We start from the raw sequence: 1123548 nt of genomic DNA, 5'->3' as shown, positions 1-1123548 counted from the left end.
ATATTACAATAAACATAACGAGTTTAATTTACAATAAGACTTAAGTAATGATAAAATCAATATTATTATATTTAATTGTAATGTTTTATTAATTATTGTTAATCAGGAGTGCATCGTAATTATATCGTTCGTTAAATTTAATTTTAAATGTTTATCCATTAGTAAAATGAAAAGTAAATTTTCACACTATTAATGGATTTGTTATCTTATCATTATAATCATTTACATGATCAAGACTAAAGATAAGGATCGTAGACATTTCTAACCAAACATAAAACATTGTCAAACCTTTAATATCTACATCGTATGAAACAAAGTCGCTTCCCGTTGTATGTACTATTCAACCTTTTAAACTACGCAACGGATTTTAATTTAAGAGCCGAGACGGCCCAGTGGTTAGAACGCGTGCATCTTAACCGATGATTTCGGGTTCAAACCCAGGCAAGCACCACTGAATTTGTATGTGCTTAAATTGTGTTTATAATTCATTTCGTGCTCGGCGCTGAAGGAAAACATCGTGAGGAAACCTGCATGTGTCTAATTTCAACGAAATTCTGCCACATGTCTATTCCACCAACCCGCATTGGAGCAGCGTGGTGAAATCTGCTCCAAGCCTTCCACTTTTTTTTAATATTGGACAACATCACATACATTACTCTGATCCCAATGTAAGTAGCTAAAGCACTTGTGTTATGGAAAATCAGAAGTAACGACGGTACCACTAACACCCAGACAACATAGAAAACTAATGAACTTCTTCTACGTCGTCTCGTCGAATCGAACCCGGGACCTCGGAGTGGAGTACCCATGAAAACCGGTGTGCAAACTACTCGATCACGGAAATCGTCGACCACTTAATAGAAGAGATGGCCTTAGCCCAGCCGGATTTACAGGCTGCGTAGTTTTACTTTACCATTTTATTTCTTAACAAAAAATTCAACAGCTTTTGAACCCTCAGGATCTGCAACCATATAACAAATCTACTGGACTAGCGAGACGATTTAATCCAAACGAATCGTAAATGATATTAGTGTTATAATAATTAAAACATTGTTTTCTCATATTCGTTATCAGTTTAGAATTCGTAATCAATAATCTTCTAATCAATGATTAAATTTTATCTGCGACATAATTACCTAACTTGCTATTAATTCATTAATATCGATCAATTAAATTAAATCGAATCGAGTAGACTAAAATAAACAAATAAACGTATTCATAAAATAAAACAAAGCGGTCAAGTAAGAGTCGGACTCGCCCATGAAGGGTTCCGTAGCAGCAAGTAACAAGGTTTATGTTTACGAAATTCTATTTTTTATTTTTAAATTTGAGTTCATTGAATGAAATGACGTATTAAAAAAAACTGCTTACTAGATTTCGTTCAATCCCATTTTTGGTGGAAGTTTGCATGGTAATGTACATCATATTGAACCTATCCATAGATACCCCACACGTATGGGTTTTATGAAAAAACAACTTTTGAGTTTCAGTTCTAAGTATAGGGAACCCCCAAAATTTATTGTTGTTTTTTTTCTATTTTTGTGTGAAAATCTTAATGCGGTTCACGTAATACATCTACTTAGAAAGTTTCAACAGTAAAGTTCTTATAGTTTCGGAAAAAAGTGGTTGTTACATACGGACGGACAGAGAGACAGACACATGACGAATCTACATGGGTTCCGTTGACATTTGGCTACGGAACCCTAAAAAGGTGTGTTGGAGGACACCCGGTTGGAACGAAGTTACATTTACTATATTTGACAATGTAATAAATTAAAAACGTGTGAAAAAAATATACAAGAAAAAAAATACTTAAATATATATTTATTTTAAATAAAATGTCATTATCATATCAAGTTTATTACAACGAGTTTCTTAACTCACACATAAACACACACACACGCAAACATATACCCACACACGCAGGCATATTAATCTCATGTTTGCTCTAACTTATTTCTATTGTTTTAAAAGATTGTCATTATTTTTTTTTGTAATAGAAGAACGGGCCATCCTGTAATAAATGTAAAAAAATAAACATATTTTTTTAAATATAAAACCGCTTATAAATTTTAAGAAATAAAAAAAAAAAGATAGAAAGGTCACTTTAGCTTTCGTGACGATTTCTGCTAGTTGACTCTACCGTGAGCCGCTTAAAAGAATACATACATTCCCCATATACACGTCGCAGTGGGTAACTGTTATTATTAAAAAAGAATAAACCAAAAACTTTATTTCAATTTACTTATCATACAATCATTCTTAACCGAATAAACATAAATAATAAATTCCTTGTCAGGTCTTTGTTCAAGCCCGCACGTAAGGTACCTACGCATTTTTTGCACCTATATCTGTCAACTAATCAACTAATTATGCATTCTCAAAGTAATTATTATTATGCAAAGATCATACAATATTAATTATACTTAACACAAATACACTCAAAACCTATACTAGCAACAAAACGGCTTTATCTTCCCTTTTCGGTGAAATATTTCAAGATATCTAAAATATAAAAATAAAAAAATATATTTCTTTAATCAATTTAAAACTGATTCTAAAACTAGGACTCCAGTTAATAAGGTTATTTAATTATCTTCATAATACCATAAAGTATAGAATACCAAAAAAATTGAATAAAACTTTACGTATATATTTTTTTGCAAATCGTACAGGACAACATACTTATCGCACGTAAACAACTAACATATCTTATAATAGCAAGATCTATCAGAAAAACGTGATAGCCCGTCTATCGTCTAATAATAAATATCTACAGAATGTGAAGTGTCCACGATTCGAGATGGATTTTATTAAAATAATTTAATCAAATATTCCTCTTGTTCGAAATTATGTCCTTGTTTTATTTTTAGTTGAAATTAGACTTAGACCTTTGCAAAAACCTTTATTAAAAGTATAATATGGTATCTGTTGTTGCCTCCACTGGTGACAGGTGGACTAATTAATTTTGACAGATTTTTTTTTAAAATATTTATTTATAAATAATGCCATTATGGATTTTTTTTTAGCAATTTGCATAAATTGGTGTATTTTTAAAATGGCTATTGCACTTTATAATCATACACAATGCTGTTTTAATTAAAGACTTAATGAAAAGTAATCATCAACAGACATCAAGCTAAGTCAGCTAAGTCCACATTCACACAGTGGTACGTTTACAGGTTCGTTTTAACGTATAAGTGTACATTCACACGGACCGTATTTACCGGATCGTTTTTTGACCTGACCGACGGACTTGTTAAACTAACAGATGTACATTTTAAACCCGGCTACCACAAACGGATCACGCTTTCTGAACGCACCCGTAAACGTCAAACATGGCCGCCCAGTGAACTGTCATTTCATTGAATTTTATGGATTTAATATCGAAATATCTCGATTATACGAATTTTGCGGATATATCTTGTGGACTGAAAAAAACACTATGTGTAATGTTCACATGTAAAGTCGATCTACCAATTAAATAAAATAAATATTATATTTAAATATCAGCTCGCTGTGCACACACACCGTCTTCACCGCGCGCCCATTTTTATATATCCTCTTTTCCCGCGCTTTTGCGATGTGTGTCACTCGAGATGACAGATGCATAAATACACAGATAATATATATTTATATAAAATATAAATCTAATGCTAATTAATATGTTACTATAGATCTGTGTACACTACACTATGTTTTTAACGATCTATAATTGTAGATAGGTTTCGATCGGATCTATCGTAGTCCTGCACGAAATTATTAACACGATAAGCTTAATCACAATTTGTGATAATGTATCCTATTTGAAACTACAAATACATAATGCGTACAAAATGCGAATGAAAAAACCGATCATATGTCATTTTGAACACATAATCTACGTTTGCGGGTAGATGTTCAACATCTACCCGCAAACATCAGTCTCATGAACAAGACATTCGTGGATAATGCCGAAATATCGAGCTTCAACAAATAAAAATAAAAAACATGGTAAATATCTCGTATTAAATACGTGTTGTAATAAAAATAACCATGTTAATTTTAAATCTTATATATATGTTATGTTTTTACATTAATAATTTAAACTAATTTATTCCGACACTGAATAAATTAATATAAAACAGATACACACATTTTAATAAATAAGATTATTGCGCGCCGCGGCGCTAGCAACAACTCTCTGCTTGTATATCTGTTCTCCCCACTTACGTGACGCTAATATTATAATCTTCGTTGCTTTATATAAAAATATATTTATTTATTAACGATATTCTATTATTATTAATTAGTTATTTTTTTTAATTATAAAATGTTTCAAATGACATCATATGTTCACTTCTAGTGTATCCCATCCAACATTTGTTTATAAAAAATTACGATAGAGTTATAATTGTAGTATTAATTTGTTTATTAGTTAACGTTGTTACTTCCGAAATTTGTATAAATTCCAGCCTTCAAGGTTATCGGAGACATCTGATATATTTTATCTATTAGCTTATCAGTTCGTTGGCTAGCATTATATTATGACTAGTCAGCGAAACGTTTATTTAAGTTATTTATACATTTATTTTAATGGCAATACCAAATATTTTTGAACGAAAAAATAATGAAGCCGTACTTTGTAACTTTAATTCGTTTTATATACACATATATTTACTGGGTGGTAGGGCTTTGTACAAGCTAACAGATATTCTATCGCCAAATAGCAATGCTCAGTATTGTTGTGTTTGAAAGATGAGTGGTCAGTGTAACTACAGACGTAGGGGTCATCTTAATTCCTAAGGTTGGTCACGAATTGGTGACACGAGGAACGATTAATATTGCTAACAGTAACAATGTATATCGACAGTGGTTACTTACCATCAGGTGGCACATTTACCAATCGGTCAACCTATTTCATATTATATTATTATTCTATTTTATATTATGATTTATATTTACTATTTTTTGAAATTTGAAGAGTTACCTAGGTTTTTCCAGGATAGCGCTACGCGCACCTTCTCCCCCCGCCTCAATAAGAGTCGCAGGGACTAGGGGGGTCTCAGTACCCCGAGAACCCCCTCTAGGTGTTGGAGGCCCGCATAGGCGGGCCGACCGTGAGGGCGTCACGGTAGCATGCGCAAGCGATCCCGTGGCGCCCGCCGAAAGACGGAGAGGGTACCGCTGGTTTTTTAGTTGGTAAACCCGGCGTACCTGGGCGCACTCGGCGTCCAGGGCTCCGGGGAGTCCCACACACCCCCACCTTCCATCGCGTGGGGGAAGCACGTAACGCGTTTTTCCAGCGAGAAAAAAAAGAAAAAGGTTTTTCCAGGATACCATCATCAGAACCTGGGAAGTATACCCAGGCGTCTTCGAGTTATCGGGGGAACATTAGAAAAGATTCCGATGAATTGTGAACCTCCTCCCTTTTTCAAGTCAATTAAAATTACCACTAACACGCCAGCTTGATTTCATGTTACGCGTCATACTATGTAATATGTGAGTGATATATGTACATATGTATATGTAAATAATGATATGTACATAAGATAGTTATGCGACATTATAATTATTACACCATTTATGCTTGTTAAGTTTCTATTATTATTAATTTAAGACTGTATTACTTTTTATTGTAATTCAATAGTGCTGTAAATACCTGTAGTGGTGTATCACACTGCATCGGTCCGTGTTATTTTGATTTAATTTTTTTTTTGTAAATATGCCGATGGTGTTTCGAATAAATAAATTAATTAAAGGACACCATACAAAATAGCGAGCAACGTAAGTCGCTTTTCATTTCACGAGTGAATTACGAAGTGAGGTCTTCCAGAATAGCAATACTGTGTGCCTCGTACGAATTCCCCAAAATTGTACGAATGACAGCCGAGATGGCCCAGTGGTTAGAACGCGTGCATCTTAACCGATGATTTCGGGTTCAAACCCAGGCAGGCACCACTGAATTTTCATGTGCTTAATTTGTGTTTATAATTCATCTCGTGCTCGGCGGTGAAGGAAAACATTGTGAGGAAACCTGCATGTGTCTAATTTCAACGAAATTCAGCCACATGTGTATTCCGCAACCCGCATTGGAGCAGCGTGGTGGAATATGCTCCAAACCTTCTCCTCAAAGGGAGAGGAGGCCTTTAGCCCAGCAGTGGGAAATTTACAGGCTGCTAATTCTAAAAAAAAAAAACTGTCCGTTAATCGAATTAACGTCAAACACATCAAACATGAAAAGACCGCGCGTTTGAGTTACAATCGATAACCATTCGAATCTCGTTTACTCAGCGTGAATAGTGTTTATTTCTTAAATCGGTATCACGTGTGTGTCTTGAGATAAACCGACTAGATTAAGAATATATGTCTCCTAGAAGCAAGTGCCTATCAAGATTGAGCTGAGTCATTGTAATATCGTTTCTTATGTTTCGACTTTTTAAATTTGATTGATAATTTTGTTGGTTGTTCGTGTTTTTATTACAAAATATTGAATTAAATAAATACAATGAAGACAGGATAATTATATTTTTCGTTTTATAATTTGTTACACATAAAACTCGGCCATTTTTGTGCTATATACTTTGCTAATTCAACTGGCCTTTGATAGTCTCCAGTTGTAAAAAGGATAAAGCTAAGAGCACCTCAAAATAAAAAGGAATTTAAAACAACTGTTGTTTTCATTAAAGGTTACTTGGTGGTAGGGCTCTGTGCAAGCCCGCCTGGGTAGGTACCACACAGTCATCATATATTCTATCCCAAAGCATCAATACTTAGCATTGTTGTGTTCCAGTTTGAAGAGTAAGTCAGTGTAACTCCAGGTACATAACAACGTAGTTTCCAAAATTTAAATATTTAATATTTCTAACAGTACCAATGTCTACGGGCTGTGGTGACCACTTAACATCAGGTGGCCCATTTCCCAGTCCGCCTACCTACATGAAATAAAAACAAGGAAAATAACTTCGAGGAACTTGAAAAATATTTTAGGTCCATATCAATGATTTGTCTATTGTCTGAACTCTTTGTAAAAGAACTCAGACAATTGACGACTTTCTTGGTTAAGCGATATCCATCATTCAAATGGCTCTCCGTGAGGTGTAAAATTCAATTGAAAAATGTGCGTGCTCTTTCATCAACACGGGTATTGTATCTTTGCCGCAAATATCCAGCCGTAATTTGACATGGTTTTTAAAACGAATAAATGAAAATGATTCTATAAACGCTCGCTCGCTCGCTCTACTTCCCCTGCTTAAATCTACGAAATAACTTTTCAATCACGATTGCAATACGATTACGAAGTGTAGTTCGTTCTTAGTTTTCTCGATCTGCCGAAATTTCCAAGTCGCACTCATAAAATGCTTGAAGTAACATATGAAGTGCATTTACGTTGTCAGTTTCGAATGCCAATCGATGTTGGATCCTCGTTACTGATGTCTTACGTAAGAAACTCAAATGAATAAAAAACTCATCAGGCACATCTTCATTGGCTTATCTTCATTTGCTGTTGCGGATGGCTTGTGACGTCACTTATAATCACTAGCTGCGCCCGCGACTTTTCCCCTCGTGAAGTTTTTATAGCATTACAACATTTACAACACAAACCAAATGGAGATGAAATCCTATTTTACAAGTCCGGGACTCAAACTATCCACGTAACAAATTTAATCTATTTAAATAGATTCAGCGTTTTAGGTGAGAAGAGGTAACACAGAGACAGACAGAGTTACTTTCGCATTTATAATATCCATAGGGATGTAACGGATCCAGCGAATGATATAAAGATTTTCTCCTACTATTTATTTTTAATTAGGTATTTTACCGTATATTTAATTGATTAGTAACCGTATTTTATATATAAAATAATCATTATTCTAGATATTTCATGATAAACCACCAAATCACGGCACCAATTATATTATTTGGTCAGATAGCCAAAATGACTAAATTAAACAAACCATTTCCGTGACTATGGCTCTCCTTAAAAATCGTATACAAAGATCACAAAAAAAATAAGTAAAAAGATAAGTTATCAGCTTATCTTTGAGATTGGTTCTCGAACAGTGAAATTTTATGAATTTCGAAATGAAATAAAATTATTGAAAATAAATATGTAACGAATATATTTCAGATTTTGAAATTGAAAGAGCTTATGTCTACAATATGTTATTCGAGATCCTTGTTAATGTCGAATATTAAAAATAAAATGCCTTAACATGAAACTATTAGACTCGAAATAGTAGTAAGGTACGCTTAACTCATGGAGAAAAATGTGTTTGTGTACATTTGTAATAATTAATTCAAATGAAAAGACAATAACATAACATTATATATATGGTTATTATTCATATTTCGAGGTATTCTTTGTTTTATATCGACGCGATTAGCGAATAGCTCGGCCCGTGATAGATCTATTGATAACATTCTATTATAAAAATGATAAATATTTTGATATACCGCCATTTCGTCGAGTTACCTAAAGTGCAGTGCTTGATAAATAATATAATGATAATTTGATCTCTATAATGTTTTTATTAGTGCTAAGTTTCATAGGCTGTTTAGGATTAAGTAGTGCACAGATATTGCAGAATGGACAATGTGACCCGCAAATACCACTTGTGCAAAATTTCAGTTTGGAAAATGTAAGGATTCGTTTAATATATATTATTATTATTGTTAATTTAATCTGTGATCGAACTTCTCAAGTTTTTTTTTAATTTCGATTTTTAAGGCAAAGGTATAATTCATACCTCTTATAATAATTATTTATTACATTTAAATAAAGAATCGTCTAAGGTGATCTCATTTCAATAATTATATATTATTTAAGGGACATGCTGAAATTTGGTTGTATAGTTTATATGTCACTTATTATAATTTTAATTAATAATTATATTAATATTAACTACGTCATAACCTTAAAAAATACCGTATAAGTGTGGTTTGTAATTGCTGTATAACATATTATATGTAACTGATTTTTATACTAGACATTACTCTTTAGGATTTAATTTAAACTTTAAGCCTCCTTTCTACAATCCTTTGATTTTTTGCATAATGAAAAAATTTAAACATAACATCATATTAAATTATTTCATCCGGATATTAACATATTTTAATTATTATGTTCAATAACTTTAAGACGCATATCTTTCAGATTATACACAGATTATAAAATGACATAAAATTATATGATAGCAAAAACTAAACATATTTTTATGGTATTAAATAGATTTTAAGAATAACGCCGAATAGAAATTACTTCTGAACTAAAGAGCCCGAGATAGCCAATTGGTTAGAATGCGTACATCTTAATGATTGCGGGTTCGAACCCAGGCAGACACCGCTGAACTTTCATGTGCCTAATTTGAGTTTCTAATTCATCACGTGCTCGGCGGTGAAGGAAAACATCGTAACGAAACCTGAATCTAATTTAATTTAGAGCAGAGTGGTGGAATAAAAAGGAACCTTAACCCAGCAGTGGGGCATTTACAGGCTGTTACTAAAAGTAACAATTATATGTTTATACTTATGTCCCATAATAGATAAATTAATACTTATTTAGTTTCCATCGAAACAATTAACACACACCATTGTAAATTGCTGATTTCTGTTCAAAAACAATATTTAATCAATTGAAATATTATTATTAGTTACGATAAAGTATATCGACTAAATCAAAGATTATTTTTTTAATTATCAGCGTACGTGTTCCGTACGAATTAATTAACCTAAACACAAGTACACCTTTCATCTAGTCCATCTTTTTCTCTTTTGCACATTTTTCGTTTTTGTTTTGTTTTTTTTTTCACTTCTGCTGTTGAAGCAAGCCATAGTTATTAATAGTTCAATTGGCATGTTTGCTTTTAAATGATTTTATATAATCTATGGATGTATATTGTATTATATTGAGCCGAGATAGCCCAGTGAGAAGAGATGGCCCAGTGGTTAGAACGCGTGCATCTTAACCGATGATTTCGGGTTCAAGCCGAGGCAGGAACCATTGAATTTTCATGTGCTTAATTTGTGTTTATAATTCATCTCGTGCTCAGTGGTGAAGGAAAACATCGTGAGGAAACCTGCATGTGTCTAGTTTCAACGAAATTCTGCCATATGTGTATTCCACTAACCCGCATTGGAGCAGCGTGGTGGAATATGCTCCAAACCTTCTCCTCAAAGGGAGAGGAGGCCTTAGCACAGCAGTGGGAAATTTACAGGCTGCTAATTTTAGATTTATATATTTTTATAAAAGTTAAAATGATCAATATTTTCGCTATTTTAGAAAACCGACTTCTAAAATAATAGAAAATTTACCAAACAGTTAAAAATAAATTTATTGGGTTCTTATATTGCCAAGTAAAATATCGCCAAAATATAACACCAAAATTTATAGTACATATTAAACCTTTTTTTAAGCAAACCTATTATTAAAAATTGTAAAAAGAATGTCATTTTTAATTGCATTCTTTGAACCCATTCACTTGGATTCACTAACAAGTTAATACGTAGCATAGAGATACTTTATTTACTAAAGGCGAATAAATATTCATAATAAATACACATACAATCACAAGACATGCAGAGACATTAAAAAATATAATTAAAAAAATAATGTCAGGTAAACCTCAAATCATCACGGAGTTAATTGATAATATTTCGTTGAATATTTCAATTTATTATTGTAATTTTTAAAATGAGATTGGTATTTTGCAATTTCGTAATAATGATTTTTTAATGTTCGTTATAAATAATCATAATATACAGATTGTAATCAGGCTTGGTCATAATATTTAAAAAAAGTAATATCACGTAAAGGAGGTTGTTTGTTTGTAACAAACATAATATTATTAATAATAGTTACTTTTCCATTTCATTTTTTTTATGTAAAGGTTTGACTGGTAATTGGGCCACCTGATGGTGAGTGGTCACCGCTGGCCTTATACAGTGACACTGTAAGAAAAATTAATTGCGCCCACAACCTTGAGAACCAAAGTGTAATGTCCCTTGTGCCTGTAGTTACACTGGCTCACTAGTAAAATTAATGATGAGTTGGTGAACCTTCCACCAAGTAAATTCCATATTTTGAAATACTTTGAATGCTTAAAAAACTTTGGTGTTTTGCTTGTTATTATTTTAATGAAGATTTAAATGAACTCATATAATGTTTGATTTATTTATTTAAATATTGAGACGCCTTTGGTTGTATGAATATTATTGAACAATTTAGACGTTTTTGTATTTGTGATAAAGTTAACTGTTCCGTTATAATTTAGTAGTGACCAGCCCTTGCTTCTAACTGGTGCAGTTTATTAATAAAGATAATATACAAATATTTTATACCCTATAGAACGCAGGAATAATGTAGAATTTTATCCCATGATAGAATTTTAAAATTGGAAATCTTGGAAATTACCTTCAATGTTACTTCTTTATAATATTAGTAAAGATATGGTGCTGACTTGTCGTGTATATTTACACGTGTATACGCGTGCGTACTCCTTTCTTAAAGGCCGGCAACGCACCTGCAAGCCCCCCGGTGTTGCAGATGTCCATGGGCGGTGGTAGACACTTTCCATCAGAGGAGCCTCTTGCTTGCCACCTATCACATAAAAAAACGTAATATATGAGAAGGGGTTCTATTCAAAGGAATAGGACAGCGAAAAACTGTCTGTCTGTTTTATACTAATTTTCGCAATTGATTTCAACTGACATCCATTGAACAAGAAATGATACTTAAAACTAAAACTAAAAATAAAATTTACTAAAATGTTGCGTGGCCCAGGAAACTAAAAAGCGCGCAGTAGTATTTATTTATAACGTTTCAAAGTGTGGTATTATAACAATATATCAAAGTGCATGATATAGAAATGGTCACCTTAAACGTAGCGTAAAAATACCAAAACGCATCTTTATTTTTTGCTTAAGTACTAAGTTTAAAAATGTATACTTAATTGTAACTTTTTTTGTATTTAAATGTTACATACATTGGATTGAAGAATTTGATTAATATATATTAATCTAAATAATACTCTGATACGTAAGCACTTTAATTTTCTAAGAAAATATGTGTCACGGAACAAAAAAACAATTGTTTTAATTTAAATAATTAGTATGATTCACTTGTTTTATAAAATCCTTTCCAAAGATAAAAAACGTTAGCAGAACTCGTAAAATGTTATAAACACAACTAATCTCCTTAGATAATGATTGAATTACCAAAGTATAATCTCACTTAAACAGAGTCAACAGGTGCGGCTATTTAAATAACAAGACAGACTACATACATTCATATTTTCAGATAGAGCAAATTCGTTTGGAGACAAACCATTTTTTATGATATACTAAATGTCGCCCGCGGCTTCGCTCGCATTTTAGTGTTTGGTTGTCATGTGTTAGGTACAAAAGTTCCCTATGTCCTTCCTTGGAGTTCAAGTTTCCTTCGTACCAAATTTCATCAAATTCGGTTCATTGCTTTGGTAGTGAAAGAGCGACAGACAGACAGATAGACAGACAGAGTTATTTTTACATTTATAATATTAGTATAGATTTTGGACAATGGCACTGCAAGAAATATTGACCATTCCCTACATCGCCAATGTGCCACTTGGGACTTGGGAACAACAAAACAACCTTGGGAACTAAGATGTAATGTCTCATGTGCCTGTAGTTACACTGGCTCACTTACCCTTCAGACCGGAACATAATAATTACATACATTACATTAGCAGCCTGTAAATTTCCCACTGAGCATATCCCACCACGCTGCTCCAATGCGGGCTGGTGGAATGATCAGAACATAATAATACTGAGTACTAATGTTTAGCGGTAGAATATCTGATGAGTGGGTGTTACCAGACGGGCTTGCACAAAGTCCTACCACCAAGAATACCATTTGTTTAACGATTGATAAATAGGGAATACCGAAAAACAATAAAACAATTTAATCTCACAACGCCGAGGCCAGTAAGGATAAAAATAACCTTACTGATCATAGCCAATCCGGGAATTACTTCTCTTGAATTTTTTTTTTTTAATTGAATGTCAATTTTCATTCTAATCAGTCAAACGGCGTTGAAGTCTTTATCTCAATTAGATATCCGAACCTCCATAAATATATATTCGATTATCAGTTTTACGCTGATGTAATATAGTAACAATATGTTCATTTAGGCAAGTATTCGTATTTTTTTTTTTAATATTCGGTTAGCAAAAATTAGCCCATTGAGGCCTAATAGCCCATTATGACATGACATGGTGATCAATTAAATTAATTTACTGCTTACTAGAACTCAGAAGCGGCTCAATTTAACTGCTTAAAAATACATTTTGAAACTAACCAAAACTTAAGTTTATTTATATGTCTTATAAATTAAAGGCGCGACACTCGTAAGATTAATACACGATTTATCATTTAGACAAGTCAGATACGTAACACGTGTTTTTAAGTATGATATACTTTTAAACGACTTCTAAAAAGAAAGAAATACCTATCAATTGTATTTATTAAGATGTTTGTTAACTCATAACTCCGTCATATTTTATAAACCGTAGGTATAATTTCCCTAATTGGGAATTTGAAGTCGGTCAGTTAATTTCATATTACTTTTAAGCATTAAAAAATCCTATAAAGATTATTTCTTTGAATAACAGAACTCTGGATATCGATTTCCGTTTTTCTTCGTATCGCCTAAATAAAACACGCTCGTCTATTATTCTACGATATATTGCACTACATAGCTTAGCATTATTTTACCGTTAAAAACAAAAGATAATTATCATAAGTTTAGTTAGCGATTACTTTAACGATTATAAAATAGATTCCATCCGTAAACATTTAAATGTTATAATCTTTTTATGAACGAGTCCTTAAAATTAATTGTATTTTTACCAAACAACTTATATTTCTTTATTAGACCTGATGTCCTAATGTAATAGATTCAAAAATCGAACCAGGCGAAAGATAAATTATCAAAGACTGAGGCGATCAGAAAGTTAGCAATGTTTAAATTCCCGTGACGAGGAAAGTGCGTAAAGCCTGCGCCTGAACTCAAAATGTCCGATGCGACATCGGAGAATCGGATATATCAAGGGCACATTATTTTATTCTCAATATAGAAGACAAATAAATAAAATCGTATACCTCAAAAGAATATAATCTGACTATTAACATAATTTCTTGATAGAAATTGTTCGAAAAAAATCGACCATAACCTCGACGATAAGAATTCGTTAGTATATAACGCTACACGAAAAAGAGGTTTATCAGCGTACGATAAGATATAGGCAGTTATGTACCGTTAAATACTTATACAAAATATATAACTGTATATAATGATAAAGCTGCCTAAATAGCAATAAAACGGCGTTATAAATTCACGTTATTTACTTATCGGTGTCATGAAACTGTAAAAGTATATAAATGTGACGCAAGCGTTTCGCTGGCGTGATGGTACTCTGACAAACTCTTGCTCGTGAAATATTGAAATTCAACTTATGGTGCGCTGTTGTGATGCAATGTATTTTAATGCTTTAATAGGTTTTATCGCATATCATCTTATGGCATACCTTAATACAGTTTTATTGTCAGTTTTGAGTTTGTACAGAATAGATCTAAAGTACCTTCATTGTAAATAAAGAAATCATCCTACAGTTAAAACTAATTGTTGCCTATACAATGTTGCGACAAAATATATTATAGTAGGTATAAATTGTCATGTATAAAATGTATATAATCAAGCTAAAACTGAAATTATTATTATTTCTAAAAAAATATTCAATTATACATACACCGAATATAGATGATAAAAAAGTTCATACAAATTTAATTGTATGTTTATTAGATATAGAATAGAATAGTCATAAGCTGTAAATTTCCGTGCACGACATGAATTATAAACACAAATTAAGCACATGAAAATTCAGTGGCACGTGCCTGGGTTTGAACACACAATCGTCAGTTGAGATGTACACTGGGCCATATCAGCTCATTCAATTCAATTGTATGTATATAGTTCAGTATTATTTGATTTGAATAAGAGATATGCCTTTCTGCCGGTTCTTCTCGGTAGAATTTAACTTCCGAACCGTAGTAGCTTTACAATATAGGAGTCTGCGTAGTACCTAAACCGTCAGTTACTATGACTGTGTTAGGAACATGTTAGACGAAAAAATATTCTTTGTATTAACAATTTGAGACTAGATCGTTCCGTTACCGACCATCACCGTCGCGTTAAACACGTAGCGTATCAGCACCGACAAAATATTCCCGCTAACAATCATTACATTTCTACTTCTAAATACAAATTTAGAATATTTTTTACAGTTGTTAGAACGATAGGATATTACACAGGGATGATACGTCTATGCGTATCACTAAAACCGTTACACGATACGTAAGTTATATTTTGTGCTCGTTTCGTATCGTCATTGATACGTTCATAGAACGATCATAGCATGAGAATGTGTAGTAAACAGACTTCTTATTTTAAATATGACGGCTCTAAATATTATATAATCTTATTTAAAAAAAGAACATTTGTTTTTTTTTTAAATACGATAATTTATTAGATGCAAGTATAAAAACAAACAGCATTTTATTTCGATAGTTTTCCCAAATTTTAGATAGGTCAACTCCGAATAGGTACTTGACCTTCGTTATTGAAATTAATTATTGTGAAATATGTCTTAGGATATATTATCAAAATATTTCCTATTGATAAGATAATAAGAACATACGTGCCTAATTATAATACTACATTAATCAGAACTAATAGTTTTGATAAGACTTAAAATGGTTGTATGTTAAAAGATAATATAGTGAAAATAACACTTTAATTTAAGGAACCCAATAACATAATTGTACACGTACCGAACGATACAAAATTAGTAAGACTTTAACCTCTAATCTAAAAATGAAATAAATAACGAAAGTTAGAAAATATCATCTAAATTTACAGCGGAGTCGGAAACTTGGCCTTATAAGCTTATCCTTATTTTTCGTATAATGTAATGACTTTTGGCAATAGTAAAAATAAATTTGTACACAAAGTAATATGATATAATACTGTGAAAATCTGTTAGTTATCTAACTTATATAACTATGTATACTGCAAAGATGACTCTTCCTGTTAGGGACGGTCAATAAGGATTAAAACACTGTAGTATCGATTACAAAAATGTCATTAAATTTAATGCTATGTTATAATATTGCTTTCTAACATGGCATGGTAAATACTACAATTTATTCAATCAAAATCATTTTTGTTTACCGATCAATCGTGTATCTACTAACATAGTCATCATTAGTTTTTCTGTCAACTTTGAAAATTAATGATGCATTGCTAGAAAACAATATAGTATCAAAAATACCTTTAACATAGGAAGATCATTTATATGTTGTATTAATAGAAAAGGATCTAAAATTGACCCTTTTGGGACTCTTTTTATACAACACAGATCAAGAAGACTTTGACTTAAGTATGGAGGAATGAGATTAAGATTTACTCCCAAAACCCGCTAAGTTTTGTGATTTTTTTTATGATATCGGTTAGGTGGATGAGCCATTGGGCCACCTGATGTTAAGTGGTCATCACCGCCCACAGATAATGGCACTGTAAGAAATATTAAACATTTCTTACATTACCAATGCGTAAGCCGTAAGCGTAGCCTTGGGAACTAAGATGTTATGACCCATGTGCCTGTAGTTTCACTGGTTTATTCGCCCTTCAAATCGGAACACAACAATACTGATTACTGCTGTCTAACGGTAGAATATTCTATGGTACCTACCCAGACGGCACTTACACAAAGCCCTACCATAATGTTAATACTTCCCAATTAGCAGATCACTCATGTGTCAGCTTGCCTGCCTACTTTAAATTAAAAAATGTCCATAGATATTTTAATTTTTATTTCTGTTACAGTTCGAAGGACAATGGTTCGTTCTCAGAAGAGCTGCAAATCAAATATTCAAAGGTGATTGCGCGTCTTTAGAAATTACGCAAAACAATACCGCCATAAATTTGTACAACAGAGTTGTTAACGAGAACTTTTTAGAAGAAGTGAGAGGCACAGCCACCGTAGAAAGTGGAACTGCAAAATTTACTATCACAGCTGATTCTGAGAGTGAGTATTTTATTAGTAAATTAATTTCAAATGTATGTGTAATTTAATATATGTATGTAATTGGTATGAGCATGTTACTCGTATAGTTGAATGTCAAATTACTAAAGATGTTTATATATTAAATAAATAAGAATTTGGTCCAGTGCTTGAACCCGGTCCATCCGATCAACTTGATAAAATTATAACTGTTCTAGTGCTACAATAAACGACGTTGTGTAAATTAACTTAAAAAAATTTATCTAACAATGCTTTTCACAGCACTCGACTTTTGGATCCTGAGGACAGATTATGAAAACTTCGCACTTGCTTACTCCTGTGTGAATCAAGGACTAAATCAAAGGAATGGTACGTATTCAATAAGTCTGTATAAACAATATTCAAATTAATTATTTATTTAATAGCAATTTTCTATTTACAAAAAGACTAAAATAAATTAGCGGCCAATTCTACTAATAAATTGTCGTTGCCGTTCAGCTGTTTTCCTATTCCAATAATACAACTATCCAGCTGCGGTTCGATCGAAGTTGGATCGGCATATCAGCGGGGTCGTATCGTAACCGATATATGTACATAAATAGGTAGAATTCGCCCTCAGTTAAGCTGAGTTTAATTCTTGTGAGGAATGGTCAAGGTTGAATCGGGAAAGTATCATTACCGTTATATATTAGTAGAATGGCCCCCTGTACAGTACCTTTTTCGAATCATTTTTTTTTGAACTACTGGCAAACTTCAGTGTTGTCAATAAAAAAAGGGAAAAATTGTTGAAATATGCTTATTCATATTGATGCTTAAATTTGTAATTATATTCTAATGGTTTCATATTAAACTATCGATATTTTATTAGTATATTTCCCCCGAATTTCAACCAGTAACACAAACGAACATGAACACTTGAAAGAGGAGGCCATTCATAAAAAAAAAAATAACACAAAAATATTTTTCGACAGACGTATAAACTTGTACTTAATAATGAATTACTATTGTCAATAATCAAATGATATATATATTTTTTCCATTTTAGTATACATATGGCAGCTTGGAAAACAAAACGTCTTTCCAAATGACATGATGGAGGGACTAATGAACCAAACTCTAATCACAGTCGTGGATATCGTCCTAGAAGACTTGATTCCAGTTGACCATTCAGCGACCGCATGCACAACACTATCCGAAATACCTCCAGGGCAACCTATCGTTTTTCCAGGACAATGTAACGCGAATATGGCTGTGGTCGAGCAATTTGATGTTGCACGGGTAAGACAATTACTGTATTAATATTTTTTATCATATAAAATCTTGTTACGTTGTTTTACACGGCTTCTCGTAAGGAAAAAGCATTATGCTGGAGCTGGAGGGAACCAGACAACCTACTTCTTATTTTTTTATTTTCGTTTTTCTGTCACAAAGGTTGCCTGTGTAAATCGTTGTAACGATAAGGTGTATACTGTAACCCCCTGTATATCCTGATGATATTATATTGTGTTTGTTTTCAATAATGTTTACAAATTAATTTAAAAAAAAACAGGATGTAATGCTACGTAGGACGCTTTTTCCTAAAGTAATAATTTCTGCCAGTTCACTCTACTGCAAGCCACGCAAAAGAACTTCATTCCAATCATGCAAAGTAACAGCTACTACATACGCCATAGCTGGGCAAAGATCTCCTCACTTTTCGTCAGAAGGTTTGGATAAGCTCAATCACGCTGTTCCAAAACGAATAAAAATATTAAGTTGTCTACCGTATCTTGCTATTAATCACTTAAGCAGCGAGTAATAATTACAATATTGTTGCAGTTTATGGGAGTATGGCATGAGGTTTCAAGTTACTACTCTGCTAACGCACTTGGCACTTGCAATAGAGCAGAATATACACTGTCTGGTGGCCTTGTTAATGTTGTAAACAGTCAAGTCGTTAACCAGAGATTAGATACTATAAGTGGAACTGCACGACTGAACAGCACGGACAACAGCGCGAGGCTTTTGGTCACATTAGAAGTAACGCCTGGAGGTACGAAGAGACATATTTTCAGATACTGAAACCAATTAGAAAGAATTTAATTTTAAACGTCTTCACTAAATAGCTGAATCATTTTCAAACACAATAACAATAATTTTCACTTTGAACTTAAATAACTCGGCAAAGAAACAAATAAATTACACGAAATTGCTTCGATTGATTCATATAAAAATTGGGATAGTATTTAACTTGGATTCATATGTATTTGTTGATTTATAAAATCGAAGATTTAATTATATTCGAATGAGATGCTAAATCAGTTTAGTTCTTCCATATGTAAATATTTTATCGTGTCTTTCTTTAAACTACAACACGTAATCTATACAAATTCGTCTAAAGATAATTCAAGAATCCCTCGGCAACGTAATCTTAATGGAATTGATTGAAATGGTCACAGAGAAACTGCCCAACTTGACCGGGCTTGAAGTTTAAACTCATCGTTATTGAGTAATTCAGCGGCCTTTTTTACTCAACTATATAACTTTCATGCTCAACTGCATCTATATATATATTATATCTATATATTCAGTATATCTATCTATATATTCAGAAACAAAACGAGTTCAGAGGTAGAAATAGGGCAACGTTTAAATTTACTTAGTGAGAGGGTTTTTGCAAGCCCACCTGGGTAGGCACCACCATCTCATCATATATTCTACCGCCAAGCAGCCATACTTAGTTAAACCGACACCGGCGTAAAGGGTGAGTGAGCCACTACAGGCACAAGGATCATAACATCTTAGCTCCCAAGGTTGGTGGTGCTTTGGCGATGTAAGGAATGGCTAATATTTCTTACAGCGCCAATATCTATGGGCGATGGTGATCACTTCTCATCAGGTGCCTCCTTTGTCCTACATCATAAAACAAATTTCAATTATCCCAATGACGTCACATAAAATCCATTAAACGTTATTATTTAATGATGAGTCATAATAAACAAATGTATAATTCGGTTGATAAGACAATGGTAGTTGCGTGGGATTTGCGTGATAGAAACCAAGATGCGATAATGGCGATTACTGATTAAATATTTAAGAGTACTCGGTTATGTGTTGAGTCTGACGATCAGCTACCAAATCGAACACGGTTTGAACAGACTCTCAATAAACTAGCGATATAAATAGTACTATCTTTCAAATTTTGACAACTATAATCGAACTATAAAAAACCGTTCCAGTAATCTCAATCGATTTTTTAATACCAGCCATAGACAAATATTTTATTTTCCCATGAAATATACAAATTAACAACCACGTTGATAAGATAAGACTGGCACTCGTGCTACTAAATTAACATCCTTAAGTGGGAGTCAATATGTTCTATTGAAATTTGCCAAGAAATTCTTAGAGTTTGGAATGTTCTACACTCACCCTCTTTGTTTTAAGTGTCAAGATACACGGCCACTTTCCAAAAACATAATTAATTAACCTCTACTACACATCGAGATAGTACTTAACAAATTAAATACAATAATAATAATTTTATTTACTGTTAATGATATTTGTTGTACCCAATAAAATAATCTCACCGAGTGTTTTTATTTAAATTATATAATAAATAAATTCTAACTTGTTTTTCTAACGTTATCAAATCGGCATTGCAACTCAGTGACTCTTATCGCCGTTGACAACAGGCGAAATATGGCAATTTTAATATAATATACTCGACGCGGTATTGTGTATTGATAGCTCTACCTTATCTGCTTTTATAATACTAACTTTTCAATGTTTTCGAGTGTAAAATACTGATATAAAAGAATGATATTTTTTTTTTTTTATTTCCAACTAACCCGTTCTGACTTCGTACGGTAAAATAAGGAATTCCGGTATACTTTTCCAACGATAAACATCTATTACATATGAAACATCCTTCAACTTATGTTCGGTCATACATTATATATAATATTTCCACGAATGCTCGTTCGAATGTCAAGTGTAAAAAATAATATCTATCTATATAAATTTTTTAAAATATCGATTAATACTTTGTAAGAAATTAAGCTAAAATTAACGTAATTTTTAAACATAAAATATCTAGACTGTTATCGATAAAAGATAATCTCTATATACAATAAATCTCTCATACAAAGTTTTTTTTTATCTGTTATAGTTTATATATTAAAAACCACGTAGATCAAAAATTTTTGGAGAAAAATTTTGGTCGTTACTACGTTTTTTTGTTCATTTGTTGGGTAAATGGAGTGGCAAATGAGCCTGATGGTAAGTGGTCCCACCAACTCCCATAAACATTAGTGCTGTATTTTTTTTTTAATTTACCTTGCATCGCTAATGCGGCATCCTTGGAAACTAAGATGTAATGTCTAAAACATACCACAGTACTAAGTATTGCTGTTTGACGGTAGAATAGGTATCTGACGTAGTATGCGTGGGTGGTACCCAGACGGGTTTGCACAATGCCCTGCCACCAAGTAAACGTACTTCAACATATTAAGTTATATCTCAAAAAATATTAAATCTATTAACATATTAAATTGACATACATAGGCAATATAATATGTTATTGTACCTTATAATCTAAACTAAAATAATATTAAAGTTTCATAAAAATCGGTTCAGTAGATTTTGTGTTAGATTGAAAAACAAAAAAAAAATTAATCACGGGACACTGAATTAATAACAATAATTCAAATAATATATATTATTAGTTATATTTAGTTTAATTTTAGGCTCTCTTTTAAAGTAGACATAGATTAATTATCGTACACGTATAAAGATACCATATTAATACGTGATTCTCTAAAATTTTCGTGCAAATTTTGCTATCTACACAAAGTAAAGCTAATATCTAGGTTACCTAATGCAAAAATATTTTTTTAATAAGACAGGTTTTTCCTTCGATTAGTAAATCAAATCTCAGATTATAAAACAAAAGACAGATGGACTACAAATTCGCAGTAGTGCGAAACGACGTATTTTTTGTTATGTTTCTGTTAAATCAAATCAAATCAAAACATACTTTATTCAAGTAGGCTTTCACAAGCACTTTTGAATAGTCATTTAACAAACTATTTAAAGTAAAGCTAACAACCGGTTCGGAATGTAGATTCTACCGAGAAGAACCGGCAAGAAACTCAGTGGTTACTCTTTTTCAATATCTAAAAATACAGTCATGTTAGTTAAATATAATTATATATGTATGTTATGTCTCCTGCCTGGAAGCCAACAAGTATTAACTCCACGCTTTTTTATCATCAATATAATTTTGTATCGAATAATATGCCTTCTTTACCGATGTATTTTTTACAAATGACTTGAATCTATGAAACGGCATAGTTAAAAATGTCTGCGGAATTTTATTACAGAAGCGGATACGTTGCCCCAAGAATGATTTATTGACTTTGCAGAGTCGGAAACTTGGCGTTCTAAGCTTATCCTTACTTCTTGTGCACATACAATGATTATCACTGATTTTATTAAAGTGATCAATGCTACTGTGAATATGCATAATATTTTTGTAAATATATTGTGACGCAACAGTGAGTATTCCTACTTTGCTAAAAACATCCCGAAGAGAGTCTTTAGCTCCAAGATTATAAATAGAACGTTATGTAGGCTTTTGATTCGGTTATCGCTTTTTTCGCTCCACTGTAGTTGTCCGCGCTCTATCTGCCTTTTTATGATCTGAAGTTCAAACAGTCAAACACTCTAATGTCATAATATTAGCTTAAGTTCTATTAATACTTCAAATAGTCGTCGCATTAAAGCAAACGCTTAGAACCAAACACATACACCAAACACAATTAGGTATTTAATTATTCCAGCACTATCAACTAATATTTAATGTAATGTTTCAGTTTTACACAAAATTTATTTTATCAATAAAAAAAATGAGGTCTAAGCATAAACAAAACATGATATTGTTACTTCTTGTAACAAAAGTGCACAGGTTATCTCAAAACTTGTTAAGCGCTTTTGAGATAAAATTAACGAAAAATTCCACTTTAAATCGTAAACAAATTTGAGGTGTAAGTTATACTAATATTAAGGAAACTTCTAATGTTAGAAAGAAATTTTACTAGTTTTAACGTTACAATACTTTTTTAATATTTAGGTAGATTGGCAAATGGGCTACCTGTTAGTGCCACTGCCCATAGACATCGATGCCGTAAGAGATTTAAACCATTCCTTACACCGCCAATACGCCAACCTTGGGCATTGAGACGTCTCTTGTGCTTGTAGTTACACCGGCTCATTCAGCCTTCGAACCGGAACTCAACAATACAACGTATTGCTGCTTGGCGGTTAAATATCTGATGAGTGGGTAATGGCTACCCAGACGGTGTTGCGAAAAGCCGTACCACCAAATTAAGAAATCTCTCCAAATCCCCACTCGTTTCATAGTCTCCTATTACCTGGTGGTAATAAATAGTAAAAAAAAATGGATAATCTAAAAATGGACAACTAATAACTCTCTAAAAACCGTACAAAAATCAATTCAAAATCAATTTAAAACGAAAAAATATATAATATTATACAAGTCAACTTAACTAATTATAACCAAACGAAATTGTGTATAATAGTTCGTTATATACAATAAACCCACATGCAGATACAAATTATGAAAAAATGACTCAATTACGGTTTTTTTTTCGCAATTTACAACGTTTTCGGTGAGAGAATCGATGTAAGTTTTAGGATCGTTTTATTGTTTTTACGTTTCTATCACAACAAAGCAATTTAAAAAAAAATACAAATTTCATATCCATTAAATTATCTTGATAATGGTTTGTAAGCAATCGGAAGTATGACAATAAATATGGTTGCCGTAATGAGGCGAAAAAATATTTTGATCATAATGTTGATCACTCTCCGACGCTTCCCATTGAGTCGTGCAATACTTCATACAAATCGATTTTTTTAAATCTGCATTCGACATGATTAAATGAAATGTGAAGAGGAAGGGAGGAGCAGAACCGACAAGAAATACATTAGTCACTTCCCAAATCATACATATGTAATAATGTTTTTATTTTAATAATTTTCCATTTATTCATTTTGCAGTATTCGTGGATAGCCCGTTATGGATACTAGCGACCGATTACACGAGCTACGCGATTTCCTATACCTGTATCGACCTTCCAAACAATCAAAGAAGAGGTAGGTCATATAATATGATATTTTTTTGGAACGAAGTTCTGTCACGCGCCTTCCAGTAGATCTGACAAGAAACGTCTAAGAAAAAAGCGTTATGCCTTCTCCACGCCACCTTTCTCTTTCTATGTGTCGCTCTCCTTCTCCCCTTGTATTGTATACGGTTTTACATAATATAATTAAAACTTAAAATCTTTTGTTATTGTATGTAATTTTATTTTTTATTTAATAGTGAATGCATGGACGGTGAGTCGCTCCAGAGAGCTGACCCCGGCTGCTGAACTCGCTGTAAACCGAGTAATAAGATCGGAACTGGATCTGAACAATCGTTACTTCATCAAAGCTGATCAAAGCAACGCTGGTTGCTTCTTCTTCCCCGAACCGGACGCGAACAGGCCAGTGACATTCCGTGGCCAGTGCGATGACAGCATTCCGGCTATGCCCGCGTTTGATCCCGTTAGGGTGAGTTAACCTACTACTTCAAAATTGATTTATCCTTCGCGGTTTTTTTTTCGGTCAATTTATAATTAGAGAACTTTCATTAAATTGTGTACGTCAATCAAATGTCCTAATTTTAACAATAACGCTACAAGGTCACACGTGAATCCGTGCTTATTTTAATAATTTATTTGTGTACTATTTTGTTCGTTAATAGTCGTACTCAAAGAGTATTAAGCCGTTGGAAATTTCCGGATTCCCATCCCTATGAATTATGAGAGTGAACAAATAAAGAGTACACTTGTAATTGCGCACATACTTGTGCGTCATATTATGCCCAGCACAGTTGACTAGTCCCTCGCGTGCACGTAATTTAGTCCAATCCAGGAAATCAATTTAAATATTACAATAATGGAAAGAATAACTTGGATACCTTGGTTAGCGACGCTTTAATGGAATAGAAAGTGTGTTATTTAAGTATGTCTTACAATGAAAAACGGTCGGCGGACTGCACCCCCAATATTAACAATTCCTAATATCGCCAATCACTTAGCACTTCTTATCTTGAGAACTAAAATGTTATGTCCCTTGTAACTGTAGTTACACCCTTTAAGCCGGAACACAACACTCAGGTACTTCTTTGGTGGTAGAATATATATATAAATAAAACAATTGTTACAGTACATGGGTCTCTGGCACAACATCCAGTCGTACCCGTCAGTATTTCAACCCGGCACTTGCAATAACGCACTATACACTTTAAACGATGGCATTGTCGACGTCTTCAACACTCAAGTGATCAACCAAAGGCTGGACACAATCAATGGTGTCGCAAGACTCGCCTCGACTGACGGAACCGCTAAGCTGATCGTTAGCTTCCCTGTTGCTGGTACCAACTGTAAGTACTTTTTTATGATATAGGTAGGCTTACGAGCAAACGGTCCCCTGATTTTAAATAGTCGCCATCAACCATACCGTTCCTTAAAAATTCGGGAACTAAGAAGTTATGTCCCTTGTGCCTTTAAAACGGAACACAACAATCCTGAGTAGTGATATTTGGATGTAATATCTACATCACTTGTAATACTTTACAAATGAATACCACAGTTTTTTTAAACTGAAAACTAATCTTCAAATAAAATAGATAACTTAAATAGCATTTACGATTGCGAATAAATTCCCAAACTTATTCTCAAAATATAAATGAGATCTTAGTCCAAAATAAGCCGCTATAATATTAGTACAGACGGAATAAATATTTTTATACTCGACGTACTGTTATTATGCAATTACATTGAAGGCTTACTTATGCGTTTGTTAAATTTCCCACAGTGAACACTTCGACCGACTACTGGGTACTAGATACTGATTACACATCGTATGCCTTAGTATACACCTGCTTCAACATAAATAATGACGAAAAACAAGGTAAGATATATATATAATATATAATATTTATCTTTAGTGAAGGGAAGCATTCCTTTTATATTTAGAAGTATTTTGTAAACTATCGTCATTTTTTATTTAACGTAAAATAATATGTTAAATAAACGTAAATCCTTTTTCTATTGGTTAGTTGCAGATCTGGAGATCGTAGGCTTGAATCGAGTCTTAAGTTGTTTTTTTTTTTAATAAATTTTCAATGGTCACCTTATATAGCTTTTTTAACGTATTTAACAATCAATAACTCATTGAAATGTTAAATATACATATATAATAATTAAGTATATAACATTATGTTACTTTTTTAGTTATGAGTTGGAAATTAAGCAGAACGAAGCAATTATCAAGCGCTGCTGTCACAACAATAAATAATATTATATCCACAATACCTGTGTTAGACCAACGGTATTATGTTGAAAATGACCAGAGTACATCTGGCTGCTTCTACTACCCCGAACCCCAGCCAGGAGTTCCTGTAATGTTCCCTGGACAATGCGAGAATACTATTCAAGCTACTAGTAGCTTCAATTTAACACGGGTAAGGCGACTAAATTTTTAACACTGTACTTTTATATGAAATCATTTGAATATAAGAACTTCTAAAACGAACATCGTTGTAAATCTGTTTATTTGGAAAGAGCAACTATGTGAGTTTCCTGCCGTCGATAGAGACTGATTTCTCACGGTGATAGATTTGAAATATTGACGATTCAAAGTCGCTTTATTGTAAAGTTTACTCGAATAAAATTGATTTGATTTGATGTCAACTAATTATATTATGAAACTATAGGAAACAAAGATTATTTTCTCGATTTATATAGAATACACAGTGTGCACAGTGATGTGAAAATTGCAATTCAATCTTGACCCGTTAGGCGTTCGGCCAATCTCGTTTCCACAAACAAGCTAAACTTAAACGCAGTTGCAGAAAATAATTGGTATATTGGGCATTCCTTGCAACCGGCCATCACTTATTATTATGAATACTTAATAATATAAATGCGAAAGTAACTTTGTCCGTCTATCTGTTGCTCTTTCACGGCCAAATCACTAAATTGAATTCGATGAAATTTGCTATGAAGCATGTTTGAACTTCAAGGAAGGACTTAGGCTTTTTGTGACTAACACCTGACGACCACCCTTAAAACGCGACTGAAGCCACTAGTCTTTAATAAAACTGTATAGCGTAGTAAAATTACTCTTTTTATAGTATTGAAACTTATGTATATATATATAAGGAATACGACGAGTGCAAAAATTATCTATCTATTCCCATGATGAACAATTATTTTATCGTATGATATTATTATTTTTTAGTTCCAAGGAACGTGGTACGAAGTCCAAGCCTACCCCAAGGAACAGCAGCCGGGGCAGTGCATTTACCATACCTTCACTACCTCCAGTAATAATGGCTTCAGCCTCATGACATCCAGTGTCAACGATCAATTCTTAGAAATCAGCAACAGCAACGTGCTTCTCGCTAGTAATGATGGTAGCGCCAGAATGACAATTACAATCAGAGTAAATAATCAAGGTAAGCATGTATTGAAGAAGCATCTAAAATTTCCACATTTATTATGGAGCAAGATATGCTCATTCAAACTCATAATTGCCAGCACAGCCTTAAATTAAAGTCCACGATCTCACCAATAGGAGTATTGATTGTAGATATTAGAACAATACGTTGTCTACTATGATTTCAAATGCAATGGCGCTTTGATAGAAAGATTCACTGATTCACTATAGTAGTAGGCTAGATAGTCTTTTTTTATATAAGATAGGTAGATGGATGACCAAATGGACCACGTGCTGGTAAGTGGTCACCATTTCCCACAGACTTTGGCATAGCGCACCACAAACCTGGACTCCGAGATGTTATGGCTCCTGTGCCTGTAATTATACTGACTCGCAAACCTTTCAAATCGCAATACAACATTACAGAGAATTTATTGTTTAGCGGTAGAATATATTATAATGGTCTTCGGTACCACACCAAACCAGTCAAGCTTGCACAAAGCCTTACTACCGAGTCAAATTAAATTCTTACTTTGAATTTGATGACATTAACATTTTACACGTTTTTGCAGATATAGTCATCCCGTACTGGATCTTGGACACTGACTACGAAAATTACGCTTTGGCTTACAGCTGCGTTAATGTTAATCAAGATTTTAGAGCAGGTAGATTTTAATTAATTCTTGTAAAAACAAAAACAGAAGTGATTGAGGAAACCAATAAGACCACTTGTTCACTCATTGTACTAAACCCTAAAAAACGGAATTATGTAATATTTTTAAAAATAGAACTCATGTGTAATAAAAATATGTGTATTATTCCAGTTTACAGTTGGAAACTCAGTAGAACGAAACAACTATCGCAAGAATCAAACGTTGCGATAAGCAATACTATTTCGAGAGTAACCGTTCTGGAGGAGAGATATTACGAAGATGTTGACCAATCGAGCACTGCCTGCTTCTATTTACCAGAATTGCCTCCTGGCGAACCCGTCATATTAAACGGCCAATGCGACCAAAACATTCCAGTCGTGCAAACATTTAACGCATCTGCCGTAAGTATTTTGAAACAATACGGTATTTTCATATGTCTGTTTTTTAACAAAGATTCAAGTCGAAGTTTTTATCAAATCGAAGCATTACCTGTTTTTTATTTATAGTGGTTCAGAAAGAAATATCATAGAACTAAGAACGGAGATTCTATTTTTTTTTAATTTATTTAATTATATTTCTAAGTTGTAAAACTAAACTAAGAGGCATGTACAATAATCTCCTCTATTTATTGTTGTATGTTTAGTGGTTATTTATATTAATATTTCCTATAAATCGTGGTAGGCTTTGTGCAAACCCTGAACGATTGACTAGGATCAGCCACTCATCATATTATATTTTATCGCGAAGCAGATATACTTAGTATTGTTATGTTCCGGTTTGAAGGGTGAGTGAGATAGTGTAACTACAGGCACACAGGATATAATATCTTAGTTCCCAAGGTTGGTCGTGCATCGGTGATATAAGAAATGTTTAATATATCTTAATACCAACGTCTACCGACAGTGGTGACCACTTACCCTTCATCGGCTGGCATTCATGCGTTAACGTGTGTTTCAAATATATACTAATATTATAATTGCGAAAGTAAATCTGTCTGGATGTCTGTCTGTTTGTTGCTCTTTCATGGTTAAACCACTAAACCGAATTGGATAAAATTTTATTTGAAACAAGCTTGAACTCCAAGTAAGGACAACGCGAGTGAAGTCGCGCGCTACAGATAGTATATATACATAACCAATATTTTAACATTTAGTATCTTGGACGTTGGCGCCTCATTGAAAGCTACGCGAGCGACTTCCAAAATGGATCATGCAATGACGCAACATACACCTTATCTACGGACAATACTGTGCTGGTTTACAACACGCAAGTTTTAAATCAGGAGTTATATACAATCAATGGTACAGCAGTCCTGGCTTCCAATGACAACACTGGAAAACTCCTCGTCACCTTCCCTAATGGTAAAAAAAAATTAATGAAATAAAAATTACATCCATTTAGTTTAAATTTCTTTCGAATTTTCGTCGTAGATTTCGATGACAAATCTATATGTACAAAAGAATATTTTAATAATCGTGTCTTTGAAAATATTAATTATTAGATTTTAATTGTTAACCTTCTGTATTACAGCGCCTGGACCGAGCGAATATTGGATCCTTGATACTGACTACACATCGTACTCTTTAGTTTATAGCTGCCAAAATATCGACAATCAACAAAGAAGAGGTATTATTTATTCATTATATGTCATTTATAATATATGATGTCTGTCTATAATTACAAAAAAAAACAATCACAAATTCATTTTTCATGTCCCATAAAGACTATATAATCAACTTTCCGTATAATAAATTAAAATATCACATTAACACCAAAAAATGAACGAAAACAACACCAATACCGTAATAAACATATTAATATCTCTATCTCTTTTCAGTGTGGAGCTGGAAGTTAAGTCGTACGAGGGAATTAACTCCAACAGCAATTCAGAATATGAATCGCATTATAAATACCGTCGAAGTTCTGAACAACCGATACTACACAGCAATAAGTCATGCCGATAACGACTGTTTCTATTATCCCATCACTAGTCCCAACACACCAGTCATTTTCCGCGGCCAATGTGATACCAATATCAATGTCATTTCCAATTTCGACGCCGTAAGAGTAAGTACTCAAGATTCATTTGAATACACTAAGTCTTCTAGAAATTTCACTTTCATTTTTGGTGTGGTTTACCATATAAAATGTAGCTTTGTTTATAATTTAAATCCTCTCTCCGTATTTATCGTCAATGATAGTCTGTAGATTTGATAAATTGTTTTAATCTTTTAGTATGTGGGCTTATGGCACGATACTGCATCTTATCCAACGAGATTCCAAGAAGGCACTTGCAACAACGCCTTTTATACATTGGTGGACGGTGCCGTGGATGTGTTCAATACACAAGTCATTAATCAAAGGCTTGACACTATGCGAGGATCTGCCAGACTAGCAACAACTGATGGAACTGCTAAGCTCATAGTTAGCTTCCCTATTGCTGGAACGGACAGTGAGAATGCTTCTTTTTTATCAATATCGACCTATTTACTTGGCAACAGTGGTAGTACCACCACTCAGCATATATTTTAACGCCAAACTGCAAAACTTAGTTTTGATTTGTTCTGGCTTGAAGGGTGAGTAAGCCAGTGTCACTACAGGCACAAGGGACATAACATCTTAGCTCCCATTTATGATGGCGGATAGGTGTGATGTAAGGAATGGTTAATATTACATATACTGGTGACCACTTATCATCAGATACAGGCTCATTTGAAAGCCCGCCTAAGTACTTCGTAATAAGAAAAATAAGTGAGCTGAGTGAGGCTCGTGTAATTACAATCACGTGGGACATAAAATCTACTAAAATGTTGTGGGGAATTATCCCAAGGTTAGTTGCGGTGTAATAGATGGTTAATAATTCTACCTATGCATCAGGTGTTCACATACCAACCTGCATCCATTTTTCCAATAAAAAATATATTTATACAAAACTGAAAAGTCCATTCGTGTACATTAACTTGACATTTACAATTAATTGTTAATTTCAAAAATGGTTGAAATAATATTTTTGTTTTATGTATTTTTAGTGCAAACAGAAACTCCGTATTGGGTTCTTACTACGGATTACATATCGTATGCTCTTGTATACACCTGCGTCAATTTAAACGATGAATACCGTCAAGGTAAGACTCACTCAATATACACCCTTCATGTATAGATATATGTATTTTAAAATGATAAATAATCCTGTAAATTATTATCAATATACATATATTTTAATACCTTACTGTGTACGAATTAAACATCTATTTAACGTGTCCTATCATTGGTACTTACCGTCATTTTTACAAAACAGAACTCAAATAAAAAGTTTGGGTAGGTACCATCCACTCTTCAAATATTCTACCGCCGAACAGCAGTACTTAGTATTGTTGTGTACCGGTTTGAAATGTGAGTAAGCCAGTGTAACTGCAGGCACAAAGGACATAACGTCTTTGTAAGTTTGGTGACGCATATGTGATGTAGGGAATGGTTAATTTTTCTTCTAGTGTCTATGAGCAGTATAGGATCATTGTACGTCCGCCTAACCATTACATAACAAAGGCATTTTCCATGCTATTCCTTTGCTGCTCTCTTGTTGAGGACAATGGTAGACGCAATAAATGCAATGTCATAAATAAATTTTAACACATAAATTTGTCTTCGTTTCAGTTTGGTCTTGGAAGCTAAGTAGAACAAAGTCTTTGACACCAAATGCAGTGACTGCTATCAATAATGTCGTCAACACCATCCCAGTGCTCGACAACCGTTATTATGAATCGAAAGACCAAAGCAGAGAAGGTTGCTTCTACTATCCGGAACCTCAGCCGGACGTGCCAGTCGTATTCCCTGGCCAGTGCGATTTAACTATACCAGCTATAGCTAACTTTAATATGACGGCGGTGAGTTTTCCTATAATATTAAATCGTTATTATTATTACAGTTTTCCAGCAGAAATTAATTATCAAATCATTTTAGTTCCAAGGCAATTGGTACGAAATTGAAGCGTATCCAAAGGATCAGCAAACTGGACAATGCATCAACCACCAGTACTCCTCGCCCTCTAACAATATCATGGATCTGGTCTCATCTAGCATCTTGAACCAAATTCTTGGCGTTACCAATAGTAGAGTGACGTTCACATCAGCTCAAGACTCCAGCGGAAGATTGACTATCACACTAACATCTGGTGGATCAGGTAATGCTTACCTTACTCGATATGCTCACCTTAAGCGATATTTACAAGATCTGTACAAGATTGCATAATTAGACTAACTTATAATATTATTATTTTTTCAGTCATTACTATACCATTCTGGATCCTCAGTACGGATTACGTCAGCTATGCCTTGGCGTACAGCTGTGTTAATCGAAACGACGATTTCACTGGAGGTAAGCCAAATTAAACTTACTTAAATTAATGATTATGATGATTATTTGAAATAACATTGTAAACATATTATTACAGTGTACAGCTGGAAACTCAGCAGAACTAAACAGCTAACTGCTGCAGCTAATAACGCAATCAACAGTGCTATCGATAATGTAGTCGTGCTGGACAATAGATACTATGAAAGAATTGACCAATCAGATGAAGCTTGCTTCTATCTTCCTGATGCAGTACCCAATCAGCCAGTAGAGTTTGAAGGTCAATGTGACGAGAACATTAGTGTAGTACAAGCGTTTAACGCTTCTAGAGTGAGTAATCAGATAGCTATTAGAAAACCTTCATCTTTTATTGAATCTAAACTATGCGTATATTTTAAATTTATTGAATGCCGCGCACTTGACAAATTGTGAGACTCATTTGTAATATTTTCGTAAATTCTAGTACCTAGGAAGATGGCGTCTAATCGAAAGCTATCCAGAACCATCTCAAGTGGGTGAATGTAACGACGCCACGTACAGTCTCAGTGCAGATGGCTCCACCGTGGACGTCTACAACACGCAAGTTAGGAACCAACAGCTCGATACTATCAACGGCACTGCTGTTGTAGCTTCAAATGATGGTAGCGCTAAGCTATTGGTATATTTCCCTGGAAGTAAGTTTTATATTTATTTATATAGCTTGTATATTATATAATATAGATTGCAATAATCATTTTATTGTTACAACTCCAACTCCTGTTGTCGCTGTAAAATAATGCTATCTGGGATAAGTTCAAAAATAGAGTATCTAGTTTTATTTCATTATTGTACTGAAATGTACGCAAAGTAACATTTGCGTTACTCGGTAATTATGAAAACATTTCATTTATTGTTAAACTAAAATCAAACCTTTATGTTATTTTTTGTTTGATATCTACATTCTATGTAATAGATAAATAAATTTCCATCCACATAACAAAATCTAAGTAACAGTTAATGATGACTTCGTTCCGATCGACTGACAAGTTAAAAACGTACAATATTATAATTATTATTGAATGACTCTCATTAAAACGACCGATTGTTTTAATCAGCTTTTATATTTTTATGCAATAATTTAATACTTTGTTTTAGCGGCAACTCCAGCTCCCTACTGGGTTTTAGATACGGATTACGACTCCTTCGCACTAGTTTACAGCTGCAGAAACTTAGACAACAACAGACGCAGAGGTAAAACACAAAATATGTTTAAATCACAACATATCCTATTCGATTAGGCCTTTATAAATGCCTTGGAACCGTCACTTGACTTAACCGTCTTTCGTGTAAAATATGTCTGATAATGAGTTTGAAGTTTCTTGGTATCAAAAGTGTCGACGTTATCTGCGTCGTACCTAGTCCCTAAAACAAAGTTAATATTGAACATAATCTTAAATGTTAAACTCATATACAAAGATCTTTTCACTAGAATTAAATCGCTCATGCTTTTTCCACTACAGATTGAAGACTTAAATTGGTCATCAATTCCTTGAAATCGTGAGACTTTGAGTCCTTTAGGTTATAAACAATTAGAGCATTATGGTCAGTTTTTATACGAAAGCAAATATTTCAGGGTGTTTTAGGTCCTTAAATAATTGGCTAATACGACTGCATTCAGTTTTTAACTTGATTGTTGGTATTTTTCAGTAACAAGCTGGAAACTCAGTCGAACATCCCAACTAACAGCTAACGCAGTGGAGAGGATTAACCAAGTCGTCAACAGAATCAATGTCCTGAACAGTCGTTACTACGCGCGTGTGGACCAGTCCGACGCCGCTTGCTTCTACTATCCCTCTCCTAGTGTTGGACCTGTCATCTTCCGGGGACAGTGTGACGAAACTATTCCGGTGGTTACTAACTTCAATGCTGTGGCAGTAAGTTTTCAAATTACTCGTCACATAATCGTCATAAGTTGACCTATATTTTGGTAATTTATTGGTGATATATTTCGGTATGTTTCGAAGCGTCAATAGCACAAGGGCTTAAGGGACGCCTAGCGATGTAAAAACGTCGCAGGATCGATCCCATTGGGCAATTGTCGTCCCTACTCCTAAAACAAGCTTTAAGGGTAACTGGAAAAGTTAATAAAAAGGCAGATTAGTAATTCCTTATAACGGAGCATAGCTACTATTCTTACAAAAAAAAAACATTATCCAAAACAATTATCTCGCCCATATATTCAGTTTGTTAGCGAGCCGTATGTATTGATCATTCCTTACATGACAATGTAAGACATAAACAAAACATAAACAAAACATACGACAGCACATGAAACAAGTTCAATCACTATTCCCTTAGTGTACACAATACAGCCTCTAAAATATCGCTCATTTCTTCGATACTGAAGACGGAAATATATTGATGCTTTCGTCATTCGATTGTTAAATTCTCTTTTATAATTTCCAGTATAGCGGCTTGTGGCATGACACCGCTTCTTATCCAACCCAGTTCCAAGAGGGCACGTGCAACAACGCCCTGTACACACTAGTTGATGGTACGGTGGACGTGTTCAACACTCAGGTCATAAACCAAAGGTTGGACACTATGCGCGGAGTTGCCAGACTGGCGACAACCGATGGAACCGCGAAACTTATAGTTAGCTTCCCCATTGCTGGTACCACTCGTAAGTCGTGAAAATAATATTATTCAATTATTTATAAAGATCCTTCATGATTTATACAATCTTGATATTTTTATTAAGCAACTATCTAGAGCAACTATCAAGAGTATTCATGGATATTTCACATATTAACATTAAGAAATATAGTTTGATTTTCTTCAGAGAACCTCTTTAACAAAACTATACTTTGATCTAAAGGATACTTTTTTTAAAAAACAACAAGTACTGAAATTGTTGGCTATGATCGCATTGACAAAATCTAAACTATAACTTACTTATGTCGTTTTTTTATAGAAACCACCGAAACACCCTATTGGGTACTCGCTACGGACTATCAGTCGTACTCCCTCGTGTACACGTGTGTCAATATTAACTCCGAACAACGACAAGGTATGTATAAATAAGTATAGTAATTAAAATATATTGCCAAAATTTTACATCCAACTATTATGTAGCTATTCTTACATATTTTTTTACCCTAAAATTTTAACATAATGGTTAACATTACGGTGGCAAAATGTTACCATGATATTAGGAGAATATCCTAAAAAAAATATAAAATATTCGTACATTTTTTTCTGTCTAAGTACCACTTACTTCAACACCAGATTATATTCAGAACGCACAGCCCCCTAATACATGAATATGAATTAGTTAAATCTGAATACTTCAAGCCTTACATTTATCTCCGTTTCAGTTTGGTCTTGGAAGCTAAGTAGAACAAAGACTTTGGCACCAAATGCAGTGACTGCTATCAATAATGTCGTCAACACCATCCCAGTGCTCGACAACCGTTATTATGAATCGAAAGACCAAAGCAGAGAAGGTTGCTTCTACTATCCGGAACCTCAGCCGGACGTGCCAGTCGTATTCCCTGGCCAGTGCGATTTAACTATACCAGCTATAGCTAACTTTAATATGACGGCGGTGAGTTTTCCTATAATATTAAATCGTTATTATTATTACAGTTTTCCAGCAGAAATTAATTATCAAATCATTTTAGTTCCAAGGCAATTGGTACGAAATTGAAGCGTATCCAAAGGATCAGCAAACTGGACAATGCATCAACCACCAGTACTCCTCGCCCTCTAACAATATCATGGATCTGGTCTCATCTAGCATCTTGAACCAAATTCTTGGCGTTACCAACAGTAGAGTGACGTTCACATCAGCTCTAGACTCCAGCGGAAGATTGACTATCACACTAACATCTGGTGGATCAGGTAATGCTTACCTTACTCGATATGCTCACCTTAAGCGATATTCACAAGATCTGTACAAGATTGGATAATTAGACTAACTTATAATATTATTATTTTTTCAGTCATTACTATACCATTCTGGATCCTCAGTACGGATTACGTCAGCTATGCCTTGGCGTACAGCTGTGTTAATCGAAACGACGATTTCACTGGAGGTAAGCCAAATTAAACTTACTTAAATTAATGATTATGATGACTTTTTTAATAACATTGTAAACATTTTATTACAGTGTACAGCTGGAAACTCAGCAGAACTAAACAGCTAACTGCTGCAGCTAATAACGCAATCAACAGTGTTATTGAAAATGTAGTCGTGCTGGACAATAGATACTATGAAAGAATTGACCAATCAGATGAAGCTTGCTTCTATCTTCCTGATGCAGTACCCAATCAGCCAGTAGAGTTTGAAGGTCAATGTGACGAGAACATCAGTGTAGTACAAGCGTTTAACGCTTCTAGAGTGAGTAATCAGATAGCTATTAGAAAACCTTCATCTTTTATTGAATCTAAACTATGCGTATATTTTAAATTTATTGAATGCCGCGCACTTGACAAATTGCGAGACTCATTTGTAATATTTTTGTAAATTCTAGTACCTAGGAAGATGGCGTCTAATCGAAAGCTATCCAGAACCATCTCAAGTGGGTGAATGTAACGACGCCACGTACAGTCTCAGTGCAGATGGCTCCACCGTGGACGTCTACAACACGCAAGTTAGGAACCAACAGCTCGATACTATCAACGGCACTGCTGTTGTAGCTTCAAATGATGGTAGCGCTAAGCTATTGGTATATTTCCCTGGAAGTAAGTTTTATATTTATTTATATAGCTTGTATATTATATAATATAGATTGCAATAATCATTTTATTGTTACAACTCCAACTCCTGTTGTCGCTGTAAAATAATGCTGTCTGGGATAAGTTCTAAAATAGAGTATCTAATTTTTTTTCATTATTGTACTGAAATGTACGCAAAGTAACATTTGCGTTACTCGGTAATTATGAAAACATTTCATTTATCGTTAAACTAAAATCAAACCTTTATGTTATTTTTTGTTTGATATCTACATTCTATGTAATAGATAAATAAATTTCCATCCACATAACAAAATCTAAGTAACAGTTAATGATGACTTCGTTCCGATCGACTGACAAGTTAAAAACGTACAATATTATAATTATTATTCAATGACTCTCATTAAAACGACCGATTGTTTTAACCAGATTTTATATTTTTATATTTTATGCAATAATTTAATTCTTCGTTTTAGCGGCAACTCCAGCTCCCTACTGGGTTTTAGATACGGATTACGACTCCTTCGCACTAGTTTACAGCTGCAGAAACATAGACAACAACAGACGCAGAGGTAAAACACAAAATATTTTTAAATCACAACATATCCTATTCGATTAGGCCTTTATGAATGCTTTGGAACCGTCACTTGACTTAACCGTCTTTCGTGTAAAATATGTCTGATAATGAGTTTGGAGTTTCTTGGTATCAAAAGTGTCGACGTTATCTGCGTCGTACCTAGTCCCTAAAACAAAGTTAATATTGAACATAATCTTAAATGTTAAACTCATATACAAAGATCTGTTCACTAGAATTAATTCGCTCACGCTTTTTCCACTACGGATTGAAGACTTAAATTGGTCATAAATTCCTTGAAATCATGAGACTTTGAGTCCTTTAGGTTATAAACAATTAGAGCATTATGGTCAGTTTTTGTACGAAAGCAAATATTTCAGGGTGTTTTAGATCCTTAAATAATTGGCTAATACGACTGCATTCAGTTTTTAACTTGATTGTTGGTATTTTTCAGTAACAAGCTGGAAACTCAGTCGAACATCCCAACTAACAGCTAACGCAGTGGAGAGGATTAACCAAGTCGTCAACAGAATCAATGTCCTGAACAGTCGTTACTACGCGCGTGTGGACCAGTCCGACGCCGCTTGCTTCTACTATCCTACTCCTGGTCTTAGTACACCTGTCTTCCGGGGACAGTGTGACGATAATATTCCAGTTGTTACCAATTTCAATGCTGCTTCAGTAAGTTGCAACATTTTATTTTGTTCATAATTTAATACATGATTATTACTTGGTGTCAGTGTCAAAATGTCATCGAAATGAGACACATGCAGGAAACCTGCATCTCATCTTACGATGTTTTACTTCCCTGAGCACGAGGTAAATGAAAATTAAACACATCAAAATTCAGTGGTGTTTGCCTAGAACCAACGGGATGCACGCGTTCTAATGTGTGATCTTTGGATGGGATGGTAAATGGTTCTTAAAATGTATATGACCGATGGTGACCACTTACCACTAAGTAACAAAATATAGGTAAATAAAAAAACTGCATTTTTTTGGGCTAACCACTTTTTTTCATTTTAATTTTTCAGTACTTGGGCTTGTGGCATAACATCCAATCCTATCCAAGTCAATTCCAAGGCGGCTCATGTAACAATGCGTATTACTCCCTTGGTGATGGAGTGGTTGACGTTTTCAACACCCAAGTCGTCAACCAGTCCCTTGACACTATGACTGGAGTTGCAGTCTTCGCAACCGCACCAAACATTGGCAAACTAATTGTCAGCTTCCCTATAGCCGGAACCAATTGTAAGTTTGTGTACTATCCTTATTACCTATATTTTTTATATTCAATTGCGTAACTTTACAGTTACAGGACAGTGTCTCTTTCGTACTTATAATACAATTGCAGATTAAATTATTTTAGCTGCTCTTCATATGTTTAAAAATTAAATATTCTGCTTTGTCTTTTATTAAGACTAACAAAGATAAAATAACGTTTCGTGTATTTTTCTAATGTAATTGTGACGTATCTATCTTTTATAGTTACAACAGAAACACCATACTGGGTCCTCGCCACCGACTATCTCAGTTACTCACTCGTATACACTTGTGTCAACATTGATGAAGATTATCGAATGGGTAATGTATCCTTAATATCATATTTTTAAATGTTGAAAAAGATTACTGAGTTTCTTGCCGGTTCTTCTCGGTAGAATCTGCATTCCGAACCGGTGGTAGCTTCACTTAATACAGTTTGTTAAATGACGATTCAAAAGCGCTTGTAAAAGCCTACTTGAAAAAAAGTATATTTTGATTTTGATTGTATCTACATTCAAGTTTTATAAAGCTAAATTAAAACGCATGATCAAATTCTAAACGAATTCAGTACATATTCCTTTGTATTTGGAAATATATTTTATGGTTTATTTTTGGAATTCAAGAATGGTTACAATTTATTATTAATTCTTCCAGTTTGGTCCTGGAAGCTAAGCAGGACAAAACAATTAACGGCGGCCGCAGCAACAGCAATCAATGCAGTAACAAATACCATACCAGTTCTGGACGAGAGATACTATAATCCCAACGATCAAACTGATCAGGGCTGTTTCTACTATCCAGAACCTCAACCAGGGAAACCAGTAGTATTCCCTGGACAATGTGACCAAAATATACAAGCTATACCCAACTTTAACATGACTGCAGTAAGTTACATCAAATTTCTACCAATTATTTCAATTATTTGCCAAATTTATGGTAAGATAGAAAGTTACTTTAGATAACTACCTATCATCATCATCAACATCAACAGCCTGTAAATTTCCCACTGCTGGGCTAAGGCCTCCTCTCCCTTTGAGGAGAAGATTTTGTAGCATATTCCACCACGCTGCTCCAATGCGGGTTGGTGGAATACACATGTGGCAGAATTTAGTTGAAATTAGACACATGCAGGTTTCCTCACGATGCTTTCCTTCACCGCCGCGCACGAGATGATTTATAAACACAAATTAAGCACATGAAAATTCAGTGGTGCTTGCCTGGGTTTGAACCCGAAATCATCGGTTAAGATGCACGCGTTCTAACCACTGGACCATCTCAGCTCGGATAACCACCTAAATTGATAGTATATAGTTTAAATACACAACGAGTTATTGATTTTGATAAGTATGTAATTGTTTTGTCTTTACTTTTAGCCTGTAAATATAATCTAAATGATGTTTTAATTTGATTTGCACTGTTGCTTTCACTAATGCATTTGATAATATTATTTTTCATATTTTAGCGACGTTATTAATTACTGTATTATGATATTTAATATTTTATTTAACATTACCTTTTCAGTTCCAAGGCGCTTGGTATGAAATATCGGCGTATCCAAAGGAGCAACAAAGTGGACAATGTATCAATCACGTCTATTCCCTGGACTCTTCAAACAGCTTGAATCTTGTGTCTTCCAATGTCATAGACCAAATCTTTGGAGTCACCAACAGCAGAGTGACCTTCGCCTCAGCTCAAGACTCGAGCGGACGATTGACTATCACCCTTACATCTGGCGGATCTAGTGAGGCCTTTATATAATTGTCTTGTTACATATATTTTACTTTTTCTTTAAATCTTTTTGATTTTATTAATGGGGATAAGATAACAGAGCTGTACTGGTTACTTAGGCTATGGTGGCAAGACAAATTGTTTTGATAGTTCCAATTGTATTAATTGAAAATAAAATAAAATCATTGATTCCTCTTATAAAACTGCAGAACTAATTAATTTAATATCTATCACCAAATGATAAAAGTTTATTTCTTAAGTAAATAATTTCTATCCATTACTCTTTCAGATATCGTAATACCATTCTGGATTTTGGACACTGATTATACTGACTACGCACTGGCTTATAGCTGTGTCAACAACGTCGAGTCTAACTCCAGAGCAGGTAAATTTATTAATAGACACCTATATTTTTCAAATAAAAAAACTTTAAGTAGATGACAATAATAACTAAAAAATCATTTCAGTTTACAGTTGGAAATTAAGTAAATCAAAAACCTTATCGGCTGCTGGAAATACCGCAATCGATGACAAAATAGCCCAAATCGATGTTCTCGATGAGAGGTACTATGAAAGCATCGACCAATCAGATAGAGCGTGCTTCTTTTTACCGGATGTGAGGCCTGGCGAACCCGTATTGTTTAATGGACAGTGTGATCCAAATATTCCTGTTGTCCAAAACTTCAGACCGGATGCGGTTAGTTGGACATAATATTTTTATATATTTAAATATACATTCGAATTCATTTCATAAATTAATTCTACAATTTATAGTACACTGGCCTTTGGCGTATGATTGAAACTTACACATCGGACTTCCAAAGCGTCCAAGGTTCCTGTATTGACGCCACCTACACCCTCACCCCCGCTGGCACAGTAGACGTCTATAACACACAAGTTATTAATCAGGCACTTGACACTATCACCGGTAACGCGACTTTGGCTACAACAGACGGCAGTGCAAAATTGCTGGTTAATTTCCCTACCAGTAAGTACATTTTTTTTAATATACCTTTACAACTCTATGTATTAGTGTATGGGTAGGTGTATGGTGTATGGGTACTTTATACACAGTGACCCATAATTACGTTAAGGCCTCCTTTTCTTGAGGTTTGGAGTTTTCACCTCGCTGCTCCAATGCAATTGTGAACTGCTATCGTGAAGTTAATTAATTAATAACTATAATTTACACCGATACACTTACTTGGTGGTAGGGCTTTGTGCAACCCCGTCTGGGTAGGTACCACCCACTCATCAGATATTCTGCCACCAAGCGTTACATGACATATCAGGCAATTTCTGCCCTTCCATTCTACTAGCAAGTGAATTAACAAATGGTAAAATGCAATATTATACATAGCTTTATCAAATACTATACGCTGTGTAAAAATTGATTCAAGTTTATGAGCAACAATTTTAACAGTATTGTTATTGTCAATAAAATATAACCATTTACATATTCGTATGGAAATGTCCAAGAAATTTAATTGTTGTCAAGAAAATATATCGCGTATTATCTTAAAACTAATGGGCACAACTTCGCGTTTATTCAAAAGATTTTAAGCCACTCGACTACATTTCGCGCCAAAATTGTGAAGCCTTTTCTAAATGAAATTTTTAATGTCAAATAGTATACATTAGTTCAATTAGAATTGGAGCTTGTCGATAACAATTTACTTTAATTTTGTTTAATTTTTTTCATATATTTTCTTATACAACCGTAGTACCGCTCTCTAACCGGCCAGTAACTTATTTCCACTCTATAAAATTAATTATTTGTTAAATCGTAACAATTTAGTAAGTTAAATTTAAGCTTTCTAAATAGTTAGATTCTAGTTAAATTTTAATTTTCTAAGTTTTAAGCAATCAAGTATCCTCTTTAATTTTCTGCACATAAACGGCTGGAGCTCTTCAAAATTAGACCATAACCGGTTCTTTATGTGCAGCTATCGTCCCATAATCACTGGGACTAAAATCGGCTTACGCTTTTAATATATGTATAAGATGTTAAGTAATTATACACATATTTTTTATTTTATTCGGCCAAACTAAAATAATAATTGTGTAAAATTATATTTAAACATAAAAAGAAGGATTATATTAACTGATAATCGCTTTTTTTTAAGTCAGATAGACAAGACGTGTAAGATGCTTCAATTTTATTCAGTTCAAAAGTTATCTGAATTAAAATATGTAATTCTTAGGATTTTCTTATCCGAAAATATTGCCATGAATAATTTTTTATTTATAAGTTAATTTTAATTATTATTTCAGCTACGCAATCGTCTGATTATTGGATCCTCGACACTGACTACACCTCATTCGCTTTGGTCTACAGCTGCCGCAACATCAATCCACAGCAACGTAGAGGTAATACAAATTTTTTAAGTCTCAACATTATTGTTAATATCAGTAAAATGTTACCTAAAAAAACTTTCGAACATTAATTAAACTGTTCCACTAAAATTACCAAAAAAATATTAAAAAAAAAAAAAGTATAAAGGTTAATCAATTTTCTTTATATTTCTTTGATTTAGTTTTAGCTAATATTATATAGAAACAATATAATGATTAAAACAAAATTCTTAAAACAAAGGGTTAACTTAGTCTTACCTAATAGTTTACTCAGTGAATTATTAGCTAAATACAATATTTTATTAAATATATAAGAAAATTTAGATATAAGATATTTTCATATCTCTTGGTTCTAAATCGGTTTATAATGACGAAAAAATTTCTTTGTCTTCGTGGAAATAAAACATACAAACAAAAAAATAAAAATAACCTAATTACCAACTAAAAGATATGATCGAGTCATATTACATACCTTAATTAATGAATTAATAAATGTAAACTCTTTATTTTTAGTCTGGAGTTGGAAACTAAGTCGCACAAGAGAGTTATCGGCCACCGCCACACAACGGATCAACCAAGTGATGAGCACAATCGACGTATTGAATGAACGCTATTACAATAGGATCGATCATTCTGATACTGGCTGTTTCTACTTCCCCACGCCCGATGGAAACCCGGTGGTTTTCAGAGGACAGTGTGATGAAAACATTCCAGTTGTCACCAACTTTAACGCCGCTTCGGTAAGTAATTTCATTAAAATCTAAAACGCAATTTCTAGCATCGAACTGATAAAGATACGACAAAGTCAACGTTTATCTATCTCTTTCTACATAATATTAATATAATAATATTTTTCTTCTAGTATATGAACACGTGGTATGACATAGAGAGCTACCCTGTCCGGTTCCAAGATGGCACATGTCCGACAGCCACATACACGTTGAATTCAACCGGGGTCGAGGTCTTCAACACACAGGTCGTTGGACAGCAACTCGACACGATCGAAGGATTTGCAGTACCCGCTACAACTGATAATTCGGCCAAATTAATTGTCTCTTTCCCCATCGCTGGCACCGATCGTAAGTCTTTTAATTGTTAGATATTAATATATTGTTTAAAGCATCCTCATATAACGCCTGTTAATTGGATTGAAAAACGGATAGAAGAGAAAATTAAATGTAAAAATTATAATTACCTCATTAATTGTAAATTACTTTGTTTTCGAGGATTCCAATAATTATTAAATCATTGAAAAAGTATTTTAATTGTATTTACAGTTACAACAAATTCACCATACTGGGTTTTAGCTACCGACTACACTAACTATGCTTTTGTATACTCTTGCGTCAACATTAATGAGGAGTATCGTAGAGGTAAGACTCGATGAACTATCAATTTTTTTTATTAACCATTACATATATTCTATGTTAGAGAACTAATTAGTTCTAATACTGGCAAGAGTTGGAACTAAAGCTCGCTGCAGCGCTAAATCTTCTGAGTGCCATCTAATCAAGCTATTAAAACATACAGCGCTAAATTGTTTTATATTATCACTTGAATAACAAGTAATTTTTCTTACTTGAATACTTTATTATTTTTAAGTCTACTTTTATTAGGATATTCGAATTATTAGCACCATTCTGTACGCGCCCACACCGAATGAATGGCGGAGCCAATCTAAAGTCAGGTGTACGGACTGCAGCTCAGTTCAGTTGAACAGCGTGAATGTTCAGATCGCGAAATCTAGTCCGTAGTACATAAATTAATCATAGAAAAAATTGTGCAACTGTGAATTTAAAGAAACCAACGTGTCAAAATAAAAAGTTCTCAAACATTTCCTAAACGTTACTCGTATATTTTTAGTGGGCAGCTGGAAATTAAGTAGATCAAAATCCCTAACTCCGGCGTCGAATACCGCAATCAACAATGTCATCAACACAATACCGGTTCTCAGACAAGATTATTACCTCACGAGAGGTCACACGGACGAAAATTGTTTCTACTATCCTGACAATAACGGTGGTCCGGTGGTTCAGGACGGACAGTGTGATTTCAGCAATTTGAATATCGTAACTACCTTCAATTCTAACGCAGTAAGTTTATTTTATAATCATGACTGTAACGATAAATAGTCACCATGGCCCACAGCCATTGGCACCGTATCTGAAAACGATGAGTGGGACACCGATCATGAAAATCATTTATTATGCCATAGTTGTTTACTACATATCTGTTAAAACTAAAACACTGAAATATATATCGACGTACAACTTAAGCGCAATAACTAACATTATTGATCAAAATTTTAAATTTATGGACCTATCCATTTTGATTATTGCAAAAACATACTTTATATAGGTAATAAGCGATATCTACAAAATAATTACTTATTATTCTACCCTATAATATACAAATTCATATTTGCAAACCTTTTTTATCTTTATCGAAGACAACGTGTATCGTCTCTGTGCCATCATCACAAAATTTTCATGAACCTAATTTGTGCTCGGTGCGTCTAAGAAAACCGCCATAACAATTGAAAATCTGCTATATCCATACAAAACAACCCGCATTTAAACAGCAAGGTGGAATAAGCTCCTTCTTCTTCTTCTTCTCTAAAAATGAGACGGTCTTAATCCTGCAGTAGGTTATTTGCAAGCTGTTTCTTGGTTACTATATTTATACTCTCTTACTTCTCCAGCAAATAAAACTTTAATATTTCTCCAGTTCTCAGGACCTTGGTACGAAATATCTAGGTATCCCTCAGAACTACAGGAAGGTGAATGCGTCAGCAACGAATTCAATACAATCAACCAGGAATTCCGTTTAACTCAAAGAATTGTAAATAATGAGCGAGAAAGCATTTACTCCGGACCCGTAACACTATCGAATGACGGACGAGGAGTTCTTACTGTGAATCTTACAAACGATGAAGGAGGTTTGTGACAATTTTTTTCAGATAATGTTCAGTCTTGGAATTATTGAATTCCCTCGTTTAGAACATCTCTAGTTAACCATATAACAAGCCCTACAATTATGCTAAAATCCAGTTAAATGAAAAAGAGGGTAATGAAAATCAAGAGATTTAACCAATTTTCTTTTTCAGATACCTTCGAAACGACGCTATACGTATTGGACGTAGACTACACTGATTATGCTTTATTATACGGTTGTAGAAACATCAACAATACAAATAAACAAGGTAAGATATTGGCATTGTATTTGGTCAAATATTTGTTAAAACAAAAGTTGTTTAAAAATCAACAGGACATAGTATTACACTAATAGAAGCACTTAAATGCCATGTCACTGTCGAAATACCTCTTTTTATATACCTTAGTGCTATTTCGTTAACTGCGTTTTTTAAGGGTGAGTGGATCAGTGTCAATTTACATTAGAAACATCACTTACGTAAAGGTTGACAATTTACACAGTGATAAAGGTGATCCAGGCTTCCTACAAAAACAATTGCAATATTTGCCCTTCTGAAGTACCTTTAATGCCTTTAATGATATATACCCTTTTCGTTACAGTCTACAGTTGGAAGCTCAGCAGAGCTCAGAGCGGACTCTCAACAAATGCTAACAACAGAATAAACCAAATAGTGTCAACAACACGTGAACTTTTCGAAAATTACTACGATGAAACCGACCAGGAGCTCTCGGGTTGTTTCTACTACCCTGTGTTCACTGAACAGCCGGCAAATATCGAATTGCTGGGACCATGTGACCAAACAATCAGAGCCAAAGCCAACTTCAATGTTACAGCTGTAAGTTTATTATTTTTAAATCATATGTTTTTGTATTTAGCTGGAAAACAAACCGTGCAGTTTAGTTCACAAGAGAATTATGCACTGACCGGTAAAATACTCATATTTTAAAGAAACCAGGGCCGGATCTACCATATGGCTTTTTGGGCTTCAGTCCAGGGCCCCGTGGATTCAAGGGGGCCCCAGCTAAGTCAAGTCAAAGTTAGACGATGATGCGGAAGAATCCATAACTTTATTAAACTAAACAGATCGTATAGTTTGAAGCCCTGCGAGTCCTGTAATTAATGAAACCCATTCAATTAATTTATTTCAAGTATACGTTCAGATATGTCTTAGGTGGGCCCCTAGGTAGTGTTAGCCCAGGGCCCCCTAAACTCAGGGTCCGGCCCTGAAAAAGACGTTAATTAACAGACACATAAAATTTAAATCACAAAATTAGAAGTTGGTTTAATAGCCCCACTAAGCAATTTAAGCATTTAATGTGATCAATATAAAATATAAATAATAACATTAAAATTGATGAAATTGGAATATAGTTCAATAAAATACACTAGAACACAATAATATATCTGCAATCAAATAGAAATAATTGATTTAAGATATTAAAAAAAATATATAAAAATACACATTGTTCTATTTTTAAAATATTCCAAAAAATATTATTAAAGCATTTTTCACTAAAGAAACGAAATGATAAAATTTCTGAATCGGTTTCATTATTGAACTGCTACATACGGAAAGATGCAGTTTGATGGTCAACGTATATATACATCAAAATCATACATAGGTACATACATCAAAATCAAATTTTAGTGGTGGCGGTAAGGATTACTAAGTCAGCCTTAGGGCCGATTGCCGTCTCCTTCACATGTGACTAATTAAAAAGTGGTAGCATGTGATGCATCAGAGAGTGGTTTACGATCGAAAAAAATATATTTGCATTTATAAATATAAAATCTATTGGAGATCAATTCTGTAGTTTTCACAATTATTGATTAAAAAAAACACACAAAAAACGTATAATCATCATATTTTAATCATCTATATAATATTCATTTAACAGTATCTCGGCAAATGGTACGAAATAACCAGCTACCCTCAACCCTTCCAAAGTGGGGAATGCGCGCGCGCACGATATAGCACCGGCACTGGAGCAACCGTAAACGTCTTCAATACTCAAGTCATTAATCGTAAACTTGATGTACAAACTGCTACAGCTGTTGTAGCATCTACAGACGGAAGTGGACTATTGGATGTCACATTCGTCTTGGATAATGGAGGTTAGTCGATTCAATAAGATGAAAAACCTATTTAATTTATTTTGTCACAGCTGGTCCCCATAACTCCATCCGTGTCATATTAATTTGTAGTGTATCTTATGTTATCGTCAATTTCACATATTTTCTGTCTATTCACGATCGTGTGTAGCAGTGAGTTATGATCTTGGTCTTCCACAGCTCTATAACTATACTGTGTTCTCGAAATTGTTCCAAATTACTCCCTAAATAAAATAAAATTTTATAATATTTAATAATGTAAATATTATAAACACTCTCGATTCACTTTATATGAAATAAACGTAATTTGAACTTGGAAAGTAACGTTGAATTGTATTTGTATAAAAAAATATTGTTTTTTTCAGTGACGAACGTAGTCAACTATTATGTACTCGAAACTGACTATACCAGCTTCGCCCTCGTGTACAGCTGCCGTAACTTACCAACTGGTAGACGACAAGGTAAAGTATCAAATCTACTTAATTCCACTCTTATATCTTTACCATTTAGTACGCATACCGACGCAACGTAACAGATTACACTTTTCTGTTTTATTTTATGCTACTAGTGGCAGCTCAGTTAATGCTCACACTTATGATGGAACATTATCCGATACGAGGAGGTTTTTTTTTCGACGTTTTCCATCGCCGACTAGTAGATAGATTATGAAGACAAATTAATAACAAGATCCATGTGTGACGGCTTTAATATTTCTATTGCAGTCACCAGCTGGAAGTTATCTCGTAGTACAACTCTGCCAAGTCAAGCTGAACCCATCATCAACAACATCATCGATAACACTCAAGGTCTCAGGAACGAATACGACGTAGCTACCGATCAGTCTGAAGAAGCCTGCTTCTACATCCCGGATGTTAACAAGAATGAAGCACCATTGTTCAGAGGACAGTGTGGTGACATACAAGGTGTACAAAACTTTGACGTTCAAAAGGTAATTTATAATCCAATAAACCCGAGAATGACTGCAAATATATTTTTTACGAGAATTAGTGTGTTTCTTTGTTTTATGGTAGCAACTTATTGTTTCAATGGCCTAACACTTTTAAGTAAAGTATTAGTTTAATATCAAGTAGTAAATGTTTTTTTGAATTAAAATTCTTCACAGCGTTATAATTAAATACTTGAAAAATTCCCTTTCTGTTAACGACATCCTGCAGTGTTTAAATTAACTTTTATAATTTCAGTACCTTGGTTGGTGGCATGAAATCGAAAGCTACACAACTGACAATAACAGAGGAACCTGCGTCAGCTCACGATTTGAACAAATCGGAAACGAATACCAGATTATCGATACCAATGTTTTCGATTTAAATGCCCAAGTCAATACCAGCACAGTTACAGTAAGCACTAATGGAAGAATAAGAAAAAGTTACAGCAACGGTGAAATTATTGGTGAGTAATTTTCTAAGTAGCCTTGTAATGAAGTTATTTTTTTATTTTTAAATAGGGTCTATCGTAAAGGTAAGTAACTTACGAATGTTCTACTGTTGAACGAGGACTTTTCTACTAGGGAAATGTTTGCAATTCATTACATTATATGGCTGATGGGGCTACCTCATTCTTGCAGTACGTCCATTGGGCATGTTCGAGGATAATGTGCTGACAAAAGAAAATTGACAGTAGGATTTGAATATAAATAGATTTTTTTTACTAGCATTTGTTTGTCTTACGTACAAATCATGTCGATGGGTATTTTTAAATATATTCCACCACACCATACCACTGATTTGTACCCGCCAATGAAAGGTGACCAGACACGCAGAACATCTGATGAACTCAAAACAAACATATCGAACGAATAAAGTCATTGATGCTCCCCGTTAAGCTCGTATTAGGAGCTGATCTGGTCCAGTGTATAAAAGTAACTAAAGTTTTATATTATTTTCAGATATGTGGGTGTTGGCAACTGATTACGAAACATATTCGCTCCTTTACTCTTGTGAAAACGTGGACAGTCAATATAGACGCGGTATTTATTTTTTTAATTTCATTAATTATTATCGATAAAATTCCATCGTAGTGGAGGAATATAACATTAAAAATAATTAATTAATTTCAGTATGGAGTGCGAAACACAGCAAAACTCGGACACTCTCTGAAAATGCCCAAAACGCTATGAACTCTGTTATCGAGGCTACTGAAACCCTCGAGGCCCAATTCTACCAGCCAGTTGATCAGTCCGATACAGCTTGCTTCCATTATCCTACTCCGAATGGAATCCAAGTCATCTTGCCTGGACAATGTGACCTTGGAATACCCGTTCTGCAGGACTTCAAACCAGCTGAGGTAATATTTTTACTTCTCAAGTTGAGTAATGTGTAACTATGTTATTTGGTTTTAATTGATGCATACTTCTACATGGTTTTAAAAAATATATGCTTTAATATAATTATATATAAAACTTCTTAGTAAATTAATTAATGAAAGTAATTTAATTAAAAGTAAAGTATATTTGAATTACTCATGATTGAGTTCAACACGAAAAACTCTGAGCCTATGAACAATATATTTTAGCGAGATAATAAAATATACGTCTGTTAATTGGTTAATACTCACTTTTACCACTAACCAAATAAAATTACATAATTAACAGTACTCTGGCACGTGGTACCAAATCGAACGCTACCCTCAACTGTACGAGAACGGCACATGTGTGGGCGCACGATACACACTCGATGAGAACACTGGCGTTGTCACTGTCCTCAACTGGCAAGTCATCGATGGAGTCCTAGATACGATCGAAGGAACTGCTACTGTGAACTCCACCGACGGCAGCGCTAAGTTGATTGTCAATTTGCCGTCTCGTGATGAAGATGGTAATTGTTTTTTTTTTTTAATATCGTATGCATTTATTACAATAGTTTTTCTAAATTGCAAATATGAAAAGATTGTGATAAAGAATCGGTCTATGTGGTTGTATACACTTATTAAAGCAGCATATTTAGTATAAGAACGGCTACATAAATTAAAAATAATTTAGCAAGTTTTGTAGATATGAAAAAAGTTATCATGTTTTATAAAAAATAATACAATCTTATTAATCTAAATACAACGATTACAATTTTAGTTACCGACACGTGCAAATATAACCTCATTATTTCCGTGTTCCCTGATTTAAAATATGTTTAAAAAAAAATGTAAATTATAAAAAAATAAAGTTATAATAAGTATTTAAGTGTACTCTATTTCCTTTCAGCCGAGGATACACCGATGAAATCGATGGAACTATATGTTTTGACGACGGATTACATATCCTATTCATTGGCATACAGTTGTATTAATGTCGGACCATACGAACGAGCTGGTAAGTTCGAAATTGTTTTTATATCAAACATATTCGGCTTTAATTGGTGAAATTCTGAGCAAATCTCTATTTGTGTTTTTATATGTAAGATAGATTTCCTCACAATTTTATTCTTCGTCAGGTAATAGGCAAACTAAGACGAATAGTCTTATTTATGACAAAGCCAATACTCATTTATCTCTACCGTATTATGATTTCAATTCGCAACATAAAATTGAGAGTTTAATCACCACAGTTTCGAACAGAAGTGTATTTCCGTGTTCTAAAATCTTCTTTTAAAATCACGTAGACATCAAACACGGGCGTAATCCTATATATTTTGGATACACGATTATAAAATGATAAGCTGTTATCTACTTGGTGTATTAATTTTACCTTACGACCATTATGTCAACATTGATATCAGATTTTATTTTTCGGCGTTGAGATATAGAAAATTAACAATTATTAAAATAACATTATATATTTATATATATATGGTGTATATATGGTGTATATTTTAATCGTTAACGTAATATTCAACAGTTGGTGTTTGGAAGCTTAGTCGTACACGAACAATGACAGCCGACGGTGACGCCAAAATAAACGCACACTTGGAAACGCGACAGGAGCTGCACCAGCCGTACTTCGTCCGCGTCGAACAGCAAGATGACTGCGCCGAACCGAGTTCAGCTAATTTATTCAAAAGCAGTATTATTATTATATTAATATGTAGCATTATGCAGCGCCTGTTATAATTATTTTAAAAATTAAGTACTTAATTAAAATGTGATTGTTTTTCTCCCATTTGTATATACAACTATACATGTAAAACATCAAATATCAGGTAAATATTGTTAAACTTGTTTTTGATTCAATAACAGATTCAAAAAAATCGAATAACACAAACTTGTAAAGGTTAAAATTATTATTATAATTATTATTTATTAGAAACAGCCATTTTATATTAGATAAGTAAAATATTAAATATGTATGACGTAATTTATGTAAAATAAATACCTAATTATTTTAAATATATAGTATTTATTATTTTTATCCTTTTATTATAATTATTACAAACAATAAATTGTCGATTACCTTTAAAACATTATTCAAAGAAACCTAAAAATGTATTCTTTTGAAATAAAAGCGATTCTAAATAAAACGATAAGCCTAGTTTTAAAAGGATTGGTATATGGTGCACCTGCTGACACATAGTGCTGTTCAACACCGATCGATACTAACTCACACTTCTATGTACGAGTATGTTTCCACAGTGGGTCGGGCGACAGAGACGTGAACAAATTCACAATGCTTTTAGCTTTGAAGGCAAATTCCTAAATTGCCATTTAATTGTGACTGTGTTATGAGCAGAGTTAAATTATATTTAAAGTCACCTAGACTTTATATGAGCAGTTTAAACATCTAATAACTATTTGGTGTAACACCAGCGCTGTACTGTTCTGACCTAAATTTCACCAAGCCAACTATTCAAATCAAATGAAATGTAAGTTTTTTAAATAAATCTTACGATAAAACATTTTTGGAAAGCACCATGTTGGTAAGCAGTCTCCGGCGAGAAGAAACGGCAAGAAACTCGTGTAGGTGCTATTTTAAATAAAATGATTTACAATGATGTGATTTATAATGCCAAGTATCCGACTCTGCAAAGTCAATAAATCATTATTGGGGCAAGGTGTCCGTTTCTATAATAAAATTCGGTAGAAATTTTTAACTTTGCCGTTTCATAGATTCAAGTTATTCGTAAAAAATACATTGGTTAAGAAGACATATTATTCGATACAAGATTATATAGATGATAAAAAAGCGTGAAGTTAATGCTTGTTGACTTCCAGGCAGGAGATATAACATACATAAGTATATAATTGTATTTAACTGACATGACTGTATTTTTAGATGTTGAAAAAGAATAACTACTGAGATTCTTGCCGGATTTTTTCTTTTCCTGTGGCAACACTAGCTAAATGTCATAAAAAACTCAATAAATTAAATTATTTTTTTTTATAAAAAATAATTGTAATTAGTTTTGATTATATATTTATATCAAGTTATTAATGTACTATATAAAAAATATAATAATATACTGAGTGTCGTACGTTAATGTGCAGTGTTTCCTTGTGTTGTGTTTGTCAGCTGACATTACGCAGGTAACGAACTCAATTTTAAAAAGTTTTCTTGTTCAACTTCTTGTTATCCCTCTAACTCACTATAGAAACCCTATTTAACAATTTATAAGTCAAATATTACAGTAACTGTTTGAACACACCGTCGCCGTCTATATTATTTTATTAAACAACTTTTATTTTTATTAAACATGATGACTCGTAGTACCAAGGCGGGACATGCGAAGGAACAACTCCAGGAACTAAAAGCATCTAGGACACAGTGTGATCTACTGTTAAAAGAAAGGGATGATAATGAACAAGAATTCTTGCATATTCTTAATAAAAACAATACATTAAAAACTGAGCTTTCCCAGTTACATTTACGATATGTAGAAATGAAAGAACAAAAATTATGTGCAACAAATAGTCAGTGGGTTTGATAATTGCAGAGATGTGTATGAGCAAGCTCCCATGCTCATCAATGAGTTAAAAGTTAAATTACATAAGGCCCAACAATATATATCAGAATTAGAAAACAATAACCTCAATGTGAAGGCCTCTCAAACCCAGTGTCTATATGATGAACTGGTTGGATATACAGCCACATTAGTGTCCCCGCTCACCAGTAACAATGACATTTCGACAATTGACTGGTGATGACATGGGTTCTTCTAGTCTAGTATTAAGTAAAAATAAATTCAAGAAATATATTAAAATTAATAGATATATTAAGAAAACACGAAAATTAATAAAATCTAGAAATAATTGCCTTAATTATGAAAAAATCTGTAAGGAAAGAAATACACTCAGATTAAAAATTATTGAGTATAATAAGAATGTGAAAGATATGAGACAAGGTTATGAGGCTGATGTGAATGCTCTTCAGGCTGAGATATCATATTTAAAAAGCTCATTAGACACCATATCACAAAAATATGTAATGTCCCAAAAGGAAATTTCTGGTCATATTGCTGCCATGATCTACAAGACTTAAGTAAATATAATTTGGAGCGCTTTGACTCTCTCATAAAACACTTTGCCTGTGATTGTCAGAGCACTTCTGACTCTGGGGATCGTTTGGGGCTGTGTACTGGTATGTCCATCTCAGTCAACAGCTCATGTCAGCGCCATACCAAGCAAAACACATCATGTTCCTACCAAAAAATGTACAAAAATTTATAGTGATGGAATGGGAAGAGATATGGGTGTTTTGCTCAATGACATGTGTAAGGGACAATTAGTAACAAATTATTGTATGCCAGGTGCAAGTTATTCACATATAATGAATAGTATTTTGAATTGTACTCATTGTCCTTCTACTACACTAATTATATTAGTTGGGAGAAGGGGAAATGTGAACAAAAAAAATCTTGATAATTACTACACTAAATTATTAAATTTAAATGTAGAAAGAATATTAATGTTCACATTTCCTTATATTAAAGAAATGCCACAGGAAAATGCAATTAGGTTTAAATTAAATAATATGTTACATATAATGACAAATAGTAATTATGTATCAAAAAATGACATCAATAATAAAATGGAATTAATTGATATTAATAATATAATTAATAATAATCCATGTTTATTGACATGTGATAGGTGTCACCTATCAAATTTTTATAAGAGACAGATAGCAAGCACGCTATCATATTTTATTGTTACAAAATCAACCAACTGTTTGGTTGACCAGACAACTGCTTCTATTGAGCAGTATAATAATACAAGACCATATATTCTGGAACATGTTCCAAGTAATTTAAATTAAATTCTAAGACAATAGAGGTAGTCTCTGGCACCAATAGTATAGTTACCATAGAAGGCAATAAAAAGAAAAAGAAAATAGCTAATAATAATATTGTAAACTTGGTGCACCAAAATATTCAAGGAATGTTAGGAAAGGACCTAGAAATTGAATTATTTTTGTCCTGTAATGATATTGATATTATGTGTTTAACTGAACATTGGCTTCTGAATTATCAAGTCATGTTTAATTTTAGTGGGCGCCAGATGGCTAGTTTGTTCAGTAGGAATAAAGCTATATGCGGTGGCTCTTTAATACTTATGAGTAAAAATTTTAAATTTAAGGACCATAAAGATATTGTGAGCCTTTCTATTGAGCAAACTATAGAAATAGCCTGTGCAGAGCTTTATTATTGTATGCGTATACAGGCACCCAGTGGATTATATGAATTGTTTGAAAATGTATTGGAAAATGTTTTATCGAAATTATCTGAATCTAATAAAGAAATTATTGTTTGTGGAGATTTTAATATAAATTTACTGCATAATACAACCACAAGTATTAGATTCAGATCATTGTTAAGTTCATATAATCTGGTAAATCTGTTCTTAGAACCAACTAGAATAACAGATTCCACAGCAACTTGAATAGATAACATATTTGCTACCCATATTCCACAAAATAAAATTATTATTAATAAACTAAATTCAGATCATTATGGACAACAAGCTTTATTTAATTTCCCTGTTAAAAAAATAAGCAATTCCGAAAAAATAATGTTTGTTCCTTTGACCACAAGTCGTATTGAGAAGTTTAGAAGTAATATTATGGCCAATCTCCCACACCTATCTTTTAGAAACAAGTTTAATGCAATATTCAGTACTAAAACAGTTAATACAAAAAACTTTAAAATTCAATGATTGGGCTACTATAGGAATTCATAAAAGTAGGCAACGATTGTACGAGCTTTATAATGAAAGGACGTACAATCACAGTGCCACTTTTGCCAACAATGTAAGTAACTATTCCAAAATATTTAGAAAAGTGTGCTTTTTGGTCTTTAACTATAAAAATAGAATTAAGAATGTACATGACAAAATAAAAATGACTTGGAAAATTATTAATTGTGAAACTGGTAGAGATGGCAGTCGCAGCTCCGAATTTAACTTAAATTATAATAATAAAGTCATAAATAGTGAATGGGAAGTTGCTTCAGTTTTTGAACAATTTTTTGCTGACATACCAGTTTCTACGACTAAGTTACTTATTTCTTCTCTAGCAGTTGCCGAATCATTGATGAAAATGTACGAGAATACAAATCAATATTTAATTTTACCCCTGTAAACACCAATGACATAATTTGTACATTTAAGTCATTAGACATTAAGAAAACTGCTGATCTATGGGGTATTTCTGTAAAGGTGATTAATTCAATTATTGATGTAATTGCACCTTATCTTGCAATTTCCTGACCTGATGAAACATAGTAAAGTAATTCCAATATTTAAATCTGGTAGCTCTTCAGATCCTAACAACTATAGGCCACCAATACTACCAACCCTCAGCAAAATATTTGAAAAAAATATTCTAAATCAATTATTAGCATGTTTTAATAGATACAACCTGCTTTCATAGAAAACAATTGGATTTACAAGGGGTCGCTCGAATACCGGCAGGTATCGCACTTTTAAGAAATATCTATGAATCCTGGGAGAAGTCGCAGGATGCCTTAGGGATTTTCTGCGACTTATCCAAAGCCTTTGATTGTGTTCAACCTGAAACTCTGGTCAGGAAACTATATCACTATGGAATTAGAGAATGTACACTCGACCTTATGACTTCTTATCTTAACAATAGAATTCAGAGGGTTGACGTTAAAGGGACAAGGTCTCCTGGGGTCTCAGTTGGTATGGGGGTCCCACAAGGATCAATACTTGGACCTTTTCTATTCCTCATATACATAAATGACTTGCCCTTTCTTGTTGGGTACAAACATGATATAGTATTGTTTGCTGATGATACCTCTTTGGTTTTTAAAATTAATAGGAAACAGGTACAGTATGACGATGTAAACAATGCTATGTCTGATATAGTACACTGCTTTAGCGTAAATAATGTTAGGCTGAATAATAAAAAAACTAACATTGTAAAATTTAGCTCACCAAACATGCAAAATGTAAAACCCGATGTACTTATCAATGGGGAATCGATGGATCCAGTTGAAACAACTGAATTTCTTGGCCTTACTCTTGATGCCAAGTTACAGTGGCTCCCCCATATAAACGTATTGGAGGGTAGACTGAGTTCTGCGACATTTGCGGTAAAAAAAATTAGATTTGTTGATACGGCTCGCCTAGTTTATTTCAGTTACTTTCACAGTATAATGTCTTACAGTATTATGCTTTGGGTTAACGCAGCCGCTATCCATACTATATTTGTGCTGCACAAGAGGTCTATTCGCGCAATCTATAACCTAGGAGCCAAGGAATCATTAAGGTATAAATTTAAAGAAATTAAGATATTGACTTGCTTCTCAATATATATTCTGTAATGTTTTGTATGTACGGAAAAATATTAATGATTTTATGAGAAAATGTGATTCTCCTAACATTGGTACAAGGAACAAACACAAACTTGTTACTCCTGTTACTCGACTGCATAGAGTCAGTAACTCTTTTGTGGGGAAATGTATACGCTTCTACAACAGGATCCCAGAAAGCGTTCAAAATGTTTCTGTTGCCAAATTTAAAAAAATTGTTAAAGAACGCTTGTGTGCGAGAGGTTACTATACAATTAGTGAGTTTATGTTTGATAGCACACCTTGGGAATGAAACGATCGCCTCCTGGCTGTTTCTATTCATATACAATTATGTATCTACATAATTTAACAAAAAAAAAAAGACCCGCTGAGTATCTTTAGCCCGGTTCTTCTCAGGTGAGGGTGTTCCTTTTTCCGAACCGGTGGTAGTGTTTAATTTGACCATCAATAAGTAAGTGTGATGCTTCTATGTTGAATAAAGGAATTTTGAGTTTGAGTTTGGTTCTTCTCGGTAGAATCTACATTCCGAACCGGTGGTAGCTTTATTTTAAATAGTTTGTTAAATGACGATTCAAAAGTGCTTGTAAAAGTCTCCTCGAATAAAGTATATTTTGATTTTGATTCACAATTATTGTTCTTAATCAGTCCCTTGTTGGAACCTGAGCCTAAATCCAGGCGTCTTTATCAAAAATGTATTCGTGTTTAGACAATTGTGATTTACTATTTCCTTACTCTCAAAATCCGTTGCTTGGGCAATAAACATCTGGAGAAAGATAAAGTAACCAACGGCCGGCGTTTTTTCAAAGCCTCAAGAGTGCATAGCTACTACTAAGGCTTCTACTGAAACAATGCATGTCTACAAAATAATAAGGATTTCAAATCAGGTCCTCTGGACCTACAGGCTTATAAACTAAACTGCTCACCACTAGTGACTAGACTATAGTTTTTTTTTAATTATCACCAGATTTGAGCGTGTCTACCCCAGGCTATCTCCTTAGATACAGCCAGGAGATATAAATATTGTTTTACCATTTCATGAGATCTTTGTTTTGTACATAATGTTTATATGAAACTTACTATCCTTATAATATAATAAGCATAATGTCATCGATTAGGGCTAAGAGAAGTGACTTAAAAATGCAGGAGCCGGAGCGATCGAACATTTACTACTTACAAAAAGGGGAGGTTGTTAACTCTTCCAGATAAAGTCCCAACCATTATCATGAGAAAAAGCTGCAGATTAGAAGGTCAAGTAATGATCGGCACAGTAATTTAAATTAAGTTGGACATCGGATGCTCTATTCCAACACAAGGGACGTCTGAAATAGTTTTATGTCATTTTTCCTAAAAATACATGTTCAGATGTACCGCATCACTGCCATAGACATCGGCGCTGTGAGAAATGTTAACTATTTCTTACATCAACAATCATGCACCACCAACCTTGGGAACAAAGAGATTATGTCTCTTGAGCCTGAAGTTATACTGGCTCACTCTCACTTCAAACCAGAACAAGATAATTCAAAGTATTGCTGTCTGACGATAGAATACCTAAATAATGAATGTAACTACCCAGACGGGCTTGAACAAAGCCCTACGAGAAAGTATTTTTTATTTAATACTTTCTGTACTTTTTTTGCTTTCGGGGAGAAAACCGCCTGGGGGAAACCGGGACGGCAAAAGGTCCAGGCCTACCCACTAAAACCTCCCCAAAATTCCGCCTCGCTGTATGCCGGCGGGATTACGGGAATGTTACAACCGCGACCCCGCCAGCGGTAGTTGCCGCTACGCAACCCAACTCGAAGGCGCGCCTTCCAGTAAGAAGTATACTAGGTCCATCTCATGCCGTGACGAACTCCTCCGAGTCCGCCACCAGAGGCTGGGCGTCAGAGGCCAACGCTCCGCGGCAGATCAAACGCTGGCTCCGTTGCCACAATGGTGGCACACCACTGGCGATTCCCCGCCGAATATCTCACACCGATACTTGACAAAGCAACCGTATAACACTTTCTGTCCTTGATTAACATTTAATTTAATATTAAATTATTTAGTTTTTAATTTCTTTTATATGTTCTTCAGTGTACGAATTGAATTTTCAATATAAAAATTAATAATCGCTTTTTATTTCAACAGAAGAAAATAAAAAATTATGAACGAACGATTAAGATCATTTAACGAAAATAATTTGACTTATTTTGAAAAAATCTAAAAAACGTGATAACTCAAAAATGGTTCACTTTTGCATCATGCATTTAACATTTAAATTCAGGGTTAAAATTATCGCAAATAGTCACCCCTATCACCTCCTGACGGGAATACGTCGAATTACCAATAACCTTGTATATTATCACGCATAAATTATGTATGTTGCCCTAATGACATTTCTTTTACGTGTTTTCATATTATGTTGTATAATATTTAATTATAGATATCCCTAAACACGCGCTTTTCATCCTTATTATATAATTTCATTCTTTATATTTGATGCTAAATATGATAGATTTATCATAAGGTGAACGTGTATTCTTCGAGCTTTTACAGTTTATAATATTATCTATTTATACTTTTGATATATTATTAGTTAATAATCGTGCATATCCTGTAATATTAACATTTTGTATCTGTGTCTTAGAATATTGAATCATAGACAAATTTGAAATTAACTTGAGGACATAATAATTCACTTTTAAATAGCAACATTTCAATTAATCAATCATTCAGAAAACCGTTCATTCATCATTCCATCAATTCATTTTTCCCGATTTGCGAATAGCATGTAATGAATGTGAGAAAATCACATTTTTCACATGAATAAGTCATAAATCACTGTTAAACGTATTAATTTGTTCCGCCTTTAATCTAGAAGTAATGGCTGGAAACGAGGAACTAACCGGCCCTGTGCCTCAAGATCTAGAAGCAGCAGAGAAGCTGAAAAATGAAGCTAATGAATATTTTAAACGTGAGTTTTCCAAATCAATAATGTGAATTAAAACGTTACATATACACAATCAATCTCCATCCGCATGATAATTAATTGAGAAGGTGATCGGTTTATATTTTTTTCTTCGAAATTAATATTAATTATAACCTTCGTTACAGGGCAAAACTACAACCGTGCTATTGAATTATATACTCAGGCGATCGAGAAGAATCCAACCAGCGCTGTTTACTTCGCCAACAGGAGTATATCTAATTTAAGATTAGAGAACTTTGGATACGCACTAAATGATGCATCCAAGGCTATAGAAATAGATAAGCTGTACACCAAAGCATATTACAGACGAGCGGCGGCATACATGGCCTTAGGAAAATACAAATTCGCACTTAAGGACTTTGAATATGTAAGTATAAAGTTTTCATTTTTATATAAAACTAAACTGCAAGCGAAAATGGTTATAGTTTGAAGCTGCACATACTAGAAAATAATTTATGTTTTTGAGTTATTGCATTGCATTTAAACTTATAACAACTTTCGTTTCTTATGTACAAACAAAATGTTAAGTAAATTAAACTTAGGATGAGATTTTTTTAAAAGTAATTTTTAGACTTAAAACAACGAGTACTTTTTATTATGATATAATAAAAGCTCAACCAAAATTATTTAAATAGAAAACAAATGCAAATTATAAACAAATTAATAGTTGCATTAATATTTTAATATGTTGAATTTATATGTTAGTTATAACCATCCTTACCCTTGAAATCAAATATAAATGAATAAATAAAGTAAGTATTATGTTAAGTTAAAAAGGGTTAACTAGTATATTTTTATGTTAAATCGTTGGAAATTGAGTGACATTCAGAATAATATCTAATTTTAAAAATAAATTAAATCTTATAATGTTTCCTGATGATTTGTATAGACGAGGGCTTTTAATTATACCATCCATTGATAAAGGTAAAAATTATTAAAACTTTGTGTAAGCTATATCTATACCAATAAACTAAAATCTACTTGACCATCATAGTGTATATAGATTACAATCTCCACATATACAAAACCCATAATCATCTTGATACTCGGTTACTCATTCAGTGCAGTTCTACATAATTTACCACTCTAACTCTGTACTGTTGGAGCAGTAAAAGTATGACTTGTATACTACTCAAAAAATTGTTTTCTCGATTGTGTTTAAACACACTTCAATAATATGTATGTATGAATAAAATTAACAGTACTACAGTAGGTTGAATCAAATCAAATCGGAATATATTATATACAATATTCAAGGATGCCCTTGTGAGCAATTTTGAATTATAATTTTACCTAATTAAATTGAAGCTACCACCGATTCACTAAGTAGTTTCTACCAAGAAGTACCTGCAACAAAGTCAATAGTTATTCTTTTAGTATTAGTAGATTCTTATTACATAAATGATTAACTCTAAACTCTGATGATGATGTAACGAGATATATATAAGATACATAGAATTCGGTATTTTTATGAAATAAATAAATATTCTTATGCATGTATCATTAGAAATTATAGTCATTGTAAGCTAACAAGGATATGACTGCTCTGATTTCCACGTATATAAGTGTAAATAGGAAATACATACAAATATTAATTGATCAATTTAAGTATATTGTAAACAATCAAAACCTGTCAGGTATTATGACTGTCTATATAACAAATGTCATGGAAGTTGGTTGAATAGAATAAAAAAGTTTATATGCTGCAGGTAGAACAAAACATATATGAACATTATATATTTGTATATATAAAAGAGATCTTTGTATGTGATTAATAGTACAAGTAAAAAGCATCTTATATACATAAGTAGTGATCCATTAACAGTGTAGGAAGTGATTTATTCTTACAGTATGTATGGGTGAAGGTGCTTATTCATCAATTATCTGCCTTCCTAATGTAATATAAATAAAAAAAAAGCTAATTCTAATATATATTAATTACATTTGGACGACCTCCATGGTCGAGTAGTGTGTACACCGGTCGTTGAGTCGATGTAGAAAAAGTTCATTAATTTTCTATGTTGTCTTGGGTCCTGGTGTTTGTGGTAAAGTCGTTACATCTGATTTTCCATAACACAAGTGCTCTAGCTACTTACATTGGGATCAGAGTAATGTACGTGATGTTGTCCAATATAATTACAAGATAACTAAAGATTATAATGATTTTGGTAGCGAGTGTGGCATCATAGCATATCTTTTAGCTGCATACTTTATATTAAAACATGCTTAATGCAATTTAAACTTTATCAAATTGCCTTTGTGAGTAGTGAAGTATTCTGAATCTACATTATTTAATGTATAATATATACATTCATAAATAAAGTATTATATTCATGTTTAATATCTCTAACATTGATTAATATGAAAACTATTAAACTAGCAACATTTGTTTGTTTGTTCTATGTTTATGGAACGAAAGTATTTTTTGTAATCTAAGTCAATTTTAGTCTAATATTTCTATGATTTATATGATTTGAGAAACTGTACAGAGGCACTAATAGTCCTAATATGAACTCAGTATTATATAATCGTATAATGTCAGGCAATGTTATAAAAAATTAAACATTAATTTATCTCTTTCAATTATAATTGATTCAACATTTGAAAGAGGAATACAACATTGTTTAAGTAATAAACACTAACAACATTTATAGTCAAAGTCATATAAGTGCTTAATATTTTAATTCTATTACATTTTCTCATATTCTAGATATTTGTCTAACTCATGATGACACTGTACTTTTACCCTAAGTTATATAAAAAAATATTATATAGCTTATGACCAAACTTTGTCCAATTTTTTTATTCATACTTATGACACAGTATTTTTCAAAAAAATATGTTTTATAATGTTTTTATCGTAAGTGTAATTGTGAATAATCCTCTATAAAACCTAGTAGTTGTCGCCCTCAGCTTTGCTCGCGTTTTATTGATTGGTCGTCACGTCAGGTATTAGGGTTAGAAGAGTAGCTATGTCCTTTCCTTCCTTATGTCAGACAGAGTTACTTCCGCATACGTAATATTAGTATACAATACCCCGTCTTATTGCCTCCACTGGTTCATATTTCGCACAGATATTCGGACTTGTGATTCAAAGCGATTAAATGCTGCTAGCAGAATGCTAACCGCCATACCACGCGGCATTAATGTGTGGTAGATATTGATGCTTTGCTATATATCATAATTATTATTATTTTTTTTAATTATACCATGCAGCAACTGAGCTTTTACTATTGTATATTATTATTAAGGCGAAAATTGACTAAACCATTGGCTTACACTTACATATGTGTAATGTTCTGTTATTTATAAATACCTTTTTTATTTATTTATGGAACAATAATTCTAGATTCAAATGATATATGACTGGCCGAAAATTATAAGCATAAGATTGCTTGATGTTTTTGTACTATATGAATAAACTCCATCTTTTGTTTGTTTAATTGATGTTTTTTTTTTCTAATTTCCAAAATTTTTTAATATACTCTGATCAGCAATCACTAAGCAAATGTCCAAAGAAATTGGTAAAAGTAAAAAAATAATCTTATTGGCCTAAGATATATTTTTTTTGTCAATTGTCTAGGCCATAGTTTGATATATTGATTGAATTTAGAACCGTCTAGAAACTTTCGATTTAATTCTATATTAGTGGATTCTAAATTGAAATATACCATGAAAGTAAAGTTTACAGATCTTGCAAATGAATCTGTTGCATTTATAATTATATAATTAACATCCTTATATTTAAAAGCGAGATTATGATTTTATTATACGTTCGGATACTTGACCTCGAATAAATAAAAAACAAAAATCATTAAACCTGTCAGACTGTTGGATTTTAAGACATAATAAAAATATTAGACTAAAATTATTTTATACATCGATTACTCAATTTAATTAATTTCAGGTAATCAAAGTTCGGCCTAACGACCTCGATGCGAAAATGAAATACAACGAATGCAATAAAATAGTTAAGAAGATCGCATTCGAGAAAGCCATCTCAGTGGATAAGAAGGGAGTGAACATCGCGGATACTATCAACCTGGATGCTATGAGTAAGTATTTTTATTATTGATTTTTGGCAGGCCTTCTATAAAAATTGATGAAAAATCATCAACTAACACTCTAAAAAAAAAAATATATATGCCTAATCTGAATATGCTCCCAACCCTCAAGAGCCGATGTCCTTTTTCCAGCACTGGGGCATTTACAATCTTTTACACATTAATTAAAATACTACACCCAATGGTCCCGAACACTAGTTTTTAAGTACATAACCAAATCATGGCTATCACTAATTTATTGACTGTATTTTTTATTTTAAATTGCAGCAATTGAAGATGAATACGAAGGTCCAAGCCTGGAGGATGGTAAAGTTACACTGAAATTCGTCAAGGAGCTCATGGAATATTACAAGGAGCAGAAGAAACTTCACAAGAAATATGCTTACAAAGTAAGGATAATAATCTATTTTTTTCTCTATTATAATCTCCATATGCCTTCGGAAGGAGTTTTTTTAGATGTGTCTGTATATTTTAATTCCAGACAGTAACAATCTTAATTTTACTATTACTGATAAAAAACCAAGTTCTGATGTTCATTGTACATATAATTTGAAGGAAAGTAGAACACAGCATTATAATATTATTTCTGTTTGGTGAGTGATATCTTAAAAGAACAGTTCTGCCAAAGTCCTATCACCAGTAAACCCTTAAAGTAACAACCGGTCGATTTCCTTGTGTCGGTGTAGACTTGGAAGAAGTTTTGATATATCTCGCTGCTCCAATTTAGATTAGTTAACACAGTTAGCAGGATTCCTCACGATGTTTTCCTCAAGTGCGCACGAGATGTTTAACCATATGGAAATTAAGTGGACCTGACTGGGTCCTTACCACTAGGCTATCCTGACTGATCAATAAACAATCTCTGATAGATGGGTTTACGCGTACTTTTCTGGTAAAGAATGAAAGAAGTTTATACCACCACACCAATAGTGGTTTATATCTCTGGCGTTTCATAAAAAAAACTTTGATGTTTTGTATGATCTCATCTTCATATAAATATTTTTAAAACAAATGTTAACACATACAACGTTTTCCAGATCCTCATCGACGTGAAAGCATACTTCCAAAAGCAGCCATCCTTGGTGGACATCAAGGTGCCAGACGATAAGAAGTTCACAGTTTGCGGAGACATACATGGCCAGTTCTATGACTTGATGAATATTTTCAAGCTGAATGGACTTCCATCAGATACGAATCCGTATCTATTCAACGGTGACTTCGTGGACCGAGGCCCTTTCAGCGTGGAGTGTATCTTTACCCTATTCAGCTTTAAGTTGCTCTACCCCGACCACTTCTATATGTCTCGAGGTAAGTTAATATGGTATGTGTGGTGGTGTCTTCTTGACTAGCCAATGTTTAGGATGTACAATATTGCAGTTGTGTGCGATGTTTGCATGCTATTTCATATTTCGACTTGGGCCTGCAACCTCAAGGCCAGTCACGATAGAACAGTGTTTTACGTGTGTAACATTGGTAACTTGAAAGTAAATGTATCATTTAATTTACGTTCCTTGACGCATTTACATATTTTTCAATAAAATAAATGGAACACGTGTCTGAATTTCGACCTACGCATAACGGTTTTCTCATTTCATTTTCTATGACCGTCGAGTAACACGTGAACAATAAATACGAACCAGACAACAGTAACATTCAGTAACATGTAAACATTCAGTGACATTACATTGTGTAACATTCAGTCGATCGAATTCGTCTAAAAAAAAAAACTTTAAGTGTTATAGAATAGTGGTAATAACACAACGGAATGAGAAATGGATCTCATCAGAAAGTCTATAGCGCGACAATATTTTTTAAATATTTGTACTCAGTCCCCGAGGTCAACAGAGCTTTGACGGTGCGAGTAATGGTTAAATTATTTAACGACCACAATGTCTATGGTATGTAGTAATATAAACTATAACACCTGCAAACATGAAATGTGACAGGTAGGTTCCTTATCGTGCGTAGACATCCGCTAAGAATTTTACGAAACTACCCCTAAGGGGGTAAAACGGGGTTTGGAAGTTTGTGTTTTATAAATTTCGCGCGGGTAAAGCCGCAGGTTCAGTATAAATAAACTAGCGACCCGCCCCGGCTTCGCACGGGTGCAAGATACCTACTAAATATTCTACAGAATGTCTTACAACGTTTACAGTTTTTCAGTCATTGGACAATACAAACCGCTATTTCCCTGCGTAATAAATCTGTAATATCTTCGAAACGATTCATTTAAATCACATGCTGTAAAGGGCCATATTGATCTATATTAAATGCACAATGTATTTGAGGTACTTAATTGGATAAGGATTAATGCTGTATTGCTTAAAATCGCTTCGAAAATATGCCATTATTTCGCGTAAAAAGTAAAGGATAAAAAATGGTTGTTGGGGGTTATACCTAAGAGGATAGACGTATAGTATCGCGTACTTTTTTGTAAACCTTTTTAAGGTGTACAATACTGTAGTACATTATTTTGATCTATTTCGTAGGGTTCAGCAAACGTTTGCAATGTAAGCGCAAAAAATATGTTTATTTACGACATCACTTCAGAATCCTCTAAAATTATCAGTGTTTCTCTACTATATTGTGCACGTATTATACATATAAACCTTCCTCTTGAATCAATCTATCTATTGAAAAAAACCGCATCAAAATCCGTTGTGTAATTTTAAAGATCTAAGCATACATAGGGACAGACAGCGGTAAGCGACTTTGTTTTATACTATGTAACGATCACAATTGTTCATGTAAGTGCTATTTTTAGCTTAAAATAATAATTTAAGGAATTAATCGCGATTTTTAATATTCTGACTATAATTAATATTGCATTAAGAATGAAACTATTGTTTGTGTTTCAAGTGTTAGTCTATATGCCCTTGAATGAAATTAAAATATAATAAGTGTGACGTAAATATGTTCATACATTAAGTGCAAAAGGTCGTATGTAGAAAAGAGTCTTGGGACTCTCAGTTGGAACGAAGTTACTTTCGTTTTATGTATATTATTTATTAAATAACAGATGATAATTAAACAACAATAAATTGAATTGTTATTAAAAATCCCGTGTCAATTAAAACAATAAAAAAAAGTTTAATTTTACCGTTTGAGTTTATCTGCCGATAAGTACTTAGTGGCAGTCCGGAGCTTGGAATCAGGTACCCTAGTACTTCGGAAAACGTAAGCCGTTGATCTGCACTTGAACTCTCTCCGGGCTATTGAGGGAATAGCGAGTGCGTTTGCGCACAATTTTGTGCATTATATTAATATCTCCTGCGTAGTTGCTCGAATAGACAGTTAACAATTAGTCAAAATAAATTAAACTACTGGTTTTCTTGCCTGTGCTACTCGATAAAATTGAACATTTAATTAAATTCTGTAACGTGACGATTGAAAACTTCTTTTATGAATAATTTATATTAAGATTTTTCATGTAATGCTTTCTTGTTCCAGGTAACCACGAGACTCGAGATATGAACCGTGTCTACGGTTTCCAGGGCGAAGTGACATCAAAGTACACATCCCAGATGGCAGATTTATTCACGGAACTGTACAATTGGCTGCCGTTAGCGCATTGCATCAACAACAGGGTACTGGTGATGCATGGCGGGCTCTTCTCCAAAGATGACGTTACACTGGACGATATCAGAAACGTGGATAGGAACAAACAGCCACCGGAAGATGGTAAGACTTGCGATCTTTGTTTTGCGTCTCTACTCCGGTCGTAGAGTAAAATGAATATCGACCATTGGCCTTAACTAACTCTAACTACTCCACTAATCATTAACAAATTTTGCATACACGTTTTAAATTCACTAAACACTCACTCAGCGCCCCCCTCCCCCAACATCTCAAGTGGGGGGGTCACAGGCGGAAAATAAACTATCTCATTATCGCATTCATAATATTAATTATTTGCGATTTATAATGTTAGTTAGGATTCTATAACATTAGTTATTACGCCAGATGCAATGTATTGTAACTTTCAGGTATAATGTGTGAACTGCTCTGGTCTGACCCGCAACCCATGGCGGGAAGGTCGCCCTCGAAGCGAGGCGTGGGATGCCAGTTTGGTCCTGACGTCACAGCCGCCTTCCTGCAGAAGAACGGCTTAGACTACATCATAAGGAGCCACGAGGTCAAGAACGATGGCTATGAAGTTGCTCACGATGGGAAGTGCATTACTGTTTTCTCAGCACCCAACTATTGGTAAGATTACAGAGATCTTATATTGTTGTTTTTTACATATTATTCTATGTATTTTATAAAATGTTTACAGTGGCAAAAACAAGTAGTAGGACTCGTGTATAGGCTTCAAATCATTTTTTCTAATATAATAATATAAAAGACTTATTCGTCACTTTAATATTACGATTCCTGATTGTTATCTTTATTTTATTTTATTTTTGTTAAATTCTCAGATTATTAACATATGTATGTATATTTTTCATTATGGGTACATGATGTATGTATTATATTTAAATAAGTTTACATGTGTTAGACATAGTTATTTATGTGTGTATTTTGTATCATTATATTGTATATTGCAGTATAATATTTATCGCAATTTAAAATAATTGTCTTTATTTTTACATTTATTTTACAATCAATCCTCTAAGGATAAGACCGCTTGAACTCATGCAACTTTTGTTAATCCAAATGTTAAATTTGGTTTTAAGTATTGGTGTGTAATAAAGAATAAATATATATAAAAGCAGAACTCAACACGTGTAGTGTGTTGTTGGCTTTTGAAAAGTGTACAGGAATAAAATCCAAACCTTCTATGGAGTACTTTACACACTTGTGAAGACAGTCATTTAAAGCATATTTAATATATAATAATTTTTTTTTATTTCAGTGATACAATGGGTAACCTTGGTGCTTTCATTACGATGAATGGCAAAGAGCTGAAACCTAAATTCACATCTTATGAAGCTGTGGTAAGTTTGTACCATCAATTATTTCGTACTTATAGTTTGGCTCGGTGATGATGATCGTCCTGACCCGCCTCGGTGGCCGATCTCAAGGGAGATCAGGCAACTACGCGGAACATAGTGTTACATTAAAAATTATTATAATGTATAAAAACTATATATATAATATATAAAACGTCACAAAAGTGTCAATTCGCTAAAATCCGTGCCGTTAACCCATTTCCCACTTCCCTTATATCGGTATTGCTAGCTCAATACATCATTTTGGCATTTTCTGTGAATTTAAATAATAAAATAAATTATATTTATTAAAAAATTTATAAATTATATTTATTTTATCAGTGCAGTGAAATAATTATTACAATTAGATTTTATCATCTAATTCGTTTGTTGTATTTGTTTGGAAGACATTTCGCATCGTTTCAGATTAATTTATTAGCTGTCATCAAATTTAAAGGTTAGTATTTGTATGGAAGTGCCTTATAATTGGCTTTTATTAAATTAAATAATTATTCCATAATTATTTCCTTGATTTAAATATGGATATAATTCCTATTTGATTTAGGGTATTTTTGGTAGTGATTCTGGCCACAGTCCCGCACCTTTCGAAGTTTCAAGAACATTCGATTTCGTTCTTTTTGCATTTTTACATCTTCGATTTAACATCGAATTCAAACATCAAATTCGATATACTGAATATACCGGTGAGTTACCTTAATAGTTGAGTTTCTTAATTTGTGATTAATTATTACTTCAGTGCTTAAACAGCCTATATCTTTTCAGAATATGTTAATAATGGAGTTTTGAAGTTTGATAAAACTTTATACAACATATTTCTACCGACCGTTTGCAATTCCGAAAATCGTAGTCATTTGACTCATTCAAATGTTTCTCCGGAGTTGAAATCGTCATTTAGAGTAAGCAGGACTTTGAACGTCCAAAAGGTAAATTACTGGTAGGTAAATAAACGAGGGATCGTTAAAGGTATTTATCTCTTGGTTATTTACTTGATTATTGAACCTGTATATTTCGTATTACAGGAGTTTTTTTTTTTACCCAATACATGGATTTGAAATATTAAGTGTGGACGGCTGCAGTTTCCTGGTTGAGTGTGTCCAGATAGCTGTTGGTGCAACTCCAAGGATGGCACTAAATTTTAATATTTAATAAGAGAAATTATAATGCATTAAATTTTCAAATATTCCTTTTATCCCAAGTGACCTTTTTTTTTTCTCGCTGGAAAAATGCTTTACGCGCTTCCCCCACGTGATGGAAATTGGAGGGGGGGACTCCCCGGAGCCCTGGACGCCGAGTGCGCCCAGGTACCCCGGGTTTACCCACTTAAAAACCAGCGGTACCCTCTCCGTCTTTCGGCGGGCTCCACGGGATCGCTTGCTCATGCTACCGTGACGCCCTGACATCCCAAGTGACCCACGCTGAGTCTAGCTGGCATTTTTTAAAATTATTTATATTACAAAAGCTGTAACTAAATTAAGTATCTAAACTTATTGTAAGATTTATAAATTTTGGTTTCTACAATTAAATAGTTATATAACAAAACTGTTTTCTTCAAATCCATACCCACAAAAAAAAGGTAACAATAGGTAATTAGAGAGTGCACAACACTGGTGCACTCTCTAATCCCTCACTCTCATAATTCAATGGACGGCAAGTCAGACACGACTTGAAAGAGTTCGGGCGCAAGAGCAATTGCTTTACGTGTTGTCCACCCTTCCTACTTCCAAACCAGTGTCTAAAACGTAATTATTTATGCTAATATTCAAGTTACCATTTCATAATTATTTTTTTTATTCCAGCCACACCCAGACGTGAAACCCATGGCCTACGCCCACTCGATGCTGAGCATGTTCTATCAATGATCCGAGGACCAATTGTCAAGCAACGACGTCGACTCGTTATCAGCATAAATGAGTTGCGACGTCACTTGGCAATACTCTAATACACTAACATTTTCAATTCCAAACAACACCAGAGTCAAAGACTTCCATACGAAATCTGTGCCACTGGTACATAATACTAGATTTTTTCTTGGGTTCCTCGATGATGGAAATGAACTTTTAAGTCATCGATGAAAGGAAAGTGTGCAAAAAAATATTACCAACCCCTACCTACCCTGAAAGGTAAAACATTGGGCAGAGCCCCTTAAAGGTCCTATATGAAGTGCTAAAAGGAAACTAAATTATAATATCCAAATGTATGTGATTTTGAAAGCCTTCTGTTTTTGTATGTAGCGACATATAATGACGCAAAATTGAAAATTGCCTTTACAATGGACCTCCTGCATTATGCTGTCCAAAACTCGTGTGTTTCCTTCAAATTTAATATCTGGAAATATAGATATCAGTGGTTTTAGACAGCATAATGCAGGATTAATCCATTTATTATATATATACTAATTTAATAATGCCAATGTATTTTCTAGCGTATTTATTTGCGTCTAAAGCCATTTGGTATATTTTAACTGTATACTATCTAAGTCAATAAAGTAGTATGGACAATATCTTCGTAATAAGACTGCGAATTTTGCTTAATTATTTTCTTAAATGATGTTATTTTCATTTTAAGGAATCTAGTAAAAACTGGATTATAAATAGTTACTCAAATGATTTCACTTGCTAAGCTATTTTCGACCTTATTGTCTAGTACTAAATTAATAATTATGATATATTATAGACAAAAACCATCACTTTATCTCCGTTAAGCATTATTTTTCATTGTGTTTTAATATAAGGTATTTTCTATGATTAAATTGTATAGGCTCAGTACACAATCATCCCCCCCTAATTACAATTCGTCAATCGAAGGTTCAGATGTTCGATTTTCCAATGTGAGTTTGATGTATTCGTTAATTGACATCTGTCAATATTTTTATGGTTGTCTAGGAATTGTTTATGATCTACTATCGTCAATTACGAAATATTTACAAGTTTTTTTTTTATTATACCTAAGAATTTATTATTTTTAGAATTAAAAGTATAGTTTTAATGAGTTTTTGCCATACTGAGTTTCATTATTATCCAACCAAAAAGTTTTAAACGCACATAGCGGACATTTTTACAATCTGTTATTGTTCTGTATCGAATGAATTTAAAATAAGTCACTTATAAGCCTTTGTTATAAACCAAAGTCTTATATGTGATTTTAAAGCGCCATTTTATAAATATCATTCTAAAAGTAATGATTGAAGTTGTTACAACTGACTATCCTATCCAAATATATATTTTAAAAGATTAAGAACATTCTAGATAAATATTGTATTGCAAGATATACATTTAATTGAACGCATGAAAATAAAGTACTAATTGTGTACGTTTAATTTGGATTGTCTACATTATCTATAAACAAAAAGTTATCGATTGGACGAGTGGTAATTAGGGAATTCCCTTTAAATTTTGTGCTAAGTGTATTTAAGGTAGTGGATGCGTGGGACCTCCCCTTTGTCTATGGTTCATGTACAAAAATGCATTTTACACTGTAACCGCCAGTGTTGTCATTATTTAGTTTTTATAATTTTAACTAGATGTTGCAATGTTTTTTTTTCTTTTAAAGTAAATTTATTTTATTTGAATGTGCCACAGTTTTTCTTACTTATTCCATATGTGACAAAAATATACCTTAAAATAGTTAAACAATTCTAACATCACATACAACTTTTAAATATATTTATACGGCCAATTATGATATCGATGCATATATATATATATGCCTTTTAAGCTTTACATGCATATTTAATTTAATGGTATTGCATTTCGCTGCTTTATAAACGTAATTTAAATTATAATATATGTATTTAATATATATTCGATATTATTAAGTTACCATACTACCATTGTATGTAATAGTTATTTGTAGGGTATTTTTATAATAATTATCAACTGCAATACATAGATGGCTTAAAATATACTGGCATACACTATAAATTCATTCCAACAGCATTTGTATAAAACGTTTTAAAACGAGAATTGTGCAACAAACCAAATATAACACAGTTTTAAAATTAGAATACTCAATAAATACTCTTTAATTCTATTGTTTATAATATTAACAATCTTGATACTTGTTCCGATCCTGTTGTACACAAAAGTTTTTGTGACGTATATCGGGTTACAAATGGTAGAGAATTAAATATGATACGCAGGCTAATAAATTTGTAAGCAGGACGACGAATATGACGCGCTTAACACTTGGTGGGCTTTCGTGCAAGCCCGTCTGGGTACCTACATAATATAGAAGATATTATTACCGCCAAACAACAATACTTAGTTTTTTTGTGTTCTCATTTGAAAGGTTAGCAAGCCATTGTAACTACAGGCATACTGGACATCTTAACATCTTAGTTCCCGAAGTTGGTGTTGCATGATATGGAATGATAAATATTCCTTACAGTACCAATGTGTACCGGCAGTGGTGATCACGTATCACCATATAGCCCATTTGTTCGCCTACCTATGACGTAATAAAACACGCGAGTCTTGTAGGAGGTTAAATTAACGCTCGCATTGAGTGATTTCATACGAATTTTATTGTAAACGAAATAACGCGAATAATTCAATGGTCTTATGCACGCGCAGGCGTTGCTAACTTTTAGATAATTGTCACTGGGGGACAATAAATTGACATTAGTCGACGAACGCTCTCCACATTCGTATCCCTAGTATATTACCCTGCGTTAATCGAATCATTAATTCTACTATAGGAATCTGACTTGCAAGTACACAAATTGAAATTATTTTAAATAGTAAACACAGATTCAACGACAATATATCAAGTAGTTAATTGAGCATTACTTTGAAATAAACAAGTTGAATGATTAAAAACAAAAGTTTTTAATTAACAAACTTACATTAAGTATGCTATTTTATGCTCACACGCACTGAAAGTCAATGCAATAAAAGCAATAAAAAATATCAATTAAGATTCGTAAGTATGTTCTATTTGACGCAATCTCTCTGGAACAAGAACATTGCTATCTCTTTCTCACATGTCAGGTTCAGAGCGTAGCAAACCTTTCCGTCATGTCAAATTAAAAACAATTTAAAGAGGTTAAGTCCAAGTGATTTTAAATTTAGGTTTTGTTCAAATTAATAATTATATGTACGGTCGTTGTTCATTTGAATAAATTTAACGTATATGTCTGCAAACGACATTCGATAATCGCTGTGACGTTCTAAAACTGTCTAGGCACGCCGTTCGTTCATTGGTCGTCTGTTCCGTAAGCTACTGTAATAGACCAATCAGATAATGTCAATTAGTTTCTGACATTAATCAACATTTCAGAAATGTGATGTTATACTTTGTATCAAAAGCGCAATATTTTAAACATATTATAAACTTATTTTTAACATATCTTTGCTAGCGCTTAGTAAATGTTGGATTGAATTATTTCGTAATGGGCCTATTCTATTAATATTAATCATATGTATCAAAAGGTAAATGGTTTCGAAATACATAATATATTTATAATCATCGGAATAAGGGTGTTTTCGGGAAGCAAGTAGCCTTCTATAGTTTTTTTCTATGTTTAATAAAGTATGTTGTAAATATAAATAATCATAAAAATTAAATCGTTTTATTCGTAGCGTTCCAATTTTAAAAGTGACTTATAAGATGTCCTTTCTAGGAATTATATATTTTAGTGATTCCATATTCAAAAAAGTAAGTTCCAATTCGGAATGTTTAACGCCATTGACGTAAAAAATAATACCCAATCGTATAAATGTAAATCGAGTAATTAAAATAGAAAAAGGTCTCGATTATCAACTTAAAAAACTGACCGGTCATGCTTAAAGAATATGTTAATTTGTCAATTGGTCGATATTATTTAATCTATGGTTGAGAATTTTTGTTATGAATTTTGAATTGTATTCACGATAAAATTTAAGCTTGGAAATTTATTTTCAGTAAAATATAGTTCAAATATTTAAAGAATATGATCTTGAAATATTGTATACGGAACGTCGTCGAAACGCAAGTCATAAAGAATGAATGAGTGAATGTTACTGATTGAAACCAAATAAATACATTTGTCAGTGTTACTATATATTAACATGTATTTCCTTGGCTTAGCCATTTTCCAAATATAGTCGTAAATTAAGACAGTAGGTTAATTTAGCACATAAGTTCATATTGGATTAAAATAAGTGTGCTCAAAATATTCTGTTGTAACCTTTATTAGACAACGGATTATTTTTCGTACTATTTAAAATTAGCAGTTTAGCAATGAAATATACGAATTTAGACCAAGATTCGTCTAATTAAGTAATTTTAAAATTAAATATATTAATATTTAAAAATATGTACACTATTACGTACATGTATATTATGCTTATGAGTACATTATGTCTTTCCGTAATACTTATCTTGTTGCATTGACAGCACGGCAGGTCACCAAAATGGTTCACATATAAAGAACAAAATATTGAGAAACGTTCTTTTTTAGGATTTATAAGACAGGAAACTAAAAATGCAATAAATTGCATAATGACCCGAATATCGGGGATATTTACTCAGGGAGATTAAAAAATATATATATTTGGAAATATGACATTTTAAGTGATGCCGTTTTACCCTAGACCGTGACGTTAGTACTTTCAGATATTTTAAAATATCTATATTCAGAAATATTTTCTTCTAAAGACCATTTTTATTATGCAATCTAAGTATGTAACAGTTGCGTGTTATATTTTATTGAAAAAAAAAATACCGTTTTATTCTATGGAAAAGTTGTTAGTTGTACTTGAGTACAATTCATGCGGCTTAAATATTTTTTAATATACATTGCACTTTGCTTTATTTTGGTGTTTATTATTCCGAAATAAAACATACATTAAATTATGGATTTTTGTAAAAAAAAACACCATTAAAATCTACGACGCAACCGAACTGAACCGGTTAGTCGATATGAAATGTGTTGTTTTTTCGAGTTACGAACAAACTATTTATTGTATGTGTGAAATGAGCACCAAAATTAAGTTGCCAAAAATATGCTCAAAAGCATTTGATATAGATATAGTTACATAATAATTATACTTAATATGTAATACAATATTGTAAAACGTCAAATTCGGATTGCAATAAAATATTTAATTTGAGAATGACACATTCACACAGGCCCTAAACCAAACATCACAGATCAAACGCGGCCGGTGAAGGAAAGACAATCTGCCGGAAATATATATGTATCTTACTGTTCAATATAACTATATATATATATACTATATTTAGTTATATTGAACAGTAAGATACGGCTTTATTCGACGTTTCACCCGCGAATCCCTATCCTGCCTATATGACGTCACCGGACGAAAATAAATTGGTCGTCGATTATTAAGCCTAGATTAATTCATTCATTCGTTTTTCGTTCACTTATGCAATGTACTTAATAAAGCCATGCTGCCATAATAAATAATTGCAATTCGAATAAGACGCTATCTATGTATTTAGAAATATTCGGGAATTCAATAAATAAACGACACTTATAAACGCTTAACGGTACATTTGTATACCGATTTTATAAACGTCGAGTATTGAGTTGCCGAGCATATCAGACGTATGTAGGTTTGGTGTCGATTTTAATAAAAAAATTGTTAAATTTCTACCAAGCTGTGTTTATTATTTCAACCATTACCAAAACTGAAACAAATATAATAATAAAACAACTTCATTGCATATTAATGAGATAATTTAATGTAATTTGGACGCCATTTTTCTTAGTTTTATTTTCTACTAAAGTATATTCATGTTAAGTTTGCTGAAATTTCTAGTGTCTGGCAATGCTACCTAACTTATTCCTCTAAACGTCATTTATAACATACGTCCTTATAATAAGGTTAGGTAAAAATAATAAGAATCGAAAGGCGTTAATTATATTTTCTGGAATTTACAGGTTTTGCTGATCGTACTTTCTAAAAACCCGTTGATCTTCCTAATATTATGAATTCTAAAGTTTTGATAGATAGATCCTTGTAACTCAATTACACCAGAGTGACTGAACGGAATTCGGCACAGATACGATATAAACTTAGAATAGCACATAGCTTACTTTTATCCCGGAAATATACAAACCCCCTCCCTTCCTGTACAAGCGGGTGGAAACTAATGGTACAGTAAATGTAGGATTGTTATCCTATCGATTTAACCAACAAGTTTATTAGTTATTAGAAGTTACTAGTATTGTCAATCGCTTTTCATCCTGTAAGAGTTAAAAATAAAACTTAAAATTTTAATAAATGAAAAAAATATTCTCAAAAAATATATTTATTATATTTTCCTAAAGTTACAATATTTTAATTCAATCTAAATTCTTGTTATGAAGGTACTAGTTGTGTTATCATCTTGACAACCGTTTTCTTATCAAGCTTGCACTTTGGGTAGAGCTGCTGGCAGTCGTTGTCCAGCGACTGGCCGGCTGACATCGCTTCGTATATTGACGTACCTTCCAGCATACGCCGCACGAGCGAATTACTGAAGAAGAAAATGTATTGAATTTAAGTTATGTGGATGAATTAGTTACATCAATTGAATCTAAACTTTGACGTAGGCTTTGAAATAGATTTAATTATTATACCCTTCCCCACCTTCTTGCATCACAATCACAATACAAGTACTTGTATTATTGATATAATTGTAGCAGATACATAAATCATTACATAATAACGCTAACTCAGAATAAATAACAGAATTAAGAACCTTCAAATAATCTTGAAACATCTATCCTAATGTAAAAACACTCACATGGAGAAGCACCAAAGTATATGAATATATTTGACACGCACACACAAAAACTTTTCTATATATGTGTGTGTGTATGTATAAAGTGCATTGTTTATATTTTCAATCGCATCACGAATAAAGTACTTTAAGTAATAATACTACAATTCCGAGGAAGAACATTGTCGCAGCAAATGAAGTACACTCATAAAGAAAAAAAAACAACAAACTTATATCGCTCTTCTCATATCCGTTTTTTTTCTGCACTGTACTCAGTTTACTTTTCTTGTTTCGCCGACAGTCGGGTGTAAATTTCCGAATTATTCAACTAAGCGAATGTTCTGCTTGGCTGTACCAATTGAAGGGGAATTAACATAGCAGTCGCAATTTCTGTTACTTTTTGACGTGTATTGTTTAATGTATATTTCCCAAAAACCATCTAACGGATTTTTATACAGTTTTTGTTAATGTACGGAGTGATTCATGAGTTAGGTTCAGTTGTATAATTAATTAAAGTTTATTATAAATTGGCTAATATATGATGATGATTGTTGAAGTTTTCAGAAAAATATTCGCCGACCAATATAATATTATGATATCAAAGTTTTATTCAACTCGTGCAAAGCCGGGACTTATAGCTAGCACATAAATTAATCCCAAAGGAAACTCCTGAATTCACAGCGCACAGGATTAGTTAGAGCAAACCATTGTGCAAGTTTATTTTATTATTTAAAGACGAAGAGCTAAAACAGGAAAACAAGTATATAGTCTAGATGACTCAGAAATGCCATTGTCGAAGAGTGAACCGTAAGAGACTGATTCAAACTCCTACGTGACTATTTGAAACTACACGTTGCATGATATAAATGAATTGTAACAACTTACCTGGATAAATTCGTAAGCATCCCGTCAAAGTCAGTCGCGTTACCGGTGATCGTGTTCTCGTTGGCGAGTTGCACGTAAGAACACGCCAGGCGCAGCATGCAGGATGAGGAATCGATGTTGTAACGTGTCAGTGTTTCATCGAACTTGTTTATCATGTCCGACACTTGGGAGAAGTCAGATTCTGTGCCTGAAAGAAATTACATCTAACTGGTAATATAAATTCGAAAGTTCATCAATGTGTTTGACACTCAATCGCACTCGAATATCTAGAGTGTTACAGTGATTAATTATAAATTCATATTCAAATGCAGCACTACGATGATTATTGTATTTGACGGGATAGATATCTTTGTCAAATACCTACAATCAAAAATATAATTGATCAATAAAAACACCATCTCTGTAATTTATTAGTGTGTTTATATTTATATATAACTGGTATAAAAACTCTAATGATTCTCCCAGTTCGGGCGCCAAAATAATACAGAAAATACTGAATTTTTTAACTCACTTCGACCATAACCTCCGTAGCCGTAAGAGAAAGCGTGAATAATCTTCGGTAGGATTATAACAGCTCCAAATCCTAGAATCGAACCAATAAGAACTCCTCCCAGATCTATTTTGACTGGTCCGTACAGACCTGGTGCAGAACCTCCATAAGAACCCTATAGCAATAAAGACAGCATTTACATACATACAACTTTTTAGATTTTACTTTACCTTTGGGGCGAGCGTTTGCACAAAAAAGTCACAGTTTTTATTTTATGTAGTATAATATTATTGATATGTTACATATTACAGTGTATTACAATTTGAAAATCACATTGTAATACACTGTATCATGACACAACTGGTGTTATTATATATATATATATATATATATATTTATGGCACTGTTTGGCGGACGATCATATGGGTCACCTAATGGTAAGTGGTCACCACCGCACATAGACAATGGCGCTGTAAGAAATATTAAACATTCCTTACATCGCCAATGCGCCACCAACCTTGGGAACCAAGATGTTACGTCCCTTGTGCCTGTAGTTACACTGGCTCAATCACCCTTCAAACCGGAACACAAAACTATTGTTTGTTTCCATATAAAATCTGATGAGCGGGTGATCCTTACCCAGACGGGCTTCCACAAAGCCACCACCAAGATTTAAATTAATGAACTAAATTAGCTTAATTTTCATATCCACTTTTGCAAACTGATAAGCAGATGACATAAAATTCCTTCAAACTTATCGATATTGATGTTTTAATCTTACCGTGCCCCCATAACCCGATATCCCAAAACGTTGGATTCTGTCCTGGCTATCTCTCTCATCACGATTCTTTTCAGCGCGAGAAGAGGGCTCCGCTAACTGATCTTCAGTCCGCTGGTAACCGGTGCTTGGCATAAACCTTTCACGAGATGTATTTTGATTATGAAATACGATTAGTTAAAAATCAACTATCGATGTACAAGTTGTAAAGAAAAATTTAAAAAAAATATCTGATATTGGTATTTAACTCTAAAAATACATAAAACTAAGTGTATTATGACGATGAATTGTTCACGCTAAACTGATACTTGTACAGCCTAGTAAGTTGAATAAAATGAAACTTATGCTTTTTTTAAATAAGGAACAACCTGTAGACATATGATTGATTTTCATTCGACACCTACATAGGGGCAATTGTATTAACTTATAACAGTAATGATATTTCTCGATTCTATTCCGACCCAACATCGACTATTCGTCAAAAACGAACCTCAGCTCAATCATGACTGAGGACCAATTCTACTTTTTTATGTCGCCTACGATCCAAATTATATACCGATTGAACTTTGACCGAATAGCAACTGGATCGCAGCGTTTGTAGAATAGATACAAGGCTGATCGGCAACGTTTATGTTTCGATTCGATTGCGATAAACTGTCAATTTATTAGTAGAACTGCTGCTCTGGTTTCCTTATTCTAGTTTTGCTCTACTCACCATGAAATAAATTATAAGTGCAGTGAAAGTTAATAAGTGCTTATACAGGTTTGAAGCCGTATATTCAGTATAACTTCGCATGTTCTACCATTAATAAGAAATATTTGTATAATTGTTAAAAAACGTTCAACTATCAATCAAAAGTATAAAAAAGGTATACCAAAATAAGTAATTTTGGTAAATTCACGATAAATCTCACCCATCGTTCCGGTAATTACCCATAACGCCCAAACACGCAATCAACAGAGACAGTACAATTATCTTAAGACCCATCTCAGCCAACCCTCGGATGTCACTGTCGCGTTCCGCGTTCACGTGAACGCTATATACAAATCGTTCCAAAGCTTGCTTCGGAACAATTGTATGGAGAAACACCATTGTCATGTGAAGATTACACAAAAAACTTTTACTAGACGTCACGGTTTAAGATGTTATCGAATAAGGAAGGATTTGCATAAATACCTCAACGAGGCTTATAATTTATTAATGCAATATACATTTTTTTTTTAAATTAAATATATTAAGATGATTCGATAGACAATTTACTACGTTTGATAAACTACTGTAATTAATTTGTAACGCAATTTTTTGCTACTATCTGAAATAAACGACGCCATTTAATTATTTATTAATTTTTTATTTTCATAATTTATACAAAAAATCTCCTCGTTACTTAAAGTGGTATCTCATAACTCTATAGGAAGTATAATTTATAAAACTATATATTTAAATCCACCAAGACCAGAAATCATTATTTCTGCTTGTTTCCGTCTTCCAGGAGCAGCACCAATGGCTTTACGTAGTTTTTAAGGCACGATACTATAAACAGTGCCAACCTTTTGCCTCAGGGCTACTAGAGAGATTTATCTACAGAAAAACCTAATAACTATTTTATTGGTAACTATTGACCTTGTCGTTTTGTGAAGTCGGTCAAAATTTCTTGGTGGTAGGGCTTTGTGCAAGCCCGTCTGGGTAGGTACCACCTACTCATCAGATATTATACCGCCAAGCAGCAGTACTCAGTATTATTCTGTTCCGGTTTGAAGGGTGAGTGAGCCAGTGTAACTACAGGCACAAGGAACGTAACATCTTGGTACCCAAAGTTGGTGGCGCATTGGTGATATAAGGAATGGTTAATATTTTTTACGGCGCCATTGTATATGGGCGGTGGTACCCACTTACCATCAGGTGGCCCATTTGCTGGTCCGCCTACCGATATCATAAAAAAATAAATATATTTTTATTAGGTATATATAGCGTACAAAACGCTTGCTCTTTTCATGGTACCACGTTTCCTTGATTTGATGAAGTCATTAACCTCAAACATATAATATATATATGTAAATATATGACCCGTATCTTGTTTCCTCTTGTTTATTTTATAGATATTTATATTTAATGTCATAAGAAGAATTCCCAATTTTTTACTATTTTTAGTAGCAAAGTTAAGAATTTGTACACAAGGACTTATTGAATTTCCCTAAATACCTAATTATGTACACCAATTTTCTTCGCGGTTTCATGATCGCATAGAATAGGCGTAATAGATGTTACGTAAGTCCGGAGTATTACTGCAGCCCAAAGCTGGACAAAGTATTCTCATGGTATGCTTGAAACTTGCAATACGTCGCGCAGTAGTGTTCTAAATATTCAAATACCAGTAGATTCAATATAAAATCAAAGCCTAATATTTTTATTCAATATAGATAAGTTACAGTTATATAACTATTGTCAAAAAAAATGCTACCCCCGATCTCTACAGAAACATCGCATATTTGAACAGAATCAGAAAAATTAATACGAGACTATGTTTTTTGTTGTTTTTATAATGACATTATTCAAATTTCTACTTAAAACTACTTGGAGCTGGAGGTGATCGTTTCATTCCCAAAGTGTATTATTATCTGATAAGTCATTATTTTTATAATATCTAAAAACACAAAACCTTTCGTAAGGATGTTTGTGAATTGTGTAATTGAATAATTGTGTCAGTTTTCTGGGGCGCTTTTGTAAAAGCGTATACATTGCTCAACAAATAAAATTGAACCCTACGTAGTTGGATAACATTCATAACATAACTAACTTATTTTTGTTTCCAGTACTACTAGTACTGTATTTACGGCCTCGGGCAAGTTTTGTACGTACGTCATAATTTCTACAATAGCATTTTATATTTTTACGAACATACATTTGACAACACAAGTAGCTACATATTGAGAAAGAACAGTCAATATTGTAATTTCTTTAAATTTGTTTTAAAAAAAAACACCACGTCAAATATTGCGTGAATTGCTCTCTTTTGCAACACAAAGATCGCATTGATGATGTAGCATTGTTCCGGAGCAGTTGTGCTGTGGAAGTAACTAAAATGAACAAGGCGGGCCGTGTCAGTCAACATCCTAATTCTTGATCGCGAATGCTGCAGAGTTTAGTCTATTCGCCAACCCATTAATGTAAGGACCCCATTGTAGCTTGGAAACTAAAGAATTTTTGTACTGTCAATAAGGTCTAACGTTTTCCCATGCATTTCACAATTTTAATCACTCATTACATCGCCAATGCGCCGCCAATATTGGTAACTTAGATGATATCTCCCTTGTGTCTAGTTACACTTGCTCACTCACCTTTCAACACTACACAACAATACTAAGTTTTGCTGCATGGCGGTAGAATATATGAAGAGTGGTTGGCACTATCCAACCAAACGACCAAGTGGAATATCATAGCAAATATTTGTCTCCGACGAATCGTTCGACAATAGTTAGCCGATTCCGTCGGCCTAAAAAAGATCATTCTTTAACGAAAAGCTACTTTTTGTACCATATCATTTGTTTTATTTTCTTCTATCTAATTGTTTTACATTAAAACATAAAAAACATATGTTTTACATTGATTTGCAATAAATAATATTATTATAACTGCCTTAGAATTTAAAATAGTAAAAAATTATATCATCCATCAATAGAGATTTACCAGTATCCTAGCGTTGTTTAAGGTTCCATATTGAGGCAGTTCCCACTATACGTGCCGATTCAAAACTGTCGTCTGCTCCCGGACCTTGATCAAGGAAGCGAATGATTTTTTAGGTGTTACACTTACAGAATTGATTAGAGCAACAATTATTGTAGATTCAAAATTCCACATTGCAGTCGCGTAGGATGCAAATATTTACTAAATTTTACAATCAATCATAGAAATAAATATTAATAAATAAAATAAAACACATATATTTTACTTAGCAATGCCAATTTCACGCTTTATTATAACTAATATAAGTTTATATTGAGTAGTATGCAATATTTATCATTGGATTTTGACATATTATGTTTCAAGCTAATCGATAGAGAACTACTAAGTCAAGTTTATTGGCTGTAAATTACTTTTCGGTGGTATAGAATAGCTCCCAGTAGATCAACGCGTGATCATATTCGAGAAATGGTGTATAACTAATTATATAGTAAATTTGCCCCGAAGTTCATACTTCAGGGCACAAAACTTGCCCTGAAATACGACATTCGGGGCAAATTTTGAGACCATTCTCGTTCATGCTTACGTACCTAGGTGCAAATACTGACCGTCTGGAAAATAATTACAAGCGGAAAACAATATTTCTAAGTTATTATTATTATTAATTACTAATATTATAAATTCTCAAAACTAGTTTTGTATTTCTAAATACGTGGCTGAAAAAAATTTACTGATTGACCCCTGGTGGCCTAAGGATTCTTTGTTAAGAAGATTTAGGGCTTTTTCCACCACACACACACATGTACCCGACAGACAATCACGACAAATTCAGTGGTGCTGTTATTGTCAGTTTTTGAACCCGCAAATCATCTTTTAAGATTCACGTGTTGTAACGATAAGCAATTCCGGTGTAGACAAGAAAAAAACTATAATGTTGACTTACTATAGTCACATAATAAACATATTATATAATAAAAACATAGTTAAATGAGACATTAAGTTGTTCATTATCCGTAACATTACAAATTGGGGTATTTAAACTATAAAGAGCTAAGTGTTGACAGACAGGGTTTTTGAAATAAATAAAATGCTAAAAAAATATTTTATTTAAATTATGAAAAGTATTATAAAAAAGAATATGTATACAATAAATAAAAGTATATATTTTTATTTTGTTTTATGTTTGTTAAAAATTGTTGATATAGGATCGATATATTTAAAATGAAAAAGGTAAAAGTTACAGAAGTACATTGTATATTGAAAGAAACAAGTAATTTAAATTTTCTCTTAAGTCATTTCTAAATTTTACTAGATCTTTTTAAATATTCTACAGTGTTATAATTTATTTTACATAAACAATACGCGGAAATTTATTCGCACTCCGCTCCGCACTATTTCTGTAAATGCAGCGTAAAATGGCGCTAAGTCGTGAACGTTATGGCAAAATAAAGTCAGTCGCATATTGGCTTTAATCAGTGTTACCAGTTCTGTTCGAAATTTAAAATTTAATTTATAGTTTACAATCTTTTGAAAATGTTTAAAGCCATTCTAAGTGTTACTTTCCTTTTCCTCTTGACATTTGCCTCCAGCGAGGAAAAAGGAAATCGTCAAATGAGATTTTTATCGTTTAATGCGGAAAATGAAGATGTTGAAGTGAGTAAAATGAACAATTAAATTACTATTTAATGGAAATTAAAAGAATATAAAAAATATACTACTTATTTAAGGTTGGCCTGGATTTTTCAATACCTTTTATTAAAATACCACTCAAAAAAACATTTAACGCTGTAGCTGAATTTGGCATTCCCGGTTTTGTAAGTAGTTTTATTTTCACATAATAACTATTAAAATTATTGATGCTCTATAATCCGAAGTACTTTAAGCCTCTGTTCGCTGCGATTAAAAACTTAATGAGGAGAGTCTTTGCCTGAAACTTTACTTCAATTGTTGCTACTGCAAAACTGTACTTAGTATTATTGTGTTCTGGGTTTAAGTGTTGACGTGTAATAATATAAATCTGAAGAGTGAGCCAGTTTAATTACAAGCACAAGGGACTTAACATCTTATTTCCTAAGTTCGGTGGGTCATTGCCAATGTAAGGAATAGTTATTATTTCTGATAGATCATGTGCCAATCGCTCACTAATTATAAATTTAAAATATATATATTAAAAGCAGCAGCTACACAAGGAAGCAATAGGCATTACTAGTTTGCACAGTTTATTATTTATTTGTATTAAACAAAGCAATTAACAAGCTTTTATAGAGAAAAAGGAATGCAAGACCCAGTTCCTTTGGATTACTTTAGGTCTTCCAATATTTATTTCATGGCAAACAAGTTCTAATGATTAATTAGGTCTTTCTATCAATACTTGACAAATATCTGGTCATTACTGTTTTTAAACTGTTTCAGAGTTTATCGAAAATTAATATAAATCCAATCGCACTTGTGCTTGGGGGTATTATTATTATTTTTATAAGTTTCGTCGCACCTTTTGTCAACAAAGTCTCTGATTGGCACCACTTGGAGCGATCCTCACGAAGTACGTATTATAATTTTATTTTAAATACTAACACTATTATTTATTGCACAACATGTTGAAAAATCAATTCATTTGTTTCTCGAGTTTCCCTTCTAACTCTGATCTCCTCTAACGATATCGCAATAAAGAACGACTCTTCCTCAGTCCTCTCCTTAAGGTTTGGAGTTTACTTAATAACCCTGAGAGGTTCCCCAGTCAAATAGCCGATACAATAGTTAAACAATAAGCATGAATCATGTTGTGATACATGGGACCTGAAAAGAGCTAATGTGTTGAATTCAAAAGTAAAGACCTCCTAATTTAAAAACAAAAATTAAGCGCATGACAATTCAATAGTGTTTTCCCAGATTTTAACCCACATCTTTGGTTGCTATACCTGACATTAAATGGGCAATTCGTCATTTTCAAATAATAGGATAAAAAATCGTATTTATTGTGAATACTTTATATATTTCGACAAATAATCTCGTAAAAAAACAGAAGACTTTTTATATTATTCAATTCAATTAATTAATTAGGAACGTGGTCCGCAGCAGATTTTATTTGATTGTTTCTTTTTCGGCTTTATAGATGTACAGGACTTTTTACATTTAATCTTTGGCGGTTCAACTATTCCTGCATCGGCGGGAATATACTGGGTTTCAACGTGAATAAAATTCTTTCGTTTCCTCGGAGCTAAATCGAAGCAACCAAACGGTGGTGTATATTCTATATCCCAAGTTGCATTACTCGACAAGGAACTTAAAGATTCTTCTTGGCAAACACATTCTGGTTCTTTAAATGCTGGACAGCTGTCTATCACTCTATCAATAGCTGTGAGATCGTTACAATACACGTCCATATAAGCACATTTGCAGATATCTTCTACGGCTTCAGCTAAAGCCTTTCGGATTTCACCATCACGCTGATTCTTTAGTTTAACCATTCTCCTTGCCTCGACTTTGGCTTGCTCCTCCGGGCTTCTCTTTTTTATAATTTTAAATATCATAGGATCACAGTCGACATATGGATCTTCATTTGGTGCGATTTCTGTCAAATCTTTTAATGGGTTTACCTGGAAGGTTCAATCAAAATATTTTCATTAAAATAAAACTTTACCAGATTTTTTTACAACCGCATTCTATTATATATTACCTACTATATAATAGAAATATATATATTATCTTTTCAGATTCTATTGGTTCTAGAAGAAATAAATCAATAGCAATTCTTAAAATATAAAATTTTATTTTAATTTTTATTTATCTGAATATATATATTGTCAATCGAGAACTGATAATCCTGTCAATACAGCATTATTTGGACTACCCATGGGAATATTTTTATTATTTCCAATTTGTTTCGCAACTCAAGAATAGAATGCAGGGTTTTTATTGCATATACTTTGCCCAAAAATATTAATAAACGTATAAAGATCATTCATCGTACATCCATTTTTTACTTTTGAGGCAGGGCTTTGGTATGGCATTGTATATCAATTCTTTTATAACAAATAAAACTTGGTCTAAAATAATACACTAATTTTAATAAAGGTTTGAAATGTAAGTTTAATTTTACTGGATTGAGTTAACTAACCTGTATTGTAAATACGTCGCCCTTTCTCTGAACTTTTAAAGTCGGTTTTGGTTCTAGAGGTTCCTCTGGTTCCGAGTCCCCTCCCCCCATATCAGCACCCGTAGTGCGACCTTTCTTCTTTTTCTTTTTGTTAGCATTCTTATCTTGACCACCACGAGGACATTTAAACGTCATCGTTTTCGCAACACTTTTTCCAATCACGCCCGGCTGCCAACCTTTACGGGGCTGCATACCAAAACCAAAATGAAATAAAAATAGTAGGAAGAGTATCGACCATAAGACCGTAAGAGTAGTATAGTAGGAAGAGAACAAAATTATTAAAATGCAATGGTTGAAAAATTAAAATAACCTTATATCCTGGTATATCTGGCGCATCCCATAACCAGCCCATTTCTGCAGGAACCGGATAGCCTGGCTTTAAAAATGGATTGCACGTCTTGTGGCCAATCACAACACCTAAGCATATTAAATTCGATTAATGAAATAATTAAAAAGTGTATACCTTTATTAATTTCAATATTAAACAATAAAACGACAGATACCTGGATGAATGTCACCAAAAGTGTAATTATATTTGGAAGCATTTTTCTTTTTTTTCTTCTTGTCGTTATCTTCATCTTCGGCCATTTTTAATTTTTAAACCTAGTCAAATGATATGAAATTTATTTCAACAATCAATTATTATATTTAAAGATATGTTTTAGAATTTTCATTACAGATACATGTGCTGTAAATTATCTCTTATCACCATTAAGCAATAAACAATAAAACTTCTCAGTCAGTTGTATAAGTATAATTAGATCTTAATATTATACACTAGTGGGTTACAAAATAAAATATCAAGGATTCTTTTCTTCTTTAAATTTCTCTTGTATGGCTAATTTGTGGGAACCACAACATTCCTTGCCCATTAGGGATAATAGTCTCTGTTCTTTATCGCAACATCGTCTTTCAGTGTCCACGTTGAATTTATTAACACATCTAAAGTCGTGATCTTTTTCATACTTCATATAATCATTAACAGCCTTCTTTATTCGTTTATACTCTTTGGAACAGCAAACTTTTCCTGCATCGCTATAGCTCGGTGGCTGGGCAGGTAATGCCGCAGTCTTGTACATCCTTGCAAAGCCATCAGGGACACAGCATGGTCTACCTAATACTGGACAGGGACCGAGTTTGATAGGAGGTAACCCGTATGGCAATGGTTCAGCCTCGTCTTCATCATCTTCTGCTTTCTTCTTTTCTTCGTCTTCTTGCATCATTGTTACTGGACAATTTGATTTGTGTTTGTAAGATGGACAATATGGTCGATGACTCTTTCTTGCTACGACGTTAGTAGTTTCTGTCATACACTCACAGTCGAATGTCTTGCAAGGCGGAGATGGCTTGGGTGGATTACATTTACAATCTTTATCATCAGCAATTTCGACACAATCGAAAACTTGCAATTTTCGTTTTGACTCCTTTACGTCAAAATTATAGACTAAAGTTTGGCGTGTAGCAACTTTATTACGAGTATCTGTATTTTTCGTGTTGAGGGGAATCGTTGGCAAATCGAACAATTTCGTATTTTCAAATTGACTCCATGTACATCCACTTCGACTACAACTACACCCAACTTTGTTGCTTGATGGCTCATTTCCAGGAGTAGATTGATAATAGCAGTTTTTCTTCAGATTTTCTGTGATAAATTCTTTCCCGTTCAAAGATACATTAAATCCCGGAACTTTAGTTACACTGTATATGTATGCGACTGTTTTATTAGAATTAGGGTTCATGCCCGACTTTTTTTGTTGGTCATCACAAGTTTCTCCCGCTTGTGTTGTACCACCGCACCCTGAACATACAACTCTACCTTGTTTACCTTCTTTTTCTAACATTTCGGGACATTCTTCACGATGCCAACGATCATCTTTACAATCACAGGTACCACACACTTTTCTTGTAACATCTCCTTTTGTTTCAGTTACTTTACCAACTGCTTCTCGTTTATATGTTTCTAAGTTTCTAATGTATGTTCTGACTTTATGAGCTAATGGACAGTTTGCATTTCCACATGGACCTGTGATATCACCCATTCTGATCTTATCGATGGGATATGATTTTTTAAGCTGTGCCTCTGTATCTTCCACATCATGCTTACAACTAGCTCCATCCGGATCTCTCTGTACACCGCAACTCTGTAATTCTGTACAAATTTCAATTTTTTCTTGTGCATTATTTGTTAACGTGGGATCTTCTAATGTAGTCGTTTCATAGAGACTGCCCACCATACAGAAGTTTGGATCGTCACCCTCGACCCTTTTACATTGAAACAAGCTTGGTGCTTTATTTGTTCTGAAAACAAAGGTGTCTGGATCTTTCATTAATTGCTGGAATTCTGTAATAATACTTTCTCCTAAAGCACTTAATCGGAGTATGAAAGAAATTTCTCCAACTTGCTTGCAACAGCATTCATGGAATAGCGGCGTATTTTGTTTTATGGTAAGCGGTTCGTGGATCTTACTAGCTACAGCAGTTTCTTTTAACATATGGAAAAATTCTGTTTCCCAATGCATAGTTCCAATACCAACAAAAATGTCTACTTCATTTTCATCATCATTCCAGATTTCAATTTCCAATGGGAACTTACTCAATATCATGAGTACTGTATCTGAATAAGAGGGAAATAAATACGACTTTCCAACTCTTATGGTCCGTGACCATTTTCGTCTGCCATTGTCGTCGCACTCGATGATATCATCCTTTGTGTCTTCGTTTAAAGCTATTTGGCCCTCTTTAATTATAAATTCCACTTTGGGACCAAATCTTATTTTGACAATTAGTTTTTTATTTGCACCGCTCGATTCTTCATCGTCGAATACGAAGATTGTCACCTTGTCTATGAATATTTCTACGAGATACATTTGCTCCATTACCTGTTGAGTTCAACAGTTTTTTATCAGATACGCATTAATTTTCTTCTGTTGTCGCTACTGGGCACAATAAACCAATTTGATTAGACAATGAAAAATATATCGCGTTGTATTGAACCGTATTAAAAGCATCGGACCATCGATCGTTATTTAGTGTATATTTTTAAATGAATGAAAAATAAACTTACGGCGGTTTTATTTCAATCCTGTTTCTAAAATATCATCACTATGGACACTGAAAATTTTATTTTGTAACCCGAAAGTTAGGTTTTTTCCTGAACTTTATACAACTGACATTTTGTTGTTATTCATCTACGTTTGAAAAACGAATGTCATGAACAATGTATGTGACTTTGATAAATTTAATATTCATTTAACAAAAAGGTTCATAGCATTAGCACGATTAACTTATTAAAATAATGTCTGAAAAAGAGGGCTATAATGTCGTAGCATTCGTTTGATGGTATTTTTTGGAAATATTTTATTTTACATATTTCATGAATAAACGTGATTCTTTGTGCGTTTTTTTAACTACAACATTTAAGATTTGAAATTATCGAATATAATATAAAAATATTTTTAATTTAGTATAATTTTATTGTGCTCCTTATTTTAAATACAAATTTTCTTACTCTTACTTACTAATTTCTTAGAAAATGCTACGCTATTTAATGCTTTGTATTTTTCATTCGGAATTGCTTCGGCCAATCAAAAGTTCGATAGATACCGAGTGAAAATACGCGAAAATGAAAATTAAGAGTTTTCATTTATTGTTTTCTTTTTTATTATGAAAAAAAATTGCTATATAAAAATCGTAATAAGGTATAATTTTCAACAGAAATGCGCTTTTATGTATTTCATTGTTATGTCGATCTGATTTTTAACAACACATTCAAAAACATAATCCAGTGAGAGATGATCCAGCTATTTATGTTTTCTTGTACTTAATGTATGTTTAAAATTCATTTCATGCTTCTGCTATGAAAGACACCATTCGAACAGACACAAGAGTTCAATATGTATTGGTTGATGACGGATATCTCCCTAGCCAATTTGGAGCGGCGCAGAAACACGCTTATTTCGAATAAATACTGCACATATTACGTATCAACAACCAGCACTAACAGAGTGACGAAAAAATGGATCTACCTCTCCTTAAAAGAATACATCGGTGGCACATATTTTTAATCTTCACATACTTGTTGTCCGTGTTTTGGTGTGTCTTAATTTTCGTTTGTATTTTTTCATATTAGTGTGCGTGCACGTTTTGATTACGATACAGCATCACATTTAAGTATTAGCTCCTCGTCAGACTTTAACTGCTTTTACTTTTACTTGAATGTGAACTATATTGACCGCAACATAACAATGCTTCTTTTAATTCAGATGATGACGATATAAATGATTTCCATACATTTTTTATAACGGACCAGCTGGTTGCTCATAGCCGAGCTTGTCCTGAACGAGTCGCTTGCTGGGCGGGCAGAAGAAATAAAAACACTGGAAATATGAAGACTTGGAAACATATAATGAGGTACACGTAGATACATCATAGCCTATGTTTATATTTACTACTAAAACTCAACGTTAATATGTAGTACTATTTAATTAGAATTCGTAATTTTTTTTTTGAGATAAGCGAAAATGCTTTGTGTACTAATGTGTAACAAGTTTCAGGATTAAATTGATTTATGGAAAGATTGTTATTAATATCAGATTTAAAATTTAATTAACCTTAGAATACGTTGATGAAATGTTAATACTTGTGCTATCGGTAGGTAAGGTAGAATACGACGACCTCATCGGACATCCGACCAATAAATACTTATCAATATTGTCTATGCTGTAACTCGGTTAGTAGGATGAGTTACAGGATGAGCCACCAATACAACCACAGGGTACAAAACATGTTAGATTAGGTACTGCTGATGATAAAAACCTGTTTGAACAAATTCATTTCTCGAAGCAATTACATAACGAAAACGCCGCTTGAAAAAAATAATTGCTGTTAATTAAAACTTGTCAGGTCAGGTCCGGTCAGGATTTGTTGGTGACATAAAAGTGCATAGAAATTTTACTATAATCGGCGTCTTTCAGGGTCACCTGCATGCTTATTTTTTCTTTGATTGTGAAACTAACGAATTGAAATAAACGAATATTGAAATTTCAAAGTATAAAAAATATATATTTTTTTATCAATAAAATACCGTCACCCACATTCGAACTTCCAAGTTTTCGCCTAATTTGCATTTAAATGCACGTGTTTTCACTGCCGCTAATGGTTTTCGTTTTATAGACAAAGACGAGCACTTAACACTAGTCGATCCATTTGTTCATCTGCCTTTCAAATAACGGCAATACGGAATAGACAAATATATTGTCCGTAGAAATCAGGGCCATAAGTATAAAATAGCTACCTGAACGACGGTGTAATATCATACATACGCACGAAACTATTCCACCTTTACTGAGTATTTAAAAAATATGTTCTATTTCAGTAACAAATTGTTATCGACGATGGTCAATACTACAGCCCTTCAAGAAGCTACTCTGAGAGGAATTAAAGGGCAGGATTGTGATTCCTATAGCCCTTGTCCGATAGATGAAAAATCTTTGCCAAAATTGATGAAAAACTTTGCAGTTTTAACAAATTCGAGATAATTTTCCAACGCACTTTGTAATCATTCTCTTTAAGATTGTCATTCGTACTGTTGATCCAAACATAGACATTATATATAGCAACATTTTGTTTTAATTTAAAATATAAATTAAAAAAATACTAGATCATTGTATTATTTTCCTAAACTTAACTTGGCTTAAACGGAAAGTAACCTGGACAGTCACATTAGTGGATATCAGACCTGTTTTAGTTAGCAAGACTTCATACTAATATTATAAACGCTAACTAACTCTGTCTATTATTCATAAGATAAACTACTGAACAAAATATGATAAAATTTTCGATATAGGAAGCTTGAACCCCAAGGAAGGACATATGCTACTTTTATACCAAAAACCGACGTATTCCATTGGCGAAAACTAGTCTTATATAAAACTAGTCTTTTATGAGAAAGGTTATATATATATATATAAAATGTTTGTGTGTTTAAAGTTAAAAAAAGTTTATAGGTTATAGTCCAGTCAGTGAATACGTTTGGAAATGCAAATGAACCGAAAAATCCAAATTTTTGATTTTACGTGAGAAGGGCCTGGAAAACCGTAACTATACTAAGGCTGTTTCAAAATCAAAATATACTTTATTCAAGTAAGCTTATACAAGCACTTTTGAATCGTCATTTAACAAACTATTTAAAGTAAAGCTACCACCGATTCGGAATGTAGATTCTACCGAGAAGAACCGGCAAGAAACGCAGTAGTTACTCTACTTCAACATCTAAAAATACAGTCATGTTAGTTAAATACAATCATATATGTTTGTTATGTCTCCTCCATGGAAGTCACCAAGCATTAACTCCACGCTTTTTTATCATCTATATGTTTTGGTCGACTATTTTATGTTAAGCTTTTCTAGGCCACACAATATCGAAAATTTGGCTTTATCGGTTCATTTGCCTTTGTAACCCGTTTTTCTCGACGTAATGACTGAACTATAAGGCCTTTAGCTATTTAAGCGTGACATATTATGACTAACCACGTTCTATCACGCTAAACAAATAAACTCATTTAAATAAAATGTTATTATATCATTATTTTATGTTACTATAATTAAGACACGAAAAAGAAAATAATTACTTAATTTTATTTAACGCTCTGCGTCTCATGTCAATAAACAAATATAATATCAATAATATAATTTAATGTTAAATAAAATACTATCTAAAATTTATTTTGTTGCTTCAACATGTCGGCGATGTTTTCGAAGTTCAGTTTTATTGCGCAATCCAAGGGCGTGAATCCCAGTAAATCTGGAAGATCTGTCTTGACATCGTGGTGCAGCAAGTATTTGACAACATCAGGATTGTTGCAAAGAACGGCCTGAAAGGGAAAATGATTGTAATAAATGAACCTGATCGAGTATTTTCAGTACTAACGGTCGCTCAGTTGTTTAAAATATATATATTAATTTAATTTTCTCCTTCGCAGTCCTAGAGCATTGCCTTCACTGGAGACAGGACTTGTTCATTTTTTGCCCAGAGGATCGGTATTAGGATTCAACGGGGAAATGCTGCTAGCATTTTACTATATTTAATCAATATTTGTGTATAATTAAAGCCTTAATGTTGTTCTTAAATCTTATTTAAAATAATAAGTAATAACACGAAAATAGGCAATAGTTTATTAGTATAAAATTACTGGAGAATGTGACCCGAGCTACAGTCACAGACAGCTTGTTAAAGATTCAACTTGTATCGTGCATTGGGGACAGATTGGAAATGAGGTAAGATCGAATTTCTGCCAGCGTCTTTTGTGGTAATTTTTTTTCAGTTGTTTTGAAATAAGTTCCTAGTTGTTATACATTTTTGGAGAGCTCATAAAACGGTGATATTTTTAAAATAATCTTCAGGACAAGTTTCATAACGTTTTCTTTAGTTTTGAAAGCATTTTTGTGGAAAAAAATTAAAAAAAAATTGCAATAATATCTTTTTCCGTCTCACATTTTTAAATTTGGACCGATAATTATTGTTTAAATATTAAAAAATATCCTGTGTTTAATCGTTTTTATAAATCAGAAGAAAAAAATAGATTTTAATTGATACTTTTTTTTAATAAATTTTTGAAGTTGCATTTTTGACTTATTTTGAAAAAATCTAAAAAACGTGATAACTCAAAAATGGTTCACAATTGCATCATGCATATGGAGTTTCAAATTATCGCAAATAGTCACCCCTATCACCTCCTAACGGGAATACGTCGAATTACCAATAACCCTGTATATTTAAATTGGAAACGTTACCAACCTTGTGTAAGGGAGTTTGTTTAATCTCGTCCATAGCATTGAGATCTGCTCCAGCTATCCTCAGAGTCTCCAGCTTGTCAACGACTCCACTCCTGGAGGCTAGAGACAACATCTCTGCGACGGGTTTATTGTCCACGGAAGCTAAATGAGCCCCGCATTGCTTCAGCAATGTTATAACTGTGTGATTGTCTTTATGTATTGCTGTTAGTAGGGGCGTTTCACCGCATCTGGGGGGAATGTTTTTGTTTAATTGTAAGCGTCATTCGTGTCAACGTGTATTTTAATCATATATTGTAATTTATTTTAGAATACATTAAATTAGTTTTATAATGCAAATTAATTTTAAACCTTTTTTTATCAGTTAGTACATTGAAGACACTTTCAGTAAAATATCTCTTAAAATATTGAGTAGGTTTAACATTACAAAATTAAATTAAACATTTATTTACTATTTGTATAATATTGTCTAATGTCTATCTTGCCTCGTCTTCAGATGCACGTTGGCGCCATTTTTTAATAAATATTCTATAATCGGTATGTTTCCTTTTAGTATCGCTTCATGGAGAACTGTTCTGCCTTCCGCATTCTGGACGTTTACATCCGCGCCCATGTCTAAAATGTTTTAAGTAACAACTTCGATCAAAGAAATGTTGATTCCTTGGTTTCATACCACCCAGCTATCAGGCGATCTAGACAATTTGCATATCAATTGATCGATGACTGAGCCGAGATGGCCCAGTGGTTAGAACGTACATCTTAGCCGATGATTGCAGTTCAAATCCAGGCAAGCAACACTGAATTTTCATGTGCTTAATTTGTGTTTATAGTTCATCTCGTGCTCGGCGGTGAAGGAAAACATCGTGAGGAAACCTGCATGTGTCTAATTTCAATGTAATTCTGCCACATGTGAATCCAGGGATCAAGGATCAGAGCAACAAGTATAAAAATATAAATCGCGAATGCGCGAGTATGACGTGCGAGTGTCCGCATTAAATCGTTAGTTCTTTTTTTACGAAATATTAATGTTTAGCAACACAACGACTATAGAGTACTCAGCCGTGTCCAGTACACAATATATACATGAATACTTTTTACTTCACTTCAAAATCTAGCTTTCCGGTTATTTCTATTCAACTGCCTGAAAAAATGACAGTTACAATAAAAACATAAAATATAAAACCATAATTCAATGCTGTTTCTTATTTATGTATATCAATTTACTACGAATAAAATTAGACACATTTGAAAAGACAATACATGACATTAATTTACTTATAAATATGATATGTCAGTCACCCCATCCCTTGAGACAATACTTAATCGTTTAAATAGTTCGGCAATATAAATCAAGATATTAAAACCTTTCTCACCTAACATTTTCATCACGGCTCTCACATCGTCGTGTTCTATCGCGTACAGAAGCAACGAACTGAACACTTTCTCTGTAACCTCTATCAATTTCTTCGGCGACTGAATGTTCAAACTCGACGCTAATGCATCTATCAGAGTATTATCCTGAATATTGTATTGTTGTTTTAATTATAATACATAATTTACACCCAAATTATATAATGTTTATATATCATTAAGACTTATAAAAATGCGCTTGTTTTGATCTGTAAATTAATCTAATTGTCTCGTGTAAAATTTGACACTTTTCTGAAATTAAAACTGCATCTGCGTCGTTGGATAAACCATTAAGTTCTTTAATTTCTGAACGGACATTTTATAAATATATACCTCTAGAGCGATTGATGAAGTATTTGTTAATTCTCCTCTTATGTTTGTCACCATCATCTGAAAAAACAACCATTCTTGTTAAAAATAGATGCACATTACTTTATAATAGTTTATTATTAAACACTACAATTGCGTGAATGGTTTCTAGTTTTAAACTTTGCATAATGTCACTATGACAGAGTTTATTAAATATGTTGCAAAATAGTAAAATGTTACAGAGTACAATCTCCAGTTGCCTTGAGAAAATTCTTAATTTTATATTATTATTATTATATAAATACGGTTATCGGTCTATAATTTTAAAAATTGAGTATATAACAAATTGTATAATCGATATCCAACAAAAAACACATCTTCAAGTAGTGATCTTTACAAGGGATCATCTACAAGTAGGGATTCTCTCATGGATTAAAATTTTGCCTGATTATATTTCTGAGTTTGATAACGTCTGTTTTTGAACAAGTCTCGATATACATATGTATAATAATACCTCAATCTTCTGCTGATACGTGAGTTCAGTCTTTGAAAGTACGTAGGACAGTTTAGTGAGAGCGGCCTCGGGTGTCATATCGTATCCCGACACTACTCCGCACTCTGCTATGAGCTACAAATACATATATGTATTTATTAATTATGTCGTTAAATTTTAATAAATATTCATCTCGACCAAATTATAAATTTACACATTTATATAATTTTATTTAATGTATAATTTTAGCCTCATCATCATCATTTTCATTAAGATTGTATATGTTCCATTCCAACTAAGATTTGAAGAAACTTAAACATGTACAGTTTAAAGCTTATAATTTACCACATCCTATATTTTTTAATAATAATTTGAAGAAAAAAAAAACATTACAATCATCAATAAAGTATTAAAAGTCAAATCCCCCTCTCCTTTTAAAGAGTAAAATACTAAGAATAATAATATTTTCAGTTAATATCTTTGATTCTTACCCTTCCAGTCTCATACAAGGGTGCAACTACACTGCCCTTAGTGCACTGAGTAATATTAACAACTATAACGCCCCTTTTGACCGCGGCTGATATCTCTTTGAATACGTCTTCTCTATTCGATGGAATGTTGCCAGCTCCGTAGCTTTCTAGAACAATGCCTAAAAAATCCAATTTAAAAAGATTTAATAATAATATAAAATATTTTTTTTATATTTTATCCGTTGTGGTTTCATCGCCATATTAAAATTTAAATATGGTTTAGAATTTACCTTAAAGATTGATTTGCATTGTGTTATTATTTATTCAAATTATTGTCCATATTAAATGTAAACTTAACAATATACGATAGTTAATTTTGGTGTCAATAATTGACCTCAAAAAATAATCTCGTTTCTTCACCCGAATTATGGAAATTACCTTCAACTTACCCGCAATGGGTGGCTGACAAAAGGCTCTGATCACAGATGAACTGATACTTGGAAATATCCTCAACAGACCTACATTCTTCGACATTTTCGCGTGTAAGTGACATTTCTCAATCACCGTCGGCTTGAATATCGCCTTCTTATTCACTTCGAAGTCTATTCCAACATCGACGAGAGGTACGCAGTTCGGTGAGTCGAACGCATAGAAATTATTCACTGATATCTTCCTAGTTCTAAAAGAAAGTAATAAAATTGGCTTAATTACAATGCACGCTGTAGACACCGATCCGGCGAATTTTCAAAGATTTTATTTAATAGTAAAGTAGAAAAAGATTATGCACCGAATTAAAAACAATATGGTCTTGATAAAATATGCATCCACTTTATAAAAGTACTTACTTATTTAAAATATCTGTGCACATCGACATTTAGAAATTGTTAACAAGTTATCATTGTGACTTCATCAGTGAGTAGACATTGGATGTTATGTGTGTTGTTGGAGTTTTTATTGGCATGTTAGAGAATAAGCAAGCTTAGTATTGTTGTGTTTCGGTTTGATGAGTGAGTGAGATAGGGACATCTTAGTTCCAAAGGTTAGTGACGCATTACCGATGAAAGTGATTAATATTTTAGCGGTTAATAGTTTTTACGGTGCGGTGCCAGTAACAGCTAACTACCAGATCCCTATTTGCCAGTCTCCTAAACTTAATAATTGTAATAGATAAACTAAATGATTTAAGTCATAAAAGTTGAAGATTATGTCATAACTCAAGCATGTCTCATAACGTATTGTTCACGATTATCAGCGAAACTATTACGCCGCGACTTCTTTAAATAAACATCAATAAGTATATCTCTATTTTTAGTATGCCATATCAATACGTTTTTTGATCTTCGGATGTCCCGGAAAATTTACAGAATATTTTTTTGAAACGTTCACGTTCAATTCATATAACAAATATCAGGATTGATTGAATGAAAGAAGGAAAGGTATTAAGTTTATGAACATGCAAACATAATACAGCATCAATGACATTTATACAGACTTGAAAAGAAGCAGTGACTGAAACTCAGGGGGAAGAATTATAGTCTGTAATATATCCACGTTTTTTTTTTCATTTTCATAACTGAATAATAATTGAATTAACCCTCTACAATTTTGTTGTTTTATTTTATTAAATAGCTAGACGGACGGACGAACCTGATATTAAGTGGTCACCACCACCGACATTTAATCATTTCTTATATCTCCCATGCGCTACCAACCTGGGGAACTGAGTTATTATATCCCGGTAGAATATATGAGTGGGTAGTACCTACCGTAAGCCCTACCACAAGTTAACACAACATTCTGGTTGTAAAGAGTACTTTAGAAAAATATTTCTTTGTCTATTCGTATCTCAAATCTGAGACGAACCGTTAAGACTTCACGAAAGATAAGAATTGTAATTATGGAAAAATATCTGTTTATATCGTCGTTGATAGTAGTAATAACAAATTTATGACGATGTTATATGTTGTATATAGATACATTCGTATAAATGACATAAATAAATAGACATAGGCAGTTTAACCTTCAATATATTACCACACATAATTAACACGTTAACTTAAATGAAAATACAAACAGTTACTAGTACACGAAAAAGGGTGAGTCAGTCGCGCCTCGTATTAAACTCTCTTTGGCAAGAAATTCAATCCAATTAATAAATCTTCACGAATATTATAAATTCAAAAATGAGTTCGTTTGTTTGACGCTTTCACGTTTTAACTCACTTGGTGGTTCGTATTTTTCCAAGCCCGTCTGGGTAGATACCCACTCATGATTTTCTACCGCGAAACAGTAATACTTAGTATTGTTATGTTCCATTTTAAAGGGTGAGTAAGCCAGTGTAACTTCAGGCACAAGGGACATAACATCTTAGCTCCCAAAGTTGGTGGCGTTTTTGTTGTAATATAAGGAATGGTTAATATTTTTTACAGCGCTACTGTCTATGAGCGGTATCGACCACTTGCCATCATGGAGACAATATGCCGCTAACTATTACATAAAAAACGCCCAAGCTGATAAACCGATCCTCATAAAATTTTGCATACATCATAATAACATAATGTATTTATAACTTTAAAAACAAAATCAAATACGACGTATCAACATGTATAATGTTTTTACTTATAGTTCATTACAACCAAAAGAGGACAAAAACCAAATAAACAACACTTGACGCGAAATCATTGGTCGAGAGCTGGAACAATCTATGATATTCATTGTTTTCGGAAAATGGCATTTTTAACGTCGATAAAGGCGTTAGACGAACTTTGAAAGTAAAATTAAACTGGATATAAGTGGTTGAATAAGGATAAATTAATCAAAATCTGTTAGTAGTGCACAATATAGCAAAGCTATTAGCAAATTGCAAAGAATACGTAATCTTCGGTTCGTTTATCTTTATTCCTTCTTCGATTTGAACAGATTAACGTGATTTTATCTACATATTTATCGTCTTTGTGAAATTTTATTGATCATTTAATTATTTTCAATGGTTTATGTATGTATTGTATTTTATTGTACTAGAAGTATCCCGTTATCTGTTTCCCTAGAATAAAATAAATAAAAATAATAACCTGTTCCCTCTAAACAACTTGCTTCCAAAAAATATTGTTACTTCGGGAATGTTTAGTCCACCGGCTATCAACAAGGACGACACGAAATTATCAGGGCCATCGCTTCTCGGTTCAAATATTGGTATCTGGAAGAAATAACCTCATCCAGTAAATAATGAATTTTGAAACCTACATCAATAACGACATCGTGTCCGATTTTCTTTAAAAAAAAATTATATTATATGACGTCACACCAACAATTAAAGCGAAAACTTAGTTAATAATAATTAAAAGAGCGTCTAACAGTGTTAATGTTGCAGAATTAATCCTTGGACTGTTTCTGTGTCTAGCACAACCTTCTTCGGTTAAGATGCAAGCGTTCTAACCACCGAGCCATCTTGGCTCAAGTGTATTCCTCAATTATAAGGATCGCCATCTTAACTTTATGTACTTACATATAAGTATTTTGTATATTATTATGATAAATTTAATAATTGTAAGATACCTGCGATCCAGTAAATACGATAGCTTTCCCAATATTCTCAAACATAAACGATAAAGCGGATGCGGTGTAGGATAGTGTGTCGGTGCCGTGTAAGACTACGAAGCCGTCGTATTGCTCGTAATATTTCTGAAAACCAAGAATGCTACTTGTAATTGAATAAAAGTTGGCGTTATTTGATATATATATGTATGTACTATGGCAAATCTTAATATTTAAGAGTATATCTTAGGATTTACCGGCATGAATTGGTAAATGTGAGTATTTCTGAAAATGGGACGATTTTTTCGGGCTCTTACCATTCGAATTCAGTATATGCTAGGTTTTTACCGTGCCTTTAATCCTAACATTTGCCAAGTTAATGGTGGTAAAAGTACAATTTGCAAACCTTTTTGAACAAAAATCTTAGGATTTACCGTAGTTCCAGCTTTTACAATATCATATAAGTGTATTTATAGTTGATCTTATCCTTTGTAAAGTCTCTTGCATTGCAGGTAAGTGTCATATATGAGTAACTTGCTGACGCCCGCAGCTTTACTCGCGTTTAAGCGGTTAGTCAGGTGCTAGGCGTGAAAAGTAGCCTGTCCTTCCTTGGAGTTCAATCTCGTTTATACCAAATTTCATCAGATTGTGTTATGTGATTCAGACAGACAGAGTTACTTTCGCGTTTATAGTATTACTATAGTTTAAGCCTGAGCACACTAAGCCTACTGAAATGCTTATTCTGTAATGTACGTTGGCTCACCATGATATCTTCTGCAATCCTTATCCACTCGACTTCTGTCATGTTCGAAGAATCCAATAGAGTTTCATATTCTAATATCTTATAACATATTCTCATATCCAATTCTTTGGCTTCTGTAATTTTTTTATTATAATTAGTAACTGATAATATATTTTATTATGTATATGGTAAATTAATGTTATTTAATATTAGCGAAATGTAATTGTATTATCAAGCTGTACATATTTATTACAATAATTAAGAAGGAAGGCCAGGGCCGGATCTACCTTATGGCTTTTTGTGCTCTAGTCCAGGGCCCCGGGGATTCAAGAGGCCCGCAGCTAAGTCAAGTCAAGTCAAAGTCAAAAATAGACCATAATGCGAAAGAATGCATCATTTTATTAAATTAAACAGATCGTATGGTTTGCGAATCCTGCAATTATCAAATCCATTCAATTAATTTAATTCAAGTCTACGTTCAGGTGTGTCTTAAGTGGGGCCCCTAAGTAGTATTAGCCCAGGGCCCCCTAAACTCAAGGTCCGGCCCTGAGGAAGGCGAGCTTTCATTATAGCCAGTTTTGAGAACAAAATTTCTGTTATATTATAATATGCAAGTTGGAGAGTCATTAAAAGAGAAGAGAAATATGACTTTAAAAAAATATTTCAGGTAAAGGTTTATGGAAATCTTTTGTTCTTTTATAATGCTGTTTCTTTTCCAAAAACAATGTTGTAAAAATCATAACCTGGTAACACAAGAAACGATGTGTCAAAGTCGGCTTCACTTAATCTGTGTCTCCAGAACATGTTGTCGTGAAGTTGGGGATATCCTCTGATGAGATTTTCGAAAGCATTTTTCTGTGGTATCAGAACTGGAACAAGTTTTTAAATTAATTAAAAAAAAAATCAAAAGTAATTAAATTTCTACTTTTTTTTTTTTTAACGTTAGATTCCTTATATATTAGTTTATTTATTATTGTTGGACTGCCTCGTTGGTCTAATGGCAGAATAAAAGTTCAAACCCTACGTCGGGCCAATAAAAAGTTATTGAGTTTTATATTACATGGCTATCGAAAAGAGACATTACATTTAGAGAATACCTAACGTTTTTTTATTAATTTTAATACATTGCTGAGAAACAGTGATCAATCAATTTTTATAAGACTGTCAAGGTCAAATTCATAAAATCATGGCGCCTAATGATGGTGCCTATCAATTAATATTAATTGTCTGTTTACTCATAAAGTTTCATGGTTTTGAAAATTGAATTCGTTAAATATTTGTCACGTAATCTGTCATTTTTATCCATTACGATGTTATTTTACTAATATTATAAATACGAAGTATGTTTTTTTTATGATGGTGCTGCTGGAGAATTCTTTGGAATAGTTTTTGTCTAGAAATAAAAAATAATACTTTTATTACAGAAGTTATCGGATTTGTATTTTATTTTCTGCTTTATAATACTAAATTCAAAGTACAAAATGCCGTAATCTGAAATTCTCTTTAAGATAAGAGAGATTTGAAGTTCACTGATGATGTCCTCCTGACCGATTTCACGGGCCACGACCGACAGAAGTTATCTCTATTTCCTCATTCTCGTTATCTGATGAAACGGTATCAGATACAACAGAATTTCAGACGTATGACCAACGGCTTTTAAAATTTACATGCTTTCCAAGCCAAGGGGGTGTAAACAGACCCTTTTATAATATAGACAAGCGGACGAGATAATGGGTTACCTGACGTAGGTGACTGTAGGTGGTCATCACCGCCCATAACGTTGTAAGAAATATTCCATCCCTTTGATATTCAATGCGCTACCAACCTTAGAAGCTAAGAGTTATGACCCTAATGCCTGTATAATCTAATCCAACCATAACAGGAAAAAGCCAAATAAACAACTTTTAACAGCAAATTGTTTCATTGGTCGAGAGCTTGATAAATCTATGATATTCTCTATGAACTTGAGAAAACAAATTACGCGTTTGAACGTCGACGAAACTGTTATTGGTATTTTGGAAGTAAAATTATAGTAGAAATAAATATATATTAATCATAAACTCTTAGTAGTATACAATATATTACATATCTGCGTTATTAACAAATCGCATGAAAATCTAAGGTTTGTTTATCTTTTTTCCTAATTCCATTGGAATAGGCTATATTTGCATTAGATCACACACGCTTCAAACCACAACAATAATAAGTATTACTGTTTGGCGGTAGAATATTGGATGGGTGGGTGGTACCTATACAGACGGTCTTGCACAAATGATACATGACAGGGCTGTCATCGAGTAAATATAGTTATAATTTTTCCACGTAATAGTGCAAAGTATATAAATACGTCACTTTGTTGATATGTTTATCTCAAATAACGAAAATGACTACGAATAAAATAATTCAGATTTAAAATGCACTTAATCGATGTAAATAAACATAATTTTACGTAAGCTATGTTCCGCGAGTAGCAATCAAAGGTTAATAAACTATTGACCCTGCTTCAATACTTATTTATATAACTTGTTTTATCAGAACTTTCTCAACGGGAAAATCCCGATAGCTTACACGTTCCATAAATCCTTTTTAATATCGACTGCAATAATACAGGCGGTTTTTTTTAATACGATAGTAAATTAGGTCTTTCAAAAATGGAATATCCTGATTGGTGCAATTTTAGAATGTGTATCGGATAACACAGACTAGAAAAAGCATTCCTATTTTAAATAAAAAGGAATAAATTTAAAAACGATTTATTGTCTATGATTATTATTAAACTTCATATTATTATAATGAGAATATATATATATTTTTAGATTCTGTTAAATACCTATGTGAATATGACTATTAAAGTAAATAATATATGATATAAATGAAAATAAAAAATACGTCTGTTTTTATTTAAATTAAAAACGTACCTACGTATATTGAAATGATAAGTAAGTATATAAAATAAAGATTAAAAAATAAGAAATATAACATAAATAAAACAAAAAAAATTGTTAATTAATTTTCGATTTTGCAATATACTTCAAATAATTATTGGACACTAGAATATACAAACATAACATAATATAATATAATATATAAAACTACTAAATACTATACTATATAAATCACATGTAACCGGGATACCGCGTTCGTGTAACAATAGTTGGGGGATTATTGGAGGGCTTAGGAAGACGAAACGTAAATAATACTCATTACGTGTACATGTACGTATTATTTTGTTGTGTAGGTATTATTAGCATGTAATTATGTAATAATTGATAATGATGTAATTGTTAATGTTGTAATTTGTTTTTTTTTTTTAACAGACTTCTTTAACCTAAAAGTGTCTATGAGACATTGCTGTAAGTGATAAGATCTCGTTATTATATTTTTTCTATTACTTTTATGTTTTATATTAGTAATTACTGTAATTATGTTGTGAAACAAATTAATAAATTAATTTATATATATATATATGTAAAGAAAAAATGTATTATTCTTTAATTTGAATTCCGCGCATCAACCGTCATCGAACGCGCAGTGACATGACAACTAAATTATAAAAAATATAATTATGAAAAATATTATCAATCTCGTAATTGTATAAAGTAAAGTATAAAGTATCTTGTGATTTAGGAACAGACATTGTTAATAAATAAACATTAAATGTCGTTTCTCTTTTTACAGGTATGTAAATATTATTTTTGTAAAAATTCGTAGGTAAATACAAAATTTTATTTTATTCTTTCTTATTGTCAAATTAAACAAATAAATCTCTTTTTACAGAGAAACTCAATTGTGTTTCATTAACTGTGTCGTCCTAATAAAAAGAATACAAGAAAAAATCTTATAAAACGACATTTAATGTTTATTTATTAACAATGTCTGTTCCTAAATCACAAGATACTTTATACTTTACTTTATACAATTACGAGATTGATAATATTTTTCATAATTATATTTACGTACATCACATTATATATTTGAATAACTGCTGACAATTTTCGTAATGAAAACAATTTACGTCCCGAGATCTTACATTACAAGACGTTTAAGATTTAAAACAAAACAAAGTTGTTTTTTTTTTAATTTGATATATACTAGGCAACGGCACACATTTTTAACTTTGGTCTGACAACATGTACTGTTTTCGGGTCAGTACATGTTATACATTAAAAAAAATGCTTGATTAGTAGTTAAACATTCACTGTCAAATTGGTCACCTGATGGTAAGTGATCACCACTACCCATACACATTGACGCCGTGTGAAATTTTAACCATCTCTTAAATAACCAATGCGTGACCAACCTTAGGTGAGATGTTAAGTCCCTTGTGCATATAGTTAGACTGGCTCACTCACCCTTCAAAGTCTAACACAGCAGCAATAAATATTATGACGAGAGTGTGGTATCTACCCAGTCGGGCTTGCACAAAGCCCTAACACCGAGCCAATAAATATATTAGTTATTTGTGTAACATATATAATACAGTTCATTGTGAAAGTTTATACAGTTGTTTTTTGTGAAGGTAAAACAAAGGTATAAGTTTTGCATCGAATTACTTACAATTTTTTAGAGGTGTTGCAATACGTGCCAGTACTACACATACAATTACTATACAATCACACGATATTTTTCTAAATTTATTTGAGTGTTATATAAAATAATATCAATTGATCTGGATTCCAAAAAAAAACAGACCTGTTACCTGTAACATATTCAAAAGTACCATTTTTTAAATACGATATTTAAATGACATAAAACTAGTTAAGTTCTAAGCGAGTACTATTTATCATTTAATACTGGACACATTTTTATCAGACATATATATTCTAGTAATAATGGGCTTCACGCATGAGTATATTTTTCTAATATATTTTCGGTAATCTAAAGTCATTTATACGTACAACATTAAATATTCTAGCGTATTAATCACAATAAAACCCAATAAGGTATTACACTTTTTAATATCATAAACTATGACAGAGTTATGACAATAATAGTGACACTTACCCCCATCCTTATTTTTCACCATACCGATTGTCCCACCAGTATATAAAACCAAAACATGCCTTTCATTACGACCGAGTGTTTTAACAGAATTCGACGTATTCAATAAAGATAACTCAACAAAACTACGCGCTTTCTTCACCTTCGCCTCGATTTTCGTACTAACATTATTCACGGAACCATTCGTAGTTGTATCGTGTCCACCTTGACCGTTTTGTGCGGAGCCAGTCTCGTTAGGCATGTTCTTATGATTTATAGGTTACTTTCAAGAGCATATGCCACGCTGAAGTCTGTCGGCAAACTGAATCGAATCACATCACATAATTGAGAATATAGAGTAGTAAATCAAATTACCTTATAAAATAGTTATGCAATTCAACAAAATTATTAAGATGTAGTACACACTCGCGACTTATATTATTAAATACTTCTCTAGTTTTAATTAATCTTGGATGTTTATAAAAGTGAATGTATTCGATCACTAATTGTTTACATTTAACGTCCGAGTCAGTAATACGACACAGTACTGCGTTCTTAAAATAAATATAAACGTCATAGTTAGGTATATTATTAGTTTACTAATTAGTGTTAAAACAACGCTTAGTCTATTGGCTAGCATAGACGGCTGAAAGTCTTAAGGTAGGTTCGGTTCCACAGTCAGACTATTAAATTTGTCTGTCATTAAATTATTAATGGGATGTGCGGAATGGCAGTGCAGACTACCGTGGCTAGAAAAGCGAGTAAAGTCTTTGACCTTGAAACCTAATCTCTCTCGTGTTAAGAATGCTCATCAGTTTAACTATTACAGCTTGTGAATAGAGAGTGCATCCGTGTTACGAAAATATGATACGTTTATTATTTATTAGATTATAATGAAAATCAATACTAATTATTTGTAATTTCAGTAGTTCATGATGAGAAAATAAATTCAAGCTCGATAATAAATCTCCAACAAATATATCTCTGAATACCACGCAATAATCAAATTATTTCTCGTGACAGATCAATCTTTTTAAAAAGAGAAATATACGTATTTGTGCCAGTCTTAAATATTATGCCACATAGAATAATATTAATTCAAGTTTAACAAATTATTAAACAATAACTTAAAACAATAATTTTATATATAATAACGTAAAATAAATATTTTCGGATAATATATTCATTATATTATGTAATAATAATGTGATATAATTAATAATAACATCCTATGGCATAGCACCGTGTTGGAGGTTAGGGTTACTCGCTAACATTTTATAACATACCGCATTATTAATAAAAAACATTAATTATTAATATTAAACAATAATAAAACTCGGATCGAAATTAAAGAGTTCGTTGCCATAATTAGGATACTTACTAATTTATGAATACATAATTGCTTTTTGTAATGATTTAATGAACTACTCAAACAATATATGTAAAACCATATTATACCAGAAGAGGCAGCACTTTTAGGAAAGGGTAGGAAATATGTAATTGTTTTTTAACAAATAGCACGTAGGCGCCCAGCTGTCGTGGCGTATAACAATTACTCCCAATAATAATTATCTTGGCGATTTATATATCCATACGTTATTATGTATTTAATTCATGATTAATAGCTTCGTTAATCATCATGTTTTTAAATTACTTTGAAAACAATAATTTAACTCTACTAGTTCGTAAGCTGACTTCCGATTACGTTTTATATAAAGTGGGTGGGTCCTTTTTTTAATAATTACTGACACAAATTTGTGCTGTCTGAATATTATAAATTGAGTGTATTAATTACTATATTATTAATTAATTAGTACTTTTAGTATATTAATTAATTAGTACTCTTCTCGCTGGAGGCTGCTTTCCGAAACGGTGGTAGTATTTTAATATCCACGATTCAAAAACGCTTCGTTGTGAAGTTTACTTGAATAAAATTGATTTGATTTGATTTGACTGCTCTGTTCATAATAACCACAAATGTTAATATTGTATAAGTATTAAACAATAAGTTTTAAGAATTAAGTGTTCTAGAGTGGAGACAGCGTCTCGGAAAACGTATTGGAGGACGTCCTCAGGCACGGTGGAGTGACAATTTGCGCAAGACGGCTGGCAGGAACTGGATGCGAGTAGCCGAAGAAAGACCACAGTGGCGTGCAATTGGAGAGGCGTATGTCCAGCAGTGGACAAATGTTGGCTGATGATGAATGAATTAAACAATAATTTAAAAACAATATAAAAATAATAATAAGTCGATTCACATTATATGTATATAGCATATATGCAAAGAGTAACAGACTTCCTTATCTGTTCTCTTCTTCTTTTGAGAAAAATTAAACCAAGCACCCAACGTCTATTCGTTGCCTCCCTTAGCACGCACTGCATTATAGATAACCCGTTTATGGCTGCAAAGTTTTTTTTCACAGAAAAAAAGAGATCTACGAAGAAGCAGTGATCAGATGTAGCAGTCTGTTACTATTTTGCATTAAACGCCATATGTATGTTATTCTACTGTAAATCAGCTGGTAAAATTTGTAAAAAAAATGTTTAAAAATTAATTGCTAATAAAATTATTGAATCGAAATATTTCTCCATTTAAATATAGTGATTGCGTAACTACGTAATATAGTAATAACACATTGCAATTATGAATAATATTGCGTTACGTAAACCAATATTACATACTAGTTTTCAGACGCGGCTTTAGAACTGAGATGTTATGTCCAGGCGTTTTAGGGGTCGTTTGACAGGTATTATTTATAAAAAATCGTTATAAATTATAGCCTATATGTTATTCTGATGTATATGATATATTACGGTAAAGTTTCATTAACAAACACAGAGTAGTTTTGCGTGAAAGAGTAACAAACATATATAAAATCTTTCGCCTTTATAATATTAGTAAGAATCTAGGAAGTTAGAAAAGGGTAAATTGACCCTAAGGCAGATTGCCTTATGGAAGTTTATACAAAAATAAACGCCATGTCAATTTATTTTTATTCTTTTATTGTATATTTTAAAAATATTTGGTACTAAACAAAACTCATTATAATTTTAATTAATCAATTTTAATGCTTGAAGTTTAGTCGCAATTCTCTTCTTCGCGTCTTCAGATATAGGCCTCTGCGGGAGTGCTGGAGGACCCACTTTGATTCCGGTAACGATTTCCATACCAGCCTTCATTATAGGTACCCATGCACCTAATTTAAAAAAACGGGTTGTTTGGTTAAATATAAAATTAAAAACCCGACACCAATCTCGAAGGACTAGGGAAAACTGCTGTAATTATTCTCATTTTAACCTACCCACATTTATCTATTATAAGTCTACCCACATTTTCCTTTTTGATTTTGAAGTTGGCAACTGATAATCGTGGTTCCTTAACAGTTGCGTACGTACCTATTAATAAAACAGCTAAGCAAAATGCTACGTAATTAGTCTCCATTACCTTATGAATTTGAATTAGAAAAAGACAAAAACATCAGTTCATCACCAACATTCATTTTGTTACAAGGCCTGTCTTAACTCCGGGTGCAAGGGGTACAATAAACTCGAATGCACGCACTGGGGGACTTGCCGATAAAGGTCAAATCTAACACAAAAGGAGAGGCGTCCAGAATTACTCTTAAAAATAAAAAAAAAGAGTCTTGTTATACGTAGGATGGGGCTGTTTATGACTGCTATACCTTACTTTATATATGATCACAGCCAAATTGAAAATAACAGTATTGGGTATTGCAACCCAACTTGGTAGCTGAATGCCACACATCTTTATAGTTAGTTAGTTATTTTGCTTAGATGAAGTAAGGTTTTTTTTATCTATTTTTTGTTAGATATTTATTTATATACTGTTTTGTAATTGTAAAATATTCGTGACTTAAATGAACTTTTTCTTATTCTTATTCTTGTGATGATGAAGAACCTTTATGATACCTTCAGCGGTATGTGCTTCCACCGCAATGCTTAGTATCTCTTGCAAAGCTCTGGCTTTGACCAGGTCAGCTTTCTCAATCGCCGCCAGAATATCTTGTGCGAGACGTGGGAACAGGTTGAACGTTGTACCAATACCGGAATTTATTCCTAACAGCGCAGCTGGAGCTAGTAACTGAAAAATATATCAAATATTTTTACAGATTAATACTAAAAAATATCGTTTATTTATGTCCAATTCTATTTTTCTTTTATGAAACAGTTAGGCCATCTGACTAAGCCCGTCTAGGGTAGGTCAAACCTACACATCAGATATTCTAACGCCAAACAGCAAACTTAGTATGTTGTGATCCGGTTTTTATAATAAAAAAAAAATAATAACTTACAGTATCTGCACCAAGGAAAACTGTCTGGTCTTCTTTTAGGGCTCTCAACACTTGGGCGCCCTCACTTAAATCGTTCGATGTGAACTTTATTCCTTTAAAATTAGGTATACGCCGAGTAGCTTCTGTTACAAAATTCGGCATGTTGACTGAAAACACAAATAACGGAAAATTAATTTTTTCTATCATTAAAAATATATATATTTTTAATAAAAAAATCTGAATTAGATGAAATGCTAGTTAGAAACTAAATATCGGTAAATCGGTTCTCTTCACTAGTGTTCTCGAGTAAGATGCGTAGGTAATACAGATTCTCACCTCTCACCACAATTTTCCTCAATGTAGAGGAGGCCTCAGCCTAAAAGTAGGACATTTGCAAGCTGAAACTTTCCTTTTTTAAATAAATGTTATCCTTACCTTCAACTTTACTCATGCCCGGTATGTGGTAGTACAATACGGGTAGATTTGGCGCGGCTTTCGCAACTAGCTCCACGTAAGACACCAGATCAGAAATAGACTGTGGCTTAAAATATAACTCAGGCAGCGTTAACAGTGAGTCTACACCAACATCTGAGCAGTATTTTGTCTGAAATAAAGTATAACAAAAATATTAAGACGACTGAAACATAAAAATCCAATTCAATGAAGAAGTCTTCAATATAGAAAAAAAAGTCAATTGAAAAAAACATAACCACCAGAAAACAATAAAAGACAAAATATTACAAGAGTACAGTCCAATGCTGCCTGGAAATAAAAAAAAAACAGGCACATCAGACATAACGTTTACGACGCGAGCAAAACCCCTGCGTAGTTTTAATAATTAAAAAAAAAAAAAAATTTAATTGTTGCCATATAATTGTGACATGACTAGCGTTATGCCACTATTCACAATTTAGAACATCGTGTTAAAAAGAGTCGACCTATTCAGATGAATTTCCACTTACTAAATTTAAAACATCAGCCAATGGGGCTCCTCCCACTTGAACCATTAAGTGAAGTCCATTGGTCAGTTTACCGGCCTTTACCCACACGTCTATTATCTTCTTTCTATCAGTGATGCTAAGAGACATATGTTCTCCTGTTGTACCTCCAACTGAAAAGCATTCAATCAAAGTATTTTATGTTGAAACAATAATTTCTTGACCAATTTTGCTCAAATGTGTGAGCTATCTTGGCTGAAGAAGTTCTTGACAGAAAGAGTCAATTTTAATCGCCCCTGGATATGAAACCCTGCCGCCTTATCAAGTAACCACTGAGGAAGAATACAAGAGACGCCTTTGCACTGTCTCGCTCGCTCACTAAAGCAACAGTATGCGCTAACCAGCCGCGTGATTTTTTTGTTTATAAAAACAACAAACCTCATAATAAACTATAGTAAAAATCGGATACTAAAGATTATATAGCAAGTTATTGTAATGTCAATAATGAAATAAATCAACTAAAACACAAGCAAAGGGCAAAAGAATCATAACATCTTAATTCCTAAGGTTTGCAATGTAGAACTTTGATCTATATTAATATTATACATACGAAAGTAACTGTCTGTCTGTCTGAAATTATAAATGATTATAATATTATAATTATAATTATTTTATCTGTTATCTGTTATGATAGAATATGTCTTCCACAGCCATATGTCCATTGGTGCCGATTGCCACTTACCATCAGAAGGTTACCTTCGCATGTCGACCTATTATATTATAATATTTAAATACGTACTAATTAAAATAAAAAACATCATTTTTTTCACATTCACAAAGGTTTTATTTAACCTTTTCATTTTCAATATCAATTAATTAAAAAAAACTACATTATTTTATAACAACATTATTTATACAAAAACTATTACCAAGTACAGCCTTAATTCCATTGTCAGCTAAAAATTTTGCATAGGGTTCGATAGCTTGGAAGTTAATAGTGTAATCATCATTCAGTGGTGTGAAGACCGGAGGGACCAATCCACGGGCAGTGAACTTAACCTTAAACGTCATTTATAACAATAAAGTTTCTATTTACAATTTATATATATAAAAAGTCTGTTTTTATCGCAACTACTAAATAGATAAAATCAAACAAATTTTCGTTATTAAAAAAGTACTTAAGTTAAAACAAAAATATACGTACCATTTTTAAATATTGCAACTTAAACTTAACAATTACTTTTGAAATGTTTTAACGCGAATGAAAATATAATGACTTTCGGGTTGAATATAAAATTACAGAACACATATTATAACCCAACTATTTGATTACTTTATCAAAGTTATCGGGTCTGACGTTAAACAAAACAACGCGTAAAATACGTCCAGGTTAATTATAAATAAACTTTATCTTGTCACTCTAAGATTCATTTTACAAACAAAAACTATTTCAACAGATAAATTATTATTATTGATAAAACAGTTTTGTAAGACGCCATTGTTTATAAACAAACATTGAGTTAAGAATTAAAAATATATGTATCTTTAACTTGGTTCCTTTGCACTTGCGCTTCACTAAAGAAAAAAGGGCCGTTTCGGTCGTGGCTTGTCTGAATACTATTATTTCTAATACAAAAGTCTTTAGACACGTCTGACGTCCACATCTAATGAGATTTGACCGGTCTGTTTTGTTCAAGGACTAGGAGTATTATTTTCCCCTATGAACCCTTCTCATTTTCCCTTTGTTCATGAATTAAATAATCGTGTATTTATGTATTTTATCGATATGAAAGAATAAATCGACTGACAGTCTGATTAACGCCGGCTGGGAATAGAAATATTAGTATACTAAATACTATATATATACTAAATATAATATCTCTTTTCACTACTAATAATTCAACACGTATTTCATATTATTATAAAAAATATAAAGAATAATAATAGACTAGCAAACAGACCACCTGATTGTAATTGGTCAACACCGGCCAAGGTCAATTTAACTGGAAGAAATACTAACAAATTCTTACATCGCCAATGCGCCACCAATCTTGGAAACAATGTCGTTCTTATGCTTATAGTACATTGACTATTGATTATTACTCTTAGGCAGTAGAAGAGGGGATAGTACCTTTAACCAGTCGGGCATCACAAATCCCTACCACCAAGTAGGTAGAGCACATAAGTCCTCCGCCACTTTTGCCATTTGACCGTATTCAACTTAGAATGGCTCGAATTATCGACGATCAAGCCCTTCCCAACCTGCTAGATCCTTTGGCTTTGCGTAGATATGTTGGATCACTCTGTACTGTACTCTTGTACCGCATTTTTTGCGGGGAATATTCCGAGGAGCTAAACTTCAACTTCGCGTCGAAATTCGAAGTTTTATCCACACCACATAGATGTCCAAAAGTCCCCAACAGCGTGATTTTTAAGACATTTTCTGCCATGCATTCCACTCTGTGGAATCAGTTTCCGGCGGTTGTTCCGAACCGACTAAGGAACCTTCAAAATAAATGAGCGTACACATTTTTTAAAGGCCGGCAACGCACTTGCAAGCCCCCCAGCGTTGCAGATGTCCATGGGCGGTGGTAGTCACTGAGTGACTGACAATCCGCATTGGAGCAGCATGGTGGAATATGCTCCATACCTTCTCCTCAAAGGGAGAGGAGGCCTTAGTCCAGCAGTGGGAAATTTACAGGCTGTTTATGTTTTATGTTATGTTATGACTACCATCAGGTGACCCTCTTGCAAGTTTGCCACCTGTATGATAAAAAAAGATCAGTAGTCTAGTTTTATCACCCAATCTTAAGATGTACTTTTCATACAAATACCATATAGTTTATAGATCAAATCACATAATTTTTGAACAAAAGATTCTAATTATTTCACTTCATAGATACTTTAAACAAATAAATGTATTATAAAAAGTTACCTTTGTTCTAATCTACTAATCATGTTTTAATTAACTGCCTCGTTGGTCTAATGGCTTTATAAGGTCGATCCTGATATTCTGGGTTTAAACCTCAAGTCGGCGACCGATAATAAGTTATTGGATTTTTTTTGTCGAAAAAATTTTCAGCAATTCTCATTCTTAGGAGCCCGTGCCCCTTAAAGCGCTTAAAGCCCTTTAGTCCTGCGCCTAACTTCTTTATGGTAGGGTTAGATTTATCGTCCCTTCACCCCATCAGATTATGAAAGTGAGTAAGGGTAATGAGACTGCACCTGTATTTGCTCCGTAACCGAAGTATTTTTTTAATTAAAAAATATTTTTTATTTGTCGTTTTTTAATTAAGTTTTCAAAAGTCTAGTACTATTATGTTTTTAAAATAATCTGCAGAACATGTTTCATAATGATTTCTTTTGTTTTTCAGGCATATTTGAGGGAAAAAATTAAAAAATATATTGAAATAATATCGTTTTCGACGGAATTTAAAATTTCTCGCATTTTAAAATTTGGACCGATAATTATTGTTTAAATATTGAAAAATATCCAGTGGTTAATCGTTTTTATAAATCAGAAGAAAAAAGTAGATTTTAATCGAAACTTTATTTTTAATAAATTTTTGAAGTTGCAATTTTGACTTATTTTGAAAAAATCTAAAAAACGTGATAACTCAAAAATGGTTCACTTTTGCATAATGCATATGGGGGTTAAAATTATCGCAAATAGTCACCCCTATCACCTCCTAACGGGAATACGTCGAATTACCAAAAACCCTGTATATAATCTTTAATAGTTAATATTTAATTGGAAGTTTTATAAATTTAATATTAAGTTATATTGATTTACACGTACAACAATTTAAATTAAATCAAATGTGATACTAAAATTCTCGAATGTTAAAACTATTCATATAGTCGAATTATGATTTGTTTTATAAGCATAAAAGTAAAAATTAAAAACCATAAATAATTTTGATCAATAAATTATAAGATTGATAAATAGGTGTTGAAAAATAAGGTATGTTAAAGATTTTAGAACGTTTGGCTATCTGTCGTTCATTTTGTTCAAGTTCAGTCGTTCTCAGACAGTCACTCAGTCAGCTGAGCGATCGTTTAAATGATATAAAGCAGAGAATATTTTCTGGTGCATCTGTCACAAGAATATCCTTCTGATTTTTTTTATTTTGTATTAATAATACAAAATGAATAATAGTATAAATATTATGAGTGAATTAAGTATGAATGATTTAAATAGTAAATTTTTCGAGATAATGCAAAATGAAACTAATGCCGAGGATGCAGCTAACTTTATTTACGAGAGTGTTTGTGACGATGTAACTTTAGGGGTGCTTTTTGAATTTCATCACGGATTAAAAACAGGACTTACGGACCTGCTGGAAGGGGAAAAGGAGGAAGAGGAAGGATATAAAATAGTTAATTCCCCAGAATGCGACGTTTTCGGGTTTTCGATATTGAAAAAGACCCCGGACTCGAATTGTTCGTGTCCAAACTGCGACAGGCCCGTTTCGGCTACGAGATTCGCTCCACATCTAGAAAAATGCATGGGTAAATGCACATTATTAGTTAAACTATACGCTTTTTGTAAAAAGCTTAAAAATACATGCGATTTCATATAAACAGCTGATTACGGTACTTATTTCTACGTGCAACTTTCAACCTTCGTACATTTAGAGCTTTTGATATACATTGTATTTAAGTTACGCCCAATGTAGATATTATTTTTAGAATCATGTTATTGATTATTTATTTCAATGTTGATTGATAGCTATCAAGAGTAGGTTTGTTATTTTGTTTATGATATAATTTAGGAATCCATTTGTAATGACTGGTTATTTTAATTATTTTACGTTCGAAATTCAAAGAGATTGTTAGACATTTTTGCTTTTTAACTTTTTTCGAAAGTATACTAAATACTCATTTTATAACACTTTACTTAATGAAAATTGTAATTCTTTTCTCTTAAATAACAGAGAGCATAATGTTTAACTTTTACTTTTTTTTGTAAACTTTATATTTTGATTACACTATTAAAGAGATTTAAATAGTTATACTGTATTATGTATCTGTCAAGTTGGGTTAAAATTTCCTTAAAATGATCAGAAGAAAGCCTTTATTAGGGAGAGGAAGGCAATAAATAAAATTTGTACAAAGCATAATAAGAATTTTAACCTTTAACACTTTATTAGTTTTTTATGCAAATGGAAGTAGGGATGGAGGAAAAAATATAGCCGCTGTAATACTCCATTAAAATGTTTTTTTTTTTCAATCATGGTAATTTATTCAAGATTGACAAGAATACTAACAGTAAAACAAATAAGGAATATTTTTTTATTTATATTAGCAATATTAGCATTAAAATTATGAAGTTACTCAATTTGTACATTCTCACAGGTATGGGCCGAAACAGTTCACGTATAGCGTCGCGACGCATTGCGTCTAACAGTCGAGAGCCCACCTCCTACGCAGGGCTGCTCAGTGATGATGAAGATGATGCAGATTGGTCCGGTGGCTCTTTGCAAAGTGACCGTAGAAAGCGCAGGATGAAAAACAATCACAATAAACGATCAAGCAAAAGTCATAAGTGAGTTCATTTGTTACTTAAGTTAAATAAATTCTAGCATTTTTCAAATTACAAAAAACTACATTTACTGCCTCATAGCAAAAAATGCATATATATAATTTCTAACTTAGTACATATGTCATTTATAAATAATAAATTTTAAGTTTTAAAGTAGCATTTATCAAGTTTCTTGCAATGGTTTTAATGAAATAATATAAATAAATGTAATACAATAATGTGGTTTATTTTTAACTAGCTGTCAACCACAGGTTTGCTTGCGTTTTAGGGGTTGGGCATGGCTAGGCTATGTCCTTCCTTGAAGTTGGTTCATACCAAATCTCGTCAAATTTAGTAGTGACTTGGCGATAGAGTAAATTTCGCATTTATAATGTTAGCATAGAAGGAGCTAAATACAGAAATGGAAACAAAATACACCGTAGAAACTTTGATGTTACATTTAGCTAATATATTAGTGTTTTATTAATTTCAGGGGTCATAGGAATAATAACGGCCATCACAATTCAGACTCAAACGACGGGGGAGCTACATATGAAACGATGTCAGCCAATGAAAAGAAGAACCTTCTGCTGCAAATCTGTGGAGTTGTGTCCGAACATACTAAGAAATTATGTACCAGGTACAGTAATTAATCTTTTCTATGTTAAATATCTAGTCTGTTGATGATATAAGTGTTAGATACAAGAATTATTTACTAAAATCAGGGATGTTATGAAATTATTTTGGATTATCCGATCGTTTCTAATAGTTTCAGTTACAGATATGAAATTATTTAGAATTTGTAAATGGAAGTCAAGTCAATATCTTGTAATTTTAACAAGATATTAACCTGACTTTACTTGCATTGTACATTTATACATATCATTTAGTATCAGGTATAATCTGGTTCTGGGTCTTATTATAATTTTAGTCATTAGAATTTTGGTTAAGAAGTTAGTCAATCCTGGGTAAATTAAACAAAACGAAGGTTAATCGTTTAAAAGGCTGTGGAGTTTTGAAAATAGATACAGTTAATTCTTGGCACCTCTGAATGGAAGAAATATGAGGGCTGTAGAGGGCAATGCTACCCCAATGGAATAAATACCTTACTACTGTAGTGACGTATAAATACGTCGTTATCGAGGAAAAATATCTACGATCTATTTTTACAGTCGGTTTAATGAGTTTAAACAGTAGTAGTTAAATTTGAATTCATAGTTGTATAAACTAAAGATCTGGTTAGAGTTGTCGGCGTCTTCCTTCCAAGTATTGATTGACCAATTATATAGGCTTTTCTCGCCTTTGAAATTACATTGGCACATGAGCGATGTAAGGAATGGTTAAGATTTCCTACTGTGTCAATTTCTACGGGCCGTGGTGATCACATACCATCAGTTAACCGACCAAGGTTAAAAAAATACCTTTTTTCAATTTCTCGTGTGTCGTAAAAATTAATTGAAAATTAAGTTATATAATCTCTACATTCTAGGTCAACACGATGTCCCCAACATACAGAGGAACAGCGTCGAGCTTTAAGAAACAGCGTGCTAGAACCTTCCACCCCAGAGTCGCAGACAATGGGCCTCACAGCTGACGAAGCAGGATCTCCACCAGATTCCAGCCCTTCGTCATCCTGCTCATCCTCTAGTCGCAAACGGGACAGGCATCGCGCTCCACCGAAAATGAAGAATAAAAGAGATAGGAATATGTCCCCAAATGGTAGGGATTGAATGGCTAAATTAATTTCGTAGAACTTTTAAATACATAAATATCCACTACTTAGGAAATCTCTAAACCACATCAAAGAGATGATTATTATGATTATCTAAAAATCGCTAAAAAAATTTCCATCAAATATACTTAGGAACTATAATATTGAATTAAAAAAAAAATTATTCATATTTAGAAGCTACAATGCCACAGACACATATGGCAAACTATTGACGTATGAACTACTTTATATTGTTTTGAGAATGCATTCTCTAAATTTTATATTTGGAAGAACTTTATGATTCTATGAATTTCCAATGACCCAAAGGTAAACACGGTTTCTTACCAAAGGTATTTATTGACTCAAGCACATAAAATTAAAGTGCTGGAATCTTCTCTGACTGAAGGCAAATTATGTTAGGAAGCTAACATGGGCTTGTGTATCAAATTGGATGTTCGGTACATTTCTGAGGATTTCACCGAATTTTTGTGTTAGTACTATTGTTAAATCTCTCCTTAAGGGCTATTTAGATCTCAATCAACTAGATGTTTCTAATATTATCTTGTATTATTAACTTGAAACGATATATTAGCTATGTTATTGTGGAAAAAAAAATAATGAATTATACTTTACTTTTTAATCTATTTTATATTTACTATTTTTATGAAATGAATTTAATAATGTATTACACAGAGAATTATTCATATGTGCATGTGTAATGACAAATTGAGGAGTGGTGACGTCTGTTAAAAAATGTCTTAGCTTTCTTATAATGTTGATTTTTCTGCACAAAAGTTAACTGGAACGATTGAAAATAACCATGATGTTAATAAAGCAAAAACATACATAGACCATTTAAATTTCCAAGAACATGTAAATCAATTTAAATTATTATACTAAAGCACAAAATTTAGCTTCAATATTAAACATACCTTATAAATTAAGGGTCATAAGTTATCCAGTGGAGATAACACATGAATCTTAACCAATGGTGCAGGTTCAAAGCCAGTCGAGCATTATATAACCTTAACACATCTATAATATGTGTATAATATATTTATCTCATATAGCAGTGAAGAATAACATTGTTAAGATTGTGATAAACTTCCATGTGTCGGTTTTTACTTATGTAATAAGTAGGTAGAAAAGCAAATGGAACCACTTGATGGTAAGTGGTTCCCACTGCACGTAGACTTTGGTGCTGTAAGAAATATTAACCATTCCTTACATCACACCAATGCGCGAACACTCTTGGAAGCTAAGACGTAATGTCCTTTGTGCCTGTAGTAACACTGACTCACTTAACTGTCAAACTGAAGCACAATAATACTAAAAAATTACATTTAGCAGTAGAACATCTGATGAGTTGGTGGTACTTACCCAGGTACTTGCACAGGTACAGGGCTTGCACAAAGCCTTACCACCCAGTTAATGATGAATTTGGATACTATATAAAAATTATGCTGGACATTATTGCCAAGATTATTTGCTTATAATATAGCTTAATACTTCTCTAATATGTGACTACATTTCCCATTATAAAAGAGTTGTAATCAATTGTTAAAATAGCAAAAAGTGTTTTGTTAATCGATGTTGTAATAAATAAATATAGATGTTTTTAGGAAATAAAAAAAATATCTACCCTATAGATCTAACTAGACTATGTAAATGTGAAATATCGTTAAAATATCTTTATCGATGTAACCTATTTGTTTATGTAGTGGTTTATTCATGTTCATGTTTGTGTATATCAAAAGAAATAGTTTGTGTTCAAGTTATTTTTGACATAAATCACATGTATCTTTTCAACTTCCCGATGCATTTAAGGCTTGATGTTCCTATACCGCAGATGCTTCGCTTATTCCAATCTCACAGGGTCTAGTTATAATGATTTCAACAATGACTTGATTGGACGCATATAAAACAACTGTATGCCTAGTGCGAGTTTTACAAATTTACTCGTATAACAACATCGTGTTAACGTAATTTTTACTCTTTAATGTGTCAAAATTAGCGCGCGTACTTGTAAGTCGATGTTCAATGTTTGTTAATAGCGAAGTAATTTATAAATTGTGATTCCAATTTTTGTAACTGGTTGGCGCTGTTTTGATTCCATAAGATACTGATACATTGATTCGATAAGTAAAAAATCTCGCACTAGGCACCCTGAATTATATACAATTTTTGATTGTATAAATATTTTTACAAGCATAGACAAAGCAAACATGGATCATAGACTAAGTATCGTCTATTGAGCTGTTTAGTACAAGAGTTAAAGCGATTGCGAGTAAATATTACTGTTTCAAGAATTCTGATTGTCTAAGCTTTCGTCTCTGAATACTGTGCCCTTGACAGTCACATGTTCACAAAGAGAGGCAAGTTTTAATCGCATAGTGACTTCGTGTTTTTCTATAAAATTATATATTTAGTGAGGCTATTTCTCAAGTCATTGTCTATGATTACAAAAATATATTATTGAGTTAATATAAGTTTTAAATAAATATCTTATCTATAGCTCATTTCAATAGTACGAAGTTCAAACAAAACTAAAAATGTCTTTAATAATAATTGCATTTGTTGCTGCACTTCAATGATCCGTGTACTCGCATCCGTCTTTTGTTTTATAGTCTGAGACGTTCATCAAGTGTCATATGGTTATTTTATTTCAGATTTCAAATTATTAGTTTAATAATCTTTTGAATAATAATTGTCATACTTTGCATTTAGTTTATAATTGATATGGATACATAGAATTTTTCTGTGACAATGATTCATTGCTACAAAGACAGCTTGACGGTGTACGGGATGTACATATATAAAAAAGTATTTTATATTTTGCATTTAAAATAACATTTTGTATGAATTGAATCATTAATTTGATAAGGTAGTCTGTCGAATAAACTCGCCTATCGAATTCATTATTTTGTTTACATATTAAGGAATTGTAACTTAATATCCAGTTAGCCTTACATAGGTAATTTACAGGTATGTACTGGAAAAAACAATCACAAATAATGACCTATATGTATTATCATAAAACATTGAAAAAATTTTGTTGAATTTATTTTATAATGTAATTTCATGTGTTTTAGTTTCTCATAATCATATTGCTAATGACGATGTTTAGACTTCTTGACTTCGGATACAAAGCGATTATTGTAAATAAGTTTTTGAATTCTTATAATCCGTCAGCGATTGATGGATTAATTAAACATTGTATTCATCAAGATTATGCAAAATTTAATAAATCTAAATATATTTTATTTGAGTTACATTATACTTGTAATCTCGTTAAAATTATGTCTGCTATGTTTTACTGATTTATTTTATATTTAAATTAGCCACCGAATTATTAAATTAAGTTTTTCTTATTATTTATCAATAAGATGATATGATATGTCTCAAAAATATATTTAAGTCTTACACTCAAAAAAACTATTCGTATTTCGTGAATAATTGAAGTTTTTATTTATCTGTTATCTTCATACAGTTACCCTACAATCCATTCATAGCCTAATCAGAGGTAATAGTAGCTTTTGAATGACGCCTCGTAGACGATTCTACTATCTTCAATAAATACGAATCGTTTTTTTTGGTTCTATATGAACAGACATCATACTGGAATCTGACAGATGGAGGCGTGACGTCTAATGACTAATTACTTTCGAATGTTACTGTTGTTAATGTCATGACTTACATTTTCGGTTCAATGACACACGGGAAAGCCACTTTAAATTTTAAACATAATCCCCATAGAGGGTTTTCCTTTGTAGTCACAAATATTACTATTTTTTTTTTATTTATGACCTCATGTTTATTAAACTTCGTCCATTTATCAGATCCCAAGAATGAGTTAAAAATTAACAAATGCTGTTGCTGTTTAAAATGATCTTTAGATGTCAAGTAGAAGTCAAATGTGACTAGATTATCAAAATGATAAAATAAAAAAATAGGTACCTATACATGTATTTTATTACAAATTATACATAAATAAAATCAAAAGTAGCTAGATCATCATATAAATGTACCATATCCAGAAACTGCTAAACCGATTTTGGTGAAATTCGTATATTAAAGTAAAATTATGAAATTTCAAAAAACAGTGCCATTACATCACAAGCGAGGTAATATCTAAGATATGATGGTGACTGGTGCATTGGTATAAGATGGCACAAATACAGGTCTTCGTACCTAAAGCAAAATAAAAAAAAAAAAAAAGAACAGGTGTTGCATAAAAGTTCTCGAAATAAAATACATACATAAAAGAATAAACCATTATTTATTGGCATAATAGTAACCATTGAAGTATTTACATTAGAAATACAGATATCACATAAAACACAAGTCAATCAATTTAAAAGCGACATTGATTTTTCAATACAGTAAGTACGTTTTTTTTTTCTTCAAAAAGATCTTTGGAATGGGAAATAATATATAAAAATCAATTGTTAAAAATGTCTTATGTTCATAAGCGTCGTAAGATATAAAGAATTATAATATAATTAATCTAAAACATGATCGATGTTATTTAAAACAAAAAAAAGTAGAAAAAAATATATATATAATTATAACAAAATGATTCTCAACACGTTACTTGAATATAAAACAAATAGATTTAACTCAAAAATAATAAACACATTTAAAGAACTACACATGATTGAATTTAAACATATAAGATGCCCGAAATCACTAGCTGGATATTTAAGTGCAAGGCGAAGCGAAGTATTTTTGATAGAGAGTTTGAGAAATATTACTATCTTAAGTTAGCTCGATAAAAATACAAACCATTAATAATTATACTAAATAGTATAGCTTGTGGTCGAAATTACCTTTATTTAATATATCCATGCCATATCTTTTGAATATAAAGTTTTTTTAAATAAATTCTGTTTTAATATGTATCTATTTTGTTTAAATTATAAATCATTCTAGTTCTTTAAATGTATTTAGAAACGGAATTAGTATCAAGATAAGCACAAACGATAACTATGGTTAAATAACTACAAACATCTGTTTGAATGTTTGTGCTCGGTATTATTATCTCTAAGTTTGTTATTATTTAATATTTATCTCGTAAAATTCTAATACCACCTTTGTGTTATTTAAAATACTTCAAATACCGAAGGCTTATTTGAATTTAATATAATTATTGAATACTATATTTGAATAAGGACCGTCAACAGTCGGTTTGTTTATATAAAAACAGTTATTAGGAACCATGCCAGCCACATATCATAAAAAACTCCAGCATTTGAACTTGTTCGCGGTTAAATATCATACCAATTATTTTCTTACTGTGTATTACTTTATATGAAGCACCAATAATTATTTTCGTGATTTAATTACTTAACTTATATTGTCTATGTGTTTAAAATTAAAGTGGAAGCCATAATTTCAAATAACAATGACATGCTTTTTTATTTAATTTTTCTTGGCCGTATTTTCTATCTATGGTGACATAACAATAGCGATGTCTTTTTTTTATAAAGATAATTAAAAAAAAATAGTCCTCTGAAAACATTTTTCGTCGGTGCGTGTGCAAATATTATGTTGGCATGGACTTTTTTGGTATGAAAATAGATTAATAGGAATTGATAATGAAAGAATTAGTAATTTCTAAACTAATGAGATACATATTGATTTGGTAGCGCACAGACTTTGTGGAAGATCTATTGAATGGAATTTTAAGGGAAGATGTTTTTTTATTATTGTCGACATAAATATTAATTAATTTCAGGCCCGTCTTAATCAGGGGTTGCAAAAAAACACAGGCGAAGCGTATTGGGCTGCGCCGCGCCGATAATAGTCTTGAACCATTGGTGAAGCGACCCAATAGGTAACTTAAAAATATTTTGTGAAGGGGAGATCGCCAGAACACAGCTTGCACCCGGGCGCTTGTTGTGCTTAAGACGAGGCTGGTTAAAGTAACGCATATAAAGTAAAAGCAAGATTTTTTTCAATGAAGACTGGACAAGGCCCTTTAACATAAATTTGTCTAAAATGATTATGTGTATATTATTTATTTCTATAGAACTTGTAGAAATACAAAATATAACGATATTGATTTAATATAAAAATAAATTTTAATTATAATTACTTTTGAATACTTTATAGTATACGTTTAATGTTATTAATAAACATTCAGTTTTTACTAACGTCATTTATCGAGGAATACTCAATAATATCTGGCGAACGATTTTTATCATTCATTCCTCGATAAATTTCAATATAAAACCGAAATAATTACGTGGCCTGGTTCTAAAACGGTCAACATAATATATTTCTTTTTGTGTTTTAGGAAAACACATTCATGTTTTAGGAAAAATAAATGAATTATGTTTTAGGAAAAATAAATGAATTATGTTTTAGGAAAAATAAATGAATTATTTTTTTATGTGGCATGTCATAAAATGTGGTTTATTAACCTTTTACCCGAAAATCTACTTTAGTCCTTTTAGTACCAGACCAAAGAAATTTTGAGATGCACTTTTATACTTAATGAAGTTATCAACAAAAATATACATAAAATGTAGGTAGAAAGTAGTTTTGTTGACTCGTTGACGAATTTTAAACACAGATATTGTCAACTATTAACTGACAACTGTCACGTACGTTTATTTTGTAAGTCTTACAAGTTCTATTGAAACATTGTATATTGCATATAATATGCGATATATTTACGATATCCTAAACAATTGTTCTTGCGTTGCATGTTTGTTTTAAAATATAAAATACTGCTTCTACGTGATAGTAAAATCGGCATCTATGTTTTCTTTATCTAAAACGGCATTTGTTTTTCGAAATAATCGAAAAATTGACGATTTAATATAACATTTATTGAGCGTTTGACTATTTATACATTAAATATATTTATTGTTCATTTCACGAGTCGAACTCCAAAGGAACATAATACTCGCACCTCATTGGTCGATGCGCGCGGCTAGAGTTAAGCGAGACGAATCCGGCACAATAAACAATCCTACGAAATAGATTGACCAATGAAGGCGCGCAAGGGTAATTTCCTTTAGGAGCTCGTTTCGTGGAATGTACTTTAGTTCAAATATTAATTGAGAGCTATTCACAGCATCAACCACTTATTTAACTTGTTTAACTTATTTAACTTGTTAGTATGAGTGGATACAATTTTAATCATTTTTTACTTTTAAATAATTTCTATATATCATCTCACCCGAATATAACGCATAACATTTTAAATTAGGTTTTAGTCAGCAAATGGAATTAATATAATTATGATCATCCTTTCGATAACAAGTTATCAGTGATAGTATATATTTTATACTGTTTATTGCAAGGGGCGAGGGAATGATAAAAATCGTCTGGCAAGAATCTCCACTCAATACAACAATAACATAACAATTATATTTAGCTTATCGTTTAAAGGCCCGTAAAGGCGTTCTCTATCTGGTTTCATAACAATTATGACAGAACGATGTAATTATTTAAAGTATACTTGTAATATATATTTAAAATAATATGAAATAGTCAAACGCTCCTGAAAGACGAGAGATCTGCTACAGACGTGACGAAACACAACAATTTTCTAAACCACGCGAATGGTTCCGCTTTTAATTCGCGTTGATGATCGACTCCCGACCTTGTCCCACACCGATGTATTTCACTGAAAATAAAATTTCAATACATTATAATGGTACACAATATTTTAAAATCAAGTATATCTTAATATTTTTTTTCTGTTTGGTATATGGACAAATGTCCCGTAACTTTCACAATTTATATGCCATCAACAGTGTCAAAAAGTGTGAGGTTAATAATTATAATATTGTCATATCAATAGGTAAAAAAAAAACTCAAAAAACGACATTATTTTGCCGACCATCCCAATTCGTCAGTCTGAATGCATATATGTGAAAAAATACATGATACCAATAATTCTACTTAAGCGACAGTGACAATAATATTTAGTGTAAAAATGTATTATGTACCATTTTTTTTTTAAATATCTTTAAATGTAATCTTACCCGGTATCTGTAGGAAGTCTTCAATGGTTCTGACGTAGTTACTCGCCGCTTCCGGTAATTTAGACATCTCTCTGACATCCTCAGTACTGCACGCCCAGCCCGGCAGTGTCATGTATTCTACCTACATTATATAACAAAAGAATGTAAGTACCATTATAATGGTGCGTAAGCGGGTCTTTCGATGTTTTTCACTGCACAACAACAACCCTTGGAACATCACTGTCCAATGCAGTCCAATTAATGATACTGCATATATACATGTCTCCGATAAAAATCTAACTAGCCTTCGAACAGTACATATGCTTAATCTGAAAACTTCCGAATCTTTTTCAGAGGCCTTTATCATTAAACATTTCCTCGTCGTTACCTAATAATTGAAATATTAACGTTGATTAAACAATTACTGTACCTCAACATTACTCAATTCGGCCATCGAAGAAGGGAAGTAATCAATTTTCTTTCCGTTCAATTTGTACGCGACACCGACTTTGATTTCTTTCAATGTGTCCAAAATGTCGAGTTTCGTTAGACATAATCTGTAAAAGGACAAAAAACGATTTATATAATTACCGTAAAAATAATTTACAACCGATACTGATAAAGGATTGTAGTTTAATAACGTGACAAGCATGAATTTCATTTTCTTCACGATAACAGTCACGTTGGCTCGTTCTGTTATATGTATATAGTGTACATTTCGAAGTCTTATGTTAACTCTTTGGTCGTCTCCTATGATAGTTCGGGAATTGAGTGTTTGCAAATACACACACGTTATAATATCTCCTGAATAGGTGTGGCTAGCCGTCGAGTCCGGCCGCAAAGAACGAATATCATTCCAGAAAAAGTTGATATTGACATAGCAGTTCGTCGCGGTCCGGCCTACGGGTTACGCGCAGAGTAGTCAGCAGGCGGTACTCACGAGGTGTACCCGTTGACGGTGGCGGTGTAGCGCACGACGACGAGGTCGAGCCAGCCGCAGCGCCGCACGCGCCGCGTAGTCACGCCCACCTCGTGCCCGCGCGACTGCAGCAGCTCGCCCGTCTCCTGCGAGCAGAACGCTAGGAGTGTTATATACACCGTTTAGTGTCACGCTTGCCGGACGTAGAGAATGAGGCCGTGGTTGGAACGCTTGCAGCGCGCGCCACTCAATTTCTATGTGCTTTATTTGTTTGTAATTCATCATCAAAAAATCGCGAGGAAATCGTAACCGTTACTTTAGTGCATCATAGATGACATATTATACCATTTTTTAGAATGCCTTTACCAATGTTTACCAAGATTATAATCTATGATTGATAGTATTCTTTCTGTTTTTGTACTTTGAAAAAATAACTATAATACATTCGCTCCTTTCAACAATTATAGTAGTGACAGACGATGCATAATACAGAATCATTCTAGCTTTAGAAATAAATCTATATTAGATACAGTTTGTGAGAAATAAAAACACATATACGAACATCATGCAATTCTGTAGGGAATGGTCCATCTCCAACCCGAGTGGTGTAAGCCTTGACCACTCCGAGTACGTCGCCAATTAGATTGGGCGGAAGACCGAGACCCGTACACACTCCACCGATACTGCAATTCGATGACGTCACGTAGGGGTAGGTGCCTGAAATATAAGACAAGTTATGTAATAATTGACGGTTAATGATTCTTACAAACTCGAATATATCCACGACAATATCCATAGCAGTATTTATTGTCGCTACCATACGTTGTCAGAACTTATTACTGCAAGTACCGTTAGCAGAAGCTTTATGTATTATATTTATTTATACGATACAATAAACTGTAGAAATTACCAAAATGAGTGCTAAAATACAAGACGCACTAAGCAAATTTTACTCGAATAATATTTGATATCGTTTAATAATAGATATACGAAGATATTATATTTATTGTGCCATCCTTATTTTCCTTTTAATGAATTCAAGTAGACTCTTACAAGTACTCACCGAAATCAATATCCAACATGGCGGCATTGGCACCTTCGACTAAAACTTTCTTGCCATTCTTTATTTCGGTGTGAAGATACAATACTGTATCCCTGACCATGGGCCGTATCTTAGCCGCGTAGTCGCCGTACCTGGCCAGTTCGGTCTCGATGTCCAGCTCGAGAGACGGAAACATTCTCTTGTAGTTCGCTGCTAATGTTCGGAATCTGAAATCAAGGATAGCTGATGTTTAATAATATGATTATTTTCCAGGGATTTTTTAAACTATAACATGACTTTCATTTGGTAAGCTGGTGATGATGCTCTTACTGATTCAAATTACGTTGACCATTTTTAAGGAAGACTAATTAACTGCACAGGAAATATTATAGTGCACAGTTACGTGCGCAAACACAAACGCACTACATTTCACTCTCATATTCCGTTGAAACGGGATATCCAACACAACCGAATTAAGTTTATTGCTCCTAACATTGACCACGAGCTGCTGTAATGACATTAGTTTTTGATTTGAAAATTTTGGCAGATCTGCATGTTACGTAGTCTATGGCAATAGATTAAATACCAGATAAATGTGTTAATTAAAATGATGCCTATATTTCTTACATACGTGTTATATCAAGAACGTAAGTTATTTTATGTTGTGCCTGTTAATAATTATTCAAAGTTGAAGAGTGCTCACGAATTAACTTACTTTTTTTCTTACGAAGATTAGTTTACTTTCTAGGAATTTCGCATTTATTTATATTTCGTGTAATTCGATAGTGTGACGTTTATACAATACGCACACTCCAAGCGTTTTAAAAGTATATCGAAAATATCTATTGTCTGCGTAGGATCTTTAAAGAATAGTTTTCCGACTTTGGTCATTGTTTTAGGAGATTATATCATCGACCCGTATTTGTTGAAAAGTTGAAAGCGCAACGAAAAAATGCCCCAATTCTGCACTAAGCATGTCAAAAATTCAGAGCTACAAAAATAAATGACATAATCTTTGATTATTTATATGTCTTGACAGACGGTCAAAGCTGAGAGAGAACGCGACGAAAAAGATATGGTCCATCAGTTAGCCACTAAGTACACGCACTCTAGTATGTCGTACGGAAGTGTAACGTAGCCGTCACGTACACCAAGACAATAAAATCGGGTCGTTGTTTTATTTCTTTTGCTTCGAAACTCCATATAGGTTCATACATATAATAATATAAGGATATATATAATCGTCATATAACTTCTGTTAAAATCAATAGCAGATGAACATGTCGATAATTAAAAGATAAAACTCTAGTGTTTAGTAAATAAAGTCAATCTAAATCGTCGCTTGTAAATAAACTATTGTTATCATTACGTTCCGTTAATAGGATGAGTGATTTTAGATAGTGTTTTCATACATTTCTATAAAACTAAGACAAATATTATTTCTATTTTAAATTGTATAGACTTTAATGTATACTGTAACCGTATATTGTCTATATTATACTAGTTATAAATTTATCTGGGGGGGGGGGCTTACTAGGTGCGTTAGGTTATATCAGCTGTGCTTTACTATATACTATAATATTATAATATATATCTGTGCTAATTTAGAGACCCGTTACCCGTACTGGCGTGATTGAATAACAAACATCCGTTCAGGGAAACTTTCGCATTAACAATATCAATAGTGAGATTCTATTTGATTTACTCGTAGCTCTGCTATATTAAGCACTACCTAACAACCTTCAATATATAACTTAACTTAATTACTGCAATCCTAATTCAATTTCAAAAAATTCGATAACATTTCACAAATCCAAAGATTTTACTAGATGTTATATCAATTCAAGATCAAAGTGGATTTTTATCGTTTCTCCTGCCATTGAAATCAGCTTTAGTCGTGTAACTCTTAGAGCCATAGACTCTGTTAAAGATTTATCAATAATCTATTAACACTTAATTGTACACGAAGAGAAAACCGTGACAACCGTACAAGAACAACAAAACGCGGTCACCTTTTGTTCTATGTCAAGGCTATTTGAACGCTCGAAAGAGATCTAATGTAGGTAACCTTTAGAGAGTGTAAGCTTCCACGAGAGCTAGGGGCACACAATCTCTACGTAGTATAAAACGAAGTCGCTTTGCGCCGCCTATACGCGATCTTTTAAACTAAGCAATGGATTTTAATGCGGTTTTCATCAATAGAGTAATTATACGATGATGATGCATGCAAATTATAGCATAGAAAAGTCGAGAATCTCACCCTTCCTAAGCGGAAAAAACGAGAATTTTTCTTTCTACAGTTGTTTTGCGATCTAAAAGTTTTATATAGACCTTTATTGTATCCGTGTAAAGCCGTGAGGCGGACCTGTGTGTCAAGAATGCTTGCAGTATTTCCTTGGCTAAAAATTAACCAGCTCTCCTGTCACTGTGTAAAACTTTTAATAAAAGTTTGAAATTAACTTACTTATCCTCAAAAATACTGTAGTCGCCGAGTAGATCGCCTATTCTGATACCGTTACGAGTGGCTTTCGACGAGTACGTCGGGCCGATGCCCTTCTTAGTCGTACCGAGCGAGTTCTTCCCCTTCTCGGCTTCTTGGAGACCATCCACCTGTAATGAGACATTAATCGAAATTAGAATTTATATTGAATATATTAGTATAGGTCTTTACGTAATCGCACATAATTAATAAGACCGTATTTCGTATAGCATAGTATATTTCTAAATCTATATGTCAACTTAGAGCCCATAAATGACTCACTACTGAGCTAAGGCCTCCTCTCCCGTTGAGGAAAGTCACGCTGCTCTAATGGAGTTTGATGGATACATATGTGACGAAATTTTATTGAAATTAGACACATGCAGATTTCTTCGCGACGTTTTCATTCACCACCGAGCACGAGATAAATAATAAACAGAATTAAGCACATGGAAATTCAGTGGTGCTCGCCTAGGATTGAACACGCAATCATCGGTAAAGATGCACGCGTTATAACCACTGGACTGGAATTATTTCATTATAATTAAAATCAACGTCGAAATGTATATATTTTACTATACTTAAAATTAACGTCGAAATTAAAATATATTGAACCGAAAATACATACAAACTAACACAACAGTACATTGAACTAATAATCTCTGACGCTTTAGGATAACACGGTTATTAAACAAAAACAATGAAACTGATATATAAATATTAAAAATATAATCTTAAAATTATATATTAACTAATTTAGGTAATAGGCAGGCGGACCGGCAAATGGCCCACCTGGTGGTAAGTGGCCACCACCGCCCATAGACATTGACGCTGTAAAAAATAAAAAGCATTCCTTACATATGAGATGTTATGTCCCTTGTGTCTGTAGTTACACTGGCTCACTCACCCTTCAAATCGGAAGACAACAGTACTAAGTATTGCTGTTTTGCGGTAAAATATCCATCATATATATATGATGAGCCGAGATGGCCCAGTGGTTAGAACGCGTGCATCATAACCGATGATTTCGGGTTCAAACCCAGGCAGGCACCACTCAATTTTCATGTGCTTAATTTGTGTTTATAATTCATCTCGTGCTCGGCGGTGAAGGAAAACATCGTGAGGAAACCTGCATGTGTGTAATTTCAACGAAATTCTGCCACATGTGTATTCCACCAACCCGCATTGGAGCAGCGTGGTGGAATATGCTCCATACCTTCTCCTCAACGGGAGAGGAGGCCTTAGCCCAGCAGTGGGAAATTTACAGGCTGATTATGTTATGTTTATGGTAAAATATCTTATGAGTAACCTACCCAGACGGGCTTGCACCCTATCACCAGGGAAAATTAATTAATACTAGGTACCCGTCCCGGCCGGCTTAGCACGGTGGGGTCTACATAAAACGTTGTTAAGAGTCTAACAAATATAACTACATATTTTCATGAATTTTCCGACATAAATAAATATTGGACAACATAACATACATAACTCTGATCCCAATGTAAGTAGCTAAAGCACTTGTGTTATGGAAAATCAGAAGTAACGACGGTACCACATACACCCAGACCCAGGACAACACAGAAAACTAATGAACATTTCTGAACATGAATTTTCTACATCGACTCGGCCGGAAATCGAACCCGGGACCTCGGAGTGGCGTATCCATGAAAACCGGTGTACACACTACTCGACCACGGAGGTCTTCGACATCATCAGTAATTATTGATCAATTAACCCAAACCTTAACTAATTGTCTAATCTATATCTATACACATAATAAAATTGGAGTGTCTGTTTGTAATGTTAAAATAACACCAAAACAATTTATTTATTTTTTCAATTTTTGTCTGTCTGTCTGTTTGTTCCGGCTAATCTCTGGAACGGCTGGACCGATTTTGACGGGACTTTCACTGGCAGACAGCTGATGTAATAAGGACTAACTTAGGCTACAACAATAACTTTTTTGTAAAAAAAAAAAAACGTACTCGAAGTCGCAGGCACAGCTAGTTAACGACAATCGATATATCCAAGCGTTTTTAGTCGATCGCGTTTAAATAGAGACGCTACAGGACTTTGTATTATAACACGTTGTTATGATGACAATTTAAAAATCCCTTTAATAACATTTTTTTTTATGGCATTGGTTGGCGGACGAGCGTATGATATTATACATACAACTAAGAATAACGTCAGCACGTAATTATTAAGTTCACGACTTCAATACACGCTGAAATAGCTTCGAGGATGTTTATTCAACTTCAGTATTAATAAAAACAGTTTTACACATTTTAATCCTTAATGTTGTTGATATAGAATTCACATTTGAATATCAATTGTTTATTTAAAAACTGTTTATATATCTCACGGTATTGTTTAGTTAATAACTAATTAAACTTGTTATATTATCTAAGCTATTCGGTGATATGATTGGAGAACTTTGAAAAGTTATTTAAAATATTAATATAATATTTATATATTATATAAATATTATTATAATATTTATATCTAAGCAAACACTTTCATATTTAGAATTACATTTAACGTATCCAAAAGTCCAAAATTTTTAAGGCTTTTAAAATAACTATTATTTTACTGTGTTTCTTGCCGGTCCTCTCGGTAGAATCTACATTCCGAACTGCTGGTAACTTTACGTTGTAAAAGCCAACTTAAATAAAGTATATTTTCATTTTAATAACCTTAATTAATATTATATTCATTGTGAAAAAAAATCATGAAACCATTATACTAAATAAACCCATTTAATAAAATATACACTATGCGGGGATCGGTGTGCCTGAAATATTCAACAGAGTTTCCAGGAGAAATCCTGTTAACAAAATGAATAAAAGATAGACCATCCGTTTTAAAATTTCCATCGGAATAATATTATTGTATATAGAAAATTAATTACCTGCTGATGGAAGTCGAATACTATGTGCGCTCTGTCGGAGATGATGAGCCGTTTCTCCCATCCTTTCATTCCCTTGAGCTCGTTCTTCTTCAGCTCCTCGAACAGCCCCGGCAGGTGAATGACCACGCCGTTACCTAATTAATAAAAAATAATATCGTCACGTACAGAAAAAATATTGTTTTCATTATAATCTAGTGGAAAGTTCTTTGATTTAGTACATTACATTAACAGCCTGTAAATTTCCCACTGCTGGGCTAAGGCCTCCTCTTCTTTTGAGAAGAAGGTTTGGAGCTTGTTCCACCACGCTGGTCCAATGCGGGTTGGTGGAATACACATGTGGCAGAATTTCGTTGAAATTAGACACATGCAGGTTTCCTCACGATGTTTTCCTTCACTGCCGAACACGAGATGAATTATATACACAAATTAAGCACATGTAAATTCAGTGGTGCCTGCCTGGGTTTGAACCCGAAATCATCGGTTAAGATGTACGCGTTCTAACCACTGAGCCATCTCGGATTTAGTACATACAAAATTAATTTTAAAATCTATTATAAAATATATTTGCCGTATCCAAATTATTATTGTACTTTCTGTTATATTTAAATTATCAGTATATTCAACAACAGATCAGCAAATCTATTCTGTAACAAGCACGCCGAATCGCAACGAAGTCGATCATGGGCCGTCATCGACTTTAAAAAGTTACCTGATATTCAAATTCCTTTATTAAATATTGGTCGCATAAAATATATGGATAATTAAAAAACCTAATAATTCGGAAAATAATATACATTAACTGAAAAGAAAGCGGCGACAGAAGCGTTCATCATTAAGGAAACTTCCCTGAAATATTACACGCGTAATCCTCCATTTCATTTCATTAAAAATAATTAAACTAACAAACATACAATTCACGCAAACGGTTTTATCATTGCGTGTCGTCGCGAATTTAAAAGGTTCGGAAACGTTACCGAACACGAAGAATATTCACGATTTTTTAACAAATATTTTTGAAAAACGAATGAAAACGAACATCGTAAAACAAAGTAAGACTTGCTATTAATTCGGACGACATGATTAGTTTAACGATCAGACGTTACGTTGATACGGTGCTTGTCGTGTCTTGGTACTGTCTTATGTCGTGTGATGGTGACCTTTAATATTATTTTCAAATTGGACCAAATTACTATAAAATTTCGTTTCCATTTGCGAATCATCACGGACATTTTTTATGAATATAATGAATCTATAGTAATGTTATAAACGCGAAAGTCTGTCTGTTGCCTCTTGATGTTTAAACAGCTGAATAGATTTATATTATATTTGGTATGGAGATAGTTTGATTCCCAGGGAAGGATAAAGGTTTCTTTCTTTTAATTCACCCCTTGAGGGGGTAAAATTGGAGTTGACGGTTTCTCAAAATCAAAATATACTTTATTCGAGTAGGCTTTTACAAGCACTTTTGAATCGTCATTTAACAAACTATATTAAGTGAAGCTATCACCGGTTCGGAATGTAGATTCTATCGAGAAGAATCGGCAAGGAACTCAGTAGTTACTCTTTTTCAACATTTAAAATATAAAATTATATATTATATATAAATGTATTTTTATTATAATCATGTAATGTATCCTGCCTGAGAATCAACAAGTATTGGTTATATATTATAAGTATTATATAATCTTGTGCTGAATGATATACTTTATTTATGATTGAAACAGCAGAACTACCTTTTATCAAATCAAATAAATAAACAAAAGTCTATTCCAATTGCAAGATGACTTAAGAAAAATAAACAATATGTGTCTTCGCATCGGTCGAGAGGAATAAACACAGGGACACCTTGGTAGGTTCCTTAACCCTTAAATCGTTTCGCAGTTACGGAATAACAATTTGTTTTATATTATTAAATCTATATAATTTCAAATACGAGAAAATGTCTCACGATAGTCATTACGCCTTAAAATGTAAGTGCTAATGGGCAGAAATTACCATTATATGCCATTGATTAATGGCTGGCTAACTGGTTACATTTGTTGGTTCTGTTCATATAGTATACTAACCCCTACTTCACTTTTGTTAAACAAATGTGGAAATTAATTCTGTTCCTATGAAAATTCAATCGAAACTTGGTGTTAGTACTATGTGCTAGCCCGTCTGGATATGTACCATCCGCTGGCAAATATTCTACCGCCAAACCGAAATATCCAGTATTGTTGTGTTCCGGTTTGAAGGATGAGTGAGCCAGTGTAACTACAGGCACAGGGAGCACACCTCATCGTTCCCAAAGTTGGTGGCGCATTGGCGATGTAAGGAATGGTTAATATTTCTTACAGCGCCATTGTCTATGATGGTGTGCATTCCGAAATGATGGTATCATTACATTTAATTTAAGCTGTTACTCCCAAGTATTTTTCATTAACCATAATTCGTATTCGTATTATATATTTATATATATTTCTATCTTACCTATAACTGAAGTACATTTCGTATTGATAATACCGCTAGGAAGCAGATGGAAGTCAAACTCCTTTCCATCTACCACAACGGTGTGGCCAGCATTGTTTCCTCCCTGAAAAAAAATATTAAAAATTTAATAAAGGAACGATTCAAAATCTCCCCGTAATTTTGGGAAAAAGTCAACTGTTTTTTGTTTTTCTTTTTCCAGTAGAATTATTTTTTTTTTCTTTACCGCTAACAAGACAAACGAAAGCATTTTCTGCATGAATTCTTAAAAAGCCTTACTTATTATCTGTACATACATAGATTTGGATGGATAGTATTTAAATGATATATCGACTTGTTATTGAATTTAATCTAAAATCATGATTTTTTTTATATTTAATAAAAAAAATATATTAATTTACACCGTCAATTTTGACTGTAACTGACAACTATTATTTCGGGATTCCCCTAGATTGACATGCGTTAATGTTCGTTGGCAGAATGAATACTGCGTCATGCGTCGTAAAATTTATTTGTGTTATAATATAACTATTGTAAACAGACATAATACCGTTTACATAAAAAAAAGCCTATGGATTCGAATTAGCATTAGCATTTTTTATATGTAAGTGATTTAATTCTAAGTAACATGAACTTTTATGAAAACACTCGAGTTTGATTTAAAAAAAAAAACCTACGATATAAATCAACAATTTTAGATACCAAAATAATTGCTTTTACCTTTTACACATATCCTATAATTACAAAAAAAATAATGGTGTTTGAAACCGAAACACGCGACATGATTAAACCTTTTTAAGTCAGGAAATTTTCACACCCAACGTTTCATAATATGTTGGTCTCAAAATATCGTCAAAATTTCTATAGAATAATTTCATATTGGCGCGGTATTTGAACCATAACCACGAAGAGTTGAAAAAACAACGCTAATAATAAACTAGATATCGAATCAGAAACGAAACAAAAACCTTGAAATTAGACATCTGTTTGTGATTTCTCTGTGTCGATATTTCTTTATAGAGATTTCGAAACACAACACAATTTAACTAGTTCATTCTTTATAGACAATATTATAACAAGTCGTTGTGCAATTGCACTTAAAGATTGCTACGACAATATCAATACTTCTGGATTTCTAAATCAATTCTCTGAAAGCGTTATCAAAGTAGCAATAAGAAGTAATCTTATTAATAGAAACGGCTTAACGGATTCTAATGAACCTTGGAGAGTAGTTTTACTTACATTTTGATTATGACGTAGTATACCATTTATAATGACTTAAATTTTTCCAATTTTCGCGGTGAGAAAAGAATATTTTAATGTTTAGGTAACCTTGATAGCCCGTTTCACCTGTATACATAAACTATGAAAAATTTCAAAAGTTAGAAATTATAAGAATGATTTAGAGTGAAGTTTCGATATGTTAAATATTAAAGTTAAAGAATTCGATGTAAAATTTATAGGTACTTCTGTCACGCGATATCGCAAAAAACGAGGTTATCAATTTTGGTTGTATATATTTTAAATTTTTTATGTTCGTTGCGTTCGACTTTGGAATCCGAATGAAAAACTTGGAATTTGGAAAATATATATTTTTTTTTGTTTTCCAGTACGAGCTGCCCATATGATATAAATAAAAACTACAGTCACTTTTTTAAATAAAAGTTTAATGTAATTAATATTACCCGTGACCATTATAGAAAATTTGAAGAAAAAGTATACTATTGCATGTTTCAAACATTTTTTTTTTGTTTTACTGTTATTTACAATAAAACATCGGTAACACACTAGAAAATCAATTGACAAACATAGAAGGCATAGGTACTGTATCGTATAACTTTGCCAAATCATATTTTTTAACGACTTGGCGTTATAATTTACATAAGTTTTGATATTAGATCGATCTAAATCGGTACCTTATCAATTCGAAAGCTAAACGTACATCGCTCGTCTAATTCATAGCAATTAATCTTCTGTAATGACTTTAATCCGATCAACCGTCTCGGGCAAGGTGATTTCCATTACGATTACATATGGCTTAATCAATTTAATACATAGTCTAGATTACGTATTAAAAGCCAAATCCAGCGAAGCTCCAACTCCCATATAGCCCTATAGTGAACTGTCAAACGTATAAGCTTTTTCCAATCGTGAAAGTGGAGGAACACCCACTCACAATTTACATATTCCATAACAGCCTGTAAATTTCTCACTGCTGGGTTAAGTTACAAACAGTTCCAAATTAATATATCTTTATTTATAATACAACACTATTAAACATACCTACTTATATCCACTTTAATTTCTTTTCCAAAGACGCCTATCATATTTGCATACATTAAAAACGCAATTATTTTCCGAACCCATAATAAATTCTATTGATTATTCAAAATTTCCACTAATAATATCGTGTTAATTTAATGATATAGTTATTAATTTGTTTTAACTCCTCTTGTGATTGGAACAGACTATAAATATTTCATAGATTCTACGAGAAATGATTAAAGTGGCATATATTTATAACACGTCCATTGTCCATTCAAAAGAAAATTCATTCATTTAACAATCATGATTATGCAATCACTGGATCAGTTTGATTATTCAATAAAAGTGACTTTATAAGACGAATGCATGAAGGAAGTAGATGGCATACTCTCCTCAGATGTTTTGGACTTATTCAAACACAATTCTTCATCGCTGTTTGATGAAAATATATATGTATGGAGTTAATATTCGAGAAAGATATTATGAATAGGGTTTTAAGTGAGTTAGAAGATCTAACAGATTCAGAGATTTTACATTACGAAATTCCGAACCATTAGTTGCTCTAAATTTGATATGACATTTTAATTCTATACAATGACGATTTAAATATAAATATACTTGTTAGAGCCTACCAAAATAAAGTTTATTTTATATTGAAATTCGATTATAAAGCTAAAGGCAGATAGATGTAGCGCTCGAATATAATAATGAAGCAACTAAAAGGAGTAAAAAATCAAAAGCGAATCACAATTCAAGGTAGTGTGTGTAATTAACAATTTGTTGATAGATTATTAATTAAAGTGACCGCACTTTTGACGTATTAACGAAAAGAAACGTTCGTTTCGCTCTTAATTTTAATTCTGTATTCCCTTTTGTTGCTTCACTATAATTATCGACGCGTTCCATCTGCCTTTTGTTTTATAATCTGACATCTTTTTATATTGATTTAATTAATATACATTAATACTTGAAATCTTTTATTTTTCTAAACGTATCACTTCATCTTAAATGATACTTGTATTATCTCAATATAGAATAATAGATTAGATTAGTCACGTTATCAAATATTGAAGAACGAAAGACATACAATAGAAATGAACGCATTATACTCTGTACAAGTTAGCTTGATCTTGTTAATCCAAAAAAATATCCAAAAAATAACGTTTTAAAATACTTGTAACTGTGATGAGATAGTGTAAGTGTATTATATGTGAAATTCCTTATTGCACTAGACATATAAAACATTGGGTAGAAACGCGACGGCGGGTCAATATTCAAGTACCTATTTAACATTACAGGGTTATTTTTTAACCTTCCGCCAAATTTAAATAGGTGGTTCAGACCATGAAAGTAAACAACTTTCCAAAAGAGACACGGGTCCAAAATTGAAAAAAGAAAAATCAGACTTTCCATACGAAATCTTTTTTTTTCTAATAACAGTTGTACTAGCTAAAGAGATCCCAACCAAAAGGACCCCGTTCGTAACAATAACTTAATAATGATTTTTTGTAATCGATATTTGTAACAGTTACTGCCTGTTATTCGTGTCTCATCCCATCCGGTCGACCGATGTAACATTTAACAAGCTTCTATTACTTTCAGTGTTTCTATTTAAATTTTACTTTGAAGCAATAAAAAGTCTAAAAATTTTCGGATAACGCTCGAATCTTTAGGGACTTTTGTGTTATATATATTTTTTATATTTTAACAATTTTTGAAATCATTAAATTAATTTTCGTCGTTTGGTCGTTAAGTGTAAAGCATAAAAAAGTATCCTACGTCCTTCCTTGGAGTTCAAGCTTCCTCCATAGTTTCATCAAATTCAGTTCTGTTGTTTGACCGTGAAAGAGCAACAGACAGACTTTCGTATTTATAATAATACTATAGATTAGCATAGACGTTGCATTTGCGTATATTTTATGTGGTACCGTAATAGTTAATATGACATTTAGGACATTTGTTGTTGACCCTTACGTGAAAGTTTCTGCTATACCATACCATACCATAATCGTACAATGGTTGAGTCGTATCGGTTAATAATTTACGAAAAATCATAAACAGCCAGTGCAATGTTAGCGTATTGTACGTTATTGTAATCAGTGTTGCATATCGATAGTCCACTATCGATAGACTATCGATAGACTATGGATAGACTATCGATAGACTATCGATATTAAGATGTTAGCGATAGTATCAATAGTCGATCGATAGTATTGTCACGTGTCAATACTATCGATAGTATTGCAAAAACTAATACTTTTAACCAAAACTATCGATAGTCCAAAACCATCGATACTATCGATACTATCAATAGTATTGATCAAACGATACTATCGACAGTACTATCGATATCCTGAATAGCTTTCGAGATCAACTATCGATAGACAATCTATTGATAGTTCTGCAACGCTGATTGTAATCTGTACCAATACCGTAAATACGAACGTCTGTCTGTCTTTTGCTCTTTCACGGCCAAATCACTGAACCCAATTTAATGCAATTTGGTACTTTACTTTTTTATGCTTAACACCTGAAGATACGATACTAATTCAAGCGGGGCTTCGCTCGCGTTTTCCTTCTACTAAATAAGACTATACATGATACCGTCAATTCGGGTAACATTGAATACTTTTTGTGATTTATTTTATATTATCAGTAACAGTTGTATGTGTACACAGCAATTTTATAGTTTAATTAGTGTTCACATTAGCTTGTTTATCACACACAATAGAAAAAAATCATAAAAAGGATGATTAACTTCCGAAAATTTAATCTCAAATCGGGGTTCAAAGTTATCATGATTTTGGGTAACTTTGAATCATCAATTTTTGGAGACGAAAAGCCTTATTTTTATAGCTTTAAGGCGGATAATAATAATATAATAATAATAAATGTATAAGCTGTCATATATCAGCTATTTCCATCAGCTCTTTTTAATATTTTGTTAGGTGCTGCAACATTCGATTTTTTTACCGTTGTAGGGGAGAAAAAAAAATAGAAATAAATCTGACGTACGTATTATTTATTCACCATAGACTTGTAAATATATTATTGGTCGTTCCATTATACGCATTCAAGGAGGAAAAATTACAAAAAAAAACTTAGAAAAAAATTATCAAACAGTCTGTTTCATTTCATTAAAAGGTGCACTCAAGTTCAAAGTTACCCGAAATGACTGTACGTGAAATACGTTTCATGTCATGATAATGTGATTTACAGCTAGATATACAAAAACTAACATATATGTTACCATTAGCACTTAGAAAGTTATCAGTCCATATAATGTTCTATTTATCTCAAGTATTTATCAAATACAATTTTATCTGGACATTTATATCAGAAAAAAATGTCTAACCGTAAAAAAAATTTACAATTTTAACGACATTATATGACATTACATGACATGCTCTGTGAATAGAGACCTTATACAGGCACTCGAGCGGGACGTGTCTATGGCAGCGAGGGAGTCATCTGATGATTTTGTATAAGAATCATTAAGAATTTCACCAGTGCACCACATCAGCTGTATCTCGTTACCTACTATTTTATATTTAGATTTTTAATTTATAACTGTTTTTGAAATATGCAATATTAGGTGGTCGGGCTTTGTGCAAGCCCGTCTGGGTAGGTACCACCCACTAATATATTCTACCGCCAAAAAAGAATACTTAATATTTTTGTGTTTCAGTTTGAGTGAGTAAGCCAGTGTAACTACAGACATAAGAAACATAACATATTAATTCCGAAAGTTTATGGCGCATTGGTGATATGAAGAATGATTTTCTTACAGTACCAACGTCTATGGGCAGCGGTGACCACTTAACATGAGGTGGCCCATTTCCCAGTCAAACTAAACTACCTAAATATATATATTGTAATACTTTGTTGTGGTAAAAAATAGTTTAGTTTTATTAATTTCCCACACAGTCGTGTCGTATTTTGATGATCGTCAACCTGCGCCTTTATACTATATAACACAAATAACACACTAGCCTAGCCAATGGTCGGAGTAGGTACATAAACAAATTTGACCTTGCATTGACATGATATCATTGGTCCACATGTATATTTATGTTATTCATAATGGATTCGTGAAAAGATGGTTCGAACGTCGACGAAGTGGTTATTAAAACTTTGTGTATATAAATAGTTATGTAGAATAGTATTTTATTATAAATAAAGATATATTAATCGAGAACTGTTTAGGAGATAATCAAATTGCATGAAATATGTGATTAGAAGGATTGTTTATCTCTACTCCTTCTGTATGAGTGTATGAACTATACTCTATTCCAACCATAAAAGGAAAAAATGTCGAAGAAACAACATTTGACAGCAAATTGGCGCGATATTATGGGTGACCTTTAGTTCGAGCTTGATTAATCTACGATATTCACTACGGATTTACGACAAAAATGGTATCGGAATTTCGGAAGTAAAATTAAAGTGAATTTAAGTAGTTAACTGAAATAGTGTTGTATTATAAATAAAGATATATTAAAGATAAAACTCTTAGTAGTGCACAACATAGCTGAGTTAATAGCAAATCCCATGAAATACGTAAATATAAGGCTTTTTTTATCTTTATTCCTACTTCGATTGGAATAGGCTATATAGTATCACTGTCATAATTGGCGGGGAGTTCATATAATATGATATTTGCTCGAAATGCCTGAATATAATTTTAATTCCCTTACATATTTGGTAGGAATGATCAAACCAAATCTCAAATGTACCAGACGTTTGCTTTAAATAATAATAATACTGTTATCGAATTTCATTCGCAAGGAATATCTTTTTTTTTGGTGACACTGGAAAAAAACGCTTACGCGTTTCCTGCACACAAAGGGACGCCGACGCTAAGTGCGCCGAAATACCAAAATCAGCGTTCCCATCGGGGAGCATCAGGTGACCGCTTGCGCATGCTACCGTAACGATTCGCAACGGAGCCTACCCAAGTAGTCAGTTACACAGGATGTACTACAGTGATTAAATATCATAGTCCAAAGAGATGGTCATAAACAATTAGGAGATCAGATTTAGAACCTATACCTATATCATTTTGTCAAGTATAATATTGCCAACTTCCTTAAGATTAGCTGCTACTGAGAAATGCCTCTGATCTATAACTTGAAGCCTTGCAAATCTACAGCCATACCTCTCAATTAAGATAATGAATCCTTGTGTCTCAGAAAATATCTACATTTCTAGACAAATAACATATGATAATATTTTTTTTCTAATGTTACTAATCTTTGTAGCAAATTATATTCGACATTGTTATCTTAATATAAATATAAAATTAAGAGAAAATCTTTCAACAAATTATACAAAAGAAATAATAATTACCTAACTAATGGCCGTTACAAATAATGGTTTTCTCATTTAAAAAGAAACATGATCATTATGATAGAGTTGTTTTGAACTATTATGAAGCCTTGAAAGTTTATCTGAAGTTTAACAATGAGTCACACTGCATAAATATACCTTATCTTATAAAAAAATACATATAACATTGTATTGTATATTTGTGCAAACATTTTATTAAATTAAAAAAATAACAGTTTGATGCACATTTTTTTTTAAACCGATTTTTTTTTTACTTACAGTATGTATTTTTTGTCTACTATTAAAATAATATAAGTAATTTTTTTTGGTAATTTCAACTTAACAATCTGGTAATCAATATCATGGTATCACTTTAATGAAATATTCAAAACATTTAACAGTTGCATAACAATATATATATATTATCAATGGCCAGTTATAACCAGTGAAATGTTATAATAATGACTCGGAAGATTCTCGGGTTCAATATTCACTAGTTTATATTGGTTTTATCAGGAACAAGTGACACTGTTACACATTTTACAACTATTTCTTATCAACATTGCTTTTAAATTTATTAATCGAATATTGAAGCTGGAAGTACAATTCCTTTGTTATGAAAATAATTCAGTTACCCTGTATTTTAATTTAAATTTAGAAAACTATTTAGAAAAGACAAAAAACTTAATATATTAAAGCAACGAGCATAACAATAAATGCCCCAGACCTTGGCAATAATCCACAATTCGTCTCCACTATTCATGACATCTATTTGCGTTTCAGAACGTTATGCCACACACCAATCATGGTCACATGATTAAAAAACGCAACGTTCGCGGGAAATGCGCACGATTATTGCGTAATAAATATGTATTTATTGTATGCTGTTTTACGCGAGTTAGAATAACAATGTACGGTTTTAATAAAAACAAGCGCAGCGTATTTTCAAACAATTTGGCCTATCGCCAATACAACATCTTCTTAAAAGAAAAGTGTACTTGAATCTTAAAATGAGACATCTATAATAATAGGCATACAAAACCTCGATTGTTATTCAACAAATATGAAAGAAAACATTAGTATTATAAAATTTTATAACCTCAAAGAATGTTTTTAATAATTTTTAATACAAGTTCTTGAACGACAATACACTTATGTATTTTTATCGATCTGCAAATAATACAACTAAATTGTTAAATATATAATTTACACGAAAAGTATTGTATTATTTCAGTAAATATAACCTGACAGCGGCACACGATGTCCGAGTTCATAGCCAGAAGATCCACCACTTTTCCTTTTCCCTCATCACCCCACTGGGCACCCAAGACAACAGTCACTTTATTGTTATTTTCCATTTTATATCTTTTACTTGAATAACACGGACATTCACCGTTCACTTCTGCGGGCTTCGAATTTGTAATCGAAGCCATTATCCTACGAAGCGCAGACTTCGAAAATTTATGCGATTGCGAGGGAACGAGACATGCGCGCGCAGAAACCGAACGGCAATAGGTTTTTTAATTATAGTGTTACCAAGTAAATAATTTGATTCACCTGATAAGTGCCAAGTTGGCACGCTAACTGCTGCTCCTTATATATTATAACATAAATTATTACCGCTTATTTTTTCTATTTCGGCTTTAATATTAACAAAATATAACATTTTCTTAGAAATTTTAGTTATGATAAAACAAATTATTCTAGCTAAATACTTTAATAATAATAAAAGTTTAAAGTTATTAGAATTTTTAACGCATTGAATTAACAACGATTTAATCTAACTACTTTGAATAATTAAAAATGCACTCAATATCATTTCGTAAATTGTAAAAACAAAGTGCATTAAAAAAATCTTAAATAGATAGGAGATAATATAAGATTTTCTCCGTTAAATTATGTGATATCAATTAATTATAATAAAATGACCAAATATTAGTAATGCATAGTAAAAACTAATAAATCGAAGAACCAATATTAAATAACGAGATACAGTTTATAGAAACTACCGTCTCTGACTAGTCACACTGCCTACTGTCAGTTTCCCTTGTCATTTGTCATTGTCAGTGTCATGTAGATTGTTGACTGAAAACAGAGTGGAACCTAGAGGAGGAAGTCTATCGATCGGTGCCGTCCGTTTTCGAATAAGAGAAAAATAAAAAAAATACCGGGCTCATTTAAATAAAAAAATTAACTGTTGGAATATAATAAAACAAAATTTGAAAACTACGGCAACGCTTTTCTTCTTAATACAATACAAATTAAGTAAAGAATGAAAAGTGCTTATCTATTCGTGTTTTTGATTTGTTATGTGGCTTGTAACAGTGATAAAGAGGCAGAAATTGAAGACAAGAAGAAGAAAATAATTGAACAATTGACTAGTACACGACCGGTAATCAAGGAAGGGTACCAATTGGTAACCAGACATGTTGGTATCGACGTATATATGTATAGAAGTTATCGTACAGTTTCTGTGGTCTTTTATCCTGTTATAAACGATATTAGTGATGCGTTATTCACTTTCCAATCTGAAGAACTTCATTTGAATAATATAGGTTTGTATTAATAATATTAATATTTATATAGTTGCAGTATGCAGCTATAAATAGATAAAAGAGTGATCCCCCTGTTGCAGCTATTGATTTTTTGTGTATTGTATGCAAGCACTGTATATTATTTTGCTTGTACTATAGTCCGACTATTCATACACTTAATATGAATAAATAGAAATATAGCATACCAATAAAACTAAATTTAATATATTAGTTTATCCCTCTTAGAATATTTTATATTTTTCATAATTTTTTTTTTTCTTATATTTGTATATAAGATAAGATAATTAGAAATATTTTAAATCACACCTTATCTAAATTGTTAAGAGTTGTATATAAAATAATCATTTAAATTGACAAGCAGTGCTGTTCAGATGATATAATCCACTTATACAGGTATCTCAATTGCAAAGAGAAGAATCTCACCTCTGCTTGTCCTTGTAGTCTTATACAGGGAAATAAGATAATTTAATATTTTATAGCATAGAATAGTGCTAATGAATTCCTGGATGACTTAAATGTTGACAAGCTCTGCCTTATCAGTTAGAAGCTCACACTCCAGTAAGCTAATATTGAGGATCATAAAAACAAACAGGACTCAGAATCAGCTTTGGTCCATATGCCAAACATGAAAACTGCATAGACGTACATGCAAGACATGGAAAGGTCTTAGGAGTCGTATCCATGTGTTTTGGAAAGCTTTGTCTGTATGTAACTTGGTGGTAGGGCTCTACCACCAAACAGCAGTACTCAGTATTGTTGTGTTCTGGTTTGAAGGACGAGAGACAGTGTAACTACAGGTACAAGGGACATATCTTAGTTCCCAAGGTTGGTGGTGCATTGGTGATGTAAGGAATGGTTAATATTTCTTACAGCACCATTATCTTTGGGCGGTGGTGACCACTTACCATCTGGTGGCTGAGTTGCTTATCTGCCTACAGATACCATAACAAAAAAGTCTCTCAGTATATTTTGGCCAGACTATAACAAACACCTAGATACTGAATATGTCACATGAAAATTCAATTAACAATTTAACTGGCCATGCCAAGCCATCCAGAACACATTCCCAGACAGGTTCTTGAAGGATTGCAATGCCAATATCCAGCTAGCTCAAGCAAACCTGGATATTGTTCATACTGGCTCCTGCCAAAGACGAAAATCTAGCGTCATTTGAAATAAAGAGCGAAAGACTATAAATATGATATTAATATATTAGCCTATTCCAACCTCAGGAGGAGTAAAGATAAATTAACAACATTTGATATTTAATTGACGCGATATCATTCGCGAGATCTTGAATTATCTATGATATTCATTATGAATTTGCGAAATATTTGCGTTTTCAATATTGGCGATGTTATTATCGGAATTTTGGAAGTCAAATTAAAGAGGTTTTAATTCGTTAAATGGTGCAGTGTTGTATTATAAATAAAGATATATTAATCAAGAACTGTTTGTACTGCATAATATAGAAGAGCTATTAGCATTACATTGCTATTAGATTGCATAGAAAATCGAAAATCTATGCTTTGTTTGTCTATACTTCTTCTTCGGTTGGAATAGCCTATAAAAATATATACTTGAAACTATGCAACACATAGCATTTAACCACTTGTTACTTGAAAGATGTGTGGGTTAGTCTATTTTAGTACCGTTGCTAACATAGCTTTATTAAATAAATACAGATCCGAGGAATCTGTAGCTCCACGTATACTTTACACACACTATCAAGATAATAAATGGCAGGAAGTATTCGTAATTCTTGTCAAACAGTATCCTACACGGCTCACGGTACTCGAGTGCACTTTGATATTACGTCAAAAAATATCAATGCTGACGTATTTATGTCGCTGATGTAATATTATAGGGCTTTTTTAATTTAAATTCTGTTATTTTATTTTTTTGGCAATATCTCATAAATAATTACAATAAATTTAATGGAATTTTGCACCTGTATTGTCAACTGATAATAATAAATGATGAATTAACGATTTTTTTATTTTTCGTGTACTCTTGAGATGCTTTGAAAAGCATTTATTATACTTCTACAATTTTTAGTACAAAAGATTAATCAATTGCACTGTTATAAGCAAAACCGTTGCTATACTTTGTCTGCCATGTAAATGTTCACTAAAACTTCACCGAAACACGCTGCGGTATAAGTTTTATATACATTGGTATACTATTTTTTTTTCAGTTGCTGAAACCGTTGGTGATATAAGCTTTAATATAAAAATGCAATTAGTTTTTTATTTTATTTTCAGGCTCATGTAGTCCTCGAGATGTGATAATACACCTTAAATATGGATCGTATCCTGCCGTTAATCCAGACGGATATGCCTTCCCAAAAAGTTTTATTGACTCGGATCGCAGGGAAAATATGTACACAGTGGAGCTGCTCTCTGACGGGAATAATATTACGTTTTCAATAAAAAATCCGAAGCCTGGTATTTGGTACGCATTGGCCTACATCAAATGGGAGGATCCAAGAACGCAAAAAGTTGAACAAGAAGGTGAGCTAATGATTACTGAATTTATAGTATAGCTCACAGATTTAAATTTAGCTAGACCCGCAGTTCATAAGATAGTAACCGAGCGTCATATTTTTTTACCTACGATGACGTCACTCCAGTCATACTTGAACACTTCTATGGTACAGCTATTTTGCAATTAATAGGTAAAATATAAATATATTTAATGTATCGATAGAGCTATTCTTTAAAATGTAAGTTAAAACTCGAAAGTTCGTAAATCAAACGTTTGTTTATTTTTATTCCTTGTTCGATCGCAATAATATACAGTTAAACCTCCTTATATTATTCTCTTTCGCAAAGCATTGCTGATGCTCATTGGCGTCGGTGACCACTTACCATCATGTCTCGGTTTCTCATCTGGCCAGTCTGGCAAGTCTTAGACCATTTTGGATATACAGCCATACCAATATTGGTGAAACTGAGTGGGTGTTAATGACACGATCTTAATTATATGTGGAGGACGGCGGTCCGTTACGAAGTTGGCACGAATGTAATCCAACATAATTAAAGATGATAATTGTACAGGAAAAAAGATTACTTGGTAGCAGAGATTTGTGGAAGTCCACCTGGCTAAGTACCACCCACTCATCACATGTTCTACCTCCAAACATTAATACTTGATTCACCTTTCAAACTGGAAAGTCGAATGAGCCATTATAGCTACAGGCACAAGGAGGAACGTAACATTGGCGATGTAGGGAAAGGTTAAAGTTTCTTCGAGCACTAACTTCTAAATGCGATAGTTACAATTTACCATTAGATGGCTCGTTCACCTACCTCATATAACCAAAATATAATTATGCTAGTTGAATAGAATATTATAAAAAAATATATATTCGACAACCTTAGAAACATAAAGCCCTTCAAATATTTATTGGTTTATCGGACATCACATTTCCAAAGTAATGATACTCAATGCCTAAAGTGGCCTCGTTGAATAGATGATCGTGATTGTTGCAACTTCCGTCCCACTTCCAGTAGTATGCGTTATTCTATTAGGTATGCCAGACCGTTGCTCGATATAAATTTCGATAAAGTAATTCAACAGTTCCCATTTGGACGTTCGTTGCGCCGATTTTTTGGGAAAGTATTTAGTCGGACTGCGATTTGATATATACTATCAAATTCGTTCCCTTTTTTTATGATAAACAAATTACTGTTCTCATGTAAAAAGAAAACATTTCATATCTCAAAATAACTATCTATAAAGTTTTGATGATTATAATCGATGCTGCGAATCATTTTCTGACATGTCACGATCGTATTCTGCGATTAGTTTTCGAGTTTGTTGGTACAAAACAGCTTTACAGAATATACTTTTACTAAAACTTTGTAGTCCATGTCATTATTTGTATAACATAAAAGTCAATCAATAGGTTTATTTGTATTTAAAAAACAAAGCTAATGTAAGGAGGGCTTACCATATGACTTGTAGTATTGGCCATTGCGCTGCGATTCATTGGACCTAATTTGTTATGCCTAGTGCCGTAATTACATTAGTCCAGTCACCCCTCACCGTAACAACACTACGTTATTGCTTTGCGGATGACAATCTGGCTAGTGGATTGCCGAATTGTATACATTCATATGGTGTACATTGTTTTAGTAGTAACATTGAAATAGAAAATATAAAAACTTTTTATTTGAAAATGTTACCGTCATGCTTGTGAAACATTAACAATGAAGAATAGTTAAAGAATACTAATAATTAAATATTGAAAAAAGTACAGACTTTCACTGATAATATATATTTCTATTATTATTATAATAATATATAGCAACATTGTATATATTTATTTGTGCCATGAGAGAGTAGGGAGCATCATGCGAGTCTGTCTCAACCCAAGGCGTGCCAGTAGATTTTTCACATGTATAATATTGTTACTTTTCGTTTTCCAGGCTTAGTTGCTGACTGCCATACAATTTTATACACCGACCTGCAGTTGAAATCTGATGACACTTCTCGCTACATGAACTGTTACAAACCTTTGTCATTAGAATACAATACTTTACCAACATTATTCAAATGCAAATCTGAAGACAATTTGAAACCAATAAAACTCGACTTAAACATTGCAACGACTACAGTTCCAAACAGTAAAATAACAGTGAGAGTTCAATCTGAATCTTCTCCCACAGAGGACAATTTTATATTGTACTGCGTATTCGATCCGAGTGTCAATAATAACCAGATAGTAACATTCCACGCCTTCCCAAACGCTGTACATTTCATAAATCTAGACATAATTGAAGAGAACACGTTCAATATAACTGACTGTGATTCATACGCCATGAGCGATATCGACGAAACTGATAATCAAACTCTAGTAAGCCTAATGCGAGACGATAAGGACAGATTTTTCGCATTCGACTACGGATTACCAACAACAGATTTACAAGACGTAACCAGCTTAGTGAATTTGTCGTCGAATGAAATCAGATCTATGAGATTTGAAATCAACCAATTTATAGATATTGGTGGAAGTTTGACGATCGAAACGAGTCTTCTAATGAGCTTGAAATATTACATGGGGTATAAACGGGAGCTCAAGAAAGGAGCGCTGTTAGCGTTCACGGAAGAAAACCAGTTCTTTAAGGTAGTCGTCTGTTTAGACATCAGTCACGCGAGTGTGCCGTTAGAATCAGGCCATTGTAAATTTAATGATCGTATTAAACCTGCACTGTTTGTCTTAAACAGCACTGATTCGGATTCTATTTACGACAAAGTAATAATTCCATTCCCGGAAGGTGCAGTATGGTACGTGACGTTCCGGCTATTCTGTGACAGTGTTGTCTGCCCTTGTCGAACATCGCACAACGGTACGAGATATTACGTGGACACCACTGAGAACTCTGGCGAAATCGACACTACCACATTTTCTAATGTAACGAGGGAAGGTGAGACAGAATGTAACGCGACTGTTGTACTGTCAATCTCTTCGAACTCTTGCGTGAACGGTAGATGCAGTAACCACGGCAATTGCGGAATAAATACATTTAGTGGACTTGTTATGTCGTTCTGCTCCTGTTCTTCGGGATATGGTGGTAAGTTTATCATATACGTTTTAAACACCATTTTTGGGCAAGTTCAAACTGAATATCATAAATAATTATTCAAGTTTGAAAAATGATATCGAGTCAATTGAATGTCTAGTGTTGTTTATTTGGCTTTTGTGCTCTTGTAGATGGAGTAGATTTATGTATCCACATGACAAAATGTTAACATTGTAACCTTATTCAAACTGGCTGCTAGTTCGTACTTATTTTCACGTGTTACTTATACTGTTTAGTTTTAATTCGAATTTTATCAATTTTCAGGTTGGGACTGTTCAGATGAATCAAGGGTCGACAGTCACTTCTACATGATGCTCGCTGTTCTTCTCCTAACGTTGAGCAACCTTCTCTTTCTGTTCTCCATTTACGTTGCGATAATTCGCTTCTATTTCGTCGAGGCTGTCATGTACATGTTTACGATGCTGTTCTCCACCTTCTACCACGCGTGCGACGCCCCCGCCCAAATCGCCTACTGCATCATGAGAGGTAATATGCTACAGTTCGGCGACTTCTACTGTGGACTAATGTCGTTCTGGGTTACACTTCTAGCTATGAGCATAATCAGTTTAAAGCTACGATCCTTCCTTCAGATGATTGGTGCGATAATAATAGCTCTATTGACGACGTGGAATATGCATTCGTTCGTTGCTTTCCTCATACCGGTCGCTTGCGGCGCGATTATATTACTCGTAAGTTGGTATCTGGATTATAAAAAGACGAAACAAGTTAAGTACCCGCGTTCGTATTATACAACATACATGCCGTTGGGTATGGCTTTGGTGTCTGTCGGTCTGATTTGTTACGCGTTTTTACAAACCGAACAGAACTATAAAATTGTTCATTCGATATGGCACATGATTATTGCCATAAGCGTCGTATTCCTGCTGCCTGATGTTAAAAGACACAACATTAATCCGTTTCTACCGAACAGGGATTTGTACTCGTCGCCATTTTGGAAAGTTTTAAATAGACGAGAAGAACCTTAAAAAAGTACTGTTTAAGTATATTGATCGAAGCTAAAATGTTTCGAGGTCTCTTGATTATGATGCGGTATTTTCGCAGCTCGATTAAATTTAACTATTGACTTTATCAATTATTAACGATAGCCAACTTTTGGCAGAGTAGGTGCAATCTTTGTTAGTTTGTAAGAAATAAGTGTATAATCTATGTGAAGATATAATTAGTCCATAAAAAATGAACAAAAAAAAAACGATATTTTTCTGTGTTTACACAAATTTAATCGATTTAGAACTAAAATTTCACATGACAATATAATATACTCGTAGGGTATTTAAAACTAAAAATAAATATCTTTAAAGACATAACTAATACTCTTTTAAGAAAATACTTCGTAAAATGTTCCTCGGTTTCGCTCAGTGTTGTTATTTAAATAATTTCAATGCCTAGATAATATAAGTGTTGTATAATTTAAAATAATGCCCTAGTTACACATTTTGCTGCAGAATATAACATGGTTTTACAATAATAATTAAACTATTAAATTTAAAAGTAAGACTATTCATGTTGTTTGCAACTATTTAAATCATAAAGTAATTTAATACATGTTGAAAAGTAATTTTATTGTTATATATGTTGCTTTTAAATTATAAGATTTTTATCATTTATTATAATCTTTATAATACAACATTCCATTATTTGCTATTATTTAGAATTTAAACCCTAGCAACACTGACACGGTTTAGTATTTTCCAAGTAAACTTTATAATTTAAAAAACAATTTTACTATCATCACACAATATTCGTTGAATTATCAAAAAGACGTAGTCCGATCGCATTGATCTATTTAGATTAAAGACAACAATCACAATATTTTTACTTATAATATAATACTAGCCGTATTTAGTTGTTCCCAAATTTTAAGTGTAGTTCACACTGTATTGTTTTTATTTTAAAAAATAAATGCATAAATGACGTCGTTCACAAAGAGTTTTTGCATTGTTTATATATTGTCTATGGCTCTATGCATAAAAAACGAAGCTACACAAATAAATATTTTACTACAGATTATGTTTTGGCTGGAATATTTTTGACAGATTCTTCTTGCGAATGATTTTGGACTTGTGAGTCATCTAGTCACTCGTTTGATTTCATTTATGGAACCTGACACTTGAGCCTAAACAATTTACGTAACTCAGGGGATGATTTGTCTAAAATTTGAATTGTTCTATTGTAACATGTCAAACATAAAACAACATTTTGTACTTTGTTCAAAACCAACAGTAATTCCATCCGCACAGATTTAGCTTGAGCACTCGTACTCTCGACAGGATCACCGCCGGTGAGGCTAACACCGCCAATGCTGAAACTATTATAACATAAAACGCATAAATAGATTTAGTCATACTTCCCGGTTTCGAACTCACAATCGGTCTCACGTCTTATAAACGTATTACTAATGCTCAAAAAGTACTCTGGACAACTTAGCTAGGAGGTTTTTATTTCAGACAGTTTATTTTAATCAGAATTTAAGCTTTTTTTAAAAAGTATATTTTTTCAATAAAAAGAGGACATCATTCTTCATAGTCTATACAATAAAAATATTTAATTTGGTCGCTATCAAATATTTAATAAATATTTTAATCCTTAAACGCAATATTTCTGGTAGCCGAATGTATAGATGTTATAAAAAATACGTGGATATCATTGTATTTTTATAAGTCCTTGATAATATGCGATAAAGTCAAAAAATTATATTCTTAATACTCTCTGTGCCTTATATCGTCCACTTTCAATTCTATAAAGTACAATAGAGTTACGCGCAATTAAATAGATAAAATTTATTTATATTTTATTAATTAATGAGAAATTAAATTTGAGTTAAATGCTTATAAAATTAAAATCCTTTGTTTTGTTTACGTTTGTATGTAGTTTTAATTTAGGAAATTAGTTCTAAAATTATATATGTGAGTTATGACAGTTTAGTTTCAATGTAATGAGCATGTTTTTAAGTTTAATTTTAAATTTGTTTTGATATAATGTTCAATTAAATTCTTAGTTTAATGTTGATATAATGTTGTTGCCAATTTGTTACACTAAAATGGCAACACATAAAGTGAGTTTCGGCACTAAGCGGCCGAGACGTGAATGAGCCAAATTTGATTAATTTGCTGATTTTTTTTTAAATACATCCACGCATTCTGTCGCTTTATCTAAAGAAATAAATAATAATCATTAATAGTCTTTGATAGACTGTCTTGATTTACAATTTTACATGCTTTAAATAATTATATTTATATTTGATTGTCTATGATACTAGATAATTTTTCCTATGACCTACCAAAGCAAATTTACAAGATATCATTCCTAACATATATTTTTTTACATAACATTACATACATTTAATTAAGTACATATATAAAATATGTAATTTATTCAATTACGTTTCCTTCCTTATAACAAGATTTAATGTCTGATTCGAGTGAGAAAGCCAAATTATAATGGTGTACATTTAATATAGAAAAACTAACCATACTTTTTCAGTCTGTTTGCACTGTGCTACTTATTTATAAAAGGTACCAAATACCTACTCACATTTTTTGCTCAGTATTTTATGATCTCGCAAAAGTGAATTTATTTTTATCGCTTAATATTGCTCAGGTAATTTTATCAGTACACAGATTTTTCATGATGTATATAATTCTTTTAAATAAAATAATACAATAAAACAGTTTTAATGAATGTTAATAAATTTTATGTGTTAATTGCCATTAATATTAGAATTTAATTTATATAATTTTGAAAGGTAGTGCCATACAATCTTGGAATATATTTTTAACATTAGTATTGCACTGTTTAGACTGTAACGCCTTATTTTTTGGGTGTTTTCAATATTTCATGGAGTATCTATTGGGACCAGAAAATGGTTTATATACTTTGCTTTGTTTTTAAGACTAATGCATAACTTTACTTAGAAATTTCTGGGATAGCGTCTATGTATCACTGTTTATATATGGTGTTTTTAATTATTATCTGTTATATCTTTTCTAACATTAACTGCATTCTTTAAAATTTATATTGTTATTAAATATAATTCATTGCATTTTTAATTGTTACATGAATGACAAAGGTGATTGCAATTCCTATATAATCTGTCATTTCCTTAAAACGTCATTAAATATTTATATTTCATTATTTAGTGCTTAATGATTTAAATTACTTATTAAACAGTTACCAATGAACAAAATTTTCATTGAAATATTGTAATAGCATTTGGAACATATGCCGGAAGTATACTACTGGTAGGTGGATAATTTATGATTGTGATTTTTTAATGTTTCAGAAAGAAAAGTAGCGTCGTCCTAAATGTGTTGCTATATTTAATAATGTTATGTTGCCATATGTGATAGATTTATATTTCAATTGTATAATGTTGAAAATAAAAATGGGTTCTTAGAATACCAACTTTATTAGTTTTTGTGAAATATCCCTTTCCAATTGTTTAATAAAAAATGTATACCTGCTCTGTAGTTTTATTTTTTTTAAAGGTAACTAAAACAAATACGACTTGATTTTTTTTTTAAGTAAATCAATTTTTTAATAAAACCTACTGATGAAATTTTCATACATTAATAATGAATAGATTTTTTTCAAATTAAAATTTTCTTTATTCTACACCAATAAACACAAGTCACATTCAAGTAAGATGCATAAGAGGCAACCTTATCGCTAAAAAACAAATAAAACAGAGATCTCTTCCAGGCAGCCTTAAGGTAGAGGAAAGAAACAAGAGATAAAAAAAAGTTGGTGTGTACATAACATTTTATTTTTTTATTTATATTAATAATAAATAAAAAAATCTTATTATTTTAAGATAATAATTTTAAATTTATTATCTTCTCTAAAAAGGGATAGTTATCTACGCACATGCGTTTACGCCCATATGTATATACACACAACATAAAATAAAAATTAGATTTTTAAACCATAGGATTTATATAAATACCCTAATAGTAGGATATTTATTTAAGATTTAAATAATGAAAATTTTTACCTTACTATAAATTATTTGTTACAATAAATAATTATCACATTTAATAACACATATTACATCCATCCAGTAATAAATCCATTTTAAACAATAACATATGCTTATTATAAAAAAAATTAAGTTATATAATACAATAAGTTAATTTACATATGAATAAGAAACATAGAGGTCTTTTTATCAGTAGCAGGTAGGGCTTTGTGCAAACCTATCTGGGTAACTACACACTCATCATATATCATCAGCGAACAGTGATACTTAGTATTGCTCTGTTCCAGTCTGAAGGGTTAGTAAGCCAGTATAACCACAGGCAAAGGGACATAACATCTCAGTTCCTAAGGTTGGCGTTAAATTAGCAATGTATGGAATGATTAATATTTTACACAGAACCATTTTAACATTTTGTCTATGGACAGTGGTGACCATCAACTATCAGCCTATTTTCTTGTCCACCTACCTTTATCACAAAAAAAAGCCTCATTTGCCTGTCTACATTCATAATATTAAATAAAACACACTTAATATTTATATGATAAACTTTAATAAGTGGAATGTCCACTAGTATAATAATAGCAAATATAGGTTTAATTTAATTTTTGTCACATCTTTTAGAGAAATATATTATAATTATTCAAGGACTTTTAGTCTTCTATCTAGTTTTATATGGCTTAAGCCAGAATATAATCATTAATTTATCTATAACTATAAATGTAGTTTAAAGGGATTGAATATTTAGAGATTGGTATCTATCCCAAACTTCTTTTGATTATCAAATGATGAATGATGCATAAGTGAGAAATCAGAGTTTAGCCAAGAACTTGCTAAACATTGTTAACTAAGGCCATAAGTAAATAACATCACAATGTTGTCTTTTAATTAAAATCCTCTCATTCCACCAGCCCCATACATTATTTCCTTTTCAAACTGTTCTGCTTTCAAAGTACCATCTATACTTACACAGTTCTCGTTGAACACACTGTAAGCTGAAACTTCACCTTTCTTTTTAGGCCTCGTCCTAGTATTGAGACATATACCAATTAAAATAGATATAACAAAGAATACTGCACCAAATTGCAGTGTTAGAAAGAATATGTACAGGGTGACCCAGATTAACCCATAAATAGACCATTTTACTGTAAAATATTTCCATGATTCCTGTTTTTCATCTATAATTGATCCATTTTCACTTAGTTCTGATGCATCCACCGACTCCTCCATTATAAGGCTTTGTGAAACGGGTTCTTGGTGTTCATTTTCTAACTGTAATTGTTAAAAAAATTGATTAGTCATATCAATGAAAATGGTAGATCAAAATTAATTTACTAATGATAGATTAAAAGTGAACATACTAATAAAACCTCTTCCTCGTTTCGTTGGTCATTTTTATCCATATTTCTAAATGTTTCAGGAATGAGAAAGTTTACGATCTTTCTTTTGGAATTTTCTAGTTTTTCTTTTGCGCTATCAATTAATTCTTTTCTTCTCCGAATGGCACGATACTCTTTTAGTTTTGACTCCATATGGATAAGTGATTACAATTATCTATAAATGATAGCTTTGTTTTAACTAGTTGATATTGTAAATGGAAATCGAAAATCTAATTAGCACTGGTTAAATTATATTTTGCAGACATATTATTTACTAATTATATTTCTCTAAATCTCAAATTCTATGTGAATTTGGAATCCGAGCTGGTATTTCTGAAGGAATTCGTTGTTTATGACGTGTAAGTAATGTAAGTAGAAATATACCATACAAATTACACTTTAATTTTCTGAAAATAATACTTTCAGATTCAGCTCAGTATTTTTTATTTTGACAGTTATGCGTGTACTGGTGTATGTTGACGTTGAAATTATCAACAATCCCAAAATTATAAAATATGTATTAATAATCTGTGTAGTTAAATGCCCTAACAATATTATGGTTTAAAATAATTATTTAAAAAAATACAATAATTATTGACATTATGTAGTCAAAAGGATTGATGATGGTTTTACACATAGGTACAATATTAAAATTAAGAGATTTTATTTTAAAACTATTTTCCAGTATTTTATACATACAGCAACACTGAAAACGGCGCGAAAGCCGATCGATATTTGAGAATTCAGAATTGTAATACATACATTGATGTGGTACCGACAAAAGGTCTTAAAAATGTGTAAGCTCTAAATATTATTAACATTTACATTTCATGGATCATTCTGAAATGGGAGCCTACGGAGAAAATTCAAATGTGCAAAACAGTGGGAACTATATTACCATAATTCCTGTGGACTATTCAAGGCGTGGATATCCTATTCAAGCAGAATATCAATATAAGTAAGCTCATCTTTATTCCATAAAAAGTTTTATATATATCAAACTAAAATACATTAGTAAAGAAAGCAAGTATAATATGTATCTTAATTTCTATACTTAAATGTGATATATAATTAATATCCATGTAATAATTTTAATCTTTCAAATTTGAACTTCTTAGTCAAAGGCAGATTTATAAATGTGTCATAATATACGTATCTCGAATAAAAAACGTCATGTTTATTACAATCATAAAATAGACAAAACTAATTCTTCGAAAATTTGTCACTTTAGCTGTAAGACAGTATATTCTGTATAGCTAGTCATTTTATAAATATAACACTGCTTTCGGCTAATTATCAATTATTATTACAGTGAATTCAGATCACGCGAGGAATATTACAGCGTACAAAGTCAAAAACTTCAAGCCGAAGTTAACGCTCACTTGTATTCGGTGTCGCAACGATTACCGCACTTATCGTACAGCCCTTTAGGACGCCACAATGAATGGGATAAGCATGACCCTCACAAACCACTACCGGACTCAAAGGAGAGCAATTCATCAGACTCGCTTGAAAAAAGTGTTATGGGTAAGAATATTTTAATAACAAGACAACATTTTACTTTCCTATAGCGTCATAAAAAACCGGCAAAGTATAAGTCGGACTCGCGCACTAAGGTTTCCGTACTATTATCTACCAAAAACGGCAAAAACCGCGTTTATTGTATCCCATACAATATTTATTTTATGTTGTTGTTATAGCGGCAACATATATAAATAATTTGTGAAAATTTCAACTGTCTAGCTATCGCGGTTCTTGATATACAACATGGTGACAGACAGACAGACAGACGGACAGACAGCGTCAGCGTCAGCAAGTCTTAGTAACGTTTTTACCCTTTGGGTACGGAACCCTAATAAGATAAACATGGTCGTTAATGGACTCTTTGGTTTCACTCGAAAATAATGTTAATATAATTTTATCATTATGAAACATCCATGTTTAAAAAAGCAGCGTTAATTGTATTTGTTATAGTATTCAAATAGATAGAATTAAAAAAATAACATTCAATTAAAAATAGTTTTTTGGATGTACCGTGTAAGATAATTTAGGTAACATAAGTATCTTACTGCTGTCATTGCTTAATATTTAATTTAATATCTAGCAGTGATTAACTAGGACGTATTATCAACGCTCGGAAACACAATAAAGTATTTTTATGGATAAGATACTTTTTAGTGTAAGCAGTTGTAAGCATAAGCGTATAAGTAGCGTTTATAGCGCTTATCAGATCACCGTATGACTTAACAATTAATGGAATATGTTAAAACTTATTTAACTTTTCGCTTTTTGATTTCGCAATAAAACATTTTTATTATTAAGATACTTTTTTAGAGAATGCATATTCACGATTAATGGAGAGTATCACATGCACGTACTTGTTTCGCTTCTTAATTTGAACGATATTGCTTGAGCTCTAATAGGCATGTTTAATTTATTTAGATAAGATATATGTCTACTATGTTTGTATTAAAGTTGCTATGAATAAGATACTATAAGCGTTTACACTGAATTTTCAAGAATCTATGCCAGACTCCAGTATTGCCAGTGAAAAAAATTCATTGTAATTATTATGTTTTCAATTACGATTTTATAAAATCCTTAAACATTTCTCATAATATTTCTACTTAATTGACATAAAACTCGTGAACTCGACATTGGAAAAGCAAATGAACGGTGTGTGCAGGTTCAAACCTCAGCAGTTGCTCCAATCAGACAGGATCTAGCAGCATTGCGGCGGGATCGTTTAGCACTACGGAACCAATCACGAGTGGGGGTAGTTCCTCCAGTGCTATTTCACCTCCTTTGCCAGGTTAGAAGCCTCGTTTGAGTATTCGATAACTTTAGGCCTTACTTATATGTTTTTTTTTAAGCAGGAAAAGCCCTACAACTAAGTAAATGTGTTCTTTAGCGGGTGTTTGGTTAAATACTAAATTCTTTCTGTCATAATGTATTGAACCAACTGAACTTTTTTAACGAATCACCCCAAAAATATTTAGAGCCAATTATATCCAATAATTTCATTGTTTATGGTGTTGATGATATTCTTTATATGAGCTAGATTTACAGGGCGCGGATTCTACTAACAAATTGCCGCTTTATCACAATCGAATCGAAATCGTTGTCGGTTAGTCGTTTCCCAATTCTATTAACACAACTATCCAGTTGCGGTTAGATCGACGTCGAATTTAGATCGGAATAGAATTGGTAACGATTGATGACGATGATTGAACGATGAGTTAGTAGACTTGGCTCCCAGATTGTAAGGAATTATTGCCGATCTTAATCGCAAGGAATATTGAGTTCAGTGAAAGTATTTTACGTCTAGGATCATCTGGCAGCACAGCCTCATCTTCCAGCAGCACTTCCAATCCCGTGACCTGCATCTATCTGATGTCACGTACCGCTATCATGGTGGAGATGAGTTCTGAGGAGGTACCCGCATGCGTGACAGCAGCTAGGTTTCTGAATGCAGTGATGTGTACTGAGGAATTGGGGCTAAGTACTCCGAGTTCCAGGAGTTTAGCGACGAGTGTTTTTTCATTGTGGATGTGCAGCCCCTTACTTGGTACGTTGCTAATCCTTAACTTAACATATGAATGGTTAAAGTTCTTTAGCTATCTTTAAGAGTATATCTTGAGGAGAAGATTTAAAGTTAATTCCGCTTCGCTGGTCAAATGCGAGTTGATGGATACACAAGTAGCAGAATTTCATCCCATATGTGGAGGTTTTCTCACGATATTTTCCTCCGCCGCCAAGAAGAAATATACACATGAGATGTTCCATTTCACAATCTTCGGTTAATATGTATGTAATCATTAAATAATAAATTAAAATGCATGACTATAATTGTAGGTACTTTTATCCTATCTTGTGAGATGCTATAAAACACAATATATCGTATATGCCATTAAAACTATTTCCATTTAAAGTCAACTAGAATTAAATATTAATTTTAGAAATTCAATTGAAACCGCACCATTGCCCGTGGCGAATCTGGTCGAGCTGGCAAAAACTGCTTCAACGTTATGGTCATGGGTCAGAATCCCGGCGATCGAAGGACCATCCCGTATTACGACTTCAGAGGAACGCGTTCTTTCCGAGGCACTTAGAAGAGGGAATAAAGTAAGCATTACATAACTCGAGCTATGTGAACGGGATAGAACATTGTCAAAATATATTGAATAGGAAAGTTCTCGAATGATGGAGCATTAGTAAAGAATTTTATGCCTTAATTAAACGACGAAACGATTTTGTCATCATAATTAAGGTTTGTTTTATGTAATAGGCAGGTGGACTGGCAAAACCTGATGGTAAGTGGTCACCACCGCCCATAGACATTAGTGCTGTTAGATATATTAACCATTGTTTACATCGCCAATGCGCTAGCCAAGGTTAGTACCTTGGGAGCTAAGATGTTATGTCCTGTGTATCTGTAGTTATACTAGCGCACTCAGCCTTCAAACAGGAACAAAACAATACGAAGTATGCTACTTGTGGTCGAAGAGGAAAGTATTCGAGCTATCAATCTAATCAATAAATATTCGATCATCAAAACTTTCCAAATAATGAATGAACAAATCGAACGCAGTAAGTTTATGGACCAGAAATAAAATTGGACCTATATGATGCTTATTGATACCGAAGACGTATTCTCTTATAAAATATTACTTCCCAGAGATTCTCGTATCCAAGAGTTGCTATACGAGGAGGCTCGGCACAACGTGGTCACAGGCCGGTACCCACTGGAGAGCTCACAAGCCGTCATGCTGGGGGGATTGCAGGCCAGGATACAGCTCGGCCCCTACGATCCCCATCGACACACTGCCAAGTATTTTAGGTACGTTTTTGACAGGAAATTTCTGTTAAATCTATCACCCCACCCAGGCAACACCCATTCAGTTTGCAATGCTTTTCGCTTTTCGATATGAATTCGATTTTTATATAAACGACGGTAAGACTCCTGGAACTGAGCGCGGGTGTCTGCCGGCAGGGAGCAGCAGGAGCTGTACCTGCCGCGGCACGCGCGCTCGGGGCGCTGGGCGCGCGCGCTGGCGGCGGGCCGCAAGGGCAGCCCCGAGGCGCGCCTGCTGGAGCACGCGCAGCGCCCGCCCGCCGCGCCGCCGCGCAAGCTGCGCCACAAGTACCTGGCGCACGTGCGCGCGCTGCCCACCTACGGGTACGGCCGCCTGCCTCGACTCTCATTGTTTCTTAATATAAAGCTAAGTCTAGAAGGAAAGTTGACTTTCGAGAATCAGTTATTCTCAGGAGTGGGGACGACAATAGCCTGACGCTTCGATTATATTATGTCAGAGTCCCACTTTAATACCCCCTTCGTTTTCTTTTTCATTTCTGATAATAAAATACTAAAAATATTTTATAATTTAAATTATTATTTACAGTGCGGCATTCTTCCAAGGACAGATCGAGCAGCCGGTCCGAAGTCTGACCAGCTTGCTGACCCACGAAGACATTCCAGTACTAGTCGCTATTAATTCCAATGGCGTTTACGTTATAGATGATACCGAAAGTGTAAGTGAACATTTAACATTATTCCTATGAATTTTATTAGTATTTGGTCTACTTACCAGATTTTTATTTGGTAATAAATTATTAGTAACAAAAAATATTAATATACAAAATTTCGTGTCTTTGCTGTAGAGTGTAGACCGTTGAAGAGTTCCTTCCTCTGGAGCTAATTTGCAGAATAAGGTCATGTTTACCGTAAAACATCGTTAAACAAACATCAACATTTCAAGTTCGTAGTATAAGAGGAAGTGGTTCAGTTTTAATTCACTTTGAAAGATTTCACCTAAAAAAATTTACAAATTTTTACTTATATAATAAATGTTAAAGTAACTTTGTCTGTCTGTTTGTTTGTCTCTTGGCATTTCACGGCCATTTAAACAAGCTTGAACGCCAAGTACAAACATAGCCTTTTTATGCCTAACCCTGATGACCAACACCTAAAGCACGAGCGAAGCCGCAGGCGGCAACTATTTTTATTTATATGACGGCGCCTGGGGCGCCATCTTGTTTATTCATACTGGTTGGAAAAGAGTGTCAACGGGAGTTGAACGGCGCTCTAGTGAAGCGTCGCGTCGATGGTAGAGCGGCCGCCATCTTGGATCGACAGTTACATTCAAGATTTCCCGCGCACCACGTATGCGTCGAATCGCTAATTTCAAACATTATCTTTATTCAGTGATTTATGTGTGTCTGTGCATATGATTTATTAACGAATCGATATTGATGACTATTGTGAATATATCTTTGTAATTGTTTTGTTTAATTAAAAACTTACTAAATTTGTGGATCGTTAATATATGAAATCGTTTGAATATACGCCCACGTATCTTGGATAATCCTGATATTGTCAATAAAATGTCTGTATATATATTTAGCCACTATGGCAACATAAATATATGTTAATAGTTGCCACGTTACGGTATGTAACCTTACAGACTGTGCTCCTTGGATTATTGTACGAGGAACTATCGTGGGATATTGGTCTACCGTCTGAAGACAACGAGGACTGCTTGCCGTGTCTCTTCTTGCAGTTCATGGTAGTTGAAAATGGACTACGTGTTTCGAAAATACTACAGGTAAATAATATTTTCCTTATTTATTGTAGTCTGTTTACAGTATCACTATACGACTCTCGAATAATACCAGTAGTGTTTGGTTGAGGGTAAACTGTGAGCCAATTTTATTGAGATTCCCAGCCTTCTCCTTAATAAGAGAGGAATTTTTTGCCCAGCAATGGGATAGAACCGAAATGGTCCACTGGTTAGAATGCGTGCATCTTAACTGATGATTTCGGGTTCAAACCCAGACAAGCACCACTGAGTTTCATGTGCTGAATTTGTGTTTATAATTCATCTCGTGCTCGGCGGTGAAGGAAAACATCGTGAGGAAACTTACATGTGTCTAATTTCAACGAAATTCGGCCACGTGTGTATTCCACCAACCCGCATTGGAGCAGCGTGGTGAACCTTCTCCTCAAAGGGAGAGGAGGCTAAGGCCAAATTTCTTTGTACCTTAGATTAATGATCAACATCGCCTTGGCTAATGACTCCAATAGAGTTATGATCATTCTACATACAAGGAGAAAAGATCTTAGTCCAGCTATGGGATAGGGTTTTATGCAAGTCCACCTGGGTAGGTAACACCCACTCATCATATATTCTACCGCCAAGCAGCAATAGTTAGTATTGTTGTGTTCCGGTTTGGAGGGTGAGTGAGCCAGTGTAACTACAGGCACAAGGGACTTACCACACTTACCAGCAGATGGTCCATTTGTCAGTCTGCAGAACCGGCTAACTTTGATGACATACTTAAGTGAAGAAAAACATAAAATCTTAAATAACACGATTCCAGCTTTAAGCGACAAAATTCAAAGCAAGTAAAATTGTATCTCAATTTTCTTGATAAAATCTTAATTGTACAAAATTGACACGAGAGTTTAGCATTTTAAAGTATGTTATTTACTTATTTCAACTTGAATATAACCGTCCATTACTGGTTAAGAGCTCTGTGTGTTAATATGTTGGCGAATACATTAAGATGATGTCCTTAGGTTTTTTCAAAACAAGCGATAATGATGGACACCTTAATCGAACACTTCGCTGGCGAATACAGGAAGAGGCTCGGGCAGGAGACGCCGAGTGATCACGCGAACTATGACTATCATTCGGGTAAGATACAACGGATTTTAATGCGGTTTCCATCAATAAACAGAGTGATCCAAGAGAAAGTTTTACAGAATAATACATGCCTGTTAAAGTAGAGAAAATTAATATTTGTTCTTTGATCTAAATGTTATATATACCTTATTGTACCTGCGTGTAGCCGGGACGGATAGTTAGTGTTTAACACGACACAAGTACTTATGGCTTTCGCAGTGTCATACATTTTATATATGACGGAGCAGCTTGTCCCAGCTTGTTCTTAAAAAATATGACGTCAGCATTGCAGATTCACGGCTCGGACCAGCCTCTCGATACTCGAAAATGGGGGGGGGGGAAACTATTCACTCAATGTAACACCTATTTATGGGCGCTAAAATATATCCGAATTTAATAATTAATCAAACACTCTTCAATCATTAAAATAATCATTTCCGGCACATTTTTTCTTAAATACGTCGTTTTCCGCCGACATATTGTATATTATAAATATGTAGTTTGTTTGTTTTTATTGGACCATCTCAAGACATAAAAAGAGATTTCAATTGCAAAAAAAGAATATTTTTTGCCATATTAACATTTTTGTTCCATGATAAAATTTGGTGGATCTTTCTTGCCTGCTTTTATGGGTTTCCTAATATTGCTATTCTTTCTCCCATACAAATTCTCCCATACAAGTAAATCTTTAGAGGTTTGAGCTCTTTTTGGGAAATTCACATCGCTAATTATTGAGACTTCAAAGTATCTCAAACACGACGTAGGCGTATGCATCCCTACAGGACCTGTTCAAATTTAGTACCTCATGGTTCATCTGAGGAAATGCGAAATGCTAGTGACCTTAATCAATAGATCTCGTTTAGGTCCATTGACTAAAAACATAGGACAAAAAAAAATCGTTATATTTAAATATTTTTAAATTTTCCGAAAAAATATTGCTATTTAGCACCTCATCCGAGGAATTATGAAATGATAATGACCTTATTTTTTTTCAGAAATTAAAAAAAAGGTTGTTCTATAAACTAAAAATACAATGTAATTCTTACACATGTGTTCGTCTATCCATTGCCCATTCATCAAAGGGGAGATTCACCAATTCATCAGCGCAGTGGAATAAGCTCCAGATCTAGAGGTCCTTCGGCTGTCAATGGATGCTTACCGGTTCGGTCGCGTGTCCGCAGACTCGGGCAGCATCTCGCTGCCCCCGCTGTCACGGCCGGACTCCCCCCAGCGCCGCCTGGCCAACAAGCTGTCCCGCCTGTCGCTCGCCACGCACGACGGGCGCGGCCACCTGCTGGGCGGCGCCGGCGACTGGCGCGCCGACTCGCGCCACCGGCTGCCCGCCTGGGTGCTGCCCAAGCACTGACGCCGCCCGACGGGCCCGCCGGCCCAGCCGAGCCTTCGTATTCACCCGATTTATACTTAGTATGGACAGTGTTATTTTAGGCTCCGAGACGAAAGGTCAGATCTCGGTTGGCGACACATGCACATTGGCTCGTCCGTGATCCTCATCAGTTAGTCAGATAGCAAATAGTTATTAATTTATTTAAGGTGCTCACATAAAATTGTATATACCAATTATGAGTCAAAAAATGTCGAAGGACCTCAACGTTCAGGCCCCGACTGCAAAAGACCGATGATGCTCAGGTTTTGGACCATCAACGGGCCACCCCCTTCTTAATAATATTTTTTGCAACACAAACACTTCTTGTACCCTCATTTTGTAATTTAGTTTCCCATAATTTTATGGAATTAATTTTCGTACTAAGTTTATTCATAGCGTAAGTTTCACCTAAGTTAAGAAAGATATGTGATATGTTATAAATAACAGATAAGGTTCTTTAAAAAAGAAATAAATATAAATAGAAAAATGTTGTTTTATTAACTCGATATAATTATTCTTGGTGTTAATGTTCTATGAACTTAGCGTTTCAATTACCATCTCAATTGCTAGAGCGTGCAAATCTGGGTAGGTACCAAGGAATCCTCAGATATTTTACTACCCGGCATACTTAGTATTGGTGGTTTGCAGTTTGAAGGGTGAGTCAGTGTAAATTCAGGTAGAAGGGTCATATCTTGGATGCCAAGGCTGGTGGCGCTTTGAGGACGTAAGGAATATTTAATATTTCTTAAAGCGTCAATATTATTATATGCGGTGGTGACCACTAACTAAATATTTCTCCGCCAAACATCCGATTGCCTAGGACTCGTATTTGGTTTTTATCGGGTCTTCGGTCGCCGGTTAAGACTATTTCTACGTAGGTATTCCTTCCCTAATCCTTCTACATAACCGTTCGGTTACGAAAACATTTTTGGGTTGGCACTTGTTAATTTGTAAGTGAAACGAAACAGACTAAAAATTGTATATTTCGTTTTTTTAATATTTGTTTCTTCTGGTGGTTTTAATGGCTTTAAGACTGGTTGGTCCAGCTATGTGTGTGACGCACCAGCGAACACGGTGCGCCACACCCTGATGAAGCGTGAATAGAGGCCAGAGGTATTAATTGATGGCGATGGTTAGCGGAGATTTCCTGCTGCCGAGCGTGATTAACGCCATGTTGTCTAATTGATCCTGTGTTGTTTCAAAGAGATAGAGTAGACAGGTATCACTTGGTTTTTAGTGGGTCTCCGGTGGACTTACCGCCAGTGAGTATCAGGGAAAAGCGGGAATATTCCAGTGGAACCAAAAAAAAATGACGTTGGAATGTCGACTTTGTTTCCTAAAGCGGAGACGGTATAAGTGTGTGCATTGGTCTCATTTCTGCTTATGTGATGTTGGTACTCTAGTCATGGTGTCTTTGAGTACATTTAATTCTGACTGTATAATTGCTAGTACAGCATCAAACAAATAAACCAATCATTGAGTTTTTATATTTAAATTCTGTACATAAATCTCGTAATATTTTTGTAATTAAAAGCAAAGATATAACAACTACGTAATTATCTTTTATTAATAAAATTTCAAAATGAATAATAAACACAATAACATCGAGTTTATAAACATTTAACATAATATTTCCGAACCATAACTGTGAATATAAAACAACATCCAAAAATCATTAAATTCATTTCATACGATAATAATGTCTCAAGCGATTAAACTCCTTCAGTAGTGGATGTTTATCCAAGTAGTCTTCCAGAGCCTTGAACCTTGGACTGGATAAGTCCCTGTGTCTCGTTAGACGAACTTCGAGGGTATGCACTTGGAAAGCTAGTTCAGCGCTGAAAATATAAATTGAAAACTGTTTATAGTCATCGTAATATTATCATCGTGAAGAAGTTGTGTTTTTTGTTTGTTTACGTGTACTAGACTACTACTAGAAGTATTATTGTTTATCGGTTTCAAACATTATTGACAATTCCAACCGAAGAAGCAATAAGAAGTGAATATCCCGCATTGAGATTAATGCAATAATGCTTACAAAAAAAAAAAAATACAATAAAGTAAGGAGTTACATTACAGTTAAAAATGAGAATTATAAATATTTTACCTCAAGGCAAAGTACGCACTCTCCTTTTCAGGCGTGAGAATGAATTGATTTGCTAAATACCACAATCTTTTATTCTTATATTCCGCGTTCAGCTGAAAAAAATATTTGTTAAAATAATTCTTTGATTTTTTTAAATGTATTAATTAACATTGTCTTTAAATATGTATTAATGATAAAATTATAGTTCTTCTATTATATGACCAACAATTGATTTAAAGAAAAAAAACTCAATAAAAAGTATTAAAAACAGGAGAACATAAGTAATGTTGTAGTTTAATGTTTAGTTTATCAAGCAAATTTTTAAAATATGTTATCATATTGTAAAAAAATAAATACTTTCTCAAGAAATTGACACTGAATGGCATGGAATGGAATTTAGATCAAAATCCTTTTTGTGGTTACGAGTTCAGATACATACAAACATACATCGGGATTTTTTTAGATTTTACAATATACTGTCTTAAATTTAAGCAGTAAAATGAAATATTCTCAAATTCACTTTAAATATACGATACCTTGGATCTTTCTCTAGGCTCGTCGATTAATTTTAATATACATTTCAAATGTTCATTTTGAATTTTAAGTCAATTACAACGAATAAAGATGATCATATTTTGGTTACTTTATCAAATCTCTCCTGTACGAGGTTTTGCCTGGCCAGCTGCTTCGCTCGGAAATCGTTGAGACATTGCTCGCGGACGAGGGTCGCCTCCTTGACGGTGAGCGCGCCCGCGCCGTGGCCCGATCCGAACATGCGCGCGAGGTAGGGCGCGAGCGGATCTATTTCAGCATCCTTTTCCCGTTCTGTTACTTCAGCCTTTTGAGTTTCCTTTCATAAAAAAATAATTTACAACAATGACTGTCTTAATTTCATATGTTACTTCACAAATCATTTGTCATTATTTGTGAACAGGATTTTAACTCAGGTAGACAGCGGTTACTGTTTCTGGATTCTTATTCCAGTATCAGAAACCACTCTCTGCTGCTATATCAATCGCTAGTTATTATTATTAACCGTAAATTGAGTTTAGTTTATAATAAAACGTAGCACATAGATTTTCTATGTAAATTGTTATAATATTTTATTATTATCTGAAAAATAACAAGCGCTTGGGTTCAAGCAGTGTACTGGACATCTGTACTCTCTCAGTAAAATTATTTCGAGACTTTTTGAGGCGAGTCACCGATGGCCCCCAACGCGCGGCGGCCGGGTTTTAAGAGAGACCTGGACTTCTATATAAAATATTAACGTGCCAATTACCGATAACAGACCTTTTTATATAATTGTATTTTTATATCTCCACTTACAATTTTCCGGCTCACTGAGGTATGTATTTGAAGCCCTTTGCAGAATTTTCACATTATAAAAGTATATAATGTATTATAATATTTTTTATATTAAATAAAGATCATGAATCTCCTACCTCTATCACCAAAACTTACCTGTTCCTGCCAACCCTTTTTAGCAGCATCATTCCTCTCTGTATCAAAAAGACCGACGAAGAGTATCGGTTCATTAAGTTCACACTCTCGTTGCTTAAGGTATCCTGTGATATCGGACTCGCGATCCCGTATGTGTTTCCGTGAGTGGTGTTCGCTTTCCATGTTGTCACAGAGAGCGTAGTATACGTCCAGAGGACGAGGTGGTTTCGTACATGGATCGGCCTGAATATTTGGTACCGCAATTTAATAAAGTATTCAAATAACAGCCGGTAAATGTCTAGGTCCTGCCTTGCCAGAGCCTCCATTCTTCTTAAAGAGAGGATATGGAGTTTATTCGACTCACGCTGTTAAAGTGCGGCTTAGTGGATACAAATATGATTTTTCAAGTTATTTTTCTTCACCAGCAACCAAGAGATAAAATATGAGCACGACTAATGCATATTAATGATAAATAACTATGTAAACTAAATTAGAGGTGCTTGTCCCGTGATAAAATCTACGTGTTCGTTCCACTGAGTCGTATTGAATACACACATCAACTACAACACGCGAATATAAGTATGAACCAATTTAATAAAGATATATCACTTATAAGAAGTTTTTTTTATAAATAGCATGAAATTAAATATACTAAAATTAATTCGCATACCATTTCTTAGCTTAGACATGTTTTGTAAATTAATGTTTGTATCTAAATTGTATATACATTTATAGTGACAAAGGCTTATTTCTTTTCTTCGGGAATATAAATAATACGTAAAAAGGATCCTTGCAAAAAAAATTGATATGACGAAGTGACTTTAGATTTATTTATTGAAGGAATAGTCATTGTTGCCTTCAATTGTATGTTTACAATGTAATAACAGTTGCAATACTTATCTATTTCGAAATATCTGAAAACATTTTACAAAAATCTTCAATTTATTCGTATAAAAGATACGCTGTGACCTAATTACAGACGAAAAAAGCCGCGAGGTCATTAACAAAGCATCCGCGTTCGTGCTCTAATTACGCGAAAAACCGCGGCATTTGCATATTAAATTAAATCTGCGGTTAGTGTAAAGCGCGGAAAGCTAAGGACGATTTCCATAGTCAATCAAAACGGAAATGTCCAGAGCCAGAACCTGGGATTCTTCACTTTCCACTAATCTTACTTAATTTTTAAAACAATGTCTTACTATTTTAATGTTCATTTCATTTAATATTACCACTTGGTGGCTTTGTGTAAGCCCACTGGGTAGGTACCGTTCACTCATTTCATATTCTACCGATAAACAACACTACATTGCATTGGTGTGTTCCATTTTGAATGGTGAGTGAGCCAGAAGAATTACGGGCTAAAGGGACATAACATCGTAGTGCTCAAGGTTGGATGTAAATTGTCAATACGAAAAATGGTTAATACTTCTCACAGCCACAATATCTATTAAAGGTCGTGATCAGTCACCATCAAGTGGATCAATTGGTAGTCCACCTACCTACTATATTGATTAAATATGACTTAGATCAATGTGCAATGACTGTTGCGATGTTGTAGTAATTGTTAACAAACTTACAATGTATCCTGTCGTCTTATCCGGGTAGAACAAAATTTTTCCTCCAGTTTCAGCCAAGTTCGGCTTGATAAAAAAGCGCGTATTGTTAGTGACGAAATTGTAGTCATAATGGTATAGAATTTCTATTGTATTCTCTTGAGTGTGAAATATTTTCTTCCAAATGTCATCCTTCGATGGAATGTCGGGATTTCGATTGTACGTTTCAATTATATCTTTGACTTGTCTTTTAGGATCAAATTTATTGCCTTCTGTGTATGTTATGAATCGAGTCTCGAGCCTTAAATTAAAACAAGATCATTTAAAGGCAAATGAAAAATCAATAAAGATCAATTTTTCATTTTATTTTCTGATTAGTTAAATTAAACCTTGAATGGATTAAACAATTCAATTTTATAATTGATTTGCTTATTTAAGTTGTTTTTAATGTAACCAGTACTTATGAATCAGCTAGAATTTTTTTTTAGAAGACGAAAGGGTTCCTTTTTCAAAATACTAAGAAAAAAGAATTGAAACTATTGCTAAGTACACAGCACAAAATATTTTATTTAGATGTAATAAAATGGTGAATAATCCTGTGTCCAAACGCTTTCCGGAGAGTGAAGAACTAGAGAGTGCACCTGTGTTTGCGTACATACTTGTGCACTATAATATGTCCTGCGTTCTTGTCTGGTCTAATCAATGGTAGACATCATCAGAAAAATAGTCGAAGTTATTTTACTTTACTTGGTGGTAGCCCTACCCTACCCTTTGTGCGAACCCGTCTGGGTAGGTACCACCCACTCATAAGATATTCTGCCGCCAAGTAGCAATACTTAGTATCGGTGTGTTCTAGTTTGAAGGGTGAGTGAGCCAGTGTAACTAAAGGCACAAGGGATATGACATCTTAGTTCCCAAGTAATCATGCCACATTAAAATCTTTATATCGGAAGGGAGGACAGTTCTAATCAAATAATATCTATCATGAAATTGAATTTCAACTAAAGTTTTGACGATAGTTCTCAGTAGTTCATCACCTGTCTTCCCTATCGGTGTAGTATTCGTCAAAGGTGAGACCAGTGCAGACGAGCTTAGTGAGATGATCGAGACGGGCGTAGTAGTTGAACTCCAGCGTACGCTCGCCTTCCACTGACGTAGTTGGTGCGTCCATTGAGTATATATGTTCTGCGAAGAATGGAGACAGTGATAGATTTTTTAGGTAGATATCATAATGTTCAGCGCAGGATGGGCTGCCTAGTCTACTGGTCGGATATAAAGCCGCAGAACCCTCAGTTCTCAGTATCTAAATCCGGGTAGGGCAGAATTACAGCAGCTCGAATTTATGTTATTAGCAGTTACTGCAATCCCGAGTCTTGGGAAATACCTTAAACTTCTGCACGTGAAAATCTTGCCCCTACTTAAGGTCTCTGGTCGTTTAGATTTTCTATCACTAGGCTGTTTTGAAGAATAGATAGATAGATTTCTTAATATCATTAAACTTTCTACATAAGAAAATAAGCTTTTTTTAGTGTTAATTCAAACAATCAGCAAAATGTTTGCATTATATACTGGTAACACTTTTGAATCTTATTTTTTTAAGAAAATTTAATTTAAACGCTATCACTAGTAATATTATCTACTATTATCTCATATTTAATCTATATTATTAATACTCACTTAAAAGATGATCTTTTCTTCCAATTCCAAATGTTTCTCGAACTTCCCGCTTTAGATGATCAATTTTGACTGTAAGCATCTTGTCCACCCTATTTTTGTACCATTCGTATCTGCGAAAAAAATGTATGAATTTTGCATTAACAATTATAAGAATATCCTCGCAGATTAATAGTACACATTATTCGCAATAAAGATTTCATTTTAATTTAAGTCTATGACTACAATAGCACGAAGCAAAGATTAAAATGTAGAAGTTTTATTCGTGTAAGGTTATAAACACTTTTTATCAGCAGACATGACAACAGTTACTTCCGATTCGGAATGAAGAAACTACTGACAAGAAATGACAGGTTAAGATTTGTTTCTAGACAACAACGACAGTGTTAGCGCTAATTTCCCACCTTCGGGTTGCTGACGAGAATTTCGACTCAGGGTTGATCCCAAGACCTCAGGAGCTGCAGCTTTAGAAACCACTAGACCAACGAGGCTGATCTATAAGTAGCTCAGGTTATAGAAAAGTAAAAATAAAGGACTTGTCTATTTAAATAATTTCCATACGTCAGAAGCGGAATGGATAGAGCGTAGTCTTCGTATATTATTATTCTTTTGATGACTCCATCTCTCTCGGAGTATGGTGAGAATTTTTCAGACAAAACCTTCTTATAACGGATAACTTTGTGGCTGCCGGGATATCTTTGTTCGTATTCTGTAATAATAGAAATTCAAATATATGTATTTCAATCTGACCATGATTCCATTTTATCTAGACTAGTAGACTTGAGCCATCCGTCCATTAGATTTCAGCGCGACGAATTCTTCTTATCCCAAAAATATGTATATGACAATAATATTCACTCCTCTTCATTTAAAATATAGCACTGGACTTAAATGGGGCGATAGGTGAAATCTTATAAACGAAGTGTCAAGTAAAGAGGTTGGAAAAGACAACTGTCCTTTCCAAATTTCAAGTCTCTATGAATTTCTATTTTTTTTTTCTTTTATACAGAATAGTAGCAATGCCCCAAATTATTTAAGGAATAACTGATATTTCTATTTACCCCTACTTTTAAGCTTATCGCTTATGTTAGGAGTGGGGACGACAATAGCCCAAGGGGTCACGATCGATCCTGCATCTTTTTACATTGCTAGGTGGCCCATAAACCATTGCGCATAAAGATATATAACTTGATATATGTAGATGATACTTATTTACAATTCTTGTATGAATATGCCATATTTAAACCAATATACCGTACCATCAGCCGTTATATCGAGTTTTTCAATCCAACTAGTTGGTACGTCTAGATGTTTCTCCGTGTCGAAGGCCGTTTTTTTATCAGCACAGTCGATACCAACTAACTGTCGCCGGTGGAACGGTTCGCCAGCAAGCAAGTGCTCCCAACATGTGAGTTCATTTAGATCGTAATTTAGCGAACCGAGTCCTTCTGCACAACTTTTGAGATTAACCTAAAAATAACATTGTAATTTCTTTTGATTTATACTTTATCATGGGGAGGTCCATCGGTCTACGGAATGTGTGGTATGAAATGGAGGAAGGTTTTTCTTATTTTAGAATTTTTTCATTCCACTACCCTTTTGGATACACCTATGTACACAATGACTGATCGGAATGTACAAAATTGCATATTCCTTATCGGCAATGTATGTACAGTCAGAGTAAAAAAACCTTCGTCAGTTTTCAAATTCATTCCTTTATCAAGTCGTAAACTCTTAGTACCTTTTGAATCTAAAGCACTAAACAGACAACTGCATATAAAATTAAACTAACATAGTATGATAACTTGGTTCAAAATAGTGTAACATCTTTGGACTACGTCTAGTATCATATCAACATAAAAACTTTTTATGGCCTAATTAGTCATGACAAGATTTAAATTACATAGATGTGATATCTTTTACTGAATTGTCAAAGTCTGGCACTGGGAAGTGGTGGTGATTACTTGGCCTGCAAAAGCGGCGGATATACCCTATCGAAAATCTATGGGGTTTGATGGTGCAACGGTGGATAAATAATAACCATAGAACCAAAGCAACTGTCGTAGAACATTGCCAAAGTGTCTGGGAGGGCTTCAGAGGAACCGACATATGCTCTCGCCTTGTTGGATCAATGCGACAGCGACTACAAGCTGTGATTGATACGAATGGCAGATATACTCGTATGATATACGCAATATATCATATTCAATCGGTAAAGCAGGTTATCGCTCATACTGAGCACACGAAAATAGATCTTAAGGTAACGAACTTTTTCTTACCCCGACTGTACATATATTAAATTGTATAAAATTGAATAAAAAAAATTACTTACATAATAATTCTCATTGTTATAAATACTGTCGAGTTGTTGGTATTGGGGCGCACTTATAGGATATCCATTGCCTTCACTGGGTTCAATAAAGAAAGGCTCTTCGACTCCCTTGAACCCTGGTAGCACGAGCACCCAGGCATGAGTGCGCCATCCATCTATCTCGTCTGGTGGAGGCTTTTCTAATTCCTAAATTATATCATTTATTTTAAAATTTCCGATATAGATTGTTCTTTAATCCTAGTTTAATTTTATCTGCACGTATTGGCAAATTACAGAATTGCGATATCCAGCGGTAAATGAGACCACTTACTATCATAGGTCAGATTTATGCGCCGTTTTTGGATAATTTAAAAGATGTAGATATTCAGGTGTGGTTTGTACCTGAAAAGGCACTTGATTTGCGCACACAATTTTGAAGCCGCTAATCTTCCTTGAGAATGGCCGTTGTAGCCGAAATCAGTCAGGAAGACGTCATCATTTAAATGCACAAAAACAAACATACACCGTATATACATATATATACGTACATATATGTATGTCTAGTAAGGGCTGATCGATTTAATAGAGCACGTGGATCTTTATCAAATGTCACGGTAATCCACCAATTACGAATTTTAGAGTTTAAATGTATGCACTTAATCTGTGTTTTTAATTCATCTCGCCCTCCATTGTGAAAGAAAACTTTTCCGTAACGGAAAAAGACAGGACGAGTACATACTGTTTTTATTTATTGGAACATTTTTCGCCTTATCGTTCGACTTATTAAAGTGATTAAGGGAAACTTAACGAAAAGCTTTATAAATGGCGACGAGCGAGCCACGTCATTTCACTTGCACGACGTTCCTATTTCTTTTAACTTTATACAGAAACGTAAATCAAATCTACTCGACTGCGCTATAAATACAGTTTACCGCAATTTTCTTCAATCTCTCACTCTCTATTTTGTTCAATTCCGCCTGCTGCTTCTCGGCTTCCTTTTGATCCATGTCCTTGCAATACTTCGATGTCAGATCCGGCAACGGAACGAGACGGTAACGAGGTTCCTCCTCTGACGGTGGAGGTGTGTCGATGACCTTTCATTAAACATTCTTGTTATAAACGTAAGAAATTAAGTGGAATCAGACGGTTCCATTGGATAAGGATTAATGCTGTATTGCTCATAAAAGCTTTGTAAATAAGCCATTATTTCTCGTAAAAAGTAAAGGACAAAAAATAATTATTGAAGGTCATCCCTAAGTAGTTTTAAAGATCTAAGCACACATAGGGACAGATAGGGGAAGCGACTTTGTTTTATACTATGTATTGATTGTAAACAAAAACAAAAACGACAAAACACCCGTTGAATTTCTGTCGCCGGTTATTCTCAGTATTTTCTTTTCAGAACCGGTGTAGTAAGTAGTAAGCGTGTAATGTAAATAAGTAAGTAACCGTAATGCTTCTAGGGATTGCAATCCGGCGTGATTTTCAGTCCGGCCGGATTCGACCGGATTCCCATGGATCGGATCGATTCAGTTAAATACTATTTGATAAATCTGTCTAATGAGTGGCACAATTACCACAGTAATGAGTTTGAATTATAAATTTAAAAAAATATTTTCAACAATTTATTTATTAATTAGGTTTTTAGAGGTAATCCAAAGTAAGGCCTTATTCTTTACCTGTTTCGTCTGTCACATACATTTGCAGTTACATATCGTTTTTAGTAGAAAATCTTTTGGCTTACCACTTTTCGCACTTATTGAAGACTCATTGTATCTAAGAATTACTCCTGCCTTAGAAAAGATAAGGATGACGAGGATTCATCATCATCATCTGTATCTGATTCATTTGATGTTGTTGGCGTTGTTGCCAGGCGGTCTGCCTTCTCTTCATTATTTTTATATAAAATATCGACCATAGCTAATCATAGCTAATGTGCGAAGCACAGCTGTTCATAACAATTCATAAGCTTACCTATATTGACCATGAGTCTTGTTCATACCAATAATATCAGTTCAGTATCAAAACCAAAGTTTTTGAAGCGGTGCTGATAGTATGTTCTGCAGTACATTAACGATGTAATTTAATCAAGCCTAGATTAAAGAGTTTTTAACAATTAAGCGCATTTAAAGTGTCTACTCATGCAACAGTTCTATCATTTTGCCAAAATTGCTAGCGCCGGATCCGGTCCCCGAATCCGGTATATTGGTACCGGATCCAGTAGACGTATAATGATGCCGGATCCGCCGGATTACCGGATCCGTTTTTCCGGATTGCAATCCCTAAATGCTTCCTTGAATAAACGAATTTGAATTTAATGATTTTATAATAGTATTTAACTGTCACATGGTTCTACTTGGTGAGACCAAGTCCAAATATATGTTCTATTAAGAACATTCTATTCTATGAATAGCGGCATCAATGTCTGTACATTTGAAATCATACATTACCGCGGATTCATCAGGTATTTCCGGGCAAACGGTTCTATATCGTATCGCCATGCAGACGTCTCGTTTAGCACAACCGACCACGACGTAAGCATCATAACCGGCTCCGATCAACCAGGAGACCAGAACGTGGGCGAGCTCGAACGGATTTCCGCTGCGTCTCACGATAGCTGTGTACGCTGATATTATGCGTTCCGGCTGATGAATGATAAAATATTAAGGTTTATATTAAGTCTCAGATTATGAAATGTAAGGCGGATTGAGAGCTTGGAACCTTAAAGTGAAGCAACAAAAGCGCATCCAAAATCAAAAGCGAATGGAAATTCCCAGTAGTACGAAATGACGTGACTTTTTGTTACTACGTCAAAAGTGTTGTCGCTTTAATTATCAATTGTATTGTTGTTGCTTCATTTTAATATTGCTTGCGCCTCATGGGTCGTAACTTTATCTATACTAATATTATAAATGTGAAAGTAACTCTGTCTGTTACGCTTTCACCGCTTCGAATTAGTTGAAATATAGTTTGAAGCAAGTTTGAACCCCAAGGACCATGACAACCCCAAAAAAGCGAGCGAATCCATGTGCGTAAACTAGTATTATATAATCTTAGTTTTTCTCAATAAGTGGGCTATGTATAATAGACTATAGACTTTATCAGTGGATGAGCTATCTAACGTAACACGTTAATTTTTTTAAATTTGTCTGGTAGATCCGTCAACACTATCAAACAAAATCTTCTGGTTTATAATAAGTATAGATAAAAAAATACTTTATGCTTAATGAGTGGATATGGGTACTACTCAAGATACTCGCTCTGTTGCTTAATACAGATACATTTGTTACTTCCGCAAATAAGTCTCCATTAATAAAAAAACCATAGTCAGGTAGCGTCGTAGAATATCTCCAAAACCTTCCTCTTAGAAGAAGAAGACACTTTTACCCAAAAGTGGGATGATAACATGTTCCTGAATAATATGGGTATGTACGGAAAGTAAATGTAGTCTTGACCAATTCGGTTACGGCGCCATCATGGAGGAGGTCAGTCAACTTTGCAGGACATATTATAATGCACAAGTGGAATGCCAACACAGGTGCACTCTCTGAGAACATCCTATGGGACAAGGAAATCCGACACAAACGGAAAGATTTCAAGCGTAGAAACAATGGTTTTACGTGATTTCCGGGGCAAGGGAGGTTAAACATTTCCAACTTACAGACTCCGGATTATTACTGATTTTTTTTTAACAGAAAAACCCAAATACAGGGGTTTGAACCAACGAATATAAAACAGAAACAACAATAGCATAGAAGAAAATAATTAACGGGAGTTCCACCTGTTTTAATCTATTATACTATATGTTAAATTGTATACTTACAATACATATGTTTTTACGAGAACTCAAAAATATTGTTTTTTTTTAGATTTGATTATTGTATACATTTTTTTTTAAATATAGCATATATAGTCATGCATTAATATTTTTTAAATTAAACAGCAAATACTAAGAAAATTTAAAAACTCAACATTCAGCCTTTAATACCGCTAGTCTCTAATAGATGGCGCAACCAATACCGTAAACAGTTTTAAAGTTCTATTTCATAGATGAAAACCGTATGACTTAGGAGTTATTTTAGCTAAAAAAAAAATACAATCATTAGTTGTAATTGCATATTTAAAAAAAGAAACGATTTATTATTTTTATAAAAATAATAAATATTCGTATTTGTAACGGAAACGCAAAGGAACTTTGTACAAGGAATTCCGAATAAAAAGCTACATATTATCATGCATGAAATATCATTTCGAACGTTTAAATTCGAAAACGGACAGAACAAACAACATGGATTGTTTTCTGAATCATAAACGGTTCATTGTAACAGAAGGGCGGGGTGGGGGGTGCCACCCTTAGCCTACAAATTGAATCCAAAGTTGTGAGAAAACAGAGTCGGTTGCCGCAAACTTTTGCGACTTACTGCTTTCACTTTTCGCTGAAAACTTTTCAACACTTTCACCGTCCGTTTTATATTTTTTTACGGTTATTCCCCCACCCTCTCGTGTCTCGAGTTTTTTTTTTCTTGTTGTCCAAGTACGATATGCTGACTATCGAAAGTTTAAGTGGTGTTTGGTGTTTTATTTTATTGTTTGTCTTTCGAAAAAAGGTGGGAATTGTTATTTACAGTTTGTAAACGTATATATGTATGTATTTTGCGTTGTATACTCTGGTCACTCAGTTTTAAATTGTTTTATGTTGATTTTCTTTTCGGTATAATTATGCTTTAGTACTTATATTCCTCTTAATTTTTAATCTTTAAAAATAATGTTCCTACGTTATTAACGTTCTTTAATAGATACACATATATATATATATATATATATATATATATATATATATATATATATATATCATTTAAAGCGTGTTGGTAAATAAATACAAATCAATTGCTTATGATGGAAATAGTTTAAAGTTATTTTATACAAAAGCGCTGATAGTTTTTAACGTTCGAATGGTATTTGTTAACCGTTAAAGTTTTAGTGAGAATCGTAATACGAATTATTCATCTGTACAATCAGTGACAAAGGGATTATTTTGATAATAAAATTTGACACTAAGGAGGTTATCTTTGATATTTTGGAATTGGAATGATTATTTTGTTGTCATTATTATTAAATAGTCTAGTCTAGTTGTTAGCTAATAAAAATGTACGTCTCAAAGTCATATGTTGATATACCTACATTCAGTTATGGTGTATTTTTGGTCATAATATATTCCGTATGCCTCCGTCTCTCACAACACATCTAAGCCACAATGAACACTCGTGTACAGCAAGTGTATAGACATTATAATTGTTATACACAACTAATACAAAGGTAAATGAAATTCACGTCGCAATCTTTTTTTATATATAATAGGTATGCGGACGGGCAAATGGGCCACCTGATGGTAAGTGGTCACCACCGCCCATAGAGAAATAAGAACCATTCCTTACATTATACCAATGCGCCACCCACCTTAGTAGCTAATATGTTATGTCCCTTGTGATTGTAGTTACACTGGCTCACTCACCCTTCAAGCCGGAACACAACAATACTGAGTACTGCTGTTTGGCGGTAGAATAACCGATGAGTGGGTGGTATCTACCCAGACGGGCTTGCACAAAGCCCTGCCACCGAGTGATACCTCTCTCTATCTATCTATTCAAGTCTTTTCTCAGTTGTATAAATTTGCGAGAGAAACTGCGAAGCGCAGCAAATCTATCATTATATATTAAAACGCTCAACATACTGGTATAAGTTTTAACTGTATTGGGGTAGTTTATTAATTAGGAGACACAAAAAAAATCTCATTTCCCACTCCGACTTCATTTGGGTGAATTAATAATACTGTCTCCAATATAAATCATCCAAGGACCAAATCAAATACACAAAATATTTCATCGACATCGGCCCAACCCTTTAGTATAACTTCAGTTACATACATATATTCGTAGTCATAATATTTACATATACAAAGAAATATAGAAGATGGATATGTTGACAGATACAATACGGTGACTAACTTAGTTACGTTCTATTTCTGATGACGTTACAGGTATGACGTGTCTCCTATGAATCTAAAACAATCGCATTTCACAAAAACGATTGAGAGATACGATAAAGTAAATCAATATATTTTATTACATACATAACTAGCTGTCTTGCGGCTTTACCCGCTTATGAAACTTTACCTATAACACACAAACCGTAACCCCAATTTTACTCCCTAGAGGGAGTAATTAAAAAAGTCGCCCATATCGTTCCCCTGGACTCAAACTATATCAATACCAAATTTCATCTATATCGGTACAGAAGATCGGTTTGAAGAGGTAACAGAGTTTATTTAACATTTTTAATATTAGTATGGATAGTATATATATATATATATATATTCAGTACAAAGTTTGTTCGTAATTGCATCTAATACATTTTGGTGGAAAAGGCTATTGAATTGTAAGATTAAAATCCAAACAGTAAAAAACACACTGAGACACACTAATAACACATTAAATAATGCACGCAGTTTCCCCTTTATGAAGAATTTAAGCTTATCTTATCACGCGGAACTCGGTTGACGGATACACACGTGGCAAAATTTCATCCGAAATGTGATGAAACCTCACGACGATGTCCTTGACCGTCTCGAATGATAATTATTTACCCTAATTTACATATACGGCAACTCAGTGGTTCACGTTTTTGAGCAGTTTTCGGCTAAGAATGCTATCGTCAGTAGAAAGGAATAAACCCCAATGCGCCAAATTTGTACTTTTGGGAAATGACGTTTACAGTGAACGCTTTAAATCGAATTTCCCATAATCAATTTGGCGTTTAAGCTTTTCTTACTTTGCACTGATGATATAAGATAAATAGAATGTATCGAAAAATAATTCTCACATATTATAAATGTAAGAATTCAATTAAACGAACCTGCGACTTATACAACACTAGATGCCCTGTTGAACTATTGGAGCCAAGGGGACAAAGTTAGCTTCTTTTACGCAATGCATTCGTCGCAGGCAAGTCTATTCGTTAGAATAAGTATAGTATGACTTACATCTTATATATAATGAAGACTCTAATAATAGTATTTATATGTATTTTTAATGTATATTTAAATTGTTACATTTTTTTATTAAAATGTTTTTTTTTTCTTCATTTTCAGACTTTCAACGTTTCGATTATATATATTTATGTATTGTTATAATTATGTATTTTCTATGTGAGTACCTATATACGAAATTATGTAATTAACATCACAATAGTTAAAGTTTAATCAGAGTTCATTTGCTATTTTTTCTATGCGATGCACAAAATTTTTTTTTTTTCGACTTTTTCATAACCTCTTTTACTATCATACTCTTTTTACTTCAACTTAAACTACGTTCGACGTGAAAAAAACTTCAAAATAGTCTAAAGAATTTTTCTATCAGAGAAACGTGAAACATTGTAACTTGCGAAAAAATCACTAATTAAGTTTTTTTTTTTTAATAAATTTGTTTCAGTATATATTGCAACTGGCAATCTTATTCAGTGTTATTTAATTCATAAAAAAATAAAATATCATTTTTATTTTCGTTTAACTTTGATATTTGAAAAAAGTAGAATTGCTCTTTTTATTAATTCAATTACGAGTTTATCGCTTTTGGATTATTATATAAATTATTAATATACATTAACTACTTTAGAGGCTCCGTGTTGAAGTCAACACCTCGAGATCTGCAGCCCAAGCCACTAAACCAACGAGGGGCGATCCTGTTATTTACCCTCTGAGATAAAAGATCAAGCTGTGGCGGTGCTTGCTTTCATGGTTCTTTAAATGCTAAGCTTATAAAGACCATTGTTTCATTTTTATGTATCTCTATTTACTTATATACTCTTATAAATAAAATCAGCTTTGCTTTGAATTACGCATTTCAAGTACGCTCTTACAAGCTTTTTTGAAAATTGAAACTAACGTTATATTTTTTATTACCCATATAATATTTTATTTATTCGTGTTTTTTCTTTATATATATCAGTTTGACGTATGAATTGGTACAGCAATAAGCTGAGAATTATTTAAATTACAACTCACAAGTTTTCAATTGATAATTATTTCGCTTCTTATCTCAATGAAACGACTATATAAATGAACAAATACATAATTATATTATAAATCATTTATCAATAGTTGTTATACTAGAATGTCCATATGAGTTACATAAGTAATAATAGCTATATTCAAAACCTTAAACTTTTAATTAATTTTAAAGATTTGAAAAATACCCAAATGACAAAGAATTTTTTTTTTGTGTTTATCATATTAGACTGAATATTGTTATGCCATTATAGTGTTTGATTACCTAATAAAAAAAAAAAAGTTAGGTAATGAATATAAAATAGAATCAATCAGATCATGTATTTCAATATAGAAGAAAAATCTTTGATATAGTTAATTTGTTTTCGCAATTCATTTCTGGCTCTGAACAAAAGGCGAGACCAAACAAAAGAATTATTACTCATATATAACATACATATTGCTTTTATATGCCAATCACATACTCATATCAATTTCTATATTAGTAAGCATTTTTTGAAGTCCAAGCATTGACAAATCTTAATTTTTGAGTTCGATTCCCATCCGATAAGAAACAATCGACGTCTTCGTCTGATACGATTTTTTTAATTAAAAAAAAGCACGAATAAAACTACACAAGAAGCACGCACATATAGATCACTTCGGTTTATTAAATAGGACAAATTAAATTAAAATAATTATATCTTTACAAAAAAATAATTTAATTTATTATATACGAATAAAACTACATGATTACTTTCAAACATGATTCTTGTAATTTCGCGTCTTAATATACAAATTTTATTTATTTATTATATTATATGTCAGGTTCGAATCGAACTTGTGACATTCGGATTCGAATCGCATGTCACTTAATACAAGGAACCGTCTCCAGCTGCCATCAAGCTTTCAATTCTTCATTTCATAAGAAGAGAAAATATGTAAAGTGATCAATAATTAATTCATTAAATAAGATTGGATATCTTATCTATAACAATATTACACGTAGTTAAGTTTTTTTAAGTTAAACTTGAATTGTTTTATAACTATATTCTCAAAACCTCGCTTATATAATACCAAACAAAGGTAACTGAATACATAGAAGTACATATAGCACGGCAGCACATAGCGTATATAATATTCTGTTGCAAGGGAGCTCAGAGCCTCAGAATACGGGCACGGCATTGCAAGCACAAATTAGACCGTGCCACGTTCCACGCTTTGAGTTGCGCTTGACCAAGCGTTATTCGAATTTCGAACAAGACGCTCGCCGCTTTAGGGATGTGCGGCACTCGCATATCGTTATCGATGGCCAAGACTAACTAGAAGTATCGATTCACTATTGATGGAGTCGGGGGTTGTAACGCCGTTGGCGATATTCAGATGCCACTCATGCGAATCCGTGTTTCGTCTATAATTTAAAGCGAGGCGACAATAATCATCAAAAATGTCAACATATATTATTTCAATTATATATAAATATTAGTATTGAAAATATTTCCTTAAATGTTGTTTAGCACATTTTTTATAACGAATCAGTAATATTATAAAATACAAATACTTGTCAAACAGGCATTCACAAACACTTTTGAATTATTCTCATACCTCAACTTATTATATGATATAAACGTAAAGTTAGCGCTGCTTTCCCCATACTTCCAAAAAGCTTGTTCGACAGACGTCCATTTGCATGTAAAAGTTTTTAGTCCAAAATGCACAATTATGCTATCGACAAAAAACAGTAAAAAATAAAAAATCTGATGCTTGCAACCCAAGAGGGAGTCCTCTTAAAGAACGGCAGTCCGCGCGAGTGACTTGCACCACCCGCCGCCGCGCGGTCGCGACGCGAATTAGTGATGCACTCTTTTAACTGTTTATTTTTTTATCGACATCGATGACGAACTGTTTAAATGTGAAATAATAATATATTCTTTGAAGTATAACTATGACTCATATTATTTTTTACAGATACTGTTTGTACATATAACAATATATAGGTGGCATGAAAGTAATTTGGCGCAGGTGGCTCTATAGAGACAGTTTTTATAACGTCTCCATTCTGCCAGCGGGTTAACGTCGCACGTCGTTGCGTCGTCAAACAAAGGAGTGTTTTTGTCACGCGGCGCCACCCTCCCGCCGCGAGTCGTGTCCGTGGCGACGGACGGCCGCGGGCGTCGGGCCGGCCGCGGATCGATATCGCTCGAGATCTCGGCCTACGCGCCCGCCTCGCCGGCCATTTGCCTACCTCGACGCCTCGGGCTCGTGTGTACATAACCCGCCACCCACCACCCGGGACCGATACACCCCCGCAGATTACCGCCTACAAAGCAAACTTCATTGGTACGTGCATGCAATATGCGCAAGGAGATTGCTTTGATATCCGACCCAGCTCCGTATTTAGCACGGCCTATTCCGAGTCCATTGCGCATCGAATCTTAGCCGAGGGCTAGATCTGTTCGAGTACATACGAGACAGCTCCAATCACGTTAATCACTCGAGCGTAGCATCTCTTGGAAGTTGAAGCCGAATAGCTGATATGAACTAAGACAAAGTGCAAAGTCTTCTCCATATGCGATGCCCATACGAGACACGAGGCAAGACTGATACAGTGACCTCATTATTGATTAAACTGCCATAAATTTATGATTGAAACAATTTTTTATTTCGTCATAATATTATCTCAGACTCGATGTGCTATTCCACAGAACAATATGGAATAATATTCAAAACGCTTCCCTTTACAGAGGAGCCATTTGCTACTATGATTTATTTGATTCAAATAAATAATTATATATAATATAAAAACTATTTGCACGACTTTTCACTTGGCTTCGTCTAAATTAAAGCCAAGAACTCGCTCTTTAGCAATAAGTATACTGTACAGAATGAACAACAGTTGGATCATTATTTATATCAACGTGAATTTATGGTTGATTTTATACCTTTATTTTATAACACTACCATTTCCTTTACTAATGGACCTTTTGTTTCGAGATCGAGATGATATATAAGTAATCTTTCAAAAAATTATACGTTATAATAGACATGTGAATTTTTCAGCGACTATATTAACTCATACATATGTACTACTTATATACCTATTAAAGTGTAATAAAGGAAACGTATATTGTAATTTCAATGGTTAAGAAAAGTATAGTAAACTGAAGCGGCGCGCAGCGTGCAGAAATTACTCGTGAATTTCAATAGAAAAGCTCGGGAGGGTCGTAAATCGGCCAAGTGCAGCGCTCCTGTCCTCCCGACTGCGACGCGAAAGAGGGAAAGTTCACATTTGCATATTGGCCTCCGTATCAACTATTTGAAACGAAACTTTCAAGTCGCCGAGCGAAGGGCTGACAACTTTTAATTTACTTTATAATATATATACTTATATGTTAGTCATTATGTACAAGTCGGCTACTAAATAGATAATCATATATTAAAAGTTAGATTCATTCATGTTTATTATCATATAAATTATATATAAGAAAGATAAAAATCAGTTCCTATATAAATTTATATTAAGAGAAAACAAATGACTTGTGCAATAATGGAAGCTCATAATTTTTATTGCTCCTTTAATTATTTGGTACGAACCAAAACGTTTGTGATAAACCGTGCGCCATTTCATAATAAACAGACGGAAAAACAAACAATAAAGAATGAATGAAATGAGTACGAGAGTTGAATGTGAATGAATAGCTAGGCGCCGGCAGTCGGTTGAGCGCCTTCGGGAATATTTTAGCGTATTTCAATAAAGGCGCGACATCTTTAATCTAGGCGGGATCGGGTAGGGGCATAAATCTTGCAGGTCCGGGCGAGTTTTGAATCATTTAGCGCGGTGCGGCTTGAGCCCTGCGCGACTTCCGTCCGGCACGTGCGCCCCTCGCCGCTCCCGCTGCCACCCGCTACGAGCGCGTCTGTCTTGCCGAGACAAAGGGGCAAGAGGGATGTGACAGTACTGACATCGATAGTCGACAGTTACATTGTTGGTTTTCTACAACAATTCCATTTATATTATTTGAGATGTGTTGTGATAATTACATTATATCAATGTTACGTTGTAGTATAAAAAAACAAAAAATAAAGTAAAATATATAGTTAAAATTGATATTAATTATTGACCTACTATACAAATGTCTTAAAAAAATAATTGTTTGAAGTTTCAAAGCGTATAAACTTTCTTCATATTTAATATGAGATAGTCGATATAAATTCTTCCTTGATCAAGCTCTAGTGTACGACGTCCGAGCCGCCTCTAATTTGAATTCACGGAGACTCCGCGACGCGTCCGCCGCGTCGGCCGCGCCCGACTTAATGAATCGCGAGGGGGGTGAGGGGGCTCCCACAGGGGGTTGCCGGGGGGCGATCGGACGGCCACCGCATCCTCCGCGCGGATAAGTGACGCCCGTGTTGCTTCGTACATAGCTCCTTATGTATTGCGGCACATAGCGGCCGGCCTGTACCTACGTAACGCTCGCCAAATTTATGTCCCGCACATGTCTAGAGACCGCGGCGTACCTTTAGAGGGATTTTGCGTGTATACGTACAAACAGGGGCCGTCGAAGATATTCGAGCAGGAATTTCGTGTGGACCTTTATTGATGAGTTCCCTAGATAGAGTCTCCTTGTCATGTAGAGATATAAAACAAGTAACTAACATATTAAGAAAATATACCATATCTGTTTTCTTTAGCTCACATTTGTTATCCGTTCGTATAATATAATAACCAAAAACAAAGAAACTACTTTCTTCTAATTTTTATAAGAATGAAAAAAAAACCAAAAGTACTAATGATCATGAACTTCGAATTGTATTATCGCTGTAAACAAATCCAAGTCGACTGTAAACAAAAACTTGCTAATGGGCAATTATGTAAATGTGCGATCAGCGCAAACAATCAAAATGCAGTAAATTATTCAAGCGCTTTGAATTTGCTTGAGGCTACTTTTATTTATTTTTAAAGCCGAACGATTATACAAACTAAAATACCTTAAACAATACCCTAAGTATGTCTGCTATATTTTGAAATAAAAAATCTAATTATTAATATAATGGTTTTGATTAAAAAATGCATCATAAACCTCGCTTGATTAATACACATCTTCTATCAATTTAACAACATGTATTGTATTTGAGAAATATTGAAAAACACAAAACATCATACAAACGCATAAAAAAATAAACAAATCAAACCTCATACACAACACTGCAAATATACACAGACCAATTCTTTTTGCTCAAGGATCTAATTCCTCGCGTCCCCTAATACATAGCGTTTGAATTATTCGCCGCGGTCGGGGTCCTCGCGGGTGCGCTGCGAACTCGCGTCCGCCGCGCCATTATTCTCGATAATCACGCGATATCGATTGACGACGTGCGTGCAGCCCTAATTTGGTTTCTCGTTGAATTACTTGCGGTACACGTGATCGTATTTCGTTTTTTTTTTTCTGTATTGGACGCGGGGAAATGGGTATTTTATGTGGGGTAGAACTTATGTAAGTTATTTCATGTGGAATAAATTCATAAAAATTGTTTATTATTTAGTTTAGTAATCAACTTGGACAATAACCGATTAGTGAGAAAACTTAGAATATTAATTTATAAATTTATAAAATATATATATATATATATATAAGTCATTGGTATGAAATTTATTATTTTATTAAAATTTAATTTTAATTAGCAACCTAGATGACAACAAGTTGAAAAAATTCTATTTTTTTCTGGATACTTTACATTTTATTATTTTTTGTTCAGATCTTTGCGCTAATTTTTTTTTAATATGACATGACAGTGACGCGTCACGACCATAGACATTTTACTTCAAAACAACATATAGGTCAACACTAGCAACGTGTTTTATAAGCTTCAAATTAGCTTCGTTTTTACCGCGAAATGAAATGTGTGCTGCATTTCTTTTACTGCGAAATAAAAAATTCAGTGTTACGGTTTTTGTGAAAACTTTAATGGGTTCTTAGTTACATTTAAATCCTTATAACGTAGTCATTCATACCATGAAATGAATAAATTATTAATATATTAAGTTAAGTACGAACGATCATAACAAGCATACTTTTTAAACTACGTTGATGAGATTTACTTATAACATTATTATTTTGTTCAAAGTAAATAATCTTAGCAAAGATTTTGTATGATCTTCCTAAGTAATGAAATTACTAACATTCTAAATTTGCACAAAGTAAAATAATAAGTATAAGACTGATGTATTAGTCTGTGGAGTGTGATCTAAAGTACTAGTAGGACACCAAAGATCAACACGGCCTTAATCACAATTGCTAAATATTTGATTATTTTTTTTTTAATGTTAATGGACAATCAGTTCAATCTTACCCGAACAAGTTCATTAACATTACCACCTCCTTTTTAAAAACTTATTTTTGTGTTTATGCATAAAAATATTCCAATCCTTTATAACTAGATCAAGCCAGTTTTTCTCGAATTAAAGATTATCTTCACAGCTCCTGAACATCTTGTTACATAATGACACCGTAATTCATAATATGACCGTTATAAAACAAACCGTCTCCGTCCGGATGTTTTGTTATATAAGTCTCTGAGATGAGCAACAGGTGATATCATTACGGGATATTTTATAGCGCTCCCTGAGAGGCGAATGTTAGGAAACGTTGAAATTTCGAATTTCGACTCATTTTATAGAAATTTATAAAAATCTTTATTAATGAATGGGGTTTCTGATTGTTTTATTATCGCTTTCAATTATTGTTGAAAGTTATACTTTTTCTTAACAATTATGTTGAATTATTTTGTTGCTATGCTATTCGTTGGCTAGCTTATAAGGCTGATCTCGAGGTCTGGGTTTAATTGCCGGATCTGGGTTAACCAATAAAGTTTTATAGGGGTTTTTGTCAAGATCCCGGTGTCAGGAAGTTAGCGGTGTTTTTATTACAAATATGTGTCATAGCACACTCTTCCTGACGGATTCTGGACAAGGTAACCATTCTCGAGCGAAGCTACCTAACTGCACATAACACACAACTGTGTGCGCAAACTCAAGTGCACTATCTTAACCTAAAAGGACGACGAATGCGACACGACCTGAGATACGTAGTTTGGGCACAAGACCATCGTCTTGTTTCGACATCATCTTGTCGACCATGTTTTACTTAATTTCCGAGGAATAAGAGTGTATGAGTGTATGAGTGTATGAATACTATTAACTTCTCAAGTCAGAACTGTTACTAAGATTTGTCTGACGGCCAAAACCAACGTGATTTGAGCTACCGTAAGTCAAGCGAAGAGAGTTCTTACAGAATATACCTATAGGTCGCGCTTTCGTTAAACAAAATCAAATTAATGCTGATTATCTTCTGACTACAAAGTAAATAAAGTGTTGAATAAAAATTACCGTAAAGCAAAAATATCGTGAAAAAACTCGGTGCAATTTCTCGGCAGATGCGTTCGGCATCGCAATGAGGGAGGTGCCGCTCTCACGGGAGGCCGACGTGCCTCCCAGCTGCGCGCGCGCCGTGTATCCGCTGCAGTAGGGGTGGACTAATCGATTTATTATAATTACTACAATTTATTATTGTTTTGATATTTTTTATCGACTAAATTTATAAGGTCTTTTTTTCGTTACTGAATAATGAATGTATTATTTTTCAATATTAACTTGAATCCTAGGATTAGGACTTTCAATTCATATATACAAATAATAATGACCTCATTCTGCTGTTACTTTTGTTTTGTATAACGCCTGCAAGATTAATTATATCTCTGATAAATTATATTTATAACATTTCAAAATATTTCTTAGAATTTGTTATTATTGAGAAAAATAAAAAGTATTTAGGTCATAACAAAATAAGACTAAACATGATAAAGTTTATACAATAACAAGTCTAATAATAGATGCGATATCGATAAAGGTAAGTACAATTTTAATGTATTAAGGTTATCAGTATTCAGTCTCATCACTAGACCCGCGTTTTCTCTCGCGACAGTATCAACCATCGCGTGATACGTCGGTCGCCGCGCTCCCCGGCGGCCGCGATAAAATCTCGCGAACGTGCGTGACGCCGTGACCGCATCCTGTTCCCTATTCCCTCACTCCCCGCGCCCCGCCGCGCCGCGACTGCGAATGCCCACGCGCATAGCACCGGCGCTTCCACCCGCGGTACCGCTCACCGCATGAGGTGTTACGTTACACGTTACTTTTTACAAACTGGACTTCGCTTAAAACCTCAATTGAATAATCACCGCGGTGTAGAATAATAATAAGTATTATGAATATTAAAGAAAAGAAAATGACAGACAGAAAAGTTATCGAACTGAAATGGCAGTGGGCTGGCCACGTATGTTGAAGGACCCGTTGGAGCAGACGAGTCCTAGAGTAGGGATCACGGTTTGGCAAAAGCAGCGTAGGGCGCCCACCAGCCAGGTGGACAGACTTGAAGAAGGCGACCCGAGGGGATGCGGAAGGTGAACCGGAAGCTGTGGCGCAATTTGTCCAGCAGTGGATGACGGCTTGCTGACGACGAATAAACTCACTTTTTCATACTGAATTTGAAACTTTTCACTAACTTTCGAATATAAATGCGAAATTTTACTTGTTCAATGTTTCTTATACCTACGAAGACGCACGAAATAGTGAACCGATTCGAAAGAAACTTAATAAGAATAGAGCACCTATATATACCGGAAAATGATAGAGGAGACTTTTTATTTTAGGATAATTAATAAAACAAAATCTATTTTAATTCTGTATTAATATCACTTTGATTACAAAATACCCGTGCCGCGATGGTCCAGTGGTTAGTAAATCAAAATCAAAGATTGCGAGTTCAAACTCGGTAAAGCACCAATACATATTTATGCATTGCCGCTCTAGAATGAGTGCTAGCAACTCGTTCAAAAGGAGAGGAAAGAGGAGGATTGTATACAGGAAGTAACATAACATACGTATCTTATGAATTTGATATATAGTATGTACTAGATAATATTCAATGAGCACATTATCAGATAGTAGTTTTTAGTTATATAATTACGAGTAAACCAGTATGACGTGCCTTGAGGTGGAATTAAAATTGAAAGGGCGCACCTGCGAATTATTTTAACGGTCTCTGGCAGGATCATAAATATGTTCGTCGTAAATCGATCGAGTCCTCGCGAGACATTTATATCAGAAACTGTGAGAGTTTTATGCGTTAACGGGAATAAATGTAAACAAGTCAGTGTGGAGGTTATTGGTAAACATTGAATATCGGCGGTGAGGGAAAACATCGCGATGAAACCTGCCTGTGTCGGATGAAATTCTGCCACGTGTGCATTCACCAACTTTGCTCCAGTAACAACGTGGCGTAAAAGTTATATTTCTACATTTACAAGCACATACATTAACTTAAGAATGACATTTATTTAAGAGGCTAACAAATGTATGAAAACATTATTTATTTATTTTCTCTTTCGTTTCTCACGCATTTTGTTTAGAACTTTCGTATTTATGTTTTACGATTATCGCCTCAACTATCCGGTGTTTGTTTATTTTGTTCCTCCGTATTTTTTTTCGAACGAAATGTTCAAACGAGATAAAAGTTAGCCCCCTCATTATTAGCGCGGCTGCAGCTGCGAATTTGCTCGGATCGGCACGGACGGGGGCGTCCGCTCAATGAGGGCCGATCAGGTAATCTTTTGAAAGCAGGTAGCGATAAAAGCGTAATGGGGAATCCGTATTGATGTTCTTTAACTAATGTAGCGTTCGATTTTAGACTTTTTATACTTTCTAATACGCAATACAAAATAATTCCCATTTTTAATTCATATATCAACTTCGAACGAATAGGGTTATATTGAGGGACAAACATATAAAAAATAATGTCTCTTTTCGGGCCAGGAACCTTCTCGGCCATACACAGAGTAACTCACCAAAGTTTTAATTAAATGGTTTAGTAGCATAGAGCAAAACATACAAACATTCATTTCAAGTCATGTAAATACATATTTATTTAATTTTGTGCAAAATATATAAGATTTTAGTAGCCGCCTGCATGAAAATACAACGCCCATAATGTTATTTTCAAGCTCACGTCCGTAAAAAACATTCGAACTGTGCGAGAGAAACAAAATGACAAAAAATGTGCACTCGACACGCGAAATTCTTAAAAGCAGTCGCAACTCGCGTCGTCTCATCGGAGTCGTATTTTTGCGCCAGGTCAACCCCCCGATGGGGGCCGATGCGACCCACTCGCGGGTGGGTTAATTAGTCGCGAGCGCGGTCCGGCTCTCTCCATCTAACTCGCCTTCTTTATTTGCCCGCTTGATACAAATGTGAGGATTTCTCGGCGGGCGATAATAAAATACGACCGGCGCTTTTTTAAGCGTGATCATTAATCATTAATAGCATAATTATGCAACATTGCTATGAAAATATTTTAATTACGAATATGTCTGTATACTTGTTTTAATGAATTAGATAAAAAGTTACGCATTTTTCAAATATCTCAAGCCGAAATATAATATATGTTGAAATTGTAATGCCAGTATGATTAACTTTACAATCTATGTTAAAATAAATACTATTTATTATCGAAATTAGAAATTTTAATTTCTGCATACGTTAAACAATAAAATGGGCTTAAGCATTGAGAGAGAGAGAGAAAGAGAGAGAAAGAAATCTCTTTCTTTCTTATTGGACTTACTCTCAGTAAGTCCAACACAAGAACTTCAGAATAATATTAAAATTTATTTCGGTGTGTGTTAGATTGCTTTATTCACACTTATAGAACCAAATAAATACAACGATCCTTCTACAGATACATAGTCAGCAAAGAGCATCGTCAATCGTTTAAGTTATTAATTCGATACGGTCTCAAAACGCGCTCGGAAACAGCAATATTGCAAACAAAGATCAAACGTTCATAATCTAACACGATAGTATTACTGTGCAACTCTGAACGTAATCAAACTCTAGCGACCTGTGAATTAGTAGCCGCTACCAACAGAAGCATAGCTTGCAATTACAGCTCTCGGCGAGTCCCCGCGGGGTCAGCGCAGCCCGCACTAATGAAGGCGAATCTTCAAAGGGGTCCAAAAGGCCCGACTGTCCAGCCCGCGGCGCTCTTGAATCTTTAAAGGGGTCGCGCGTCGGGAGGCTTACGAGAAAACGACGTTATTTGACTTGTAGTGAACGTAGAGTGTGTCTTTGATATTTACACTTGTAATACAATTTCGTTTATTGTTTTTTTTAATCTATGCATATATTATTTTATTCTTTTTATTATATAATATTCCCAGCAAATAAAATTTATAATATTTAAAAAATCGAATTCGTTGTTCTTTTGACGTGGTTATTTTATTATTGAAAATTAAAATAATATATTTTAAAAATATATATTAAATTAAAAGCCATTAAGCAAATAATTCAATTTTTAAAATAAAGTATTATTTAATCTTATTTTAAATACATATACGTAATTTTAACGAAACATTTATTACATGAAAGCTTAGATTTTCTACACCGTCAAAGTCAGTCAAAGAGAGTTTGATTGGCGTGCCTAAGACCTATCTGATAGGTCTATGTACCTGCAGTCCTTTAGCGTCGATTCGCAGAACTTGAGGAATGGCCGGCGGGGTGTTTAGGGGGGTGGCTCACAGCTGACGTTGGTACCCGGGCTAATATCCTACATAACGTACTCGGAACACAGGTATATCTAGGAATATATACTAATTTGAGAACAGAGTCGCGTTTTATATTTCTCATAGGTGGATATGTTAAGATAACGTATACATATAGTTTTTACACACGAATAAACATATATATTTATTATTAATACTATTGAGAAGATATTTTTTATAAGTCCTAACTAAAAAAAATACTAAAACAATATACATTAAACGTATACCAGAAGATCCAGCGTTTTTCGCTAAATATTACAAGGTACTTAATAAATTAAGTAGTAATATTTAATAAAGACACGACAAGCGTGATTTTTTAATTTCAAGAACATGAAGTTCATATATAATTATTATGACGGTTAATTGGAATGAATAAATGTATACGAAATTATTTGTGACAAGTGATCATACAGTCGTACATACTCTAGATAATTTGTTAATTATTATTAGATATAATATTGATTATTCATAAATAAATAATAAAATAATAAATGTTGTGTAGATGTCTAATTGTTAGGTTAAAGATAATATTTGCTTGATTGATACACGTGGCAGGTTTTCTCACGATGTTTTACTTCAGCGACATGTTCTTGCTTAACTGAATTTGAACCATCATTAAAACCCACTGGGCTATCTCTCTAATCAATAAAATATCTATTATTTTTTTATAAAATATTATAATAACATAAAATGTGATTTTATTCTAACGCAACATTCTTAATTCAAATATACATCTGTATTTAATGTAATCGTCTGAATAATTATTTTGACAAAATATAAGAAAAGGCGGGAATTCCATTCGAATGGATAGATAAAATAATTGTAATTGAACGAGTGAACGACAGCATGACATTTCTAGTTCGACGCTAATAGAGCCGCGGTTTTCGAAACGCAAGTAGCCGCCAGGCATAGAAACTATTTTCATTGGACGAAGACTATCTATTTATACGGCAATATTCAAGAATAGCATTTTTTTTAATATTAATTTTTAAAAGTAGAACAATATTTTGATTAAATATTCGACTATTTAAGTACTCGTATATAACCTAAAAAAGTTGATTAAATCAAAAATTGAATGTACTTATTTAAAAAAAATACTTATATATATTTATTGTGAAACAGCACAACCGTTTTTCTTCCTTTCTTTTTAATGATAGGTATTATAAGCTTTGCTATTGTACTATACACTTAGTTACTGACTTATTTGAATGTGTATTATTAAGTTTAACAATTTTTCAAAATATATATCTCAGTTTCTAAGGTACTTTTATGGGAGATTTATTTATTTGTAACCGCTAATAATACGATGACGCAATGAAACTACGTTTAAACTTAGTTTAACTAAACCGATCATTATTCGATCTATTTAATTTGACGCTTTATTATGTGACGAACTATTTGCATTACATAAAAAATATAATTCGTTAAATTTCTATCAAATTTCTGTAAATTATCAGAGAAAACTAATTCTTGAAATTATGTATGTATGAAGATGATTTTAGGACATTAGTTACATATATATATTATGTTTGAATAACAAAGACGTTTTCCATAATTTATAAAAGTCAAAGTCATCGGAACGATTCAAATTTCGAGGTCACTTTAAACAATGGTGCCTTATTCGAAACTGTATAAGACATGTTTTTGATTAAAAATGCTATATTAAAACGGCGGTCAACCGTCAGTTCACAAAGCTTGGCTTGCTTTTGTCTTAACAAAGGCTAGTGTTCAGTTCAGCCTACGCGTAGTTATATACTGCTGGCCAGGAGTTCGGGACATCGAGGGTCCGGCCGCGGAGTCCGCGCTCTAATTAAAACACCCCCATCTCCCAACGTCCGCCCACCCTCCCGATCAGTCAAAGATTAGTGCTAGATATTTGACTCGAGAACAAACTACTTAAAAATATATTTATCTAGCTTACACAAAACAATATTTTGTGCATTTTTAAAGAATATGTAGAACTAAAACTTCATTAATAAAAATAATTAATAAAATTGAAGTGAAAAGACAAAATAATAAGCTTGTTCATTAAGGGTTTGTTTTTATTTTACTTAATCTAAAGAATTTTTTTTTAACCTGAAAATTTTTAATATTGCCATACCTAAATATATTTTATTCAAACATTCGAAAACCTTCGACGGAATGAAATGTCAAACGTTGTAATTATTCCTTAGCATGAAAGTAACTGAAAAAAAAATAACAAAAATGTTCGTAAGCGCTGAATATTTAAATGTATACTTTAATTGTACAGTCGATTTCACGAAACACTTAAACTAACGAAATAAAAACACGCTCGGATCACATCTTTGCGAGACATTTACGCATGACCAAATCAATTTCAGTTTCTGAATCTTAAACGGTATTCAATCTTGCATCTGCCGCGCCTAAAGGTTATTGAAATTCGTCAGAAAAACCTTCCTCGCCCTTAAATGGTTTAACAGTTCTGCGAACTATTCTTTGATTAGCGAGGCCACCAGGAGGCGATGTAAAAAAGGACAAGCCACGTGCCACGAGTAAGATTGCTCCATGAAAGCTCCCTATGTCTGAATCAATGTACCCGTAATTATATAGTACGACATAGTACACGGACAAAAGCGGCCCTAATTAAAATATATTTGCCTTAGCGATATGTCAGTGTCTTGGATATTGTGAGTGAATTGCTCGCGACGAATATGTTTAAAGCGTAAGAGTAAAGAAATACGAGTTATTTACGGAACGACAATTAATGATTTAAACGTAACAGACAAAAAAACATAAAAAATAATAATTGAAAATCCATCCACAAAGTGATCGACTAACTCTTGATTACATAATTACAAGTATATACATACAGCTAAAGCGTGTATGGTATCTGTGGATAACATTAAGTTTTTATATAAAATGATGGTCTATGATACCGGCTTTTGCCAACGGATCTCAGCCAAATAATTAAAAGATAGATAGATCAAATGCAAGACTAACGGTTTTACGTTATTTCGGAGGCACAGGCGTATAAAATTCCAACTCACATTTTGTGCTAATTTCTTGTCAGCCCAGACAACCCAAAAACTAAATATTCTGAATATTAAATAAATTTCAAATTGTGTAGAACATACGAATGAATGAGTGAATGGTTAACATAGAGAATAACGTAAAGAAGCTTCTAATCGTTGAAAAATGAGATATTAGTGATTTTATTTTATTGTTCATTGCTAGTAATAACTTTAGACTATTAAAATGAATAATATCGCTCTTGACTTACTTTTATGTGTTACAGCAAAAACAATCTAGGGGAAAATGATCCTCGCTGGTAGTATATTTAGTGGTTATTGATTAAAAAAAAAATTGTTAAAATGAAAAATAAATTAATAAAAAACAAAATTGTCTATGACAACTAGGAAAGCTGTCTTGATTAAATTCGCATGTTGTAAGTATTTGATTTTAATTTTTTTCGAGTGATCCTGTTTTCATTAGACTCGAATTAATATTCGTTGATCCAGATTAAAATATTTACTTATTTATTTATCGAATACTGATTGTAAAACAATACCCTTTTACCTATATAACGTATTTAAAAGCGATTCGACGTAATTCTAAATAGCGAGCTCTTACGTAAAAGGATTACAGGTTAACGGATATCAAATTCACCAAAGACGATCCGTGACGTCAGAGAAGGTCGAGTGGACACGAGGGTCGTCGAATCTCGCTGATGAGGGCTCGGTACTTAGACGGTTGACGTTTTAGGGTTCTCAGGTAGAATAGTTAGAGCCTCTGTCACGTTGACTTATGTATTGCAAAAGTCAACGCTGAATTGATTTCTTTAATTAAATCCTTTAACAGGAAATTATTTTACAAAGAAAAGTAGTTCTTTTTTCTTATATGTAAAAATGATTACAAATAAAGGAAGTTATTATAATGTGGTAACCCTTTTGACAGTTGCCATTTATATTATAGATCTCTCGTGACTATTATAGCACTGGCTCTCTTATCCTTATTTTTGGCTTGGTTCGTTAAATACAAATCACATCAATAAGTGATTGCATGGTGAATGAAAGTGTCAGACACTAGTTTCAATAAAAAAGTTGAGCGACATTAAAATATCAGTAAGCGAAACAAATCTTTTTTTTTTATTTTGACAAAGGGTTTAAGATAGCAACGTTTTATTACTAATAAATGTTTGCTGTTTATATTCATGATTAGAGAACAATTTTTTTTTCGTTACAAGTCTGTATAATAAATATTGGTCACGAATTCATTCATTCGTTCACCGTTATTGATATTTAAGCTGAGCGTCTCCGAGGCGATACATGATCACTAAATATTCTAGTCCCCGGAGTATTATAAAATCTTTCACAGGAAGAAAAGATAAAATATATACGAAAGTCCTTTTAAAACAAATCAACTAAACCTCACGAAGTTCTTATTAGTATTCTTTCGATATAAGTATACAAACTCGATTTTACCTATAATGGCCGTCCCAGAGCACAAACTTTGAAATTGATATCATAAGTGCTTTTTAGACCCAGTCTATTTGTTTTGAGCCCTTTTAGTATCCACATAAAATCGATAGTATAATGTGTTTATATGTCGGAATTCGACCATAAGCGTTATTGAAAGCTGTCTGTTCCGACTTCGTATGGGTAAAATTTATACAAAGTTACCCCCTCCCGTTCTCTTCCCTCTTGAAAGTAAAATTTAGAAAAATCCTTTCTTAGTAAGTGTCATCGTCGTGTAACGGGTGACTATGCTAAATTTCAAGTCAATCGGACCAATAGCTTCAAAGATCTCATGATGAATGGTATTTTGCTTATATTTGACGAACACTAAATGAATTCGAATTTTTTTTTAATTTTATTGATTGCTATCAAAGCCCGTCTAGCTCTAAAACAATAAAAAAGAAAAGAAAAAAAACATCGGATACGCTGACGAGAAAAAGGTACTGAATGTTTTGTTCCTTGTCAATTTATGTAGCCATACTAATATTATTAAGTGATAATTTTTTTTTAATTTGTAATGAGGGAGTAATCTCTGGAACTAACAATCCAATTTTAAAATTGTTTTCATCGGTAGATTCATGAGTGTAGGGTATCAAATATAGGTCTTCATAACAGTTAACTTCTTTGAATGATTATTCATTGATTATTTGGTGTTGCCAGTAACATGGACTTCATGGGTGTCCGAAAAATTAAAAAAAATATCTATGATTTCTAAGTTCACGGCATGCAAAACCAATTAGATATCTACACACACCATTTTTTATCCGCTCTACCGGTGGACCACCAATTAACATTTGAAGAAATCAATAAAGCTGGCGCCATTTCTTGGAATCACTTACGAACCATCAAACTTTAAAGACGTAAGTCTGAGTAGTGTTGTAGGCACATAGATCTAGAAATGAATTAGAGAAGTAAAAATATAATATAATTAGCAGCTGTATTTTATTTGTCTTCTGTAATAAAGGAAAACATCGAAAAGAAAACTGTGTGTGTCGAGAGAGTCATAACACGGTCAGATAAAGAACCTGCAAACCTTCACAAGCGGCCCAACAGTTGGACTATCAGTGGGCCAACACGTTGTTACTGATAGACCAAGTATATATACTCCGATGAAAACCTTAAAATAAACTATTGGCTGGTTATGCTGAAGTGGTTAGCACTCCTCATAGACACTGATCCTGTAAGAAATATTAACCATCCCTTAGATTACTAAAATGCCATCAACCTTGAGAATTTAAGATGTCATGCTAGTTAATCTTTAAACCGGAACACAACTATCCTGTAAGTAATGATGTTGCAGAAAAATATATAATGAGGGGTGCTACGTATTCAGACGGACTTGCATAAAGAAGTTCCACCAAGTCATCGATATATAGTCACAGGTATAGTTATATAATTATATCGTAAAACGCACTTCTTTTTAATAAATGTGTTTACAATGGCTTATTATTAAAGCAAAACCTGACAAAGGTTATGTAAGTATGCCAATAGTCCTGGGACCGGTTGAAAGATCTAGAATTCGATGTGCTGCAGCATCATCTGACTAGTGAGTGTGACTGATCTCAAAGAGGATACTATAGTAGAGTAAATATTCAAGCTCCAATTTCCAATATCATGGCTGACAACCGTGATAGGGTATAAAAACATATCCTTAATTTTTTTAGCATGCTTATGGTTGCTGTATAGACTGCCGGTGATTTTTCTGAACACAGTTCAAGAAATCTAAAGATCTTACTAAACTTGTGAATGTTTTTATATATTTATTATAGTTGTTTCAGAATTTGCATCGAAGGCGTCGAAACCTACATTACGCAAGATGTACAAAAATAAAACATATTATTATATGATACAGCCTATGTCCATTCTGAAGCTTTTAACTAAAAATATATTAAAGATTCCAAACATGAATGTTTGATTGATTGATGAATCGATTCAAGGAAAAACTTTACTTGAATCGCTAGATAATAAATGACACTCTCCTCAATGTCTCACTGAATTACCTCTATTTGTTAGGTATTATTACTAATTTAAGATAAAAATAAGGTAAGAAAAAGACGATATAATTATGTATTATTAATATTGTCGTATACTGAATCGAAGATATGGTGCTTGGGTATTTAGTTCAGGGGAAGTAGCAACAGTTCTCAAGTAATGGTTTCTAATGTGAACCACTTATCCACACTACATAATTTTACACAAGACTATTTTGTGAACGGAATTTTAATTTATAAAAATAGTTCCACTTCTGTATATTAATAGTGACGTCTGTAGAGCTATTTTGTAGGAATGAACTCAAACTCGAAACATAGAATACGGCCATAAACTGTCAGAAATGACAAGAAAAAAGTTACAGCTTATAAATGACCTGACACTGGGATAAGGCGAACGTTTTAAAACATAAATATATACACATTTAGGTAATCTTCATCCGCCATGTGTAGGTTACCTCACGATGTTTTCGTTCATGTCCAAGCACGAAATGTGTTACACTTGAATTTACTTTGTGATGGGGTTTTGTGTAATGTGTGCCTGGTTAGGTACCACCAATTCATCATATATTCTATCGCCAAGCAGCGATACTTAGTATTGTTGTGTTCCGGTTTGAAAGGTAAGTGAGCCAGTGTACCTACAGCCACAAGAGACGTAACACAGTTCACAGGGTAGGTGACGCAATAGCGATATAAGGACTGGTTAACTTTTCTTTACATCGCCAATGTGTAGACATTTACATGTACCATAAAAAAACACAATTTAAGCACATAAAACTCAAGTGTCCTAACCACTGATATTAGCAGCCAGTTTGGACATAGCGACGGCCTTCGATCGCGTATGGCACAAAGTGCTTCTTTCGAAGATTCTTTTCTATGGGCTTTCCGGGAAATTGTGCAAATGAATCGCCAATGTTTTGGCAGATCCGAGAATCAAGATCGTAGTCGATGATGCATGCTCTGACTTAAAATTCATCAATTCTGGTGTTCCACAAGGCTGTGTACTATCACATTTCTCTCTCTCTGTTTCTTCTGCATATCAATGACTTGTTGGAAATTAGCAACATTCATAGCGTCTATGTATCAGCGTAAACAATTTATACTCCGGCATTGCGAATATTTCTCGGGAACACGTCAACGAATCGGAAGAAACTTTTGCCTGAAATCGAATTTTGCTAAACATGGTCACGGACTGGGGCCGGCTAAACCTAGTCTAATTCAACCCTAAAAAGACACAAGTTTTCGTATATCCACGATTTGCGAACATTATTTTGGTACCACAGCTAATTTCGGAATATTTGGCGTTGGTTTTTCGAACCTCGTTCAGTTCCGTGGTTAATTGGAAGGTAAATTTAATTAGCGTCTAAAAAGCTTAGTGTACGAGGCAAGACAACAGAGCATTGCTCTCACCTCTTTGCGGGTGCCCCCCCAATACAAGCTTCTTCCATTTAACCACATTCAATGCTGAGCGGATCCAGTTGTGGACGACCAGTCTCGTCAAAAAAACTCGCCAGAAACATAGAACGAGATACAGAGTGTAGTGTTACTCTGTTATAACTCACTCTGCCTTATTAAGCGGATATAAGAGGATTTCAAAAATCACTTACGTATGTGAAAATTATCATAGCATAGGATGGTTTTTAAACATAACTATCTTGAGATGTTTGTTGTTAAACATTTTGAATTATTTAGCTCTTCTATTTTTACTATGTCTATTCATTTTGAAGGCTTTTAAGGCTTCTTAGATATTCATAAAACGACTTAAGGAACGATAAAACTATCATAATACTCTTTAGCAAAACACGATTTTGTGAATAGTTTTTATAAAACGTCCAAAAAGGTTTTCTTGAATAAAGTTCGAGAAGTATTTGCTGTAGAACAAGGTGAATGTTTTGGGTAGCTGGGTTTGTTTACCGAGGGATCTCTCGCTGTGTACTGAGCGATCGATACTCGCGACACGGCCCCGAGGGCGCGTCAATTTGCCCTCGCCTCGTCAGCGCTAAATTATCCCGACATCTTTAAATGGAATTCCGCGGCTCGCGTCCGAGTCCTTGCACGTTTCTATAAGGTCTGTTACACAATTGCCAACAAAGGACTATTTAACAACCTCGAAATATTCTATTTACTTGATGGCAGGGATGTGAACAGGCTGTCTAGATACGTAACAACCACTCATCAGATATTCTACCACCACAATAATAGTTAGTTGGTATGGTTTTGTTCCGATTCGATAGGCCAGTATAATTTCAGGCACATGGGATATAACATTTAAGCTTGGCATCCAAGATTGGAGGCGCATTGTCGATTTAAGAATGGTTAATATTTCTTACAGCGCCAATGCCTTAGTATATGTATTATTTAGTATATAATAATATATTATATAAAAACCTACACTTCGCAGTTTCATCCGATATAAATTTAGATTAAGATCGCGACAATTGTGAAATTCATGTTATTATAAAATATTGAAAAAAATAAATTAAATATAAGAATGTTATTGTGAACGTATCCTAAGGGTTCGCCAATGCGACGGGGGTGGATTTCGGGTTCGCAGTCCCTGACGGCCGCACGACGTACCACCTGCCTCGAACAGTTTGCTCAGCGCATAGTAAGGACATTTCGAGGATACCTACCTCCCTAACGTCTCCACGACACGTAATTATATGTATATATATGGCACAGTAAGGATTTAGTGTTTTAGGTGAACTGTCTGTTCTTTTATTAGAAATAGTATGACTTTCAATATTGTCTATGGAATTTACGTATTATGAAATTGAAAAATGTTTGTGAAATAGATTTTCAAGTTAATAGATTCAGTCGTTTTAATGTAGCGGTAATGAGATTAGTAGTGAGAGTCGAATAACTTGAATATAAATCTAGATAAAAGTGGGTTTAATATAAATGCCAGTTAAACTATGCCGATATATATTTAGAGTTATTCATAACTACATAAAAATAATTGTAGCAGAACTGTTTCGTATTATCCTAATAAAACTATTCTAACTTATTTATTAATCGAATATGCATAAAAATATTAACATATTATTATATGTTATATAGATATACTATAAACTCGTTTCGGCTTCACGGGGCTAAAATAAGGGAATTGATGATCTGATTTTGTTGATCGTGCCGAGATTTATATCCATCAACGCCTACAGTTCCAAGGCATTACCAGTTTAATTTCATTTGTATCCAACATTGTAGAGTTTTTATACGAAGCATGTATTGAGGCAAGTTTTGAAAGCAGTCTTTTCGAAATTCTAATACACTAGCGACTAGTCCTGACTTGGCACGGGTGCAATTTGTTACTAAAGAAAATTATACTATATAAATATAATTTGAATAGGATTCTGAAATAATGTAGTTTTCTAACAATGAAAACATTTTAAAAATTAAACCATCAATTGCGAAAATTAACCCTTACGTACAAACAAACAAATTTTCCCTCTTAATGATATTCGTATAGATAAAATAACATCGCTCGAATAATATCTAACTTTATAAAATTATACAGTTATTTGAAAGGTCGAATTACGGCGGTCGCCCGCGGCGCACATGAAATAGTAATCGGTATCTAAATACGTTTCTTTCCACGAATACGTACTCGTATATATCCAATTTCGTCGTGTCGGAATACGTAATTAAGTTAGTGGACAAGGCACGGCCGCCCCCGGCCGTAACGGACATGCACATGCCGTCTTAATGACTCGCGCTACCCACACTCCACCTCTATCCGGCGTTAGTTCAAATCACCAAGGATAAAGGTCGCTGTTCACACACTATTGAACGTCTTAGAAATTTATAATGTAACAAAGCTATTTCGAAATCGTGATTACTGTTTAGTAGTTTATTTTGTATTTAATATTAAATACTTTATTTCGTATAGTATTACGTAATATGCACAAACATACGGATAATAATGCTTTTTTTTATGTTGTCTTTATTTTTCATTTGTTTACTTTAAGTAAGGACCTATTAATGACTTATTGCTTGATTTAGACTAGACATAGTTAATATGATTTGCTAATTGTGAATAATCTCTAAGAAAATATTAAGTTCAAAAATGTTTAGTAAACATTAGTTATTCTCAAGTGATACAATGTGTCAAAAAGTGTTTTGTGTCTCAAGCGCAACTAGGAGCAAAGAGCAAGATAGTATGAAGGTGAATAGACGGTTGAAATTGTCGTGCTAGCCAGAGCATCGTTCGGGATTATCAGCTCCGTACTCCGGCGCTCGTAATCAGCAGCAGCAGCGACCACTCACGCGTAAATTACGCGCCTCGCCCGCTTTACTGAGACCGTCCTCGAGGCGACCCTTCGAAAACGTATTCGCATAGTCCATTTTAAAACCACAGAATAAAAATTGTAGTATACATATTATAATAATTAATTAAGAATATCTGATAAAATTATTATAATTATAAGTGTATGAATTTTATTGTATGTTTTTATACTTGTATTGAGTCATTATTTAATTTATAAGTAACTGTATATTTTAATTATTTCACCGTGAATAGGCACAATTAAATAATTCAATGAATACCACATATATATTTTTTACATTTGGTCCTCTGCCCAAAGGTTACCTGGAAGAGATCGGTGCTTTAGCGATAAGGCCGCCTCTTGCACCCCGCGCAACTTTGTATATTCCGCAATTTATTTTGTACCCGTGTAAATATTTTGTTAATTAAAGTTCAATGAAGTATGATTATGATGATATTTTATCACTCATAGCTTTACCTACAAATGTTGTTTAGGGGAACTAAACAATGCTCTGTCATCTTCTTTCGTATGTCAAATTGACGATGGGTAAAAGAGAGAAATCTGTGTCAGGCTGTTTGTTGTAATCATACGGAGAATTCGTTTATAATCTTTAGTTTATTTTCATTGGTACTTATACTATGTTCTAGTAGCTAGGTATGAGGCTACAGATCACGAGGCTCTGGTTTCATACCCCAAGATGGACCGAAAAAAAAGTTATTGCGGTTTTCTATCAAAAAAATTCTCGAATCTGGAAATTGGAAGAGTTTACACTCCCGTGCCTCGGAAAACACGTAAAGACGCCTTTACTCTGTAGATTGTGTAGATTTGCCGTCCCATCGAAATATAAGAGTAAGGGAATAGAAAGTGCATCTGTGTTTGCATATCCACTTGTTGTTGGCTGGTCTCACTTGAGATTGGCCGCCGCAACCGTAACCAGACAGGTTGACATCATCATCATTATATTACATACGTTAAAAGCATTTTGACATACCAACTAGCGTTGCTCATCCAGAGTTTAAAAGTTATTATAATATCAAAATACACAAATATAAAGCTTAAAAATAATATTGAATATGACTATAGAATTGTTAAAATTTGATGTAATTATGTGATCTATTTAGTCATTAAGGCGCACCCCACCAGGTCAAGCGGTTTTCGACTGATGTTAAGTGACATAGTACTCACATATGCAATAATAAATATATTGTTTAACTTATTCACTCAATATATTACCTAATTATAAAAGTTGAAAAATTATATTAATTTACTGAAATAAAAGCAGTAGCTACTGTAAATTGTCATTCTGAGTACTGATAAATTTACTCTGTGGCTTTTGCGTTGGCAGCAGGTCTAAACTACGCAGGTCTTCCTACACTGGACACCCGGAACCTTCGTTAATGTCGCTTAGAACTCGCGCTTACAAAGACAATGGCCCTTTAGGTCCTCTGACGCGTGGCATATTGATTGATCGGATTAATGATTCCAATTTCCGCACGATATTCGAAATTGTCAATATACACAATGAGCGATCATCATTATGTTTGTCATACTTCGTTTATAACCAACACCTATTAAATCAAGAACATCTAAATAAGTTTTAATAAAAACACTTAGGTATAACACAAAGCGGACTTGACTCCTAAAAGCAGTTTTCAAACAAAGAACCAGCGAGCGAATTCTTCATCACAAAGCCCCACACGGTAATGACTTCCAACGTTCGTAGTACATAGTGCAAACGCGTAATTGAATTTCGTAGTAGCGCAGTAGGTGCCGCCTTTATTAAACACCCCGGCATTATCTTGCGACGCCAGCGCACTCGCCAAATCCAATATCCCGAATGCGCAATAACAATCGCGGCCGTCTATCGGACGCGCGTAAATTATGCACGGATCCTATCCACTTGAAAATTCTGTCAAAGGAAATTGAACTTTATGCCATTGAATTAAGTTCGAGTCGTGATGCAGATGTAGGTAGCATCGCGGACGGTCGCCGACGACACCGCCGCCGTGCTAATGGCTAAGAGACACCCCACGTCCCCCCCCGTAAGGGTATGTTTCCACTGTATGCTGTGTGAACTAAATCTAGCGTAGAGCCAATATATACGCTACTAAAGTTATATAGTAATGGAAAGTATTATTTTGTGTTTATATAAAGTGTGATAAATATTTTGTGATTGTTATGTTCGAGCACGTGAGTCTGCTTTTGTATTCGTATATAGACAGCACGTGTCTACACACGTGATTAAATATTTGAGAACAATGGTTGTCGCGTGGCTGATAGATAGATAGATAGAATATATTTATGTATATATGCGAATTGAGTAATGCAATTAAATATTCATTATGTAATATATGGTATTTGTTGATCAGTCGTTACATTCAAAACCTGAACAGATGTTTTATCGAATTGAAGCAACAAAAATTGTTTCAATAGAAGTTTGAATTCGACTTTTGTTGAATCAATTTTCATTCTGCTTTCGTTTCTTTGTTGAGCTACAAACGTCAATTTTAATATTATAAATGTGAATATTTATTATACAATCATGAAAAAACACTAAAACTTTCCCCTTCCTTTCACACGCGGATCAAATATTGGAGGATAGAGTTGAACTTAAATCGGGCAGTGAGGAAGTTAAGTTGATAATCAAAGTGATTTTAAAATAAACATTAAATAACTTAGATAAACTTCGAACGCTGAAGTCTGTGTATATATGTGCATGTAGGGGTGGAAACTACTATTCGCTAGTGACGTAACCAGTATGAGTGACAACAGTGGCTTCGGGCTTACAAAGAGAATTACATCTCAAAGCCGAGATGGCCCAGTGGATAGAACCCATGAATCTCGACCGATCTTAATAGATTGCTAGTTCAAACCAGGTAAAGCACCATTAAATTTTCATGTGCTTAATTAGTTACTGTTGTAACAAACAAATTTAAAAAAGATCTAAAAAAAATCTTCGTCAGACAATACGAGTTGTTAACATAGTTATTATATTTTAATTAAAGGATTTCTAGGAGTTTTTCTTACATAAAATGAAAAGGTTTTCCGGGAATAATCGAACGTTATGTCCCCATTCAATGAACAAGCGAACGAAGTTGAATACTCAAAGATATTTTTTTAATTAAAACAAAGAAAATGATTCCTATTGTTAGTCTAATTCAATGTATCCCATCACTACGCGACCCAATTTCGCATGGGTCACATAAGGACTTCATAAATATGTTTAAATGAGGACTTAAACCGGGATAAATACAACATGAACGACACGTTCTAACCATTGGGCCATCTGGACTCTTAAAGTATGAATACTAAAAAAATGTATACTATAACTAATAATGGTTTTTTAATTTGCTTTTCTTTAATCTTACGCAATGTAAACATTATTAAAAGCCCGGAATCCAAGGCAAATATTAACAAATACGCAAATGAGAATAATTGATTAATGCAATTAATCCATTCACTAATATAATCATGTCATTTTTTAACATTAGCAGCCTGTCAATTTCCCATTGCTGGGCTAAGGCCTCCTCTCCCTTTAAGGAGAAGGTTTGGAGCATATTCCACCACGCTTCTCCAATGCGGGTTTGGAATACACACGTGGCAGAAATTCGTTGAAATTAGACACATGAAGGTTTCCTCACGATGTTTTCCTTCACCGCCGAGCACGAGATGAATTATAAACAAATTAAGCACATGAAAATTCAGTGGTGCATGCCTGAGTTTGAACCCGAAATCATCGGTTAAGATGGACGCGTTCTAACCACTGACCCATCTCAGTTCTCACATCAAATAAATAATTAAGATATTATACAAAAAAGGGGAATCAAAATAAAAGGGACCGTTGAATAAATGTATTACAAAATCTTACTCTAATATATAAATAATTTGTGTACCTACATCGTAACAAGTTAAGAACTGTTATACTGATTTTGATTAGTGCATCTACTGACCGATTTCGGGCAAAGGTCGATTTGCGCTGAACATATTTAAATGCGCAAGTGTGTGCGCCAACTGAAACACTCGATTCCCTCTCATGATTCATTGGGATGGCAATCCGACACGGCCGGGGAGAAACCATGTATTAATTCAACGGATTTACATGCTGAAGCACGAGACTGTACCACAGCTAAATTATTAACACCGGGCTCTTAAAGAAGTATTTATTACAAAAAAAAAAAAAATAGCGAGATCTGAGATTTTAATTCAAGACGAAGAAAGTGTGAGTAAATAATTATAGCATAAATATATATATTATTATAGGCAGTGTGGTATACTACGATCGAGTTCTACATCGAGTTTAATATTACAGAATAGTTAGTTTAGCAATGGTATTTATTCGTTTTCACACGCGCATTTACTAAATCAACCTTAACCCATATCCTGTACGAGGGGAATTCGGCTGTCGGTCTGTCTATAAAACGTTAATATTGGCATTGGCATGGCAATAGCGCGAGTGCCATTTAGGCGGTAAGCAATAAGGTATTATGACGCTTTGCTTGGCGGCTACTCAAAACTCATTAGTCGAAGTGAAATTTATTAAACTAGTGAATATTTCGGTGCATTGTGGTTTGATTATAGGGACGAGCATATATTGAATACTAGTTTTTGCCTGTGATTTCGACTGTGTGTGAGTTTGGGGTGGGGGCAGATGTACCTAACACCCACCCCATGTTCTTTTCTATACCCCTGAATGTAAGCAATGTTACTTTTAAAATTGTAGCTCAATTCTTAGAGGCATTTAATTTACGACAGAAATAAATATTTAAATATAACTTTTAAAAAGACATAAATATAATGTTTATATCAATATTATCCAGAAGAACAAAATAAAAGAAACAATTGACGTTGTTTGAAATTTTCAAAATCAAGTTACTAAAAGCTTGTTAAAACGTATGTTATTGAATATTACATCTAAACGGTTGAAAGACTTAAGTAAGTTATTTATCAAGATTATAAGATAAATTAAATGAAAAGATGTCTCCCGTTCGGAATGAAGATTTTACCGCGATCAACTGACAAGACACTGGACACCAGATAGCCGTAGGTAGGTAGTTAAGAGCCGAGATTGCGCAGTGGTTAGAACGCGTGCATCGTAAATTGTGGGTTCACGCCTAGGCAAGCACAATTTGTGTTTATAATTCATCTCGGGCGCGGCGGTGATGTGCATGTGTCTAATTTCAACGAAATTCTGCCACTTGTGTATCCGCCAACCCGCATTGGAGCAGCGTGGTGGAATTTGCTGCAAACCTTCTCCTCAAAGAGGGAGGAGGCCTTAGCCCAGCAGCGGTTAATTTACAGACTGTTAATGTTAATGTAAATTTATTTTACATTCAATACTTATTTTAATACTTAAGTCATATTTTATAATCGTCTGATTGACTTTGCCTTAAATACACGCTGTAACTTTTAATGATAATATTTTATTATCTGTGTTTAGCGTCTAAGCATAATATCATTATACATTTTAATATATATAATTCTGTAGAGGGTTCTTAAAAAAATATATTCTTCTTGATAATTAATCAACGAATACTAACGCCACGCTTTTTCTTGTCTAAGATCTCTCTTTCTTCTATAGTATGTTTATGGTAGGTTAACAGTTAGTACAAATAGTAAAATTGTCTATGTCTAAATCTCATTGTCTTTGATCAGTATATATAATATGTGAACGTACGCCAGAAGGCTATCTTAGAGTACAATCTGTGCCTATATGTCGACACGATCCTGCAGCCTCTCCAATCCGTCTCGAGGACGGCCTTCGCAGTGGTTTTAGTGGGTAGGAATCCCACATAACCCGGTTCCCGCTCCCCACGGGTCCGGGTAACTTGCTGAAGGTTTCCACCGCGTAAAAAAAAGGGGCTATGCTTGAGACCTCTAGTCAGTATATAATGTAATTAGCTACACAAGCCCACGAATATTGAATTATACAGTTTAAAAAGTATCCCGTATATCATAAGTAACCAGTATTATGTATGTTATGTGAGTTTATTATTGAATCGATTCCTTTAGATTTAAATTAAAAAAAGACATCTTTCTAATTAAAATAACAGACAAGCTAATCCAATGCAAAAGTTCTTGCACAATTTCAATTCTAAAACATATAAGTATTTAACTTTTAGTCGTTGACAGAAAGTGATATTAATATGCATGGCGATGGTTGGCGCTCGGCGATTTCGTCGTTCATTTAACAACGTATTATGAAGTTGCCTAATACGGACGTTGGTCTACAAAGAATTATAAACAGAAACACAATTTCGTAGTGTCGTAAATAAGTTCCATTAGTATTTTATCAAAAAATGAAACCAAGGTGTAATTTTTTTTAAATATAGTTTGCCAGACTGGCACCTGAATAGACCACCGCCCGTAAGCATTGGCAGTTCAAGAAATTAACCATGTACCTTGTTCATATAGTTCCACTAGCTAACTCACCCTTCAAACTAAATTTTAACAATACTTTAGTAGCTGTTTGGGGATAGAATATCTGATCAATGAAGTAATATTTATTATACAAATATAGATATACATGTGCCCTTATTCTTAACACTTTATAGAATAATTAGATTGCAGTAATTTAGAAAGAATTAAAATAACCATAAAAATAATTTGTCGCATAGTGCTACCATCTATTGAGTTGGTAAAAATATAGCCGAACACTTCTTTCACTTTTATTCTTAGACACTAGCATAGCGAGAATAATCATTCCTTACCACGCAACACCAAACACGGAAACTAGTATGTTCCTTGGGATTATAATTACCACCTGAATCGCAGCGATGCAAAATATTGCTGGTACCCAGAAGAGCCTACACAAAGCCCTAACTATTCGTCAGTATATTTGCGTATCGTGAAACATCTCTTGTAAACTGACTGAGATTTTTGGAAAACTTTCTCTTCACACTTCACCTTCGGATCAGTAAAAGCAAAGTAAAAGAGTTTTTGACTCTGCCAACTGTAAATCAAAGTGAAGAAAAATGTACTTTGATCCTGTTGATCATTGATTTTTCTGTCTTCCAAAACGAAGTTCGCAAAGTCTTCCATTACTGAGCGTAAAACACGCCACAAACGCGAATTTCACAGGTCTTTAATTCACTTACCCAGTAATTCCTTTTCCTGTATATTTTTGTGTAACAACTTCATATCTATGAAACGAAATCAATCAAGATGTACCTGTAAGTTAATGGACAAATATTTCGTTTTATCTGAGAAGTCGGTTTCTTCAATTCTTCCTTTCAAAGCCAAGCACTAATTAAAAGATGGAGGTTGAACAATTTCTTTTTACTAAATAAACGCTATTGATTGTTGTATACTTATGATTACTAGATTATTATTTTTTTATGATATCAGTAGGCGGACGAGCAAATGGGCCACCTGATGGTGAGTGGTCACCACCGCCATAGACAATGGCGCTGTAAGAAATATTAACCATTCTTTACACCACCAATGCGCCACCAACCTTGGGAACTAAGATGTTATGTCCTTGTGCGTATAGTTACACTGCCTCACTCACCCTTCAAACCGGAACACAACAATACTGAGTACTGCTGCTTGGCGGTAGAATATTTGATGAGTGGGTGGTACCTACCCAGACGGGCTTGCGCAAAGCCCTACCACCAAGTAAAAGTAGCTTTCATTTCGATGAATAGAACAACATTAAAGTCACCCATGTTTCGTCAATGGTCCAAATTAAAAATGGGTGAGTATGCGTAGGGCAGCCATTTATATAATAAAATTATATTAAAACCTTCCCCGAAACGCGATGCACCTTCTCATATAAATGTACATACATACTTATTTTGGTTTAGTATTTTCATTAGAAAGAGGTTTTAACAAAAAGCCCCCCCTATTTATTAGTATAGATATATAGATAATACGGAAAGGTCAATAAATAAATTATTAATATGTTAAAACGTTCAGCAATTCTAATTTTCGTGTAAACGACTATTGCGTAGTGCGGAGGGCGCGTCACTCATCCATATATCGGTCATAATTTTTTTTCGCGCATGAATTATGACCGATTTGATTCCAGTGTAGTTACACGCAGAGCTTACAATTTCGTGTTATTAAAAATATATACAATGAGATTTTATTGTATATTTTTTATATGTACAATATTTTTACAGATTTTCTTTTTTGAATGTTTGGCATTTTGTCTCCTGCTTCACGACAAAATCGTGAAACATATTAAAATAATTACATTAAATACTTCCTTTAGTGTAATTTAAACCCAATTACCTAAAAGTAAATAATGTCTTTTGAAATAACGTATTGTTAATTTTTATTCAATGGAACTCAATAATGAGTTTTCGTTGGATTTGTATAAACGTATGAAGTGTCAAGCATATTATGACGTCATGCGATATCGAACATGGCCGTCGTTTGTCATTTTATGAAACGTTAACGTATACGATTGTTTGAAACATGTAATTTTTATTCCATAATTGTCTTATTGTTTCTTTACAACTAATAACTCGAGTTATCTACGCGTTCAATCTGCTTTGCCATTTAGGCTTTCACCGCTAACAACAATTATAAACTAATAATAATTATACATTAACATGTAAATGGTTCGTGAATGTAATGAAATAAATAAAACAATTACGCCGTTACTGAATCGTAATTTCATCTTTTTTCATGTTCATGTGCATGTTCAGTGAATAAATTTGTCAAAGCAATATTGAATCGCAGGCGCAACCCTATTATAATCCAATCGCTTAAATTATTCGCTGACTAATAACTGCTTATTGCAGACACGTAAGATACCTTACCAACTAGGTCCGTCGTTCGCGCGCTAACATGTGCCTGTCACATGCGCTTATTACAGCGACAGTTATTCTCAGCTCGGTACGTAGCGCGGTCTCAGCGATGCTAATACCGATAATGGCGGCAAGTCCGGCGGGTGCGCCAAGCCGCCGTCGCCCACATAGCTCGCATGTGCGCCGTATAATCCGTATAATTCACGGGGCCAGTGTACACGCGCAATTTACTCAGGGCTGCCAATTTTTGTAACATTTTTATATTTTACTTCTTTTTTTTTTTTAACTAATTCCATTTTCATATGATAAGGAAAATTTTATAATAATGATAAGTTCTGATGTTTTTTATTAAAATTAAGTTTTTAATGTTTAATTGAAAGGTTTATTATTATCTTATAATATTAATTAAGTATGTAATTGAGAATTTTACATGAATCTATTAAAATATACGTTACTAATAAACAGTTATATTAAGAAAGATCTAAATACTAATCATCTCTGATAGTGAAGAATAAAAGAAATAGCTTTTTAAATATACATAAATCTTCTGTACGTGTGCATGTACTGTATGTACTCCTAAATGGATGGATCGTATTCGATGTTTTTTAAAATGTGTATAGAAGTTTAGTGTTAGATGGGACCCGGTGGTAGCGCTGCGTTCCGGTGTAAATTTTTTTTTTTAACTGTAGGAACTTGGGACGTGCTAATTCTACTATAAATAATTAACCTAGTTTTAATTATTTCGGAAAATTTAGAGGACGGAGGTCAAATACATATGTTGTAATAAATATATATATATATATATAAATTAATTATTTAAATTTTTCACTGAATAAAAGTAATGCTTATATAATAAATAAGTAATGTATTTTTAGTATTACTCAACCCTGTGTCAGAAGGGGGACGGCCGGGCGGCGCCTTGACAGCGCAGCGCCGTTAATTCCTGAACGCTCCTCGCGAGCGATTGACAACGCGGTCGGAATTTATCGACGCGCACACTCGCCGCCGCCTGCCGTGCTGCCCGATAGTGATGTACCATTTGTCGACATTAAATGGATTATATTGCGTTAAGTCTTGGATGTTGCTTCTAATACTATTACGATATAAACTTTTATACAATTTGAGCCTAAGAATATTTATTATCGTTATTTTGAATTAGTTAAATGAATTATTTTAGTGTAATGCAAGGCACCGATGTAGTTTTAGACATCGTGATTATTAAATTTAACTTTAAATATCCTGAATTAACTTTTCATTTTATTTTATTATGATTGATCTATTTTGTATTAATTCAAATTTATATTTTGTTAGGTAATCCATTAAGACTTTGCTATCTGGAAATTAATTTAAAAATTTTATAATAATTATCGATATCGATTTCTTTACAAAAGGATTAACCCAACACTAACCCGCGTCTCTGTTCAGTTCACCGTCGCCTATATACAGGTTATATACCTAGGTAAATAGGGGCTTGCCTTTTAGATTTGACCCAAGTTACCTAGCCTTATGCCTCGTTGCTGTTCGTTGCGCCTAAACGCTTCCACAGATTAAATAATAATGACGCGCCACTGACGTCAGAAGCATCTATTGTATGCGTTACAGCCTAGTCTGGTCTTTAGATATTTTGCTGGTACTACGAAATTGAATTTGCGCCTTTGCGTTGTAAACGTTAATAAGATTTTTCGCTCGGTTTCGGAAATTCTCCGTAAAGTTATAAGCAATTTATATCCAACATATAGGATCAACTTTGGTGTTGTCTTTTACTATGTTTTAATTTTTTATCTGTGGCTTTATTTGTGTGACATTTAAAAATAGATATACAGTGTATTGAAAATGTTTTGAATTTGATTTTTGATTGAAATTTATACGTTGGCTAATATCTATAAATGAACCATCATTGCTATCTTTATTTACATTGAAAATTTTCAAGAGTCACTGAAAGTTAAATAAACAAAAATATAACTATCATTATATACAAAGCGAATATATTTAACGCAGAACGGCTTTATTACTGTTGGTAGCTAATGTAGAATACATGTTCACATCAAATTCTTTATCATTGGATATGGACATAGATTTTAATTAAAGTTCAAATAAAATATCACAAAAAATATTATGCTGTACAGTGACGAGGGCGCAGCCCTACGCTTGCTACGTCATCGGCTTACTGTAGGAACTCATTAACTACAAAAAATCACTTAGTACGTATGGTAATTGTTATTAATTATTTAAACAATTCACTCACTCTACTAACCAAACACTTCAGGTTTTTTTTAATTACAGCTTGACGAAGTATAGAGAACAGTGTGCTTGATACAAATTATATTACAATGCTTGCGAAACGATAACTTATCTGTAAGTCTTGGCCCGAATAGTTAGTAAAGTAGATTAAAATGTTTCTCCACACAGGACTTGTCATATGTACAAATTCAATTGAATATTTTTTGAGATAAAGAGTCGGTAATGATTTTCTTACCGAAGCCATTTGAATAAATTATACTTCGATTTCATTTAAAAAAAAAAATTGTAAATGTAAATGAGTTTGTGGTACATCATTTTTCAACACTAAGCATAACATTAATTTAAGAGAGTAAATAGTAAGTTCCTCGCGTAAAATGCTTATAAGCTACATTTCTCAGTAACTTTGCTAGCAAATTACTAAGGCAATGATCGTACATTTAGTTTTTTGTTCAAATATGTACGTTAGTACATATTATCTATACAAATCTCATGGGAAATTATACCGTATGATGAATCCCTTTAAATATCTTTACTTCTAACGAATTCTCCTTCCGATATGTTTCCTTTTGAATTAGTTTATCTAGAAACGGCATAATATTCTGAATTATTAACGAGCATTCGCTGAGTGGATGTTTTATGTACGTTCAAATAATAGACGTACATTTTTTAAGTTTTATGAATCACTGAAATAATTATTAATACGTAGTATTAACACATTCAGTGATTCTATTCTATATCTATATATTCGTATGATCTAAAATCATGAGTTTGATTCATTGAGAGATCGTGTTGTAATGTCATCAGCCCTCTTCATCCGAGAAGCCGATTCTGCTCTAAGTAACGCGATAAGGAATCATAGCATCAACATGACCCTATGTTCATTTATTTATTATTTGTTACTGGAAAAAGCACAATTAGTCGTTTACCCTATATAAATTAAGGGGGGGGGGGGGTCAGCGTATAAATATGCCAGGGTGCCCAAGTTAGACAAAAATCTGCCCAAAGGTCTATTTTTCGTCCAGGATCTGGCCCAGATACAATGCTTCAAAATGGCACTAAAGAACACAGATGACAGATAATAATATGAAAATACGTCGATCTTTGCTACGACGTTGAAAGATCGCCATAACATGAATATTAAATATGTTGTAATAACATAAGTTGTGATTTGTTAACAATCAATTTATAGCATCTGATAAGTGCCTACTGCCTCATCGGTGTAGTGGCTAGATGTATGGCCGCAAATTCCGAGACTTCAAACCCCAGTTCGAGCCAATGAGAACTTATTGGGTATTGAAAAATTCTCAGTAACAGCCTGAAGTCTGAAAGTTGGAACTGTGTGTGCACACAGTATATTGAGGAGTGCTCCCGTGCCTTGGAAAGTACTATAGCTCGCTATATATTATATTATATTATTAAGGATGTAAATTGAACGTTTATATTGAAGGAGAAACACAAAGATTTTTTTTTATCTTTTAACACGTTTTTAATATATTCGCTTTTGCCATTCATTACTCTAAAAGCACGAAAACCTGTCTCGCGCCTGAACTCTTTCCGCTCGGGCTGGATTTGCAGTCCTATCGGATGAAAGTGAAGAAATAGAGAGTGTGTCTGTGTTAGTGCACACACTTGTGCACTATACATAATATGTCCAGGGTAGTTGGCTGATCTCCCTTGAGATTGGTTGCATTGGTTGATTGAGTGTTAATGTAATATTGATAAAATACACCCAGAAATATTTTTTTAAATATCAATTATATTTTATATTAAGCATGGTTTTACGAAAAATATGCTAAATAAAATAATCTTTATATTTAACATTGACTTAGTAAAATCGTCGATCACTTTCAATGAACAATGTAACATAGCCTTAACCTTTACAAATAACTAGCAATAAAAAAAAAAACAAAAGAAAACTCCATTTCAAATCAAGAACAACATGATAGTTTTGCGTTATTTAAAGCTACTTGAATTCAAATAGTAATTTCTAATTAGCAGTTTTAATGATTATAGCTATTTCATCGTAATATAGTTAAGCCGACCCTTGACACCCGTAGTTGACCTTTCGTTATGCACTAAATGTTCGGAGATGATAATGTCACACCCACGTGCGTCATCCAGCATCAATGTATCCAGGCACGTGGGTAGCTGGTAACGAGCGGAGACCGCGCGGGTTTGCCTAATGTCTTCATTTGTATTCAGATTTACCTACGCAGATAGCACGTGTGTACCACCCGCAACCTAATAGCTACATTTACCGCAAATTTTTGCACGCGAAACTAAACTTAGACACAATAGTGTACGCCTTATAATCCCGTGCGTTAGTTGTCAAGCGGCCTTATCGTTTAGCAATGACCGAATGTACAAGCTTACGTAGATATAGGACGGGCTATTTCCAGTGAAGTCGTGGTCACAGTCTAATTAGGAATTAATTATTTATCGATTGCATTTCGACATCAGTTATTACTTATACTTAATTCCGAATACAATTCGAATTTTTTTATATAAAACAAGTATAGAAAAGAGGTTTCATGTAAAAAAAAGTTATTATATTTAAAAATAAGTTCGTTTAAGTGGTATTGATTCTGCCCACTCTATCAATATAAAGTCCGTAAAAGACGTTAAAAGACCTACACAAATCATAATGGACTATATGAAAAGTTACTTTTTAGCAATCCTTGGATTCACTGTGCATTGGGCCCAACGTGTAGCAGAGAGAGAAATTCCGAGCAGTTCCCGGGACGTATGACCGGAATGGGACTTTAAGAAGCCCTTTTAAGTTCATCTTCACTGCTCGTGCTACCTTTTAGCCTAGCTGAATTTGGTAGGAATTACAAAGCGCATACGAAAACAATGGTATCCACCATCAAATTTGTTCTTAAGAAATGCGACTCGAAATAATAGTCATTTATGAACGTAAATGTACATACATGTACATACATGTACATGCTTACACTCATGTCTTCTAGATTATTCTAAGCAATAAAAAAACGTCTGAAGTTGATTTGATCTTTAATTTTAAGAACATACACAAACATAGACACACATACTTAAGCCTTCGAGATTATTCTAAGCGATCAAAAAGAGGAAAGGCTTCTTATGAAAATCGAACCCATCAAAACAACCTCTTAATGTGAATGAACAGAAGCAATTGTTACAACGTTCGTTAAATATGACAAAGACGAGTAACCGTACATTGTATTTTAGTATTCGAGTATGCGGTGAGTGAGTGGACGAGTCGCTAGTGTAATTACAAGCACAAAGGCCCTTAGGTCACAAAGTTAGCGGTGCTTTGTCATATTTAATGAATACCTTAGACCTGGCTTGTCAATGTCTGCCAGTGTGTAGCTGCCCACTTCACAAATAAACTAATTTGTTCAAAATTAAACTAGGAGTTTATCTACATTGTCGAAGTTTAGTTTCGAAATATATATATTTACAGTACCTGACCAGAATTCTTTAACGTAGTTATAAATTCGGCTTGCTATTTTTTAAGGGATAAATTAATTACTTTCAAATTAAGGGAGTCTTGCTCTATTCGACCAAGGTATATGAAAGCGGGCGGCAAATGGGCCACTTGATGGTAAGTGGTCACCATCGCTTATAGACACAAATGCGTCCCCATGCTTGGGTATTAAGATGCTATACCTTGTGACAGTAACACAAGCTCAATCACCCTTCAAACCGAAACACACCACTGAGTATTACTGTATGGTGGCAGTATACGTAATTGTTACTTTATTTACTGTTATTTGAATTGTTAATATTTTTTTGGTGTTTTCGTCATCTAATGATGACGATAATTGATTATTTTTATTTTGACGGCAGAATTAATATTTTCTGAGAAATTAAAATATGCTTAAAAACCACTAAAGAAAAAGATAACAAACCGAACCGGTAACATTGTTTATTATTTAAGTCCGCTCATAATCATATAATGGAGTTGGAAGTAAATATCGTCAAGAACTGTCATATTCACTTAAATTAACTTAAAATTGAATCAATATTATTATGCTAAAGTCTGATAATAAATTGACTACAACAAATAACTGTATCAATGATGAAGTCAGTTATATCCGTTTATTATTTCCAATGAACACCGAAACGAAGCCCAAAACAATTCAACATAAACAATTAAATATTACGAATTCTTGGCGCGTAATAACACAGACGAGGAAGCCAGACATTCGTGATATACTTTGTGCATATAGCTAGAGCCTACACAGCGGCTTTGACCTACTTCTCCCGACACAACTTTTATTACGACCAAAAAGCAAAAGTGTTTTTCCCGTTAGAACACTTTTTTCGTATAAAGTTATTAAAAGTGAATCTTTCTGTTGCAATGTAAATTATTCTTAAGGGATTGCTGTTTATGTATTTTATTTAGCTGCAATTTCAAATATCGAATATTTTTTAATCTGTTACGTTAAAATATATTTAAATTTAGAATTGGTATAAACCAGTACATAAATATTCTTGAATATATTTTTAAGATTTCCATTTTAATTTCCAGTCTTTGACTAAGGAATCGGTGTCGAGACTCGGGTCTTCAGTTCTCCAAGCAGCCGTATACGTTTGATATATCGACGGCAAACATAGAAATGATGTAGATGTAACCATAAAAACAAAAATAATAATAGGATTCACCTACGTTACTGGCGCATATTCGTATGTTCTTTCTCAAGGAATAGCGCGGCTTAAATCCGGAAAACTGCCACTAACTTTTCATGTCCTTAATTTGTGTTTATACTTTTTCTTGTAATTGGCTGCGAAGGAAAATACAGGGAAGAATCCCATGTGTTGGATAAAATTCTGTCACATGCAAACATATTACATTTAAATTATTTTACGGTAGTAAGCTCCCATGCCCAGCATTTGGACATTAACAGGCAAAATTTACTACTTGACTTTTCCTCACAAGAGGAGGAGGCTCTCACACAGCACCATGGCACAAAATTATAGGCTATTACGTCGCTACGTTAAGCAATGATTGATATCCAAAAACGAATAACAACGAACGAGTCTTTTATGTTAATAAAACCCGGAACGATTTTCCTCGTTAATTATCTGTTAATATTTTCCGATTCCAAAAGCCTACGCCGTTTACGATCTCCGCGACTCAGGTACAAATAAAAATATTACGTGACACGAATACTTACCGCATCGATCGTTATAAATTATTCGGAGAAAACGTCTGTCAATTTACATTCCAACGATGAAGACGAATCACGCATTCACGTCTAGTCCTTTCATCCGAACAAACAAAAAAGAACAATTAACTCTAAAAATCTCCTCTTTGAATGGAGCACTCGATTAATTGCGGTGCCGAAGGCGTATGTGCTGGATAGTGGGTATATAGGCTCGAATTTCCGAGCATATACCTAATGTATACGTGGGCAACGTCTCGCGGCCCTCCGTCCCCATCCTTCGGGCTTCGCCCCGGCCTCCCCCGTCTAATTGACGCCGCACCGGACGCGCCCGCGGGGACTGCGCTCCGCCTTCCGGACTGCTCCCGATTTACAACATCGGCCGATAATCTTTTCTTGATGACGCAGCTTCTACTATAGTGTGGGAAAGGTCTCGGCATAATAACAGTCTGCTCTCAATGGGATCTGAGACTGGATTAACTTACATATTTCGGTTTTAATGAGGATGAAATAGGAATGGGGACTTCGACATTCGTACAAGCACAGCATTTCATTATCTACTAAATTTTTTAGTTATTATTAGTTTACCTCGCCTTTATTCAGCAAAAAGAGAAAATGATTTATCCAGCTAACGCAAACAGTATCTTTCCTCCTTTATTTAGAAAATTCTTTGAAAAAACTGTATACGTGTTTCGATCGAACCCCCATTCAGATCTACCTTTATTTGCCAGGAAGGTGTCAACAGTGCCTTCGGGATCCTAATTAAAAACGCTCATCGCAGCCGGAACTGAGCGACACGGGGGTGGCGGGAGGGGAGAGGCCGTGGGTCCGCCTAGCGAACGCACTAATTAATAAGGGTCCGCCGATATTGATTTACGACGTGCCGCGTATGAGCCCGAGGCGTAAGGAGCTGGGAGAAAGCTCTAAGGTCGATTCGTATCAACATTTCAAAGAGCATTGTATCCCTTGTACAGAAATGTTTCTCCATTCAGTTCTATGGTTTATTAACTTTCGCATATGTTAAACGACCGTGCCAGTTTAATATATAAATCCATTGGCAATTGGGTAAATTAAGATCGACTTTGAGTATTCTGAATTTTTGAAGATACAGGGTGTTTGGAAAGCGTTTTAATGCAAATTATCCTTACGTCCAGATGACCTAATGGTCACTAAATTTTCTTTTACTTCATTGGGATTTATAATTACTTTAATACTCAATAGTAAAGGAAAACTTTTTGAGGAAACTTCTATGCCTCGTTAATTCAACAACCCATAGCAAAGAATCATTATAAAATGGCCTCCACACCTTCTCAGAAAGGATATAATTGCCCATCAGTGTAAAACTTTTGAAATGTTACTTTATTTTTCCAATTATGATATCAAGAATTAAGTTGCTAAGTCGAAACTTAAACTTTTGATGCCTTAAACTATATTAATGTTGTTTCAGAGATGGTAGAATGATCCTCTAAAGCATACTTCACAGGGTTCGCAGTTCGGCGCGGACAGAGAAAATTTAATTAAACCTCCACATTAGGCTATGCAATAAGGCCTTCTTTGTTTTAACGGATACTTCAAGAGCAACGGCGGATAATTCCGGAAATAGCCGGATACTGTGTCAAAGGCTACCAAGTTATTTAATTTAGGTACATCTTCTACAACGAATTATATTAAATCTTATACGTCAGAGTTCGTAATTAATAAATTATGATGAATAAGTGTTTTTTTTTTTAAATTAAGAAACTCTTGCTTTATAAGATAATTACATTCAATATTTTAAATATAAATCATACTGTTCCAACATCTTTAATAAACCCAAAAGTAACTAGTTGGTCAAAATAGGTACATTCTCGATTTCCATTTGCACGCCCGCGTTGCCACTGACGGGGAATTTGCATCGGAAAGAAAGGGGAAAAAGGAAAAAGACAAGAACCCCCCTCCCACTCGGGAGACCACTGCGCTAGCCGCCACATGTACCCCTATATGCTGCGAGTAGAGTGTAGCCAAGTTTTTTGTGATCAACATTCTATAAATTACACATTATAACCTTAAGAAATAAATTCAGTTTTGTTATAAACTATTGAACATTCCAAATTTAAAATTAATCACGTTCATTTTTATAATATTAACAAAGATATGTTTTACTAATAGCTTGTAACTAAATCTTATTAATTAATATATATTTATGACGAAGGCATATAAAATTATAAGTACAGTTCTATTCTAAGGGATTGGCTTATTGGCATATTTCAGAATTCACTCACTGTGTGAATATCTTCAATATCTTTTTCTTCACTCGCGAACGCAATATGTTGAAATTTAACACCAGAAAAAACCGATTACACCTGCTTATATGTGAACCGCGACCTTAGATCGTTAATCAAAATTAACTTCATAAGATAAGTTATTCGTGTAAATCGAAACTCGTAAGAAAATACGAGGATTTATTAATTTTGTATTAAATTTGAACAATATTTAATTTGCACTCTACAACCATATATTATTAAGAATGAAAAATATCAGCAATTACAGTAAAATTAAGATTAAAAATTCGGACATTACACAACAAAACCAGACACGCTACAGAAAAAAATTGCTTCTCAAACTTTTAACAGAATCCGTATTTATTTCCTTACTAATCAGTTTAAAGCGAAATTACTGCATCCAAGCATCTGACATCGAACACGTTCACAGCTCTTGGCACTTTTATTCAAATCCTTTGGGTGCCTACAGCGATACAAAAAGTCTTTGAAAAATCCATTGAACCCTGCAATGTTAGCTTGAAAAGGTTCTGAAATACACGAACAATTCCGATACAATTCGTAACGTGAACTGCCGTCTGTGTAGTGAAAAGACCTGATTCCCGTGATCATGTTTATTATAATCCCTGGACTCTGTTTAACGAGATAAAAAAATAAGAGTTTTGTCGCAAACAATGACTTGATACGAATATTTGTATTGTTGATATAGTTAAAGTTTATCTTTATCGACATCCAAATAAAATGGTCGAGGGTAAATATTTTGTTTATATTTATTAATAATTCAACAGCTGGATTTTGTTATGTCGAATAATATTTTACAATTATTTTAACGCGTGATTTTATAAATAAATTATATTTTTATTTATAACATGTTATTTTCCTTTTGAAATAAAAACATTACCCTTCATTTAAGGGTCAAGCTTGTGTTCGGAATAGGTAATAAATGCCCTTGATGCCCTTAGGGAAAAGGTCACTACCATACTTGCGAAGAGTTACATGGCTGCCCAAATGGCATGGCATGTATGTATGTGTGGTAGTTTTTTAATTATGAATGAAAAAAAATCTTTATAAATTGCTTGGCGTCCGCTGTTGCGCTTACGTATATCGTCGTTTAGTACCTCCGTCGTGTAATAATAAATTTTCCTTTTAACTGTCGATGTTAACGAATGAATTCTAAATATTTTTGCAATTATCATAAACTTACTTACAGTTGAGAAATGAAAACAAATGGACCTACTGTCATAACTACAATTAGTATCGTAATATATCATTTAAAAATATATTATGAAACGCCAGTCGCGAGAATTGTTCAAGCCTCTAAATTAAATGGGGATTTCATTATTATCGATTTACCGTATTTTAAAATTACTAAATTAAGTAAATAATATATAAATAATCACAAATAGACAAAAAAATCAAAGTTCCTTTGGCGGGTCTTCTTCTTCAGGGTATTTTCTTTTCCAAACCGGCGGTAGTTTTTAGTTTGACAATCAACAAGTAAGCGTAATGCTTCTATATTGACTAAAGGAATTCGATTTGATGGAGATAATCTCTGAACAAGACATACATAATTCCTGTACCGTCATGTCGGTACGGTTCTAGAGCGCGAATAAATCTATTTATACTCTGCTAAAACACTGGCATCTATTTAAGCTGAAAACAAAAGATTAAATGAACGCTGTAAGCACGTAAAATCTTTTTGCAGCGAAAGAGTTTGGATCGTCACGTAGAAAATGGTCTTATTTACGAGTTCTTTATTATCACGAGCACACTCGTTAGTTCGAGGCTCGTAAACGGATGCGCGCCGAGTTTCACCTGCTCCTTCGCGGCCATATTCCTTACAACGGGTTGAAAGACTTTCGATCAATGTTCTACAATGTTTATGTTTACTTCGCCTATATATCCGCCCCGGCTTCGCACGTCTAGAATAAGGATACGTAATATATTTATTCTGAACGACGATCATACACGCTATAGTAATTTTTTTTTAGGCTAGGAAACTTTGTAGTGTACGCAAAACAACTCACCAAGTTTTCATCACAATTCGATGAATGCTTAAGGAACTTAAAGAGGACAAATATAAAGAATAGTTCATTTTCATTTATTTTTTACCAGACCTCGAACCAAAAACCGTCTATGTGGTGGTAGCGCTTCGTGCAAGCCCGTTTGGATAGGTACCACCCACTGAGCATATATTTTACCGCCAAACAGCAGATTTATATATTTGTGTCATAGAATATAACTACCACTTTTGTCACGCAGGAGAACCTTTACTTACATAACGCATCTTTCCATTCCTATAGACCACTTACAATGGCGGAAAACAGGGGGCGAAAACGTAATCTCCCCCACCAATCATCGGCAATAATGTCAAGGGACATACACAAAAAAGTCACGCCGAAAAGATAGCCACTAAGTCATCGTCAGCGAAAATGTTTCATCGAGTACTCTATGGCAATAGATAAATTCGCTCATTTATTCTACAGGCTGTCGTGTATGCGTGGAGCAAAAAAACACATTAATTGTACTTTTTCTTAAAAGTTTTTATAAAAAAAATGTAATACGTCATGATGTCGTCGTGATCGATTTTAGCCAATCTCAAGGGAGATCAACCAACTACGTAGGTATTAGAATGCACAAGTGTGTGCGCAAAAACAGGTGCACGATCGATTCCCCCACGCTCATAATCCTATGGGACTCCAAATCCAACATGATCAGAAAGATTCAGGCGCAGTAACAATGGCTTTACGTGCTTTCCGAGGCACGGCAGTGTACACACACTAACTTCGGGCTGTGACTGAGAATTTTTTGATAGAAAATCCCAATTACCTTATTTCGGACCGACCTGGGTTTGATACAGGGACCTCACTATCTGCGGCCTTATATCTAGACCAACGAAACAGTTCAGTTTAAATCATATTGTGCTTTTGGAGTTTGTCTTAAAGTAATAAATTTCTTAAATGATAAAAAGTTCTGTAATTTATAGTGTAAAACAATTCCTGGCAAACATTAATGAATAGATTAATCCGGAACAAAACAATACAAAAGTATCGACACTTAGAATAACTGACACGTTGATGTTATCGAGACGGGTTTCCCATAGCCGCGCAAATACCAGTTCCATATGGCGTACATTAATAGAAATATTCAGCCAGACTGGATAATTCTGATTACCCGGTAGCTACGTTAGCAGATGAACTGTTTGGGTCATAACTCGTTGAGTAAACTAAAACGAATAGACGCTGAACTCGTGAGCTGCCTCTTAATGACGACGTTGCTGCATCAAACAAGCGGTTTTAAAGCACAATACCTGGGTTCTGCAATTGCAATAAAGCTTTGTAATATGCTCTTTTTAATGCACTAACTGCCTCGATGTTCTAGTTTCTAGGTTATCATGCTGTAGGTAGGTACTAGGTTCAATTCTCGAGACGGATCAATAAAATGTTATTGAATTTTTCTGTTCAATTTTACTCCTCTGCCCCGGGTGGCAGGTTTCGTTTTGTATTGCCATCCCACTGGATTTTAAGAGTTAAGGAAAAGTGAGTGCAACTATATTGGCACACATAATCTCTATAATATATTCTGTGCAGACGGCAGCTCTACAGAAAAAATCGGGTAGGAAGACATTACTTACATTAAAATAAATAACGTTAAACACCCTAATATCAAACTTAATACAGAACGCGCAAAACTACGCGAACAAATTTCGCTTAAGCAATTGAAAGCAACAACAGTACAGTGTAAGGTGCAATAAACACATGCACGGCTAACAAAGAACGGTACTAGCACAGCCTATTTAAAGCCTCTTCATTACTAGAAAGTCAAGACAAATTAATTATATATATTATAGTAGTATGTGTCTGTCAATACATGTTATACGATGACGTACAAAGGTTATATAATAAAATTGATATGTTGATATTACTGTCATAGTATAATATAAAATACATACAGCATTATTAATACATAAACTAAAATTTTACGGAAAAAAAATGGAAATATTCCAAATACAAAACAAAAAACAAGAGTACTACGATTGATCAATCATCAATATATCAAATCGTCAAACCAACTACGTAATACGTGATGAGAAAGTTACTGGAGAGGGTATTTGGAATATAATTTTTGAGTACATTTGTAAAAATAAATTATATTAAATAGAAAATAAAACATTGTCCACATTCAGACTACCGATGTAAAAGACACAATAGTCTGCGGTTAAACATAAAAATAAATATTACGTTCTTTGACAATTATTTGAGTTATTCTCATTGCCAAGGTTTTTCCAAGTTAAAACCCATTCTTCCTATTTTTCATGTTTTTTTTTTTAAATAACTCAAAAATTAATCCATAGCAGAAAAATTAAAAAGTTATATCCGCTAATACTTCTATGTTAATGTGAAATTATTATCAGCATAAAATTATGGTCACATTCGACCATAGAGTGATCAGTAAGTTATCAATAAATTATCACTAAATCTGGAATTACTTTACGCCATGCATTATTATTATGTATATAAGTATGTATAGTAAGCACATGAGCATTCTCCGGTCTGAGCAACATCAGGTGCTCTATCTGAGTAAAATATAAATGCTCGCGTAAAATGTACGTTACACAGTGGAAGTTTTTTCAAAGTAATCCGTAGCGCTCACAACCTGCCCGCGGCGGATTATTCGCGCTAATCAAACCGAGTACCCTTTTAACACTGGAATATTCTAATACTGAAATGTTCGGACGAACATCGCGCTCTAAGCCGACTTGAGCATACATATTATACTTCTCTTATTATATACTTATGAATCATATGAGCTAAATGAAACCAAGCTCAGCTTAAGCCACGTATGTCTATATGAAGCTATACTTTTGTTTTTCAACATATTATTTTGTCAAATTGTGGATTTTCGGTCAAGATTATTTAAAAAATCTAATTAAAATACTCGTTATTGTACACCAATAAACACATTCATTTGTCAAATTCCAGAAAGGTGCACAAGATTCATTCAGTTCAGGGCTTTAGAAGTCTACATACCAGTGGCGAAGAAAGTAAGGAAAGCCGTTGCGTTTAAATTCTGTGTCTGATTCTTTCCTTCTGTATCGGATTTGCTAGAAAAGTAGAAATAGAGGGTGCACTTGTGCACTACACAGATATCCTTCAATGTCGGTTCGTCTTGAGCTTTAACAATGGACGCCGGGACCGAAATCATAACCATCACAATTATTTCACTCATTTAGAATATAATAAAAAAAATGCTTTTTTATTTTGGCCTTTAGAGGCATTCTGTAAGAAGAAACTCCATCCTCACCGCAGAACACGAGGGTGACTTGTCAGAATGCTATGCGATAACTATACACATAATAAAATTGGAGTGTCTGTTTGTAATATTAATATAACCGCTTTTTTCTAAATGCACATTTTTGTAACAATTTTTTTTTCAATTCTTGTCTGTCTGTCTGTTTGTTCCGGCTAATCTCTAGAACGGCTGGACCGATTTTAACGGGACTTTAACTGGCAGATAGCTGATGTAATAAGGAGTAACTTAGGCTACAATAATAACCTCTTTGTTAAATTCAAACGCGCACGAAGTCGCGAGCACAACTAGTTAACTATTATAATTATAATAAATTATATGATACACTTATCGTATTGATGAAAAATACCATATATTAATTGTATTAATTTATTCTTCTTTATTATCTTTGATCATGAGTTACTGTGGTAAAGCTATTTGAAGTTTATAAGTTGTGACTTTAGAATGTAGAATCGTCTTCTGTAGGAAAGCTCATTAACGCCGGGGTAATAAAACAGGCGGACACCTTTCGAAAACAACCTATAGACGCAATTAAGTTCTCTCACCTGCCTAACGAGAGAACCTTTTTAGAGTGGAACGTACATATATATGTATCGACAATATGTTAGCTGTTAGCTTTACGACTGGCAGCTTCGAACGGTCAGTAGGAAATAATAATTAGTTTCTACCGTGTACAATTTTATGAAGTATAATTTTCTTAAGTTTTCTTTGAGTATATTTTTATAGTTTCGAATGTACATAATACCAATACATGATCTGAATAAGAAAATATAAACGGTTGTATGCCTCTGGATCTGCAACCGTATTTCTGTATATAAACATAGGTAGGTATACGGTCAATTGGGCCACCTGATGGTAGATAGTCCAGCTAGTCCAGCAGATAGACCACCGCCAATAAAGATTAGTGCTGTGAGAAATATTAACTATTCCTTGCATCGCCAATGCGCCATCAACCTTGGAAACTAGAGATGTTACGTCCCTTGTGCCTGTAGTAATACTGGCTCACACTCTCTTCAAACCAGTATACAAAAATATCACTGTTTGGTGGTAGAATATCTGATGAGTGAGCCCAAACGGGCTCGTACAAAGGCATAAAAACATAACATGTTAAGTTCCAATATTTTACATAAATCTGTTCACTCACGAAGGCGCGTCTCCGCGTTATATTAACAACATACTTTAATATAATGTCTTAGTGTGCGCGAGATGACTAATTTAAAAATAAAGACTGCAAAAAGGATACAAGTTCGTTTATATTTGTTAATTCACTTCGATAATTTAACGTGGAGGCGCGCGCCTTCGCTAGTGTAGAGTTAACCGCTTACCATCACATGGACAATTTACTTGACTGCCTGTTAAAAGATCCCATACAAATTCGAAACTGGTCTTTTTTCCAAACAACAATAACAACTCCTTGATCTTCCACTGCTACGCATAGGATCCTTTTTATGTATAACTAGCGACCCGCCCCGGCTTCGCACGGGAGCAATACTGATAGTAAATATACTACAGTATATCATTATATACAAAGTTACATATAAGTACATTAGATACCTCTAAAATTATCAGTGTTTCTACTATATTGTGCATGTATTATAGATATGAACCTTCCTCTTGAATAACTCTATCTATTTAAAAAAAAAACGCATCAAAATCCGTTGTGTAATTTTAAAGATCTAAGCATACACAGGGACAGACAGACAGCGGTAAGCGACTTTGTTTTACATTATATAATGATGACTGGAGATTATTGAGAATCTGTTCCACTCCGGGTTTGAATTCTTCGCATATATATCGTAACATATGTACAAAACATATACATTGAGTATTTCATTGTTTTTGTTGACATATCGCTTATGGACTTATGAAATTAATGTTTCTTGCATAAGAATATATAACGGAGCAGAAGGTTTAGCTTTAATACCCCCTACTAAGGATTTTCAATATGGAATCAAACGAAAACTAATTCCCCTGGTGATCGCATCTCATCTCATCTCAGGTGATTGCAACAAATAGCTTAATTAGTGACGATGTCGTCCTGACCGATTTCGGCCACGACTAGGGAGACCAGGCAACTACGCAGGACATATTACAGGGCACAAGTGTGTGAAACACAGGTGCACTCTCTATTCCCTCATTCTCATAATCCGATGGGACGGCAAATCCGATCCGACCGGAAACAGTTCAGCACAGGACCAACGGCTTCTCGAGGCACGAAAGGCGAAGGCGAAGATTTTAAAAGCGAGTTTTACAAAAAAATTTCTTTGTGTTTGTCCTTTAATATAAGCTTTTTTATTTACACCCTTATTATAATAAGGTCTTGTGTCGGGCGGGTAGATCATATATATTTTTAATAGATTCAAAAATGTAAGAAAAACTTCGATCTTCGATCGATCGATTTGCCTCAATTATTCCCAAAACAAACTCAAAATTTGAATTTGTAAAGGGCATCGAATGGTCGATACCTTGTTCAAATTCAAATAAATTTATTCGATATAAAAGTTTACAAAAATTACATTTACTCTTTGAAATTTGAAGTAAAAAATACTGAAATATATTTAAAAAAATACCTTAGGGTATTATTAACTATTTACAAATAAGTTTTATACTGTACTGTACTGCAAACCTGCAAAATGGTCTGCTAAACACAATGTGAAATAAACTTAGATGTTCATTATGCCCAGCCGAGATGGCCCAGTTGTTAGAACGCGTGCATCTTAACCGATGATTTCGGGTTCAAACCCAGGCAGGCACCACTGAATTTTCATGTGCTTAATTTGTGTTTATAATTCATCTCGTGCTTGGCGGTGAAGGAAAACATCGTGAGGAAACCTGTATGTGTCTAATTTCAACGAAATTCTGTCACATGTATACTCCACCAACCCGCATTGGAGCAACGTGGTGGAATATGCTCTAAACCCTCCTCAAAGGGAGAGGAGGCTATAGCCCAGCAGTGGGAAATTTACAGGCTGCTAATGTATTTAAATTCATTATGTAATTACGGGTCGGGTGGAATACAGACCTAACACACACACACAACCAGAAATATAGTCAAAAACATCTATACTAATATTACAAAGGTGAAAGTAAACTTTTTAAAGCCTAACACTTAACGACCATTCCTTAAAACGCAAGCGAAGCAACAGGCCACGAGTAGTTTCTCATAATCTCACTCATCTCACATCTCATCCGACTTTAGGGCCAAGAACTTTGGTGATCACATATCAACCGACTAGTCATTTAAGACGATCAAACATCTGCATTACAAATATTTTATTATTAAGCAATGTATGTACTTAATATATGTACTTATATATTTTTTACAAATCTAATCATAAATGGCTTCACCTATACATTTCGTATAAGGGACAATGAACGCACACACACAGAAAGTGTGGAATTAATGTTTAACTGAACATGTCTTTATAAAAATGTCCGCTAGACGTTTAAAATCACGTTAGAATTTATTTACAGACAAAATAATTGAGCAATTTCTGTCCTCAGTTTGACAGCTGACTTTCTTTTAGATGTCCTGTAGTTCGACTAGCTTTGACCTTTAGGTTATCAAAGTAGACAATAAAAGTGTTCGAAACATTCAAATTCTATATGAGTTGTATATTTTCTATGATATAATAATTTATGATCGATTATATCTTTATGACAAAAATGTATTTCGAAATTTTATAAAGTTCAGACAGGTCAAGCATGACCCTTACAAATATTTTCCGTGTAACCGCACCTGCATTTGACGGTAGCCGGATAAATGGCACCATTCGCTTATCAGGCACTGTCTTATCGGTTCTCTGACATGACTACTATTATAACAATTCTACTAGTGATGTAACCGATATCGATTTGTAGACCTGAGGCTACTTTAGACGATCTTGGACATTGAAGTCGCATAAATTATTTTAGAAAAATATCCATGAAAGATATGTATACTGTGTAATATCAGCATAAATATTATAAAACAATTATTTTTTGTACGCAATTAATTATCATATTCAGCAGCGTCTCTAAGTCATTTAAGGAGGAAGAAAATAATATGTAAAAATACTAGTAAATCAAAATCTGTATAAAGCTTTTTAAAAAATAATAACAATAATTTTATTGATAATGAAAATTTCATACGAATGTGAAGCCAAAAACTCTTATATCGTAATGTATACGAACGTAAATTATATTTCTGCTGTACATGCTATACAATAAAATCTATTTAGTTTTTTATTATCGTTTCTTATTTTGTAAATATATATTTAAAAAAATAACAAAATAAAAAATTTAAAATAAAAAAAAAAAATCTACAATTTAGAAACCATGTAATCAAAAATCAAATGTAATCTCCAAGGAAGTGATGACACGAAGAACGCTAATGGGAGGATTTATGCTTCGTTGATGCCGAGTGCCGACGATGTGACGAAAACCGTCGTGGACTGTACTCTTTGGGAATTATGCCTTGTAAAAAGTCATTAAGATAATTTTTATATGCCATTCATCATTTTCATTTGCCCGTGTTTGAACTACTGGACATGGCTCTTTTAGGGCACGCCATTGAGCCCAATCTTCAAGTTCAAGTATATTGTCACTCCATCTTGGATTAAGTCGTCTTCTTTCATGTTGGCAAATATTCAATTTAAGTTCAAAGACTTTTTTATAGCAAATCGCAAATTTTTATATCGGTCGCCTAGTCTCTATAAAAATAAAATTTCTAATAGAATATTATAAAATATCTAGATGTCGTTTAAGAAAGTCGACTGTGAAAATGTTCTCCCGTTCCATCCAATGGTGTTGCATATACTACATTGTTGGAGCCATAGAGCTACAACAGCTTTAAACATCCGTATCATTAAACCAAGTCGTTTTCTCTGTCTAACCGTTTATTCATCACGTCTTCTAATCTATAATGTATTTTGATGCAGTTTTATATCTATAATTCATAGTCATTGTAATCGTTTTTAATTTGTTTTAAAAAACTGGTAAAATAAATAATAACATTAGTTAAACAAACTGTTTGTTATATTAAAATAACTGCTTTTTACTAAAGGCATATACACGATACACGGTACGGCATATATACCAAAAGAACATATATATTTTTTAAATTTTTGTCTATCTGTCTGTTTGGTCCGGCTAATCTCTGGAACGGCCGGACCGATTTTGACGGGACTTTCACTGGCAGATAGCTGATGTAATAAGGAGTAACTTAAGCTACAACAATAACTTTTTTTGTTAAATTCAAACTCGCACGAAGTCGCAGGCACTGCTAGTCTTTATATAAAATCACTCGTCCTGGCCGACTATCGAGGTAGGACCAAAAATGCTGAGTATAGAAAGATTATATTTTATAACGTAAACAAGAGCTACACTTGATGGTAGGGCTTTTTGCAAATCCATCTGGGTAGGCACCGCCTATTCAGACATTCTACCGCTAAACAGCAATACTTATTATTGTTGTGTTCCAGTTTGAAGGGTAAGTGTGAAAATGTAATACCAGACACAAGAGACATAACATCTTAGCTCCCAGTGTTTGTAGCACATTAGATGTAAGGAATGGTTAAAATTTCTTACAGCGCCTATGTTATGAACAATGGTGCCTTCCCAGTTGGCCCGTCGTTTGAGAACAGAACAGAACCAATACAAAACAAATATTTATACATCATTTATTCTAATTACAAATTTTAACCATTTACCATCAGGTGACCCCTTTACCTTTACCATAAAAAAAAAACATTCTATAAAAAAGAATTTTTGGAAATTTCAACCTTAAGTTGTCTACTTAAGTGGTACCACCCACTCATCAGATGTTCTACCCCCAAACAACAGTACTCAGTATTATTAGTAGTAGTATAAAGCCAGTGTGACTGTAGCACAAGGGACATAACATCTTAGTTCCCAAGCGCATTGCCGATATTAATATTTGATATAATTATCAGGTGATCCATATCCGCCAACCATAAAAAAAGTGAGGGAACTGGGACAGTTATCACTCTTTGAATTTTACCTGTAAAAAGTCGGGACGTGCAGCTAGTGTAGTAGTAGGGACATATGTATATATATGTCCTAGTACCAGTATTAAATGAAGTGTTCTGCCTTTATGACATCGTATACTCTTAACATATTGAAAGGCATATTAAGGAAATTGCATCAGTATGAATATGACAATGTTTTCACAACTATACCGCAATAAAAAACTTAAATTCAATGATATTAATAAGGGTTACAACTTATTTTTTGTATTACAAAATATTGTAAACGTTTTAAACTTACATCGTATACAATAAAATACACCAAACATTTCAAAGTTATTAAATTTAGGTAATTGTAAAGGAACGTCTGTGCGCTGTCTGAAAAGGTTATATATATTGAGGTCATGGGTGACAGCACACCTTGTGAATGAACGATCGCCTCCTGGCTATAATTTTGCCATATTAAAAATTGTAATCAATTAAAAAAAAAGGAGCATGTACGGTTCGAACTCCCGCCCTGAGCTCTCCTCACCGCCAGACAGATAGACAAACAGATATTGATGTAACAATACATTTATGGTTTTCGATTTTTATTCTATAGGTACTTGTGCTACAAGACATTGCTTCGTTTCTTAGGTTTCGTTTCCCTTTTTGTGAAGGGACAAGGGACAAGGGACCGCAGATTTCAATATTTGGTATTAATTTCAATTTTATTTTTTTCCTCTACTCGGTCCTGAGAAAATGTGTCTGGAGAGATAGACAGATAGACAGACAAACAGATGGACAACGAAGTGATTTTACAAAGGTTCCTTTTTTCTTTTAGAGATACGGAACACAAAAAAATCACAAAAACGTCGCCGTTTAGTATCTTTCGCTGGTTCTTCTCTGGTCAGGATTTTTTCTCTTTCGTACCGGTGGTAGTTTTTACTTAGACTATCGATTGCAAGAATAATACTTCAACATTAATTAAGAAAATTGAATTTCGAATTTATACCTTTTTTTTAATAAGTATGCATGTTTATAGTTCGTATTTAATATTATAAAAACGACTCTAAAGGTATTTACTGGAATATTATTTTTTTATAATTTAAATAAAATATATTATAGAAATTGATATGTATACGCAATAGACTTATATTTTGCTAACTTAAAAAAATATTATAATCGATATATTAACGTATGAAGCTCAGACGGAAAATTTATTATTAAATTAACACCAGATTAACTCGCTACGAATCATCTTCAAATTTTGAAAACAAAAGACGGTAAATCAACTAAGACGAATACAACTTCCCGGTATGTGTAGTAATTAATAATTATTTAATACGTTAACAAAGAACAATTAACAAAACCGTAATTTCACACTCGCTTTTAATTTTGTATTCGCTATTGTCGCTTCACTATAATACTCCGCACGTTTAGCATTTGTTTTATAATCTGAGTGCTATACTTTATTATACGGTTATATACAGTCGGTACATACGTAAGACCCCTATCACGGGACGTCAACATGTCGCAGACACGTAGGCATAGAATATAAGGCTGTACATAGCGGTATATAACGGTATGGGAATATATAGCTATGTATAGCAATGGTAAGACGAGCGACCGCAGCGGACAGCCTTTGTGCGGGTCGGGTTCTAAATTACGCTATAGCGTTTGTGATGAGCGATGGCGGTTTTCTGTTTATTAATTGAATTAAATTTTGCTCACAATGTCAATAAATAGTGTACCAAAATAATAACAATCTTATTTGTTTTATTAAAGTGTGTTTAAAGTTCGTATATTGCAATACGTTATAATAATTTCGTCTTTAAAAATATTAAGTGTTTTGTTAAGAAATACCTAATATTAACCGAGAACACAACCCAAGTCTAATAATAAAGAACGAAACTGAGTTTTCTAGTCTCACATAGAATAACACTTGTATTTCGTGTTATACACAGAAAATATATACGAAATAGCAAACACTAATTATTTAAACATGAACTTTCTTAGAGGAGATTTATAATAAACTGTATTACTAAATTAATTTTTCGAATCTAAGTAGAATGTTTTAAAAAAAGTGCTTTTACACGAAACTATCATTCAGACGTACTATAAGAAAATAATCATCAAAAGTGATTATTACAGTTTTATTATACATTTATTTTAAATTCATTTTTTTTATTGTTATTGAAACCCGCTACGCGCATCTAAGGCCTCACAGTAAGTTCGAAGCGAGCGGGCGTCAGGTGCCCGTATTTTGGTCGCTATGGTCGAGTGGCCGCCGCTCAGTTTATGTAACCCACGCGTTATATAACCTCACCTTCTAATGGTCCGTCTCAAAACAGATACACGTTTATCAGAAATGGTAAACCGATAGGATTAGAACCCACGGCCGTCGTATCTCCTCAAACCATACTTATCGAAAAAAAAACAAATTCTATTATTAAGTAAGTGAAACTTCATAAAAAACGAACATATTAAATGTTATTTAATAACCCGATTCAATGAATTCATATTTAAGAGAACAATTTTCTTTTGAACTTTTTGTAATAAACAGATCAGTAATAAGTAAGTATTCTTAGTAAGTCTTTGATTTTGCAAAGAATACTTTATTCACGTAGGATGTAAAACTCTAGTTTGGAATGTAGATTCTACCGAGAAGAACCAGCAAGAAAGTCATTGTTACTCTTTTCAACAATTTCCATCATTACATGGTATGGTGATCTGTTATCGTGTTTGAATAGGAATGACCAGGGATTTCCAAACGATGACAAAGGAAATCAACTTTTTAAATATTTCATCATAAAGGATAGGGCTCATTGGTGTGCCGTAGAAAGGTAAGGTATGCCCTAGCGACGTGTTGTTAGTTCATGTATAATATACAACAATTTAAAAAAATATTTTTCGACGCAGTGTCACTCAAACTAAAAATATTTGTCATAACGATTAATATTTAAAAAAAAAACTTTATAATTAAAAAGAAAAATTGTAAACAGTAAAATAAAAACAATTTACTTATGTTTATTAATGATAATCGGATTAATATACGAGTATCGATCATTCGCATTTTTATTCGAGATAGTTTAAAAATCGATATAAATAGTATTCCTAATATCTACATCCTCAACAAATACATACCATCTCAACCAGACTGAGCGTTCTCTTTACCTTGCAACTTTCCTTGAAATCTCGTTTTACGCGAGGCTATTAAATTAATCACGAATACGTATTAATTAATGTTCGTTTAACTGCAATGGTGTAATCATGAGTTTAGTGATGTACCGACAACAAAAACAGTAAATATTATTAAGGAATTTATAACAATAATTAAAAAATATATGCCGTCAAGGGACGCTTGGCAGATGTCACATGTCACAAGAATTTGTGATTAAAGAAAATAATTATATATTAAATAATTTAATTACTATAATATACAACATAATAAGCATAATATAGTATAAACGCCATGCTCAAACAAGGGAGTGGAAAAAGACGCGGAGAGTCCGTCTCACCCCCCCGGTGCGCCAATAGATGTCTCATATAAGTAGTTTCCTTTTTATTAATTTGTCTATCTAAAACAGTGTATTCAAGAAAATAGTATATCCGTAATTATAAAATATATATAAATTTATCTTAAAGATATTCATGAATTTCAATGGATAGACCATTATTATATTCATTCTAGACAGACAGAACGAAATGATACTTTTAGACCTAAGACCTAGACATTAAAGATTAAAAAAAAATATTGAGATATATTTGCATTGTCCTGAATTATTTAATAAGAAAATTATTATCTGTGGTGGCAAGGTGAACTTATTATTAAAATGCATTGCATTCTGTTTACTTTGTACAGTATGAATGACATATACCAAAAATTTAAAGAGGAATTTCGACAAAAAATAAATATATTTTTTAATTTGTTTTCAATAAGTTTCCCTTATAGTCGATTAATTTCAATTTGTGATATAATAGGCGTGTGAAGCGTGCATTTTTGAATTTTTATCGAATTTGTTTATTTTCTTTTATTTATGATAATAAAAATAATCAATATACTAATAAAATCTATTATAATATAATAATACGTAATAAAATAGATATACACGCCACATAACATATTTATTTACATACTGTTTATATTTAATAAGCTGTATGGACTGTTGCATTTGACAAATATAATTTAAAAAGAAAACTAACATATTTCCCTTGACACAAATGACCAAACATATTTGAGACAAAGCGTGGTCAAATTATAAATAAACTGCGAGTGCTGTTCATATCCTCTATATACCGGTCCATTGATCTATATATCAATGTATATAACCTGTATGTATGTCTGTATTTACGCTACGGCATCGGAGCGCGAACGCTTTGCTCTCGGCGAGCTTACCGAGCTGCTTCCTAATGACGACGTCAGATAAGGCCGCTGACGTAGTGAACGATGGAGCGATTAAATTTACATAAATTCAACCAAATGGAAATACTAACAATAAAAATATAAATTATATAATAATACTAATTGTTATATTGTGGAAGTTGCTTTTACTTACACAAAGCTAAAAATCGATCGAGGTCTCATACAATCCCATACAAATAAATATATACATCACGACGCGATTCTCGAGCAACATTTAAATGAACAAAAGAAAATAGATTAAAAGTATTATTTCGATTTCGACTATGACATTACAGTCAGACGTAAATTTTCACTTATAAACAGTTTTTTTTTTTTTTCACGCAACACACTTAATAAGGTGAAAAGCGAATACTTTTTATTTTTGTTGTATTCTATACAAATGTGAAACTAACTTTGTCTGTCTGACTGTTCCACGCTTCTACGGCTAAATCAATAATCAAATAGACGTACCCCAAGGCCGTACTTGGGTCGGGTGTGTCCGTACATAAGCTATATTTTTAAACCATTCAGGAGAGTAAAGTTGTAGGTTAGGGCTTGTATGTAAGTTCTTGAAGGATTTCATCACAAACTTAATTCATTTTGGTTTCAGCTAGTATTCAATAAATATAATTCAAATCGCTTTTAATCTTACTATGTCCTCTGATCATCGCTGAAATGGACGGAGCCGTGACATCTAGAGGACCTGCGCGATGGCCTGTTGGATATATAACCTGTCTCCCAGACCTTCTCCCAGATTTAGAGCTTCGTACTATACAGATACTAATTCCAACTGGAATACATTACAAGGACAAATCTTAAAATTCCTCTGTCAACATTAATTGAATATCGAATTATGCTGTTAATTTAAGTAATAACTTTTGTATCTCTTATATAAAAAAAAACAGTAACAAAATCGTCAACCACCAGTTATAAGAAAATATTAAGGTAAATAAATAAACAAAACATCGATTCCGAATTCTTGCATTATGCACTTTATGTACACAGCTTTAGGAATTTCTCGCAACGATAGCCGTATACATTTTGAACATATCGAAAAATGATTCTTATACTTAAAGCCTTAAGGACGCGAATGGCTTGCGAAGAGCTGGTTGAGGTACATGTGTGGTGGTGACCTAGTTGCCATGCCGTGTCCGACCGCACGCGTTTAGCTCTCTCTAAATGTTGTATGTACCTTGTGTACACGCGCCTTTATATAAGCCTCCGATTGAAGCTTGGTTTTCACCGGTGTGACTAGTTTAGTTTGGGAGTTGTCTCGTTTATTAAACGATAATTGTAATTAATTCCGTAATAATTTCGAAGCATTTACGTACACCTGAATAAGTTATATGATATTTTCATACAATTCTAGTGTTTTGAAAACATCTTAATAAGTATCAGAGTATGTCGCGATACAGATGGGAACATTTTGGATTTATCAGTTATTCAGAACACCGTAGTGGGTGTTGTATGTGGTTGCGGGTCGAAATTTAAAATTGTAAACTCAAAATACGCATTATTCAAACAGTATAAGTATTTTTGTTTCGTTAGATACAAGATCTTGAGAAATTGGAGTGTAACAGACACCGTTTCAAATGTAATTACAGTCACACGGGACAACATCTCTAATCCGAAAGTTGGTGGCGCATTGGTGATGTCTTCGCATTGATTATTTGAATGTCAATGGACAATGGTGACCACTTACCATTAGGTGGCCCATTTGCCCCACCGCCTAACTACGTACATATAAAAAAAAAAGTTTTATTACTATAAGTTCGGTATCTGTTGACTCTACCGAGACTAACCAGCAATAAATTCTAAAAAAAGTTACCCTTTTTTTCCTATTAAATAATATAGGTAACTTGAAAATAAACACATTCTAACTGAACGGATTTCTATTATGATTTTATATATCGTTTTGTATTGTTATATTAAGTGATCAATATTCATATCATATATATATTTGAGCTGTGTTTTATCGGACATTGGCAGGCTTGGTGGTAGGGCTTAGATATAAAAAAATATAATAGCTTGCTTTCCAACTAAATGTTATCAAATTTGTTTCACTGGTTTAGCTGTGAAATCATAACAGACAGACTGACAGATGGAGTAACTTTCTCATTTATAATATTAGTATATATATTAAATATAATGATTAGATTTACAAAACTCTGTAATTGTGTAGTGATTGAGGTTAGGCTTTTTTTTTAATGCCTAAATGAAAAAAAACTACGAAGCATCTACTAGAAGATGCGACGCGTTTCGGAGAAGGTTTTAGTATATAATATTATTACATAAGTAGCAGCGCTTCGCAGTTTCATCGGGTTTAAATTTAGAATATTAACGTGAAAACTTGATATGTATATCATGTTCTAAAAAAAATTAATTTAAAAAATCTACTTTACAATAAACTCACTGACAAAAGTGTCAGTATATATTTTTTTGTACATTTTAAATAAGACAAGGTATTATACCATACAGCCTCGTCTGCATTTTTTAAATAATATATTCACTACTGGTAATGCCTGTTTTTTATTCTCTTCATTTATAGAACAGCATTCTATAACACCGTTTGTCCTTTATAATTTACTTTGTAATTAAATGTAGTTATTTAAAACAATTATAATAAAGTACGTTACTTGGTGGTAGGATTTTGTGCAAGTCCGTCTGTGTAGGTACCACCCACTTATCATCCATTCCACCGCCAGGCAGCAATAAGTTGTATTGTTTCCGGTTTGAAGGGTGAGTAAGCCAGTGTAACCAAGGCCACTAAAGACTTAACATCTTAGCTCCCAAGGTTGGTGGCGCACTGGTGATGTAAGTAATATTTCTTACAATGCTTATGTCTTTGGGCGGTAGTGACCACTTACCATCAGGTGGCCCAACTGAATCATATAATATTTCTAAATTTGTAAAATATAGCGTAATGAAAAAATATTATAAGGAAATATTTGAACCAATTATAGGGCCTGAACTCGTACCCCGCAGTCACGCATTTTTATCGAATAAATTAAAACGCCTCCTAGGTCCAAATGTCTTGACGAAATTCTTGACATTTAGGCTTAACATTTAGGCTTATGATCTGATCGTCTCGACTTCATAATTCTGTAAAGTTATCATATTTTATTATATATACTGTATTATGTATTGGTGTTAAAAATAATATATAAATAAACTTGATACAAAAACTTAACTCAATATCCATTATATCTTTCAACATAAATTTACAAATACTATAAAAAACAGAACACGAAGGAAAAAAAAAGTATAATGATAAACATCATAAATACATTTAAAAAAAAAAAGTAATAGACAATTTAATAAACTTTAATTGTGGACACGCGCGCTTTTTATAATAAAGAATTGTAGAGCTCCAACAATACTGGCTGTACGATACCATAAATTATGTTGAAACGTAATAAAACTAAATGCATGAAACAAATCGTCGGCGGTGAGGGGTGGCGGGGTGGTGTGGTACGGGAGGGGGCTACAACTTTACTACGGCACTCTCGGTTTCATTCATAACTTTTTACAAGTTTATCTGCGGCGATACCTCCTACATATTTATGTTTGCGACTGAGACCAAAGAATAAACATTTTAATATAATTTTTATAGATCAAAATGTAGGTCATGTTATTTCATTGACGACGATTTTTTTTTGTATGTAAATAAACTAGGTGATATTTTCGTATTCGATATATAGAATACTTCAAGTTTTTTTAATTAAAATAACCGGGGTTTTATTAATCCTTTCAAATAATATTTTAATTGATTTGCTCTAAGGTACGAGTACAAAAATAAAATTGCAAGTTCCATATGTAATTTTATGAAGTTAATAAAATATTGTATAAAAATATATATTCTTTTTAATTATGTTCGTATAAATATATAAACAGGTTTATTGTCACCGCATCTTATTTTGTATATATAATGTTTGAATACTGATATTTATATTATAAATAGAAAAAAAATCATAAACTCAAAAAGTAACAATACATATAGGCAAAAACGGTTGTCGGTAAATCTTCTCTTTCGTGACTAATCTTTGATGAAACGCACACCAGTACAACAGTACGATACAAAGATACACACATTTATAAATTGAAATAAAGTTTGTTTTAGTTGGGCAATGGGTATGAATGAAAGCGAAAGGGCGGGAGTTTAAAATGGATTGTTATCAAAACATTCACTTTTTAAACGTGGAAATGGAATTTTACTGCGGAAACTTTTAACTAACTTTTTTTTTCGTTTAGAAATTTATTTAATCGTTTAAAGTGTTATTGATTATATATATAAATTGTAACTAGAATTATGGAATGGTTTTTAATTGAATTATAAAATGTTGTAATTATTTTTATTTAGTATACAATAAAAAAAACCGTCATTGTCTGTTATGGGCTTCGTATGAAATAATTTTAAAAACGTTTGACATTCTAATTCAAAGACAGCTGAATTCCAAAATAGGATCGAAACATCCCGCTACAAGTCACAAACCGCAGAAATGTTTTTTAATATCATGATCGCTAATTAAGAGTAACGGTGACATACGTTGTTAATTATATTTCTTTTGAAGTGATGGTCATGTAAACAAATAAATATCTGTATAATTAAAATAATTGGTGTCATGTAATTTGTGTTTGAAACATTATTTTTTATTACGATTATAAACTTATCTTTTATCTGTAATTTAGCAATGTTCGGAATTTGAAATTTTATTTACGATAACATCATAATCGAAATTAATTATCTGTGCCGTACTTCTGGTTGACACCGAACCTTTTTTTTATTTAACTGGTTAAGGATTGAAAATATTCTGCTAACAAAATTCTTTAATCTCTATACTCGGGTGGATTTTTTTAAATTAAAATTTTAATGATTTCATCTTAATTAACAAAATCAATTAATTTATAATCTGCGTTTTTGAAGTCCACCAATAATTATGATAATGACTCAATTTTAATAGTAGACATCGTCATAAATTAAAACAATAAATATTATTTAATCAATATAATCTTAATTCGTAACAAACATACTTGCACGTATTTATGACAATAGTGAAGCGAAGAGCACAAGCATGCAACGATAAGGCCAGAAGGGAGTCTGTCGTCACTCGTTTACTTAAATATTTATTAGATTTGACTGACACACGCCACGTCCAAGATTATCTAAATTTAATTCTGTATTCTAAAGCTATGTCTCCACACAAGCGAAATTATTAATTTCTCTGTTGCTAACACTTGTTAGTCACAAAGGGGTCCGGAATGAACATTATTATTCTAAAAAAAAATAACAATATGTGACTAAAAATGAAAAAATACAAATTTAAATGCTTAAATTTTCACACTATTCGATAATTCTTATAAGACATCTCTTCATTGATGACGTCATCTTGACTGTTTTCAGACAATGTTGCCATTCTTAAAAGAGGCTTGCCAAAGCAGGAGATACGTACAGCTTATTCCAATCGAAGAAGGAAATTTATTATTATATAAACAGATCTAAGATTTAAATATATCAAGCGATTTGCTAACTATACACTTTAATTTAATTTCCCATTAAAAAAATCGACAATATTGTAAACAATCAATGATATGGCTTAAATTCAATAGCTTCTCGCTGGAAAATCATACATATATGTAGTTTTCTAATGAATGCAAAAATACAGATGCAACTAAATCATACACTCTAACTTTTCCTTGGCCTAACCCAGGATTTGAACTAACCAACCTTGGAAACTGCACCCTTATGAGCTAGCTACTTTTGACCAACGAGACAATAGACAAATCTTATAAGAAAGTTGAATACAATGTTTGAAAGTAGACTAACAAGAACGGAGAACAGAAACGGAGTACTCAAAAGTATCTACGACTACGTACAATTTGGAGTTAGAATTATTGAAAAACAAGACGAATACAAATAAAATTTAACATATTTATTACCGAGATGTGATAGATGTTGATTTTAATCGTAATTTTGAAATGCTGGTTATTTTTTTCGTACTCTATGCTGTACGTGTCGTTTTAAAAATCGAATTTATACTCTGTACGGATTATGTTGAAGATTTAAAATATCATAAAACTATGGCGTTACGCGTCGTTTTGAAAATAGAATTTATCCTTCGCACAGATAATGTAGAATATTTCAAACATCATACGAGTATAATCAACGTAAAATAGGTTTTGTGCGAATCACGAAGCGATGAAGTGATGTGGTTCGTATTTAATAACTTTTCACAAATAAGAATAATAGATGAATAGCATATATCTAGGCTATATCCATAATGGAACATTAGGTACTTATGTTCAATTTAAATTCACATGTGATTGAATTTATTTATACACTGACCAACAGATATACACGTACGCACGGATATAATTTTTCGTGAGGACGTAGAAATATATTAAGATTTTTTGTCAAACCTAACCAGACATAACGTATTTAGTAGTGTATCTGTCTATTGTTTTTATTTACGATATTTTTATGTGTTTGCTTTTATGTGTCAACATTTAACGTTCATAAACTAAATTGATTACAGTAATTTCTAAATTATAAGTTGATTATAATTTTAACAACGTCTCTCATCAGTCGACTGTAATTGCGTCGCCTAGTCGTCTCCGTAGACACATCGCAAGATAATAATTTTAATTTAAAAGAATACCCAGCCAGCATGGACTGTCGTGATGTGACGTCACTTTCTGACTGGACGCCAGTTTAATTATACATAACTTGGCGATCGGGTTGGAGTTGGTCTAGTAGATAGCGTAAAATACTGCAGCTCAAGAGAAAGAAACCTAATGTCCATATTAAAGATTTAACAGTTTATCATTCAAAATTTCTCAACAGGAGAGCTTTGTCCGATCCGGTCCGGTTTAAATCGTCATGCATGCCAACGAAAAATTAATTATAAGCGCCTATTCCGTTGAACTAGTGAAACACATATCCCATACGATGAATAATTTCTCATGCGTGTTGATCAAATAGATAGTCGCATTTAGCCCTAATCAGTCAGTATTCTAAACCTCAAATTTCTCTGCTATTTTATTGACGAGAAGTAAATAAACTTATAAGAATAGAATAGAATGAGTATTAGTGTATTTTTATAACATTACTTTAGATATTGTTTGCAATAAAATCTGCTCCAATGCTTGGTATGATATGCACACATGCAAAGTGAATTAAATAACAGGCACTTCTATGTTCTGATACACATTTACGTCACGCTGTGTCATCAGTACAAAATGCCAAACACTGCAAATATGCAAAGATTACTCATCAAAGAGGACCAGAGAAAACTCGACCACTTATCGAATAAATTCCTGATATGATATGTTGCGTATGACTTCACGTTTGCCACTTCAGTATGTAAGAGGCGTCTGATGTCCTTCGAATCGAATGTCGGCTACGGCGGCGTTACTCAAAGAGTGCGCGGGAAATTATTGCATTGCACTCTGTTTCACTTATAGTCCGATGGGACGGCATTTCGACATGACCGGAAAAAGATCAGACGCAAAACCTAAGGCTTTTTACAATATATCTATGTGGAAACGTTTCGATTTTCAGATAGTCGTATACTCGTAATATTAGCATAGTAGGTGTCATATCAATTGTACTTATAGCTCATACGACTTTTTACCATATTTGGTAACCTTTATAAATATAGTAATGGGATGTGTTACCCTCAATAAATTGTAAAGGATTATTTTATATAAACATATATATGTATATATACGCGATGTCTTTAACTAACAATAAATTATCTTTATTCAAACAAATCTGTGTTTATTTGATTCTTCCTGAAATAATTTAAACATGTGACCGGTAACATAAAATAACTACGAAACAGGCGAAATTACAAGCCAATGACATTTAAATCCAATTGTGATTAAAGAACCCAGTTACAGTGACCCAATTATAATCTTGTTAGAATATACTCGTGTATATTACTTGACGGACGACTTGACTGAAGATGTACTAACTTTATCGGCCAAGGAAGGCGTCTCAACTATATTGAATATCGGTAAATACTTATTGAACTTTTCAGAGCAACGTAAGGATGCGTATCGGAGTACTCTACTATGAACTTATTCCTGCAACATATACTTTATCGTAACCATATAAGGTTCAAATCGCTGTGTAATTTTCTTAATCGCGGAAAGCCGAACGCTTCGATTGCTAGCTATAATCATAGTGACATGAATATTTGCACCTCTAACCCGTTTAAAATACTTCTCGCATCATTTAGCTTAAGAAGAAAATAACAGCATCTAAGCTTACACGAGTTCTTGAATATAACCGAACGTAATTAAACGCAAACACTGAGGTCGCGCGTTAGGCTCGCGTCCCTTGAATATAAACGTGTCCTTATCATCGGTGTTTCAGCGCTCTCCTAATTTGGCGATCGCTACCCACATAGGCCTTCTCGTCTCACGCACATACTCGTAGGTATAGCAAAAACACGGGTGCTTGACCGTGCTAGCGTGACGAGGCCGGGTGGCGCGGTGAGGGGTGAGGGGTGACGGGCGAGGTGGAGGTGCCCTTGCGAAGGTGACGCGACAATTAGCGTCGCGCGGTCATTCCTCCGCGGCCGGCTGGCGCGGTGTCAACGATTCCGATGGCGATAACGCGACCGGACGCGCCCGCGCCTCGCGCCTCGCGTCTCGCGGCCGCGGCTCATGGCTGCCGAGTTCTTGTAATGCCTTGCCTGACAGTTCCGGGTACTTACGTTTATAATAGGTATCAATTACATAAATATACACGTACCACTCACATGACTTAGTCGTAAGATGACAAGACAAAAGCTAGTTAAAAATAGTACGTTACTTTTGATTTTAATTTGCTTAGGGAGTATAGAAATCGTAAAATTATATTATGTTTTATAACTATTATTATTTTGGTAACATACAATTATATAAACATATAATAAATCCTTGAACGAAATTAGTTTCCTATTACAAATATTAGATTCATAATGTAACTTGATTCCGTTCTACTACACACGAGTTAAGGCTTTGGACTTAATATATATTTTTAATAGTAACTTTTTAAATTAATATTAGATTATCTTTATTAGGGATTGTTACAGTCTGAATAGTAAACAACGCCTAAAACCCTGATGCAGGACATAGGCTAGACAGTTATAATGAAGACGGTGACCGCTGACGAATAACTCTCTGCGTGGGGTCATGTTATAGTGGGCATATTTATGCGCAAAATACAAATAAATTATCTGAGGATACGGCAACGGCTTTACGTTCTTTCCCATGCATGGGAGTATAAACATTAAATAAAATTTTCACACTCTGGACATAAGCACGGCACGGGGTTTGAACCCAGGACTTCGAGGTATACGGGAATATGTACCGCTGGACCAACGAGGAAGTATTAGCATTAGGAGCCTGTAAATTTCCCACTGCTGGGCTAAAGGCCTCCTCTCCCTTTGAGGAGAAGGTTTGGAGCATATTCCACCACGCTGCTCCAATGCGGGTTGGTGGAATATACATGTGGCAGAATTTCGTTGAAATTAGACACATGCAGGTTTCCTCACGATGTTTTCCTTCACCGCCGAGCACGAGATGAATTATAAACACAAATTAAGCACATGAAAATTCAGTGGTGCCTGCCTGGGTTTGAACCCGAAATCATCGATTAAGATGCGCGCGTTCTAACCACTGGGCCATTTCGGCTCATTACGAGGAAGTATAGTGTATACTTACTAGGTATCGTTCGCTATGTACACAATATTCGTACCGAGCGATATTTTAATGGCAGTACAGTTTTGTTCAGACATATTGCGGCACACAATTACAGACGGCACGCAAAGTTCCCACTCGACCGTTGCTTACAAGAAATCCCAACACACAAAAGCTAGTGAACTTCTTATCGGTCGCGAGGTCAAAATGTTTTATGATTTTCAATGCAGTAGTCATTAATATATATTATACTAGCTGAAACTGCGGTTTTACCCGCGTGAAACTTCTAAAACTTTACATATAGCTCACAAACCATCACCCCCATCATACAATCTCGAGGAGAGAATTAAAAAAGCACCTTATGTCCTTCCCGGAACTCAAACTCAGACTCTCTATCTCTCTATACTATATTCTACTCTCAACCTATCTCCATACCAAATTTCATCTAAATCGGTTCAGCAGTTTAATCGTGAAGAGGTAACAGACAGAAATATATATTAATCATTTAATAAAAAATGGAATTTTACATATACATACATACACAATGTTTGACGACCTCCGTGGTCGAGTAGTGTGTACACCGGTTTTCATGGGTACGCCACTCCGAGGTCCCGGGTTCGATTCCCGGCCGAGTCGATGTACAAAAAAGTTCATTAGTTTTCTATGTTGCCTTGTGTCTGGGTGTTTGTGGTACCGTCGTTACTTCTGATTTCCATAACACAAGTGCTTTAGCTACTTAAATTGGGATCAGAGTAATGGATGTGATGTTGTCCAATATGTATTTATTATATGTATTTATATATGTACGTATCTACATACATTTTGTCATTTGAAAAGAACGTAAATTAAAAAATATATATATTATACTAATATTCTTATTGTTACATAAATGACGTATCGAGTTAATATAAAGACACATCCAGCGTGGATCCCATTGAGAAGAAACGGCAAGAAACTCGACCACCAATTATAATAACCACTGAGCTAAAGTACAAGAACGCTAATAACGTTAAAATGTTATCGAAATAACAACCAATGTTATCATCTGTAAATTCTCCACTGCTGGCCAAAGATTTCTCATGCTCCTAAACTAACCGTCTAAAATTTCTTCACAGAGCTGATTATCAAGCCCAACATCAAAGTTTGCTCGCCATATATTCTGTGTTAGCCAAATAGTTAGTATTGTTGTGTTCTAGTTTGAAGGGTGAGTTAGCCAGTGTAACTATAGGTACAAGACATAACATCTTAGTCCAATCAAAAAGGCCAATGTCTATGGGCGGTGATGACCACATACCATCTGATGAAACACTTGACTGTCTGCCTACCTATTATAAATAACCCACAACACTTCTAGTTTGACGACTGTTGAACACAGACGTCTAAAATAACTTTAGAAGTCTCCTATCAATTTGTATTCCCAAAAGTAAAAAAAAAAAATCATTAATATTCTGATATCTGTACAGTTACATAAAAATAAGAATAAATGTTTTATATTATATATTAGAAGTCCTTAATGTATCTTTTGTCAAGTAACCTTACAGCGTTGAAATGAGTAAATATTATTGTGTCTCACTGTACGTCTGAATCACGCAAATAAATCTTTCGTCGTCTCAATATTACTCTGAAAACTAAAACGAGCACCTTTAATGTAAAATTAGATTCGGTATAATTTTGTATTGTATTTCTCAAGACATTTTAACGATAATCTTTTTGTCTATATCACTTAAGAGCATGCTATGTAAATATATCGCTTATTCTAATTAAATTAATTTAAAGTTTCTGGAAAGTTCTTTATGACTTAACACGATTAATAAAATTTTATTGAAAAATAAGTGCCTCAAACTGGAGTATCAGAACACGGAGTGAGCCCGAAGTACAAATTAATTATGATAAGAAAACAATACTGATTAATATTTTCCAGCCACTGATCTGTCTAGGCTCTTAATTGTGCTTGGAAGAGATCGCTGTTTTAGCGATAATGCCGCCTCTAGTGCATCTTTCTTGAACGTGAGCAAAGTATGTGTTTATTGGTGTACAATAAACAATATTTTGTTGTTTTTTTTGTGAATTGTTTATTGTTAAGGTAGACATACAACTATTATATATAAGCTGTTTATTGAAACAATTAAAAACCCAAAAGAATAAATAGACGTAGAATAAAATTATAAAATAACTAGCCGTGTACCCGATGGGACTCGCATTGGAAACATTATACAGTAGTTTTTTGTTAACCTGCGTTGATAATAGTATGTTTCAAAATGACTAACTTGAATAGACTCTTTCATACCCTTAGTACTGAAGCAGAAGCATAAGTACCGAATTACATATGTCTTACATTCAAGAATTAAGAACTTCCATACAACATTTCATCCTTAACTTCTTATTATGATTTAGTTATGTTTTTTACGGTGTACGTAGTGCTTAAAATTATGTTTTATGTGTGTGTACGTGTTCATATGTGTGCTATAATATTGAACGATTCCTTTAGTTTATATATTATCACATCAAAGGCTTATAAAATATAAATTTTGAATTACTCCCAATATGAAGTAATATCAGAATGGTGACAAAATCAGGGACTGTAGGTGGACAGACAAAAACGCGTTTAGAAGATCATATTTTTCTATATAATTGAATAATTTTCATTATGTATATATTTCGTTCTTCTTTATATAAGTATTATTTAGCCGAAGTATATAAGGCGTAATGGATGTTTCGAGATGTGAAAGCACAGGTGGCGTTCGACGCGGCCCATCGATCTCGGTAAAAATACGATAATGCCACATATTGCCTACACCGCTCTTCGTGGCTGCTGTCACATTCACGAGCGCCAGCGGGACAGCGATAAAATATAATCCTAGTAGAATCAAAAACATACTACAAATAAGTCACAAATCTCACTCTTTGATTTGGTAGGTTTAATTTAAACCTTAAAACTATCTCAGACCTATAAACCTAATAACAATCTCTAATAATTAATATTGTATCAAATAAAATTAATTCCTTCACAACATCCAGCTAAGAATTATATTTTATTAAAAGTATTAAATTAAATACAGAGAACATAAGAAGCAGTATATAAGCGTGCAAATTCAATGTGTAGTCCGCCTTTTCCTTACGACGATGTCGATACCGCATAATGCCTACGCGCGGCAAAAATACACGCGATTCGTGGCCGTCAGCGATAACACAGACCCGCCGCCCACACGTCTCACACTTCACTAGCTACAATACACCCTACCTACGTATACCAATACTCTACCTCGCTCCGTTAGTTCATTAGCGTGTCTCCCGCGGCCTCGTTAAATATAGTCGGGGACGAAATCGTTTACCTCGGAGCTCGAGCTAATGCAATGCACCGAGCAGCCATTCGGCTCATTCCTCACGGCCGTACGAATGCACATAAAAGCTTATACGCTGCCTCAATATCAGATAGCGGGCTAAATTTATCCGGGCGGTGACTGCAAAAGGCAAGCTCATAAAAAGCGCGGCACGCTTGATTACAAAGGCGCGTCGGGTTTATGGGCGCTTCGCGTACGCGGCGCGACGCGAGCGAGCTGCGAGCTGGAGCCGCGCGCCTCCGCCGGCGAGGGTAGTTTTTCAGTCGCGGCCCCGCCACATAAATAAGTGATCACCGCTCTCCCCGCGTCCCCCGCTCGTAAACTAAGCGCAGATAGCGAGAGGACTTAATGGCTGATCGGATTTTGATTAGCGAAGGCCGGCGACGCAACCCCGCTCCCGAAGCTAAATTTGAATAGATAAGTGGGCACCCGAGGACGGCCGTTCGCGACCGTAATTTACATACTTACTGGCTTTCGGCGCGCTCGGAGGGTGCCAAGTTATGGACGGCGCAAAACGATAAACTTGATATAGCGCTTCGGTCATCGATTCGGAGCCGGCGAGCTGTTTTTCACCGAACTTTGTTTGTTATCGCGCGACGGCGGGCCGGCCGCGGCTCTGTGTCCGTTGTCGTTTTTTGCCCGATGTAATCGCTCCACGGGCGTCGCTATTGAAACAAAGCCCCGGACAGTTTTAACAACTCACTTTTGTATTTGAAATTCCTACCGGTACGTAAATAATGTCCCGTTTTGTTGACATTTGGGTCGAAACTATTCTATGCGGTGCCGTTTTTTTCGCAACACTAAAATGTACCTTGTGTGCACATTTAAAACATCGGTCGGCTCAACGTTGTTTTACTTTTCTGTGTCGTGACGAGCGTATATTTTTACTTTGTTGACAAAACGAACGAATGCGAAATTGTACCTGTGTAGCGCGGACTCGCTATGGATGGTAACTCCCAGGCTCACGGACAGAGAAATGGTCGAGTTACGAGCGAGGTCACGGCTCAATAGCCTCTCCCCCTGATCCCCGGCCCTCCTTCTTATGTATAGTTTGCCGGGTGAGCCCATCAAAACATCTGGCTGTTGTGACTTTGACCGAGCTCTGCTATTGACGAGGCCCTCCCCGGGCTTGTAGTGCAGGTAGAGGGCACGTCGCGGATCACACGCGAGGGGAGGCACCCTCACCACCCCGACCTCCCGTCTTCGCGTTTGTTTACTTTAGCAGATAGCGCGTACACATCAACATATTGTAATGAAAATGTGTACGCTTGGCGCAAATACTGCAAAAGGCGAATCGTTTAATTTTTCACAATTATTTACCTAACGCAAACTTAATAGTATGCGTTATGTGGTTTGGTAAAATGAACTTTACCATATATTATTTATTAAACGTAAAACAAATGACAATTAATGCACTTGTTTCATGTAACACATTACAATACATTGTTTTATAACGCTTTTATTATCACAACTAATTTAGGCCCACGATCCCGTTCAGAAATAGTAGAAACTTTCCGTACATGACTTTATTTTTAATAAAATTTCCATAAACCCAACAAGCCAGTAACTACAACAAAGTTAAGATACGAAGGTTAATATCATACGGAGCTGCTATAACTAACATACTAAATTCAACGCCCTGTCTTCACACTCCTTTAGGGCAAGTCCATAAAATAAACTTTATGAGTGCGATTCAACCTTACAACTATTTCTCGGGACGTATCGAATCCCACCTGATTTATACTGACCACAGATAATACGAGGACATAGACCATTTCTGTGAGAAATATTTTAGCCTAGTCAACTATACTTTTTAATCTGGATATGCAGAAACAATGTGTAAGATTCACACTATAATAATCATTACGATAAACTTCAAATCAAAGAGCCGCAATGGCCCAGTGTTACGCGTGCATCTTAACCGACAATTGCTGGTTCAAACCCATGAAAGCACCGCTAAATTTTCTCGTGCTTAATTAATGTTTATGATTCAACAGAACATCAAACATCATGAGAATACCTAAATAATTTATATATTATTTATAGTTTAAATGAAATTTTATCCCCTGTGTATCCACCAACCCGCATTGGAGTAGCGTGGTAGAGTAGGCTCTCTACCACGCTGCTCCAACCTTCTCCTCAAAAGGGAGAGGAAGCCTTAGCCCAACAGTTAGACACTAACATTCTGGAACTTTTATTATAATGCTGAAATTTTTGTTTGTTTGTTTAAGAGCGCTAAAATCAGCACATACCAATTCAATTTGAAAACGAAAAATTTGATGCCGTCGATAATTTATTAACAAATTTGTTAAGAGAGTTTATCGCACATAATACAAAATCACGCTAGGACACAAGAGAGCGGAGCAGTAGATTTTTAACGCAGGTGAAACTGCGTAGATCGCCTTGTTACAATTATATATTACAATATTTCAATACTCATTTACTCGCAGTTCTTCTGGTATCCACATTTCGAACCGGCGGTAATGCTTGACGATTCAAAATAAATAAGAGTATGTTTAATTGGAAATATTTTTAATTCATTTGAATGAACGCCACGAATATTGCCGAATAGAATGAAAACAGAATATATTAAAAATACACAGTACAAAATTAATATTAAATTATATTAAATTTACAAAATTCTTAAATATGTCGATGGCTGGTCTCTCCAGGCCCATCACTATTAATTCTAACTCTCAAACAGTTTGTATTGCACACATAAACATTTTGTGTTACTGTATTCCGGTTTGAAGAGTGAACTGTGTGATTACATACACAAGGGACAACGTCTTAGATCCTGTGGTTGATGCAATGAATGATAGTAGATATAAGGAGTGGTCTATACTCATTGCAGTTCTATGTCCATACGCAACGACCACTTTAAAGAAAAAATACCCTGACGGTGTCGGAACGCCCAGCAGATGAATGATGATTATTGAAATAATTTATAATTAAAAAAGAAAGTTCCGTGATTCAAATAAATATATTGTTGTTAATATCAAAATAGTTATTTTAAATTTGGCCTATAAAAATTGCAAAACTCATCTCAAATTTTGATAAATAAGGCATATCACTCAAAACAAGATTATATTCAAGATAGGTTGGCGGACGAGCATATGGGCCGGTAGAAGTTACTTTCAGAACATGTAACTTAACATTTACATCAACACTGTAATATGACGGTTCAAAAGTGATTTTATGAACCTACTTGAATAAATAATACGACGACACCATATTGGGTCATGACGTTTGTCGTCACGTCAAACGATTGGCGCATAACCCGGAGGCGCGCCCATAGATATCCTACATCCAAATCATAAATAAATATCCACTTCTATTTATACAGACATTGTTGTCATCTGAATTTATTTATTTCATCCAAAAAAAAGTATATACGACATATACGAAAAACGAACAGCTTAGAAAACAAAGAGCATTTCTTTTCAATGACTGGAATTCGAGACTGTATTTATATGTGATTTATATTCTCGTTTTATACATAAAATATTAAATAAATAGTTTGTGCTAAAAATCTAGATGATTCCACATAATTCACGGTTCTGTCTCATTTATCACTCAACCTCGGTGCGTGATTATGCGACTGCCAGCTTGCCAAGTGTTGAGTCGCCGTATTTAGTGTTTATGTCGACGATTTCACCGTTTTATAAGATAACAATTCTTCTATTCCGTACGATAATACGAATTCGACAATCAACAATCAACACAAGACCACAACACGTAAAAAATATGACGAGAAAAACGTTTCTTTTTTTTAAATTCTTTACATAAAAATCAGATTTATAATATATTGCTTTTTAAATAGATCGTTTCTTGGTAAAGGTTTTGGCATTACATAGTATAAAACAAAGTCGCTTACCGCTGTCTGTCTCTGTGTATGCTTAGACATTTTAAATTACACAACGGATTTTGATGCGGTTATTTTTAATAGATAGATTGATTCAAAAGGAAGGTTTATTTGGATAATACATGCACAATATAGTAGAGAAATATTATTATACCGATATTTTTAGAGGTTTCTAAAGTGATGTCGTGAATAAACACATTTTTTGCTCTTACATTGCAAATGCTGGCTGAACCCTACGAGATAGATCAAAATAATGTACTACAGTATTGTACACTTTAAAAAGGTCTTCAAAACAGTCTGTGATGGTATATGTCTTAGGTATTCTTAGGTATAACCCACAATAACTATTTTTTATCCTTTACTTTTTACGCGAAATAATGGCTTATTTTCGAAGCAATTTTAAGCAATAGAGCATTAATCCTTATTCAATTAAGTACCTCAATTACATAGTGCATTTAAACCGCTGAAACGATTTTGATGAAATTTGTTATGGAGATAGTTTGAGCCTCGGGGAAGGAAATTAATTCCCCCATTCAAGGGGGTAAATTGAGTGATGGTTTGAGTGGTAGAGGTAATGGCTTATAAATTTCGCGCGGATAAAGCCGCAGGTTCAGCTGTTATATAATAATAATTTTAAATCTATTCACTCACGAAGGCATTTAAAATATTCGTTAAAATATCGGCGTCGATTAGTATGTACAACGCCCGTGCTTACAAGTCTCGCATTTAACCATTTGAAACAAATAATTAAAATAATATTATGCATTTTATTTCGACAAATACTTTTTGGAACTTCATCTATATTGTATCAACAATTCAACCAGTCAGCTAAAATTTCAATTGTACAACATTTCGATTATATTTATTTATGTTTCAAGTAAAATTACCGAACATAATTAAATGATATTTTTTGTCTTCAAGTCAAAATCGGTTGACGTTGAATGGAATACTGCATTGCACATTTCTTGTGTATATATCAAATCTCACCTATTCTTGTCTCCAAAGCTCGTACTTTCATTTTAAAGTATCATAAGATCCTCGTACATACATATATACGAGTACACTGCTAGATACCGTCCGAGCTGTTCTGTTTAAAAGGCCATCAAAGCGGCGTCTACATAAAACGAGTCCCATTTTACATTCGGCTCTCCAGGACCCCCGTTTATAGCGGACCGACAGGAATTCGACTCGTAATGAGGAAGCTTGGACACTACCAGTGGAACTCGAACGGAAAAATTAAATTTTAATAGACAATGCAATTTTAGTATATGGTTTACTTTTCTTTTCAATAGATGGCGCTGTGATATTATTGATTAGAGATCATTAGTTATCATTTATTTATTATTATAAAATATTTGGTATGCCTGAAAGTTAATTAAAGTCGAAGTTGTAAACAAGAAGTTCTTTTTAAGAGACTAGTTTAGTTAACAGTTACTAAATTACACTTTATGTGTTTTTTTTTCAGTTTTTCACTGGTGGCGACGATATTGAGGCGTATGGTAGGGGCTATGGCGAAACGAGTAGCTATTTTAGCGCTTGGCACCTTATCTGCGTCAAAGGCAAGCGCAACTCCGCACTACTCTTTGCACTCCCAGCTAATAAAGATTTAGATATAGAATGACTTGCGATCCGAGTTTTATAATGATAATGTCCCGAGTTTAATTTGACAGATATATTCGTAAGAGAAAATCGATTTGACAAAATATTTTAAATAATTATAATATTTTTATATCATGTTGTGTAGATAGCTTATCTATTCTATACTAGAGATCCACCCCGGTTTTACATAGATCTTATTTATTATAAAAGAAAATGGAATAATGTAGCGAATTAGCAGTATTGTTGAGGATATTACAAACGAACATATTTTACCTCTTTACAATATTAGTATATAAGACTAACTGACTATATACCTATTCCCGGAAATTCAACAAGACATATTTTTTAAATAATCATAATAATAATAATAATTTAATTCTTTTTTTTCGACAAAACTAACTAAGCGTTTTAAAAAAAAATACTAAAATGATATCTATTTAAATTTAAAGCTTGCGTAAAGACGTCAAGAGCCAGAAATGAAACAGTGCCTTTGATATTGCTACACGGCCAGTATCCCATTGAACTAATGGCGCTTAAATGGTATATATATGAAAAAAATACATTAATTAATCAAGCTAAAGTTGCTTGCCTAGTTTTGAACCTGTAATCTTCAGTTATGGTCCACATTTTCTAACCACAAGGCCATCATTGCACTATTCTCTAATAATTTATTAATAACCTAACAAGAATTTTAACAAACTGACTCGCGATACAAGACTTAGTTTTAAAACTATTCATCTAGTTGTTTCCTAGTATATCACACAAACAAACAAACTGAGAGGAAAGTATCAAATATATGATTTTTTAAACGTGGCTTTCAAAAAAACATCTTTATATAAAACTTTTTTTTTAAATGTTCTCTTTTTTCCTTAGGGTTCCAACGTTCTCCTTACCAAATTCTGTTTAGCGGTGAAAGAGAAACAGACAGACTAAATTAGTTTCGCATTTAAAATATTAGTATATATTATATTAAAAATAAATGTAATATTTTATGTGTTCCGAATATTCGAAATGAATAGGAAACTTAGGTACCTATTTAAGCTGGCCACTGAACGTCTTAGAATTCCGTCTGAATGCTGAGACATCAAGTTTCTTGACTCAAACAATTTCTGGCAATATTAAACATTCTATATAAATATATTCATATATATTTCTTTTAATTTAATTTGAGATAATTGTAATTAGTGATTAAAAATAAAACTTGAGATAATATTTTTAACAATATTTATTAATAATAATAGTACTTGAATTATGGTATTATATTATTCAATATAAATAACGAAATTATGCAACAATACAGTTAAAAAAAAATGTTAATTTATTATTTCAGTTCTTTGAGTTACACCTTACCGTTAAAATATATAAATTTCAATAAATATTTATGTTTTTAAATGATCATAATCTAGAGAATCCAAGGGTCCATGGTCCAAGGGTTAGAAAACGTGAATCTTAACAGAAAATCCCGGCAAACACCACCAAATTCTCATTCGCTTAATTTGTGTTTATAATTGCGTGTGCCGAATGAAAATTTGCTACAAATGTATCCACCAAATCTATGATCCTCAAAAAGATAGAAGGTTTCTCCAGGAACGTGACATTTGTTGATTGTTAGTATATTGACATAATTTTGAATAATTTTGCATCTATATTATCCTGAAGATATATATACTTAAAAGGTATTGATATATTAAAACTATTTGACTCCAATGAAATGTTCTAAATGTATACAAAAATATCTGTATGTAGTCGACGTCCTCCGTTGAAAACACAATTCGATCGTTTCGTAATTATCGAGAACTTAAATTGAAAAATCGAAGTATATTAACAACGAACCCGTCCGTGACACACATGTTGAGGGAAGTTTCGTCGAACAAATAGCACATCATTTGTCCTAAAGCAACTGTAACATAACAATCTTTCCAGCCCCAGGCCGCTTCCAATATCTCCGGGCGACCTATCTCGGAAACCAGACGTCTTTTCTGACTTACGCAACAGAATTTACGCTTAAGCGAACCGAGGTCCACTAGCGCTAACATTTCTCACACACACCGACGCAATGTATGAGCCACCGTGCCAACTTACCCTGGCCTCCCCCGACCCTCTTGGCTCTTGCTTAAGAGAGGATAGCGGGGCGAAACGAGCTCGCGGTCAGAGTTCTAGTTATGCCAAACTATGGTATAGTGCGGTATCGGTAGTTGGCTAGTGTAAGCGGAGCTCCTCTGCGAATTCGCTTTCAGAGGATTGAGTGCATACGAAGAGATCAAAGTTTGCTGGTTGCTTCTGGTAGGTATTAGTGTAGATGTGTAGCGAGGCGAGTGGCAAGCGGGCGCGCGCGGCGTGTGGGTGAGACGTTTACGGTCGGATCGCTGGTCGACAACGTCAGTGTGACCATCGGGGAAATTTAGATATTTAGGACACGTTCAGTTTCATAGGACTAACTACCGTAGTATACAAAGTCGAATAACATTTTCACTTCAATATAAGAGAGTTCAAATATTTATATATTTTTTACACAAATTCAAAAATATTAACAATTACTTGCGATTCAATATACAATATAATAATATTTAAAAAAATCGCAATTTCATTTAATTTTATCAAAAAAATTGTAAGAAAATATGAGAAAACATTTTTTAGATAAACAAACTTGTTCCGACATTTTTGTTCATATTATAAAATCATAAAAATGATATACATGCGTTTTGTAAATAAGTATATGTTTACTAAGAAAACAAATCCACTCAAAATCCATGGTAGCTCTACACGCGGCGTTATACCGCGCTACGAGACGCGCCGCGGTCGGCCCCCGCGTCGCGCCAATTAATTACGGTGGCCATCTTACCCCCACCCACCCCAACTGCCCCCCTGACGGACAATAATTGCCGACGCCGAATCTACTGCTTGCTAGTCGCTAGCCTCTTGCCCGCACCTACAAGTTTGTTATCTACACAGCTGTATAGTCCGTGCTCTCTTGAGCACACTGACGGTGAATAATTGCAACGTCGAATCTCCTTCTCCTAGCTATTCCTGTTAGCCTCTACATATAAGTTTGTTACTTAACTACACGTTGTGCAAGAATTTTACGACTTCAAACACTTTTGCTAAGTGATTGGCATGTAATTCACAACTACAGAGGCATTTATTTTCAGAAAGCCTGATGATATTGATAAATAATAAATATATATATTATGTAACAGCCTGTGTAAATACCACTGCTGGGCTATGTGTCCACGGTATGTGTATGTGTGTTTAGAGCAGGTGATTATCTGTTAGTATATTATACGGTGCCATAATGTTGGATACTATATGTTTGACGAATATCTTATGCAATTTATAAAATGTCATTTGACAAAAAAATGGTAAATGGTTTACTATGCAAATGAGCTGTTAATTTTAATTTTAATTAATAAATAAATATGTTCTCATCTAACTATAAAAGATATAACATCACTTGTCTGTAAAATGATTATATATTAATTAAAAAAACAGACTAATTCGTCAAACGAATTTTTTAAAGAATCAGTAGTTTGTATAAAAATGAAAAAAAAATTGTAATTTAGGCAAAAGTTACATGAGAAAGGAAATTTTTATTTAGTTTTTTCCTCAATAAAAATGCAAAGAGGACCATAAAATTACGCGATATATAAATAATAGCATAGATCATCTTCGTAGGCAAATGTCATTGTATTTTTTATAGCAATTAGATACTCTTTCAAGCATACCTCTTTAGTGGAATTGAAGTACACCTCCCCACTAAAGTTCCTATCAACTGAGCAATGATTATTTGTGTCGCAGTGCGCTGAGCGAGCGAGCCAAGTAAATATAGGCATGGGGGACATAACATCTTCAGGCCTATCCTACTCTGCGCTGCAGCATAATAATAGTACTATTAGAAAGATCTAGATTTAAATGAAAGCTTTATTTGCCATACCTTTAATAATGCCATATTACTTTATCACAATAGAAAAAAAATTGTAACGTTTAATTGTTAAAATGTTTCCGGATAATTTTAGTAAAATTATAAACACCGTAACTTGAGGCAACATAAAAAATTACAAATTGTCAAGCTTTTATACGTGATATTGTTAACTGATTGCTTCTTTAAAAAATTTCAGACAGTTTACAACCTTAAAATTTATAATGAAATATATATGTTATTGATTTTATAAAATCAAATTCTGTTCATTAAAATTATAACGAATTAATTAATTACACATATGTTTGTGGAAACTGATCAATAGAAAAACCTGGTATTTTTTGATGGCATAAACTCTTTTCTTAAATAACCGCCGGCGAAAGTTGGTACTACAGATTGGTTGTGCGAGGAAGAAAAGGCCTCAAAATCGCGCTGTTGTAGACTTCCAGAGGTTGTGTGAGTCAAATTTCGAATTACGAAGAATTAAATTTCGTAAGTTGAAATGCTCCATTTCGTGTTAAGGTATTAGGTCTTTTTGATGTGAAACATTTATGGTGCGCCTTGGTGACGCTGTGACATTCTCGCCGCCGCTCTCTTTCGTGTCAACGTCAAAATCTTTATTCAATATAGAAGTGTTACACTTGCTTATTGATGGTCAAAAATTTACCACCGGTTCGGATATAAATACTTCGGACCTGAGAAGAACCGACGAAAGAAATTCGGTGGATTTATTTTAAATGTGTGTGAATTTTAATTTGTTGTGTGCGTGTACGTGTGTCTATATACTTCGTTGCTATATCTTACTTACGCATGTTGTGTCAATTTTCAATACGTGTGGATGTCACTGAACTCCTCGTAAACATCTGTACCTTTAATATAAAAATGTTATATCAGTCTGTCGGGCACTCTGTCACGTGTTACGGAACCCTAAGTACGAGTCCAATTCACACTTGGCCGATTTCTTTATTTATTTTACATCATAATTATTTATTGTATTTCTTTAATTATAAATTGTTCCAATAACCATCAATATCGGTCTTTCACATCTGCCGGGCGACCAGTTACGGTATAGTTGTTATTTATACTGGCCTTGTTCCCCACCAGTGGTATAACTATACGTTGTTGTAATGTGGCAGAATTACACTAAGATTACATACCAGGCTTCTAAACAATATTTTCACTACCGAGCATGAGATGAATTATAAACATATAACATATGACATCAAAGATGCTCGTCTGAGTTTGAGCCCAAAATATTTGGTTAATATTTACGCATTCTAACTGCTGGAGATAATCCAGTCGCATCGATTGGATAATAGTCTGTGATAAAAAGGCATTGGCAGCTGTCACTGACATACGACATATGACGGGCGGAATATGAAGGGACAATTCTTCTACCTTAATTTACCGATAAAACATATCAACACATACCTATTCAGTTATTTTATTATGCATCAAAGACAGATAAAAAATATACTTCAAAGATTGAAATAAAAAAAAACAAATGAAGCCTAAAAACTAAAGGTTTGCCTTTCTTTACACGCAGCCCATTCTTATGGACAACAAACGCCCGGGTGTAAGCAGTGTTCTGGTGATCTCCTTACACCCCAAAAAAGGTTTTTGTGAGACACTTCGGTTTGCCTCACCGATGGTGCCCGGGTGTTTACTACGGGCCTGTTCACTCTGGAAGTTTTTTGCAAACATAGCAGGCAAGCTGCTATGAGGCTCATCTGATGGAGAGTGACCACCGCCCATGGTCATGTACAGCATCGAATGACTTGGAAGTGCCGGCCTTAAGGTAAAATACAGCCTCTTTTCTTTGAGTTTCCCAAGTGGTTTAGAAAAACCAATAACCTAAGCTTTGCGACAGAGTTGTGTGAGATTAAAATCGGGCAGTTGTGGATATTCATAGTGTTTTATATATAAGTTCTACGAAATAAGTAATCTATCTCTGCTAAATTACATTAATATCCATTCAGTGATTCTAGGGCGATTGAGTAAGAAACACACATCCAAACACATCTATAATATATGTAAGAACAAAAACATAAAAGATCAGCGTAGTCTCCTCTCTTTGTCAAGGCATATTCTTTCTTATGGTAGTTTTAGTATCATAAAAGTTTTCACAATATACCAAAACATATTCATACATGTTTTCTGCAACTGTTCAATGGTGATTATGGTTGAATTTCTCTGATCGAGTACTCGCATAAATAAAGGTCACCACAACTTTAGTAGATGTTGGATATTGATATTTCGACATTCAAGTCAAACGTGGTCCTCTTCCTAGTCCACACTCAAACGTAGATATATAATAGTTATCAGCGGAATATATCTGTGCGGCCTTAACTGCCTTTATCGATGCAGATTCGAGCTTTCGCAATTCTGTATTCTAGGAACTGAATAGTCTAACCTAGATTATAGCCACAGCTACGTTATAATATATGCATTTATAAATATTTAAATTGACTGACCGTCATATTAATGTCTGATGATGTCAGACGTCACGCCAGTTATGACTTTTATTATAACGTAAACAATTTTTGATACTAACGACACGATTTTTGATTTGGACAAATTAAATGAATGTATTACTTCCAGCTCCGGTTCCAGTTCGAAGGGTGGGTGAGCATGTAACTACCAAAGACATCACGTCTCAGTTTCAAAGGTTGGTGGCGCATTGGCGATGTCGCGAATAGTTAAAATTTCTTACGGCGCCAATGTCTATGGGCGGTCGAGACCAATACCACTTGACCTACCAATTTTATTAAAAAAAGAATAATTTTATTCGTGTTCTAGCTCCAAGCCACCATTGGTGGAGAAAGAGCTCACGTGATCGAAATAGATGCAGATTAACAATTTATTCCTCAGTCAGCTCTTACGACACTAGAGATCCTAGTCAATCAGGTTGATCCTAGTCTACTTTTCCAGTATTATACCTCTTAGCAGTTTATCTATCACATTGTTACACATCTTCATATACTCGCATAAAAATGTATTTAAAAGAATAATTGAAAAATACATTAAAAGATAACGCAAATATCGATAGAATAATGAGGAGACTGATTTAACTAGGCTGTGATGAATATCCAAGACTTCGCGTTACGTAGATACCGCGGACTGAAATATATACTGGATTCCCTTTGAGATAGTTGTATCCGAATGAAATGCAAATAAAGTCTGTGTTAAAGCGACAAAGATAATATAGGGAATGTGTTTTAGATAAGAACGTGTTCTACACCTAATACAGCTTACCGTTTTATAGATTGGTTTTCCTTTGAATTCATACAAACTGTTTGGGATAAATAGTCGTGACCATGATTGAATGTTCATAGTAAAGCAAGACAAATATACTTGGTATATTGGAAATAAATAATGTGTAAACAGACAAGGCATTCATTCAAAAAAAAATCAAAATACTCTTTATTGTTCACCAGTAAACATATATAATTTAGTCACGTAAGAAAGATGCTCAAGAGGCTGCCTTATCGCTAAAACAGCGATCTCTTCCAGGCAACCTTAAGGTAGAGGAAAGAAACAGATATAGAAAGAGGTCCCCTACCTCTGCACAAAGCAGATATAAACATAATATATGACAAACATTACAGTGAAATAATAATATATTTAAAATAAAATACCTGATATCTAACATGCATACATTTATATGTATATATCTAATCAGATATAAATTATATATAAAACTAAACTAAAATTCTCGCGAAAGTATACAATATTTACATGCAAGATAGTATTGTTTGAGGATGCTTTTAAATGAAGCAAGTGATTGTGCACGTCTTACTTCAACAGGAAGAGAGTTTCACAGACGAACAGCCTGAACAGAAAAGGAATTTGTATAGAAGAAAGTCGAATAAGGAGGGATTTCTAATAGTAAATTATCTTCAGAACGAAGAGTTCGACTATGAGTAGAACATAAAAATTTAAAATTCTCTTTTAAATAGAGCGGAGTTGAAGGATGAAAAAAAATTGAGTCTATATACTGTTATAATAAAGTCAAATTATGTATAAGATCAAACACGATCGGAGATAGATAGCAGGAGCAATGACTGTTCCTGTTTGCTAAAGCATTGCAAACTTTGTGAACCAAATAAGTTATACACTGACCCGGAATTGTGAACCGGGATCTCATAATTTTCATCTGTTTATGTTAGTAAAATATATGACGTATAATTGTTTTTACCAAAAATACATAACTTATTATTTAAAACATAATCTTACCCGAGAACTAAGTAATGCTATACTTTATTTGTACGGGGGCTTCTACTTTCACGGAATCCAATAAAAAAAACTTCGAAATAATTGATGTTTAGAAAAACTATATATTTACTAAATCACCCGCAGCGTACCGGCGCGCGGCGCAAGCGCAACGCTAACATTCCGCACCAGATGCCGCAGGTATCCCAAATGTTAATGACAACATCCTTAACCTTTATCACAGTATACTTAAGGTTTATATTCCCATATAAAATAAATAAATATGTGCGATCATGTGTTTGCCAAAAAACGCGCGCGAGACTATTAAATAATCCTCATTTCTTTGATATTTCTTTCATTAAGCGAATTTGAATTTCGAACAGAATTTAATTAAAAACTTAGTACAAAAATGTATTTATTTTTTTACAAGTTCTCATTTCAAAAAATACTGCTTAGGCTATGTTCATACTGATTATACGTTTTCCCTACAAAATAACATAATTTATGTTGAAAATAACACAACAATAGACAATAATATGAATTTATTATGCGTCTTTTATATTGTCAGTAACTAAAACATTATCAATATAATATTATAAATCAAAATAATACTAAATTTGTTACCAAAAAATATTTCAGCTTAAACATAGAATACAAAATTGTACATTATTTTAAAACAATATATAAACTTAACGAAGCGTACATTACGTCATCGGTTATTTATTATTTTAATTAATATTATTATTAATAATAATAATATAAAAAGAACGGCTTATAAAAATATTATATGATGATAAAATTTGTTGCTTTTATAAAAGACATCAACGCCGGCGAGTCGGTCGGCTGTTAAAATATTTTAACACTTTAATAAGTTGAGATACTTCTCTATACATAAAAAAATTAAAATGAATTATTTTTCTATTATTCCGTCAGTATGAAATTCTTTTATACGTACATGTAACGTATGCTACTGATATAAATGTCAAAATATACATATTTTTAATGACTAGAGCCGAGTATATTGTTTACGAGATCTAAAGTTAATAATTTACAGAATGAATATATGCTCTAACAGAATTGTAATCCACTTTTTTTATTTTAAACGTCGAACGGAGATACCAATATTGAACCATATTATAAATAAATAAGAACCAAAATGACATTATCTTAAAACATCAATCAACAAAATCATTTTGACTATTCTAATTAACTAAATTCCTTCTTAATGTCAACTGTCAATCAGTTATTAACTAAATATGATAAACGGATCTTATACATTACATTTTGGGATGGGCTAAGAGAGAAGCTCCCTTTGAGGAAAAGGTTTGGAGCATATTCCACCACGCTGCTCCAAAGCGGGTTGGTGGAATACACATGTGGCAGAATTTCGTTGAAATTAGACACATGCAGGTTTCCACACAATGTTTTCCTTCACCGCCGAGCACGAGATGAATTATAAACACAAATTAAGCACATGACTATTCAGTGGTGCTTGCCGAGTTTGAACCCGAAATTATCGGTTAAGATGCGTGCGTTCTAACCACTGGGCCATCTCGGCTGGGCCATCTTATAAAATGTTATTAATTATAAATTTTACAAATAACGTTCGAAAAAACACAGAAATATGTGATGATTTTTTATTAATATAAAAAAAAAATAATAATCATAGTCGTTATAATATATGTTTGTATTATGACGACTATCATTATATTCATTATGTATACAATCGGTGTTTCATTATTTACTTAGAGGTTTAGTGCGAATACTTAGGGGTACGGTGGGTTAGGTACCACCAGATAATCTACCGCCAAATAGCAATACTTGGTATTTTTGTGTTCCGGTTAGAACGGTGAGCGAGCCCGTGTAACTACAAGCACAAGAGACACAAGATCTTAGCTCTCAAGATTTGTGTCGCATTGGTATAAGGAACAGTTAAGGAACACCGATTTACTTTTCGGTAATCATTGATTTGATATTTGAAAAAAGAAGATTCCTGTAGTCATTACTATGTATATATATATATATATTTATATATACATATGTACTATGAAAAATACATATAAGTCTATATTAGCGTCTTATAAATTTTTTAGACGTCTTTATATATTTAAGGGAATGATACTGAAATCAATGGAATAGTATCCTGCCGTTGTGCTGCAAAATTATATCACAATCTTCTCTTTGTTTTGGTATTCGAATTTGAAACATTTTTAATCATACTCATCAAAATATCAAACATCTATATTAAATAGTAGAATAATCTTTAATATAAATGCTGGCCACACGAACAGGGTTGTCGTTCGAACTAAATAAGCAGGTCGAGAGATGTCCAAGTTTACTCGGGCTACGATTGCATCTCGTCGGAACCATTAGCTTCGCGCAAATTGCTAATTCCCTCAAAGGATCTAAGATATGAGGTGCTCGCTACTCGACTGTCGTTAGGGCAATGGATTACGTAACTTATAATGGTGTTCTCAATACGATTATTACTAACTAGCTGCCGTCCGACTTCGTCCGGGTAAAATAAGGATTCAAATTTTCATATTTCTAACTTCGAAGAGTAACTTTCAAACAAAGCTACCTCCGCCAATTCTAAGCCAAGGCAAGCCGAAACTACTGAGTCTAAAAAGCTGAAATTTGGAACAAAGATTTATTTTATTACATTAGCATCCGATGAGAAAGGATTTTTGGTAATTTCAATCAAATGCAATGGGCCCTCCCATTTCATAAACATAGTGAACCAAATCTCGGAATTTGCCAAATTTGTTACATCCAGCAGATATATAACATACTAAGTAAAAATTATTATCAATGACAAAATAAAAATACAATAATTTCGTAGAGTCGAATATAAAACAATTGCAAATCAATATTAATCCAATGCAGTGTCATAAGCTACTCTGTTGATTTACCCACTCTGTCTTTGGACAGAGGCATCATTAGCTTTGTAATTGCTGTTTCTCTACAGAGACGAACGCTGTGATATTTGTTGCTTTGTAAACGCAAAGCAAAGGATATACGAGATTAATATTAAATTTAGATGTACGTTAACTTTATTTGAAATTACATAAACAACTAATTAAATTCCTCTAAGTGCCACCGAGTTTTAAAAGCAAAAGAGACATTTTCACTGAATTCTTTCAATTAATCGTATTTCTTCGCAATTTCTGTAGTGGATACATATGTGGCAAAATTTCATCCGACACGTGCTAGTTTCCTTACCCCAAAGACAGCGCTGGTCAGCACTGCTATTAGCTTTGTACAAATTGCTAATCACCAAGGAGTGGCGGCAGATACTTGATATAAGTATTAAGTTCACGTTATATAATCAATGTTATTATTCGGGAACATCATTACGAAATGTTTTGAAAATACAAGCTCTTACATCCCACATATTACTATTGATAAAAGTAGTAGAACACTCTAATGTTGGACAAAGACTTTGAAAGATTCTGCTTAACTTAGATTTCAAAACGCAGCGTTCGACTACAAACACATATGTGCACTGCATCTGTTATAAGTCCTGGATGGACTATTCTCCACTGAGGATGGCCATTATGGCAGAAATCGTCCAAAGAAGTCAATATTATCTTAAAAAAAATTGCTACACCAAATTTACATCAGAATTCCATCCGACACACGAGATGAATCTAAACACATTAATCACGTGAAAACTCAGTACTATTCGTCCGGTTTAAAGAACAAAATCTTCGGTTCACATTCTCGTCACGTTTAATAGTCACTGCTCCATCTCGACTCTTATTTAAAAATCCTCTAGGATAATTATTGTCCAATGTAAGTTGTCCATTAATTAAAATCAGTATTCTATTATATTGGGTGGGGGGACGGGCAAATGGGCCACCTAGTGGTAACCACCGCACATAGACATTGGTGGTGTAAGTCATGCTAACCTTTCTTTGCATCGCTAAAGGCTCACCACCTTGGGAACTAAGACCCTTATGCCTGTAGTTGCACTAGATAAGTCACCTTTGCTATTTGGTGGTAGAATATCTGATCTGTTGGTGGTACCACCAAGTAAATCGATATAGAGATACAATATTTTATAAACACACGATGACGCACCGGAAATTTTGTCCCGCTATTAGTTAAAAACTAAAGATGTGCCACTTTTGAATAGAACTTTTATTCTTACGAAACAATCCAATTTTATATCCAGTATTCCTCAGTGCAAACTCGCCTTAACCTAACTTAATAAAATTTTCAGGTGTCGATTTCTGGTGCAAGTTATCTAGTAGCAAGATGTCGTTCGGTCCAGTCCGGTCCGGTCCGGTTCGTATTAATGAGGGCAGGTAGGCGGGGTGGTTGTTATGGCAACGCGACGCGGCCTCGAGCGCGGTATTACAACGAAGGCTACGATGTTTGCGGATTAGGGTTGGTAATGTCTTAGAAAATATAATATATTGATATTTTATATAATATATTTTGAATATACCTTGTTTGAGTATATGTTAAATTGGATACATTGCATCTTTATACAATCTACTTAATAATTTCTGTAAATTATGAAAAATTGTAACCTAGCATATCAGAAAATAATAATAGATACCCTTTAAGGTATATAAGAGAGTTTACAGATATATATATTATGAACAAATTTTACTTTGCAGACTGTTATTCTCTAAATATGTTGCTATATTTAATAGAAAAACTATACATTTTCCCCTACCTCTTAATGTTTACATATCTTAACAATTTTGCCTTGCCTTTTTATGCTTTGGTTAACACCGACTCCAAAAACACCTTTTTGGGTTTTGTAAATAAAAATAATTAATTTAATTATTATAACTTAGCATCATGAAAACCAAAATTTTAGTTTGATTACACCATTTTTGTGGTGTGTATTACGTTAACGTTAATATAAAGGCACTTTAAGAAAATGGTAATTAACTCTAAATAAAATATTTACTTGATACTAGAAAGAAACAATCACGTTCAACCCTACAACACGCGCTGAGCTCACCCCTATTCTAGAGTCGCGCGTGACGCGGGGGCGGGTGGAGGGTGGTCCATGAACGTGCCGCGACAAAAAACCCGCGTTGACCCGGGTCCGGCCATAAAGCGCCGGCGAGCGTAATAAGCCCCTCTTTGCTTGCCTTGCCGTTTGGCGTTACGTCACGAAATTAAACGGCCCGGCTCAGAACGCACGTTCTAATTTCAAACGAGCAGATTTAGGACTCTCGAACTTTCGATCCGAATTCTCAATTATTTCGCTGAAGTGATTCTAGAAACAGAGTCTTTGTGTAAATTTCGAGTGATATTTTTAAAAAGGATTCCTTTATTTGTATTTAGCATTTTACAGCTAACATGATAATAAAAAAAATATTATAGGTATATTGAGTTTTCTACTATTATACGCAATGTAGGTATTTATAAATATCAGAATGTGTACTACACAGATCTTCATTTTATGTAAAAAAAAAAATATATTAAATGTGTTAATTTTTAAGTCATTAATTAGTGTCAAGTCGAAAGTAATGAATTAAAAACTCGACTCAATTATTCTTACGGTACAATCAATTGTTGCTAATAAAAAGTTATTTTCCTTACATAAATATAATACGGTAAAAAGACGCTACTATATATATATGCGCCTGAAGATTATTGTTGTACAACAAAGGGTATAGTAAATATTACTGAAAACAAATTGTATACAAACACATATAAAAAACACCCATTTTTTATGTAATATAATAACAGCAACATAATCATTGTTAATCTTAAGCCTTTATTAAATAGACCGGGTTCAATTCCGGACAGGCAACATTCATGTAATTTAATTGGGTTGCCGAAAAATATATTATGCCTCGGATAAATTCCGCCACGTGTGTCGCTACGAGGAATTTTCTTTACCCAGCAGTGGGTTATCAACGTGCAGTTAATTTACTTACGCCCATTTCTCGGCACTCATATTTCACACCACTCACCACCACCAATCTCAAAATAAAATCGCATTCCACGATCAACTTCCCGCACATTCAAATTCGCTCCAACTAAATACTACGCTAAAGAGTATTAATCCAATATTCCGAGTCATCTAACAATTTATCTACATTTAAATTTCCTGCCAACAAGTAACAGACACCAGTCCATTCGGCAAATAGGTACGGCCATTAACAAACTTGCAGACCAAGCTCAACAGGTGGTGCTATTCGTTTCAATATCTGCAAAACTTCCCGGCACGACTCAATAAATCGACCATTCAAACTTGAACCCCCAACATTTCATACAAACTTTGCCATTTAAACGAAAACACGAGACAGGAGGTGCCATTTTACAACGGTCCTTCTTTGCCCTGTTGTTATTATCATCGCCCTACGAGTTACGTTCGAGTTTCGACTTTATTAACAGCAATAAAAGTGGGTTTTTGTGTTGAGTTCACTTTATTTAGCATTCAGCAGTTAAGTGAGATGTTATTACGAGGGATGACATGTTTTAGCGATTGTTAAGATCAGCCGTTTATTGTATTTTAAAATTTATAATCTTTTCTTGGGAGAGGTTTACAGTTCCGACCGTAATTGTGAATAGTAATAAAATTATGGGATTCTTCGATCGTCTGATGCAATTAAATGTGATTCGAAAGAATAAGCTGTTTTTAAAATCGCCTGATTATCGTTTGAAACGTTAAACTATTTTAGCAAACTGATATTGAATTACAAATTAAAGATATGTTTAGAGGTCTTTACTGTTGGTGAAGACATTTATTTAATCATTATTGAAAATAAAACACCTACATCACCTGACTATACTGGCAATTGTTACAGTAAACTTAATTTTTTATCACAATTATCTTCAAGTAGCTTACTTGGTGAGGCATTCTACCGGCACAAGGGACATAACTTCTTTGTTGCCAAGGTTAGTAGCGTATTGACGATAAGAGGAATGATTAATATTTCTTACAGCGCTAAGGACGGTAAGGACCACTTACCATCATGTGGGTCATGTTTCCGTGCATGTACCGCCTACCATAACTTTTGGTTCGTCACTTTACAGAATTAAACTACATGTAAATCTACTAGCAGCGTTGAATATAGATTCTAACGAAACGAACCGGTAAGAAACTCAGTAGTAAGATGAATAATTACATCTTCGTTCAAATTGTTTATATAGGACATGAAAATGAGCAAATAAAGTCTTCAAGGTTTTTATCATCCGTATCTAATATTGTATTAGCCCAGGAAATATTTCATGGTTTCTAAAAAGTACTTAGTGACCATGAGAAGCTGTTGCGTTGAGACTTTTGTATTTTCTTTAAAGTTTAAATTTGTTCACAATAGACAGCGTGGAGATCTTTCAATTATTGGTATATGTACCTATTTAAATAATTCTGTTATTATCCAATATATGTTCCTCGTCTCTTTAGAATAAGCTGAAAAAGTGATGAAGAGTTTACTGAACTACTAAAATTAAAGCGAGCGCAACACAAGCAAATTGTTTTTCAAAAGATTTCGAAATTCAAATTAAACACGACGTTCTTTAAAAGGTACACAAAGAAGTAACACACGCTAGACTTCAGGCATACATACGCAAATTTTATATTAGAAAATAAGAAAAAAAATATATTTGGAATCTTTCTAGCGTCGACAAGAACTAGTCGACTTTATATTTTCTTCTCATCTGAATAAATTGCAATGTAAAGTAGTGCGCTACACGTTACTAATACGATATATACGTCTAAGAGTTGTAATTCCCGTCGCGTCCACGTCCTGTCCTTTCCGCGTGAGTCAGCGAGCCGCGGTATCTGCGCGCGCGCAACGCGTCAGCGACCACCTAGTTCGCAGTGCATGCGCGTAAGCGGAGTAGTTAAGCGTATTAGATTACAATTTATATTTTATTTAATACCAGTTATCGCCCGCTGCTTTGCTCGTGTTTTAAATATTGGTCGTTAGGTTTTATGTATAAAAAAGTAGCGTATGTCCTACCATGGGGTTTAATCTTGCTTCATAACGAATTTTATCAAATTCGGTTCAGTATTTTAGCCGCAAATGCGTAACATACAACCGGAAAGACAGAGTTACTTTCACATTTATAATATTAGTAGAGAACATTCAGATACAGATAAGAAAACATTTCATAAATGCAAACATTTTAAGAAGTGTCTTACTTATTTGAAAAATTTCAAGAAAAACATTAAAATCCTTAGTTTCCAAATATCTGTATATAAATATAACGTCATGGATTAAAACGTTTCTGACACAAAGATTAACGTCGGTCACATTAATTACGTATTATCATACAAAAGTTTTCGTCACTCGTTGGAATTTATTTAGAATACATCATCAACATTTCAAACAAACAATTTCTTAAACATCTAACGTTTATTAAGAGCTATATTTGTATCATCTAGGACGTGTCAGTCACCGCTCGCGCATCACGCCTGCACCACATTCGCAATTTAAGTAAAAACTCTGCTTCTGAAACACAGCTGGGTCCTCGCACACAATGTATCATACGTTACTACCAGCCAGGCTCGTATAAGCTAAGACGCTAAGCGCATACACTTTAGACGAAAGCATTACAGAAATATTATAACAAATTTTAAATTGAAAGTATCATAAACAAATATATAATAATTTTATATTTTAATTTTACAAAATTAATAGATTTTTTTTTACTTTAATGAATTTAAGGCCATATTTAAAATAGAAACTCATGTACCTGAAGTGAACACATTTGATACAAGTATTACTACTGTTGGCATTTGTACGAAAACTTTCCTAATAAATATTAATCAATCCAAATCGTGTGTTAAATATTAAATTTCTAAACTAATTATCCACCCAGTTTCTTTGTCGATCCAATATATGACATCATGTATCAATCAGTTATCGTCAACACGCTCCAGTTTCCAATTCATCTATGAGCTCTCTCGAAACTCGCTTCCGTTCGCAACATGGACCGTGTTTTTGCAATTCACGTTAAAAACACAGCGCAGCTGCGTCGCGCTGCAGTCGGCTCTCTTTGTGAAGGGGAAACGCTAAAACGGATAGTTTTACATCAGTGACCGCGACGACAAATTCTGCCACCCATATTCTGCGAAACACGACCGTGACTTCCTGGAACGAGCCACTGAGATTTACCTTTATACGTATATTAATAGTATCCAGCTAATGACATGTTCAATATAGATTTATAATTAAAACATCGATATCCATAGTGGAGTTTGAATACTATATTCCAATGCATATTCCATACGATGCTGTGTTATATTATGCAATACGAGCAGTACTTGATTAATATTAATATGTTCCTTTATTTTATAATATGTACAACACTAATCAATTTAAATACTTTAATTTTACTTGCAAAGTTTTGATAACAATTTCATCGCATGCAACACCATGTTCTATTTTTGATCTCGACCAATGATGGCACGACAATTCAAGGTCAAACTTGTTTATATATCGTTGCTCCTCGTACCATTGAAATAGGCTAATGTCGCCTTATAAATCTCTTGTCAACATATGACGCTTGTTAGATCGACGCAAAATAATATTACAAAACGCGTAGAGCTAAAATTCGGTTATTTCGTTTAACGATTTATACATTTAAATTGTAATCAATAAATTAGTTTTTAGTATTTCATAATAGAGCTGTGTGATCTCTTACCGGTTTTCTCACTGGACTAATAGATAAATAGATAGATATAAAAGTAAAATATTATTTCAAAACCCTAAAAGTATCAAAATTTATTATCATGATATTAAAATTAAAAATATAACTCAATACTTGTAGCATTTGAGGAATGTTATTAAAGAAGCAAACAATGGAAGATGAATTAACTTTATTTGAAGACACGGAAACCTGGTGACAATTTTTCCTTTATTTTTCCTATTTATGTACAAAATGTTGACGATCTACACATCACCAAAATATTTCGTCAATGGCAACTTTAAATTAAATTTAATCGTGTTAATCGACGTGTTGATTTTAATGAATGGAAAGAGGTTTTCTATCTGCAGCGTTACCTAATAAAAAAACTATAAGGCATAATATAATAAGAAAATTAAAAAAAAAAACAAATCCAACTTACTAATTCTTTTGTCTATCAAAGCAGTAATCTCACTTCAGTACTACAATAATGAAATATATAGTGACGTTTGTTTCGAAGTATTATAATATATAACCAATTATAACAGCCTGTAGCCAATAATTAAACCCAATTATACGATGATTTCCTGAGATGATTGATGACTGTTTATTAGATTAGGATATACGTGGATACACATGTACTTGTTGAATATTCGTTTGAACTATCCTTACACACATAAAGCTCTAAATCTATATACAACACCTGCAAACTTGAAATTTAGCAGCTAAGTTCTTTAAAGGATGTAGACATCCGATGAGAACGGTTTTTATGGAATTCTACCCTTAAAGGGGTAAAACGGGGGTTGGAAGTTTTGTTTCATAAATTTCCCGCGGGTAAAGCCGCAAGTTTAGGTAGTTATATGTATATAATAATGTATCATTTTGACTACTACTATATTTATGAACAAACATTTTTGGGATTAATAGGTGATAATTAATAATTTAGGAATCGGTCGTCCCAGGTGTTAGGCATAACAAGTAGCCTATGTCCCATTGAGTTCAAGATTTCTTCAGATTGAATTTCATCAATTTCCGTTCAGTGGTTTGACCGTGAGAGTGCGACAGACAGAAAGCAAGACCGACAGACTACAGTTACAGTTATAACATTAGTATAGATATATAGACTTCAAACAAAAAAAAACCTATATAATAAATTTAAATTTCCTATAGAGACAGACTTTCATGTTAAATATTCACAAGAATATGATTGGTAGATATATAGAGAATATATATCAATCGACCAATCAGTTGAAAAAAAACGCATGATCACAATGTAATTGCAGATACGAGCATTTACATTGATGTGTTATTTCTGAATAAAAACTCGTATATTTCAAAAACAATGATGGCCAGCTTTAAAATTACTCGTCATTTTAAGCTACCCGCGGCCCTGTGAAGAGATACGGTATTGCAACGACAACGTGATTGATTCAAGACAATAGTCGATCGATAACAAAGGCTCATTGAGCAGATACAGGAACCCGCGAAATGCGACGGGCAGTGTAATTAAGCGAGGGGCAAACGGCCTCCGGTGGGGGCGACGGCGACGGCGTGGGATTGTTCTGACTCACCGGCCGCGGTGCGTGCGCGCAACGATGGTGTGTTACACTTTGGGGATCAATTGAAATTTGATATATACCTCATGTACTTTCGTAATAAGCGTCAACGAGTTTTCGCCACATCAATATTCACGTATTAGCTACAAAACCCAATCTAATACAACCTTGTTCATTCTTATAAATCAAAAAAAAAAAAAAAATGTTATATTCGTATTTTGTGCATTCATGCATAGTTTATACTATTGAGATTTGTTTGCTATCATCAACGTCATTGAGGTACGAATGGCGCGCGAGTCGTATCGATAATAATTATATTTCGCGAGCCTAGCCTAGCGGTCGGGGTTGCTAGAATGAATAAATTACGTAAAGTAATTCTTGCATTGCTATATTGTTACTCACGATCAGTCAACAACAAATATTGCAAAATATTTGTTTCTGAATATTCACACAAAAACTAATAACCCAATTATCGTTAAGCTGTCATGTGTGGCGGGCTCGTGATTGGCCGAAGCCAATCTAGGACGGGCAACGAGGCTCGTCTCACCATCCGGGTATTTGATCTCGGACAATTTTAATTACCAGTTCATTTTATTTTTGCCGATTAGGTCTAATCGCTTAACTCAAATTATCGACTATTCATAATAAATTCATTAAATACTTTAAAGCTTCGCGATTCGAACGAGAGAAGTATATAATAAAACCTTTAAAAAATACACTGGACGAATAAACTGTTTGTTTAAAAATGTGATGGTATTTACATGTATGAAATAAAGTCACGGGTGCATTATTTATGAATACCAAGTAGGTAGAAAGACTACGATGTACTCCTAAGCTAATTTAATATAGTTTTTTGTAAGTATTCGCTTAGGAAATATTTAAACGACAAGGCAAATTATATCTGTATAAATTGTAATCAAGTGAGAGGCAATTGGCCGCGAGAGGGCGACGGAGATGCGTAGGAGATCCGACTCCTCTGTAGTCGTGCAGCGTATTTGTAAACATTAAAGCTTGCAAGATTATTGTGTTAACTTTCGAAAATGTGCTGGTTTCGAACAAAACTTGGAACCCAGAATATTTGGTCGCGACTTCAAATTCCGTGCGATAAATCGAGTTAATAAATGATTTTATTTTTTAATGATATTATTTAATTAATAATATAAATCGCTTATAATATAAAATTATTGAGATTTTCATAACAATTAAAAACGTGTTATTGTTCTTAAAAATTATATTAAAGATCAACTTTGATTCTAGTAGGCTTAGTATTGCCAAAAATAAATCTAAGTACGAGGACCTCTATTTTATTTAAGTGAATAAACAAATACATACAAAATAAGTAAATTTCAGCAAGTATAAAAAATAATAACAGCTCATGAATTGCGATTTATTACCTTAAAGCAAAATGCTTTTGGTGATAAAAATAAACACTATCAGCAAGGAAAGCAATAATTATACGTAGTACTTTAATGTTTTTTTATATATCTCAAAGTACTATAATATACATATATGGGCCTAAATATTTTGAAGACAAATACGACCATAGTTTGTATATTAATTTTAATAGACTAAACAACATTCGCACATACAAGTTTAAGACGATATAAAATAATCAGATCAACTGTACACCGGGTGACTTGCCGCGGTTATTGTCAAACGATTGAGGCGTCACGTCATTTCCAACGTTAATAATTTACATTACACGTGCACGCAAACACTGCTATGACAAATGACGTTTATTTATGGATGACATTAGAATCGCAAATTATGAATCAGAAACGATACGCGTTCAGGCGTGTTGCTATCGCCATGAAAAATATATAAGTACCTACAGATACGTGATAAATTGGTAACTTCAATTGTACTCGGTGATAGGTCTTTGATTATGAATGCCCGTTTGGGAAGGTACCACCCACTCATCACGTAATCTACCGCCAAACAACAATACTTAGTATTGTTGTGTTTCAGTTTTAAGTATAGTAACTAATAGCACGAACAAAATACCATCTTAGTTTCCAATGTTGGTGGTGCATTTTGATGTGACGGATGATTAATATTCTTTGTAAAAAATATTAACCATTTCTTACATAACCAATGGGCCAACCTTGGTAGCTAAGATGTTGTATCCCTTGTGCCTGTAGTTACACTGGCTCATTTACCTTTCAATCCGGAATACAAAAATATGAAGTATTGCTGCTTGGCGGTAGAATATATGATGGCACAAAGGCCTATCACGAAGTAAACCTGCGTGTTGATACAATACCCGATTATTATAAGATTTATTCCACAATTTCCGCATCGTCTCAAATATTCATCGGCAGACGCGGACGGTTCTTAGAATCAGTTGGAAGATAGCCCCGGGAGATTCGGGCAGTTGGGTTAAGTCGTTCGGAAACTACAACTAAGTTAGACACAGGTAGGCAGTGGCCAGTCGGTGAATGGGCCCGAGGCTTCGAGTGTGATTATATAATACACGGGATGTCGGGGTTAAAAAGCGCCGCTGCTAGGAGCGAGGCAGAAAACGATAAAATTATATCGGAAAAAATAATCGATTTTATAAAATATCTGAGTTATTGTACGAGTACAATACGAGTTTGACTTTGACTTCGATAAAAATTATTACTAATTATGGATCAACTTTACAAAAATTAAAATCTATATAATGCATACCGTACCCTGATGAAGCTACCATGATATTGGACATAGGGTTTGCTGGCATCTACCAGAATATCTGACTTTTATTTAAGTAAACGATACATTATATTTAGGAAAAGTTGTCAAAAATGAGTTTCTCTAATTGTTATCTTATCGTGGAAACACGACTTCCTTCCAGAAGATAAGACAAAGCCCTTACTAGAAGGACATTTCTATTATTATTTTTATGTGTTTTAATTTTTAATTAAAAAAACAGCGGTCTTTGCACGTGTACCTATATGAGTACCTATACACATTCATTTTTGTTTTTAGACAAATACAGTCTCTTTAAATTCATACTCATATACTAATAGACCGTCCCGACTTCGTCCGTATGAAATAGGAATTTTATTTCTTCCCCGGTCGCAGCGCCACCTACCGGTCCCAATCTTAACCATCCAGGAATCCACTCAAATACACACAAAAAAAAACATCGAAAAGAGTTCATTTCAATACACACGCACAGAAGATTTATACAATGAGTTGGTCGTCAAGTATTATCCTTAAAAATTTAGCCTAACCTTGGAGTTGATGTTTGCTTCAGAGCAAATTTCATCTAATTCGGTTTATTGTTTTGGGCGAAAAAAAGCAACAGACAGATAGGCTTACTTTCGTATTTATAATATTAGTGTAGGTATATATAATTCCCATCCTGACAATGAAGTGTATAGTGCTATGTGTAATATATAACGCATAGAATCATTATACAAGAATTCGTTTGGGATACATTTGTGGTGTACAAATCAAGCCGGTGTCAACGGTATGTCAATGAGGTAAGTTTCTTTTTTCTGTATAGTTATTAGTTATTAGTATATGTAATTCTGTTAGACGTCATACTTGTAACAGAATTATATCTTTATTTTTTCTTTTTTTTAATAGTAGTCCGTATACTTAGGCGGACGAACAAAGGGGCCATCTGATAATAAGTATTTACCAAATATTAACCATTCCATTCATACATCGCCACTCACTCTTCAAATCGAAACACAACAATACTCTGTACTGCTGTTTACCGGCAGAATATCTGATGATCTTGGACATTATAATTATTAGTTTTGTATTATTATAAATGTTAACTTTATTTAAGACATTCTTATAGATTAATTTATACACTACAAAAGACCTAAAACAAACATCCCCACTTTATTATATTGGTGTGCGTGACAGCTACGCTCGACACTCGTTAAACGTCATACTACTTGACTTGTGTGCGTGTATTTAGTGACTTTGACAGTCTATTTAGACATACAAATAACTAGTTTTTGCCCGCGTCTTCGCTCACACCTTTTTCCGGGTTGTTCGTCAGGTTCTACGCAAAAAAAGAAGTAATCTATGTCATTTCCAATATAATTTATTTGTATCTATTTAATTTGTGATCTATAAAATAAAATGTTTATTATAAATAATTTAAGTAATATATTAATACATTTTAGTTTCTTGATCGGGTTCGACCATACCGCTAAACAGCAATAGTTAGTATTATTGTGTTCCGATTTGAAGGTTGCGACCTTAGTAGCGGTAGGTCGCGCATTGAACATGTAAGAGATGGTCACTTTTTCTCACAGTGTCGATGCCTATGGATGATGACCACTTACCATAACGGATCCTTTATTACGTACTTATACGATTACTTACTTACGCACATCTAACTAACTGATATGACTGAACCTCATTTTCGATCCTAATCCAAAGATTTTAGATAATAATAATTTCAGTCGTTAATTAAACAAGAATAAGGTAAGAATACAAATAACGATATATAACGGAAGTACTTATAACTTATATTTTTCAATTCTATAAAACCTATATCCATTAGAAATGTATCATTTTAAACCCTAGACAAATATATGTTAAATCATTGCTCTCAAGATCGAACTATAAAGCAAAAAGTTTAACTTCAAAGAACATTATTCTCTCAATTTAAAAGAAGTGAATTTGCTACAACCGATCTCAGGCCATGGTTGATTCGCTTAAAATACTATATATAATAGAATACTGTTGGGAATATCGAGTATATTTAAGAAGTAACATTTCGACAAAGTGCTTAGTGGATTAACCTTCTCAAGCGGATGGCGCTGGCGTCGGGCCGCGTTGCGTTGAGGCAAAAATAAAGGAAACAAACGATGTTGATCGATCGCGGCTATATCCGCTCGATGCGGTGACGCAACGCGTCGCAGTACTCTCCATACGGACGACGAGAACGAACTTTACTTTCAATTACATATAATACAAAAATTCAAATAGACACTGAAACATTTCATTTACGTTTTTATCTTAAAACGCAAACAGTTGAAAGAAACGATAAAATTAATATTGATTGCATCAATAATAAAAAAGTTAAAATGTGAGCAAATCTCTCTTCCTCTTTTAATAATAAACGTTCCATTTAAATTACGATGCTCGAGGAATTTAAAACATCTAGGATTAACAAAAACCCAATAGGAGCATATGAATGTTTAATTAAGCGTTTACTAATTATAGATCAGATTTTTGGCGAGGAACGTCACCGCATCATCATCGGTCGTATGCAATGTACATGCGCCCGCGGCGCGCCGCGAGGTCACCGCGCCGCCTGCGTCGCGGGTAGTGACGCGCCACGTGCCAGGCGTCAATGACGTTCATCGATAACGTTGTAACAAAACGTGCCGATATGTTTTTGCGATAAAAATCCGCTGTACTTATGTACAGGAATTTCATTTAAACGTCAATCGTAAAAGTTGCACACATTTATCATACTTTCACCAATGAATTGGTTGATTTTGACTTTATTTACGAAACTATAATTTAGTTTTGGTAAATCCATTTGGAATAGTAATTGCAGACATAACATATTTCTTAACCTCATCAAATACTAATTAACCTCTTCCGCTTTCTGTGTAACACATATAATTCGTGTTCAGTGTTTAATTATTGTGTCTTCTGTTAGGACAGGAAATCTGTTAAAATATATTCTATCTTATGAAAACGGCTTAAGTTTTACTTTAATAGCTATTTAATCTAACCCAGATGAAAACTATCAAAGTACATACATTTATGAACAAATGTAGAATATCGACATAAATTAATTCCCGGCCATCCCTAGCAGCGGCTGCGGTCGGCGCTCACGCACGCGTCATCCGCGTGACGGGCGACTAACAGGTCACTGTCTGCCGTCTCAACGATTAACGTTCAGAAACGACTGTACGGAACTTTCTAGAAGCTTGTCACGCACGACTTTCTCCCGCACCTACTGATCTATGATAACCACATCACAATGACAATTCCCATTACTAGCGAACCCTTTTCCAGTTTCGTAAGGGTATCTTAACTTGGAAGGAACATTTACGATTGTTATTCTCTTAATATTACTCACTGAATATTCGCTGCGATGAAATGCAATAACTGTATTTACAAAACGACTTTTAGGGCGATGAAACTAAAACTAATAAGGTTGACTTTTAGTTTATCGTATCCGTATGTGACGTTTGATTAAAACATTTCAGATGCAAAGGGTATTATTTCTGGCACATGTACTGAGACTAAATTATTGACTGATGTTATGTTATTTATATTTAATCAAATGCACATATATAATAATTTATTTATATTTGTGCATGTACTTCTACGATATAAAGGCCACACTACGATATACAGCCACATGAACCCCTCCATTAAAAGGACTTTTAATATACGCTACGATAAATCTTACACACTAGGCATTCATCTACCACTCTATCTAAATTAAATTATATATCATAGAAGTAACGAGGTTACTCTCCAAGTAAAAAAAATGTTGAAGTCGAGTCAATTTAACATTGTCCCACCTAACAGATACAGGTAATAATTTAAAAAAAAACACGCCATAATTTTTAGGTGAGTTAAGCTATGTACATTTTTGCTCCACTATTAACTATGCATTGATACTTGCAATATTTGTCCCATTTGAAGAATTGTACCACAACCCCTGGACTTCTTAATTCTACAAGTAAATCCAAGGACTCACAAATTCAGTATTGTACAGATTAGTATAAACGTCTTGATACTTGTATGATGTCTTCCTAACGATTTCTTAATACAGCCAATCAGCAATACTTATTGTTGTGGTCCGGTTTAAAGGTAGAATGAGCCAGTGAAGGAACAGGCACAAGGGCCAAATCATATCTTCCAAGGTTGGTAGCGCAATGGCTATGTAAGGAATAGTTAAAATTCCCATTTAGCCATCCAACTATAATACGAATCATTATATTTATTTATATATATGTATATGTATCAGATAGGATTACTCTGTCATTAAAATGTTGGAAAAGAGTAACTACTGAGTTTCCTGCCAGTACTTCTCGGTAGATCTACTTTCCGAACCGGTGGAAGCTTTAAATTTAATTCAACAGTGTAACATGACGATTCAAACGTGCTTTTATGAGCCTACTTGAATACATATTTTGATTTTGATTTACAGTCTGACACAACAGGAAAGCGTTGCTTTTGAATATTAAATATTTATCAGAACTTCTGTTCAACGACTAATTACAAATAAACCCATATAAGGTTGGGGTTACTGACTTTTACATCGCAACCATGTGCAGTATCCAAAGCTGTTTAATTTGACATGACAATTTATCCTTGTTTGAAAAAGAATTAAATTAGTTCGAATCAATTTTGTCTAACATCAAAATCAACTTCCTGTTTGTCATCTATAGAGTTGTCCCCACAGATTTAGAGTAGATACCACAAGTTTTCCAACCAAGCGTACCCAAAATTTGTGCTATGCACAAACTTGACGCGCTACTACTTTAGTTTGTGTCATATAATTGTGCCCTTACAAACCGTAAAAACTCTTCAAGGTAGCTGTACTTAATTTTAAAATCATTTATTATGATGTTCAAGTATGACTGGATTGGTGCCATCGTAAGTATAAAAAAAAACACATTCGGGTTCCATACTATCTAAGGAACATGCCCTATCTAGCCTAACAGCCTAAATAGTCAGTAATAATCATATTGGTTTTCTTTTCCTCTGATTTGCCTGCTGATCTTCGCTTCGATCGATCTGATCCTGACTGCCTCGTTAGTCAATATAAACAAACTTATTTGGTTTTTCTATGTCGTTTATGTTCTCAGTAGCACTTCCTTGCCTCGGAAAGCATGTTGCCGTTGCGCCTGAACTCTTTCTGATCGTATCTGACTTGCTGTCCAATTAGATAATAGTAAGGAAAAAGATAACACACTTAAAGTTGCACACATAACTGTGCACAATAATATTTCCCGAGTAGTTTGAGAAATTGATCCATTTAAAAAAATGGTTCTCTTTGCACCAGGCAAATAAAATACCAATAATAATAACAATATTATTTCTGTATTTTTAATTAAAAGAATCATCTATATCGAACAGCACAATATTCAGTTTTTAGTTAGATGATGTTACAGGAACACGAAAGTTTTAAAAGTTGAGGTTGAAAGATAATTTCTTATGTATTTATGGTACTTATCAACGTAAAAAAACTTCACACGACCCGCATGGAACTTCCTGCATCGAAGTTACTGCAACCCTTGAAGAAAACGCTTTTAATAATATTCTCAAGTGACATTAAGATAATATCTACATACCTTAACATATTCAAATGCATTTTATTTGAATTCCATTTGCTATTTAATGCTTATTCTAAATGACACAGCTTACAGCCAATAGTATTGACCTGTACATGTCCTGCTGGGTAAATACTGGTGATGAGGTGTATTGATTGAGGATTTTAAATATGGAAAGCAAACAGTATCTTTATCTTTGTAAGGCTATATGAAACAAAAGGCAGACGAGCAAATCTGATGGTAAATCGTAATCGTCACCATAGACCAAAAGCACTGGCAGTGCAGATATGATACCCGTATGACAGTAATACAAAGTATTAGGAAGTACCCGCCCATACGTAAACGAAAGTTTGAACGAAGGTCGGAATGAAAATATTTTTTATAAACATTTACTATAATAATAAAACATTTAAAAGTGATTCTAGGTATTCGGTATTCATTCGATAAAAATAATTGAGCTGAACTGGCCCAGTAGTTCCAATACCAGACAAAAACCACTGAATTTTTATGTGTGTATAAATCATTTCATGCAATAGAGCTTTTGTGAAAGCCCGTCTGGGTAGGTACTACCCACTCATTAGATATTCTACCGCCAAACAGCAGTACTTAGTAGTTTCCGATTTGAAGGGCGAGTGAGCCAGTTTAACTACAGGCACAAGAGACATAACATCTTAGCTCCCAAGGTTGGTGGCACATTGGTGTTATGTAAGAAATGGTTATTATTTCTAACAGCATCAATTTCTACGGGCGTTGGTTACCATCAGATGGCCCATTTGCCCGTCTGCCTACCAATCACAAATAAAAAAAACCATCCACATTTAAAGCACATTTTTCGACCAGTACGCATTGGAGCAGCGTGGATTACGTTTCAAAAATTCTCCTCAATTGTTTAATACAGCAATTGTCTAATGTAGCACCTTAATATAGCAGTGGAACAATTAGAGGCTGTTGATATTCCTGACATTACTGATATTACTGACATATACAAAACAAAGTCTTAAACGACCGAATACCGAATAGTAGCCGAATACCCATTGCAAAAATAATATAAAGCATATGTACGTAAAAAGCAACGTAGGTCACGTGACACTGCGGCGGATTAAAGCTTATATCATCTGGAGATAATTGAGGTTTTCCCGGGGGAAATTTTTATATCCGCACCAAACGGCGAGCAATTAGCCAGTGATTTCGTGCAAATGTTGCATAGAAGATTACTGCGTTACTACGAATTTATGACTACGTTAAAAACGACTTCAAAAACGAAACATTATCAATTCTTGTGGTTTTTTTATGTTACTATTGGTCGATTTTGAAACAATTTTAATGATCCTCATTCTTGACACATCTATTTCTATCTAACACATTTTCAGATGTGAATTCCTCTAAAATAATTGGGTGGTTATGTTTTCTAATGGCGTTTTATTAATCAAGAAGCGTAGTGAGTTCCGACTTTCCACTCCGGCCCCTTTTTTTACGAACGTCACAACCGTTATATCCATGGCAACTACGAATCTCTTCACAAGCATTATTTCCTTGGCAACCACGAATTCCGTCACGACATCGACATCAAACTTCCAGTAACAATCAAATCGAGAAACACACACAAACCATACTCAAACGATAACGTTTCAAGACAAAAGAAGTGCTGATGCGTCGCCATCTATTAAGGACCTGGACAGGAACAAAGGACAAAGCACAGGAAGTGCTAGTGCGCAAGCCCATCTGAGTTTATCCACCCACTCATCACGTATTCTACCGCCAAGCAGCAATATTTCGTATTATTGTGTTCCGGTTTGAGTGAATGAGCCAATAGGCACAAGGAACGTAAGATCTCAGTACCAGGTATCAGGTCGGTGGCACATTGGTTGTGTAAAATTTCATAAAACGCCTACCGATGTCATAAAAAAATGTAATGCTCAATTTTTATTATTAGTATTATAATTTACTTCACGCTCTAGTCTTCTATATGTACATATAACTTTGTTAAAATAAATATAACTTTCTCATCGTAAGTGGAATCCCTTATGGTATCCCTTTTTTATGGCCACCCTTTTGTCTTCAGAAATAAAATATTATCCATGCTTGAACTAGGACCATACTCGGCTTTCAATCAAAATGCACGCAACAGTCGCCTTGTACATGAGTCGAAACCGAAATAAACACTTTTATTTATATAAATAGTAAAATTCACATGTAATTACATGTGAATATTCACATAAAAAATCGACTGTTAAAATTAAAAATAAATATCACTATAAATTATTAACTTACTTCACAATCCAGCCTGTTAACGACCAAACCATTACTATCAAGAGTTCTCCTTAATTTGCTCTACCTGAAGGACCTACAGACTAATTATAGAGAACTCTCTCAACCGATACAATTATTCTTACATTTAAAACCCATAAAGATTGACAACCAATCGAATTTACAGAATCAGGTTCTTAATTCGAATACATAACATTCTATTTTCGAACGTATAAAATTTAGGCTGTATTTAGGATGCTCTTGACCATTATTTTATTCATTGACACCATAGTTCAAAGTATGTCAAATTTGAAATTCAAATACCGAATTGATTACTCAAAAGATCTAAAATTACCCGCGTTCTGCTAAAATTACTGCCCCACTAGTCAGCAGCACTTAACGAGGACATACCCGCGTCCGATGCGAAGCAATTAGTGAAATGGCTACCGGAAAGGCAGCTTGGACGCGGGGGACTCTCATGGCCCTATTAATAGTGCCGGCCAATCAATATTCGATCCGTGTTCCGAGGGACTGGATCGCGCTTCCTGAAACCTTAATGGATAAGACTTGAGACGGTCATGTGTGCTGCTCATGGATTTCGAATCTAAAAGAAATATTAAACTTAAATCCAAAGAGGTCTTAATGCTTAAAACGAAAATAGCATATTTTATTAAGAAATTGTTACTGGCACGAGGCAAAATATCTATATTCGTCTAATGTCGTAATGTCTATAAAGAGTTTAAAATATCACTTATAATTTAATTTATTACATATAATTATAAAACAAATATGTACAAAGTTTTTTTTGTTAATTTTTTTTCGCCGCTGTATATGTTCTATGTATGCGTGGCGTCATTAATTATGCTCAGTTCGAAAAATTAAATAACTATAAAATTACTTATAAAATAATTAGTGTTTTATAAACAGCAATAGACAATTTTATCAATTTTGACGAGAGTGTTTTCGTACTGAAAAAAGTTGCTTGTGTGCAATTTGTTCTGCATGATTGCATATACAGTTATAATTTCAATATCAAAACATAATCAGGTGCGTATAATACTATATAATAAATAATAATACTAATACGAGTCGGACGAAATTGGCTTGAAGTTGATGTCATTATCTGTTTTCAAGACATACAAAAGGCAAGAAATACTCAACCCACATATTTAATTATATGTATGTTTATTAAAACGTGAATTTTCAAATATGGAATTGAAAAAATCTACCCTATCTTTCAAACGAAAGGAACGTATAATACAGCTAATGAAAAACACGTTTTATTGTGACGTACAACGTCAACAATAAAGCATTATAAACAATAAATCCGATCAATACGCAACGTGCTTCGACGAGACGGACCCGCATCGCGTTTCCTGGAACACGCGCGGGTAAAACCCGAGGCACAAAACTGTAGAAAGTATAAAAAAATAAAGGAACAAAACATCTGGGTTAGATCTTCTCTATTCTTGACCTTAAAAAGACAACACGAATTCGAATAATTAAACTGGCAACAATATCTTTCGATTTAAAAAGTTAATTATGTGTCAAAATATTTGGGGATATCGATCCATTTCCGCAAACCCCTGTGCTATCTAGTAGTTCGTATATTCAACATCCACACATTATCATTTCCGCGTGTCTCGTCGCCGCGGTGCGCAGTGTGCGTGCAGCTTGACGCGGGCTCCCGGCGCCGCGCCTCCATAAATCTCGGAGAGGCCGCTGCCGCCGCTTCCTTTGTTTTTTTTTCTCGCCGGCGCGGTAATAAGATCGCGAGCGTCAACGTCAGGTATAGATAGGCGACTTGGCTCCAGCCAGCCGCGCGTGAAATGCATGCGCTGCGGGTAAATTATGGTACTAGTTTTTGGACAGAACGACTGGTAAATAACTTAATTTTTTTATGTTAATTCGACTATCATAGATAAGCGATACTTATATAGATAGCGATAGAAACAAAAATTGAAAATACATTACTTCTAAGTAGAGAAAACAATTCGTCCTATATTTATAATTTGCAGAAAGTAATAATTGAGAATTTTAGGATGAAAGGTCTTAACCGTTACATGTGCAAAAAATAAAAATAAAAAAAAGTACGACGCGGTACTGGTCGATAAATCTATCACCGTATTCATCACTCGACCCACAACGCCCGCGTCTATTGACCGTGCAGATGTACATTTGAAATGTGTTCGATTACCGAACGTCCGCGTCCGTTGAGTCACGCCGCAGCGCCGCCGCCGCGCCGATCAACGCTCACCGGTACGGGTTGCGCGGGCGCACCAATTAGTGGGTATAATGACCGTTACAAGCTCATGGCACAAACATTTACTGCACGTTAACAATTTAAGTTTATTTTTTTAATTATTTGGTACGTCATCCTTACTATTATAAACTTTATTATTCGTTAATTTTAGCGGAAATATAATTTACAATATTCTCGGTAAATGTTGCCCTACTTATTTCTATAAAGGCTGTCGTAGATCTTCGTGCCAGCCGTGTACCACCCACTCATCATTTATTCTACCGGCAAACATCAATACTTTGTACTGGTATGTTCCGGTCCGAAGGGTGAGTGAACCAGTGTAATTACAGATACAAGGCGCATAATATCTTAGATATTAGAAGCTTTGGTTTCGTTACAATGATATGGAATAGTCTACAAATTAAATTATTCTTAAATGAAATCGACTTTAAGAAATACTCCTGAATCGTTCAAACGTTACCGTGGAACCAACCAAGCGGTTTATATTAAACCAACAAAGTATACAGGTACAGATCACCACAAAGCTTTTCTGTTCTAAATACAATATAAATATATTACGACTGAAAACAGGTAGGCTTAAATAAATATACTAAAGAAAACTCGAGTAATTGTAAATTAGAATCGAGTGTTAAAGTATAAATAAATACTCGACCGAACCTATCTCGAGATAGCTTGAGACAAAATCTTTGATGCCATTAAAGAAAGAGTACATTTTCATACATTACACTCCGCATCGACCGCAGTTGGTGAAAACGTTCTACTCGAGCCGTTTCTTGTGTCGGCGAGAAACAGAGGCTCAGGGCCAACGAGGGCCATTAGCATACATAATGACCTCTGAAACTCAGGCCAGCTTGGAGATATCCCTCCCACTCCGTATTTGATGCGTCTATATACATACATAGGCACCTTCGTACATTACTTAATAACAAGCAATCAATAGCTTCATCTACTATTAATAACTATAATGTACTATAATTGATAACTGAAATTATTTTTCTTTTTTGAAAAGATTAATCTCTATCAATACAAAATCCATCAACCAGCGATGACCCAGCGTGACGCACTAATCTGCCAAGCAGTTGGGCAAGAGGACTTCACCCTACAGTAGGAAATATACATTCAGTCACTATACCTACTTCTATCTCCTGTTCTTCCAATAATCCATTTATATTTAAACTGATGTAATTTCTTTCTTAATTCTGGAGATCTATTTGAATTATACAAGATATTTAAACTGTTAATGAAAATCGTACACCAAATAAAAAAAAAATTCAAAAGCATTTATACAACTTAATATAGTTAAAATTTCAGTCGAATGGTTGACCGAAACAGCCTTAAAAACCAGTTTAATATGTTTAAAATCATTGTCCTAATAAAGTTTTCACGAAAGGAAATATCAAATTATATAACGGTCTACCCACACATTAGGAATGACACAATGGTCCTACCTAACTACGTATAGCTTGAAACGTCATCCTTGTCCAAAAACCACGTGAGAAAGACACAGATTTGGAATAAAAAAAATGGCATGGATATGAATAAATAGTTCATTACAAAAGCTAAGACTCCTCTTCAAATGTTCCCCAATATTTACACTTAGTAAAAATCATAATTGTCGTCATCATCATACGTCATGGATAAACAATAATCTGCAATATTTCAAGGAACTAACTGATAAGGAATCACGGACTCCCTGGTAACGGTGATAAGAAAACAATAAACGCTTACTCAATAATACTCGGTTACCAAAAGACATTTTGATATTGAGTAGACTTCTAAGGTTATTTGACTTACAGAATCGTGTCCGTTTAGTAGTAATTTATTGCTGAATGGTTTACTTAAATCTATACTAGTCTATAACAATATTATAAATTCGAAAGTAACGTCTATTATGCTAAACCACTGAGATGAATTTTATGAAATTTGAAGCAAGGATGAACCCCAAGGAAGGACATGGACTTCTTACCTAAAACTAGTATTAAAATTTAGTAGTTGAAACTTAGTATTAAAATTTTATAATGGCATTAAAAAAATAACAATAAAATTATTTATTTTGCAATTTCAAATAAAATATTTACATGATTTGGTTTATAAAGAAACAAAACATTTACATAAGATGAGTTAAAAATTGAAGTAATTTCTTAAAAACATACTAAAAAAAGATTAAGATGATTCATTTCTCATATTTGTGGGAACATAAATGAAGGTTATAAGTATTTGTGTATAGCATTATATATTTTGCTACAATTACAAGACAGCGTACCCCATGTTGTTTCTGGATTAATACGTCACATGTAGAATTTTGTATTAGACCGACAACAGTGATAACATAGAGAAGAAAAACATTGAGAAAATGCCACAAACGGCGACTACCAATATTCTGGACTAATAGAAATGACCCGATCATGGAAAGGCCAGACTATCCAGACAAACCTAAGAATCCAGAATCCCACTAAGATAATTACAAGAACTGACACAACAGACAAACAAATAGTAGGCATCGCAATTCTAAAATGTCGATTGAGATGCAGCCTGTAAATAATTAACATGCAGACACACTTCTCATTTGAAATAATTAATTTAATCTTTTCTAAAATCTGCCTATCTTAAAAATGGTGTACAACTCTTTAATCGGCAGTTAATACATACTAAAAAGTCTCAATACGGATTGTCATCGCGTGAGAGATTCTCGTTTTGATAACAAAATTCACTTTTAATTGCACCCGTTTTTAAATTTCGGTGCATATCGCATGCGTGTCGGCTGACGCGATGAAGAGATGGCACAGAATTGATAGTAGAAGATTTTTTTATCAAATAAAGAGTTTATGGGCCTGTAAATACAGTGAAATACCAATGCTGGATCGAGTCCTCCAGTGCTCTCGATAAGTTATAGAACTTTTTCCAAAACACTGCTTCAAGTATGTGTGATAGATGAATGTACATATGGCAGAAATTCATTCTACATGTGTAGGTTTTCTCAAGATATTTTCCTTCGCCGCCGAGCACGAGATGAATAATAAACACAAATTAAGCACGTGATAACGTAGTGGTCTGGTCGCTGTGGCATCCGAACTCTCATCTGTTTATAATAATCCAAAGTGCAAAATATTTAGTTAGTCAAACAGCGTCTTATTCTTATGTTCTCGGATACTGAATCATTTCTTATATTGTCTTATCTATGTCTTTTTGATATCATCTCTTAGTCCCTTTACTCTAATGTCAATGTCAAACTTTACTTTTTTAAATTTGGAATCTTATATCTTGACTTTGACGTAAAGCTTGTATGAAAATCCAATGTCTTGTTCTTACACATATACAAGTTATTCAATTCGATGTGAAGAAGCAAAGCCACAGACTTCAAAATATTATTTTTAAGAAAAAAAAAACAATAAATATAACCTAACAAATTAGTACTACGAAAGAATGTATCGGGAAACATGGCGCTAATTCTACTAATAAATTATCACTTTATTGCGATCGAATTGAAATGTAATCGCTGCCAAAATACGTCAGCCATTTTCCTATTCTACTAACAAAACGATCCAGTTTCAGTTCGATCGAAATCAGAATATAACCTTATAAGCAGATTTGGCCACGGCTCGTATTAGTCTCACTATAACACAAACCAAACAAACAGGTAGATTCATCAATATTTTATCAATAATTGCACAATAATTTTCTTCGCAATTCACCAAGTATAACATCTATTCAAGTGAGGTATGTTATATTACAAGGCAATTGACCAATGCATTTCATTGATAACAATTTTTATCACAACAAAAATAACTCGTTCAATCCATTTTATTTATAATGCAACAATGAAAACGAAATCAGACTACATTGTATCTGAAAATTGTCATCTCTTTGACAAAATATGTTTCATTTTTGCTCTAATTTCTGAGATTTTGGGCTTACTATTGAAATTTAATACTTTTTATTTGTCTTCTTAATGCGAAGTTTCATTTAGCTGATTATTTCTGTGAGGATATACCATAATTAATTAAACACAGGGTCACAACCAGAAACTAAAAACTTTAACTACAGGCACAAGAGACATAACATCTCAGTTCCCAAGGTTGGTGGCACATTGGTTTTGTTAGAAATGGTTAAAATTTCATGGCACGAAAGTCTATGGGGCAGTAAGGTCCTAAGCTCAAAGACAACTGATACTATATTTTATAATATGATATTGCATGGCATCCAATCGATCTAGTTCTCTGAAATGTTAAAAGAACGCCTGCTATACTATGTTAAGATAAGAAAATTTGTTTGCGTAAAATTTATTTGCGACATTCGTTTATAAAGAAATACGTATTACTGTAGTAAAAGATTTCGAGAAGAATCGTAACAATGGTCAGTGGAGTAACACGATACGAGTATAACTCATATCGACATTAATATCATCTGTTGTTTTATATTTAGGTGTGTTAAAATAACTCGTAAGGAGACTGGTGTACTCGTGAGAAGCGTCCCTTACTTTTTGCTACTTCGCGGTTCAACCCTTCCCAGGAAGTATTCCCACGAGTATATATTCGCGACACAGATCTCGACAGCGTCCATAAACTATACTATACTATACACAGCGCTATCCTTTCCTTGGTCAATGGTCAAAATATATACAATAATGATGTATTGTAAGAATACATTCGTTCTTGCGATAGCTTTGTCTCACTATGAATACTATAGTGTCTGTAATCGTAATATATTAAAAAGGTTTTAGTGAATTTAAACCGTGATGTAAAATTATCGTCCTGCTTCGCATCGCTTACGTGATGGACACGCGCATTTTGTTTCAATACGCGCCGGGTGCATAAGATCTTTCACATTTAGTTACGTATCTTGCAAAAAAACGAATCCATTGTTGAATCAGAGAAATGCGAAGGGCCCGTAAAAGAAAAGAGGTCTGAGCATCGCGTCCCCGTTACATATACACAATATGTCAATGACTTCAAAAGTATATTGTTATTAAGTTTTAACAAGAACAAAATCGGTTTGAGTTTATTTTTTAAATCGATTATGTTTTCTATAGAAAAATAAAGTTAACGTTTTCTACTGTGAAGCCAATCAAAAACGTCCCTACTTTATACAATTGAAATGTCCAACCTTATTAATGAAGCGAACGAAATACGCCGAAGTTCCCTTTTATTGTCGGATAGATAATTAAATATTCCATCGAATTATCGTCGTTACATGCGACAATAAAAGTACATAGAGTGTCGTCCGCGTCTTCGATCGCGTTTTAGGGGTTGGTTGTCAGGTGTTAGGCTTAAAAAGGCGCCAATGTCGTTAGGGTTCAAGCTGGTTTCATACCAAATTTCATCAAATTCGGTTCAGTGTTTTGGCCGTAAAAGAGGATAGAGAACAGACAGACAGAGTTACTTTCGCATTTATAATATTATAAAAATTTAAACGAAAAGTTATTAAAGAATAAAATTTGTAATAAGGAAACCAAATAAATAAAAAGAGCGCGTATTTGTTTTATATTTGAATGAACCATTCGGGGACTCGCATCTCGATTCGAAACAAAAATCATGGCTTTCCCAATACGCTAAGAAAGTACTTAACGTTAGAAGAAAGTTTCAGAACGTAACAATTTCTTGTAAGTGCGTCGTAAAAGCGATTAGATAATCTAAAACACATTTCTAAACGTGTCCGCGTGATCGTTGCGAGTGAGAACAATAGCGTGACTGATGTTGACACCTTCGCGTATGTCATTGCACGCCGTTATCGCAAGACTTAAGATAAGTGCATGTATACTATAACAAAAGTATATAACGGACACGAAATTCCACGACGACGGGTGTTTGACCGACACGACCAATTAGAAGCGAAGTAATGGGTATTGTGTTACCTCGGGCATATGTGAAACATCTACAAGATTCAAAAATAGAATTAAAAAAATATAAAAAGTTACTGAAATTAAAAAAGTTATTTTAAAATATTGTAATCAGTTTTTTTTTTCTTATTAAGATCAATTAAAAATAAATCAATAGTGTATAAAATCAAATTAGCAACGCTTACGATAACATCGTCCACGTAAACGATGCCATTACAATAAGTTTATATATGTATGAGCTCTCAGTGGTAATTCCCATTTAGAACAGAGCAACATTTTAACTTGAGCGTGACGTGTTAGTGGCTCATAAAATCAACGCCATTCCCAATAACAACCGACCACATAACTGACAGCTTACGTCACAATTCGACTATACATAATCTGTATTCCGGCATAATGGCGCCGATCTTCAGCTCACTTCATCGCGAACTTCACGCCGTAGACACCTCGGTAGTTACCAGTCACTCGACACCCTTAGGAGTTACGAGCCCACTCGAATCTTATCCCTCGCAAGAGCCGGGGGAGGCACGCGAAATGTCAAGCCTTCAACTACACGCTGGCGTATCGTAGCTACTTCTATAGATTCAGTACCTACGTACAAGATACTGAATTCCGTTTAGCGATCTAAATTATGCCTTTGCTTTAAAATATCTACATTATAAAATGTTCCGCTTTGTTAGACTAACCTGTAGTATACTGAAATGCAAGCTCGTCGATTAAACCATAAAATCATACTACTAATTTACGAACTGGTTATTGAGTCAGCTGAGATTAAGTTGATAGTTATAAAACAAAGCCTTACAAATACGTCTTATCGAATTTCAAATGTGAACATTCGGAATTTGAAATAATATTCCAATTTTAAAAGTAGGACTAATTTATTCCTAAAATTCGCCTTATAAATGATCCAACCAGTTACATATAATAGTTAGTTAAATAGCTACACTAATTATGTAACAATAAAAGCTAGTCATTGTACTTAAAGTATAGCGAAAAGCTGCTGTATATGTTGCTACTTATATAAGTAGTAGTAGTTTTATTCATTGAATAACATTATTTACTTGATATTATTTATAAAACATTATAATAATAAAACTTAACCTAACGTCCAATTATAATTTCAAACGGCTCGGCCGTTGATTTCTATATTCTAAAACATATATACATATATAAAGGAATTGATATAGGATTCAGCGGTAACTGGTAAGTACATAACAGCCAACAGTTTGCGTTGCGTGACTAATTTAAATATCTCCGTCCGATCAGTTAAGGCATCGCTTGACAGACGAAGGTATGGACATGGAAAATCACTATTAAGACAGGATACCACGAGACGCGAATACCGCAACTCGCATTTACATTCACGCGTTGCAACGCCGCGAGCTCCGCCTCGCAGCCGCCATTATCGCGGCCGACGTGGATATATGACGAGGTATACTTGATGAGACATCGCGTTTAATAACGACGTTATATGTAACATCCCCGTAAGCGAATGAGACACACAAAAATAAATATTTATACCGAGAATTTGTTACAAGCACTAACCGTCGAGGGCAATGACTTCGACTGCGGAAAGTTAAAAAAAAAACATAGGATTCGTTCTAGGCGGGGTACTCGTGTTTTTATCCTAAAAACTCACATGAATTACATACTTATATTTGTCGTGGTGTGTTTAAATGAATTGCTTTGTAAACAAGTTGATTGGATAAATATCTGAGTTGAAATAAGATACACAGTCAGGCTTTCTTGAAAACAAAAATTCAAAAACACTTTCATTAAAAAAAACTGCTTACGTCACGTATATTACGTCACTTGGGAGCCAAGCTATATTAACTGCAACATACATACGATATTATAACACAAACAAGGTAGGTAAATAAATTAATTAATTATACCTCAATAACCTCTTCCTAATCATCAGATCCACCAATAAAAAAAAGCAAAACGGTGCGCAAATACCATCTTATACAATCTTTTGCCTTAAATCTTTCGTAAACTATATTATAAAGGTGCATATATAATGTCATTTGTACTTGTAGCTAACTTAAATAATAATTATTATAATATTTCTTCTTCTAATTCGATAAGGCAGTTAAAGCAACACTACGATATGTATATTACCTCTGAGTGTTCGTATAACAGCCGTGTCGTATCCAGCGTACATTTCTCGGCGGCACGTAGGTACCTGACTGCCGCTCATTACCAGCGCCGAGCGCGTCTACCTGCCGTCCACAATTACGAGCCCAAGGTTTTTTCCGCGACACCAATTTTACCGTTTCGCGTATTATGCACCATTTTAAAGTCGCATTAGCAGAATAAACTGGTTCTCGAATGTTGCCTATTTATGCTACGATCGAAATCGACGATAATGATCGGATTAACATAATTAAAAACTCCAACAAATATATTTATTAATAATCATACTATAGGAAAAATAAACAATGATCTTAATCACAGAGCTCAAATCTTTTACTAGAATTGTAACAATAAATAGTTTATGTAGTTTTTACATTACGTATAAATTATTCAATTTATAAAAATATTATCTATTCAAAATAAAAAAAAAGGTTTTGATATTATGAAACATTTACAGATGACAAGTTAGCTTTAACGACCAGAAACAAGGAACGGGAAGTAAGTAACACAATGTAGCAAAACAACATAGAATCATGGCGAAATGGAGGATTGTGCGTAATTAAATGCGCCTTTCCATTAGATGCACCATGTTATTTAAAACTACAAACAACAACAATCCTTAACGTTCATTTATAAAGACCATTTTCCCGTGAACGTAACGTCGTGATACTGGGTATAATCGTGATCAGAAAATGGGTGACGCACGTCTCATTCAGAGAAGATTATTCACGCACGCGACCGGAGTAAGATCACGCATCCACGCATGCATGTGAAAGCCTATACATCACTTTCAGCTCGACTCTACGAAGCAAAAATAAGCACACATAAGCTTGAAATTTAATTCAAACATAAGTTTCTTTTTGTAACATCTATACAATAAAATTACATATGAACGGAAGGAAAAACACTTCGAAAGACTAGTTTAGTATACAAAAGTTAACCAACAAAATCCACGAATTAATAATAATTTAGAATATCGCAATCAGTGCATGTTTCGTATTGTCCTACGTTAATACCCCTGCCTAATGTCCGGACGCGCCGCGTGCACGCATCGCAGACGCATATGCCCGTAGCCCGTGGGACGCAAGTTAACGCAAGGATATTATTATCGGAGCGGCAAACAAAGGGCGAGCGAACGCAGGCGCGTACCATTGTCGCTTTCCGGGAAAAGATGGCCGCGATTACCGCCACCCGCCATCGCCACCGCTCAGCCGCTGTAAATCATTATCTCCGTAAAAACTAATTGAAAAGAGCTGCACCTTTTGTTATCGCGTCACTTATTACGTTTGGACGTGCCTTCGACGTCGACGTCGCGGCTCGCTGTTGTGATAACGCGTCCCAAACAAAAGACTCTGGTTCCGAGAAGAACGTAATTGTTGGAACATCTAATCGTCAATTATGTATACAAAAATAACTGCGTTCATTTATTAGACCATGTTATTGGTAATAGTAAAGTTCACATTGTTACAGACAGTAAACAATACATATTTATAAATGTTCTAGAATATTTAAAAGATGGGATTTTACATACTCAAACAAGTTTAAGAATATTTTAAGTGGTTTCAAATGTTTGAAATGACATAAACTTCGTTTTTATAATAGAGAGATGGACTTAGACAACCATTTTAGATTAACCACTTGAAGATAATGTTTTCTTAAATTTCACATACTTTGAAACCATTTATCATTATTTATTGTTAAATTTAAAGTTAGTTCAATTGGCAGTTTAATAGTTTCAATATACATAATATTATTTATAAACAGATCTTCACTAACTATTTATTAGTACACTACAAACACTACCTTCATTATTTATAATTTATCTTCAAAACTGTGAACAAGTTCGAATGTAATAAGACCCGTAGATACTATATAGCCTAATAAGAAGACAATATGGCAGCCGAAGCCGACGGCCATTTTCGAGGGAACCTAATTGCGCAGAAGATATTTTAGTGACCAAGATGCCTTTATGACGGTGGGATGGTGTATCCCACGCGACCGTAAAGATCTCAGGTGCATAAACAACGGCTTTACGTACTTAGATGAAACATGCAAATTACGGATTACAACTGAAGAGTTCTTGATAGAAAGATGTTTTTATTAATTTTCGGAACAATAAACGTTGCCTACGATTGACGCACATATCTGTTTAGAAAATAATAACATGTAGACTCTAGAACAAAGTGAGCGGTTGCTGCAATAGGAAGAGAAACCTTTAATTTTCTTGATTTAATAGAGATTTACTGCTTTAAAAGTCAAGACATAAATGTCAATAGTTAATTAAACGATTGATTATATTAACACAGATTTGAATGGTTTCGCTGTTCAGACAGGAGTTGGATATTTACATGCATATATTCTTGAGTTATTTACGACTTAGGTTGTTATAATAAACGCATCAGAGAAAACTAATTTCCTTTACTTTACAATTATTGCCCGTTGCTACTGTTGAGCAAAAGGTCTTATACTAAATTATTAATATTTTTGTCTTTGGCTGGCCATGCCAACTAATAAACTGATCAATAACATGATGTAATAAAAATATATGATATACATTGAAAAGCTATAGAATTAATAGGCAAAGATAAAAAACATCAGAAAGTCGTAAAAAGACAGTTACGTAGACGTGATACGTAAAATTGGCCACGTAATAATAATTATAAAACTTATAGGTTACTTATAGGTTAGGTGTAGACATCATCTTGACCATACGAACAATATAGACTGCGCGTAGAAACCGCATCATTACGTATACTTCATTTCGTCGCTAGTTAAGCAACACTGCAGTACAATGCAGAAAAAACTCACTTCGTGTCTCACTCTAGACCTGTAGAAAACCGACTTACGGTGATATATTTTGATGAGTTTAATTTAATGTATTAATTTAATTATAGTCAATATCGCATATAACTTTCCGACAATTTACGATCGAGTTTGTTCGTTCAGAATAGTTCTATAGATGTGTATTCATTATAAAAATGATAAATGAATTGCCGATAAATTATATTTAATCGTATTTTAATAATCTTCTAAATGATTTAAATAAATCAAACCTTCTAATGAATTTTCAACTCGTATAATTAAACACATTCCATTTTCAAAGTCCTATTGTCCGGATCATTTTAAACATGCCGTATAACAATTATATTAACATACGAACCTGTTGCTGATATTGTTTCGAGAACACCATTAAATTGTTTTATTACCGCGTGTAAATATCGCTAATTTGCTGCTCAATGTTGGCGCACAATGTTTTAAAAGTTAAAATATTGTATATACATTGTTTTGAATATACATACATAATGATACTAACTACCTGCTCGGCTTCGCGCGGGTTTACTTAAACATAATCCCATAATTTAAAAAGAAATGTTCATTTACAGTCATAATAACTACTAAAACAGTACTTAAAATGACATGCATTATATTATACACTAGCTACTCGTCCCGGCTTCACAGGTATACAATAAGTGCATATGCTACTGTAAAATCTCGAACTAAGGTAAATCTTAAGATTTTCCAGTAAAACCTAAGATTTACCGACATGAGTTGGTAAATGTAAGTATTTATTATAAAGAGACGACTTTTTCGGACTTTTACCATTCCAACCTAACCTAACCTAACATGTAAATCCTAAGATTTACCAAGTGAATGATGGTAAAAGTTCGAATCCCAAAGTTTTATGGACGTTTACCATTCATATTCGGTAAATCTTAGGTTTTACTGGAAAATCTTAAGATTTACCGTAGTTCGAGCTTTTACAGTAACATATATATAAATACAACTTTTAGATTAAAGTACAAACATTAAAAAAAAACTCGAAATTCTTAGCTTCTCTCTCCTACAATATGCATGCGTACAACTTAATCATATAAATACATATAAATCTCCCTCTTGAATTACTCTGTTTATCGATAAAAGCCGCATTAAAATCCGTTGCGTAATTTAAAAGATCTAATTGTATAGACGGCGGAAGCCACCTTGGTTTATACTATGTAGAGATATAGCTGAAATTTTCAAACACAATTAAAGATAACCGATATGTTTAGATCGAATATAAAGAATAACTGAATTTCAATCATTCGAATCAGTGGTAGCTTTACCATAAAATTAACCTTTTAAAATTATGATTTAAAAGTACTTGAAGTATAACGTAAAATCAAAATACACTTTACCTATCTAGCCTATACTGTTACGAGCACTTTTGAATCGACATTTTAGACCTTTGACTTTTGATTAAAAACTCATCACAACTAGATAAGGTAATTAAACAATTTGCTTTATAAAAAAAATTAAAACAATTATATTTAATATGTTCATACGTGTGTCATTTATTATATATTTCATGTATTTATTTTAATTTTGGATTATTATTTGTGTATTTATTATAATTTGTGCACCTGCGTACCGCTTTATTTCATTACGAGTCCTCTATCCAAATGTTGTCTGGATGAGATCGCCTTTTAAGCGATGATACCGCCTTTTGTATGTACGAATGTTACAAAGCTATGTTGTTTTGTTACATTTATTTTATTTCTGTATTTTATTTAAATACTTGGCATACAATAAAAAGCATGTTTCCTATGGAAGATGTTTAAGCCGCCGTTGCCTTTTCTGTACACATTTTTATGATATAAAGTTGTACCGGTCGCTGTTATTTTTGTTAAAGAAACATATACATATTATGAATTAATATCGATATATATTTAATATTACAAATTGTAATTCGCAAGTTTATATTAAGATGGATTGAGGATTCCATAATATGGAATTACAATCTATGCAGATGTATATATTTTATCTATACGTAAACCTTAGAAAATTATAAATTGCATATAAAATATAGTTATTGCCCGCGTCTTCGCTCTCGTTTCAGGGGTCGGTCATGAGGCTTGCTTCATAGCAATTCTCATCAAATTCTGTTTAGTGGTTAAGCCATGAAAGAGCAACATACAGACAGACAGAGCCGTAGATAGATAAGTACAGCTTACAATACCGTCTTTAGCGAAATCTTCATCTATGCGGTTCAGAAAATTAAGAAAACAATCCAAAATAAGTTACAGATAAACAAATACTTTCTGCTTTATTTAATTGTAAAGAATGCTCGGTTTATAGTATCTGGTTTGTGAATGGTTGCTTCACAAAACGGGTATGCACCGGAGCCCATTACTAGTAAAAAATAATTTCTTACACCCCACATTTACCCGAATGACCCTTCATGCCTGCTCATCCTTTGTTTAGATGGAACAATATTAAGGAAATACAAAAAAACGGGTCATAAAATATCTTCCAATGTCACGTTCAACGCGGGGTGTGATGGCTCTAAGAAATTTCTCCATTGAAATCGCGCGGACGAATTATGTAGATGAGTTTATTCAGTTACGCTTATTATAACGCTTCATCATAATTATATCATAATTTATAATATTTAGCGTTCACTCAGTTGTCGAAATTCGACCATGATCATTAATGAAAATTTAAAAAAAAATCTTAATGAATTTACGTTTGTCAATATTTTTTTAAAGGACAATAAAACCCGCTTATAACTGCCAAACGAAAAAAAAGTTTCAAATGAAAAGAGAAAAGGTAAATAATCAAGTTTAGGTAATCTGTTTCGTCTTTATCTATTTATACATAGACGCCATTATATGAAAATATTCTGGATTTTATAATTGTCAGCAGCACGTCAAGTACGTACGTCAAGTATGGAAAATGATTTAAATACAATTGTCACATTACAGATGATTTGACCGACGAATTTTAAAAGTTGAAATTAAACAAGAGCTTTTAAGGAAATCCGATCTTAATTAGCTTATCACGAAACGATTTATCAAATATAATAAAGGTATACCCACATATTGGCGCTTCAACTGACGCAATAATATAATTATAATTTCAAATATGCGATTTAATGCATCGGCAACATCTGAGTGGTCCTAACCTGTTGTACCTACCTATTATCTATCTATCTATCTATTTTCCTAACTTAAACATGGCAATCGATAAGAGGCAAAATCGCAAAACTCTGTAAGTATTGTTGATATCAATAGAGATAAGAAACCATAGTTACATTCGGGGAAGTTAAGCGAGGCCTGCCGGTGGTTCCGTGAAGTCATTAACGCATTTCCGCTACCTGTGCGTTAAAACATGTCATGACACGTCATGTTGCGAGTATTCTCGCGGTTAAAATATAAGCCGTCCCTGTACTATTATTAAAGCGCGGTATTGGGTTAGGGCTGTCGTCATCCGTCCGGGTTCCGTATAGCTTAGGGGATATCAAAGGATCGTTTAGATATGAAAAAAATAGATAATCACTTAATTAAAGGTGATGGTTAGTTCTATTCAGTTTTATTTTGGTAAAATCTATTTCCATCTCTACAGACTTTTTACGCTTTTTAGGGTTTCGTAAATACGATAAAAAACCCTCATTGGATCACTTTCGTGTCTGTAAATTTATTTTATTTATCATATTACTATTTTGCTCTATTAGTTAAACAAATTTAATACATTCTTATTTGTCATTTTTTTTTTATACATTTGTGTTTTTCTTTTTGTATAAATTGGACGGGCAGAAGTACCACCTGATGATAAGTGGCCACCAGTTCTCATAGATAGTGTCACAGTAAAAAATTAAACATTCCTTACATCGCCTGGGAAGTAAGATGTTATGTGCCCGACTGACTGACTCACTCAGTCACCCTTCAAACCAGAAGACAATAGTAAGCATTGCTGCCTGTTAGAATATATAATGGGTGGGTGGTACCTACCCAGACGGACTTACACGAACTAAACCAGATTAATTTTCTAAATATTTTTTTAAATGTGATACTTTGAATATACCTATTTCACATACTTATTAACAATTACAGTAAAAACTTTGGTTCTGACTTGAGACGAATAGACTAAAGAAAAACTAGAGTTTTTGGTCTGATTTCGTATTTGTTTACAATCAATACTGATAAAATCGTTTGTCTTAACGTTGTATTTTATCAATTATCGATACAAAACCAAAACTATTTAGTCTAGGAAGCTGAAATATGGTACATAGGTTCTATGACATAAGTATGGGGTAAAATAGGTCTATTTGAAATTTTAACTCGATGATACTTATGATAACAATTTATAGACAAACATTCTTTATGTATTTTTTTTTATTTGTCATTAATATTACACGTAAAGTACATAATTATTTAATTTGTTCTAACTCCAAGATATCTTCTTTAAAAACATTCTCACAATATCTAGCCACAACATGACTCACTAAAGACCTCAGTAACTCGGAGATAAGTTTAAGCATAATAGTCAGCGGTTGATTGACGACACAAATCCCGGTAATTGACAACCCTAACGGGAACCTCATTAAAAACAGGGTTACGGCGTTGTATTAAGGCTTAAATTCATTTGCGGTGAGCCGAAGGTTACAGGGTTGGGCCGTTATCTACATATTGGTCGAATGGCCTCGCTCGTCGCGCCTCGGCCCTGTTGCACTCGCGAGTGTCACGATAACAATTACTGAGAAACTTATTTTGTTGTTCACATTTACACCGACGATATGAACCTTATGCCTCAGAGAATAAAGACGGGAGAAGCTCATATTGCATAGGTACATGGCGATCAGAGGCGCCGCGTTGAGTCGAATACTAAATACTGAACGGTTTAAAGGTAACATACTAACATAGTATAGCTAGGTCCGCGTTGCAGCTAGATATCCTAAGCTAGAGGTTTATATGACCTAATTCCCAGCACTTGACTGCATTGCACAATATCTCAACTCTCAAGGACAGTTTGCGTTAGCTTTGAGTTTTATGTTTTGCTAAAATATTTCGAGACCAATTTGAATTTGAAATCCGAATCGATACGAAATTTTTAAATAATTTTATTAAACTTTTTTTTTATTACTTATGAGCACTGATACTTAATTAGTCTACGAGACAATAAAATTATCAAAACAAATAATTACAATATTTCAATGACAAATCATGTTAACCTTAATAAACCCTTATTCTTAACTTGTTTTTTAGCGTTCGCGTTCCTGCTAATTAATAAAAGTTATAAACAGTGTAGCCCGAAAACAGTTGAGAAAGTGCGTCAATGTGAACGGACTTTGGTCGTTGCATACTCGATAATCACGCGCGACAGACGTCCGCCCCAGCGCTGAGATAAGCGTCATCGATAGACTCTATACGTAGTGTACGTATGTATGTACGTACCATACGAGTGGCGTCTAAAAATTCAAGTCGCGGCGTCAGCGAGTGCAGCCGGTCTCGCGCCATCGGGCTAATGAGTGGCGGGGGGTGGAGGGGGTTCTGGTGAGCGGGTGGACGGGGGGGTCGCGGTAATGGCGCGCGGCGTCGGATGTCGCCGGGGGGTGCCGCGCCGCGCCGCCGATAACAAAATCACTAGAGAACGTGGACAGCGATGTAGCCTATACACTTGAGATGGACATGGTATTTTGAATGTGCCGCAAATAAGAGCTGTGACCTCCTTACGTGCGCTAGGAACAAACGAACGTATCTGACGCTATCATTATTACATTGCACAAACGTGGCCGATTGTACTAGCTTTGTCCCGCGTTTGTATTCGAACCAATTCGGTTTATACAAATCTGTTTTGACGTGATGAATTTACAGTAAACTACTCATGACATGCATCTCATTAACTAATGATCTACCAGTACAGTTTGCCAGATTAGTTGACATTTGTTACTTCTCTTCTACTCATAAATATATATTTAAAAAAAAACGTTCAATAAGCCTTCTGAATAAAGAAGAAAAATATTATTTCAAATCGTACCTGTAATTACTGAAATCAAAGAGTTGAAAGATACAAACTCATCGGCTTTATAATATTCTTATATATAAAGAAATATATAAACAACATATTATTTTACTTACACATATTAATATAATAAATTTTATTGAATATATGAAATAAAACTCTTATTAATATTATGCCATATCCGAATAAAGTTTAACTCGGCAAACATCGCCAATGCCCGAAATACAGTGCGGGCGACGCGTCGTAAATCGCGCGGCTCGGAGGGCCTTTGTGGCCTCAGCTTGGCACAAACATACCTACGCCTGCCTCGCCTCGACTCCGCTATCTACCTAAACCTTGCAAAAACACGCGACAAAAACAGTTAGGTAACGTCGAGACCGGTCAGCGTGATGCTCGGAGCTGAGCAAAACAAGTACCTTGGTCGAGATAACTTACAGAGAAGGTACAATAACAAACATCTTAAAGAAGAATAATGTTTAGTTACTGAAACATTTATTACAAGAAAAAATATAATAAGTCGAAACTTTTTTTAATCTATTAATTCGAGATTAAATCGAGAAAAGATTTTAAAAAAATTGGTAGTTATTTCGGAACTATTTTAAATGTGCGATTACAATATATCAAGTACATAACCTAACAAATTTAAATTATACGTATTTAAAAAATAAATAAAGAAATAATATAGTTAACCAAAATACTAACGAGACATAAGGAGATACAGTTAACATGTTATATATAAATGAGTCGCATAAATTAAAAAAAAAAAACATTAATTTATTATTTTTTCAATTATGTAAAAGTTTAGTTTATCTGTAACATGTTTTAACTTTTTTTAATCCGAGTCTCAAACTTGCTGCGGCTACACGAGTTAACAAATAATATAACGACGCCAAATAAGTTGACAACATTGCAGGACGGAACTTCTTTCACAACAACGTTGTTTACTGTTTTAGGGGTTATTGTGTAATTGTTTTATTATATCTATAAGATCCTAATTTATTTATTTAATGCTACGATTACACCCGGCCATGATTTCTATTTGTATTAATTTCGATTTGTAAAAGTATACTTTTTTAGGTCCTCATGTAAATCATTTCATTTAAATAAAATTATTTGTATTGTTTATTATTTTAATGCGATTCTTTATTAATATTCAATTTTATCGTTCGCTGGTTCTAACTTAAGCCGCGTGGAGATAAGTAAATAAATAAACAAAGGTAAAAGTATTTTTGTATAACCTAGATTCATTTTCAGTGCCCGGGATAGAAAGTGTAGATACTGCGTACACATATTCCGAGAAAGACAGAAGTATTTCTCAGAATAGTGTAAATACCCTTAGTTAAAAAAAAACTATATAGATATATTTATAACAATATTTAGAAGTACACATTATATGGTTTAATCAGATATTCCGTTTTTGTTTTGTTGTATGAAAAATTTGCTCTATACGAGAAATTGTTGTATATTTTACTGTTAAAGTCGCGTTCGACAACTACTTAACTGTATCATGAAATCATAACATTACATGATATATCATTAACATAATATTAATTGTAACTTACTAGCTACCTGACCTGACTTCGCACCGATAAAAACGATAAGTGATATTCAGTTTCTTATCGGTTCTTCCGGGTAGAATCTAAACTCCGAACCGATAGTAGCTTTACATTCAACTTAACCTCGTAAAATGACTAATCAAAAGTGCTTTTCGAGCCTACACGAATAAAGTGTACTTTAATCTTGATTAGTTAAGAAATTGTTTCAAATAAAATCAGCTCCATCCATTTAATAACTCTATTTAAATAATGACAAATTAAAAATATTCCTATGTACCAATGTTGAGTCGTGCGATCTTTCCATCCGTATCACTAATAATTATTCACTAATTACTCTTTATTCCAATGACAGAAGGAGACGAACATACCTTGAATTTAGATACCTATTCTACAACAACTACACTAAAAGCAATTTTTTTGGTAATATATCATCATACTACAATACAACACTACTCCACTTAGTACTAACTACTTACATAGTATAACTTTAGGTTTACTAATAAAATTCCGGTAACACCTTTGCCGACATTCATAATATATTCTTCACGAATCCACAATTAACACCATATACGAGTAGTCTATTTCATCTATATTGTGTACTACTGGCAGTTTTTTGATTAATATATCTTTATTTATAATATAACACTATTTCTAATTATACTTCAATTTGACTTTCAATATTTCGATAACAGTTTCGTCAAAACGCAATTTATTTGCAAATCTACAATGAATATCATAGATAATAAGCTCTCGACCAATAATATCTCGTCAATTCGATAGCAAAATTTTGTATATTTTGCTTTTATCCTGGCTATAGATTAATCTTACTTATATTTAGCTCTTAACCAATGATGACGCGTCAATTCAAGGTCAAATTTGTTTATTTATCTTTACTGCTCCTGCCATTGAAATAAACTATGAATCATAACTTACACCCTTCTTTTTTCCTCACGCATTACTTAAGTTACATTTTAATCTGCTAAGCTTCTGGTACAAGGAGTAAGCGGCATTTTAGTAACGTTTACCATTAAAATGCCATTAATTTTAATAACAATGACAAATGAATTAAATTAAAATCTTCACAATTTTTCTGTCCATTTTTCTTAAATATAAAAATGATACTGTGACTTATTTTTAAAAGGTAGATAAGTAAAAGATATGGATGCTATTTTTACTTTTGTTGTTTTTTTTTTTCATGGAATTGTAAAGATCAAAAGAAGAGATAGATGAGCGGCTAGTCCAGTGTAAAAGAGAAAAAGAAAGAGAAAAACAGGAGATGGCAGATCACAAAATTTAAATTATACGCAGAAGATTAGAGTAGGTAGGTTGTAGGTAGAAATTCTGATAATTATCCTAAGCTTGATGGTGTATAGATCCTTTATCAAGCATCCATCGAACTACCCATCTACGATTATCATTAGTTATATCTTTAGCAATCAAATATCAAGCAAACAATTAAGTGTCATATTTATAAACGAAATAAACAATGAGACTGCACGATATCAAATTATACTAACTTTTCCCGTGCGATGTTATTAGATATAAAAAACGTGATCGATGATGACAGATACTTATAATAGATAGCAAGATGTTAACTAAAAATGCCTTTTATTTTTATTTAAAATACTAATCTCGAAACTGCGAGTACACTAATTATGTCATAAAATATGCAATTCACTTTCATGAGAAAAATAAGTTGCTTTAATAATTGCGACCATTAGCTGGTCGCTAACTAGTCGCGTCGAGACACCCGCGAGACGTCAAGACAAACTTCGTAACCGAGAAAAGTTGCGAACACCGCGATTGAGCGTAAAAGTTGAGTGAACTTTACAAGCGATAAAACTTTTGTCGAGATCTTTTGGGGTTCGGTGGAAAGTTGATGCGTTGGGAATTAATTGCATTAATAAAGTGCGGAGGCTAGGCCGGTGTTTACGGCGTGCGGGGCGCGAAGGGGCGGCGGGTCGCGGCGCGCGGGCGGGCGAACGGACACAAAGGAGAGGCGCGGCCCGGCGGCCGGCGACTGGCGGACCGCGACTGGTCTTATCACCGGCAGTCGGCACACAGTCGCCGCGCGCGCCCCGCGACGCACGTCTCGCGATACCGTGCTAATTGTCGTCGATGGACTAGTGACTTGTGATTGTGAGTGAAACCCGAACCGCGACCTGTGTGAACACGTGCCGCGCACTGCGCATCCCTGCAATATTTTTATTGGTGGAGTTCCCAGCACGCGGCTGTTTATAATATAGCAAAACGGCTGAGCTGTCAAAAATTGTAAACAGAACACACGTGCCGACTCGCAAGTAAGTTATGAACATATTATTTCATATCTTCTCAGGAAAAATATAAATAAATATATAGTAAAACCGCGTAAAATTATCCAATTTTATATAACACAGAGAAAACCATGGTTCTTTCTGAATATTATTTCATTAACTTTTATAACATGATAAATTGAAACATAATTTATTTAAATAACAAAAAAATACTTTAATAAAATTCCACACAAGTAATAATAATATTTATTGTAAATCTGATGAAAATGCACTGATAAATAATATTCTCCTGTATTATATATATTTAAGCGTTTCTCTGTAAAAACGTATTAATCTACCTTCACGCAAATAAAAATATTCGCAATTCGAATTACCAATATTAAGTTTTACTGGAACTAAAATTAGTTTCGGTTTGATTTATTAAATAAATAAATAGCGAAACACGAAAACTAGAAACATACTCTTGAATAGTAAATATATAATAATACTATTTTTAATTATTGACAAAGAATAATTTAAATATTTCTTATTATTATATTATATACTAATTTTACTTACTGTACGTAATGACTACTATACTGATTATTCGTGATGAAAACAGTAAAAAACTTTTATTCTTAAATTTTACCGACGGAATTTACAACAAAACATGTAAAAAAAAAGTAAGGAAAGTTATAAATTATTTTATGATTATTTGGAGATTGTCAATAAAACAAAACAAAAACACGATATTTTATAAATAATTGTAATGAGGAACTAAACAAAAGTGTAGAATTAGTTAAAGATCAAATTAATGACAAAAGATAACGTGAAAATTTCACTTTACACAAAAATATAATTTTTATGAAATATGTTTTTGGGCCCTTGTGAAAATAGTGTTATTTTATCACAATACAAAAATAATAAAAGAACATATTTTGAGGGAATTTTTCTTTGTGTCATGCAACGCCATCTGTCGGTGGACGTCAGATGTAGAGCTGGCAAGGTCACAGTGTCAACGACCCGACAACTTTTGCCGCTTACTGTTGTCGTAGGTCATAATTTTATGTCTTCTTTTTGTTTATCTTTTCGCAACTTTATAGCTTTCAGCGTAAACAAGTTTATCGATCTACCCAAATACGTTTGGATATAATAATGAATAGAATTGTAGTTTTTGCGAAATATTCTAACATAAACTCGTATCTATCATGATAAGCGAGGATCAGTGCACTTTTTGTAATGCGTTGTTGATAAACGTCACGACTAAATTAACTATAGACGAATTATTATATCGCAGTAGATTCTTGTAACGTTGGATCACATGTGTATTAATAAGCTATCATCATACTCGATGTTTTATGTGGTACTATGTATATAATAAGAGCAATTAAAACACAAATAATTTAATGTATTTTTATACAAGAACTGTTGAATGCATAACCGCGAAATAATCTATTACCTGCAGAAAATAAATACTTGTTTAATTTGTTGCATAATGCCAATAGTTGAGTTTTCATAGCAAATTGTAATTGTACATCGTCTTTTGTTACAGTAAGCGAGAGGCGAAAATGACGACAAAGGGCAAGCGTCCCATGCGCGCCCTTACACCCGGAGATAAAATTGAGGCGATACAGCGAGTCAACGACGGCGAATCTAAAGCGTCTGTCGCCCGCGATATTGGCGTGCCAGAGTCTACTCTTCGTGGTTGGTGTAAGAACGAAGACAAGCTGCGCTATATGACCTCTCGTTTATCCTCGCCGGACACAGATAAGAGCAACGATGGAGAGCCGCCCGACAAGAGAGCGCGCACCGAGTCTCCGATTGCGCCACAATCTCCCATTACAACCGGCCTCGATCTCTCAAGCCCGGCTGCTATAACACACAACGTCCCACAACCGACTTTGCCGACTGACACCCCAGTCGAACTAACCACCAAACGAAGTGAACCTTCTCCACCACTGCATCCGACTCGTGAACGTCGCCCTGACCCAGGAGCAAGTGTTTCAATGAGTGCTATAAGCCCTCTATCAGGACTTGGTCATCTGCCTGGACTGACTCATTCACATCTCGGGTTGAGTTTCAATGAGATCGCAACCAATCTGACGTTACTTGCACAACTTAACCCTGGTCTTTCCACTTTGTCAGCTCAACCCGCTAGTCGGGCGTTGCGGTCAGTACGATCACCAAAACCAGCGCACAATGGAATTCTTAATATGAATGAAACCAAGCATCGGAGCAAATCTAATCACTCAGCAGATCTATATCGACACAGCAGTTCCAAATCAAGTCATCACATGAGCTCTCAGTCCGCTAGTCAACCTGTCGATGATACATTATGGTATTGGCTAAAAACCCAACAGGCAATGCTTGACTTAACCGCTCAAACGACGGCTGCACATCCACTTCAACTAGGAAAAGTGAGCGACCCAACCTTGCCTACGAAACCAGTAGCCCCTGCGCCCCCCGTCACTTCACACCTTGATTATAATAGAAATTCATGGCTTTGGCAATATTACAAGCAATTTGGTGGTGCAATGCCTTTACCCGAAGATAAACTTAAATCTGCGTCGCAAGTGCCCAAAGACAAATCCGCCGATAATATTCTTTATTCACATCTAACCAAAGGTAAAACGGAAGATGATCGAGGTGTGATCAGCCCGATACAAACCCAATCGCTAACGGCAGAAGAGCGCGAAACCGTAACCGCACCTGAAGAACCACGCGTCGCTGAGCCGGCAATAAGTCCAGAAGTCGAGGTCGAGAATAAGGAGCCAGCTGCAGAAAAACCCATAGAGTGTGGGAAAAGTCAAGCGAAAGCACGAAATGTTCTGGATAATCTGCTCTTCAACAGTAGCAACCAGGTGGTTCACGAGGAGAACAAGAGCAATGGATCTGCCAATGGCGAATGGGAATCGGGAACGGCGGAGGCGCTCGAGCACGGCGACAAGTTCCTCGCGTGGCTGGAGGCGAGCGGCGACCCGAGCGTGACAAGGATGCACGTGCATCAGCTGCGCGCGTTGCTGCACAACCTGCGCACGCGGCGCGCGGCCGCCGTGCCCGCCGTGCCCGCCGCGCCCGCCGACGCCGCCCGACGCAAATAAACGGCCGGGAATGTCGCGCTCGCTACAGGGAATATTTCAATTACGTGTACATAGTCGTATTTACGTCGTCGCCGGTAAGCGTTCACTTGTGATATGTGTAGCCAAATTTGCGTAATTTCTTTGTTCTAAAAGAAAAGCTATGCATCGTATCTCCTTAATTTTAGACTATATTTAGATAAGTTATAAATCAGACGCTGTTCTCTTTAAAGCTTTGTCGGGTGACTACGACGATAGTTAATCTATTTCCGAGTTTATATCAGACTTATTGTAATACAGATACGAGTATATAATATCTATATCTTATGTAAATTTAAATGTAAATGGATGTTATTGATCGACAAACACGTTACTTTTCAATGCACGCAAACTTTTACGTGATTAGTCTAAGTAGAACCGCTGTATGTTGCCATTCGACTATTACATTCCTAGCTGTACCCTACTCTAGTAGTTCGAACCCTATGTTCTACCTCAAGTCAAGCGTAGCTAATGCTAAGTCACGGCGTCCTTTCAATCGTCCGCTGATATCGCTCGTCGTCGATAATACTACACACACGTGTCGCGGGCGAGTCGTTAGGACGTCATGCACCATACCAAATATTGAAAGGATGCGGCGTTCTCGTGTGCCAATCATGCGAACAAGGTATATTGTTAAGATAATTTATGAATATTGTGTTAGAGCTAGACATTCGTGTAATTGTTTTCTATTGCTCAGTATTTTATATGGTAGACATTGTCTATGTCTCGACTCGGAATTGTATTATATGTTAAAGTTAACAGTTAAGGACACTGTGATCAAAATTATAAATTATTGAGAGATTATTAATAATATAAGTACATTCCTAATGAATAGAGTGTATTATTGTAATGTTAAAAGATTGTCCAATGGTTTAGTGGTTGCTGAAACAACTGGCAACTAATTCTTCTAGCAGAGTTCAAATCCTTTTCACTGAAGTTAGAATAATTCGTTTGCATTTCGTGTTAATTATATTAGCTCCACTGGAAATTGTTTGAGAAGATATTTTGTACAAAATTACAAATATGGAATTATTAAGATATTACTCCTTACACAAAGTATGTGATCTTGAAAATGTTGAAGAATTAAATTTGATTGAACCTTACATGAATATTTTATTTTTTATAAAACCCTACCTATCATAGAAAAACAACACAACCCTATGAAATGAATGAACAGCTTTAACTGGAATTACGAATTTTGATATCAGATATGATAGACAGAATGGAATAAAGATTTGAGAAATTCGTATATCTAACGCCATCTAGTTGTGTTATCTTGAACTAAGAAAATTAATAATATTATAAAATGTTTTTCAGTAACACTTGTTGATTAAGTAACTATTAAATAACAGAACTGAACAACCAATAATTAACTTAATATGGCATAATACTGTGCTTATTATTTTAAGTCTTGTGCTGCCATCTGTGGTAGATAAACTAAATAAAAAATTTGAAATACTTACGAGCAACATTGGTTTTCGTAGCGGCTCGTAATCGAAATAATCAGAAACTAATGATGATAGCCCCTGCCAAGACGTGGTGTCAGAATAGCACAATTTCGTCGGTCTGATTGAAGTGCATACCATTTTCTAAAACAATATAATAACAAATAATATTATATTTATTATATAACATATAAACAATATAATTTTAAAATAGCAATTCTTAAAATTTAAACATTTATATTTAAAAAATATAGAAAATTACTAAAAAGAAAATTGCACCTGAAGCCCACATTCATTAGGAGCTTGTAAAATCAGCGGTCTCCGGGATCTATAGTGAAACTGAAATTGTCGTCTAAAATTTTCGGCATATGCCAGAAGGAGTCTTTCTTTATTTGTATTAATGAAGTAACTTTTGGGGAAACAGGTGCGCGTTTCAAAAACCGGCTCATTAATTTCGGGCCAACAGAGATTAATCACACCAAGCTCATATATTGCATTATTCAATGATTCTATAGTCAATGGTTCTGAAACATCTTTCAAACCGAAAATTTTTGGAGATATTTCTTCAAATTGTAGTTCTTCATTGGGACGATCAAATATTTCGCTGGTTACATTCTCATTTACTTCAAAAAGTGGATCCAGTTGATCTAACTCTATTTTTTTGTCTATTGAATAATTTTCAGATACGACTTTTGCGGCGCTCATAATTATAACACACAACTGCTTAAACACATATCAATGAATTGGTTTCATGATGTTTTGAGAATAATATTTTAAGAATATGATCAACCACGAACGTCAAACTGTCAAAACTAGGTCATTCTTGAAGTTTCCAGTTTCAGGTTTTCAGTTACTTGGCAACGATGGGGCCGATTGTAATGTTTATGTGTAACTATGTCGCCTTGTCCTATATACATACAAGTACTCTGTATGTATATTGGAAAGAACATGTATATAGGTCCTATATACAAGGACCTTTATTGATGCTACTCTCATGTTATTGATATTGTGTTAATTTTACTGATTCTCCATTTAATTCAATCGAATTTAAAAATAGATGCTGATAAATTGAATTGATTAAATGACCATTAATATCATAATGTGGAAATTAATTAAACACAATAATAGGGTTATTTTTTGTAACAGTTGACCAATATATGGTGTCCAATGAAAACGAGTTGATTTTATTAATCAGTTTACGTAGCTGCGAGACTCCGAAATCAAAATAAACTGGTCAAGTAACTCTAATCTCCGACTGTATATCTTTTAGGAAATTTGTAATCATTTTAATAAATTATTTATTGTATTTCTTATTCGAAGACTTAATGTAATCTCAGATATGACTTCATAAATATCAACTAAAATAGTATGTGGTTAAATATTAATAAAATTAAAAAATATGAATATATAAGTATAACGTTATTGATTACGATTCTGTTCGATGTTTTACTCTGCAACCAATTTGACACATAATAAACAATAATATTTACAGTCACTATACTTTCATTTTAATTTTTAGTTAGACTACAAGTAACTAATGTTAATATATTCGTAATTCTATTAAATTAACATAATCCCTGTAACTGGCTTATTTTATAACATGGTTAAAAATAAGTAAATACACTTAAAATAATTAAAGCAGTACCGATAAACAATATATTTTAAAGTTTTGGACGGTGAACGAAACGTCAATGTCAATATGGTGACTCAATACGTCTTAATTCTTTATTCTCATGTCACGCTATTTAAGCCTTTATATGCTCGATAAATGCTATGCAACTTTTATCTTTGTGGATATAATACGTATAGCTTAATTTCAATATTGCACTTATATTACATATATGTTTCTATGTTTTTTCTTTTCTCGTAACTTAATCAGAGATATTGTGAAAACCGAACTCAAAGGTCGTTTGCGTTTATGTTTAATGAAAAATATATTTATAATATATTTTTAAGTAATATTGTATTCGAGAACTCGATAGTGACTAGAAACACAAGTTGTCGAGGCGCATTAAAAAGTATGTTTTATTATTAGTTTTGACGCAATTAGTGTTGAAAATCGATTATTTCCAAGCTAACAAAACTTATCAGTTTCAACGCAGAAGTTATAATTTTATGATTATAACTTTAGAAAATGGGGAACAAGTCGTCATTGTTATTGAGAGAAGAAGAAATAGCACAAATTCAAGAAGAAACTGGCTGTGAGATTTTAATTTAGTTCTTATAAATTGATTGTTTTCTACCTCAGCATTAAATATCATTTAATAGATAATATTGCTTATCAAAACCATTTAAAATAATTTCAGTTTTTCTTTTATATTCTTAATTACTATCTATGGTAAAGTTTATTCACTTTCTCGGTAAATAAAACAATGTAAATGTGTCACTTTCAGTTACTCCAAATCAAATTGAGCGCCTGTACTCACGTTTCACAGCACTGGATAAGAATGACTGTGGAACATTATCACGGGAAGATTTCCTCAGAATTCCAGAATTAGCTATCAACCCCTTGAGCGAAAGGATTGTCCATTCTTTCTTTGCCGAGAGCCATGATGATAGAGTAAATTTTCTACAGTTTATGAGAGTGCTGTCCCACTTCCGTCCTATCAGGAAGAATAGGGAGAATAGGCTTAACAGCAGAGATGAAAAATTAAGATGTAAGTAATGCAAATGTAATCTAATATTATTTAAAAATATAAAGTTTATAATTGTTTATAATTATAATTTTCCTTTGTACATACAATACAGTTTTAAATATTTTAGAATCTATAGCTTAAGTTTATTAATCACAAACTTATATGGTACAGATTTATTCCTATGATAAAATGAAACAATACTTAAATATTTTGCTTATTAATTTAAGGACAACAAAGGTTGACTTAAGAACTTGTATGTCACAATTATTTTTTAAAAGCCCAATATCTCATATCAATAAAGATCTTCCTTTTCTGTGTGTGTTAAAAAAGTACCATATATGTATTACAATTCATTCTGAAATCTGATTAATAGTATTTGAGTAAATCCATAAAATGATAATAACCTTCTACATGCAACCAAGAAATGAATAACCATTAGTATTATCAACTAGCAACCAACAATTGCAAGAAAATTATATGATATAATAAGTAGGATTTTTTTTAAGATTGGATCTTTAGTATCGGAGATTCCCTCACATTAAAACAAACAAATTGTATCTATTTGTAATATAGTAAAGATAAATTGTATTTGTTATTTTCAGTTGCTTTTTCAATGTACGATTTGGACAATGATGGTAAGATTTCACGTGATGAACTATTGGCTATACTTCATATGATGGTCGGAGTAAATATCAGGTTTGTGTTAAATTACAGTTATTTTATAATTAGATTTGGTTAATTTATCAAGTGTATATAATATGCTATGCATTAAATACTGAGCTTATCTCTGATATAGAATATAAATAGTAAGTTATATTGATAAGATAACAATGAAATTAAAACAAACTTTAATTGTCATTTAATAAACTCTTAACCAAATTTTTGTCATGCTGACACTAGCACAGGGATAGCACAGGAACACTCAAAGTCAAACCCCTTGACCTTGTAGTCGGAGACAGCATTCTAAAAGACAAATCAGGGGTTTGCCTATAATTACATAGATAACTATAAACAATTAAGATTTTTTGCTAGAAAAATCCTATTGCTGTTATTGACCCGACCTATTTGAATTTAAATCAAGAACCTCGGTTTATTATTTAGACTAATGTCTAAATTATTAATATATATATATTTAAATTTTTCTGTATTTTCAGCGAAGAGCAACTGACAAGCATTGCTGAGAGGACAATCATAGAAGCTGATACAAACAATGATCAAATGATCTCATTTGAAGAGTTTTGCCGAGCTCTGGAGAGGACAGATGTTGAGCAAAAGATGTCTATTCGCTTCCTCAATTGACCTCCAAACTCTTGAACAATATACATTACTTACATCATGGCCACACTGCTAGCGGTCATCGTCTATGGGCTCCTAACAAAAAAGTAAACTATTGTTCATGCTCTGAGAAAAGTCAGATGCGTTTAATTTAACATAACTTTAGTAAATAATTTATTATTAGTAAGTAGTTTGAATTGGGTATTAATGGGGACTATTGTAATATAGACGATTTTCTGCTTATTAGTCAAAGTATAACTAGTTAAATTAATTTAATCAAATGTGTTGTTAAATTCAATTAAACTAAAATAACTAATTATATATAATTCATGTTTAACATGTATTTGTAAAATAGGTTTTCCTTCTTGTACACACTGCATTTAGTATTTGAATATAGCGAATGTTAAAATCCATTTAGGCGTTGCAGAGACTTAATTAATCTGAAGATTATATATAGTATGAAAAAAATAATTATAAGTAACAAAAAGGTTATAACTGTATTTTTATATAACTATCGATTATACATACAATAATAATATCCCGGCCCTATCCAGCCGTAATCTATGTATATATTTCAACTTTTGTATTCTGTCTCACTCGCACATAACGGATACAAATACCCAGCCAATGAGATGCGTTGTATCGTTCTGTACGTTCGTTCTACATTTAACATGTTAAAATGCTGTTATTGCTTAAATAATATTAATCTATTAATTTTTTAATAAACATTATATAATATTTAATAAGAAAATCTAGATTGGGCTCTCTTTTGTATTCTGTAGGCTTCCAAAGCGTTTTATGGTCATCAATGTGACTTTAGTGGATTATTAATGTATTATAGACAATTTAGCGAAAAAAGGGGTTAATAATAAAAAAAAAATCAATAATAATAAAAAGTAACTATTAGAATACGAAGTTAACTATAAATGTGATCATAATTGTGTAGATAAATATATGTCAATATTTATGTAATTATTGTTTCATTTTTAAAACCTCTAAGTCTATTTAATATTTTAATTATGTGAAAGTAACAAACTATGCTCTTTTACTTTCCTTTGAGTAACATTCATCTCAAAACCAGAGCCAGTAGTGTAAGTCACATAAGGTGTGGTTTTACTTGGTGGTAGGGCTTCGTGCAAACCCGTCTGGGTAGGTACCATCCACTCATCTGATATTCTGCCGCCAAGCAACAATACTTGGTACTGTTGTTTACCAGTTTGAAGGGTGAGTGAGCCAGTATAACTACAGGCGCAAGAGACGTAACATCTTAGTTCTCAAGGCTGGTGTCGCATTGGCGATATAAGAATTTGTTAATATTTCAAACTGTGTCTATGGCCGGTGGTGACCATTTAACATCAGGTGGCCCATATGACGGTCCGCCTACTTATTACATTAAAAAAAAAATTAGTTTATTATGCAAAAAATCGTTATTGCGGAAGTTTATAGGCAGATATTTTAATCAATTGGAAACTAAAAATATGTGGAAATAAATTAACTTATAAACACAAGCTTTTTATACAAAATTTTATACCTATGCCGTTGATCGTTGTGGATTTCCAAGGCCTAGAATCAATCCTTGGTGTTGATTTGGGTCATGGTTACCATACATATATACATTGCCATTGGGAGTGAACCAACATGTATAATTTAAACTCCTTGGGATAACAGGAAGTGTTTCTAAATCAGCTCGCAAGATGTGACCTAAACAAACATTGCAAGTTAAATACAAGATTATAATAAATGGTGATAGAGTTTAGTGGAAACTTAATTTGTTTAAGTCTTATCGTATTAAGTTTAATAATATTAATTTTACGAATAAATAAAATCGATGACAGAATTATTAATAAGCATTTATCTTTATATATATAATAAATATATCACTTTTTATGTGACTAAACTATTAATTAAAAAATAAAATTTCTGTGAGTTCGTGGATGGTTTATTTTAGACCCGATAGGTGGCGCTGCGATCATAAAGTAAATACAGTTCTCATTTCACCCAGACGAAGTTTCTTTATAATAGTTTACAAGGGTTAATTTGGAATATACTTAATACAATATAATAAATTGATTCTGTCATTGTTTTTCACGTTAACATAAAAAAAGAGCTGAGAAGGGCTAGTCGTAAGATCACTCGAACCATTAAAATTGCAGGTTCAAACCAAGCAAGTACCACTGAATCGTTATTTGTATCGTTTTATAATTTAGCTTGTGCTCGATGAAACTGCCAAAAACATCGCGTGCGAACTGCACGTGGTCGTCGATATTCTGGCCCGTTATAATCCACCATGCCGCAATTGAGCAATCATCCTGTACGACTCTTTTAGGGGTCCAATCGGGATCTAAGGTGTTATTTATCTGTTTGTATATATACGAGTATGTTACCGGATGATTATAAGGACCTTTAATAAATCTAAGCAATCTGTACACAGTTGAAAAACACAGATATTCAATTTTATTATCAACTGAATACTCCGTTCACAATTCTTCGATAATTTACAATCTCAGATTTATTATATGTTAACGGTCATTACAATTTTACGGCGACATATAATAATTTATCTATATATATCCAGTATATAGAAATCATTATTTATGTTTTTTTTTTTAATTACTTCTATTACATCAAGATGTTCAAGAAACGGTCTCATTTATAAGTTCAGAAGAGAGAAATAAGATTACTATATATTTAGAGTTTATTTTATAATGATATAAAGTAAATCCTTTCAAATGTACAACATATATGAAATAAAATGAAAACAGGAATATAATTTATTTCATGTATTGATTATATCGGAAAGTTGTAAAATATACATAAATTTATAATTAAGCTGTCGACGACACGGCTAATTTCTTCAAATGTTCCATGAAAACTTGAAGGGAGACGTCATCGGTCAGCACGGGCGCGCCGCCGTCCTAAGGGAATTTAAAAAAGTATCGTGAGCGAGTAACCGAATGAAACACAAACATACAGGCCCTTGTTAAAAGCTTACATATTACATAAAATAGTCAATATATGTAGTTAGAACTGCGCCATTCATTATGGTTTTTAGTTTCATTAAACAATTATTTTATAATATTTAACGTACAGTTTCTAAAATGCTATTTTAAATTAAATTAAATTCTACCAACAAATCGATTATAATCGATTATACAAAGTAATCGATGGAATCTATTAAAAATATAAATACGGTGAATTTGATTTCAGAATAAATACAATATGTATCAGATTGTAGACGTATTCTATTAATTACTGATGAGGAACAATAAAAGTTAAATTAGGACAAAAAAGTATCATAAATTATAATTTAATATTCACACGAAATAAAAATAAAATTTGTTTAACATAATTACTTTAACACATTATTGTTGTTACGACTGGTCGATATCAAAATTTAGTTCCAATTTCAAAATTTTTACGTTACATTGTAAAGATATCTTCAGCGCAAGAAGGGCTGAAGCGACAATATGGTGCTTTTGGAAAACGAGATTAAATATTGTTCCTTTAAATTTAATTTTCCCAAACCATCATTTTGGTATTTCAGCTGTTTTTCTCTCCACTGACCATATCTTTTTCCACACAGATTTCGGATTTAAGTAACATGTATTTTACTCGATGGAAAAGAGTTATTTCTTCGTTGCTCTTCGGAACCGGTGTTAACTTAATATTTAATTTCATATTGCAAAATAACTATTAAAAATTAGTAAGTAGTTAATTAAGTAGTAAGAGCCTACTTAAAACAATAACTACGTAATAAAGTAATAAAATTAGCTTTTTAGAAACCATTCGTAAATTATTTAAACGTTAATATAAATAATAACATTATTAAATAAATAAAAATATTGTATACAAATACATTATTATAAATAAAATAATGAAGTATTTAAAAAGTTTAGAAAATATCAACATACATTTATTGCTGAATATATAAACTTAAAGATCAAAGCCATGCCCTAATCTAAGTCTACAAACATGTAGCCAGTATTAATTATATAAATAGTTTAAAGTTAGCATCAGCCGAAAATAAGCATAAAAAACCAGTATTGCGAAACCCAAAAAAAATAAAAAAAAATCTACCGCTGATGGTATCGGCATCGCCTGGTTTTCGCCAAAAAAATGATGAAACAAAAGAAAAAAAAAAACAAATCAATTCAAACCATGCTACGATGGCACCTCAAACACATGCATAACACTAAGTTAACATTGAAACAGTTGGCAATTTCTCTGTTACCATAAGGTCACCTTTAATCACCGAAATTGCCAAGTTTCCAAATGTCATTAGACAGCTAAAAAAACTTTGAACAACACTCAATATGCAAAGAAAAAATAAGTTCATCAGACAAAACTATTTCGTTAAATTTCTAAAATTGTATATTTCAAATCGTGCTACATATTGTATTTTATGCGATGCATTATTATTTATATCAACCGAACTTACCCCTCCATAGGCGTACATGTTGTTGTGAGTCTGCGATGGGTTGACCTTCGAGAGTAAAAATCTCGCCTGGAATTAGAAGAATATTTAGTTTTTAATTTATATATATATATATATATATACATGACAATTTTAATAAATAATCTACACTTCTATACTAATATTATAAATGGGAAAGTAACTCTGTCTGCCTGTCTGTCGCTCTTTCACTGCCAAATCAATGAACCGAATTTCATGAAATTTGGTAAGAAGAAAACTTGAACACCAAGGAAGGATATGGCCTATTTTTTTGGCCTAACACATGACAATCAACCCCTAAAATGCGAGCGAAGCCGCGGGCAACAACTAGTAATATATAAAATAACCAGCTACCCACCCGTTCCGGCTTCGCACGGCCTACATAAAACTTTTATATTGAAGGAGAAATAGAACAAAGAAAAATCTTTATCGGACCAGGAGTATTTACGAGAGTACAAAATGATGATCGGATGGACGGTTTAAAAACGCTTAACAAACAAACTAACATTCATGTTTATACAACGATTTTGTTTTTGTATATATATCAACCAAAAGTGAATATATAAATAATTTCGCCTGTTTTAACGTATTGTTTATTATTGGAAACTTTATTGGTTTATGTATTTGTTGTATAAATATTGCGTGATTGTTTCATTTAAATTTTTAGAGACAAACAACAAATTCACAAAACCTACATCCAATAATAGGCACTGTGCGTATGAAACAGACCTATACGAGTATAATTCTATATTAAATATAATATTTTATCGCGTCTATACCCAGCACTATCGTTGATCGTGTATATAAAACAGTTGGGCTGAGCTCAGTGGTGAGTGGTGGCCAAAGGAAGCAATAAGGCCAGTCGACAAGCCAACCGCCTCATAGAAGAATGGCTGGTACTCAATAGGCTTAGCGCTGGACCGTGATAATTGACGCGCAAGATAGAAAGAAGAGAAGAGAAGACGACCTACATATGTCCAGCAGTGGGTTAAATTGGGTCGAATATATTTTTTTAATATTTTAAAAACTTTGAGACTATGTGAATTGTATTAATTATTTATAATATTACTTTATTAATATTCAAACCAAAATAACGTGTATGACAAATTCGCTAGTAATATAGTGGCCAAAGTGAAATGACACGTGGCGGGATAGACGTCGTCCCGCGGTTAGTTTTATTATCACGAACTCGACAACAATGGCTGAATTCACAGCGGCGGCCGTCAGGTGGCGCAGTGATAAGACGTAAGAATGTTGTGCCTGTGCCGGGTACTGTTGGCTGCGGTGGCTGTCTCATGTACGTTATCTCGAATACACGCAAACGGTCCGAGCACACAGCGCTTAGACCGAATAAAAGGTTCCGATAATAATCTTATACGAAATATAACACCCCATATAATTCAAAGTATCTTTCAAACATTAAAGTGTACGTATTGAATAATAAAATTTGATGTACGAGAATAATTTACAAATATTTCAGACTTGATGTGCGTTCTATTGTTGAGCGGAATGCAAAAAGATGACTTGGACGCGAACATGTTGAATAAACTCCAGCGACACAATGTAAACATACACGATTTCAACAATAAGTGAGTGACTTTTCATACTTTATCACCAAAACTCGGAAGGTGTAACAAATTGTTTCAAAGTAAATTAATTTCAGAGAGCTACTTCAAGAATGCACAACAAATCATTATTTGAAATACGAAAATACAACGCCGAATATAAATACTATTGTGACTAAAAGTAAGTAAATTTTTTATATCAACACAGTAAAATATAACCCAAAAATATATAACGAATATTTTCCTTTTACAGATTCGTTAAATAATTTAACACCCAAAATTAAAGACTTGAATATTAATAACTTTACAAATAATAATTTCAAAAATAACGATAGTTATGATAGACATGAACATAAAAATAAAAACCACGAGGATGAGATAAAGTTTGTCGATGGCCAGCCCGAATTAAAGAGCGTTCTGAATTTCTGGAAAGATATCAAAATTGACAACACCAGTAAAACAACAGAATCTCCATTAAAAATAAGCGCAGTGAATGAAAATTACAGACCAGAACAGAAGAATAAAAGAAACGTTCCAGACGCTTCGAATTCAAATGAATCAGATGCCATTCAAAAGTTATTAGTAAATTTTCTTTTGAAAAATCAAAATAAAAATAAACCTGCAAAAAAGATTCTTGACAGTGGAGACTATAACGATGTTTATTTATTGGGAACACGAAATAACAAGAAAAATACAGAAAACTATAAGACTGCTGGAATGCCACCTGTTGAAATGGAACCTTTGAAAGTTATGGCAATGCCAATAAAACAATATTCTCTAATCAGCAACCCTAGCAAAAACGATTGGCAACTTAAAATACCCGAAGGAAATTCAGACAGAGGCCAGAGCGAAACAAGACCAGTTAGTGCTAATATACTTAATGCCTTTCAATCGTATTACCCAATCAAATCGAGGGATAAAAGTGTTGAAAATTCAAATGTCAATAACAAAGAAATCGAGAACCTACACTTCAATAAATTTTCGGATCGTGAACAAAGTTCTACTATAGAAAAATTTATACGGCCTAAAATGACAGAGCAAAAAATATCACAAAGTATCATTAAAGAAATAGCAAATAGCGTTAAGGAATTAGTTTTAAATGATCTCAGAAAAGAAATATTTCAGACGACAGCGAGTTATACTACGACAGAAAAACTTTATAACACAAGGTTCATTACGACAAAAAGAGGTATGTTTTTTTTTTTTTTTTAAATAACATTTAAGTATATGTGTATAATTTCTGGCTTGCAAACCAAATTGATTGATTGTTCGTCCGTGGTAATATTTAAAACGGGTAAAAATTGTAAATGTCAATAATGTTGAATTTCACGTGGAGTATTTAAAGATACCGTTACTTTTTATTTCACCAAAATCTAATACATCATTAGATAGATAGATCTTGTGGCTATGCAAAGTTATAACAACCTAATGAGTATGTATATATTTTTGAGGCCTGCCTAGTTTAAAATAAATGATAAATATTTCTAAATATATATATACGTATTTTCTCTTTTATTTATAGAATTAATAGCGCCAACAGTCAAAATAGAAAACTCACACGTTGAACAAACGATTTTAAACAAATTTATGGATCTGTTTGAAGAAATCAAAACTCTAAATCACAAAACTTTAATTATATCCGGCGAAAATAAAAAGGATAATGTGTTAAAAGAGGAGGCAATACATTACACTTATCCTGGAGTGGTACCAATAATAAATAACCGTATGGTAAACACCCAAAGCAACTACAAGACGAAACAGTACATTGACTCAAAATCAAAAAAGATCTACAATTTTTCTCAACAAATGCATAAATTTAGATCGAATACTTCTGCATCTATAATAGAAGCGCCCAAGAAAAGAGCACTGCCGATCACTTTCCAAACTAACAATATGGAAATTCCACCGTTGGGTATACCGGTTGATAAACCAGAGAATCCAATCAATCAAAATATTATAGTCACTACAATGAGACCCTACAGAATCGGCGAGTCTGGAGTTGACGATGAGAAAATAATATCTGATTCAAGAAACAATTATATTCCAAAAATATCAGAGATTCGAATTTTGAAATCTCATGAACCGACTCCTTATGATCTAAACCACCAGAACGGTAAAATACTTACAATAACCAACAGAGACACAGACAGATTATCTTTACATCGATACAAGCAGCCAGTACATCGGGGTGATGGCGTCAAACGTGGACCTAGACCGCGATTTCATGAAAAATTAGAAAGAGAACGAGATTATTTCGATAATACAAAACAGAGAGAATATACAAATAGAGTTGATTGTTGTGATGAAAGATACGCTTATTCGAAACAAATGGTCGATTGTTGCAATCGTAAAATAGCCTCCCGGCAACAGATGTCGCTCAACCATATGAAGAAACTTTCGTCGTACGACGATACACATTTCAATAATTTCCTAAAGTCTCAAAAGAAAGTGACCGACATGCTCGAAAGAATATTAGCGTCCAGAAGTAGAGTTCGCAGTGTAGAAACCGCTTAATTTATTTGTTTCAATTAATTTTTAATATCCTATTTTGTATTTTAAATTATGTTATTAAAAAAAAGTAAGAAAAAATTACAACTTCTTTAAATACAGCATTTTGTTTAATTGCAGATAATATTTTAGTAATTTCTACCATTAAAATACATTTGAATCTCGTTTCTCGGTAATGTAACTGATAAGATGGTTACATGTAGACAGAGCTAAAATAATGCTCAATAAAAATAATGTAATACACGATATTTCAGATAATATTCAATAAGAAACATTACATTAAAAGTCAAACAAACAGTTGACATGTCATTATTGAGTTTATAGTATTTTTCGATTCACTTAATATATTATAATAAATGTTAGCAATATAAATTTAATACCAGCGAAAGTCGCACCCAGTATGCAGTTGACTTGACAAACGACGCTAGTAAGTACTTATGCTCTTCCCTGGGCAGAGGATCTTTGCACTGTCTAATAATTTTTAGTTATGTATTTTTTTAACACATTGCGTTTTTGTCGATGGACACTTAGACCTACCCAGATAAACTTAAAAAGCAAAACCGTTATCTTTATATAATAATTGCAAATAGTGCCATATCGTTGAAGCCGTTTCTGAATATAAAGTATTCGTCATAGAATAAAGTATTCGTTATGAGACACTCAGTGTGTAAGATAAAGTAGCGTCACCTGCGAGCCGCCGTGCTCGGTGTCGATGTACCGCGGCACGGGGAAGCGGCTCTGCAGGATCTCCTGCGCGTCGTCCACGGGCGCGCGCAGCAGCTGCGCGAAGCTCTCGTACTCCGCCATGTCCTGGTAGCGCAGCGCGCGCCACTGGGCTATCGTCTGCGGCAACGGGCAGTGCGTAATCGTTACGACTATAGCTCTTCACAGAAACACGCCCATGACATTAGATATAAATCTAACGAGATTGCATATTAGAAAGTCTCCCGTGGAATAAAATTGCTTGCCTTTATTAAAAAGATATCGTTCAGATTCACACATGTAAGTCACGAGTTATATACTCTATTTACAATCTACAAAACACAATAAAAAATATATATTTGAAAAACATTACCTCGCCGTGATAGATAAGAATTTGGAAGAATGTGTCCATGAGCAAAATGCGATCTGGTTGTATGGAGGATGTATCTAATAGCACCGGCTCGGGCGGACCTCCGAAACTATACGAGTACAGAATTGGCTGAATCATAATTAGAGACTGCGTTAAGTCTTCCCGCATCAGCATGTGCCTGAAATAAAGAAAAATGGTAAAAAAACTAGAGATGAAATAAAAATGTAAAAAGGCATATATAGTATATACAAGTTTGATTATTATTTTTATTATTTTAGGGAAGTGAACTAAGTCATATGTTAGTGTTTAAGCCAAGTCTACCTTAGACTAAACAAAGACACTTGGTCTGCATGGCATTATTATAATTCTAAAGTTGACAATAAGCTGGCAAAGACAAACATGATTTTTACAATATTTTTTTTGGTTTGGTGATCACATTGAATATAGTTTTTTTTTCACAGTGCGGAGTAGTCACCTTTCGCCCTAGACATTTTAGTCTTTATGGGAGCGAAGGTGTCATTTCACTTATGCCTGTGGTTTCAGTGTCTCACTCACCCTTCATACAGTAACACAAAAATATTAAATATTTCGGTTACGGTTACGGAGCTCCATAACATCCCTGGCTAACTACCCAGACGACGTACAGAGACTACCACTAAGTACAGTATCCACAGATAGAATTGACATTATAAACTCAACATACCTATAGAATGTCGTTTCATCGGGTGAGTTATTGAAGACCTGCAGGAATTGCGAACGCCGCAGGTGGTACATGAACTGCGGATACAGACTGAAGTTTTCTGAGAGACGGAAGCTGTTCGGATCGTCCTTCGCGTATTCGCCAAACTTTTGACACTGAAGTTTAAACACACATTTTATAATATAAACAAATTGTACCTGCTTGTCTATAGATTTAACGCGATGCATCAGATAGATAGATAGATAGATAAATAAATAAATAAGCACCACACATAAACTCCGAAAAGGGTATTGAACTACTATTAAATTACAAATTATACTAATATTATAAGTGCGTAAGTAATTCTGTCTGTTTATCCGTCTGTTACACTTGATGACTAAACCATTGACCCAGATTTAATGAAAATAAATCACAAATATATATATAATGTAAATTTTTTATCTAAATTAGACGTATAATTATTTATAGCACATAGTATAAGTATAGCCATATTGCTGTAAGCCAAGCCTAACTGAAGCCGCACAAGCTAGCCAAGGCATCAGTTATGATCACAATATGTCAACGTACCAGCCTGATGAGCATGCGGTCGAGCCAGCGCAGCACGTCGGGCCCGTCCTCCTGCTCGGCGCGGTACACCACCAGCCGCGCCATGACCACCGCCGCCGCCTCCTGGTCGAAGCCGGCCGCGATGTGGTGCAGGTTGGCCGCCGCGTCGCCCCAGCTGGAACGCATTTACCGATTACTCTGACTGTACTCCTGGTACAGATGTCTTTACTACATATCATTTTACAGATATTTTTATTACATAGGTTTTATGTAATAAAAATATTGTTGAATCTCACTTGCGAGCGGCAGTAGTGACGCGTACACGACGCTTTCCACTCGAGTGCTGATATTGAGTAATGAGTTGAACGCATCCTCGACCGCCTTGGGGAACAGGTGCTGCATGCTGGTTTACCACCTAAATAAATTTTGTGTATTTTATAGAAAACTTAAAAAAAAATTTGTCTGTTTTCTTTTATAATATAATTAATAATAATTACATACCTCAAAGAAAATAGCCATAGTAGTGCTCGGTGTGAATGTGCACATCTTCCACTGGCAAGTGTTGCCCATTCCCACCTCTTGATCAGACACGCATGGACCCTTTACATTAAGCGAGACACACGAACCTATTGCACCAGTGACTGTAAATAATATTCATAATTAAAAACACAATCAATTTAAAAAAAAAAAACAAAGAGATAAATAGTGACTGACATTAGAAATATATATTAAAACATCAAAAAGCTGATAATTTTACACCAATGATTAAACCTTACTTTTGAGTTCACGACTGCATTTGACTTCCAAGGTTCCATTGAAGGCCATTTTGTAGTCACCTTTTTGATCTTTAGCAAAAACTCTTTGGAAAGTTTGTTTGAATAGTGAAGAGTTGAAAGAATCTCCCATCACCATATGGCCCCTAGAAAAAAAGAAAAAGAATTAAACCACTTATAAATGATTTTCTTCATCAAACTTCATAATATGAAATCAAATATTTTTTTTATTCCATATTAGATTTCTAAAACTTTATATTATAGAATATTCGTTGATTTACTCAAATTTAATGACATATAAATTTCAAATACCATAATAAGTACCAATAAGATAAAAGTGTTTCCAATTAGGAAATATTTTTTAATTCAATACAAAAATTGACTCACCCTGTTGAGTTGCAACACTGTTTCATCTCCATCAAACCAGTTTGATCCAATGCACAAGAATATATATCTATGGCATGTCCATTAGTAGCTGCTCTCAATGATAAAGCCTCATAGTGCTTAATGGCTTTCTTCATATATTTTGCATTATCCTTGTGAATATCATGATGAGACCTAATAGGCTGTTTCAATTCATCATTGACTACTTGACCTGGACCCTGAGAGCATGGCCCACCGAGGAACATCATTATTCTCGCACCAGTATTGGGATAGGTTACTTCTAATAAACCTACAGCTAACGAGAGTGCAACACCACTGCTTCTTAAAGGACGTTTGCCTACACCAAGTGGCCATGGATCCCGACCGAGTTCACTGAGTAAGTCAGTAAGAGCCATGTCACATTGTTTGACGGGTTGCAGGAAACGGTGTGCTGGTGGTTGAGGTGCTGGTGCTCCAGTTCGTTGTTGAGGATTTGGTGCATTGACACGGCCAATAGCAAGTTGCTCCTGTATTTGTTTTCCTGACAAATCTTTCGTCCCTTTGAATACATAGCATTTGTATATGCCTTCAGTACCTAAAAAGAAATAAATGTATTAAAATTTATTTTCAAAACACTACTAATGTGTGCAACTGTGTGTTCATTGGTTTGTACATCACTTAAGCAACAATAGAGCTATCAATATAATTCTTAGTATATTGATATTTTAAAGCTGGAAGATGCAGAGGACAAAAATATGCTCATGGAAGTATGTTACTATAATATATACTCCATATTTAAGAAGTTATATTAAACAATTTGATTCTTATATTCACATTATATACTGAAGATAAATAAGATAATAACTTATAATAACAGGAAAAACAAACACTTACCAAGTTCATGAATTTGTACCATTCGGCCAAATGTAATAAGACCAACGAGAGCATTTTGCGGCATTAAACTAAGAGATGTCTGAAGGGAATCTTTCAGTGCTCCTAACTCTTCCTCATCTAAGCATGTGTCCACAACTAATAAGAAAATTGGAGGCATACTCTGAGCTCTTGTTATAGTGTACTCTATTGTAGAAAAGTGTGGAACCAATTCAGCTGGCTGATGTTGCTCTGAAATGGCTGCATATTGTGGAGGGAACTGGAAAATACAACAATTATAAATAATAAAATAATATATATACCTACTGATAAAAAATTAGCAGAAATGTTATAAAATGTTAATAGACTAACTACGATAAAACTGACTTTGTATCATATTGTATTAGTATGACATTAGATTAAATAGACATGTACTTACTGGATTTCTTTGGAAGCAGAAGTTGCACACCCATAGTTTAGCTCTATAATCAACCTGGCACATAGGATTTAGCACTGCCCGACATGTATTACGTGTACAAAGTACAGGTTCATATTCAATTGGAGGCAGATCTGGCCGTTCCTTTAAAGGTTGGTACAGAGAAACTAATGGGACGACAAGCCTTGTCGCTTCGATTCTACTGGATGGCCACACATTCCACGTAAACCTTATGCCATCCCTATCCTCATTCTGTTGAATAAACTCTTCATAGGTCGCCATATCACTGTTCTATAAACGTAACACGAAAAACAATCAGTAATACACATGAAACACTTCATAAAATTACGACAGTTCAAAATTAAATTGATACGAACCAAGAGTACATATGACGATTATAAGCTAGATACACTAGCAATTTGGAGCTATGTCAATCCAAATACATTCAGAACATGAATTAATTCCGATTTCACAAAATTTTCTACCAGACGGATCAGCCTAGCTGATTTGGCAATAGTCAATTAAGCAACACCATAGACAATTCACTTTGGAACTGTCACTTCGGCCACGTCATTTTTGTAAACGCAAGAAGAAAAATAAACCTTTATTCATTTAATTTTATATGTATAGACAAAGTAATTACTTATTATTTTATGAAATAAAGTAATCTTCATTTTAATTTAATTAAAATAATTATTTTATTTAATCATAATTGTTGTTTGTAGACGAAACTTCCATAGAGAATGTGAGCGTCCTTGTCTATGGTTTACAAACATATCGTTCCATTCGATGCAGAAATGTATACTATTATACCAAGAAGACAAAATTAAAACGTCTTTCAAATAAGAAAAAGGGCTACTTGTGCATTTTAAATTAATAAAAATATATTTGAAATAACTGATACTATATGGAAAATCTAATATTATTATAAAAATGTAGAAAAAAAGCTATCACATACGATTTTTATAGTAACGTAACGAAACGTTTCTGAATGAAACATTTTTTTTTTTTTAATTTTAGGATATAGTAAATTATATTTCAATTGTAGGACATGATTTGTAAAATAATTTATACTATTATTTAAAGTTATACATATTTCGGAAAAAAATAAGTGCACATTAATTTAATGACATGTCATTGCTTTGTTTCAAGAGCAGGAAGTTTACGCCAAAAAGTGCGACTGCGCACTGGCCAAATTAGTAGGTAGTGTGAAAGAAAATGGCGATCAGCGAAAGGCGTCCGGAGTTAACGTGATGAAAAACATTGTTAAAAGCTCAATTACATAGTGTTATAGTTATTAATTGTGTCAGATGTAGATTAATTAAGTGTTAATGAATAGTGATTGTGTATAAAAATGGCTGCGAATATGTACAGAGTCGGCGGTAAGTAACAATAATTGGTTATTTTTGTTGTAGCTTCGCCGGTTCACCGCCAGCCGACTAGCGGTGCTTTGCTTTGATTGTCGTACCTTCATTAATTGCTCACATTAATTAGTCCAGTATTGTTACATTACGCGATTTTTAAAAAAATGTTTCGTTTTAAAAGAGATTTCGAACAAAACTTGCCGGCTAAAATATATTTATCAATAACTTATTATTTTACCAAATTTCTTCAAATAGGACATTAGCATTTGCATCTAGGTATCATTGTATCGGCTTGCGTATCTGCGTGCGGTTTGTTAGACATGGGAATCGAAGTCTTGGCGGTTGTTTATTAGTGCGTTTTCAATGTTCTTTGTCGAGTTTTGTTAGGTTTGACACGAGATTTTAGGTTATAATTGATGTTGTCAAAACATTTTGTTAGATATTTCGATATTAATGGTTACTAGAATGGGTCATTTACTCGGTGCCAGGCAATCCGACTGAAAGAGTTTCAAGCATAAGATTGTTTGTGTATTCGATTGAAGTTTATATTTTATATGGCGGGTGTTAGTTGGGGGCGCCTCTATGTGGTGGTCGAGAGTTGGCTTTGTCGCGGGAGCTGGCGACTCGTGTGGCGCGCTTCGCGGTCGCCACGCCGAATGTTAATTAGCTCTTCCTTTTAGACTACTTCCTATCAGTAAATATCACGTCATTGAAAACTTGTTGTATCATATTAACAAACCATTGTTTTACATTTATACCAAACTTTTAATACATAATTTAAATAAAGTTCATTATTTTATAATATATTCATAACACCACTAATAATTTTATTTGTTAAAACTTTATATAATGATAAAAAAATGTCTTTATTTTATTCAAACATTTAGTTGTTCAATTAAAATTTGATTACTTAAGATGACTGTAATATATTATTATAATTTCAACATTAAGGTTCTTTTTTTTTATTTTAACCTTTAAATGCCTACTTAAAATAAATCCTTGTGTGTGGTAAAGAAAAACTTGACCTACATAGATATATTACCTTGAAATTTTATTAAAAAGTAATGACCATTTAAATATATAATTAATATAAACAATATACAATACCTGCAATTTATTATCCTTTAAGAAAATTCATATATTTTGTTAATAAAAGTTACCTATATTATCTTATTACACTTGAAAAAGTAATAGCATAATCTGTAATATGTAAAAATGCCTAATTAAAACTCTTTCCATGTTTTTATTTCACATACTTTTAATCACCTATGTAAATGAGTTCATTCACCTTTTGATAGTACTGTGTCAACTTTTACTTTGCTTACTAAATGTTCCACATTTTCTTTAAAGATTGTAATATAATATTTCGAAACTGTTATTAAGACAATTTCATGAAGTCAATAATAAGACTATATAAACTAATCTAGTTAATTGATTGAGGTCAAAGTTGAAATATATTATGAATGTTATATACCTAGTATTTATTTTGTAAGTTAACTAGAAAACTAATGAGTAATACAAAACCATTTTCCTAAAAAGTATTTACTATCTGGTTAAGACAAATTATTATCTTAACTTTAAAATGATGAAATAGGTAATGTGTAAAATAAAGTTTTCGACCAAGTATAAATAGTATTTTAAATTTACTAATTAACCCATTTAAGCTTAAAGAACCAATTTTGTTTTGCTTAAATAATTATTATCAATTTTTGTGTAAGGAAAAATTACTCTAATTATGGTATCAAAACATATTCACCATAATATGTACATTGAAACTAAAAACCAAATATTAAATAAAGAAAAGTCTTAACAAATTAACTTTCCAAAAGTTTGAAAAAAAAAACAAAACTGCCAGCATTGTTGATACATGAGAATATAAGAGTAAATTGACAATTTATATTTTTAATTTGATTTCTATATCACTAAAGCTCTTAAACCAAACCAAACAAACACAGAAAGAATTCACATTTCCATATTAAAATGCATGTTGCATTTATAAATACATACATTTTTTGCATACATATCAGTTATAACTTATTAATAATACCGTCACAAAACATATTTATGCAATTTATATTATGATAATTGTCAGCACATCAAATATTTAAAGCTATAAATAAGAGTGGATGGATATTGAGATTGTATCGGTTATGCTAAGTAAAGAGTTGTTTAAGTTGATGATAAATTATATTATAAACTATATAAAAAATATTACTTACTGGATTTAATTTTTGTACTTTTTACACCATCCAATAAATACTTGTATTAGTAAACTGGCCAAAATACCTCAGCATTCATTGATCACCCATACATATAATGATGCCATCACTATCCAGGTTGGCTTAAAATACAAGGAAATTAAAAAAAATATTCTATAGGAAATTTATAGAAGCAATGTAATATTTATCTTTTAACATTCTGATAACAGTTCTTATTTAAATCATTGTTAATTTAATATCTATTATTTTGTACATTTTGTTTATTAATTGTGCTAGGTGATTTTTTAATCATGGAATTTTAATTTCATATTTATCTTTACAGTTTAGAAATAGTGATAAGAATATATTGAAATATTTTTATTTGAGTGTCATTATTATTTTGCTTGTGATCCAGAAGTGATTAGAAATTCGATGTGGAGTTTTAAGCAACTACGTGTGCAAAATAAATGGGCATTAATCGAATTGCAAAATTAACAGAAATATGTTTCATTTGTTGAAGAGCTTAAAACTAAAAAAATAACTTTTAGAAGCAAATTGAATGAAATAAAAATGCGATGTTTAATATTCAAAAAAAGAGCGTACTTTTACCAAAAAGGCCGATAACGCAAAAAAAAAATGTTATGCTCTACCGCACTTAACGAAAATCCGTTATAATCTTTTTTTTTTAAATTCACATCAGAAAGTATACGACCGTATTTGTGAGTTTTCGCTGAAAATGCAACAGTTTGTTTAAACATAATAAGTACCCAGCAGCTATTCTGCCCCCTTTATATTGATACACAAGATGGGGCAGCTGTATACTAATATCCTATTATAGTGGCAACAATGGGGTCAACCCGAGTTTTTTTTACAGCACGAATTTAACGTTAGGAAGTATTCGTAGAATTTGATTCCAATTACACGACATAAAAACTTTTTTGTAGATGCTAGATCACATATTTCATTTGGTCGTCTGGCGCAGTGGCAGCTAACCTGTTTTATAAACCTATGGTTGCGGGATGTATTCACGCTTGGGTTAATGTTTATATCTGTCTTAGAACATACATGTTTTGGGACGGGTGTTATGTTAGTCGATCTTTTCGTCGTACGTCGATTAGTACCTTTATCCTAATCCTGCAGTTGTAAACATCCGGTAATAGATGTTAACTTTAGAGGGTAACATACAAGTCTAATATATTATTGGAACAAATATTCGATGCGTAATAATTACTCAGATTCAATAGAATTTTGTAGATGGTAATATGTAGGGAAATTTCAACTGGTCGGAATCATATATTTTTTCACTATCTTTTTTTTAAATCAAACAATTAATTTTGTTTATTTATCAATGTTAATAAAGATGGTATGTTAGACTTATTCACTACTATGAAGATGCCAGACAAAATATATTTAAGCAAGTGTATATATGTCTGGTATTTTATCAAAACGGTTGGTGGTAGAAGACTTACAGTGAATTACATAATACGATGAACCGTCAAAATCTTAAATAATCAAGATGTAAAATAATTAAAAAAAAAAGAGTAAGTGACGCGATCATAACATATAGGAAACAATGATTCGTTTGACGCTATGAGCTCGCAATTACCGTCGTCCACTGGTGAAAGTTGCATACCTAAGTACGTTTCCGAACAATAAACTGGTCCTGACAAGCTAAACTCGACCGACCAGTTGCCGTAATTTATTATTTTACTAACAATTTTCCGACGCACATCGTCTTGATACTCAAAACGTTACCGCGTTAAAAGTAGCCGTTAAAATTATAACGACGTTTCGTAAGTCTTTCAGTCGCACAGAATAACATAAACTGGTATGGCGTTATATATGTATTATATTTACATCTAACCTAAAGAATACAGAGTTGATATTATGATCTGTAAATTTTTTTTAAATAATGAGACGGTTTTTTTTGGGATGTCCAGCTAAAAAAATACAAAATCTGTATACATAATACTTCTACTTCTGTTAGTAGTAGAAGCTTTTGCATTGCTCTTAATACATGGCCTCGGCCAACATCTGCCGACTGTTTCGGTCGTCATTAATAAATAAGGGAGAGGTTATATACCCCAATTAAAAAAAAAAGATACAATTTTCATAGTTTATAACCTGTATTTAAAGAAAGTTCTTTCCGATCTCTTTCCGTAAATTTCAACTATTACCTTTTTGTTAACAATTTAAATAATGTCACGTGCTTCCTTTTTTACAGAAAATACTTTAGGATAATACATATATTATACATACCAGTCGAATATATAATATATATTCAACGTTTTTAATTTCACAACCGATACATAAATAAAATAATGATAAAATTTACTTAAAATTTGTCCAGATGTCAACTTGCGCTTTATGTTAGAGATCTTCATATTATAATGTTTGTTCACAGTGCTATTACGGATAGGCGTTTCAAACGCAGAAATAAACAAGTTTATAAATAGAATTATAATAAATATTACTACATTAAACTATTAAAGTTAAATTCGAATAACGCAAATATTGTACTTTTTCGTTAAACCTTCCTGTTATTCAAATAGTACTCGTTAAATGATATATTTTTATCTAAAACCGTAACGTATTTAATTTTTTCATCGTCAACCAAATCAGTTAGTAGGTCAATGATCCGAAATGCACACGTATTAGTTTTTTTATTGTTTGCTCGACAAACACTTAATTGGTAAGTGTTTGCAAACCATCTCATGAATGCCTAAACGGACGTTCGACGATGATAAATAATTTTATTCTTGTTAAATTGCGGTTTTACGACTCCGTTAAAATCAAAATTACAGTAGTTTAAATAAAGTTACAGCCCTTTAATGTTCCAATGCAGTCTTTCAAGTTTACGGTGACTGAAATTATGAAATGGCATAAAATTAAAACTATACGGCTTTAATTTTTATTTTTAAATAATTTTAATGGCGCAAAACTATTCTCGTAGTGGTTCTACTTTTACATGTTCATTTTCTTATAAATTTTTAAACAAACGTTTACCAATGAATGTTGTTTACGAGGTTATTAGTTAGTCTTCTTCGTTCGTATATTAAATAAATGATGACAAAAAGAGAGGAATCAGTGTTTAAGCATTAATAAACAAAGTTTAACGGAAACAAGGTTTATAAGAATCCTAAAATATTCTTATTATTACTAAAGGAAATATTTATAGTCCGCTTTGGGATTAAACATCTTGAAACTACAAGTGACAAAAAGATATAGAAAATTTTTGACAGTCCTAATTTTGTGCGAAATCTAATTAATCTAACCTTATATTTTGTGGATATGTTGGGGCGAAGTTATATATTTCTAATTATTAAACAAAGGCAAAATTTTAAATATGTATATTAAATATTTAAAATTGTTGTAACCATATCCTTAATTTTATTTAAAAACTGGATAATATGAATAACTAATTAAAACTATTTAAATATGCGTCGCTACTACATCGGCGGTTATGCAAAATTAAAGATTATCAGGAAATTAGAAGCTAAAATATAATATTACATTCCATTATGTGGTATCATTTTATTATTAATAAAATACAAAAAAAAGATTAATGTATTAAAATCTTAAAACTGCGTTCGATTCGAGGGAAATCCAATAATTTTCGAGCATCTATGACGTGGCTGGGCTAAATTTACTATACACTTACTTATTGACACGTTCCAAAAATACACTAAAGTCTTGGCAAAACTGAACGGGCGTTAACATCGCTATCAACCGCATAATGCCTCTACTTATACATACATAACTAGCAGACCTGTGTGTATGTGCGCTAGGCGAGCCAGCCACGCTTGTTGCCCCGCGTGTGTGTATCTATATCTATGTAAATGAATCAGTATGGACTACGGAGCACATTATAATATTCTTACTGTCGCTGGGTCATGACACCGCCGACACTCCAGTTTTTATGACTGCGTTGTATTCGGCTTATTATGGTTTACTGTTGGTAAATCTGCATAAAACACGCATTATATACGAAAGTATAGGGTTATCAGTATTTAACGAAACTCCAAGATTAACTATGTTATAATTCATAATAATCCTGATGTTAATTTATTTTATAAATCATTTGATATTTCTTTAAAGATTTTATTCCATAATAATATTCAGACTTCAAACGCAGGCTTACATCAAACGTAAGTTATTTAATAATATTCTTAAATAGAATTCTTGCTTCATTTTAACGTCAAAATAAAATAAACTATTTTATATGTTCATATATGAGTATTGTAGAATGTTGAATTTTTATAAATATCACTCGACTTCACCCAAGTATGTCTACTTAATAATAGGTAATATAGACTATCATTCAATTTTATAATAAACTGACAAGATGACGTAACGTAAATTTATATATTATTTCTACTACAAACTAAAAATATTTACCAAAATTATAATTAACTTTTACGCCACCTTCTATACATAAAATAGATAATATGGCGTCATTACTTTCCTCACAATTGAATATTAAATGAAATAACCATTTAAGTAGTTGTTTCTTGAGCATGAAAGAGAAAAACACAGCAAGCCAATTGTAATTCTAAAATGTACATTTTGAAAATAAAAATAAGCGGGAACACCAAATTACTAAAAACTCCAGATACTAGAATACTACACCAAAGGCACGGACAATACGAATATATAGTTATAAAAAAAGTCTTGTGCGTGTATACACAGCGCAGTCGTATACTTGATGACCAGTGTGTATTATATAGTACGTGATGATTGACGACTCTATCGTGTTAACATATCGATTCCCTTAAAATATATGTTGATACGAATCTGAGATAATAATTAAGTATATGTTGTTTCGTAATAAATTGACATTGGTATTTTAAAATTATATTTTATCGTTGGATTATAGTTGATTTATTGTGCAAGAAATAATTATGTCGATTTTTTTTTTATGTTATATTGTGAGATATTTGCCTCTATTTGATATATTTATCGTTGAGATTTTAAGTAGTTACATAATAACATATTTTTTCGGTTAAACCTTCACTGATTAAGAATTATTCTCTTATCAAGATCTATGTACGTTACCATCGAAGGTTGCGAGCATCTCCGGAGTTAATATGCTTGTATATTAGAAAACTTGCTTATTTTAATTGTTACTAATTCGTAATGGTACAGTTAAGTTTTAACGTGATTTTTTTTAATAAAGGTTTTTGAAATACTTTTGTTGACTGAATTTTGAAGAAACAAAGCCTAAATAATAGTTCATAAGAGCACTTTCTATTACCTCACTCTCAAAATCCGATTGATTGGCAATCTGACATGGATTGTAGACATAGATCAGGCGCAGTAGCAACATCCTTATAGATTTTTAGGGCACATGGTTGTAACTTCCCAGCTTGGGGCTACTATCGAGGATTTATATCCAAAGTCAGTGCCAATACATACTTATTGTTCTTTATTAACACAGTATATGATATTTATTATTATATCAGTCTTGAAACCACTAATTATCACAATGAAAGAGTTTTTTTTTCTAAATTCGAAGGAAAAACTAAAACAGACTGACCTCTTTTTTTAGTATAGTGTAAGGAAAAATTGAATTTCATTTTATTTATTCATTCACACACACGAAACCGAAGGCGTCACATATTTTTCATTGTCATTGCTGTGACCTGGATGACCTTAGATTTTCATACATTTATGTCAAAACTTCTGATAAAGGAACGAATGTTTTTTTACGATGCTTTTTACTGAATAAACATTTGATATATTTTTTTTTAAAGTAAACTATAGCGTCATGTCTCTAACAGATCTATTTACTGACTTATTTATTTTAATTTTATAAATAACACGGCAATTAACACACATGCCTATGTATCATTTTATGGTGTATCAAAACAATGATTGCAAATAGATCGTTACACTATTGTTAATTATGTGTTATTTTAAGTTAATTAAACATCATCAGAGATTAATTTTATAATGATGATGAAATACCGTCGTAAGTATCGTATGGAATTTTTTTATGCGTTATCTATAATTTTATTATCCTATAACGTTAGTGAAAATCTCTTAAGATTGATCTTATTTTTTAATAATATAGACATGACATGTCTTTAAGTATAAATCTTAAAAATTTGTAGTTAAGTGGCGGGATACGGTCAGAATGGAACCTTCTTTTCGTCTTGAAGACTTCTCGCTATTGTCTCTGTTTTAATTGCTTTTTACTTTTTTCGTGCATCTCATGTATTAAAATTAGGATGGGCTAGTAGGTCCAAATGGACAATGCTATAAAAATAAAGATAAAAAATCATCATCTATCAATCACATCGATAGACCAAGTATACAGTCTAATAAGGCTCCTAAATGTCGATGGAATGTAAATGAAACAAAAATGACCGATTAAATAGAATCTCACGTTATGTTTATCTTGATCGATATTTATATGTGTGTTGTAGCGTCCAACGTATGGTTATACAACACAAAGATACTCGAGTTCCATGAACTAATCTAATACACTTTTACGTAATCGCAGGCTTATTTAGTTTGAGTGAAGAATTATAACAAAGAACATAATCATTGAAAAATACTTTTAAAAAAAAAACGAATCGGTTTTTTGAAATGAAATTTGATGAATACCATTTCGCTTCCTTATTACGTTAACTATTATATTAAGTCGCATGGAGTAGTTTGGGATTTAGAATACATCCCCACTCATAGAGTCATTGTGCGCAAGTCGCGTGTTCTATTGTAAATTGTAACGGTAAATGCCGCCATTTCATTCGTTAATTCATGTGGTCCGAACCGAAGCTCATGAGTGTCGTAAGCAGGAACATATACAAACCGATAAATGCTTTGCCTTCGTTTATACGTTACTATTTAATACTATTACGGTTTGTTAATACTGGTTACATTCGATGTATGTAAATAGGGTTATTTCTATATAATATGATGTTTTGCATTACTTCATGTACTTTTTTCATAAATTTTAGATATTTGTGTTAATGTGTTAAGTTAAACTGATATGTTAATAGTTACGTATATAGTGCTCAAAGCGATTGCATCAAATAGTTTTATCTAGTGTCGCGAAAAATGTACAAATATTAGACGTTTTTTCGGTCTCTCATTGTTTTTTCGGCTATATAGTGCACGTGTTAATACTAGTGACGGTCGCTAAGCGTTCAATATGCTCAAACTTCCACATATTGCAAAGCTTACAAAATCTTTTCGAATATTCTATTCGGTATTATTGATCCGTTTGATTACTCGTTTTCGCTGAAAGTCAAATTAGGCTCATCGCTATTTACTACATATGATAATAATTGTATAATACATAGCCGTGAACGATACGTGCCAACAACATCGATTTTAAGTCTTTATTTAATAATTCTTATTATTAAAATTTTGAGTAATTGTTAGTGAATATCTTAAATAAAATGGCGACATTAGCTTTCGTAGTATAAGAGTATTATCGAAAAGTAATAATTCATTATTATGAATATATATATATTAATTTAATGTATAATTATTTTTAAAATCCGTTATCTAATAGTATATATAAGCTTTATCCGAAGTGTTTTTTTACCCATAAAAAAATGGTATGACAATATTTTTAACACTAGGAATGTAATTTTTTTAAACAATGACAAAGATAGTGTCTTATTTATAATGTTTAATTATTTTATTTATAAAGTTTCATCTTTTAATGCAGAAGACGAATGTCGACATAAAAAGATAAAAGGGCCGTTTATTGCTTCGATCAGGTTTTTATGTTAAAATAAAACAGTGAATAAATAAGCTGATCAAAACATTACATTCAATACTTAGCGTATTGGAAGTGTTATCGTTGATATCAATATACAAAAATACCTCTCTGATCTAATGCTTACCTTAGACGGTTTTATGTCAGGTTCTGGGTTCAAATACCAGTCAGACCAATATATTTTCAGTTCTTCTGTCAGCGGAGCAGCCCGGAGTTAGGAAGTTGACAAGGTTATACGTCTGTGCCTTGGAAAGCACGTAGAGTCATTTGTCGTGCCTGATGTATTTCGGGTCGTTTCGGATTTCCGTTCTATCAGATTATGAGAGTTAGGTGGTTGTTATGGTAAGTGTAATTGTAACTATTTATCTGGTAAGTAACTGGTTATCTACACACTTGGTTAGTCTCCGTCGAAAGCGTCCGCATTGATTAACAGCATCAAAAAATCACCTATCAAATATTTGATCAATTTATACAAAATATTTCGAGGTTTTATACTTATCATATATACCATTATTGGTTTAACAATAAATCAATACAATGAAATACGTTTTTGTTAGTAAAATTCAACCTCTTTGAGATCATGCATAACAAACATACGAAGTTTTTCTTCTATGACTTGCAAGTTGATGAAGTTTGTGCGTCTTTGTTCGTTCGTTCGTTAATACTATGAATTTGAGATGTTGAATTTCATAATTAATCTCAATTAAATTCCGTATAGCTAATACTTGTTCTGCCCTCTTTAATATTTCTGCCTTCTCGTACTTCATTATAAGATGTAGATCTATCGTGTTTATTTACAAACGACGACGGCGTAAGTCCTACAGTTGGCATCGGTACATAATGTGTGCGTAATATTTCTACGTGAATATCCTGTAGTCGGTCGCAGTTTACAATTTACGTACAGTTTGTCGACTTGTTCGTCTGTATGTCGATTTTATGAATTAGTACAACCATGTGTTAAATTATTTATTATCATGTAAGGCTCAGCGACGACAATATTGAGCTGCACTTCGTCACGAAGCGCGTAGGCCTGCACGAAGATGTCGTTCCTATGCGTTTCGCTTTCATTTTGAGCTGTCCGACCGGTTCGCGCGCCGCCTAATAAAGTCAAGTAGCGTAGTACTCGGATTTAATAGTCTTTTAAGGAGCAGGCTTTTTCTTAACAGATTGATTGCCAAAATAAAAGGGGTTCTTGAAAATCATATACATAATATTATCTTTTTTCGACGAGTCTTTTCTTTACAAGTTTAATATAAGGATGTATAATGACACGTTTGTGTATGTATAATATATTAATTTACCTTTCGTATAATAGTTAGTGTTATTGAAGGCACTAGAGCATAAAAAAAATAAACGTAAATCCTATAGTTGGCAGCGCATTGGCATTTGTATTGCTCTTGAAATGCCATTCTATGGACAGAAACGACCGCTTACTATCAAGTGGTACACTTGATGACCAACCTAGCTATGAAACGAAACCAGATTTTTCAACCTGATAGTCTGAATTATTCTTAAATATACAAGAATATTTATTGAATTAATTTAAGTTCTAATTTAATTACAGCCAATGCCATTGTCCACAGACTGCGTCTATTTCGAGACGTCGTCGACGTCTCCGTACCAGATCCGGCGGATAGAGGAACTAAACAAGACCGCGTCGGGGAACGTGGAGGCAAAGGTCATGTGCTTCTACAGGCGGCGGGACCTGCCCAACCCTCTCATACAATTAGCTGATAAGCATCAAAGTGAGTAACAACACTCTCGCGATAACCCTCGAGAGAGCAGAATGCGAAATATTTCATTATTAATTGTTAACCTACAACTGAACAACGAATGGGATCTGATGAAAATTATTACATATGTATCAATATGTTTTAATTTTCGTAGATATATTATTACTAATTCTATGTCTAATTATTAAAACAATGTTTATTACTGATGGAAATGAGAGAAAAAATAGAATTAGTCGACATCGCGTAGATGTTTGTTGAAAAAACGTCACTATATATACTTCGTAGAAATGAATACATTTAGCTTGTAATGTTCTGCATCGAAAGAACCCATGTGGTAATACTTACGTTTGATTATTTTCTATAAATAGACGATTATCCAATATTAAGTGGATCTAGTTCGTACTAATTTTCGCAGCGGGGTGTCTGGAAACTTCGATTATTACAATATTTGACTTCTTTTAAAATATCAACACGGAACTTTTTTCATTATAATCATCTTTTGTTTTAATAAAATTAAACGCATTGCCTAAGATATAAAACAGTTCTTAAAAATACTTTACATAAATTAATTTCTATTATATTAATAAATGCTTTTTGCGAAATCTATATTTGGCTTTGTGCAAGCCTGTCTGAAGAGATACCGTAAAGTAACCATTTGTTTTACCGTCGACTACAAAATATCAATATGTATAGTACAGTATATCAATATGTTCGGGTTTAACGTGTGAGTTAGCCAGTGTAATACCAGGCACGATATACATAATGTCGTGGATGGTTGGTGGCGCTTTGACGGTGTTAAAGTGCGGTTAATATTTCAGACAGGGCCAATGGGTGGCCAATCAAATCAAGTTCGAATCTCAGATTTTTTTTCTATATTGAGTAGATAATAAGACTTAATTAATTTATTTATTTTACTTAATTAAAATAAACAGAGTCATAGTAAACCTATCTAACTATCCGCCTGGTGAATTTTTATAACGTTAGGGGTTGTTCTATATAAATAGAAAATACCACCACAACATAAAAAACTGATTCTTTAACGGAATTCATCTCATTAGAGCATCGCGTTTTGTAGGATGTGCCAATTATTAATATAAAAACCATAAAAGTAATTTACCATTATCAGTAAACTCATAAAATAATTTTGATATCTAATAATATTTTACTGATATAAGTATAAATATTCTTCGCAGCTCTAGTTTTGTTAGATGTATTAAATAATCACTTTAAATGAAACTAATATCTTTTAATGTAAGATGTATAGTTATTTGGGAACTTACAAGATTTAGTTATTCTAAATCTATAAAATATATATATCCTATTAGTGTATAATTTATCTTTTAAGAGATAAACTGAAAGACCAGTCTTAAAACACAGTTATCTCTCTCTCTCTGTCATGAATTGATTCGACATACGAAAGAAGAAAACAGAGCATTGTTTAACTGTTCATCCCCTAAACAACATTTATAGGTAAAATCTGAACCAGCAGGTATTTTATTAAAAACTCTGTGCACTTTTATGCTCTTGTATGACTGTTAATCTTTATTACTTAGGTTCAGTCTAGATTGAATATAATTTTCATAGTGTCTAGTTTATTTACACTAGTTATATTTTTATAAAGTTGGAGAGCCTGAGGTCACGGCACGTAAGGATAAAAAGTTAACGAGTTATCTTGTTAACTAATTCTCTGTAGCAGAGTCGTGAGTGTACCTGGCACTCGGTACGTAAAGCCGATGGTGGAATGCCTGATCTCTTCAACCGTGTCGTATTATGAGAGCGAGGGAATAAACAGTGCACCGTTTCTTGTTCGTTGGCCTCTGTGCAAGCCCGTCTGGGTAGGTTATTCATTATTTCTTAAATTGTCAAAGTCCCACCAATTTGGGGAGCCACGATGTTTTAAACATTAAGCTTGTAGTTACACTGTACACTGGCTCACTTACCATTCAAACTAGAACACAACAATACTAAGCATTACAGCTTGGCGATAGGATATATGTTGAGTGTGTGGTACCCAGATGGGCTTGAACAAAGCCCTATCACCAAGTGAAATTTAAATAACTTAGACTTAAAAAAAGCAATCATAAATACCATGATATTGAGCAGTAATAACAGTAATTGCATAGTTTGATAGATTTATTTTTCATATCGATTAAATGTTAAAACGTCTTGAAATAAAACCGTACCGTTCAAAGATAAATATCGGCTTGTTACATCAAGACTCGACTGGTTTCGTCGATCGAGGGTAACAGCCAACGGTTGTGATCACGCGAACACGCGAGTCAGAAATGTGACGATTTTTGTACCATACAACCTTGGGCCTTCTCCACTTTGATGTGGTGAACTCGAATGCAAATATCGATTAATCTGACCTTTTCAGAAACAATTTTCTAGTCTAATTATTTTAATAATAGGTTATGTGTAGTTATTTTTAGTATAAAAATAACTTATTCTTTGATTATTTTTAGGTTAAATATAATAGATTTATTAAAATATATGAATAAATGTTCAAGAGAAAAACAATTTATATTGACAAGTATTTAAACACAAATATCTTGTTCATTTGTTTTCCTAATAGTCTTTATTTTTTTAACATGAGATTCTCGTTCCAATTTGGATAAATTTATTTTAAAAAATTGAGATGGTTACTACCTTTAGTAAAATAAAATACAGAACATTGGTTGTTAAGTTAGTGTTAAACTCCGCCCATTGCATTGCTATAATATAAATAATTTCTCTATTTCGGTCACGAAGGTTAATCTCAACCAGGACATATATTGCACAAGTGTGTGTGCAACAATTATTTTCTGAATCGAATGGGTTAGTGATTCGATACGATTGAAGAAAATTCAGAAACAACGGCTTTACGCGTTTTCCGAGTCATGCGTAAACACTGACAACTTCCATATTTCGACTGTTAAACGTCATGTTTACCTCTTGAGCATATAATTACACAGACTCGCGCTTAAAACAGGAACATATCAATATAAATTATTGATGTTTGGTTAGAATAGTAAATAAGTTCATGTACTACTTGTGCTTATATACCCAGACAAGGTTGGGAAAAGCGTTTCCACTAGTTTGTTTATTTTATAAGTATATTCAATATATATTGTTTGATATAATATCATTATATACTAATTTATTTATATCAATTTTATCCGTATTAACAGAATTGAGCGATTTGCAATCATTATTGCATTTTGTTAATTCCGTATTGCAAGACAATACAAAACATTGGATATTAATGCTATAAAATACTATTCGAAACTATACGTAATGATATATGAACTAAAAAATTCAATAGATTATATGTTGTAACAATCGTTTTGTTATTTATTATTATTCTTTAGTTGTTTTCCAATCAATAGAGTCCATTGAAAGAAAATTCGTTTTGATTTTAACATAATTTATACAATAATTTAAATATGTAGTACTTTACAATGGATTACAAAATTGAACCCAGACAAGAAATCTTACATCACTTGCAAAACAAAACGCATGAGGGCCAACTTATTCCTATACCAATTACGGGTGTAATTTCGAGTATTCATTTATATTAAAATTTCTATATATTGTTAAATAAGTATCGTTGTCCGTGTTATGTATATTTAATTACATATATTTTTAATACTATAGAGTGCTTACTTACGTACATAGATAATTTGTTTTATCAGCTACGTTCCTCGCGTGATGTACATAGGTTTCCGGTACGGTTAGCATAGACCCACAATAATCTTTCAAATATATATATATGTGAAAGTAAAGAAAAACCTTTATCAGACATGATTTCTAAAAATCATTGTTTTTATTAAGTGACTCTTTAGTTCGCTACCCGACTTTGCAATAAGTATTCACATAAAACGTTCATATTGAAGGATAGACATAGAAACGAAAATGCTAGTTTTTTTTTTTCACTTTGCGGGCCTAAGCATAACATCGTACCAAAGATTCATCATAATCGAATCGCTTAAGAAAGCATCGAGGACGAAAATACAAACATTATGATTATATAATATATATTTAATTAGACTTAAACGACGCTTAGAATGCAAACAACTCGTTTTTTATTTAAGCATCTCAAATACAGTTACGTGGAAACGGGCTGGTGATTTTAATCAATTCTAATTAAAACCGCGACATTCATCTCATCGACTTTCATTAGGCGACCTTCTACCTGAACGGCGCTGTTTACAACTTCGCAGACGCGAGCTTCTCTACTATATATTATATGTAGATACATTATTTTGTTCGTCCATTGTGTTTCTCTCATATCAAAACACAGATATGGAAAATTTTATTAGTTCGCTACGTATTATAATTTTAAGTACACTTGTATTGTACGCTGAACTCAGGTATTATTGTAAATATATTCAAAAGAACAAACAAACGTGTACGTAGATTTTCCTCGATCGAGAGCAATGGCCAACCAATAACAGTTTACTGTAAGCAATGAGATCGCAGCGATTTGTTGTTGTCGTTACATATACAACACATTACAAGGTTCTGTCAATTTTTAATATGGACAATATAAGGAATTAAAAAATTAATGACAAGTGGCAGCTGCAAAAATTAAAATGGTCAGAAGTTGTAGCTTAATGCTTTCATTATCATTCACTTGTACTCAGTTCGGCTGTTCGTATCGGTGCTGTCTTACTTCTCGAATAATCTACATTTCATATCCTCAGTAAATAATTCTCTTACATTAAGTTTAAGGCTTTGTGCATGCCGTGGTCTCCTATAATTGAAGGAGCACACAACCGGTAACCCTTACATTGTTTAATTTTAAGAATATGTATTTAGTGCGTATCTTTTGTTGGAGACTCGTGAATTAAATAAATAAATAAACACATGAGATTTCACACACAGTCTATCTTTTTTTTTTAAATTTATTAATTGTAATCACGTATATAGCAGTAAAATTAATGTCAATAGGAATACTTATCCAAACAGAAAACACCTGCTCCAAAATGGGCTGTGTAGCCAAAAAAAAAAATTTGATTTAAATCGTAATAAAATAATTAATTTATGTGAGTCTACAACAAAAAGTTATCTGTTTATACCACACGGCTGCCGGTCACAAAATGGCAACCGTCCTGTATTTTTTTTTGTCATCGTCAGACGGCGCTCTATTCAATCCTTTTGATTAGGTTCAAATATATTTTCTTGTAACTTGCAAAATTATAAGATTCTTAAAAACGACTTTGCTGTTATTGTAATGACAGTTACTGTTCTACAGTTTCGATTTGCCTACAGCCTTTGTCTAAGCAAAACTACGATAAATTTATACTTTACGAACACTAGTGCTTGCTTCCTTGATACATATACCTTACATACAACACCCAAGCAGTCAGAATACTGAGTTTTGCGCACACGCATCAATATTCACCAATGTAATTTTATAGTTAAAATAATTGTATGTATTTACTTGATTATATACCTAATTTAATTCTTATTTCTCCGATTTTAATTTCGTATTTTTTAGCTAAGATTTAAATTTCGTTTTTTATTCGCCATGTAGCGCGAAATTAGTATTTCATTGAAGAATTCTATGTTAAATAATATATCTATACATACATCTTAGTTATTTAATCATTTATAATGAAATAAAAGTCTTTAAAGATTATTTATATATACCTACACGTATTCCAGTTTTAAATGACATAAGTTTTATTTTTTTATACTTTAAATTGTTAGTTCAGACATCGGCGCGCAAAAAAAATGTTTCTAAGTTCGAGAAGGTTTATAGAAAGCACTAACGTGACAAAGCATTTGTAATTATACATGCTTTGAAGACAGGATAGCAGTACTTAGTGCATCTGTCAGATATGTATCCCTCTGAATATTCTACGCTTCACTAGTCTTTGTTGTGTTATGAGATATATATCAACATGATACAATCGTTTTTATTTATACTAATACTTATGTAATATATAGGTTTTACGACATTATAACGTTGTTGGGTGTGCACTCTCTTTCTGTCGTCAGTGGTTTGACATTTGAAAGAAGAAGACAAAACGTCGTTCAACTAATCGCAACTTTTTGGTATAGTCTTCTCTACATTACGAATATATATGTTGTTATAATATATATGTTTTAGTTAATTATTAATAATTTGTTGTATGTATATTCGTAAGTTTTAACAAAAATAGTCTGGTTTCGGGACGAAGATCGAGTGTTAATTCGGTCCGCGTAGACCGTAGGGCGGCGGCCGGGGTTAGTAAACATAATCATGGCCTCCCGCTCTACAATTTAGCAGCTAAATGGAATGAAGAGTGCCTCTGTACCCTCCCCTCCCCAGTCTGCCTCCCATACAACACATTTACACTTATTGATATTACTGATAGGGTACATTTAAAACTTAAACCTTTATATTAGCTTTCTTAAATATTAATAAATATACAATTATACTTATACATATTAGGAATGACATTTATCCAGAACAAAAATATGCAATAATATATTTTTTTACAATATTTTACTGATTTGTTTCGTACGTACACTTAATGTACTACTTAATTATTGTTTATATATATATACATATATATAATGTTAGAAAAATCTTGTAATGTTTTAGAAATAAAAAAAATACGAATGAATCCATCCATTCGGAACTTCTTAACTAGATCTCCCCGCATAGCCCCTCGTATCGACCGCCGCGCCCTCATCTAGCAGGTATACGTAACACTTATCCCGGTTTTAATTGTCGCTCCGGTGATGACCCTCTCAAACTGCGATACCGGTAAACTCGTCACTAACTCTAATATACTATTTCAATTTGTAATATGTATTATATTTATTCTACTATATTTATATACTTGTTTGTATATAAACAATTTAATGCAATCGCGCAAAGCGATCTCCCTTACCTTCGGCTAAGCCAGTGCGCAATACGTCTATGTCACACTGTTTTTTTTACCTGACTTCCCTATAAGGGTAATATTTTTCAAGAGTGCCTACTATATATTTATTATTCTAATGGGTGCAATAAATACTTGATGTATATTTAAAGTAGGGATAAACTTTTCTGAGTTCTAAAACAAACTTACAGTTTTCGCGAAAGAAAAAAAAATGCGTCTTAAGAAAAAAAAATCCTTACTAATATTATAAAGGCGAAAGTTGGTATTTATGGATGTACGCTGTGGATACGGCGGACGCAAAACTACTGAACGGAATTTAGTCAAAATTTACAATAATATAGCTTATACATTAATAACACATTGGTTATAATTTACAAAGATTTTCTGTGAATAATAACTGACAACCAACCCCCTAAAACGCGAACAAAGCCGCGTGCGAAAACTAGTATGTCATACATCTCGATTTTATATTTTTGTTACATGACAAAAAAAAAGAAACCAAACTGTACCATTTGTAATTTAAATATCGTATATTTTAAAATTAAGAATTTAATTGCAAGAAATAATTGAATTCATATAAAGATTATGTTAATGGTTAATCCCGCCGATTTAAATTTTGAAGATAAAACTAAGTTGTACAAATATAAGAATTTATTCAATTTCAAGAGATAGGATCAAAACCCAGATTACAAAACCAAGACATAGTTCATTCAGACGGACTGCTTATAAGCACCTTTGAACAATCTTGGTGGATTGGGGATGTAGATTCTACTGAGAAGAAACTATTAAGAACCTAGTATTTAATCTATTATACAAAATTACGGAAAAAATATATGTTATAAAGTTTAGCTTAAGTGTACAATTTTTTGAAAAAAAAAACTGTTAAGATACAATACTATTACAAATTTAGTATTCAGTTACATTTTACCCACACATACTAATACGTGAAGTAAATAAAAGCTCGTATGAATAGAAAATTTGAAGTAAAAAACACGTAACACTTATCTATTAAAAGACTCGTTAAAATTGACTCACAATCGACTAAAATTGAAAACAACGAATGAGTAACTCCTGCATTTTTGTAATCGGCTAACCAATCCACTTACCTAATAATAAATTTCGTTATTTTTTTTTTATACCGTTGTATATACAGGTTCATTGGTAATTCGACGTATTCCCGTTAGGAGGTGATAGGGGTGATTATTTGCAATAATTTTAACCCCCATATGCATGATGCAAAAGTGAATCTTTTTTGAGTTATCACGTTTTTTAGATTTTTTCAAAATAAATCAAAGTTGCAACTTCAAAAATTTATTTAAAAAAAGTATCAATTAAAATCTATTTTTTTATTCTGATTTATAAAAACGATTAAACACTGGATATCTTTCAATATTTAAACAATAATTATCGGTCCAAATTTAAAAATGCGAGACAGAAAACGATATTATTTCAATATACTTTTTATTTTTTTCCCTCAAATATGCCTGAAAAACAAAAAAAATCATTATGAAACTTGTTCTGCAGATTATTTTAAAAACATAATCGTTTACTTAGCTTTCCGAAAATGTATAAAAACTAGGAATTTATTTCAAAGCAACCGAAATAAAATGATCAGAAAGGACGCTGGTGGAAATTCGTATTCGAACACGAATTCGTACTAAAGGTCGCTCTTTAAAATTCCCACAATATTGATTTATAATAATAACCAATGTAAAAAAACTTACTTATTTACTTAACTTACTTACTTAATACAAATTTAAAATAAAGACGAGATGGCCCATTGCTTTAAATATAACTGAAGAATTCGTATTCAAACCGGACCTAACATCACCGAGTTTTCATACGTTAACATTTTTTGTAATTAATTTCGTACCTACTCGGCGGCAAAGGTAAACATCGTGAGGATACCAGCACTAGCCGATTGAAATTCTGTCATATGGGTACTGCATTGCCAATCCGCGTGGAGCAACGTGATAGAATAATCTTTATACCAGATTTACAAGAGTAAAGGAAACCTCTGCACAGTTGCGAGGCATTTATAGGCGGCGACTAAAAAAAAAAACAGAAATCAGTTGTTGTTGTTGCTTTAATTGTTTCTTTTTTACGTGAATCTATTTATTTATTTTTTCTCTATTTTGAACTTATTTAACATTTTGTATGACAGTTGACTTGATCTTACGTAAGTTGTTCTAAATGTAAAAAAATGATTTTCATATAAAAACCTTCACTCTTAATAAGAGTGTGAAACTTTATAGTGAAAATGTAAAGCTTCTTAATTCACTTAAGTACATTCTTAATTTAAGAGTCGCTAAAAATTATGTACTAAAATGAAATCTAACTTACTCCCATTGGAATCTAAATTTCTTTTATTGCTCACATCGTGAACTTTTCTCATTTAACTGGAATATTTCCAACCAACTGGAAACGAGACTTTATCATTGCTGTATTTAAAAAACCTACTTGCTTCTTTGATTTCAACACAATTTCAAAAAAAAAATCTAGTTCAATCTATACAAATTCCTTACGATATAGTTTTCGGACATATATTTGGCTATATGCGTTTATTGTGAGTATTACAAAAAAATCGAAATAGTCTTCTACATGATATTTCATTTCATACAACGCCGTCTGAGGGTAGATTCCATAAACCAATTATTCTACCACCGAAACCTAACGCCCGCTGACGCTGTAAAGGCCAGTAGGACCAACAGCACTGCTACAAACAGACACAAACACCGAAAACAGCGTTGCAGAACTATCGATAGTTTGACTATCGATAGTTTGACTATCGATAGTTGACCTCCAAAACTTCAGGATATCGATAGTACAATCGATAGTATCGTATTGATCGATACTATCGATAGTATCGATAGCTCTCCGTGAGCAATACTATCGATAGTGGCAATACTATCGATACTATTGGTAGTATCGATAGCTCTCTGTAAGCAATACTATTGGTAGTAGCGATACTATTGCTACTATCGATAGTTTTAGACTAACGATAGCCAGCGATATTTTTTATACTATTAGTTTTTTAATGTAAGTAATGTATTCGTAATGTATTCTAATCGCTACACTCAAGATTACTACGTAAAAGTTTCATTGTAATGCCACCGTCCTCCTTAAAAGTTTTTTTAATATTATGAGTATTTATAATGTTTATTCATAAATCAAACACAAAAAAACATTTAAATTTTTCATTATTCCTTATTCCGCACAAAATGGCTTAATTCTAAAAACAAATATTGTCGTAAATTTAATTTAATTTATTTAAATATACACTATAGTTGGCCTACTAAATTACTTATCTTGAGAAAGTAATACCATCGGAAATTACTGGCTATCGATAGCACAAAACTATCGATACTATCGATAGTTTAGGTTAAAAGTAATGGTTTTTGCAAAACTATCGATAGTATAAATAGTATGGCTCATGGGACGCTATCGATAGTATCGATACTATCGATATTATTGACACGTGACAATACTATCGATATACTATCGATACTATCACTTACACCTTAACTATCGATAGTCTATCGATAGTGGACTATCGATATGCAACACTAACCGAAACTCTACCTGAGTACCTTGGCTAGCTTTTAAAGCCACAGAGCAAGAGATTCTGGGTTGAAATTGCGTGTCAGGCCAATAAAAAAAAACGTCGAAAAATTGCGAGTTGTTTCATATCTCGTGCCTTAGAAACCGCGTTTAGCACACACTCATGTCCACCCGATATGGCTAGTCTTAACATCATATTTACGAGCATTATACGTCAGGTAGGTAGAGTGAAATGGTATATATTTCTTACAGTACCAATGTCTATGCGGTGGACACAACATACTACTATATTCCTATTCGAACAAATAAAAAATGCTTTTGCAGTTATTTTTATTTTCATGACGTTTCACTATTCAGATGACAATTAAATGCCATCACCACAGCCATAGGATCGGAATGTGGATTCTAACGAGAAGACCAAGACCGGCACCAAAAACATCAACTATATTTTACACTAATTGCCATCCATTTTTATATTACTTATAATAAAATTTATGTATCATACATGAAAAATATTGTATAGCTACTAATTATTTTTATCATCTAAATAATCTTATACCTATGTCCTGTTTATTAATATATTTTTAATGTCGACTTTATTTTTAATTGGCAAGTAACAAGTTGTGAGGATTTTTTTATATATATAATTTATTTTAATAAAGTTTTGCGATACTTCATATTAGCTATTACATAAAGACAAAAAATACCCAATATATTTAGCAGATTACGCATTTAATGGGCTTTGAAACCAAAGTATCTTCAGAGGTTTTTTACGAGCATATTATATAATTTTATTCATTTAACCTAACTCGTACAAATATAGCAGAAAGTTACGGTCGATATTAGTTGAAAAATTAAGATAATAATTACAGGAGCTATAAAATGTTGCCGTGTTTCTTACAATGGTGGATGAAAATATTACATTTAAATGAAACCCACAGTAACGTAAAATATAAATTTAAAGTTAATTTGTAATTTACACAATTATCGTACTACAACGATTTTCCACTTTCACCTCAACGTAATGCGCCTTAGCCAGTTGCACTACAGCCTGGGAAATTGAGGATTAACCCCTAGTAATTGTCTTACAGTTTACTTCTCACGGCTTATATTTTAAGATCTTCTTATTACTATTTTAATATTTCTATATTGAAACGTAGAGAATATTTCTTATGTTTATTTGTGTTTATAAATACTTTTGAAAAGTTCAAAGACGTACATTTATTTTAAAAGTGATGACGTTCTAAATTATAATATAGAAGATCGATTATTTTCCCTACACTTTCCTACACTCACGGCAAGGTCCCAACCCTCTTTCGTCGTGTACATTTTTTTGAATAATAAAATATTAATTCATTATTTTTCACATACGTTAAATGTCGTTATGGTGCAAATTAAATTACTAAAATAATTAATATCGGACTTCACCTATTAATGAGTGGGATATTATATAATTAAACTAAATTGTATCACCGTTTTCAGGGGTACATGTATTTTCTGAAGTTGCAAAATAAAAGCTATTTATAATATCGCGATAATCCTGACTACCTAAATTATTTATTGTAATTAAGAATTAATTGGCTCCTTATAAAATTGATCTCATCGTCGGAGATAAAAATATTGTCGAATATCCGATATTTATCTACAGTTTGTCAACCACGGCTTCGTGTTATGAGTTTACTACGTTCTACGTTGACACCACCGCGTGATATTTCGCACTTTCTTCGGTCTAGACACGTCAAGTATTTGCCTTTTATATTAGATATTTCGTGATGAAGTAGATTTCTTAACAATAATGTACATAATTTTTTTTCTAATCTATAAAATCCTTCACTTGACTCATACTCATATTCGGATAGCCATAATTCGTATATAAGGTAAATAGATTTAATACTTGATTACAATACCATAATATTATTGATTAATAAAAATTAACACGATTTTATTTTATTTTATGTTAATTGTCACATTTGAATCAAACCACGAAAATATAGATTAAAAAGAAAATCTACAAATATATACCTTAAAACCGCCTGTGAAATTCGCTTTGTCAATAGTACCTTAGAAACATCGTGTAAGGAAATCAAAATTTGAAACATTTTAACTAAGTATGCCAGTGAGGTAAGGCCGGAGAATAGCACGGTTCCCATGGCAGTCCTAATGAAGAGCGCAAACAACTCCACGCTCTAGCGAGCACCGGGCACCGTTGCGTCCTGCGGTGACGTCAGCCGCGTCGGTGGCGGGCCGGCACGTGGTCGTAGAGCCGGAGAAGCCGCAGGCGCATCGAAAGTGAGACCGCGAGGGGACGAGGGAACTGCGGGGCACGGTTACACGTCGGGTCGGCGAACCTCGCGCATCCAACCGATCCGCACTTGTACATGACCGTCTTATTGTTTCTATATCCGCACCACTTCATCTGCCTACAAAAGAGAATTACAAAATCTATCATGGATATTATGACTCATTACAAGTTACATAAAATTATTAATAGGATATCGTTAGTAAAAACTTTCGATTTTATGTTAAACATCGTCAAATTGTAATGAAATAAAAATGTTGACGCATTATAATCAAACGCAACTTAATTTTCCAAAAATACTGTAACCGGTATAGACTTAAGTAACAAAGCATACTAAGGTTTAAGTAAATTATTATTATTCCAAATGTTGTCTAATTCCAGTGACAATATTAGAGAAAGCTATTCATAAGTGTTTCTTGCAATTATCCAGCGGAAGTGAGCAACTGAAGCGAATATCCGTTTCTACCTGCGCAGTAATCAGTAGGAGTAACAGTCTCGTTCTCATTAATGCGTTATGACTATGTGACTTTGTTTAAAAATGCGTTTATTATTGCATTGGCCAAAATTACTTTTAAAAAAAATCTCGTACATATTACAAAATTGTTTTAGTATATCGGCGCATCCTTTCATATGGTTTGAATTTGACATAATTTCACATCTAAAAAACAAGTACAAGATCCTTACATTACGTTATGTGCTTAGACGATTTAAAAAACAGTCACACACATAAGGACGTAAATTATTTATTTTTAAATCTAATTGATATCCATTTAAAGGACAAGTTATGCCGGTCACATAATTACTACTGAATATATTTTAATTTTTATAATTTGGATGTTATAATAGCACAGTGCTTAAGAATATATAATTAAAAGTCGACGACGCCGAACTGAAGCCTCGGACGTCGTTACTTGATACAAAAAAACGGCTTGCCTTCACAACGTAGACAACCTTACACAGTCGCGTTATTTTAAACAAAATATTTAATCGTTTTGCGTATATCGAGCGCTGACCGTTCGAGTATTGTGTTATAAACACGAAGGTCACGAGTTTTGAGGCTCCACTTGCCGTTATCTATTTTATAAGACTATAAAATCGTTTACATTATCGAATCATTATATAGAACTTGATTTTAGAAAAATAAGTATATATAGTATTTTTTCATATATAATTTATAAATCGTTTTAAGGAAACTATATAGAAACTATATTGAAATACACTCCTTCGATCTTTATTTAGTTACAGATAATGAAATACACAAGTCATTCTGAATATTTTTTAACCATTACAATAGAATGCTTCATTGGTCTAGTCACTTGACTCTAGTGTCTAGCCTACAAGGTTGCCAATCCCGAGTTTTTGCTCACTAGTAATTTTTAGGAATTTTTAATACTTAAAAATACTTACTCGCATGTCTTTAAAGCACGTTAATTGGTCTTGCGCCTGAGCCTGTGCCTCAATAAGTTGCGTAGGATGCCGCCCCATAGAATTTAAAAAGAGATAACCTGTGTTTTCTGTTAGTCTTGTACATCACACTTACTTATATTCTCTAGCGCATTTTGCAAGTCTTGAGATTGGCCAGCGTGGCCAAAAGGAGGTCGGATATAAAAAAACGCGAAGATTTTTAATATTTTCTTTCTTGTTATTTTTAAAAAACCATCTGAGATCTGATGACCACAGTGGCATCCACAAAGGAATTCTGAGTATTTAATTGTAAATTGACATGGTATAATTATGGGCCGTTAATATTTAAAATTAAGCAACCATAACCCGCAGTGCTTTTAAGACACTGCGGCATAATATATTTTTCATAAGTTATGACGTTTTTTAACCTTATATTTTAAATATATATATATATATATATATATAGTTTTAAATTACCTTTTTTAATGTAAATATATAGCTTATTTTATATATTAAAACGTAAGAATGCGACTGATTCTAACATTTAATACAAACACCGAAAAAAAAGAAATAAATTTACGTTCAGCCTTACATAATCAAGCGGGGGGTCACTCGGTCTCCCAAATGTCGTTCCCGCGAAGTTGAGAACAGTCATATCCTATCGATTTGTTAAGATGGCGTACGCGGAGTGGGGGTCTGGGGGGAAAGGCGGGGGTGGCAGCCTCCCGGCGCAGCGTGCAGCTTGCACCTGCCTGGTTGCCTGTATCGCGGCCTAACCGCGACACACTAGCGACATCACATCGCTCTCCTAACTATGCGTACAAAGCTTACCACACCTCCAGACTCTAGTTTAAATAACTTACACTGCATTCACACACAAATATTCAAACCATATTGTAGAGCTGGAAAACAAACCTCCATATATTATATTTATTCGTCTTCCTATATAGTAACGAACATTCCCGAAATGTTTGATACATATGTATATTGGGAGTTCCATGACTGCACGAGAACATTTAAAATTTTGTATCTCACAAAGTTAACATAAGATTCCAATAACTTGTAAGGTTAGTTTGTCAAAATAAACGGATACTATAGTAAAATAAAAGCGAAGATCGCGACAAAAGTGAACGTGTACGCAAACTTTCTTCGAGCGGGATCTCTGGGGCCAAGCCCTTTTGGCCTCGTTCCATCCTTAGCGACCGTGAACCCAGTTGAAATCGAATATCCCAAGAAAGCTCTGTATAAGTATCGAAATTGCCCACTACGTTTATCTAATAGCTCGTACAATTTAAACGAAAGTATATTATGTATGAGCTGTGTTAATATTAAATAATGTTGGTAACCTAAAAACGAAGATAATTCTGTAAAATGTAAAAGCTAAGTCTTTCATTTAGATAGGTTATAAAATGCCATAGGCGTTATACGCCCGCCTTCGAGCGCGACCGCGACCCGATACCTACTTTGAATGTAGCTCTTAACACAAGGTCGAAAACACAATGTATATTAGACTAATATAACGAAAATGTGTGATAAAATAATTTCCAACATAAATAAAAGAAATACTTTTTGTTTTTACTATACGGTCGCTTCACGAGTAACTTGCTATGGGCTATAAGCTGACGAATGTAATGGGATTCTTAAGCTTTTTACAGCTTAAAGAGATGAAAAACTCTTTAGATTTTATATTTACTAGATTCATTCACTGAAAATTAGCAAATACAAAGATTGTCCCACATTCACGTGTTGGGTATGGTCGCGGTTACGATTTACCAGGGCGGAGTATGTCGAGCCGGCTTTCAGAGGGCGACGCGCGACGCGCCCCTCGATCGGGCTCCGTGACTGAAGCGTTCTCAAGGTCGCAGACGAAGCGAAGGAGATTTTTCTTTTTAATTGTGTTATATATGGACATATTTATGTATTAGGTTCTTGTGATTGGTCCAAAATCTTAAATCAACCTTTAAGATTTATTTTCATGACATTCATATTATAAACAGTATATGTTTATAAGATGAGGAGATCCCCGCTTACAAAAAAACACTTGTAGAAGGTATGGTTTCTAGTACTATTTCGAAAATTAGTGTGCCGAGATAAATTCAAAGACGAGTTGTGCCCTCGATCGCGAGGTCTCCTGTGACCGTTGAATTACCAAGGTCGCAGACGTAACGTACTTGAGTGGCTTATTACTTAAAGACACGAATCAAATATATTTAATCCAAATATATAATTGAATAGAAATAATAGGTATTTCAAATACTTAAAATAGTGATTCTAATGCTGTAAGAAAATTGAGTTTCGTGACACATTCATAAGTGAATTTTCGTGTGATATATTTAAATTGTATATAATACGATATACTAATGAGAACCGTATCTTCTGAAAAGTTTTCTGTCGGATATTTGATTTAGGTAGAGTCGTTCGAATTCGAATTGATGGTAGCTTTACATTTGATGATACCTGTAAAACGACAATTCACGAGTGCTTAAGAGACTACTTGAATTTACTGTATTTTAATACGATGATATGATGGGTTTCAATGTCGTTCGCGTCTATATTCAGGCTACATGTTCCCACTGCGGTGACGTTTACACCGCGTCGCGCTCCTCGACCTCGCGGTTTTTCGTGACCGGTGGTTACCAAGGGCGCAGACGAAACGAACGTGAAGTGCCACTACTCGATATTATAATTATTTTAGAATATTTCAATTACAAATCTACGGGACCGTAAAAAAAGACATTATCATATCTCTATTAAAACTAAGTCGGCCGGCCTGAACTCTGAAGTCTCTGAGACGTTAAAAATTAATGAAACAATTTTATAGTGCCCCGCACTTTTTTAAAAAACTATCTGCAACCACTCAAGGCTTATTAGGTTTATGAACAGCCAACTTAATTCGCAGATACCTACTGTATATAGTACACGCGTGATTAATGATAACTTGCAATCTAATTGTAACATGTATAGGACTTACCTAATTTGATGACAAAACTATTTTGAAATCGAAAATGTTAGCAACCTTTGAGTTAAAGTTTTTTTTGTGGTAATCATACGTCTTGTCTTTTCGTTTGTTATTTCAGAGTTGATTGAAATCAATCTAATAATGCCAAGTTAGCAATCATTGTTTCAATCTAAGCGACATGAATATCGATCTATCAATTTTTGAATAGGAATACATTGAGGTGAAATATTTCAGTGCCGAACAGAGTCCTTTGTATTAAAGGAAAGTAGTTGATTCGTCGTATATACGTAAAAAATATTTCTTTAAAATATATGAATAAATTAAACTATAATTATGTCACAAGATTTTCACAATTTTTCGATTTGATAAAATCAGATAAAATGTAGAATAAATATAATTTTGCATAAATCTAATTGTTACTAATGATTCCTTTAGTTGGTTTTGTTTTTTTCGTATTATTTAGCTCAATTATATACGAATTTAGTTAAGTTAATTTAAATTAATACACAACTAATTTACATATGATATATCTAAATTTACCTTCTACTAGTGTAATTACATTTTAAATACAAAACTTCTATGATTATTTGTATCTTATTTTCGAAATTTGCGTCATTGTGATACAGCAGTCCCCGTGATCCCGCGTTAAGGGGGTATGCGGGGAGTAAGATTCAATTAAGCATCGTATCCCTCGATTTTAGTCAGCTCCCCGAATATAGCAGTTTCTCTTCGCTTTATGGCCATTTTGATGTCGTGACCCCTTATCGCATTGTTTGGAACAGTCTTTAGTTTTCCGAATAAAGAGGGTGATTGCATCGTCGTAGATATCTTTGTTATAATTAAACTTTTCCAAATTACGTAATATTAAGTACAGCATGGGATATGTGACCATCTTGGAGCTGCAGTTTATTTGTCGCCGCACACTGCTTCGCTTGTCAATCCCTGTGTCTCTTTTATGGTCAGTGAGCGCGATCCTATGACATGGACCTTCCTAAAGAGGCACCCCTTGTCAGTTACTGTATGTTCGAATTATATAATGTTTCTTTGATAATGGGTAATATTGTTCGTAATCAGATACTTTGTCGCAGCAGTAATCTTTATCGTCATTATAAAGAATGTTTATTACTGCCTCGTTCACAAAGAGTCTGTCAGGATTCCCGTTTTTGAGTTCTCTGGAGCTACAGCTACTGTTATATAATCCGCACTCTCGCTCCGCGTTGAGACCGTCGGAAGCTGACTACGATTCATCTTGTATGTCCCAAACTCAGGTACCCCGTGTGATCCCAGTTTGTTGGATATTCTTTGTAATATATATAAATCTTCTAAAATATTAATTATAAAGAAATCAAATATATCTTATTTTATTTCTAGTTTGTTGCATTGTAATTAACGTAGACGTGTTCGCGACTAGGTGTCAATTAATGTCGCTATTATTTTCTCGGTAAACAGGATATTTTAGTCACTAATGAGTGACCATAACATCTTTATTCATGTTAAATTAAGTAAGAGTCGAAGATTGCGTTTCGTATGAGTTAACTATAGATTATGTATAAGTATGTACCTACAGGGTCAAATTAATACGCGATAAAAGTAAAAGTTAGCCGATGAAAGTAAAATTTCTAGGTCATAACGTTTTAAATTGAAACGTTTTTGATGCAAAAAACAAATAAACGGAAAATTGTTTTCACCAGTACTGAGTTTCGCGCGCTTTTATTCCTTTTAGCGATAGTTTTGTTTGTCAATTTTTTTTCGGATTTGGTATTTCGTGTAAGACTCAATACGCTTTATTATGTACTTCTAACTTTTCTTATGATTTTTTTTTTTGTATTAGTTAACCCTTCATAAATGTATGTACTACTAGGAAACTCTAATTTTTATTACTTCAACAGCTGTACTCGCAAATTCCCTTAAACGAAATACTTACGATACACACAACTTGCTTACCAAATATTTATAATGTTTGATATAATCATGTCGTCAGTAGCGCTCTCTCGGCGACAAATAATAATGGATACACCATGTACCAACGATAATGATGAACGATCAAGGTCTAATAGAAATATATTAAAATAATGTTTGTGTTACAGTGGCCCAGTCAGAAGACTCACCGGTCGCGATGAAACTCAAGAAAATATGCCTTAAGACGCCAATAGGCGAGGAACAGGCGGCACAAGCTGTTCTCGACCCTGCGATAGGTAAGTTATAAAGTATAAAATCCTTTGTCGTACAAAATTCGTTTGGACCTGGATGACGTGAAAGATATCGAATTGTTTACAAAACATTTTCAATTAAAAACTTTTTCATTTCATTTCGCTATCGATTAATGAAAGTATGTAAACCACATAATGTATTTATTCCCGCCCCTTTTGTCTTTCAATCATAGCCGCCGTTTTAGATGTAATAGAAATGAAAAAATAGTCTCAGATGTCAATAATAATTAATAATAAACCGGTAACTTATTAATATGATTGCTGTGAGTCGCCCACTATTTTTCGTGTTAATTAAATTACAGTAATTATTTTAATTATAAATAATAAAAAAACCTATCCTAACTATCGTATGTACCCGTATCTAGTATTCCACGACTTACCGAATCCTACGCAAAACTTTAATAGAAACGGCCCAACTATATTCTACAGGATTTATTAATAAAAATGGTAACAATTACTTTCAAATTTTTAAGTTAAAAATTAAAAAAAGAAAATTACGTATTTTTCTCATAGAATGTTTTAAGATTACGTGGCTCGTTGCTATGCTGTAGGAATTTACTTCGATAGATTTTAAATGTCAAAGAGTACTTTTAACTATCGATAAATCCACTTCAAATGTTACTTACGAATTGTAGATGCATACTTAATACCTATCTGAATGGCTGAATTTAATGCTTTACCATTATACGTATCTAACCCACCTCTCTAGGTGCTGGGTAGGTATAGAAGCTGGAGTGTGTCGCGACTCGCGACGGACCGAACTGTAGCTGACAGTTGATTGAATTGTGCTTTTATTTCCCATCACAGTGAACATTGAAGCTATGACGCCATCAATTTAATTGCGTCGGCCACTTCATTACTTATAAAAACGACATATGTATCACTATATTGAAATAATTATTATATACGTTTTATCGATTTCTCGTACATCGCAAAGCGGTGACCAGTAACAACATTCGATATAATTAGACGACACACATTAGTAACGAATTTACAAGCTCTATTGTTTCAATTATTCGTGAATGTGTATTGTAGAAACGGAACTTATAGTTCGTCGTATTGGGACGGTCACGTGTTCGAACGTCTGACATCGACAGGCGAACGAAAATGTCCTTGTAATAAAATTTAATTAATTTTGGCGCAAAGTAACTTAGTCGGTGCATAGGTTCGTATGCTTGTGTGCATATATTACACACAATCGTGAGCAGGTCGTTAATGGTATAACGTAGATCTGTTGTGTGGTACGCGAGAGGAATAACCTATAATTAGATGCGCGTACACCAATCCTCGGCTATGGAACTCGGAACTCGTTCACTCTATCCGCATAAATGTTTGATATTGAACAGTCTCTAAAATTTCGGTTTTTGTTTTCGTTACAAATTACACTTGAAATATTTTCAGAAATTGATTCCGCTGCGTTCTTCTGTGCTATTCAGGTATTTGTTAAAGAGTGTGTATGTGTTCAGTTATTTAACTACAGTCTAATGTTAAAACACCGATCTCTTTTTTTTTGTCTGTTTTATCTATATTTGATCGTAAAGATGTATATACACTATCAACAAAAAAAAATAAGCCGGTTAAATTATTCAATTCTAATGTCACGGTATGATTTTAGTTATGTATGACTCTACAAATATTCCCACATTTTGTAATGACTTAACATCTACTTAATAAACATCAAATTCAATGCAAATTCCATTTTTAAATAGAATTGGTTGATAAGAATTTCGAATAGTATCGATTTAATATTGTCTTTACTAGTTGAAAATTCAGTTCAAATAACGATAGTTGCGCAGGAAAACCCTTGATTTTTTAAAGTTAAACTAGTATTCGGATGACGCTCTATGAGATCAGTTTAAAGGAACGATAGGATAATTAAGAATGTATGTCTATGATAATAGGTTTTTGGGAACCTGCTCATTGAAGGGGGCGGACAGAGATTTTAGCGTCATAGATTTCGTCAGTGTCGCATGAGACTATTTTATTCATTCAAATAGATTGAAAAAAATGAAGCTCCAATGATGCGAATGATTACTTTTGAATTTACTATAAAAGATTATCTAATTTTAAAGAAAAGTCCATCGCCTATTACATTCACAATTTTCATTGAAATTCATTCTACCACTCTGATTCAATTTTGTCTATTTACATTATGACCTTATTGACATACGTCGTAATGTCTATTATTTATTTTTTGAAAATGTATCGTGTTCATGAATTCATGATGTGGCTTTGTCGCGGGTAACGGCGGTGCTCGTTATCGCTGCCCGGGTCGCGGTCTCGGCGGGCGGCGACGGCGTGTGTTTCTCCAGCGTGCGTGCCATTGCAGCTCTCCTCCACCGGCGGTAATTTGATTGGGCCCGAGCTGTCACCTATGCGCCGCAGTCGCCCGGCCGTCGCTCGCCGGCTATCGATTAGAGCCCCCCGCCCCGGGCGCCCCTCGCCACCCGCGAACCGGATCTCGTCACGCCGCCATTGTGTACCGCGACGCTTAAACGCATTCGTTTCTCCCGATGCGAAAACGACGCATTCCTTCCGCGCGCCCGTCCTCCCCGCCCCGGCGACCACGCCGCACCGCGCGGCGCCTCGCAGGACCGCACCGATCCTCTCATTACACATTTACAGTTTCACCTTTCGATGCCGATCAATGACAATCTTCATTACAGAATTACTCCTATCTAAGATCATCTTGCTATATTTCTACACAAAAACAGAAAATAAATATTTTTATAAATCCAATTTCATTATTCTGTAAAAAGGAAATAATTGCATGAGAATTAAAAAGTTAATTATATTGTTGTTGCCTTAATTAAGCGTGTAAAAGAATAACAATTTTAGATTTGATTAAATTTTATCATCTGTTATTTTTCCAAGTCTTTCAACTTTATCAACCTTAACTTGTTTATCCATAGTCTTGTTAGGGCGAAAAAAAAGTCGTCTAAGAAAAAGGTACCGAAAAAGTCGCCAGCAACCACTAGTGTGTCCACATGTTAGACTTATAAAGTTCCACGACGTCGGTAGAACCTTGTTACCACGAGCGTAATAATTTAACGATACTGAGTAAGGAAACAGTATCTAGCCTTCAAAACGAAAAAAACTTATTTTGAAACTAAAAGTTAGCGAATTATATGACTGTTCTTTTTTTAAAATCAACTTGAATAACATGGTGACTTAAAAAAAGTAAGATGTAAAATATTAAGTTACTTCTTGTTATTTTAATTAAATCGTAGTAAACTTTACCTGTGAAGTACTTTTGATATTTTATTTTATTTACATATTTCTGTAAACTTTAAAATTTGTGTATGATTGTTGCTATGTGTCCGGGATTTCTTTCAAAATTTTGAGCTTAGTTCATACTAAAGAGAAGGGGGTGTTTAGTAACTAATTTTATTATCCGTCGGTGAAGTGTCTGTACTGAAGTGCCAGCTGATAGACAAACTGGCTCAAAACCGCTTGTCTATGCTAACTCGAAATTAGGATATTTGTTTTTTTTTTTTAATGCACAAATTGTGTGTAAAAACACGTGTAGTGGACTCGTTTCGACATAACTCAATTTTAAATCTCGTAAAAATATAATCAACTAAAGTCTCATGTTAATATTGTTGTGATCGAATTGATAGATGCTACCATTATGAAGTGATTTAAAACTTTCGTATCATTATATACTAGCTGATTCCAACACATACAAGTTGCCACTCCCATTTCCCCCGTTAGAGTTATTACTTCCAAAAATCCTTTCATAGCGGATGCTTACGTTATAAAACAAAACTATGTTCCATATAGAAGAATATAATGTAGATTTTATAAATATAAGATAAACGTCCTACAAGACTATAACGGTATTAACAATAACGACAATAATTAATCGTATGTTAATACTGTTTCTATATATTTCGTTATTTTTAATCTGTTGATTAATTTTAGTAACGCCATTTATAACTAGATAAGAAATACCAATATAAATATTTTATATTAAAGATTATAAAATTTTGGCTATGCATCACGAATAAATGGAATGGATGTTCTCAGCGTGGTGGCCGATACCGGGACAATATTTAAGCTGTTTCACCCCAGGTTTTATGTTTCCAGCGAATAAATACAATAAACTTAATCTTCGTTTATAAAATCTACGCGAACGAAATCACGATGAAACATATATTGCAAATATATAACTATAATATAATGAATATTGACATATTCTACCGTATATAGGCTTTAGATAAGATAAGCAATTTACGTGACGATTTGAAAAGTAAACGTATATTATGTTATCTTGAGTTTTTTTAAGGCCAGTATTGATGATAAATATATAGAGAAATCGTGAACAATGTGTTAGCCATTCAGAAGTCTACATCGATCTATACTAATACTATAAACGCGAAAGTAACTTTGTCTGTTCGTCTGTCCGTCTGTTGCTCATTAACGGCCAAACCATTGAAAGGAATATTATGGTACGAAGCAAGCTTAAACACAATGTAGGACATTGAGGACTTTTTATGCTTAACACCTGACGACCAACCCCCTAAAACGAGACGAGCGAAGCCGCGTTCAATAACTAGTTGCTAATATAATTTTAAAACAAAAAAGTCTATTAATTTCAATATTCGTCTGGTATTATTAGTAACAATCGAATCGAATCGACTGTTACAAAAAGGTTATAATTATTTTAAATGGTGCTCGATATCGTGAATTATTACGAAAACCTAGACGCACTTGTATGGGCTACTTCTATTTGAGTAAAACGTAAGGAACCCTACTCTACCCTACAATAAGCATGACTTATGTTATTAAACTATTGTTGAGAACTCCACACCTTTTTATCTAAAAGGTTCGGTTCTGCGACCCGTAGTTTAAGGGATCTGTCCGAGATTATGATCACAGCGAACGAAAATGTTGGGTAGTATAAGTAGATGCTATGAACATTTTTAATAATTAACGTGTTCGCAGAGATTCGTCATCTTACTTTTTTTTAAAGTTAACAATAGAATCCGTAAAAAGATAGAAAAACATAAAATATAATTTGGGTATTCTTAATCCGGCTAAGATTTGAGAGTCAAATTATTTGTATAATGTTATATGTAATGTGATTGTTAATACAATAGCCGATAGTCGAGGTATTGATGGATGTCGTGAATCGTGATCTTCCAGCAGTGGTTGCGGTTAAACTCCTGCAGCATGTCCGAAACGTCGACAATTTATTTAAAATTACTCGCTGCTACTCTGCGCTGAAGCAATGTTCGCTATCTACGAATCATTGTGCACAGGTTTTTTTTCTGCACGCTACCGACACACTTCATACATAACTTTAAAAATACTACTCACTGAAAATCAAGAAGAATGGTAACAATTGGTAATAAATAAAACGCAAGCAAGAGCATTTACAAAAACTATGAACCTAAAATATTCCTAAAAGTGAATAATTTGTGAACAAAAGTTTGAAATATGTGTATGCAGCCTAAATGGCCTGCAGTGAGTGGTATTCATGCTTTTGTTTGAACTGTTCATTTGGTATTACAATACCATAAATGCCATGAATGTACATACAGAATATTAGTGTATATGCTATATGAGTAATTAAACAAAAGAGGTCGTGGACATCGACTTTTTTGTGTCGAGAACTTTTAACGGTATATGTATATGGTATACTTGTATTTTCTCCCGACTTTTTTTACACGAGTATCGATTTCACTTTATAAACGTCAGTCACGAAAGGAAGTCATAGCTGTGATGAACTTTTGACTATTTTAAGATATCAGAATGACTTGGCAGAGTTATATATATATTTTTTATTTTAACACAATTAAATGCAATTATTTTACCAACACCTTTATCCAGGGTTAAGTGATACAGATCACGATTTATATTATAAAGTTACATATCTATAAAAATAGGTATGTAAATATACGTAGCATATAAATAACCTATTTAGATAAAAATATTATCCATAACACTCATTGGCGATAGTATTCCTTGGTTACCCTTTTTTGGTTTGATTGGTTATATATGTAAATTTTACTGTATGAAGTTAACTTGTATTTTTTTGTTAAGAGCCAAAAGCAATCTTCTTGAGAAATCAAACAGTAAACACAGTAAAAATTATTAGTTTTAATATATCTTAAACATCAGATAATGTTGTTTATAAAAAACATAAGTCTAGATACCTCTTAAATTTGCGATCAAGTCACGTGGAACTAAACCTAAGATCCAAAATCTGACAACAATTAGTAATTTAAAAGAAAGTTTTTATATTTATATACAATCTTATCTTATTTATTCTCTATGTCATAGATATATATACCTGAAAGCCACAGAGCTTTTAGGATAAATTCTGAATTATATCTATGCCTGTCAATCCTCCGCCGAACAGTGGGTATGTTTGATTCCGCTATAATGAAAAGAGAACTTTGCTTATCGGTGGGATATAAATGTACAAATAATATTGTATAAGAAGTGTATCTACAATACTATTATCCCAAAAATGACAAAACAATATAGATCATGTGCTGAAAAGTCCCGGGCCTGACAAAGAAAACAAGCTTTTTTTTTCAAAATTAGTTTTATCAACGTTATTCCCATGAAAAACAACGCATCAATTCCAGTGCCGCTCTAACATCTTAATACCACTTTTGTAAAACGATTTATCTTTTATAAGATTTTAAATTAACTTGGTTATTTTTATTACTAACAGTATTTAGAACGGGATATTTACCATGTTTTTTATTTTTATTTGGTGGAGCTCGATATTTCGACATGATCTACGAATGTCTTCTTCACGAGACTCAAGCTCCACCAAATAAAAATAAAAAACATGGTAAATATCCCGTTTTAAATACTGTTAGATTTATCTTTTGCCTCAAAATAGGCCTTAGTTTCAGCGATAACCTCTTCATTCGAGCGAAATTTCTTAGCGGCGTGCATTTTTTTTTTAGGTGTCCGAATAGCCAATAGTCGCTGGGAGCCAAATCTGGCGAATATGGTAGATTTGGGAGCAATTCGAAGTTCAATTCATGTAGTTTTACCATTGTTTTGATTGACTTGTGACACGGTGCGCTGTCTTGATGAAATAATTTTTTTTTCTTCGTTATGTGCCTACGTTTCTTTGCGATTTTGGCCTTCAGACGCTCCAGTAACGCTATATAATATTCACTGTTTATGTTATTTCCCTTATCACGATAGTCGATGAATGTTTACACCATGCACATCCCAAAATATCGAGGCCATAACCTTTCTAACCGATTGTTGTGTTTTCGGGCGCGTTGGACGAGTTCACTAGTTGCTGTCCACTGAGATGACGATCGTTTTGATTCCCGAGTGAAGTGATGGATTCATGTATTGTCACATATCAATGCAAAAAATCCGGTTTGTTACGTTTAAACATGGCCAAACACTGCTCAGAAACATCAACACGTTCTTGTTTTTGGTCAACAGTGAGTAAACGCGGCAGTCATGTTGAACAGAGCCTTCTCATAGTCAAATGCTCATGCAATATAAAGCCAACACTTTCTTTTGATATTTTGAAAATAACAAAAGTAGTGTCACTCTTAGTACAATAACTCACAAACTAATGAACAGAATATCATGAAATTTTAACAGTGGCCTTTTTAAGATTAGTACTAACTACAAACGAGGTAGATGAAATAGAACTAGCGCCATACATACATGTGTTAGGCCCGGGACTTTCAGCCCATGTAATAGTTAAAATAAACAAGTGTGTTGGATTAATACTTTATACTAATATATTATGAAATCTTTTTTCTTTATATGTCCCGGTTCAAAAATCACTTATCAAATCAACAACTCAACAAATCAATAACGTTTATGTAACTACAACGACAATCCGACACGAGCGGAGATATATCAGGCGCAGGACGGCTTTATGTGCTCACCGAGGGTAGGGAGTGTAACGCTGCCAACTTCCAAACTTCGGAGAGAATTTCTCTTAAAATGTAAACTCAAAATCTTTTACATATTGACATGGTCATGGTCCAGGATTGGAACCTGAAACATTGGTCACAGAGTCGTAAAATGTATAATTTACAAATGTAGGAGCTTACTTAATACAGATAATAATAATAATACAGGTTTTTTTTTTTATTAAGAAGCAAATACCAATTAATATGTATTACAAAAATACAATTTGTATATGAACAATACTTCAACCTATTTTTTGATTCATTAAACAAACAAAAACACGTATTTCTGATTATATTTTAAATTTCGACATTTAAGTTCTGTTTACATTTAATAATTAGTTTCAATTTTTTTATAAAAATAATGATATCTTCCAACTAAAAAACCCACACCTCGCAGGGGTTCGTGATGACGTGTTCCTTCTGAACCACTTACTACTCCTGCCCCTTTCGTAATAATGATTTGAATTTTAAATGATTATTGTCACAGAGCTACCGAACCACACGTTAATAACCATTATGGTATTTAAATTTAATAAACTTTGAAGGAAATTCGTTGAGAAATTATATTTTAAACTGAATTTTTGGAAAATAAATATTTTCAGTATATAATTTTAAGAAAGTGATTAAGATAGTCCATGGAAGTCATGCTGTTGGGCAGTGTCTACAGTATTTGTTTAACAGAAGACGCCTGTTCACATTGAAATTAGCTCCAATCTGAATAAAGATGTATCCCAATCACAATCTTCCGTCACCGTCTTGTCTCACCGTTCCGTCTCCGTTTGTGTGTTTTCTCTACTAGGCATTATCGGCTCTACAATCACTAAGCCTGCAATTAATAAAACAAAGCAATTAATTAATTCACTTTCGTAAAGAAATTGTTACGTTTGTATTCAACTAAATAATGTTTTTAATTGATTGTGCATTTGTAAAAGGTCTCCAGATAATTGCGATAGCATTATTAAAGAAAACATAAGAAAAAAATGCACGTGCGAATGCTTATCCTTTGGCGTAAGAATGCGTTACGCTTACTAAAATAAATGATGTTCCCGATATGTATCAAGAACATAGTCAATGTCGATCGGTAATTTATTTACCTGTATCACGTGACAAAAAATATATAGGTATCTGCCTTTAGATATTTGATACTCATTACGGCGACTCTGAGCGGATTATATTCATTATATTTATATGTAGTATAGAGAATTATGACATGAAAATTATTTTTAAAATTAAAAAGCGATTAATTAAAATATTATTAATATATTTTAATTTATATGTAACAAAACAGGCGGTTAACAATTTTATTCTATTTTTATAGCTAACTCGGTTGAAATACATATGATTTCTACGCGAGCCACCCTGTCCTTAGTAGTATGTGTGATGTTAAAAAAATATATAATTTATACTATATTTTCAGACTCCCGATTAATGATTATTAAAATCTAAACCAAATGCTGCCATAGATTTAATTGAGTTATGAAAACGCTTCGTCTCAAATCATTGACGTTACAACACAATCAACAAAACAATCACGAGAGCTTTCTATTTCTAACTAGTCATGTCGATATCAAATTCTTATACAATTAAATATTGGGAAAAGTAAATTTTAAGTGGTACATGTTGCTAATTCGCATTGGCCTTATTCCATAAGAAACGTTCCGTGACTGACAAGTCTCATACAAAATTCAATGATATTATCACTGGCCACTCGAAATTGATAACGGTTGACCTTTCAGGTGTAACGGCGTCTTAAAATGTTAAAATTCATGAAATTAGAGCCTGCTAGGTAAATATGACTATGTTGTTAAAAGTTCATAAGAAATGGGAATTTTATTTTTATATCAATTTTAATAACGTATAACATTCGTTTTACTTATATGCTGATGAAGGTATAAGCTACTCCACTGCTATGTAGCATCGGTATGTGTTGTGATTTCCAATGTATAAAATGAACCTAATGTATATGTTACTGTAAAAGCTCGAAATACGGTAAATCTTAAGATTTTCCAGTAAAACCTAAGGTTTAACAATAAAAGATCCCTTTTATTATTAGGTTATATTAAAATATAATAGTCAGACTCATCGCCACTTATTTAATCTACACTAAACAAATAAAGGAGGTATGTTTGAACGCAGTTATATTGTTTTTCCGTTGGATCTTGTTTATCGAGGAAGATTTATATTACTTTACGTTAGCCTAAAGCGTTGACAAATTAAACTGTAGGTATTTAGTTAGTGAGATGTTAGATGTCTTTATTATGTAGTCATAGAATATATATATATTATATAAAACAGCCATGGATAATCCAAATGTAACTCGTCTAAGACCGCGGGACGCTACGTGCTTACATGAATATAATCTGATACCTATAGTTTTAAATGTTTATATTAAATTGTGTTGTTGTCGTTGTCGTTGATTCATCTCATCCTGTGACCTATAAAGATAATTTATGTCTGAACCGTAATTGTTCATTGATTTAGCGACGTTATATTATACTGTGACTATTTTCGATTACAGTGATTTTTGTATATGATTTGTATTGCCAAGTTAGGCAAGTTATTTATTTTAAACAGAGAGCATGATGTGAGAACTACGTTTTGTAAATTTCTTAAATGTCGTAATGAAGTTACAAAATATTACGATATTATTCAATATTAAAATGATACAATCTTTAGTAAGGATATCACCACTCCTTTTGTTTTATCAATGTCTGGTCTTTCTTGGCATTTTTACAAGCAATTGTCCGAATAATATTTTGACGAGTTTTGGCACGTTGCTCTTCTCTAAGTCATGTCAATGTTTCGTGTTCCAATAATACACAGATGAGTTCAATTTTAATAAAACCTCTTGAATTATTGCAAATTTAAAATTTATAAGATATTTTACGGAGGCCTCCGTTTATTTCATCGCCTGTGCCACTATTATTTCATGCACTGCGTCTTTTTATTTGAATATATATATTTTTTCTTTAAATTCTATATACACTTCTTACTCCCTGATAGGAACATCAAAAATTAAGCGCTCGTTTAATTATTGTTTAAAATGAAATGTCATCCCACGGCATTATAAACATTTTTAATACACAACATAGATAGGGATTGCAATCCGGAAAAACGGATCCGGTAATCCGGCGGATCCGGCATCATTATACGTCTACCGGTACCAATATACCAGATCCGAAGACCGGATCCGGAGCTAGCAATTTTGGCAAAATGATAGAACTGTTGCATTAGTAGACACTTTAAATGCGCTTAATTGTTAAAGACTCTTTAATCTAGGCTTGATTAAATGACATCGTTAATGTACTGCAGAACATACTATCAGCACCGCTTCAAAAACTTCGATTTTGATACTGAACTGATATTATTGGCATGAACAAAACTCATGGTCAATATAGGTAAGCTTATGAATTGTTATGAACAGCTGTGCTTCGCATATTAGCTATGATCGATATGGTCGATATTTTATATAAACATAATGAAGAGAAGGCAGATGACCGCCTGGCAACAACGCCAACAACATCAAATGAATCAGATACAGATGATGAAGACACAACGAATTATGATGAACAAGGAGTTACAGTTACAATAACTGATCCTCGTCATCCTTATTTTTCTAAGGCAGAAGTAATTCTTAGATACAATGAGTTTCTTCAATAAGTGCGAAAAGTGGTTAATTGGTGGTTAAGTGGTTGTTAATTACATAAAAGTTTTCAAAATATTTTCTACTAAAAACGATATGTAACTGCAAACGTATGTGACAGGGGAAACAGGTAAAGAATTACGCCTTACTTTGGATTACCGTTAAAATCCTAATATATATATTTTTTTACCGTAAGTTGTTGAAACTATAATTTTGTAATTATATTACAAACTCATTATTGTGGTGATTGTGCCACTCATTAGACAGATTTATAGAATTGTATTTATTTAAACCGATCAGGCCGGATCCGACCGAATCCGGCCGGACTGAAAATTACGCCGGATTGCAATCCCTACACATAGACTACTAACTTAGTCTATTTTACTAATTATTCAGTGTAAAAATTACTTTGACAACCATGATTAATAGTTTATTTTAACACGATTGCCCAAAAAAGGAATGTTATGTTTTCAGGGCTAACGAATATATCTTTATTCGTCCATTAGCTTTTTAATGCCTGAACAGATTTAGATGTAGGGGATATCGTTATAATCCTTATATAATCTTGAGAAGCACTAACTATAATATTTGAAAACGAATCAATGGCAATCGTGTTTTATTAATTTCCAAATTCTATTTTATGATGTTGTACAGAACACTATCGAATCTCTTTTGGGATTCATCTGTAAATATATTTTGATTATTGCTGGTCTTTTTAAAATATTAAATTACACGTACAATTACCACCAGTTTGAATGTCAGATCCGGTATATAAACCGGACGACCAACTATACATGTATTATATTTGTTTTGCCAGCATTTGCTTGTACACTCATTAATTTTACATTGTCTTTAAATAAAAATGTATCTGTTTCTCCTCTATCCCAACGATTGTAATGAAACTATGGTGAGGTCTTCTGCGTAAAGAAGCGCAGACACTGGCCTAAAAATGTCGAGAAGTTATTTTTTTATGTCTGTTCTTTAATTAACTGCCTACACGTGCGAAACAGATACGGGTAGGCTAGGTTATTCTGTTTCCGAAAGTTAACATAATATTATTGAATATATACCTGTGACCTGCGACAGATTCAAAGCTATAAACTATCTTAATGTAAAAGTTCAATCCTAGTCGCATTAGCGGTGATGACTTGTTTAAAACATTTTAAAAAAAAGCAGTCTAATATAGATCGATTCACGAAGGAGCGCACTCTACGTTAAATTATCGATAAATAAAATAAACTCACAACTGACAAATGTAATCTAATTTGTATTTTTTTGCTGTCTTTACTCTTAGTCGTCTCACGCACACTAAGATATCTTGTAAGCATGAGCTTCACTCACTCATACTAATGCACGCCGACATTAACTTAAAGTGGAAGGGCGCGCCTTTAAAACTGTATAGATATATATTTCCTTTTATGTAAGTGTCATCTAAACATACCTGTGGATAAAACCGTAGTATTTTTTCATATTGAAATATTATTATTGTACATATGGGAAACGAGTAGTATAATTTTAATGATAGTCTTTAGAGGCGTGACACCTTCGTAAAGTAAATGAAGCAGTTTCGAACCTAAAGGAGCTGTCATTTAATTTTTTCAACGCTTTCTTTGCCACTTTATTGTTAATATTTAATATACTGAAATTATATATTATATACGTATTTTATTTGTATTGAATTGTAGTGATTTTTGTGGTTGAGTTAAATCCTCCGTCATATGTACGATGTACTTGTTACTTTTATTTTCAACGAGTATGTTTACTAACTTTTTTCATGCGGCTAGAGTAATTACGGAACAATTTAGAATTATATTAAAATTATTTCATTATGTTTTTAAAAATACGAGTGGAATGTATATAAAAGATTGCATAGGATTATAAATTTACATAGAATATCGTATAAGTTTGTATTTTTAAACATATAAAATATAAATTCATTCACTCTGAAATCGTACTTCTTTATTCCTGATAATAGTTACCTTCGGATGAATAATGGATATAGACATTTGAATAACAATTATACAAAATGCTTAATCATTATTGAGAATAGCTTACGTGCTGAGTCTTGTTTTGAATTACAGATTCGGAGCGATAGCGATGCTTGTTGTATCTTTTATTTAATAGTTAAAGCCAATGACCCCTATGAAAATAGCAGAAGCCTCGCGGTTTAACACTAGTACCTTCAGCGGTCGCGCGCATGCCTGTTTCTAAGGTCGCGCCCGCTTCTGCCTTCCGATGGAAATGACTTCAATTAAAATGGCATTCATGTTTATGTCGCGAGGGATAACCTCGTACCGGCCTCTTCTCCCGAACACTTCTTAGTCCCTAGAGATGTACTTCGATTGGAGACTGCGGCCGCATCTTACCGGTGGCCGCTGTTGTCACTGCGGTGTTTCGCGGGCGGGCAGATTTATTTGGACGTACCCCCTTCGGGGGCAGAGGGGTCGGGCGCGCCACCCACCGCGCCACCTCCACACATTTGACTGGATCAATAAGTAAGCAAAGGATGCCCGAGCAGAAAAACCATACACCCGACCACCCCAAGGGGGCACACGTAACCGACCCCCCACTAGCGGGGGGGGGCTCCACAGATTGCCATTTTCTCTTTGCCTACGCTTTAATTAGTTGCGTAGTGACGCGTGTGTTATCCATAATCCGAAGTTATTAAATTGCCAAAATATTTTTATTCTAAAACACACCACTACATACATACCGCAACGATTAAATTAAAATTTCGCTATTTCAAAAGCACTTAGATTGATCATAGTCGTATAATAACTTAGTACTTCAAAGTAGGGTTAATATTGTTGAAATCGGTTATTCAGTTACCCTTTTAGATAGTTACAAAAGTCTCCTATAGACATAAAAATATAAAAAAATAAACGTTGCCCGTATATGGTCGTGGAAATAAAGCTGTTCCATTAAGTCCTAATCTTGAGTCTTCGGCGCTGACAATGCCACCATAACAGAAAGATAAGATAAGGAGTGATACACTGCGCCCCACCTGTAATAGAACAAAGCTTCTCTGTGTTCTTGCCTCAAAACATCGCGTTACTGCCGACTTCAATCCCGACACGTGTATATTCCCTGCAGTGAAAATGTCGAAAAAAATACCTTGCGTCACAGGGAAATATGGTCCAGAACAAAACACATTACCGTAAATTTTACATAAACGTCCTATAAACCAAAGAAGAATTTTCATTTCGATATGTATTATATTTCTTTGTTACTGTGTAATTACTTTGTAAGTATATCGTAAGTGATACTTGGTACTTACATTAGTACGGGCCTATAGAGAAAAATAGAATATCCGAAGCCAGTTCACATGTAACATTATTATGATTTATTTCTTCGCCAATGTTCGTTTGTATATGTGCTGTTTGCACACACACATTGCTGCTAAATCTAATGTATACATAAATATGATATTGTCTATGTCTGTCTCTGTGCAAGCGTCGTTGGTAAAAATTGACAATAAACTCGCCATAGCGCTGCTTACCTATGACTTCCAGCATGATTTTTACCTTGGACATATAAAACAATTATTCAATAGAAACCTTATATCCTTGTCAATAAAGTCGCAATTATATCAATTCATGTGACTATATAATCATCTTAGACTTATAAAATCTGACTATCAACGCACGCACAACTATATCTACAGAGTATAGAAAGTTCAAATTTGGAACAGGGTTTATTTAAAAAGTGTGTTCTGTTCTGTGTTCTGAGTTCTGGGTCGAAGGGCAGAATCTAAGTAGGTACTCTATAAAACGACGAAATTATTAATTAGACTACACTACGCATGTGACTACCACTATCTTTTAAATTTATTTGAAAGATGTTTATTTAATAATCGCAAGCATTTACACTTTACGGTCGTAGACTATCTACCACAAGAAAAAAAAGAAACACCTCAGACTTGTAGAGATTCAGATAAGAAGTTACTTTTTACCCGATCATGTTTTTAATGATAAAAAAAAGTGTAGTCTACATAACATAAGTCATACAACAAGAGGTACTTGTGCCGACATAATGTTTTATATTCATGAGTAACTCGCGACGTCTATGTCGTGATTCTACATTCCATTTGTTTGCTTGCTTGTTTCTAAGAATGTTACGATCAGACCGCATTTAATAGATCCCGTTATTCTTATGAACATTGAAAATTATTTATTATAAAAGTAGTCAACGATCAATTGTCGACGACGATTTAAAAAAAAAATTGAAGTTTTCGTGGGAAAATGTTATGTTATGACACAAACTTATTGCTCCTATTACTCGACTGCATAGAGTCAGTAACTCTTTTGTTGGGCTATGTATACGGTTTTACAACAGGATCCGAGTAAGCGATCAAATTGTGTCTGATGTTAAATTAAAAAAAATATGTAGAAGAACGTTTGCGTGGAAAGAGTTATTTTTCAAAATAATTAGTTTATTGATGAAGCGCAATTCAAAGATGAATACTTGAGCATGTAACGATCGCCTCCTGACTATTTCTTTGTTATATTCAAAATTGTAAACAATTAGAAATATTAAAAAAAAAATTAAGACTGTCGGTTTTCGCCGATCCTTCTCATGTCAGAATATATTGTCCAAGCTTTTTTACTTTGTTGTATAAAAAGTGTAACGCTTTTACTTTAATTTTGTTTAAAAGTAATTGTGACCGAAACGAATACGGTTGAGAAATATTATCTAAACAATTTCGTGGATGCGACTATGCGGTTTTTCTTAAATCGATTCGCTGCGTTTGTAAATAAGAAGGTTTACTGGAATCGTAATAAACTAGGTATATATTTATTAGCCAATCGCTTGTATAAGCTGCGAGCAAAATAATATTTTGTCTATCCATAGACAATGAATCAATGTTTACACAAAAACCATCTTACAGGAAACGAAGCTGTTTTCTTTTCTTTATTTGCTTGGGCTAATTAAGAAACATAATATTTCTCTCTTTCTAACATCAACGTTTTATAAACTTTGTAAATAAACTCTTTCTTTATGTAATAGATTATCCTTTTTCCAACCAATACTATAAATGTTAAAGTTTGTTTGTGTTTACTACTCAATCACGTAAAAACGGCTGCACGAATTTGGATGAAATTTCGAATAGAGATAGCGACTTCACACAAAAGCTTCCTTCTAACGCCTGTCTCTTCCGCACCCTCTTACACGGGCGGAAGCTAATTCATAAAAATATTGTAATTCGATGCACATTTCTAGATAAAAAATATCGTTGATAGATAGATACAAGTGCCTATAACTGAATGATCACTAAGATAATCTTAATAAAATTCGATATGAAGATAGCTTAGTAAGTACGTATTATGTTCTTCCCCGCCCTTCCGGAAGGTTGGCTGGTAAAGAATGCTTTTAGCATTAAGACTGTCTTTTGTCCATATATATCTTTGATGTTATAAAGTATTTGATAAATATACATTTCATTCCATTCTATCTCGAGATATAAAAATATTTTTCAGATAATATTAAAAAATACAGCATATCCAAAAATTAAACGCCTACGATTTTTTTATTTTCTCAATTTTATACATAGTGTGTTGTATATAATAATATATTATTCTTATGTGATTATTTATTATGATATTTTTTTAATGATTGCAGATATTTTCGTGGCCAAAATGAACGTCTATCAGACAGATTTACGTAAATGATGCGCAATGTTCGTTACGCGTTCTCGAAATACAGTACATTCAAATTCTCACATCGCTACAACAAGTATAGCTATCGGAATTAATGCGCCGCTTGCCTTAACATCCAATCTTTTTGTTCCCCTCCCCCTTTCTACTAATGCCAATAATGGCCTTACTATATCGAGCTAAATGGACGATGTTTGGCGATATATCTTTTGTGTTTATTTTAACTGTTTGCTACCTAACGACCGGTTTTTACTAGATTTCGTTATAATTTTCTTATCAAAGCGCGCTTCTCGATTTTTATACAGAATGCGGTTGACTTGATCGGTTATTGATTAATAGCATCACACAATTTTTATTTCATATCTAAGATTAGTACGTAATTTTATCGATAAAGCCAATTTGGTTCAGTCATAAAAAGTAATTAACATTCGTCATTAGTTTCGTCAATAACTTTAGGGGTACGGTCTTATGATACGTGTATGTATTGGTGAGGTATCTGCGTGAGACTGCGTGGTAATAATAAGTAGCCGTTACCACCCCTCGACACCCGAGCCCCACCCCTCCGACCGCACGCGCCGCGTCACCACACAAAAGCCATCTTAACTTAAACCGGTCCTCGATATGGCCAACTTTTAATTTAACGTAATGAATGAAATATGTATGTGACCTAGTTCATACGTATCAAACTGCCACTTGGAGAACAATATACAATTCAAAACTGTAATATCATTTGATTTTGTTACAAGAAAACCAACATTGATATTCGACTGAGCCAGCTCTTCGCGCATGCCGTGTTTTTTTTTGTACATAGAATTCGTTGTCTTGTTATGTACTCGCTGCAACGTTTGTGTGGATAGCACTGCCACTGTATACACATAGTTTCGACAGATTTTTTAATACTATCGATATATGTACGTTATCGATAGCTACTGTAAACTTTTGATATATAAAATTTAAAAAATAATTGAAAATTAGCAACTGAAATAGTATTTATTTGTCGTTATATAATAAAATAGTAAATGTATTTGAATAATAAATAAAAAAAATTTGTATTCGACTACTTTTTGTCTTGAATGGCAATCAGATGAGAATTAATATAAATAAATCGAAACGGCGGACATGTTGTGATACAAGTACGCGTGTCGTAATGGCGGCAGATCGGCGTATAAAAATCACAAGCTGACGTGAGCACGTTTCGCAACGCACCTGCCCGCCCGCGCCGACGGCGGCCGCCGGCTGCTGTGTTGCTGTCCCAATGCTCGCACTTGTACTATTTCAGTTTCGCAATCCATTATTACCGACAATGACGCAAACTTCAATTTGTAAGATAATTAAAAGAAATATGTAATTGTATTTAGTTATACACAATTTTTATTAAAATATATGAATTGCGGGCCTTTTGTAATGCTAAAAGTATTGGCTGTACAACATCCGCTATTGAGAAAATCTACTACATTACTATGTTGGTACGTTTCTATAAATGGTTAACATGATTCACCTATTAGCTCTACTATCTGGGACACTTCTTCGTTTTGATATCTGACGAATTAGTGGTAACACTGACATCATTTCAATTAAATTGTTTATTTTAAGACAATGCATATTTATTTCCAAAATAATATTTATTAGTAAAATATCTGGATGGTTTATAAACAGTATTTCACTATGAAATAACAGATTTAATTTACACTGCAGCGATGTATTATGTCAGCCAACAAATCAAAATTAAAATTATTGATCATAATATGTACTTGAAGATGAATTTGCAAAGGTTGTGAATTCTTAAAATTAATTTGTCGAAGCCTGTCTATTAACTATTGTGAAATTTAATTTTCAGTGGCGATGGAGGAGGAATCTACAGACTTACCGGGCACAGACGGACTGGCGCCGAAACAGCGGCACCAGGCGAAGCACCGCGAGCTGTTCCTCTCACGACACGTTGAGACGCTGCCCGCCACACACATCCGTGGAAAGTGCACCGTGACGCTCCTCAACGAGACAGAATCGCTGCTCAGCTATCTCAATAAGGATGTGAGTATGTACCGCAAGAGGGACCGACACTGGGAATGCTGATTAATGTAGATGAGCTTTCGTTTTTTCCATAGAAACTTTGTAAAGAAAAACTTCAAATAAATAATAAGGCCGTTGATCCGAATACATGAAAATGACGATGAATACTATAAAGGATCTTAAACTCAGTTATGTAAGCTGTTTATGTTCCACACTCCTACTCAATACATCCTTCCCGAACGTCGTTCGTTCCTATAAAAAAAACCGTTAACACTGACATTTACCAAGTAATAAATTTAAAGCTTATGTTAATACATCATTAATAGACAAGAAATATTGTTCCATACCAGATCATATAACATAATATCATAAATAAGTGCTCAGTTACTAGTTAATTAATTTTATGCACTATGTATGAATTGTATTATATATACCATAATATGTATTTATAAGAGTAATAACCAAGTTTCTTGTTGTTTCGTCCGTGCAGAATCTATACTGCGACAAGGTATTAACTTTACGTTTACTTTAATGTTGTAAAATGACGATTCAAATAAGTTTATAAAAGCGTTCTTGAATAATATTGTGATGTTGTCGATGTTTCAGTCCATTTGCAAATGAAATGACGAAAGTTTTGTTTTGTCCAATGTAAAGAATAAGTTAGGTAACGCAGTACTTAATATAAACACTTTTAATAATGACAGACTTGAACAGAGTGCTTGCTACTAGCATTGCGTAATAGCAATTCATTTCGTTCCCAATGCTCGTATAACTTTTGTTTTACATGAAAGTTATATTTCTCTTCAGAAAAATACGTCTGCTAAATGTAATACGTAAGTGAGATTATCTAAAAACGTATTAAATTTTATAAAGATTACATTAAAAACATTTGCTTGAGTTCTCGTATCGCTATGTGAATGTTTTACATATCCATACACGTCCGGTACGGATCGCAACTCCAATAATATTCCATCTACGCCAACTAATAAGGAAATGAGCATGCACTTGTCGACTATCTCGTATCGCTGTCCGAGCTTCCTGTTTGCTTTATTACCATCGCCATATAAAGATTTGTATTCAATTTAATCGTCGTTTTTGTCGGGTTTAAAGCGATAAATCCTAAACTTCATTTTTTGGATCGTAACCTTTTATACTATACTTGACTGCCTCGTTAGTCTATTTGCTTGATTGGCTCCAGATCACCAGGATCTCAGGTTCTGGGTTCAAACGCCGGGTCGGGCCGATAAAAAAATATTGGGTTATTCTGTCGATAAATTCTCAGTAACGCCCCAAAGTCTAGAAGTTGGAAGACATTCCCATACCTCGGAAAGCACGTAAAGCCCTTGGGCCTGCGCCTGATCTCTTTTCGGAGGTTTCGGATTTGCCATCCTATCGGATTATGAGAGTGACGGAATATAGAGTGTGATTGCGCACACACATGTCATAAGCAGCCTGTAAATTTCCCACCGTTGGGCTAAGGCCTCCTCTCCCTCAGAGGAGAAGGTTTGGAGTACACACATCTGCACTATAATATATCGTGTGTGGTTGGTTGGGCTCCCAAGAGTTTGGCGGCCATGAATCAGCCGGACGACATCATCATCATCATAAGTTATTTGATGAGGAGAGCATTAGTATGCAAAAACTTCTTAACGGCTTCAGATATGAAAATTGGTTATTTTTTTTAACACAACCGTGGGAATCCTTTAGCCCCGTGTATGTGTCATAGACACATACCAAACGGTCTCTTTTAATTTTGCCACGAATAATTTAAAGTATAAATTAGTTGTTAAATATACCAGTAAGTTGATTTGAATATTTAAAATTAAAAAAAAAATGTCTAGACACTTTTTGTGAATCTATTTTAATGTACTCACCGTACAGCTTGGGTACGATTTGTAATAATGTTGTATGAAGTGAGGCGGATTCTTTAGCAAAATTGTAATCATGCTATATGTAATTAACAAAAAAAGTTACGAAATAATTTCGTATTAACGCTGAGCAGGTTCTCATCGTGTCTCGATTATGTGAAAGTTTTTTTTAATTATTATTTAGTTGTAACATTTATTTAATTATATAATTTTATATTAATTAATTGATTAACGTATATTATTTCTTTGTTTCAGGACGCATTTTTTTATTGTTTAGTATTTGATCCTTCACAAAAGACTTTATTAGCAGATAAGGGAGAAATCAAAGTTGGAAGTAGATATCAGACTGAAGTAACTAATTTATTAAAAGAAGGTGAGCGAGGTATCTTATTTTTTTTTTTTTAATTTAAGATATCTTATTTAGGATTACGTCGCATATAAATTTATAATATAAATTGATCATTATCCCATTTAATTTCCACGTTGGTTTAGTTTAGCTTGTAAGCATTGGGTTGGGTTAGAGTATAATAAAATGTATTGGGATTTTATATTAATAAATGTAGTGATATCATCCTGGAGTTTTGGTACTGGCTGCTTCCACTCCTGTTCATGGTCTAGCACCCGAACTATTTCTGGTGTTGTCTTATACGTCATCAGATTCTGACAGAGAGTGCATTTGTGTTTATGTCCTACTTATACATAATAATATCTCCTGCCCGCTTAGCTAGTCTCCCTAGGGAATGGCTGCCGTGAAGTATATCTGAGCCTTATTAAAGAAATATTTTATACTGATTAATTTATCTGTAATGTATGATAAAGCCTAGTAATATATAGTTACAATGTAAATGAATTATCGTTAAGGAGATCTATATAAGAATTTAAGGTTTGGCCGTTACCAAATATGTTTTAACGAGTAACCTTGTCAGGCGAGGAGGACAGTCGCTGTAGCTCGGAGCTGGAGACGCTGGTGTGGACGCCGGCGCACGGGCTGTCGGACCGGCAGATCGACCAGTTCCTCGTGGTGGCGCGTTCCGTGGGCACGTTCGCGCGCGCGCTCGACTGCTCCTCCAGCGTCAAGCAGCCCTCGCTGCACATGTCCGCCGCCGCCGCCAGCCGCGACATCACATTAGTACGTGCCGCTATTTGTTACCGACCATCTGACCATCATCTGAATCAACGGGATCATCTCTATATACAAAATCTTCTTTAAAGATACATATGTCAACAAAATTTATACTCGTTCTATATAATTATATTCATTGCTGTAAGATGTTACACAAATGCTATATTTATTCTTACGCTCTATTCATATATTTTGACTTCCAAATTACCAATGGAACTTTTATATTCATTTGATTACATTTCTATTGAATATTTTAAACAAAACTTTACTTTGTCAACTTTTTACTTCATTCTGTAAGTACAATAAGTAAAGTAAGTTACAGCCTATAAACGTCCTAGCTAAGAACTCCTTACACTTTGAGGAGAAGGTTTGGAGTTAATTCCACCACGCATCATTGATGCCGGTTGGTGTACACACGTGGTAGAATTTCATTGAAATTAAACACATATATATAGGCACATATATATGTATCTATTTCGACTCTCGATTTCGAAACTAAATTTGTTAACGACTTAATTGTTAGTAAAGTTTAAACTTTTCCTGTATATCATAATTATTTAAAATAATATTCATATATTTAATAATAATTCGCACGCTTTCATCACGATATGTTTTGTATTAATAATGTAAGTAACCTCAACATATTACGCCTCGTGTTGCAGTTTCACGCGATGGACACGCTGCACAAGTCCGGCTACAGCATAGAGGCGGCGCTGTCGTCGCTGGTGCCCGCGTCGGGCCCGGTGCTGTGCCGCGACGAGATGGAGGAGTGGTCCGCGTCCGAGGCCAACCTCTTCGAGGAGGCGCTCGACAAGTACGGCAAGGACTTTGCGGACATACGACAGGACTTTGTGAGTTTACTCGAAATCGAAGTGAAGTTTAGATACGTCTGTTATGTAAATATCACAGTTATATTCTATTAAATGTATGTAGACACGTTATTAAATTATATGCTTTCATATAGGATAAATATTTAGTGGTAATGCAATCACTATTTCAGGTAGTAATTACAGGCTTTTGGTAAGTGGCCACCACCACCTATAGGCAATGGTGCTGCCTTGTCCCTAGTACACTGACTCACTCACCTTTCAATCTGGACCACAACAATACTAAATATTGCTGATTGGTGGTGAAATAAGTGATGAATGTGTGGTATCTACCCAGATTAGTTGCACAAAGCCCAACCAATAGATTTAGATCAAACTTTTTCATGTGATTTTGATTCCTGTTAAAATAATAATCCTTTTGTTTATTCTTCCAGTTGCCGTGGAAAACGTTGAAGAACTTGGTGGAGTACTACTACATGTGGAAGACGACGGACCGCTACGTGCAGCAGAAGCGCGTCAAAGCGGTCGAGGCCGAGTCGAAGTTGAAGCAAGTGTACATTCCCAACTAGTGAGTGTTTGTACCGACACGTCACTACTCTCATACGTTTTTTTACTTTGCCACGTCCTAACTTATATTTTCAATATTTCTTTACCCCTTTTAATGATTCATTTGAAAATGCTTTTCTTCATATTTATAAAATAGTTTTTAGTAAGTATATATAACATATAAGTCAGGGAATTTTCATTTTAGACTATTTATGTATTCTGTAATCCCTATAATAGTAATACAGGGCTCCTAAGATACGCCGTCACTGGTATCGCTAAGGAACCTGTCACATGTAAAGTGGTACACACTGAAGATGACGTTGACGCAATTGCAGCAACAAGCCGAACCCGGCGCTGGTCGCGAACGCCGCGAGTGCGGGCAAGGCGGCCGTGCTCAACGGGGGCACCAACGGCACCGCCGCCGTCGCGCCCAGCCTCTGCGCGTCCTGCCAAGGTACATATGCTATATTATGCACTACAGCCGCGTCGATTAACTACGTTATTTGTTTGATTTCCAAAATTCTGAAAAAAATTTCAGCTCATTCAAAGTCCTCGATGATATCAGGTCAATTCAATGCCATAATTTGCTTATTTATCTTTACTCCTCCGGTGGTTGAGATGGGCTATAGTGTACTTGAATAATTAAGATTATTTTATCGTATTGTATAATTAAATGTCAATACTGTCTAGTGTTCATAAAAAGTTATAATTCGTAAATGAAACTTTAACTTACCCATTTATTCATTTATTCAAAGCTCACTGCGCCGTCAAAACGTTAAATCAATACTGAATCATCACTGGTGTGGTGTATGAGTCTTGTCAATAAATGACATGCAATGTAAATACATTTAGAATATATTATTTTGGTTTTAGTTTCTTTGACAGCAGATTATCATCAGCCAGTTTTTTTAATTTAATTTCAGTGACAAATTCAAACCAGTGGTACTCGTGGGGTCCACAGCATTTACAATACAGATTGTGTGGCTCTTGCTGGCAATATTGGAAGAAATATGGTGGACTAAAGGTGAGACAGTGCAATGCTCATTTTGATTAATATTTTTAGAAGGCAATGAGCACTCGTACGACATAATTTTTTTTTTTGTTTAACAGACAGCTGGTGTGTTCGGAGAAAGCGAAACAGAGGCGGCACGCACCGGACGCGCGGAAGGGGAAGACACAGCGCTCTCAGTCTCACACCGCCCACATCGTTGTACCGTCATCAATTGTGCTAAGGTAAACAATTACTTACTAATCACTATTAAATTCGATTGAAATAACTATTATATCGGTCAGTGAATTTAATTATTACGAAAAGATGCTCAAAACTAAAGTCAACAAGTATTTAGAGAATCCCCCGTCGAACATCGAATATATCGCGCACACGTTCCAGGAGTTCAAACTACGCGCGCACCTGGCGCGGCACGTGGCCACGGCGCACGGCGGCGCGGGCGAGGGCGCGCGGCCCGTCATGAAGACGCGCGCCGCCTTCTACCTGCGCGCCTCGCCCTTCACGCGCCTCGCCCGCCGCCTGGCGCGCGCGCTGCGCCGCCCGCGGCACTACGCGCGCTCGCCCTTCTCGCCCATCAACCTGCACCAGGTCAAGCACGAGTGTGAGTACGGCGCGGGACGACGGGCCCGCGATATTTATGAGCGAACGTCTCATTCGATATCCCAGTGCCACCGACTCAAAACGTCGATTAATCTTCTCCCGCTGTCTACGCGCAGGTACGATAGCGATGGCGGGCCTCGGCGCGGGTGCGGAGATGCGCGGCGCGGGCCCGACCGGCGTGCCGCGAGTGCGCGGGGCAGTGGGCGCCGTGGCCACGCGTCTGGCCGTCGCGATGGGCACGGCCGCGCCGCGTGCTCAAGAGTGGCTGACGCTCACTCCGCGCGACCGCATGCCCGTACCAAATCACGTCGCCTTCCCCAAGCCGCCCAAGGCGCCAGGTCAGCCGACATCCGTCAGAGCACCGTTATAATAATATGAACAAACTAACTAATGTAGAAGAACATTTCTAACATGACTTTACTACGATGAGCATAATTGATATTTTGTATGTTACATTTATACTTAGAACATTTTACATTTTATGATGAATGTAATGATAGACAGATAAAACATGACGATAACATTTGCGATGGCAGACGGCAGCCTGATGTACGAGCGCGTGCTGTCGCGCGCGGAGCTGGAGGCGCGCCGCAACGAGGCCAACGCGCCGCCCGCGACCCTCGCGCCGCACGCGCCGCCCGCGCTCAAGCGTCGCGCCTACGACGACATCAATGGCCTCGACAGTCAGTATCGCTACCCTTCACTACAGCTCTTTCGACTTTGCGCGTTTACTTTTACCTACGAGCGCGTGATTTTAGCGTCTGATCGTCTCATATATTGAATATTTTATCTGCTGACTATAAGTTTCCTTTCGTGTGTCTTACAAAACGTTTAAAAAATACTAGCAATATTATTTGAAACGGTCAACGAAAATATTTCATATTATTTTCACCGAGGACTATAAAATGTCAATATGTAAATAAAATCAGACCTAATAGTTTCTGGCTTGCTTCGGTACAAGCTTAAGTTAGTATTATTCATACTACTACTACTACTACAGCGAATATCTATAATATTTTTACAAAATATTATGTCTAATGTAAGAGAGTAATTTTAACATATATTTACACTTTCACTCGTACATAAATAAAACTTCTTAAATCTTATATAATCTCAAATCAGCATATGATATGTAATATTTTACTCAATTCATAAGGCAAACATGGAGTCTTTACTTAGGCTACACTTTTAGTGTAAAATGCTGTGCTGTACAAGACACTCGCACAGATTTGGAGTAGGCTTTGACAATGCATGCTTTGCATATACGTATGTAAACGTTGATGACGTCACGCGAGCGATATATGTCTGTAAAGTAGAAATTACAGTTAGAAAAAATTATATAGTCTAGCTAGTTTCGTGTGTTTTCTTTCTCGGGATTAAGAAGTTTTATTGATCAAGTTGATGATGATGATTGATTAATGAAGTTTAGATTCCTAAAATACTTACCATAAATCGCAAAAAAATGTTGGAGGAGTTTCAGTTATAGAAATATAATTACCAAATAAACGTACATTTAATTAGACGGTTTTACGGGTCAAATAAAACACTCAGGTCAATAAAAAATAATAAATAATTTTAAATGATGAATGATAATGTCCGGAGTCTGATAATTAGAAATGTTTACATTTCCGTGCTTAGAAAAGCAAAAGAGGTTGTTGTTTCTGCGTCTGAACTCTTTCCGGTCATATCGGATTTGCCGTTCCATCGGATTACGAGAGTGAGGGAGTAGAGTGCATCTCCCTCGCAATCGGTGTAGAGGGCATTGTCATCATTAATTGACCGTGCGAAATGACTAGCTTATTTTACGGAATTTATCTCTTCTTAAAAAATTATAATTCAATTAATCGAAGATAAGTTATTATTTTCATATTTCATATAGATACATCTTTTCAATAATGGGCATAACATTATGTAATAGGGTTTCTCAAAACGATTATAATAATTTTAAAAAATAATAATAATGCACAGCGTTCATATTAAGGCAAAAGGCCATATACAATAGACAAAATCCAAATCTTCTTATTTTCTCTAACATACCAATTTGTTACATTATAAAAAAAAAAAAATTTTAAACAAATAAATGGTTTACAGAAGTAGGTATATAAAAAGATTTATATCTTTATATATTTTATTCATTTATAAATCTACGCTCTATCAATTTAAATATATTTTGACTCTTGAATTGAATGAGAGCAATCATTAAATATTTGGAAATACAGTAGAATCCGCTTATAATGACTCCGTCTATATTGACCAACCGTTTATTGTGACGTACTTACACCATGAAGTTTGGTTCTCATATAAAATTCGTTGTATATAAGTCGGATATAATGACTTTCCTTATAGTGACAGTTCGCTTATTATGACCCATTTTTAATAAATTATGTCCGGTTATAGTGACCGACATGATTCTTTACACCTTCGGTAATGTTCCCGGCGACGTTCGGCACCTGGCTCATTGTTTTTAATCTGAGTGAGTAATTGTCACTCAAAGGTCGTCTGCAGATTTGTTCATAGCAATATTGAAAATGATAATTTGACCATGGCTATGTCTTCTATACACAATAGTATTAGAGACTGTTATTACAAAAAAATGAAAAAAACAAAAGCAGACAAAAATTACAGATTACTTACATTAAAATATGAAAAATATATTATTAATTTATAGTACATACATGTTTCATATGTACTTATTACGTGCAAAATATATATGTATATATATATATTTTTTCACAAAACGCTTTGTATGACGTCCGGTTATTATGACGTGTTTGTCAATTCCCTTCGATGTCATTATAAACGGATTCCACTGTATGTATAATAATTTCTATGAAATGAAATTTCTCTTTTTGTGCTGCTTACTTTGCTGGAGTAGCAACAGGTTTGAAATCATAAAAAAAATTTTTAGCAAATAAATATTTTTACACCGATTCTTTTAATTACCACCCACGCCTTAATATATTTTTTATACGCAGATTACAACATTATTTGTAAGTCTGTCCCAATGTTGTATTTTGCGAATGAATAATATTTAAGAACCCTTGTAGTTTTAACGCGAACGGCGAAGTTCATGAAGTGACGGTAATATTCGAGCTTATATTGGTGGGTAATTCGATGTTGTTACTAATAATAAATTTTAATTCAACCCATAGTTTTAAATATCTGTGACGCTTATTTTCTATTTACGAAATTCAATTATATTGGTTCCCCCGGTAATACAATTTACGGCTAATCGGTATTATAAAAGTCGTAGCATTTCTTGGAGAACCAATTGAAATGGAACTAACAGTTTTATACGATCCTCTGAAAATATATTTCGACCATCGAAATCGTATCGTTTCTTAAATTGAATTTATTCCTGTAATATTATCAGTAGGTCATCGACTGCCACACTGCCACTTGCCAGTTTCATTTCCGCTAGTAGTGCTAATACATGTTAGTAATTGTCGCCTTTAGTACGAGTGTTGACTTACGTACTATTGCAGGAGGTGCGAGTGGAGCCGCACGCGAAGTTGCCGCGCCACCGCCCGCCAAGCGGCCCAACAAGCACCCTGCGCCCATGCAGCGACCCTCGCGCGAGCAGTACGCCGCCATGTGCGCGCGCGCGCAGGCCACCGGCCAGCCGCTGCCTGCGCACGTATTTGCGCACGTATGTACCAGTCTAATATAGTCTATTTCTAAATTGAATAAAAGATTTTCCATATGTCTCGTATGAAACTCGCTGGAAACAATAATTACCGCATTAAATACTTGTAGTCACATTTATTAGTTTAGTCATAATTATTATCGTTCATAGGTAAACGGCAAACCGACAAATTTGACCGGTCGTGGGGGCCGACGTCACGTTATTTCGTGGATGGACGCACCCGACGACCTCTACTTCAGAGCCACCGAGGTCGCCAAGTACGTCTCGTCTCGCTTTCGTCACACGTAATCTGAAAAACTTACAATGACGCCAAACTCATCACGCTCGTTCTCCGTGCAGGGCCGCTAGAAGGACGCTGAGCTGCGGCGAGCTGCGTCGCGGAGCGCGCGCGCCCTGGCGGGCCATGCGCAGCGCGATCATCGCCGCCAGCCTGGGCGCGGTGGCGGGCGGCGCGGCGGGCGCGGGCGCGGTGGCGGCCAAGGCGGCGGGCGCGGGAGCGGGCGCGGGCGCGAGTGGCGCGGCGGGCGCGGCGCCGCTGCAGCTCGTGATCCTGGACTGACAGGAGCCGCCGCGCCCGCCGCACCCGCCGCACCCCTACACCATGGAGGCGCTGCTCGGCTGAGCCGCCCCGCTGTATATTGCTCGTGTACATAGCCCCGAGCGGCCCGCCCACGGACACACACACGCCCCCGACCTTCGTGAAGATTGTATTTTTGGTAATCGAATCGCCGACGACGGATTCTGTAGATAATATTTTAAACTATATTGTTCTTATGTGGTTTGATCTGGCGATGAGCAAAATAATGTATTTGATACATAAAACGATATGTAAGTCTATTTCATTCGGAGATTCATTGTAGGATAATTTACAATTTTTTTCATAAATAAAGCACAAATTGGAAAACTGCGTATTTTATTTTGACAAATAAGGTTCCTATCTTATCGTCCTGGATATCTAAATGCTTTTATGACTTTGATCGAAACCTGCAATCAGAATCAGAGTTACACGACGCCAGGGTGCGCGAACACAGGCAGTCAATATTCCCTCACTCTTATGATCCAATATAAAAAAGTATTCATCATTCGGTAAAAACGTAAATAAAAATTAATCGTGGTAATTCTGAGAGCGCTCCTTCGCCGAGAGTATTCGCTTTTATTATAGCAATCTAATATTCGAATTTGAGCAATTACCTGCAGTGAAATCAGTACTACTCAATTCAATTCTGTAATTTTACCTAAAAAAGGTAAAAGAAACGATCACAACCTGTTTTAAAAATCGGCTGTGCTCTGTAATGCTCAGTTCTTCTCAATCGCTTATGCTAGAATCTAAACTTAAAATTGAGGTATGCTCCCAGTGAGGAATCGCCCTAAAATAACACTGGAAAACTTGCGAAAAATAAAAGATAGTTATGGTTATAGTTATTGTTATTGCAAAGTTATTGTTTATAAGAAATGTTGACGAATTTTATTTATATGATACTCTTATTTAATTGAACTATAATAATTACAGACTATCTCACAAAATTCCGCCTGTATACCATTTACCTTTCCATTATACCTTATTCTTTATTTCTTCGTCGAGTTAAGTACGTATCACAGACTACAAATATAGATAGTATGGACAGCACAAAAATGTTTTGATTTGACCTCAAATCATTTTATTAAATTATGTTTCCCTACGCATGCTTGATAATCAAAACCTTGGAACTTAATATTTTAAAAACTATTAACTTTATTGTTACTTTTTGTATTATATAGAAAAAAATTTCGTTTCCTACTTACATTAAACGTTAATTTTGTTGAGGAGTGCCATTTAATAGATTAGTCTTATGAAAGACAGTAATAAGTTAGGTAATAGTTAGGTTTTAATTTTGATATTAATTACACCTATACTAATAAACTAGTAGCTCGCAAGTTGCTAACCCTGTTTTAGACAACAATTTATATTATATTTATATTACCAGCTTTAATTAAGGTCTCGTGTCTCGAAGTCCTGGGACGTCTTGAGTCTCCAGGACACGTCCTGGTAAGTCCCGGGACTTTCGGGTCGAGAATCGAGACGAGACAAGATTGTCGAAATTGTTGTCTAAACCAACATCTGTAGAAAACGAGTGTTTTCTTGTCCGGTGGTTCAACTGCTTAAAAATGACTCTGAGTTATTAAAAGAAATAAACAAAGCAAGCAAGTAACAATTAACGTTAGAGTTATTAAGAATTATTTTTCTGTTTAATAAATGTTGATTTTTACATAATAATGCCTATATTAAATATAAATAGGTTTCGCCTCTTAACAAAAACAAAAAAAATATCTTGAAAATCTCGGAAGTGACGAGAATTTACTGATAAATAAATAAATTCTGTATAATTGTCAAAAAAAATATATGTTTATCAACCTCTTAAAAAAAATGTATTCATCTTAAAAAAATGTTATTGATTCTCGAAGTCCCGGGAAATACCAAGACTTTGATTGTAGCCTGTTTCGTGTCCCGGGATTTTGAAATTGTCGGGAATTCCTTAACCAATCAATTACATTACATACATTAACAGCCTGTATATTTCCTTTGCGGAGAAGGTTTGAAGCATATTCCACCAAGCTGTTCCAATGAAGGTTGGTGAAATACACGTGGCAGAATTTCGTTGAAATTACACACATGCAGGTTTCCTCACGATGTTTTCCTTCAGCGAATTATAAACACAAATTAAGCACATGAAAATTCAATGGTGCTTGGCTGGGTTTGAACCCGATATCATCGGTTAAAATGCACGCGTCCTAACCACTGGGCCATCTGGGCTCTCTTTATTCAATGTTCCAATAGAAAAACGCAATTTTTTTTTTAATTACGAGAGCATAAATCTTCGAATATCTCGTATGTCGTATAAACAATCGACACGACTGTCTTATGAAATATTAATTTACAAGTAGTTTACTTTCGTTGTAACGAAATAAAAAATATATATATATTTATATATAAATAATTCATACAAGCCTTTCTTTGCCTGCTTAAGGTTCATCTTGGAATTCATATTTTAAATAAATACATGTAACATAATCCAATAAATACATCCTCTTACATTTCTTTTTAGATTATCACTCTCCTTATAAAACTTTTACGAAACTTTACGTAAAAAATATTAGAGGTTCTGTTGACATTAAAATTATAAAATAAATAAAACAACATATTTTAAAAAGTTATATTTATTCGAGTACATAACTACATCTTAAAATAAATGGATAATAGCTATTATTCCGCGTGATAAATATGTTTTAAGTTGATTTTAAGACACCTGCATCGTCACGTTTTACTTTATTCGAAAAGCGCTATCACATACATTACAAATACATGTTTGCATAGAAAAATATTTTACTTTGCAATAACAGTAGCTAAACAACATCGTGTGCGGGAGGAAACTGAGTCTCTAATTTATATAAACCCTACGCAGTAAGAGTAATATTTAATGGCACATGTGTGTACTTTATATAGTTTTTTTTAATAACATTTTCATATATTATGTAAATAATACAAATCAGTTAATTTCAGTAAAACTTGAAAGTAATACAAAGATTAAATCTATTTAGATTTCATCATACAAACTAATGTTCACAATTATAATCAATTCAAACGGAGGCCATATTGCAGTGTTCTATTTTAGTATATATTAGCATATAATTTACAAGTTATTCTATATACCTCATTTAATATATTAGGCTTACAGTGATATAATTTTTATGAAATCTAATATAGATTTAACCTTATAGGAAGTATGCAAGTCGTGTCGTCATTTTCATCGACATAAATATAAACGGGCGACACAAAGAAATTCAGTAGAAAAAATTATACAAGTCAGTTTCATCCCAGTTACAACATCGATAATTAATAAGTTGTTCCCTAAGTTTACTCAGAGTTTAATTGAGCAGGTTCTGTTACATCTACATTTACACTAAGTCAACTTTGTTGGCGGACAATGGTTGTTACAGTAGGCCTCCGATTACACGACTATTTTATACAATTCCATTAATGATAAAATTACATCAGAGTCAGTCCCGTACCGTCGCTTAACTGTCCTTATAATACATAACCCCATACTAAAATTGCAGAAAACTACTTCTATATTTTAATCTCAAAGCCTTCTCTCGTCGCGCGACCCCCGGGCTCCCGCGACGAGGGTCGCCGTAACATTGCGCGTCGGCTCTACATAAAACTATAACACGACAGACACAGATAGTCGTCATAATCGCCATAAAATACTCAATACAAAAATACTGTACAATTACCATAATTAATTATTATTTGAAGGTAATAAACTCTTACCGATGTAAATCATAAGCGGTTTATGCTCATAGAATCTACGCCCAGCTTTCATCAATAATACACCATTCACAAGTTATATACAATGTCTTTTAATATACATGTTACATAGACACACATCCAAATTTGATCCCAAAAACTGTAGTCTTTACCTCGTTTATTTTCTAAATTAAATAATGAGATCGAACGTAGTCATTCTTTATGGATTTTAATGAGTATGGACCGAAATGTTTGTACCTAATTTGTAAATATTATATCAAAAATGGATACAATTACGATAGAAAAACTGTATTTTATATATTTATCAAAAGATCAGGAAATTCATTCAGGTAATACTTTTCATTCATAAATATTTTCAATAATATCTTCTTTATTACAAGGCACTGATCGTTAACAATCGATAACTGTATTTTTGTTTCGTTTAGATCTTAGCATCTTATTCTTAAATAATAGCCAATATTAAAATATTTACTAGCAGTTCAAATAATTCGTATGAAAATACACACATGACTCTGCATACATACATACATACATACACTTTATGCTAAAATAAAGTCGTTTCAGTATATTATACATATAACTTTGTAAATAAATTTCCAGACATTCAGATCTGCCGGAAAATCACGATATATAAAAATATTGTTCGTTCTCACAGAGGAGATAGTTTATAAACTCTAACCGAGGGGCGAAGCCCCGCGCGCCGGAGTGTAGGTGGGATGCGATTTTTGGACTCGACAGCGCCAATTGGTCAACGCGACGTTGGAATGTTTGCAGACACCCGTCCGACGACATATATTTAAACGATATTATACTTTATTTTATGCTTCAATTAATCTAAGAGTCTTTGAATAACTTTGTATAGTGTCAACATCGCATTCCTATGGTAGCGAAAGTATTGAACGTCTGCCGCGTGGCGAAGCTCTACCGCGCCACTCGTGGTGCGTCGCGTCCGAGAGCTGCCTGGCGGCTCCAGCTCGCGACGACGTCCTCAGTGCTTCGACAGGTTCAGTGGCAAATCTGAAACATACAACGGACAATAAACATCTCCGTACTCGTCTACGGCGAAAGCCCACTCGAATGTTTTCTACGTGCGTACTACGTGCGTACCCGAAGTGGGCTCGTCCTTTGGGATGTGGTCGGACAGCAGCGGGTGCGCGAGCGGCGCCCAGGGGCCCGGCGGCGCGCCCGGCGCCAGCGCGTAGTGCATCCACAGCGGCGCGGGCGCCGGCGCGGGCGCGCGGTACACGTGCGGCACGTAGCCGTACCCGAACACGTACTGCGCGCCCGCGCCCGCCCACTCGTCGCGCCGGTAGGGCGCGGCCGGCGGCGCGGGCCAGGCGCGCGGCCCGTACGGCGACGTGGGCGCCGCGTACGAGCGGAAGGCGGGCGCCGCGCCGGGCTGCGGCGGCGTGGGCGAGTCGCGCGCCGCGCCGCGCCCCGGGGAGCCCAGCGTCAGCGCCGAGTACCGGTACCGGTAGTTGTCCGGGCTGGGGCTGAGGTCCGGCGAGTTGACGCTCGACGGCGACTCGGTCTTCAGCGAGGGCGGGTAGGAGTGCGGCGAGCGCTTCGCCTCGGGCGACCGACGCGTCGGGCTCTCGTCGGGCATGCTGAGCAGCGAGTGTATGCTGTAGCTGCTGACGTTCTTCGACACGGTGGTCTCCTTCCGGGGCGCGGTGCCGTTGTGGGAGCGGGACGACGCTTCGGCGGGCGGCTTGTGAGGCGTGTGGCTCGGTCCCGGCGACGGCGGATACGACGCCGTGCTCAGGGCGGGGACGGTCTTCGCCCTCCGCTTCGTCACCTGATCCTCTAGACTGACGCGCTCCATCTCCCGCAGGATGCGCTTCCGGGGCGAGACCATCATGTGCTCCTGCCGACAGCTCGCCAGCTTCGCGTTCACGAGAACGGGGAGCGATGCGATCTTCTCCCGCAGTCTGTCGATTGTGCGAGTCAATTCTTTACGCCTTATCGCGGATTTCGTTTTTTTATACACTCTTAACTTATGATACTGATATGGTTTTTTAAGTTTCATATGATAGTATTTCTCCCGGTCGAAATCCGTCCACCTGTCCTCCTCCATTTTCGTTTTCGAATCAGTCGGGGCATCGACGACATCTTCGCTTTTGCAACTTTTACTCTCCGGCGAGCCGACTTCGCCGTTTCGTTTCTTATCGGAGAGTCCATTGGCGAGAGTCTTGCGAAAGGTTCCGTTAGGTAGTGTGTCGTGATAGTTCGTGTCGAAGGGCCTCCTCCGCTTGAGTCGGCTGGCGGCCTGTATGTGCGCATTGTGCAGGGTGGTAGGCCTGCAGTAGTACATGGTTAGCTCTTTGGATAGGTTGCGGCGCGGCGTGGTCTGCTTCCAGCAGTGGTCGCGGTGCGAGGTGCAGGGCGAGGAGTGCAGCGAGGAGTTGTCGTCGGAGAGGGAGAGCGAGGCGCAGGGCGGCGCCGCGTGTGGCGGCGTGGGCGGCGCGGCGGCGGGCGGCCAGAACGTCTTACGCGGCACGGACACCCAGCCCGCGCGCTCGCCCTCGCGCGCGCTTCCTCGTACCAACTCCAGGATAAATTTTCCATCTAAAAAACAAAACATTGTATATTAAAATTTTGTACTTTACAGAACGCATTTATCTGACCTGACCGGACTCGAGCCATGGCTTAGAAATTCAAATTTAGACAATACTTAAATCTTATATCGTAAAAATCGCATTATATTATATAAAGATGGGTTTTCTTTTCTTTGTTATTCATAATATCATTGTTCACTTAACTTATTTGAAACATACGTTCATTTACAAGAAACTGTAACAAATTTGGAATTACATTATACTTATTTAATGATAAAATCACAAAAGCAATACAAATAATAAAGTGTCAAATAGAATACATAGAAACCGAATCCGAATGCACCTTATTCTATTTACTTAAGATATGATGCAGTGGACATAAGCTAACAGTACATAATAGTTGGCCATGATAAGTTTTATTTATTTGTAAGTACATTTACGCTTTGCAAACATAATAATATTAATAAAAATAAAACCTGTACTATCATTAATATTATAAGGGAACTATAAAAATTACATTAATTTGTTTTGACTATTAATCTTGTAGAAAAGGTAATAAGTTATACACCTATCTATTGATCAATTAAAGTGTTGAACCATGATGTTGACAAAACACCTTTTTAATCTCTTAATATGAGTGCAGATTTAAGTTATAATACACAATATTTTGAATGTGAATGATGGCAATTTGTGTGAGTTGAAATAAAGACCTCCAGACCGATTTCGGCCACGGCCAGGGGGTAACTACGCAGGACATGTTATAGATATAGACCACAAGTGTGTGCACAAACATAGGTGCACTCTCATAATCCTATGCAACGGCAAGCCCGATACAACCGAAAAAAGTATCACGCGGACCAATTGATTTGCGTGTCATTGCGTGTAAACGTTGTCAATTTCTAGAAACCTGGCTGCTACTAAGAATTTCTAAACAGAAAAGTCCAATAATTGTCTAGCTCTCTCCCACTCCCTATATCTAGCCACACAAACAATGATAAAGATGTAGAATGATCGAATCGAGTTCGCCATTTCGTTTCTTGTCGGTATATGAATATTCATAACGAGAATTATTTATTTGACTTCACATACACTACACATGCATATTATTAATTTCGGTTTATTAAAAGCACTGCTAAAATATTAACCTTTACATTCACATAATAAACTAAGTTATTCTCTATGAAGATGGAAATACATATGCCTGTTACTTGCACAGTTGCCAACTACTTGCACGTGCCAGTTACTTGTTATCTGGTTGTCTGTTATCTGGCAAGCAATTAGATTGCACAACATATCATTTACTGGCATGCAATATGATGCGGGTCTATGTTGAATCGACGGCACGTGTAATCTTACACGACAGCTACAGGCATGCCAGTAGATGACTAAATCTTTTTTCTTCTTCTCTTATTTTTTTGTTCTCTACTTAACTTAAACACACATTTTGCTGCTAGTGGAGCTATGATATTGCCATTGCAAAAACAAGAAATAGTAGGAGTGGCTTGTACAGTCTAGTGAACTGGCTGGTGTAGACTCCTTGCAAGCAATGGGCAAGCAAGTAAGCAAATGGGCCTGCCAGTTAATTCGCAACTGTATCTACAGAATGCTAATTACTCATGATTTAAACTAGCATGTGGACTACTGCTTAGTTTTACAGGCATGTGTATGTGTAACAGCCTTAGATTAAAACTTATGATACAAAATTATCTTTGATTTGATTTTGATTATTACAATATTAGATTTCCTTTATGACATAATGAAAAAAAAAAGCTTGTATGGAAATATTTTGTGAAATTACTAATAAAGATGTGTTAGTGTTAGCATAAACTTATTGTTTTTATTTTTAAAACATGATTACTATAGTAAATATAACTCTAGTAAACATAAGTCTCTTTGAAAAAAAATCTTTTCATTCTTTCATTGTATAATAAAGTGAATAATTAAACTTAATAATTATGTAAGACCCTGAGGTCATACATTCAAGTGTTAGCGTTCACAAATGAATGAAAAATATATTCTATATATTCAAAATATTCCAAACACATATATTACAAAAACAGTATAGTTAAAAAAAAAATATGATAAAATTCTATAAAAAGGTTTGTTATTAAATTATTCATTATCGACAAATTAATAACAAAAGGAATTACTTCTCTTATTTGAGTAGTTACTAACCTATGGAATGTATGATTTGCATATCTCGTAAGTGACACTTGCCCTAAATGTTTGTTTATAAAACAAAAATGTGCTTAGTCGGGGGTCAACTGAGCTGGTTGGTAAATATGATCATGTTTATTGAGATACTATCACTACTCACATTATATAATAAGGCTGGTAGGTTTTATGGACACAACTTTGACTTATTTTTGTATAGACATACAAACATTGATGAGCGTTAATTAAACTTCAATTATCCAAATTTCAAATATATATATATATATAAATATTACTAATATAATATACAAGCATGTCTATCTATTATAATATAATCATGCATACATTTACACCAGCTGTTGTATAACTGTTCTATATGTTCTATAGTTTTATACTCGCAAATATAGTAATCAATTTATTTTGGATTATGAGTAAATACTTGTTATTCATTTATTAATATTATATAAACCTCAATCTAATGATTTCCTAACTAAGCTTAAAAAAAAACACTTATTTTCTTTGATAATGTAAGTAATCTGTATAGTTAGGGATTACCTTTCCTGTGAAGGTCAGGTGCATTTTCAATTATTTTCCTACAAAAAACATTTTGGACACTTATTATTTGATGTATTTTATTCCTTTTTTGCTATATTTTAGAACTCCTGGCTTCAATTAGTTTTAATTAGCTAATTGAAACATCTAACATCATTATGAGTCTATTAAACTTTATAAGTAATAAAATTAGATTCCAATTTGGTTATAAGCAGTGTGTTTCCGCAAGGGTGCCTTCAGCTTCTTACAAAACAACAATGACACAGAGGTTTGCGCACACAATTGGCAACTGCTCACTCAAATGTAGCTGTATGTGTTTATCAGAGCATGAATAACTTTCTAGTTTTTCTTACTCTGATAAATACTCATACTCAAGTTTAAATATATGAAGGATTTCATTAAATATGAACTAAAAAAAGAATCTTATAGCATTAATTCTGTTTCAAATCAGCTCATTGAAAATTGCGGAATAATTTAAATTTATTTTTTTTATCAAAATAGACTTGACATTTAAATTTGACTGACCTTTATAAAATTTAAGCCTTCCACCCGACGCAGCGGGAGTTGAACTGTGCACAGGAGGATCGTCATTGACACCCTTACTACTGCTGTTGCCATTCACACCATGTCTTCTGTCTACTTCTTCTGTCATTTTGGTACATGTTGTCAGAGTTGTGTTTGTTCCTTCCTGTATATGCATTTCATTTCTGCCCGCTCATACAGCACACGAGCAACACTTTAGTCCGTATATTCTCGCCATCTTGCACCGAGTATCTACGGCAGCCCGACACACACCACTCGCTGATTTGCATCGACATTCAATATTTCCGTCAGAGTCCTCATCCTATTAGGGACACCTGCGGGAAGCTCGCCTGACACTCTCGTAAACACATTACCGACACGGTATCCACCGAATTCAGGCACTAATTCGATCAATCCCGTTTTTCAGGACACATTTACGAGTTCACCACTGCCTAAAATATTACAAAACAAAACCGTGATGCCGGATTCCCGATTATAATCGGGCCCACGACACAACTCGATAAAAAGCTGTTCGTTTTTCAGTACATAGTTCATTCACACCCAGCATCCATTTTGATTCGTTCAAAATCCAAATATAATCGTTCATTTTGGCCACAAATAAACTTGAAATCAGAATGCGTTGTTACATGCGTTCAGTTTTTACAATTAATTTTGAAAAAATCCATAAAATTTAAATTAAATTAATCGTCTTAATGTAATAAAAAAACATATCATACGTTTAACGTATAGCGCATATATATTTTGATTCAGTAATTTACCAATAAGATAATATAATCGACATTGTATATTTATAAAATAAAATCAAAACAGTTTATGAGTTTTCCAAAAATATATGATTGGTAAATATTTAAATTAAGAAATTATCCGTGAATATGGGATCATAATATACAAAACATAAAATTAAATAAAGGAAAATTATTATAAACTACTTTTGGTAGCATACTCTTTGGCATCCTTATTGCTTCTATAATCTACCGCTTAGACGCCATATTGAAATTTATTCCATCATATCCACTAATATCCACGCTCAAGGGGTGTTATTGGAAATTAAAATAATTTAATAAGTTATTTTGCTAAAATTAATAAAAAATAATAATCTCTATTTAATTAAAGGACAGTATTGAAAAATACATCTTTTAAAAGTGTTACTACACCTAATTCTATGTAGTTGCGTGCTTGTGTAAAATTTATTTTCTTGACACGGTTTTCGTTAATGTTTAGAAAGTTTTGTCGGTACACGAACACACCAATATGACGACGTCGGAAGTATCATACAATCGCAAAATAATATCAGAGGATTTATCAAATGTCGAATTCGACACTAGCGAAGATGTTGAAGTTATACCGACATTTGATTCCATGAGTCTTCGTGATGAATTATTACGAGGAATCTATACTTACGGTAAGACAACAATTCCTCACTTCTGCAGCTTTGCTGATTGTGTGTAGGTTATATTTTATTTCTGTTTCATAAACAATATGTATTGTTTTAGGTTTTGAAAAGCCTTCGGCTATACAACAAAGAAGTATTTTGCCAATTGTTAAAGGCCGTGACGTGATAGCACAAGCTCAGTCAGGTACCGGAAAAACAGCAACATTCTCTATATCTATTCTACAGTCATTAGATACCACACTTCGTGAAACACAAGTATTAGTTCTTTCACCCACACGTGAATTAGCTACACAAATCCAGAAAGTTATACTAGCTTTAGGTGATTTTATGAATGTCCAGTGTCATGCTTGTATTGGAGGAACAAATCTTGGTGAGGATATAAGGAAACTGGACTATGGACAACATGTTGTGTCTGGAACGCCTGGAAGAGTTTTTGGTAAGAAACATTTACTCTTGTACATTTAGTTAAATTCTATTGCTGATAAATAGGAATGCTCATTCTGGTCCCACTTCAGAAGAAAATAATATTTTACATATATTTTCACTAATTTTAATTGCCTACTTATATGAACACAAGTCTAAATTGAGAAAAATTATACGAAAAGCTATTAAGAAATAGCCTATGTTCTTTATCAACACTTTGTATCATAATGTACCATTTTTCATATATATATATTTAGATATCTGAAAAATTTAATGTATTATAAAGTTCAACCATAGTCCATCCTGTTATATTGTTTGGGCATTTCCTTTAAATCTTATTTCACTTACATAAGACAACTAAACATTTCAGTAAATTTAAGAAATAGTTTTATATATTTTACAATTTTAAACAGATATGATAAGAAGGCGTGTACTCCGTACAAGATCAATCAAGATGCTAGTTCTTGATGAGGCAGATGAGATGTTAAACAAAGGATTTAAAGAACAGATCTATGATGTATACCGTTACTTACCACCAGCAACTCAGGTTGTGCTTATCTCGGCTACACTCCCTCATGAAATACTAGAAATGACTTCTAAGTTCATGACTGATCCTATTAGGATTCTTGTTAAACGGTTCGTATTTTGATTTTAATTATATGCTCTTAATAAAGTATTCTAGGTTTATAATTTAAAATTTCTACACGACAGTGACGAGTTGACACTGGAAGGCATCAAGCAATTCTTCGTGGCTGTGGAACGTGAAGAATGGAAGTTTGACACTCTCTGTGATCTGTACGACACCCTGACAATAACTCAGGCTGTTATTTTCTGCAACACAAAGAGGAAGGTGGACTGGTTAACACAGAAGATGCAAGAAGCTAATTTTACAGTAAGCTCAATGCACGGAGACATGCCACAGAAGGAGAGAGACAATATTATGAAAGAGTTTAGATCTGGTCAAAGGTAATTTTTTAAATTGTTTGATATTTAAATAATGTTTCTTTTCTTGGAAACAATGCCTATACCGTTTTCATTAATTATATTATTAAATAAAACAATTTAAATGATTCATTTCTTGGTAATTAATATTAATGTATAATTTATAACTTAAGTTTGACATAATTATGATGTGAAATGATGAGTCTTTGATATAAATAATGGTTATAATTTTTTCCTTTTTAACTTACATGAACTAAATTCAATGTAATAAGATTCATATTTCTATTGCAGCCGGGTTCTTATAACAACTGATGTGTGGGCAAGAGGAATTGATGTACAGCAAGTCTCTCTAGTTATAAACTATGATTTGCCCAACAACCGTGAGTTATACATACATAGAATTGGTCGATCAGGTCGTTTTGGACGTAAGGGTGTTGCTATCAACTTTGTCAAATCAGATGACATCAGGATTCTTAGAGATATTGAACAATACTACTCAACACAAATCGATGAAATGCCAATGAATGTAGCAGATTTAATTTAATTTCTCAATTCTTTCTTTAACCTAAGCAGATACATATATTGGTAATTTTTAAATCTTGAGTAACTTTCTGTATGCATAAAAACCTATGATGAATACTTTGTGCAAGTATTTGTATTTAAATTACAATAAAATATCACTCTTAACTTGTTTTGTTTTATTTAATAGCCATAAGATATGAAAAATCAATCCATATTACAACAAAATAAAAATAATTTTATCAATATATAATAACAAGTGCATCAAATTTTAAACACAAATAAATTTTATATTATTTAATATACAAGAATCTACAATAATCATGATATTAAAGTTGATTTAATTTCGTAGTAATGTCACCAATTTTAATCTAGTGTATAAATATATATATTACAACTAAGTTTTTGGAATGTATCCACAATCATAATATATTTTACAAATTAATGGTTTGTATTTAGAAAGCAAAAAAATTACAAAAGGATGAGATTAATATTTACAATAAAAAGTATTCCTTAGCTTTAATCCTTATCCATGAATAATACATCGAATGTTTATATTTCACAAAAAGACTAGAAATAAAATTTAGATAATTTCTGAAACAAAATTATAAGCCAAAATAAGTTTTAGAAACTATGTAGCTTTAATTTTTTTTAACAATCATTTTTTTCTATGAACTGTAGTCATGTTATGTTTGAATCTAATTTTTACATAAAATAAAGAAAGATGATATAACTTAGGTACATAATTGTTAAATAAAAGCGAAAAGACATTGTTTTATGGTTAGGTTAGGTTAGTTGAATAATTATACAAAGTTTTTTGTAATGCAACATTCATATAAAACACTAAATATAACAGGTAGCCATCATTTTAATTTACACATGATATGAAGTTAAATAAATCAAGCATATTCAGATGTTTCCAATTGCTGATCCACAAATTGATGAATGACTTTGAACAGTTAATGTATGTAAATAAAAATATTATCTTAGGAACACCAATACAATAATCACCGCCTCTTAAAAAAATATGTAATAATTAATATGAAGTAGTTAATAAATCTATAATTTTTAAAAGAGTTGTAAACAAAAAATAAGTTTAACTTATATTTATTATATGCCTTAGACATAGATGAAGCTTTTCAAAAGGCACAGATTTCAAACAATTAAAATTGGATCATTTTTTTTAATGGTTCTACTTCACAAACAATTCCATACCATACCATTAAAAAAATAAAATAAAATTTTAATGATAATTTTTCCCTAAAAAGACCCATATTATTTATTTATGCTTTAAAATCAATTTATTTAATTAATTGTATTATATGATGTGATATAATGTACACATATTTTATTTAATAAACACTTGTTTAATTTACAATTCTGAATCAGCAAGAGCATTCCAACGCCTATATATAAATATTCCTATTGCTCCAATCAATAAAGCTACGAGGATTTCTGTCAACTGATCTAAGAAACTTGTTGCAGAATCTGAGGATTCCAAAACCTGTTGGGTATACTGTATGTTTTGTGGCTCAAAAATGGGTTCTCCAAGGGGTTTTTGCGCTTGCTCCTCTTCTCCTTTGAATGCTATTTGATTTAAAACAGTTTGCTCTTCTTCAGTTAAAGGTTTAGCGGCAGTAGAAGACAACAATTCAGCAGTTTGACCACATTGGGGGCACACCCAGTTGCTTGATTTTTTTGCAAGGATCTTTCGTTCTGCAGGAGAATAGTCTAAGGATCCAATCGTTCCTTCAGCTGGTGTAGGCATAAAAGCAATTAATGCCAATAACGCTGTCCTTATTGACCACGATGGTTGCCATGTCTCTGGGTGATGGCCGGATATCGATAAGCAAATTTTTTTGTTAACTTCGAACCTTCCATTTGGTGTTAATAGAATAATATGAGGAGGATGCATAGGATATTCTTTTGGCAATAATATCCTACCATGATATATACCATCTTCAAAATCAGTTCCCCTAGGGCCACGCACTGTAAAGTGCCACTCAAATAAATTGTCTTCTAGGGGTCTTGCACAATATTCTTCGGTAGCTTCAGCTAATTCAATGGCCTCTCGCATAAGGCGTTTTACACCAGGACATTTTGTATTGTATTTTTCAGCCATATTTAAAATATGCCAAAAATATACTTCGGGAACGATAAAGATCGCTTAATTTAACTTGAGTCAAAATATAAACGATAGGTAAAAATTGTCAATATTGTGGTAAATTAATAATTAGCTGTGACGAATTTATTAAAAGCTAAAACAGGTGATCACCAATCAGAAATGCACAGATGTTTAAGTGTTAATATTATGAAAAACACAGACAAATGAATTATCTACATTACTTGTCACAGAAATTTGACTATTGTATAGTAACAACATTGTACCCGATATAAGCCACTTTTGCTTTGGCGTTATTTTATAATGCGTTATATTTATCTTTATCTAACAAGATAAACCAAGTACCCAGTAACAATAATTGCAGAAGTAGATATATTAGAATTATAATCTTATCAGAAATATATTTAGAAGCAACTATTCGAACTTATTCGCCATATCCCGAGTATTACCCGGCGATTAATACTCGCCACGAATAAAATATTTGTTCAAATAAGCACGACTTTAATTAATTCTAATTGATTGCAAGTAATTTATAGCAATTCCTCTTTCATTTAGTTAGATAAGCAACATATAAGTATTAGAATATTATCGTTTATCAACAAGTGATATAAAATGCAAATCTTCGTAATCTCCATAATTATGTAAAACCAAAGAAATCGCACAAAACGCGATAGTAGGACTATTCAATGTTCAAAAAGTGCCTATTTACCACAAAAGTGGTATGGTGTTGTATCGATTCGCCACACCACGTTTGTAATGTCTATACCCAGTTGTATACTCCGAATTTGTTGAGTCTGTGCTAAATGCTTATTATTTAATAGATAATAGAAGTGTCAATTGTCAAAGTCAATAACCTTAAATTTATATTATTGTGTATTTTTGTATTTATCAAATTATCCTTTTAATTTGTTGTTTTCTGAAAATAATAATGTTATTAATCCATTATTGTTGAATATCAAAACCGGAGTTAAAAAACTATAAAAATGGACGGTCCACCGGGCACGAATACATCTAACAATAGCAGCTCAATAGTACCGCCACCGGGAATGCCAAGCTTTCCCCCAATGCCTCCGCCGAGCCCAATGGCTCCTCCAACTGGGGGCCCTCCTGGTACTATGCCGACAGTAAGCTCAACGAGTGGACAAAATATGCCACCGCCCGGTATGGGACCACCGCCAAGCATGATGGGCATGGGTCCGCCGGGTATGGGTCCCCCACCACCCCCTGGAATGGGACCCCCCGGTATGGGAATGGGTCCGCCACCAATGGGGCCTCCAGGCTTACCACCTCGAATGCCACCTGCAATGATGCCTAGTATGAAAGGCAATTTTAATCAAACAATGGATATAGGCCCACCTGGTATGGGTCCACCACCTAATATGGGGCCCCCTGGGATGGGTCCAAATATGGGACCATGGGAGGGTCATGGTCCACAGGGATGGGGTATGCAAGGGAGAGGAGATGGCCCACCAGGCTGGGATGATCATGATGATGATGGTGAAGATAATGATGAAGAAAATAGTGACAATGGTCTTTCTGGATCTTCATTACCATCCTTGTTAACTATGAAGATAGATACTCCCGAAGAGTTCAGAAACAAACCACTAGCAACAGTAGGGGGTGTAGTACTACCCAAAGCTCTTGAAGAGGCCTTAGCATATAAAGATCAGAGACAAGCGGCATTAGGCGAGCAAACAGAAAAAGAAATAGGTAATGTTCTTTTATGAATATTTTAAATATTCATTATCATATCTGTGTAAATCTTAACCTGTATATAAAGTTTAAAATTATATTTAATTTAAGGCTCAAATAAGATGAGAGCTAGAGAGTGTGGTAAGGTGATGTAAAACTTAACTGCAGATTGCTTGTTAAGCTACACCCAGCAAGTATTGCCTTATTGGATAGAATACATTTTGAAACTTCTCGATAGAAGTAAAAAACAATACATACTCCTCCTCATTATATACTTTTTTTGCTAATTTATTTTGCTAATTTTACTATATAAAAAACAGAAACTGAAAAGGAACCTGAGGTACCTCCAGCCCCTGTGATTAGTGCTGAGTATGACGTTGAAGAAGATGGAGCTTCAGATGAAGAAAACATTCCAGAAGCACCTTTACCACCAGTCATATCCAAACAGGAGGTAAAGATCTCCATTTAGCTTTTCAATGAAGAACTTAGTAGAACTAAAGACAAAGACCAATCCACAAAACAACCTCCATTGCATTGCATGATATTCACTTCCAATTTCTTCTTTCTCTAACTGAATGCATCTACCAATGAGGTTCAATTATTTTATTCCCTAGCAGCTTAAATAATAAATTAAAGCTTGTTATGTATGTTCATACAATTTTTACAGATTTATTATTAAAAGTGTTCCTTCACTGGTAAAAAATTAATTGCTAATAAAATATAAGATGCTTTGATTTGAAAAATACTTAGGAAAAATGAGGTTCAACTGAACAATATCTTGTCGCTACTACAGTAAAAAAAAATCAAATGTATGAATATTTCATATATGTAAACTAAATTTAGATAGACATGTATGTGTTAAACGTAGCATAGTGTGTTGTTTTTTTCATCCTCCTTATCCACATAAACTTTAATAGTGCCAAATTCCATACACCTTCATGCGCTTCTTTTTGGTAATAAAGAGGTACAAAGTTATTGCTTAACATTTTAATATATATGTAGATTATAAGCATGATACGAATATTATAGGGGCAAGCCAATAAAACAAATAAGAATAAACGCAAGAAGAAGAAGAAGAAGGCAGCCAAGCAGAAGCGAAAGGAGACCGAAAATAAAGAAGCAGACATTACAGATAAGGAAAGTTCTCAGAAATCTAGTGAAAAAGAAAATGAGAAAGAAGCTGAAATAGAGTAAGTTTAACATTTATAAAATGTAAACAAAAAAGTCTATTTAAGTTTCTTTTAATTAGTATTTTTTATATATGTAGTTACCCATTTGACTACCAATAAGTAATTGCATCTTTAATTCGAATTTTAAGTAAATGCCGGTGTTAATAAACAAATATGTTTAAATTTACAGATACATCCAAGAAAATATTCAATTCCACGAATTGGAACCAATGTATCGTCAATTTCATCGTATTCTAGAAGCATTTAAAATCACAGAGTTAAAGGAAGAAATAAAAGAAGAATTTGGTAAAGATGCTCCCAAACCAAGTAGCAAGGTGCAGGAAAAGGTCACAGATCAATTTGCAGCTGATGAGGAAGCTGTTGAGGTAATAATTGAGTTCATTGACAATGAACTACTAATGTTACACAACATTTCTTTTCTCAAAAATATCAAAAGTTTTCCCAGGACTTTGTATCAAGTTTATAAATGAACAAATTAATTCAAATTACATAGACAAGTAAATTTTAAAATATGTGAGGTAGACAAAATGCACATATTGAAGTTTATTTATATTAGGAGTACTAACCTACATGTGTACATGGGCATTCAAAAAAATCTATTTTAAGATAAAATCTGTGTTACATTTTGGCACTGTATGTACGAATTTTTATTGCTTGTCCTTGATATGTTCAAATTTCAAACCTGCAGAAGCACGCAGCGGACGAAAAGGATCGTCTGTCGAAGCGCAAACTGAAGAAGTTGTCGCGCCTGTCAGTGGCGGAGCTGAAGCAGCTGGTGGCGCGGCCCGACGTGGTGGAGATGTACGACGTGACGGCGCGCGACCCTCGCCTGCTGGTGCAGCTCAAAGCGCATCGCAACACTGTACAAGTGCCCAGACACTGGTGCTACAAGCGGAAGGTACAATATGACAGATGTTGTTAAAAAACGTACAACATGTACTTTGCTATAGCAATTTATTGTAGGCACTCAATTATAAGATATTAAGGGTGCAAGTTTAGATAATAAAACAAAAGATAATATAAAGTACTCTGTAATAATGTATGAATGGCATACTAAAAAACTAACTAAAGCTAGCCCCGATTGCTTGAGTAATACAACAAGTGCTCACAATCTCATTGTGTCGCATTTGAGTTGACGAGCTGGAAATTATGAATATTAGTAATTTATTTTAATTTATCTACTTTATTTTCTAGTATTTACAAGGCAAGCGTGGTATAGAGAAGCCTCCATTCGACCTGCCGGACTTCATCAAAAAGACAGGAATTATGGAGATGCGCGCCTCCCTGCAGGACAAAGAGGAGACGAAGACTCTAAAGGCCAAGATGCGCGAGCGCACGCGACCCAAGCTCGGCAAGATCGACATTGATTACCAGAAACTGCATGACGCGTTCTTCAAGTGAGTCTTAGAGCTTTTTCCTTTTTATAAATTTCATTTTATTTGCATTCATATTTAAAAGTGTAAAAAGGTCATAATTTACTAGTGAAGCATTGTGCAAATCAGGGATGTATGGAGCTCCGTAACCGATAAAAAAATATTTATATTTTTTTTTGCATAGTATAATACGAAATTAGTTCATTGTAGAGATGTGCCGATTATAACTTTGGCCGTCTAGCCGACTAACCGATTAGTCGGTTGTACAGAGACCGACTAATCGGCTAACCGAGCCAATAACGGTTGATTTTTGCTTTGCCAAGGTCAGAGTGGTGTTTTTGGTTAAAAAAATTAACCATATAAAGCTTAAAATCTTAAGAGAATTAAAATTTAATCATCTCGAAAAGAAATCTCGATGGATTTTTTTATGACCAATTGGATAATGATTCACGTAAAGTAATTGACAAATGATAATTTATGTAAAATAATTGAATTTTATTCCTCCTATATAAATTTTGTCAAGAAATATATATAATAAAAGACGCTAGCTAGTCGGCACTCTTTGCCGAATAGTCGCCGATACCGAATGCGGCCTGATAGTCGACTTTACAGACTAGTCGGAACATCTTTGGTTAATTGTTTTTTAAAGCTAAATAATAGCCTACAAATAAAGCCAAATTAAAATCTTGGAATTTTTTGTTACAATTTCTAAATATTCAATAATCGTAACCGAAACAAGTGGGTAATTTGAAATAATTTTTCATCCGTAACCTTATCTGAAACCGGTAAAATAGTATTCATATATCCAAATCCGAAATGATATATCCACTAGCGACCCACCCCGGCTTCGCACGGGTGCAATGCTGCCACTAACGGTTTTTCAGTCGTTAGACAATACAAACCGCTATGTCCCTGCGTTTTGAATCTGTAATATCTTCGAAAATAATCATTTAAATTACATGTTGTAAAGTGCCATATTGATCTATATTAAATGCACAATGTATTTAATGTATGTATATAATAAACGTATTTGCTTAAAATCGCTTCAAAAATAAGCCATTATTTCTCGTAAAAAGTAAAGGATAAAAAATAGTTAACGTGAGTTATCCCTAAGAGATAGACAAATACCATCGCGGACTTTTTTGAAGAACTTTTTGAGATATACAATACTGTAGTACATTATTTTGATCTACATCGTAGGGTTCAGCCAGCGTTTGCAAAGTAAGCGCAGAAAATGTGTTTAAATACGACATCACTTTAGAAACCTCTAACATAAATAATCAGTGTTTCTCTATTATATTTTTCATGTATTATACAAATAAACCTTCCTCTTGAATCAATCTATCTATTAAAAAAAATCGTATCAGAATCCGTTGTGCATTTTAAAGATCTAAGCATACATAGGGACAGACAGCGGTAAGCGACTTTGTTTTATACTATGTAACGATAACATCCCCAATAGATAAAATATTTAAATAAACAAAATTGTAAAATGCTTGGTGTCCAAATGCCACTTGTTTTAGTTTCTCTCTACAGTCTAGTACATAGTGTATGTACCATCTTAAGCTTATCAATAATAACACGGTGAATCTAGGAAGTCATATAAATATATAGTAAAACTAATCTCCTATGTCAAGTTTTGTCGATTTCATATTGTTTCTCCCTGAAAAATAAATTCTTGTAATGCGATCATAAAATGGAATTTTCCTGAATTTTTTGATCCATTAGGTCAAGTTTGAATACTTGATCAATGTAATTATCAATTTAATCAGGTTTTTAGGGTTCAAGAACAATTTTGAAAATATATTATAAGTTAATTTGGTAAGTTTTATTTATTGTTAAAATTCATCATTCATGAATGATATGTTCCTAATTGATATTGTTATTAAACTTATGTTATATTTTGAAATAGATGGCAAACAAAACCCCGTATGACCATCCACGGTGACTTGTATTACGAGGGTAAGGAGTTCGAGACTCGGCTCCGGGAGAAGAAGCCAGGTGATCTTTCCGAAGAATTGCGCACTGCGCTCGGTATGCCCGTCGGTCCAGGGTCACATAAGGTATAATCTATAAAATAATAACTTGATAATATCAATAAAAAATATTTTTATATATATAATTCATGTGCCAACTCTTTGAAAATAAATAAATTCTTACCCAGAAAACAATAGAAGGCTGGACTTAGTTGTTATGTCTCCTGAGCCTTTAATGGCAGTGTCACAATATTATAATATTCTAGGTGCCGCCCCCGTGGCTGATCGCGCAGCAGCGTTACGGGCCGCCGCCCTCGTACCCCAACTTGAAGATCCCCGGACTCAACGCGCCCATACCCGAGGGCTGCGCCTTCGGCTACCACGCTGGTGGCTGGGGCAAGCCACCCGTCGACGAGACGGGCAAGCCCCTCTACGGAGACGTCTTCGGCCACCAGAGCCTCGGACAGGATGTAATTTATTTTGCTATTATAACATTGTAGATTGCCTTTTAGGGCGTTGAATCTGTGGCGTTGAAAGTATTAAAAAAAATATATATATATTAGTAAGCCAATATTTTTTTTTAAAAACAAACTGATATTTTAGATAATTTCTTATCTTCTACGTTTTTACTTAAAGCATGCAAATTGTAACAAGGCAGTGGTGGTTTTTCTTATTAATAATCTAGATTCTGGAATAAATTCATTTATATAAGATTTTAAATTAACATGGTTATTTTTATTACTAACAGTATTTAAAACGGGATATTTACCATGTTTTTTATTTTTATTTGGTGGAGCTCGATATTTCGTAGAACAAGACATTCGTAGATAATGTCGAAATATCGAGCTCCACCAAATAAAAATAAAAAACATGGTAAATATCCCGTTTTAAATACTGTTAGTAATAAATTCATTTAGGAATTCAGTTTAACATATTATATAATGTTTGTTCTCAGGATGCTGAGGATCTCGATATCGATAGGACAATGTGGGGCGAACTGGAGTCTGAATCTGAGGAGGAATCCGAAGAAGGTAATCTTTGCAAATAATCCAAAATTATTAAAAAAATATATGAATAGGCTTAAAACTATTTCACTACTAACAGAATAATAGTTTTTATTGCATAGTATGTAAAAAAACGATTTATTTTTCTACAGAGGAGTCCGACGAGGGCGAGAAGGGCGGCGAGGCGGAGGTGTCGGCGGGCGTGGCCACGCCGGGCGAGGGGCTCGTCACGCCGCTCGGCATCAGCTCCGTGCCGCCCGGCGTCGAGACGCCCGACACCATCGAGCTGCGCAAGAAGAAGCTGGACTCGGACGTCGAGGGGTAGCTTTACTTTAATGCATATATACTTATAAGCTAACTCTCTAACTCATGGTAGGGAGACGATTTTCGCGTACAAGTTAAATAGGAGGAGTCGAGCTGGTCAAGGCTTGGGGTTAATGGTTTGATTAGAAAACGTGGTGATAACGATAAAATAACTTTTATATTTCAGGTATTCTGCATATATGTATCTATGTACTTGTAACAATCACACGTTTTAATATTTATTTTATAAACAATTACATGATTTATTTTCAATGAGAATTAACATTGTTGTAAGTTATATAATAATAAAATATTTTCTGTTATAGTGGTGATACACCAGCTCTATACCAAGTACTGCCCGAGAGACGCGTGGGGCTGACGGCCGGCATGATGGCTTCCACTCACGTGTACGATATCAACGCGGCTAACCCCGGTATGACCTCAGCGGTTTCTATATATTTAAATATTATTTCTAAGAAATATTTCGTAACCTATAATGAGTTATAATATTTTATACGAGACAGTAAATTTGTTTCGTACCAACGACTTACGAAGCTAATAATGCGAGTCAAGCACAAGTTACGAGAACAGGGAGAAAAAAGTGCGATTGACTCAAATAATATAGTCATAGTCAAGTCGGTCAGCTTGAGTGACGGCGGTGTGTGTGTGTGCGCGGCAGGCAAGCGCGCGGCGGCGGGCGCGGCGGGCACGGGCGCGAGCAGCGAGGCGGGCGCGGGCGGCGTGGAGGTGACGCTGGACCCGTCCGAGCTGGAGCTGGAGCCCGAGGCCGTGGCGGCGCGCTACGAGCGCCACCTGCGCGAGCACCGCCCCAAGGGCCGCGAGGACCTGTCCGACATGTTGGCCGACCACGTCGCCCGGCAGAAGGTACGGGCGCTTCGTTGGAAACATTCGTCTTATCATTTGGGATTGTTATTTGTTTGCAAATTCTGATTTCAAAATCTTTTTTTTACAGAACAAACGAAAACGGCAACAAAATACAGATTCCAAGCAAGCGAAAAAATACAAAGAATTCAAGTTCTAATCATATTTTTCTTAATTGTAATAATAATATTATAAGTATAATGATCGTGGTATTCATAGTGTATCTATGTGACTGGACCATAAATTACCTAAAAAAATATCCGTTGTCTTTTATTTTGTTTTATAAACACAAATTTTAGTAATGACCATCATTATCAATGATATGTATAGTTTGACAGAAAAGCAATTTAAGTTATAAATAATGCCCACTTATATTTTGACTCCTAGACTTGTGGTCTAAAACATCGACGAATAGAAGTAGGGCGATGCAGAGTAAATACACCAGTAATATATATTTCATCACGAGATAACAAATTTGCTGGTCACTGTGATTAGTTAAAATAGTTCAAGTAATTAAACACCACACGGTTGAACCAATGATTCTGTTAAAAATGTTTTAAATTTTATAACTTTCATTAGTGTTTGTCTGCGTTGGAACATTTCAGCACAACGTCGTCGTTTAACACAATAATTAATATAATCATAAATTTGCATAACATTATTTTAAACATGTGATGTTACCTTAAGATATATAGAATTATTTTAACAAAGCAAGAATGCTTTGTTAAAATAATTCCGTAGTGAGTCACTAGCTCCAAGAGTACAAGAAGCTCCACCTCTTTTTTAAAAATGAATACAGTTTCTATGTCAGGCATAATTCCAATGAAAAAATACCATAAAATATGCTAATATGAAAATAAGCCACTAACCTTGGGAACTAAGATGTAATGTTCCATGTGCCTGTACTTACACTGGCTCACTCAGCCTTCAAACCGGAACAACAATACCAAGTATTGCTATTTGGCGGTAGAATATCGGATGATACCTACCCAGGTGGGCTTACACAAAGTTATATCACCAAGTAATCTTCGCGTTTAAAGAAATTTCTAAATAAAATGAGGTATCTCTAACATTAATATTCTACGGTCGAATATTATCTAAACAATTTGTTGTATATTGCAACAACTATTATATATTGGATGTAAATCAACAGCGCCTGCATAATTTTATTTAACAAAATAGCGCCGAAATACTTATAAGTAAATGTATGTCTACTATAAAATATGTTTGTATCATATTATATTGCTTTGTGTAATAATAATGTCATAAGTCATAATGATTTATTTTTTTGACAAATTTAAAAGTAATAATGCATTGCACCTACCAATGCACATTGTAAACATAGAAATAGGGATTAATGTATATCAGAAATAGAAAAGGGTCTAAAATGTAACCTTGTGTAACTCCCATATCATTCAATCGATATTTCATGATCTACAAACAAAGTTTATACTTAATTAACGTTTGTGTGAAATGGTTCTGTTGATGTGAGTACGTACTTCAAGATAGTTTTTCGAACCGCGACACAAATATTTAAATGGGAACTGGGAAGGTCGTCATTTACCTCGCAAGTCACGTCGTCAGCGGTGTTTTGGACCGGAGGCAAAGGGACGAGTGGGTATGAGTACGTTGTCAGTGTTGCTAATAAAGGGTTTGCATAAATTGCAAATAAAGAACAATAGAATAATAAAAAAAGATATACGCATAAAAATAGCCGAAAAGGGACGCTTGAACTTAGTACGTTGTTACTTATGTAAGAATTGATAATTAAAGAAAACCAATAAGTAAGCGTACAATAAATAATCATAATAAAATGTTTTTTTGTCTTATTATAAATAAATTTATTAAATGCCCAATGATGGCATTATGTTAGAATAGTGTTTTTTACATCGTGGTACATTTTCCGAGACAAAAGTCTACTACTTTGAATCCATGTGCTATTCCTTTAACTTTGGCAAGAATCTTTGCGTGACTGGAATGTGTTTTGTGGACTACACGTAAGCATTTGATTCTTTATGTTTCGAAAGGCGACACGTAATACAACAAGACGTCGACCTAAAATACATAAATATAATAAATAATGTTACACCAAAGTACGCTTATAATGTATAGGCATACGCATTTCCCATACAAATATGAGTCAGACAGGGAACCCCCTCGGAAATATTTTTTCGGCGGTATTCGAATCTATTTTCAGATGCATTGCTGCATGCATGCGCTGTTGTGGATTTTCGGACACCTAGATGGTGCGGATGTAACTTCAAATTCTGACGCGATGTCCGAAGGTGAAATTCAGCAGGTTTTAAGCTAGGGTTAATCCAAACAAGTCCAGTCAGTCCAAAACAACAAGTGATCCAAAATCTCTACGCAAAGCCGGAGGATCAAGCAGATAGGAAAGGGCGTGATCATCAATAATTCGAGCCGCCTGCGTTGAATAGGGTAAATATTACAAATAATAAAAATTGATAATCGGGAGCTCCCACCCAGAGTTGAGAACAGGACTATACGTGAGGCCGAATTTGTGCCTTGTATAGTTTAAATTTATGATAATATACTGTTTTTTAAGGAAAAGTATGCATAAGTATTCCATAAAATCTGCTACACATACTATTAATACTCGAAATAAAAATAACCCTTTACCCTCATTTAATAAATTAAAAAAGCTTAGTAAGATAAAATTGATCAATTAATTTTATTACTCATTAAAAGATTACTCATAAGATATAATGATCGGATTTTAGCTTCCAACGCAGCCTGAATAATAACAATAATTCTGAATACTAAAGTCATTGTAAATCTAGTTAATTTCAAAAGAGCAACTATGCGAGTTTCTTGCCGTTTCTTCTTGTTGGAGTAGTGGTATTAATAACGATTCAAAAATCGTTTATAGTAAAGTGTAGTAAAGGAAAAAAAGAAGACCAAATAAAAAATGGAAATATATTTTCTGGATCTAATGCAATGCAAAATGCTCAAAAATTTATTTTATATATTATATTAAAAAAAGTCTGTCACAGAGGCGACTGCATAAACACACGTCGATATTTATTTATACACATCAATCGTAATATAATAATTATACTTTTACTTAAAATTATTTTAACATAGATGGTATAAAATTTGCTATTTTTATTCATTTATTTATTTATGTTTCAATCGGGTTGCTTTAAAAATAAATATTTTAAATATTTAGGTTTTTACTTTTTTAGTATTGGTAAATTTATTAGTACCTCCGTAACTGGCAACCCAGTTTATATGTAGCTGGACTGGACTTCGTACTGTGGATTACAAGTTTTTGTTTTTATTAATTAATTATTAAGAATAATTAAGTTTAGTTTTTAATCTTAAAAATAAAATGTCTCGTGTACTAGTTGGTGTTAAGAGAGTTATTGATTATGCGGTTAAGGTAAGTTTAATAAGGGTTCAAAGGTTATACTTATTATTCCTATATTATATTAATATATATTTAATTTAAAATAAAACCTAAAGATACAACTTTTTAATTAAGACAATTATTTTAAAATGAAATAAATACAACTTATACCATGACATTGAAACTTGACCTGAAAATTTGCCTTTATGTTTATGTGGTTTATTACTTGTGTTAAATTCAATTTAATTAGAATAATAATATTTTTAGATACGTGTGAAACCAGACAAATCTGGGGTGGTAACCGATGGCGTCAAGCACTCGATGAATCCATTCGATGAGATTGCAGTGGAGGAGGCTGTAAGGATGAAGGAAAAGAAATTGGCTAGTGAAGTCATTGCAGTGTCTTGCGGCCCAGCACAGTCTCAAGTACTTAAACATTAATTTATCGCTAATACATCTCTATAACAACATATTTAATATTTATTAATCTCAACATAATGTGTACAACATGTATATGACAACTGTTAAATGATGGTATTAATATTATATAATTAAAATAATTATTATTATGTACTGCAGGAAACGCTTAGAACAGCATTAGCAATGGGAGCTGATAGGGCTATACATGTAGAAATTTCAGGACCTGAGTATGAAACTTTGCAACCTCTACATGTTGCTAAAATATTAGCCAAACTCTCACAAGATGAGAAGGCAGACTTAATTATAGTTGGGAAACAAGTAAGTTAAAGAGTTTCATATATCATAGCCTTTTGTTATGATAGTATAAATTATGATGAATATTATTTTTTAGGATTATATTAATCGTATTATATCTCTTAGGCCATTGATGACGACTCCAACCAAACAGCACAAATGACGGCAGCCCTTCTTGACTGGCCTCAGGGTACATTTGCATCCAAGGTATCATATAATTCTATAATTATTTTTATTTCTATAGAAAAAATTTAATATGTAACCAGTAAAAATTAGCATTTAATTTTCCTTTTAAATAAGTAAATAGGAAAAAAATCTAATAAGAATAGCTGAATTATCTCTTCTGTTTGATTTGTGTTTAGATAACCTTGTGATAATAAGTTTTGTTAAATAACCTAAAAAATAAATTAGATAACTCATGTTTATATTGAAAGATAATGTTATTGAAATACATATTGTATTTAAGATTTTTTTGTTTTAAAAATAAGTAACATTTGTTTTTTATAAATCCATATTTCATACAAAATTATTATGATACAGAAAATGTATTTTTTTTTGTATATATATTCCCTTGATATATAGATAGTTTTGCCTGAAAAGGATTCACATTATCTTGATAATTATTTACAGATAGAAAAGTCAGATGCTGGATTGACAGTGACCCGTGAAATTGATGGTGGTTTAGAAACAGTCAAAACTAAAATGCCAGCTGTAATCAGTGCCGATCTTAGGTTGAATGAACCGAGATACGCAACACTGCCTAATATCATGGTAAATAATGTTACCTTGTAATTTGAATTGTCTTCTACTCTTGAAACTGATTTTTATAATAATTACTTCTTTTTATTTACAGAAAGCTAAGAAGAAGCCAATGAAGAAAGTTAGTGCTAAGGACCTTGGAGTTGACTTAGCCGCTAGAATCAAAGTTATCAGTGTAGAAGATCCTCCAGTGAGGCAGGCTGGCTCCATCATACCCGATGTAGACACCCTTGTCGCTAAACTAAAGGAAGGAGGTCACATTTAAAACAACAGTAAACTACTATCCTGTTTATTTCTCTGTCTAGTAATGTAAAGTCATTTTGTACATGGTTTTTTGAATGTAGATCTATATATTTGTTAAATATATTTTGTCAAGTTACAAAGACATTTTATTTTCGTTTTATTCAATTCATGAATTATCATTATTTTTTACAAATAGTCTAGAATAATTTTAAATTTTCAGTACTCTACTTACATAGCAATATCTACACAGTTTTACATTAAGATGAGTGTTTGTAGTCATTTTGTTATTTATTGAAAACATGCATCTTTATTTATACAATAATACATGTTATGATTGATGAACTGAATCATTTAAAAAATACACAAATTTTATTTTATCCATTTTTACTCATCCGAATGTAAAATTGTTAAAGACACTTACAACAAAATATTTATACCAAAAGCCTGCTTTCAGCTATGTTCAATAACCTGCACAAGTTCACATAAGTTATTCTCAGAATCACACACGGATACATGATTACATGTCGACACTGTCCAATCTCTACACTATAAAATACTTAATGAACACAAAAAGTTGAAATATACAGTCTGAGGAATGAGGGTTCTCATATAAAAAATTAAATTAAGTAACTAGTAACACGATTCGCCACTGTAAGGCTCGTACCAAACTATTTTCCCCTCGAGACAGCCGGTGACGAGAAGATGATGTCTGGGACTGAATTTGGAGCTGACGACGAGGTCCTGATGTATCCCGAGGCTTTGTCCGACGTCTACCATTTGAGTGGGTCCGTCGAAGTCTTGTACGCAGTGGGACAGCTCTGCGCAGCGGTCGTTGAGGGCTAACAGACGCATACCGCGACCGAACGGCGAGCACACCAGCCGCCCATCGGCAGAAAAACAAAGTTCCTGTTAAAACATTTCAATTCTATTATACATAGTGTGATAAAAATACTTTTTGTATTGTTCACGAATTTTAGTCCACGCTCGGAAAGGAAAAGTAATAAGATTATAATAGTCAAGAGATGATAATTATTTAAAACTTGAAAACGGACGGACTAAATTAATCTACAAATCATATTATATAACGGCGAATGTTTATTTATAACCCTCTATATGTTGCAGCCTGTGATAGGATTTGGATCTTTAATTAACAAATTAGCAACTGACAAGATGGCGAGGAAACTTAACAAAACAAAGAAGCATAAACAACACGAGAAGGTTGGCGTCGGGCCAACGCTGCAGAATGTTTGCAGTGTTATGAAACACCCATGACGGTAATATAAAATATAATTTTCGTTTTTTGCTATAAAGATTTTTTGATATTTAGGGACATTAAAATTGGTGTATCGCCTTCGTAGGCGTGAGCGATAAATTGATTTCATAACTTTTTATTATTTTATTATTCTGTTCGAAATCATTACTCTACGTTTATGCTGATCTTACAGTTTATTTTACGCATTCTTTAATTTTCAGTGAAATTAAATAAGCATGAACTGATTTTGCTCATGTGGAATATAATTACTTTTTTAAATGCCATTTTAAACGGATGAATAATCGCAGAGTATCTGACTGTGGTAACGGACGGCGGTGGGATACCTTAATGAAACCCTTCCCCTCGTTGGTCTCCTCGACGTAGTAGAGCAGGCGGTCGCGGTTCTGTCGTATGTAGTGCGGCGTCTCTTCGTCTTCGCACGAACTAGAGCTCTCGCGTCGCGGGGTCTGGCCGGACGTCGACGGTAACGTGCTGCACATGGCATGAATTATTAATTTACGTCCTACGTTACATTATGTAATCGAAAACTTCACATCAATTACAATGAATTCATTGAAATGTGTTTAAGGAGTAAATAACAATTGGTAAAAATGAAATGATTTAGGAATTTGTTTTGCATAGCTAAGATATGAAGCTTAATTCTCTAGGCTTAAGACATTTTTAGACAAAAGTATAATTAGAGTTTTAAGACGAATGTAATCAATGGTCTCGCCTGTCATCTGGGGGAGCGCGGGCGGGCAGGGCGGGCGTGGCGCTGAGGCGCGGCAGCAGGCGCGCGGGCGCGGCCCGCAGCGAGCGCGCGCGCAGCACGCCCGGCGGAGCGATGCCCGTGTTGATGCCCATGATGCGCTGCATGTTGAAGTTGCGCCCCACCTGACCTCTGCGCGACACTCACTACTGTACTGGCCGCCGACACAATCACTACAATGTATTTTTTAAATTATTCTACGAAGGCGGACGAGCGACCGGCCATCTTCGCCACTCCACTTTTAACCACTCCTTATACCGTCGATACGCCGTCGATCTTGGGATCAGATGTTATGTCCCTTGTGCCTGCATTGGATGAGTCCCTCGTCGAACCACAACATCGCGATCTAAAGCATTAATGTTTGGCGGTAGAGCAACCACTGCCAACGAGACGAGCCCGTATAAAGCTCACTCATTAAACTGAACGGAACGGGAGACGATCGATCGCTAACCGCTGAATCGATGAAACCTGTTAATGTGAGCGAGTGGAACAAAATTATAGCGAATTTATCCGATTAATTAATTAATTGTCTAAGTAATTAATGATCTCGTTACTATTCACTGTCATGCACTAACTTGTCTGTGTTGCGTTACCTGCTGTACATCTCTTGGAGCATTCGATGTTGTTTGATAGTAATAGACGCCTCCCACACGTCATTCTGAATACTCGACAGGCCCTGGACAGAAACAGATACCTCTTCACGCTAATCATACAAGTAAAGATATATCGTTAAATATTTCAGGCTATGTTTTTAAATCTCCTTCTTTTTACCCCGAAACTGAAATATACAAAAGATATCAGCAATCAACAAATCATAGAATCCAGGGCCGGCTAGTAAACGAATATTAAATATTGGGTTTCGAGAGTCAGCTCAGGAACGTGTTGGCTCCGTTTTTTAACTTCAACAATTTCTTACATATTTATGTTAAAAAATTTTTACTAAATGAATATAGACTACGGTGTCTATTTTATTATTATTAATTTAATTAAACGTTCAAGTCAAGCATAATGATGATGCGAACATTTGAGGTTTAATTACATTTTCGTCTCAAACCCGGCCTCAAAAGTACGCGATGCTTGTAGTCTATGGTCTAGTCCGGCCCTGCCGTAGTGCGCTCACATGAACAGTTTCATCAACTCACCGGCGCGAGTCGGGGCGCGCTGGGCCCGGCCTCGGGCTCCGCCTCCTCGTCCCGGTCGCGCTCCCGTCTTGTACTGTCGGTCGATCTGACGCGATATTCACGTTTTAATTATTTATTTCGAAATATTGTTCGAAAGCGAACATTCATACGACTAACTTTGTATCTGCAAAGGAGCGATTGCTAAGTGGGGATGAATCGACTTGGATATGGATATAAAACACGTGTCATATAATCATTCTTCTAAATGGTTAACTTTCCAATGCGATCGAGGGCAACGGGGCGGCGAGAGGCGCTTATAATTATCTCATTATATTAAAAGGCATCGACTTTATTATATTACGTAATTTATATTGCCCATTCTGTGCGTCGCGAGGAGGAAGTATCCAAGAAAGGAGGAATAAACTGCGCTAAAATGTCAAAGTATTTCAACATGGAAGGCAAGGGATCAAGTGTAGGAAGCAAGATCAGCGTGATAGGTGACATGCCGTATAACGTCCTTATGAGTTTGAAAATAAATAAATACGAGGAGACTCACGGGCGGGCGGGCGCCACGGAGGCGGGCAGCGCGGGCGGCACGGCGGCCATGGGGCGCGGCTGGCGGTAGGGGCGCGCGCGGGGGCGGGCGCGGCGGCGCGGCGCGGGCCGGCGCGGCGGCGAGCGCGAGCGCGTGCTCTTGTCCGCCGGCTCGGCGCCCGCGTGCGCGCCCGCCTGGATGTCATGGATGCACGACCACTGCGCACGCGCACAGGTGGATAAAAACTTTATTTCACGAAATTGAAAATATAACTAATTTTACAATAGTATATTAAGCATAATAAAAGTCACTGGGTGCTCCCAGTACGGAATGGAACAGTTAATGTCGAATGGTGTATTACCACACCGTCCATTCGAAATACTTGCACTGGTTGACAGTTACTGGTCGATTAAACGTCGACCAAACATCCCCCTAAAACATCGACGTAAGTTCTTCATCAAAATTTCTTAAAATGGACCGAAGGTTAGCTTTTCTCTCTTTTCGACTATACCGTTCTACCTTCGATTTTACTTAAAATTTTCGCTTATACAACAAACTTAAAATATAAACGAAATAGAACACACCTAAATGTAATAAATTCCATTGGCAGGAGTCGTAAAGAATAAACAAACCTTAGATTTACATATTCCATATTTACTTTTAGCTCTAACTTATTATGCACTACGCACAGCTATCGTTTGATATATTATATCGCGCAGCACTGTGCTAATTCATAAATATTTATATTATATCTACTGTAACATAACTTTAAAAAAGGCATTTCTAAGAATACCACAGACTATTTCGATCTCGATCAATGATGTCAAGTCAATTCAAGGTCAAAGTGGTTTATTTATTTTTACTGCTCCTGCCTTTGAAATTGACTATTGACACCAACATTAGAAACATACTATATATCAAATTATACTATATAAAGATCGCTTAACAAAAATACATACCTCAGATCTGTCATCGTGACTTATATTCCTACTTAACGCACACCAACCCTGCGGATGGATCTGTAAAAATATATTAAAAAAGACATATTATATACAATCTATAAATATATATTAGAGGAACGCCTTTTAAAAGTATAAAGTGATTCCTACAGTGCTATAGATCTATTCAAAGGCCAAGACGCGCACATCCATGTTCAATTATCGTCATGCATTATGAAATAAAATTTAATTTTTATTCTTTTGCTGTTTTTGTTCTTAAACAATCTCACGCACACTTAGTCATCTAGTAAGTGTCAGCGTCACCAATATTTATGCGCGCCAATAATTAAATTAATAATGACTGTATATCTATAAAGATAATCTAGATCTTGCAAGTACTTATTTCGTATCTCTCTTATAAGCTACGTTTTCACGTGCACCCTTTAACTGTTATTACAACGAATGTCACAATCATTTTCTGACATTTCACGATCGTATTTTACTGTGAGTTTAGAGCTCTACTGATTACAAATTTGCCATTTCGGTTAAGACTAACTCTGGGACCCTATAATAGACTAAATCCTTAAGATGGAATTTACGAATTTTCGTCTTTGTGGGTTCCCTGTATACCATTGAGCCATACAAGCTTGACTTAATCAGTGTTGGTACCATCATCAGAACTAAGAGATACACGAATCACCGCAGGAAGCTACACGAATCAAATCGACTGGCTTGGTATCTCCTTTTAAAAATGTATATATTTTATTTATTTTCATTTCTTATTATGTATGACTTAAATGTTGCAAGTTATTAAAAATAAAAATATTCTTAATTCAAATAGGCGTATTAAACACTAGTCACTTTAATAATGTCATCTCATTTCATGTTACAGTATTGAATTAAATGTAAAGCTTCCGCCGCTCACCGGTTCGGAATGTAGATTCTACCAAGAAGAGCCGGCAAAAGAAATAGAGTAACTATTTTTAAACAGTTTTACATAGTTATATTGATAAAATGAAACGAATTATTGTGCATGAAAATCAACGAATACTGCATACATAATACCCACTTGGTGCATTTTTATCTTCTATATACAATTATAAATAAAGTTCCACTCGACTGATACTCTATAGTAATAAAATATATAAAAGATTGTTCTTAAAAAAAAAAAATCAACATATTTTTACTCTACTTGTTTAGAAAACGGGCAACTAAAGCGATATTTCTTCATTTCAATCAAAACATTCATTATTTACCTGCAGTGCACTGACGACCTCAGCATCGTTGCCATCAGGAAAATCTGATACGAACTCGACCCTATTTTCTGTACGCTTAAGGTCAAACAAGTGATCGTACATTGCCGCGATTGGTATCAACTGTTGGCTCATTTGCATCAGTCTGTATAGATTTGGCTGGAAGATATTACATATTGTATATATTTTATATAAAAAAAAAACTCATTCTAAATTTAAAATTGATCATGAACTGTATTCTTTTTATTATTATTTTTTAATATATTTTGTTAATTTGATGCAACTAAAGAGCTATGCTTCCTTGAATATATTTTTATAATATATACCTAGTATAAAACAGTCGCTTCTAGTCACAATACGTAACGTATTTTGATGCGGTTATCATCAATTAACAGAGGAGATCCAAGGGGAAGTTATATATTGTAATACATAGATATGACATTGACAGACGTAAATATGTATTATTCATAAATTTCAATTTATTTTTTTTCGTTGGAAAATACAAGAATTTCTGTTTTTAAGCTTATTTTTCTATGTAAAAGTTTTGTATACGTGTGTACGATAAGGGTATCGTACACGAGTGAAGTCGGGACGGGTAGCTAGTACATTAAATAGGTAAGTATCGTATCATTGAACTTAAAATTTATTTCAATAGTAACCAGCCTGATGAAAACATTTAATTTTTTTTTAATGACTTTTGCTAATGTGATATTTTGCTAATGAAATTTCCTAATATATAATTTTTGATTTAAAAAACGTTTAATTTTGTTATACTTACTTTAAATCCATGTAAGTGTTGAGCCAATGTTGACAAGTTCAAATCATGAATAATGACAAGCAATCCCCCGGTAGTACACATGACCATCTGTCTCGCGTCCGGCGAGAGCCTACACCTCATCAAGCCGGACGCATGGAATACTCTTTGGTATACGAGATTAAATTCTGTGTAGGAATTTATATCCCATGTATATATGCTGCCGTCCAATCCGGATGTCACGAGTAATTTGTCTTTGACTGAAAACTCGATGTTTTTTACCCAGTTCGAATGTCCTAAGAGAGAGCGAATTTTTTTCTTTAAATTTCTTACATCCCACAACGCTATGGTGGTGTCATCTGAGCACGTTGCGAACATTCTACCGTCGAGGAATCTGAAAAGTTATATCGTTATTACAAATACAATATGTATACTAGGTTTTACTCGCAATTCTGCATCTGCATTCATTAGGTTCTCTCGCAATATCGTGACAAAAATCTTATCTGGACCCCAATATAAGTCTATGTCAAATTTATTATGATCGTTTAAGTTGAGTCGTGATACGGTAACAACAGTGCGACACTTCTAGGTGGTAGACATTTGTACAAGCCCCTCTGGGTACGTCATAAGACCGCCAAACATCAATACTAAGAATCGTTGTTCCGATTCAAAGCGCGAGTTACCCAGCGTAACTACAGACCCAAGAGACATAAAATCTTTGTTCCCTAGATTAATGGCGCATTGAAGATGTAAGGGATGGTTAATATTTCTTATCAAATCGAATGGACGGCAGTGAACACAAACCATATGAAGGCTAATTTGTAACTATTTAAATTTAATAAAAAACAGACTAATTTAATTTTGTATTCATAATATTAGTTCGATTTTCATTCATGGCGGTCATTATCAACTAAAACTGGTCCACTATTTATCAGTTTTATAGTGTATAAGTGCGCAAACAGCAAAATGAAACGACCTAAAACAGTTTAAGCTCAGGGTTATACATTAGGCTATAATGGTTTGCAAGTGGCCTTTTCCATTGAATAATGTATGGAATTAGTTAGCTTGTGCATGTGTAGTGGTTGTTTAACGAGGCTTTAAGTGAATTGATATAAAACCTTGTTAAATAAATTACCTTTCGAACAATACTTGTAGAAATGTAAGTTAATTAATTTAATTATTCTTATAGCATTGTAAAAAATTGTCCAAAATGTTAAATTATTTTTATAGTTATAATTTTTATGTTATATTGACGACCTCATTGGTCTAGTGGCTATAAGGCCAGCAATTTTAAGCTCCAGGACTCAAACCCTAAGAAGGAAGAATACCATGTGGCAAATAATTTTAATTGATCCATTAACTGTGTTATAATTTACTTGTGTTGTTGTTGTAATGTGCCTAAACTATTTAAATTTGTTTAAATACATTATGAGAGCATAAAGCCTAAGTGGATATTACTGCTAACTTTTAAGTAGTGACTTTTTTGTCAGTTTTTAGGTCATTGTTAGCAAACATTTACAATGAGAAATTAATTAAATCAATATCATAAAATTACACTTATTCAATATATCACAACAACATTCTACCAAGCTCATTTATTAATTACTATAAAAGTTTTTTTATTCTTGATTTTAATAAAATTGTTTTAAAATGATTTGTCATGACAAGATATACTTACAAACAAATGAGGAGTAATATTTTTTGGAATGCCAAATCGAATGACTTAACACAACACAGATAACTTATACCAGAAGATAAAGCATGTTTCGGAAAAGGTCTTAGTGTATAATATCTGAATGTAAACATGACAATGTGATTTGATGTTTTTTGTATTATTATAAATTAAAACTATAACTCACTTAACACAATTAACACAGTCCGAATGCGCTCCATTTACCGAGTGAATTCTCTGATGTGTTAACGGATCAAAAATCTGTATTGATTTCTTCTCACACGCTGCAACTAGAAGAGAACTGATAAAGAGAATATTTTATATAAAGTTATAATTAAACAAAAAATAATTATAGATGGTTTAATAATCATCACGTACATATGTTTATAATTATGGCTTATAAAAATAAATATAACTTTACAATTAGAGGATGTAATAAAGATAAACAACAAGTACAAGCACTAGCTGTAACCAAAACATCGGAAACTAATCATGAACTATTGCATGTATTTAAGATATAAAAGAGGGAAATACAATTTTTGTTATTGAAACTTAAAATATAGATTTTTTAAAGCTTGCCATACAATAATAGCAGATTTATTACTTGTAAAACAGAATCAAAGACATATGGCCGTATTCAAAATCCCTTTCAAAGACCCTAAGCAAATTATGCATTTAATATATACTTTACTTTATACTTATTAATCAGTGTCAATAAAATAAATATGATTTATAAAACTATTGCTAAAGTAGACACAATGGAAGTGAGTTTAATAATTATTACTATGAAATGATAACAATGTTATTTATAAATAATTGATAAGAAATTGTTAATAATTTAGTTAATTTATTCAGATAAAAGGATATTTTTTAATTAATCCATTATAAGTTCAGTTGATATAAGCTTGATATAAGTTTATATTTAATGAAGTTTCTTTTGTTTTGCCAGTATAATGTTTATTCATTATCTCTAATAACTTCTTTGATATAATACAAATAATGGTCATGTCAATTATATATTGTCTTGTTGTTATATAAATAGAATGTCAATTAAACCTAAATCAAGGTTGACTTTAAATTTACTTACCCTTCCGGGGAGAATTCAAGGTTGAATACGCCACCGGTAGGAAGAGCATTCGCCTGTTCACAGTCCCATGAAGCTATAGGCTTCATACCACAATACAGACTGCGCGCCATTGCGTCGCTTGCTCCCACCGGATTTTCAAATCCACTTTCTCGGCGAAGTAGCCGATAAGGGCTGTACGCTGAATACTTCGCCATGAAGGAACTATCTCTTATGGTTTTAGTACCCATTTTGATAATTTACCAACGACACCGATTTCACGCTATCTTAATATTTAAGTACAAAACATATCACTCAAATATACATATAACTAATACGTCTCTCAAAATTTAGACCTGCAATGTTTTTTCCGCATTAATATAATTGTAAAAATAATCAATGCAGGTAGCACAAAATGTAGAACATAAACCACAGACTGCAGCAGATGCTTTAAGGCTTTAAATAGCAGTTGTCAGATGCGATAACAGCTGACAGATATACTTTCTTCATGTTTATCTTTTACTTCAATAGTATTAGCATTTTTTATCTATGGTTCGAAATACAGATTCAAGAAAAGAATAAAACATATATTATATACATTAATAAATATTGTTATAATTTTTATATACTTATCGAATTATAGTTATGGTAATATATCATTCAGAGTTTTAAAAATAATAAATCTAATATTAGGACATATATATTATAGGATATTCTTTAACATTTACAAAAGTTTTCTTCAGAATAGAAAAATAGTTAAAATTATTATATATTATATATATTGTTAAAATTTTAAAATAAAAATACATTCTGTTGCAAAATTTATTTACTAATTATTTGTTTAAATTAATTATTTATCATAACCATTATCAATTGATTAATCACCATGTATTTGGAGCCAATAACCCATTTGGTGGAGGGATGTGACCAGTCTTTAAAACACTTTGCAAAAAAACTTCAAACCTAGTTTTAGGGCCACCTTCATCAATATTTTGAAGTATAGCTAAGTACTCTGTGCTTAATAACTTTAATAATTTTGTACATTGTTTACCATAATGTCTTAAGAATTCTGAACCACAAACAGTAAAGAAATCATGTATCAATGTGGCACTTATATCTGGTTCTGGTTTGAGATTAATAAAGGATGCAAGCCACTGCCACCCATATCGTAAGCTATGAGGATTTGAGGCATTCATGAATTTAGGTGTTTTAGCTATCCATATAGCACAGTGAAGTCTAAATATACCAGACATACGTTTCAAAAATTTGTCCTGTTTTTCAACAACTCCTTCATCATTGTAGGTGTATCCTCTAGACATATAAAACTCTTTGTCTGTTTGTCCTTCTTTCTGAGGAAGCATCATTGGCACTAAATATGGACATTGTCTGTGGAAATATGCTTCAAGCAGTTTACCAAATTCTGGAAATTGAGACCACAATGCAACTGTTACAGCTGCTAGTGGAAAGGCAGCTTCAGGGTTGCTGGAGACTAAGAGATCTCCTTGTCTTACAATTTTTTTAGCTAACAGGGCTGTGCAATAATGTAAGCCTTGAGGATGCTGTGATGCCATAACAAATGTATCCAGTACTTGGACTTTTTCCCCTCGGAGAAGTTTTGCTAATTTATCGAATTTATCTCTCATGTGCATACCGCTCACTGATGACAATGCATTAACGGGAGTGTTCACAGCTTTTTGGCAGTCAAATCTGAATTTTTTTAAATTAGTATTTTCTAATAAATCTTTGTAACTACTCTCATAACAATCGAGAAAACTTTTCAATTCCTTATAATATGTATAATTTTTTTCTGAATAAAACATAGACTGAGCTCTTTTAGCTTGCTGTAAAAGACCCTGTTCAATACGGGCAGTTTCTGCGGCTTTCGCCTCTTGTTCTTCCATTTCCTTAATATCTTTCTGTCTAGCTTCTTCTTCTTCTATTTGTTTATTTAACAACTCTTGCTGCTTGACTAAATTAATATCATCTATAATTTTCTGTTTTATATTCTCTATATTCCACGATAATACTTCAGATTGTTTTACTTCCTTGTCAGTTATTGTACCAGTTTTACAGAAGTCCATGATTGCAGTTATATTGCCTATGACAGTGTTTAGTGAGGAAATATACTTTTCTAATATTTCTTTAGCTAGTGGCTCTCTTTGAACAATATTTGTTATTTCATTGTAACACATACATATTTTTGTACGACTGTCAGTAATAGCTGCAAATCTTACAGTGGCTTTATTTTGTTCATCTAATATTCTATTCATATTCTCAATAGTCTGTTGGTTGATCATTTGACAATTCTGTTCGTCCAGCCTAGCCTTTTCAAGCACTGTCAAATTATCATTTTCTCGCAGTTGCTTTGCCATTAGCAGTTTTCTTGCTCTGAGCTCTAAAGATTTACGTTTCCACTCATCACTTTGGTTCTTCCAATACTTTTGCATAGTATCTGCGTAGGTAGCGACCATTTTTTCGAGTAAATTTTTAAACAAGTCTTCTGAATTATTTTGTAATTTTTCTTCATAATCTTTTAGTAACAATGTGTAACGTAACTCCTCGCCAACTTTATCTTCTAATAAGTCAACAAATTCTTGATTGTTATTATTTGATATAGCATCGACCTTTACTTTTTCTTTCGTTTTAGGACTTCTGGGACCAATAGTGACTTCTGTTATATGGGGACTAATTTCAGCTGCGTTTGTTAAAGCCGATATACGTAATCTCGTGAAATCTGCTAACGTTTCAGACATACTTATATCACAATTTCTAATACCGCTCCGCGTGTAGTCATCTCTACTGGAATAACTTGTTTCTTCCATTTTACAGCAACAACCATGAAATATGATTATCTTTTATAATTATTTACAATTTTCCCTATATATAATTAATGCTTATGAATTACAAACTAGCGACTGCATGGAGGTAAAATTATTAACAAAAATTCATAACTACGACGAGTAAAACGTATTGTGTATTCTAATTTAAAAATCAAAAGCGTCAGGTCCCTCAGCTGTCAGCTTTTAGAAACGTCTTTCGTAAAAGTGACATTAACGATGTTATGAATGTTTACATTAACATAAAATACCGATTTCTTTTTTAAATACCTTAATGTAATATTAGCTCAATAATAATATTTTGAATTATGTATATAGTTAAGAATATTGGTCAAAATAATTAATCAAGGCATTTAAAAAAAATCCTAATTTATAACTAGCAAAATATATAGCGTAGAATGGTCTGGGAAAAAGGTGAAAGAGTTATTATATGTGGAGAAGTTTTAAAAGATAGACTCGTGAATCGGAAGTCTATCATTGTGAGCCTCTTAAATGTTATTGTGTTCAATCATTCAATACATTTTTCTTAGATCTTGTATAAATACATTAACAAAAATAAATATAAAAAAATCAAAATATTTTTGGAATAGTCATGTTTTACTTTTGTGTTTGATAAATTAGTAACAATTTATATATTTATTTTAGATTTTAGTCTCTCTTAAAGGTGAAGGATTAATAAAAAATCTTCTAGTTTTTGTGTTTAAACATTTGTGATTTAATCGATTTTGTAGTCTCGATCGCACCAATCAATCTGATTCATGTGTTTCAGAGTCATTAAGCTAAGAATAAAAAAAATATATACTAAACTAAAATCCGAATTTATACGCATTGGGTAAGAAGATTTGGCGCGAAATTATGACAGTTTTACAAACAGCTGATTAATTGACAATTCATTGAAACTTTTAAGTCTTTAAAGTTTAAACATGAACAATTATTTTTAGATTAACAAGATTAAAAATGGTATTTCAAAACACAGGCAAATATAGAGCTGAAAAGAATGATTCAAACAAAAGAGATGCAGGACCGTCATCAGGATCTAGGTTTGTACATTTTATTATTGTTTACAATACTGCAATTTGCGATATTTTATTGAAACTTTCTATTTTAAAGGGAGGAATCATCAGAGTCTAGGATTCGCATCGCTTTAGACAATGATAGAATTGACTCTAAATATGGATTTGACAGAGTTCGAGATACCAAGGAGCGCACAGGTTACCTCATTAATATGCATACCGTAAGTAGATAATTCGTTTTTATTCGTTAATCATAACATCACCTACCTATTTAAAATCTAATTCGAATTTTCTAATTGCACTGACAACAAGTAACCTGTTTTGCTACAGCCCAATATATAAATAATTATAATAAATTTAAAACTTCAAAAAAACGGCAGTTCTTATATATTAAAGGTTTTTTTTCTATTTTATTTAATATATGTTAATTCTAGGCTGAAATATTAGATGAAGATAAGAGGCTGGTGGCAGCAGTTGATTATTACTTTATCGAGATGGATGGCTCCAGGTTCAAAGTGTCCCTTATATTTAATCCCTATTTCTTTGTAATGGCGAGAAAAGAATGTGAAAAGGAGGTTATACAATACTTATCCAAAAAGTATGCAGGGACCATACATAAGATTGAGGTGGTCGAGAAAGAGGATTTAGACCTGGTAAATGAATAAATAACAATGTATATTTTGTGATATACCATGTTTTTGATTACTAAAAACACTGCTATTCAAAATGATATCAGTACTATTAGGTATTCTCATAAAAAAAGGAGTAATTCATAATATTATTAGCATTTTATCAATTGAGTTATATTTTATATAATCAGCTTAATATGATATAGTAAAATATTATTGTGTTGAACCTATAACAATTATACAATAAACCTGAGATACAAATTTATATATATAGAAAAAATATACAAAAAGCTAGTTCATCTCTTGTTCTTGCAGCAAATCCGAAATGGTATAAATGTTCTCAGAAAAAATAATTTCTTAATAAAGCATACTATATATTAATACTCTAAGTGTGGCTGCATTTATGCACATATAAATATAAATATTGTTTTATATGTATAATTTAACATAAAGATAAAAAATATTTCAGTTAAATCATCTCTCAGGACTAAAGCAACGATATATCAAACTGTCATTCATGTCCCAAAATGAGCTGATGAAAGTAAGAAGGGAAATATTAACAGCCGTAAATAAGAACAAGGAGAGGGAGAAAAAAGATGCAATTTACTCAGAGATGTTGACAAATGCATTAACAAGTGCTGCTGCTATAGAACATGCAAAGAAAACAACAGATCACATGGAAAACATCTTAGACATTCGGTTTGTTTTAATTTATGTTAAAATATATAAGTGGTTCCCTTAAAATCCAACAACTTATGGCTCTAGAATATTTAAAAAGTTAAACCTATTCCTAATCTGATGAGTTAATTTTACTTTGCTTAGGTACAAATGTAGATAATGTTATTTCATAACAAAATCATCAGCTTTACATTTAATTCAATGATGAGTAAACAAAACCTAATGAGTCAAAAGTGCTTTGATGACACTATTGATACTTGAGTAAAGGATATTTTGATATGATTCCATTAACATGAATATTATTCTGATGAGTGATCCATTTTCTGGGAAACATAGACTATTTACCTTTTTGGTGTTTAATATGCAAAGATCAGCAACAGCAGAGATCAGATCAAAGGATTTTTTTTGTATGATATGTTATATTAATTTTTTATTTTAGAGAACATGATGTTCCATATCACGTGAGAGTATCCATAGACCTGAAGATTTTCTGTGGAACATGGTACACTATCAAAAGTAGAGGAACAGAGACACCAATATTTACAAAAAGAGATGACATTCTAGAAAGGCCTGATCCTATAGTCCTGGCCTTTGACATAGAAACTACTAAGCTACCTCTGAAGTTCCCAGATTCACAGACCGATCAAATAATGATGATATCATACATGATAGATGGTCAAGGTTACTTGATCACTAACAGGGAAATTATATCCACAGATGTAGAGGACTTTGAATACACACCTAAACCAGAGTTTGAAGGGTAAATACTGTTTTATTAATAAAACAGTTAGATGTGATGTGATGTAACTTTATATGTGTAGTTTAATATTGCGAATATTAATAGGTAAACTAAACTTAAACTATACCAATTATTTAGATCACATATATGATCGCCAAATCTAGGTCAGACACCTAGGTCCCGATCATCAAATCCAGGCAACATTGTTAATGTCTGTGTAGAAACATGATCACATATATATAAATAACAACAAGGCTATCATTGATGTTAACCATTTGTTCTTATAGTTATTTATAAATCTATTTATCATTAATATGTTTGAAATATATATTTTTTTATAGGCAATTTATCATTTTTAATGAGGTCAATGAGTTGGCCTTGATACAGAAGTTCTTTGATCACATAATGGACATTAAGCCACATATCTTTGTCACATATAATGGTGAGTTCATAACTTATATACAATAATAATTAGGATTCAAACCAAGCAACAGTTTGAGCTCACAATTGCTCAAGAGAATTAAAATACAACATGTAAGGAGCAGCAATATGCATGTCTAATGTTCTGAAAACAGACAAACTCACTTTCACATTTATAATAGTCATATTAGGATAGTGATAAACATTATAACATCAGTCCTTATTAATATTGTTTTTTTTATAGGTGACTTCTTCGATTGGCCATTCGTTGAGTCCAGAGCGGCAATACTAGGTCTGGATATGAGACAGGAAATCGGTTTCAGTAAAATTACTGCTAGAGATGGTACTTATGCTTGTCGGCCAGCTATGCATATGGATTGTTTGTGGTAAATATATACTAATGTCCTGTTATATAGGCGAAATAGTACCTCAGTTCCTGTTGCTCAATTCGATATAGCATGTGTGTCCATTTCGTAATTTAATTCTAATCTTATATACGATAAAACCTTGGTAATGCTGCAGCAGCAGCTCAGAGTTATATTATTCTTATGACATTAAAGTCACAGGAAACTAAACTTAGAATCGATCAGACCAGTAGAAGCTGCATGCCTTCAACAACTAGAAAAGAGCTGATGATTTAAACCGCTGAACAGATTTTCTTTAAGCTAAGAACAATATCAATTAAGTCATCTTGTAACAAAACTACATCAAAATCAAAAAGACACACAAATACACTTCTTGCGTCAGTGTTTCATAATGATTGCTGGTTTATATATTTGAGGTTAATTGGCTGACCATTTTACCAATTTAACCAGTATATTTTATTGTAATTAGCTACTAGGTGATACAGCCGCACATCGCATATCCGAAATAAAAATATATCCGAAACCGTAACTGAAAGCGATTGTTTGTTTTTGTATAGTGTCATACTTAAACAGAGTAACTAGTTGTATTTTAAAGCTATTAGTTTTCTTTTCTGTGATTATACCTAATACTAAATAATAGCCTACAAATAACGTCAAATTTATATAGTAATTTTTCTCTTGTACATCTTCTAAATAATCTAATATCCGTAACCGAAACTATCCGAAACAATCGGATAATCCGAAATAATTTCGTATCCGTATCTGAAACCGGTAAAATATTATTCATATTCAAATCCGAAATTATATATCCATAACATTGTAGAAACCGAATATTTTAGGGTCTTAAATAGGATTATAAGATTTTAAAATTAATTCTAGATGAAATTTTTCAAGATAAATATATCTCCTTAAAAATTATGAATAAAATTGCGTTGTGATACGAAAAATATATTTAAGCAAGTTAGGAAAGAGTCAATATATGTTCGTTGTCCAGGGGCCCTGATGTTGTTAATCCAGCTCTATCAGTGGCCATTAGTATACACACATGCACAACTGAATGCAGGACTGTGTCTGTTTGTTTTGATTGTATGTATTAACGCGTATTATAGATTTTCATATTTATTTTGTCTCATCATTTAACATTTTCTATTTTATAGTTGGGTAAAAAGAGATTCCTATCTACCGGTAGGATCTCAAGGTCTTAAAGCAGTGGCCAAAGCCAAACTAAGGTATGATCCAGTCGAGCTTGACCCAGAAGACATGTGCAGAATGGCATCAGAACAACCACAGGTAATATAACCTACACTATCGATTCTAAAAGAGAATCGAGCACCTTTATGATACAATCTCCTAATATCTCACATCTCTCTTTGTAAGAAAGCTCCAATAGCGTGTTTTCTCCCTCTTTAAAGCAGAAGAAGAGTAGACGGAATACTTTTTATGATGTTTTTTAGTAAATGTAGATAATATAAACAGTTGATTATAATTTTATTTATAATTTAATAATAATAAAAAGTGTTTTTGAATATTTAGTTTATTTTTGAGAATACGTTAAAGTGTGACCAAATTATATTTAAGAGGAGAAAGGTGTCAAAATGACAAATTTTATAATAAAACATAATAATTTTTTTTTTATAATTTTTCATTAATACAAATAAAATATAAATATTTTATGATTATTTTGCTCTAATTGTAATAATTAAAGTTATTTAACATAAACTTATAATATTATGTAATAATTGTAGGTGTTATCAAATTATTCAGTCTCCGATGCCGTCGCCACGTACTACTTGTATATGAAATACGTCCATCCGTTTATATTCGCCCTTTGTACTATCATCCCATTGGAGCCAGATGAGGTAAGCTTAGAATATACTGTTTATGTTATACGATAGGAAAATAACTAGCAGAGATAATCTTAACCACCTGGAAATACATATATCCATTGATTTAATTTTTATGTTTAAAAATTACATAATTTTATATTAGGTCGGAAGACGGATTTAATTTCGGTTGATCTTATCTCAGAAAATCAAATTAAAAATATATATTTTGCGTTCGAAAATTAAATCAAAATATTCTTTATTATTTTAAGAAGGCTCATAAGGGCACTTTTGAATAGTCAGGTTACAGCGTCGAATTAAATGTGAAGCTACCACCGACTCGGAAAGTCGATTCTACCGAGAAGAACTTAACTTGACTTTGCTTTCTTACATTAGGTAAGGCAAGCAGTATGAATTTAGTCTTTTAAGAATTTAGAACTAAAATATTTTTTGTAAAACAACTTTGTATCATAATGCATTGTTTACATAGTCATAATTACATTGTTTTCTATCAACTTTAAACAGTAATAAGGTATCATCAGCAAACATTACAATATCACTAATATGTTTAACATAAAAAGGAAGATCATTTATATACAGACAAAATAGAAAGGGACCCAAAATTGATCCTTGCGGAACACCCATTCTTAGTACAGATCCAGAAGACTTTATTCCAATAATTGACACCTATTGAATTTTTTGATTCAAATATAAATCAATGAGATCAAAAGCTTTACCATTAACACCGTAATGTTTTTATTTATTTTTTACAAAAAGCGTTTCATTCCCTACATAATCAAATGCTTTGGATAAATCACAGAACACGCCAATCGCATTCTGTGATTTCTCCCATTTGTTGTTTGTTTGCAATTGTTCACTTTGAAAAATATTATTTATTTTATCGAAAAAAGTTTCCAAAGCATTTGCCACTTCCAAATCCAATTGTTCGTATATATTTCCAAGGCTTAATTGCATAGACGCAAAGGTAGTCTCATGATTTCACTGGCTCTCATTATATAATTGATTTATGCATTCTAGTATAATGTATCGTTTAGTTATATATATAAAGGTGCTAAGGAAGTATTAGTGTCCAAAATGTACCAAAACTAATTTCTAACAAAGACGTGCTCGCTGCTGCAGAATTGCTGATGGATGTCTAGCTATAAAATACCAATTACATACACACGAATGAAATATAAATCAATTATATTATTGCAAGATTTTAGTAAAAACATTTAGTAATACATTTATTAAATTATTCTAGATCCTCCGCAAAGGTTCCGGTACTCTGTGCGAATCTCTTCTGATGGTGGAAGCGTTCCATGCGAACATTATTTTCCCCAACAAGCAAGTGGAGGAACTCAACAAGCTGACCAATGACGGACATGTTCTAGAAACGGAGACATATGTTGGAGGGCACGTCGAAGCTCTCGAGTCAGGTAATGTGCTCGTTTAGTATCTCGTGCAACCAATCATTAATTAAATAAAAAACTTATTAATTATTAAAATCTATTTAAATTTAATATTTATGTATGTTCTAATATAATTTTTAAATAAATATTCTGTAAGTAACAAAAAAGCTGTTTTAAACCATAGTTTGTCTCTATTATTTATGTCTTTCAGAAAAAGACTAGATTATGTGCTATTTCTAAGTGTACAGAACTTGACCAGGACTAGGAAGTAAATGTATATGAATTTAAATCTCGAATGTAATTTTGATAATATTAAGTACGCTTTCCTAAATCCAAGTTTACAATAATATTACGTTGGTACCAAGTAAGGTTTCCTATCACCACCCCTTTGTCTCCCAATTCCATGAGCCGGTGCTTAAGTATTTTTTTCTGATTCTAGGTGTTTTCCGTGCGGATATCAAATGCAAGTTCAGAATTGTGCCTTCAGCGATAGACATGTTGATGGAGAATACAGAAAAAACCATGAAACATGCCATCGAAGTCGAGGAAGGGATACCACTCGACTTAGTGACCAATTTCGACGAGGTCTGTGCTGAGATCAAGGCTAAGTTGCAGCATATGAAAGACCATCCTAGACGTGATGAAAACCCCCTTATTTACCATTTGGACGTGGGGGCCATGTATCCCAATATTATATTGACTAATAGGTGAGAAAATTGTTATATTCATATTTTTTTAATAACGTGTTCATTATGTTGCACACACATTATCTCTTGCACTTATTATTAAAGAAATACTAAAAATCATCATTAGTCTATAAGACTAAGAGCCATGAGTAAAAATACCTTTAATTAAAACCTACCTTAAGTGCGTATATTAGTGATAGATTAGATCAAAAATACCCCTTGGTTGGCACCTGGCGAACTTGAATCTGCTTGACTTCGTACACTTTACTATAGTTTAGGTCGGTTAATATACTATAAGACATAGTCTATATAAAAATATCGACGTCTGAAGATTTAACATCGTTACCAATAAATCTTATAATTAAAAATTGTATATTAATTAATTTATTAAATTATTAATTAATTAAACAGGTCTGAGCGTACTTTAAACTTTAAAGCAGGCGTTTCACAGGTAGAATTTCAATTTGAATATAAAGTCATTTGTTAATGTGAGACTATGATTTGTATATATTTAAAATATATAATTTTCCTTGTCTATTAATACATGATTCATGTTCATGTTGTGCGTGCGTGCGTGCGCGTGTGCGTGTGTGCGCGTGTGCGCAGACTGCAGCCGTCCGCCATGGTGAGCGCGAGCGCGTGCGCCGTGTGCGACCACAACCGCGCGGGCGCCGCCTGCCAGCGGCACATGGACTGGCAGTGGCGCGGGGACTTCCGTTAGTGGCTGTCATTATATTTATATAACGCTGCTTAAGATAATAGGTCTAGTCTATTATACTATACATCGCCATGTGGCTTTCTCTCGTGCTCGTTGCGAGCCTCCAGATGTAAGTTCAAAGTGACAGCCTGTATATGATCTACTGCCGGGAAAAGGCTCTCGTATCCTCTTCACATTTAGAGTTTATGCCACCATGCTACTTCATGCGGGTCGACATTGAAAATTGATACTTGCAGGTTTGCTCAGGATGTTTTCCTTCAACGCTTAGCAAGAGATTTCACGTGTTTTAGCCACTGAGACATTTCCTTGGTGTATTTCTTCTATATATTTTTATATTTTAAACAGTGCCAGCAACGAGAAGTGAATACCAGCGCATCCAACAGCAATTGGAAACGGAGAAATTTCCGCCGCTGCACCCGGGGGAACCCCCGCGGGCATTTCACGTGTTACCTAAGGAAGACCAGGTATTCTAAAATAACTTATGTATCGTAATGTTGTCACAATCTATGAGCTCGTTATGATACTCGAAATAATTACGGATAAAAAAACCGCCTTCGCCAGTATTGTAATAGTTCAGATTCGATTACATTAGTCAGCGAAAAGAACTGAGCATTACAGTGCTCAACCTGTAATGATGCAATTTGTAACATTACATCACTGAGAGAGAATAACCGAGCATTACAGTGTAATATTAACCCACAATCAGAGGCATTACTGTAACGTAAAATCGATTCTTAGATTGCCCATGAGGAACCGCAGTAAGAGTATATTAAACCCTTTAATTTTTCATTGATATTTAAATGTGTGTATGTTTTCTCGATAGGCAGCCTACGAAAAAAAACGTCTGGCAGATTACTGTAAAGTCGCCTACAAGAAAACGAAAGTTACAAGAACCGAAGTGCGCACGACGACTATATGCCAGAAAGAAAATTCCTTTTATGTTGATACGGTTAGAGCTTTTCGGTAAGTCATGTATTTCTATTCTGCTTAAATCTTAAATAATCTTAAAGATAAATAAAAAAGATAAAATGGATGTAATCTTTGGTCAAATGTTAACAGCGATCGTCGCTACGAGTACAAAGCTTTAAACAAGCAAGCAAAAGCCATGGTGGCGCAGGCGGTGGCCAGCGGAGACGCGGCAGAAATTAAGGTCGCCAAGAGTCGCGAGGTGCTCTTCGACTCGCTGCAGCTCGCGCACAAGTGCATCCTCAACTCCTTCTACGGCTACGTCATGAGGAGGGGGTCAGTGAACACGCACAGGCTATCCCATATTTTTATATGATTACAAACACGAGCGCGCCTGTACGTACGTACGTACGTCATGCGCTCACATTCGAATATACACGCAAACAGTTAAACACACGCGTACATATTTAAACACGTAAAATAGATACTCAAATATTTATGAAACGCGAATCGTCTTGATTCATTGAAACCTTCGGTATTAATCAATTGTGAACTGTAATAGGGTTGTATCCAGATTTGTACATTTGAGGAAGAATGAACATTCAAAACGTATTATTTAAAAAGGTTAATTTAATTATTTATTAACTTGCATTGATTATATTGTTATTGTATTAGTGCGAGATGGCACAGTATGGAGATGGCGGGTATCGTGTGCTACACGGGCGCCAACATTATTATGAAGGCTCGCGAGATTATCGAGCGAATCGGTCGCCCTTTGGAGCTGGACACTGATGGTACGTCTATGAAAAAAAAAAACTTTAAATACCAATACAAATATTTCCTACCTAAGAAAAGGGTAAACTTGTTTATGAAGTATCTGTCTATAGTCCATATCAACCACCAGAGGACCAAAGACAAGTAAACAACATTTGACTACGAATTGACGCGATGTCATTGGTCGAGAGCTTGAGTAATCTATGACATTCATTATGGATTTGCGAAAAAAAATCATGTTGAACGTTGACGAAGCTCTTATTTGAATTTAGAACTACAATTGAAGTGCATTTAATTTACATTGAAGAAATATTAATCAAGAACTGTTTGTAGATAGCTGAGCTATTATGAAATCGCATTTTTTTTTAAATCTTTATTCCTTCTTCGATTGTAATAGGGTATAGATAATCACGACAGTTAAAACTCATCCGGCCAGTTTAATATGGATTGAACCTGCAACTGTTATGTTACACCTACCAAAGAGCTTAAGTTTCATTATTTCATTTTAAGGTATATGGTGTATACTGCCTTCTTCTTTCCCCGAGAATGTGACTATCCATACCACACATGCTAAGAAGAAGAAGATCAACGTGTCTTTTCCCAATGCCGTGCTCAACGCTATGGTTAAAGTGAGTTGTTTACACTGATATTGATTAAACTCTCATACCGCAGCCCTTTTGTGTTCGAATGTCGAGGTAGGTACCCCCCACTCCTCAGTTATTCAACTGCGTACCATCAATAGTTATTACGTTTGTATAAGTCTTGGTTTAATATTTATTGGCGATGTTATTGAAGCCCTAACACCTCATGGTTAGTGACGCGTTGACGGTTTAAGGAATGGCTTATATTCCGTCCAATAATGACCAGAGGTAGGTTACATCTTTGTCCAGTAGCCTTTTTTACGGTGAACAAAAATATTCGGAATTATTGCATATTTAATCTTCTATGGTAAATCGTTTCGAATATTTTTTATTTCGCTTGTGATCAGAGAATAAACTGAAACGAAGTGAATGCGTGCATATCTGCGGGGTATCTATTGGCTTTTATGTTATTGTAATATGGTAGGCGTTTATAAATCTATATTAATAATTTCGTGCAGGCATACGATGGATCCGATCGAATACTATCCACATTTATAGATCGTTAAAAAATAATGATTTTGTCTTACTCGACAACATAAATTCGTATATTCGAAACATTTCGAAATTAAATATATGACAATACAGTGAATACATGACAGTACAACGGACGGCCATGTTTGACGTTTACGGGTGCGTTCCAAAAAATAACTTCGTGCAGCGGTACTGTAGGGTACGGTACGATTGAAGCTTATCCACAATAAATATAGATCAACGTTATATGAAAAGTAAAGGATAAACCGTATTTGTTTAGTCTATTTATATTAATATTATATACTCGCATTTATAAGCCTCTATTATTACAGGACCACTTCACGAATGATCAGTATTATGAGCTGGTGGATCCAGAAGGAAAGAAATATGAAAAACGATCGGAGAATTCCATATTCTTCGAAGTCGACGGTCCCTACCTCGCCATGGTCCTGCCTGCTTCCAAGGAGGAAGGGAAGAAGCTCAAGAAACGGTATGCGGTGTTCAACTTTGATGGCTCATTGGCTGAATTGAAAGGTATGTTTATTTAAATAATAAATAGTCCAGTTCGTTTATATACATATGTTACCGGATATAAAGATCATTAGTTTATAAAAGTCAAAAGTCAAAGTCAAAAATCTTTATTCAATATAGAAGTGTTTACACTTGCTTATTGATAGTCAAAAATCTACCACCGGTTCGGAATTTAACACCTCGGACCTGAGAAGAACCGGCGAAAGGTAAACTAACCTGAAAACTGACTCAAAATGCAATGTTAAGTAAGTCTGTTAATTATATGTTCATTTTAAAACTATAATATTGAAGATGATTTAATATTACAGGTTTCGAAGTAAAGCGTCGAGGTGAACTGCAATTGATCAAGATATTCCAATCTTCGGTGTTCGAGGCTTTTCTGAAAGGAAACGATTTGAAGTCCTGTTACGGCGCAGTCGCGAAGGTAGCAGATTACTGGCTGGACGTTTTGTACAGCAAGGGGTCGAATATGCCAGACTCAGAGCTGTTCGAGTTAATATCGGAAAACAGATCTATGTCAAAGAAGTTGGAAGACTACGGTGGTCAGAAGTCAACCTCGATATCCACTGCGAAGAGGCTGGCGGAGTTTCTAGGAGACCAGATGGTTAAGGACGCCGGGTTGGCTTGCAGGTTTGAGTCTGAATCAAAATATACTTTATCGAAGTAGGCTTTCACGAGCACTTAAACTCGACATTTTACATAAGTGTATTTTATGTAAGGCTACAATCGGTTCGGAATCTAGATTCTACCGAAGGGAACCGGCAAGAAACTCAGCCTACTTTCGTTATTGAGAAGCAAAGCTATAAATTTTCTGTGGATGTAAATCTAATACAACCCCACCCGCCTAAGCATCGACTACAGCGCGTACTGCTACGTCCCGTGCCGGCGCAGGTTCATCATCTCGCGCAAGCCGGAGGGCGCGCCGGTGACGGAGCGCGCGGTGCCGCTGGCCATCTTCCAGTCGGCGGCGGCCGTGCGGCGGCACCACCTGCGGCGCTGGCTCAAGGACAGCGCGCTGCCCGACGACGTGGACATCCGCGACGTGCTGGACTGGCCCTACTACATCGAGCGGCTCAGCGGCGCCATACAGAAGATCATCACCATCCCCGCCGCGCTGCAGGGGGTGCGTACGCCTGCTGCACGATCTTAAACAATTCCTCGTATAGCGTTTGGTGCAATAGTTGTGCAATATATCAATTTTAATGAACGCCAAAGAGAAGACTAGGTTTCCCCACAAATTTTTGTCAGTGCGTAATTCGTTCGATAACTACGCGACCAATTTTATTGATTCTATCACCATCGTATACACACACTACTGGGTTCTAATAGAATTAAGAATGAGGTATAAATTATGTGTTAATATGTAGCTGGATAACCCGGTCCCTCGCGTTCAATACCCGGACTGGTTGCACAAGAAGATGCTGGCGAAGAGTGACAAGTATAAGACGCGGAAGATAACCGACATGTTTTCGTCGAAGCCGAAGGATCTGCCCAGAGGTGACGACGGGGAAGGTTCAGAGAATATCGAATGCGTGGTATAAAAATATCTATTCTCCACATTAGAATATATCATAAAAAGTATGTTTATTAATAATTCTTTTAATTATTATTAGATAATAACCTACTGTTGGATATTTCAGCTTCTAGTGATACATTTTTTTATTTTATTTCCAAAGGTTTTTAGGTATAGGGTAGCAGCATGTAAATATCTCAATACTGGACTGAGAATTCCTCTTCTTTCAAAAATAAGGTTTTAGAGGTTATTTCATAATGCTGCTCCAATAAGAATTTGATACGTGTTTCCTCATAATGTTTTTGTTATGGCTAGTAATGTATTTGGACAGGGTAGCGTTTGCTTGGCAGTAGGACATTGTTCAAGCCCATCTGGGTATGTACCACTCACTCATCACATTTTCAACCACCATCAGAAATACTGAGTATTGTTCTATTCTGTTTTGAAGGGCAAATCACTTCCAGTGTAACTACAAGGGACATAACATCTGAGTTCCCATGGTTGGTGACGCGTTGGTGATATGAGGAATGATTAATATTTCTCACAGTGTCACTGGGTGACCACCACTAGGTGATCCGATAGTTTATTTGCCAGGCTGTCTACCTACTCAAAAAAAAGGGTACCTCTTAATGGTTAGTGGAAGTATCTTAAAAAACGTCTTTTCAACAATTTTAGAACACAGAGGTAGACATAGAAGACATAGGGAAAGAAGTACCCGAGTCAACAGCCATCCGTCCGATAGTCCACAGCGTCAAACGTAAGAGAGAAGAATCTCCTGTTAAGGAAGCCGCCACGTGGAAGGAAGCTCTGGGACCCCCTCCGCCATTCGGAAACACTAAGGTATTCACAATTTGACTTAACAAAGAGGATATATAACAATTATAGTATATTAGAGCATTTTGGTTACTTCTTAATATAATAAATATTTTTAAATTATAGGAAGAACGAAGGGCATGGATAGTATTCCAGAAAAAGAAATGGATGTGGCAAATGGAACAGCGGGGCTTGAGCAGCAAACGGAGTAAGCGAGGTAGTAATCATCTCAATTATTACATTTGTAATTGTAAATTTCAATTATATATTAATTTTTGTCTTTAATTATTATCTGCAGGTAGAGTGGATAAGGAAGCTATGTCTTCGAACGTCATGACAAGAAACGTTGGGCCCTCTAACACGCTGGGTGGTTTTATAAGGCGAGCGCAGCGAACGCTCTTGAATACTCCGTGGCAGATAATTCAGGTGAGCGTTTTTTTTAAATTTCTTGTATGGTGTCGGAGGTTGCGACTGTGGTGGCCTGAAACTGTTTTTAGAAATGGTTACCATTATAGGACATTTTATATAGTAATTAAAATCGTCAGCTACTTCGTAGAGGTGGGAAGAGTCGTCGGCTATCCATATCACCATATGGCAATATGGATACCCGATATATATCAGTCATACAAAACGAGCAAGCGCAAGGTAACCGAGGGGGCGCAGGTGGCGGAGACGGCGGAGCCGGGGCTGTTCCGTCTGTGGGCGCTGGTGGGCGCGGAGCTGCACGCCGTGCGGCTGGAGGTCCCGCGCGTGTTCTACGTGAACCGGCGCGTGGCGCGCGCGGCCGACAGCGGCGCGCACTGGCGCCGCGTGTCGCGCGTGCTGCCGCGCGCCGCGCCCGCGCCGCACCTCTACCTCTACTCCGTGCCCGAGCCGCTCTACCGCGAGCGCTGCCAGTCAGTGGGCCCTTCTGTTCTGAGAGCTGTTCTTGAGATCTGTATCGAGAGAGCCTCCTTTAGTAGACTATGATTTGATTTGATTTTATTAGAATCTCGCATGTGGTCCCTGTTGTTAAAAAAATTACGGCTCATATTTTTGGTACCACAGACCTATGTACAAAAAAAACGTGATCTAATTTAATAATAAAATAAACGGTAAATTTACCACGAGTGATCACGTTATCCTTAAATATAAAAACTCTTAGTATTTGTATTTTGCAGTACCTCTATATATTTGTAATGTACGAAATGATTGAACTCCGCAGAGAATTAATGAGCGAGCTTTCCGCGCCAGAAATAGAAGGCATATACGAAACTCAAATGAGTTTGGAGTTCAGAGTGCTAATGCAACTCGGATGTATCTGTGCCGTCGACCCACAGGAGGCGAGACGGTAGATATAATCTTCCTTATGATTAAATTATCACGTATTTTAAATAATTTAAATACCAAAATATTTTCATTTTCATTACAGACTGGTTCAGTTTGGTTCAAACAATATGGACACTTTCAAGCTGAGCCAATTACAATTCAAAAGCGTTGCTCATCAACCCTATCTTCAGAAACAAGTAAGTAATTGATTTTCAAATGTAAAAAATAAGCCAAGCTCCCAATATACGGGAGTCAAGCTTTGCAAATTAATTTTAAACAATTTCCACCAAAAATGTTAAGCAAACATTTGACAATAGTCTAGAACAGTAAATTTTATTAATTTGGTACATGTACTAAATAAAAGATTTTTTTTAAATCATAGCGGCTAAGATTACTCGTAAAGGGGGGTTTTCCTGAGTGGTGTTTATTTAAATTAACTTTGTAATTTTGAGACGGATCTATGATAATAAATAATTCCTTACAGGATGGTGTATCTCCAATAAAACATATATTCCTCTACCAACATTCGGCTCCCAACTCGAGCCGGAGCATGTGGGCGCTGATACTAGGGCCAATAAAGAGAGGTTACATCTTCGTCCTGGACACGGTCAAAACTAACCAGCTGCCCAACATGAACACTCTGTATTCGGCCGAGCGGACAGCTAAGTGAGTTCGGATTAATATTTAAAACGACTAATTTTAATCGTATATATATTTTTTGATAGTGGCAATCTCATTAAAACTTCAAAAAGAGCTCGATTATTAATAAAGAATCTTTAATGTATAAAATGATCTCGAACGAACGTGTTCCAGGATAAACCTGGGCGCGGCGGAAGGCGCGCTGCCGGCGGGCGAGCTGGCGTGGGAGGCGGCGCTGGAGACGGACCCGCGCGCCGTGTGCCGCGGCCTGCAGCGCGCGCTGCTGCGCTACCGCGACGAGCGCTGCGGGCCCACGCTCGTGGCGCTGCAGGCCGCGCTGTCGCCCGCCGCGCTGCTGGCGCTCATGCCGGGTCCGTTGTCGATGTGTCTTGTGTTGATAGTGCCACCGTAAGCTTCAAGGGATATTCCAATTCGAGTACTTCCTCGTGTCTATGGTGGTGCCATGAAGAATAGTCCTTAGCGTTAACGCCTCACCCGCGTCCCAGGTGACGCATAAGTGCGAGTCTTTCGGTAATAATATAAATGTAAATTATACATGGAACAAAAAAACATTCGGACCCTGTACGTATCCCCATAATGTTTTCCTTCATTCGTGTCAATCGATCTCAATATTCGCACATTTCAAATATAAATGAAGTGAATACTCGAAAACAACGTTAACCTGAATTTGAATGACTACTTGATGGAGGCTATGTCGTGCAGGTCTGTCCGACTTCCCGCTGGTGCCGCTGCACGTGCGCGACGCGGAGAGCCTGTACGGCCCGCTGGACTGGCAGCGCGTGGGCGCCCGCGCGCTGGTGCGGCACTACCTCAACCTGCAGGCCGTGCTCGACCTCACCATCGAGCAGTGCCGGTATGTCGCCACTACCTGATGCAATCCCAAAGTTAGCTGCGGGCGATCTTAATCTCAGCCTGACGTACCCGCGCAAACATCTTGTCATCATACAGAATAAGACAAAGCATCGAGATTTGTTTGATATATAATGAAACTAGCTGTCGTCCCCGACTTCGCTCGTTATTTCGGGTTGGTTTATAAATAAATAGCCTATTTCCTTCCTTACAGTTTAGGCTTCATACGAAATTTCAAATTCGGTTCAGTAGTTTGGCCGTGAGAGACGTTTAAAATATAAGTATAGATAATTATATTACTTTCTCTATTAAACTAGCCCCGAATGTTTATAAAAACAAAAACTTGATGTGATTAACAATAAAATATCGAAACCTTCCCAACGACCAGATATTTCCTTTGAACGTCAGAATTTCAAGGTACGAAATAGACGTTAAGTCTCTTATATATAGAGTTCTAACTCGTGTAACAAGGATTAATCATTTATAATAATATCCACGAATGTTATGCTTATAAATTGGTAATTATCAATTATACAAACATTGCCGTTAATGCGCAGATACTTCCATTTGCCGCTGGGCAACACTGCGGCGGACCCCACGCAGTTCGGCGCGGACTTGTTTTTCGCGCGACACCTCGTCAAGCACAACTTCGTACTGTGGTGTTCCAGTCTCGAGAGGCCGGATTTGGGCGGCAGGGAGATCGACGACAACAGGTAACACCGCGGCACTTTAAGGCGGACTCAAAGCAATCCACTTAAATTTATATGGCCCTGATATATTTTTGGATTTAAATTAAATATAAATATTAAATATTAGACAACATCACATACATTACTCTGATCCCAATGTAAGTAGCTAAAGCACTTGTGTTATGGAAAATCAGAAGTAACGACGGTACCACATACATTCAGAACCAAGACAATATAGAAAATTAATGAACTTTTTCTATATCGACTCGGCCGGGAATCGAACCCGGGACCTCGGAGTGGCGTACCCATGAAAACCGGTGTACACACTACTCAACTACGGAGTTCATCGAATTAATTAATAAATAAATTAGGCATTTAGGAATATAAATTATTTATTAATCGTCGTCTTATTCATTATTTACCATTCCTATCCATATATGTTTCAGTTTAACCGTTTAGGCGTTAAGAAGTAAGCATCATTGTCACACTTATATTTTAATTGTATTCAGGTTAGGTTAGGCTCCTCCCCCAGTTTACTGAAGTAGGTATAGATAGAACGATAGATTAAACATCTTTATAGATTTCGGTTCCACGATACCAAAATCTAGTGTTAAGTTTATAAGTGTACAACCGAGCTCCCTACGTTCTCTACCGTGCCGTCACCGAGACTGTCCCGCGCCCGCAGGCTGGTGAGCGAGGCGGAGGAGCGCTCGGGCTGCGCGCACGACGCGGCGGGCGCGTACGGCGGCGTGTGCGTGGCGCTGCGCTGCGACGCGCTGGCCGTGTGCGCGCTGCTGCAGGCGCACCTCATCCTGCAGGCGAGTCACGGGGATGTAACTTAAGGCACGAGGGACGTACCTCCTCAGTCGTTGAAAATTTCGATTCAATGTCTATGCGCCAATGGATTAAAGTCGGTCCAATTTTTCCGTCTGCCTCCCTATGTTATACAAAAAAAGTTAATAAGATATTTATGTCCCAAAATAATTATAGGTGGAAGGCACTAGTGTCGCTACCTCGTTCGGAGCTCAACATGCCAACATTCAGGACGTAATGGCATCTACGGGTATGTTTAATTTTCAATTTCAAAATAATAACATTTTGAGAAATAATTTTAAATAAAATCTTGAATTAAATATTCAAGGTTCTAATGCAACGGAGACGTACGACGAAACCGCACAGTGTAGCGCTGCCTTTAAAATCTTAAGAACAATGATCGCTTCGTGGCTGCGAGACGTGACGGTGTATAAAAACGTTTTCGCTGACTTCCAGATCTCACATTTTTACAGGTTAGTAATAGTTTGCATATCGTTGTTATTCATTACTAACATGACTTTTTATTTTGAAAAGAGTAAATACTGAGTTTCTAGCCGGTTCTTCTCGGTAGAATCTGCATTCCGAACCGGTGGTAGGTTCACTTAATATAGTTTGTTAGATGATGCTTCAAAAGTGCTTGTAAAAGCCTTCTTGAATAAAGTATATTTTGCTTTTTTTTTGTTAGTTGACAATTCTTCCTGATCCATGTGAGGTGATGTTTGACTTCAGAGTTCAGCTAAAATGTTTTAATTTTCTGGGAATTCATGATCATTGATTTAAAAAGTGAATTTTCCTCTGCTAAACATTCAGAATATATTCTGTAATCAAATGATATTAATGAAATATTTTTGAGGCAATTGAACAAATCTTGTAGTTAATATTATTTTTTATTAATTTATTATGTTCAGTGTAAAGAACAACCTTCTTTGCAAAAGGAGAAGGAGACATTTGAGCAGTGGGAGATTTACAGACTGTTTTTTTGCATATCTTTGTTTTTAAATTGATCTTTGAGCCTTGGGAATGAATTATTTCTTTACCATTTCACCCGTTCGCCTCAGGTCAGATCAATTTAAATTAAAAACTTTAAACTTTTTTTCCCAAACATACCACTTTGGCACTTAATGTTTCTTCCATGATCTATTTGTAAATTCCTTAATATAAACTATAAACTTTCCCGTACATAGATGGCTTAAAACCCCAACATCCCTGCTCTACGACCCAGCGCTCCGTCGCACTCTGTACAACCTGATGAAGAAGCTGTTCCTCATGCTGGTGGCAGAGTTCAAGCGACTGGGTTCGCAGATAGTATACGCTGACTTTAACAAGATCATACTTCATACTAAGAAAAATACGATTATGGATGGCATTGGTGAGTACATGCTTAAAATGGTAAGTTTTCTTCATACAAATAGACCCTAGTGGTAAATGGTACCATCTATACCCATCAACATCGATATTTTCCCATGCAACATAATATCTTATCCCACCTATTATACAAGAATATAGAAAATAAAAAATACTGTTTGGTGGTAAGTGTTTGAGAGCAACTACAAAGACGTACACTAAAGCTTACCATCAGAGAAAATATGTCTTTCTCAGTAAATTATAATAATATTTTTTTTCAAAAATTCTAATTTACTATGGATAGTGGTGACCACTTATCATCAGATGGCATAGTTGTCCGTTCGCCTACTTATTTCATAAAAACAATTCTGGAACATTTTCAGACAAACTGTTACATTTATTAAACTCAACAAGTAAGGTCTACTTTAAATTTCAGGTTACGTGGAGTTCGTAGTCCAGAGCATAAGAAATAAAGAGTTATTCCACGGTATAGACATTCGCTACAAGCAGTGCTGGTCGTACTTACTGTGGCTGGACGAGGCTAACTACGCGGGGATCGAGGTACTTAAGTTCCAATTACATAGTATTCAAGAATAATAAAACCTAAAAATCTCTTACATCTGCCATCCGCCATTCTATAATTTTAATCATCCAAATCCAAACAATATTCTAGTAAATTTCCTTTGCGTTATGTTATATTTTTATATTTTATAGGGAAAGTTACCATCGGGGCTAGTGGAGGTGGGATCATCGCAGGTACCGACAGAAACCGAAGACGATCCCGAGGACGAGGTACCGATGCTACTTTTAAACAATTAGATCGATACTCACACTATCGGCACGGCGTTTAATACCGTATCGCGCGGCAGGGCTCCGTGTCCATGCACTGGAACCTGTGCCAGTTCATGCCGGGCGCCGTGCGGGACGCGTTCGCGAGTGCGCTGGGCGCGTTCGTGGCGGCGGCGCACGCGCAGCCCGCCGGCCTGCGCGCGCTGCTCGCCGGGGACATGGCGCAGAAGCTCTTCCAGTCGGTATCGACGCGACGCGACATTTTTATATTTTATTAAACAATACCAGTCTTCTTTTATTATTTAGCCTCATTCGAGAATCGTTTATTTATTCGATGTTTAATAATAACGATGACAAATAATAAGGGTTAATAAATTACCATCGCACGATACAAATACCGTTAACAGAATGACGGAAAAAATTAATCGTCGCATGCCGACGCTCCGGCTGGAGGACATCGGCGCGCGCGCGGGGCTGCGGGCCGAGGCGCTGGCCGGCTGCACGCCCGCGCTGCTGTTCGTCAACGCGCTCTGCAAGGTGCTCGCGCTCAACCGGGACCTGGAAGACGAGGTAGGGCAGCACGCAAATTGACCCTCTTGTTGCAGAAAATAATTGAGTTTTGGATTAGCTAATAATATGATAATTTTATGAAGTAAAATGTTACTGGTTCACAGACGGTCGGGCTACATGCTAGCCAATGCAATGTGTTTGCGTTTCGCCTCACCTATAATATATTCCCCAATGTGTGGCAGGTGACGCTGCTGCGCCGCAACCTGCTGCGGCTGGTGGGCGTGGGGGAGTGGAGCGGCGCGGCGGAGTGGCGCGAGCCGTGCGCGTCGTGCGTGCTGGGCGAGGTCATCTGCAAGGTGTGCAACCACTGCCGCGACCTCGACCTCTGCCGCGACCCGCACCGAGACGCCTCCGACCCGTGAGTACCATCAATCCTTGCCTTACTTGACCAACACATTTTGACTGTTGTTATCACAAACTAGTCAAACAGTGGAAATATTTTAGATTCGGTTAAATAACAAAAATAAAATATTCCAAATAGTTGACATGAGCAATGTAATTAAATTATAATCTAAATAATGTTTGATTACAGATCTTAGGATATTATTAGATTCAATGTTACTGCTTTGATGTGCTGTCAAAGAGACTTGTTATCTAAAACAATTATTGTTACAGTCCCGTCTGCTTATGCCCTACATGCGGCACCGCGTATGAGAACCAGGAACTGGAATGGAGACTGATCGAGACACTGAACAGACGCGCTATGACATACACCTTACAAGACCTGGTCTGCGCTCGATGCCATCAGGTATTTTTTGGTTCACGTGAATCTTAACCGAAGATAGCGGTTTAACGCTATGGCAGGCGCCACTGAGTTTTCTTATACTTTCTTCATCAAGAAACAAGTACGTGTTAAGTCAAATTCATGCGTATCCAATCCAAGCCTTCTTTTCGAGCGGAGTGGATGAGCGAGGAGCAGAAACTTTTGCCTTTGTGGGATACTGTCTGTTAATTTACTTTACTTTTTAAATTGTGTGCTTATAACTTGTGTTGTTTATTAACTTATAGCAAACTTAAAATAAAGAAATATATTTTTGATACTGTGCTAATTTGATGAAATAGGCAAAGGCTTTTCGTATTTTATTTTTTTACTACATAAAAATACGTTTTATTCAATTTTAAACATAATTTTAATAATTTCAATTTGCTTCTATTTACTTCAAGAAAATTATAAACTTGTTTTTTTTAAGACAAATAATTTTAATACCAGATATCGTCGTTGGGCCTGCAAAAGTTGCTACGGGTTTTTTCTTATTTTTAGATTGTTATGCAGTTTTAATCGTTATGTCAACACGCACGCACTGTAAAAACTATTTTGTGATAAATTCAATAATTTAAAAGTTTTAAAATTAAGGTATGTGACGTTCATACATCGAAAGCTACATAAATTGAAATAACGATTAAAACGGCGTAAATATCTAAAAATAAGAAAAAAAAACACATAGCTACTTTTTCAGGCGCAACGACGATATATGCTTGTTGTGTTTGTGTATGTGTGTAGTGTAAATGCATCTTAAAAATATGTCAATATTTTGCAGGTGAAACGCGAAAATCTATCGTCGGTGTGTGACTGCGCAGGAGAATTCACATTAATGGTGCCCGTTAAAGAAATTCGCTCACAACTGGCTACATATAAGACCATCGCAGAATATTACAAGATGCCTTTACTAATGGAACTCATTGAATTTAATTTGAATAATATGTGATATGTATTATTAGTATAGAAATAAATAATTTTAATAAATAGTTTTAATTTATGTATTTTATTACAACAGCCGATAAAATGATTCTTTAATAGATAACCCAAATATTATTTCGTCGTAATCTATACTAATTAATATTAATTTTAAACTTAAAGCTTTCTAATGAAAGTTGAAGACTGTTTGAATGTATTGATTTACAACCTGATTAATAATAATCAATCTGAAATTAACAAAATGTTTTTTTTAATTACGTTTTGTTTGAACATACATACAATATATCAAAAGCAAGGTTTAGGCTTGTTTCTATTGAGACTTAAATAAATTTATTACATGGACTGTATCAACACCAGCACCAAATATTTCAGCTCAATAGGTACTGCCTTAAAGTTCAAAATTAAATCTTTTTTATTTTCATATAAGTAGTTTAGATTTTTAATTGACGTGAGTAATACCGAATGATCTGTAATTTTCATATTTTTAGGCCCAATCATTTGAGTCAGGGATGATATGGAGCTCCGTAGCCGTAACTAGCTAGTTAAGTGTATTATCTATGGCCGTAACCGAAACTATAGGATATCCGAAATAAAATCTATCCATAAACGTAACTGGAACCGTTAAAAAAAATATGATTATTGCTTATGCATAGAGTTATTCTTAAGTTTCGTTTTGAAGTTTTTTTTACTATCTAATACTAAATATTAGCCTACAAATAAAGTCAAATTAATATCTTGTAATTTTTTTCATTTACAATTTCTAAATAATCTAATATATCCGTAACCGTATCTGAAACCGGTAAACTATTATTCGTATCCATATCCAGATACGAAATGACATATCTATAACATCCCTGGTTGCAGGAATATTGACCGATAGGATAATCATGTAAGATTTAAAACAAATAAAAACATGAAATTGAAATTGATGTAAAGTGTAAAGAATGGTAAAGCATAAAAAGTAAGTTAATGCAATGGTTCAATTTATTTGTGTAAAATAAAAAACTTACTTATTTTAAATGTTTTCTATTATTCAACATTGCATTTTACATTTTGCATTACTTGAACAAGCATTTTAAAAGAAGATGTAGTGTGCGGCAGTTAGATGTATTATAATTTTTAAATATCAGTATAGTTGATATATTGCTTGCCTCCGTATTGATTATACTTCATTATTTATAAAGCCTGGACATATAGCTATTATGATATAAGATGCTTACAATTTTACTGCTATGCTGATGAACATTTAAAATATCTATATCAATACTTTTTAATTTTTTTTTCAATTGCTAATTCTTAGAAACACCATGATCTTACATTTCTCTTATAAAGAAATATATTAATGATAAACTATGTTTAAAAATAAAAGCTTTTATGGTATTCCACTTGGTATCAAGATAGAGTTGATTGTAAACACAAAGATCATAACAAATCATGTCGTAATAATATCTGTAATGCACAAACATTCCATCCTGCAATTGAATTACCCTTAAGTAAACAATAATATAACAGACACAGAAAAAAAATGCATTTAAGTTAATTAAATTTATTATATTACAATTAAATCAAGGATAAACAAGTAATCATACATTATTTTGGAAAAAATACTTAAAACTTAAAGGGTGCTTCTTTCTTCATTGGGCGATTGTCCCAGCCCTTTTGCAACTTCACTAATGCATAGCCACTGACCATCTGCATTCTCTCTCCATAGACTAACTTTGTTGTCCCCACCCGATACGGCTAAGATGTTACCAGTGAGAGACCAGCTTACACTCCACACAACATCATCAAATGTGTTGAGAATTATTGGTGTCCAGGATACATTGTCGTCACTCGACCAAATGACGACTCTCTTATCTTGAGAACAACTAGCTATCATGGAACGCTGCAGACCAAGTGAAGGTGCCCAAGCCACATCTCGTACCCAGTCCATATGCATTTCTAGGCGGTTCTCTTCCACCCATTGATCGCCCTGTTCTTTCCAAATCTGCAATAAAATATTATGATTAGTATTTTCTCAATTATGTCCAGAAATTATATACTGTTTTAACCTTAATTTTATGTACATACGAAAATATACAATTTTTTTTTATTAATTTAGCTAGGTATACCAATTCATTTAAAATGGAAAAATATTAAGAAATATCCATTCTATTATATAAGGTAGTATTGAGTATAACATACTTTGATTAAATTATCACAACCACCAGATACTAATCTCTTAGGAGCTTCTTTGTTTGTTAGAGGATCAAAGTTTAGATCTGCTGATAATGATGGACACCAACTAATTGAATTAACTCCGATTGCATGTGCACCAGGTATCTTCTTAACATCCCAGTTACCACCATCTTGATTGTAAGTTATTGTAGAAATAGAACCATCTGAGCTGCAGCAAGCCAAAATCAAACCATATTCTGCTGGCGCCCACGCCACAGAGTTTACAGAACTTTCATGTCCAGCATATTCATAGAGTTTGGTCCACTCTCCAGATTCTTTCCATATAATTACTTTTCTATCGTACGAACAGGAGGCTAATAAATTGCCAAACTTAGGATGAGCCCATGCAACTTGCCATACGGGACCAAAGTGCCCTTTTAAATCAGCGGCAAGAGTTTGTGTACCGCTCTTGATGTCGTAAATTTTTACTGAGTTATCCGATGAGCAAGTCGCTAACCTCAATCCATAATAATCTAATTCTGCGTCATGGATCATGTCTTCATGACCAGTATCTATAGTATTTAAAACACTAATCATTTTTACAAAATAACTTTTACAAAAACACTCGTTCCTTCGGTTACTATTTGGTTAATATCTGTCATGTCAAAAAAGTTGACGTGGAAGTCAATGTTGCCTCTAATTTTGGTATGATAATAGAAAAACTCCTGATTAAAAAAGTTAATTGTTTATTACATAAAATTTTTTACTATTATTTATATCTATAATAGTACAGTCAACATTATTACATTAATTAAATTTTATTTCTATATTTAATGATAGGCAATATACGACGACGATGAATCACTTGGTAATAGGGCTTTGTTTAACGTTGTGCAGGCTTTGTGCAAGCTAATTAATTCTACTACCAAACAGCAGTACTCACTAGTTTTGATCCAGTTTGAAGGGTGACTGAGCCTGTTTAACTACAAAGTTGATGTCGTATTGGTGATGTAAGGAATGGTTAACATTTCTTACAGCACCATTGTCTAAAGGCGGCCGTAATCACTTACCATGGCCCATTTGCCCTTCTGCCTAACTATATCAAAAAAAGGATAAAATACGAGTATCATTTGCAATATTTTATCGTTTAGTGTCGGTAAACAATCGGTTAAAGTAGTGCTTTAAAAGACTTATTTTCTTAAATATTCACATTCAGCCTTGTTTGCTTTTCTACGCAAGTCGGGAACAACCATAAGAGTTAATAGAAATATAATGACACTTGAAGTTTAAAGTAATGTCAATGTCATTAAAGTTCTCTAAGGAAAAGAATCTTAAAATCAGAAAATATTCATGAGCTAATTTTGTAAATTATGAAAGTTTGTTTTCGTATTAGGTAACAATAATGGCTGAGGAAGAAGGCGGAATATTTTACAATTTAGAGAGTCTCTTGCGACAGGATTATCGTGGAGTAAATGTATGTTAACAGGGTCAAATACGTATAAACATCGACAGTCTTTATCACATTTTTTTTTATTTCAGATAGCTGTGTATGCTCTCGCCACAGCAAGCTTGGCAGTATCTATACATAAAATCCGTCCGGTAAATGCACTTTTAATACTCAAAGATTACATAACTAGCATTTATTAATATTATATTTATATTGTAGGTAAGTAAATTCTCGAAAGCAAGCAAAGTTCCTGATCACTTTATAAAAAGGCATGAACCCTTAAAAGGAGTCTATGTAGGTGTTCAGCATTCTCCTGTAAGGCTCCTTGTTAATCACAAAGCTCCTATTTATCTTCCGTTATGGCATTCCAGCAAACCACCACTGCCTGTCAAGGTAACATCAGTTATAATTAATAAAAAAAAGTGAAAGTCCTCTATGAAGCTTAGAATGCGCTAAATTATTTTTTTCTAAAAATTTTCAGCTCTGGGGTGTTGATATAGTAAGTGGCAATGCTGTCAATTGGTTAGATTGTGTCGCTAAAGGTCAGCAAGTGACTTTAAAACCTATCGCAAGAGACAAGGAAGAACTTGTTTCTACTGTTCTATTGCATTTACCACATCAAAAGGTATGCCAATAATATTTAATTTAATTGATTGAAAAAAAAATGATTAAAAATATGTTTAAATTTTATCAAATTTTTTTTAGAAATATTTATATTGTATTCAGTATGGATGGTTAAAATCAATTCAGGCCGTTAAGAGAATGCATTCCTGACATCTGCTAATTTTTCATGACTAGTGATAATTACAAAAACAAATAGTTCACATATCCCAGTAACAATGTAGTATAAATTAGAAAAATAAGAATGTTTTCATATTTATTGATAATTATATTATGTGCAAAACTATAACATTTGTTTTAAGTTGATATAATAACATATCACAATCCACAGATCATAAAAAAACTATAGTAAATGATAAATTTATTGTAAAATAATTTACAAAAAGCCACATAATATTTTCAACATACATTTATCCATGGATATGTCAGGAAAGCCATCTCTCAGCTGCCAGAAATTAATATATTTTAACTATGTCCATAAAAATTAAATTTGTTTCAGACTAAAACTGTGGAGACATTTGATATTGGTCAAAAGTTAGTGGAACTTGGTTTTGCTAAAGCTTCTGTACCTCAAGTTATTAAAAAGAATACTCTTGAATCACAACTGGCTCCTGGTATAATATCAGCAGAGGCTCGTGCAAAGTCATTCCGTAATGGAATTTGGTCAGAAAAGCTTCCACCGATTCCTATTTATGTCACATATTGGCGAAAAGGAACCCATCTAACTTCTGATCTTATTATTTTATCTTCGAAGAAATTGTTACAACTAATAACTTTTATTTCTAAAAGTGCCTTAGTTGGTGTCAAAAAAGTAATTCTTTTACCTTTTAAAGCAACTCCAAAGCCCATTCAAGCATCATGAATGATAGCAGGCTTAAAACTATCTAGTTTACTAACTTAAAATCTAGGATAGTATGGAATGCATTACAAACTTTTATGGTAGTTCTTTTAATATACTTGTTGACAAAAATATTCTTTTGTATAAATTATCTGTTGAACAATAAAAATGTTTAAAAAGTTATTTTTTGTTTGATTGAAACAACTTTGTTTAAAAAAAAGCACTGTTTATTCAAATTAAATATGTAGTATATGTTACATTAAAATATATATTTCTTAATTAAAATAGCAAAAGAAAAATACAGCTAATAATCTATTGAAATAATATCCTTTAAACCATTTTGCATTACAGCGTAATACCAAATAATTTCGCCCTAATAAAGTAATTGTCACATTAAAGTAGATTTATTTTACAGAAATTATAACCACGAGAAATATTGATTTTGAAATTTACAAAAGCAGTCACATAAACATTCCAAATGAAAATTTAACGAGCCACACAATTTAATAGGTGTCAAGAATAAGTGAGTCTATTGCATTCGAATATCACTCGAAGTTTCCGTAAAGCAAATGATTGTCGCAATTTGATAACACCTGAACGAAATAATCGGATATAAAAATACAAAAGCAAGTCTGATATACCCTCTCGGAGTTGCACCAGTTAAAAGTGTAGGTCGAAAAATATAGTGGTGGGCTGACTACCCACGCTCCCTTAGTAGATGAGTACATGGCGCGGGTGTGCGGGGGCGGCGGGGCGTCGTCAGAGGACGGAGCAGCGCGACAGCCACGACGTGGGCTTGCGTTGCTGCTCGTTCGCTCTCAGCTGATGCGCGCCGGTCCTGCCACCTGGCGGATTACTCGCCTCCTACAGCGTAATATTTATCATTAAACATATCGATATTAATGGTTACATTTCAAAGATATCAATAAACGATAACAAGAAACACAATCTTATTAGGTAAGAAAATTGTCATAAAGTTTGTGAAGCTATATTGTTGTGATAGCGGCGATAACGCGATACGCAATATAAGTCGTTCTCGTAAAGTATGAGTAACACGTAGTGAAGTGATTCAATTCTGATTGTGTTCAACAAGTACAAATTGCAATAAAGCGCAAGCTCACAATATATAATTATAATTTTTTTTCTGATTGTTTTTGTTAATAATGTTAATCGTATCAGGGCTTATACTATGTTTTGTCATTGACAATAATATAGTAGAAAAATGCCAAGAAAAAAAATAATCGACTCATAATGTGAATTCTGATAATCTCAGAATCGATGTAATTATAAGGAAATAGTAAATATATTTTGAGTGTGCACTATAGTTGAGCTGTATAAATAGTAAAAATAACGTTATCATGGCGCACAATGATAAAAAAAAAATGTTGTAGATATTTATTAATCTAATTTGTTTCTTCGTCGAAAATCTTCAATATTTGAAAGAAAATTCAAAAGTTCAAAACATAAGCCGATATACGTGTATTTGTATTTCATTGTTACCGGTTTATTGTTTTACGGCCTTACATAAATCACAATGTTTCATTGATTTGTCATTTTAAAGACATCGCATTGTTTCACTTGGTGGTAGGGCTTTGTGCGAGCGGGCTTGGAAAGGTACTACCCAGTCATTATAGTATATTCTATAGATATTCTATATTATATATACTTAGTATTGTTGTTCTGGTTGTGACGGATGAGTGAGCTCGTGTTACAACAGATATAATATATCAGTTTTCAAAATAGGTGGCGCATTAGCTATTTAAGAAATGGTCAAAAATTCATATGGTGCCAATGCCTATGGAAAGTGGTGACCACTTACAATCTAGTGATCCGTTTGCCCTAATCAATATATAAATATAGAATTTAACAATATATTAACATTTTGAAATAAGTTATATTCAATTTTATCGTTCGATAATACATTGCATTATATAAATGATTGAAAAACAAAATTATTAAGCCAATCAATTTCAATTTAAATACTCAGTGACAGATATGTTACACCACACATATGAAACTAATATTATTAATATATAATATTTATTTGTTTTTTTCTCGATTGATACAGATTTCATAAAATTTTGATAATTTCCAGAAGGACATTCTATCAGGCTACATCGTATCTACCTATGTTTAATAATTCTGAGACAGCAATTGTTTTCAATCGAAATATTTGAATAAATGTAAGATAGATTCGTACAGTATTGGTTAATAGCTCGAGTAGCAATATATATATTTTAGGTTAATATAAATAAAGATACCTATAACCTAAAACTAATTTAACTCAGTGACAAAAAACGTAATTATTATCAATGAACCGTGCAGGAGATATGTTCATACGGGTCGACGAATGTATTTGTGAATTCCCCTAACAGTATTAATTATAACCGACAGTATATTTAATTGATGGCGACCGTTACAGTAACACCATACACTGATAAAATTCATGTATGTAATTAGTACCGTTTATGTATACACATCAATAGGTACGAACACACAGACATTTCGATATAATGTCTAACTGGAAAAACTACTGAACCAATATTTGTTTACAAAAAAAAAATGTACGTAAAACTTATCTGAAAAGACGCAGAGCGTTTCGGAGAAAGTTTTACTATATAATACATATATATTTTATATATGTAACTGCGTTTTGTAGTTTCACTCGCTTTAAATTAAGACTATTGACGTGACGAGCGTGAATTTCATGTTATAAATAAACGGATACGAAACCGTGTTTATCCATGACGTCACACGGGGACATTGTTATCAACAAAATCTTTGTAGGATACCGTTCAAGCGTACTTTATTGTGGAATAAAAAAAATATTGGCACGATGAATAAAATCATGATCAAAAATCTGAATCTGCAATTATAAGCGCGAAATAAACGTCTATAAAAAAGGGCATAAGTAATACATAACCATTATATAACGAGTCGTCTGTGTATATACTCTATATGTATAATCGTGCTAATCGATTATGTTTGCGTTGACATATTTCTGGCCGTGAGTTTTTTTTATTATTTACAAATTTCATCCAAAACGTTTCGAAGAACCAATACTATTAAATCTCTTATTTTTATTTATTATTTATAAATACCATTTAATAATAAATAGTTTATGAAAAAAATAACGCTTAAAATATACTTTTTTTTTTTTATTATTCTATTAGTTTATTAATTTATCAAACGGGGATCAATTCTACTGTTATAACGATTCCGATACGTTCCCGATCACTCTTCGATTGAACCGCAATTGAATCATTGCTATTAGAATAAGAAAACGCCTAAAGGACCTACAGCCTAACGTTTCGGTTCGATTCCGATAAAATGACATTTTGTTAGTAATATTGGCTTCCTGGCCAAATAGTTATTGTTCTTGTAAGGAACTTGTTAATCAGCGCCAATAGCGTTACAAAATGTCATTGTTTAATAGTAGTGTTAATAGTTTACTTGCGATGCAGACTCACTTTGTTTTACATATTAGTTTTTATTCTAATATTGTTCAATTATATAGATTGAAAAAAATGCATTAAACATCAAACACAACACAATAATTATATTAAGTACAAACATTTTTACCTTCTGTGTTCGATAGATAGGCATGAAACAAAAGAAATTTTTTATTACAATAATTAAACCATTGTAACATCGTCTACAATTTATAAGTTGCTTGCAATTTATGATATAATATTAACATTGTGAGGAATCCTTATGTGTCGCCAGAAACTCTGCCACATTAGTATTTACCAACCCGCGTTAAGCAGCATGATGGAATAAGCCTCCTTCACCTCAAGAGAAGAGGTCGCATTTGCTCAACTTGGGATATTTACGGGTTTTTAAATTTCATTTGAAGTATAAAGTAAAGTTACTATACTGTAATTTTATACTTCAATTAAAATACAGTGGAATGATGCTGTTGTCAGTCGGACTTACTATACTTTTTTAGCTCATAAAAGTGTAAAAAATATATAATACCTGTTTTTTCTCCATCTTTGCCTTGATGTCTCTTGCTAATGTATAGAATGCAAACTCAACATTTAACGAGTCTTTCGCAGATGTTTCTACAAATTTAATCTGATATTCTACTGCTAATTGTTCACCTCTTTCTTTTGATACCTGAAATTTTACAAAAATTGTATAACAGATGTCAAATGTATTATGCTAAGACTCACATTAATTGATTTAAAGCCGAGGAATCTTGTTCTAATGTCCCTATCTCTGGACCAACCAAAGCCGTCAATCAGTGTCAGTTAAGTCATTTATTGATAAATATTCTATGCTATAATCCATGGGCACTGGGCAGTTAACACAAAAATATTTATATATAATAATAAACATGTAAAAGATAGGTATAACTCAAGTGTATTCTTATTGGAACAAGATTTGATTAAAGCAGGAAAATAGTAATAAACTACATACTATTGTTTCCATAATAATGTTGGGTTATTATTAATAGGTAATTGATATATTGGTGTAGCAATGTTTTTATAACAATTGATATAAATTACTTTGGTCATATTATTGCAATCAATTAATATGTTCTTGTAAATTTTAATTTGTGTGATTGTTATTGAGTATGACAGTGCTAGCATACCATTATCCTAAATAAAAAAATACTTTTGTACATTGAGTTACCTGTCTCTTTGCATCCAAGTCGCATTTATTACCAAGAATCATTTTTTCCACATCAGCACTTGCATTTTCTTCAATATTTCTAATCCAATTTTTTATATTTTCAAAACTTTTTTCGTTTGTAACATCATAAACAAGCATTATGCCCATAGATCCTCTATAGTAAGCCGTTGTTATCGTACGGAATCTTTCTTGACCCGCCGTATCCCTAAAACGATTCATATTTTTGAGTCACTGAATAATGAACTTTCACACGAAAACCAAAATGAACTAGGAAACTTACCATATTTGTAACTTTACTTTTTTACCGTCGAGGTCTATTGTTCGAATTTTAAAGTCAATACCTGAAACAATTCGTTGTTTAAGTAGTCAATTAATTAAAATTAGTGTGTATGATGTCATAAACAGTTCATGCGTTTAATTTTCTAAGGGCTCCATTTAAATAGGAGCCGCGCCCTTTTTTGAACTTATTGTGAAGAAACATCCTAAAGCGATACAAAAAATCGTGATGACAATTACGTATAAAAAATACAACTTTCTGACAATAACCTTTGATACAAAGACTTAAAGCACTCACCGATGGTTGATATAAATGAGATATTGAATGCATCTTCAGAAAATCTAAATAAAATAGACGTTTTTCCTACACCAGAATCACCTATAAGAAGTAATTTAAATAAATAATCGTAAGTTTTTGCCATTTTTTCTATCAATCTGATTACAAGACACACAACCACTCATTTGGCATTTTTGAGTAATCGCTAGTGATGTATAGACAATCATATCGTAAGTGACGTAAGTCGTATTTCGATTTCGCAATTATCGAATAAATTCTAACTTATATCACTAAATATTTATGTAACAATTTAAGGTAGAATATTTTATTACTACTAAAATAAGATATTTTTATTAAAAATGTAATAAAAAGGTACGCTTTTCAGAGTAAGGTTTTATTATTTTTTGAAGATATAAAAATGTCATAATTTAGGAATTCAATTAATCATTGTACTTAACATTTGTTATTTTGTGACTTTTTAACTCTTTTATAAAATTTTAACTTTATAAAAAAGTACATTGGACGAAAGATCCTGTACCGCTAAATATACTTAAAAAATATATGTTTGTCAATGTCAAATCTAATGTTTTAAAAAAGCTTGATTCAAAAGAGCGGCGTTTGTATAGTACACCTAACATCAAACTTTAGTTTTTTCTTAAGTATAAGTTGACTTTCTTTTTTAGTACTCAATTATAATGAACTGATGTTGTAAAAATTTGGAAAAATGTTTTATCATGTAATAAATTTTCAATTTACTGTCGTCTACCATAACTTAGATCACGTACAAATAAGACAATAACCCTAAACAAATTTGCAGATATCTTTGGAACATGAAATTTTATTACATCCCCGGTATTTCGGACCACAGCTACTAGATACTGTTAAGCAGAAACTTTATACAGAAGTAGAAGGTACTTGTACAGGCAAGTAAGTAATTTAACTTTAGTTTTGGGCATATTCTTTACCCCATACATTTGTTTAACTTCATCTTTAGTCATACGACTAAATATGATAACCCTTTATTAAGATGTAAGTTGTTTATGTTAGAATGTTTCGCTGATTTACTATTATTTTTTATTATTTATAATTGTCTTACAGGTATGGATTTGTTATAGCTGTAACTACAATAGACAGTATAGGAGCCGGACTCATTCAGCCAGGGCAAGGCTTTGTTGTGTATCCAGTTAAATATAAAGCAATTGTGTTTCGACCTTTCAAAGGAGAAGTTCTTGATGCAATAGTCACACAAGTTAATAAGGTATACATAAATTTTATGTCATTGACAGATATGTTAAAAGTGTACCCATTTGAGTAGTCCTTACTTTATCAGATTGGTGATATGCCGGTTCCACATGATTGTCTAACAGTCCAACTGTTTGTTCAACCCCTCATCTTGTGTAGTTCATGAATATTTGATGAAGTTCGATAGTGTTGCGGTGCTAGCACTCAGATGGCGGTAAATCGTTCCCAGATCAAAGGAGTTGGCAAACTCAAACAAATAAACCCTCCACAGTATCTAGGTATAGTACAGAAGAACCTATCACTTTAGTATTGTTCATAGTGAATGAGGTTGGAATGTAATCTAAAAGAGCTGGCTATTAAAAGTTCATAAGTGACAACAAAATAAAATAGTTATGGTTTTCATCATTTTCAACAAAGGATAGTGCCGGAGATATAATAGTGCTTGACTAAGTAGGCAAGCACAGGTGCACTCGGTTTCTTCTGGATGTAGATGGATTGTAGAAGTTTTACATTTAATTTTTTTTTATGAAAACATTAGTAGTAAACAAATACACAATTATATTATTCTTAAAAATTCAAATTGTTTCTTGAGCACAGTAAACAAACATAGCTAAATATGACATAATAATTTTATATTTTTTTGTTTACAGGTTGGAATGTTTGCTCAAATTGGTCCTCTAAGTTGTTTTATTTCACATCATGTAAGTATTTGTTAGAACATATTACTTTTATCATACTTTTTTTAAATAAAATAAATAAATACTGATGAAGAATATTCCTTTTTGTCACTGTTATTTACATTAGCATTGAATAAATTTTGGTAACATAATAACTACAACTTACTTTAGTATCTTTTTTATTAATAATATTTATTTTATCCATTTTTTAATGACAGTCAATTCCTGCGGATATGGAATTTTGTCCGAATGTAAATCCCCCATGTTACAAAAGTAAACAGGAAGATAATGTCATACAGGAAGAGGATGTTATCAGGTTGAAGATTGTGGGTACGAGAGTTGATGCTACTGGCATTGTAAGTTGATTCTTTAATGTAATTTAGGAATTAAATGATTAATAATAGGCTTATATGAAGTAAGAAAACATATATAATACTCCATAAGAGTTGTGGCACAGTGGTTACAAGAAGTTAATCTTAACAATGATTCTGATTTCAGTCTTGGGGCAAGCACAAATAAATTAATCTGCTTAATTTGTGATTATAATTTATCTTGTGTTCAGTAGTGAAAGAACACCGTGGTATGTGGCAGATGTGAATCTACCATGTGTATGTTAATACACATGGTATGATTCATATCTGCATTGGACCTGACAAACCTGCATTGGATCCGTGTGTATAAGCTCCAAGACTTCTCAAAGTGACAGGAGGCTTGTGCCCAGCAGTGGGACATTGGCTGCTACTGTTACTTTACTCGGCGGTAAAGGAAAATATTCTGATGAAACCTGCATATTTTGGAATTTTGCCACAAGTGTTTCTACAAACAAACCTCAAAACTGAATGGTGAAGTGCACATGGGGTGGGTCTCAGCAGTGGGATATTAACATGCTGTATAATGTATACATTTTTCTTTTTCAGTTTGCTATTGGAACTCTAATGGATGACTACTTAGGTTTAGTGACACAATAATATATTTAATGATTTTTTAAAAATAATGTAATTATAAAAATATAAAATGAAACACAAAGTCTTTATTGTTCATATTTATTTGGCATTCAAATAATAGTGTAAAATTCATATGCATGTAACAAAAACAATCCATCAAAAAAGGACAAAATATTTGGACATTTCAGTCTATTTGGGCAGTATGTGTGTGACCTTTGACAGTGTATTATTCTTGTATAAATGTGATTACAATAACAATACAACCTTATGTCTATAATAATGCAAACTTATTGATATTCTTACCATAAAGTGCAGTTCCAAAATTAATATCCATTATCACATTAAACCTATTAAAAGAATAATACAATAATAAGAAATTGAAAAAATTTATGTTTTTACTTATAACCCTTGTTCGGCAGATGTTTAGTGAAAAATGTATTCTCTCTTTCTGACATTATTGTCATTAAAAAAAAAGAGAACAGCAATGTTATACTAAGCACCCTCTAAACAACATTTATAAGCAAAAAACCATTAATTGTTATAATTTACCAAACTTGTCTGGATATTAAAAAGTTAAGAACATTAATTTGTTGGAATTTTAAATATACTAAAAATATTTCCTTGTGAATGCCAAAGGGTTCTAAATGTATCCAATAAATCTTTACTCCAAATAAATTTCTAATAACGACACTAGTATCACTAATGGAAAGGTTGCTCTATTTTTTCATCTAAAATACTGTCTATCATGCGACTCAGGTATAGGATGCTTCTGATTAATTTATACATCATGGGAGAACATATCATTTTATGTTATAAATATTTTAATGGGGCATTAAATTTGCAGTACAAAATCATACACAAATAAAAAATAATCTACAATAGCTTAAAAAAATAATTACACAAATATTCATAGTATAACTAAATAAATCAATGTCGAATTAGTTATTGAAATAAATTATCCAACTGGACAATTCAGTGTCTTTGGTTTGTCAATTATATACAAAATCGTCAAAAGCATTCAAGTAATAAATAAAAAAAAACCTACTCAAATATTGCTCACGCTTACGAAATATGGCAACTAAATAAATAATACTCAATATGAGATCAGAAACTAAGCAATGATTAATTATTTATTTATCTAAGCACCGAATAGGCCTAAAATTTATACTTATCTATGCTCACATAGAATTAATATTAGTCTAGCATAACTTTCAAGCATAAAATGCTTTACTACAGTATAATCTACATAATCATCGTATATAATTTCATTATAAAATATTGAGACATAACATTGTGCAATATAACGTAATAATATGCAGATAGAAGATATATTTGAAATATTCAGTTACTTTTTTTTTTAGTCACAATAATTTGCACAATTGGCTCACTGATTACACGCGCGCAAGAACGTTTGCCGACTAATTGATTTGAGATTAAAAAAATATATATATTAACTAATACAATTCAATAGTTATAAAATAAAAACAATCCAAATTTAAAAAATAATAATACAGATACGTAATACATAAATATTAATTTTGCTTGAGTATATTGAAAATAGTATTTTAATTCGCCTATTTTAGGCTCGATTGTCGGCGACGTCTTGCCGCTCTTACAAGGCACAAAACAAGACTTTAGGATAAACATACAATACTGCAAACAGTCTAAAACAAGTATATACTCTGCTAAGTACTCAACAGTACAGGAAGATTCGAAGCGAAGGAAATTTTATAACAGATTAGGATTTTTTAAGGCTGATATGAATCTTAAGGTTATTAGGATATAGGTAATTTTACTATTAGAATCAACTAACATTATATAGTGTATCTATGGGAGGATCTAGAATTCGAAGTGGGTCGGCTTAGCGCTAATTGACTTTAACGACATTTTAGTCACTAAAGTTGGAAGTTTAAACAGGAGTGATAAAATGTCGTCTAAAGTGGACTCCTTAATAGTTAACCACCGAATACGAGGGGAATAAGATTGAATTATCATCACTATCTACCATCGAAAACATCTTAACAATTTTAACACTTTTAACACTAAACTGATGAAATCTCAACACCAAGTACATCTGTATCGATTTATAATTAAGAGGGTCTATTTCCTCTTCGTGATAATGCTTCAGGAACCTGTAAAGTTTTACCGATTCTTTTTTTTTTATTTAAGTTCATTATCACAAAGAGAATAGACCTTTTGACTTATGGATTGGAATATCCTAACTATGGAATAAAACTGTTGAGCTAGACTTTGTAACTTTACCAAAATATTTTATTGTTTGTTTGCTTCCCCGTCTTCTGGCAACTGAAAATCGTCCATCCGTACACTCCTGACCAAACGCCACTTGTATCTGTATACTGTATACTGCTTGTGCTCCGAAGTAAATGTAGACTGATTTGATTCGTATGTTTAGATTCCGCTAGCTAATCGAAATATTTGAACTCATTTCCGTACGATAATTAGATAAAAGCATATTATACTTTATATATTACATATTATGTATATAATAAATATATATATTTATCATATCAACATTTACTTCTATTTGCAACCCAATCATATCGGATACGACTGTAAAAATCGAGCGACACTGAAGTTTTAAGGTACATTTGCGCTGTACGCCCGCTATAATTCATTTTAGTTTTTAACGCACATACAATATCATCTACGTCTCCGTCACTCGGTCCGTCGCTCGGTTTCCCAGTCGGCACTCCATTCCTATACCTCGCCCGCCGATGTTACGCCCGCAGATGCGCCAGCACTAGTGCGCGTGGTGCGCGTCTAGTGCGAGACGTGGAAGCACTGGCACTAGGCGGGCGGGTGTCAGGAGGCGGCGGGGCGCGCGGCGGGCTGCGGCACGGCCGGGCACACGGGCCCGCGCACCGCCTCGATGTAGTCCTTGATCAGAGTCGCAATCTGGTACGCCTGCGCACATCGAATCATCGCATTACTAAAGTAAAAGAGTACATATTAAAAAAAATTAAGATGTCTAATAAATATATTCCAATAACGATTTTGAAAATGGAAAGTGTAGTAACCTGGTCGGTGGAGAGAACGAGTTTCGCGTGCTTCCGGTCGGCACGCGTGACGAGCAGAAGAGCACGCGGGGCCGGAGAGACGGCCAGCAGTTGGTCGTGGTCGTGCGACACGAGCGCAGCGCGTGCGCCCCGACGCAGCAGCGTCAGCCCGCGCGCGTCCACGGCCAGCCACAGCGCACGCGGCCAGTTCGACGTGAACGATTGCTGTTTTACAAAACAAAAAAACATTACATTCCTTACATGTGAAGTTACGAGAGTACAATCTTCTCGTCGCGTACCATAACGTCGAAGATCGTGGCTCTGGTGAGCGGCCAGGAGGAGGCCAGCGTCAGCGCGCGCTGCATGGCGGCGTGCGGCTCCGTGCCGCGCAGCGCCAGGTGGTGCAGGCGCACCGCGGGCGCCGGCAGCGCGGGCGTGGCCAGCCGCGGCGGCAGCACCGCCCCTGCTGCCGCCGAGCACTCCTCGCCGCCGCCGAGGCAGTCACCCTTCACTACTTGCGCGTGCAACGCTGCCAGCATAACCTAGTGGAAGAATAACTCGCTCCTTATTGTGTTTCACTTTTGATAAACTTATAAATTCTGCTTCGAAGTGATCGGCAGTCACATTACACACATCACACTATATAAATGTATCCTACATGAAAAAAGTATAACTCACAGCTTCATCCGTCTCGATGGGCAGCCGATCGTGTTTCACCGCATGCAACACCTGGTAGTACAGGAGCTCCATCTCCGCCACGCACGCCGTGTGCAGCGGACGCTCGCCGAGGAATAAACGCTTTTTAAACACCAGCCTGATTGAGATTAACAAAATATGAAATAATTTTATAAGCCTTTTATAAACCCAAAACGTATAATTCGACGATTGATAAAATGTATCGCTTATCAAGGAAAGTAACAAATCGTAATGCTTACATCATGCGAAGGTCCGGTATAATTTCAATTAAAAATGCACCCTGAGATGCTCGAGAAGGGGATAACAAATGAATAAAATAAGATATAATTTGGGAAGGAGCGTTTATTGCGGCAGCGGCGCGGTGGTGGCGGGAGGCGTCACACGAGAGTATGGAGCAGTATGTGTAACCTGCAGGCGGCGGCCGTGGCGCCCGCCTTCTCCCAGCGCGCGAGCACGTCGCCCACGCGCTCGGCGCCGCCCAGCGCGCGCTCGCCCGCGCCCGCCGGGCTCGAGTTGGCGCACACCTCGTACAGCGCGTAGCCTGCCGCCGGGAGGACCATTTGTTTTAAATAACGCATACTGTGTATTTACAGTTTGAAGTACGGGCAGAAAAGTTATTAAGTAAAGAGTATATTATTGGACGAGTGCCACTCACCAGTCGCCGCATCTGTGAGACCGATTTTGTCGCGGAGCATGGCCACCAGGTGGTCGGCCGTGGCGGCCGGTCCGAACACCAGGCCGTGCTGCTTGCCGTCCAGCAGCAACACGCGCACGTGCATCGGTCGGCGAGCGGCCGCGCACAGCAGCTCCTCCTTGGAAGGCGCCGCCAGGCGACGCGGCACTTGAGCTATACTCAATGCCACCTGATGGAGTTCGAAGTATCTTGTATTAAAACATACTCATTGCACAGGAGATCAAACATAATATCGGATGTAGGAAAGCCTGTAAAGGGGTCGAAAAAGGTACACACAATGATGACTGTGGTTTGTGATGTGTGCTCACCTGCTCGGCACGTCGCGCGAACTTGCCCTCCTCGGCGGCGTGCAGCGCTGCGGCGCGGTACCGCAGGTGCGCCAGTAGCAAGCGCCGCAGCGGCTTGGCGGGCGGCAGCGCCGCGCCCACGGCCGCGCACAGCAGTGCCCAGTGGCGCGCCGACACGCGGGAGTTGGGCTCCGGGTGCTCCGTCGTCTGGGATGTACGTTTTAGTCATTTCATAAGCTAACTGATCGTTAGTATAGCGCAAAAGGTGATCTTTATGTTACAATAAATATTTATAGTAATCATAGATTATTTATAATTTCAAAATTAAGAGATTCCCTTCATTACGTACATTATTCACTGATTCCATATTAGCAATGTTCGCACTATGTTTTTTGTGACGAAAATAACAGTCACCTAAACATTTTCCTTTAAAAAATGAAATGCTTCTACACTGACCTGTTTGATCAGCTGCGCGTACAGCTCACAGAGCAGCGTGTCTTTCTGCAGACAGCGCTGCAGCAGCGCTTGCGCCAGCGCAACGCGGTCGTCGCTGTCGCTCTCGTGGCTGCCTACGCTGTTGTTGTTGGCGAGGTTCGTTGTGCTGCCCTCATTATTCGTCAAACCCGCGTGACTCATTATGTCCTATAAATTGTCGGAAACTTGTGTTTTTAATACAAATAGTATATCACTTAATTTTTATTACATATATCCTAAAAACTTTTTAGTGCTGATTCTGTTAAACACATTGTTTAAACTAAACAATATTAACAGTACCGAATATACTGTTCTCTTTATTATGTACAAGAGTAAAAAGCGGAGAATAAATAAACTGTTCATCAGAGTTTAGTGTGTACTGTTATATCAAATAGGTTAAAAAAAGTTTTTTTTTTAATAGTAATAATATTGTAATTTGAGTATGTTTGTGTAGTGAGTTTCAATTACTTTGAATATCTGCATGGCTGCCACTTCTTCAGCCTCGTTGAGCTTAGTGAGGCTGTGCGGCAAGCTGCGGGCCCAGCACCAGTACGCCGCCGGGAAGCCCTTGTAACACTCGCCCTGTGATTCTGCCGATATGTCTAACCGGACTCGTTCTAGACGATGCTTGCTCAACCTTTCAATTTTTGAAAACGAAACCGTTATTGTATGTCGACGTACCTTAACTGTTTAAACGAAGTTATTATGAAGAATATTTAATGAAATGAAGAGAAATTATTTAGTAAAGGAAACAAATCGTGACACGTACATCACACATGAATGAACAGGCAGCGGAGCACCGCGTGGCGTAAAACTTTTTTTAACAGGAGTGAATACTTTTGCCCAGAAGTGAGACTACCGCATACGGTAAGAAAGGCGGGCACGATCGGTAGTCGCAGTCGAATGATTAGTCGGGCGGCGGCAGTACCTGCGCAGCGTGTTGCGGAGGAAGCCGCCGGCGGAGAGGTCCTGCGGGCGGCGCAGCAGCGCGCTGTCGACGAGCGCGCGGCGCGCGGCGCGCAGGGCGGCGGCGAGGCGCGCGCGCTCGGCGGCGGGCGCGGCGCGGCGCGGGGCCTCCTCCGCCAGCCCGCCGCCCAGCAGCGGGCTGTAGGCCGCCATCAGCCACGCCGCCTCCGCCTTCTGCGCGCACTCCAGCACGATGCATCTGTGCGTGCCGCGTGGGAGGGTACTCGTTAATTATGTCTTTGATTGACCATTCACCGTAGGAATTCACGGAAGAAAATTATTTACTTTATTTCGATGTGTTGTTTTATATCATAAAAAAAGCCATATTACATAATGTAATAAAATGTCATACCTCAATCCGTCGTGCTGTCCGTGATGAGTCAAGCTCAGCGTCAGGCCATTGTCGACGGGATCCATTAGAATTGCGGCAATGTTGGTGTAAGGATACTCGGCGAGCACAACCTTGTCCGCGGGTCGAACTAGCACTACTCCTTCGGCACCGACGCCGAGTAGGACGTTTGGACCTACGAATGAGCATTAACAATTAATTGGATCGTGATTATTAATTAATTTGTTAAAGCAGGAAAAACATCGATATGATTCTTTTTTAAGGCGTTTTCGTTTTTATATTTGTAGAACATGCCACCAAATCATAATTAAATATATACATAAGCAAAAAGCTAGGTGTTTTCCACCAGTTTTTGAAAATATATAAGGCGATGTATAAAGAAAAGCAAGCTTACCGTGGGCCCAATATCCCTTGTAAGTCACGGGGAACAGCGTGACTCCATACAGTGGATACTGCATCACGCACGATAGATACAGTGCTTTCGCGGTTAGTTCCGCCCTGCCCGCCCCGTACTGGCGATGTGCTTGAGCGAGGATCGTAGCCTGTGCAGACAAGACACACATGACAACCAACTAATAATTAGCACGATTAGTATGATATTGGGGACGCAATATCAATACATTCTTTGCTCAACAGGGTTTTGATAAACTGCTTTTGGAAAAAATACAATTAAGAATCTTTAATTTTCAACATACAGTTCAACAAAATCTAAACCAGATTTTTTTAAGTATAAAGTCGAGTTTTGTTTGTTATTTTATTTGTTTGTTTAATTTAGTCGAAATCCGAGGAAGATGACTGTTACGTGTCTAAATATGAGAATAATTTTCTCATTTTGAAATAATAGCCGTCAAATAATCTCCTGCGAACACTTTTGAAACTTAAATTTTCAGATGAACACGACTAGTTCATATAAATAAAAGTGGTGGAGCGTAATTTGAAATGATCCACTGACCCACTGGTGCGGCGGGCGCTGCTTGGCGATGCGCGGCGGCAGGAACTGGTCGGGGTGCGCGTAGTAGGCGCGCGTGTGCGGCGGCGGCGGGCTGGGCGGCGGCTCGCCCAGCGACACCTGCGCCTGCAGCCCCGCCAGCTGCAGCGCCACCTTCTCCGACACCGGAAACTCGTCCATCTGGGTCACAATACAGTTAGTAGTAATAGGCATATCATGAATCCTAACGACCATTATTTATTTGATTAATATATATATTAATATTTTTGTAGAAAATACATATACTGACAATTAACGACTCGCTTAAATCCTTTTTGCTTTGTATTTTTGCTACTTTCGTTTTTTGGACATAGATATTCTTTTAACCTGCGTAGTATACAAAATAGTACAATAATGACCTTAACAACGCTGTGCACGGCTTGTGCATAGAGTAGCGCCACCTCGACGGGGTCGTGTGGTAGTTCTCGACCACCACGGAACAGCCGACGCTTGAACACGAAGCGATTGTCGGCAGACCCGCCGCCTGGACCTTGTTGCCTGTGTGACGGAAAATATACGTTACATTGGTAGGTGATATCTTGATATTTTATGCAATTTGTATTAGTATGTCACTATCTTGCTATAGAAAACTAATAGAAATTTATCATTGTATGATATATGTACATAGTTACAAACATTATACAACTAGTATATAAAAGATAAGACACAAAAAATGGATAAAATGAATATGGACAAATTCTCGAGTAACTTACATCTCCCAGGCCGCTATTACGTCGTATAGGTATTGCGTCGCTCGCACATGTTCCTCTGTCCCCGCACGTTGCTGGTAAACGGCCCAGCCGGCCCTGGCCTGCGGGGCCAGACCCAGCTTGTCAGCGAGCCGGGCCGCGGCCGCCGCCGCCGTGTCGGCGGGGTGCACGTCTATAGCTTTCGTCCGTCCGTCCAGGAAGAAGAACCGACAGACGATCGTTCCGAGCCGACGCATGGCCTGAGGGATAGCGACTCGTGACAACCCCTCATCTCAAAACACTCAAAAGTCTATACTAGTGATCTCGTGCTTCTCACACAGGGGGAGACCCGTACTGACCGCGATCTCGACCGTGCTGGGAGGCAACAGGCGCGGCGCGGCTCCCCTGCAGTTGTCGAGGCACCACTGCGCGCAGTGCGCGGCCCGCGCGCCGCCCGTGACGGACGCCACGGACGTGACGGAGCCGGCGGAGGCGGGCGAGGCGGCGGCGCGCGCGCGCACGCGCAGCCACGCGCAGTAGTAGCGCGCCAGGCCGCGGCTCGGCTGCCACGCCACGGCGCACAGGCACAGGATCAGCCACACGCGCTCCGCCCACTCCTCCACGGGACATTCCGTTATCTGGGAACAGGGTTATAGTTGCAGCTTTAAATTTAAATTAACGTTAAAAGAGTCAGTCCATTTTATTTTATGATATTAAATATGATTATGTTTGGCATAAGTGGCCATTCAACGAAATCAATCCTAAACATAAAAAATAAACATTTAAACTTGAAATGTTTCTTACTTGTCTAACACATTGCACTAATATTTCGTCCCTCAGCTCCTCTCGTTCCAATCCTTTGCCGATTATAGATTGGATAACCTGAGTCTCTTTCTCCGCGGTTAGTTCGCCTCTCATATAGCGACATAAATCCTGTGAATATAAACTGATCTTAACTAAAATTCTACAATAACTAAAATTATTAACTACACTAACTAAATAAAGTCGTTGGCCTTTAAATAATACCTATTGCGGAGTTATAGAACTGTTACTCTTCGTAACCATATATAAATCTAAGAAGTTTTGGATTAAGTTTTTATAAGAAAGGTAGGCCACCTGACGGCCACTTTTCAGACATTGCTACCATTGGAATCTAAGATGCTCTTTCCGTGGTTCACTCAGCCTTTAAATCGAAACATTAAGTATTGGCTACCCCGATGGGCTTGCACAAAACCCTACGAAATTCAATGAAACCAAGCTCCGGTATGGGTATTGCGTTGCCATATAAATCATGCACGTGGCAACTGTTATGGTACACAGTATGATTACACACATAATGATACAGTACATTCATAAACATTTCAAATTACCCGGAATATGTTTACAGCTGCTGTTACGCTATCGGGGTCGTGCAGCTGTATGTGTGAGGTGGGGATGTTATTTCCTTTGTGATAAGTTATCATCTCTCCTTTAGTTAATAACTCCATTGATTTACTTTTGCGAGTCAGTGTTGCCATGATTGTACCTATAATAAAAAAATAATTTAACTTATAAAAAGAAAATCGAATGTGACAAGTACTATAATTTCAAATATATTTTTATAAGTTTAAATTAAGTAAGGAATTAAATGGAAGGAATTAATTAAAGAAGTAAAAAATTTTATTTTTCGAATATGAACCCTTCGTTTATGTCCACGTTTTTTAACATATAAAAAATAAAGTATTAATTTTAGTTTTACTCTCCATACAAAAGCGATATATTTGTATATTCACATAAAAAAAAAAAAAATATTTAGTATAAAACTCATACCTTCGGGCGACCTTGGATGATCATTGAAGTATAGTTTAGCGAACTCGGTGAGATCGGTTGCCGAGTCTGAAGGCGCTTCGGTGTTGGTGGGCGGCGCCTCGAGCTGGTGCAATCGACGTTCGACTCGCTCTTTGCGACGCGCATTGCGTTCTGTGTTCTATGGTTATACACACAAGGTTATTTTTTGTAAAATTTAAACGTTTATTTATCGTGTCATGGATAATGTGAGAATTATTCCCTAGTATTTTCCCTTAGTTAAGAATTAATTTAATTATTGAAACTACAGAGCTTTTTAATATAATATTGGTCGTTGCCTTTAAAAAGTAGATGGAGTGAAATAAAGGTTGTTAAAGTATTTTTATTTGAAGTTCTTACATTGCAATCTCCATTTAGAGTAGGCGGTGGGCTCATACAAGAGTCAGAAAGCATTGTGGGCGAAGAGATGTCGTTCATTTCCGGTGACGTCACGTTACTCGGGAGTGGCGGAAGCGGGACGTCAGGTTCCATTTCCGATTCTTTGGTAGATGTAAATCTAGAGTAAAGATAAAACAGATAAATTAAATATATTATGAAAACAAAATTTATGAAATTCATATTGTGATTTTAAAAGCCGATATAGGATATTTCAGATTTAATCTTGAAAGTGGATTGAAAATTTTGGTACAAGTAAAAGTAAGTATTAAGTACGTTAAGATTTTTAGTATGTGACTTAATTTTTATTTTTTTATTATACATTTAAAATCATAATTTATTTAATGCAAATAGAAGTATAACCACTGAATGACATATTTCCTGTTTATTTTTAATGTTTTATTGCAATGATGATTAAATATTAAATAATATTTTTTAACTACATACCCATTACTTTCTGGTGGGTTTGCAGGCGGTGGCGGTGGGGACGTCAGTGGAGGGGGCTCGGTGGCCGGACGCGGTATCACGGATTCGTATATCGGCTCCTTATCCTTAATAGCAGCTACTTTCCCGTTTGGTATTATACCATTCGTGAGTTCTGGTGGGGTTATGTCTGAAAAGGTAATAGTAATTTATTATTTTTATTCTGTTAAACAGATACAAACCAGTTTCAAAACAAACTACACAATACCTTTGCCCGAAGGCGGTGGCGGTGGAGGCCCAGCCGGTTCAGGTAACGAACATGCAGGTGGTGACGGGAAAACGGGTGAGTCATCCACCGTTGGGTCCAAGACTGGTGGTGGTGGCATTATGAGCGATGAAGACATCGGGTCGCTCATACCATTAGTCAACGATGAAGTCATATCAAACGGTGATATACCATTGGACATTCCGTTTGTAAGGGATGAGGTCATATTCGATGCCGGTTGGTGTATAGATTGTAGGGCCAAGGTGCTCGGTGGAGGTGGTGGGATGGCGTCGGACGGCGCTCCGTCCGGTTTACGCTGTGCCTCGGTGTGGGCTATGGTTAATTCGTCTACTTGTTCAGCAAGCACGTTTTCAAGCTATAAAAAATTATACAAATTTTGTTATTTACGTATTACGTTGTTTTATTATTAATTTAATGAATTGTATCTGTAAAGGGGAGTATCCTGACCTCCTGATGCAAATCGTCCGCTAGACGTTCCATGGAGTCTCCTATCTCAGCGATAGTGGGCTGGTGCGCGGACTGGCCGTCGGGAGCGCCGCGCTGCGCGGGCACGTCCGCCAGGAAGTCGAACAGGTTGTCGAGGTTGACGGAGTCAGCTCGCGCGCCGGCGCAGGATATCCCGCGGAGCTGATCCGCCATGCTTTCTAGTTCTGCCCGCTCCTGTTCCGCTTTTTCTGCGAGACTAAAGAAAAAAAAAATGTATTAATGGTTGAAATATAGATTATATCAGCTACAGAGCTTGATCTTATCTCTTGGTTATTCGCACAATTTTTATCTTATTTTTTAAATTTGATTACCTGTTACGTTCCTCTCTAAGTTTGATTTCCTGGTTGACCCTCTTCATTTCCCTCAAGGCGGCCGCCACCTCTCTCGCGAAGGCGCCGCGAAGGTGTCTCTGTAAGGTGAGCGCCGATCTGCGCAGACGCAGGAAGGCGGCCCGCTCGAACCAGCCGCGCCACGCCGCTTGCAGGACGATGGCTGCCCGCCTCCATTGTAAGTATTGACGACGTTTCACCGAACCTTTGTACCACTGAAAATACACAACAAAATTATTATAATCTAATTAATTTTAGGTAAAGAAAAGAAATGTGAGAAGATATTAGGACACCTTCCTCTTTATATTTTTAGAAATAACCACTTTCATGGTCCTGTAAATACATTGACCCAATCACTGGCCACATCAGGATAGGCCATATAATATTTGGTATGTAGGTACCTAGCACTGCGTTAATATAATAAAGTTTACCTTCTGCAGGAGCAATGCTGATGATTGCAATAACGCTGTCCTCTTAGCTTCCAGCGGACCGTGCACAGAGCTTCGCATAAATATCTTCGTATGACCAATTTGCCAATCGTCTGTCGGTGCGTGGACTAAAGACATTATTGTGCTGAAACCAATCGAACACAACTTTTGACATTACCAAAGAGCATTTTGATATTTGAAAGTATATTTAGATTTTAGTTGAAAACAATAGTCCATTAGATTACATGGCAGACTCACGCTATGTCCGGATCAGTGGGCCTCGGGTGTGGCAGCAAACATCGGTAGCGCGCTTGGAACATCGGTGCGGGTAAGTGCACGGGGAAGCCGTCTCGTCTGATGCGCACGATTTCGTTCATGCCGAGGTACCGCAGCTGTTCTAATACGAGCTGATCGTTGTACTTGCCAGCCACTTTGTTTTCATTTGGCTTGATGCAACGCACATACCTGTAATTATATATACGGTTAAAAATAGTTTCACATCATGACGATTTTAAAACAGCAAAAATTTTAATTTTTACTTTTTTAACTGCAAAAAATCTTGAAATTTGATTAATTATTTTCTCTGTATATTTTAATTGTATTTATGAGTTTTATTTTATGTTTAATAAAAACTAACCAGACGTCAGTAACTTGAAGCATATCGACGAGCGACTGCAGTTGAGCTCGAAATGTGTCGACGACAGTTGGCCTGCCTTTCGAAGTGCCTCTCTGCGTCGTGCTAGTTGAACCGGGACTTGACAAGGATATATCCTGTAAAAGAAATTTCAATTAGAATAAATCATATCAAATGACCATAGCATTATGTTCCCAGGGATGGGATAACATGTATAATTCAAAAATATTGTTGCAACGAAATTGTCACAAAGGAAACGAATCATCGATAATAGCAGCAGCCATTTGTAATGAGCACTACGTTAATCCAGTAGTTATTTATCTTTCTACATTCTACATGGCCCAAGAGTCGGGATGACTTGGTGGTAAATCTAAACCGAAGATTTCGGGTTCAATCCACCACGTCATAAGTCTCATTCGGGTTTGAAATTCAATAATCATCGCGTGTTCGGACTTAAAGGAAAACATCGTCAAAAGACGGCACACAAACCTGCAAGACGGATGTAACTTTGTAATATATGTATTTTATCCACCAAACCGTATTGGAGCAGCGTGTAAGCTCTAAGCTTTTCCCTTCCTTTATAACCAAAATTGTAAGGCAGTTATAAGTTATTCTTACATGTCCAGGTGGTCCCAAATCTTGCACATAATCCGCCAATTCCCGTACGAAAGGATTAGCGGATCTGCTGAGATGGTCTATGAACGCATCCTGCTGGGTGTCCCTGTTCTTGTCCACGAAGCCGTGCACGCTGTAGCTGACGGTGCCGGCGTAGTGCTGCACACCAAACTCCTCCTCCCACTTTCGTCTCGATCCCTTGACAAAGCTCTGGTGTTCACCGAACTCACCTTGTATATTGGTTAGGTAAGCTCCGTCAGATCCCTGCAAAGATTTTAGTAATAAATAAATGTTATCATGCAAACAGATTTCACGATGGGACGTTTATTATTATGTTTAATTGTACATATAGATATATGTATATTTTATCTTTTGTCAACAAACAATTCGCCACAGATAGAATAACAGTTCGTGGTTTGGTGTAACTTTCTATTATTATGATCTAATTTATTTTTGTCGTGCCCCATGTTTTGTGTACGGTACATCCTCTTCGCGTAAGTGTAAAAATAAATTAAAAAAATAACTTGTTAGGTTACCTTTGGCATGTGACATTGTTCACTGAGCAACTTGAGCAGACTTCTCGGTGGCTTCTCTAATAGTTCTAAGCAGGCAGCATTGTCAGTGAACTGTATCTGGCTGTACTTGATTCCTTCTTGGCGGTACTGTGATAACATTATAATAGGTAATATATATTTTTTTGGTAATTGCTTTCGTTTTCCTTTTTTTATAACATGTATTGATTTTTATACCTTAGTTACAGTCTTATTATTAATTTAAATCATAGTATATGTACAATTATTAATATTTATTTGTATGAAATTATGTCCAGATCTTAAGTAAAATAATATAAAACTTTTTGGCATAATTTATAATTATTATAATTATAACCTTTAATAATTACTCACAATTTCCTGTTCAAGCGCGAAAACGTAGTTATTGAAGAACATATGAAGCTTCTCATTAGCGTAGTTGATACATAGTTGCTCTAGGGAGTTGGAGGCGAAGTTTTCAAAGCCGAATATGTCGAGCACCCCGAGGGCGCGCCGCGCCTCCCGCCCGGGCGCCGAGCAGCTGTTGACGTGACGGACGAGCCACGCGAACGTGCGCGAGTACAGCGCGCGGGCCATCGCGTGACGGTTTTCACGTGCCTGCAAACATTTACGTAAGACTATTTGGTCTAGTGCTTTTGACATTCCGTTTTTGTCTGTCATATCTGGTTCAATATGTTAGTTAGTTAATAAAAATGATAATACAAGCTTTGTCTTATATCAGGTGCCCTGAATCCTCCCTGGTTATTAGGATGGTGTAGTCAAATCTTCTAATTGAATTTCAATCAAATTATAACCAATCTTACTTTTAGATTTAGCTGAAATATGGACACCTTTAATGACCCTAGGAACAATAAAATCTATCAACTTAAAAGTAACGAATTAGTCGGTACAGAAATTAGAACTTTGCAATCCGGCTCGAAGGATCAATATAGATCAATATATGTATATCCTTTTCAAAAGACGACGCATGCTTATGATGTCTTACTTCGTGCAATCTCAGTGGTATATCAGTAACGTTTCCTCGAACATTGATCTGTCTCTCCAATAAGACTCGCTGAGCAGTGGGGGGCGCCAGACCTAGCAGATTAGCGACGGCATCCACTGCTTCCGCGTCTTCTGGCGCCAAGGTAGTTCGTTCACCGTCTACATCCTAGTTAACATAATATAAATTTTATTATAGTATTTTAAAAAACATAATTGTATAATTATGTATGTATTTTAAGCGATATGTACCTGAAATTGTACATTCCCAAGCCATAAAACAGCAGCCAGCACTTTGAATAGACCCTCGCACATGTGCAGCGGCACTTGCAGAACAGTCAGCGCTAGTTGCAGCGCTTCCAGTTTGCCCTGTTCGCCGCCTCTTCCCTTTCTAGCTTCATCATCTTCTGGTCGTAGATATTTAAATTGAACGCCATCACGGAGACGTAATGTACTGCGAAGTTCTGCATTGTGCTACACGAGGAAAAGAATTATGTTGTTCAAAATACCCATATAACTAAAATCCACGTAACTAAAATAATTTGTATTTATTTTAGGATTTAAAAGGATAAAGTATAAGAAATCTAAAAATAACATCGTTACTGATAAGTAGTGAGCGACTTATTTAAGATCAAATATTTTAACGATCCGCTCAATAGCGATGTTTATTAAGTATTAAACATAGAAAGAAAATGACAATGTTTAATACTGGATAAAAACACCCAGTTTACTAATAGTATTAAGGCATTTACATTTAAAGAGAATAATTTCTTGAGATAACTGAAAGGTATTGATAATATTTCGAATATATTACTTTAGCTCCTTCAACCAGCTGATAGAACACATGATAGTTCGTCTCCCTAGGCGCTGGACCAGTTATCCTTGCACGTTCTAGCAGAAAATCTCGCAACACAGCGCCCCTTATCCCTCCCCGATGGTCCAGTCTTACTTCTACAAACTTTCCAAACCGTGAAGAGTTATCGTTCCGCACTGTTTTTGCGTTACCTGAAAAAAAGCATTACACCTTCAGACTTCACTAATTTTAAATGTAGCAGTCATTTCTTTGTTATTTTATTTCAAAATACGTTATATATAAAATTGTATTTAGTCAATTAAAATCAATCTAATAGGTAAATTTTACCTTTAATTTAATTTAAAAAAAGCGTCTATCATAACTACAGGCACAAAGGACATAATATCTTATAAAGGACATAGCATTAGCGACGTTAGGATTAGTTAATGTTTGCCCGTTCGCCTACATTATAAAAAAAACAATTGCCTCCTTTTTTATATTCAGATAAATTATTAAAAAAAATATTTAAGTATAATATTATGAGTTCGAAATAAGCACATAAAGAGTTAGAAATTTATAAACTTAAATAAGTAGCTAGTATATACAGTCCATTGTGATTCGAAGGAGAGAACAATGGTGTATTACAATTAAATTGAACGTGTGTGAGTCCTTCGGGTGTGATGGTACATTTAAAGGCGCGGTGCCTCGTCATATATTTCTTTAGAATTGGACGTTGTCGTCTAACATTATGGTATCTGCAATAATGTTGTTCTTGGCAATCGTTAATAAACTTTATCGGCGAAAGTTTCGATGGCAATTTGTTTCTGTTTTAAATGTACATACTCGTAGTAAAAGTCCATTTACTATGTACATTTAAAACAGATAAATAAATTTAGTATACAAATTATATAAGTAATATTTATAATCTTTTAAAAGAAATCGTACCAAAAGCTTCTAATACGGTGTTCGCTTCGAGGATCTGCTGTTCAGCCCAGGATGCTTGACCACCAGCAGCGCACAGGTACTGAAGAATGAGCTTGGTGGTTTCCGTCTTCCCAGCCCCGCTTTCTCCAGATATCACAACTGACTGGTTCTTTTCGCCATTCTGTGCAAAGATTATATTTAAAAAAACCTTTAAATATGACATTGCTGAGAGTGATCAGGGCATGTGAATCTTAACTGTAGATGGCGGCTTCAAAACTGTGAAACACTATTGAGCTCTTATTTGCTGAATTTGTGTTAATAAATTCATCACGTGCTCGGCGAAGCCAAACATTGTGAGGAAAATTGCAACTGTTTGAAAGAAATTCTGAAATATTTGCATTCACCAATCCGCATCGGAACGGTATAGCGGCATAACCTACAAATCTTATCCTCTATACATAGCAGGGCTGTTAATTGCTAGTGCTATGTACTTTGCAGGAACTAGAGCATTTATAGCGTATTAGAACAAGAATTTTAATTGATTAAATTAAAAAAAAAAACTGTAGAGAAATACACTACACCGATCCTAATTGCTGGGATAAAGTTAATCGAACGATGATGATATTTTTAAATCCAATTAGTTCGTCCGTATTATTAATGGAATTGAGTTGAAAATTGTACAGCTGCCTTATCACGAGAAGACTTTTTATCACAGCTGTTTTATGATTTCTTACATCTGTAAGTGTAAATTCGTAACCCGATGTAATGCATAACATTTGTAAGTGCTACAACGTGCTTTGTAATCGTTGTGTCACAATTTCGGATGTTATTTATTATGATAATTATAAAAGACCGACTATAACTCGTTCGCTTTGCGGAATTAAATAAAAATTCTGAGTAAGGGTAAAAAAAATATAGCCCACAACTACGTATGGATTAAATTGGTCATAGTCTCGTACCGATACGATCAGCAACACATGTGATTGACGCAAAAAGCAAAAAAGTCATTCATATCTAGTTTATACTTTATTGTACACCGCAAAGAGATAAAATATGGTTGCAGTCTAAATAAAAGTAGCATACAATTTTGGCGACCTTATCGCTACATAGCGATCTCTTCCAGGCAACCAACATATTTATATATACCTATATAGAGAAGATAGGATTCAAGTGATTAAAATTCATACAAGCAATTATAAAATAAATCTGGTATAGTTTCATCAACGAATAATAGGTGACGCGCGATATTATTACGGAATAATTGTCTACAAAAACGCTTAAAGTGATACGAGTAGTTATCTTATTAAATATTATTCAACGTCTAATAGTTTTACATTTTATATGGATTGTTGATTATTTCATCATTGACAATATTCGAATGGACACGTTAAATATTCAAACGAAACAATTTAATATACGAATGCGGAAGAATATAAAAATAAGGATTTACTTTAACTGCTAGGTAAACTTGAGCACTTAAAATGATTTATTGCAAATGAAATTGCTTTTATCTGAATATATTATGAAACGAAATATGAAAGCGTGATTTACGTAATTCCATTTTTAAATTATAGTGAAGTGGCGTGTCTATCGTTTTATCAAAGCATGTGAGTATTCCACAGTACACGCCCTGTGATGAGTATAATATCCTTCCTAACTAATTTCAATAATGCGAAAATGAGTTTGTTTATTTGATACAAATTTGTTTAAACAACTCAACTAATCATGAAATTTTGCTCATGTAGGAAACAAATTAGGGTACCTAACGCCTATCCCCTTATAAGAGGGTGACGCCGCGGTGGTTACAAACTGCTAAATAACAATATTTTTTTTGTTTTCTACCTAAAAGCCATTATAATACAATTCAACGACATTTTTATATAAAACTGAAATGCTCAGTACACGCGAAACGTAAGTTACATTAAACGTTGCACAAAAATTTCAAAAACGGTAGTATTAATTGGTGAAAATGAAAAATATTTGATACTATAAACTGATGAATATTTACCTGTAGGGAGCTGTACGCCGACTCCGCTAAAGCGAAAACATGGGGAGACAAACTGCCGAAGGCCTTGCCGCGATAATTTTGCATATCCTCCTGAAAATTTACAAGGTGTTTTTAGGTCATTTACATTTTTAAATATCTTAATTTATCAAATTTTAGGCGCGCTCTCAGTATTGAGTATACGCGATAAAAGTAAAACTGTTTTACATTCTACTTTTACATTAATTTGCACTCAAATTTGACCTTGAAATTTCACTATCTGGACTTCGACGGGCAATTAGGCTACCAACGTAAGTGATCACCACCACCCATAGACTATGACACTGTAAAAATCTTAATCATTCCTTACATCGCCAATGTGCCACCGACCTTGGGAAATAAGAGGTTTTGTCCCGTGCCGTATGCCGTAACGTGTAACACACCGGTACACGACAATATTGCTGTTTGGCGGTAGAATATGTGACGAGTGGGTAGTACCTACCTGACGGGCTTTCACAAAACCTTACCACCAAGTATACTTTTACTAGAAAAACTAAACATCCATTAGTTACATCAGTATCTTTGCATGATGGCATTTCTAGTTATTATATGATCTAAGATCACAAACTTAAGCGACTGTGCAACCCCAAAGAGTTTTAATTAAAAGTGTAATTGTGCTCAGTTGACGTAAATAACTTTTATTTGCCTTTAAGGTTTGCCCTTTTCTCTTCCACGTTCACACCTACAATAGTTTCAAGTGGAGGGATACGCTCCCAAGCCCTTTTATTAAAGAGGGGTGACATTAGGAACAATAATGTTGTATGAAGGTACTTTATGGAAATTAATGTCCTTTTATACACTTGAATAAATTTATTAAGATGTTATTCGTTCTAAATGGTAATTGTTTTATTTATTTATAAGAATATACGTATGTAGTCGGTATATATTATATATTTTAAAATGGTACTAAAAAAATGCCACTTCAATTCTGCAGTAGGATTCGCTTCACTATTCTGTAAGACAAACAAAACTAGACGTCATATTCGATCGTGCAATGTTAGGGTGTGACATGCCACATTGACCACAATAATTATTAATTATATTAGAAGGATACAAGTATCGAAATATCGCATTTTTGTATAGCATATACCAATAACAGGACTAAAGACAAATAAATAACTTTGACTTGGAATTGAAGCGATGTCATTCGTCGAGACTTGAATAATCAACGGTAAGAGTATTCATTATAGATTCGTGGAAAATGCCGTTTTTAACGTCAGCGAAGTTCTTGATTACATTGGAACTTAATTTAAATTTAATATAAGTAGATAAGTTAAATTTTGTCGTATCTCTACGTATTATAAAACAAAATCTCTTCACGTCGTCTAGACACCTAGATCATTTAAACTATGCAACGGATTTTAATACGTTTTTCATCAATAAATGATTCAAGGGGAAGTTTCGAGAATTTCAACATTCCTAGCTAGAACGAAAAAAACAAGAATTTTTCTTTTTTTTATGTGATATTCAAACTAAAAGTTGGATATAGACTCTTGTTTCACCCATGTGATTCCGGGCCGGTTAGTTATAAATAATGGTAAATTGATCAAGAACTATACGACAGCATAAATATAGCAGAACTATTAGCAAATCGCATGGAATACACAATTCACTCCTTCTATGGTATAGCTATAGATCATTTCAATATTGTACAATAGGATTAAACATTAAGTATGAAGGTTTTAACCAGAACATCTTTGTAGGTCTAGTTAAAAAAAAGTCCTGTTGATTCATCTAATCTTCCTGTTGTTAATAATTAGTAATACAACAATACTATACATGTTCTTATGACAGATAAGCGAATTCCCACGAAACGACGCGAAGAATAGTGTAAATTAGCCGATGAAAGTGATTGAAAGTTTAAGAGAAATGTTCAGACACGGATAGACTGGTGTTGTATATAAGTTCCAGTCATAATAATTTGAGTTATTAGCAAAGTTCACCAATTAAAGTTAATAATTGTTTGTTATGACACAACTATATTTCAAATTTAATTTAATTTATATTCTTACTTATGTAATATGCTACTTGCAATTACTTATTTTTTTTTTTTAAATTCGTATAACAAATAACGATACGGCTATAGATAAACGGATAAAGATTACATAATAATAACGTCACTTATTTTTCTTAAAGTCTTAATTTCAGTTGTAAGGCTTAACATGTCAAGCTAAATACTTGATTAAAATGATTATTTAAACAAAGCTGTCTTCTCTCGAATGTCAAATCAATTATGTCAGGAAGAGATAAATTGGAACTTAACTAAACACCGCTAAGAGACGGTAAGGTTAGCGTTAAATCAGATTTACCAATCTGACTAAACACTGAACGCTCATTGGTCACATTTTGCGCCATCATCTGCCGTCAACCAATGACCTTCCAACCAATGATTCAGTTCAAAATAGTTGATCTGAATTTGATCTGAGGTTAAGAAAAAAGAAAACTGTCTGTTAAACTTACCATGTTGTAACATCCTAATTCTTTGTAGGGATTCACTGCGACTAGAATTGATCCTGTGTATGTCTGTTTAAATTATAGGAAAAATATATTATATTATTATAGAAACGAATTTTTTACTCATATTCTAAATTCTAAGCCCAAAATTAATTTCAATCTTAAATTATAAGTAGCACTTTGATTCCACAAGAGAACCACTAACCATATAATTTTTAAACTCGAACAATTTTTAATAAAGGAAAAGTAATCGCTTGAAATAATGTTTTCTTAATTAAAACTTAATACGTAATTAAAGACGGAAACAATTATGGAGCTCTATCAATTGAAAGTCGCGACAGATACGTCATTAAATTGCTAATGGTTATGCGGTTAATTGCTAAGGAACATACAAATAAATTATTGTCTGTACGCTTTTTATTGCAATGAAGATTTAAAAAAAAAGTGTGTTATGGGAAGTACGATAATTATACATATACATGTATAGAATTTCTTCCTCATAGTATAATAATTATACAATATTTTTATATCATATTTAAATAACGAATACGTATGAGTTACGTCAATCATAGAATAAATTGTTTAGGGGACATCAAAAAATTAAGTATATAGCTTTACGAACTGGTCTCTTTGTGCGTAAGATTATTGTATAATGTATAATGCAAATATTATTATTATATGATTATTGTATAACGCAGTTCACTGACAGGCCGATAAGTAACGTAAAGTATACCGAATTCCATATCGATAATTTATTTGAACATTTAAGGGCGGCGGTTAATTTAGTACTACAAGCTGCTACTATGACAATACTAAAGTTAGTTTTTTTTGAGCAGACAGAAGATATTAGAAATAAGAAGTATTAAAAATCTCTATATCTTGTTTTATTTGAATATTCAAAGTTATGTTATGGTTTTGAAATCAAAGTAAAACTAATTCAACTATTTAAGGGAAGTTGCCCGCTTGTAAAACAAACAAAACTCGAAAATCAAAAGAATTTACACCATATCGTGAAACATTATAGACAAGTCCGTCCTTAAAGAAAGGATCCAAATAAATAAATGTTCATAAAGAAGATAAAATACGTATATGGACGGCTATAAATATTACAGACGAAACAGCTAGTATAAAATAAATGTCTGCAGAAATGTGAGCTACGCAAAACAAATTGTTATTTAGAAAGGATACATAAATAAGGTCGTGTATGTATCTCCGTTTGAGGTTGTCGTTGATGGCCTGTTCGGTGATCTGCGGCATCATCGTCATGTCCGGCACACCGGACTCCTCCTCCTTGTCTCGCTCCTCCATTTTGTCTGCAAAACAAATAAAAAGGTTATGTGGTGTCAATTTCATAAACCGAGAATCTGCCACAGTTAGGTACGTAATTAACGTATTTCAAAATTTTAAATAAATATGAACAATTAATGAGCAAGAGAAGTGAACAGGAATTAAGGACATAATAATTTAAACTTATCGGCTGACAGCGCTTTGGTAATTCAAAGAATAGCTAACAATAAAAGTGGCTATGGCAACTGTATGGTAACATGTGATCAATAATCACCCACCTAAAGGTCTTATTACAAAATCAAAAAGAAAAACTTATAATTACTTTTATACACAAGGACATTAACAACTTTGTTTCACGGTTTAGCAGCATTATCAAATACTAAGTTTAAACTGTACTGCCGTATTTACTCCCCGAAATACTTCGGTTGCAATATAGCAGGGTTTACAATTTCATCTAGGTACTATATTAACCTCCTTACAGTTTTGTTCATGAGCGGCAAAAGCCATAATGTTACCATGTTATTTTTCCCCTATATTTCTTTTTGGAAAGTATATTAAATGGGTAACCTTAGTAAGTTGCCATTGTCAACTGGTATTGCGATAAATATAAACGACTTATTCGCCGCTTATGTGTCGATCAACAATGGATTCTAATATGTTACATCTTATGCCTGTAATTGCATGGGCTCACTTCCCCTTTAAACCCGAACATAGCAATCAAATTTGATGGTTGGCGATACATTGATGAGAACCTCTAAAAGGAATCTGCACAGTCCTATTACCGGTGGATAGAATTGATCGGTAATTACAAATGGACGTTACATTTGGTAGAGTTTATTTGCATATAAGTAATATACTTATGTAAATTGTTCCGAATGTACCTTATTGAAATACTAGAGGTCGCAAAGCAATGATCCGTACAAATTGGCAAAGTTTCAAAATTTCAAGGGACTTATGTATTACGATATGATTAAACGCACTTGGCTAGACAACACATCGCGTGGCGAAATTAGTTTACTTATTTACTTGAGAGAATACTACAATATTTTATTGATGTAATATGCCAACAAAAGTAGCATTAGCTAGTAGTTTGCTTGTAGCTCTTAAGTTAGTATTCGTTCTTGGAAATGGCAAGGCGTTTTATTTTTCCTTCCAATGTTTCCGGGGAGGATGCTTCTTGATATTTAACTGGCACTTAGGTTAGTGGCTTAGCGTTTTGATTTTGATTGCCAGGTGTCACCATGTTTATTTGTCAGAGCCCACAACGAGGTATGTATGTAAATTACACATTTTCCGAAAACTAATTGATTGACAAATGAAACCGAAATATTGCAATAGCCTAATATCACAAAGCAAGACAAATTTTGTCGTGATATGCATTATTTTCGGTCATAAAGTTCCGATGAACTTCCAAAAAACCTTTTTTATATCACCGTTCTTGTGTGAGAACAGTCGTGAAAAGTTCCTCATTTCTCATCAAAGTAATACACCAAAATACTCATATCTACGTTCCATGGTGGTATACGAAACATATGAACAAAAGATAAGCTTTTGAGCTTCACGCTGATCTTTCCTTGTACCAAATTTAACAGATATACGTCTAATTGTCGTAATTAATTTCGTAAAATGAAAATTTAAAAGTGCTTGCAAGAGCCTGCTAAATAATACTCGTGTATTTTGATTTCCCTCATTTATAAACCATTGCTTCGATATTTTCTACATTCTTTTATTGCCTAAATATTTTTTCTGAAGCTATTCATACAATATTTATCGTGATGTTGATCTCAATAGACTAAGTAAACGTCCATAAGCGTACGATCCCCTTCTATCAATGTCGGGTCGCTAAATTCAGGGTTCAGGGGTGTTATCACGATGTTAGTACATAATATATTTTTTTGATATTGAATAAGTTCAGTTTTGATGACGTTGATGTTTTTAATCGACCATTTTAACCTTTGTCGGTGACGTAAATTCAGGATTTCTTTTTTTTTTGTATATCTTGGCGAACGACCAAATGGGCCACCTCATGGTAAGTGGTCACCAATGGCTATAGACAATGGCGCTGTAAGAAATATTAACCATTCCTTACATCGCCAATGTGCCACCAACTTTGGGAAACAAGATGTTATGTTCCTTATGCCTGTTGTTACACTGGTTCGCTCATCCTTCAAACCGGAACACAACAATACTGAGTACTGCTGTTTGGAGGTAGAATATATGATGAGTGGGTGGTACTTACCCAGACGGGCTTGCACAAAGCCCTATCACCAAGTAAAAGTTGACAATTGGTGAAGACTTAAAGAATTTGAAAAAACAATTTCGGTGGATTTCTGTCAATAGACATTAACCATTTTCACTGTATCACTTAGAGCATCCAAATTCAACGTTAACTGATTGACACAATTTTACACATTATATATTATATTGGATTATTTTTTTGATAGTTGCTATGAATGCTAATTATATTACTCCAAGATTATCAAACCTTATCTGGGTCCCGAAATCTTCCGGATAACTATGCTATTTTTTATTGTTGCAATGTACATACTTTTATTACTATATCGATTTGAGTATGCAATATATATAATGTACAGTCAATAGTAACATGAAATAAATATTAAAACCAATTTTCCTTTTCGCTTTACACAATGTTTCGTGATATAATAGCGTGTGATTCAAGAATAGTTAACAGACGGGAGTGTTGATTTGCATCAATCTTGATTTCTCGCCCCGAGGGGTTATTATGGACGCGACTATATCGTTCCGATCGTCTGTTGCTTTATGGAAATTTCCAATTTATCACGTTCAATATTTTTAGAATACATTATATAATACGCACTTTAGCAACACTGTGAACAAATCAAGTAAATAAATTATGTGTTGTATATTTAGGCTTCTATTAATAATATAAATTATAGAAATATTGTAAGAAATAAATATTAAGTGTTAAACTATTAAATATTAACGGTTTTAATGTCCCACACCTGGGCAAAGGTCTTCTGTAAAATGTACGTCAATTTTCAAAATTGTACATGAGATTGCGAGTTAAATAAACAATTGAATAATATGGGTTAAACTTAACTCAACTCAAGATATTTTTGCTAGTACGAGATGAATTCAAGTATAAACGTAGCACTCAAAAATTCAATGAACTTCAGCCGAACACGAACCCTCGACCTTCATTTAAAAAAAGCACTAGTGCCATCCGTTTGTATACCATCATTCACTTATAACTATTTATTACGACCCATAATATTTATAAATACATATTAATGTCCTGATTACAGAACCACTAAACACAAATAAGGAAAACGGTAATTACAATATGCAATATATTATAGGGACAAGACTAAGTGTAGTTCATTACACCCGAGATATCGATTAAATACTTAAATAGCATCGTAACGACATCTGGGCGAGTGGGAGAGATCGTGCATCGTGCATCGGTGGCGACGCCGCAACAGTGTAATAGCCCTCGATGCAGGACGGGCGAGTTATCGTACGGAAATGTCACTCGCGATTATAATACACGTTTGTTCGCGCCCTAAAGTTAACATATCGATAATATTAACATCACTAGCTAACGTTGCGTTTGCATTGCGCACGTTGTTGATTTAAATGGATTATTACCCGACTACTGTATCGCTAAGGAAGGAAATATATTTGTACCAGTTGCAATTAATGGTGTTCAGTTGATTTGAGATTATTGTTTATTTAATTAATTTGACAAAATATTTTGAAAATAATAGTTACATAACTTAAGCAAATAAATGTCTAATAAAGAGTTTTACTGTTTATTTAATTTTATGTTATTATATTATATTTATATGCTATTTTTCTTTCTTATTTTAAATTTAGAACACGTCAATTCGATTAAAAAAATACAAAGCCAGTATTTTAATTACCTATACTACTTCATAAATAAGGAAAATAATAATATATTTATTATAATGAAACAATTGTTTCCTGATTTTCCATTAAACGCAGTGCAGGAAAGATTAATACGTATCGCTTTGTAAATGTTATTTCCTATAAGTAGGAACCTACATGCATAAGAATGTATTAAGCGACAATTTATAACACTTGCATTTTTTATATTACGTTGAATTCCATAAAAGTCCTTTTGATTCTATCAAAAGACTTTTAGTTATCTTCCTCGAAGAGTCATTATTAGTCTTACTATGACTTATGTCCCTATGAATAGAACATTTAATCTTTCACACACATATCAAATCCGAACTAAAAAGCGTCCAATATTTATGTGTCATTGATTTGTATTTATAATAAACTAATTGCCGCCAGGAGTTTGGTATAAAAAAGCTGTTCTTCTTGAGATTCAAACTTGCTTCCTATGTACCAAATTTTAACAAATTCGGTTCAGTTCAGTTTTATCAAATCTGGGAGATTAGTGTGCAATTGAGTGGCCTATTGAAGCTCCGTTGCATAAACTTTAAATAATTAAACCAGTACAGAGAGTCAATTTCTATCATTGGTTTTATATTAATTAACTTTTCAGTTCTGAGGTCGAACTACAATTAAATTGACAAATTTACCAGTTACATAAAATCGGTAACATTCATTCAAGATCTAAACTACGCGGGGAAAAAAATCTTTGTATGCCCCTGATACTCCCACAGTTAAAACATATCTCCATATTTTAAAATCAATGTTTTCTCAATCAAGCTGCCATAGAGCGTCACCAAGAATAATACCATGATCCTCAGTATTTTATTATAAACACATATAATTCAAAACAATATATGTACGGTTTATTTGACTCGTTAGATGCAAAAAAAACTAAATAAAAGAAGACATTCGTGATAAAAATTTTCATTTAAAATAGTTCATAAAGTCTAGACGGGGCGAGTAAGCAGATTTAACATTTATTACTTTGTAAGATAAAACAAACAGTAGGTACCAGACAGAAGAGATTCAGGTAATGTCTTACGTAATATAATTTGGAGCCGAGATAGCACAGTTGTTAGAAGATGAGAATCTTCACCGAAGATTGTGAGTTCAAACCCAAACAAGCTCCATTGAATTTGCATACGATTTGTCTTTGTTTCTAATCAATTCCTTACGATTGCAGGTTTCTGGTTCAGATTTCATTAAATTGCATGATAATAAAAATCTGCCACATTTGTTATTGTTATCGACCAATAGCATTAGAACAGCGCGGTGAAATAATCTCCTACCCTTTTCAAAAGGAGATGAGGTCTTAGCCCAGCCCGTGCCTCATGCATACTCTTTTCTAAAGTAGTCAGTAGCACAATTTGTCTTAACTTTTTATACACTAAAAAATACCCCATTTATCATCCCTCCCGACGACTCTACGTCTCCTATTTGTCTAAAACGTTGAGTATTATAATTGTCATTGAAAAAACTCCCCCTTGAAACATCAATTATATAATGAAAATGTTAATGTGACTTGCTAATGCCGTAAATGGATAATTTACAGCTGTTTATAATATTATAAGTTAAGTTTTTTTAAGTAGGTATTTATGTAAGAAGAACAGTTGATTTTATAACGAAGAAATATGTTCAATTTGTATTCGTTTCAGCGTGTTTAATAATGTGTGTATATAAATATACGAAGTCGGTTTTTCATTTTAAAAAATACCGATTTTTAGCTTCAAATTAAAACTTAATATTCAATCTTTATATCGATACGTGAATAAAATCTTTGTAAACCTTTCTAAGCATATTTATAATATTACGTACGAAGGAGTTTGAGTTTCGCTTTTGTCATTGTTAAAATTTATATGGAGCAGAAGTTCAGAAGGCCAATTTTTTTATATCATTCGTATTTTTTTGGATCAGTTTTCATTTTTATTAGCAATAAATGAATGAATATTTAGTACCAATGAAGATGGCCTTGAATCTATACTGGACCCAACGCAATAAGAATCATTAAAATGAGTTCATAAACAAAAGTTAAAGTTCAACCTACATGAAAAATTATATACACAGTCGAATTGACAACCTCCTCCCTTTTTAAGTTTGTAAGTACATATTAATTATTTTCAAACGATGGAACATAAATCACTCTAACAAGCGCGCACGGCAGTAAAAGTGTAATTCGATTACGCGCATAACCATTCTGTATAAGTCTCGCATCGAACCCAATCTAATACGGCGTCGAGCTTATCGATTGATGCAAACAACCCGTTCAATGAATGAAACGGCCTGGCCTTCTGGTCTTCCGTGAAATAAATATTTAGTTTTTTGTTATTCTATTTTATAGATTGTTAGCGGATGAGCCGATTGGCCACTAATGGTATTTGCCATTTCTGAAATTCTCATTTTTATTATATAGGTGGCAAATTAGCAAGATCTGATCTGGTGGAAAGTGACTACCACCGCCCATGGATATCTCTTAGCGTGGAATTTATGGTTTAGGTTCAATTACATTTTTTTTAACATTAACAGCCTGTAAATTTCCCACTGCTGGGCTAAGGCTCCTCTCCCTATGAGGAGAAGGTCTTGGAGCATATTGCACCACATTGCTCCAACGCGGGTTGGTGGAAAACACATGCGGGCTGGCATAATTTCGTTGAAATTAGACACATGCAGGTTTCCACACAATGTTTTCCTTCACCGCCGAGCACGAGATGAATTATAAACACAAATTAAGCACATGAAAATTCAGTGGTGTTTGCCTGGGTTTGAACCCGAAATCATCTAAACAGTAATTCTTAGATTTGTTATGTCCCGGTTTGGGTGAGTGACCAGTGTAAATAAAGGACCATGTGAGAGGTAATTACGCAGCCAAAGGTAATCCTCAGTATCTTCTAATAATAATACATTTGTAAAACCTCTACAATTTTAAAAGACTTGTCAATTACATCACAAAGTATTATTATAATTAAAATATTATAAATTTAACTTCAGAAAAATCTACTGCTTTGATCCAATTTGAATTTAAATTGAAAACGACTACGAATATTCCTAACAAACATCGTTTCCGAGTAAAATAAAAATAGTTATAAATGTGACCGAAACACTGGATAAATTAAATGCTAGTGAGAATTTAAATCTATTTCAACGTAAACAGGACGCGTATTCGTATCTTGCATTCGTTAACTCATCTATCTTCCCCTATTAATTAAAAGCAAATTGCATTGAAAAGGATTGATATGCATAAAAAAATGCGCGTTTTTGAATCTTGTATTAATCACCATATCAATACGAACACATACGTAAATATCATATAAAACAAAATTATATTACGCTATTTCCTACTGAATGGTTAGCGCATTGCTTCAATAAAGTGTTATTATAATAGTTGATGATAAATTGATTAATGCTAAATAGAAGAAACAGTTTTTGTCACTTATAATTTTTTGGGGCTTTGGCAGGTGACCAAATGAGCAATCTAAGGTATAATGCCTCTTGACCCTGGAGTTACACTGACCCTCAGTCAGTCATCCTTTGAACAGTATTATACCAATTCAAGTGATAAATGTTTGGCAATATAATATGTTATGTGAGTAGCAAAACATATGGATGTTCACAAAGTCATAGTACCGGTGTCTCTTTGCCTTAAACTTGGCTTACTTCTGCAATTAAATTGTTTATTAGGATACTTTTCTTGATGATAGATAAGAAAAACGCTTCCAGTACTATACAATGGGGATTGTATTTTATACCTTCTTGTTAGTTAAGACCATTAATTAATGAACGATGGAAGGTTGATTATATTAACACACAAAGACTTTCTCGGAAATTCTCGCGCTTGCGGAAAACAGTTTTTTTTTTCGTTTTGCATTTTTAAATGAATATTTATAAAATTATAAAATTTCAACCTTGGTACCAACTTGGTACAAATTTTTACACGTTTTGTAAAATATTAGCTAAATTCTCTCAGGAAGGGTGAGGGCAGTTCCAAAATTGCAAGATAAACAAATGACCAAACAAAACTTCTATGCTATACATTATTGATCCCCAAAAATGTGAAGATTTCATTAAAATATAATTTTAACACATATGCTCGCCTTGTGTGTTCGTATCAATTCAACAAAATTCCATACATACGCTTCATTGTGTGAGTGTTGTTTTATATCAAGTTACAAATGCTATAATTAAGTTGGAACAAGCCTTTTGACATCCTTTAATTTGCAGGCGCCTGACGTTAACGCCTACGAGGATCTTTGAGGCGTTCCTAGAGCGACTAACGTCCTACGTTAATGAATATTAATCTCTTTTTAAAATACAGGACGAGGGAAAATTTTCGTCTACAACAGATTTTCAAAGTGTTAAAAGAACTGAAAATGAAATAGCTATATGCAATGTTTTCAGGTCAAGCATAATAAACTATGTATTTTACACAGAAAATGTAACGATAAGAAATATAAATCAGAGATATAAGAATGTTGATGGATGAAGGTACCTGCTGCATATTTACGCTACATCAGACGACAAAGGGTAACGAGGTACTAGGGTGAGGTAACTTTTCTAAAGTCTACTAAAATTTTGGTAACAACTTCAGAGCAACTTTCGAGGAGGAAGGCATTTATTGTACCCAAGTTCTAGCCAACTTAATTCAATTAGCGTTTTTAATCGTGCTCCTTGTTTACCTTCCCTTGATGAAATATCAGATCATTAAATGATAACATTACACTTTACGAATGTAGTTACTCTCACTTCTCGTATCAGTGGGCGGACGGCCCTCAGCGACAGTCTAGCATCATAAGGAATTTCTTGAACCTGTCTCAAACAACCAAAGCGTGGGTTTCCAAGAATAATTTTAGTAGGGAGGAGCAATTTATTTTTGTCATCTTGCTTTATTTTATAAGTGCCTTGTTAAGATAAAGTAGAACGATGCGGCTTTATATCCCTTTTTTAGACGATTTGTTAGCGAGAATGCTCTCGCCGAGAGCTAGGTTGTTAGTTGTGAATAAGGTAGCGTATAAAATCTTTTCAATGGCCAAGAGAGAAAAAATAGATATTTGCTTTTGCTTCGCTGTTATTAGTTTGTTAATGTTTAATAAACTTCGAAGTAGACTGAGCAATAATAACTTCTTCCTAAAAGAAAAAAAACCGCTTCTTAATTAAGAAAATTATTGTGTGCCCTGCGGTTTTAGCTGCGTTACATTTGTATTTTAGATGAAATAAATATATACATAATATGTTTTACTTTGTTTTTATAATGTTTGACGGACTACCTGCAATACTTCCTATATAATAATATAAGCCAATTAAATTATCTCACATAATTGGCTTGAATAATATTAATTATAATTTTATCTATTTTGAAGATTATCAGGAGAAACAGAAACATTGACAAAAATAAATTTAATTGTTCTCTCGGTTTTGGTAAAGTTAGGATCAGGCGGTTTCGTTTATTTTGCTCTTTCACTCAAAGCGACGCGTCTAAACAAATAAATGAAATAAAAGTGACAAATGAATCCATCATTGAACCGATCTAACAATATTGGATATTCTGATATTACCTTAACTTGCAAATAGTCATAATAGCTTTTAAATAATTTTAAAACATATACAGACAATTTAATTTAATTTATATAGATATAATCTCTGATTTATTATAAAAAGAAGGTTTGTTTAATTTATTTATTTAATGCTAAAGAAATTCATTATTACAACATTATTAAAGAGAATTCGACCATAATCAGAACTCAAATCAAAATTCTCAAGTCTGGGGTCCAACTTGACGCTTCGATACGCTCACTGCAGACTGTGGGAAAAATATACGCAACTAAATTCAACCCTCTTATATTTTAATGGTAATAGTTCATTGTTACAAGCCTGAAGGATACAAATACTTTCATACCAATCAGCAATCATTCGATTGTATCCCTTATAATAAGGATTTAAGAAGTATATTGGCCTGCATAAATAAAAATCTTTAGTTCTTAACAAGACACTTTAGTTAGGTAGTTTTTGCTGTCACGGTGTTTAACTGACAAGTAATTGATTAAATTGTTTCGTTATTCGTTATTGAAATATGTTCGATAAAAACATAATGCAATACATTTCAAATCGATTACAAAAGATAATTATAGAAATCGTACTAATACATTTGTGTCTACTATGTGAATTTCTGATAGCAAAGACGATCTTTATTTTTCGTAATGTTCAATTGATTTTAAATATTATCACATAAAAATAGAAATTTTCAGCAGTATTTAAAAATTAGGTCATTAAAGGATTAGCTTATTTAAAGCAAAATAATTGCTTGTACATGCATTTATTCGATTTAAAAAGATAACTATGTGATAACGAATAAAATACCAGGTATATTAAAAAAAAAACAAAGGTATAGTGAATTTTTAAATAGTGATAAATTTCTCATTGAAGACAGTTAATTTTCGTATCCCCACCCCTATCTGTTAAACATTGTAAGGGTTCGTCTAAGAGCTGCCAAAACAACCATAAACAACGGCTTCGTATGACTCAACTAATTACTAAGGCTATTATGTTACTTATCCACATCATACTTGTCTCATCTTAAGTCATTATTAAACTATTTCATGAACAATATGAAAAATATTAATTACTTTTTATAGACTTGCCAGTATAAGAAACAAATTGCCCACGAGTGATCTAGGAGACCAATGGAAAACGTGCCATTAATCTTGTCTACTACGGTGTGGGTAGCGAACCGCATGATCGTTGTGTGATAACAATTTTCAGAACATCTATCTTCTTAAGAACTTAATGTTCGAGATGGTCCGATATTCTATCGTTACGTTAATATGATATTAAAGTTTAAATAATTTGTTGTGTATATGAAAATTCTAAAAAAATCCAATGAAAGTAACTTAGAATTGAATTATAATTAAATCGTATCAATTGTAGAAATCGTTAAGTGGAAATTATAAATATTAAAATACACTAACTAATACTAACTTAACTGAACGTTTGTAAATAATACAATGTAGAAAACTTAGGTGATTAGTATCGCCCAAGTTTTGTATAGAAAACCACCTAAAATCATTGTGATGATATTCGTAAATTATTTAATAGATTCGAAAACTCCTAGATTTGAACACTAAAGTCCAGTTCTATCGGATCGTGTAGATTAGCTTGTAGCTTGTAATGGAGTTATTCATTAGATACATGAATGAAACGAGACTAACCGAATAGCAAGCACTTTAGCGAAGAACATACATAGTGACTTGATGAATAATACAGTATGTTTAGGAATTTCCCATACATAAAACAATGAGGCACGTGAGCTCGCAAGATGAGGAGCTCAAGGAGCGGGAGACATTCCTTTACCTAATGTGGAACAATGCTGCTCGGAGGACATGAAAGTTATTTCGGGTGCCCAATTTAATGCGCTCTTTTTTCCTTGAAATAATCATTTTAAATTCGCCGCAAACGAGTGATATTTTTTGTGATACGTCGGTGTACTCTCGATCAATATCATTTGATACTTGTGAAATGTGAACTCGTCCTTATTTATAAGTCTTGCAGGAACTTAAATTGCATTGCTGGACGAACTTTACACTTAAGATTCTCGGTGAGACTCGAGATTTTCAGTTAAAACATATAAAATTCTTAGAAAAACAAAGCAAATTAAAATAGAAACGAATTATATGAACCGTTTCAAAATGATCGCTATAAAACTATTACGAAATAGACCGTAACGAAATATCTGAAATTACAGTCCGATAAAAATTTAAACATATTGAATACTTTATGGCTATTCGTCTTCATTACAATTATCAATTACTTTATAATTGATTCTAATGCGTTTAATAAATGAGAATTATTGATTGGTTGAAAATGTACTTTGAAAACAGACTGCACCACACTTTTTTAGAATTAATTGCAGGAAGGCAGACGATCAAATGAATATACCTGATGTAGTGGTTGTGTGTTGTATTATTGTTGGATTGCTAGAAAGAGTAAGATATATCTTAATATATATAAATCATTGTAACCATGGGTCAATGTCTCATGTGTAATTATTGCTGATTCTTTACCAATCTTTAAGCACCCCTACAACCACTAGTAATTCTATTATACTAATGACATCGTACATGATTGTATTCTTGACACATAATAATAATCTCCTGTCAGAAACGAATTAGTGCAGAACGTTAATGACGACGCGAGAGCTTGAACCGAAATAAACATTGACACAGGCATAACCGCAAAATAAGTATTATCCTCTTTAAAAAGGGATTAGCGATGGTTATATAGGAGTAAATTGACTTTCAGCGCTAAACCCGCTTTATTGGCGCTAATGCTATTTAGGTATAGTGCCTTTATTGGAAACCTTGTAAGAAAATGTCTTTTAACGTAATCTACAAAATACTGTTACGGAAATTTCCTTTCTTATAAATATTAGAATAGAAAAATATATAGAAATATGCTAGGGCGTTTTTTTGTAATTTGAAGAGAGCACACACAGATAGGATTCATTCTGTATTTCAATTGCAATACAGGTTTAACAGACGTTGCTCATTACTATCTATTATCCAATTGACTACTGACCTGCATCTAGTTTTGCCTGCGATCGTTTACTGCGCATAGAGTCTAATTTATTAATGAAATAATACCCTTTTTACATTTCAAAAAGAACGTAGCTCTTAAGACGTTTGACATCTATTTTAGGGGAAAAAAGAAGCAGTCACGTGTGTTTGTTTAACATTTATAGTATTTCCGTTTCCAGGCTGTGATTTATGAATTCCTTTATTCAGTTTAGTCTTTTACAGAAGAGGTGTTTTTAATTTATTAGTCTAATTTGAAGCTACGCATACATTATCGGCTTTAATATACATGCTGTTTAGTGTAATTGGTTGAACAATGCTTGTCTTCTTCTTTCGAACGTCAAATAATTGATGATGAAAAGAGAGAACGATAAACAAATTGGAACGAATCCGATAGGCTGTATTTGAATAATGTATATTCATTTTAAATAATTTTCTATCACTAGGAGCTTTTACTTAAGAATATCATGTACTGCGAAATCTGATGTTTATATAAAGTGAAAGATCCGTTCACTGACGAAGGCGCGTCTCTTTGTTGTGTATTAACAAATATAAAAGAATCCAAGAACTCGAATTCCAAGAAAGAACATATGCTACCTTAACGCCTAGCACTTAACGACCAAACCTTAAAATGAGGCAAGCCGCGAGCGACAACTAGTCTAATATGTGTATTTTTGGCACCTTTATTCTTGCATCACATCTCATACGACATACTGTAAACACGAGCGTCTCCATTCAATTTGAAAAAAGATTCAATTTCAAAACCAAATCGAAAAATTTCGTAATAGATAACGTAATGTAAAATTTCTGCAAAATAAACCGTGAAAGTGAACATCGACCGCTTGATGAGTGTCACATTATTCCGCTTTAGTAAAAAACTGGCGCGATTGCAATTTTCCCGCACTCCATCGGACGTGGCGTTAAATGAACGTTACTTCCACATCGTGATCAAGCCGCGATCCACTTAGCTTAGGTCATGCTGTTTATCATACAGGCCACTGATGGCTATGTACATTATATAATAACATCACACGAGCACTAATTATTTGTATTAATTCATGCTAATATAAAGTTGTTAAAGCTTAAAAAAGTTTAGACATAAATTGAGCGAAACGCTAGAGAAAAACGATAGTGTTCTTTTTATTCAAAACGTATTTTAAATCGCGTTATAATTTGGATTCATATATAGCATTCATTAAATATAACAGCATTATACTAAAATTTTGTGTAACTATAATAACACAAATTTCTGCATCTGAGTCGTCGGATTTTAATATTAAATGCAAAAGCTATTCCATCGTTCTGTTTGTTAGGTGAGCACGACTAAACACTGAATCGATCCTAATGGAATTTGACTTCGAGATAGTCTGGGAGCTAAACGAAGTCAAATATACACACAGAGGATGACTAAAGCGTATGACATCGATGAGGACAGCTTTTTTATAGCTACCCCATCGATGTACATTACTAACGATACGAAAAGTTACAGTTGTGTATAACAGTCATGAATGAGACAGTTATATTAAATTTATTTAAAATACAAATCATTAAAACAGTATATATTAATCTAATGTAATGTCATATTAAACTACATGATTGAGTAACAACGGATTTAGTTCAATTGCGTAACGCGATTTATTAAGCCCAGCGGGAGGCGAATCCACTGTTGGTTCTGATAGCACTAAGCCTATTTACGAGTTCTCGATTATTCTGGGGATATCAATAAAATATGTTAAAGTAGGTGATGGATTAACACTTACTAGTGCTCCGGCTAGGCAAACGTGTTTTCTGCCACACTTGGTAGGTACCACGTATTTTCATCTAACCCATGCAGAGTTCTAAACACGGTATCATCCCGGTTGTTCTTATAATAACAATGTAATTCAATTATACTCGTTATCTTCAAATTATATAAAGTCAAATATTTTCTAACGGATTGTTTGCAATTTGAAAATTGAAATGGATCCTAATTAAAATTTTGGTAATATTTATGAATATTCATTAGTCATAAATATAGTACTTTTATGTTTATTTAGCCCAACGACATTGGCGCTGTAAGGAATAACCAATCTTTACATGGCCTAAGAGGCAAGAACTAAGATGTTATGTCCCTGGTAACTGTAGATAGTCTACACGAATATCACGAATAAGTGTTACGTGGTGGTGGACGGACTTATACAAAGCCTTACCACCAAGTGACATACATTCTGAAATATTATTATATATTACTGAAATGAATGTCAGCTTATTTTAATCTTGGATACATTTGCTTTCTATTGGTTGTTGGAGTTTATTGATTACTAACAAACAAAAGTTCCTCTATAAAATATTAGTATGGATATAATCAAACAATTAGTTAAGACTTATTTAAGAAATTCCAATACAATAATAGGAAAAATATATAAATAAATATGGCAATAATTAAAGTGTTCAGTGTGGCAATTTTTGAATATAAAATTATTGCTTCAATACAGTACTTATTGCACTTACATAAGTAACAAATATTCATAGATTATAAAAGTAGAAATATATATTTCTAATAATATTAATTTCTCGGTAAGTTGTGTGCGCACGCTCATTTAATCTCCCTATCTAACTGCCGTACAATAACCGGCGCGTGCGGCGGCGGAAATAGATCTCATACTTTAGTGCCCGGTATAAAATAGACATTTAATGGTCGTAAATCATGTTTATGGGTTTGGTGATATTAATATTTTTTGTTTTAGATTGTAATTAGTGTATTTAACTTTTAGTGCATTCGAATATTATTTTTGGCTAAACATTGATATCTTATTAAGCGTATATTGAATTTGTGATCAATTTAACTTAAAGAAAAAAATATGCAATTTTTTTTTAAAATTAAAAATAACTTATAAGCCACAACAACCTCAACACAGCAAGCTAATTACGCAGGAAGTATTGCGTGTATAGGTATGAGTAAGTTCATAATATATATTAACCTAAACCAAAATTTGATAAGCTGCTGTTGTATTTAAATTATAATAAAATATTACGTATGATGTCATCCCGATTTCGGTCACAGCGGCGAATCGCAAGTGAGGCCAGCCAACTACGCGGAATATATTGCAGTACTCAAATATGTGCGCAAGCACAGGTGCCCTCTGTATTCCGAAACATCGATGTGTTTTCCGAGGCACAGGAAAGTACGCACTCCAAATTGCCAGATTCCGGGCTGTTCCTAAGCGTTTTTCGATAGAAACACCCAATAACTTTTATCGGCCCGACCTGGGTTTGAACCCAAGATCTCGCCATTTGCCTTTTATCTAAAGATAAAGTATATGATATGTTAACATTTCTTTTTTGTGGGCGTTAAGTCTTACATCCTAATATTCTAGGACAAAAAATCTAATAATAACAAGTGTAAATGGTCTCTATGGTAACGGTATTAAAGTTCAAAATTGTCATTGCTTGGAGGAATGTCATGAATGTAGGAACAATTACGTTGGCGTTCGCAGATTGAATAAAGTGTTTAACCCTTGACTTATACTCAGCTAGCCGTATGTTGTCAAGTGATGGTCTTTCTGACATGTTATATACAGGGTTATTGGTAATTCGACGTATTCCTGTTAAGAGGTAATAGGGGTGACTATTTGCAATAATTTTAACCCCATATGGATTATGCAAAAGTGAACCATTTTTGAGTTATCGCGTTTTTTAGATTTTTTCAAAATAAGTCAAAAATGCAACTACAAAAATTTATTAAAAAAAAAGTATCAATTAAAATCTATTTTTTTCCTCTGATTTATAAAAACTATTAAAAACTGGATGTTTTTTAATATTTCAACAATAATTATCGGTCCAAATTTAAAAATGCGAGACGGATAACAATATTATTTCAATATTTTTTTTATTTTTTTTTACGAATTTCCACCAGCGTCCTTTCTGATCATTTTATTTCGGTTGCTTTGAAATAAATTCGTAGTTTTTATACATTTTCGGAAAGTTAAGTAAACGATTATGTTTTTAAAATAATCTGCAGAACAAATTTCATAATGATTTTTTTTGTTTTTCAGGCATATTTGAGGGATTCATCCATATGGGGGTTAAAATTATTGCAAATAGTCACCCCTATTACCTCTTAACGGGAATACGTCGAATTACCAATAACCCTGTATATATTTTTAAGAATTCGTAGACCTTTTACTGCAATTATATTTTTTTTGTTTGAGATCCGGTCTTCTTATTTCAGGTATATTATTTTTCAAAAAAAGTGGTAGTTTTTAATTCGACCGATTAAGCGAAATTTGAATAAGCTCAGAAAGATTTGCTAAAAGAGCAATCTTAGCCCAGCTGTGGGAGATTTATAGGCAGGTACTAATTTTGAAAAAATAAATAAATTTAAAGCATATTAAAGTACATTCAATGCACACATATACATAAATATATAAAACACACAAATTTAAATACGTGATAGATAAAACAAAATAATTTTATTTTTTAATATATTATCCAAAAACATATAAGGTAAATTTTATGAAAAATAAATTATGTATTATTCGACTCAACGAGACCTCGAGAGTAAGCAAAATGTTTCAGCACGATTACATAACGACAAGGTAGACGTAAACCAAGTCTGAGCGTCTAGTCCTGGACAAGAAAAGGAACGCATGGCATGAATGGGCCGCGATTGTGGCACAAAGGCCTCTGTAGTCTCGGGCGAGATATTACTTGAGTGAGTCTGGCGAGAGGACACGAAGCTGTCAAAATGTCGGGATAGATTAATTTGAAAAATCTTTTGAATGCAAATTACATGGCCAATCTGAGCTATTATTTAAAACTGAAGAGATCGTTTGTTTGAACGCATCTTAGGATCAAGCAGTCATTAAAAAAAACGTGTCAGCTTATTTACTAAGAAAGATTATAAGACTATATAAAATAAAATACGACACGCAGACGGTGCTGTAAAGTTTAACGCTGATGAAACCGCGGGAGCAGCTAGTATTCCATATATGTACTTCAGCTGTATACAACATAAAAGCTTTCAAGAATCTATGTTGGTAAATTTACTACGAGAGAATATTTAGTATAGATTTAAATCATATTATTTTATAATTTACCTAAATTAGAAGTAGTAAATAGAATTGATAGAGAAAGATCGTGGGTATGTTTATTTACTCTCATGTTTTTTTATTCTACCGCCAAACAGCAGTACTTAATATTGTTGTGTTCCGGTTTGAAGGGTGAGTAAGCCAGTGTAACTACATGCATAAGAGACACAGCATCTTAGTTCCCAAGATTGGTTATGTATAGTGCATTGGCTATGTAAGGAATGGTTAATATTTCATACAGCGCCATTGTCTGGGCGATGGTGGTCCATTTGCTCGTCCGCCAACCAATATCATAAAAAAAGAAACCAGATTTTTACCGCCAACCCTTTTCAGGAATAATTTGCTTGTGAATTGATTCCCGCTATCAAGTATTTAAGGCCGACATGCTTGATAAATAGATGAGCTTAACTAAAATTCCCTTATTAAACTCTTAAGACGCACACGTTTTGAAATGGGGTTGCTCAAATGTATTCGAGCGGTATAATTATGAAAATTCTAGACCAAGTTAAAATGTTTTAACTAAAGCTATAAAAGTTAGTTTTTAAATTCCAAGTCTCGTTTGGTGACAATGTTATTTCGAAGTCGTAAAAGAGGGTGGCGGGCGACTTGGGTACTTCATTGCGGAGATAAAAACAATACAGTCTGAAGACAGTATTTTGTTGAGAACACATCACAATGACACTCTGCTTTACGTGAGCACGCAGGAATTTTTATAGTTTGTGGCACTATTGTAGTAGGTGAGATATTGTTTTTAAAATAGTTTTTGTTTAACATTTTGAGTAAAAAATTGTTTTGTTGTTGTTTTTTTTATAATAAGACTATCGCGATTGAAAGGTTTCTTGAAGTTAAATTAACTTAGGTAAAATGAGCTAATTTCAAGTTTTATTTGTGTGTGTTTTAATTAATGTTACTTACTCCTGCGTATTGTTTTTAAGCTTAGGTACGTCTAGACTTTATTTAAAAGTTAACAATAAAATCGTTACAAATAAGAAACTGTTACACTACGCATGCACCGACAAATAAATATACCGTTAAATTCACTTAAATTTCGAATATAATAATTCTATTTTAATTTTTATGCCTATTTAATAACTCTCTTTCTGTTAAAATAGAAACTTAATCAAATATCACTTTTGTTTTTCCATGATCGCGATACGATGCCTAAAGTGCTTTTAATGTTAAGTCATTTTGTTAAATTAATATAATATTACCGTTTTCGGTACAACTATTAATCCACCGAGCTGGTCAACGGTATATTTTTAAGCTAATATTTAGAAGAAATTTAGTTGAGAGATTTCTTTGATTTTTCTTTTTTCTTTTATTTGATTGTATGGCATTTTCGCAGCCTGGGCAGGTGGCCGCTTCAGGCCTAGATCCGTGTGGCCTGGGCCTAGACCGACGACTTTTTGACAGCATATAAATATAAAAACCGATTGGATTTTCCGTAAACTGTAATGTAAATTTATATCAACTTGTTTGCCTAAGTTATAATTTAAAGATGTTAATATTTAAATAATAGACCTAATATACTGAAATAACTAAAGTATAAATATTAAACCTGATAATTAAAAGTGGTTTAAAAATAAATGATCAAAGTGTTATAAAAACGAAGGTCGCTATATCCGAAAAAGCTTAGAACGCAATCTAACTTAAAATCCACTTCCGAGCCAGCGTCCATGTGTTCTATCCAAGAACAATTTCGGGGAGCAATGTATCTACAGTTTTTGTTCCAGCGATTGATCGTTGAATGCTTTTAAAAATAGCATTTAGCAATGAATAAATAAAGTAATGTATTTAGCAAATTGGGTTGAATAACGGTACGGACACTATGACGAAGAAGAAGGCACTTGAAGAGATTCAATATAAAAATATATAAAAAGCCAATTCAGGTGTAAATATTTTTGGGTAATGTATATAAAATATAAAAGTAATCTTCATAATCTACATAACCAATATGTACTGTACCCATTGCTCGTGTCTAATTGAATGGCGACTTCAAAATGACACTTGATACGAGCTTACAAGGCACTGCTCAAGCTGATACTTCATTATACAAGCTTCCATTGTTGCTTACATGAAAATATCGCAGCAATACAACTTGTAAGTCGTTGAGATGCTCTAATCGACTTGCGAAGTTTTACAAGTCGCAATTATTATGATATTTATTTTAAATTCTTTTCGGCTTTGAGCAAACCCGCCTCGGTTGGTAGCATCCACTTATCATATATTCTAGCACCAAATAGCAATAATTAGTATTGTTGCGATCCGATTTGAAGGGTGAGTGAGGTAGTATAACTAACTAGCGCTTTGGTGATGTCAGGGATGGTTCCAAGTCAATGTTTCTGGGAAATGGTGGAGTCTGCCTTCCTATGTTAATAATTTAATCGTCAATGTTATTAAAGATTGTCAAAGAGTCTAGGTATATTGGATGCTACTTTATCTGAAGTTTATTTGTCCGATAATTGCACAAAGGTTCAGGACAACTGGTTCATCTTTCGTCCATAGTACCGGAAATAAGATTCAAAAGGGAAATGCTGATAGAATTCTAAGTCACCATTTAACGCGGTTACGATTCAAATCAGTACAGTAGCTTTTTTAACATTGAATTGTATATACTTATTTAAGTTATAATTGCAATTATTTTTTAGTAAATAAATTAATTACATTTTTACATTTATTTAAAAAAAAATTTTTTAATATATTTTAATTTTAAAAATGGAACGGATTTATAAGAGTACGACGCACATATAACCTACATTAAAAATTTAAAAACGCTTTTAATATAGTTTCCGAGGTTCCGTTTCGAAGTTAAATGGGTCACAGCTGAACTGCAGCCGGCGACCCACTTATCTGTTGACCTCTGACCTATCGCTGCTATAGGAGAAAATCACATTACCTACATAGTTCATATATTTTATATTGTATTGTATATTTTTGGGTCGTCAAAATACAAAATTTTAAATACAATAAATGTTTTAGTAAATTGCAAAAACAATTCTATAGTTACTGAGTACTTGGATGTTCAGGATCAATATTTGTTTTCAAGAGGGTACTTGAAACATAAGTAGTAAAACTAATATACTATGGTGCGAAGAGAAATATATGATGGTAGTTTTAAAATATATTTCCTAGTTATTTTAAATACTTGCAACGTATCGTACCAGATCGTTAATGTTACTTTATCGGGCAGAGGCTCCGTTAAAGGAGCAGATTTGGACATTATTAGAGTACGGTTGCTCAGTGCGGGTTGGTGTGCGGGACATGGGCCAGAGATTCATCCGACATATATAGGGTCCTGTTTTTATTTATAGCTGAACACGAGATTACAAAATCAAGGATATGATAAACTACTAAAGTATAATCCAAATAATTGAAATAAGTATACACGGCCTTAAAATTCTTAGAAATGTGTACTTTAAAAAAACGCTACTGCAAATACGATAGGAAAGTCGCTCAAAATGATCGTTATTTAATACAGTGAATTACTCAACATCTAAAATTGTTCTCTAAGGTTCCTCTAGTGTTTTTGTTTTAGTCTCCAAGTAAGTTTTCATCTCGACTTAGAGGGATACCCAGAGACAACCTAATGAGCTGAATATATTTGTTTAAAAATATTTTATTAGCATTTGCAAAACAAAAGATCGTTTTGAATTTGAATTAACTTGAGCTGTCCCTAATAAGCCTTGTTACCTTTGATGAATTTAATTTGAAAATTTAAGCACGGCTAAGGGTAAAATTACTCAAGTGAAAATTTCCATTGTATGTAATTAACATAATAAATATTAAAAAGCTCTTGTCATTTCATTTTAAATAGGTATTCTTTGTTACCTATTATTCGTTTACGAACACCTTCAATACGAGATTTTTTTGCCTAGTTTGATATTACTAATTATAAATATACCTATATTACTAAATCAATGTTGTTAAAACTTCTATATGGTATATAGTCATACAAATCTGTCAAATTCGTACCTGGTGTTATCGGAACATTCAGAGCTAATTTTTCTTCGATATATTTATGTAGTGATGTTTTTTTCTTCAGACAATTTCTGAAAATTAGTAACTACTGAGGTTTTTGCCAAATTAATGTAGAATCTATGTACATTCCGACTTTAGCAACTTCACATTTTATTTAGTCCTTTAAAAATATGATAAGAAAGTGTTTTTTTTTATGATATAGTAGGCTGGTGGGCTAATTGGCCACTACAAGTTAGTGGTGTAATGTTTCAAATGTCAGTCCCCGTGTGTATGGGTGGTGGCAATTACCAAATTAAAAAACAAACTGTCACTATCTGGTAGACTCATTTTAAATGCTAAAGTAATTTGTGAACCGATATAGTTCAGGAGATAGAACACGTGACTATACCTACGCATGTGAGTTTGTTGATAAATGTATCACTTGTTTTTTTTTATTATACAATTCTATTTGTATTTGCAGTATTGTGCAACATTTTTACGTAACGAGCAATGAATTGATAAAGAAGTATAATTAATCATTTTCAATTAGGTATTGAAGACTTCAACAATAATAAAAATTGATTAATATCATCAATATTATATGGTGGCAGAGCTTTGTGAAAGTCTAGCTGGGTAGGTGGTAGGTCCAACAATGTTTCGGTTTGGAGGATGAGTGAGCCAATGTAACTACAGGCACAATGGACATAGCATCTTAGCTCCCAAGGTTGGTGGCGCATTGGCGATGTAAGGAATGTTTAAAATATCTTTTAACATCAGGCAGCCCGTTTGCCCGTCCCTTCCTATATTATAAAAAAATAATAAAAAGTATATATTTTTATATAATATCCAAGGGATATAGTATTTCATGTATATATGTCAGTAGGTAGCCGGTAAACAGTAGGTGTTTTTGATACTCGACACCAACTCTAACGCGTATCGCATGATCGCCGGCATCCGTTTAAAGGCGTTAATGCCCACACTCAGCGATAAATATTATACCTATGGGAATAGTTTTGAATGTAAAATGTATAATTTTATTGAAATATCATTAGAATGAAATGCGTTTATTATATGTAGCGACGATCCGACTTTACGACGAGAATTGATCTAACCACGAAGAAGTTATCACGAGTTTAATTTCTAGGAAAACTTAGTAAGGAAACGCGTCAGGGTCGGATGTTTGCCGCGCGTTAATCCTCTAATCCGAAACGGGGAGTGGTGGATTATGCTTCGGGTGAACGCAGAAAGAAATTGTGCCCAACAGTGGGACATTGTTTACCAAGCTTGTCGCTTAGTACAGGGGTCAGTGTATATTTGTATAATCATAAATAAAGCCTAACACCGAATATTATTCAGTTTACTTTCTAATTGTATGTTTTAGATAATATTTATACAGCTAAATGTTAAGCTTAGAATATTTTTAAATATAAACTCTCCGTATATAGGCCATAATAAGCTAGTTAATAAGCGTCAGATATTAGTTCATAGAAATAAACTAATTTTTTATATTATTTTATAAATTTGTTCCGGATAATAAAAAACCAAAAACCTTAAATTAGCAGGAGAAAAAGGAAATTGATTATGATTACAAAGGTTAAAATCCATTTCCTTGATAATAGCTCCTTTGTGGATAAAACAGTGAAGCTGTGTCGTGACGTCATAATCAGGACGTCCGCACCGAGGCTGCAGTATGCAAAGGCTCTGAGTGTGCTTGTCGCGGCGTACATTACAGCTTGATGAGTAAAAAGGATTCTACATTTAGCGTTAAAAGTAATACTTTTTAAACCCTCATCTTGTCATGTTAAATGGTTTAATAAGATAGTTTTGTCAGAAGTACTTTTTTTTTGTTACGGGAATTCTTCTAGATTATTTTGACGAAACATTTATTATTCCGATCATTGTTTTTTTTGCTGTTTTTGTCAAAATTATGTTGGAAATAACGCGCCAAAAATTCCTACAACTTTCATGGTTATTTTTTTTTTAATTATCACGTCTTGTCGTCACTTCGGAAAACCAAGAGATAATCTATTAAAATTGATATTTTATTATTTATTAAGAACTGATTATGTAATAATACTTATACATACTTAACAACGTATAAAGAGTTTTTGCATTGAATATAAATCTACTGTTAAAGTAGTTGATACGTACGGCGAATTGCTTAATATAAAATTATAAAGGCGAAGAAACGCGTAAAATTATTCGTTGTTTTTAATTCGGGATATACATTTTAATTGTATATAATTTACATTGTAAAATGATGAATCAACTATAAAAGGATATAGAATATCTAAGGATTTTTTTTGTTTTTTTGTGATAAGGATATGTTTTATTAAAATATTTCATTTAACATATACACGAAAATGTATTATAATATAAATTGTTATCAATATAATCTTAAGATTCATTGAATCGCTGAATACAATTATGCTCAAGAGATTTAATTAATATAGAGTTGGCGTTTCTTGTCTTGTCAGCGCGGGAATTAGGTCGGGAACATTCAGACCTACGGTGACTCGAGGGTCAGGAATAATATGATATAAATAAGAGATCATAAAGCCGAGGTGGGCTTGTAGATGATATGATAGAGATTAAAAAACATGAACCTTATACGTGAAGTATGCGAGTTCAAATCGGGCAAATATATTTTTTTTTCACGTTCTACTTAGAAAAATATTTTTCATTACAAAACTTGTCTGATTTTATATGTCGACAAAAAAAAAATCTTTAATTATTAAGAAGACCCGCAATGAAGCTGCGTGATGAAAATTACTCTATAGCTTTCTTAACAATTAGGTATTAATTAATTTTAATTAATTACATTAATTCTTTACATATATGGTATCAGCTATAGCATGACGAGGTCATAAGACGAAAATTAAATAACATCTGTTCTTAAAATTTTATTTTTGGATCTTATAGTATTAGGTTTTATCGCTGAATATTATTATCATGAAAAAGGACCAACATGTATAAAATTTGCATCTGCCTTGAATTACGCGGAGACCAATGTACGATAATTAAGAACACTAAAAGTTTATATTCTGGGTCCACGTAAAAGTACTGTTTATTACAAAAATAAAGTTTAAAAAAAAATTAAAAACAAATTTAACGTACGCTATTTTATTAAATCGCAACCTTTTTTAGTTCATTATTGATATCATGTTTTAAAAACAATCAAAATAATACTCATTTTCATACTAAGATTCCAATTCGAAAAGATCCAATGAAAAGACGACAAGAAAAGTGTCAATATAAAAATTTAATTATTAATAACATACAATCTATTTAAAAGTATCACCTATTTGTGACAATTACCAATATCCAAATAAAATTATTGTAAGAAATGAATGTATCAAAGTGCTGCCATCTTTGTAAGAAAAAAGGGAAACAGAAACTCGATGACGACATTCAGACAAGAACGGATGTGTCTAGGTAAAAATTAAACAGTCCACCGCACCGGAGGCATCGTGCAAGGATTAGAAATTCAAACTACGGTACTCGCAAGAAACAAACTGGGACACACTCGAGATGCAATGTTACCGGTGCTTTATACCCCGCACAGCAATTTCAGGGTTACTGAACTCGTATAAAGACGACTTTTAAGAGCGCTTTCAGAGATTACAATGACTTAACTTGTTCAGCGTTTCCGATTAACAGTTTTATAGTGCAGTGCTGCAATCGCTTTATTATGTATGATATGTTTATTTTTCGTCACATTAGTGATTATATTATTGGAACGGATATTTTTATAATAATATCGTTACGTAATTGTTGTAAATGGAAAAGAATTGTTGTTTCTACTTTTATTATCATGATCTGTAACATAATTATATATATTTGTCTATTTAATTATAGCTTTTCGAAAAAAATTATACTTTTTATCGTTATAATGTATTGTTTTTGGCTGCCCTGTCGGTCCAGTCAATAGTTTATAAGGGTCCAGATATCGATGATTTTAGTACAAAATCGAGTTGCCATACTATGAAACAGCGAGAGCGGGAGAAAAGGTTTACTTGTATGTGCACAGAATTGTATTCTTCATCGTTTGCATGTTTTTGCAAGATGACTGGTTGAGATTGACCGCACATTATTACGACAATTCTACATTATTTTGTTGGTACATGTTTTGATCTAGCTTTTTTATTAAGAAATATGACTTGTTGATGTGTGAGATTTTTCATCTCGCTTCCCTGCACTCTTTGTGATTTCGTGAAAAGGGACGGAAGCATGTTACAGGAAGCCGGGGAAGCGCGCACTATTTGGTTTGATCAACCTATTTTCCGAGACGATGTAAAGTTAATGTTGCTTAATACCAAGCTATCTCAGCGTTAGGTGGTAAGGCTTGTTTTATGCATATTATTATTATTATTTTTATAATCAATTTTTTTTGTTTATTAAATAAGATATTCTAATCCAACTTGCTTTTTATATTGTAAATTGAAGTTCCACATAACGAATAACATTAAAGTATGTCTTCTGTCAATCATAATTCTCAATATTCTTTAAGCATATCGCCCTTGCAATCAAAAGCCGTCATCAACCCAGCGGATACGGTTCCGTGCAATGCGGCGCTCCGTGCCAAGTAGTGGCCATACGGCCTTATAAGGCACGGAACACACGTACATATCCGTTGGCTGCCAGCGGAATGACAATCACTATTGTCTATTGTGAGATTCCTTAGTAGAAACAGGTGCTTGTACTAAGATGCTTCGTTTGAGAAAGAAATTTCATTGTTTTGAAAAATATAAATTAAATAACGCAGTTTTTTGCCATTTGTTCTCGGTAGAATCTATATCCGAAATTAGTGTTGGCTGATTTCATGCAGGATGTATAAATTTAATTGTATATGATTATCACACGTAGGTATATGAATAATGAAAAAAGTAGTTGCTGAGTTTTTTTTGGCAGAATATAAATTCCTTTGCTCCAAATGACCTTGTAAGAAATTACCCGAAGGATATATCTTTGTTTTGAAAATACCGTTTTAAAGTGTTTTATAGGTAATTTTGATCAATAACAGCTTTTTTAACATTGTTTTAATATAGGCTACACGTAACAAAATATATTTTTTTTACCTGGGTTGTGGTGTCGCTTGAAAATTAATCCTGTTTACGGCCGCTTCATTTTCCGTGAAATCTGCAAACAAAAAATAACAATGTTAACACATACTCAAATATTTACGCATGGAAGTAACAGAGCCTATTTATTTATTGCACAAAGTCCTAGATTTTATGACGACGATAATTATTGAACTACCCAAAATTTTACTCTTACTAATCTCTATTGGTATAAACGTTTCTGGCAATGAATACATTTTGGTAATTAACAAGAAAATAATTTGCACATATGATTCCTGTTTGTGGCCGTCAAATACAATATTAATCTATTTTATACTATAAAATATACTGCTAACTTTTGGATAGCTGTTTATTATGCTATTTCGTCAGATGTTTTCATCTCGAGATCTCTAAATATTTAAGTAACAAAACAATACCAATATTTAAGTAATAACCTACCTGCATACGTTTATTGTCACTAATACAAAATCATATCAACACATACACCTACCCGTATGCGTACATAGACATGGGGACCTCTATAAAAATTTATACGGACATTCTTCTATAAAATTCAAAAATTCTCCGTATTGGCTCAAAGGGTAATAATTTGTCAATATTCGGATATCCTTTTATAATAAAATCTGTTTCATGGTAAAACTAATATATTCCGAGCCGCGTAAATAATAACACATAACTACTTCCGTCAGGGCTGGATTTAGAGAGCCCGTGTTGTCTAAGCTGAGCCTTTAGGTCTCATAATATAAAGATTGCGTATATTTACTTGGATACCAAAAATACGTTCACCTGCACTTTTTAGTTCATTCACAAAAGCGGAGGAGATTCATTTGAATAATGTTTTGTAATAAGTTATCAAAATATGTATGCAAGTCGGCTCATAAAAGCATCTGTGAATTGTCATGTGAGGGTTTTGAATTAAATGCTAGCTATCGGTTCGTAAAGTAGATTCTACCTAGAAGAACCGGCAAGCAATTCAGTAGTTACTCTTTTAGACCATTTTAATAACAGAATTTATGTCAATAAAGAACATTTAAAATTTTATAATAATATCTTGTCTGGATCAAAAAATATAAGTCGACGCATTTTATCATTCATATAATCTTGTATTGTATTTAAATATGCTTTGTTTATAAATGTTTTTGATATAAGAATTAAATTTATGAATAAATCCCGTTAAAATAACTGTGGAATCTTGTTATAGAAACGAATACTTTGATTCGAAAATGATTCGTGCATTGCAAGTTTTTTTGTATTATCTTCAAGACTTTAAATCCGGCCCTGGTTTCCGTGATTAAACGACACATCAAAATGACAACGATGAGTTGGAAATATCAATATTGAACCAATATCGAACTATGCAACCGTCGGACTCGAAAGTAATTTCCTTTCGTGCCGGTCGTACGTTACATAGAAGCAGGCAGATACGAGGATGTTATAGCACGCGAGAAGTTCCTATTGAAATTGTATAGAAATATATATTTATGATTTTATCATATATCTTATAAAAGCTACAGTCGCTCACCGCTATTACGGACTAGATAGATTCCGAATAACCTATAGTACGATTTAAACGAAGTTTTCTGAACTAGTTTTTAAGTTCGAAAGATATACATCGGTGTTTAAGGTTCTGTTCATTAGTAAAAAAGTAATTTTACAGTATGTCCCGATGTGATAGGATCCCGTCGATTACAATACTCATAATTTTGTATTAAAATAAATTTTGAACTTTGATTTGAGATAGATTTATATCAATCAGGTATCCTATTACTGTGTTTCAGTTTGATTAGTGAGTGAGTCAGTGTAATTACACAAGGGACACATAGAGACAGCTAAGCGTTCCTCTCCTTTTGAGGAGACGGACGTTAAACTTTTCCCATCAAGATGTTGTGGCAAAGCATCATCCGACAATGTTTTTTATATGATGATTTTTAATCATAAATAAATCTCTGTATACACTATTCCAATGGGAATAGGAGAAAAGATAAATAAACAACTTTGACCTCGAATTGACATGACATTTTAGTTACACTAGTGAGGAGAAAATTATTGAGTGAATGGGTCAAGAATGCTAAGAAACGATATATTTTATTGGTTTTACGTAATTTTTTAAATAAATTTTATATAAATTGCAACAAAGGTACATATTCAAATTTTTAGATAGCAGCATTTTTAGGCTTAAATAAAAATTAGATCGTTAGTTTTGATTTGGATCGTGGTATTTCACAAATAGCCTTATTAACTTATAAAGAGGTAGTTATTTTCAGTGATAAGTCATAGAAACACACTCACAATTTCATTTATATGAATAGATTTTTATTCCCTCATTAATAAAAAGAAACATTGTATGTTTCAATAATGAAGTGGCATTTTCAAGACATGACGTCTTGTATAATACTAAGGTTTTGAATAAATAAAATTTTATATATCTTTCAAAGAAACTCTTACTTTATCTTATATCTAAAACGACTTTGACCATGAAATACATTTCTAAGCACAATTTTTTTTTAATTTTTTAAATTTATTAATTCTCCATTCGTTTAGCGAACATCCTTAGTGAGGCTTCCATTTTAATTGTTCGTTCATCGAAAAATGGCGTTTTGAATGTCGGCAGAAATGTTTTCGTTACTTTGGAAGTCAAATTAAAGTGGATTTACGTAGTTAAGTGAAATATTGTTGTATTAAAAATGAAGATATATTAATCAAGAACTGTTTGTAGTAAATCATAAAACAGACTTCTCAACAAAACACTCGTGATATTGAAAAGTACTGTTTGTTTTGGTTCTTTCCTATTCCCATTGGAATAGAGTCTAGATAGTTGTATAAAAAATACAAGAAACACTGCAGAGCGGCAATCAGAAAACTGTCATCGTAAGGAGGTTATTCCAACTAATTTGAATGCACGCGAGCGAATCATTGCGAACTCATTATAAATACGTTACACAGTTATTAAGCAAAAATATTGTAATTTAGTCAGCGACAGTTCCTTTTGGGTGACCAAACCATCCACCGGAAAACCAGTACCGTACGTTTACTGATATCATACTTTATTTTTGTTTGAAGTTTCTGAATGAACGTTGTGATCGGAATTTTAATTCAAAAGTTTAGTGTAGATTTGGTATAATTATTATAATTACTCGCACCGTCATTATAATAATGTGTAGTACTGTCGCAATTAATAGTATTTTCGGCCATTCATCAAATACCGAGTTTTCGGTCGGCTGAGTGGTCGGATTTTCGGGTTGATTGTTGCACGTTCGATAATTGGCTCGCAAGCCACAATAATGCGGAAAACCACGACCTACGACTCTATAATTTCTGTTATAATTAATAATAATTAAACGAAAATAATAAATCAACTTTCAAGTATATCATTTATATTTACACACGATATCTCCAAAAACTTTTAGTTTTGCAAATAATAAGTATTGAATTGAATGAATCATAAATAATTTAAAGCACATAATAAGTATAGCATAATGAAGCAATCAAAGCGAATACAAATTCCCGGTAGTGCGAAACGTCGAGTCTTTGGGTTAATAAGGCAAAAGTTCTCTTTTTGTTTAATTACACTGGTCTACATCAATATTGCCTTTTACGTGAAAATATACTATATTGATTGTATTTCACTCGCTGAACATAAATATACAAATTAAAATTCATAGTTAGCTCTTATTGTGCATTTATGCCATATAAATATAATATCGGGTAGCGCGACGGATTTATCACATTAATGATGATAACTCAAAGTATTTAGTGATTACCCGCGGAAATTTTATTATTTCACATTTGTTTGTTGCGTTTAACGCTGACTGTGTTTTGTTCAACAGTTAAAACGTGAGATTGTTACCGTTTTTTTTACATTTTTTGTGAAAAATCAGATTTGTAGTGATCTAAAAGTCATAGCAATGGTGTTGGGTTTACAAATGGGCTATACCCATTATATAAGTAACAAGCAAAAAATAATAGTAAATAATTATTATAGTATTTTTTTTGTAAAATGTTTTAGCACTTTAACGTGTTACTAAAAGTTAAATTTTGTATATTAGGTATATTTCCAAAATAAGAGCTAATTAAAAAAACATATTCTTGTTTTCCTATTCAGTAACCTCAAAGCAATATAAATATAAAGTATTCAATTAAAAGGCGCACAAAAAGTTACATTTTGTAGACCAGTGTTATTAATTGTTAACGTTTTAGCTTTTGTATTCGCTTTTGTGGCGACACTATAATGTTCACCGTAATCTATTTGGCTTTTGTTTTAAAATATGAGCCTGAGCTTATTTTATTAGTTTCCCGTTCTTAATCTCTTGGAACAAATATTTACATATGGGACTTCCCATTCATATATTAGGTAAACATAGATAAAAATTACGCTTTCTAAACCTAGCATTGTATGTTCGTCTTTAATAAGTTACATGATTAGTTTTCTGTGCCTTTTTATTTAGTATTATTAGTATGGTATTCTAATCCTTACTAATATTATAAAGGCGAAAGTTTGTATGTATGAATGTTACTCTTTCACGCAAAAACTACAAAATGGATTTTTATGAAACTGTACAATAATATTATTTATGTTTATATATTGACCGAATAGTAACCGAATATTCGTTGCAACTCTCATTTATAGTTATTAGGATGAGCACCATCAAGAGTTCAAATTAACTTGGAAATATGCAGAGCTACGAGACGACCATTGAAGATATCTAATAAAACGACTTTTGGTAAAAATATTAGTTAAATTCACAGAGCGTTTTTAATCATTTGTCATTAAAAGATATTCTTGTCTGACGTTCTTATCCAGAGACTATACAATATCTGTCATCTTAAAAGCAGCAGCGCGATTTTGTAAGAAATCAATTTCGTATCTTACTTGTGAAATATTGACAATACAACTTTCAAGACGACTTACAGTGATACATATATACGTTTCCTATAAATTTTATTATTATTATAGTCAATGTCACATATAACATTCTAACATTTCACGCACGTTTTCTGCGGTGAGATTCGAGTGTCTTGTTATAGAATAGCATATGTATTAAAATTTGATACTTTGACATAGTGATGTTAAGAGTGCTTTCAAAAGCAGATGTACAATGGAAACTTTAATTTCCCTCTCCCGTAGCACACGAAGCACTGATGGAAAACTATCTGTCGGACCTGAGCATTGAACCCCGGATCTCGGGATTTGCATTCTGATAAGTCTGGGTGGTTTGACCAACGTGACTGACAACGTAAAATAAACGTTGAAATAATAATACTTTATTAAAAAAAGATCCATTGGGAATTAAATATCGTTTTTATTCTTTTTTTTCCGCAAATATATTCCCTCGATACGTTTGAACAGAAAATTATATTTGTCATTCAGAAAATAGGTCAGTAAAAAATAAGCAATTAATTGAGTCGTTCAACGTTGTGCTTATAAAATTATATTTTTCATAAGAATACTCTTTTGAATAATAATTATATTGAATTTTATGAATATTTTCTTAGTAATTTTGAGTCGAACTTGATTGTTAAAGGTTTTAACAAAATTTTAAAGAGTATCTTATTGCAAAAAAATTAACAATCGATATGTCTTTTAAATAACCATAAATAAATAATTATAATTCATTAGTCCTAGTTATAAGGGCAAAACCATTAAATGTTTAACACTTTGTATGTAAATAAATTAGGGGTTTTAATAAAAACTAACCTAGTAGGGAAAGTCAAGTAACGTTTAGGAAACAATTGCGTATGTTAAGCTTATTAACGAGTCTTTCATCCAAGAGTAGAAGATTACTGAGAAACAACTGTTATGCGAATATCTTTGATTTCAAATGGATTTTATAAATATGTATAAACATTCCGGCCGCATACTGAATCATTAAGCTTTCATTAAGGAAGTAGTCATTAAAAAGTTCTGCAATGAGCAATTTCCGTTGGTTTCCTCGTGTGGTGGATCCGTTGGTGTTTTAACACTCAAAAAAGTCAAAGAGAAATTGTGATTATCTTGAAATTTTGATTGATACTTTATTTTTTAAATAAAATAATTAATGATTGTGATCGTTTTATATGAATTTAGTGTCCTCGTGGTGTGGACGTTGGAGGTTTTTGAGGCACTCGGGTACAACACTGTCAATTTTTTCACCGAAACATAATAACTTTATATTGGCTCTTCCAGATATTCAAGCCAGAGATCTCAAGAGCTACAGACCTATAAGCTAGTCTTTAAATATACGAAGTATTTAAAGGGAACTATAGTTTAGTATCGGTCATATGAAAGGATCAGATTGAAATCTCAATCGAATATTCTGGAAACATTTTCAATAATTGTGTATTAATTTGGAGACACCCACGTCACGAATCCGGCTACTTTAAATTCAAGAGATGAAAATGGCACGACTCTTTTGGAATTGCACCTTTGCCTTAAATGAAAATCGAATTATGCGGATTGGCTCTTTGCCAGTCTTCCATAGAGCGAAACATAAATTTAAAATACATAACAAACTTTTTTTAGACTCGGTGCAAAATTATATTTTACCGCTAAATATAACATGTGCTTAGTATTGTTGTGTTCCGATTTAAATGATAAGTGAGCCAATGTATGTAGGAATAAGGAACATAAATTCTTAAGGAATGATTTTTTCTTACAACGCTAATGTCTATGGGCGGTGGTGACTTTTTACCATCAGGTATCCCATTTACCAGTTCGTCTAAAATCGCAAATTGATATAACGAAAAGGCAAAATTAATTTCACATTTTAGCCAAGCGCCATAACCAACCATTATACCATATTAATTTGAATACTAAACATTGCTGCTGTTTAATACCAAAATAATACGTATCAAGAATTGTATGAACTCTACAACCGAGAAGTAAAATTAGAAACATGGAAGTATGATTGTGATTTCTCTTGAGCGAATAATCAATTACAGTTACATAAGAATATATAAACGATTGCATTAAAAATAATATTTAAATTTGCTGAAGTTCGGTTTTACGGTTAGCGTGTTCGTCTGCTGCGCGCTAATTTTTAATTTAATTGCAAGCAAAATTTCAACGAACATGGCGTTTCTTTGTGACTGCCAGTTGTAAAATATGCGTAAAAACGAACGGTAATAAAATTGTTTTAATTAAATCTGTTTGATTTATTTAATATTACGTAATTATACTACTGTTGAATATGTTTTTACAAGTTGAAATGAAATCAAAAATCAAATGATAAATTATATTTGATTTAAGGAGTCTCTTACGAGCACCTTTGAATGTAGGTTCTATCGAGAAGGACCGGCAAGAAATTTTAATCATATATTGACATAACACACGGCGTCACCTGTAATTGTAGCACCATTTAAGCTTGTACTAAAATTGTTGTTTCTCTTTTAAATTGGTTTTGATATGTTCGCTGTTGGTGGCCTTTTAAATAAATAAAATTTATACGTCCCGTAAAAATCAACAGAAACTAACCCCACGCATTTTTATCATAGAATCAAGTACGTCACGTGGGTTATAATGTATATTTTATTCAAATAAGTTTTGCGTATTTGTTGTATCTTTTTCCATGTAACTGTAAGTATAGTAGGAAATAAACCCAGTGACAAAGAGCCGAGTGTGTTGTGTGCAGACTTTGTTTGTTTATTTGCTTTTAACACCGACAGCTGCTAGTTATTTTCGATGTTGTCTGTGGTGAATAGACACTCCAATTGAGTTTACTAAAGGTGCTAGTTTCATGGACACAAGATTTTTAAAACTTATCGTTTTATATTCGAGATTTCTGTTTGTTTAATAATATTAAATATCACACATGAGAATATTAAAGTTTAAATAAGAAGCTCAATATAATTTCATGTACTAATGATATTTGTTACTTTATATAATGTATTGTTGCGTGTTAATGTTTTATACAAAAGAAATGTGATGACGTCATAGGAAATGATGACTTCGAGTGATAACGCATAAGAAACTAAAGTTAAGCAAGGATATAAGCCTAGATCCGTGTAATAAATAATCCCTAATTTAACGAATAACGACAGAAAATCTTTACGATTATTGGGTGCATTTGCATAGGTGGCGTGATGTGTGACGACACGCAAAGACATGCAAGCGTTCGCCTTCCTATTTAGATAGAATTACTATTTATTGGTCACACCTAACTGGTCTAGCTAATGTACCCTGATATGTTGGCCTTCGTCGGAAGTTATAACGACTGGCGTTATCAATGTATGTACCGATTGAAGGAAGTGTAGTTTAATAATAATAGTCGTAGTTTTAAAGAGCAATAAAACATTATTCTTTAAATAACGTTCCGATAGGAATTCTGAAATGATTTGAAAGTATGATTTTTAATTTAATAATTTCAAATACCTTGTTAATGCAGCTACAGGGTGCAGCACTGTCGCGTGCTACCGATGGTAGTTGTAACGGGAGAGTAAATAGGGTCTTTTCGTGCATAAACCGCGGGAGTCGTAAGTCAAAATGTTTTTTGTTATGTAAATTAATTAACACTTTCCTAAGCGAAGTACGGCTTTTGGGTGCAGTTTAAATACTGCACTGGAACTAAATATTTTAATGTAGCATGGTATTTGTCTTAATGGCGAATGATAATGATGAGCTTTCTAGTATACAAATATATTATGTCAGGATTTTCTTGAAAGCTTCTAAACGTATCTGTGTGAGGCTGTGACTGAACCGACGCGGATATGAAATAGGCCATAAACCCATAAATAGTTATAGGCTATTAATTTTTCAAATTGCGTTAATCCCTTCCAGTTTTTTGTCCCGGACGTGTAACGCATATAATGACAATACAATATTGACATAAATATAAATATATTTTTGTTGATGTTGTAACAAGTTCAACAATAACAACTTTAATAAAACGAGTTAGTATTTTTTAGTTAGTTTTTGAGTTTATATTTTTAGATTGACATCAAAATGAATCGAATTCATGACGTGATACCACCGTGAAAACAGTATGGTCAATAGATTTATGATCGAACGACGATAGAAATCGTTTCGACTCAAATCGAATGCACTTGTCTAAGTCCGCTGGTTACATAATCATTATTAATAGATTATTATTAATAATCTTAGGCTAAAATACTAGTAATGAACAACGATGAGACTTGTTAAAAGATACCGGGTTAGACAGACGACTCGACATAGTTAAAAAACGTAATACGCGTGCTGTAGGTATTTCTGTCGTACACGCGATGCGGTTGCCTCCGGTGAACGATTGCATGCTGAATGGTTTTATTTATATGTAAGAAAAATGAAACATCGAATGATTACGAATGACACCAATGTATTAAACTGCTGTTTACTACAAAAGTAATGAATCCTACAATTATTATTTATTGCAATATATTATGGCAAAAAAAGTCCCCGCGTTGTGTCTGTCTTAACGATAAACTCAAAAAGTACCGAATGATTTTTTATAGGATTTGCAACAAAGGGCGGAGTGATTCGTGAGAAATGTATGTATTTATTTCATCTATGTTTTATGTTAATTGTTTTAAATAAAACGATAATCGCTGTAGATGTTAGAAAAAAATTGATTGGCAGCTTTACTGGCTCACACCGCGTAAGCCAACAGAGATGTATTACAATAAAGACGTTATATGTAAACTTATTTTGTGCAAAGCCGGGATTCGGAGCTAGTACGCAGTTATCGCTAGGAAAGCGATTTCTTAAATCTAATGTTATATACATTGTACGTATTTAACATCGTACGATAACACCTAGTCAAAACATTCCAATTGTACCTTCATTGATTTTAACAAATGAGTTGTTACGAGAAGTATATGACGTCACCAGGCATATGAAGGAGGTTTGATAGTTTTCGAGTATTTATTTAGTTTTCTAAGCCATAGTCTGTTTTACGTTATCTGTGTCCAATTGGCACAAAGCCTTAAAAATGACTTAACGACTACTTAAAAAGTTAATTGTTTTTTATAATTATCATTAAAGATTATAGGTTTTTATATTGTAGTCGTTTAAATGAGTATTAAAAGTTGAACGAATGATTTGATGAATGTGATTCTCTTAATTAATTTTTACCAATCACCGCAAATATTTTTATTTTGATGGTAAGTGGTTACCACCGCCCAGAGACAATTTTGCTGTAAGAAATATTAACCATTCCTTACATCGCTAATGCGCCCCCATCCTTGGGAACTGAAATGTTATGTCCCTTGTGCATGCAGTTACACTGGCTCTTACTCATCTTTCAAACCGGAATACAACAATATTGGTGTTTGGCGGTAGAAAGTCTGATGAGGAGGTGGTACCACCAAGTTGTATATTTGTAAAATATTTTATAAACTAACTAATCATGTACAAACTAATTTCTATCTTAGCTTCATTGAAAATTTGGGACAAATTTTTGTCCACAAAGTTTTAAATAGTTTGGATATAGCGGTTCTCTAATAATGGTCGGAGTGACAATGGCGCATAGGAAATGAGGTGCACATGAGCCGCTTTGGAATTATACTTATTAAATTATATTATATTGCACATAACTTCCTCTTTCTATTATTATTACTTTATTATTCGAACATTTTTATATCTATGCAAATAAACTTTGTAGACGTTATTTTTCTAAAGCCTAACTAAAAAATTACTAAGCCAATATACGTTAGACTTATATTAAAAGATGCAGTGCGTTTTGGAGAACGTTACAGTATATTATCTATATTAATATTACAATTGCGAAATTCAATCTGTCACCTCTAACGCTTATACCGCTGAACCGATTTTGATTAAATTTCGTATGGAGATAGTTTGAATCCCAGGGGGGGGGGATTAGTTTTTTTAATTCACCCGAGGGGTAAAATGGGTGGGACGGTTTGTTTGCTATATGTTAAGTATTTTTAAACTAAGCGAGTGTAAAACCTCAGGTTCAGCTAGTATTATTTAATAAGAAGCAACGCCTTGCACACACAGTTACACCAGATTTATATTTGAACTATTGACGTGACGTGACAAGCATTATAATCATGTTCTTGTAATATTAAAATGAACATTTCATTTGTTTGAACGTGTTATCTCAGGATCTACACGTCCAATTTGAAAAGTAATTAAATGGCTCATTTATTGAGAAAGGTTACATATATTATAATATCAACATTCAACACGCTTACGCTTACGGCAGAGGTACTCTTCTAACGTAACGTTTAACAATGATAAAACCACATGGAGTTGCTAGAGTATAGAATAAAAGAGTAAACTTTTGGTTATAAAGTAATTTATACTAATTATATAAATACGAATTTCACGGCTAAACCATAGAACTGAATTTTAAATAATTTTGGTATAAGCAAAGGGAGCTTCATAGACAGGACGTAGGCATTTTATACCTAGTACCTGACGACCAACCCCAAAAACGCGAGCAAAGCCGCGAGAGCTAATTTATTTATACAAATACCAGTAATATACGAAAAGTATTTTTCCTTCTTAATTAAATGTAGTTCTCAGACTTTAATATTTTAATATTCTAAAACGATAAATTCGTGATTATCATGAATGGGTTTTGATGTATTTTAAGTAGAATGTAAGTATACAGGTATAAAGGCATCGGATTTTAAAGGCGTTGCAGGTTTGTAGTATAAACGGGAATGCTTCAAATGTTTCCAACCGGAAAAGCGGACGGAGTACACATCGCTTAAGTTTCGCGTCCTACCTTTTGTTACGTATAGTCGCTAGGAAAGCTTTATTCCTTCTTTTAAAATAAAAAAAAAATTCTTCGAATAAATTATAATGTTAGCAATGAAACGATAAATCTCAAAACAATCATAATTAATTCGATTGAATATTGTATGGAATTATTAACATCATTTTCATACGTGCGTTACCGATATATAAGTTTATGCTTGGACGAATTACCCAGATTCTGTTCTTGAATTATTTTTTGATTGAGTTGTCCGGACGGGATAGCTAATTATACATAAGTATAAAAAAGTTTAAAGTTTTGCACAATAATCTAATAGTAGGTTAGTTAAAATAGTAGGTAAACATCCGTAAGACCTCTGTGAAGATTCAGAGGGTATTCCACCACGCTGTTCCAATGTGGGGTCTGGGTTGTTCGGTTTTAATCCGATCTTCGATTAAGATAAACGTATTCTAACTACTAAGCCGTTTCGAGTGTTATAATTATAACATTATTATTTGATTGCGTTGTCTGCAGTTATAATTAAAATAATTATTATTTTTATAAATCCTGAGTTGTAATCATTATAATAAAGTGATAAGTTATTTAACCAATCTTCATAGTAATCGCCGTAAAAGCAATGAAACTACGTGGTATCGAGTTCTTGGTCTCGTTTGGAGTAACCGCAAGACACGAGGCCCGTGGACCGAGGTCGTCTAATTAAGATAGTATTCAAGCAATAAATCAGTATTGAAGTTGCGGTCAGAGTAGTTCACGTGGAAAGGGTTGATTACTTGATCTTATACTTTTGATTGATGAATGATTAGTAAATTACTAAAGTTGTTAGTTGTATAAATATAATCAATAACAATCAATCTAAATTTACAATATATACATACGACAAAATACATTCAGATCTTTTAGAGTTTAATCTTGACGGAATTATAAACAGATAGACTTCACTTGACGGAAGCTCGTCTTGGTAGGTACCACCAACTCATCAGATTTTGAATCACTAAACAGCAATACGTACTTAGTATTTTTGTGTTTCGGTTTGAAGGTTGAGTGAGTCAGTTTAACTGCAGGCACAAGGGATATTACATATTAGTACCTAAGGTTGGTGTCGCATTGGCGTTTAAGGAATGGTTAATATTTCTTACGGCGCCAATTTCAATAGACAATATATATACCTTTAGGTGGCTCATTTGCTCGTACCTATCTTTATCATAAAAAAAAACAGATAAATAGTTTCTTAGGTTTGTAAATTAGTCTGATTAATGCTTTAACTGTATCTTTTGCGATGACTTGACTATAGTTCCCATTGAATATAAATGTATAATACTGTTATTATCACTTAAGGCGTTAAACACGCGTATCAGCAACGTATCATCTAATTGTAGCGCGCGATTTGTATTATTAAATGTTTGGTGAGCCACGATCGGATTTGTTGTAAACCACATAATTTACTACCTGAACTCGCGCTGAAGGTCGCGGGGATATCATTTTGTGACAAAAAATCTTGTTTGAGTACGAGATGAATTTTAAAGACACTTTGAGCACACAGGTGGAGATTGCAAGGATTTAAAACTGCTATCTTCGGTCAACGTGTTCAAAATATACCCTTCTCGACTTTTAGCAAATCTATGTTACATTTTCATATATATTTTGTATGATAGAATAGTACTATATTTACCTGGGGAGGTAATACAACATTGAAATGAATTGATTGAATATACTTAAAGATTAAATCTCACCCTCTTGAAATTACGTAATATATGTCTCAAAGCTCTTCTACGAAAAAAAGAATGCACCAAAACAATCCATTTCAAATCCAAGTCTATATTTCTAGTAGTTTAAGTTGTACCTTGATAGTCAGTGATTGCCTATAGTATAGATTTAGGGACTATTCCCGCATATTAGTATCCATTAATGTTATTAGAATTAATGCAAAACGTAGCGCAACAAAATATTAATTGAAATTGCTAGTCGATAAACTAACTGGTGACTGTATTAAAAATATCTGCAAGGCGACAGATAATATCATTACATATATATTTATTACATAATAATATTATTATATCATACACACACGTGTACGTGAACACAGGTAAGACGATTATATATAAGAAATAGTCATAATATTTTATTGTATTTTTTTTAATTCATTTTAACGAATGCATTATATTATTCCTCGCCTCAAAACTGAACAATACGTTGACGAAAGACTACTTACATGCTAGCGGAAAAGCCATAGCATACACGCAGCCTTTTCACTTTATGTTAGTTTCCTAGTGAGAACACAGACGAAAATAAAAAATAGAAATAAAGTTTTAAAAAATATATGTTCCAACTGTTAAATATCAACTGTTCCGAATTCTTTGAATCTTAACAAAAAGTCAATTAAAACAAAATTACAAGTAGCATTCGTTGTTTTTTTCCAAGCCGTTCTATCACTAATATATTTCTTTATTTTATTTTAATCATACAAAATATAAGGTTTAAACAGTAAGTGTCAGAAATTGTTATTAACACAACACATTGAGAATCAATGGGGCTGAGGGAGTTCTGAGACGCGTTCAAGGCGAAGATAGCCTGCAGAGGCAGACTAACCGTCGGCACGACACGGTATGTACGAGCCCCGTGACTCGACGGATACCCGCTGGTTTTTAGTCTGGCACTCGGCCAGGAGATCCACATAAACCCCTTGCTTGGCAGTGGGTTTGCGTTAAAACGTAACACAAAAAACTTTACTTGATATTTCTACGCGTTGTAAATTTAGTTAAAATCTAACTTTTTTCTTTGGTTTGATTTTTACTTCGTCTTATTGAATAATTGAATGATTCATAACTGAATAAAATTTTATTAATTAATTTGCATTGCTCTTTTGTAGTATGTTTTGATAATTTTGTAACGACTTTTCACGTATGATGTTGTTACGTCATCAATTGAATATATGGTTGAGTGTGTTTATTAAAATTTTAGTGGTGTGGAACGATGCGGCTGTTTTGGATACTTTACTTGGTAAAGGATCGACTATTTTGGAAACAGCTGGGGAGGCGCGTGTTCATTCACCTTATGACCCATTTAGTTCAACTTCACCTGTTAAACAATGGCTCTGGGGATTTAACGCGTCTGTTATTTGTAGCGAGAGCTTTAAGCGATTTGTAAACAGACGAGATTAATAATCTTTAAACTCAGCAATTAATGTTTACGAGTATATCATATGTATTTGTGATAAATTTTATACATAAAAATGGATGTTGTCGTAATATGTTTAATTTTTATAAACTTCGCCACCGTTAGACCGATCACTATTGAAATAGGCAAATGGCAAAATATATATATATTTTCATGGAGGTACAGAATTTTAACTTTTATACCGTTTAATAGATCGATGATAATTGTTAAACGAAAACATTACAGGTCTTTCAGATTTTGCTCGTATGTTATAATAGTGATGTATGTCCGTAATTATGTTACATTACATCTTCAGCTTTAAAATGTTATATTGTATAAGATAGTAATAATACAAAATGTTATATACGGGTATTGTAAAAACACAATAATGTAAAACTCATCAACCGTAAATTAGTATCTTCCAAACCAGTAATATGAATCGCATCATACTAAAGGTCGTGTGTTTCCTGGAGTGGGTGATCTGTAATTAATTTTTTATTTTTATGATATAGGTAGGTGGTCGAGCAAATGGTCCACCTGTGAGTAAGTGGTCATCACCGCCCATAGAAAATGTAAGAAATTCCTTACATCACCAATACGCCATCAATCTTGGGAACTAAGATGTTATGTCCCTTGTGTCTGTAGTAACACCGGCTCACTCACCCTTGATACCGGACACAAACGTCAAACAGCAGTACTCAGTATTCACTGAGTACTGCTCTTTGACGGTAGAATATCTGATGAGTGAATGGTACCTACTCAGAGGGGCTTGCACAATGTCCTACCGCCAATTAAATAATAATACAGGCACTTTTATGCTTAACACAAACAAGAGCTCTACATACATTCTACACTATATGAATTTACAATAGATAGTAGATATCACTTTTTAATAATTGTAGGATAAATAAACATTATTAACGTTATTGTTCATACATTAGGAATTCTAATTATGGAAATATGATACTGAATAAAGTACAAAAGAGTATAAAAGCGTGTGTTCTCGACACACACACACAAATGAGACTCTTTTATACTAACGAACATCACACACGCTTGTAACTGGGGCTCGCATCAGATATTCTAAGCTTGCCTTAAGTCCTGTTGTAAGATAAACTTAACAGTTGCTTGCTCTTCTGTTTTAAAAACTATTGTTCCGTTTTATAGGCTTTGTGTGATCACACTGTGTTCTGAGATAATTAACATTGTCAAAATGTGACGTCTTCCTGAATTTGAATAGAACCTTGCTTTGACTTGCAACCACTCGTGGGTTTGAACCCGATGCATACGAATCTATATACATTTTAATTAAGAGTAACTTTTTTATTATTTATTCTATTGAAATACAATTAACAATACTTTAGACATATCATCGTTGTTTTAGTTATACATATTACAAAATAACAATATTGGAAAAGTAACAAGGTTTAATATATAAGAATACAGGCACAAGATACAACGACAGAATGTATTGAATCGAATCGTAATCAATGTAGAAAAACAAAAGGATTGCCAATGAAAACAAACAGCTCAATATCCACCTGCCAACGAGACAGACAAAAGCGCAGCCGACACTCGACATAGTTCGCACGACAGCCACAGGGTTCTCATCAAGCTAACGACCTCTCCGGTGCAATACCATAGCTGTCTTTATAGATTAGGTAATGGACAGATAATAAGAAAAAAAAACCTTATATTTTTAGAAATCATTACCGTATAGTGAACGCAGCAATTGCTTTAAGCTTTTTCAAATTTGGAATATAAATAGGGTTGGTGTTAAACCAACCCAAAAGACAACTGTATTCTCTTATTGGCAATACGCTACAAAAAAGATAGATAAAGGAAAAGATTTTATATTATTGTGTTTCAGTTTAAAGGGTAAATTAGCATCCTGAATCTCATGTTTGGAATCAGCTTTGAAGACTAATTGTCTAATAACGAACTACTTACCTTTAGGTTAGCCGTGAATAAATTATATCGTTTGCCTCATAATTAATAAAAAAAAATGTATGTGTAATTATACTAGCTCACTCAAAGCTAAAACCGGAACACAATGATTACAAAGCGTTTTTTGTTTACCAGTACAACAACTAACGTTGTCGTAAAACCGATAAATATGTTTGTAGCAGAACGGTGAGATATACAATGGAGTTTGTGATATTTAGAATACAAAGGTTTTTAAATTAAGTGGTCGTTGGAACTTCAGATTCAATATATTCAAACAAAAGCACAGTACACACTCGACATAGTTCGCACGGTAAGCATGGGCTCCTCATCAAGCTAACGACCTCCCACAAACATCCCTGCAGCTATAACATCTCTGTAGCTATAACATCACATCGGCAACACCAAGCCTCAAGAGTACGCGAGTCCTCTGTAAATTTTGAATAATATTTTCATATTTTTTTTCCGTACAGGAGTTTCCAGAGTGTATTTGAAGAGTTTTTAACCTACTTTCGAAGAGCAAGTATCCTATTAATTAAAACTATGGCGTATCCTGTTTAAAAACATAAATCTGACCAAGTAGATGCGTGTTTATTATCTATCTTTATGTATCGAGATCGTCGAAACTATAGGTGCGATTCACTTGATTTTTAGAATAATTCCTTTCGCGAATTTTCGGAAATTAAAATTTTACCTTTGCGTGGATTTTATCATAATATTAAAAATATCGTACGTACGGGACGTACGATATTTTTTAAATGTTTTTATTTTCAGTTCAACAATCTAAATCTAAATACTGTGCAGTGTTCTTCTTTATTTCTTAGCCGAGTCATTCATATTCTTCTGATTATTATAGTTATCATGTAGCAAAATAGCTTATATACTATTTTCGGTTTTGAGAATATACGTGATAGAATTTAATCAGACTTGCAGTCTTCGTGGCAAAGCTTCATCGATTGAATACTGAAGATCTTTAAAAATCAGTCGATTAAGGCACAGTCGTTCTTTCTCGTTCATTCAATTTTAAAACACCCATTAACAGTAAGATAATATTTAAAGATTAGTTCCAACAAAACTAAAATAGAATACTGGATCGAAGGCAATTAAAATATGTTTATTGATTTATAAGTGTTTGGCGTAACTGATTGATTTGAAACAGTATCAGTTTTTGCTGAACAAGATTAATAACAGCCCAATCGTGTTAATTTTCACCGATTAATTACATCTACCGTGTTAATTTACAATAACAAACCGTTACAACTATAAATATTGAACTATCAATACTGGCTGGCATAGCTGGAACTACTCGCTCAATTTATAATCTCACGTGAATCTAAATAAAAGATTTTTTTAAGCGACTTAATCTAGCAAATCTAGTAATGATTATTATCGAAGATCAAAATTTTTTAAACCTTTACGAGTCAGAGGTGTATTTTTTAAATGCCTAACTGAAAAACATTCAAAGCTAATGTATGAGCATACGTGATATTACTTCAAAAATAACTTTATATATTTGAGTTTAAAATTAAGTAGTTTAAATTAAAAACTTACTCCAAAATTCGCTCTATTTTCTGGAATAAATTTTAGATATATTGGTTTAATAACTATTTAATTTATGCCACAAAACAAAACGTCTCTTCATTTCGGTACGTGTATATGTTTGTGTGACATTGCAACTTTTCCCATGGGCCCGGTATAATGACCTTTGTTACAAATTCAAATATATAGTGCAGTTAAACTTGAGCTATAAACACGTCCACGTAAGGTGTACCAACTTGCCCATATAAATCTCATGGAACGTGACTTACAAGCCGATGTGGATCATCGATGGAACAGTATGCCTCAATTCATTATCATTTACGGTAGAGTTATGCTCGCCTAGTATTTTATAACTAGCTTACTAATTAACTCAATAATTGCATTTAAAATGTTATACTAATACGTAATTTATATTTTAATTATTTTCAAGTTTATTCGGATTTCGATGTAGCCAAGTATGAATTAATATAAATAAATAAAATTTAAAGTGTCTACTTGTGATATCAAAATAACTGCTTTTTAATACATCCGTAATATATATCCTTTGATATAAGGCAAATTGAAACAGCTATCATTTTTGTTATTGTATGTTTTCCTGTTTGTCCTGGGTGTAATATAAAAAGGGGGTGAAAATTACTAATGTCATTATTGTTGAATTAGAAGGAGAACAAGTATTAGTTTGCGTCGTCTTATTTTGTCTTAATTTGAATTTGTTTGTTTTACATGTCTGTTTTATTTTTATGTATTTTAAAATATTAAATTGTATTACATACTACGTTGAAAACAAGCCTCAAAATATTTACCACCTAAGTGTGTCATGAAAAAATAAATTTCACATTTCGTTACCAGTTCATACCATCATGTTTTTCACAATGTTTACGACTGCACATCTTTACGATCGATGGGTTCAGATTTGAGCCGTAACAGGCAAAACGTCCACTTGACGTTTAGTGCAAACAAATGCTGAATCCGGGGGTCAACGCCCTCGCCACGTGTTAACATTTTTAGTGGCCATAATTCGGTCATCTTGTAATGATCACTCGGATACCACACATGATGTGTATATTTCGCATGGCAATTGTATATTTGGGGAACAAAATATGGAACATATTAAAAAAAACAAAATATTTATTTTTATTAAATTCCTTAAAAATCAATGAACATTGGGATTTTTATATACTATTGCAATTAATAAATACATAAAATAATACCTAAATATAATGTGATTACTTAGTAAAGTAATAAGTTGTAAATAACCCATCGCTAGCCTAAGGCCTTCCCTCCATTTAAGGAGGAGGAATTTAGAAGCCGAGCTGCCTCAGCGGTTAGACCACGTAATTCTGAACAGTACCTTATGGGTTCATATCCGGCAATTATCCCAAGACTTTGTTAGTCAAATGCAAAGTATTATTTAAGTTTTATTTATTGTATTTAACAGTTAAATATAAGTAGCGAGGTAATTACCTCGCTACTTATATTGTTGTCATATATATTGTTATGTGTTATAAATTTATAACACATAGCAACTGAATTAGAATTATGTAAATTTAAACGATAAACACAGTAACAGGTTTTTTAAGACAATAAAATTGTAATAGAAAAGTTTGTTCGCGTTGGTAATACAGCCGAGATGGCCCAGGAGCTGGATCATTTATATCTTAACCGAATATTAGATTCAAAGTTACTGAATGTGCTGAAACTCTGCCACACGTGTATCCACCAAGTCGCATTTATGAAGAGCATTAGGGGAATAAGCTTCAAAATATTCTCAGAAGGTGGTGCTTTTGCTGAGTAGTGGAATATTCACAACGATCTTTGAGAAAAAAATTAAACCTCATTTCCCAAAAGTACAATATTGACGATTTAGCTTTTATTCCTCTCCACTGGCGCAATGCGTATCTATGATCATTATGATTTAAACAAAAAAACACAAAAGAATTCATTTGGAATATTCCATTTAATGTTACTCGTCCCACACATATGTATATGTAAGCATTTCAAATGATTACGTTATGAAGTGCGACGATTTTTTGTAGTAGGCGCGAGAAAATAATTCACACCCATGCATCCATCAAATTTTAAAGCTATGGCTTTTAGCTTGCTGTCGAACCTGCTTCTGGGACGAATTATCAATTTGCTGGAAGGAAAATGTCAATGAATTCTCAGAGTCAGGCTTTTGTTGCAACGCATCAATATCGAGGAAGCGTTTTTCGCAGTTTAAAATGCCATAATGACAAAGATATATCAATAATTATGATTTTATATTTATTTATTTCTTAATACTTTTATTTGAAACACAAAATACAATTTAAATAATATATTCATAGTGCAGAATAGAAATTGCAAACGTATAATATAACATTTAAATTTTATGATCTTATGCATTGGTATGTTTGTGGATGATCAGCCTTATAATCATTAAAGTTGACGTGGCGACGTCATGATGAGAATAACGGAACAATATATTTTTTGTGTCTCTAACTCATGACGGCAGTACTCGTGTGACAGATACTTATATTCCACCATAAAGGATAATCTACTCTTGCTAACATTTTAAAATTCGAATATGAGAATGAGATAGCAGTTCTGTTTTAGTTCCGGCCAGCACTATAGTAGTAAAATTATATAACATTTTTTTTAAAATTAAATACAAGCTTTTATTCAAACAGACGAGTTTTTGGATATTTATACTTATAATATGAATGCTGAAGAGGGTGACGTGGTACCGTTTAAAGAGGGTGAACTTCTAAGGTTCTAACTCTAAGGTTACTGGTACCATATTTTTTTGGATAATGAAGAATTAGGCTTTGGTGTGAAGAGTCACACCAAAGCCTAATTCTTCCCGTGTGAAACCGGAACGGTTCCCAACCTACATAATTAAATACGATATTTAGTTCAGCATTTATCGCAACTAATTTAACCCTGTATGATATATTGTTTAAAAGTTCTAAGTTGCATGATTTCACGTAATTAATTTCGAAGTATACAGCTCGGCCATCCTTGTACATGGTTCGAGCGCCTGATAGCGCGACCCGGGTGATAACGGCCGATGGATGTTTCTCGTCCGGTTAGTATTAACTGGCAGTTTATACATTTGGCAATTCGAGTGGAAATTTTATAAGAAATTTTTAATTTACAATTCTCTACTGAATTCATAAGCTGCTGTAGACAAAGTCTTGCTTATGAAACAATTTTGAAATAAGCTGCCTATTCATAAATGAAGACATTTATTTTTTTTACATTGTCTATCTGCAACTACTAACCCTATATACATAAGACCAGAAAGTCTTTTAGGCGTGTTTCAGAGATAATTTTGGTGTATAATATAATCATATAGTAATTTAACCTTTAGAGATTAATTTCATGTTCTTGTTAAAAAATAAAGGCATAAATCCTATACATTAGTACCAACTAACGAGTCACATTAACACACTTGCTGCCTCACAGACAAATGTACCTTCGTAGCAAAATAGCAAGACTATAATGATACGAGTTTCCAATGTCATATGATTAATGTCATTCCGCCATTAGGGCTTATCGATGTGCGTGAAGAGTTATGTTCTTCGATTCATGATGGCCATTAGACACACATTATTGATATAGACAATTTATTCATTGGAAATGCTGTTATGGAAATGATTTGCGATAATGAATGAGATAAAATGTCTCGTTAAAAATGCCACCTGCGTGTTGTGCAGTACAGTTACTTTTTCTTATAGGGTATCAAATTTATGAAAGTACCTCTAGGTGGATTGGGTAATATATACCTTATATATTTGTGTTACGTCACAGGCTGTAAAATGTCCCACTGCGGAGTAAGAGTTCATTGCCCTGAGAAGTAGGTTTTATTATTTTTAATAATAGTTAATTTTAGCTTAAATTTAGAAGAATGGAACGATTAATAATTAGAATCAGACAGGAATGAGCTGATTGACTGAGGAATCGAAGTTAAAACAAAACCTGATGGTGTAGAAATAAAATCTTCCTTACTAAGATTCTTAAATTAACTCTTCGATAAAAGAAATGAAATTCCAAGCTCTGGTATTTAATAAAATGCTTTTTTCTTGATAATAAGGTAAAATTAGTGAGGTATTAGCTGGTAAACGTTAGGCAAATAAAAATTTTGTTTTTTTTTTAATCGACCTAATTAATTTAATTAATTAACTAATGAACGAGTTTTAAAAGTAAAAGGTTTGAAACTAGTTTCTCTACATTAAAAACATACCATATAATACATACATTTCAGAGACCATTAGGAAACATCTGCAAAGATATTTACAGATGACACATCTAAATTGAACAGGATTTTTTTTAAACGTTTAGGCGTAATGTCAAATTTCTTATGCTTGGCAGATGTTTTATTAAAAACATTCGAAAAGGGATATTTGTGCTGCGAATTCCGGAAGTAAAGAATAAATATATTTGATCTATAGTAATATCATAAATGAGAAAGTAACTCTGTTATGCTTTCTCGACCAAATTACTGAACTGATTTTGATGAAATTTGACATATTTTTTATACCTAAGATCTGACGACCAACTCCTAAACCGCTAACGAAGCCACGAGCGACAACTTGTTTACAATAGTTTTGGAATTATAAAATTTTAGACAAAATGAAATACGAGTGAGGCTGAAGTAGTTAAACCAATAACACGTTTAGTTCGATCAGACAATACAGAAATGTAATATGCAATGTTTGAGATTATTGATGACTTGATCGATTTGGGTCGCATCGGCCACTTTCGCAGAGAGTAGCCAGCTGTGAAAGATATTACAGTACTCAAGTGTGTGCGGAAACACAGGTGCCTTCTCTATACCTATCTGTCACGACCGGAGACAGTTCAGGCGAACAACCGTTTTACGCGCAGAGACATGGAATTTTGTTAACACTGCCGATTTAAAATCAAGGCAATATAGGTGCTCATCAAGATCATCGTGACGATCAGTTTAAATAGAAATTAAAATAAATACTATAGTTTAGTTATAAGAACATGTAATATGCTAAGTATTGCATACAATAATCTATATACACGCCTTTATTTAAGTTAGGTGAACCAAATATTTTTGATATGCAGATGTTCAATATGTTCCACTGTTTGCACCAAAACTGCAATTTGCATGCGCAAAAAATATATTCATGTGGTAATCGGAGCAATAATCGTATATTTTTACCACAGCAGGTAGTCATCATCAAAAGGTCGCTTCGTTGCAAATTGCAAATCGATGTCTGCGTGCATTCGTGCAAAAAATACAAAATCTGTCACATCTGCCGATCGATATGTCGTCGTGGCGTGCGTTCTACGTTACCAACCAAAAAAGACGAGAATCTGGTACGATGTAATTAATCGATTAATTATGGAGGTAAAAATGTTTTAATCACTTTTTATTTATTAAGCTTTAATTGAAAATGCTTATCAATAATCAACGCTAAGGTTCCAGGCAAGACGTGTTCTGCAACTACTTGGTATGTATTTAATATTATTAAAAGCATTGACTGTTGTTAAATTAAATTTAGTACAAGGTGTTCTTTTAACTAAATCAGGTAGACTAGTTGTTTATCTGTGAAGACAGACAAGGTGCATTACATTAAAAAAAACTTAAAAAAAAAATGAGGCGCGTGCACACCTGCAGGTTGAAACGGTCGAAACATCTGTCCCATTTATTAGTTTTCGATAAAAATAAACTGGTTATGTTTCTGAGACTTTTGCATATTGTGATAATAACCTTTTACTGTAGGAACTATTTTTAGGTGAAATATGTTAAATAAAACTTACACTTTTATAACTGCACATAAAATTGTATAATGGTATCAATAGAGGTTTTTTATCTAGAAAATTTTAGAGACGATTTCTAAAGGGATAAATTGGAAATAAGATCGCAATAACAAGGTACAATAAAAACAATGTAAAATGCGAAACAAAATATATTTATAAACGACATCAGCAGCATGGATCTGCTCCTTAACTATAGTATCCAGTTTATCCTTTGAAACCTAATTGGACACCAGATACACTGTTCGTTGAATATACTACTAAAGTGATACTTGATGTAATTACTAGGAATGCAAGATTTTAACTTGATATCATTGAATATAAAATATACGTAATGCAGGTGACTAATAGCATAGTGTAGAGATTTAATCTGAAGATTACAGGTTCGAAATCTGAACTAAATTTGTATTTAAAATCTCTGAGGTGTTAGTTACCATCGTGAGGACATCTCTACAAGACTTGTAAGTAATTCTGATACATGCATTTAGCAATATATACAAGCTGCTTGGTGAATTAAGCTTGTTTTCCTTCTATTTCTAAACTAGAGCAAGCTAGCTGAAAAGTACAGCTCACTAGTGGTTCGTTTCACTCATTGTCCGATGGTACGGCCACCAAAACGATCAGATAGAATTTAGACGCAGGACCAACGGCTTTATGCTGCAACACATTACATTTGTATGTACTGGTAACTTCGAAACTTCTGACTGCTACCGATATTTTGTTTGCCCCTTCTGGATGTGAACTCAGGATCTAGAAATCTTGAGCCACATAAGCTAGTCATCAGACCACCAAGAAAATCAAAAGTGATAAAGTTCGATAAATAGATGTTATGTTTAATTAACATTATCTAATAAAATCAGTTTTTTTTTTAGGATTGCGGTTTTATACTTGAAGCGAATACCAGGTCGAGATCGTGCTCAAACCTCATCCTTTTTATGGTCATGGAAATGCGTCCCACCGTACACCACCGCTATTTACGGCGGATGTTCATTAGCCCTTAGTTGTGGCGCAAACAGCAGGCATTGTACACCAGAGTAATGACTCCAGCCGCTATTACGAACGATGTACCTTACTTGCCTCATTTAGCATATTAGTTCTCATCTACTTTTCAAATATAATTTTCAAATAAGCTCATAAATCTTTAATACATTTTAATACCGAAAAATCTTTTTTGAATATCACTCTGATGAAAAGTATTATTTATGTAACCAAGGATTCATCACTATACTGATGATTATTGAAAAGTGAAAAGTTGTTTAAAGTGTGATTAACTAATTTGGCTTGAAGCCGAACGTTTTTTGGTCGCTTATTGCTTCATCAGCTACCATTGGGTGACCATTGGCCATTTAGATAAAAGCCATATTAGTTAATTTGACCACGCTGAGCTTTTCCACTGAAAATGAAGATTATTTTTATTAAAAGAAGGTAATCAAGTCAAAGAAAAATAACGAAGTTTTAATCTATTTGTTACGACATTTCATTTGAAATTGTTTCGCTTCTTTCATTAAGTTAATTAAAAAATATAATCTATCGTTAAAATATATCAATGCAAGCCTTTGGTAGCTACCTAGCTTACTTACTTAGGATAATTTATTTGTATTATGAATAAGCTCCAGCTCATAGTAGACTATATTATTAAAGATAATAATATTGCTGTTTGTCATGAAGAATTAGTATACAGTAATTCTTCATGGCAAAGGGCAATATTTTGGGTCGGATGATGAAGCCGAGATGGCCCAGTGGTTAGAACGCGTGCATCTTAACCGATGATTTCGGGTTCAAACCCAGGCAGGCACCACTGAATTTTCATGTGCTTAATTTGTGTTTATAATTCATCTCGTGCTTGGCGGTGAAGGAAAACATCGTGAGGAAACCTGCATGTGTCTAATTTCAACGAAATTCTGCCACATGTGTATTCCACCAACCCGCATTGGAGCAGCGTGGTGGAATATGCTCCATACCTTCTCCTCAACGGGAGAGGAGGCCTTAGCCCAGCAGTGGGAAATTTACAGGCTGATTATTATGTTTTTATGATTCTGATGAGGCATAGTGAAACTATCACGAGAAGACGTAAGGCGACATAGTTGCAGTAGCGGATGTACACATTTTAGAAATATAGGCTGTTGGAATTTTGTACGTACCAATATTAAATAATAATCTTAGCTTTCAATCCGATCGTTAGGTTTTCACGCATACAAAAATTCCTAAAAATTATTGACAACGATAGCCAAAACATAAGATTAAATAGAATATATTATACGATTATTATTTTGTAATTTGATCTATTCGAACCGAAGAATATTTGAGAGCAAACAAAAATTTGTGTTTTTCTAGACTGTTAGTGTACAATGAAAAGGAAGTAACATCGGAAAGCAGTCTTGAAGATTTCTTCGTTTTAGAACTTGATCCTTATTATAGTAACTACAAAATAAAATAAAAAAATAAATATATCGCCGCTCAAATCTGCCGCCTTAATGGTCAAGCCAGTCTACTGGTAAATCCGCCACTACATAGAAGACAATGATGGTGTGGAAAAAGTAACTACTAAACTAGCAATTCATTTTTCGAACTTCAAAAAAAACCTCTGCTCTTGTTAAAATTAACTATGACAAGTCATGATTGCGGTGTCTCAATATTCTTAATCAAGCATTTGATTAGTTATTTTAAAGCCAATATTTGCACCTGTTTATACATCGTAAATATAAAAGCGATTAAATTACTAGTTGGTAGAGCTTTGTATAAGCTCTTCTGGGTAGGTACCACCCTCTCATCAGATATTCCACCGCCAAGCAGAACTACTGAGTATTGATATGTTCATGTGAGAATGAGCTATGGAACTGCAGGAAAATCTTTGCATTGCATTGGTGTGATGTAAGCTTAGCCTAGTCGACACATCCTATAAAAAATACTTTAAGAAACTGTGATGTTGGCATTATGTTTTCATTTCATTTGCTAGGCATGGTATCAAAAAAAATGGAAAAGTGGTTTAAAAAATAAAAAAACAATTTAAGTATTCTATAACACTATGATAGGTATTCAAAATTAATATTCTTCTGACCTATTTCGGTCACAGCGGACATTATCAAGAGAGATTAATCAAATATGCAGGAGGTATAATTATAGTGGACAAGTATGTGCGTAGGCACAGGTGCACTCTCTTTTTTTCACAATGGGACGGCAATCCAACTTGAATTTCGAGGCACGTGAACGTAAAGTGTCTGTCACCTTTCAATCTTCAAATTTTTCGGTTGGTAGTCCCGACTTTTAATTGGGTTTGTTGAACACAGGACCTCCGGAATTGCAATCTTAAAAACTTTCATTATAACTAAACCGTAAGGTTTATTTATTATTGATTTTAGTATAAAGCTAACCAACATATAAAGAAAAAAAAATAATATAGCTACTCGGCTCCCATTACAAATTACTTTATAAAGTAGTTAACGTGCAATGTTTTGTGAAATGTGACATTTTATTAGTCAAAGGACGTATTGTTGTTAACAAGGTCAGGGTTAAATCCCTTCATACGCGGATACCAAGATTCGCGTCACCGCAGAATCAGCACTCAAACGATATATTGCTCAAGTTTTTTTCTCGGAATTCGTCGTACGAATCTCCGAATAACTTTACGCTCGTAATAAATATGAGTTTGCGTTGTAATATTTCTAGTTACAAATCGGTTTTGCTATCGCTACTTATTTTGAATAGTTTTTTTATATTAATTTCCTAGAAGTTTTTGTGTGTTTTTTGATACAATGTTTCTTATTTAATTGTATGAATTGTACAGCGTAATCGCTATATAAAGCCAGCGTCCAAACAAATTCCATCCTACCATTGTCACGATTAGATAATATGCAAATTGTAATTTTTTTTCGTGAATAATTGGTAAACCTACACAAATCTTCCGCCCATTGACCAATACGTATATATTTTTAATAGTATCTTATTCATAGTCAAGCAACGGTAATAAACGTTTAGTACTGACTTACGTTTAGCTAAATAAGAGTACGGTTTTAAAATTAGTACCGGTTTTTTGACGTCATTCAAAAATCATGTCGTGTACGGTCTTTGAAATGTTTTGAATATAAATCAAATTTAATTACTCTCTGCTTGTTAGAACTGTCTGATTTTTTGTGGTTTTTTTATGTGTTTGGTATAAATACAGACCATGACGGGTATCATTTTTCAAATGAAATTCTTAACTGTAATGATATACGTAAAATTATAAATAAATATTTTAAGAAGAATAATGATATGATTGATATCGTTTTGATTTCTTTGTTCATCTGTCTATTTTCTAACTAACTTTCTTTGATAATTAAATAATAAATGTTGAGTCACCTAAAGTATTACAAAAGTCTCCGAAATTAATATATAGAATACATAATGATTAATCGTTGACAAAATTTTACGGTTGATTCAAAAGCATATATAAACTGTATATTATATTGTTTAAGGCCGGTACACACAAGAGGGTTTTAGAATTTGACAATGAAACCTTATACAGCTTTAAAAAAAATAACGAAATCATGGGTATTAATCTCTCAGAGATTACTTCATAAGATAAGCGAGGGATTCCTCAAATCAAGTGTCAGACGTGAGTCATTACAACTTATCGTTCCAACTTTGTTCTTACATTCCGTGACTCACGCGCATTTCATTTTTCTTCCCGCTTTTTGTTAAATAATCATTCATTCAAGTGAAAGGGACAATAGTATTTGTATAAATGTGAGTCATTTTATTATTATTTACGGTTATTTCATACCTTAATGACCGATTTGTAGAACAGAAAAGATTAAAGTAGCTATTCCGATTATTGTTATTATAATGTTTTTTGATAAGATTGTTGTTTAGTTTGTAACTATTTCTTTTTGGAAGGGTTCACACACGAATAGCAATACTTTAGTTTTTTCTAGCTTGTTTATAGCAATTATTTAGAATTAAAACATAGCGTGTTTAGTAGCTAAAAGAGTTTTAATAAGGACGCATAAATGTTGTAATATTCTAGTCTATTTAAAAAGCATCTGCACTTGGTAGTTAACAATAGCTTACAATATGCATTGATGCAGTATCGTGTGACGTCAACCGTGATTGCATCGATTAAAACAAAAATTCCCTCCCTATTCATCGTATACCTATATGATATGCAATTATAGCCCTTATTTAAAACAATATATTCATAGCCTATTCAAATGTATTGGAATGGATGTTTTTGTCAAAACAGAAAAATATTTTTTAAGACATTCGACGAGATCTACATTCGAATTTTGAAAATACGATGGTATTACGTCGCGAATCTTCTTCTTTCAAAGTTTCTTTTTTGTTGTTACAATCGGATAAGCGAAAAAAAATCTACGACATACAAATTTGAATCTTATTTATATGTTTTATATAATATAATTGAAATTAATCTCGAAAATCATATCGATATATGACACTTTCTGACGTTTATCGATCGAGATCTTCATGGAGTTTGTTCGTACAGAATAATTCTGCAGAACGTCTATAAGAATCTCAACCCTAAGGCGTATTCGAACACGCGAATTCGGTGTACGATTTAACATTTTTACTAGGTATATCCAAGACGCGTTCAAAATTGCAAGGCGTACACATTGCAGCTCTGAAAGTCGTAACGCAAACTTGCATTAAAGGAGAATCAATACACATACATCGGGTCATTGTGATACAATCTGACTATGTATCTAGCTATTATGTGTGTTTTGCTACTTTAATTGCAACTATTAAATATTAAGAAATTAATTTAATACTTGCATCAGTCAAAAATAATTTAAATTTTGTAGTCCGATTCACTATAACAGTATTGAATTTTGAAGCTTCAAAATAGATTTAGCGTAAAATGAAAAATAAATATGGTTAATATGTAATTAATTGTGTCATCTCGTCTACATCAGAAGTTACTGTCGTGTACATTCAAAACGTTAACGGATCCATGTAAAGATATTGTTTACGTTAAACAAGGATTTTATATAAAATAAAATAAATACCAGTGTGCAATATTAGATAATAAAATTACGAGACATTTGATTTAAATAATAAATATGTTCAATAAATAGGGAATAAGTAATCGGATATCCTTTTTAATACAGAAATACACCATTAAAGTTACACCCGTTAACAGGCAAAGCCCCGAAAATATGGCTTCACACTAATAAAAATTGGTCGGTCTACGAGACTGCGCCCGCTGCTCAACCCTCGCAAGTAGCAATAATGTTTTCACCAGTGACGACCCGGGAAGGGCGGCTAGTACAGGGGCGAAGGAACACTGGGATGTTATTTATTTGCTTATGCTTCTAATTAATTTATGAAAGATATATTTATAACTCGTATTCAAATATTTAATAAACACATCTCATTCATACTTACCCTCATTAACGAAGAAATCAACAACGATAATTTTATTATTGTATTGATCACATGTGAGTACAAATAAAATAAAAATTCTAACTTAACAAAGCACTTTTGTAAACTTTTATTTATCAAAACTAAAGAATTATTAAACACTAATACTATTCACAAAGTATAAAACAACACAAATCATTACTTGATTCAAAACAACTCTATTATTATTATTTTTAAATGTCACAAACGCAATCCACTCACCACCAACTATGCCGAAGGACTGATTGATTGACCGAACGAAACGAAATTCGTTGGTTGCGTATTGAGTGAGTACTGAATGATGAGTGACTGATATTTTTGACAATTGATTAACACTGCCATCTGTATGACAGTTTAATAATCAATGAAATTTTTGTCTTTAATAAAATACCAAAAAATAAACAAAAATGAAATTTGAGCTTTTTGTTAAATCTTTTTTGCATTAACAAAATAATAAGAATAATTTTCTAAATTTTTTCATTATCTGTGTAACAATTCTGTTACTAACTTCATGTCATTGTAATATAACTATCTTCATTGCTTTGACTTTTTTGTTATTCATGTAATCATGTCATTTTGTTTTACGTCAAAAATGGAGGAGGATCGTCTTTTTGATGAGAGAATTTCAATTCGGGAATCTGCTCGACCTCTAAAAAAGTATGGGAGTACTTGCAACCATATGAAAAGGAATGAAGAATATATTAAACATGTGATGGCAAAGGGTGACACTTTACAAGGCATTGCTTTGAAATATGGTGTTACTGTAAGTGTGTGAAATCATAATAATTGTGACGATATTGAGTTTATCTAGTGATTTTATAATAAAGTGAATTTGTTTTATGGTTGTAGATGGAGAAAATAAGGCGAGCCAATCGTTTGTTTGCTTCGGATAGTTTATTTTTGAGAGAATATTTGCTGATCCCAGTGACCAAAGATTCTCCATTTTACGAGAACGGTGAGAGGGTCACAGAGCTTGCTCCGCCAAGTCACCGTGCCTCTATCGCTGGCATGCCAACAAGAGACTTTTCACCGGGAAGTCCAGATGAGAAGGAAACTTTTGATAATTTCCTCAACAGATTGGACTCTTCAATTGCTAACATCAAGAAGCATGTAGAAAAAACCAAGGAGAACAGTGAGTTAGTAATATTTCAGTATTTACCTTTATTTATATATAATTATGCTCATGGCACTCAAAAGAAGAAGTCAACCTTTGTGATGTTATTGTACTGTGTTGGTTATTGATGAAATAAACATTATTATTATTATTAATTGCTCAATAATTACTTATACTATAAAACAAACATCACATTCAACTTCTTCAAAATTAAGTACCAGTAACTTATTATAAGTATTTACCACAAAATGCTTTTTTTTTATTACCTTTTAAAGTTAATGGGCAAAATGCAAATTACAAATAATTATACAAATTTTAATAATAATTTTGCGTTCAAATGGTGTTTCTAGAAAATATTCTTTGCATTATTAAAACTTTAGTATAATATTTAACTATCATTATATTTATGACCTACATAAAATATTTGTATTATCTGCATGTTCTACTTGTAGGGCATTGATCTTAATTATAGTTTAATGGTGCAGTTTGAATAAAATCCTTGGCAATTTTGGTGTTTGCAACTGATTGCAAACTTAACAGAAAATTGAATACATTTTTGTTCACTTATTGTAAAGACTCAACCCAAAAGTTGCTAATTTTCCTATTGTAGAACTGCAGCATTATGTTGTCTCTCTATGAATATGATGTAATGATTATTAAGATTTCTCTTATTTCTATAATATGAGTTTAATTGAACCATACAAAAAATCTCATGATAAATATATTTCATCATAATGAAAATTGTAAGAGATAAGTATGTATGTAAGTAAATACACAAGCACTAGAACTTACTACTGATAATTATGTTTACATACTGATAAGGAATATTTGGTTTGAGGTATCTACTTGATATGTTAAATATTAAACGTGGTTGTGTGGGTGTATGTATATTTGTGTGTGATAATGATATAGCAATGTAGTATCTGTAATATGTATTAAATAGGAACAGTTTGAAAATTTAGTGAGATTTCTGCTTCATTGATTTTATTTGGAAGTTTATCAGATCAAAATTTACAATCGGTCTCAACTAAGACACTTATTACCTAATATATCCCGAAGTACAAAAATTTATTGTTTGCTGGGAACAGTGCTCCATTTGATTCAGTTTAGAATTTTAGCAGCCTTTTTTTAAATTCATAAGTAATATCTGTTGTGAATATATTTTTGACCTCCCACAAAGATGTACGGTTTTTATTAATAAATAATTCAAATTAGTTATTAAAAGACACTGAGAAATTCTTAATAATATTTACAAATATTTAATAATAGTACACAATACCAGCTAGCATGTTCCACTGCTGGGTGAAGGCGAAGTTCTACTAGTATACTTTGGAAGAAGGTTTTAGAGTTCACTCCACCAAAGTCTTCCCATGCAGGGTTCGTCACATATTTTTGTACACCCCCAAGGAAGAGATGACTTTTCAAAATAAAATTATCAATATGAAATCTCAGTTTTGTTTGCCCAAGTTTTGTTTTGTTTGAACATCTACTCATCAGTTAAAAGACAGGTTCCTACCATTGGACTCGGCTTTATTTATTTGTATTTATTGTTTATTGATCATTATTTGATTTATTATTCGACTATGTATTATGTAGTTGTACCCAATCAAAATATTAATCAGAGTTTATAGCATAAGGCCTCATTTAGTTTATTGAAATTATGTAATTAAAGTAAAATACATAAACAAAGCATAGGAAATTATCATAATACTTATACTGTGTTTATAAAATTTTTGATGATTCCATTTTTATTTTATACATTCTTTGAACCTGTCACCGACCGGTGCATGTTGCGGCAAGAACGTTACTTTCTACGCGCCCGCGTTACCGTTCACGTGACTATGGCGTAAGTGCCTTTCCCATTTCCGTACTAGTCATTTGATCATATTTTATGCGTGTTCAGTTCTATATGACTCAAGAGTGTGTTCTAGATTTTTCGATTTGTCAAATAGACTTAATAGGATTTTTAAATACAATATTGAGATAATCATGAATATTTATCCTTGTAAATTATTGTTCAAACAGACAGGTGACTGTAGATTAAACAATGACCATGGCTGACTGATATTGGTACACTTTAAGACGTCTAAATTTCGAATAGGTTTTTATATACTAAACATTTCTACTAAAAAAAAAATATGTTTCTAAGATCTCACATATATACTAATAAATTATACAACATATCATATCAAGTATTATTAGATAAACAAATAGAATTTGAAATAGGATCGAATAACCTCGTTTGTTGGCATTCTTTTTGCCAAATTTATTAAAACAGGTTTTCAATTATTATAGTGCATAACAATGTCTTTAGGAACGCGACACGGCGCCATTTTTAAATGATGACATTATTCATATACATATGTTGTCATTATGAAAAGTATAAGTTCATTATAATATTTTGTTACTTGGCTATATAAAAAACCTAGTGAGATGTTGTTTAAATTATTTTATCGTTTTGCTGATATTCGTAAAGTGCAAATATCACTACCCCTTTGAGATATTAACGGCTTTAGACAGCTTTAGACAGACAAGTAAAAATATAATTACCAAAACTTACCACTAAATATTATATGACATAATGCGTGATATATCCTTTTTTATTACAATCAATTAAGTATCTACGCTGGGTTTTACATATAAATTAATATAGTATAGTAAAAAAAATAATTGGAAAAGTTTTCGACAAATCAATAATACTTATTATATTAGTTTAAGTATATGATATTAATTTATAAATAGATATTCAAATTACATTTTAAACGAGTTTTCATTCTCACAATATATTTTATGAATCAGAAACTTTGTCAAAATAAAATTAACATACAAGTTTAGTATAATCTCAAATCTAAATCCATCTAATAATAAAATAAGTTTTACGTATACATATATACAAATTATTGTCTCAGGTAAAATTTAAGGTGTCGTTTTAGTTCGCGGTAGGGTTGCATATCGATAGACTATCGATAGTTAAGCGATAGTATTGATAGATCGATAGTATTATCACGTGTCAATACTATCGATAGTATCGATAGCTCCTCATGAGCAATACTATCGATAATATTGATAGATCAATAGTATTATCACGTGTCAATACTATCGATAGTATCGTTAGCTCCTCATGAGCAATACAATCGATAGTATCGATAGCTCCCCATGAGTAATACTATCGATAGTATTGCAAAACCATTACTTTTAACCTAAACTATCGATAATCCGAAACTATCGATACTATCAATAGTATCGATAGTATTGCCGTAATCAATTGTATTGCTCACGGAGAGCTATCGATAGTATTGATCAAAACGATAGTATGGATAGTACTGTCGATATCCTGAATAGTTTTCAACTATCGATAGTTTTGCAACGCTGGTTCGCGGTCAGTGTCAATCTCAGATTAGTGATAAATATTAAATTAATATTTATACTAATTCATACATTCATACTACGTTATGGTTTTGTACCTATTCGAATTACAAAGGGACAAAAGCCAAATAACGACATTTGACATTGAATAGGCGCCATATCATTGGTCGAGAGCTTGTTTAATCTATGCATTTGCGATGAAATTGCGTTTTAAACGTCCATCAAACTTATCGAAACTTTGGATGTCTATTTAAGTTGATATAAATAGTTAACTGGAATAGCGATGTATTACAATTAAATATATATTAATCACGGACTGTTAGAAGTGCACAGTGTAGCTGAGTTATTAGCTAATCGTATGGAATACGTAAATGTGCGCCTATTTTTATCTTTATTCCTTTGATTGGGATAGACCGTACTTCTGAAAACGTGATTAGTGTTGTTTTCTTTTAAATACTAGTGATTAATAAACACGTTAATTTAATTAAAACCGTAAATTACTGTGCATGTTGAAGTGATGAATAGATATGCTTAATTTTGTGTTCAGGTAAGTTAAATTTAATTTATTTTTGAGTATTAAAATATCTTTAAACATAACTCGTAAAATTACTAATTATATTTTTGTATCTATGATATGCTTAGGTATTAAATAAAAGTACTAGTCCTTCTGTGGCTTCTATTTATTAAAGAACTTATAATTTCTACCTTCTAAGTTTCATAATAACTATTTACATCGAGCACAAATTATTAAAATAAAAGGTATAAAAACCGTATATAGTCAGCGAAGCAATTTTATCCATTTTCATTATTAATCAATATTCAGTTATGTTAGTTACCTTGAATATTTAGTATTAATTAAAAAATAGTCTTTTTCACTTTCAACATTTCCAAATTAAAAAAAAAAAATCGTTCGCTGTGAAACGGGTTGTCCGATTGCAATAATAAAATTTTGACCAGTTATTCTAATTTGTGTCAACAAGATCTTAATTTTTTTTAGATATTACCTGCAGATTTATTTCACAGTAATATTAAAAAAAACAGATATCAAATGAAATAAATAAACACTTTATTATATAAATAAGTGTACCTATCTAACATTTTCTTTATTAATAATTTGCATCCGTGCGAAACCCGGACGGGTCGCTGGTTGCCAATAAAATTGAAACTTAACCTCCAGAAGTACTTTATATTAATTGAAAAGTTAGTTTAGCATTTCGAAACTTGGTGAATACGATAATAAAAAAAAAAACAAGGAAGTATCAAAAAACGCGTTATTGGTTATTAAGTTTGACCGCAAACAATGAATGTTTTATTTTATTGATTGTAGTTTATATTTATATGTAATATAATGTATTTTATACGTACATTAATTCATTCTCTCACTTCTCCATGCAATCTATACTTACATGCAAATTCTAACATGCATTAAAGAAGGGGCACAAAGTTTTCTCTTACGTATTATATTTATAGGTACGTTTTGTTAATTTATACATAAAATTCAAACAGATAAATTTATGATGACATAGTAAATATTCATGCGTCAAGTCAATTTTGAAGTCAGATAGGTCTGTACAAATAGTTGTAGCTTGAATATTAATGTTCCAATAATTTTATAATTGTATGCATATGTTATTATAGCTGGGTGTCATTGTAAATAAATAAGTGTTTGATCTTCGTCGAGTAAACGACCTCGGACTTATGGGGTGAAGCATTTTTCTACTTAATCTAGAGCAGTGAAGTCTTAACTGATCTATATTTCTATACTAATATCATAAATACGAAGGTTACTATGTCTGTTTGTTGAACCGGATTTGATGAGATTTGGTATGAAGCAATCTTACCTGACGACCAACCACTAAAACGCGAGCCAAACCGCGGCCGACCAATAGTGGTATATATGAGAAAGTAAGTTTGTTTGTTACGTCTTAACTAATCAACTGATTATCATGAAATTTAGCGCACAAGTTTTCAATGGGTAAATAGAAGACCATAGTTAACCTAAAACCTGATCCTCGAGCGTTTGGAAACTAATATATACTTCGAAGTAGGAGAATTAATTTCAATATATTTTTTTATTAATGTATTGCCATTGTGAAAAATAACAAGTCGAAAGAAATAAATTATTAAAATGAATGTGGATATATCACGCACGTAATATAGGGTTGTTATGTTGTTGTGACGACATTGTAACAGTTATATCACCTTATTTATTCTACACGTGTGTATTGTTCTGACGCAGTTTGAACGGACCTTTAAGAAAGAATATTTAACCTCCTACTATCTGCATTACATCAATTAACAACATATGATTAAAATCGAAAATAGCTTCATTATGTTTTTGTTTGTAAAGACTCGCCTCTCGGGTTTTCACGGGTTAAGATAAGAAAATTAGGCTTGGCATGTCGATACCTTGCCTGTATGGTAATTAAAAAAAAAAGAAAATTAAACAAAATGCGTTATTGGTTTTTACGTTTGACCACAGACTGTTAAGTATTCGTCACTTGCTGTATGGACGTAAACAATAATGAATGCTCTTATTTTGTTAATTTTAGTATAAATTTAGATGAAATATAGTATTTGTCCCCGGAAAGGACATAGGTTACTTTTATTAATTCAACCATCCCGGGAGTAGAATTGTTTGTGTGTTATATGTAAAGTCTTATAAATAACGCGCGGGTAAAGCCGCTTGCCCTTGCTATCCAGTAGCGCCAAATACACTGTACAAACCGCACCGCAATTTTTCACGGGTATAAACGAACCTTAGATATACGTATTTCATGCGATTTAACAGCTCAGCTTAAAGTTGTGCACAATTGTTCTTGATTAGTAGATCTTTATTTATAATACAACATTATTCCAATTAACTACGTATATACTGTTTAGATTTTCTTCGTCTACATTCGATAGCATTCGAAACGAAATTTTTTTGCAAACAATTATTGAATATTATAGATTATTTATCTAAGCTTTTGACCAATGATATCGCTTCAATTCGGTATCAAATGTTTATTTGTCTTGTGGTCGGAATAGAAGTAAGAATAATCCTTCGTATGGTTTAAATTACTTTCATTATTTATTAAAAAGTCACACTTATGAATTTTATTTTATCATTGTAGGACTCACACGCCATTTTTATTTTAAATTTAAAATTAATTTAAATTCGATTTCTCTAATAATATTTTCAAAAGCCCGCCAAATCTACTTTGAATTCTTTGCACAGATAATCAACTCTTAAAGTAATAAGTCGACTATCATAATTAAAAAAAAAAATACAAATTAAAAACTAAACTTATTATAACTGAAATAAAATTTTCTATCACTATTAAGATTTTTTCGCAACAAACAAAACATCACAAAAGTCTCAACAATTACATTATACAAAAAAAAAATCGTTCATCACGAGGCAATCAACAAAAAACTCCGAAACAGTTAAGCGGATATACGTTGTATTATTTGGAAGTTACTATACTACTATAATAAATGCGAAAGTAACTATCTGTTTGTCTGTTTACGGCTCTTTCACGGCCGCTAAACCGAATTTGATAAAATTTTGTATGAAGCTGGCTTGTACCCGAAGAAAGATAGAGGCTACTATTACGACCAGCCCGGTCGTCAGGTTTTCAGCTAGAAACCGCGGGCGACAACGTAATAATGTTTTTCTTATTATAATAATAATAATTAAAGTTTGTAGTATGCGCCAAGAGCTCATCGGACTAATGAGAGTGGGGGGATATATAATAGAGTTTGAAGCTGTATTTGTCTTTGAGGCTGCATTGAAATATCTTTAGCGCTTATGGCTATTCTTCGTTAGGAATGGTCGCAGTAATTATATTTTAAAATCTCATTATCTAGCGACGATATCTTCCATTAACTAAAAAATATTATGCAGTAGAGCTGGCCCAGCTTTAATGAAGTTCATAATTTATTGATTCGGCAACAATTGACAAATGAGATGTTTTCATTTGTCAAAAGCGAGGAAACGTGTGAGTTTCGAATTCAATTCTGTAATTTGTATATGAACTGGCAGCGGCGTCGTTGTCGTAAAAAGCATATTTGTAAAATTAACAACGAACATATCCGAAAAACTATGTTATAAACTTCTAAATTGTATGTTTCTTGTATATTTCTTTAACGGTTCTCAGTCTCGAAAAGAGAACAAAGTGATATTACAGTCTAAACTAATTTAATCTTTCGTTCGCATAATGATATTTTTTATAATACAAAAAAAAAAACAGAATATTGCTATTTTAAAATAACCGAACCGTGAATACCGTTGTCTATAACAATGTTATATTACTTTATTCTACGTAATGCTTGTTGTTTGTACAATTAAATTGTCTGCTATTTTTTTTAACATATGTACGTAGGCCGACTGGTAAATGCGTATCCTTTTGGTTTTTCCTACCAGCCTTCGGTCACTGAATATAACAATACTAAGCATTGATGGGGCGGTAGAACAGGTGATGAGTGGGTAGTACCAGTCCAGACGCTTGACCACGAAGTTAACAGTTTTAAATAAGACATAAAATGTTAGTAAGTGATGTTGCCTAATACGCAAGCACACTAAAATAAAAAAAATACAAATTAAAGACAAGATACACCAAAACCACGGACAATATGTCAGTGGAGCTAAAATTTTAAGAAAAAGGAAAACATAAAAATAACCATAATAAAATTATTATCCACTACCAGGAAAACTGATAAATAATTTTTCTTTGAACGTTTTCCTGTTAAGTTTTTACTTGGTTTTCTCTTTTGCTATGAAATGTGATCTAATTATTTTGTTATTAATTTAATTATTAAATTGACAACCCCAGAACTTAAGTTAAATTTGTGTAAAAATCGATATAATGTAACATGGTATCAATTCTCACTGATGAATTTGTTGTCCTTAGCTGTATATAAATGTCAGAACAACAAATCTCAAACATAAATAACCTACATATATATATACACTGTAAATACCGCAAACCATAGTCTAATAAAATATCAGAGAAAATAAAATATTATGACGTACCATCGAAATCTTGGCTCGGTATTTGGAATCGATATAAATGCAGTAGAACTACTCTATAATAATAAATTCAAAGCTCCGCAGAACACGATTGTGATATGTCATTTGGGTTCGCCAAAATCGCGTATCACCGTAAGTCGATAGTCAACATTTCACGAGTGAGTTCTCACAGAATACCACTGCTGATCACATAATAAATGTTTACTCATCTGCATTTTATCAAATATTCTTACAAAAGTATTTAAAATTTCATATATGAAACTGTATAACTGTTATATGTATTTGTTAAGTACTAAATAATTTTAATTATTACGACACGAAATTTATAAAACTTTAACTATAGCACACAAACTGTCATCACAGATTTTACGCCCCAAAGGGGTGAATTACAAGAGTACCATATGTTTTTCCTCGGGACTCAAACTATGTCCATATCAAATATTATATAAATCGGTTCAACGATTTAGAAGAGGTAACAGACAGATTTACTTTCGCATTTATAACATTAGTATAGATAATAAATTATATGAAATAAACATTAACTCTTTTTTTTTTTTAATTGTGCCTTTTTGGCACAAATAAAAGCCAGAAAAAAAAACTTTTTTTGACATAAAGTCCGAACGATTTTATAATTTTCAAACGATGAAATTTGATACAAGTTCCAAATATATGATGCAATTTACGATGCCGAAACTGTGAAACATATTTTCATAACAGACTTCGGACTTTTGGATGTTTTACGACTCTGGTTATGAACACTCGAATATTTATAAACTGGTCAAAGTAACCGCTATCCGTTGACCTTTACTGCGTTGGAAATAAGACATATATTCCTCATTCTGTTGAGGATGTCGTGAGTGGTCAATCGTCGGTGTGATCTTAATTTTGTACAGCACGTCTATAAATAGCGCCTTTGTCCTTTAGTGATATTCACGGATGCCCTCATGAAATGGAGCAGTTAATAAATCAGACGTTCTCCAGGATTAGTAGTATATTTTAAGCTGGCTTTGTTTTTAGGATGACGAATAAAACAAATATATATTATTATTATGGTATTTTTAGCATAGTTGATTCTCTTATTTTTTGAAAAAGGAAGAATAATTATGCTCGGGCCTGAGTCCAGTGCAAAACCAGGGGAGTTAGTTAGTAAAAGTATGTAGATGGATCTATGGATATTCAGCGATTTTAAACTGACATGGGGGTATAACTCCTGTGGAGGATGGAAGTATAGGCACCATTTTGTTGTTTTTAACTTATTATTAGTGTGTTAACAAACAAATATTTAATGTCAATTAATAAGTGTATCTTTACTGTAAATTTAAAGAAAGTATTTCGACGGTTCTGTTCATATTGTCCCGTAGTCACTTCATCTTACTAATTGTAATTTTTTGTTCGAAAACATACAATTAATTAAATATATATAATTATTTTTACATATAAATAAGTCATATTAAATTCTTACACTATTTATGAATGTTATATTAAACATTGCATTATTGTTAATTTCAAAATCGAAGTCCAGTAATAAGTTTTTTAAGAGGCGAGATGGCCCTGTGTTTAGAACGCGTGCATCTTCACCGATAATTTCGGGTTCAAACCCAGGCAAGCACCACTGAATTTTCATGTGCTTAATTTGTGTTTATAATTCATCTCGTGCTCGGCGGTGTAGGAAAACATCATGAAGAGACCAGCATTTGTCTAATTTCAACGAAATTCTGCCACATGTGTATTCCACCAACCCGCATTGGAGCATCCTGCTGGAATATGCTCCAAGCCTTCTCCAAAGGGAGAGGCCTTAGCCCAGCAGAGGGAAATTTACAGGCTGTTAATAAGTGTATTCAATTACGTCAACGTAGAATTGCTGATGTAATATTCTTTTGTTGGATTAAAGTATTAATAAACTGGTAATCGTACGACAATATACGTCTATAAAATAGCTAGCTACCTGTAATGACTCGGGAATGAAATGAACTTTTAATAAAATCTATACTAATAAGTATTATAAAGATGAAAAAAATGTTTGTATATGTTTATATAGGGGTTAATCTCAATAACGAATGATTCAATTCTATTATTAAAATTTAAATAACTGTCGGAAAGCTACTCTATTGGTGGGTGCTATATGGATGGTACACATTATATTAATATAACACCATTTGTTTGTCTAAAAGATTGCACACGCGCAAAGACGGGGCGGGTCGCTAGTGATATAGACAAGTATTATAATACAATAAGTATTGAATGAAGCGATATCTTCGCTCATAATGCTAATCTTACGCCCCGCTACGTCATTGTTTCCTCATGCGTTAAATCAAATCTCTTGTAATATCTCTATAACTACCAGTCCACGTGCCAAAATGCTAAAATAGCTAAAACACGTGAATTCTAACAAAATATTGCGTGTTCAAATCCATGAGTTTTTATGTGATTATTTGGGTTTAAAATGAAATCTGCATATTTTGAATGCACTGCCAAGTGTGTTTCAATTAAATCGCATTAGAGCAACTCGTTCAAATTTTAACAAAACTTAACCTCAATCTTTAATTTTATTCCTCAAAATTTTTGACCACAAGCGGACACGCTTTACCGAATTGCAATGTAAGTAAGTAAACGGCAACTTAGATAAACAGAAAACACGTTAATTAATGTGTCAACTAATTTACAAATTAATTAAACTTAAATTGCCGTTTCTTATTATATAAAAACGTGTGACATTATGTTTGAACGCGATAGCATCGCGTTGGAGGAGGTTGGAGGACGAGCAAATGGGCCATCTAGTGGGAAGTGGTCACCACCGAACATAGACTATTTCGCTTATTTAATAATAATTAACCTATAATCCTCTTTATACTATAAAGAGTGATAATGGATATTTTCCATTCACCTCAAAAACAAGTATATTTCATATCCGCAATATAAATGTTACTAGTATTGGTATGCATGTATTAATTGTGATTAATATCGCTACATAGTTCACACAATATAAACATTGAAACAGCGTGCTGTGATCTCTTAGATAATTAATTGTAATCTATATTTTTATAGAATAAAGTTCAGCTAAATATTTATCTCTTTCTGACATCATTGATTTAACGTTCGAAAGAAGAAGACACAGTATTGGTTAAAGTACTCCCAATAAACTACATTTATAGGTTTGACGATCGCGTAACCGGTTACACGTCTTAGACTTGTTGCTTGGATTTTCTTTTTTCTATATAACAAAGCAATAATACAATATTACATTAATTGGAAATATCATTGCAATTATATATTTTAAATAGAAGGATGTTAATAGCTTGAAATGTTTTTATTGACTACTATTCGTACTTTAGTAACAGTACTAAGCTAAGTATCACACATATGTACAAACATGTGTGTGTTTGTTATAGCAGAGCAAGGAGAACTGGCAAATGGGTCACCTGATGGTTCCACATTGGCGCCGTAAGAAATTTTAAACATTCCTTACATCGCCAATGCACCACCCACAATGGGAACTGAGATGTGATGTCTCGTGTGTCTGCTCACTCATCCTGTTGCTTGGCGGTAGATAAGTGGGTTATACCTATCTAGATAGGCTTGCACAAAGCCCTCTACCCCCAACTAAATAACGATATAATCGTACGATACAATTGCTCAAAAAAAAAATTGATTTATTTCTAACTAATTTTCAGGTTTGTGAAAGACTTAGAAGATGGTTTTGTAAGACACCGGCCGACGGCACGTCTCAGGCAATCGGCATCGATGGGAGCCTCGACGTCCTATAATGAGGTCATCCCGCCGCCCTTGCCGCCACCGCCCTCGGCGCTTACACAAGGCAGGCGGGTGGACAGCTCCTTGAAGCGTTTGGAAAGGGCACACGATGATTTGTTTCAATTGTAGCGGTCGAGACAGCGCAGGTAAGATTCAGAACACAGTTTTGACCCTATTATTTAAGGTAGTATTTTATTAAAATCAACTATTTAATAGTATAACATCTTCAAATTAAAGGATCTGCCTTACACGGACTGAAATAACTGATCAATTTTATCCGATCTCTTATGAGTTATTCTAATCATAAATATGGCGTGTGAAATGTTCAAAAACAACAAAATACCCAGAATCAGCTATCTCAAAAAGCAAATGGTTGACAATTGATAAAAAATAAATAAAAAATCAAGGTAGGACAGGAGTGGATTTAATGTGTATCACAATATCTTAGACTTTTTAAAATGTTTAATATCACCCGAGAAAAAAAAAATAGCCCAAACTACTAAAGCGGTCACAATACTTTTTAAATATCAGTGCAGGTGCCACCCAATTAACAGATAGAATAATTAAGTCTCTATAAAGCGTTAGAAATTTTGGAGCAGTTTCTTAATTCTTCTTGCAATCTGCGGGAGTGATTTCTTGAAAAGGGACAAAACTGTGTAACAGGTCGGTGCGTGCGCTATTAAATTCGACCAATGAGCGAGTGCTCCGTGCTACATTAGGGTATCAAACGGTACCAACTAATTTTAGGAAAGGATATAATGTTAATGTTCCTTATTACCAAGATGAGATATGAGATCTTACACGTATACGATTATTGTGACGCTCGTATTTATATTTATGTTTTGGTATAAAGTCTTGTTTTGAGTTAGAATCAGTATTGTTCCGAGATCGATTTAATTTAACTCGACATAGCTAAGTTTTTATTTAAAGTGGCATTTTCATTCAGGCATGTTTTTAAGCCGGCCATTATTAGATCTATGTGTGTCCATTAATTTGCTGTTATAGTTCATAATATACAAATCTATGACCGTTATACAATTGAAACGATCACGTTATTTCAAGTAGGAGGTTGTAAAGCTAGCACCGCTGTCATGTGATCGTGACAATTGTGCTAAGGCGTGAATAATTATTTGCTCCGTTGATACACAGTCAAGGTCAAGAGTAATTAGGAAATAGTCTTTGAACAAACTCATAAATTTACAAACCGCTAATAAAGTTTAAAATCGGCTTAAAAATTAAATTAAAATGTCTATATTAAAATATAATTATTATTTAATTTGTATCATGTAATATTAAAACTTAGTTAAGATTTTTTTTTTTGGAATTTAATTTTTTTTTAGAAAAACTCAAAATCATTCATACACTAAAAATAAGTAGGAAGTTATTAAATAGACGTTATTCTTTTTTCACTTCATAAGGAAATATATTTTTGTTACAATTTTATTTTCAGTTTCAAATAACAATTTAACAACTAATACAATAGTATTATTAAACGATAATGTTAGATAACAGTTTGGTCTGACTATTAAATCGGCAAATGATTTCTCTATTTAAGCTCTCGATAAAGTTTGATTTATTACATTCCAGATATGCGCGATTAGAGTGAGCCCGATACTTCATAACTGAACAACAGTCATCGAATGTATCGGCTACTGGAATAATTTCAACTCGGAAGTGTATGAACTGAATACGCTTGGTGAGTTCGTTGCGAGGTCACGGCGAGTGATATTAGATAATAAATAACTGTAAATTATGATCTGTTTGTTTAAATTGACCATTTTGGTCCTTCGAGCCGGATGAGTAGCTTGTACGCAATGATAGGATGGTGGATAAATTGTTGAAGAATTGCTTTGCTAAATTAGAACAAAAAAAATAAATAGAAATTAAATCATAATTGGTATATAATCTAAAATGATTAGGTGTCTATCTATCTAGACTTTAGCCGGAATAGAGTAGTCGTTATATCAAAAACTTGTAAACACGTTGTAGAAGTTTGTTGTTCAACGAGCCATCCTATCACTTGCTTTTAACCGTAAAATTTGATACTTTGTCATTGATGCGTGTTGTGTAGACCCCGAGGACTAGTTAATTAAAAACTAAAGCGTTTAGTTACAACGTCCTAGCTGTCTACATCACGAAACGTCTGACAAACAAAATTCAACACTATATAATATTATAAATACATGTATAATAATTACTATAAATATAATATAAGCATAGCAATTTATTTATAACGTAATTAATCTTGCTTATCCGTTTACGTATTTATAATAAACTTTTAGTTATAAAAATGTAATCTATGTACAATATTTTTATTATAAAGTGTATTGACGTTGTGTGCTGTGGAAATTTCATCTCCACTCGTCCATGTGTTTACATAATAAAATATTTAAAATTAGATAGCGAACTGTTATTGCTGTGAATCATTTGTACAGAGGTCACGAGATCACTGATAAAAAATCTCTATTTGCTTCGAAGAAATGCACGTTAAATAGTTGTAAAGTTGTTTCTTCTTCTGTCTTATTAAAACATGTTGTAAATTTGAATTTAAAAAAAGTATTTCTATTAAGTACAATCGAAAACAAAAATATTATTATCAATATTGCCGTGGATATCAAGCCCTGGTTTTTAATTAATACATTAATTTGATTATGCGTTTTATAAAACAGATATACAAGAGATGTATGAAACAGCGAGTTATGTATGTTTTGTACCAGCGATTTTTATTGTTTGCATACAACTCTTGGCTAACCCTTTGAGTAAGGTTTTATTTTCCACTGGGTAAAATTTACCCCATTTACGGACACAATTTAATATATTTATATAGTGACTTGTATAAATGTACAATTAACTTTTGTATAAGAAAAGGAGTAATTTATTACGAGCTAATATCTCGCGTTTTTAAAACAATCTGTATTTTCTCCGGAAAAGCCAAAATACTACTTATTAAACTATTATTTAATTTAAACGTGTACATAAGGTTTTGCTATGATATCAATATACAAAACTGTTTTATATGTAACATATTATTTTATAAGAATTGCAGATCAATACTTAAATCGTCTCGGAATCAAACATACAAAACTTATAAATTTAATTGAAATGAGTAATTAGTTTAAATTGAAAAACTAATTTCCCATAGGCATTCATTGTTGAAGTTGTAATTATTTTTATAACCGAGTTTTATATATTATATAAAAATGTATATGAATGGTTTATTGTTTAAAAATTCATATTCAGTCTGTCGTGTCACTGATGCTATTGATGCAGAAATAACAGAGACAGTCTTTGAATGGAAAAAGGCATTATTAATTTTTACTCTATCCGATGTAACAAATGCTTGATAAAACATATTTCTAAATTAATGTGTGACGTAATTAGGGAAAATGTGATTACGTTATTGTTTTGTTTTGAAACTGCAAGTTATTTTTTAAAACCATAATATGCCTATTGATTGACGCATTCTTTTGTTAGTGAGAGTAAATGCTTTATATTTTGATATATTTAATTGTAATAACGTAATATCAATACACGAAGTTCGTGGTAATCTTATATAGATAAATATCGGCACTAATTAATTATATTGGTGTTTAAAGTTTAATGAATGTTGAGCTTGATAGAATATATTAATGAAATATAAATAATCACATTTGTTAGATTTAAGGAACTTTCTATCGAGTCATTGATGTTAATCTTTAATAAAAAAAATATTTGGAAGTTATTTTTATTTTTGTTAACCTGACTCTACTTAGTACGGTTAGGGAAAAAATATTTGTTAAGTCGTTTTTTTTCATACAATTTTTAATCTATTTTTTTTTAAACGGTTATGGTATACTTTCCTGGGCAAATTTATTTTTAATTTGTTTAAAGTGCTTCTGAGTATATATGGTACAGTATCAAGTATCTTACTATTATTTAGTTCAGGGTGGTGGGGTCAATGCATTACATTATTATGTATGACATAAGCTTATGGTGCACTTTTGCTTTACTTGAAACTTTACACTACACTGGATTGTATCAATAGTAATTTTAATCGGAAGAGAGTTCAGATTGTAACATGTATTTTATGAGGTTCGTGGGTAATCGCGTATCAACATATGTATGTTATCAATTAATTAAATAAAGAGTTACTATATACAAAACTTGATTTATATAATGGGATACAATTATATTCTCTATATGGTCTAATTAATCTATTAATGTGTACACTACTTTAAATGAACAAGATCTTTAAAATATAGTGTTTGTGATCTTATTAACACTCGCAGTTGGAATCTTTTCACGTGTGTTAAAGGAGTATTGAAGTTTGCACCATCATAAATATTTTTGTGTGATTTGTCTATACGGACACGGCACAGACAAATGTTAATTTCACACAAATGTCAATTCACAGGTTTTGTGGCAACAATTTGTACTTTTATAACATCAAATTTACAGATATTTATATACTTGCAATGTTTGTTTGTTTGTCTCTGTTATAAGTTGTAAGTAAAATTAGAATCACTTATTTTTAACCTACTGAGTTGAAGTTTTATTTATAGAAGTTGAATGCATAACAATGTATTTTCATGACAACCATGACTTTAATCCATGAGGCATTGGTTTCTGTCAGTGTGTATTGGATTCAACAGCTTAGATAAAATCTCTAATATTACGTATACAATTTTCCTTTTAGTATCAAATTAATTTATTATACTGTCTACATTGCTGTAACTTACCGCTAGATGGAGCTGGTGCATAAGCTATGACTTAAGCTGCTGGATTTTGCTACTATATTCTAATTCTACTATGTGCTCATACCCATAAAATGTTTTTTCTGGGTGATCATTGGACAGAACGTTATTATAATCGGTTTTTTCTCAATGAATTCACAGTAACAATTCGCAAGTTAGGAAGTTGGTAGTTCTATATAATCCTTTTGCCCTCGATAAACGTGATACAGCCTAAATATAGCCTCTGCAGCCTGACATTTTGAAGTCAAGCCAGATCTCCGTCCCATCGGATTATGAGAGCAGAGGAACTGTGTGACTGTGCAACTGTGTTTGCGAGCTAATTTGTATGTAGTGCTAGTCTGTCACCCACGTGGTCAGGAAATTCAGTAAGGACATAACTATTACAAGAAAATAAACATTTATTATTTGATTATAAAAAAAATGTGTTACTATACTTAAACTTTCGTTAAAGTAAACAACGTAAGTAAATAGTAAAAATTTTTATTTTAAATAAAAAATATATTGTACTCGATTAAAAGTAAAATGTAATGTACACCATTTGTTTAGAATTTTCTAACGTATTTACATATTTATTTACATTTTAGTAGACGATAAACATGTTTGGACAAATTTAATACTATTCATATTTAAAAAAAATACTACTACAATTAAATAGTTCAATTTATTTTAATTGTTCGTATACTCAATCAAAACATTAAAAAATAAGTATTATATTAAATTTAAATAAATTTACTGTAATTTTTCATCAAATATAAATAATGTTTTGGTAATTTAATACAGTACTTTAAATAATTAATACTTAAATTTTATTAAAGTATAAAATAACAAATTATACTTAATCATCAAATGTCTTTAAATTTATTTTATTATTGTGCTAAATTATAATCTTATTTATTTTAACGTAAATCTAAACATTAAATATAATTATTTGGTATTCAGTAAATTAATATTAATTGTGCTATTATTTTAACATTTTATTGACATTATTGTTAAAAACAAAATATAGTATCACACTATGCCAGACAAAATTTTATAAAATATCTTCTTTATTAAAATATAATAATACTATGATTATTGAATTAGGAGGAAGAAATACTAAATTAACTTTTGATAAAAATATAAGTAAATAAGCCAACTGCAACTAGCATACAATTTGAATAGCATATTTACAATTTTTTCTATAATCTCTTATTCTAAACTGTTTCCAGTTAATATTTATAATATAAATAAAATAATGTATTATCAATATTCTTATCATTCTTTAAAATTGTCATGTCTTTTCGTGTTTTTGTTGATTGTGTTTAAAATAATCTTTTAATTTTCGTTCTATGAAATAACTATCTTAATTTTAAAATGATTTATGTTTGAGGTTACAAATAATATCTTATACATTTCGTGTTATGTACATGGATCATTTTACAAATGGTATTTTAATACGATATAAAATTGTTATATACAAAATATTCTATACGGTATGACGTACCCCTGTTTCCATTTAAATTAAACTAGATTCACTACACACTTCTAAGTCGGGGCTTCTTCTATTTGGTCGAGAATTGTTTTTTTTTCTTGAGTCCGATTTAAAAGAAAATCCAAATCGTCGGATATCTTGTTCAGCATACGATCCGTTTCGGGCGAATCGTAGGCTTTATTCCACTCCCTGTTCACTTGCTCTATATCAGACTTAGACTTGTGATCCTCTTTTAATTCCATAGATGGAAGCGAGATGCTAGATGTGAAATCGTTTTTGCTCTTTTTGAGACAACTTTTTATCGGAGGTGACGTTACTTTGGACACGTCTGGATTCGATTGCACGCAAATCGTACAAGCTTCTTTGGATGTGTCGAACGTTTTGTCATAGGGTTCGAAGTCTACAGAACAAGTGAGGAGGGGAGCGTTCGTTTCTGTTGGGGGAGTTTTGAGGACGCCTAACTCTAAGCATAATCGGGCCCTGTATTCTGGCTGAGGATTAGTAGGTGTACGAGAATTGTGGGGGACGAAGCGAATGGGAGAGTGGTTACTATGAGGGACTAGGTGGATGGGGGAATGAGGAGCGGGCGTGACAAGAGATAGTGGGGAATGAGGATTGCGAGGGATGAGGTCGCAGACTGCATGCGTGGTGGTAACGTGGTGTGCCTCATACCGATGCGGGCTCAGTAAAGAGTCCTTATATTCGACGCAGCGGACTATGTCAGCGCGGCTGTCGGGTGTCGACTGTCGCCTGTAAAATGGTTTGAATCTTTCTTAAAGTCTTAAGTGAAACATTCTATTAAAATGTTTAAAGTAATATAATTGCTATTCAATTTTGAGCAAACAACAACCCTCTTATCTTGTAAAAGCAATTCTGATAATGGTATTCCTCTAAAACTAAGTTTGAGGTAATACATTTATAGGTTCAATGGTATATTCACTAATTGGTTAAGCAGGGTTTTTAAATTGAGTTGCCAAATAAAATTGTAGCTCTTTTGTAGGCAAAAGCGGCAAGAAGTAGGCCGCTAAAAGAGAAAAGTGCTAGTTTTTACTTATTAAATACATCATGATTTAGCCCTACTTTTTATTACTGAGACTATTTGATAAATTGATTATTTCTCATTCCTTCTAAAGTATCCTAGCTTTTTTACCTAACCACTGATCAAAATAAGTAGTTTTTGAAGGGTTTGAGGTGATAAAAGGCGGTACCTGTGTAACCTGGCCGGACTCTCCAGACCCGGAGCTCTCCAGTACGACGTGAGAGGGGACACGGGTGAAGAGTTAGACTCCATTAGGCCGGCTCCACCTCTACTTTCCACTTCGCCTCCTTGTTTTATGTACACTGTTTTTGTAATTTTAATCAGTGTAAATTAATCTTGATATTTAAATTTCGTTTAAAAGATATTGCTCATAAAGTTGAGGATTAGCAGAATGACTTTGAATTAAATGCATATATTTGTTAACTCACGACTAAGAGATGTATCACCAGCAGGGGACTCCTGCCAGTCGCGGTGTGAGGGCAATGAAAGTACTTTCCTCGCCGATTGTAGGCACTCCTCATCGCGAATGACGTAGCATATGAGCATCGTTAAACCCTGTAAAAATTGATTACCGTTTGTGCATCTTTTCCTCTAACCTTACACCGGCGCTTTTGGAACGAAGTTCTTTTACACGGCTTAATTAAAATGAGCCAGCAAAATTCATTACTTAAGAGAAAAGAGTTACGCACCACCAGTGGACTTTTCCCTCTCTTTTTATTATATATGTTTTAATGTAACAATTTGTAAACATATTTCGTGTTATTTTTATAATTCACGCGGGATATTTGATAACTATTTTATTTATTGTGATTTAATTATTCTCAAACGTTTTTAATTTATTCCATTGTGTCTGTTATTTCTTACATAATATATAGCGAAAAAAACTTCGTTTCAGCAAACGAAATGTCTCTTTTTTTTTAAAGTGACAAATTCATGAAATCATTTCCGTATGTTTACTTGAATGACAGAAATATATAATTAGTTTTAACTAACCGTCGTCTTCGGAGTAATAGGAATAGGTGTGAATGCTTACGTTGGCGAGCGCGGCGACGGACAGCGCGAGCACGTGCGCCAGCGAGCGCGGGCCCGGCTGCGCCCACCACACGCCCACCGCCTGCGCCGCGCTCGTCGTGCCCAGCACCGCCAGCGTGTGGCGCACCACGCGCGTCCTGCCGCCCACGCGATACGGATTAGTATAGTCATAGTAAGCGGAAGAAGTGACAAATTTTGGGTTCCTTGTATAATGAATTTCAATTTCAGTTATAAAGTATCAAAAAACATTAGTATCAGATGTTTGGACAGATAATATGATGAGTGGACCGATACTATGCTGAATCTATCCAATAACGAAGTAGCGTTTCAAGTGCCGATTGCATATAATTATGTGCAAAATAATAAATACAGAGCTTAAAAATTACCTATCTCGTAGATAGGTCCTTCGCTCAGCCGGGACCTTATGCGTGATGGTACGCAGCCTGAGGGCGGCGCAGACGGCCAGCGCGAAGCACAGCATGGCGAGCATGGCGCAGCCCGCCGCGCACACGGCCTGCGCCGCCGCGCCGAGCTGCAGCGGGGCGCCGCCCCACAGTCGCGCCGTCAGCCACGCTAATGTGCACACTCCTGGAAATTTCATTACAATCAATTTTTTTACTTAAAGACTTTGCCTCAATAAAATCGCAAGTCTAAAATACATTTTAAGGTCAAGGATGTTTTTTTTTTAATTTAATAGTATAGTAGCAGTGTATAAGGAATTACTACTATTCCTGCTTACCCCTTAAATTAAGTTTTTGCTAACACTGGGGGCGATAATAGCTCGAGCGGTCAGGATTGAAGCTACGATTTTTTACATCGCGTGGCCCGTTAACCATTGCGCTATTGATGCCTCATTTATATTAGCATCAAACGATTGCGCGTGTAAAATTTGTTGTGACAATATTATAGATGATTCTGCGCATATTCACCTGCAAGTAGAGCGACGGACGGCACTCGCTGCGCTCGGCCCGCCAGCTCGGCTTGCAGGAGCAGCGGCTGCGCGCACAGCGCCGCACAGCCCGCGCACCAGCACGCCGCGCAAACCCAACCAAGAGCGCCGGGACAAGCTTCTTCCTGTATAAATGGGAAATAATAAGTCAGACAAGCTATTCCACACACTATTATAAATAAAGATTATAAGAAATAAAATTAGAGTTGTTATTTATTAGTAAGTAAGTTATCTATTACTGTATTGCTAAATAGAAAAAATAATTAATATTAGTTTTAAAGGTTAAATGTTATTGTTGGGAAGGCAGTATTCAAATCAAATCAAAATATACTTTATTCAAGTAGGCTTTTAGAAGCACTTTTGAATCGTCATTTAACAAACTATATTATCATAAGTGAAGCTACCACCGGTTCGGAATGCAGATTCTACCGAGAAGAACCGAAAGTCAGTAGTTAGTCTTTCTTCCTCTTTCAACATTTAAAAATACAAAGTCGTGTTAGTTAAATACAATTATATACGTATGTTATATATCCTGCCTGGAAGTCAACAAGTATTAGCTCCAAGCTTTTTTATCATCTATATAATCTTGTATTAAATAATACGCCTTCTTTACCAAAGTATTTTTTACAAATGATTTGAATTTATGAAATATATATAATTCATGTGTAAAGTACCTGTCTTGTATCACACTCTAAAAGCGTCAGGACGGCGGCGGAATGGGTTCCCGCCGTCGCCGCCTTTAAAAGCACAGGTAGCCTTGCCTTCCTTCCTGGCACCAAGCTTAGCAATTGTAATGCTGCTGCGGCGAGGCACATGGCGCCTCCCAAACCGACCGTTATCTTCACAATTCCTCGGAGATCCTTCTCTACGTCTGTCTAAAGGGATTAATATATATTACATTTTATGTAATTAAAAATACGTTACGTATTCTACCTTAAATTTATAAAATGATGCTTACAAGGGTAGACCTGGCGATGGTGAAGAGGCCATAAGTTCCGAGACCACGGCAGCGGCAGGCGACATGGGTAGGTTCCGGTATCCGCACCTCACAGGCTTTGGTGACCCATGTGCTTGGTTCAGAGGTCGTTCGTAAGCCACAAGCCAATTTAGAAGCTGAAAAAATATATACTAAAGTAAACTATCGTTGACAAAATTCAATAGTCTTGACTTGTATGCTAGAATTGGTAGAAATATTTAGTTATAAATTTAAAGGTAGGTAAAAGTAGGAAATGTTTTCTTGTATTATTGTAATACTCACCTATGGCGGTGTAATTTTTGGAGTGGACGAACAGCAGTGTGACAGTGTGATGCAGCGTGACGTCGACGTGGCTGGCGGCGAGCTGCACCTGCGCAGACGCCAGCCGGTATTCCACTTCGCGACCGCTCCTAGAATATGACGCGCTACACACACGTCACGGGGGAGAGTAGCGTCAAATAATAATAAAATAAATAAAATAATCAAATTACTAAAAAAAAAAAAAACAAAATACAACAGAAGTATAAAAAAAAGATATTCCAAAAACAAAAGTCCGAAAAATCAAAGAAAATTAAATTACATAAGACTTTCTTTCCCCAGTACGTTTTTTATTTCTTTAAAAAATAATTAACATCAATTTATAATATGTTGAAATGTTACAATACATATATTTCTATATAGTAACTACAAGTTTATGTTTGAAATGAATCGTTAAATATAATTTTCTGGTCTGAGAAATATAGAAAGATTGTCTATTAAATAAGTTAGTCTTACTTAAATTCTATAGATCTCCTCAGGGACGGAAGTCGGGCAGCTATGTTATGGTACTGGACGGCAACGACCGAAGCATTCCCAGTTCTAGCCACCAGCTCCACACCTGTCGACGTTAGCAGCCATTCATCGGCGCTGGGATTTGGTGTGAAGGTGAAGTGCGCCGCGCTGTCCTCTCGCACTTGCTTAGTCTTCACTGCGAACTCTTGGTAATGAAGATCGAGATTGTCTTTCATAGCTGCCGTATCTACTACTGCGTTTTGAAGGTCGTAAATTTTCTGGAAAAGTCATTGGTTCTTATAAATTTTAGTAATTCAAATGCATTTTTTACAACCTTATTGTTTTTCTTAATTAACCTAATAATAAAAGATTTTTTTTTTGATATGGCAAACGGCCTATAACGTCTCTTTTGTGTATTTTGATGTTTTGTTAATTTATTTTTGTAAATAAAACAACCTTATAATTATAAAAAAAATGACTAACTGTATTATTGATTCCTTTTAAATATTATGTTCCGAGTTTAATGGTTAAGATTAAGATGGTTAAGATGTATTTAATAAAAATAATGTCCAAACTCCTTTTTTAAGAGAGAGGAACCTTTAGCCCATTAGTGGGACATTTATAAGCTGTTACTTTACTTTTTACCAACCTCCTCATCCAAGAACGCGTCAGGATGTTTAAGCAACGTATCATAAATAATCAGAAGGTGTTCTACGCTGTCTTGCTTGTCTTTAGGTTTTCCGGCGGAAGATTGTAAGTATCGTAACATTTCTCTTGCATGCTGAAGTGGAAGAGTGCCTTCTCCAGGATGAGCTGGCAAAGATCGTAGAACCGCCCCATACTGATGGGCTACGTTCGAGACGTTATCCCAGGAATAGCCGAAGGATATACGCGTGAACTGTAAAAATTACCCATTATTTATATACAATTTAAATATGGGTGACGATGAGATGGCCAAGTCGATAGAACGCTTGCCGATGATAGTGGGCACCTCAGAATTTTTATGGGCTTAATTTGTGTGTATAATTTATCTTGTGCACGGCGGTGAAGGAAAACATCGCGAGGAAGCCTATATGTATAATTTGAATGAAGTTTTACCACATTTATATACCAAACCTGAGCGTCTCTCCGATATTGGTCAAGTCTGAGACCATCACATAGGCAAAAGGTCTCTAGAATCTATTTTGGAGATAGGAAATATCGCCAGAACACTGCTTGCACCCGGGCGCTTCTTATGCTTAAGGTGGTTAATAAGAATGTATATTTCTAAAAATGTATGGAATTAGTATTGCTTGAAGATAATCTATTTCAAGCCGGTGCTAGGATTTGATGATTAAGAAATACTTATAAAATATAATTAAATTGAATTTCGATTCTTTTACTCGATATAAAAAACATACAAGAGTAACTTGATAAATTTACCTGTTCATGAATGTCTTTTAATGAATCAGCGACGCATCCAGAAAAGTCTGGAAGATTCCATTTTACACCATGTTGAGTTGTTTTCGGTTCACAAAACCTAACAAATATAAAAACTCATGAATAAAACTTAAACAATTCGAAAGTAATCTAATTTACTGACCAGTTAATATTTCCAGGAATTAATTTAAAACTTCCGAAGTTAACTTTATTAGCAGTTTAAAGCAATTGAAAGACTTAAGCGAGGTTGCTAATGAGACAAGAAAACTCATTAAGCAATAATTCGGTTTTATGATAAATATTTTTTTAATTTTTTTTAAAGCCTATAATTTTACTTTTATTTAAATAGCAAGGTATAAAATGTGATTTTGAATAAGCTATTTAAGCGTTATCATTATTCGTTTTTAGTTAAAAGATGATTGATTATCTATCTGTATGCTCTTTAAGCAAAACTCTTTTTTATCTTTATTGTATTTAAATTATTTAGTGCATGTGGTGGTCTCCTATAATTGAAGGAGCACAAAACTTGTAACCCTTATATTGTTTAATTTTAAGAATATGTATTTAGTGTGTATCTTTTGTTGGAGACTCGAGAATTAAATAAATAAATAAAAAAAGATAGTAGATACATTGAGATTCCACGTGCCTTGATTTTATACAAATTACTTCGGTGGTGTAGGTACACATGCAAATTTGCACGTGTATGAATTTCATAATAACTTTTGTGCCTTGTGTATACCATTGAAGCATTACGGTGAAATACGATGAGATATATAGTTGTGTTCATCATTAAGGATATAATTTAATCCCTATGTTATTTTTGTATTATTTACATAAGTGCCTCAATAGTAAATAATTCTCAGAAATAAATATATTGTTTTATTCAATATACTAATTACATATTAATTAAATAGGTTAAAAACCGAGCTTGTGTCCCAGACGCTAGACCATAATTAGTATACCTGGTTGATTCTCCGTTATGTCCCGGTGGACAAGCTGCAGATGCGTGAGCCCCGGGAGCTGTCTTCGGCCATCGTAGACCATGAGAGGCTTCGCTTTCACATGCTTCATCTTTAACGCCAAGTGCCCACATAGTTACTCCCTTCGCATTAGTGCCAGCTACTGAGGAGACTTGACAACGAAACTCGCCAGATTTCTAGAAATAAATCGAGATGATTCCGTAAAATTGGTATATTTTTTGTCTTCATTACTGTAACTCTACCCTCGTAATGAGGATACGGTGTGTTATTGAATTTTATATCATAAAGGCGAATTTTTTTAATTAGCCGTTATAATATAGTTATAATAGGTTTTGTGATTTTAGTGAGTAATTAAGAAAGTTTTATTATGTCTCAAAATTTAGATTAATCGTCGATTTTAAAAGTAATTTAATTAATTTACGCTTTTCCGTGAAATTCAAAGTTAAGTTAATTTAGATAACATACTCGTAGTGTTAAGAATTCGTTTACTTTGGAGTAGGGCTCTGTGCAAGCTCGTCTGGATAGGGACTATCTACTCATCGCTTGTTCTATCTACGAACAGCAATTTAGCATATTTAATATTGCTTTAGAAGTTTGCTTTGCCGGTTAGAAGGTTGAGTAAGTCAGCGTAGAAGGTTGAGTAAGTAAAAGACGGTTAATATTTCTAACAGTGGCTATGTCTATGAGCAATTCTGACGATTTACTATCAGATGACCCATTAGCCAGTTTGCCCAGTTTCGTGTTTATTCAGATCTGGATATATCATTACACCAATTTCCTTAAAAATGATCACGAATTGAAATTTGAATATTCAAATAATCTTGGTCTCGACTGTTAAAAAAACCATTGTGCCATCTGCATGTTTTAAGCCGTAGTAGTGAGCTTAATTAACTCGCTCATCCTCCAAAGGTGAAGATCCTTGTTCGATGGTGGGGATGAAAATTGTTTATCTTTTTATAAACCGTTTTTCTTCTAATAAAATGGACATTGTACATTATTTAGTGGATCAAGTACCAACCTGGACATTATATAGTTTCAACACACTCCCAGCAGGGTATAAATCCTCCCATACTTCACGTCCTGGTGCTAACGGGAGAAGCGACCTCTCTCTCGCCCAACTAAACCCCAAAGCACCGTGAACTCGTCCAGCGCCAGCCAAACATGTGATGCTTACATTATCACCCTAAAATTTTGTTTATCGGTGAGTTCATTTGATCGTACTTTACAAGGTCAGCTATCAAAGATTAAGAAAGACACATTGATACGACCAATACAGACAATAATACCAAAGATTCAGATTTGATTGTTTGTGAAAAGAAAATTCGCATAAATGTTAAAATTTGTATACAATCGTATCGTCAGTTTTCAATTTAATACAGCTTTCGTTTTTCCTTGTATGACCATTTACAACTGTAAATGACGCTTCAAAAGTGCTTGTATAGCTTGTATGTTACTTGATTCAAGTATTTTTTATTTTTGGCGGATGTTATATTTGGAGCTCGTATAATTTATTCATTTGATATATTTAAATCAAATAGAATAAACAAAGATGTAATGTAAAAGTTACTTTAAGATTCTTAAGAGGGAGATCAACATACTGTAATATAGTCTATACTAATACAGAGGTTGATGCAATCCATAAGACAAATAAATTCTAACATAGCTCAAAATATTTTATGTGGATAAGAAACATTTGAAAGGTGCGTATAGTAAAAGAAATAAAAATAAATTTTGAATTGAACCTTCATTGATCATACAACACATCGATTTTAAAGTATGAACTAAAAGTTATAAAAATATTTTAGGTGCGTTTTTTATTTTCTGTAATACATTTTACTTACCTTATTTACGGTGAGAGTCGAAGGTACAAGTCGTATATCAGGAGGTCTAAGTATAGTCAGTCTAAGTGCACTACATCTCCTTCTTCCAGCGTCATCTGCTGAACATGACCATCTTCCGCTATCAGATTTCTTAGCTTCTGATATACCAAGTACTGACATCCGTCGCCCTAACGCATCTTCGGCTACGGTTCGTGTCCAAATGTCCCTGTAAATTTTGAATACATTACAGTAAGGATATATAGGAGGAAGATGGTGTAAGGTATCACTACAGGTAAGGTATCACTCGTCATATATTCTACCGTCAAGCAGTAATATTTGGTATCGTTGTGCAATATTTTTGTTGTTTGCAAGATGAGTTAGACAGTGCAATTACAGGCTCCTGGGTCAAAACATCTCAGTTCCCAAGACTGGCCCATTTGCGATGTGAGGAATGGTAAAAAATTCTTACGGTTCCAGTGTCTATGCAGCGGTGTTTCCACCTACATAAGTCATAAAAAGACACCACCATTGATGTCGCATTACACACGTATCTATATTAATAAATAAGGAAATTTATTGTAGGATATTTTTTTAATATTTTGACTTTTTAAAACATTTTATATATAAGGTTTCTATTATGACAATTCACCTTGTTGTACCATTAAAATTCACTTTGACTCCATCTTTGTACCAGGTAAACGCTATTTCTGGTGATCCATACGCCATACAACTTAGAATAAACTCGGAGCCTTCCCACACTTCCGGGCGCTGGTTCACGATCAATGCCTGCAATAAAAGAGGAAATTTACATGGCACTACGAGATATGTTGGTACATTTTACTGCGTAATGAAATTTTTATGCCTCAATCTATGCACTGTACGATATTTTACGAGTTTCTTATTACATTTTGTCGGATTCATTGACAGAGTTTAGCCGGTTCAATTTTTTTTACAAATATATTTTTTATTTGAGTTATTATATTAATAAAAATCCACATAAATATATATCATATTATGTATGTATAATATTTTTTTTATTGGCGCAAAAAGCAAATTATCTAAAAAGAGGTTTATATATACAACGTTATAATCCTTTATTGTTTTTTTTTTGTAATTTGTGTAACAAAAATTTGTGTAAAAAAAGTAAGGATAACAATTTCTTTCAAATATCAAATCAATTATAAGAGAAGGAGAGGAATTCATGTTTAACTAAACTTAAATTAAATAATTATAATAATAAAAAAAAATTTATATCTTTAACTCATTTTTAACACAGTAATACGCAATCAATTCAACGCGAGTGTGCAAAGTTTTAAGGAAATGAAACAGTGTTAGATTCTATTAGCGTTTTAGCTAAATTCTTCTCGGCCATTATAATATATGTGCTAATTCAGGTTAACGCGGTGTTTAGTGCAGCTGGCTATGAGCCAGTTTGAATTAAACTACTTTAACAAGGTACTTAATTATCATTAAATTTTCTCTTGTTATATAAATTTTGATAAAATTTAACGTTAACAATATCATTTTTTTGTAAGGGATTATTGGTATTCATATAGATCACGTGAATATTAATCGATAATTTTGGATCCAAACCCGAGTATGTATCACTCAGTTTTCATGTGCTTAATTTGTGTTTAAAATGCATCTCGTGGTCAGCGGTGAAAAAATACATCGTGACGGAAACCTGTCTGGAAGAAAACCTGCCACACGTGTATCTAACAATTCCCATTAGAGCAGTGTGGTAGAACGGCATGAACTCCAAACCTTCTCCTCTAGTGGAGAGGAGGCCTTAGACCAGGACATTTCAATGTGACATTAATATTATTTATTAAAATAAAAAAAAAAAACCAATTTGCTTAATTTCAAGTCGTAATTGATTCACGCATATTTCATTCCCATTAAATAAAGTTTCGACATTTTACCGCAATCGTGTAGATATTCTCTCAGCCTGTTCTTAAACTTGCATATAGTAAATAATTAAACTTTCGACGAAGCGACATCAGCCGACGATGGCGAATTTTATAGCCGAGTTAAAGGCGAAGTTCTGAACTTTTGATCTTTTTAATGTAATAGAAAATGTTTTACCGCAGTTTTACACAAGTTTTAATGTTAAATCCTATTTTAACTAGAATACAATTATGGTTTGTATATTTTAAAATTGGGGCGCTTGCCAAACTGTGATGTTAAAATATTATATTCAAAGTTTTAGACTCTGTTAGTTGGTCAAAATACAATTGAGAACGCGTTTTATGTATGTATATTTTATTTTTAACGACGCGTGTTTTAATTTTTGATATTATATAGCGCTTGCTTTATTTAAAAGTACTTGTAAAAGGTTATTAGACTAAAAATATTTTCAGTTTATTCTATTGCTTTTTCTTTGTAATCACAGTCAATCTTATCAACACAGACGCTTTGTCCGTGATTTTGATGTACATATTACGTTTTCTATAATTTCCTTTTGTGAAATTTTGATGTTCCCGGTGTTGGTAGTTTTTAATTTAATAATCATGCGTAATGATTATAAGGTGAATAAGGAAATTTAATTTGATTCATTACAATCTATATTTCATACATTAATTTTTTTTTTAACTAATGAGATATAAGCATTCGCCAACCGCATGTTTACTTTTTACACGTTTAATTCAAATATTTTCTATTACACCTAAGACCATTGTTTCGAATTGCAAATTGTAAAAAGTTATATTATCTAAACAAAACGTTTAAAATGAACGCACGATGAATTCTTTGTGACACTGAAAAACTAAAGTAGTCGTTACTTTTTTAAATTATAATAAATTAACCAACATTTTCATTGTTTGTATTTTCGAGATGCTTACACGTCATACTATATATTAGTATAATTATAACCGAGTACAATAGTACAGAAAAATATCGAAAAAATAATGCAACTTTTTCAAGGCATAATTGAAACAAATAAGTGTTATGAAAATGCATCGGGAAGCAGGTGGCCATGTTGTACACGTTGCAATAAATATTGAATGCAACTATCTAACTTTTTACTTATATTCCTTACTGCACAAGTTCGTGCGGAGGATAACTCCGTGGTAAGAAATTATGGTGTATTTGCGTTTGTATTTTATCGTACTTCATATTTATTGTTAGTACCAAGTAAATTTCTTTTTATAAATATTATATTTTTATAAAATTATATTTAAGTAAAGTTTTGCTACACTTTATTAACGTATAAAAAGTAAGGATGACAATTTATCTAATCTTTGAATCAAATTATGTCAATATGTATCTAGGAAAAATATTAATTATATCGTCACGGTACAGAGTCTTGTGATGTCACTCTTCTAAGTCATATTCATAAAAAAGGAATGGCAATCCGGAACGAAAGTATTCGTTTATGTGTGCTTGTACGTGCTCTTAGTAACTAAAATCCAGTCTACTCCTGAGAATTATTTAATGATGAATGAGTACTCTCTTTACAGGCTCGATTCGAGTTTGGAACTCTGGATTTGCAGATTTATAAGACTAGCTATTACAAACTAGACAAGCGAGCCAGTTAAAACTATAAAGTACAAGGTCGCGTACAAGTGTGATTGAGTTTTATTGTGTGTGTGTGTAGATGTCAGGTACGCCTGAAAACGTGTATACTATTTCATGGTGATTGGTTGAGTGGTAGAGACGAGGAAACGTATTTATAATATTTGTGAGTATATACAAGTCCGGTGACGATTTAAAAGTAAAGTTCTTAAATGACAATATGCCTAAGAATCGAAAATACACAGTAAATGAAAAACAGTTATGAATCATGTTTGAGAATGAACGAGAGTTTATATTTTCGTATTATAAGTATTATCCACAAATAACAAGATTGAATCTCGTTTCATTTGAGTGACACGACTTTATCTTTGTAAGTACAAATATAACGGAAAACCGACATTGCAGCCGCCATAAATCTCAAGGGCTTTGTGTGAAATCGGTAACGTCTCGTCTACCCGCTTGTCGTTCACAATAATTCACTGTAGTTTACGAAGCGGCGATAAAGCCTCGAAAATATTTTACAAAGTCAGTGGACAATGAATGCGGTGATCCTGAACTTCATTGTACTATAAGTATGTGAAGTCTTTCATTCATTCACCATTCAGTGGATTTCATATCTTTATTTCTTTGTTTTTAAATTTACACTTAAACGTCACTTACATAGTAAATCCAATTGAACTATTTGAGACTTTTTTTTAAATGTTTACGTCTTTGAGAAATGTCTCCCGCACTAACTTAACGTCGACGGGGTTACGATGAAAATCACGAAGTAGATCGATTTGGTCGATAAGACCGTTTGCATTAAATGAGATGAGGATCTGGAGCGAGGCTTTAATCTAGCGCTGGTCATTGGGGTGGCTGAGGGCGATGATCTGTGTAAACAGATCTGCGTATATCAGGAAAACTATTTGAACTCATTAAGAAAGGATTTTTGGATTTTACCACTTCTAAGGGGGGGGGGGGGGGGCAACGGGGTTTTTTATGAATTTTACCTGCACGAGTCAGACAACTAGTCTTACATAACACATATGCTCAAACGTAAATTTTAAGGATATTTTAAATGAGAGGGAAAATAATAGCCTCAAAATATTAGCATTTTTATAATTTTAAATTAGCTTTGATTAGAGCCGAGTGGTCGACCGTTTTTTTCTCACACCGTAAAGCTTCATTATGTAGTTTCCAATCACACAACTCCTTCATTTCGTTCATACAGCTTCATTATGCAGTACACGTCGTGTATTCTTTATGTATATTATTTTTGTTTATGTTCTTAACGTTTTATTATAATTTTAATGTTATTTTAAGATAGTATCACTTTTGATATTATTTGTTGTTGTTTTAGTCTTCTATTTTTTTTGGTGTTTAGAAATAAAGAACTAAACATATTAGTCTATTAAATTCTGTAGCACTGCGTCTTCTTCAGATTTATTTAGGAAAACAATATAAATATGAATATTTTTATATAATTTCATCGATTTGCACAGCGAGCGCCATCGAGGCGACTCGGTTAGTGAGTCTCATCTTCAAATAAATATAGAATTTAAATTCAAGTGAATTGAAAAATTTTATATCACCGTACGAAATACATAAGTATTGCGATTCTAAAGTTTTATCTAAATATATTGGTAATATTTGTTTTTCACGAGTAAGTGGTTTTGAGAGTTGTCAAGATCTTATTTTAATAATTTTTAACTAATAATTCATGTTTGTTCTCAAGAGAAATATTAGTACCATACAGTTAGATAAATATTTTTTATAATACACTAGCTGTGGCCGCGACTTCGTGCGCTTTGTTTGAATTTAAGTTTTTTGGATATTGTAGCGTGATTTTATTTTTATTCTATATATAATTCTAAAATTAAAGTACTCCTAAGTTACTCCTTATTACATCCGCTATCTGCCAGTGAAAGTCCCGTCGAAATCGGTTCAGCTGTTCCAGAGATTAGCCGGAACAAACAGACAGACAGACAGACAAAAATTGTAAAAAATGTTATTTTGTTATATGTTCCGTGTATACATACATACACATTTAGTAAAAATGGGTTATTTTAATATTACAAACAGACACTCCAATTTTATTATAAGTATAGATTTGGAAATTGATAGTTTCTTTCTTAAAATAATGATTGTTTCAGAGTATATTGGTGAATGTTTACATGACTAAGTTTTTATGAAAATCCTGCTTTTAAACGATAGATCGATGAGCTCGGATTCCGATGAATATTTTTATTATTCCGACTAAGCAGCAAGCTGATGTACATGTAAACAGGGATAATAACTTACGTGTAAACTAAGTGCCGGTTGCATATCGAAGTGCAGCGTGGCGGGCAACAGTCGTAGCCGGTCGGTGCGCGAGCGCGTAGCGGCGAGGCGCGCGAGCGCTGTACGAAGGGTACCCGCCTCACGCCGTGCGCCCCACACACGTAACCACACGGTTCGTGCGCCGGACGCTTCGGGAGAACTGCGAATACGGTTTCAACATATTAACTTACTTATAAAATAAGCCGTAAAATTCGGTACAACACTACATAAAACCGTTGTCTCAAACTATCACGGAACGACAGCAGTACAAACCAATAAAGTGTCCACATTAAACAAAATAACGAGGTAAATAACATACCTTATATTTAAAATTTCGATGTCATCGTGTAGCGTTATATTAGAAGCCCTCAGGTAATTTGTGATCTGAAACGGAAGTAATAGTTACAATTCAAATCTCGTGTTTTATTAAAATGTATTAAACAACGATATGACTTAACCGTTCGGTTTACCTGTTTAACGATTTGTTCAGATAAATTGGAATCGCCTTGGTCCATTATTTGTAACCTCGTTTCAAATCGGGCGGACGCTAAAAATACGAAAATCATTTATTATTATCATCCATAGAAATATTTCTATATATTGAGTAGACTTAGTGGTTTTTTTAAGGCTTGAATATTGCTCTGTAAATTTTTTGTAAACTAGCTATACCCTGCTATGTGGCTTCAAGTGCATTTACTTTGGATTGCACAAAATGTAGACCTTCACTAAATGTCTCTGCTGGGTTGCAACCCTCTGCTAGGATAATGTCAGCTCTCCTTAGGAAAATAAACATATTGTCCAACTTTGTACTAAAAATATGGATAAGTGATTAAAAATAACAAAAAAAACTTATTTCTCCAACGGTTAGGCTATAACATTGGCGTAATAATCTGTGACCTCTCAGCACAGATAAAAAGAAAAACAACTTATTCAAATATTTATAAGTATCTACGTTATATTATTTTAAACAATGTTTACAACTGAATAGTTTCTTTAACTTTTCAAATCCGCTTCAGCATCTCCCAGGCCGATTTAATTTGATAAAAATGCGTTTGTTAAATAAACTACATAATATTACACGACTAACAGTAATGGTTAACGCGGGTGAAATAGTCGGAGCTGCTTTTTTATGACCACACACATAAATATATACATACATATGTGTGGAATCATATACAGTAAGGTCTATTGCATGTAATTACTTATACTTACAAACATCAGTGTCCTTGGGGTTGCAATCGCATGAACTTCCTTTCCTGCAGCCCTCAGAGCACTCTTCAATTCCGCACTCTAAGAAAAAGTAATTTTTTTTATAAATAAAGACACCAAAATTGAATTTACATATTTAATATTTTGAACAAATCAAATACATAAAAATGTAGATTTAAACTCAGGTAACCTGAGTATTACTTTTACTCGGTTCTGTCATATACTTCATTAAGACGTGTCGTCAAACGTGGTCTACATTTGACGAAACGTCGTAAAGTATTTTACAAATACTTTAAGACGTTTTCGGCACAATTTTCAAGAAAATTAAGGCGAAGGCGCGGCCGACAACAAGTCGTATATAGATACGCAGTTAGTTACATAGTCCCCAGTCAGCTTACAGAAACAAACCCAGCCTATTCAGTATCTCCAGTTTAAAATAGGTAGTTTATAATATTTACTGCTTTTGTCAGTCAATATATTATATATTATCTATATTCGAATTTTATTCTTATTTAACGTTTTTACTAACAAATTAATTATTTAAGTATTTTTGATTCGTAAGTTTCTTGTAAATGAAGCTCAACTGTTTCTTTTACTAACTTAGTGTTCACTGAAGAATCAACTATTTATTTGACTAACGCTATAAAAACAAAGGGCGTTAATATATAATTGCTCTCTCGCAATAAATACGTCGTTAAACGGGAATGTAGGAAAACACCTACATCAAGCCGCGAGATTGTTCTTGTTTTTCCAAGATAACCTCAAACTGTAAGCTGATGTTTACTACCGCCGTTTCGTCCAAACGTTCATTAGCTGACAGCAAATTGCCGCCACGGACGAGGTCGAAATGAGGAAATGGTAAAGAAAATGATGATGTTGTCTCACAGAATCGTTGAACTAAGGAGCCATTGACAAATTGGGGTTTTCAGAATTAGGCCTTAAGGTATGCTTTTAAGATTTATTATGTTCGAAGTATCGAATTTTTTTTTTTTTTTTAATGATGAACGTAGTCTTATAACAGGATACCTGGTTAGTGATCAACACTACCTATAGACATTGGCGCCATATTATTTTTAATAATTTCTTATATCGCCAATGTGCTGCCAACCATGGAATTTAAGATATTATAACTATACACTGGCTCACTCACCCTTTAGAAAGAAACACGACAGTACAAAGTATTACTGCTTGGCGGTGGAATAAACAAAAATAACATGTTTTTTTAGGCCAAGAACGCAGAATAACTCACCAAATTATTGCAATCGGATGAATAGTTTAGGAACATAGAGGACAAACATGCTAACATTTTATTTTTTAAACTTTTTTGTAGAATAAACAACACTGCTGAAAAAATTAAAGTGCCCCGAGTAGATTGTATATTCCGTCATTAAATGTATAATATCATAAAAGGGCCATATACATAATTGCTCCTAATTTAGATGAGAAAACGCTTGGTGCAAAATTGTTATTTTTTTAGAGCGCTTCATGACATTTTTTTATTTTTTGGTAATAAAAGTACTGTTGACACTTAAATCTTTATTTTATATACATAAACCTTCTGTATCATCATCCTCCTCCTCCTGCCCTTATCCCAATTTTACTTGGGGTCGGCACAGCATGTCTTCTTCTTCCATACTTCTCTGTCGGACGTGATCTCACAAGTAACATTCTTTCTAACCATATCGTCTTTCAAACAATCCATCCATCGTTTCTTGGGTATAAACCTTCTGTATGTGTGTACGTAATTGAACTCCTTCTACTTGGTGGTAAGGCTTTGTGCAAGCCCGTCTGGGTAGGTACTACCCACTCATCAGATATTCTACCGCCAAATAACAGTACTCAGTATTGTTGTGTTTCGGTTTGAACGGTGAGTGAGCCAGAATAACTACAGGCACAAGATACATAACATCTTAGCTCTCAAGTTTGGTTGCGCATTGGTGTAATGTAAGGAATTGTTAATATTTCTTACAGCGCCTTTGTCTATGGGCGGTGGTGACCACTTACCATTAGGTGGCCCAAACGCTCGTCCGCCATTCTATGCCATAAAAAAAACGGTTGGTGTTTTGGTGTGTATATGAGTAGACATGACTCGATAGGTGGCGCTGTGATCGGGATCGGGATCGTTTCGTACGCTGTTATTCGTTACCGTCGACCACGAGATGAGTTAAAAACTGGACGTGATAAGAGTAGCTATAAACATACTAAGCACGTGATAACTTAATGGTGCTTGTCCGGGTTTGAACCCGTAACCAATTAAGTTGAATGCATTCCAGCAAATAGGTAATTAAAAAGCAAAATCGCTAGTAAATAGATACTGACTGGTATGTGTTATGTAGAGTAACGGACTGTAAATTTTCCAAAGTTGAGCTAAGGCCTCTTCTCCCATTGAGGAGGAGGTATGGAGCTCATTCCACCAATCTTCTCTAATGCGTAATGATGGATATACGATCATCGGTTAAGATGCACGCGTTCTAACCACTGGGCCATAACGTCTCTTGTGTTATGTGTTCCATGGCAATTAATATGTTACCACAGATACTATAAGAATTAGTAAGCGAATTGGAGCTATAAGATTGAAGAATTGATCGCGTTGGAGAGGAAGCACTATTTGTCAAATTAATCGACTGCGTGTTTTGTGACTCATTGAATATTCTTGACATTGTTTATGTTAAGAACAAAGGGTTTTAAGTGCTTGGAGAATGTAATTAAAGCTAAATACGTTCCTTTGCGGAGAAACAATTATTGTAATTTATTATTTTTTTAAATGTAGAGCGACAACTACGTCGTGTTATTGTTGTGTTGTTATTAGTTTGGTAAATTATTATCTTAAAAATAGAGAACTATTCATTTAAATCATATACCGTTTATAAATATACAGATGAGGAAAAATGTTTAAGAGAGTTAATTATGTATTTCTGTGAAAACATTAAATACTGATTTATATGTAATTGCCGTTTTTGACTTTACGTATAATTTAATTTTGTTTATATTGAGCTTTCTCAATGTCTAGATTTTGATATTAAACAAAAATGTATTGTTATTTGGTAGTAAAGTTCTATTCACTCACGGAGGCTCGCCCCTGCACAGAAAATTATCGGCATCTATTATGTGTTCTTGTTAACAAAGTAAAGGATATCCTATGAGATGTCTAAATCTAAAAATAACCTGGTATGTCTTTCAGCCTTGTACAGAACTCTCAATGCGCCACAATTATTTTTTTTAATACCTAAAACCTAAGACAACCTAACACGCGGGCGAAAACTAGTAAACTATAAAATTCAAAGAAATAAAAAGAAGAAATTTTAATCTTTTTTGATATAAATCGCTTCGCTAACGACGAAGCTATCGGGGAACATAGACAAACAAAATGGACGAATCGATAATTCTCCTTTTGAAGTCGGCAAAAAAAACTGACGAAAAGAGACAAGAAATACATAAAATCAAATAGAAATACGTTAATACAATTCTATACAAAATTATATTCGATTTGAATTTAAAAGTAAAATACATCGGACCTTAAACAAGTACTTCGTTAAGAATTTAAACAAACCATTTATTATTAAAGCGCTTTCTTGTTCGTAAATCCTCGCGAGGAAATGAACCTAATTATATCGGAATGTACTTTCAGGGTGATTACGAACGATTTTTTTTATCATGACGCTTGAATTGAAAACGTGAGGGTCCAGTAATCTCTTTTTTATTTTTTTATTTCTTGGTCATTAAAATGAATGGAAATATTATGTTGTGTTAAAATAACCGTATTTATAGAATGATACGCGTATCTATGGAACATGTCATAAGTTTTTATATTATTCGATTTGAAACATTAGGTACTTTTTTATAAAGAAGTTTCAAATTAATCATTTTATGACATACAGGTTTCGTCACGATGTTTTTCTTCACCGCCGAGCACGAGATGAATTATAAACACAAATTAAGCATATGAAAATTCAGTGTTTCTAGATTTGACCCCGCAATCATCGGTTAAGATGCACGCAATTTGATGGTAGTTCGCCCATAAACATGAATAATATTAATCTTTTCTTACAAAGCCAATGCACCGCCAATCTTGGGAACTAAGATGTGATGTCCCTTTTGCCTGTTACAGTGGCTCAATCACAGTTCAAACCGGAACACAACAATATTAAGCATTGCTGTTTTGCGGTAGAAAATGTGATAAGTGGATGGTACTGGTACTTACCCAGATGGCCTTACACGAAACCATCAATTATTATCAAAACCAAAACGTTCTTATTACAACCGTTCGTTACAGTTTTTATGAACCATTGTTTACGAACGTTTAATCAAACTTTTTGGAGTTCGGAAACAAATCAAATTCATTGGATTCGTTTGAATTAATAAAGCGATCCATATAAGTGATTACTTTCAAATAACTGCGAAAGTTAACCCGTGCCTTTTGTTTGATTCGATGTAGAGAAATGGATTCATTTGCGAAAATTTTAATGTTTAATTTATGAGATTTGATATATTATTTTTTTAAATGGACAACGGATTAAAAAAAAAGTGCTTCGTTGTAACTTTGATCGATGTGTTAATAATAGTGTATTTTTTCCGATCAGAATCAGTTCTCAGAAGTTTTTTGGATTAAATAAGGCATATAATTATAATATACAAGATTTACCGTGATAAGAGAATCTTGGAGCATTCCTTGAATTTAATTATAAATTTAATATTGTATTTCAATTGGTGGAAAACTTACACCGAGTCACTATTAAATTAAATTCCTGCTTTGAGCATTATGTATGTGCATAATGAAGACGAGACAGACAGTCTCTTCTCTCTCTCGTGACTCTTCAGAATATTAGAGGGATAAGGGGCTCTCGAATATCGCGTTCTAGACGTTCATGTAATTTATAATGTGTATGCTTCAAAGAATAAATTAACGCTAAGTATCATCTTTGTATAAACATAAAATACACGAGGTTTTATACATTTTTAAATTTGAGGTTATTCACGCTACTAAGATTTTATTGGGATTTATCGCCTAGAATATCCTCGTAAGTACTCAGATCTGGATTGCAGTTCATACACCATCAAGCCGCTGATCGCATGTTAATTCAGGTCGATGTCAGGCGCGGTTCGAGAGGGCATATCGTAGGGATCATAGCAAACATCCCATAATTGTATACGTCAAATCGATGTTAAAACGTTCCAAGAATGATAGACGATAATCTGACAAGTTCAGCTTTTCTAACTATTCATCCAGAGATACCCCGTTATACGTATAATCAACTAGTTTGTCAATAAGAATAAGACTTGTTTTAGAATTTTATTCATAATTTATTTTATACTTATTATAATAAAATTTAATTTAATTTTTAATATATTAATTTAATATGAAAGATATGGCCCCCCCATTATTTGGCTGCGACCGAACCGAGTTGATGTATATACAAGTAGTAGTTTTCTTACGTTTTTCTTTATCTCTTATTATGAGATAAATTATTAACTTCATGAATTAAGTTATTTCATCACGTCTCACTTAAATGTCACTACGACAAATAATCTCCTTTTATTCTCTTCGAAATCTTTATTTCAAACATCTTATATTGTAAATAAATTTCAGACTATGGTCCATATTATTTCCGAAGGAACGTTATAGCATTTTCCCCACCCTGCACCTGTTGACGGCGCGAAGTTAGCGCTTGTTTAAAGTAAAATATGACGTCTACTGACGCTGCAATCGTCTCCAGCTGAGATATTGGAAATCTGTTACACTAAAGCGCAGTTGGAGGCTTTAATATTAAAGTCTTTGTGACAATAGATCCGTCGGAGTGCTGTAAACTGAACCAGGTTTAGAAATATTCTTTGAGCACAAGTTTAAGAAAGGATATTATTCATAGTTTTATTCAAAAATTCAGTTTAATCAGAGGAGTCACAAGCAAAACACATACATAGAAGGACCACAAACGTAAATATTTTAAAGAAAAATTTTAAAAGTTATGTAATTTCTTTAAAATAAGATGCATAATAATATCAATATACATATATAATTTAGCAGGGTTTCTGTGATTATAAAAGTGGTTTATCTTTTAAATGCAAACAACATTTATCGGGTACACTACCCGTACCCGTTCTGTAGGTTTACATTTCTGGACAACACGGTCCAATAAAATTATTTCAATATGCACTCATTTTCCTCTACCGCACATTTAACGAGAAATGTAGTCAAATATGATATTACTAACAACGTTAATTTCGTCATAATTTATTAATGACAATTTAAGAATACACTAAATCATAATAACAAATCAAATCAAAATAAAAACAAGTCAAAATATAATTTATACGTGCATCTCCTCTGTATTATTTCGCTGATTACACGTAAATATATCAGCGGTTGAATTTAAATTCTACAGCGAATACATTATTTTAATGCTATATATTTTTTTCTTAACGCAAAGTTTTCTATGAATCGATGTAATGATGTTTGGTGTTAATTACGATGAACTTTAATAGGAGTTGGGTTTCTGAGTTCCCATTAAGAGATTTTTTTTTGGCTTTAGTACTTTCTTCTAGTTATTCCTATAATTAAAATATATCTCGTTTTTATTTACACGTATATATTACTATTTTCTGTCCACGTCTTAAACGTGTGTGTGTGTTGGTTGATATTAGGATCTATGTATGTCCTTTTCTGGAATCTTGACAACGTGTATGCGAATTGTAATAATGGTCAGTTGAATAGTTATGACGTGAAAGCTTAACACTTAAATAAGCACAATATTAGACGATACAGCTCTAATAAGCACGAATGAAATTGTTTCTTTTCTCCTCTGAATATTTATGACAGAATTTTAATAATTCTGGATAGGTATAATATTTTATTGTAATTATATTAATAAGTTTTATTAAGCAACTATGCCTACTGATTTTTTTTACGTATTCTTCTTATTTAATGTTATATATTATAAGAATACATAAATATGTTAAAGGTATTGCGTGTATTTTAAGTATTGTTATACTATTAAATAATTTCCATTGCTGTCCTACCATTAAAAATATATATATGTTATAAATACATATATAGCACAATTAATACATTAGATATATGATATAGTTAGGAGATTCGTTTATCGGCGTTGTAAAACAAGGATACTCTTTAATCTAAAACCGCCATTTTATTTGTGGGCTCTCGGACAGTAAGGTAAGGTCCATAGCTTATTTACATATTTAAATAGAGTCGCACAACAGAGAACTCTGGTGCTTGGTACAGAATGGTAGCTGTCGAGGCGATTTGTGAGTGGTTGCAATTTTAACTTGGAACGGTAAAAGTATTTTTGTTTGTATAGGTGATTGGTGTTTTATTTTGGTGTTAATGTTATGTAAATTAATTTGAACATGAGTTTGTATTTTTGTTTTGTTATGAAATTATTTAACAAAGATACAGACTCATGTTTCAAGATAATTGTTTTTTTTTTTAATATTTTCTGCTCCGGAATCTTAAGTATATCATAATTATGGTTATATTATCATATTCTTACCCGGTGCAGCAATCTGTGATTCGCAGAGATCTCCCGTGTAGCCGGGCGCACAGATGCAGCTCACAGCCGCCGGGCCCATTTGCCTGTCAATAATTACATCTTACTAAATATTCAACTTACATAGTGTGCAAACTTGGGGTTTACTGTTTATATGCTTATGTAATAGTATCAAATTAAATTTATATGAGTGAGTCTTAACGTACTTACAGACTATAATCACGACTTTGTTATGAAATAGAAATTACTATAATAATACATTTTTATGCAACTAGTTGTCGCCAGCGCCTTTGCTTGCGTTTTAGAGGTCGTCAGGTATTAAATATAGTCCTCGAAGCTCAAGCTCAAGATTCAGTGCTTTCGCCTTGAAATAGCAACAGACATAAAGACAGACAGACAAACTTTCCCAATTCTAATATTAGTACAGATTTATGATGATATATTTGTATTAAATTTAGTTTAATAACTTAAAATAATAATAAATGCAAGTTCTATACCACAGGACTTAAATATTTGATGATTAATTAGATATCATAGACATCATTATTTTTTATATTTGTATATTTATATGTATAACATAAATATAAATATTACGAGTAGACTGGTATAGCACGACACAAGTTTTATGTAGCATCGACAAATAAAAAAAAAAAAAACAATTGTCAATTTGACGAATGTATTTGGTTATATGACATTACAAATTATTACGTTTGTACAAAGATCATTTTCGCATAAGAAATAAATAAATATTAATGATTTTAAAAGTGCATTTAATATGTGAGCGGTTTTACGAATTTAGTCGATCCTAAATCTATATCTATTTTTTTAAAAATATGGCAAGAATGCTAGCAGCGTTGCAATAGCATTGCGAATTTAACTTTCTGGACATAAAATGCTTTATATATAATTAAATAATATAATTTCAGTTAGAATAAATTGTCTTCCATTAAATTGTAATTTAAGAAGCCCGTAAATATACTCAGTGATATTAACAGGGCAACAATTTCCATATAACGGATGAGCTAAGGACTGTCGTCATAATCGCTCCGAGTTCCAAGTCTTCAACCGGTGTACCCTCAAGTGTGCATTTATCAGTTGTGCACACTCGCATTTAAAGCATAATTCATAGGTTACGAGATTGTATGGAAATTGATGCTATTATCACGGTCCTGAGAGCACTTCACGCAGGCAAATGCATTACGTCAGGCAAACAGTTTGAAAGCGTTTCAAATTATGCGACACATTCTGCCGCCATCACAAACGATGACATTTTTTTCACAGATAAATAATAATTTTTTATCTGTTGAAAACATATCAAATGATTTAACTTATAGTTATATATTTATATTATTACGATTTAACCGTAAAGTGTTTAAAAATGAAATTTTAATTAATTTATTTGAATGTTTATTTAAAAACAGGTCGAGTATAAATTAAAATTATAAATATTTTTTTTTTTTAAAGTAGTTTAAAAAAAAACAATTTAACCAAGTGTTGTTTAAAATTATAATTGTGTTCCGTGTCTTCTTTCAAATGACAAATTAAAGTAATAACATGTAATCGCTCTGCATCAGAACAAATATTTGAACGCATGAAATTAACCCATTACTTTCCTATATTAATTATTTATTTGTATTATCATTCAATGTACACCATTGCATATTAACCTTTTTGAATAATACGTACTGACTTCCTTGTATCATCTTTTACGTAAGTCAATTTAAAAAGTTGGAAATATAATTGTATAAGACGTAAGTCTAAATGAATTGAATGTATTTAATTTAATATTTGCATAGACAGCTCAGAACCAAAGGCAGATTGAGAGCAATGCAAATTTTCGTTACAGTGTGTATTAATTAAAAATAGTTAAATAAGTCTATGCTTATGAAGTTATGACGTATTATTAAAAATATGCTTTTTTGCGCTACCATGAATTTGTATTCGCTTTTGAATTTTTATTTTCTTTCTTGCTTCATAATTATGTATTGCGCACTCCATTTGCATTTAATTTTATAATCTGTGAAATATAGTATTATAATTACTTTTATAAGTATAAGAATATGGTGGTATTTTAAACAATATAACCGTCGAAAATTTTCATTATAAATATTGAGAGTTCTCTATTGTGTGCAGCGAAGAACTCGTTATAGAGAGGAAATTGCGAGTGTTTAGTTTGCGACCAGTTTCATATGGACAGAAAACTATTATAATTATTTGCATTAGTTTAAAATTATAAAGAAATGAGAGTTTTATATAAACATTTATATATAATTGTATATTTGTGATGTATGTATATATTTTAAGCGTTCAAAGCGCTTTAATAACATTTATAATGTTTTGTCAACACAATCAAATTTTTTCGATAATAAATAACAAATAAACATACCAAATTTTATTAATTATCAAATTTACTTTGAGAGCAAATAACTTTTGCTTATCATAGCAATAACGTATACTCTATTCCAACCACAAAAGGAAAAAAGCCAAATAAACAAAATTTGACAGAAAATTGATGCGATATCATTGGTCGAGAGCTTGATTAATCTATGATTTTCATTATGGATTTGCAAAAAAATAGCGTTTTGAACGTTGACGAAACGGTTATCGAAATTTTTGTAGCAAAATTGAAGTGGAATTTAGAGTTTAAGTGCATTAGTGTTGTATTATAAATGAAGATATATTAATCATAAACTCTTAGCAGTGCACAACATAGCTGAGTTATTAGCAAATAGCATGAAATACGTAAATCTAAGGTTTGTTTATCTTTTTTCCTACTTCCATTGCAATAGGCTATACACGTGATGTCTTCAACATTTAAATTGCTATAACCAATTTTATGACTTCGACTATGGCTACGAATAACTAATTTATTATGAAATTTTGTACGCCAAGCAAATGAATAAAAAACACATAAAATATCGGTCGTTATTTGTTTTCTTAATGCTGTGCTAAGCAGAAGTTCGTTTTAACGATCAGATATATAGTTTTTACATTAAAAATAATTATTTCGTACGAAAAATACTTGTAATACATCAATTTAATAATAAGTTAGGTGTTTTTTTTAGGTAAAATTATGCCATCTGAAAGAAATATAATAAATTGAATATTAGTTATATGTATATTCATTGTTAGGTAATAAATAATTAGAAATGTATTTTTTTCGTCATTTGTCAAATAGTTTGTCGTGCCGCATTATAAAAGTATTTTAACCGATTTCGAAAAAAGGAGCTTATGAATTCGGTTTTATTTATTTTTAATTGTGTTCGGGAGCTCATCTCGTTTGGTACCATTTAAAGAAGAAAGAATATTTTACAGCATTATTTTAAATCTAAACCTAACATGGAATACAATATGCTGATGATAAATTAATTTAACCTGCAATTAATTTCTTTGATAGGACAGTAGGTATATTTTATTTATAAAAAAGAGAGATATTACGCGTGTGGTTACTACACTATTTTTAATCGTCCGAAAATATAAAACAGGACTGCTACGGTAATGTTTTGTTACAAAGTGTAATCAGTGAAATGGAATCTCTGTATTTACACAAATATTCTATATTAAAATTGTTTTGACGTTTAAAACTAAATTCAAATAATGAAAATACAACTCAAACAATGTACGCGCGTCGACGATATTTGAATACATTAAAGTTTTTTATTAACAACTTTTCACATATATATTTTTAGCTTGGAATATATAAATGAGAATTACTTTCTTTGTAATAATAACTAAGTGTATCTCAAAGTACTCTTCAGCTTTCTTAAGGAAAACTTACATTTCGTTAGAAGTTAGCTCAAGTAACAAATGTGCAAAAACAGGAAACTAATTTATCAAAACACCTGTATTTACTCATAAGGTTTGACGTGGGTCGTGCTTACCTGCAAGTACCCCCGTTTTTGCACATGTTGGAGGTCCTCGGGCATAATGGACCAACGCCGCAGTCCGCACCGGAATAGCCTTCGAAACATGCGCAGTAAAACTCCCTGTGACAGAAAAAAATATTTACATTACAGAAAAATAGGTAAAGGTGTTTTTGTACAATCCCGTTTACAATAATATTATATTCAATCGGCTGTTATTTTGGACAAACTAAGAAAAAATTTAATGTCAACTTTTATATCCCAATGAAAAATTGATATTGTAAATTGAACTTAGTTCAAAAGAATAAAGGCTGCTTTTGTGTTAAGAAAATATTGTTCTGGTTTTTGCTTTAATAATTAAGATTAATTCTACAGATAACTGAAGTGGAATAATCTCTAAAAAGTATTTATATATTTTAGCATTTTCCTCGGCATACTGCCAGAACTTGCTGGTTACTTAAGCTGTGCTTGATACTTGTTTTCCATTTGTAGTATGTTTCTGTTTACTATTCACACATAAAAAAGGATTAACAGTAATCACAGAAAAAGATAGATAAATATAAAGTAATTATAGTGCAAAATTTTGTCGAATATTGCTACTCATCTATATATGTACATATAATAAAATTGGATTGTCTGTTTGTAATATTAAAATAACGCTTTTTACTAAATGCAAGTATACACGGTACATATACTAAAATAACTTTTTTTTTTAATTTTTGTCAGTCGGTCTGTGTGTCTGTTTGTTCCGGCTAATCTGTGGAACAGCTCGACCGATTTTGACGGGACTTTCACTGGCAGATAGCTGATGTAATAAGGAGTAACTTAGGCTACAACAATAAGTCGCGGGCACAGCTAGTTTAATAATATAATTGGACGACAATCGACTCGTAGAGCGAGATATTAGGCACAGATGGCGAGATATAAGGCACAGGAGAGAGTACTATCACACTGACTTTGTGCTCAATAAAGTTTTATAGAAATGGTCCCGAGATTTGAATCCAAGGTCCCGTAAGTCATTAGTATATACTACAATATTGAAGCATAATAATATGTAGTTTAAGTTAACAAATGAGTTTGACAGTTTGAACCGAGATATAATCAAACAAAGACTACACAGACCGAAGTCCAAGTAGATTATAACTACTGTTAATTTAGAAACATCTTAGAAGCGACGCAGTTAATTTAGCATGAGTTTAATAATATACATTGTAAATATGATCAAACTAGTGTCTGAAAATACATTAATCAAATGTCTTGCGGGCTTACATGAATATGTGCCTCGTAACACTTACTCAGAACAAAGTGTTTCGTGGAAATAACATGTTTATGACGCAATTTAACAATGTATTCAAGGAATTTTAGTTCAAAGTTCAGGTCAGTGCGCAATAAAATTATATCGCCTGACCTGAGTGTTTTATTTTATAAAATGTAAAAGCGAATAAATACTTAACACTAAATTTTCATATTATCATAGTATTTATGTATGTTGGACGGTTAAGAATAGTATGGCACATATAATAAGTACATATTTTGTAATATGGATATAATTTTTATTATTGTATAAAAAATATAATTGTGAAATAAAACATTAAAAAAATATATCGCGGTTTTTGAACTGGGAAAAATCCCGGGTCTTCTAGGTTTCGAGGTGTTTATTTCCGAACCGGTGGTATATTTTTGACTATCAATAAGCAAGTGTAACCATAAAGATTTCAGACTTTGACTTTGATATGTATGTATGCATCAACATGTATGCATGAGAATAATGTTGGAATACGCTCGCGAAAAGGAGAAGGCCTAGGTAGAGCTGTAAGAGATTTACGCTGTTACTTTGCTTTTATACCAATCAGATATTCTACCGCCAAACAGCAATACTTAGTGTAATTATTTTCCGGTTTGAAGGGCGATTGACCCAGTGTAACTACGGGCAGACGAAATGGTCAATATATTATACAGCGCCATTGTCTATGGGCGGTGCGGACCACATACCATCAGCCATATTATACTTATTGCCAGCGCCATAATTTCACGCGGTTGATTGTAAAATAGCTATTTTAAATATTTATTTGTGTTAACTTGAGTGTAATACATCTTGAAATATATTATTTATGATATTTAAAAATATGAAACTTTAGCCGACATTTTTTTTTAATTAAATTATTAACTCAAATGTGTTTTTAGGGTTCCGAACGTTAAAAGGAAAAAAACGCAACCCTTACAGGATCACTTTTTTTATGAAATATATTTTTATTAAAGTACGAGTAGTTTCTTAGCTTTATAGGCAGTCTTTCGTTATAGTCGTTATTATATAAATGCATAAAATACAAAATATACCTACTGTATAGTTTTGTAACTATATTAATTTTAATTTAAAAGTTATACTTCAATTGGATTAGACTTTTTAATGATCAGGAAATCGGTTGATAACATTTCCAGAACATCGTTAATTTCGTGAATTCCAAATCTGACGCTAAATGCGGCTGCAGTATCCGCGTTGAGAGACTGCCAACTATAATTCAATAGAAAGGGTTGGGAATGTCGACTTTTCTCATTTCTCGTACAACATAAACTCATGTCGAGAACAAAACCTCTGTCGCATCAGTCATAGGCGACGGAAGATCGAAATATTGTGGACGATTGCCAAACCGTATTTATTTCATTATTGAGTTTACACAACTGTAAATTAGTTTCGATTGCAACAATTATATCTTAAATTCAAAATATACTTTATTCAAGTAGGCTTTTACAAGCACCTTTGAATCGTCATTTAACAAACTATATGAAGTAAAGCTACCACCGGTTCGGAATGTAGATTCTACCGAGAAGAACCGGCAAGAATCTCAGTAGTTACTCTTTTTCAACATCTAAAAATACAGTCATGTTAGTTATATACAACTATATATGTATGTTATATATCCTGCGTGGAAGTCAACGAGAATTAAGTCCACGCTTTTTTATCGTCTATTATCTAACATATTGCCAGAATGATATCTCAAATTCAAAATTATAGTCACGCTTTATTAGGCCGTTCACCTACATATATATTAAAAAATAGTATTTAAAACTTTATTTTTTACTAGCTGGTGCCCGTGACCTCGGTTGCGTGACTTTAAGCCTCAAAAGTAGGGCTATTATGTGGTTGACATATCTGTGTATCTTTGGGTCTGTCGTGGCATTGTATAATAATATTTTTTTGACATATTAGACATTACACGTAGTGCCGTACGTTAAAGAGCGTTTGTGTGCTAAAGGATACTACAACACTAATGACTTTTTAGTTGACTGCACACCTTGGGAATGAAATGATCGCCTCCAGGCTGTTTCAAATAGCTAAAATATAATTATTATTGTACATGCAAAATGGAAAAAAAAATATCCCACTGAGTTTCTTTCGCCGGTTCTTCTCAGGTCCGAGGTGTTAAATTCGGAACCGGTGGTAGATTTTTGACTATCAATAAGCAAGTGTAAACACTTCTATATTGAATAAATATTTTTGACTTTGACTTTGGCATTAAAGCGTAGATTTTTTTGCAAATGCGAACACGCGACAGAGCCACAATAAACTGGCCGTGTTCACTGGAAACTGGACTCGCTTAAAAGTAAACGAAAAGATTTTTGGAATGAAAAGGAACCGGGGTATAAACATAAAGTCATCTGCACCGGTTCTATTTATATTTATAGTATATTTACAAGATGTGCCCGCGACTTTGTGCGCGTTTGAATTAAACATTTTTTTTTATTTCAGCCTAAGCTACTCCTTATTATATCATCTATCTGACAGTGAAAGTCCCGTTAAAATCGGTCCAGCCGTTCCAGAGATTAGCCGGAACAAACGGACAGAGAGACAAAATTTGAAAAAAAAAAAATGTTTTCTTGGTATATGTACCATGTATACATACATATGCACTTAGTAAAAATCGGTTATTTTAATATTATAAACAGATACTCCAATTTTATTATATGTATGGATAACATCTCGATTTTAATAAAACAAACGCTATATGTTACCCCAAGGTTACTATAGTACATCAGGGCTCTAGCCCAGCGAGCCCTGATCGCCCGATGGCAGGAGGACCTGGGGTCACCCACGGCGGGCCTGGCGACAGTGGAGGCGATCCGCCCCCACTTGAGTCGCTGGGTCGAGAGGAAGAAGGGCACACTCACCTTCAGGATGACGCAGGTACTTACCGGTCACGGATGCTTCGGTAAGTACCTGCACGGGATAGCGCGGCGGGAGGTGTCACCCTCCTGCCACGAGTTTGGTGCGCCAGTCGACACGGCGCTCCACACCCTGAGTGAGTGTGCTGCGTGGGGGCCCCAGAGGCACACCCTTGCGGCGACTATGGGCGGAGACCTCTCGCTGCCGAGCATCGTCAACGAAATGCTCGGTAGCGAGACGTGTTGGTCGGAGATGCGCTCCTTCTGCGAAAACGTGATGTCGCAGAAGGAAGCCGCGGAGCGGGAGCGGGAAGAGGATGCCGCTGCAGACCCGCTCCGCCGAAGACGACCGGGGAGGAGGAAGAAGCGCTACGCGCACCTCCTCCCCCCGCCTCAATAGGCGTCGCAGGGACTAGGGGGGGTCTCAGTACCCCGAGAACCCCCTCTAGGTGTTGGAGGCCCGCATAGGCGGGCCGACCGTCAGGGCGTCACGGTAGCATGCGCAAGCGATCCCGTGGCGCCCGCCGAAAGACGGAGAGGGTACCGCTGGTTTTTTAGTGGGTAAACCCGGCGTACCTGGGCGCACTCGGCGTCCAGGGCTCCGGGGAGTCCCACACACCCCCCCACCTTCCATCACGTGGGGGAAGCGCGTAACGCGTTTTTCCAGCGAGAAAAAAAAAAAAAAAAAAAAAAAAGGTTACTATAGTACAAATCGGTTAAGCCGGTTCCGAGATTAGCGGTAACAAACGAACAGATAAACAAACAAAAATTCTAAAAACCATATTATTTATGTGTTAATAGTAATATTTTTTCTGAAATATCTTCCATTGTACAGGATTCGATCAGTTATGATTTTATTATATGTACGTAGAAAATAAAGTTTCTGTTCAATTGTCTCAAAACTATTCAATTAATTTTCTATCACATTAGGCATTAAAAGTTAATTTAAAGATTTTATATAATAAATTTTCTCTCTGGATCTTAATTTTTTTTTACAATTTATAAACGCGACGAATGCTTCTTTTTAAGAAATTACTAATATTCCTATTTACTCCTCCAATGAGCTTTAAGCTTGAGTGAGTGGGGACGACAATAGCCCAAGGGGTCAGGTTCGAAGCTCATGCTTTTTACTTCGCTTGGCGGCCCGTAAACCATTGTGCTATTGCCGGTTCAAAAAGTCATACGTCAAGCATTACAAGTTCATTAAAAAAGTCCTGTATAAACTTAAAAATGTTTTGTTGCTTCGTTTCCCGTTTTGCACCCTTAGGGGTTTAGTTTTGTAAAATCCGTTCTTAGCAGAAGTCTACACCTTATAAGGAAACTATCTGCCAAATTTCAAGTTTGTAGGTGTTACAGTTTTATAAATATATATTTTATTAATGGTTTTTGAAAATATTAAGTATTATTTTATTATGAATGATATATTTCAATTAAATATGGCGTAATAATTTATAAACCCACTTACAATTGTTATTGTTTGTTATTCATAAAATATAGAGATCGGTTGTACTGTTAAATAAACAATTGTTTACAAAATTATAATTATTATCTAATGCGGGTACTGGAACGTTATTTATCGAAGAATACTCGACATGTTTTAGTAACGCTACGGTAATATGATTCCCATCATCATAAAGCGGATAAACTTATTAGATTATATGGAATCATTAGATTATATAAAATAGGCAGGTAGGAATTGATAGATTAATGTCGGAAATGCAAACACCAAAAAGATGAGAAAAGATTTTTAATCCGTATGTTAACACATTCGAGAACGTTCCAGAAGCATGTGAGAGATGTCAATTTTTTTAAAACTATACAGCTAAGGAACATTCTTTAAGACCCAATAATTAAGCATTTATAGAGTAAAGATTATGTGAGACCCAATTCATAATTATTTTACTTATGACATTGTGTTTATAAAGACAGTTCTAATAGAAAAATCATATTATCATAATATGATGAGTGGCATTACCGCTGTAAGGAATATTAACCATTCCTTACATTACACCAATGCGCTACCAACCTTGGGAGCTAAGATTATATGTCCCTTGTGCCTGTAGTTACACTAGCTCACTCACCCTTCAACTGGAACACAACAATACTAAGTATTGCTGCTTGGCGGTAGAATATCTGATGACTGATGAGTGGGTGGTACCTACCCAGATGTTATGTCCCTTGTCCCTGTAGTTAAATCGGCTCGCTCCTTTCAAACCGGAATACAACAATACTAAAAACTTTTGTTGATTGGGGATAGAATATTTGATGGTATCTACCCAGACGAACTTGAGCACAGCACTATCACTAATTATGAAACTAATATGCAACATTAATAAACTTCAAAGAACTTACTTGTAATCATGTTTAGCGTAGCAATGTCCAAGGAGCCGGCATTCTATCGCGCTGCACGAGGTCGGACCTGGTGCGTCAGTGGGAGCTTTCACGACATACGTCATGTTGAACCCGAAGACCGATAGCAGCCCTAACGCCCGAAGCTGCGTTCCTTCCAGCCTGTTGAGAGTCAGCTCGACAACTAGCACCGGACTTTGGACCTGTGGACAATACAATACTGACTTTAATTTAAAGATCACAAGAGAATAAATAAATAAATGAATTACATTTTGGAAAATATTTATTGCGATTTTTTTTGTTATTTTTTTATGATATAGGTAGGCGTAACAAATGGGCCACCTGATGGTAAGTGGTCACCACCGCCAATAGACATTGGCAACATAAAAAATATTAACCATTTATCACCAATGCGCCACCAAGCTTGGGAACTAAGATGTAATGTCCCTTGTGTCCGTTGTTACACTGGCTCACTCACGCTTCAAACCGGAATACAACAATACTGCTGTTTGGCGGTAGAAAAGCCCTACATCAGACAGTGCTGTAAATAGTATGAAATATTTCGAATTATATTTGTTTCGTTACTATTTTAAATAAAATCTAAAAAAAAAAGAAATCCTCGAGGTTGGCGTGGTAACCCAGGGTTTAATGTCCAAGCAGACGTGACTAAATCCGTATCTACATGGATTTTATAAGTTTTCATTGAAATTAATTCGTCTGTTGCATTTCAATATTCAGAACTTGTACCTTATAATTTCAAAATTCACTTTCATAGTGATTTTTCCAACATTTTCATTTCAAAAAAGAAATATATAGAGTAAATAATATCATAAGAATCCACATCTACTCTAATCTATGCTTTATTAATTAAATATTACATAATTATAATAATAATACACAAGGGTGCATAATACCTGATATCTTATAAGCAATATTAGTGTTTCTAGTTAGTAAATACTTAAGTCTTAAGCCTTAAGGTACACGCTAGACTAAGTACTTGTTAGATACTAAGTCTTCGTCTCGATCTATTCCTTCGTACATAGAATTCTAAGCAAATACTCACTGATTAATCATGAAATCTCAGAAACTGTAACACCTATAAACTTGAAATTTGGCAGGTAGGTTCTTTATAGGGTAGAGATCTAAGAATGGATCAATGGGGGTTGAAAATTTATTTTTTATAAATTTTGCGCGGGTAAAGTTGCAGGTTCAGCTAGTATTTTAATAAATCTACTTTTAGACCTTGATATTCTTCTAGGTGGGTACTATTTACTAAGTTATTTTACCGCCAAACATGAAGTCTTATCGATTTGAATACTGTCTTGTATTTACGGACGAAGTTGAATAAAAGTTTGTTCGTCCACCTTTTAGAATTAATTAAAATTACATTTAATTAAATCTTGGAAAATAACTGTTAATTCCATTGAAAAGCGCTTTAAGAGCTTGAATGTTTTGTTAAACCAGATGAGTACGAAATGTTACACTTTTGCCAATTAAGCACTCGGACTGAAAATATTTTCTCCAATAACGTTGATAGAAATCGCTGTACCGTCCGTTTAAAAATAAAAGTGTCGTATGGATTCTTTATTAAATCTCTCGTTGGACCATTGTACACGCTTGAAAATAATTCTCTCATTTGTAATTCTTACTATTCAATACTTTTAATTGCTATTTGTTTAAAGTGTGAATGAACCAGTGTAGCCACAGGCATTTACAGCGAAATATAAGTAAAAAAAGTCTATTTTTAATATACTCTAATTTTGAGCATATTTATACGAGTATGATATTTTGGTAAGATTTAAATGTCAGTGACCTTTAGGCAAACAGCTTAGGTTTTACGGTTTTAGTATGCCCGATAAATATTACACATGTTGGATTTTAACCACGATTATAACTTTAGAGATGCATCTACCGTGGTAACTAGGAGATTAGAAACGTAGGAGACCGCTAAAGAGGTATTATATAGTGAGGATTAGCAAGGTGCAGTATTTTTTTTTAATTATTTCGCCGAGCTGTTATGCTCTGCTTTTGGACTGAAATGAGTCACACAGTTTCTTCACATGTATGTTATAAACATATTTTCATTTATAATTTTTAATCTAACAACTCAGATAATTTCTTGCTGAAGCTACAAGTGCAAAAGTACTTTATACAATATTCATTAAATGAGTTTAATATTGTTTGTAATAGGATTTCAAATGCAACTAATCTACTTGTAACTTAGTGAACGTCCATACAGCGAAATCCCTGCGATTCTCTTACAAGCGCTTAGGTGAGTTGAGTACCTTTATTATGTTAAATCGTTCTCTATGCTCGTACTTACCGCATTACAGATAATCATGCAGATTCCAGTTAAATATTTTGCAAATGTTTCGTTTTGATTTTGGGCAACGATTTACGATCCACGACTAATTCAAAGCATATGAAGTATATGAAGATATTTAATTATTCGTTTTAATGAACGAAGTGATACATTGCTCCATTACGTATAATATTTTAATATATATAAAATATGATATTCAAATTACAATTCGATGTACCTTTTTAAAATTAGTAGCAATGCCCCAACTTAAGGAATTACTCATATTTCTATTTACCCCTCCTTTTAAGCTTATTAGTTGAGTTGGGAGTCGAGACGACAATAGTCCAATGGGTCAGGATCGATTCTGCGACTTTTTACATTGCTAGGCGGCTCCTAAACTATTGCGCTATTGGCGCCTAAATTACTACAACTAATACGAGAATCTTGATCGATCGAACGCGGATTGAAACTGGGCATGTATCCCTGAATTTTCATGTGCTTTATTTGCTTTGGAAGGAAAACATTGCGAGGAAACCTGTTTATTTTGCCACATATGTATGAATGTATGTATTGCAGCCATTGGAGAAGAATGTTGGAATAAGGTCATAAAGAGAAGTTGGAGAAGAAGGTCTCAGCAAATCTAAAATCACATGGCCATCATTTAAGTTATCTAAACTTAAAAAATCTGAGAGATCATATTATACACCTAAAGTATGATTGCAGTTTATAATTCTCTTTTAAATTCACTTTATAAACGTAAATATTAAATTGATATTATTCAATTACCCTAGACTTAAAATAATAACGTTTATGAATAACTAAAACATTTGTATAATACTAGTAATAATACTGTATCAACATGAATTAGTTTAAATAAATTGACATTTAAAATGGATGTTATGATATTTTTAGCATTAATGTCAATGTGTAAATTTTATGTTAATATATGTTATTTATAAATTCAATACTAGATGTCACTGCAACAATTTGAATCACGTTATCGCTAGCATTTTTTTTAGTGTATTTTGTGAATAGGGACAAATGACGCTCATCCGATGTCCTAAGGACGTTTTAAGCGTTCCCGTCGATGTATTTAGGATAGAATTAGGATGTTCGCTTGGGGGGTAGGTCTTCGTTCATTACCATCTGCCACGATTAGGAGTATGACGAAGTTTAAAGCACACTATGTCCTCCCTCCACACATCCTAAGCCGAGGTATGGCCTCACAGGAGACGCCCTTAGGATGCGCTTACTCTAACCCCTTCAGGCCCATTGAAGGGCTCAGAGTCCCAACATCCGGCAGAGTCAAAACATGTTGACGTTGTGTATTTGAGAAAAATAAAGGTGTAAGGTGAAGTATAAGTGTTTAATTGTTATCATATAATAAAGTGTAGTAAATTGAGAGTGCGATATATATTCAAGAATTCATTAATATGTTTCGTTGTAATGATATAACAGTTAAAGCTTGTTTCGGACGAGTAATGTATAATGTTTTAAGTATTAAATTACCGCTTAAATGTTATTGTTTAAGATAGTCGAACTTTAATTATGTATTTCTGTATTATTACTTTCTGTGACGTGTTTTTTTCAGACGAATAATTTATATTGTTATCGTAATTAAAATATATGAATGAACTCATTTATCTTACAAAATACCGACCGCGATATAGTTATCGAAAATGTGCAAGATAACAAAAAAATGTTGGTTACACGATTAATACAAATAATATTTTAATACAAACATTAATATTTTTGATAATGTTACTTTCTTAATACATTTCAAAATTTTGCATTAATATGTTTAGTAATTAAGATTAGTTTTTAATATAATATACAATAGACTTCGATAAAGTGATTACCAACTGTGAAAAGTAACTGACGTTTAAAAACTACCGTACAGTACCAAAATACAGGCCATGCGAATTCGACAGTCTTTCGTTACTTTGTCAAATTATCAAGTTGTCAAAAATTGGTATTGTACAAGAATATCAAATTCCGCTTGCCACGTCAATATTCTAAATTCAAAACAAAAATATTATACACTAAAAAGTTTCTACTACAAGAAACGCGCTATATCCTCTGGTATAAAGCAAATGCACGTAGCATTAGTTGAGTCGTAATTTCAGTAATTAATTTATACTATATTTAAAAAATATAACATCTTGTACTAAATTAATGAATATTTATTAGTATAGGTTTATACACCTTGATATAATCGATACACGAAATATGAATAAACGTTGAAATTAGTATTAATTTTTAACATTTATTTTTTTAGTGTTGCCAGAAAATAAATTATCTTTAAAGGCTGTATATTTGTATAAGCTAATATTATTACTATAAAGGGGCAACAGTTGGTTGTAAAATGTTTTTAATTAACAAACAACAAGAAGTTAAATAATCATTATGACAAACGAGTAAGCATGAATTATGAGTATATACGGGTGAACATATTCAGCCGTAGCGCAGTTAATAACAAAACTTCAGAAGTCATTTCAAGAATTGTAACATGATATTCTAACTTAGTAAATACGTTATTTATAGCTTTGTTGCTTTTATCTTGACTTGTATTTGAATAATTCTCATGGTGTAATTTGATTCGAATTAATTTAATTATAGACGAGATATTTATTTAGGAATTTTGAAAATGGAAGGTTTTTTTTTAAATGGATGTAAAAACAAATATGTATATCTATTATTAGAAGAAGCATGGCGTTTCCCTATAATTGTAGTATTTAGTCTTAAATGTAATTATAGAAATTACTAATATAGTTTAGATGCCGATTCAATTATAATTTTAAATTCAGATTTTTTTTATAGTATTTGTATACCCAGGTAGACACTATATACAATCTCCGATACGGTACTAATTGAGATTTCCTTCACAGATAATGTAAAATTTGCAACCGCCTATAAGCTTGCCACTAGATTAAAGGCAGTCAGATAAATAAACAATCAAATAAGGCATAAGATTAAAATAACTATTCTCTCAAGAAAAATAAAAGTGAGGATTCATGATGACACCCGGTAATTAAACGATTAAATAATAATATAAAATTTGTTATTAAAAGTCGCGTGTGGTTTAAAACAACAACAATATAAAATAGAAAGAGACTTAGTCAAACTGAAAGAGAGGGTAATATCGCCCGGAGGCGGCTAACGCATTTTCCTGTTTACGTTACGATTCCTGCCAGTTCACTCAACTGTAAGCCGCGTTAAAGAATTTCGTTCGAAAAACGTGTAATTTCTGTCTTTATCTACATAATCGTATTTGATAATGACAAAGATGGTTTCCGCAATATTGATTTAAGCTTCAGGGTTGTGGGTACACACACACAGGTATTATTGTGTTCGGGTTTGAAGGTTGAGTGAGTTAGTGTAACTGCAAGCACAAGGAACATGACATCTTACTATCCAAGGGTGGTGGTGCATTGAAATTGTGATGGCTAATATTCCAAACAGCGCCAATGTCTTTGGGTGATGGTGACCATTTAACATCAGGTGGCCCATTTACCAGCCCGCCTACATACAAAAGAAAACGTCACGTTTTAACAAGTTATTTTATCTATTTATAAAATTTGTTTTCGATCTGGTATTGGATTGGCCGCTATTTAGAAAGGACTCAGTTGCAAAGAACCAAGATCCCTCTAATAAAAGCAAGGAAAAATAATTTGTTTTATCAAGCCCACTTTTACGGCTGATCGAGTATAGTGGTAAACGTAACCCGCCGGTTGGCTTGGCTTGCACAACTTTAACGGTATTACGGTAGATTCTTACCGTATTACGGCCCGTGTAATTATATTGTTCATGGACGTATTAATGATCTGCTTTTATAAAATCGTTTGTGTAATAATGTCAGGGTTAATCGGTCGTTTTTATTCGCGTCTTTTGTTCAGATCCGATTAATTAAAAATATTGTTATTGTTTTCGTTTGTTTTTATTATATAATTAGCTGTGTTTCCGATGGGACATTCCATCGGATACGGTACACAGGAATCCACCCGAATATCCTTAAGTATTAGAGCTATTTTGGTATAGTCCAACGATTTTTCCATCCGTCTTAGGAATTAATTTTCAAAACGTTGGTTTTTTTATTACTTATAGAGACGAGCATTACTTTCATAATTTCAACAATGGGGGTTCAACTCATCCATCTAAGGGATCAATTTAATATTTTTTTTCTTATAATAAGAATGATGACTAATTTACCTTCAAACGTAAAGAACTTACATACAAACTTTGATCACCTATTTAAAAGATGAATTTTGAAAAATCCTTTCTAAACGCTCAATTACGTTTTATAAGGGCAATATATCGTCCTGTAAGACTCACCGGCTTAGAGTCTGCATTGTCTGTCAGTCAGTCACTTTAATATTTTATTGAATAGATTTTAAACTGTCATACTTATAATATAAAAAGTATAAGTTATGTTTGTTCGTTTATAGTTTCTCTCAGAAACCATATGTTTTTTTTAGTTTATTGTTTTTGGGACGGTCATACTCTATATAGTTACTTTGTCTTTGTATTACTCAGTCATCAGATATTCAACAATCTCAGGTTTTACTGGAAAATCTTAAGATATACTATAGTTCAAGCTTTTACAGTAACATATACACATACATATGTTTATTGGAATAAAAATAGCAACCGATAAAACATTTATACCTTTTTGTTTGTAGCATATGAATGAATTGTTTTTCTTCCATATAATCTTATATTCCGAGTTCCATGTAATATTCCATTATTGTAGTTTGTCTTCGTTTGTAAAACAAATCATATGATTGCGATAAAACTGTGGCGATTTGTTTTATGTACGCCTATGTCAATGTTTCTTTGGACGTCTGTCTATCAATGTAAACATTATAAACAATGATAAGACGTAATATTATGTTTCATTGGAACGAAGTTTTGGAACGAAGTTGTTTTACGCGGCTTACAGTAAAGCGAACTGGCAGCAATCGACACGAAGAAATAATCGTTACGCCCCCTCTGACCTTTCTTTCCCTCTCACTCGACCACTTTGTACTTTATACAGTTTTATAAAATAATATTTAACATTTTTACGGGACTGATTTAATTTACTTGGGATTTTAGTAACAATTTTGTATATTGTCATTCAATTATTCTCTTTTTTATGGTATAGGTTGGCGGACGAGCCACCTGATGATAATAAGTGGTCACCACCGCACATAGACAATGGCGCTGTAAGAAATATTATCTATTCCTGACATCGTCAATGCGCCACCAACCTTGGGAACTAAGATGTCATGTCCCTTGTGCCTGTAGTACACTGGCTCACTCACCCATCAAACCGGACCACAACAATACTGGGTACTGTTGTTTGGCGTTGGAATATGGATATATTCTATCGCTATAAGAGTGGGTACTTAGGGTCGTTTACCAAGTAAATATTCTCAAGCATTGTTAATGTATTTCAATTCATAATATATAGCGAAATCAACTACGTTCCCATCGGGTGTCAGACGATACCTCTCGTTTTTATTCTTAACAGATTATAGACGTGACGACCTCCGTGGTCGAGTAGTGTGTACACCGGTTTTCATGGGTACGCCACTCCGAGGTCCCGGGTTCGATTCCCGGCCGAGTCGATGTAGAAAAAGTTCATTAGTTTTCTATGTTGTCTTGGGTCTGGGTGTTTGTGGTACCGTCGTTACTTCTGATTTTCCTTAACACAAGTGCTTTAGCTACTTACATTGGGATCAGAGTAATGTATGTGATGTTGTCTAATATTTAATTTAATTAAATTAATAGTAATACAGTCATAGTATAAATATTAAAGATAACCAGTTTAATAAAGACTGCATTCAACATTAAATTTCTAAAGTAAAACTTCATTTCTCACTAAAAACACAAGCTGTCTCCGTTGATATTTTTCGTGCAGAATCTACCCCTAGGGCTTAATTAAATGGCAGAGACAAGATCAGCCACTAGTTATTTAAGGTAGTGTCTCACTGCTGAATATCTTTTTATCTCGGCTATATTGTATGCTTATCAGTAATGTAATGTCTTTTTTTACCTTTGCAAGTTTATCAAGAAAAAAAAAAGTTCTTTATGGAATTCATGTGTTGTTTTTTTTTTTCTTTTTTTATAATTGTAAAATATATTCCACGGTGAATTCAACCATTAAATTATTATAAAGTTTAAACATATCATTGTACAATAAAAGTAAAAAGTCGTGTTTTATTTTTATAATTTCTAGCTCCGATTTTGTCCTAAAGAATAACACAATGTTATATAACATAAAAACTGTTCCCGTCGCGGTTTCACTGCTAAAAGCTAAAACAAATATAGGTACTAGTGGTATTTATCATTAGGTACATTATTATTCTAAAATATATATTTGATCATGTTTATGCAAAAAAAAAGTTGGAATGAATCTTATAAAAAAAAAAAATATTTTTACAAAATAGTCTTAATAACTTAGTTCATTCAAAATTTATGATTAAGAAAAAAAATGCCTGTTGTACCGATGTGAAAATCTTATTATGATAAAAATACTTATTAATAAAATTTATTTATCGTGCATGCAAAAAACAATGAAAAATGTGAAAATTTTCATATTTGGCACGATTAAATATACATTTTTAAAAATAAGGTAAAAATAACCGCGGTACAATTCTATCAAGATTCAATATTATTTGGGTTCAGTATTAATAGTTTAGCTGTGTGTTGATACTCAGTTAATACATTGCTGTCTCATAATCACAGATACCACACCACACATATATTGACACAGTCGGTAAAACCGATGTCAAATATAATACTAAACTAAGAAACAAACAACAAAGAATGTTCTACCTAACGAACGATGTTAAAAACTTGAATATGTTTTACTATTGTATCCATGAAGTGTTTACATATAATTCAATATATTTATCTATTTTAAACAAACAAGTTAGTTTTTTTCATTATTTTCGGTGCTAGAGATTTTAAGCAAACCGATTTATATACATATATATTACCATTTCTTTTAAATTTTTTCATCAGATATTCTACCGCCAAATAACAGTACTCTGTATTGTTGTGTTCCGGTTAGAAGGGTTAGTGAGCCAGTGTAATCACAGGCACAAGGGACATAACATCTTAGTTCCCAATGTTGGTGGCGCATAGGTGATGTAAGGAATGGTTAATATTTCTTACAGCGCCTTTGTCTATGGGCGGTGGTGACCACTTACCATCAGGTGGCCCATATGCTCGTCCGCCAATCAATGCCATAAAAAAAAATATATTTTATCATTCCATAGACAACGAGGAAGCGACCTTGGACGTAGATTCGAATGCACTGCGATTTTGCCCTCCGATACATTCACATCCGTTTTTATAAATGAGATCAGAGAAGCGAGGCTGATTTTCGAATTTATCTGTATCGCAGTCCTTTGCGATTGTGGGGAATCAAGAGCCGGTTACCGGCCTGTGTAATTTTAAAGCATTTCATCTTTTCAAGCAATCAGTCTTTGAAGCTTCAACGCTACCTTCCATTACGTTTTTCACTCGATCTTTCATTTTCGGTGCTATAAATGCAAAGGGCGACGCAATTCCGTCAGAATGGTTTCTGCCATTATCGCGGCGCTTCGTTTACTTGCCGAATGTAATTCGTTTGTGTCATAAATGCTTTGAATTCCCACTTTAATGGCGTTTTAAGGGATTTAGTTCTTTTTTTAAAATTTACAAGCGCACCTGTGACGTGTTTGTGTACCACCCTCGAGGGATATCTTTTGAAGTGTAGTTGATAGTTTTCTTTTATATAAATAACGTATCTTTTAAGAGATTGTTTTACCTCGTGTAACAAATTGCTTTTACCTGATTCTTCATTCTTTACTCGACTTTCTCGTCTAATATGTAATGTTTTAGAATTTCCAACAAATTCATATTAAATTGGCATAGTTGTCTTGAAAAACTGCTCACTTATATATAATATAGTTGTATATTATGCATATAATATATGCTATTTGTCTCATAAATTATTTTATGATACATTTTTAAATTCTTGTTTATCATCAAATTTTGTTCAGTTAATATCGAACTGTATAAACCCGTTACGATCATCGCATTTGTATGAAACAACAGATAAATTACATTAATTTGTTCCTCTATTACTGATAATTGAACGAAACGTAACGTAAACATAACGAAACGTAAACGTAGGTGATAATGATAAATTTACAAAGCCCTTCGTACGTCTCTCAATCGTTAAGTTGATTGAAAGGCTGTACAATCGAATTCTTGTAACTCTTTTCGTTCTTTGTGCATGTTCGGTGGATTGCGAAGTAATCCCGAAAATTGACACACAAAAGGTTCAATTTGTGTTTGTAATTATATAAAATGCGTGTAAAGGATTTTGAGATCAATGGATACATATGTATTCTAAGCTTCATTTCTTCTGTATTTCGTGAGAAATATGAGCCAGGAGACAGGATAGTATTTGTAGTATAGCGGAAACATCACACTAGCCGACTTTAACTGATTACACATATTCGCAACGCATGTGACAACGAACAATTGTAAAACTGAGTTTCTTTCGTCAGTTCCCTAGGTCAGTTTTAATTTTCCGAATTGCTGGTAGATCTGTGTCAATAAGTTAGTTCAATACTTCTACTTAGTACGTTTATTGCTGCAGTTTTTAATTAAATTAAAATTGTATTAAATATAAATCGCTGAGAATTAAAAGGAATTTCATACTATTTTTATTTCAATATAACCAATGAATCATGTCGGTATTTATTTAATCGGATAACTGGGACACATATTGTGAGAATTCAATGCGCCCTGTGTTAACTCGGTATGACAGTTACGTGTTGTATTTTGTCGTATTGTTTTTGCAACGTATGAAACTGTTACGAGACCGTGTCTGAATACTTTTATTTTTAAAGGATTAATTGTAGTCGAAATATCTATCGATAGCGACAAATATCGATTTTTCAATTGCATTGAAATAATTAGTTTTATTTTATATTTGAATTTATATTTGAAGATCTTTGACATGATGAAATTAAAAAAAAAAAAGCGATGGTGAGTACGGTACTCGATAACGTCATGCCGTTTCCCGTCACGGGCTACAAACCAATATTATCACTAACTACATTAAAAAATAAGCATTTAAATATATACCTAATTGTAATGACGCAATTTAAATATTAATTTTCATATGTTAATTACGACGTGATTTCAAAATGTTACGCTTTAAACTTTGTTCTCGTTTGCTCTCGGAAGGCACTTATTTCAATTTAAATCATCCGCATTAAATCTAAGCGTCTGTTCAATCTTTATTTTAAGATGATCATGACATTACTTATGATAAATGTAAAAATTTTAATTTAATCTGATTACATAATATATATTTTTTAACGGTTGTAGTTAAATATTTGTTTCATAATTTCTTAATTTACCCATGAATGTTTCAAAGTTCCTGCTGCAAATCTTTCTCGAATAGAATAGTCTGCATTAAATGTTTTCTTTTAGGTGTTCTTCTTGTTCTTCAATACCAACACAACGCTGGGATATCGTCGTGGTCCATCTTGTACGATGACTGAACGAAAATTAATAGTAGCCGGTTGGTGCATATGTGAATACGCACGTCTGGCCGCCCACTTACGTTTAAATAGACGGTTCGTCTTAGGTGGTACGGGCCTCAATCCGACAGCCTTAGGAAGTACGGAATGATTACATACATACATTGACAGTCTGTAAATTTTCCACTGCTGGGCTAAGGCCTCTTCTCCCTTTGAGAAGAAGGTTTGGAGCATATTCCACCACGCTGTTCCAATGCGGGTTGGTGGAAACGGAATGATTATGATGATCAAAGTCATTGATATCCTCCAATCCGACACGGAAAAGTTCAAGGGCAAAGGCGATATATGTTTTACCGTAGCATGGCAGCGTAAAAGCTCTTATTTCCAAACTTCGATACCCAATAGCTATACAATAGTTTTATAAGCTACTGGACCAACGAATCAATTTATCATACGAAACCAGGGTTATTAGATAGTGTGAAACTAAATACAAAATTAAACGTCTAAAATTGTATAATACAAAATATATCAACTAGTTCGCTATCATTTTATCCGAAACTTTATTTAACATACTTTTTAAATAATGTCGTATTTCGCTTTAGCTAAAATTATTTTAATGTTTAAAGTTATTTAGTTCAAAGTCAACGGATAGACAATTGAAGCAATTTCCTTAAAACGATAATTGTAATCGTAAACAATAAACCCATTGAATGGAAATGGGATTAAATAACCGTTTCGTAAATAACAAGAGTGGGAAATGGAATTAATATTCCAGTAATATATTTTGTTATTTATACGTACCACTTGGTGTAAGCCCGTCTGGGTATGTACCACCCACTCATCCGATATTCTACCGCCAAACACCAGTACTCAGTATTGTTGTGTTCCGGTTTGAAGGGTGAGTGAGCCAGTGTAATTAGAGGCACAAGGGACGTAACATCTTAGTTCCCAAGGTTGGTGGCGCATTGGTGATGTAAGGAATGGTTAATACTTCTTACAACGTCATTGTCAATGGGCGGTGGTGACCGTTTATCATAAGGTGGCCCATTTGCTCGTCCACCTACCGATATCATAAAAAAAAACTTATATATTGATAGCGTAAGTTGTGATTATGTCAAAATAGTTGCATATAAAAAATCGGTTATGGTCTCAATTTGAAGAGCCAGCCGTAGATGTGCAGAAAAACAAGGAGGATTCTTGATTACAATTTACTAAATTGTTACGATTTGACAAATAAACTGGCCGTCTAGAGCGGTACTACAGCTGTATAAGAAAACAAAAGAAAAACGTAAACAAACTATATAATACTTGATATTAAAAAATAATTTAAAATAGTATCCATAATTTTAGCGCCAAATGTAGACGAGTAACTTGCAGTTTACAATGAAATTAAATCGAAACAAAACCTGTTATACGTTTCGAAATCCCTACAAAATCTTTTGAATAAAAGCGAAGTTTCGCGAGAGACCCGCTAGGATATTATTGGATCTGTATTATATTTTAATGTAAGGAACTTTACTTACCGCTGTGGAGATTTAATGACTTATCCAACTGAATATTCAGTCAGAACAACTACTTTGTATAAAAGATTATCCAGAACATCGTTTCCAGACAAAGAGAGGATTTAGGCTTATCGATCATGCTGTTACTCGAGATATCTTATTGGAGTGTATGTCCATAATAATATCGTTTATTTTGATAGAAAAGTGACAAGTGTATAAAAACAAAAAGTAGAGAAGAACTTGTTACATGTAGTTTCCGTTTCCGCAAAGTCAAATCCTTCCTTTTCGGCAAGGTGTTTGCTTCTATAAAAAAATCTCTCAAATACTTCTAGCGTAATTCAGCTTTGCCAATCATTGAATTAAAATTGATATGTTAATAAAAGTGTGTTTAATAAGGCGTATTCGATATAATATTATACAGACGATAAAATTGAGTGTGTGAGTTAGAATTCGTTGATTACCATGCGGGATAAGCTTTAATTCAATTGTCGTATTTAATAATAATTATATTACTGGTTATCAGAAAAGGGTAACTACTGATTTTTGGTGATTCCTTTGGGTTCCATTCTGAATCAGTGATAACTTCGAAATTTTATTCAGTTTTGTAAATTGACGATTTACAGTGCTCGCAGCCTCTCTAATGACGTATATTTTGAATTGATTTGATGGTTTTCTTCACTGCACGGGTTTAAATCTGCGGTCTTCTATCCAATTTAGTTTTAGTTGTTTATTGGTTAAATTTAAAGAAATATTATTTGTTATTTATACTTAGAAATGATACCGATAACATTACTCATTTGTTGCTATTATGATAAGTCATAACGTGTTATTCTCCTGACCGAGACCGTTCTCCCGTCCTCTTTAGTTTGATAAGTCATCGTACTATTTTTTATTTTACATTCGCTTATGATTTGCAGAATTTCTATAAGTGTTACAAACTACAAAATATTTATACAATGGGTATTTTCAAATCATTTCCTGTACCAATCCTGACAATGCAGAATAGAAAAAAACGCGGGCACTATTTCCATTTTTAATATCATTATTCGGATTTTTTTCGACGGAAACAGCCGAGTCATCGGTGTAGAAAATAGGTATGAAATCTTTTACCTAATGTTTTGCACCGTTTCTTCGAGATCAGAACTTAATTGTTTTGAATATACACGACATATATATGTATATTCTATATGTAATATGAAAACGATTAAAATAATCTAAGTGGTGTTCTTCAAACTCATTAACTGAGCCATAGTTGTAAAGTTAAAAATATATTATAGGTATATATAACAAAAATAAAAATTTCGCATGAATTTAAATTAAATTAAACGGACATTTGTACTTTGTACTTCTCACTGCTTTATTAAACTTCAAGGCGTTTACCTGAAGATCGGCGTTATTTAAACGATAAGATCGTACTGTGTACACAATTTTTTAGTTCAGTACTTGTTTCCGCCCCCAACTTCATCCGCATTTAAGGGGGTTTGGTATTAGTGTTATTCCTAAAACCTAACGTTCCCGAAAAATACACCAAGAAACAATTTCAGATACTTAGTAAATTTTCAAGAAAATCACATCCAACAAATATATTCATGAATTCATCCGCAAAATTTCGCATGAATACTATTCCTATAAGGTCAATGTATTTTCCAATTTCCTATATATTACACATATTTTCACAAGTTCACATACTTTTTTTACTTCAGTACATGTTTTCGCCCCCAACTTCATCCGCGTTTGAAAGGGACTTGTTTGGTATTAGTGTTCAAATTCAATTCAAATTCTTTTTTTTACCCCTAACAACATGTATAGCAAATTTCACAATGCTCGGATGAGTTGTTAAGACTTGAAAACGTAACCAACAAATAAATGAATCCATTTTGGTACTTATAATATAACATCCCAGAATGTTATATTATTCTTTGGTGTAAAACAAAGCATATCTGATTAACTTAAACACAAATAACGCGAAATTCAAAGAATGTTTTTGTATTTGGAATTTTGACGCAACTAATTTAATATAGGACAGTTATTGGGTAGGAAAATCTTCACTTCCAATAATGTCTATTAAAATTTCAAAACATAGGTTTTGTGTAAAGTTATGAAGTAACAAATTTGCTAAGGCTGAATACCATCTAACAAGTTCACACAACGACTCCAATCTGCGAAATTAGATGAGACTTTACGACATTGAGTTTAAATCACCTCGCCTCCAACTAGATTTAAAGTATTTGAGTGAATTCAATTCAAGATTTAGGAGATAAACCTGAAACTAACTGCTCAGCGAACGACTGTTTTGGATTCGGTTAAGAGTTTAAGTCCTTGGAGATTTAAAATCTTTCCTTATTTTTCAAGTTTTCTAGTAAAATAAGAAATCTTTAATTTTATACTCTCTGATCTCGTTTCGAAATACTCTGCTGATGTTCATAAAACTTTGCAAGATTATGAATTGTTAATAGATAATTCCAATATTAACGGGGTTTTGTATTTTTGCTTCGTATAAGTTATAAAAATATATTTTATTATTAAATATTCTTTGGCCAAAGACCTTTGTCCGCAGTTAGGCAAAAGGGTCAGATATTTCTAAGGAATATACGTAATTAATAATGCTGTTCCACTGTATATCTTAGAATTTCTTTTGTTACAAAGATCTTTTCGCGACGTATGTCTTAGAAGATTTTAAGTACTGATATATAAATATGATCGTTGCCTTTATTGTACTCATAACAATATAATTATTGCTTGCAATCTAAGTTGGTTGAAAGTCACGTGTAAACATTTACTTTTCAATTAATAAAACCTAATTTTCTCGAAAACAACACCACAATCTTTGAAAACAATTGTAGAATGTTTGTAAATTTTCAACAAAATTACATTCATCAAATATATTCATGGATTCATCCGAAAATTTTCGGTGGAATACTATTCTTACAAGGTCAATGTATTTTCCAATTATACCATATATGTTAAACATATAAGTTTGCCAGCGCTTATCTGTTTTGCGGCAAACTGAAACTGACTTTCCTTTACGCTATTAAACTGAAGGTTTCAGTGAAACCACATTAGTTAGAACATACGGGAACGTGGATTGTGGTTGCTCTCAACTTTAAACATTGTGGTTTTTTATAATTGTTTTTTGGATTTTTTTTTATCGTTGATTTTTTATAGTTATTCATTTTACTAAAATTATATAAAAGGAAGAATTAAAGTCATTTATTTGATAATATTCTTGTATATGTATAAACATGTCTAAAATGTAAACACGAATACGGAAAAAATCAAGCTTTGAAAATTACGAAAAAGGAAAATTTTCTTGTTGGATATTCTTATTTACAAAGTGTTCAATATTTATCATCGAATTAATAAGGACACAACTGGAGGACTCAAAAAAATCTAAATCTGCTTATAAAACTATTTATTATTAATACTAAAGGTAAAATTGTTTCAAATTAAACTAATTAATACAAAAGTGTGTGATGCAACGCGATACATTCAGAATGAATAAAATACGTTCCCACCTAATTAACTTGAAATTATGAGAATGAAGAGCGTCCGATTGCCGGCTGACGCGCCGCCCCGTGTCGTCCGTACATCGTTATGCTTGCACTATACAAGAAGCTATGCCATGTAACTATCGGGTGTACTTCTGTCTCCTCCCTTTTTTATCGATTGACTTTTTGGTATAAATATGTATGTATTTTGACGCGTAATAACGAAATGATGGGCAAAATACCCGCATATTACCAGACGATTAATGTTTTACATAACTTAAGCATAATTCCCCATCAGTAATTTAACTTCGAAATTGAAATTTGTGAACATTTTGAATGTCACGTTCATTTTCAGCGCGTCGAAATCCACGTGAATACCAAAACTCAGAACAATCGAATGTATGCGCCAAGCGGATGATCCGCTGAGTCTTATCAGCTAATAAGTTTATAACTTATGATAGATACATTTTGATTGAATATATAGAAATAGTGCACAGTGATGTTCAGAGGACAGTCGTGATCGTATGCCATCTTGCCCTGTACTAAGGATCGTTAACCCAACAATAACCTAAAAAGGTCTTCAGTAAATAGAAATTTTAAAATTTTTGAGCGTAAAACCTTCTATTAATTTATCTTTATTATAAAGCTATGGCTTAAGTATACATAGTAACGTTCATCAAATTATACTCCACGTGATATTAGTATAAAACTTATATTACATAGGAAACGTCAACTTAGTGTTCCAGAGAGGATTTAAACAAAATTGGAAATCGTGCAGGGTCTGCGACGACCGGCATTAAATGCAGAGTATTGTGAGAGTTACTTTAGCCTACAGCAAAGTATTAGGACGCAGTTGTTTTGTAAATAACTACTTTATAAATCATTCTCTTTGTAATTAAAAGATCGTGAATTTAATAATGGAATTATATATATATATGTATAATAGGACGCTAATAATGTTCATGAAAATTATCATCGAAGTGACACAATTATTTGAATTTAAGCAATTATGTTAATCCTAAAACTATTTAATTCGATTCGATGGATTCTTTGACATTTGAATGTACTAATTTCATACACAGTAATTCATACCGCATAGTACATCAATACATACGTACCATTGCCTAGTGAAACTTATTATACATTTTATTAGACTTTTAATTTCTTTTAAAACCACGTATCTATTAATAACTCTCCATGCGTGGTTTTAAAATGATCTTAATCTCGTTTGACGATATACGTTTTTTTTTATATGGTAATTATTTTATTGTTAGAAGTGAATCCAGAAGGACCAGATTATAAAAGCTGCTGCGCTCCTCATTTTAAAACCTTATCACGTCAGTATCAACTAGATTAGAAAACCTGTCAGTTTGCATCTGCGTTTTGATTTAGTGTCATTATAACGTCTTCTTCTGTTTGTACAGTATCAAAATAAATTGTATGATTTTATTGGAAAAGGTTGTAATTGTTGTAGAAGTAATAAATATAAATTATAATGTATTTCGTTTTACAGTTATTTGTATTTGACAAACTAACGATATGTTATTGTAGTAAACAAATACGAAAGTATTTGTATTCAATATTTGCTTGATTAATTTTCGATTGAAATATATTTTTGTACTTATAAATATTATTTATAAACAATGTCTTTTTTTTTTGCAACAGTGTTAAAGTGCATTTGCGTTTGCATTTTTTACATTGCGATCAATGTTAATATGAGGAGTACTATAAAAATCTATAAATAGATGCAAAATTCTTGTTGAGTTTGGTCCTTAGTACTTACTTACTATTTTTCGGAAATATTTTTATAGCTGAATTAATCACAAGACAATATATTGGACGGCGTGTAATTTTCTATATTTTGTATATAATCTGTATAGTTTTATCATTGTTCTATGTTTACTTTTTTATTTTTATTGTTTTTCGTTGCAAGTTCTTGAAGTCTTCATAGTATTATAAATGTTGAATTATTTCTTTTCAAATTAAGGTGAATTGGATGGGATCCTGTAATGATAAAATGTAGTCAGTGAATCTTGTATTTCTCTTAATCGTTTACCAATTTTTATCATAATCTTTTAGCCTACATAACTGACTTTTGATTTCATTGCAGTATTAATACGATTTGTTTTATTTTAAAGATTTATATTAAGAAGTATTTTAAAATAGGAATACAATTGGAATAACGTTTTTCTTTCTTAAATTTTAATCACCTTGGAGTTTCACGGGAAAATTTTCGGGTCTATTTTAGGCCCCCGGGGGACGGAAGCGTACGCTATAATTTACGTTTTTTTGCAGAGTGTCTGTTGAAATGCGATTTTTAAGAATATAAATTTGTAATTCAAGTGATTCTACATTCTACGGAACTATTCGTGCGCGACATAATTTATCTTCTGTAATTTTCTTTTCTTACATCATAAGAAGTGATTAAGAGTTGGCTACGTGAACTTTTACATCGAGACCAAAGTTTTATCAAATTTCGTCGAAAAAGTACTTTAGTAATATTTTCGTAATGAAACGGTTACGATTTATATAAAAGCTATTCTAATATTAGCAATATTTATTGGCTAGTATTTTTTAGAGTACATTTTTTGAGTGCCTTTATTACTTGGAGTACTTGTATTATAAATAAGCGATAGAAGTTTAGTGGTTAGTATTTTTAAGTAACGCTTTAGGCCTTTATGAAAATATGGTGAGAGTGTTATTTTTTGAGGCTGTGGTGACTTGAAACAACACGATGAAGTTTTTCCTTAAGCCACCAATTAAGTTCAAGTTGCTCGAAATAGACTGATATATCCATCACAGTTAATCATAAAAAATTAACTATCAACCGTCACTTGGTGGCAGGGCTTTGTGCAAGCCCGTCTGGGTAGGTACCACCCACTTATCAGATATTCTACCGCCAAACAGCAATATTTTGTATTGTTGTGTTGTGTTTGAAGGGTGAGTGAGCCAGTGTTACTACAGGCACAAGGCATCACATCTTAGCTCCTAAGGTTAGTGGCGCAATGTAAGGAATGGTTATTATTTCTTACAGCGTCAATGTCTATGGGCGGTGGTGACCACTTACCATGAGCTGGTCCATTAGCCCGTCCGCCTACCTATTACATAAAAAAACAGTATTGACCATCTCACTTCAGTACTTTTATTATTCTTTTGTATTTTTGCGATCAAAAACTATTTTTTAATTACGCCAAAGAAGTATAACTTATTTATTACTGTAGTAGTTCTTACGGAACCTACCTTCATAACGGCTTATTTGTTAAAGAGATATTTAATTAATGTTGAGACCTTTCATATAATCTCTCAGAATAATCGAACGAAGCTAATCTTCATCAATTCTGAGAGTATTAGGCGCAAGTTGTGAGTTCCGTTATGCCATTGTCTTCATACTGGGTCTGGACGAGCAATAAGATCGGACCAAGTGATTTTAAAAACTTATTTATAGATATTTTTTATCAAAATATTAAAGTCCATGCTGCTTGAATACAGCTAACAATTGGTACTTAGTTCAAACAGTGGCTTTCTGTTCTTATGTATGTTATTCATAGCTCAAAAATATTAAGTTATTATTTAAATAGCAGGTACTTGTAGCTAGGTACGCCTGTTGCACCTCATGCAACTTGTAATTTTTAGTTTAAAGTTTGGGTGCAATATAGAATAAATAAATACTTGATTGTATTGTAATAGTTGGTTCGGCATGATGCCGCAGCATCATTCAGCTGGGTCGTAGTCCGATGTTATCTAATAATAATAATTTAACTAGTTTATATACCTTACTATTCAGTTTTATAATCCTAATAATTTTAAAAAGCATAATTATGTATATATATATATCTGTACTTATTTAGATATAAATAGATAGAAAATAAATAGACAATGATTTAGCTAAATGAAAAGAATCAATAATAACATTCAAAACCTTTTTCCATAAATCATAAATAGTCTATATTCCATCGTTGGTTTTATTAGCAAGTCAAAATTGCATTCCCATTCACTAAAACGCCGGATTGATAGACCACAGATCATCCAAACTGACTGAGAGGCGCCAACGGGACAAATTCAATCCATTCGTCTAACTCTAGAATCATTCGTTCAATATGTCACGTTCACACATTGGCATCGCGCGTGAATACGAAATATAACGAATACTTTACCATAAAACCTGTTGTGATTTATGATGAACTTAGTTTTTTCGGGCGACGATGATTGATGAGCGACTTGTTAAGCAAACGTCGAAACGGTATAAATAAAAAAAAAAAATTACGTTCGTCTGCAAAGGTTGTAATACAATTACCGAGTCCGTTCGTGTTACACACCTTTGGAATGAAGCAATCGCTCTCTGCCTTTTTTTTATAATAATAAATCGCTACTCACTTGGTGGTAGGGCTTTGTGCAAGCCAGTCTGGATAGGTACCATCAGATATTCTGCCGCCAAACAGCAGTACTCAGTATTGTTGTGTTCCGGTTTGGAGCCATTGTAATTACAGGTACAAGGGACGTGACAACTCAATTCCCAAGGTTGGTGGCGCATTGGTTACGGAAGAAATGGTTAATATTTCTTTCAGAGCCATTGTCTATGGGCGGCGGTGACCACTTATCATCAGGTGCTCGTCCTCCTATTTATATCGTAAAAATAAAGTTAGGGATAGGCTAAGGGTATAGGCTACTTTCTATATCTGACACTAGACACGACCAACCCTTAAAATACGAACGTTGTTTACGTAAGCGAGATACCGGAGTTTTGTATAATAGTAAAAAAAACAAACAAAGAATATGTAATTTGATATATAAATATTTTAGTAAATAGTTTAACGTATTACATGAAGTCCATAACTTTCAGGAGACAAATATAAGTTAACTAAAACATTTTTAGGCTCTTGAACGAGTTCCGTTGAAAGCGTCACGAGTAACTTTTATAGATACAGTCAATTGTCTGCACGAAGTATATTTTGCGAGATAAAAATATTTTATTTATACAAGTGCGGTGGAGTGCATGTAAGTTCGGGTTCTCTTTTGGCTCCGTTCCAAATATGGGCCAAGTCACAATGGCGTTATGAGAAACAATAACGGAGTCTCAGCGTTAGCGATATCTGTCACCTAGTCGTATAGTTCTTTTAAATGCTGTCGAATTTAAAGAACACCTCAGTCTATTCTAGCGTTGAAGGAACGTTATGGAAGAAAGGGACGGTATGTTACATGAATGAGGTGTTTGAAAGAGATAACAGACTTTCATATCGTTAGGTCTTATATTGACTAACTTCACAAAATATGGTACGTAATCATTTTAATAATAAACAAATAATGATGTCGTTTATATAGCAAGCGTATACCAAGAACAGAATAGTGAAATTGTTATATATCTATACAAATATTTAATATATTATTATATGTACAATTTGTTCGTTTGTATGTAGAAAATTAGCTTGTAGAAAGTAACATTATTCCTGAGTGCTATATGGTTTAAATTATATCGATATCATATTCGTTTCTTTATGAATAAATTCCATCCTTGCGAAGTCGGGGCAGCTCGCTAGTTTTTTTTATAATAGTCATTTATTTTGTGTCGAGGATGTGTTCCATTCGATCAAAGTCAAAATCCAAATTTAAAAATCACTTGATTCAAGATGGCTGTTACGAACATTTTTAAATTGTAATGTAACTAAACGGAAATAAATTTAAAGTTGCTTCGGAATGTATATTCTAATGTAATGTAATTACATTTATGTCACATAGTAAATGAAATGGCACTTCTTCCTGTAATACATTTACGTCGCATTTGCGAAATTAGTTGCACCGAATGAGTTGAGTGCTAAGATCTCACCCGTAGAAACATGATTAACAAATCGTGTCTAAGTATACCATTTAATAGAGAAATGTTAATCATCATCCTCCTGCCCTTATCCCAATTTTATTATCGGTCGGCGCAGCATGTCTTCTTCTTCCATACTTCTCTGTCGGACGTCATCTCACAAGTAACATTCTTTCTAACCATATCGTCTTTCACACAATCCATCCATCGTTTCTTGGGTCGTCCTCTACCTCTATATCCATCCACATCCATTCTCAAAACCTTTCTCACAAACATGGTCCTCGTTCCTCCGCATAACATGCCCATACCAAGACAGCCGGTTTCCAGATAGCTTCTCGGTTGCCGGTGCCAATTTCAAACTTAATAAATGTTAATATATATTTCATACTACAATTTAAAACAATTGTGTTCTCCTGTTTTGCTAGAAAACTGCGGAGGGTGGTGTCGTGCACAAGTATGTACTCTTTATTTTCGCGCTCATTATGTAATAGTATGGTGATCTGACACAACCGGTGAGTCTTCTGACACAGGAATGTAATCATTCATTTACTAAACTTCGAGCTTCTAGAAAAATCCAATGTTTTTTATTCAGAGATTTTAACCTAGGATCTAAGAGTCAATATTCTCATAACTTACTAGTATAACTAGGGAGTCAGTTTAAAAGTATATTGAAATAATAATCACTATAAAAATATTTTCAATTCACGTGGTTGTAACTCACATGGTGGTAGGGCTTTATGCAAGCACGTCTATGTAGGTACCCAATAGTGTACCACCAATAGTGTACCACCAATTCCATCGTATATTTAATCGCCAAACAGCAATACTTGGTAGTAGTGTGCTTAAAGGCCGAATGAGTGACGTAAGGAATGGTTAATATTTCTTACAGCGCCAATGTCTATAGGCGGATGATCCACTTACCGATTCAGGTGACCCATCTGCTCGTCCACCTACAAATATTATAAAAATATATATTAAAAAAAGAGCCGAGATGGCCCAGTGATTAGAACGCGTACATCTTAACCAATGATTTCGGGTTCAAACCTAGGCATGCACCACTGAATTTTCATGTGCTTAATTTGCGTTTATAATTCATCTCGTGCTCGGCGGTGAAGGAATACATCGTGAGGAAACCTGCATGTGTCTAATTTCAACGAAATTCTGCCACATGTGTATTCCAGCAACCCGCATTGGAGCAGCGTGGTGAAATATGCTCCAAACCTTCTCCTCAAAGGGAGAGGAGGCCTTAGCCCAGCAGTGGGAAATTTACAGGCTGTTAATGTAATGTAAATATATATTAAAAGAAACAATAAAGTGATGAGAGTGAGAAGATGATCTTATATTTAATCTATAAAAATAAAACCGCATTAATCTCTATGTGTAATATGTTACAACGAAATCGCGATTGCGATCAAAATGGAAAACTAAGTCGAGAAAATAGTTTAAGTTGGGTGGAAATGGGAAATGTTACGACGTGTACTTTGTAAACGCCTCTTTAACTGATGTCCACTGAACTCGTGGAATCGCTATTGATATTTTATGGTTTCATTTCGAAGTATAGAACGCGTGGATCATAACTAAAGACCACAAGTTCAAAAGGCAATATTAAGTTTTCGAAGGTTTAATTTGTATTTTTAATTATTCAAGTGCTTGGTGGTGACAACATTGCAGGAATAACATTAAAATTCTGTTATATGATGTAGGTAGGTGGACTGATCACGGGGATTACAGGTGGAAACGAATCAAAACAGGTCACTATCGCCCTTAGACATTGCCACATTTAATCATTCCTTACATCGCCAAAGCGCCAGAAATTTTGGGAACTAAGATGTTAGGTCCCTTGTGTCTGTAGATGTACTGGCTCACTCAACCTTGAAACCGAAACATAACAATACTAAGTATTACTGTTTAGCAGTAGAATATATGATGGGAGGGTTCTTCCTACCCTGACGGGCTTGCACAAAGCCCTACCACATAGTGACAAATGACAATCAAGAAATAGTAAAATTATGTTAAACAAAACTTGGAATTTTCTCGAATAAAAAACTAATCTTTTGTATACTGTATGTATATAAAATACTGCATCGCATAGCGCTGTTCAGTGTGTCTGTGGAACTGAAGATTTAAGCTCCATATGGGGGTGCCAGGTAAATAATGCATAGTGCATCTTCATCTCTAGGACTGGATAAACTTTAGTGTACAGTCAGTGTCACAGTAAGCTGTGTAACTACATGAATTTTTAGTATAAACTCAAAGGACTACCGGACATGGTTAGCAATGTTTAAAATAGTATAATTTGCTTTCATATATAAATAATTATATTATATTTAAGGATTTATATTCGAAACAAGTGCATAATTAACTTTAAATAAAGCTCAAATAGTGTAATCGATAATAATAATAAACGTCGATCTTAACCGTCGCGTTTTATGGACGAGTATCATGGATACATGTAAGAATTACTGGAGCAGCGTGTTGCATTAGCCCACATACGGGACGCATGTACGACGCATACATTTATGGGCAGATAAAACTAAACTATTTTTTTTAAATAATATTATAATAGCTTGATGTTGCTGGTATTGAGGAAATGGTAATATGGCTACGATTTTGTTTGGTATGTGAGATGGCTTGGTGGATAAATCAGATCGATATTCATCGAATATTGTGGACTTAAATCTGGGCAAGAGGAACTTTGTTTTTGTTTGATTAATTGTATTTCATAGGATCTCGTGTTATCTGGCCCACTGGATAAGCCCCATATAACGTAATCACGTTCCTTTTTTAAATTAATAATATATTTAAACCGATAAAAATCCGAGTTGATTTAGGTTCTATAACCGTTTTACGCTCTGAAATGAATAGTAAGTTTGGGTGCTACTCGAGTGAGAATGTTACACACATCATAAAGTAAGAGCCGGCGTTACAGCAATGAGCTGGCAGGGGATGGGAACGCACTGTAGATCCACATATTTTTGGTCATTAAGGCAAAGACATACGTAAAATAAAAAGATTTGTCTAATTAAAATAAAATAAATGTGCACTTAATTTAGGATAGGGGGGGGGGGGGGTATATCATGGAACAAAATGCGTGATTTTTCTCATCCTACGTAATAGTAAGAACAATTTTATATTTAAATTGACCCAATTTTCGAAGTTATTGTTTTGTTTCTTTTCCTAGAAAACTGTTATTGAGGACCGCAAAATGCAAATTTCGCCAGAGGCGCTCATGACCCTAACTATGATGCTGGTATAGAGAGGTGCCTTGGGAGATGTCGATATCGATAAAAACAAGTCATATGATTATATGTCTTCTAAAAATATTTTCTAAGTTACGTCACATTAAATGACATATAACGCATTCGTAAATATTAAAAATAAAAATTTGTTATTATATTTTATATTCATTTTTTATACGTAAGCGTCTCGGGACGCCCGACAGAAGTGATAACTTAAACTAATCGCTGCCGTATGACTGCCGGAGACTAGGGCCGTTACGCGTTACGTAACGAAGCGGTTTACCCTCCCATAAGAAGTTATCACTTCAAAAATAAAATTGGCAGATCTGGGGGTAAGATCGGCTCGTATGGCGTAACGGCAAACAGTATAACGATCTCTTATCGGTATAAGCCCCCTCTCCACTGCTGTTCTCTCTTCTTTTGTGTTTACGTGGCGCGAATACTTCGCTGCTGTACATTATAATAAGGTTATATATGTATATTTTTCTATTTGCCCCATTTGTAGGGAGTCCTCTGACAGCTACATTTATTTTTGAATTGAATTCTATTTGTGATATAATATCTGTTCCTAATGCTCGCAGAAACTATAAATATAAAGCAATTATTTTAATAATGATTATGCATCAACTTTTGATTTTAATATTAGGACCACCGCGTCATTTATTATCTGATTCCTTTACCATAAAAGGAATATAAATAATTTAAAAATCTTATTAAAACTTTTCGAACTTAATTCCTTAGAAGTCTAGAATAGAATGGAACATCCTGATAATTCTAAACTAACTAAACTACGAAGTACGGTGAGGCACGCAGAAGTTATTTCCGTGTGTATTGTGCGCCGACCGATTCGATTGTTCAACGATTCGATTGCAATCGACAAGTCTCCAAGTCGATTATTATTCACTTTGACTGTTGATTACGAAATTGCTTTACGGCTGCGTGCGTTCATTGAATTTGTAACAAGTCAATTTGAAATCGGTATTTTTTTAAAATTATTTTTCTTTTAATTTTATTTGACTATTTGAAGTAATGTGTAAGAAAACTCCTTTTCACAGCTTAAAAATCTTTATTTATTTATTTTGATATTAACTACAAAGTAATGTTTATTGTTGTTCTAGTATGTATATTAAAAAAATATTTATCTAATTATATAATATATATTTTAATATATATTTGTTTAATCTCTTTAGCAAAATATAGCAAATAAATCAACAAAAATCAATAATCAAATCTATTTAAATTTACTATATTAGATTCATATAATCTTACTTATATTACTTTGAATGGTAATATGCTCAAAAAAGTGGAGTTTATAAGAGACTTGGGTGTTACAGTGTTATATTGGACAAAAAATTAACCTATGTTGATCAAACAGACAGTGTTATAAGTAAAGCCTATAAATTGTTGGGATTTATTATGCGACACGGTCGCACTTTTAAGGACTTTAAAAAGAAAATCTTTCTATATAACAGCCTTGTCCGAAGTAATCTGGAGTATTATTGTAGTATTGTCTGGCGCCCGCATTATGCCTCCCTCCATTTAAGACTGGAACGTATTCAAAAGAGATGAATGTGACACCTGTCTGTATATATTAAAATATAAAAACAGACTAAATTTTTTCAAAATGATGAGACTTGAGAAAATAAGAAAATTTATTGAACTAATGTTAATTGCTTAGATGGTCACAGTTTATTCGAAAAATACATTTCAGAGCGCTACATAGATACCCGCGTCAAGCTATATTACACCTCTTGTGCCTCGACGCACCATAACAGTCTTTGGCGGTAACTCCCCCATCCCTTGTATATGCAAATTATATAACAAAGCCACTATCATTCAACTTATTGATATAAACATAAATCCACTTAGCAACTTGTTAAGTTAGTTTATTTTTCGTTTTGTTTTTTTTTTCAGTTTTGTTGTTATAGCAAGCAATAGTAATGAATAGTTTAATTAGCATGTAACGTTTGATTTTAAATGATTTTACATAATCTATGGATGTATATACCTAATTGTATATTTATGTAAGAATGTAAAAATCACTAGCAAACCCAATAAATAAATAAATAAATCATTGTAAAGACGCGCCAAAATATCTATCAATTACCACAGATAAAACTTCGGTCATAAGTCAATTTAAAAAATTAACATTCGATTCTAATAGACATAAAGTATTTTGTGGGGAAATGTATACATTTTTACAACAGGATCCCAGGAAATGTTAACTTTTCAATTGTAAGTTTCAATGTACACGTATATTTGACAACAAAAAAAATATACCACTGAATTGCAATTCACAAAAACAGTGTATAATACTTCTGTATCGAATAAAGATATTTGAATTTCGAATTAGTTCTAAAATATAATATTTTATTATTATCTATTTGTATACATCATCATCATCATACGAATGTATGTATTATATGTTAGAATAAGCCTTTTAGATAAGAATAGAACTGTTAGTCACGCTATCATGATTATTTATTGATTCCTGGTATATTTTGACGAAAATAAATACTGAAAGACCAGACGTGGTCAATGGATGATCTTAACAATAGAGTTACTTAACAATAGAGTGTACATATTTTTTTTATTTTACTTTGTCTATATCTCACGGATTTCACTTGTGCTTAATGAGCACAGATTATGTAAAATATAAGATGTTAATAGAAACGTTACGTTTTGTCACGTTATAGGTAAGAAATCAAATATGAGATTTGATTTCAGAATTTGTTTTATAATGTTCAGAATACCTCAAGCGGAAGTTAAGAAAGGGCCAGAGTAAGTATTAATATTAAAAAGTTTACTAAGCAAAAAAGAAACATCGTGAAAATGTGTATTTTCTTTTTAGACTGACGAAGAAAATGGCCTTCGAAAGAGTTAATCCTTTTTTTAAATCCATTAATGAAAGGCTAGTTATGGATGGTTTTCCATTTTCCATTACCGGGAATTATGAAAAAATAAACCAAATCCTTGGGGAAGGAACTCACTAAAATGTCTTAGCTTTGAAATATAGCCCATTTCGTATGCACCCGTAGTTACCAACGTGTCCAGACATTTTATGAACAATTACGTGACATCGGAAATTCTAGTCCGAATAGGGTTACCAGGCCCTTAAATACGAAAGCCGGAATTGGTGTATAAAATAGGTCTGACATTTAGTTATTATATGTAATAATCTTGGAAATGTTCCATTGGGTGATGACATCGTAATCCACTACGTTGCTCTAATGTGGGTTGATGGAAACACATGTGCGAAGTTTTAATACATCATGATGTTTTTATTTACCGATCGACACAAGAGCGATTATAAACCTAAATGTGCCCGAGCTTGCGCAAGCTTGAATACCCAATCTTCAGTTAAGATTCTCGTAGTCGAACTCCTGGGCCACCACGGCTATCTTTCCAGGCTAGAAAGAGCCTAAGGGCTTCCATATTTTTCCTTTTATTGTAAGTTGGATATAAATTTTATTATATGATTTTGAGCTGTTCCCTTTTTATGTAAGTGCCAAGTGCGATTGGCTTGACCAGAAACGCAAATATTCGACCGGACGCGGGTGTAAAAAGATGATAATGTCCCGCTACAGACCGTCACCTGGCAATCCTACGTCGGAGAGATCAACAGGAGAGATCAAAGGTATTGGTACATTAGGAGAATTCGAAATAATAGTTTATATCATTCTATTAAATAGAAATATTGGCATTGGTTTAGAGGCTGTCTCGTAAGTTACAAGATCATGAGGTGTTTGGGTTAAATTATGAATATCTGTAAAAGCTATTTTTTATCCAATTTACTTAGTCAAGCAGATTCAAAGCTAACTTTTTGTAACGAAAATGCAATAACTTTTTGTAGGCCCGATCCGTGGCTTTAATCCAGGACCTCGAAATCTGCGATCTCATAAGCTTTCCACTAAACTAACGAAATATTTCATCATACATTAAATAAAGGCAGCTATTAAGGTGATGATATATTAAATATTGAAATCATCTTAGAATTCAAAATAATAATATTAAAAACAAATTAATACAGATAAAAATTAAAAATAGTTACCGTATGACCGCGTGGAAAGGTGACAAGAATGCAAGCAACATATCCCAGTGGAATCGCAATTCCGACCCACTGGTCAAAAAATGAGCCAGCTCTTCTGTCGCCAGTGGAAACAAGGAGGTGTTACACTTTTAAGAAACTTTCAGTTTACAGCAGATGATTTTATGTAAACATATTTTGTATGTTCATTTATTTATAATAAGAAGAAGACAATATGAGAGTTTATTTATTTACGCAATAATACTTATATGAGCACTGTAGAAAATGACAACGGTTATATAATATGTCCGTTATAAAACAAAAATGGTACTTTCTTTACAAAAGTGTTAATATATTCTTTATTATTGCCATTTATTTCGTCGTCCGGTTTTTACAGTACACAATGCAGGCGTAATGGGAGGTAAAACTGTACGTTTGCCAAGAGGCAATATTAGCGTTTCGTTGCGCAGAGGCCTACTTATGTAAAATAAATAGCCCACTAAATTAGGACTAGGATTAAATTTATGAGCTTAAGCCCTTTATTACAATTGTGTTTCTGACAAAATTTTGTAAATAAAATTTATCTTTGTATATAGCTGGTTATATTTTTTGTCTGTGGATGTAATACCTAAAATGAGTAATGTCATTGAAATTGTCATGAATACGGGTGATCAATTGACTTTACTACGTCTTGTGATAGAAAATCGTTTAGGGTGAATGTCTGCCGTTAATTAATTGTCTGTTGATTGGGTTACCTTTATTAAATGTTTTAAATAAATTGAAAGCATCCTTCTATATTTGCATCGTGTTTCGAAGTAATGGATTAGTTTAGTATAATTACTTCAATGAATTTAAAATATTGTACTTATTGGCAATTCTGTATTGTTTATTTGTGGGAAATAATCTTTTGAATTTGATGAGAAAATTAAGTAACAGTCATATTTATTTAAGGTATGCAAGAAAATATTATAATTATTTGAACATACATTTTATTTATTTAAAATCAGCAGTTGTATTGACAAATGGCCTTTAGATTGAAGTCAACATCGTCCATAGAAATTGGCGTTGTATGGCTGTAAGAAATAATCATCAAGAAGTTTCATGGGTACCACTTAGCAGTTCCCCATACTATTCCCAGGCATATAAATAAAAAATCCTTTTGCATTCCGAACTCCAAACAAATTTAGGTAAAAATGCACCCTAAACAGACTTATGAATTCGGTCAATGACTTGTCATCTATCGGCGATATTGACATATTTTACAATAAAAAACCAAATTTTGTTAACTATTCAAAAATCTCAAAGTTGCATCTCATAACCTATAAGTAATCTATTTTAGTTTTGTATTATTTTTCTTTTCTAAATTGCTTTTTAATTATTTAGTATATTATCTTTGCTACGTGTTATTTTTAATAATTATATAATTATTTATTAAAATTTGATTTTATTTTTTATATAGGTGAGTCGGTTTATATTTTTGAAGGTCAATGTTGTTTACCTTTAAAGACGTGTCACTTCGAATGTTACCTATATCAGTTGGTAATTTTAAGTGTTTAGAGAAAAATTGATAGTGTAACTATTTCAATAAATAAATTTAAAAATACCCACATTGTCTTGCAAAAATCCCTATCAAAAGTAAACATAACCATCTACAACACACAAGTTTACATACTTCTAAAAACAGAGTCGAACCCTATATACGTCAAATTGTAAAGATTTGTCAAAAACAGGACCAGTTACATATCTTCACAATTCTCATATATTATTACGACCCTTAGCCTTTAAATATGTAAAAAAAGCGCATAGTTTCTGTCAGAGGGCATAAATTGTTATTTTTTTTTCATAATATTGTACGACGAAAAAAATTACGATTTAAAACGAAACGAAAGAACAATGTTTCGTTTATTATTTGAGTATGGGTAAAAATGACAGCGAATTTTCGTACTTGTGTATTCCGACCGAGCGTCAGCCATTTTGAAAGCTAAACTTCTGTCTCGAAGTATGTACTATGCAATATGTTTGTGAAAACATTATATCTCGAAGGCAGGATTGTTGAACGTAGAATTTCGATGTTTTGTTTTGAATTTCATAGCTTGTACAATTATTTTGAGTTGTATATGTTCTAAATTTATTTGATCTGTTTTTTTATTTTTTATTTTATTAATTCATAACATCATCTGTTAAGAATATATTGAGTTCTTCAGAATTTTAGAGAGGGTTTATGAATATATCACATGTATGTATGCATTGTATGAAAATTATCGAATTCTATGCTAAATAATTTAAATCCTACATTATAATATGTATGTGAACCAGTGTAACTATAGGCACAAGGGACGTAACATCTTACTTCCCAAGGTTGGTGGCGCATTGGCGAGTTGAGGAATGGTTAATATTTCTCACAGCGCCATTTTCTATGGGCGATAATGACCATTTATCATCAGTTGCTCCATTTGATCTGGTCTGCCTACCAGTGTTTGAAACCAAACGGGAAATATACCCATACCTTCCATTGGGTCACTTTTAAATTTGAATTTGATTCGGCTTTGTACATGGAAACACAATTAAATTTTCCTTATGTGCTGATAGTCAACAAATACGAAATTCCAAGCACTTTTATCCCATGTATGTGTAATCTTGTGCAGAATAATATGTAATTATTTATAATTACTTTTTAAGTTTAAAATCGACTATATCCAAATAAAACATTTTTGGTGGATATTTTAATAAATTCTCTTCTTATTCTGTAACTTAATTGGAAACACTCATTTGGAACAGAATGGAATTTGAGGGAGCACGTAAACTTGTTACTTGAACAAGGGATAGGATGCGGAAAATTGTTATTTTACCGCAAAAACCCAACGATCTCTAACTTTACAAGTTACTCCGGTATTTACGAACTTCTACCTAAATGGATCAAATTTGAAAGATACGCTTGAAATTGAGGAAATTTGTTAAATATGGAGATTCATCAATTACTTAATTATAATCTATCAGGAACACGAAATTCACGCTCCAATAGACTAAATTTAAAGCGAGTTAAACTGTGAGACGTTTAATAATAATGCATATTTTTTAGCTTTACTCGTAATGTCTATCCTATCCGTGCACGTATTGTTCAATATTATAGTCTAGTTTTATTTTTGTTCAATAATATTGCTTTTACAGACTGTAATGAATTAAATCTTTTTCTAAACAATAATCAAATATCAAAATATTCTTTATCAAGTAGGCTCCCAAAAACACTTTTGAATCGTCATGAACAGTGTTGAATTAAACGTACAGCAACGTACCACCGGTTCGGAATGTAGATTCTACCGAGGAGAACCGGCAAGAAATTTAACATAACATAATCAGCCTGTAAATTTCCCACTGCTGGGCTAAGGCCTCCTTTCCCGTTGAGGAGAAGGTATGGAGCATATTCCACCACGCTGCTCCAATGCGGGTTGGTGGAATACACATGTGGCAGAATTTCGTTGAAATTACACACATGCAGGTTTCCTCACGATGTTTTCCTTCACCGCCGAGCACGAGATGAATTATAAACAAATTAAGCACATGTAAATTCAGTGGTGCCTGCCTGGGTTTGAACCCGAAATCATCGGTTAAGATGCACGCGTTCTAACCACTGGGCCTTCTCGGCCCAGTGGTTAGAACGCGTAGTAAAGAAAATTATAATTAATTAAATCACATGAAACTAGATTAGTTTTTGTTCTGTGTTTATCTTAAAATGGCTAAGCATCTCAAACAATAGCCCTTTTAAGGTCGACCCGACGTTACGTTTTACTTAGTTTTTGTTTTGACAATTTATTGTTCAAAGGATTACATTAAGAGGCTTACGTTATAGGTCGAATTTGTGTAAAATATTACAATGAATCATTATATTTTTTCTTATCCTGGGTAACCGGTGCACTGTTCAAAGAACTTTTTACTAAGCCATTATTGTAGGTAAGTCTTTTGGTTATTGTGTCTGAAAAATCTTACAAATATTACAAATACAATATTTATTATTATAAAAGTTATTAACATTAAGGCCTTAGCTATATACAAAGAAGAATTTAAAAAGAAATGGTGGCGAGAATACTAGCAGTATTTCCGTTCCTCTGGGCAATAAATGAAACAGCCCTCGTGTCACCAGCGGTGGCTCGTGCCCTGAATCTTCGAATTTCATTGTCTACAGTTGCCATATTTCTTTTGAAAAATTATTATTACAATATAATTTAATTTCAATTTGAAGGTTAAAATACAGATTTTATTTGATACATTGTAATATGTAGAGAACGTTTGATTGTGGTGCGCTTTCGACAAATAACTGCAATACAATAATAATCATAATACATATGTATGTTTGTATATATTATATATGTTATGAGTTGTATATCGTGTTTTTTTTAAGCACTCTGCTAGATTTGTCCTTTTTGATCTTTTAATAGATACACCAAAAAGCGATTCTGTGCGAATACGTACGCTATTTTCACCCATAAGTCTTATGAATTTTATAATTATTAAAGTCAATGTCCCATATCAAATTCTCATATTTCACGATCGTTTCGTTTCGTAATTGGTAAGGCCTTTGTTTGTTGTGTGTAATAAATAATCACATAAAAGTAAATTTATATATACTATGAATTGCTTGATGTTATAGAACTCTATATTAAGAAATCTCAGTTAATCTCACCTTACGTGTATCGTATACTTTTCGAGTATATTGATACGAGTATGTTCACGAGACGGTATACCACCGATGGATCAGTACATTGTACGTGGGTAGAGCATACGACGCCGTTTTGTTGTCGCCGAGTTTGTTAACAAGTTTCCATACATATACCATTAATCCTCGTGTATTTCCGATCAATTTGCCCAAGTTTTTGAGCAAAACATAACGTATTTCTCAACAGTCCTTAATGTACCAATGGTGTTTTGAAAATGTATAAGCAATGCATTATTAAATTATACATTAAATTAAATGCATAAGATGATAGAAATACTTTACTCCGTGGGCTTTATGCAAGCCTGTCATACATTAAATATTCTATCGCCAAACAGCAATTTTAGTATTCTTTTGTTCCGGTTTGAAGGATGAGTAAGCCGGTGTATTTACAGTCTCAAAGGAAATAATATCTTAGGTCCGAAGTTTGGTGGAGCATTGGCGATGTAAGGAATATGTTATATATATTTATTATCAGCTATTTATAACCTACATTACAAAATCATCTCAAAAATAGGTTTACAATTTTGATAATTAAAAGTAAAGTAGGTGGTAAATGTGGGTTTAATCTCTTTTCCGTATTGAACACTAGATTTGGTGTTTATTCCACCACGCTCCTCCAAATCATTTGTAGCCCGTGTAGCAGATTTTCATGTGACGCATTTAAGTTTCGTAATATTAATATTCAAATCAGCAATTAAATAATCCTTACTAATACTATAAATACAAAAGATAAAGTAACTCTCTATGTCGCCTCTTCACGTTTAAGCAGCTGAACTGATTTAGATGAAATTTGCTATGTTGATTATTTGAGTTCCGGGAAAGAACATAGGCTACCTTTTTTTTAGTTAACCCCTCGAGGGGGTAAACTTGGGGTGACGGTTTGTGTGATAAGTTTTATAAATCTAAGCGGGTAGAGCTGCGGGTTCAGGTACAATATGTTTAAACTTATATCATTACTCCAATTTTAATATACGACTCTAGTCACTACACACTAAGGATTCCTTAAGTACTGTAACAAGAGAATATAAATAATTTTAAATTAATTTTTCAAGTCTGACGTAAGAACTAACTCACATAATGAATAACCTTACATAATAGGTATATTTATAGAGCCGGAAAACTTAATACCACTTGGCGCTATTTCAATACTGCAACATATGTTTATAACTTAACCAAGCTTAAGTAGATCACGCTTCAATTCCGAGTCTTGCTACATTTGCAATCCACGACGTTATATTCCACAAATATTGTTAAAGACAGTATTACACATGTTATTTTATGGAAATGAAAAGAACGGAATACACATCAGAAATCTATGTAAATTTTCGCTAAATATTACTGACTCACTCATCACAAGATCTCCGGAGCTATAAGTCCGATTAACTTTTTTTTTATCATAGTTACTCCTTGCGCAACGTCTACTCACTAAGATAGGTTTTTTGGAAATTTCAACAGCAGTTTGTAAATGTTAAAAGTTGTATGAATTTTACCCGAAGAAAGTCGGAATAATAATCGATACATACACTATATTTATATTAGAATAACTTCGAATAACTGACGTCAGATTTTTTGTCGTAATTAATCTGGTTAACTGCTTACTTACCATCAGGTCTCCATCTTACTATATTGTCTATAACTATTCCTCTCTCTACTGTCAAGCAGCAATAATAATTATAATAATTCTTGAATTCTATTATGAGGGCGAGTGAGCCAATGACCTTTAATAATGAAGGCATCTGGTTACCGGCTGAATAATTCTATGACAAAATATTTGTTTCAGTCAAATTCTTGAGATCATTCCACTTGAATATCTTGTGATATTTGATACCGTAAAAAAACCGAAGGGACTAAAATAAATATTCTTATGAGGGCGTGGGATTATGATGAATAAATCAGTACGCTAGGTTAAGTCAAACGTTCCCATATTATACTAAAATGTTTTCAATGTCTGGAGAATTTCTGGTTACATTATATTCGTTCATTATTGTATAGAAGCGACCGCTCCATGCAAATATATTATATTTTTTTGTAAATGATCACAAAATATAATAAGATTTGAATGATAAAACATCAACTAATTTTATAGAAAGATGTGTTGTTATATGATTAATTTAACTTTAAGAAGATTTTTTTTGTGCTGGCCACACTAAGCAGTAGCTGTCAAGCAGCTTGACAGTAAGTTACGTTAAAAGTGTTATGTACATCTGTAATTGGTACATGTAGCAGATGTATAAAAAATAATTGTCTGCGAATAATAATTGATATACCTGTATAATTTTTATTAAAATCCCGAGAATTAAAATAATAACAAAAAAATTGTTTAAATAATATCATACGAAATAGTATATCGTAGAAAGAGACAGAGAGAATGACGAAGAGAGGAACTGATCGCCGTGACACGTGACAATTTTTGTTCACTCTACTAAAAGGCAAGAAATACAACTTCATTGGAAAAAAATTTAAAACACCAGTAAGATGTTTTCTCTAGTCTCAATAAACTGGATGTTATAGAAATTTCTCCCTACGAAAATACACACACATATATACTAATATAATACATAGATAACGTTAACATAACATAAGTAAGTATCGTGTCATTTTCGTACAGTTAATATACGACGGAATGAACAAACGAAGAGAACAATTTCTTTAAGCAAGTACAATTTGTTAGAGGTTGACAAGCAGTGGGATAAAAAGTCATAAGAAATGAGAGGAGGTTGGAGGTAAAATAAAAACGCCATTAGTCATCCGCACCTCAATGCGCTCTTAGCGAGACTTGGATTGAGCGTTATTTTACTCAATCCGTAAATTAGACACGAAATTAATAAAGGACTTAACGATCTTTAGATTCTTTTTATAAATTCATACCAGATGTTTATACACATACTACTATTAGCAATTATAATAATACGCGATGAAAAAACGTACGGTAGTTTTTGAGTTTATAGCGTTAAAATAGACAGGCAGACGCGGTAGTTTTTTTTATGTGATTGTATATTTTTCCAAAAGTTAGAATACAAATATTAAAAAATGATGACAAAATATTAAACACATCTTAATGAAGCCTATCTTACGTAACGTTTTAAATTGGCCACACTTAATAATTCTATGAGCATCTTTTCGTTTGTGTTAATCACTATCAGTTAACAAAGTTACTTCCCGTTGTCTGTCTGTCCCTATGAATGCCTAGATCTTTAAAACTACGCAACGGATTTTGATGCGGTTTTTTTAATAGATAGCGTGATTTAGGAGGAAGGTTTATATTTATGATACATGCATAATATATTAGAATAATACTGATAATTTTAGAGGTTTTTAATGTGATGTCGTAAATACTTTTTTTCGCGCTTACATTGTAAACTCTGACTGAACCCTACTTATTGTATTTATAGTACACTATAAATATTATACTTATTCAGTTCAATTAGTAGTATATACTTATTGTATATTGTATAGTATTGTATTGTCAAATGATAAAAAAACTGTGGACGTTATTAATAAAGAAATTCTGTAGTATATTAAGTATCGGAATTGCACACGCGCGAAGCCGGGTCGGGTCGCTAGTTATTAAATAAACTCAAATTAAATAGATATTTTTAGTTCATATATTTTTTTTTCTACTGAAGATCTTAAAACAAACCAATAAATACCCGATTGTAATTAACATGTTTCAAATGATACAGATCGGTAGAAATATTAAGATGAAACTCGAAACTCACCGAAGCACACGAGTGTGATTTTTTAGAATGTAATATGCAACAGTGATTTTAATAATTACCCAATTTATATAACACAGGTGTTAGAATGACGTATCACTGTTAGTCGCTTATCGATGTCACCGTAAAATTATAAATACCGTTAGATTATAATCTATCTCCCGCAATTGTAAACTGTCATAAGATTGTGAACGGTTATTAAACTTACAATAAAACATATATAATTGCGATAATTCATAATATTTCGGTTAGGTTAGGTGAGAGTTTATATAATTTCGCTGAAATTTACTTCGATAGATTATAAACTAGCAAAAAATAATTCGATAAATTGTAAGTATTGTGGTAAGGTTTACAATATTTCGATACTTAATAATCTCGCGAGATAAATTATAATCTAACAGTATTTATAATTTCACAGTGGCATCAACATTTTACGTGAGATACGAAGTGAATTCGTTTAGAATTCTCGTCTTTACGGTTCTAAAGTCTGTTTGCAAAATGTATCCTATTTTGCGCTCTTTAAAAAAGTGTTTCTGGGTAAAATGCTTTATTCGGCAGTCGAATAAATAGTATAAGGTGGTCCCCACACAAAGGGGCTCACAAAGAGCCTCATTGATAAAATATATGCATACAAATATATCACATAATATAATAGAATTACATTTTAACAAACAAAGGGATAAGCGTTGACCAGCTAGATGTCATAACGTTAAAGCAAGTCTCATAACTGCAGCTATATTTCATGCTTACACTAAGCTCTCGAGCTTGACGGTTAGCGAAACGTTTACGACGAATTCAAAATGGTCGAATGCACTTGTTTTATAATAAAATCCGTTTTTATTATCTGAATCGCATGCGATTTAACTTATGAAGTTTTATGCTATAATTAAATAAGTTATTTTGTGTTAATAAAATAAACACTACATTTTTATTCAAGACTAGTAATAATATGTTTTATTCCTCACTGGTAGTAATCAGAATATTTAAGGCAGGAATATTATTATTGTTGTACAATATCGTGTAATTCAAATAAAATGTATTGTTTTTTTATGTAATAGGTAAGCAGGCCGACAAATGGGCTACCTGATATTAAATGGTCACCACCCCCATAGACATTTGCGCTGTTAGAAATATTAACCATCCCTTACTTCGCTAATGTGCCACCAACCTTGGGGGCTAAGATGTTACGTCCCTTGTGCCTGTAACACAGGTTCACTCACCGTTCACACCGGATCATAACTATACTGATTATTGATGTTTGGCGGTGGAATATCTGATTAGTTGGTGATACCAGACGGTTCACAAAGTGGTAGGGACCACTAAGATATTTTTCCTTACCATTATTTCTGGATATAAAATCTCATGTATCGTAAGATTAAATTGATAATAATAATAACTTAGTATTAGTTTGAATAATTTAGTTAATACTTGTATTCCTTTGCATGGAGCCTTTGTAGATGGTTGCTGTTTCGATCGTACCGTGTAAATGCATCTAATTTTAGTCAAACCAACTGTTTCAAATGGCATCATTTAAGAGAACTCGTAGTGTTGTCCGCCTAACAGCTTTAATGTAAACATTTTGAGGTTTGATCATTTAAAGCTTTGATTTGTAAAGTTACTGAACAATTTCGTTGTGAAAAGGTAATTTTATTTATATAGATAGATAGAAATGAGTTTGGTTTCTTATGAGGTTCATTTAATATCAATGTAAACTAGGTGTCAATGACCGCGCAACGAGCATTTTTCTGGTTGAAACGGCCTTTGTAACTTTCTGGCCCATAAACTACGGAAAAAATAACGTCAATTTGCTTCGTTACTGAGTCAAAGGATCTAACAAATATACAAACACAATATATATACATATATGCCTGTTATATACTCAGTCAAAAATATAAATATTAATACATAGCTTGCTGGCTTGTAGGGATTTGTGAAAGCCCGCCAGTGGAAGTACCTACCACTCACATCAAGTATTCTACCGCTAAACAGCAATATTTTATATTGTTGTGTTCCGGCTTGAAGGGCGTTTGAGGCGAGTGTGAAAAAAAGATTTGACATAGCTTTCCGATTCTCAATTTTTAATTTCCAGTAATTTTAAACATGCGGGGATTTATAAACACAAATAAAATCGATTTAAAATCAGTGGTGCTACTTATTTGAACAGTCGATCATTTAAGACGCACGAATTCTATTCACTGTGACATCTAAGCAATAAAAAGTTTAATATTTCAGCGTAAATTAAATCATTTTAGTCAAACTTTTGGCACAGCTTGACAATTCCAATATCGCGTGATAGAGATTAATTAAGTCAAAGGAATTGTCTGAATAGGACCGATTTGTGGTATCTGTGGTATTGTCTAACAGCTTCAACGTTAAAGCGACTGAAGCTGGAAATGGACACAATGCTAATGGACTTGTCAATGTTAAGCCGTTCACTATATTGAATAATATCATTCTAAAGAAGTACCAACTAATCATTTCAACATAGTACAAAAAAAAGTCACTTCCCACTGGACGCGTAGATCTTTTAAACGACGTAAAGGATTTTAATGAGGTTTTCAATATTAAACAGAGTAATTAAATACGAAAGTTTATATGTATAATACATGCATATTAATCGAGAATTTCAACTTTCCTAGCTGGAAAAATAGAAGAATTGTTCTTTATCTTTTTATTCTTCTCGTGTTTTAGGTCACGTGATATACAGACTATAAATTACAATTTTTAACAACTTTTATGATCAAAATTAAAATATTTAAGTATATTTCTCCATATATTTTAATATTTATCAAATTTCATCATTTATTTTTCACTACCGAAAGTACCCTATTGAAGGTCTTCTGAGCCTCCATTGAAATATTTAATACATTCCATAAAAATAAAAAAATATGATTGCTTTTTATTATAAATGTAGAAAATAAAACCACGATGTTTTATGAGACAAGAGTTTAGTAAATCCCGTTAAACTGTACGGAATCGGAACAGCTCCTAAATCACCGACCATTTTATTGTATTCATTAAAAGAGGAAAACAGACCGAGATAATTTACAACTTCATTCATATTTAAATTAAAACCGTCTTTACTTATAATATTATAAATTATATTTTATATAGTTTTTTAACTGAATTAATTTTTGCATTGATTGGGTTTTGAGTCTGATATCTATTGTTTTTTGTGTATCCAGGTCACGCCAAACATTATTAAGTAGGTGGTAGGTTTTAGTTAGTACATTTCTTAATATAAGTTTAAGTTTCCTTATTAATTGTTATTCGATAACCTCATGATGAATTTTTGCCTCAACTGTGCTGGTTAAATCACATATTCTACCATCAAATAATACTCAGTATTGTTGGGTTCTGGTTTGAATCGTGAGTGTCCAATGTAGCTATAGGCACAAGGGACATAACACTCCAGGTTATTGCTGATGGTGACTAGCGATATAAGGAATGCTTAATATTTCTTACAGTGCCAAAGTATATGGGCATTGTGGCAATTTACCATCAATTTACCATTTACCCGCCCACCATTCTATACTACAAAAATACCAACAAGGCAAAGCGTCTTAGTAAATGTATACTATATTGTATAAGTATACAATGTATGTATATATATAATAATGTCAAATTAAAATGTCTTCCAAAATGTATGTCAAATATATCGTTCAAGCATAAACTCAACTTTAGCATTTACAAAACGCAAACTGACGTCACCGACACCGACTGCGATTGGTTCTTCTACGCTATTTTAAAATCATATTATAAATTGTAACGTTAATTACGATACGAACCACCTCTGAAGTAAAGCGCATACTATTTTTAAATTCGCCTTTTTATTTTAACTCAAACAATATCAATTTTGTTTCATAATATTCATGAAATAAAAATTAATATATACATATTATAAAACAGGTAAATTTATTTTTTATTATATTTTTGTATACCTAAAAGTTGAAACCTCAACAGTGGAACAACATTGGAACAGATGGCTCACGGTACGCTAAGCATTAATTTATAGTTCTTTTAGAAATTTATAAGTATATATTATGTTAAAATTATAAAGTAAAATCATGGTCCCGAATATATTACACAATGTTACTAAGAATAAAAGTAAATTGAGATATTTAATAAAAATATTATAAGAAATAGGTTAAGTACCTATACGTACGATAGAATTAATTATATATTCATATTAATTAGTTTAGTGTAGCCATAACTCACTGATAAATGTTCTACGTGATGGTAAGTGGTCACCAACACCCATAGTGCTGTCACAAATATTAACCATTCTTTACATCGCTAATGTGCCAACAATAATATGAGCCAAGATCTTATGTACCTTCTGTCGTAGTTACACTGTCTCATTCACCCATCAAACGGGAACTCAACGATACTAAGTATTGCTGTTTACCGGTAGAATATATCTTAAAACTCTACCGTCAAGTGAATGTTGGTCTATATAGGATATTATAGTACAAATCCACGAGCAAACTCGGGGCACTATTATTAATGTTTCTTTTAATCGAAGAAAGAATGCTGTAGAGAGTACCTGCCAAACTACCGGCTTTTACAATAATTTACTTAATAGAACTATTGCAGTAACTTAAATCAGTCCCATCTCTACCCCGTACGAGTAATTATGCCAGTGAGGCACTTAGCTAGCTAAAATAGGGGTGAAAGCTTTAATAGGGTGCGAGTAAAAGGGTCCAAGGAATCCTTATCGAGGTTGGTAAGATAACGACTGGACTGGTCGGGTCTTAAGTACTTGCCTACACACAATTACATGCCTCCCTTAACCGCTTTCACAGATTTATTAATACTGACATGTTCGAGAATTTTAGTGAAGTCTTTTAAAACACAATTTACCAAATATTTAATTTATAGGCATGTGTTCGATATACCGAAACACATCTAAAATCGGATGTCGTCGGAATATCAGATGTCATCGATTTGATGTTGACGGGTAACCGTTTTCACCGCATCTCAAAAACTATGAATATCGTTCTGGTACGTCAAACCATTCAAAGTACGATAACATTCAACTCATGAAATATTCGCCCTGTCTCTCTTTAACTATAGTAACCCATCTGTGAGAAAGAGATGAAGCGAATGTTAAAACGATTTCGATATCACATCCGTTTAAATTTCTCACATATCGTACAATGTAAAGTTTAACAAAGACAGGTGACATCTGAAATCGGATGTCAATACCGATATTTAATCCAAATATCCGTTACACAACCGATGTAACAAATTTCAGATATTGCATATGCCTATATAATTTATTAATGCATCATAAAAAATAAATTGACTTAGTTTAATACTTTTTCTTTTTTTTAGAGCGGAGATGGCCCAGTCCTTAGAACGCGTGCATCTTAACCGATGACTTTGGAGTTCAAACCCAGGCAAGCACCGCTGAATTTTCATGTGTTTAATTTGTGTTTATCATTCATCTCGTGCTCGGCGGTGAAGGAAAACATCGTGAGGAAACCTGCATGTGTCTAATTTCAACGAAATTCTGCCAACCCGCATGTGTATTTCACCAACTCGCATTGGAGCAACGTGGTGCAATATGCTCCAAGAAACCTCATAGGGAGAGGAGCCTTAGCCCAGCAGTGGGGATTTACAGGCTGTTTATGTATATACTTTTTACAAAAAATCTAGTCAGTGTGATTTAGAAACGCAATAAATTAAACAACGCCATCTACTGAGATTTGTTCGAAACATATTATTCTCTTAACAATCCTCCTCGTATAAATTACAAAACTCTATTCAATATATTATTAATTCAGATATTATTGTAGATTGTATTTCAAATTTCGAACGACTAAATTACCCAATTATTATTATCATTTAAGCAATCAATGCGCCCGAGACTCAATTAAACGAAGATAAATTGTTAAAATATTCATGATTTTTCTCTGAATCGAAACCCAATTTGTGATTTCAGTGCAAATTACCGAACAATTGAATGGATACAATTAGTATTACCGGGAATAACGGTGAATAATTAAATAATTACGTATCAAATTTCGCTTGTCTTTATTTAGTTTAGACGTCGAATAGTCACAGCCAATACATGCAAATGTTTTATTAAAAGAATGAAAGATAGCTTACGTTGTAATATCTCGTCTGTTGTATTATATAAACAAAAGTCTTTTAAAATAAAAAATAAAATTAATACATATATGATTGATCATAGTTCACTCGCGTCGTTGTATTTTTTTTTTTTTTATGTGATAGTTGGCAAACGTTTAGGAGGCTTACCAGATGGAAAGTGACTACCACCGCCCATCGACATCTGCATCACCGGGGCCTTGCAGATGTGTGATGTGATTTGAGAGTGCGCTCTTTTCTTGAAGGTTCCCAAGTCGTATCGGTTCGGAATAACCGCCGGCCAAAGCTGGTTCCACAGAGTGGTTGTTTAAGGCAGAAAATGTCTTAAAAATCGCGCTGTTGTGGATTTTCGGACATCTATCTGGTGCGGGTGAAACTTAGATTTATTTTAATTAATTGACCTTTAATCAGCTATTCTATATCACATTCAAATTAAAGTTTATATTAGCAAGTAATATATTGTTAATGTTGTGCCTGTTGTACTGGATGACTCATCTTTTAAGCCGGAACATTACTAAGTATTTCTGTTTGGCGGTAGAACATAGGTCTGTTACATTATCTAAACCATCATCAATATTTTTTTTTTTAAATAAGTCATTTTTTAGAATACTTTTCTATTAAGAATGGCTTAATTATTTTTGGATTATACTAACAGATAGCTCGTTTTCATCATTACGCGTTTTAACATTATACAAGTAGAATTAGGGCAATATATTGTTATAAAATTATAGTAACATATAAAAAGTTGTTATGTTAATATAGTTATAAGCTTGTAACATAAATGAAGTACAATGCGTGTAAAACAAAAATTATTAAGTGAACGAAGTAACAAATTTTCTTCGTGTGAGAATCTCGTTACGGAACTATGAAAACCTTTCGCGAGTGCGGAACAAAGGAGCTCGAATAATCTCGTATAATGTTCGGGTTACGGAGATTATGAATATTTTAAGTTTACTTGCGGTATAAGACGAACCAAGATGTCCCGCTGGATATATAATGCTATCTGGACAGATCATGGGTTCACTTAAAAAAAAAACAATATATTCTGTTTAGCTTTCGTAAGAACATGATTCAAACTTTGATCATTTATAGGATGCCAAAGCTGAGAATGCGTGGACAAAAATAGGGGCCAACGGTTAGCCACTAAGTAAAGGCGCACTGGTAATGTAGTATGACGATTGTCAAATAATCTAAGGATTCAAAATAATTCCAATCAAAACCTAAATATTCTTTATTTAAATAGTTTCTTATTAATCGTAATTACGATTAAGCTGAATGTAATTTTCGGTAAGTAGATTCTACTAAATATAACTCATTACTTTATTGGATAAAGCTTTAAAGCTTGTATCAATCGTATTTTTAATATAACTCGAGAAGAAAATTCAAAAGATTGAAGTTAAATAAATTCTGTACAAAACTACAGCATATTGTCCAGTATGATAAAGAATTCGGCTCCGTGTAATAGATTGTGAGTACGTAACGAGAATAGAAAATAGTCTTATTCTGAACAGTAAAATGCATTGTAGACGAAATTTTAAACCGTGGTGCATATAAAGCTTTTATATAACAGCGAAATTGAATTTGACGCGAGCTCTCGGAGAATTAACGGACCGTTTATACTTCCAAAATTACACGTGTATTGCACGATCTATTTAAAGCGATTTCGTAAATGTTTCGTCGAATTCGAAACCAAACAGTGATAATATGTTACAACAACAAACAACTTTATTTTATTAAAGCAATAAAGCGTTTGAATCGTAAATACTTTAACTCCACCGACGTTTTTGAAAGCAGCTTCAAGCGAATGAAAGGTGAGGAACTCGCGTTAAGGCGGTACTAATGATTACGTGTACGACTTCAGTTTTGTCTGTCGATCTGAAATAAAGAAAACTTTTTGGAAAGTCTTGTGCCGAACGAACCACAGTTGAATATAAGTGCTACGTTATACCTCATCACTATCGGAGATGTTTTTGCGATAAAAATATTTTGCTGGATTTTTATTAGGCAGTGCCTTATTGTAAAACACTTTGCAAATTAAACCTAACTAGACAAATTTTGTTTAGTTTCGATTAAATAGTAGCATTTAATTGTATTTCTTTAGAAAATCTATAGTTTTTTTATGTATTTTAAATTAATTAATTCATCATTCGATTGTTATAACGCGTTACAATAACCACTTTTTTCTTTTCTTTTTTTTTTATATTATTGAAAACTTAACCTAATAACTATATCTATACAGAAGGATATGCAATATTATGATCACAACACTAAAATGCTGATGCACACACATGTTTATCTACCCGATTTTTACAATTGCATGTAAGTTTTATTTTAAAATCAGAGATGATTATTTTAAAAGGTAGGTTAGTTACGTTTAGCACAGAATCCTTAATGTTTCTCATTGGCCAATTAATTTTGAAGGGTGCTTTGTAAAGAAACTTTCTGTTCTTAACTACGGCTATTATCCAGTTTTCTTTGGAAGTAATCACTGTTAACGTTTATGATTTTCAATTCGGCTAAATGAATGTCTACTTGGAGTTTCATAAATAGTATTTTAGTTAAAATGATATAGAAGGCTATTTATTTAATGAGGAAATATTTTTATGCTATACTAAGCTAGGCCCAGACATGCATTACGATGTATTTTTTTTTTAATTGGTAAATATTAGTATGATTGGCGCTTACATTTACACCTTAATCGGTGGGATGTTATAGAAGTTGACATGCAGCTGCATTATCAAGCGAGTTTCAACAAACTGCGTGGTATAAACCTTCATGAATAAATTAGTGTAATGGGAGCTTTTCATAGCATTGGGTCAAACGGTGTAATAACACCGACATCCCTTTTGTTTTTATAAAAAAAAAAACTATTAAAATCAACCGCTTTAAATAAATTTATATATTTAAATAAAGAAACAAAGGAGTCGTGGGACAGAACGAATTTTCTTCCCTATATATTATGTATTGAATAACAGACTCAATGAAATAAATTAACAGTTTCAGTATAACAAATGCTCGGCGGTGAAGAAAAACATCGTGAGTAAACCTGCATGTGTCTAATTTCAACGATATTCTGCCACATGTGTATTCCATCAACCTGCATTGGAGCAGCGTGGTGGAATATGCTCCAAACCTTCTCCTCAAAGGGAGAGGAGGCCTTAGCCCAGGAGTGGGAAATTAACAGGCTGCTAATGAGTATAATAAAAAAAATGTTATTAAAATCCGTGTTATAATTTCGGGCAGGGATTATTAACAATAAATGGTAAATCGTATTTGTTTAGTTTTATTTATTTTACCAGAGCAAAGCCAAGTTTCATTTGGTTTATATATATTTTACATGAGTATTAGGTACAAACAAGTTCGAAATTCGAAAATAGATATGTCAAACTCAATAAATATTTCAAATAATTATGAAATTAAACAATGGTACTCGTAATTAAAGTTTGCTTTCGTTTATATACAACAGCGACGAGAATTCGAAGCGCTAATAAATGGAGAATTTATTCAGAAGTAAGGAGATGCAACTAACTTTGCCAATTTACTCGTCGGAGCAATGGCTTGCTGGTTCGTTTGCCCGAGATTATTATATTACACGAAAAGAAAACTCGCTACTTGTTTTATTATTGGAAATGAATTTTCTTTGATTATTAAGAGTTACAATAGTATTGTTCTAAATAGAGCAAGGGCTATGAAATTTTCATATGCTGATAGTATAATTCACGGATAAGATAATTTACTTTTTAGAACATACATTTCGATTAAACAGCTTTAGATACAGGTATTGTTATATTTTAGTAAGTATATGCCATCGCAAAATTGTAAATATCAGTAATAATCAACTATAATCTATCCCACTAAATTATGAACTGTAGAAAGATTGTGAACCGTAACGTAGCTCTGTACGACAATTTAAATAAATATTTTTCGGTATATTATAATATAACGAGATTAATTTCAATACATTGACAATCTATTGCAAGTTTACAATCTCGCAAGATAGATTATGATCTAACGGTATTTACAATTTTACAGTTATATATACATAATGATGTATGGTGATTATGATTTTAGCTGATGTATATTTGTGTTTACGTATACCTTGTTTTTTTTTTTAATATATTTTTATATTTCGTTTCCGTGATTTACAGTAACAGTAACTTTGTTATTCGTTTCAACTTCAGACGGCACAATGTACCAATATATTACGATTGATCTAAGTGATCTATCTCAAAACGTTTGAACAAAAACACAAAGCGTAAAAATTAATATTTAACCATAGAAAATGTTTATTATTTATTTACTTTGATAAGGATTACTGTGATACTGTAATTTAATTTTGATCATTTATTTAAAGATATAAATGTGTACCGATAACAATTAATAAATTCTTTATATATATATTTGAATACATTGTTGGATGGATTGTTGGATGGTGGATGAGAATATGGTGAGTGGTTATCTCTTACGCATTGATGCCGTGAGAAATTCCGTAAATTGCCAACGCGCCAACAACTTTGGGAACTAAGATCTTACGTCCCTTGAGCCCGTCGCCTAGCTCACTCCTACTTCAAACCAGAACACAAAAGTCTTAAGTATTTTTGCTTGGCGGTAGAATATATAATGTGTGTATATAATACGGTGATACCCTGATCGGTTTGCATAAAACCTTACCATCAAATATTACAACACATTGTTTTAATTATGTTTATGCGGACTGTACCATGTATGGTACATGGTACAGTCCGCATCAATATAGGCATTACAATAGTAGGCATTTATTTAATGTATATTTTGATTTATTAAACGTAATCAATTTTAGAGCCTTAAAAGCACCTTTTACGCAACATGAGAATTATCTAGTATCATTAAATTGAATGTGAATTTTATTTGCAATTAAATCTTCAGAAATATTACTTAAATCGTAGTTAAAACAGCATCAAATTAATCAAGAAGTATAGTAGAATTAAGAGAATCAATGGATAATTTGATTCGTGATTTTTTATTATACTACTAATTAATTAACTGATTAATAAGGATTATGTGTTTGGTTATTCATCTGTCCGTATCTCAGTACTAGGATATTCAGTGTACTAACAACAGTCAAGCGTAAAATAACTTTAAATCATTCGAAGTAATTAATACTTTGAACGATTGAAAGTTATTTTATAATATTATTCTAGGAGAACCATGATGACTCAGTGGCTAGAACACGTGAATCTTAAGCGATGATCATGGATTCAAACCCATAATACCAATGAATATGAAAATACATTTGTGTTTATAATTCATCTCGCACGCACTGAATGAAGACAAAAGAAAGGAACTCGATTATATTGGATGGAAATTTGCAACATCTGTATCCGACCCGCAATGGCGAAGCGTCATGGAATAAACTCTAAAATATATTCCGCTTATGTTTTTGATAATTTATTTAAATATAAAAGCTGTATTTACCCGCGATTTCTTTGAATGAACTTTGGGTTATATTTGAAACACGATAACCCCATTAGTTTTCTCTAAATACAAAGTTAGGGAAACAAAATCGGCTTGGGTATTTTATACGACTGTATTATGTTAATTGTGAGGCCGATACTGGATGAACTTCCGAGAATGTTTTCCGTGTTCATAATGTCAGATGAATGTAAATGATTAGCAGACGAACTCGAGATAACACGGTTTTCCTTTTTGTATACGTTCGTGAATTAAATAGGCGGTTCGTTTTTCTTTAGAAATACACGAAGATTCAACAAAATATGTTATTTTTGGAACAGAATATATTAGTATATATTATAGGAAAGTATTGAAAATTATTTTATGTGCCTTAATTTATTTTATTTCAGGGTCCGAATCGGCATTGTATTAACAGACTTTAATAGTTCCTGTAAACATCCCACTATTGAACTAAGGCCCTATCTTCCTTTGCGGAGTAGCTTTGGAGCTTATTCTACCACGCTGTGCCACTGTGGGTTTTATGTGGCAGAATTTCATTCAAAATTAGACGTAAAGGAATAATTGATTACAAATTAGGCACATGAAAAATAAGTGTAGTTTGCACGGGTTTGAACCCGCAATATACGGCTAAGAACAAAGTGTTCTTGACAATATTGAAAATAAAATGAAAATGTTAAAAAAAAATTATACAGACTTAGAAACTCAGAAATAATTCAAATTTGAGATAGTTATTATGAATAAAATATATTAAGAACGCATATTTTGATATGAAAATAATATCTTATCTTGATATAGATTTAAGCTATATTTAAGATCAGTTTGGCACATAATAAATAATTTCTTCCAATCTTAAGATATACTATATGATATATATATGAAATATATACATTTTATATCATGTTATATTTGAGAGCCCGGCTCAAATGCTCAGAATCTATATCAAGACTACGTATGTACGAATGGATCAAGTCGTTTATAAGTTAGACAAACAGACTTACCAACAATTATATATATATATATATATATAAATATTTACCAGGAGCTTAAACTCTGCCAGTTTACTCAACAGAATAATCGATTTTCTAAATTGAGCGCAGACTAACATTAATTAGAGCTCGTTCTACACAGAAACTCGATAGCATCTCAATACACAATACACTGTAGGTTATTAAATATAATTAATTAATTCGAGTTTACCTGTGAGTTATTATTTACATTATTATTTATTTTAATCAGCTTAAGATTCATGTGGTTCTAACCGGTAAGTAAGAAGCTTGTACACGTCCCAGTGCTGGACTAAGGTCTTCCTTTGAGGAGAAGATTTGGACCTAATTCCAGCACGCGGCTCCAATGCGGGGTGGTGGCAGAATTTCATTGAAATTAGACACATGCCGTTTTCATAACGATGTTTTCCTTCACCGCTGAACACGAAATGAATTTTAAGCACATGAAAAATGAGCGGTGCTTTACTGGGCTTGACATAATCATCAGTTAAGATGCACGCGTTCTACTGGGCCATCTCGGCTCAGTTTTCTAACAGTGTTCCATCAGGGCTATGGACTATGGCTGAATGAAGAAAATAATGAATGAACTATTTAGAAAAATGTGCTTTTTGGCAAAATCTTTAACTATAGAAAATAAAATTAGGAATGCATATGACAAGATAAAGATGTGTTGGAAGATTATTAATTGTGAAACTGATAGTGTTGGCAGTCGCAGCTCCGACATGACCTTGAATTATAATAATGAAGTTGGAAATAGTGAAAATGAAGTTGCACAGTTTTTGTAAAAATATATTGCTGACATACCAGTTTTGACAACTAAGTTACTTATTTCTTCTTCAGCTGTTGCCGAGTCATTGATGAAAGAAAATGTAAGAGCATGCAAATCAAACTTTAATTTTACCCCTGTAAGTACTCCGTGAAACCACCAACCCGCATTAGAGCAGCGTGGTGGAATATGCTCCAAACCTTCTCCTCGAAAGGAGAGCAGGCCTTAGCCCAGCAGTGGGAAATTTACAGGCTGTTGATGATGAAGTACGGGGTAAGTTTTACCTATTATTAATATTATACTCGGTGTTGAAGGGAAATATTTTGAGTAACTGTGCATGTGTCGAATGAAAATCTGCCACATAACGCATTTGAGCAGCGTGATGGAGTAAGCTCCAAAACTATACCCCAAAGGAGAGACCTTAGTACAGTCGAACATATACCAACTGTTGCGTGCTAGTGCTCCTCTGTATTACTTGCAAAACAGTAAACTCTGCAATGTTTAATTAATATTGCTTCATATATAGTTCGTTTTGCTTGAGGAAACTTTACTGAAGCAATTGCATTGATAAAGTTCTGCTGCTCAGATTGTTTCGTTCAATATATTTATTCGGAACTAATTACCGTATGGGAATAATTAATGATAAATCATTTCATTGCACACATAGTATACTTAGTGGTAGCTCTTAGTTCCCAAGAGTGGTTATGGTTAAATATGTCCTTATGGCAGCGGTGACCACTTACCATTAGGTGGCCCATATGCCCGCCCACCTACCAATGTATATATGTATATATACATATAATAAAGTCATGATGGCCACATGATGTCCTTGTGAAGTAGTACATAATGGTTAAAGGTAGGTTGGTAGTTTGATAATGACTTCCACATATACTTAGAGGCCGATGATTTGACGAAGAATCATCAAAGCCACCTGCGCAGGAGATTATAGTGCACAAATATGTGCACTAACACGTCCAGTAACACTAAGTCCAGTATCTATTCCTTCACTTTCATTGAAGCTTGGAGGTAGTTTTACATTTAATTACATAATCCTTTACGGTTATCTACAGATAAAATTACATTTAGATAGATTCATTGTTGAAATTATTTTTTCTACTAGTCACTAGTCACTCGAAGAATTTGGCAGTTACATTGGAAATTTTGTATTCATTATTTCGCGATTATTAGGTCGGAATGAATACTTTTATATTATCTAAACTTTAAAGTTTATTAATGAGGAGACGTTTTTTCTGTAATGGCAATATAAAAAATTATGCTTAACCAATATATGTATATAAAATTTATACCGTATGGTGCAGCGCGTTCTGGAGGATATTTTAATATATAATATGATTATATCATGGCTGCACTTCGTAATTTCACCCAATTTAAATTTTGAATTTGGAAGTGATAACAGTGAATTTTGTATATATTTAAATGTTGGCAACATTCAGAATTTAATGAGTGACGTTGCGGAAAGTCGCCGCTGATTTTTGCTACCTTCACACGATTGGATATTGGCGGAATGGCGGCGGGACGCCGATAGCCACTTTAAATTTACACGTGGTGCCGATCGGATTGCACTCTTTATAATTTTGGTTTACTATTTTTTATTTGTTTTTTTTTTTTAATAGATCAATTGTAGTAATCATAACCTGATTGTAAGATTGTTTATCTAACTATTTCAAAACATAAAAAAAACTAATAGTTTACATGTATGTATATTGTATTTAATAATAGTTTTAAATTAAATTCGAATACATTCGATGTTGCTGTCAAATTAGCATATTGGCGGGAATCAATGGTCCTAAATCAGGAGTGAGTTATTCCGAACGCAGCTACCACAGATAACATGCAAAAGGCAATATTTCAGTATAACAGACGGTTAACGAAATTCTCCAGTCACGATTTATCACTCAAAACGCAGGCAATGCATTCATTGCGAAGGGTAGTTAAAAATAAACTATTTTTTTTGTATACGGAAATCGAATGGTATCCCGTAACTTTTCCGTTATCGTTCCGCAGCTTACCGGAAAATATCGTCTCGATTTAAAGATTGGAAAACATTTGATTGAATGTAGTTTTCAATTTTTTATATTGATAAACCTATTTCTGTTTTTTTAGTGTATTTCCGAAAAGCGCTTTAGTAGTACCGCTATCTAAGTGCTTCGTACGTTTTAGATTCGAGATGTTCATTTGGAATAATAACACCGCTTGTGTTATTCTTCTCTTGGGAATCTGAAATCGGATCGTCTCTACTATGGATGATAAACGGATTTCAATCATTGAATTTATGATCTAGATAAAATAACACACCACAAACATATACCGGATATTTTCTAAACTATCTGAAGTATGAGTGGCAAATCCTATGGTGTTATTAGTTTAAAAGCATTTACATATCTTATAAGTTCACCAATGTTGAGACTAGTGACGTAGTTTGCGCAGTTCAGTATCTAATCAAACTGTGTATACTTGCGGGCTCGCTTCGAGGCGAAGTAAACGGAGACTACCAAGATAGTAAATTTGTCTTAAGTTTAGGAAAATGTATAAAAAGTATGCTATAAATGATTTTAAAAATGAAGTGCTTTACATTACGCGATGACAGTCGTATTTAATTTTAAAAGAGGTTTTATAACTGTAATTTATTTTATGGTTTAACTAAGGTCATCACAGCCTGATAATTTAGCCAATAGACCAATCAGGCAGGTTACATTTATATAAAACTAAAAGTCAATTAAATTAAAGTCGTGACTTAAAAAAAAAACACCGAAACATCTAAATAACTAAGATCTTGTCGACACACATACATTTATAAATCGAAATATACGTTCATCACAATCAAAGTTTCAATTAAAAAAAACAACCAATCACTACAAATATCCTTAAACAAAATCAATATCCTAAAATCCACTACGATTTAGACATTTAATGGGCAAGATAGATTGGCCTCAGTTTACATAACAGACTAAGTGGCACGTATCCACAACACTAACTTTAATTAAGGGCTGCCATCCACTTCGCCGTAATTAGGTTCTGATAGACCACTGATGGAAGGAAATTCACATTTCCTATGAACGCAAACTAAGATGACAGATTTGACAGGTCTGGTAATTAGTTTCACAGTGTACCGAGTGGGACGTAATACAGTTATTGTTTTAGAATCGATGGCAATTTTATATCGTACTTCGTGCGCGTTAATATTTAACAAAAAAGTTAAATTCAGTTTTTTCAGTTCTCAGATTTTACTATAACTTATTAATTCTATACTAGGCAGCTTTTATGATATTAAGTCGTTGGTGGGAGGCACCCGACGTGACGGCGGAGTGGTGGCATGCGCGAGGGCTGCGTGCTATACTGGACAGTATTTGGTTATTACAGCGTGACTTTGGTTACAGCGTGATTATTATTTTATATAGAATTCTAAAGTAGTCTAGTTACTCCTTATTAAACCAGCTATCAGCTAGTGAAAGTCTCGTCAAAATCGATCCAGCCGGTCCAGAGATTAGCCAGAACAAACAGACAGACAAAAATTGTAAAAAATGTTATTTTGGTATATGTACCGTGTATAAAATATATATGCATTTTGTAAAAAGCGGTTATTTTTTATTAAGGTAATATACATTTTTTAATACGAGCAAAAATAATATTATATACAAAAAATATATAAATTCAATTGTTTGTCTGTGAACTTGATTTTTTGAAGATGTCCAAGGTACCGTTTAGTGTTTATTTCATCGGATTTGGTTGTTTATGTCAAAGGTTATAACAATTTAAAGTTTATGTACATTATTGTTATCTAGGTCAAAACTGAGTTACACGCGGATGAGGGCCACACGCCAATTCGCCTCCTCATACTAATATAATAAAGTTAAGTTTTGTATAATAAAATTAACTTGACCACTATTAATACAAAAAAAGTTAAAATATAAAACTTAAAGCTACGATTATGTAAAAATCACGTCAAATCTCAAAAGTATGACGGGATTTTTGTAAGTTTTGTCCAAGTAACTAGTTAATTTAAGCAGAGCGTTGACAAGTAACGGCCTGTTAATTTCCCACTGCTGGGCTAAGGCATCATCAATCAAAAGGTTTATTATATATATATATATACATAATATGTTACTAATTTTTCATTAGTAGTTAGTAATTTTACGTACATACATCGTATGCATTTATGTATATGCAAATCTGTTTTTATATAGAGTTTTTTTTATGTTTTATTAATTGAATTGTTGCTTGAATTGTAATTAAATTCGTTTCACCTATAATTGAGATACCGATAAATGTGTTTTTGTACGCGCTGTATACATCTAAATAATGAATTATGTTGCTGATTCAAATATATAAATGTTTGCAATGTATTTATAAAGGCCTTTAATACTCAACACGGCACATTACAAACACATTTTTTTTAAATAAAGGCCCTGATGGCCATATTGAATTTCGAGCAACGTCACGTAGCCTATAACCAGCGGCCTAGATTCTAGACGCTTCTAACGATACCTCATTTGTCATTTTATGATAAGTAGTTTATATGTTATGCGGGAACAGAAGAACATACTTACATAAGTACATACCGACTGAAATCATATACCTCTCGTAGACGGGTGTTTATATGAGTAGACACAACAGGTGGGTCATAAAAAAACATCATGAACGTTCCTGTAATCCATTTGTGTTTACTCGAAATCCTGCTTAATAGATATTCACCAACCCATATCGGGGTAGCACAGTGGATTAAGCTCTAAATTATCTTTTTCAATTGATTGCGATTTTTTGATATATTTATTATATGAACAATGTTGGGCTTCTAATATTAGTGACGTGATCGATTTACTTGGTAAACCTTTGTGCAAGTCTGTCTGGGTAGGTACTACCCAGTCATCAAATATTCTACCAAGAAACATCAAAATTGAACAATGTTGTGCTCTGGATTCAAGGTTAGCCAGTGATACAGGCACTAGGGACGTAACATGACAGAGGTCTTTGTAAATACCTTCTCGTCCCGGCTTCAAACCCGTGTGAGTTTTTTAAAGTAAGGCTATGTATACAACTTTTAGATAGAAGAGCAAAGATAAGACATTTTTTTTTTTTTTTTTTAACCGAGTAGGAAAGTTGAAATTCAAGGTTTTTCTCCACTATAATACACATAAACCTTCCTCTCGTATCACTCCGTTTATTGGTGAAAACCGCATTAAAATCTGTTGCGTTGTTTAAAAGATCTAAGCGAACAGACGGCGGGAAGCGACTTTGTTTTATACGATGCAGAGATTTAGGATATGTATACTTACAACATAAATATGTCACAATCTTCACTAATCCTAACTATATTGTTAATTCAATTCATATGAAACTTTCCTAATATATTATGCTTTAAAATTTCATGACAGTAGGCCGTATAGTTTATACAATGATCGGCCTACGCATGTATTTTACTTAGCGTAGGACGTATTTTAAACAAAGTTTTGTTATGTCTACGAGTAGAAGAATTGGTGATCGTCAAAATATTTTATCAATTAATTAAGAGCCGTCAGCTATCTAGATAGATATGAGATATCAGATATTTAGAATAACTAATTTTATTTTATTAATATTGTGCGATAATTTTTTTTTCCATTAACAGCCTGTAAATTTCCCATTGCTGGGCTAAGGCATCCTCTCCCTCTGAGGAGAAGGTTTGGAGCATATTCCACCACGCTGCTCCAATGCGGGTTGGTGGATACACATGTGACAGAATTTCGTTGAAATTAGATACATGCAGGTTTCCTCACGATGTTTTCCTTCACCGCCGAGTACGAGATGAATTATAAACACAAATTAAGCACATGAAAATTCAGTGGTGCTTGCCTGGATTTGAACCCGCAATCATCGGTTAAGATGCGCGCGTTCTAACAGCTGGGCCATCTCGGTTCAATAATAAATCAAAGTAATGGTCGGTATGTATTATTTATTTATCCCAGCAAGCTCTAAAAATGCCTCTGTCGCCAAATATAAGAAAATTGTTAAGGAACGTTTGTGTTCGAAAGGTTATTTATACAATTAGTGAGCTTATGATTGATAGCATACCTTGGGAATGAAATGATCGCCTCCTGACTATTTCTTGTCATATTAAATATATGTAAATCATTGAAAAAAAGGTTATTTTCTTTACCGAACCGGTGGTAGTGTTTAATTTAAAAATCAATAAGTGTAATGCTTCTATATTGAATAAAGGAGTTTGAGTTGAGTTGAGTATATTTAATAACTGCGGCTCATTACGTAGTGACGTATACAAGTTACCTAGATTTGTGCTAGTGCTTTTTTCACGCTCGTCTGGTTTGATACCTTTACACAATTTATGCTACCACAAAACAGTAATACTCTTTATTGCTTTGTTTCCGTTGGTAGAGTGAGTGAGCCAGTTTTATTAAATGCATCAAAGGATGTTTTTTTTTTAGATTTCATTGTGGCAATTAATGTGCAGAGTCAGTGAATATGTACAGAGAATGACGGTTGTCCATTTCACTTAAGTGATTTCCTATTATATATTTAGAAAACTCATCGTCATATACATATACCTTACTCTTTCTATTTACTTTTTTTTTCGAAATAAATATAACTTTAAATTTATTTGTAAATCAATAATGTAAAGTACATTTTTATATTATTAGGTAAGCTCAAATGTTAAAGAGTCAACTAAGCCCATAAAGTTTGCAAATTAAAAAAATATAATTTCGATCGCTGGCAACACAGAAAAACACAATAATTCAGCGGATAACATACTGCAAATGAAATTCACTGGCGGCGATTAATCATTTAATATGAAGCCCCTTTTATTGGGACATGCTATTTATTAAAGTAAAAAAAAAAAGCTTTTTACGAGCGAAAAATATTAGTGTATAAATCTGGCCGTAATAAAAAAATATATATTGTCGAACGACATAGTACATATTACATTTTTTATTATTCAGTACTGTAATATGCTTCATAATTAAAAATAACAACTCTTATTGTAGTTATTTGTAAAAATAATTTAAAAATAAGAAAAAAATTACTAATCTAAATAATTATTGGACGCTCGTATGTTGTATTGCGTCATCAGTTGCTATAGACGAGTGATCAAAGAAATAAAAGTTTATTATTATACAACGACAACAGCAAATACTCTTTGGGGACACTGGTGTAAAGGGGACAAAAGGAGATCGAGTTTAGGTATCGACGTCACAGAGTTCAATAAAATTTTTACTCATTACTAATACTAAAATTAAGAATGTGCTATTTTGTAATGAAAACGTATATATCGAAATAACGTAAATGGAAATTATCGGAAATGCTGCTAGCATTCTTGCCACCATTCCACGCGGTCATGATTTATACAGTAACTATTTTTAATTCTTACTTGTATACAGTTAAGGCTTTAATGTTAATAATTCTCATGTTAATAAAGTGATTGTTATTTGTAATGGCATTTAATAAAAGAAATATGTTTATAGAAAAGTCACATTACTCGAAGAAAAACAGTTAATATCGCAGACATTGTTTACGATAACAGAGATATAAAAGGACGTAAATAATTGACTTAACCTATATATTTTTTTATGTTATAGGTCGACTGTTTTGCTAATGGGCTATGTGGTACGTGGTCACGACTGTCAATAGACATTGGTACTACGAAAGAAATACCTCATTTCATGAATGCGCCACCATTGGGAACCAACTAAGTCTCGCCCCTTGTGCCTGTAGTACACTTGCTTACTCACCCTTCAAACTGGAACACAGCAATACAAAATATTGCTGTTTGGCGGTAGAATATAAGATGGGTGGTCGGTACCTACCTAGAGAGTCACGTATAAGGCCCTACCAATAAATATATTTAACATAAATTAAAAAAATATGAAACTCGTAATTAAAATATTAAAAATTACGAATAATATAAATCCAAAATGTTTTCTACAAAGCTAACAATTCTTTTGATTAATCTTAAAATATATTATAAACGGATTTAAGAGCAAAGTTTTACACTTAAACAGGCCGCTATTAGTACGCAAAGCTTGCTGGTTGAAGTTAATTATTTTTAATTAATTATTCTAGTCTAGATTTTTTATGATGGATACCTAGTATCTAAGCGCTTAATTGGCCATTAGACTGTTGATTTTTAATCCTAGTTACTGTTACTCAACTTATAATTAATCATTATCATGTATTTTCTTTTGATGTTGTAGTTATTTTTTTGGTGGTAGGGCTTCGCGCAAGTCCGTCTGGGTAGGTATTGTTGTGTTCCGGTTTGAAGGGTGAAAGAGCCAGTGTGGTGGTGTGGTGGCTTATGTGCTCGTCCGCCAACCTACATAGGTTACATAACCTATATAACATAAAATAATAATATATTTATTTAACTTATTCTATACTAGCTGTTACCCGCGGTTTCGCTCGCGTAGAATATGATTATATTTACAAATTAACTTAAAATATTACGTAAATTTAGGACCTCCTTGTACTACCACATTGGTGTGTATTTCATCCCTTAATGTAGAATATCCAGAAACGCTTAAATGCGAATCAACTCATTTTTAATCATATAGCCCAAAAATAAAGTTTCATGCTTCTAACTTCAAAATGACGGACTTCCAGACTAATCTATATAAGAAATGTGAACCCCTATTAACCCCTTAGAAGTAGAATATCTAGAAACACTTAAATACATATTTAATCATTTTTAATCAGTATCCCAAAAATAGAGTTTCATATTTTTAGCTTAAAAAATGACGGACTTCTATACAAACTTTCAACCCTTATTTCAGCCCCTTAGTGGTAGATTATCTAGAAATGCTTAAATATGTATCTACCCATTTTTAATCAGTATCTCGAAAATAAAGTTTCATGTTTCTATCTTAAAAATGACGGACTTCTATACAAACTTTCAACCCTTATTTCACCCCCGTAGGAGTAGAATATGCGGAAACACCTAAATAAGTATCTACTCCTTTTTAATCAGTATCCCAAAAAGAAAGTTTCATCTTTCTATCTTAAAAAATGACGGACTTCTATACAATTTTTTACTCTTATCTCACCCCCGTAGGGGTAGAATATGCAGAAACACTTAAATAAGTATGTACTCCTTTTAATCAGTATCCCAAAAATAAAGTTTAATATTTCTAACTTAAAAAATTACGGACTTCCATACAAACATTCAACCCCTATTTCACCCCTTTAGGGGTAGAATTTCCAAAATTCGTTCCTTAGTGGGTGTCATGATATGTTGTCACGGTAGCATGCGCAAGCGATCCCGTGGCGCCCACCGAAAGACAGAGAGGGTACCGCTGGTTTTTTAGTGGGTAAACCCGGCGTACCTGGGCGTGCTCGGCGTCCAGGGCTCCGGGGAGTCCCACACACCCCCCCACCTTCCATCACGTGGGGGAAGCGCGTAACGCGTTTTTCCAGCGAGAGAAAAAAAAAAAAAAAAAAGGGTGTCATGATATGTTAGTTTATAAGTGTACAGCCTAAAGTATAAGTTTTATGCTTTCAACAACTTACAACCTTTCATCCCTCTTTTCAACCCTTTACAGCACTTTTTTCCAAATAAAAAGTAGCCTCAGGCTCTAGACTATTTGCGTACCAAATTTCATTGAAATCGGTCCAGTAGTTTTGGCGTGAAAGCGAGACAGACAGAGTTACTTTTGCATTTATAATATTAGTATGGATTTGTAAACGAGAATGACTTATAACAGAGTAAGTTTTGAAAATTTTAGATACTTTATCAATGAATATTTTATGAAGCATTGCTTAGAATAGGCGTCTTGGATGCAGGAAAAGGTAAGGGCTTACTCCACCGGGTAAATCCACTGCGGATTGTCGAATACAATTACTCTCTTCTCATTTTGGAATTGAATAATTTTACGTTTATTATTGTCAGAGGTGCTTACTCCAATTTAAACCAGCGATATTCGGTTAAGACACACTGATGTTAACCATAATTTTTTCACTATCTATTCCTAACTCTAAAAGTATCTTTAGATCCATCAAGAGGATTTAAAGATACTTTTAGAGTTCTCGGAATTTCACTAAGTAGGTATGTAGGTAAATATGTAGATGTCCACGCTAATGGTCAGGCATAGTTGTGTTAGCGTGGTGTTCGCTTAAGCACATAATCAATCATCATCATTGATCTGTACATTTGTAATGTAAACCATTGATGCCTGTTCTCTATGGTGAATTGGCAAAGGGATAGCGATGCGTAAATTATGTCTATGGATGCTTATAAAGTGTGTTTGACACGTCGTCTCAATGCTCACGTCTTTAAAACTAGAGTCCGCGTACAGTTTCGCACTTTGGAATGGTTATATTTATGAAAAAAGTGTTAGTGTTAGTCAAATTTGTACAATTTTCTCTAAAAAATTTACGAAATAAATTAAAGGAATTACACATGTATGCAATATAAAATTTATGGATGAGAAAAATGATGTAAACACGAGTAATGTTTTAGATATATTTAAGTAATTGCTTCAGGTGCAGGAAAAATAATTAATACTTCGTCGTGCGAAAAATTACCGGGCTTTGATTAAATACGAGAACAGGATATTAAGTATTTACGTCAACCATATTGTAGATAATTTTACAAATATGTATGTCTGAGAATGTTTCTCCTAGACAATTAAAAATGCCCTAATACTTCCTATCTTCGTTTGGACATTTAGAATATGTTAATTAAAGGCCTATAGGCAATGTTGTCTGGTATTGATAACATTCTAAATTCTGGCTATTCGAATCTAAATATAAATAAATAAATAATATAAATAACTATAAATAAATATTGGACAACATCACATACATTATTCTGATCCCAATGTAAGTAGCTAAAGCACTTGTGTTATGGAAAATCAGAAGTAACGACGGTACCACAAACACCCAGACCCAAGACAAGATAGAAAACTAATGAACTTTTTCTACATCGACTCGGCCGGGAATCGAACCCGGGACCTCGGAGTGACGTACCTATGAAAACCGGTGTACACACTATTCAACCACGGAGGTCGTCAAAAATAGGAATATTAGTAGTTCCTTAATTAGTTTGGGCCAGCGCTACTATTTAATATATAAATATAAATATGGCGTCAGCATAGTGATGTTTCAAGAACCTCGTAATTAAAAGGATAAATAGCACACCGATATTTGGTATAGAGGTGTTTATGTGTGTTATAATATTTATACATGTGTTGAGTATGTTACATTTCTACGGAAACCGATTCCAATGTCAGATTGCTTCATGGAGATTGCCATTGGAATAGCCTTTTCCAATGACCGAAGCAATAAAGATAAATGAACAACATTGACCTAAATTGCTATGACATCATTGGTAAGATCTTACTAATCCATAAATAATATTAGTAAATAATAAAAATAATACGAAAGTAAGTCTGTCTGTTACCTCTTCGCGCTTAAATTGCCTAGCCGATTTAGGTGAAATTCGTATGGAGATAGTTTGAGTCCCGGATAAGTTTGAATGAGGAATCAATCATTTCCTAACTCGATATAAAACTCATTATAATTTAATTTTTCGATCACATAATTTGTTTATGTTTTTAATCAAACAGGTTAATTGTAAGATTTTTTTTTAATTACTTTTGTGTACCGCATCAGAGAGACTAATTTGTAATAGACACGCTTTAGCTTAAAATTGGTTAGTGCGCTATGATATTTTAAAAATGTCACACAGGTTTAGCCGTGGGTTCACCTAGTTACATCGTATTTAACTAACAAAACTTTGTATTTTCTTCTCGGTAAAATCTACATGCAAAGCCGTCGGTAGCTTCACTTAATATATTTTGTAAAATGACGATTCAAAAGTGCTCGTAAAAGTCTACTAGAATAAAGTATATTATATTGATTTTTGATTATATAATGAAGTTATGGAATCGTGAAAAACGTGCGATAGTTTGTTTGTAAATAAATTCGTTAGTTTCAATGTAGTTAAAATATCGAGTGATACAGTGACCGTTGTGCTTCCGTTATTCAATAGGGCTATTGTTAAAATACGTTCCATATTGTTCGACGGCCCGTTCACAATTTTCTGCGAAAAGTTTCCGTTCATATCTCTAAACTGTGTTTATTTATTGCTCGCAACTTTTATACGATGTTTACGATTTTTCAGTATATTTATAATGCAGTTTATGTTATGTTAGTGTTACGACATTGGACGTAATATCTGTTTATATACGACATAAATTCATAAATTATCCTAAAATAATAAGCCAAAGATATCTTTGAAAATTAAAAAAAATATATATTCTTTTTTTCTTTTTTTTTATTGTCACGTTAATATCGCCTTTAGATAAAAATTCATAAAATGATTTCATGAGTCTGCTTAAGTTTACATAAGTTTGTTTTTAAAGTCGGGATGCAAAAGATAATTTAAATTGGATACGATATTCGCACTGCTGTTTTGCAATTCTGTAAGAATTCACTTCGTAACTCACTTTTTCATTTTCATTCGTGGTTCCTATAAATTTTATACTGATTACAGTCAATATAGCATATCTCATTCTGATATTTCACGGTCGTGTTCTACGATGAGTTCGAGTTCCTTCTTACATAATACAGACATACGTCTATTTATTTATTATATTAGACATATTTCAAAATGATTAACACTTAACAAGAAAATAAAAACTTAATCAAATTGTATAACAAGTTAATTTGGAGACACTGCAGTTGTTGCATAACAAGCAATTTGGATTTACAAGGAGCCGCTCGACAACTGATGCTAGTGTTGAGCTCATTTAAATGCTAGGAAGACACACGGAATGATTTGGGGAGATTTTGCGTTTAAGACATTTGTTTGCGTGCAACGTAATATAATTTAAATTAGAGAAACAGTACTCGATTTTCTAATGTCGTACCTGAAAGAGATATCTCGGGGCTTCGGTTCGGAAATATGATTTTTAACAAAATTTTCCAATGAAATGTCCCATTGTGGTCTACTTTGGAGAACATCAGCTGATATAAATACAATCTTTAACTTTCACAAAATACTTACTTATATAATACATAATGGTACTAACACGACTCTAAGAAAGTAAATTAAAGAATATATTTAATACTAGCCGAACGCGCGGCTTTACTCGTGCGAAGTTTATAAAACTTCGCCCTCATTTGACTCCCATGTCCGTCCCTAGGAGTCAAACTATCCCCATACTAAATTTCATCTAAATCGGTTTAGCGGCTTAAGCGTGAAGAGGCAACAGACACAGTTACTCTCGCATTTATAATATTAGTGCGATATACTTCATAAATCAATATTATACTTGTAGCAAAATACAGGTTTTTTTTTTGGTAATGTACAAAAAATCAGTAACTCTGCGTACTACACAGAGTTAATAATTTGTTCGTACGATGAACACATTACATTTTTTTTTAGTTCTATACATTTTAGTGATATAGATTTTTTTTAGTTCGTTTTTGTGTCAAAATAAATCAAATATAATTAAAAAAATTGTCTGTGCTTCACCTTCAATCAGATTTTAAAGAACAATATTATATATAATAAAATTTAAGTCATGTCTATATTGGAAACAAAAAAACGTATCAAATATATATATTCAAACATATGAAGTCCTTTAAGAATGAATTGTCACTGACAGAACCAATTCTTTGATCACAAAATTAGGAGAGTTTCCGTAAAAAAATGTTTCAAATTCTTTTACACAATTTAAAACATTTCTTAAACGAGTATGTAAGCTACGGTATGAATATTTCAGTATAGTATTCGTCTTATATAAGTGAGGTATTTGCGAACATATTTGCGCAATCAGTTCGGTCTGCGAGTCGGGTTATTGGCTGTGTAAGCTTGGAATTTATTTCAGTCCAGTGGTTCGAAATGTGCATACATCTCCGTGCATGACCACCGTTGTGCTTATATTGCTAACATTAATAATTGTTGTTGATAGATATTATCTTAGTGTTATAGACTACACAGGCGTAGAATTAGTATATACACATAACGATGAAATACATAGCTAGAAGTATATAAAGAAAAGGTAATACTGTAAATGTTTGTATGCTTCTCTGGTGTGAATTGGTGGCTACACAAGAGGCAGTATTTCATCCGAGATATGGAGGTATCCTTGCGATGTTTTGTCAAATCTCCTTTGTACATTTAAGTATATATGATAGGCTGTTTTTAACTTGTTCATGTAATTCTTTAGGTGTTGTTTATATTTAAACTACGCTGTCCCGGTTTCAAAAGTGCCTATATACAAATATTCGATTGAAAAATAAACATATAGAAACAGAAAAGAATATTTATTGATTTCCCGGTTATCTTGAAATTCTCGGCTTTTTTCTGTTATAAAATGCATGTATACATATTATAAATCTTTCTCTTGAACTTCTGTTTATTGATGAAAACTCCATTAAAATCCAAAAAGATGTAAGCGAGCAAACGACAGGCTCTTTAACAAAATGTTTTACACTATGTAGAGCTATTAATGATTTTCTATATCGTCCTTATAAATTTTTAGCTTAAACGTGGAAACACATAGAATGAATTTATATACTGACCTCCTTAGTTATATAAGAGTGAAAATAATGTAATATGAGGCGTTTAAAAAAAGATAAAGGGCTTTTGAAATGTGGGAACAGGTATGCAGTGTCCAAGTTACTAAGGTTCATATCTAGTTGGATTAAGCTGAGTGCGCCGTGGCTACGCTGACATGCGACGGATTTACGATGTCATAACTCAGAAGCGGCCAGTGCGGAGCAGAATTCGTTTTGCAATTTGCTGCTTATTAGCTGTCAAACCAGCTCCTGGTATACAGTGGCTTCCTCATTTTTGAAAAAGGAGTACCGTGGTGTTTTTGTTTTGTTTTCATGTGTGAGGAAACTGTTGAATTTGAATTTGTTACATCAATCTTTACAATAAATTGATCGTACTTATAGATACGTCCTATCTATATGTAGTTACGTTGTTGAAACTGATGTAGTACAATGAAGTGTAGATATTCATCAGCCAGTATTATAAATTCAAAGACTTATTTTATATATAAAGTGACACGGCGCAGTTTTATCCACATTAAATTCGCATTCAACGCCTGTGTAATTTAGTTGGCCATATTGGTTAAAGTTTATGGTTATGGCTCCACACCTTAAGGTCGTAGCGTCTAGATATATAGACTATAACGTTTCTAATAAACGGGTTATCTAATATATAAAGGTGGATCTAGGCCAAGCGAGCCGAGCACAAGCGGGGCATGGATTCGCTTAACGCAGGTTTTATTGCGAGCGTCATCGAGCGTGTCTGCTGTTACTTTGTTGACGTACAACGCTTTCTTAGTGACAGGCAAAGTATAGTCATCATAATATGGACCATGAAACTTTGTTTGCAAGCTGCGAGTATAGTGCGAACTATGGTGAAGGACAATTTTTGTTGCAGGTTCGTTTTAAATTGAATAGCTCCGAACATGCTCGGAGAACGTTAGCGTGACTCTACTTTTATAATAAGAATTTATAGCTAATAAGGATGTTAAAACTGGATTGATAGTTCTTGAAATTAGTTCGATCATAAAAATTCTCTTTATGTTATGAATAATAAGAAAACATTTATTTACTTTCATTAATCGAAAATAGTTTTGTCAATGATTTTAAAAAGTTATAATTTTTTTTTATTATCTGTGGTAATCGATTATAATTTTCTAGCGTAGAGTTTAAGCAATAATACCTTGATGAGTCATAAACCTAGTTTTACAACAAACACTCGCTACGTTAAAAGCCTTTGAAAGCAATCAAATGGAATCGTAAACGTCACCCACATTTTTATATAATTTAACTTTAATTACATAGAAACGAGGTTTGGAAAAGCTTTCTGTATGAAATATTTTGTTTAAATAAAAAAAAAAAAACGAGTTGTTCTTTACAATTATTGAAGGCATTAAAATAAATATGTGCTTAACTTATTGTTAGAGATAGTAAAACGTAACATATCCTATTAGTGTATTCGCTAAATGGAAATGATTTAAAGCGCTTAATTTTTATTTTAATGTAGAAAGTATTGTATGGATCTATTCTCGCGAGCTCTACATTAAGTGAATTATTGAAAAAAAAAAAAAACTTATCTAATATAATCTAATTTGTTTTTTTTTTTTGCTGTTTTTACTCTTATCAATCGTCTCGAACACTACGCGTTATTCATATAATAATTCACTTCGAGCGCGTCGCTACGTGAGAGAATAGAGATCTATGATGGGTATGAATATCGATGTACACCTTTTGGGAGTTAAATTTCAAGGTCTTGTTCTTGCGTTAGCTTTGGTTGACACACGTGTTAGTGAGATATCTGTGTTTTTACAATAACTCTGTGTAATTCTTTCATTAATTTTCAGTGCAAATATTTAGCTTTTGTGGCTTTTGGGTTTTACTAACATAATTCGGTTACGGTAAGTGTTATTTTTTATTTTTTTTATTATAGATAAAGTGTATTACTTTAGTTACAGTAGTTAGTTTATAATGGATGTCGATCCTCCTCCTGAACCTCCCGATCCCGGGGGTTCAGAATTACAACTGTTTCCTTGCCCCAAACTCCTCCATCCCTTATATGACGTTCTCCCTCCTAAAGTCCCTCGCCCTATTCATGTTCAATGTTTGTTAATGTTTGTGTTCAGTCCACTTTGTAAATTTTTATGTAAATATATTGAGCGTAATAAAATTAAGTTGTAAATATTATTGTGTTTGTTCATGTATGGTATCTTAATAATAATTTATTATTGTGTTGTTTTAGGTTACGGGTTAACAGAGTGTCCACTACTATTATGCCTTCAAATTAAATTAAGCCTGTAATCTCGACCGCATCGATCAATACCATCGTGTCTTCTCCATCGCACGTGACATTGGCGAAATAATCTGTGCCCTCTTGGCACAAATAAAAGCAAAAAAAAAAAATATTTCAAGGACAAGTTTTAGTAATACGTTTCTATATGTTTTCATTATCTTTATTGTGTGTTTGGTATCAGCGCAGTGTGTTTAAAAATTCGTGTTTTCAGGGTTCTGATTTTACGACCTTCCTTGTTCAACCTTGGCCAATGAAATTGGGTGTCTCTTTCATATTTTTGAATATTGTCGATGTGTGTATGTGACGTACACAGAAATAATAAATATATAGTGTTCATGCTTAATTCCTCCAATCGATTACCTTGTTGTTAATGCATAAAATCTTACCTGAAACAGAAAAAAAAACAATCATTAAAATATTGTTAAGAATTTTAATATTAACAATTCAAAACGAGATTTAACAAATCAATCAGGATTTTTATTGCTTATATACTAATTATGATCCGTGGATTCATTTGCGTGCATTCGTATACAGATTAGTATTAGTCATTTTCCGGTCCAGATAGCTTAAAAAGTCACCTTGAACTTGTCTTTATTGTGTTTAGGGTTGTGAACATTTAAAATTGCTTAATAATTATAAATAAATATCAGTTCTGGTATTACTCTAATAGCATGATCCAACTGTATGATATAAATTTATACGTAAAAGGGATTTTTTGAAACGTGCTCTTTTCATACATCGTTATAATTTTCACCAAACCAAGGTTATCGAACGATTAGAGCGAATGAATTAATAAATCACCAATGATAGGAACACAGAGAGCGGAACTCACAAATGTCAATGTTTCTATTAAGCTTTAAAGGTATTAAGTTCGCTATTGATATAAATCCATAATGATATAAGTTTTAAAATCGGATAATTGTATAAACTTAAATATATGTACATCCTATGTAGTATTGTTGTAATTTATTATTAACAAGTAGGCAAGAAAGACTTTATAGTTCCTTGGGTATTTGGAACTATTTAATGGAAGATGATTACTGTTACAAACACAAGACCTTTGTGGAGGATCTTGTGTGCCGACGGATACAGTGGTGTATACACCGGTCTTATCAGCGTCCTTGCTAGGGAAGCGTTGGCTATTGTGATCCTGTCGTCTTTGTCATTGTGGACGTGTTTAGGTCGCTTAAGTCTTTCTGGTGTGAAATTTAAATTCCAAACGGAATTTCTAGTATTTATAATTGCATCAGACGTAACAAACTTCTAAGTTCATTGTATAAACAAATTCTCAATTTTTGGCGTTAGATTAGTTTTTATAAATTTTTAATAAAATATACTATTTTTTTTGCTGTCTGTACTTTTGGTCGTCTCTTGCACACTACACTATACGTCATTCATTCATGCAAATAATAATGTAAAGAGGAGGGGTGCGGCTTCGTGAATGAATAGATCTATAAGGGTATGAACTTTGGTGTAAACTTTTTTTGAGAGTATAATTTCAAGGTCAGATATTAGTACGTATACACAAGTGGATATTTGGCGATAGATTAGTTGTATATAAACGGGTCAATTATATACATATTTTTAAATTAAAGTATTTCCACGAGATTCGTTAATGTTTGCGGTACGATCGAGTCTGATAGTGCTTTGTGTTGAGATCTATGATAAACGTGTATTGGAAATTCCTGGAAAATGAGATGTTGATGTGAATATTGTTACAAAGTTGACTTCAAAGGGATATTCCCATGAGATCTATGAAGTCATACGTTATTTACGTTACAATGTTGGTGTATTACATTGAAATATACTCATGAGTATTAACGTCAACCTAACACATATATTGATAAAAAATCATATGTGCATCGCATGGATTTTGATTGAAACTTTTATAAAATTTAGGAATTCGTGAGTTTTGAAATGCTTTTCTGTTGACAATAAACCTTTTTACGGCATATGAAAGGCAGATCAACTTTAAGTGTTGGTGGTTTGACATTAGTCTAAAATATTAATCGATAATTTTCGATTTATTTTTAAATATCTTTTGTACACGATTTAATATCTTTTGCGACTTGTGATTTTTATAAAGTAAATTAATAAAATTCAATTTACAATGTATAATGCAAGCAAGTTAATCTCCGATTTTGTATTCTTAATCATCTCACTACTGTGACTACCTCTGTACCTTTCCGCTTCATCCTCTTCTAGAAAACTCAATATAAAAGGATTGTATACCATATAGTAGAAAATTATCCAATATAAGAAAGTGTCTTCACGATATTGTACTTTCCCGCCGAGCATATGACTTATAAAAACCAATCAAACACGTGAAAACTTACTCGAAATGAACCCGTCCCAAAAATGAGTTCCGCAGCCAGCTTTCAAAAATTTGTATGTAGCCCCTACAGTCTCCGTAGTAATCTCCGAAGCTAATGATTCAATTCTTAAAATGTTTTAACTGGTACAATAACTATATTATATCTGAGTGCTATAAGGTACAAATTAATACGTATCATATCATTTTCTTTTTTAATAAATTTAATTCGAAGCCAAGGACGAAACTCTAGCAATAAGTTTAAAAAAAAAAAGTCCCAATACAATTACTTTGTGTAAATAAATTCGTTGTGCAAGATGAACAAACATCACATATCGATATTGTTTAATCCGGGAAAAGAAAAAAATAAAAAAACAAACTCGAAGGGAATTTGCAATTCAGATTCGCGATTTCCCTTCGGCGTACAAATATTTCGTTTAGAAACGATATCCGCCTTTGGTTTTTAGATTGTGTAAACATATATTTAAGTCATAGCATTTGTATTGATATATTATTGTTGTTTGTAAGCCTACGGTGTTGGTGGGTGTTGTTTTTTATTACAAGGGGACAAAGGTGATGTTTTTTTATAGGCGCTCATTTGTTTAGTTGTCTCATTGAAACCTTTATTAGGCAAGACAAATGATTACCATAGTGATATATTTTTTTCGGAATGATAAGATTTTTTATATATTTGCAACTTCTACGTAATTTACTTAGATGTTATGTGCCAGTTGACTTCTTTGAAGGCGTTATATAGTTGTTTCCTCATTATTGAGGGTCGTGACCACCATGCGTGTCGCTCTCCTGTACAATTCGCACCACCTTCCTCCAGGCATTCCTATTCTGTGCCATTCGTAGGCAAGCCTGGGCACTGGATCCTGTAGACGCCTTCACTGTGTCTATCCACCGGGGCGGCGCTCTTCCTCTACCTCTCTTCCCCTCCACCTGGCCAACTATTCTAAGTGTTTCCAGGCTGTCCTCCTGCCTAGCCACAATTAACATTAAGACGTTAAAAATATTTACCGACTAAACATCAACATTTAGTATTGTTGAGTTCCGGTTTAAAGGATGTCTGAGCCAGTGTAACTACGGGCAAAATCGAAATTAAAATATACTTTATTCAAGTAGGCTTTTACAAGCACTTTTGAATCGTCATCTTACAGAAGTATATTATCTTACAGAAGTAAAACTACAAGGCATATATCTCAAGGATCGTAATGCATTGATTATATAAAGAATGGTACCTATTTCTTATACTGTTAATACCTAAAGGCGGTGGTCACCATCCATTTGGTCAGGTCTGCGTTTCTTTTTTCAATAAAAAAAAACCTATGAGATATACAAAAGTAGAGTAGACTTTCTGTATATTTCCATAAGCTTTAAAAGTGTATACAAATAGAGAAATAAAACAGAGCGCGCTGAATTAGCTTTGTAACCATTTGAAGGCTGTTTCATGACCTAATTAAAAGCCTACGTTTCAATTAAGGCTGGATGCACTGCGTTTTAAGCTCTCTTTGAATTTTGTTTTTGCATTTTTTGTAGGTTTTAAGTTCGTTTTTTCCTTTATAAACGATTAGTGAATTCGTCTGAAAGTGAAAATATCATGCCGATTATATAGTAATTGTTTCGGTTTCTGTAGACCTATTCTGTGAAAATAAATTCGAAAATCACCGCAGAATACGAATTTAAAATATCAGTATGTTATATGTAACATTCTACTAATAAAATAGCCGTATCACCCGTAAATTGGTTGTCAAAATTTCACAAGTGAGATGCAAAGTGATTATTTACAGAATTGAACTGCTGTATAGCCTGTGTATAAAAATAAACCATTTCAAACTCTGTGCATGTTGCGTTACATAAAGAACGTTGCACTCAAATTTTAGTTGTAAATTTCAATCTTATCATAAAGAAGATTCACCTCAAAAATTGTTGTGTGTTCAGAGATATGTGTATTAGAGCTTAATTCACGACGAGGACTGCTCGCAATTGTGATAAACGATTATTTTGGTGTCGAAAAGGGATTTAAATAGTATTCTTGGATTTCCATTGATGATTAAAAAAAACGATTGATTTTCCTTCGATTCTATGTTCCAAGCCTGTGGTAAAATAAAGTAAATGAACACTGCTCTACTATTCTGGTTTACTATACGGATTAATGCCACACATGCATTTTCCTTCGGCGTCGCGTACATGATTAAGATAGTACACGATAAGCACCTAAATGTTCGATGATGATGATAAACAAGTATCATCTCGATGTACACTTTGGGTATTAAAAATTAAAAGTCTATCTAACAGGTGCGAAAATATAAAATGTATGTATAAATTCAGCCTCTTTGTAAACGATGACACGCTTTTAGAATAAAACCTCAATCCTCCGCGAGGCTTTTTCATTTTCAACAAAAGACCGTAAACCGACAAGTTGTCAAAAATAACAAATTTCGCTGAGTACGAGTATCCCTCGGTGTTTCGTCTTACATGGAGAATTTTCTTTTTTTCTCTATATATTTCACAATCAACAAGAGAACTAGCACATTACTGAGATTCAATATAAACAAATGATTTGTTTCTTTAGAAACGATGAAAATAAACAGATCGTCTTAGTTAGTCTCGCCTAGCCTAGTCTCCAAAAATGGTGCTACCATACGTAATCAATTAACTTTAGTTAAGTATTGTATCAAATTATGTAAATGTTTTATATTTGTATATAATAGAATTATTGTGTACTTAATTAATTGTTAATATACTGAATTATCAATTCTAATTTAACTTTAATTATAAATATTATATCGTTACAAAACTTGGTGGCAGGGTTTTGTGCAAGCCTATCTGGGTAGGTACCCGTCCACCGTAGTCTACTGCCAAACAGATATACTTAGTATTGTTGTGTTTCGGATTGATGGGTGACTGAGCCAGTGTAGTTCTACAGGTTCATTGGACATAAATTGGTTGGTGCCACCATGTAAGGAATAATATTTCTTATAGCACCAATGTCTATAGGTTGTGGTGGCCACTTACTATTAGGTGGGCTATTTGCCATCCGCGTACCTATTTTTTTTAAAAAGAGTCGTCTTTAATAGTTATGAAGGCTTTTTAATACAGCTTAGCAATAACCTTCTGTTCTGTCAGGAAAGATTTGAAATTTATACCGCGGAGAATGAAATGCACATAAACACAAATGAAATATGAAAAATCATTGACACTTGCTCGGATTTGAACCCATAATCTTTTGTTATTATTGATTCACTATTCTCATAACAACCAAGCCATCTCGGCATAAGCGCGAATGGTCGCATTTAGAATAATATCAATATTGTTTTTAAGTAAACGTATGAAACATAAATATAAATATATAAAGGTAATGAATATGTTCGTTTAATGAATCAAATGTAATTAAGATAAATCAACGATGACATGTCAAAGTCAAAGTCAAAAATCTTTATTCAATATAGAAGTGTTTACACTTGCTTATTGATTGTCAAAAATCTACCACCGGTTCGGAATTTAGCACCTCGGACCTGAGAAGAACCGGCGAAAGAAACTCAGCGGGATATATATATATATATATATTTTTTAACCATTTTCCATGTACAATGATAATTATATTTTAGTTATTTGGTTAAACTTCGAATCCTTATCCAATCTTAAGAACAAAAATAATACAACTTCAGAGCTATTACGTTCCCCGTTGAGCAATTTCTATAACGTATTTCTACGTTTAATATTTTGACGTCACCGTATTTATTATAAGCCCACAAGTATTAATACTTCCGAGGCTTTGCTTCAAACGTCTCTGGGTAAAATCTGTTTAATTCGCATTATTATTTCAAAAGACAAAAATGTATTTAAACTAAAGTTAAATCAATATTAACTGCAGTTTAATGTTAAGTTTGTTTTTTTCTTGTATTAATTAATTGATAACAGATTTAAATTAAAAATGAAAAAAAACTTAGACTTTATGAGGATCTGTTTGCTTCAAATTGACTTCAAAAATGGAAGACGTTATTTGGAAGTGAAGAATATTTGGGCATAAATTCTTCATATAAAGACGGATTTGCAAAATTTATTTTTTACTCGAAAGAGGTTTATAAGAAATGCTCCCATTTAAATTTCGAAGAGATCTGATGATGAGTTTCGGCGACAGACTATTCAATAAATACCAGCAAATCTTTTTGCTATATTATTTCATGATGGAAAAATATGTATTTATATTGAAAAGCACTATTTTATCCTGTGAAACATCTATACGAGGAAAATATTTTCGATTCTATCGGCTAAAATGAATTAGCTCTTTTGTTTAGTCGACGTACGTTCAATCTTTGAGTTTCCATTTGCAAAAATACTCCAAAGTTTCAAGGGTTCAAGACGTGCTTGCACCAAGCCCTAGTCAAATCGTTCAACTTTGCTTCAGGCTGTCAAAGTGTATGCATAACCTACATTTGATAGCATTGTGAAAATATATCCCACGGGGATAATAAATAATTCCACATAATACCGGAAATAACAGCTCGTACCCATTAAACTATCAACGGTGATTGATTTTAGTGTTTAATTATTGTATCAATCACATACCGGATGCGTTACTTAAGTTCAGTTATTGTATCTAGAATTACTTATAATATTACTGTTGCGGCTTCGCTTCAATGCGGAGTGCGGGGTGCGGAGGGGTACGCTCCTTATTTTTCTACCGGTTTCTCGTCTCGAATCATGTGCACGATGCTTATTTTGTAATTAATAATACAACATCATCATCCTCCTGCCCTTATCCCAATTTTACTTGGGGTCGGCGCAGCATGTCTTCTTCTTCCATACTTCTCTGTCGGACGCCATCTCACTAGTAACATTCTTTCTAACCATATCGTCTTTCACACAATCCATCCATCGTTTCTTGGGTCTTCCCCTACCTCTATATCCATCCACATCCATTTTCAAAACCTTTCTCACAACATGGTCCTCATTCCTCCGCATAACGTGCCCATACCAAGACAGCCGGTTTCCAGTAATTAATAATACAACAGCTGAAATTATATAGGTCTCGTTATTTTTACGACTTCTAAAACAGCTATCGAATCTAACAGCTACTAACCAATCGTCGCACGGGTAGAATAAGGATCGACGTAATACGTCAAGATCGTAATGGTACTGCATTTTGTATTCACATGACATGATTCTTTCCGAGATTTTCAACAATTATCGTTACATTTCAGTCGATTTAAACTAAACTATGAACAATTATATTATGTCTAAGTTAATGTTAATCTAAAATGAATGTTTAAAACTCATGTTTTCTTGGTGGTAGGGCTTTGTGCAGGCCCCTCTGGGTAGGTAGCCACTCATCAGATATTCTACCGCCAAACAGCAGTATTAAGTATTGTTGTGTTCCGGTTTGAAGGATGAGTGAGCAGTGTAACGACAGGCACAAGGGACATACCATCATAGTTCTCAAGGTTGGTGGCGCCTTATGAAAATCTGCCAAATGCATATCCAACCTTCATTGAATCAGCATGATGTAATAAATTCCTAATCTTCTACTAAAAAGGAGAGGAGGCGTTTGCCTAACAATGGGGCACGTAATCTTGTTAATCTGGTAATCTTGTTAAGCACAACAAGAGTTGTGCTTAACAAGATTAGTGTGTCATTGTGTTTTATTGCTTTTTATTACTTACGAAGGTTAGTAAAGTGGAACGATTCTAATGAGCTGATTGAATTTTCGAGAATAGAAGTGTATTAGGTTTTTTCAGATGAGAATGATGTACACCTTGCCTTAAATATTGATATTTTTGGTTTGGATTCAAAAATAGAACGAAATATTTGAATCGGTTTTATAATTTCGTTTTAAGCCTTTGGTATTTTTTCCTGACTTAGGAACACATTATACATCCAAGTTAATATATTATTTTATCAAAATGCATACCCGCATTGGAGCAGCGTGCTGGAATATGCTCCAAACCTTCTCCTCGAAGGGGGAGGAGGTCTTAGCCCAGCAGTGGGAAATTTACAGGCTGCTAATGTATGTATGTATGATATATTAACAGTAATATTAAACTTTGGTACATTTTGGTAGGGCATCATTCCTTCCTCTGTTTTTGTAAGGACCGAATGAAATTTCTAATGATAACTTAATGGTATAGAGGCCACCTATGTGAAAGTCGTAGGGTCAAATCTGATCAGGCTGATCTTCCTAGCACAAGAGTTACGATTAATAAAAGATATATTTGTTCTTGTATAATAATAATAATATATAACTTAAAGGATGATTTAGGGATTGATGAGGTCTTCGCGAGTGAACAGATCTCCGGGATAATAAGAGAAGAGATTGTGTAACGGTGTTTTGATATAAATATAAAATTACAGTAAAATAATTTTTTTTTTGCAGTTTGAAAATGGATATTAATTTTGTACATACGACCTTTTGCTTCAAGGGTAGAGTTGAGTTACCATAGACATTTAAAATGACAGGTTAATTTTTTCTTTAGTAATACTGGAATTAATTATTCAAGTTTTTTTTTGTTTCATAAGTTTTATAAGTGGTTTATTTTTAGAACAAAAGTCATTATTCTTCTAGTTTACTATGTATTGAATTTCATTACGGGCTCTTGACTTTGATACTCTATTCATTCTTACATTAGTTCACATTGGTAACATTTAAGATATATTTATTTACTTCACGTTCCCTGTTATTAAAGGGTCTATCCTAGTGTCTTTATTTGCAAACTAAAATTCAATAACTATATTATAATATACACAGTACTCGCGATATCATTCTCCAACTCAATTTGTTGATATTTGCAAAGGATGTTTACATTCTCTTAGAGATTGATACACAAACCAATATCCAGAAATAGTTATAGTACAAATAATTTCCAATGTGACATTTCTAATCTTGTTCAAAATAATTTATGATGTTGACGTACACTAAATATATTAAAATAACATCATTTCGAATAAGAATATTCAAGAAACATACAAGACAAGAGTAAATCGATTATCAAAATCCAATGATACTTTATTCAAGTAGACTTTTACAAGCACTTTTAAATAGTCAATTAACAAACTATATTAAGTGAAGCTACCACCGGTTCGGAATGCATATTCTACCGAATAGAGCCGGGAAGAAACTCAGTAGTTACTCTTTGCAATGGCAACATTGTCGGGTAGCTCAAACGTCCTTGTAGCAAATAAAGGGTATACTCCAATGACCAGCCGAGTAAGTAAAAAATGACGCTTTCCACGTTAATTTCATGACGCCAAATTTTCACGTATTTTAAGTTACATTTTTTTTGTAAATGTTATCCTAATAAATAGCATACTATGCTATGCATACAATAGCTTGGAACCTCAATGAAATGAGCAACGAATTTGCGATTTTGACACCCACGCAGATCATTATAATATAGGCAAATATAGTTTATATTGGGCTGTGTTTCGGTATGAATGTTGAGTGAGGGTTGAGAGCTAGCGTTATGACTTGCACTCGAATGACAACGACGTAACTCATTGTTAGTACATTGGGAACTTGAGGTATGATAAAAATCTTTTATAATTCTAAGTAAGAGGCGCCGCGTTACAAGATATCCTATTTGTAGGTCTGCCCTATTATTTTTACTTACAATAACATGAAATAACATAAACAGCCTGTAAATTTCCCACTGATGGGCTAAGGCCTCGTCTCCCTTTGAGGAGAAGTTATGGAGCATATTCCACCACGCTGCTCCAATGCGAGTTGGTGGAATACACATGTGGCAGAATTTCGTTGAAATTAGACACATGCAGGTTTCCTCACGACGTTTTCCTTCACCGCCGAGCACGAGATGAATTATAAACACAAATTAAGCACATGAAAATTCAGTGGTGCCTGCCTGGGTTTGAACCCGAAATCATCGGTTAAGATGCACGCGTTCTAACCACTGGGCCATCTCGGCTCATACTATTACTACTTTATTACTAACAGTATGCTGGAGATATTGTTTTTTTTTTGTTTTCGTGTGCTTATTTAAGGATCTAACATTTCTATTTGAAAAAATATGTCTAACTGACCATATAACAACCCACTACGACTCACTTGGGTGGAGCAGTAACGTTGACGCAGGTGAAATCAACACCATTCCGCAGTCTCTCCGATCCGTATAGAAGACAGCCATCACAGTTGTTTTTGTGGGTAAGATTCCCACATAAGTCGGTATTCGCTACTCCAGGAAAACGGGTACTTATCATGGAAATATCAGATGCGTGAAAAAAAACCTTGAATCGGAGCAGCTACGACAAACTAAAGAATGATTTATATTTTCTCAAATTCCATTTCAAGCGAAGATAGCTTAAACTCGAGAAAATAGATACCAATTTTTATGTCTGTAGGTGTTTAGTGAAAAGGCGTCCGTCGGATAAAATTGCCGATTTACTCGGACGGTTTTCGTCGATTGAAACAAATGTTCGTCGAATCGACAGCCGTGTTGTACGTGATTGACGGTGTTGTCGAAAATAGAAAACAAGACGTAAACATACGGACTATTTTTGTATTAACGTTTCGCTTTAATGACAATTACGCTTTAGGTTACCTACGTAAATAAGTCGCATATTACGTATACAATTATAAATATCTTAATATATTCCCTACCTACAAGATTAACGTGTGAACGTACAACGGAACGGAACGTTAGACGGATTTGTTAAAATTCATTCATTAAACAAATAAATATTGGAATACTCTGATCCCAATGTAAGTAGCTAAAGCATTTGTGTAATGGAAAATCAGAAGTAACGACGGTACCACATACACCCAGACCCAAGAAAACATAGAAAACTAATGAACTTCTTCTACATCGACTCGGCCGGGAATCGAACCCGGAACCTCGGAGTGGCGTACCCATGAAAACCGGTGTACACACTACTCGACCACGGAGGTCGTCAAGTGCATTAAAGATAGAACGAAAAAGCTACTAATTTGAAAATCGATTTTTTATAAATACGTATAAAATATAACCATCTCGCACTCGAGTGTGGAATTGTAAAGGATAACAAGTATTTTGTTAAGTATAATTCGTTTAGTGTTTGCTTATAAACACTAACGCTTATAAACGCTTATAAACACAATAGCTTATACTGATTTGGCAAAGCGATATCTTAAAAATAATTATCTATATTAGTATAGGTATAAATAGCACAAAGCCTTTTAAAGAAAAAAAAAAACTTACAATAAAACAGATTTAGCGTCAGACCCAAGACGCAATGGCGATAGGACAATTAAGAGAAATCATAAATTCTTCTTCGCGGTCATATCCTTAGGGAAATGTGTTAAACGCATATTACCTCTTCCAAAGGAACGGACATCTCGAAAAGGTCTTTGTGGTCCGAGAAAGTGAACCTCGGGAATACTTTTAGCACAAAGGAGTTTTTACAGATCATGTCGTTAGAGCGCGGCTCAATATACGTTGATGTAAGAAGGGCTATTCGGTGAGAATAAATCGAAGCTCACTTCAGAGAAGGATCAAGATATATCAGAATGTGATACATTATATTGACTATAATAATAATATTTAAAGATTACACGTCAAACTAGCGTATTACCGACGTCGATTTTGAATGATGTACGAAGTGAGTTACGAGAGTGATGACTCTATTTAACGTTTTTTTCTTCAGACATCGAAATTACTTTACGAAATGAATGCGAAAGTAACTCTATCTGTATGTGTATCTGTTACGCTTTCACGACTTAACCACTGAACTGAATTAGATTAAATTTGGTATGAACCAACTCTCCCCATAAACGCGCGGGCGAAGTCACCGGTCGAAATTAGTTTGCATATATTTTTATTTGCTTCCGATTTAATAATACAGAATATTTAGTTTTTGTTTTAAAAGAGGAATGTGTATTCTAACTTTATGGAGAGTGAAATAACAAAATTTGTATAAGATATTTTCGTTTTGTTCCAAGAAGTGTTTTTAGAAGTTGTAAAGGTTAGTCTTCATCTATAAAAACGATTTTGAAATAATAATTTGTATAAAACCAATGTGAATAATTGTGAAAATTAAAATAATTTTGTAAAAGCGATGTCTTTGTCAAATGTAATCATTTGGATTTGTGCAACCACCTCTGGGTAGGTATCACCCACTCATCAAAAATTCTACCGCCAAACAGCAATACTTCGTATTAATGTATTCCGGTTTGAAGGGTGATAAGGCAGCGTTTCCATATGCCATTAAAAAAAAATAGAACAATATATTTTGCTCTTTACTTGCTAAAATTAATGATACTTTGAACGGGTCGTATGGATCAAGTTGGGGATTAAGGGCGTGGAGCAGCCCCATTAAAATCAAAATTTACAAAAGCCTTTCTTGGTCCGCCACTTTATTACGAAATGAGGTTGTCCCCCAAAATCAGAGTTTCTTTGTCTTACGGTTTACATTGTATCTTGGTTAGTCTGACGGAGCATTGATTTTTAATTGTGTAGATTACTTGTAAGTTCCCTCATAGATATAAAACGTAGGCTTTTATTTATAGTACTATAGTTTTTATAATAGCCAAAGAATGGCTCGTATACGTATTTTATTGAAATATATAATGTTTATTTAATATTCTTATTTAATGAATCTAATAAAATATACAGAATGTTTTTGTTTATATAGATGTTAACTAACTTTCAATTGAATCAATTGCGTAAATTTTTAGCTTTAGAGTGTAATGGTCATGGAACTAAAGATGTTATGATGATATCTCTTGGGCCTAAAATTACACTGGCTCATCTATCAATTGAGATACAACAAAGCAAACTGATGCAGTTTGTCCCTAGTATGGTTGTAAGGGTTACTACATGCCCGGGGGGACTTACACAGACCTCTACTACATTCCACGTCATCATTTGAAAGTGTTAATCTATACTAATATTAAAAACCTGAAGAGTTTCTTAGTTTGAATATTCTCATTTTAAGATCTATCTTTCTATTTGTTTTTTTTTTAATTTATTTTTTATAGACTATAGAACATCACGCTACATCTTACGTAACAGAAAATAAAAAAATAATTGTAATATTTTCATACATTTCCTTGGCCTTTGCCTTGGGGCTTTGTGCTCCGTCTGGACAAGTACTAACCACTCATAATATATTTAATAAATTTTTATTGTCATGTTTCTGTTTAAAGGGTGAATGAACCAATGCCATAACAGGGACAAAGACATAAAATCATAGTTCCCAAGGTTGGTGGCACGTTGGCGCTTTAAGGGATAATTAAAATTTAAAACGACACCAATGTCTGTTGGTGTTGGGGACCATTCATCGGTTGGTTCATTTGTCTATCCACCTGCTTATACCTACTATGATATTATTCTCGATGAATAAGTAAATAATATTCTGTTCAAGATTTTGGATAGTGAAATCGAAGGAAAAAAAAAAAAATATCCCGCTGAGTTTCTTTCGCCGGTTCTTCTCAGGTCCGAGGTGCTAAATTCCGAACCGGTGGTAGATTTTTGACAATCAATAAGCAAGTGTAAACACTTCTATATTGAATAAAGATTTTTGACTTTGACTTTGATCTCTAAAAAATCGAAACTGCTATAAACATCCATTTCTTTTTTAAAACTAATAAGGCGCACAGAGTATTTTCCTACAGATTAATATGACAAAACATACTAGCGAACATCGTTAGCTACGAGGGAGATAATATGAAGGTAATGTCAATATTGGTATGTTAGTGATTAATCCTCCTTAATGATCCTTAATGACTTTAGTAAAACCAGTCTTTTCTGTCACCTTAACTTTAAAAACGGACGTTTGATATTTAAAGCGAATATTATGGAGTTTTATTGCGTTACATTAATACTTATAAAATAATTTGTTCTGATTGACTATCAATGCACAGCCAAAACGAATGTCTAGATTGCTGAGATTTCGTATATAAGTTTATTTAACATAAAAACCTAAGAAAACTAAGAAAGGATTTTTAGAAATTTTTACCTTTAAGTTTGAGAGGTATGTGAGCTAGCACGAGATCGGGAGAACGGGTTTGTTTATAAATATTTTCAACTCCACAAAAGTCAATAAATTTTTGTATATTAAAATCTTGCAGACATTTTTATATTTGATTTAAAATATATTTAAAATACTACTAGAAAAACCAAATTATTCAAAACAAGAGCATATCTAGAAGTAGTATAAAATCGTATCCGATTCCGTTTCTGTCCGTATACTGCTCGATTAGTATACTTTGGTTATTTTCGTAGTATTATGTCCAAAGGCACTTTGCTTTCGGGGAAACTGTTCATCATCATGCAAAAAAGAAGAACCGGCAAGAAACTTAGTAGACCAACATTTAAAATGCAAAGTTATGTTAGTTAAATACAATTATATATATTATAGCCTTAAAGACAACAAGTATTAACTTGCCTTAACCCGCTTTTTTATCATCTATATAATCTTGTGTTGAATAATATGCTTTATTTGCTAACGTTAATTAAACAAATGATTTAAATTTATGAACCGGCAAAGTTAAAATTAACTGCGAAATTTTATTATAGAACGTACTTACATCTTATGAAACAACTTTTATCCATATAAATTGTTAATCACTATTACATTATTTCAATTTAAAACACAGGTGAAAGACGTATACTCTTACTAAAATATAGTTCATAATACTAAGCAAAATATCCGGGTAAATATCTTGTATATAATATACGTTGAAATATGTCCATTTAATAAAATCAACTCAACTCGACTCAACGCAAACACGATATAAAATGAATTCAGACGTGGCACTATATGCTACGAAGTTACCGAGTCGCTGAAAACATTAAAATCGACTCAGACCCGTCTGTATTCTTCGCATATTTCAATAATGGAGATGACAAAGAACTCACGTCTCGGGAGAGATATGAGACACTTTGCTCTCACAATAGCGACTTTTATGATGATATTACAGAGAAAAATATTCACATTGTAGAAAATAGGCAAACCTAACGCAATTGGTTTTGAGAATTTTATTTATTACTAATCATTAATCATTTATTATTATTAATCATTTATTATTATGTTCAACACATACACGCAATAAAATACACATATGTACTAATTATCTATGTGATTCGACTGCTAATGGGACAAAGACTTTGGAATAAGAGACGAATATCTGGATCGTTTGTTCCTAATTAATCACGATTGTTTTGATTTTTTCGTTTAATTATTTAATTTAACTATATTTGCGTAAAACGGAACGCGCCCTCAAAGGATTCCGCGGACACAGCGGAGGGATTTCTCTTTTGTCTGACAAATGAATCCCAAGCAAAAGGTACGTATCGCTTGGAATTACGGTCTTACTTTGGTTCTATAAATCATTCATTCGTTCAGTTTTGTTTAGTATTGTAAAATGCCAAAGAGATGGAATTTGAGCAAATTTTACAGAAAAAAACACTACCGAAAGTTTCTGTCCCAAGATTTTATTGGATCAAACAGAATTCACACTGACAGATGAATAAGATGAAAGTGCGTTGGATGAGACGCGAAATCACTATGATGGTTCAGTTTTGCTAGTACGCTTAAGTCAAAATCAAAACCATTCAGAATGATTGCAGAAATAGTAAAAAAATTGACACCACTAGAGTGAATGTCAGAGAAAAATATATTCAGTGAAAAGGAACAGTTAATTTTTTTTTCAGTGATGAAGCAATTGTTTGGGGTATCGCCCCGCGTCTTTAGCTGGTGGGGAAGAGTGTTTTTACCTTTGGAATTGTTCACAGCAAATTAAGAAACTGACTAAGAATTTAATTTAATAATTCAATTTAATCGAAAGCAATGCGACTTGGTTGTTATTCAAATAATTCATAATTAACGAAAAACAATAAATAAACAAGGGTGTAAGTAATACGAATAAAAAATAGAGTTTCAATTTTATCCCCTCGAGGTTTGAATTAAAAAAACTCGAACTATTTCCGTACCAAATTTCATATAAATCGGTTCAGTTGCTTAAGCTTGAAGAGGTAACAGACGGAGTTACTTTCGTATTAATAATATTAGTATAAAGTATAGTATAGTAACACACGAAATTGAGCGGCGGCCAATAAGTGAAATGCCGATTGCCCTGACGCCAGAGTCTTACACCCAAGGCAATTCATGTTTAGCATAGAGGTTAATAGCTAGCACACATAAACACTATTATTTCGAATAGTCGTATTATTGAGTTTTACGCGGTGTTTAACAACTGTTTTGTTTTTTATTTTGGTCTCTGATTGTAAAATACGTAAAACCAGAGCAATGAAACAACGTAATTACTCTTTAATTTAAGCTCAATAAATCAGTATAAAATTTTTAATTAATACTTTTAATTTAACTTTATATACGTAATGATCTACCCAATATACATATGTTATATTATTACATAATGCTTATTTTCGAATCGAAGATCGGGGGTTCTAATTCAGGCTAGGCTTTATACAGGCCCGTTACATATAGAATATGTAACAGGTACCGAGGCATGAAGGCATGACGCTCACACTATGGAAAGTGACCACCGTCGCCCATGAACATGAACATATGGAACACAGGAGGGGTTGCAGGTGCGTTACCGGGCTCTCAGTAATAGTAAGATTTCAGTCTGAAATAAGAGTATTTGTAAAGCAAGCTAGAAGTCAGAACTAAAGCGCTGCCGAACTACTTTATTTATGTGCAGACTATGTGTCTATATAATGTGTACTCTTATACAAACTTAATGGCACGCGGGCGATGCTATGAACACAGTTAGGAAGGAATTAATAACCGTGATATTCTTGTGTTTTGTTGTTCGGTTGGATATAAAATTTATTAATTTATAATTAAAAAAGGTCATTATTTTGATATCCCGCAAGCGTGACGTGATTTCAAAGCATCCGACAGCCCGATAACCCAACACAATTGATGGTAGGATTTTCTGGAAGCCCGTTCGGCTAGGTTTCACCCTATCAGATATTCTATCGCTAAACAGCAATAAGTATTATTGTGTTGCGGTTTAAATGGTGAGGGATCCAGTAACTACAGGCACAAGATACATAACATCTTAGCTCCCAAAGTTGGAGGCACATTGGCGATGTAAGAAATAATATTTCTTATAGCGCCAATGCTTATAGGCGGTGGTGACGATTTACCATAAGATCCATTTCCCCGTCCGGTCTTTTTACTTTTTTTGAAAAATACTGCCTCTAAGCTTCTTTTATAAAATTGTTATAAATACTCTTTGTATAACAAATTAACAAAGTATATACACAATACACGTTATAAAACAATCATAAATGATGTCGGTGATACCTTTAGGGACTTATGGTAACAATATTAAATCTTTATAAAGAAACGGACCTCAGAAAAGACCTTTGTGTCTAAAAGAGCTCTTGGATTCAGTACTCAAGGGAGACTCTTCATTGTAAAACTTGGTATAAATGCCTCAATTTATTTTAAATATACCGAGTAAGTATAACGAAATTGCGTTTATAAATATTTTATTCGTTATATAAAATGAGTGAAGTGACCTAATGTTATATATGTGCTGCTTTTATATAATTAGAATGTCATTGACCTGATGATTATGTCCTTCTGATTCTGATTTCGGCTACGGCTGCCATTCTTAAGGAAGATCGAGAGTGTGCGCAACCACAGATGAACTCTTTATTTCCCCACTTTCATAATCCTGTGGACCAGAATTCAGGAGTGGGACCAAAGATTTTAAATGTATTGAGCCACGGAAGTGTATACACTCCCAGACTGTGTTCTGCTACTGAGAATATTTCTACAGAAAATCCAAAAACTTTTTATCGTCATCAGGATCATACTAACGAGCTCGAGATTTGTGCCTTATATCTATCCACAAGACCAATGAGGCAGTTATTGACCTACATAAATAATCTCAAGCATTTAGCCACAACCATACAGAACCCTACACCATCAATGTTATTGGTCAATCGTCAATTTATTATTTTTATATATTCTGGTTTTCCAAATTGAAAAAAAACTAAATTAAAAAATTCGTTTAAATCATAAATCTACAAAAATCTATTCTTCAATTGAATCGTAATAATGTCTAATTCAAATAAAATCCGTATAACATACTACGGAAAATACTACGAGTAACGACTACAAGATACTCGTAGTCCCAAAAATACAAAATTATGTAAAAACGAGTTGGAAACCTCCCCCTTTTTTATTCAATTTCAAAAGGTTTTTCTAATGTTTATATTGACCCGAAATACCATTCTTCTCTCCTAGATGCTATTTACAAATTGGTTTGGTGGTACCTTTTGTTATGCGGAAATGAAAAAGGGGATAATCCAGTGACCATCAATGAATACTCGGTTGGCATTAGCCATTGCGGTCTGAAAAATGTTATATTTAATTCAAAATGAACAAACAATATATTTCAACCTTTTTTAATATATAAAGGAGATACAAATTCAATTGAACAATTTATTATTGTTAGGTTGTTTAGGCTCATTTGGACATCTTTAATACAATCCGTAGTTATTCTTCCGTCAAATAGCTGTGGGTATTTTGTTGGTGTGTTTTGGTTTAAAGCTTGAGTTAGTAATGAAAGGGACGAGGGATATAACGTTTTATGTCTCTTGAGGATTACAAAGGGGTGTACAATTCCTTACAGTACCAAAGCCTTTTGTTAGAGGCGCCTGTACATACTTTTAAACACTCGATCTTAGTTGGTATTTTTAAAGTTGATTACTTTATATGTAATTCGGGTTTTTAGTTTTAAATAAATTAATTTTATATTCGATTTCGTAAGGGTCGAGGGAAGCCTTAGGATGCGGATAGCAAGATCCGCCATCGATCGTGGACATCTTTGTCCAGTGGAAGACTTCCAGAGAACATGATGATGATGAATGAAATTATTATTATTGGATACATGATTTTTGCTAGTTTTTAAATCCGAAAATCGTAATGAACAAACAGAATATGATGTTATTAAATTTAATGTTAGGATATAAAATCTTGGAGATTCACAGACTAGTTACTTAATTTTTTATTAATGTTCATTATTTAATTTAAATTTAATATACACTAAGTTACAACATCTGGCGGCGTGTCTATGAATAGAGTGTTTTGTTATTGGCTCTCTAGTGGAGCATCTCGTCAATGGTAATGAGGCGGCCATTTTGATTAAGAAGGAATCGGTGACGAGCACTATGTCAACGGCAATTCGTTATCTTGTATAATTATTGGAAGATTGATATTTAATTATCTTTGTTAATAGCTGTTATTGGAAGATTTTAATACTTTATTGTGGAATTCGTTTAACCGCTTTTTTAATTGCCCACACATATACAATAACCATGATGAGTTTTAATAAAAAATCACCGCGTTTAAATCTTTAAAATGCTGTAAAAAATAATGAGATCTATACTGATATTATAAATGCGAAAGTATCTCTGTCTGATACCTCTTCAAGCTTAAAACGCTGAACCGATTTAGATGATGTTTGGTATGGAGATATCTTGAGAACCGGGGAAGGATACATGTAAGCTACTATTTTTAATTCACTCCCCTATGTTTAAAAGGGGGGTTGACGGTTTGCGTGCTATAGGTAGTATTTTATAAGTTTTGGTATCGCGTGGGTATAGGCGCTGGTTTCGTATATAATATATGTAAACATTTAGTAAGTAGTAAAGCAGTCTAAAGATATTTCATAGTTTGGTTAAGGCCTTTTTTCTTAAGGGGAAGATTTTTATCGAACACGAGTAACTCCGGTTAAAATTCACGCGTTCGAACAACTGAGCCGTTCCGGTTCTATTATAATCCACGTGTAAACTTTAATAATATACAAATTAAAAAGATGAAAGAACTAAATTAATGAGAGATGCGACGAAAAATCCAACCATTTTAACATCCAAAGTTTTCTTGACACCGTTAATAGAAACGGACGGATGCTTAACACTCAAAGTAATTACGAATCCTTAATTAGAATGATGAAACGGTAAGATTTTAATTCGACTGATTCGTAAGCCTTAATTGGACGTTCCGTATTTCCCTTATTACTTCAGAATATCACGATTTTAATTTTACCCTCTTTTTAAACGTTATAAAGGTAATGAAATGAAATTTTATTGAATATCGTATTTTGAAGTCAGACAACGTCATGAGGGTTAATGTATTTAACAATTGTACGACGATATAGAAAATTAAAGCTTGAATTGATTTTGACAAATATTATTTGATTCAGAAGAATATGGCTTAACTAGCTACTGCACCCGGATTCATACGGGTTGAATGTGGATCTCTTTCATAATATACAATTCTATTGGCATACTTTTTCCGACATTTTTTTTTTAAATGTAATATTTAGGCGGAACGGTAAATGGTACATCATTCCTTATTTCGGCAATGCGCCAACCTTGGGAACTAATATGTTATGTCCCTTGTGTCTGTAGTTACACTGGATCACTCACCCTTCAAACTGGAATACAACAATACGTGTAATCATTGTATTACTGCTTGGCGGCACAATAGCTAATGAGTGGGTGGTACCTACCCAGACGGGCTTGCACAAAGCCCTATCGCCAAGTTAGTAACTTCAACAATCATCAACGTATTTCAGCCAATTTATGCAAAATCTTAAAGAGATAGTTTATGTTTATAAATATCCTTGAGAACCACTCCGTCCATTAGTGAAAATATAAGAATCAGTAAAGTCGGAGTCGTTCCCTTACTTAAAACGGTCTTTACGTATAAATGGAAAATTTAAGGATTATTTGTAATTCCTCAAATTAATAGTCATTGGCTAGTACTCTTTTTTATGGACATATTAAGGTGACCTAATTACGTATTGAATGACGAATGTTATACGTAATAGATGCACAATAGGAACGCTTCCTTAGAACGGACGCGACCGACACATAAACCACACAGTTTCCGCCAGCACGAGGGGAAAGTTTGCGACGTTCTGTCAACAGGAGTGACACACTACAATGTCCTAAGCTGAGGTGCGTTCTCACATAACGTCTCAATGAGCCTTCACGTAGGATCATCTTTTCTCAACATAGTTTCAGTACTCGGCACCCCAATTGGTGATGGACTACGTCAGTAGTACCAACAGCAATAAACAATAAAAATATTTTTTGTTAGTACACCTAACAAAGTAATAAATTACAACAGACTATAAATAAAATGTTGCCGACTTTGACATAATGTTAAAACCCGCCTTTTTATACAAGAGTCGTAGTTTTGTCTTTTAATTTTTCAGTGTGAATTTTGATTCCTATCGAATGATAGTTGTTACTCATTTTTGAAGTATGTGCGTATTTATTTCCTGACAGCGTTTATTTCAAAAGCCGTAATAAATAGCGTGCAATTTATTAATCACTTTCATCATTCACTATCAGATGTCCGTTTGATGAAGTGGTCATTGAACTCGAATGTGTTGGTTTCCATTTACAATAGCAAAAAGTAAAAATAGAAAAATAAAAATAAATTTATTTACACTTTTATTTGTATCTGATTCAGATTTTTTTTTTAAATATAAAACTAGTAAGAGTTGATTTATAACTTATTGTTACATTTTTATATAATATAATAGTATAGTGCTTTCGTGCACACACACACACACAAATATATATATACGCTCATAACGCACACAAACATCACGAAGATATTTTGTGGTCCCATCAATAAGTGATATATTTGTCCGAAATATATATATCATTCGAAACTAAACTCACACATTCAAATGATACGTTAATAACGCAACATCTCCAAGTGTGCTTCCCGAACACATTGAACATAATCGCAAACACTCAACATGTGAGCCGCAACGGATACTCGGCCACTAATACTTGGTACAAGTCTTGTCTTACTTGAATCTGTTTGACAAATGACGTGACAACATCTGTCAATATTAGGTAATGATATATGGAGACATTAATGGATTTTCGATTAGAATGGATAATTTTAGTGGAATATATATTAGCTGTCATTTTTTTGAATTAAGAACACGAAAAATTTAATGTTTCTTTAATAAAAAATGTGGCCAGTGACAATATTCTAGTTCGTTTTTAACTTATGACACGTTAATTGAATAATAATATTGGAATAAATATTTAAATATTGTAATTGTTTAATAATATTTTCACTTTGATTTCCATGTTTTATTTCATTGCACTTAAAACAAAATTGAATTCATTTTTATCGGCCTTGTTAATAAAACACGTATACTGCTACTTAAGTAAAAAAAAAAACACTTATTATTATTATTATTAGTGCTAAGGAAAGACTAGGTTGCCGCTGATAAATGACTAATATTAATTTCAAAATAATACTATGTAATAATTATATTAATCATACATTATGACGAGGTTACATAATTGCTTAAAAATATATGTTAACAGGTGGTTTGTTCAAAACAATATAGTACATTCGTTTATTAAGTTTTAGCGAACAATTCCGACCAATTAATTGAAAACACGTAAATATGTCGGAAAAAAGCAATAATTTTGTTCTAAAATGTACAATATTTCATACAACTCGTTGTTTTAATTGACAGCGTATAAATTCCTTTTTTTTTAAACTGTTTTTGTTTTATTAAGGCCATGCTAAATGAGTATTTGAAAATACAAAATGCTTTATAGATCGTGCAAAAATATATATTTTTGTTTAGGTTAAAAACCAGAGATTGTAGTATAAAATATCACTGTTCGAACGCATAATTTCAAAATTTCCTGCCGCTGAAAATAAAGTATGAATATATATATATATATTTTATTTTAATATCCTTTCTCTGTATTAATATTTGAATAATGTGAATTATCTTGATAAGTTTTGTTTAGAACTAAAGTGAGAGTTCCAAAACATTTTCAAAATTATCAAATGTTTCTATAAGAAAAAGGTATTAATACAATATTCTTTAATTAATAAAAAAATAAATCTAAGCTAATTTTTTCCAATATAACAATGGTTTTAATGACGACGTCATATATAGAATCGAATCGATTCGAGTTGTATTTGGTCACGGCCTTCTTTCTTACAGAAAACTTTGAGGGACATATTGTTGTACACCCATGGTTGCGCAAACGTAAGTCCACACTCTATTTCTTTATCCTCAGAAAAGAGTTCAAGCGCAGGACCAAGGCTTAACGAAATACAGGCGTGTTAAAACTGTCAGCTTCAAGATTGCGTACTGATAAATTGTCTATAGAAAAACAAGATCACACTCAAACAATTATCCTCAACAACTTTCTAAACTAGATTAGAAAGTTCCTAGACAAACGTCTGAATTCAATTTATGTCTTAACTTCGAACACTTCCGAAATAATCACCACAATAGTCTTAAGCTGAAAAGCTTTATGAAATTTGTAATAAAAGAGGGCTCGTTTCGAATAAAAATGGTCGATTTACGAACGCCCCTCGGAAACGGAAACAAATGGTGCTGCGATCGAGAAGAATGCCTGAAAATAACCAGGGTCCAAAGAGTGATGGATGATATACATGCCATTTTTTGTTTACGCGATACAAGTCTTTGAATTACTAAGGATAAGAGATAAATTGCCTTACAATAGCTCACAACAAATTCTTCGTTTCAGTTACGTGAGGCTTAAAGATCGAAAGCGTAAAATGGGATGAGAACAAAAATGTATTATTGTTAACAACATAGTTTAATGTCAAAGATAAAAAAAATAATATATATTAACACATTTTCCAGTAGGTCTTTCCTTCTATTTAGGAAAAACTTTAGGGATTTTTTCATCATCTCCGGTCCATTGTTACATAAACAAGTGGTCGATTTTCTTCCATCATGCAGGTTTCTACGTTGAAAGGAATTGAGAAACAAATTCAATTTTAACGAAATTAATTGTAACGATTTTTATATAGAGAATTATATGTTTTAAAATTCGAAGACAATTACGTTCATTATTAAAATGCGTTTACGTTGAAAAAAATATATTATTGGTAAATATATATTTCAGGCACAAAGACAAATACCATCCCGAAAGTAATATGCTAGCAATATATCAAGTGTGTTGTAGCTGGAAAGAGAAAATTCAAATATTTTTTAATGATCGACCTGGGATTTCGCACTAGGAACTCGAGATTTGCAGCGTCAAGCTTGCCACTGGACAAATGAAGCAATTGGACCAATAAAGCACGTGAAAAAAAATTACAAGGAAACATAGAAAGGAGGTTATTTTTAAAATATACATATTATGGAATGCCCTTCCAGTAAAAATAAAAAAAGCACAAACAATTTCAACTTTAAAAAATGCTGTTAAATAATATTACCTAAGTAATCATTTAGACGGCCTCAATTAATTTCGTTATATATAATATTTTATTATCTTAAATATTTATTAGTGTATAATATATATATGTATATATGTATTATGTGTATGTATGTTTTTGTATGTACGGTTTGTGTGAAAGACGATATGGTTAGAGAGAATGTTACTTGTGAGATGACGTCCGACAGAGAAGTATGGAAGAAGAAGACATGCTGCGCCGACCCCAAGTAAAATTGGGATAAGGGCAGGAGGATGATGATGTAGTAAGTATTAGTATGAGTGTGTATATATTTATATGTAAGTTTATGACTGCACCGCCTACTCCGATTGTTTTAAAAAATCTCTCTCAGATTGAGTTGTCTGGAAAAAATGGCTAATTAGCCGTAAGTCCGCCCTTTGTACAAGACTCGTAATATTAACATTTCATTCGCATTTCGATCGCATAAAATTATTTTGAGCATTATTTCTACTTTTTTTTTTTGTTTAATCTTAAGGTTTCTGTATTTTTGTTTATGGTGTAAATAAAACTATATTAGTATAAGCATTTGAATCGGGATTTTTACCATGTTTTTTATTTTTATTTGGTGAGTCTCGTGAACAAGACCTTCGAGACTTATAGGTAGTATAAGTATTTGAAACGGGATATTTACCATGTTTTTTTTATTTTTATTTGGTGGAGCTCGATATTTCGACATTATCTACGAATCATTCATATAAAAATAACAATATTAATTTAAAATCTTATATAAAAATATATTATAATATACATACATATTTATACGGCATACGGTCGTGTATCGTGATTATTTAATTATTATTAGCTAGAGAGACCACTGGGAAACTACCCGTTTGTAAGTTAATTATAACTTTACTAAGGGCAGCCGGTGTGGCTTTTCATGACAAGGGTTTGTAGTTCTTCCATGTACAGCTCACTTACATTGTGCTATATAAATGTTGTTGTTGTTGCGTGAGCGAGTTTACACATACACAAATCTGTAGTGTGCGTATATTATCATAAAGCCGAGATAGAGAGGTTAGAAGGTATGCATCCAGGTTCAAACCCAGACAAGCACCAGTGAATTTTCATATGCTTAATTTTGCGTTTGTAATTAAACTCAAGCTCGGCGGTGAAGGAAAACATCGTGTGGAAATCTCATTTATATCCACCAATCCGCGTTGGAGCACTGTGGTGGAATTAGCTCAAAACCGTCTCCTCAAAAGGGAGAAGAGGTCTTAGCCCAGCAGTTACTTTATATAATAACAAAGCTGAAAAAATCTTGTTGTGTCAGTTGGGCCATTTTTTGAAGTACGGTAGAGTTCCGCGGAATTATAGTCAATTGACTTCAAAAAAAGACGGCCGTTCTCAGTTCGGTTGTATTTTTTTTACTTTTTAATGTTTGTTATCTCGGAACTCCGTCATTTACGATGGAAAATTATTTTTTTGTTTGGTATACTTTCCGTTCGGTCCCATTTACATTAGAATAAACAATATCACCCCTACGGGAGAAAAAATAAGGGATGAAAATTTCATCCCTTATTATTATTATGCGCTCGAATTTATTATGATAAACTTAATTTATCAGAGTATTATTAGAAGTCGGTTTTATGCTAAAAATTTATTTTTATATCAACAACTCATTCAACTTCTCGTTTTAATTATTTTATGTTAACAATAGGTAGGAGAACTGTCGAACTGCCATATTGGATGATCACATGTGGTCACCACAACACATAGACAATGGTATTGTAAGAAATACTAACAGCCCCTTACGTCGTTAATAAGCCTAACTTGAAAATAAGACGTCACTTTTAAACCCAACAATACAAAGTATTGGTGCTTAAAGGTAGAATATATTACGATTATTGGGTATATACCCAAACGGTTTTGCAAAAAGTCCTACCCCATAAAAGAAATTAACCGCGTGGAAAAACTACAATATTATATTTCATGGAAACGAAACCATAAAAATGACGCTATAAATCTACAATTCCCAGATCAAATTCATTAATTCACATTTAATTTCTATCAATGGCTCGCGTGATTTTACCAGCACCTGGGGAATAAATTTGAAACGGCGAAAAATAAATTATTCGCTCGGGTTATATTTTCATACATTTTCTTCATTAAGTTTAAACTTGTCGAGTTGAATTGGTTTCAATATCAACTGAGTAATTGAAATATTTATATTTATGCTATTTGCAACAATAGCAAATATAACAATTATTTATTTTAATATAAATAAAATTAAGGTTCTACATGAAACGGTGTAACAAGCTTACATAACGCGCAAACTGATAATATAATTTGCAGTACAATAAATCATTATATGATATAAAACAAAGTCGCTTACCACTGTCTGTCCCTACGTATGCTTAGATCATTAAAATAACACAACGGATTTTGATGCGGTTTTTTATAATAGATAGATTGATTCAAAAGGAAGTTTTATATGTATAATACATGCACAATATAGTAGAGAAACACTGATAATTTTAGAGGTTTCTGAAGTGATGTCGTAAATAAACACATTTTTTGAGCTTACATTGCAAACTCTGGCAGAAATCTACGAGATAGATCAAAATAATGTACTACAGTATTGTAAACCTTAAAAAGGTCTTCAAAAAAATCCGCGATGGTATATGTCTCTCTCTTAGGGATAACCCACAATAACCATTTTTTATCCTTTACTTTTTACGAGAAATAATGGCTTATTTTCGAAGCGATTTATAATACAATACAGCATTACATACATAACCCTAAATACATTGTGAATTTAATATAGATCAATATGGCCCTTTACAGCTTGTAATTTAAATGAATATTTTCGAAGACGCTTCTGATTTAAAACGGGACATAGCGGGTTGTATTGTCTAATGACTGAAAAACTTTGTAAGGCATTTAGTAGTATATTTAGTATTTGCATTGCACCCATGCGAGGCCGGGGCGGGTGGCTAGTTGTTTATAAATAATGACATTTAATTAATTTTTTAATAAATTAAATCTTTTAAATATTTTAATGAAAGTTGGCTCAAATCGATTTGATTTTTTATTATTCATTTATTTTTATATATGGATTTTGGCGCTGTAACAAATATTAACCATTTCTTATTACTAAGTATTGCTGTTTGGCGGTAGAATATCTGATGTGAGTAAGTAGGACCTAGACGGTGTTGCACAAAGCCTTACCACCAAGCAAATATGATAAATCTATAGTATATTTCTATCTAATTTGGATAAAATATTAATTAGATTAATGAGAAATGATTTCAAAACCAAATCAACTTTGGAATTATATATCAGAACAATATTTCAGAACGTAGACTTCAACGGTGAGAACCGGAATGAAAGAAAAGCGGAAAAAAAAATATATATATATTTATAATAACTTTTCGTCTTTGTTTGTGGCGTGAGCGTTCCAAAAACATTCGTCCGTTTGAGCTTAAACTTTGTACAGAATATGTTCTGGACACTTGTGAAGGTTTCTGGAATCCCCTTGAACATACAATAGATGGAACACGATACGTATCAGATAATTGTTTACAAGAACAGTTGAAGAACGTATGATACGTACGATATTGAATTAATGAACAATGCTGTACGAGTTGTATTTATATTTATATTAATAAAACATTTGCTTTTGTTGACAATAGATGGCGTTAAGTGTTCTTTAAATCGCGATATGAATGTTTTTAATTATTATTTCAATTACAATTACAGTAATTCAAAATTAAAAAAAATAGTGAATCAATAGTTCTACGTTAACAGCCTGTAATTATAATGCTGGGCTAAGGTCGCCTCTCCCTTTGAGGAGAAGTTATGGAGCATATTCCACCACGCTGCTCCAATGCGGGTTGGTGGAATACAAATGTGGCAGAATTTAGTTGAAATTAGACACATGCAGGTTTCCTCATTATGTTTTCCTTCACCGCCGAACACGAGATGACTTATAAACACAAATTAAGCACACGAAAATTCAGTGGTGCCTGCCTGGGTTTGAACCCGAAATCATCGGTTAAGATGCACGCGTTCTAAGCACTGGGCCATATCGGCTCAATAGTTCTAACACGAGTACTATACGATACATCTTTCTATTCAATGAGACTTTTACGTTGTAATGATTAACTGTTTTTTTTTCTAAACCAATATAGTTATATATGAAATATATATAATTATACAAGTAGCTGCGTTTCGAAGTTTACATACTTCTTTATATCATACTTCATGTACTTGTAGCTAACAGTGTCATCAGACAGAAGTATCACACAATCAGAAGGTGATATAATATTAACAAATTGTTGTAGAATTCTAGGTACGTGGTAAGGTTTGACAGCTTAAGCCCAAGGGAGTCAATGATATAAGTCAGAATATTTGCACTTCTTTGAACGTATCATATTGACACCTTTGGTCAAAACATACTTCGTACGACGATGACTCACACTTTAAGTTAACATATTTATTTCTCATCCCGAGAAATGAATGACTTTCCAGGGAGACGACGGAGAATTATTTGTAGACTGCTTAGATCAGCTGTACGTAATATATTTCTATGTATGAATATTGGCTTAGATAGCTTCGTGATTAAGTTTTGGAGAAACGATTTATCGGTATTTTTCCAATTGTATTTTAGTAAGACTTGAAATTTTTCTACCTTGTAATCATTATTTACTTGGTGGTAGGGCTTTGTGCCCGCCTGGGTGGGTACCACACACTCATCAGATATTCTAACGCCAAACAACGGAATCTTTGAAGGGTGAGTGATTTTACAGTGCAATCATGATTCATTATTTTATAATGTGATGGGCGGAAATTTCACACCATAAGGAACATCAACTTTTCAACTCGTCAGACAGAAAATTATTTCACTGAAACACTGTAATTGTTGAGTTGACTTTACTAAAATTCTTATTGATCAGATTTGATATTTCAGTCGGGCTATTGGAGTTATCTGGTATATTTAATCTGTAAGTTATATAAAACAAATTAGTCTGGTATACTTTAATTATTTTATTGATATCCGAAAAGTTTGAAGGAAAGGCAAAAGTTTTATTAATCCAACGTACATCCGCCCGGAGCTATTATTGCAGAATCCACAAACTATATAGTTCGAAGTTGTTTTAGATAAATATCTGTTCGGAAACATCCGAGTCAGCTAAGATAATCACCGATTGATGCAAATATTTGGAGTGCTTTCGATCAAATAGGTTACATCGTTCTAAGGTATATTTTCCCTCGATTTTTCCCGCAATTATTTGGCAGTCACCCGTTCAGACGAAGAGTTTTCTTTCTCGTTTCGTGTAATTCATATTTTTTTTATTGTTACGTCAATGTGTTCAGGGTATCACAAAGCAAATAAAATTTTCTAACGGCAAAAAAAAATTCTAAAAATTTAAGAATATCTACTATATCTGATTAGTACTACATACAGTTCAGATAAAACGAAAACGCTGTATAAATTGTTGAAGTAAATATTAAATAAATAATATAAGAATATTTTATTGTAATATGTACTTTACAATGAGTTACTGCCTCCGACCCACTGGTCAGCGGACTGCACATAATTCCTGGCTTACTGTAGTGACATTCTAGAGCATTTATAAATCAATCCGTTCTATTAAAAGTAAAATAAAGTACGATGTTTATATTTAAATAATAAATATTACATATGTATAAGTAAATATAGAAATATATACATTTAGGAAGTAAATAACAAACGTTTGTCTCATTTTATTGTATTAAATTTAGGTAGAGAATAATTTATTTATTTTTGCGTAGTTCCATAAAAGGGCCTTATAGTAATAAAAACAGTAATATAAATAACAGCCTGTTAATGTTATACGACTGGACTAAGGCCTCTTCTATTAGGGAAAAGCCTTAGCTTATTCCACCACGCTGCGCCAATACGGGTTGGTGGATACGGATACGCAGATTACCAACTGACAAAACCATTCCGTACGGTGTTTATTTTTTTTTCACCGCAGAGCACGAGATGGCTTATAAGCAAATTGGCGTATACTGAACCACATACGGTATACAATAAATATCAATAAAAAAGTAAAGAATCATAAGATTCTTTTATCGTTTAAATGATACTAGAAAAAAGAAAACATTAGAAAAATATGCTCTGAAATACTACGATTTAATATCTCAAACTTTTTGCAACTAAACTGAATAGAATTTTGAACAATGTACATCGTATTTTAGCGGCGTGATCACAATACCGTCCCGTTAATGGTTATAATCGTCTGAAACGGGACTAGCTCGCTCCCAGTCCTCGTATATATGACTACCAACTCTAGTGACATATTCTTATAAAATGACGGAAATTTGACGACCTCCGTGGTCGAGTAGTGTGTCAAAGTCAAAGTCAAAAATCTTTATTCAATATAGAAGTGCTTACACTTGCTTATTGATTGTCAAAAATCTACCGGCGAAAGAAACTCAGCGGGATATATATATATTTTTTTTTAACACCGGTTTTCATGGGTACGCCACTCCGAGGTCCCGGGTTCGATTCCCGACCGAGTCGATGTAGAAAAAGTTCATTAATTTTCTATGTTGTCCTGGGTCTGGGTGTATGTGGTACCGTCGTTACTGATTGCCAAAACACAAGTGCTTTAGCTACTTACATTGGGATCAGGGTAATGTATGTGATGTTGTCCAATATTTATTATTATTATTATTTATAAATTCACGTGCATATACAATACTATTACAGTATGGTAACAGACAGTCCCACAACTGGGCTGGTTAAGCCTTTTCAATGCACAGCTAAAACGGCTAAGTAAAAGAAAGCTGTACTTTGTAACATAGGTTTATTTTTTAACATAAGCATCCGCAAAGAATTATAGGGAAGGGAAAATGGGGGTCCTTGGCTTTGTTCTTTGGACCTTTCACCCTCTGAGTTTCTTTCGTCGGTTTTCCTCAGGTCAGGGTATTTTTTTTCCGAACCGGTGATAGTGTTTAATTCGACAATCAATAAGTACCTAAGTATTGCTTCTATATTGAATAAAGGAATCTGAGTTGAGTTTGAGTTTGAAATTTGTCACGTCAAAATCAGGATTAATTTCATCAGTTATAAAATTAAATTAAGCGTGTCATGAAAAATCAGTGCTACGAAACCTATACAAAATGAAATACGTATTTTTTAGTATTTATTTTATTATTATAGCAATCCAGATTTACAGAAAAAGGAATTGTCTTTATCTTATTGATTGGATTCATCTCCCTTGCTTATTGTTTCAACTTTTCGCTTGCCTACTAATAACACACATTCGTATCGAGCCCACTTGTAACATGACATTCATACTTCTAAACATGTCCAAAACATGACAATCCTTTTTCCATCGTGGGGGCTTCTCTTCTCTCGATCTTCTTTTATATTATACCACAAGCACCACTGAACTTTCATGTGTTTAATTTGTGTTTATAATTCATCTCGTGCACGGCGGTGAAGGTAAACATTGTGAGGAAACCTGCATGTATCTAATTTCAAGGAAATTCTGCCACATGTGTATTCCACCAACCGGCATTGGAGCAGCGTGGTGGAATATGCTCCATACCTTCTCCTCGAAGGGAGAGGAGGCCTTAGCCCAACAGTGGGAAATTTACAGGCTGTTAATGTAATGTAATGTGCATAGATTGTCTTTATGTGGATGTTAAAGTTGTTAATGATGAAAATATTTAAATGTAATTAATACTAAGTTTTCACTTCTGCCGGCAGTCCCGGAGTGCAACCCGTTGTTTTAGAATAGATAACTAAAGCGATTATTGTAGAGATTCTCTATACACAACATTTGATGTTAAATTATTTTCAGGTAACAAAATATACTGATGGTCGGGAGCCCCGGCCCGTGAAAGGCAACGGCAAGGGCATGGGCAACGTAAAGTTGCCCATGCGTAAAACATTATTTTCGTAAATCAATTCCTACTAATTTGAATGTTTGGCTCTGGGATTTTTTTTCGTTAGTGCTAAAGAATTTTTTTCTGAAAATTGGAGCCTTTTGAAGGGTATAGGCAAATCAGTAGGAATCATTTTTTGGTATATGAGCTAATTCACCAGCTGCTGGGCCGGTGATAATAATCTTTGCTACTATTCAATTATCTTTTAGTTCCTTTATAAGAAGTCTCGTGCCATTACTCATGTTGGGGGGGGGGGGGGGGGGGCGGTGTTGTCTTAAATTTGCTGAGAAGCATTATCGGCGTGCTTTTAAGGTGGTCATGTGGTGGTAGCCCAGCGGGGTTAAGAGAATTTAAAAATTCCTGGGGGTAGTGCACTGTGTCCTCGATGTTAGTGACGGAGTCTATGGATTTATAGCACTTAACTTCACCCGGTACTTTCTGCATAATTAAATTGTTTATTTCGTAGACTGTTTCATTCCTGGGAGAAATTATTTTGATAAGGATTAATAGCATTAATAAAATAAATACATTTAAATGTAGTCCAAAAAAAATTTAAGATTTTTAAATAAATAAGTGGTTGTTGTGCCTCACTCGACATAGATAGGTAAAGTGTGTCGCGGAATTTTTTGTAGATATTTATAAGATCTACAATTAATTTGAACATTATATGGTTCTATCTTTTATAGTTTAGGCAGCGTACGCAAAATAAGTAACTTTTTTGGTTGATTTTTTACACTTTGAATCCGAAAAACCCCAATTTCTTACGGAACCCTATTTTTTTCAAAATAAAACTTAGCCTATGTTACTCGTGGATAATTTAGCTTTCGAATGCTGAAAGATTTTTTTAAATCGGTCCAGTAGTTTTTGAGCCTATTCATTACAACCAAACAAACAAAGTTTTCCTCTTTATAATATTAAATATAGATAACATTGATGATGAAGAAAATGAAAATGTACCAATATGTAATGTGGTACATAAACCAATACAACCCACAAACCATCGCCCGTACAAGTTTTAGCAAAGATTGTTCGTAGCTTTCCATCGGATATTTTTATAAACGTTAATAAAGTCGGCAGTTTTATACTTAGTAAGAAATAGCTCGAAATAAGTGGCTTACCCGTTCGATTGTATTACGAATATTAATTTATTTTGCGCAGAAATAACTATTCAGATTGTTTAATCGTGTAAATAATTTTAATTAAGTGATAAATTTAATGCGATTTCGTTTCGCTGATATGTGTTTATTATTTTCTAGTTAATATTGAAATAACTTGGAGGTAATATGCCACTCAATACATATACTCTACCGCAAAACCGCAATGCTTACAATTTGTGTTCCGGTTTGAAATGTGAGTGGGCCGGTGTAATTATAAATCTTAGTCCCCAATTTTACGGGTGCGATTTATGAGGTAGTGATAGCATACCAACAAATTTGCAGCCTACCAATGTATTACAAATACAACAAAAGTTAATTGACATGTTAACATAGAGGCAACAATATATAAATCTTTCTTCATTTTATATTATATCTGTAGAATGTCAAAACATTGCTTTTTATATGACGACCTCCGTGGTCGAGTAGTGTGTACACCGGTTTTCATGGGTACGCTACTCCGAGGTTCCGGGTTCGATTCCCGAGTCTATGTAGAAAAAGTTCATTAGTTTTCTATGTTGTCCTGGGTCTGGATGTATGTGGTACCGTCGTTACTTCTGATTTTCCATAACACAAGTGCTTTAGCTACTTACATTGGGATCAGAGTAATGTATGTGATGTTGTCCAATATATATATATATCTAAAAAGGATGTCACACTACAAAAGAACTAAAACTAACGAGCCAACTTTATCATCTTGATGTGCGCGCTACGCATGACAGTCGCCAAACCTAAGAATTGTGCCCAAATTTTTCCGACGAGTCCTCAGTCTATCTAAACATAAGTATTCAATCAATGTGTTTTATTACATCTAATATAAATGTGTTTACTTTATCGTATTTCATTACATCTAAATTTTTAGTATTAATATATTATTTCAATTCTCATTTGTAATATTTGTATTGTTTTCACTTTTATTAATCATCTCACGCATACTACGACATCTTGTTAGCACTAGCGTCGCTATAAGTATTACAAACGAGTATAAACTATTTTTTATAAATAAACTAGATGTGACCGCGACTTCGTGCGCATTTTTATTTAACAAAAAAGTTATTGTTCAGTTCACAGTTTTTATTATAACTTATTAATTCTGTATTAGCTAGCTTTTGTAATATTAAGGCATCTGACGTGACGGCGGAGTGGCATGCGCGTGGGCTGCGCGCGGTACTGGACAGTATTTCGACATTGCAGCGTGACTTTATATATAATTCTAAAATAAAATTAGCCTAAGTTACTCCTTAATACATCAGCTATCTGCCAGTGAAAGTCCCGTCAAAATCGGTCCAACCGTTCGATTGATTAGCCGGAACAAACAGACCGACAGACAAAAATAAAAAAAATGTTATTTTGGTATATGTACCATGTATACATAGATATGCATTTAGGAAAAACGCGGTTATTTTAATATTAGAAATAGACACACCAATTTTATTATACGTATAGATATATGGTATCAAGTTTGAAAGAGTTTTCTGAATTATAATGCTCGCTACTGAATTATGACATCGTAAATTGATCGTTTGTCGCGCAGTCAGAGCGTTCTGTTAACGTAATCCAACCAGCTTAGGCGCTGTTGTGATCAGTCATTCATAAACTTGACCTATATGACCCACTGCGGCTTATGCGAGTTTGATTACATAACGACTGATTTCTTCGTCAATTCTGGTTTTAAAGCCAGTTGTTTTAATAAAAAGGCATAGTTAGATTTAGTAGAATTATTTAGCAGTATTTTGAAAACATTTTACGTTGATGAATATTTATGTAAGCGTTTGACGTTTCGTCCAATAATATTTTGAATAAGGAACAAATTGAAATATTTGTTATTTTACGTTTAAAGTAGAGTGAACTCGTAGAAATCTTCACGTTGGGAAATCTTTTTATTCTCTTTCTCTTTCTTGCTATCTCTTTCTATTTTATATGGTATTATATTAAATTATTTTTTATTATTGGTCCAATGTCGATGACGATGTCATGTCATACGTTAATTAATTGTATTAAGTCTTTTATTTAATACCTAATTAATAAGGGCGCGCTATTTTATTCCAATCGGGTGTCCCACGTGTGAGCCGAGATGGGCCAGTGGTGCGCGTGCATCTTAACCGATGATTTCGGGTTCAAACCCAGGCAGGCAGCACTGAATTTTCATGTTGTGTTTATAATTCATCTCGTGCTCGGCGGTGAAGGAAAACATCATGAGGAAACCTGCATGTGTCTAATTTCACAGAAATTCTGCCACATGTGTATTCCACTAACCCGCATTGGAGTAGCGTCGTGGATATGCTCCAAACCTTCTCCTCAAAGGGAGAGGAGGCCTTAGCCCAGCAGTGGGAAATTTACAGGCTGCTAATGTTATGTAATTCTGTTATTTAATACACAAAATACAGCGTAAGCTACTTCGTTCCAATTGGGTGTCCCACGACGCCTCTTGTTTTTACATGACATGTACATTTTATTATACAAACATAAATGTCAGATAATGTGTTATTTAATTATAGGATTAACTAACATAGTTATCCCTAACAAGTTGTAGTCGATTACACAGTTTGATTATCAAAGCAAAACTGTACAAAGCGAACCATTTAATCTAACAGTAAATTTCGTTCGGCTTAGAGACCGAACCTATAGGTCAGTTATATGCAATTTAATATAAATGATATTCAAAACATGAATCCAACACTTAATGTCCTAAGAAGACGGTTTGTTAAAGATGCTTATTTCGTCTTGATTTTTTAGTGTGAGTGCACACATGAGGCAGAATATAATCCCACAGATACTCGCATTCTTGCCACCATTCCACGCGGTCAAGGTTTATACAGTAACTATTTTTAATTCATATCTGTATATATTTAAGCATTTAATGTTATCAATTCTTATGTTAATAAATCTTATTTAAGCGTTAAAAAAAATACATACTGGATTATTTACATGTTCCTTCAGCGCTGAAGAATTTAAAAAAAAAAGCATATGAAAACATGGCCCTTGCCCGTTAATTCAAAAAAAGAACGTTTAATTCCGTTACTTTCGATCAATGAACCACCTAATCTATCGGTATAGTCTGTAGCGGCTCACACAATATATGTAAGTTTCTTATGTGATTTGGTCAAGGAACTCACACGCTTTCATAATTTTGAACAAGATTTGACTCAATATTGGTGTTGACCTACTTGAATAAAGAACTAACAGTTATTATTATACAGCTCATATTATTTTGGTCTACTCTTATTGATGTCAATAGTCGCCCAATGTAGAGAGAATCTCTAAGTCTTGGTGGTAGGGTTTGTGCGGGCCCGTCTAGTTGGGTACCGTCCACTCATCACATATTTTGCGGCCAAACAGCAATACTTGGTACGGTTGTGTTTCGATTTGAAGGTCGATTGAGCCAGTGTGACTAAAAGCACAAGGGACATAACGTTTTAGCTCACAAGGTTGGTGGCGCATTGGTGTGATGTAAGGAATGGGTGTAATTTCTTACAGCGTCAATGTACGGGCCGTGGTGACCACTTACCATCAGGTGGTACATCCGTCCGCCTACCTATTACAAAAAAATAATAATTACAGTATATTTATGGAAATATTTTTTCCGAGGGAGAGAGGGAAGAGTGAATAAATTTAGCTGTCACGATCAAGGCAACTTACGATCTGTCAATTTAACTATTAGCCTATTGGTCTGAGTTGTTTTTTTGCAAAATGATGGTATATTTTAATACAGTTTATAAATAATCTTAATCTGTTATATTAAGGAAAATAACAAGGAAAATAAGTAAATAAATTATCATACCTACCCGTTCGAACATACGCTCAGATACAATAAGGAAAGCCCGAGTTCCTTTTTTATATAATGAGACATAAAAAATATTACGACATAAACATTATCGAATCGAGCGATGTAATGGCTGTACTATTTACATCTTATTGTGAGACCCTCGCCTGCTTTCTTATGTTAAAAACATTAACAGATAAGGTTTGTACTACAATTCGGGAATATACAGATGATACTGGTTCGTAGTCGTCGATTTCCATACAGGACAAATATATATGACGACCTCCGTGGTCAAGTAATGTGTACACCGGTTTTCATGGGTACGCCACTCCGAGGTCCCGGGTTCGATTCCCGGCCGAGTCGATGTAGAAAAAGTTTCGTTTTCTATGTTGTCTTGGGTCTGGGTGTAAGTGGTACCGTCGTTACTTCTGACTTTCCATAACACAAGTGCTTTAGCTACTTACATTGCGATCAGAGTGATGTATGTGATGTTGTCCAATATTTATTTATATATATCTATACGGTAAAAAGCGTGTAGTTCGTATTCAATGATTTCATTCAAGGACATAAAACATATTGTATAAAAAGAAGGTAAACAGGGACCTCGTTATAAAACACGGTCACGAGACATCGTATCAAACTCAAATAATATTTTACTCTTTTAAATCCGTTTATTCTCTTTTTATACTTTTGATAATTTCCTTATTATTCAATGACGCTCATCGCGTTGCCGCTCCATCTACTTCACTCTCGCGTACTAAAGACGATATTGAAATTCTTTTAAGTCATCACTGGGTCCAAGACCCTGAGCCACCGGGTCACAACACACTGACACGGTAGCGTGCTGCCGTTGAGGACACGACCGCGTAAAAAGGCATGCCTCGAGGCCCGTACCCCGCTTGACCTAGGCCAAGCAGGAGGCACCCACATCATCTTTTAAGTGGCAAGCAATAGATGGCATCTGCGACATACAGTTTGTTGTATGCTGCTAGCTATTCTTGCCACGATTCCACGCGGTCGTGATTTATACTCTAACTAATTTTAATTCCTATTTGTACTTAAGGACTTAATGTTAATAAATTTTATGCAAATAAGTGTTTATGTTTGTTGACTGTATATTTTATTTGACTGTTACATTTCTTGTAAATCATTTTCTGTTGTATTTACATTAGAATCTTTGGTAGATTAACATTAATTAAATCTTATAAAATGCCTACTTAATTTTTTAACAAACATTTTATACTATAAATAAATTTAATTTTATATATTTGTGTTGGAATAAAACAAAAAGTTTCCTCACAATCAATAGTTTATTTATCCTAGAGTGTTTCACAATCAATACTGATACAAAATTAATTCTGTGCTCGATCTTTCCATTCTGACAATTAAAGTAAGAATTCCAATTTATAGGCTTACCCCTAGTATTAAACGTAGCAACATCTGGTTTTGATCTATTTTAAAATACAAATTATTTTTAGTCAAAATCGGATATTGATAATCAACGTAAAATGTAACAATTATTTATATTGAATTATTTCTACTGATAATTTAATACATAAAAACAATAAAATATGATTACATTGAATATATATGCTGACATTTGTAAGGCGGTATTATATATTTTCATTGTAACTGTGTTTTTGATATATGAATAAACATATTGGTTTAAGCAGCTTATAATAATTCATGTATGTATGTATGTAGAGTTTAGTGTAATTGATTTTTAAAAATACACTATAAAATACTGTTTATTGCAGTATTTAATATCATATAATATAAAAATAAATGTAAACAACAATTTTATTTCGCAAAATGAAAGCAATTGTTCATCAGTTCAACCATAGTTTTACTACTATAGTTTTACATGAAAGTATAAAAATATTCACAATAGAGAACCTTTTTTGTTGTTCGCAAGTTTTTTTACAAATTTTTCTTCTTGGTTGAAATACAATAGTAAATTAAAAAAAAAAAAAAAAACGTCTTTTAAATAGTTCTATATTCGTTTTAAGATTGGAAGACAAACCACAACCGCCGCCAACACTTGCGAATAAATAGCTCTAGTTTGTTGCATCTCGCTCTGAATAAATTCCTCATTCATTCTCGTTCTTGCCTCGGTTTTTTTTTTTAAATAATAAAACAAAATGGAAACTCAAATTACCGTCGCGTAATTAAATTCATTGCAAAAAGTGTTTACTATTGCGAATACACTTGAACACTTTTTGCGAATTGTTACAACTTCTCGGTATAGTAGACTTAAACTAACACTTTCCGTTTTTCTTATTGCCTTGCTTACATAATAATTATATCTTTAACTTCGAAGAGGTAAAATTCGATATACAATGACTGTCTTTCTAAAATATTTTGCGCTTTTTTATCTTTAATATAATCTTGTATTGAGTAATACGCCGTATTATTATAAACCCCATTTATAGGTACTACACTTCTTTAAACATTAAAATGAATGTAAGCTATAAGATTCACAATTTTCTGTCATATAATAAAACATATTAAGTAGGCAAAGAAAAATAAACGGGGTAGTTTTGTAAATAGGAAATTACGCGTCACATTTTCATATAGAATTTATTTTGCGGCAATAACTCAAACTCAAACGCTGTTCGAGAAATGCTCCCCCGATTGAATAAAGAGAAATAAACAAGGCTTTGTGCATGCAAGGTGTGCCAGAACAAAGAGTATTATAAAAGTAGTATGGACGAGAGCATGCTATGAATGCAGGCGTTGTTAAAAATTTATAAGTGGTCTTTTATCCTTTTGTATTTTAGGCTTTGGAAAATTACGTCAGGTACAAAGGTGAAATATTAAAAAAAAAAAAAAAAACTTTGACAGTTATCCAACTATCCCGTTGCGAATTTTGTATCTTTATCAGACTGATTTTCTAAGGTATTGTGTGCCGAGTTCCTTTGAATTTTCCGGTTTGTTAGTCGTTTCATATTCGGCAGTGTTAGAAGGAATGCGTGTATCTGTCAGATTAAGTTTTGCTAGAGTATTAACGGTTTACGATTGTGTGTCAATATAGCGTATCATGTTTTATGGCGCGTGTGCCTCGCAGATCTTTTCTATATATATACGAGTCAAACAAAAACAGCAATAAAAAAAAAGAAAGGATTCAAAGAGAGAAACCGAATTGTAAGTTTTAAAAAATTGAAAGAGAGTAATGCATATTTAATAGATATAATTATTTATTGACATTATATATCTTTAGCGAAATATAAAGATTATAGATAGCGAAACAGAAACATTTTCATATATTATAAGTGAAACAAAATAAAACTATTACATTTTATTGAATTTATTTCGCTTCTCAAATCTGAGCTCAAAAATCAACAAGCGTAACGCCTATGTATTAAATATGTACATTTTCTTTAGTAGATTTCCGAATTATTATTTATTAAAAATCAACCAAAAGCCTATTTATTGCTTCTGTACGTAATAAAGATTTTGATTTTTATAAGAATAAACATAATACAAGTGAGTGGTACCATCACATGCGACTAAGTCTTACCAAGGTAAAACATTTACGTATTACCTTTGTTTATTTCTTACGAGAATTCCTACCAGTTTTATCTACATTTTTCAGTGACAGCTTGATTTTAGCATTAGCAGCCTGTAAATTTTCCACTGCTGGGCTAAAGGCCTCCACTCCCTTTGAGGAGAAGGTTTTTGGAGCATATTCCACCACGCTGCTCCAATGCGGGTTGGCGGAATACACATGTGGCAGAATTTCGTTGAAATTAGACACATGCAGGTTTCCTCACGATGTTGTCCTTCACCGCCAAGCACGACAGTGAATGACAGTAAGTGACAGCTTGATTACCAAAGCGAAACTACACAATGTGATCCATTTAATCTAATATACACTGAGCGCTTCCGATTTAGTTTAGAAACGGTACCCAAGGGCGGTTCTTCACCGGTAATATTCGTCTGTATCGCAACCACGAAAAATTTACCAATTTTGAAACATTCTCTGAATTTTTGTCTTTGGCTTTATATGCATAAACCTACTATTTCACCCACGCGATTTTTATAAAATTTACCTATAGTACGCAAACCGTCATGCCCAATTTTACCCACTCGAGGGGTGATTTAAAAAAAGGTTGTCCTTCCCAGAGACTCAAACTAAATCCATACCAAATTCCATCTAAATCGTTAGGTTAAAGGTAACAGACAGTTACAGATACTTTTGCATTTATGAAATAAGTTTATATAATCGCATTAATAGAACCGCTTAGATCTTGTAATAAAAACTGACTCAAATTCAGGCGAAAACTTAAAAATCCAATCTTAGTTTGTCCCATTACGGGAAAATTCCATTCAGCGAGGACTGTAATGTAATGCTCAAAATTAAATAATATATTATTACAGGCGAATGATACCGGGGAGGAACCGCCCTAATTATGATTTTGTATGCAAATAAATCATTACAAATTACTGAGTGAAGTCATGTTATTAATGTTAGCAAATATAACTGTTACGAAATCCTCGGTTCGATCTGATAATGTCAAGCTATACTAGAGTTATGTTACATAGTTATAGTCAAGCTAATTTGTATACATATAAATCTTCTGTATATGATGATAAAATAGGATTTTAAATGTAAGAGAATATATAAAATTCTTAATTCATTGTATTTTTTTTTATTAAACTTAACCTTTTAAACTTAAAACAAGATAATACATCAAAATTTGGTCATCAGTCATCCCCATCCTAAGTTTAAAATGCGAATACTAAAAATGTCAGAAGAATATCGAATACACGTAAAATAAATCTAGAAGCGAATTTTTCAGAGGATTGTCGCAGCCAAGTTTATTGTTTTGGAAGTTTACAATATCGACAATAGTAGAGAGACTAGCGTAGATTAGAGACTGCCTTCTGGTTTGTATTGCCTTGCAGAAAATGTGCCGTTCCAAGAAAATTCAATTGTTATTTTTGCGAAAGCGATATCTCTGTTTTATTTACATTTGAATATTCTTAGTATCCATTATTTATCCAATCTTTTAGAAAAATAAGAAATGTTTCAGATCGAGAAATCGAGTTGTTAGTTTTAAAAAATTGAAAGAGATTTATTCGTAAAATTGTTGAATGCATATTTAACGGATAGAATAATTAATTGGTTTTAAATAATTTCAGCACAATATAATATATGGTATGTCTTGTTTTTAAGAGAAGTAAGAATTTAAGGTAAATGTAAAAATAAAGTTTAGTTCCGCCATTGAATGATAGGGGTTAGGTACTTAGGTTTCTCGACTTCCTATTTAAAGTAACAACTTGTAAAAGTCTTATTGCTGAGGAAAGACTGATTTTCCTCCAGCGCATTGGACGAGCGTGGCGTCATATAAAGAGGTGAACTAGCAAATGGACGTGGCCGGAGAAATATCAAACTTTTCTTAGATCGTCAAGCGTCACCAACCTTGGGAACTATGATGTGACAATTTAACTAAGATAAGTCCCGTGTTATTCAATTATACTGAATCATTCGCCCTGCAAAGTAGAACACAACAATACTGAGAAGTAATTTTATCTAGTTTGAAGGTTTGTTGTGTTTAGCGGTAAAATAAATGATGACTCGCTTGTCTTGGGACCAGTTAATATAACAATGATGCACAAAACCTTACCAACTGTTCTGCCAGCCTTCCATACATTGATCTTGCAGCTCTTCGATGTTGACCTTAAAATTATTGCGATTTTGTAAATACACCACATGTATTATTTAACTCTAAGTTTTTCACGGTAGCAAAAATAATTGAAATGTTAAACAATATGCACCGTGTCGTACCGGCTAAAATAGCGGTGCCAGTAATGAATGTCGTAAGTTCCGGGCGTACACACTGAAACTCGCGCGACTACGAGTGTTAAGATTTTTCCCACTTTTAATATATGTATACGAATTAAATGTAATGTATGTGGTAACAGCCAAAGTATAAGAAATATATATATTTACTATTTATTTTATGTGCAAGATTATTATTAATATGAAACATTTGAACAATTGGTACGCCTTGGAGAGAAGACTGAGCCACGTGCAGTGACAAAACGCAAAAGCAAACGTTTCCGCCACCGCACTCTCATCTTGTGTGCCCGCCAGAAATAATTATCTTTTATAAACGTGGTAGCTGTGTGTCTCATATTAAGTTGCCTGAAGTTAATAATAATGTTCTTCAGACAAAGCTTAGGCTTCCTACTCGTAACAGGTCTGCGGAGTTCTTGTTTTGGAATGCTTAATAATGCAGCTATTGACTAGCCTTTCTAAGTAGTTTAAAATATATAACTTCTTATGGTATTTCAAATTATTTTAGTATACTAGTAATTAGTTATACGTCCATTGTATGGGTTCGATTAAAGTAAGCCGATACAATTGGAGTCTTATTACTTATTGATAGGCAAAGTAAAACTAGCGACGGTTCGAAAAAGAAAATCCCCTGACCTCTAGTAGAATCAACGAAAGAAACTCAGCGAGATTTTTATATTTAAATTATTATAATTGTTTACGATTTCCAATAAAATCTAGAAATAGCTTCGTTTCATTCTTCGAGTCATCGTTTTAGTTCCATGGTGTGGAACCAAAAATCCATCAATTTACTAATTGAGTTTTACACACACTTTTTTTTTATTTAGATCCGGTTATAGTTTCATGCTTTTGTTGTAAAACCGACTGAAATTGAAGAAATTGACAACGTGTTATTATGTTTGTAAATAAATGATATAATGTAATGTTTGCAAACAAAACTTTAAACACGCAAAATTTCAAGGCAAGGTTGATAAATTCGTATAAAATATCATAACAAACTTTATAGAATGTTCTCCTATATTTCTGAAAGTTCGATCTTCCTAATAATGTCGTAAAATGACACAAGGCCCGATTTATACGTCGTCGCAATCTAAAGTAGACAACTCTCGTGACATACACTTTTACGAAAAAAATTAACCCATATAACATTGTAATACATCGATAGAACTCGAAAATTGAAAAACAATGTTTAATGTAAAGTAATGGCACAATTCTGAAGGGTTAAATTAAAAAAGAAATTTAAATTGACGAACGAAAATACATTTATTTCCTTTTCTACAGCTAAAAGGTTACATATTTGAGTAAGTACTTGTGATTTAATTTTGCCTTATGATTGTTAGATTACATTACATTAACAGCCTCTAAATTTCCCACTGCTGGGCTAAGGCCTCTTCTCCCTTTGAGGAGAAGGTTTGGAGCATATTCCACCACGCTGCTCCAATGCGGGTTGTTCACTTGTTCAATGGCAGAATTTCGTTGAAATTAGACACATGCAGGTTTCCTTACCCTTAACACGACTCAACCTTCAAACATAACAATACTAAGTACTGCTTGACAGTACAATATTATCTGCTGAGTGGGTGGTACCTTTTCCAACGAGCTTGCACAAAGCTACGCTAATATTTTTTTCTATCAATTGACTTTTCAGTGCAATTAATAATTCTCGAGATCTATATCACAAGATCTAACTTATAGATAAAATTTAACAAATATATTTATTTAAACAAAAAGTTTTATTAAATCCCGATAGATTCATCGCTTTTTTAGCGTTCCATTCCAATCCAATTTGAGTTTTAAATCGGTTTCAATAATCCTCAAAAATATAGGCTAAAGTATGCAATACATTTTGAAGTAAAAATATTTTAATATTAACTTTTAATTTTAATATAAAATTTTGAACATATTATAAATTATTATATTTTCAACATTGCATTACATACTCAAATAACTTTAGTGACCTATCCGATAAAATATTTTTGATTACATTATTACGAACACAAATAAACTATAATATTTAAAGTAATTAAAATATGTGAATATTTTTTATGTGTGATTATAAACACTTTTTAAATTAAATTTCTGTTCCATATATATTATATATTGTTACATATGTATATATATATATATATATTATTGTAAATTGAATGAAATGGTCAAGGATGACGCCACCTTTCAGACGTAGAAAAATAAAGGGGCATCCATCTTAATAGGGTTGCCACGGTGGTAACAAATTTGAACTGTCAGTAGCATTCTTGATGAATTTCATAATATTATGTCGGTATATAAATAAACCTTAATTACAAAGTGTCCGTCAATATTTATTTTAAATGTTTTAGTAAATGATCGATTATAATATATACATATATTATTTTTAATTACTACAAAAAAAAATACACGTTCAAATATAAATTTTCATTACACGTTTAGCATAAATTCCAAATATAAATGTTTTTTTTTTTAAATAGACTATTTTCTACATCGTCAAAGTGTCTCCAACTATGGGCTTAAGACGCACACTGAGGACACACTTAAATTGACTCACTCACTTGAATGCGGATCAAGACAATATAGTTTTTAAGCGAAACAATAAGTGATAAGAATTAGGTCTGTTGTGTCTGTACATAACTTAAACATATAATTTACTGTAGATTAATGCCTTTAAAATAGTGTTTTGTTTCATTTTCATTGAGTGTGATTCGGCAATACCTTACGTATTACTATGATGACGATATTGTCCAGATCGATTTCGGCCACGGCTCTAAAGGAAACCAGCCAACTACGCAGGACATATTAAACTTCATAAGTATGAACGCTAACTCTGCCCTCTACTCCTTCCTTCATAATCCGATGGTACAGTAAGTCCGACACGACTGGAAACAGCAACAGCTTTACCAGCTTTCCGAAATACGAGAGTGCACATACTAACTTAAAGTAAAGTTACATGCAATGTATATTTTAAAGTCTGATTGAATGAACATACTTAATTAAACTTTATGTTTGTCAATCGTGCGTTTGACGATCACTTAGCTCGTTGTGTCAACTCGAAAGTCTATCGCGCTAATTGACTTGGGGACTTATTTCTATATTTAATTTCTCTGTTACATTTGAAAGAATATAATGCATATATAAAGATGTAAATCTATACTAATAGTATAAATATGGAAGTAGCTCTGTCTCTCTGTATGTCTGATGCTCTTTCACGGCTAAGCCTCTGAGACGAATTTGATGAAGTTTCCTACTTATTTATGCCTAATATTAAACAGAGATTAGGCGACGACTCCTAAAACGGCAGCAAAGCCGCGAGCAGAAACTAGTAAGTTTAAATATAAACTGTGAGTAGGGTTTTAGTTAAATTACTTAAGTGGTTTTATTTGAAAAATCAGTTGCAAGATTTGATCCACATACACTAAAAGATGAAGTCAAATTAAAGTTTGTTAAATAAATACTACCCGACTGGCATCGACTCGGGCCGGATAGCTACGGAGTGTAAAATATCTTGTTGCCAAGGTTGTTAATTTTAAAAACTATGTACACCGTAGATGAAAAATATTTTAATACTATTTATTTACCATGATAGTAAGCAATCTCCTTGAACACTCTGTCCCTGGGGTTTAAGATGTTATGTGATTGTTATCCGCTGAGATTCTTTCGCTGTTTGCTCAGGTCTGTGGTATTTCTTTCCGACAAGTGGTAGAATTTTGAGCAATTTAGATGAATCAATAAGTAAGTTTATTTTAATTAATTTGAATACGTTCCTTGCGCCTTAAAATTACACTCGCATGAGGCTCAAATTTATATATAAATACAACAATATCTAACAAAACGTGTTTCTATTATTTGATTCAATCAAAAAAGCACGACTGACCCAGTTTTTGCTTGTAACCTTAAATTCACAATAAAGCTCAAGCCGATGCGGCTATCGACATTTTATATCAAAGTCAAATTGTATCAAAGACGCAAGTAAAAATCTACAAAGAGAATCGTCCCAGCCAGTTAAAATGCTCCATCAAAATACCTGCGGCACCACTGTTTGTATTCGTTTGCTTTGGGAATTCGCTTTCCAAGAAATTCAATCCTTTTGATCAAAGAAAGATTTCGGTTTCACATGGACAATACTCGGATAGCCTCTTTTGTTGCGTATCGAAGTACTTTTAATAATATTATGACACTTTACAAGAGGACGAGAGAATAAGTTATTCTGATATTTATTATTTAGAAGACAACTATTAAAAAATATTAATGTTGCAAAAAAAAAAAATTCGAACCCTGTTTGATTTAAACGGCTACAGAGGATGGCCTATATTTACAATTTTATTTAACTGTCGCAACAATCTTTATTTTTGTTTTGCAAACTGAATTAGAATCACTTCCTTATTTTATAGTTTAAATGTTTGTTCAGTTCTGTAATGAATGAGATTTTTCTATGGCCAATAATGGAAACAGGAAAAATGATATGTAAATAATTTTATAAGTTCTATTACGCGGCTGATAGTAGAGTGAACTGGCAGAAATCGTCACGTAAGGAAAACTCGTTATGCCCCCCTCCAAGCTACCTTTTCCTCCCTTTCTCTTTCTCTCTGTCTCTTTCTATTACTTACAGTTTTATAACAAAATGTTTCGATTGTTGTTATTTTTTTAATTTGCACGACGTTTCAGTAACAATTTTATTTCTTTTCATTTTATTCTTCTCAAACATTGTTAATTTATTTAATTGTATCTGTTATTTAATACATAATTAATATTAAATTAAAGCAAATTAGTTTCAACCGGGTGTCCACGATATCCCTCGTTTTTGATTATTTTGTTTGAATAATAATCAGTTAATATATAGTAAAATTTAGTGTTTATATATTAAACATAATTATTATGCAGTAGACCGGGAGATGATGACACAAAATACTAGGTCATTTGTACCAGTATGGCGGTTCTTCAGTGTCTAATTACGTAAAGGCAAAAAGGAAAATGATGGTCATAGCGCTCGCACCGGCGGCCCAATCGCGTGGGCGTTAATCGAACGCGTCGGATAAATAAAGAGTGTCGAACGATTTGTTCCACAAAGACTCTTGTATTTTCAGATAGACGAAAAAAAAGAAGTAGGCGGTAGTGTAGTGCCATACTTCTCGGGTGTGACTTACAGCCCGCCATACCGACGCGAATACATTAATTTAAATAAAACAATTCAACCATTTGTACCAGGCTAATTTTTGCATAGCTAATCATCGTCGAGTAGCCATTCACGAAAATCACCTTGCCATACTTTTCAGACAGTTCCCAATGGCCGCCATACCACTGCTAAGTAGTATTTTTTTTTTTTCGCCAAACGATTTGTAAGTTTTAATTTTAATTATTTATTACATTTTATAACATAAAAATATCATATATTCAACAACGACAGTTGTGCAAATAAATCATTTTGTATTTCGAACACATTTAAAAATGCTTGCAATATTTATTTTGTTAAATTGTTATACAACAATAAACAAAATTAAATTGAGGCAGTGTACAAGGGACATAACATCATAGTTCCCAAGGTTCATAAAAGAAATTATTTCTTTGGGCTGTGGTGACGACATACCATCACGTGGCCCATATGCCTATACAATTAAAAAAAAACTAAACCATTGTGTGGGATGGCTTGAACGCGTGCAACTTATGATTAATCAATGTCCTTATAAAATAATTGACACCAAAATATGTAGCTTAAGTTATAAACGCTTAGAATGTGAATTGTTACGAAGAAGATTGTGAAGAAGTCGATTATGTAAACGGATACAATATAATTTTGGTTATAATTCCGGTAAATACATAACGCTCATCTCATCTGATTTTCCTTAAAGTTTCTTATACTTGCTAATTTTACTCGTTGAACACATATTACATAATTGGGGCAAATTGCATTTTCAAGGTCAAATGTTTAAACACGTATACTAATCGTAGAGGAAATTGATTTAAGCCAAAGTAGTAAGTAGGCTATGAGAAGATGGTCATTTTTCGTATAATTTTTTTTTTTTTTTTATGTTATAGGGGCAACGAGCACGAGGCTCACCTGATGGAAAGTAATAACCACCGCCCATGGACATCTGCCACGCCAGGGGCGTTGCAGGTGCGTTGTCGGCCTTTCAGGAAGGAGTACGCTCTTTTCTTGAAGGTTCCCAAGTCGTATCGGTTCGGAAAAACCGCCGGCAAAAGCTGGTTCCACAGTGTGGTTGTGCGAGACAGAAAATGTCTTAAAAATCGCGCTGTTGTGGATTTTCGGATATCTAGGTGGTGCGGGTGATATTGGGGGTTTTGACGAGATGTCCGAAGGTGAAATTCAGCAGCCGCGATTATTCCGAACAATTCCTCGGAACATTACCCGTGATAAATTCTGTAGAAGATGCAGAGCGATCCAACATCTTTACGCAAAGCCAAAGGATCAAGCAGACCGGAAAGTGCTTGATCGTCGATAATTAGAGCCGCTCTACGTTGGATACGGTCAAATGGAAGGAGCTGGTACTGGAGAGCATCCGCCCAGAGGTTAGAACAGTACTCCATGTGAGGCCGAATTTGCACTTTGTATAGTCTTAGGCGATGGGCCGACGTGAAATACTGTTTTGCCTTGCTGAGCACACCATTTGCCAATTTGATGCCAATTTGGCTTTGCCTTCCAATTGACCGCGGAACTGAACGAGGCTCGAAGTATCAACGCCAAGTATTCCGATACTAGCTGTGGCGGCTATCGGAATGTTCTCAAATCGTCAATATATCTTTATGATGAGTCTGGGAAAACCAAAAGAAAATGAGGTGCCCCGAAAACACTCCGGTACTTTTTTTCAATGCACGTAACAGTTTTCTGTGAACCATGTGACCTACTGGCTCTAACAAAAATATATTTTCAAGGTCAATAACATTTTTTTTTACATTAATAGCCTCCCACTGCTGGGAGGCCTCCTCTCCCTTTGAGGAGAAGGTATGGAGCATATTCCACCACGCTGCTCCAATGCGGGTAGGTGGAATACATATGTGGCAGAATATCGTTGAAATTTGCCACATGCAGGTTTCCTCACGATGTTTTCCTTCACCACCGAGAATAAGATGAATTATAAACACAAATTAAGCACATGAAAACTCAGTGGTGCTTGCCTGGGTTTGGACCCGCAATCATTGGTTAAAATGCACGCGTTCTTACCACTGGGCCATCTCGGCTCTTAATCTCAATAACATCAGTAGGAAACAGTTAAATTATTTTTTAGAATTGGTTTCGAAAATTAAATATTCGTTGACAGACAAAATACCACGTATGTATACGTATAGCTAGACAAACGTAGAAATAAATTCTTGTTTTTGCCTAGAGAAACCTTCGCGGTTGTACAGATAACAAATCACCAAATTTTCATCCTGGGATGAATGTTTAAGGAACGCTAAGAGGACAATTAAAAAAAATATTTTTATTTCTTAAGATAAAAAAAAAATCAAATTCTTTCATTTTACAATGGCAAAGAAAGCGAGTTACCTAAAGTTAAATATACAGTTAAAATTATATACATACATATGCAGATAATTAAAGTAGGTAATCTAATTAAAACTTTATGTAACTCTGAATTATTGAATAAATGAAAATGCTATCTGAAATAAATCATGAGCATTCTATCATATGTAACTTCGTAACATTCATTGTAAGTGACCTTTGAAAAGGAAACTTCCAAAGTAATATTGTACGTATTAGGAACCTTCTAAAAGCTTTAATTAAATGAACGCTGAAAAATAACTTCTCTTAGCCAAGGCATTGATGGATCGGAGCGCTTTCGTTAAAATCTACTTAAGATTAATTTAATTCCACACTAAATATTTAATTTAAACATACAAATAACACGATGGAATAATTCTTTTTTCGTTTATCACATAAATATAGGCAACGATTTTAAATTATACAGCCTATTATTGTTACATAAAATTACCTCAAAATCTCGTACAAATAAAGAAAGATACAGGAGGTTATTTAATAAAGTCCTTCAAAATATAATAAGAGGTATTTTTATAAAATTGGCAAAATGCCAGATGGTCACTAGATGGTAAGTTCAACTTTGCCTTTCAATATTGGGATGGTGTAAAAAAAATGTAAAACCTACAACCTTACTATATAAATACGCGTTTTACGGCAGGAACGAAGATGTCAGGAACGTTAGCGTAGCCGGTAGTATAAATAAACGAATGGGTTTACAGAGGCCTTTATAGTAATAAACCATAGAGCCTATATTCATTTATCAATTCAAATCTACCTAGAATTAAATTGAAACTTAATTAAACTAGATTTTTTTTAACATTATATAGCTTTATTACATGAAATCTTTGGATTGACTCATTTTTGCACAGAGTTTTAGGATAGGCAAAGATGTTAAGTCATGCAGCCTATTATTTATTATTATGTTGATAATGTTTTGATTGAGTATATTAATATGTCATAAAACTATAGTTTAGAGTTTTGTTTCCACGACTATTACAACAGACCTTTTGTAGGAGCCACCATGCTAATCAGTCGCCAAATATAATTTTATTCAAATGAAACCGCACGGAAACCTTGGTTAATAAATTAATCGCCTCTCTTGAATTGAAAACTCTTATTTAAATAAATTAAGACGTCGGAAGACGACATTTGGAGATATCTATAATGTATATCCAACTTGGTAACGCAGAGGACCTCCTTTTATCCATTCTCCAATACAATTCAATTGTGCCGTTTCAATTTATAGCATTCGTATTTTAGTGACCGCGAAAGCTAAATTTTGTTTGAGACATTGTTATCTAATCCAATTCTCAAATAAGTCCGTTTTCCATTCGTATTTTATTGCGGCCAATTTGGAATGTTGGATCCAATGTTTTTTCGTTATATTCCTTTCTTCTTTGGAAGAGCTGTTGCGAAATGTTGAATATTACTAAAAATATCTATAAAAAGAAACCGTCTTGGAGATTTTAATTTTAGAACGATTTCCGTCTCGGTTACCTCAAGTACGGTTGACACAATAATAGCTTGTCATTTCGAAGTCATCTTAATTAGCAATTACATATTTTCCCTTTAGACACACACAGACAAATTATATGAAAAGAAATTGCGTGTATATTTTTATAATACGATTTATTATTTAAATGTTATTCAGTGGATAACTTTGTTACCCAACTAAATAAACTGTCATAAATACCCTACATGTATAAAAACTTAATCTATTAATAATACATGCATATATTGTATATAAAAACAAAAAATGAAAGAGGCGCTTGAGGTAGTTAGACGTGCCGCAAACGCCTCTTAATATATAATTTTAATAAAATAAATAACATTATCAAAAAACACTATATAACGAACAAAACACAAACATAATATTACAATATATATATTTACACAAAAAATAACTATTGAATTAAATTAAATTTGTTAAATTGGTAGTTAATATATATTCTGCCTATGATACAACCCAAAAATGTAGGAAGCTGATTTTTTGACTTTCCTACCGTACAGATAAAATACACGCTTTGGTATGGCGTGAGCTAAGAACATGTCCAGACATGTTTATCAATACAGGGTTAAAAACCGTATGTACTCAAACACAATACCGTTGCTATTGAATAATACGTATTAACTAAGTGATTCCAATCCACAGCCCGTGCTAATACTAAACTATTTGTTTAGGAAATGGAAAAGTCAGTTCTGATTCTGAAAATGGTCACCGTGCTTTAGTAGTTTCCACTCTAATAAATTGGTAATCTGATTCCATTCGAGAAAATTACCAAATATTTTATTTTAGCTCGGGTGACATGCTTTTTCTTTCAACTTTGGGCCCAAGCTTTAAGAAATTATTGATATACTTTGACAAAGTTCTGTTTCATTCTTTTCATATAGCGCGTGGACTGTATTATATTTTCATTGGTCAATTGTTTAGACCTGAAAGTAATATTCTTTTTTTTTGGCTCCTAAAATTTCTTGAACAATGTTAATAAGCGATGTGAGCAGTTTAGTATTATAGTTATTAAAATATAAACATTTAATGAAGTTTATAGAAAAAATATCTTGAGAGAAATAGTATAAGATTGTAAATAAAATTCTAACCAGATTTAAAACCAACGGCGCGCATAATCGAGGTCATATAGCTGTGGCTTTCTTTCTTTTAATATTACTACTAATAAAGCTTATCTTTAAATTTATATAATTATGTATATATATATATAAATATATATATTTGTATGTATGTATGTTACTGAACTATCCTCTTCTCTTGCCTTAACGGCTGGAATAATTTTAATGTTTATTTTAAGTGTAGTTTTTGGGAGAGTTGCATGATAGATCGGATGCGCTAGGTGGCGCTGTAATCGTATTTCAGGATTTTTTAAAAAATACGATAAAATTAAAAGAAAATAGTAGGACGTTACGCGATGCCCGTCAGTTGTGAAACAGTCGAGTTAATATAATAACTTATAATTAATAAAAATAGTATGCAGTTTGTACAGAGAAGTCATGGAGCTTGTACTGTATACACACATACAGAAGGGAGTCTTGAGCGGCGGCGTGGAGGAGGCATGATGGCATCAGAGCGTTATGCCAACCAGCCAATTTTATAGCCAATAGTTGTTTCACATGAAAAAAGAGGTGTTGGATGCGGTTGGATTGAATTAAACAATAGATAAATTTAAAAAAAAATGAAAAAATGAAATGACTAAAAATCTTTATTAAAATCGTGTGTGAATTAAACCAATAACCAAAAAATAAGTTCATTTAAAATTATGACGGAGACGAAGGGAAAGAGGTGTAAAGATTGCCTGGGAGAGGCATAACTTTTTCCTTACTTTATTTTATTTTATTTTCAGTAGGACAACCAAGGGTAGATACAATATCACATTAAAAAAAATATATTTCAAAATTATCTCACCATGCACTATCACATTACACATGTTTATTAAAAATATAAATTGAACATAATCAACTATTAGAAATAAGAATTATAATACATTTTTAACTATTACATAATAAAATAATAAAACCAATAAGATATACCATAATATTAGAAATGAGCAGAAATAAAATTATTTGATGATATCCTCCCGTTCAATCTACTTTGATCCGCGTAAAAGATCTTCGTTCCACTAGATAAGACTGGGGGGCGAGACTGGGGGGCGATTCTTCTAACGATATATGATAACTTACGATATGTTCACTTCCACGTCACAAAAATAAACCTCAACTTAATCGTAAGCAATGGGCAATTCTACTTATTAAAATCGATTATGATATGATCCCGATCATTTCGATCAAAATTCGACTAAACCGCAATTGGATTGTTGTGTTAGTTGAATAGGAAAACGGCATAATATCAACGATAAGGATTCGATTCGATTGCGATAAAGTGACGATTTGTTAAGGTGGAGCTGTAACTGTACGGTGATAAGTGGATAATCATTTATAATACGGGTTTAGTATTGAAAGAGTTAAATTATCTGCTATATTGAGTATCTATTTGTAGTAGGCGACTTCACATATATTTTTGACTCTACCAGAGCTGATTCACTTGGTGATAGAGCTTTTTGGAAGCCCGTCTGAGTAGGTACCGTCCAGTCATCATATATTCTGCTGCTGAGTACTTAGTATTGTTGTGGTCTAGTTTAAAGTGTGATTGAGTCAATGTGTTTATTTTCACGGAGCAGATGCCAAGGATTACATCTTACTTCACCTTACCTTTTTAATGTTTAGTAGTGAATATAGGTATATTCTATATATAAATTATTAGAATTTCATCTGATACATACAGGTCATCTCACGTTGTTTTCCGGTAGTATTTGATAAAATGGATTTCAAACAAAAATTGAGTTTATAATAACAGATATTTGATCGCCATTATATTTGGTAACAGGATTATTTAATTTCCTTAACGGCTGGAACAATTTTGATGTTTATTTTTAGTGAAGTTTTTTGAGGGGGTTGCATGGCAGATTGGATGCGATAATTAAATTTGTGACTTATAATAATGTTCATATATTTATATCATTCATAATTTTAAGTTTATTAACAAATTTGCGGAGCGACCCAGTGGCCCAATGACCCATTGATTAGAACGCGTGCGTCTTAACCGATGATTTCGGGTTCAAATCCAGGCAAGCACCACTGAATTTTCATGTGCTTAATTTGTGTTTACAATTCATCTCGTGCTCGGCGGTGAAGGAAAACATCGTGAAGAAATCTGCATGGATCTAATTTCAACGAAATTCTGCACACATGTGTATTCCACCAACCCACATTGGAGCAGCGTGGTGGAATATGCTCCAAACCTTCTCCTCAAAGGGAGAGGAGGCCTTAGCCCAGCAGTGGGAAATTTACAGCCTGTTAATGTAATGTAATGTAACAAAAAAACTTAAAATTAAAATATATATTGACAGAAATTATGTAAAACGGCTCTTTTCTCATGATCACGAATTTTCTCACGATCCCTTTTGTTGCGGAAGAAATGACTAATTAACCTTCAACCCTTGTTTTCTATTCCACCCCTTTTAATGTTTAAATCATTGAGGGTTTTCATATTTACTGAATTATTTAATTGACAAAATGTTAAATGTATATAGTACTAGTTCCCGCTTGTATGTGAAAAGAGAGGGGAGGGATCTGTAAACGAATGTCAAAATTTCATGATTATAGGTTAAGTTAGAACGTGAGAGTGTTAACCAACTCAAATTCACTTTATAGCTTACTAGCGTTGCGCTCCGGATTCGCACGGACGCAGTTTATTAATAAGGAAAATTATACGATAAATATAATTTAAAACCTTATAGAAATAATGTAACTTTCTAGCGGTGAATTAATTTTGAGCATTGGATCATTAGTTCTCGATATTTAGGAGTAAATACAAACAAACAAACGAATTTCATCTCTTTATTACATTATTATAGACTAATTTACAATTTTAATTACATTATAATTATGAAAAAAATATTGAAAATGAATTATACATCTATTCTATACATATAATAAATTTTAAGTGTCTGTTTGTAATATTAAAATAATCGCTTTTTACTAAATGCATATGTATTATGTATATTTTTGTCTGTCTATCTGTCTGTCTGTCTGTTTGTTCCGGCTAATCTCTGGAACGGCTGGACCGATTTTGACGGGACACTCACTGGCAGATAGCTGATCTAATAAGGAGTAACTTAGACTGCTACTATTACACTGAACTATTTATTTTCACTTTAATTTTACTTCCAAAATCCGATAACAGTTTCGTTGACGTTCAAAACGCCATATTTTCGCAAATCCATAGTGAATATCATAATAGAATAATCTAGCTCTCAACCAATGATATCGCGTCAATTTGCTGTCAAATGTTGTTTATTTGGCTTTCTTTCCTGTTATGGTTGGAATAGAGTATATTTTCTTATCAATCACGCGTCAATGAGTACCTCACTAGAGATACGACGTAATTCTACCCAACTTCCAAATATTTTTTAGAATCGTTCAAATATTTTACATTTGTAACACTAGCAGAATCGTTATCTATACGTTACTGAACAATACAGAGAAACCCGGTTCGTTTTTTATTTAAAAAATCCATTTCCACATATGCCAACTTATCCAATGTTTTAAACAAAAAACTTTTTTAAATTGGACGACATAGCGTAAGTAATGAACGGTATCTTACGGCTGTAGTGGCTGCAAGCTTAATACCACTTGGCATCATTTCAATGCAGTATCATAATTTTTGTAATAAATGTCGGTTAAATTTGATAAAATAAAAAAAAAATTACACATACTCTAATTTCTAAATAAGCGTTAGCTAGCTGTTCGTTGCGACTTCGCACGGTTATATTACAGATTCTATAATATAACCGTGTAAATGTTAAATAATTAATAAGCGTGTTATATTGCAATCTGTAGTATTTATTAAATAGAGTATTGTTAAAAAAAATATTATTGGAGGCTAACGTAACTATTAATGCTGTATATACCTATTAAGTGTTTGAAATTGTATCTGTCATTTTATCGTATTCTTGTTTTAAGTGCTATATTTCAAATACTGTGGTGTATCGATTAAATAAATAAATAAATAGATTCTGTATAATACATGATTCTTGCGAATGATTTTGAATCGTTTACACAGCGCACGCAACGGAATAATTTTCCCCCGCTATTACAAGATTTTCATCGATGCTCCGCTTCTATTGGTCGCAGCATGATGTTTTATATTCTATAGCCTTCCTAGTTAAATGGTCTATCTATTATATAAGGATGAAAGATTTTTTCAATTTGGACATGTAGTTCCTGAGATTATCGCGTTTAACCAAACAAACAAACTATTCAGCTTTGTGATATTAGTATATATGCATACTGTGGGACAGTACAGGTATAGTACAGCTCATCTCAATTGCAGGGAGCATGAATATAAATAAATCACTTTGACCTTGAATTGACACCACCTCATTGGTTGAAATTTTTAATAACCTGTGCGATTTAAGTAATTTATGGCGATTTGAGTGTTGGCGATGCTGTCGTCGGTACTTTTCTATGAAAATTAATGGAATAGACTTGTATTAAAAACAAAAATATAATAACCGAGATCTGTCTGTAGTGCATGATATTACAGAGTTATTAGCTGATGAAATATATAAATATAAAGTTTGTTTATTTACTCGTAGTTACTTAGTTTATTGTTGGTATCTCGGTTCTCATTTCGAAGTAGAGATAAAACTGAAAAATTATTGAATAAAAATATTTGGATCGAATTTCAAAAGAGTCGTTTATTTTTATTGAAAGTTTTCGAAATGAATAAACGAGATATTATACGAATCGTTTCTTGAACACACTAAATTCAAGAAACGATTTGTTTTACTTACAAAATAGATAAGAATGATTTAAATCGCGTCAACAAATCCTTATAAAAACTTTTCGTTTTTGTATTACAAATTTTCGTCCGCAGCTCCGCTCGCGTATACCTCTCAACATAGGTTTTAAGCATACAAAAGTAGCCTTTAGGGTTATGTATTTAGGGTTCAAGCTTGTTTCATGCCAAAATTCATCAAATTCTTTATAGTGATTTGGTTGTGAAAGAGTAACAGATAGAGTCACTTACACATTTATAATATTAGTATAGAAAATATTTACCTAATCTATACTAGTTATTAATAAATATATTTTGAAATATTTCCCTTTATAAGAATGATTCAAATATAAAACTACTTATTTATTATTTGTGATTATTTATTATTTGATCAACTATTATTTATTATTGTTGATCATTATGGTTCAGCTTGGAAATATATACCCATTCCGAGTAATATGTCACGTTTTCGTCGTGATCTTCAGTACGAAACAGACGTAAGTTATAAGATAAGTAATAGATTTGTTTGTTATGTAACCTTTTGCGATTGTATTTAATTGCTAACTTTACGATAATGTCGATAGAAATTACATATATATACGAAATTATACAAGGCGCAAATTCGGCCTCACATTTCCATGTGAGGCCGAATTTGCGCCTTGTATAAGTAGTAAGTATTCCTACTGCTCTCACCTCTGGGCGGGTGCTCCCCAGTACCAGGTCCTTCCATTTGACCGTATCCAACGTAGAGCGGCTCGAATTATCGACGATCAAGCCCTTTCCGATCTGCTTGATCCTTTGGCTTTGCGTAGAGATGTTGGATCGCTCTGCATCTTCTACAGAATTTATCACGGGGAATGTTCCGAGGAATTGTTCGGATTAATCCCGGCTGCTGAATTTCACCTTCGGACATCTCGTCACAATTCCAAATATCACCCGAACCACCTAGATGTCCGAAAATCCGCAACAGCGCGATTTTTAAGACATTTTCTGCCTCGCACAACCACTCTGTGGAACCAGCTTTCGCCGACGGTTTTTCCGAACCGATACGACTTGGGAACCTTCAAGAAAAGAGCGTACTCTTTCCTGAAAGGCCGGCAACGCACCTGCAAGCCCCTCGGTGTTGCAGATGTCCATGGGCGGTGGTAGTCACTTTCCATCAGGTGAGCCTTCTGCTCGTTTGCCACCTATGACATAAAAAAAAAAACTAAATAAACGTATCACAAGTATAAAAATACTTTACCTGCTTTCCGCGCATGAATTCTTAGCCAATAAGATAAGCTAGATTCGAAAACTATGAGTCGGTTTAGGAACTACTGGCTTAATACTATAATATTAAATTAACTGCTCGATTATATAATATATATATTATTAATACATGATTTTGCTTCTAAAGGTCGTAGCGTGATGGTTACCTTTCTTGCTAATTGGGCTATCAAACACTGAAAGATTTTTTTCTAATCGAACAAGCAGTCCCTTAGGTTAGCGCGTTCAAACACAAAAACTTCAGTTTTATAGTGTTAGGATATATTATAACCAGATTATTTCGTATACAAAAACATATTGGAACTGTTTTTAGAGCCAATATGGATACGGGTTGACATTTTTTGTTGCAACAAAGCCTCAAATCCATTAGGCAGAAAGTTTGGGCACGAGTTCGGTGCCGCGTGTTATATCTTGCTGGCCACATGTGTTCCCACTAGTTAGTTTTTAGGTCAATGTATATATGGGAGTTTAACCCATATATATATTGTTGTACTATGTCATAATAATAATAAACAACTATCTTAAGCTACTATGAAGGTTTTAATGTAGGCTTCAAACATGTATTACACAATCTATATCAATAATATATCACTAAGAAATCTGTAAGTATTCGTGGGTATTTAGGACTAATACAAATAAGGACTCCCCCTTTTCAAAATACCTATACAATTAGTAGATCTTTTTCAAGGTTCCTGTACGTATTTATATGAGTTTTCACTAAATGAATCTTTAGTAACAACCCATGGCACTTCATAGCTATATTTTTCTAATATACTCTGTCATAATCTGAATTAATTACGTAATACTTCTTAATATGTTATATAACTTAGCAGCACTACGTAAACTAAGTAGTATTATATATTAAAATAAAACTTTCAATTACCATTTTTATCTATTGGTAGCGACTAGCCCTAGCCTCCAATGCGGTGTTACGTCATAGGATGTCATAATTAATTATATCACATTATCTAAACTATTTATTTTACATTATTATGCACTTATAAAATTATTGTTATAATTAGTTGTTTAATAATTTCTTAAACTTTAATTAATACTATTTTATATGGCACATTATTTAAGACTGGCACAAATACATATACATACTTCTTTGTTTAAAACGATAGAGCTGTCATAATCAAAACAATTGGATGATTGTGAGGCATTGTAAAGAAATATAGATAGATTGGAAAATCATTGTAAGACATAATTTTATTTTGCCATCCCGAACTACTGAAATTACACTATATTCATTATTAAAATATACAAGTGTCATGATTATTTAAATATACTTATATATATATTTAAATATAATTTAAATTGAAATAATAATATTTAGTACTGCTTTGATTTCTAAATACGTTTTTTTAAAATTGAAATAACATGTATGAAGTATGATTATTGATTCGGTTATCGACGCCGTGTTGTGGCACTCCCGTCACTTCCGTCTCGTGGCGTCGTGAGGCGAGCTGGTACTGCCTGGCACGGAGGAGCGCGGGATTTTTAACGGAGAGAAAAAGATGGAGGACAAACTAGGAAGGACAGATATTTGCTGACTTTGCTGTTAAAGTTATAAGTAATATATGTATCGAGTGGTTTTAATATAATGGAAGTCAATGTGATGTGAGTTGTGTTATTTTACAAGCAATAATTTTTAAATTGTAAATCTTACAGAAACCATCTCTTGTCTCCAAGTGTATTTCCAAAGTAATATTCGTATTAAATGAAATCACGATTTTACTTTATTCATTTTTATCGACTCGAGATGAATGTGATGTCGGAAACAGCCCGATTTCATGCTTTGTTACGTCAAGCCCCGTTGCTTATGCGACTTATTCGAATCGGCACACGCTGAGTTATCACGGTACAGAAGATATATTAGAAGCGGAAATAAGAAAACATGCAATGAATGTTTGTTTGTTGAAATGCAACGAATAAGATAATGAACAAAAACGCACGATTCGAGTCAAGTTTAAATAAGTAATTATGGTTATAAAGGGGCTTGTAGTAATTGGAGCAATTAGTACGGATTTGTAAATGATACCACAATGAAGGTGAAACCCGACTGTATAAGTGACATAGGGTCCGGAGAATTTGGTGCCCTTTGCGAGTAGTAAAACGCGATTGATGATCAAATTAATTAATATACTGTTATTGTATAATAGTTATTGTAAAATAGTTTTTGTTATTTTTATTTAATCTATCATCCGCCAATACCGTATTATTTTATATTTTATTAGTATACGAACTTTTTGGTGGAGAACCAATCAATCCACTGTTGTACTTCAATCGATCAAAACCACATAATGGATAATGATCTTCGGTGCATTACGCTGGGCTCGTCAAATAATGGATTAATTGAGGTGTATATTAATTAGACGTATAGCTAATTAGATTTATATGAATCCGTGTATAATTATTGTTTAGGCATAATATAAGTATATACACCAAGCTGCTATAAACTAATAAGGATATAAACGTATTTCAATTTGAAAGGGAGAAGGACAGAGTAAGACGGATAAGTCATTTAGGTATTAAATTTAGAAATGGTAAAAATTTAAATCTAGTCAAATTTGAAGTTAAAATATTTGTTTAATATTATTGTATCATATTTCGCATTCGTTTATACAACTGCTGATTAGAGGTTCTGTGTTCGAGCCCCTAGACCTAATGCTATTGGATATCTGTCAATAAATTCTTAAGTTAAACAGTGTTTTAAGTTTGCAGTGCATACTCTTGCGCGTCTGTAATTTGGTAAAATTATTATGTCTCTGTTCGCTGTCATACCAGTTTTTCACACACTTGATCACTTTAAGACATATTGTGCAGCTTGCCAGACTTGTTTCAACGCGGCGCCCGTAATCAGAAGATTTGAACGTAGCTTTTATGTGTGCGTTAAAGTGGTTTTTAAAATCTGTTCTAGTTAAACGCATAAGATAACCTTAAAAAAGTGCCTATACAATATAGTGAATTAAAATAATAATACATAGTTTTTAATACTAAAATAATCTTTATTATTATTATTACATAAGTAATGTCTTTTTTTCAACAATACTATAACACTCAGTCACAAATTTAAATTTCTAATAAAATAAACATTGTTAAATAAGATAAGTTGTTAAGTTGTCTATTTCCAACTTCATCATGAAGTTTTATATTTTTTTCATAACGCACCAAAAGAAGTACAACTAAAGAAAATCAAGAAATAGAAATAGTAGAATGATTCGTTTCTCGAATGTTCTAAGAACTAATTATAGATTTCACGATAACAAAACAAATGTAATTATACTTATTTAAAGATATAATTAGTGGTAAAATAAATTTTTTGATAACATCGACTGTAATAAATAATATATTGTTTGCGTTTATCTGTGGACTTTTAATGTAAATCATGGCCGCCGTTGGTCGACATTTTGACAGCGGCAATATCTTGAGCCCATTTCCTCGATTTCGATAATCTTTAATGATAAGCAACATATCATCTCTCATTTATTCGGTCTGTTGTTTCTTGTTAATAAACATCCGAGTAATAGCTATATAATAATGATATCGTCAAAAGTACCTTGGTATTGCCATATAAAAAAAATAAAAAAATAGTTTTTATAATTTATAACAGTGCGATGTTAAGCTGATTAAATGATACATATTTTCTTTTTCATTCGTGTTTACAAAATGTCTTAGTGTGCGTGACTCAATTAGTATTAGTGTAAGAGAAGCAAAAAATATAAATTAGATTATAATTGATACTGAACGCCGATAATTTACCATCGAGAGGCGCCTTCGTGAAAAGATCTTTAATATGATATAATTTTATATACGCATTTCAAATAAATATTTATTTTATTTTGATCCAAGAATTTACTTGTGGTCAGAAATATTATCTGCTACTAAAGAATATTATATTTTTAGCCACAAAAGAATATCTCAAACAAATATTGCAAACTTAAAAAAAATAACATCATGTCAAATTAAAATGGCTTACGTGACCTTAATTATGACCAACAGTCCTTGTCACCATCGTCCGTACAATTCCACCGGTGACAAGCAAATGTCACGTTATTTTTCGTCGGGTCGTTAATGGCGATGCATAAAAACTCTTTACGTGTGCATGAAAACTCCTTACAATATAATAATAAGCGAAAACTGTCAATGTAATCAAACTATCCGTTTGTCAATATGAATGTGAGTAGAAGAGTGAAATTCTGTAAAAATTTTGTCCTTTTTAAGTTAGGTATAAATATAAGGAAGGTTTTTATAGTGATGAGTTAGTTGAGTTAGTAACTTAGTAGAATAAATCAATTTTTTTCTTCTGATTTCAGGCATATTTGAGGGAAAAACTAAAAAACATATTGAAATAATATCGTTTTCCGTCTCGCATTTTTAAATTTGGACCGATAATTATTGTTTAAATATTGAAAAATATCCAGCGTTTAATCGCTTTTATAAATCAGAAGAAAAAAATAGATTTTAATTGATACTTTTTTTGTTATAAATTTTTGAAGTTGCATTTTTGACTTATTTTGAAAAAATCTAAAAAACGCGATAACTCAAAAATCGTTCACTTTTGCAACATGCATATGGGGATTAAAATTATCGCAAACAGTCACCCCTATCACCTCCTAACGGGAATACGTCGAATTACCAATAACCCTGTATATTTATAAAATATTTTTAATTATCTACGGACAAACTTTTTGGAATGTATGCACATATTCCATTAAGTATTAGGCAGAAACTGTTCATGTCATTAAAAACAGAACATTCGGGAATAATTGAAAATCACTAAAGTTAGAATGATTTCTGAACAAATTGTAATGTCGTCGAGCCAAATTTCGAAGTAAAAATAAATTACATAATTCAAACGTGTGAACTTCACGAAACTTTTTCTTACTTTGGCGAACCTTTATGTCGGTAACATGATAATTTAGCGTCCTCGGGGCCTATAAATTATTTTAGGATGGAATAAATAAGTTAAAAAGAATTCTGGACTTATTCAGTAAAATTTCTCGACGATAAATTTTGCATAGTTTATTATTAACGAGAGAATTTCTTATTTTAAATCAATGTCGAAAATGAATTATTTATTATTATTTTAGACTCGATAAAATGTCAAGGGTCAGGACGGATTTCATTCTGATAGTCGAGCTGGAATGTTATTGGGTTCCTCTGTCGAACTATTCTCAGTTCAGAGTCTGGAAATTAAAAGTCAGTTTTTCGAGTCACGGATGTGTTTCGATGATTTGGAAATATATAGCATCCGAACAATTTCTGTTCATGTCAGCTTTGCTGTCCCATTGGATTATGAAAGTCAGGGAATAGAGAAGGAACCTTAGTTTGGGCACACACTCGTGCAGTATAATATGTCCTGGGTCATTGGCTAGTCTGCCTTTCAGATCAAAAGCCAAGCATTATCATCGCCGGCGAATAGTATTGTTCTAGTGATTCCGAGGTTGTTTTTGTTAGGAAAAGTTTGCTGGACGGGCAAGTGGACCGCATAGCCGGTAATTAGTTACGACAATATTAATCATTCCTTTCAACGGCAATGTACCACCAACCTTGGGAACTATGATGTTGTGCCTGTAGTTTCACTAGCTCACTCACCCTCCAAACCGGAACAGACAATACTAAGTGTGACTGTTTGGCGGTTGAATGTTTGACGTCTTACTTTAAACATTCGTGTAAATTAAAGATAAATTGATATGTTATGTATTAAATATGGATATCTATTTAGTAATTATTATTGTCTTATTATTGTATTTTATAGAGAAATTGACATTATTATTAATACATAGATATTTTATTATAATTTCTCGAATATTCTGTGTTGAAAAATATATTTTGACTAGCTGTTACCCGCGGCTTTGCCCGCGTAGAATATGAATATATTTACAAATTGACTTAAAATATTACGTTAATGTAATACCTCTTTGTATACCACATTGGTGTGACTTTCAGCCCTTAGGGTAGAATATCCAGAAACACCTATTTTCCCTTTAGGCCTAAAATATCAAGAAATGCTTAATTACGTATCAACTCATTTTTAATCGGTAGCCCAGAAATGAAATTTCATTCTTCTAACTTCAATATGACGGACTTCCAGACTAACCTGTATACGAAATGTCAAACTCTATTTCTCCCCTTAGGCGTAAAATATCCAGAAACACTTAAATACGTATGAACTCATTTTTAATCAGAGGCACAAAAATAAAATTTCATGCTTCTAACTTTAAAAATGTCAGTCTTCCAGACTATCCTATATACGAAATGTCACCCCTATTTCTCTCCTTAGGCGTAAAATATTCAAAATAGTTTAAATACGTATCAACACATATTTTAAACGGCTACCCAAAAATAAAATTTCTAGCTTCTAACTTCAAAAATGACGGACTTTCAGACTAACCTGCATACGAAATGTCAACCCCTATTTCTCCCTTTAGGCGTAAAATATCCAGCAACGCTTAAATACGTATCTACTTCCATAAAAACTTTCATCCCTTATTTCACCCCCTCAGAGGTAGAATATCAAGAAAAGCTTAAATACGTATCTACTCATTTTTAATCAGTAGCCCATAATTAAAGTTTCATGCTACTAACCCAAAAAATGACGGACTTCCAGACTAATCTATATAAAAAATGTCAACCCCTATTAAACCCCTTAGAGGTAGAATATCTAGAAACACTTAAATACGTATTTAATCATTTTTAATCAGTAACCCAAAAATAAAGTTTCATATTTTTAGCTTATAAAATGACGATTTATAATATTAAATAATATGGATATGGATTGTGGTAAAAGGCGAAACAATAACTATGCTCAGATTTAGTTTGAAAGAAATAATTTTAAATTCATAATATTAAAGGTAATACAAGTGGAGTAAAAAAAACTTTTCTAGATAGTTTTTATCCTGCGATTATTATAAAGCTTTTTTAATAATGTATCTCTTTAAAGACTATAATTTTAAATGGATGCACTAGGAGTACAATAATATTACTTTAAAAGTATTTTTTTACGATAATTTCCCTCCGAACACACGTGTATTTATTTGTGATAAAACTGATGACGTTTGAAATAGTGTACTGAATTTCTATATATTTATATGAATACAATGTTTATTCGGTATGTAGATTCTATTCAGAATCGAGAATAAACTCATTAAAATATTATATTATTTTAAACTGTTTTATATTTCAATACTATTCTTTATTTGTACGGAACACTAGTTGCAGAAAACTCGCACTTGGACTATATTTTTTTATTCTTTTTTTTTCATATAACCACGATATCATGGCTCTCATTTGATACAGTTAAGCCGGAGTTCCACCAAGTTTCGAACTAATTTATAAAGTTAAGCGTCGTTGAGCTCGAGGGGAGATTTTAATTTTTCTCTAAACCTTTGTTTACACTGAAGTTGCAAGTTTACACGACATGCTCTGTTAAGTGCTTTAATTTGGTAAGTTTACGGAAAGTTCTCTAATTAATTGTATACGTGAAAATTTTCATTTACTAAGGACGCTTGACACGGAAACTTAGAATGTTTTCGGTAACAAAAGAAACACTGTTATTTGAAATCATTCCAATGAATTGGAAACTATATTGCTATCCAGGAGAGTCCTCAATTGGTCAAAAATTTTAGCGGTAGTACATCCTGTAGGTATTTAGTCATAAAATAAATAATTTCTGCCTGTTCATGTCCCAAAGCTTTAAGGAAGGTCCAGACTTGATAATAGGAACAAATATTAAGTAATTGATCGGTAGCACAGGTTGTTTAGTAAAAATAAGTAACAGTCTCTATACAGCCCAATGTATTAGCAAAGGTCACCTCAGATTGGAAAGCTATGAGTATATGTTCTACGCATGTGGTAGAATTGGATTAGAATCCGCTATACCTGAGATCCACGTGTTCTGGTTAACGATGCGTATCACCTTATACATAAGTACACGTGTTAAGTATTTTATATAAATACTTAATTCCAGTTTAATGATAGTCGAATTCAAATTAGCCGATTTAGCTTCAATCTGAACGTTCATTGGTCGCCTATTGCGTCATCGCTCCCAACGACCAATCACCATTCACGTTGCAAATATGAGTTAACTTTACTTAGATCAGTGTTTCAGCAAAGGGAGGTTACATGTTAATTGTTGAATTTGATTACTGTAAACTATTCTGTATTCTGCTTATATTAAGCGTCCCAAGTTATTCCCGCTTTAAGGACTTTCCGATACATTGAGTTTTAGGAACAAAGCTACGCGCATAGCCTACCGCTGCAAATGTTTTATATGACTCAGTCCCACCGTTACTGTTAAATGAATCGGACAAAGTCGAAGTCATAAAACTTTAATGTTTTAAACATTTATCATGTAATTGTAGTGAATATTTATTTTGTTACTTGTATCCATATAAATTCTATTTTTTATGTTACTTTACAGAAAACTAATAGATATCGTTGGACATTAAAGTAACAGAAAATATATATATATATAGTCTTATTGTTTATAAGAACCTCTGAAAGGAAACTTTTGGTGAAAGAAAACTGGATTACAGTCTTGGTAGACATTACAATTTGTACTCATACCTGTTTATCTCAGTAATAACTTGTGCAAGTACGTCTGTGTTGGTACCACCCACTTAGTCAACTAACAATACTCACTATTGTTGTGTCAGTGTGGGTGAGTGAGTCAGTGTAAATACAGGCACAGGACTGCACATCTAAATTCCCCAGTTTGATCGCGCTTTGCTGTTGTAAACAATGGTTATTTTTCCATACGGCGCCAGTGTTTATGGGCGGTGGTGACCACTTACCATCTAGTGGCCCATTTTCTCATCCGCCTACACCACTTATTTTTTTAACAAACGATAGTATATTTGTTCAACTGTGGTACATATGTTACTGTAAAAGCTCGAACTAAGGTAAATCTTAAGATTTTCCAGTAAAACCTAAATACTTTGTATCCCATTTAATGATGGTTACCATGCTACCTCTAGTTTTTTCGGTAGAATTTTCATTCCATAACCAGTATTAGTTTTACATTAAATTTATATTCTCAAATGATAAAAGGGCTTAGCTGAACTTCCTTGAATAAAGTATACTTTTAAAGAATAATAAAAATAAATTATATTGACAATATTAATTTCTTTTTCTGCAGTTTAAAGATTGATTTTTAAATATGAGTAATATTAATAGCTAATAAATTTATAACTTAGCTTTTACAATTAAGTTAAATATCAAATATATTTATAAAAATAGAGAATGAATTTTACAAATGATGAAAAAATAAATTCTATTATAAGGTGACTTAATAAGGGTATATTTCTAACAGAAACGGTACCTTTAATCTTTGAATTCTCTGTAATTCTTCACGAACCCTTAAACGACAAACGACGTCGGATGAATGCCAAATGGACACGCATGATAAGATTCAAGAACGTAAACGTTACGTCTAAGATATTTCCGCAAGTATTTTGGGAATTTACGTGATTGGTTTCTTGAATGAGTATATGATAAAGATATATTTCTAACTATAAACCTACTAAGGAAAAAACGCGCTCGGTAAAGTGTGGAATGAGATAATTATACAATTATCTTAAATTTACATCTACAAACTATTCAATATTTATTTTCTAATAAATAAATAGCTAATATCTATATTAATTTAATTATATATACTGATGTTAAGAGGATACCAGACGATGAAGTCGCTTCTAAATCATTTAATCTCAGGAAAAGATTAACATATACAAAATATACATACATGTTTATATGACACACTCTCCGTAGTCGGTTAAACAATAAATCCATTTTCAGCCATACATTACATACATCCATTAGTCACCCTATAAGATATGGCATGACTCTGTGCTGATCCATCTGAAAGCATCAATATAAACCTCGTAGCATTTACTCTGCCACCAAACTGTAATGCCTTTTCATTCACTCACGCAGCTATTTTATGCTGTTACAGGCACCAGTTACAATTATACATATTTGATCTCGTAGTTAGTTCATTGACCCTGTAAGCAGTGATTTATACTTCGGATATTGAGAACTATTGGCTTGCCTGTATTGCACTAGAATCGTTAATAACGTAATGGTTTAGGGTCCTCTAGGGATGTAAAAAGTAATATCATCGGTCCTGACTTGGGCTATTGTCGTCCCCACTCCTAACTCAAGATTTAAGCTTAAAAGGAGGAGTAAATAGGAGTATTAGTAATGATTTAATTAGATTGGAGTATTACTACTAGTCTTTAAAAAACAAAACATATCGATATCATTGTTTTTTAATGAAACAACGCAAATATCTTTCATATTAATACTTATTAATATATTAAATGCCTAATTAAATATTAACAGATAAGGCGTTTTCTTAATAGGTGATTTCATAATGTGTACAAGTTATTATTCCATATTTAAACGTTATTTCTATTAAATTTAATTATATAGGTTATTTTCGTAATTAAAAACAAATTGCTTCAAAAAACCATTTATTAGTCATATAATTTAATTTATTTGAACAATTAAAACTCGAAAAGAAGTTACTTAATGTGTATATTACATTTTGATTAATTTCACACAAACATAAAATACAACACTTTGAACAAACACTTGAATTTACATTTCAATAATCGCCTTCTCTGTTTTAATGAAAGCGATCAAAAGCAAACAGGAGATTCCGAACACCCCTCGAATCTTGAACTGTGTAGTTTATCGATTTACAAAACAAATGAACTCGGAACTCGCTTCACAAAATAACAATCGAGTCAAAGTGAATAATAAATAATCGACTTCGACTCGACTTGTCAACTGCAGTTGAGTGTTTTCCGCGTAATGTAATCGGATAGTGAAGTCTGCGTTTAACTGTGACTAACTCGATTAATTCGAGTTCACTTGGTAAACTTCGTTTTAAATGCAGATCGACTATTTTTAATACATACTTTTTTTTTTAAATGCATAAATATTTCTATGTTCCTAATTCAAATATTATCCAACCGATAAGCGATGGCGACTTTGACTAGATTTATTTGTAACTTTAAATTATTTTACGGCATGATCAACTCGACTAGTGGGTAGAAAACATGGATTAACCTAACATCTCGGGTTCAATTTTAAGCATACATTATAAAATGTTTTGGGTTATATATGTTAATGATATTTATCGAGCACAGCAGTAAAGCAAAGACTAGTGAGAATGCCTTCCAATACGCAACTAAATCTCCATACTTTTCTATAAGAGGTAAGCTTTTGAATAACAGTGGATTATTTATGGGTAGAAATTTTAACAGAGATGAAAAAATAGAAACACCTCAGTTTGAATTTTGGGATCGAAATTGATGCCAAAAGTTTGTAATGAATTCTACGACAATGACTTTTACATTGACTCGGAGTGGTTGAGTGTTTTCGTGAGATTCTGGATCGAGAAGCTGATCTGAATGATATTTAGCCACTTTATCCATAATCTGGTAATCTCTATTTTGTATCGCCAATTTGAGATTGTTATCAAGAATCACATTAATACTTAAAGTAGTAGATGTATTCTTTAATTCTGCGTTTTGTAGTGTAGGAAAAAATAACAAGGATTGAACTAGGTACGGTCGCTGTTGCGGCAGAAAATTAATGGTGACTCTAACTAGATTTATATGTAACACTGGATTATTTCTTGGTAAGATGTACGAGCATTGTGTAAGCAGGCTAGATACGGGCAGACAGATCGTCGGTCACGGCCATTATAATATTTCATTAAAAAGTACTGTCAGGATAAATCTCGATGGAAAGGAGAGTATGTACAAAATTTGTCATTAAGTTGAAAATATATTTCATTTAATTCGGTTTGGTGATTAATTTTCGAAAATTTAACGTTTTCGTATTTATATTTATAATACGTGTGTATATTCATTGTTGTTAAACAATTTAATTATGTGGAGTTTTGTTTAGAAACGAAATAGTATATTATATGTAATAGAGCTGAGATGGCCCAGTGGTTAGAACGCGTTCATCTTAACCGATGATTTCGGGTTCAAACCCAGGCAAGCACTAGTGAATTTTCATGTGCTTAATTTGTGTTTATAATTCATCTCGTGCTCGGCGGTGCAGGAAAACATCGTGAGGAAACCTACATATGTCTAATTTCAACGAAATTCTGCCACATGTGAATTCCACGAACCCGCATTGGAGCAGCGTGGTAGAATATGCTCCAAACCTTCTCCTCAAACGGAGAGGAAGCCTTAGCCCAGCAGTGGGAAATTTACAGGCTGTTAATGTATAAGTGTATATTAGTGATAAGGTTTTTATAGGATTGTAGTTATCACAGTCCTCGGCAGTTATCCTATCGTTAAATACAAATAAAAATTTGCTCAGTAGATTCTAACGAGAGGAATCATCAAGAAACTGACTGGTTTTTTTTTCCATATGAAGTACATTGTTAAAATTCGACATTTCTTGTTTCTGCTTAACGATAATACTAAGCTAGTACATTACAGGCACAGGGGTGAAATTTAAGTTCGCATGGTTGGTATTACTGATGTAAGGATAAGGATTCTAACAATAAGATATAGTGGAGAAGAAGACAAACGACTAAATAGGTCACCTATTTACTCGTATATTTTCTTAGATAAATAATACTCATGAATTCGTTCGCGTAAAACAATTTAACGACATACAGTTTCTTAACTTTCCTTTGAAAGTTTTGTTTACCGAGATAAAAGTAACCGACATCCCCAGAAAGGCACCCCGCTGATACTTATGGAAATCTTTCAAGTGGTTTCGACTTAATGAAATCACATACACAAACAAATGTAAATTTTATCATACACGATTTATCTTGTCATGTGTAACCTGTTGAGTTGTTGGTCAGCTTTATTACGTTTTGGTTGGCTTTTGGACGGGCTTGCAGCCCGCCTGGATAGATACCACCCACTCATCAGACCACTTTACCGCCAAACAGAATTTATTATTGTGCTTATATTTGTGTTCCGGTTTGAAGGGTGAGTGAACCAGTGTAACTATAGGCACAAGGGACATAATATCTTAGTTTCCAAGGTCGCACATTGGTTTGACGTAAGGAATGGTTATTTTATCTTACAACGCCAATGTCAATGAGCGGTGGTGACCCCTTATTATCAGGTGTTCCCTTTGCTCGTTTGCTTAGTTATTACATAAAAAAAATCACCCTAGAACAAGATGGTGAAATCTCAGTATCTGATATGCGTCATTGACTATGATAAATATAAAATTTATAAGATACACGTATCAAAATGGCGTATCACTTTAATCCGTCTGTCGACATGTCACGAGAGAAATTCGAAGTGAATTCTTACAGAATTGCATTGCAGTTGTCATTCAATATTAAGTTAAAACATGCAAATTAATTAAAAAATATATTAACAGCAAAATTTATAACGAGTACTTTTGTTCGTTTACAAGTTTTTGCTAAACGTAAAATTATTAACAATTGTAATGTAGAATGAAATGTAGATTCTACGATGAAACGGTAAGAAGTTCAATAGTTCCTGTGTAAAAATCCCTATTACTTTAAGTGTATAATTCGTTACGGTGGTATGTGCCGCGAAAACTATAGTTTTATTATGAATTGAGATATAAAAGTTTTATGTAGATCCTTATTCGACCCGCGCGAAGCCGGGACGGGTACTCAGTAATTAATAATTTATTACAAGAATTACGACCCTATGCATGCTGTGGATATATATGCAGTTTATCGTATAAATAAAACAATAAAGTACATCTATTCAAGACAAATATATTGCCTTACGTCACGTTTACTGTCTAATAAAAATGTTATAATCGTATTAAACACAAAAACATCAAATGCCACATAAACTACAATAAAACATAATACTTTTTGCTACCAAGCTAATGTCTGGAACGTTTCATATTGAAAAGATTGGAATTGTTCAGTGCGTCTTGGCGAATCTCCAAAGAGGGCAGACGGATAGAACGTCACAAAAGAACGCTATCGAGAGAAACGTACCACTTTTTTCTTTAACCCTTAACTCTTGTCATTATTATAGATGACACGATGTTTTCGAAAATTATCCATTTTTACGAGTATCTCATTCTATTTGTGAATAATTTGTGTTACAATTCGAACCATCGAGGAAACTTTATGAATGTTATAACAAGTACGAACAAGTTTGGAATTATTAATATTATTGTGGATATTCTATATTCAATTTATACATTCAATTCTGTTGACTGTCTTTCATGGAATCTTCTCAACGTCATTTCTGTCTGTATTTTATTACATTTTTGACCGACAATATGGTACCACTTGAATATTAAAAAAATATAATACGTATTTTTCGAATTAAACCAAAAATCGATCCCTTTCACGATACAATCAAGTTGTGCGCACCTAATGACAGAAAGTTGCAAGAACTTTTAAATTATCATTTTTATTAGTATCTTGTGAATCAAATTAAATTAATCCTATATGAATTTATTCATCTGTACATTTATTTGATTTTATCATTTGTTGAATAACTGATATCAGATCTATAGTAAACCTTGAGGCGGCGAAGTTATTGTATGCTATAAAGTATTCTAAAGTGTATTCCTACGCATGCCCTAGGGTGTAGAGGCACAAATTGCGTATATTTATAACAATATTGTTTTTATAAGTACACCCTAGTGTATTGTTGGGTAAATTATTATATTTCACCGTATTTTTCTCTCGAAATTGTTATTCGATATTTGTCATGTACATATTCATCAAATATACTACTTCTAATATTACCTTCAAACTGTTTTATTGATTTGGATCATGTTTAAAATAAATTGTCTCGTAAAATTAACTAAAAAAGCCTTTAAAAATTGGGACATCAACATAAATTGAAAGGCTAAGGTAATTTGTTTGAAATGATTTTATTTTTCGAGTATAATCATTCCAAACCAAAATAAGATGTGTATTTAAATAATACAATGCGGGATAATTTATTTGAGTTGTATTTGAAGTAATAGATATAATTCAATGGGATGGATCGAAGGACACTGAGTAAGCTTTCAATAGAAATCTAACAAGACCTCAATCTTCGCTGCTTTGTAAAATCAAATAAGGCTCAATTATTACATTATAGGATTCCGTGTCTCAAAAATAAACCGTAGGCTTCCCCATGTTGTCGTTCAGTCTCGTTCGTCTAGCCCCATGGTTTTGTTAAGGTAAATGGATTGTTTGATGTAACATGATCGAATCAACTAAATGGAGAAGGATCTCCATAGATCGATCATTAAGACGTGTTCGAATTTTAATATTGACATTTCGCGTTAAATTAATCTATTTAACATCGGGATAAATTAGTTAGTAAAGTAGTTTCGAAATTCCTAGTATTCCTTTACTAAAATAAAAAAAATATAATTTGATGCCGAATTTCCACGAATTTATATATATTTGAAGTCAAAGTACACAAATTAAAAGGAACTTACTGGAAGAAAGAAAGAATCTCAGGCGGTTTCGTTTCCGAGCTTTAAAAATACTAAGAAGAAAATTAATCGTTTATGACCTCGGCGCTTTTGAACATATTTACGGCATAGGTGATTGCGTAAGCGTTTCCAATAAAATATATATAAAACACTAACCCAAAACTCTATCCCCTGAAAGGAAAACCCTATAAAAGAAAGTACGGAGCTCCAGTAGAGATTGGTACACAAAAATTTGTCAGAATATGACGCATGCAGGTCTTCTCGTTTCTTATCTACCAAGAATTTTGTAATGAATAATGAAATCCAATTTCTTATTCAAAACATCATATCAATCTATGATTTAAGAGCTATAATAAAACACATTTATTATAAAACAAAGTTCACCCGCCAGATATCTGTTAGATACAGAGAACTTATATTAATAAACTAGTTTAGTTTCTAGCAATAACCTCAAAAATCAGTGAAGCGATTTTAATGCGGATTTCACAAATATACGTAGCGATTCATGGGGATGGTTTAGGTATATACCTAATTCATTGTTTTTTTTTAATTTAAATTGTTTGAATTATGACGATGAGTGTACAAAATGTCGTAAAACGTCACGTTAAATGGGACAATTATTGATGTGCCCCATAAAAAAAAAATCCCAAATCCCTAAAACGCGAGCGAAGTCACGGGCGACATCTAGTATTATTTAAATTAATGCAATTTATGTAATGAAAAGTCACTGGTCCTTGCTTAGGCTTTGAATCCATGATCTCCACTGGACCATCGCTCTCAATTAACAGTTCTTAATTTGGGCAATATTATTTAGATGTTTAATTATCAAAATGTTATTTTATATCTAAGGATAACGGCCGTTTTGTGGGATTAACCAATACGAAAGTTTTAATTTGTTTGACGCTACAGCAGAGTTGAAAATGCGGTTAGAAACTAATTTTAGTTTGTAAAACGTTGTGACCAATCGAACAATTGGATTAGAATTTGAGAAATTTATACCGATACAGTCTGGTGACGGAGATTATACATGACGGTAGTTTAAAATGCTACCTTGGCTTTGAACATAAAGAAAAAAACAATATTAAGAAGTATTTGAAGAAAAAAGCACGGTCAGCAACAAAAATATCATTTGACAATCTTTTTTTGTAATGTACATTTACAAAAATTAAATGTTTCTATTGCTCGGGTTTAAAATTAGACTACTAACATAAGAAGATATTAAATAGCTAAGTTTTTTAAAAAGTAAATTCAAACATTTTTTTTAAATAGCTGTGATTTGGCAACTGGCAGCTTACATGTTCACAATTCTAATATTTTAAAGAACCCTCAATGTGTTCTCCGTAATTCCGAGTTCTTTATCAAATGTTCTTTATATGTAACGGCCGCAATAATTCTAACACCATATAATAAAACCATAGAGTAACATTCGATTTGACTTTATAGGCAAATGTCTTTAAGAATCAGTTCGAACCTTTTTGTAACAGAAAATATAGGTATAAAATATAATATATACTATAAGAGTCGCGTATTAAAGCTGTCCTGATTGTCACAAATAAAACCTCATAATAATTTATTTAGTAGTTTCTCTACAAACGGCAAACTACGAGTTCTGAAATTAAAAAACTTTCCTGCTGACATTAAATTCGGAAATGAAAAACCGATTTAGATAAAAGGTCATATGTGACATTATCTTTTATGGATCGACTGTGATCTTTGTAATATTGGTGTATTGACGTCACTTGCTACTATTTATAATTGGGTTGTTAAACATGTAATATTAGTTACAGTAACAAAACGAAATTAGGTCGAGGGTTCCATGACAAATGGGCGTAAACGACAATAACATTTTCGTTGTTTATGAGAATTAAAACTGATCCTACCTATAAAATACATGTATCATGTATTTTATCAAGAACGTGACGGTTATAAATATTCTCTTTGCATATTGTCTCGTAATGTTTTATGTCTGTAGGAAAATTTTCATTATCTGACATTTACCAAAAAAAGAACAAATTCACGTTAGAAAAAGAAAAATATAATAATGATAGATTATATAAATAGTAAAAGAGCTTAGATTTATAGTGGTATAGCGCCATAATGGTACTTTTTGAAAATGAGACTTAAAGTAAAAACTTTTTATCTAATGCCCCAAAAGTACTTAACTGATTTACACGTGATTGTTAAAAAAGAATAGCTCCTGAGTTGCTTTACATGAAAATTTACATTGTTAAAAGGGAATTCGCATAAAAATTTAAGACTCTCTTTAAATAAAGTATATTTTGATTATGATTTTTGTTAGTGTTATTGTTGTGTAATGAATCTTTCACTCAAAAATTTAAATAATTGTGAAATTTAATAATCACGAAATAAAATTTAACAGTTAGAAAATATTATAAATTATATAAATATATTTTTCATTTCAATAGTCACGTATTTGCTTCACAAATTTATATAAAAATATATTTTCATATTGCACATATTATCAGAAAAAAATATACGTAATATTTTATCTTAGTTCCCAATGATATAGTGACAGGGAACAAAACTCACCATATAAAAATGTCTTCTATTATTTTTATTAGATTGGATTATTTTGTCTGTCAATATCAGGAGAATAATTCATAGCATATTTAATCAAGAATATTGCACATAACAATTCTGATAAACAATCTGTTAAAAAAATTACGGTTATGCTAGGTTACGGAGTCCGCAGGGGGGGTCTCAGTACCCCGAGAACCCCCTCTAGGTGTTGGAAGCCCGCATAGGCGGGCCGACCGTCAGGGCGTCACGGTAGCATGCGCAAGCGATCCCGTGGCGCCCGCCGAAAGACGGAGAGGGTACCGCTGGTTTTTTAGTGGGTAAACCCGGCGTACCTGGGCGCACTCGGCGTCCAGGGCTCCGGGGAGTCCCACACACCCCCCCACCTTCCATCGCGTGGGGGAAGCGCGTAATGCGTTATTCCAGCGAGAAAAAAAAAAAAAAAAGGTTACGGAGTCCGTACCGTTCAATCTCCATCGCATGTGACATTGGCGAAATAATCTGTGCCATCTTGGCACAAATAAAAGCCAGAATAAAAAAAAAAGGTTACGGAGTGTCGACTTAAGAATACTGGCTGGTATGCGTTATAAATCATGAATGAATTAATCATTCGCTTTAATTTTAATTCAATTCCTCCAACAAAAATTTTGCCGTTATTCAAAATGCAATATTTTTAGATATTTAATAAAAGAAAAATATTCCGAATATATTATGGATGTTAAGAGTCGACATTGTTAAACATTGTTATAATATAATAGATATAAACTAAATATGAAATTTCAAATCCATTCCTCCAAAGACCAAAACAACTCCTACCATACTTATTTAGTATACAACTGCCTGAAGCAATGTGTCGTTGACATTTGTATTTTCATTTTGGGTTGTGATTTGATTTAGGTTATTATATTTAAAAATAAATATATAAAATATTAAGAAGTTATTTTTAATTAATAATGGCAAACGTTTAATTGAATATGGCTCAGTATAAAGTTCACATGGTCGAATCTAGAAGAAGTTAATCTTAACCAAATAGATATTATAATTAATTTCGAGGGCATTACTGCAGAAATACGTCATAAGGAAGCTCACATTAGAGCTCACAATAAGCTCAAAATCTAAATTGGACAGGAATCTAGCTGTGAAATATTTACCGGTTGTTAATTTACTTTATGGTAAGCTGAAGCGGGCAATCGGGCTAACAATATTAAGTGTTCAACATCACTAATAGATCACATTGTGAGTTTTATCTTTTATTCCTTTGACAACCAATACACCATTAACCATACGTGTGCTTAAGCCGGAAGACAGCTTTAGAAAGTTGTTTGATCTAAGCTTTTAAAAAGCCTCTCTTCGATGAAAAAAAGGGTATTATAAATAACATTCTGTATAAAATCTATGTCAAATCCTTTGTATAATTTATAAAAAAAACGTCCTGTTTTTGCGTAGAATTTCATAATAACTAATAAAATATTTGATAAAATGTTTTAAATGTCGATGAAAGATTGATAATACCCAAAAAGTGTTATATGTAAATATCCTAAAGTCTACCTATCTGCGTAAGAGATGTTATTGTAGTGCACAAAATGTATCTACTTGTATATGTATCTATACTCGTTGCGTTTATAATAGACACTGATACATTATTTGCAATGAGTAAGTATTTCCTGGGCACGAAACTGTTATAGCACTACTAAATTCCAAACTTCGACTGTTACTAGAAATTCCTTGGCAGAATAACTAAATAAACATTTTCTACCCAAAGGTATTGGAAAACTGAATCTTAAAATTTGCAGCCAGCTATCCTCTAGACTAAAAAGGAAGTTATCCAAAATATTTTAAATTACTTTGTTTATTTGTTATGCTTTCAAGTCTTATATACTCCACTGATAATCATGATATTTTGCATATATGTTGTCAAGGAAGAAGAAGGGACATAACTAAAACTCCCCCTCCCCCCGTGATATGCAGCCGAAGTCGCGGGTGTAAATTAGTTGATAGTTATTGAGCTATAAATCAGAATCGTTTGTGAATATTTTTAATGTTTGGTGCGTATTCAGAACAAAATTAATTAAATGACTGATATGGGTATAGCGCGGTAAGCTCTTGTGAATAATAAATATTTCACTGTTTCAATTCATAAAAATGTAGCCAAATTACATAACAATACGTTATGGTATTTTGATTTTACTGAAATCATTATTATATTCTCTTCTATATGCAAGGCCGTTTGTGAAGGTACCGATGGTGAGATTAATGGTGGAAATGTAAACAACGCTACGAATGTTAAAATCTAGAATATTCTAGAAGAATCAAATAAAATTAAATATTTAGTTGGAAATAAAATACAATGAATTGTATTGCTATGTCCTGGTTTAAATGGGTGATGTTTATGAACTGGCGAGCTTTGAGTATGTACATATATGAATCACTTGATTTAGTGGTAGGGCAAGGGTATTTTCAAGCCCCTCTGGGTAGGCACCATCCACTCACCATATATTCCACCACCAAATAGCCTTATTTAGTATTGTTGTGATCCTGATTAACTCATTCATCTGTAACTACACACACAAGGAACGAAACACTTGGTTCTCAAGGTTGGTGGCGAATTTATTACGTAGGGAATTGTTAATTTTTCGTACAGTACTAATGTATGGTGGTGTCCCCTTACCATCAATCGGATATATCAGTCTACCTATCTATGGTTATTTTACCGAGTTTTAACTGTTTGAAGAGACAAGAAATGAAGAAGCTATTTTAATATTACAAATATAAATTCTAGGTCTGTGTTCTAGAATAATTCTGGAATTTTACGTCGTATTGCATAAAAGGATCTGCGTTTCTTCGTTCTTGCGTTGCGTTCTTTCAATAAAAATGATAATTTCTCATTCATAATACAAAATAATAGCATGTTTTGATTAATTGTTGTATTTATACTAGTTGAGGAATAATATTTGATATTCATGGACGTTGAGAAAATTAATATTGTTGTTCATTTTCAAACGTGACGTCGTTTTTACGTCACGATTGTCTGTGACAACGCGTGACGTACTCTTGCCTTTGTTTGGGCTCCATATTTCTCATTGTTCTTTATAATGGTAGCAGCTATCTAGTTTTTACGTAAATGTAATAAATGAGAGGAGCATTTCATTGACGCTTTTCATAGAAAACGTTATATTTAAAATATGCAAAGAGCATAAAATATCTGACATTTAAAATGTAGTTTTTTAAATGACAGATATTTTATACGGCGATTTGATAATCGACGGGTGGACGAGAATTGACAGTTACATTTTATCGTCACCTTTAGGCAGCTTTCGTTACAAAATAGAGTAAAAATATTTGACGTTGAAAGAAAAAGAGCTATATAGTTGACTCCTACTACAACCTACTCACGTATACGGTGCTCAATACGAGTTTTTTTAATTTGTTTGACTTTAATAATAATTGAAATGTAACTGTTTTTGTAGTAGGTTTAACACATATATTTTTTTTGTGAATAATAAGATCAAAGTTACAAGATGTAATTTTAGTCTATCGTTTTTATATTTATGTAACATTTGAGTGACATATCTGACGCTCAGCGTAATAAAATAATGTCCCTAAATTCGTACATTACTACGTATGTTGTTTTTAGAATCGTAATATAGTATCTTTAGTATCGCTGTCATAGTTTGTTTGTTAGTCTCGTCATCAATTCGATTTCAAGCAAATTCCAGGCATTCTAATTAAAGTTGTTGTTTATTGTGGAACCCTAAGTGAAAGACTATTTGAAAACCATTATATTTTATATCCTAACATAGGCAGCTTTTGCAATTGATTGTAAAACAAGTGCCAAAACTAAAAACGATAAAATACAAGACATTTAATAAAAACATATGAAAGCGTTATTTAAATATATATATATACGTTAAGCTACAACCAGCCCGGGATGTAGGTATTACCGAGGAAAAGTTAAGTAATTACTATTTCATACTATTCATTGTTATATTCATATTATGTTGCATAAAAGTTAACGAATATTATTGTATATTTTATTTTGCACACCATCAACCTTCTTGCACTTAAGCTCTAAAAAGGTTAAATGGAAAAACATTCTCTATGTTTTTTTAATTTAACCTTTTTACAATATACAATTTTTTATATATCATATGTATTACAGTTTCATAGTATTTTTATCATCCAGATAAAATATTATCGAATAAAATATCTTGACTATTTTCTGATATAAAATTACTATTGACGTGTTTTGAGAGTAATTCCGAGTCGTGTGCCGTGACAGCCAACGACGTTATGTATGTTTTTGAAAATATATTTATTTTATTAAAGAAATTATATGCTTTTATTTCTATTACTATATATGTATTTCTTGGTTTTCTTTATTACATTAACCATTATTTGGAATAATTCACATTTTCCGTTCGTACCCTTAGAATTATATATTTTTAATACAAACTTTATACATAGAGTTATACCGTGCTTCAGGAAATTGGCTATGCGGAGTCTGACTCTAAACATACCTTTCCATTGTATTGTAAAATTATATATACGAGATGATAGGTAAATTAGTATCGTAAGCAGTTTAAAATACAATCAGTAACATTTGATTAAGGCTTATAATTATTAATCCATTTACAATATACATTTGACAATTTACCGATACCCTAAGTACATAAGCCAATCCATAATTGAATAGAAAAGCTCGGATTAAGTAAGCATTCATTTAGTTTATCTTGATCAGTTAGGTTTAGACTACATAGTGATATATTACTTTGAGTGATGTGACCGCGTCTTGTTCATGTATTGCATTTGAAAACCGAGTTTATTGATTTAATATATTCTAATTATAAAAAAGGAATTGATACTATCAGATTATTAATAGCTAAAGTAGCGACTGAATTTTATAAAAAACTATACACGGAGAGAGAAGAAACAATAGCCACAGAAACAGAGAATTATAATAATGAAGAAGTGCTGCCTTGTATACTAGAAGCTGAAGTTAAAAGAGCTATAAAAACACAAAAATGCGGCAAAGCACCCGGAGGCGATAACATTTTGAACGACTTACTGAAAGACACATTGTCCGTCATATCTAAGCCTTTGACGAATATATTTAACGAAATATTTACTACTGAACAAATACCAACTCAATGGACAAAGTCAACTATTGTCTTGCTATATAAAAAGGGAGACAAAAATGAAATAATTAACTACAGACCCATATGTCTAATGTCCAATGTATACAAAGTGTTTTCTAAAATAATACTTGATCGAATAACAAAACGGTTAGAAGAAAATCAACTAAGAGAACAAGCAGGATTTCGCGCTGATTATTCTACCATCGATCATATTAACGTGGTTAAACTGATTGTCGAAAAATTTAATGAATATGGCCACCAGTACTACATAGCGTTCATCGATTATAATAAGGCTTTTGATTCTCTTAGTCATAATTATATCTGGAAAACTTTAGAAAAACAAGGCGTAGAAAGAAAATATATACAAATCTTAAAAGAAATATACAAAAACTCAACGGCAAAGGTCAGACTTGAACAGCTGGGAGAAGAATTTAGTCGCCAGGGCGTCAGGCAAGGTGATCCACTATATCCAAAACTTTTCACGGCAATACTAGAAAATATATTCAGAAATTTAGCCTGGGAAGATTTTGGAATTAATATAAATGGATTAAACCTAAATCGCTTAAGATTCGCTGACGACATTGTACTATTCGCAGACAGACCTGATATACTACAAACTATGTTACAGCAATTAGATAATGAAAGCAAAAAAGCAGGTTTATTAATGAATCTAGAGAAAACTAAAATAATATAATAATAAAATAATTATTATATAATAATGCCATAAAAAAAAATACGAATGCGATAAAAGAAAATATAGAAATAGGACAACAGGTTATCAAATATGTTGATGAATACAAATATCTAGGACAACTAATATCAATAAAAGACCAATATTCGAAAGAAATAGACAGAAGAATAAGCAACACTTGGAAACGTTACTGGTCACTAAAAGAAATATTCAAAAATGAAACAATACCAATTTTGGTGAAAAGCAAACTGTTTAACGTGTGTATTCTCCCATGTCTCACCTACGGGTGTCAAACTTGGCCTGCCACCAATAAAAAAATCCAAAAACTTATAGTTTGCCAACGTAATATGGAACGAAGCATGCTAAGTATAAGGCTACGTGACAGATGGACGATTACGAAAATAAGGAAAAAGACAAAAGTGAGCGATATCTTACTAAAGATTAAAACCCTGAAATGGAACTGGACTGGCCACATTATGAGAACAAACAAAGATAAATGGACGAAAGACGTAATGGAATGGTATCCTAGGAATGGAAAAAGACAAAAGGGGCATCAAATCAAGACATGGGAAGATGACCTACCAAAAGGTTGGAGAAGACTTGCTCGGGACAGACACGAATGGAAGAAACTAGGGGTCGCCTATGTCGAAAGACAACCCGACCAATAGACTGGTTGCTGAAAATTCTACATATCACCTAAATTTATTTATATAATATTATATAATATAATATTTATATATAATATTTATTATATATAAATATTATATATATATATTATATTTATATATATATAGTGTTATAAGTTATTCATAAGTATTTGGTCAGTGAATAAAGGCTTTTTTTATTATTATTATTATTCATACTATATGACAAAAATATGAATTCAATTGAATTTAACGGATAAGTTAATAAGTTAAAGAAATAAATTAAATTAAATTAAATATAAAATCAAATGAGATCAAATTAATTAATTTAGAATAATAACAATATCAATATATTTAATATATAATAATTAGTAACATATTAAAACTTTTCAAGAAATTATTTGAGAAATTTTAAAACAATTTTTAAGGTAATATTTCAATTAAACTAACTAAGCTGTTAATCTCATTTCAATAAACGAAGAAAGTTCCAACAACGCTTGAGCTACGTTAAGCGTTTTCAATGCAATGCACTTCAGTTTTGTTCTGAACTTCAACAATAGAGAACCAGTTCATATATTATAAACTTCGAAATTCAATGAACTAATCAAACTTCAAAATTGTTCAAAATTTCAAACACGTTGTTATTGTTTTAATGTAATTAATTAGCAGTAACTGTTTTCTATATATGCTTACATAATGTTTGTGTTCTAGGAAATACATTTTAATATATAGTATAATAGTTTTCGACCCCGGCTTAGGCCGTGTGTTTTCGGGTTTTATTTGTTATAAAGTAACCTGTGCCTTCTGTTGTTGTTTAAGCTCGCTTTATGCGAAATTTTATCAAATTCGGTCTAGTGGTTTGGCCGGTAAAGTTTAACAGATAGACAGTTCTTTCGTATTTATAATATTAGCATAAATCGTAAAAAAAATATATTTAACATTCTTTTTTAATTAAAATCAAGTTATAATTTTTATATATAGATCAATTAAAATATTACCGTTTAAACTTGTGAGTTTTAAATGGAAAAAATAGGAAAGAAAATAAAATAAGTTTTATTTGCGAATAGTAGGTCCGTGTAGATAGATCTGTATTGTAGTTGGTACATAACAGCTACGCTGTTCATGGCATCTGCTACGCTGATGGCTACGCGGTTACGAGTATCACGGACACTAAGAAAATAATGAATATGGTAAAAATATCGAAGTAAGTCACTATTTTATTTTGTCTTCGCCTGCGTGAAGAATGTCTTTATATATTATAAATATTTTACCAATAAAATAATATAGAGAAACTCAAATAAATTCAGATGGCAACTCTGCGGGGTAATGATTCTTAAATATATTTTTTTATTAACTCCACTATAATTTTATAATTTTGTGGTTGAAATTTGTGCATTTTGTATAGATTGATTTTGAAAAAAATAATCCGACACCAACTTAGAATTACAGTAAACCATTTCCATAATATTCCGTGTTCTAAGTTATGTTCAACAATGATATGGAGAGTGCTTGGAAACAGGCTAAGCATTAAAAAAGAAATAAAAGTGCCAAGTTAAGAGTTATATTATGACGGCACTCGATTTTAATAGAAGCGACGCAAATATATTTTCTCGTATCGATAAAATCGATTAATTAATATATATAATAAATTAAATGAAACGTATAACAATGTATTAATTACAATGCTTGCTTTAAATCGATTCACAATAAACGGTGATGACCAATACCATTCTGCTTTTATTTAATTCCCAGAATTGCAGTTATTATTTTATTAATTAACATGGTTATTTTTATTACTACAAGTAATTAAAATTCAGTCCAGTCTCGTTAACAAGACATTCGTAAATAATGTCGAAATATCGTGCTCACTCATCTACATATGGCACCAAAACGATAAAACCTTTTTTAAATGTTTTTTTTTTTCTAAATCGCAACTATTTAGTAAATTACAATTAAGAATCCTCTTTAATTTTTTTGCAATCTACGGCTGGAGCTCTTCAAAATGAGACTAGAACCGATTTTTTATATGCAGCCATCGTCTCATAATCACTGGGACAAAAATCGGCTTACGCTATTTATTTATAAAGGTATTGAATTAACAATATTTTAGTCGATTGTCTTTTCAATAAAATACTGGAGTGTCAGTTCGCTATTTCTATTAAAATTATTGGATTTTTCAGATTTCTCAGATTCAGGAACTCCTTCCCATTGAAGCTACAACTGACATAGTGTTCTTGCCTCTGCATGAAATATTATTGGCCGAAGTCCACCAACTGATACGATATAGTTCTATTCACACATGAAAGTGGAAAATATGAAAAAGAAATCGATTCGTTTATAAATTAAATTGATTACCTTTACAAACTAAAACATATGCAAAATAATCTATATTATTACAAACCATATATATCAAAATTATATTACGAATAGAAAGCTGATTTTGACACGAAGCCTTTTTGTGAATTCATCAATAAAACATTTTTAAAATTTCTTTAATATTTGTTTAGGCAACATAACTAATGACCTATGTTATTTCTTTATGAAATAATATCCTCATCGTGCCTAGAAGGGGCAATGCCCTTTCGCATAGAATTAAAATGTTATATTTCAAAGAAATATTTCTTTAGCTTATCGTTTACATGCTTTGAAAACCTTTTATAAGTGCTCTAGATTTACCAGCAAAAAAAAGTTTGAGAAATCTTTTCACTAGTGTTAAAAGTGTCGACGAGAGAGGTTATAAAATTTTATTGTACCACAAATATTCGATTGTGGTCTGTAACGTGAACAACTAAATGGCTGAACAATTGAATGGAATCGATTTTGGATTTATAACAACTGAAGTGGAATTGAACGAATGAAAAAATCTATTTGACATATATTCTGTTTTATAACATAATAATATTTCCAGTAATTGACTGATATACAAAAGCTCTTGAAGAATATGAAGGTACTGCTACTTCAGCTTTTTCAATTTGAGTTGATGTTATAATTTCTTCTCAGTTAGCAGTTTTCCTGGAGATGTTTTTTTCTCCAGCGATAAATTATAAGTACGAATTGTAGGTCAAATAGAAATCGACACGATAATTGCAGATTCGATGAATGTAGACGAATTATTATACTCAGTCCTTCCACAAATTTAATGATGATAATGATCGGATGTTTTTATTATAAGTTCTTCATTAAAAATAGGTAAAAACAAACCCAACACTTGCATCATATGTACGTAACATAAGTGTTGTTTTATTGTCAGAAGCGTTTGAGCCAAGTGTTACATAATCATTTTGTTTGAATTTTGCTTTGTATTTTACATAGCTACGAATCAAGACTTTTTAGAAAAAAATATATATATCATCACATCAGTCGGTAAGCGTTCACTACTAGACAAAGGCTGATCCGATGATGACCACACTTACGTTATCCACATCTAACGGATTGTAATTAGTAAAATGTTTATATAACAAAATAAATCATTTCATATATTGACTTAGAATTTTTACTATCTTTAACTGAATTGAATAGAGAAATTAATGAACTGAATAGTTAAGGTAATTGAACTTTGAAATTGATTTTTGTAAATATTTTTTCATCAAAGATGAATATAGTAGATCTATACAATATAGTTTGTGTGTGTGTCTTTTTGTGAATGGCGAGCAACATTATTGTATAAATGAAACATAGCGAGGGCGAGAATAATGTAAGAACGTTAAGAAGTCTACCTATTTTTATCAAAAGACACAACTCAACTCAATATAACGACCAACACTAGAAACATGAAATAAACTGAAAACTACCTGTTTAAAGAATTGCAATCATTAGAACGTGTAACTAATAACTGTAATTATATTAGAGACAGGACAAGTAAGATCCTGTATATGTATATATTTTATGAGGATTTTTTGGTAAGGTTTCTGATGGTAAGTGCTCATCATCGTCCATAGACATCGGCGTGCTAAGAAAAATGAACCATTCCTTAGAACATCAATGCACCACCAACCTCAGGAACTATGATATTATGCCTGTTATTACACTGACTCACTCGCCCTTCAAAACAGAACACTGCGAAGTGTTGCTGCTGGGCGGCAGTACTTATCGCGATTTTATACAGTTTATACAAAGATCTAAAGGAATTGGGATAGCCTAATTCCTACAGTTAATATTGCTAAAATTCCTTTCTAAGAGGATGCTTTCATTTTAGAAAAGACATTACTGTTTTCTACTCTCAGTAGTTTACTTCAGTTCCACGTAAAGCACGTGAAGCAAGACCATCCCCTGAGTCTGAAATATTTTTTGTCGTATAGTAAAGGAATAGACTACGCATGTGCTACGTAGGCATACTTGTGTACACACGCCTGCACAATAGTAAGTCTTCTACAGGGAGATAGTGCGTCTTCTGTACCCGGAATTGCTGTCATCTCTATTGTCTCATTGTTGCACTAAGTCACACAAAACTGATACAGATTTAACGCTGTTAAGTAGAGTATTGCGGTAATCTGTTGTTCGCATAAAAATATATAGTGCGATGCTGTATCGGATACAGATAAAATTAGTTGTGGTATTGAAGTTGTATAGTTGTAAAACGCGTTGAATTAGTTAATTGAAAGTCAGTTTATTTTGTGGTAAATTGTTACAATAAGCCCAAAGCGATTGTAGAATAAATTGTTTTAGTTGTTCCTGACTTAATTTGTTTATGATGGTTAATTAATTGCGTTAAATAATTATTAATATTAATCATTATATAAAATATTAATAATACAAGTGGCCATTTATGGCCATTCAATAGACTATTTAGTTTTTAATAGAGGATTTTAAGTTCAAACACAGGTAAGTACTTTCTCTATTTAGTAAGTTATTAATTAATTTTTGCTTCTTGTGGTAACGGGAAAAGATAGTATCTTGGCATAAGAAATCACAATATATTATAATATTTATATATTTTAAGGGATCCTTATATCAAAAGGTAAAATTATTTAAAATTAATCCCCTTTTATAAGGTGGTAATATAACCAATTCGTTGTCCGTTTGTCAAGATTTATCATGAGCGCATGGAGGTTCATCAAGTTGAAATTAATATGAAACACTCAAGCTTGCAATTTCTAGTAGTAAAGAAAAAAACTTTCTAGTAGTAAAGAAAAGTCAACGCAATCAAAATATACACCCGTTTACGCACCGTTTATGACTCGTATTTAAACATTCGCAAGGGAATCCCAAATTATAGGAAACTTCCCGTTGACCTAGAATCATGAATTTCGGCAAAGAACAATGGCACAAGTAAAGGGAAAACTCCGAATACCGTTATTTGTAGGTAAATAACAGAAAAACATTAACAGTCGATTCCCATCATGGATGAACTAATTTTATACCTACAGGCTTGTACAGAACCCTGAGCCCGAGTCTGATTCGCACTTGACCAGTTGTTCTTGATTAAATACATTATAAAATAGGACAAGTTGATATTTTTACTTTGAGTTTACTATGGAAAGGTTACTACTAGCCTAGCCTTAGTTTATATACGTTCAATAAATATTTATCAACGGTTTGATTTACCATACATATAAGATAGATCCAATTTGCTCACGAGTAATGAGGCTAAACACAATTATAATGAACGTTATAACTGTAACGGCATATGTTATTGAAACGATTAAACGTAGTCATGAATAATTTACTTTAGTATTCTCAACTCTTTAACGAGATTTCATTAATTTGAAAGTTTCTTTAAGTCGAGAGAATGAAAATTACCTACGAGACTCAGTCTCCTTATTAGAAACTGCGAGAAAAAATAACTCTTAATATCCTTTTATTTATTTATTAATTTAATGGTTTATAATAATTAAACAGAAATTGAGGGAGACAGATTTAGACTAATCGTATAAAAAAATATATTTATTAAATTAGGCTTTACAAGCACCTTTAAATCGTCCTGTTGTGAAAGCCTAAGAATAAAGTATATTTTGATTTTGTCAAAATAGTAGTTAAGTTTTAACAGGGTCTCTATCCAAACAGCAGACCTAATAGTTTAACAATAACCATGAATCATATGTAATACCCAGCACAGGCAAAGATTTAAATATATTTATTGCTGGGTGTATTCGAATCTACGTCCCTTCAGGAAGACTTATATACATTGACTAATCGATGGTTTGAGAGCACGTAAATCCATTGGTTTCGCGTCTGCTCCCTCTGCTGTCCCACTGGTCGTGTCGGATTACTGACAGGAGTGACGGTCCACACATCTGCTGTATATATCGTTAGCTAAGCTTAATTGAGAATGGACGCTGTGACGTAAATTCGTTCAGATGAATGATTTTATTTATAGTTAGAAATATATTAAAAGTACGATTTTATAATAAGCTAGATTTAACGTACGATATCACTCGCATTAAATCTAGAATTGTATTTATTAGACAATTGCATATGATTATTGATGTGATTGCACCTTATCTTGCAATAATATTCAATGATTGTGTTCAACGTGGTGTATTTCCCGACCTGATGAAACATAATAAAGTCATTCCAATATTTAAATCTGTTAGCTCTTCAGATCCTAACAACTATAGGCCAATTTCAATACTACCAACCCTCAGCAAAATATTTGAAAAAAATATTCTAAATCAATTATTAGCATATTTCAATAGATACAATCTGCTTCATAGAAAAAAAATTGGATTTTACGAGGGGTCGCTCGACTACCGACGCAGGTATCGAACTTATAAGAAATATCTATGAAGCCTAGGAGAAGTCACAGGATGCCTTAGGGATTTTCTGCGACTTATCCAAAGCCTTTGATTGCGTTCAACATGAAACTCTGGTCAGGAAACAATATCACTATGGAATTACAGAACGTGCACTCGACCTTCTGACTTCTTATCTTAACAATATAATTCAGAGGGTTGACGTTAAAAGGACAAGGTCTCCTGGGGTCTCAGTTGGTATGCGGGTCCCACAAGGATCAATTCTTAGACCTTTTCTATTCCTCATATACATAAATGACTTGCCCTTTCTTGTTGGGAACAAACATAATATAGTATTGTTTGCTGATGATACTTCTTTGGTTTTTTAAATTAATAGGAAACAGGTACAGTATGACGATGTAAACAATGCTATGTCTGATATAGTACACTGGTTTAGCGTAAATAATCTTAGGCTGAATAATAAAAAACTAAAATTGTAAAATTTAGTACACCAAACGTACAAAATGTAAAACCCGATGTACTTATCAATGGGGCATCGATGGATCCAGTTGAAACAACTGAATTTCTTGGCCTTACTCTTGATGCCAAGTTACAGTGGCTCACCTATATAAACGGATTGGCGGGTAGACTGCGGCATTTGCGGTCAAAAAAAAAATACATTATTTACCGATGTTGATACGGCTCACCTAGTTTATTTCAGTTACTTTCACAGTATAATGTCCTACGGTATTATGCTTTGGGGTAACGCAGCCGCTATCCATACCATATTTGTGCTGCAGAAGAGGGCTATTCGCGCAATCTATAACCTAGGTAAGGTATAAATTTAAAGAAATTAAGATATTAAATGTTGCTTCTCAATATATATTCTGTAATGTTTTGTATGTACGGAAAAATATTAATGTTTTTATGAGAAAATGTGATTCTTATCACATTGGTACAAGGAACAAACACAATCTTATTACTCCTGTTACTCGACTGCATAGAGTCAGTAACTTTTTTGTGGGGCAATGTATACGCTTCTACAACAGGATCCCAGAAAGCTTTCAAAATGCTTCTGTTGCCAAATTAAAAAAAATTGTTAAGGAACGCTTGCGAAAGGTTACTATACAATTAGTGAGTTTATGTTTGATAGCACACCTTGGGAATGAAACGATCGCCTCCTGGCTGTTTCTATTCATATACAATTATGTATTTAATTAATTTGACAAAAAAAAAGACCCGCTGAGTTTCTTTCGCCGGTTCTTCTCAGGTCAGGGTGTTCTTTTTTCCGAACCGGTGGTAGTGTTTAATTTGACCATCAATAAGTAAGTGTAATGCTTTTATGTTGAATAAAGAAATTTGAGTTTGAGTTTGAGGTGCTGTAATCATTGTAACTCGTTGAATTGTGGGTCGGGTTTGAAAACAGATAGAAATTTTTACTCGAGTCTCGCTCTGTGTATCTTGTGGAAGTTTGTTCCGGTTTATGTATTTTTCTTATGGGTTTCTAATGTGAACTGCCAGTGGATATTGTTAAGTGGTTAAATCATAAAATATTTTACGAGCTGCGCGCATATATATTGTTGAATTAAATTCTGCCATCCATCAACTCACGCTCAGCATAATGGAATAAGCTCTATTCTTTATTTGATTAATTTAACATAGTAAGTAAACGTCTTTTAACAGTAGTGAGTTATTTTACGGTCTGTTAAAACCACACTATTCTTTACCGATATTTATTTATTTAAATGCTTTATTGACCACCATAAAGTTAATGGGACAAAAGGCGGACTTAATGCCTGAAGGCATTCTCTGCCAGTCAACCTTTAGGTCAAACAAAAAAACCATGAAGGCGGTAATTAAAAATAAATTAAAAATTAATTAACAATATATAACAATATATGCACATACTTATATAAAACTACATAAAAAAAAAACATATACATACATATCCATATAATATCTACAAAATAAATATCATAATATTTAGTCAACGTGATGTTTATTTACATAAGAGAGCAGTCAAGGTTGAGTATCTTAACCTAGCCTCAGTGTCAAGTTTATGGTAATGAGAGACTATTTATCAATACAGTGTCCATGACCCTCGAAGTGACAGGGGATGGCATGGCTTTACTTGATGTGTATATTTTAATATTGAGTTTTCAAACAACCGTATTATATTAAATAAATTGTCGTCAAGGAGTTAATTAATTTTTTTTAAAGTTGGTTGTGTTTATATTAAACAAACAAATGTTAACCATAAATCGTGCTTTTATGAGCCTGCATAAAGTTTTTTGTTTTTATTTTGGATACAATTTACTCGTAAGTATAGGTATTGACTGAATAATCTGTGGTCATATATACACACACACAAACCTTCATACAATACACATACAGTAATATAATTCGACCCCTCGCAAACTTTGAGTCACTTATTCCTGCTCCACAAATGACAGTTACACTCGGCTTTTCAAAGCATTTTAGTATCAAAACGAGCCATGGCATAATTTAAAATAAAATTTAAACAAAAGAATAATAATAAACCGTACGTAACGCTTACGCAAACGAGCACACACACATGAGTTTTGTATTATTTACTTATTCATGCAAACCAGATTGCCTTTACGCACACATGTGAAGTTTCAACTTTTTTATTTCGTTTAGCGCTTTTTATTTTCCACTGTACAAACGACATTGTTGTAGTAAAAGTGAAAATGTAGGACATTGTCATAACGACTACAGTGACGTAGCGCGTGCGGAATAAGCAGAACTATTATATTATTTGTTTGTAAAGGCTAAGAGAGAAAATAATTACATATAAATGTATGGGCCTCGCAGTCTACACGTAAACACGAATACGTTTGAAAGGAATATTGTTCTATTAAACTTTGTACTCATAAAAGTTGGGGCATTGACATCTGTTGAGCTATTCTGTGAAAACCATTCATATTGACCGGAACAGGATCGTGAAATGTCAAGAAATGATATGACACTTTAAATTAATTAAAACTTTTAAAACGAGAGTATTGTAAGTCGATGTTACGATTGTACGAGTGACTAACTTCGTTCAGAATAAAACTGCAAGATAGAATAGTGATGTTTATTCATTTAAGGAATCATAATTATTTCACATATTTTTTTAATCAAGTTCCTAATTACCAAACTAGCCTGAACACTGTTTAGAAGTCAAGTCAGTGTCCCTTAAGAAGTAGGCACAGATCAGTAGCCATAAGCACAAATCGATTTCTTTTATTTAAATCATACGACACAAAATAGAAATAGTACGAAAAAAAAATTAACTTTAAAAATAAACACAGTTAAAGGAGATGTTAGTTGACATAATTTTGGATGACTGTTCCCGTTATCATGCAGCGTAGTTCAACGTATCCGAAAGAGTTAATTATAATTTAAAAAAAAAGATATATGTATATGAAATTATACATTTGTATGCGTGTGTCAGATTAAGTAAGAAATAAATAAATAATTAGACAATTACAAACAAGGCTTACACTATGTATTGTATGTTTTAATCAATTCTGTAATAACAATAATTTAATTTAAGTTATTTTTGAATTGTTGATAACATTAATATTAAATAAGAGGGTACTTTGACTTTTCTGTTCATTATTGTGAGTCACGTGATTTGTAGTGAGGCTTATATAAGTGATAGAAGCTCGGTATACCGGGCTTTTACTTTTCACTTTGATCCTGGACCAGCAAGTTGCTGCTAACATTTAAGGTACGATATAATTTTGTGATATAGTATAATCGTTATTGCTTGTTAAATTATTGATGATGATATGAATTGTGTTTTTGCAATTATCAATATATAAAGTTAGTATTATATATACAAAGTTAGTATAATTGTATATAACTAACATAACTGTATTTTTGGATATTGAAAAAGAGTAACTACTGAGTTTCTTGCCGGTTCTTCTCGGTAGAATCTACATTCCGAACCGGTGGTAGCTTACTTTTAATAGTTTGTTAAATGACGATTCAAAAATGCTTGCAAAAGCCAACTTGAATAAAGTATATTTTGATTAATGTAATTGGTTTTTATTGTAATTATTAATTGATAGAATATTACGTTTACAACAGCTATTATAATGGCTAAATAAATATCTGTGTTTCATATATAATCTTTTATTGTCTTATAACCTTAAAATATAATAAAATAATAAAGAAATAGAAATTATTCTTAAAATATCATGACATAATGTATTAACTCTCTATAAAAAATCTAACACGTGCATAATTTTTTGTATGTGTGTGTATCGCTAAATGTAATTTTACTCTTGTTATACAATAACTAAAAAACCAATGACAATAATCATCATAAAAATTACATCGGTTGTTGGTTCACTGATGAATAGTACGTAAAAAAAACACGAAGATGAGTTAACGATATCAAAAAAATTAAAAGGGAATACAAAAAAATTGGCTTAAAGGAAAGCGCTCTCGTCTGCAATTACGAATAAACGGACGACGCTGTGCAGGAAACATTGCGGTACACGAAAATAAAATCAAAAGCGAAGTAAAGAGGCTTATGTAAGCGGCGAGCCTGTACAACCAGGCAACTTGAATAGGTAGAAGTTTAACGGTCAATTTTGGCGAATAAGCACTTATAGCTGAGATTTTCTTCTGATTTATTTCGAAATTGCGGGGAATTCGTTTTGTGAATGGTGATTGTTATATATTGATAGTGCATATGGTCGTTTCCGTATTAACGACTGAAGCTCGAACTTCAAGAAATTATTCGTTTTGCTTACGGATAGTAGAATTCTATACGAGACGTCATTTGGAATATACTATTGGGTTGTTTGAAATATATGTATGAATACTCGATTTAATAATAAAATGTAAGCGTCATTGCATAGAATGTAGATTTTTTATTAATGTGACGTATACGAATAAAAATAATTTTATTTCATACATTGTGAACTATTTAACATAATACTCGTATATCATAGAACTCAGCGTTGTAAGATCTGCATTTTTATTTCTGAGAATTTCTGTATAAAGAATGGAATTAACTTTAAAATTGTCTAGTATGATTCTGGTTCGTCGAAAGAGGATGGGGGTAAGGTAGGTTTTGTGGAGTTGCACTATGCACGGACCAGTTACCGACAATTATTGATGTTTGGTATACCGACAAACATTGAGAAATATCAATAATAATTGTAGCTTACACAGGACGTTCTTTATTTAGAAACTAATAATAGTTATGACCTGTATACATTTAAAAACAGTAATCGAAATAAAATTTTACCTATTATTTATGACCTTAAGTTTACCCAAAAAACACCTTTTTTATTCTGACGTTCTGGAATTTGAGTATTTTTTTAGTTGAAAACATCCAGACAGCATTTTTGTTACAGACCTGCGTAATTTATAATATTGTGTATAGAGTAAAAACAATACTTAAAGGACAATACACACAGTTGTAGAACTTGTGATAGTAAACGTGATTACTTACAATCAAGTGGACTAAAGGGGTATTTATTTACTTTCGAAATTAATTCATAAACATAAGAATATAACTTGCCTACCTTGCACCTCGTTCTCAAGGCACATGTGTAGAGAGCTCTAAGAACTTAAATGAACTTAAAACTAGACGAGCAATTTATGCGAGAGTACGACCGTTATAATATTTTAATGTAGGGAACTTTAAAGTTTTAAAGAGATCAAATGGCAATTACTCTGTGAAAAGCTACTTGTGTTACTGAAATAAGTATGTATCTATTTGTAAGTTTTCTTTTACATTTTTTACATTAGCAGCCTGTAAATTTCCAATTGCTGGGCTAAGGCCTCCTCTCCCTTTGAGGAGAAGGTTTGGAGCATCTTCCACCACGCTGCTCTAATGCGGGTTGGTGGAATACACATGTAGCAGAATTTTGAAATTAGACACATGCAGGTTTCCTCACGATGTTTTCCTTCACCGCCGAGCACGAGATGAATTATAAACACAAAGTTTTCTTAATATATAATATCTAGGCACTATTGTTTGGCACAAAATCTAATAAAACGCTGGATAGTAGCGGAAAAATTGTGAGAAAAATATATAAACGTATAATAATATATACTCATGACAGTTAGCTACTATATGTTTCAAATTTAAACAATGTATCAGACATCTTCCTACATACTTAGCTTTGTAAACTAACTTCCAAGTTTTACCTTCAGTAGGGAAACCATTTCTGCAAAAACAAGAAGGACATTCCTGAAATTTAATTAATATTTATTAACGATTTTATAACCATTTATAAAAATGTTTTTCCCCGCGTTTTACGGTTGGTCATACTGTGTTAGGTATCAAATGTAGTACATGTCCATCCTCGGGGTTCAATCTAACTACAAACTAAATTTCATCAAATTCTACTACATTCCGAACTGGTGGTAGCTTTACTTAATATAGTTTGTTAAATGACGATTCAAAAGTGCTTGTAAAAGCCTACTTGAATAAAGTATATTTTGATTTTGATAAGTATTTAACGTGACAGTGTTTTTTTATTAAATGAACCCATTCGTTTTTTTAAACATTGATTGTTTTTTGCTTAAAATTAAATCGCTTTGAATCGATTCGGTTAATACTGAAAACGTCAAAGCCACACGATCGAATAAAAGACTAAAAATTTAGTTCTAAAATATAGCCTATTTACACTTTTATAAGATTTAAAATGGAATACGCAGTTTTGTAGCTTAAGATCAATTTCGAGTACTCGTTTGTAGAAATAAACTTGCCGTGGTAAATATGTCTCGATATCATATGAAATGTTTGACATAGTCGTCTTCTACAATTTATGCGTAAACTTTGCCTTTTAAAATGAATTTTTGTTTGCAATTTTTCATTTGTGTCTTTCTATTTAAATAGGCAAAAGAGTAAAAAATTTAGTGAGAAGCGGATTTTTTTTTTCGTAACAACTTAAAGTTCAAGGTCCGTGCCAATTAAGGAATGGTCAATATTTCTCACAACTCACTTATAAGCGGTAGAGGCCACTTACCACCAGGCCACCCATTTGTTCATATTCCTGCCCATATTATATAAATGGAAGACTTTTGAAACATAGTTTATAATTTTAAGCAGTTATGACCATCGTCAATGATAAGCACTGAAATATTGGGTTATTGTTACATAGTCGACGTAAAATGAGATCCTAGAGTTAAAGCGCTTTGGTAATGAGTAAGCGTGATTCCACTATAGTTATTTTCGAATCATCGGCTGTTATAGCCTAAAAAAACTTTCAGTCGGACAGTACTATCTAAGTTGGTATAAAACTGTCTTAGAAAATATTAAGTCTTTATATAAAACGGCAATATAGTTTTTATGGCTAAGTAAGTGCTATAAACATGAATGAAATTCGTCGTTTGACTTAATTTTGTGTAAGTTAAAAACACACTACTAATATTATTTTTTATATATAAAATATAAAGTAAGATTGGCTAATCTGAATAAATACTTAGTGCTCATTGGTCGGGTACTACGTTATCTTCTATCATTGACCAATGACCTTTCAGATAAATTAATCAAACTTTAATCAGCGTTTCAGAAATTGGTTCATGCTATTTTATTAAGGCTAACAGTTTTATGTATACCTATATAAAACTATACTAATATATAAACATAATAGAAATGTAAATATACCGAAAACGTTTCCGACTTTCTCCTGCTCTACGTTGCTCAGCATATCCTGGTAATTCGCTCAAGCCATTGTATGCACTGAACGTTTAATTATGTAAACAATAAAATTAATTAAAATCATAATGTTGAGTGCAGGCAAACATTATACAAAATGATTTCATCATTCACTCTGTTTATATATTATTAATCAAAGTAAGACGATAGGATAACCCATTGACATAGGCGCTGTAAGAAATATTAACAATTCCATACTTTATATTAATGAGCTACCAATCTTAGGAGCTAAGATGTTATGTCTCTTGTGCTTGCAGTTACACAGGCTCACTCACCCTTCAAACAGGAGCACAATAGTACTAAGTATTGCTGTTTGATGCTAGAATATCTGAGAAGTGCGTGATACCTGCCTAGACTGGCTTACAAAATACTCTACCACCAAGTTAAAATAGAATAAAAATGTAATAGAGCCTGAGACTACTTAAGCAGCTTTGCAATTCGTTTTTCGCCTTCTTATTTTGCCTTTCACGACCCCCCACCCCTCCCCATAATAAACCAGCTCTGTAACGTAGTCTATTTAACAATTCAAGCAATTGAAAAAACATTTAAAAAATCTACCGTTTTAAAAGGATTTGAATAATGTGTCCGTAAAAGCACAGACGAAGAGAATCCCTAATCTTAGGTAAATGTGTATGTACGTCGAGCGTTCTGCCTCAACCTAAATTAAACTTTACCGACTTTAAAAATAAAAGAGACTTGTTTACTGTTCGCTAATACCGTTGAAAGCATCCGAATTTCGAATCGTAGTTTATTCTAAATGGAATTCACAAAGTCGAAGCAGGGAAACTTCTATTAGAAGAACATCTTAAGAGTTAATTTTGTTTATTCGTAAAAATTAAAAGAAAACAACAACGAATCTTGTTTGAATTATATTATTTGTATTTGTATTAAGAAAAGTAAAGCGTACGGCGCGAAGTTTCTCTTTGTAAGTAAGAGAAGTGAATATAAATTTTTTTTCGAAATACTCAAATATAAATGTCTCCGAAGTAAGTAAGTCCTAAGTACACGAAAAGTGAGTCCTACTTGTCTTGTTTTGAAACTGTCATCTCCGTTTTAGCTTCAAATGTGTTTTTTGAATATTTAAAGAGAACTATTTGTCAGCCGCGGATTCTTGCACGTTGTAAGCGTCTTACCTTGAACTTCAAGTTTGCATCATTTTTTTTTCTAATTTCGTTAAATTATTTTCAGTCATTTGGTCGTGAAAAGACAGGATTGCTTTCGAATTTATAATCTTAGTATAGACTATCTAGAAAAATCTTCATCTTCGCTGGTCGTTAACCAATAGCAGACGTTTTAGATGGCGTGATGTTAACTCGATCAATGATAACGAGGGTCTGTAGTAATTACATACAGAGTCTATACGGCCTTCAAGGACGAAGTTCAAGGCCATCACTTTGCCCTTATACAATAAATTCCATGCACACAAAGTCGTCAATATAATTTTATCAATTATCACATCTAAGATATTTTATTACCTATCATGAATAGTCTCTCTGTTATTTCTAATGTCACTAAATATTTCGTTAATTAGGTTTTACTTTAAATAATGAAATGTCATCAAAAAGCGAGTAAAAATTTTTTATTGATCAAAATCAATAAAAAATTTTTACTCGTTTTGAGGAGGACTTTTGGGGATATTAAAGCCGCATTTTGATGCGACAAACTCAACTAAAAAACCATATTGGACGTAATTAAATACTCTATGTAAACCCACAGAAAACCGGAGTACGTTGCTAGTGCTTTATAAAAGGGATGTTTAATTGTTGGTAAAACCATCTGGAAGTTTTATCACTGGACATGCACTTTCATTTTACGAGGAAGATAAATCCATAGATACTCTGTTCCTATAAAGGAACACATTATTAGGTGTAATAAAACGCAGGAGTAAATGTAAATTAGTGAGTTCAAGGCTAGTTGATTCTGTTTATATCAGAAAAAAACATTTTGATACTTGGCAATAATACTAAAGTTAATTTTAAGGAAAATGATCCAAAAAATGTAATGTAAATTATTTAAGCGATCAGTCATTCGATGACATGTTTAACTTATCCTTTTCATAAATTCAAATCATTTGTATAAAATACACCGGTAAAGAAGGCATATTATTCGATACAAGATTATAAAGATGATAAAAAAGCGTGGAGTTAATGCTTGTTGACTTTCAGGCAGGATATATAACATACATATATAATTGTATTTAACTAACATGACTGTATGTTGAAAAAGAGTAACTACTGAGTTTCTTGCCGCTTTTTCTCGGTAGAATCTACATTCCGAACCGGTGGTAGCTTAACTTAATATAGTTTGTTAAGTGACGATTTAAAAGTGCTTGTAAAAGCCTACTTGAATAAAGTATATCATCCAATTGTTTCGACTGCAAATGACTGACAACATATGAAATATGCAAACAATTCGTTACAAATCTTTAAAATTAATATCAATAACTAATCGAAACGGAAATAGAAGGTATATAATTATACTGATAGTTGAATTTACTCCAGTCCCTTTGTAAACGACGGTACTATATCCTCTGTCAGCCTCCTCTTCATTCTCTGTACCCTGACACCTTCAAGATGATAATATCCTGCAGAGGAGATTAGTTGAGATGTTACGGAGATATGTGCATGCGACGATTACGTGACGCCCCAAAATAAGGAAGTAGACACAAATACTATGTGAAATATGTAAAAATAATCTCGATTAAAAAAATGCCAAGAAAAAAAATGAGCTGATCTTCATTACTTCAAACTTTCTCGCAACTATATTTATAATAATAATTAAACAATTCATTATTAAAATACTTGACTGTAATGTTAAAATAATATAACGGAATATAGAACGGAAAATTAACTTAACAAAACTTTATTTATTAATTTATTGCTTGAAACCAATCACTAAGTTACATAAATGGATGAGATACGGAGAATAATGTTAAATATAACCTTCGATTTATGTACATTGTAAAGACTGAGATCGTAAAAAGTTTGATAGCTCAACTTATAATAATAATACTTATTCACTACTGTTCGAATTGAAATAGATTCGTTGGTAATGTTATTACATATATAATATGTTTGACATACAAATTATGTTAATTATTTGAAAGTTTGAAGTCAGAGCAATATTATATGGTAATATGATAACTAAAATGCTGCTTCCGTTTATTTTTTTTGATGTATTAAATTTTTTATAGGTTACTACATTACAATACAAACGGCATAAACATAGAGTTAGATGCTTATGAAAGCTTTGTAACCTCTTCCTTGATGCTCGTGAATATAGAGTTCCATTTGAAATGACTTCATTATTTTATTTCAATGTTCACTCAACCATACATAATTTACGAGCTTTAAAAATAAAACGAGTTTAGTTGGAAACATTATAACTGTTTGAAATAGTTTCAATTGAATTTTATTTAAACTTTGAAATTCAATCAACAGAAATTACAATGCACTAAGCTCGGCTAAGTACATACAATATTGTTCTGTACAACGTATTATATTTCAACTTAATATCAGACGTTGTCAAATAAAACAATATCATTTACTCTACTACGAAAAAGGTAATTTAATTATGATTTAATCAGATGTTGTTCAATTCAATTAAGATTTAATCAGTAAGCAGTCGATATTGATTCTGTATAAAGGTGCGTAGGTATTAGAGGCTGAGTTGAGCCGCTTCTCTACGCGCGGCACGCGTTCAAAGCTGCTCAAGCGCTCACGATCCTTTCAAATGCAAGCGCTTGCGGCGATTCCTTTTTTCTCATATTAAAGCATTGAATCAAACATGTGTTACTTTTTGTGCTTACTTTTTAATTTTTTTTTGTTTTAAAGAAAAATATAAATTGTGAAAGGGAGCGGGTAGACTATAAAAACCTTATCAGTTACGATATAGTATTAGAGAAACACATTTGTCTGTAATCACTTCAATATTAACGGATGCGCAGGGAGATGTCTGCATTTTAGCAGCACGTAACTCGACTCTAAGCAGCTGATCCATAGATACCACTGATGGGCTAAGGTCTACTCTCTTTGTGAGCAGAACATATACGATAGAAAAAAACATATAAGGAATAAAAGAAAATTAGCTCGTCATGGCGTTCTTAAAACATTTATCATATTTTTATCTTCCATCCACTCATGCAAAATATTTAGGATTTAATATTATCATTATTATTTAATATTAATATAGCGGCACTCGCTCTTAAGTATAAGACACCCTTAGTTGATTTGTAATTAAAGCTATAATCGCTTAGGTCTTAATCGATCAATTTGTAGTTACTCAAACGTGCACCTATATAACATATAAATACACATATATAACATATAAATAGTGCCTATTTATATGTTATATATGTATGACATATCTGTCACCCCGCGGATTCGCTCTCATTTTAAGGGTTATTAGAAAACTTTGCGGTATAAAAAATTTCAAATTTACTACCAAAAGAGGTTCTGCTGTAAAAGAGAAACGTACAAAGTTCTTAGCTTATTAATTCAGTTAAAATTAGCTCTAAAATATTAAACGTACTTTATCACCCATGTATAACAAACTTATTCCGCCAAAATCATTGACATTTCTATTGGAGTTTGGCAGAGTCTCAGAGTTTTGTTAGTGTTTATTTTGCATTAAAAATTTAGCAACTTGCAAGATTCAAGAGCGATAAGTATCTAGTTGGCGAAACAACTTTAGAGTTATGTGAATGTATGCACAAGTTTGAACGCTTCGCCCGTATCAGCCCATATTGAACTTTCGAGCTTTTAAAACAAAACATATTTGTTTACAGTCCGCTAACACCGTTTGAATTTTCCATCGGATTTTGTTTGAGACGTACGTAACGCTCTCTATATTGTTAGCGTGGACATTGTTTTAGGAAATACACTTGGAGCTTTTTCGATTTATCTGAATAAATAGAACTATATCGAGGCTTTATAACTTGGAGAGATTTATTACAGTACAATTATACTAGATACGACTGTTAAAGTTTTACTTAGTGTTAGGGCTTTGTTCAAGCTCTAATTAGTACTGTTATATTCTAGATGTGTGAGCCAGTCCAATTGCAGGTAAAAGGGATATATTTAGATAAGATATAGGATATAAAAATAGCTTCATTTTAATTTGATGATACTAGTTATGACTGTTAAAGTTTTACTAAGTGTTAGGGTTAGGGTACATACGCAATTAAAAACATAAATGACAGACATCGTGAACCTCTGAACAGGACATGAAATAGCTCACATATTTATTTGAGGCAAGAAGACTTCAATGTCCAATGTTTCAAAGTAAATGTTGGTTTAATGAAATATATTTTTATTTATTTTAAGAAGGCAGATTTTAGTTGTCGCTTTCTGCCAAAGTGAAGGCACTTTAAGAGGTATATACAATTACTCACACCGTCAATGCGCTGTCAAACAGTTTGCCTGAAAAGTTTTGTTGAATTATTGAATTATATTCAAACCGCTATACAGTCTTGTTGTTTCTGATGTTGGAAACACTCATCTAGAAGGGCCGAGGGAACAGTTTGCGTTATATACCAACCGTATTAAATCTGAATCTAAAGTCCGTACAAATAAAGATGTATTGTATAATAAAGATGATTATGAAAAAGTTATAACTTCGGAGTATATCGCATAACATAGAACTTTTGCGTTTTAATATATTGTGTAGGCCGAAGTACTTTTTGTACATACGACCACTGGTACGAGCTCGCGTTATGTAATCGGATCACGTTGCTTCAAACACATACTGCTTAGTACTAACCATTTGCAATTCAGAGTGAGTCTAAATACTAGTAACGATAGGGCTGTGCAATTATGTAATCAATTTAATTTAGTACGAATATCGATTTCCTTTCAAATCTTTTAAAAGTTTATTAGCTGCACTATAGGTAAAATTAATCTAACGTTATAAATTTAAGACATAGACTTTTTTCCGCCTAACATCCGCACGAAGTATAATGTCATTAAGATCTCTGGTGATATTTTGAGAATGTCTGATAATAGTCCTAACTATTATCAGACATTCTCAATAAAAAATATAAATGTATCTACGTTTGTCCTTTAAGCGTTTTTTAACATATCACCCTATTGTGGTGCTACTTTGTTAAGTTTTTTTGCGTGAGCCTGAGAAGGTTCTTGGTCCAAAAAAAATCTTTATCGAGATGTTTGTCCTTCGATATAAACGTATTATGAAGTCCCGGGACGAGTAGCTACTAAATAAATAAAAAGAACAAACACGGTCATAATATATATAATCTATATTTTAATACGAAGTTCTTGTATCGATATGAAGCTCATGCGACTACTCTTTGAAAACAATATGTCAACTACAGATCCGGCTCCGTTTTATATATAATATTATATTATTTAGTTAATTATATACAGGAAGAAAACAATGACTAGACTTAAAAATACCTTTTTTTATATTAACAGAGATGGGTCAATGGATAAACCATTGCATCTTTAACAAAGACCAAGAGTTCAAAGCCGGGTAAACCACAATGTTTTTGAATGTGAAATTTGTGTCCATAAATTCATCTCGTTCCACTACAGAAAATATCTTGCAGGGAATTAAACATTTAACCGAACAGCCTGATAGAATAAAGGGCTTAAGGCTTTGCCGTAATTAATTTGTACATGTACATTTATTTTTAAAATTAATCTCAAAGACACCAAAAAAATATATCGTTTAGGGGCTAATTCTACTAACAATGCAACGGTTATTTCTACTATTCAACTATTAATGTATACGTATCCGATTCCTTTCCGATACAACTTCGATTATTCATGCAGGTTTCCACTGGACCATCTCGGCTCACATACTTATTTTTTTATCTTATCGTATTATAATACTAGTTTTCGGCTTTGCCCGCATGTTCTGTCAGTCGAAGGTTTTAATGATAAAAATGTAGCCTGTGCTCTTTTATTGGGTTCAACATTTTTTCATACAAAATTGAAGTAAATTCGGTTTAGTGTTTCACCTATGGAAGCATGACAGAAAGAGTTACTTACGCATTTAGTAAATAATAATTTTAAACTCCCAATGCTAATGGATACACAATAAACAAACGAATAACGTGAATCGATAAATGTTTTTGTGTTAAACGATTGACTTTAAACCGACTGTACAGCAATAACGTTTCTTTGGTTAGCTTAAGCACTTGAGTACGTCGTAGCACTTTGTACACGAATGAGTACAATACAATACGATGAACACAAGAGTGCTAGAAGCACTTAGTATTGTAAAAAATGGATAATGTTTTTATTTATGTTAAGTCATCTAATAAGGATGTTTGTTTTAGCATTGTATACGTAGGTTTTGAGTTCTTTTTTTTTATTTCAAACTTTTGTTATAAATACTTTTAAAATTTAACAGTATTTATAACTCTTTTAAAATTTAAAATTATTTATAACTCATATAAGAATTATATTATAGCCTTCGCAAGTTCTAAGCCTGTTACAAATGAATTATAAACACAAATTAAGCACGCAAAAATTCAATGGTACTTGTCTGGATATGAACTCGGAATATCTGGTTAACATTCATGTTTTCTAGTGACTGGACCATCGCAGCTCTTAATGTAAGTTAATACTAACTAAGCAATACTGAGCTCTCCTCCATTTTTCTTAGATGTTCTGAGTTATAATTTGTTATTATAAACACAAACTACAATTTGTGTTTATGAACATATAAGAACTAGCCAAGAGAGACCTTAGGCTACAATATATTATCCTAAGTTATAAGAAGAAATGATATTTTATGTAGTTATAAATAAATTTCAGGAAGGACCATTAAACTTGGCATCCATTTAGATCTCACTTCTTTTGTCGTTGAAGTCAACAACCAAGGTATATATCGTAATATTGGACTTGGCTCTCATTTTTACATTTATGTTTTTGATGGGATCATAGTTTAGAAGATTAGTCTAAGTACTACACGATGTGTTGAAATGAGTAGTCAAAGGCCGCCTTGTTCGATTTTCAAACAAATAATATTACGAAATTCTTAATTTAATAAACCGAATTTTTAAAAAACCGCTCTTCAAGAATAATTATAGTAAAATTTTCAAATTCTTAAATATTTATCATTCAATTAACATTCTACCAGTCGTTCTTTTTAACTCACTTCGGTCATAGTCTTCAACAGAACGTGATGTGAATAACAATTACTTCAGTTCCATAATTCGATATTTAAATATTCAAACATCAGTTGGATTAATTCCGCAATTAAAATATGTTATTGTTAGACGAAGAATTGATGTCAAATTGATCATACGAGTATATCTTGTTATTAAAAATGTCATATTATTTATTTAAGTGTTTTTTTTTTCGCTGGAGGATTAATATGTTTAACATCACATTGATATTTAATATTATTATAAAAGTGAAAGTGTAAGTAACTGATGTTTTAATTAGAATAATTGATATATTTGTAATTCCTTGACATTTGATATAAATAATGTTAATTTTTAATTAGCATATTTCTTTTGCTTACTCTAAATGAAAACTCCTGAACTTATTTTTACAAATCTTACTAATGCAGCTCTGACTTTTGAATTAGTATGAACCTTGCGTCAGAAGTCACATCCTTCCAGAACAATTCAATTTTTTTTTTTATCAAATTTAAAAAAGAAAAATGTCGTTAAGAATAATATAATTACGTGATATTAGTTATATATATCGTGCAGAATAATCATACTTGGGTTTATATCAATAGAAAAATAAAGTACGTTTATTTGAATAATCTTACAAAATGCATTATAAATAAATGCTTACTCAATTAAATAAATAATCTGTGCAACAGTGCTGATTGAACATGCTGCGCTGAGTGTTTTCGATTTAACCCAGATTTAATACGTGAATGCCGGGATCAAGCTAACCAACAAAACATCCCTAGTATTCAAGAACTATTCACATACATAAGTATGACTCGGGAAGGTGAAATATAGGTAATAAATAAACAAGTCATGTTCGTTGCTACATGACGTATCTGATTTTTTAAATTTCGAATATAAAATCTAAATTAATAATTTAAATCAAATTTTACACACGTCGCGCCCAACGATGTTTTGCTTCTGAAAATGTAATTTATTCGTATGAACACGCTGTTTAAAGCTGTTACGTGATGTACAGGTATATAAAATTCAAGCTTGCCACGTCAATGGTCTAAATTTAATAAAATCATGAAGGTCAGCTTATTATCTTAAATAAAAATATTATATACAAAAACCTTCTACAAAAAGCGGTGCACCTTCTGCTTAAGTAATCTATTCAATTAGACATAACAAAAAAATCGTTTTTTTATTTATTGTAACGTTATGACATTCTTATTTTTTGTAATCCTGTCGAAGGTTTTACGAACGCTAAGTATTAAAAATGATGTTACGAAGAGAATCACTGGTTCCACGCCAAGATATTGTTGGACACAAAGGCCGTTGAACTAGACTATTTCCCGCCTTCTTCCGGGTGATTCTTTCAAAGGATATTACCATTTTACAAGGTATTTCTATTGTTTCGGTGATAGCTCTTTCCTGTCGGATCAGTTGAGGATTGTAGCGGCTTAATAATGGAAAGCTGTTTTCATTTAGATTTTTAATGATCGAAATATAATGATGATTTTAGGTTTTAAGTAAGGCTTGTAAATTTTTCGTTGAGAGTTATGATGATGTCGTCCTGACCAACTTCAACTACGTTATACGTACTACGTTCCACGAGTGTGTGCACAAACACACGTGTAAAATCAATTATCTCACTCTCATAGTCCGATGGGATGGCAAATTTGACACGGATGAATAAAGTACAGGTGCCAGACCAAGCGGCTTTATGTGCTTTACTAGGCAAGATATTGCACAATTGTGTGCACCACACACATCCAACATCCAGACTCCGGGGTGCTACTGAACAAAAATCGACCGAAAAACCGGCCCGAGGTTGAGTTACAGAATTTGTGACGAAAGTTTATTTACGTCTATCTTCTACCGCTAAACGGCAATACTCAGTATCGTTGTGTTCCGATTTGAAAGGTGAGTGAGTCAGTGTAACTACCCACAAGAGACATTAAATCTTACTTCCCAAGATTTGTGGCGCAGGTAATAAGATAAGATTTTAATAGTTCCTACAGTGGGAAGCGGTGACCATTTACCATTGTACCATCATAGTCCGCCTACCTATATGACATAAAAAAAAATACGTACTCAAAGTTTACATCTGTATTCTGGTTTCTTTATTTTTTATTTATTTATTATTTATTTTATAGAAGTTTTCACATTTAAGTTTTGATTTTCAATTATAAGATAACATATTTCTAAGTATATTAATATTACTAACAGTATTTAAAACGGGATATTTACCATGTTTTTTATTTTTATTTGGTGGAGCTCGATATTTCGACATTATCTACGAATGTCTTGTTCACGAGACTGACGTTTGCGGGTAGATGTTGACGGCATTAGAAGTGTTCATATCGGACTACCTCCTTTCTCGTACGTTTGCTGCGTAAACACTGGTTACCACTACCACTGTCACTTTCACCCCATCTATTTGTTTTATTTACACTCGAAACTCGATCCCGTGTTTTACAAACGAAACTCACCGTATCGATTCGCGAATTTTTTATATTATTATTCAAGGGTTTGCATAATTTTATCAAAAGTATGGAATCCAGTGATAATCCAGTGAAAGGAGGTAGTCCGATATGGACACTTCTAATGCCGTCAACATCTACCCGCAAACGTCAGTCTCGTGAACAAGACATTCGTAGATAATGTCGAAATATCGAGCTCCACCAAATAAAAATAAAAAACATGGTAAATATCCCGTTCTAGATACTGTTAGTAATAAAAATAACCATGTTAATTTAAAATCTTATATATTAATATTTTCAAAAGCATTGCTTATGTACATACATATTCGTATATATAGTAAATTAGTAGTATATAAGTATATAATATTCGTAGTTGACAGTTGCTGATCAGCAAAAATCTAAAATGAATATAAATAAACACATTCTAACGGTTAAATTAATTTAAAACCAATATGGCGGAAAAAGAAGCATATTTAAAATTTTATAACAATACAATTAAAACAATAACATTAAATAGTTTTATGCAATTCTCTAAGTATATATGACTAAGTTATATTATTAATTTAAGCAAACAACTCGAATGGTTCTTAATACTCAAAATTTAAATAATAAAAATGGCAATCACGCTGAGATTTTGCGTCGTTAGCTTGATAACAATGTTAAGTTTCAGCGACTATAAGAAACTTGCTATGCGTTTGTTTTGAATAATGATTCGGATTGGCACAATTTCTAAATATCACGATTTTCTTGAACGTCAGTACTTCGTGCGATTTTATTAATCCGGAGGATATAATGTTCGGTTTGCTGAATTGAATTATTACGACATCCACAATCGTATTACTTGTATTTTATTATTTTCGAAATTAAACTGTACGATTATAATTAAATTTTAGGTTCAAAGTAATTTTCTGTTTGAATTTGACATTTTATTTTAATTTCTAAATATGAACGCTTTTATAAATAATATATTTGTATATTTCTTGTCATGTATGGAAGATTCGTTTTGTGTATATATTAATTTAGTAAATAGAATTAATTTTATTTAGGACATTGTACTAACGTTCGTTAAAGACATTTTGTCATGCTTAGAAGACGTGAATTTTACCCTATATTTCTGAGTTCAAATCCAGGCGAGCATCACTGATATTTCCCGTTTGGTGGTGACGGACAATATCGTAACAAACATATATTTTTATCAGATACAAACAATTCTAAATGAAATGTTGTTTACACGTAAAGGCGAATCATACTGAATTGCATTTATGAAGTACAGAAACAGTAGTATCATAAGTCTTTTTTTTACTTCGTAACTTATTAGGGTGAAATTCAGCATGAAAGTTTGTATGGATATTTTTAAAATACCAATTACAAAATTGAAATGAAAATTAGTCAGTAAAAAATTCTCACACTGAAAAAGTATCGGTAAGTTTCTGTATAATGTTTCCGATGGAATAAGACATTGAGTACACGTCTAGTAAATAAATAAAATGCTATCTGTCCTCACAGTTTTAACGTGTGGATTTTTTGTTTCTTTCAAAAACATACATGATGCAAAGATACATAAGTACGTGTCTCTCATTATCAATAAAACAGTACAGATTAAATGACGCTAATTGTTAGTGCACCGCTTTTAGGGTTGTGTTATTATTAATGCTCCCCCCCCCATAGAAAGACTGGACATGACATCCTTAGAGTGTAAGTACAGTTTTAGTATATGTTTTAGTTCATGGCAATCGACCCGGAGGCTCACAAGCCACGGCCCATTCTCCGCGGAGCGGATGCGTAAACGCCTCTTCTAGTTAAAATAAAAAGGGTTGCGTAACCACAAACCTAACACGAAAAGTTACTTAGAAATATTAATTTTAAAAATCGAATTTGAAGTTATTGGCATTAGCGCGTTCAAGCATTCTAACTTTCCAGCTTTGTAATATGAAATTAAAAATAAAAATTAAAAGGCTGAAGAAAATATAATATGTTTAAATCAAATAAAAGTTGTAAAATGTAAGAAGTATTTGATTTTGTCGGGTTATAATTAATTGTCTTAAGCTGTTTGCTGGTTGATTGTTTTTATATGAAAGTACGTATTCAATCAAAATTTCTATAATTAACTTCTTAATCGCGCTCTTAATAAAAAAAATGTGCATAGTTTTGGGTAGAAAAAAAAACCTTACCTGCAACCATTTGATTCTTGTGATGTTTTCCTCCGTCACACTGAGCGCCTTTCTCTCCCCCAGCTTATACGATTCATCGTAATACATATACTCCGTAAACGTCAGGCCGCTAGTGGTGTACTGCTGCGTGAAGTATATCGATATCGTTCCGTTCACGATATCGTGTTCGATTATCCACCTACACTTAATCGGGACGGGAAAAGGATTGGGGAAGTTGGGAGTTTGGATAATACCAACGGGGCCCTTTAAGAGGCCACCGCAGGTCTGTGGCCCCTGGTGTTCTTTTATCGGGTTGTCTTCTTGGGACGAGACGATGTCAGCAATGATGGTTATCAGTGTGATGCTGAGCAACCGCTGCACAGTCAGCCTGAAACAAAGATAATACGTAAGGTAAGAACATAATAGTTCTTTATAGCGTTGGTAAGTGGTCACCGCTGCCCACGGAAAATGGTACTGAAAGAAACTTGTACCGTTCCTTACACCGCCAATGCACCAACAGTCATGGAATTGACATGTTATTTCCTTTGTGCCTTTAGTTTTACTCACTCTCACTCGCCCTTTAAACCGGGTCACACCAGTTCTTTCACTTTAACTGTTTGCTGGTAAAATAATGAGGTCTTAGTAACTATCCATAAGGCCTTGCACAATGCCCTGCGACTAATATGAGCAGCTTAGAATTTTGATATTGACTTATAATGGAGATCTATTAAAATCACTCTGTTGATGAATACGTCTGTAAAAAATATAGCCTATTTTCCATCAAATATACAAATAAAAAAATACTTTTTTTAATATACGGATAATAATTTAGTATATTGATATATAGACGTCATTCAAATCAACTAATAGATTTATGAATAATTCACTAGTATTTGATTATTGTGTCCAGTTTGTTTTTGCTATTCATTAAACATAGTATGATATGTTTTCCGACCAGAGCCGAGATGGCCCAGAAGTTAAATCACGTAAATATTAACCTAAGATTGCGCGTTCAAATCTAGACAAGAGTGACTGATTTTTTATTGTGTTTAATTTGTTTTTTTCTCGTGCTCTGCTGTGAAAGCAGACATCGTGTGAGAATTTCGTTGTATCTGGTAAAATTCTGCCACAAGAATAAAAGAAGCTTTTGAAAAGAAATAGGATCTCGGTGGTAGGGTTTTGTTCAAACCCATGTGGGTAGGTACCACCCACTCATCAGATATTCTACCAGCAATACTTAGTATTATTGTATTCCGGTTTGAAAGGTAAGCCGGTGTAACTATGTGTGTGTGTGATGTAAGGTATGTTTAATATTTCCTACATCACTAATGTCTATGGACAGTGGACGTTTGCCCATCTGCCAAGCTATATAAAAAAAGGAAAATTTACAACTCACTTGCAATTTTGTGAGTTCAAAAAAGATTTATATTAAAATGCACAACGGATTTGTTTAGACTTTCCATTATAAATCCAACTACAGCTAGGGCATTACGCGCATATGTCGTTGGAAACTAGGTCCGGACAATCTAATTTGCTAACGACATTCGGGTCCTTTGGGATAAAAATGGGTCTGAAATGCATTCGCAGAAAGTACATTTGTTGCAACGCGCATCTACTTTCAAAATTACAGGAAATGTTGTGGTAATTTTTTTTGAAGATTTTGGGTAGGAGAAATCGAATGATAACAAAAATCGTATCTTATTCCATGAATAATTAAATCAAACTTGCGGATTTACATTATTTGGATGCGTTAATCCTTTAAATGTCGTAATTAGTGAAGTCGCATAATATCACTTTTTGACATTTCACGATCATATTCTGCGGTGAGTTGCGAGTTTATAAAATATGTCTGAAGGTGTCGAATTTATTAGAAAAATTTCATACGAAATTTTCAGTCGTAAATTTTGCTCTAAGATTACAACCTTCATGCAGTGCACATCTCATAGGCCCACTTACATCTCAATTACGAAACCTAGTGTATTTCGTATCTTGATATGTATGTAACTTAGCGATCGACCCAGCTTCGCCCGGGAGTATTTTTTAATATTGAAAACGTTACATTAATATAAATTATTATAGCACTTAGGAATAATGTAGTTTTTTATTTGTAGAATGCAAATAAATTGGATCACTAGTTACAGAAATAACCAGGGCGTTATTTCTGGAACTTTCTTTGTTTGTTTGTATGTACCCTAGTACATACAAACAAACAAATTTGTTACACTAGCCTAACACCACGGTATCGGTGTGTCTCCAACTTAAGTTTGTACGAAGATAAATAACTCAATACATTTTAATATTAGAAATCAAAGTGTGCCCACAGCCTTATTTCTCTGAACCGCACACGGTGCAAAATTTCAACATAATTTCGGATGAAATATTGGAGTCAACGGAATGCGACCACCACAGCGCCGGCCCCAACCGTGGCAACCATTCTGTTACTTCGCTTCAATCATCTTTCTTTAGTTACGTAATTTTAAATCATATTTTAATTGTAGTTAATAAAAGCATTAAGAGTAAATGGCCCTTTTTTGTCTGCGGCTGCAAAAATCGTAACTCCCTCATCACGTAGAGTACGACAGAGACGGTAATACACTAATTTGTAGCATTTGGTCACAACTCAGTGTCTTTTGTAGTTATTTCTCAATAATAAACACGTAACCTGAGCTTACTTGTTTCTTAGTGCAAAATAAAATGTGCCCGTCGAGGGACGCATGGCTCCCGAAAACAACGATGGACTAAAATAAATACAAAAAAATCCCATTATTATAATAATATATATCAACGAAATCTGTATATGCGTCACATACACGGAAGGGAGTAGAGAGCGGTGGTTTAGAAGCGACATGACGTCATAAAGGAGCGTCATATGAGTCGGTTTTGCAACCAAAACGCGTCTATAGATTTTTCACATCGAGTAAAATGTATTCTCACAAGATGCATTCTTAAGCAAGGCGAGCAACTACTAGTGAACATTCCAGCTGAACTTGTTTTACCCGCTCGAAATTTATAAAACATTGCCTTTATAACACAAACCGTCACGATCCATTTTGCCTATTTTTGATGTATTATTGAATTAAAAAGTAATCTATGTTCTTCCCCGGAACTCAAACAGTTTCTTTATCAAATTTCATCTTAATCAGTTTAATTATTTAAACGTAAAGAGGTAATAGACAGATTTACTGTATACACTTGTATATAAAGGAAATTCTCTTTCTTATATTATACGCTGAGTAAAATTCTTTCGAGGTGAAAGAATTTTAATAAATAAACAAAAAATAGCTTTATTAAAATGACGTCCTGTTATTGTGAAATTTAATATAGGATAATTGTTCATTAAGTTTGTCAATAGAACAGTCGTTTACATTTTCGTAATGATTAATTTTGATACAATTTCGTTTATTTCAAAATGCAAATCGATGTCAATATTTTTAAATTTCAATGTATTAAATGTGCTTTTAAAATATTTTAGCAAAAAGTTTAAGTTATATTGATAACAAATAAAAAATACATTTAATATATTTTATAAATACAGTTAAAACGAATCGGTTTGACGGGTAGTTATTAAAAAAAAAAAGACTGATCAAAAAATTAAGTTTAAATCTTAACTAATATTATAAATGCGAGTTAGTTTGTTTGTTACGCTTTTACGTCTCAAATAATCAACCGATCATCATGATACACGTATACACGTCAGGGATACAGAAAGGAATATAGGGTACTAAATACCTCCCCCTTACACGCGGGCTTATCCCGGGGTCGAGACTAGTTCGATATAAAATTACATGAGAAATATATCTACGATGTTTTTATTTTTTGGAACGAAGTTCTTTTACGCGGCTTAGTAGAGTGAACTGGCTGAAATCGTTACGTATGGAAGAAGTTCAAGCGACCCTCTCTTTCCTATTGCTCCCTGTCTCTTTCTAATAAATACTGTTTATATAACATTCTTTAAATAATATTTTGTAATTCACCTGTTTATATAACATTCTTTAAATAATATTTTGTAATTCACCCGGGATTTTCAAAAGCAAAGTTATTTCTAGTCGTTTAATTACTCTGAAACATTGTTAATTAATTTTATTGTGTCTGTTTTTTAATAATAAGGTAATACTAAGTAGTTCTAATTGGATATCCCAAGGCACATTTTTTTTTAAATGTTGGTAGTAAAATAAAAGAATAAAATAAACTTTACAGATAGGGTTAAGAATAACAATACTGTCTGCTCTCGTATAACTACTAAATACATAAGTTTTATAAGAGATGCAACTTATAAAAATATTCTTTTAAAATATTCTCTTCAGCAGCGTTAGTTAATATAACATTGTACTAAAATACAATACGGCGCTGTTTATATTTTAATAATAGTATATTTTTAACTACGTTTAACTTTAATTAAGTTTGGTATGACGATATGCAATTAAAATATTGTTATATACTAGCCGCTTGTCCCGACTTTGCCTAAATAAAATAAAAATCATGTTTATTTTTTATTTTGTTTGTAAAAATAAATATCCTGGAACCCAATAACGCCACCATCCATTAGTTCCAATCTAAAGCATCCATCCAAATAATTCAACATATTGTTTCAGCTGTTTAGGAGTTCAGTGACAGACACACATACAAAATATTTATATATATATAATTATTAATTATGTCCTTCCTGATTTCGAACACGGTGGCTACCTCTATTAGAGCCGTCTTTATAAACGCAATGTCATAAGGTAAATAACAATTTATTATGTCTCACATAATGTACATTGTAACTTACTGTGTAAATGGTTAATAATAATTGGGTCTTGAATAATGATACTTAGCTGTCTAGTTTTTTTTTAAGACAGCTCTCTCATTTGTTTCTCCGGAATGTGCTCGAACGTGTTTACAATAAAATCTTTTATCATCTTAATGGTGTTTGCATTTCCGACCTTAACCTATCAATCTCAAAGTAGATCAGCTGACTACACAGGAAATATAGTGCACGAGTGTCTGCGTAAGATACAGGACGGCAAATCCGATGCAACTGACAAGAATTCAGGCTTAGGACCAGCGGCTTTACTTGCTTTCCGAAGCATAGGACTCTAACCACTTTCAACTTTCAGGCACAGGACTGTTACTGAGATGTTTTCATCTGAATGTTCCAATAACATGATATCAGCCCAACCTTTGAACTTAGTACCCCTGGATATATAGTCTTATATTTTGTCACTAGACTAACGAGGCAGGCAATTATATAAAAAATAATTATATAAATATATAGTGCGAAATACTCTGTAGTTATATGTCTGTTCTATACAACATATTATGCCAATTTTATACATTTTGGTTTCTATACGAATTTTGTTCAGATTCGCTTGTAATTATATTTTTTATTGATCACTACTGTATAAGTCAATAAACAAACTAAAAACTGCCTAAATTATTACTTCTTTATATACAGATATATAGTTTTAAGAAAGATATATCTCATTGCCCGGAAATAGTATTTTCTAGAACAAACATTTTAAAGGTAGAAAAACGAATTACGACGCGACAGCAGCGGGTGGATGTTTAATCAATACTGCCAAGTGTAAATTACATTTAGATATAAAACCTATTTTGGTTTGTTTTACAATTTTAGTTTTAAATAAAGATAGAGAGGAATTACTGTTATTTTACCATCTGTTACAGATCTATAAATTATAATTCGGTAGCAAAAGGAGTTGGTTCAATATAGCTGAAAAATTGGTTGGCAGATGCCCTTTACCTCAGACTTGTAAGAGAATATATCAGGCGCACCGTCAGTTCCAATTCTGTTAATGATGAAGTGGATTCAGTGCAACTACGAACATAGCCAGCAATGTAAACTTTTATTAAATTGTAACAATAAATTTGACAGTCTATAGTTTCTTTTTATTTTACGGCAATTATAAAATATCTATTTTAAATTATTTATAAACTGGCATAACGTATTTGATTATTAAATGGTACGATATAAATGTAATCGAATCTTTATAATACTCAGGAACAAAGTGGCTTTTTCACAACTGCGGAAAAGGATCCATCAATAGTTCCGGAGATTAATACATACAAACTACATTCAAACAATCCAATTTATAGTATTATTATATATAAGATACAATATACTTTTGATCGAAATTATGTCGGTAGTCTCCAAATGATTATTGTAAATCAAATCGCAAGGACGAAGTGATTACTAATTACTCACCACTAAAGAGAAACGTAAATAGTGTCAAAGACAACATAAACATTATTTTTGGAAAATCTATTAGGTTTTGTAAAACGTCGTAAAACAAAAGTAGTCGCTTTCATGTTAGTAATATGATCCTGCGAGGCCATTAATGTTTTACAAATAGCCCTGTACGGTAAAATACGGGTCGGAACATCACTTGTCTCCGTATTTATTTTGTTATAGAAGATTTAAGACTCTGAAGTGGATTCTGGGTAGGAATTTGTGCAAGCACGTCAAGGTAAGTACCACCTACTCATTATAGTTTTTACCACCAAACAGCAATACTTAGCATTGTTGTGGTCCGGTTTGGAGAGCCAGTGTAACTACAACACAACAGACATAACATCTTAGTTACCAGGGTTGGTGGCGTATTGGCGATGTACGGTATGATTTCTAGGCACCAATGTCTATGAGTGGTGGTGACCACGTACCTACAGGTGGCACATTAGCCTGTCCGCAAATAACGACCGGTTATTAAATAACAAATAACATGAGGACTTTAATTACTCGTGCAAAGTCTGATCGGGTATTTAATTTATACAAAAATAAATTAAAAACTGTTATATAACTTCATGAACTACAAAGTTTAATATGACGACGTAATAAAAGCACTCACGGTCGCAGTATCCAATTTTTATATATTATATCAAGAGATGTACGAGTATTTATGCCTTTGTCAAGCGTCGAAGAGAGCCATTTGTTCAACCAGCTTTTATTACATTCTCTGGTCCATAGTTATTCTCGCTTATTTGTCACTGTTTAACGTCATAAGCTGTAGACGCTTGTGGATATGGTCAAAGTAATACCGAATAGTTTTCAAATAATCTATTTGTTTTCATTTTTATCGAAGTGGTTTTTTTTTCTTATAATTTTCTTGTTAACGTATATGTCGACGGGAAATTTTATTAGAATTATTTTAATTATTGAAAACCGTTTGATTATTAAATTAATAACATTTAGTTAATTCTGAGATGTTAAATTAGTCTGAAATATTTGTTATAAAAGACCGAGCGCTCGCCGGGATCGAAAGGCTTGTTCATACCTTCGAAAATGGATAGAAATCCAAACCCTGACACCCAGCAATGCTGACGTCACGAATTCACATCACGTCAAGCTAAGCTACTCCGACCTAATTAAAAAATATATATATATTTTTTTTTTATTTTGCCGCCAATTTTTAAATGTGGAATTTTGAATAGCCTATTATTATAAGAGGATAAATGTTATTCACATGAACAACATTTGACAGCGAATTGTCGCGATATCATTGGTCGAGAGCTTGGATAATTTATGATATTATGGATTTGCGAAAGCATTGCGTTTTGAATATCGACGAAGCTGTTATGGGAACTTTGGAAGTAAAATTAAAGTAATTATAAGTAATTAACAGGAATAATTAATGACCTATCAGCAAATCGCTTCATTTTTTCGAGTGAGCAGGCTTTGCCCAGCAGTGGGATTGAAAAGTTGTTAGTTTAATCTTACTTTATGTGTGTAGTTAATGAAAATTATTCAATGTCACGTCATAAACTTATTGTTAAAATATACCCTGTATTTATTAGTAAATCAGTGCTTTATTTAAATAAACATTTCATATTTTTAATATAAAATTTAAGCGCGGTTTTATGTTTGAAAAGTGTTTTGAAAAACTCTTTAAGTGCAACAGATGTAAAGTTAAAAATAAAGCGATGTTCTTTTTTTTATAGTTTCATCATGTATAGAAGTAATTTCGTTGAAGTTGGACATTTGTTGCATAAATGTAGCCGCATTGAAATTCTTACCTTATCACTAGTTTCTACAAAATGTTTTAAATTTAGATCTGATTTATCGATTTTTACTTTGTATGTTAACGATAATTATCTATTATATAGTCTAATATTAAAACTGCGAATGTTACTCTGTCTAAACGAAACGTTAAACAAGCTTAGACCCAAAGTACTGATGTGTTGTTTTAACCCTTGCGGGGCCAATATTCTTCTAAAATGGATTTCTTATAAAAAAATATTTTTAATGCAATATTGTATTTGTTTGATAATGTTTTTTCCTCAATTAAGCTAAAACGTCTTATATAGTAATTGGCATCAATTTTCCTACAGTTCAGTTTTAGCACTAAGCTCAAAACACTCAAATTTCACTTTAAATTTGAAATTTGAGCATTTTGCCAAAAAAATATTTAAACCTATATCCTTTTCAGAGCCATGTAATCTATTCACTGTTGAGCGAAGAGTTAATAATATCATGAATAATAGATATGCCTCGAAATATCTTATCGATTAGTACACTTCTGGTAAACTAAACTTAATTACATAGGACGTGAACGAAATTCGTTTGGTTAAACCAAATACCAAGTAATCAGCACAAGAGAAGTGCTTAATGAAGCGTTGAACTGCACTAAATGAAAAGAGGTCGTAATCTTATTATTACCTTCATTTCAAGAGCTTCATTGGTAAAATTAGACGAAGGTTCAATATGTAGAGTTAGGAAGATCACAGAAATGGACATATTTTTTTTAATTTTTTTTATTATTCTTAATTTACATAGTAACCTATATTGAGGATTTCAATAAGTATAAACAAGTCAAAATCATAAGTAGCAACTGATAAATAATTATGATCGTGTGAATTGGTTTATTTTCGTGTTAAATCGCATCCGAATTCGAATTTTTGGACGAGAAATGACCTCTTGTTACCAATAATGCGTGTAAAGGAAGCTTAATTCTTTTAAAAGAGACTCGGAGATTATACCGCAAAGCTGCTAGAGTGGTGTTTTGTGGCATATTTCAAATTTTCATTACACATGCAGGTTTCCTCGACGCCGACCACGTGATGAGTTCCAAATACAAATTAAATACAAGAAAACTCAAAGGGGATTCACCGGATTTTTACATAAAAGAACTTGATAAATTAAGTATTCCTTCTTTATATATCTAAGAAATATTATTGTTTGTGTTGTTCGAAGCATACCACTTAAATATAGTGCACTAGCATTATAACAGCAAAGCGGAAAGCTTAGTGTAACTTATATTATATGCATACTAAATCCGATTCTGTTTTAATCGGATCAAAATCTATTGGCACCGATCGTTACCAATTGAAATATATAGAACATTAATAATCGTATGTTGTACATAGATTAAAGTATTTAGTGAATTACAGTTATTCTATTATACTAAAATATTTTTAATTCAAAATTTATAATATTTTCATTAAATATACAAAAAATAAATGATAATTTCAGTCAAAGTATTTCGCCAAATCTTTTTTTTTATGTCAATGGTAGGCGGACTGGCAAATGGGCCACCAGATGTGAAGTGGTCATCACTGCCCATAGACATTGATGCTGTTAGAAATGTTAACCATCCCTTACTTCGCCAATGTACCGCCAACCATGGGATTACATTGGCTCACTCACCCTTCAAACCGGAACACAACAATACCAAGTATTGCTGGTTGGCGGCAGAATATCTGAAGAGTGGGTGGTACCTAACCAGACAGGTTTGCACAAAACCCTATCACCAAATCATCTGTTGTTTGTAGACGATTTTGTTCTTACGTATGTCATCGAAGGAAGGTAACTCCTTTTTTTTTATCTCGCTGAAAAAACACGTTACGCGTTTCCATCACATTAGGTGAGAGAGTGTATGTGGAACTGTGGAAGCCAGTGTATTGGACGCGCCCTAGTACACTGGTATACCCATTAAAAAACCAGTGGTACCCTTTCGGTCTCTTTGGCTGGGGTCATGGGATCGCTTTTGCATGCTACCGTAATGAAATGAAGATATCTCCTTGTATTTATAGACTTCAAAGTGTTGTAATATATAATGTTATATTCAGGCTTAACCTGCGATTCTGGGTGTACCTAATTAATGACCTATCTGGTCAGCTCTGTAACTGAAACACTGTCGAATGGACGTGGCACAATAGAAAAGGTATCGTCATAGTTAAAACCCCAATATATAAAATCGCTTCTTTGTCGCCTTAAAAAAAACCATTCACCAAAATTAACCATACTAGTAATGTTTATTTAATAACACAGCTACCATTCTTACAGCCACTGAAATGTTAAAAAATCGCAGTCATAATCATACAATTTACATGCTTGGAAATAAAAAACATATTTTAGGCACATAAAAATAAAGGCATCAACACACGTCTATAAAGATTTAATTATTATTTAAGAAAAAAAAAAAGGAATACAATGTCTGTTTTCATATAATTACTAGTAATTCTATTTCCCCCTACTCATGACACAAAATAATTGAAGCGTTGACCGTGACGTATACCGTTAAATCATTGATACTAATTTAAGAAGACAGAGGGTAAGCCTGTATGCAAACCTGTCTCGGTAGATATTACTAACACATCATAAATTCCATCGTCGAACGTCATTAGTTACCATCGTACAATTTCATTTTGAAGGGTCAGTGAACCTGTAACTTAACACAAGAGACATTAGATGTGAATTCCTAATGAAATTTATCTTTTATAGGCGATGATGACCACAAGAGACCAACATGCCAGTCAGTCAATAAAAAAAAACACAGTTATTATATTCGTACGTTTGATACGGTAAGCCTTTTCGAAGAGAAAACCAGAAAAAATCAGAAGCACATTGTTCAAACCCATTTGGGTAAGCTTATTACATATTCTAACGGCAAACATTGTGTTATTGTTATATAGTTTAAACGTTGAATGTGTGAAATTATCAGCACAGACAACATAACAGCTTCAACGTCAATTATTACAAATATAACGCACGTAACTTTGAAGCTTGTTGTAGTAGACCCTAGAATATACATAAGCGTTATTTTTCCGTGAACGTTTCTTACAGAATGCCATTATTGTGATACTGTTATCAGAAATAACTGCTATATGATATTCTTCACTAGGCTCCAGTTATCCTTTGAAACAGCTTATACGCGATTATATAAAAATGATTCTTCAATGAATTCCGCGCTTAACAAATAATGTAACAACCATACAAAGCGTACCCTTGGGAAAAAAATCTCAATAATAAATTTAGCGTTAGTAATATGAGGAACTTTGGGTACAACTCAATAAATGGCGGGAATACCAATATCTGATGTGATGTTATTACCACTCGAATTTTACTACATATTCTGTTTATATCACCGAATAGTAATCGAAATATCTAATATCATATGTACTAGACTTTATACAAAGGGCTTTTATATATAGACTACCTACCCACCCCGTCGTCGTATAGAAAAAGGGTTTATATGAAAATGGTATATAGAAGAGCTAACGAAACGCTCCGGTTTCGCTCGGGTGCAATTTATTAATGAATAAAATGATATGATATAAATATTATTTATACTCTGAATTACTAAGGGTTATATACCTATATTTTTTTTACTATAAAGCGTCAATAGCGCATTGGTTTACGGGCCGACTAGCGATGTAATAGACAGGATCGAGCCTGACCTCTTGGACTATTGTCGAGCCCACCCCTATGGGCGTGGACCCATGTCTACGGTGCGGCGCCGTTTGCCGTGCAACGGTACGGCACCGCCGCCGGCAAACGGTGTCGTGTACCGGCACGTGCTCACTATTACTGTGTTGTCAGTTGCATAGTGCGGTAATTTTTTGCATAAAATGGCGGACGATTTAGATTTAGACTTTTTGATTTCACTAGTGGAAGCACGTCCCGTTCTTTGTGACAAGTCAAAGGAAGATTATAAAAATAAAAATTTAAAAACAGAAGGGTGGAAAGATGTTTCCCTAAATATTTTTCGATCATTCGACAGCATGGACAATAAAGAATAAACGAAACTCGGTGAGTATATACCTATTTATTTATCTTTTTAACTTAATAAAGCGAATACAATAAACGTAAAAGTGCTTAGTATTATTATCAACTTGTCATTTACACACACTCAATACATTCGCTCGGTTCTATCCGTGCCCCAACTTTAATTATATTTTACTTAGTTGCCAACTAAGCGCACCGACATCAATATTAAAGTATTTACAAAATTCGTCTCTTATAGTGACAGGATTTGTTAAAGAAACATCATCTGCTGTTTGTGGAAGGTTCAAAAGACAGTCGTCAATATATAACTCCTCTGATAATATATATAACTCCATCTCGACTTACGACAAAATTGTGTAAAACACAACATGCTTTGATAATGTCGGAAACAAAATTATATTGAACATTTAAGGGCCGATGAAATACACGCCATTTATTTGCGAAAATACCAAAAGAACACTCGACTCAAACGATAGTTGAAAACCCTTTGTTCCTCACTCAGATGCTTCCCTGGGTATGGACGTATTAGATTATTAGGTAACGGTAGGCCTTCATCAGCGATAAAAACATAGGGAACTGATTTTTGGAGCCCCGGTAAAGGCTTGGGCGCTGCAATCGGAAGTCGATTTTGCATTAATAATTCGTATAGTTTTGTATTGTAGAAAATGGTGGAATCACATTCCTTTCCATACGATCCTATATCAACACATACAAATCTATGTTAGAAACATAGACATTTCTTGCAGTATTCTCTTGGATATTGTACATTTTATCCTTTTGTATATTCTGCTCGGCATGTCTCGGTGGAATTAATACATTATTCAGAAAATAAAAAGAAATATCGAGGTACTATAAAAATTAAGAGATAAAGTACATAGCTCTATATGTTTTTAATAAATCTCACTGAAACTTGGTATGTATTTTATGAGAGCACCCGAATAAGTTGTAGTTTTTTTCGTGTAATATATAATGCATATCAATTTAAATGTAATAAAAATATATAACAAGAATTTTGTACCGCATCCAGAATAAATGTGGATTATTGGAATATTTTTTTAACGTAACCAAGGAATACAAAAGGTAATTTCCACGCTCTACAGTCCAGAGGTTGCGGTAAGGCTGTTAACCAACAAAAAGTAAGCGCAAACGAGCTATAAAACAATTAAATGATTGACATCATTCGACCGACATTTTATTAAACTTAAACGATGTCAATTGAAAAAGACTTGTAATTTAAAATTATATCAAAAGTTGGCGGACAGGCGGATAGACAGGTTTTATTAAAATGATTTTTGATGCTTTAATTTGATCAAGATTGTTCAGACGAATTGAATATCTGTCGATTTAGTGATTGACCAATGAAAATTTTAAATCGACCCGTGTGATTGCGAGTTTTCTACAAAAATCATTCAAGATAATTAATTTAAAAAAAAATAATTAATTTAAAAAAATAAACGCTTTATTTTTTTAATAATTATTCACAACAGATAATAAATTATAATGGACCCCTTTTGCGTCAACATACTTCCAGGTTAGTTGAAACACAAATTCAATCTCTAAATTATACTTTAAAATAAACAAAGTTAATGAATGATATTTCCCATTAGTTGATGAGCACGTAACATATTCGCGATAGACAAACAAAACAATACGAAATAAAATTTCTTTATGTACTAAGGCTATACGTATATTATTACGTAGAAACAAAAATATACTATAAATACAGGCATTTATCAAAAGAAGTTAAAATAAATATTATTTGGAGTTGTATATACCTAATTAACGCACAAAAATTCTAGGTAATAAAAAAAAAGATTATGCAATTTATACAAAAAATGTATATAACCGAAAGACAGAGATAAAGAGAGAAAGAGACGGAAAGATCGCCTGAAAGGGGGCATTACGCTTTTTCCTTTCTCACAGTTCACTCCACTGCAAGCTGGGTAAAAGAACATCGTTCCAATAATGATAGAATAGTATGACATTGAAATTACCTTTCAAAGCGTTTTTCTGTTGAGAATTTTCTATGGAAACCTTTTGAAAAACTATTATAGAATTGTTATAAATCTATTCATTCATAAAGGAGCGCCCCACCTCTCTAAATTATCGGCATACTGATGAATGACCCTCGTGCGTGAATGAGGTGCAAGAATAAACATATTATATTTGTACATGCACGCCGATAGTTTAACGCGGTATCGACCGTGTGTATGAACATCTATAATAAGTTAACCACGTGACGTGTCGGATATCCATGTGATTTTCATACATTTTAGTCTTTTATATAATTTTTGAATGTTTTTTATTTTGTAAATTTAGTTTGTAAAAAGTCAATGCCTTTCGAGGAGATAGTTTAAATTAGAGATTATTCGACAACGCTGATTCAATGCGGATTGGCGGATACATATGACAGGTTTTAATCGGTAACATGCAGGTTTTCTCACAATGGTTCCCTTCACCACCAAACACACACAAAATATCACATTAAAATTTATCTTACCTGAATTTTAACCCTCAATCATAGCCATCATTACTATTAATGTGTTACCACTGGCCCATAACAGCTTTTAGCCTTTTAAGGTATTAAATAAATACACTGAAATATAACGGGACAAAGTATCGTTATATAAGCTCGTTGAAGAATTGTGTGTAGTACATAAAGTGCTCAACATTAATTATAATAATGTTTATGTATTGAAAACGCTGGCACTTAAAAGGCAAGCTTACAAAACATAATTTAAAAAAAAAAATTGTATGTTTATATTTGGAACGCTGGACGTGAAAAAAACGGCGATTTATTTTAATAATATGCGGATTCGTAAATGATGAAAGTAGATAAATAATGTTATTGCTTTGTATTCGTGCAGATAACTGAAGCATTTTTTTTTATACGTCATGAAAATTGTATACGGCTAGAATACTACAATGCCAAATATTATACACATAGTTTACTGTTATATTTAATCTACTATTTGGAAAGTATTATATACTTGTTTCTGGGATTCTTTAGGTATATAGAGTGTCAAAAAAATAACTAAAACAACCTCACATCTTAACCATCTTTATTATCTTAGTGTGCGTGACAGCTACGCTTGACAATTACCAAACGTCATACTAATTTACTAGTGTGCGTGTACTGTGTGTGTGTTTTTTCGACGCGCTCTCATTTTTAACCTTCTATATCATATAAATCTTTTTTTAATTGGTCACTTGAAAGAACCCATCCCAAGATGAGAGGGAGTCGTCCATTCAGAAAAAAATATTTATGTATAATTTATTATAATACAAAATTTACATATGAATAAAGTATAGTTAGAAAATACACATAACATACTGGAACATTATAATAGATATCCATGTGTGCATTTGTGTATCTGTGTGTATACTTAAAATCTGTATTATAAAGTTAATAATTATACTTGTAGCAACATACTAGATGGTGCTAGAATATTCTCGTTACCTCAAGGGAGCGAAGTATCGTTGGGATCTGGCGAAAGAGCGATGCCAATACGATTTGCGTGTTGAATAGATAATGTTATTGATCGTTTCTGAGTATACAAGTTCGACTTGATTATTTGTTTTTGCTATAAATACGACTGCATTTCAACACCGCACTTGTCGTGCTATACTGCAATTGTTCTGTTTCTAAATCGCCTATTTTATTAATGTACGTTATAGGATTGTGACATAATATATTATAATATTATTTTATTTGATTTTAGTTATGTTTGTTCGGAAATATGGTGATGTCGTTTTGAGCGATTTTCGACACGGCGGGAAATCTTAAGGGAGGCTTACCAACTACGAAGGTCATTATATGTACATGCACATTATAGTTGGCAAGTGTGAAAGCCAACACAGATTCTATCAGATCTCTATTCTATCAGTTTCAGGCGCGGGTCTAACGGCTTTACGAACTTTCCAAAACACGGGAAGGTTAATATAGACACCGGGCTGTTACTGAGATTTGATTTGAGAACACTCAATAACTTTTGGATTTGAATCCAGCACCTCGGGATCTACGGCCATAGGTATATCAAGCTACTGGACCAAGTACCAACCAGGGAAATATACAGCATAAATAAACATCAGTAAATAAGGTAGGCTTTAAAAAGGTTCCACTTTTACATTAAAACATGGAATGAACTTGATAACAATAGTCATTTATATAGAATATTTTTTGTATACCTATCTAGTATACAAAAAATATTAAAAACAAATTAGTGTGGAATAAAGTTTAATTCAGTCTATTAAAATGAAAGATTTGAAGTGTCTATTTATAATCGTTTTGATTTGACAATGCGTTGCGACAAGGAGACAAACATAAAAAATTACACAATTTACTTATTACGTTTCACTTTTACGGTATGTGAATTGTACACACATACACACACACATATTGACAAATTGGCCATCTGGGTCTTAGAGGGCAATGTAAGAAATATTAAGCATTCCGCCAACCAATGGATCAACCATTGAATCAACCAATGAATCAATCTTGGAAGCTAAGATGTTACGTCTCTTGTACCTGCAGTTACACTAGCTCACTCACCAGCTCACTCACACAACTATACTAAGTATTGTTATTTGGCGGTAGAATATTTGATAAGTGCGTGTTATCTACCCAGACGGTCTTGCACAAAACCCTACGACCGATTTGCATAAATCTAAATGCAAGATCAGTGAAAACTAATGATATATTTATATATTCACTTTCTCTACACAAGATGTATAAGGTTCCAAAAGAGCGTAAGATATATCTAACTAACAAACAATAATTATCCATATTGATAAATAAATAGAATGCTGATCATCTTATTTCGCGTGTTTTTCATTTTATACTTACTACACTTATTTTGAGCACAGAACGCAACTTGCCTTTTATTAAATATACAAAATTTTACATAGTACTGTAACTGAATACATTAAAATACATTTTATGTATATTAATAACGGAATAATTTAATATATTTATTTATATATAAAATCATTTATTGGTAAAATGTTTCATTGAAATAATTTGTAATCGATTAAATATTAAATTCGTTGGTAATACGGATTTGTGAAAGCTCGGCTTTGTAACTAATCACTAATTCTCCGCTAGATAGCAATATTTGTGAGCTATTATCGTAACGATGTAACAACAATAATTGCTATTATAGTACCGTAGTGTAGGAGGTGGACTTATAATTAAAAATGCATTTATGTTGATATTTAAACATTTTATTAATTATAATTCGAATGCTTTTGTGCGTGTGTCAGTGCGGGCGTGTAAGTATGTATGTGTGTGTGCTCAGATAAACGAATAAATAAATATATACATTGAGTATTATTATTAAACAAGTCGAATTCTAATGTCTCTTAGCTGTGACCAATAAAATATATACGTGAAAAAATATAATGTCTTTCCTCTTGTGAAATTATACTTTCATGAACGGCAAAGTAATCCCCGATAATAACATTTCAAAGTCTATAATGTATTTACAAAATATACAATGTACATCTTCGTACTTTCAAGTTCATTAATATTTCATATTATTAAGTTAAATTATTGTAGTTGACATTAATCAAAGCTTTGTAATATCCATAAATATACAAGTTCTATGATAAACTCGGTGTCTTGTGGAATTGATTCAATTCTAAAATCAGACTTAGCTGGTGGTTGAATCTAAAGCGCCAAAGGGACATTTGGGAACGTGCTCATACCGAATATTCTAGACAGTTTGAAACTAATCCATATATTTATTACTACGATAACTATTGTGCTTTATATGTACAGACGTTATTTGAGCGAAGACTGTATTATTTGGGATAGTCCTATTTTAATCGAAACTTGCTCCTGTCTTCACCACTCAGTCATCAGATATTCCATCGTCACAAAGCAATACTTAGAATTTTTGTACTCTAGTGGAAAAGGCGATCGACCAGTGTAGCTACAGGCACATGGGTCATAACATCTTAGTTTCCTAGATCGGTGGATACTTACTTACGATGCCAATATCACTAGCGGTGGTGACCATTTAACATCAAGCGGCCTATTTACCTATATCACAAAAATGGGCTGGTAACTCCTTTGTGAAATGATATATCTGAACTAACTAGGATCGTAGAACACGTTAGTGAGTCAACAGTTTCGATGATATAAAATTTAAATATTTTTTATCCAAACAGTTTTTAAAAGTTATGTCGCCATTTTACACGAATAAAATGAATGTTAATCTATAACCACGTCGATGTGCAAATACTACCAAGACTCCAATCTATAATGAACTCTATGTCAAATCAACAAATAAATGTATACCTTTTTAGAACAGACATATATTCTTGCATATTTCAGCTTACAAATACTTTGGCCAATGTCGATAACTTTGTTTAGTCGAATCGTTATATTTTGGATTCAGTCCTTCAGAGAAACTCCAAGATTTTATTAAGTACCGTTAAAAATATCTGCGAACTCTTATTATATAAACGAAATCGATGCCTCAGGGACGATGAATTAAGGAGTCGTAAACTTCCTGATTTATCGAGTATTTTTCTCGATAAACTTTACTCAATAGAAGACTAAAATAAATATTATCAATCGTTTATGTTACATTACATTCGCAAAAGGAATCAAAACCTATAGGGTGTTTCTAGTTGACCTTGAATCATGTAATTCGGCCAGAACCAATATCTTGTAGCACAAGTACCGATATGGTTTCGGATAACAAATATGAAAATCATATTTTTTGTTACATACGTGCATATCAGATTATCAGTATTATGTTAGTACGAAACCCTCAGTTCACGAGGCCGACTCGCACTTGTCCGGTTTTTTTTTATAATATATAAAAGACAGTGCATATTATATCAGCCGGAATTACAGTACTCTCTTATTTTTAGTCTTGTTTAGTTGTAATAAAATCTACTACTTTTAGTTTAGAAGCCTTAAAGAATAATTGATATTTTATTTTATTATTGCTCGAATAGTTAGTTAACGGTGATACAATAGTAAATTTAGGGCAAAACAGCACCTTTTTTAATAACAAAATAGCTGCTAACAATTTATTTATTTAATTTCTCTTGAGCATTTAGCCTTATTTATATGCCTAGATAAAGTGACGCACTACAAAAGAACTAAAACAAATGAGCGGACTTCATTATCTCAGTGTGCGTGACGGCTGCGCTTGACACTCGCCTAACTTCATTCTGCTTTACTGCTGTGCGTATACTTTTTTGTTCGACGCGTTCTCAGCTTTGATAGTATCCAGATCAAACTGGTTGGGTATCACTAATGACAATGATGAATTACGTTTATGTAATGCATTGTATTCATCCAATATCTAATATTATATAGGCGATTAAACAAAAGTGTATACATTTTTTTTACGTAGTCAGGAATAGAAAATGTAGCAATTGCCAAGACTTCCAAGAATCGTCTTGTACGATTTTAATTTCTAGGCAATGAATCGAGCTAAAATGTGGTGACCATTACTTTATAGCTACACTACACTGCGGTATAAGGCTTGCCAAAAAGCTTGACGAACCGTTATATTACGGAACCCAATGGTTATTTCATTTGATTGGCAAATAAATAGACACGACGTTCCGACGTTTATTGATAAATTCATTATTTTGCGTATTGTTCTAATACGAACTTAATCGGTGTTTGTTTAAGTATTATTATCTTTGATTGAAATTTATTTTAAAAACATGAAATAATAGTTATGTGATATTACTGGGTAATTTTTTTTTGTTTTTGTGGCTTTTATTTGAGGCAAGAAGGCGCATATTATTTCGCCAATGTCACGTGCGATGGAGAAAACGCGATGGAGATGGATCGGTACGATTACTGGGTTAAGCTCCTTTTGAGGATAATAAAGGTGGGTGGCAGATGTATCAGATTTTCATCCGACATATACCAGTCTCAGGAAGTTTTTCCTTACCGCCAAGTACGAGATGAAACAAATATCCTCACCTGGTGCTGGTTTGACTTTGAACACAAACCGTCTATTAAGATTCACGTTTGCTAATTACCGGATCATCTCATCTCGTAATATTAATGAGATATATTTGAATACTTAAAAATGCTCGCAAAATAATGTAGTATTAGTAGTTTTATCAAAAGATACTTTCATTGATATTGTGATATTAAGAAAAACTAGTAATTTTGGTTTTATTTCCCTCGTATATGCTTTTTAAGTGCTTTGTGGTATTCGATGGTAATTAGTATAGGGAAATGAACGGCAATTCCTGAATTAGTTTTAGCCGGCTTACTTTGGTGCGGCCATTGTTCGGATAATGTCGGCTAAACCTAGCCGCAGCCGCAGTTCAGCCCTTAGCGGCACAAATTACCAATTCATATACAAATTAATAGCGTTCATTATACCTCGTTGAGCGTGAATTAAACATTTTAATTATTTATAGGTAATCGTAGATTTAAAATAAGCAAAAAGATTATTGCCTACAAATATTTTTCTCTATTCGAACTGGGCTATTTGATATGTCAATGTTTTACAATATAGCTTTCAAATAGAACAGAAATACTTTACAGAGTATTGCTGTTGGGCGCTATAATGAAATCGATGAGTGTTTTGAAGCACAGCCGGTTTTTAAAAGCCCTTCGACCAAGTAGTCTGACCACTTTCCGATAAAAAAAAACATTTTGCTACAAAATAAGTAATTATTATACCTAATTGTAATAACACATATTTACTGGCTATTTATAATAACATTCGATAAGACGTAATTGTTAGGGATACTGAATGAATTAGTCAAATAATAAACGAGAAAATTAGTTTGTGTGTTACGCTTTGACGTCTTAACTACTAAACTGATCATCATAAAATTTCGCACACAAGCTGTCATGGATACACTTAAGGACATAAGATACCTAAAAGAGACCAAACGGTCGATAATATTTAGACATTGACATGTTTGGTAAGAGTTTTAACATAAGTCACACAATCTTAAATGTAGCATCCTTGTCACACTTAAACAACATAAATGTGCTGTCACTCATTATAGAAAAGAGCCCTTTATATTGTAACAAGAGTACTATTATTAATATCATTGACCAGAAATATTTCTAATAAGAGGAAATAGGCGTATAATGATTTGATTATAACTCAAAATAAAACTGTTTCTCAGTCAGTTAAATCTTTATCAATTTTTTTTTTTTTGGTTTCTCTTATTTTATCAGTAAGCCTTACGTGTTGTGCAATAAAGCATTTAAATAAATAAATAAATAAGTATTTAATAATCACCTATTAATATTACAATTATTATACAAAAATATGTTGATTAAATTTTCATTTATTTTAAAAATTGAGCTCAGATTTTATAAAATTTCACTGTGAAACTAAAAGTACAAAGTGAGTTTTATGGACTTTAATAAGCTGTGTCTGTGATCGCAATTAATTTGAATGTTGTAGTCTCATTACAATTATATGACGAAAAAAATACTTGTCTATAAGTTTGCCAGATGTTCATCTAGTTAGCGTTTATGCTAAATAAATGCTAAGATCTCTTAACTAGCGCAAAAATATTATAAATATAATTATAGATATAGTCGCGTGCAAATATACATATATACTCTCTAGCATTAAATAAAAATATAATATTTTATAAATTTCTTTCAATATTGATTGGTGGACGAACAATTGGGCATTAATTGCAAATTATTAATCATTCATTACACTCCTCAAACCAGAACAAAGAATTGCTGTTCGAAGGTAGAATATGTAATGAGTGAGCTTTACCAAACTAATTAGTATGCTTAAAATATACTTAAACAACATATTATCTGGTTGGTTAAAGCCTATTCATGTAAAGCAAGAATAACAAATGAAGTTCGATAATCGCAAAATAAACATAGTTCCGCACATAAACGACCCAAACAAAAAGTCAATAGAAGTTTCTTCTAGCGCGTTAAATTAAGCGTGAAAGCGATAATGGTTGAACTAATTTTCAAAAGGCTACTTGTATTTGATGACAGGATGGCACTTCGCCAAAGTTCAATGAACTGTGAATGTTATCCGAGTTTATGGGAGAAATGTACGATTTAGGACTTATGAGACGAGATTAAAATTTGTAATCTATGTATAGATGGGCGTTGGTATATCTCTTAGCGATAAATTGATTTCGAAACCATTTGACCGCTTATGGCGTTGAGTATCATTTAATTATGAAGGTTTTTATACTATTCACTTCGTTGTAACTCGCCACTAGATGGCGCTACAGCATATCAACACTTCTATATCGATCAACAGATAGCCGCGACTTACAAACGCAAGACGACTTTTGCTTCCAACGGCTTTTGATGATGGAAGTAGTTTATAAGCCAAAGAAATTTTTTATGTGACTGCGGGATAACGAATGTACTTAAAAAATTATTAAATGCGTTACACGCAGGTTTCCATACGATGCTATTTTACGCAGTGGAAAGCTTCAGAAAAGATATCCGGGCTCATGGGGGGAGGGAGACCCAGATTCCGGAAACCGGGTTCGGGTTTCCACACCTTTTAAGCCCTGGGCGTCTGGGCTGTGGGATGCCTTCGTATTCTCCACCGAGCGTGTTCGGTCTTTTCCCGTTCCCACTCCGCTGTTTTCCACTGGACCATGATGGTCCTCCACGCTGAAAGATCATTCTAACCCAATACCGTCTCGATCCGAACGATTTTTATTATAATTTTTTTTATTCTTGCTTTTAACTTTTTTATTATCTGTATCTCTGTTATGCGAACAGCAAATCAATGCACATTATAAAGATATATTTGCGTCAAATGTATACGTTAATTTTTTTTAAATGTATGTTTAATTATAGTAAGTGAAATAAAAGCCTCTTAATGTCCTTCCGGGAAAATGAAAAAGGGAACGCTCCTACGAGTTAGCGGGTATATACGTCGAGAATTTTTTCCTAAGCATACACATTCATCAGGATGTTTTCACCATTAAGGACGAGATGAATTACAAACACAAAACCCAAAGAACCACTTAAATCTTACCCGGATTTGAACTGGAAACTCGAGGCATTAAATCCACCCATTTTGTGCATTGGGTTATTTAGATTCAGTCAGGTTTATTTCACGTTGCAAACGGAAGCATTTTTTTCCATTCAAACAAATGTTCCTCATATGCTCACTGTAAAAATGTTTTATTAAAGATAAATATTTACCTCCTGCAATAGTTTTATTATTAAACGAATTATACAATAAACGAATGTTCGCTTCAAATTCGTATATTTATTTCCAACAATGGGTAAAACTGAAATGGATTTGAGACAGGAAATAAGTTACGAGCTCAGTGAATATATTGCTCAAAGAATTTCTTATTGCTGCAATAATTTATTATTTTCAAAAAACAATTACCATAAGAGAAATGAAATATAATTCAAAATTATTCGAATAATCACTAATAAATCTATAAATTGTTTTGGATTTATAATGAAATTGTCACAATGTGAATTATTTTTTAATTTTAGTCAATCTTTTAAAACACTCTATTGCCTTACGTTACGTACTTAGTATATATGTATAAGTATCTTTGTAAATACATATATATTTTTTAAGGAAAATATTTCACACATTTTAAATTTGTAGGTTACAATATAAAATAGACCATTCAATTTTATAAGATACTCCGAAGGCATATTGACAAGTAAGTATATAACTCTAGGAGAATACTACTAAAATCCCTCTGATTCGTAACTCTTGAAACGGCACATCAATATATTAATAATAAATAATTAAAAATACTAAACATACGTAGCTTAAAGTCTATATGTATTATAACAGGTCACAGTCAAAGGAGCTATCTCGTTAATAATACGTTAAATGTCAAGCTTTAGTCTCAAAAGGGTATTTATTCAAAAGCAAAATGCTTATCGCAAAACTGTAAAGACATTTTAACTGACTCACATGTCGCAAATGTTGACGTGAATAAATATGAACCTTCTCTTAAATGTATGAATAGAATTTACATTAATATATAGCATGTAGAGGAGTCGGCCCCACGTTGGGCGCCAGCAAAACACTTAGTTACGGATAGGCGGGAAAGTAAACAGCTATTTCTCAAAGAGAAACATGCATCAATGGAATGTTTATTTTATTTCTAAGATTTTTAAGTTAAAAATGATTAATAAATAACAGACAAGCAAAATACGTTGTGGGACCTTCGAATGGATTGAAATTAATAATTTTGTACTAAGGATTTGGGTCTTGTATGTAAGCAATTCGCAAGATAATTTTATTATCCTTTTACAATAAAAGATCGATAAGTTAACTAATCTAATACTTTAAGGGCATTCCCGAATTAGAACACAAAATCTATCATTTGTATTCAGATCTTGTATCTACTACTCGTAGTTTGTTCCTTCGTTATTATTATTATTATTCCTTCGTTTATATTCTATGTAAAAAATCGTAATGTCAAGTTTACAAAGGAATTCTGTTATTTGAGTTCATGATAAAAAATCTTTTATCGTAATGACTTTGTTAGAAATTTACAAACGGAGTCATTAAAAACACAATTGTAGTTTGGATTTGGGAAATTTTGGTAGAGTTATATATATATATATTTTTAATTTAATATGTTATGTAATTAATCAAAATATTTTAACTGCGGTCTGGCCTAAAAAAAATACCTAAAAATTTTAGAAACTGAAGACCCAGAAATTATTTTAAAAAGACTAAGGAAATTGGAGGACCTCGTAGTTTTAACGTGATTGATGTAATCGACTCTCACGTACTTTGATTCCATGTACAAATTAATTTGTCATTGGCCTTGAGCCTAATCTGTCTCCCGTTAGAAAGAGAGGAATAGAGCATCTTTATTTGGGCACTTGTATACTTTAATATCTAACCCGTCTCCAGTTAGAAAGAGAGGAATCCACGCATCTGCCTAGTCTTGAAAATTGGCTGTCAGGAATTATTAGTATTACAATAGGAAAAAAAATATTATGATAATTTTAAAGGGATCGTGTTATAATTATGTTGATGATGATTGGTGATATAAAATATGATGATAGCATTACGCTCGAAAGTATACAACTCATTATTGTCGTAATAATAAATTTTATTCATTGTGTTAAAACCAAACTGGTGACGAACGTTGAATAACTGTCAAGAAATATAGTCTAAGTAAATATCACAAATGTAAATATCAATGTCATCGTAAGCTCAACGGAGTTAATTAAGACATCTTAAGTGGCAGTAAAACTATATCTAGCAAATTATTCGCATTATTCAACAGTACTCGGTAGTTTCATAAGGTGAGTGTTAGTTATACAAGGAATATAGATTCTACAAGGAAGACAAGTTACGGCTAATGAAGCTGAGGTAGTTTGCTTATTTATGTATAATATATATGTGGGGTCACCTTTATTGGTAGGTTCGAAGGAAAAATATTAAAAATAAACACTAGAATTTGGACCGAAATTTAAAAAGTAAAAAGATCTGTTCGATTATCTTAACTTTACACATATAAAAAAAAACATAAAATTCTGATAGTCAGCAGTTTTTGATAGAAAGACGTAAAGTAAAATGGTAAATTATTAACAACAAAAAATGTGAATTCTAATTTCGAAATCAATTTAACTTTTTTCAGTCACTTAAACATTCACAGGTAAACGAACATTGTGTTGAATGCAACAAAGAAAAATCGGATATGATTTTGACGTTCACGGTATGGTGGAATTTTGTTAAAAATCAAATCAAATTTAATATTAAAGTTAGTTTAAGCTCGACGTGGCTGCACTATAAAAGACGTCTGAGACGTTTACGATTGTTGTTCTACTTGCTCATTATTTTAGAACGTAGTCTACTGAAAGTAAATTAATTTGGTATTTGCTGCTGAGGGAGGATAAATCTTTGCAGTTTGTTAAGAAAACTACTCACAAATTACTCGAATGAAATTTTTCTATATATTTCACAAACATTTATTATTTCTACATTAAAATTTTGTCTGAAAATTGTAGATTTAAAACGCAGAAAATCCGATGAGTGATCCGTAGACTTATAAAATAAGAAAAATCTAGTAACTTATCATAGGATAAAATTGTGAAATGACAGGTAGTTATTTTTAGATCTGACTGTGATATATATAATATTGAGTGAGTGTCCAAATAGTATATCGCTCTAACTTGACTTTTGACGTTTCAGGAATGAGGTACGAAGTGAATTATTATAGAATAGCACGGCTAGTGGCTTTATTTTCAATAACTAATTCCAGTAAGATGTTACAATTGCGTCGCATTTAATTACATCGACGCACTGAATTTTGGGTAAATGGTCATCGCTGTTCACGAACTTGGCAAAGTTACAAACATTAAGTATATAACATATTGCCAACTGTCAAAGTTTGACCCGCATCGTTTTAGTTGTCACAATGGCTCACTTGATGCTTGGACCGAAAATTTTTAATAGAATCGCCTTAAGTACAGAAGATTGAATCAAGCTAATATGTGTTTTAAATAAATTCATTTATGCTTAAAATATCGTGAAATCTGTATTTCTTAGAAGAAACTACAAACTTAATATTTAAGGTTAAGTTTGAGAACTTATCTCTTTCACAGACGAGACGACATTTAGCCGGAATTCGTGTCAAGTTTACGCTGTTACTTTTCTCTTCCTGACTGAACTCTTTTTCGTTGCTTTACCATACTTTACTGACATTAAAATAATATAACGTGAGGAAAATATACATAATACTAAAATTGGATATAAGATCGGTATATCCAGTTTGTTTTACTCGGCATTTTGACTTGGCATCAATATGGATACAGTTGTTTATTTAAGCACTTAAAGAAAATTCGTTTTCAGTACGACAACTAAGATAACCCGGTAAAGAAATTTTAACAAATTCAAAACACAATTATCATTACCATAATCAGAAAGGAGCTTTGCAGTCAAATTGAAGCAGAATAAGTTCTCGTACTCTACGTATGGCGATGTCTTTGTCAACGGATATTACTGTCTTAAGAATATAATTAGTTTTCCCCCAGAGAATTACGGTGCTTGTAACCTTAAGGAGCATCATTACCATACAGTTAACAGAGGTTCCGTAGAAACTTTTCCGTAATTACATATGTGGTGTTAGATCATACATACTTCGTTTGCCGGCGACGTTATCGTTGTTACTTTTTGGAAACACTCTATTACTTATTTCGTACACTCCATTAAATATTTTATATACTCTAAAAATTATCGAAATATTTCAATAACAAATGACTAAAAGTCAGGCTACTCTCTGTAAGAACCGTTTTTATTACTGGTATTAATAAGCAATTCCACAAATTTTAGTGGAATTGCTTATTTATATCCGTTTATATGGCGTATATTATATTTATACTGTCTTCTTAATGCCACTCTCTTAAACGACGCGACCTTGGTTTTGAAGCATACTCAAGCGTCAGTGCGTCATCAGTAATGCTGCACCTGTACCTTCGCTATCTTTGAAGGTTTTATTAATATTATTATTTTCCTCTCGAGTTACTAGGCTTATGCTAGATTTGATAATCGCCTTACTGAGGATCAAACTGTCACTTTCCTGTTCAATGCTGTTAAAGAACTCTTGGAAGGCTGTGCTATTGTTAATATTTATAATTATTCTTTCTATTTATTTATCTTTTTCAATAATTAAATTATAATAATAAACATTCGATTCGAGAGTTATTTTGTCTCGTAATATAATTAAATTAATCATCTAATGTTCTTTTGTTTTAATCTGGACATTCTCAGTTTTATCAAGCTCCCCAGAACGATGACGATATTACCTCTCCGAGTATATCTGACTATACTGAGTTGCCTCCATTCCTCTCGGGTGCAAGTTGTGATGCGCGATGCATTTTAATTATTTTGTATAAATATTTGCCGCTTATTTAATTAGCAAGCAAGAAATAGAAACGAACTGGTATACAAACTAATGAATTTATAAAGATAATATGAAATAGCAACTATCTTAAAAAGATGCACTGATAGTATTCAATAACACGTGTTTCTGTCAATTAGCAAATACAAATCTCTTCTACGATCAATAAATCTTCCTTATAGTTAATTTTCATCGAAGGCTTATAAATTAAAAGAAATTGACACTGTTCCATATACGTAGCAATTTTTTTAATAAGAAGCACACATTTTATATGATGTCACAACATAAGTTTCCATCCATTAACAATTTACAAAGAGCTAATTTCTACATTGACAATGCGCTTTATATCAATAGATCTTGATCGTTGCAAAATTATATCCCTTGCTTAGATACATGATACAATAATAGAGCACTGGTGTTTACAATGCTATAGAGACTGGAGTCTTTGTTGACAATATTAGCAATATACATAATCATCAACGTTACAGTTGATTACATGGTCAAGGCTTCAATCAATAACTATAAAATAAATAGAGTCTTATAGTGTTTTCAAGCCTGATATCGTTTCACTATCTGTCTTATTCTAACGTAAGGTGTAAAATGAGAGAAAATATTTAAACGTTTTCAGATCTTTGGTAGTCATCACTATGACGTGTATTGTTTCTTATTTCTGTTACCCTGGTAGATTTATTGTCATAAACAGCAGAGTTCTTCAAAGAATAACGTTAATAAAAATGGCTTATACTTTCTGGACTGCTTAAATGTATTACATTTGTTTATCGATTTAATATTTTACTTCTTTTAAAAATATGAAATCATCAGACGAGGTCGACATCAGATCTGCATTTATCTAGTGTATATTAATAACGAATACATTTCAACATAAGTAAAATATATAGTAAAATATTTCATTTGAAATCTTTGCACAGTCGTGGGTCGTTTATTAACTCTTAATGAACATTTATTACTAAAATAGTTTGATAGTGTAGTGAGAGTCAATTTTAATTCATATTTTTACCAGTCCAGACATAGTATAAGCACATTTTATTGGGTTTTTTCACCTCTTCTATGTTTATCTAAAGTTCTTTATCTTGATAACAGCGAGGTTTATAGACTCTGAAAATATTTATACTTTTAGGAATCAGAAGCGGTTTTACTTAAAAAAAAATATATTTCACAACAAAAAAAAAAACATACAAAAGATAGAAATTAAAATCACATTTTAAATAATAAACTTGATTAGTACTAAATATTACAAGATTTCAAAATAAACAATAAGCAGATCGTAATAAATGACAAAAAAATAACAAATCGGAATTTCAAAGTTATAACACGTTCGTTCAGCACAACGACCCAAAACAAAAGTGAACCTGAGTAGACCACGCTGCCTGTTTTTATAGGGTATCGGCAGTTTTTTTTTTTTTTGTAAATTAAAGCAGTTGTCATCTAATAATACAATATATTTCCCAGGTTTTTTTTTTCAAAGATTGTGTTGGAAAAATACACTTTCTTTGTTATAAGAAACACATATACAACAACAAGACGTAAACTTTATCATTTCCTGGTGTAATTTTATTCTAAATAAAAACTAAACAATTTACATACAAATGTTAAAAAAAATCAGACATTGCTATAATTTATTTAAGAAATAATTAAAATTAAATATAATTAACACGTTATGAGAAAATGCTGCGTTTCTCGCAAGTAATTTTCGTTAGAAACATTCCGAGCAGCCAGTAGTTTTACATTTAGTTTTATCTCATAAGAGGTCTTTAAAGGAGCATGAAGGCGCCTACCTTATTAAAGTATATTTTAATTTGGATTTTTAATTAAACTTTTAAAGCATGCTGTCGTTATATCCTTTTATATGAGAAAATCTCTTTGACAAGTTCTATTTGATTTCGTCAACCGTTTACGAGCATGTATATTTATTACATTACAAAGTTCTTAAAATAACTAATTAATTATTTTGTTAATCAATCCAAGTATTATTTTGAGTAGGTTCTTAACACATGCTATATCATTGTTTCATGATATAGTATTCAATTTAATTTGAAGCTTAGTAGCTTTAACTACCGGTTCGGAATGTAAATTCTACCAACAAAACAAGGAATTCAGTAATAACTCATTTCCACAAATACGTTACAAGATACGTTCATAAAATACTTAACATATTATTCATAATTATATACTGTATTAAAACAACGAATACTAGCAAACTCCACGTTAATTAATGTTTTTATTAACTCATATCAATTAAAGCCTTTTAAATCTGTTAATTAATTCATATATATTATTTTATCTCGTATGAAGTTTTTTAACAGTTTTTAATCTACGGTTATTTTATCAATTATCGTGTAACAGATTCACACTAGTCTCATTATCTGAAATTAAATATAGGTTAACGTTTATTTAACAATTGGTTAATTACGGTAAGTAACGGTGAATTTACGGACTGCTAGTCAAACCTCTGTATGCCTATTAAGGAGAGCATACAGAGATTAATTGACCCGATAGTCCCTATGCGTATCAGCTATTATACTTACGTTTGTTTTTAGCTGACTTCAATAGATGTGGTTCTCGATTCATTTGTATATTTTTGTAGTAGGTATATCCAGTGATAGGTTTTGTTATCCGTGTTCAATTAGGTCCATCGAGGTTCCTATAGTAATTTAGTCAAGAAATTATTATCCATGAGAAAATTATTAAAATGGCGAGGTATTTACGTAAGACATAATTAGAAATTTGGACAAATTAACCGATGCCGATGTTTATATTCTTGCGTTGGAAGGGAAGTACTTCAGGGGTAGTTTCTTGTACATTCGAAGATCTTATCAAGGATTCGATGACTAATTTATTTTAGTCAGTTTTTTAATAGAGCATAAACGTTATATTATCACAGATAAACACAAACTTGACAGTTCACAAAGAAATCAGTTGATCTCGTCTGATATTTATTCGCGATCTTTAAATTCAAAATTGTGCCAGTAGCTTGAAATTCTTCATGACCTATTATTTCTATTGTTTATTCTAAGCAAACGCAGAACTCGGTACTGTTCATGCGGAAGCTGTATTCACAATTGGGCCAATGACTCATCAAATACCACCATTATTTGCGAAAGACGCTTGATCTCGGTATTCAAATTGTATTAAGTTTTAACTCTGTTGTAACCTCATTTTCAACGTGACACTATTGGTTTTTCAATTATTCAAATTATTTTAGTCTAAGTCAAAGTCTAAGTGACTAGTCAATGAGATCACATTTCCGAGGTCTTGGATTCCAAACCAGGTAAGGCCATTCAAAACTTATTGGGTTATTTTGTTTAGAAATTCCCAGTAACACTGTTCCAGAGTGTGGAAATTGGCAGAGTTTAACTTTTTTCTCGGAATGCATGTAAATGGGTTGTATTGTGTAATATTTTGTATTGGCCTGAATTCATATTGTGTAATGTGCCTTACGGGCCGCCTAGCGATGTAAAAAGTTGCAGGAATGATCCTGACCTTTTGGGCTATTGTCGTCCCCACTCCTAACACAAGTACTAACCTTATAATAGGGGTAATAGGAGGGGGGTGAATAGGATTATTAGTAATTCCTTTCATTAATTTGGGTCTTTGCTAGTATTCTTTAAAAATATATATAGTTGTATGTTGTATGTTGATCATCACAATCAAAAAATCATTGACTTACTTCCATCAATGATTTTTTGACTCAATAGGTATTTTTTAGCATTTATTTTATTACACGGCTACCAAGTGGAAGTAGGAAAGAGAAATAATCCATCATCATAAACGTCTAAACTTTAAGAATAATTTTGCTCACTTAAATAGCACTTTTTTCTTGCATTTGCTGAGATTGGCTCGTAGAAAATGCATTATCCAGTCTTTTGAATTTAATTTTTGCATTATTTATTTAAAATATTGTATTGATGTGATCTGATTCAGATGAATATATCAGATAATGTGAATTAACATCCTGTGAATATCTTATTGCGGGACTCAAGGAAGAAGAAGCTTTCGAAGCTATTCTACCACACAAATTTAATGTGGTTTGGTAGATAAACCTAACCTAACCTACCCACACATGCAGGGTCTATAAAGTTTTTTTTAAACAAGATAAATTATAAACACAAATTATTGTCAGGGCTTGAACCCATAAACATCATTTAAGTTTCACGAGTTGTAACCACTGGGCCAGCTCGGCCTAGGTTAATATTATTCTCAAAAGTATCCTCGCATGCAATTAATTGAACTTGTACAAATATATAATGTAATTAAAAAAATATTTTTAATTTAACTAATATTATTTTAAGCATTTTGTGTAAGGCCTATTACACTAAAATGCAAATTCAATCTTGAAATACTAATAATGTATAATATGCAAAATATGGTAAATATAAAAATCATTTTTTTATGGACCATAATGGGCCACCTGATGGTAAGTGATCATGACGGCCCATTTACATTGGTAAAATATATTAACCATACCTTACATTACACCAATGGGCCGAAAACCTCGAGAGCCAAAATATTATGTCCCTTGTGCCCAGTTACATTGGCTCATTCACCCTTCAAACCGGTACACAAATACTACCTAGCCAGACGAGCTTGCTCAAAGCCCTACCATAATCAATATTTGATTTCTTACAAATCACGCTAACAGCTCAACAATTTGCTAGAGCTGTGGGCGTTGGATAAGGAAAGGATAATCCATCATAACAAACGTCTAAACTTTAGCAATAGAGAATCGATTCGTTTTGAGTATCTGAACTAATATCGTAAATACGTTCACTGTCATCACGGAACACTCGAATGATAAACAAACCAATAGTAGAAACACTGGAGATAAACAGGGGGAACAATTGAGTCGTTCAGTGCAGGATATATTAGAAGTCGTAAACTTTTAAGAACAAGCTGAGATTAAATCAATGAAATTTATTGTAATTATCCTATATATGAGGAAGATGTGGGTTGTCATTCAAATTTATGGATGATATAATTGCCTTATATGTATGTATTTATATTATTATTACTGTATGTCTGTCTGTTACAATTTTAGGGCTCAACCACTGGACCAAATTTGATGAAATGTGGTACGAAGCAAGATTAAACCCCAAGGTCCTCCCAAAGTCAGTCACCTCCTCGTGGTGTACCCTGGGCAACGGGGCCGGCTTGAGCTTGCTCGTCGGCCACGGCTAAGACTGGCGGGAGGGATGCCGCGAGGCCGCTCCTGGTACGTCCCTGATCGGCGTCAGGGCGGACCATGTGAGTGGCCTCATTGTCTAGGAGGAAGTGGGAGGGCTCGCTACTCGAGCCTCCCAGGTGTTTTACACCGGCGGTCAGCGGCGGAGCCTACCATCTTATCCGCCGCAGGGCGTCAGCTTTGTTGACGCCCAGCCTCCAGTGGCGGACTCGGGGGAGTTCGCCACATTCCCACGTGGAGGATGAGGGGGAAGGTGCGCACTAGGCCCGCTTTCCATGAATATTCAGCCGCCTTGCGGCGGCTGCCGCTGGTGGGGTCGCGGTTGCACGCCTTTGGCGATCCCGTGGCCTCACCACTCGGCGGCATGGTGGAAAGCCGAGGATGGTTTTAGTGGGTAGGACAGGGCATTAGTATTAGCGTGGCCTGGCACGGGGCATTAGGCCCCGGTTGAGTCCCACATACCCGTCCCGGACCCCGACCCGACGGCATGCGTAAATGCATTTCCTCCTCGTTAAACATAAAAAAGGCACAAAGCACACAAAGTAAAAACGAGCATTTAAACTTAAAGAATAAATTGTAAGTAAAGTAAAAAATAATAAAAAGTATTAAACTTTAAAATTTGCGTTTGTTTTTTTAATTCAAGTTAACATATTAGTTTGTATTCGAGTAACGCAATCGGTTAGATGATATTAAAAAATAATATATATTCGCAATTCTGCCCAGAGATTCGAAATTGCGATGCAGCGGGGAAATGCTGCTAGCATTTTTGCCACCATTCGTTGCGGTCATGATTTGTACCGTAGCTGTTTTTAATTTTTACGTCTGTATACACTTATTAATGTTCAGAGTTCAAATGATTGTTATGTAAATAAAGATATCCAAGTTTTGAAGTAAACAAAATGCTATTGAATAATCCATACCAATGTTATTCACTCAATAGTAACTTCATCTGTCTGTTTGTTACGCTTGGAAAGCCAAAACACTGACCCAAATGTAATAAAAATATTTTTTTATACGTGACACCTAAAGACAGACACCTCGTCCCCCTCTACTACATGCGAAGGAAGCCGCGCGCGACAACTAGTGTTAAATAAATCTGAATAATCATATAATTCTTTACTAATATCATTCTATACTTTAATATTATACATGCGAAAGTTACTCTTTTTGTCTGTTTGTCTGTCTATTGGTATTACACGGCCAATGAATGAACCGAATTTGATGAGGTTCGTATGAAGCAAGCTTGGACTCCACGGAAGGACGTAGCCTAGGCTGAAACGCGAGTCACGCCTTAGTGTTATATTAGTAAGGAAAATAGCATGAAAACGCGCTTATAGGCAATTGATACATGTCTATTTTTAATACAGTAATATAGCGGCGCCTCGAATCGGGTTCCAAAACAGTATACATAACAGGAAAGAGGGAAATTCACAGACCATTTCATTACGTAAGAAAGGAATGGGCATTTCATATGATGAATATTTCTAGTATTTCTTTCATTTTCTCAATATGGCGTCCATATCTATTTACTTAATCACTCCGTTAAAAAATCAAGAGGGTTTGTAGTTAATATTTATATTATGTATAATTTATAATCACTTTTGTTCTAATGTAAACAAAGTCATGAATTTTTTAATACTAATTCCATGCTTCTATAACTATGGACTTGTAATCTGAGCATATTCGCGTGCCATCTCAGGGGAGCCTAGTGATCTATTACATAGGTCGTTCCTCTGAGAGGATGGCGAGGATCAAGTATCCTCTGTAATTTACCTGAGCAACACGCCTAATAATGTATATTATTTATCTTGTATATAATTTTTTTCACGAAAAGTTGATGATTTTAAATTAAAAAATAGCTTATTTTAATAACGAGAAAAAGAAATAGTCCACCAGAACCTACATAAAACCTTTTCTGACGTTATAAAATGTTTTATCGAGTTTTATTTCGGATGTTATCTCTCGATTTTCTACAGTTTCAATAAAATTTTATCTGTAATTTATTATTCGAGCGTATAAATCATGAATGTGGCGCAACACTAAAACGATTACAATCCGCTTTATATCGAATTTTTCATTCGATTCCGTATTTCACATCCCAATACAACCAATAAAGTGCTTTGGTTTCCCACGAAGAGTTATAAAATTGCCACAGATCGTCGATTAGCATCGCCGCAATTCGGTTTGCGGTCTCTGCTCAGCCTTTTTATAAATCTGGAATACCAGGTACCACTTTATTTTATAACAGAGACATTCGTATTGCCTCGTTGGTCCAGTTGGTCCAACATCGTGCGCACTAGCAAGGAGTGAGCTGAGCTATAGCTGAGGAGATGACCTCCGAACCCCGAGTGGAGCACAGCACTAGAGGGAACTTTTAATTCGTTATATCGACACGTTCCCGAAGCTTCTTCAATCCGTGCTGAGACGGCCATCGCAGTGATTTTACAATGGCACTGGGTCATGGAATTCAACATGGCCCAGTTCCTCTCCAGGGACTTTCTTTTCTGAAAGTTTCCACTTAGTGAAAAATAAAAAAGTTGGTCCAACATATCCTGAAATATTGGGTTTATATCGTGAATTGAACCAAGTAATTCTAATTCGCATCCTAGAACTATGATGTTGGCAATGTGAAACAGTCCCGTATATCGGAATGTACGTAATCTCTGTTTGACCGTATTGAAACGTCGTCCCATCGCACAATGACAGTGAAGGAATACTTGTGTATTTAAATAAGGGTATCCTACACAATTAGTTAGTTCATACAACGGATCACGTGACCAAAGTTCAAAGGACACAAAGTACACTGATTTGACGGTCGATTTATTGAGTACAGAATTGGAGATAAAATTATCATATAGAAGTTGGTAATTTTTTTTTATTTATCATAGTGTGAATAGAAATATCGCATCGGACAGAGCTCTCGCGTTTTCTACGTTCTTTAATCAAGTCGCCAGTGACCGCCGATTAGTTGGGACGCAATCTGACAGTGGTCTAGATTAGCCTTAGCGGTCTACGTTGCCTCGCCTTTAATCTGACGGCGATCGCAAAGCCTACGAGGAAGTTAATTAGAGACAGTTTTGGTCTGGTGTTGGTGTGTAATTAATTTACAAATTAAAGTTCAATAAGGATTTATAGTATATCCGTTGCATACAGATACATTATTTATAATAAAATAATATTAATTACTATTATTATAACATGTATAGTATTGAAGTATTGTTATGTACTTGGTATATACGTGTATGAATAAATACATCACTCACTCTGAACCCAAATTTCAAATGTCCTGAACGATAGTTTATCTTTAATCAACGTTACTGACTTTATAAGTGCGAGAGTAACTCTGTCTGACTTTTTTTATGCTATAGGTGGCAAACGAGCTGGAGGCTTGATAAGATAAGATTGCGGGTTCAAACCCAGGCAAGCGCGACTGAATTTTCATGTGCTTAATTTGAGTTTATAATTTATCTCGTACTCGGCCGTGAAGGAAAACATCGTGAGGAAACCTGCATGTGTCTAATTTCAACGAATTTTTGCCACATGTGAATCCACCAACCCGCATTGTAGCAGCGTGAATATGCTCTTAAGCTTCTCCTCGAGGTGGGAGGAGGCCTTATACCAGCACTTGGAAATTTATAGGCTACACATGAGCAGGAGGCTTACCTGATGGAAAACGACTTCCACCTCCCACGGACACCTGCAACAAAGGTGAGTTTGCAGGTGCGTTGCCGTAATTTGAAAAATATGTAAGGTATTTCTTGAAGTTTGCCAAGTCGTATCGGTTCAGAAAAACCGCTGACAGCCGGTTTTCACTAAATGTATGTGCGAGACAGAAAATGCCTTTATGAATTTCACTTTAATTAACATACTTATATAATTAAATTGGTCGAAAAGGTGTAATTACTGAGTATCTTGCGCGTTCGTCTCGGTAAAATCTACATTCGCAACCGACGTTAAGTCTGAATTTAATTTAATCTTGTAAATTTACGAATCAAAAGTGCGTGTAAGAGCCTCCTTGAAGGAGGTAAATTTTGATTTGATTTAATGTTATATACGGTTTGAGATATCTTTATTAATATTTCTCACAAGAATAAAATTCACTTAGGAGAAAAATAAGGTACATTAAAATTTGTTTACATGACTAGCGTTAACAGAAACAGAGGGTAAAATTAAAAAGTTATTCATAACAGAACAACAAACATCACAGAGTGAGCGCAACTGGAAGTGTCTTTTTATTTTGAAGATTTTATTATTATATTATTATTTGTTTTGTTTTAAAATATGGAATTTTAAAAGTCTTTTATATGTAGACAAAGATTTAGCATGTTTTATATCTGTTGGGAGTTTATTGTACAACTGAGCACCTTGATACATTAAAGTTCTTTTTCCGTAATTAGTTCGTGGGGCGTATAGATTTATGTCATTTGCTCGTCGTAACATTTTTGTTTGGATTTGGTGTTTTTTTGTAAAAGTTATTTGGGAGTGGATGTCTTTATTTAGAATTTTCCTTATTAGTAGGCAAGTGTTGTAATGATACATTTGTAAAATAGTCATTAGGTTCAAATCTTTATACATTTTTTGGGAGGACGTTAAAGAATTATAATTGAATAAAACTTTAATTAATTTATTTTGAGCTCGTTGTAAAGGTTCTAAATTCGTTTTGGCGGATGTGCCCCATATTTCAATCAAATAGTCAATATGGGGTTTAATGAGCGAGTTATATATTAGAAAACGTACATGACGTGGGAGACACCGAACAATTCCGCGCAAAGCTCCAGAAAGAGAAATTATTTTTGACTTTATTTTTAATATATGATGTTTCCATGTCAAGTGGTGATCCAAAATAAGTCCAAGGTATTTTTCGTGGTTTACTTTATTTATAATTTGGTTATTAATATTTAATGTAAAATGTTCAGGTATTCGCTTATTTTTTGAAGAGAATATGATGTAATTAGTTTTGGAAATATTTATAGTTAGAATATTACTTTGAAACCATTTATTTAGAAGATGAAGATCATGTTGAGCGTCGGTAATTATGGAGTCAATTGATTCACTGAAATAAAATAGACTGGTATCATCAGCATATAAAGTGATGTCCCCCCTTAAATCAACCTCACAAATGTTATTAATGTAAATTAGGAACAGCAATGGGCCTAAGATAGATCCCTGCGGTACGCCAAATTTTATTTCTTTGGGGCTACTTTCTACTCCATCACACTTAACTACCTGATATCGGTTTGTAAGATAAGACCTGAATATATTGTGTGCAGTTCCTGAAATGCCAATGTTACTCAGTTTTGTCAAAAGTTTATCATGAGAGATAGTGTCAAAAGCCTTTTTTAAATCGATGAATAATCCTAGTGCTATTTGTTTTTTATCAATGCTAAGTTTAATTTTAGTAATGAGGTCAATGGTAGCTGAAAGTGTGTTGGATTTGGGCCTAAATCCGTATTGTTTTTCATAAAGGATATTATATTTTGACAAGTGTTCTAATAGTTGGTTGTACAAAATTCTTTCAAAAATTTTAGATAATACTGGGAGTATTGAAATTGGACGATAATTTCCAGGATCACATTTTTTACCGGATTTATAAATTGGAGAGACTTTTGCATTTTTAAGGCTATCTGGAAACGTTCCTTTTTTTAAACAATTATTTATACAAGCAGTAAGTTCTTTAAGCATCAAGGTTTTTACACATTTGATGGCTTTAGTGGTTATCGTATCTAGACCTGAGCTACAGTTATTTTTTAAGTTACTAATTATTTGACCAACATCCTCAACCGTTACCGGTCTAAATTCAGCAAGAGAAAAATTTGAATTTCCAGTTACGTTCACTTCGTTGCATGATTTGTCAAAAAATTTTTTGGGTATATTTGCAGCTAATTTAGAACCAACACTCGAAAAATATGAGTTCATATATTCACAAATTTCCTTCTTATTTGTTATGCATTTGTCTTCTAATAAGAGTTTAGTTGGGAATTGTTGCTCCTTTTCTTTATTATTTGATAGAGCATAAATGAGATTCCACATTTTTATTGGTTTATTTTTGCAATTGTTAAATTTATTAATATAGTAGTTACTTTTACTGTCTTGTATAACCTGTGCAACTTTATTTCTTTTCTTAATAAATTTTGATTTAATTGAGTCGTCATTTGGACTTTCTTTGCGCTTATGCCACATTATGTTTCTTTCATTTATTTTATCTATTATTGTTTTATTAATCCAGTCATTTTTCGGTAGATTCAACACTTTTATTTTTTCAATTTCACTTCTTTTTATACATAGTCTTAACTTATCCTCTAGTATATGTAATGCTTGGTTTTCATTCTTATCCCCGACTTCTGACATTAATTTGTGCAATTTAATATAATCTATAGTTCTGTATTGTACTCGTTGGAGAGGTTTAGATTGATATCTTTTTATTTCAAAATATATGTTATTATGATCCGACATAGAGGTGTTGACGATGGCAAGGTGAAAATCATTTTCCTTTAGATTCGTACATACATGATCTATTATAGTTCCTCCTGTGGCAAATTCTCTAGTACAATAAGTATTTTCAATTTTGTTTAGGATTCTGTAGCCATTTTCTTTGAGTACTTCTTTGTACATACACGTGTAATTGTCAGATTTCAATAAGTCGAAATTAAGATCACCAAAGATAATGCTTCTTTTTCTATTATTCAGTTGATATGAATATGTATCCAGAAATGATTTCGTGTTTGTGGTGTCAGGTTTTCTATATATAGCACCAATATCAAGGGCGAACTTTTCTAGATGGACCCATAGGAAATGGTTTCCTTTATCGCATAATTCTTGAATGAGACTATGTTTCAAGTTATTACTGACAAATATTGAAACTCCACCACCTCGATTGTTAGAACGATAATTATAGTAATGTGTATAACCTTGAAGGAAAAAAGTTTTTGCTTCTACTTCTGTTTTGATCCATGTTTCGGCCAAGATTACAACTTGACAGGGATTTTGTAAGGATTTTAAAACGCATTGTAGCTCATCAAATTTACCTGGTTTTACAATACTGCGCACGTTAGCATATAGAAATTTAAGAGACTTATAGCTAGGCTTGATGCCACTGTGATTGTCAACGACTTCATATGTGATATCTTCTTGGTCGCTTATGTTTGTTTTTCGCGCATGTGTTGTAGAACGATCTATGCTTTGCCGTTTTTTGGAGATGTTTTGATAATTTTTGGTACATTCTTGATATACTTTATCGCAAGGTTTGTTTCCCCGCCATTAATTCTACGCTGGAGTTCTTCCTTTATTTTTTTAAGATATTCTTGCTGTTGTCTTGTTTTATCTGAATATATGTTTACATTATCTAAATTGACATCCTGCCTTTTTCTAAGTATCGAATTTACTATTTCATGAGTTTTAAAACATACTTTAATTGAACGGCTTTTGTTTGAATTGTATTTGCCTAAACGCATAATTCTGTCAGGATCGGGACACTGGTTATTAATCCTCCGCAATATTGTAATAACATCTTTTATATCCTTTTCAGTTCTTTCTGTTTTGTTAGCTCCTGTTGGTTCAGGTATCCCCGTTATTATAATATTTTTACCTCTGCTTGCACGATCAGTTATTTCGGCTACAATTTTTTCATTTTCATTATATGTAACCATTAAATGTAGTAAATTATACATAAATTAATTATTTTATATACTTTATGTAATATGTAACCGTGTATACACATCTCGTAAAATTCTGCTGCCGAATTAGCTTGAAAAAATATTTTAATCATTATAGTACAAAAACTGCTTTAAAAAAAAACAACAGAAACAAACAGAGCAGACCTTTATTATGATATCTCTCATTTGAATTCAAAATAACATTTGTAACACAATATTTTCATTTAATTATCGACGTATGTATAACAGAAAGAATTAAACTTATATTTTCCACACAATCAATCCATTAAAAGACTCAAAATCGACATACATATTTATTTATTTGTAATAAAAACTATATACAGAATTGAAAAATTTAGGTAAAAACAAAACTAAACCCTATTTCAAATTTGAATATTGTTTTAGTTGAAGTTCCCATAATAATTAAACTTTTTAAAAGTCCATGGTCGTTACTCGTGTCTTAGTTTGTGTGTGTGCGCGACCGCGCGTTTGTCCATGTGAATGTTCATATGCGTGTGTGTGTGGGTATATCATTATTTACTCGTCTTACAGAGTACATCTATTATAGACTTATTTAAAGATCACCTATAAAAATCGTTAAAGAAATGTTTGACATCTTCATTCTTACAGTGCCGCAGTGTCACTTAAATATAAAATAAAAATACAAAATATTATTCGAAATAAATATCCAACGTTTTGTTTTTACTATGCATGAAAGATATAATATTGTACATGATATTAAAACGTAAATAAAATAGTAAGTCGGGTGGTATGTAAAACATTAACTCTGGATTATCTCTGGATCTATGGCTTGACATTTCGTTTGATGTGGAGTTACAATCATATATATAAAGATATAATAAAATTGGAGTGTCTGTTTTAATATTAAAATAATCGCTTTTTTACAATTTCTGTCTGTCTGTCTGTTTGTTCCGGGTAATCTCTGGAACGGCTTGACCGATTTTAACGGGACTTTCGCCGACAGATAGCTAATGTAATAAGAAGTAACTTAGACTCCAACAACAACTTTTTTGTTAATTTGCAATACAGGAAGTCGCGGGCACAGCTAATTTAATAATAAAGTTAACGTTATAATTTATCTCGAAAGAAGAACAGAGATAGTGTTTGGTTCTTATATGAAATTGGTCTATTGAATATTTTTTTCAACCTCTCCCATAGCTCTTTACTACCTTCGCCTAAGCGTGGGTGCCACTCTCGCAAATTGTGTATTGAATAGACTTTTCGATTAAAGGTAAATAGATAGATTATACTAAAACAGCTAATCCAAGTGCCGATGTGATACAGCCAAGTGAACCTTCACCGCCGGGCACGAGATGAATTATAAATAAAAATTAAGCACATGAAAATTCAGCGGTGCTTGCCTGGGTTTAAACCCGCAATCATCGGTTAAGATGCACGCGTTCTAACCGCTAGGCCATCTCGGCTTTTTACAAGCATCAACAGCTCGCATAGAATTCATTTTCTTCTATAATTAAACTCCGATACAAAATAGTAAAATAATAACAATATTAAATAAAAAAATTGTCCGAGATAATAATCCTGCGAGACGATAACCAACGCTAATTATAAAATTTAAAGTGATAATTTCTCTGTTTCTCTTCACGCCTAGCCACCTCAATCTCCTGATATTGGCGTATAAATTTGACGATGAAGTTACACTTTTAATTCTGAATAAGGAATGAAATAATTTGATATAAATCTGTATCCATAAAAGAACAAAATAAAGTATTAAGTATTCTCATCTATCCCAACTATTAATATCAGAAAAGGAAAATATTGATTGTTTGTATGTTGGAGGTAATTTCCGAAACTAAGGAACCAATTGTAAACAAAATTCCACTGGTGTTCTTCCCTAGCGCTATAGGGTATCAAATTACTCCCGTGGAAAGCCGGGCGGGTTGTTAGTTAAGTATAATATAATAAAAAAGGAAACAAAAGCATAACTAATCCAACATCAAAGAAAAGAGCCAGTGAGAAAGAAATGACGTTATAAAATTAACTATTAGCTTACTTACTAGCTTTATTGAATAGGGAGTACAAGCTTCATAAGCTATTAATCATGAACATTGTTGCTTGCCATTAAAATTTCTGGTGCAGTAGATAATACTGATATAGATAAGATTGTAGAGCCTTAACGTTATTTAATACCACGCTCTAACTTCGCAAGAACTATTTTTAAATTAAATTATTATTAAATAACCAAAAAATGATAATCACTGGGAGGTCGAAATAGCTTAAGTATATTGTAATACGTTGAATTTTATACTTTTTTTATTATTAGTAAAATTTCGTAAATATCCAACCGAGCGCTGACATCCGACACGTGCAGGCTCTCTCACGGTGAGATAAGATCTTTTTAAAGATAGAAGTCGTCTTTAAAACGATACAAGCTTATACGCTATATTTATTAACTTAAATGGTTAAAAATAATTATATTTTCATTTCGTCGGAGAATTATACGTAGAGAATTGAAAATACGGTCATTTAATTCTGAGAATCGTAATGTTTGTATTACTTTAATTTTATAAATATTCCGAAATATGAAAACGGGTCGGACCTAACAAAACAAAGGTCGCTTTTGAAGCAGAGGAAAAATACTTTTGTTACGACAATAATGCTAATACTCGACTTAGACGCGAATTACTTGTTGTCAGGCAAACAATTTAATTAAGAAAGTACGCTTTACCTTTATAATTACGGGTCACGAGAAATTTCTGGAATATTTGGTAGAAAAACCATCAGGTTTTAATGTGACGCCTCTTTCCCTTTTTAGTTGTTGTGCTTATAATATTATGTATAATATTCTTTTTCTTTTTTATTTCTGGAAATAAATTATTATATTTTACCAGTTTTATTTCAGCAGTAATGACAAACATCTGACGCTCGTCCTTTCATCTAACGAGCTTGCTGGAAATTGCCCATTTGCTTAGAAAACTGTCTATTTGATTACTTCTATGTAATCAAGGGAAATACTTTAGAGGTGGTATGATCCTTTGGTCAAGTCGGACTTGGCCGAGGGACTTTACCGAGTGATGAACTCACCCGGCTATTCAGCCAAGGACAGAGAGATTAGACAGGATGGACTTAAAATAAACCGTATTATTTTTTATGCATTATTTATACGTTTTCACTCTATTTCTCATTTTATGCACGTATTACTTTACACTCGAGTAATAAGGTGAGAATGCAAAAAATTTAGATCCCTCTTAAGTTGCTGGAAACTCAATACATTTATTCTTGAATAACTTTAAAAAGTTAAGTAAGCACTAGTTTTACGTCTATTTATCCTTGATTTAAAAGAATAAAAGCAACTCTTGAAGTTTAATTAATTTTCAATAACAGCTTCGAGCAAAAAACCATCTTCCAAGCTCTAGTAACGGGAGTTTTAATCCTGTAAGCTATGGCAGTCAAGACGACTAAGATCAATCATAGCGTGAGCAAGAAAATATAGTATCCGGTTGGGATAAACGACATCATAAAGCTGGTTTACAACTCCTGGCTTCAACGTAATCATCTAGAGCAATCTACTAGATTAACTGCGGAAAAAATATAATATAAATATTTTTTCTTCAAGATTTTTTTATATAAACTTTGTATGCGAGCTTAAGCTGGGTCACACGATGGACACTTTGACCATTAGAAATATTAACCATTCCTTATATCACAAATGCTCCACCTTCCTTGAGGAATAAATAATACTAATATATTATGTCTCTTGTGTCAGTAGTTGTAATGGCTTACCACCTAGAAAATGGTAAAAAATAACAGTAACTTCCTCATAATTACAAGAGAAGGTACAGCATGGTACATGAAATATAAAAGTATGCTAAAAGAATTTTGACTCGTAAAAGTTGCATTTCTTGAGAAAAAATATTATATTTTTTATGACAATGCCTTTACTGTTTTGCTTGCTGCGAGTTTCTTCAATTATTAAATAAAGATTTGGAGCTTGCGCTGCACCAACACGGGTTAGTGGAAACAAGTGTGACAGAATTTCACATAAATTACAGATTCCCTTAAAACGAGGTGAATTATAAACAATAATTAAGCACATGAAGATTCAGTGGTATTTGTGTGGGTTTAAACTCGCAATCGTCGGTTAAAATGCACACGTTCTAACCACTAAGCCATCTCGGATCTTCTTCAATTAATATGAAGTTATTTCTTGCAAATTTTTCATAGTAGAAATCATATTTAAGAAACGATTCGTTTTTATTGCGGAGAAAAGAATAATCTGCGAAGTTTACTTAAAAGCTACCATTAGTTTGCTACTTATGGATCAGTAGGCTTTGAAGAGTAAATATTTAAAGATGAAAGATAATTTTGTTTTAATAAAAAAAAAATATTCCGTTTATTCTACTATCGCTTAATAAAAGTCTAATAAAACGTGTTTTATGTGAAAGATGCAATAATGCTGTCCTTAAAATGTATTTATTTCAATAATAAAACTGTATGGTTTTAAGTTGATTCCAGTATATATACCTATTTGCTTTTCAAATATTAACTAATTGCTTTACAAATTATTTCAATAACTATTTGAATCTATATGGCATAACTAACGTGTATTCCGTCAACATTGACGGCGACAGTTTTTGAATATAATCGTAGTAACCATTAGTAGACGCCATTATCCATAGTGGCAAAAATGCTAGCATCATATCCCCGTTGAATTGCAATTCTGATCCTCTGGGCAAAAAATTAACCAGCCCACCTGTCATCAACGAAGGCAATAAGGTGAAGTGTTATAATTTTAATTTACTTTTTTAATAATAGGTGAGTTAAGAAATCTACTATTAACAACAAATAAATATCGTTCTAAATATTAAAGTAGGAATTTTCTTATAATTTATTTTCCAAATTTGAGGAACGAGAAATCTTTTATGACAAGTGGCGTTTATCAAATCCAAATAACCAAATAAAAGGTTACGTTCTTGCCAAAAATATACGGAGGCTGTGCCAATTCTTCAAAATTGGATCTATGATGTTCCTGATTACGTGGGTGGCGTAATTTCAGCAAAATTTATCTTTTACGCGCAAACAGCATTAATCAGGCGTTTAGTTATTTGAATTTAGAATAAAATCTCTCAATCTTTTGTAATCAATCAAAAAGATTTAGATTTCCTTCGTTCAAAGCCTGATGTTATAAGATATTGTATGTTTATCCAACCTTAGTGTTCAAATTATCTTCAAAATAAACGATAATCGAATCAGCATGAAGTTCGCCATGACCTTGAAAAACCTAATGGAAGCCATTGCGTCCAGAACTAGAGCGTTATATAATAAACATTGAGGAATGTTTATGGATCCTAATATCTATGCCCAGTGGTGAGAATATGTCAATCAAAACTGAAGATTATAATAAATCGGGCAAACACAACTGAATTTTAATATCTTTAATTTTTGTTCATAATTAACAAGACACATAAAATTGTAAATTATATTATAATTAATATAAAATTTACACGTGTCTGATAAAAAATCTACCGCAAGTGTATCAGATACAAATAGGGAGAGTCCTGATAAGAGTGGGCATGTCAAGGCTCCGGCTGTAACTTTACTGTTTACAAAAATAAAAATTACTACACTTTATAAAATAAATAAAAATACATTTCATTTCATAGTTCATTATTTAGCTAATGCAGGCATCATTTGAAAGAATTTGAAAACAGCGCATTCTAAATTCATGACTGTGTACGTGACTCTATTTCCAGCTCCACCATAACCCTGAACATGAATAATGAAGTAAATATCCATATATGGTTTACATTTATTTTTATAGAATTATCGTCCTTATATTAAGTGTGGAAAGAACTGAAGTCGCTTACATGCAATACGATTGTGAGTTACGAGTGTGACAAGTAATAAAGCAATGGCTCACAAATGCGCCAGGAAGCTCGTTCCGTTACATCCGCAAAACTGCTGCGTCACGCTCATTCAGCGCGCGAAAATTATATTGTGAATACAAATAATTTGCTGACAGACTGCCTTTGTTTAAACATCCGAATAAAAATGATCAACGTTGTTTAAATACAAAAACATGTTATACGTCCTAGGCTAGAAATAGTAATGCTAGAAATGAGAGAACCCAAATACAGGCGGAGTTAAGCGGGTCATGATGATGTTTTGAGTCAATTCGGTAATGTGAGTTTGATGAAATTTTCTTAGAGTAAATATCAAAATTCGTTCCCACGAAGTTGGAAAGTCACTGATACGCTTACAAATACACTTACGTAGATACAATAATTACACACACATACAGACGTCAACATAAATAAAACAGAACGGATATCTAAGACATGAACAAATGTAAATTCCAAAATGCGGGTTCGTTTTTACTGACATCCACAAAAAAAGGTCCAATATTATTAACAGTTATAATTTGTAAAATATATGAATAATGACTTACTGGTTACATTCGATAAACTCGGACCTTGTTACTCCACAAGGAAGCTCAAAAGATATTAAAGTGCTCAAATGTGTGCGCAAATAAAGATGCGTTCTCTGGGCACTCGTTTTCATAATCCGATCGGGCAACATATCGACATGACCGAAGAAAAGTCAGGCGCAGGGCCAACCTCAATTTCCTACTTTCAAAGGCACGTAGGCAAGTTACACTGCCAACTTTTAAATCCAAGCTGCGACCGAGCTAATTTTTGACAGAAAAACCCAAAAAAATATACGCCCTGGCCTGAAATTGCAACCTAGGATCACACATCTATACAAATATATTTAATACTATTGACTATGTTTGTTCGTAGTAACGTATTAACGATTATATGATTTAGAATAGAAATAAATGGCTTAACCCATCAACATTCAACAGTACATTATTTGTACTGAAAATGTTTACGAACGTTTTATAGCCTAACGCTTTATGATAAAAAGGATTGATCGGTTGATATTCGTCTAGACCAGCGTTCTTCAAACTTTTAAATATAAGTACCCTAAATAACATTTCTTTTTAAATATATTTATTGAGGAAGTTTTATTAATGCAATCATAACTTTTGGGCATCTCAAAGTATAAATGACTTCAATGAATATTATTATTTATTTTTTTATAAGTAAATATTTTTTTCTAATTCTAGTTATTACACGATACAGATTTTTAGTCCGATTATCAAATGTTTTTTGGTACGGTTTTTTTTTTTTCAAAATTAGATTACCTTCCATTTGGTATTGGTTTTTTTATTAATATTGGTTTAAAATTTCTTTTTACTATTTATTTATACACTCATATTCTGGTTACAAATACTTGAAGTGCAGTGTGTAAATTATAGTCGATATGGTCTGCATCTTAATGTAATTGGACATCGTTGAATATGTAGTAACTATATTATTTTATTATTATTGGCTGAATATATTTGAATGAGCCAGCAGCAAACAGAATCTTGGCGGGTCAAATACTACCCGCGGATTTTAGGTTGAGTATCACTGAATTAGATTCCCTCGAATACCAATTGCCAACATTTTCTGGCACGTATCGCTTTACACAAAAGTGCTAGTAACATCGATTCTCGATTACATTCGAGGAACGTATAACGGACATATATTTCCTTTAACATGTATATACAACCATATAGTATAGGACTACAGCAATTTCGTGAATATTATTTTTACGTTTAAATCAAAAATCTTAACACTTTATTTTACAAACGCACTCATATGTAGATAAATACACTTATGCACTCATTTATCAGATTATATTAACAACATTACGTCACTTTTCTAGTTGTTGTTGTTGACAGTGTTTATAATCAGCAATTCAAATATAATTTTATTTATTTTGTTATTATGTTATACATTATAAGTTTACTTTTACATTATAAATTTACATATCATTTATTTTTAAATTGAAAAAAATATGATTTCAATACATTATCAATTAGTTTTAGCCCGAGATTTTGCCTTAGTGTTAAGAGCAGTCGAAGATTTATGTATAAAAAGTAGCATTCTGTATGTCCTTTCGGGGCTCAAATTTGTTCCATTACAAATTTCATCAAATTCGGTTCAGTGGCTTAGCGTTGAAAGCGTAACAGAAAGACAGATATTATTTAAAAAAATATTCTCCATTTAGCAAAGATATCAATTTGAGTTACGTTTCTATTAAATATTGAAAACTTTTAGAGGACGGTGAATCGCTGTTTACCTACTAAAATATGTGCTTCAAAAAAGTCGATTTGACGTGAGCTTCGCTTTGTGCATAGCGAAGCAGTTAAGATGTATCGGAAATACGTGACCTAGTTAACAGATTGCTAGATAAATTACTTTCTATTGAAATATTTTACTTCAGTGTAATATCATTCACAAAATAATCGTTTAGTTTAATGTTGTTTTTTTTTTATTTCAAATAGGATGACAAATCGGCAAATGGGTCACTTAATGGTGGTAAGTGGTCACCCCTGCCCTCCCCATAGATTCTGTAATATCTGTAATTAGCTCTGTAACAAATTTTAAACATCCCTTACATCGTCTAAGAGCTCCCGACCTTGGTAACTATGTTGTAATGTTAAGCTGGCACACTCAACCTTCAATTAGAACGCAACAATATGAAGTACCGCTGTTTGGCAGTAGAATAGGCGATTAGTGGGTGGTACCTACCCAGAGGAACTTGCACAAAGCCCTTCCAACTAATAAAATTATATTGCAGTATTATATTAATAACCCAATTAGTATGTAGGTATTTTCATTTATACGGCATTTAAACAAAAGTTGTTTTAAAAATTCTGAAGCCGACTCAGGTAAAAGTCGGGTTTATCATTTAGTCGGTCATAGTAGAAGGTTGTGTAAGTTCGAATCCGGGTAAGTATCACTAAGTTTACATGTGCGTATAATTCTACGTTCCCGGCGGTAATTCAAAATATCGTGAATCCACTAGATTTTACGTTTTTTCGTTGACTCCTAAAATCCTAATATTATATTTGAATCAGGATCACTTATTCTGGCAGAACTCACTTATTTCAGCAGAAATGAGTAGCAAACGAACTGCTTCACAGGGACATTTGTCCTTCGCCTTTACGGCACGCGGCAGAGATTACATGTAGAGTCAGAAAAACATACGGATGATTTTATTTAAATAAATATTAAATCCATAAACACAAATATAATAAATACTTATTATAAAGCAGAACGTTAAGATAATAGCAGTGCCGGTGTGTTTCCTTCTCACTTCTTCGCTCTTCTCAATACAATCTACACTCCGAACCGGCGGTAGCTTTAAGTTTTATACAGTTGTGTAAAATGACGATTCAAAGTACTCGTAAAAGACTACTTAAATAAAATATATTTCGATTCGATTCGATTCATAAAATGTACATTATTGTTATGGTATTTAAGGAAAACAAAGATAATTATGAAAAAAAAAAAACTCACTCATAACATAAGTCATTTTCTATTTCGAACAGTTTACGTACCAGCTCATTGATCTATTCACTCAGGTGTACATGGCCTTCTAAATTAAAGTATCGGCTACTTAATAAATTAACTTAACAAATATAATCTAATATGTATTTTTTAATATCTTTACTCCTAGGCGTCTCACGCACTAATGTGCGTATATATGTATATCCTAATGGATACCTTGTACTCACACGCACACACACTAACACACTAATACATATATATATATACACATACATATTAATAAGTAGCTTTTTTTGGACACATATTTTAGGCAAAAACTCCGTAGCGTTACTGACGGTACTAACAAGCGATAGTTGACGTCATAAGGAACGTCATTCCAAAAGGTCCTAGGGTCATGTTCTAATATTTGGGACGAATACGACTTTCGTTGAAACCTCCACGTTTACTAGTATAGATCGTATATAATAAATATATATGTATTATGAGCATTAAAACCAGAAACCTCTGTATATATCTACACGCTCATAGAATAATACGGATAAAAATGTTTTTGAAGATTATAGAAAAGGTATTACAATTACAGTCGAAGCTATCGAGTTTTCTTCTATGAAAATTGTATTACAAGAGAGCATCGAGGTACTAATTGACGTCCAGCGTTATCGGAGTGGCTCCTTTAATTATTCAAGCACGTAATGGCGACGCTTGATGGCAGGAAATGCAATTATACCTAAAAGCTATTTGCAATTCTAACTTACAAGCATTTTTAAACCAGTTCCGATTATTAAAATTAAACTTTTCATAATTATGACCATTGCACATATTTTAGACATATTCATATACGAGTTTCCGAGTTAACCCTGGAGGATATTCTCAAAAAAGAGCACCAGAAAGACACAGGATGGAGTGATGAAATGGATGGATGATTTAAAGAATGAACTCGTAACAATACTCTGAATTGAAGTAAAAAAAGGCTTGATATGAATAAAGCCCAAAATTATAATGGTAACACATAAAATTTGTTCGTTTTCGGATGTTTATGTAATAAGTCAACTCAATGCTTCGAGCTCTTTTCCGGTTGCTTATGTATTACATAGAATTATAAGTTCGTAAATATATCTTTAAATTCTTATAAAAAGTATTAATTATAATATTGTTTCCGTACTCGTTTCAACCGTTCATAATCTTCGTAAGTAAAAACTTGTAAATATATTTATATTTTTATATTTTATATAAATATAAATGCACGGGTAGCTCTTTTTATGTGATAGGTGACAAACGAGCAGAAGGCTCACCTGATAGAAAGGTGACTACCACCACCCATGGACATCTGCGACACCGGGGGGCTAGCAGGTGCGTTGCTGGCCTTTGAGGAAGGAGTACGCTCTTTTCGTGAAGGTTCCCAAGTCGTATCGGTTCGGAAAAACCGCCGGCGAAAGCTGGTTCCACAGAGTGGCTGTGCAAGGCAGAAAAAGTCTTAAAAATCGCGCTTATATATATATACTGTTTTGATTTACTTTAGAAGTATATTGGAAACACAGTCAACGCCCAGTTCTCAACTAATATCTGTATATTGAATACCTTGCCAGAATTGTTTACCCAATGTCGTAGTGGAACAGTCGGTCAAGTATTTAAATATTCGTTCTTCAAATATGTAACATTGAATAAATTTTGCCAATTGCTGCTTAACAATGTTACAAATGATACACTATAGAAAAAAAAAACAATATTGTCGTGCAATTCTAATTTCAAAGTTATATCAATAATTATTTTGTTTTCTATATATAAAACAAAAATATCATAAACATCAGCTTTAAGCGGCCAAGGTTATTTTGTTCGAAAAAGGCGACATGATTCGGTTACGTCTATTGCGCATAAAAATATTAAACTCTGGAAAGTAGAAAGCAGTAAACTGTAGTCTATCGCAATAGCCTCTATATAATTTTAAAGGCACATCGTTAAAAGTTCTAGCTTTTATTTACAACTGTAGTTTCACAATTTGTTTTAACGACACAAATATCACATAATTTATTAGTAATTACATTTTAAGAAATTTTCCATTATCCTCCTGCCCTTATCCCAATTTTACTTGGAGTCGGCGCAGCATGTCTGCTTCCATACTTCTCTGTCTGACGTGATCTCACAAGTAATATTTTTTCTAACCATATCGTCTTTCACACAATCCATCCATCGTTTCTTTGGTCGTCCCCTACCTCTGTATCCATCCACATCCAATCTCAAAACCTTTCTCACAACATGGTCCTCATTCCTCCGCATAACATGCCCATACCAAGACAGCTTCCAGACGGTTTCCAGATAGCTTCTCGGCTACTGGTGCCACTTTCAAACTTCCTCTTATGTACTTATTCCTTACTCTATCCATTCGCGTAACACCACACATTCCTCTCAGCATTCTCATCTCCGCCACATGCAATTGTCTTTCAGTCATCCCTTTTATAGCCCAACACTCTAATCCATATAGAACAGCAGGTCTGACCATGGTCTTATAGATCTTTCCCTTAAGTTCCATTTTAAGAGATTTTATTTTATACTTTTATATACATCAAGTTATTGTAAACATTTTTATCGTTTTCGGTCGTAAACCGTTGATGGACAAATCTTCACATAAAATAAATCTGTACAGGAACTATTTCTCTTTGTAAATTTTTTTAAGAGCTGTAAGAGCTTGAAAATTTAAATTACAGATGATAATTATGATTAATCTTTAAAAAAAAGTCAAGTTGGATCGTGCTAAAGTCTCCTCTCCCTTTGAGGGTAAGGTTTGAAGCTTATTCTATTACGCTGATCCAACGCGGATGGGTGTATCCACATGTGGCAAAAATGGAACGCAGAACAAAATCCAGGTTTCTTCACGATGTTTTTCTTCACCGCCGAGCACGAGCAAAAACACAAATTAATTACATGATAATTCAGAGGTATTTGCCTGAGTTTGAACCCGCAATCTTCGGTGAAGATGCACGCGTTCTAAACGCTAGGCCATCTCAGCTCAATTCACTTACAACTTATATAATATTGTAGGGTATTTTATTAAGTATGACAGAGAAAATATATTTTATTTATATAAATATTAGTTGTCGCCTGCGGCTTCGCCCGCGTTTTAGGGGTTGGTTGTCATGTGTTAGGTAAATAAGTAGCCTATGTCCTTTCTTGGAGTTCTATTTTGCTTCATTCGTGAAATTCGGTTCATTGGGTTGGCATTGAAAGAGCGACAGACAGACAGACAGAGTAACTTCCACATTTATAATATTATATATATATTAGAATCTTATATATTATAGATATAGATAAACAAAAACACGAAATAAATCTTAAACGCAACCATTGCGCATTTTGATGTTGTTTGTAAACATTAAAGTTTTTGGCTTTCTTTATTTTCCTTTTTTTATGTCATAGGTGGCAAACGAGCAGGAGGCTCACCTGATGGAAAGTGACTACCACCGCCCATGGACATCTGCAACACCGGAGGGCTTGCAGGTGCGTTGCCGGTCTTTACGGAAGGAGTACGCTCTTTTCTTGAAGGTTCCCAAGGACAGACCATCGAACTGGGCAGATCCAACTTTGAGTAAGTCAATCGTCGAATTTAACTAGGCTGGGCAGCTTTTGGGTAGCTACGTTATATATCTTCTCGTCTCAAATACCACAGTATCTCGAGTCAAAAGTCGACCAGTGTGTGATGCCAGTGATGACTTACAGACCAGAGACGTAGTCATTTACTAAGAGCCTCATATGATGGCTCAAAGTCACGTAAAGAGCTATGGGATATGGTTCGAGTTTCCCGACGAGACTGAGTCAGACGTGACGAAATCCGCCGGTGAACTAAAATTAGAGACAGCTCGAAGAGTAGCCTAACTGAAGTGGCAGTGGGCTTAGCACATAGAACGTAGAACCGACGGTGGTTGGGGCAGAAAAGTTCTCGAGTGACTTTTATGGAGGTCTTTAGGGGAGGCCTTTGTCCAGTGGACGTCTTCCAGCTGAGATGATGAATTCTATAAAAAATTTTGACGTTTTTTGATCAAGTCACTCAGTAAAAAAAAGTTTCTTTTAAGTATTTATTAAATAATTATAATTAATATTTTCTCATCATAATTCAAATTAATTAAGTGTTAATAATATTGTATAAGTGGTTTCTTATCTCTGGAAGAAATTTCATTAAGTATTTATATGTAATATTATGAAGTGCCTATTCATTAAAAAATATAATTACATTATGGTAAAATAATGCTGTAATTGGATATTAAATATTATATAAAAAGTTTTAGCTAAAAATGTTAATTATTTTTATTATTAGGAATAATAACGACATGCCTTTGAGCTCTTGAACATCAAACACCTACACGAAGAGAAGGACCTTAAGCGCACAAGGAAGTAGCGATAATAATTGCGCTAATCTGACTTCTTTAAATTAAATTGCTTAATTATTTGAAAGAGGCAAAGGTATTACAATATACAGTTAAGGTATTTTAGAATTGTAGTGAATTAACGTAATTTTGCTTTAATTACATTGCACGTAAATCAATTACACAGTCACATCGCATGAACCGTTCATAATTGAAATATTATGTATACCTACAACCGTGTGATACTTGTGATTCTGTGGATAGCCTTATAACATAAAAAAAATGAAATGTAATTATTTTTTGTTTTAGTTTCTATTATAAATAATAACTACTTAAAAAAATATTTTTTTGGGAATATCTTAATTTTTTTTTTATGGCTTTGGTTGGCGGACGAGCATATGGGCCACCTGATGGTAAGTGGTCACCACCACCCATAGACAAAGGTGCTGTAAGATATATTAACCATTCCTTACATCACCAATGCGCCATCAACCTTGGGAACTAAGATGTTATGTCCCTTGTGCCTGTGATTACACTGGCTCATTCACCCTTCTAACCGGAACACAACGATACAGAGTACTGTTATTTGGCGGTAGAATATCTGATGAGTGGGTGGTATCTACCCAGATGGGCTTGCACAAAGCCAAGTATGAATAACGTATTTACATTTTAAAAAAAATAAGGCATGGACAAAAAATCAATTGCAAATTAACAAAAAATATAGAAAAATAATCAAATATAACGTCAATCCTGAAAAAAATAATTGTGTCTGGTATCGATCCACGGGGGTTGCACAAAGCCCTTTCACAAAGATTTTTTTTTATCTTTCGCGGACGCTGTAAACGGTATTCTCATTAGCACAATTTACTATACAAATGTCAAGGCAATAAACACAGCACGACGCAAAAACAAAGAGAGATATATAAAACGAACATACAAGGAAAGGAATCAAGATGTATTTCTTGCGTGTCGTAGACGCTTCGAGATAAAATGTTTGCTTGCGTAAAATGTATGTGGCATTTAATCATGTTGGTATCATATTTTAGGGTTCCGTTCGAAGATATAAAATCCCTCATTATTTGTTTATGTGTGTCACGATCATAATTATTTTATAAGTTTACAATCCGCCTAATAAATTGATATATGTGAAGAGTGCAATTTATCGCGTAATATATTTATTGTTGAAGATTTTATAATTATATCATTAATAGTTATTGATTCTACCGCCAAACAGAAATTATTTTGTTCCATTTTGACGGACGAGTGAGCGAGGGTAACTAAATACTCAAGAGACACTTAGCTCCTAGGTGCCAACCTTGCATTGACGATGAAGGAATAGTTCATATTTCTTACAGTGCCAAGTTATTATGGCATGTACACTTACCACCAGGTACTCCATTTGCCCATCCTAAAAATATGTATACAAATTTAGTATTAACAAATGAACTTAAACATAATGTTCAATCCATATAATCGTATAGAACTTACAACGTTAATTTAAATTATACGGAATCCTTTTCTCTGAACGATCTACACTCGAGTTGACACAAATTATATTCCAATAAAGATAACAACGATGATTCTCAGTGAATTGTTAGTTCAATTAATAAAATTAACTTTTATTAATTTCGTTATATATTTGAACTAAATATTATTGTACTTGTGAAAATATTTTTAAAGGATTTAGAGAGGAATTGTTATATAAATAGGATTGTAATTGAAAATGATCGAAGTAATATTAAATGTTAGTTAAACCTAAAATAAATAATAATATTTTCTTACGAAATGCAACTTAAATCAGACGTCAAAGACGATATAAAAACTTTTTTTACGGGCGTCGTAACAGCGAAATCGACCTGAGTACGACAAAGTTTTTAGTAGAGGTTTTCTTATAAGCCCGAAACAGATTACGCTGAAGGAACAATACTAGGAGTAATCATGGAATTCTAACTAATATTATAAATGTTGAAGTAAGTTCGTTTGTTTCATTTAGCGTTCCATTACACGCTTTATTTTACGCCTTAGCAACTCATCCGATCTTTATGAAATTTTGCATTTACGATTTGGCGATGTAAGGAATGATTAATATTTTTATAGTGATATTGTCTATAGGCGGTGATAACCACTTACCATCAGGTAGCCCATTTGCTCGTCATCCTTGTTTTATACTATAGGAGGTAAACGAGCAGGAGGCTCACCTGATGGAAAGTGACTACCACCGCCCATGGACATCTTTTCTTGAAGGTATCGATCGGAAAACCGCCGGCGAAAGGTCCTACCTATATCATATATATATCTATAAAATACATATGTTACCGAACACCAGCGCCCCCTTATTTGCGATATATTTATTCAAGTAAGTCCTTAAAAGTAATTTTACAAGATAAAATTAGACTAAATGAGACCTTTGGCTTACATCGTGACTAAAGAGACTTTTATCGATAATTTTGAGTATCAAGTTTCGATTAACTGAATACGTATTTATCGAACCGTTTTATATTATACTATTTGTTGCCCGCGGCTTTTCTCGAACTAAAGGGGTTTAGTCGTCAGATATAAGTGCATATAAAGTAGCCTTCTTTTGAGTTCGGCATGCTTCATACCAAATTTCACTAAATTCAGTTCAGAGTTCCCGTGAAAGAGAAACAGACAGACACACAGAAAACCCTGTCTACGTTCACATTTATTATATTAGTAGGTATAATGTTTCACACAATGTACATACATTTATCAAGCTTATATTTAAAATACATAAAAATAATATCTATTTATTTTTATTTATTTTATAAACGACGTTTTTATCCGACTTCTGAAAGAAGATTATACCTTTGTGTTTTATTTTCATTCGGCCTTATTTTTATATTTGTTCCTTAATAGCTTCACCAATTGTGAACCGATTTTGTTATTTAATTAATTAACAGTATACATATATTTATTTTATTTTATTCCATATAAGTAGGTTGTTTGGAAAAAGGCCATCTAATAGAAAATCGATTCATAAACATCGATACTGTAATGAATCAAAACTCATATCACCAATGTTTGATGATAATGTTATGGACCTTGTTTCACTTACTCACTCACCTTTCAGACCGCAACACAAAAATACTTTATATTTCTCTTTGGTTAGAGAATACACGAGTGGGTGGTTTGTAGTAACAAGTAAATTTAAAAAAAAATTAACAAAAAAAAACGATTTAACGAGTAAAGTTTGCATTTCTTCTTTGAATAGTATCTTTGTCCTTGGTGAATTGATTTGAATGATAATAAAAATAAGGCATACTTTAAGGGAAATGTGTTTAAGTCAACAAGTGAATACACTAACCCACACATTAGCGCAGCGTGATTAAAATGTCCCAACTTTGTCCAGTAGTGGGACATTTTATTTACAAAATAATTTTAAAGCCCATCAGGGTATGAACCTTTCGATGAATATCTAGTCGATTGTATAATGAGATATTTTTATAAAATCATTTAATTGTAAACAAAAAATATGTATAAGTATTTTATTATGTATTTTCTGGGTAGTAGTTCCACTACCAGGTATTAAAAATGTTTAAACTACAACGAAATATCAAAAAGACTACAAATAGATGTATTAAAAGCAAGCTTGTAGTGGAAAATGTTCTAATATTTTAGTACGCTAGTAATTTGTTGGTCTCAGTTTTGATAAATGGCTCTTTCCGTGGTATTACAAGCTACGTGACCTGTCAAGATTCGCAATCAAATTGTCGGCGCTGCGCAATCAAGAACGCATTGGAGATAACTCGAAATGTTGAACTACGAGATATACGGGACCTGGCCTGGGGCCCATCACCGTGTTCGAATGTCCCCGGATGTGTAACCGAGACCTAATGTTTATTGATTGTTACTAACATTATACACTCATGAATGATTAAAATAAAATGTTGTTTTTTTTTTAATTTATCTAGAAAATAAATAGTGTTCTTAAGTCTTAAATTTTTAGTGTTTCAATGTTTCTAGATGTAACCTTTTACGTTACAGAAAATAACATAGTGATACGAAAATAATTTATAATCTCTAGTAGATAGGTAACACGGTCAATGATTTTTCCAATATTTTTTTTTAAATATTTGCATTTAATTTTAATGATCCAAGCTCCGGAGCTTACCTCCTACATACAAACAAACTAATTTTACCTGTTTACAATGTTACTATATACTTGTAATTCTACGTGACGGCAAATTAGATTATAAATTCTTGGCACATCTTATGATTAAAAAAAAAAGAAAAACGGTATTATATACATGACGCAAATTCTACGGTTAATGCATTGTGCATGACCATTTGAGGCCACATAACGATCGATCATTCTACCGTAAAAATGCTTTATATCAGTTTAAAAAATAAGTAATCCAGTATAATTATAGACACAATATAATATCTAAGTTTCCATGACTGACCACACATATCCAGAAAAGGGGAGATTTTTAATCATCATCAATTGATCATCCTAATAGCTGTTTCATTACAACTCACCGAGTAATAATCAAAGTGAGAGGAAAAATATTTATCAAATACAGAAGCGATACATTAGTTCATTGATTTACAGAAATGTTCCACCGGTTCGGAAAAGTATATCTCAAAACTAATGTGGCTATCATAAATCGTTTAAAAACATATCATACGTAAGTATTAAAGAATTGGCAACTGCTCAGGGGTTCCGCATCGACAGGGTTCTCTAGACAGTTCAAATATTGGAAAAAAAGGTATTCAAATTAATTGTTAATGAAATTATTGAAAGTCAAAAGGGTTATGTGCATTACCTGCAGTCCCGATATGGTGATATACCTGGCTTTCATGTTGATAAGGCTTAATGCAAGCCGGTCTGGATAGGTACCACTCATACATCAGATATTATAATAATATTATTGTCTTCCGGTTTTAAAGATGAGTGAGACAGTGTAACTACAGGCACAAGGGACATAACAGGTCCCTATCAGGTCCCAAGGCGATGGCATCTTGGCGATCTATGAAATAGTTAATACTTCATGTCCCTAGGCGGTGCTGAACAATTACCATCAGGTGACGCAAATGTCCGTCCGCCTCTACTATAATTTTTTTGATTGATTAATACTTACTTGCTTACCGGATCTTCCCAGTAGAATGTACATACCCGGAGTGGTTCACTTTGCATTAAATTTAACCTTCTAATATGACGATTCAAAAATGTCAGACGAATCAAAATTGCTTATAAGATAACATACATAATACATTCAATACAATGTCTCGATAAGTTCGTACGCTCGAACTTCTGTAAATTACAGAAATCTCGACACAGTTGTCTTATTCTGAATGTCTTCGTCTGCTTAAAAGTTCCTCAATCTAGCGGCAGTTCAGGCTGAAGCGTACTTCAATCACATCTAGAAATCGTTGATTGGAAAGTTAAATCAATTGAAACTTGTTCTGGGCTGTATTAACTATACGACCATATTATACATATATATACATATATATGACGACCTCCGTGGTCGAGTAGCGTGTTAAAGAGGTCTTTGCCTAACAGTGGGACCTGGACAAGTTGGGCAAGCTTTCACTTTACTTTTCACTTTTACTAGATATTAAACTATGGGTTGATATTTATTATCTCATTTGTTTTTCATATAATGGGTATGCGGACGGGGACAGGCCACCTGATGGTAAGTGGTCACCACCGCCCCTAGATTTACTAAGAAACAGTCGCAGTAACAAATAGTAACCATTCCTTACATCGCCTGCACCACAAACCTTGGAAACTAACCTTATATCTCTTCCGCCTGTAGGAACATTGACGCATACATCGCCAATGCGCTACCAATTTTGGGAACTAAGATGTTAGGTCCCTTGGGCCTGTAGATGTACTGGCTCACTCACCCTTCAAACCGGAACACAACAATACAAAGTTCTGCTTGGCGATAGAATATACATATAATGAGTGGTGGTATATATCCAGAAGGTCTTGCACAAAGCCCTACCACCATTTCAAATCTTCGGAGTCGCAGAACAAACAAAAACATACAAAAAAAATATATAACCTCTATTTTTGAGTCGCCTAAATACGATGCATAAATTTTAAGAATTTCTCTTTTTGTATTTTATGTTTGAAATTATAAAAATGAAAATTTCAATTTCATAAAAGAAATACCAGCTATTATATGAAAACTGATTTAGCGTTACATTAACTGAATTAATGGATAAAATAATTTTTAATCTCCGTAAGAAGTGCTGTTGGTCCATCAGCGTTAAAACCGCGTCATTGTTTAATTACTCAAGCCTGTTTCTGTTTATACTTAGTCGATTTACACAACAGTGTGATGCCATACAGAATTATTATCTACTATAATATTCATAATTTATACTTCTCTGCTTAAACAACTTTGCTTACGATTTTTTAAGGAATTTTCTTAATGACACATTGTTGGGTACAAGCACTACCCTCAGCTCGAGGAGATTTTTACATAGTTTAACCGATGGCAATGTTTCAATGCAGGTTAGTTTCAGTACTTTATAAGACTGTATTTTGGTTTGGCCGGTGAACCAAGCCAATATTATTTAATATATATGTATGTTTTTATAAAGGATAATAGCAATTCCCCATTTTAAAGAGTTACGAATATTCCTATTTACGCCTCCAATCAAACTAATGCTTGTGCTAGGAGTGGGGCCGACAATAGCCCAAGGGTTCAGGGTTTTTACGTTTCTAGGCGACCCGTAAACCATTGCGCTATTAACGATGTACTCGTTTATTGGACATACTCATTACTCGTAATATATGCTATGCTTAGCGGTGCTTTGATGGTTGTGAATACTGAACATATCTTACGTGTGTGTGTGTGTGTGTGTGTGTGTGTGTGTGTTACGTGTGTTTAGTGTTCAATGTTTATGCCTCCCTTTCAGAAGTTAAAAAGAAATTCACTTTATAATAATAAAATTTTCCTCAATTTAATTATTCCAATAGACCTGATGTCTTCCTTTAATATTACTTCGCAATCCGTCCAATATTAGCTTAATTTCAAGAGTCACAGCTACCCAACGACACATCTGTCGACGCCAGACACTCATTTAATCTTCTCGTGATTTATGACATAATTATTCAGGTTAATTTAATCGTTTTTGAACTCTATATTGAAGTAATAAAGTTTATATTATAACGTTAGGTCGCAGCTCTCGGTTGCGTTTTGTTAATGAATTTCGATAAACCAGGAGCCAGTGACGGTTTATATTGTGGCGAGGGTCAATTACGTCATAGGCGTCATAATTTTTCGCTTTATTAAATTAATTAATCGTATTTGATATCTATTTGAATTTGAATTAGTTCATTTTCCCAATTTTCCAAGTTAAAACCATTGAAACAATTATTAGATATTTAGATATTAGATATTTAAATTTTATTTTATTTTTTATTTCATTTTGGTAGGCGAACTGACAAATGGGGCACTTTTGCCCATAGACATTGGTAATGTGATGAATATTAATGATTCCTCATAACACCAATGCGCCACCAACTTTGGGATCTAAGATGTTATGTCCCTTGTGCATGTAGTTACACTGGCTTGCTCATTCTTCAAACCGGAACACAACAATACTAGGCACTGCTGCATGGCGATAGAATAAATGATGAGTGGGTGGTATTTACTCAGACGTGATCGCACAAGACCTACAACCAGAAGAAAGAGACAGAAAATTCCTTGACATTGAATAAAAAATCAGATAGTATCAGTTAATAACTACAATGCCACGGCGCTTAAGAAATATTATTGCTCCTCTGTATGAAATGTAGTTTCATCATCATCATCAGCCCACATTAGTCCACTGCTGGACTTAGGCCTCTCCAAATGCACGCCACTGTGGTCTTTCTTCGGCTACTCGCATCCAACTCCTGCCAGCCGTCTTGCGCAAATCGTCACTCCACCGTGCCTGAGGACGTCCTACACTACGTTTGCCGACACGCGGTCTCCACTCTTGAACACGTTTTCCCCAACGGTTATGAGTTCTACGACAAATATGGAAATGTAGTTTGTTATTCAGTAATAAAGTTTTAATTAAATATTATAGTGTTTGGCCAGCAGTCTTTCGAGGTAAGCTAACAAGAAGATATGTTATAGGTAGCACAAGTATACACACACACACACACACACACACTACACGGGTGTATTCTCCATTGCATTCATTTTATAGCTTGATGGAAGATAAATACTTTTTGCATTTGGAAAGGAAAGGCTTCATGTGTTTCACGGACGTATGTCACTTTAAACACTTCGACTACTACGACTTACTGATGCACCGCAGCGTTTGAGAAGTCGAACAAATTTCGGTATAATTAAATCCGCCGTATTTATGGCATCATAGGCGGTTTTCACGACTGCATTAAGACTCAAACGTACATATACTAGCAATGAATATAGTTGTGAAATAAATGATCAAAATAAAAGAGGTAACTAATAAGGACGCAAAAGTCTGTGGTGAAAGATATTAAATAAAAAAATGTCCTAACTTATCGTGTCAAGATTTCTATATAGCGAAAATCGATGATTCATTTCGATCCTACCATGGATTTGAATTTTGGACCTTCTAGATCTTTAGCCTTATCAGCTAGCTACTAAAAGGAAACTAGGAAACATATAGAAGACAGGTAAATATGAAGACGATAATTTAATTAAATATCAAATAAACATCACGACATTTAATCCCCTATTTCCTCTTCACGAAAAAAAATATAATCAGGCACCAAACATGGACTAGCTAGATGGGATCCGTTTAATTATTAAAAAAGAAATATTATATTATATTTTTTTAGATCCGTACGTTCTATTTTATTTATTTATTATATATTTAAGTATATGTATTTATTTTATGATCCACGTCGGATTCGTTTTTTTTTATTTGCTTATTTCATGACTATTATCAGGTTTAAATTTTTAATTTTAACTTTGTCTATATAATTATCATAAAGGTATACATATACATTAGTTTTTTTTCTTTTATGTTAGAAAACTCATGTCTTTAAAATGTATCTGAGTTTAATTCGAGTATAGTTTCGCGTATCATTGAGTAATTAATTGTATAAAGTCCCATCATGCACCCAATCAAAAAGATATTCGAATTTCAAAACCACATTCATAAAACATAAAAAAATTATAACTCCAAATAGAAGGTAAATCTCTAAATTCGAAATTTAAAATAAAATATCTTTGTAATTTGACCAATTCAGCGCTGTCGACTTTGCGCTGCTATTGCAATTTCAAAGCGACCGCTAGCATTATATAACCAACGTTCAATTGTAAGGGACAACTGAATTGAATATGACGGATTCGAATCTAGTTACCTAAGTCAGGAACTTAGCTGAATTGTAAGTAAACAAGTTTAGGTAGAAATAGTTTGCGTTAACAACTGTTCTTGTTGGAAACTAATTCCGTTCACTTAAACCCTTTTTAATGTATGTAAATCGCTTTAAAACAAACAGCAGCGCTCGATTTTTTAAATAAAACAAAATGCACTGCGAAATTGAAAGCTTAGAATGGATTTGTTCAATTCCATTGTTGTTGATAATTTATCCGCGCTAACATTGTAAAGAGATATATTTCGAGTTGCTTTTTTATGTATCTACTAAGAGATTTTTATATATATTTGTATTAATTTTAAACTAAGTGGCAGGCGTACAAAATAATTAATTTAAGCGTCAATACAGCAATATTAGTAGGGCTGCCTAATGATGTCAAAATTCATAGTCCGAATAGCGAATCAGTCCTGACCCCACGAACTATTGTCATCCCAACTACTGACATAAGCTTTAAGCTTAATTGGAGTAGTAAATAGGTATACTAGCAATTCATTAGGAATCATAAGAGAAAAAGAAAAATAAAACTAATTTAAAAAAAAGCCTCACTCGATGATAAGTGATTAATTCTACCCACAGATACTTTGAGAAATCTATATATTCATAGGCAAATTCCTTGGCTTACTAGCTACGGAAGTACGGTTTAAAGATAGGAACTTCAAATTTTCAATGACAAGAAGATTATAATAATATTTTTATTGGAAACATTACAAGTTATTATACATATAGGTAAATATATAATCAATTCTATATACATTTCAATTATAATACGACCCTGGACTATGTATTGTAAAGAACCCGTATATCTACTACAGGCGACACGGAGCATTCAGAACATTATTAAATTAGACATATGCAGATTGTCTTACAATGTTTTCCTTCACCGTCGCGCAGGTTTGAACCAACACCATCGATTAAGATGCACGCTTTCTATCCACTTAATCAATGCCAAAGTAATAATCTAAAATCAAATTATACGCATCTTCCGAAACACGAAACCGGAATTGTTATCAATCATTGTGGAATTTGCTCAGTGTTATAATGTTACTTTACATGACAAAACTATCTCGAGAATATCTCAATGATAGCTTTGTACGTCGAACGAATAAAAAGTATAATAAATTGACGTCGAAAATACACCATCATCGGAGAACAATTTTTTTTCAAGTGACACAACAAAGCATTTGTAAAACACCGACGAGTTCGTTTATACCCGACCCTAGAACAATCGAGCATCAATCACTACCTCGATCGAGGAATGATAAACGATGTAGAGGCAACGTCATTGGTAACATTTTACAAGAAATTGATTTACAAGGAGAGTTTTGTACAGAAATGTTTTGTGTTTGTAGACGGATTAGTGAGCAACGTTTCGTATTATAATTATACGTTCATATTGACTGCCTCGTTGGCTAGATATGTTTGCAGATTCCGAATTCAAAATCGGGACGAGGTCCCGGGTTCAAAGCGCAGATATTGCCGATAATAAGTTTTTCTATCGAAAAAGGTGATAACCCGGATTCTGTAAGTAGGAAGTGTTTGTGTTTGGAACACATGTGTCAATATTTCCTGCGTAGTTGGTCAGTCTCATTCATCTTTAATATCGATGATATATTATTACTAGACATATAGAGGTCTACGGTCCTTAGCGGAAAGCCGATACTCGTTGGTTTACATTGACGGTAATTTGACTTGCAGTCAACGCCATGCGGCTTTTGCTATTTACGAAGACGCTGACTTTATTGGCATGTGGTCAATATAATTGTTTGAAAACATTTGTTTTCGTAACGAAATTCTGTTACGCGTCTTACTGACAGAGATAGTCACGTAAGGAAAAAACGTCATGCCCTTTCCAGATCTTTTATTCTCTCTCTTTCACACTTTTTATTACATAAGGTTTTATATAAGATTTTTTTATCATATTTTTTTGTTATTTTTTAAATTCACACGGTACTTTTAATTGCAATTTTATTTCTTGCCGTTTAATTATTCTAAAACTTTGTTATATTATTTCATTGTGCCTGTTATTTAATACATAACATACAGCGAAAGCAATTTCGTGCCAAATGGGTGCCCCACGATACAACTGATTTTTAACAAGCTTATATTAGTTTCACTTGTAAATATGTATGTAAGAAAATCTTGGAATCTTAATTTGACCCACTTCCCGATTCACTTCGATTAGGATGAAATTTTGCACACGCTCTGAGTTCTGATGACAATACATGACTAGCTAAGAAACGTCATTACAAATCCAATATGGCGGCCTCTCCAAGATGGCGGTCTGGCTGTTTGAAATCCATCCAGTCATGATATGGATATCAAATGAAAGGGTTTGCTGTCAGGAATACGAAAAAAAATCAGATATTTTGATACTGAAACAAATTGTGTATAAAACTGGCTTCGAATAAATATATACATGAAAAAATAGCATCATTCAATAAATAAACGATCCATGTGATTCAAAGGATTATTTAGCGTTTGAAATTGAAAATGTCGACCTAAAACTGTTTTGTATTTTTCCTTCTCTTTTTTATAATTACCGCCTATGTTCTAGCATTTAGCTTCGGGCTAACATCCGCTTCAAAAGTTTCGGGCACGAAAAAGTTTGTGAACAAGTCATCAAAAACTTTAGACAAAATCGCTTTGAATATTTTTTGTTCTTTGTATTTGAACTTTACATTTTTTAAATATTTATAGCATTTGTAATTAGTTTTTCTTTCATAATAAATATTAATCAAGTGTTGAGTAAATCATAAGTACTTGTATATCTTTACGTTTAGTTATCTCGAAAACTCTTCTGTCTTGTCTTGTCTGTTGCTATTTCACGGCCAAACAGAATTTGATGAAATTTGTTATGAAGCAAGCATGAAAGCCAAGGAAGGCTTAGAAGATTCTTCTTATACCTTATATTCGACAACCAATCCCTACAATGCAAGCGATGCGAAAATTTGTGTCATAAAGAGATCTTCACATAAAGCTAATAATTTTATACCGTTTACGATAAAGGCAAATGTTTATTATATTATGTCATGTTAATGTCATAAAAGACTAAGGAAAGAGAATTCCCTTTTAAAACGTGCCATTGTCCCGAAATAATAAAACTTTATGAACATTGCCTTGCGAAAATCATTCGGTTGAAAAACAAATAGGATTTGATATTCTTGGCATTCTGTATTTTTTTTCTTACCACGATTTGGGGCTGTATTACCTCGGACTGTAGCGATTAAATAAAAAAAAAACATATAACATGTAACATGAGAACTCCTATTTTTGTATCAAGGTATTCGCTGAGCGTAGTTGTGAAATTTATAATAATATTAATTTGTTCAATTATTTATTTAAAAAATAAAATGAATCTCTCATTAAGATACAAATCCCATTCAGAAGTTTTGGCGAAAGCAACAGACATCCAAACACACGCAAACATGTAAGATCACATACCACAACACATTAAAATAAATATCATATAAAGTTTTACGATATTTGTTTGTTTCTGCATTAAACGGTTATTACGCAATACAATATAGTCGATGCTTTGATTTTAGATGAATATTATAAATATGAAATATTCCTATCTAGGTAAGGAAGTATCAAATTATTCCAGGGAAATAAGAAAAAACCAATAAACGTAAATAACATCAGTAAACTATTTCAGGAAACAGATTGAGTGTTTCTTTTTTTTTTTATGAATTAGGTGTAGGTGGAGGTAGACTGCTGATCGTAAATAATCACTACCGCCCATAGATAAAAAATATTAACCATTGAATTTTAGAACTATGCCTTGTGCCTGTAGATAGATTTTCCAAGAAAATATTAAATTTTATTTGTTTCTTGTAGAATATTCTAGATTTTAGCATTCGAGGCGTTGTCTCCACTTGAACCATTAATTTCACAATCGGGAGGCAATTGCCTGCAAGCTTTCTCCAAACGACAGCCTTTAAGAATTTCTGGGAATAATTGTTTGTCGTTAGTAGTTGCTTGTTTTTGTATTGTATTCAATTTATTGTGAAAACTTAGTGATGACTATGAATACAAATTACTCTTTGATTGAATAACATTTTGCACGAACAGCGGCCGCAGTTTCATTCGCTTAATATTTCGGTTAAAACATAGGAACTATTTTAATAATAAAAACAATAACTGTGTTTATTTATGAAACAGGGAATGGTGTTACAAATAACGATTACCATAATAATTTTAGAAAACAAAAAAGAAAAAAAATATTTATAAAAATAAAAATTAAGTCCACAAAAAAAAAAAACAAAAAAAAAATTCCTGGGAAGTACGACACGATATAAATGAATGCCTTGCACAAAGCCCTGCTACCAAGTTATATAACACAACATTCGTCGATAAAATTGTCGGAAGGTTTCTTAATAATAAATTATAATGCAAATTCAACAATATATAAACACAACGATCGATCTAACTCTTAGCCTCATCGTCGAGCTGTGAGGGACGTTTTCTTTAGTTAATTTAATAGATATTATTACTGCGTTAACTGGTAGCGACGCAAACGAGAAACTTGGTAATTACTTGGCGATTCAATAGACTTAGATAGAAAATTAATTTAATTGCTCTTGGCAGTTTTGGTTTACTGTTTTAATCTGTTAAAGAAGTCCGAAGAGTTTTGATCGAACTTTCTAGATCGGAATGAGCAATCATTATTTTATCTGGTAATTTCTAATCAGTTTTTAAGATTTACAAGAAAATTTTAAATCAAAATTATTATAAGTCCAATTTCAATGGCACCCTTAATTACAAATACATTTCATAGTTCAGTGTTCTAAATTAATTGTAATGTTATTTTTGTTTTGAATTAAATACGGTATATAGTTTTTAATGCATATAATGTTTTCGGTGTTTTAGACATTTTATATGCGATTAGATTCGAGCCCTATTAGGTATGTTTATAAATCTAGAATATATATCAACGGAATCTTCAGAGATAAGTAAAATCAGTCTATTGTGAGTCTCTTGAAGATTACGAGGTAGTTCTTTTAGATCTTTATCAAAATTTCTATCTAATAAATTCGTTTTATTTTTACTAATTCTGCTTTGTACATAAAAGATTTAATGTCGACGATGGCTCTCTAACCATATTAAGATATTGTTGAATGTATAAGTATAAGAACATTATTACTAGGATAAACTTTTATTGTTTTTCTTATTAATAGTTTATCAAGGCAAGTTATTATTTATTGGCTACCAAATAGTAAGTTGCCATCTAATTGGCAATGCAAGAAATACAAACCACTCCAAATTAACCGCAACAGCACCACAAACTAAAGGATCTGAGATCTCATATTACACTTGCTTACTCATCCTTTAAGCCGCAACAATATTTGTTCAAAATTACTAATTGTATAGTTTGTAATTAATCGATTGTGTTGAACATAAATATTTGTATGCTAGTGTTCGCACAGTGTTAGAAATTCGAGCATAACGATTATTACAAAAATTGAGGAATAATTTTATGAATATGCGTGTTTCGTACATTTTTTTTATGTGATGGGTAGCAAAGAAGCAGGTGGCTCATCTGATGGAAAGTGACTACCACCGCCCATGGACATCTGAAACAGCCGGGGACTTGAAGATGCGTCGCCGGCCTTTAAGGAAGGAGTACGCTCTTTTCTTGAAGGTTCCCAAGTCGTATCGGTTCGGAAAAACCGCCGGCATTTCTTTTGCTACTCTTAATTACCATTGTAATGTTCACATGTAAGGTCGATTTACAAGTTACATTAAATAGATATTATATTTTATTATCAGCTCGCTGTGCACACACACCGTCTTCACTGCGCGCCAATTTTTATATATCATTTTCCCGCGCTTTCCGCGATGTGTGTCACTCGAGATGACAGATACATAAATACACAGATAATATATATATTCATATGAAAGATAAATATAATACTAATTATGTTATTACAGATCTGTGTACACTACAACCATTTTTATATTGATATCATTAAGATTATTAACAGCTAAGAAACTGATAGTATTTTAAACGATTATTCTTCGTCTGGTATATCAACCACCACTGGACCATTAATGAAATAATAATAGTTACATCAACAAAATACTGGATAAAACTAGTTTATTCGTGTATAATGTGACCCGACCTACATGTGTTTACTAAGGAAATAAATTTTCACAGAGGACACCAACTTTGACTCTCATTCAATCTATCAGTTACCAAACTTTGTTCCCTAGTTCCACCCTTCAACCGGAAGGGGATATTGTTCTAATGAAGACCCTATCATGATTAGTAAATAACTAGGAAATAGTTGATACTTTTGAAACTTGTCTCTTTTGAAAGTAAAAGAGGTGATAAGATCTATTTCAAATAATTTCGAACAAAACTTGTTCAAAAATTTAAATTTAAATTTTCGGCCTGCTTTCTATAGTTACTACGTGAAAGTGAAGTAAGTCATCGTGAGTATACCTGCATATGTCTGATTAAATTGTTAAAGCACCTTTTAGCTTAACTAGGTCCAAAAGCTAGTTCGATTAAGGGTAAGTATTATAATTGAATAAAAAAAATCTTGGTGGTTGGGCTTTGTGCAAGATATTTCCACGTCCACTCGTCAGATATTTTACGGCCAAACAGCATTACTAAGTAATGTTGTATTCTAGTGCAAAGGGTGAGTGAGCTATAGGTACAAAGGACATAACATTTAAGTGCTAAGGGCTCGTGGCGCATTGACGATGTAAGGAATACTCAATATTTCCTACGATGCCAATGCCATTGTCTATGGGTGTTGATGTACACTTAGTATCAGGTGGCCTACTTGGCCATCTACCACCAATCACAATATAATAAAAAGAAGTTAGTATGTTATATCATTAAAGATATCCTGAGTTATGGCAGTGATTAAAGAAAGGTGACCAGTGAGGTACACCACTAACATGTCAAAATAAAACACCTTGTAATACAAAAACAATTAGAAACACATCGCCCAGTTGCCAGCAAAGTTGGAGCACTCTTTCGTTGCCTTGAGAAGTCCTTGGCGGACTAATTGAGTTCATTGTAGACTCGTGTACAGTCAGCTAGAATGGGCTCTTTAAAAAATTCACCAAGCATAAAGTTTAAGTTGAGATTTAAATCCTAGGAAACTGCTTTATAAGCCCTGCGTTTTCTTGAGAGCCTTTTCAACCTTTTTAGTTTGAAAAATATTATAGTCATATTATTTCATTTAAAATTTGAGCCAGGGCGTTGACTTGATTATATTATAAATAACTGGTATATTCTAAAGGACAGTTATTACTGGCAATACTGATGTTTGATCTACCAATTGACCAGACCAATTTGACCAGATTAAATAACTATATTCACTGAAGTATAGTGAAACCAATATCACAGATAACTTGGCTATTGATCTTTAATAAAAAAAATTAAGCTGGCTCTATTTTTTTTTTATTTATAAAACATACCGACGTCACTCATGTACATTGGCATTGTAAGAAATAATACTATTCCTTATATCATTAATTCTGTGTATACTATGGGGACTCAGATGTTTTGTCTTGGTGTACTGGGATTTCGGTAACGTCGGCCATTCTCAAAAGGAGCGGATCAAATGAACGTAGGACATATGATAGTGCACAAGTGTGTGTAAAAATACCACAACAGGATTATGAGAGCACGTAAATAGCTATTTTCGCGTTCTCATAATCCGATAAGAGGGCAAATAAAATAAAACGAATTTTTGTCAGACAATGGACTTTCCGAGGGGGAGGACTGACAATTTTCGGACCCCGAACTTCTACTCGGGATTTCTAGATATAATTAGCTTAAAATTCCTAAAGGACACAAAGTTTGAATTCAATTGAGGTCCTGGTAGTCGGTCTTATAGCTAGCCGATGAAACAAAAGGAGATTTTTGGGTCATGAACAAATGCTCTTCCGTACAAAATAGTGATGAGTTAAAGGACTTAAAGTAACAACTAAACTATAAATATTTTATGTTATTTATTAATGTTTAAGTGACTTCGAAAATGTACTCGGAAATTGATGGAGTTTATGTATGTGTTCTAGTTTGTTTGAGTTTTCTTGAATAGTTTTGATTAGAGCCGACGAGTCGCACTGCGATTGCACTCTAGGAAAATAAATTAACCAAAAAATAATAATACTTATTTAACCTGTACAAAGTCGGTACGGGCAACAAGTGTATTAATATTTTTCTATACTCCGTTATATATTGAATTCGTTTCATTCATAATGGGAAATTCCTTTGGTTTGAGGTATAGACATTTTTAATAAACGTATAATTGTTAAAACTTATAATTTAATAAATAAAATTAATGTATGTATTATGTTTGAACACGATAACCTCATTACTTTTTTGCGTTCGTTTATTATAAGCTGTTATAGGTTTTCAGACCTTAAGTTACAATCACTAGGACTTCGCAGCAACCATAAATATCAACGAATCTGGCATACTGCGCTGTTCTGTTAAGGAGACTCATAGTATGAATGGTCAAAGTTTAATGCTAGTGAAATAACAGGCAGAAATAGTTCATAGTATAAAGTCTATAATATTTAAAATTGCAAATTTTTTGCAACGAAGTTCTTTCGCGGCTTACATTAGAGTTGCCAAAAAGCGTTATCTATGTAATGCGTTATCTCTCTCTTTCTCTCTGACTGTGTCTCTTTCTATCATATACGGGTTTATTTAATATTGTATAAGCTTATTTCTTGTTATTGTTTTAATTCACACGGGATTATTAATAAAAAAAATTTTTCATAATGTGTTAATTTCTTTCATTGTTTCTGTTATTAAATACACACTATAGCAAAATAAAATTCGTTTTAACTTCGTACACCATGACACATCTCTTTTTTTTATTAGAGGTTACTTATAAAAAAATGTTTTACACTATAAAACAATATGGCATTCCATGAAACCGAAAAGGTTCGTACTCGTTTCATTCTAATTTAACACGGGTGTAACCGCGAGCCATAGCTAGTAATTTATAAAACCACACAAACCACAATTCTCAAATCAGAGTTGAAACTGGTTTATTACCAGTTATATATAATAGAGCACTTATCTAAACTGTATATCATTAAAAATAACTTATAACATACAGACAAATTGTATTAATGAATTGTGATTATATTTAAAAAATATATCGCGTGCAACACCGTAACACTTGACTGAGCCAGTGTAACTATAGGCACAAGGGTCATAACATCTTAGTTCCCAAGGTTGGTGGCGCATTGGTGATGTATGGAATATCGCTTACCGCTCCATCGTCTATGGACGGTAGCGACCACTAACCATCAGGTGGCCCATTTGTACGTCCGCCTAATTAAATCATAAAAAAAAAAACGAAAACTTCTTTAAACAAATAGCTCTACTTCTCTGTCTCAATACAGCATATCTTTCTTCTCCCTAAGGAAACAAAAGACGTCTAAGCGTGACGCATCCTTAAAATGTTACCCACAATTTTCGTCGTCGACAAAATTCATTTGGGGTAGAAACTTTTTATTTAAATATATTTTTAATACGTCACATATGCTAACATTGCACTCAGTTCTCGATATGAAAATTTAAATCTCATTAATGTTACTTCAATTAAAAATATGTTGAAGTATCAAATATATATTTCGTTACAAATGTATAGTGTGAGATGATATTTTCAATTTCAGAGATAAGTTTCGAACTTGGCGTAATCAACAAATGTCACGAAAACGTTTTCAATCTGCGGTGGTTCAGGTGTCGATACGGCAATAATTGCCAATGTACACTCGGTGTCGGGAACGTAATAATCCGATCCTTGTCGAGTAATTCGATTAAAAGCTTAAAGCGTACAGTTACCATATTATACAACAGTATTTACTGGTGTTTTTTAATCAATGAACTTGCAACATTTGACGCTTATAAATTAGTAATAAAAAAGTTATGGATTATGATATATCTTTTTTTCCGCTGCAAAAACGCATTTACGCATTCCTCCCACATGAAGCGGGACTCACCGGTACCAAGTGCTCCACAACACCTACTAAATTCCAACGGTACCCAATCCGTTTTCTTTTTAGGTGGTGGGGTGCCCCGACTCATTTATATATAAACTGTTTGTTTATTTGAACACGTTAATCTCAGGTTGAAAACAAAATAAAAAGCAATAAATCAGTAAGATAATAAATTGTTAAAATTAATACGACCTACAATAGTATTGTATTTTTTTTTTTGGTCTAGCTGTATATTTGGTTATTTTAAAATGTATGTTAAGTTAATCTTTTAACTTTAGCTTATTAGTTAGGTTTGGTTAAAATCACAAATGAATTTTCAAACAGTTTTATAAGCCACCAACTGAGCTATAAATTAACACTGATTAAATTTTTGGTGACAATCAAATCCTATATATAAAATTTGACTCAGATGTATCTTTTGGGTCCTTTGCAAGTATAATACAAAGACGCGTCCCGCCCTCTTTGTGCTTAGATCTTTTAAAGTACACGACGGATTTTAATGCGATTCTCATCAATAAACAGAGTGACTGAAGAGGAAGGTTTATATAGAAAATACATACATTTCATTTACTAGCCTTAAAAACAATAGTTTTTCTTTTTAACTTTGTTCTTCAATATAAAAATTGAACGAAGACTGATTGTTCCCGTACCTATATAGCCGGATAGTTAGATTATAATATGGATAAACAATTGTCCCTGTATAATTTTTAAACATATATTTAGTTTATATTATATATCAATAGATGTCGTGGTTCATTTTATTCATGTTTCTGAATCACGCTATCCTTTGTCAAAGGAAATTATATAAGACTAGGAATACAAGTTAATAAACTGTCTTTGTCTTGGGAACGAGTGGTGTTTTATTCAGTCCCTTTTATGTTAATAGTAATTGTAATATTGTAATGTTTTCTAATGATATAGCATTCTTTAAAGTTAACTGATAAAGATTTGTTTTACAACAAGTCACTTGGACGCAAATGAAAAATAATGTGTTGTATTTTGTTACCGACTTTAGATATCATTGTTTTATCAAAGCGGAAATATACAATATTTTAATAAATCACAAAAGTATATCCTACAAAATTAAGTATCTCTATTAAGTATTTCGATTAATAAAATGAGATTTTGACTCGAAATGTAATATATAATAACTTATGATAAAAATCAAAATAATAATTAACTAAATGTCTTAATTAACGTGCTTGATGTAAAGTGCAGTAGTGAAAAATAAAGTGTTGTGCAGTTTTTGTGACTAAGCTGATAAGGGAAGGCCGTAACAATTGACTATTCTGTATTTAATATAAAACAGGAAAATGTTTAGCTACTGTCACATAAGAGGAACTACTTTAGACTCAAAGTTTCAATGGAAATCTATTTGTCATGTCTTACAAGACGACAGCTCAGCGGCATACTCGTTTAGGAAAGTAAATATTTTAAGAATGTCTTAGGTAAGTATGGTAACGTCGAAAAACTGCATTTATCTACTTTTATGAATTATTGAAATACCACTGAAAAATAATATTTCCAGCTATAAACTATATTTAGTCAAATATGTGAATTTAGTGGCCAAACACCATCAAATTCTCATTATCTGGTCTTTATGTAAATGGGATTTTAAAATGGGAAAAAATCGGTCATATGCAGGAGTTATGCTCGAACATTAATTAAAGAAAATACAAACATCCAAATAAAATCAGCTTTTTTTAATAATACTTTTTAGTAATGAAATAATAATAATTAAAATATGAGTTATTTACTTGCCTGTACAATAAGGCAATTTCACATGCACTGCAAATCTAACATTAATGATGTCGTTTAACATCGTAGCGACAGTAAAACTGAGACCACGGCTTTAGTTTCACAACTGTGAAATGAAAATATTAAATCAACGTGTTCTAATTTTGAAAATGAAATACTAACGTATACTATTAACAATAATAAACCTTTTTCTTGCATTAGTAATTTCAAATGTTAATTGTAAAGCTTATACTGGTAGTTGGGCTTTATGAAAATTGATTCGATGGCGACTTATAACAATTTATTCTAGTCCATTATATCCATGTTTATTTGCAATATAAGTGACCCAGGGAGTTAGGTAATGCTTGTTATAAAGACAATGTAACAACCGTAAATAAGTACCACCCCTACGATGGTAACTATTTACAATCAGTAAGTAAGACTTCGCCTTTCAATTTCAAAGAAAACCAGCATCCTAATCTTGTTAACTCAAATACATTTTATTTCCAAGCAACAATATCAAAGCTAGAAGATATATGTTTATAAATTGAAAACAAACAAGTAACGTCCATCATAATCAGACAATGTATATTGTATGTCATTCTAAGCAAAAAAGATAGTCATTTCCAAGTCATACTCTGTAATGGCTGAGCGTAACGGAAGGAATGTTTCATTATATTTACAATGTGGGGGAAACGTAAAATGAAATAACTGTCACTTATATGAAGGCTTCTGTGAAATTTTAATGTATGGAATGGGATTGTTTTTTTTTAACTTAATGTTATTTTGAGATACGAGATATACATCATTAGCTGATATTTACAGAATATATTGAAATGTATTACGTTTGTTTTTTTTTTTAAATTGTTGTGTCGATTTGAAGGACAAAGGCTACACTAGTTTTTATATAGTTTAGTACTTATTTCCCTTGCTAATGTAATCGTACACCAGAAATGTTTTACGTTTTACAATTTATATTATTTTATCAATAAATTGTATTAATTTGGCTAGGTGGTAGGACGTTGTGCAAGCACAGGATAGGTACCACTTACGTATCAAATATCGAACCTTCAAACAGCAATACTTAGCATTGTCGTGTACCGGTTGAACGGTGAGTTATCCAATATAACTACAGACAAAAGGAACATAACATCTTAGTTCACAAGGTAGGCAAGGTAAGCAACAGTTAATATTTCGTACAAAGACAATGTTTATGGGCGTTGGACTTCGAATCAGGTGGCCATTTGCCCGTCCGCCAACTTCTAATTATTTTTGTAATAAATAAAAGAAAAGAGACCAAATATTTTTTATTTGTATTTGCGTAAATTTTTATCTGTTGACTTATGTTTTTTTTTATGAGTTAAAAATAATAGCAGCCTGTGAATGTTTCGTCATCATTCGAATGTCGGTTTGTCGCGATATCTTTCCATATAACACAAGCATATAAATACTCAGAGTTAACATCGTTAATTTGTTTATAATTCATCTCGTGCTCGGCGGTGAAGGAAAACATCGTGAGGAAACCTGCATGTGTCTAATTTCAACGAAATTCTGCCACATGTGTATTCCACCAACCCGCATTGGAGCAGCGTGGTGGAATATGCTCCATACCTTCTCCTCAAAGGGAGAGGAGGCCTTAGCCCAGCAGTGGGAAATTTACAGGCTGTTTATGTAACATGGTTTGAACGCGCGATCATCGGTTTGGATGAACGTATTCTATTCACTGAGCTATTCATTAAGGTAGTCGACTACCTTAATCTCATTCTGTACTACATCTCATATTTATAATATCATCATGTCGTTTAGTTTCTTATATAAAAATACGGGTCTCATACGTCATCCAGTTGGAACGAAGTCGTTTTTGCAATCTTTTGCAATGTGTATTAAATAACAGACAATTAAATAAATCTACAACGTTTGAGAGTAATTAAATGATAAAATATTAAATCAGGTGTTATTAAAAAAGTCGTGTTAATTAAAACAATAACGAAAAATAATAATATCGGTTTTTCCTTACGTGGCGATTTCTGTTAGTTCTGTGAGACGCGTAAAGGAACTTCGTTCCAATAACTAAATCAAATTTTATGATAACTCAAATGTTCATATACAAACACATACATATCCGATTATATCATTGAATAATCGATTCTGCAAATCGATACAAACTCGAATCTGTGACGTCATTGGATCGAATTAGAAAATTTTGACATTTTGAAATTCGAATGTATATGACGGAGTCCCGTGTGCCATATTGTTTTTAAAAATAATGACGTCAGCATTGGTGACGTCATGCTTTTTATTATTATCGTAACTTTCCATAATAAAACTAAGTAAAACCAACTTCTTCAAATTAATCGTTTTATTTAGATAAAACTGACAATAGAGAGCTCTATCCTGTTCGGCTACTCGTCACAGAAGCTCCTTTGTGACAACAACCACTCATATTTATAACTGAGAGAGTGGGGGCAATCTTATGATTTTTTACAATTACCCTACTGTGTACATGCACCGTACTTATTCATAATAATTATAATTTAACGTAACTAATTTTAACAATAAAAGAATAATTTGACAAATAACAATAAACATAGCAATCAGTTTATGATTTTAAAACATAATTGAAATTATTTATAACACATAAACATAAATAAATAATGGTGTTGCGCCGATATATAAATTTTAAATTTAATGTGAAATTTTATATACATTTTATATTTTATATATACTTTCTAAGATTGTTTTGCTGAGGGTTGGAAAGAAAGGCTCACTATGTAAATGTTCGTTGTATCATATGTATTTTGGACGCACGCCAAGACGGACATGTAACTCATGAACTTTGTTTCCTACGCTCAGATAAAAAAAAATCATCAATCAACTGATATACTTAATTCTGCCGTAAAAACATTTTGGTTTACCAGAAATGGCTCTTATACTTTTACGTCAATATATTTTTAAGGATATTTTATTAATGGTCATTATCAATAAATCTTATTCATGACTGTAATGTTTACAAACTTTATTTTAATTACTAACTAAATATTATAAATAATCCAAAATAAAGTATAATTTTATTTTTATTGAATAGTATAGCGCCTTTTGCAAAGAGGAAGATGAATTGAACGATTTTCTATTTCGGGTTTGAGTTTTTTTCGAAACTATAAGAACTATACTGTCGAAACTTGGTTCACACAAAAATAGAAAAAAAAAACAATAAATTTTGGGGGTTTCCCCATACTTAGAACTGAATCTCAAAAAATGTTTTTTCATAAAACCCATACGTGTGGGGTATCTATGGATAGGCCTTCAAAAATGATATCGAGGTTTCTAACATAATTTTTTTCTAAGCTGAATAGTTTGCGCTCGAGACACTTCCAAAATCGTAAAATGTGTGTCTCCCTGCTTGTAACTTCTAAAATAAGAGAATGATAAAACCAAAAAAAATATATGATGTACATTACCATGTAAACTTCCACCCAAAATTGGTTTGAACGAGATCTAGTAAGTAATTTTTTTTTAATTTAATAAATCGTAAACCGCAATTTACCTTTAATTCAATCAACTCAAATATAAAAATTAAAAAACATTTAATTTCATAAACATTCCGATTTGCTGCTACGGAACCCTTCATGGGCGAGTCTGACTCGCACTTGGCCGCTTTTTTTTTTATAAATTATCACAATCGTTGAAATCTAAAACCGTAGCTGAGGATTTCCTGGTTAAATAGTGTAAGTGATAGGTACTAGAGCCGAGATGGCCCAGTGGCTGGAACGCGTGCATCTTAACCGATGATTGCGGGTTCAAAACCAGGCAAGCACCACTGAATTTTCATGTGATTAATTTGTGTGAATTTTTCTAATTTCAACGAAATTCTGCCACATTTGTATCCACCAACCCGCATTGGAGCAGCGTGGTGAAATAAGCTCCAAACCTTCTCCTCAAAGGGAGAGGCCTTAATCCAGCAGTGGGGAATTTAAACGCTGTCACTGTGATAAATACTAACATTAATACCGCTAAATTATATAACACACAGAGACACAATTGCTACGGTCACATTTTCATCTCATTCTAGTACAATATTCAACAAAATTGCACAATTTAAAAAATAAAACAAAATATAAAACACATTTACTCTGTTAGGAGAGTACGTTAGCGGAGTTTCTAGCAAACTCGTATTTCATATCTATATTGTCTGCTTGTCTTTACAATCTACCTTGCAAGTAACTTTTGCGAAACGAAAGGTTCTCTTTTAGACTAAAGTTTAAATCAAAATATATTCAAACAACTTTATCTTTGTATTGAAATCTTTATTATAATAATTTTGTCATTGATACTATTCATTTTATTAATTTAATAATTATTTACAAGAGGTCATCGAAATTTTCAGTCTATTGGTAGTTAATATTTCTTACCCTGCCAATGTTACCATTCGGCTTTGACCGTCTTTAAGAAAAAAGTTGCGTGTGTTATTTTTTTTTTTTTTGTAAAATAAGGATTAGGTATAAAATTGTGTATTTCGAGCGATTTGACACTTAATTTGGGGCTAACTTCATCATGTAGTTTCTATGTTATAGAAATTAGTTCTCATAGTTTTTTCGCCAAAATAAATATAATTACAAAAAATATACCGCTTTTAACGTTTACGCTTTACGCTTTTTTTTATTATAAAAACAATATTAAATAAAAAAAAATTCAGAGAAAATTTAAGAAATTAATGAAAGTTATATTATATTAAAAATTAATTTCCGTTAAATTGATTTTAAAAACGAAATTACTCCACCGTCTGTTTTTATTAATTTAATGAAAACCGGCAATAAGAAAATAATACAAAAACGGGATAGCGTTTAAAAACAGTTGATTAATTGAACGCTGTAAAACAATACCACTAATGAACGACATTGCAATAAAAATTACCAGACAAAGCCATCCGTAGTTTTACTGAAAAAAACAGGCAGTGACGTCACAAGCCGAGACTGCCTTTGAGACGTGGCGCGACTTAAGCGCTCCTATTCAACGTGATTACATTTGCAAAGCGCCTGCCGAGAACCGTAATTTAATTCACTTGGGCATCAAGGCAATTTGCGATATCGAAGTGATTTTTCTATTTAAATATTTGTTTGTCTAATTAATTTATTTTAATGGAGAAAAAGATTTGAACACAAAAAACTAAATTTAAATTTAAATTAAAAAATATACAGTTCATATGAAAAATACATTGACAAATAAGGCAGATTAGTTAATACAAGATTATATTAATGATGAAATGTGTGGACGTATTATTTATTGAGATATATATATATATATATATATAATCAACTGTACTTTATTGCCACACTCTATAATTAAAATGATGGTAAAGAGTAAGTACTGAGTATCTTGCCGGTTTTTCTCCATAGTCTCTACTTGCTAACCGGCGGTAGCTTTATTCAATGTAATCCTGTAAAATGGTGATAAGACCACGCATCGCTGAATTTTCATGTGCTTAATTTTTGTTTATATTTCATCTCGCGCTCGGTGGTGAAATTGGTGAAATTAACAGGCTGGTACTATAAAATGATTACTTGGCATATATTTACGGATAACAGTTGCAAATATTTTTAGGACCAAGGTATTTAGATTTAAAACAATTAGTTCGATATTTTAAAGATGAGATAGTCTCTTGTAACTTCTTACCCTATTTTTTTTAGATAAATGTGAATTGTGATTGCGAAACCAGCACCGTATTTAACGGTAATGTAGTTACGTATTATAATATTATTGTATATTTATTTACTTTCCATACACTGAATCACTATACATTAAATAAAGATCTCGTCTGAAGCAGACGGTCTATTTGCTTCTATAACGAAGAGACAGGAAAAGAATCCGAGTTGCAATTCAACGGTAATCCTGCATACTATTGGGAGGACTTTCTGTAAGCCCTTCGCTTGACCGTCTATTCACTGGCTATCGCTAAACACCAATAGTTTATGCTGTTTGAATTGGAATGGCGAGTTATCCATTAATGGTGTAATGGATCAATTTTATAGTATGTTTGGTTTCTTCATTTCATATAGGTAGGCGGACTGGCAAATGGGTCCAATAAGTGGTCACCACTGTCCTGTACATTGGTACTGTAAAAAATTTTATATTAACAACTAGCTATCAGTCCTGGTCCTGGTAAACCCGTACTCCTGTAAGTATACAACATTTAGATTAAATAACAATCATTAAAAACAAACCACATTTTTTTTCGATAGTAAAATTTAAATTCTAGGATGTTATCTACTGTAGTATGAATGTATTATACATATAGATATTTCTCTTGACTTTGTTTTATACTATGTAGAGATTTCTCTCTTGTCCAAGGATTTCAGGTAGGCTTTCTCGCCACGGTTCTCTTAATGACACAATAAAAAGGGCTCTTGCCACCTTGAAATTTGTCGTGATGATGGTAAGAGACCTGATGGATTGACATTGGTTCCCTGGGTACGAGGACGCTAGATGCGTTGACCCGTTGGCCCCATCTCATATACGAGAAACAACGTTAAGTGCTGGTGCCGCTGTGGCAAAAGCTGAAGCAAAAAAACCATCTAAATATTCGTGTCTTATGTCAAATTAATGTTTTGTCCCATTTGCTGTCGAAACACTTGGCCCTTGGAGTAGTGGTGCAAAACGCTTCATTAAAAGTATAACACCTCGCCTTATTGCGTCCACTGATGAGAGAAGGGCTGGTTCGTTTTTTGCCCAGAGGATCGGAATTGTGATTCAAATGCTGCTAGCATTCCACGCGGTCAGGATTTGTTTAGGATACTTCTTTCCATAGCTTTTTGTGTTGTTATTATGCTTTGTTTTGCTTTTGTCGTGTATATCTAAGTTTGGCAGCCATACAGTTGAGTAAGCAGTATACAGGTGTCTAATACAATTTTCTTAAGGTTTATCAAGTAGTCTTTTAGAATTTCTTTGACTTACCAAAATTGGACCGATAGAAGAACATGATATATACGCACAGCTCTATTTAGGTTTTATCTATTACAGCAAAGCATTTTACAGTATAAACCACATCTCTATATGGAAGGCACTAAAAAATTTAAACATAATTTCGAAATATATAAATGTCAAAAAATACATTTAGCCTGAAAGAAATTTCGGTAAATATCATATACCCGAAATATATTTTTAAAATTTAATTTACATTTTCAAACGCTATTACCACCCACTATGTCGGTATGCTTTATTAAGAATATTCTCGAAGAAATTAACTAGTTCTGAGAAAGACAACAGATGCAGTTTTCTACTATCTATTGTCTTTTAATTAATTTCTACGTAAGAACTTGTAATTGCAAATGCCGAGCACAAATGATATGTTCATGGGTTGATATAAGTATATATTTTTAAGTATTCTACCTACTATATCAACATAAGTACGTAAGAAAAGCAAAAGAGTAACAGCTTATAAGTTTCCCACAACTGGGCCTATCCAAGAGAAAGTTTTAGAGCTTATTCCACGCTTCTACATTAGGGGTAGGTGGAAATACATAGCCTATTTTCATCCAACACATATATTATCCAAAAATGCTAGTTACATTTTAAGCCTGGCTTTCATGAGTCAGACTTCAGTCTGAACGAATTTTTAATACTTATTTGTATTACCTGAAGCGTAAAATGTTCATGGAACAGTTTAATTCATTCAACAGCGTGCAAACCGCGTGCTCGGCTTTTTAAACCCGTTTCAATCCCTCAAAACATGGAAATATTAATATGGATAAATGTTCCCAGGCTGACGTTGTGTGAATAAGGTTCACGTCTAAATTTGTTTAGGATTTATCTTCAAAAGATCGAATTTATTCGTTGACACGTATTTTGTAATTGTATTTATTTTTTATCTGAAACATATTTTGGGCTTTTAATACACGTATTTTTTTTTCAGTTTTAATTGACTCCGAAAATAAGGACGTATTGTTTTGGTGGCACAAAACATTGGTTTTGTTAGAAAGAATCAAATTCATACCGAACCTATGTTTATGAGCAGTCCTACTAACAGGTAGCCCATTTGCCTAAACCATAAAATATATTTATTAAATTGGGGTTCTCGGCCCCATGTACCCACTCAATTTTATGTCAAGTAATGGGACAAGTATGGCTTGTTACTTTTACTTTATGATTACACCGTAATAAATATACACGATAAGCGTCCCTGGACTGGTATCTGAATCGCTAGTGACAGGAAAAGTGTAATTCTATCGTAAAAGCTTTGTAGAAAAGTATGAAACTATATTATTATCTTACGATCCATTGTCACAAAACTGCAACTCGCTGATATTCGCTAGTAAAGCCGACGATGGAAGGATTATTGCAAAGAATTATTTCTATACATCAGCTACTTCTTGCCGTTTCACGCGAGTTAAACTTTAATGCTTGGGTTCCGTGAATCACAACGTTATTTTAAGAGTCTCGAAAATTAGACCATAAATTGCAAAAAGATTTTAACCAGTTTTTGGTAGTTTTAAATATTAGCGCCTACTAACAATGTATTCATATATGTAGATTAGACAACACATCATATATAAATTATACTATTAATTTTATGTTAATTATGCAATTAGATTATTATTATATATTTAATAAACACATATTTTATTTTTGTATGTGCTTTCTTAAAAATAAGTTTCATTGATTTCAGAGCGTAAGCGTGTAGTTTTAAAATTAATACAATTTATTTTTCCCGCGTAAAATTAGAAATAAAACGACTGTTACAGATTTAATGGATATTATACGGTTAAAAAAAAACTGTGTACTGATGCATTTATTACATGTTATAGGCATTATAAAATAAGTAAAGGAGACATTATCTCCATCAGCGATACCTTCCAGAAAGTTATCTTAAAAGATCAAAGGAAGGGCTAAACGAAGCATAGTGTGCACTTACGACTAACTTAAAGAAAACGAGACATACATTTCATAATATATTAAATAATATTAGATAGATAAATAAAGTGCAGCTACTATATTCAAGAAATTATTCGTTTCGTCTTGTTTAATTGTCTTATTTCACAACGAAAAGCTTTGGTACTGAACTCTGCTACTGAATTAAAAATAAATGATTTGTATAAGCTCATTGTCCAATTTAGAGAGTACCTTTTGAATGAAAGGGTTACCTTCTGACCATTTTTTATAATATTCGAAGTAGTAAATAATTACAAAATTTAGCAAAAAAAACAGCTCAGTTTTTTTTATTCTAATAATTCGTATGTGTTTTTTTTTCCTCTTTAATGGCATTCACATCTCTTGTTTGTGAGACGTATTTGGCCAATTACGACGTTATATGAAAGTAACACGCAGGGAAAGTGTTCGGTGTTTAGCTTTGGAAAATGTCAGGGATTTGTTCCAGGACACCTAAAACAGATAATTCGTATGTGTTATTCTTCTACGTTAAATTAATTAGAATTTGATACAAAAAAAAATAACTGTACAATCTTTAAGTTCCTAGATTCTCTGTTTTATTTTATTGTATTTAATTTGTTAGTAACAAACCAATGGTTGTCAATAACACCTCATAAAAAATCAACTATCCCTTAATGGACTGCCTCGTTAGTCTAATGGGTCGCAGTATCCGGGACAATGGCTCAAACCTTATGTCAGTACGATAAAAAAAAATATAGATAATTTCTCAGTAACAGCCCTGATTTTCATAGTTAGAAGTGCACACTCCCGTGCCTCAGAAAGTACGCAAGTCCCTGAACCTATTCCGATCGTGTCTTATTTGACGTCCAATCTGATTGAGTGAGGGAATAGAGTGAATTTGAGTTTGCGTATATACCTGTACAGGATAATATGTCCAGCGTAGTTGGCTGGTTTCTCAAAACATTGGCCACCTTGACCGGAATCGGTCGGGCAACATCATTATCATCCTTAAGCAAAACAAATCATTCTTTGAATATATTAACCGTAATCTAAAGTCTCTAACAACAGTTTAATTGAGATACATTAAGGATAAACCAATTACATAATAATAATTACAATACAAATCATTTGAATAAACTCGAAACTCACCGCAGAATACGGACGTGTAATGTCAGAATATGATATGTGACATTGACAATTATAATTATCAACACAAATAAAAGACAAATTTAAATAAAATAAATAAATACACGTGTCAAAATGGCGTATCACTATGAGACTGACGTCATCATTTCCGAGTGAGATGTGAGGTGAATTCTTACAGAAAAAAATCGCAGTTGTCGTCACAGTGACATACAACGGACGTAATTATCTCCTAATTGGTTTTTTAATGTATCTGCTATCGTTCCTTCATATGTGCATATAGTATCTGTGAAGTAATATATTTGCTTCAGTTATTATTTGTAGAAAATGTATACTACAATTTTTTTTTTTTAGATACTAACTATAGATACAGGCCGTTTTGGAGAAGGTTAACGAATTTATATAATTATATTAGTTCACACTTCACAGTTTTACGCGTTCTAAATTTAAACTATTGACGTGTCATGCGTGAAATTAACGTTCTCGTTTATAAATAAATTAAAACGATAGATTTTTAGAACGATTAAAGCATTGGCATCATCATTGCACGGATAATGAAAATGGCGTCGACTGAAAGCAGATGCTTCTATCGCGTTTAATGAAATAGTAATTACCGACCGAACCATTTCATTACTTAATATTTTGTTGAATATTTCAAACTTTTGATAAATCGTTAATTTTTTTTTTAGTTGGGCAACACAAAAAACAAAATTACGTTTCAAAATTTTTTAGGCAAATGTTCTACTATTTACAGGTAGTCTCACCATGTTCTATCACATCACACAATATGTATTAAAAATATAAATTAAACATAATCAATGATTAGATATTAGAATTATAATACTTTTTTTTAACTATTATATAATAAATATTAATTAAATTACAAATAAAAACTATAAAGGTAATATTAAATTTGTGCAAAATTAAGGCCCTATAAATGATTTATAGTGGATGTCTAGCGTAACAGTGATTTCTGCTTCATAGATTTGAAAGAAAAAGAAATAGCGTTTAACTTACAACTCCATTAACAATATTTATGGGTAGATTCGTTAGTGTCCACGTGTTAAACTTTTATCATTCAGTGTTTAAACGTTACTGCCTCGTTTATCTTGTTTTTGGATATAAAATACGAGATCCAAGAATCAAACCCCAGGCCGGGAAAATAATTTTTTTGTCTAAGCATCCTCAGTAAAAAAGTAAGTGCAAACTATGAAATCATTTATAAATACAATTTTGAAATATGCTTTAAAACACATTAACCATGAAAAGTTATGTTAATTAAATAGCATTATATAATATTTCGTATATAAACGGGAAAGGTGACTCGTACGAAGTCGGGACCGGCAGCTAGTCAAAAAATAGAATATCAACTATTTTTTAGTCTGTTAAGAATACTCTAGTGAGTCACAAATTAATAAACTTAACTTTACTTAATCCTTACTTAATGTCAGTTGCTTATCCTGAGTCCGTAATTTAAATTGACTTTATATTTAAGTTGCTGATGAGGAAAATTAATAGTCTAGCTTCGTAGGGTCTAGCCTCAGCTTTTCGAAACAATTAAACTTAACAATGATTATTATAAACATTAAATATCACATCAAGAGTACTTAATATTGCTTAAAGTATTTGCTTGCAGTCTTTGTAAGAAATATTAGTCATTCTTTACAACACGAATATACCACTAATCTTCAAAACTGAGATGTTATGTTCCTTATGCCTGTAGTTACATAAACTCGCCTCTCAACCACAACAATACTAATATCGCTGTTGGGCGATAGAATATCTGTTGAGTGGGAGGTTTATACCCAGACGGGCCTGCACAAAACTCTACCACAAGTATCTTCCATTTGTACTAAAATTATTTGTAAAACAGTGTTTTTGTAAAAAGATTTTTTATTATATACCATCGTAGTAATGTTTAGCCTACATATTTGTAGTCAACTTAGTATGTATTTCTAGTAACAACCTCATTGCTAGAACATTCTGCTATAATTATAATCTTACTAAATAAAAATGAATATTATGTTGTTTGTTTTTCCTTTAAAATATACGTTTTGTTAGACACTTTTACAAACCATTCGAAACTAGCACTAGAACTAGCGAATAAATTGCTGTATATACAATTAAAAGTCAAAGAATGTTGTTCAAATTACAACAGTTTAAAGTTAAGCTAATATCTGACTTTACAAGGTTTAAGAAAGAAAGTTTCTTTCGTTAAAAGATTGATCAAACTTCATACTTAATTTTGCATCAGGAATTTACAACTTCAACAAATTTATAGAGTATTACATCTAATATATTTCTCTAATTGTATATTTTTAATTAACGTGAAAAGGTTGTTAATTATTCAAATATATATGATACACGAATGTGTACTGTCTGTTTTGTATTGTTCTCGAAGGAAAATGGCAAACATCTTCTACTTTGATGTCTAGAAACTTTATAAATGATTATTTATTATTTATTTATTATGATGTCATTAATATATTATTATTTTTATTTGTTCATTACTCTCTCATTTTATTTGTATATATATAATACGGGAGTAATATTTAATGATATATATATCAATTAATTTAAGTTTGACAATAATTAATTTTGTTATAAAATGTCATATAAAATAAGACCTTATAAAATTGAATCAGTAAAAATTTTACAAAAATAAATAATTAAATAATATCATACAACCTCTTTCGAAAGTATTGCTTTCGTTAGTTTTTTCTGTTTTTTCACGTTTTAACGTTTTTAACGTAACGAGAAAAAAACTATTATAAATAAAAAAAAATCTCGTTATTTTTCTCGTCGATTTTGTATTATTATTAATATAATAAAATTTTGTATTATATCTGTGGAAAGAAATAAATTACCAACAGTCATTTAGTTAATAAATAAATGAAGGACGGTAATCAAAGGAAAATATACTGTGGTTGTTTCTTTTTAATTTAAATAAAACCTGATCCAGCATTCAAATGATGTCCGATTGGTTCGCACCTCACTCCGCTGATATAACGTTTCTAGGTTTCGAATTAACTATTTTAATCTTAACGAAAAAAAAAAGTTTTTGATCTACAATGTTCGCGTTTGAACTTTGGCATTTAATACGAGCTTCTAATTAAAACCTTTTCGGTCAATCAATGCGAAAGTCGACGGAGAAATCGTGTCGCACTATCGAGTTAATGTGCGCTGTAAAATCATCATCATCATCCTCCTGCCCTTATCCCAACTCTACTTGGGGTCGGCGCAGCATGTCTTCTTCTTCCATACTTCTCTGTCGGACGTCATCTCACTAGTAACATTCTTTCTAACCATATCGTCTTTCACACAATCCATCCATCGTTTCTTTGGTCGTCCCCTACCTCTGTATCCATCCACATCCAATCTCAAAACCTTTCTCACAACATGGTCCTCATTCCACCGCATAACATGCCCATACCATACAGCTTCCAGACGGTTTCCAGATAGCTTCTCGGTTACCGGTGCCACTTTCAAACTTCCTCTTATGTACTCATTCCTTACTCTATCCATTCGCGTAACACCACACATTCCTCTCAGCATTCTCATCTCCGCCACATGCAATTGTCTTTCAGTCATCCCTTTTATAGCCCAACACTCTGATCCATATAGAACATGTGCGTTGTAAAAGTTAAGTCGAATTACATTAGTGTGATATAACTAGTAATATATTTAGAATAGCATTTAAAAATACTTTTGTCGAGCAAACAACTATCGCAAAACGAGCATAAATTCTCGGTGCCTGCGCTTAAATGAAGAATTATGGTATACCCGAAAATTATTCTATTCTCCCACGTGAACTAATTTGGTCGTTTGTCATCAAGATTTGCTTTGATGCGCTCGAATAATCTTTTGTCTTTAATCGAAATCACTTTACTTTTCATATATACTGATTTACTAATATTATCTTAATTAAGAATATACATTAAAATTTAGTAACTATAAGGTTATTTAATAATTTTAAGCGAAATATAATATTCAAGAGCATTCTTCAGACTAGAGTTAAATAAAACTTCAGACTAATAATATAAATACATTATGCAGGTCAGTTTAAAAAAAAAAACAATTAAGTCAAAAAATAGAGATACACAATTGCTAAGATCATAAAAACTTATTTTTTTTTAGTTCAAGAAAATACTTGATATAAAATAAAGTATTTATTACTAGAATAAACTTAAACAAAAATCGTTTAATTTTTTTTTGACTTATTTGCTAAGGTTCAAGTCAAAAAAGTAAAGTCCAAGGGTTCATTGAACCTTTTATTACCATTTTGTTAAATCGGTATAAGTTCCCTTTTGTTTAGCCAAGCAATATAATTATATATTAAATATATTCTCAATGCACTATCTATACAACAAATAGCGAATCTTGCCATCGCGATGTAGAAATTTTAAAGATTGGACATAACGCCATCTAGTATTCGGAATTAACAATAAATACATAACGCATACAGGGTTATCGATATTGGTCCTTTTTGCACTAGGCTACAGAAATGCATGTTATGTAATAAAAATAAAGTTTATATAATAGACCCCTTGTTGAGAAAAGCCTAAATTTCTGTTAAGGAAGGCGAACTACTTGCTTAATCCATCACACTGATTTACTACGGGATGTGGATGAACATGTCATCCCACACACAGAGATTTATCTGAATTTCTCTTAACTAAATTATTAACATAACCCCCTAATTCGGTAATGTTACACTTATTCAGCCCACTGACCCGTCGCGTCGTGACAATTCTTTTTATTTATAACTAGCTGTGTCCGCGATTTCGTGCGCGTTTTTTAATTGAATAAAAAAGTTATTGTTGTACCCTAAGATACTTATTACATCAGCTTTCTGCCAGGGAAAGTCTCGTCAAACTAGGTCCAGCTGTACCAGAGATTAGTTGGAACAAACAGACAGACAGACAAAAATTGAAAAAAATATATACTTCGTTTTTACTATTAAGTATATACTTGTTGGAAACCCTAACCACTGAGACGTCGTGACAATAATTTTCATTTATAGTTTGTTGTACACCTTAAGAAAATGGTTATTAAAGTGCCTGTAATGAAAAAAAGTCTTTCTTATGACGAATTAGCCATCATATAATACGACAAAATATCTATGTATGGACTATTATAACCAATGGTAGGACTTTGTGATCATCCACCGCAAATTTACCAATTATTTTACCGTCAGACTCTAGTATTACTGTTTCTATTTTAAAGCTAAAAGAGCCAGTGTAATCTATACATATAATAAAACTGGAGTGTCTGTTTGTAATATTAAAATAACCGCGTTTTACTAAATGCATATGTATGAATACATGGTACATATACCTAAATAACATTTTTTACAATTTTTGTCTGTCTGTTTGTTCCGGCTAATCTCTGGAACAGCTGGACCGATTTTGACGGGACTTTCACTGGCAGATAGCTGATGAAATAAGGAGTAACTTAGGCTACTTTTATTTTAGAATTATATGTAAAATAATAATAAAGTCACGCTTTTTTATTAAATTCAAACGCGCACGAAGTCGCGGGCACAGCTAGTTACGACATAAAATAATAGGTTTTGCAGTCGGCGTTTTGTTAAAAATTACACATCAAAGGAATGTTTATAGTGGCAATCAAATTGGCGCGAGTTAGTGTGTGTTCTTGTAGTTACATACATACACACACTAGCGTTGGTTACGTTTTCTATGATATCACATTTACACGATATCGCAAGCATGTACTAAAAAGGTAATACAAAAGAGGCTAAAATCAACCACGATACAGGTAATTGCCTGTACTTAAAGCCAGTCTGAATTAAATTACAACTCTCGACTGGCACGTTACGAATGTAATCACAGTGAATAGCAGCGCTTAAGTCGCGTCGTGTCTCAGAGGAAGTCGTTTTTTTCATTTGAACCATTCCCTTTGTTTTTTAGGTCTACAGTAAAGAGACAAGGATGATATTTTTACTGCAACGTTGGTGACAAGCGACTGTTTTGTATCGTCGCTTTGTTCCTTGTGAAGACCATTAAAACTTCGCTTCCTTTTAAGTCACATAATATTTATATAGGAAGATTATTTATATTCTTATGATATAATATCTTAAGAAATCTTTAAAAAACCCTCGTCTACAAACACCATTGATTAGTAACAAATAAACTTTCCTGCTATTGATAGTGAGTCCGAAGCAGCTTCCAGTATTCCTTCGACATTACGATATTTTATATTATTTCATTAATTTTTTAACATTTAAATAATAACCGAAAAATAATTTCACATCCGTTACAGCCCTGTTTACAAACCATTCATACACAAATTATAATATAATATTAACCAATCAAGTAGTTTTGTGCTCATGTTAACCTGTAAACACGCCTCTTATTGGTTGACTTGGAATAGCAAATAGGTCAGGAATCAGATAGTGTTTCAATGAGGTTTTAATAATTCGGGTCACGTGACCCGAGTGTTTTATTCGGTTCAGAAATCATTGGAGAACTTATCGTACAAATTATGATTGAGGTTCCGTACTCATATATCTAATATTGATTAATATATCATCATTCATTATTCATAAATATATTAGTTATGTTCGGTTTTTTTACAAAGCTTTGTTTTCTTCGTTACGTATGGGTTAAGAATGTTTTTATTGTCAACTGTAAATTCTTTGTTTTTTCAAAATCTCTTTGGAATTTTTAATAATCACGGTATAAATTCCAGTATTATAACCATACATAAAAATATATCTACTAATCCACAAGATAAAACGTGGGTAAAAATTTATTATATTAATCAGGCTATGGCCTTAGCAACGGAGGTATTAGTATATTTTATATATAGTATTTTTGTTAAATATTCTTTTAAAATGAATTAGGCTAATTGACTTCGGATCCACGATCGCTTGTTCATTGAACAAATATTTAAAAATATTTTAATAAAAGTTAAAAATCTGTTAGTTTTTTCTAAAAGGGTTTTTATACTTAGTTAATATGAAGAGCCTAGTTACACATTGATTAAAGTTTTTACAATCAATACAAAGATTTAAAAAAAATGAATCAAAAAGAAGTGACCTTCATCGTGCCCTGATATTGAATTACGTGAAGGAAAAGGTTCATAACGTTTATATGTTAGAAGAAATTTTGAGAATGTCACAAAACCGCTACGGAACAGCGAGATGAATGGAGTCTTGAATATTTTTCCTCAATATAAAAAAAGGAATTTGCTAGTCGGGAGACATTTACGATGACAAATGATATTATCACAGTTAGCGTGAGCCGTATAATTTTTTTAATTTTTAGAGCAAATTGTTCCAAGTGTGAGTATTAACAGCCAAAGATTGATGTAAAAATGTATAAAAACTTTTTTTTATGCTTAAGTACGCTATTCAATAACTGTAACTTACTTGGAAATCCTCCAAAATCTAGACGTTGTAAGTTCATGTAAAATATGTAATATTACGTAGGGATGAAACATTTTAATTCATTTTCCGGCACCGAAACCACGAACTCGGTTTTTTAAACCGATTTCAATCTCTCGAAACACGGAAATATTTAAATGGGCAACATTTCGCGAGTAACGGAAGTTGTGTAACGAAAACGAATATAATTTTCCGGACGATGTAACTTTTTATATAAAACAAAATATTCACAATATAATAATGTCGTGCGATTTTGCTTATATACATTTGTTTATTTTTAGATACTAGTCGTACGGTAATTAACTAAAAACAACCTTTTTTATGTTATTTTTATATGTGTAGTGTTTGCATAACCTTTTTTTCTGCATAGCATTTTTGTTTCCGCGTATGAAACGTGGAGATATGTGGGATTCACCGGCAACCAAATGCCGAAATGCCTACTAAAAAAACCACCTTTTCCGTCCCTTCGGAGGGCGCCATGGGTTCGCATGCGTTCATAGCAAAACTTAATTGATTGAAATCAAAATAATGATGGTCTTTATCAACAGTAACGTGCAAAAAACACATATGTACATATCGCTCACATTAGATTAATAGTCTCGTAAAAATTAAGAGTTTAATCTCCTTAACAATAATAATGTAAGTTGTTCTTCTATACATTTTTAACTCTCCGATTATGATCTACACTTGAGAAGGTATTCCGTGTACAGTAACAAAGGCTCTAGCCCAAAAAAAAGAAACTTTATTAGTAGGTTTGTTCTTCAATATAAATGTTTCAAGTATTACAATTTGTTTTTTTACCAAATCGGGGATAGCTGACTAGTAATTATTGTTATAAAAGTTGTTGCGCCTAAAAGTAAAACATTTCTAAGTAAATATAATTTGTTACAAGTCTTAGGTGAGTTAACCGTTATAAGATTAATTTTAATAGAATACAATATTAACCTTACGTGCAGAATTACAATAACTTGAATTTGGCTTTGTTTGTATTTTTTATTTATAATAAGCTGGTGACCTGGCGAATGGATCTGATGATCACCATCGCAAGTATACATTGGCACTGTTAGAAACATAAACCATTCCTTACATCGGTGATGCGCAACCAACCTTGGGAACTAATTAATCTCGATTATGCTTATAATAAACCGGCTTGCTCGCCCTCCAAACGGTAACATAATGATACTAAGTATTGCTATTTTTAAGTGTATTATATTCCTTTTTTACATATATTTTTTAATTTGTAAATTTTTGTTTACGACTCTTTTGAAGTTATTCCCTATTTAGAAATGTAGTGTGCAATAATTGCTGAGAAATCGCTGACTCTGATATGAAAATTTACATTGGTTACGGGGTCAGAGGTCCACTACCAGAGATGATAATGTTAAAGCCCTAGATTTAGTTAATAAGCAAATAAAACCAATTGTGTACATTGGTTTCTTGGGTTTTTGAATAAATTATTATTATTGCTATTTATCGATATAATATGAGATGTTAACTGACAAGGCTTGCACAAAGACCTACTAAACATACTACAGTAGTAATATTTACTACTTCAATGCAGCGGATACTCGCTAGGAATTCTTATTATTCGTTCGATTGACAAAAGTTGTCTCAAAGTATTCGTCTGTGTTCAAAGCTAACCGTGTGTCGAATTTCAAGACAATCAGTTGCAACTGTTACGTTCGTAAGCAGCTTTATATAAAATTAGTATTATTTCTTAGGTACTCGAATCCTGACTTTTAAATCCTGTATTTATTTATAAATATATATTTTATAGTCACAGGCACCACGCCTACTAGATTTATTAATAGTTACCGGTCCCTGCTTCACAGGTACTATAAAGGTATATAAATAAAGATATTTCAAAACACAGGTACTAAAAGTTGCAACTGAAATAAAAAAAAAATCGCGTGGCAATAATATATTAAAGTCTCGAAAAGTTTAATCGAATAAGTTCTACTTGTTTACCCGACGAGAATAAAAATTAGGGTTAAATTTTTCTTTGTTTCTGAATAATCGATTAAGTTAATCTTATTTTTGCAGAATATCAATTAATCAAATATTTTATAACATTTTTTTTTTAATGTACATCAATTGTGATGAAACCATGTCTCCAAATTAAGTACAGGACGACACGTTGTACTGGATGGAACCGTGAGACTATGCCGCGAAAATACAAGGGACGTGGAGGCTTCCACGCAGCATATTTATCGATATCGCCCTATCGATCAAGGTCAGCGTATAACCTATCAAGCAGTGATTTGAAATTATAAATTATTTGACTTAAATCTTAAACTAAGAAATCTTCGCTGATGTGTTCTCTGTATCTTAAATGACGCTGAAAATTGTTCCAACTGCGCTTGTTTTTGACGTTTTTTTGTATGATGTACCTACATAGGCGAACGAGGAAATGAGCTACCTGATGATAAGTGGTTACCACCTCCCATAGACAATGGCGCTGTAAGAAATGGTTAATATTTCCAATGCGCTAGTGTTGCCTTTGGGAACTAAGATGTTAAGTCTCTTGTGCCTGTACATCGGCTCACTCACTGAGTACTGCTTTTTGGCAGTAGAACATCTGAGTGGGTAGTACCAATCCAGACGAACTTGAAAAAGCAAAGCAAGTAAAATTTAATTAATAAAGTAAATTTTGGTGTGTCTGCATGTGAAATTTCCAGACTGCTGTCTGTCCTTTTGTTGTTATTATAGTTCTGTAGTTTATTCGTTTAGTCATTATACTCATAAACTATATTACTAACATTCTCATAACAGCAAGAATTACTAGAAATACGACGATGCAGTGCAACATATCACTTTCTGAATAACAAATTAATAAAGCTTTAATAAAGCTACCTTACTCGCCGCTTTAGTGTTGAGGTCAAATTCTCAATGCATGGAAGTATTGTGATGTACTTACCTGTAACAAAAATATAAAATAAAATAATCTATTTCTGCAATGTTATTATAAAAATACATCTGATTTAATGGGCGAAATATAAAAGTTTCATTTATAAAAGATCTGTTAAAAACTACGTATTTACATTTAAATGATTATTATTAAGTATAATAAACTTAATATTCTATTAAAATATAATAAGTACTGAACGTCACAGCCTAATCTTTCTTTCAGGTGAGGCAAAGGGCTATTGGAAGATATTAAAAGGCTAATCTCACGCTTTGATCAATGTACATATACCTTCCGTGCTTCCAAACTAATTATTCCTTCACCGAAGAACGAAAAGCGAATCATGCATATTAAATTGAGCACTATAAAACTTAAGCCGATCAATATTTTAACACGGTCTTATCATTTCGTATTTACTGGGCTGTGCTTATCTTAACTTCATATTGTACAATACATAAAAAAAATTAAATGAACAGTAAGTAAATGTTATGCAACACCAGGGACAATGTATATATTTTTTAAATTAAATAGATAAGCTTCTTGGTAAATGGTCAATATACATTGAGATTAAAAGAAATATTAACCACTAATTACATTGAGTGTGCGCCAACCTTGGGAACTAAGATTTTATGTCCCTTCAAGCCGCTATACCACAATACGAAGTATTGCTGCTATGTGTTAAAATAATGCACCAAGCACCAAGTAAAGCAAAGCCATAAACTAAAATTCGTGGTACTCTCTCGAATTTAAATAATATATAAATAAATATAAATATAAATATTGGACAACATCACATACATTACTCTAATCCCAATGTATGTAGCTAAAGCACTTGTGTTATGGGAAATCAAAAGTAACGACGGTACCACAAACACCCAGACCCAAGACAACATAGAAAACTAATGAACTTTTTCTACATCGACTCGGCCGGGAATCTAACCCGGGACCTCGGAGTGGCGGACCCATGAAAATCGGTGTACACACTACTCGACCACGGAGGTCGTAATTTAAACCAATGAACATTAAGATCCAAGTATTATCTAACCATTAAATTGAGATTAGAGAATAAGAGATATGAGAGTCACATTTCATTCTGGAAACTAATAATGATATATAAATAAAACCCACAATTAAAAAATAAGATGCATAATATTTAATACACAACATTTCATATTTCTCTCGCGACATTAGATTAATCTAATTTTTATTCATCCCTTCGTTAATTCCAAACTCTGGTTCTGTCCCCATTTCAAATTGACTTTATGTTTCAGTTCCTGTTAAGAGTAATTAATTACCAAGCTTCGCAGAACTTATCCTGAACTTGGACATCTTTATACCACCTAATATAATATTCCAATTGTCTCTTGATTCACTTCCTTAAATTACTTGTTGTAAAGTTGAAAAATATATAATAAATTTTTTTTTTTATGTTAGAGGTGGCAAACGAGCAGGAAGCTCACCTGATGGAAAGTGACTACCACCGCCCATGGGCATCTGCGACACCGGGGGGGTGCGTTGCCGGCCTTTCAGGAAAGAGTACGCTCTTTTCTTGAAGGTTCCCAAGTCGTATAGGTTCGGAAAAACCGCCGGCGAGAGCTGGTTCCAAAGAATGGTTGTGCGAGGCAGAAAATGTCTTAAAAATCGCGCTGTTGTGGATTTTCGGACATCTAGGTGGTCTGGGTGATATTTGGAATTTTGACGAGATGTCCGAAGGTGAAATTGAGAAGCCGGGATAAATCCGAACAATTCCTCGAAACATTCCCCGTGAAAAATTTTGTAGAAGATGCAGAGCGATCCAACATCTCTACGCAAAGCCAAAGGATCAAGCAGATCGGAAAGGCCTTGATCGTCAATAATTCGGGCCGCTCTACCTTGGATACGGTCAAATGGAAGGAGCTGGTACTGGGGAGCACCCGCCCAGAGGTGAGAGCAGTATTCCATGTGAGGCCGAATTTGCACCTTGTATAGTCTTAGACGATGGGCCGACGTGAAAGACTGTCTTGCCTTGCTGAGCACACCGAGCTTTTTTGATGCCAATTTGGCTTTGCCTTCCAATTGACCGCGGAACTGAACGAGGCTCGAAATATCGACGCCAAGTATTCCGATACTAGCTGTGGCGGCTAACGGAATGTTCTCAAATGGTGGAGATACGACAAATGGTGTTTTTTTAGCAGTCAACGCGCATACTTGCATCTTTTTAGGGTTGAAATGGACTAGGTTAAGCCGGCCCCAGTTCGAGATTTTGTTTAACGAAGACTCGATTTCAGACACAAGTTTGTTCCGGTTTTCTTCGACGTTTTCCTGAGAAATATTAGCACAGCCGGTTTATGAGGTGTCCACGGTGCTGTCGTCTGCATAGCAGTGAATGTTAGTGATGACTACAGTGAAGGTGGTCACCACTGCCCATAGACTTTGGTGTCGTAAGAAATTTCAACCTTAAATCTATATAATATGTCTTCTGCCTAGAGACTGGCTCACTCACCTTTCGAAACCAGAACAAAACAATACTAAGTACTGCTGCTTCGGAGTAGAATATATTATTATGATGAGTGGATGATACCTACAAAGACGGGCTAGCACAAATTCTTACCACGAAGTGAATCGTATGTTTATGATGGTTAAACAGTTTATTAATTTTATTCATAAAACATAGTGTAGTATTTGTAAAAATTTTAATGCACTATGTTTTAAGTTTATACCAAAACTTGGATTTTGTTGTAACGACATGCAGCAAGGATAAATAACGAACTAACTACTGATTCACAGATATATAATTATTAATTTAATTGCTAAAATTTCAAACATCACATTTTTTTAAGTAAAGGCAATCCGTTTTTGTAAAATATTTTTAATGATCCGACCGATTTCCGGTCACAGCGGGCAATTTCGTGGCAAACAAGCTAACTAGACAGGACAAATTATAATGCACAAGTATGTGTGTCAACACAGATGCACTCTCAATTCCATCACTCTCGTAATGCTATGGGACGGCAAATCTGGCTCCACTGGAAAGAGTACAGCCGCAGGATAAACGGATTTGCGCACGAACCGAGACACCGAAGTGTACTGAGAATTGTTTTGACATAAAAACCCAATAAATTTATCTGCCCGACCTGGAGTCTTAGAACTTCTGGATCTGAAGCCTTATATCAAGCCACTAGACCAACGAGACAGTCGGTATTTTTAATACAATCTATTACAAGATAAAACCTTTTAGTATTGGTATTTTTAGTAGTTATTTTAGTAGTAACATTTTTTATAAATCATTTAATTCATTAGTTGTTAATTTGTTAACAGTTCAAAGCTGTTTTTACGCATTTTCTTCTATGAAAGGAGAACGTAGGTTTTATTCCCTCGTCTCTTAAATTTGTTATAAATATATCGGGCAGAGTTACAACAAAACTGTACAGGCAGAAGCCTCACGAGGTAATTTATTTTAAACAAGAATTAAGAAAGTGGTAACTCAGAAGTGCTTGCTCGATTTTGAACGGACAATCTTCAGCTAAAATCTACGTGATCTAATCGTGATATACACGCATAAAATTGTTTCATTACTAAATATTGCGCAATTTGTTCGATATATTTTTGTTGGAGTATTGCTTGAATAATTTATTGTTACTAAATATCTGATCTTGTTAATGTCAGACACTATATTACCAAAGAAGCACTCTGACAAACAGCATTAATAAAATACACACAATGTATTTCTTTTGTTGATTCATAGAACTGAACTCTTATACAATAATATGAAAATATATTTTTCTTGATAGATATTTTATCTCGTTTCTATATAAATTATTTTCGTTGAATTATATTTTATTAGTTGGATTTATGCTTTGAGAAAAATGAAGGAAACCGTGATGGTTATATATCCTCCTGACCAATTTCAGCAACCATTCTTCATGCTGAGACCAGCTGCACGGATCGTATGACAGTCCATAAGTATTAGTTCAAACACATTTTAACTCTTATAATTCGATTGGATCTATTGATCCAGCTTTTAATGCTTTTTAAGGTACTGGGTTGTAAAAACTGTCCACTTACATAACTTCTGATTTCTTAACAAAAAATAGCAATAAATTGTATTGAAACGACACTGGACTTGAACATCGAACTTGGGATGTGCCGTGATAAATTGAACGAGGTCATTAACTAGTATTTTTATTTTTTTAATTTATAATGAACAGAGCAGAATTTCATAAAAAAATTTACAAGTCCGTTCATCGCAACGCCGTAAATTTAAAGAAATTAAAATAATGACTGTCGCTTCTCAATTTGTTTTTGATAAAGTTATGTATGTATGCAAAAAATGATTTTCCCTGAGCCCAAAAGATTCGTTAAGAGATAAATTTAAAGAAATTAAAATAATGACTGTCGCTTCTCAATTTGTTTTTGATAATGTTATGTATGTACGCAAAAACATAAACGATTTTCCCAGAAATTGTGACGTACATTCTATTAACACTAGGAACAAGAATAAACTTGTTACTCCAATTACCCGATTACACGGGGTTAGTAACTCTTTTTTGGGTCAATGTATACGTTTTTACAACAGGATCCCAGAAAACGTTCAAAATTATTCAATTATAAAATTCAAAAGAATCGTTAAAGAGCGTTTGTGTGCTAAAGGATATTACAACACTAATGACTTTTTAGTTGACTGCACACCTGGGAATGAAATGATCGCATCCAAGCTGTTTCAAATAACTAAAATATAATTATTATTGTACATGCAAAATGGAAAAAAAATATATATGTATCCCGCTGAGTTTCTTTCGCCGGTTCTTCTCAGGTCCGAGGTGTTAAATTCCGAACCGGTGGTAGATTTTTGACTATCAATAAGCAAGTGTAAACACTTCTATATTGAATAAAGATTTTTGACTTTGACTAAATAATTAAATTAATACCAAAAGGATAGTGCGTCAAATTAATAAAAACATAAAACAATTTATTATATATGTTGTATATATTAATATGTCGATTTGGTTCCTCTTGGGTTATTGGACTGAAAAAGATGATCAACCATTTGTGCAAGTCCGTCTGGGTAGATACTAACCAATATTGTAAATACAGTATTGTTGTCTTTCGATTTGAAGAGTGAGTTAGCCAGTCACTCAAGATTGGTAGCGAATCTCTATGGCCTGTGGTAATCAGTTTGTTATGCCGCTTAAAATTCATACCATTAAGAAGACTTGTGATCACTTTGTGTATTTGTCCTACTGTGGTTGACCGTTTGACAAATGGAGGGTCGAATCCCTCCCGCAAACTTGGATCCGGGTTTGGATGGGAACTTTTTTTTTGCCGACTATTAGCTGCTTCGTGTGACAAGATTGAATTGTCACTTTGAACTGTTCATGGTCAATTATTTAATTTTATATAAAGTTTTAGTTATAGTTTCGATAATCGAGGCAATTTGTAAAAACTATAGCTTGATTTCACATTTCTACTCTGATAAAAAAAACAACTTTATTTGAATTAGAAATAATTGTAAATTGGGATATAGCTATGAAAAAAACACCGCTGTAATAGATGTGTAAAATCTTTTCAAGGCTGCGCAGCAGACGTCAGGTTGTAAAGAGGATTTTTTAACTTGGTGGTATTGTTTTTTTAAGCCACCAGATAAGTACCAACCACTCATCATATATCCTACCGCCAAGCAGCAATCCTTAGTATTATTGTGTTCCGGTTTGTGGGGGGAATGAGACAGTCTATCTACAAGCACAAGGGACATACTATCTTAGTTCCCAATGTTGGTGGTGCATTGGTGATATGAGGAATGATTAATATTCATTATAATAGGAATGTTTATATGTAATGGTGTCTACTTACCCTTAGTTGAGTGAGCCGTGAGTGAGTAGAAAATATTGGTTTATAAACAATTTAAAATAAACGTTTCTTGGCATGTATGCCTTCATGCGCTCCTAGACCATTCGTTCAATTTAAATAAATAATTGATAGTTTTTTGTTAGTCTTTCATGCAGAAACTACTGAATGGATTTTAATGAAACTTTACAATAATATAGCTTATACATCAGAATAATACATAGGGTATAAATTACAAAGATATTGAATAATACTCGACAACCAACCCTTAAAACACGAGCAAATAGTAATATAATAAATTTCTGGAAACGAATATACTTATAATCAGCCTGTAAATTTCCAACTGCTGGGCTAAGGCCTCCTCTCCCGTTGACGAGAAGGTATGGAGCATATTCCACCACGCTGCTCCAATGCGGGTTGGTGGAATACACATGTGGCAGAATTTCGTTGAAATTAGACACATGCAGGTTTCCTCACGATGTTTTCCTTCACCGCCGAGCACGAGATGAATTATAAACAAATTAAGCACATGTAAATTCAGTGGTGCCTGCCTGGGTTTGAACCCGAAATCATCGGTTAAGATGCACGCGTTCTAACCACTGGGCCATCTCGGCTCTTAATATAATTAGAATGGTACAATAGTTCAAAAGTTTTACGTAGACGTCTTATTTCACTTATGCGAAGAACGGATAGTCAATATAAAATAAATTAAAATACAATATTAGATAATATCTATATGTTTTCCGAATGACACAGCATTAGAAAAACAACTAGCTATATTGTATTTCCTAATATATAATATATTGAAACGTAACTCGCATGTTAATCAAGCACATCGGTGCAGTACCTACACAAATATGATTTTCATATCATTCCGCTCAATGGAATAAAAGCTTCAATAGATCAAACATTTACGCATAGAGATTAATGTAAAGGTTACATACATTAGTTTGTCAATTGAATATGACGTTTGATCTTATGCAAGATTTATGAAGGCATTACCATCGGTAAACATGTTAATATCGTTTTTGCGAATGTACCTTGAAAAATTTTATATATATATATAAATATATAAAAATTACGCTGTAAAATTAAAAAAGTAGTAATCATTATTCAAGTAGTAATTTATGTTACTTGGTGTTTATTTATGTTCAACGCCTGATCTCTCCCCGATCGTGTTGGATTGCTACCCCATCGGGTTATAACGCCTTTAAGATTGGCCGCTGTTGCTGGAATTCGATCAAGAACAAAGTCTATGATGTCGTAAAAAAACTCTACAACATACATAATTTTAACTTACCTACATATAGTAGTCTAATCAACGACATCTCAGTAAGTCTTACTGCATTAGAATAATCTAGAAAGTATTATTATTATGAAAGCATGAACAAAGTAAAGGAACACAACGGCACCTCGTAAATAAAAACATGAAACACAGAGGACAGTAAGTTATTTTACTTAATTAAATCTTAGAGATATCTCAAAGAGCAGTGGAATCTTTCTTGCTTTATATTTTAATTCGCTTTTTATAATTTGACTTGAGAAATAATCTCATAACTTAGAAAATTATTTTGAGCTTAAAATAAGTGCAGATGTACAATGAACTAGCAATGTTATGAACGTAATAAACTCTTTTCCCCGTCTCTTTGTACGATATACGATTCAATCTATTATTATTATTAGCAGACTGTAAATTTCCCACTGCTGGGCTAAGCCCTCATCTCCTTTTGAGGAGAAGGTTTGGAGCATATTCCACCACGCTGCTCCAATGCGGGTTGGTGGAATACACATGTGGCATAATTTCGTTGAAATTAGACGCATGCAGGTTTCCTCACGATGTTTTCCTTCACTGCCGAGCACGAGATGAATTATAAACACAAATTAAGCACATGAAAATTCAGTGGTGCCTGCCTGGGTTATCAATATAATATACTAGCTGTGCCCGCGACTTCGTTCGCGTAGTTGTCGGAAACACTATCATGATTATCGTTTGATTGCTCACGTTGGTTTTTGTTATTATAATCGTCAATAAGATTTAATAATATGTTTTACAGTACTTTAGCGTAGATTATATTTTTAGTTTTATTTTCTTGTGGTAGAAGAACATACTGATTTTGCCCGCAACCCGATCTTGACAACGCGACATATAGTTGGCCGTGTGAAAAGCAGTCTTGACGTAAATCGATTCCTACGTGTTTAAATGTTTAGCCCTGTGATTTATTAATGGTTACGGCAAAAGATAACTTAATGGGAAATTGAATTCTTTTAAAATTAAAAGGTAAATCATTTGGAGTCATTGGGATGCAAGGTATAAGCACTGTTTGACCAACTGCCGGACCAGTCAAAACTGTTGCAACGATCACGTTATTGCGAGGGAATTTTACTTGAAGGCGGGTCCCGTTACATAAATTTGGTGGTTTAAGATTTCTGAGTAAAATTATCGCAGCACCTATTTTTAACTTCAGGGAATGTGGTGGAAGGCCGCTCGGGTTTAAAGAATTGAGAAACTCTTGTGGGTAATGGACAGCATCTTCTTGATCCATTACATTATCAATAGATGTGTAGGTAGTTATATCGCCTGGAAGTTTGGTTAAAATTAGGTCGTTAATTTCGTCAACGCTACTATTTCTCGCCGCCAATATTGCCCTTTGACACATCCATTGGTAATCTTTATTTTCTATTTCGACGATATTAGGGTAAACTTTTGATATTAAATCCTCTATGCTAGTCACTTTTTCTCCTAAATCGCGATCAATTTTAATTTTATTTTCAGAATGATGTACTTTTCCAACCCCTATTAAAAGTAACTTTGAAGGAAAATTTGTACTTCCTCCCCCCAAATGTGCTCTCATATTCGTAGATAGTTTTAAGGTATGGACAAATTTCCATAACGGTGAACTTTTAAGGCAAGAACTTACAATGTCTGCTCTAGTTCCTCTTAAAATTACCGGTAAAGTTTGTCTAAATAAATTACCAACATCTGTGTTTTTATTGCTTATTGTTATACGGTCAATTATGACAACCCTTTTCTTAAACATAAAAGAAATATTGTACAATAGTGCACGATTGCGAATATTTTTTTGTTAACAATTCGATGCAGGTGTATCGACATCTGGATGTAAGACAAAAGAAAAAGTCAATTGTAAATAAATAAATCACAAACAAAATTCATACTCTGCCAAAACAAACAAAACGTTTAACAGGAAATGTAATAGTAAATCTGAATGACTTTTCTTTGTCTTGGATTAGGAGAAAAGTTCATGAATTGTAATACCTGACGGTAGACATGTTTGCTTAAACACTCAATTTTGATTCCAATTTTCTGTCATTATATAGGACCACTATGTACGTATAGGGTTTAAAAAAACATCAAGAAGAAGTGTATTTATCGATAGACCAGATTTACAAATTTGGAGTATATCATATATTTACAAACCTACCTTGGCTGACACCGCCTCCAAAAATAACAATAATTTTAACTATAATATATTATCGTAATAACTTGGCTGACTTTTAAATAGTCTAAATATTTTTAATTTCATTTTACATAGTATAAATCTAAAAAATATTGTGATCATTGTTTGTTATTCATAGGTTTGTGTTAAGTTAGATTTAAAGTGGGTAGGTACATACTTATCTCCTTGCGTGGAAACACAGAACGTACCTACATATTGGTAAGTAGAATAAGTTACTTGATTATTAAGTTGTAGAATAATAAGCAATAATTTTTTACTTTTTAGAGCATATTATTTTTTTTCTCTTTTGAAGTCGGTTTTTTTTTGTCAAAATTTTTGTTTCTAAAAGATTCGGCCGAGTATCGCTAACGTGCTCCTTAGAATTGTTCCGTTCCCTTCCGTACCGTTACTTTGTCATGGATCCTATGCTCAGAACCTTACCAAACTTTCACCATAGTACCCTTGAAGTATATCCTTTATAATAAAAAAAGAATCATTAAAATTGGTTGGCACAATTTTGAGTTATTCACCTATTTATCGCGCACATACATAATGCACATTTAAGACTTATATCGTTTTCATAAGGATACCATCATCGTAACAGGATAAAATTAAAATGGGGCCCCACGGGAAGCACTACCTTTCAAACAAAAAAAAATTATCAAAATCCAGTGAAAAGTTATGAGGTAACAGACATATAAAAAAAAAAAAATACAGACGAATTGATAACCTCCTCCTTTTTGAAGTCGGTTGAAAACAAACAATATTAACTTAAACGTAATAAGATAAACAAACCGAACAATAAGAAGTTTAGATTGTTTCTCCTTTGGTGTTATTATTTCATAAGGTGATTATAGTACAACCGTGTTGAATATGCTTGAACGTAATAGAAATTACTTGAAATATTGAACTACTAATTTATTTGTGTAGTCATTTTAAACGATATTCACCTATTTGCTTATTTGCATAATTTATTTTCTCAGTGATGATTAATCTGCATCGGTGAAAGTATCGCTCGCCATTTTGAACTTTTTTACGTGTGTAATGTAATTTTTATACCTTATTTATACCGTGAAACGTTTGAATTGTTTACTTGCAAAGTACGAAGGAATGTACATTGAAATTTTATCTTATATCGTAAGTTAAAACTACAGCAGATTATGATTTAAATGTAACCGATTTTAAACGATAAAAAATAATGAGCAAATAAGCTGATAACAAAACCTAATTTTGATAAATAATTTAACTATTAAGAATGTTAATTTTTTTAAGTCGTTATGTGCATTGCTACTTCGCAGAACTACACCGCGGGTGAGAGTGGCGAGCGCGGCGGCGGGGCTGACCCGCCTCCCCCTCATCCGCCGCCGCGCCCCGCCTGCTAGCACACTCTTAACAAATAGACATATAGTGTCACGGACTTTTTTTTTATTATTAAAAGAGGAATATATCTTTCATACACATTTTTTGAGTAACTTAAAACGTTTATGCTGCGCACGCATCGAAAGTCCATAAATGTGAATAATTTTCCCCGTTTTTGCAACATTTCTCACTGTCGCTGCGCTCCTATTGGTCGCAGCGTAATGTTATATAGCCTAAAGCCTTCCTCTATAATTGGACTATTCAACAAAAAAAGAATTTTTCAAATCGGACCAGTAGTTCCTGAGATTAGCGCGTTTAAACAAACAAACAAACAAACTCTTCCGCTTTATATATTAGTATAGATATTTTTTGTTACTGTTATAATTCACATGGGACTTTTAGTAAACATTTTATTTGATGTCATGGTATTATTCTTAAACGTATTATTTTTTTTTTTTCATTTTGTTTGTCATTTGATTTTAAATCGAATCATTACTTGTGATGAAAAGTGGATACTGTACGATAATCGGAAGCACTCGTCGCAATGGCTGAACCCTGGAGACCCAGGCAAATCCTTCCCTAAACGAAAATTGACTCAGAATAAGTTACTTGTGAGCGTTTGGTGGACTAGTACCAGTGTCATTCATTATAGCTTTCTAAAATCTGGCCGAACGATTACGGCAGATATCTATTGTCAGCAATTGCAAACCATGAAGGATGAACTAGCTGCTAACCAACCGAGATTGGTCAATCGCCCTAGGCCACTGCTGCTTCACGACAACGTAAGATCACACACTTCACAACAAACAACCACTAAGTTAGATCAGCTACAAATGGAATGTCTGCGACATCCACCGTACTCCCCGGACCTTGCTCCAACAGATTACATTTTTTTCCGGAATTTGGACAACTTACAAGGAAAAAAATTCAACTCCGTTGCGGAAATCCAAACCGACTTTTTTTAATAAAGGGATCAACAACAACTACCTATGAGATAGCAAAAGTGCACTGATAACAACGGTGCATACTTGGTTTATTGAATATATTTTACAAAAAAAAAAATGACTCTATATTCCTCCCGTACAAAACGCCAATTTCATATGTAAAGTCTTAATATTTAGAACTCAATAAAACAACTCAAATTCCGTACTTCCATTACCATATATTGTATCAAGCACTATTTCTACAGATATCTCTTGAAATTCAACCACAAATATATTCGTTCTTATAAAATATATTTTTTATTTCATAGTAAAATATTATTTGTGCAAATAGTTCTTCTAACAAATACAGCTTTGTTACAAACGTATTTTCTGTAAAGAGTTTTTATATTTGTGACAAACAAAACAATATAACAATCCTATGATTGGATACACTGACATAGTATGTAACGAAAATTGATTCGGTATTAAACTGGACGGGCCACTGTGTTTTGAGAGTGTCAAGAAACGAAAAAAAAGTCATAATGACATTTTTGACAGTAACATTGGGAATAGTGCGGTTAGACGTTTCTTCACTCTGACGTAACTTCAGGCTCTTTTGTGTAATGCATTTGCATTTCGCGTAAGCAAGACATGCCTGGTGGAGCGTCGTTACTTTATTATAATATCGAAAGTGCTGATTGTATTACTGTATTATTGTAAAACCTTCAAACACGTGGTTTTAATTCTTCTCGCCCGCCTACCCACGATCGCTCGGCAGCCACAGATGGATACAGAAAATAATGATAATGGCAGTGTGTCGTTAAACTTATAATATCAGTTCGTATTTAATTATTATATTAATACCAATAAACCTGTGTTCTCGATACAAAGCTCAATATTGGAATATTAGGAAAGGCATAACAGTGACTATATAATTGCGTATGCAACCCGATAGCGATAGATGGCGCTAATTGAAAACGTCACTTTCCTGAATCACGCTGTCTAGATATTTGCTACTGGTTATACGTAGTGTGAAATAACGTGTAAAGTGATAAAGCATGTATATGTTACTGTAAAAGCTCGAACTACGGTAAATCTTAAGATTTTCCATTAAAACTTAAGATTTACCGATTATGCATGGTAAATGTCCATAAAACTTTGGGATTCGAACTTTTACCATCATTCACTTGGTAAATCTTAGGATTTACATGTTAGGTTAGGTTAGGTTGGAATGGTAAAAGTCCGGAAAAGTCTTCCTTTTATAATAAATACTTACATTTACCAACTCATGTCGGTAAATCTTAGGTTTTACTGAAAAATCTTAAGACTTTCCTTAGTTCGAGCTTTTACAGTAACATATACATTCGTAAACAATAAAATCAAAATCAAAATATACTTTATTCAGGTACGCTTTTACAAGCACTTTTGAATCATCATTAGATATAATATACAACACTTTCCTTGTTTCATTCATCATATGATTGCCTGATAACACATCGGCGTAAACAGAGACACTGTTTCTGAAGCTGTTTTCGCTCAACTACAATATCTATACTAATTTACTTTGTAATTTAATATGAGAAATAATCCCCCTTTAGTGGGGTAATTGAGTTATTTATAAAAACTAGTGGGTCGCCCGCGAAACTTCGCGATTATTCAAAATATTTTTTAGGAATTTCGAATCCTATGGCAGGTTTTATTTTGATTTAATTTCATTGTAAGCTGGAAGTCACACATCAACATTTGGCACCAAAATTATGAAACCTTTTTAATTTTATTTTCGATAGCAATTTTCTTTAATTTTGTTTACGTTTTTAATTTTTTTCTGATAGTCGTAGTACCGCTCTCTAACCGGCCAGTACCTTTTCCCTCTCTCTAAAAGTGATTACGTGATAAATTGTAACAATTTAGTAAATTTAAATCGAGAATTCTCTTTAATTTTCTGCACATCTACGGTTGGAGCTCTTCAAATTGAGACCATAACCGATTTTTATGTGCAGCTATCGGCCCATAAACACTGGGCCAAAAATCGGCTTACGCTATTAATATATAAGATAAACTATTTGAGCTGCTGGTTTTATAAGTTTTGGATATTTAACGGTTAAAATATGTCTCATAATTTTACTAGCGAAATAAAATTTAATATACAATAATAATTTCCAGGTCGGTATATTTATTTCTCATAACTAAACATGCCATTTCTAAGTATTATGCTCCTGAGAACTGGAGTAAAAGTATTTATCTACTTAAAATATCGCGTTCCACTGCTTGACATATGGCTTTCGCAAGGTGCGCAAAGTTCCCGATATTTCACCTTCCGCATCCAGTCGGGTCTCGACGAGATTTTAAGGTCATCGATCTTTACTGGAGTGCATTCATAGCTGCGTAAGCCGTCTGCTCTAACAGCCATCGGCACTACGCCATACGTGACCAGCCCAATGCTTGAAATGGAAGTGTCAGAAGTCACGTATATTGGCTAGTTTTGCAAGCTATGAAGATAGCTTGAAAAACCATTTTTTTTTTCATCTAAAATGAGTTGGTTCAATTTAAATTTCCACCTAATAGTAATTTGTCAGCTTAGACATTTGCGCCGTAAAAACAACACAGCACCAACCTTGGAACTAAGATGTTATCTCCCTTGTGCCTATAGTTACACTGGCTCACCCTACGAAACTGAACATAACAGTAATAAGTATGCGATAGAATATGATCTGTGAGTGGGACCCTTTTTTTTTTTTTTTTTCTCGCTGGAAAAACGCGTTACGCTCTTCTCCACGTGATGGAAGGTGGGGGGGTGTGTGGGACTCCCCGGAGCCCTGGACGCCGAGTGCGCCCAGGTACGCCGGGTTTACCCACTAAAAAACCAGCGGTACCCTCTCCGTCTTTCGGTGGGCGCCACGGGATCGCTTGCGCATGCTACCGTGACGCCCTGACGGTCGGCCCGCCTATGCGGGCCTCCAACACCTAGAGGGGGTTCTCGGGGTACTGAGACCCCCCCTAGTCCCCGCGACGCCTATTGAGGCGGGGGGAGAAGGTGCGCGTAGCGCTTCTGTGAGTGGGACCCAGACGGACTTGCATTAAACCTTGCTACTTGCAGTGGTTTTAGTGGGTTATCCCACATAACCCGGTTAACAGGTACCTTTCTGAAGGTTTCCGCTGCATGAGGAAAAAGCTTTACTATCAAGTAATCACGTATGCGTCAGCTCCAGCAATTTTCCGCATAAACTCTGATTCCGATTTCTGATTATATCTCAAATTCATGTGCGTTTTCCTCATATTTTAATAATAATTTGATCTTTAATGAAATTTCAACCATTACTATACAATTATCAAAAAACAAATACATTTTCGTGTATTATTCATATGAATTGTTTATTCATTAAGTTATCGATACCGACTGTCGAGTAAAAATTTTTTGGGACTGATTTATGATTTCATTATTCACAATCGACATACAGAAAATGTAAATTGCTATTTGTCCTCATTTGACATTATTGACATCTGAAGATCTTGTATTCGTACAATTTTCATATAAAAATAAAAATATCCTTTGTTCAAGTAGCCTCTTATAATATTATTTGATCCGTTTTATGAAACTGATTGTATTAAATTTAATATAAGCCTACTGGTTCAGAATGTAGATTGTACTAAGAAGAAACAGCAAGGCACTTGTTGACTTAACAAATTTATAATCTATATTTCAATAAATATATTCTAATATTTGTTAGACAAATATAAAAAAACATTAACGGAATCTTATAACAACAATTTGTTACCCCAGCAATGATGTATTAATTTTGCGGTACCGCTTGGTGCTTACCGTGTTTCTCATCTTACAGCTATCGTGTTTAAGCAATGATTGTCAAAGTCACTATTCGGTATATCTTTGCTTTTGTAAATAAATCATGATGATAAAATTAATGGGTGCATTAAATGTTTGTCTCATATCTATCAAATTCATGTATCAAAATATGTCATTAACATTAATCCAGAATAAGTATTTTGTTTATCATCAACAGAAGAGAAAATACTTACTATTCTATCCGATGACAAAAACGAATATCGTGTGAATGGTACCAATGTCGGTCAAAATCATAAATATTCCTATAAAAAAGTTTTTTGTAACAGAGGTTCACCGAAACATCAAATATTTCCAAGTTTTCGATGTTTCGGAATACGGATCAACAAGGGAACTGTACGTTGAAACTCAGCGTGTATATTTTTATATTATTTGTTATTCAGTATTTTATATTATTTTATTTTTTCATGCTGAGACTTCAACAGATTCTATCTCTATAGTTTTTGTTGTAAAATTCTAAGTGTATACGAGCCAATTGTTTTATTATGTCGAGTATTTAAAAAATATGTTTTATTTCATGTTTATGTCATAAAGTTAATCTATGTATGTGAAAAAATTCCCTTTAAAATTCTATCAACTTCGCAGTGCTTGCTAAATAAACTTGTTCAAACGTTCGTTAACTTCCTGTAATAGTTTAGGAGCTCGCGTTTAATGGAATGTTTTGTGAAAGTTTACGTTTTAGTCATTTAATAATTTGTAACAATGTGAGAGGTGTTTAAAGTGGAACTTGCTTTTATATTATATTGTTAATATTGAACTATTAAAAAAAAAAAAACAATTTTTAAAAGTATTTTTAGAGAAGTTTATTTATTATGTACCTTAAATACTATTAATAGAACATACTTTACTTCTTTCTTTCTGACTCATTCTTTGACTCTCGGTATATTTTTACGATGTGGTTGACTGGCCGACTATATCATACCGACACTACGATGGTTCGTAGTAATAAATTGTTAAAACTGCATACTTTACTTACTATACTAAACTTACTACCTACTTATTTATTTTAATTTACTTTAATTAATTTAAAAGCTAACATTAACTTCAAATTAAATTGCTTAAAAGAACAAGATAATCGGATAATTGGAGATATATATTGCCTAACACTTTGCAAATCAAATCAGTAATTTTAGAAATATCTCAAGATATTTATATATATAAATGCGTAAAAAAAACGCAGGGATTTTTGCAGAATACCTTAGCCCTTATCATTGCGAGCGTATTTTTGTTTGCTAAATATTTATACTTCATTGATTAAAAGGTCTCAAGTCTCGAGTCGCGAGTTGATAACTCGATTTGTTACGGAACTAGAGCAATTACTTTGAAATATCCTCTTAAAAAGGTCTAACCTAAAATATTTCACGCCTGTATCAGAGTGATTTACCTTTCTGTTTGTTTATGTATGAATCACTACACGCCATTGCCTTCGCCTTTGAACCTTCTTTTCTCTATACAAAAGTGTAAACAAATTCTATAAAAGCGAATAGAATATTTATATTTTTTCGTGAAATACATTCTCCATTATAAGAAAAAAAAACAATTTCCTTAACGATGCTTACTTTTTTTAAATATTTTATCTTATGTTTTTGGAATAATAAAATGTAAATCTTGAGTTAATGTTCCTTTATTTTCTAATTTGTTTTTAGCGTTTTTATTGAGAACGAATATCAAATGTACAAGAACTTATTGAGGTAAAATAGATTTATTATATTAGGTAACTAGTTTAGCGGCTTATTCATTTTGTAGTTGTCTTTTACGCGTGTAAAGCAATTATTTTGAATTGTTTCAATTTTTTTTTTTGTAACATTTGCGAAGAAAATCTATATATATAATATAATGGCAGATTATTTTTTTTATCGTTTACAAATTTTATAAAGATGCAATTTCATATACACGAGACATATTACCACATATATAGTATTGACTGATTAATATATCTTTGTATACAGCCTATGTTACTAAAGATATTATTTATTTTAATATTTATGAGGGAAACAAATTTATCCTAACTGGTAGTCACCGCAAGCAATTTGTCCATATTTGAACAAAGTGGGCCCTCACATGAGTTGAGGTCTAATTTGAATAATTTCTATTACGAGACCATTTGGGACGAGCCCACATTGACACAGGCTCATAGGATAAATCCTACTAAGTGACCTTCTTCCCTTACCCCATTAAATCCAATCTTTTACGGTCTCGCGTCCTTTTTATTAACATTTATATAAAATTAGGATGGGGGGGGGGGTGTATTAGACAACTTTATTAGTTTTAATTCTAGTTCTATATAATTGGAAAAAAATATCATTCAACAAGGTAAAATAATTCAATAACAGCTCATAAAACAATAACGCAAATTTATCAATCAATTGGATCGATCTGATCATGAAAGTGCACCTGTAACAGACTGACAGGAGATACAATAATTGCACACAAATATTGTATCTCCTATCAGTCTAGTATTGACTTGAAAGATCGACGAGGAGAAAGCCTTATTAAGCAAAAATGTAAGCAAATCCGTATTATCAGAAATAATATTGACTTGAATGGTCATCCATTGAATGTTTTAGGTCACTAAGACATAAAATACACATACGAAACCCGTTTTCGTCTTAATATCCGACGAGGGTGGAACACGTGTTTGGACGAAGTTTTCAATATTACTGAATTCCTAATTTGAATAATTTCGATTAAAAAGGATTAATGACTAAAATTTATGAGTTCATGTTAACATGGGTGGTACACTCGTTAGACTCGTTGTAAGTTTTTTTTTAATGCGTGGAATGAGCAATAGGGCTACCTGATGGTAAGTGGTCACCACCGCACATAGAAAAGCACTGTAAGAGATATTAACCATTCCTTACATCGCCAATGTGCCAACAACCTTGGGAACTAAGATGTTATGTCCCTTGTGCCTGTAGTTAGGTGCACTGGCTAACTCACCCTTCAAACCGGAACACAACATCATTGGGTACTGCAGTTTGGCGTAAAGATTTTTTGCTATTTTAAATTTATTTATCGAGTATATAAGTATTACATACAGATATCATAAAAATACTCATAAGTCAAATCAAAACTCTTACACTGATTCGAAAGACAAAACCGATATCTGAAGAACCTTCAAGAATTGCTTACTATTTTCAAGTAAAGAAAAAGTCTGTCGGTGATCGATTAATTCCTAAAGTGTACTATCATGTTTGAATACACTAATTGTGTAACAATAATGAATATAAAAGGTTCTTTTCGTATCTCATTTAGCAATTTAAGTTTAGTTAAAACATTTATAAATGTCAGCTCGATAAGCTCTTTTGATCCAAAAACCCAAATAAAATATAAAAATTAGTGTTAGTATCGTAAGTGCCAAATAGCCTGCACACATAATAAAACTACAAGTGATTTTTTTTTTAAGTTACATGGTCTTAAGTTGAGTATGTTTTTCATGACAATCCAATTTATACCTAACTATTTTACTACAGTCTTCAAATTGCGATTCTTGTTTGTTTGCTTGTTGTAATGTGTTAAAGTCTAAAAGACTTTAGGCCTTATTTTAATTCTGTCTGGACGGTCTCTAATGTGACGTAGCTCATTACATCGTTTAATAGCTTTAGGGTGGTTTCTCACTAGGAGCTCTTCCCTGTAATATAACAATAATAAGACTCAATTATTAGCATTACGTTACAGGACTGCATCTCTTACTGACGAGCATTCTCCTGTAGTTGAGTCAGTTATTTTGACAATATCAGACAAATTGTATCAATGTATTTTGCGGATTGTAATGTTCAGTTCTTCTACCAACTTATGTTATGCTCAAATCTCATCATCCTCCTGCCTTTATCCCAATTTTATTTGGGTTCGGTGCAGCATGTCTTCTTCTCCCATACTTCTCTATCTGACGTCATCTCACTAGTAGTTCTTTCCAGCCATATCGTCTTTCACACACATGCTCAAATTTGAACTGTTATAAAATACACGAATGGTTAAGGAGGTTCTTAGAAATGATTTTATTGATTACGAAAATGCTAACCCAATGCCTTTTTGTAGCGTCATGTAGAATATCGATTTTACTCGTAAATATTGTTTTACGCGTGTTAAGATAAACACTTTTTTCATATCGTCAAATAGATTTGAAATTTAAATTCAGACAGAGTATTTTTATGAGCATTTATTTAATCTACAATATTTTTTAGTTTATTTGAGTCAAATCTTGCGAGCTGATTTTGAACCGAACCGAAAATTTGTTATCTTATGGAGCTCGAATTTTATTTTTAAAATAAACGTGACCTGATTCTACGCCCAAGATTGTCACAAGACGAATTTCTCAACTTTAAAAACGAAACAAAGAATCAAACAAAAACTTATTTTTAATTATCAATCTATAAACATTTTTTTTCTTTTTTGCAAGTACATAGCAAAATCAATTTAACGTTAGTAATTTCTAGCAATTAAAATATGCTGCACTAAAATGTGTGCAAGTTAAAAAGTTAAACAAAAGAATTCCAATTTTGAAATTATTGCCTTTGCGATAACGTCATGTCGAGACAGGTTTTAATTTAACAGCGAGAGATTACTGGGAAATTTGTCTATTGTCCTTGTTTAATAAGTGGTGACCCCATTGTGGGGTCAGCTAAGTCAACATCAAATTTAAATCTTTTGTATCTAAGTATCGTAATACAGCTTATACTTAACACAGGTTCTTCTCGTCGTCTTTGTGTTAAAATTAAGGTAAAGGCAGATTGTCTTACAAGCCGTTAACCTTTTTCTGCGTTACAGAGACGGTAAGGCATCTGAACGATAAAGCTCGGCGTACCACACGGTGTTCTTCAGTGTCACGCCACAGGCACCCCAGAATTGCAAAAAGCGTGTCGCGGTGGGGAGTGGTGTACACGAAGGTTTAAAATGACCCTAATTATTTCATATAATTATTATGACCATAACATTTCCATAGTATTATAATAAAAACGTATGTCGATTACGACAAAAATGATTAGACCGCAAACTGTTTTATGAAGACTTATATTCTATGAGCTAACCTAACCTACTCCGTTGCCTGGAAGAGATATCTTTGTGGTGATAATGTCGCCAAAATTGTAAGCCTCTTTTATTCAGGCTGGATTCATGTTGTATTTATTTATTTTCTCTGTCTGGTGTACAATGAAGTATAAATTAAGTAAGTATCTTTCTATCAGTCTTTCTACAAAATGTATGTAAGAAGTGCCCAGTCGTATTATTGTTATGCAACAGATATAGAACATACAGCGTATCATAGTGTATATAAAGAATACATTCGAATTTTAATTAATATTAAAAAGGCATTTTGAATAGACTGTTAATAATTTAACTGACGAAATTCATTTGTGCGGAAATAATGCTTTTGGTTTCGACTTCAGTAAAGGCTTCGTTGCACAATGGTCATCATTAGTGGTATTTTGCATCGCGTGAATTTTGGTTTCATTTTCAATATTATTTTCATTCAATGTGTATGAAAATAATAAAATGAGACGCACATATGACTGTCAATATCCAATATATTGCGTTTATGAAATATTGTGTCATTTAATATGCTATTAAACTGTGACTTTTGTAGTTTTATTTGTTATCTCATAACGGAATACTTGCGCCAATTTACGATTACATATAAAATTAGACCATCATTTTCGACATCATTTTATTTACTAAATATACTCAGACAATTTACATAATACAATACTTTATAATATAAGATATTTAACCAGCAGTGGCACTTGGTTGTAGGTCTTTGTGCAAGCCCGTCTGGGTAGGTACCCACTCATCAGATTTTCTACCGCCAAACAGCAATACTTAGTATAGTAATGTTCCGATTGTAACTACAGGCACAAGGGACATAACATTTCAGTTCCCAAGGTTGGTGGCACATTGGCGACGTGTGGAATACTTCTTACAGCACCATTGTCTATGAACGTCTATAATAAGATTGGAAATCGATATATTAAATTCCTCTTTTTAAATTACAAAATGTATAATTTGAGATATGATTAAATGATAACCCTACCTATTGTAGTTGGCACACTTGTTGCCAATTATTAGCACCAAATGACCCAATTATCAGCAATTATTACGATGCTAATGCTTTGCAAGTGATATTTTACAACATTTTTGGACAATGACACCATATTCAGCTTTTTTATATAACTTGGTGGACGTTGGCCAAACCTTGGGTGGTTATCACCAACTCAGTACCAATTTTATCCTTAAGAGTTGTGCTGTATGTATTGTTGTGTTTCAGTCCAAAACGTGAGACATTATAACTGCAGACACTTGTGTCTGAGGAACCCATCTTCGTATGAGTAATGGTGAGAATTTCTTGCAGTGCGAATACCTATGAGCCCAATGCACATATACTATTCAACCTATTTGCCGATATATACTATATGTTTTAATTGTTATGCTGTTGATATTGAACAATTGGCACAGTTACCTTTCTATACTACCTAAATATATAGAAATTCTTTCATACATAACTGTATCCAGTCATTGCATTTTATTTGAAAATATTTTACAGACTACAAACATACGGTTATGTATAGAATAATTCAATTACGATTGCTATCAACATATTGCGTCCTAAATTTAGGGTACCGTAACAATAAACTAGAACCCGGACCGGTCAACTCTTTTTTTAATATCCGTTTCGCTTAATTGTCGTAAAGTTGAGGTTATAAGTGGGATCGGATTCGAGATTGAAGAGGTCTAATCACACTCACGGGACGGTGCGAAATATTTTTTGAATTTGGAATTCTTGCGTCATTTGCTTTTATTTTGTAAACTCATTTCGTATGGGATTGGACAGTCATAAAATCCGATCAAGGAAAGTTATTGTCAAATTGTGTTCCATATTTAAAAATGAAATTTGTTTTTTAATGGGTTGATATTCGGCCTGTGACAATTTTTGCTTTAGACCATGAGATATGTGTACAATAACCCAAAGCCTTTTTTTATTATTTTTAAACGTGATACGGTACTTGATTACATTCGAGGATTTTGGGCCAGTTTTAATACTATAAAATAAATTTACGTATTGCAATGAACAATATTACACATGACAAAATCAATAAAACTGGTACTCGTGCGCTACGACTGGTCTTAAATAAAAATCTATTCCGAAATTTATTATTCCCTTTTCTTTTGAGTTTTCAGGAAAGGTTTAGTGTTCAGAACCGGTTAAGGTTAAGCCTCATCAATTTCAATGGTTCTCTATAAAGCTTTCAAAGGCTTCGGGAGGCGTCACAAGCGAGAGTTGTTTATGCATTTTGAGCACAGAACACAGTCAATTGGAAGTGTTATAAGGATATATTGTACCTAGCTTGTTATTAATATGATTATTTATTCGAAATTTGTGTTTTCCTTTAGCCACAACAGATAATTAGTTTAAAATATTTATCGCTTATCTGTAAATGATATCCTATAAACATTGCATAGATTTAATGAAATATATAATTATAATATTTGAAAAAAGTTGTCGTGGAACACCGCCATATTTTATGTATTAAATAAAAATTAAACAAACAAATTAATTAATTAACAACGATTGAGATAAATTAAATTAAAAATAATAATTAATTTCATTTAATTTAACACCGAATAATTATTTTTAAAAGTTACCAGTAAAGTAATTGTGATTATAATTTTGTCACGAATCCTGCCAATATTATAAATGTGAAATTATGTTCGAGTGATAATTACTGTAACAAAACGTGTTAAAATTTAATTTGGAATAGAGGTAACTTATATATGATAAGCTACTTAACACCAGGAGATCCTCCAGTCATCAAGCCGCGGACAGAAGCATAGTTTTAACATTAAAATGATACACATATAACATAACATAAACATAATCAGCCTGTAAATTTCCCACTGCTAGGCTAAGGCCTCCTCTCCCGTTGAGGAGAAGGTATGGAGCATATTCCACCACACTGCTCCAATGCGGGTTGGTGGAATACACATGTGGTAGAATTTCGTTGAAATTAGACACATGCAGGTTTCCTCACGATGTTTTCCTTCACCGCCGAACACGAGATGAATTATAAACAAATTAAGCACATGTAAATTCAGTGGTGCCTGCCTGGGTTTGAACCCGAAATCATCGGTTAAGATGCACGCGTTCTAACCACTGGGCCATCTCGGCACACATAATATAACATTTTACGTTTCGAAGGACGTCGAAGTCTTTCACTTATTTCGGTCCGTGTCTCACTCGCCGACTATCTGTAGTGTAACGTGATAAGGAACTTCGTTAAAATATATCGATATCCGTACGATGAGATACCATTTCCAGGCGAACATCTTTCCGAAATATCTGACCAAACGTATTCCGTTCCATATGTAGAGCTAAATTGGTTTTTCAATTCGACTTTTTACTGCCGCAAGCAATATGTTTTTGTGTGGAATAATTAAATGCTTCTCAGTGCTATATGACAAGGATTTGTTATCTCTACGGTTTCATATCATGTTATAAATGGTGGTTTTTTCATTAAAATTCAATTTCATGAACAATCAGTTTCAGTACGAGAGTTGAACAAACAAAATCGTATAAGAACCCAATCCTTGAGCTACTCGTTATCAACTTCTTCAAAAACTTTGTTTATTCTAGAAATTGCAAGTTTATTTCAAATAAATTCGTTACTTAATAGCTTTTAAAACATTTCTTCAATTTTAATTTCTGGTAATTACCAGTTGAATGTGTTTGATTTAGTTTTTTGTTTAACTTATACTGGAGTTCACATCTCTCATTATTTTTCTTAAAGTTTCGTTCAATTTTATTTATATTGTGACAATTGTATTGCCTTTTTTTATTTAACTAGAAAAACTCTTTAATGTATGCTAAACCGTTTCATGTATAGATGTTTGTTACTCGGTCATTCCAGATCGGAATTAAATTTAACACAAAGATACATTGGAGTCTGGAATAGCATTGGATACTTTTTTATAGCAGAAATATGTCCCTAACATATACACCATTACTTTTATATTTATTATGGATTATGTATATATTATTTATAAAATGAACCAAAAGTCAGTGTGGGCCACGTCTTCCAAGAATACGACAATATACTTGAAGTCCAGCGAAGATACGCTGATGTTCAGTAGAAATATAAAATATAAAACGTCAAAATGTGTAAAAGTAGAATGTAAAAAAAGGCACGGGCAACTGTGAGCCCGTGGATGTTGTAAATTAAATTTAAAAAAAAAAGACATACACCAATACAGAGGAAGTTCCGCTGCTGGTCTTCCTCTACGCGCGCCGCTTGCCATGTGAACCCAATACATAACAAGTGACAGAACTTATTCGATATCCGACAAATGTAGATTTCCTCATTATATTTTCCTTCACCGCCTCCAGACGAATCATAAACTCAAATTAAGTACATCAAAATTCTTTGCTCGTGTATGAACTCGCAATAATCATCTATAACACTTTAGCCACTGGGTCAAGGTCATCTCACTATCCTCTTGTTTACCTAATCAACAGAATTGAATTGAATTTCGAAATGTGTTCCAATTTCCCTTCAATATTTTTAGTCACGAATGACAAAAGCAATGTCTGAACGAATGTTTGTTCTTGACTTTCAATCTTCTCACAACTTTTAATAATATTTTTCATCAGATGTATATAGCACAGTCTTTTATTTGTGTGTGTACTATGTTCTGTATAGTCTCGAATACTGAGTCACATTGGTCTCGAATAAAACTTTAATAATACAAATGGATTAACTTACTTCAATCGACATTAACATGAACTACCTCGAGAGAACATACCGAAAGAATAATAATATCAAACTATCATCCAATTGACTTTTACCCAGAATAAGTATAGTGCTCAATTTTAGTTAGTTATACTAATAGTATAGTTGAATATACTCTCTTTTCTTTCGCTGGAAAAACGCATAACGCGTTTCCCCCACATGATGAGGGGGGGGGGGGGTATTTGGGGCTCGCCGACGCTGAAGGCGCCAGAATACCCACTAAAAAACCAGCGGTACCACTTTTCGGGATCGCTAGCGTGACGTCCTGAAGGTAGCCTCCAATTCCTAAGGGGTTCTTGGGGTACAGAGACCCCCTAGCCCCGGTGATAAACTTGACTATACCCTAGGCATACATATACATATTATTGAATAAAACTATAATAATTGATATCATATAAACTTTTTATGTGTATGAATTTTGATAATGTATATAGATATAGCCTAACAGCAATATTTAGTACTATGTGTTCCGGTTTGAAGGGTGAGTGAGTCAGTGCAACTACAGGGGACATGACATCTTAATTCCCAAGGTTGGTACCACATTAGTGTTTTAAGGTGTGGTTAATATTTCTCACGGTGTCGGAGTCTATGGGTGACCCTTACTATCAGGTGGGTTATTTGTTCGTCCGCTTACCATACAATAAACATATATAATTTAGTCATAAATAACCCTAAAATATATTTAAAACCATTTAAAAATATGGTTTATTTAAAAGAACTAAGTATAATGAATTCGCCATGTATTTATATATATAAATAGATTTAAAGTTGATAAATTGTTAATAACAAACTTAAACAAACTTTACCATAACAAGTACATAAATTGAAAGCTACTCGTATCTACAGTTAAGAAACACTATTAATATTCCTTAAGCGTAATGAATATCCTTCGTAATAAATGTGGAATAAGATGAGTTACGCTAATCCCGATACTGTCGTCTCTTTCTCGCTTGATAAATAACAATACAAGAACGACAAAGAAAAAATATTGGAGAATATATTGTAACATTATATAAATAAACAGAAATCACTTTGAAGGAAACCACCAATTCGAAGAAAGACTGAGTATAGGGTAGATAAAGATTAGATCGAATTCAGGGTCGACGCTTCGTCAGTGTTCCCTCGGGGTTTTCACGCTATAGATATTTGAATGCGTTATCGCGAACATGCTTTAAAAACTAACGACCATAATTTCGCCTTTTATGCGTATCTTTCTTATTAATTTTGATGCCATCATGACCGATTTCGGTCAGGCTGAACGATTTCTGTGTAGATTGCACAATATGCCCACACTCTCTTAAATCAATAGGACGGCACACCGGCACGAACAAAACCTCAAGCGCAGCACCAATGGACCAAACATGAAATTCTACTGAGAATATCTAGACAATTACTTCTCTTGAGCCTTATATAATAAGTGTACAAATTCTTGGAGCTGTGACCGCCAAGTGGTTTGAAGTAAATCTTAACTGATTATATTGAGTTCAAACCCGGGCGAGCACTACTGAATTTTCTTGTGGTTAATTTGTGTTTGTAATTCACTTTTGCTGGGTGGTGAAGGAAAACATCGTGTGGACTCGCATGTGGCCGATGAGATTATATAACGTGTATCCACTAATCCGCATTGGAACAGTGTTGCGGAGTAAGCCTTCTCTTTGAAAAGAAGAGAAAGTCTTAGCCCAGCAGTTGCAGGACACTTACGATCTGTTGCTTACATAACAAATATTTTATTTTTTGAATATCTGTATGTTACTATAGTTAGTTCTGTTTTACTGCTGATCATCAGTCCAACGTACTATTTTTATAATATGTCTAAGAATGTTTTTCAGAAATATACAATGAAAGAATAGATATAATTTTAAGTTCAATCACTTCAGCCAAACAGTGTATCTCCAAATGATTTGTCCTCATTGACTTCTGGTAAACACCAGGAGTAAGATCAACCATATAAATTTAAATAAATAAAATCTAAAACATAAGTGTGACACAGCCCTAATACTATTGTAATAAATTCGTATTTAAATTCTTAGGATGAATCCTTAACTGAACAAGCTCTTTGATAACATTCTATTAGCGCAAGCTGTATTCGCTAAAAGTTCTAGCTTAACAGGAATTTCAGAAAATGATCACGATAAGTATGTGCGAAGTTTAGTTTATAAACTAAGAGTAGAATTTGTTATGACATTCAATAGTTTCGTTAAATTAATTTATGATTTACTAACCGAACCTACTTGGCTTTGTTTGCGCGAACTTTATTAAACATTACCGAACGTTACGCTCATTTTACCCCCTCAAGGGTTGCATTAAAAAGTAAAAGTAAAAGGCAATGTCCTTTACGGGGACTCAAACTATCTCCATATTAAATTTGATCTAAATCGGTTCAGCAATATTTGCGTGAAATTAACAGACGGAGTAACTTTCGCATTTATAATATGAATATAGATTTAATCATTTTAATATGAAGTTATTGGCTTTAATTAAAATATGAAAATACAATTTTAATTAATAACGTGATTTTCCGTTAATATTAAAAGATTAAATACCTACTTATATTAAACTACTATTATAAATCCGAAAGTAACTTTGACTGTTACGCGTACACGGCTAAACTACTGAACCGAATTTGATGAAACTTTGTATGAACTGTTTGAACTCCAAGCAAGGACATAGACTTTTTTTAATACGTAATCTCAAAATCACCTCCTAATACGATGACGAGGCCGCGGTCGACAATTAATGTTATAAATATATTTAAATTATCAAAAATATATCCACAAATTTTCATTTATTGTTATATTCTTGCTTTAATACACAGTTTTTAGGATAACTATTATTTTTTTGCAGTAGAACTGTAAATAAACTAAAACTATTCAACCTGTATCTTAGCCAAAACTGACAAATTAGATATTTGTCAGTTTATAAAATAAATAGTTTTTATTAATTGCTTCTATAAGTAATAAGCTTTTTTTATATAAAAATAATCATATAATAATCTTTTCGATAACAAGTAAGTAGTTTAAGCGATCATATTAAAACAATATTTTCAACTTATTCTATTCAAAGAAACGTTTTGAAGTTATTAACAAAACTACAATTCAAGAACTTTGCTAGTTTCAAAGGACTTAAATAGCATTTCCGCTTCAGCTCTCGGTTGCAGCTGAGATATTAAAATTCAAATGTTATTTATAACAGTTTAAAATTAGTATCGAAAAATTCCTTAAAAGCAAACATAAATTATTTAAAAGTTAAATTATTTAAGTTTAGTTCAATATCAAATAACTGAAGGCATTACGCGCCAAAATATATTGCGATGAATTGTTCTGATACGTTTTATTAAATTATTTTTCTAAATGTATTGATTTTGACATTCCTATCCTTGGCAGTGTTACCAACTGAAGGCCCGAATACTGAGACTCAACCGGAAAAGGCAAACTCTCATCAGGGTTCAGTTAGATGGAAGTCCTATGCTCGTAAGACTCGACCCGATATATTTTTTTATATACTATTGGTCGGCCCAATGGACCACCAGATGTTAAGTGATCACCACCGTCTATAGACATAGGCGCTGCAAGAAATATTACTATTCCTAACATCATTAAAGCGGCAATAATCTTGGGTGCTGAGATATTATTTCCTGTGACTGAGCCTAGTTACAGTGACTCAGACACACTTCAAACCGGAACAAAACAATACTATGCATTGTTGTTTAGCGGTAGAATATCTGAAAAGTGGGTGGTAGCTAGCCATGGGCTTACAAATGCCCTAACACCAAGTGCACCACACCAGAACACACCCTACCACATAGACAATTGTCACCAGCTTCAACTTATATTGGCCTTATTAGTAGGTTTCAAGACCTGTAGTCGGATAAACTAGACTTGACTAGTGCGGGAATTTTAACTGATGATAGTTGGATTAAACCCGGGTAAACGTCAATTAATTTTTATGCACGCCACCAAACTTTTTAAAGCTCATATCATGCAAATTCAAAGGGAAATTCTAATCAGCCTGTGGGTGCAGGAAGGCCAAAAAAGTGTAACAACGTCGCGAAACATGCTGAACAAGAAGACAGCGAAACAGGACCATCGAAACGCAGAAGAATATAAACATAAAAAAAATATTATTTCTCAGTTTCGCGCTCGAAATCTCAATCATCAACGGTTGGTTAAAAAGTACATGTCTTAAATTATAGAGCGTAAATAAAACAACAAAAAAGTTTCTTATCATAAATCTTGTGTCACGACTCACAGCCGAGTTATCGCAAAAAAAAAATACAATCCTATTTCAAGATGGCGGCGAACACACATAGTAAATCGAGTTAGATAATTTAAAGTTAGGCTTTTCTAAGCTCCTCCTACAACAAATCCTTAAATCAGCCTTCTCAGTTCATTTGCATTTCCAAATGACTGGACAATTTCTTTATTTAAAAATAGTACCCTGATGTACTTCTGTTTCTGTTGTAATGTTACAACTGAAATTATATGCTATTAAATAAAAATAATATTTATACCAGAAGTTATTAATGTATGTTATTTATAATAACAACAAATATAATTGTTATCTGAAGCACAGTGGTAGATAAGTGGCAGATATATTTTTTATTTCTGAGGTTTATACAACAGTTGCTCCAAAAAATTTGATGTTTATAAATATTCAATAATTTAACCCCTATATGCATTATGCAAACACAGCACTTTTGCATAATGCATATGGAAGATAGGGGTGACCCCTATACGTCAAATTACCAATAGCCCTGTATACTATGAATTGAACATATTGCACAACGTTTACAGATAAACACAAAACACAATATAATATAGACTAAAGTAAATTACAAAAATATCTCATATAAAAAACAAAACACAAAGATAAACTGCATGGCCAATTAAAATATCCATCAAGGACAAACATCGACTCAAAATAGTAATATAAATTGGTATTCTACTGAAACCTCACCAAGCAATGCAGAACACCACTTAAATATACAAAGAATTAAAAGTACGGCACTAATCACATTCCTACTGGCTCCTGGAATCTACGTTGACACTTCATTATTCAGGAGAGAATGCAATAATATGCAAATTGATGTTCCGACCTCAAGTCGATCCTCTCAACAATTTTATGAGACGCGCCACTCATTTCGCGCTGAAGATTTTATTCTTTATGCATAGCTACAAACGAAATTCATCGAGTTATGAAAAATACGAACATCGATGGTTTATCATAAATAAAATTGCTAGCATTTTGTTTACCTAATAAATTAATATTTTTCTTTAATATAATAGTTGCTGATTACGCTATAAAAACATTTACTTTTAGTCAAAGGCCTCAAATTTCTTCAGGAAAACTTTGTGGAAATTTCAGGTTTATTCCCGGTTTCTGCAATCATCGCTTAAGATCCATCTGTTCTAATCACTGAGTCATCTAGTCTTATACTATATATGTGTCTAATTTCACCGAAATACTGCCACAGGCATTGGAGCAGCGTGGTGGAATATGCTCCAAAGTGGTGGAATATGCCTTAGCCCAGCAGTGGGAAATTTACAGGCTGTTAATGTTCGATAAATAAAACATTAGCATTGACCGAAAAATATTAAAACAATATCGTATTTATAGTAAATCAATTTTAATCCGACACAACTTTAGACCATAACAAAACAGTAACGTTACATGGGAAACCATAAAAGAGTCAGCTAAAACCGATAAACGAAGTAGATTATTATTGAACTGTCGCCACGACGCTATTGGAAACGTATAAAGACGATATAAAATGACAATGTCCAACGTTTTATTGTTAACGATTTGACGGGACCGTCTTGTTCACGGTTGAATAAAACTTGGTGTCTAATATGTACCGTATTATCTATAGTGAGGTTTAAAACATTATCTGCCTCTATTGCCGCGTTGGTCTCATGGCTAGCTTACAAAAATATAGATCCTGAGATCCCAGGTTCAAAGTCCAAGTCGGGCCAGCAAAATGCTATAAATAGTAGAATTTGATATGAAATTGTGTATGTATATATAAGTAATTATATTTTTAATCAAGATCGAGAAGAATCGGAAAGGCAAACCCTAAAGGGACATTTCTATACGGTTAAGACCTGTTTTTTTTTTTTTTAATTTAATTTTTTTTTCTTCCAATAATGGACGACTACCGAACGGAAGCTTTCCTTATAGAACGCCGACCATACCGAGCCACCTTTTTTAAATCGTCGGTCCACCTTGCCGCACCTACACGTTTGCCTCAGCACCAGCCCACTTCCACTTCAGCGGTCAGTACCTTATTCATCTTTTGCATTAATTATGTTATTGAAATTCAAACATTATTAAATTATTGAATTTCAAACACTGAGTGAAATGGTGCATTATGTAGCATAATGTAAAATAATGCTATATTCATATTACAATTATTAATCAAAAGTACAAATGAACTAACAAATGTGTACGTTTAACAAAATAAAAATGTAAAAATTTTATTATTCATCTAACAGAGCGACATATTCACAAACGGTGACTAAGCTCTTTAAATAAAAAAAATAAAAAAATAGAAATTAATTCTAATAAACTAACGCAACAGAGCATGTGAAGTCTTATCAGATTATAAGTATATACGAATAATACGGCATAGAGAGTATGATGTTTTTTTTAAGCATTGACCCTATAACAAATATTAACCAATCACTACATAGCTGAGGCGCCATTTGCCTGCGCCATCGCCATGTTATATCCCTTGTGCTTATAGTTACACTGGCTCACTCACGCTGCATCTGGTACACAACGATAATTATTATTGCTGTTTGGCGGTAGAATATTTAAAGAGTGCGTGGTATCTCTCAATACAGTCTAAAACGTTGATATCAGTATTTATTTGCTGTAATAGTAATAATATACTTTGAGCTGTTTTTGTGATTATGTTTTTAATGTTTTCCATGCTACTCTGTGGCACTAGATAATTAGGTAATATCTTAATTAATCTTTGCAATTAAATGATTGTAATTAATGTTCCATAGATTTGTGTCTGTATGTCGGTCGAATATAAACGAATACAATCTTTTGAAAATATAAACAAATCGGCCTTTCATAACACTAACACAATCATGACAAATAATTACAAAAAACTTATTTTGCCTTGAGACATTTTTATGATCTTGATAAAGTTTATTATTTTAACATATATTGAATAACTGCCTCTGATAGCTTTATTTATAGAAAATAATTCGCCTACCGAAATTCACCGCTTGACGATCGCCGATTAAACGGCTTAGTACAGTCCGAACGGTTCACAAAACCAAAAGGAAAATTTAGCTAGTATGCTAAAAGGCTGCCCCAGACGTAAACAACGCAAACCAAATTAAAAATCGTATTGAGTTTTTAAGACATACAAATGCATATTATCTTTATTTGCAAAATATAACAGCCTATATATAATTCCTACTTATGATCGAAATAATACAATATTTTTAGTTCAATAATTTATAAAATAAATAGATGGCAAAAGACCCGGTTGGATCGAACATGCTTTCACTAAATATCGTGTCTAAATAACAGACGAAATTAAATAAATTGCCATTAAAAATCTCGTGTGAATTAAAACAATGACAAAAAATAATGTTATATTAAAGCACATAAAATAGAAAGAGATGGTGAGAAAGACAAAGAGATGGTGAGACAGAGAAAGACTTATTTGAGGATTTTTGACAGTTCACTCTACCGTAAGCCGCGCAAAAGAACTTCGTTCCAAAAAATGTTGTTTGTGTTTGTAGTTCTTTAGATGCAATAATTGTCACAAAGTAAACACTAATCTCGTTATTTGTTTCCAAACATTGTTGATAATTTTAATTTACATGAACACTTAAAAACTTCAACACAAAAGTTGCTTAGCTAGAGATAAAAAAAACCAGCATTTTGTAAGCCAGATTAATATTACATTATGCTATTCTAAAAGATCTCATAGATCGATGGAATGTTACCCATGAGCTGCGTTTTAATTACTGATTTATTTCTGCTGATAGTATCGGTTGTCAAATTTATAATTTAGCATATATTTCGTTCATATACAATGGACTCGATAGCTTCAATTAAGCTTGTAACATCATGGTAACTAGAATACAAAAATTAACCCACAATTCGATTTTTAACAGTTAGGTAGACTTTGTGCATCATCTGGATAGGTCACCACCCTCTCATCGGTATTCTACTGTCAAACAACAATACTTAGTTTCATTGCATTTCGGTTTGAAGGGTGAAACCCAGTGTAACTACAGCTACAAGAGACATAACCAAAGTTCCCAAGATTGGTGGCGCATTGGCGATGTAAGGAATGGTTAATATTATTTACTGCGCCAATGGCCATGCTTGGTGGTAACCACCTACCATTAGGTGTCCACCGGACACGTTATATTATAAAAATAAATTTATGATATGAAGACCTTCTCTTCTCTAGTATCTATCAAGTAAGAGAAAGAGAACTGGTGACTCTGCACCCTTCCCATTTTAACCAAACGTAACTCTTAAATTATACTTAAATATTTCCAGCATAGTTTCAATTTTTACCGTAACTTTTAATAATAACAAGATTATAAGACAAAATTTTTAGTACTCTGAACTGATACGAAATCAGTTGTGTGGTAAGCTGATCATAAATGACGCCAGCAGTTGCTTATTTTAAATTTTTGTTTCTTAATTTTACTAAAATTAAAATAGGTTATTGACTCCGGACCATATCTGTACAGTTAGGCACTGAGGTCTATGAACATATATATATTATGTCGTATTTGAGAGCAAATCAACGACGCCCAAAATAATGTGTAGAATGATTTCTGTTGGTTAATATTTTAAATTATAAACTCATTATACGTTAATACTCGAGGAAATCAATAAGGCATAACTTCTTTTCATTCTAAATATTCCCTGGCAAAAAGGCTATTCAAAAACACCGATAACAGTCAACGCATACGCTGTTTCAGTTATACTTAACATTTTATTTTTTTTATAAATATAAATAAATATTGGACAACATCACATACTCTGATCCCAACGTAAATAGCTAAAGCACTTGTGTTATGGAAAGTCAGAAGTAACGACGGTACCACAAACACCCAGACCCAAGACAACATAGAAAACTAATGAACTTTTTCTACATCGACTCGTCCGGGAATCGAACCCGGGACCTGGGAGTGGCGTACCCATGACAACCGGTATACACACTATTCGACCACGGAGGTTGTCACAATTGTTACATGAATTATTATTAATATACTTCTTTATGGAATGAGCTCTTAATCACTCCTCCAAGGGAGAGAAAGTCTTTGCCTAACAGTGGGACGTAAACAGGCGGTACTTATCCCTCTATATTTCAGTGAAAACTTACCATCAGGTACCGCATTTTCGCATCCGAATTCCTATTGTATAAAAATAGCAAATGCAACGTCTCGCCCATATATTTTTAATAGAAGCAAATTATTTTCTCCGACTTGGCAGTAACTGCATTGATAAATCAAACAATGCTATACTAGCAGTTTTGTCTGCTTTTTGAGATAAAAGCTATCCTTTGAGATAATAGTTGTCTTAAATACCAACTTCGTAAATCAAGTGGCGTGTGTGCCAAACTTCGTAAGCATTACTCAAGCACTTAAACCGTGAAACGGAAATAATTTGAAAATATACCCTTTTAAGACAAACTAGAATTACTATTTTTAAACTCATTTTTTAAGTAGTTCAAGCAAGTTTAACAAAAAAAACCTACATTTACAAAGATAGTAAAAAAAATATTAAATTTATTCCTTATTATCCGGTTTCCTCATTGAGATGTTACCTGATTATGTCGTCCAGACTGACTGTGGCAGCCATGCTCAAAATATACCAGGCAACTACGCAGGACATTTAGTGCACAAGTCTATGCGCAAAAAAACGTGCACTATCAACAGATAGAACTCTATACCCAACACTTATAATCCGATGGGACCAACGGCTTTACGTGTTTTCTGAGGCACGACAATGTTCACAGTTCCAACTTCGAGATTCCGAGCTGTTATTGACAATTTTCGACAATTTTGTATTATATTTTATGGTCGACTTGGTATGTAAACCTACAAACCCGGTGTCTTACATCGAGCCACTAGACAGACGAGGCAGTCAATATCAGTGTTATACGATGTTACTATATAGCTAACAAATTTGATGGGATAGAAGATTAATTTAAATTAAATTTATAAATATTATGTATTGTATGTGTGCAGACTTATCTTTATACAGGATATTAATTTCATTTAAATACGAATTTATGTATTATCTTTAAAGAGTATGATGAGGGTTCAAATCTTATGCCTGGCTCATTTCAGATTCGATCGTCTACTTTCTAAAAAGAAATTAAAGCATCCTTGTACCGACTTCTAAATTCGCCCCCATTCTAAAAGAAAAAAAAGAATTCTAGATACTGTACAAATCATGACCGCGTGGAATGATAGCATTATTTCACCGTAGAATTACACTTCTGATCATCACGGCGAATAATAAACCAGGCCTCCTTTTACAAGAAAAATCAATAAGACGAGATGTTATAATTTTAAGTACGATTTTAGCACTATTACTATAAGATTTAATTGTTTCAACTGCAAACGGAACAAATACATAATTTGGATTAAGAGACAAATATTTGTATACCTACAGTTTGTTCGCTTCAGATTTTTTAGCAGCGATTCCCACTCTCAAAATTGTTTCTTATTTTGTGATAATGTTGTTATTATTATTATTGATTCTATATCACATCCATTTTATACACCCATTAAAGTTGACATTGAAGGTTGGCTGGTTAGGATATCAGCTGTATTGGTCTCGCGCTGCTGTAGCAATGAGTGCGGAGGAACGAGATCACTTTTTCATCTCCGAAGAGCTCCACCTAACACGAATTCGGAAGTCCCGAGATGCATTATATTAAAATGATCAGTATTCTCTCCTTATCCATACTGAAGTCACGCATCGTGGGGGTTTTAATGGATAATATTGAGATAAAGGCCAGTAAATACGCAAAGACTGGATAAATTCTTAAAGGTTTCCACTGTCAGCGATAAGTAATATACAGCCACTTCAACATAATCCTTAGATACAATAAGAGCAAACTGAGGAACAAAATCATGTCAATCGCATCAGTCATTGTTTCCAGGAGTACCGTCATATAGACAAATGCATCACCAAACATTAGCGTCAGATCAACGCAGAGTAAATGAGATAATATGATTTCCAATAATGGTAATCTGTTACATGAAATGAAAAACAACATTTATCATAATACAATAAAATCTTTTGAACTGGAAATATAATCTGAAATACCAATGTTTTATGTAGATATATTAAAAAGAATCTCATTTGAAAGTACTAGAACGAATCGCTATTTATTAGCAAAAAACCTTTCTATTTCACTGAACAAAATAATGAAAATCAACGAACGTTCGTATATAGCTATTCAGTTCCAGTAAGCGTTTTTAAAGATTCTTGAATTACTACGTCGGAGCTGATAACACAAATACGATGTCTTGTTACTTTTTAAAATAAATCAACAGTATCGGTTATATTCTTTTAAAGGTGTAGTCTTTTTACAATGAATTTTCAATTGATTAATTAGTCTTTTTAATTCATTTATTCACGTGCTAGATGGTGATGGAATATATTATGAGGAAACTTGCATGTGTCTAACAGCGTGAAAGAAACCTCCAACCCGAAAGAAAGAAGAAAGAAAACTCCAAACCTCGGGAGAACATGAGAACAACATTTGACCAACAATGAGAGATTTACAAGCTGTTAATTTTCTTTTTTTTTCATTATGAATTTCCCCACGTTGCAGTTCAAATCACTCCTGTCATAAATGGTTAAAAATATATATATATTATATAATAGTCACGTTACAGCACTGAATTGAATGTAAAGCAACCAACGATTCAGAAAATAGGTTCTATTGAGAACAACTAGCAATAAACTTAGATGTTAATCTTTTCCATCATTTTAATTATGGAGTTTACATCAACGCAGTGCAAATAAATTAACAGTAGAACGCCAATTAACCGAATCACCAATTATTCGAATCGGTCCTAAATATAATTTCTGTTTTGTTTTATTGTAATAAATTGGAACTCGCTTGAGTCCAGATATATTTTAACTGTTATGGTTGTAGAACTATGTTTGTATATAAGATGTTTGTATAACTTAATAAAGTTTATTGTATGTATGACAGTGTGATTATCCGAATCGACTACGGTCCCAATTAATTCGGATAATCGGCGTTCTACTGTATTTAAAATATCCTTCCTGGAAATCAACAAATACTAAGTTCACGCTTTTTCATCATGAATATAAGTATTGTATTGAGTATTGAGTAATATTAGGTATGAATCAATACTTCGGACATGAAATTTAAATATATTAATAGGCTAAGTTGAAGTTAGAGTTATTGTAATCTTAACTTTGTTTGTTAATGGGCTAACGAGACGGTCCGAGGTTGAATAGCGCCTCGTAAATAACTAAATAACACTCAGTTTCTAAATATTTCAGGTCATCCCTACGGTCTATGCAAGCAATAGGGGTATATAGCGGCGGTCAAGTCACCGGTTTTATTGCTATATAGGCGTTAATGTTTGTGTAAGGGAACATCTAAGTACATTTAACTATTTATGTTTACAGTGGCGGTCGTATAAATGATTGTTCGTTTTATGTTTGTTTGTTAATGATAATTTTTACGACATTTTATCATTATTATTCATTGTATGTTGCAAATAATTGTTATAATTTAATAATAATGAAATTTCAGTTTTTTTTTTAAATAGTATTAAACAAATTATTAAAAATAATCTTCGAAATTCAAATCTTTCACAAATCTAAATAACTTAGAGAAACTCTTTACTCAGTTATTCTGTCAGAAGTCACTTATGAAATGTTGAAAATCGAATTAGTGTAATCGACTATTATGATGCGTATGCTATATTATAGTTGAAGTCGAATATTTTAATATTTTATAATCATGTTCAGCGATGATTTTTGAGTTCATGCTGAATAGCACTTCAAGTACTTCAACTATTGGGCAATTAAACGTCGCTTACCGGCCGCTTTGCTTTGTCCTCAGGTGAATTCACATTGACGACAAAGGCACAATCGCACGTCTATTTCTTAAAAAAGAAAAGTTAGTATTTCGTTGCTTTATACTCGGTATCTAATATAAATAACTGACCGAAGTAAAAATAAATAACCGAAGTAGTTTTAAATTATGTTAGTTTCCTTGTTTATTGCGGAGGGTAAACGTTAAGCTATTGCATAAGTTGTGACCCTAAATAGCAATAACCGTCCACGTCAAGAAATCAAGGGAGTTGTTGTTAATTTATAATCATTAATTACATAAGTACTTTTGGTTATATACTCATTTTGTAAAAACATTATAAAAAGTCTCGGATGTTATACGTACGTATATACACACCATGAATCATCCATATTGGTGGCCCCTATGTCAGTCAGAGAGAGCAGAAATAGTATGCTTACATTAGAAAAAAGTTTTTTCCAGTAAACATATCCATCCATCCATGTAGCGTAAACAAATCCAGAAAATATAACATCAGAAATGGCCTACGCTTATATTGAAACTATAAGCGGTTAAATTTAAATAATTTGTTTAAACACGAAGCAAGGAAATAAATAGAATATCTTTTTATTTATTTTAAATCAACATTATGATTCTCAACGCTGTCTTAACATTTCCGAATGCTATACGAGAGCTGAAAAAAACAAAAGAAAACGCATTAAAAATCCAAATAAATATTCAAATAGGCCGGAATGGAATATTGGCAGTTACTTTTCATATGAAATCGGTACGATTCGTTCAATAGACGATTGTTATGCAGATGGGTCCCGCCGGACCGGCCGTAGCGAGCTACTCCGACCCGGAAATCGTAATGCCTATTTTTCTTATTTCCGTATTCCACTATTGATCGCGCTAATGTGATATTACTAAGTTTTAGTATAACAAAAAATATTTTAAGTAATTTCTCTTTTATACGTAAGGAACCGAACTTGTCATACGATAAGTTTTTTTTTCACACTTCAGATCTAGATCTAGAAATGGATCTATTTCTTTTTTTATAAATAAAAGCTTTACCTTCTTAATGGAAAATTTGGACTATCTTATTGAAAAGCCTGGGGCACTCTTAGCTACTGACAAATACTACAATAATCTACCCAACTAACCCAACCAATTTTCAAGCTAGTCTATTCAACTGCGCATAAGAATTGTGCGCTTTCACGTGCAATTTATATTCCGTCCATCACGCTCATAATCCTATGGCAATCTGACACGACAGGTGATCAGGAGAAGGACCAATGGCTTTACGTTCTTTCCAAGACAAGGATGTGCAACATCGCCATCTCCTTCCCTCCACGTGCTCCTAAGAATTTGATGACAAAATGCAATAATTAATAATAAATTTGAACCACTATTAGAGGTTTGTTTGTATAAGCCAATACACCAATCAGCTGGACAAACACAAGGTTCAGTACAACACAAGAAGATTAAGTATCGGACGGAGTGTTTGGCCAACCACTAGACATTGTTCGTAAAAATCGATTATTATAATTTCAGTATATAATGGACCGCAGCCTTCCGCTGGAGATGTGAGTTGATTTTAAATTACGCTGCAAAAATAATACCTCATTGCGTTTATTTATACTTAGCTTTTACCTAAGTCCAGTGAGCTAAATTCCAGGGCATTTTTCCGGGTTAATATGTAGCCTATGTCATATAATATAACAAAGATATTATGGGTTTTTTACTGGCTTAATATTAAAATAAAAAGCAATTTATCATTCGGTTTACATCCATAAATATAATAATAATCAGCCATTGTCGAGAACATACGTCTTTCGCAACTAATTTCTTACGAGGCGTTCAATCTACTAAGAAGTTAGTTGCGAAATCTTAAACGTAATTTCCGTACCACCATAGAACTTAACACAAAAGATGTCTAAATACATATAAAATTCAACAAACTTTTTATAAGCAAGCCTTAACCTATTTTCGTATTGTCCATCGCATTGATCAATGTGTGTGCATTAGTTCAGACCGTGATCGTAACTGTACTGGCTACTGGCTTAAAATTAAGTTGCAAATTTTAATCCGCACATAACAGTTGAGGTTTGTACAGGTTACGCCAATCGATGGCTCAATTACTGCGTAATATTCAAATTTCATAATTCAATATTACAGTATAATGTTTCCTTATTAAAAATCAACAAATAATCTACTAGTGGTTCGTATAAAAAATAATTAATCAGACTTAAGAAGAAACGGTGAACGAAATTCAAGGATTCGTTGAAAAATTGCATTTCATTCTTTAGATGTGCTATCTATAAAGTATACTAATTGTATGATAACCTTTTGTATTAACACACCGTCCTTCACAGATTTATTTAATTTTCATAATATTAGACAAACATTTCCGCCATTTATCGAGAATTTCTCGAGTATATTGTTTATAGTTCCGATCATGAAGCGGACGCGTCAAAATAATAATAATATAAATAAATAAATATTGGACAACGTCACATTCATTACTCTAATCTCAATGTAAGAAGCTAAAGCACTTGTGTTATGGAAATCAGAAGTAACGACGGTACTACACACACCTAGACCCAAGACAACATAGAAAACTAATGAACTTCCTTTTCTACATCGACTCGGCGGGAATCGAACCCGGGACCTCAGAGTGGCTTACCCATGAAAACCGGTGTACACACTACTCGACCACGGAGGTCGTCATTACTAAATCACTTTCCGAAATCAATTACAATCATGATTTAACAAGATTTAGTCTTTGTATGAATTGTAAGTTAACTTTACAATTGAATAGTATACGCAAATGTATCGAAATTTAAAATATTTACTTAGGTAGTAGGTAGTAGGAAGTAGGTAGACTTTATGTCTACCTACAAAGGTACCCACTACTACGTTAGACATTTTAAAGTAATCATTTGTTTTCCGTTTCGCGGAATTATTAAAAGTATTACTTTCTAAATAAACTTCTTTAAAATTACTTGTTGTATAAGTAAAAAAATTATATCATTTCCGTTTCTGAAAATCAAATATACTTTTTGTGTCTACATTACCCGGTCGTGTTTACGTTATTCATCTTCAAAGATAAATCAGATCAAATGAACGTATCGTACCTAACTTGATTTGTCTCGTGTATTTAACTTGTTTCATCTGAGATATAAAGGATGTATCCGCGTGTTACGAGCTGATATTTTCAAGTTTAATATTTCTTGTACATTCAGACATTAAATGCCAAATGTTTAAGTAATAAACTTATACTTAAATTCGATTTACTATTTTATATTTGATTTTTTAATGTTATGATTTTTTCACTTTTTATCGTGACTGTATTGAAATATTTTTTGCTTGATAGTACATGCTGTGGTCGTTTATAATTGAACACAACTCGTAAACCTTATATTGATTAATATTTGTTTAGAGTAGGATCTTTTGTTGCAGACTCATAAATAAATAAATAATTATTTTACCACGTAACAATTGGTTGGTATGATGTAATAGTGAGCTGATTATATTTTATTAAATACATTACAATAATTCAGATTCAAGATTGGCACCATACTTGTACAAAGCGACAAGAAGTAAGGAGTACATACTGAATTAAAATGACATTCTAAATAAGTCATTAATAGTGCTGCCGAGTATACATGCATCCATAGCTTGCGACTTAAACGCTGCGTTTTCCGCTCGCAATCGCCATACTCGCAAACCGACCGAATTGATCCATATCAAGAACCAGCCGATTTGCGCGGGATATAATATAAGCCAAAAATATATGCATAAACACTGGGAAATATATACGAGTACGTTCATGAACATTTTTCGATATCTAAATTTTATTTTTTTTGGTCGACTTTTATTGTAAATATGTTTATTATCATTTATCAAAATCTCTCCACAGTTTATTTATATTTAGATGATAATGTTTAAGTCGATACTAAGTTGCAAGATTATTTGGCAACAATTAGACATGCAATCTGATGAGTGATACGATGGTGGCAGATTTTTCTTATATATAAAGGTTATGTACCTATTGCACAACTTTCTTAAAATAACATACAACGCAAATATGCGTCTGAAGGTCATATTTCTTAGCCAATAGCAACATGGAGCGTTTATAGTTAGATAAAAAATATGCACAATAAAAAATAAAAATTTAGTTGTTCGGTATTTTACGTAGATTAAAAAACATACATACATATGCATGATTAATTTTTTTTTTTTTTTTAATAATGTAACAAAGTCATTAAAATCATGATGAAATACAAAAATAAACCCTTAAATCGGCGCTAAGTCTCTCCGTCAGTGACATAGTTTTATATCCAAAATAAATAATAAGAACATGTAACTTTTTTTAAAATATATTGTCATTTATCGATAAAATATGAAACTACATAAATATAATTTAAAAATACTTAGGTACAAAAAATTACAGTACATACATTAAATTAATAACATAACATAACACAACAATTATCAAATATATTATCTGTGTGAAGGGAAAAACATTGGTGGACATTGTGACATCAGTGGTGCTTGCCTTTTTTTCTTGCTGGAAAAATTACGCATTACAGGTATGTGGGACTCGCTTCCGTATTCCGGTGTACTAGGACGCCTAGTGCATCCTAGTACACTGGAATACCCACAAAAAACCAACAGTACCCTCACCGCATTTTCCTTCACTTCAAAAACTTTTTCTCCTCTCTAAAAACCTACAGTGGGAAAATTTACAAGCCGTTACTTTTAAAGGTTGAATGTATTAAGGATGAACAACCTATTATAGGCACGTCTTCTTTGTTTCTTTCAAAAGATGGTACATAAAATATAATATTAAATTACCATGTATTATTCTCCGTACATAAATCACAACGAAGTTAGAATTTTAAAAAATAATATATTTTCTTTTGAATAAAACATTCGTTCTCATATAACGTTGTATTTGTACATTCTCAGTTTAATATTAAGAAAATTTGTAACTGAAATATGTTCGTACCCGAACTAAATTGGTACGCTGATTGTTTGTAATAAAACTTTGAACAAAAATGTTGGAAAAATTCTTAATAACGATATATTTAATTTATTATTCATATAAACATGTTCATACAAGAACTTCTAGATAATTCAACAAAGTAAAAAAAGTACGAGAAGCAAAAAAGCACGCTGCTCGAATTCAGGTTGATAGATATGTCTTAAGCAACTGGCACTATTAGCCTAACTTTTATACTAAGCGGTGCCGTTCCATCAGCGCAACATCATTTATATTGATAAGTTTAGGCAGCATATATATTTCATGTCTATATCTTTTTTCTACGGAAGATGTAGCGGCTGAATATTCAATCGGCTTAACAGTGCCGTTGAGTATTATGGCTTATTAAAAGACTAAATCAACTAGTGATATGTTTCCTTCACAACTGAGCTTGAGATGAATTATAAAGGCAAATTAAACTAGTGAATATTCAGTGGTGCTTGCCCGGGTTTCGGTAAAGGTTCGCGTTTTAAATCACGTTCAATGATAAGTGTAAGTATTTAAAATAAGTTACAATTTTTAAATTCTTAATGTATATATTCAAATGAATATGGGAAACGCCAGCCAACTCAATGGAAAACTGGTTTTTTAAAAGCGGAAAGCAACAACCCTAAGCTTTTACAAATAAGAATCAAAGGTTATATTATTTAATTCCGGACTAAAAATGACAAAGAACCTATTGAGAATGCCGTAAATAATAATCGGAAGGAAACCTCACAAAGTAGAGGAAGCTAATTAATTTTCTTGCAGCGCAATTTCGACTTTATTACCTGCATAAGAGACGTTACTTTAGTTCGAATGAAACGAAAACCATTCCAAAATAGTTTTCTTTTACGAAGAATTCAACTGTTGAAACAAAGTTGAGGAAATTATAATAAATTGCAATACGAGACTTTTAAAGAATTTGTAGAAGAATTTAAGTGTTAAAATATCTTCAATAACATTTTTTTTTATTTTTTATTATGATACTTAATTTATTGAAACAAATTAAGCGACATTATCATTTAGGTACGCCAATACTTTTTACCCGACTACCTTGAAGGCAAATAGGGTACAATATTTGTTTTCACTTGTACTGTATAACTGCTTTTGTATAACTTGACAGGGGTTTGTGCAAGCCAATCTTGGTGGTTTCCTCACCAAATCTACAAGATATTTATTCTAAATCAACAGCGATGCTTAGTATTGTTGTGTTCCGGTTCAAAGGGTTAGTGAACCATGAATATCTTAGTATTCATGACATGCTACATACCATCAGATGGTCCATTCTTGGCGTCATATCTTGACTTCTCATACTCAATACGATATGGCTTCCATAAGAGAGATTAGGTTTAAGGGTAATAGACAGAGAAGGACTCTAAACATCTATGTACTTAAAAACTGGCCAAGTGCGAGTCGGACTCGAAAGGTTCCGTACAGTTATCTATAAAAACGGCAAAAAAATCATATCTGTTATATGGGAGCTCTACTTAAATATTTGACGGCCAGCAGAGTCTTAGTAATAGGGTCCCGTATTACCCTATGGGTGTACGGAACTCTAAAGATGTAGAAAATGACATTGACTATTATTAACCGTATTAATTATTCATTATTATCAATACTGTTGATGTATGCTGCGTTATAATGCCTGTATATAATTAGATTTCGACCCGTGGTCCAAATCCGAGCATGATCATTAACGTAAAGATAATAACAAATATTAATGAGTATTTATAGAAAGATATTTTCTTATCTTATTTGCAATTGTTTTATTGATAAAATTAAAGCTCGTGACGTAAAAAAAAATCTGTTTTGTCTTTGCTCATTTATGCAATGATTATACAATAAAGAGCTACAGCGAAAAAAAAAAGTAAAAGATTTGACAAAAAGGAGGTTGTATATGAAATTATGAAAGAAATCTGAGTGACATATGAGTCTTTACAGTCGTTATGTTACAGTGTAGAATTGAATGCAGAATTAGTAATTTATTTATTTAATTTGTACAGTCTAATAGTTAGTTATTACAAAGACTAAATAGTTTTCAATATAAAATAATTACTCAAAAGAGCAAAAACACGAAAAAGAAAGAAAGAGAAGACATCGTCTCGTCTCTTTCTTTCTTCTTCGTGATGACGTAATATCTGAACAAGAAAAAGAAAATCTGTAACGGTTAATAATTTTCTAGCAAGAAATTACTGACTATAATAACAGAATATGAACTTGGTAGCTTCAAAACGCAATCCTTCCCCTATTCATCCACCGAGGTTCAACTTCAAGGAAATTCAACCTTAAAGTAAAAGGTTTTAAAGTTGCTTTTCATTAAATTAAATCACCATATGCAAAGTTCGTCAATGAACGTAACATAAAATTAACTAATCTAACCCTCGGATTGTTAAATTGCGCCCGTTAAATCAAAATTTCGTTTGAATGCAATGATATTATATAGGCAGGTTCAAATACGGTAAAGTTTTGAAATAAAACTTACTCTATATTTGAAGTTAGTTCATCCGCGTATTGTTATTTGAACTGATTTGATGTATAATTTGATTTTACCATAATGGTGCCAATATGGCAATATGCAATCAATTTCAATCACTGATACATGCTTACTTTAATTTAACTAATTAAGCATCCCTGCATGGTATAAAACAAAGTCGCTTCCCTCCGTCTGTCTGTCCCTATTTGTGCTTAGATTTTGAGGAGGTTTTTTTTAATAGATAGAGTGATTCAAAAAAGAAAGGTTGTTTATATGTATAATACATGCACGATATAGTAGAGAATAATTTATAATTTTATAGGTGTCTATGTCGTAAATAAACACATTTTTTTCGCTTACATTGCAAACGCTGGCTGAACCCAAAGAGATACATCAAAATAATGTACTACTGTATTGTACACCTCGAAAAGGTCTACAAAAAAGTCCAAAACGACATATGTCTATCTCAGAGATGACCCACAATAACTATTTTTTATCCTTTACTTTTTACGAGAAATATTGGCTTGTTAAGGAACGAATCGTTATTCAATTAAGTACCTTAAATAAATTGTGCATTAATTTGGTCCTGAACTTACTGAAAAAGCAAGTATATAAACGTTGTATATGAAGACATTCTGAAGTATATTTAGTACAAACATTGCACGCATGCACACACTTTATAAACCAGTTCCAACATTTCCGTTCATCTTTATCAGTAAGCTGATCCCCTGAATATGTTAAGTAAGAAGAAGAAGCATTGTTTTAACTGTCGTGAGATGATTTTTATGACTTCTTAATTTGCCCAAATTATCGTATTTTATTTATGTTTAAAATTACTCCGGGTTATGACTTAAGATCGGTAAGGCTATGTGCAACGTCTTAAGCAGGATTGCAATTAAGATTTTTTGTAGGATTCTGGATGTGAGCCGAGATGGCCCTGTGGTTAGAACGCGTATCTTAACCGATGATTTCGGGTTCAAACCCAGGCAGACACCACTGAATTTTCATGTGCTGAATTTGTGTTTATAATTCATCTCGTGCTCGGTGGTGAATGAAAACATCGTGAGGAAACCTGCATGTGTCTAATTTCAACGAACTTCTGCCACATGTGTATTCCACACGTGGTGGAATATGCTCCAAACCTTCTCCTCAAGGAAGAGGAGGCCTTAGCCCAGCAGTGGGAAATTTACAGACTGCTAATGATGTAATGTAAAAAATGTAGGATTCTTGCCCCTATTCAACACTATAGTGTTATATAGATAGTGTTATATAGAATATATATGTTGTGTCATTACAAATCTAGAAACAAAATTTATCACTTAATACGTCATTAGGTCGCAAATAAATCGTATAGATAAAGATTTTTGCCAACATTTCCAGACTTATTTTGATATACATTCAGTAACCCAACTAATGCAATAAAATAGATTTAAACGGTCGTTCGTCTAGTTTAATGTCACTTCAGGGTGTTTATTGATAACATCTAAATGAAATTGGTACAAAAACTAATATAACGCAAGACGTAAATATAAGCTCTTTCGAAAATAAATCTGTCTCTCTTTTTTGGTCTTTCACAGCCAAACCACTGAACAAAATTTGATAAAATTTGAAATGACGTAAGCTTATACTTCAAGGAACGACAACGACCAACCCCAAAAAGGCGAGTGCAGCCGCAAAAGTCTATTATTAGATAGTTACCATAAAAACGCCAATGCGTGTAAGAAAATTAAACTATTGCATGTATTGTCAATCACCAACCTCGGGATCCTGAAGTTAGTGCCTTCATTACACTAGTAAACATTACATAACATTTTTGTCTTAAACAGTCCAATATTGTAGGAGCTCAGTCACAAACACACATGATGATGATGTCGTCCTGAATGATATAGATCACGGCCGCCAATCTCAAGAAAAAACAGCCAACAACGCAGGGCATATTAGAGAGCTCAAGTTTTTGCTTAAACACAGACGTAGAATATTCTGAAGGAACGGTAAGGTCCGACACGACCTGAAAGAGATCAGGCGCAAGACATTTACGTACTGCACGGGAATGTACTTACTTCCAACGTTCAGACACCGGACTGTTACTGAGAATTTATGGACGGAAAAACCAAATAATAACATTTTATCGGCCCGAACTAGCCTCGGGATCAGCGGTCTTATTTCCAGCCACTAGACCAACGAGGCAATACACTCATACAGCAGAATTATATGTATATATAAATATGTCATAGTTTATTTTATGACAAATTTTAATTAACAATCCATTCAAATTTCTGTACAGCAAAAGATTTCCAGATAAATTAGCATATCAAAGTATGAGTCATTTCGAGTTCGTCGGTAACAGTTCTGGAATTTAAACAATTTTCAAATTACAAGAAAATACTATAAATGTCAATTCAAATTTATTTTAACTAAATTAAATAACAATTTAAATAAATTTACATATATACCTTTATTTTAATTTCTAATTAAACTATTTTCAAATTATTAATTTATCATGACTATTTTACGATATATTAATAAATAAGAGGTGAAATATTTTTACTTGGTGGTGGTAATGCTTCGTGCAAGCCTGTTTGGGTACCACCCACCCATAACATATTCTACCACCAAACAACAATCCTTTGTATTGTTGTGTTCGGGTTTTAAGTGTGTGACCCAGTGTAACTACAGACACGAGGGCCATACATCAGTTCCCAAGACTGTATGTACTTTTATGATATAAGCGCTATGTCTATCTACAATATTAAACTTTAAGTATATTATTTACGATTCAACACAAAAAATACACGCGTTCCATTGTTTCAACTATCTGAAGTGGGTTTAGTTTCCAAAATAGACGCCACGCTCTTTAAAGCATGTAAGCTCTTTGAAATTATACTTGTGTAGCTTACAGCTTTTGTATATTCCTCTTTCTATATTTACTTTAGACGAACCGTATCGTATTCCGTTTAGAAAATGTCAAAATGAAAAGGTCCTAAGTGTATTTGTGCCACAGCTTGGATAAGGTTTCATGTCCTCGTGGGAAGGTTTGGACCTAAAAACCAGCTGCCCATCAAGTTTACCATCTTTCGTTTTATATGTCGCAGGAAAATTGCAGTTATAACTAGTTTTCTAGTCATCGCGCCTTTGGCACCAGAATACCCACTAAAGTAACACTTCGGAGAACGCCACGGGATTGCTTGCACATACGGAAGTCATTCCATCTAAGTAAAGAGATGAGTTATATACAAACAACACATGTATAACTTCAAAATCTCAGCAGTGTTGATCGAATTATAGAAAACCTTCGTATGAAGGAAGGTATGGTTTTCTAGAGTAAAAAGTAACCTATGTCCTATTACAGGCTCTAATCTGTCTCCGTGCTAAATTTCAATCAGATAAGTTCAGGCGTGATTGAGGAACAAACATCCGTCCATCCAAAGTTTTTATTAAATAAAGATACTTTTTTAGTTTTACTTAAAGTAATGTTTTCTATACGCGACTTCATTTTTCGTTCAGAAATTTCAAGAAATAACGTTAGAAATAGTCATAAAAAATATTTTGTTTAAAAATACGATATTTATTAGAAACTATACATTACATTATTGAGACGTAAATTTTGTTACAGAATTACTTAAAGCCTTAATAATTTTTTTTATCAGAGGAATGAACGTTGAAATTATATGACAAAAGAAATGAACTGAAAATAATTTTTACTTTGACGTACAATGTTCGCCTTGAAAATTTATTTGAGTTAGCCTCTGTGTATTTGAATCCAATATAATTATCAATAGACCGAAAATAAAGATAGCCTTTTAGCATTAATAATGTTTTTCAAGCCGAAGACATTATTCTGTTGTCCCTTTCTAAAAAACAAACTTATATTATCCAATTATTGTGATTTATTTTGAAATGAATACTGTTAATGATATTTGGTATACAGCCGAAACGCGAATCCTAAGCAAAAATTGCGATTTTAAATCTGGGTAAGTGCAGCTCAATTGTCCTGGGATTAAGTGTGTTTATAATTAATTCATCTCGTACTCGGCGAGTACGAGAAAACACTGTGAGGAAACTTGCATGTGTCGGATGAAAATGTGCCAAATGTATATCCACCAACCGGCATTGGAGCAGCCTGGAATAAGCACAACCATCAGGACATAACTTCTTAGGTCCCAAGTTCGGTGGCGCTTTGCATATTTGTAGAATGCTTAATATTTCTATACATGACTATTAATATGTCTATATATGGTATGTGACCATCGTATGAAACATTTGCCCATCCCAATAACTCATCTCCGAAATATTAATTTATAATTCACAATTCACGTATAAAAATCCATACGCCCTTTCAATCATACGGAAAATAAAATTGTAGTATATTTTATTCGAGTCCCTTAGATCGTAATTTTAGAATATAACTATGAACAAAAGTAAGGATAAAAGATAGATGAAAATTCACATTTGACGGTAGAATACTTGTTGAGAGAATAGTACCTATTCAGACGAGATTTCACGGATCACGAGAAGGGAAACAATGAGTAGGCATTTAGGCTCTAGGTGGAAACATGAAAACAGTTTAAAAGCTTAACACCTTCCACGGCGTAGTTTCTCTGTGATCTCAACGTCAAAAGGGTATTTGTCTTAATTGCAACATAAACAGCATATTACATTTAACGCGTGCTCTGCGTATTATAAAGCATTAGTAAACTTAGACGGGTCCAAGCTAACGAGTTTTGTAACTGTTGATGTTTGTCTCGTAACGTATTCACGGCCGTTTCAAGCGTTTTAGTTAAACTTGACACCACTAATAAATTTTACTTTAAATTCCGAAACTTTGTTTGTTTGTTGTTTTGTTTTTGATGTTAATAGTTTCTATATGCGGGTTACTTCCGGGCAGTACGTTTCCGGAATAAGAATCGAATTCTTATCGGGGAATAACCTATTTCTCTTTTCGGCCAGTAATCTCAAATAGAAGGTCTGATGCTGCGTAAAAAAGGACAAACCAATCAATAGAATGTCGCATTTGTTACGTTGATATTGACCTTCATTTTTGCTCGCGAGATATAAATATTTTAAAACAAGATGCCGCGTATAGATTTGTTAGCATAGAATAGTTCATATGGTGAAACAAATTTGCCTAGTCTGGACGTGTAACGAAGCGACTACCGAGCATCACTCGGGTACACAGCGAGCATTTTAAGTCGTGCGTGTAGCGATGCATTAAGGTTCGGTTTGAAGACGAATTCAAATTCGGAAATAAAATGGTCTGAGAGAAACCAGCGATAATAGGTCAGCTGTATTTTCAATATGATAAAGAAATATTTAAGCCTGTAAATATTCCTGTATCGCTTTTTGAAAAGAAGGTTTGGAGTAAGCTCCAAACCTTGAGTGAGTAAATACCACCACACTGCTCTAAAGAGTATGAGTGGATACACATGTGACTATGAATTACAAACAAATTAGACACATGCAGGTTTCCTTGTCGCGTTATCTATTTCCGAGCACGAAATGAATTATGAACACAAATTAATACATGAAAGTTAGTGGTGTTTGCCTGGGTTTGAACCCACAATCGTCGGTTAAGATGCACACTTTATAACGACTGGGCCATCTCGGCTCTGTAAATATTAAATATTAGACAACATCACATACATTACTCTGATCCCAATATAAGTAGCTAAAGCACTTGTGTTATGGAAAATCAGAAGTAACGACGGTACCACAAACACCCAAACCCAAGGCAACATAGAAAACTAATGAAATTTTTCTACATCGACTCGGCCGGGATTCGAACCCGGGACTTCGTAGTGGCGTACCCATGAAAACCGGTGTACACACTAGTCGACCACGGAGGTCGTCAAATAAAAAAAAAAAAAAGGAGGCTCTGTAGAAATAGCCAAGAGACAATAATCTCATTTCCAATATGTACTATCATCTATAAACTCTCTAATTATATAATAAACTTTGTTACACAAACTACGATTCACGATTTCTGCAAATTTATCTACACGGGTAGTTTGAACGCTTCCTGGAAATCTTTTGTAAAATCATGGTCCCACAAAGGAGTTACTGACTCTATGCAGGATCGCCTTAAGCAAAGTTAAATCAGTTCGTCCGTGCACGCGATATGGCCTAACTGTAGCAATGTAACTTACGACACATTGAAATATTCAATTTAATGTTACATTTAACTTATCTGGATGCGAAATTATTTGTTGCTGCTATGACGTATATTTTTATAGATATTGGAGTTTTGAGTTTTTTATGTTCGTCCCTTTCTCAAACCCCGTTATTGTTACAAACATCAACAATATAATAAAACAATAATGATACCCCGTCTACAATCTCAACCTAAAACATATTTAGAAAGGGATATCTCTGAGATATTATTTCCGACGTACAACTTCGTTAACGTAGTCTTTGAAGGGAGATAAGCGATTGTTTGACTTCAAATTATATGTACGTATCGCGTTGGTTGTTACCACGTCGGTTATGATTTACAAAATATTAATAGATATTGTGTTTTATTTACTAATGGTCTGGATATTACGTCGAAAATATAATTGGAATTAACAAGATAATACTAACTGCACATTTTTATACCGTCTATGTAATATTGTACAGAGTACTTCGTTTAGAGAGTAAACATAAATATTTGTTAGAGTATTAGTAAAAAACGGCAAACATTGCCTATTTGTGTATACATCGGAAAATAAGATTTAAAGTAAAGACTTTAAGCCTCTTTTCCCAAAATCCATTTCGGCACTTCAGCTTTTCTTCTTTTGTATAGACGATATACTAATTGTCACGGCCATAATTGGAAAGATATATCTGACGTACAGTAGCGTCATCTAGCGTCATGTAACTCAAAATCCTTTATTAAAAAGCAATATGTTCACTTAACGTTTCAAATTGACTACGTCTGCTGGGAAAGAAAATATCCCAACCTGAAGAGAATCAGTGATAGAAAGTCAGCCTGTGACGAAATGGCGAGCATAAAAACTTTCTCAATGAAAAAATATGTGCCAACTTTCCTGGTAATCGATCAAATTGTCTAAGTTTATTAATCTCAAACAACTGCTAACATCCATATATATGTATATATATATGTATATGTCTCCTCTCATATGGCACATTACTTTGGGGTAACGTTACAGATATTGAATCTGTATTTATTTTACAAAAGAGACATGTCCGGTCTATTAATAATCTTGGAGTTAGAGACTTCTTTCGCGATGTTTTAAATAAAGTAGGAATTCTCACAGTTGCGTCTCAATATATTTACAACAGCGTCATATATATTCACAGTAATATTGATCACTTTGATAGAATCAGTAATAATCATTGTATGTAGACGTAAGGATAACTTTATAATGCCAAGTTTTCGACTCCGCAATAAATCCTTAATATTTTTTTCCAATTCAAAACATTCAAAAATATTGTTGGAAAATAAATAAATAAATAAAGCATATTATATGACCAAGATTATATAGATGATAAAAAAGCGTGGAACTAATACTTGTTGACATTCAGGCGGGATTATATATTTTAAGTGATGGAAAACAGTAACTACAGGTTTTTACCGGTTCTTCTCGGTAGAATCTACATTCTGCCGGTTGTAGCTTTACTTAATCCGTAAAATGACGATTAAAAAGTTCTAAGTAAAACCTACTTGGATAAAGTATATTTTGATTTTATGTGTGTCGTATATCAATACTTCTTATATGTGTAACTACCTACCTACCCCGGCTTCGTACGTGTATAATAAGAATCTACGTAAAACGATTATATTGAGGAAAAAGCTTGAAGGAGAAACATAAAATGGAAATAATAAGCGGCTAGTTACATAGGAAAAACATACAATCATTCGTTAACATATAAATGTGATTAGTTTTTAAATTAGCAAAATCCTATACTTTCAAGTATAGGTACCTAAACCATTTTTTAAATGATCAATTTATTTTTTCCTTTATAATAAATATAATATAATTACATATATTAAAATCTTTTAAAATTAGTTTATCGTTTAAAATTCGTGCAAGTTGTGTACATTTTTAATTGATACTCATATCGGTGAATATCACGAAATCTATCAATTTCATATTTAGTATAAAATATATTGTTAATGAAACTTTTAAAATTAATAAACAAGTATAGGATTTTATTTAACGCATCGATATCGCGGTGTCGGCTTACAAGACCAATAATAATATTACAATATACTTCATTTTATTTAATGTAAACACCTCAATCCTCAATATATTCTTTTTATGAAGACGTAAAGTACAGCGGGGTGCGAGTAAGCGAGGTCTTTGAAAAATGTGTCCACAATATATCACAGTAATTTAGAGCTATCGGAGTGAACTATCGGGTCTCCTATTGAATTGTACACTTACAAATGTGTTTTAGCCTTAAAAGTGTCTTTTAGTAATGGATTTATATAAACTATTTCGTATTAGATACTTAAACTACATTTGAGTCTATAAATAATAATTCTATTTCTAAAAATGTTTTTATTTATTTGAGTAACGATCATGTAATATTAAGAGAAAGATTGGAGCATATTCCAACGTGCTGCGCTAATATCGGTTTGACAGTTTGGCAAGCAAGAGATACATATGACGTGGTAAGTTATCGTCCATCACATAAGGCTTTCTTCAGAATGTTTTCTTCCAAACATTCGATAACATTTAAACACAAATTAAGCACTTGAAAATTCAGTGATGCATACCGGAGTTTGAACGCGCAATCATTGGTTAAGAGGCAGATGTTCTAACCGCTGATTCATCTCGGTTCAATAGATTCCAATGTTGGTGGTTAATATACAGCTGCACTGCCAATATCAACAGATGATGATAATTGATGCCACGCGATCTGCAAAAACATGATGTCGCAGAAAGAGACAGCGGAACGGGAGCGGGAGGTTCACCGCTGAAGAAGACCTGGGGGGGGGGGGGAAAACAACGCTACGCGCACCGTCTCCCCCCGCCTAAATAGATGCCGCAGGGACTATTTGGGTTCTCAGTGGCAGTCAATCCTCTCTAGGAATTGGAAACCTTTTTAGTGGGTATTCCAGTGTACTAGGGCGCACTAGGCGTCCTGGACACCGAGTCCCACATGGGGTATGTGTCCCCAACAGTCAGCCAACAGCTATTTTAATAAAAAGAACGATACAAAGTAAAAAAAAATTGCATAAATTCTTCGAATATTTCATATCAATTCTAACTGATCCTTAGCCTCCTTTATTTATCAATTTGCCCCAACTATCTAAATAATTATATCTTCTAGTTAATAGTGACCAGACAACACCAGAGAGCAAATAATACAATAGAATATACATACAGATAATACACAAATTATTTACAATCTCAAAAATTAATTCGCTTATCTTGTTATTGTGAAGTTCCTACCTCATGATTTACAATTACAATCGAAATGTATAAACAAAATTAGAAAATACCAAAGATTCAATTGTTACATGATGATGGTGTCTCCTTGAGTGATTTTGCCCACGGCCGCGATTCTCACAGGATTCAAGCCAACTATAGTGCACAAGTGTGTGTGTGTGGTGCACCATCTGTTCCCTCAATCTCAAAATCTACTGGGACAGCCAATCTAACACGACCGCAGAATTCAGGCACAGGACCAACGGCTCTATATGAATAAACTTTTTATTGTTAGTTCACTTGGTGGTAGGCGCAAGCCCGTCTGGGTAGGTACGAACCACTCTAAGATTCTCTGCCGCCACGTAGCCGCTTGAATGAGCCAGTGTAACTACAAGCTCAAGAGCCGTAACATCTTAGCTGCCAAGGTTGTTAGCGCATTGATGATGTAAGGAACAGTTGATATTTCTGATAGTGCAAGTCTATTAGAAATACATATATATTAGCCTGAATCGGAGTTTGAACCGAAGACTTCGGGACCTACGGGCTTAAAGGCTTACTGTACCAACGAGGTGGTTAAAGTATTTCAATTAATTGGATAACAAACACACACATAGATATATATTATTATAAATAAATAAAATAGTACCTTATGACGGAGCGAAGTAAATGTTCTAATATAATATCTCTTTATTAATAATGAAACTAATCCCCTCTAGCTAATCCATGTTTTGTGGTTGATTATGTTTTTATCGATAAGAGAAAATAGAGGATTTAAATGATGTTTATTTGATATATATATATTTTTATGTTTTATGAGCCGAGATGGCCCAGTGGTTAGAACGCGTGCATCTTAACCGATGATTTCGGGTTCAAACCCAGGCAGGCACCACTGAATTTACATGAGCTTAATTTGTTTATAATTCATCTCGTGCTCGGCGGTGAAGGAAAACATCGTGAGGAAACATGCATGTGTCTAATTTCAACGAAATTCTGCCACATGTGTATTCCACCAACCCGCATTGGAGCAGCGTGGTGGAATATGCTCCATACCTTCTCCTCAACGGGAGAGGAGGCCTTAGCCCAGCAGTGGGAAATTTACAGGCTGATTATGTTATATGTTTATGTTTATGATATTTAATTAGACTAAGGTCTTGACTATAACAGACTAAAGTCCTGGTAGGCATTTGACTCCATTCCACCTGGTGGTGCATATGACTCCACTCCAGTGATAGTGGATTCCAAACGCGAAGACGGCCAATACAGACCTTCTGTTCTATCTGTTTCCAATATTATTTTAATTACTAGATATTATATTACGATAGCCGGTCTAATCGCTAGCTGATAAAGCTATAAATCCAGAAGGTCCTAATTTCAAATACAGGCTAGTATCAAAATGAGTCATCAGGTTTCGTAAATAGGACATTTTATTATTTAATATCTGTTGTTCTCTACTCACTTTTTCGTCCTTATATTATATGTTACCTTCTTCGTTATTATAATTTTAATAATTTATTTTAAGACAATTTAGTTACTATATATATATAAACGTTTGAATTTTTATTTAGTCGTGGAAACCAACGATGTCCTAAATGAGATAGACTGAATCATACCGAAATATGTTCGACTTCTCAAACACTGCGGCGTATCTGTAAGTCATTGTAAGGGCGTTAAAAGTGAAACACGTCCGTGAATGTGCTTCAGTGCTTGTGCTTCTTAAAAAATATATTGCTCTTCCGAACTATAACGTAATAGAGAATGCACCTGTGTATTGTGTGTGTGTGTGTGTGTGTATTTCCTATGCAGTTAGCTAATCTTGACAAAAAAATTACATAGTATAATTAAAACCCTCAATTCACTTCTGATTTATGATTAAAAATACCTGTTACACAATTAATATACTTAATCATTATTATTCATCACTTCGACAAACAATTAATTAAGAGTTTTTAAATAATTTATTCCGACGATTTAAATTATAAAAAGAAATATATCAAGGTAATTCCACTATAATAAATATACGTTCAAGTTAGTGAAAACTTATATTGAATAACGATAAGGAACGCACACTCATAGTCACAGTGTAGAAATATCAGTACGTAGGATTATTTATTTTATTTCAATAATGATGTATTAGTACATTTATCGTAGGTAATATTATGTATTATAATTTTTATTGCAGCTCAACGGTAAAATACAATTATACTACGTGACTCAGATTCCTAAATCAGATTTAACCGCATATGAAAATTAGTGCCCACAATTAACACTACGTACGAACTGCTTCATGATGTTCCATCGTATCACGATGTTTAATATATTATATGAAGTTAAACCGTTGAGCGATAAAACAAAAATCATATAAAATATCATCACTGGTGTTACTTTGATGGTGTCAATAAATCCGTGTATCTAAGTAAATACAAAAGCCATACAAACATGTAACGATTTTGTGTCAAATCTGCATACAATAAATGAGTTTACCAGTGAATCTACTACATAATATTATTATCATATAATATGACAAAAAACTTAATATCAACAAGGGACATAACATATTTGATAACGCAATGGTGATGTCAGAAATGTTCAAACCATTTCTTCTTGGTGGTATGGCTTTGTACAAGGGTCATCTGGGTACCATCAGATATTCTGCCGCCAAACAGCAATACTTAATATTGTCGTGTTCCGCTTTGAGGGGTGAGTGAGCTAGTGTAATTACAGGCACAAAGGACATAACATCTTAGTTCCCAAGGTTGGTTACGCATTGGCGAAGTAAGGGATGGTATTTCTAACAGCGACGATGTCTATGGACAGTGGTGACCACTTACCATCAGAGGGCTCATTTGCCCGTCCGCCTAGTTATACTTAAAAAAATATCAATAAATAAATGTAATGTCTCAATATTTAATAATGAAATGCGATATTAAATTGATACGAAGAGCAATCTTAGATGAATTATGATGTAAAAAATCGTTTAAGAAGGTTATGAATTTCACGCTCCATTGATCGGAGGATCGTAGGCATCACATCAACAGGGTAATGCTTTCGAAGCTTATTCATGTGTAACGTACGATCATATTAATACATTTTAACAAAATCTTAAGATATTTTGTAATTTTAAACTCGTAACACTTGATGAATTTGATCTCGTTATATGATAAAAGTTGTGGTGGAACGGCTAGATCAACTCATACTTAGGATAGAGTAGAGGATATGTCAAATCTATATACTCTTTAAGAACCGAAGAACGTGTTGTAATGAATCAATGTCACTAAGATAATATTGTACAAGGAGCGTTTACATCTTAGGTCCTTAAAAATCTAAATATATTTTATTCTAGTACCATCTTAGAAGCACTCATAAATCATCGTTTTACTAGTGTTTTAATAAATGATAGCGCCTTCAAAACTAACGCAATATTATATCGAGTAATACCATGCAGAAAATCAGTACTCCGTTCAGTACTTATTTATTTGTACTGTTTATAGTACACATATTTTTAAGTAAAGTAACCAAGTTTTTAAAAGACACACTGCTAGACAAATTGTCTCTTCTTTAGAAGAAGGCTTAGAGATTTTCTCCATCACACTGTTCCAGTGCGGATTGGTTGATAATTATACAGGTGTCAACATTTCAAACGATACGTGCAGGCTAATAGATTTTTCCTTTGTCATCGAACACAATATGAATTAAAAACAGAAATTAAGCCCATACAAATTTTGTGGTTAAACGGAAATCTTTGATTATAATTCAAGTATTCTAGCTACTAAGTTATCAGTAAGATTTATAAGTCATACTAAAATGTATGCAGATCGAAATTTTTAACTTGGCGTTGGGATAGCTATTTTTATATTTTGAGTCAATACCTGCTAATTCAACGCAATAATCAAGCTAAGGTATGCAAGTTCTACACAAATGGACGTATAAATATTGCCGCTTCTGAGGCCAATTATGCAAGGCCTTCGGAAGAACTTAAGACTGTTTAACAATGAAGTTGCCAATGAGTCCAACGAACCCAGTCCTTCAAATTTGAAATTTTTGACATTGTCGCTCATAAACATAATCTATATATATATATATATATATATATATATAATTTAATGTGTATATTCTTGGAGCTAGAGAAATGAAGACCTAACAAGTTCTCTGAACGCAACAAATTAAAATAAAATCAAAATGAGTTTCTGTAATTTATTTTCTTGTTAAATCCACAAAACAAGAAAATTAATAAGTACAATTTTCAATTAACTTATACAAACCTTATTTGAAATGTAATTTTATTTTAGAAGAAAAAATAAATAGTCTGAAAAAGGGTATTTAGAATGATGGATCTTAAATAGTATTATTGTATATATATTATATATTTAATACTATTATTGTAAATTATTAAAATTCAATTGATATATTACTGGTATATAATAAAGAATATTATTATTATTCTTGTGTATATTTTTAAATTCTTCAATGTCATATATGCATAATCAGGGACATAACTGATGAAATTTGATCTTTTAAAAAGTAGTTGTAATTTCGAAATGTACACAAAATGGCCATAAGTGGTCAGTGATTTTTTTATAATTGCTCAATACTTTAACATTTATTTCAGAGAGTTAAAAAACAATATTATAAAGTTTTAATAACAAAAATTAATTATACAATACAATACATTCTTAATTAGCGATAATATTTAACGACTACCAACACAAATTTTAATGATAATAACTGGTATCAATTGACTTTAACCTAAATTATAAGATCAAAGATCAAATAAATATTTTTACGGCATACAAGCCACCATAAACAGCGGTGTGGAGACATACTAGTATCTATCTATAGATACGTATCTTTACTAAACCTGTCGACGAATACGGGATAACCAGGTTTGCACATGACGTTTGCGGAGCAGTTTCTAGTTGGTTTGTCATCAACCTATAAATGTTGCCGGAAGATAAGGGTTAGTGGATACATATGTCATGGAATTGCATACAACGTATGCAGGTCTCCTCTCGAAGGTTTCCTTCCCGACTGAGCAGCAGACTGAGCTTATTTATTCAACCAGACTACTTATGTATATACAATATACTTACTTATATTTTAACATTAATTAAATAAATTATAATTTACATAATTCTGAACAATTATTCTGACAGCAATGTTCGAGTCAGTTCATCGCATTCGAATTCCAAGGTTTCTTTCTGCAGTTTAAAAACTAGTTGTGAAATGGCAATTACCAATATATCGAATACATTATCAGCCAAAATGAAAAGAAAACGATTAATCAATGTCGACGCGTCACAGGTTGAAATAAATCTCATGAAAAAAAAACCAAGAACCTTTTCCAACTCAACACAAATATTGTTATCGACTTTGATGATATCGAATATCAGTCTTAAAATTTAATTAAGGGTTCATTAAATGTACAATACGTTAAAATATTTAATACAACTTGAAGCCGATTTAAATTGAGTGCTTTCATTATTTGAAACATCTCGATATTACCTTTTTTCGCGGATCATTGCGATGAACTGACTCAAATATTGATATGATTGATATGTGAGGAAAAATGTATAATAATGAATTATTTAATTTTCTTTTCAATTATTTTTTTAAATTATATACATTAGGTATTTTCATTTCTTATAAAATATCAATGTTTTCTTTTAAATAAAAACATGGACATGGAATTCTCGCAGCGCTCAATTAATTACTTATTTGTTTCCAAAATTAATCTTTTGTAACAAATACCGAAGTCAATGGTTACAAAAAACACTCTTTTACCAATTAAAAATTATTTTAATATCGTAAGCAAATTATTTCAAAAATAAAATTATAGTTTGTAATAACGCAAAATATTCTTTATTCATGGCAAAATATTATTGGCTCATAAAATCACATTAAAATCATCGTGTTACAGTGTTGAATAAAATGTAAAACTACAGCTGATTCGGGAAGTAGATTTTACCGTGAAGAATCGGCAAGAAACTCAGTATTTTACTTAAAGAGTATATCAGCAATGTACGATAAAACTTATACATATCCTGCCTAGAAATCAACAAATACTAAGTCGACACTTTTTTATATTTAATATATTCGCAATTAAATGAAAAGAAATCTTAACAGATACTGAAGTCTCTAATTTAATGGTAGTTTTATCAGCTAGTCTCCAGCGAACAAAAAAATGTCTTACCATTAATTAGTCGGAGAGTTTATTTTTCTTCGATTAACGAAGTGGAATTAATTGGTTAGATGTATTTTGCTTAACACGAAGTCTCCGTGAACATTATTCACTAGGTTGCCACGTGTGCGCTTACCTAATGTAAGAAGAAAAATTGCGACAGTGAGCTCGGATTATGTTCAAAGAAATGTTATCGTGTGATTTAACTTTAGAGGATTTAAATGTAATAAATAAGTTTAGCCTTTAAAATTAGGAGGCTTATAAGCTTCTTCAAAATGAATACATCAAATTAATATATTCAAGTAGGATATATTCCGATAAACACAACAACAGTATTACTATTACAAGTTGATCTGTTGAGTAAGTTGATTCTACTGAGAAGAAGCGAAAGGAACGTGATTGTTGTACTATTTTTCTAAAATGAGATTAGCTGGTCAAACATCAAACATCAAAATAAACAATTAAATTAAAAAAAATATCTGTATCCTCTATTTAAATCAACAAATACTAACTATGTCAGCCGCAGCTTTGTTCGTGTGTCAACTTTTCTTGAGGTTTAAGCTTGCTCCATACCAAATTTCATCATTTTCGGTTCGGTGGTTTACCGTGAAAGAGCTACAGAGAGACAAACAGACAGACAGATGAACGGACGGACGGACGAATAAAGTTACATTCAATGAGATGTGACGAAATAATTGGGCTCCTTTATATATAGATACGAATATTATTTGAACAAAATGTGAATTTAAAAAATGTCGGATTAAGAACAAATCGCAGAAATAGTATAATTTTGATTTCTTACAAAATCTGGTCGGTATTCATGATTGACAAATTGAACGCTCAATATCCGTGAGTATCGAGTCTAAAATATAAAATAGTTCGTAACAAAGAGTGTTTATATATTTAAAAGTTTATTTGGAAAGAAATACATTGCTGAACCAAACTAATGTTGGAATTTGGCCAGACTCGAAAGCCAACTTCTAAGTGCGTCGAAACTTTGACAAACTAACGCAACTAATATGGTTTTGTTAAAGATAAAATTATATAATTAGTCAATTATGCAATACATGCATAAATTACTCTTCATAAGACAGAGACAATGACTATAATATCACGTGACTAAAATCGAACTATTTTTTACGCTAGACGTGTTATAATATAATATATAAAACAACATGGCCGCAATCAGCTGTCAAATTTCAAGCGTCCCTATTGGAAAACCCCTTACATAGAAACGTTGCTCTCAAATTTGACCTTGAATTCTTAAACTCATATCGTTCAAAGAAGTTTCACTTCAATAAGTTAATAAGACGATGTTAGCTAATGTTGAGACTGACCCAAGATTCTTAGTTCAAAACCTGAACCAGGCCTATAGTAAAGGTAAAGTTATTCCCAGGTACATCACGGAGTCAAGAATGTCGCGATGTTTCTCTCAGCGAACACGTACAACCTTTAGCTCTGCACTTGCTTTCTCCGGCCGGCCTTGTTGGACTGCTATTCTCATCGTACTCAGAAATATCTTAAATTAGTCTTAGAACATTAATCTAAAAGTAAAATCATATAGTATACGCATCACGCGCACTCACACAATTAAATAGTTAGGTTACAAAAGGAAGGTACCATTAATATTTAATTGGAACGGATATTACACAAACAGTATATTATAGGCATAAATTTGCCTGCGTATATAATATTTAAAGGCATAACTACACGAAGAAAAGAGAGTTAGATAAAGGGAACTATATAAAATAAAAATCTTTCTGTGCTAGATACAGTTATTCTTTTTTATAACAAATAAACAGGCGTCATTAAAAACGTCTAAAATATCACACCAAGTATAAACAAACGACGTGGTTCAAATCTTCACAGCATTTAAATACCTGGGTTCATTAACTAAATGAAGAAAATATATTTTTCTCGCTAAAATCAACGCAATCAAAACTCGTTGACATCAAGTGCATTTTACACAAACTCCGTCCGCATTTAATTTAAGAGTTAAATAGTTCACTCCTGACTCTATTCAGAGCACTTTGAATTTTGATGTATATTTTATAATTAATCCACTTATAAAATCAAAATTATTATTAATGTGGTTTTTTTTTATTGTTTAACACAGTCGAAAAAGGCTTAATGCCTGAAGGCATTCTGTACCAGCCAACCTAAAAGCTTAACAAAATTCATTAAGAAATTTAATTAATAAAACTTGTTTTATGTCGTAGAAGGGTAGAATACAAACATATACTTTATATACCTTTAAGTGCCATAGCCAAGAAAGATCAGGGCGTCCAATTTTCGGGGAGACCAGCAGAACCAACGGTTTTACGTGCTTTCCGAGGTACGCGAGAGTACTTCCAACTTCCAGAATCTGAGCTGTTACTAAGAAATTTATATATCGATAGAAATTTGAATATCGATAGAAAAACCCAATAATTTCATCGGCTCGAATAGAATTGAACGCAGGACCTGGGAATCTGCGGCCTTATATCTAGCCACTGAACCAACGACACAGTCAGCAAAGAAAGGAAAATATATATGATTGTACATAAGATTATATGATAATTATAAAGATGTTTTTACCGTATAGTGTAACTGTAACTCTACTGAGTATACTCGTATGTAGTTTTAAGTATGTAGTATTAATTACAAATAAATTTATACGTTGAAACTTATGTTGAAACATTACTATATAAACTATATATAGTGTGAGTTTTATAATAAGTATTCATTATGTATTTATATAAATTGATGACTCGAGCCAAAATATTACCATATTTTGCAAACCTTTTTGGGTTAGGGTTCTCTGGAAGAACTACTCCAAATTTAAGGCGGCCTAGCTTATTCAATGTTACTTAAATAAATATGTGGTAGATACATTTATAATATTCAGTGCAAAAGTTTCGAGTAACCTATACACACGTCAGAAACAAAATAAACCCACACGGTTTGTGATATATAATATATTAAATTAGTAACATACTAGTACTTAGTTTGTAAGCTGTGATTTCGTTTTCATTGAATCGTATATCAAAATTTCAGGGATTAAAGGGAAAAAAAAAATTGTATCAATCAATTGAAATCGGTTTAAAAGCTTAGAGAAATATGTATTCATTAATTTTTATGATATAGGTAAGCGGTCGGAGCAGATGGGCCACCTGATGTTAAGTAATGACGCTGTAGGAAATATTAACCACTCCTTGCATCACCAGTGCGCCACCAACCTTGGAAACTAAGATGTTATGTCCCTTGGGTCTATAGTTACACTGGTTCACCCACCCTACAAACCGAAACACAGAACACTGAGTACTGTTTTATTTGTTTAGCGGTAGAATATCTGATGATTGTGTGGCTCTCTACCCAAAAGGGCAATATTCAATTAGAAAAATTTTAATTTATGAATCGTAATGTTTTCCGGATTTTCCTGATATATGTTTTATTGGTAGTTCTTAAGCTTGTTAACAGAACAACAAAAAAAACAATAGAAAAACGTACTGGACAGTTTTGTCCATGGTTCACATATGGTCTGTGAAGACCGACTTCTTACTGACAGTATAGCAAAACATCGCGTCTATGTTACCGAGATTATTGTAATACTTTTTTCGAAAAGTATTAGTTTAACAGGTTCATTAATTGCCCACAGATACGATAACCATGTTTTTTTTTATGAAGGCCATTACGCGTCTTAATATAGATTATATTATATAAACATTTTGTAATTCGAATAATTAAAATTATATTGCATAATAACAATAACATCTGAAGACATTTTTTTTTTCCTTATAATTACTATCGTACCAAATCCACCAGTTTTTCATATCATGACGTCTTAAATATCTTACCTGAAACAAAAGATACAGGGAAATAATTAATTAATGTATTTTAATTTAATAAGATTATAAATGTATGAAATTCGATTTTCCGCCCGCATAAGATAGTGCCACCTAAGGTAAAAAGCCGAGATGGCCCAGTGGTTAGAACGCGTGCATCTTAACCGATGATTTCGGGTTCAAACCCAGGCAGGCACCACTGAATTTACATGTGCTTAATTTGTTTATAATTCATCTCGTGCGCGGCGGTGAAGGAAAACATCGTGAGGAAACCTGCATGTGTCTAATTTCAACGAAATTCTGCCACATGTGTATTCCACCATCCCGCATTGGAGCAGCGTGGTGGAATATGCTCCATACCTTCTCCTCAACGGGAGAGGAGGCCTTAGCCCAGCAGTGGGAAATTTACAGGCTGATTATATGTTATGATTATGTAAGGTAAAAAGTGCCTTTTTATGGCATAGGTTGGCGGGCGAGCATATGGGCCACCTGATGGTAAGTGATCACCACCGACCATAGACAATGGCGCTATAAGAAATATTAACCATTCCTTACATCTCCAATGCGCCACCAACCTTGGGAACTAAGATGTTATCTTTCTTGTGCCTGTAGTTACACTGGCTCACTCACCCTTCAAACCGGAATACAATAATACTGAGTCTGTTGTTTGGCGATAAATTATCTGATGAGTGGTTGTTACCTACCCAGACGGGCTTGCACAAAGCCCTACCACCACGTAAATGAATACCATATGTGGTATTCCAAACTATAATCTATCTCAGAGCCAAATTTCATTCAGATCTGTTCTGGTATATTCGAGTAACTGACGTCCATCCTATTATTGATAATTTATTAACTAAGGATCACCTTAATAATCAAGCAATCAAACTATATTCATGAATACTCGTACAAGTACTATTGCTGATGTTAGACCGGATGTATAGGGCGGTTAGTCTCATCATTTATGTTACCAAACATCAATAATTCGTATAGCTATGGTCCGATTTAAAGGTGTAATGAGCCATTGTAATTACAGAGCCACGAAGTAATTAAAGGTACTATTAACTTTAATTACCTCTTAACTTCTAACATATATGTATGTATGTATGTAAGAGTTGCAGAATCCATTGTAAACATAAAGCAGATTGCATGTTGATTGTTTATTAATATATTATTGATCCGATAACCGAGAAGTTACGTGGAAGGCGGCTGTCATGGTATGGGCATGTTATGCGGAGGAAAGAGGAACATATTGTGTGGAAGGTCTTGAGCATAAACGTGGATGGATATAGAGGAAGGAGACGACCAATGAAAAGATGGATGGATTGTGTCAAAGATGATACGGCTGGAGAGAATGTCAATTGTGAAATGACTTCAGATAGAGAAGTACGGTAGAAGAAGACATGCTGCGCCGTCCCCAAGTAAACTGGGATACGGGCAGGAGGATGATATGGTCCTTTTACTACGATTTTTAAATAAAGAATATTCTGTATTGTAATTAAAAATTATAAAATTATCATTATACCCACCCACGGATAATGTTTAATGTTGGGGTAATCGAATAGATTATAAAAAATAGTAGACGTTTCCTTGGATAATAATCCTGGTTGAAGATTTTGGTAATTCTTTTAATTTCCACTTCACAACAGTCAAGAATTACTTAGATACTTTGTAAAAAAATTGTTAAGCCGGAGCCGCCGTGAAAAAAGCTAAAGCTAATCAATCTACATATAATTCTCTTATTTTAAATTATGTATTTGTCCCATTTGCAGTTGTAACTCTTGGACCTTGGAGAGCAAAAACCTTCATTAAAAGTATAGCTCTTCACCTTATTGTCTCCACCGATGACAGAGGGCTGGTGCATTTTTTACCCAGAGGATTGGAATTGCGATTCAACAGGGAAACGCATACTTGCCACCTTTCCACGCGGTCATGATTTGGACCGAATATTTTTAAAAAAATTTTATTTTCGTATTATAATGTTAATCATTCCTATGTAAATAAATATATTAATAATGAAACCATCCGCCATAAAATACATATATTTAATATGAAATTTATATATTCATATCAGTTTCAGTACAGACTAGACATAACTCTCGAGTGACGTCTATCGTGTTTTGTTATACAACCGAAAACCTCAGGAAGGACGTACTTACTTTGCGGTGTCGGAAACTTGTTGTTATAAGAAATTCAACAAGAATCTTTCGTTAAAACTTTGTCTACGTGAATATATTTTTTACAAAAAATAATTTATTTTGTAATATTTAAGCGTTTAGAAATATAACTAACTATCGAGTTTCTCGTCTGATTTTCTCGATAAGTTTTTTATTTCAATCAATTGAATTATATGCAAACCACCGTAGGCTTACATATAATTTAATACTGTATCTTAACAGTGCTCGATGATGATGTCCTACTGACTGGTTTCGCTCACGGCGACCCTTATCGACAAATAAAGACCAACTGCACAAAATCCATCGCGATCGGAATGAGTTCAGTGGCAATTTCGAAACTCTGTATTACTACTGAAAATGTCTCACTATAATTTCATAACCCAATAACTCAGGGTTAACAGGGTACCCATGGATTCGAGATCAATATGCCTACGAAAGCCTTCTTAAATAAAGAATATTTTCTTTACTAATATTTTGATTTACTGTAGAATTATACCAAGCGACGGTTGTATTAATTGGCAACATTAACAGATTTATTCCAAACAATTACATTGTTAGATTGGCGTTAATTAGTATTAATTGTGATTCGCGACAAATGAGGCTGCTGTTTGCCGCCTAATCGGCATAGTATCTCAATCGCGCGAACAATACTAACTGCCTTTAGCACACATACTATCGTTTAACAATTATTACAAAGAGCTGATGGTATAATTTATGATCTAGACACGGTTGATAATTTTCAAATAATCTTTCTTATATTCTAGATTCACAATTATGGTGTACAGTTGATCAATTACGCTGAAAAGGTTGAAATTTTTAACAACGCTGTGTCTCCTTCTTTCAAATTTCAAATCAATAATGGCAGAAAGAGAAGTCAGTATTTAAATAAATATCTGCTAAGCAACTTGTATAAGTAATTATCTCCGTGCCTTTGCAAGCAAAGGAACATTTACAATTATTGCTTCACTTTTGTACGGGGTGTATCAGAACAAAATAAATGGATTAAATTTACTTATTATTAAATAGTTTCCGGCTCGATTTTGCCGGTGGGGGGGGGTGTTGATCTTAGGTACCCTACGTATGCCCGTTTCTGTACCAGGACAGGTAGGCGGATGGGAAAATGGACCAACTAATGGTAAGTTATCACCACCTCCCATAGACATTGACGCTATAAGAAATAATGACGCCAATGCGCCATTCTCCTTAGGAGCTAAGATGTTATGTCCCTTGTGCCTGTAATTATACTGGCTCACTTACTCTTCTAACCGAAACACAACATTACTAACTATTTTTGATTGGCGATAGACTATCTGATGAGTGGAACCTACCCAGACGGGCTAGAACAAAGCCCTAACACGAAGTAGATGTGTATGCCAAAATAACATGATGATCGGTTATTATGATGATCATTTATTAATATCAATAGTTAAGACAAACGCGTACCAAACAAATCAACTCGCACTCACTATTGTAATATTAGTTAGTATTACATAAGTTAGCAGCTCCATGATTGACTAATTAGTTGAGTCAACTGACAGTCACTGTTAAATAAAAACTTGCATACTAAATATTATTATTATTATTATACTATGTATTTTAGAATGTTGTTTAAACGTACTTATACGAGTATATTATACTCTTCCACTAAATTATTCGTATAATATTGCTTTAGAAGAGAAAAATAATTTTATTTTTTAAGTGTAATATAAAAAGCTCTAAAAAGTATACTATTTTAAAAGATACTTACTGGGTTATGTAAGAGTTAATGACTGAGAAATTTGCTAATGCTACAAAATAGTAACTGAAATGTATTGAACTAAATTATATTTCATAAGATATTATTTAACATCACCATGTATGAGATTTAGTCTCTTCTAAACTTTAAACCACTTCACTGCACCTAACCAATTAAAATAATTTCGAACAGACTTTTGATTCCAGTGACAATTCAATGCATTAAGTACCCATATCAAGTACTGTATTCAATTCAAAATGGCCGCCACGTGAAATATAATTTTAAAACATTGCAATAAAGACTAAATTGTTGAGCAAATATATTATAGCGTTCTACGTTTGAGTATTTTATTAAATAAAATTATTAGTAGGAACAAAAAATACTTTTTATTAATCTATGTGTACCGACACGAACCTGTCTGCCTTTTGACCCTATACATGTTATTATAGAGAGTATTCATAAATTTTACGACCTTGTCCCTTCATAATTTTACGGTTGATACATATTGCGCTACAGATTTAAAGCATTTTGTATATGACGTTCTACTAATTTGTATAACTAAGGCGTGGGATGAATGCAGTTAAGGGCATTTAAAGCCTTCATTTATATCCTCTCGTTATTATAGTTACCTTTCATAATTTTCGTATAGTATGTTTAATGAGTCTAAATTAAGTGAACTCAAAATGGGTGGATTTTAATACTCGTATAACATAATTTATGTCAAATCATGTCAGTGCATCTCAATGGAGATAAATCTCTACCTAAATGTTATATTATTAACATAAGTCAATACTAAATTGTTTCACTTTACTTTACCAATAGTGAGTTATATATTGATTTATATAATAATAGATTATTGAGTGTATATAAACCATAAAATTGTATATATAATGTTATATAATGATCTATCTCGCGATATAGATTTTCATCTAACGTTGTATGAACTGTCAAAATATTTCAAACCGTTCATATATCTATTATAAATAAATATTGGACAACATCACATACATTACTCTGATCCCAATGTAAGTAGCTAAAGCACTTGTGTTATGGACATCAGAAGTAACGACGGTACCACAAATACCCAGACCCAAGACAACATAGAAAACTAATGAAGTTTTTCTACATCGACTCGGCCGGGAATCGAACCCGGGACCTCGGAGTGGCGTACCCATGAAAACCGGTGTACACACTACTCGACCACGGAGGTCGTCAAATGAAGGTCGTATTATGATTTAAAGCATTACCCAAAGGGTAAAGCAGACTATTATTAAGACTCTGCTCTCCGTCCGTCAGTCTGTCACCGGGCTGTATCTCATGAACCGTTATAGTTAGACACTTCACATTTTCACACATTATGTGTTTCTGTTGCCGCTGTAACAACAAATAATAAAAAAAAACAGAATAAAATAAATATTTAAGGCGGCTTCCATACAAGAGATAAGATTTTTTTTTTAGTATATTATAATCTATTGAAATTAATTTAAGTTAAACTATAAAAACTCTAACTAAACATGTAAACAAGTAAACTATCGAAATTTTATATTTTATTGTAAGTACCCGTTCAAATCTTTCGTCAGTGCAATCTCTACAATTATCCGTTAATATATAAAATTATTATTATATTATATTATTATTGCCCGGGTTTTGAACCCAGGCCCATTCAAAGAAAGCAACAAACATCGTTCATCTTTCGAACGTGTTCGAAAATTGATTATAAATCTATGAAGTTGAATTCAACACGTTTATTGCGACTGTGTTACAACCCTGAACATTATGTCTGGTTATATTAATGACTCGCACGTGAAGTATTTGTATATACAATTTGCATAGAATTACTCACCTTAGCTATTAATTGAGACAGCGACGAAATGACTGAGCAGAGTCCGTGTGAATAATTTCATGAATACATATCAGAAACCACACAGAGGAGCAATGCCGATGTCCCGTCTGAAGAGTCTTTAAACTATTTCGATATACGAAGTTTTGATATTGTTCAACTATTTATGTTTATGATAATAAAATTTTATATGTTTTATGTGTGTGTGCGTGTGGGGATATATTTCTTTGTTTCACCTTATCTGGGTCACGTTTTTGTTCTTTACATTCGGGGTCTGTTTTTAATCAACACCAGTCCTACCTATATCATCTCTTAAACAAAAGGTTATTCGAATATTCTATTCTTGAATACTCATGTGTAAAAATACTACACATATCGAAATACATCTAAAAAATAATTTATAACGGTTCAAAAACGCGTCGTAAATTATTTAAGCGATCAGTTTTTCATCATATATTTTCCATGCAAATCATAAAACTACAGGTTTATGATGTTCCAGTGAAACATAACCATGTTATGAATATATATTTTTTAAAAGATTAATCCTTATGGATAGTGATTAAAATTGAACGTGAGACTAAAAACACATACGTATACGGGGAAATCGCGCGATAAATCCCGATGTTATTAACTCACTTTTACATTGTGTTTTAAAATAATATTATAAAAGGAACAGCCTGTATATATCTACCGAGAACAACGTTACAACTTTAAAGCTTAATCTACCACGATTAAGGATAGTATTTCACCCAAAAACTCTTACGACATTATTCTTCTAAGCACGATACGCTTTATAATCAGATAATAAATTAAAAACGAAATTAGGCTTGGATTTGAAATGCTATCACCCAATAACATGATTTGTTTTTTTTTGTTTTTTACAAAATTATGTATTATAAAACAAATTCGCTTCCCGCCGTCTGCACGCTTATACATTTAAAACTACGTGACTGAGTTTAAATGCGGCATTCATCAATAAACGGACTGATTCAAGCATAGTAGAAAAAAGCCGAGACTTTCGTTGCCGGTAAAAAATACGAATGTTTTATTCTGTTTGTTTTTCAATCTGAAAGAGGTATGAAGATGATATTTGGAAGTTTTCTAGTGAAATGTACATTGATTTCAAAACTATATTCTAAATATTGTTACGTTACAATTAATATTCATATAAGCTGGTTGAGCTTGGGCTGTATGAAATAGCGCTATACCCATTACTATATTTACATACATTAGCAGCCTGTAAATTTCCCACTCCTGGGCTAAGGCCTCCTCTCTTTTTGAGAAGAAAGTTTGGAGCATATACACCACGCTGCTCCAATGCGGGTTGGTGGATACACATGTGGCAGAATATCGTTGAAATTAGACACATGCAGGGTTCCTCACGATGTTTTCTTTCACCGCCGAGCACGAGATGAAGGGTGCCTGCCTGGGTTTGAACCCGAAATCATCGGTTAAGATGCACGCGTTTTAATCACTGGGCCATTACTAATTTATCCAAAATATAATTGAATTAACAAAGATAAACCGAATTAATCATTTTTAATCATTTTCCCATGAAATATAAAAAAGTATTACCGTCACGAAATCATTTTAACACCGAAAATAATGAAGAGATTACAAATGAGAGAATTTGTCCTGGAAAATATGTCCCTTCCTTTATTAATGTCGCTGTCCTTGGATAATAAAGGGACATTGTAAATGATTCCTTCGAGGGTACCGTATGAAAAAAAATGATACCTTAAGGAGCAATTTATGCCTGTCGTTGCAAGCTGTACCAACTGTCAGCGAAGCAGAATCAAGATTATCCTTATATTTCTTACGCTTCAATCATGCTGAAAGGTTTATTTTTAGATAGTAACTTTATCTTTCCGGAAATTTATAATAATTCATAAGTGTCTTTGTATCAAGAGAAAAGTCATATGAAAAATAATTTGAATCAAAGAATACATTAATTTATTTAGTACTTCCTAGTATTCTTTTTTCAAATAATAACGTGGTATTAAATATATACGAGCAAATTATTCGTTTAAGGAAACCTTTCATTTCTGATTATTCGAAATTCAAATAATATTAAGTTACAATTTTAGGTAATAAGTAATATCGATCAGAATTTTGTATTAACTGTTATTAATTTAAACCAATAATGATTAATTTAGCACAATCCACTCAAAACGATCACATCAAGTAGTCAAGTACTAAGGCGGTTGTAAAATTTAATTACATACTACACAGATATTTGCACTCCAATTACCCTCGTATGCATCACATCACGATCTCACTGAGTTTTTTTCGATTTATAATTATGTAATAACATACAATTGCATCAATAACACTTCAATATTAAAGTTTAAATATATAATTAATTTCTTTTTTTTTTAATAACATTGTAACTGGCCGTGTTTGTGCGATAAAATTTTTTTTTTTTTTTAATTAACTTATTTCAACTACTGAGGAGTATTATTATTGTGCCTTTATATTTATCGAGTAAAATTACGCTGTTTATGAATAATAAGAATTTCATTAGAAAGGTTCTCAAGAAATGTCAAGTTTTCTTTACTCCAACCTATTTTTCTTTCTTCGTATTAACAAACTTCGGCTTCCATACAAATATTATTATTGACAAAACTCACTTTATACGTCTTAAGAACTTTCGAATTGAAATATTCATAAAACTTCCGGCCTCGATATTCGTTTGTTTCTTTTTGATAGTTGAAAATCCAAGCCATTTGTAAATGTTAAAAATTTTAAGTTAAGAATAATTGAATAAATCAGCCAGATTTTAAACTGTTGGAAAACTGAAAATAACGCGCGTTGTTTTTAATATGGCCCAATTTGATTTTAATTATAAACAGACAGTTTCTATAGTCACTAATATGTATAAAAGACTATAAACTATCGATTTTTTATGAACTTATGACTTTTATGACTTCCGTAGTAAATTAATCTGCCTTAATATATTATAAAAGTTATAATACATAAGAATGTATTTATAAATTTAAACTGGAACGAGATTGATAATTAAAAATCAGAAATAAAAATACGTGTCAATAAATAAGTAGTTGATCTACTATCGATAAGTTTAAAAATACATTCACAGGAAAGAAAGTTGTATTAATTTAGAGAATTACACTTCTGTACCTACCTTAAAAAATACCCTCGAAAATAAAATGAATACAAAGGATTTACCTAATGTTTAAAGCCGTCGCCTTAATTAAATAAAAACTAAAACTCATAAATAATTTTATTCATATAACATATTCTATATGGAGATGAGAAAAATATCTAAAGAACCAGGAAAAATATTTTTAAGAACGAGGTAAGTTGACCTTAAAAAATTCATCCGCATAAAATATAACGCGGGTTGAAATTCGTTTCGCATACTTTACCTGAGCCACCTTTGTGGTAAGTGTTCCGGATTTTCTCATACGGGTGTCTGAGTTACGAGAATGAAACATTGAAGCAAGTAATCTATATGCAAAAGGTGTTGAGAATATTGGTATTGAAGTTCAGTGAATCACGCGGCGAGAGCGTTTGAAATGTCAAAGTTTATGACTGAGCGCTGTGTGTGTGCATTTTATTTTAAAATGTTTAATTTTATGTATATTGAAATAACTTGCTTAACTCAGAAACGAAATTTCTAAGGTATTCTTATATAATTTTATAATTATTATAATTAATGTTTTACACAACGCACAATGACTTTTAAAAGAAAAAAAACAATAGTAGCAATGGCTTTACGTGATTCCCGAGGCACGGGAGTGGCAACATCGCCAAGATATAAGACAGACATTCTGCTCACTCGAGAAAATTTGACAACCGACTTACAGTGATATGCCCTTTTGATACGTATCCTATAAAATTTATAATTGTTATAGTTTATAACGCATATGAAATTCTGACATTTGCAGCTCGTGTTTTGTGATTTCCTTCCAATTTCTTCTCACAGAATAGTACGAATAATTTGCTTTTGATACTTTTAAAATAATCGCGTGTATTAAAATTATGATTAAATTTAATAAGTCTTTTTAACATATTCATATACATTTATCTAATATTATTTCATTGTATTCGCTTGAAGTCTGATAGAGTTTTAAATATTTAGTTTTTGAAACTTTTTATATAAAAATGTATTAAAAATGAAACGAATAAAGTTTTCCATTCATCAAATCGTTCAATAAAACACCACGCCTCGTTTCCCCTTTCAACCGGCTTAGTTTGTAAATGTTGGCCATCAAAAAGAGTTACTTGAGCTTTGAGAAGATGTAACTACTTTTCAATTTCAGAGCAAAATATAAACCATTACTCTTTCTCCGTCACCGGGCTGAGTATCGCGTGACCCACTTCCGGCAGCTAAGTCAACAGATACGGAAACGCGTCAATTATATAACTGTTTTGTTTGTTACTCTCATCATGTAACTTTTTATAATTTACGAACGTTTATTATTCTGATAATGATGATGTATATTGATTCACATACACATACACACACACACACACAAGACATTCCCAAACGTTTATGCTAACACAAGTCTTGTTCTCTTCACTCTTCGTTTCATTCCGACTGCAACTCCGACACGACCCGAAAGAGCTCAGCTCATATTTCTCTTGCTTTCCTAGCCATGGGAGTTTCATCACCATCATTATCAGCCTGTATTAGTCCACTGCTGGACATAGGCCTCTCCCATGTCGCACCACTGAACTCGATCTTCGGCCCTTTTTATCCCTTCGGCCCTTCTTATCCACATGAGAGTGAATTTTGGCAGTGCCTACACTCCCACCCGAATGTAGGCACTGCCAAAATGTTAACTGCTACTGAGATTCTTCTAACAGACACATTTATTTTATTGGCCCACTTCAGACTTGAATCCAGAACCTCGGGACTTGCAGCCTTAGAAGCTAACCAATAGACTTCGAGTATTTATGTTTAATAATTAATATACCCAATTGAAAGCCTATTTCACCGACACTAGATGTAAAATCCATTTGAATATGGTTAGAAAATTACAGCAAAATTTTCAGCTCTTTCCCAAAAATCGTGTTAAGTGTGAGTTGGCATTAAAAAGCCTGCTTCACCGAAGTGCTGTCAAAACGTGAGAGGCGAACCCTCGCGGGGCACATGCCTAAATTATGCTCAAAAGCTACTGGTATTACGAAATTAAATTTTATTTACATATTAACATGTTTATTAACGAATACTCAATATTGTTATAATATGTAAATATTAAACGAAAGTTTCGGGTTCAGATCCGGGCAAGTACTCGTATATAAGTATAGTTAAAATATATAATATGTATATATTCATACAAATTCAGAGACACGTCACAGCCTGTCTTCATGAAGCGCGAATTTTGATTAAACTTTTTTTGTCTTATTGAAGGAACAAATGAATAAGAAACGGATCTAACGCCTCGGACCTAATACCTGTAGTCCCATATTTATGGTGAAGAGCACAAACACAAAATACAAGTACGTAAGTATTTGTAACGTTATCTTAATATCATATATATAGACTAACTAACAAACCATGTCCTGACTGCGCTCATTAATATATGAATAAATAAAATATATACTAATATTATATTATAAAAGCGAAAGTAACTCCGTCTGTCTGTCAGTTTGTTGCGCTTTCACGGCCACACCACACCACACTTATGCCCATTACTAAACTGTCAACTAAAACGCGAGCGAAGCCGCGGATGAGAACTAGTTTTATATAAAATCGATCGAATCGTGACTATACGTAACTCTTTTTTGGATCTATATCTGTACTTAGGTAGCTATATAAAATTCTGCCTTCAAAGCTTTTATATTGTGTGTTATGACCTCAATCGGTCAAGTAGCTCAGATATTACACGATCACTAACAGACGTCCTTTAGATTATCACTTAAGCCAAAACCTTTTATCCAGACTGGTAGTGGAGGAGTTCGCTCGTTTCTAAACTGGGGTACAATAAATGAATATGACTGTTTTGATACTCTTACTTTATTAAATCAAATCAATTAATCGTCAAATACATTCTGATCACCGATTCTCAGTACGAATTCAAATTTGATGCTAAAAGGATTGGCGTCTACTTGCTTAAAATTTGGGCTGATGCCTTTCCATCTCTTAAAAAGAATGTTTCGATATTATTCCACCATGACGCCTCAATACAGTTGGTGGATATATATATCGACCGGTGGTATATATATATATACATCGAACGAGGTGGGTTCTCTATACTCCGTGAATCCCATCCAGGAATTGGAAGCCCGCATAGGCTGGCCGACCGTCAAGGCGTCACGGTAGCATGCGAAAGCGATCCTGTAACGCCCGCTGAAAAGATGGAGAGGGTACCGCTGGTTTTTTAGTGGGTATTCCGGTGCTCTAGGGTCGTCCTGGGCACCGGCGTGTCCCACATACGACACCCCCCCCTCTCACGTTTAACGTGAAATAGAAAAAAGGCTTGGGTTCCAACTATAAACTATAATTGTGAATGCTAACGTAATCATAACTCTGGTTTTATAGTAACGATGCGAGTTTCTTGCCATTTCGTCTCGTTGAAGGCGGCTTACCTTTAAATTATGCTAATAATATCTTAGTCATGATTCTTAATTTAAACTTGAGTTCCACTAAACTACCACAGCTTAAAAAAACAACGCAATAAATTTGTTAGTGTAGCTGACAAAATTGCACGTAAAGTAATTTAAAACACAATAAACATTTCAAATGGGATTTTGACTCGTTTCGTGTCCAGTTTTAATAATATCCATTAACGAACATCAATCAACTTTAGATCAGAACGTTTATTGTAATTTGCTAGCATCATTTTTTTTACCGAAGTAAATTTTTTTACTTAACTTAATTGAAGTGATATTTTTGATAAAAATTAAATTTTCAGTTGTGTTGAAAGCGTAAAAGTGTATTGAAAATAGTATGACTCAATACATTTAAAGCTAGTTTTTATATTTCCATTACAATACAACCGCCCATCACAAGAAACGTATTATATCCATATAGAACAGTTTTTCCGTAGTCTGCAATTATTTTGTTTTAAAATAAAATAGATTTTGTCTTTAAAAAAAAATAGCTACCATCAAATTTTATAAAAGAACTGAGATGACCCAGAGGTTAGAACGTATGCATCTTAACCGATGATTGCGGGTTCAAACCCAGGCAAGCACCTCGTACTCGGCGGTGTAGGAAACCATCGTGAGGAAACCTGCATGTGTCTAATTTCAACAAAATTCTGCCACATGTGTATCCAATAACCCGCATTGGAGCAGCGTGGTGAAAAATGATCCAAACCTTCTCCTCATCGGGAGAGGAGGCCTTAGTCCAGCAGTGGGAAATTTACAGGCTATTAATGTGATGTAAAATTTTATAAAACGTTATAATAATATGCTTGAATGGACCAATGATTAGAACAGAATAATTTTATCCGAAGATTTGTGTTTCAAACCCGGGCAAGAATCATTGAGTTTTCATGAGCATAAATTGTAATGATATTCTGGCATTTAAGTATAACATCAACCTGCTTTGATGTAGCGTGCTGGAATAATCTCCAAACCTTCTCCTTAAAAGGAAAGGAGGCCTTGACTCAGTAGTGATACATCGACAGGATGTAACGTTTTCTGCTATAACTAATTTAGGTAATCATTTTTAAGATTAATCAAAACATACAAATGAAAAATAAATACGAAACGTACAAAATGGAATAGATCTCAAAAAGAAGATTTCACACCTTGTCAAACGATAAGACAAAATTCATCCCTTGTATAAGAGCTCTCGTAAAACTATCCCCAAGGCCGCTTTAAATGGCAATTCCTCAGGTTTCATCGTGAAAACACAAAGTTAAGGCTGGCTACCTTCATTTCGTTCCAGCGTAAATTAGATTCTCAGCCAAAGAAAGCACCAAGCTTACTTTGATACTTGGAAGGTAATTGTCTCAAGAACTTTAATTAAACGGAGGCGCTATCACTCCTCACTTATATGAATTTTATTAATTTGAATAGATCTTTTATTAGAATAAGATCATAACTACAATCTTTTCCATATGTTCTTACAACAAAATATAGTTAAGCACTTTGATGTTTTGCGAAAAAGACAATTGTATTGGCACAGCCTATTAGAGACCAAACAAAATTCGACCGAAGACCTTTGATAAGTAATATAAAAAAAGTTCGTGTGTTTTCCACGGAACTTTTTTTCTACCCTCTGTTAACGATACAAAAACAAAATGAAAGTGTCAAAATCGTTTATCCGAAGTATAAGAACATTAGGAGCGACGAAAGCGAGACGTCGAAAGGATTTTAAGATTAAACGACCCTTCCCGTTTATATGTTGAGGTATTTGTCTTTTATGCGGTAAACCATTGTTACTAGTTTTATCAAAAAACACAAAAATTACATGTAACCTACTTACTACGTTTATATGTAAATATACTAAAATTTAATTTAAAAAAAAGTTCTCGTATTTAATTAGACAAGCTGACAGCTGGATACATAGAAAATATCTTATTTGGTAATTACTCGATGAGATCTGAACGTATATAAACTTTAATTCACGCTTCTTATGAGGAATTAAAATGAAAGATATTCTGGTGTAAAATAGAAAAATGTTGTTATATATACATAATAACTATTACATTACTTTGTATATGAATCAAAATGCTGATTAGTACGATGTCATACGTACTAGCGAGTAGTGCGCAGGGCCGAGATTACCTTCGCCTCCTGAGAAGTGCAACACCAAGCTACGAGCAGAGCACAGAAAGGGAAGCGTTATTTATTATGTTTTTTTTTATGAATAGGTAAAGTTAAAAATATCTGCGAAATTTTAATATAGAAACAAATACCTTGCCCCAAGAAATATTTATTGACCTTGAGTGGTCGAAAACTTGTTATAAGCTTATCCTTACGTCTCGTGTCCATTCATTGATTGTCACTGATTCTATTAAAGTGATCAATATTACTGTGAATATACATAACATTGTTGTAAATATATTTTAACGCAACTATAACTAATCCTAATTTGTTAAAAACATCCCAAAATTAGTTCCTAGCTCCAATATTTTAAACAGATCAAACAGCTCTCTTTTGTAAAATAAAGACCAATTCAATATCGATATGCGATATGACATTATACTATGAAAATAACCAAAATATACTAGACGACCGGTATCGATATCAGATAGATGTCAAACTTTTCTAACCGCGTGAGCTGCGGAGCTGCGTTTTCCTGTTAACATAACATAACATACATAATCAGCCTGTAAATTTCCCACTGCTGGGCTAAGGCCTCCTCTCCCGTTGAGGAGAAGGTATGGAGCATATTCCACCACGCTGCTCCAATGCGGGTTGGTGGAATACACATGTGGCAGAATTTCGTTGAAATTAGACACATATGCAGGTTTCCTCACGATGTTCTCCTTCACCGCCGAGCACGAGATGAATTATAAACAAATTAAGCACATGTAAATTCAGTGGTGTCTGCCTGGGTTTGAACCCGAAATCATCGATTAAGATGCTCGCGTTCTAGCCACTGGGCCATCTCGGCTCTCCTTTGGTTTTCCTGTTAGGGACGATAAATGAGAATTCTACTGAAGCTTAGAATCTGATGTTATTATTTAAAACACCGTAACGTCGGTTACATCAATATAGTTATTGTTCAATGATATAATATAATTTTGCTTTCAAGCACTTAAGATAATTAAATCAAAAGATTTTTTTTTTATTCTGTTTGTTCATTCTGAAAAACGCGTAAATGGACTTCGTTACAAAAACCCCATTTCTGTTCTCGACTCTCGTACATATTTTCGTCTCCAGTCTTGTTAAACAAAATACCACATTATTTTATAGAAAGTTATCTACATACAGAATACTTTCTACTTACACAAGCAGAGTCCCCTTAATAAAACTCCATGCAAATGAAGAAATGAGCGTACTTCAACTGCTTCCCAAGCCGTATTTACTTCCTAAATTACTTTTGTAAGTGAAGACAGTAAGTGTTTACATATTCGTTCTTCGCTCACTTTTCCGCTCACTGCCTTGGAAGGTGGGAAGTGAACACGGTCTCAGAAACGAATCTCACGCACAGCTGCGAATAAAACTTGACCAACTTGATCATGTTTCGCATACAAATCACATGTTTCTATGTGCTTTTACCACTATATAAATCCGTGACTAGGTTTCCGAATCATTCATTTTCAATTTAGTACTCGAAATTCAGAGTAATATCAACTAAGTTTTGCACTAAAATAACAACCAAAACTGTGATAGTGTAAAATAGTTCTGTAATCTCTTACACTTATTTAATGACTAATCGCTGGGAATTATTTTTATGATATAGGTACACGGACGAGCAAATGGGCCACCTGTGATGGTAAGTGGTCACCACCGCCCATAGATAATGGCGCTGTAAGAAATATTAACCATTTCTTGCATCGCCAGTACGCCTTGGGAACTAAGATGTCATGTCCCTTGTGCCTGTAGTTACACTGGCTCACTCACCCTTCGAACAGGTATCAATGGAAGTTTTAATTAAAATAGTAGCTCGAAACTTTGAACCGGTTTTAGTTTTACATTAAATTTAATAAATACACAAAATTCACGATGCAACGTACATGCATGTATGTCAATATTTCCTTTTAGCGAAAACGTAAAGTTTATTAATATAAATATAAATATATATATAGTCCAGTGATTGAAACATATATTTTTTTAATAATATTTGGTAAATGGACCAGCCACATGATGATAAGTGGTCTCCACCGCCCATAGGCATGGCACAGTAAGATATTTTCTTTATATTAATACGTTATGTTCTCTGGGTCTGAAATTTCTCTGCTTTTCAACCGGAACAGAACAATACTGAGTTTTATTGTTTAGCGGTAGAATACGTGATGAGCGTAGTACAAAAAGGTATTACAAATGATACTTGCAATCTACCGTCATTAACTGCTTATTATTTATATATTTGTAAAAAATAAAAAAGTAAATCTATTTAACAAATAAGTTGAACAAAGGCACGAATGATAAATCCGTAGATCATCAGTAAAAAAAAAATAAAAGAAATCTTAGAAAAAGAGATATTTTAGATAGCGGATACAAATGCTGACCTACATCACTAAGGCGTTAGTGACTTAAAATGTTTTAACGAATAAATACTTGGTAATTAACGTACTCGGTAATTACGAGAAACAGGAGAATCAATAGAAATAAATAAACGAGCAAATAGGCGTAAAAACTGCATGTGTGAACGAAATTATACACACACAAACACATTATATGGAAATATCAAAACCCACACACACACTGGCAATAGGTGTAACAGGATGGCATAAACTTAAATTTATTCTCTTATCGGGAGAGAAGACGGCAATGGATTATTTACAAGCTGTTTCAATGTTGCCATGACAATTAAATCACTTATGATAATAATGATTGAGGTAATTCCAACATAATGGCTTAAAAGAAAGCCTCGTAGCTTATTACCAATTAAAAAATATACGAAATAAGAATATTATATTTCAATAACACTGTTTTTTAATTGGTGCGTACATAAAAAACGTATTTTACCAACACATTAATTAATTAAGTAATTTTAATCGGTGCGTATATTAAAATTACCAACACATTAAGTAATTAAATAATTGCTTTAATGGCGTTAAGGACGCTACGTAGAAACGTTTATATGTAATAAGATAATGCATACGACTCCAACAGTTCCCATAAGCATTTTATAAGTGGACACGCAGCATGCTTTGAGTACTTAGTATGCCATGAAACGATGTGTCTCCTTTTTAAATTTAAACATCATAAGAAAATCATATAGATATTATACTTCTTTTTATATTAGATCATGATTTGTCATGATTATATTTTGCTCCAGCTTTTTTTTTTTTTTATAGTATAGGTGGCAAACGAGCAGGAGGCTCACCTGATGTAAAGTGACTACCACCGCCCATGGACATCTGCAACACCTTATCAACACTCCAGCTGTTGATAAGATCTGTTGCAGGTCAATTTTGTCCAACCGTCAAAGAAAACGTACTTCACAATAACGGAATTATGGTATAAGTAATTGTTTATGCATACATAACTAGTTTTCGCCTGTAGCTTCGCCTGCATCTGAAGGGGTCAGTTTTTAGATACCCTATGTTCTGCACCCTTTACTTCATGATCAATTGAGTAGCTTGATACGTGAAAACTAAACAAACTAATATTTTGACTATCGACGCAAAAAGAGAAGGTATATAAGTGTAACGTGTCTGTGTATCTGTCTGTGGCATCGCAGCTCCCAAACGGATGAACCGATTTTCGTTTAGTTTTTTTTTTTTGTCATAGATAATTTTATCCCGAGTGTCTTAGCCATGTTTCATTAAAATCTGTTCAGCCGTTGGTTAATCATCAGCTCTTTAATAGTTGATGAGGGGATCTGACTATCTTCTTTATGTCTTATCCATTCGAGATTTGGTACCACAATATAAAGTTAGAGCACATTTAAATATTTTATGAGTTCGAACTTAAAACGCTATTCTAAAAAGTACCATTATTATATGAATACCCGTAATCGCATCGTTTTATAGCAAATAAGTGAGGGCTGCGAGGTGGGACGCAAAGGCCGGTCGGCTTGAATCGATTAACGTTCTCGTTATAATTCACGCGTTCTGAATTTTGATGTCGGTAGGAAAGAACTCTTCAAAAAAAAAAAAAATCTTTTGTTAGGCGGATCGATCATGAGAATGCCCTGTGATTTTAGTTAAACATTTGAAAGTAACCTTATTGATACCTAAGTTTCTTTTTAGCTGAAATTATACCAGTGAACTCGGTAACCATATAATAGTATTATTACAATAGTATCCCATGACCATAACGTCTAACATCTGGTATGATGACGACCTCCGTGGTCGAGTAGTGTGTACACCGGTTTTCATGGGTACGCCACTCCGAGGTCCCGGGTTCGATTCCTGGCCGAGTCGATGTGGAAAACGTTCATTAGTTTCCTATGTTGACTTGGATCTGGGTGTCTATGGTACCGTCGTTACTTCTGATCTTCCATAACACAAGTGCTTTAGTTACTTACATTGGGATCACAGTGATATATGTGATACGGTCCAATATTTACTATTTATTTATTTACCGTTGAGGCAACTTTTTACACTAGTGTAGCAGTACCGTGCTTTTCATATTAAGGGGGACGGGGAGGGGAAAGGAAGTAAATTTAATATTACTAGAATCTTAACGATTTCTTGTCAAAAATCAAAAATCGACATCAAAATATGGCTTATCCAAGTAGTCTTTTATAAGCACTTTCGCATCGTAATTTTACAGAACCATTTTAAAATTAAAACTACATTATGTGTAACCAGAATATAATCAACCCGTTGCTATAATATTATATTACAAACACCGCTATTAATAATAGAAACGCCAATTTATCTCGATTGTAATTTAATCAAATTCCCAAAATTATGCAATAATGTGATTACACTATAAAATAGGATTGCATATTTTTTTAATGATGTACGTAGGCGGGCTTGGCCACCCGATATGTTGGTGATGTGCATTTAATATGGAATGTCTTACATCGCCAATGCGCCACCAACATTGGGAGCTAAGATGTTATGTTCCTTATGCCTCCACTGGCTCGCTCAACCTTCACACCGGAACACAACAATACTAATGATGTTGGTGATGAAATGGTGGTACCTACCCAGACTTGCACAAAACTCTACCAACCATTTATATACAACTAGGTAAAAATATATATGTTTTTAATAAAAATGGTAATAATAATTTCACAGAACTAACAAAAATGCTACCGAGATTATTGCAAGTGCGAAGAACTGTACTGTGAATACCTAGAAAATAATTTCTTAGTAACAATGCATATTCTTAGCGATATTGCGTGGAATGAGTAACGTCATGAAAACGTCCAAGATCTACTGAGAATGATATCTCGCATGCGAAATCGTACGTAATTTGTTTCTTGAGAGAAGTTAATAATTGTAATGTAAAAATAATATTATAGACAATATAAACGAATGAAGCATTATGATAATGAAGCGTCAATAATGAATGATTTTAGAGCCGCCAAGCGGTGTAAAAAGTCGCAGGATCGATCCTGATCCCTTCTGCAGTTGTCATTCCATTCCTAACACAAGTTTTAAGTTTTATTGGAATATTAGTAATTCTTTACAATGGGACATTGCTTACTATTCGTAAGAAAACCCTTGAAGGATTTTGATTCGATTTGAATATATTTAAAATTATTACAAAATTTAACCTTCGAATGAACTCTTTAGAAGATGTCATTCTTCAAGGACAAAAAGTGTTCGCTGCAAAACCGGTGGTCACATTACTGGCAGTAACACATCACATACCTTAACAGTTAAAATTATCCATTTTTGAATCTGTAATCATGGACACACTTTGATCTACTTATGTTCAACAGTAAAATTATTATTCAAATATCTCATTTATGGCATACTAATACAAACTAATACTAAAATCTATAAAGGTTATAATATAAATATACCTACTAATATTTGCTATGTATTTGTTGTATGTACGTTATATCTTCGATATTATTTATTATTTAATAAAATAATATTCTTTTTTTATAATTCTCGTTTTTATATAATTAAAATGTAGATTTGAACACAATGTTAACGTTTAAATAAATATGTTCTTAATTTTAAATAAGATAGATATTTTAATTCTTAATGAAAATAAGTTATTATATTATTATAACTATTTTCAGTAGTAAAAAATCAGTAAAATATATTCGTTTCAAATTATATTTCATGTTCAACTTTCAACTTTATTCATTTTTTATACTATACAAAATTTATGCAGACAGACGTTGCTCAGGCCACCCATTGTCATAGCGACCGATTGAATGGTATGGGGTTGAAGTGACGCAATGATATTCCATGAGGAGTCGCAACAAAGTGGATTGTACAAAAACCTTTTCCGTGGAATGATGCATATTTTCCAATTTCCCGGTTTAAGATCAAGGATTGGCGAAGACTATTACACTCAAGCAGATATACCGGGAACCCAAAAGTTGTTTCATCAATGATTCTTGTCCCTAATTTGTGTTTAACATTCATCTCCTGCTTAGCGTAAAAAAACAGCCCATGTTAGATGAAATTCCAACCCACATTAGAGTATCGTGGTGGAATAAGCTCCAAACAGAGTAGCAAACCCAGGCCTTGCAATTGTTACTTTTTACTTTTAGATATATTAAGATCCATTTTAATAATAAATTATATAAGATTAGACTGCATGTAAATAGCAGATCACCGAGTTTAAAAAAATGTCACGCACGCTTTGTGCGCAATTGGTCGTCTTATCGCTTAAAGCGATCTTTTAGGAGATGTAAATATTAATTCACAAATTTAAACTTAATTAAACAGCCTCATCTAGCATTTATATTCACTTCCAGAAACTGCATTTTTCGCTTCGAGTTATGTTATTAATAATACCGAGTTTCTATAATTAAGGAATCGTTATAGTACATCAGTAACTGCTCGTTTTTGGGTTACGATTAACGAGCAATTACAATCACTCCTTCATCGAAAAACGCCATAACAACAAGTTAATCTACTTATATTATAGACGCGAAAATTTGTGAAGATGCATGGATCTTTGTCTGTTTCACGCAAAAACTATGGATGAACGGAGTCAATGCTAATTTGCCAATCTGCTTCTTTATTTAAAAAAAAACGGTGATACTGATATGCAGGTCAACGTTGTCTTCCAATCCTCCAAACTCTGGGTCCTTCGTGCATTTTTTCTGTATTATTTCTTCTTTTTGGGTGTACAATAATATCGAAATCATTTGGACGTATTTTGGTCACTAGTGGAGCAGACAGCGGAAATCGCGAATCACTCGAGAATTTCACAGAATACTTTGATACTCGGAGCGTGAAATGTCATCATTAAGTAAAATATATTTGTAATATAGTTTCTAGATTATTCAAACACCTTTCTTTATCAAATTAATTTTTTTTTGTCAACAATTAATTTTACTCGGTATTGTAGCAAAATTATTTTATCCAACGAAATGGACACAATGCATTCGTATATAAAGTTACATCCAATCAAGGACAATAACGAATGAACGATTTTGTTTTCCTATTCATTATCACGGCAATGCAATTGGTTGTTATTATTTCATTGTAAAACAGAGACAATTCAACGGTCTTGTGACATGAGGATGCGACTCGGTGAGTAATTGGAAACTCTATGCTTGTATCGCACACATAATTAATTTTAATAAAGTAGCGTGCTGGCAGGCTCGTTGCTGCTGATTCTTCAAACTTGCCAGCATAGATTATGTGATCGTTAGTTAGGATACGTACATTGGGTAAACTTTTATAGAATGGTTACGACAGTTATTTGCGTAACTATTAATTAATTATTTTGCTGGTCATTCTATACTAATATTATAAATGCGACAATAACTTTGTCTGTTAGTCTTTTAAGACTACCTATAAAACGAAGGTGATGAAGGACGTAGGATACTTTTTTATATTTAGCGCTTGACGATCAACCCCTAAAATGCGAGCGATATCTACCTATACATTTTTATATTTTGTACTCTCAAATTACAATTTAAGTAACTGAATATTGTAAATTGAGTAATATTAATACAATTAAATTGCGATAACCATTTAATTCCAATGCGATGGAAAAAGCTCTAAGCCTTCTTCCCTAAAGAAGAGGAGACCTCTGCCCAGCAGTGCGGCATTCACAGGCTGTTGTTTGCCTTACTTTTGCGGACAAAGACAGAACGATAAAAAAAAAACAATTTGATCTGACATCAAATATTTTTCGAATATACCGATTGTCGATAAATTAATATTCAAAACCTACGTATGAAAAGTTTGAGGCACAATATGAAGATGCTTTCCGTTCAGTTAAAAAAAAAAATTCGCCAGAAGGAATGTTCCTCTAATTAAAATACTCGTAGCTGACGAGACTTGAAAAGAATGTGTCGGGAAATGAGGCTGCAGCGTGGTTAATAAAATAAAGTTAGAGGGATGTTTTTGTTTGCAGGCCATGAATTTTATTAAACAAGTTTTACCAGAAGAAAAACTCTAGTCACAACTTTTGAGACTATAGAAATATTTACAATATAACTTGCCACGCGTAGAAAATTCTAAACATATTGTATAATTATATATTTTTTTATTATATTTAAAAATGTATCAGTCCATTCGTTTAAACTTGGTGCAGATAAACTAGCTATAACTTCATCAGTCCTGAGAATATAATTACCTAGACGTGAATATAAAAATGAGTCGTTTATCTTTTTTTTTAAATAAATAGGTGTAGCGGACCGACACCTGATGGTAAGTGGTCACCACCGCCCATAGACATTGGCGCTGTAAGAAATATTAACCACTCACATACACTCAAATACATTACATTACTGATGCGCCAGTAACTTTTGGACTAAGATTTTGTAGTATTGTGCCTGTAGTTACACTGGCTCACTCTCCCTCCTAACCAGAACACAACAATGCCAAGTATTGCTGTTTAGCAGAAGAATATCGAATGAGTGGTACCTACCCAGACGGACCAAACAAATATTTTAATATATCCCCAAAAAATACATCAATAACGAATTCTTCTTTAGTATTTAATAATTCTAAAATATATGATATATAGCTTTAAAGTTTAAACATTACATATTTTATTCAAAATAAAACTATTCCTTATTGAAGTAGTCACATAAAAGTACTCTTAAATCGTCATGTTAGCGTTGAATTAAATATAAAGCTACTGGCTTTTTAAGCTTTGGTAAGTGGACTCTACCGAGAAGAACTGGCATGAGTATCCTATATGGAAATCAACAAATATTATGTCCACGATCTTTTGTCATTAATATAACCTTGTATTCAGTAATAAGCCCAAAAAAAATTATAACAGATTTAATTTTTTAATGGGACAAGTAAAAAAAATCGTCGCTCTCAGCTTAAACTCAAATGTGTGTTCCAGGTTTGGTACCCAATTCGAAATTGTAAGAGAAATAAAAAGCAGTTTCATATTTTAGGCACGACCTCTATACATTTAAAAAACAAGGGATATAAGGCGAAGGCGAGTTATAACTTAGCTACGTAGGGACAGCGGTGTCCAATATTTCATTCTTAAAACGGGCGATCTCGAGCATTTGTTGTTAAAAAAACATTACTCTAACACTGGTATTCGTATTTATGTATTATGTTTCAAATTGTTCATCGTAATACTTGTACACGTTTTAGTTAAACTGTTGCAACTAACAATGATTACTGTTTCGACTTCTACAGATAGAAATAACTTAATAACCAGTCCTGAAAAGAATCTTTCAATTCCGATTTAATTAATTATTGCACCGTTTTATATTAGCAACTGATAGTGTGTTAATTTGTATTTACTACATACGTATTACATGTGGCCAAGTATATATTTACATACAGGGTTATTGGTAATTCGACGTATTCGAGTGTTTGTCGAAATGGTTCGAATGGTTCATCGATAAATTCTTATCCTCTCAGTAATACAAAAGTAAACAACATGGACTGGGAGTCTTTCGACATTCATTTGTCGTCTCTGAACACTACTAGTTTCCCGGATTCGCTTATTATAAACTGATATATCGGGTAGCCGGTGAAGAGGAAACCGACGCGAATAATCTTGCATTAGTTAAGTATGTATTAAACTTATTTGCGAGACATTCAAAGAGCGAATTTAAGTTTTGTTCGAATACGAATTTCCACCAGCGTCCTTTGTGGTCATTTTATTTCGGTTGTTTTGAAATAAATTCCTAGTTGTTATACATTTTTGGAGGGCTAATAAAACAGTTATGTTTTTAAAATAATCTGCAGGACAAGTTTCGTAACGACTTTCTGTTTTCAAGGCATTTTTGTGAGAAAAAAACCAAAAAAAATTGAAATAATAACATTTTCCGTCTCGCATTTTTAAATTTGGACCGATAATTATTGTTTTAATATTGACAAATAACCAGTGTTGATTCATTTATATATATCAAATATAAATCAGAAGAAAAAAATAGATTTTAATTGATATTTTTTTTTAAATAAATTTTTGAAGTTGCATTTTTGACTAATTTTGAAAAAATCTGAAAAACGTTATAACTCAAAAATGGTTCACTTTTGCATCATGCATATGGGGGTTAAAATTATCGCAAATAATCACCCCTATCACCTCCTAACTGGAATACGTCGAATTACCAATAATCCTGTATAGAATTTTATAGTGCTCAACTCTGCATGTCTGTCTGGATGTTGCTCTTACGCAGCCAATGCACTGAATTTGATGAATTTTGAAGCTTTAACTCAAATGAAGGATATAGGCTTATATACTTACTTAGCTTATATTAACTTAGCACCTGACGACCAACTATTAAATGGAAGCAAAGCCGCGGGCGACAACTACCTCATATATAAAACATTTAATATGTGAACTCCTGCTGCAAAACTGTTAGCAAAAGTTTATTCAGAGAAATAACGCTTAGAAACATTCTGAGGAACATTTGAAAATAGTCACAGTACGAATACACACTACGCAATTTTCATTTCACGCTTTTGATTCAAATATTATTAAAAAAAAAAACGAATGAATAATAAATATACGATGGAGTTCCAATCAAAATGTATGTGGAAAATGAATTCATTTAAAAAAACATTAAAGTCGAAAGTCATCCTCGTCAATGTTCCATATTCCATTATTGGTTTTCATACCATTCGCTTCGAAGAATTTAAAACGATTACTTGCACAAAAACCTTATGTTTTAATATATACAAAAGATCTCACAATATATCACAAACTATTTATTCACTTCACTTGGGAGTTCGTTCGTATCACTACATCGTATAAAACAAAGTCGATTTACGCTGTATGTCTGTCCCTGTGTATGCTTAGATCTTTAAAATTACGCAACGGATTTTAATTCGGTTTTTTTAAAAGATAGACTGATTCAAGATGAAGGTTTGTATGTATAATACATACATACATAATATGGTAGAAACACTGATAATAATTTTACAGTTTTCGAATGTGATGTCGTAAATTAACTATAAATAAATGTACTTCTGTATTATACACCTTAAAACGTCTACAATGGGATTTTAGGGATAAACCACAATAACAATATTTTATCCTTAACTTTTTACGAGAAATAATGGCTTATTAAGGCAATACAGGCTTATTCCTAAATCAATTAAGTACCTTAAATACATTGTGCATTTAATATAGATCAATATGGTCCTTTACAGCATGTAATTTAAATGAATAATATATATACCAGATATGAAATGCACAACACAGCGGTATGTATTGTCTAATGACAAAAAGCTGTGAACGTTGCGTATGAAGACATTCTGCAGTATATTTAGCATTTCACCCGTGCGAAGCCGAGGCGGATGGCTAGTAATTGATAGTTATGTAGATGACGCTTAGCACTGCGTGATGCCCCCAATACGTCACTTGATACATTCCGGTGTTGTTTTTCATTCCATTCGTACGTATTCGAACATACAACGATTACTTGCACAAATTGCTTAAATGACTTTTAAAAGTAAAAAGATCTAGGAGTCAATTATATCATAAATTTGTGTCACTTTAATCACAGCCCGTATAATGAATATTCTTTTTTTGAAATGCCGTAAATAATTGTTTCATTCGTCATTGGATCGGCAGTTCGCTGCTTTAGACCTCCAATAGGTCACTTAAAAATAATTATAATGATTTCCCCTCTATTTACCATACATTGATGTTTACTATTATTACGAGTATATCATGACCAACTCATCACGTATTGTACGCTTAAATAATATAATTTAACGCAACTAAATTTTGTCTGGTAGCTTTAATTTATTCTTACATGATGATTTAAAATTGCATGAGCCTACTTGAATAAACATTTTCTCTTTGTTATTTTAAAAACGACTTTATATTACAACGGAACCAATACACATCTACAATCATTACACATACTGAAGCTCATCAATAGACACAAAATAAAAAAAAATCGGTTGACTAAAAGAACTTTTTTTTTTTTTTAGAAAACGGCTGAAATATTTCTCCTTTGCCTATTTATAGATAGATAATTACCTCCGAACGTATGTCTACTGTCACTCTATTGTGTGTCATGGCTTATTTTCATCTAATGACACGTGGAATACCTAAATTCATTATTTGTTTACACCCATTCTCTGTCGCTTTGTCGGCGTCAATGCCGCTTTAAAATAATACCATTGCTATTTACACAATTAAAAAAAAACAATAAAATTGTTTAGGTGCGCATCCATCGAAAGCCTTGAGCTGAGATAGCTCAGTTGTCGCTTTACCCGATATTACGGGTTCAAACACAGACAAGCACCATTGACTGTTTATGTGCATACTGTTAATGATTCATCTCGTGCTTGTTGAAGGAAAACATCGTGAGAAAACCTTCCCTGTTTCAACTTCTACTTCATTGAAGCACCGTGGAGTCTCTAATTACACGGCTTGGAAGTATTTGTCCAGCAGTAGGACATATTATTTATGATAAAGGTAGGCGGGCAAATTGACTACCTGATGGTAAGTGGTCACCATAACTCATAGACATTGGCACTGTAAGATATATTAATCATTCCTTACATCACATATGCGCCACTAACCTTGGAAACCAAATGGTCATATGCCTTGTGCCTATAGTTATACTAGCTCAAACTGGACACAAAAAACTAAGTATTGCTGTTTTGCGGTAGAATATCTGATACCTACCCAGACGGGCTTGCACAAAGCCCTTCCACCATGGTAACCTAGTAATACATAGACTGTTTACTTCTTTTATATAAACCGACATATATATTATTCCTGTTTCAGTTGTAACTTATTAATAAGTTATTTATCGTGTCACGCTTGTCACGTTTCGCGTGACGAAGACAAACCGTTGTCTTTCCATTCACTCCGAGTACATTCCAAATTTGGACTGGAGAAAGATAAACATGTCAACATTGTCTAACACGAATCTTTAAAAATAAATTACGTGACACCGGAACAGTTATTAATATTAATAACGTAAGCCGATTTTTGTTACAGTGATTATGGGACCGTCCCATGCTGCACGTAGAAGATCAGTTATGGTCTCATTTTGAAGAGTTCCCGCCGTAGATGCGCAGAAAAATAAAGAGAATAATTGTTACAATATAAGAAAGGATTAATTTTAGAGAACGGAAAAAAGGTTCTGGCCAGTTAGAGAGAGGTACGGTTGTATAAGAAAAAAATGAAAAACGTAAACAAAATTTAAGTCAATTGTTATCGACAAACTCCAATTCTAACTGGACTAATGTATACTATTTGACATAAAAAGTTTCATTTAAATAAGGTTTCATGATTTTGACGCCAAATGTAGACGAGTGACTTGCAGTTTACAATGAAATGAAATCAAAACAAAACCTGTCCTACGTTGCGAAATTCCTAAAAAATCGAAGTTTCGCTGGAGACCCACTAGTTAATAATAAATAGACCCAGAATACCGAGTATATACTAAATACGTGATTTAGATTTAAATATTATATAGACCTCAAAAGTTTATCTATATTGATAATTTCGTGCAGGTCAGGCAGAACCGATCGAAACCTATCCATAATTATAGTTAAAAAAAAAAAACGATTTTTTTAGCCGTCAACATTCGAGATATTTCGACATTAAATCCATGAAATTCAATGACATGTCAGTTCAACGGACGACAATGTTAAGTACATATTTTTATTCTTCGCTACAATGGGTTATTACAATGGGTTACTAATTAGTTACAATCCTTCACATAGGTCGCTTGGTCAAGTTTTGAATTAAGCAAATTGTATTATTATTATCTTTTAATTTATTAACCCCTAAAATTATAGAGTAACTTTTTTTAAATTCATAATTGTATATATATTTAGGGACTTAATGTTATCAATTCTTATGTTATTTGTCTTAAATAAAAATAGCATATAAAATAAATTACACATTAACATATTAATGAGATAGAGTAACCCTAAAATATATCGAAATTCACGTGATATTTCAGTACTCATAAGTGCGTCACAGTAAAATATCAATTTCCGATTTATGGCATTCTTATAAGAAGATCATCTTTTCCTCGAGGCTCATCCTTACTTACTATATTGCTATAAAAGGTACATATATATAATATTATTGAATTGGAACTAATATATTCGCGCCGTGTTTCTTATTTACTTGGAAAAGAGACGCAGACAGAGCATGTTATTCTGTATTTAAAATAACTTACAAATAAGTTATCATTGTTGTGTTCTACTTAATATATGCATTGTCAGATGTAACTTACAATTCCTAACAAAAGTTTGAGCCCATAAGTAACTTCTTAAAATATGCTACTATACAAATCAAAACTTTTTTCCACGAAGGCAAAGTAATTTTATCATTACAAAATAAACCCATACAATCTGCAATTCGATACATATTCAAAATGACAGCAATACTATAATAGTATTCATTAATATTAAAAATATTGAAAACGAAAGCCAACGACATAACATAAACATACATAATCAGCCTGTAAATTTCCCACTGCTGGGCTAAGGCCTCCTCTCCCGTTGAGGAGAAGGTATGGAGCATATTCCACCACGCTGCTCCAATGCGGGTTGGTGGAATACACATGTGGCAGAATTTCGTTGAAATTAGACACATGCAGGTTTCCTCACGATGTTTTCCTTCACCGCCGAGCACGAGATGAATTATAAACAAATTAAGCACATGTAAATTCAGTGGTGCCTGCCTGGGTTTGAACCCGAAATCATCGGTTAAGATGCACGCGTTCTAACCACTGGGCCATCTCGGCTCTAAAGCCAACGAACTACACGTTGAATTTTAAATGATATAAACGAAACGATTAAACGATGTACTTTACCGAGACAACAAACAGTGGAAACTTCAGTCTCGTGACCTCGCGCTCAAGTTTCGCAGAGATTTTGACACGAATATATATGTAACCAGGGTAATTCCACTAACTTATAATGGTTATAATCCGATTCTATACCGATCCGACGTCTATTATCCCTCACAAAAATAAAACTCGGTTTAATTGTAACTGGGGGCTAATACTTATTTATATCAGTTATGATACGATTCTAATTATATTCCGATACAACAACGATCCAAACACTGGACCTGATTGGATTGTTGTTTTAGTAGAATAATAAAACGGCAACAATACCCTTTCGATTCGATTACGATAAATTGATAATTTGTAAGTAGAATTGTCCCCTAGTTGCAGCATTTATTATCACTCAGAACAACAATGGCATATCTTTGAAAATAAACACTACAACGTCTGTCCGACCGCAAGTGGCCCCACATTTACATTTTAAGATATATACCCAACATATAAAACATAATAAGAATATTAAATACGCATTTTCTGTTTTAGGATTAAACATTTTTTTAAGCGTTATTGACCAACAGTATCAGGTAGAAGATAATGACGTAATCATTTTATTCGCAATGTATACATATATATACTACCAGTTTTTTTTATTTCGATTCGAAATAGTTTTGATTCCTAAGGCTGTTAACACTCTTCACAATTTAGTGGTCATTGGAACGTTGCCAATATTTAAACTGTGACACAAAATCACGTTTTCTTAAACTGTCACCGCATACCAAAATTTTAAGAACAAAGTTTTAAACAAACAACAACTCGTAGTGAAATATTTTATTTAATTATATTGTTATATATCTTCCTCAATAAATGAGCTATTAAACTTAAACAAAAAGAGATTTATATAAATCGGACTAGTAGGTTAGTACATACGAACAAATAAATCAACATACCCGGTTTTATGCAATTACTAGCTCCGTGTATTTTTATAATATAATCTATAAAATTGCTTAAAGTTTTATTTCAAATCAGACTCAGATGAGCGCATTCAAACAAACATACTCTTCAGCATCTTCATAAATTGAATCATGTTATACAAAAATGTATTTATCTCAGAGGCAATAATAAATGTTTTAAGATTTAAAAGAGAAAACCATTTTTGTAGTGACGGTTACCCTGTTACAACGACTATAAACAACTATAAAGACCTGTATTGTATACAAATTAAAAAAAAGAATTGTCGTTGGACGGCCGGTTGGAACGAAGTTCCTTTCGCTATGTATATACTACATATATAATAAATGACCGACACAATTATATAAATAACAAAGTTAGAGCATAATTCAATAAAATTCTTATAAAAAAAAATGTTGTTGAACAGTAACAAAAAATAATATTATATTAAACCCTCTATAATAGAAAGAGAAAAAATACTCTTTCCTGACATGACGATATCTGCAAATTACTGTTTCAGTTGAGTAACTACTCAACTAACTAACTACGTATCTACTGTAACAGTTCGGCTTACAGAAAAGATCTTCGTTAAAAAGTAGTTGCTGTACAAATCATGCGATGCCACCGCCCAAAGACAATGGCGCTGTAAGAAATATTAACCATTCCTTACATCACCAATGCGCCACCAACCTTGGGAACCTCTTGGTTCGGGAACATCTTGTTACGTTCCTTGTGCCTGTAGTTACACTGGCTCACTCACCCTTCAAACCGGAACACAACAATACTGAGTACTACTGTTTGCCGGTAGAATATCTGACGAATGAGTGGTTCCTACCCAGGCGGGCTTGCTCAAAGCCCGTCGAATAAAAATTCTGATCCTCTGAGCAAAATACGAAACCTCCTGTCATCCGTGGAGGCAATAAGGCGATGTGTTATTCTTTTAATAAACGTTTTGGTACTATTACTCCAAGGTCCAAAACATATTATTCAAAATAAATATAATAACATTTTTTATTTAATCTTTGCTTCGTTTAAATCTTATCAACATTTATTAGTGCTTCTGTTGTTGATACATTTCTGAATAACACGATCAAATTACATCAAATCACAAACAGTAATCAAGATGTACCAATTTTCAAGGACAAACATTTGTCATCTAAACAGATCCGACCGAATTGTGCACTTGATATGGTAAATCTGTCTTCGACCTCGTCGGTGTTGATTAAGCTAAAGCTTGGTTTAACTTTGTGATAATTAGTTATCTATGTGTCGTGTTAATACTGCATTGTTACTTGGTATTCCTGTTGCTTGCAGACAGACATTACATAACATATATACATATTTAATGCCTTAGTCCAATTCAAAGCAATTTGGATTGAATGATATCTTCAGAACTGTTGCAATTTTGTATGTAAAGGTACACTTTTGTAACCATATATTCTATCTTAGAACATTACTTTATGAACAATATTTTATTTTAAAATATATGTTAAAGCCGAGATGGCCCTGTAGAGCCGAGATGGCCCAGTGGTTAGAACGCGTGCATCTTAACCGATGATTACTGGTCCAAACCCGGGCAAGCACCACTGAATTTTCATGTGCTTAATTTGTGTTTATAATTCATGTGCTCGGCGGTGAAGGAAAACATTGTGAGGAAACCTGCATGACGTGTCTATTTTCAACGAAATTCTGCCACATGTGTATCCACCAACCCGCATTGGAGCAGCGTGGTGGAATATGCTCCAAACCTTCTCCTGGAAGGGAGAGGAGGCCTTAGCTCAGCGGTGGGAAATTTACAGGCTATTAATGTTGTTAAGCTTTTGTAGTTGTTGTAAATGTTAGACAGGATAAAAGAAATATATGCTTTTAGTTACACACGAAATATTTATCAGAAAATGTACTATCAAAATAAAAATATGCAATTTTGAATCATGTTACAGTATAGAATTAAATATAAAGTAACTACAAGAGTATAAAAATACAATTTATAAAAACTTAAAGACACGCTTGAATCAACACTAATTCCACAGCCTAAAATTACATCCTTATAAACTATACCGGACTATGCAAAGCGCTTGAAGCAGTATAATATAATTACAATAATAGGGAACCGAATGAACATATCTCACCGATGTCATTTCATCAGCTATATTTTGTTGAATCGTTTTTCAATGTCAAGGTGGAATTTTAACAATGGTAAAATTACTAGGAGCCGTGTTGGTCCAATGTTTGTCCAATCCAGGGAAGCGCCACAGACTTTTTGGTGGCTTCATTTGTGTGATAAATGAAATTATCGTGAGGAAACCTGCATGCATCGGATGAAATTCTGCAACTTGTGTATCCACCTGCTTGCATTGGAGCAACGTGGCTGAACAAGCTCTAAAAGAGAAGATCTTCTCTAAAAGAGAAGATACTTTTACTAAGTAGCGTAAATAAAAAAGTAAAATAAGTACATTTATGTGTTTTTACACGAGTCCTTCGTTAGATACATAAATTATACTATGTACTCTTAACGTTGACAACTATGTATTACGGCGTTGGCATGGAAAATCAAAATAAAGTGTATTTATGTATGAATTTATTACAATATGCATGTTTGTACATTTAAAAACAATGTGTTTATTTTAAAGTTATTTTAATTTCAATCAATATTTATGTATATTAAGCCGTGTTTAACCCTAGCATTTTTTTCTATCCTTTACCTCAAGGTTGTCTACCTCATAGTTGTCTTAACGATAAGAATTTACAAAAGTCGGCACTTGTGAATCATCCTTGTCTGCATTTTATGTTTAACTTAGGTTGGTTGGTTATCATTGGCGTACAATAATTTAAAAGTAATACTTGATGAATTGTGTTTATTTTATTATTAAGAAGTAGGTTATTATTAAAATTTATAATTTGCAATTCAAACCTACTTAAAATGCAAAAGGCATAACTTCTCACGCGCGGTCATAAGTACATGCACCTTTTTACATACTGCACTTCGTGAACTGATTTAAATTTAGAATATTTGCATGACAGGTATGAATTACATGTATAAAATAAATACTAATGTGTTTTTACTGAATTTAATTGTGATTGATTATCTGAGCTAGTACTGCTTTCTTTACTTACATTCTTAAAACGCTTAAATAATTTCAAAGCGTTGAATCATGCGTCGCTCAAACAAGCCAAGCGAATCAAGCCTTGAATCGCTTACATCTCTATGTGTTTATAATACGTATATATTCTGAAGTCATATCCAATGTGTCATCCTACGCTTTCTCATTATAAGTTACATCTTCGATGGCTTCAAATAGGAAATGATTCGAAATAAATGTCTATGAATAAATATACGAAGTTTCATACTTTCCAAGTAACTTTTGTTTAGTTAAATAAGCCTGTTATTGTTGAATAGTTTCAGAGAGCGGTATTATCATTTCAAGTCACTTTCCAATTTTACTTCGATAAATTGCAAGTTTCGTTTGCAGTAAGACTAGAAATAAGCAGGTACTTTGATAACATATAGGATTGTAACGTAGACGTAAATATTTTTGATTTTCATTCTATAATATGAATTGACTAGCTCGTTGGTCAAGACAATATTCCGCAAATCCCGAGATCCTAGGTTAAACTTCGGTTAAGTTTATAGATTTTTCCATCGAAAAATTCTCAGCGAAAGTGTGCCACGAAAGCACGTAAAACCATTGGTCCTTCGCCTGAACTTCTTCCGGTCGTTTCGGATTTGCCGTCCCATCGGATTATTAGAATGAGGAAATAGAGAGTGCACCTGTGTTTGCCCCAACACACCAATACGCTATAATATATCCTGCATTGGCTGGTCTCGCTTGAAATTAGCCGCCGTGACCCAAGTCAGAACGACTATCTACATAATATAAACATTGAGATCAGTTTTTGTTTGATCTTTCTAAATTGTTTCTACAACAACAACATTATATTTTTTAGTCTGAAATAAATAAGGGCATTAAAATATTACACAATAACAAAATTATACATACAATGCGACGTAATTTATTAATTGATACTTTTTAGTACTTGGAATCGATTACTCGAAACTAGAACGAATTAATTTACAAACGTTAGAATATAATTTACTTAATACGTGGCGGTAGATCTTTGTGCGAGCCCTTTTAGGTCGGCACCATCCACTCATTATACATTCTGCCGCCAAACAGCTAGATGATTTTAATTTTGCTTCTTTTAAATGTCAAATCAAATGTCAAAAACATAGAAATCGGTGCCTTCAAGAATTTTATTAATAACTAGCTACAAGACCCGCCTTCGCACGGGAGCAATGCTGACACTAAATATACTACAGAATGTCTTGTGTAATAAACGTTCACAGTTTTTTTGTCATGAGACAATACAAACCGCTATGTCCCTGCATTTTAAATCTGTAATATCTACGAAAATATTAATTTAAATTACATGCTGTTTATGTGCATATGGGCTATATTGGTCTATATTACATGCATAATATATTACGGTACTTAATTGGATAAAGATTAATGCTGTATTGCTTAAAATCGCTTCATAAATAAGCCATTTATTTCACGTAAAAAGTAAAGGATAAAAAATGGTTATTGAGGGTCATCCCTAAGAGATACATATACCATTGCAGACTTTTTTGGACCTTTTTAAGGTGTACAATACTGTATTACATTATTTTCTCGTAGGGTTCAGCCAGCATTTGCAATGTATTCGCTAAAATGTGTTTATTTACGACATCACATTAGAAACCTCTAAAATTATCAATATTATGCATGTATTACACATATAAATCTTCCTCTTGAATCTCTCTATCTTTTAAAGAAACCGCATCAAAACCCGTAGCGTAGTTTTAAAGATTTAAGCATACATAGGGACAGACAGACGGCGCGAAGTTGTGAAGCTTATAAATTATTTGCATTAAGAAATTTTAATTCGTAGTTAATAACACAAGTACATTACAAACACTTCGAATTTGCATTGCATAATATAAATATGCAAATAATACACAAATTAAAACTGAATGAATCGTGATTTTTATTCTGTCTTTAATGCCACTTCGCGTTCGAGGTGTGCAATAAAACAATTGTTTGTGAATTATTTTTGTGAGTACTGACTGAGAAACATTGTTTCATGAAACTTTTTTTTGAAATTATTATATTTGTTCATGCTGATGCATGCATCAGGGCATGATGTTCGTGCTTTTGGCGTAACTCATTTTTGATTGTATCAATTTTGATGTGTCTGCATGTTTTAGCAACCAATTTATTTTTTGCGGCTTAAAGTAAACTGGTATAAATCGTCACGTAAGGAACAAGGGTTATCCAGGTGGGATCTGTCCCTCTTTCTCTTGCTCTCTGTCTCTTTCTATAGTATACGGTTTTATATATTATTTAAACTATTTATTTTTATTATTGAATTAACTCACAAGAATTTTTAATAACAATATTATTTCTTAGGTTGGCGGATGAGTACATGTCACTTTAAGAAATGTTAATAATTCCTTACATCGCTAATGCATCTTGAGAAATGAGATGTTATGTCCCTTGTGACTGTAGTTGCACTACCTCACTCGCCCTTCAAACCGTAACACAACAATACTGAGTACTGCTGTTTGGCGATAGAATATATGATGTGGATGGTACCTACCCAGACGGGCTTGCACAATGCCCTACCACCAAGTAAAGTAGTTATTCTCCAAGGTTAATAAATTTATTTCGTCGTGCCTGTTACTTACATAGCTAGAGAATTTTCATTCCAACCGAATATCTCAAGACACGTATTTTTTTATTACCTAGTTAAATCACAATCTCAATTTCATGATAAAAAATTGATAAAATTATGGTATTCATATGCCATATATAAGTCTGCATTAGGACTCGTGGATGCCGGACATGTTCTTTCACCGAATGTGACGGAATGTGACCTTGGAGGTGTGATTTGCATTCGCGGGATTCTGGATTCCTTAGCCGGTCTGGATGGTATTCGGCCAGTCTGCCCATAATTGAATCATCTCTTTCGTTTCTTGCCGGTTCTGCTCGGTGGAATCTGCATTCCGAAACGGCGGTAGCTTCACTTAATATAAAAATATTAAGTTTGTTAAATGACGATTCAAAAGTACTTGTAAAATCCTACTTGAATAAAGTTGATTTGTGAACCAATAATTTTTGATTTATAATCCATGTTTTACTAGTAATAAAAATAACTTTATCTGTTTGAGATGAATAGACTTCGTAACCATTCGACCGATCACCCTAAAAAGGGGTACTAATAAAGACGAAGGTTTATTTTCATGATAAAATAAACCTTTTCCCTTTGTAAAATTATAACCTGATTAAAGCAGGATCATTAATTATAACATTTTCATCAATTTAATTACCTTATCAATCATGATCATAATTCAAGTGACAGATTAATCTCTCTTACGTTTTAATGTTACACCTAACCACATACTTAAACAACTTTATCAGATGCAAACAAATATGAGATTGAAGCAATTTGGGTTAATGTGTTAAAAGAAAGTTAATTTAATAAATACTAATATAGTAACAGCCTGTAAATTTCCTACCGCTGGGCTAAAGCCTCCTCTCTCTTTGAGGAGATATTTAGGAGCATATTCCACCACGCTGCTCCAATGCGAGTTGGTGGATTCACATGTGGCAGAATCAAATGAAATTAGACACATGCAGGTTTCCTCACGATGTTTTACTTCACCGCCGAGCACGAGATGAATTATAAACACATTACAAACAAATTAAGCACATGAAAATTCTGAAAAAAGCCTGAGTTGGAACCCCGCAATAATCGGTTAAAATGTAAGCGTTCTAACCACTGGGCCATCTCGGCTCTAAAAAATACTATGCCACGGATAAATTATGAAATATGTTATGAATATACATGAGACGAGGTCAACGCCTCCGCGTGCAATGTTTGTAAATACACTCAATAACAAAAACACTGCAAACCAGATGTGGAGCAATTGTATGCAAAAATACTGTTTTGGAGGACGAAGTATGTACTTAACGACTTATATCGAACTCTATCAAAGAAATCTACATTTATATATTAACTATCTGTATCGTAGATCTAATTGCCTGCAAGGTTGAAGATCCGCAGAGTCATTGGCTCAAACCTCTAGTCGAGTCAATAAAAAAAAAAATTGGTGTTTTTGACAATTTATTCTTAGCCTATAATTTGGTTGTTATCAGAGTTAAGAAAGACTCGCCCAGAGATGCGTAGCTAGTTACATAGTCAGTACACAGGAATTTTCTTATCGTACCCGATGTTGTCTCATCAAATAGTGAGACTGAGGGAATACATAGTGTGCCTGTGTATAATGAAGCAGTTTCATATATTATTATTAGATATACTATTGCCAAACAACAGTACCCAGTATTGTTGTGTTCCGGTTTGAAGGGTGAGTCAGCAAATGTAACTACAGGCACAAGGGACATAACATATTCCTTCCCAAGGTTGGTGGCGCATTGGAGATGTAAGGAATGGTATAATAATTCTTACAGCGCCATTGTCAATGGGCGGTGGTGACCACTTACCACCAGGTGGCCCATACTATATTATTAAAAAAAAAAGAAAATTGTCATTCATTATCATTTCTTAATATTTAATACAAAAATAAATGGAACTTCATAAATCAAAGAAAATAAGCTCCTATAACAATTCTACTAATTAGTAACGTTTACGATACGTACCAAATTTTATTACGATCTAACTTCGACTTCGACTTTGATAAAGTGACTTTTTGTCTGTATAATTGGCCCTAGATTTCACAATAAGTCATTTCATCGTATGATTTTGTTAATAATTTAATTATTAATTATTGATCGAATATGATTCTTACAACTTGTATAACCTGTAATTCAACTTAACCTGTTAGCGTTAATTTGTGTCGATCATATCTTGCAACAGAACTTTAAACCAGTTCATGTATATCACAGTTAAAATGCTGGTGATAATAAATGAAAAAAAAATATACTGGTTTTTATTCCAGTTACGAATTATATAACGTATTCAGGATTCAATGGATGATTTTTGTAGAAATCAAAATTAAAATATACTTATTTCAAGTAGATATTTTTGCATCGTCATTTTACAGAATTATACTAAGCGTATATATGCCACCGGTTTCGAATGTAGATTATACCGAGAAGAACTGGCAAGAATCTCAATAGATTAATAACAATTATTACTACAAGAGATACTTAACCTATATTCGCAGTATTTACTATTTATATTTATATTTTTTTTACTCACATTATTTTTAAATAATTTTAAGTATCATGTATATATCACCGTAGAATTGTAAATACCGTTAGATTTTAATATATCTCGCGAGATTGAAAACTGCCGACATATTGTTAACGGTGATTCAAAATAAAACGTCAAAAATTTCGATTAAGTATGATATTTCGGTTAGGTTAAGTTAGTGTTTATAATTTAACTGAAATTACGTACTTCGATAGATTATATTCCACCGAAAAGTAATGCGTTAAATTGTAAGCAGTAAGTGTTACGGTTCACAATCTTTCGACAGTTCACAATCTCGCGAGATAGATTATAATCTAACGGTATTTACAATTTTACGGCGACATATATATATGTATCGTTACTTTACCTGCGGGAAATTTATAAAACTTTATCTCTATTTTACCCCCTTAAAGGGATGAATTAAAAAATGTTGCCTATGACCTCACCCGGGACTCAAACTATATCCATAAGCGTGAAGAGGTAACAGACAGATTTACTTTCGAATTTATAATATTAGTATAGATACATGTTTGACATTAATAGATTTCTTCACCGTTTGACCAATTACCATGAAAGTTGGCACATATCAGGTTTGATAAGTGAGGTAAGGAAGTAACTAAAACTATTGGTTTTGAAAACACAGATTTTTTTAACAGATTCTGGCTAAAATTAGTTATTTTGACGGATTATGTCTAAAAAAATAATTCAACCAAAGTCATGCTTTCTGATTTCTTATTTTTTATAACATTAAATTATTTTGAACAAAAAATATATTCAATTTCATTCTGATCGAACGTGCCTTTGATCATTCATCACTGTAGTGCTAGTCATGCATAGTCTCATACAAAATATAAGATTGTAATACTGAACTAAATATCTGTTTAATTAGCTTACCAAATATTCAATAATTCGGCCAGACATATACATTATATTCTTACAATATTAGCTTGCCAATAATAAATGAATGCATTAAGAGCTTCCGCTTGATACGATGCAGACTGTTCCAAATTCTTGAGAAATGCACTTTCAGTTTCGACGGTATATATAATATAATAATATGATGCTCGAATTTGTTACTTGTGAGACAATCTCGAATACAAACAACGATTGGAAATTGACGGAGCAGTTTAAGAGTTTAGTGTTCACTGGATAGTTAGGGTAGCTTATGAGACTGCAGAATCCGAGGTCCTGAATTCTGAATGATTTTAAGTAATGATGAATCTTTTGTAATCGCTCTCCATCAGATCATGGGATATCTGTGTACCCATCCGTACTCTTTAAGTTTTTAGTTCAAGTCACTTGGTGGTAGGGCTTTGTGCAAGCCCGTCTGGGTAGGTACCATTAAATATTCTACCGTCAAACAACAGTACTCAGTATTGTTGTGTTCCGGTTTGAGTCAGCGTAACTACAGGCACAAGGGATATAATATTTTAGTTCATTACAGCGCTATTGTATATAGGCGGTGGGGACCATTTACCATCAGGTGGCCCATATATTCGTCCGCCAACCTATACCAGCAAAAAAACCTTTCGCTAATAATGTCCACGACTAAAACATATCAGGAGGACCTATTATTGTTATACATACATGTGTCAGTTCTTTTCTGTAAAAAGCATTTTTTCTCAGAGTGAAGTACTTTCGAAGTCATACAGTTGATGTCTCGTAGAATAAAACTGAATCGAATTTAGAGTTAAACTTCCAGATGGATGTACATAATGATATATTTCAATGGTAAGCCGTTGATCCCACGCGCCATTCACGAGGTCACTTGTGATTAACGCATATGTATTTTAGTATTTGCTATTCTATTTGAACATGCAATGGTTGTAACAGAATTATATAACGGAATTTTCTAAGCGTGCAGTGGTTTGGTAAGGTCAATGACTCCAAAAATATGAATGTACTTTAACATAAGAAGATCATTAAATATACGCTTCTCACGACAATAGTCCAAATTTAAAGCGGTGGAAGCGAAGCGCAGCTCATACGATAATATTATACTGAAACTATCTTCAAAACGCGCTATATTTTACCGTATATTTTTTTTGCATATTGGTTTAGGATTTTTTTTTAATGAACAATCTTATCGCACGTTATACGTATTCTAAACACTTGGCAAATGAAAGCTACTCTGAAATAAGTATAGGACTTCACGCCACGACTTTTTCCCTACAAAATATGTTTGTATCTTACAGAGCCGATGTCGGTGGTGTCCGTCCTACCTATATCATAAAAACTATACGTATATACCTTATATTTGTGTTCTGCCTTATATCAATTTTAAGAAGCATCTTTACATTAAGCGTATATTTACGCTGCACCATGTGTGACCTTGACGTCTTACGAACTTAAACTGTAAAAATAAAATACTGTCTATTTCGAAATAATATTTCAAATAGAAAATTGTAAAAAAGAATTTCTGTATTACAGAACGAATATTCCATTATGAACATATCAAATTGCCAAGGCGCTAATAGCCTTGCCAATCTCTTCATGACCGATGCCAACAAACAGCAAGAATAATATGCGTTGTACGTTGATTCAGATCCTAGAATCCAACATTTACAATATTATACATATTTTTAATAGAAAATATCATTAAAAAATTAATATTAAAATATATATACTATATTCCAACTATAAGAGGAAAAAAACTAAATAAACAACAAATGACAACAAATTGACGCGATATCATTGGTCGAGACCTTGACATTGATAATCTATGATATTCACTATGGATTTGCGTAAAAATGACATTTATAACGTCGACGAAACGTTGTTATCGGATTTTGGAAGTAACATTAAAGTGGAAATAAGTAGTTAAGTGTATTACTCTTGTATTTTAAATAAAGATATATTAATCATAAACTCTTAGTAGTGCACAATATAACTGAGTTATTAGCAAAACGCATAAAATACGTATACCTAAGGTTTGGTTATCTTTTTTCCTACTTCCATTGGAATAGGCTATAGAAACACAATTGTCAAAGTACAATTAAATTGTCTGTCAAATAATGATAATCTAATTTCGCGAACGACAGCGGACGAACGAATTACAAATTACAAAAACAAAGGATTCATTGATTGACATAACGACTAATAGAATTTAATGAATTTCAAATCAATCTAAACATTTGAAGTAATCATAAAAAATATATTTAATCAATCATTTACATTATAAATTTTATTTTTATTGACAGTTAACTATGCTGATGAACATAATTATCATTACAAGGAATAAATAAATCGGTTAATATTGTGCATAATATTTTTAAATTAGTGAATCAGTTAGTAAGGTCGGTCATTTCAAGACGTCTGCTCTATGATGATATAAATATGAGAACCGTAATCTACCAGAAGTGTAACACGAAACAAGTGTAACACGAAAACATTTATTACTATATATTGATAAAAGTTTTTAACAAAAAAAAACAGACCTGTCTCAAAAAATCATCATTAGATTAAGAAATTTAAGCCATCTTAGCATTAACCATTTTAAAACAAAAAAAAATGTTAATAATCAAATTCATTTATATCAAGGAGTTTTGTTCGAATATTCATAAAAAAATAATTGAGAATCTTCACAAAGTACCCAGCCGCGTCTGAGAGTATGTCTGAACGCGATAAACTCATATAGGTACCACCGAACGGATTTTCATATGGTTTCCATCAATTGAAACAGAGTATATACTGAGTTTCTTTGCCGGTTCTTCTCGGTAGAATCTACATTCCAAACCGGTGATAGCTTCACTTACTATAGTTTGTTAAATGACGATTCAAAAGTGCTCGTAAAAGCCTAGTTGAATAAAGTATATTTTGATTGGATTTGATTTGACGTAGTGATTCATGAGAATGGTTCAAGTATATAATTCATAACAGATTTTGTGTAAATTAGCTGAAATGTGACGATAAAATCGGGGCGGATAAAGTTAGCAGTGAGTTCATAGTTCACTATGATTAAAAATATGTTTTTGAACTAATTCCTAATTATGCATTTTTTTTTTTTAGCATTAGCAGCCTGTAAATTTCCCACTGCTGGGCTAAAGGCCTCCTCTCCCTTTGAGGAGAAGGTTTGGAGCATATTCCAACACGCTGCTCCAATGCGGGTTGGCGGAATACACATGTGGCTGAATTTCGTTGAAATTAGACACATGCAGGTTTCCTCATGATGTTTTCCTTCACCGCCGAGCACGAGATGAATTATAAACACAAATTAAGCACATGGTGCCTGCCTGGGTTTGAACCCGAAATCATCGGTTAAGATGCACGCGTTCTAACCACTGGGCCATCTCGGCTCATTATGCACCATGGATTAATACAGCTCCAATATTAACTAAGCAAATAAGAATTCGCCTTATTGCCTCCAGTGTTCTGCTGTTACAGGAGAGCAGGTTAATTTTTCGCCCAGGGAATAGAAATTGTGATTCAACGCTGAAATACTGCCACAATTCTCGCCTTCATTCCACGCGTTTGTGATTTGTCCAGTAGCTATATTTATCATTGATTTGTGATCAATTTAAATCGTTAATACAAATAATTATAATGTAAACAAATGCCCGAGGACATGATAATTTTACTAAATAAATACGTACTCATATTGCATTAATTTAAATGTAAATCTATCATCATACTAATATTTCGTTCCGTTGTTTGTTGATCCGAATTCTCCCAAAACTACTCATCCGTTTGATGTGGAACTCGTATTAGAATGATAATCTATTAATTTTAAAATGAACAATGCTGCATTGTATAGCATTTTTGGATAAATATTGTGCATCGGCAAAGATCGGTAACAATCGTATTGTACTTTACAGAATAGATCGACGAAATTAATTTGATTCTAAGAACAACATTAATTGTAAGCATTGCAAGCGAAGCAGCTAATGAATAAGTCATCTACGACTAGAATTTTGGTAAAACAAACGTAAGGAAAACAAACAGTGAACGGGGAATCCTTTTGGGCATTTGTTAGGAAACCCCGAGATAAACAACAGAACATATTTTTTTTGTAAATAAATTCAAGATCGCGTTGCGAAAACAAATACTTACAACGCTAAATTATGTCTTATTTGTTTAAACAAATGTAATTAAAAATTATTGTTTACTGTTTAATTTATATTCAATAAATTTTTAATTATAGACATATGAAAAAATATATACTAAATACTAATAACTTAAAGAGCAACCAAATAGCTTAAGTTGTTGTATGAAATTAAGGCCTTTTTTCTTAGTCGGAATGAATAAGAAATTCATTGCACAAAATTATAAGTGGACGGGCAAATCGCAACCTGATGGTAAGAAGTCAACATTGCCCATAGACATATCCGTTGTATAAAATTTTAACTATTTCCTAGATAACCAATGCGTCACCAGCCTTGCGAACTTATGACTGGAATTAAACACGCTCCTCTTCAAACCGGTACATAGCAACACCAACCAAGGCGGTTTGGCGGTAGAACATCTGATAGGTGTAACCTACCCAGAACGACTTGCACAAATCCATACTGACTGCATTTTATTTTCCAAAATATAATCGCATTACTAAAGCAATAGATTACTGAAACTTCGTATAGTTGAATATTTACATTAAAAGTTTCAATCTGCTTATACATTTGAGTTCTAAAGTCTTTTGTTTTCATTGTTGAGATTAACCAAATCCACGGGCCGACAATAATATGGAAGTTTCCTTGAAGCGCGTTTTTTTAATCAGATTAAATCTGATTTATTTCTAAAAGTATTACAGCTTATTTCGTACGATACATTTTTCCTTTTCATTTTATTGTTGTTGTTTAATCAAATATATTGTGTGAGGAACTAAAATCAATGATATTAGAACATCATTGATTAAGATGCTTATTTTTATTTCATTGATTTAAAATAGGAACGATGATTACATTAATAGTATTAAGTAATAGTGCCCCATTAACGGGGCACTGTAAAATCAAAATATACTTCATTCACTTGAATGAAGTATATTTTGATTTTAGAACATTACCTACTTAGGCAAGGTTCAGAAGCACCTTTGAATCGTCATTTTACAAACTATATTAAGTGAAACTACTACCGGTACGGAATTTAAATTCTAGCAAGAAGAACCTGCAAGAAACTCAGTAGTTACTTTTTCCAACATTTAAAATACAAAGTCATTTTACTTAAATATACGTATAATATAATATATCCCGCCTGGAAGTCAACAAGTATTTATTCCACGCTCTTTTATAATCTATATAATCTTGTGTATTGAATAATATGCTTTATTTATTAATCGTCCTTTACTACTTAACAGTACCCTGCATCAGTCACTCTTCAAAACGCAATACAACAACACTAATTATTATTGGTGTTGACGGTAGGATTTGTAATGCGTGGATTGTGCCTAGACATACAGACTTGCAGTTATAACCAAGTAGTACTTAACAAGTTTTTGCAACAACATCATTCTGTCATCAGTCTATGTATGTTGAAACACTCATTCCACCAATTTTCATTCTATGAAGTCATTTTTAAAGTACTTGCGTTTCCATAGTAATTTCACTTTAATTATTCTTTAAGACATCCAAGCTTACCAGTTTCTTTTGTTCATTACGTTTTAACTGAACATAAATATAAATTAGATTTAAAGTTTTCGAATTATGAAACAATACTCTCTTTGTTTCGTCTTATGTAAATATTTAAATAGAAGTGAATAAATTTCATTCGAAAATACTTTGACACAGTGACAAATGTTAATTATCAATTTAGAAATTCTTGAATAGTTACTTGACTGTTTAAATAAAGCGTTGAAATAATTTAACTTGAGATAAACTGTTTTAATAATTAGTGTTAATAGTATGGACATGTGTGACGTCCGACAGAGAAGTATGGAAGAAGAAGACATGCTGCGCCGACCCCAAGTAAAATTGGGATAAGGGCAGGAGGAGGAGGATGATGTAGATGATGAAGAGTATGGACATGTATGGACATACATTAATGTCTATGAATCTCCTACTATTTATGCAGTATAGATTTCGAGAGAAGAGCTGAAACGGCTGATTGTATTGAGCATCATCATTATCATCATAGTCAGCCTGTATTAGCCCACTCAAAAAAAATCAAAATCAAAATATACTTTATTCAAGTAGGCACTTTTGTACCGTCATTTAACAAACTATTTAAAGTAATGCTACCACCGGTTCGATATGTAGATTCTACCGAGAAGAACGGGCAAGAAACTCAGTAGTAACTCTTTTTCAATATCTAAAAATACAGTCATGTTAGTTAAATATAATTATATATGTATGTTATGTCTCCTGCTTGGAAGTCAACAAGCATTAACTCCAAGCTTTTTTATCATCATCATCACTGCTGGACAAAGGCACCCACAAGGCGCGCCACTGAACACGATCTTCGACCCTTCTTATCCACTTTCTACCACCTTCACATGTCACTCCACCCTGCCACAGAACATCCTATTTGTATTGAGCATATGGCTCTCAATCGAAGATCATGAATTGTGCACCCAAGTTTTTTAGAGTATGTTCTTTAATGTTTATGATCATCGTGCACCTAAAACATCGAAAGAAAATATGCATTTAGATATATTTTTCACAGAAGAATAAGGAAATGAACTTTAAGTTTCCTCCTTACAACGAGAGATTTTGCCCAGTAATACTCGTTGACTTATATATAACTGTATTTGACTGATATAGCTTTATATTTCAAATGTTGGAAAGGAGAAAAATTACTAAGTTTCTTGCTGATTCCTCGAATCGGTGGTATAGCTTTACTTTTAAAAGAATTGAAATCATTTCATTCAAATTTTATACAAGGAATAAAACTTCATAACTAAAATATTATCTTCTATCTAAATCACCAAGTTACACACCATTTAATATTTAAATGTGTTCAACTTCAAAATAACTGCAAGACAGATTTACGTTACGAAGTCATATTTTGTAAGAATACGGCGGGATTAAAACGATTCCCAAGACAATCCGTTGAGGAAAACTCGCGCTCCTTTTCCAAGAAGAGTTTCCAAATCTTTTTTAAGCACTATTTCTTAGCCCAATTTTCAACTAAACGACTCTTTAAAGTTTTTCTTCTATACTCACAAGGATCTTGTAAGAAATAAAATTGAGATGCTTCGTTTACTTTATATTCGGCTTTTGTGATTATAGGCAAAGACGTAACCAGATTAAACTGGTTTTTACGACCAGAGAGAATTTTTTTTTTTTAGTAATTTATAAATTTTATCTTTAGTGTAAATTTATATTATAATTTTAGTACCCCTATTTAGGCAGGTAAAAACTTTTTGGTTTACTTATAAGGACATTTTTTATACTTTTTTTTCCAGTAAAATCAACCTATTAGTTAATATTAGTTTATTGAAACTTTTGCCAAACCTACTTTTCCTCAATTACACACCAAACATTATTGGAGGAAAAATCATTGTTTATGAGTGTCTTATTAAAAGATCCCGCATAGAGACCTTTTACGTTTGATCAAACTTTATTGCTCTCCGGTTTATTTTTATCGTTCGATAAAAAAAACATATGCAATATTTTTTTCTTTAAAACCAGGTTTTCAAAAAAACGCGGGCATCTCTTTGCCCACATTTAAAATTTTCTTATCGCGTCCATGAAAAATTTCAACTATTTTTTAAGATGTATATTGTTTAAAAATCTGGTTAAACAACATGAATCCCTTCTGAGCTACCCTTGTTTTAAATGTATTGAACAGCAATCATATCGTAATAATTAAACGAGAACTTTAAACGAAAAGGCTTTATCTTTGGAAGTTCCTTTCAATGAGAGGACTTTTTTAACATATTATATTTCCCGAAATAGCTTTTGTGTTTTTATTATAAGAACTTATATACATACGTTCTTATAAATATAACTTATATACATACGTGGAGTGAGTTTATGTGTGTGTGTCTACGAACGTAACTAACGAAATATTTAACACCAAATCAAATATTAATCAAGAATATTTTTGTAATATAGGCATTTATTTGAATAATTTGTAACAAAATAAAATATTTTTAAATACAGTAATTGAACTACGTCTCAAAGAGCAACATATATGAATTTAAAATAGAAGCCCTAACTACTATAATCATAGATTAGAATAGTAAAAGCTCTTTCATTTAATATATAATTTTATACGGAAAGGTTAATAACATTAGGAAGGCATGAAAATGTTAGTATGAACTAAATAGCAACACTCGAGCGCGTGCCTCTGACACCTCAGTAATTAGAGTTGGCAACACTATTGTCGCCATTCGAATCGCAAAATGAGTCATTAAGACCTGACTAGAATAGTAAGAGACTTGGTGTTATATAATAAAAAAATCGCTATTCTTTATTTAATTTTTGATTTAACCTCGGGGAAAAACCACTAATTTTATTGCGTTCCATTTATGAATTTCGAACATTATTTGTTACATAATTTTTATTACAGAATATCTTTTGAGTATTCTCCAACCAAAGGATAAGCACGCTGGAAATGGCCCTCCAAATAAGTTACTGTAAATTAATAGTCTAATTAGTTATTTGCCCACGTTATATAAGCTAAAGCCTTCTCTCCCTTTTTTAGGAAAAGGTTTGGAACTTATTCAACCACCGCTGCGGGTTTCCTCACGACGTTTTCCTTCACCGCCAAGCACAGGTTGCATTATAAACTCAAATTAAGCACATGATAATTCAGTGTTGCTTGCCTGAGTTTGAAACCGCAATCATCGGTTAAGATGCACGTGTTCTAACCACTGGGCCATCTCGGCTTAGGCTAAAGTCTATAATTATATTGTAAAGTATTTTATAGTAGTTATTTACTATCTCCCATGCAAACACAGTTATCATGTACTAATAGACTAAAATAATTAATTTTGTATAAGTGTCTCAAGAGAGACAGAGAGAACTGAGATGGTACAGTGGTTAAAAGACGAGATTGAGTGTTCAAACCACCAAGCACCACTGAATTTCCATGTACCTAATTTGAATTCATAATTCATCTCGTGCTCTACATTTATGGAAAATATTGTTAAGAAACCATATTACGTCGGATGAAAATCTCCCATCCATATATCAACCAAACCGCATTTTGATGGAATGAGCTGCAAACGTTCTCCTCAGTAAACACGGAGGTATCAACCAACTATCTTATAGATAACACCTATTCTGTGTCAAGGGTCAAGATGAACAAATATACTTAGACAAATGTCCAAGCCACGGCAGACAGTATAAATATTTATCATGATCTCGGGTTGACACCGTAACCGCTAGTGCGTTCTGTACTGCATTAATAAATTATTTTGTACTAGCTGTTACCCGCGGCTTCGCTCGCGTAGAATATGAATATATTTACAAATTAACTTAAAATATTACGTAACTTTAAGACCTCCTTGTATACCACGTTGTTGTGTATTTCAGCTCTTAGGGTAGAATATCCAGAAACGCTTAAATGCGAATCAACTCATTTTTAATTGGTAGCCCAAAAATAAAATTTCGCGCTTCTACCTTCAAAATGTCGGACTTCCAGACTAACCTGTATACGAAATGTCAACACCTATTTTTCCCTTTAGACATAAAATATCAAGAAACGCTTAAATACGTATCTACAAATTTTTAATCAGTAGCCCAAAAATTAAGATTCCCTGCTTCTAGCTTCAAAATGTCGGACTTCCAGACTAACCTGTATACAAATATTGAATAACATCACATACATTACTCTGATCCAAATGTAAGTAGTTAAAGCACTTGTGTTATGGAAAATCAGAAGTAACGACGGTACCACAAACACCCAAACCCAAGACAGCATAGAAAACTAATGAACTTTTTCTACATCGTCTCGGCCGGGAATCGAACCCGGGACCTCGGAGTGGCGTACCCATGAAAACCGGCGTACACGCTACTCGACCACGGATATCGTCAAATATATCTATTGTAATAGAATATAACATTTACAAAGACTGAAATTAATTAAACTTCACTAGACTATTGCCAAATTCGTTAATTAATTTAATAAAGAAACATGAATATGGTATTGTCGAAATATGTTCAATTTGTAATCAAGGCGACGGGCGCTATTTATTTTATTTTCATTATCCATTTATTCGGCCGGCAGTGCAGTATCATTTGAGAGGTCTTCACTGAATCACAATTAATGAAGCCATCCATGTTCGTGTGTTATTTGCGGATATATTGTTGTTCGAGGCTTTCTTTGATTATTTTTCTTCAAGATATTTTTCTGTTCTTTTTTTTTTTTAAATAATACGAGTATAATGTTTTCAGCGTTTATGTAACACCTTACGGTACGACACAGGCTTATGTTACTGTTCAGGTATTTAAAAGTTACAATTGTGATACCCCATACAATTGGATACTATTAATTGATTCATTCAGGGCGATCGTGTTTGTTATTTATCAAGCAATAAAATCTATTACTGCAGATCAAATAAAAAAAATTTTAGTCGCATTGTATATATAAGTAGTTTTATTCGTCAAGCCACTTCATAGCACTGTTAAAGAACGACAAAAAACCTTAAGTGGATTACAAAATTTTTGCACCAGAACTAGCAACATCGAATGATTGAATGAGATTATTTTTAAAAAAATTTGTAGTTGAATTTATGTCACCTCAGGATGTGACAAAATATCATCTAAAAGTACCCTAAATACAATATACAATGTTATTTTTTAGTGTCAGTTAGTAACAAATAATCTGTTAATATGGTATTTATATTAAGGTATTTGTGAAGCTTTAAAGTTTAAAGAAAATTACTGATATTTTTTAAAATTTTATGAATTCTAATTATGCATATATTCATAAAAGTCTTAGAATCGCACCAGGCATTGCATTTGACTTCAATTATCGGATTTATTCCCAAACATTTAATTTAATCACAGAGATCTTCTTGGTTTTAATTAACATTAGTCTAGCAAAGAGATATTTATAGAATTTTATGGAATACTAGCTGCCCGATCCGATTTCGTACGTGTAAAACTCACATAAAGGTACTCATCAATAGAAGTCAATCGGGCATATAGTTTCGGAGATCTCGTGATAAAGTCAGTCAGTGGTATTTCGCTTAAAATTTGCTGTAACATATAAGCTGCCACGTATTTAATCCATTATGTATATGGTATAGACTATGTAAAATTTACCTTATTATTTATACATTTGCTGAAGGCTTAAAATCTAATAATCTATACTAAATTATAAAGCTGATTAACTCAGTTTTTTGAACGAGCTAGTCTAAGGATTAACTATTACGATTTGCAAAAGTATTTTAACGTTTATTGATAAACATTATGAACTATATGTCATCGCGTTACGATCAAAGGGCGCGGAACTATGTAGGTGTATCAATGGGTTAACGTATGACAAATTGTAATCATGCAAAGGGCACACATCTTATTGTGCAAATACATCATTTTTATAAAAGATCTTTTCATAATCACTAATGTTTACAAATATGCTGAATGTTTATTAATTTAATTATAATTTTTATCATGTAATCGAACCTAAACAATATAAATATTAAAATTATTTATTTGTCAAATTCTATGAAAATAAAAATTGTCTAGTAATGATTTGTCAAATAAATAATTTATAGAATCATTATTTGTAACGAAAAAGATCGTTTGTTAAATAATAATTCGTATTTGTTTTATACCAAATGCCAAAACCCCGTGTAAATAAAATGGTCAATGCTTCAGCGTGTTTTCAATTGCAAATTACAACAGTTAGTTGAGTTAGGAAGTAGTTTTTAAGTGAAACAGACAATGAGCCTACTCGTCTTCTATTTGGCGGAGATCCAACTTTAGCTTGCCTGTCTCAAGTTACGAAAATCCCTTCCGTGAAATCAATTCAGTCAATAAATGAACTTGGAATTAAAGAATATAATTCAATCGTAGTAAAAAATAAACTTAGAATTTCATTACGTTATTCAGTTGTTTTTCATTTAAGGTGGAATTTATTGAAATCCACCTTCAGCTAAGAATAATTTTCTTTAATTACCATTGATGCATTAATGAATAATAACTGAATAATTATACATGATATAACCTAGATAGCAATAATTACTGACTTAATGAATTATACATAATTATAAAAAAAGGAGAAGAATAACTTCATTAATTCACAAGCATTTCTATTTTCTGAGCACTATTTATTAAAATAATTAGATTTATTTTTCCTAATTACTGCTTATCTCAAACCTGAATCAACTCATTTTGTTATCCTTTTGGTCAATAGATGGCGCTGCGTGTACTTTAAATCGCGCTATCATTTGCTAGTTTCAAAAATATAAATTTATACATATCTCAAATCACGGAAAGTTAACACTTTGATTAAATTTTAATATTTGTTTGCTTTTTTTTTTTTGTAGCATTACGTTAAACATTCTTACGCTAATGGCATAATGCCAATGTCTATGAAAATAAACGAATGAAATAACTAACTGTCAGATAGAATTACGTCAGCTCCATTCAAAAATTTTCTTGCTGTAAATAAATTAAGAAATGTGGAAAGAATAGTCATACTATTAATAAACAACGAATACTTCAACTTAGTCCGGTCAAATTAGACCAAAAAAGAGGAGTAAATTTACATAAATTTACAACAAGCTGAAAATAAAGCATAAAGCACTTGTTCAAAACATAATTAAAAATAATATTCAAAAGTTCCGAATCATTCTGGTACCTGGATTTTTTTTTATTTGAGGTCTGGAGTTCGAGCAATGAGTAGTACGAGTAAATCTACATCGTGACCAACAACAACATAGTTATCAAATTAAATTTTTAACGCGCTATATCTCAGAAACAGTTGCTCTACGAAAAAAAAGTATAAATACATTTTTATAGAGAATTTCATAAGCTTCAATTTTTGTCTAAAGTACTTTTGCGATAAAACTTACCGTTTTCCTGAAAATCACGAAAATCCAATTTTTTTATACTTCTCATCGTACTTTAATAAAAAAATTGAGAGTGAATTTTTATGACTCGCGCGCACATTCGCGCGACATGCACACTACACGATTAAGTTGCTCGATAAACCGCAAATCAAGTGTCAAGCCGCTCAAATTAGACAACTTCACACCTTTTTTTATTAGAAATTTTAATTACTAAGCGTTTTAGTTGTGGTGAAAAAGAAGAAATTACATTTATCGTAATATTTTTTATATTGTTATAATTAATTATTTGTCTAAAATTAATAGTGACACATCACATCCGACTCTTGGAGGTTTTCTTTCCAATGTTTTGCTGCAACGCCGAGCACGAGTATAATTTATAAACATTAATTAAACACTTAAAAAAAAAACACTGCAAATTAATTAAGGAATTGCTAATATTCCTATTTACCCCTCACTTGTGTTAGGAGTGGGTACGACAATAGCCCAAGGGGTCAGGATCGATCCTGCGACTTTTTACATCGCTAGGCGGCACGTAAACCATTGCGCTATTGACGCTTTGTAATACTTCGATCACGGTACACCATCTTCTATTAAGGAAAAATCGGTGGAATTCGATTGAATATTGCAACAGAAAACCCCAACATAAGCATTTAAGCCGAGACTTCGGAATTCGCAGTCTTTATAAACTAGTCTCTTGATTACTGAGAAATTTTTAGTAATGCAAATATTGAAATATTAAGAAACTTCGCTGTAAGTCATTAATCTCAAACTAAATAATGTGAACAAATACTATTAGGGATAGGTATCCACTAGGGATTTTAATATAATGAAACGCAATAGTAATAAATTATAAAAGCATTATGTTATTTGCATTAGTAAGCACACTTTCAAGCTATTAACTAAATCCAGCGGAATTTATGAATTTTGGTAACATAAATGCAAACTAAATGGGACACGACTGCGTTTACAACGCTTTATAACACAATCCATAAATTTAAATACCTTTTAAATATATTACATTCTTATATAATGAATAATATATTCATGTGAAACATTTATTGACTTGGGGGTAACCGAATCGTATGCCGTGGCGGCAAACGGCATGAAAATCTTACACCGTCAAGCCCTCTTTCCCCTCTCTACCCCCTTATTATATTAAATACTATTTATTTGTATTTATTTAACTTCATATGTATAAGAGCCGAGATGGCCCAGTGGTTAGAACGCGTGCATCTTAACCGATGATTTCGGGTTCAAACCCAGGCAGGCACCACTGAGTTTTCATGTGCTTAATTTGTGTTTATAATTCATCTCGTGCTCGGCGGTGAAGGAAAACATCGTGAGGAAACCTACATGTGTCTAATTTCAACTAAATTCTGCCACATGTGTATTCCACCAACCCGCATTGGAGCAGCGTGGTGGAATATGCTCCATACCTTCTCCTCAATGGGAGAGGAGGCCTTAGCCCAGCAGTGGGAAATTTACAGGCTGATTATGTATATGTTAGTCTTCTTTGATTATAAATTATTTTAGTAACCATCAAAGTTTCCCCAGATTTTTTCTCTAAAGATTAAAATTGCGTTTAACTAAATTATAAGTATATATCTTCATGATTCATTGAACTGGGTGGTTGGTCCATTTCTACGCAGTAAGCCAGTACATCGAGGGGCTGGTCCGAGTCCTCGACGCCTTGTAACTACCATTAATAACTATTTAAAAAAGTAACAAATAAAGTAAGTAAACATTAACTTTAATTGTCTATGGAGATGCAGCACCGTGATTTTTACTATTCCCGCCTCTAGAAACGATTCTATCATAGTCGGTGTCTGCCTGCATATTTCTAATATTATATATGATATATTCCATCGATAGTATTATAATGTATACCAGGCAACTATCAATTATTGAACTGCAGTATTCGTATTTCTATGTTTCAAAAGGTGAACCCGTGATTACAGATACAAGTTATTTAGCTTTTTAGATCATTTTTTCGTCGTTGCTATACGTAGTTATATTTCTTACAGTCGTTGATCTATACGTCTGCCTTAATAAAACCAGTCAAACAGAAAAAAAAACTACGATTAAACAATCAATAAATCTATGGATGATATTTTTATTAGAGAAATTAGTATATAGTTATTATTCATTACCCTAAGTGGTATTAGAGCAATTTCTTGTACACCATTAAGACCTCAATTTGTTATGCCATTGCTATGATATTAGCAATAGCTTGGTACGAATTTACACGACGCATCAAACCGTATTAATGCTTTAAATTACACGCTGATACTTACCGGTCACATTAACGTGATCCCATTTCTAGCTCAATATATCAGCGCAGAACTTCCTCTTCATTTTACACCGTTAATCCACTACTCACTCGTGTAATTTCTTCAAAATCTTTCAGTAATAAGGAAATGTAACACACACAATAACGTTAACGCAGATGGAAATAAAAAAGTAATCGTATTTAAATGAGACGATGACAATTATTGACGATTTTATTTATTTTATTGAGGTTGAGATCTTGTATAATAAGCCTTATCTGTTAATGTTTTTTTTTTATATATATATCGAATTTATTTATAGGCAAAGGTAGAATCCAAATCTATATTCATAGTCGTATTTTTGTAAAACCTGTGTTAATTATGATCATAATGATAAACCCTTTAATATCACTGTTCTACCAAGAAGTAATGATACTGAGTTTTTACGCATTCTAGATGCCCTGTAATTAACAATTCACTTGTAGTATTCTCCATAAAGTCATTTTGAACTAAGCGCAGCAATCAAAAGAAATCACCGTAGCGGTTAAAATGAGACCGTTAAGGACTTCAAACTGTCACTTAGGTGGTTTAGACTTGGCACGAAACGGTGATATCATTAGAAAGTTTTAAACAGATGTTAACATCTATTAACAGTTCCTATGTCATACTTTAATCGAAGTAAATTAATCAATTATTATTATACATCTATGAATTAGAAGAACGATTATTTCGTTTAACTGTTCTATTGAATACAGAATGGTATAATTATAATTTTATTTTGTTAATATTATATTATATGAATAGAGAAACTTTTGTATTCAATCATGTTTGTCGTAAATGAGAAACCACTTATGGAAATCTAACCGACTGTTATGCTAATTTGTTCAGTCCTTAGATATATTCACTGATTGCGAATCGGTTCGAATGATTATTTTTCATTTAAGAGATGGTGTCTTAAGTTAAATTAAAGATAGACTCTACTCCTAAAGGGAAAAGAAGCGTGAGTTAAGAAGGGTATATTTCATGATAGTTTTGCCGATAACTCACTAATTGATTCCGTTTTTTTTTATATAATAGTTTGCATTTCATTTACTCCTCCCCCAGCCCTCCATACGCGGGCGAAAACTATTGTAATTTCAATATATCAATACATTAATAGCTACTTTTGGAGTCAGGTGAACATGACACATTACAGTAAAGTTAAAGTCTTTAAATGGCCCACTGTTGGACTAAGGATACCTGCTCCGTTGTGGAGAAGATTTGAAATTGAAGGGTTGGTGGATACACCACATTTGTGAAAATTTTATTGAAATTAGACACATGCTGGTTCCTCATAATTTCCACACAATGATTTCCTTCACCGTCGATCACGAGATAGCCCAGTGGTTAAAACGCGGGCATCTTAATCGATTGGGGGTTCAATTTCGAACAAGCACCACTGAAAATCCTAGTGCCTAATTTGTGACACATTAATTTTAGTTTAAGCTATATAAAAGTATATCTAATTTCATTAATTTTATGATTTACTTAGATTTTCACAGATAGCTTTGCCGAAATAAAAAAGTGAAAATATAATATTACATCCAACGTTCTAAAAAGCAATACAAAAAGGTTAAAATTAGCGAAGAGAGATATAAAAATTGGTGGAAAATCTCATTACGAACTTTTGTTGTTTTCGTATTGTACGCAATAGCGCGAAACTTCTCGAATCAGACCATTATCTAAATACAGCCGATTCAGGGAATGTTTGTGAGGTGGATGCGAGGTAAGCGCGATAAATACGTCCAATGATAACGTTATGTCGCGTCGTTAAATTCGTGAAAAATTCGCTGAAAATCTATTCCTAATATTTAATATGCATCAGATAATTCTCTGCTTATTCTTTTTTTGCTTAATAATTTTGCGTTATATCAAATCAAATCAAAATATACTTTATTGAAATAGGCTTTTACAAGCACTTTTGAATCGTCGTTTAACAAACTATTTAAAGTAAAGCTACCACCGGTTCGGAATGTAGATTCTACCGAGAAGAACCGGCAAGAAACTCAGTAGTTACTCTTTTTCGACATCTAAGAATACAGTCATGTTAGTTAAATACAATTATATATGTATGTCGTCTCCTGCCTGGAAGTCAACAAGCATTAACTCCACGCTTTTTTATTATCAATATAATCTTGTATCGAATAATATGCCCAATATCTTTATCAATGTATTTTTTACAATTGACTTGAATCTATGAAACAATTAATATAATATGATCAATTACCTACGAATTACGACTTATTAATTTCACTTCGACTATAAAGTAAATATTTTACGACTACTTCGACAAAAAAATATATCAAGTTCCATTTAATATAATATATATATATAAAGTTCCATTCAATGCGATATTCAGTTTTTTTTTTATGTCGTCTAGTTTTCAAATTGACAATGATAAGTTTTCTTCTCGGAATTCAACTTTGTTCTAAATTTCATTTATTTTAATAAAAACTTTAATAAACTGGCGATAAATATTTAATTTTAGTTAGAAAAATGTGTGGAATCATGAAATCTTGTCTCAGGAATCAATATCCTGTTTACCTATGTATATATGTGCTTTATATATATAAATAATACATTTTACAAAACACATTGTGCTTTAAAAAAAAAAGAACAATCTTATTTCGATGAATATACTACAAAAATTATAACTTGAACCAGCTTTAAACAAACTTTATTAATATGAGTACATTATATAATTATAATTTTAAAATATGTTTATGTACTAAAATTAGTGAACACAATATTCACATTTTTAATTAATATAGATCAGTAAATATTACGAAGTCTATGTTTTTCATACTTAGTGAAAACATTTATATCGTTGATATACCTTTTTTAAATAAAGAATAAAATAACATATTGAAAAGATATATTGTCTCAAAGTTCTGGTGCTAAAAGAAACAAACAACTTCATATATGTTCTAGTAATTTAATTAAATTTTCCAGTACGTAGTGATTCGATTATCTTTGGCGGATTCACTAGCGCTCGCCAAAAAATAACAGGAGCGACAATTTTCTCCTTGGATAAATATACTGTATGTAAAATCGAATAGGTCAATATGACAATTTATAAAATGTAAGCTATAATTATGTAAAAATTACATATAAATCGTCTTCGTAGTTTTCTCGTGACGCTGGACAGTGAGTTGTTAGGCTCTGAGACGTTTGCGCATACAAAACATTAAACGAGAATGCAATGTTTACATAATTGCCGCGAATTATTTGTTCACGTCGCTACTTTAATTAACAACCCGCACTTCCCGCTTCTATTTCAATCTATATCTGCGCAGCCACTCGTGACTAACTTCTGGACGGCCAATTTAGAGCGCACGTGTAGTTTAGAATTTTACTCGTCTTATTTGTTATCTCTTAAATAGTTTATTCTTTATCAAGTTGTACATAGCAAATAAATGTTGGGACCCTCTAGTGAGTATAATATAATACTCGTGACAGAAGGGCTTGATTCATATCTTGCCCGGCGGTCGAGAAGAAATCGTGAATCGATCATTTGTCAGAAAAATTCGAAACATGTTCAAACCAATTCCAACGCGATCCTGAGAAATTATTACTACGGTAATGATAGATTTATAGTTAGTTATACATAGTTTCGTTAATCAAATAAATATAAACGACGGCGCATTCGTAGCGCCTATTGAATTACATCGGAACTAGATTTGACAGCGTCGTGTGGATGGTCAGCGCAGCCATCTTGGAGGTATTCAACTAGGAGGAATAACCATCATTGTGAACGCACCACAAATATGACGAATCGCTTTTGTTCCGTGTAATTTAAAATAGTTTTTGTTAATTTCGATTGATTTGTGATATAAAGGTGATTATTGCGACTGCTAATTTGATTTTTGGACTAAACTCTGATGTCAATTTTATTTGAAGAAGTAAAGTGATAATCCAATCGAGTTTGAAGTTTTACCTCGTTATCCGATTACATTATTAAGTGAGCGTCACGCCATTAATCATCACGGCATACAAGTCGGCCGTAATCCCAAGACGCATAAATTGATTTTCAAGAAGTTTTTTTTTTTACGATGTCGGTAGGCGGACGAGCATATGGGCCACCTGATGGTAAGTGGTCACCACCGCCCATAGACAATGGCGTTGTAAGAAATATTAACCATTCCTTACATCACTAAAGCGCCACCAACCTTGGGAACTAAGATGTTATGTCCCTTATGCCTGCAGTTACACTGACTCACTCACCCTTCAAACCGGAACACAACGATACTGAGTACTGCTGTTTGGCGGTAGAATATCTTATGAGTAGGTGGTACCTACCCAAACGGGCTTGGACAAAGCCCTACCACCAAGTAAATAAAGTATCAAAACAAAAAATCATCAAACCCTTGACTAGTAATTGCTTAACAAGAATGTAACATTAAAATCTAAACTGGAATAAAATCTGACATTCACACTGTATTACAGAAAACAAATGAATCATTATTATCAATCAAATGAAACCGCTGGTACGCAATCAATTACCGGTAACTGTCGTTATTTATATTAACGGCTCGGTTAGCCCATAACGCGTTATTATTGAATGTATGCCGTGACTTTTATAACATATCCATTAATTGTCTGCAAATGTACGTAAGGTATTGCTTCCTGAATTCCTGCAAATAAGTATGTATAGCTTGTAAGAAATTCTTGCGGAAATCTTAAAAATAAGTGCTCTATCGGAAATGTCATTGTGACACGTATCCTAAAAACGTAGGACAATGCGTCCTACGGTTTAAGCTTACGCTCTGCAAGCTTGCCCATAATGTCGTCGTCCTGACCGATTTCGGCTATGGCTGTGTCGGGGGCGGTGACTAATCTCAAGTGAGACCTGACTACGCAGGACATATAGTGCACAAGTGTGCGCATACGCAGGCACTCTCTATTCTCTCGGTTCAGGCGCAGGACCAACGGTTTTACGAGCTTTCCGAAACACACATCCAACTCCCAGACTCCGGGCAGTTACTTAGAATATGTCGATAGAAAATCCAATAAATTTTATCAGCCTGACCTAGTATTCGAACCCAGGATCTGCAGGCTTATATATAGGCACTAGATCAATTAGACAGTCAATTAATCAATAAATTCACCTTCGAACGTCAAACTTGTGAATCGTACCGTTCTAAAGATATTTCTGTTCAAAAGTATAATATATATAATCTATAATCAATATAAGCTCTGCAACGTGAAAACATAACGATTCAGGAAGTCATCGCATAGTCTTGACCTTTATTATAAATGGTCGAGGTCTTCTTTATAAATAATAAAATAATGTTTGTGTGTTTTATTTCAATATAAACGCTTTATGTGGACGGGTCCCTTGAACCCAGAATTTCGTTGAAATTAGACACATGCAGATTTCCTCACGATGTTTTCCTTCACCGCCGAGCACTAGATGAATTATAAACACTAATTAAGCACATGAAAATTCAGTGATGCATGGGCTTGAATCCAGTTAAGATGCACGCGTTCTAACCACTGGGCTATATCGACTAACATCACACACATTCATATCACGTGGACATCATATTATGTTAAGTAAATATATTAAAATATCGACCTTCATATGTTTACTCAAATTTTTCATGCATAAGAGAGGATACAATAAATTATTAAAACAATAGAATCTAAGGCTTCCAAGTATGTTTAAATTGTCACGGGACAATATAGGACAGACAATACAGCTTACGAGGCTACAATTCTTAAAGACGGGCTTGTAATAAATTCCATTATTATTATTAAATTATCGATATAAATATTTACAGTTTATTTACATAAGAGGAAGTTTGAAAGTTGCACCGGTAACCGAGAAGGTACGTGTTAACTGGTTGTCATGGTATGGGCATGTTATGCGGAGGAATGAGGACCATGTTGAGACCAAGACCAGGAAAGTCTTGAGCATGGATGTGAATGGATATAGAGGCAGGGGACGACTAAAGAAACGATGGATAGATTTTGTGAAAGACGATACGGCTGGAAAGAATGTTACTTGTGAAATGACGTCAGACAGAGAAGTATGGAAAAAGACATGCTGCGCCGACCCCAAATAAAATTGGGATACGGACGGGAGGATGATGATAAATATTTACAGTATATATTAATTTTGAAGTTATTGCCGACTTAAAAAAAGAAGGAAATTCATTCATCTAGATTATTTTTGTGTGTGTGTTATATTTACCGGTTAATGATCCTATTTAATAAAATAGGTTAATGGTTAGGCTCGAGGTATTAATTCCAGCCCTTAGGTCCTCCAAAGGTGCCATATAACAGCAACGGTCGGTCTTGTTCGTAAATACGATATTACCCGATGCAAAATATTTACTCCGAAGTACTTTATGTGCGTATGAATTAGTTAAGTATATATGTGAATGTTTCTTTTACCAACATGCCTTGAATATAAATGATGTAATTGACTCCAAGCTAATTACATTCGAAACGCAATTGAATAATAAACAACTCGTTATTTTATAATTAAATTCAGATTGCTTAGTGGATGACGAACTTTATAGTGAACTTTTTTTTTTAAATTAAAATCTAGACATGGAAAAAATTTATGACTATCGTCTCTAATTGCAATAAATTCTCGAGTATGGTACCAGACCTCCAGACCAGAAATTCTTGCATGCAATTTTTTCTTTTTTTTTTTTTTAATATTTATTAAAGATGAAAATTATTCAATCGTATATTACGCCTTGGATTGTTTTTTTTGTATAATTTTAATTTATTCACTCTAACTATACCGACATTATTAAAAAAATATATTAAGTTCCTTTAGACGTTTAGTCACAGCTCTTTAAATTCGCTATTTGAAATTTACGCACACACATAAACAATATATAGTGTACGTATATGTCTATATGTAGATTAGAATGTCACTTGTTAAAAAAATGGTGATGTGACGGAGCAAGCATTTAACGGAACGCGTGTTGCAGTTCGAATTCAATTTGCGAGCTATGTTGCATGTTGACTCGTGTGAATTTCCATTATGGAAATTTTGAGAAACTAGATATAGGACCGACGTTTTTGGTGTTGATATTTACTTTGTGGGAGAGGGCGCCACATTGTAACGATTCACTTCGACTTCGACTTCGAAAAATAATATTAAAAAATAAAAATAGTGCATTTAGAAAGTTAAAAAGTGAAAAACCAAAGACTTTAAGTGCTATTCCATCTGAATAATAAAGAAGACATCGTGATCAATAAACATTACAAAGGATTTTTTGAAAATAGTGACAGTGCAAAAACACCGGTACATGATCGTGAGAAAGAATAAATAAAAGGAAATATAGGAAAATTAAAACAGTTTTGAAATATATTTTCGTGTACGTGTGTTAGCTAGAACATTAAAAAACCAAATGAACTGTGCATTTCGTGAAAAAATAAAAAATAAGAAAACTAAACCATCAAGATAACCTTAAAGTGCAAGTAATTGATGATCCATCTATCATTACGAATCATTCCACAAGTTACAAATAATGGTAAAAGTGCCATCTAACGTAAATTAAAAGAACTACATCATAAAAAAACTCTTAATTACTCTTAAAAACATTTCATCGATACGTTAACTGAACAAATCAATTTATATACAACTCCGCTAACAACCGATAGGTGGCACCACAAATATATAAAGTTATAAAATTATAATCTATTTTAAAGACCATGGAAGATTTTACTAAAATTCTTAAACAAATACAAAAATAAATGTCAGAACAATAAAATCAGTTTAAAGTTATTGAAGAAAATATTACTAAGAACATTAATGCAAATATAAATGAGAAATTTCATAATTTAGAACATATAAATTATAGATTAGAGAAAAAGATAGAGGACCAAGAAAACAGAATTGATGCTATAGAGAAAGATATAAGAAGGAAAAATTTAGTTTTTTTCGGCCTACAAGAAAATGAAAATAATTACTGGGACTTAGAAAAAACAATACTTACAATTATAACTGAGAAGATAAATGTCAAATGCTCGAATCAAGAAATAAGTTCGGTATGGCGAAAAGGCAAAAAAGGAGAAAAATACAAGACCAGTCATAGTTACATTTAATTCATACGGCAAAAAATTGGAAATTTTAAAAAAGAAAAAGTTATTACATAATTCCGACATTTATATAAAAGAAGACTTCCCTTTAAAAATTACTCAGAAACGCAAAGATTTGCAAGAAGAGTTGAAACAAATACTAAACCAAGGAAAAATACGATAAAATTATCATCTAAGAAGAAAATAATGGAAATGCAAATAGAAATAAAAAACGATCTCTATCGATATCACCAAATGAAAACAACCAAACAAAGACCAAGACAAACAAACAATTTCATAAAAAGAATAAGAGAGATATTAATACCTTTTTTATGTCTAAAAGAGATGCACTGTCGCCTCAAGAAAAACAACAGATTACCTCAAAAAATAATGAAATCCCGAAGAAAGACCACCGGATGGAGACACCCAATCAATGACAACCAGCACGCTCTTGAAACATCTCCAGTACAGCTGGTCACTGCGGAGATTTACGACCAATACCCTCCAGAGAGATTGCTCCACATAATAACGTATAACGTGAGGAGTCTTTCTTCTCACGCACGATTAATTGAACTAATAGATTCGATAAAAAATATAACGTTTTATGTATTAGGTTTGTCAGAGTTGAGGAGAGTTGGAAACTCTATTTGTGAGTAGGAGGACTTCATACTTAACGTAAGACTTCATACGTGACGTGAGACTTAAGAACTCATAAATACTGGATAGAAGGACTACAAAAGCAAAATAAGATACACAATAGCAGAGAAAAAATTCTAAACATCGCTACGTCCTATTATAAAAAATGATATAGCTGCGCCGCTCAGCCGCTACCACCACATGAAAAAACTCCACAAGTTGAATACACAGAAGAGATAGAGCCCATTGTTGAAACTCAAATAATTAAGCAAATAAAAATGATGAAAATGGAAAAGAGTCCAGGCCCAGACAGAATAACTAATTAAGTCATAAAAGTAGGCCACCAACTTCTAGTAAAACCTTTGACAAAACTTTTCAACATGATTATCGAAAATACTTGTACGCCCCAACAATGGTCTGAGTCTAATATTATTCTTTTATATAAGAAAGGCGACCCAAAAGACATTTCAAATAACAGACCCATAAGTCTGCTACCTGCTCTATACAAGCTATTTTCTTCGATCATAGAAAGAAGGATTGGCCGAGTACTCGACAGAAAACAACCGATAGAACAAGCTGGTTTTAGGAAAGGCTACAGCACCACAGATCTAGAACCACCACACACTCTAGAACAAGTTATAGAAAAATATCAAGAATTCCAAAGACCACTCTATACTGCTTTCATTGATTACCTGAAAGCATTCGATACGATATCACACTCGGCGATTTGGCAAACTCTTCTTACTCAAAAAGTAAACCGAAGATATATAAATATAATTAGACATCTTTACGAAAAGAGCCAAAGTAAAGTTCAGCTAGAAGACACGGGACCACCACTAAAATAGAAAGAGGGGTTAGGCAGGGTGACCCCCTCTCACGCCGTCTTTTCATAGCAGTGCTAGAGGCGGTCATAGGTAAACTAAATTGGAAAAATTTGGGAATCAATATTAAAAGAAAATATCTGTCACATCTAAGGTTTGCTGATGACATTGTGCCTTTGACTGACAATCATAATGAATTGCAATACATGATATCCACTATACACAAAGCTAGCAAGGAAGTTGGATTAGAAATTAATCTAAACAAAACAAAACTAATGACGAACAGCAGCCACGTACCTATAAAACTCGAAGACATCAAACTAGACTATGTAAGCAACTTCATATATTTAGGAAAACAAATTTCATTTAACGCACAAAATAATCAACAAGAAGTAGACAGAAGAACTCAAAAGACCTGGAACAAATTTTGAAGCTATAAATAAATACTAAAAGGCAATATTCCTGTGGAACTGAAAAGAAAAATAATGAATTCATACCTATTACCCTCCTTGACGTATGGTTGTCAAACCTGTAAATTCACCCATAAGATTAAAAACAAGATAATGACAACGCAAAGAAGTATGGAAAGGAGTATGATGAAAATAAACAAACTTCAGAAAATTCCACACAAAATAATCCGCAAGAAGCTACGCACAGAAATTAAAATGGATATGGGCGGGCCATATAGCGAGAACGACCGACGACAGATGGACTAGACGTACCACGATATGGAAGGGGCCAGCCGGCTACAGAAGAAGAGGGAGGCCACAAACACGATGGGCAGACGACATCACACAAACAGCTGGACGAGACTGGGTAACAGAAGCAAGAGATAGAAATGTATGGCAATCTCTGGAGGAGGCCTTCACCTAAAAGGGTTCTTGGCAAAAAATAAAAATAATACTGATAAAAATACTAATTTTTATACTCTAAGAAATATTATAATTTAAAATTTATTATAATAATAATATAATTTAATTATAGAAAGATTAATTTACTTCATTTTGTTAAATTGTAGAATTATATGTTGTTAATCTATAATAAAAAGTTAATATTACTGTTAATTTATTTGTATATGTTTAATTTATTTCATTTTATTAAATTGTTAAATATGTAATCTAAATTTACTTGGTGAGAAATAAAAGGCTTTTTTATTTTATTTATTTACTTTGCTGAACAATAAAGCAACAGCCGTATATCATTAAGATACGGGAAATGATTTATTTCAAATAATATTACTTAAATTGTTTTATTTGTAATATTGATTTCATCCTCGGTAGAATCTACATCCCGAAAATATGGTAGCTCTACGTTTAATACAGTTATTTAAAATTGCTTGTTTGTACTAGTTTGTAGTCGATATGTATATTTTGATTGATTAATGAATTAAATATTAAAGTAAATATACTTATCTGTGTTATATTTATTTTGTACTACACTTTATTTTGTACTTGTTCGTTCAGTATAGAAGTTCGACCATAATTATTATAATCATTTTTAAGAAAATCAGTTGATAAACTGAGGAAAAAATTATTGTGAACTGTTTTGTCTTTTTTGAAAAAATTTTTACAATATAAAGTAATAAATGACTCAACGAATTCATTACAGTAATTACAATACATAATACCATTATTATAAATAAATAGTGCAACTGAACACGATGCTTTAATTGGTAATCCTGTCAGCGTATTTGGGAAATGCAGTTAAATGAGTTTCAACTTTGTTTTACAATTTAATAGTTAATGTTATGTGATTTACTTATCGGTCTTATGTCACGCTTACAAGGCTATTGATACCAAGGTTAATCCCCTAGTCGGACCAATGACAAGTCATTCGGTATTTCGTTCAGTAGCAACACAGAGTTCGGAAGGTACACACTTAAGTCTCAAGATGCACGTAAAGCTGTTGCCATTGCGTTGAAACTCTTTTAAACTTTGCATACATTTTGTTAAAAGAAGGTGCAGAAAAGAACGTAATCACCCCCTCCCCTTTCAGATGCGGATGAAACCGCGGCTAGAGGTTATATACGAGTGATTGTAAATATTTAAATAATAATAAATTTATAGCATATCCTTAAATACTTTTGTCAAATAAACGGACATTAATTCCTTCATAACATTATTGGATTAATGTTTAGGCGAGATATTTGAATTATAAATATAACATTAGTTTATACTACGCTTATAAATTATACAAGTTACTTGGCTGACCGCATTTGACTCGTTCGTAGTCATTATTAGGCTGTAGATCGTCTGAAGTGAGGTGAAACTAAACGACCTGGACGTAGTCCAAAAGCTGACAAATATTTTGATATAATATCTGTTTATCGGCAAAGACGCGACAAAACCAACTGACCTCATAAAATTAATTTAACGAAAAATATAGGCATGTTAACACAAATTATTATTATTGTAAAATTATTATTCGTAGTTAAAATAAATACTCTGTAAATATGACTATTGTATCTTTAAAGTGAAGCATAAAACATTGTACCAACCGAATTAAAATCGACACTTATTTAGATACTAGTTTTCACCTGCGGCTTTGGCAAAGGTCAGGTGTTAAGGGGTGACCTAACATTTCTCGGTCCTTTCCAGAATCACCGATAACGTTTATGAAACAATTTTTGAAGATCGATTCCATAGAAAGTGTAACAAACAATTAAAGAAACCTCATTTTGCAAAATTAAATTTCAAAATCAAAATCAGAATATCAAGTAGAACCGGCAAGAAACTTAGTAGTTACTCTATTACTCTATTCCACCATTTTAATTTCAGAATATGTCAGTATAGTACAACTAAATCTATATGCTCGTATATCCTGCCTAAAAATCAACAAATCCAAGTCCATGCATTTTATCTTCAATATAATCTTGTATTGAATATGCCTATTTTTTTGGTTGCATCCGAATGGCCCGGCACGCCCGTGAAGCACCACTCTCTCACTAAAAATCGGTTAAAAGTGGTAGCTAAACTGCCGCGTTTCGTCCGCCATGTGAGATTCCCGGATTCCCCCTCCCTTCCTAAAACATGATGGTTGTGCCTAGTTTATAGATGTTTTTTTTTCGACATACGCTTTATATTTTTAGTAATATTAGTTACGATAAAGTCTCCTTGTTATTGAAACAACCTTTAAAACGTGTAACTTAATTACGGACACATCTACCTAAAATATTACAATAATTCATGAAACGATGGGTTCTAAAAATATGAGGCTAATTAATTAACGTTAAAACTGATATGGTTTCGTAATTAAACCCAACCGTCATTGTGTATTTAGGACTCAAAGGTACCGATGATACGACTACTAGACAAACAAAGAATAAAATTATATAACGATCTGATGGTAACTGTTTTAACAGTTTAACGGTGGCAGGAAATTACATCTAAATAGTTCTAAAGGAGACATCGTGGTCATCGAGAAACTGATTGAAGTCCAGTATTGTGATTAATTTATATTGATTTATACTAAGATGGGTAGATAGATCACTTGGTGGTAGGGCTTTGTGCAAGCCCGTCTGGGTAGGTACCACCCACTCGTTATATATTCTACCGCCAAATAGCAGTACTCTGTATTGTTGTGTTCCGGTTAGAAGGGTGAGTGAGTCAGTGTAATCACAGGCACAAGGGACATAACATCTTAGTTCCCAAGGTTGGAGGCGCATAGGTGATGTAAGGAATGGTTAATATTTCTTACAGCGCCTTTGTCTATGGGCGGTGGTGACCACTTACCATCAGGTGGTCCATATGCTCGTCCGCCAATGCCATAAAAAAAAAGATTCTAAATGCGAAAGTAACTCTCTCTGTCTGTTGCTCATTCACGTCTAAACCACCGAACCGAATTTGATGAAATTTGGTTTGGAGCTTGAACTCTATAGAAGGCTATTTTTATGTCTAACACCTAACGACGAACCCCTTAAACGCGAGTGAAGCAGCAAGCGACCACTAGTTTTCTATATTTTAATGTTGCTCCGCGGCGTGAGATCCACTGATGCCAATACAAAGAAACAATAATAAAAGAGAACAAAAAATATGAGCAGAAAGAATCAAAACAATAACAAAATAACACCTAAAATAGTTTAAACACAAAAGTCTGGGGAAATATAATTAGTAATATTAAAAAGAGGGCAGAGATTGGAGCACGTTTGTATACCTGACCTCGTACCACCCACTGATTAATGTTTCCATATTATAATCATATTTTATCTAAAAGTTTTGCATAATGTACCTGGGCCGATGTATTCTGGTTAGAAGGGTGATTTAACTAATGCAATTATAGGCAAATAGGCCTGGCCTAGTGGGCGGTGCATATTTATTACTATGCCAAAATCTATGCATAATTTAACTCCTCTGTCTGTCTTTCTATCGGAAATAAAAAAAAAGCAAAATATCACACAAATTTTCTTATTAGGGGAGAAGATAACCACGTAGCAACAGGTGGCCCAATGCTTAGTGGTCATTTTATTGGAAATAAAATATGGTAACGTTATTTTCATATTAAGAATCAAATAGTATCATCATCCTCAATAATTTCAAAACTTCTATATAAAACCAACCACGCTTGCGTATGCCTAATGCCGCTATAGAAGAGTAAGCTATCCCTTTCAGGTATGAGCGCCAGCCACGTCTTGGGTACAATGTTACAGGATACTGACAGTCCCCCACGCGTACATCTCAAGGGCGTAGAAAATTATCTAGACCATATCAGATCGTTTACGCATCCTGGACGCTAAAGGTCCAGCTTGCAATTTAATTTTCGGTCTCCTTCCAGATCATGATAATCTCATAATTGAAAGTCCAATATCTCACAACTATTGCCCTAAGAATGGCTACAAAATACATAGGAAACATAAAAATAAAATAAAAATTCCTACACATGAGAAAGACGAAGTAATATATTTTAATCCTGTCACATAAATTTATATATTTTGAACAACATAATCATCACCATTAGCGTCGTTTGGTGGAACAAATCGGTGATAACAGCACCATAAAGTCCATTAAACTTCGCCACGTCTCACGCATCGATTATTCACCCGCATACAATATCTCATTCGGAATTACTTGATTACATCATTATCATACCTTGGGTCACAATATAGTACACAAATTTCTTGCCATTGTGTTTTATTCCTTATGTCATGAAAGATAAAGATGAAATTGGTATATTTAAAAACTAAACAATATCCTCAGATGATTGCTATCGAGATACTATGATCTTGAGATCACAACCTTATCATAATGCAGCTTGTTATATAATTATCCAATTGTCTATGAATTCAGAAAATTGATTCATAAATTTAAATCAAATGAATACTTTCATGTAATAAAACTAATTATAGTAGACTATATTATTTTTCGGGAAGAAATCATTTCCTAAGAACAAATAAATAAACTCTCTTCGTGCACAGTGTCTTGACGTGACATATGACAGTTTCTTTTTTCGTTAAATATAGCCAAATATTTTCTATATAATATATATATTTTTTATTTATAAGCATTATGTCGTCCTGACTAATTTCGGCCAAAGCATCCTATCTCATAGACCAACCAATTACGCAGGACACATAATAGGGCACAATGTGCACGCAAACACAGTTGCACATCTACTTACTGTCTTGAACTGATGGGACGGTAAATCCGATACGACCGGAAAGAGTTCAGGACCAGACCAACAGCAATCCTTTTTTTTCAAGGTACAAATTTCCCTCTTCTAGATAGACTTCGAATTTTCAATAATGGGTTCTATAAATATGTTGAATATTATAAATTTCAAATTTAGATCGAATTTTTGGATGGAAGTGGTTTAAAGTCAGTCACAAGATTTAACCCACACACAAATGAACATAAACACGAGCTAAACCACAATACTTATCACACAAGCTGTCCGAATTAGCATTTAGCATTAGCAGCCTGTAAATATCCAACTGCTGGGCTAAAGACCTCCTCTCCCTTTGAGGAGAAGGTTTGGAGCATATTCCACCACTACGCCACCACCACGCTGCTCCAATGCGGGTTGGCGGAATACACATGTGGCAGAATTTCGTTGAAATTAGACACATGCAGGTTTCCTCACGATGTTTTCCTTCACCGCCGAGCACGAGATGAATTATAAACACAAATTAAGCACATGAAAATTCAGTGGTGCCTGCCTGGGTTAGAACCCGAAATCATCGGTTAAGATGCACGCGTTCTAACCACTGGGCCATCTCGGCTGTCCGAATACATTGAATTAATTGCGATTGTGTAAAATTTATGTTAAAATGATAAAAATACGTGCGTGTTCGTAATGGCATCCCTATCCAACGTGGTACAAATTCACGCTCTGAATTTTAATGAGAACTTTACAAACAATCACTTATCAACCTGAAATGACATTATTCATTCATATAAATTATACACTCTGGTATACGATTGAAACTAGATTGTTTCATTGAATTATTTGACGTCTCTACCATTACAATCTTCGCGGCAGAACTAGATATCATCTGTACCACCTGGGGGCACGGCATTCGTTTAAATACGTGCATCGGGAAAGTTCTACCACTGCTTTATATTTACACGCGTACAAATAGTGGAATAATCTTACTCCCAGTTACTTTTATTGCGCGCTAAACTTTAATAATAATATAGAGTCAGTTATTTTTTTATTTTTTATGATATGCACTGCATAAACCAATAAACATTTTTTAATAAGCGCATATCTTTGTGGTCCTCAACTTTTCGATCGTATCCAAGATGGTATATCGATAGTGCATGTACTAACTCACAGTCATAACTGGGACAGCTATACTGAAAAATAATGTTTTGCCGTAGATTAATTATTATATTGTTATGTGGATTCACCCCGTCGGGCCTGAACAAAGGTACCTGTGAAAGGTAAAAGAACAAATATTTATGATCGTAACGTAGCTACATACGTCTAAGACAATGTTGTTATTGTTGCAAGACCCTCTTGTAACAATAACTAAATATAATTCTTAAAAAATATATGACACGCCACAACTGAAAAATCTATAATTCCTAATAAAGGTTTTACTCAAAATAATACCTCTAACTTTGGACTAAGTATTTTTTTATCTGTTAATCCAAGTGTACTTCACGACGAACCAGAAAAGAATACAGTCAGCTTGAGTTCTTATAAACTTTGTTTTAGTCAAATCAAAAACCATAACGTTACGTCCACTTTTACAGAAAAAAATTAAACAATCAAATCAATACTTTTTTTATTTTTTAATTAATAAATTATATATAAGATATTGAGTTTTTAATTATATACAATGGATTAATTACAATAATCCTAAAATAAAAACTTATGCTAACACTCATATATTCTACGTTCTACTATATAACTATACATATATACATAAATATTAGCTTAATAATATACATGTGTAATAAATCGTACCTAATTTATACGCAATAAGTGTGTCACGACCCTTTTAAAAGACGCCGTATCAATTACGTTCGGAAATACATTCGTGTTGTGTACAGACACAGACTGAAACCAGGAACTCGTGACCGATACTTATAAATTCCAGCTTTGTCTAGAAATTGTATCTAGAAAGAAGAAATAAAGTTTATTTTCTACACATTTTTTGTTTTCCTCTATACTTAATATTATAAATACGAAAGTAACTGTCTGTCTGTATGTCTGTCTGTTGCTGTACCGTCAAACTACTGAACCGAACTTGATAAAATTTAGTATGCAGCAAGCTTGAACTCCCTCGTAGGACATGGGCTACTTTTATAACGAAAAACCTCTAAAACGCAAGCGCAGCCGCGGCCGACAACTAGTGTATTTATAAATCAACCAATCCCACAACAAAACCACAACGTATCACGAATTCTTAGAAGTTAAATTATTCGAGTCCATAGTTAGTGAAAATAGGACCAGGAATTTAAGACATTAATAGCGTTTTGTTTAATAAAATTTAAAAACATTCAAGAATCATACCATCACGGGTAGTTTTTACGAATAAGTAGAACGAAGGCATGCAAATGGACCGCGTGGTTTGCTTCTCGATCTGATTCTGCCCAAATAATTGAGAGATTCTTTGATTGATAATATTTCTAAATTTAACACATATTTTTCAGCAATCGTTCCAACATTTAATACATTCTAACTTTGAAATCTCTTTAATGTCGAGTATCACGAATTTAAACTGCCAAAATAATGCCTTACTCTGAAACAAAACCCACGCAGCTTAGTTGAAGTAGAAAATGAATAAACATTTGTACGCTTAACTACTTTTGATAACATTACGCGAAATACTCAAAGAGAAAAGAATTAAAATGTATACCCATCAACATTGTGCCTGTTTTACAATTAGAAGACTTTTTGATGTTCTTTTTAATGATATTTTTTTTTATTATCATTGTAATTCATAAATTATTAAGGTTACAACGAGAACCAATTGATGATGATGTCGTCCTGACCTATTTCGGCCTCGGCGACCTACCTTAAGGGAGACCAGCCAACTACGCAGGACACATAGTGCAGAAGTTTGTGCGCAAACATGTGCACTGAGTTTTTAATCACTCTTAATCGAAACGACTGAAGAGTTCAGGCCCAGGACCAACCAAGGCACGGGTACACACCCAAATGCCCGAATCTGGGCTGTTACTGAGGATTTCTGATAGGTAAACCCAATAACTTATCGGGCCAACCTGGGGCACCAAGAACCAATTATTACAAAACGTTGTCTTAGACATTTTAAAACTACAAACATCATAGTACAAAACTATTTTCAATCCTACCAAGATTCCAACAACGCAGAACCAAACGACTATCGTATTGGCAGACTTCTTGCATAATTATACATTTGCGGTTTTATTAAATCGTAAGTTACTTAAATGGTATTACTAATATGTAAAATGTATGACAAGTTTGGTGAATCATGTGATGTCCTTCAAGAGAACAATAAAAATATATGTTTTAAATATACCAGAGCTTTTCGGACCCGATGGAGTTGCTACCACAATACCTGTAACCAATTACTTAATGGAAACCTATTTAAAAAAACAAGCGAGTTTGTTTATGTGTTTGTCGTAATTACTAAACTGAATATCATGTAATTTTTACAATCGTGTTGTCAGGGATACAGAAACGGATATAGGGTATCTAGAGTGTCCTGACCCAAACAATAACTTCGTATATTTTTGTCATTCCATCTATCCTCGCGATACCAGAACGGATAGTCAGCATTAAATTATATTAAGAAAATTTATTGTATCAATTTTTCAATTTAAAACTTAGAATTAATTATTGTGCTTAAAACTGAAACTAATTTGTAAAACTATACTAAATTGATATAATTACTTTCTCTGCTAATAGAAAACGATCGAATCTAAGTTCAAGTCAGACTAATGGACACAGTCGAGTCGTATTAACACGGAAACTGTGAACTTTTTTTCGGAGCAGCGTGGTGGAATTTGCTCCAAACCTTCTCCTCAAAGGGAGAGGAGGCCTAAGCCCAGCAATGAGAAATTTACGGGCTGTTAATGTTAATATAATGTAAAAAAAATTACTAAAACCAAACAAAGGCCTACTTGACTATGAAAAAAATAATAAAATACCTCAATATAAAATTGTAAGCCGCGTAAAAGAACTTCGTCCCAAACAAACGACTACAATTGCATATACATACGTGGCAATAAAATAGCAGCAATCGCAATTTCGTTGTATTTCTCCAAAACTTGTCTTCGTTCGTTCGTTTAGTCAAGTTCGTATTATCGTATAAGATTCTAATAGATATCGGTACTTGTTTCACGTTAAAGTGACTCTTTTTATGAACATAATTGGCAAAGCGTACTTAAATAATGTAATATTATTAGTATCGTTACACTACAATCATAATATTCCAGTCGAAACCCTCAGTTATTAAGACATTTACCTAAAAACTTTGAAGTAATACCGGCGAATCGATCAACGATAAAATTACTTCCGGTATATTTTATGCCGCGAAATTACAACATAAAGTATGCTTATATTTTCATTATTATTGTCTGACCAGAACATTTTTTACACTAAGGTAATTAGCTATTGCGGAGAGGATTGCTTAATAATACCCTCGCTGTGCATACATGAGAACCATCGCATGCCTCATATAAATTATTTCATGGTAATTATTAATAGTAGATCCAGTTAACCGATGAATATGTATTAATCAGTGATAAGTAAGATTTTTTCTTATGTAAACTAGATGTAGTTAAGCTATATGTGTGTGAGCCGAGATGGCCCAGTGGTTAGAACGCCTGCATCTTAACCGATGATTTCGGGTTCAAACCCAGGCAGGCACCACTGAATTTTCATGTGCTTAATTTGTTTTTATAATTCATCTCGTGCTCGGCGGTGAAGGAAAACATCGTGAGGAAACCTGCATGTGTCTAATTTCAACGAAATTCTGCCACATGTGTATTCCACCAACCCGCATTGGAGCAGCGTGGTGGAATATGCTCCATACCTTCTCCTCAAAGGGAGAAGAGGCCTTAGCCCAGCAGTGGGAAATTTACAGGCTGTTTATGTTATGTTATGTATGTTATGTATGAGCGCAAATATTAAAAAGGCACTGGTTTGACTCTTTATTTACAAGGCGAGAGCGTGTTTGGCCGGTAGATGGCGGGGGAGTTTGCACTAACGGAACGTCGTTGGGGCCGGCACAATGTCGATAGGAACAGTCCTCGATCGACAAGCGTTTTGTGCACACGTATTCCTCCGACGAAGCGTTCGCCTCTCATGCCATAAATAACAAGGTATCTAATTGATGATATGTAAATAATTATAACGTCGATTATTGTGAACCAAATTAAATTGTAGACAATCATTCTTTCTATCCTCACAAGTCGAAAGTATTAAAATACTAATGAAAAAAAAAATCATTAATAAATAGGCCATCTGATGGTAAGTGGTCACCACCGTCATCAGAAATACCATCACCAATGCGCCACCAACCTTGAAAACTAAAATGTTATGTCCCTTGTGCCTGTAGTTACACTAGCTCACTCATCGTTCAATCCCAAATATAACGATAAAAAGTATTACTGTTTGGCTGAAGAATATCTGTTGAGTGGGTGGTAACCTGGACAGGGTGACGGGCCTGCACAACGTCCTACCACCAAGTAAACATGAATTAAAAACTATATTTTTGGCCATACTGCCTTGCCTCTTTTAAAGCCTCTTGTTGTCGCTGCTTCGCTGTTTTTGGTGCCATAGATAGAAACTTAAGAGAAACGTATTTATAATATCAAGCTTCATTTGAAAGGAAAATCCACTGGAAAATGTGTGAACAACACACCCCCGGCATAATAAACGTTTATAAATACGCTTATATAAACATTTTTTACGATACTTCAGAAGTACTGGCCTGATATTTTGAGTAAAATTTTGTTCGCATGAAATATTTTTTGAAATAAAACGAAACAAGGGTTTTCGTTAAAATACGCACAATACATTAAATGTGTCACCATTTAAGGCTTTAACGCGTTGAATATGCAAATAATGACTATACATATACATAGCACTGGTCCGGGGAAATTAAGATAAACAAATTTAATACTTTCGTTGAATATTGGATATTAAATATTTTATAATTTCAACGATTTATAAGCTAACCTTGGTAATTTTATTTTTCTGTTTGAATGTTTGCGTTCAATTAAATTTTAACGGCTCTGTTCTACAAGATCCCAGAAAACTGAATTGCTAAAAAAAAGTCAAGGAATATTTAATGGCAAAAGTTTTAGTTTTAATAAAGGTTTTGTGTATCCGAATACTGGCAATAACTTTGCACATAGATAATGTGTAAATCCGGCAAACGTTTGTAAGAAGTTGTACCCATGTTCAACGTTTTTCTTATAAGCATAAACGTCGTGTAAGGATGTAAATTGTGTATATATTATACACATAAACCTTCCTCTTGAATCAATATATATATTAAAAAAAACACATCAAAATCCATTGTGAATTTTAAAGATCTAAGCATACTTATGGACAGACAGCGGTAAGCGACTTTGTTTTATACTATGTAATGAAGTTCTATTATTTATTATTCTATTATTATTATTCTATTGTTCTATTATTTATTTTTAAATGCGACTGTCTTATTTTTTCTTGATTTATATTGATTACAAGATATTAAATTTATGACAGTCTCACTCCTAAAAATATGTTCGCCTTTGACCTTGAGGCTGAAATTTTATCATCTGATAAGATGTCAACATCTTTAAATGTGTCCCGCTGCTCAAACATCTTCCAATTTACTAAACTCCAGTTTGGTAGAGGGTTTCCTCTATGCAAAACGTAATATTATTTCATAAATATATCACGCGTTAATCTGTTGTTTTTGTAAAGAAACTGCCGTTTCACTATCTATCAACGCCACTCACCTTATACAAACGTTCCTACATATATACGAATACGTAGCTCTAGAATTAACGGACTCTTCGATCATATTCTTTATTATCATATTTGAACACGACTGTATAATCTCAATATTCGTGTGTTAACGTTCTGTTCAACGTATATGTTTGCCAATTGATAAGAAGTTCGCTAAGTCAGATTTACACCTTCTTCAATTCTTGGTAAATAAATGAGATTTAATAAAGTCGTGCAGACCTGGATGGGCCAATTAGACTAAGTATCAATAGTGTCTATCATATGTGGTTCTGTAATACCAGTTTACAGACAATTCTTTAAAGTCTTACTACAAGAGCACTCTCTTGTTTTTTGTTTCCAAATATAACCTTTGTTAGGTTTTATTATTTATATAGGAGGAAAAAATTAAGGAAGAAGCAAAGAGAATCCTGTAAATGAAGGTTCGCTGTTTACTCCTTTATTAATCCTAACCTACATACATGTGTATATTTTTAATAATCTTGTTTGGCGGACGGGCCTATGGGACACCTGATGGTAGTGATCAATACCGCCCATAGATATTGGCGCTGTAAGAAATATGAACTATTCCTTTCATCGTGAGCCACTGTAAAGTGGTACAGTGTGGTCATAGTGGCTCACTCAACTTTCAAACCCAAACAATAGCAAGTATTGCTGTTTGGCGGAAGAATGTTTAGTAACTACCAAGACGGTCTTCCACAAAGCCCTGTTAGTAACGGTAGACACAAGGGACATAATATTTTAGCTCCCTAAGTTTGTAAAGCATTAGTGTGATAACAATGTCTACGGGCGGTAGTGACCACTTACCATCAGGTGGCCTACTAGCCTAATCTACCTATTACATAAAAAAATAAAACTGGATTATACTAAGTGCCGATTGAAAGTTTGAAATCGCACAAACAATGTTGCCTTATGTAATTTACGAAAAACAATTCTAGCTAATGAAACAAAGAAAGCCTTACATAGACAAATGTTCTGACGTAGGCACACGTTGATATAAACGACGGAGAGAACTTCCTGGCAACTGTGACCTTTACCGATCTATTCCGGAATCGTCTGTAAAGAGGTCAACTCTGCATTCTTTATTGACCTAATGATCTATTTCTGTTCACACTATCGTGTAAGAGACGTTGAATAGGTGAATTAAACGTTCATTAAATGTTGTTTGAAAATCTCTCTTTAGACTTTTTTATCTTGAAGTTTTGTTTGAATACTCTTTGGTTTAGATATAAAATTATACTATGTCTGACACAGTAATTTTTTTAATTCGAATCATAAAAATAATTATTTCTTTTTAATGATTATATTTATAAGATATACATAAAATAATTTTTAATGTTATTTTTTTTGGAATAAATTCAGTGTCCAGCCTTCCTTCTATTTTTAAAATAAACTTAAACTTAAATTTTTGGTTGATACTAGGAGCACTGATACCATAGATCTTCTTCTGAATAACTTAAATTAAAAAAAAACGAAGCTCAAAATATATTATTTTCATATTAAGAATTTGTATATTAAGGTTTTCTGAAAGTACGATTAGAAATTTTGTTTGGGTCAATGAGTTCACGCTGTTTAACGTAACGTTAGTGCACAAGAATGTCAAAACACAAGATTAAATAATAAATCCGAAGATTTCACATCGAAGCTATTACATAGAAGACAGAATTCAAATTGCAACCCCATTTCGTTTCCGAGCTTAATGGTCAATGCATAATTAAGCCTCCATTCGCCGCACACCTTCGGTCTTAGATACCTTAAGGAATGAATTTACATCACAGGTAGGTATGTTATTATACCGATACCTGTAATCGAAACATAGTTTTGAGTTAATTTCATATTTACATCATGTAATAATTAAATAAAACTTGGTGTAAGCATTTTGTGCAACTTCATCTGTGGTACAGTAACAGCATTATTTAGTATTGTTTGTCACAGATAAAAAAAGTCAGATGGAGAGCGGACATTAAAGCAAGCAACAAAAGCGAATACAAATTCGAATATATAAAACGACAGTTCTTTTGACGTAACGATTTTGATTTTCCGTGTGTTCCAATTGATGGTTGAGTGAGCTAGTGTAACTATATACACGAGGGACATGGCGCTTTGGTGATGTAAGGAATGGTTAATATTCCTCAAAACATCGTCTATGGTCGGTGACGGCTTATTTTTATTTTATTTTATGGTATATATTGACGGACGAGCAAATGGGCCAACTGACGGTAAGTAGTCACTACCGCCCATAAATGATGGCACCATAAGAAATATTAACCATTCCTTTCATCGCCAATGCGTCACCAATCTTGGGAACTAAGATATTATATCCTATGTGCCTGTAGTTACACTGGCTCGCTCATCCTTCAAACCGGAAAACAACAATATTGAAGCTTGGCAGTAGAATATTTGATGAGTTTGTGGTACCTACCCAGACGGACTTGCACAAAGCTCTACCACCAAGAAAATTAATAGAAGAAAACAATGTCCTAGTACCGCATAAACGTTAATAATAGTAGTATTTTTGTTAACTATCGAACAGACTCTTAACTCCTATGTATAGAATCCAATACAAGATAACATTACATATCCAATTCATGTTCTCAAGCAATAAATCAATTAAGTGTGGAAATGTAAATCACTGCAGCTAATCCCCGCGGATATATTGTCACAGTTGAGTCGTGAATCAAATTAACGGTTCAACTTATCTCATTATCTTACAATAAACGTTTTACTACTAAACATTAATTCAAGCTCGGGTAGGGTTACTACCGAACGGTTTTTCCCGTGACACATCCTAACTTATTTTCAAGGGTGTCTGGACAATTTTAAACAGGTCTTTTAGATGTTTGCATATGTGGATTTAATTTTTTATTAAAAAAAAAACAAATTTTATTTCCTCAACGACTTAGTGACTAATAGAATAGATGACGTCCTCGAAAGATAGATCATTGTGCAGTAGTGTTACACAAACAACCAGATACACGAGTTTCGGTGATGACAAGCAACTACACAGGAAATATTATAATATTTCCTTACCCACTGAAAGTCTTGATTTCACGTATATAGATCAAGCTTGTGAACTATATAATGTCTATCGTACGTAAAGTCCACGATACGATAACGGAGTATGACCTTAGTACGCAAGAAGCGACTAGCGAGAACTCGATGCTCGAAACGTAGACATACGATGTTACGTAACCACGTATGGAGATGATCAAACGTCATAATCGGTTACGAATACGAATAATTTTTCGCAAGAGTTTCTTGCTAGAACTTTCAATGATTTCGCACTATAGTGATACATTTATCTAAAGCTGTTTCTTAATGCTGTATTGCTGTGCCCATTCGTGAAATGTTGAACAACTTACGTTGATACGCCATTTAGATACGTGTATCCATTAAATTTTAATATTACATCTCACATTTTGACATTTCGCCCTCGTATTCTGCAGTGGGTTTCGTTCGTTTCGTAGTTTTGTTCTATTATCAAACTAACCTAAGATGACCCGTTTGATAGAACACGTAAATCTAAGCCAAAGATTCAAATCAATTCCGGGGAAGCACCTAAGTTTTCGTGTAATTAATTTGTATTTATAATTCATCTCATGTAGCGGCGAGGATAACATCTTGAGGACATTACACACATGTGTCGATTGATTCACGTAGTGAAGCAATGTGCTTGAATAAGCTTGAAGCCTTCTCAAATATCAGCCCTGTACAAATTCATGCTAATACTTTTTTTTTTACATAAAATATAACTTTATAATTATTATTTCAGTTCTTTATAAACTTTATACATCACGTTTTCCCTTAAAATATAACTTTTATTATTATTTTGATTGTGTATGGCAACCCTCAGGAAGGCAAAGGCAATTTCGCCGTAAAGACAATTATGTTTCATTTGAATACTAAACTATTAGGACTGAATGTGTAACATTACTATGATAGTATGTGTTATTATCAAACTTACAAGTGTCGAGTTTAATTTATTAGTTAAATTTAGTTACTAAAAGGATATACAACGTTATTAAAAAGTATATCATAATTATAAGGATACATGAATCCAAAGCTGAGATGGCCCAGAGGTTGGTACACGTGAATTTTGATCGCCGACTGTGGGCTCATAACTAACTAACCTATACTTAATATGTCCATAATATCGTGCTTGGTGATAACATTGCCCCAAGAACCGACGGCCGATGGGGCCAACAAGTTCTCGAGTGGCGACCACGGTCCATAAGACGCAGCGTGGGTAGGTTACAAGGTGGTCTGACGAAGGTTGAAGGTTGCGGGAAGCCGCTGGTGGCGGGCTGTACAATACAGGTCGTTGTGGCGATCTTTGTGGGGGGTCTATGTCCAGCAGTGGATGTTAGTGAGAGATGAGAGAGAGATGAGATTGGTGATAAAAGAACATATCGTGATAAAATCAGAATGTGTCGAATGAAAATATGTTAAATTTGTATCCACCAAGCTGCATTATATCACCGTGGTGGAATAATCCACACTTTCTCAAAACTATAGATCTAGCCCAACAAAGAAAAATACCTTTAAAGTATTCAAAATTAAACTTATTACTTAAACTAATGTCGGAAATTAAATATCAGTAAGACCAACTCAACATAACCAGAGACACATTGACAAATCTACAGAACTCACTAACGCGTTAAGCAAGCAATTTTAGTTTTGGCAAGAGACTAAGGAAACGAAATCAGCACACGCAATTTTTTATACTTTATTTTTAGTAGTCGCTCTCGGCGTTTTTGACCAGTGCGATGTTGATTTCTGAATAACCAGTTAAAAGCATTCGATCACAGTGAAACATATAATATCAACGTATTAACGCATTGTGTACTTGTCAAACAAAAAATTACATAAGAAAAAAAGTATTGAAAATACTATCCGTACTTGTAATTGAATTGAAATCGAAATACTTTACTGGTTTTTTTCTTATTCTGATGACATCCTAATTTTACACTGTTAAATAAAAAAGGTATAACTCAATAAGTTCCCGAGTCCTGTTCTATCACACTTTAAAGCCTGTCTGGTTTAGTACCACCCACTCATCACATATTCTGCCGGTAAACAACAGTAGTTAGTATTGTTGTATTTTAGTTAGCAGGGTGAGTAAGTCCGTGTACTACAGGCACAAGTTACATACACCTCATTCTGAAGGTCGGCGGCGTGTCGGTGATGTAAGGATTTGTGAATATTTCTTCCAGTACCAATGTCTATAGGCAATAGTGTGAACACGTATTAGATGGCCCATTTCTGATACCTATTTTATAAATTGTTGAATATATTTAAATTATACATTATATTAGCGCTTTAATTTTAAAAAATCCCTGAGCTGAAATAGTACCAGCACTTATTATTATATATCAAATTATTATTCAGAGAACATTTCTCTCCTGTATAGACGTTTTTGTATGAGCTGGCGGTTTACTAGCACTTACTGTATTGTTATTAAGTGGAATTTGCTGTAGGTTGCTCTTTGCAGTTTTTTCATAACACTTCTCAGGATTGAAGAAAAAACAAATTATGTTTAAAGATTAAATATTTTTTAGTTCAGAAATCCATATTTCTGATTAGTAAAGGCTCACTGGTAGAGAACGCCATCTTGCTATATATCCAACAATTTGGACATTTTTTTTTTATTCCTATAACTTTGTGTAAATAAGGCACAAATTATGCATCTAGTATCGTGTGCGACGGTTATCCGAGTACAATGGAACTGTAACATGAAGATACAAAAGTGCTTCTAGGAGCCTATTTGAATATAGAATATTTTGATTTTGGAATTTCGAAGGCATTTCTACTACTATAGTAGATTCCTTGAAAAGCCAAAAACTAAAACGACACAAACATAAATAATTAAAAAGTAATAAATTGTTATTGTATGTATGTTACATGAACAATCACAAAACTTTTTGTAGCTTAATTTTATTACGTTCAATGTATATACATAAAAATTTACAAAGCGGACTAAGCACAAACATCAACAGACATTCAACATTAATATGTTGAGGAACTTTAGAAGGGAGAAGGTCGTAAATGGGAGGGAGGAGCTTGAGGCGGGATACAATGAAGTTAATAAAAATATAGTTATGAAAATTCTAAATATCCACTTTTATACATCATACATCTAGATACCAGAAATATTTGAGTATTTTATTATAATTTTATAACCATTAAGGATGAATTGCTTATAAAAACAATTTAGTCCCAATGCGTAGGTATTTGGTATATTGTTTAGTATACTAGCAAAAGGTGTTTACATTATATCTTTCGTCTGATCTTTGGCTCCAATCGTAACTCAAGGGAAAACAGCTTTTTATTGTTTCATATTTATAGAGAGATGCGAGGACGAATATTTAATATAAAATACCCGTCGAGCAAATACAAGAATCAAAAAAGGTTATTCAATTTTGCAAATTTAGACAAATATTTATATTATTTGTCGTTTGAAGTCGTCTTTAAAAAGTTTTTCTATGAAGTATTTTTGTGACAGATTTTAATTTTAAAGCTACTCGTTAAGTTTCCATATACTCACATTATCTTATAATTAATAAGTTAACTACAATATATATATACTTGGTGGTAGGGCTTCTTGCAAGCCCGTCTGGTACCACCCACTCATCAGATATTCTACCGCCAAACAGCAGTACTCAAAATTGTTGTGTTCCGGTTTAAAGGGTGAGTAAGCCAGTGCAACTACAGGCACAAGAGACATAACATATCAGTTCCCAAGGGTGGCGCATCGACGCATCGACAAGAAAACCAGTCACTACCGGTTCTTCTCGATAGAACCTACATTCCGAACCGGCTTAAAGATTTACATTCAATATAAGCCAGCGACATGACGGTTCAAAAATTTTTATAAGACTTCACTTGAATGGGGTATATTTCATTTGATATTAAAATATAATATTATTCAGATAAACATTGCCTCAGATATTCAATTCGATATTATATACGTGAAGAGAAAACTGTACTCGCTTTTAAGCATATTAAGCGCACGATGAAGATGTTTAAAACTGTTAAAGTTTATATAGACAAGAATTGCAGAAACCTAAAATGTATGTATGATATGACTGACAATTACAATATATATGTTACAAAGACATTGTATAAAACAAAGTCGCTTTCCGCTGGTACGCTTAGATATTTTAAACAACGCAAATGATTTTGATGCGGTTCATAAATAAACAGAGTGATTCAAGAGGAAGGTTTATATGTAAAATACATGTATATTATATTATAGAAAAGCCGACAAATTTCAACTTTACAGAACTTTACATTAATAGAAAACAAAAAGTTTTCCATTAATGTTTGTTCTTCAATCTAAAAGTTGTATATAGAGCCTTATTGGACCCGTGAGAAGCCGGGCCGGGTAGCCTCATTTACATAACGTTCCGATTAATGTATCTTATATGTATATTAACAATGAATTACTGTCGAATTTCAACCAATGGGCGACTAGTTTCAATAAATGCGTGTTGAATACTTAAGGTATGTACAGTAGCATAGAATGATAGAACAGACGAACTGATCGATTGACAGACATTGAAATTTCATTAATTATAATAAAAAAAAATCTAAAGAAACAAAATATAAATAAAAGTACAATAATAGAAGAATTGTTTCACGTGAAACGAAATTTCTGCAAACGGATTTTCGATTCGAACTACATTTGACTTTGCGTAACCATCTAAGGAACAATAGTCAATAACTCATAGGATCACGGAGTTATGGTCCCCATCGATTTACCGTTATCCCAGCTATGCTACGTTTACTGTTCCCTAACTGCTATTTATCTTAAATAACTTTACTTGTTTTAATATAATCCATCAATCTGCGTCCTGCAAACTGTCATTGAAAACTTCGGAATATGAAATTAGTTTCTCCAATAGTTACCAGCCCTTAGTATGTTTAGCACTCTTAATTTATCAATACTATCGCAACCGTAAGCGAAAGGAAAGCCAGACAGACTGGCGCCGTAACTCGTTACGTAACGAAGCGGTTAGAAAGTGACAACTTCTCATGGGAGGGTTCCCATGAGAAGTTATCACTTCAAAAGTTTATATAAGTTTAAATATTTACATTAATACCTCAGATCAATGCGTATTAGAAGAGACTATACGAATTAAATAGAAATGTGTATGACTGTGGTACGCGACGACGACCTTTGTGAGCGCTCAGCGCGGAATGTCAATTTGAGCGTTGCGTTCAAATGTTGATAAAATATTTAAAAAAAAAAAAATATTATAATTAATCGTAATTTAAATGAATGTTTACAGAAATAATATACAACTCATTTTTATGTGTAAAACGGCGTACAGATCACACTGGATTGTAATTTTTTTTAAAACATGCAATTTTAACAAATAATTTGTCAAATATTAGTATTTTTTTACGATTCCTTCAATATATTCTATTAATAAGAGATTAAACTTTTGTACAGTATTTTTGTTACGCAACTGAAAAACTTTGGCTCACAATCTTTTTAAAAAAAAATCGTGATGACTACTAATACGGAAAAATCTTTTAAAATCAATGGAACACAGTTCTTAGTGATTAGCCGTTATCCCGATCAAAAATTAAAAATAATGATTTTAACTCGAATAAAATAGTATTAAAAAGAGCAGTTTTTCTATATTCTTGTGATTTAAAAACTACCTGCGTATATTTAAAAATTGTATTCCTTTCATTAGCAAAGCCCTTCAACGTAGAACTTGACCATCCTAGTAAAAAAAGAAGTATTTACAAAATCGAATCCTAAAATCCAAGCCTTTCAAAGGTGGTCTTCCATTGAAATTTAAATGTATGCAATCATTAATTCGTTGGGTTGTTTCAATCAACGATTTATATAGTAGATCAGAGAAGGAAATGTGCATAGCAAATTCGCGTGGGATAGAAAGAGTAAAATAATAAAACCATTTAGTATACTTGACTTATACTCTATTAAACATTTCAAATACACGGTTTTTGCAGTCACTCGCTCCAATGGGTAAGAAAATAGAGGACCTCGCTGTGATCAGCTGTGACTACAGCTTTTACTAATAAAAAAAAAAACTAGTTTTTTGGTGAACATTTTGTTTTTATTTTATCTGTATATTGTAAAGATTTGATACAAAGCGAATACATTTGACAAATATGAAATTTAATCAAATTATTTTTAACAAATTACTTACTCTATTATTGTATTAAAATTCAAAAGACTATTTAAAATTAAAAAAAATAAAATGTTACCAGTGTAAAAAAAGGATACTATGTCTAATATTAATAAATTATTATTGAGTAATTATTTTCTAGTCCTACAATAGCAAGTCGTCAAATATTGACCTTGAACAAAATTTAACCGTTCCTCACACCGGCAATGTGCAGCAAACCGTGCAATATAAGACGTAATGAATTTAGCCACTATAATTACACCGGTTCACTGGATTTTTAAAGTCTAATATTTGCAGAATTCATATTTGAGTGAATACGCTCAAATATAAACACCGCTCACCGATCACCAATCACTCACTAAATCTGAACTTAATTAAATTTTCGTGAGTGGTACTTATAATAACTAGATAAATGTACACTGTCACTCAAAAGTATTAAATATCCCACAGCTAGGCTAAATTTCCTCTTGAATAGGTTAGGAGATTATTCATCATCCTTCGCCGCCCAGAACAAGGTTAAATCATAAGTACGAATTAAGCCCAAAATTCTGTGATGCTTATTTTGATTGAACCCGTAATCTTCGGTTAAAATCGTGTTGTAACTAATAGGCCATATCCTTATTTCGTAAATACATAAAGTCCTAATGCAACCGACATACAAAGGTTGTGTTAAACATAAGGCGCTTGTTTAAATATTGAATGAAATAGTTCAGGCATCTAAAGCCAAGCCCTCGAGGGGCTCCGTTGGGTCTTCACCATACATAATTAAAGTAAAGGAAATGTTTTACCATAATTCAAATTTAAAAGTTAGCTGAGAGTGCGGCTTGATAGCAGTTTTTGTATTATTCATAGCCTGACAAATTATAAAAAAAATAACTTTTGGCAAATCTCTTTTGACAGCTGACAGACTTCTAAATGCTTGGAATGCGATTTGGTTTTCCCACAATCTTAGAAACGAAGTATTCACTTAGATATTTAAATATCTTCATTATTATAATAAATGATATATGTAGCTTTATGCAAACCTACAAATATTTGTATTGTGTTCCTTATATTGTTATTAGTTGAATTAAATTGTTTTAAAACCAAAAAAACGAGACCAAAACACTTACATAAACGTATTTACATAAACGCACAACGCACTCATCACAAAGAGGACCTTAGGACTTTTTGATTTTGACTTCAAACAAAATATATGGAAAGACAGTTAATTAATGAACAACAGGAATATAAAAAGAGGTTTTGAAATAAATGAATAGACGACGAAATAAAGATGGTAGTTAATTATGAGCTTAATAAAAAGAATTCAATTTTTTAAAATATAATTTTCGGTATTATGTTGAAATTGACATTTTTTTTTTATTCCACTCAGAAAATTCTTCATAGCGTGGCTTAAAATTATCGTATATAATATTTGTTTACTGCTCTGTTCAATCCTTTCAAGACCCCTAATCAACTTATGCACTGAGAGATTTTACTATAAACCTGGAAACTTAAGATGAAAATATAAATTTAGACAAATGTAAAAACGCTCATTGAATCGGAACAAATAATTTCTACTTGTTGCCAAATCTCAAAAAAATAAATGTACATAAAATACATGTCTTTTGTTTTCTTAATAATTATAATTAAATTACATTCAGTAAGATAGCGATCCGCAATAGGGATAATAGGGAAAAATTACTGAAATGAAATTATTACAAAAATATTACTCAATTAGTAAAATTTTCAAGTCACTCGATTGACGGGAAAAGATATTGAAATGTTTTGACATTTTATTAACGTTTCTGATTAAATTATTTTTTTTGTAAATTACATAATTCGTCTTTGCAATGGTATACAAACTATTCCGTGAAAGAACAATCTATAATCATTATCCACAGTTATTTTTAACTTCTTTTAAAAAAAAAAAACTTTTGTTAATTATTTTTCATAAATAAAGCTTATTACTCAATACAATATTATATCTTCCATAAATATAATAAAATTGAAGTGTCTGTTTGTAATATTAAAATAACCGCTTTTTACTAAATGTATGTATGTATACTCGGTACACATACCAAAATAACATTCTTTTCAATTTTTGACTGTCTGTCTGTCTGTTTGTTCCGGCTAATCTCTGGAACGGCTATACCGATTTTGACGGGACTTTCACATCAGAAAGCTGATCTTATAAGGAGTAACTTAGACTACAACGATAACATTTTTGTTAAATTTAAACGCGTACGAAGTCGTGGGCGCAGCTCGTTCATAATAAAAAAGCGTGGACGCGGTATTTGTTGATTTCGTGGCTGTATATATATATATATAAATGACTGTAATTAATTGTACTTTATTGTTATACTCTTCAATTAAAATGGTGGCTTTACTACCGAAGCCGTAACTACTGAGATTCTTTTCGGTTCTTCTCAGGAGAATCTTCCTTTCGAACTGGAGGTAGTTTTACATTTAATTCAACACTCAAGTCAAATCAAGTATATTTCAAATCAAATATATTTATTGTAAATACATCAAAAATCAAATATATTTATTGTAAATATATCAAAGTACATACATCAAAAAGACCCTGTACCCCTAAACTAGGAGACCCTGTATCTTAGAGACCAGTGAATTCCCAATCGGTTTTTACATTTATTAGACTCATTATCAAGTTTAAATTTTATGTTTAAATATATTAAGAGAGTACAAAGAAAAATTTACAAAAATATGTCGAACTAATGTTGTAAGGATTTTTCTTTATTATATGTACTATAATATAATAATATAATATAAAGTATATTTGGATAAAGTCTCTTTTTATTTTTATTTCAACGTAATAAAAATAGTTGCCGAAATGAGACGAAAAATGTTTTCGAACGTAACGCACTCTCTGATAGCATTGCACGCTTCGCATATGAGTGATGTAAAAGGAAATAATAATAGGTACTATATACTATGCTGAGTTTAATTAAAATAGATCTGACGATTTTGTCTGACTGCACAGACAGCAAATATTAATATATTGGCAATGGGAATTGTCTCCGCCCTCAATACATTTTGCCGTCATATGTAATAACCACCTACTGGTTTATAAAAGTCTTAATATGACATTGAGACGTCTCAATACTAATTAATTGTGCCATACTGACATTATATATTATGTTTACAAAGCTGGTGTCTGGTAGACAACAGTAGTAAGGCTTATCCGGTGTTCGGAGAGAATTAAAATTACTATAGAACAACCTTAAGGATTTTCAGTCAATCATGATTGTTTTTTAAAAACTAATTTAAATTTAGGTACTAAGTAACAGTAATTGTTTAAAAATATTGGAAAAGAGTAACTACTGAGTTTCCTGGCAGTTCTTCTCGATAGAATCTACGTTCCAAAATAAAATGACGATTCAAAAGTGCTTGTTAAAGCCTACCTGAATATATTTATAATATATAGTATATTTTAATTTTGTCTTGATATAGTAAAAAGTAATATAATTTAAAAACCTCGATTAAATAAAATCAATGGCCTGAATTCCCTTTTTTGCGCAATGTCTTTTGCCTTCTAATATCTCATGTGAGATATGTATGTAATATTATGTATGTATCTCATATGTAAATTATGAAGTATATAAAAATTTTATATAACTCAATAACAAATATATTCAATTACTGCACGTTAAATTATCAGCGTTTTAATAAAATAAACTTAAGAAATTAACCGAACTGTTTTCACTTTCAGTAATCTCACGCACACACATTCACGCGCACCGCTAATAATTTAACGTGGTCGCGCTTTCGTGGCTATATAAATCTATAAAGAATAGACATATCTAGATGGTAATTCGAATGATTGTTCGAATGAACGACTCCAGACTACCTAAATCTGTGTTTTATTCACAGCTGAAGGAAAGCGTAGGCCAATTCCTTCGATACAAGTATGTTTTAAAGCGACACCTGACTGCCTATATACCTCTGAACTCTTTGAAATCGCTCGCTGATCAGAGACCTGTATGGCGTAATACCGTTAGTAAGGCTTCTACTATCTTCGAGCGAACCCGTTTGGATGACCTCGATACCAAACGCCTTATTAAAAAGATCCGTCTCAAACCCACGTATTGCTACACGTACAATAGTAAAGGCCAATTGTTCTGTCATCCCTGCAACAGAACCTTTAAAACCAAATGTGGCTTATCAAGCCATCTTCGCTCACAACACACTAGTCAAATTCGCCATTGACGGAGGATGATTGAGTGATTTCCTCACATGGTAATAACCACGACGACCTCCGTGGTCAAGTAGTGTGTACACCGGTTTTCATGGGTACGCCACTCCGAGGTCTCGGGTTCGATTCCCGGCCGAGTCGATGTAGAAAAAGTCTTGGGTCTGGGTGTTTGTGGTACCGTCGTTACTTCTGATTTTCCATAACACAAGTACTTTAGCTACTTACATTGGGGTCAGAGTAATGTATGTGATGTTGTCCAATATTTATATTTATTTATTTATTCATTGTATCTGAAAAAGATTCTTACCTAGCACAAAACAAGTTCACAATTTATAATCCCCAGATAAAAAACCTAGATAAACAAAACAACTAAATAAGTATGGTATCGGATTCCGTCTGACGATACCCGAAGCCGATAATATGAAGCTATAATATTTTCAACGTCGTTTTTATTTTCGTCTGTGCCGTTGTTTTTAATTGCGATCGAAAACAAGAAATCCAGCCATTTTCATCAGACATCTTCTAAAGGCAGAAAGAAGGCGTAATTCAACATACGATGAAGTTTAAAGTTAAATAAGTAGTAATTATAGATATGATCATTTAATGTGTGCATATTTCTGTGTGCTTTGCTTTAAGCATGATTATGTTTTACTGTTATCTTTTTTACACAACAAATCGATTCCTACAAATATTATGAATGCGAGAATAGCTCCGTCTGTTACCTCTTCACGCTTAAACTGCGTGAACTGATTTATATTAAATTAGGTATGGATAAAGTTTGAGTTGAAGGTCATAGGCTACTTTTTTTTAAATCAATCTCACCAGAACATAGTCCATATACGAATTTAATTCGAGAAAGGCAAAGACCGCGATTCATAATCCTAATACAACAGTTTTGTCTAGTACAAAAAAAAAAATTAAATGGATTATCTTTTTTATTTCAATATACCAATGCTTAGAGCATTATTAAGTTTTTATTGACATATTTTTATTAACAAATCAATTACTTCTAATTTTTCAGTATACACGAGTGTCACAAAAATGTAAACTACATAATTAGCCATTTCAGCATGTTTAAAACCTCTTCGCCCAGTAACCTACTTATTTCCCTTACTCATACACTTAATTTGTCTCCTATTTATTATTAACCTTAATTAAAAAATGCTTATTTACAATACAAAAATCAGCACGGTTCGAAAAAGTAGCCGTCGCTAAATAACTTCGTAAGGCAATTCGTGATAAAGCGATTGTTTACAAATTTGACCTAGAAAAAGATGACAATCGCCTAACGATAGTAAGACTAACCTTGATCCAAAACATAAGTAGTCTATATGAAATAAAGAGCGAGAACTTACTAAGGTTGATGTATATATAGTTCATTAATTTTAATGATAAATAATAATTTTAAAAAAAGAACACTTTATGCACCAGAACATAGTCCATTTATTTAAATTTTATTCAAAATACGCCCAACGAAGGCAAAGGACCACGATTAATAATCCTAATACAACGATTTTGTCTTACGTGCCATGAACAAAAAAAAAGCAATTCATTATTTTTTCTGTTTCAATTAATCTTACAAAGTCATCATACACGTGTATGCACTCGAACCTTATTAGATTTTCTGCCATTCAAGCGTTATGTAAGCATTTAGAGTTATCACAACATTGTATAGTACTATAACCCGACTTTGATACTTAGTTTAATAGTTTCTCACAAATTGTTCTTGCAACAATGAAATACATATTCAGTCAGTTTTATAATCATATATGAATAGTCTTAGTACTTTGTATAAGATGACGAATGATCGAAAAATATAAATACATAATATATGTTACTATTACTAGAGTAATATACTTTGACTTTATGAGTTGTAATAATCTTATGATTCTACTTAGTTTGTTGTCGGTTCTTGTGTTTTTTTTTTATGATGATGGTAAGTGGTCACCACCGCCCATAGACGGTACACATACAAAGGCGTCAATAGATATAGTTCAATTATTATATTTAGTATTCGGTGGTATGTCTTAGTGGTAGGTCGTCTGGGTAGGTACCACTCACTCAATATATATTCATCATATACCGCCAAACAGAAATTCTTAATAGTTTTTACTATTTTTGAAGGGTGAGTGATATGGGCCGAGATGGCCCAATGATTAGAACGCGTGCATCTTAACTGATGATTTCGGGTTCAAACCCAGGCAAGCACCACTGAATTTTCATGTACTTAATTTGTGTTTATAATTCATCTCGTACTCGGTAGCGAAGGAAAACATCGTGAGGAAACCTGCATGTGTCTAATTTCAACGAAATTCTGCCACATGTGTATTGCCACCAACCCGCATTGGAGCAGCGTGGTGGAATATGCTCCAAGCCTTCTCCTCAAAGGGAGAGGAGGCCTTAGCCCAGCAGTGGGAAATTTACAGGCTGCTAATGTAATGTAAAATGTAATGAGTGAACCAGTGCAATTATACACAAGGTTACAATGTTATGTACATTTGTTGCTGACCTACTAACACTGCCACTTCCCAGTCCCATTGCCATCTCATTTGCCAGTCCATCTATTCACGTGAAATAAAAAAGAAATAGCTTTAATTTAGGGTCAATTATGAAACAAGTGACCAACCAACCTCACTGCAGCGAAAAATTTATGACTGTATTAAATATTACTTGAAAAGACAAAAACTTTAGTAAAAATAAAATGGATGAAGTGTAAACAACGAGCAGAGCGTGCGCTGACTTAAAATAAAATGTAATGAGTTTATGCTTTATGTTTTCACGACAGAATTTCCAAGCAGACATTTTATAGAACAGTTCTCAATTATCAGCGATCCCGTGATGAGTAGGTACCGCTGTTTTTAGTGGATAGTTATAGCGCACACGACGCTGGTGTGTTCTACATACCTCCACGTTTTAAAGGGGAATGCGTTTCTCAAGAGAAAAAAGAAATTGAAGCAGTGAATGAAAACAGTTGTTTGAATAAAATATCATCTTAGTTCAGCCATTTTATACTAAATATATACCAACTATATATACAAACCAGCTTTACATTACATTAACAGCCTGTAAATTCCACCACGCTGCTCCAATGCGGGTTGGTGGAATACACATGTGGCAGAATTTAATTGAAATTAGTCACATGCAGGTTTCCTCATGATGTTTTCCTTCAACGCCGAGCACAAGATGAATTAAACATAAATTAAGCACATGAAAATTCAGTGATGCTTGCCTGGGTTTGAACCCGAAATCATCGGTTAAGATGCACGCGTTCGAACCACTGGGCCATCTCGGCTAATTTTATTCGAGGAAACCGCATCAAAATTCGTTGAGTAGTTTAGAAGGTCGGAAATATAGATAGAGACAGAAAGCGAGCTTATACTATTATTATAGTATATATTTTATATTTATATAAGATAATAATAAAAATAAGAAGATATATACTTTAGGCAAATAATTAAATTATATTTTAACATACATTTATTTGGAGACCATTACTAGCTTGCTTATGTATGGTGGCTAGAATATTCAGAAGAGAAAGCTGCAATTGTCACATATGATTTACGTTTATGTTCAGAATACAAAATGTATAAACAAAACATAATAAACTAAGAATATAACCCATTTATCAATCAATTACTTCCATTTATCTGGCTTCGCAATTGACTGCAATCTATAATAAAGTCATTTGACTTAATACAACGGCTATAAATACCAAAGATTTTACCCAGTACTTGATATTGAATAGCAGTGATCTTATCTGCCGGCATTTAAGTCTCACAAGACATGTTTGATAGGCGAAGTAATATTGTGTTATTCATTTTTTAGTCTTTCATATTGTAATATTACAATATGAAAGACTAAAAAAATTTGTACTTACAGAAAAAGGTACCGCAGATATCTGCGTGCGTACAATATCGATGCTTTAAAGATTGTCTATGCGAGATTACCTTTTTCTTTTGTTTTTAGATTACAAGGCCGTCATAGTCCATTGCAACGGTAGGACAAGTAAAGATAAATAAACTACTTTGACTGTAAATTAACATGGCGTCATTGGTCGAGATCTAAAATAGCCCGAGGTTTCATTACGTATTCATACAAAAATGCGATTTGAATACCGGCAAAGTTGTAATCGGAACTATGGAAGTAAAATTAAAATAATATAAATTAACTATTTCTATTTATATTAGTGGAAATTTTTCCAATATTTATATTTAAAAGAAACATGTATGAAACAGTGAATTCAATTCATAATATAGAAGAGTTAAAAGCAATTGCATGAAAAGTGTAAATTGAAGTTTGTTTATTTTTACTCCTCTATCCATTGAAATATACTATAAGTTTGAAAATTTGTTTTTAAGTTAGTTAACAACTAGACAGATAAATATAGTTACTTTCGCATTTATGATATTAGTATAAATGTTCCTGTAAATATGTTATTTTATTATTGACTCCAATGTAGTTTTTATGTTTCTCATTTTATTTTTAAAAAATTCTAGAATATATTCGAAATTATTAGTGACTTCAGAAAGTAAATGGTCTTAAGCTGACCTATCTAAGTACACATGGTACATATGAATGCTCGAATTGAACTCCAATAGAAAGTAATTGAATGGATACCAAGGGAAACCAGATTTAAAGGTTGTTCATGGAAAATAAACTCGTATTCCCAGAGATAGTAGAACCAAATTGGATTAAAGACTTAAAACCGGAATCTTTGTAAGTGATGATGAGACATAAGCCGAGAGGACGATCATTACTATTTAGAATGAACAAGAGAATACAAATAAATAAATAAATATATATATATATAAAGACGTTATTAAAAAAATATTTACTAAAACCACTTTTATTATTTAAAAAATAACATCATAATTACAAAATATTTACCTGTGAATTATTTCACACCTTTAAAAATTATATATTTTTTTTTCTTTGTCTGGCGTGTATTAAATAACGCAGATAAATAAAATGAAACAAGAAAAAAAACCTTGTAAAATAGTATGCCAATGTCACTTATAAAAGAGATTAATAAGAAATTATATTTTAAATATGAATACTATTTGAAAAAGTTAAAAAGTTTGTATATCTATTTTCATTTTTTTTTTCTATTAATATCAAAGGAATTAACCCCAACGTGTGCAACGACGTTTAACGTTTTAGTCGGTATGATTTTATTATTATTTTGAATAAATAAACTCGAAAACATTTTATTAATATTATTTATTTAACATAGACATTGTATTTAATGGCATATATAAATAGAGTTTCCCTTTGAAGTACTAAATGAAAAAAAAAAGTTTTATTTGAATACCTCACAAGAATATGGCTATGACAAACTAATTAATCATAAACATAAAGTCAAAATTAAATCAAAAGGCGTCCAGTTTGCGCGTCTGTGTATGTCCCACACTATTAATAATTACCACACATGTTGAACAAAGAGATAAAATGAATTGCACAGGAAACGTCCTCGAATAACTTGTCTACATTTAGCTGATAGTTCATGAGCGAAATCTCTGATTATGTATTTTATTAAAAATTGATAGATGTTTATTATAAAAGTTCAATAATTCTGGCTAGGTTAAATAGTGTTAGTTATTTCTGTCACGGAAAACAATTGGTAGTGTAGAGTAAATAGCAATTAAAGGCCTGTTTTATAACCAGAGGTGGCCGGTCCCAACTGTCATAAGCCGAAAGCATAAGTCGGATAACTGGCATCTTTGCCGTATCATTGGATTGACCTTTGTCCAGCAGTAGATGATGATTGACCGAAGATGATGATGACCTTGATATCTAATCATTTCATTGTTATAATTGTAATTGTATGCGTACTATTTTATTATGAATTAAATATCTGGCTTCCTTCTTTTTGCCAAATTTCTTTGGAAACCGTCCAGACGCTTGAGCGTGATGGCGTAACAAACAACCAACCATAAAGTTGTACATTTCATGCATTTTATTTACAGAATAACTCTTAAACACGTGTAACAAATGCACGTATTATACGTAAACGTATCGTTCGCCGTAAAATATGAATTACAAATACTAATCCAGCACATACAAATTCAGGCGCACTAGTCCGAGTTTGTATCCCGCAATATTTTTCATCCCGTTCTTTATGTAGGCTTTCTCACGATTAGACAACCATCTATAATACGCGCCAGCTAGACTGCTGTCATTATTCATATTCATCTTATATCCCTATAATTAACAACTTATGACGACCTCCGTGGTCGAGTAGTGTGTACACCGGTTTTCATGGGTACGCCACTCCAAGGTCCCGGGTCCGATTCCCGGCCGAGTCAATGTCGAAAAAGTTCATTAGTTTTCTATGTTGTCTTGGGTCTGGATGTTTGTGGTACCGTCGTTACTTATGATTTTCCATAATACAAGTGCTTTAGCTACTTACATTGGGATCAGAGTAATGTATGTGATGTTGTCAAATATTTATTTATTAAACAACAAAAGGAAAAGCAAAACAACAGTACAATAACAGTAGATTTAAATCAGAACACGGAAATACAAAAAGTTATATTATGGTCATCAAACATTGTAAATAAGTAATTTAATCATTGACTTAAATGCAAATTAAAACAATTCGTGTTATTAACAAGTTTTTTATGGAAGCGTATTTTATGTTTCTTTTTACGGCACAAAAACTCAAGTATTTTAAATAAACATGTGGCGCTACTTTTTATGATCGACACGTGCTAAAGACTTATGTTTTTATAATTTCGATCTTTAATTGTTTAAACGTTACTATTTTAGTCACATTTTACTAGCATATCGTCAATGGAAAAACGAGATTTAAGATTAAACTTTAAACTTCATTTAACTAAAGCATCATTTTGGCGCTTCAGCTTCCTCTTCATAGACGACATATCAAATCAAATCAAATCAAAATATACTTTATTCAAGGGCCTTGCGAGCACTTTTCAATCGTCTTTTTGATTAAATCAAACTTAAATTTACCACCGGTTCGTAAATGTAAATTATACCTACTGAGAACCGGCAAGAAAATCAGTAGTTACTCTTTTTAGACAATCAGTTACATAGACAGAGAATAATAATGAAACCCAAAATACAAAAAACGCAAGGAAATCAACGAAGACTAACTCCACACTTTTTATCGTCTTTTTAATCGTTATAAGAGTACGCCTTATTAATCAAAGTTTTTTTAACATGTGATTGACATTGATTAATTGGCAAAGCTGAAAGTATCTGAGGAATTTAATTACAGAAGCGAACACCTGGTCAAAGGAAGGAAGAGTTGACTCGTGAAGACTGAAACCAGATGTAATATTCTGTAATTTTATGAATTATTATGTTATATTATGAACGTATCGTATCCATCAGGTCTATACATTTTACATGTAGTTTGTTGGACGAACATATGGGCCACCCATGGATGGTAAGTGACCATCACCGCCCATAAACAAAGGCGCTGTAAGAAATATCAATCATTCCTTACATCGCCAATCGCCACCAACCTTGGGAACTAAGATGTTATTTGGCTTGTGCCTGTAGTTACATTGAGTACTGTTGTTTGGCGGTAGAATATCTGATGAGTGGGTGGTACCTACCCAGACGGGCTTGCACATAGCCTTGGCGGTAGAATATCTGATGAGTGGGTGGTACCTACCCAGACGGGCTTGCACATAGCCTTGGCGGTAGAATATCTGATGAGTGGGTGGTACCGGCCCAGAAGGGCTTGCACATAGCCTTACCACAAAGAAAATCTGTATTTTTGTCCTAAGGTACAAATCTATACTATGTACGGAAACACTGATAATTTTAGAGGTTTCCAAAGTCATGTCGTAAATAAACACATTTTTTGCGCTTACATTGCAAATGCTGGATCAACACTACGAGATAGATCAAAATAATGTATTACAGTATTGTACACCTTAAAAAGGTCTTCAAAAATGTTAGTAATGGTATACGTCTATCTCTTAGGGATAACATACAATAATTATTTTTTCCTTTACTTTTAACGAGAAATAATGGCTCATTTTCGAAGCGATTATAAGCAATACAGCATTAATCCTTATCCAATTAAATGCCTAAAATACATTGTTGATTTAATATAGATCGATCAATATCTTCGAAAATATTCATTTACATGCTGTAATTTAAATGATTATTTACGAAGATATTACAGATTTAAATCGCAGGGACATAGCGGTTTGTATTGTCTAACGAATGAAAACCTGTGAACGTTGTAAGACATTCTGTAGTATAATTAGTCGCAGCATTGCACTCGTGCGAAGCCGGGGCGGGTCGCACGTTTTTAATAATAATTAAAAAAAAATACCAACTTAAATTGAAGTGATACATTTATATTAAAGTTGTATCTTTTAATTGTTATTAAAAACTAGCTTATCCTGCGGTTTCACCCGCCTGAAATATATAAATTCACACACATATCAACGTCAACCCCTATTTTACCCCCTCGAGGGGTGAATAATAAAAAGGAGGCTATGTCCTTCCCCGTGAAGAGGTAACCGATATAATGTTAGTAGATAGTAACATTAGTTTAAAATTGGGCATTTTAAGGAATTACTGATATTTCTATTTACCCTCTAATTTAACTTGAAGCTTGTGCTAGGAGTGGGAACGACGATAGGGATCAGAATCGAACCTGCGACTTACATCGCTAAACCATTACCCTATTGACGCTTGACATTGAAATAAAAAAAAAATGTATATTATTTGAAAAACATTTCAGACATGTTTTGGTTCGTAAAATTGTTTCACTTCTTTTAAATCTTAATAACTTCATTGTTGTCTCTATGGGGTGGAACATTTCTTATCAAGACTGTGCATATAATGTGGGATGTTAATCTTATTATTCTTATATCTTATATATATTCTTTAGTCGTATTGACAGCTGTTTCTCGCCTCTCGGAGTAACATTAATAAGTACAGCATCCCTCGGTTCCAGTCAGTGGATAACATATGTTCGACAGTACGCGGTCACATAAAGCATAAAGGTTGCATAAAGTATTTATTTTTGTATTGAGACATCGTTCATTGCAAATGTGCTATAAATAATATAAATCTTTTTCGTTTTCGTTTATTATTACTGGTGAGTTTATCTGTTTTTATATTTACTCTTTATACAAAATTCAGATATAAAAAGACTTTTTTTTTGTAAACAAAATTATCACAAATTCAACTTTGCTAATATCCAAAGTTTCCTCATAACCTTAACAGTGACATTTTATACCAATATTATAAATGGAAGCAGCTCAAGCGATCGGGATTGAATACGACTTTCCCAGCAATAATCTATTATTTTTATACTATTCATTATGGCTAGTATTATTTATTTGTACTATTTTAAAAATAAACAACAAAGCACATACAAAACTCCAACAAAAAGAGAAGTCAGTTTATCGAAATTGATAGGTTTCGTAGGACGTAATAACACCGGTACTTGTAAAAGTACACAAAATTTCGTTATAATTAACCAAATGGCCAACCTCCTGAAGTTGACTACCATAAATAATTCGTCATAAGCGTTTACATTTGTAAATTCAATATACGAATCAATCGTACTTTGATGTGTTGAAGGAAACTATTAAGAGTTATTCAACCAAAGCTCCGATTAAATGGACTTATTGCTGAATGCTCTCTGAATACCCTCAAAGGTAAAACACGATTTCAATGCCTCGGATTGGTATCCCTTCATGCAAAATATTTTAATTATAATACTTTTGAACTTGCCGGATACCATTTTCATTAAAAAGTATTATTTTATAAAAATAATCTGCGACGCAAATTACTTTAAGTAGTTTTTTTTTTTAGTTAAGCCAATCAATTATTTTCTGTTTTGTAGGAACATAGTGCAAGCACCACAACCGTTTTAGGTTAACAGACCTCTTTTCAAAAGAAGTACGTTTTAGGTCAATAGTCGGACCTTTACAGATAAAAAAAAAAAACAAATCATGATACATGAAATTAAAAAGTAATTAACATGTAAATGCGATTTATTATAAAACTCTTTCTTCGTTTAGTACGTTTTTGTTAATATGAAAGCTTCCTTAATAGCGCTAATTCGAATCTGTGCTGCGCTGTATGTTCATGATGGATATGCTAAGTGAACATCAATAATACACACAAAACTATTATAAAGGCCACTTTCTGTACTCAGTTCGAAATGCGTATTCTACTGAAAATAGTTGACAAGAAATTAAGTAGTTAATTGTTTTGAAATTAATTGTGTACATGTTTATAATAATTAATATAATAAATAATAATCAGCCTGTAAATTTCCCACTGCTGGGCTAAGGCCTCCTCTCCCGTTGAGGAGAAGGTATGGAGCATATTCCACCACGCTGCTCCAATGCGGGTTGGTGGAATACACATGTGGCAGAATTTCGTTGAAATTAGACACATGCAGGTTTCCTCACGATGTTTTCCTTCACCGCCGAGCACGAGATGAATTATAAACAAATTAAGCACATGTAAATTCAGTGGTGCCTGCCTGGGTTTGAACCCGAAATCATCGGTTAAGATGCACGCGTTCTAACCACTGGGCCATCTCGGCTCTCAGTTTAATAATTAATAGTTCTTACGAATTATAATACACTGTATTTGCCTGTAAATTTCCCAAGGCGAGACATATTAGGTATTTTCTTTTAAGGAGAAAGCGTAGAGCGTATTCCACGATTTAGCTCCAATGCTGTTTGATCAAAATACACATATCAGAATGACATCTGACATATATTTGATTCCTCCCAAAGTTTTCCTTCACTGCCGATCAGGAGATAAATAATAAACACAAATGAAGTTCATGAAAATGTTGTTGTTCTCAATCGAGTTAGAACACGCAACCGTCGTTTCAATTTCACAAGTTCTAGTCACTGGACTATCTCGGCACTAATTGCTAGTACTTTGAATAAATTTACTATACTCTTTAAATTAACGCATCTTATTATTCATGCTATAAAATATAATAGAGTTTTATGTAAAAAATATTTTGATTTATATATTATTTTTGTATCACAAACCATTTCGATTTGATAAATTCAAAAAATACAAGGTAAAAAAAAAAAGTTAAGTTTAAGTTTTTAATGTAAATTATAAGTGCGTTGACTTTCTTAACATCTCATGTAGAATTATTTTGATTATTGGTTCGTAATGAAATGAGTCTTAATTATATAAGCTTAGGGTTTTAATTAGCATTTCAATAATTTGTTAATTATGTTTTTTATGTGTAAGCTGCTCTTTTCGCTAATATATTGTTATTTAATTTAATATAAATAAAGTGTTTCCTTAATATTTTTATCGAAGAATAAACGTAAAAGTACTCAACGCAAAATTCGAAAACGGTAACAAATATTTTAAGGAGCAAGTATCTTGTTTCAAGTTTAAAGTACCCTCGTTTGAAACCTAATAAGACCCGCCTTGATTAATGGTAACGTTCAGTTACGGTACATGTAAACTATGTACGTGCCTTCGAAACTCGAAATAAGACGTTTAAAAATCGAACAATAAAGAAAACGAAAAAACATTTTACTGGCTTATAAATTGGAAAAGTTTTTTTTTTACATTTTTGACATATATTTAGCCAGTGTTATTGTTGTAAAATGATGAACTTATACAATGTGGCAGAGTTTATCCTTCCGTACCTCCGAATATACCTAAAGCCAGTTTTTGTATTTATGCCGAGCCGTAGGTACTATTGGGCAATAAGAACGAAGGAATTCGGAGTCGACTTGCACTTAGTTGTTGAGAATAGCTGTCAAAAGGAAAAGGAAAAATAAGTCGACAAAAAAAAAAATTGATCAATTTACACAACATAGTACTTCGAGTAAAAGTGCACACCAGTCCGATAGAATAGACAAATAAATCAACACAAAGTATAACACCTAGTTAATTTTTGCCTAAAGGATCGGGATCGTAAGTGAGATCGAATAATAAATTACGTAAAAATGCTGCTAGCACTATTGCCACAATTTTTTTTAAACAATGTTAAGGCCTTCACGTAAATAGCTCTTGTGTTTATAAATTAAAAAAAAAAAACTTTACAAAACTATATTTAAATTATGAATATAATACTAATTGGCTTCTATTTTATTTGATGTTAATACATGCGAAAACAAATACGACCACTTAAAGTAGCAAATTAACTAAGCAGTTAATTAAAATATAGCCCGTACCGCACTGAGCATAATATGAGGAGTGTTCAGGATATGCCGGTGCTACACGCGAGTGCCGGGAATTCCTGCTTCACACTTGTGACTGAATTAATTTTATTTAAACCAACAATATTTCCACGGCTATTTTCCTAATGTTTCATCGTAAAGCATACGTAATGTTTATTATCCCTGACGGCCTGAGTCCCTGTTCACATTCATAATAATTGTATTATTCGATACAATGAAAATTCTCACAGTACTACAATACACGAGCAGAAAGCAACGACTTGGAAATTTAGAAATGCTCCAGAAATATTCTCACTATTAGGTTAATAATATCAAATAGTCTGCTTCTTATTTCTCGTTTGTAGTTGCAAAATTAATTCAAAACATTAAATGATAAGAAACGATTTTTTATATATGTTTGTAACTGAAATGCGTCTAAACTGTTGGACCGATTTTGATGAAATTTTTGGCTGTATATGGGTTCCTGGTCTGGTTTAGATAGGACTCTGTAGGTATTGACGGGATCAAGTAAATAAAATTTTTATTTAACCCGAACGAAGACGGGACGGATTTCATTTTTTTTTTTACAATTAGGTAAGAGCACCTAACGTCAACAAATGTTTTAATCACAAACATTATTATTTTTATTTAAACTTATAAGCACAAGGGTCACTTTATAGTAGCGGTAGTCCAATGACATTATAAAAAATATTAATTATTCCTTACATCGCAAAGGCGAACCGAGGTACACTGGCTCACTCACCCTTCAAACCAGAACACAACAATACTAAATAGCTACATGCTGGTAGAATATGTGATGAATTAGTGGTACCTACACAGAATGACTTCCGCAATGCCTTACCACTATGAGTAACTTCTCGTATTGTAAATGGAATTATATGGCACAAAATAAGGACAACGAATTGCGTGTAAAACCAATTCATAATCAAACATCTATAAATAAATTTAACAGCTGAATATTTCAAATACATGTATGTAACATTTGGGTGACGTATGGGTCGCGATATCCTTCCTGTTTTCGTTAGATTCCTCTAAGGAAATCTAACATATCAAAAACGATTTGCTAAGAATAGATAAAGAAATAAACGCTACGATTATACTAGACTAGTGGGTTGCACGCGAAACTTCGTTTTTTCGTTTATTCCGCAGATTTTTACAAATTTCGAAACCTATGACGAGTTTTGTTTTGATTTAATTTCATTGTTAACTGTGTTATGTATGCGACCCTAGGTACATAAGGACATTGCGTTCGCCGAGACCCGGTGGTCTCGGCGAATGTACCGGGCCGTCGTCGACACGACAGCCCGGTACCAGCAACCCTTGCGCAACATCACGCCGCCCAACAACGGACCACACCGATCTTTCTTTATAATTTCTGTGTCTCTTAAAATTAAGAAAAGTATTAATATTTGTAAAATCCACAACAGCGCGATTTTTAAGACACTTTCTGCCTCGCACAACCACTCTGTGGAACCAGCTTTCGCCGGCGGTTTTTCCGAACCGATACGACTTAGGAACCTTCAAGAAAAGAGCGTACTCTTTCCTGAAAGGCCGGCAACGCACCTGCAAGCCCCCCGGTGTTGCAGATGTCCATGGGCGGTGGTAGTCACTTTCCATCAGGTGAGCCTCCTGCTCGTTTGCCACCACTAACATAAAAAAAAAAAAAAATAATTTTTATAATAATTGGCTCTGGGGGCATTCTGTGTTACAACCTCAACACATGAAGTAGTCTAATTAAATTCGTATTAATATTTGTAAAAAAAGGTTTGTGAATTAAAATAAATTCACTTTTAAAGTACTTTCGGTTTTTTAAGTCTTTCGGCTGCGAACGACGTATTTACTGAATATATATTTAACGAATATCAAAATATTCTTTATTCAAGTAGGCTCATAAAAGAACTTTTGAATCGTCATGTGACGGTGTCGAATTAAATGTAAAGCAACAACGGATTCGTAAAGTAGATTCTACCGAGAAAAATCGGCAGGAAACTTAGTAGGTACTCTTTTTACCATTTTAATTACAGACTATGTCAGAGTACGATTATTTTTATATATCTTGCCTAGAAGTCAATAAATACTAAGTCCACGCCCTTTTTATCTTTAATATAATCCTGTATTGAGTAATATGACTTATTTATCAATGTTTTTTGACATGAACTTTAATATTTTTAATAGGCCAAGTTAAACATAACTGTGGCATCTTATTATAAAAATTAATACCGTGCCCAGGAGGGATGGATTCACTTTGCGATGTCGGAAACTAGGTGTTATTAATTTACCTTTCCTCCTTTTGTCTATACTAATACTATAAATGCAAAAATAACTCTGTCCGTACGTGAGATTCGATTTTAACACAACTCCAAGGGACCGCAGCCCTCAGATTATGGTATTCAACACTCTGTATATATGTCTACCAGTTCCTAAGGAAAATGGTCTTGACGAAGAGACACACGGACGGACAGACAAACAACGAAGTTATCCTATAAGGGTTCCCTTTTTCCTTTAGAGGTACGGAACCCTAAAAATAGTCACGGAAATAAAGTTGATTTCCTGGAACGTTTTGCTTCATCCGACGACGTGTATGATTAATGAAATTCCCTGTAACGCTAAAAGGTAACTACCGCTCTATGTTTATTTTTGTAACATTCATCGCTTAAATATCGTATAACTTTGGATAACTAAATAAATTGAAATTGAGAGCTTTGGATTCAAATTCAAGCAGACGTGCTCGTGAAGAAATCTTCATGAATAAGAAAGCAACCAGAACTATGTTATAATATTAGTTACCGCCCGCGGCATTACCGGCCTATTAGAGGACAGGGTGTTAGGTTGGGTATTTTTTCGGGATAAAAAGTGTCCTATATACTATTACTTTGTAAATCGGGGGCTTCGTATTCAAAATCAGCAGTCATCGATATTTAATAAAGTAATCTCGTGCTAGTGTAAAATTCTGTATGTTTATGAGTGGTCAGAAGCACATAGACATTGTCACATGAAATTTTAAACATTTCAAACGTAACCAATGCGTCACCAGCCTTGGGACTGAGATGTTATGACCCTTTGGCCTGTAGTTACACTGACCCTTCAAACCGGGACACACCAATACTGAGTATTGTGGCGGTAGAATATATGACGACTGTGTGGTAACCAGACGGGCTTGCAGAAAGGCCTGCCACCAAGTTGCCATTTGTTGTCAGCCCTTCATTTATCATCAGTTTAACTGTTATTTTGTTCTAATTTTAATTTTCTGACTGATTTAGTAAAAATATCAATTTCAAATTTATATTATTATAATACTACTCGACCTCCGTGGTCGAGTAGTATTTACACCGGTTTTCATGGATACGCCACTCCGAGGTCCCGGGTTCGATTACCGACTGAGTGGATGTAGAAAAAGTACATTAGTTTTCTATGTGGTCTTGGGTCTGGGTGTATGTGGTACCGTCGTTACTTCTGATTTTCCATAACACAAGTGCTTTAGCTACTTACATTGGGATCAGAGTAATGTATGTGATGTTGTGCAATATTTATTTATTTATTTATTTATTTATTTATATATGTACTTGAGTTTCAAATTTATTCCCGATATTGTTTTCTCATATTGATAAGACTTTAGACAAAATTACGCGTCGTTGAATAAGCTCCAACGAATTCTACCCAACGGTGAGCCTTTGAACTACTAATTTATTATTTATATTCATAATCTAGATTAATTGAGTCGTTTTATTTATTTAATTATATTAAAATAACCCATTCCACATTTAACATACTTCGATTAACTTCCTCATACAACAATTATCGTGTTTCGCTTTATATTTTTAATACCAATACCTGTACACATTAAAGTTCATTATTATTCAACAAAAAAAAAAAAATCTCGCTATAACGAACTAAAGAAAACATATATTTCTTACAAACATATAATTTTAATTAACGAAAAAAGCATACGGTACTATATTTTGCACGTAACATAGTCTAATAATAACATACCTACCTCACGATAACAATAAATTCTAGCCGTGCAATTATTGTTATAGTTACATATACTGTGCATTTACAGCTAAGACGGCTTGCTTGAAGAATTATAAATGATTACAAAGTGTGAGTCATATTTAATAATTATGAGGGAACGAGGTCCGAACACTCATTTTCTGTGCTATTTATGTATAAAATGACACGCACGAAGTCGCAAGTAAATGTTATATCGCTGGGAAATTATTATTATAATATTATTTATTATTATACGAACAGCATCATCCGCCTAAAAAATATGAAATGCTAGTTATCGCCTGTGGCTTCGCTCGCGTTTTAGGGGCTGGTCGTCAGACGTCAAGGGTGTAAAAAGTATATATGACCTTTCTTGGAGTTTAAGCTTGCTTCGAACCAAATTTTATCCGCTGGGTTGCAGTAACAAGGATTAAAAAAAAAAAAAAAATCACTATATACAGTATTTTTATAAAAAATGTCAGTGTCGGCCACGTCTTCCAAGAAGACGACAAGCTGGAAGTCCAGCGAAGATCTGCTGATGTTCAGTAAAAATATGAAAAAAAAAGGCACGGGCAACTGTGAGCCCGTGGATGTTGTAATGTAAATAAAAAAAAAAACCCAAATTTTATCAAATTCCGTTTAGTGGTTTGGCCGTGAAAGAGCTAAAGACGTACCGATGCAAATAGTTTCTTTAGGATTTATAATATCGACACAGTTAGAAGTAAAAGTTGATAAAGTGTTCAAGAAAACAGGGATTCAAGGGGTTATTAGCGATGTATTGGTATTCAAGGAACGATGTTATGAATATTGTTGAAATAGTTTTAATTATGTTCTAAAATAGGTCTACAAATATGTGCTAAAAATAGGACTGCTTTTATAGCGATACAGTAAGCATTATAACAATGGAATATTCTGATATAAATTTAGGTATCGACAATATTTAGTATGGAATTATTGCAGGCCCGTCTGTATAGATACCGCCTGTTCACTAGCTAGCACACCGTAAATTCAATTCAATCCAATATATTTTATTCAAACTTTATTAAGCATTTTTCAATTGTTAATATTTAGTTGAAATATTGACGATTCAAATAAATAATACCACCGTTTCGGAAAGCAGCTTCCAGCAAGAAGAAACGGCAAGAAACTCGCATAGTTGCTCTTTTAAAACATGCCAGATTTACAATTTGGTTAGTATATTTAGTGCCCAGTATATTCACAAGTAAAAGTAATAGAAAATCAACCGTGGTTGCGGGCGCAGCTGTTTTAATTAGACACTACATCTCGGGTTCGGTTAATAAAAAGTTCGCAGACTAAATTCTTTGCCCTATCCGTTTCTCTTAAGTGCCGTTCGCACGTTCTAGTGAGTCGACACTTAACAAAAGACGGCCTGCAAAATAGTGACAACCCGGTACAAAATTGCTCGCGCAAAACTCATTGAGATTAAACAACTATGGTGTTAAGTACAGAAAATTCAGCTAGATTTGAGAAGTTATACTTCTTTTGATGCGTTGTGAAAAAATGATGAGTTATTTCTTATAATGAGCGCGCACTGGGTGAAATGAAAACTACATGATGAAGTTGCTCGCTGTGCCGCCGATGAAGAGTCGAGGTGCTTGAAATAGACAACTCAACACTATTCAATCTATCTATTTTGCAATGTTTAATTAATTGCAAATTTAAATTGTGAATGTTTTGTGCGTGAGTATTAATTAATCATTTTAATAGTAGCAGTGGTGAAAAAGAAGGATATTACATAATAATCATTATTATTAATAAGTAGATTATTATTATTTTATTGTAATTAATTATTTTCATTCAATTCAAAGCTATTTACAATTAGGCCAAAGAAGTAGAACTTCTTACGCACGTAGTAAGTACCCACACCTTTTTTTATTATTAGGCTCAATAAAAACTCCATTACTGTTAAAAAGACACCAAACATAGCAACACCGTAGAAGCCAGTTATAACGGAACTCGCAGGACTAAAGGAGTCTCGATTGACAGTCTACGCGCTCAATTAAAACCAAATAAACCATGAAACAGCAAGATAACGATAGTAGATTTCGCGCATACCTACGCAAACTGGTTTAAATAATGCGCGCAGACAAGTCGGAGCTTTTAAATGGCGCATTAGAGATGGATATCTCTAGTCTTTGGCAAAATTGTGTGACATTAAGTATATTTTATTAGTGTAAACCTATACACCCACGAAAGCGCGCTCTTGCGCGTTAAATTATTGCGCGTATCATATAGTATGAGTAAGCGAGGGGCGTGCTCACAAGAGGTCTTAGTGTGCGTGAGACTACTTAGAGTAGAGACAGCAAAAAATACAAATTAAATTGTATTTGTTAAGTTTATTTTATTAAAACGCAGATTATTTAAAGTGGCGGGCGCGCCTTTGTAAAAGAATAGATCTATGTTTACATGTTAGTTTCTATGACTGAAATAGTCTTCATAAATATACCTTTGTTGATTGTAGTTTTGAGACCCGAGATGATCCAGTGATTCAATCACGTGACTCTTAACCAAAGATTTCGGGGTCGAGCCCGGACAAGCACCATGAAATTCAGTTATTTGAGTTGACTTTACAAAATAGCAATTAATATTCAAGTTTTTTATTTATCATAATTTTGAGAGTTAATATGGTCCAAGTGTTAGAATATGTGAATCTTAATCGAAAATTACGGGTTCAAATTCCGACAGGCAAAACTAAACTCTCATGTACTTGTGTTTATAATTGATCTCGTGCTTGGCGCTGAAAAACATCCAACAACCAGCATTCGAACAGTGTGGTGGAATAAGTTTCAAGCCTTCTCCTCAAAAGGGAAGGAGGCCGTTTACAGGCTGTTACACTGCTACTTTTGTTGTATTTATTGTTTACTGCACTAATTGATGGTCACAATTATTCAATAATATAATTAGTACCCATAATTAGTACTTAATTAGTACTTCATTAGAATTATATCCGCTATCAATAAACAAATATGTATAGTGTAGACTTAGTTGCGTCGTACATATGTTTTTAATAAATACAAAAGCTTTTAATAAATACCCGAGTGAACTAAATTTCATAATTTTTTTGGACTCGGATATTTTTTTTTTATGTTACAACAAATGTCCAATACATCCATACAAAACCTGACTAGAATGGCAATACAAAAAAAAAAGTATATTATTAATGTATTAGTGTTCCTTTGTCCTGTTTTTCGCGCTAATGGTTTGATTCAGAGAATATGAAACATTGATAGTTAATGTAATTCATTTAAGTGTAGCGTATAGAATAATTATTATATTATGTTTATACAAACTAAATGAAAATAAATACAATCAACTTTTTATTCCAAAGAACGAAAGTATTACATTATCTTCATTATTTATAATTAATGTATCGGAGCGCGAAGCGAAATTGTTGGTCCAAGATGTAAAAAGCAAAGCTGAAACGACCCTCAGTCCAAAATAAAACGAGATCAGTTCGGTAAACAAACAACACACATTAGGAAACTGAGCCGAAATTCGTAGTTTGTCCCAAAAACAAGAGAAATAAAGATAATTAAACAACATATGACATCGAATTTAATTAACAGCTTGAAAAATCTATGATATTCATTAAATAAAGTCGTTTTTAATGTCGACGGAGCTGTGTGTCAGAAGTGGATAGAAGTTTTTGTGAAGTGAAATAGTGTTGTATTATTAATAAAGATAGATTAATCAAGAACTTTTTAGTGCGCAACATAGCATATTTATTCGAAAATCGCACGATAATCGTAAATCTAAGGTTTGTTTATCTTTTTTCTTTCTTCCATTGGAATAGGCTATACGTAAGATTACTCGGTGGTAGGGCTTAGTACAAGCCCGTCTGGGTAGGTAAGTCCTTTAATTAATTGTTTCATTAAACGATAAACTATTCTGTCGATGTATACAAATTAATAGTATGGATATAACAATTGTTTGAATACTTTATGTTCTAGATATATATCTACACCAGTAATCATACATCGCTCTTAATTACCAGATATACCAATTATTATGATCCTATTTAATAGTCAGGTGACATTCACGTTTGTTTGAATTAAAAATCGTTATAATTTTTTTCTTAAAATCGATTATAAATCAAGTTAATAAGCATTTATTTTTAAACATTTTTTTCCCATGTTAAACAAAAAAAAAATTTAATTTAAATATTATACGATTATTTTCCTTTCTCTTTTTTATATTTTAATTTTGAAACTCACTAATAATTACTACAAGTATTTAAAACAGGATATTTACCATGTTTTTTATTTTTATTTGGCGGTACTCGTGACTTCAGTCTCGTGTACAATACATTCGTAGATAACGTCGAAATATCGAGCTCCACCAAATAAAAATAAAATAAAAGCATGGTAAATATCCCGTTTTAAATACTTGTAGTAATAAAAAAATAACCATGTTACTAATAATATTTAAAAAAAAATCATATTATATAATATTAGTATTATTATATAAGGTATAGGTAAATATTATTTTAGAGTATAACCAAAACACTAATTGGGAAGTGAGCGCGATGTGGCAACAAATTTAATACTGATGTTTGTTTTAATCTCTCCCTCGCGTAAATTTTGCTCTGTAGGGCGAGTTCACAATTATCTTCAGACCCTTAATAAATTATTTTCGTTAAGAAAACCTAATATTATTCTTTAATATCAATTTGGAACTTAATCATAATTATTATTAAAAGATTAAATTCATTTTAATTTATATATTAAATGATTTTAATTTAGTAGTATAACATAAACTACACTTTAATAATATGTTTAAAATATTCAATCTTTTACGCGGTTACTTAGACTCATCAATCAATGTAGAATATTTATTTATTTATTTATTCTTTATTGCACCCAAACTTAAAACTAAAAATTACAATATTGCTACACAAAGTTGCATGAGATGCAACAGGCGGCATCTCTTCCAGACAACCTTTGGGCAGAGGATCATCCTGGATGGAAGATGGAGTTTCGGGTAGCACTTTGTCCAACTGGGCCCGAAGCTCATCAATGCCGCTGCCGCCTTAGGTCGCCTCCTACCCAACGTGGGAGGACCAGACTCGCCATGTCGGCGCCTATATGCCGGCGGGCTACGCTCCATGGCGCTGTACGGCGCACCAATATGGGTGGACGCTCTCACTGCTCGGAACAAGGCGCTTCTGCGGAGACCGCAGAGGGTCGTAGCGGTGAGGGCGATACGTAGATATCGTATGGTTTCATGGACGGCGGCGACGTTTCTTGCGAGCGATCCACCCTGGGAACTCCAGGTGGAGGTGCTCGCGGAAGTTTACCGTTTCCGGAAGCCATAGCGAGTGGCGACCGTCCAGGGTCCGCGGAGGTGGAGCGAGTAAGGGCTCTTTCCCAACGAGCTTTTATTCACAGATGGGAGGAGGACCTGGGGTCCCCAACAGCAGGCCTGGCGACAGTGGAGGCGATCCGCCCCCACTTGAGTCGATGGTTGAAACATACATGGCACACTCACATTCAGGCCAACTCAGGTGTTTACCGGGCATCGTTGTTTCGGTAAGTACCTGCACCAGATAGTGAGGCGGGAAATGACGCCCGCCTGCCACGCGTGCGGTGCGCCATTGGACACGGCGCGTCACACCCTGATGGAGTGTACCGCCTAGAGGCCTCAGAGGCATTCCCTGGTGGCAATAGTCGGCGGAGATCTCTCGTTGCCGAACGTGATAGCCGCCATGCTAGGCAGCGAGAGGTGCTGGAACGAGATGGTCTCTTTCTGCGAAAGTGTAATGTCGTAGAATGAGGCTGCGGAGTGGGCGCGTGAGGGGAGTGCCTCCACGGATTCGCTCCGACGAAGAAGACCGGGGAGAAGGCATCAACGCTATGCACACCTTCTCCCCCCGCTGTAAGCGTCGCCGGGAGTAGGGGGGTTCTCTGTACCCATGGTGGGCCAACCGTCGGAGCGTCACGGTAGCATGCGCAAGTGATCCCGTGATGTCCCCCTGTAAAGACGGATTGGGTACCGCTGGTTTTTTAGTGGGCATTCCGGCGCCTTCAGCGCCGGCGAGCCCCACATACCCCCCCACATCATCGTGGGGGAAACGCGTCATGAGTTTTTCCAGCGAAAAAAAAAAATGGGCAGAGAATCATAATATTTACATGAGGAGTGGAATGAACCCGTGAAGTTTGTTGGCGTATCGTCGATGTAAGAAATGGTTAATATTACCCACAGTTTCGGTCCTTGAGTTGCTGGTATTCTTATTTCAAATTTACTAAAAAAAATATAAACATACATAACTTAATTTTGCTAAATACTCAAACGTAAATTGTAAACATGATTTTCTCTGTCTGTAACAAAGAAAAGAGTAATTTTATTTAATTATCCGGAAAATTAATTTTCACAGTATTATCTGCGTTATGAAAACACCCTAACGTTATATTTCGACCTCTTTATGACAATGTAAATATTTACACTAGTAGGGAAACAAGGTCAGTAGGAGGGTGCTAATTAGAGGCGTCTTTAGGCAAGTTAATGAATGGACCTCTCGCTTGTTTCATTACCAGACCCTGCCTCGGGGCTTTGTCGATATTTCGACTAGAAATTGTTATATATTTTTTTCTCATTTCGCCATTCGAAGTTATTAAAAAGTTCTAATGTGCTGTTTCAACTTTTTAATGGAAGTACCCACAAATATTTCCGTTATATATTTTTGTTTGGGTAATGGCTATCTTTTACGGACTTAAAAAAGGAGGTTTATCAATTAGACCCAGTTTTTCAGCATACATTTTATTTGGATAAAATCATTTAATTATCTTTCAGTTATAAACTAATTACCAAAATAAGACAATTCTAGCTACATATATAAGTTTTTTATGAGGCGCTATTTTTCATCTATAATATTCGTAAGAAAAATTAAAGACTTTTGTCATTTGACGTTTGTTCTTAGTACATTACTCAATAAAATTTGCTAAAATTAGCAATCATGAGTAAATATAGTTTATCTGTATTATAAGATAATCATACATAATAGTTATTTCTTGGATAATGTTACAACATTCTCCTTAAAATACAACCAGGTAAAACAGGAAGATGGTTAAGCAAATTGGTCAGCTCATGGTAAGTGGTCAATTTCAACTTCGTAACATAGCACTGCTATTATTGTCTAAAGGCGAGAGAGCTAAGAAAATGACACCATTCCGTATACCGTTATAATGTACTTCATTTTATGTTAATAATATATAGCCGAGCCGAGATGGCCCAGTGGTTAGAACGCGTGCATCTTAACCGATGATTTCGGGTTCAAACCCAGGCAGGCAGCACTGAATTTACATGTGCTTAATTTGTTTATAATTCATCTCGTGCTCGGCGGTGAAGGAATACATCGTGAGGAAACCTGCATGTGTCTAATTTCAACGAAATTCTGCCACATGTGTATTCCACCAACCCGCATTGGAGCAGCGTGGTGGAATATGCTCCATACCTTCTCCTCAACGGGAGAGGAGGCCTTAGCCCAGCAGTGGGAAATTTACAGGCTGATTATTATGTATGTTATATAGGGAATAATATATAATATAGGAGTGGCTTATAGAAAAAGAAATGAGACGATTTGTTAAAAAACAAAAAATATGTAAAAGATTTCAACGATAACAATTTAAAATAAATCTCAATAAAAACCTGAAAAATATTTTTCAATTTTAAAACACATTCAAGTGAATTTTCCAAAGGTTTGAAAACGTAAAAAGCAGCCTCATCACATAGCAATTTTTATACAATAAAAATCTGTAAAATTTTATTTAATGTCACATCGACAATTAATTTTAATTATAATTGAAATCGTCAATACAAATTCAACCAAAATGTTTTCGACAGAAATCAACAAATGGATTTCAATTGATACGAGATTATTTACATGTGTACGGGGATTAAAACACCTACGTCACGAAGTCAATCGACGGCAAATCTACAAAGCCTAGTCACACCCTTGCGAACAGACGTCTGTCAGCGTTTTTAGACTTCTCTTTCGTTTCATTTGGTAAGTCAAGTGTCCTAACCGAATGTAACCTCTTATTACCAAACTAGTGGTGCCCACGACTTCGTTCGCTTTTGAATTTAACAAAAAAATGTAATGTTGTAGCTTACTTGCTTAGTACATCAGCTATCTGCCAGTGAAAGTCCCGCCAAAATCGGTCCAGACGTTCTAGAGATTAGCCGGCACAAACAGCCAGACAGCCAAAATTGAAACAAATGTTATTTTGGTATTGAACCGTATATGCATATGAATTTATTAAAAAAAAACGGTTATTTTAATATCAATAAAAAATACTCGGATTTTATTATACGTGTATGTATAGATAAGTAAATATTTACAAGAAACCTGACTGTTAAATGTACATAATTTACATAATGGCATGTTTTATAACATAAGTATTCTAAGATGTCTAGTAACAATGAAGGCGCTCATTTTTTAAATCTTTTATAAAACTTCATTTTTTAGCTCTTAATATGAATTTGTGATACGTGCAATTACTAAAAGGCTACATAAGAATTATTAACATTAAGTCCATAAATAAAAATACATGAAAAAGGCTATACTTTTCACACAATTCACTTATTATACAGTTATTTAATTACAGTAGAAATTTTGTGAAATATTTAATTTTATAATAAAAAAAAAATCTATAACTTAAAATATATTTTAAATATAATTCAAAGTAAAAAAAAGGTTGTGATGCATCTTTGTCTATCTGTACTAGACTGCTATTATGCTGAGAGTATATTTACATAAATTTTGCATAATAATTTAGCTCGCCGGCCCTCAGCAATATCAGGACTCACACTTTAAAAATCTACTACAATATGACCTCATTCTATAAGTTCCAGATTTACTATGATTTATACAAATTTTGGTTTTACTATATTATATCTATGTCTGTATATAATATAATATAATATAATGTATATATGTATATAAAACATAACATAATCAGCCTGTAAATTTCCCACTGCTGGGCTAAGGCCTCCTCTCCCGTTGAGGAGAAGGTATGGAGCATATTCCACCACACTGCTCCAATGCGGGTTGGTGGAATACACATGTGGCAGAATTTCGTTGAAATTAGACACATGCAGGTTTCCTCACGATGTTTTCCTTCACCGCCGAGCACGAGATGAATTATAAACACAAATTAAGCACATGAAAATTCAGTGGTGCCTGCCTGGGTTTGAACCCGAAATCATCGGTTAAGATGCACGCGTTCTAACCACTGGGCCATCTCGGATCAATGAATATATGTATATATATATACATATATATACATATATTCATTATATTTATTTACTTTAAAAATTCTTAATTATTTTGACACAACAATGCATTTTTTTATTAAAAAAATATATTTAACATAACTTTATAAAATAAAATTATCTTCGTGTTAATATTGTGTACATATCTCTGTTACTAATTAAGAAATAATTTAAATTTGACTCATAATTCTAGAAAATATAAATTACATGCTTAAGTCACTTGTGTAAATAAAACGAAACAAATAGTGAAACAGATGTGTCAGAAAAAGACACTAAAACGCTTTATATGTTTAATGTGAAGTCGTTGGATTATTAATTTAATTTTTTTATAATATAATTAAACCGAATGGATTTGACAAGTCATTTCCAAAAGTGTTATTTTTTGATGTAATTGATAGGTCGACGAACGAATAGGCAAATAGTAAGAAATTTTAGTTATTCCTTGATCTCCAATGCGCCGCTAACCCAAGGAACTAAGTTATTATGTCCCTTGTACCTGTAGTAATACAGACTCACCATTCAAACCGAAACACAACAATACAAAGTATTGCTGCTTGGTGGTAGACTATATGATGAGTGGGTGTTACCTACCCAGACGGATTTGAGCAAAGCCATATCACCAAGTTAAAAAAATCGTAACTATTAATTCAAAATCACGTCAATAATGCTCCTTACTAAATTGTCTTTAAAATATTTAAAGTTTTTAACAACTTTAGTGTGCAATAAAAAGTGTGTAGAGGATTTAAAGTCGGTGAAATAGTCGAGAACCGTAAAGCGTCTGTGAGCGCACTCAACCCGTTCACGATTTAGGTGTCCAATAATGTGGTATTTTTTAAAATTTCCATTTGGAAGTCACGGTAATGGATTTATAAAGGTTTTAAGATATTAAAATTTTAACACGAAAAATCCATATTTTTGAGTTCTTTGAAAATCGATTCTTGTATTTTATTTTTTCCTTTCTCGAAAATCGTCTTAGTAATTTGTATTAAAAGTTACTTAGGTATTTGATTTGTCCCTTGATCAAAGATTGAACGAAGAATGAAAGAAATGCTTTGACTCGGGTCGAATGGATTTGCCTAAGCCTGCCAACCTATTTTCAGTCTTGAAGGATTGCCATCCAATCGGAATATGAGTCGGATAGAGTGTGTCGTTTTCTTTGAGTTTAGCGGCTGTGGCCGAAAATTAACGCGAAGATGTATGTTACTGTTTTCGATCTTGCATTTCTTTCGATTTTGTTGATCCTAAGTGTAATGGATGTCGAATTGTATTGCAACTACGCGCGAAAGCTTTGGAGTTGAGATGACTTGGAGTTGAGTTGAACCTTATTAAAGTTTGATTACATACACTTTATTTTCGAAAGCCATTTTCATTTTCTTACGAAGGCAGATGAGCGTATACAGCTATTTATAATATATGTTATTGATTTGTAAACAACTCACACCACTCCCAATCACACAGCAATCACCAGACACGGGATTTCAAAATGTTACGCGTCTGGTGCCTGTTATTATACTATCTTACTCATCTTTTAAACTGGAAGACAGATAAATTATTACTCATACGTAAGTGAGGAACTGATAAGCGGTCTAAGTTTTGCATAAAGCATTTACAAAAAAAACGCATAAAAACACATTGCATCTAAGAATACTAAGAGAATAAATTTATTGGTTCATGTTTTACTTACACGTGTGTGTAAAAATACATCCTTTATTGTCTTGGTTCTCAAAGTAAATTCCCTTTAAGTCGTGACATTACACTGTCGTTCCAGTAAGTGTGGCGTTGCCATTGTATTTATATTATTCTATACAAACGTTCTCTTACAGACAGCAACAACAAAACGATAATCGAAGGCTCTTTAAATACGTGGCATTATCCTATTTTTAGGCTTTTATAGAGTTTTTTGGGATTACTAGAGCAGCAGCCGAATATCTAACCAAATAAAGTACAGCCATGATTACGCACTTTAAGTGTATCGAATTACAATATGACAATCTGCTCCGCGCGGTTTCATCCGCGTTGATTGTCATATCGTGTCAGGGTCATATCGTGATAAAGTCTTTAACTTAGTAGTTAGTAAGTATAAGATATAAATAATTCTATTTTTAAATAAATATTTTGTTTAGCGGCCATATTGTTCAAATAACAAGTAACCAGTGCCAAGTAAAAGTGTGTGCAAAAAGTCATACCAATATTTGATCGAACTGATACTGTTACGTTGATTGGAACTGGTTAGTCGGTTACAAGAATTGACACACACACACACACAAACAGGTAAATCTAAATAAAAGCTTGTAAATATGTTGCGCTCCCAGAACAATGATACCAAGTCACAAAGTATTGTAAACAAAGCAGGCGGGTCGCATTAAAACTCTTAGTTAATATTTTAAAAGGCTTATTATTATAATAAGCACGAATGTACAACCCTAATGAGAGTGCAGGCAGGAAACCGCGCTATATCATTGCATAGATGTTTATGTAAACAGGTCGATGTGCATATTCTCATCTAGCATAAACATTGGACTACTTTTAGTAATAGTTCAAAGTCATATTAAAAGTGGAAATAAAGCACGTCTAAATAAGTTTATTTATTACTGTCACAGACAAGAAAAATATAACGAAATATATCGTACCTACTTTTTATCCTACTTCAAAAGGAGGAGTATTCATTTAGACTGTGTTTTCTGTTATAAGCTGATTTTGTGTCAACTGATTTCTCTTTTTTTTATGGCTTTTATTTGAGCACTGATTTCTCTTTATGTTGATTTGTTAGCTATAAAGTAGTCTTATTTGATCTCCATTAGTACTTCACGCTGTCAAGCTTTAATTCAAACCGTTTTATGGTTTTATAAGGCCAAAATATTAGCGCGAATTTTCAAAGAAGGATTTTTTTTGATAATATTTTATTTTTACATGAATAAAAGGAACTAATTTTATTCTATTCTATAGTTCCTGTGCTATAGATGACCATGAAAAACATATGAGAATTTTAACATAGTTAATATTAAAATTTTATTTAATTATTAACTTTAATTCATTTCAACCACACGCAACAATACTCGTAACTATTATCAATGTACGTTTTTAAGCCATTATAAATTATCAGTTGAAATTTGGCCTGCAATTTCATTTAGTAAATGGGCGCTGTGTGTAAAACTCGCTAAAAGTTCAAACCTTTGAAAGCGCAGTCTAACGCGTTTAAATAAATAAATAAAAAACACAGCGCGGTACAGAACTAGTTTAAACAAGGAAGATTAACGATGTGGAAAAAATAAACCTTATTACAGAGACTATAATGACTACAGTTCTAAATCATCATTGCATTGTTATCATCTATACACTTTCGAAACAAGTTGCTGTAGAAAATTTCTAAGCAATACAACGCTTCGAGAAAGAGTTGTGTGTAAATAGAGCAATTGTCTAGTTCTTGTAATACTTTCTAAGATATTTGTATCACATATGTTACTGTAAAAGCTCGAACTAAGGTAAAACCTAAGATTTACCGACATGAGTTGGTAAATGTAAGTATTTATTATAAAGGGACGACTTTTTCGGACTTTCACCATCCCAACCAAACCTAACCTAACATGTAAATCCTAAGATATATCAAGTGAATGATGGTAAAAGTTCGAATCCCAAACTTTTATGGACATTTACCATTCATAATCGGTAAATCTTAGGTTTTACTGGAAAATCTTAAGATTTACCGTAGTTCGAGCTTCTACAGTAACACATATAATACTTACCATATTGGGATATTCAATAGTTAACCCAACTCAGACACGGATAGGTTTAATCTAGGAATGCTTTGATATATTGTCGACTACAAAATAAGGTTATGTGTTCGACGTGAGTTATTTATATTAATGTTAGTTCATAGATTTTTTGAATACATATAATATAATATAACACGCAACATATATTTTATAAAACATGTTTTATTATTTATTCATGTATTATATATATTATTGAAATACAAACTCCATATAAACTCGGTTTTTTGGGAGTCTATATTTGAGTAATGATTTACAAACCAAACATCCTTTATTCAATGAAATAATGTAGATTGTAAGCGTTATTATTATACATCACAATCTATATACATATATCTTAGGTATTTATGATATAAATGCGAAAATAACTCTGTCTATGTCTGTTACGCTGTTACGGATAAAACATTGAACCGAATTTGATGATATTTGTTATGAAACTTCGACTTTACTCTACCTACCACTGGCAGGTTTTAGGTATAACTAAAACCTGCCAGTGGTAGGTTGGCTCCTTGATATAATGGCGAATAGTAGTAAATGTATATATCTTTGGTAGTGGTTATTATTTTTTACTATATAAAGAATTTCTACACGCGTGTTAATGCGTATCACATTCAAGTTTTATTTTTATATTTATTCTGCGATAACTCAATACCGATATTGATAAATAAATATTTTTACATGCATCGTTCACAAATTTATATAAACAGTGGAAACTCGTCTCGTAATGTATTCAATTGAATGTAAAGCAAAGTTATACAGAAGGCAATCAATAATAAATAATCTCATATTGTATACTTTTAGCAATATCGCAAATAAATTACAACATGTTAGATATATATTTTTTTATCTTGAAACTCACATTTTAACACTAACGCGACTGTACTTCCATAAATGTAAAACTATAGGCATTTTAATAATATTAAATTTTAACAAAAATATAAAATTCGACTTCAGATTTAAATTGGACCATAATATTTTTTTTTCTAAATCCCTTCATAAATGATAGACTTCTGTGCTGACAAATATAAAAAAAAATACAAAGGAATTGGAAACCTCCTTTTTTCTTGGAATCTTGTCTTCAAATATTTGTACTAATTTACAAAACAAATTGATATTAATAAATTGGAGCAATCTATAGTGGATCCTACTAGAAGAAAAAATAATTCCAAAAATCGGTTCATAAACAAAAGATTTATACCAAATCATACACACACTTTTTGTTTTTAATCTTAAGGCAGCAAGTGGTCCACCTCGTGGTAAGTGGTCACCGTTGCCCATACACTTTCGCGGGGTAAGAAATTTTAACCATCCCTTACATTGCCAATGCGCCACCAATATTGGAGTCTAAAAATAAATTGTATGGCGAATAAACTTATCGGACAGTTCATGTCATTGAACTTTGCTTATTCCTTGTACTTGGTTCAAACATATAAGTATGGAAATATGAATAAGTAGCTTGCGGCAGACTTCTTCATTACTAAACACACAATTATTGAGCAGAGCTTGACTTCAGAGATTGTTTTTAACATGAACACTCATATAACAAATTGAACATAACGATTTAAATAAGTGTAATTAAGATTCTAACTGCTATCAAAAAAAACTTTTATGGTTTCTTCCTTGAACACATTACGTTTAAAAAAAAAGAAGTGTGAATCAGTGGATTTACACTTCTTTTTTTTTTAAACGTATGATGTTAACATTATTTAACCATTATATATAAATTGCAATACTGTAATATCATATTATCACTACTCTTGTAACAAGAATGTCGATAAACAACAGAAAACAAGATAAAAGAGCGGTACAAACGCTTCTACGTTGTATTAAACGGATTTAAATGTTATTCTCAATGGGATAATCTATTCTAAATTTAAATCTAAACTGGACTTGATTTTATGGGTCATTTTGAAAATAGAACAAATAAATTGGAATGATTGGTCGATATTTTCAATTGTTTATCGAAAATATAACTAATGCATGAGTGCATTATGTATCTAGATTTAAAAAAAATGTTAGTATTCCATTTTCAAATTGACACATACTATCACGAACTTTTTTACAGATTAATTTGATTTTCTAGAACACTGGATCTCGTGTACGAAAATATTGGCCATTTTATAAAAAAATATTTACAAATGATATATACATAGTAACTTTCCCCGTTTATCGCTTTACTATTAGTGATTTAGAAGAAACAAGCGAAGATACAGACAGAAACAAAAGTGACTTTTTTATACTATTTATAGAATAGCAACGAAGGATTTAGCATCGGGATCACGAACTTATAAATACAAGTTAGTGGAGAGCTACACCCTTGTATAAGATCCGCTGTTTGTAATAATTCTTGCAGTTTGCCGTCGATCTTATCAGTCATAAACTTTTTTTTTTTAAAACTAGTAATTAATCATGTTTACGGCTGTATTATTACAAATTCCATTTAACACAAAATACTTTTTATCCATTAAAATGACGGACGAAGGTCGTCTCCTAGTCGGACCTTGGCAGTGAATTTTATAGTAGGTATAAGAGACCGGACACCCAAGGAAGCGGCGGCGGAGAGGGGACACGACGTCATAAGAGAACTTCGTACCGCTTGCCGTCACGGCATACGACATTGTGATTCCCATCATAAACAACACTAACCGCTATAAACAAATGCTATATTTACGTTTATATAAAGAAAAATATAGCATATGCAATTGTATATAACTGCAAAGTATAAACTATATTAATATATTAAGCTTCGTTACACGTGGATCGTTTACTATTATTAGTGCGTTCTCGTTTGAGACACGAAGGACTGCCATTCTGCATTTAGTATATATAACAGAGCTAAAAAATCAAGGCGAATTGAACTGCAAGTGTAAATTTATGTTACCGAATTTGAATTAAGTTGCATATTATGACGTCACAGCTACAAATCTACATTCAACAAGATATGACTTCGTCCAGACCAGAATAACCTACAATTATATTGATGCAATTGAATGAGATACGAGAAAGACAACGGCCCCTATTCATAGACAAGTAGATGTAATTCTCATTGAAATACAAAAACCCATATCAATGGTAACTAGCTAAACACGTGCTCTGCTTTAAGAATTCGATTTTAAAAAATAATAATATTATGGAATTTAAGAGAAACACACATCTATCAAGTTACATTTTCCACTTGCTTGTACCATTGAAAATGAGATAATGGATTCGAACCGCGAGTTAATTCAATAGACAATATTATATATCCTAAGAAAACGTATAAGACCGTTGATCCTGCGCAGGATCACCGGTCGCGTCGTATTGGCGTCCCATGCTCGCGTGTGGGTATAGCGTCTGTATTTGCACACACTCGCACATTAAAACATCCGGCGCAGTTGGCCAGTCCGTTGGAAATGACTGCAGTCGCCGAAATCGGTTACCAAGGTATTCTGTCATAGTCATTGCAATCAAATTAATACTGTAAATAAAGATTTGACGATTCTCTTGAACCAATTATGTGATTATGCAAAAAAAAAAATTGACTAAAATATATTGGTGATTCTGTTTTGCGATTTTGAACCTCAAAACGTAGTCTCAATTAACTTTATGATTAAGCAGTAGTTGCCAATATACATTTACGAAGGAAAGACGTGTTTCTCTAACTGATCCGCCGGCACAAGCCAAACCGAACCTTACGACCTCACCATATATATTACATAAAAGGACTTATATATTCACGGCCCAACAACCACTTCCGTATTTCTGGTTAACACTTGTTACCACTATGTGGTAATTGAAATGATATAAAACGTTTCAAAACTGGCATATTTATATTTCTAAAGCCTGAGACTGAAAGACTATATATATCGCAGTGAACCAAACGTTAGCGTGATTCAGAAAAAAAATAACTTGTAATACTTTAACGAGCCAATTCAAAGGTTCTAGAGGATATCCAAACTGTTTAAATGATATCAGAGATGTATTTGGAAACGTAATCAACAAATGCACATTATGCGGCCGCATCAATACTGACGCGTGGTCGACCATTTATTATTCAAACGTTTCATACGTATCAGCAAAGCAATTACATACATTACCGAAACGAATTAATATTGCTGTTTTACAGTATTTATCGTACCATATAGTTTTAATTATAATAATATATCAAAAATATTATAGACTCCAATGTTAGTTCTGTACGTTTTACGGGTCTGGTGTCCAGCTTCTAAAGCCGCAGATTCCGAGGAAAGGGGGATCGCCCAAACTGCACCCGGTCGCTTGTAGTGCTTAATGTTATAATAACTAACGAAATGGGGCAAAAGGATATCTTCACATATACGGTTAAAAGAATACTTTGATATATATATATTGTTTATTGAATTTATATTAATGGCTATATAACTTTTAACTTCTCAAGACTCATACCTTCATTCACCATTTAAAAGCAAATTAAACGTACTATGTAAGGAATAAAAACCAAATCTCCCATTAACGAGCGCTTCTAACCGTACGATATATTTTAAAGCGTGTGCATATAATTACACACACAAGGATATATGTTGCTAGACTAACGGATAATTAGGTGTTACCCACCCATCACTTCCACAAAGCTCTACGATAATCGAGTATGTCCTCTTCACTGATTGACAGGGTTGCCAGATCGTATAATCGGATACAAAGTGTAAAATGTGTATAAAATGTTTTGTAAAATTGAATACAAAAAAATCAAATATAATTTCAAAAATTCCAGCCGTTTAAAATAAGTTGGCTTTACAGCCGTGCTGATTTTATATCTCAACAAAAGAATTCTTTCTAACAGTACGTTAACTAATACTAGTTCATTAGTTTGTTCTTTCAATTCAGTATTTTCAGTAGGTGTCATCAGCATAGACGAGCTTGCCAAAAATCCGTTTCTCTGTAATAAATCTGTCAATATTTATTCTCAAACAACAATACTATACCTAACAATGTCAAATAATGATGAAATTTAAATGGAACTATACTTCAATTTGAATTGAATTCAACACAAATATTATTATGAAAATCGAATTTTATACCCAAAATAAAATTAAAATATTTTTATATTTTATACCCAAATTATAAAAATAAATATACGACCGACGACGATGAAGAAGGTTAAAATAGATTGCCTTATGCAAGACAATTCAATTCAGAACAAAGTAAGTCTTCAAACTACTTTTAATTAGAATTGCTACTACTCCTATGACGCGTTCCGAAAACATCCGAGAAAGGATTTTCGGACATATTTTCGTAACTTTTACTAGTTTTTAAAAGATTTTCGTATTCAGAGCAAGCTTTAAATTTTTTAAAGTCATTTCAATATATAAACGATAGTTTAAAATAACAATAGATCAAATTTGGATATTAAAATTTTCGCTTTTATTTTACATATTTTTTTAAAACTATAACTTACATTGTTACGCACTGATTCAGCTCTTGTGTTCCTTGTTGAAATATTTTTAATAAAAATGAATTTTAAAAAGTTTAACGTTATATTTGTGGTATAAAGCATTCCCTCTAGAATTTTGCAACTATAAATTGTGTCCTTGTTTAAAAGAAGAATATTTAAAATAAAAAATACGGCAAAAAAATTAAAAACTTCGCTATTCAAAAGTCAAAAATAAAACAAAATAGTACGGGAAAGCTGTATAGGCTTTGATCTTTTGCTATATCAAATGGAATGAACGAAAAAACAAAAATAACACATGCGACCATTGACGATTTGAAGCAGTATAAAATATTTTGAAAACATTTCCTACTGACGATAGAAGCATAGATACAAATAAAAAGTTTATAAAAAAATAAAAAACCGACTTTAAGTATTTTTCCGGTATTAAAAGTTGAAATATTATTATTATATCCAAGAAAAACTTATATAAATACATGTATAGTATTTAAAAATATATAACTAATATACCAACATTGGTATACATATAGTATATGCACAATATCTTATTACTAATGGTAAATAAGTGTTTTAATTTCTAAATTTAATGTACTTACACCCTTCTAGGGTTTAAATAAAAAAATCGAATACCCAGTTCTCCATCTTAACCTACCCTTGGGTGGTGTAATTTTCCATTAAATCTAAATAGTAACATCAAATTTATTTAATAAAAAAGGGTCGTTGAAGATAACACCTGGCATAAAACACTAAAAGTCAAACGATTTTATAACCCGCTTGCGCCTTTTTCTAAGTCAGCTAAAAAAAAAAAATCTTAAAAATGGAACGTTATATCTCATATAGGCAAAAATCCTACGATCGAGAATCGTGACATCGCATTCACACTGCTTATTGAAACGTGATTGAAACTCATTGATGATGAAAAGGTGTTTTGCTATGTCAAGTTTGAATATCGTGACCCTATTACCTACCGTGGAGGCGACACGTAATACGTACGTTCCAGTTTCGTTTTAACAATCGTTACGAAAATAAAACACAAAAAGTCTGCGTTAATAAAAATGACTAATTTATCTTAAAAATAAAACGACGCCTTACAATTTTGTAACTAAACGAACGTTGTTATGATTAAACAAAAACTTTATAAAACAATATTTTTACGTTTACACGTGTGTCTTAACAAATGCATGTGTAATGTAATGTAAACACAAGACAATACTAGTGTGAGGGCGCATGCGCGACGCAATAAATTAAAGCCGTCTTTTATATGCTTAGAGATGTGATGCATAAAAACGAAACTCTATCAAGAGGACATAAAATCTCGTATCGCTGAACGTCCGCATCATAATGTTTAGCTTGCAATTCTATTTACGTTACGATCTCAACAAACAACTGACTCACTGTATGTATCTACATGCATCGAATGACTTGTGCGTCGTATTGTCGAATATTAATAGTAATTTCGCGTTCTAAAAACAAACAAATAATCCCATCTCGGGATTGGATCTGCAGTATACAATACAATATTGCTCTCGGAAGTTTATTTTGCAAACGGTATTGGAAGGTGCAACTTTTTGAATGGGTCATTTTAAAAGGTCATTTTTGGTTGTTATACTTCACCGTTAGTAATCAAGTAAAAGATTTAAACAAATGTCACGACATGCCCTCAGTTCAATCGAAAAATAACGAATTTTATTTGTGCCCATTTCTATTTTTATGGTTTATTTTATTTGTTTATATAATATATGAAAAAAAAATATTATAATTCTCATCTCTAATCATTTATTATGTTTAATTTATATTTTTAATACATATTGTGTAATGTGATAGAACATGGTGAGACTACCTGTAAAAAGTAGAACAATAGCCAAGATAATTTTAAAATATATATATTTTTTAATGTGATATTGTATCTACTGTTGGTTGTCCGACAAAAAAAAAAAACAATAAAACATAAGTCGAAGAAGTAAGAGAGATATGATCATAATAATTTGTTATAAATATAGTTCATATTTAATCAAAACAAAGTCTCAAAGGCAACAGTTGTTTATAATGCGGGAGGGTTTTTATAGTTGAAAGCGCTTAGGAATCACGAGCCAACGACCTGTTTATTGAGGATGCTATAACCCGCTACAACCCTAAGAACCAGATCGCTAAGTAAATCTGTATATTGGAAGCTGGTCATAATCATAATAGATATGTTCAAGATTTCAAGTGATTGACGCACAAAAAAATATGTGACGTCATTGCAGTCCAATCTTGAACGTGTGCGCAGACTTAAGTCCTTTTTTTTGCAACCAAAATATTAAAGCATTGTAGTATTTAAAAAGCGAATTATTTTCCATCTAATTTTTATTACACTGGCAATCTGATTAAAAAACGTTTTTTTTTAACGTATGTGTCCCGTATAATTGTACTTATTTGTTACAAAGTATGTTTTGTATTATAATGTAGCAGGAACATGGGCAGAAGGAACATAGCATCTTATTTCCCAGTTGGTGCATTATATATAAGATGGTTAATACTGTGTCAAATAACTAAAATATAATAAAATATTATTGTACTGTTAAATATTATTGTACTAATAACATCAAAAAAAAAGAAAAAATATCCCACTGTGTTTCTTTCGCCGGTTCTTCTCAGGTCCGAGGTGTTAAATTCCGAACCAGTGGTAGATTTTTGACTATCAATAAGCAAATGTAAACACTTCTATATTGAATAAAGATTTTTGACTTTGACTTTGACTTTGATTCCTTACATCGCCAATGCGCCACCAACCTTGGGAACTAAGATGTTATGTCCCTTGTGCCTGTAGTTACACTGGCTCACTCACCCTTCAAACCGGAATACGGACGGGCTAGCACAAAGTAAATACCTACCAAGTAAACCTACCACCCATTTGTCAGCGTGCCTAACTATTTTTAATTAAAAAGTAATTTACCTTTAAAAAATATATAGTCTGTTAATTAAACCATTTTAAATTAAACTTTAAAGGCGACAGTATCTCGACCAAGTCTTTGTTTCAGTACACGTACATTGTTTTACGTAGAAATCCGAAAGTTATATTTATGTGCGGTTTTTAATTCTACACAAAACTCTTTTGGAGTTTCTATTTTAAAGTTTAGTGTGACCTAGCTGTGACATAGGTTGTGCTAGAAATATATGTCCCAACATATCCTGCGTTTGTTTGTTTGCGAATCGAGAGCCGTATATTGTAAGCCTTGAGGCTTAGTTACAGTAGGTTTTTTTTGTAAATTCTGATTCAGTCGCCTGTTAGTTCATACTTTACAATGCACGTTTTTCACAGGCTTTGAAATGGTCTCATGGTGAAAAACGCCACGTTTACCTTTTTATAAAACCATATTTGAGTGGTTAACTGACCGACCAATGCACGTTTTAGCCACAGATAGAAATTTAAATTTCGAATTGTAGTTAGGATTTGCAAAATACGACGTCATTTCATCGAAGGTTTTTTGTAAAAACAATGTTTATATACCTAACTAAAAAATTTAACAACCAACCTAAGCAATAAACATAAAATTTATAAAAAAAAAAAAAGATCGCTTGTCGAAATGCATTATATAACTGCGCTTCGCAGTTTCACCTTATGTCTAGACTATTGATGTGACAAACGTAAATTTCAAGTGGTTGTTTTTGATATAACAAATCGTATGTGAACTTTGTTTGATAAAATTCAACCCAGTACATCTGCTTATATTACTTACGGTCGCACGAAAATTTAAATTCTAAATTGTTTGACTTTACAATAAAAATGGCGAATGTCTACGCAAATGCGTAAATAAAAAATATATTCATGAAATTGAAAACAGATTCGTTTTATAATTTAAATAATAGTACCTATAAATATGATTTGACATTGTTCAAATTATGTACTTAATGCGAAGTATTGACGTATAATTTTAATAATATCGTGTTACATTATTATTATATTAATTTGAAAGTTAGACGAGCGAGTAATACCTTTAACACATAAATGTTCCGGATTTTTGATTTTTTTACTTTAACATGTTTTATTTTACTTTTTACTTTTCTTTGACTACTAAAAATATATTAAAAGAAATTCAAGAACAAAAACAACAAAGCCTCTCACGCCTCTCATTGCAAATTCAATAAAACCTTTTAAAATCAAAATCAAATTCGCATTTCGATGAAACAATTTCACTCGACCAATATCTAAAAGCAATTTCGAAACAATTTACTTTATAAAAAACACATTAGTGAACTTTCTTTACTTAGCGTTGAAAAAGTTTGACCAAATACGAACCTCAACAAAAGATTAAAGGGGCCTGCGGTGACGAGCAAACGAAATAAAAGGAAACTCTCCTCGATGCGTAAAAACAAAACAGTGTAATTTATTTGTACTGAATATATTCAATAATGAACAAAAAAATATTACGAAATACGCACTGCTACGTGGCATATTGTACTTAAGCAAATGACAAGAAAGAATGCCAACACGATTACAAACAATAGTAAAAACTACATATTTTATCCATTACATTTACAACGCGAATACATTTTAGTGTACTCGTTTTTTTTTGTCACCAGCAATGTGTGTGTATGGGACGGGCTTAAAGCTCATTTTCTCCCACAAATATTAACAAGTATTCATTTGGTGGTAGCTATGTGCAAGCCCGTCTCGGTAGGTACCACCCACTCATCAGATATTCTGCGAAACTGCGGTACTCCGTATGGTTTGGTTCCGGTTTGAAGGGTGAGTGAGCCAGTGTGAAAGAGGCACAAGGGACATAACATCTTAGTTCCCAAGGTTGGTGGCGCATTGGCGATGTTAGGAATGGTTAATATTTCTTGGCGATGGTGACCAATTATCATCAGGTAGCCCATATGCCTTGACGCCCGTGAACAGGCAACTTTAGATTACCTTCCGATTTGAAATATGATGTCGTCAGTCAATTTTTTAACATAAAGCCTATAAATGACCATTATGTCGTGTGAGTGTCTGTATGAAGATCCACTTTTTATATATTTTTCATATACGAGGCTGCCACTTCTGGGCAAACGATGGTATCGGCACTGTCATTAGTAATGTAATAAATATATATCATTCCAAACACCATATATCTACCGCCAGCCCTGGGAACTAAGATGTATGGGAACTATCCGCTTCCTTTGTGTAATTGCATTTTTTATCCATTTAGAGTTAGCGCAGCTATAACGAATTGATTGCTAATATTAGTATTTATTTGATGTCCTTTTTCAGTTCAAGTAACAGAGAATTCTTTTAAAATAACGCTTCATTGTATAACCATTGAATTAACTATAAATAAATAGATATGTCTCGTAATTTTTTTTTTAAATTAAGGAATTACTAATATTCCTGTATTCCCCTCCATTAAAGCTTTAAGCTTGTTTTAGGAGTGGGGACGACAATAGCCCAAGGGGGCAGGATCGATCCTACGACTTTTCACATCGCTAGACGGCTCAAAAAACATTGCGCTATTGAACCTTGAGAAATATGTATGTTTAATTAATACAGTTTCTATGTATTACAAATGCGAAAACGAAGTACAATTTACCTCTTTAAATCTAAAGAGGTAAGTTGTACTTAGTTTTTACATTGCTCTCATCTATTTATATTTATTATTTGTACTATTTGTTCCTCCTGACCGATTACGTTCTCGGAGATAAGCAACTGCACAGGAGATCTTATTGTGTACAATTTTGTTCTCCAACACGAGTGCTTTTGTTTAAATTTCAACAGGACCAACAGACTTCAGGAAGCTACAATAATCAAAACAAAATATATATATTGGTTATACTTTATTCAAGTAGGCGTTTTCCGAATGTAGATTCTACCGAGAAGAACCGACAAGAAACTCAGAATTTCGGGCCTAAAATGTAATAATTGGAATAATATATTATAATATTTGGCACAAATATAGATTACAGTCTGAAATAGAACATAGATTACTATTTATCTCGAAAAATGTACCTAACACCTTTACCACACCACCCGCGGTCCAAGGCGCGTTTGGAAACTTTTTATGGCATATGTCCATATTTTTTATTCGATAATATTTAATACCAAAATGTAGTGACTTTTATAAAAAACAAAATCGTTTAACACATTCTTTATAAAGCTAATCAAACAAAGTCCGGGTACACGAACACGTACGACATAAAAGTATTTTTACTTACAACTCCGTAAAAAAATATATTTAAAGAATATGTTCTTCGAATTCCCTTATATATAAAAGGAGCGGAATGAGGGACCAATGATTGTACTGGAATAAAGTGCTCCCTCTCGGTATTTCTCGTGTATGATTTCGATCCAAGCTGTTGTTATATTTTTTTGGTTCTCGTAAATGTGCTGTAAATCAGATCCTGTAACTTCATTAAATCTCACTTATAAGAAATAATAACCATTTCCTACATTACACCAACGCGCCACCAACCTTGGGAACTAAGATGTTATGTCCCTTATGCCTGTAATTACACTGGCTCTCTCACCCTTCAAACCGGAACACAATAATAGTAAGTATTGCTATTTGGAGGTAGAATATCTGATGAGTGCTTGGTACCTACCCAGACGGGGTCGCACAAAGCCCTGCCATTGCGAATGGTCTTTATGTATGAATAGTCTTTATGTTCTTCTTAACTCGTCTAAATTTTTGGTTAATTTGCTAAAAATCTTCTCTAGTAAACTGCGTCAGCTCTTCTTGCAAGATTAGTTCATATGTAAGGTTCTGTACTTTTTAAATTTTTCAATATAAATTTTGACCTGTCTTAAACAATACCAATGTTATTAAATCTATAAGAAATACTATAAAAGTATAAAAATTTGTATTTTATATGTAGAAGATAATCTCCAGAACTGGTGGATCCATTTCAAGTTACTTCTGAGTACTACAATTAATTTTCCCGTTTAATAGAAATTCAAAAGATTATGAAATATTGCAACAATGAATGAGAATAAATAATTTTATTAGCTACATTTTTCTAGTGGACGAGCATTTGCTTATATGAAAAAGCATGAACGCGTCTTTAATTAACGCTACGAGGTTGCAAAATTAAGTCATTATGCTATTATAACCTGAATTAACACATCTTTGTAATTTATTGCTTAAAAAAAACATTGATTACTTCTATACTTCTAGACTAATATCATAAAATCGGTCTGTCTATCTGTTTAATTTGATGAAATTTGTTATGGAGTAAGCTTGAACTCCAAGGAAGGATAGGCTTTTATGCCAAAAACACCTGACGACCAAAACCTAAAATACTAGCGACGCCGCGGGCAACTAGTACTACATAAATTAAATCGCCTTTGTTCTTTAATAAATATATCTAGAATTAATAGTGCGGTTCATTAACGTTTGAAATTGTAGTTCTATTATTGAAAAAAAAAAACAATACTTTGTTTTTATCTGGCCAGAAACAACACGACCCTGAATTATGACTATATAACCTTTTTATATTGCATTACAAAAACTTGCAATATCACTCAAAGCATTCCAATTGTACAGTAGCTATTCTATTAAATTATTCTTAATAGTCATTACATTTTATGATTTATAAAAAAATATGAACTACGTGCATATAATACGATAAATACAATTGATCTGTAATAAAGGTAAATATTTAACTACAGTAAACTTTCATAGACCACTAAAACCGAAATAACACAGATAAGAAAACGCAAATCTAAACCAAAGATTCCGGGTTCATACGCATAGGCACCTGATTTTGCATGTGCTTAACTTGTGTTTATAAATAATCTCGCGTGTAGTGTATCGTGAGAAAACCTGCCACATGTGTATCCACTATCGCGCACTGGAGCACCGATTAAATATTGATACTAGTTTCTTCAATCACGTATAAAGGGGATGGATAGATATTAGGTATCTTAGTCCTCTGTGTTTTGGATAACATGTATGCATTTCAATTTGGTCGGTTGAGAGGTTAAAACGTGTAAGCATAACAAAGCAACACTCCTTTTGAGGTGCCGAGACTAAACTAGTACATACCCGTAAATGTGGCATGCACTCTGATTTGGAAAAGATATATAAAATGCCTTTCATATAATATGACAAATAAACGTCAGCTTTAATATTATCAAACATGACGTATTGAAAAACAAATTTAATTATATTTAGCAATTTATCTATTTATATATATTAGATATTTAGAATGACTCCCTAATAGTATTTAGTCACATCTGTTTGCGTACGCTAAAAGCAATTACTTTGTTATTCAATTGAATTCTCATTACCTTCGAATTTATTTGAATTACTAAATAAAATAAAACTTGTTTCTTTTATGTACTAAAAAACTACATTTATATCAAATACAAATACCTCTTATATCAAATACAAAAATATTAATAATCTTTAAATCATAAATAGCGAGGGTTAAAGACAATCGAAAAAATTATCAGTTGTGTATTTCAATAAAATATTTTCTGAGTAATCTTTCAGTTTTACCAGCGACCATTTCGCTGCCGACTTTTGGCTATCGTCTCCCTTCAAAGTTTGCCACCCTGTCCCTAGGTGCTATTCTCTGCCTGTTTTCATGGTAATAATGATTGAATGGTTACTCATATCAATCGAGCAAAATCTAATTTAAGTTGTAGCGAAAGGATTTCTTAAATAAATTGTGGTAGATTAAAAATCGTCGTAGGCGTTTTTTCTTATCTTGTCTCCTCTCAGAGTCTTCTTCAAAACAGCGTAACATCTCCAACTTAGTCCAGTAATTTTTGCTCAACGAACTTCCTTGTCAACTCCTACTCCAATTATTGGGTAAATAATACTGTCGGCAGGAACAATTTATTTTACAGTATTTTAAGGAAAGGGTTTTACTTAACGCTGCAAAATATTCCCTCAGCAAACTTCGAAGTGTCCTTAGAAAAACTTCAGCGGTGCATTTGTAAAACTTATTCAGGAATCCAGGCGAAAATGTTGCTGTTTTTTCAATGAAAATCATCTAAAGTGGACGCTTCTTTTTTACAAAGTAAAAAGTAAAAAGTGTTTAAAGAAATCTTAAAATGTTCTTTACAAAATCGAAATCATGTTATCTATAAATCAATATTGCATATTTTTAATAATGCATCAATTTGACGTTACTTCACATTAAAAATAAAAGTGTTATAAATGATTTTTTTAAAAAGAAAAGATTGTACCATCCTTAACGAGCGCAAATACGAATGAATTTTCCTTTAAAAATAAGATATTTGGCACATTACTTTATGAAAGTATCTTCGACATATATTTTTAATCGTCGTGTCGTTGTAACCTACTGATGGGACTGTTTCTTTATTGAATGTATCGGTTAGTTTTTTAGAGCACGACAAGTTATTTAAAAGTTTATGCACTTTTCGACCGTCGCTGTTAACGACATAGGAAACTATAACTGCTTAACGATAATTTTGTCTTCAACATAAATTTCTACGATAAAGATTATTTTAAATTTCGAAACCAGCTGACGAACATTTAGAATAAGTGAAGATAAAAGGCAGAAAATGTTATTTATATTCATTCAACGTCCCGCCATTGTGGGAGGTAAACCCTAGTCTTGAGATTCATGACCCAACAAATAACTTGGAAGTTTGAAAACTTCGGAGCAACACGAACGACCCGCATACTATGAAAAATTACCTAGGGATAAGTTTTTGGACCCATTATTAAAAGGGTCTAATAAAGAATCTTAGATATTATATAAACTCACATTCATTGCTTGAAATTCGACCAAAATCATTACTAAAAATTAGTGGAATATATAATGTAAGCATGATTCGATCATTTTTCACTTCATTTTTCACTCGTAAATAGAAGCCTAAACATCTACTTAAATATTTCAAACATAGAATAATGGCGAACTTCCACACAAACATCCCCAATTTTACCCTCTTACATTATTATACATTTAAAATAATCCTTAGAGCTCACCTAAGTTCTTTAATTTATCAACGTGCAACATTCATTGTGATAAATCCACAGGTTAAAGCTTTAAGTTCCGTGTTGGTCAATAATTTTAAAAATTGGTTAAGTAAGTTTTTTATATTCAACTAAACACAAAAAAACACACTCTGCTGCTGTGTTAATATGTTGCCTAACGCTCTGATTAAGTGTTTTCGTCTGTACCGCCTTGGGATATTTAAATAATAATATACCTCATTGTTAGTGATATCGTTTTTGTATTCAATCAGCTGGCTAGAATCTTATGAGAAGTAGAATATGAAGATGTTATAAATGAAGGAGCAAATGTCTTTTTTATCTATATATACATATATATAAATAAAATTGAGCGTTTGTATGTTCATCCTCTATGTTTCTAAAAAACTCATCCGATACAAATAAAATTCTTTCACTAGATTACTCTTATACTCATATAGTTATACGACATTATTATCTTATCCCATACTTAAATAATTGTAACAAAATTAATTATAAAACAAAATTAGCCTACCTGGGGTGTTTAAATTTTTGGTTAATTTTTTTTTGGATTGAAACTATCAGGACTTTTTACATTCCCAATGCACTGCAAACCTAACCTATTTTTCTAACCAAATATTGCAACCATTTATATCCATTGTATAATAAGTCTGTCTCCCACACCGTGCAAACGAAACACAGCAATATATATTGTATATATAACAGGAGTATGGCTGTTTGGCATTCGAATAATTCACAAATGGGTGGTATCAAACAGACACACAAAAGACTGTACGGAGAATATGTTGGCCAGAATATACCAAAACAAAGATGAGACTGTAGATCTCAATAGGATTTAGTACACATATTTGTATTTCATTTTCTACTTGGTGTGTCTCTTCATCCGCGTTAAATTTAGATCGTACATATCAGGTTCATACGCGTGATGATCATTGGCTGCAATTTTGCCAAATCGATTTGTATTTGTGCTCACTGTTCTAAACTTTAAGCGTTTTCTTATATTTAAGGGAATATTCACAAACTAATTGACCAAGCCCTTTTATTATTTATTGCTAATACAATAATTTATGTAAAATACAAGCATTAAGTATAATTGCTTATGCACCGTTGCACGACGAGGAACTATAATGTTCTTAATCACTCCCGACTCCAGTTCTTGCTTCTAAAACGGTCCAGTTTGCAACGTGATGCCATTTTGATGGTGGCAGTCTTTATTTGCTCTTTTGCCTTTCAGAGAGGGACTATGAATGGATGAAGAGTTCAAAATCCATAAATTTTTTGTTAGCGCTTCCAGGGAATTAGCGTTTCTGACCATACAAAATCACCGACTTTATACAAAGAGAAAAAAAAACGAATTGCGTTAAAGGGCATTTGAAAAAAAACGTATAAAGGAAAAACGACGTAAGGAATGCGGTGAATATACTGGCTGGCTAGCTGGTGCTGGCAGAGAACGGGTGAAAATCGCTTGGCGCGAGACTGATTACCATAAGCAATAAGCGTGCAAATCGGGGCGGAACACTAGCAAACATTGATGATTGTCTCTGACCTTGGTTACGATCCAAACCCATAAAGTCACTTAGGTTACCGGCCTCCGACGTCACAATGGAAGTTGGAATGATTTATCACTGATTTAGGACATAATAGCCCTTATTATATATGTGATAAGGGGGATTAATGTTTAAATAAACCAGCGCCCACTTGAGCTATCGCATTATACGCTACAATGAATCTCTTCAGACCGGTTTCATCGCAGCTTGTAATAAGACAAGTAGAAGTTTATTTTAATAGCTGAGATCAATATTTCATTATTGTCAATTAGAAATGATTAATATTTACAATTTAATGTTATACAATTAATACGTCACAGTTAAATAGAATAATATTTATAAGGTATTATGTACGCATATTATAGTTTTATGCGAATTCTTATTGTGTATTTTATAGATTTATTAATAATTACGTTAAACCATAGTAAGTTAAATATTTATTTTTGCTTTAGCGAGATTAGCTCTTTAACCGTCCTTGAGGAAAGCTAAAATCTTTGTATAGATTCCCACGCCCCGAACTATGAACTTTCAATATAGATTTTTAATTCCGAATTCAGAGCAAGTATATTTCCTCATAATTTACTTGTATATATATACCAACAGAATTGTAATAGAGATTTAATTTGACGAAGCTTTATATTATTTTATTAAAATGTTAAGGTAAATTAACTACATCCGCAAAATTTCCGCGCAACTGATTCAGCTGTGCTTCAAATATTTTATTAGTATTCAGCCAAGATGGCCCCGGGGTTAGAATGCGCACATTTTAACCGATGATTGCGGGTTCAAACTCAGGCAAGACTGAATTTTTATGTGCTTAATTTGTATAGAATTCATCCAGTGCTTGCCGGTGAAAATTCCAATGAAATTCTGTCACATTTGTCCCCAACCTGCAATGGATCAGTGTGATAGAATTAGCTCCAAACCTATTCCTCAAAGGCTTACCACAGCAATGAGTCATTTACGGATTGTTACTACTAATACTATTTTAACATTACGTGTTAATTTTACATAGCAGCAATATTAAAATTCATTAATTTTCATTCAATTGGACAAATAGACATCGCTTTTTTTTACAATAAATTTTTAGATGTCGACTCCATTTTTGTATGAAAACTTTAGTTTATAAGTGTCAATAACCTATCGAGAAACATACATAGTTCAATATTATGTTAATAAAACATATACATATATTTCTTCTAAATAGATAGTTAAGATAAATCACGTTTGAAATATAGATGTATAAGTACTTATGTAATTATAATTTTAGTGATTTTTTTTAATTGTAAACGTTCAATTAAATTTTCAACATCACAAGAAAGCTGAACAATATTCTACAGTTCAACATATTTATTAGACAATGGAGATATATATATACAAAGATCAATCGATAATAAAACTGTATATATAATATTAATTTTATTAAAAATTTCTTACCGTTTGGTCTGAAGCAACCCTTACAACAAAATGTTAGCTAGATTTGCTAGTGATAGCCAACATAGATGTATGAAGCATTAGATCTAGACAACATGATTAAAATCCTTTTGCCAAGAAGACTACGTGTCTTGCATTACGGTGTGGTGTGTTTTAATTATCCGCGTGTTGTCTGAGTTTACACTTCAATGCTGAGTACACACTCAACCTCGCAACGCGGTTTACGAAGCTTCAAGATTTTTTTTTTTTCTGATTCTAAGGCCTTTCTTTAGAAATGTTTTTTTATTAAATGTGAATATTATATTAAAACTTTAATGGACGCTTTTCTACATATAAAATATTTACCGAAAATATTATGAGTGATTACGAAAATAAAGACAATATTTACATTGCTGTGCTTTTTCCGTCATTCCGTAACGTATTACGTTTACGTTATACATACACGAATAACGCGAAGATAAATGATTATGCGGGCCAAAAATAATGTATTATGCTATTTTCAAATCGAAAAATACATAAGCATTTTACAATTCTGCTGGGAGACGTTGCGTCGAGGGTTCATATATACGCATCACTAATAAACAAACAGACACACACACACACATATCGATATAACTGGTAACGACTACATCGACAACTGACGGCCACAGCTACAAGCCACGAAAGTAAATAATTTCTAAGTGGAAACAAAGTCTGTTTGTAATATCAACCGTCAAGGCGAACTTATAAAAATATATTTATATACATAACTCCATATCTTTGAGTAAATATTTTGTAGTAAAGGTGTTCGTTGTCAAATGTCCGTGTTAGTGATTATTTTCGTACTGCGAAGTGTTCACTTTGAGTGTTGAGCATACAAAAGAATGCTATGCGGCCTCGCACAACTGAAGTTTTATTTGCGATCGATAGGTTCATATTTTGTTTCAATAATTGGTATCGAATAAAAATGTAAGAATGAAATTTCATATACCTGACTAATGACAATATGTCCCATTTTTAGTTTAGAGAAATTTCTCATTGATTTAATTAACTGATTCTGTATTAAACATATTTTCTTTGTGTATTTATTAAGAAAAGTATAATAAATTTTCAAATTATAATCTTCATTCCAAATCTTTAAATCCACAATGAGGCTCCTGACTCAATTTAAATTGTAAATATAACAAAGAAATAGAAAATAAAATAGCAAAATAACAACAAAATTAAGTCCAGGAGAAGAAAATTGAAAACGTATACAAAACAGCGGACGGTAGAATTGAAATATTTTATTTTTCTTTGGAAAATAATAAAAAAAATTTTTTTATTTTCTACGATAGGTTTCCTAAGAATGCTTAACAAAACTTTTTATTATAACCAGTGTGAACGAAGTAAATTAGTTAAATAGGATCACCATATATATGTTACTAGTTGTCACCCGTGGCTTCGCCTACGTTTTAATGTTTGGTTATTATCAAGTGTGGTGTAAAAATTAGCATATGCTACATATGTCCTTCGTTGCGGTTCAATCTTGCTCCATACAAAATTGCACCAAATTCTATCAGCGATTTGGCCCTAAAAGAGCAACAAACAGACAGAGTTACTTTTGCGTATATATTAGTAAAGTTTAATCAAAACTCTAAAATACTTTTTAAGTTAGCGTACAATCACAAACTAACGACATAACATTATCATTTAAAAAAATGAATATGATGTTTATCAGTGTACACTAAGCATTATAAAAGAGAAGTAAATGTATAAGGGAAGTGTACATGCATTATGATTTAGTACTTTCTTTGTGAACGTTATTCAACGTTGTTCCGTTCATATCTGATTACTATAACTAATTATAACTTAACCCGTGCGAAGTCGGTAAATTATGCTGCTATCACTTTTTTTTATGATATCGGTAGGCGGACGAGCAAATGGGCCACCTGATGGTAAGTGGTCACCACCGCCCATAGACAATGGAATTGTAAAAAATATTAACCATTCCTTACATCACCAATGCGCCACCAACCATGGGAACTAAGATGTTACGTCCCTTGTGCCTACAGTTACACTGGCTCACTCAAACCGGAACAACAATACTGAGTACTGTTGTTTGGCGGTAGTATATCTTGATGAGTGGGTGGTACCTACCCAGACGGGCTTGCATAAAGCCCTACCACCAAGTGAAACATCATCACATCACGTTTATTTTGACCCTTACCTGTCCTTTGTATCAAATATGATTCATGCTTTTTCTTTTTGCTTTATAGTATGGGTGGACGGACAAATAGGCTACATGATGCTAAGTCACCACACCCCATAGACATTGGCGCCGTAGGAAATAATAAACACTCTTAGGATCCAACCTTGGAAACTAAGATGTTATTTCCCTTGTAGAAGTTACACTGGTTCACTCACCCATCAAATCGGAACACAGCTATACAAAGTATTGCTGTTTGTCGGTAGGATATCTGAGTAGTTTAAATATTGTGTCCGATATTTAGGCGGGTAGCATGTTACATATTTAAATATATTATTTTAAACTAGTATAATAAAAAGTTTAAGTCTTTTCACCGTAGAACAAGTGTCCGCTTTAAATTTTACGTTTAAAACAATTCTGTAAATGCAAAGCAAGGCGTCGTATTTATAACACAAATAGATATCCATGATTTGCGATGAAAGCAAGTTTCCAGTGTTTATTTATAATATATATACACATATAAACAAAAAATACCACTGACTGACTCATCACGATATTTAGCATAGATACTCTTTTCGAAAAGAATACGCTAACAAAAAAGATTTTTGGAAATTATTATACTGTTAGGAGAGGAATGGGAGGGGTAACTTTGTATGAATTTTACCCTAACGAACTCTAGTAGCTAGTATAATATTTGACGGTATTTATGTTGCAGGAAAACCTTTGTCAAAATAAACTGCAGAAAATTTAGTCAATCGTCTTAATTTCATAATACGAATTTGTAATTCAAATAAACAAACTTATTGAAATGTTAATGTCTTCTAATGTCAGTTCAGATACTGACAAAGATTAGACCAATCAAAGCGCGCGAACTATAACACCCTAGTCTTGCTAATTGCTGTCATTAATTGCGGCATCAAAATAAATTACAATTGAACTAAAACTGACTCGCGATATTGAATAAAATTAACACGATTGATAACATTCCATGCAATTATAATGTCACCGGTGAAATTATAATATCACGGCTTTTATAATGACACTGCGACATATATAAATTATTAATGAAAGAGCGATATCGGTTAAATTGTCATCGGCGTTCAATGATGTTCAACGGTATGTGTCGTACTTTTGGAATTTCTATTGTTTTACAAGTCGTGCGCCTGGTAGGATTTCATCCGTCAGAAACATAGTTAGAGAGAAACTTGATTTGTCTTCGCTGCCTTTAACCCTTTGGTCACGGCGCAAAGTTAGTTCCGCGTAAGATAAATACTAGATAGACAACAGATATTTCACCTTTATCTTAAAGCGAAGACTAAACACCACAACCTGAAATGAGGTAAAACCCCGTGTAATACCTACTTGTGTAACTTAAATCAAAATACTCTTATTTTGATTTGATTTGAGTTATATTACACTAATAAACATATAAGTATATAAATTACATTCAAGAAAGATTCACAAGAGGCGGCTTCATCGCTAAAACAGCGAGGAGTGCCGTGTGCACAGGCCCTAATAATCATGTAATATAAACTCTTCTATATTTGGAACGAATATGATATACATCGATGTTTTAATAAATTATATATTATAGTTATAATTAGTCGTTCGTCTACAGTGCTTAAATTAATACAAGAAGGTACATCTGATGACCTCGACGTGATGAAGGTACAGAGGCATCTCTTCCAGGTAACCTTTAGCTCCTGTCGCAATGCAACTATTATTAAGTAGATTTGTAAGACATTAATTATATCTATATATAGATAATGTCTTGATATTAATATTCATATTACTGATACTTTAGTCACGATCATACCTTATTGAGTATTTTGAGTAAGATCGTGACCACGGCTGATTCAAATGTAAAAAACGTCATAAAAGGTGTGATGACGATAAAATCAGAGTAGTTTATACACTAATGTGAACAATATATGTATGTACATTGCAAATATATTATTATTTATATTGTACAATGAATGGTTTTTTTTGGCTATATTAGTATGCGTGTTACTAATTTACTGATAAAAATAATGAAAACAAAAGAACCACACATTAAATTTTGGTGATTTTGGGTAACCGTTTACCCAAAATTTGGGTAATGGTTACCCTTCCAAAAAACAAGAATTTTCCTAGAGTAAGTTGATAAATGACGGAGGGCTGAGGTAATGAATATAAAAAACATACCAAATTAATAACTCCTTCCTCCTCTTTCTTTTTTGAAATCGATTAATTAATAAAATAACAAGGGTATCGCCCTAAATTAGCGCGCATTAAAAGTAAAGGCATATCGCATATTGCGTCAGGAAACCCTTTTGGTACAAACTATTTAGTAATATTTTATTGCAGTTCTCCCCTTTTACCAATTTATCACTCAAGGCCAAACTTGTCAAGTCATCGACTCGCTGAAGCGTGAACCGGATGGTAAAGCATGAAAATAATCAATCTATTTACGATTTTACACAAAAGAATCATCCATTACAAAGACGTAATATTAAATAAATACACGCACTCCTATAAATTAAATAATCACGCTCATATATTTTATAGTCCATATCCAGTTTTTATGTCTGTTGATGCAATATCTGATATATCAATCAAAACAAATTATGCTATAATTGACTGCGGGTATTTATTTTTTTACAACTGTTCGTAAACTCGGTGGAATAACTTATCGGTAACATTGTACACAAAGCCACCGAATTCTCTTAAGTGTTATAGTTTTTTTTTAACCGGCGTTACCTATTGGTCTACCAATATTTGGAATTGATAAATGACTAACTTCCATATAAACGAATTAGTTAACCCTCGTATGAAATGGTGGGTTTCCAAAGCAACTGACTGTTTACACATAAACAAATGCCTAAAAACCTATTTCCATAATTCAAACAATACAGAAAAGGTAAACTTCTATTACAAAGTGTTGGTACCCAACTTCACTTTTAGAAATGGATTAATTTTCAGACACACTGTACCTATTCATACACTATATCTTTTACTTAAAATAGAACGTAATCCATCGATTTTCATATTTCGAACATTTAAAAAGGGCGAACTTCTATACAAATTTTCATCACCTGGGATGATGAATTTTTAAAGAAACTTTAATATTCGTATTTTTTCTCATAAACATATACCTACATAACGATTTTCATATTTCTAACATTAGAAATAACTAATTTTCATACAAACTTTCATCCCATTCTATTTAAGGATGTTTTAAAAAAAAGTCTTTATTGCTCATCTATTTTCATTTAACATGAATAATTTCATCCCATTACAACCGCTAAGCATTCTATATCAGTCAGTATTTAATTAAATAAGATTTTAAAGGCTAAGTTTGTTTTTATTGAACATCGATTATAAGTACAGCCTATTAAATTAATAAATAAAACTTCTATATATGGTTATTGCCTTATGAATGAAGTGCTCGCTCCATGTTTAGTACTTTGACCGAAGAAAACAGCGTGAAAAAAATAAAACAAGCGATAAAAATGTTGTTATCAACTGTTTTATAACAATCTCAATAAACTTGTTTTTGGTGCAAGTTTATTTGCGCCAACCATCAACTTCCTATTTAACAATATTCGTATGCATATTGCAGATACTTTCATGAGTATATTATTATTGTATGTACAAGGATTTTGTATATCATAGTTTCATTTTTTTTATCTATACTTTTACTTGTAAAATTCGCGTAACATTTGAACGCGAAAATAAACATTTACTACAAAAACACGCAGTGCACACACCTCACGTAATCCTCTTAAAAACACCGAATCGAACTTGAATTGCAGCGAACTCCAGATGTGGAGATTTATCAACTCCGTGCCGATTAATTTCGACGGACATTTATTAATTACACAAAGTTAAATTCTATATAAGAAGTTAAAGATCTAATAAAATATTACACATTTTAACAAATGCGTTAATCGACAGACACATGCATTTATTGTTTACGTTAAAGCATTTCAAGGTCAGTACTTGACAGACTGATTTCCTTTATGCAATCAAGTCGTAGATTTTACGTGTTTATGCACAATTTTAATCGTTTTTTTAATAAAAAGCTTATTTATACGCATATAAAAATAAAATTAAGCTTAAAGTGCAATAATTGTTTTCTTAGCAATCATTTTATACATTTAAAATTATTGTTGTAGTGTAGGTTATATTACTGGTATTTTTTTTTCTTAATTAGTATCTTTGAATATTTATGAGTTCTGTCTATTTAGATTTTATATTATAAACGAAAATAACCTTATAAATATGATGTGATTTACCAACAGTTCAGTTGAAATGAAAATAAATCGTCACACGAAATTGATTGATATGATAATTGATCTGAATGAATTATTAAATAATTTATAAGATAATAATATCCTTTTGAAACAATTTCACAAAGTAAATATGAATGAAAATATTTTTAAAATAACCATGAATGAACGACGTTTAACATCTTACTTATAAAAGATAAATATGCGAAAATTAAATAAAAAGTATAAATCACAATATAACTTACATTTTGCTGACTTGCAAAGATGGCAAACCCGTTCTAAAACTATCCACAAAACACTCACAATTCACACTTGGGAATAAAAGAAGCACTCAACATCGTAATTATTTCACTCGCGTACACAATCGAGAGACACAGTACACACGTCCTACAACAACGGCGGATGCCGGGGCACTGAAGCTGAACTCTACAGAGCTATCTTAACGGCTAAAGGGTGAAGAGTATTTTCAACCCTTAAAAGAGGTTTCTGTGCTCGTATATAACACCTCAAATATCACACTCGGTATGCAGAATACATTTTCGTTAATTAAATAGACATCGTAAGTTATAACGTTACAAATAACGCTGCAATAATCTTTACTAAAAATGCTAATATGTTAATATTGATAAATAATTGATATTAATCATATATATTAAGTTATTATGTTTTTATTAAAATTGTATTTAACGGTGTTATTCTGTTTAACATATATCGAATGAAATACATTGAATGAACATATAATTAGTAGGTTATTTGAACTAATGGAAAACAAGAACGAAATCAAATATTAATCAAATTCATTTAACATATATTACAGATAAGATTGTGAAATTAAATATAATTACTATCTCGTTAAAACGCATTACTTTTTAATATTATTATTTTCCCTTTAAGTGTTACGTGGTTCTAAGGATCTAATCAGGGTCGTATCTTGGACATTAAATAATGTATCACAATATCCATCGAACTGAGCTATCTGTCATTTGAAATTATAAGTAAGTATTAATAAATTACTACGTACACCTGAAGGATTTTGTCAAATCATTTCTATGAAGTCAAAGTAAAGATTCTTTAATCTAGAAAGTGATTTATCTTAGAATACCCCAGACCTGAAAAGATTTAATTTCTTGATATATTTTGTTACATTACTGTTTAAAGATAAGCTGTTAACACTAAAGCTAACTGATTTTCGTTATGATTATCGACATGGTTCAGTAGCACACGTGACTCATAACCGAAGGTTGCTTGATTATACACGGGCAAGCACAACTGATTTATAATGTGCTTAATTTGGGTTTATTATTCGTGATCGGCTGTGAAATTAGAAATCGTGAAAGCATACGTTAGATGAAATTCTATCACATATGTATCCAGTACCCTTTGATTATTCACATGCCTTTAAAAACTATCAAAGCCTCGAACAAAAAAATAGTTGGTCACAAAATACACTCACACTAATAAAATAGTATGATGTTTAACGAGTGTCAAGTATAGATTTGACGCACCCCAAGATAATGAAGTTGGCTCGTTTGTTTTAGTTCTTTTCTAGTGTTACACTGTATCTAGATATATATAACCTAAGCCACTATAATTGGAGCAATGAAATATGCTCTAAACCACGAACTTTAAGAAAACAGAATGCCCTTGCCCATTGAGGAAAATTTAATAGTTATTACTTTTTTTTATTAAATCAACATACCTACCAATTGAGAGTAAGCATCGTGTATTATATAATTAATAATTGTATAAAAACATTAGTTATGGCTTTAGCAAATAATACTATCTTAACTTCAATTTAACGAAAAGGACTAATGGATCGAGAATAGACCCCAGTGCGACTCCCATTCTCACCGAAGCCCCATGTGATCTCCGTCCAATTATATCAACAAGATTCAGTTGTTCAATTTTCAAAAACATGTTGCGGCATCCCATTGTGAAGTGATTTGACTGTAAATAGGGAATAAAACTCAAGGATATGATGTTTGATTTTGCTTTGTGAGGATTTGGTTAAAAACCAGCCTCATTGCTACAGTAGAAAGTGACTACGATCAAAGTAAAAGAGATAATTCAGAACAGTAAATGTAACATTCCAATTACAAACAGTCGCCCAACGTCAAAAGTCAAAGTCAAAAATCTTTATTCAATATAGAAGTGTTTACACTTGCTTATTGATAGTCAAAAATCTACCACCGGTTCGGAATTTAACACCTCGGACCTGAGAAGAACCGGCGAAAGAACTTCAGCGGGATATATATATTTTTTTTCCATTTTGCATGTACAATAACAATTATATTTTAGTTATTTGAAGCAGCCTGGAGGCGGTCATTTCATTCCCAAGGTGTGCAGTCAACTAAAAATCATTAGTGTTGTAATATCCTTTAGCACACAAACGCTCTTTAACGATTCTTTTGAATTTTATAATTGAATAATTTTGAACGTTTTCTGGGATCCTGTTGTAAAAATGTATACATTGCCCCAAAAAAGAGTCACTAACCCTGTGTAATCGGGTACTTGGAGTAACAAGTTTATTCTTATTCCTAGTGTTAATAGAATGTACGTCACAATTTCTGGGAAAATCATTTATGTTTTTGCGTACATACATAACTATCAAAAACAAATTGAGAAGCGATAGTCATTATTTTAATTTCTTTAAATTTACCTCTTAACGAATCTTTTGGGCCCAGGTTATAAATTGCACGAATAGCCATCTTCTGTAGTACAAAAATGGTATTAATGTCAGCTGCATTACCCCAGACTAGGATGCCATACTACATTATACTGTGGAAATAACTGAAATACACAAGGCAAGCCGTATCCACATCAGTCAAAAGTCTAATTTTTTTTACCGCATAGGCTGCAAAGCTGAGTCTAATCGCCAATTTATTTATATGGGGGTCCCATTGGAGCATAGAGTCTATTGTCATACCAAGGAACTCTGTTGATTCTAAAACATCTAATGCTTCCCCGTTTAAAAGTACACTCGTTTTGACACATTTTACATTGGGAGTAGTGAATTTAATACATTTTGTCTTTTTACTATTTAACATTAAATTATTAACACTAAACCAATTTACTATTTCAGAGAGAGCATTATTCACATCGTCATATATTAAAATACTCTTATTGAAATAGTCTTTTTATTTTAAAAATTAAAGAAGTATCATCAGCAAACAATACTATCTCGAGTTTATCACCTAGTAGATGTGGCAGGTCATTTATATAAACAAGGAAGAGAAATAGTCCAAGAATTGATCCTTGAGGGACCCCCACAGTAACTAGAGACCCGGGAGATCTCTTTCCATTTACATCAACCCTCTGAATCCGATTGCTCAGATACGAAATCAGAAGACTGAGTGCAGTGTCCCTAATTCCATAATGACGTAGCTTCTTGACCATAGTTTCGTGTTGCACACAATCAAAGGCCTTAGATAAATCACAAAATATCCCTAAGGCATCCTGTGACTCCTCCCAGGCCTTGTAAACATTTTTAACGAGCTTAACACCTGCGTCAGTTGTCGAGCGACTCCTTGTAAATCCAAATTGTTTCTTGTGTAGCAACTTGTTATTGTTAAAATGTACTAGCATTTGATTTAGTAATAACTTTTCAAAGATCTTGCTAAGAGTTGATAGTACAGAGATGGGCCTATAGTTGTTGGGGTCTGATGTACTACCTGATTTAAATAATGGTAATACTCTACTATGTTTCATGAGGTCAGGAAACACGCCACTAAGGACACAATTATTAAATATAGTGACAAGATAGGGTGCGTTTACATCAATTATTGAATTGACTACCTTAACAGAGATCCCCCACAGATCAGCCGTTTTCTTAATATCTAGTGATCTGAAGGAACTTGTTACATCATTTACACTTACTGTATTAAATTTAAAACTAATATTACATTCTTCCACATTGTTTTTTAATAATGATTCAGCAACGGTAGGAGAGGAATTTAATGAGTTAGTAGTCGAAAATAGAATGTCAGCAAAAAATTTTTCAAAAACATTTGCAACATCCCGATCTGAGGAAAATAAATTATTATCAATAGATAAGCTACAGTCGGAGATGTTATTTTTGACTCTTCCAGTTTCGCAATTAATAATTTTCCATGTCATTTTAATTTTATCAGGTGCGTCAATAATTTTTTTTTTATATGCAATGATTTAGCTGTATGACATACACGTTTGAATAGTTTACGTTTGCCAGTGTAACCATTGTAGGTTACACTGGCTCACTCGTTATATGTAGGTTTAATTTTGTTTTTTATACAGGACCAAAGTTTATGGGCAGAGACCACTTACCATAAGGTGACCTATTTCCCCCCCCCACCTACATGTCATATATTAACTTGACAATCTTAAAATATAATCGGCATTGGTGTCTAAAAAGTTAATCGAAATGATCGAATTTCTCTTTGTTGTCGAATAGAAAAACATTCGTATCAAAAAACTTCGTGTATTTCGTTTACTAAAGCGTCTGTTTCAAATTGGATGAATCGTACCGCTTCGAAATTCGAATTTTAAAGATTCCATTACTCAGGAAATCGTTTTTCTACATAAAAAATAGACGTAGATTTAATTATTTATGCCTAAAAATATTAGTAAGTAAGTTTTTTCTTAAATATAACGTCAAAATCAATTAGCGTTTTATTAAAAGATACTTTTTAATATATTAAATTTTTGATAAGAAACAAGTTAGCCAATCCGAGGCAAGACGATCTATACCTTAAAAGGCTTGTTAAAACGATTAATCTGTTGTCGAGTAATTGATACTTCCTCGGTGATTATTCAAAGTCACTTAGGTTACGGGACGTCAATATTTAACAGACACGGCATTTTATAACTTTTAATAACAATTTTCTTTTATGTAGGTACCTACACCGCTTATGAATATACAGCGTGTTACGTAAATGAAAATTTTACATATAGCCAATATAGCCAATCGAAGAAGCAATAAAGATAAACAAACCTTTGCTAAAAGCTCAACGATATTGCACATAACTAACAGTTCTTGATAAATACGTCATTATATATATTAGAAAGCTATTTATTTTAACGACTTATATCAACTTTAATTTTACTTCTAAAGTTTCGATAATAGCTTCGTCGACGTTATGACACCATTTTATAATATTATAGAATATTCAACCTCTCGGCCAATGACATCGCATCATTTCAATGTCAAATGTTATTTATTTGGCTTTTGTCCTCTTGTGGTTGGAATAGACTATAAATTAATGAAGTGAATAAAGTAACAGCTTGTAAAAGTCTCACTGCTATTCTAAGCCCTCCCTTCGTTTTTGTGGGAGAATCTTACTTCAACGCGCTACTCAATACGGAGGATACACTTGTCAGATTTTCAACCGCCACATGCTTCCCTTGCGATGTTTTCCTTCACAGCCGAGATGAAATACAAAGCATACGAAAATTCATCGTCGCTTAACCGGGTTTAGTTTCAATTCTTCTAACCACTGGGTCATCGGGACTCGGCATAAATGAATAAGCTATATGAATTATACAGCAACATTAACATTAGCAGTATAAAGTCTATAGTTGACTTCAATGGCAGGGGCAGCAAAAATAAATAAAAATCATCAGCATGATCTCATTGATTTACGTCAACATAATCTATTTAAATAATACGTAATTGGTCATGATAAAAACCTACAAGTTAATAATACTTGAAGCCTTTTGCCTTCAATTCTTTATTTGGATATTCATAAATGAAGTGACCCGATGACATCCCTCGGAACGTGCTACGGACAAATGTTCCGGAGTTAGTACCGATTTTAACGCGTATTTTCTGGCAATCCTACGCATTAGGCGTTGTCCCGAACACCTGGAAGACAGCTTTGATGCACTCGATCCCTAAAAAAGGCAACCGCTCAGACCCGTCCAATGATAGGCTTATAGCCATCACCTCCTTGTTCTCCAAGGTAATGGAATCCATTATAAACTGTCAGCTACTGCGGTAGCTTGAGGAGCACTAACTGATTACGGCTATGCCGGTTACGGTTTCCGTCGAGGTCGCGCAGCCGGTGACCGTCTGAAATATCCCCCACTTAACACAGCTATTGCCCCAGGGTCACGTCCCGTATCTTTTAAGCCCCGGAGGTCGGAGCTGTGGGAGGGCTGAGAATACGGCCCTCTGCCATTCCCTGTGGAGCATCGTCAGATGAATCGTTTTGAGGCTTATTTAGTAATAAGAAAACACACACACACATAAACTTTGTGGTCAAATTTAACGCGGTAATAATTATTATGTATTTTTCAAGAAATAATAAAACACAAAAACTGAAATAAAATTTAGCAAAAACATAATGAAGCACTACTGTAAATATAAAAAACAAATGCCCCGGGTGAGGATCGAACTCACGACCTTAAGATTATGAGACTTACGCGCTGCCTACTGCGCTACCGAGGCGATGAACTTACAATGTGAAAAACAGTTCGGATTCGTATCTCCAAAGCTACTTAATATGAAACTGATTTTGCAAAGCTTATATACATTATAGTCATATAATTTAAATTATTAGTATTTCAAATTAAAATTACAGCTTACAGAGGTATGCGTAATTATCCGAAAATTAGCAAACATTTACTAAAAAGCAACACTTAATAGATATAATAATGAAACTTGCTGTAATCGTGGCTACTAATTAAAATTTATTTAGGTAATACATACAGCTCTCAATGGATCATTCAGGTCATGAACTACTAGTCACTAAAAATTCAAGCGTGTCGCCATTTAGCCATTCTCGGAAGTGATTGGATCCGTAAACCGCAATTATAGCTCCAAAGTAAGTTCACTTTTAATAGTCGTTGTTTTTGCCAGAAAAGTAATTCGCAATTAATTCGCAATTTGAATATCGTCCTAGCCGAATCCGACCAGAGCGGCCAATTTCAAGTAAAGCCAGCCTACTACGCAGGACATACATATGTCCTAATAGTTGGACCTCATAGTTGGCGTTGTTTCTAATATTATCATGCACAACTGTGTGCGCAAACACAGGTGGCACAGGTGCATTCTCTATTCCCTCACTCTCATAATGTCACCACATTTTTTTCGATAAAAAACCCAATAAAATTTTATCGGCCCGACCTGGGATTTTTAACCCAGGATCGCGGACTAACCAATGAGGCAGTCGAGTTCTGTAATTTTATCTAAGTATGAAAACCATAGATATATTATATTTATATATATAGATAAATTTTCATCAGCTTTAACATTCTAACTTACGATTAGAAACTTTACGGTATTGACCTTGGTTAGTGACCCCCATCACTTAAGACAGCCATTACAAATATACATTACTTCTTTGTTCAAAAAGTGAGTCAAGTCGTCGTCGACAGACATGAGAATATAGTGCAGATTTAATTATCTGAACTGGAGAATAATTATAGCAGGTTCGAGGTCAGTATAAAATCAAAAACAGTGAATAAATCTTTACTTTCTAAACCAAAAAAATCCTATAGTATTTGGCATCAGCTTTTATAATTTAGTAGATAATAATTATCAATTTTCGTTGATAATGTTGAATGGCATTTAATTTTCTTTAAGAATCCATCAACTGGTAAATTTTTCAAATCTATCTGGTAGTTCCAGAGCATTCCATTAAATACAGAAATAAACTGTTCTTCAATATAATAGTATAGATTTAGTGACAACGTTCGAAATTTAAAATGCCTTATGATTCTAAACATTTACAAAATATATCAAGCTAAAAATCACATCATCCTGAGTGAATGAAGTTGTTCAGTCATACACGTAAAGATTTATTATACTAGCTGTCATCTGCGGTTCTTCCGTTTCCGTTTTCAGGATTGGTCGTCAGGTGTTAGACGTAAAAAAACCTAAATCCTGCCATGGAGTTCAACTTGCTCATACCTAATTTCATCAAAATCCTTTCAGTGTGAAAGTGTTAAAGACAGACAGACAGACTTTCCCATTATTGTAATAGAATAGTTTAATACATTATTAAGATGCATATGTAACAATTTGCGCCCATATAATTGGTATTACCTATCAATTACGTCACCGGTTTAGCAAGTAGGTATGTCTGTTTCGTCTTATAAACTTTTTTTAAAATATTAAAATAAATTCTGTTCTATGTACGCCATAATATCAATGTAAAAGTCTTTTAAACTAAACAGTATATAAAAGTGCCTTTTGAACATGACTAGTGTAAGATTTTTGCTTAAAATAAATTTTTCGGTTTTTTTTTTTCATTCGTGATTTCTAAATGGTGCGTGACGTAATATTCTTTCAACAATCAATCCACTTGAAATTATTCGTTCCTAAGAATATCTCGGCAGGTTTCTCTGACTCGGGAGGGGCAGCGGACGTGCTGTGAAAGCGATCCCGCAGTCTCTCCGTTTCCGTGCTGATGGCGGCCATCGCAGGGGTTTTTAGTGAGTAGAAATCTCACATAACCCGACATCCCCCCCAGGAGTCGGGTATCTATGAAGATTTACCCTGCGTCAACAAAAAAAAAGGTTTCTCTGACTATTGAACAAAGCAAAGAGACAATCGACTCCGATTGTCAATACTACTTTAATAAAGGCATTTTCTTCGGGCCTACTGGGTTATATACACAAATTAGTTATCATTCGTTTCAGAATTTAATCTTTAAATATAATTAAGATCAAATATATATATTAGTCTTCATCCTTTTAAATAGATTGGCATCCCATTTTTGGACATAATAATTGCTTCATATTAAATAAAATTTAAGGATATAAGACGTTATTACATTTTACATACTCAAACGATGTACCTATCAATATACGCGAATTGCTATATTTGAATATACTTTGTAAATTTAAACGATTTATTAGGGCTATACTAAAGCTACACTACGTTCCTTATTGTCAACATTGCTAATCATAAACTTTTTATGCAGCTGTTAATACTGCCCAGCATGGTTCGCTCCTTTTGCGTCGCGAAAGCGTCTCAAACGCCGCAAGGTTTCTATTTTTATTGCCCTTTTAATATTGTACTTCCAATCTCGCTCGATGCAGCAGTCACCGCCTTCCAGATCAAATAGGCAGTCGTATCCTAAAACTCGTCTGAGTGGTAAATATGGCTCTGAAGCTGCAACTGGCTAGATGACCAGCTTCTAGTGAACTTCGTTCGGTTCGGTTGCATAGCATACAAGCCACGTCCCTAGGCTGAAACTGCCCTACCCGTGGCATAGAAAGATTTGTCGGTCGATTAACGTCGATCCTTGGCCTAAAAATCAAAACAGTGGAGCTATAACGGATATAGCAACTATTGCTATAAAATATTTGTTGTGGGTAGTTAAATATTACAGTTGATAAATCAGTTAGAACTGGAACTTGGAGGATTCTTTTTACATCTCGTTTCCAATGCCGCAAACATGAAGCACTGTAGTCATAAATGGCTGATGGTCTTGCTTAGCTTCAACTACTATTAGATCTTTAATAGATCATTTTCATTCAACCGCAAGGTGACCAGTATAAGTACATTTCTGAAAATAACAGTACATAACACATAACATTTCTGAAAAGTACTTAAATGTTTCTAATTAATAATTACCTAACATTCAGCCTTTATGTACCTGACTGGACTCGAGGACCACATAGCCATTTAATCAAACCACCGCCTATTCGCTAATGGCCAGTTCTAGCTCGCCTAACATTTTGACTCGCTAAGTGATTGGATAATGTCATATAGCGTAGTTGTCTATCAACGTCTTTACAATATAAAATATTACTAAAACCTACACATTATTTTTCTACCAAATCATTTGACAACAAAAATGGGAACTATTGTTATGGATGTGAAGCCAATTTACATATATTTCGTAAACATGTCCGTCTTTCAAAACATTTCTCAAAATACCGAAACAGATGGATGAACAGAGTAACCAGTCCTCATGTAAATGTTCCCGAGAAAAAATCATTAGCATGTAATTCTAAATAACCATACAAATTAATTCGCGCATTTAAAAGCTCGTGATCATCTATACTAATCTATTGTAGTATTATAAATGCAAAAGTCTGTCTGTCTGTTTAGTATGAGGCAAGCTTGAACTCCAAGAAAGGACATACCCTAATTTTTATGCCTAACAGCACACGACCAGCCCCTAAAACGCGAGCAAAGTCGCGCGCGATATCCAATTAATATATAGCCCAAGAGCCCAAAAAGCCATACCTACGTCATAATAGTGTCAAGTCTTACGAGATGCTAAGAAGCTAAGTATTCTTAAATAGTTTTTTTGTGGAGGGAATCTCAAGATACCTTTTGAGTTTTTCTATTTGCAAAAACAGATATGAATGTAGTCAATGAAATAATTTGCGGACCACGGCACTAACGACAGTGACGAAAAAAAAGGGATATAGTGGCCACAGACGTATTGTCCATGCCTTTGTTACATCTTCTTGTTATATTGATTTTGATAGATTAGTTTAGTTTTGATTTGCAAGACGGCACGTCAAAACTTTTTTATCCGGGCAACACCAATATAAAAAAATTATAGATTGCATCTTTAGTTGGTCTACTTCTTGTTACATGTAAATTTTCTTTCTTGGATTGTTGACAGTTAATCTTAGTGGGTTTCTTGATTCCTAGGCTGCTCTGAATAGTTTTCAGTGTCACATACGAAATTCTTCAAGTGACGCGTTGCAACCACTTGACGAAAATATTGAAAATGTCAACAATCATAATGACGCTAAATTATACAAAGTATTACAGAATTATACGATCATAGTTTTATGAAATCATATAACTTTGAAACATATTGTTTCTTAAAATTGTCTGACTAAAATTTAGCTCAACACTAACCATTTTTTTTCTTAGATTATTATTTTAGCATTAAGCTCACTTTTGTATCTATATTATATTATTTATGTAATAGTAATGTAAACATTACTATCGAACAATATATATATACGTAAAAGATAATGCATACATTGAAACGTTAATTATAACTCATGATATGATTTTGACATATATGGTACGTCTCTTCCCGTCTGGGCCGTGGTAACGAATATTTTGTTATTGTTCGCTTTAAAGTTAGCTAGAGTAATGAACGATTTTATCCTTCTCCAATCCCACAAATAATATCACCCATCCCGTGGCTCGTGTTCTTCGAGTGTGTATAGATCAGGGGAGCGCTCCTAATAAGAAAATGTCTTCGTAAGTAAGAGTTCGGATTTCAATGTAAAAATTCTCCTTTTTAATCTTAATACAGTCCACTTATCTCTGCCGGGTACAATATATTTGTATTGTGGAATAATACAATAAATAAATAAATAAAGGACGAACGCCTTTAATTAAAGTCATTTGCTAATTGGCGTAGAAAGTAATAATTCACTTGTTAAATAAGTCTTAGCGATAAGGTTCGAATTGTGCATTTTTCTTTAATGGATTCAAAGTCAATGGCGATGATTTTATCGTTAGGCAAATAGAAGGATATCATTCTTCGCTTTCAACTTTCGAAAATCGTTTAGTCTATAATAAATTTGGTTGATTTGTTGAAGTTAAACAGATCAACGAATGGAATCTTAATGGAATAAAACTAATTTAGAATTCGTTAAACAAATGGTGTTCTTCCACTTTTATTCTTAAGCTATTTTTTATAGAATATAAATTATCTATAATTTGGGCTATTTGCATTTTCTGCCTCGCACAACCACTCTGTGGAACCAGCTTTCGCCGGCGGTTTTTCCGAACCGATACGACTTGGGAACCTTCAACAAAAGAGCGTACTTATTCCTTAAAGGCCGGCAACGCACTTGCAACCCCCCTGGTGTTGCAGATGTCCATGGGCGGTGGTAATCACTTTCCATCAGGTGAGCCTCCTGCTCGTTTGCCCCCTATAACATAAATATATATATATGTATATATATTATGAAGGTGGAGAGTTTATATGAAATGAATATACTTTTCGTATCAAGTCGATTTGAAAATTACGGTAAAGTAAGTTAATCTATGTATTACGAAAGTTTATTAATAATCGTGCATTGTATATATATAATGAGTTGGCATCGTTGGCATTAACCATTCCTTACAACGCCAATGCTTCACCAACCTCTACTGGCCACTAACATAAGACGTCCCCTCTACGTTTAGTTACCTAACTTATTAAGTCTTCAAATTGAAACTCAAAAACAACAAATATTGCTGCATGGAGGTAGAATATCCATATAAGGAAAATGTACCTACCTAGACAGGCTTGCACAAAACCCTACCACAAAATAAAAAAATAAAAACGAAGTTTAAATATAATTTATCGTGAAACATTTTATACTTAGTATTTATGAAATCGATATCACCGGATGCTTGGGAATGATATTTTAAAAATAATTGCTTGATATGGCAATTGAGTTTAAAAAATACTTATTTTATTAACTTTTTAATTATGTTTACATATACAATTCAATGTATATTTATGATAATAACAATACATTTATAATTTATCCCGAGATATTTCTTAACCGATATATGTACAAAGTATTATAAACATTCTCTAACCGATCTATTCGCCCATACTGTCGTCATACGTCGCACAACTCGCCCGCATACATTTTACGCGGTTTTTTTTAATTATCTCGTAATATTAAATTGAACACGTCAAAAAATATGATTTTGTTTATAACACCTCGGAATTCGGTCATCAGATTTTTCATAAGTAACTTTACGTACTAAGTACATAATTAACATTAGGAATATATTATATTATTAAGCCGATATGGCCCAGTGGTTAGAACGCGTTCATCTTTACCGATGATTTCGGGTTCAAACCCAGGCAGCCACCACTGAAGTTTTAACTTTCATGTGCTTAATTTGTGTTTATAATTCATCTCGTGCTCGGCGGTGAAGGAAAACATCGTGAGGAAACCTGCATGTGTCTAATTTCAACGAAATTCTGCCACATGTGTATTCCACCAACCCGCATTGGAGCAGCGTGGTGGAATATGCTCCAAACCTTCTCCTCAAAAGGGAGAGGAGGCCTTAGCCCAGCAGTGGGAAATTTACAGGCTGCTAATGTAATGTATAATGTATATTATTAACGAAACAAAATGACTGTAAATAAATTTATAACAATAATATATTAATTAATATCAAAATACAAGTTCGCGAATGTCATTACAAAACAGTATACCAATGATACGCCTGACGATATTTCGCGCTGTCTCCCGCCAAATAGGGCCGGACCGTAAGACAAGAGGGCCCTGGGCTAACACTGGCCCACCTAAGACATATCTGAACGAAGACTCGTAAACATACGATCTGTTTAATTTAATAAAGTTATGGATTATTTCGCATTATCGTCTATTTTTGACTTTGACTTGACTTAGCTGGGGCCCCCTTGAATCCACGGGGCCTTGAGCTGAAGCGCTAAAGGCCATATGGTAGATCCGGCTCTCTGACAGCTTGACGTAATGACGTTCGGAAAGTTACACTAATTCTCTTTATAATATTTATTTATTATATAATTCAACACAATAGATTACAATATATCATATACTTCGCAATAAGATACTCGAAAAGTCATAGATACATATGTATCCAATAAACAAATATCAAGAAGTTAGGAATATGAATACACTGTTATATACTTATAATTCCTCGAGATACATATTTGTATTGATTCCGATATATTTTGACTTCCATTTACATATTCAATGAGGTAATACCGAGTTCCTAACTAATATAAACCACTCAAGACAATGCCGCAGAGCGTATATATGCAATTGTGTTCGAAATTACCTTTAGGCATTAGGTAGTAAACAATATGACACGTCACACAATACAGTACTTGTTAAACTTAAGTTATTAACAAGATTTACCAGTACAAGTAACCTATGCATATTTCAAACAATATTGAGTAATAAGCGGACAAAATAGTATCAATGTCCCGTATTAAGGAATTACTAATAGTATCATTTACTTGGCTAATTAAGGTAAAGATTGTGCTGAGAGTGACATTACTAGCATAAGTTAATTACTTACTAAACGAATTCGAAGATTTCGCACAAAATACGTACCGAATTTCACATTACAAGCATTTTTGGAAGTGTAAAAGTATTGACGACCTCCGTGGTCGAGTAGTGTGTACACCGGTTTTCATGGGTACGCCACTCCGAGGTCCCGGGTTCGATCCCCGGCCGAGTCGATGTAGAAAAAAGTTTAATTAGTTTTCTATGTTGTCTTGGGTCTGGGTGTTTGTGGTACCGTCGTTACTTCTGATTTTCCATAACACAAGTGCTTTAGCTACTTACATTGGGATCAGAGTAATGTATGTGATGTTGTCCAATATTTATATTTATTTATTTATTTATTAAAAGTTTTAATGGTACACATTTGGAAAAGTTTCGGCTAAAAGTAGCACTGAATGTAGTGTACAAATGCAATCCACTGTAAGTTGAACCCTGATTCAACAACTACTGACCGTATCGGGACCAAATTAGGAAGATACTTAATCTCATTAAATTCAATTGTTTTATTATTCGTTCATTAAGCAACGAGACAAGAAGCCGCTTGTACCAGTATCAGCGTTGTATTCAGAAATTGGAAAATTATCTGATTTCCAGTCACGTGCTGTCGGGGTCTTGAGTCGAGATAATGTGATGTAATTACCGGCTCCCGATAAATATTCCCCAGGACTATAGAACCAACGCCCCCCTACTTCGAAATCTCGTTATCACCCCCGCCTCCAACTCAAAGATATCCACCTAACAATCGAACACTTATGAATAGATATTTCCACTAACAATAGACAAGAAAAAGTAGCGCGTTCTATTAATTTACGCTACAGATAAAAGGGCTCCCCTTTCCGTTATTATAGAATAGGTAACATTATATAGATTTTACGCGTGAAAATCCTTCTTCATTCTACAGATGTAAAATACAATATGTAAAATGAAATATCGATCGATGTTCACACTACCCATTAAAAACCATCAAATTATATTCGGACAGACGAAAGGCCTTGATAATAAGCGATTTCCACTAACCATAGACATTAGTGAGGTAAGAAATTTTAACCATTCCTTACATCGTCTGTGCGCTACCAATCTTGTGAGCTAAGATGTTATGTCTCTTATGTCTGCAGTTACACTGGCACAATCATCTATTTCATCCAAATTTAATTCAGTTATTTTAAGCTGTAATAATTGTCTTATAATGAAACCACAGTAATAGATAATAATAATATATTTGTTGATATATTTTCATTTGACACTATCGTAACTATATGTGCTTAGCCCAAATAGTGAATCACAGAGCCTAGATAAAGTTAGATGGATTCCGTACAATACGCTTTTGTAGGGAAGAAAAGTTAAATAAATACACTATTAAACGCTCATAAATTTATCGTCATGATATATGAATTAATAAAAGTTTTTACGAGTAACTGTCACGTATGAACACACTTACTGTTTTTTATTAAGACAGGGAGGAGAATTCCAAGGTGTTAATAAATATGTAATGTATGATGGTAAGATTAAGTCTATTTTTTGAGGGCATAAGATCACACATATGTTATTCAACCAAGTTAATATGTTTGGCTGTTACGTCTCGATTTCGTACGGATAAAATAAGTATTAAAATGTACATGTTTCTAACTTCAAAGATCAAAACTTTCATATAATGCTACTGGGTCCCATTTCCCTCTTAAAATTGAAATTTCAAAAATAGAGCTATGTTCCAAATTTGAATTTTCTAGACTGATTAGATTTGATTAGATATGCGTTTATAGTCACTCAGACGATTCTATTGTAGATGATGACTCATAATATTCTCAAAAGTAATATTTAAAAACTAAACGACTAATAATCGCATTAAAGTAAAACTTAGATTTTTTCTTTCCTGGATTTAATTTCCAGGATTTCGAAAATCAAGATAGAGTTTTTAGATTTCCTCTGGGAAATCCTGCAGGATTAAACATATAGTCCAGTTGATTCATACGTACGCTAGCATCATACTAAATTTCAAAGTAACTAATGAACAAAAAAAATAATTGAGATAATATTTACAATAATTGTATTCCTGTCTTATTTTTTCATATTTCTATTTATAATTCCGTTGTAGTTTTATAAAATGCATTGATTTTGAACATAGAGCCATTAAATGTGCTTGGACTGTGCAATTTGTTAAACATTTCACATTTACTAACGTGGTGGTCTCGTGAACAAGACATTCGTAGATAATGTCGAAATATCGAGCTCCACTAAAATAAAAATAAAAAACATGGTAAATATCCCGTTTTAAATACTGTTAGTAATAAAAATAACCATGTTAATTTAAAATCTTATATTCCACATTTAGTCTATAATGCGGTATGTTCAGCAATTTTATCGAAATTTCCAAGGTGACAATGAGCGTTGTTTCTGAAAACCGTTTTTGTAATCTCATCACGCGCCAAGCGACGTGCACCAATGTCCAACATTATTACCAACATACCTGACAACCTAAAAGGAACTTCTAAAATCCTGCTTACACAGCAATACTCCAATTCAAGGCAGATAATGTAGCTTTACAAAATAAAATTGAACCAATTTTAGTAACAAAACATTTTTTGTCATTGTTATAAAAAGAAAAAATTGATTAGATAGTACTTTAGACTTATTTCATAATATTTACATATATACTAACTTACATCATATTACATTCATTATATACGTATATCATTACATAAAATTCATATAAAACCATATATTATAGAGGTTATTAAACGTCAAAAATGTGTATAACGATTGCAAGTACAGCAATACAGACAAAAGGGCCTCTTCTAATTGTTAATAGAACTGTGCTGCTATTTTGTTCCAAGAATGCGATCGTGATATGTTAGAAAGTGTCATGCTTCATCGATTACAATGAAGTATTATGATCTTTAAAGAATACACGTCATAATATCTAACGTTTTTGTTTTATATACTATAGGTATTAGGCAGATAAATGGGCTACTTGGTGGTAAATAGTCACCAATATATTATGATTACATAAAATTCATATAGAACCAATTCTTCACTATGACCGCCCGACCGATACAGGCTATGTATGCCATTTTGACTAGCCAAACGTTGATTAGTCAAACGCGCAAAAGATTGTGATGATTGAAGTATGTACAATCTCTATTCCCTTACTGGTTACGACGAGAGAGAAGAGAGTTCAGGCACCACAGCCAACAGCGTTACGTGTTCAGAGTTTAGTGCCACTAAATACACTTCTAAACTCAAGATTGCTACAGTTTCTTAACAGCAACGAAATAACCCGGGATTTGAATCAAGACTACCAAAATTACAGCCCTTTAAGCTAGAGTGAGAATCTCTAATTAACGATGCTGCATCCAAATTTACAGATTTTTAAACATTTCTGGGCAATGGAAATAAATAATAATTAATTTAAAATTGACACGGAAGCTTCATCTGAAATTCAGTAAAAATGTATAAAAAAGGCTTAAGTGGTTGGCTTATACGGCCTCGTTCGTGTAGTGACATTAACGAAATATTCACAAAGAATTCATATTATCATGTTAACTCGGAGTGCAGGACGGCAATGTTTTAGCGGTTTCCTGCAGCACTCACTGAAACAAAAGTAACTCATTGTCACCGACACAATGAATCGCCCGATGTTTCAACGGGTAGTGTCTGTAAGCGGGTCACGCACCAAGCGACGTGAACCAATGTCCAACAATAATACCAACCTGTAAAGCGACATATTTTTTTTATCCCTCATAATGAAATGTGACAATATCGTTTGACTGTAGAACGAAACATTTTAAAAGTATATGATCTTATTACAAACTATATAGGTAAATAAAACATTTTATTTTTTTATAGAGGTTATTAAACGTCAAAAATATGTATAACTATTGCAAGTACAGCAATACAGACAAACAAAAGAGTCCCTTCTAATTGCTAATAGAACTGTGCTGCTATTTTTTTCCAAGAATGCGATCGTGATATGTAAGAAAGTGTTCTGCTTCATTGATTACAATTATTATGATCTTTAAAGTATACACGTGATCATATCGGACGCTTTTTTTATACCTTGTAAACTAAGATGTCCCGTTTGCCACCCCTCTAATCGAAACACATTAATACTAAGTATTGCTTGGCGGTAAAATATCTGATGAAAGGGTCATACTTACCCATACAGGCCTGAACAAAGCTCTACTAACAAGTCGGTATTACCGTTAGTCGGTCTTCATTATTTTTTTTTTTAGCATTAGCAGCCTGTAAATTTCCTACTGCTGGGCTAAAGGCCTCCTCTCCCTTTGAGGCGAAGGTTTGGAGCATATTCCACCACGCTGCTCCAATGCGGGTTGGCGGAATACACATGCGGCAGAATTTCGTTGAAATTAGACACATGCAGGTTTCCTCACGATGTTTTCCTTCACCGCTGAGCACGAGATGAATTATAAACACAAATTAAGCACATGAAAATTCAGTGGTGCCTGCCTGGGTTTGAACCCGAAATCATCGGTTAAGATGCACGCGTTCTAACCACTGGGCCATATCGGCTCTATTCTTCATTATTTTGCAAAGTACAAATTGGCAATTATATACAATTTCGATACTAAACTAATTCCAAACTCGGTAGCTTACATTTAATTCAATCCTGGAACATAACCATGTAATTGGGCAGCAGAAATAGATGATGATGAAGAAAACAGACGTTGCAGTCATGCTTATGTATCTTTAAAATCCATTCGCATAAGCCTGGCATTCACAAGCCACGACGTTATCTGTGAGCCCGGAGTGTTTTTCCAAATTATACCAACTCTAAGTGCACCAACACTAACTAATTTTAATGTCAAATCTTAATTTACATACGCAGTTTTCTGTCTCTGTCTGTTCTCTCTCAGTGATTTAAAATAATTTATGCTTCTATCTCAGTCTTTCTCTGCATAAATCTAGTGTGGAACCTGGACTCTAATTAAAATAACATATTAGGCCATTTTATCTAGAAGGTGATCGTTGTCGATTTGGTAAATTTAATGAGCGTTCACAATAACGATGTATGATTCATTATACATTAAAGTAATTGTATCTTTTAGTTTTATATTTATAATTATTTTATAACAGAAACTAAATATTAGAAGTATTTAGAAATTCTTTTGTAAAGAAGAGTTAATTAAAACAATTATTTTTGTGTGGAATATTATAACATCTATATAACACACGTGGAACAATAAATAATTTGAAAAGGTTATATAATTTGCTGCTTTATTTATGGGTCATATTCAAAAAAAATTTAAGTTACGGATATGAATCAGATGGGAATTTTTTTTTTTTTGTAACAGAAATGTAACAGAAAGGAAATATTAGGGCAATTCTAAATAGCAATCCTAAATAAATAAAATTAGAATTTTTAAATTTATATCAGACATCGGTCGAACACTCACTGCTGGCCATAGGCCCAACCTAATGTTAAATCTATAGATTTAACATTAGGATTGGATATATCCAATGAGTTAGTAGATAAATAAAAAAAGATAATAATCCATCATATTTTATTTAAATTGCACTGAAAATCAATCATACCATAGTTACATATTCATTTAAACAGACTCATAATATTTGAGAAATTTGGAGTTGAACAGCATAAAAGCTTTTCAGAACATTTCGTTCTATAGTATTTATTTTATTATATACTCGACGATTTTCTTTATTATTCTTCATTTGAACCTGGTTTGACTTATTTTGTTTTAATTCTCGTCATAGCTTTCGTCTTTTGGATTTTTCTTCTTCTGGCGATTGTGAAATTTCAAGTAGTTTTTCTTTTTTTCTTCAGTTTTTCTTTTTTCCTCTCCTTCCATATTTTGGGATTGTTTGCTTTTAAGCGTTCTCTATAATTTCGCTGTCGTTCAGCTGGTGTTAATGGCATATTTCCTAAAATCTAACAATTCATTTTTTTAATATAACGACAAATACTTGTTTATTTAAAACTAGTAACATAATTGAATAACCTGCTAATAATACATGTACGTAATAAAATATGTAATTGTAATATATTACATAAAAATGTAGAAGTCATATAAAATTATAAATAATATAATTCTATTAATTCGTACATGAGACCAATGTAAACAAGCCTTGATCGTTTATATCCGTCACATAACAGAAAAACGTGACAGATTTAATAACATGCATGAATTAATTGCATGTGTCTAATTCTCATACTAAACGAATATTTTTATATTTTAACCAAACGTCACAAAACATGTATAATCTAGCACGAGTAATACAACACTTAGTACTTACAGATATTTTAAAAATCCCACTCCAATATGTAACTTAAAAATGTCTAATTTTTCCTGTTCAATAAAACCACTCGTATCTCCGTGAACAAAATGACCAATTAATTGTTTCGTCATTTAGATTGACCGTTTGTTGGCTAATGATGCTTTTATAATAATTTTATTTATTACCATTCAAAAAAATTTTAGAAATCCGTAACAGAGAAGAATAACAGATATGAGTAAAACCAGGACACGCATTCATTATTTAAATTCATTATTTAAAATCATTTCTATATTAGAATTTCCTTATGTATTTAGCATTTTTTTACAATTAATAGCAGAGTGTATTAGAAAAAAAATATTTTGAATTTTAACGTAATAGTTTTGTTAATATATATTTTATAAAATTACCACCAAGAATGTGGACATTGATTACTTGTATGTAACAGGATTTTAGCAATGCCTGTTTTGTCTTTTTTAATATACATTATTCAGGTTTATCAGATGTTTAAATTTTTTTTATTAGGCACAAATAAGCATATAACAGTTTAAAAATTTAAAAAATGGCAGTTGAATCTTAATATAATAAAAATCGCTGTTGGACATAACGACAATACTAAAATTACAATTTTTTTTGAATATGACCCTTATACATTCATATATAATAGCTAATTCTCAGATTATAAAACGAAATGCAGATTTTGCGCACGGAACATTATAGTGAATATTATAAAAGCGAATACAAAGTCAAAAAGAGAGCACTTCCCGGTAGTGCGAAACGAGGCTTCTATTAATATATGTGGAGGAATTTTAACCATTACTTAAATAACAAATGCACCACCAACCTTATGAAGTGAGATGTTATGTCTATTGTCTCTGTACTTGCACAATAATACGAGGTATTATTGCTTATAAATTAAAGGGACAAAATTAGATAAGAATTTAACCCTTTTGAATATTTAAAATACATTTCTTGAGTAACATAATCGGATTATATAAAAAGAAAGACCATAAACTACGATCTAGCCATATTATGAACTTCACTAAAATGCAGTTGTTTTTTTTTTTTAGTATTGCATTTATTTACATAAGAATTATTTACTAGAAAGCCTTAATTATATAAAATTAAAATTCAGAGTAGATTATGTTTACAAATCATGGCCCCGTGGAAAAGTGTCAAAAATGCTAGCAGCATGTCCCCGATGAATCGCAATTTCGATCCTCTGGGCAAAAACGAAGGAGTCTCCTGTCTGTATTTACAAACAGGGCAAACAACAAAAAACTGTTTTCAAAACAGCAAAAACAATATTTTTTTAATAATATTTGCTAACCAACATAATTAATTGATGAAGATGAAGGAGTTCCAGAACACTGTAATAATAATACTAAGGTATTTATACAGCTTTATTGTAATATATTTTTGTGCCAGGTCTATAGTATTTTATATTCTATCACCCTAGCTAAACAAGTGAAGTATGATTACACCTCTAGCCAGCAATTATCTTTAATATTAGACGAACGATCGTACATATTTTTTGCAAGTCATTTCGTATTCTTTTCCAAATGTATTTTAGGCGGTGGAAAAAATAAAAATCACGATTGAGTAATCTCCTAAGTTTGTAAAAAATACAATCATCCGTCACCCTTGTACTTTCCATGGGTAATAATTAAAAAATGCATTGTTGCCATATCATCAGCCGTTGGATTATTAAAAAATATATAAACTATATGTGTTATTAAAATTTATGGATTCATTTAGGAATTATAACGATGATGATTTTTTGTTGAGAGTTTTTTTAATGATTTCGAAACCACTGGAGTAATCAATTATTACGATAGAACTGTTTCAGTTAATTTACAATAAATATATCTAATATTAAGTGTTTAAAGCAACTTGACAAGGTTTCTTACAGACAAAAAATAAGTATATTATTATAAAGTGGTGTTTGCCTAAGTCTACTCACAATCGCCGATTATAATTTACCATTGGGTCATCTCGCCTTTTTATATTTATAAACATATTTCATTAAGTTATGAACACAGTTAATTGTTATAAACATATAAATAACTGTAGTTTTATAAACAGTGCGTAATGATCATAATGCCCTGACTGATTTCGGCAAAGATGCAAGACGGGAGACGTCTCAAGGGACTTACGAACTACGCATGCCGTATTATAGGTCACAAGTGTGTGCAAAGGCACAGGTCCCTCAGATTGGACGGTAAATCTAATAAGACGGGAAAGAGTTCCAGCGCAGGACTAATAGCTTTACATGCTCTCCGAGGCATAGCATTGTACTTCCTTCTAGTCTCAAAGTTGACACTCGAAATTTTTCGACAGAAAAATCCAATAACTTTTTATTGGCCCGAACTGGGTTTTGAACCCACATTCTCAGGGTCTGCTGCCTTATTTCTAGCCACCAGACCAGCGAGATCATGCGTAATACAACTAATTATTAAGGTTCAGCTATGTATGTATAAATAAATGCTATACGAGATATCACGTCAGCGACGAACCTAACTAGGGTTGCCAAAATTAAATTTAATTAATTTATTAATTAGTTAATTAATTAACAATAAAAACGACATCCATTGTCACACACTACACAAAATCTTTGATGATTTCATAAAACCTTGAATGAATAATATTTCACAGATAGAATTTATGTTAGGGTTGTTTTAAAACATGAATTATTTGAAAATATAAAATTAAAAAAAAAACTACATTTGATTATTCTCTTTAAATGACACCAAACGTTTAATGTTCCACTTGTAGGGGGAAAAAGTGTACTACGTAAATGTAAATTACGTATTTTGTAGCTGTACTACAAAATACGTAATTTCTAATTAATACTAATTAAATAATAATAATAATTAATTACTAAACTTGTAAAATTAAGAAATAGATAAATATGTTTGTTATTGACAATCAAATTATTAATGAAAAAAAAATATTGAAATTGTTTTTAGTGAAACGACAACCCTAGTTTGCCTTTCTGATGCCAATAAATAGACCGTCCGTGACATCATTTAACATCAGTTAAATTTAACGCCTATGGACACCGTATGACTAATGTCTTTATTTCCATATTATAAACTAGCTACATTAATATTAATATTAATATAAAATATTTGACAACATCACATACATCACTCTGATCCCAATGTAAGTAGCTAAAGCACTTGTGTTATGGAAGATCAGAAGTAACGACGGTACCACATACACCCAGACCCAAGACAACATAGGAAATAAGTATAGGATAAATATAAGTACTGTGCAGAAAATTTCTAAACGATTAAACGCCAAGTGTTATTACCTATGCCGATGTCAAGAGGGCTGGTTGATTTTCTCTCCAGATAAACTGAAATGTGATTAAACAAAGAACGCTACTAACATTCTTGTCTCCAGTCATTAATATCATTATTTATCTTTATTAAGGAAAACAAACACAATCATATATTACAATATCTCTTTAAACTTAGTCATACCTATAAACTTTTACTCAGATTATAAGTAAAAAGGCAATTTAAAATGCTTCTTAAATACAAATGTAAATGAAAAATCTCTCAAATGACACACCAGATTAAGTAATATGTAGTTGTTGTTTGCATTTTACATTATATATAATACATATGTATAAATGTTATGTTGGTCGTTTGTCAACTCTCACACGAGACTCAATCTATGGGTCGGCTTAATAAAACGTTAAAAGGGTTTTCTGTTCAGTGGTTGCACGTTTTGCCAAAGTTGACGGTGTTCACACCCTTACCCCGGAAAGCACGTATAGTATGTTCCAATGGAAGTAGGACCAAAGATAAACAAACCTTAGGTTTATGTAATTTCAAGCGATTTGATAATAACTCAGCTATATTGTGCACTACTACGAGTTTATGATTAATATATCTTTATTTATAATACAATAATTAACTACTTATTTCAACTTTAATTTTACTTCCAAAATTTCGATAACAGTTTCATCGACGTTCAAAACGCCATTTTTTCACAAATCCATAGTGAATATCATAGATTAATCAAGCTCTCGACCAATGATACCGCGTCAATTTGCTGCCATATGTTATTTATTTGGCTTTTCCCCTCTTAAGGTTGGAATACAGTAAAGGTAGAGCCGTTGGTCTTGCACTAGTACTGCGGTCGTGTCGAATTGCCGTCCCGTCGAATTATTAGAATGATGAAATAAAGAGTCATTTTATGAAATCTCTTAATAATATATCTTGACCAGTTAACTCTTTCCTCTTGAAAACGATTATCTTGATAGAGAATATCAAGAATATCACGTACAAAACCTTTTAAAATATTATGTTAATTAGGTAATTATAAAAAAAATATTACAAAATAAAAATTACATAAATTAATATTTGGAACTTTTTTGTTATGTATTTCACAAAGCAAAATTCACTCAAAAGACGTAAAAACACAACCTAATCTTACGAAAAATAAGAGAACGCCACAGACAATAAAATAAGTTAAACAAAGGAGCTAGATTATAATCTGTTCTGATAAACATTATAATGAGCAAAAACGTTCAGCAAAAACGAATACATCCTTGTGGCAGACTTACTGATATTAGCATGTTCAACCTCCACTCGTACAAGGATATTAAAAACTCAACTCAGTAGTCAAACAAATAAGCATTATTTTAGTTCAGCTGTGTGAATACGTTCAGAGGATTTAGCTGTCCGCATGCGAATTGGCCTAATTGCCAAGTCCGAACTGTCCTAGGCTCGTTGCAATTTTGCGAAGTTAGCACTTTGCTTTATCTCGGCTTACAAAAAGCTAATTAATTATCTGAGTCCGTATAAGTGGGATTAAGCGGTTGTTTCTAGCTTTTGTTAAACCTTACTTTCGTAATTTGAATGTTTTCTGCCAAGAATTGGTTAAAAATATCGAAAGAACGAAATACGTCTTTATACTTTAAAAATTTCTTAAAAAAATATTTAAATTGCTTTGGATTTTTTTTAATGTTTATAACCAATCCTCTCCATCGCTTTTTATTGTTTACGTATATATATTTAGCTCATCCCAAAAACATATATGAACTGTCTTGACCTCTAGTTTTGTATGTTTCGTTACTATTTTATTCAATTCTTTACATAAATGGTTTTAATTATGTTTTTTTTTTAATATTTTAACTGTTGCTTCTGTTTTCCTTATCTGTGCCTTAATGTTGCTTGTAAGAGATGGGTCGGCGATAAGGCCGCCATTATAAAAATACATATGTCGTGATAACTTAAAAATAGATTACAGACTAGGAAGATACAATATCTGTCTGTATTATATCTATCTGTATTTTATTATATTTGTATATGATCATAGGAAGAATGACGCAAAGGCGGAAAATCGACGAAATTAAAGACAATCTGGTCCAATAATCTGCTTAGAACCACAGATATGCAAAAACTTTTCTTATATACATACTTATGTTATAAAATAAATTCCCAAAATACAGTCTCTATGTTTTATAGTTTTAGCTGTTTACTTGATCATCAGTCAAAACGTTACATTTTATATATTATAGAAATAAAATTATACTTTGTATGATTTTATTTTATTGTCTGTAGTTTATATAGATAACATTTACAGAAGTATGTGTATATGAGAGTAAAATATGTATATTTTGAGCATGTATTGTTCATCTTGCATTTCTGTTTCTTTGCTAATAACTGACTTCAAAACAAGGTTGTTCTTACTCTGTAGAATTGTGCTTTTTGAATAACTGATTTAGTTTATTTTTTTAATATATTAGCTATCGATATTCTTAAAAAATAATGTAATCTATACTAATATTATAAATTTAATAGTAACTTTCTGTCAATCTGTTCCTCTGTCACACCCAAAACAGTGAACCTAATTTGTTGAAATTTGGTATGAAGCAAACTTGAAACCCCAGGAAGAACTTTAAAACACGAGCGAAGCCGCGGACGACAACGAGTTACAAGTGCATTTAACATAAAGCCTTGAAACATAAAGTTTGAATGTATTAATATAACTTTTGTTGGTATTTCCAATAAATAAAGTGACTGTGAATTTATATTTTGGAACTATTTAGAATATTCGTGGTAATTGCGACAAGGTGGTAAAATAATCAAACAACGAACGGTAAGCAAGCAGGTGTTCAGTAAATAAAAATTTAATTATAAGTAGTCACATGTTGCAAGACGTGATATTACAATTTCAATATTCAGGTTATAATTGCGTAGTGAATTCCTAATTAAGTCAACATTCTCAATTTCATTCAATATCAAGGACCAAAGACAGTTAAATTATTTCGCAAGATACTTTCAGTGACATTACGAATAAAATATTTTAGAATTTTTAATTAATTATATCAGCTACATACATGTATACCTTTGAACATCAAAAAATTTACAATCTCTTTTGACAATAAATAAATCTTTTACTTGTTATGAAAAGACTGTAATGAAGATTATACTGTGCCATAGATATATACAAAATAAAATGGCAAATTTCAACTACCGCCGGTATTGATCACTCACCAAGCACACCCTTCACGTTAATTTAATGTGTTTTATAAAATAAATTTAAAAAATATAATCTAATCTGTATTTTTTTGCTGTTCCTACTTTTAGTCTTCTCGCGCACACTAAGACCTCTTGTAGCCCCGAACACCACTCGTACTAATGCACGCCGATAATAATTTAACGTGAAGGTGCGCGCCTTCGTGAGTGAATAGACCTTTATATACATATAAGTACTTATAATGTATATTGGTACGATGAAAGTACTTGACACACAAAAATAAATTGCAAATAACGTCGATAGCAATTACAAGTTTTCATTAATAATGATTAATCTGTGTTTAAAATAGCTTAACCAATTTCAGAAAACAAGACAATGTTGTAAGGCTAATTAAGTATATATAACATTTTAATGATAAACATTTTTTAAATTAATTGTTATCGTGACGGTATTTTTTGTTTTGACTCAATAATTATAATTTTATTGCAAGTCATTTTTTGCTGTTCGTACTACGAACAAAGAAATAGGTGACACTTATCAAAGTATAGTTTGAAATTTCTTCGCATCCTTGGAAACTATCGGTGTCAATACCCAAAAGTAAAATAAAGGCCTTCTAATTTCTCGTTGCTGAGCATCCAATCCGTCGCCTCCATCGAGCTGTAAATCCTTCGCCATTTCCTTCGAATCGTGATGGTTTCACAGAAGGAGCTCCTCGCCGAAACGTTTCCCTATAGGAAGTTCACGTTGTGAACCAAAATTTGTTTCTCCGCATACAGGGTGTCATCGACACTTGGCTCCGTCTCTTCCTCTTTTCTTACAGTAATAAATTTAATAATATATATAAGAAAATTCATGAAAAACATAAACGACGATTGACAGTCAAATAAACATAATAGGAATCGATGGATGAAGATTAAAACATCGAAATAAAGAAAGAAAAACTTAATCGTCGTGTATAGTATAACCTCCTCTTTCACCTTAAGTTCATAAAAATACATACAGGGTCTTTACGACATGGTAATCGTTTTTCATATAGATGATAGAGATTAAACGACATAAGAATTAAACAGTACCATAATATACAAATTAAATAACGTAACGTACTAATTACCGAGCTAATACTCGACAAAAAAAAATTAAATGCTCTTTAGGTAAAATATACTAAGTCCTATTATAACATTTACGCAGTTGTGCATTCGAATAAAAATTACTTTTAGCGAAACACATTATCTCATTAAGAGAATTCCAAAGTATTTCTCGCTGTTCGCCGCAATTTCCTTATTGCTTCGAGAAAATTGAATTCACCCATATTCCAAAATGGAAAGCTTTAAATTAAAAATTTATTTACCGTTGCACAGTTTACAAATAAATTATGTTTTGTATTAAAACGTACTTATACCGTACCGTACGTATACCAACTTAATATAATGCATTACTTAAGTATAAACTGGATTCTAAAAATAACAACAACAAACAAAATACTTAGGAAATCTATAGCAGAAAATATTTGTATGTTAAGACTCTTTTTTATTTTCATAATTAGATAATTTCTTCATTTATTTTACAACTGAATTCTAGGTTTTTATTACTTATTACACCTAAATATTAATAATGACATAGAATCGTAAACATAACGCTTTCAATGAATTTAAATTCCTTCGCAATCCCTTCAATTATAATCCAACTAGTTCACTTTAAAACATGTACATTTAGAGCCTTACTTATTTTCAGTGCCCGTGTTCCATTTATGACGGCTTCAAGACACGGTAGCCCAGATTTCATAAGGCATCTGTCGTAAAGCTGGGCACATGACCCATCTCCATTGCCGTCAATAGACCACACTCGACCCAGTAAGCCACGACAACATTACCCGTTTTGAGCAGCTGCCGCTTCAAAAGCTTATGCTATAAAAATTTCATGAAACGCCTGCTGGCGGAGTCATTGCTACATCTTTTTAAAATCGCCGCAATGTTGCGACTAGTCCTGCCAGTTCCAGCAAGCGATAAATCTAAACAAAACTCAAGGGAACTTAGACTTTAGGTGTTGATAGTGAAACGCAAAATCAAGTAAAGACGATTTTCAATAGTCATATAATTTCGTGGGATAGGTGTATCGCTAGAATGAGAGCACGGACATTCGACACTCTTTTGAAGGAAATCATGATGCAATCATTCCCAGCGCGATAATTGCGGATGGGTAGGGTCTCCAGCATCCGCGAAACGTGAAAAGTTTTTAACATTTAAGTATAATTATTACGGTATTTCATTTGCTGAAGCACTCTCCGCGGATATTCAGTCGCATCTTTGTAAAGAAATTCACGGTTTTATTAAACTCAATGCGTAGACATCGTTATTCGTTACGAGAGAAGGTGACAGAACAACGACTTGTTCAAACAAAACACAGTTAGATTTGCTATCGTTAGTCCTTGTCAATAAATAGAAAAAATAAAAATACTTGACAAACAACAAAAGCGAGTACGTTTTGTAGAAAGTATTTGATGTTACTTCGTGTTTGCTTATTGCTTGTACATATTTGTTTTGAGTAAAAATTTTTACCCCAAATTTTCAGTGATAAAAATACCTTTACCTCACTGTTAAATGCTAACAGAAAATGCAATTTAGAGGGACATTTATTTAAACATAGAAACAAAATATTTGGAGGGAATTCTTATTGCGACCTATTTTCATAACGTTGCCATTATATTAAACTGCATAAGTACTCACGGTTATTCAAACATAATTACGCTGGCAAATATTTCTTGGTAAATATAAACATAAGCACAACTATCAAACTGTATATTTTAGGCGCCATTATTTTATTATTTTAGTCAGTAAGTAAACACTCCGATATTTACATATCATTAGGCATAATAAAACGAAAAATATACCTTACGCATTTTTTTTTTGGTATACCACAATTATTATAACAATAACTATCCTAGAAATTATGATTAAATCGGTATAACACTATATTTTAGTTACTTAGTACTTAGTTTACTTTATTTATTAATACGTAACCAAATTATATGGCATATCATTTTTCCTAGTCGATACCCTGCAACTCTACGAAATCCTCAATATTTATTTACTGAATAATTGCAACTTTATTAAAGAACTGAACTATATGTGTAATTCAGTAAGAGTAATTCCAAAATCATATCTAAAATGTCGACGCAACAGAACTGTAAATACACCCTTCGGATTTTACGCCCATTATTCTGCAAATTAAGCTTCAAGCTTCGAATGAATTCAGTCGAAATATTTGATACAACACAAATTAAATTATTAGAGCCATTGTATTGTTCTCTTTTATAATTTTTGAAATATATTATATCGATAAACGTTTTACAAAATAAAATTGAGAATCTATACAAATTTGCTTTCGTAAATGTCAATAAAATGGATTTCCCGTTTCTGTTGTAGTTGTAGGCATATCTGATGTTGAAGTTGTCAGTGGTAGTTGAGGGGTTACAGTTGTTAACTTTTCTGTTGTATTAACTGGCGCTTTTGTTTTATTTGTTGGATTTTCTGATGTACTCGTTATAATTTCTGTAGTACTATGTGCTGTAATTTCTGTTGTTGTTAAATTTAGATTTGTAAAATCAATGTTTTTTGTGTATGTCGTTTCAACGTTTTTTGACGATGGCGATGGTATTTTTGTAGTGATAGTAGCTGTTGAAGTAAGCTTTTTTGAATTTGTTGAAACCTCTTCTTCGGTAGTCGTGGAAAACGCTTCAGCTTTAGTTGTGTTTGCGTGTCCCCGTGATAAAGTTGTTACTTCTACCTTGGCTTCTTTTAAAGGACTACTTGCATCCCCTTTAGAATTAGTTGACTGTACATTTACATCTTTGAACCCCATTTTGGTAGAATAAAGAGTCAATTTTAGTGAACTTGGCACTGTTGATATTTTTATAGTTGTCATAAGCGTTCTCTCCCTAATTGGTGTTTTAGTTTTTTTTAAATGAAGTGGTTGTCTGGATACTTCATCTTTTTTAAATAATAAAGGTTTATTATTAGAGTTAGTTCCTTCAGTCGTTGATCGTACCCGCATCTCCATAATACGTTTGATTAAGCTAATGGGCAGCCAGTGTCCTGGAAAGTCAGATTCGACGGGATTATCCACATAAGCCAATTCATCTTTGCTTGAATCAAACCACTTCCTCGGGACTGCACACTTATAAATAGTCATGATATACACTAATATCAATATTAGACGCACTATAAAAAAGAAACATTGTTTTAAATATTAACATATATTTTTTCGAAATATTATTAACATTCTAAAGAAAACTTACTTGCAACTTGATATAACTGTTGTACTTTTCATTACGCTTAATAATATTTATGTACATGTTTTAGTAAAATATTGCAATTGAACACGAAACTTTTTATGTCGCATTTAGAAGAAAAAACATGAAATGTTGTAGAAAATCAAAAAATCTTATTAGTTAGGAGTTTTATTATTACTTATAATAAATAGATCATGCGTTAAATTGTTTTTACCGTCGCTTGGCTTTATGACTAGGTGATAAGAGAAACTTAATTACTCGTACTTGTACAAGTATGAACGTGATCAACCATATCTACATTATATATATAGACATATGTATATATAGATATGTACATTCTTATATAGTTTTCCCAAAATTTTCAACGATTATTACTTCGAATTTCAACCACTGATCCAACACTATTAAAATAAAATTTAAATGGTTTTGTTAAGCCGTAAAGCTCTGTTAAGTAAAACTTAATTCTAAAA

The 1123548-nt window shown here is 33.2% G+C and overlaps 33 protein-coding genes and 1 non-coding gene across 42 annotated transcripts; 17 read left to right on the top strand and 17 right to left on the bottom strand.

Moving 5' to 3' along the window:
• The first annotated feature begins 8431 nt into the window (after positions 1–8431).
• LOC113399468 (uncharacterized) lies at positions 8432–52461 on the top strand. The gene is made up of 58 exons (XM_064217955.1): positions 8432–8621; positions 16902–17103; positions 17362–17448; positions 18125–18357; positions 18898–19111; positions 24142–24237; positions 24464–24693; positions 25351–25567; positions 26002–26097; positions 26421–26650; positions 27430–27646; positions 28200–28292; positions 28452–28681; positions 29434–29641; positions 29811–29906; positions 30118–30347; positions 30516–30732; positions 31310–31405; positions 31935–32164; positions 32241–32460; positions 32562–32654; positions 32731–32960; positions 33094–33304; positions 33765–33860; positions 34317–34543; positions 35076–35292; positions 35584–35679; positions 35987–36216; positions 36293–36512; positions 36614–36706; positions 36782–37011; positions 37145–37355; positions 37823–37918; positions 38375–38601; positions 38955–39171; positions 39409–39504; positions 39838–40067; positions 40705–40924; positions 41201–41296; positions 41379–41608; positions 41686–41899; positions 43186–43281; positions 43780–44006; positions 44129–44345; positions 44544–44639; positions 45130–45359; positions 45994–46204; positions 46373–46468; positions 46800–47035; positions 48099–48315; positions 48678–48773; positions 49035–49261; positions 49515–49722; positions 50219–50299; positions 50390–50616; positions 50924–51146; positions 51527–51634; positions 52160–52461. Exons 1-58 carry the CDS (start codon positions 8505–8507, stop codon positions 52369–52371), a joined length of 10347 nt encoding a protein of 3448 aa, XP_064074025.1. The 5' UTR covers positions 8432–8504; the 3' UTR covers positions 52372–52461.
• Positions 52462–60726: 8265 nt separating this feature from the next.
• LOC113399432 (serine/threonine-protein phosphatase 5) lies at positions 60727–73583 on the top strand. Of its 2 annotated transcripts, XR_010309463.1 has the most exons (10): positions 60727–60984; positions 61125–61366; positions 64907–65054; positions 65331–65452; positions 66101–66371; positions 68514–68744; positions 69050–69269; positions 69919–70000; positions 71812–73150; positions 73191–73583. XR_010309463.1 is itself a non-coding variant. In XM_026638574.2 (9 exons), exons 1-9 carry the CDS (start codon positions 60894–60896, stop codon positions 71872–71874), a joined length of 1470 nt encoding a protein of 489 aa, XP_026494359.1. In that variant the 5' UTR covers positions 60727–60893; the 3' UTR covers positions 71875–73583. The 2 variants fall into 2 exon arrangements, 1 of the variants encoding a protein (XP_026494359.1); XM_026638574.2 differs by having other exon boundaries at positions 71812–73583.
• Positions 73584–78311: 4728 nt separating this feature from the next.
• On the bottom strand, positions 78312–82004 carry LOC113399452 (uncharacterized). Its single transcript, XM_026638595.2, has 5 exons — positions 81792–82004; positions 80881–81016; positions 80121–80274; positions 79610–79796; positions 78312–78478 (listed from the first exon to the last, which is right to left on the bottom strand). Exons 1-5 carry the CDS (start codon positions 81974–81976, stop codon positions 78322–78324), a joined length of 819 nt encoding a protein of 272 aa, XP_026494380.2. The 5' UTR covers positions 81977–82004; the 3' UTR covers positions 78312–78321.
• Positions 82005–85928: 3924 nt separating this feature from the next.
• LOC135193827 (uncharacterized protein) lies at positions 85929–94325 on the top strand. The gene is made up of 5 exons (XM_064217894.1): positions 85929–86212; positions 86287–86373; positions 86972–87101; positions 92978–93125; positions 94090–94325. Exons 1-5 carry the CDS (start codon positions 86093–86095, stop codon positions 94250–94252), a joined length of 648 nt encoding a protein of 215 aa, XP_064073964.1. The 5' UTR covers positions 85929–86092; the 3' UTR covers positions 94253–94325.
• Positions 87531–91901, bottom strand: LOC113399289 (uncharacterized). 2 transcript variants are annotated; one of them, XM_064217948.1, is made up of 5 exons: positions 91780–91895; positions 89219–89318; positions 89026–89132; positions 88677–88901; positions 87531–88155 (listed from the first exon to the last, which is right to left on the bottom strand). In XM_064217948.1, exons 2-5 carry the CDS (start codon positions 89301–89303, stop codon positions 87616–87618), a joined length of 957 nt encoding a protein of 318 aa, XP_064074018.1. In that variant the 5' UTR covers positions 89304–89318; positions 91780–91895; the 3' UTR covers positions 87531–87615. The 2 variants fall into 2 exon arrangements, with proteins under 2 accessions (XP_064074018.1, XP_026494168.2); XM_026638383.2 differs by lacking the exons at positions 87531–88155; positions 88677–88901; positions 89026–89132; positions 89219–89318 and adding an exon at positions 89455–91594 and having other exon boundaries at positions 91780–91901.
• A 1005-nt stretch (positions 94326–95330) lies between the features above and the next one.
• Positions 95331–108833, bottom strand: LOC113399420 (L-asparaginase). Its single transcript, XM_026638555.2, has 13 exons — positions 108469–108833; positions 104208–104333; positions 103486–103598; positions 102744–102869; positions 102260–102384; positions 99638–99867; positions 99210–99367; positions 98740–98853; positions 98250–98306; positions 97880–98024; positions 96992–97121; positions 96511–96736; positions 95331–95587 (listed from the first exon to the last, which is right to left on the bottom strand). Exons 1-13 carry the CDS (start codon positions 108704–108706, stop codon positions 95429–95431), a joined length of 1947 nt encoding a protein of 648 aa, XP_026494340.2. The 5' UTR covers positions 108707–108833; the 3' UTR covers positions 95331–95428.
• Positions 108834–111426: 2593 nt separating this feature from the next.
• On the bottom strand, positions 111427–114900 carry LOC113399444 (N-acetylneuraminate lyase-like). Its single transcript, XM_026638587.2, has 7 exons — positions 114879–114900; positions 114604–114733; positions 113699–113847; positions 113172–113340; positions 112758–112903; positions 112375–112546; positions 111427–111641 (listed from the first exon to the last, which is right to left on the bottom strand). The coding sequence occupies exons 1-7, from the start codon at positions 114879–114881 to the stop codon at positions 111496–111498; spliced, it is 915 nt and encodes a 304-aa protein (XP_026494372.2). The 5' UTR covers positions 114882–114900; the 3' UTR covers positions 111427–111495.
• Positions 114901–117709: 2809 nt separating this feature from the next.
• Positions 117710–121008, top strand: LOC113399443 (SAGA-associated factor 11 homolog). Its single transcript, XM_026638586.2, has 4 exons — positions 117710–118186; positions 119033–119222; positions 119692–119838; positions 120688–121008. Exons 1-4 carry the CDS (start codon positions 117823–117825, stop codon positions 120926–120928), a joined length of 942 nt encoding a protein of 313 aa, XP_026494371.1. The 5' UTR covers positions 117710–117822; the 3' UTR covers positions 120929–121008.
• Positions 121009–127626: 6618 nt separating this feature from the next.
• On the bottom strand, positions 127627–147838 carry LOC113399435 (adenylosuccinate synthetase). The gene is made up of 10 exons (XM_026638577.2): positions 147546–147838; positions 138712–138814; positions 136240–136373; positions 133314–133459; positions 130871–131076; positions 130370–130524; positions 129829–129953; positions 129319–129445; positions 128910–129030; positions 127627–128548 (listed from the first exon to the last, which is right to left on the bottom strand). Exons 1-10 carry the CDS (start codon positions 147732–147734, stop codon positions 128496–128498), a joined length of 1359 nt encoding a protein of 452 aa, XP_026494362.1. The 5' UTR covers positions 147735–147838; the 3' UTR covers positions 127627–128495.
• A 531-nt stretch (positions 147839–148369) lies between these two features.
• Positions 148370–155830, top strand: LOC113399416 (post-GPI attachment to proteins factor 6). The gene is made up of 4 exons (XM_026638549.2): positions 148370–148856; positions 151121–151369; positions 153290–154435; positions 154709–155830. The coding sequence occupies exons 1-4, from the start codon at positions 148574–148576 to the stop codon at positions 155428–155430; spliced, it is 2400 nt and encodes a 799-aa protein (XP_026494334.1). The 5' UTR covers positions 148370–148573; the 3' UTR covers positions 155431–155830.
• Positions 155831–160314: 4484 nt separating this feature from the next.
• LOC113399463 (SAYSvFN domain-containing protein 1) lies at positions 160315–161266 on the bottom strand. Its single transcript, XM_026638607.2, has 2 exons — positions 160799–161266; positions 160315–160709 (listed from the first exon to the last, which is right to left on the bottom strand). The coding sequence occupies exons 1-2, from the start codon at positions 160967–160969 to the stop codon at positions 160326–160328; spliced, it is 555 nt and encodes a 184-aa protein (XP_026494392.2). The 5' UTR covers positions 160970–161266; the 3' UTR covers positions 160315–160325.
• Positions 161267–161536: 270 nt separating this feature from the next.
• LOC113399425 (putative FERM domain-containing protein FRMD8P1) lies at positions 161537–170292 on the top strand. Its single transcript, XM_026638562.2, has 11 exons — positions 161537–161774; positions 162129–162343; positions 163503–163628; positions 164145–164384; positions 164776–164941; positions 165495–165656; positions 165810–165995; positions 166219–166348; positions 167281–167421; positions 168396–168513; positions 169683–170292. The coding sequence occupies exons 1-11, from the start codon at positions 161647–161649 to the stop codon at positions 169865–169867; spliced, it is 1797 nt and encodes a 598-aa protein (XP_026494347.2). The 5' UTR covers positions 161537–161646; the 3' UTR covers positions 169868–170292.
• A 1183-nt stretch (positions 170293–171475) lies between these two features.
• Positions 171476–319244, bottom strand: Lobo (lost boys). Of its 2 annotated transcripts, none has more exons than XM_026638534.2 (13): positions 319120–319244; positions 181403–181597; positions 179885–180046; positions 178974–179159; positions 177901–178111; positions 177203–177350; positions 176645–176754; positions 176005–176152; positions 174992–175268; positions 173436–173657; positions 172615–172821; positions 171993–172084; positions 171476–171723 (listed from the first exon to the last, which is right to left on the bottom strand). In XM_026638534.2, the coding sequence occupies exons 1-13, from the start codon at positions 319240–319242 to the stop codon at positions 171567–171569; spliced, it is 2238 nt and encodes a 745-aa protein (XP_026494319.2). In that variant the 5' UTR covers positions 319243–319244; the 3' UTR covers positions 171476–171566. The 2 variants fall into 2 exon arrangements, with proteins under 2 accessions (XP_026494319.2, XP_026494321.1); XM_026638536.2 differs by lacking the exon at positions 319120–319244 and adding an exon at positions 192218–192316.
• On the top strand, positions 314291–318759 carry LOC113399429 (protein distal antenna). Its single transcript, XM_026638566.2, has 2 exons — positions 314291–314588; positions 316093–318759. Exon 2 carries the CDS (start codon positions 316109–316111, stop codon positions 317639–317641), a length of 1533 nt encoding a protein of 510 aa, XP_026494351.2. The 5' UTR covers positions 314291–314588; positions 316093–316108; the 3' UTR covers positions 317642–318759.
• Positions 319245–320955: 1711 nt separating the features above from the next.
• Positions 320956–323984, top strand: LOC113399462 (calcineurin B homologous protein 1). The gene is made up of 4 exons (XM_026638606.2): positions 320956–321302; positions 321495–321758; positions 322340–322433; positions 322892–323984. The coding sequence occupies exons 1-4, from the start codon at positions 321236–321238 to the stop codon at positions 323034–323036; spliced, it is 570 nt and encodes a 189-aa protein (XP_026494391.1). The 5' UTR covers positions 320956–321235; the 3' UTR covers positions 323037–323984.
• A 1705-nt stretch (positions 323985–325689) lies between these two features.
• Positions 325690–336837, bottom strand: Sec23 (Secretory 23). 2 transcript variants are annotated; one of them, XM_026638550.2, is made up of 14 exons: positions 336676–336837; positions 336302–336589; positions 335887–336142; positions 335017–335587; positions 334633–334775; positions 334358–334497; positions 334153–334271; positions 333878–334031; positions 333314–333465; positions 332614–332788; positions 332226–332381; positions 327451–327516; positions 327090–327110; positions 325690–325927 (listed from the first exon to the last, which is right to left on the bottom strand). In XM_026638550.2, exons 2-14 carry the CDS (start codon positions 336578–336580, stop codon positions 325838–325840), a joined length of 2322 nt encoding a protein of 773 aa, XP_026494335.1. In that variant the 5' UTR covers positions 336581–336589; positions 336676–336837; the 3' UTR covers positions 325690–325837. The 2 variants fall into 2 exon arrangements, with proteins under 2 accessions (XP_026494335.1, XP_026494336.1); XM_026638551.2 differs by lacking the exon at positions 327090–327110.
• On the top strand, positions 328717–331558 carry LOC113399433 (uncharacterized). Its single transcript, XM_064217913.1, has 4 exons — positions 328717–328822; positions 328946–329054; positions 329366–330227; positions 330540–331558. The coding sequence occupies exons 1-4, from the start codon at positions 328717–328719 to the stop codon at positions 331542–331544; spliced, it is 2082 nt and encodes a 693-aa protein (XP_064073983.1). The 3' UTR covers positions 331545–331558.
• A 469-nt stretch (positions 336838–337306) lies between the features above and the next one.
• On the top strand, positions 337307–398358 carry LOC113399415 (metastasis-associated protein MTA3). The gene is made up of 17 exons (XM_026638546.2): positions 337307–337680; positions 349176–349337; positions 368493–368600; positions 387663–387856; positions 389959–390076; positions 390630–390832; positions 391489–391677; positions 392088–392221; positions 392535–392653; positions 393123–393223; positions 393310–393432; positions 393590–393809; positions 393925–394146; positions 394345–394491; positions 397294–397457; positions 397605–397711; positions 397794–398358. The coding sequence occupies exons 1-17, from the start codon at positions 337653–337655 to the stop codon at positions 398011–398013; spliced, it is 2559 nt and encodes an 852-aa protein (XP_026494331.1). The 5' UTR covers positions 337307–337652; the 3' UTR covers positions 398014–398358.
• Positions 398359–400631: 2273 nt separating this feature from the next.
• Positions 400632–408314, bottom strand: LOC113399426 (protein hairless). The gene is made up of 3 exons (XM_026638563.2): positions 407550–408314; positions 402868–404328; positions 400632–402777 (listed from the first exon to the last, which is right to left on the bottom strand). The coding sequence occupies exons 1-3, from the start codon at positions 407722–407724 to the stop codon at positions 402749–402751; spliced, it is 1665 nt and encodes a 554-aa protein (XP_026494348.1). The 5' UTR covers positions 407725–408314; the 3' UTR covers positions 400632–402748.
• Positions 408315–408578: 264 nt separating this feature from the next.
• Positions 408579–411012, top strand: LOC113399439 (eukaryotic initiation factor 4A-III). Its single transcript, XM_026638582.2, has 5 exons — positions 408579–408969; positions 409061–409396; positions 409797–410019; positions 410095–410349; positions 410617–411012. Exons 1-5 carry the CDS (start codon positions 408819–408821, stop codon positions 410867–410869), a joined length of 1218 nt encoding a protein of 405 aa, XP_026494367.1. The 5' UTR covers positions 408579–408818; the 3' UTR covers positions 410870–411012.
• A 618-nt stretch (positions 411013–411630) lies between these two features.
• Positions 411631–413190, bottom strand: LOC113399451 (ubiquitin-conjugating enzyme E2 J1-like). Its single transcript, XM_026638594.2, has one exon. It carries the CDS (start codon positions 412964–412966, stop codon positions 412217–412219), a length of 750 nt encoding a protein of 249 aa, XP_026494379.1. The 5' UTR covers positions 412967–413190; the 3' UTR covers positions 411631–412216.
• Positions 413191–413800: 610 nt separating this feature from the next.
• On the top strand, positions 413801–421645 carry LOC113399413 (splicing factor 3B subunit 2). The gene is made up of 13 exons (XM_026638544.2): positions 413801–414676; positions 414979–415109; positions 415688–415848; positions 416018–416213; positions 416537–416746; positions 417043–417245; positions 419134–419284; positions 419464–419667; positions 420153–420228; positions 420354–420522; positions 420831–420937; positions 421184–421389; positions 421478–421645. Exons 1-13 carry the CDS (start codon positions 413950–413952, stop codon positions 421544–421546), a joined length of 2610 nt encoding a protein of 869 aa, XP_026494329.1. The 5' UTR covers positions 413801–413949; the 3' UTR covers positions 421547–421645.
• A 2924-nt stretch (positions 421646–424569) lies between these two features.
• On the top strand, positions 424570–426612 carry LOC113399448 (electron transfer flavoprotein subunit beta). The gene is made up of 6 exons (XM_026638590.2): positions 424570–424789; positions 425024–425182; positions 425336–425494; positions 425597–425677; positions 426101–426241; positions 426324–426612. Exons 1-6 carry the CDS (start codon positions 424739–424741, stop codon positions 426492–426494), a joined length of 762 nt encoding a protein of 253 aa, XP_026494375.1. The 5' UTR covers positions 424570–424738; the 3' UTR covers positions 426495–426612.
• Positions 426503–436322, bottom strand: LOC113399290 (DDB1- and CUL4-associated factor 10). 3 transcript variants are annotated; one of them, XM_064217953.1, is made up of 11 exons: positions 435854–436322; positions 434954–435067; positions 433119–433488; positions 432344–432499; positions 431109–431168; positions 430171–430367; positions 429636–429720; positions 429087–429169; positions 428458–428666; positions 428069–428216; positions 426503–427378 (listed from the first exon to the last, which is right to left on the bottom strand). In XM_064217953.1, the coding sequence occupies exons 1-11, from the start codon at positions 436078–436080 to the stop codon at positions 427312–427314; spliced, it is 1716 nt and encodes a 571-aa protein (XP_064074023.1). In that variant the 5' UTR covers positions 436081–436322; the 3' UTR covers positions 426503–427311. The 3 variants fall into 3 exon arrangements, with proteins under 3 accessions (XP_064074023.1, XP_064074022.1, XP_064074024.1); XM_064217952.1 differs by having other exon boundaries at positions 428458–428625; positions 435854–436320; XM_064217954.1 differs by lacking the exons at positions 429087–429169; positions 429636–429720 and having other exon boundaries at positions 428458–428625; positions 435854–436319.
• Positions 436323–436644: 322 nt separating this feature from the next.
• On the bottom strand, positions 436645–438854 carry LOC113399422 (mRNA export factor Gle1). The gene has a single exon (XM_026638557.2). It carries the CDS (start codon positions 438649–438651, stop codon positions 436711–436713), a length of 1941 nt encoding a protein of 646 aa, XP_026494342.2. The 5' UTR covers positions 438652–438854; the 3' UTR covers positions 436645–436710.
• A 710-nt stretch (positions 438855–439564) lies between these two features.
• On the top strand, positions 439565–461567 carry Pole1 (DNA polymerase epsilon subunit 1). Its single transcript, XM_026638523.2, has 42 exons — positions 439565–439706; positions 439777–439900; positions 440114–440332; positions 440778–441007; positions 441426–441746; positions 442067–442167; positions 442390–442531; positions 443668–443800; positions 444256–444369; positions 445598–445772; positions 446185–446452; positions 447038–447147; positions 447495–447613; positions 447973–448112; positions 448209–448391; positions 448731–448849; positions 449340–449458; positions 450274–450475; positions 450781–451102; positions 451364–451595; positions 451840–452007; positions 452661–452825; positions 452925–453015; positions 453097–453224; positions 453462–453694; positions 454003–454128; positions 454210–454303; positions 454591–454772; positions 454920–455116; positions 455469–455619; positions 456173–456328; positions 456990–457122; positions 457295–457367; positions 457446–457590; positions 458302–458486; positions 458898–459022; positions 459176–459253; positions 459331–459488; positions 459658–459820; positions 460003–460178; positions 460436–460568; positions 461359–461567. The coding sequence occupies exons 1-42, from the start codon at positions 439624–439626 to the stop codon at positions 461524–461526; spliced, it is 6684 nt and encodes a 2227-aa protein (XP_026494308.2). The 5' UTR covers positions 439565–439623; the 3' UTR covers positions 461527–461567.
• Positions 461568–463046: 1479 nt separating this feature from the next.
• LOC113399442 (protein SEC13 homolog) lies at positions 463047–464340 on the bottom strand. Its single transcript, XM_026638585.2, has 2 exons — positions 463701–464340; positions 463047–463503 (listed from the first exon to the last, which is right to left on the bottom strand). Exons 1-2 carry the CDS (start codon positions 464268–464270, stop codon positions 463132–463134), a joined length of 942 nt encoding a protein of 313 aa, XP_026494370.1. The 5' UTR covers positions 464271–464340; the 3' UTR covers positions 463047–463131.
• A 614-nt stretch (positions 464341–464954) lies between these two features.
• On the top strand, positions 464955–466762 carry LOC113399447 (uncharacterized). The gene is made up of 5 exons (XM_026638589.2): positions 464955–465147; positions 465213–465272; positions 465340–465513; positions 465602–465745; positions 466241–466762. Exons 1-5 carry the CDS (start codon positions 465076–465078, stop codon positions 466601–466603), a joined length of 813 nt encoding a protein of 270 aa, XP_026494374.1. The 5' UTR covers positions 464955–465075; the 3' UTR covers positions 466604–466762.
• A 22-nt stretch (positions 466763–466784) lies between these two features.
• On the bottom strand, positions 466785–471979 carry Rab8. Its single transcript, XM_026638600.2, has 5 exons — positions 471792–471979; positions 471498–471558; positions 471218–471422; positions 470558–470698; positions 466785–467443 (listed from the first exon to the last, which is right to left on the bottom strand). The coding sequence occupies exons 1-5, from the start codon at positions 471913–471915 to the stop codon at positions 467339–467341; spliced, it is 636 nt and encodes a 211-aa protein (XP_026494385.1). The 5' UTR covers positions 471916–471979; the 3' UTR covers positions 466785–467338.
• Positions 471980–472343: 364 nt separating this feature from the next.
• Positions 472344–474715, top strand: LOC113399464 (DNA-directed RNA polymerase II subunit RPB7). The gene is made up of 6 exons (XM_026638608.2): positions 472344–472506; positions 472588–472697; positions 472869–473028; positions 473663–473713; positions 473908–474045; positions 474607–474715. Exons 1-6 carry the CDS (start codon positions 472495–472497, stop codon positions 474655–474657), a joined length of 522 nt encoding a protein of 173 aa, XP_026494393.1. The 5' UTR covers positions 472344–472494; the 3' UTR covers positions 474658–474715.
• Position 474716: 1 nt separating this feature from the next.
• Myo81f (Myosin 81F) lies at positions 474717–554530 on the bottom strand. Its single transcript, XM_064217821.1, has 39 exons — positions 554263–554530; positions 523817–523877; positions 497150–497274; positions 495968–496030; positions 493472–493561; positions 491485–491644; positions 490561–490751; positions 489999–490220; positions 489751–489915; positions 489120–489362; positions 488751–488876; positions 488218–488478; positions 487603–487736; positions 487224–487430; positions 486969–487110; positions 486520–486752; positions 486170–486404; positions 485705–486077; positions 485461–485626; positions 484978–485134; positions 484603–484759; positions 484164–484318; positions 483598–483726; positions 483153–483431; positions 482818–483053; positions 482464–482602; positions 482069–482245; positions 481511–481658; positions 481120–481291; positions 480730–480966; positions 480270–480438; positions 479784–479969; positions 479349–479534; positions 479002–479209; positions 478755–478887; positions 478329–478464; positions 477950–478192; positions 477672–477875; positions 474717–477558 (listed from the first exon to the last, which is right to left on the bottom strand). Exons 3-39 carry the CDS (start codon positions 497267–497269, stop codon positions 477457–477459), a joined length of 6684 nt encoding a protein of 2227 aa, XP_064073891.1. The 5' UTR covers positions 497270–497274; positions 523817–523877; positions 554263–554530; the 3' UTR covers positions 474717–477456.
• A 283-nt stretch (positions 554531–554813) lies between these two features.
• Red (red Malpighian tubules) lies at positions 554814–623210 on the top strand. Of its 2 annotated transcripts, XR_010309440.1 has the most exons (5): positions 554814–555040; positions 555127–555413; positions 567443–567667; positions 569109–570018; positions 623201–623210. XR_010309440.1 is itself a non-coding variant. In XM_026638596.2 (4 exons), exons 1-3 carry the CDS (start codon positions 554846–554848, stop codon positions 567648–567650), a joined length of 690 nt encoding a protein of 229 aa, XP_026494381.1. In that variant the 5' UTR covers positions 554814–554845; the 3' UTR covers positions 567651–567667; positions 569109–571238. The 2 variants fall into 2 exon arrangements, 1 of the variants encoding a protein (XP_026494381.1); XM_026638596.2 differs by lacking the exon at positions 623201–623210 and having other exon boundaries at positions 569109–571238.
• LOC113399404 (uncharacterized protein) lies at positions 572719–1092504 on the bottom strand. Of its 2 annotated transcripts, none has more exons than XM_026638525.2 (25): positions 1092321–1092504; positions 786874–787240; positions 607613–607812; positions 601118–601222; positions 597240–597322; positions 589738–589815; positions 588996–589072; positions 588845–588909; positions 588508–588685; positions 583361–583497; positions 582733–582937; positions 581910–582074; positions 580874–581067; positions 579915–580011; positions 579142–579390; positions 578496–578770; positions 578004–578146; positions 577704–577858; positions 577420–577620; positions 576726–576870; positions 576183–576384; positions 575798–575933; positions 575193–575319; positions 574934–575066; positions 572719–574475 (listed from the first exon to the last, which is right to left on the bottom strand). In XM_026638525.2, coding segments are annotated over exons 1-25 (4416 nt in total). In that variant the 5' UTR covers positions 1092323–1092504; the 3' UTR covers positions 572719–573778. The 2 variants fall into 2 exon arrangements, with proteins under 2 accessions (XP_026494310.2, XP_026494311.2); XM_026638526.2 differs by having other exon boundaries at positions 578004–578131.
• A 5922-nt stretch (positions 1092505–1098426) lies between these two features.
• Trnam-cau (transfer RNA methionine (anticodon CAU)) lies at positions 1098427–1098499 on the bottom strand. Its single transcript has one exon. It is a non-coding gene; the product is annotated as a tRNA-Met (tRNA).
• Positions 1098500–1123548: the final 25049 nt, after the last annotated feature.

This window comes from Vanessa tameamea, chromosome 19 (genome assembly GCF_037043105.1).
Source record: "Vanessa tameamea isolate UH-Manoa-2023 chromosome 19, ilVanTame1 primary haplotype, whole genome shotgun sequence".
Classification (NCBI taxonomy): domain Eukaryota; kingdom Metazoa; phylum Arthropoda; class Insecta; order Lepidoptera; family Nymphalidae; genus Vanessa; species Vanessa tameamea.
Note: the sequence above shows the minus strand (reverse complement) of the source record. Positions and strands in the feature narration are given on the sequence as shown.

What these genes read in the sequence shown, in the direction of transcription:
- LOC113399468 (XM_064217955.1), top strand. Translation starts at nt 8,505, where the DNA reads ATGTTTTTATTAGTGCTAAGTTTCATAGGCTGTTTAGGATTAAGTAGT. An exon ending in ATTGGTATATTTCCCTGGAA is followed by an intron (nt 33,305 to 33,764) that starts GTAAGTTTTATA and finishes ACTTTGTTTTAG; the next exon opens with CGGCAACTCCAGCTCCCTAC. An exon ending in CCCTATAGCCGGAACCAATT is followed by an intron (nt 39,172 to 39,408) that starts GTAAGTTTGTGT and finishes TATCTTTTATAG; the next exon opens with TTACAACAGAAACACCATAC.
- LOC113399432 (XM_026638574.2), top strand. Translation starts at nt 60,894, where the DNA reads ATGGCTGGAAACGAGGAACTAACCGGCCCTGTGCCTCAAGATCTAGAA. An exon ending in TATCAACCTGGATGCTATGA is followed by an intron (nt 65,055 to 65,330) that starts GTAAGTATTTTT and finishes TTTAAATTGCAG; the next exon opens with CAATTGAAGATGAATACGAA. An exon ending in CCACTTCTATATGTCTCGAG is followed by an intron (nt 66,372 to 68,513) that starts GTAAGTTAATAT and finishes TTCTTGTTCCAG; the next exon opens with GTAACCACGAGACTCGAGAT.
- LOC113399452 (XM_026638595.2), bottom strand. Translation starts at nt 81,976, where the DNA reads ATGACAATGGTGTTTCTCCATACAATTGTTCCGAAGCAAGCTTTGGAA. An exon ending in CTACGGAGGTTATGGTCGAA is followed by an intron (nt 79,797 to 80,120) that starts GTGAGTTAAAAA and finishes AATTTCTTTCAG; the next exon opens with GCACAGAATCTGACTTCTCC. An exon ending in ATGCTTACGAATTTATCCAG is followed by an intron (nt 78,479 to 79,609) that starts GTAAGTTGTTAC and finishes TTTCTTCTTCAG; the next exon opens with TAATTCGCTCGTGCGGCGTA.
- LOC135193827 (XM_064217894.1), top strand. Translation starts at nt 86,093, where the DNA reads ATGTTTAAAGCCATTCTAAGTGTTACTTTCCTTTTCCTCTTGACATTT. An exon ending in AATTTGGCATTCCCGGTTTT is followed by an intron (nt 86,374 to 86,971) that starts GTAAGTAGTTTT and finishes AAACTGTTTCAG; the next exon opens with AGTTTATCGAAAATTAATAT. An exon ending in ACTTGGAAACATATAATGAG is followed by an intron (nt 93,126 to 94,089) that starts GTACACGTAGAT and finishes GTTCTATTTCAG; the next exon opens with TAACAAATTGTTATCGACGA.
- LOC113399289 (XM_026638383.2), bottom strand. Translation starts at nt 91,591, where the DNA reads ATGGAGCAAATGTATCTCGTAGAAATATTCATAGACAAGGTGACAATC.
- LOC113399420 (XM_026638555.2), bottom strand. Translation starts at nt 108,706, where the DNA reads ATGCCTAACGAGACTGGCTCCGCACAAAACGGTCAAGGTGGACACGAT. An exon ending in CCTTGTATGAGACTGGAAGG is followed by an intron (nt 98,854 to 99,209) that starts GTAAGAATCAAA and finishes ATGTATTTGTAG; the next exon opens with CTCATAGCAGAGTGCGGAGT. An exon ending in AGCCGTGATGAAAATGTTAG is followed by an intron (nt 97,122 to 97,879) that starts GTGAGAAAGGTT and finishes AAAACATTTTAG; the next exon opens with ACATGGGCGCGGATGTAAAC.
- LOC113399444 (XM_026638587.2), bottom strand. An exon ending in TGGAATTAAGGCTGTACTTG is followed by an intron (nt 113,848 to 114,603) that starts GTAATAGTTTTT and finishes AATGCTTTTCAG; the next exon opens with TTGGAGGTACAACAGGAGAA. An exon ending in TGGCTGATGTTTTAAATTTA is followed by an intron (nt 113,341 to 113,698) that starts GTAAGTGGAAAT and finishes ACTTTATTTCAG; the next exon opens with ACAAAATACTGCTCAGATGT.
- LOC113399443 (XM_026638586.2), top strand. Translation starts at nt 117,823, where the DNA reads ATGAATAATAGTATAAATATTATGAGTGAATTAAGTATGAATGATTTA. An exon ending in CGATCAAGCAAAAGTCATAA is followed by an intron (nt 119,223 to 119,691) that starts GTGAGTTCATTT and finishes TATTAATTTCAG; the next exon opens with GGGTCATAGGAATAATAACG. An exon ending in ACTAAGAAATTATGTACCAG is followed by an intron (nt 119,839 to 120,687) that starts GTACAGTAATTA and finishes TCTACATTCTAG; the next exon opens with GTCAACACGATGTCCCCAAC.
- LOC113399435 (XM_026638577.2), bottom strand. Translation starts at nt 147,734, where the DNA reads ATGGCTTCGATTACAAATTCGAAGCCCGCAGAAGTGAACGGTGAATGT. An exon ending in TATTCGACTTCCATCAGCAG is followed by an intron (nt 133,460 to 136,239) that starts GTAATTAATTTT and finishes GTCTCATTACAG; the next exon opens with GTGGATGGTCTCCAAGAAGC. An exon ending in AGACTTCCTACAGATACCGG is followed by an intron (nt 128,549 to 128,909) that starts GTAAGATTACAT and finishes TTTTATTTTCAG; the next exon opens with TGAAATACATCGGTGTGGGA.
- LOC113399416 (XM_026638549.2), top strand. Translation starts at nt 148,574, where the DNA reads ATGAAAAGTGCTTATCTATTCGTGTTTTTGATTTGTTATGTGGCTTGT. An exon ending in ACTTCATTTGAATAATATAG is followed by an intron (nt 148,857 to 151,120) that starts GTTTGTATTAAT and finishes TTTTATTTTCAG; the next exon opens with GCTCATGTAGTCCTCGAGAT. An exon ending in GCAAAAAGTTGAACAAGAAG is followed by an intron (nt 151,370 to 153,289) that starts GTGAGCTAATGA and finishes TTCGTTTTCCAG; the next exon opens with GCTTAGTTGCTGACTGCCAT.
- LOC113399463 (XM_026638607.2), bottom strand. Translation starts at nt 160,969, where the DNA reads ATGGAGTCAAAACTAAAAGAGTATCGTGCCATTCGGAGAAGAAAAGAA. An exon ending in ACGAGGAAGAGGTTTTATTA is followed by an intron (nt 160,710 to 160,798) that starts GTATGTTCACTT and finishes TAACAATTACAG; the next exon opens with TTAGAAAATGAACACCAAGA.
- LOC113399425 (XM_026638562.2), top strand. Translation starts at nt 161,647, where the DNA reads ATGGATCATTCTGAAATGGGAGCCTACGGAGAAAATTCAAATGTGCAA. An exon ending in TATTTCACCTCCTTTGCCAG is followed by an intron (nt 163,629 to 164,144) that starts GTTAGAAGCCTC and finishes TTTTACGTCTAG; the next exon opens with GATCATCTGGCAGCACAGCC. An exon ending in TTATAGATGATACCGAAAGT is followed by an intron (nt 166,349 to 167,280) that starts GTAAGTGAACAT and finishes GTAACCTTACAG; the next exon opens with ACTGTGCTCCTTGGATTATT.
- LOC113399429 (XM_026638566.2), top strand. Translation starts at nt 316,109, where the DNA reads ATGACGACAAAGGGCAAGCGTCCCATGCGCGCCCTTACACCCGGAGAT.
- Lobo (XM_026638534.2), bottom strand. Translation starts at nt 319,242, where the DNA reads ATGGTATGCACTTCAATCAGACCGACGAAATTGTGCTATTCTGACACC. An exon ending in AGAGATTGAAGAAAATTGCG is followed by an intron (nt 179,160 to 179,884) that starts GTAAACTGTATT and finishes GATATAATTTAG; the next exon opens with GAATTAGAAAAGCCTCCACC. An exon ending in ATAAGACGACAGGATACATT is followed by an intron (nt 173,658 to 174,991) that starts GTAAGTTTGTTA and finishes CCAAATATTCAG; the next exon opens with GCCGATCCATGTACGAAACC.
- LOC113399462 (XM_026638606.2), top strand. Translation starts at nt 321,236, where the DNA reads ATGGGGAACAAGTCGTCATTGTTATTGAGAGAAGAAGAAATAGCACAA. An exon ending in AATTCAAGAAGAAACTGGCT is followed by an intron (nt 321,303 to 321,494) that starts GTGAGATTTTAA and finishes TGTCACTTTCAG; the next exon opens with TTACTCCAAATCAAATTGAG. An exon ending in CAGAGATGAAAAATTAAGAT is followed by an intron (nt 321,759 to 322,339) that starts GTAAGTAATGCA and finishes TGTTATTTTCAG; the next exon opens with TTGCTTTTTCAATGTACGAT.
- LOC113399433 (XM_064217913.1), top strand. Translation starts at nt 328,717, where the DNA reads ATGTTGTGCCTGTGCCGGGTACTGTTGGCTGCGGTGGCTGTCTCATGT. An exon ending in GCGCTTAGACCGAATAAAAG is followed by an intron (nt 328,823 to 328,945) that starts GTTCCGATAATA and finishes CAAATATTTCAG; the next exon opens with ACTTGATGTGCGTTCTATTG. An exon ending in CGACAAAAAGAGGTATGTTT is followed by an intron (nt 330,228 to 330,539) that starts TTTTTTTTTTTT and finishes TACGTATTTTCT; the next exon opens with CTTTTATTTATAGAATTAAT.
- Sec23 (XM_026638550.2), bottom strand. Translation starts at nt 336,580, where the DNA reads ATGGCGACCTATGAAGAGTTTATTCAACAGAATGAGGATAGGGATGGC. An exon ending in CAGTGTTGCAACTCAACAGG is followed by an intron (nt 334,776 to 335,016) that starts GTGAGTCAATTT and finishes CTTTTTTTCTAG; the next exon opens with GGGCCATATGGTGATGGGAG. An exon ending in GTCACTACTGCCGCTCGCAA is followed by an intron (nt 334,032 to 334,152) that starts GTGAGATTCAAC and finishes AATGCGTTCCAG; the next exon opens with CTGGGGCGACGCGGCGGCCA.
- LOC113399415 (XM_026638546.2), top strand. Translation starts at nt 337,653, where the DNA reads ATGGCTGCGAATATGTACAGAGTCGGCG. An exon ending in CAAGTGTACATTCCCAACTA is followed by an intron (nt 392,222 to 392,534) that starts GTGAGTGTTTGT and finishes ACGCAATTGCAG; the next exon opens with CAACAAGCCGAACCCGGCGC. An exon ending in AGAAATATGGTGGACTAAAG is followed by an intron (nt 393,224 to 393,309) that starts GTGAGACAGTGC and finishes TTTGTTTAACAG; the next exon opens with ACAGCTGGTGTGTTCGGAGA.
- LOC113399426 (XM_026638563.2), bottom strand. Translation starts at nt 407,724, where the DNA reads ATGCATATACAGGAAGGAACAAACACAACTCTGACAACATGTACCAAA. An exon ending in AAGGCTTAAATTTTATAAAG is followed by an intron (nt 404,329 to 407,549) that starts GTCAGTCAAATT and finishes TTTGTTTTTTAG; the next exon opens with ATGGAAAATTTATCCTGGAG. An exon ending in AAAGGACGAGCCCACTTCGG is followed by an intron (nt 402,778 to 402,867) that starts GTACGCACGTAG and finishes TGTATGTTTCAG; the next exon opens with ATTTGCCACTGAACCTGTCG.
- LOC113399439 (XM_026638582.2), top strand. Translation starts at nt 408,819, where the DNA reads ATGACGACGTCGGAAGTATCATACAATCGCAAAATAATATCAGAGGAT. An exon ending in ATTAGGATTCTTGTTAAACG is followed by an intron (nt 410,020 to 410,094) that starts GTTCGTATTTTG and finishes TCTACACGACAG; the next exon opens with TGACGAGTTGACACTGGAAG. An exon ending in GAGTTTAGATCTGGTCAAAG is followed by an intron (nt 410,350 to 410,616) that starts GTAATTTTTTAA and finishes TTTCTATTGCAG; the next exon opens with CCGGGTTCTTATAACAACTG.
- LOC113399451 (XM_026638594.2), bottom strand. Translation starts at nt 412,966, where the DNA reads ATGGCTGAAAAATACAATACAAAATGTCCTGGTGTAAAACGCCTTATG.
- LOC113399413 (XM_026638544.2), top strand. Translation starts at nt 413,950, where the DNA reads ATGGACGGTCCACCGGGCACGAATACATCTAACAATAGCAGCTCAATA. An exon ending in CTGGACTCGGACGTCGAGGG is followed by an intron (nt 420,523 to 420,830) that starts GTAGCTTTACTT and finishes TTTCTGTTATAG; the next exon opens with TGGTGATACACCAGCTCTAT. An exon ending in TATCAACGCGGCTAACCCCG is followed by an intron (nt 420,938 to 421,183) that starts GTATGACCTCAG and finishes TGTGCGCGGCAG; the next exon opens with GCAAGCGCGCGGCGGCGGGC.
- LOC113399448 (XM_026638590.2), top strand. Translation starts at nt 424,739, where the DNA reads ATGTCTCGTGTACTAGTTGGTGTTAAGAGAGTTATTGATTATGCGGTT. An exon ending in TTATTGATTATGCGGTTAAG is followed by an intron (nt 424,790 to 425,023) that starts GTAAGTTTAATA and finishes TAATATTTTTAG; the next exon opens with ATACGTGTGAAACCAGACAA. An exon ending in GCGGCCCAGCACAGTCTCAA is followed by an intron (nt 425,183 to 425,335) that starts GTACTTAAACAT and finishes TATGTACTGCAG; the next exon opens with GAAACGCTTAGAACAGCATT.
- LOC113399290 (XM_064217952.1), bottom strand. Translation starts at nt 436,080, where the DNA reads ATGGGTACTAAAACCATAAGAGATAGTTCCTTCATGGCGAAGTATTCA. An exon ending in CTCCAAGAGATGTACAGCAG is followed by an intron (nt 428,626 to 429,086) that starts GTAACGCAACAC and finishes AGTGTCGCGCAG; the next exon opens with AGGTCAGGTGGGGCGCAACT. An exon ending in AGGGGAAGGGTTTCATTAAG is followed by an intron (nt 427,379 to 428,068) that starts GTATCCCACCGC and finishes ATGTTTTAACAG; the next exon opens with GAACTTTGTTTTTCTGCCGA.
- LOC113399422 (XM_026638557.2), bottom strand. Translation starts at nt 438,651, where the DNA reads ATGGAAGAAACAAGTTATTCCAGTAGAGATGACTACACGCGGAGCGGT.
- Pole1 (XM_026638523.2), top strand. Translation starts at nt 439,624, where the DNA reads ATGGTATTTCAAAACACAGGCAAATATAGAGCTGAAAAGAATGATTCA. An exon ending in GAAAACATCTTAGACATTCG is followed by an intron (nt 441,008 to 441,425) that starts GTTTGTTTTAAT and finishes TTTTTATTTTAG; the next exon opens with AGAACATGATGTTCCATATC. An exon ending in CAGCAAACGGAGTAAGCGAG is followed by an intron (nt 453,016 to 453,096) that starts GTAGTAATCATC and finishes TATTATCTGCAG; the next exon opens with GTAGAGTGGATAAGGAAGCT.
- LOC113399442 (XM_026638585.2), bottom strand. Translation starts at nt 464,270, where the DNA reads ATGATTAGTGTTTTAAATACTATAGATACTGGTCATGAAGACATGATC. An exon ending in GTTGTGATAATTTAATCAAA is followed by an intron (nt 463,504 to 463,700) that starts GTATGTTATACT and finishes ATTTTATTGCAG; the next exon opens with ATTTGGAAAGAACAGGGCGA.
- LOC113399447 (XM_026638589.2), top strand. Translation starts at nt 465,076, where the DNA reads ATGGCTGAGGAAGAAGGCGGAATATTTTACAATTTAGAGAGTCTCTTG. An exon ending in AACCACCACTGCCTGTCAAG is followed by an intron (nt 465,514 to 465,601) that starts GTAACATCAGTT and finishes AAAAATTTTCAG; the next exon opens with CTCTGGGGTGTTGATATAGT. An exon ending in TGCATTTACCACATCAAAAG is followed by an intron (nt 465,746 to 466,240) that starts GTATGCCAATAA and finishes AATTTGTTTCAG; the next exon opens with ACTAAAACTGTGGAGACATT.
- Rab8 (XM_026638600.2), bottom strand. Translation starts at nt 471,915, where the DNA reads ATGGCAAAAACTTACGATTATTTATTTAAATTACTTCTTATAGGTGAT. An exon ending in CTCATTTATATCAACCATCG is followed by an intron (nt 471,559 to 471,791) that starts GTGAGTGCTTTA and finishes GAATTGTTTCAG; the next exon opens with GTATTGACTTTAAAATTCGA. An exon ending in ACTTGGATGCAAAGAGACAG is followed by an intron (nt 470,699 to 471,217) that starts GTAACTCAATGT and finishes GTAAAATTTCAG; the next exon opens with GTATCAAAAGAAAGAGGTGA.
- LOC113399464 (XM_026638608.2), top strand. An exon ending in TAGTCACACAAGTTAATAAG is followed by an intron (nt 473,029 to 473,662) that starts GTATACATAAAT and finishes TTTTGTTTACAG; the next exon opens with GTTGGAATGTTTGCTCAAAT. An exon ending in GAGTTGATGCTACTGGCATT is followed by an intron (nt 474,046 to 474,606) that starts GTAAGTTGATTC and finishes TTTCTTTTTCAG; the next exon opens with TTTGCTATTGGAACTCTAAT.
- Myo81f (XM_064217821.1), bottom strand. Translation starts at nt 497,269, where the DNA reads ATGGAGGAGCGAGACAAGGAGGAGGAGTCCGGTGTGCCGGACATGACG. An exon ending in CAGCATTGCTCCTGCAGAAG is followed by an intron (nt 486,753 to 486,968) that starts GTAAACTTTATT and finishes GTGTATTTTCAG; the next exon opens with TGGTACAAAGGTTCGGTGAA. An exon ending in CCATCGAGACGGATGAAGCT is followed by an intron (nt 478,193 to 478,328) that starts GTGAGTTATACT and finishes TTCTTCCACTAG; the next exon opens with GTTATGCTGGCAGCGTTGCA.
- Red (XM_026638596.2), top strand. Translation starts at nt 554,846, where the DNA reads ATGTCATTTTGTTTTACGTCAAAAATGGAGGAGGATCGTCTTTTTGAT. An exon ending in CTTTGAAATATGGTGTTACT is followed by an intron (nt 555,041 to 555,126) that starts GTAAGTGTGTGA and finishes TTATGGTTGTAG; the next exon opens with ATGGAGAAAATAAGGCGAGC. An exon ending in AAAACCAAGGAGAACAGTGA is followed by an intron (nt 555,414 to 567,442) that starts GTTAGTAATATT and finishes ACTAATTTTCAG; the next exon opens with GTTTGTGAAAGACTTAGAAG.
- LOC113399404 (XM_026638525.2), bottom strand. An exon ending in CGACTCTCACCGTAAATAAG is followed by an intron (nt 582,075 to 582,732) that starts GTAAGTAAAATG and finishes ACAAAATTTTAG; the next exon opens with GGTGATAATGTAAGCATCAC. An exon ending in TAAAAGACATTCATGAACAG is followed by an intron (nt 579,391 to 579,914) that starts GTAAATTTATCA and finishes TAATTTTTACAG; the next exon opens with TTCACGCGTATATCCTTCGG.